The following is a 1068866-nucleotide window of genomic DNA, read 5'->3' on the forward strand; positions in this document are numbered from 1 at the left end:
GAAAATAGAACGTCTTATATACACTTTAGTCCGTACTCCTATCTTCTTTATACAATTTGCGTATGTCACAACTCCTGCAGGTGATTTACTTTAAGCAGCATATACCACACACACAGCAGTGCGAGGTGCAGAGACAGACTGGCTTCCACACCACCTTGGCCACCCCACCCGCCTTCTTCTCTGTCCTGGTGGCATCCAGCCTGTGGCAAACATCCCAAACTGCTTGCCTTCACTGCTCACACCTACGTTTCATCTTCACTGCTTCATCAGGGGGGAACAAACCAAATCTTAAATCCGAATACAACACTGATCATACACTTTCCTACCTGTTTGGGACCTGTAAGATTGGGCTTATAACCAAGGACTAGAGGATACGGATATGGGAAAAAAAAAAAAAAAAAAAAAAAAAGGCCGAGAAAGATGCTTAGAACATCTTGGACAACAGAGACAGGCCCGGGGGCAGATGCAAAAGGCGTGCTGCTTTTTTGGCGAGGTCTCGGACGGCCTCGGTACCACCGCACGTGCCACCACGGCGGCGCGACCGTTCCTCAAAGCCCTGCTGCGAACCAAACACAAGCCAAGAATGACAGCGTGAGCACGGAGAGCAGAAAACGGCGGCGAGGAGCCCCGGGGGCTGACCCTGCCCGGCGCAGGGGCCGCAGCGTCGAAGCCCGGCGCAGGCGGCCGCGGGCCGGTGCCGCCCGCACCGCCGGCCCCTGCCGCACGGCACGGGAGCGCTGCCCGCCCGGCCGAGCCTTCCCCGGCAGCCGCTCCGGGGCTCCCTCCCCGCTCTCCACCTCCTCACGCAGCATGGTGGGAGTTGTAGTCCTTCCCCTCCGGCACGCCGGCGGCGGGCGCTGGGGAGCGGTGCGGAGGGGACTACATCTCCCGGAGGGGTGCCGGGGGGAGAGGGACGGAGGGGCGGTGCGAAGGGAGGAGCGGGGACAGCTCCGGTGCTGATCGCGGGGCGGGCTCGCCGGCAGAGCCCGGGCGGGCGGCGGGCGGGAGCGGCAGCGGCAGCGGGGCGAGCTGCGGCCGCGCCCGGCCATGAGGCACGAAGCGCCCGTGCAGGTCGGTGGGGACGGGGGGCGGCGGGCGCAGCGCGGCCGGGAGGGGCGGGTAGCAGCGGGCAAGGGTCCCCGGGGGGCGTGTGGGGACCCCCGTGGGGACGGGGCAGCCGGCAGCCCGCTGTGGGGCGGGGGGCTCGCTGCGACCCCCGTCCCGCTACCCCGGGAGGGAAGGAGGGCAGCGGGGCTTCGCACCCCGCCAGTGTCCACGTGTGGGTGTCGGGTCTCGGTGGGGTGAGCACACGGGGCCCCGCCGACACCCTTCGTGCCCCTCGACGTCGGTGGCGGCTCCTCGTGTGGGTGCTGGGTTTTGAGGATGGGGTGTTTTGGGATCCTGTCTGGGAGTGCGGGATGTCGGCGAGGTGTCCCCTCCGCCGGTTTGCTCCAGGAGCAGTTATCCACCTGCACCAGGAGAAGGTGGCTCGGTGTGAGGGCTGGGAGCAGCAAAGAGGTGGCCCCTTTTCAACCATTTGGCATAAGGGAAAGCATAGTGCCCCGTGAGACACAAATCATGTAGGGGCACTGGTGACACTGCGTGCGTCTTTGGGCAGTTTCTGGGTAGTTGCTTCAAAACAGTTTACACTGTGTGGCCAGCCATGCGCCAGCTATTTCTTAGGGCTCCTTTCACGATGTCTTGCAGGGGCTCTGGGGGCCCCAGGCTACACGCTCGAACACATGACTGTTTTTTAACAGAAGATCAGTCATGTTGCTGGTGGATTGGTAACAATCAATCCCACTGTTTTTGTACAATGCAAAGAGCACTTTCGCAGTCAGCAGTGATTTAAGTTATGAACTGCAGCCCTGTTAGCTAATATTTTTCATGCTGGATATCTGCTCTGGCAATAATAGAATATCAGCTTGAAGGGAGGATCTGCAAGCTCTTCAATATGCATGCTCAAAAAGACGTCTGAAACCTTAAGTTACGCAGATGTGGCATTGGGTTTCTGTGACTTTGGATAGAGAATGATCGTCTCATAAATCTTTTGCAGAGCAATTGCTTGGATGTCACATGCTGAAACCTTTCAACCAAAGCGGTGCACTAGAAATAAGCCACTCTTCAGTAAAAATGTCTTTCAGTTTTCTGGTTGAAGAACAGCAATAATTAGGGTGCTAGGCATTTAAATGCCTAGTTCTGCATGCTCCATGCATGTGTTGGGAATATTTGTTTAGCATTTGCCTTTTATTTACACATGCTTATTGAGATATCAAAGTTATGTTTAGCAGGCATTGGCTTTGGAGAGTCTTTCATAAAAAGCAGATTTTGCTAGTAAAGGATGAAAAATACAGATTGGTCACTTGCATTTGACGTTTGACAGGTGTTGAATGCACTGGCACTGCTACATACGTGTGGAAACAAGGTGATGGGACATTAAAATAAAATCTGAGGAAAGTAATGTCTAGTTAGAAAAATATATGTACTTGACATATCAGAAAACTGCTGCTTGTTTTTTATATCTGATTATCAGTACAAATTGAATTATTGTTTAATGTAATTGAATAAAAGTCAGCAGAAGGCAGAGCTTTAGTATAAAAAGAGACAGCAAAGAGCTTTAAAGACACAAAAACTATAAACTCCACTTTTTCACAACTGGTGATACAGCCAAGCGATGTCTATTTTTTAACATATTGGATCCAAAATTATAATAAAAAATCTGGATTTTTCCAAGACATGAAAATGCAGCCTGGTAGATAAGGTTTGATTTCCTTTTGTAGTTTCTTTTTTTTTTTTTTTTTCTTGTGCTTGCACCATTCCCTGTGTATTTGCATATTTTTCTTATTAAATATTTGAACAAAACAATATTTTATTTTGGGGTCTTCTTTCTAACCATCTTCTCTTTTTCCCACATTGGGCCGGTATGGTTGGTCCTTGTTCAAATATGGTTTAGAACTAGCAGAACTAGTTGCCTGATTTCTTTCTTATGGCTATCTGATTTCCTATTACATGAAACAAGTGTAGTTGCTTGTTTGTACACAACAGCTTTATGGAACAGTCTGTTCTAGAGCTAACGTCTCTCTGAATTGTAGAGCAACAGAACAAGTGACCAAGCACATGTCTTTTGATCATGATGAAAACAAGTCAGAGGAATGTGTAAGCATCATTTTTTCCATTTCCATAAATCAATAATTAAAAAGAAAACTAAGTTAAAATTTTTTAAAAGGATAAGAAAAAGGGCCCATACAGTGGCAGTCTTCCTATGCTTATGAATCCTTTGTTTGAATCTCAAGCTCATGCAATTTCTCTGTGGATGAGAAAGGCCAAAAATTATAAAAGACACAGCTTAAACAGTTCTGTCAGAGAGGGAGTTACCCAGTGCAAAAACTGGCTGTTGTAAACTGCCAGATATTACTGGATCTGGGTCAGAGTTTGTGACTTCTTTTAATCTCTAGTTGTATTTTTAAAGGAAAGTTGTAAATCTGAACAGCACTCATGGTGACGGAGAAGGCTTTGTTTTAAGAGTCAAAAGCAGTGAACTTGATTTATTTAGTTATTTTTCTTTCTGTGAAACACAGATGTGTGTATGGTTTCTGTGTGTTCTTTTAATAACTGGTCTGAATTACTTGAAATGTCTGTGCATCTCTCAGCAGTTTCCCCTAGGGTCTTGACGGTAGTCTGAAAAATGAAAATTCGATGGGAAATTCTCTGTTATTCTCCCATCAATTCACTCTCTCCAAGCTTCACTCTTTTTCTGCTTGTACCATGCACATTTTCCAAATCCCTGCACTTTGCAAAAATCAAAAAGTTGGAATGTGGTTTGGATAACCTGTTCTTAGCATTTATCACAGCATATGGGCATTACTGGTGACAGTTTGTAGAAATTTCCAGAACTCTGCAGACTCTCTTTCACTTGCTGGGGCAAATAATTTCACAGGTCACTAATGCCATAGAGGTAAGGGAATAACAGGGAATGGTAAATAATCTGTAAAGACAATATAAGCATTTCTGATGCTTTGCCAAGGAAATAAATGAGAACATTTTCTTCTGATTTTTCTGTATCCGTTTGTCACTACGTATGGTTATGCCCAGAGAGAAATGGTTTATAACAGATACATCCAAACATGATGGACAAAAGCAACAGCAAGCAAAAAGGGCATTTCCAGATATTTAAGAGGTTAGAAAAATATGATGAAAAAAGCCAAGCCAGAGGTATTAGATGCAGAATTTATCAAGCCAATTCATCTCTATCACTTAGCAGAATTATTAGATTATTCTTGGTTCAAACTAGACGTACTGGCCTATACCAAGCCATTGAGTCCAGAGAGCAAACTTTTTAACCAAAGCACCCTTTTGTTAACTGATCAATCTGCATTTGGAGCCAGTAGTCCTCTTCCTGTCACTAACCCTACTTGGAGGCGTACTGTTGAAGCTTACTCCTTTTCAGGTTAGATATTTTCTAATCTCTATCTCAAAGACACACAGGACCACTTTATATACATTTTGTCTCAATGATCAGTGTCTGCTCCAGGACACATCCATCTGAATAGTTCTCATCCCCAAATGTTTACTCCAGGTTACTATCTAGAGAAACCAGCACACACTTTACTTTTTTTTTTTTTTTTTTTTTTTTTTTTTTTTTTTTTAACTTACATTTCACTCATAGTCTAAGGTCTTCATTCATTTGGTCTTCCCCGTAACCCTTTTCTATATTTTCCTTTTTAAAGTCAGCTTTCATAAACACGTTTGATGACAATTGTTGCTAATGGCATCTCACTAATGCCTTAGACAGGGGCATTAGTATTTCTCTTCTTCTTTTGGCCTGATGCAGCTGCTTTACCGATTTAGAAAATGCACAGTCTCTGTTACATCTCATGGCCCAAAGTGCTGCACTTGATAAGGCTAATGGCAGAGGGCTGTAGCCATCTACTCTCCTCATTCTCTTTCTTACTCCCTGGTAAATCACCATTTATTTTGACTGGAATATCTTGCCTGATGCATCTTCTATTTATTCTTTTCAGAGCTGTACCATTTTGGTGACTTCTTGACGTCCTGTGTTAGACTAACACACCTAGGACTTTATTTCTGTTTTTGCCAGTATTTGAAGTATTTTGAGCGAGTGGGAATTGGAAATATCTTTCTGAAGCAACTCTTTTCTTGAAGATGGTAAACTTAGGTTAAGGAAGGATGGCTGAGTAATGGAAAATAGCTGAGTAATGCCGTAGCTCACCACAAGTACATGTAGATCACCAGAATTCATGTGCTAGAACTTTGCCAGAACCATTCTTTATGGTACATCGCATTCTGCTGTTCTGGGCAGCTGCCAGCACTGTGGCCACATTCATGCTGATATGAAGTAAGTAGAGCTTCTCTAAAATGTTTTAGATTCTCATCTCCCTATATATTCTCCCAATATTCCCTAACTTGGAATTTTTTATTATTATGTCACTTATAATAAAGCGTTGCGTTTTTAATTACACCTTTCAGATTAAGTATGTTATGCTTACAAATATTTGTGAATATAACCTCATGATACCTTGCAGCAGATAAGCTTCTCCTGATGCTGCCAAGTACATTGGCTGACAAGATGTGCTCTGCAGATGGCTGGCTATCTGTGATTCCAAATAAGTGATCGGTGCTTTGTCCACTGAACTCTGTTAAGACTTATTAATTGGCCAGTTAAAAATTAGATGTTGAGGGTGATCCACAAGGCTTTGCGAGAATTAGGTAGAAAGAAGACATTTTCCCTAGAATTCCCTTTGATCTTTTCCTTTAAGATGTGCCAGTTATTATTATTTTTTAAAAGAAGAAAAAGTAGTTGTGGAAGACACAAAGGAATGAACCTTAGTGTTTTCAATCCCAGCTTTTCTTCTGGCATCCTCTTTTCCAGGGGCAATTAATTCTGCATAGACATCCAGAGTGGAGCACGTATATAAGTTAAAACTGAAGTGATGTGCAGGCCAGGGAGGTCATGGCAAATTGCCCTGCTTAAGTGAAAAAGCTGTTCAAATTAATTCTGTCAAAGGAAAAGGTCCTCTAAGGCCATAAAGAGAAACATAGCCAAGTGTTTCATTATTATCATGAAGGCTTTTTTTGATTTTTTTTTTTCTCAGCCCTGCCCTGTTTTAATCTGTTCTTTTGGGATCAAGGAAGCAGCTGAACATGAGACTTGCAAACTACCTGTGCCTGGTAAAGAGAACTCTGCTTGATGATTAAAGTTGTCTATGCCAATAAATGATATTAATTTAAGGAGCTGAAAGTTGTGCTGTTGTGGTGGTTTCACCCATTTGGACAACCGCTCTCTTACGCCCTCTCCTTATGGACAAGGGGTAGAAAACACCCTGGAAAAGACTCAAAGTTTGAGGTAAGGACAGGGAGATTGCTCACCAATTACTCTCATGGGCAAAACAGGCTCATAGTAGGGAGATTAATGCATTTTATTGCCTATTGCTACCAGAACAGAGCAGAGAGAAACTAAAAGCAAACCATAAACACCTTTCCCCATCCATCCTTTTTTTACCTGCTCCCCTCCAAAGGGCACAGGGGAACAGGGAATGGGGGCTGTGGTCAGTCCCTGATGCTTCATCTCTTCTGCTCCTTCACAGTCCCTCTCTGCCCCTGATCTCCACGGGGTCCCTCCCACGGGATGCTGTCCTTCCCAAAATGCGGGGGCTGCCCACAGGCAGCAGCTCTTCAAGACCTGCTCCCACATAGCTCCATACCACTGGGTCCATCCCCCAGGAGCAAACTGCTCCAGCACGGGTCCCCCACGGGTGGGCAGCAGCTCCCCCCAGACCCCATGCTCCTGCGTGGGCTCCTCTCCACGGGCTGCAGCTTCGGCCCGGGGCCTGCTCCTGCGGGGGCTCTCCATGGGCCGCAGCCTCCTCCAGGCCACATCCACCTGCTCCACCAGGGGCTTCTGCACGGGCTGCAGCGTGGAGATCTGCTCCATGTGGGACTCATGGGCTGCAGGGGGACAACCTGCTCCACCAGAGACCTGTCCACAGTCTTTAGGGGAACTGCTGCTGCCTGCCTGCAGCACCTCCTGCCCTCCTGCTGCACTGACCCGGGTGGCTGCAGGGCTGCTTCTCACTCTTCTCTATCTCCCAGATGCTGTTCCCCAGCAGTATTTCCCACCCCCTCCCCCCTTCTGTTCTCACGAAGGCACAACCAGCATCACTTACTGGCTCTTCTCTAGCCATCAGCGGGTCCCTTTTTGAGTCACGTGGAGCTGGCTCTCAACTGATGTGAACAGCTGCTGGGCTCTGCTCACAGAGACCCCCACTATAGCTCCCTGCTAACAATACCCAATACAGTTGTAAGCGGAGAAGCACACAAAGCCATCCCTTTTTTGTTCTTTGGCCATATTCAAGATGGGGACTTACCTTCTCCCTGGTTTTGGTAAGGATAGCATGTGGTATCTCCTGACTATAGGTTTTCTGACCTTTGTCTTGCGCTTATTGTTCCCCATGGGCTTTTAGGTCTTTCTTGAGTCCACTAGGAGGTGGCCTGAGGCTGCCTTTGGTGCTAATGTCATGTTGGCTGTAGAGATCTGAGTAGGGACTTACTCTAAAGAAAAATGGTTATGCAATGGAAATGGAAATATCCTCTTTCTCTTTAATTTTACTTAAAAAGGACAAATTTTAACTGAAGGGATAACTCACTGTGTTTTACTGAAAGTGTTGCTTCTTTAATATAGCCATTTTATCATTTCAGATGAGAAGTTTGTCAAATTAAAGGTAAAGTTTTTGCTTTCTTGGAAACAGAATATAAGTGAGGTTGGCGTGTTTATTTGGCTTCTGTCAGTGTATGCACTATTTAATTAACAGGCCTGAGTATGGCAATCCTGCTGCTTGTCTCCAACATTGTTTCCAAAGGAGTAACATAACATCAGCATCAGCTTTTTCACATTTCTTTGCTGAATGCCTATATAGTACACAAATGTCTACACAAGTCCTGTCAGGAGTGAACTGACATATTAATACATGGAAATGTCTAGAGTACACTCCATACTTGAAGACAGCAGTTTGCATTTGAGAAGAAGAAGCACTGCAGGGGTATTTACAAAGCCCAAGAAGACGAAGGATCTAGGTTTCCCTTCAAGAAAAATAGAGACTCCTCTAGAATTTCATTTACAGTGGGTGCCTGATGCAGGTGATGTGAATTGTACTCTAAGAAATCTGTCCACGTGCTTTCTATAAAGTGAATGAGCTTTGGGAATATGATTTTAGGAAGTAATGGCAAAGCATTAGCACCAGTGCTGAGTTTGATGTCTCTTCAGGCCAGTGCAGACACTAGTACTTCTCTACAACTCACCTGTGTTTTGGACACAGGAAAGGAGCACTACAGCTGTTCTCAGGAGACTGCCTCTCTATACTGAAGTTAGTCCCTGAATATTTTGAATTATTATCAGTAACTTAGTCCTCTCCTGATTTCCCAGATGGAAGGTAGAGAAACTAGGCCTTTCGCATGCCTTCTGTGTGCCTTCTGCATCTTATAATAGGCAGAAATATTCTTATATCTGAAATAAAAGTTGGCTGCATTTCCATGTTCAACTTGCCCATAATTCTGCCTGTGGTACTGTAGATAATGAATCCTTAAGTTCAAGGCATAGAAAAGATGTTGCTTTTTATTTTTTAATAATTTTTAAAGAACTTTTAAGAAAACTATCACATGGGTAATGCACATAAACACATTAATTTAGAGGAGCACTGAATTTCTTTGCGGGGAAGGACTGTGTTTAAAAGCATCAACAAGAAACATCTTCTTACTCAAGAAGGCTACATAATGTACAAGCTTTGGTGGGACTATTATTAGCATCCAGGTCTCCAGATTCCTCTGCTCACTGAATCATACTGTTTCTGAAGTGTGAAGCATTGAAGTACATAGTGATGAAATATAAGGCACATGAGTCTGGGGCCAGCAAGCTAAAATCTCTCTTCGTAAGCCTTAAGCAAGCTGAAGAAATTACATGGGAGACTTCTTAGGAGATAAAACCAAGAAACAAAATCATTCTTCTTGTTAGAAGTGGTAACTATGGTCTTAGCTACTGCATTACGGAGGGAAGCCAGCAAGGCAGCAGAACAGGCTGTTGGCAAAAGTGTGAAGGCTACACTGGCATCCCCAGCCACTGCACAGTCTTCGATCTGCCAGATTTCATTGACTTGTTGTTGGAAGTCTTATGTAATATCAGTGCTTTGTTCTTTACTACTTTATAGCCTGTTGTGATTAGACTAGCTTAAACATATTTTGATTTTCTTTTTCATATGTTCTGGACGAAATATCACCATATAGTTTTAGTATAAGGGAGAGTAGTAAAGGTGAAAAAGATTTTTTTTCTGTCTTTCACTATAGAAAAGGACGAAATATTACTGATGCATACACTTGGAATATATTTTTTTCTAAAACCTTCTTTGTTGCATGTCTGTGAAAGAAGAGAATAAATATTAAAGACAATGCAAACACAGGATAGAAACAGGTAGATACCCAAGACCACATTTAGTCAAGAATTTTAGTCACAACCAAATAAAAATCAAACGTTCAGTACTGCATTATTTATGAAATATAAATCTTATACCAAATTTCCTGTTAAAAGCTTGCTACTTTCATTGTCTCCTTCAGAAATTTTTGTCCCCACTTCTAATATGCCTCTCCAGTAGCCCAAAGAAGCTGGCATACTGTACTATGAGACAGCAGAATTGACTCAGAAAATGTAAGCAGTAATTGAAATGCTGCTGAGAAGGTGGGTTACAGCCCTTACCCTTCTGCAAGGTCCAGGTTCCAGCTGTCCTCTCAGACTGCCCAAATGCGCTCTGCAACATCTATCTTAGAAAACGTGGATGTGGGCTGCTTTTCCAAAAATCTTTATGGTAGTCTATGCTGTTGGTCTTTATGAAATCAGTGTGTAAATGTAATACCCTTAGTATTGCCAAAATGCAAGAATTTAAAATCCTGCAAGACCTCAAAAGTACTTCAGATTTTTCTTAGAAAGTGTATGAAATGAAACACTACCTAGTTCTGAGGTTGTTACTTTTGCCATCTGCTTTTTGAGCTTTCCAAGTAAAATAGTGGTTGAGTTTTCAAGTTAACCTCTGCAACCCTCCTGAAAGCCAAAGGCATACAATTTATAAACGGATCCTGTGATCTTTGAAGTCTCTAAGGAAGATAAGCTTGATATTTAGCAGTATTCAGTTTTTGTAATCTGTGTTTATTCAGATGCTTTATATGGATTAGAAGCCTTATTTTAAGGACTTAAATTTGAAAACCTTGGCAATTGTCATTTATGATTATCTTGCACCAACATTGCAAATTCCAAAACTGTGTATAATCCGGGAACTGAAAAAAATTAAGACCTTATTTTCGAGGTCTCAATTCATTATATGATGGTATGGTAACTGAAAGCTACTAATAGCAAATGCTGTAGGCTGTAGGCAATACAAAAGGCTGTAGATATTACAAAACACTGTAGCATATTTACAGTAAAATAAATTGTTCAAGAATTGTATCAGATATGAAACAGATTAAGCTTTTGCTTGTTACTATACCTCCTATGTCATAACTCACCAGTGATCTCTGATTTCTTCCTTGTACATATGAAGAAAAGTATCTTTGCCTATATTTTCACCATTTATTTCATTCATCACATTTTCTGGATGTAGATATTTTTAACCATGTACTCAAGAGCTGTCCTAGATTTTTAGAAGGATTTTTCTTTTTTCAGTACCAGTCACTGGTGATGTTTACCTTTGATACATCCTCTTTTGCAACTGCAACTATTACCATGATTACAAGAAATAGGTACCCAAGACCACATTTAGTCAAGAACTTAAAGTCGTTACATAGAAATTACTTAAACCTCTGTGAAATTCTTCAGTTCCTATATGTCTGTTACCAAAATTCCAATAAAATCTAAATGTTTCCAGTTTTATGTGATTCAAGGGACAGTAAATTATTTCTTTTTGTTTTGAATTACAGATGGCATCTGCTCAAGATTCCAGATATGGCCAGAAAGATACATCTGACCAGAACTTTGATTACATGTTCAAACTGCTCATCATTGGCAACAGCAGTGTTGGGAAAACCTCGTTTTTGTTCCGATATGCTGATGACTCCTTTACTTCTGCATTTGTAAGCACAGTCGGGATCGATTTCAAAGTAAAAACAGTTTTCAAAAATGAAAAAAGAATTAAGCTACAGATTTGGGTAAGCCAAGGATAATAGTTCTATAAGTTTGATAGATAACATTTAAGCTGCTGTGGGTTTCCACTGAATGTCATAACCTTTGTATACATATATGGCAGAATAATGAAAAAGAAATTATTTCCTGCATCATTTTGCTGTCTAGAATATTAGAACATGGACAGATTTTTAAGGTATTCCAAGTACAGCAGAGTATGTATTCTGAAATAAATTCCAATAAGAAAACGCACAGGATGACATATATCGATAATCTGTGCAGCCAGGTATAAACTACTGTGCAATATATAGTTTATTGAAAGTGATTCATATTATTACAGATTATTTTGAAGTACCAGTTATGATCTTTTTCCCGACCAAAAGTAAAAATTCATTTAGGAGAAATGATAATGGATGCATAACAGAAGGCATATTTTTTAATTCTGTCATCTACCTTTGTCATCCTGATCACCTGAAACCTCTTCCTTCTTCTGCTGAGGAAGCAAACGTGGAAGGTGAGAGTATAACAGCTGTGTTGTCCCAAAGTACAAAAACTCATGTCCTTTGCCTGCACCTCATGTATGGTACAAAAATGCCAAACTGGAAGAGTTGTGATGCCAGAGAACAGGTGTTCTTCTTTTCTGCAAACGTTTCTCAACAGGAAAGGATAGCCAAAAAGATCTTTATGCAGCAGCTATATCATATCTCCTCATTCTTGGGTGATGGTGATACCCAGCTAGAGGGATTGATAGCAGAGCTTTTAACAATGTTGGACCTGGAGTTAAAATTTGAGGTTTGTGCCATCTTCCTTGGGTATCTGAAGATTTTGAGCAATGTTTCTTTTTCAAGATAACAGCCTAATTAACTAAGATTTTCTGTGCATGAATACAAGTCATTAAAAAATGTATTTAATGATGGGCAGCCAATAGATCTGGTGAAACATCGGGTCAAACAGGACTACATGTAAACTAACCCATTTTAAATGACAGATAAAATTAATTTCTTTTTAATATGGCACAGGTTCCCAGCAATCTCATTTCTTACGAGAAGACTGTGATTAGTAAGGTAAAAACTAAGGTGAATTTCCTAGTTTCCTAGGAAATGTATCTCATTCATGTCATCTCAGGTAGGCTACAGTCCTTGTTATCTCAAATGATTTGTTGTTCTGTGCCCTCTAGGTATTGGAACTCAGACTCCTTACTTCTCAACTTCTCTACCTTTTTAAGCTCAGATACTTGCTGTTATCAAGAGCATAATAGATAGTGCTGCACAGTAGTTAACTGTGTATCATGTGCATGTTTTCACTGCAATAACATGCTCGTTTCATTGTAACAATTTAACGATGGTGATCACATAATAATTCACATTGACATTACCTTATTATTTTTTGATAATGGAACAATAAAATTGTGTTCACATTATAGTCCTTACAGGGTTCTTCTTTTAATTACCAAGTAGCCTCTATGGTAGATTTTATCGTTCATGTGTCTTCTAGCAAAAGCAGCAACATCAGTTTATGATGTTATATTAATGTGATTGCTTTGACACAAGTATATTTCCCACAATGTGTTTTCATGCCAGACTACCAATATGTGCTTGGCTTGAAGCAGTCCATTAATCTAAATGTGTCCAGGGCTATCCATGGCATAGAGAGGATGTAGCAGCTGTATTCTTGCCAGCTGGAATAAACTTCCAGTTCTAGTCGAACGGACATTTGGATAGTCTTTGTATGGCAGCAACACCATCTGAACTGCAATGTTCTGCATACAGGAGAATTCTTGCCTGAAAAAAACTTTCAAGTGAAATGTGTGAAACAAGTAAAAGGTTTCTGTGTCCCACAGGGAGGAGGGAGCAGAGGCTCAGGGTATGGAAAGGACCTTCATGAAAACACCTCTCAGGACATAGGGTTAAGGGAACAAGACTTCAGGTCTTACTTTCATTCTAAAGCTTTTTACTCCAGCCAGCACTGCTTCTTGGTTTTGTGTTTGTTTGTTTGTTTTTATTTTTTTTTTTTACGTTTGTTTTTCCCATTGCAATTTTAATGCCAATTCATAAAAGCCTTGTGATTGCCAAATAAATTGAAATTACAACAGCTCACTATTGCTGTTCACACTTTTTAGATGGAAAATTAAGTGTTAGAATATTATGTTGCAGTTACACTTTCTAGAATAAATCTATTGACTGTTGCACCCCTGGGTCCTTAAATAAAATCGGTTAAATATCTCAGCAATCTATTCCAGTGCACAAAATCTGAAATAGAGAACTATCACCCCATCTTGTAAGTTGTATCAATAGCTATATCATTCCCACTATACAATATCTGTATATGTAACACCTCTCTATATTAAACTTTATTATTTATCTTTGATTTTGCAAATAATTTTCTAAAATGAATTGTTGTGCAATATCCATTTCCATTTCAAACTGCATTTGTAAAAGACCATTTATATTACATAAATATAAAAATAAATGAATGTGAGCACGATTTAATGTTAATTCTGAATAGAAACATGAATGAGCTAATAATGTTTCCTTCAGAATCACTGGCAAAGTATTTAGTTACATAATGTGATAAACAACGTTCAATAAATGTGAAATAAAACATTCTTAAAAAAATATCACAAGTTTGAATAGTCAGAAGAAACTCAAAATGAAGTGCAAGTTTAAATCATATTCTGAAGGATGAGATCAGAGCTGAAATATTTTGCCAGATACTATGGTGAGGAAATACACTCAGTGCTGCTGTTCTGCTATCTTTGTGTGGCAGTAAAATGCAGAAATGTATAAATCGTGATGCAGTTAAAGTCACTAAAATTCCCTATCTAGAGACACAGATGATCCGTTGTGTTTTCAGTTACAATTTTACACATTCTCTACTTGGGTAGACATTTAAACTTCATGCTTCACATGCATTTCAGCACTATCTTTTGTGTGCATTCTTTTGGAGCTTGGAGTACCAATTTTCTCAGAATAAAATTCTAATATGCTTTTTAGTGAAAGGTAAAAGTTTGTTTGACAGCATTGACACTCAAGGAAACAGAGTAATTATTCCTTAATAATTTTACTGTTCGATTATTACAGATGAAATAGCAAGGGTTAACAGGTTGAGGTAGGTGCTGTCTTACATAATGAGATGCCCTATGGGTTATTTCTTTGTTTGAGATTTTTTCTTGCTTTGAGGCAATAGTGCCCTATTCTTGGATTCAAAGAACCTGAATTGAATTGTCTTCTTTTATTTTTAAAGTCAGGGAGGATGTGGTTCTCTCTAGGTACTTATCTTTATTGCTTTGTGGTATGGTCAGAGAGAGCCTGCTGGGAGCTCTGTAAGGTTTTTTGCCTTCTAAACCAAATACTTTCTTTCCATGATATTTCTTACTTGAACTGGGAGAGGTTTTAGAGTTAAAGTGTTGTATTCATTAATGATAGCACATTATTTATTACTGTCATAAGCTGGCCCTGAAATTTTGTTTCACAGCAAGTTATAAATGTGCACACACTGATACGAACATTACAAAGACAGAATATTAACAGGATTGGTACACTGTTAAGGAGAGAAATCCATAAAAGATGCATTTTACCTAAAAAGGTATTGATTTCTCAACAGAAACGGTAAGAAATTTTCCACAAGAATTTTGTTTATGTGTACCACATATGTGCATAGAGTAAAAGTCCATGAGAGAACTCTAGGATGTTTTACAGTGTCAAGTAATAAACAGTAATATATTTTTTTCCACTTGGTTTCAACTACTAATGTGAAAGAGATGGACTGGAAGGCTGTAAGATTCTTTCTTTTCAAGCTTTTAGCTTTCAAGTTGTGTTGAATGAAAAAGAAAAGGCGTGTCAATACCTATACTTACAAACATACACTATGAAGAAAATGAATGGAAGCTCAAGAGGTGCACATTGGAAAATAAATAAATAAATAAATAAAAATTTACAAAGTTTAACCTTATAAATCTATCACTGCATTTACTGTACAATTTACCACACAACTCTGATGCCCTAAAGGTTTACATTACTTTTATAAACACTATAGACTGGTTAATAAAAATAACAGAATGCACAAGGTTATAGAGATTTATAGAGGTAAATTTGGGCAATATAATTTGTCAAAATAAAATATTTGAATAGGAACAAAAAGGTTTATTCTTAGAAAATAGAAAATAATGAAGACAGATCACTCCATTGATTTAACTGACAATGCATCCATGCCACATCTTTAATTGCTGTTTAAAATTTACTTGGGCGGAACTGTCAGTGATTTCTAACTGACTTGAGTATAAATTTTGTTTGAGGAATCAAGCATCAAGTTTTCCCTCTTTAAGCTGTTTATTTTACTTTCTAACTACATTCATACAGTGTTTATATAGTTTGATCTGACTGCAGCAGTTCAGTGCAAATATCAAACAAGAACACTTCATTACTTTTTGCTGCTTAGACGGCTTTTCCTGGGGACTAGATACAATGATCACACAAATAAAAGATATCCTCCTACAGAAGTTGGTATGAAAGCTGCTTGTGCCAGCATACCCTTCCTAGAATTGTATGTGACAGTTTCATTTGATATCCCATATGTTTCTGCCTTCATGTCAATTGTCACATCAATTCTATAAATTGCCGTAGGTCTTAGGGACTAGGGAGGACCTAGGGACTAGGAACTAGGTGAGGACTAGATTTTATAATCTGAATGAGGAAATCCAACTTCATCATTCAATAATTAAAACTCTAGTAGTTCAAAAAAAAAAAAAATTAACATAAAGCAACTTTTTTGTTTTGTTTTGTTTTTGTTTTTATCATAACAAGCTACCTGGCAGTGCTCTGGCAATGAAAAGAGGTTCAGTTAAAATGAGAATAATATATTTTGTGTGTCAGAGGGTCTGTGGAAACAGGAGTATGAATGAAAATTTCCTTGATATTGGAGTACTTCAGGGGAATCCTATGCTAACTTGCAAGTGTGGAGGCAGTACAATATTCCAGAAATATCCTTGTAACGTTGGCTAAGGCTACAGTGTCAGTGCAACAGTCACTGAATTCATTGGTTCAGATGAAAGGTGTTGAAAGTTGAAGATACAGAAGTCTGTTATGGAGTTGAGAATAGGGTGTGGAAATAGAGGATAGTGAATGTAACAAATGTCTCATCACAGGAATTTCCAGAGCCTGATTTTTTTTCTCATCTGAGTATTTTTAATTGTTCTGACAACCCCACCACAGTTTATTTCGTGATTCTGTTCCCAGGTGCTGGTGACAGTTTTGCTGCTGCTTAAAATACACAGCTTTTTTATATAAGGATAGTAAAACTATATTGAAAATGAGATTTTTGTCCTCTCAGAACAAAAATTAAATGTGTATCCAGTCATATACTAGGCAGCAAGTGATTTGAAGACAGCAATATAGAAGGCTGATAACTGCAGGGGGTTGGGATTTCTCTGGATTCATCTGTACTAGTAAATTAAACATACTGAGATTGTCCTTTGTCACTGAGTCCAGCTGGCATGGAATAGCTTTTGTTCACACGTTTAAACTCTTTAAGTCCCTGAAAGAGGATGGCTCCATCCAGACTTTATCTTGGGAATGGTCTCTGGCCTCGTCTAACTTCTGAGCCTTGCCCAGGAACTGTTTGGCAGAGTGCTAGCAAACCTGGGCCAAAACCATGGCAGAAAACATGCTGACAGTTTCACAGTATAGACAAGTTCCATAGCCTAGCAATGCTCCCTGGCACAAGCTAATTTGCTGCTTGAGGTGTAGGCTGAAAAGGGCAGCAGCTCTAGCCAGCCTTCAGTTAGTCTGACCTGTCTGCAGGGATAAGTGATACAAAGTGCTCACAAATGCTAGTCTGTTAGAGGGCTCCCAAGGAACTATTCCTGGGCAAAGGCGGTTAATCAGTAGCATGGCTGTGATGGCAGAAGGCAAACTCTTTCTGGGCCTTCCCTGTTAGCTGAAACAAGTAGAAATGCAGAACAGTTTTTGTCATGGTTTAAGCTGCCTGCTGACAACTGAATGTTATGCAAGCTGTGGTTGGATATTGTTATCCTAAAATATTCATTTTACTTCATTTACTTCATTTACTTCATTTACTTCATTTACTTCTCTCTTTTCTAGATTATACGTATCTTTGAAGAGCCATGAAAACTATTTAACTGAAAGTTTCATAGTAGAATCCTTTATTCCTTTCTTTCTTTCTTTTTCTTTCTCTCTTTCTTCCTTCCTTCCTTCCTTCCTTCCTTCCTTCCTTCCTTCCTTCCTTCCTTCCTTCTTTCTTTCTTTCTTTCTTTCTTTCTTTCTTTCTTTCTTTCTTTCTTTCTTTCTTTCTTTCTTTCTTTCTTTCTTTCTTTCTTTCTTTCTTTCTTTCTTTCTTTCTTTCTTTCTTTCTTTCTTTCTTTCTTTCTTCTTCCTTCCTTCCTTCCTTCCTTCCTTTCCTTCCTTCCTTCCTTCCTTCCTTCCTTCCTTCCTTCCTTCCTTCCTTCCTTCCTTCCTTCCTTCCTTCCTTCCTTCCTTCCTTCCTTCCTTCCTTCCTTCCTTCCTTCCTTCCTTTCTTTCCTTTCTTTCCTTTCTCTCTTTCTCTCTTTCTTTCTTCCTCCTTCCTTCTCTTCCTTCCTTCCTTTACTTCTTCTTCCTTCCTTCTTCCTTCCTTCCATCCTTCCTTCCTTCCTTCCTTCCTTCCTTCCTTCCTTCCTTCTTTTTCTTCTTTCTTCTTTCTTTCTTTCTTTCTTTCTTTTTCTTTGTCTTCTTTCCTTTCTTCTTTCTTTCTCTCTTTCTTTCTTTCTCTTTCTTTCTTTCTTTCTTTCTTTCTTTCTTTCTTTCTTTCTTTCTTTCTTTCTTTCTTTCTTTCTTTCTTTCTTTCTTTCTTTCTCTTTCTCCTTCTTCCTTCCTTCCTTCCTTCCTTCCTTCCTTCCTTCCTTCCTTCCTTCCTTCCTTCCTTCCTTCCTTTCTTGCTTTCCTTCTTTCCTTCTTTCCTTCTTTCCTTCTTTCCTTCTTTCCTTCTTTCCTTCTTTCCTTCTTTCCTTCTTTCTTTCCTTCTTTCCTTCCTTCTTTCCTTCCTTCTTTCTTTCCTTCTTTCTTTCCTACTTTCTTTCTTTTTCTCCCTTCCTCCCTTCCTTCCTCCCTTCCCTCCTCCCTTCCCTCCTCCCTTCCTCCCTTTTCCTTTTCCTTTTCCTTTTCCTTTTCCTTTTCCTTTTCCTTTTCCTTTTCCTTTTCCTTTTCCTTTTCCTTTTCCTTTTCCTTTTCCTTTTCCTTTTCCTTTTCCTTTTCCTTTTCCTTTTCCTTTTCCTTTTCCTTTTCCTTTTTCATGCTGCTGTATTGTTTCATTCAGTGCTTCCTATGTCTCCATCAAGAACGCTTCAATTTCTGTGTAAGTCATATTTGGTACACTTTATTTCTTTGAAGTATTGTTATTCATTAATAATTATTTTTCCATTTGTTATTGTTGTTGTAGTGGTTTTTAAACACCTGGGGTTTTCAGCAATAGATGCTAAGGATTTATACAGCCAAGGAAAGCTGTGTACAGTTGTAGTACAGACAGAACCCATGTGTACAGATCTCAGTAAGAAGTTCATCCTTACATAGGTTGGGAACCTCAGTTACATCTAAAAGTTCTATGTTTTCATTAATTCAAGGATTTTTAATGCTCTCTTTACTTTTCCATGTTTATTTTGTATTCTCTTTATTGTACCTGTTCTGTTTATGTTAAAGCTATGCCCGAGGATCCAAGTCAGATTAGGTTTAGATTGTTTTAGGTAAATAACCAAGAAGAAACAAACAAACAAACAAACAACAACAACAACAAAAAAACTCAAATAGCTTACAGGCAGCCAGTCAAGTGGGAATGAACTGGGAATGGGAAATAGCGAAAGCAGATATTTGTCAGGGAAAAAAAAAAAAAAACAAAAACAAAAACACACACACACAAAAAAAACTGCTTACCTAAAAGCAGACAAGAGAGCTTGACTTCTCTAAACTTAGCAGATGCAAGTAATTTATATAATTTATATATAACTTTATTTAATTTATAATTTAAAAATATTTATAGTTTAAGATCATCACAGCAAAAGCAAATACAAGCAGAGATTGAAAAGATACTGTCTGTGTTGCTATTTAAAGTTTGACTACAATTGTTCACTCATATGATGAGATAATGTGAGAGAAAGGAACTAAAAGTCTGAGTGAGAATGGGGCCAAGAGTTTATCAAAGAGGGCACCATAAATGTAGTAAAAATTCAGAAAGTTACAGATAGTAAATATGATAGCTTGTATTAGTTCCTTGCAAAAGTGATAACAGATGTGACACTGCAGTCCTTTACTGCAATAAAGACAGTAAAATACAAAACTGAACTCTGTAAGACTTTGTCCAAGAAATGGTGCTTTGGGACCTATTCTGGGTGTAAAATATAGACACACGACATAAAATCTAAGATCAGAAAAGCGATAATATCAGAAAAACGATTGTCCTATCCCTATTCAGACACCCTGGGTTTCATGGGTTGTGGCTTTCACAGCTAAAACTGCTATTTTGTTGTGACTTTTAAATATCCTTAATATTTTTGTTACAACAGCAGCTTCAGTTAATGGATTGAAAGATGTATTCTTAACCTTACAGCTAAGATACCTGATACAATATATATCATATCAAGGCATGTAAATCCCCGCAGTTGCTTGAATGCTACATGAAGTCATAATGTTGTTGTTACTGCTAAGCTATAAACAATGTGGTTATTTTTTATTTGTTTTCAGCTCCTCCCTTCCTGCTGCTTCTACTCCTACTCTGTGAATCCCACTGCATAGGTAAATGCGTACTGAGACTTCAGATTGCCTTTGAGTTGGACCAGATGTTTTTCTGTTTCCCAATGAAAGTTGTGCTGCTAAGGAATCAGGTGGCTCTGGGAGTGGCAACCATGTTCAGAGCCCCTCAGCCTCAGGCCTGTGATATAGATCCATGTCAGAAAATATCTGTTTCTGTCAGATTAATGTTTCCTTGATCTATATGAGATGAGCTCAGCCATCTTAGATTGGTTTCTAATTAAAGTGTCCATTTTGCTTCTCCTAACTACTAAAACTACCTGCAATTCTGGCACTATTAACACTTTTGCATATTCTTAACATGCTTTGATACCCAAACTCTTTTAGATTCAAAACTGTTTCTTAGTCATATGCTTAACACTACCAATGTCAAAATATCTGAGCCACAGATACTTGGAGAAATGCTGTGTGTGCTTGCCCCTAGCCAACTGTTTTTGGCCACTGACAGGTTACAGGGCTAGAAAGGCCTGTTGCCTGATTCAATGCACTTGCTCTTATATTCACCAAAGAGGCTGCAAATTCATGGCTTCAGAAGAGGAAACAAGGTAAATCCTGTAACTAGCATTAAATTTCACTATTTTACCCAATATTGCAATGATTTTTGAAAAGCCTTATGTTAGTAAAATGTTTCTAAAAAGATTTTACTCTTTTATAGAGGTCTGTGCTTTAGAAAAACCCTCTATTGCCTACTTCAACAATTTTGCTGCATAGCTCTGCTTGCAGCAGAGAAATCAGGTCTCTGTGACCATCTTGGTGCTATATATATACCATAGCTGGACTTTAAATAATCTCTGACAAAGGCTCCTGTTATCATGAGAAGGATATATCTGTCTTCAAAGATTAAATTGAAAAGAGAAGGTGGTGTTAAGCGTAATTAAAATTCTAAGTAAGACTCATCTCACTGTTTAAGTGGAAATTTCCATGGGGAAACTGAGCTAGTTCGAGACATGTCCTGGAACACCTTGCTGTAGTGTGTCTTATGCAGATTTTTTCATAGGACTCCAGGGAAATGCATCCTACCATCATGTACTCCAACAAATTGTTGTACTGCCAGACTTAAAATAATTGCAGCTATCCCTAACCCGCAAGCAGGCAGTTATGGTAACATTTATTTCAGTTTCTTTTGCCTTCCACATCATGACCTGAAAGTCCCCAGCCTTTCCTGCACAGAGAACTTTATACCAGTGGAGGAACTGTCACGAAGCAGCACTTATACATGTTCAAGCATCATAGAGATGCTACACTAGCTTCTTAAAAACTGGTAATGAGAATGGGAAAAAAGAGCATGAATGAATACCTGAATGGCAAGATTTTTGATTTTGCTTGAAGTGAAGAGTCAGGATGGAAAGGAAAAGGGGATGGAAAGATTTTTCTGTGATAAGGGACTGAAGCAAGAACAATAATCTCAGGCTAACATTGAAAAAAAAAAAAAAAAAAAAAAGCTATTTTAATTGTTCAAGCTAAATAAAATCCAGAGAAATATGACAGTATACTTTCAACTATGAGATGGAAGTTATCAAGGTCATCATTATATGAAACAAGAATAAATCTGTTTCTAAAAAGAAATTAATGTTGACAGGATTTCTTAAAGTGAAATCAACTGTGCTGCCAGCTTCTGTGAACCATTTTAATGATACATTTAGGACATCTGTACAGCTGCAGTGAATCTACAGAGAAAAGGGAAGCCTATACACTCTCTTCACTGCATTTTAATAAGATTCATGTTGTAGATTATAGCAAAGTGTTGTACTCTTGCTGTGCAGTTGTCTCTTTGAAATCAGAGGACCAAAGCCTTGGATGGGAGCCATAATGTAAATACCATGAAAAGGGGAGCATAGAAACAGTATTTAAAGCTCACTTTTGCCTTCTCCTGCTGCTCAATGCAAGCTGTTTCCCTGTAATGTGTTAGATTAGCTCGAAGTCATTCTGAAATTATTGTGGGTTGACAGGGGCACAAGTGACTGAGGGTGGAAGGGGGGTCACATGAAAGCAACTCATTTTTATTTAACACTGCCCAATTTGCATTATATTCTGGAAGTAACCTTAAATGCATGTTATAAGAAGCCAGAACCATATGGGGCTCTGTTCCACTTCAGAATAATGTTTGTAGTACGTAACACATTAGGGATAATGTACATGGTTTTTACACGTGAAATGATGACATCAAGCAAAACAGCATCCCTGGAGGATTTCACTCTGTATTTACATTATTTCTCCAGCTTGTCAGCTAAGACAAATCAGTTAGGATATTGCTTATATTTGTTTCTGGTAGAAAAGCTGCTTTTTCCACTCTTGTTTCTTTTCATTGTAGTAGAGAGCTAATCTCCTTCAATCTTTTGTGAATAAATATATTGTTCTTCTGTAATCATCCAGCTTTTCTTTTGGTTTAACCCAGATTGCTTTATTACTTAGTGCTCATAAACAAATTATTTCCACAGTTTTTAGCTGTTACAACTTTTATTTATTTATTAAGTACAGTTTGAAAAATACAGAATTCTGCCTCAGTTCAGTCACAAATTCAGATGGAAGTTGTCAATGGTGCAGTATAAAAAGCCTGTTTGCTCTAAAATTTGGATAGTGCCTAGGTATAAAGAGTTCTTACTTTCCTTCCCTTCCCATCAGGTTATTATTTAGGTGTATTTATACAACTATATACAAAGGAATTTAGGTCTGTCACAGGAAATGAGTGGCTCATTTCTGACATTGAGAATATTTGGTAAATATTTGGTCCATATAGATTGGATACTATTGGTTTTGGTTAATTTTATTTGGAAATAAAGCCAACCCTGAAGAAAGGAAAATCAAGTAGTTTCTTATAAAGGTTTCTGTTTTTCCTTCTGAGACGGTTTAATCTGTCAGAGGGGCTAGAAAGTCCAACATATATTCAACTTAATGAATCATTCTGGGATGAGGTGAGCTAAAAAAGCGTAGAAGTATAATGTTTTATAATTCTCTATTTGTCTATAATTACTGGTATGACTGGTATGGAGTTACATGTATGATATGACTAGTGTTTCCAGATTTCAGTATATATGATCACACATGAGATAGCTTCACGTGCACTAACTGTGAACTTGAAGTGCCAGCGAGTGAAATGTGGCAGCATCCCAGATGACTGGATGCAAATGTGAGATTTTTATGTGGTATGAGCAAAAGGAATAAAGGAAATTTCCTGAAACAGATGGAAGTTTGTTAATGAAAAGAAAGGTGGTTAAGGAGCTGATGACAAGTTGTCTTGAAAGGAGAGGTCATCAGACTTGGAATGTGTTGTGGAAAGTTTTAAGGACTGATGTGGTTGGTAATCTTAATACTCAGTAGGTATATGCTGGTAAAACTTGTTAACGATAGGAAGTTGGGAAGTGTTACCATTATGAAGGGGATCAAAATATCATACAGAAAATACTAATGACTGCCAAGTGTGTAGTAGTAGAAATTAGATTTATTTTAGCAGTAGCAGATTGTGCACTTTGGGAACAATAATAAGAAATTATTTTATAAACTAGAAATTATTCGGTTAGCAGCCACTGAAGAAAGGCACAATCTGGGTACACTAGGAAGAGAAAGAATTCCTATCAACCATCTGTGTCATGTCCAATGAAAAACAGTTAATTTGGCATTTGTATGTGCCTGATGAAGTTTTTTCCAGTGGAAACAAAACTAAACCATTATCTTCTGCACTGGAGATACTTCATAAGGAAAGAGTGACTGGAAGAGGTGCAGAAAAACAGTATTAGAGTGAGTAGGGAAACAAAAGGAAATAGGAGGAAACTAAAAGTGTGGCATTTTTTACTCTAGAAAACTAAAATAAAAACAATGCTTTGTTTTTTGAATAGATTTTTTTTTTCCAATAAATATAATTAATTTTGGCATGAAAACCTAATTCTCCTCTGAGAAACAGCTTGGACAGGAAGAACATGTAGGCAGGCTTATTATTTACATGACATCAAGGTCCTGTAAGAAGAAATCTGTAACAAATGAACTGGTTATGCACTGATGGGTTATATAAAAGGCAGATTCATTCATGAATTGCCTTAGAAAATAAGTGTGGATTTGGGCTGACAAAGGGTACATGCACTGTTCTCAATGCTCTTAATTGCTCCCTCCCCAAAGATGCAGGGGAAAATAATGCTTGTATGATATTTTGGATATGAGAGTGGTCTTACTTATGGCACCTCAAGGACTCAAGTATTTGTCTTGCTTCATGTCCATAAGCCTGTGCTTATTTAGGCTAAATTCCTGTTGGAAAGTCCATCCATGCAGGTGCCAAGAATGCTGTATCCACAGCACTCTGCTTCAGGCAGTTTTCATGAAATGGGGGGGGTAAGGGGGGAGGATGTTGGAATAGTGTCATTAGCTGGCAGCATGCAATAAAAGGGAGCTGCTGGCAGAGTCATAAGAGTCATAAGAGAAGCGTGACTCAAGGGCAATCAAAGGGAAATCATTTTGGTCATTGGATAATGATGAATCTGTCAGACAAAGAAACTCTGTGTGTGGACATGCCTGTTTGTAATTTTGCTCTGAGGACAGCGTCTATCAAGGCAGAAAGATCCTTATTAAAAGGATCATATAATGGCAACAAGGTTATAGCTGCTTTGTCTGGGAAGTGCAAAGTCTGAGAAAACCAGTATTGGGCTAATTAGAGGGGAAGAAAGAAAAAAAAGTGATGTGATTGAAGCATATATGAGGATTCCTGTGAAAATGAATGCCAGACCTGAAGCAAGAGAGTAATTAACAGCCCAAAGGATAAAAAGATCTTATGGAAAAGTCAGTCCAGGACAAATGCCTCTACCCTGAAGATAATGAATGACAATATGATTGAACAGGAATAGGAGTCTCAAAACCTAAATGTAAGAAACAATGATAGAAAATTACATTTGTATGTAGCACACTCAACTGGACATCAACTCCGGGGGTTAAACCTGTATATGTTTAGAGCTGAAATCATGATCATTTTTCACTGTATTTGAAAGACTGAGTCTACCTACAGAAATGTCCTGTTGTAAACCTGCCATTATAAGGCCTGGTAGATAGGAAAGCAACGAACCTGTGATTTTAAAGGGGTAGAAGAAAACCTGGAATTTCCTTATTCATTCTATCAGTCCCATACATGTACATAAGCAGTAGAAGTCCTTGCTAAAGGACAATGAACTGATGAAAAAGTACTAAAGTTAAGAGAAGTCTGGCAAATTCATGGAAGAGATTTTCGTTCAGAGTACTTAAAGACATATAAACTGTAGCTAGCTCAGGTAATCATGGAGCATGTAATTAGAAGCAGGGAGGATGTTCTTTTTTAGAACTGTCTAACTTATTTTTAGAACTATCATATATGTCTACCTTGCTGTTATACTTTTCCCTAAGCATGTACGCATCAACACCATCACAGAGCGTACCAACTAGATACACCTTTTCTCTGACCCAGCAAAGTTGATCTTACATAAATGGTTATTTAACTGCAAATCAATTTTTTTTTTGCCTTTTTTAAGGCAAAAGCCTTCTTTTTATAGAGCTATATTTCCTAGCTAGAAAAATTGCAAGAAAATTCAGTCACAGTCATTTTAATATTCAGGTCTCTGTCACACACAGATGAGACTCAATACTTTGAAAATATTATGACCTAAGGAAATAATAATGTTCCCTACATGTCCCTTGCAAAAGAGTTTACTGAGAGCAGTCATGTAGTATTACAAGAGTAATCCCAGAAGAGGCTGGAGGTGCAGAACTGCAGTCCTGTTTCATCATGGTGAAGGATTCAGGGATAGAAACTGGGTAAATTCCAGGAAATCTTGTGGTAATATTGGTGAATGAGAAATATGACAATATTGTAATATTCTTATTTTGAAAGGGTTGCAAAAAGGCTAATATTGATATAATTATGTAGTTCCTGATAGATGATATATAAGCTTTCTTTTACTATATTATATTAGCTTTTTAATCCTCAAATACTCCCTTACGAATTCCATTAGAATTCCTAGGCCTCAATTCAGTGGTTCTTAACTATTCATATTTGGGCCCATGTTGTCCTACAGGGCAGCATAACATAGTCTGTGTAATGACTGCAGATTAAAAAATGAAATACATTCTTATGCATGCAAGCACGGAGACAAAATGTGGAAAAATTGGTAGTTTGCATTATTATCCCAACTTGTATTAGGTTAGAAATAAAAGCTCCTCTGGGGCGTATCTGAAAAATGCATTGAATAGCCCAGACTTAGAAAGCTCTCTGCAGATCTGGGAATGCTGCTATCTCCTACTGAATTTGCAATAACCATTCTCTCCTGAGCTCTTACTTCCTTTTCTCTTCTTCCTTTGTAAATACTGTGAAGGTCACTCTGACCACAGTTTACCCCCTGGGAATACATTCTTTGGTATTTTCCATTTTATGTTGCCAGCTAGGAAGTGAGATAGAATTGTGACATTCTTTCTCATTGCATATAAAAGAATGAGTAATAATGGATAAAAGCACAGCATAGCTGATCGAGAGAAGTGGTTGTCCCACTCTACACTGTACTGGTACAGCCTCACCTGGAGCACTGTGTGCAGATTTGAGCAACACAATACAGAAAGGACATAAAACTATTAGAGAGTGTCCAAAGGAGGTCTACAAACACGGCAAAGGGTCTACAGGGCGAGATGTATGTGGAGTGGCCAAGGTCGCTAAGTTTGTTCAGCCCAGAGCAGAAGAGGCTGAGGGGAGGCCTCTCTCTCTCTCTCTCTCTCTCTTCCATAATACAGTGAAAACATAAAAGCATTCAGTGGGTTTGCCTAAATTAAAGCCCAGATAAGCACTGTTTGGTGCAAAAGTAATTTTTGTCACCCTATATGCAGAAATTCTTTGGAATGGAAATTGGACCATTCTTCAGAATTCACTTCCTACAGCTGTTTCATTCTGATTACATAGAAGGGAGCCTGTGCTAATGTTTTGCCCAAATATAAATCTCAACAGACCGAAATACATGTCTGGCATTTGTGGGAGCTTGAGTTTTCAGGAAGTAGCACTCATTTTTTAATACGGCTGTTTCTTTTGGAAGTATGTAGTTAAATCCAGAAGCATGGATCATAGACACAAGGTTATCTTTTTTAGTATATTTATAAACATGGCTTATGCAAAATAAAATTCCAATGCTAGACATCTGTTTTCTCTTAGTAGTTTAAAAAAATGGGAAGCACAACCCCCATAAAATGTTCATTAGGTACATATTCCTTTAATTTATCATATTAAATATAACTCTAAACCTAAGTAATACAGTTCTGTTTTTGTTTGTTTGTTTGCTGTTTGTTTTCTTCTGACCACCTATGGATTTTCTGAGTGGCATCTGAACAAGAGTTTGAAATATTGTTGAATGATTCATAGTTTTTTTTTTTTGTTTTTTTTTTTTTTTTAATCATATATCACTTTGAATAATAGAACAAACCATTCTTTATGGCAAACCCATAGAGTTTTTTTTTTTTTTTCAGAAAAGTATTCAGTGGCAACTTCTTGTTTTCTCTCTTATGGAATTGTGAGTAATTGTTATAATTAGGGATAGGTTAGTGATGGTCCACCAGAATGAAAAAGACAAGTTAACAAGCATAGTAGGCTGGAGGTCAAGGTTTTATATTGGAAAATGGGTGAGGGAGATGAAACAGAGAAGTCAGAATCAGAAGCTTAAGGCCTTAGCTAAGATTTAAGTATCTGCTCTAAGCTAGTAATTTACCATCGTTCTATAAGTAGTAACCGGTGCTTATAGAAATAGATATTTTCAGAAGCTGATTAGGTCTGTGCTAAAATACCTCTCTAAAAGAAAAATTCCCACTAAAAATTTCCCTTTTGGAAATGTCGGCTTTACTATGCTGAGATGGTAGTAGGCCCAAATTACAGACAGCTAGGGGTTTATATTTTAAGTGGTTGAACCCCACCCTTAGCAGCTGAAAAACAAGGGAATATCTTTGATATCAAGAACAGCCAATACCACTCTTGTTTTCGTGTTGGCTTTTTGTATTTTTTTTTTTGGTGAAGGTCTGTGTGCTATAAGCTAATGACCACCAGAGCACTTTGGGCAGGTTGTGAATAGCACAAATGTTATTAAGAAGGCAGAATCAGTACTGTGCATGCAGAAGCCTCCTGTAGTTGCATGCCATTGCTGAAATGACGCTGGTGGTTAACAACATTAAGGCATTTTTTCTTTATTTGGTATCTATGCTCTCATTCTCAATTTCACACTCTGGTGAGGAAAAGGATTTTCAGAAGAAGACTGAAGATGGATACAAATAAGCTACTAAGGCGTAGAGACCAAAGATGTTACTGTGCCAGACTTGTTATATTTTTGAGAAAGATGGTGGTGAAGAGGGGTTATCTAGGCAGTATTCTTAAGTAAAACTTTGTCATTCCACTCTAGATAGATGCTTGCTTCCATTTTATGGAAAAAAAAAAGGTACCTTTGTGACTTGGTCTGATGTCTATATGGAGATCAAATGATTTTCTGAATTTTATTGTAATCATGGGTCTGTCCTCAAGCCCTTTCTGGTAGGATCCAAAATATTCTCCAAAGTCTGTATTTTTTGTCTACAAAATCTTTTTGACGTTATATTTTTCCAAAGAAGTAGAGAACTGAGAACAGGGCAAATACAGTTAATTTAGGGTTGAGGTGATATTGTTTGCAGTCCTACAATACTTGCGGCAGGCTGGTAGATTTATGATCTTCTGCACACTTCTAATGATAACTAGAGTTGTTGTTTGTGATGGATGCTTCCCATAGAGAAAGAGGCTGCACTTCCTTAAATTTGCTATTTCATTAAGCATTTCTGGGCATGATTTTTCACAATCAAAATGTAGCTTTGTTATAGTCAGTGGCATAGTGCTTCATAAAGAACTTGCTGTGCAGATTGTAAGCTTTTTTAAGCATTTTTAAATTTTATTTTATTTTTAAATCATGATTTTTGAAACAGCTTCTAAGAATTGTATTTTTCTCCCCCAGCTCACCTGCAAATGGATATGTTTTCACGTTTGGAAAAGCTTCACATAGATTTTTCCAGGGAGACATGGGCCAGGCAACCAAAGGACTCTTGGAGCCACAACAGAGATTGAGATAGAACTTAAAAGGCCCTGGCAAGAATTCCTTTGTTTTCTCCTGGTGTTTGTGGCAGTGAGCAGAATTCAGTGATTCATAACCATAGCTTAGGAAAAAAATCATTTTCATAGTGGTGAGTTCTACTCATCAATACAAGTTCTACTCATCAATCCATTTTCTTTCTGATTTGTTTATATTTGTCAGAGAATGCTGTGTAATGCCTGCTGCCATTCTTTTTACTGTTAATCATCTGGAGTGTAATTCAATTGTCTCATATTCTTTTGCATTAGAAATCTTAAAAAGTATTTTTTTTTTTCCTAAAAACAGTCATTTTCCTTTTAAGCAAGCCAGGATTTTTAGTATACATGTATATCTTAAGTACTTTCGTATGTCTTTTGAAAATGATTTCTGGGGTTCTTCAAAGAGGAGATTTGTAACATGTTTTTGTGATTTGGCCTCCACGCCAGTAAGCTGTTCACCTGAACAAAAATAACTCTCTTGCCTCTACCATCCACTAGAATGTGTTTAAAAGAAACTGTGCTCTTTGTATTTTACTTCATTCTGCAGGTGGAAACTTCCAGAATTTAAATGACTTGCAATTGAAAATCCTTGTTTTCAGTTTTAGATCTCAGTTCTGCAGCTTTTCCCAATCACTTGAACAGGTTATTTGGGCAAATAAAGACTGAAAGACTGGGTTCACATTACATACCCCTTAAAGGTTTGCATCTACAATTACTCAGCTTCAAATTTTACCATCAACTAGTCTCATTTAAGTCATGGCTAAATGTATTTCTATGGAGTAACAATTAATTCCTGGTGGCAGCTGCCTGTTCTCAAATCACATTCTGTACCCATGTGCCTGCAATGCATGTAGTTAATGATGACAGAGGACATGGAAATGTTATTACAGTCCTACCACTTAGAGACCCTTATTAATTACATTCAGGGCTACCTGTGATCAGTTACAGTGTCTACTTAGCATGATCTGTACAGAATTGTGACTGTATGGAGAAAAATAATAAGGAAGAATTAATTTTGAGAAAGTGTCTACTTTTTATGCTGTCAAGGACAAGAAGGCATTCATCGTAAACAGGAAAAAAAAATCATATTGAGATATTATTTCTTAGTTGTCTAATTTATAAGTCTTGTCTCCTGGTGAAATATCTGAAATCTAAATGTTAGGTTTTAAATGAATGAATATATTAATTTCTTCTTATTACTAATCCTAAAGCCAAACAAATAACAAAACAAAACAAAAACAAACAAACAAAACACGTTTTGTGAGGTATGTTATTGCTCTTTGGGTTTACTACGGAATGTTTGAGAAAGGAAGGAGGAGGAGTAGCATTAACTGAGGCATGCACTTAGAAGCTGGGGAAACCTTCTGCTTTTCACAGCAGACTGTCACATCTTTGGGACATGTTAGACTTGTTTGTACACACATCACCTGTTCATGTGGAGAAGGGTAAAGGTGGGACTTCACTTCAAGGGAACTATAACATGAAAAAAGAGGTAGAGAGTGACTGCTAGGTAGGATGGAATAAGTGAAAGAGGAAGCCATATTCAAGAGCAGAAGTAGGTAGACTATGGCATTTTCTTGCCCTCTTAAAATATGCTCAGGCATTCTAACTTTAAATTGCTTCCTCTCTCGTTACTATTTCTTTCCATTGCATAAGGAGATATTTTTCAGCACTGAGCAGATGTGAAAAATGGAATCACCATGTCTACTCTTGTAACAAATATCACTTATCCTCCTGAAATATCTGTGTAGTTGCTGGGAACAAGCATTTGTCAATAAGGTAAATAGTGGTATCTGCCCTGCTATTTTAACAAAGTAAGTGAAGCACAAAAGATTCTCACAATTGGTCCAGTATTACAGAGCAAAACTGTCATTCCTCAGCTTTCCACTTGCTCTTTGACATTGTTTCCTCCCATTTCCATTAATTTCTCAGAACATCTGTGAAATAATCAGCATATGGCCTTCCTGTGTGATTGCTAATGAGCTTATTAAAAGCTACAGCACAAAATTACGGTTGCATGTGACTTTGCCTTACTTTACACCCAGCTTTGAATTACCTGAAAGCACTTTATGAAATACTGCAAGTTAATAACTTTACAATGAGAAAAAAACTCTCTAATGTTATTGGAAATTGAATTCAGTTTGCGGGGGGTACTGAGTTAGGCAGAGAAGTTTGTTAGCTTGTACCTAAAGCAATGTTTCTCCCCAGGCTGCTGCTACAGAGAACATGTATGACAATCCTAATGATGAAATAATGGATACTATAGATGTAAAGTGTATCTAAGCTGTGTAGAGATATTGTGCTAGCTCTTTACATAGTGTTAAATATCAGTCTTAATCCTAAAATAACAGTTTGGTATCAGAAGAATGTAGGACTATTAAAGGAATTTAAAAAAAAAAAAATCTAGATTCTTAAAATTCTAGAATTTCTAAATTCCTAATGATTTCTGTTTTTGTGCTAAAAACAAACAAACAAAAAGCAACAACAACAACAACAACAACAACAGATTTTCATGTCTGAAAAACACATGAAAAATGTCTTGAGGAAAAGAGCAACTAGGAAACAGGAAAACATTATGTTTAAGAAATTTAAGAATTACTGCTTAGGAAAGCAGTAATTAGGAAAGCATAACACCTCTGTGCAGGTGTTATGCTTTTTTTTCATGTGTTTCTTTCTTTTCTGCTTTTCAAGACTTCACAGTGAATGAAATGATTTAGTGTGTCTTGTTCATTTTAAGCTAAATACGATGTCTGTTCCTCACCTTTTTATTTTTGTAGGTCAAACTGCACAATGGTAGGAATTCAGTGGAGTTAACAGCACTAATCATTCCCCTTGGATGGTTTCTGGGAGTGGCTGATCTGATTCAGTCTGCTTCATTTTCACTAATTTGCTGATTAGGTTCCTCCTCCTGTCATTGTTCTGGTCTTCATTGGGCCTCTATGTTTGCAGTGGTTAGATTTTAGATGGGTAACCTAACACAGATAAAAGGTTGCAACAATTAATTTCAAAATTACATAAGCATTTAAAGCACATCTTCCTTCTTTCTTCGGTTTTATTATAAAGCCTCTCTGTCGCTAGGATATGGATTGATGGTTTGTGTGAACTGTGAGTGACAGGTACCTTTCTGTGTGTGTTGCCTTCAGCAAGGCAGCAACTGAAACAAGCGTAGTGTGCAGACACTTCAGTGGTGCCTCAGGACATCCTTATGGAGCTCTTGAGCTTGGGACAGCAATGTGCAGAGATCAGTATGAACCTGCTGACAGGAAACAGTTATTTCTATCACTTGATATAAACAAATGTCCCTTCTGTATGAGGTAGATAAGAGACACTTACTGACAGTTCCAAAGGCATCACAGATCCCTTATAAACTTTCAGGACAGTCGGTGCAGCAATAGTATCACTGCTTATTCTATCAAACTAATTTAAGCTTATAAGTTCTTGGGAAACAAACAAAAAAAAAAGTTGTAGTGATGTTACTGCCAAAGCATATCAGTCTGGACAAGTGGATTAATTATCCATTCGTTATCCACACAGAGCTATAAATGGTTTGAGGCTACAACCCAATTATTATAAAATCTCTCCAGTGTTGCTCTTTTTAGATTATTTCAAATCATTTTAGCTGCAGCTTCATTAGATACATATATTTTTCTTGGTGTTTCCAAATTCTTTCATCAGCTGTGCAAGTGTGAGGCACATCTGGACTGTCTTGTTATTTTATGCAACACGCATTTTTACAGCAGTACACAAGATGACCAGCTGAGATAAGTCTGTGTTATTCCTTTGGCTTCTGTGGAGATACCCTGACCTACATGAGCATAGGATCTAGTCCAGTACCAATTAACAAATTAGCTAGGGTTCTTTAACATCATCTTCCTTCTTCCTCATTGTTATTCCAAAAAAAAAAAAAAAAAGTGAACAGTAATGTTGACACCTCTCTGTAATGGTTCAGTGTGTATTATTTATGCAGATAGCAGCTTCAGACTCAGGTAGACTTTCTGAAGAGCCAGTTTAGTTTAAACATAATTATTACAGCTGAGAAAAATGCATCCAATTGTCATTAAGAGAACAAATTGATCAACAGTTCAAACTATATTAACAAAACAAGGACAATGTAAATTTTTCATGTTAATATGTTACTGAAAGATCTCACATCTTCCGTGCATTTAAATCATTGTGCATTGTGGGGCAGTTTAGCCCTTGTTTCTGCCTTCAATGATTGGGTTAAGTGCAGCTGACAGTGTTAGATTTGGTGTGGTTGCAACCTAGAAACCACAAGGATGAAGATCCTAAACACAATTACTGATGTGATTATTGTGGTGATTAGGAATATATTATTACCATGGAGAAATTGTTTTGCAGTGTAGCACAGGTTCTGCCTCACGAGTACATTAATACTGACAGTAAAGTATGTCTTTGTCTTGTCTGTGTCCTGACACTGCTTATAGAACTGGATTCAGTAAAATTCATTCCTGTTAGGCTGTCTTAGGCAAACCTCAGATAATTCTGTTATTTGCTGGAGCCTGAGTGACTCATTCAAAGCTGTGTGGTTTGTTTCCATGTTGGTAAACATCTGGACTTCAGTTTTGCCCATTGATACAGGGATGCAGCTCTTTTGATCAGTGAGGGGTGTTGCCCACAAAAGGGCAACCATTCTTAATAAAAGCATACCACCAAGGATTAAAGTTTCTATACTTTTTTATTTCCTTCTTTTCTTTCTCTTGGCTTACCTTTCCAAGGTGTTGTTGTCTCATAAAACCACATAAATTTGACATAACAAAACACTGTATTATCCTTTTTCCACATCAGGAAAATAAGGTGCTTCTCCAATTTGTCTTTGAACTGTATCTGGTTTCAACAGAATAAGAGAAATTCAAGATTGTAATTGTGACACCTATCCCTGTTCTTTATCTCTTTTACATAGAAACACAATTCTGAATCCTTTGAAACTTTGGTTTTCTGCTTCAAAATCTGAGAGTAGGCAGAAATAAGAGCTGTACAGTAAATCATTAAAGGCAAGAAATACCTATTGAAGAGCATTTGATGGGAATTGCATTGCTTTGTTGAAGCCAAAATCCTCTGATTAAATTTCTAGTGGGGTTCTGTATAGAATTTCTGCCCATAGTCAGGAAGTAGTATAGTACAAAATAATTTGTAGATACCTGTGTCTGTCACATCCCAAGTCACTACCATTGGTATGACTGTTCTGAAGTGTTTGTTCCTTTATCTTGTTTTGATTCCCCCCCCCCCCCAACTATTTTAAGTGTTTTGATTTTTTTGGGATGTCCTCAGGGAGCTTTTTAAGTAACCCATCTTTCTTGATGGAGAAAAATTGTATATTTTTCTTATGGCTTCCCTTTGAAATTTGCTAATTTCCTGACAAATTTTTATTGACACTTAAAAGGAGTAAAAAGTGAGTCAAATTTCAGATTTGACTCTCCTTGCAACTTGAGCTAATCTAATTGTGTTGTCTTGTGGCTGTGCAGGATAATTAGGCTAGGTCTAGTTAGCTCTGGTTGAGCTTCAATAAGACCTTTAAAAATGTATATTATTTGCATACGTTTTCATGTATTGCATTGTGAAATTAAAGGTTATTTTAGCAACAAGAATTACTGGTGTGATTTGGAGTTTTCTTAAAAGCAATTAGTGGCTAGAAGACATTTCATTTTTCTGGATTCTTTTGTATTATGTGAATATTCTGAGATGAGTCAGCACTGATTTGACATGAAATTGCAGATCGTAATAATAATAAGCCTGACTTTCCTGGAAGGATTCTTCATTAAGAAAAAACTAACCATTATTTATTTCAGAAGCACCAGTTATCAGACTAAAACCTTATGCGTATTCCAATGTTGTTATACCAAAAAAGAAAAAAATAAATAAATCAGTCATGGTTGGCAGCATCCAAACTACTGGAGTTGTGATTTAACAGATACTTTCGTTTCGGGCATTTCAGAACTTGAAATGATATCTGAATTAATTTACAAGGTTGGAAAAGAAGAATATGCATAAATAATAGCAATGTTACCATGCTGTTAACAGAAAAAAAATAAAAAAAAGCTTCAAGTCTATACTGGAAATGTTGAGGGTTTTTTTTTTCTTTTTTTTTTTTTTTTCCAGTCTTTTCCTATAGTTGTCCTGGTTTCAGTTAGGACAGGGTTAATTTTTTTCCTAGATTCTGGTGGAATTTCAGATTTGAAGTCCATTATTTGCACATAAAGGAAAGTGCTACCAGAAAGTGGTGGGGTTTTTTTTTCCCTTTCTTTTTTTTTTTTTTTTCTCTTTTGTCTGTTGACTAAGCATATCCAAAATTCATAAGCATTTAAGCACATTTGCTGACTTTTAAGGCTCAACACCTTCAGTCTATCATGGGAACAGAAATTATGAACCTGTAAATTCTTCTGAGAACAGCCTTCCTTCAAAGAAATATGGAGCAAAGATATCTTAAATTGATGAATATTAGTTTTTCTAAGAAGGGCAATGGATGATGAAAATTTGGACTGAGACGGATTGAACTTCTAACTAGAAAGCAGTATGGCCAGTACGGCCAAGTGGGAGTGAGTCCAAGAAAAAATAATGTGGAGATGAAAATAAAAGTCTAAATGACTTAGAAGAGCTAGAGAAGAGGACAGCTGAAGGTTTTTCTGTCTTCTCTATGTGCTTTATATGAAACAAAGAAAGCAAAATCAAGGAACAGTGGATGAACCTCATCCAGTGTAGTTTACCTTTTTGTGGTCAGGAAAGTCCTGGGGGTTCAAGTAGAACTGAATTCCCGAATTCAAGTGTCTTAACAGCTAAAATCAGTACAACCTGTTGGTTAACCCTAATTACAGTGTACACAATGTGCATGTATACACACACATACTGTATGGTCTTCAGTAAGATACATTTTACACAGAGATTCACCCTTGTTGCCACTGGCACATTTAAAAAATTTTTGTAACTTTTTGGACTGCATTAGCAGGAGCGCACACCTCTACTCAGCACCTATTAAACTGCATCTGCAATACTCTGTTAAGGCCAACCCTGCTCTCCTCAGGTTCCCCAACATACAAGAACCGTCTGGGAGAGGTCACTAAAATGCCCAAGTTGTTGGAGCTTGAGACCTGTGAGAAGACACAAAGTCCTGCGCTTGCTCAGCTTGGAGGAGGGAATGTTTTGGCTGGATCTCACAGCAGCCTTTCCATACCTGTGGCGAGGTTTTAAGAAAAAGTGTTTTGCATCATGAGGAGCGTCAAGCAGTGAAAGAGGTTGCCCAGTGAGCTTTTACAGTCTCATTTTTGGACATTTTTAAGATCCAAATAGATAGAGGTCTGGTCTGATCTTACAGCCTTGGGCTGGAGGCTAGGATAAATTACTCAAAGTCCCTTCTGATGTGAAGTATTCTGTGACCCTGGAATTAGCCACAATAGACAACTGCATAATCAATCAGTCTACAGCTATAATTTACTGCAAAATAGATGTTGCAGTGGGATTTAAATTCCTGTGGAGCTTAGACTTCTGGAATAAATTTGTGTAAAAGTGGAAGTGGAATGCCTCACAATCTCCTTTTCTCTGACTATAAAATATAAAATTTTAATACTGTAGTTCTATTGGTGGAGGATGGAAGTTATTATTTATTACCATGCCCTCAGCTAGCATCAATATCGCAGCAATACCCTTGGGATAAAGAATAGGTATGCCAGAAAATCAGCCATTTGAGTTGTTGTGAGCATGTATAGGAGCTCTGCTATGTTATTTTACTGCTACAGGATACTGATGTTACTATGACATAATGGGGAAAAGGCACTGAGGATATGCCTATACAGTCAGGTTAAGAGGCTCAGTGTATTTACACTGGTATAGCATTGTAGAACTATCACAATTCTGTGTCCATCCCTGTAGACATGTTCTTCAAAACAGATTGAAATTGGTATGTCAGGACAGGTGAGCCCTATTTCTTTTAAAGCCTGATGGGTCTAATCAAGTTTGGCCTGATATGGCACACAGTAACGATGAAATTTTTCTCTCCACAACATCTGTGGAATGTGGACACTGGAAATGCTCCTTATGAATCCTTTTGGGACATGTAAATGAGGAGTACTATATGTCAACTAATTGTTACAGTAAAATAAAATCAGTATTATCAATATACGCTTCATCAGTTAATTTAAAATGCAGTAAAACACTAACTTTACAATAGATAAGCAAAATAAAGTCAATAGAATCTACAAAATAAAATCAGTACTATCAATGTGAACCAATCAGTTTATTTATGCTGTAGTAAAACACTAGTACTATTTTCTGGCTGGATGATATGAGTGCGTATTATAAAGGGAAAAACATATGGAGTATGTGGTGAATATTTGCAGCTGTTTTGCCTATGTGAGGTGAGGGCTAGTAAGAACATTTTTGTGCATCTTCATCTTAAAAACAAAAGCATCTTCAGAAAAGTAGGGGATTGTCCTTTGAGCACAGGAAATTTAGGAGCCAAGGACTTGGCTGTAAGAGTACATGATTAATAGCTACCATTTGAACTGTGACCCAGTTCTGAAATAGAGTATTGAGGGAATCCTTCCACTCACTAGTATTTGAGGTTCCTAACTGGTAGGTTTATGAGTTTGCTGCCAAGCTGCCCACTGAATCATGATGTATATGTCCCATATGGACAGTACAGCATCAAGGAATACAGTCTATAAAGTCCGCTTAATTACAGTATTTTTCCTGAAAAAGCCTCTACTGCATGCTGCTGTATTGAAGAAATGGACTCCACTGACTGTTCTTGTCTAAATCCCATCCTTTCCTTTTGAGAAGAACGTACAACCCAAAAGGCATCTGCGGTTTTTGGAGGAAGAACAGCTGAGTGAGGGAGCATGTGGCAGGCTGTGAGCAGAGAGAAGGAAGGGAAAGTGGCATGTGATAGGAAAACATTAATAAGAAGAGTGGAAAGAATTCTTAGGAGCTAAAGTTTATTGTCAAAATTGGTAAGGTTCATAGGCAAGTTTGTGTATGCTGCATGTTACGCAGAGGCACTTAACTCCTCTCAGCAACAAATCTATTTAAAATCTTATTTAATAACATATTTATTTAGGTCCCCTCTCAGACTACCATTCTATTCATCCTGAAGCCACTAGGATTTCATTACATTAACAAAATCTGCCTAATGTAAGCAATATCAGTGGTGAAATAAGGCATAATTGTTCACAAGTCAGGAAGTCTGGTTCCGTTTCTAATTTTGTCACTTTTGAGAAGCAACTATCCTCCTGCTCTTTAGCCCTGTGTATACAGACACTTTCTTTTGGAAATATCTTTAGGTTCAGTTTTTGATGCAGTGGGTGGATCTTCAACTAAACTGAGATGACTTCTCCTTACAGAGCTCTTGTTTTCCAGAAGGACACTTTTTTGTTTTGTTTTTGTTTCATTTTATTTTGTATTAATATTTAATATTAGGAAAGTGTAAGTGTAGGAGAACAACAGTTCATTCTCTAGTCAAAGTGAAATATTGATGATATTTTGTAATTCTCTTGATATTCTTCTGTCCGGGAGGTAAATTATTTAATTCAGCTAGAGGTGTTTTGGTAGATTTTGTCAAAATTTGAGGTAGAAGTTTAGTAGCTTCTAGTCTGTTTTCCCAAATTAAACAATTCCATAATGTGAGGTAAAACATCTAATGCATATGTCTAAAACATCCTAAAGCATATGTCTTCATATTTAATAATATATGGGGCATCATGGCTATTCTGAGCAATACATAGAATCTTTGGGAACACTATGCCTCTCATCCCCTATCCTCTCCAGCATTTGTTTCTCTTTCCATCACCTAATACAAGTGTGGGACCTGGAATAAATTTTCTCTTCTTCATTTAAATGAAGACTTCACACATCTTTGTTAAATGAATTTCACACATTTCAGAAACTGAGCTTGTGTGGCAAGAACAATCATTAGTTTTATTGTAAAACTTAATTCCTATTTACAATAAGCCCCAAAAACTCAAAAAATCTGTGATTCAGCAGCAGTGCAAGTTTTGTAAGTGTGCAGGCTTATTTATACAGGGAATGATTAAACTGTCTGCCTAATGTCTCTAGCTGCCAAATACTGCTTCTTTGGTAACATTGTTTCTTTTTTGTCCCCACATTTTTTTCTTTGTCTGAAGACTTATTTCAGGTGGTTGTACTTTTAGAGATACTCCTGTTGTGTACTGTACAGGCTTGTGTACCTAAAAATACAGTTGTTTAACCTTTCCAACTATAAATATTTTTGCATATAAAATGTTTGGCAAGATAATCCTCATGTGTCAGAAAGCTGTTCTGAGGCAGGATACACAGAGCAAGCATCAAGCAGAACAATCGGATAAAATTATATTCTAAATCTCTGATTGTATAAATGTTCCAGAAATGAAGGGCATTTTTTCTAATTCTTGAAAACAATTAATATTAACACTGAAAGGCTTGTTTTGTATTGATGATTCCTGGAAGGTTGGAATGCTATTGAAAATGGATTTTCTCTTCCTTTTACCCCCTGTTACAAGGGTTTCTTTGAATAAAAATCTGCCACTTATTTCCCTTATTTTTCCACTATATATGTTTGTTTGTTTTTGCATTATCATTATTTCAATATAGATATAGTATTTTTTTGCTTTTATGAAACTTTTGCTATAACCAAGGCAACATTATTCCTCTTGGTTCATCTATAGTGGTCAGTGTTGATTTGGAGGTATTTCTTGCAGATAACCATTGTGAAAAGAGGTTATTTGGAGTGCAAAAAATGAATCCCCAGTATTATTCCATTTCTTCAGATACTGATTGTCATTGTTCTTGGGAACAATGCAGAACAGTGCTACCTTTCAAAGATATACTTTGCATCTGGTTTTCTGACCCAGAAATATATTCTTCACAAACCCTGTTCATAAATAAGTGGAAAGCATTCTTGATCCATGGTGAAATTGATGCTCTTAATTAACTACGAGTGGAAACATGCTGTAGGCTACACTAAATCTCATTTCTTTACCAATGCTGTCTGCTTTTCAGACACCTCAGGTATGCTCTCAGTGACCTCCACTCTGTTTGGCAAGCATCATTCCATCAGGCATCACTGCTGAAAAATCAGCTTTTGTAGGTCTATAACAGCAAAGTGTATTTGAGTTCTTAAATAACTGTTGGCATGGTTCTGGTGAGTGCTCATGCTTGAAATCAATAGGTCTATCTACAGCTTATCTCCCCAAGTTTATTCTTCTTTTGTTCCTTTTTGTTTGATTATTTATATATTTATATGTTTTTGATGTGATGATAAAGTGCTGTCTTTCCAAAATGGTTACTTTAAAATGTGGGCATTCCTGGAGACACAGGCAACTGCAAGCTTATGTTTGAGTATGCTTTGCTCACACATATGCATATGATATTTCACCATTTTCATAGCAATGATGTTTTTTGTTTTGTTTTGTTTTGTTTTCCCCAAGGAAAAAATAATTTGAGGACATTAGTGAAAGATGTAAAAGGAGAATAGAAGCAATTGCATTCCAATCTGATTCAATTTAACTTGATTGTGAGTAACAGTTCTCAGATATGCTCCTCAGTAATTAACAGCTATGTACAGTCCTAATCTTTTAATTAATATATGTGTATATTGCAGAGTTGAATGCTGGCTCTGCATGTGCAGATGGCCATGTCCACTGCTATTCTTTATTTTCAATGGAAAAACACTGAATAACACTATTGGAATATAAATGTCTCTGTGGAAAATGAACTTACAGAAAATAGTTGCCTATTCTGGGAGAGAGGAAGGTAAAGTAAATTATTCGTGTCCTGTCAGTGGCTGAGATGAATGGGAAGCAGCATATCCTGAAACTTTTTCTGATATCTGAGAATGAAGGTCTCAGAGGTCAATTGACTTTTTGGTTAGCCTTAGTTTGCAAAGCTGAAAAACTGATGATAGCTGAGGTTTGGATTTCCTAACACTTACTAGTATTCCAACATTTCTTGTCCTTCTGAGTTTTCTTGATAATGATTTCTGCTTACCACTGTCCCTTGCCACGTGACAGCAAAGCAGTTCTCTGCAACAAATGTGAAGGTGTATAGTTTGCCTTACGAAAGAAGACTCCAGGAGAGATTCTTTCATCCTGTGTTTATGATCAATTTAGGTTTCTTGTCTGTAGAGCGTATAAAGGAATATGACTTAAACCAGTTAAAAAATGAAAGAAAAAAAGATTAAATTTTAGCAATGCACTAATCAGTGTCAATTAGAAGAAATATATTGGGAATCCAGGATTCATTTTTTTGTATGACTTGCCACCTTATTTCTTCAGCATAATTAGTAGGCAGATTTTTTTTTTTCCTAAAGAATTATTTTTAAATTGTATTTAAATTGTATTTAAAGTGTATTAACCTCAGGTCTTTTGGAACCAAGGTAATTGAAAAGACTGTAAACTACACTATTGACATGGCTCCAACACCTGACCAGTGGTTGTATTCATCATGATTTCCAGCTTCTTACAGTCCTACAGGACAGGAACAATGAGAATACCTAGCTCTTACAAAATACTTTCTATCTCTATACTTCTGTCATTTCAGAACGTTACTGTTTCAGCTCATAAGTGGTACAGGAAAAAATAGGATCATGTATCACAAGTACTTAATTCTCACAATCAACAGTGTTCAATAAGTGATGCTTAAGTGCAAGAAACAAAAGTTTCTAGCTGGGAGGAGTCGTCTATGAGCCATGACAGTTTTTCCTTGCTTTCTGTTATCAACTCTTCAGTGACTTGGCCATTTTCCACATTATGGACTAAATTATTGCTTTGCCTATGCTAATGCATGATTATTGCGGATTTTAATCTACTGTGCACCCATCATGTACATCCACTTGTATTATGGCTTGAGTTTCAGGAAGATCTAGCATGGTACTTCAGAGCAAAGTAAAACATTAAATACTTATACCTGTTTAAATATTTACAGAAAAATAAGTTTTATTCTTGCAATGGTTTAGGGCCAAATCTATGTTATATGTATAACACTAGCAGGAGAGATGCACACAGCTGTCATTTAGTCCAAAAGAAAAAGCCAACATTATGTGAAAATTTTCTGTCCACCTATTTTACAATAACATAAGGTCACAACTTTTTTCATATAGCTGAGTTTATCACCAAGGAATATGCTAATGCTTTAAAGTCAGTGGAAACACTGCCTTTATTTTATGGATCCAGAACTTCTCTGCACAGTTCCTGATGACAGCTATCACAAGGAAACAGGAGCTTCCTCTCCCTTAACTTTTTGCATATGGCAGTTCAGTGCTGCTTTGACTGAGTAGCTAATGTGAGGCATTTGTTTCCCATAAGACAGCCAATATATGGAACTTAAGATGAAACAGCATCACTCTTTGAAGTGAATTTTAATAATGGGGTATGGTGTTCTGTTTTTAAAGCATTCTTCTTTTATTGCAGTAATAAAAATAAACTCTCAGGCTAAAAAAAATAAACTCTCAGGCTAATAATTCTGGAACATGAATGCCATGTGCTGTTTTTCTCTCAATTTAAAGGGTGTCTCCATCAGGCTCTAACTCCGCTATCAGCCATTCAGCTAGCTGCAGTTAGCAACCTTAGCAACTGAGAGCCTAGCAAAACCCTGTAACCTCAGGACCAGCCTATACACCTGCCTTTGCCTCCATGCTAATATATAAGGGAATCTGTTATCTACCATTGCTGTTCAGCCAGTTTCTGAATTACATTATCCTCAGCTTTTATTTTACTGCCCCTGTCTTTGGCTCCTGACTTTTCTAATCCTGACCTGCAGTATCAGCTGATGCACCATACCAACTAAGATTTCACCTTCATTCTTGTTCCTGATCTTGTTTTGGTCTTTCTGATCCTGACACCTCTTTCTGACTAGCTTTCTTAGCTTTGCATTTGTCAAGCCAGCTGTGGACCCTGCACTTCTCTGCTGTTGTTGTCTCTTTTGCTTCCCTTCAAACTGTATCTGGCCTTGCTGCATGTGCACACCTCCACTTATGCACCTTAGCTGGACTTCTCATCACTCTTCTGCTTGACCTTTTTTTGTTTGTTTCTTTGTTACTCACGCATCTTCTATCAGTCTTATTTCCAGATTGGACTCCACTGTTACTATGTATTTACCATTCCCAAATGTTAGTTTAGTTTGTGTTGGCTGTTAGCCTTCAAGTCTCAGCTCCAACAGAACTCAGAGGATGTCAGAGTTTAAAGGATAAAGCAAGAAGGTAGTTGAGTATATCCGTGTGGTGAACTGTTTAAATGCATATATCTATGCATTGTCCCGCTATTCTCCAGATGTTCTTCAGACCTTTTATGTGATCATAGGAACAAACCCATAGGCATTCCTAATATTTCTTCTGCAATCTTATTTTTTATGCCCAGCAGGACCTGTACAAGAGAACCTTTTAATTTGGATGAGCTCTCAGTCATCCATCTGTGTACTTCAAGGCTTGTTTTATACCAAAAATTAGTGCTGATTTACTGTGGTTTGGTGAGAAAATAGTTGGATACAGGGTACATAGTACTGAATCACAATTGCTACCACACCACTGCATATAAAAAGCACTGATCTTGTGTAAAATCTGCAGCTGTTTTAGATTTGTTCAATAAATGTTTGTGATCCAGCTTTATGAAATAGCTTGTTATCATATTTATCTGAGTCACTCTAACCTTACACTGAATCACATAATGTCTGTCATTGTGCAAATGGTACACAAACATAACATCAAAGTAATTTCCATAACAGTGTATTTCTGGTTAATTCAATGAAAATGTGCCTGTTCTGGATCCAAATCAAATTTATATTGCACTGTGTTCCCCTAAGCTTATAGAAATATTATTGTCATACATAGCACAGAAGTTCGTAAAATACATCTTAAAAAGGACAAAATTTCTAGCAGACTAAAAAACTACCTTTACAGTCTTATCATTGAGGAAAGTAATGGAAATGCTTTTGTTTATTACTGCCTTTGGGACATGTACAGTTGCAGAGAAGATGTATATTTTCCATATTGAAGTGTAATGCAAACTGATTGTGACGTTCAGGGCTTTTCTATGAAAAACAAACAAACAAAACAAAACAAAACAACAACAAAACAATTAACCAAACAACTGCAAGTGTGTATTATTGTCTTAATATTCCTTAGATCCTTAGATATACATTCCGTCCCTAGATGGAAATACAGTGGAATAGCCTTATTATTTAATCTCATAATTATGTAGGCTTGCTTTTCAGGAAATTAAAACAGCTTTCAGATTTTTATATAAGAGGTTTTTTAGAGGTGATGAATTGGAATGTATCACCTCTGTTATACAGAGAATGTCTAAAACATTTTCCTTTCTGTAGTAGAAAGCTACAGGTAGTTATATTGCAGCATGAAGAAATCAATCCTTTACCCTCATCACCCTGAAAAAATGATTGGAACAAATCCAGGAATTTCTCTATCTTAAAAAAATGATTACTTGAACATCAGCTACCTCAGATTAAGAAAATTCGGCAACAAAAATAGAACTATTTCTGGGTGAGTTCAGAATACAGAGAAATGAATCTCTTCCTGTAAAGATTTTTTTTTTTTTTTTGTCAGATACATTATTTATCAAGATATATAATGTAGGGATGTTATTACAAATGTTTTTAATTTCTCTGAAGTCTGGTGCACCATAGCTAGTCTAAAGGACATGAAAAGCTGTTTTTTTAAGTGTCTGATGTTCAGGTGATTTCTGTAGTGAATACATTGGGCAGTAAATAAAGGATGCTGTTGTCAAATTAAAATAAGTATGTGAACCATAGTAATGCAATTGCTGCCAAGTAGCTTTCTCTTCATTAGGGAATAATTTTTTCATTAGTAAAGTAAATAAAAAAAAAAAAATAGTGTGCCTTTATACTAGAATTCTCATTCATTTGATCTGTTCTTTGAGGAAATAAAAGACGAACTCATAAAAGAAAAAAAAATAAAATAATACAAAGGAGTTGATGTTGCTTCAATTTGGTATGATAAAAACTATTCTGAAGGTGTGGTAAGGCTAATTCTACAGGACTTACAAACTTAGCTATTTAAGCAGACTTGAGGAGGATATTGCTAGAAATCAGCATATATATCAGAATATCAAACCTTACAATATCTCATGAGAACAAACAAATAAAAGAAGTAGAGAAAAAGAAATGCTAAATGAGACAGATTAGCCTAACTGTGCTATAGTTCCAAACATTAGTAACAACAAAACAAAACAACAGAATGGTTAAGGACTCCACAAAGAGAAAAAGTGGGCTCTGAAAACAGAAATATACTTTTTTAATGCCACTAATCATAGCAGACTTTGTAGCAGACTTGGTCCGTCCTTCTTAAGCAGATGCTAGTTGTATGGGTCAACTATGAGATTTTCACGTTTTGACTAAATGAGAGATGAATTCCCTAGGCAAATTTTAAGAGAGTTTTTTTGGATACCTTTGTATTATGTTGAGCTCAGGTTGTAAGAAGCTTACATCAGCAGCAGAATCTCATCTGAGAATCAAAAATCTCTTGATTTGTAGCCCTGTCATTTAGGAACTCCCTTTGAAAATCAAGATTATGTATGTGGTTGCCTCTTTAATAACTACATAGACCTAGCTACACAAGTGAATGATGAAAACCTGCATGAGTAGATCACAGAATAACAAACTGGAGAGTCATGAAAAAAAGAAGACACAAGCTAATGTTAGGTGCTTAGTGTTCTGTAACACATATTCATTCTGTGGGTTTGAAGTGCAATTATTTCCTATAAAAAGTTTGGGAGGAAAAAAAACAACACACCACCAGCACCATCAAAAAAAATAATAATAGGGCACTGTATTTGCTTTTCATATAATTTTCTTCTTAAAACACAATGAGGAAACCTACACATTTAGAGAGGAAGCTGTCAACTGTCAATCAAACAAGTTGTAATAGTTGTCTTAGGATACCTTTTATATATAAAGTAAAAACAAAAATAAAAAAAATCTACAAAGTAACCTGCATTATTTTACCTGGTTTATTGGGCTCTACAAAGTAATGACTTTGTTACCTCTTTAGTTCAGGCTAAACTCATATCACAATACCTGTTGTGTTAGTGAAGTAAATATTTGCTATAGGCCAGAAAACGATACAGGTTTAACAAAAAATAAATAAAATAAAATAAAATAACAATATAGATATAAAAGTCTACCTTCTGAACAAATTGCTTAGGATAAACATGCTGGGCAGTCTATGCTAGAAATTTCTGGGAACAGCAGTCACTTTTGAAATTTTGACTTTGTAGACTTTTGAGAATGTTGCTTAATGCAATTATAGGCTTGGGAGCTCTGAAGGAAAAACATTAAATAAGACAGATTGTTTTATGGGCTTATATTTTTGTTTATATGATCAAGCAAATTCAAAATTATGCAATGCAGAATAGAAAGGCCTGAAATATATCTATATTTCTATTTATCTTATATATATATATATATATATATATATATATATATATAATGAGTAAACATTTCAAGTAACAGATCCACATTTATCTCAACCAAGAAACCAAGACTGGTGCTGATCCAGTCTGCAGTGCCAGTTAACAATATTAAAAAAGAACACTTAGCTCAGTCTTTTAAGTTCCAAGTCCATTTTTTCCCACACAATTTCCTAGTAAAATTAAAAATCCAAATTACTCTTGGAGATTTTTGTGTTTTTACATAATAACTACATGTTCAAGCTCCAGGTCCTTGAACTTAATTGTGTTGTTCCTGTTTGTTAAATAACAAATCTGGTTAAGATAGTGATTTCCAGTTAGGAGGAAGCTGCTCGTAAGGTATACAAATCTCATTTTCCAGTAACAAGAGAGGCAGGCTCTGTGACTGCCCCCCAGTCTGAAAGATGCTATTTCTCCAGTATGGCATTTAATTTGTTTGCACACAGTAATACAAAAGCTAATACTTGAATGAAGCTGGAAGGGATGATTTAGCAACTAATCGCCCTGAGAGCCAAGATTTCCTGACCTTGCATTAGCAGCATAAGTTGCAGATCTGCCAAAGGCATTTGGAAAGGACTGGGGGATTGTGATGGCTATTAAAGTTCTGTACAAATCCAGTCCTAGTAATAGTAGCTGCATTTTATATAACTGGGGTTATGTTTTTCATGTGCAAATAATCTATGAGTGCGTGTCAGTATTATCAGTAAATCTCTCCTTCATTTTCTTGTTTCCTGATATTTAAAGTGTTGTCTTTTTTTTTTGGTTTTGTTTTGTTAGTACTGAAAGATACACACACACACACACACATATATATATATGTATTATTTTTTCCTTTGAGAAAGTGAGAGCATAATTTGTGGCAAAGCTTTAACAGCTGGAAAGCTTGGATCTAACTGCAGTTATCATCGATCACTTCTTTTTTTTTTCTTTGCTACTGCTTCCCTGTGGGAAGGTTTTAACAGCAGGAATTGCTTGGATCTAACTGCAGTCATTATTGATCACTTTTTTGCCACTGCTTCCTTATATATTTGCTGTGTTTCTCAGAAGTAATATCTGCTCTCTCTCATACAGTAGATGCATTTGTGGGCAGCTTCTGGAAAAAAAAAAAAAAAAAAGGAATTGAAAACTTCTACTGGAAGTACAAATCAAATAGATATTTTATGAGCTATTCATATTTCACTAATTTGCAATGAGGTTCAATTCTGAGATTAGTCTATTTAAAAAAGACCTGTGAATTTCAGTGCTTGCCCAGAACTGGCAGTGCAAGTATCCAATCAAAAATAGAAGAAAATAGAGGAACAAAAGAAAATATTTTTTTCCTGATTACAGTTTTAATTGTGGGTCAGCTCATTAAGTTTTTATTCTAAATTTAAATAACCACAATACAGCAGCATTGGAGATATGGGGAAAATGTTGCTAATTGTAGATAGTGATTTTGAATGGAGTCTGTCCACAGCTCAGTGGCTATCCTCCAGTGTATAGATTTCATCACATACTATTGGGTTTTACAGCACAGAGGTTTATTATGACTTCATTTACTGTTTGTTTTCATATGAATTTATTGCACAATCCAGATTTTATTTTTATTGTTTCTTTTAAATACAGATTGGCAGCCTATGCAGTTTGGGGTTTTTACTCTCTGTCATTTTCCTAGTCATTAAGGTACAGATCCATAAAGAGATTTAGATTTGCCAAGACATTTTCTAAAGGCCTTATTCCTAGAGTAGAAATCCCATACCTAGATTAGACACCTGCATTTCCTAGTCCATTCAGGGAGCTGACCACATGTGGCCAGGATTTGAAATAACCAAATGGTGCCTGTTGTGAAGGCACCTGTGTATTTTAAGACAGCAGTAGGAATGGGAAATGGAGATAGGCCTGAAGTTTTGTAGTCCTGAATTAAGTACATTCATAATGTCATGTTTCACAGCATGAAAACATCTGCTGGACTAAAGTGTTTCTGTGCTTTCTCTCTCTGTTGGATAACCAGTTTACTCCTAATCTGTTGGAGGTGATGATGGTTAAATAATTTAACCAGGACAGGAGAATTCAGTGCTCACTGCTGCCAAGAGATAGACCCAGTGTTCTCATCTTCATGGAGAAATTCCAACCCTCTGGCTGGAGATAAGTCTTCTGCTACATCTGTCTAAAGCTATGTCTCACTGAAGAGGCATGCAAATTGCTAAGGCCAGAGAGAAGAGAGGGAATTCACTAGATGAGGGCAGTCAACACCTACCAGAGAAATTGGAAAAAATCTTCAATCCTTGGGCTGAGCAGAGCACTGAACCTGGGTTTTTCTCCCTTATAAGAGCTATAACTGTAAAGTTACTGTATAAAAAATGGTCAGCACCATAGCCACTATGAGATATTGGTTTTTATTAGGAAAGTGTCAGTAGCTGCAGTGTTTTGTGCTGAACTCAATGCTGGCAGCATAAGTCAAATGCTGCCTAAAGGAAAACTCCTTGAGACTTTACATACAGGAGTTCCTAGCTTGTGGTTTCCAAATATGTTTAGATTTAAAAAGAGGGACCATTGACAAAGACTGGAGGGGGGGGATATTTTGCACATGTATGATGACATCATTATCAGGGTTATCACAAGTGATAAGGTGAGCACATACAGTTTAGGCCATGCAAGAAAGCTCTAGATTGTATTCTTGAATTCTTCATTAGACGCTAATATTCCACTGAGCATTAGGAGTGTAGTCTTCCAGTAGAGAAAGACTGTAGTCAGTCTTTCTTTAGGAACTTGATTCCTAGATCAAATTTTGATGCCTTCATCGAAGTTGTTACACAAATACATTTCAGGGTCAGAGTTATTCTAATTTTGGGGTTATTCCAAATTTCCCCACCTTATTTTTTTTTTTTATATATATGGTTTACATTTGATGAAAAGTTGTTATTGAGCTTTATTAGGCTGTTTAACCAGTTCTGCAGTCCAGGAATTATTAATTCTCATTTGAGAAAAGGAAAAGAGTTTGCACCAGTCTCTTCTGTCTCTTTTTAAGCTGTCAAATAATTTTAAGAGTCAAAATTTCATGTGGAAGAGATGACTCCAACCTAACTATTACAATTCATTTTAGGCAACAGTAATAAAGTTATGGCTTATTTTACCTCTAAGCATCAGACCAATTCTACTAACATAGGACTCTCTAAACAATGTGTTTAAAATTGTGTGAAGTGTTTTCCTGGATCAGATGTTCTACACCATGCGGGACTGGCACAATACAAGAGATAACATCAATTCCTGGGTTTTAAAAGAGAGATTGCAATCACATGTGTGTGTGATGCTTCTGCAAAAACTAGACAATAGCAAATAGTAAAAGTATTAATAATTTAAATTACAACAAATCACAGGAAAATGTGTTTGAATGAAAAGAGATTTGACTGAAAACAGAGAAAGAAAGAGAGAAGGAAGGAAGGAAGGAAGGAAGGAAGGAAGGAAGGAAGGAAGGAAGGAAGGAAGGAAGGAAGGAAGGAAGGAAGGAAGGAAGGAAGGAAGGAAGGAAGGAAGGAAGGAAAGAAGGAATGTGCCCTGCAGATATTTCGTTTGCTTTAGTCTTCATCATTGTAACTATTATTTACAGAATTAAAAACAAAACAACAACAAAAACAAAAACACAACTATCACCACCACCAACAACAAACAAACAAAAAAACCTGAACCTTCTAAATAAAGTGAGATTTTTTTGAGTCACCATCAAGGAATATGAATGATCTTACGTCATCAGTCAGGACACGTTTTATCAATTAATAGTGTTGCCTCGTAACCCATATCTGTGCCAATGCCTCATGTCACACTTCAGTCAAATGAAACTTTAGTAGACCTAATCATAGTACAGGAATCCTGGGGTGATTGTTGGCAGAAGATAGATACTTGTTTGGACTTCTTGTGTTGAAAGTGTACCTCCTATTTTAGACACTATATTCCTCCACTATACCCCTTTTTGTTAGGATTTAGCTTAAATTATTATATATATAAATAAAACCGATGAATTTATTTTTTAACCTGTATGATTTTGTTTTAAAGGAACTTACAATTCTGAAAAATAAATAAATAAGTATATATATATGGTGAAAAAAATAGATTTGTTGCTAAACACTTTTCTGCTAAACATTATTGGAATGGATAACATTATTTTCAGTCTTTCCAAGGACTTGTTAATTCACAACATGTTCTAAAAATACTGTGTGCCTCTGAGATTCCAGTTTTTCTATTTTAGATAAGCATATGCTAAGTCTATTAAAAGATCTGAGAGGAAGAAATCATTTTTGTGATAAGTGCTTTTGCTCTAAGTTCAATTTAATTCTGCTGTGAGATTAAGATCATGCTAGGGTAAGTGAAGTGACTAAGTTGAGTGTGTTTTAGTTACCAGAAATTTGTGATATAAAAGTATTAATTAATTATTGATTGGCTCTATTTTTTTGTCCTTATTATCTTGTCAAGTACATGTAATAATTTATTATGAAACATCCACACTGGAACCACTTGAACTTTTACTATATAGTATCTGCTGATGAGTCAATAGTTTGTGTGATCTTTCTGTAAATACTCGAGTTATTTTTTCTCTCAATATGTGTGCTTTGGGAAAGGTCTAACACTGGAAAAAAAAGAAAAAACAACAACAACACACTATTATTCAGTTATCTTTCAGGATATACCAGGAAGTTAATATAGATAAAACACAGAGACACATAGATATAACATCGCATTACAATATTGGCCACCTGAAGTACTCAGAAATGAAGGCACAGAAAAGAAGTTTGATTTTCATAAACATGGATGGCATGTGAATTCTGACAAAGTTACTGGACAGTGCACATACTTGGCATAAAAGAAAATGTTGTACAAAACAAAGCAGTGTAGTACAGGCATCTTAGCCAAAATTGTGTGCCATTTTCATCATTCTGAAGATTAAAAGGGAAAAGGGAGAATAAATAGTATGTTCCATCCATTTGTTGCCTCCACTCATAAGTAAAGGCCACTTTGAAACTTGAGGGCTTCATTTCAGTGCTTCTAAGACTGAATGAAATAATCAAATTGCTATTTGTGGTGGCAGAAGTTTGGAAAGGGCTATTTCCCTACAAGATAGCTTCAGGTAGATTTAATAAAATCAACAACTTGTGTTTATGTTCTGTGGGATGAAACACGAACCCCTGACTAATAAACAGCTCCAGCAAATTATCCTCTTCTTAATTCTCAGAACCAGCAGTGTTTGAGCATGCCTAAATGTGACGTGACCAGAATTTAGATTTTTTTTTTTTTTGGTCTAGTATATATGAAAGTGTATTAGGAAAGAATTCATTTCTTGGGCAAAATCCTCATTTTGCCTCTTCTTTGACTGTTAGCCTTTCTTGTCTGTCACTATAGCATTTTGTCAGCTGATGGATGATGATTCAGTTATGCCTGCACAAAAAGAGAACATGTTCCACAACATAATCAAATCAGGGTGGAAATAATCCTCAACTTTTATCTAAGATCAAAGAACACTGGTTGAGTGTCTGATAATGCAGTTTCCAGTTAATATGCTGGTCAGTATTATATTCAATGAAAAGATAACTGGGGCTTCAATTCATGTTCCAGCAGCAGGTTGTATGTAGAGAAAATATATATCCACCTAAAATGTTGTCTTTTGTGAAAGAGGCCTGGAGAGACACAGTTAAGGAACCTGAATGATGTTAGAAATGTTCTGTACTTAATACCTATTATATCAAGGGATTTCTTGGATTTTGAAATTAATTTAGTCTAACATGAAATTGTAAAAGATTGATTTGATTGGATATCTTTTAAATTTAACTCTTCACTAAATAATGTGTGAATCTGAAATAATTGTAAAATTCAAGTATGCTTGCTTTTTTAATTCATTCTCCTAAGCTTAGCTCAGTAAGGCGATTTTCCTCTTTGTTTATACTTGATGAAATATAAATATATACAGGAACAATTTGGAACAGATACATTCCCTTTTTATGCTTTGATGAGTTCAGTCGGAATTCTGGGATCATAGACAAGAATTCACAATGTCACAAATTTGCTTTCCATTACTTAGAGCAAGCTTATAAATAAATAAATAATCTTTGTATCATAATGGGAATAATAGAGTATATATATTTAAGTTATGATCATATTATATACATATATATTTATATTTTATATTTGTATATATGAACAGAAACATGCACCTCTGTGAATATATTTAAAAGTTAGTAAACACGACTAGTAATTTAAAACCACTGTTATGTAATAGTTAGGAGACTAGGAAGAAATAGGGTAGAGCTGTAGTAAAATATAGTGGTTTCCAGAAAGTTACATCTTTGTTTTGCTGTTTTTTTTGTTGTTGTTGTTGTTTTTAATTAGAGAAGAAACAGTATGGTGTATAAATTAAAGCAGAGCTGTTCACAACAAACATTAACTGCTTCTATGTAGTCAGTGCTGCACTGCAGGCAGGATAGCCCTTTGAAAATTATTTACACTCAATTTGTTTTTAGACTGCTCTCTGACTATGTATAATCCCAGTGTCTGTTTTTTCTGTAGCTAGTGCTTTAATCTAGCTCTGATTATAATTATACTTGTTAGAGATTTCACAGCTGGTCATTTTTCCGCTTCCATTAGACTGTAATTGCCTATTCCTGTATGATACATTAAGACAGAATAGCTCTGATTACCGGTAAAATACCTGTAGTTTGAAAATCACAGTTGAAGTGTAACACTAATTATGGTACATCATATGTGGTCTAAATCCTACTGTTAGGAATTATTTCTAACTTTTGTTTTACTGAAGTAAAAATTCAAAGCTTTTCAAATAACGTACAGCAATCACTTTGCTTGGCAATACATATCAGAGTTACAGAATGCTTCTGGAAAGAATGGCGCATTTGAATCAAGCTTTTTACCTTAACCTTACAAAATCTTTTCATAATGCTTTTCTTTGGTACTTGATTTGACCTGTTGTGCTGACATTGCAGTTTGAGGACTGATAGAAATGTCCATATTATGGATTGTGATCAGCGTAAATGGGTTTTAATCTTTCTAACTAGTTAATTAATTTACTAATTATATGAGCTAGGATTTCTCACTTTGTAAACATACATACTATCATTTAAAAGAAAAACAAGCATGGATATAATGTAATTACTACAGATACAGAACAAAGAAATGTTTTTCATTAATTATTCTGCCTGAAAAAATCATGTGATTGGATCCTGTAACCCAATGGTTCACTTTTTGGTTAAAAAAATAAGCTAAAACAAAATAAAATAAAATCAGTACTGTAGAGTTAGAACCTCTGTGAGTTCCTCAGAAAACTTAGAAACCTACCTGCTTGGATTCTGAAATGATCTCCTGCATTTAGGTGATGTAGTAGATGAAAATCTTCAAAATAATTGAGTAAATCCTCAGGTACAAAGGGATATGGTACCTTTTGGGTCTCTGGATATGTTACATTCTTTAAGCATTCTAAATGTGAACTAGAAGATAGCCTGAGTGCTCAGAGTTATGTCCACCAACACCACAGCCCATTCCAGCCAATGTTTTTATGATTCTGCTTCTCCATGGAATTTTACAGCCTGTGACCTAGTACCTCTTTCTGATGGGACTTTATGGCATGGGCCAGTAATTCCTCTATGGAGTTACATTTGATCAATTACATGCTGTAATGAAGTTTTTCATGGCATAATCTTGAGCACAAGTTCATTTTGTATTATTCAGCATTTTCCTTTGAAATAACATTGCACCGAAATTCCAAAGTGGCATTATTATCTCTTCAGCTAATTTAGCAAAAAAATCATTAGTGTTTTTAGTGAATAAAAATTTTACTTGACTTTTTTTTTTCCCCCTCATGGGATTGTATTTATTACATGGGAGTAGTCAACAATCTTTTATTCATATGTAACAATTAAAAATGGTCTTACTCATAAATGGTAAAGCAGTTTCATGGTTGTTTTTTTTTTTTTTCTGAATTTATAAACACAAAATATTAGTTTTACAAATTCTGTTAACCCTCATCTCTCTTTCTTTGCCTAAAAAGTCTAAAAAAATCAGATTTCCTTTAAAGTATAAGAAATAATGTTTGCTCATTTAAAATTTGATCCTGGAATTTATTATCCTCATCCAGAAAAGCATCTGAAAGCCTGAATTCCTGTTGCATGTTACTTCTCTGCATGAAGACTTGAAATTTCCCAAACTGAATCTTCCTACCTATGCATTTAAGTTTGTTATATATTTATTGTGAAGAGCTGTTTGTAGGTTTTCTTGCCAAGTTTAATGTTCACTTGTAAAGCTTCAAATTCTGTTCCTTCAAGTGTCAAGATCTTGCTGCTGCTTTGATTGATTGATTCTTTTTGAAATATATACGTAGGAGTAGGTGATATCCTTCTTGTGATATCTGTTCTTTTCTTCACATTTCTCCATTTTTTGAAGAAACTTTTGAATAAATATATCTTTCTTTAACCTGTACTTGAAACCATTGTTGTTTCCTCTTCTTTGATATAAAAGGGTGTCAGATTTTCTGATAAGGTTTTTCTGGAAGTATTTTTAGAGAAGTTGACACTATTAGTTTTGAGCCTTCTTAGAAGACATTGGTCTTATACAATCAGAAGAACGACTGTATTGCATCAGAACAGAGTTCCAGGTAGTCCAGTAGTTTCTTTGTGATGGTTGACATTAGTAGATGTTTAGAAAAATGGCTACAGAATTGTTTAGTGTATTTATACACTGTAAATTCTACTTAAATGCTAGTTTGTATGTGAATTTGCACAATAAAGGCAGCCTAGATGCCTATGTTGTTTTTTTTTTGTTTTTTTTTCTCGCAAAGGTCATAGTTTGCTGCAAAGGAAAGTTTACTGCAGCCTAGTTGGCAGATGACAAGCATCCTGAAGTTGTGTTGTTTTCAAGAGGTTTTAAAAAAATTACCTATATTTAAAGCAAAAGTTACTTATTTAAGCATTTAAAAATGCATTGCATCCAATAAATTCCCCTAAATATCTCTAGTAGCTTTACATATCTGTACTTTGGTAAAATCAGGATCCCTTTTGGAGACTTTTATCAGAGGTGTTTACATGTAGGGCCAAATCCAAATCCTTTTTAACAAAAAATTACATTGCATTTTTTATGTGTGTGATGTTATAACACCTAGGGACACACACACAAAAAAAAAAAAAAAAAAAAAAAAAAAAAAAAAAAAAAAAAAAGTGTCCAAACCCATAAAATAGCTTTGCATTGATAAAGGAAATAACATCACTGCATTTCTTCTATTGACTCTTTTTATAGTGGGGATGTTCAGTGTTTAGCTTACAACAATATTGCTTATACTCAATACTGATCTGTTAAAAGCTTCCTAATTATTTCAGAATTACTTTGGAGGAAAACGTAGGGGAAACAAATGTGACCATTTATGAGCAATAGAAAGAGATAATGTGTTTTGAATTCGCCTTCCAATACAAACAGCTGTTTGTACCATAATGCTAGTACTGACACCAGATTTAGTACCACCATCCATTGTAGTTACCAGAACTGAGAAATAACTGCAATATGTAAAAGATTAAATTTCTCATTCCTTAGAGCAAACAGGACATATTAATAGGTCAATAGGTCTGCTAATAATGCTTTCTGATGAGACTGTATTCCTCTTAAAAATTTGAGCTTAAAATTACAGAGTTCATTAGAATTGCTAAATATGATTATACATATGCTAAACACATAACTCTCAACCACTCTGAGCTAAAAACGGAGAGGCCAAACTGTAAAGCAGTTTAGCTTAAATCTAGTTTAATTATACCACTTAATGTCAGATCTCCCAATGAAGAGAATGCATGGATAATATACTTGAAATAATGTGAGATTCATAGATTAATCACACCTGATATTTTTACCTTTGTTTTTATACCTCTCTTTAATAATTTACAGTCTTAAACTGGAACAACATAAAGATTTTGGTTGGCTGATATGTGATAAACTATGTCAGCTGCTGAGATGCTGAGATGTTTTCAGGATAAATAAGTATTTCCTTTTTATAGTCACCTATGGTCTCTTGAATTATGTTTCTTTCATCAAATGCCAAGACATTAGGACAGTGTTCTGTGTATAACCCTTTGATGTCAACAGCTTTGGTGCTGGGGTATTAATGGCTTAGTGACAAGCAAGAGAACACAGAGGCATTTAGCATTAAAAGTATATTTTCAAAAAATAAAAACAAAAAACAACAACCAAACCAATGGAACAAATAAACAAACAAACAAAAAACAAACTGAACCAAACAACCAAACAACCAAACAACAACAACTACTCACAATAAAAAACCCACTACCCTACCCAACCATGTGTACTAGATTATATTGTTTCTATTTGGTACCTTTAACCTTTTTTTTTTTTTTTCCTTGGTGAAGAGATTTTAGTAGTGATTCTGGCTTATCTAAGAATTACATTTTGCTTTGATGAGACTTTTTTTTTTTTTCTTGGAGACTTCAATACAATTTAAAGATTCCCAAAATGACCTACCTAGGGATATATAGTAATAGCAGTATATTGGTGACATCTTTGATGAGTATATTGGTGAATCTTTCTGATAAGCAGGATGTGACCTTTTAATGTTTCCACAAGTAAACTATGATAATTTAAAGCCAGGGAAAATTTTTCCAGAGCCTGTAAAAGTTGATAACTAAAGATCAGCTTTGAAAAAACTAGAGAAGTCATTCAAATTCTAAAAGTTTTGGAGCCAAAGGAAGGGGAAGGGGAAAAGGAGGTGGGGAAGGGGAAGTGGAAGGGGAAGGGTGAATAAAAAACTAAGTTGATGGCAAATTCAAATATCTAACACAGTCACATATTAAGGGAGTGTTTGGTAATGACAGACCATTGGAGGTCAAAGGAAATAAAAATGAGTGAACAAAAGGAGAGTTTGATGAAGACTGTCCCGCAAACATAGCTCTTTTTTAATCTAAGCCTTAAAATCTTAAAATATCTGCCTAACAATTGATATACCAAGAGCTACACGAATGTCTTCATGTGTCTTTGATGTCTGGCCCAGAAGACAAGTATTCTCTGGCAGTCACTGGTGCTCTTTTTAAGTCTCAGTATACTGCCACTGCTATAGAAAGAGATGATAGAGAAGTTACCTACAAAGTTCACTACATTATGAATCTTCCAGACAGCTCTAAAGCAACATTATTTTGGCAAGGCAGAAAGAAAACTGCTTAGTACAAGCCACATTGTGGTTCAGTATTTTTATTCTGCAATTTTTATAAAGCACTGAGTTTTGGCTTATACCTGTCTTCATGAAAGTTCTGAATGGGATTGAATTTAAGCCATTGCTGAACTCTTCCAGAAATACTGCACTTTTCGTTTCTTGCCTAAAATGAGTGGAATGTGACTTGTTCTGTGTTGCAGAATGCCTTTTTCCTTTTTTATAGGCATACGAGATTTAAAGCATTTTTATGTAAAAAACATGAGTAATTTTGCTGACCATTTCAATGTGTTTTGTGAACATATTGTGAATATTCTGCACAGAAACACATTTCTTTACTCTTGGGAAAGTTTGAAAGGTTATTAATATTTAATGGCAAGTTTCCTATAATTTGTTCCAAATGAGGGAACAGATTTGAATACAGGGAAAAGCAGAGGTGAAGAGAAAATTTCTGGCAAGCATGCTTGGTTTATGGCTTAAGAATGTCCTTTGTACCACTAATTCAAACTTTTGTCTTTGAGAGTTATAAAACTCTGCTCCTAAAAAAAAAAAAACAAAACCTGCAGAACAAAAATGTGCTAAGCCTGGTGTTGTCATGAGGAAAGAATTATGTTCATAGCTCTCAATAGCTGAGAGGTACTGTTAACTAACCAGTAGACTTGGATTTGCATAATATTGTAAGACAATGACAGTATTATGTAAATTTGTGCAGTGCAATGAGCTACTAACATAGAGCTATTATCAAAATAGCTGGTTAAACTTTATCCATAGAGCCTACCTCATCCTGAATAATAAGGGCAAGTTAATTAAATATCAGTAAAGAATATTAATAGGGAGAGCTGTCTTTAAGATACAGAATAGGACAGATGACAAGACAGTAAGGTGAAAGCTTATTTCTCCTATTTTACAAATAGGTTCTAGAGAGAAGTAGTTAACACAAAAGGTAAGTATATAATTGAAGTATAGAAATGGGAAGCGGCAGAAGGTACAGCAGAATTCCAATGTACCTGGACATTGCTCTCCTGTGCTTGTGTGCTTGTGTGATAACAGCCAGCTTGGCTCCAATTCTCTTACTGTATATTTTAGCCCAGTGTTTTTTGTTTGTTTGTTTGTTTTTTTCTTCACTGCTAAATGAAAGGTAAATGCCTTTCAAAAATGGTGGGAGATCAGGCAAAATTTTAAAACCTTTACCAGAGCTGTAAAAAAATAAACAAACAAACAAACAAAAACAAAACAAACAAACAAACAAACAAACAATGAACAACATATTCATCATAAGGCAGGAACACACCTATTTTTAATTTATTTTTAAGCTTTTTGTGTTGAAGAGCCAGTTCTGAAACACTGTCAAGTTACAAATACCAAATAGAAGTTACTAAAGCAGAATGAGACAAGGACTATTTAGTTTCTCCTTCATCTATGCATGAAATAGCTCTGCTTCTTATGTTACTAATATGAATAAGTCTCACATCATTGGGACTGAGTTGCTGCAACTTTACTCCATTGTATGATGACCACTGAGCAGTTTCAGAGGAAGCAAGTAGACTCCTGGAGGCTAAGGAGACTTACTGCTGAGTCTGAAGACTGTAGGTAGAGTGTCTCAGTGTCAGACTTCTAAGATTACAATTTCTTGAAATATTCTAGATACAACAATTTTTATGTGTTCCTGTCACTGAAAAGCAAGTTGTGTTGGGCCTTTCAAGCTTTGCTAGAAATCATTGCTAGGTGTCAGCATTCCTAAATGATTTCGGTTTTATTAAAAATTTATTCTTAATACAGTAATTCCAATCCATATTAAAAGCCTCTACTTCATTATGCACAGGGCTACATCTTTATACTAAATACAAAGATTAAATAAACAGGCAAACAAACAAAAATTGTTCTTGTCACAGGACTCTGGGAGCAGGAGCTCTAAAAAACAGATATGACAACACTATCACATGATTTTCCAGCTGCCTGGCAAAGACAGATCCTTATCAAAGCTTTGCTGGTTTTCTTGTATGTCATTTTTTTTTTTTTCAGCATGGCTTTCTGTTATCTTATTTTTTTTTTCTGAAAAATATGAGGAAATTTGTAGAGTCTGATTTACATGTAATTAAAATGACAATATAAATACAAAGCTGTTCCACTGATTTTTCATCAGAAAAAGGCTGGTTTCTGATATAATTTGCTTTTTAATTTTCCTCAGAAAACATGCCTTCATTATTGCATGAAGTGTGAATTATAACATTTTGTAAATTCTTGATTTCCGCCATACATATTTGGAGCTGAACTTAAAGTTTATAATAGAAGAAAAATATATCCTGAAAGTTAAACCCAAGTCTTTCCAGAGAGAAAAAAATACTTCTTAAGCCCCAACATGAAACAAGTTTAAAATATGTGGTTAAAATAGAAAATGATACTTAAATCAAATTAATCTGTTTTACTCTTGAAGAGAAGCCAGGACCCACTGATCTGACAGATTTTTTATAAAATGTGTTCAAAGATGGGGAAGAAGGACCAGAAGAAATGATCATCACTTCCCCCAGAACATGACAGGCCACAAAGTGAAAACAGGACAAGGAAAAAGCTGCAGTTCATGGCAGGGAAAGAGCGAGACATGCTGTGAAAATGTCAGAGGGGCTCAAAACTTGACTCCAGAACTAATAGTAGCTGAGGTCAAGCTACACTGAGCTAGAAAAGAGGCAGTAACGCCAGGGACTTCCTAAGCATTATGTTTTAGGAAGGAGTGGTAGCTGAACTGCAGAGAGTGAAAAGCTTTATGCAAGTCTTAAAAATAGAGAAGGAGAGACAAGAAAGAACAGGAAAGAAGAAAAATAGGAAATTTAAAAGGAAATAAACTTCTGCAACAGTCACCAGCTGCTTGGATGTTGTGAGAGAAAGCAAATTGGGCAGTAAAGTACTTTTACAACCCTGGCTTGGACAGTCTGGGAGCCAAACTATTCCTCTAGGATAATCTCTGACCCACCTTCTGCCTGCCAGGACAACCCTCCTAGACTCATTTTGTTGGCCCATTTGGAATAATGCCTCTCCTCTCAGCTCTGGCCCCACTTATTTCCAGCTGCCCCTGCCATGCTCCTGCATCCCTCACATATGAATGAACTGCCAACTGTGATTTTGGTGTGAGTTATAGGGACTACAGTCCTAGCAGATGTGTACTGGCAGACCGAGTAGCTGGCTTTTTAAGTTACAAATGTTTGCTTTCAATACATATATATATATATTTATAAATATACAAACACATGCACATACACATAAGGTATACATATAGTATACATACATACATACAGTATACATAAAGTATACATATAAAAGAACATAAGTCCAGGGAAAACTAAACCATTAGAAGTCTGGAAAGAGATGCAGACATTAGATGGGTACATAATCAAAGGCTGAATTGGCAATACATTGTGCTGTGTCTTCTGTGCATACCTTAGCTAAAGAAACTGCTTTGAACTGTTTTCCATTCCTCGTTGTAAATGTTCGTAGGTGTGTGTTTCTGCATTCCTAACACTTCCTGTTAGAAGATCTGTTGAGAAATGATGCCCCCAAGATAGTCTGCTCCTCTTCCTCCAGCATCTTTCCTCTCTTTTGTTGCCCTTCATGTCCTTCTCAGTTGTGTCGGCTATAGACCCACATTTGCTCTGTCTGGGTATTTTCATTCACTTATTGCATCAAGTTTTTTTATTTATCGATAGAAGAAATTAGAGAAACATACAATCTCTTTGATGGAGCTTGTAAATATACCTTTAGGAAGCAATGGCAGGAAAGAAACATGAAATTCATAAAGGAGCTGCAGTTCTTGGTTGCTGTGCCAATTTTTTGTTAGCTCACAGAAAATATTGACCTGTACAATGAGAATTCACCCAATTCATATTTCTAATTTTATCTTTCTGTTTGCCACTCTGCAAATGTTGTGGGTGTGCAGCAGAGGTATAGACACTGTCCAAGAAATCCTCTTCCACTGCTGCTAGTTTTCTGGCACAAGCTTCATTGTGATTTGAGTAAAACTTAAAGTGTGGTGAGATGGATCTAAAATGATATTTGTATGTTTAGCATACAAGACAGAAATGCAGAGGCATAGAGTCACTCTGGTATGCTACAAAATCAGTTCGTGTTTTGCAGACTGAATTCTGTAATGACAGACTCATTAAAAGTTCTTGCTGCCAAATGCTGTTTGCTTTCACCTTCAAAACTGTCTGCATTACTAATGATTAACTCCACATGGAAGTTATTCACATAAAGTATTGTTCCATGGCGCAGTGCTAGGCAAGGGAGAGAGGGAGTGCACACACTCAGCAAATGAATTCAGAAAGGGCCAGATTTAAATGCATTGCTTACAATCATTGGTATAATCAAAGTGCTAGCATGGCCGAGTCTGGGTGAAGTCAGCCTTAGTAGGTCTTGACGGTAGGATTTACCTCTGCCAAGTTAGCTCAGCTAACTAAGCACTGCAAGCCTAAATGGTTATTATTTTCAAGATCGTTATCAGAACTATGGCTTTTTTTGTTTTCTGTTTTGAGACTTTCTTGACCCCATCAATGCTTAACTTCATGTGCAGTACTGGTTATTTTAGTGCCAGCTATATCACTGTTACTAAGTGTTTCTAGTTGGTCAGATGGCTATTGTATAACTCTCCATCCTTCTGGGAGCAGTTCTGTCAGCAAATGTTGAATTCCCTATACGCTAAAGCTTTCTATGGCATGGCACTAGAATCTGTAGGAAATTTCCCAGTTATTCAAGGGTAGTTTCAGGGGAGAAGCACATGATAAAAGCCTTGTTCATGTGGTTACTGTAAAAATAACTGATGTATTTGTTATATTGTCAGCTTAACAGTTTTAAGTTTAACTCAAATGAACAGCCAAGGTAATCTGGAATTATGTAGCTACAGAAGGGATTCTATAGGTACATTGGTCAAGAAAGGCCAAAGGGTGTTCCCCCTCTAATAAATGGGAAGGGAGAACTGGAACAGACATGGGGAAGAGGGCACATGTCAGGATCTGGAGCATAAAAAAAATTGTAAATACCTTATTTCAATTTTAAGTGGAAATAATAATAATGAAAGAATAACATAAACACAACAAAATCACTACCAACAAAAAATTCAACCCATACCAGAAACGTCAGAGTATGTAAGGCCAAACTGTGCAGGTCTTCCAAACATGCAGGGCCACGTGTTGTTTGTTAGCATGCTGTAAAGTGCTACTTCCACTAAGTCTCATCTTTCTGTGATTTAATGTTTAAGATCTGATGTCTTTTTTTAAAAAAAAAAACAAAACACTAAGATTGTGTCACTAAACAGACCTTTGGTTTGTCACCTAACCAGAAGCTAATGGAATTGCAGGAACTTTATTAAAAACAATTTATGAATACATTTTTTTTATTTTACTATATTTTTTAATTATTATTTGAAAATTCCTTGCAGCTGTTGAGACCCCTTTTATTTTGTTTTAAGATTTGTAAAATAATTCTTTTTGTCGCCCATGCATAAAACTTTTCATAAATCATTGTCATTCCCTCACTGTCATTCATTCCCTTCTGCTTGTCTACTCTACTTCCTTAATGAACCTTATCAGACCTGTCCTTATCAGATATTATTTACATGAATGAACAGGCCCCCAAGATGATTTATGTCTTATTTTCTGCTCATCAAAGATGGAAATGAACTGCATTGGTTAAAATGTCATTTAGTAATAGGTCAAATTTTATTCTTCCTCAGGCTTATTTTATTTAGTTTGCTTAGAAATAAATAAAAGTGCAAAATGCAGACTTTTTATATTTCAGAATATAAAGGCAAAAAGATGGTCATCAGATAAATTCCATGGTCTTGGGAAAACAAACAAACAAACAAATAAAAAATAAATAAGGTAAAATAGCAGTCAGTACCCAGATCTGAAGTGGAAAAGGCTTTCTTCAACTACATACCAGTATCTCAGTGAGTTACAGATATAAATACAATGAAATATGAAAAATATTTTCTGCTCAGTTCTTCCATACGAATGAAAGCTCACAGAGGGAAAAGCCATTAATATCATTGCATTATTTGTTTCAAATACATTAAATCATTGTAATCAAATATAATATTTAACTATTTGATGTTTCCAGTGTGCTGTATTTTCAGACATGATATTTTTGTTCCTTAGCAGTACTATAAAAGGAGCCTTCTTTAGGGTGTTTGAGAATATATTCTAGTCAGAATACAAGCATGCTTATGAGTGTGTGAAACACAAAACTTTTGGTAAAAGTTATTGCTAATATTCATTTCATTTCTTACACAATCATAAACGTTCCAGCACATAATTTTTACATTCAGCCAGTCACAATTTTATTCAATTCTTTATAGCAGGTGAATTGTTAATATTGCCAACAGGAGCGTTCAATATGTGAACCTAATAATATCTACCCTGTTCATGGTCATCTTTCTATGCTGTATGCTGAAATAGCACATAAGAAAACCTTTTTCTTTATAAAAGCATTAGCTACAGGTACCTGTGTTAAGAACAACCCCAAATACCTAGTTCCTTCCTTAATGAAGTTTAACCAAATGCTTAGGTCCAGCATTTCCTCTCCCAAAGTCAGTCCATGCTAATGTTCTCATCTGCAGATTTGTTTCCCTCTGTGCAAAATTATTTAAGAAATTTTCATATTGGTTTGTCTTCCTTTACACTCATTTTTACTCTCTGTAATCAAGAAAAACTACGTCTATACAAAATCTCCTTAAGACTCTATAGAAAGTGGTATGTGTCTTGGGATAGGCAGCCTCACCGGCTTATGGCTCAGCTGCTGGAGCTGTTCACCCTTATATGCAGACAGGCTTCAGTGGATATCACCCACAGCAAAATAAGATTTACTTCAATAATGGTGGATTTCGGCTTGTCATACAGTCATATTTCCAACCACACATGCCTCTGACTGACAAACAAGCAGATAGACACTGCCAAAAGTTGTTTGTAAATCATATCTGTTCTGTACAGTAAAGCTGTGTGCTTGCTACAGGCTGTGTTTTCCTTCTGTCTCTCCCAGCTCTTTTCCCTAGTATCAAATCAAATAAATGAAGCTGGCAAAACATGCGAGAGTAAAATTTACTCCATAAAAGAAATACAAAGACAAGGTTTTAGGTAATGAAAAGTGATAATTCTTCTGCTAATAATGAGTTTACTTGACATTTCAATGATACTTTTCTTTTATTTACAGAGTATAACCTACTGAGAAAGAAATGATCTCCAAGTATTAGAATACACACAGTCTAAGTGCAAGAGTCTTAATACCTTAGTAATACCATCAGAAAAATTGGGAGCAGTTATGTTAATGCAGCTATCCTGCCTTCAGACCACAGGTTAAAAAGGCTTGGCCAGCTCAGAGTATAAACAGAAAAAGTTTAGGGTCATCTGGCCTTTTGCAGACAGAATGGCAGCACGTCTCATGAGACCTATTAGGGTTTAACTTCCATAAAACTGTCAGTCTTGGAGCACTGAAGGTTGTAGCAACAGTAATCCAGAATGAACTGAATCCATATACTCTAAGTAAAACTTTGGTCTCCAAAAAAAAAAAAAAAAAAAAAAAAAAAATATTTCTTTTTCTGTAAGTAGTTTTTGATGTATGTAGAATCTACTTTTTTCCTTTACTAATTTAAGGATGAATGAAACGTAAGGTTGCCATTTCAATCTTTTTTTCTTCTTCATACTATTATTTTTTATTCTACTATTTCCTTTCTTCTTTTTCTTTTCTTTCTTCTATTTTCTTTCTACTATTTTCTTTCTACTATTTGGTCTTCATACTATTTTTTTCTTCTTCATACTAAATACTACTAAAACAGAAACCATTTCAGAAAACAATCCAAATAAAACACTGTCTACCTGATTAACTTTCTCAGTAGGAAGACAAATTAAATAAATTTGTTCTTATTGTATGTTAAATTAGTTCTTATCTACTCAAAAAATCTGAAATAATGAATTTATGATTCAAAGTCCATTAAAACTAAAGATGTTCAGTTGATTTATTAGAGTTACAGGATTAAACTGAAATGTTATGTATGCTTCATCTAAAGCTCTTAATGTTTATGGTTAAAAATGATAAATAAGCATTTTGCAACAGGATACTTTTAATTTAGTTATTGATGGTGTCTCATAATCTTATTACAGATAGGTGGCTATGCTAGATGTTGCATCTAAATGTAGTAGTAACAGGTAGTCCCTGCCTTGATGGTCCCTAATGGAAATAAGAAAAGCAAGGAGTAGGAAAATGGAAAACTTAAATTCACGGCTTTATAGATAGGAAGATGAGATACAGAGAATGAGAAAGAAAACTGGTTTGTGGCAAGGGACTGCTATCAGACTTTATTTATTTATTTATTTATTTATTTGGTCAGCTATCATCCTTATTTTAAAAGAACAGTATGTCAGTGATTATTTTGTCAGCACAAATCCATACTTGTTCTAAAGTTGGCATGAGCACCAATGGCTTAAAACCACAAGAATGGAACAAGTAGACATTGCCTTTTTAGCCAGGCACCCCAGACATCAGAAACCATACTGATCTTATGGTGAAGGTCTTAAGGATGCTGACTTGTCACAGCTTTTTTCCAGAGCATGAGACTTTACCTCTCACCTCTGTGAAAATGGGAATGTCCAAGGCAGAGGCAGGAGACAAGGTTCTCACCCAAAATTCAGGTTGTTGAAAATTCAGTTGTCAGGTACTATACTTCTGGTACAGTACCTGACACAGTGCCATACCTTTCTTCTTCTCACCTCATTGCAGAATGGACATACTCCTCCTATTTTGATCTGAAGCAGAATTCTTTTTCCTGTTATCCTCAATTTTCTCCATGTTGGTTAGTTTTATGAGGGGGATTGCAGAGTTGTACAATGATCATCGTTGTAGTTTTCTTTTTTTTTTTTTTCTTTTAATAATGCGTATTTCAATTTGTCTGCAGTATGTAAAAAGTTTCTCTATTACTGTTTTAGGACACAGCAGGTCAGGAGAGATACAGAACAATTACCACAGCTTACTACCGGGGTGCAATGGGCTTCATTTTAATGTATGACATCACGAATGAAGAGTCTTTCAATGCTGTGCAGGATTGGTAAGTAAAACTTGGATCTCATATTAGATATCAAAGAGAATGTTTGGTATCACCTGTTGTGATAGTGTGAATTATTTTGGAATAGTTATTTCCAGATATGTCCAAGCATTCCAATACCCAAAGGTAGGATTTTTGTTCTTGTGGAAAGACAGTGAATGCTTTAAAATGTGGTACTTCTGATTCTTAGCAACCATTGTATTTTCTGTGATGTCAGTTGATGTATTTATACCACTAAAAACAGCAACATGCTAACAGAGAATAATTCATAAGATACCAGAAAATGTTTCCATAGTTCACAGAAAGAAATGGGATTCTGTGTGTGGGGTTGTCATTTGATTTATTTTTTTTAATGTTGTTTTTAAACTTAGCTGGTTAGACATTACATTTTCATTCATGTGGCTTAAGTGTAAAAATGATGATAAAAGTTTATCAGAGTCTAAAATGGATAGAACCTGTATTACCATATATTTTGTGAATTTGTCTCTATAACAGCATGTCATTTTAATTAGGTATGGATCAACCAGGATCCAAACAATTTAAGGCTTTTTTAAAGTAAAGCTGACCAAAAAGGAAAACTAGAGCTACTCTCAGCTGTCTCCTCTTATCCTTTAAGAGTTATTTTCATATCTGAGGGCCTCCTAGCAGTGCTCTGGGTGATATGAATTGCATTTGTCACATGTGTTCTTTGTGCTTTCTTACACATTGTTACCATGGGAAAATCATGTTTGAGAGAGTATTTCGTTCAGAGTTTGCATGATTGTTCAGTATATTTCTTTGGCTCTTTTTGTTCTTTTAAGATGTGCTTTATTGTATAAGAGTATAAAATATTACAATTAAAAATATTACAATATTACAATAAAAATTACAATATTACAAAATATTACAATATATACAATTTTCAGGACATGCAAGGTCAAAAACACATTTTACATTTGAATTAAAAGGCAATGATGTTATGATGCCTGTTTCTAATGGGAATTGTTGCCTAGCCACAGACTCTCTGATAAAAAACGTTCTTTCTTTCACACTTTTCTACTTATTATTGTGGAAGAAAGTACTACTGAGCCCATGGAGCAGCATCTCTCTCTACACCTGTATATTTTCTTCATCTGGGTATGCTGAATCTGGCCATTCAGCACTCAGAAAATAAGAACTGAGAAACTTAGCTTGACAAGAACCTTAGCTGTACAAGAAATAAAATCTTGTGTTGCCTAACATGTCTAGTTTGAGCACTATGGAGGTAGTCATTCATCCAATGGAAATGGACAACTCCAGACTGTGTCCTACCTTCTCATTGCTGTCCATACAACTCTACGCTGAATTGCTTTTATGAAGCAATTTCTTTCTATTTACTAGAGAATCGATGAACTTATATGACTAGTATAGACCAGATGACTAGCTTTTGGATATACGAATTTATCTGAGAGGAGACTCTGCATGATACTCAAAGTGGAAGACAGGTTTGTTCACTGTAACTTGTTATGCCTAGGGGATATTCTACCCCTTTTGTACAAGCTGAAGGTATCATGCTGAGGGCTTGATGTTATACATTTGCAAGTACTGCTCTGCTCAACAGCATGAAACAGATTCTTCTACCTAATAGTCGGCAGCTGTAATTTGTAGGTGCTGCTGTGTTCCTTAGCAAAACCAAGGAACAAAGGAACCCACCCTCAACCCCTGACCCTGCATGTGTGCCAGCCAGCACCACTGCTTCCTGGTCCTGCCAGCTGAAGCTTTTTCATGGTTTGGTTCTGCTATCCCTTGTCAATGGGCCAATTCCATTCAAGCACTGGGTTATCTGTGTGATAATGGCTGTTGGTGACCAGCTGTAATCTGCAAATCTCATTGCCTCATCTCTAGGCAAACCATATGGTATGCCATGTATTATCTAGATTCCTCTGATACAAAGGTTTCCTTATAGCAACTGTAAATATGAGTACTTGTTATTAATTTCCCCACCTGTTTGTTTTCCAGCCTCCTAAATCTATTGTCATTGCCACTCCTTCTTTCCCAGTGAAAAATAACTAGGCTTCATACAAATTAAAGCAAAACTCACTGTAAAATGAAACAAGAAAATATTTAAAAGTTATGGAGCTTTTAGGTTTGTGAAATATGATTTTCCATAATTTTTAACTAGAAGCTTTATAAACAGTTGGCAGCTGCTGTAGAAATTTGGTGGACAGGGGATTGCATGATTATATGCCTAGAGCTACTGAGGAGTCATCTGCATGATGAAAAGGATGACAGACAGGCAGAGTGTCTCACTTGTCAGGATGAGACATAGATTTGCTTTTATTTTCATTTCTAATTTCATGATCCCAGTTGCTGCCCTGCTGTTCTTCCTCTCTGTTTTATTCTTCCAATCTCACAGTCGATAATTGATTGTATTAATCCATACTGCAGTTTTGATAACAATCAGAGAACTACAGCTTGCTTCTGAATGAAAGAGAAGTTAAAGAAAACTCACAGTTACCAATGCTGCAGGGGACAAAACGTGACTGTGCACATTTGTCTGCATTTGTGAAAGATACAAGGACAGAGAATGAGTGGGAGCTTTAAAACCTCTGTGGGGCTTAAAAGGCTTTTTCCCTGTGATAAACGTGCCTCTGATGGCAGTGGTACCATTTTATATATGTGCACAATGGGCCAAATCCAAGCTCAAAATCCATCAGCTTTAGGGCTTCATCTAGAAATGACATTATATTTAGGACAACGAATTTCCAGGTGCCTCTTAGATCTGAATAAAGGAGTTCATGGTTCTTTAAAATCAGTTTGTTCAAGCTTTTGTACTCATGTTGAAAAAAAAAAAAAAAAAAATGTGTTCAATCTGAAATATGGCTGACATCTCTGTTTTGTAACAACAGATGGGTTGTCATATTTACAAATATCCCATGCTTAGGTCAGCATCAATTTGTTTAGCTGTGAGAAAGAATATATCTAATCAGATCACTAACATTTTACATAGAAAAAAAAATCAATGTTTGTATTTTTATTGAAACCTATTAACGCCAATATATGCAACAGTTCATCAGGCAAAAATTTTTCTACCAGTGTGTGAGATTGAGAAAGTGTTTTGTCTTAGAGCCTGGCTGAAAGACTTGAGAGTCCAATAATTTTCCTAACCATACTGCAGATACTTCAGGAAACATTCGTATCTCACCTTCACTAAGTAAAATGAAAAACCTTAAAGATTACAGATGACAGATAAACAAAAGTTGTAACCTAAGTAGATTTTTTGGTATGAGAAAAGAGTATTTCTCCAAGAAAATTCATGCAACACCCCACTAGCTATGTCCCAATTTAATGATTACAACCCTTTTCCATGTCTCTATTGAGATCTCTAATCAGATTTAATCTATTTCAGCGACTAAATTTATTTCTTTATATTGATTTTAGAGAGTATTGCTTGTGTTCTAGCTAGCTCTCCTGAAGAAGAACCAGTCACCTACTTTTATCTCTGCAGTGCATTTACTGGTATTGTTCTCTAAACTAACGTTATTTTAATTATACATTTTCAATTCTTAGAGAGAACTAGAATAAAATGAAAAAAATAAAGAGGCAAAATGCTTTCTTGCACTAGATTTCCAAAGCAATTTGTATTTGAATTGTGCAGCTAACAGGATTTTTTGTTATTTAATTTTTCTTTGTGAAATATTTGGAGTGGCTCATACATCTACACTCAGTCCCTGCATAACCTTTTTCCATGATGGAGAAAAGATGGAACATATTATTTACAGTATTGAAATTCAAAAACAAACAAACAAAAAAATAATAATTATAGGTCTAGACAAAATGGTGAAAGACAGTTTGCCTTCCTGAGACAAGAAGGCTCATTATTAAAAGTACTTGTTTGACTAAGGCAGGGGAAGTTAGTTTGTTTCATGGAGCTTCTATCACTTGTAGCAGGTTAGGTGAACAACCTGTGTTCATGACCAGCATGAACAAGCCAGTACTGCTGCCTAGGAAGCCGTGCCAAGTCTCTGCATGTGTTCCCTCCAAAGAAAACGATGGCAGCAGTAGTCACAGCACTGAACAGTACTCTCCGCATGTAGATACAGATTTTCAGAAGTTCCCAAGGACTGACATTTTCTGATTTTATTCAGTGAGAGAGGGTACATGCTGAAAATCTGGCTGCTAGCAGAAACAGCAAAGTAAACATGCTTTGACTCAGCAGACATCCTATGGGGCTCTGCCCAGATTTTGAAGCTGCCTTTTGCAGGAGGCCTTGCCTCCAGAAGTGCAGCTAATACTGCTAGTGCAAGGTGTATACTCGGATGTGCTTTCTTGCATTGCAAAATCTGTGAAATGATTCACAGACTCTGGGAGCAGAATTTTTTTCCTGTAAATAGGAACCACTTGGACAGCATCATTTTTCTGCTCAGCTGAGGCCTAAAGAGCCCACATCAGAAACAGACAAGAACCAAAACATGCCATCTAGCTGAATTCTTTAGATAACACCCACATATTTCAAGGAACTAGTCTAATGAAATCTGATATTCTTAAATAAACTTACTTCTTTTTAAATCTAAATAGGAAATAAGTAAATGTTAAGAGTGTCTCCATGCCACTTCAATGCATATTTGTTTTAGGAGTTCAGTTATAATGTCACAGTGCTTGCATTCATTCTTCTTTTATTCTGTCATCTGTAGCATTTACATTTTTAGCCTTTTTCATTATTACATTTGGCTAGGGGCTTTTATGACACCTTTCCTCTTAGTGGTTCTCTCCACAGAAGTTGTTAGCCTTATTACAGTGGCTCCTTATGACAGAAAGGAGAAGGTGAAAGCATTGTGCTATTTTTGCAAATGTTTTCAAATCTGTATGTTGAGTTCTATAGAAGTGCCAGGAAAATAAGTGTTCCTGAGTTGAACTTAAAACTGTTGTTATATGTGCAATCTTTCTACCCTTTTACTGAGTGATTTGGGTTTAGAGATTTATTTATAACCAGAATATTTCTAGGTTAAAAACAGCAAGAATGTAAGCCGTGATATAAAAGCCTGAAGTTCTAGGTTGAAATCCAGCTGGATGCTGTGAAACTTTGCACAATCCAAAGGCTAGACAGGGACACTGCATGTAATGGTGTACATTCACTTTAAGTCAGTGCTCTGAACCTGAAAAAGTTGTCCCAGCTCGAAGAGTTTGGCAATATCTATCATGGTATGGTGACTGCTGAAAGGATGCTGTGGAGGGCTTCTTTGTGCAGGTAATCAAAATTTGAGAATACTGCATTGCTGGAATGTCAGATCCCAAAATGTCTCCTCAGGAGACACACAAAGCTGAAGGAACTTAACGACTTTGGACAGATAATTTTTAATGTCCCCTTTGGAAAGGAGTACTATTACATGTCTTAAGAAGTTCAGAGAGTCTTCCACTGAAGATGATTCTCTTCTCTCTTTTTCTCTTGCTTTTTTTCTCCTGTGTGATTAAACAGCTCTACATCTTCTGTTAGTTCAAGCTCATCACCTTCAGGAAGGAATCAGCTGTCAGGAGGTATATATTCTGTCTATTTTATGAAGGAGACAGAGGTTTAGCACACAGCAGACAATTTCTGATTTAATAATTCTGTTATACTGTGCTTATATGTGTATTTTGATATGAAATTGTTGCAGAATTTAGTGCTAATCAATTTAAAAAATTGATTAAAAAAGCAGAATTTAGTGCTGGAACAATGCGAAAATTTAGTGAATTTCAAATTAGAGCCAACAGAATAAATTCTAATCATGTGTCACTCATCTGTACCTATAATACATCGGAGATAGTTATTGGGAATTGGTTCTGGGGAAAGACAATAGAAATGAAACAGTAGTCATCAAGTAAAACCAGAGTAGATCTGTGCAATATAAGGAGCTAAGCCATTACCAGAAACTGTGGTATTGTTTGTTTGTTTTTTTCCCCTCTCTCTTTTATTTATTTTTTTTCCCGTAGTACACATGGCTTGAATTAAAATCTTCAAAGTAAAATTTGAAGTAGTTTGAAAGCACAGCCTTAAAGAGTGATTATGCTACTATACAAGATAATATTCAGACTTAAGGCTTTAGAAAAAATATGAACATTCACTTCACCATGGCATTAGGCAGCTGAATTTACTGGAATGCCAATAATAATTGTCATTCTGGACAGTGCCATGAAAAAAAAAAAAATAAATAAATAAATAAAATACAGTTTCTTCAAAATATTAGCTTTTTATTTCTTTTTAGCACCCTGAGTAAACTACAAGTTAGCAGGTATAGCTACAGTGTGCTAGAAATTGTTTATTTCAGTGTTCTGTTACATGTTTCTCTTCTAATAAGGGACATGATGGCATTTTTTGAATTGTCATTCAGAGAAAAAAAAAATGGAAAATACATTAGCATGTTAATGGGTGAATATAAAAATTCCTCAAAGCAAATTAGCCCATTAAGTTAATGTCAGCACTGCTACATGCACTTCTAAAGGGCATATGTTCTAAAAGGTTCAGTGTTTTTGCTGCTACCTCTCAACTTTCAGTCTAATATTCATGCTCAACACATGCTTGATCTACAAACAGGCTGTTTTTCTTTTACCTCTCAATATTGAACTTAGTTCTATCATTTCAGAAAAAAAATCCATTATTTGCTGTATATCAGGGAACAAATCTGGAAAGCGCTTCTGGGCAAATGTAACCTCTATCCCTCTTTGACATAACATGACCCGATGTGCAGCACAATTTGTGCAGTCCTGCTGCAAAGAGCGCTGAGGCAAGCCGTGTGTGCCATTCCCCATGCATGTCCTTGGGATCTCTGTCCCATAGGGCTCTGTCTAGACCCAAGATATATCGTGTCCACCAGCAATCCACACACAAACTGAGAGACTGCCATGCAACCAACAGCAACCTCCAGACAGCAGTGCAGGTTAGAGACAGCTGAAGAAGTATTCTGATGGAGGACTCTGGTATTACATATATTAGCTTAGGGATGGACAAAGCCATTTAAGCAAATTCTCTAGTTATTTGATGTAGAGTTTTCATCCAAGCAGATGCATGAAGTTGTGCATTGGTGGATAGTTTCATGTCACTCTCCTATTTAAAACGAATGAAATGCTATTATTGCATAAATGTATTGTGTGAAAAGAACAGGATGAAATTTAAGAATGAATCACAGTTTGGTGTATATTTTCATTTGTCTTCTCTCTGAACAAAAAGGGGACTCGTATTCTTTACCGACTTAAATATAAGAAACAAAGAAATGAAATTTCCACTTTTGCCTTTTAATGTTCACTCTTGGAAATGGACATCTGCAATGGTTTTACCCAGGTGGGCAGCTGAGTTCCACCATGGCTGCTCTCTCACTCCCACTACTCAAAGGGGAAAGGGAAGAAAATATGGTACAAAGGGCTCAAGCATTGAGATAAGGACGGGGAGATCACTCAACAATTATCATAATGGGCAAAACAGGCTCAGAGTATGGAGATAGTAAGATTCATTGCTTATTAACAAGCTAGAGAAGTGGAAAACAAAGGAAAGAAACCAGAAATGCCTTCCCTCCATCCACCTTCTTCCACCTTCTCCCTCTGAGCAGTGCAGGGGAATGGAGAATGGGGACTGCAGTCAGTCCCTGATGCTTCATCTCCTCTGCTCCTTCTTGGTCCCTCTCTGCCCCTGCTCCCCGTGGGGTCCCTCTCATGGATGCCATCCTTCCCAAAACGAGCCTGCGGGGGCTGCCCACAGGCAGCAGCTCTTCAAGACCTGCTCCCACACGGCTCCGTCCCACGGGGTCCATCCATCCCCCAGGAGCAAACTGCTCCAGCACGGGTCCCCCACGGGTGGGGGCAGCTCCCCCCAGTCCCCCTGCTCCTGCGTGGGCTCCTCTCCACGGGCTGCAGCTCCGGCCCGGGGCCTGCTCCTGCGGGGGCTCTCCATGGGCCGCAGCCTCCTCCAGGCCACATCCACCTGCTCCACTGGGGGCTCCTCCACCCATGGGGGGGCTGCAGCGTGGAGATCTGCTCCATGTGGGACCCATGGGCTGCAGGGGGACAGCCTGCTCCACCAGGGGCCTCTCCCTGCACAGCCCGCAGGGGTACTGCTGCTGCCTGCCTGCAGCACCTCCTGCCTTCTTCCTGCAATGACCTGGTGGCTGCAGGGCTGCTTCTCACTCCTCTCTCTCTCCCAGCTGCTGTTCCCCAGCAGTATTTTTTTTTCCCCCTTTCTTAAATCTGCTGTCACAGAGGTGCAAACAGACATGCTTATTGGCCCAGCTCTGGCCAGTGGCTGGGCCCTTATCCAACATGGGGCAGCTTCTGGATTTTCCTTGCAGAAGCTACTTCAGTGGCCCCCCTGCTACCAAAACCTTGCCACGTAAACCCACTACAACTTTGTTACACAGCACATTTAACTACAATTCTTTGGTCTTCATAAACTTAACACTCACTTTATTTTACTTTTCACTTATTTCATTAAGAGGAATTAAGTCCAATGATAAATTAGATGTGCTTCTAAAACAAGAATAGCAAATCACTAAAAGTCATATCAAGACATTTATAAAAAGAGTAATACATGGTGAAAAAAAAAAAAAAAAAAAAAAGTGCTTTAAAATATTTAAACAATATTCTGCATTCCATGTCAGTTTGCTCGTCAGCTTTTCATGAATCATTTGGTACTGAATTCCTGATGTTGCACATTGCATATAGAAAACTTAGTTCTGTGAGAGGATATCTTATTTTTTTCCCTTAAAAGTTTGTCATGAAACATAATTTAGATCACAAATGCTAAACTGGTGCCAGCTTAAACCACCTACATACTTTCCAGTTTGGCAGACATACTCCAAACACTGCTACAGTGTTTCTTCCCAGTACATTCAAAAAAAGAATAACACCACATTTCAAAGTAAAGCATGCAGCATATTCCTAAAGATTTGAGGAGCAGCATATACTGCAACTGATTCTTCCTAAAATAAAAGGAAACTTTGAAGAAAGGAAAATGTTGTAAATCACTTGTTTTCTATTTTTAATTACAGCTTTCTATAATTTTCAGCATATCATCCTTAACACTCATGACGGACCAACAAAAACATTCAGTGTCTAAAAACATTCAGTGTCTAAAATCTGTGTTTGTTGCTTGAAGTTTTGGGTGTGCAAGAAAATAATGTATAATGATTTATTGTCACTGGTATTGCCAAATGCATGGCTTTAGGTTTTCCTGGTAAGCAGCTTTAAGTGATGAAAAAAACCATGTGCCTGTTCTTTTAAGGCTCTTTCTGATAACATATCTGATGTTAGGTTTAAGCAGCACAGTAGATGGACAACATTGCTTTGATGAAGATAATTTTTTTTATAATTTTATTTCTGCTAAACCCTGAATCTAAATATGCATATTACACATGGAAATTTATGCAAATCCTTATCCAACTGTTTTTGTCTTGAAAACAGTAAACCTTTGATTTAAAAGTTCAAACCTCATCATATAATGTTTTCAATAGGTTTACTGTAAAAAAAAAAAATATTCTTGCATTGTAGCAGCTAATCAGAAAAGACAGCTGATAACTTTTCATGATATTTTTCGTTTTTCTATTTTTATGTTCTTCAGCCATAGAGAAAACACACTGTGGGGCTCATCCATACTTGTTTCTTGGTCCTACAGGCCACTCCTCTCATTCATTTTGCTGTGAGACAAAGCACTTCTGCAGAAGGTTCTCTATCCACCTGAACTTTCTTCACTACAGAAGTGTGATCCTCTTTTTAGATACCAGGCTTCTACCCAATATCAGGGTGTTTGCTCAGCTCTGCTGAGCTGCATCAAGCTGTATTAATGATGACAATGGAGAGTCTAAAAAGAAAAGGGAACAAATATCATCTGGACAGAATTTTCTCAGGCTGTTCCAAGTGTCTTTTTTTCCCCTCAAATCTGAGATGGGGCAGCATAGTCACAAAGACATGATAGCAATCATTCACCCAGATCTGCTTGTTTGCCGGTGGCTGATCAGAGTGCAGCTGATGTCAGTATTATGCTTCAGGAATTCACCAGCAGGATGAAGACACTTCCACTGGACCTACCTGGCTTAGTGAGTGGCTTACATATTTGCCTGTTTTTTTGGTTTTTTTTTTCACTTTTGGCTCACATGGTAGTTGATTAGGACCACCATTGGCTATAACTGGACAATACTCACTGCAAGGTGAGCAGGCTAGATGGGAGCATCATGCACTGCAGCCTGTCTGTTAGCAGCAGCTGCAGACTGGCAGATACATCACTGTGGCTGCGCCTCTTCAGCAGCCCTCACTCATACAGATATGGGCTACAGTTTTGGGGATGAATTTCATCTCCTCTTACCAGCTCTGGGCAGTACCAGCTACATTGCTCCTTCCATAGGCCATTTTTCCTCACTCAGGAGTCACAGAATCACAGAATTGAAGGGGTTGGAAGGGACCTCAAAAGATCATCGGATCCAACCCCCCTGCCAAAGCAGGTTCCTTAGAGCAGGCTGCCCAGGGAGGCATCCAGACGGACCTTAAATACCTCCAGAAAAGGAGACTCCACAATCTCCCTGGGCAGCCTAACCCTATGCTCCATCACCCTCACCGTGAAGAAGTTCTTTCGCATGTTGGTGTGGAACTTCCTGTCCTCTATCTTGTGACCATTACCCGCAAACCAGTGAAAAGAGGTTGGCCAAATCCCTCTGTCTCTGTATTTATACACATTGATGAAATTCCCTCTCAGTCTTCTTCTCTCCAGGCTGAACAGACCCAGGTCTCTCAGCCTTTCCTCATAAAGAAGATGCTCCAGGTCCTGTATCATCTTTGTGGCTCTCCACTGGACTCTTTCCAGGAGATCCCTGTCTTTTTTGTACTGGGGAGCCCAGAACTGGACACAGTACTCCAGGTGAGGCCTGACCAGGGCAGAAAAAGGAAAACATGGAAGGAAAACACGGAAGTTCTGATTTGAAACACCAAAATATTTTATTTGAGAAAACATGACAAACTGTGCCACATCTGGCAATAAGATAGGTCTGCCTTAACAATCCTAATACCTCAGTTTTATTCAGTTTTAATTCCCAGGAGCACATGTGGCAGAATTATCCTCTAGCTTATGAGTGTCTGCCCATTGTTATTTATGAACACACAGCAAGCAGCAGAACATACCTATTTTGTAGTCTGCTATCTCTCAGCTGGTAACTGAACTGAACATCAATAATTAATAATAATAGTGCAGATGTGACAGTCTGAAAATAAACTTGCTTTGTTGGAACAGAAATTTCACAATGGAGTTTCACTGCATGGCTGATGGGGCAATATAGATACTCAGCTAGTCAGAGAACTGTTGTTACATAAAGGAAGTGTCTTCCATTCTGCTCCTGATCCTGATCCTGCTTGTATTCATGTATGGTCACAGGCAGTTACACTAGGGTAGACGAAAACAAACCAGAAGATGAGATTAACATCTAAATGCTGCTATGCTTAACTAATATTCATTAATTAAACTGTTCTATGATACTCTTAATGAAATATGCTGTTTTGTCTATTTTTTTCCTGGACAAGATGATACACTTCCATTTTCCAAAAAGTTAGAGCGGAAAATGCCTTTGAGAAGCCAATGTTGATCTGCTGGAGTTTATTAAGAAGATAAACAAACTTAAGCATGGTAATACAACCATATGCCGTGGGAAGTATATGAAATACTGATTCCAATATTCACTCTGGTCTTTCTCTTTATTTTATAGACAGTCACAGCCAGTAGCAAATAAAATAAAATCTGGCATGTTATCATCCACTCACAAACTTCTCTTTGTCAGCAATAAATGTCACAAAGCCTTGTGGCAATGGTAGTTTTTGTTGGCTGAACAGTAACTAATACACTCTTTTTATCTCCCTGTAACCATGCATGTTGACAAAGTCACCCTGTCACTCAGCATTCCCAAATGAAAGCTTTGCTGTCAGCCAACAACTATGAGTTTTATCAGCAGCTCATTAATATCTTTAAACTGTTGCCACTCTCAGCTCAAGTGACATAAAATTTACTTTCCTCCATACTCTAGTCTATTTATTTGTAGCTTTGGACAGATATTGTGGCCCCTGCATCAAACTCAAACACTGAGATTCACTGAAAAAGCCTTTCCTGTTGGGAACTTCAGATTTGCAGCTATCTTCTTTGGATTGGGATAGTGTCAATAGTACCAAAGGCTGCAGTTTCGCTCATGCAGCCTGGAAGTTGTTTCAAAAGCCAACAAACCCAACAAAATATGAGTCAGCAGCAGAGCACTGTATAGCTATGTGAGTATTTTGACAGATTTTTGATGGAGTACCCTCTCACTTATTACCTCGCTCACCTCTGCTACCACTCAGGTCACTTTCTTTCTTCTGCTAGCTCCTGTCTGTCTGACTTCAACACAGCTTGTTTAAATTGTCAAGTATTGGTAATTTTAAAAGGATGATAGCTATGTGAGATACAGGCTGTATGTGGGAGAGTACAAGTTTTATTGGAATTTAGCCCACCAATCAAGCAGGACAAGTGACATCAATGTTCTTATATCTAGACTCAAACTGCGAAGTAACATAGCAATGTAATCCAGTAGTAGTAGTTATTTTTTAAGCATAACCTCATAGTATTAAGTTCTATCCTGCAACTGAAGAAACCTTTGGAGTGTCTGTAATCAGAATATTGCAAGACTCTGACCATTAAACCAAGAAATAGATAGTGTATGCTTAATAATGAATGCTTTAATTAAAAAAAAAAAAAAAAAAAAAAAAAAAAAAAAAGTAGTGTCATTTTGTCAGTCCTATTTCTTGTTTGAGCCACTGCCAAATCCATGCAAAGAACATCAAGTCATGAACAAATTAAATATAATTTCTGGAAATTTCAGCTTCAAGAAAGTCATGAACCGTGACTTAAAACAGGTCTTAAAGCTATTGTAGTGATAGATTCCAGCTCGCAGGCAGAGCAAATTACAGGATACATGAAGAACTGTATATTACACCTTCTAAGTACACACATATATTCTGGATATGCCTGGTACAAATCTAACAGACTTGTAAAAACATCAAAACCCAACTCTGTTGCAAAAAATAAAAATAACTTAAAATAACTTAAAATAAAATAAAATAAAATAACTTAAAATAACTTAAAATAACTTAAAATAACTTAAATAAAATAAAATAAAATAAAATAAAATAAAATAAAATAAAATAAAATAAAATAAAATAAAATAAAATAAAATAAAATAAAATAAAATAAATCCAAAGCTAAAGCCTGAAGGATGAATTTCCATTAGAAAAAATTGTTTTTATCATATGCATGTTAGAGACAAATTAACCTTTCTGACTTTCTAGTTTTATGAAGATAAAGTTAAAAGATAAGGTTAAAAATATGGAAAATGAATTCTTAACCTGAATTACAGACATTCTGTAACAATCCAGTGCTCACTCCTTCTCAAAATGTGAAAGTCATTATAGCACTTCTCTTTTTGTGGGATAACCAGGACAGAAAAGCCCATCTTCTATTTGAGTCAAGGTTTCATGTGTTTATTAGGTAGGCTTTAGAGGAAAACATAGTTCTACAATATCTAATTTCTCCAGGCATCATGAGATACTCATGCAGAACTGGCAGTGAAAACAGCGAGCCTTGGAGGTCACAAGATGCTTATAAAACTCCCCAGGGGGACCAAAGGAGAGACAGCATCCTCCTGCTGTAATTCTTACTCTGTGCTGGCTGACAAAGAACTTAGGACTGTCTCAGCAGAGTGCATTGCAGCTGCATTTGCTGTGTAACACAAGGTTCCACAGAAAAGTTCAAGACAGCTGAGCCACTACAGCAAGACTCTGGAATAACACTACTCCCAATACTTTGTTAATTTTGCTCCAGCTGACCTTAGGTATAACCATGCAGTGCTTAGTTCATGCAGTATAGACTTCGAATGCAAACTACTCCTGCAAAATAATTGCAGTTCTCCGTGTGGATAGGGTGACAAAACCCAGCACACACAGCCTGTGATTTCAGGAAGTTCCTTGTAAGCAGTAAGCAGAAGGGGTCAGGCAGCAGCTCAGTGATCACACAATAGATGTCTCATCTATACATTGCTGCCTCAACAAGAGAGGGTGAACTATGGTTTCAGAGGAGTTGTGGGGAGGGAATCAGAAGGCTTGTGCATGGCTCCTGGAAACACTGAGGAAAATGAAGAGAGGCAGGTGCATATCAGCTCTACCTACCAGGAACAGTAGGGACCTCACTCCATCCTCCTTTTTTTTTTTTTTTTCTTTCTTGCCGCCATTGGGATTAAAACTTACTTCACACATAAAATCAAGAGAAGAGCTGTAGCTGCCTTGTGTTCACAGCAGGGAGGCTTTTCATAAACTCTTCACTCCCCCTACTTGTAGCAGCCATCCTCTGCCATGAGTTCACATTGTAAGAGCAATTTACTCCAAGGAAAAGAATAAATAAATGTATTTTATCTTAAATTTTATCTTTCACTGGAACAGGCTGCCCAGGGAAGTGGTGGAGTCACCATCCCTGGAAGTCTTCAAAAGACGTTTAGATGTAGAGCTTAGGGATATGGTTTAGTGGAGGGCTGTTAGCGTTAGGTTGGAGGTTGGACTCGATGACCTTGAGGTCTCTTCCAACCTAGAAAATTCTGTGATTCTGTGAAATTACCTCCTGTCACATGCACTATAAATATATACTTACAGTGCTTTGGTCACAGCAAGTGAAAAGGTGTTATATCAATTAAAAGACAATTGATATGGAAAGGCTCCCCTGGAAAACCAACACTTTGTGTTTTCCGGCCCAATTTGACAAAGACAAGTCTAAATGACATCCATAGTTTTTCCATATCTACGTTTTAAACTTTGCCTTTCAGATGTACCCTAAACAACACAACCAGCATCTGCCATGTGAGGTGATTGCTTTTCCTCTTGTTCCTGGAGGGCAAAACTCTGTAGGAAATCCATACTAATTGAACTGAAATATGCACTTTGCTAGACATTAGGAGAGGCAAACTGTACTAAGGGAAGCAAAAATAAAGAAAATATATAAATAAATAAATTATATTTCAAAACAAGTCTGAAGAAAAAACAGGTCTCTAGCAGTCTCTAGTGCGAAAGAGAGAGAAGCCTGGATATTGCAGCTCCCTTATTATAAACAATGAGATAATGCAACTGAGTGTTACAGCCTCTGGGAGAAAAGCAAAGAACAAAATATGAAACAGACAGAAAGGATATGGAAGTAAACCCTCTTTTGATGCAATATTTAATATCAGTCTTTTCACTTTCAGCTCCTGGGTGAGAATCACCAAACACATCATTAAGACCTAGTGACAAGTCACCCATAAAAAAAAACACTGCACCTGCAATTTAAAAAAAAAAAAAAAAAAAAAAAAAAAAAAAAAAAAAGCAGAGATTAAAATTGCATGGGTGTAAGCTGTGGAAAAGTTGAGAGAAATAACAAACATCTCTTTTGTATTATATTTTTAGATGTGCAAATTTAAATTAGCTGTTATAGACTCTATTTTTATTTAGTACAGCCTTTGTAATCTTTGTAATAATTCACATTTTTATGAATTTTTAAACCACAAATACTCAATGGTTTACACAGCAGTTGAAGTTGTATTTCTAAGCAGACTTAAAGACTGTTCCTTCGTAGAAAATCAATATTGGTAGCTGATCTTAAATACAAGTCCTTTTTCCTTTTTTATAATCTTCATAAAGTTTTGTTGTCAATATGTGAACAGATTACTGAAAATATAGAAGTAACCAAGAATGACCAGCAAATGTTGCCCCTAGATGAAAATTCATACAGTATCAGTTAAAAGAGGTTTATATATGGGAAAAGTCATGGGTGTTTGGAATTACTTTTCAGTCTCCATGGAGACTCTTCACTGAGTTAGTTACTGCAGTTAAAGCTTAGATATATAAATAAATGCACAGGTACTACAGCTAGAGGGGAAGTCTGGGTTTACTGGAAGCTTCAGAAGTGCTTTCTGTACTGTGTACCACAGTAAAACTATCTTCTAGATGCACTGTGTTACTATGAAAGCAAAAACTAATCTTTTCCTCAAGTGTAAATTATTATTATTTTTTAATCTGAATAGTTATTTAGATGTCTTCATATTTCCCATACCATAGGACAGAACTTCCAGGGCTCATATTTCCAGAAATCGGGGGTATGTTGCAGGTTCTTTTGCAGGTATACGATAGCTGCAAGCCGTGATCAAAACCTTAACTTGTTTTAATTCCAGTTCTACACTGAAGTATTTTTCTCTCACAGTAAGGTCACACTGGGAAAACCCACTCAGAATTGATTGTGTTAACAAGAGATATTCCAACAGCAGAAGGGAACTGTGTAAAGGGGTGACAATATTGCAGATCTCAAAGAGGCTGAAAGCACTGTCTCACACAGCAAACAGGGAGTACATGCAGACATAGCAAATGATATGAGGCCCCATCTCATTTTTGGACAGAAGGGCAAAAGCCTAAATGGACAGAAAGGAGGATTTTGAATGAGGAAACTGATAAAAGAAATAGGTCCTCCAAATGAAAGTCAGATGAGGAAAAGCAAAGTGTTTGTCAAGAGTGATAGTTCTGTTGGAAAGTAGATATGTTTCTAGTAGAGAAGGATGGGAAGGTGATCAGATGTCACTCAGAGCTTTCTGCAAGTCAATTTCTACAATAGGCAAAGGGCAGCAGCTCTTTCTGAGGGGCACAGGGCTGCCAGAGGTATCGGGAGAATACCCTTATTCTTGCTGTGGGAGCCAGAGGATGCCACCAATTGGAGGAAGCTGAGTGAGCGCTGAGGAGTGCGGCAGGAAGGATCATCCCCCACAGCCTGGGTCTCAGGCTGCAAGTGGGATGGATGGAGCAGGAGGTCTCATACACTAAAACTGCTGGGGAACGGCTGCTGGAATCCAGTCTGTATCTGGTTATTGTTATTTATCTTTATTCATACATCCCCTCATACTGATTTCTCTCCATAGTCTCCATTGCAGCTCTTCAAAAACTATTTTTCACTATTCTGTGGCTCAGCTATCTTCCATACGTTCTGGCCTATAGACATCTTCGTTTTCCTTGGTTTTCTTCTTGAGTATCTTGAGGCTGCTCTTCCAAAACCAGGGTTTATCCACATCATGTTTACCTGGTTAAAGACTTCATAGGAAGGGATGAAATTGGAAAGAAGCAAAAGTTTTTACTGGGAAGGTGAAGAATTCTGTAGACTAAGTGTACTACATAAAACAGAAGGTTTGAAAAATATATTTGAGCAGTTCTTGGAGTGATTCTGTTTTGTTTTCACACAGGAGAGTCCACTCATGGACATGTATCAGTAGAAAGTCCCTGCAAAAATTCTCTTCTGTTTCAGTCTTAGTTCATATAGCAAACTACTGAAGTTGACTTTCCTGACAGTAAAGGTTATCTTGAGAAAAATATAGCAAAAGACCGAAGAAGGGTATTTCAATATTGATCTGGTATATTCATAGCACAAAGCTGAAGCTGATAATGACAATCCTTTCTCCTCAAAATCATTTCCTGAACATTAAGGACTAAAGTGAACTTTCAAAGCACAGTTAGCTTAAAACAGCCATGAACTGTGCTACCCTAGAACCACAGGGATGGCCTGGAAAAGTTCAGGTATCTGTCTTCTCCCTGAATGTGGCTGGTAACCCACACTGTTTTCTGAAAGAAGAAGTTGAAATACTAGAGTTCATCCCATGAGTGAAAGGTGATGGAAATACATTAAACTATTAATTTACCTATTGGGTAAGTTAAGGCAGTTCATATTTCTATGAGGTGTGCAAAGGGAGGAGGGCTGAACACTCGCCCATGCTCTTCCATCCTATTATCATATACAGAGGAAGTGCTTAAGTTTGCTTTTATGGTCCCCAGACTATAGCAGTCTCACATGCAGCCAGCTTATTCCCCAGCCATGCACAGATCTTGCTAGCCTCTGCCCTTGCCTAGCCAGTCAGGCAGAACTAGAGGAGTGTTTTGAAGTGTAAAATTGCACTGTGTGTGCATGTTGGATTAAAATATTATTGTACAATCTTACAGATTGCATGGCTCCCTGACACAATTTAAATGCAGATGGTTTTTACCATTGTACAGGCAAAAATCTCCCGTGGTTTCCTGCCTGGATACAGTACCGTGGCTTTCCATTTTCCCTAATAATCTTGTTGCCCCTGAGTAATTTCCTACGTTCACATTCTAGTAAATGTTCCACATTTGCTGTTTGTTTTGCTGCTGTTTTCATAGTAGGATTTCCTGTGTAGCTGAGATGATATGGAACACCCAGTCCTTTTCTGCTTTATTGTCTCATGCTGTATCTATTCCTTTTTGTTTTCCTTGTAAAACAAAACAAAACAAAACAAAATGGGGGTGGGAGGAGAGAGAGAGCAGGGTATCTAGATCCTAGCCCCATGCAAGTTATGCTTCAAGCTGAATGCAAAGCAAAATGGAATTCTCCTTCTGGCTTCAATAAGACCAACTTTTCCTTGTCTGTCTCCTTCTTTTGGCTTATTGGGATATGCAGCAGTCTCAAAAAAACATGTTCTTGATCTCATTTTCTTTAATAAAGATGTTGGAATTTTTTTTTTTTTAATGAAGTTTTGCATGCTACAAAACCTACTGTGGGAAATGATGATTTAGGCTCATTCTTATTTAGTAGAATATTTGGATCATTAATTCCATGATGTCTGTACACATCCAATTTTTATACTTCCTATGCTTTTTCACCCTGTTAGAAGTATTATCTCCTACTGGAATCAACCTTCCAACAGACTTGGACTGACCTGAAATCAAGGTCTTGATTTAGATGTTGAAAAAAAATCTCCTCATGGTAGTAGAGGTCACCAGGAAGTGAATGGCATCATAAAAAAAATCTATTTCTCTATGTGAATGTATTTATTTTTATTAGAGATCAGTGATATGGTTATTAATTACAAACTCCACAAAATGCAGCACTTCTTTCTTATGTGGTGAGATAAGAACCACAAAATCAAACTGAATGCACTCTTCATGAGCATCCTTGGAGTGAAAATTCTTGTAATCACAAGTGTTTGGATTAATTTTTAAGCATTATTAAGTCAATCACACTTCAATTTTACTCACTTGCTTTTTGGGCTTTTTTATTTATCCTGAAGGCACTGTGGTCTTTTCCTGGGTATACCTAATTGAAAACTATTGATTTGTTATATATTGGTTATTCTTTTTTTTTTTTTTTTTTTTTTTTTACAGCCATGTCCAACATATAAGAATTTGCTGCAGAGAAAGCTAAATATCTCCATAGTGTTAAAAATCAAGTTTTAAATATCTTTTATTTTCTCATTTGCAGATATATCTAAGGCCATCAAAAAAGAAATCAGCAAGTCCTTCCTAATTAAATGCCTGAGAAATATTAATAATATTGCTTGTTTAATATTCATCATTTGGTTAGCATTTACAGCATTCTTTTTGATTCCCATCTCCCAGTGAATTTTTTTTTTATTTAATTCTGCATTCAAAAAAAAAAAAAAAAAATAATAATAAAAGAGGAAACCAAAGGAGAGGAAAGAGTTTCTGAAAAGAACGCATAAATACCTTGTTGCAGTTTCCTTCTGAGCCTTAGCAATGAAGACTGAAGGAAATGTCTTTCAGTTTTATCTAGTATTTGGACAGCAGTGAGAGAAGCAAAAGTTATGAAAAAAAAAAGAAGATGGAATCTTAAATCAGGTGGCAAATTATTTTGTTGTTTTTCTCTGCTTCTTCTTTGGGTATTTAAAATTTTAAATTAGAATATTTGGGGTTGTAGATCACTTGGGGGGCTTTGAATTTTTAGAAGATGAATTATAATAAAGTAGAAAATAGAAAATAGCATGAGTGAAAACTAAAAGGCCCAAATTAAATGATTTTAAGAAATTGAAGTTGAGTCTGAATAGTTAGATTCCATTCTCAAGAAGGATAGGAAAGAGTGATATGAGACTTTTTTTTTCTTTGTCTTTACTGAGGAAAGAGAATTGAGATTTCATCAGGTCAGAAGTATTGGATATACTCATTCCAGCCATTTTCCATTTTGGGAAACTCTCTACGTGGGTAGCTAACAGGCAGTACAGATTTTGTGCTAGATCACTGTAAGACAGAAGAGCAGTGCTGCTCAGCCTCCAGGCCAGGGCTAGTTTAAATCCAGAGCAAATTATTGCATTTAGAAACCACAGGAACCCATCTGTGCAGCCAGGGCATATGCCAGGGCTAAGCAGGCATCCCTGGTGCATCAGTGTCCTTGCTGTTGTCAGCAGAGCTTTAGACCTCTGAGGAACAGGGTTCAAGAATATAACCTTTTAAAGTTTTACACAAATTCCAGACATATTCTAAGATAAAATGTCATACTCACAATAAAAATAAGTCAGTATATATGCCTACTGATATATCTAAAAACAAGCAGACAAAAAATGAAAATAAATTACTCTGAAGCTAATCTTCCTCCAGACACTTACTGCTTTCCTAGGTGAATTCATTGCAGCTCGTAATTCATAATATTTTTTAAACTCAGTCCTATGTAATCATATACCTGTAACTTAGTGAGTAGGTGGTAAATGCAGTATAAACTAGAAACACAACAAACAACAGAGTGTCGGTTTAGCAAAGCACACCTTGATCTTGGTGTCTTAGACACATTAAAAAAAAGACAGAGATGTTGTTTGTTAAAGTAACTAAAAAAAAAAAAAAAAAAAAAAAAAAAAAAAAACACCTGAGTGGTTCTTAGATCAGCATTAATTAAGTATAATTGTTTTGCTTGCACCACACACAAATAATACATCCAGAGTGCTTTGTTGTTATCTTCAAATACGTTTGATTGCTAAAGAGTGTTTTGGAAGATCTGCAAAGTCTGGTATTTTTCAGATTCAAAAATGAAGAAAGAGTTGGGTTTCAGTTTTTCAACCTCAGTGACTGTGTTGTGGATGAGCAGTCTGTCCAATATCAGGCTTTCTGCATAAATTTCAACCTGTTTTTTGTTGTCACTGGTCTATAATGAAGTGTGACCAAAAAGAAAAAAAAAAAAAAAAAGACAACTAGACAACTAGGGAAGAATGGAGTCATGATCATGAATGTGTTAACTTACAAAACATTTCAGCTGTAGGAAAAATGCAATTTGTGATGACATACAGTTGACAGATGTCCTAGGAAGGAAGGTGTTAATCTTCAAGTAGACAGAGTTAATTAGAATAATAGAAGGATATAAGAATGAGGTCTGTAAATTCTATTACTGATATTCTTATGTCAATATAAGATATTACAGGAAAAGCAGACAATTGAACTTTGGGGGAATTATGAACTGCAAAGAGATTATAACCTAATTGTTGACACTTTGTCAATATGAATGATTTTTGTGATGGATTTTAAACCCTATTATAAGAATGTGTATAATTATCTGATCTGAACACAGTATATGCTGAAAAAGGACCTAGAAAGAAATTCTCTGACAATCATTTTCAGCCTTATCTGGTCTGCCTGATAAAAGTCCAGCATTTTAGAAAAATGCTGGACAAGAAATAGGTCTGTAAACAGACAAGAAATAGGTCTCTAAACCAGTAGGGAGCACATCCTGTGTCTGGCCTGCAGCTGGCTACATCATTGGGCTGGGCAAGTCCTGTTTCCGTGGCCAAACTAACACAATTTTTTTCAGATTTCAGTAAACCAAATATATATACATATATATATATATATGGCAAGGTAGGCTCAAAAACTCTCAGGTAGAAAAGGTATTTATATTAAGATGCCTGCATGAGTAGCAAGTGCTCTGAACACTGGCTGCTATGGTAGAAAAAGGATCCTTGCCATTGAAACTGTATGTTTGGGAAGACTACATAATTCCTTCTCTTTATTTCTATTGTGAAGGTACAGGTGGTAACAAAACAAACTGGAGTCCTTTGCAAGCTACACAGTCTCTCTCACAAGAAAGTCAATTCAGTTCTGCTCTTACCAGTTTCAAGAAAGAAAATATTTTCCTCACCCTGGCATTTTCCCCAGTTCTTACTTGAGTAAACTTATCCTCTTCAAAGAAAAAAAAATATATATATATTTTTATATATTTTTAATATATAAATATATAATATATATATTATATATATTTATATATATATTTATATATAAATATAAATATAAATATATATAATATATATATTATATATATTTATATTATATATATATTATATATATTTATATATAAATATAAATATAAATATATATAATATATATATTATATATATATGTGTATATATATTTATTTATTTATTTATTTATTTATTTTTCTTTGAAGAGGATAAGTTATCCTTATAAGGATAACTTATCCTCTTCAAAGAAAAAAAAATATATATATATTTTTATATATTTTTAATATATAAATATATATATATAATATATGTATATATTATATATATTTATATTTATATATAAATATAAATATAAATATATATAATATATATATTATATATATATGTATATATTTATTTATTTATTTATTTATTTATTTATTTATTTATTTTTCTTTGAAGAGGATAAGTTTACTCAAGTAAGAACTGGGGAAAATGCCAGGGTGAGGAAAATATTTTCTTTCTTGAAACTGGTAAGAGCAGAACTGAATTGACTTTCTTGTGAGAGAGACTGTGTAGCTTGCAAAGGACTCCAGTTTGTTTTGTTACCACCTGTACCTTCACAATAGAAATAAAGAGAAGGAATTATGTAGTCTTCCCAAACATACAGTTTCAATGGCAAGGATCCTTTTTCTACCATAGCAGCCAGTGTTCAGAGCACTTGCTACTCATGCAGGCATCTTAATATAAATACCTTTTCTACCTGAGAGTTTTTGAGCCTACCTTGCCATGTCACTGCTTCTCAGTTACATGTCCTTACTATCATACTTCGGGATATTTAAAAGATTATTTTAATACCTTTTGGGAACTCAAAGTCATATTTTATAAGATGCACTCCATATATATTTTCAGGCTTTTGTAGTCAAAGAATGAGAATAAAAAAATTACCCTGTAGCTTCAACAGTTTATGTGAAGAAAGAGATGAGTCTTCTTTGTTGCTGAGTTATTAAATCAACCAGAAAAAAACATATTTATAATGAAAGCTATTCAGCAACCTGTCAAGGCACTAAACATTTCAGGTTTATTTTAGGCTAATTAACTAATACACTACTGCCCAGAACAGCAAGGATGTGCAAAGACATTCACTATAGGACTCTAAATGCTGCATAAATTACCACAGTTATACATTTTCTTTGAAAAGTTCAGAGTCTATTAAGTCCAGAGTAGTAGTAGTAGTGCTAGAGTAGCTACCTACTGAGATGGAAGAGAATAAGCAGTCTCACAACTCAAGCTCTTTTCACTAATAAGAGTGACAGAAGTATTATATGTGAAGATAAGCCTCTTGGCCACAACACAGATCTGCAGTAATTTGAGCTTTGGAGTTATCATAATACACTTCTCAGGGTGGTCGGTCTTGCTAAAGTTGCCAGATTCAAAAAGCTCCATAAAAAAAAAGGACTATGAAAGGCATCAAGCATTGCTACCTGACATGATGTAAAACAGGGATGTAGAAAACAACCTTTGAGTATCATTATTTAATGAACAGTAACAGAACTTGCCTTTGGATTCTAAGAAATAGGAAATGAGTTTATTTAATTAATCTTTTTTAGTGTTTTGAATGTTTTCAGAGCTTTATCCAGGACCATGATGGCCAATATTCTTTTCTTTTTATTTTTTTTTCAAAGTAATATAAGAATCTCAAGAGCTGATATCTCAAAGAAAATGCTGAATTTTTATAAGAAATGCTAAGAAATGCTAAGAGTAAAATCTTGGCACTTGAATGCTGCAAACATATCACCCTTTAATATATTTATTTGCAAGAAACATACCCTCGAATAAACAAATCCATATGTTCGCCCTGAGACTTATTAAAAAATGATAGGCTTCAGGAAATGTGCTGTATACAGTGACTTTAAGAGTGGCTCTAAAAATCACATTATCAAGTAGGCACGATGATGTGAACTACCTGTACATTAGGAATATAACCCAATTTTATTTTCACAGAGTTGTTTTTTACAATCCTCAGTTATTTTTTTTTTCCTTCATGAGATTTAGTTGATTTTCAGTTTATGAGTTTTTGGCTTTCCTTTCTTTCTGCTTTTTCTGCAACTTTGGCTTTCCATGATGCCAAGGAGCAAAGATTAAATCTCCCCAAAATATATTAGACAAAATGAAAATTGACAAATGCACCAGGTAACACTGATTGTTTCTGGGGTCTGATGTTATGGGTTCTGGGAACTTGTTAATGTTAGGTCAGAGGTTGGACTAGGCGATCTTGGAGGTCTCTTCCAACCTAGATGATTCTGTGATTCTGTGATTCTGTGATTCTGTATTGTCTCTGTGTAATGCTAGAAAGTATTGTAAATCTTTGACATCCAGACTACCTAGGAGGCACTAAATACGTAATACAAGGTGCTGTATGCATGCTCTCCATGTATTATTCTTTTATTATTAGTGATCCTTTTTTTTTTCATATTCCCCTACCCTGAAGTTTAATAGAATATTATGAGAACTGATTTAGTCCTTCTGTTGTTAATGCACAGCATTAAAGGTCTTATCAAAACTTACTCCCAGTTGTAATAGATTTCATGCAAAAATTCCATGTAAAATGTCAGCTCTTGCAAAAATTAAGCAAGCTTTTTGAACTGAGGCTGTGAAAGACAAAATAATACTAAATATCTGGTGGAACTTTATGTCAGGCTTGTAAGTTCTATGATAGGATGAGGGGTGGCTTGTTTCCTTAAACAGTTGTTTACATATACTCATTAAGTGGTTATTCTAAAGAAAATATGTTGGTCAAAATAGTTTTAAATCTTCACAAGTATTCTAAGTAAATTGGATACAAATTCTTATCAAGGAGATTATCACATCTGTGTTTTTACATTACAGTTATTAAATATCTTTCTTACTTCAAAGTGTAGGGAAAACAAAGTAATGCATTTAAACAGTACTTTAATACTCATTGTTGATGTGCAGACATTTTTATAAACTTTGCAAAAAGTTCCACCTTAAATCCATACAGAGCAGTTAGAAATAGGTCAACACTGAGCATCTTGTTTGATGAAAGAATCAAACCTGTTTCCAAGGTAACCAATCCTATCCTTTATAAATCTCTGCCATGCTTCCACCTGTTTTGTGAAGCTGAATGCTTTTTTCATTTCCTGAGATATAGTTTGAACTTTAGCACACGCATGTACACACACACCACATGCTGCTTTCTTTCCACCATGACAAAGGAGACAACAAAAGTAAATAGGAGATGGTTAATATTTAAACTACTAATGCAGGTGTCTAAGAGCACATTTTTAGAGGTATTGTAAGTGGTGCCAATCAGCACTTGACCAAGTTGCTCTCACAGATTAATTTTGGATGGATTCCTGGGTATCTGGACTTCAGGTCACTGTAGTTTCCTTTGTTCTTTGCTCTTTACACAGGCTAGGAAGAGTACTTTATTTTATGGAGAGTAATGCGGATGTGTCAAGAGAGGCAAATGATATTCAATAATGCAATTTAATGCATAAATTGCTATCTGTTGCATTAGGTGATTGTTCTTCACATTCTTCACAGTAACATGTAAAGGTGGAACGCTTATATGCAAAGAGAATTCTCTTTGCACATTCCACACACTTCTACAACACAAAACAAAAGGTTTGAAAGATCATTCTTATTATTTCTTTTCTTAAAATCATTTTTTTTCTATTGAGACAGTAAGCTTTTAGTAGGTTTGGTACAAAAAATGTGTGGCAGAAGAGCAGAAAAAAGCACAGAATGAAGATGGGCTATGAAACAAGCCTTGAATAGTATCTTCTTTTATCTGGAAGAAAAGTTTGGACATGACACCTCACTGAGGACATTCTGAATGTTGCCAGTGTTTTAGAGAAAGCATGCCCAATAATAATTAATTTTGCTGTTGTTTTAATTAATTATTTACTATACGTGCCTAAAATAAAACAAAGCAATTGTTGCAAGACAGAAACTTTTCCTGTCTACAATAGGAGAAATATTAAATCTATATGTCACTTTAATAGGGGACTTGATAGTGATATAAGACATGATCTTCCATGTGATAATCCAGTAGAAATGCGCTGTATCTAGATACCTTTTAATCATACAATTCACTAATATTAATCAAAGAATGCCTAAGAGTTTTGTTTAAGTCCTTTGTAAGCCACTCATATTTGCAATTTATATTTTAAAATTTAATTTGCTATCTGCAGAGTGGCCAGTTTTAACAATTAAACAGATCATCTTAATAAGAGATACTACCTGTGACTGACAGTGTCTTAAACAAAGAAACAGGTAATTTATCAAATAAAATTCTGTTGAGGTCTCTTCTATTATAAATGAGTGAACACAATGTTGCTCAAACAGCCATGTCTTTAGTTTAATTAGAAACACCGAGATCATGTTAAACTTCTGTTTGAGTAGGCATTATAGTTATTCTACTGTCAGAATTAGAAGAAAGCTATTTTCATGAATAAGCTTCAATGCTTGTTATTGCTTTAGATGACTCTAGCAAAGGCAACTTTCAGCAGCATTTCCATCTGTAGTGGAAACTCTGCAAAGCCTCAGCACATGTTGCACAGTTCAAGGAGAAGCAGTGAAAGGGATTCATGTTTCTCTTATGAAAGCCTTGAGCATGTATCTTTCTTACTGCATCTTCTGGATAATGTCTTATAACAATCAGCATAAAACACATCAGAGGTTATTTCTTCCTAAAGGAATAGCAAAATACATTCTTTATGCATGAGCTTACTTATTTTTAAAGTATTTATTTTACAATATTCCTTAATTAAAAGTGTTCATATAACATCACCCTATTTAGGTCTTGTTTAATAGCCTGTAACGTTTTGGTCAGAAGAGTAGACCTATTAATTGTATTATTTTGAAAACTGCTCATCATCCAGAATATAAAGAAGTTGTAGAACATATACTCAATATTTAGTAAATTCCTGAACTTGGAGGAGATTTAGAACTTGTCAGTAAATGTTTGTCTTGGTGATTGCTCAGGTCATTGCTGGATTTTTCTACACTTGGTCTCCGTATTTTCAGTCCAGAGTTAATTTTCTCTAACTCTTTATATCTAGAATCTTCAACCTCTGAAAAGGCTGTGTATTTTCTACGTGTATTGCGTATTAATTAATTTTCTTTTGACTCTTCTGTTCTATGTAACTTCGATGACTAAACAGCGTTCTATTAGTTATAATTTCCAGCTGGAGGCCAGTCACTAGTGGCATTCCCCAAGGCTCGGTACTGGGGCCAGTCCTCTTTAATATCTTCATCGATGATCTGGATGAGGGGATCGAGTGCACCCTCAGTAAGTTCGCAGATGACACCAAGTTAGGTGTGTGTGTCAATCTGCTCGAGGGTAGGAAGGCTCTGCAGGAGGATCTGGATAGGCTGCACCGATGGGCTGAGGTCAACTGCATGAAGTTCAACAAGGCCAAGTGCCGGGTCCTGCACCTGGGGTGCAATAACCCCAAGCAGAGCTACAGGCTGGGAGAGGAGTGGTTGGAAAGCTGTCAGATGGAGAAGGACCTGGGAGTATTGGTTGATAATCGGCTGAATATGAGCTAGCAGTGTGCTCAGGTGGCCAAGAAGACCAACGACATCCTGGCCTGCATAAGAAGCAGTGTGGCCAGCAGGTCTAAGGAAGTGATTGTCCTCCTGTACTTGGCTTTGGTGAGGCCACACCTTGGGTACTGTGTTCAGTTTTGTGCCCCTCACTACAAGAAGGACATTGAGGTGCTCGAAAGAGTCCAGAGAAGGGCAAAGAAGCTGGTGAGGGGTCTGGAGAACAAGTCCTACGAGGAGCAGCTGAGGGAGCTGGGCTTGTTCAGCCTGGAGAAAAGGAGGCTCAGGGGCGACCTTATCGCTCTTTATAAGTACATTAAAGGAAGCTGTAGAGAGGTGGGGGTTGGTCTATTCTCCCACGTGCCTGGTGACAGGATGAGGGAATGGGCTAAAGTTGTGCCAGGGGTGTTTTAGGTTGGATATTAGGAAAAGCTTCTTTACTGAGAGGGTTGTGAGGCATTGGAATGGGCTGCCCAGGGAAGTCATTGAGTCACCATTCCTGGAGGTCTTTAAAAGATGTTTAGATGTTGAACTTAGTGATATGGTGTAGTGGAGGACTTGTTAGCGTTAGGTCAGAGGGTGGACTCGATGATCTTGAGGTCCCTTCCAACCTAGACAATTCTGTGATTCTGTGATTCTGTGATAATAAAATCCATCTCTCATAAATCTATGTTAGATATTAGTCTAAGCCACTCATCATGGCTCTATTTTAAATCAAAGAACAGAAGAAAGAGCCTGGGAGGCGAGATTCATTTATCAAATTTTCACAGTCATTATAAAGTGGAATGAACTGCTCTCTGACAGGTCCTGTGCCTTTGTTTTGACCATCAAAGGAGCCAAAGCAACAGACTTGGTAGAATAGATGCCCATGTAGTTAAAACAGTTAAAACACGCAAATCCTAGCCTTGCTATATTTTGTTTTGGACTTCTGATTGCTGACTGTTTCATGAAGAAGTCAAGTAGAAATACTCCAGACACTCAGGATCCAAATGTCAAGATTTTTTTTAACCAGCTAGGAAACGTTTTCATTTACTAGCTGTTTATGGATAAAGAGAGTGTGGGTGGTTTGGAGACATGGGACTGTTTCATCCACTTTACTGCATCATTCCATGCTTGGACCATGGACCCATAACTGATATCAAGCATCTTGGTTTTATCTTGTGCTACAATTATATAATAAAGGGACTTCAACAGTTTTGGGGATTCAGAGACTCATGCTTTCAAAGATGGTGCTGTAGTGCATATAAATGAATTTCCTCTGGAATAGAGTGCACATAACATATCTGCAAAGTGCAAAGAGAAAAGCTGGTGTATGTCTGGGTGGTTCTAATAAGAAGCGCAGTAAATTGATTTGCCTCATGGAAAAAGAAAAATGTATATATATATACATGTATATATGCAGAGCCATAGTAAGCCAAGCTTCTCAGCTACATTACTAAGAAAGAAGCAGCTTGAAATCAAAATGTTCCCTGCCAATGGAAGCTGCAGAAAACCCAGAATAGCATCTAGTTTATACCTCTGTGCTAGACATTCCCCATGAGCCACTGTCAGTGTTCACATTTTTTCATGGGATATGCAACTTTAATCATCCAGCTTTTAAGCATGGTGAAGTAATTGATTTTTACAAGCCAGCAGTGAACCATTTGCCACAGTGTTACGTGATTCATTGCTGTAGTCCCAAACTAGAGTTAAGGAATCACTGGGCTAGCTTTTTCCTAAAAAGTGTTTATCTATCCTATTTTTAAAGTCGCTGGAAGAGAGGTCCCATAACTTCCATGACTCTGTTCCACTGATTGTCTATGTATGCTGTTTGAACGTTTACCCATTAGCGAAAAGCTACTTCACTGAAAATTAGGCAAATTTGCAACAAATTTGGTTTCTTCATCTCTCTCCAGTTGAGGCAAATCACTTATTTTTTTCTACATCCTTTTTCTAAGCAATAGAGTGCTGTTACTATGTTGTTTTTTTTTTTAACATCTCTTATCCCTCTGAAGTAAAATTACAATCCATTCACATTTGTTCACAAGTCATATACTCTAAACCTCAGATATATCTTGTTTCTCTCCTCTATAATCTTCTAGATTTGTCTGTGCATTTCTTAAAGTGTAGTGCTCAAAACAGAGCAAAAGTCCTGCAAAAGACAAGTAAAATGAATAATCTCTGTTCTTTTTAACACCTCTTAAGTGTATTATACATATGAGGTTTCTGATCACTGTAGCCTTAGACTCCTTAGAAACACCATCTAGTCAGTTATTCAAAATCTCACCTTTATGCATTTGCTGTCTTCTTCCAGAAGGTAGCACTTTGCACTTGTCTATATTACGTTTCATCTCATTGATTCCAGATTGCTTTATCACTCTATCAAGACCATTTAGAATTCTGATCCCACTTCTCTGAAGTGCTTGCAAATACCTCCCTCCTGCTTGGTGTCTTTGTTATTCTATCCTGTCAAGCAAGTCATTAACATAGCAGCTAATAGTCAGACCACATTCATTGGGCCTATCTAGCTTGACAAAGAATCATTCATAAGTAACATGAGCACAGATTTTAATTTTGTTCCGTTTCTCTTCATTTGCTGCTGTATAGAAAATTCCTCTTATGTGTTAACCTTATTAAAACCAAGAGGAGTCTTAATCATTTTCTCCCCTGTACCTTCCAGGTTATTTAGCCTAACAATTAAGGCAACTGCATTGGTTTGACATTCTTCCATTGGTTTGACATTCTTCTATGGACATAGCAGTGTCAGTAACAAACCAATAGTGGCTATGTCTTATGAACTTGTTATACCTAAAGAGCCAGAAAACTGATCTGGTTTTAAATATTTACATTCATTAAGTGGGTTTACTGGTCTATAATTCCTCACCTTTTGCTTTTCATGCTTTTTTGTTTTGTTTTGACTTGATTTGATTTGATTTAAATTATCCTAAATTTTCTTGTCAATAATTTCTTGGGACCTATGTGTCCCCACAGGTTGTCAAAGATAATCTCTAATAATCTAGAGATAACTTCAATAGTTTCCTTAATGATTTGCGGTGAGCTTTATCAGGCTCTGCTGATTTTAATACACCTAAATTGCCTGAACATTCATTAACATATTCTTTGCTATTTTGGCATACTCTCCTCTGCTGTTATTAAACTTGTATTATGCATGAAAACCAAACTTTATTCTCAAGACTGAATAAGGCATCAAGTACAGAATATTGAACACTTGTCCTTTCTCAAGCCATTGTGTTTCTTCTTTGCTCCATCAGCAGATCTGTAGTTAAACTTTTTTCCAGCTTACTTCTAATGCAAAACTTTAGTTTTATGTTTACATCCCCCATAACTGTTTGAGACATAACTCTTGCTGTTTGTAAGAATAAGATTCATACTGAGCCCCTCAGTCAGGTTGATATTGATAGCTTTGTTCCATGCAAAAATACCTTTTTGCTTATGACCAATCACTTAAAGACATTTCCACAAATGCAAATTCTGTGCAGGTGTAGATGAGGGATCATCCCATAGATGAGGGATTTTGTGTAATTCAACTACTTTCAAATCACTACTTAAGTCAGGTGAAAATTAAACATGAATAAAATATGCCATTTTTGGACAATGTAATAAAATTGGACTAAAGAGACAAGATTTAAAACGCTTTTCTTTTTTTTTTCTTCAAAATTCTCGTGTGATACAATTGCCTGAAAGCTTTCCTGTTCTCCCATGTCTGTCACTGGGCATCTTTGAACAGTCCCTCTGTGTGCACCTGACATTCTGTAAATGCTTTCCTGATACACCTGGCTAGGAATTTCCACCTTGTGTGGTCACTGTCAGATTTTATTCCTCTGGGACACAATTGTTTACAGATAGAAAATGCAAACTTTTATAACTAAGCTTCTTAGAGTTCTTCAGGATATTCAGACTGATGTAATCTTTCCTTCCAAAACATATTTACTGCTTTTTAAAAAAAAAAAAAAAAAAAAGAAAAAAAGTTCCTAGTACTACATACTACATAAATTTAAAGTAAATTTATGTCTTCATAGAAACAAATGTCAACTGAGTAAATGTGTGACCCTCTACTATATTTGGTTGGTCAATTAACTGTTTGACTGAATGAGAGAGTAACCTCCTCCTCTATTTTGTGAATCAGTGTGCATTTTTAATTGTAAAATGGCCATATCCACTGAATCCTAATTTAATATGAGCAGGTATTCTTCACAGAAAATAATAAAATAAAATAAAATAAAATAAAATAAAATAAAATAAAATAAAATAAAATAAAATAAAATAAAATAAAATAAAATAAAATAAAATAAAATAAAATAAATAAATAAATAAAAGGGTTAAATGCTTAACAATTATGTTTTTTTGAATAAGACTAGCCACATTGGTCATACACAAATTCTTGTACACAAGGGTAAAATTTTGAGATGACTTATTTTAAAGCCTCTTGCCAAAGGACATCATAAGACATTGATTTGCAATGGGCATGGACAGAACAATAATGCTTTGTCTAGTCTGTGTTGCTCACACTTGTGAACAGACCTCTCAGACCTCTGAGCTTTTCATCCATTTCTGATTTAGGAAAGATAGTTCAGAAAAAAAATAATTGAAGACTTTTACATGTCTATTGTGACAGACTTGAAGTTGGTGCCACATCTCCCTTCATCCTATTTAAAAAATCTGCCTCCTCCAGTTTCTCTGTGTAGGAATGCCATAACCTAAACAAAAATAATTTTGGAAAAATACCACGTATGTTATATTTCAAAATATCCCAGTCCTCCTACAGAAGATGCGTTGTTTTATTTACATTTGCCTGTTCTCTAATTCTTTTAAATTAGTAGAACCACTTGTAGTGTCAAAACTAAAAGACAAGGAGTTCTGAGCAAATCCTTCATTTTTATACATAAATCACAACCAAAATTTTCCAGCATTCACATGGAATGGTGAAAGTGTTGTTGTAAAGTACAGAGACGTCAATATGTTAATTTTTATGAAGGCTTTGGATTGCCTCATATCACTCTAAATCCAAACCACTGTAAGGTAAAATACAAATAAAAGTTTAAAATTGATAACATTTTTACACATATAATGGACAGCATTGTCAAAATGAAAAATAAAGAAAGAAATAAAATAGAAACAACATACTTTGTTTATACTTTGTCTACTTCCATAAATATTAAAGCAGAAGACAATCACTGGCTAACTTCATGCCTTCTAGTTCTTTTATCATGGCAATGTTTTCAAGTTCTCCTTTGTAACATCTTCTGAGAACATCAGGTTTCTGCTATATGTGGATTCAATGATTTTTTAAAAGGTTGTTCTACTATCTCAAATTTATTTCTAGACTTGTCCCTTCAGTGCTTTGTTTTTTCATATGTACCCTCTCCCTCAGGAGGGTTATAAGGAGCCCTGTTATCTATACTTGTAAAAAAGGAGGGGAGGGGAGGGGAGGGGAGGGGAGGGGAGGGGAGGGGAGGGGAGGGGAGAAGAGAAGAGAAGAGAAGAGAAGAGAAGAGAAGAGAAGAGAAGAGAAGAGAAGAGAAGAGAAGAGAAGAGAAGAGAAGAAAAGAAAAGAAAAGAAAAGAAAAGAAAAGAAAAGAAAAGAAAAGAAAAGAAAAGAAAAGAAAAGAAAAGAAAAGAAAAGAAAAGAAAAGAAAAGAAAAGAAAAGAAAAGAAAAGAAAAGAAAAGAAAAGAAAAGAAAAGAAAAGAAAAGAAAAGAAAAGAAAAGAAAAAAGAAAAGACTAAAAAGAACCCCACCTACAATACCCTAAATTTGGCTGACCACCTTGGGCGGGAGGAAGCTTCTTAGTATTCTTTTCTCTTATGTTGTGCATGTACCCAATATTTTGCTTGATTATTTTACTGTTTTACATGGAGCACCAGTTTTCATTAAGTGGCTTGCAATGACATTTGAAATTTTTCCTAAGTGATTGTAGTTAATTAAGAATTTGTTAGAAAAGATTAGTAGTTCAGATTTTCCCTTCTAATGTGAACATTTTAAATTTATCAACACTAAATTTTATCAACCATGAATATGTCAATTCATTTTAGCATCTAGATTCCTTTACTCCAGGCCATCCTAACAGACATGTCTATGTGTTATCTTTTTACCTTGTTTTTCTGAATGTTAATATTTTTACCAATTCACAAAAATTGGTAAAAATTTCCACTAAATTAAATGTTGAGTTTTCTTCTTTTGTATCCCTTAGCCAGTTCCTTTATTACAATGACATTTTACTGCTTGTTCTGTACAATAGTTCTCTACTTGTGCTTGCTAGAAAAACAGCTGCAGTATCTTGAGATGTTAGTTTCTTGTCCTCTATAGTCTGCTCTTCCTGTATAGCATCATTGATGCTATACAAAAGTCACTAGAACAAAACGTACTGATGTATTAACCAGCTCACAGCCTAGAGCCATAGTTCATAATCAGATAAGCTTATATGTTGCTGTTGATGTAAATATCTGAGGAACACCATGTTTTGTCTGCTAGACTAAAACTCCATCAGGAGGAATAGAGAGGCATTTGGGAGTTCTTTTGTCAAAATCCTCTTGCTTATGGTCTTCTCAGAATAAATATAAATATTTGTTAATATTTATTTAGGCCAAATAAATTCTGACAATCAACTGGTTCACCTCTATGAGAAAAACAATTTCTAAGCTTTATAGAAAATGTCAGAGCACTTGAGCTGAGTACAATTTTGCCTTAATAATTTATGTGCAAAAGAAATGTTATTCACTTTGGCCTTGTAGAATTATGCATAGCATCCTTGAAAGTACAATAAACATCAAGAGTTTATATTCTGTTTTTATTCTATTGCCAAAGTCTAAGAATGCTATGAAGTGTGTGTGTGTTGGTCTGGGTAGAGATGGGGGGGGACTTGTATTTCATGATGCCTGTAAAACACTTTACATCATTCTGTCATTAGACCAATAATTAGTAGTAACTTTACATCTAAAGGCATTGCTCTTTTAATATCATTCTCATTTTTCCCTGACCCATGCACTTAGCTGATAGTCAGAATTTAGCACAGCTGTTTCTTTGTGATGGAGAAATTGTAATAATCAGATATAATTTAATCATCTTCATTTACAAACATGCATGCAGTGTCCTGTTTCCCCAAACCCAGTAAAAACAAACAGGAGCCATAGGTCTTCATATGTATTGGTTCCTAAAATCTTCATATCTTCCTCCTTCACCTAGTTCTGGTTTTTGTTTCCTCTCTTTGCTCTGCTCTGGCTCCAAAAGCAAGACAGCTACAAACCAGAACTGTATTGTGAATCCATGAGCTTTTCCTTCAGTGTCTGCAGCTCTCTCCTTTATTGTCAAGCCTGAAGGAGTAAGTAGGTTACATACAATTGTGTTAAACACTGTGCATGAACATAAAAGATAAATAAATAAATAAATCCATGACCAAGAAAGAGTAAAGCATAAGAAGATGTATAAGGAATAAAGATAAAATGTAACACAAAGAAACACAGAATACCAGTAAAACAGTGAGAATTAGCCTAATAACTTCATTCACAGCACCCCAGCTGAATTTCATTAAACAGGTATCTCTACACAGGTTGTTTTTCAGAAGAGGCATAAAGAGGGATAACATCAAGCTACTTTTTTTTTCTAAAGGACAGCTTAGGAGAACGTGTGGAAGTTACTGCTAAAAAGAAATGTGACAAGTTGGCCATGCAGTTGAGCTGTCAGTAAAGCAGACGTGAGGTTTAGTGGCATGAGGAACTGTGGGAAACATGAGGTGTTATGTACAGAAATATTCAAACCAGAAGCAGCAGTCTTGGTTATCAGAGCAAGAACAGCAGTTTCCTTCCACTTGCTTTGTTAGGTATTCAAAGGATAATACAGATCATGTCTAGATCATCTCAAGATCAAATATGGGGATAGCTAACATCCAAATATTACGCTCTGCTAGAGATCCTTAGGAGACACTGTAAATGAGAGGTTTATGGGCAAGCTCAGAAAGAAGGACAGTTTAGAGTTTGCAGCTATTCAGTGTACCTGGGAATGGTCAAGCAGAGCATAGCACTAACTGTTCTGTGACTCTTTAAATTACCCGTCTACAAATAGACTCATAAATCCATACTGAGGCTCTTGAGCAACCAGTTTAGTAGAACTTAGCATCTGAATTCAATGCTCTGGACAGAATGACTCCAGATTTTAGTTGTCCTTTCCCTGAAAAGCATTCTCATCAATTTTGAAGTGTTACAGCACAAAATAGACTGCTAAAAACAAATAATAATAATCAAAACAAAAACCTGGTAGGATGCAACAGTAAGCATATGTCAGTGATTTGTGTATCAGTGTTACAAGCAAAAATGCTTCTTCCTCTTGTCCTCAACCAGAGGAATTAAAATTCAAGTTCTGGTGTGTTTGCTTTTCCTTTGTCCCTTCTAATTGAAGGTATTAGAATCATAGAAGCATAGATCTCCTGCTCTTCTCAGTGAGTCCTCAGGGCCACCTGCCTTACTCCCTGCTGAGGATGTGCAGTCAGCTGTAAGACTATGTCACAACCAGGATTAGAGCCCAGGTGTCCTGCTGCTTAGAGACACACACTTAACAGGGCAGGCAATGCCAACCATTTCACCACAAATTCTTTAGCTAAAGATCTGTGCACAAGGAATGAGTTTTCAGCATGCCTGCAGTGTAATTTTGTGGGATCCTGTTTGGCTCCTCTTTCCAGGGTCAGGATAGAGGAGGTTGTCCTCAGCTTCTTTGTATATAGAGTGGAGGGTCTCTCCCTTCCCCCTACCTTTAGTGTTTTTACCTGCATCAAAAAGTATTACGTGTTCTGTTTAAAACCCTGAACAAAGGTGAGGAACAGAGGCACATACAGAGATCAATTTTGCATTACCTACTGTTTCCCTGCATGAGGGTTTTACAATGCAAGTCGTTTATTTGATTGCTAGGTATGCTTAAAGTGGTCGGACGGAAGGCTTTGAACTTCGCTGAAGTACAAAAAGCAAGCTGTTCGTTTAATCAGCACATTTAATTCGCCCTGCTTTGCATGCTGCTCCACGCTGTCTCCTTTCCATATAAGGATTCTGTGGCATCTTCCTGCAGCACCCCTGCCTCTCCTCCGAGAGCAGCCAAAGATGGCTTTGTGCACGTTGCTTCTGCATGCTATAGGCCCAACTCCTTCTTGGTGTGTGCTGTAGCAGCTTCCTACTTCTCATAGCTCTCTTCTCCTCAGGTGAGTTGTTTATATTCAAGTCCTTTTTGTGCTGACCGAGAGCACGTTGTTAATTTATCCTGCTTTTCAATATTTATTTTTGCTGTGCATAGGTTGGAAGTGAATCAGCAAACTGAATTTTGATTAAGGATTTTGATATTAAGGATTTATATCATTGATAGGTGTCTTTTGTGTTTAGGAATTTATTTTTGTTTAATACTGGGTATTCATTAGATTTCTGTTTAAGCAGCCATTGTTTAGAATCCAAAGAGGGTTTTCTAATGCTATTCATAAAGATCTAGGAAAACCTTTAAGGCAACACTGATCAGAGGAAGGAAAGACTTTCTAATTTAGCAATCACATTAATGAAAAATAGAACATTTTTTTCTGGCCTTTAGTAACATTAGGGGTGTTTCTGTTTTTCTCTCAGACTTGCTCTTCTTTCTTTTCTTTTCTTTTCTTTTCTTTTTTGCTCAGACTCACCTTTGCTGATGTGGAAATATGTAATGTGCAGTTTACAGCAAATTAATAGTACCTTTTGTGTCATTTTCTGTGGTCCTTTTTTTTTTTTTTTTTTAATCTGATTTACCTTGCTGTGCTAAATTGATTAAGGCCAATGTTGTACTTCAGCCTTCTGAGAATACCTGTCACAAATGTTAGAAGAGGTACTTGATTACCCCTTAACATCTGTTCCTGCATACCCCACTTTAGTGGACTGGTTTCAGATATCTCATTATTTCTTTCTGAGCCACATCCTCTTTTCCATTCTAAGTCCTTCCCCTGACAGATGTCCAGGGGGGTAGAAGTTAAAATCTGTTTAACAAATGATTAATCTATTCAGTGCTGCTGTGAAGAATCAGAAAGGGCAATGCAGATTCAAACCTCGTCGCCCAAGTTCTCTTCTCTGCTTCTGTGTGGAAGACTGAAGGTACAGATGCTCCCCTGGAAGTCATGGGATTCCTATAGGAAGCACTAGGTCCAAGGACAAGGCCCATTCTTCTGGAAGCACAGTGCATGCTCTCCAGGGGTCTCTGTGTACCCAACCCCCCCGAAAGTGTGCGGAAGTTTAGTTGCATGGCAGAACACAGTCTCTGATGAGACTAAACAACTTGCTTGAAATTTCTTTTTTTGTGTCAATAGAATTTCATTGACATTCTCTTTAGTATTTGATGGGTACCACTGGCAGTTCCCCAATCTGGAAGTCCATAATCTACGATATAAAAGCCTAGTTACAGGCAATACCTCATGTCTGTGAGCATGGCTATCATTAAAGTCTTCATGTTAGATGGCAATCATGAGATGATCTTTCAGCTGTCCTGTGTAAATCTTGAAAATGGAGATCAACATTCAGACTTGAAGAGCTAGAAACCAACCACTTTTTTTTTTTTTTTTTTTTTGTACACTACCTGAAGTTCTTATATCTAAAGGACTTAGTTATCTCAGAGCAGCACACACTGCTAAGGAGACAATGAATATTGTCTGAAATATCTGAGAGGTAAGGGTTTTATGCCCAGAGATTTCTTGCTCTAGACCCATGAGGTGATGACAAAGGTATGTTTAAAGAAAGCCAGATTTCTTGTAACCTTAAATTCAGCTGTGAAAAACAAAAATATCACAGTCAAATGTTGCTATATAGAATTTAGCTTTAGTGAAATCCAGGATCTTGCCTAGATTTCCAGCCCATCATGGTCTCTCTTTGTTGTGGAACACGGTGGTTAGTTAATACCATCAGGTAATTCAGATACATCAGTCTTCTCTTTTAGCCTTGCTTAGCTCTGCTGATCAGAGTAGAAAAATGTGTGATTATTCCCCAAATGCCATCACAGTCCAGTGTGGCATCATTCACAGATGTGGTAAGATGAGGACTTCTCTTCATGTGGAGATTCTGATATAGCTGTCTGAGTTACATCCAGCAGAACTAGATGCAACTCAGACTGAGACTGCTAGAAGCACTTGAACTTCAGGTTCCCTGCATGTGCAAGCAGTTGCATTGCTTTTACCTGGTATTGTTAGGAATTTTAACAAACAAAATGGCTGAAGTTTTCTCTTTTTAAGAAAATAATGAATTATGGGATAATGGATGCTGAGACTTTGCATAACAAATCAAAGCTTCCAAAACAATGGGTAGAGTCATTCCATTTTGAGTAGTCATCAATGACCTGGTACAGACAAAGTAAACATAAGGAAAGAAATGTGTGTGTGTGTATATATATATATATATATTTTTTTTTTTTCCCTCCATATCTGTGGCAGTTAGGTTAGTTCCCTTGTCTTCCTTTGAATACAAATGCTTACATTTGCATGTGTTTAGTGCTTAGTTAACAGCTCTTTCTGGACATATGTAGTCAAATGATTCCTACAGAGCTAATTGCTGCATCACTTAGCATTCTTACAAGGATTTCTTAATGATTGTGAGTGATCCACAGAATCCCAATTTCCTTAATTACATCTGAATCCTTACCAGCATCTGCACTGTGGGAAATGCAGGTCCCTGCACCTAACATCTTTCTAGTTCCAGGCTGGGGTCTTTACACGTTTCTAATGGTAAGAAACAGACAAAGCTGAGCCTGAAACTCTGTTTAAGGTTTGGGATGATGTCCATGAGATTTCTTCATGTACAAAGACAATCACATTGGCTTTGCTCATCTGGTGAACATGCCCAAACCTCCACATAATTCTTCAGGTCCACATCAAGCTTGTCCAGATACCTAAAGAAGATAACACGTTGACCTGCCCTTGCAAGAAGCAAGATGAAACACATTTTCTTATCACCTGTCCTGAGGATGCATAGTTTATACTGAAACCATAGGGATGAATACAAGGAGAATAATACTCTGTCCACAGCAGAGACGAAAGAGGAGAGTCCCTCTGCTCCTTTTGAGAAAGAGATCAGATGGTGGGGACCCTACAGGGAAGGGGAAAAGGAAGCTGGACAGCGGGATATGGTGCCATCTTGCCCCAGACTGTAACCCTTTTGCAGTTCTGCAATACACTCACAATTGTACTCAGCTGTTCCCATGATCTGCCACAAGTTAAGTCCTCTGTTTTTCCTTCATGAGTTGCAGATAGCAAACATGCCTTATGGAATCAGCCTTGGCTAGAAATGTTTACCAATGAAGTTCACTTAAGTTCGTTAGCTAAACTGTCCCCTGAGTGTTACAGCTCTGCAGAAGTCTTTCTTCGGTGTGAGATAAGTCTGCTTGGAGGCGTTTGCAAGTTTACATCTGTGAAGTAGAGGTGTATGGGAAGCCTTCACCTGATACTGTTATTCTGTAGACAAATCTTACAGTCTGTTAGTGAGTTCTGTAACCTTAGGGACCTTGACAGCATCCAAAGCCGTGGGTGAGACTCTCAGAATAAATTTAGCTGATATATTGCAGACATCCATATCCAAATTAAATGCATGAGGATCCCTTTTAGTCAGTGGCAAAAAAAAAAAAAAAAAAAGACACTTTTAGCTCATTAGTCATCTTATTCTAATGTAATTGTCTACAGTAGACCAAATGACTTGCACCCAAAAAGATCTCTGCCAGCCCATCTTTGTCACAGCTGCAAGGAGTTGTGACTCAACTTATCTCACTCTGCCAAGAGAAATCTTTTAATAGAGATGCGATTATACTGGCAAAAGTTTTGCTGCTATGTTTTGTTTTGTTATATTATCAGGGTTGGCAGTGTATGACAGCAAAATACATTTTCTTCGTGTAGTCCCTGCTGGAAATACTTTCTGGTAAAGTGCAGCCATTTCCAGTACTTCGTGCCTTATGAAATTCTACTGTCCAATTTATTCATTCACCCATACTGGTTTGCGACATTAGGCTTTCATTTCTGGAACAGTACATAGGAAATATTTTATTATCTTGATTTTTCTAGTACGTTATTTCAGGAATCTTATCTCTCATAATCCTCTACCACACTGGGGATACAGAACAATTTCACTGCTGAGCTTCCCATTTTGTGACACTAGCCTTTCTAAGCCTTCTGTCCTAAGATTCCTGTCTACCCAAAAGGCATGTTTGATGCACATAGTTATGTCCTCTGAGGGGGGTCTCTAGCGGTGGGAGTCAACAATAAAAGTGTCAATAAGACAACATTACAGTTAGTTTTTGTCACAGGAAACAAGCCGTAACCTTAAAATGTGTTAGCTAGCATGGTTTAAGTGATATGTTATTAAGCATTCATGGAGACACAGTGAGATAAACTTTATGAGTATTCAACATGATCCCTAGAAGGTAGTTTAAACTATTATATTGAAATGCTACTGTGTTCAGTTTTCAAACATTTGGAAAGTTTAGATCTCATCTCCAAATTTCACACTTGCATATGTTGCCAACGTCTTCCACCATATTCAGGGCTTCTTTTTGTCTCTGGCTTCTGGGGTCAGGGACAAGCAGTGCACTTTTGCTCCTTAAGGACTGTGATAGATAACAAAAGCCCAATGTATGAAAGCTACACAAAGACATTTTTGTTGTTGTTAGTTTTTTGTTGTTGTTGTTGGTTTTTTGTTTGTTTTTTTTTTTTGTTGTTGTTTTTTTAACTTCCTTGCTTAACTTCTTATCCTAGGAACAAAATCTAAAGTCTAATGCCTCTCATCAGACTCTGACTCATCAGAAATAAACCTGCAGTTTACTTGCTGGCAGGGTAAGTCAGCAGGACAGTCCTGCCATCCTGTGCCAGGCAGGCTGTGGACAAACATTTGCTGCTGTTGTCTTTTTCTCCTGGCAGCCCTTACAAAAAGAGTTTTGAACAGCAGAATCCCAAAAGCAAAGTGTGCCTGGAGGCTTTAAAGGAAAACTTACCTTTGGAGCCTCAAAGAAAAAAAAAAAAAGGTACAATCATATAACTAATATTTGTCTGATTAACCGGTATCATTTAACAGCTGTATTAAGGTAGTTGCCATTTTGTCAATACGCTTTCAGGTATCTGTGAGAAAAGGCAAAAGCTCAAGTGTTCAGATGAAAACTAGGCCATAATGACTCAAAATTTCAGACCTCAGGTCTTTTGTGCTTGCAGGTATACAGCCTCACAGTGAAGTTGCTTCCCAACAGGCAATGTTGCAAGGACGCAATGGTGGCATCTCAGTTTTGAGCCTTCATAGCTCCAAATTTTTCCTCAGCTCTGCCTCCAGGAGATAACAAGCTTAAGGTTATTTAAGACAAAATGTTGGTAGGATTTATACCAATTCTGGTGTAAAATGTAGCATTTTAAAGGACAAATATTCTCTATGTTTTAGTAAAATAGTCCAGTCTATCTCATCAACAAGTCAAATAATTCATATGGTAGACCTGACATGTGGCTTGTATATTGGAAGGATCTTTAACTAGGATAGTCCACAATATTTTATCACAGGTTTCTCCCTTTACCTTTTCTAGTGATTTAAATTAGGTCTCATTTTCTTTTTTTTTAATTTCTTTGTTAAAAAATGTACACCGGCATCTCAGAACACAGTGTATGTACATGTAAGACTGAGTTCTTATGAAAGATGTTATGCAAAACACTGAATAAGAAAAATAAGGCAAAATAATCTAACAAGATCAGATATAAGAGAAGCAATAGAATAATTCTTTTTTTTTTTTTTTTTTTTTTTTTTTGAGAAAAAGAAAGCTAAAACAACCGAGGAAATAAAATCAAAAGTAGTGATTTTGAGAATTGAGAGAAATTTGGAAGGCATTACTGGCAAAGCAGACAAGAAGGGATTAATAGCTACAAAAAAAAAAAAAAACAAAAAAAAAAAAAAAAACAAACAAAAAAAAAAAATCGAATTTCTTGAAGATCTGACAGTAAAAAGTCATGGAGAATTGCAAATTCTCCATGCAAATTGCAATGGAGAATTGCAGAATTCCAAAGAATGAGATGTTCCCTAAAGTAGGGATTGCTTGTTGCTAGATAATTGTCATATATGTTGCCAGTATGAATATGGATTTGCTATTTAAAAAAGAGTAGAAATGAAAAATAAATCTGCTATATTACAGCTACAGGACTATTGATGGTATTAAAAACTGAGAGAACTTGAAAAAAAAAAATAAATAGCTACCTCCAAAACACTATAATTGTGCTGGTGCTCTGTGAGGCAGGAGGTGGGAGGCTAAAAAATAACTCCAAAAACAAAAGAGGCTCTTTGTAATAGTGCCATCTGGGGTTATGGGAACAGTTGTTGATGCTGTGAAGAGGAAAGTATTAGATCCAGTCATGCAGGACCAGGAGGACTTGCTCAGTTTCAATATCCCTTCTCTCTCTCTCTCTCTCTAAAATATCAAAAGCATGTCACTGCAAGAAAGAAAAACAGAAAATGTGAGAACACATACATATGTGTCTCTATATATTTCCCAATACATATATACATGGACACAAAATGGCAAGCAAAAGAAAATAAAAAAAAAAATTAAAGTGACAGCAAATTGCTCATTTTCTCAAAAGTGTAATATACTCAAGCAGATACTGTAGTTGCTTTAGTAAATGTCTTCAGTCCTCCCTTATCTCACAGCTATGTTTTTTCAAACAGAGGAGTAAGGATCAGCTGTATTGATTAGGGTCATTACTCAGAGTTCCAGCGACAGCCTGTGCAATCAACATAAATTGGTGATTAACAGGATCGTTTATTTGGAAGCATCTGGAACATGAAACCTAGGGGACAGTCAGAAGATGTGTGACTGGAAACTGTATTTTGCCTTTTATTGTTTCCATGAATATTATTTTGCCTGAAAATACTTTTTTTCTTCTCCTTTCAAGCCCTAATCTTTGATTGTGTGCACTGTGCATGTGTAGTACTAGCTTTGAAGGATGATAATTTAACCATGGGTTTCTCAGTGGGGAGAAAATTAAAATGTACAGCCTTTTGTCTGTGTGGTGAGTTACTAAATCACTTCCCACAGTATGGCACAGCTTGCAGCATTACCCATGACTTAAAAACTCTTCATTAACATGTATCGTTATTGTGTCCCACTGTGAAAAATGTGTTTTACTAGTTGGTCTACTCATAAGTAAATCTCATTGTAGAAGAGAACTTTTTGCTCCTGTGAATAAGAACTAAATATTGAAATGTATTTAATACTGTTTTGTCATGACACAAAATAGAAGAAGTGGGTTGGAAGATCTCTCTGCCCTTATTGCCTAACACAGCACATATTGTCTTTTCTCTGCTGTCTGTGTAAGCATCTGCTCAGCTTTTCCAAACAGAAAGCCTGTAAGAGAAGTATATATTACACATCAGAAAAAGAAATAAATTCACTTGGCTTTGACAGGGTAGAAAAATTATTGTCTTTCATTGATTCTGCACATCTTCAGCCAAAGTCTGTCTTGCTCAGGAGTATGTCAGAAGCTTCTATACAAGTACTCTGTCATTTGCCTCCAAGACCAAAAGCCTCTAGGGTGTACAACATCAAGGTAACATACTGTATTTTGGGACCATACTCCACCTAAGGATGTTCTTAGGCTTACTGTCAGCTTTTTACATGCCAGTTGTTGGCGATATAAATAGGAAAACATCTCTGCTGGTGGGCTTTTCTTCTAAAGAAATAGCCAGGAGTACTAACTTCTAATACTGTTTGTTTATTTATTTATGTGGCAAGTACATAATTGGACTCCTGCTACACTGGTGTTGTAAAGCAGTTTCAAGGTATGTTTAACAGTGTGAACAAAGCAGGATGGAGAGATCATGCAAAAACAAAGGACGTCTACAACCTGATTAATACAGATTAAGCATGCCCTGCAGGCTTGGTCCTTCTAAAGTGACTACAAAAGAATTACAGCTTTTGAACATGAACATCTTTTGCCCACAACATATTAATTTGACATCGTATACCATTATCCTGTGGACTTACATTTTAGTGTCAAAAATGAATCTTTTTCTGACCACAGTCACCTAATACTGTTATTTGAAACAACACTGTACAGAAAAGGAATGAAAGCTAATTCAAGGGCTATTAAGAATATTATTTGTATATTACATTAAAAATGAAATGTAATTCAATAAAGTGCTCGGCAGAGGATTCTGGATGGGAAGGCACTTCCGTGGGTAAGGTAAGAACAGATAGTAATGGTTGATTAGAAAGAAAGGAAATTCTGATTGATGAATCTCATTGATGCTTATCTCCCATCTCAGGCACTACACAGAATTATGTAGTTATCAATAACATGTCAGTTCTTATTGTGTTTTATTAAAAGCAGACCCAGGTCATTCCCAAGACTGGATATTATTGAGGAAGCATATATACCCCTTCCATACAGGGGTAGTGGATTGTCACTACGAAAATTTCATAAGAGTAAATATCATAAACACAGAGAAAATCAGTTTTTATACTTTTAGCTATTCTCTCTTCATTTCTTTGTTCATTTTTTTCTGAGTAGCCGAACTTTTTGCAAAATGTTGTTACACTTATACACTTATACAGTATTATAAAAAATAATAAAATGACTGGATTCATTTTGATTTTCTTTATAACCTGACAAAATTGAAATGTGGCATGTGGTTTTCTAAATAAAGTTATGGCTTTAGAAATTTGTAGTGGAGTTTTCTGTTAGGTTAATTTTTGTGGTTTGTTCACTGGCAAAGCTGAATTTATTTTGCTTAAAGTAGACCTTCCTACTGCAAATGTGCAAACCTGTGATGTTCTGTGCAATGTTCATTTTGACTAGTCTGCTGACTGAAAATGAACCCAATATTTGTTAGTGTCATACCTGTCACACAGCTTCAGCATCATCGATTTATCTTCTTCCAAGGGAAGGTTAAATGTGTAGCCTTTCATTGCAAGGTCTGCACTCCTAGACTCTGCACAAGGAAGATAAAACCTGTCAGAAGTGACAAATCATTGGTATTCTGGTTTATTTGAATATTGACTTATTTCACAAATGTAAGGCATTTTTTTTAAATTAATTTCAATCCAGAAAGAAGACATAATATTGTGTAAATAATAACAGAAACATCAAACACAGTCAGCCTTGGCTAATATTCATGTATCCAGGTCTGTTGCAAGAGTAGAGAGATTGGTATATTCCATTTTTGCTATTACCTTCACTTCTCCCCAGTTTCTTTTACTTACTGCTTTGTGGTACTGAGGATGGAAGTTTTGTTTTGGTTTTGTTTTTTTGTTCCCCCTTTTGCCCCTCCATCCATTTTCAATACTCCTATGTTGCTCTGACATCTTAGCTTCTTCTCTGTTGTCAGCAGGTGTTGGTACCATCACTGAAACATCTCAAAATCAGTATGCTTGTCATGTACTCTGATTAAAAGTGGTGATGCTAGGACACCTGCTAGTTTTGAATCCTCATGGGAAGGGCATGCCTCTGCACAATTCCCCCATTACAATCAGAGGTTCATCTACCTCAGCTTTCTATATTGATAATTAAATTATATATTGATTGCTTTTCTTGATTTTCATTAGTTGCTTCAATAATTATGAAGGAGTTCATGAAGGAAAGAGGTAAAGGAATTTGCATTAACCATAATCATTGAGCTTTTATGGTCCTCAGCTCTATCACACCAGAATGATGAAACAGTAGAAATAGTTTAAAATTTGCAGATACCCACAATTTGCACATCAGTAACTGAAGGAGGAAAGATCCTGAGCTGTTTCTCAAAGCTAGTTCTGATCTGGTTCTTGGGGCTGTGTATTATCCCAGCATTTATCCCAACAGTTTGTCAAAACTGGCAAACCTGGCAAAAGTTGGTATCTTCTTTTCGATATTATTATTGTTATTTCTAATTATTGCTTGCATATTCCTACTATGCCAGTAATCATGGCAATAAGGAATCTATTATTCAAATGAGCACTCAAAAGCCTGAGGCTATTCCAGGACTCTTCTGTCCTGTTTGTTTGTTTGCTTGTTTGTTTCCTTTTGCTCCGAGTGCTTTAAATGTTTACACTAGCACTTTTTTCAAAATCCCCATCAGTAAGGTTTTGTTTTGTTTTGTTTTGTTTTTTCTTCTGGGAGCTTTTTGTGCTTTGTATGGTTTATCTCATGCTAACAGTGGGTTATTCTGGGGGACAGATGGAAGGCCTAAGGCCCTTTCTCTCCCTGCCCTCCTTGCAGCAGGGTCTGAGTGCCAAGTGCAGAGCAGCTGGTACAGCGCCAGCTTCCAAATGGCCACTGAGACTGAGTCTTGCATTCATTTAATCTATAGAAAAATCCTGTACTAGATCTATCTCCATCACATCCCCAAAGTGAGTGGGATAGAGAGCAGAGATGGGAAATCTTCAAGGGGCATTTCTGAAGGAAAAATAACCTATCAGGTTTGGTGGGAATAATAGGTTTTAGGAGAAATATATGAGGCTATGGGAAAGGAATGGAACATATGGTGCATACTGAAGTGTAGAAGACATTTGGTAGTATGAGGGAGACCTCAGGCTCACCCTGTGGAAAAGACAGCCTTATTGGGGAGAGTGCCAGAGCTCCTCCCAGACAGTGAGAGTGGGAAAGGGCTCCTGATGTGATGATCCTATCCCCTGGAAAGATGGGAATGGCAGACCTGCCTCTTTCCATCCCAGTCTGTGATGGGGGGAAGCTGTTCCGTACCTTCCCACATCATAGGAAGGGGAATGAGGGAACAATATTCTCCATTGCCTCATTTACAAAAGGAAAAAGGAGAGCCAGCCTTCCTGCCCAGAGGTGGCCAGGCAACCAACACACTCATCTGCAAATAAAGGGCAGGAGTTTAATTGTGGGCACTGTGTGCTTTTGAACACACCTCAAAACTCACAGCTGCTCCTCTGACATTCTACCTTACCAAATAGTTTAAGAAACCGAGAAAGTTTTAGAACAGATAACCTGGACTCCACCCCAGGTCCTATCACTACCATGCAGCCTCTGATAATTTAATTTAGCTAATGAGCTTTGGAAGAATCACATTGGACACAGAGATGGGAGAGTTTTTAGGATCAACCATTGAAATAAACAAGACAGTAGCTTCAAAAATTAAAAACGTTTTGGTAGTGTTTTTTTTGTTTTTGTTTTTGTTTTTTTTTTTTCTGGCAGTACTGTGCACTCCAATTAATTGCATCCTTCTTGCTGAAACCAGAACATCAGACGTACAACGTGTTCCCTGAACTTGCTGGAAAAAATATTAACATGGTCCCCTCTAGAGTATTAGAGTATTTTCATTAAGTTGATTCTGTGCTGTCAGTGTATGTGGCTTACTACATAATAAAAAACTCAAGGAAATTAGCTCCTATAGGGATTGTATATGCCCTTGGAGGTCTCTGGGTCCAAACAGTAGTATGTGGATTACAGCTGGCTCTAAAAGCTCATATTCTTGAGAGATATACTTACTCTATGAACATATCTTAATCTAGAATGTTTGTTTGTCATCCTTGCTGTCTGTGGGTAAGAATATACTAGAGACTATTCTGAGATAGATTAATGCTTGTTCTGGACATATGAAAGTTATTAAAAAGTGATCCTTTGGAGATAATATTCAGAGTGAATCCTCTGGTATACAAATCAGTGGATACAACCTGAAATGTATCAAGATCAGGTACAACAAGTGGCAGGTTTAGGTCCTGTAGCAGTTCCTGCATTGTACAATGCAGTGTTACCCAGGAGTAGCTGAGCTAAGTCTGTTAGGGAAAAATACATCATGGGGCATGGCAGCCCCAGAGAGGCGAGGCTGCTGCAGCTCCATGCTCCAACTGGCAGTGTGTCTGAAGATGCCTTTCCAGCCGGCACATAAACACAGAGCACATGTATATCCCATATATATACGTGTACATATATATACACATGGTTGGTCACCCAGACTCACAGACAGACATGCAGAGTATTCACATGAACACAAACAGCACCAACAGGCTCATCCTGTTACCATCCCTGGCAAATCAGGATGGACATCCACTAGCAAGAATATGTATAAGTATACAAATATATTCATACACATGTATATGGTGTGGATCCACATATACGGTGGGGCACTGACACTCAGACTGCCCAGTAGCTGCTCCTAGTTGCTGGTCTCCCCAGTTGCTGGCACCCAGACATAAAAGTCTCTCATGCCACAGCCCCACTCCAGCTGCAGGTACAAAACATCTGATGTACACAGGTGCACACACACAGAGAGGCACACACACAGCTGTCCAGGACTCCCCTAGGCACTAGTAGCCAACTCCCCCTTGCTCTTGCCCTTAGAGACTCCCCCTGCTCACAGGCCACTTCACCTACTCACCATCTAGGCTTGCTCAAACTTTGCCAGTGTGCATGCAATCCCTCACACACCTCTACTCACTCTGTTTGCTGCAGCATCACCAGACAAGGGTACCAGACAGCCAGCTCAGCACATCACAGACCTATTTTTTTTAGCTCTTATGCTTCTATTTTGCCACACTTTTTCAAGCCCAGATCACTTTATTCCTTCCCTTTTCCTGCCTTCAATTCCTCCTCTCAACATGCTATAATGTTCTATGCAATCCTGAAATGCTCATCCTCTGCATCCTATCATGTGTACTGTAACCCATGGACAGTAACCCCACCAAGCCCAAAACCTTGTTGACCCATAGTGATGAGTGTCAGGTCTGGACCATTGGGCCTCCTGGGGCAGTCCTGGGAAGGGCTCAGAACTGGTGTTCCTCCTTCTGAGTCCTTAGTTTGGGTTTCCACCTGTTTTCTGCCCCTGTCCTCCTCTGGGCTTGTGTATGTGGACATTTGACAGACTGATGGCTCTTGTGATAGACCTGGGAGCAGCTAAGACCAGGATATGATTTGGGTTCCTTAATCTGCCATTGTCTGTCTGTGCTACTTTGTGAATGTGCAGATGAGCTTTTATCACATAATTTAACATGAAGAGGTCAGCCTGTTACAACAGTAACATCACAGCAGTGCTACCCACACTACTCTGTGCTAGTGACCAGCATCGCAGCTATGTGGATAGCTGGGGCTGTGTATTTCTGAACTGCACTCCATCACCCTGTGCAAATATGCCCTGTATGCTGCCTGCACACACACACATGCAGACACACAGACACACGCTCACACACACCCCAGTGCTACAGGAACAGCTATTTGAAGCTCTTGTATGTTCAGAGGTGGGGGAATACAATGGGTTTCTGCATTTAGTTTAGTTTAGTTTAGTTTAGTTTAGTTTAGTTTAGTTTAGTTTAATTTACTTTAGTTATTTTGTGGCTGGTTTCAGTCTCCCTACCAAGTTCTTTATTCAGTTGATTATTTTGCAGAGCTCAAGCAGAGTCTAACCTGAAAATAGACATAGGCCTTTGAGCTTATACCTGATCTTTTCCCGAAAGATAAAGTGTTGCAACACAGACCTTTTACCTACTGTTTCATCTCTGTCATGAAGGCATATTTCACTATGCTTTGTTACAGCTAGAAGTGAAATTTAATACTGTTTTTTTGGCTGACTTGGAGAGGGTTGTGCATGATAATAGTGTCTTAATTCTATAACTGTGTTGACTATTTTAAACATGGTAATATTCACTTCAAAACCTGTGTGCTCATGAAAAATGAGGTAACAATGGACAACTTTGTCTAGGAAGCACTGCTTATATTCACTCCTTCAGTAAATGACAGAAATAGCAGCATTACAAAATCCTGTTATAATCTATTGTTCAAATAAGCAATATTTTCAGAAAAAAAATATCATGTGAAATAAGTATTATTATAAAGTAATTCCTAGGAGCAGGACAAGGTACAATGCCCGTACTGAAGAATTGTGCAAATGGAAATAGGCCAGTGTGAGTAGCTATTTCTTTAGGCTTTATTTTAAACAGATCAGGATAAAAAACCTGCCCTTTGAACGTTTTTTTTCACAGAATACTTCAGTCCATCAAACAGAACAAAAAACTTCCATCTGATCTTTGACAGACCTCTGCCATAACAATCCAAAATTCTTTCAGAGATTTATCAATGTAACTTTACAGTATTTTGAACTATTACTGCAAAACACAGTGCTGTTTTAAGATGAGAAAATAGCTTTGCTTTAGTTAACATTCAGCAAGTGCTCTTTTCTGACAGGGATTATGGCAGAATCACAGTACAGGGAGAATGAGTCCTGCGTTGATCACTGAAAGTAATGGATCATTGAACTCCTGCATTAATCTGCTCCTTTAGTGTCTATACATTATAAAAATTCAAGCATGTTGCAGATTGCCTGCCTACCATACTACTAGAATGTGAAAGATTTACAGGGTGAATTACCGTTGACATACACCAGGGCAGTCAGACTGAAGAACTGCTGTATTCAGCTTCCTGCAAACATCAACCATGTCTTTTCATATCTTCAGTCTTTCTGAGGCTAAAGTTCTTTACAAGGACAATGTTTTGGACAATTCAGAAGCTTTGGTCACTTGAAAGGCCATACATTTATGGAACAGCAAAATCTCTTTTTTAAATGACCTGTGTGTTGGCTTTTGTGGAGAATCGCGGGCAAAAAAAAATATCTATAGAAGCCATTAGTGGAAATATATGTCTAAAAGAAAACATAACCATGATAAGCCTATTGTACACATTGAATCCACACTCCTACTGATGTGGGGATATACTTCTCTGATTTATGCAGTCAGTCAGATGTATCCTAGCACTGCAGAGTCTTTCACAAAGCATAGGCGTTTTGAATGATTATCAAGGACAAGATCTCTTCTCTTGTTGGTTAAAAATCCCTACAACTAGAAGACGATACATTAGCAAACCAGACGTAAAAGTCTGAGAACAAAATAAGTGGCTTTGGTAATGAGGAACATTTGAATGCACAGGATCATAATACATAGAATGTATAACATAGTTCATAAAATATAGAATAAAAAATCACAGCTGCAGTAAAATGAAGGGTCTTACATTCTTTATCAAAGAAATTCAGGTAAGGCTAAATGGAACAGAAGTCTACAAACAAGGCTGAATGAATTTTGTTTACACTGGTGTAAAAATATTTTTTCATTCGTTAATTTCTTACATTTCACCTGTGCAGATGTGGTGGTTTCACAATGATGGGCAGCTAAGCTCCACCACGCCACTCTCTCATGCCCCCTCATGAAAAGAAAAGGCAGAGAAAATATTAAAATATTCTAGAATATGCAGTTAATTCTTTCATTGAAATGTAATACTTTATACATTTGCTTTTGAAACTACTTCAATTTCCTGCTGTCATAAGGGATAGGGATTGTCACCAAATAATGGGTGATCAAATCTAAGATATTGAGTCCTTAGTGGACTGACAGCCTCTGACATTTGAGTTACTAGCATTTGCAAAGTCACTATGGTGACAAATGTAACTCTCATTAAAAAAATAATAATAATCCTCTTTTGCTTAACCATGATTTTCCAAAGAACTCAGCATGGTTCCATAAGTACATTCCTGCCAAAATGGATGCATGGTGCCCTTTTTTCCAAGAAATTGTATCTTTACTGAAGTGTAAGTGTAAAGGGAAGTCTGACCTCTGCTTTGGTCATAGTATCCTATGATAGCTCACTCAAATTACTGTAATTTTTAACAGATTTAAAACAGCACAGTGTTCATATCTTAAAAGAAAGACCAGAGTATATTCAGCTTCTTTTTGATCATTCTGGTGAAGTAGAACAACCCTAAAGTCACTGTGATCCTTCCTTTTAAAATTCCCACGCCCTGAAAAGTAGACCCATCACATGTAGCTTAAAGGTGAGCTGCAGCAGGCTGCTTTGACTCATGCCACAGGGCATTGGCACTGGAGCCAGGTATATAAAGATGACCTGAAGTAGTTTCTGTCTATATCCATCTCTCTGGTCCCATGATAAGCAAAGACAGCTGGGAAGATATGATCCATATTCTCTTTCATGGTGTCAGACTACACCATGGTCTTTTTTTGTGTTTGAAGCATTCTGCCATGACTATGTAGAGATAAATTGTTATGTGTTATGAGAGGGGGGCACTAGTGAATGTATCACCCACATGGATCATTTTTGCAAATGGTTAGGAAACCGATTTTTAAAGCTATTAAATCTTCTCTTACAGAGACCGAGAGCTCTGATACAGACCAAGTATCCCACATGTGTAGTTAAGTGGGCTGGTTTCTATTCCAATGTAGTTTTCCTAGGTACCCTGTATTGTCCAATTGACTCTGCATTGATCGTAAAGGAAGAGAAGAGATATCAGCATCCTACCAAGCACTTGAGTCAGAGCCTAAAGCCAGGCATACATAGTCAAGACAAAGACAAAGACAACATGCTTAGAGTAAGCTTATTGCACTTTGTGCTACATTCAAGGGCAGGTACTGCTCTCTGTTGGAAGATGCTGACAGCAGCATCCTTCTTGGCTAAGCCTGAAGCCAGGGCATGGAATTTTCCTTCCTACAGAGCAGGCCCAAGTACTAGCAGAGTACTATGTAGAGAGGTGCTACAAGCATACTCCTAAGCTGCCCTTTGGTGTATCATATTCAAATTGCAGAAGAGATTTTTGTAGGGTGAGCTCTTTCACCATCAGCACTCAACATCCTCATAGTGTTCCAAGGCCTAAGATACTCTTATTCAGCTGTAGTCAAGACTAGGGCTTGAATAATTTAAATGGAAGGAAAACTAAAGTTCATTCTCAGCCTCTGACCATGGTTTAATGTACAAAATACATGTAAATGTTGCTGTCTTCCTGGTATATCAAAGAGCTGTAGTGGAACGTGCTGGAGAGAAACAACAGAAGGGAGACAGAACGGCTTTGAAGTTTTGCTGATAAATTTAGATCCTAATTTTAAAAGGTGAAAGATAAGATATGAATAAGCTGTTGATTTTGTTTCAAAGCTCTGGTTTTAGATGATAAATTTTGCATTAAAACGTGAAAGTACTTTTTTTAATTGTGTGGGAGAAAGTGTCACAGCTTATTTCTAAAAATACAGAAAGAATGTTGATGGCAGGAGAAAATGCTGAAAGATTGTCTTGTTTTAACAAACAAAAGTAAGACCGATGCTGACATTACCCCTGTAACAATAATTCCTGAAGATAATCCTTAGTTTCTTGGAAATCTAGAATTAAACAGAATCACGTTACCCTACATGTCAAAATCACTATTGTCTTTGTTTGCTGTGTTACAATTCTGTTTGAAAATGATTTAAGGGGAATTTTTGCTTTGCTTTGACTTCCATTTTTCTCTCTGTCTTTCTTTTAAGGTCAACTCAAATCAAAACATACTCTTGGGATAATGCCCAGGTTATTTTGGTTGGTAACAAGTGTGACATGGAAGATGAGCGAGTAATCTTCACCGAGAGAGGCAAACATTTAGCAGAGCAACTTGGTAAGAAAAAAAAATGCCAAAAGCTGTATGATTGCTTGTACAACTGCATGAACTAATCTCATTAATCACTACTTGTAATGAAATGTTCATGAGACACTCACTGTAAAGAAATACAAACATACAATGCCTCCTTTTTGTTTCTGTAGACTGAAGTCTAAACCATCCATGTTGGTATCACTAAAACTTTAACATCATTAGATATTAAACATCTGTCTGTAGATGAACTTATGCAGAGTTGTGACGTGTCTTTTAATTTGTCCGTAAGACCAGTGCTGGCTCAGAGGCTTAGACATATCTAATACATTTCTTACGCTGCTTTTTAGATAGGAAGTATGTTATGGACTTTGTGGTAAACAGAGAAAGATTCTGTATGTGCCTGTGAATACATACAATACATGTATCTGCAGGTATATGCAGATGTGCATATACCATATGCAGATGTGTTCTAGTGAAGGAAAAATAAATAAAACAAAATAAACAACAAAAAACAAAACTAGACAAAAAAGGAGAGAGGAGAAATTTTGTTCAAAATGTGAGCTAGAATTTCAAGAACTTGAATATTTGGGTTGTGATTTCCACTGCTAATAATCCAAAACAGAAAGACACCAATGTCCAACTCCCAGTGCTGTCACTTCACTTACGGAACACATAGGTAAGTTACACAGGTGTGTAAATAAGATGAACTTCTGTTTCACGGAGCCTCGCTCTAGCAGGCAAATGTTGTCCCTGCAGAAATTTACAGAGCTGTGAAAACCTCTGATTTTCCTGTTTCTGCCCAGCAGTGATATTCTTCAGTATTATGAGATGTTTGGGGGTGACCCCAGCCATACTGCAATGGAAAAGTTCCACAGCATCACAACAGTACTGCCCAGCCCATTTTTTCTCTGAATTTGCTAATCTCTTTGCTGATTTGCTAAGCATGCCCAACAGTTGTGGAAATTAAAACCTGGAATCACTGCAGGCTAATTTCCATGGTGTAGTGGACACTAGATTATTATTATTATTATTTAAACTGACTATGGTAAAGGCACAGGGTAGCTTCTTTTGAGTGATGTGCGTAACTCAGATATCCTAATTACTATTATATGGGTATTTTGGGGAGAAGGTATTTTAAGAATGCTTGCATAGGAGCCAGCAAAAGAAGGTGATGTTTCACCTTTTTTGGCTGTAATCCCATGCTGTTTATTTTAAACATGTATTTTCATAGCTTGCTGACCTCATTTTTAAAAAAATATTTTTCCTAGTTCTACAGTTGTTTGTCCTGGCAAATAATTTCATCAGAATGACAAACCTTCCTATCTTGTCTGTCTAAGTAAGCATATGAGCAAAAGCACACCTCATAAATATCCTTTAAAAATTACCATAAATTAGTCCTTGAAAGGTGGCAGAAAAGATTTAACAGCAGGATGAGGAAGTCAAGACAAAATGCTGACGTTTGTGAAGAACTCAGTTTTTAACTGAGTTTTTAAACAGTTTTAACTGTTTGCAATAAAATCAAAAAGGTTGCCATAGCATGCTACTTTAACAGGTGGTACCTTTCTTTGCAGAAATACCTGTCACACTGTATGTATTGTAGATATGTATATATATGTTGTTCACTTTGTGATCATTTCTAATATTTATTTTTTTTATTTATTCATTTTAATAGACTCTAGAAAAGTGTGTTCAATGGTGAAAGTGATCCAAAAACTGTATCTGTATATTTTACCCCAAATTTTGACCAGGCACTAAAATGTCTGACACTCAGTAAGACTGCAATGTCAAATTTGAAGATTTATTTAAAGTCATATAACTAATCTGAATTGCTAATCCTCAAAGCATTTCTCTATAGAAAGATTAATGCAGTGAGTTGACAAGCAATCCCCAAGGTCATGAATTTAGCAAGACGAGAAGGAAGTTTGCATGGTAGACAGTCAAGAACCCTCAGCTGTAATAAACAATGCCAGGAAAAGAAAGGAAGGAAGGAAGGAAGGAAGGAAGGAAGGAAGGAAGGAAGGAAGGAAGGAAGGAAGGAAGGAAGGAAGGAAGGAAGGAAGGAAGGAAGGAAGGAAGGAAGGAAGGAAGGAAGGAAGGAAGGAAGGAAGGAAGGAAGGAAAAGAAAGGGAAAGAAAGGGAAAGAAAGGGAAGGAAAGGAAAGGGAAGGAAAGGGAAGGAAAGGGAAGGAAAGGGAAGGAAAGGAAAGGAAAGGAAAGGAAAGGAAAGGAAAGGAAAGGAAAGGAAAGGAAAGGAAAGGAAAGGAAAGGAAAGGAAAGGAAAGGAAAGGAAAGGAAAGGAAAGGAAAGGAAAGGAAAGGAAAGGAAAGGAAAGGAAAGGAAAGGAAAGGAAAGGAAAGGAAAGGAAAGGAAAGGAAAGGAAAGGAAAGGAAAGGAAAGGAAAGGAAAGGAAAGGAAAGGAAAGGAAAGGAAAGGAAAGGAAAGGAAAGGAAAGGAAAGGAAAGGAAAGGAAAGGAAAGGAAAGGAAAGGAAAGGAAAGGAAAGGAAAGGAAAGGAGAAGAGAAGAGAAGAGAAGAGAAGAGAAGAGAAGAGAAGAGAAGAGAAGAGAAGAGAAGAGAAGAGAAGAGAAGAGAAGAGAAGAGAAGAGAAGAGAAGAGAAGAGAAGAGAAGAGAAGAGAAGAGAAGAGAAGAGAAGAGAAGAGAAGAGAAGAGAAGAGAAGAGAAGAGAAGAGAAGAGAAGAGAAGAGAAGAGAAGAGAAGAGAAGAGAAGAGAAGAGAAGAGAAGAGAAGGAAAGGGAAGGAAAGGGAAGGAAAGGGAAGGAAAGGGAAGGAAAGGGAAGGAAAGGGAAGGAAAGGGAAGGAAAAGAAAAGAAAAGAAAAGAAAAGAAAAGAAAAGAAAAGAAAAGAAAAGAAAAGAAAAGAAAAGAAAAGAAAAGAAAAGAAAAGAAAAGAAAAGAAAAGAAAAGAAAAGAAAAGAAAAGAAAAGAAAAGAAAAGAAAAGAAAAGAAAAGAAAGAAAAGAAAAGAAAAGAAAAGAAAAGAAAAGAAAAGAAAAGAAAAGAAAAGAAAAGAAAAGAAAAGAAAAGAAAAGAAAAGAAAAGAAAAGAAAAGAAAAGAAAAGAAAAGAAAAGAGTAGTGAGATAGATATCAAAACTATTGTTTCAGGATTTAAAGCAAACTCTAACTCCTGGGATATAGAATTCACTCTTCATGCAAGTAGATTATGCTGTATTCCCATCTTGATCTACTCTGAGGTTTTCTATTTTCAGATATATGTCCTGTGACTATCTCAAAGGCAGAATGTCATGACATTGTGCTGCATATATTGTGTCTGTGGTCCAGTATTCACTGTACTCAAACTGCACAGACAAATGTTTGCATGTTTTCTGTACATTTGAAATCATTTCTTAAATCTGCCTAGTTACTGGGAGATGGGGTTTGGAAAAGCAGAAGAATGAGTTTCACTGAACTGTAGTAAGTACACAGGCAATATGGGCTAGTTTGAAGGGCACTGAGTTGTATCATATTCAGGAATGTCTTTTCTTTGCCAGTCAGTTGATAACTTCTATTGCAGACATGTTTCAAAAATAATCATATATATTTTTGTGTCCTGTGAGAAATTTTAAGACTGAACCCTCTGCATGGTGTGGTCTGTACTGTTGATTACAGCCACAGTTATAAACAAACACAATACATGGAAGTCCCGTATAAAAAACTTATTTTAAAACAGTCTGTTTTCAAATCAGGCTTGATTTTGAGCTGTGTTTCATGTACAGCCCTCTCAAAAAATGAATACATATACTTTGGGCCAGGTTTTCAAAAGGTCAGAAAAAAAAATAAAATAAGTGTGTGCTTAACCCTCTGGCAAACATAGTTAAGAACCTCAATTTCTGTTGGAAAATTGGGACACTTTTGTGGCTGCTGAATTCCTTGCTGAACAAAATTATATTAAGGAAGTGTAATCAGTCATTTCCTCATGTGTTATTACTGACTTATTTCTCAAGCGTAACCCCCAAATAAGTGTTTTAGACCAACCACCATAGGTCTGGTTACCTGTTATACCCTGGCTAAACTAGTCACGTATCCCATGTTAGCTCAGAGTAGCTCCTCTCAAAGTGCTAATGGGAGTTCTGAAGAGAAATAAGGAATTGCTAGCAAAACCAGATTTCTAAAAATTATTTGTGAGAAATTTTCTGAACGGATCTGACCATGAAGGCAAATGAACAGAATGTTTATGAAATCAGAATTTGTCTTATTTCCATTTACATATTTTAAAACTCATTGTTAATGAGATAGAGCACGACAATTCCCATATCACCACGGATCATAGCTTCAAGCTGCTTACAACCTTATCTATGGTAATGCATAATGGAAGTAGGTGCCTTGTGAAAGGTATAAAAGGGGAAGCAAACAGTGATACTTTCCCAGACTGGAGCAAATTGTGTTCAGGGGTCTCATGAGCCAAAAGCAGTATCTTTCATAGAATCAGAGAATTACTCAGGTTGGAAAAGACCTCTAAGATCATCTAGTCCAACCTTTAACCTAAAGCCCACCACTAAACCATGCTACTAAGTTCTACATCTACACATTTCTTGAAGACCACCAGGGATGGTGAAACAACCACTTCTTTGGGCACCCTATTCCAGTGCCACAAAACCCTTTCTGTAAAGAAATTTCTCCTAATATCCAATCTAAACCTCCCTTGATGCAACTTGAGTCTGTTTATCCTCATCTTTATCTCTTGGTGCTTGGGAGAAGAGCCTGATCCACACCTTGCTACTACCTCCTTTAAAGTAAATTGAGGTCTCCCCCAAGCCTGCTTTTCTCCAGGTTAAGCAATCCCAGCTCTCTCAGCTGCTTGTTCACCAGACTTGTTCACCAGACCAGTCACCAGCCTCATTGACCTTCTTTGGACAAGTTCCAGCACCTCTGTGTCCTTCTTGTAGTGAGACTTTCATGACTATATGAAAGTCCTTTCATGACTCTTTTCCATGGACTTGTCCAATGATCTCTTTAAAATCATATAAAATCTTTCTGTCCACAGCATTCTATAAATGTACACAGTTAATCAAAGCTTTCTGCCTTGGCTTTGAATTGGCCACTTGCTAGATTGACCTGATGTTTCTTAACTGTAATGTTTTGAGAAACAGTGAAAAATTGTCTCATTACCTGCACTGTACCTCTGTCATATCCCTCCTTTTTCTCAAGGCTGAAATTCTCAAGCTATTTCATTGTTCCAGATACAAAAAGCATTACACTCCTTAGTCATTTCTTGTCACCCTATTTAGTACTCTTTGTAAGCAATACATCCTTTTTTTGGAGAAATCAGTTCATATTAGCATCATTTAAAAAGTAATATTAGAATGAGATGAAGACAGACAGGATCAAATAAATTTGTCTGAGTCATGCACGTCTACCTCACAGTTATCATACCAAGAAAATATAGAAACGTGACAAATCAGCCAGTACATAAAAACAACTAATCTAGTGTTAATATAGATTTAGGGATCACAATAATCACATTGAGACTATTTTATTGACTAATCACTTCAAAAAGAAGGGGGTGAGGAACATAATGTTTATGCCATTTTCTTACTTCATGAATGTTCACTCCAAGTACTATGTGGATTTGCTATTGAGTAAAACCCCAACATAGTCAACACTTACATGCATTAAGCATTTCGGTAGAACAGGCTTGAAATTTCTTGAAAAAAAAAATAAAATGCTTGCAAATTTACCAGCTGTTACTCACACAGCTTTTTTGATACATTGATCTCACGCACCTCAACTGAGTTCAAAGCTTCATAAAAGTTTGGTGTCACTTTTCAGAACAGAAATGAAAAGAATGACTCACAGATGGCATGCATTTCTTGGTTCTTTTTATTTGTAGTCTGTATGATATATTGTGATCTACTTTCTGGCAAAAGCTTAGCAGGCAGAGGTGTGTGCAGAGCTTTGAATAGACACTGAGTAACTGCACACAAAAATGGAAGGTTGCATATGTAGTTTTACATATGCTTTCCTCATTTACTTATTCCATTTTGCTGTGCCTGCAAATTGGGTAAATAATTTTGTATATATTCTTGCCTTTGATTGTTTATTTGCTTCTGTACATTTTTTTGTTTTGTTTTGTTTTCTGTGTATCCTATTTAAGCACTCATTAGTTTTTAATTGCAAGTTCTGTCATTAGAAGGTAAAATGTATTGTCAAGGCCACAGCCTCTAAGATTACTGCAGCAGTACAATCCTGCCCACAGGTCCAAGCCACGCCACCTGTGCTCATGCTGCAGCAGATACTAGGGGGATACAGCACGATCAGTCTCCAGTGTCTGGCCACCTCTGCTGTAAGGTCCTGCCTGTTCTATCCACTTTTTTGGCTTAGTTTGGTTAAGACTGTGGGAAATTGAGCTGTTGTACCACAGAAATGTTGATGTCCTGCTAAAATCCACTTCTGGCTGCATGTTCTGTCAACCAGTTTTCAGGGCAGTGCACCTTCCCCCAGAGTTTCTGTGCCTCCACGTTTCTTGCATCCTGCCACCCAGGATCACCCACAACTGGGGAGCACCCAGCACTTGTGACCATGCCTTAGGATAGACTCAGCTGCTTTGTAGATGTATCCTAGCACACCATCTCTCCCAGAGGCCACCAAAACAAAATCAAATGGGTTGTAAGTGAGCTCTTGCATTCCCTCCTGCAAAGGCAGGCAGAAGCCAGCCTCATGCTGAATTCTGGGTGCCCAGGTGTGCTGGTGAGATGGGCAGGGACACGATCAGTTTCTGAATCCTGTCATGGCTTCAACACAAGACACCAGGTCTTGCTTCAGGACTGGGGTGAACCTACTTGCCTGCAGGAATTTGGGGTGTAAGCACCATGAGTTCTGGCGGTATTAAGCATCTATGAGTTTAGGCAATAACTAAAGAGGGGCTTCTAGTGCTCCAATTTTGACATCTAAATCAGGAATCAAGTGGGACTTGGCACCTCAGCACATGGCTTACTAGAACAGCAAGTTCTGTTTTGCCTCCGTGTCTGGATGGAGGCCATGGTGAAGAAGGCTAACTTTGCATTAAAAATGAAAATAATTGGTTTGTGCAGTAACATGCCTCTTTCCTATTTCCACCCTTCACTGTTTTTTAGCTCTGTTTAAAAGGCAAATGTTAGTGCCAGAGGAAGGAAACAGACAGCACTGGAAAACACCAGGCTTCTTTTAGTTAAAGCACACACACGGGGTATGGGCAAAGCAATTGAAGTCTCAGAAGCACCTGTCCCCAGGATGTTTTTCTACAGGGGGAAATGCCAGCCTGCTGTTGCTTTGATAGACTCCAAGGTGCATTACTTAATGACAAAGAGAAGCAAGGGATCGTGCTTGCTCACCAGAAGTCTCATGTGAACAAGCAAACAAAAATTCTTTGCCACAAATGTAATTTATCTCCCAAATGCACTCTTTCAAAAGGTATCTGGAAGTCACAATCAAAGTCACCGCTCTTTGCTGAGATAGTAATAGCAAAGTCCTCTTCAGGGGGTTAATGTTTTTTTAATACTTTTCTTAAAATATTTTAGCCCTTGAGCTTGTTTGGAGAGCACATGTCCCATCCAACTGGCCTGCAAAGCAGACCACAAGAGTAGGTAGATCTCCTGGCATAGCTGCAGTTGCAGAAGATGCTTTGAAGAACATTAATGGTCACCAGCTACTTTCATCCCCATTCCCTGGGAGAGGTGACCTTTGCAGTGATGCCACTTCTGTCTGTCTTGCTCTTTGAGAGAGAGGTGGAGGTCTCTAGAATATCAGAAGTGCTGAGGAAGGGGAGAGCTGAGCAGAGAAGGAAGGTCTTGCAGTTGTCTTGATTGACAGCCTATAATGTGAATGAAAACTTTTATTAGGTACTATTCACAGCAGGTGTGAAGATAAGTGCCTGCCACTGCCCTCTAAGAGCCAACCACAGAATGCAAACCCAGGAAAACAAGGCACCATTAGCTACTCTCCTTTATGCAGTATGACGTTGTTAAATGATTAATTCCTATGGCTTCCTGGACTTTGCCAGTCCTATGCTGCTAAGTTACAAAGTGAACAGCTTCCTTCAGTCACTTCTTGCTCAGCCATCACAGTGCTGTATTACTCCTGAAAATATTGGGTTGGACAGGCCACTGGAAAGAGCAGCACTAAGGAGCACAGCTCAAGCTTGTCTACAAGCAAGGATAGCTATCAAAGGAATGCAGCCTTGAGGACATCTGTTAAACACAGCATAACATCAGGGAAGAGAAATAAAATTGTCTTGGTTATAGACAAACACTGTGAAACCAGAAGGTCTTCCTGATCAACTGGTGAAATGTCAACATAGCTCTTGCCTGTATTGGCTGTAGAATTGCACTTAAAATGGGTTAGCTAGCATGTCCTCTTGATGTCAGTTTTTCTCAGGAAGGTGAGAGGGTGCAGAATGTTCTTCTCTTTGCACACAGCTCTCCTTTCTGTTTTCTGTTGTGTTTTTTTTTTTCCTTATTTTTTTTTAAAGCAGACATAAACAAGTTTTAATGAGCTTTGATGAAGGCAGAGAAGGAAGAAAATCATGATTTCAGGCTGTTCATATGCTTACCAATGGCTAACTTAACAACTCTGTGTGCTCTGTAGCTCACCAGGTGAGCAACAACAGCATGACAGTGTCCTGGCTGATCCCTGCTGCTGTAGCATGCTGCAGGGGCTGCTGAGAGCTTGCCAGCTTTCTCTGAGTCAATACCAGAGGGGAGAGGAGAGATAAGGAAATGAGACAGAACAGTGTACAGACAGCAAAGGGAAAAGTGAGTGAAACAACAACAAAGGGATTTAAATGATGCATCTTGCTGCATCTTCCGCACACACTGTTCTTATGGTCAGGCAGCACTTCGATATTTTGGATTTTCTCATTTTCTGCTCCATTCTGCCTTTCCTACCCATTTGCCTCTTGGGTCTTGCCAAATCTTTGTAGTTAACTGCTCTGCCCAGTCTCCTCCACTTCTGCAGTACAGATCATCATGGGTGGTTGGAACATGGTGTTCTTTGAGCTCTGCTGCCCTAAGCACCACCAGGGAGTTGCCTCACTTCAGCCTCATACTCACACAAAAAGTCTTTCTTCTCAGTTAATAACAAGCAGCAGGAATTAAAAAAAAAAAAAAAAAAAAAAAATGAAGTCAGTATTAAAAGGCATAGATCTGAAGCCATCAAACACAGGCATTTTAGAAGCACATGGTCTCTAAGCACTATTAGTGAAATATTTGAAAAATGAGTCAGGAGAAGAGGAAAGGTCACTGGGAAAAACATCTGCAAAATATTCCGTAACAAAATGAAAAGCAATCAAAATTCAGGAGGTTGTACATCTTTCCACTTTGTTCTGAAATATTTTTTCTAGACATACTCTGCTAGGTGAAAATGTCCCCTATCTCTTTGAAACTGTTCCACAGACATTCAGACACAGGGCTTCTGTTAAATAAATGAAATCTTTGCTTAAGGTAATACGTGGGAAATTAAATCTTTGTGCAGGATGAACAAGATCCTCTGTTGCAAGGGTCATAGAATCACAGAATCATTTAGGTTGGAAAAGATTTTCAAGATCACCAAGTCCAACCATCCACTTAACACTGCAAGTCCACTGCTAAAGCATGTCCCTAAGTGCCACATGCACACGTCTCAAATACCTCCAGGGATGGTGACTCCACCACTTCCCTGAGCAGCCCATTGCAATGCCTAAGCAGCCCGTCTGTCAAGAAATTCTTCCTGATACCGAATGGAAACCTCCCCTGGAGAACCTTAAGGCTGTTGTCTCACATCCTCTCACTTGTCACCTGAGAGAAGAGTCTGACATTCACCTTGCTACCACTCCCTTTCACGTAGTTGTAGAGAACGATGAGGTGTCCCCCTCAGCCTCCTTTCCAGCAGATGAGACAACCCCAGTTCCCTCAGCCTCTCCTTCTAGGTCTTGTTTTCTAGGCCCTACAGAAGCTTTGCTGCTCTTCTCACAATGCGTTCCACCAACTCAATGTCCTTCTTTTAGTGAGGGGACCCAAAATGAACACAGTGCTCAAGGTGCCACCTGTCTCACCAGGACAGAGTACAGAGGGACAATCCCTTCCCTAGTTCTGCTGGCCAGACTGCTTCTGGTGCAGGCCAGGAGGCTGTTGGCTCTCTTGGCCAGCCGGACACACAGCTGTCTCATGTCCATCGGGCTGTTGACCAGCACCCCCTGGTCCTTTTCTACCAGACAACTTTCCAGCCACTGTTCCCTAAGCCTGTACAGCTGCAAGGGGTCGTTATGCCCCTAGTGTTGTACCCAGCATTTGGCCCTGCTGAATGCCATACAGCTGGACACAGCTCATCGATCTAGCTTATTGAGAGCCCTCTGCAGGGCCTTCCTAGCCTCAGCCAGATCCACAGTCCTGCCCAACCTGGTGTCATGGGCAAACTCAGTGAGGGTGCACTTGATCCCCTCATCCAGATGGTTGATGAAAATGTTAAACAAAACTGGTCTCAGTACTGAGCCCTGCAGTGGTGTCTTCATCTGCATTAGATGAGATTCGCAGAAGTGTTCTGCTGAATTCTTGTAATCCAGCTCATCCTATGGCACCTCTCCAGTACATGTCATAATCAGTTGGAAGTGATTATTTTAAAATGCGCGCAAAACATTTCTTGACTGGCTGAAAAAGGGAGTTCTGTGTGATCCTTTCTGCATCTGCAACAACAGTTTCTACAGACCATCTACAATTATCTTACCTTTGTGCAGCTGAATCCATTTTACAGTAGAAGCTGCCTGTGGGGAACCTACTGGAACAGCCATGTTCTCCACACAGGGTATTTATCAACACATGGAAGGGTGTTGATAAATACCCTGATAGTGCCTATCAGCTCACCTGTGCACAGCCCAGACTGTTCAGGGGAATCTCCAGGAGTGGCTGAAATTCCCACCTGTACAGTTCCTGTAAGGCACATATTTTCTTGTGGAAGAAGCTGGGAGTTTGATTACCTTGTCAACTTAGGTTTGATTACCTTGGTCACTGCATTGTTCCAAATCAGTGCATCATCTCATCTTTGTTGGGTATAGCTGGGGAGAGCCTCGATCACCCAGGAAATTGAGGACTAAGCAGATAGTGTGTACACAGGCAAAGCCTGATAACCAGCTATAGCACTACTGTAACAATAATTTCCTTCTTATATCAAAACCATAGCTGTAATATCTATTTTTACTTGAATTAATATTTTTGTGCTTGAACACCCTACAAGTCCCATTCTACTTCGATAAGGGGGACCTCTTCATTTTTCATGTTTTCCTGCAGTAAGGCCTTTTTGTGGTTGTGGTCTGTTCTCTTGATTCTGTCTGTGTTGCTATATTTCCTGAAGTTGGATTCCTGTCTTTGTGACACTTTTCCTTTCATTTTCTGCTTCCTCTGTCCAGATCTTGTCTTACCGTCTTACCTGCCATTTCATGATCATCTCTTGTGCTAGGTATTCTGTGTTCCTATCTTTAAAACCTGCTCTCCATAGAAATGTCTTAGAGATTCATTCTTATTCTTGTCATCTTCTCAAAGGCTTCAGTGATGCAACTCTCAAATATACCCCCATAGTCCCTCAACCCCTCTGCCCTCTTGTCCTGCTTGTATCCTCCTCCTTTCTCCTCTTTCTGTGTACACAGCCACCAACAGTGAGGGTAGAGTGCTTATGCTATCCCTTTCTTATGCATCGTATCACTGTTACCCATACAATAAGGTTTATTTATTTATTTTTCTGCTTGAAAGACATTGTACATGGCAGGTAATGGAATATTTACCAAAACAACATCCTTGTTGGGGGTTAGGCAGATTTCAAGGCACTAAACCCCCTTTTTCACTTCATGTTCACCTTTCAACTCTGTTTACTTATTTGAGAAGAGCTGAAGCATGCAAACGATGGGCACAAATGATCGTGGGAGCTGACAGAACTAGATGGTGGTCAGGCTAGAGCTGTTATCTATGGAGTAATAATTATATTGTCACAGCTGTGCCTTGTTTTTTCTGTAAATACAGTGTGATGTTCTCAGCATCACAGGGAGTGGCTCCTGATTTTATGCCATTTTATTGAAGTTATCACCAATCCAAGCATTCTGGATTCAGCTCACACAAGCACAGCAAGCACCTGCTGCTGGTCAGGGCAGTCTAACTGCCACTGCTCAGGTTCCTCATATAGTCTGAGTGAGATAATGGCCTTCAGCCGTCCTCTTGGATTGCAGCGCAGACGTATCCTTGAAATCAAATCTACTTCTTCGGAACAGCTGATTTTCTCCTTTTTCCTATGGAGCAGATGTTAACAGCTCTGGGAAGATCTGACTCTATTGCTGTGGTACAGAATCACAGCTGAGTTTCAACACAGAATACTGAAAACATGGAGGACCCTTTTTCCCCATTGCAGTCCCCAACAGATTTGAAAAGTTTTCTCCTGTATGGAGTGCTGCAGGATCACAGAAGCCACCACCAAGTGAGGTTACACTGGCTTCCACATTTTCCTTCCATTTTAGAGGAAAGGTGTTGTGTAAGCCCAGCTAAGGTACAACAAATGCTTTGAGACATTCAAACCACCTCCTGGTGTATGATTTCTGTATGTTGTGTTTTACCCACAGTTTTCCTGCTTTCCAGAGAAATGTAGAAAGGAAAAGTTTTCAAGCTAACATATCCTTATGCCTGGAAGATTATCTTAGCACTTCTTGCTGATATTATTAGAAGTTGTCTGACTAAATCCCTCTTACAGTGTTTGTACCTCCAGGGGTTTATTATTGAAACTATCAACAAGGACTAACTTTGGCCTGTGTTTAGCTCCTGTGCATCTAAATAATTTAGCACTTTGTGACATTTCAAAAAAAGTCACCTTATATAAATTAAAAATATGAAGAATATTCAGAACACAGAATTTGCATCTGTTATTGGCTCATGCTGAGTTATCTTGCCAAGTTAAATATAATTATCTTCTGTAGATCTATGCAAGTACTCAACCACTTACCTGGTTATAGGACTGTACATATGTGCATTATATCCTGTTTATCAAATATATGGAACTAATATTATCTAAGTAGCTGAATTTAAATTTCAAGTAGCCTTTGGAAATAGAGTAGCCCACACACAACATTAAAAAAAAAAAAGCTGTTTTCTGCCTTCCTGCCAAGAGTTTGAAGTTACTGACATTTTCTTACTAAACATGGTGGTAGCTGCACACTGCTTTTCAGCATTAATCAGAAGAAATCAAAATAGTTCAGCAAATGAAAAGCTTTTCTTACAGTAAAGATTTGCACTGTTAGATTTTTAGTGGATTAGATATTTTGTAAACTCTCTTAATATTGAAACCTGAGACAGTGGAAAGACAGAAGTAGGAGAAACTTCTGTATTACCAAGGAGTCCTCATGTGGGCAATGTGGCAACTATGAGATGAGATGGAGCATGGTGTGTGTGTGTGGTGGTTGGGGTGGTGTGTATGGGGGAACCTTAGTAAATAAATAAACAAGCAAACAAACAAAGAACAAAGAAATTGCAAAGAAATACAGAATAGACAAGACCCAGCACTGGCAGAAACCTCTGTCAGAAGGATTATAGGCTGACCAGCAAGTTGCAAAACCTGGAAGACGGCAGATGTGGTAGATAACACGGGACAAATCAGGGCAGAGAACAGAGCTTATGAAAGCTAGCTCTGATCCTTACAGACTTCTGTGTTCATGTTAGCTCTGACTGTTACCTTTGGGGAAAACTTTGGGAATGGATAGATAAAAGTCCTTCCATAGAAATGAATTAAAGACAAAAAAAAGAATAACAACAAAAGGTTTGTTTATTAGTGTAGTGTGTTAGCTGGGGGTCCATTTTTTGCCCCACAGTTTTAACCTTATCTCAAGTACCAAATAAAGCTTTGCTTGCCTTGTCTGCCTTTTTACCTTTTTGTTTCCCAATAGAGTCATCTGTTTTTGCACCACGTTAATGACACGATGGAAATGGCTTTTTCCAGTCGAATAACACTCAGAGGAACTTAATAGCTGGAGATGGAACAGTAGATTATTCCTTCACAATGGCTGCATATAGAGAGCATTTCTAAAATAATACTATTCTCAAATTGGTGTCAGTTTTTAGATGAAATTGTTTTAAAGTAGAATATGTTTAAGGGAATGTATTCGGGCCAGTCTTGATTTTATCTGACTTTGTATAAAGCAAATAACACTAATGTTACTCCAATTGTGGTACAATTTTAACTGCTCTTGCAAAATCACTCTTTTATATGTGTGCTCTCACATGCTTACTTTCCGTGTGTCACATCACTCTTCTTTGCCCGAGAGAAGTTTGTGTGCTTATTGGAGATAATGCAATATACATCAAACTTACAAGTGCTGTTTATTTTCTTAGGTTTTGAATTTTTTGAAGCAAGTGCCAAGGACAACATTAATGTCAAGCAGACGTTTGAGCGGCTCGTGGATATCATCTGCGACAAAATGTCAGAAAGCCTGGAGACAGATCCCACCATTGCTGCTGGCAAGCAGAACACACGACTAAAGGACACCCCTCCGCCACAGCAACCCAACTGTGGCTGTTAATGCAGCTATCAACAAAGGCAGCTCCAGTGCATTCTGTTGCCAACAGAGTATTTATGAATGGTCTATATGCCTTTATTTATACTGTCTTATTAATTTATTTGGGAGAAAAGTCTTTTATTCTACATCAGCAACTGGTTGAGTATGTGTATAGAAATGTTATTAGTTTGAAAGAATGATCCATTTTTAGCATCTGGCGTTTGCATGCAAGATGGCAATTATTTTCTCTTTTCTTTTTACTGTTTTACATTACACTTACTTCAGCTGGTGCCATGCCCTCAGACCATATTTGCCTAGAATTGACTTGCTTCATCAGTTTCAAATTTTAGAGTTGAATCCTTAGGGTAGTATGTAAGGTATTTTAGAATAAGCTTCCTGATGACATTTATATTTCCTCCTGACTGAAAATCAATTTAGAAATATCGCTTTAAAGAGCTAATCACTCATTCTGTCTGGATCATTTGTATAAGGTATACTTACTGGAGCATACTGCCTTGACAAATCTGGGCTCAGTAAGTTATACATCATGGCTGCTCAGAAATTGCAGAAGTTAGAAGGAACAAACTTCCAACCATCCTGGACCCCAAGCCATCAAACATCTCTTTGAGATTCCAACTGGATGTGGGTGTTCAGTGCAGGTCCTCAGAGATACCAGGTACTTGATCCTGTCTGGCTAGTTAATCCATTTACAATCCTGTGGGACCTGCATATCTATCTAACACCTTTCTGAAACTTTATTTAATTTCTCATTTCACCATACCCTGGTAGTATCTGTCCCAGTAGAGGAGAGCTGACCAGCTCTTTTCATTTCCACCTGAATTAAAATATTAAACTCTCAGTACTGATATTACCCCTAAAAGAGCCAAATCCATTTTGCTCATTTTTTTGTAGCCAAAAACTGTCTTGTCATACTGCTGTCAAACTGACACACTTAAGCTTTCAGGAATTTCATCTCCCATTCAGTCACTCAGGTAGCCACCACCAAACTGGCTTCAAGTACCTTTATTTTGCTCAGACATACTGCAGAAGAGCTGCTGATGTCAGTGAGTTGGAGTTTGACCTCATTTTTACTTTGATGAGGGTATCTTTTTTTGACAAGGCAATCAGAAATTTCCAAAATTTTCAAAAGTTCTAGGAGTAATAAATATTATTTATTATGAAGTTAGTCTGAATATACCTATAAAATCAGGAAAAGGCTGTGAAATACACAACAAAAGGCAGGACAAAGCACACAAATTCTGTTTTTATGAAGTGTTAAAAATAGTCATATTTGACAATTTTAAAAAGTACTTTAGTAATTGGTTGGAGTTTCTTACATCTATGCCCTATAGTGCTTTGTACAGCTGCCTTATTTGGGTCACAGTGACATTTTTAAACTAAATTGCATAATTGAGAAAGCATTAACTGTTTTATTGTTCCTATTAGACAGGCTTTAGGACAAGGCTGACATTTCTCAGGCTGTCTGCAACAGGAAAAAATAGGAAGACAAAAAATGGAAAGTAACAAATGGTACTGAAAACTGCTTGAAACTGCAAAGAAATCCATCTATACGCTTTCATTTTTTCAAAGGTAATTTATATAAGCTCCTGAAAGACACAAAGGAAAATGGCCACTGTTATTTATTTATTTTTACTGGTTAAATAAACTACATAAACTTTGACATAGTGAAAATGACTTTCAAACAAGGCATATAGGCACATGCAAAATGGATATGCCACCAGGGGGCTACACTGGCTGCCTAATTCATATTAAAAGATGTTCTTTCTTTAGTCTAGGGTTTAAACCATGTCTGTACTGTTAACTAGCTTCCTTAAACACCTATTTTTCTAGTAGACAAAGAGGCTGAGCCTTCACATGCTGAATTTTACAAAGAAAAAGTAAAAACTACTTTCTTCTTTGGACCAGTGAGCAGTCAGCTAGAAGAGGCAGATGCTACCCCAACCGTAACCCTGCCTCTCTATGGGGATAACGCTTTTCTCTCTCCTGTCTAGGACAGCACACTGATAACTGTGTTGAGAGACATTCAATGATACCTCTTCATCCAGTAGGTACCAGCTGCTTTGAAAAGAGAAGTGGTAAGAAACCAAGGGAGATTGCAGCCAGTTCTCTGCCCTAAGCTTTGTGCTTGCTGCAGAAAAGCAAGCAGGCAAGCCTTGAGATAACACTTACCTGCAGCCCTCAGCCCTTTAGAAAAGGTCTAGGCAAAGCAAGGTAAGGAGAAAGGAGGACATCACTACATCTTATAAAAGCTTGAGCATGTCCTGGATCATGCAGCACTGCTACACGTGCAAATATTCAGCTTTGCTCTGGGATGCTGGCTTCAAAACAGCTATGTCCTGTGCACACTGTAACAAGGTAAAAAGCTCACAGGACACCTTGCTACAGCCACACCTTGATTGTACTCCATTGCAATGAATTCCAGACTCTCACTGCCTCTATGTGATGATGTAGTTTTTAGTCAGTGGTGGTAGTACATTATCAACATATATCTTTTTAAAGAAGTTGAGTGATAGATAAATTATTCTTTCCTTGTAAAGGGGTGGATTATTTTGCTTTTCATTTTGCATCAAGGAACTGGTCAGAAGAGTAACAACAAAATCAGAGAGTAAGATTTTCTCCTTCCCTTTTCTGAGACAAATAAAATGCCAGGCTTCCAACATGTCTGATCTTCTGCATGGGATGGGAAGGATGGGGAAAGAAGGTGCCAGAGCTGCTCATGAGACTGCCAGCCATGTGTTGTGAGGAAAAGGCTCACCTGAAGTAGGAGTGCAGTCACTATAAGAACTCCTAGGATCTTTGTATTAACACTCAGACTTTGTCACAGAAATGCAAGACCAGCCACTAGATAAGAACTCCTAGGATCTTTGTACTGACACTCAGACTTTATAATAGAATTCAGAATTAGTCAGATTAACTAAAATTAATTTTTAATGTGTTCACATCAGATCCTTGGAGGTTTTCAAGACCAGACTGGATAAAATTCTGAGCAACCTGCTTTGACCTCTCAGTTGGCACTGGTTTGAGGAGGAGGTCATGCTGGATGATCTGCTGATGTCCCATCCAATCTGCTTCAGCCTACCAGCCCTTCCTCTGAAATTGGAAATGCCTAGATGTTTGAATATAACTGTAGTGAACAATCAGGGTTACCTGTGGTTGGAAAAATAGGTTTTTATTTTCCATCCAGTGGAACAAATTGGCTTTTGAGAGGCATGATAATCTCAATACTTCACCTTCCTCAGTTGGGAACTGGCTATTGCAGAGGAAGAGACAGAAAGCCTTTGGGGAAGTAACTTACTATCCCATCCCCAGGCATTCTAAAATTTTAGTTTGAGTTCTGGGGGAACAAGCAGAAGTGGGATTTTCATTCTGCTGACAATTATGGCTTGGCCTGTTTTATAGCGTAGGATGTCCAACTGAATCCTGTGTCATTATAATTCAGCTCCAGTTGACTTCTGTGGTAGAACTGCAAATTTCTTAAATGCGAGCAGAGGTACATTAACACTGAGCCCTTTGGAAATCCCATCACAACCTAAACAAGGATCAAAATTTAAACTACCAATGCAACCAATGAATCATTCTTCATAGATTCCAGTAGTCACTGATTGTGCACTAGTCATGGGAGGAGACAGAAGCAGGGTTTGGTTAGATCCCTAATCTAAGCACTGTTGTGGTACAGTTCTGTCAAGAAAAAGAATCAGGCTAAAAAAAATAAAAATATTTACTTTATTGGTAACAAGAGGTTTGGATTGTTAAATTGAAAACCTGGGACAAGATATGCAAAACTATTTTCAGCCTCATCACAATTTTTGGTGAAAAAATACTTATAGAATTATACAATTTGAACTAATTTGTTGTCACTCTCAGCACAGAAATAAGACTGATTGTCATGGAGCTTTACTGGTCCATCCACAGATGACCTTTTCATCCAAAACATAGGTCAACTGAGGAGATACAGAAGTTGCCACACAGAGTGTATTGCATTTTTGGGAGTCTAGATGCCTCTGGACAGAGGGTCCTGAGCTCCATAGTGCCAGCTGAACTATCACTGCACAACCCATTTTCCAAATTACGATCTAGACTAATGCTTTTAGCAGCAGGGTAATCCTGTGCATGGATAATACACCAGCCATAACATGCTCTGATAGTGTCTTGCTTGCTGCATGATCAAAGTTGTTCTCAGAAAATGCCTTGGGATAGCACATGGGAGCACAGGATGTGACCAGCTCCTGCAGTGCCTCATGGCACTGATGAGCCAGACAGCTAGCAAGCCTCATCAGGTTCAACCTTCAGATGCATGTTTTTAATTCTGATAAGAGTTCATGTTCACAAGCATTTTGGTCCTTACAGCACAGCTAACTTACTACTCTACATTTTTTGTTCTTGCTGATATTTTTTCTTTATTTTGACCTGTTTGTTTGGTATACTGAGGAAGTAGCCTGATTTTCTGTCCAAAAATACTCTTTCTCTCAGAACAGCTGTGTATGTGACTGTTACCTGGAACTGTTTGTTCCTCTGTGCTTATACTTAATGTGATGCCTAGAGAAACTACCTGAGCAACTACATCTCTGTGGCCTTTCCAGAGCATCAGTCTGAAAGATTAAGTTTTCTTCCCAGTCTGCTCAGCTCTGTATATTCAGCTGTACCACCTGCAACTTCTTCATTTTAGGAAAGAAGTGCTATTTCATGGTACACAAAATCTGCTGGAGTTTGATCCTAACTTTGAGAATGCTTTGAGTTTAATTGTCAGTTCTAGGGGGGAAAAAATGGTGATACAAATTCTGCGCCTGATGATGATGCCTTTTTTTCTGCAACCACAGATGAGAGATGCTGCATTTGCATTCCAGACAACCCCCCCCACAAAACAATCCCTCCCCTAAACTATACTTTTCTATATATGCTGGGGAGAGGCAAGCTTTCTTCCTTGCATTTTTAAGGGCATCAACTAAATTACTGTTCTGCTGATTGACTGTTAGGACAGTTTCCTCCTTGGCCTGTTTCTTAGACACACAGCTTTTGAACCTAGTTCCTCTTTAGAATGACAGATTTAGCAGTTCGAGACCATGAGTATGTAAATCCTCACAGATGAACCCTCAGGGGGCATGAAGCAACATGTCTTCACTTATGCCAACAGGGAATAGAGTTTTGTTGATTTACACCATTTAATCCATACACATAGTCTCTTCAGTACAGACTGACTCCAGATTCTCCAAGACTCACCATTTGTTGAGTGTCATTTAAAGAGGCAACTCAGTTCAATGATTTGAATGATTTTCACCAGTTTTCTTTATTAAGGAGGGGTAAATGCAGTTCATCTTTGCAATGTAAGCTTTTTTCCTTTCTTTCATTTTTTAATTCCCCTTCCTTTATTTTACTTTGTTTATATGGGGATGTTCATTGAATCACAAACTGTAAGTACACACAAGTAGTATGCATATTGCAGTGGTATGTCTTTGAAGCTTACTCAGTTCCTACTGCTACTTATTCAAGTGTAATGCAGAATTCCCTAAATGCCACAGTGGGATTTATCCAAAACTTATCATTAACACCAGAAATCAGATGGGTTACGTCTGCAGACCATAGGATTATTTACCATGGTTCCAGCAGGTGTAGGTGGCTTGTCATTTATAGAATGAGTTACCTGGTATTTGATTTGGCTGGGAGAAAGTGGAAGTCCAGTAACTTCAGAATCATGTATACCATGCAGAAATGAAAGCTGGGGATTGCTTACCACTTCTGGCGATAAATTTCCTTGAGTAATTCTGACATGTACCTGCAATTAGTCTTAAATGAACTGTTTGTGGTGTAACTGCTGTTTAATATTTTGTCAGTAATGTCAGATGTGTTGTGGCTCAGTTGGACTGTCAGGATGTGTAACCTATATACTAGTATTTGTGAAACTGAAATGTCTTAAATGTTGCATGAAAATATGTTATAAAAATAGATATGTTTTCTATTTTTGGAATACCTCAAAACTGAGGAATCATGGGCCAATAAGTGCAATATTTAATGACTTACTCAGTGTATATAAACTTGTGTGAAAGGGAGAAGTGTCATGTATGTGTGATAAGCTGTTGATGATGCCTGTGTGGCTTAAGATTTCCAGTAGCTCTATGTGTCTTGTAGTAAAATTTATATAGTAAATGCTTTACCAGTGTAGTGTAAAATTACTCTATTCTTAAGTCATTTAAACTATTTTTCATATACGAGATGATGGTAAAAGATGTCTGTCTGTTCACTGCAAGTGCATGTCAATTTTACTTTTAGAATTGTGAGCATCCTTTTTGAAAATGATCACATTACATCAACACTAGTGGGACAACGCTTTCAGTCAGAAGATGCTTGTAACCATTTCTAATCTGCATATATTGTTAAAGCATGTTCTCTAGAAGCATAAAAAGAACCTCCTAGAGCTCAGCATTTACAGAGCATTATCAGTTACATTATCTGTTTACCTGTATTCCATAGTACCATGTTGGTGTATTCTCTTTAATCTGATGCAGTTAACTCATAATACTAAACTGAAATATTAAATAAGAGAATCCAATATTCTTGCAGATGACTTGGCAAACTTCAGTTGGTGCTCTGAGTTAACATATTTGGGAACAGCTTGAAGGTCACAGGCAAGAAGATCTAGCACAATGGACAGTGACCTTAGTCATTTATGCCAATTAATTTTCTTAACTTTTCTAGATCTTAAAGATGGAATTATATCCTTAAATATATTCACCCAGACTCTTCACTCAACAGCTACATGGCCCTCAGTCTATATGGCAACAAGTGCAACCCAGAATCTAACCATGAATTGAAAAGGAGACATCCAATCATTCCTATTTCCTTTCCTCTTATCTTTGCATATTTCTAATAATTCTGTAAGCACACAAGCAAAGGCCATTGCTATTCAGTAAAACTCTTAGGTACATTTGAGACTTTAAACCCCAAATCACCTGTCTGTGAGTGGTTCCCAGCAGTGACTATGGAATCTGCAGAGAAGTTTATTCTGTTAATTCCTGCTACATTTCTGGTTTCAAATAGAGTGTGTCATAAGCCCTGGGAATTTGCTAAATAAAATTGTGCCATTCAGTCTAGGCCAAGGGTAGTAACTGGTTTTGCTGAAAAATTTTCCTAAAAATAAATAAATAAATAAATAAATAAATAAATAGTACCACATTGAAAAGTACGTAAGTAGATTATCAGTTTGACCTGGTGCATTTCTGTGACAATGTACAAGGCTGGTTTTTATAGTTTTTAAAATTAGCCTGATCAAGAAAAGAATCAAACTCTAAGGCCTACTGGAAAACCAGAAGTATGGTTTTCCCTTCCTATGTGTTCACATAGTTTCTCTGAGCAAGTAAAGTAAACAGATTACATTAAGTAGCACAGGACAGTACTTGCAAAGAACTGAAGAGCCCTCAAAATTCTTCCTCTTTGTATACCATCTGCCGTGCCATCACCTGCAAAATTACACAGACCAGGGTAAAATGAAAATATATTTTGAGAGAAATCTGGAATTGCTTAGTAAAAGAAGGAAATCCTGAACATCTTTGTAGCTGAGCAGGAGATAAGTAACAGTCAAAATAGGAAGTACCACTTAAGTGAATATGCAGGCTGCTACAGGACTGAGGATTTACCTATTTTTTTTATTGCTAAGTGACCTGACTGTTCAAGGGCTGGCAGAAAATTTTACCTAGTATTTTTATTATTCCTCATATAAATATATACACAAAGACAAATGCTTACCTTGAAAATATGTAGCTGTTCTGGCTCCTTCAAGTTAACTTACTTGCTGAATTGTTCTTGAAGAAAAGTTGAAGTACTTGCTTAGGATACATTTGTGAGGGGGTGAGGCTCAATCTGTCCCTCCTCCTCCAACTAGTCCTGCAATATAGTGACTGTGGTTCTAAAAAATATGTTAGTTTAAAATGCTGCTGGATGACAAATGTTGTGAATCTTCTGCATCCATCTATGGGAGCTCTTGTCTGAATGTGAAGTACAAGTTTTATCCATGTGCAGAGTTTAAAATCTTTGTGGACGTAGAGACCGTGTGTATTCCATTGGATATTTTGTTTGTATGTGACTTCTGTATACCAAGTGGATTTTGTTTGTTTAGTTTTTTGTTGGAAGGTTTCATTCCTTTTATGATTACAATAAATATACATGAGACTATATTCATGAATATCTCAGTTGTGGTGACATGGTCTTACCCCTATCCTATCTCTCTTAATGTCTCTTCACCTACTATAACTGTTAAAAACAAACAAAGAAACAAACAAAAAACTTCAGTTTTGACAATATTGCCACAACTGCTGAATATCCCCTCAGCAGCACTGGTCTGTCTTAGTTCTTTCTCCATCCCACAAAGTTTACTGAAGATTTTGCCCTAGGATTCTGTGGGAGAAATATTATACATTTTCCTACCAAAGTACTGTGTTGTGGTAGACTATATGTTGGTGTTTTAGCATAGGTGAAGTTTTTTTTTTTTTTTTTTTGGCTGTATACACTTTCTCTTTTCACTATATAAATTGCTAAAACTCCTGCTCACAGGAATCATAGAATCATAGAGTATCATAGAATATCAGAGTTGGAAGGGACCCACAAGGATCATCGAGTCCAACTCCTGAGTCCCCAAAGGGAAAAAAAAAAAAAAAAAAAAAAAACCTACATCTCATCTGCAGAATAAACATTGCCTGATTAATACCCAGTTCTCAATCAACACCAAGAGCTTCCTAGCATATTACTTGGGACCCCATATCAACAGAAAGGTTTTTCTGAGTGGTCTATCTGTACAGCTCACTGCCTTGATTCACAGATCTTATCTTTCCAGTTCTTGTAATTGAATGAAATACCTCTGAGAATGAAATTCCCTTGTTCCTCCCAGCTACCAGCACCTTTCTCTTGCAATTGATCTGTGAGATTGGCCCCAATATACTTCCTCTGCCTACTAGGCTGAGTGGAGGAAAAAAAAAAAAAAAAAAAAAAAAAGACATTGAGGGGTAAGAAGTAAAAGATAATGGGGAAGAAACAAGCAGAGTTCTGACTTGTACCTTGTGCCTTGGAACTAGGATATTTTTGCATTGCTTTTATTTGGAATATGTTAAGGCTTTAAACAAATAGAAGCAGATGGGCAGATGAGAATGATGATCCAAAAGGATAAAAACCTGTTTCAGCAACAGGTGTTTCTTTTTCAAGAAAAAAACAATTTCATTTTAATTTCAGTCAGGATGCTGGAGTCATAGATAGAAAGCTCCCAACTGCAAAAGAAAAAGGCATCAGAAAAGGTACTGAAAAAAGTATAAAATGACCCAGAAAATATTCCTAACTTTGTTTGAGGAAGGACAAATAAGCAGAATTTCCCCATGAAGTGGGCGAAGATAATTTAGCAAGAGATTATACCAAAAAGAAGAGAAACAAACTGTGTATTTACACCCAACTGAATGAGCTCAGACAGTAAATCAGAGAACTGAGGCAGTGAAGGGCAAGGATTTGATTTTGCCCAAATCTGTGCAAACCTTGAGCTGTAAAGTGAAGAACAAAGGTCCCTTCAGAAATCTTATGAACTTCCTTGCTATGTGTGCCTGTTTACACACATGCAAGATTCTGAAGAGTTAAACTATAAGCTAGAAGATTTACTACTTAAGTGGGTAACATGGAGAGGCTGTGTATTAAGTCAAGGTGAACTTAGGTCATCAGTGGTAGTCATAGGTCATGGTGTGCTGGTGTGAGGTCCTGCCCTCCATGACTTACTAGCAAGAGGTCTACCTAGGTCCCGGTCCAAATGTTCCTGGGCTCCACTGGGTCTTGAGGAGCTGGAGGTGCTGGAGGAGATAGCAAACTGACAGCAACCTGACTGAGCGCAGGAGCAAACTCAGACAGCTCTTCAACTCACCGCAGGGGAAGGAAGAGGAGACCAGAGACCACTTAAACATTAGGGAAAAAAAAAAAAAAAAAAAAAAAAAAAAAAAAAAAAAAAGTGTGGAAGGGGCAAAATCAGTCCACACACCGTGTTGTTAGGAAGATAAAAGCAGTCTTCTTGGAGAGATATAAACTGTATTGTTGCACTCTTCACTTCTTAGTAACAGCTAAGAAGGGGAGGATAGGATATTTGGGTTCTCCCCTAAGCAGAAACATACTCTCCTGAGGACACACTGCCCTTTCCTCATATTCAAACAAACATAAAGAATGACTTTGGAAAAACAAATCATTAACAGCACATAGAGAGCCCATAAGGCCTGCTACAGCTCAGCCAGGCATGGACATACACGTGTGCATAGCAGGGTAGCTTTGCTGTGTGGCCTGTGCTAGACTGCTGGGCTTTCTGAGGCCCCAGGAAGTGCGTATGCACTTGTTTCAAACCATTGTTTGTGGTTAAAAACTAAGGCTATGAATAGCTTTAGAACACCTCGGGGTGCCTCACAGGATGTCTGCCTCTTGCCAGCCTTTTAGGTTTAAGTAAGGTTTTAGGGACATAACATCAGGCAGCCTATTTTTTTACAGTCCTGCCCTGCTTTTCTTTCATGAAACTGTACTCAAAACTCTCCAGAGCATGTCTTCACTTTTACTGTTATTTTTAATACACAGCAAGGAAGAAAAACGCTCGTCCTCTGACCCCAATACTACAGGATCTTTCATGCAGGCATTATCGTGGGTCAGCAACGCAATGTGTTGCTGCAGCAGGACTGTGCCACAGCTTGCACTGCTCCACATGCTGCCCAGCCAGCCATGCCCTGCTGCAGCTGTGGGGTGCCACCAGCTCAGGCAACATCTGGTGGAGGTGGAACTTGCCTTTGGGCCATCTCTTTTATTTCTGCTGGGGAACAACATCAGAAACTGTGCATAAAATAAAGCCCATTAAAAATTGCAGTTTGTTTTCTCTCTCCAGTAATTAGGAAGATGAGTCTTCTGATGTCTTTCCTTTGTGAGGACACGTAACATAGTCCACATGCCACCTGGCAAAGCAGGAAAACACTATGGTTTTACCGTATAGCTAAAATCAATATGCAATAAATGTTTCTTAGTGTCCACACAAGACAAAAACATCTGCACTAACACCACTGCATCACTGACAGAGGGATTGAACAGCCTCCATCCACGTTACAGGGAATGGTTCAGTGGCACTCGGTGGCCATTTCAGTGCGACAGGAGGGCACTGATGAGTACATCAGCAGCATTTCAGACAAATCCCTTCAGTGTGTGGCTCCTGTGCTTTTGGTCAGCAGGCTGGCTGCTATCTTCTTTTACCATATGGGTGCTTCCCATACCTTGGTTATAACGTGATGAAAACACCTGGCCCTGGGATGAGAATTTCTGTCTGGAAATTGCTCAATTCCCTTTCGGCATGTAAGTCCCAGTTTTCTTCCACTAATTACTTTCCTGAAATATAATAGTAGAGATTTTTCCTACTGCATTAGCAGATAATGACTTCACTATTGTGTTTCAGAGGGAGACAGAAAGACAATTCATTAACCTGTTAAACTTTCACAGTTACATTACCAGTCTTGGCTAACGGTGATCTGCTCCTGCACAGTCCCATAAAGCAGAAATCACTGACTTGGTGTGGATGATGCTTGGCAACTGCCACAAAATCAAAATGGAGAAAACACAGAACCACATTTTGGAGACTCAGGTAGCATTTTCTTAGTGCATTGAGCTCACTGGTGGCTCTGACCTTATGAGTTTGTTTCTGCTGCCCTAGCTGAGCCAGGTGCCTCAGCATTGAGCAAATAGGTGCTTTTCCCCCAGTTCACCACTTAGACTTCAACGAGAATTTGTGAACTTTTAGTGCTGAAATTCTGAGACATGAGACCTGTTTCTTGAAAATAAAGTCCAGTAATCAGAAGAACCCTTCACTGTGCCAAGAATGGCATGGACAAATGCTGTGTTTGGATAAAAAGCTACATGCGGTGTATGAGAGATGAGGAGAGACAAGCCACAGCAGAAGGCAGCTGGGCCTGGATGGTTTCAGTGACCACAGAGACCTCATCAAACTCAGCAAAGCTGCCTCCAAGTATGAGCAACGGAAACTACGTTCTTGTGGGCAGCCTCTTTCCTGGTTGTCTGCCTGCAGCCACCCTTCACTGTCCAGCTATGAGATTTCTGTGCACTGTATTTGCTCCTGCTTTCTGGAAGGTGCTGCTCCAGCCCAACAAGTGGTTTCATCTCACAATGCAGAAAGTATGAGAGAAAAGGACAAAGGAGAATGGGTCTTCAAGGGCTGCACAAAATCTTGGTGTTAAGCAAATCATATTCAGGACCATGAGTAAAGTTAGTAAATTGGGACTGAGACAGTTCCTTTAGACATCACAGGGCTTCCAGCATGTCACTATGCCTGATGTGTGTAGTTGGTAAAACTTGCATTGACTGTGCTGAGCAAGCCTGGATACAGACGTCATAGGGGGGACTCATGAGGAGGTACTTGCTGCTGCAGCCCCTTGCTGCCATTTTCAGCGTGGCCAGCCCTCAAATTAACTAGGTTATTTCAACTTGACATCAAACTGCCCAGTGCTGAAGGGCTCAGCCAAAAATCTTGCATTCTGATGCTGCACTTTTCCAGAAATGTTTTTTTTTTTTTAGAATCTGGTCTTACAACAGGAACCAGCCTTTACATTACACAACGACACGCAGGTGTCACTGGGTCACATCTCCCTCCAACTCCTTCCCAACCTATTTCCCCCCAGGCCACTCAGGAAGGCAGCGGGTTCCTTTCTGCCGTGGTTTATAATTGCATTAGATAGCCCTCTAATGTGTATGTGCTGCAAATGCACTTCGCTGAGCCTCAGCAGACAGTCACAGCAGCCTGGTCTCTATCCCCATCTCCTGCCAGCCAGACAGCAAGGGGAGACAGGGGCACGCAAATGTGGGGCAGCATAACCTTTTTTTTATTAAACTGCATAAGAGGACCCTGGATCAGAAGAGACTTTCCTGACAGCGCCTGCAGGTGGAGAGATCACTGCTGGCCTTTAGCATGCTGGAGATACTCTTCAAGGAGGTGGTCATTGCTTATTACTTTTGTATTTGTTACAGGCTTTACTGGGGTTGCCAGAGCACCTACCCACCTACCCAGATCACTTGCTGATTGGGAGCCATTTAAAACAGGGCTGCCTCAGAAACTGATTCCAAGCAGCACAGGTGTTTTTTTCAGAAGGCCCTGGAAGCAGCCCAGGCCCTGTGTCACAGAGATCCACACCAGCAGATGTCAGTGGGAAGCTGAGGTATGCATGGGCAAGGTGGGCACCAGACAGCTTTAGGCTACACTACTGGTGCAGGGGCAGCAGGGGAGGAAGCTGATGGGCTGATGGCAGTGGTGGTGACAGGGAGGTGGCAGTGAAGGTGATGAGCACAAAGCACAGCAACAGGAGCACATGGTCTTCAGGAAATATATATGAAGGGGGGGGAAAAAAGTCCAACTCTGTAAAAGAATCTGAAATTTTTGTTCAGTGAAGAAATCCTTTCCTTCAAACAGCATTTTTCCAGAGTATTTTGCCTTGGAAGCAGTTTTGTCCATAAGAAGAAGTTTACATTTTTAACCCTCTCACTCAACTGCAGGCTGCTTGGCCCGATCAATAGCTAGAGCTGCCCTGTTGTGTGAAATTCACTTTTCCCATATCGCTTAACTCAGCAGCTGAGTGTCAGGCCTGAGCGCTAAGCCAGGCTGTTTTCCTTCTGCAGCGTCAGCCCATCAGTAGATGCACAATAGCTGCTCTCCTGATCAGAACAAGAATTGAAGTGTCCTCTGAGGTTGCAATGAATGTGGCTGTGCTGGTCACTTCGACCTTCTTCTGCCTTAGACAAAGTGGCATGCCAGAAGAAAAGAAACACCCTGAAGGGCCGGGAGTTGTTATATCCTAAGAAAATCCCTAACTATAGAAGCGATTATATCCGAGGAACATTGTTTTCGACCTAACCCTTCCCCATCCTCAGCAGTTCGCATTTGGGGTGCACCAGAAGAGCTCCAAGAGGGGCCGGGAGCCGCCTGGGGGCTGCGCTGGCACCGGACGCCGGCAGCAGAGGGAGCCCGGGGGCCGGCAGAGCCGCCGGGACTGCTGCGCCCCGTTTATGCTTTGCACATGTTTCCATACACCGCCTCCCGCAGCTTGCCTTTACTTGTGTGCAGTTTTTTATTTTTTATTTTATTTATTTATTTATTTATTTTTCTTCCAGGGGAAGATCTGTTTTGACTTCGCCACGATGTGGCGACAAGGATTTTCTATTATATATATATTTTTTTTGAGCTCAGTGCCATCTGCTGAACGCCTCACAGATACCCTCATCTGCTGCCTTATACCTGTGTCTCTCCTAGCGTGGGAAAAATGTATGTTCCCTTCAGGCCCTCTCCCTCCTTTCCCACGCGGGCCACTTCCTGCTCCATCCACAGCACACATTTTTGACGGCAGCTGCTGACATTTTTCAACTCTGTCTTTAATTATAGCTTTCAATGTTGTCATCCTTCTAATTTCCCAAACCATGAGTCTGACTCCAGAAAAGCTGTGAGATAGGCGCCTAAAAGCCATATAATATATTGGTTTCATCCGTTCTATTGTCTGGCGTGTAGGGGTTTTTGACCATACTCCAAGTTTGTCTGGGACATGTTGAAAGATGCTGCTTAGGTGAAGAGAAAAGGAGCAAGGGAGAGAAATGCTTCATGTTGTCATCTCTACCATATGCGTAAAAAGATGGGACCAAGAATGCTCTCCCACTGCTCCTTGTAGATACCCCAGTCTCTGTCTCCCTATCCAAGCTCAGCACCACAATCATAGACTCACAGAATGGTTTGGATTGGAAGGGACCTTAAAGACCACCCAGTTCCAACCCCCTGCCATGGGCAGGGACACCTCCCACCAGACCAGGTTGCTCAAATCCCAATCCATCCTGGCCTTGAACAACTCCAGGGATGGGGCATCCACAGCTTCTCTGGGAAACCCGTTGCAGTGCCTCACCACCCTCTGAGTGAAGAATTTCCTCCTTCTATCTAATCTAAACCTACCCTCTTTTAGATTAAAGCCATTTATCTTTTTACTATTACTACATTCCCAGACAGAGTCCCTCCCCAGCTTTCCTATAGGCTCCTTTAGGTATAGGTTAGGATGCTATAAGGTCTCCCCAGAGACAGACTGCTATAAAGTCTCCCCAGTGCTCCACCTGCCTCTGATGCCTCTGTTGACACCCTTGCCCTGAGCACCAACAGCTAGAACACCTCCTCCCCCACACCTACCCCTTTCCCCTAAGAAGTAGTGCTGAAACTCTAATCATCTTTTACCAGCTCTAAGACAAGACATTATGGTACCATAGTTGGGAATACCCCTGTATAGATAACCTTGGAGGCTTACCTGAATTTCTGCATTTTTTCAGACAGGATTGCTTTCTGTGCATTCGCCAACACTTGCAAGTAGGCTCACAGGGTCACCTAGACAGGCTTTCTGACATCCAGCCAGAAGCAAGTGGTGCTGCAGCACAGGACTATTGCTTGTGGAGGCCTGGGCAGAGGGCTGGCAGACAGAGAGAGCCATGATAGGGGAAACACACAGCTCCAAGTTGTGCCCATGATGTAGGATGTGCTGTAGTGTGAGCCCAGGTCTCACCTCCCAACCCATTCTTTGTCCACTTGATGGCCATGGAAGTAGGGACTGAGACTTTTCCAGTGGGGAAATGCCAAGTACATTTCCCCCCTTCCTTATAGCCAATGCATCTTGCTCTCCTTCCCTCTCCTCTCAGGCAGTGGAGAAATCATCTTTGCTTGCCATGGGAAGGGATTTATCCAAGATATCAAAGCAAAGAAACGTAATACAGAATATAGGAAACATCCTCTATGATGATGCTAACAATCTCTCGCTTTGTTTGTTTTGCCACATGGCAGGCATGTGGTCCATGAGGCTGTAGTCTGCAAAAATGCTGTATTTCACTGCTAATTTTCATGGTGTTTTGTTTTGTTTTGTTTTGTTTTGTTTTTGTTTTTGTTTTTGTTTTTTACATCTCACATGCTTTCTAGGATTTCTGTTAAAAGCCTAGCTAAGACTGGCTCATTATCATGTTCAAAATAATAATTAAAAAAAAAAAAAAAAGGCTTACATTTTCCAAAATATTTATTGTAGAGGTAAGCTTGCAAACCTGGATTTTAAAGGCTGTCAGACCCACTAGGGAAATAGCAGGAAACCCAGATATACTTCTTTCTAATCTCCATGTCTAAGTGAAGCAGGCTCAATTCTGACCTGTGGCACCCATGTTAGAAGCATAGAGTATGGGATTGTGTCTGTCTGTCTGACTGATTGTCCATTTGTCTGTCAGGTACAGACCAGCCCCAGTCTAGAATAAGCAGAGGCTGAGGATGCCACATCCTCCCTGTCTTCCCATCTCGCCCATGGATAGGGGTTTTGGCGGCTTAAGGCTGGCATTAACAGAAGGTTTAAAGCTTTGAGGGAGAAAGATGATCTGGCTGAAAATGCTCATGTGGTCTCCTCCTAAAACATCATCCCTGAAATGGGAGAGGAGGCTGCTTCTCTCCTTGCACCACTTGCATCTAAAATATCACAGCTGGCCCCGGACAGCTCTGCCAATGCCTGTCTCTGCCGGGGATTTGGTCCCAGATTTCAGCATACTGCCTTAATTTGCCTGCAGCAAGCAATTAGGAGAAGTAGCCCAGATCTGATTGTGACAGCAGCAGCAATTATTACCTGCAAGAATGAGCAGCATGAAAAATGGGAAAAATGAACCCCAGAAACAGTGTCAAGACATGGCAGCCCACTTCAGACATGGATCATTAGCTTTTTTCTTGGGGAGGACCACTGTGACCATCCATGGTACAGCGTCCCTTACCACATCCATTTTTACCCTCTTATATTCCAGCTTTAACTTAGCCATCAGTTTGTCCTAGTACCAGCCAAGTCTTTCTCTTTGAATGGTGACTCTGGGACAGAAAGATATGTTGTAAAGACCCATTCACTAAAAAAAAACAGCCATATCCTGGTTATTGGCCCCAACCCTGTGAGATGAGGGCAGCCTGGGAGACCTCACCTCTGTTCCCAGTGCCATCCTGGTTATCTGTCCACTGCAGTCTCCACTAGCTCTGAATTTCTCAGCTTTGAACAGAAATTGACTGAAAATGGCAAGAAGGAGTATATTCCAGCTGGACTGGTACCTGCAAGAGCTACCAAGTCGCAGACAGAGTGATGAACCAAATACACACAGGGGATGAGGCTTTGATTTATAAAATTCATTGTCATTAAACAAATGAGTGAAAACAATTTCATACTTCTATTACAGGTCATGATGTGAGGGGTTCCATACTTCATTAATTTCACATAGCCTGTGGCTGCATGGGGTTTTTGCATGTTATTATTGGACAACACAAAGACGTGGTAGTGAGTGAGCTACCACTGTGCCAGAAGAGCTTCCTTGGAACAGAGAGCATCTCACCTGCCTGGCTGTGACAGGAAGAAAGCAGAGCCTGAGGCTGCAGGAGAGTTTTTCAGCTCCACCTGAGCGTGGTGAAGCAGAGCTCATGTTACTAAACTTCCACATCTTCAGGCATAAGCAGCAGGAACCTTAGACGTCACAGGGCATTGGGTCTGAAAGAGGTGGCCAGCAAAGAAAAAAGGACAGAAAACCTCTTGCTTGGTCAAAAATACATCTCTTAAAGAAAGGGTACAGAGTAGTCCTATGCTAAGCGTTACTGTGGCTAGCCACAGTATTTCCAGCCAGGACTCAGAGATCTCTGCGGAGCAGAGTTTTGGCTCAGTGCAAGAAAGGCAGATGGATTTGACTCACCCAGTGACAATCCACACTTGTCTGCTTCAATCCCTGCATTCATTTGCAACGTGTGCAGCAGAGATAAGTGTATTGGGCAGAGAGCAATGGTACTGACATGAAGAGCTTATGAATTCTGACGTACTGACTCATAAACTGTCACTGGCTTTAGAGGCGCAAATTGCACTTAGCCCCCAGTTCACCAGTGCCAAGAGAAGGGGCCACCAGTGCTGGCAAGATCCAGGAAAGCCTCCATCCCTCCAGAGCAGGAGGAGAGCAGGTGTCAGATAGGGAAAGGTGCATGAAGACATAAGGAGTGGCATGGCAGAAGTGGCAAATTTAGGCCTTACTGAGAGAAGTGGAAGTGAACAGAGCCATTTACAAAGCATCTAGGTGAAGGAAGTGGCATGTGAGAATTAGGAAACATCAGGTACAGAGCAGGTTGTGAAAGGCTGCAGATACTGAGGGAAAAGCACAAATTATAAGAAAAGCTGAAATATGGGAGCTACTTGAGACCATGAAAGTATCTTATTTTTGATACCAGCATCTCCATATTTGCTTCTTTTTGGGTGAGAGAAGAAGCTGCCCTGCTGAAAAGGGAAGCAGAGTTTTTGCAGGCCAGGCAGGACAGGGCAATAGAAGGTGCAAACTGGGTGACCTCCTCTTATCCACCATCATGTCCTGCACCTGCATTTGACAAGGGTACTTGGAAACCTGCTGGTTGATTTGTTAGTCCTTACAATAGAACTGCTTTCCCCCAGGGATAACAATAACAGCAATGCTTTCATGAGGCCAGTTTCAGCTCTCTTACTGCCTGCCGTAAGGCTGAGTGAAGGCCATCTTCGTATGTCTCCATGAATTGTCCAGGAATGACTTTGCAGACAACTGTGCTGCAGGGTCCTGTGATCTCAAGGAGTAGGAGGGCCATGAAAGGCTGCTGGAGATGGTAACAGCCTCTGCAATGGGAGCTTAGTCTGCTTCTGCCTGAATGCCTTTGCTAAAGACTGGAGGGCATGCATAAAGTCTTGTAAAGTGTGCAGACAGCAGTCACTTCCAGGAAAACCCTGAGCAAAGAGGTGGAGAAGGTCTTACAGAATGAGAAAGACATTTCTTGTCATTGTAGTGGAAAATCCCTTCCTTGGGCACATGACTGTTAGCTCTCCCCAAATCCTTTTTTAAAGCTGGATCACACACTGACATACAGAGTAAAATAATGGCCTCAGAGTTGCTATTAGATAATTCTGATTGCTTTGCTGGAGTCTTCCAGAACACACCATGTCAAGTAGGTAGTGGCTTCTCACAGAGCTGTAAGTAAACAATATGACAACTAGGCTGTAACTCTCCAAATAAAAATAATTTCAAATGTCTGATTACAATCTGACAAACAATCTACAGTCTTTTTAATTCTCCAACATCTTGGCTAAAGCCTCTTTTTTTATTTTTTTATGTTAGGCTTTTGGAGCTTAAGGTTTTACCATTATTTTAACTTTTATTAACTTATTATAAATTCCATTGTTTTCATATTTAAAGCAGGATAAACTCTTCAGTTAAAATAGCTGTGTTTTCTCTACCACTTACAGTGATGACTGTCTCTGGAGCAAGTTGACAATGTGTGTTGTTTTTACATTTCATCAAAGCAAAAGACCAAGAGACCCTCTCAAGGGAGTGAGCCTCCTCTCTACCATGCTTCTCAGGCTCATCACTTTTTATATAGGCAAAGTGGGAAATAAATAAATAAATAGAAATAAACTAATGAAATAAATAAAACCAGCAAAGAATGTTTTAAACATAATCCAATGAAGCTTTTGTTAAATGGCAAGCATGTCCCAATTTTTTTTACACCGCTATGTTACTTTTAATGTGTGTGTGTTTTTTTTAATGGTTTTGAGACAACAGAAAATTATAAATTAAAGTCTATTGTTATCGTGTGCTAAAAAGACAGTCTTCCCACTGCAAAAAGGTCATAGTCTACACCAGAAAAGCAATGATGTGTATAAATAGATGTGTTCAACACAAAACAACAGCAGTTATTTAAATCAGCACAGAACACCAGTGATCACATACTAAATGTGTGAAGTCTGATTCACCTTTCATGTCCATGTTAAATAAGAACTTCTCAATAAAACTTCAATTTATTGCAAGGTTAGCAGCTATATTGGGCCTATGCTGTAAGGTTTCTGTAGAGGGGTGGGGATGAAGATTTTGGAGCTACAGCCAGCTCAAAAAAGGACACACCCCTGGCCAGAGCTGAGCCAGCAGGCACAATGTTTGTTCCTCTGGGAGAGCAAATTTTAAAAAGGGGAAAAACTGCTGCATTACAGCAGTTGGGAGAGAGGGATGAGAGCCAGCCCTGAAGACCCCAGGTGAGTGCAGCATGAGGGCAGGAGGTGCTGCAGGCAGGCAGCAGCAGATCCCCTGCGGGCTGTGCAGGGAGAGACCCCTGGTGGAGCAGGCTGTCCCCCTGCAGCCCATGGGTCCCACATGGAGCAGATCTCCACGCTGCAGCCCCCCCATGGGTGGAGGAGCCCCCGGTGGAGCAGGTGGATGTGGCCTGGAGGAGGCTGCGGCCCATGGAGAGCCCCTGCAGGAGCAGGCCCCGGGCCGGAGCTGCAGCCCGTGGAGAGGAGCCCACGCAGGAGCAGGGGGGCTGGGGGGAGCTGCCCCCACCCGTGGGGGACCCGTGCTGGAGAAGTTTGCTCCTGGGGCATGGACCCCGTGGGACAGAGCCGTGTGGGAGCAGTGCTTGAAGAGCTGCTGCCTGTGGGCAGCCCCCGCAGGCTCATCTGGGGAAGGATGGCATCCATGGGAGGGACCCCATGGGGAGCAGGGACAGAGAGGAACCATGGAGGAGCTGCAGTGACAATATGCTATACACTGGCAGCAACCTCAGTACATCATCCCTCTGCGCCACTCAGGGGGAGGAACAAAAACAGGGTGAATAGAGGAAAGGTGGTTGTAGTTTGCTTAAAGCTCTACTGATATTTTTTGGCAATAAATTAATTGTTTATGAGCGAAGTCTGTTTTGCTGGTAATTGGCAAGAGATCTCTTTGTCCTTATCTCAACCCCTGAGATCACAGAATCTCAGAATGTTTAGGACCCAAAGGTCCTTCCCTTCTACTCAGCACTGGTGAGGCCACCACACCTTGAGTACTGTGTCCAGTTCTGTACTCCACATTACAAGAGAGCCATGTAGCTATGTCATAGAGTATAACAATGGGCTACAAAGATGAAGGGCCTTGAGCACCTCTCCTTTAAGGAAAGGCTCAGAGAGTTGGGACTGTTGAGCCTAGAGAAGAGAAGGAGCAAAGAAGATCCTATCAAAGTGTATAAATACCTAAAGGGAGGGTACAAAGACCTCCTTGCTGCTTGACCTGCAGGGAATAATGCATAATGCATCCCTGGATACCATTAGCTTTCTTAACAGCAAGGGCACATTGCTAACTCATGTTTATCTTGGTGTCCACAAGGAATCCTAGAGCTTTTTCTGTAGAGGTACACTACTAGTTACTGGCATCCAATTAGTCTTTGGACCATTGACCACTACCCTTTGGGACTGGCCATTCTGCCAGTTTTTAATCCGCTTAGTCTACCCATCCAGCCCATACTTACCAGCTTGTCTGTGACGATCTTATAGGGAACAGTGTCAAAGTCCAGTTAGAGAAACAATAAGGAATATCACCACCCTAACCAAGACTATTAGAGTGAGCCAAATTCAACTGCTGGCCTCTTTCTTTGTCCCTTTCTTTGCACTCTTCTGCACAAACTATTGCATTTCTTGGCTGTTTCTGTTCACTGTGCTCTTAACTGTTTTCTCATCATACCTTCTCTTCCCTGTTCTACCGAAGACAAGGAGAGAGGGAGTGGTGTGTGGGCACCTGGTGCCCAGCCGGGGTCAATCCACCACACCAGTTTACAATATTTTATTTCCAAAAAGTGTGTGTTCGTGCTATTGCATGTGGAATAAAGGTCTGAGCATGTTGGCCAGCAGGTGTGTTACTTGTGGGATCAGCCAGTGGGTGTGTTGTTTAAAGGATGAAGCTTACATTTTATATTTATATGCATTGACATCTGTGGGTGTGTGTCTACCATATCTTCATTTAAGATTTAGGAAACCAGTTGTGTGGAGGGGAAAGGAAAGAGGATCAAAAGCTCAGTTCTGCAAAAGTGACAGCAGAGCCTGTGGGAAAAAAAAAAAAAAAAAAAAAAAAAAAAAAAAAAAAAAAAAAAAGCAGAGAGGGACAGAGACCAATGCAATCGGTTTGAAGTGTTTATAGTCAGTTTTACTGGGTGTGGAGTGGAAGGAGGTCTTAAGCAAAGAAGGAATCCATGTAATTCTTTCTCCTGTATCAGGAAAAAGACCCTGTATTCAGCATCTTCAGCTCATCCTGTCCTACCAAAGACATTGATATCCAGTTTGCAGATGTCCAGACAACCATGCACTATAATCATGTAAAAGAGACACATCTCTGCATCTATTGCATCTCAGGTCAATCAGAAGCAAACACATTAGTGTTTCTTTCAAAGGCCAGCTTGGTATATTAGCTTTCCTCTTTTACATTGCATAGAACAAAGTGTCTCCACCATCCATCTCCTTTACCTGGCATCAACGTATTACCTGCAAAAGCCTCTTTGTGTCCTTCCTGAGCTCCACTGAGGCTTTCTAGGAACACATACAGTAAGTGTGTTGTTATTACAGGTCCTAAAAGATCCTTTTGTTTTCCCAACAGAAATGTTCTGCATGATCAGTCACCATCCCTGAGAGTGTTTAAGGAAAGCCTGGACTTGGTGCTTAGGAACATGGTTTAGTGAGTGACATTGGTTGTAGGGGGGATAGTTAAATCAGATGATCTTGGGGATGTTTTCCAACCTTAGTGATTCTATGATGCTGACCTTATTCGTGTATCAAATAAATCAAATTTATATATACAAATAAATCCTGACCTATTGAGATAACTCTGAGCAGCACCATGACAGTTGTATTGCCTGATTCCTCATTCAGCATGGAAACTTTGTATTTGTATGATGTGGAAACTTCACGTGGGATTTCCTAGTCCTCATCAGCATGTTTTCATCCTTGCTCAGACAGCCAGAGACTTCCTTTTGAACAAAGTTTTTGTCTTGCCAATTCAGACAGGACTTGTGCATACCGTCAAATTTCACTTTTGAAGAATGTGATGGGTAAGAGAATGAATCATAAAGCATCTGGGAAACTTGTCAGTTGGGCACTGACAAAAAGTAGCCTCTAGAAAAAGAAGTCTCTTCAGAAGAGGCAGTTTCTCCAAAAGAAAAATAAAGCAGTTGGCATAAAAGGGTAAAACAAAACTTCCATCTACTTGAATGTCATACTAGAAGGCATTTTGGTCAAACAGATTTTTGAGTAGCTACATGTAATTCCAAGACAAGAGAGAGGTCAGATTACGTGATCTAATGATTCTGCAATCCTCAAAGTCTGTGGATAAATAAATGAAGAGGGAGTCAGAGATATGGGGTGTTTTCAGCTGAATGACTCTGAAGTTGAAACTGCAAAGGATTCCTGCCTCCACTTTCTGTGTTTGAAACATTTCAGTCAACAGGGCTGATGGTTTCTTTCCCACCAAATCATGTCACTGGCTTTTACCAATGAATTCACTCTTTGGTTCATATATGACACACTAATGACAGACCACCTTTAAAACAGACATTTATGAGTCACCTGCCATTCAGCTGTGCTCTCCAAAACTGTACTTTGAAGACATAAGACACAGCCTTGAAGAAACGCTCTTAAAATCTCTGAATCATTTCCCCTGATGCTATCATTCTAGAGCAGTCTGAAAACGCTGAAAATTCCTGGAACAGCACAGCTTGATTTAACTACAGCAAGCATACCTCTCCATGTCTCAGAGCAGTTTTATTTTGCTTCAGGCTGAGAACTTTGACCAGTAACTCTGGAAGCACAAGGCAGGCCTCAGGGCAATATGCCCAGCTTCCCACTGCTGCCTCTGCTGCCTGCTGAGCTGGAAAGCTTCATGTTTTCCTGTTGTAGGAGCTGTTAAAAACTGGAGATATCAGGAAAAAAAGGAAAAAAAAGAAGGAAGGAAGGAAGGAAGGAAGGAAGGAAGGAAGGAAGGAAGGAAGGAAGGAAGGAAGGAAGGAAGGAAGGAAGGAAGGAAGGAAGGAAGGAAGGAAGGAAGGAAGGAAGGAAAAAAAGAAAGAAAGAAAGAAAGAAAGAAAGAAAGAAAGAAAGAAAGAAAGAAAGAAAGAAAGAAAGAAAGAAAGAAAGAAAGAAAGAAAAGGAAAGACTCACATGCTTGCAAACGTGCAAATTCATACTATCGTTCTGTGAAATACTCTTTAAGCTTTCAGCTCGTTTCCACATGGTGACACAATAGAGCACATGTTTTCAGTACTTGGAGGAAGAATTTCCTGAATGAATTCACTGCTTCCAGCTTCCTGAAAGTATGTTTTAATCAGTTCTCCTTGGCGGGCATATAAGACACTCCATATTTCTAATGAGGCTTGCATAGTCTCAAATGGAAGGGGGGGAAAAAAATCACTTTTTAGGTATGTAATTCTTTCCACACATGTCTGTGTCCCCCGTCCCCCCCCCCCCCCCCCCGCCCCTGAGGTTTTCATAGCAAGACTATGCTTTGAATTGATTGAATTAGGTTAGGATCAGATGGCACTGCCATGCATTAACGCAACGTGATGCTGGTTGTGCTAGAGATGATTCAATAGAGGCAATGAGCTAACATTATAAAACCGAGTCTTCAGTTCCTGCTGTTTTCATCAGGAGCCCAGATTTCCAAGCCACATTTATGATTTGAGTTGTAAGATGTCTAGATGAAATTTTTGTCTGCATGGGGGCTTCAGGAAGACCAGTGCTCTGCTTACATCCCACTTAAGCTGTGTTTTGAACAGCCTAGTTGTCTATATTGATTTTTGGCAACAGTCACAGCCAACTTTGATATCAATCAGAAGCAAAGCCACGGTGCACATGGTGAGTTACAGAGGCCATGCCATGGCACAGGTTCAGTGGCATAATGGGAAAGTGATAAAGACATCAGCTTCAGCTCCCTGTTCTGTTCCTGACATCCCACATGTGCTGGTGGGTGAGAGGGTACAGACCAAGCCAGACAGCTCAAGCTTTTACTGGGTATTGAGGAAAATGAATGTGGTAAGTCAAGATCTGCTTGTTTATTGTTTTTCACAGCGTTAAACCATCCAGAAGAGCACAAACTTAGGACTGTATACTATCCCCAAGTGTTTTGCCTTTTCTCTCTTCCCTCTTGCTCAAAATTGGAAGGGCTATATAAGCAAGTTGTGAGTAAAATGGTCCCTTGGCCCCTTTTTTCTTTCATACTGGGATGTCCTCTGTAAAGCTGAATGAAAAGCCTGGGAGTGAGGTGCAACACATCTATGGCATGTAAAGCCTGAGGTAACTGTGGAAAAAAGGCTTCTGGATTTGGCCAACAGGCGTTGTCTAGAAGGCTAACACCTTGGGAACAAGTTTTTTCCTCACAAAACAGGAAAGCACGTCTATACATCACCAAGTGCCCTGGACATGAGTGGCCCTGGGTTGAGCTCTGCTCGACCCAGACTGATGATCCCACACTGGAGAGGAATGAGGTGAAGTGGTGCTGTAATTCTGCCTTGGATGAGCCTGCACAGCTCTCGCTGGGCATTGAACAAGTGTGCTTGAGAGCACAATGTGACCCTGGGACAGACTAATGATGCTTGCCTTGCCCCTCTAATGCTGCTTTTATTCGTGGGTATTTATATCATCAGGTGTCACAGAGAGAAAGCAGACAAGCAAATGCTACTTTATTTTTAATCCTTATAAAAAACTTAATTCCATAAACCTCCTTCGATGTGTCAAGATACATGCACCTGCTCAGAAGAAACAAACATAGGAAAAGAGGGTGGGAAGTGTCAGCAGATTTTTCACGTGGCTTAGCAGTCGTGTGTCCCCGGTGTACCAGGGGACTCATCAGTGGCAGGAATAGCAGGTGACGCACTGGCAGCCTGTGCTCTTGCACATCCCTGGTGCAGGTTGCGTGTTCACTCTTCAGATGCTATGTGTCACACAAGGGAGACAGGGGATTTGTCAAGGCTGAATCCACCTGGGGCTGGCTGTCAGCATGGCATCCCGACCGCTTGCTTACCTCACTTGTTGAGATGCTTTCTACAAGGTGTTTTTTCCCTAAAGAGGTGTGCTTGCTGCTGAGGCTGGGAACAGAGCAGATGCTGTGCTTGGGACGATTTCTTGAAACAGAGGGGCCCTAAAACATGTGTCCTGCTTGCTGTTCTGTACAGCTGCACCTGTGACACAGGAGGGCAGATGTCACAGCGCATGTCACTCTGGGAAGAGCATCTGCACCACAGTCTCTGTGGCTTGCTGCACATGCCCTCAGAGAGTCTGTTCAGTGGTCCATGCTGCACAATTGGCATCCCGATACAAGGTTCTGATCTAGGTCAGCAAGCTTGTTTATTAGGGAGGTAGCTGGCAGAGACTGCAGGGAGAGCTGCCTTGCATTCATTGCTTTTCTATATGCCTAAAGGGAAATAGGTCTGATGACCATTATTTCCCCCCATCCCTTTTTTTTTTTCTTTTTTTTTTCTTTCCCAGTGCAGAAGAAGGAATCGTTTCAAACACAGATGGGTTTTCCCAAGGAGTGCCTTGCTCCATGTCAGGTGTTTTGCTGCAGCATGAGTCATAAGTGTCCTGGAGACCTGAAAGTGTGATCTCTGCCATCTCAGCAGTTCATTTCACTGCTCATTTCATCAGTGGAGAACAGCATGCTGTTTTCATTACTGCCTCTAATTAAATACTAGGAGGATGTCCAGCACTAGCACTGAGGCACCCAGCCATAATGTGGCTAGTAGCACATGGTTTCCCATGCTCATGTGCAAAGGAAATTCCTCTGGCTGGGAGATCCCTCCATGAGATAGGGCAAAAGCATGGGCCTCCTACTGGAGAAGGAAGCAGCCAATTTTCACAGCCGTGCTTTTCTCCCTCTTCCACATCTCCTGTTCCTTTTAGGGCTTCTACCCTTCCAACACCCACAGAGACTCCTGCCAGAGCCTGCTGCCAGCTTCCAGGCCAGCCAGCATTCTGGGCCTCCTTTTTCTGCTTGAATACTCCTCTTGTCTCTGCAGTTTTTCAGGTGGCCACGTTTTATGTTAGTGCCCAGGTGAAATTATTAACTCAGACCCAGTTCACAGGCCACTTTTCAAGGACAAAAGATGCACCTATGTGTCACCACGCTCAAGTCCATTCGGGATTTGTGCCTTTCTCTCCAAATACCATGAAAGGAGAGGTAGGCTCATGCAAGGCTTCAAAAAGAGGGCTTTTTTCCATGGTCAGAAGCCCTACAACCTTAGATTTAACATGTATGCCTGCTCTTAGTGGTAAATATCTGCCTGGCCCAAGTACTGCCCTATCCCGATTCCAGGCACAGGCAAATAGCTCTAATGCAGGCAGAGGATGTACGTTTCATCTCTATCCAAGTGGACCATTGGCTTTTTTTGCACTGTGAACCAGTCTTGACAAGTTTTGAGTATGTCAGGCCTCCTTTAGCCACCCTGGCAGTTATATCTGAGCACTTAGGCTATATATATATATATATATGTTTGTTTGGTTTTTTTTTGCTTTTACTTTTCTCCTATGCTGAGATGTCTTGATCTGCCATGACAAGCTCAACTTTTCACTGTGATATTTTTCTGTTATGGTTGCATTTCCCCAGGCAGCAGTGAAGGCTGCTGGGTGTTTAAATCTTAAATGAAAGGCATCCTCCTTGTACTGATGGGCTGCATCCCCACAGTCAATGAATGGCAGAGAGCCTGCATGCACATATGGTGAGCTGTTGCACTCAGTCCTGCACAGAAATGTGGACAGTGTCAACGTGAACATGGTGACACCCATCTTTGTGTGATGACAACATGTCATTTTATGCTGCAGTAGCTTTTGTATTCTCTAATAAGCATTATTTCACCTGTTTGAGGTGTTGTCTGCCCCATTTCATCTTCAGAGGTAGAGGAAGTAGACAGGAACCCAAATGTTAATTGTTTCAGTGCACAGCTTCACGTCTTTGCACAAATCCACCATCAGTGGCAGTGTAATCGATGATGCTGGGCTTTGTGCTGACGTGGTTGAGTCATGGGCAATGTTCCCTGCAGATGACTGTGCTGTGGAAGAGGTGCCTCCCCCGCTGGCATGGCCGGCAGGTCAGGGATCCCAAATGCTCAAGATCTACTCTGCCAAGAGGCACCAGAGGGAACCTTTCACCTCCTGGTACATGGAGCGAGGCAACTAATGCTCTGAGGAGAGAATGGGGCCCAAATCCTTCTGCATAAATGGTGCAAAGGTTTATTTATAACACAGTGTAAATGTCACCTTTTATGATAAAAAAAAAAAAAAAAGTTTATCCTGACTCATTGGTCGTGGTTGAAAATTCACTGAACCCCAGAATGGCTGAGGTTGGCAGGGGCCTCCGGAGCTCATCTGATCCAACCCCTGCTCAAGCAGGGACACCAAGAGCAGGAGGAACATGAGCTTGCTATGCATTTATTTACCTATATCACTGTCTATACATATGGATCTGAAACATCAGAACATGGTAGATGTGAGCTGCTCTGCCTTAGGAGCAGTGTAAAGAGCAGACACGCGTCCTTTCCAGTGCAAGAAAGTGGAATGTTCAAGAGTATCAAGGTGAAGGCATACCAAGCACAAAGAAGGTAAACTCATGGGAGTGGGGAAAACAATGGCGACCGAGTGCTCCAGCCTAAGATAAAACAACCCCTCCATACAGAAAAAATAAAAATGGGAGAGTAAGGGAAGTTACACATAGGAAAGGTGGGAGCAGTGTTAATGTGATATGATGAATATGACAACCCATTGTTAAAATACAGTTGCCAAATGCGTTAGTTCTGCAGTGCTGTGAGAGAACTGGGCTTGGAGGCAGACTGAGGCTGCAGCCTCCTCTGGCTCTCCCACCCCTCCCAGTCCCTTCTGTTCCCTCCCAGGAGCAGAGAAATGGCTTGGGGAAGGGGCTCGTTACAGCCCCGCTGCTGGGAGGGAAGGAGATATTTAATCCCTTTCTCAAGGAAAATGAGTGAAGACTGGAAGTTACATGTTTGCAGGGATGTGAAAGATAGAAAAATGAATTTACCACTAAGAGAACTACAACAAAAGCCCCTTGCATTTGCCCCATAGGACAGTCTTGGTGATATAAGGCAGAAACACACTGGACTTACCAAGAGACAATGAACTACAAATGTCATGATAACACACAGTGTGAAGCCTGAAGGCATCCATGCCTCCCCCACAATGTGGCATTGGGTATCCACTCATTTCCCTCTCCAAAAAATAAATCTCATCTCAACATTAGCAGGCAGAGAGGCAATCTGACCTGCTTCCATTTGAAAAAACACACTGTTATTAAAAATGCTCCAGATAACTTGCATTATTTCAACTGAATGAGGATGGAGTAAACAAGGCTCCAGGCAGTGATGTTGGCACAAAGTCCCAGGAGAGGGGTGGTAGGTGGCTGTCCCTCTGCCTCATCTGCTTCAGCAATAACCAGGCTTGCACAGGGTTACTGCCAACACCTGATAAACATATTGTCAATTGCAGGTAACAAAAGAGTAACAAAAGGAGAGGGAAAAAGGAGAGGAGAGGAGAGGAGAGGAGAGGAGAGGAGAGGAGAGGAGAGGAGAGGAGAGGAGAGGAGAGGAGAGGAGAGGAGAGGAGAGGAGAGGAGAGGAGAGGAGAGGGGAGGGGAGGGGAGGGGAGGGGAGGGGAGGGGAGGGGAGGGGAGGGGAGGGGAGGGGAGGGGAGGGGAGGGGAGGGGAGGGGAGGGGAGGGGAGGGGAGGGGAGGGGAGGGGAGGGGAGGGGAGGGGAGGGGAGATGCTGTTACAGTCTAATCATTAAAATTACAAAATCCACTCAATTCTTAAGACATTTCTGGCCACCTCGAAGTGAAGCATCTCATTCCCCAGCTCCCTGTCTCTCTGCTACAGTGATGGACCCAGCAGAGCTGGAGGAGAGATCAGTCACATCAGTGCATGCCATTCCACCTTAGCCTGCATTGCTGGCAGAGGACAGTTCATTCAAAGTCAGCAGACAGTGCACTGAAGCAGTCAGTAAACATGCATGTATCCCTTCTTATTGGCACTGTTGCAAGGCAGGTTCTTTCCCAATGACTGCCTGACCAGGAGTTCACTCCTGACAAAAGCTTGCATTGCTCCAGATAGACTCATTGACCTGGTCACTAATGGACTGTGCAGGGTATCTGTCTTCTTAGTGCAACTACTGCACAGGAGACACTTGCTCATTCCTAAATTAATACCTTATAAAGCTCAGTAAGCAGTAGTGATTTCTAAACCATAAAAGGTGTTCTTTTTTTTTGTTTTTTTTTTTTTTTTTGTTTTGTTTTTTTTTTTTTTGAAAGCCTTAACTCATACCTATGTATAACAGCCCCCATTGGCACATTAAAACTTGTTAGCTGATGTCAAACACCAACCCACCACCCTGACATGGACAGTTTCTCAAAGTAGATTTTAACTTCCCTCTGTATTGGGGGATGTTGCACCTTTATTTTTGGTTAGAAGAGATGACAAAATAAGTTGCAAATGATCCAAAATAGGATTCCATCTGCAGTGCCCACGGATAAGCTGTTCCTCACTACTGTTCTCCAGGGTCTGATTTACTCTAAATGAGATGTCCCGTCGGCCTTTGTTCCAGGGCCTTTAGGTCTAAGCGTGACACCAGGAGGTCCCTCCCTCACCCAGCAAGCAAGTTGTTGCCTACCTCTCTCAAAATCTGCTGGAAATGCAGGCTGGAAATAGTTCCTCAGTCAGGATTATGCATCCCAGCATCCCCCCTCCATTTGTCACCCTCAGTCCAAGAGGTGCCCAGGAGGGAGATGGAGGCCTGGTGGGTGGTGGAGATGAGCTCCTCTGTAGGCCGTGGGGCTCCGAGGGGCCATGTGTTGCTTTGTCTTGCTGTAACCCACCTCCTAACCAAACCTGAGCTTTTTTTAGCTGTTAATTAAGGGATCCACAGAGACTGTCACTGAGGCAACACAGAAATCAGGAGTGCTTTTCTCTCCCCTAACAAGCCCATGGTTATTTTGCTGTTTAAGCTGTGCTGCAGATTTCAAGGTTGTCTTTTCTATTGTGTGTTTGTTTCCTCCTCTCTGGGAACCTTCACTTCACCTTGGATGGCATGCTCAGCTTTCCTAGCCCACCATTATTACCTCCAGCAAGGCACAGAGACTTTGTTTACTCCTTTTACAAACCAAGCCCTCCTTTCTAAGCTGTGGCGTAAAGCGGCAGTGTGGATCTGAACATTCACTCTCCTCTTTCACTGTGACAAGAGACAATGCCGCCGGCCCTGCTTCCCTGCTTCTCTTCTGTATTAATTATTAATGAAGCTGAACAGTGGAGTTGTTCAGCTGAAGCAGCATGAAGGAGAAAGGAGTGATTCATACCCTCTCTTGTTCAGTCATTCCTGCATCGTGCTAATGGCTTCAGAGTAACTCAGTGGATTCTGGATTTTCACTGGATTTATGTCCCACCTCCCTCCTCCTTTGTTCCTTTCCTTTCCTTTCCTTTCCTTTCCTTTCCTTTCCTTTCCTTTCCTTTCCTTTCCTTTCCTTTCCTTTCCTTTCCTTTCCTTTCCTTTCCTTTCCTTTCCTTTCCTTTCCTTTCCTTTCCTTTCCTTTCCTTTCCTTTCCTTTCCTTTTTTTATTTTATTTTATTGGTTTATATCGGGCACAAAACTCTACCCTGTTAGGGGAAATTTCAATTTATCAGTGCTGGTGTGGACTGTAAATTACTCCATCAGGCCTTGAACAATAACCCCACAGCAATGCCTGAAATACCATGTGAGCTTCTGGCTAGGAAAGCTAATTTGAAGTTGTTTTGTTTTGTTTTGTTTTGTTTTGTTTTTCCCCTTTTATTGGTATTTTTTCACAAGCAGGGACTTTTGCTCCCAGAAAGCTCCCAGGAAGTGGTGGGAACTGCCTTGGTCCCAGACAGCAGTGGGAACCTACTGCCTGCTGCTGGGAGAGGAAAGGAGGCACTTGGAACTCATCAACATTCATCTGAATGCAGCAGAGAAGAGGAAGGCTTAGGTACCCAGGAGGGTGCCTTCTGCCAAAGGGAGCCAACCCCTAATGTTTGCTCCCCAGGAAAAAAAGCTGCTAGGAAGTTTTGTGATAACAAGAAGAGCTGCTGGACTCTCCAGAGATGCAGTAGAAAACTGCCCAAATGTATCTAAAAAACAACATCCAGGTTTTTGAGGCTGGCTGAGCCAGTTCAGGTAGTTCTAGCTCAGCCTCAGCTGAGCAAGAGCACAGTTATCCCCCAAACATCACCCTGCTCCCTAGCACCACAAACCTTTTTCTCTTCTCGTCATCACACTAGGTTCTGTTTTTCACTGTTCACCAAACCCTGAGTATTTTGAAGATTTTGCCATCCAGCCAGCCTTCCAGAGAAACACATTTCATGGACACCCACACATCCTACTGAGTGGTGGCTTGGGCAAACAGCCCATCTAGAGCAGGGAGCTCCAGTATACAGGGACATCCCATGGTGACAGCACAGGGACTCACCACTGTCCCCAGCCACTGCGTAATTGGGACAGGCAAACCAAATAAAGCAGAAGGTCTAAAGCCACCTGGGAAAGATGTAAGGGCTGAACAGGATCTGCAACAATATATATTTTAAAAGGCCATGCCTGCTGGTCTCTCTGGACAGCTGCAGATATAATATTTATAAATAAATATTTTATGAAGATGGGACTTGCACATGGGATTTTTTGATGGGTGGGGAAAAGGAAAATCCTACAAAATACTTCTGGTAAAGCATGTTTGAGAGTTGCCTTGCCCAACTGCAGGGGGAACATAGATAAATAAATAAATAAATAAATAAAGCACATCCAATTCAGCTACAAGTCATGCTGTTTTTTTCAAGTTAGAAATTCTGATAGATAACTTGTTTGAATACTAACGTTTTTCATTAATATTAATTACTGACTGTGAGAAGGGCACTGAGACACAACCTGGGTCTTATGGCTCCTGCAAGACAGCTCCTCTGCCTGTTGAGCTGTCTGTGGTTAAGATATTTCTTGAGTGAGGTTTTGCTTCTTGATGTCCTCCCACTTCTCCCTCTTCGGTTCTCAACCTCTCCGTGGCTTTTCAACACAAAGGCCCAGGTGCCTACAGCACTGGGGGACTGAAGAAAGCAAAGTAGACAGCAAGGAGTTGCATTACTGCAAAAAAGTATCAGAACCAGATTGTAATAGACTTGTTTTCCTTTTTTTTTTTTTTTTTTTTTTTTTTTTCCTCACTGTTTTATATAAATTTGCATGAAATATTTCCAGTTTTCCTTTCCTCATTTGTGCATTTCACACTGGATTTCAAAGCAATCCTGGACAGACGGTTTTTGATAGGGTTTGATGTGTTCTCATCAGCTAATTGTACCTGAATATGGCTTATATGCATAGCCTTCAGAAAAACTGTAAGCAGTACAGAAATGCTCTTCTCCTGAAAAGCCATACCAGCAAAAAATAAAAATAAAAATAAATTAAAAAAAATAGAAAAAAATCTAACCAAGACCTACTGTATCCTAGCTGTGTTCCTACACACACACTCCAACTTGCTTAATTAAATGAATTTAATTCATTCAGCACCTGGGGCTGGACACCTCAGATAGGGACATCCCCAGCTCTATGCCTCTTTCCATTCATTCTTTCCACCCAGGTGCTTGCTACAGAAGGGAGGACTTCTTAAGTTTGTTTTGCATTTAGACACACTGGGAATCACTGCACTTCTTTAAGGGATAATACTCACCAGGGAAATGGTGCATGCAGTAAAGCAGCTCTTTCCTTTGCTGTGTAGGATATAGCTGGTATATGTGAGCTGTGGAGTCCCCATTCCCCAGCCCCTAGGAAACACAGGTGAGGCACTAACACCTGCTGTCTACATGGCTGTTCTTTAACTTTTGAATCCACCAGCCAAATTTTACCACCTTTAAAGGCTTTAAGTTTCATGAAAAAAGCCAATTAAAGGAGAACCCCCCTAACCTCTCCCCCCCCCCCCCCCATCAATACATCTACCTATGTTGGTGTAGGCTCAGCCAGGAGTGTGCAACAAAAAAACAACAGAACCTGTGAGTGGGGATAGAAGACACAAGATGTCTGGCTCCATAAGATCTGTGATGGGCAGAATTGTGTGGCTTTTTACAACCAGTGCTCATTTTATGAAAGTGAGACTATGAGAACATGCTATGCAGGATGCTGTTGCACAACACAGCCTGGCGTGATGCTGTGACCCATTTCTGGATAAATAACAAAATTTTCCGCTCCTGCTGGACAAGGAGACTTTCTGGAGGGGTATCATCACCATGACACCAGGACAGTGAGAAAACCAGGGAACTGGCCAGTCCACCCTTCAGTTATTGACTGGAGGCAACGTCCAAACACTCAGCACAGAAGGCTGTGTAGCTCTTGCATAAAAATTTTAATGGAATTCCTTTGGGATGGAGGAAGAGTGTTACATGAAGCACAGGATCTGGGAGCTGATTAGGCCATCCAAGTGCAAAGTTATTTGATGTACATGGAAGTGAAAGGCATGTGCATGTGCTGGCGCACACAGCTCAATCATATGGCAAGAGCAGAGAGCAGGAACCTGGCTCCGCAACCTGCCCAGATCCTTTCCACTGGCAGAGGCAACTTCTCCCATGTCTGGATGCACATATCCATGTAGCCCACCACAATGAACCAACCCCATCAAACTCAATTACCTGATGGTGAAAGGAGGAGGAAACCCAAACATATTTTTGGGCAAGAGAGAGAAGCACTAACTAGGACAGAAACCCAGGGGCTGGTTCCCTCCCTCTTCCTAGGGATGCCCACCCACCTCTCAGGGACCAAAGTGATGCAGGTTGGGGGTGGCGGAAATGGGTCCCTATAGTGGGAAGAGCTGGTCCCTAGACCTGGGTGCTCTTCTAGGGTCTTAATCTGGTGGCAGTTCAATGAGTGGGACAGGAGGCTGCCTGCCTCCCAACCCTTTTGGGTGCCCTCACCCCACTGGCAGCCTGGATGTTTGGGGCTGCACTCGATAAAAACACACACGCAGATATATATCCCTTGCTGTTTTGGTTCAGCTGAGGAAAATGGGGACACTGCTGTGATGCTAACACAGGGTGACACACAGCCGCTGCAGTGAACAGCATGCCACGATGGAGCAAATGTTGCAGCCTGTCTTACCCTGCTGTGCAAGCCCTTTCTGCAGGGGAAATACCTACACAGACACTAGGAACAACAACTGCCTGCACTGCTAAATCCTATGCCTTTTCCCTCCCGCAAGCACACAGGAAGGAGCAGGACAATGAAGATTAAATGAGAAAATCATCTAAGATTGGAGGCTGTTATTACAAACAGAAAGATAAAGCTTTTTTCCTGGGAAGAAAATGCTTTGGTATTTTGCAATAAATGGCCCTACTACTTTATAGTCTGAAAAGTACTGTGATAGAAAAAGCCCTTCCATCTTTCAGCACCAGTTTTCCCTTCCTCTATCCCCACCATTCAGCAACAAGCCCATTCCCAGGTACAGCTACAATGAAGTGAATTTTACCCTTAAAAGTAAGACCTGTGGCACTGAACAGTGTGTATGTCACTCCCAGCATCCATCCATAGCACACTGTTCAGCTGTGAGGGTGACATTGCCTCAGACCCTGCTCCCCAGCATGGTCCCTGCAAGCATGAGGCAGGAACGAAGGCAGCTGCTGCTGCTGTGCTCTGTGCAGCCTGAACTGCTCGTTTGCCAGCTCCCAGTCTGTCAGCTCCATTGCTGGTGACTGGTTCTGACTAATGGACAACAGGACAGGCCAAGGGACTGTCACATTTCTGGACCCATATGATCAAGCCATATCCTAAACTTCTCTTGGATGAGATAAACAGGTCATATTCCCTGAATCCTGCTAGACAGCCAGATTCCAGCTTTTTTATTTTTATTTTGCCTTTTTTTTTTTTTTTTTTTTTTTTTCTGCTTCTCAGCTAGCACTATCAAATCCAAATACCTCGATTCCACTAACATCCTCAGAGCTACTGAAGGTTGCTTAAATTACATTCTATACTTATTAAGCTTTTTTTTTTTTTTTTTACAGGCTCAGCTTTGTAAGAAGCACATCTCTGCAACTGCCATTAGCAAGCATCATCTCACACAGGCTGTGTTACTGATTCCTTGTTTGTTTCTCACCTTCTAAGTGTATCCCACTTTCTCCATTCCCAGGTGCATGTGGTTAGTAGAGACATACTCTCCCCACTTGTGGAGGAGAAGAGAGAAAGCAAGTGTGCAAGAAGCAAGGTTAGGGCGGCTTTTTGCTCATGTTGTTTGTTTTTGTTTTGCTACCAGCTTTGTCTTTGCACTATATACATGTATATTAAATAAACACATACAATCTTAAAATGCCACAGAGGGCTTCTCTTTCCTCTCAGTGGCAAAGACTCTAAACCCAAGAACTGTTACAAACCTGGGTGCCAGTGGAGGATTTCCTGCTCATAGGTGCACAGCCAGATGGATCATAAAGGCAGCTCTTCATCAGTTGTTGCTGCTCTTTCCATAGGAAGAGTGACATGGCTCAGTATCTCTGCATTCAAGTGGTACTTTGCATCTAAGCTCAAGTAGCCTTTGCATTAGGCTCCAGACAACACCATGGTTTAGGAGGTCTACCCCTGACAGCAATGTGAAATGCTAACCACAGGCTGAGAATGCAATGAACAAGGCACAGCTCTTGGTCTTGTCAACCCTGCAGCCAGTCAAGTTTTTGGAAACTTAAACAGGTTCATAAGGGTTTTGGCATATTAGTTCTGGAAAGTTTCAGCTATCAGAAGGTACTGAAGTTTTTCAAACCACCTCTAACTCTCTGTCTAGCCCTGCATATTGATGGCTCATGGGCACTTACCATATGCCAAGTCCCACACATGTACAACACATGTGCCAGCTGGACTTTGATTGCTACATGCTGCATAACCCATATTTTATTTTCCAGCCTTCTCTGCTGCATGGTAGGTATGCTATCATAGTCATCTGCACTCCACAGACCACAGAGGATACAACATAAAGGCTGGTGGAGATGAGAGGTTTAGTGTTTGGAGGTAACCATGCAAGGTGACAACTTTCTGATCTGCATTTGCTGTCTTCACAGCTCAACAGTGCTAGACAGTATGAGCTAGCTGGGCTCAAACATCCTGAATCTTCTCCCTCTTGCTCTCACTGAGGTTAGTGTACATTGTCATCCTCCTCCTTCTTTTGTAATATGGCCTCTTCTAGCAGAGAGTCATTGCACATCCTTAAAGCTCTGCTAAATTGCATTGTATCAAAACAATTTTTTTACTTTATAAATGCCTGACAAGCACTTAGTTCTTACTACCACAATAGCTCTGAGGACCTTAACACATTTGCTTTGTGAGAAGAAAAAAATTACAGCTTGGGGTCTAGGAAACTGAGGCACAGTAAAGTCAAACTCAGTTCCCTGGGTCCATATCCAGGCAATGGGATCACCTTTGATGGGATGAGATGATTTTGTTTGGAATATATTTTTCCCTGCCCAGGTTTTTCTCCCATTTTATCACTCTGATTCCTGTTGTTAGGATGTCTTATCCCCCTTTATTACTTTTGCAGATTTCTCAGCCAGTTTCACAGAAGCAAGCTGGACATTTTCTATACACTGTAGGCTAAACTAAACTGAACCAACAGCCTTTTATAACGTTTGAATTTCTGCTCCTCCCCTCCTCCTTTTTTTTTTTTTTTTTTTTTTTCCCTTAATAAAGCTATGCAAAATTATTCACAGCTGGTAGATAAATTGGGCTGGTCATCCCAGTGTGTTTTCCAGCAGCTGTGACTTTTGTTTTCAGTACAGCAGAGAGACTAAGTAAATGAAGCTGCAGCTAGTCAGACTGTGTCCCCAAGAAACAGAGGAGTCATTAGTTCAAAAATATTCAGTTCCTATAGCAGCAGCTGACTGCAGTGAAACAAGCAATTCATTTTGGTTTTGCTCTGAAACATGCCAATCTACCAGAAGCATTATTATTGCCACACGTGCAGACTGAGACAGTGCCACCAGGGGATGAACAAACTAATCCCGCCAGCTTCAAGCTCACCACTTGTAAAAGTGTGATACCTGAGCTCTCCACTATAGAGATTTTAATAGAGCTAAGAAGAATCTGGAGTTCCTTCCTCCCTTCAGGCTAAAATCCATGATGTATGCAGAACATTCTCCCATTAGGGACACTGAGAAAGTGTGAGGATGGGGACAGCACAGATGATGGGCCACCTGGTTTACCTACCCCATGGTGCTCAGCACACCTTCCTTCATCTTCACAGCCCAGCTCTTACCAGCCTCTTCTGCTGCCAAAGTGTGATTTAAAAGGAGTCCTAAGGGTTGTACTCCTTGCAAACTAACTCCAAATCCAAAAGAGTATATAAGAAGGAGGATCTTAAGGGAAAAAAAAAAAGGACATTGATTAATAAATACACTGATCAAGTAACTTATGAAAGCCACTTTGAAAGCATTAAGATTGAGTGCTCTACCACATTTCTTCAAGACAAGAACTGGCATTTACAAAGTCTAATTTAAAAACAAAAACAAAAACAAAAAAAAAAAACAAAAAAAAAAAAAAAAAAAAAAAAAAAACAAAAAAAACTTTTTATCATCCATTTGAGCAGGGATTTTCTGGTCAATATTTACCTACAGTATTCTTCTTCTTCTTCTTTTTTTTTTTTTTTTTTCCTTTTCTCTTTCTGATATCCCCATGTATTGCTCTGGTAGCAATCTCTATTCTCCTGCCTCGTTTCAGCTGAAGTCCTATTTTCTCAAGATAGGCTTCTTCTGCCACTCAAGTCAATAGTAAAATTTCCAGAAAGTTGAGACTGAATGCCTTTCTATACAACTGTACAGCATGTCTCTGGATTAGACTTTATGAAATACCACATTTTACTAACTTGTCTGATTAGCCCTCACATTTATTTTGTATTATCTACAGAAAACTCAGTATAATGAAAAAAATATCATAATCTAAGTATTCTACGGATATGTTTTCTCTTAAGTTGTCACAGCTATGTGTTAATAAATAAATAAATAAATAAAAATAACACCTTGCAAAAGGAAGTCAAATACAGTAACTAGGCAGAATCAACCCATGCTTTTATTTCCATTGCATATAAAAATTTCATATGAAGGTATTGATGTACAGTACTATCCCATAGGCTGTAAGAGAGGCTAAGAAACTGGTGAAGTAATTGTCATGTGCAATGTTCACACAAGTTGCCACTCTCAAGACATCCCCAAAAGAAAAAATCAAATTAAAACAACAACAAAAAATTGTTCAGGATTTCTCTCATTATAGTGTCCCTTTTATACTGTTTAAAACAAAAGCAATCATTTTCCTTTGGGCCAGGGCTGCTAAAATCTACAGTTTGTGTCAAAAAGGAGGCTCTGTTTTTACTTGAAAAAGAATCGCTCCTTTCACTGAAAAGTCGCATGCTACAAGGGCTGGGCATCACTGGAATGGAGGAGAGGCGTTTACCTTGCTCTGGAAAATTCATTGCTATCAGTCCTAAGCAGTCTGGAGCAATGTAATATTCAAACAACAAGGGATGCTCAGAGTCCAACCTGCAAAACTAACGCTAGTGTTATTAAAAGGTTTACCAGATCTAGTGCATTATGCTATACATACCTGTACAAAGCCTTACATACATCTATACAAAATAAAAGCTTTGGCTGCTTATAACACTATTATTAGTGTTAGAAAGCATTTCCAAGTCTGAAGTTGTCTTTTGTCCTACTTTACAGATTCTGCTTATACAGTGGCAATTTGTGCTACTGAGTAAAGAAAGAATATTAGGTGACAAAAAAAAAAAAGAAAAAAGTGTATGAGATACACCCTTTTAATTCCAATTATTTCATTTGCCAATATGTATTAAAATCAGATGCATGTTAGAGCTGCTTTCCAAAGCTCTTTCAGCAAAATTCAGCAAAATTCAGTATTGAAATATAGTATCAGTATTTATTTTTTTTTAGTAGTAGCAAGTAATGGCTGCAATATGCAATAATCCCTGATGATAGCCTGTAAAAAGATAATCAGAGAGGCAGTACAATTATATTGCCCGAAGTCTGGAAAAGCTTGAACTTGCAGTAGGGTCATGAATGAAAGCTCACTGTAGTATCATGCATACTAGCTTGTATTTGTAATCCCCATAAGCTAGCACTAAAAATAGGGTAGATATGCCCAGCCCTAGCCCCACAGCTACCTTACTTTCAAATGCAGCAAAACAGAAGAAAAAATTGTTTAAAGTTAAGGCACAGCCCTGGGACCAAAGACCTGCAGCTTTTTTTTTTTTTTCTTTTTTCCTTTTTTTTTTTTTTTATTGATATATCTTTATGTATTTTATACTTTTCTTGAATCTTCCATAAACAAGCTCTAAGGTGACATAGAGTATATTACAGGAGAAAAAATGTACAAGGAATATGTATACACAATAATCATTCTCTCACCAAGAGTTTCCAAATATAGCAACACCACCCTCACAAGGATGATGTTATAATAAGAACTGGTAATTTACAATTAACATTACAGTATGTACATTACAATAAATACATGGTTGTAAACAGAGACAAACAAGACTGTATTACAGGTAAGGTCATTTGGTGAGAAAAAATGCATGGCACAAATAAAATAAATAATGCATTTTAAAAGAATTGTCAAAGCTTTCTGAAAAATCCATTTCATTCAAGTTTTTAAAACTTCTGAATGCTATTTGTTCTATCTATATTCTTTCATTATCTTTTTTAACAATGACACAAAACAATTTAAAAATTCAAATACAGCATTATTGAGTACAGTAACTTGCAAGCTAAAGTGTACTGTTATAAGCAATGTGAATTTTCTCCCCCCCTTTCCTCCCCCCAATACCCAACTCATCGCATTTTATTATGGCAAAATTATTTAAAACACATAAAGCCACTTGTAAATTGTATTGTTTTAAAGCAGTGTGCAATGCTAAAACACACTTTGGCAAAAGAGGAAAAAGAAAAAAGATTGTACAGTGCATTATATCCCCATCTCTAAGAAATGATACAATTTTCTATGATTTGATTGTCCATATGTATGGGTATATGTCTCACAATACAATATGGTGTTTTCTCTTCATTTACTTTCAGTTAGTGCAGATACAAAAGCTTTTCAGGTCCCCATTGGTCATTTTGGAATTTATATTGCTTTTCCATTATTAAGGTTCCAGGCACTCTTAGGGATTGAGAGGATTTTTAGGTGGGTCAGGTTCAGGAAGAAATGATGAAGAACAAAATATTGTTGAAACCTTAAAAACATGAGTTCTCTTCATTTTCTTTCCCCTTCAGTATCATCTGTGCTAAAGCCCTGTGAGGGCTAAAGGTAGAGAAAATTTTGACCTGGATATAGAAGAATGTGAAATGAATTTAAAGGCTGAATTATTAGCCAATAGTTTTCAAATAAGTTCTTATCTTAAAGAAGATCTCAGACACTTAAAAAAAAGATAAAAAATAAAAACCAAAATGAAAACAAACAAAAAAAAAAAAAAACAAACTACAACAACAACAAAAAACAACATTTATATCTGCTTATTTACTACCAAATTAATCCAAACAGGGAAATAATGTCTGATTCCATTTTCTTTTGTTAAGAAATCATCTTGATATTGTCATTTTACCAGAATTTTACAGAATGGAGTCTGTGCCTTCTCTAGGCAACTATTTCCCAACTGAAAACTACAATTTTAATGAAGGGTAAAGCAGTGGAGATAAAAAATTCCTGTTTCATGTGAGCAAGCACCAGGACAGGCAAATGTCAAACACGAACTCCTAATTCCCTTTAGCTTTCCAAGTTATGAAAGTTTTCAGTACCAATCAAACCTAAAAGTAGGCTTCTCTCAGCACAAGCTGTATAAAGGATAAAAAAAAAAGATGAGATTAAAATAATGTGGAGTAAACTACCACTCTCATGACACACTTTTTAATTACTTAAAAACATAGAAAAAAAAAGATGGACCTGGCTCTTCTTGCAATAAAAATATGAAAAAAATAATGCTAATCACAATTTTTATATTTTACATGTCTTGGATTAGCAAATGGTTTAACTAGATCACTAAAAGATAAAAAGAAACTACGGGAATCAAAATTGGAAATAATACATTAATGCTTTTATGCCAAAATATATATTCCAAATACTGTATTTGCTTGTTCTGATTTAGCAGTCTATAGTTCCCAGGCAAAAAAATGGTCTGCAAATCATGTTTCAGAGGGATACATTTCACAAATATAGTCGAAGAGCTGCCTTTATATTAAAGACAATTCATTACCTTTCTTACTGGCCCTAGTCCTGCAAATCTTAATCTTAACAGTTGGTTTCAAAGGTAGTACTACTTCTGGTACTGAGTCAGAATTGACAGGATCAGGCCACTATGAGGACAATAGCAAAACATAACTTCCTCTAATATGTCTGGGAACATTATAATGAAAACAAAAAAAATTCCATCAGACTGTAGGAGTTTTGGGTAACATAAAGGATGTTCATGAAACTCACTAATACATAAAATAATAGATGTTTAAAATTCAATATTGTTTTGAAGTTCTAAGGTGCAAAACAAGAAGGAAATAAAAAACCCTAGAAGTATTATCCAGTGTAGCACAGATTTGTACTGAAAACTTGCAAATTACTCTTTGGAAAAAATAACCAGTGGCAGATGAAGTCGGAAAGTGTTTTTCTTTAAATATAATACCTCAGTACATTTAATAATAAAAGTAAGCTCTACAAAAGATCTCTCTTTTACATATTATACAAAATGCAGAGTTCAGTGCAACCCATTGGGTTACACTTTTTTCAGTCACTTATCAGGAAGACTTGAAATTAGAAAATTATGCAATTTCCACAGCTCATCTTCCTATTGGTAACAGATTCGTGTTGTGTCCCATCATTTATGTGCATTTGCTTTCCAGTAGGAACCTCAGTTTATTTTCTGTCTGTTTCCTCTGATGACGAACATTATCCAATGCTTAAGTTGAGAAATAAAATAAAAATAAAATAAAATAAAATAAAAAGTAAAATAAAATAAAATAAAAAACTACCAAAGCATACCAGCATTCGGTTGGCAGGTGGTACTCCTCTGAAAATATTTGATTTAGTTAATCAAATCTGTGAAATTGAGTTTAGTAAGATGTAGTTTATGGATCTTCTTCCCCCACTTTCTGAAGCAATGGAGGTGAAGATTCTGGTTACAATATTCCTGAGTGCCAAACTGAGTCATCAAGGTCAGTTTTGATTAACAAACGTCCTAGCAGATGACAGTGAGTTGTGATCATGACTGTAGCATACAACATACACTTTGGAAACCATTACTTAATTAGAGAGAGGAAGGAGGGGAGAGGGAAAGGGAGAGGGCAAGACAGAGAGGGTATGTCCTCATTGTTATGTGTCAGGAGCATGGTCTTCCACTACACAAGGTTCTGTCTGGTTCTCCTCCTCTTCTACTTCTTCCCCTACTTGCTCATCAAGAGGAATTTCAGTAGATTCTGAATCCTGGGTGCAAAGAGTCTTGGAGTCACTGCAGCTGGTGTCTTCTTCTACTTGACTTCCACTGTCCTTTTCGGTGTCTGACTCTCCATCTTCCTCCAGTGTTAATTCAAACTGGAATTTTTCAGTTTGTCCCTGTCTACCCTCTTCCTGGTCATCAGGTGCAGGAGAGGGACTTTGAGGGATTGTGCTCTGGTACCATTCTCGATTGTCTTCCAGTGTATCTAAGATATCCTGGGCATCTGGGTGAACAAGATCTGCCCATGTCTCCCACAAAGGATGAACAATGTAGTCTATAAAACCCACCTGTTTCAAACAATAGAAAATTAGAATAAGATCTTATTCACAAAAAACGAAAAACTATGAATAAACATCACAGTAATTCAATCCATTTACTGTACAGAAGCTTTCAATATTCATGCTGTCTAAAAGAAATAGACCATAATGCCTGAGAAAGATAACACTAGCATGAGACACTAGACACAGCACTCTTAAGGTGGCTGCAAGGAGCCCATGCTGTTCTAAGCAGAAAATAGGGTCTCTTAGCATCTCAAACCTCTCATTCAGGATATTGGATAAGGACTTGGAAAGAATTTGTTTCCAAATGAATTGTTCTTTCCAAAGAACTCCATTGCATTTAGTGAGCCAAACAGCTGCTTTATATTTAATTCTGCTTTTGAAGGAAATCCTAATGAGCAGCTGTACAATATTATTTTCTGAAGAATATGCTTCATTGCAGATAACAACAATGATGGAATCCCCTCAGGAAACACACTGCTATGCACTATGTTTTCACAGTAAGAATCTTAACTCCTCTCACTTGCTACCCAGAAGCTGAATTAATTAATTTAGAGAGGAAAAACGAGGAAATAGTGCGTATAAATAATTTTGATACATTCAGAAATTTATCAAAATATGAAGAATGGTTATGGACTATCTTCTTCCATTAAAATGTCATACTAGGCTATTTATCTGCCTACTGAAATCAGTTACCTGTGATTTTTCTACAGATGCATTGTGCTTATCACACATGGGACTTATCTCCATTCCCCTCTCTCTTTCCCGATCTCCTTGACGGAAGAATTCCTCCATTATTCTATCTGTCCATTGGCGGTATAGGTGGAGTGGCTTTGTTGGATTGCTGAGATCTGCACAGTGCACCATATTCTGAAGAACCTAAAATAGATTGAACACCTGCTGTGTTATTACACTGGAGAAAAACAGCTCCCTTTCCATTTACACGTTTGGTGGCTGTGAACTGGAATCTTGAAAATACATGTAGTGCAAGATTTATTCTGGAGAGCAAAAACTTAGTCCTTGAGTGTTTTTCACACCTGCAGTAATAGCCATGAATTACCTCACTTCTACTGCTTCTCCCCATGTAAGAGACAGAAAATGTTTCAGAGAAAGACCAAGAAGGTGCTGACAATTTGAAGGGTAGGGCAAAGCCAAAATCAGCCTAGAAGTATATTACCACCTCACTAGTTTCCTAAAGAATAATTCAGTACCTAACAGAATATGTAACATGCAAGAAACGTGAGAGAGAAGAGGGGAGAGAGTGAGTCATGGTGTGAAAATAGACAGTTGATCTAACCCACGCTGAAGACTAGGTAGGCAAAAGCTATTGATGATGTAACACATGATAATACAGATAAATTTTCTTACCTGAATTCTATCTGAATAGTTATCAAGAAGTAAGACACCAGAACTTGTCACTTTTTTGGTTTCAACCATAGTTTTTAAATCAGCCAATAGATTCATATGCTTAGACATGTCTGTTGCAAGTACCTTGAAAGAAACAAAAGAATAAATCATTTTTAAAAACTTTTTTTTTTTAATTAAAAATATCATTTATTCTACTGACTTTTAAGAAACCTTTGGACCCAAAAACAAATGGTTCTCAGTAGAAAACCTAAGTTCTGTATCTGAATAGACTACAGAAGTCTCAGTCCCATATATCATCAGTGTCCTAATGCTTTCATTTTGATTATTTTAAGAATATGACAAAATAATTGGAGAAAGATTTGATCATTCTTAGTTCATTATCATTAATTCTGTAGAAAATTTCCAGCTGTGATTGTGAAATGCCAAACACAGACATCAGTATGAAAACAGCTTGAAACAGGGCTGTATACCTTCCAGAAAGGTATACATGGTTATCAAAACTGAAAAGAACCCACTATTCATGTTTGGACAAAATAAAATACAACTTCATCTAACAACTTGTAATTTATCCTAAAATGTTGCTGTGCATAATCATTCAATTTGCTAGCACTATGCAAAAGGGACTCTAAAGCAGAACTCACAATGTCAATGACCATTTTCCTCAATGACTGCCTCTGTTTTTTTGTCAAATTCTGGAAAATGTCACAATTTTCTTCCTGTAGCAGCTTAAAGCCCACAGCTAAGTGGTGATTCTCCAGTACTGATGAGTCATTGTACATCAAGGCGAGTTCAGAATCTGCAATAACAATCACAGGGCAGAATATTACTAAAGCCTTTGCTTCCACCAAATCCCTTATGATTTTTCAAATGAATTACATTCATAACAAGATTTACTAGATGAACTATTAGAAAACAATTTCCGGTAGTTCACACAGTATCAAAACTTGCAGAATTGACAACTGAACATCTTAACAAATCAAAGCAAAGTACGTTGAGAAAAATAAAAAGCCAGCTTTGCAGTGGAGTGTGTACACATGCCTGGAATGGCAAGTTAGAAAACAATACAAGGAAGATATTTTTCAGAATACATTTTCATATATGCATGTGGTCACATGGAAAATATTATGCATAAATACACAAACTAAAACACATTTTGATGTTTTTTTGTCTTCCTTCTGCCCCTTCCTCCCTCCCTCCCTACCCACTAAAACTGAATTGCTTAAGTGAAGGTGTACCTATCCACTACTCAGACCTGCGAATACACAGCTAAGGCTTCAGTGCAGGTCAGGCAGAGCACACTCATCTTGGTTTCCAAACAATATACCTCTGCAGTTATGTAAGACACTCAGTTAAGTAGCAAGTTGTGCCTAAGGGGCATCATTAGTCTGTGACAATGGATGTTTTGAGAGGAGGCTGGTGGGACTATCACAGTTACACTTCTGATCTTTTTATTGAAAAGCTATGTGGCTTGAAAGTGCAAGCAGTGGCCTTGCTTATTGTCTCATATTTGAGTGTGATCTACTTGTGATGTTAAAAGGGTACCTTCACTAACAAAACTTTCTTCACTCAGTCGTGCCATGTGGCTGTGAGAATAAGTGAAGCTCATACTCCTTTCTTAGGCCTGTACCAAGGCACACATGAAGACAGCTTTGACAAATAAAAACAGTTTAGACAATTTTCTGCACGGATTTGGATTCTACACAGGAACGCCACACAATCAGCTTGCACTTTTTAAGACACAGAGTGCAAATGAATCTATCATCCAAAAAGCATTCTTCTTATGCAATCACATTTGTGCTGACATAAACTTCTGTTTATTGCAGTTGTTCTATCTGAAATCTAACCACATGTGAGTCTATTCTACTCCTTGTCCTCTTTATCTTCCTCTACAAAAGCTTTGTTTCAAAATCTCTCTGGTTCAATAGGGTGCTTTTATAGGCTCTGCTCTTCAGATTTCAATAGTCTCGTTGTGCATTCTCCTGCTGTCTTCCTCTCTTGTCCTGAACACATCGATCTTGTGAATTGGGAAACCCTTCCTCTAACTTTCCTTATCCTAATGGTAGCAAAACTGTAATAGCAAAATGGAAAAGAAAGAAAGTTTGTCAAATGGTATCTCTTTTGTCTTTCACAGAATATTTATAAAGTTTGACTACTTGTCATTTTTCTTACAAAGACGACAGGCAGTGGTTTATATTCCTTTCAAACAGCCTTCTGAAGAGCTTCAATTGCAAAACCCTCAACATAGCTGAACTACTTTGTAAGGGCTGCAACTACAGAGAGAGTTAAAACATTCTCAACTTTGTAATGGAGGTGGAAAGTTCCTCCTTGGTAACATCTGTAGCACACTATAAGCTTCAAGACTACTTGGAAGGATAGACTTAACAGTTGTCAAATATGCATCTCCCCCGATGCTAGCACAATCCACATTTGTTTATACTTTAATAGTGTTTATGAGGGATCAAGTTTTTGGAAAACTTTCTAAATGGATTTTAAATCCTGAAACGATATAATAAAACTCTGAAATATAATGTGTAAGTAATTATAAAGAATAACCTGAAATATGGAAAACATGCACGTTACATAAGTCTATAATGATTTTTTAAATGTATTCTTATACTTCTTCATGAAATGCTAATACATTGCAAGGTTCATTGGAAAACATAAAATTGGGTTGAAGAAAATGATCTTCTAGAGATTAGGAAAATCTGGGAGTTGAGAGATTTTGTAACTTTTATAGAAGTCATGTAGGCATTGATTCTTAAGTCCTCGTGGAAAATGAGTTAAAACCTTAAATAAAACTGAATTAAATGCTCTTTATGTCTATCTCTGTTCCTATGGTTTCTTCTTCAAGCGTGTAACAACTCAAAAGGGATAAAACCCCTTTGTCTCTTTTGAGCTTACTAACAGCAGTTCCAGTTAGTGGCACTACTCGATTTACAAGGAAGTCTTCTCCATCAGAAGGAACTGAGAATAACGAGACATTTTTCTAAGCCGCTACATCAGTATCACTCTTAACTCAGCTGAGTTTCAACCATCTGCCTTAAAAGTGAAAGCTTTATGTAGCACTACTGGCCCATTCATCTTGACAGTCATGCCGCTTAAACATAACCAACTCAGTGTTTCCCCATAGCAACTCTGAGCCACCAATACATCTTGCCATTCAATTTCTAATTAAATAAACAAAAACTTTACTTATATGTGCCTATTCTTAAGTGTTTCGGCTTTACACAGTTTCATGAACAATGCTTGATTCACCATCTTTCTACACTACACTGCTAACGGCACTTATTACCAACACAGTACCAGAAATCTAGAGACAGTCCCAATCCTTCACTTTGCAGATGAGTCACCAAATAAAATTTCACTACAGGGTAGCCCTCAGGCCATTAAGGCAAATAAAATTAGATACAGACTAGACTTGAGGTCTTATCTGAATGTACAGCAGAAATGAGTCAGAACAGAATCTCCTTTCTTCAAACCATATTGCTGATATGGGGTCATACTATTTTAGCACCAGTGGAATAGATTCACCCTGTGAATCTATTAACCCAGACAGTGTCTATGAACATGCAAACCGATGGGTCAGATACACAACTTCTAGGTATGCTTCCATTTCTGTAGCTTTTTCTTCTTACATGCTTGAATTCTTAGAATTATTTCAAGTTTTGTTAATTCTGGGTCAGTTATTGTAAAAGGAGAAGACAACAGATGGCAAAAGAAATACGAGCATATGATGGAATTTGCTAAAATGTGCTACCCACTTATAGTAGGAAAAGAGAGTCATATAATCAAAGCAGGTTGCACTAGGGCAAGAAGCCACTCGGTAAATGTGCCATGATTAGATTCAATGAGGCTAACAGTACTTTTCTTCTAGCAGAAGATAAAAGAGGGAAGTGGTTCATGTAGTGCTGCATAGAACAGCCTTGAGGAATGCAGAACAAGTACACTGTGTTTCACATTTGGAGATGGCATTAGAGTCTCTTTTCACTGGGGCTCACCCCTCCGTATTTGAAGCATCACTGAGTCACATATAAAAAAAAAAAAAAAAAAAAAAAGAAGGCATTTGCCACAGTCTGCCAGGGCAGGCTGAGAAAATTCAGTCCATGAGGCATGACTATGAAGAGATCAGAAAAAAAGTACAGCAGCCAGGTAGAGCCAGAAATGCACCTACCATTCCCATTTCTAAACAGAAAATAGTGACAGGATTATAGTCTCTCTCTTATTTTTCATGTCTTATTAATTCTTGCTAACCAGTACTGTGTATATTATTTCTAAAGTTACAAGTAATACAAAATAATATCCAATTGAAAATACAAACATCTACCCATTTACCAAGAAAAGGTACAAGTAAAAGCAAACAATTAACAGATTTTGTATTTCTCAGGTGCTATGTGCAGATCTTGCAGCAAATTTTTGAGAAAACCACTGAATATCAAACTTACTTGTGTTGATAAGAAACTGGTTTGAAACCCCAGGATGATCTACATCATGTATTGCACTGGCAAAAATTGCTGCAAGAATCTCCAAATCAGTGAACACTGCCTAGAAAACCATGAAATAGAAATGACAATCACTAATCAATGAAAAAACGGTTTCAGTAAAAGGAGTCTAGTTTAATCTTGATCTGAACGTTAAAAAAACACATTTGAAATGCATCAGGAATCTTAAGAAGGTATTTTACACATAGGTTATCACAATCTTTTGTAAAATCATCCATTACATTGAATTCCATAAATATTTCCAGCTTGGCCATGAAAGTAAAACTATCCTTACTTCACACTAACAGCATCACTAAATTCAGTAACAACTGAAGCGTTTCTCAGCTTCAGTCTACAAATAAATCAACTTTTATTAAACCAGTAGTTACAGATTTAGATTTCTGACCTATAGCACAAATTCAAGTTAAAAATTCCTGCCAGATTCTTTCATGTTACATCTGACATGTCTATGTTACACAATAAACATACAGTCCTGCATTTGAAGAATGAACATCTCCTCAACGACACCAAAGGAAACGGTGATAGACTACAAGGCATTTTACTTAGCATTTACTGATATTTCTTTGTATGAGACTATTAGGAAAATAGGCAGCAAGGACTGCAAGGGACCTGATGTGTCACTGAGTCTTGTCTCAGGTTGTTACAAGTTCCCAAGTTACATAATGGCTTTCATAACTGATCAAGAACAGCTTAGAAGTACGTAGATCAGCAATGGTATTGGGCATATACTGCGATTTTACTGGTTAAAACTGCTGAGAGCAAGGTCATCAAAAACAGTTGAGTTAAATACAGTCAAACAAACAAACAAACAAACAAAAAAGCAATAAAATCTAAAAATGCTCCTGATGTTCAGTTTAGCTGTTTGGTAAAGATGGTGGGGATTTAAGAGCATAAGCTGATCTCCCTCTTTCTCAAGAGAATTCCAGAATCTTTGTGGATCTTTGCCAACTGTCATTCAGGTTCAGAACAAATACGCACAATTTAAAAACAACAACAACAACAACAAATAAACAAATGGCCTTATTGAGGGAATCCTGTTTTATCACTGTCTTTCCTATGCAATTCCACTGTGGTTAGTGAGTCTCACATGGGAAGTAATGACGGAACAGGAAGCAGTTAATAATGAAACGAATGTAACAAGTTACAAATTGTTTTGCAACAAAAAAGGTTATGACAACACAAATCTGCAAGTATAAGACCATGACTTTGAAGAAAAACATTACATTTTTCTGCACAATATTTACACACAAATAAACCCGGATCCTCACAAAGTATCTTTAAGAGAGAGCAACTTATGAAATAAATGTCAAGATTTCTTTTTGAAAAATATTACAGAAACTAAAATGTTTATCGTTTAGTTGAGAAGTCAAAGTATGTCCCTTCCTCTCATGCCTGCCTCTTTCCCACCTTGGTGTAGTTTACCTCTAATGCTGGGGTTGATAGCAAGACATGGGTTGACTGAACAACATCTGCAGCATGTATGTTATTGTGATATGCCACATCTGCATGGTAATGATCTTCTAGGGTCATCAGGTAAGTTATTAAAGTGTCTACTGGAATTTTAAATGTTTTTAACAAATCTCGTTCCTAGAAAAGAAAAAGGGAAACAAGTCAGATTACAAAGCACAGAAAAATCTCTCAGATAAGCATGAAGCAGTATGGCTGCTCCTACTTGCCTGGAAAATAGTGTGCATGATGACGGTCAAAGGTCTGTTTCCAGATAGTTCTGCTACTCGGAAAACCTGAAGGCCCCATTTGTTCACATCTTCTAGTTCCTAGGACAGAATCAAGCAACAGAACCATTGAACTCTAACACACAGATTCCAGCATTTTTTGATTAAAACAGCTACAAACGGCAGACTCATGAAAATGCAAAGCTTGACGCCTGCTAGAGTCACTGTGAAAATTATATGCTAAACTCTAAAAGGGGGAAAGTTGCTACTATTACTCTTGTCATATTTGCACTGGCATCTACCACCTCTCCTGATTTTAAATCACTAGGGAGGAAAGAATTCCACTTTTAAGTGAATTGCTCCAGAGGAAGAGATGCTGCAGTATCTTGAATGAGCTGACACCCTTTCTATCTCACTGCCTAGTAAGGGCAAAGTTCAGCGAGGAGGTGAACTGCAAAAGTCACTGAGTTCTGCTGCTGTCTTCCTGATTCTCAAAAACAGACTGTTGAAATAAATAGGCAGATTCCTGAGAACATAATGATAGGCATATTTCCAAATACTAACAACTAAAATTGAATGAATAATAACTTTATACCAGTGTTAGATTATTGCCAAATTGTTGCTGGTGCAAAAATCAGAAGTGTCCCTGAAAACAAAATACGGACATGAAAAATGGAGTTGAAGACAGGATATGCAAAGATAGCTCTAATGCTATACAGTTGTGCATTTTTGAAAAGCATCAGTCTGCTGTAGATTTTCATTCCTCTGACAGTATATAAGTTTATTCTTCCTTCCTCAGGTATTATTAAGGAATATGCAGCATTATTATTATTAATATATGCAACTGACAGGAAACATTCCTGTTGAAATCCTGCTCAAGCAGAAATCAACCCTTACGGCCTGATTCTGATTTCAGTTATTACTCTTCCACTTCACTGGATTTACATTTCTTTAAGTGAGATCAGCCTTTAATGCTACAGCTTGCAATCAACAGCTCTAAGTGGAAGATGGAATAATATTGGTAACTCCATCTGACCAACCTCTATTTCAATTCAACGGTTTAAATTCAAGGATTTAAATATTCTCTACCTTGGCAAGAACATCCTCTTGGTCTGTTTTAACTCCAAATCTGGGAATACTGGAATTAGTTAAGCTGGAGCTGTGCATCAGTTTTTTGACTCCACTGATCTGAGACATTGGCCTCTTCTTTTTCTCTTTCTCTTTCTGCGTCGGAGAAGGAATTTCAACTTCATGTTGTTTGTCTTTAAAAGAATGAGAAAAAAGATATTTTTGATATGAATTACAAATATTTTTGCTTGCTTTACTGCTGATTTTCATATTATGGATGTTGTAATGCTTAACAGAACTTTTTTTTTATTTTTTTTTATATTTGTGGTTGGAGAATTTTCAACAGATATTTCACATCAACAGCAGTTAAAACATGAAATGAGACAAACATAGACCAGGTCCTCACTAAAGCAGAGCTCTATTTCACAGATTTCTGAACTGGCTTTATATGTCTTGTGACTGTCTAATTTCCACTTTCTCTGCACCTGTAGCCCTATGGATATTGTTAGCTCTTTCGTTTATAAATGTTTTAACACATGAACAGAAGTCTGTATTTTCATTTGGCAAGAAAATTTGATTTTTTTTTTATTTTATGGGAAAAAAAAGCAAAAAAACCAAACAAACAAAAAAAAACAAACAAACAAAAACAAAAAACAAACAAACCAAACAAACAAACCAACCAACCAAAACAAAACAAACAAAAAAAAACAACCACCACCAAAAAAAACAGTATCTCATGTAAACCTTTCCAAAACCCCCTTAAAGGGGGCTGCCTGTGTTTATGCTATCTGTACAGCTCAGAAAATCTTTTGCCAGTGGTGCCTCATCAACAAATGTTTTGCATGTAGAGGCAGCTCACATCTGAAGAGCAGCTCTTTTCTGTTACAATGTATAGCACCTCTCAAACAGAGAAAGTAGTACTGACAAAAAGACTATTCTGCTAAAAAAAAAAAAAAAAAAAAAGAGAGAGATCTGTCTTGTGGGCTTTTGCTTCTACAGAAGTATCAGTGGTATTATTTCATATACCTCAGTGTCTGTGCCAGCAAATCTTACTACCACTATTGGCAAAGATCAAAGGGATAATAAAGTGTATTTAGGCTATTGTCATCTGATCGCTGCAGAAACAGTATGGGGGTATGGATCACTGCAGACACCCATGGTCCCCAGTGCAACTGAAATCGGTGCAACAGAGGATTTTCCTGCCAAAAAACTGCTAGGAATTTGCATTAGTTTTTGTTCATTTTATTCATGCTATTTTTTAAATGTAGTGTTTTAATAACTTCCTTTAACTCATCTCTTTTCTGACAAGATCTGCCTGCATCTTTTCTCTTCCTTAAGAAATATTCTAGCAGAACAAGTAATATCAAGGACATATGTTTCTAACACAGGAGCTGAGTGAAAACTATGATTTAAAAACAACTTAAAAGAAACAAAAAGAACAACATCAGAAAACAAAACTGGGACTCTTAAAAATAGATGTTTACTTTATCCTTCCTGCAATGGTCATCTTCAAGAAAGACACTGAAACCAGGCAAGGGTAGCAAGTCTGTTCCTAATTTCTAGATTGTTATTGTGTTTGCTTCCTCACTTTATTCCTTTTCTTTAAATTATTTTTCCTTTTGTTTTTTCTTTTTTTTTTTTTAATTACCCTTTAGCAGTCTGCCTTTACTGGACACTTCAAATTCCAAACAAATCAGAGTGAAGAAGCGACTGCAGAAATGTCACCAAGCTTTAGCCTGCAGCACTAAGTTCTCCAGTCCCCCCTTCACTCCCCCCTACTTTGCTCTCTGCTTGCAGACAATCAGGAAAAAAAGAGGGAGGATAAGCACTAGAGCTTTTGACTGGTGCAAACCGACAACAGATGAGGAGCAGGGACCCGTGTTCATGTTTTGATGTTTATGATTTTGGTCATATGCACAAAGTTTAGAGCCATCAACGGGAGGTTCATAAGCTCAGCTGTCAGAGCAACTCAAGTGAAAGGAAGGGTCTTGTCTGAACAACTTTAAATCTCCTAAGGAATTCCACGGGATTGCCTATGCTTTTGTAGTAATGAGGCAAAGTACCCCAGACCTATCTGAACATCTAGAAAAGATAACTTGCCATTTTGACCCTGGTTATGTTATACTTGTTGACAGGTTCTCTTACACTTTCACTTCATAGGAAAACAGATTAATTACACTGAAAAATAAAAGGCTTACATATTATCAGACTCAGGATAGGAACCTTGATTCTTACACAATAACATATTAGTTGTCATAAAGAATAACTTCATACATCTCATACAGTCCTACCTAGGAAAACAATCTATCTATTTTGAAGAAGAAAAACATTAAAAAGTGTTTTCTCATTACATCTTCCTAAATCTCAAATGTGAAAGTCTGTAGATGTTCAGGAGATTAGTTATCTATTAAGAAAACAATTTACTAGATTCATTTGAATTTTCTATGGAAATAATATTTTCCCTCTTTTCATTGTATCTCAGAATCTATATATTTAGACAGCACATTTTGGAAATAGTAGATTTAAGCAATAATTCTGTAGCTCAGGTATTTTCTCCACTGTATTCTTCTTGTATACATTTTTTTTTAGCAGATTGGGTTTTCATTTATATCCAGCCACTGAAGAAAACCCATAGCTCAGTAATTTGTAAGTGATTGCCTTTCCAGTGCTCTTTCTGCTCCACACTCAGGTCTCCTCTGAAAGGTAGACATGCATTTCCTTACCCTGTCAAAATCAGCCTTACGTTTTCAAGTAAAGCCATACAGAGACTGGTATCTAAGTCTTTTCAGTTAGCCTAAGTGGCTCCTGAAGCTCTGCAATACTGCTTCTCCGCAACACAGGTGTATCTCTTTCTTCTTTTATGAAACTCTGCTGTGCTGCACTTCTCAGACAGCTACTGCAATCATGGATAAACTGAATGGGCAAGTAAAGAGATCCAATTAGGTTACAGTGACAAGCGGGATAAAATGGGACTTGTAAAAACCCCACTTCTTTCCAAAAAGCACAAAAAGCCCCAGCTATCTCACACAAATAAAACAAAATTTCTCCTAGCCTTGGCACTTTTTAATATATTCGCTATCCTAATTTAGATATATCCAGCTGTGCTTCCCCTTATGTGCACAGTCATGAACCAGTTGTGTTTTGCTCAAAACTTCCTTAAAATTTATACATTAACTTTATTTTCTTGCTCACAATCAACCACATGGAACCAAGTTTTATTAATTTTCACCAGTTTTATATATATATGAAAAACTGAACAAAACATTGCCTTCTGCAAAGCTATAGAGAAAGAAATACAGTCTTCATAATATCATGTCAGGGTTTTCAGTGCTCACATCCCACAGTGCAAGCTCTTTTGCTGCACAAATTCTCTGGCAGCAGTCTGTTCAGATGTTGACTTAGTCATATTCATCAGCTTTCTCATGTGCAGGCAGGGAATACCAAACCATCAGAACCATGCACTGTGAGATTTAATGAGGTTTCATGTGTTCATGTGCCTTCAGCACACTGAAACCTCTTTGTTCTAACTTTCCTTCTGGCCAGAAGGCAAACAGAATGGAAGAATTATTTCAAATCTATGAAATACTCGATTTATTATATATTCATATCTTAGTATGGTAGCAATATAATAATGAGAATATGTAGATGAATATTTATCTGCAAGTACACAGGGAAACCACACACACAAACTACACAAGCTGTAAAGGAATGGATTTACCATAACCTCTGTACTGAATGTACAGCTTCTGTAAACAGAAAATTATACGGAAGCTGCTTTTAAGCTCTATCACAACACAGTAAGAGATTAAAAAGAACAACAGCAAAAAAGTTAGCTCCCATCATGGTCTTACCTAAGAATGTGTTTGATATATATTCAGAGACCTGATTGCCTGATCTGCTCATTTCAGAAAGGTGGGTTAGCTCCCGGTTGAGCATTCTTTTAAACTGGAAAGGAAAACCAAAAGCAAAAAAGCATAAGTTAGTGATCAAGACATACTTCGGTTAGGATTAGAAAATGCAGTCAATTTATAACAGGGGGAAGGACACAAGAGTAAGAACATACCAACTAAGATAACAGTGAAAGCAAAAATGACATATAATATTGTTCTTCCCTACTAACTTCCTTATCTGTTGAAAAACATAGCTCTTAACCACCTAAAACACTGAATTGCGATTCGATTGCTGAGGCACAGGGTCCTACTTGTAACTTAAAGCTGTAAGGCATAAGCATAAACTCAGAAATAATTAATGTTCCTTTTTTTGTCATGTTTTTTATTTTAATTTGAAGAGAAAATGCAAACATATTTACACAAGATCCCTTATCTTCTAGGAGTTTCTTATCATATTTTTAAATTAATCTATTTATATATATTTGAAATACCTTTCAAAACCTTTCAAGTTTCTTCCTTTGTCATTAACGTACAGAATTTGATGGCATTCCTTAAAAATATCAAAATATCTTACTGATTTCCTACACGCCAATATGTAGGCTTATCTTTGATTCACATGGGCAGCCATTTGATGTGAGTGCATATTAGCATTCCACAAAGCATTAATTGATTGCATCATTATAATTGAGTCTTTCTTTACTCCTTCAAGAGCCCAGGATACCTTCAAAGAATCCTGGAATGGCTGAGGTTGGCAAGGACCTCTGGGTCCATCTGGCCCAACCCCTGCTCAAGTAGGGACATCCAGAGCAGGACAATGTCTTTTGAAGGTCTCCAAGGAAGAGACTGAACAACCTCTCTGAGCCAGGGCTCCATCACTCACACAAGTTTGGGAAGAAGTGCTTCCTTCCACAGAGAGAACCTGCAGCATTGTGTTCCATATACTAATTGTGCAGCTCTACGTTACATGGCATTTCACATATAGTAATATAGCTCTGCCTTGATATTACCAATAAATACAACTCAGCAATATTTATTATCAATTCAACCAGATCTTTCCAGTGCAAATTAATATCTGTCACTACTGAATATTGTCTACCATTGTGCCATTTTTTCATTTTGTTGTTACTTTCCCTTCTCCTTTTGTCTTAACAAGGCCAAATAATTTTCAGCCATTTTCAAACTCATTTTGTGCTTTTTTTGCAGCTAGACATGATCATTTACTATATTAAGCAATAGTTATCCTTATTATATAACCCTGTAAACATTCCTTTTATGAGGAAAACTATAAAATTATTCTTCTATATACTAGATAAAGCAGTAGACTAAACATTGACCACCTCTTTTCCACCACACTGGAATCATCAAAGCCCTTACTTCAAAGAGGTTTTGCACAGTGAAAGGTGTTATTTTCTTCTCAATGTCTTTGGAAGTCACCAATTACTGTATTGCTCACAGTGCACAATATAAAAATTACCTTTAATATAACATTCTAACCATTAGCCACCACATTTTCCTGCCATCTTGACATACCATCAGCCCAGGAATTTCCCTCTACAAAGACTCCTACTACAAATTACACTTCTGTCACAAGCCAAAGGAACAACTTTGATCTCAGATACAGACGTGTGCTAGCAAGCACTCAATAGATTTCTGAAAATCTGAACCATAACGCAAATACAGTTACGTAGGCTATGAACTATACAACTATATATTCTGCATGAGACCAGTGCTAGTCTCCATAGTGAAGTCAGATGTTCGTCACCAATGTTACAAATGTTAAAAAAAAAAAAAAAAAAAAAAAAAGAGTCAAGCCTGCCAAGAAATAACATGACTGGGCAAAAATTCTGAAAGTATTTTTAAAAGACCTTGAAACTTTTAACATGCATTTAAGACACACTTACATAGGTGTGTTTTTTGTTGTTATTTGTTTGTTCTTCACCCAAGGTGAAAAACTGAATTATTTAGAGCAAAAACTGCAAAAAGTTGTAGATTATTTGTCTCCTGACTATCCCCAGAAACTGAAGCTTTAAATTAAATATCATACATATGAATCTTAACAAAAATGCAAGAATTTGACAAAATGGCATTAATTTACGGGTCTGTCATCAGTAAATCCATTACCACTCCAACATACGTTCCTTCTCGGTTTCATAAAGCTAATGCCCCTGGATCCCCCTCAATAGTCCTCATCTGTCTGCCTGCTTCCTGATAAACCCTCAGGTAATGCCCAACGCTGCCATGCTGTTTTAGCAGCTGTAGAGCAACACAATTGGATCACTTGCCCACTTGCCACACTTAAAAAAAAAAACAACAGACCATTCAGCCAAAGTAAGTACGGCTCAGGAGCTCTCCATCTATTTAAAAATTTTCCATGTTTGAAAGGAGAACAACTTAGTGTTTAGACTATGCTTTTTTTTTTTTTTTTTTTTTTTTTTTTTTTTCCCAACTACCTGATGCTACCTGATACAATTTTGGCTTTTAACCTTTCTTTTATTTTTTATTTTATTTTTATTTTTTTTTGGCTGCCCGCAATGACAGAGGACTGGATTGGAAGAGACACAGCAGTCTCTTCCAATCATATGTTCCTGACTGGTCTAATGCAAAGTCTTGCCTACCTCACATCACCCCGAAAGACAACAGAGCACATAAGCTAGGCCATCAGCATAAAACCTGGTGAAGACTACATTGCAGCTGAATATGAGCATACAGTAAAACAAGTCCCCACACTTCTGAAAGCCCTCCTGCTAACAGTGAATTCAATGAGAGAAGCCTTTGGGATTTAAAGCATTGTAGAAGTGTGATTTCCTCACGTTCTTTCACATGTTGCTGACGCAACACCAACACAGCTTTAATTGACATCTATTTTGAGAACATCTGGACTGTGGAGTTTAGAAAATAGCTTTGATTTCCTAATTACACATGACAAAGCCTTATGACCGTCATCTGCACTGGAACATATGAAGTTGAAGACCATATGCAGACAGCTGTTTCTGATGAAAATGACAATGCATGAGAAAAATAAAGGAGCATTAACTGAACAGCAATTAAGCTGTTGAAATAGTTTTCTTGATTATGTCCTTTTGCAGTATATCTGTACATTACTTAATCTTTTGATGTTTAATATCTTGTCCTTTGGGGGAAAAAAAAAAAAACAACTTTTTTTTTTCCTAAAATATCAAAAAAAAAAAAAATCCCAAAGCCTCTACTTTTTTCAGAATTTACAAATTTCTCAAAAACTTGCTGCTTCATAGAGCACAATTTTCCACATATTTATGCATTATTGCATTATTATTTGAGAATGAAATTCTGCCTAACTCTCATGTTGCTCCCACAAGCTCTTATTGCAAATCAGGGTTGTTCTTGATCTGAATCAAGAACAACCAGAAAACATCTCTTTTAAGTGCCTGAAACTTGGCTAGACTGCTCATATTCTCTCTTCATTTCTCATCTTGGAAATAATGTTTAGCACTTTATTCAAAACAAGGCAAAACATGAAAAATTCTTGAAATAGTAAATGTTAAAGATATTATTTTGAGTAGGAATTTAAAAAATCTGAATGTCACATAGTTTTGTAGTTGAACAAAATCAATCACAATGAATCGAATATGTTGTTACATACACTTTAATTATAATATTGTCAGCTTTGCACAGGCAGGAATCACAGGTTTTTGGATGAGCTATGCATATATTGTATTCTTCTACATAAGGGTTTTCTCATTTTGCAGGCCAGGCACTGTTAGATTGAAAAAATGACACATTTGGATTATCACTGCCCTCAACTATAGTATAGGAAATTCCCTGTGGAAATGGACAGGCTATAAAACATCCATTAAGTCAATTACACTGTTCTTCACTACAGAATACTGATGTCACAGCAGCAGAGTTCAACAAAAAAAGTCTGAAAAGTCTTATAGAGTGAGAATAAAAGTGCTGAGACAAGAACAGTTTCCTAAATATTGTTCATCTCCAAAGAACAAATTACACAGTGGGGATTGAACTATTGCTATAATGGGCTCATAGCAATGTGTCTGTGTCTCTGTATAAACACCGCAATCAACCTAGGGCATATTTAAATAGTTTTTAGTGGAAGAAAAAAAAAATATTTTTTTTTTTCAGATGTCAACAAAGGTATGTAAAAAAAATTTGGACAGCCTTTTGCAGTAACTATATTCCCAAACTGTGACCAGAGCACTAACGTAATTCTGGGGAGACTTGGTGTCTATAGCAAGAAGAAGACTCATGGTCAATTCCCAAAATAAGGAGACGATCTAACTACAGAGTCAGTTCATGGCTATGAAAAGTTTGGACTGCACTCAATATATATGGGGTCTACTGATTCCATTATTGCTTAAAGTCCATGAATCAATAACTCCAAGCTGACATAAATGTGCAGTCTGCAGAAGGATGCAGAACCACCCTCAGCATAGATGCCCCAGGAGGACTTCTTCCACCCAGGCTTTCTTCTCATGAACAGGCAATCTGCTGCATCCCAAGGACTGTAAAGAGGTAACTTTAGCAACAGCACAGAAAGTAAAGCTAAGGCAAGAAGGCAGTCCATGGACCAAAAGGCCCCTACCTGGCAATCCTTCAATGTGAGTGTTAATTGAGCTCCAAACACTGCAGAGGCTTGAAGTAGAATGCTTAAAAGCACTGGAGTCTTTCTTTGCACTGGTTCCCAAATCAACATGGCAACAGATCTCAGATTCAAATTTTTTGGCTGCTTCTTTTCTAGATAACACTTCTGAATGCTTACATGGATACAATACATACAGAAAACATGCATTCAATATTTGGAATATCACACATTGCAGTGTATCTTGTTTCTGTAGTATGTATAACTGCTATTTTTAAAATACTTTCATAACTTAAAATAGAATAAACTATATTATTTTATAGGGTTTGAAAAGTGGTGTATTCTACAAAAAAAACAAGATAAGGAACTGAAAATAGGCCAGTCTTAGAGGTTAACATAAGGCTTCTGTTTTTAATGTTTATCAGTGGAAAACTCTCTTTAACAGGACTCTTAATAAGTAAAAACATTCTCAAAAAATAAGAGTGTTGCTTGGAAGACCATGCATTTAATTTATATCAAGATCACAAACCGGTTTTTAATTCATAAACTATAGTCAGGCTCCTGTCTCCAAGCCTGGCGTTGCAACAGTAGTATTCATTATTTGAAGGAAACATTCTCAAAGATAGCCAGAGACGATCTCTGACATCCATCTGACCATCATTCTCTCCAATATAATCTAACAGAAGATAATATAGCACAGCCTGAAGCATACAGAAATTATGAATATATGTGTAATGAGAAATGTAAATACATGTCATAATCATTGAGACTAAGACAATTTTCCTTTTATTCAATTTTGACTGTCAGAAAGAGCAAATAGATCTTCATATTTTTCCTAAAACATGTATTCTGTGAACTTAGAGAGCATTATGCTAAAATCACATTCAAGTACTATTTAGCTTCTTAACTAAAATTATTGCCTATACAATATACATAGTATAGGACACTGTCTATACAGAGGATATATTTTACCATGTGTAATCAACTACAGCTATCATGCTCTTTGCTGAACTTCAAATAGCAAAAATCTGTATCCATTTTAAAGGCTATGTAGCAACAGTGAAATGTTTTTTAAAGATCAGTGATTGGATTTTTGTGATTGAGCAAGTAAAAAAATTACAGCAGCTGCCTGGAAATCCAGAATATATTTCCAAGCAATGTACAATAAATACCTCTTTTTCAGCTACATGGAAAATAATTTAATCTTATATTTTTAGTAAACAAGAAAACAATCCACCTAGATAGCATAATGGACTTCAGTCTCTTCACAGATGACTGAACAAAATCCCAGAAAATATATTGTAATAATTCTCCAATAGCAGAAAATGGTCACAACGACCTGATCAGACACAATGACCTAATGAGGATTTTAAATTTCTACTTTTAAAACAAATATGTGATAAAAGTGGATATAAATACAAGTGAGCATAACAGATTCAGTCATGTGTGAATATAATGCTTATATTATATTTAGTGATTTAATTAAATACTTGCATTACTTAGGTCAGTAGAAATGAGATTTATTTTTTTTAATGCTATGATGTGGAACAGTTACTGCTTGTCAAGAATAAGATTGTTTCATTTTTCTTCCTTTTAACATACTTCATAAATAAAATCATAAGAAAACATTATTATTTTTAAGCACAAGCACAAAAGTAGAGGTAAAACAAAGCTCACATACGGTTCTGTATTAAGTGAATTTTGTTGAATGGCATATTGATTTAATTAATTGGTGGGAAACTTTCCCATAAAAGAGATAAAGCTTATTTAATTCTATTTTCGAGCATTACTGCAGTTTCAAGCTAGTTCAAAGCTTCTCTACATAATAATATAGATCAATCTTAGAAGAACATAATTTTCAGTGTCCCAGTGTTTTAATCAATAAGCTGTCACATACACTCAGGCTACCAGAAAATGTTGCTGGAACATACTGTTGATAATTTCACATTTCTTCAGCTGTTAAAGCCAGGATGAGTCATGCATTCATCCATTATCCTCAGCCTCTTTAATCATGCTGTCTCCTATTGTATGTTATCTCGGTTTTGATTTTTTTTTTTGTGTGTGAAATGTTTTAACATCTAGAAATACAGTTCTGAAGCAATCTTTCATAAAGGAACACAAAACTCTTCTGAATTTATATGGTTCTACACTTGGTATAATTATCCATTATAGCAATTATTTTAAAAGTCCCACCACAATTTATAAGAAAGACTATATACTGTGCAGTTCATTCTCCCTGCTGAGTAAAGCCTTGCTTTTCAGATTTTTGACTTTATATGCATATTACTCACAGTCCTTTTACCCACAAATACTCGTGCTATCCAGTAATCATGCAATCATGCACCGCAAATCAAGGTTCTCAAAAGGTAAAACAAAATCCTACCTTTATGTAGCCCCAAGAAACTGAGAGTAAATAGTTTGCCTCAGGCATTTTTGATTTATTTTTTTTCTATACTACCAAATCTAAGATATTCAGTTCTTTCCTATCTGTTACAGCAAAAGACTTTCAACAAGAAAGAAGCCTTCTCTTCTCTCTTAATTCTTTTTGCTGATCTTCAGGTTCTCAGCAACTGTGTGCACAGGAGGCACTCCGAAATGAAATCCAACCGTGTGTTCTTCCGATTGTATAAATGCCATTTATAAAACTCCGAGCACTCAGAGGCAGCACTGAAGAGACATATTGTATGAGTTGAAGAAATATCTGAAGAGCTAGGGATATGCATATTTCCTGAACACCAGGACTTAATGAATAATGTATGTCAAGATGCTCAGCTGCTGGAAAGACTTGTTCTATCAACAGCTACCAAATAAGGATCTGAAGGGGAAGCCACAAAGAGTGCCACTAATCCCTCCCATAGAGCCTAACTAGCAGCCAATAGTATGTCACCCTAAAAGATATAAATGCAAGGGGCTGGTGACATGAGATAGGAAAATTTCTGATTGGGCGTCACTGGGGGCTCTCCTGGGCATGGGGTATATCTTTTTTTTTTTTTTTTTTTTCTTTAACAACCATGTCATTTAATAATGGCATCCCCGCCTGCAGCATTCACACTCCATTCAAAAATAATTAGTCTGAGTTCTTGTTGCTTCAGCAGCGTTTGCCAGCTCTCTTCAATGGACATGCCATCCAAGCGGTTAAAATTAGTATTTTGTATACTCATTTGGCTTTCCTACTCTGTTTAATTTTTCATATGGAAGGGAAATATATGAGTTTTTTAAATGAATTAAAAGCAACAAATAAAGCTACCAGTACTCTTGAGCTATCTTTGGTATACTGTAATATTGAAAATGGTTTGGGCTTTTATGCAATCTAGATTAAAAAATGATCTGCTTGCCAATAAGCTGCCATTTTCTACTTTTTTGTTTGTTTGTTTGTTTGTATTTTTTCCCAATTTTAATAGGAAAAAAGCAGTTATTAAGAGGAAACAGTTCACGTGTCTTACAATACCCCAGAAATACGAAGTTTCCATGCAGAAATCAGAATATTAGCATCCTAAAACCAAATTTTCACTGTATTTATTTAACTTTTACTCTTTCTGCTTTAGCAGGTTAATACATGTATAATCAATTACAACTATACATCACAAAAAAGTGGGGGGAAGGGATTAATTGAAAGTGGAGCATGTCAGTGAACTGACTCAGAACATTAAATAAAATATCCTGCCATCTGCCATTCAGAAAACAAAATTTAAATGGACGAATGCATTATCTTACATCACATTGTGCAAGACACATGCATTACTGCGGCAAATTTCTGAGTCTTTGCTGTATCAAAAGAAGGGAGTTTCCCAACATGACAATGAGGAAATGTCTAAGGACAAGTTGGTGTAGCATCCAGCCTAAGCCCATATTGCTGATTCACTGGGAGCTGCTGACCAACAGTCATAAGAAACCTTCTGATTGAAGTGGTTTCTAGCTCTCTGGGTGACGCTATATAGCAATGTCAAAAACACTAAGTGCTTGAGAAAGAATTGAGCCTGCAAAAATCAATAGGGCAAAATATGAGATTGAGAGATTTCTTCCTAGCAGCAGAGAAGTATATCTCAATGTGACAACTGGCTACAGTCAATAGACCATCCAGCACTTACATGTTTTCCTATGGAAACCACACTGTTTTCATTAAAATAGGTAATATATATACACACACACATATATATATAAATATATATATATGTGAATAAACACATTACTGATACATTTTCAGTAAAAAGAAGTTATACCTGTCCAAGGACTATACAGGAAGATGAATACAAAGTAAGTTTTGAAAACAGACCTGGATTATTAGAGATTGGCAAGACATCAAAATAGATAAAAATTAAAACAAAATTTATTAAATTAAAAAATTTTATATTAAAATTATTAAAATAAAAAACATCTGCTTTACATTGTTTTCTGGTCATCCATGAGAGAACACTGCTGCTACCTACCCAATACTAACACTGAGGATTAGAAACACTTTTGTTGGTTTCTCTAGCAAAATATACTGCAACATTGCTTTCCACCTTATCTCAAAATTCACAACACTGAGGACTGCAAAAGACTCCTCTGCACAACCAGCTAAAAAGGCCCAGAGATCCTCCAAAATTTGTAAGCGAGCAGGGACTATGGCAGGAAGGTTGTCGTCCTCATGGGTACAGCAGGGTCCCTGTCAAGCTCTTACCCTCCCCCTCTTCCTCCTCCTCATCTTCCCTCTCCTCCCAGCCTTGGAGGAGGATCCTTTGTATGCTCTGGAGTTAGAAGAGCTTCAACCAGGCAAGCACGGAGATTGCACAAAGGGAATTAAGTTTTACCTCCTAAAATACAAAGATTTAGAGGCTCCATTAACTACTCTTTTTCTGACTCCTTTTCATAGAATCAGCAAGGTTGGGAAAGACCTCCAAGATCATCTGGTCCAACCATACCATAACACCAGTATGGCCCACTAAACTACATCACTAACCATCATGTCCAACTGTTCCTTAAACACCACCAGGGACAGTGACTCCACCAACTCCCTGGGCCACCCATTCCAATGCCTGACTACTCTCTCTCAGAAGAAATGTCTCCTAACTTCCAACCTAAACCTCCCATACACAACTTGAGGACATTCCTTCAAGTCCTGTCGCTAGTTATCTGTAAGAACAGGCAAAACCCCCAGCTACCCACACCTTCCTTTCAGGTAGTTGTAGAGAGCAATACGGTCTTCCCCAAGCCTCCTCTTCTCCAGAATAAACCCAGTTTTTCCAATGTCCAATGTTCCCCAGTTCCCTCAGCTGCTCCCCATAGGACTTGTGTTCCAGGCCCTTACCAGCTTCATAGCCTTTCTCTGGACACACTTCAAGGCCTCAATCTTTCGAGAGTCTTTCTTGAAGTGAGAGGCCTTTATTGAAGTGAGGGGCCCAAAACTGAACACAGTACTTGAGGTGCGGCTTCACCAGAGCTGAGTACAGGGGGACGATCACCTCCCTGGTACTGCTGGCTGCACTATTCCTGAAACAGGCCAGGATGCCGCTGGCCTTCTTGGCCACCTGGGCACACTGCTGGCTCATCTTCAGGCATCAATCAGCACCCCCAGATCCTTTTCCCGTGCACAGCTTTCCAGACACTCTGCCCCAAGCCTGTAGCACTACATGTGGTTATTGTGGCCAAAGTGCAGGACCTGGCACTTAGCCATGTTGAACCTCATCCCATTGGCCTCTGCCCATCAACCCATCCTGTCCTGGTCCCTCTGCATGGCCTTCCTACCCTCTGGCAGATCAACACTTCCCCCCAACTTGATGTCATCTGCAAATGTACTGAGGGTGCACTCAATTCCCTCATCCAAATCATCAATGAAGATATTAAAGAGGATGGGCCCCAGCACCAATCCCTGGGGACAACTACTCGTGACCAGTCACCAGCTGATTTCACTCCATTCATCACCACTCCCTGAGCCCAGCCATCCAGCCAGTTTTTGATGCAGCATAGAGTGTACTTGTCCAAGCCACGGGCTGCCAGCTTCTCCAGGAGAATACTGTGGGAGACTGTGTCAAAGGCCTTGCTGAAGTCTAGGTAGACTACATCAACAGCCTTTCCCTAATCTACCAGGTGGGTCACGTGTTCATAGAAGGAGATGAAGGTGGTCAGGCAGCACTTGCCTTTCATGGATCCATGCTGACTGGGCCTGAACCCCCAGTTGTCCCACACGTTCTGTGTGATAGCATTCAAGATGAATGTTCCACCACCTTTCCTGACACCGAGGTCACGCTGACAGGTCTGTAATTCCCCAGGTCCTCCTTACAACCCTTCTTATAGATGGGGATTTTATTTATATCTTTGAGGAAAACCTGCAAGAGGATGCCCAGTGCTGACATGAACCTGTACAAGAAGGTAAATGGAGAGAGAGGGAGATAAGGATGTGACAACTCTGCCAGGCCACTCCTGGGACAATCCTTGATCCTTATGCCATGCTGCCTCCCTTCAAGAGGCAATTTAAATTAGAAGACTTAGAAGAGGGTAAAATAACAGTTGTACTTCTGACTACTGAAGAAGTGAAGTGTGTAGGTGTGAAAGTTTGATTGCAATTGGTAGTAAAAATGGATGTTGGAAAAACAAGGTTTAAAGTCATTTCTCTTACTTTGTCACATTAAAGGTTGGTTCCTAGTTAAATTTTATTAACTACTGTCCTCAAAAGCACAGAACTATTTAAAACATCTGCTGTGTAAATAGCACTACTTGTTTAGTATGTGCAAAAAAATCTTCCTTGATTATTTTACTTCCCACCAAGATACTAGACAAAGACCCATCCATAGTGAATTATACATGTAGATTATTAAATTTATCAATGAAAGATGTTATAGAGCTATTATCTAGATAATTTTGATGTCTTTTACTAACATTAGGCAGTTTGTGAGACTTCTCTGTTATTTCTGTCTTTTCTGAAGATGTTTACAAGTCTGTAGAAAGACTGTTTGTATACTCCATTGAATCTGCAAAATTCTTGGCATGGAGAAAAACAATTTTTCATGATTCTTACAACATGCCTGTATGCTACAACTATTCATTTTAGCTGCTTGACAACTACACTTTTAGTAGGAAATGATGACTGGGATTAACAGTTTGTTACACGTTTGTGTGATTCTTCTGAGACCCACAGCCTCAATCATCTCCAAGTACCGATAGCTACAATATAATTTAGTGTTATGACTTTACTGACTCAGTAAGACCACCCTCTGATTTTAGCTACATGTAGAGTATGATTGACTACCTTAGAAATTTACAGATGGGAAATTCACACCTGTGCTGATTTGCAGTAATCAGCACATGTTTTGGCTGATTTTCACCCTTGATTCCCATGTTGGAATGATTGAATAATGAATTTTAAAGGAAGTTATGTTGGGCAGATGAGTGTACAGTAAATAGTTGCCACACACAACTAAATAATGAGTGAAATTCAACACAAATAAAAAGAAATGAGAAATACGTGGAAATCCAGCAACATGAATGGGATATTCTTGTTTTCATAAACACATACATCCATGAAGACAAAACATGGTGAAAGGAGGCAATAATAACATTTTTCTACAGTGGATCTAATCAAGCAAAGAATATGGAAATGATAAAAGTGTAACTTGGAAAGAAAGTAACTGAGTAATAATTCAGAAAACAAAGAGGATTTTAATGAGTACTGTTGTATATTTAGAAAGAATTGGGACAATGACCTTGGTAGGCAGAAATATGATCAAATCCTTTAATGCCCACAGGAAATGTTAGCTATTATTTAATCAACAAGCCTGGATAACTTTCTCCACAAAAGTCATAAAAGAGGTGGCAGAGATCCCAGGAGCTGGGATGTTCAGCTTTAGGAAATTATGAAAGACTGCAGAAATGCTAATTTTGTGCCAATTACAATTTTTAAGCAGGATGGCTGGGTAACTTCAGGCCAATTCATGAAATGTAAGTCCGGGATAAAACAAAGGAAAAGCTGAAATGCACACATTTAGGCATTTGCTTTATAAAGAACTATGAAAAAGGAAAACAATGAATGCCAGTCAATATGGTTTTAAGCCTTTGAACACGTAATATTCTTGAATTGTTGTATGGCATTTGATTTAGTACCATACAATATTCTGCAATAGCAATTCGAATGTCAAGAAAGGACATATTAAATTGCTTAGGAACTTACTGTTGATGGATTTCTTAGAATCATCAACATGTTGATGGTGATTACGTGATGTCCTCATGTAATAGGGCAGTTTTAAATAAATTTCTGCAACACCTATGTTACTAGACCTATGCAAGACCTATGCTACAGTTCATATGCTACAGTCATTTTTCATTCATGATCTAGAATTCAATCATTGCTATGAGAACTTCCACACTTTGAAGACTTCCAGTTAACAAAAATTGGAAATAATAATAAATTATGGATATGGAGGTCACAAAAATAACTATTACTCATTCAATATGTTGACACGGTTCATGTAAACTAGAATTCACGGTTTAACTGCAAATATACCCACGACAGCTAGGAACACAGCTCCTTGAGTACAAAATGCTGGACTTCATTGAAGAAAGCAGCAACTCTGAAGAGCTCATATAATCACTGGAGAAAGGAAACATAACAGGACATCTCATAGTGCTACAGTGGCCTTCCCCACACTCCACATCTGTATCTTCTATAGTAATAAATAAAAGTAGGGAGGCACTCCTAACACACCACTCTGGCAGCCCCAGTGATAGAGAAGGACACACAGCTCTGGTATCTCTGTTTTTCTAAAGGCTTACAGGTACAGTGAGTAGGAGAAGAGTTAAAATTTTTCTATCCCTTGAATAATAAGTGTTCTGTAGTAAAAGAAAAACAGTCTGTTTAACATTAAAACAAACAAACAAACAACAACAACAAAACCACCAAGAACAAGCAAAAAAAAACCCCACAGCAGTTACTGTGTAGAGGCACAAGCAAGAAAATACAGGGTGCCAGTTAACTAGCACTGAGGAATCAACAAGAACCAATAGACAGCAGATGAATTGAAACCAATTCAAAATGCTTACAAGACAAATATATTAGTAATGAGAATTAGTAAATTAGAGCACAACAGCAGTGAAGTCATAGATTCTCTGCTACCTGCTGTCTTCAAATCAAGAACGTTATCATTTTGGAAGCTACATTTTAACCCCAAACAAATGATATTTCAATTCAAAACAAGTCAGTGATTTTGTTACTTTCACCTTTATGTGCAAGTCAGTCATCTGAGAGAGACAGCTGATCTAGTAATCCATCTGGGTCTATGAGTCTATAAAACCTTCAAAGAAAATCAGGGTGGATGTGACATGGCCATTTCATGTGACATAGCAGACTTCCTTCTCCTCCTTTAACAGAAGAGTAATACTTTTCTAAGCCATTTAACACATAGAAGTATATCTTACTTTCTGCGTAAAAAGCACACTGCGACCTAGTATAACAGTAAAGTGAATGCAAAAATAATATAAGAATGATCTTTTTGGAGCATTTGTTTTTAATCAGCTTTCATACTAAAAACACAGCATAATAAGTAATAGGTAGATCACATTCATTCAAGGGTTGCTTGTTAATGAAAGGCTAATGACCTCAGAAAATTAATCTATTTCAGATTACTGTTTTAGAAAGTCTACCTTATAAGTAACTTGTATCATGAAGATAATTGCATATCTCCTACAAAACTGCTCCCCTTAAAAGAAACTTCAAAAATGTAGAAACTGTAACAACCACTTCTGTGCAAAGTTCTACAGTTGTCAGTACTTGTACTACGTAAACTATTTCTTGGTCCCTGCAAAGCCCTGTACCATTGATGTAGTTGGAAAAAAAAAAAAAAAAAAGACTATTAACCAAAATTTTATATTCCTTCCACAAGAATGTGAACTTCATTATTACATTGCCTTTTGTTGTTGTTATGTTACCCCATGTTTGTGCAAAGACACATGGATTTCACCTATATTAGTGAGGATTTCATCCTTTTATTCATCTGTCATATTAATGCTTATGGTTTGTAACAATGACCTAGAGATGCCTGCAGACCAGACAGCATGCAGACCAGACCAAAAGATCCTAGGGAATATAAACTTTCAAGGAAAAGCTAAGTTTCCCCTGAGATCCAGTAGAGGGCTTCTGATAAACACAAACGTATTACTGACAAGGACAAGAAAGAGAATTATATCTTTAGAAGCCTGGCAAAAATCCTGATCCTCTGAAATAAAGCAACCATGTCCTTTTCTTTCTTTTGGTAGTAAACAAAAACTCCTGAAGATACAGTCAAACAAGTAAGACGGCTACATTTCTGTCTTGAGGAAAAGGATAGGAAAAAGGCTCAAGGGCCACTTTGTTGATTCAGTTGCAGTACTTCTGAGCTGCCACACTGGAGATTTACAGTCTTAGTCTTTCCTCCTGCAGGTCAGTAAGTAGTAATATGGGAGTTCCCACAGAAATGTGCTTAGTTTTGAAGGTGGGATAACAGTGCTTTTTAATTCAACCACAATGCGCTGGACTGTCAATAAAGCTGCACTAGAAGACTCCAAAGAGATGTCTAAGCATCAGCCCTGAGTATGAGTATAGTAGATGCAGTGCATACTGTCTACTGCATGATAAAAAATAAAACAAAGAGGAAGACAGCTAAATGCATCCTAGATTTTAGCTTTAAAGGTTGTATGCTTGTAAATCAGGAATTGACAGCCTGAACATATTTCATGAGCCAAATGAGAATCCTGCCTGAAAAATATTAAATAAAAACAATAATAATAATAATTAAAAAAGCATTTTTAGACTGACCTCTATACAGCAGAAAACAGCAATAGTCACACGTGTCAAATCTGACTCCTACTGGTCACAAACACAAGACCGTTTCCATAGGATTAGCCAACTTCATCTGGCATTTAGGTTGGCAAGAGCCCTAACAGAAAGGCGCTCCACAAAATGTAAAGGCCACCTTTTTCTGGGAGAGCACAGCAGCAAAGAATGGAGAGAAAGTAAGGGTGTAAGCCAAAAACCATAACGGTCTGGAAGAAGCAGGACAGATATGGACAAAGAAACGACACCAAATCAATCAGCTTCACCCATCTTCTCTGGGTTCTACCTACGACTCCCTTACTGGAAGGAGAGAAAATTTAGAACTTAAAATTAATAATGAAAAAGAAAGAAATTTGGAATATAATGAGTTGTTCCAGTTGCAGCAATCAGCTGACACACACCAAGAAAGCAGCAAAGGTGGAGCCAGAATTGTTTTTTACACTGGGATCAAGAGATAAACTCCACTGGTGGCTAACAACTGGTGGCTGTAACTGGAAAAAGCATAACTCCTCTAAGAATCATCAGCTTTAAGGATCAGAACTGCAGCATAATTATGCTGCTTTAAAAAGGCTTTCTTGGCAGCCTCCTGCTTGTTACATTCATTAAACACATTGGAATAGCCTAAGCCATACCATTTTACAGATCACTGTAGTTGGGAAATTATATATACTTCTCATGCATCAAATATGAGTATTTTATGTTGCTGAACAGACTGAAATGACAAAGTTTGCCTGAATTATTTCAGGGGAAGTACGTAGTAAAACCCAGCAGCTGAGCTTAATAAAGAGTTTGGCTCTTTTATTCATTAAAAAAAAAAAAATCAACCAACTAATCAACTTTCTGGTAGAATACATAATTCAGTGTTTGTATTTGCTGCCCTCTAGTGATAATAGATGCAATGTATATACAGGAACGCATTGCACTTTACTAGAGAAGAAATCTCACATATTTGTCCAATTTTCAACCACATTAAACCAGGGTCTTAAGACGTATGCTCTACAATTGCAGTATTTTCAATAGACACTCCAGAGCAATTGCACAAGCAACATAAATTACACCCTATTTCAGCCCATGCTTTGAGGACTTATATCAATCTTTAGGACGTGATATTCACCTACAGCGTTCTTCCAGGAATTGTTCTAAACAATGACAGGGAACACTAAGACTATAACAGAGCTAAAAAAAAAACCTTCTGTATATTGAATTTAATTTCTACATGTATTTTCCAGTTTACAATATTTTGTTATATATTTACTTCCCCCCTCAAATACAGTGCTGTCAAAATGATTCAAGTTACACAAAAGCTACTCTTAAAAGCTAATTTAGATCAGAGAAAAAGTGGATCGGGATGTGATTACACTTGCAGTTATAAAAGCAGAGTTGAGGGGGCGATACCTCCTGGCAGAAGCAGTGATGAATAGCTCAGGATGTTATCTCTCTATCCTGCTCTGTAACCAACTGAATTGAACATGTAACCACAATCCAGTATTTTCGTCCATTAAATTATTACTGTGAACACCATCTGATGTGGATATAGACAGCTTTTGAAGTTTTTCCCTAAAACACAATATCAAAATAAAATCCTTTACCTTTACTTGGATATATGTATCACATCACAAACACACAAAACCTTTTTGTTTTCATGTATCCACAGCTATTGTTATAAATATTATATATTTCTGCATTATAACAGCCAAAGCTGAGAACCAATAGGGCAGTTAGTTATACTTTAGGTCTGGATATGCCTCAAACAAATATCCTACGTTTTAAGCAATTTTATTTTTTTCTTAAATTACTGCAATGTTAGTTGAAATGCAGTTAATGCATCATATCTGCATATTTCTCAACAGACACCAGCTTGTTTTGCTCAAAGGATCTCTCTCTAGTTATAAATGACACACACACAAATCAAATGTATGCTCAGACATGAGCTCAGGGACCTTTGAGCAGACTATGATTTTTTTTTGTTTTAAATCTTTACCTGATATACATCTTATTTATGCTAGGCATTTTAATGGTGTGCTTCTCTTTCTGTTTCTCCTCCATGACAACCAGCTTTGCAGTGAACAATCTTAAACAAACCTTTCAAAAAACAGCACCAGAGAAAGCTACAAAATACCGCAGGAGGGACCCAGCCCAGACTCTTTTATAATAATTCATTCCTTTAACATACCCTGACAGCAGTCTGTTTGCTTCACTTAATTCCTGTATTTGATAGAACCTACAGTTTGGTTGGAAAAGTACAATAGAAATTAATTATCACTAAAAACAAAACAAACACAAACTCATATTAATACTAGTTTAAACATGTACTTCTGATTGTAGCTATTGATATAAAGGAATTGCTAGGTGATGTTAAAGCAGTAACAAACGACCTTAAAAATGAAAAAGAAAGTTTAAAAGGTATGCATCTCATCTTTGGAAAGCAGATAAATTAAAACTCTCTCTGAGCCTTTAAAATGCACAATTGTTTATGGAAACAGTTCTGCATCTGCAGTCAACACTGGTGCTGAAACCCTCTGAATTCCCATACAAGAATGGCAAATGTAAATTTTGCCATTTACCTTCTCTTAAATCTATTTTTTGTATCAATCACAACAACTCCTGTTGACATTAAATGGCATTATCATGCTTACCGTGCTATTATAACAAAGTTCTCCTTTGAGGACCCTCCTTTTGAGGGTGTAATTAAAATCTCTCTTGAAAGATTTCAGGAAGACAAAAACTGTATTTATGGTCTTCCCCCCCCCCCCCCCCCCAAAAGACGGCACCTAGTCTTTTGGCCAATATTTCTGCTTAACTACCATTGGGAACAAAAGCCTGCTGTAAACCAGTAATGCAAATTCCCCAGCTGGGAAAGAAAAAAATAAAAGTCCATCTATAGGCTCTTTAAGATTGACTCTTCTCTTCCCATTTGTCCTCCCTGCTTGACTGAAAAATTCCTGGCCAGCTGCAGTTAAAGGATCAAGACAGATGACTTAAGGACTCTCCCCGAAAGTCCTCTTCTATGACCAGCTCAGGCTTTACCACAACCATATCTCAGCATCAAATAGTTTCATGCTCCATAGAAGACCCATTCTCTGGCCTTCTAACCATGCAGGAAAGGAAATCATGAATAATACTCAAGTGAAGCTTAAAAATTTGGAATGGGTGTATACTCCTTTTAGGAGGAGTCTTTTCTTGGAAGAACAGATCCAAAAATCTATCATAAATAAAAAGGAAAAAAAAATACTTCCCTTCCCTTAACACTTGGATTATGTAAACCATATGTACGGTAACTTGTAGGGGACAGTGTAACATCTGTAACAATTCCCAAAATGAAAATAAAAGCAAGTACAAAATAAACCAGACATGGGACAAAATGAAAAGGTAAGAAGACTTCATTAAAACTGCATCCATGGACGGCACAGCAGGTCAATTTTAGTCACATCTTTCTGTCCTTTCTCTGTTAGAGAGTGCCTTTGGGCAGGTTACACTATTATACTACACTTCACGTCTCTCACCTCAATTCTTTTTTTATATATATATATATATTTTTTAATATATATATCCATTATATATCCATTCATGTCTTTGCAGTGACTATAACCAGACCACCATACTTTTAATATATATATACACATGCACACATGTATATTTAAAGCTACAGCCGTACTGTACTGATAGAGCACTGCTATAAGCTTCAATTCTTTTTATCTGCAACCAGAGAAGAATCCTGTCTCTCCACCTGCACCATGCAAAACACAGGGACAAAACAAGGTGGAAATATCAGCCTCAGATACAGCTGCAGGATTTGGCTTATACCATGTTTTGCATTTCATTGAGTTGCCATTTCTTTGTCATGCTTTGAATGAGGACATTTTCCAAGCATATTGATACCCATTGCCCCATTCCCAAAGTGCAGCCCCACACAAGCACACATTTTCATGGCAATGAGTAGATAGAAATGGCAGGTTTTGTAAGCAGAGCCCCAGGGCACATACTAGGCTATAGGCACTTTACAAAGAAGCTTCACAAAAAGCAAAGAAGAAAAAATAATTGGACTCAAGAGACCGCTGTGATCTAGTATATGCACTTCCTTTAAATGCTTACTTCACTGCAGCTGGGCAGAGACTTTGAGTCCAAAAACACTGAAGACATGAAGAGTAAACATAGCAGAGGTACTGTGAAGCCATAAGGCTTCAATAATGTCTCTAAAATTATGTGATACCTTTGCTGGAGGAGCACTGCTGTTAACAAGAAATTGTGCCATGGAGATATTGTTGTTCATAGCTCCAACTAACTGTTCCTGCCCTGCAGCACAGGAATTCCTAGAACTTGTAATATGTTATCCAAACTACAGTAATGGCAGCAGCCTTTTTTTTTTTTTTTTTTTTTTTTAAACTGCTTATTTGGAATTTAGATTTACAAGCTGCTTCTGTATAATGCCTCATAAGGATATTTGTGTTATGGGATAGGAACACATTCCTTATAGTAAAGTTTAATCTTTTCCCAGGACAACTTGTGATGAATCCATAAAGGCATTCAAACTGGGGGAATAATAAAGTAGTTTCTTCTAACATCAAAGCACTTGGCAAACCAGTATTTTGTCATTTAAATATTGTTAAAAGAAAACAATATTTTCCTTTTCCTAGAATATATATTTTAGAGAATTCTAACCGATCTCTTCATAGTGAATTGACAGGATTTGGCTTTAAACACATCAGACCAAGTTTATCTCCTCTTTCTACCTCACCTCTAGTTAACACATGCCTAATAAACAGTCAGCCACATCTGACAAACATAATAGGTGAAAAAGTAGAAGATTCCAGCTTGCGACCAGTAACAAACAAGAACACTGCACTTACTCCTTGAGCACTTCAAAGATCTTATGCAAACCTCAGAAACTTTTGCAATTTCCCGTTTTGTCTTCCCTTGTTTTTTTGTTTTGTTTTCCTGTCACAAGTGTCAATTCAGACTAATAAAAAGGTCTGTAATAAAAAGAACATTAAATGCAGAACACCTGAGTAACTCACATATGTTATACATATATTATATATTTTGTGTGCACATGCATGTGTACCTATCCCATAGATATCTGCTGTAGCATAGCTACAAAAGAAGCTTGTAGCCACATTATGCACTCTTGCAGACAAGAATTCAAATGTGCAAGGAACAGTGATTTCTAACTCACTGAGCTGTGATGGCATATGCATCCTAAAACTGATACAGCTATACCAAAACAAAGAGCTTTATAGTGAGTGCCTATTTCATACAGAAAACTGGCTTGCTATGTAAGTACAAAAACCAGCTTCGGTGGTATGGCTGTGTTCATCTCCCTTCTGCTGTAACGTGACATTCTCACTTTAATGAGGTGTTCCTACTGTAGACCTGGCCAAGCACATGCTCTAACAGTTCATTAGAAATCTTGTTGAATAGTAGCCATTTCATACTAAAACAAACAAGTTTTTAAATATTTTTTAAAGCTACAGTCCTACTTAACATACATGCTATTCTTGTGAAAAGGCAAAAAATAAATCAAATGTTTTTTTTTCTATTTTTAATATAAATGAAAACCAAACATGAACCAAAATTATTTTATATCCTTATAAATACTATTATTCAGTTTAATAATAATAAATAATAATAGTAATAGTAATAATAATAATAATAATAATAATAATAATAAAACCTGACAGAAGGTACAAGCCACATTATGAAAACCAAAACCAAAACCCAGTAAAATTCCAGAGAAAAGCAGAGAACTGTGGACCGCAAATTTAGACTAACACGGAAACAAGCTCATCATGGCTCTGATACATACACGCCTTAGCAAGCTCCCAGCAGATATCAACATTTTGAAAGCAGGCTGCAAGTTGTTTCATGCAGTTTTGTTGGTTCAGGCTCCAGCTCCCATTAAAGTGTGGCTTATATACTGTTAACTAAAGTGTATTTGATGGTGTCATTGTTCTTTGAAGGAAAAAGATCAGCGAGGGGCATTAACCAACAAAAATTCGTTCCACCATGTCCATTGTATCTTTTGTTTGATTATGTATTTAGACTACATGCTATGAGGCTATGAGTAGATGCAGATTGTAAACCACCACACAGATTCACAAAAATAATAAGATCTATCAGTCCAGAACAGGACAAATAACCAGTCTTAACCACTATACTCTTGACTCATTCATACAGTGAAACACACAAAAATGTAGTGGTTTTGTTTGTTTGTTTTTGTTTTGTTTTTTTTAAGTTAAAACTGCACCCAAGTGACCCTAGGTCAAATTAAGCAAACACAAAACACAAGTGGTTTCCAGTTCCCCAGTCAGGTGTACTGCGAGGTTGGGTTTACTGGTATACATGAAAGAGATATGAAGACAAGATAATAAAACCAGGCCAGAGGCAGCTTTATAATTTCCCAAATTGCATACTTACTACCTGTGTGTTTCCAAGCCCTCTTACAAAAAAAACTCAGTACTTGTATGAGGAAGCTCATGATATATTCATGGAACTGTTTCCTTATTCCCTTGTACATTGATGCCCATAAATTGTCTCATATCTTCCATATAGGATCCAAGTTTTGGGGCACCAACTTCTCATGTTGTGCTTGCAGAGCTCAGTGACGTTCCTCTCTGTTACAACTGCATGGAGCAACCACACTAATCTGTCATCTGATGCACCGCTTGCTAGCTGTGGATGTTTGCATATTTGCCCTGAGATTTATAGGGTTCAGATCAGGACACGCTAGGGAGGCATTAGCCAAGTGCTGGGAAGGAAGAGCTCTGTCAACAGTGACACATCCACATCTGACAAGGAACACTTCTCCTTGAAAACATGGACGGGTTTGTTTGGTTTCGGCAACCCTATTTAAAGCATGCACTGGATCAAAGTGGAAGAGTGCCCAGGCTGCCTCAGCTGCATCTCAGCCATGCAACAACTGTTACCATCTTTCACCTTCATCTACTGGAGTTTCTGTATAGCTCATCACTTGTAATATAGCCAGGATTAGACAAAAGATTGTACTTACTCAGGAGAAAGTGCTCTTGGAAATCATGCTTACCAAAAGCATCAGGAAAAATGGCTGGGGGTCAGGCGATGCAATGGGACTCCTGGTTCTTCAATGAATGTAGACTTAAGTGTCAATTTATCCTGCAAACATCTGTTCCTTCCTAACTCACTCAGTATTGAGAGGCTGGGGATAGTAGCTCAGGTTCACTCCCATGTTCCATAGCTGATGTACCTTCCAGACAGGTGCTGGTTGTCATCTCATCATCTCTGAGCCCACAGTCTACAAGTGTGTATTCTCCCACATGTAGCCACTTTTGCACTAATTGCTGTTTAAGGTAGCTGCACAGAGCCACTGAAGAACAAAGACTACACCTACTGGCCTAATACAGTCTAATCAAAGCATTGTTCCTGTTTAAAGGATTTTGCACAAGCCCTCTCACCTGAGGGAATTTCACCTTTGTGTTAGATCCATTTCCAACCAAAAGCACCGAGATTATCTCTTGAAGTCACACAATATGTAAGGGAATAGATATTTGCACCTTTGCAGAACTGGGTCTCAGGTGAAATGTACCCTTAAGTGAATCCTCCAATTTTTTTTAACAACATCTTTGCATTATTCACAACTGATTGTTCGAATGCAGACAGTATTTTTAAGCTAACTTTTCAAAGAATAATAAAACAGGATGGAATATAGAGATCAGATACAGATAAAATAGAAGAAAATAGGTATCAGTTTACCCCCTATGTCAATGTACTCAACCTCCAGTAACGTTACTGTAGAGTGTTCCTAGTTCAACACAGTGCCAATAAATTAGTATTTACAAGGAAACTATTTTAAAGCTAAATCAATATTTCCTTTCAAAATGCTCAAATGCAGCTTATATTTAGCAATACTCAGCATGTACTACAAACCCTTGCCATAATCAACCTCTGTAAACACTGTTTTTACTCATGTTTTTTTAAATAAGTGAATATTTTATAATTAATAAATGTAACATTTATATTATTAATTAATTAATTTGCTTTGCTTTGATAATTTAGGCCACTTATGAGCTTCTACAGCATAGCATCGCATCTAAGGAAATTAATTTGATTTGAAACATAAGACCTGCTTAATCAATGTTAGTCCACCATCACTGACCTTTTCTGAACACTAAATTGTATTGAATCCTTTCATTCACACAAGGTTAGAAGCCAAATGCAGACCGAAAATAATGAAAAAGCATCACATACTGGAAACTGATAGAGCTTCACTAATGAAAGAAAGTACACAGGGTATTGGGGTATATTCTCTGACTAAGCTGTCAAATAGGTACTAAATAGACACTATTCAAAAAAAAGATTAACTATTAACCTTTCATTATTACTAGATATCGAGAAACAAGGCATCTTTCATATTTCAACCTGCTTAAACTGTTATTTTCAAATCTCTATAAAAGTCATCCACAATTTGAAAAGCATCTTAATACCAAACAAAACCAATAAGCTTTGCACAGATTTGACATCTTCTTCATATTTGTCTTGAATTCTTATTAAAAAAAAAAAAAAAAGCTGGGAAAATCTGGAAATCTGGCTGCTTTTTGACCATTTAGATTCACATACAATGTTCAGAGCAGCTGGAAAGCCCTAAGCAGCACATGAAACACTGGGGACACCTTGTCTATGCATGTATGTGGGGACTCACACAAGCACCAGTGCATTTCTCTAAATCATGCAGAAGCATTAAAACATACAGAAACAGTAAAAAAGACTCCTCTTCTGAAAAAAATAAATAAATAAATAAATAAAAATAATAGAAAAAGACATTGTTTCTCCAGCTTTCCAAAGCTCAACAGTTGATTCTATCAGCTCTTTGATAAATATATAATGATGCTAAATAAAACTGGCTATGGGCTCAACCCGAAAGCCTGGTGGAGCCAATTTAAAGATGCTCATCAGCTCCAGCAGGCACTAGATCAAGTTCTAGCTGAATCTGAATAAACTCAAATGCCATGGGACATGGAAGGCAATGCTCTGGTGCCATCTTCCAGCCCCCAGTGCTTTTGCTCAGGCTCCAAAACAGAGAAAAAAAATAAGCATAGTTCATCTGCATATGACCATATAGTTAATTAGGGAGCTGATTTCTTGTCTGATGCAAATTCCTTAAAAAAAAAATAGTTATAATGTAGCATTTGATAACTTTAATGGATAGTAAAGTTAATGTTCATATTCACTTCATGAGGTTGATATGCCTGTTCTATTAATAACTGCTTAAGTTACTGATGCATGTGTAAAAAGTATGTTCCTAGCTTTAAAAAACAAATATGCTTCTGTATTTTTTTTTCCCCAGCATACATTAGGTAATGTGAATTCCCAATGTTGTACAGTCCACCATAAGCACACCACATACTTCTGCTGACTAGAAACAAACACTTGCCTTGTGTGCTGGTCAGCTTACCGTTGTATTCATCATCTCATTTTAAAATAATAGTAAAAATATATAAACTTCCAGTCTTGATTAGAAAATCTTCCAAAAACAAAAGGATGAGAAGCAAAGCTGAACTATTTGTCTGAGTTTGCAAACAGGCTTGAAGTCCTCTGACAATGGAAAGGGATGGGTCACAACAGATCTCATCAGTGCCACCAACTACCCCTGTGACACAAGCACACAGCAGATAACGGGCAGGCTTGGAGCACTGCTCACTTCTCAACAATGTTACATGTGTCCCCAAAGGCAAGAGAGCATTGCAGGGCAGGAAGCGGGTGAAAGCACAAACTGTGTAGGTTTGTGCAGAGTGTGTTATTTCACAACAGCCAAGGCACTGGGAAAGAAACCAAAAAAGAAAACAGAAACATCCCTCCCCTCCCCAACCCCCCCAACTCCTCCTTCAAGCAGCAATTAAGGTGCAGTTTCATACTCCGATGCTTACTAATTAAATTACAGAGTGGAAGTAAGATTTAAGACCCAAACTTGTCCTCTCATCCCCTACTTAAGTCTGTCAGTCAACTTCAGTTTCCTATGACCATGAAATTGTTCAAGTTCATGTATTAATTGGAAAAAAAAAAAAAAAAAAAGAAAGAAAGAAAGAAAGAAAGAAAGCAGAAAAACAAACAAAAAACCCTCTACATACATCAGCATGCCTCTATTTATACCAAATCTGAAATATCTAAAAAAGGCACGAGCACAGGAATAATAGCTACCTGGAAAGGAAAAAAATATTCTCACAATCTCAGTATAATTGCTTTCTTCTATCTGCACTTCTACTTTATCTCAACAGCAGTTTTATTTTTATATCATTCCTATAACCAATTGATCTTTCATGTACCTGAAACTGTGAAACAAAGACAGATGTATGTCTCTGACGACGAAAGAAAAGCATTAAGTTTTAGCTCCCAAGTGCTACTAAGACTTGTTTCAGCAGAAGTTTTCCAGTGCATTTTTATCTTCTTGCAGTTAAAATCTAGTCATTCCATTAAAAAAAAAAAAAAAAAAAAAAAAAAAAAAAGCTCCGTATGAAGGGATATACTAAAAGCTGTCCTAGAAATCCCAAGCACTGACTACGTATCAACCAACTGCATTATCTGCACGGTGAGGAGCTCACCTATGATAAAGCTTCTGAAACCATTTCAGCAGCAACCAAAAAGAACTGCAGCAAATCCACTCCCACCCAACTAGGAAATGCACATGTTTTACTGATGCTAGTAAAATAGGAAAAAAAAAAAAAAAAAAAAAAAAAAAAAACAACACAACTAATTCCCAAATTATCAAATGCAATCTTACCTTGGTCCAGTATTCAGACATACAAAACTTTGCCCATGCTTCATAGTATAAGAAATATACAGTCATTTTACTGAGAAATATCAGCTCTGGGCTTTAAAGTTTTTGCATCCACAGAGATATTCTATGATTTGTCAAATAACTCATCACCATTTCTCAGGAGTAAATATGCTTAGAGATTTTTCCAGCTAAAATTTTCATTGCAAGTGAAAAATAATTTAACTCAAAGACACCCTTATATACTTATTTTCTGTTTTTGTTTGTTTGTTTGCAAGCTGTCTTCTTGCAAGTAGTGTGTTTCATAAAACCTCTGTCTGATGTGCACATACAGAACAGCTTTGTAAATCCAGCCAGATACTTTCTGTTGAGCCACACCAGCCTGCTTGTACTCCAAAATGGCAGCCTCATCTCTGCTTGTTGCTATGGCCACGCCATACGTCAGGGCTGGCACTTTTTTTTTTTTTCTTTTTTTTTTTTTTTCCCAGCCCTGTTTGTTTATGACAGGCCTAGGTGCTTCCTATTATGGTGCCTGCATCAGCGCAGTGTGTGCTCGCAGCAGCTGCTGAGGCGATCAAAATGCAGCAGGGGACAGAGATGCTGAGGAATCCGAGCATGCTCACTGCAGAGCTGTGCTCCAGGGCCGCCTCAAGAAACATTAAACAGCCTGCAAATACTGAGCACAGGTTTGGCCGGAAAAGCCCTTTCGGTGGCAAACATTGAACACAGCTCAGCTAAGGCTGAAAAGGGAGAATCATAGGGAGCTACATGTTTTGAAAGCAAAATAAATAAGGCATTTTGCAAGATCTCAAACACCTGTCCTTCTTCCTGGTTCTCAGATGCTGCTACTGAGCATCAGAGACGCAAGCATTTTAATTCACATAACAAGAGCACAGTAAAAATCTGATCCTCATTAACTTTCAAATGTCAATTTAATATTTTGTAACTTATTTTCATTCCTCTTAGCTACAATATGGGAGGGAACTGAGGCTGTATAGTTTGGAGAAGAGGAGGCTGAGGAGAGACCTAATTGCTCTCTACAGCTCCCTGAAAGGAGATTGTAGCAAGGTGGGTGTCAGTCTCTTCTCTCAGGTGACAAGTGGTTGGACATGAGGACACAGCCTCAAGTTGTGCAAGTGAAGGTTAGATCAGATACCAGGACGAGTTTCTTCACAGACAGAATGGTTAGACATTGGAATGGAGTGCCCAGGGAATTGGTGGAGTTGCCATCCCTGGAGGTATTTGAGAAGTGGCACTTAGGGACGTGGTTTAGCAGTGGACTAGGTAGTGTTAGGTTGATCGTTGGACTTGGTGATCTTGATGGTCTTTTCCAGCTTAAATGAGAGATCCTATGAGATACTGAATATCTATGAGATTCTATGGGTACTGAAAACATTTTCGTTGCTTCGTGTGTACTTGGAGGGGAGGTCAATTTGTGCATAGGGAAAACATAGCCAAAACCAAAGGTATAGTAACTCTCATACCACCCACCTATCAGTTCTAATGCATCAGGGTTCACACCCACTCTATGGTAGGAAACTAAGTCACCCATGGTATGTTTGTGGCAAATAAAGTTTCTCAACAGTAACTAAGCACTTAAATAGCCAAAGAATGGTAATACTGCTGACATACTGAAGAACATGAACCATTTGCAAGCCTAGGGGTAATTAAGCCAGTATCATCCTTCAGACCATCTACAGAAGCATACGGCAAATCAAACCTTTCTTCTCAAAAAAAAAAAAAAAAAGTTTTAAAATATATAAACATATTCAAATATTCCTTGTATTTATCATTATTTATGACAGCCCCAATAAAGTTCGGCAAATTTCAAGCACAGAAAATACAGCTCTGAAGACTGAATGCATGAAAAAGTCTACTTTCTAGTCTTCTGTGCCCATTTTTCATTAAAACATGATCAGATATGCTCAAGTCCACAATACCTATTTGGCAGCCTGCTTTTCAGTTGTTTCTGTTCTTCAAATTCTTTCTTGCTCTATTGTTGAAACACCAATATCTTGCTATTTCTTTAGTTCTTCACTAACCCCTATTATGCCTTCTCTTTGCCATTCTTTTCTATTGGAGTTACACCACTTTTCCAGTGTCCCTAGGATGAAGTTTGTAAGAAAGTCCTATAAAGAGCACAGCCAAAACGCCAGCTTGGGTGTTTACCCTTTCTTTGTAGAAACCAGCTCTGAAATCTAATGACTGCTTCCCTGGGTCAGCAAGTACACATGAATCATATCTTCACTTAGTAAAAATCACTGTTCATTTAGACCACCCTTTCAAGATGCAGTGGGTGGCTGATGTATTATGAAAATCATTGTTTATGCATATAAGAAACACTTCATGGTGAGCTACCTTTTAGTTTACGTTTTATAGAGCATTTATGTAATGGTACCTTGAGAAAAAGTAAGAAAGAATATTTGGCTCCTTAATTTCTAGCAATTAAAATAGCGTTTTCATTACAAATTGGTGCAGTGCTGCCTTCATGAATCTTTTGACTGGTATCAGCGTACAAGATAAAGGCATTTCATGATTAAATTCCACCTTATCACTTCAAGGGAAGGTCAGTGGTCTCCACTTTAAACTTGATTTCTGGTACACAAAATTGAAATAAAATACAAAATACCAATAGTTAGTCATGTTGTTCTTGCCTATTAGAAAAGACATCTTTGTTACAACTGTTCATTCCAAAATGCCAAAAGCAGTTTAGGAAAGCAATGCTACTATTTCAGCTGGCAGCATAAGGTTGTCTGAGATTCTGGGTAAAATTATCACATTAAGGCTCTACAGTCAACCTTGGCTACAACAAGGTCAGACAGCCTGGTTTAAATATGTTAACTCTTACTTGAACAGGTCCTTTCAATCATATAAAATAATACATTTAAGAAGCTCAGTATCTTTCTATCCATCAAAAAATACTGCTGAGCTAATGTATCAGAGGAATATTACTGATATAGCAGAACGATTATGATTTGCAGCTAACTATAAATTTCCTGTAATCTATACCAGATTAAAGTTAACTCTGCTTTTGTTCTAGTATCTTTACAGGATTTTGAATAAATTGCTTGTAGATTTCTTCAAAAAGACAAGTTTTTCTGAAAAATGATAATGTTTCTAGTTAATATATGGTGCTTATGAATGTATGCAGGCAAAAAATACCATTAACACATACTAAATTAGTGAGGGAAAGTAATGGAGAAGCTTCAAAACCAGCCTAGACTAGTACACATTAAAATAATTGCTGCCTCATTAACACTTTGCCAACATCTAGTGTTGATGAGAGTGGATTGCATTCTGATGTTCTGAAAACACACTAACAAGTGATCTTTCTAACTGGAAAACAATGTCTGTGTGGATGTGTGCTCAGTGAAATCCTGCTGCTGGGCTGTGCCATATGGACACTCCATCCGGACAGCATGACTGAGCACATAACTGTCAAAGCAAGCAGCTCCAAAAGATACTTTCAGTCAGTCAGTGACTATGACAGCTATAAACACATCTTAATCATTCCATCTCGGTTCCCAAACCTGCAAAACAGAAATACTTCACATCTACGAACACAGTGACATACATGCCATGGAATATCACTGTAGCATAGCATAGGCAATTTTTTTTAAAGCTAACTTTCAGGATAAGTAGATGAAAAAAACCTGTGCTGTTTCACAGGTGAAATGCTATCTCAGAAATTGTAGTTATGTGTTCTGGGCTGCTTTAAGTACATCCGTAAGCTGCTTCCATACTTTTTGTATAATTTAGAAACCATCTTGAACTGGGAAAGATGGGCCATTACTACGCAAAACTACACTTGCATATTAATTGCAACTCAGACATTTGTCTGTTATACCAAAAGATGCAAATCAATCAAATTTATCTGAAAGGTCTGCTTCCAGTTTAACTTCCCTTTGTCCTTTTGCTTTGCCTCCCCATCTAAAGCCAGTAACAAAAATGCATCAATAAGCCAGCACCCTTTCCCACAGCAATGGCAAGAGCATGTTTAGTTAAACACTCTCTTGTTGAGGAATTTGATAGAAGTGATCAGTCAGCTCAATTTCATTAGCTGATCATATATTAGTGGCTTACAACTTAATTAACAGAAAAAGCTAGCTGTTTAAATTTTATTTGCAGATAATCTCGTAAACAGGCCCTGCACACCAGCTTGATGCACTGCTGCTCCACTGCTTGTGATTCATGGCAGATATTATCACCAGTGCAGCTCCCCTGCAACACCTGGAGTGGGCAAGCAAAGCCAACAAATGACAGCACTTGCACAGCAGTGTCTCCCTGGGCTGGACATTCAGATGTCCCACCACAGCCAGGCCCTGCCACCAGCCAGGTAAGGGCAGCCACATGGAAGCTGCAGCTGGTCTGCTCAGAGGCAATAACCAACGTAACGTACAGGTGCTGGCCACCACGCTGCTCGCAGTTTCAAGGCAGGATGAGTAGCATTGCTGTCTAAGATGCTTTTTCTTACTTACAAGCAGTTTTGCTGCTACACAGGGAACTGGCTGCAAGAAACTAGAACTGGGATTCATTTCTATTACAGAAATGTTCTCCACATTAAAGGACACATCCATCTGTAACACACTTAATTCTATGGTATGTCTCCTAAATGTGGAAACTTTTGGTAGATGACACCAAACAAAACCCCTTGCTAACGTAACTGAGATCAGGATGGTTTCTTAGGGCAGTTTCTTTATGATGCAGAGGCTGGATTGACATTTCAGTTCACACCACATTCATAGTACCAAAACTTTATACGAATGCAGAAGCTGCCTTTTATTGGAAACAAAATAAAATAATAAAAAGCCATCCACTTCTTTCTGAAATGCTTCATATCTTACTGTCTAACCTTGATTACAGCAGTGTACTACAAAAAATTCAATATAGACTTTAAATACTGACAAAAGCCACAAGTAGATAGACACTAATATCTTTCACTAGCCATAAATTCCACCATTATTGTTAAGCAAGAAGTTATGAAATATTCATGTGCATGAGGCCTTTTCCAAATAACACCTTTGAAACATTTTGTATTTTATGTAAATGCAATAAAAAGGTACCTTGATATCTTTGTTTTTACTTCATAATTTCCAAATCCTCTACTAGGTTGTGGTTGGAAGTATTTTCTCACATCAAGTCCTACTTATTTACTCAATACTATTTCATCTGTATTATTCCATGCCATTACGCTAAAATGAAAGAACCATTCATGCTGCAGCACTTCCTATAATTGAAGAGGCTACAAAAAGGGCTGTTTGTGTGCATGTATGGGCCATTTGCTTATATTTATGGAAAAAAAAATTATCAAGTTATAAGTTACTGGAAAGCTATGTAACAATCCAAGAAGAAGCTAAGAAGCTGAAAAGTGTTAAGTCATAGCAAGTTTCAGACATGCATCACTCCTCTTAAGTAGCAGGGAATAGGAGACGCAGAGCTAAATTATTATTTTTTTAAAACTTAAAGTACATACGGAATCTATGAGATTAATGGTTACTGACTTGTTTAATGCCTTGAAATGCTACTTTGTTCTTTGTATTTGCCATTATGGGTCAAACCTAGGCCCCCAGGTTTCTAAATCACAAGTGCCTGCTCATCGTATCCTGGGGTGGCCAACATTTGCCATTTCTGCACAAGGAGAAGGGGTAATTCTGAACCCAGACATTTAGCCCGATGCACCACACTTGTTTTCATCTCTCTCAGCAATAAACCTACATCTCCAAAGATGCAGGTGTCTCCAAGAGACCTGCAACACCAAAACCCCCTCTTCTGTCCTCAGAGGAACAAGGCTTTTCATGAATTTTCCTCATTTGACACCAATCTAACAGCCTCTAGGGAGGCAGCACACATTGGCACCTATCAGATTCAGCCACTACTGATATGATGTCACTATTTCATCCCCTCATTTCTGAGAAGGTGGATGTGTTCATAAGCGATAAGGGCAGCTGGGGCAAGCCATCTGCTGGAGAACAAGCTTCAGCTGCTATCTCATTCTTTCACCGTGGCACATCTTTGCACAATATACGCAACTAAGTGCTATCTCCTTTATATAAATATACCTCACTCATCACTGCAGTTGCCTGAGGGCAAGTTTTCTGTTCTCCAGAAGCATGAGTAGTCTGACATGGGAGCAAGTAAGGTTGCTCCAGAGGAACAGCACTCCAGCCCAGAGGTCTTAAAATTTGTGTGTGCTGGCTTCAGACCATGAAAAGGCAGGAGAGTATCTGGGAAGGAAGTTCTTCCTTAACTCCACAGTCCTCTTCCTTTTCTCCTATTATGAAGTGCAAGAAAACTGGTGCCTAATTATGCATTAATTCAACTTCCTGCTCAACACTTTATCAGGATTCTTTTACTCTGTCACTGTGCAAATTGAAATCTTTGATGAATAAAAATTTTCCTTATGTTGTACACAAACAAGCTTTTCCTTGGTAACAGCTGCCCCTTACTTAATTGTAATCTTCATTAGAAGTAGCACTCTAAAGCGCTAACCAAATCCTCGGATTTTCCTAGAAAGGTCTAGAAACGTCAAGAGCCAATTAAACCATCATGTCAATGAGCCAAGTGTGATGGCATTGCCAGACATTATATAAGAGGACTGTCACACAATAAACCCCATCAAGTTTTTCCATCTGCTTATCTGCCCTCTTTATGTCTGAGAAGCAAAGCAGAGGTCTTGTCTGCTTTGCAACAATTTAGTCATGATAGCAACAAATTTTTTTTCTACTCATTTCCAGCATGTATTTTTCATGTGCCATAACTGAAATGCAAGAGAATGACTGATGTTTAAATCCTCGTAAATGGATATGACAACATTATCCTTTCCCTTAATTGGAAACAGGTCACTCTAATCGGTGACTATGACAGAAGAGGATACAATTTTACTCTGGCTGAGCTTTCACATTTGGAAAAAGCATTGCAGAAAAATTATACTCCTACATATGAAATGGAATTTCTGAAGATAAGCTTCTAAACGGGTGACAAACCAGTCACCAAAGTTGACAGTGACAATTCAAAAAAAAAAAAAAAAAGCCACTAAAAACTAGCCCATTAATAAAAGATTGAGCCAGAGACATTAGACATTTTTATTAGTACTAGCTCATCCAGACTCCTACAAAATTGCCATCCAAGCTTTTCCACAGAAGAAGACAAAGATAAAACAAGGATGCAGGCAGCAGGGGCTCTCCTTTGTGGCTGGGACACCCATCAGTGGTAAAACAAAACTTCTGTTTGAACCATGATAGGAAATGTATATATAGCCCATTATTTCAACTAAGCAATTAGTTTAACTTCACTCTTTCCCTGGATATTATGTTAGTTGGCTCCCAGTTGCCCATGTGAGCCTTTTAATGTTGTAGAGCAGGAAAGGAAAAAATACTTTGCAGCAGCAGGAAGATGTGATTATAAAACAGCTCAAATTGGCAGGAGCCATCATGAGAGAATGTGAAAAAAAAAAAAAAAAAAAAGAAGAAAGAAAAAAAAGGAAAAAAAGAACAATAACTGAGCAGATTACGTTGTCTGTTTCCTTCATGCCTAACTTTAATTTACACTAAATGTTTACAGCTTGGAAACTGTATTTAAAACAAACAAACAAACAAACAAACAAACAATCATTAGGATTATGATCTAAGCATAAGTAATGGGTGATATGTACAGTACAATAAACATATACCAAAACACCACTAACATCTGCGGTCAGTATTACATTAGTGTAGTCTTTGGAAGGTAGCTGGTAGATAACACTTCACTTTGGGCATCTTCACAGCACTCAAAAATTCCAAGAGGGTTTTGAAATACTGTCTGTCACTAGGAACAGTTTGTAAATAGACATTTGTTTTAATCTGGGAGCATTTTAACACACTGGTGTACAAATTGAACAACTATAATAAAGGTCTTCTTTTAAAAAGTATTTTCAAATTCTTTTTTTGACCAGTTGGCATGGTCATACTACATGAAACCTAAAAATTGTTAGCTTTGATAACTACAAAAGCTTCCTCGAGAAAGGAAGTTTATATAGCAGGAAAGGAACCTCTGTCACAACCCTTACATTAATCTTAAGTGACCTCTTCCACACTCCTGTTTGTGACCAGTTACTAGCAAATCCTGAAAAAAAAAATAATGCTGTAAACTGCAGCAAACTTAACATTGAAACAAAAGCAATACAAATTGCTTTTTGTTCATGTCTAAATTCAAATACTCAGACACCTCCAGAGCATTGCACTGGAGGTGTTTGCAAAAATCATGATTACAGAAGTGAAAACATACTTTTGCATATCAGTTTCATTATAAGTATTACTCCACGTTTGACTAACCTACAATTAGTGCTGTCCAGCAGAAAGTGTTTGTTGCACCTTTGTATTGGCTGTCATATATACATTTATTGTCTGTCACAGTAGTAATTTCAAGTCCAGATCCAGAATCAGACACTTAATCTGAAGTTAAGAAATCACAATCAGCAAGCTAGTAGGCACATAAAAACCGTGTTTTAAAACAGAGATATTACTGACAATTCAGTTCGTAAGAAACTGTTGCAGGTTAGCATCTCTGGAAATCAGAACATAGAGGCAACTGACTATGCGCTGGGATCCTACCCTTAGTGATCCAAATTGCCAAAGCATTTCCTAATTAATTTCTTTCAATTCAAATAAATATCACTTTAAAAAAAAAAAGACTCATAACAAAACAAAACAAAAAACACCAACAATGATAGAGCCACAGTCCACAGATATTAGTCAATATTAACAGTACATGGCATGGAAAATAAGAAATTAGTCTCCAAACATGGAAAACATTTTCATCTATTTTCAAAATTTAAAGTGCTCATTTGTTTTCTAGTCTCTGAGCCTAAAGATCTTACAGGTTTTCTGCACAGGTAAAAGGACAAGAAACTTCCTGTGTTTTTAGTTAAAAAACTGGGATTCTGTAGATAACACCAACTCCAGAAGCTGGTAATTTAAGCGAGCACAAGGTACTGTAAAAATCGTAATAACGTAATAACAACTGATAATGCTTTTAAATACAGCATCTTTTCAAAAAGGGATTTATCAACAACCTACGCCTATGGGTGCATCATGGCCCTAATCCACCTGTTACTTCATGCGCAATGCTTCTCAGCCCTTGGAAAGCTCCTTATCACCAGGACAGCTGGACATGGGGCATCTTCTGGATTTTACAGTGATCCCAGTATAACTTCGTCAGCCAAGCACTGTGGCTGACTTCCCATGGAGCTGACCCATAGTACACTTTCAGTTTTCAGGGTTGCACTTACTGTCACAACACGCCAGGGCTCATCCCCTGGGGAAAATGTGCCATGCCTCCTGGTTCAAGCACTTTTAAGCAGGGGGAAGAAAAAAAAGGATCTTTTCATCTCTCTGTATCACCTTACTTTCAGTCACACAAAGCTGTGAGCTGGCACATCACTGACTACTACTAATTGAGTACCAGAAGCATCTAAACAAAATAAATACGCTCGGATTGGGGTATGCCAAGGCAAGTCCTACACAAGCATCACCGCAGTAAGGGGATTCCACTAGGATGCAGTGGTTCTGGCTGCCCGCTCGCCACCCAGGAGAGGGATCAGAGATCAGAACTGGCCTGCTTCAGGCATTCAGGACATGTCATATTGTTTCTTCTCTGTTACTTTGTACACTGCTATGGCAGCCTTTGCATGTTGGTCAAAAGCTCATACATGATGCAGAGCTCACCCCTTATATCTCACACAAGTTCATGTAAATACGCAAAGCTAAGATGGATGAAAATGTTGTTATATGCAAAAAGTGCGGGGTGTACATAAGAGAAGTAGCTGAGAATCTGGGGTAAAAGGAAAAAAAAAAAAAAAAAGACAAATTATTTCTTAAAGAAACTCATATAAGGGGAAAGGAAAATATAGTGAGAAAACATGATATGTACCTACAGCGTTCCTTCTCTTGATTTTCTCTAGAGAACATGCTTTTCTCTATTGAATCTGCTTTGGCAGGGGGGTTGGACCAAATGATCCCTTGAGGGATCATCCCTTGATGATTCCAACCCCTACAATTCTATGATTCCGTGATTCTCACCTGATTTTGCAGGAATTTTTCATGGTATAGAGGGCTGGGTACCTTTGAATATTCCTGATGGACTTAATTCTATTTCCTCAGCCTTGAGAATGGTTTCTGTTCTTCAGGCTTCAACATAAACTAATATAACTCCACTTACATATGTGCTTTACAGAGATGTTGCAGTTTGCAGTTACATTAAGATAGGAGGTGCTGTCTCTCAAAATTGGGTATGTTTTCATACTCAAGAGTACCATGATTATTTAGAACAATCTGTTTCACACCTAAAAGTAAAATTCTTCTGCACTGAGTTTTCTTGCATTATTACATGGGCTCACTTATTTATATGCAAGATTGTTCATGTTACGACTAATGGCTTTTTTTTTCTTTAACAGTAAAAAATAAAAAATAAAAAGCCCTGAAAGACATCACAGAGATTTTTATACAAGGTGGAAAGATTTCCCAAAAATGGGGATAAAGGTACATCTCAATGACTGAGTATGACCTCCAAAGCTGTGCAGTGGCAATACAATACAGTAATAGCAGTCTCTTCCTAAATACTTCAATATGAAATTATACATAGCAGCTAAGTGCCTTAGACATGTCCATCCATATTTGATAGATCAAGCAGACTAAGGTCATACATTGCTGTGACGCCAAATTCCAGTTTTGATGTAAAACTCAGCATCATTCTTACTGACCTTCAGATTAACTCTGACGACTAGGATTACTGTGTGGTCCGCATGTTATGTTTGAAATTACAAGATGACAAACTTTCTCTGAATCACATTTTCCTTTTCATTTGAATAAATACATGTGAAGAGTGTTTATCCTGTAATCTACAGCAAACAACTCTCTAAGTAGTTCAAACAAATACAAGCAAACTAGTGTTAGATGTAGCACCTTTGTATTTTCTTAAAGATATGAAGCAGTCATCATGTTGTATGTTAAAAATAGGCCCTCTTTTAAGAAAAATGTGAGTATATATGGGAGAGCTTGAGTAGAACTGATTAGTAATTGTTTTTATCTTATTCTTCATTGTTCGTAAAATATACCAAATGTCAGTTTTAGGGAGGTAACAAATAAATACCTGAGGTCTGTCCCCGGTCTTGTGAAACAGTGGTGATGGAGACACCACAAATAGGGGAATTGACAGATGTTCAAACTTCACAGTAAGGCAAGATCAGACCCCAGGCATGGGTCTGACCTTACTCCCTTTGAAAATAATGTAAATTTTACCACTAGATTCAAAATGCTGAAATGAACTCTGAAACTCTTGACTTTGTATCTTGATGGCATATACCCAGTATGTCTTGAATAATTAGATCTTTCAACTGGCAATAAAATCTGAAAATGGTTCTGAGAATAGGGCAATGCCAAGCGGGTAACTCTTAATAATGGAGATTTAATTGCTGCCAAAAGTCTCTGAAGACTTGAGAAGCACAAGGCATGACAAAGAAATAAACTGGTTTTATTACAGGACAAAACCACACTACAGTGCGAACAATCCACATCTTACCCACAGGCTGAGTTGAACATGAGCTCAAAAGCAGACAAGAAGAAATAGCAGATGTTTGGTAAGGGCAATCAAAGGAAGGCAGCAGAATTTAAAAGGGCATAAGCTGAGACAAAATACTCTCAACATTTTTTTGACTTTCAAAAATCCTAATTGCAACTAAAAGGGCTGTAAAATATAGCTGCTAAACTACAAATCATGAGCGGCTTTTACAGACGTAAGTGAGGCAAGAAACAGCCCATTTATTTGCTATAATTAAAACCTTCTTCTCTCTTATTGTACATGTAGCTCCCCAAATACTTGGAATATCTGTTGATGACAAATGCAAAAAATACATTCTGAAGCAAGACAGCAGGCTTATTAACTTGGCTTCAGCAATTAACACCAGAAATGTAGCAGCTACATGTTGCTCGTAAACCAAAATCATGAAAGAAAGTGTATGCATGAATGTTGTACATGCAAACTCCTGAAACTGCAAAACAAAGTTTTCAGTCACAGCAGAGCCCAGCACACGTTCCCTGGATATTGTGAAATTTGATGAAGTGAAGTGCACTTGGTCTCGGGAACACACCTCTGGGTCTCAGTATCTATCACGACTGTTATAATTGCACGCCAGTTGCGCATGTTCATCCCTACCAAACTGTCTTAGGAAAACTGGTGGCCTTACTGCTGACAAATACAATTAAGTCTGTATCAGTCTTCGAACTGAGAACTACTTTTGCCACCTCTACACAGCACTACTTTCTACATGCTTCTCTAGGAAAGAGCTCTTGTTAATAGTGGGATGCGTGTGAGAAGAACGAGCAACTGAACATCGCCAGCAGTCAGAAACAGTCTCTTCTGGTTTAGACATTGCAACACGCAGCGAAAAGGCATAACTTTCCAAGTCCAAACGCCCGCATCACTTTCACCATTTGTCCCCGGGGTCTGAACAGAGCTGCCTGTTTAAAATGACCAACGCTATCCCTTCGGGAGCACCACAGCAGGCTTCCTCTCTGCCCGCGGTGCGCCTCTCGGGCAGCGCATCCCCTCGGCGGGCAGCCCTGGGGCTCCGCCGACCCGGTGCCGCCGTCCCACGGCCGGGGACACGCCGGCTACCCCCGGGACTGGGACCAGAACCGGGACCAGGACCGCTAATGGGACCGTGGCATCCCCATCCCCGCACCACTGGCATGCGTCGGGCGTGGGCTCCTACCTTGTTCGAGGCCATTTCGCTGACGGAGTGCCTGGTCTGCAGGGTCTCCAGCTGGTCCAGGCACCAGTCCAGCTCCTCCAGGGTCTCGCTGGCCAGCTTTTGGTAGGCCTCCTCTGCGAAGAGATAGGGAAAGGCGTACTCAGTCCTCAAGCGCTTCACGGGGCTAACAGCGAGCTGCAGCGCGTCCATCCTGCCGCGGCCGCCCGCTCCCCGCTGCCCGGTGCCGGCACATGGGTGCTGCTCCTTCATATTGCCCCGGCCGCCGCCCGGCTCCGCTCCCCCTCGGGGCCCGCAGCCCCCGCTGCGCTGCGGCCGGCGGCAGCGGCGTGTGCCGGGCAGCGAGCACAAACTTCCCCGCTCCGCCCCGTGTCGTCCCGGGGACGCGTGTGCCGCCCGCAGCACCGCCTCCCGGGGCCGTTCGCGGAGCTCCGCGGGCGCTCAGCGGTCGCCCCGTCCCGCCCCGTCCCGCCCCGTCCCGTCCCGGGGGCAGCCCCCAGCCGCAGCCCCGGTCCCCGGCCCGGCAGCGGGGAGGCGCAGGCAGGGCTCTGAATCAGCGCCGTTTCCTGTTTTCCTCGCTCCGCCGACGGGTGCCGGCTGCACGAGGGGACCGCCTCCCCGTCCCCGTCCCAAAAGGGCGCCTGGCCGGAGCGGAGCAGCCAGCTGCCAGGGCTCAGGTGCTGCAGGCTCAAGCCCCACGGATCGCGTGTATCCGTGCGTACGTGTGCACAGAGTATCTAACACATGTTGGCCCTAAGTGAAAAAAAAAAACAAACAACAAGGATGGTAAAAGTTTTGGAAGGGGATCCCACGTAGGAAACGGACCCTCGGTAACATTTCGATCATGACTGCCTTGTGGCACCTGGCCTAAAACTTGCAGAAGTGACCCACACGCAGGGAAAGACGTTTCCTTATCAGCTGCAGATCTATCAGTATGCGACTAATTACAGAAAAATAATCCCGTGTCTAGGGGTGCAATCTCACCTACATAGCCTGACTTTTTTTTTTTTTTTTCTTCAATATATCTAGGGAAAATGCTGCTCTGTACTGAACCAAGAGCTCAGTGCATTTTAGCCTGGACATGCTGTCTTTGCATGCGCTGTATCTGAAACATGAAGTTTTGAAACTCCTGGCACTCATGGTTCTGGATCAGTTACATGCAAATGTAACACCATGGTAGAGAAATGTTTGTTCTGTGGGCTTGTTATTCCCATCCAAAACATCTCCCTCAACTTGTTCCACACAAAAATAACTTTTTTTTTTTTTTTTTTTTCCTTCAAGATATCAGACAAGCAAAAAATCCAGCAAGCAAATTAACTAAAACTCCTTTTACAATAATTCTAGCATGGGCTAGTACCAAATAGCTCATTGCTTTACTGTTCAACATCCAGGATACCTGATTCATATCTTTTTACATTTCAGAGCACATGCTCCAGACCTTTGAGTTCCCTCAAAGCTGTTAAACCTTGCATAATTATAATTTTGAATAATGTCCATTTTCTTTTGGCAAAAGGCAAAAAGCAAGAACAATTTTGGATTGAGAATAACTGGCAAAAGTGCTTAAAGGAAATGTTGCTGTGCTTGCCCACATCAGGATTAATCTGTCACCTCAACAAACACAACACTTACAGACAGTCACCAAAACCCATTCTCACTGAATTGTAGATACTGTGTTTCAAACATGTCATGCTTACTATGCACACTGTATCTGATCCCCCCCCCCCAAAAAAAAAAATAAATAAATAAAAATAAACAAAATATCCCCTGGTAAATAAAATCAGGATTTCCCAGACTATTTAGCCATCAGAAGAGAATCTGTGGCCTGCTGTAATGCAGCAGGCATCACAGCTCACTAACTTCATACATTATTTTTAAAGAGTGGCAACTGCAGCTAATTATTGGAGGTGGCTAGTATTGACCTCATACTGTAGGTTCCATCGAGATCCATACTAGAAATAGAATTCACTTTGTTTATAATATGTTTGTAATAGTGTGTTGTGTTAAATGCTTTTGATGAAGCAGAAGAGGAGGTTAACATATGCATAGTTATCTGATGACCTTTACAATGATTTCATCGCAGATAACATGCATAATGAAGTGAGGTAAAATGAATCTGTGCAATGCTGTGTTGCTGCTAGCCTGCAGCCTGCCCTTCAGCAGTTTTTGAAAATCAGGTATTGGGAAACTCATGTTTTTCTTCAAAACTAAGCATCATCCTTTCTAATACTTCACAACTAAAAGTGTGAAGTTTTTTTCCAAGAAGTATGAAAACAACAAAATAAACTTGCAGGATGCCATACTTAGGTAAAAGTAACAAAACACTCTGTTATTTTCAAACTTGAACTTCTTGTTATCCATATAGCAATGATATATATTTCCTACAGCACCTTACGTTTCCAAATCTTTACCTGCTACCCACCTGTGCACTATCTTAGTGTACATTAGAGAACAGAATCCAACACCCACAAGCAAGTTCCATCACCCTTAGGAGGATGTTTCTGACAACCTCCTGTTGCTGACTCCCACATTCAAGAATGGGAATGGGGTCCTGTGAGGACCCCAGCTGCCCAGTCTGACTTAGGAAACTTCTGATGGCCAGCGGTTTGGCTAAATACCACCAGAAAGACCTGCTGGATTCAGCACCTCTCGCAAGCTCTCAGACTGCAGAACCATCAGGATAGCTCTGTAAACTTAAATGGAAATAAAAGGAACTTTAAACAATGACAAAGTCCTCATCAAGCAAACATCCCCTGCTGCTCCAGCAGTTCTGAAGAGGAGAACTATAAGGGAAGCTTTTCTAAACAGTCCTGAAGCTGTAATTGTGGCCCACACTGTCGTTACACAATGTGGTGGAAAATGTTGTCTAGGTTAACAGCTTTCCAAGTATAACACCTCATCACCACTGCACTAATATATATATACATACATACATATATATATATATATGTATATATTTATACGCCATTCAGTTGTTACCACCTCACAATACTGTTTCTGACCTCCGTCTTACCTCTAGGGTAGCACCCTGAAATTCCCAACTAGGACTCATGCACTGATCAGTTTTCTGGCATAAGCACCAGACCAAGCTTTAACTTTTGTAAATCAGCGGTTTTTTTGACATTTAAAAAGTGCTTTTTTGTAACTTATTACAGTGTTTAACACCAGTTGCTTTAAAATTTGCATGCTGCTTCTTGTATGCTTTTAGAAAAAAAAAGGAAGTTACAGCAAACGTTCTCTTCACAGTTCACAGATTAATACAAACAATCCCACCACATGTAGCTTTCAGAGTGGTACATAGAAAAAATAAATAAAAAAAATCAAAGGCTAGCAAGATGAACAAGCTCAGACATAAGCATTTGATGCTGCACAAGCATTTTTTTTAAAGGATGTTCTACTGTCTGTTTTTGTAAAATACTTGATTCTTAGCACAACTCCTAATGAAACACCAGAAATAGCTGTGCTTTTATCTGCACCCTTCTTTGGGAACAACTGTTGTTGAAAAATTTTCAAAGGGGAAAATTACCATATTACAATAGTTAGGAATTATGTCCACTTAATTAAATGGTTCATTGTGATTTTCTTATACAGTGTTCTAGTATTCCTAGAGGACAAAAAGCAATACTATTCTTTTCTCCGAATTGTACTTACACTAACCTTTTCAGTACTTTAAGCAATTTTAGCACAGCAGAAGGAAAAGGTAATACAGGTTCTTCATTGTTGTTTCATCAGTTGAGACCATGTGATGTGAAGAGCCTAAAAAAGAGTCGACTCTGCAAGCACACAATACAGGGCTCTGGCCACTGTATTGTGTGCCTTAAAATGGCAGTGCCTTGGAGGCAAGATATGGTCACAGAAAAGCAGTGCCATGCTCCAGACGGGTTTTTGAGGACACTGGCAAGTGGAAGAAGCCCTGGAAACCTCTAGGCTACTCAAAATAAAGATGAGGTGAATATCAGAGAGACTCTCTGTGAGACTCAAGACCCTGGTCATCTTCTGAGTTTTCTGGCCACCTTCACAATTTTCCGTGTAGCATAAGATTGAAGTTTGGAGCAACAGAATCACTGGGCCAAGAGCTGCAGTTTCTCTTAATACTACAGCATTTCAAAAAAAAAAAAAATGTTCTGTGGCTCAAATTACTATTATTATTTTCTGTAAATGAGGATGCTAGTACTTAACAGCCTTAACTGATGGCTTATATATTCAAGTGACTTCAACACTTCAGTCAACGTTGGCACCTTCTATTTTACATAGCCATATTAGCATTGATTCAGCACAGAAGCTGCATGCATTTTCTTAGTCACCCATTTCACAACTGAAAAAAAAATATTCAGGTATTACTGAGAAGTAAGTATTGTGACTCAAAAGGCTTTCTTTGTGGAGTGTTCACATCTCATACTGTTGATAAAATGAAATTATGAAGGATATTTTTTGTTTAGCATCTAGAAATCTGGTAATATTTCCTCCCCCCCACCCCCAATCACAAGTAAAACAAAATACTCTTGACCAGATTTTGGAGTGAACATCTGGGCAGACAACTCAGCTGCAGCGGTTTTCTCAAAAGCTTTTTTGATGGTTCCACTCTGAACGCTCACTTTCTTCCATGCCAGGAATCTCTCCAAGTTTCCATTCTAGTGAAGAAAAATCCTTTATGCCAGTCAGTGGCCTCATGCATGGACAGACTGTGTGTTGATGACCAGGACTAGTCTTCTTTCAGACTGTGATGATCAGTAGGGCTTTCCCAATAAACTGATTTACACCATGTCACTAGCTTTAGCCTTAGGCTATGGAAACCATTCTATCTCCCTGAACAGAAAATGCTGTAACTTCCACAAAATATTAGGAGCAAAATGTTAAAGTCTAGTTATGCACAACTTGTCAAAATATTAAATATTTCTATATTATATATATATATATATATATATATATTTAAAAATGACCATATAGAGAAATACAGATTAAAAACACAAATCAAATGAGGACCTAAAGGAAGCACACTACTGTTTTCATGGGGGGAAAAAACGGCTTTCTAACCAACATTTTGTGTTTCGCTCATGGTCTCAGAGAACTCTATGTATGCCATATAACAATCTCTTTATAACTTACATATGCATATTTCAGGGACAAAGGTAGGAGCAACATACTTACACTCTTACAAAACCAGATAACAGAAAGGCTGTGTAAAACCGCTGTATTGGACTTTCGGAGGGCTGACTTTGAGCTGCTCAGGACATTGGTTGGTGGAGTCCCTTGGGAGGCGGTTCTGAAGGGCAGAGGGGTCCAGGAAGGCTGGGCGCTCTTCAAGAGGGAAGTCTTAATGGCGCAGGAACGGTCTGTTCCCACGTGCCCAAAGACGAGCTGGCGGGGAAGAAGACCGGCCTGGCTCAACAGAGAATTGTGGCTTGATCTTAGGAGGAAAAAGAGGGTTTATAAGCTTTGGAAAAGTGGGCAGGCCACTAAGGAGGACTTTAAAGAAGTAGCGAGGCTGTGCAGGGACAAAATTAGGAAGGCCAAAGCTCATCTGGAGCTCAATCTGGCTACTGCCGTTAAAGATAACAAAAAACGTTTCTATAAATACATCAACACAAAAAGGAGGACTAAGGAGAATCTCCATCCTTTACTGGATGCGGGGGGAAACTTAGTTACAAGAGATGAGGAAAAGGCGGAGGTGCTCAATGCCTTCTTTGCCTCAGTCTTTAGCGGCAATACCGGATGTTCTCTGGATACCCAGTACCCTGAGCTGGTGGAAGGGGATGGGGAGCAGGATGTGGCCCTCATTACCCATGAAGAACTGGTTGGTGACCTACTACGGCACTTAGATGTGCACAAGTCGATGGGGCCAGATGGGATCCACCCAAGGGTACTGAGGGAACTGGCAGAGGAGCTGGCCAAGCCGCTGTCCATCATTTATCAACAGTCCTGGCTATCGGGGGAGGTCCCAATCGACTGGCGGCTAGCAAACGTGACGCCCATCTACAAGAAGGGCCGGAGGGCAGACCCAGGAAACTACAGGCCTGTCAGTTTGACCTCAGTGCCAGGAAAGCTCATGGAGCAGATCCTCCTGAGAGTCATCACGCAGCACTTGAAGGGGAAGCAGGCGATCAGGCCCAGTCAGCATGGCTTTATGAAAGGCAGGTCATGCCTGACGAACCTGATCTCCTTCTATGACAGAGTGACGCGCTGGGTGGATGAGGGAAAGGCTGTGGATGTGGTCTACCTTGACTTCAGCAAGGCTTTTGACACCGTCTCCCACAGCATTCTCCTCAAGAAACTGGCTGCTCTTGGCTTGGACTGGCGCACGCTTCGTTGGGTTAGAAACTGGCTGGATAGCCGGGCCCAAAGAGTCGTGGTGAATGGAGCCAAGTCCAGTTGGAGGCCAGTCACTAGTGGCGTCCCCCAGGGCTCGGTGCTGGGGCTGGTCCTCTTTAATATCTTCATCGATGATCTGGACGAGGGCATCGAGTGCACCCTCAGTAAGTTCGCAGATGACACCAAGTTAGGTGCGTGTGTCGATCTGCTTGAGGGTAGGAAAGCTCTGCAGGAGGATCTGGATAGGCTGCACCGATGGGCTGAGGTCAACTGCATGAAGTTTAACAAGGCCAAGTGCCGGGTCCTGCACCTGGGGCGCAATAACCCCAAGCAGAGCTACAGGCTGGGAGAGGAATGGTTGGAAAGCTGCCAGGCAGAGAAGGACCTGGGAGTGATGGTGGACAGTCGGCTGAATATGAGCCAGCAGTGTGCTCAGGTGGCCAAGAAGGCCAACGGCATCCTGGCTTGTATTAGGAACAGCGTGACCAGCAGGGCTAGGGAGGTGATCGTCCCCCTGTACTCAGCTCTGGTGAGGCCGCACCTCGAGTACTGTGTTCAGTTTTGGGCCCCTCGCTACAAGAAGGACATCGAGGTGCTTGAGCGGGTGCAGAGAAGGGCGACGAAGCTGGTGAGGGGCCTGGAGAACAAGTCCTACGAGGAGCGGCTGAGGGAGCTGGGCTTGTTCAGCCTGGAGAAGAGGAGGCTCAGGGGTGACCTTATTGCTCTTTACAGATACCTTAAAGGAGGCTGTAGAGAGGTGGGGGTTGGCCTGTTCTCCCACGTGCCTGGTGACAGGACGAGGGGGAATGGGCTTAAGTTGAGCCAGGGGAGTTTTAGGCTAGATGTTAGGAAGAACTTCTTTACAGAAAGGGTTGTGAGGCATTGGAACAGGCTGCCCAGGGAAGTGGTGGAGTCACCATCCCTGGAAGTCTTCAAAAGACGCTTAGATGTAGAGCTTAGGGATATGGTTTAGTGGAGGGCTGTTAGCGTTAGGTTGGAGGTTGGACTCGATGACCTTGAGGTCTCTTCCAACCTAGAAAATTCTGTGATTCTGTGATCTAGGAAGAAGGTATCAGTCTCTTGAAACACATCAATTTTAGTTAGTTCAGAGTAATTAAGGCCCTTCTGACTCCTAAAATTTTGAAGAACTACATAATCAGACTCTCACTATGTAGTTTAGTTTTACTGCATGGGGTGTTGCTTTTGGTGACTCTTCGGCTTTTCTCTGGTGTCCCCTCCTCCTCCCCCCCCTCCCCCTCTTTTTTTTCTATTAAATATTTGGTCTACTTCTTGGAAGAAGCTTTGGAATTAAGTCACTCATACAGATATAAATTGTTGTGAAGTCTAGAAGTATGCCTGCATTAAGTATTTGCAAATTCATCTGAAGAAATAGTCTTGCAATGCCACAGTAGTAGGGAAGACTATCAGAAAAACATTCTTCCATTGAAGACAAGCAGAAAAAAACATAGGATCAATACATGCAGCATATTTAAATGATTTACTGCTTTAATGACACAGTGGGTCAAAATGTTTGCAGTGTGAATGCTTCTTGCAACTCTTTACTCTTATCAAAAATCCCATAAAGCCAAATGAACTTCTGCTACCACACATTCCTACCCAATGCTCTTTTCCCTTCTGTCTGCCTTTGGCAAAGGACCAGCAGGTTCCTGATAGTAGGCCGAGTATGTTCCTACAGTTCTTCACTGTCCATAAGAACCTGCAGGACCTCATTTGTTCACTGGCAAAAGAAGTAAGTTCTCCTGTAAAGCAATTAAACTTTGCTCAAAATAAAGAAAAAGAGGAAAGTTTGTCTGAGGTTTTCAAGTAGTACTACAGCAAAATATCATCTGCTTACATTTTTATTGCTTTATTTCTATGAACAACCTGCATTTTGAGGAAAAGTATGTACCTTTTTGAATTTCTTATTTTTCTCAACAGTTGTAATTGGTTAGATTTTGAGACTCTTGGACAAGGAGTCCAATACTGGATTCATTGTTCAATCTGCTTTCATATTCTATTTCTTATATAATACAAAAATTCTAGGTGCTAGGATGTATCCTGAAGATCATTTTCCCCTGCAGCTATAAAACATTTGGTATCTGAGTAGGATACTGCTGTTCTTTCAGCATGAGAGGAGTCACAGATTTTCAAAGTAGAACAAAATTAAATTAATAGTCAAGAAAATAAAAGACATTTTGTCAAAAATTTGGTGGTTCAAATAGTCACACTCTCACATTTGCTGTTCTGTAACAGTGTCTGATCCTACTAGAAGGGATCAAAGGACATTACATTCATTACATTGTCCCCATCAGCATTTTGCTGAAGAGTGCAACTGTTATATATGCTTGGCATTTGGATGAAAGTAACCAGAAATACAAATCACTTTGTGTATGAAAATTTTTAGTGTTAAAAAGACCTAATAATTTTGATTTCCTACTTTCTTAGAACATATGATCAGAACACACACACAAAAAAAAGCTTGATTTTTTTTAAAAACAAACAAACAAACAAACAAACAAACAAAACCAACAGCTCATATAAGCCATTAAAAACCACAGACTTCACTTTTAAGCAGATTACTGATGGCTTAGTCTGAAATGCCAATAACTGCAAGACCCAGAAACTCTGTTTTGTCATAATTTTTTTATTACCAACTGAAAATTTTAGACTGAGAGGAAATTTGTAAACTGGGAGTTCCATCTGCGAAAGAATTTCAGGATCCCTGTTTTTTTTTTTTTTCAAAGGAAAGTTCCTCAAAAACTTTACAAATGCCTATTCAGAAATTACCACAGAATAAAATAAAAATAAATATTTCTCTAAGTACCAGGACTAGCAGTTTATTTTCCTAAGCTTTTGTGTCTCCTGGTTGATTTGACTTTTGAATTTAACAACACCTAATGGTGCAGCCTGAGCTAACACAATATTAAAACTTATAGACACCCAAGTTTAGAAAAAGTTTCAGCTGGACTTTGCTAAAGAAACCTCAATAGAATTCCTGGTGTCTGATAAAATGGGAAAGCTGAGTGAAAGCTTTCTAAGAACTGAGGAATTCATATTCGCTCTTTTCCATCTAGTCTCTAGCAAGAAGTATGCTAAAACTAGACTATTTTTCTTAAAAGAAAGTGTTAATAAGTGTCCTTTGTAGTTGTCCATTTTCACGTTGCACTAAATGAATTTAATAAATCACCACCTCACTTCTAGACTTAGATAACAGCAGTCAATGATTTCAGAAGTTAATATTTTCCTTTTTCTAAGGAAAACACCCCCAAAACATCCTGTGTGTTCCTAGCATTAATTCGAATTTGAAACAGATTTGCACAGTATTGATAAGATAAACTAAATGAACTGATGGCAAAAGTGAGCAGCTGGAGACCAGCCTTTATCAGGTCATTATGGGGCCCTGGAGATGTAAGAGAAAGGAAACCTCCAAGTCTTTCCTCAGTTAGGCAGCAGGAAGCCTGCTCTCTTTTCAACAAAGCAAATAGGGAATTAGGAGAAGGCGCAACTTCATTCAGCTTCACTGCTGAAAGCATCAGAAAGGGCAGTAGCAGGGATCAGTTTTTCACCTTTCCCTTAATGAAACTGTCCTCATTCCCTTCACATGCCATTAGCTGGGTTGTATTTACATGGGACAAAGGGTTAGGCTTTTGCACTCCTCAGCAAACCAAGAACACATGCAATGTATCTCTTTAACTTCAATATTTGTTTTGTTCTTAAAGCTTCTCTCTTGGGTCAAGTGATGTCTGAGTCAGCATTTGGGCTAGCAGCATGCTTCATATCACTGGACAGACCCAACACATCCGGTGCACTACTAAAGATAATAGTAAAACCCGAAGTTCCTGTCTGTATGGACACTCTTGGTGAATGAGTATGTGCTAAATCAGACCCTTACTAGTATCTGCAGGTCATCTATTGCATCTACTGCATCTCCATAAAACTCCAGTTCTAACAGAACCTTTACTGTTATCTTGAATGTTTTTCTTATCTCTTTTGTTTTAGTGTCATTGCTCATTAATATATTCAAAATGTTATAAAAGTAGTGCCTGAGAGCCTCATTCAGGATTAGATCTCATTTATATAATAGGTGGTGCAAAGCCTTCAAGCCTCTGGGTCCTCTCCCATGATTTTTAAAACATAACCTCACTTCCTATTTATGCTATTTATTAGGCAAATACTGTTCCCGTCCACTTGATTATTTGCTTTTGTGGAGGAAACCAAATACTACTCTGAGAGTCAGATACACAAAACTGTTATTACATTTGTGTCATCAGTAAGAAACCTACGGTTTAAACTGAATGAACTATGTTAGTCACGCAGTTTCTTTACACTGGACAATGAGTCAGTCATTCTTTCTGCTACATTTCTGTCATATTGTCTCAGGAAATTATCCCAGAGGCTACCAGCCCTCGAGCTAACATTGTAAGTACCAGTCACTGTTACTGCTGCTGCGAAAAGGCCAGGCTGGGAGAGGGTTTGTTTTGGATGATAGGTATGCAACGGATAAACGTCATCCATCAAAACCACAAGACAGCTCAACCTGCTCCTCCATGCGTCAAGTTGAAAACTCGACAAACACTGTGTCAGTCTTTCCCTTACAGCAAATTTCAGCTCTTTCACAATATTCATTAACAGTTCATTTCCCTGAAACCCACAGAATGATTTTTTCCCTTATATTTTATTTTAGTTAAAGCCTTGAGCCAAATGTTGATTTAAACATTGATTTAAGTGGTGCCACATTCTTTCATATTAACCGATGATCTCTGCCTCTAACTTTTACGTAGATGAAGTAAAAGAGATCAAAAGCAGGGTAATAAATAAAAGGTGAAGGAAAGATACATTACTGTAATTATTTGTCGACATCATTCTGGAGTTTATGTATTGAGGAAGATTGCCCAACACTTTATTTTCTCCTTCCATGAGTACAGATCCAAATTAAAAGTGATGGGAAACTTTTTTTCCACAACATAAAATTTTTGAAATTTAAAACCAAGCAACCAAACAAAAACCACCAACAACTATCTATACATTCTGCTCTACAGAAGGGTGACAACTAACTGGTTCAAAGTTTGTTTGTTTGTTTGTTTGTTCCTGAAATGCAATAATATAAAAGTTTACCCTAAAATAGCTAACAGCCTGATTATTATGCAACTCTCTTGGAAGAGACAGGGCTAACATTTTTTTACTACATTTTCCCACATCCTGTACAAGCATCCTAAATGCAGGGTTGTTTACTATTTTCAAGGCTGGTCTCTCAAATTTTTTTCTGCTGAAGTTCTGATATGAATACATAATAAAGAGGAAGCTTTTACCCTCCTAGCCCTGCAAATGATCAGTATCTCTGTGGCTCAAAGCTTTATTTATTTATACAAAGTGGAGCAGCTCTAAGAAGAGATAGTGAGATGCACACCACAACTGCTTTGTTTGAGATTCTTCCCCAATAGCCAGGCTGTGGAGGTACTTCAGTCTGAAAATGCCCTTGTATTGCTCTTCTCATAATGCCATCTGAGAGAGATAAGACATTTTTCTAAGTGATGCTGGTACGGTTCCAAAAAGAAATTTGAGTGGGTTTGAAAATTATTATTTGAAATTATTATTTGAAAATTATTTTCTAACAGGAAACAAGAGTTAGATTTCTGAACCTCTGAAGGTAATCAGCTAAATTTTGCTAATGGGTCTGGGATCTTACCCGAGGTAATTGTGACAGGTTTGATAGTGCTGACTGGGGCTCAGGTGCAAATTTGTCTGGCGAATGAAGGAGGCTTAACAAGATCACTAATCTTCATCAGTGCTGCAAAAGGGAACTTGGCATAGTAAAGAATCAAACACGTGTTTCCCAAAATGTCTGATTTCCCAACAGCAAGGAAGAGCACTGTGGAATAAAGATCTGTACTTCATGACTGAATTAATCAATAAATGCCCATTGTCCATAATCCTAGGACAATCATCTACACAAAAAGCCAATTTCAGGATGTTAACAGGTTATCTTCCTATTTTTTCTTGAAACACAAGGTTTGTTAGGGATATATACCTATATGTATATATGTATAATATATATATATTTCTAGGGATATCTGATATATATATATTATAAAAATTATATATATATATATTTCTTTATATATAAATAAGTATTATATATATATATCATATATATGTATCAGATATCCCATATATATAGAGAGATATAGATATATATAGGGGTATACACATATTTAGCGAGGTGGGGGTTGGTCTGTTCTCCCATGTGCCTGGTGACAGGACGAGGGGGAATGGGCTTAAGTTGCACCAGAGGAGTTTTAGGTTAGATGTTAGGAAGAACTTCTTTACTGAAAGGGTTGTGAGGCATTGGAACAGGCTGCCCAGGGAAGTGGTGGAGTCACCATCCTTGGAAGTCTTCAAAAGATGTTTAGATGTAGAGCTTAGGGATATGGTTTAGTGGGGACTGCTAGCGTTAGGTCAGAGGTTGGACTCGATGATCTTGAGGTCTCTTCCAACCTAGAAATTCTGTGATTCTGTGATTCTGTGATCCCTAAAAAACTTATATATATATATATATATATATATATATAAATATCATAAAATTCAGATATCCCTACAAAATACGTATATATTTCTAGGGATATCTTTTAACAGATGAGCTAGAGCTGCCCCAGTTCCAAAGCATCACTTCTGTAAGAGGTTCTCGTCTACATGGGTTTCAAATAAAATACTGGAACGTGCCTACAGAAACACAAAGAACTGTTTCTTCACTGTGAGGTACCTCTTTCTTCTTTGAATACAAACCTGTACAAACCTGTAACTGGACCATATAGATATGTCCCAATGTCCTACACATTCTCTCTTCTGGAATACAAAACTAAGCATAAATCCATAGTCCTCAGAGCTAAGTGCAAAACCATTAAAATTCTGCAGCTTAAAGTGTGAATATGATGGCAGCAGGAAGGTAAGAGAGTAATCAGTTTTCCAGGCCTGGGAGATTTGGTAAAAGTAATACATGATTTTCTGCTAGTAGGGAAGGTTTCATAGTTTCAAAGTGAATGTCTTCTACTAAATGCTGTGAGTGAAAAAAACTTTTTTTTTTTTTTTTTTTTTTTCCTAATTCAGATGTAGTCTACATTTTATTCTGTTCCAATAACTTTCTACTAGTAACCTATAATAAGGTTACTAGTAGAAAAAGGATAAGTATTTGCCAATAATTAAAGATATTTTCCCATCAGTACTTTATGGGTAAATTTATAATTTTGTACATTTACATAACAACATCTGTAAACATTTACTACAGCGAGCTTGACCTTAACAAAGACTGCTTCTGACTGAAAGTCAAAAAAGAATCAAACAGGATGGTTGCTGGTTGCCTAGGGCCATGACAGTCTTGACTGCTGCACTTCTTGGTGAGTCCTTGACAGTAGTGCTGAGCATCTTTCTTGATTTTAATTTTAAAATAACTTGGAAAGGCCATTATTACATTTTGAAAGAAGAGGAAATTGCATTTCTTTTAAAGTAAATAATGACAGTGATGAATCTAATAAGAACTGTAATACGGTACTCTGCTCTTATGGTACAAGACTGGATTAACAAACCATATCTACATTATATCCGTTTAGATTGCACTCATTTTGCTCAACACTGACACACAGGAGTGGCAGCATGGCATTTACAGATTCTGATAACAGGAAGCTGTATAGACTACAGCAACTGCTTGAAACTACAAAAGCTATTTAGACATGAAAGGTTTTCCAGCAGCAAGCCCGTCAGGTCTACAAACACCCTCATATTTTAAACTGTATGTAACAGATCATGTAACAGACTAGTAACTACCACAGCATAGTGTTGATTTAGAGAAAAGGACACCAACCATCAACTTAGCAGCACCTTCTACCATTGTATGTCACCGAATGTGCCATGTCAGTATAGCAAAACATGACTCTACCGTTCCTTTGAGACCTGACAAGTTCAGAGCTTCTGGTAAAATGGATTTGTTCTGCTTGGCAAAGCTTGCTTAATCAACACTTAGAACCAGTTTCCAAAGCACTGATTATTTCTTCATAGCATTCTAGGTAATTTTAAATTAACTAGATTAGTGTGTGTAGCTTGATAAAGCAATTGACACTGTGCTTGGGCATACCAGCATTATTTATACATCAGATTTTTATTTTTTTTTCCATAATGTAACTAGCAACTTTCCACGTTACAGAAAGATCATTGTGATATATTGGTCAGGTCACAGGAAGTTTAACTACGCATCATTTTCTTTAATTTTGGCTTAGGAACATGAGAATTTTGTAAAACAACATGAAAAAGCCTCAGAAAAAAACTGATGCAGCAGACCAGTCAAATATAAGAAATGTTAGTTATTTCAAAATGGACCATCACAAACCTACATTTATTATACTTTAATTGGTATGTTTATATTTTAATTGTTTGTGCATTAATTTACTATCATTTATTATTATTATTTTATGTATACATAAAATTAGTCTTTTCCATACTGCTCGTAGTTTCACAAGACCTCTATCATGTGTAATAAATCTTTTTATGCACCTGAACACATTTCTCCTTCCAAAACCTGTATTAAATTACTGTGTGCTTGAACATGGACCATAGACAAATGTCCTCTACCATCTCAGTCCATATCTGCTTAGTAGCAGCTCCTTGCTATAAATTACTGATGTGACCACATTGCTTGAAGCAAAAAGAGCTAAGATAGCTCAAGCAGTTTAAATTATCTGATTTTGTCTGAACCATATTAGGAAGCACATGCAGAAACTATTTCACTGCAAGGTAAATTTGGACAGTTTTAGCAGCCTGTAGTAACCTCTGTGACAAGAATCTGAAAAAGGACATCTGCCTATGGTTTTAAATAGCGATATTTCCCTAAAAGCTCAACCAGAAAACAAAGACCTGTTGTGCTCCTAAGTGTATTTACACTGCTTCACTTGAGAACAACTCCATTGGTTACACTATGTATTCAAATGTTAAACAGAAAAGTAGTTCTCACAAGATGAGAAAAAGCATGTTTTGTAACCTTACTACAAAGTTGTTCCTACAACCCCATAAAATCTCAGACCTGTATACTTTATTGTACATCTATTTATTCAGGAAATACTCAAGAAAAAAAAGTTATCTCATGCATAATTTATCTATATTGATAAAACAATTCTCGTTTACATTCAAGGTTACATGAGAAAAAGTGAACACCTTTTATCTTTTCACCATAATTACTTCTGAAGTTCAAAATATCTTTTTTTTTTTTTGTATCAAAAAACAGCTTTACAATCCAGAAAAAAAAAAAAAAAAAAAAAAAAAAAAGTAAAAAAGTACAAAAGAGGAAATGAAACTTTCTGAGAATACATCTTTATACCAGACCTTTGGCTATATTCAAAGACACATACTGTACCACTACAAATGAGTAGAAGGAGTTCACAAAGTTCATGGAGGTCTACCTACACTTAAATCTTTTGTTCAGTCTGAACCAAATCCAACAGAGGTGTAAACATATCAAGCTTACTAGATTCAGGAAAGTTTCTTGAAAATAAGTCATGAGCTTAACAAAGATTTGCCTTTTAAGTCTCTACTGAGAAACCATATGAAGTGTGTGCTCACTACCTGTAGACTATATGGAAGCTACAAAGGAGAGAAAGGTTATGCTTTTGTAGCAAACACTTCAGTTGGAAGTTGTGTCCGTTAGACTCATGTCTATCTAGCAATCTATTTATCAGGATATATCTTTAGGAAATCAAACTTTGCTAAGCCTGCTAACCTGGTGCTCACAGAAATACAGAAGTATCTCATTTATTTATTTATTTATTACATCTGATTTAACATTTTTGTCTAACCATTTCATGCAGTCATTTTTATTTTTTTGTTCAGAATTAGAATTTATAAAAGTATTTATTTATTTATTTATTTATTTATTTATTTATTTTATTTTTTGCCAAATGAGAGTTCTGAATAACTTTTCTTTTTTTTTTTTTTCCCTTTCTTTATTCCTCATATAAAATTCAGTGCCCAGTTTCAGTACCCTACATGGACATGCCTGCTGCTGTGACAATATTGACTGTGGTGGCAATACACACACAGGAAGGTGCTTGGCTTAGCTCTCAGCTCTCACAAAGACTTCCCTCACAAGAAAGGAAAGTGGTTAGGAGGGAAAGTGATCTTTTTATTTACAACCTGATAAAATATGGTAAAGGCAAACACAGGAAAATATGGGACCCAGTAGTATCATTGTATAGTCACATTTCCATGAGAAAAGTAGTTTCTAAGCAGATTGAGTATTTTCTCAATTTTTTCTACATTTAGTGTCAGAGGTCATGTTACAAGACAATTCTTGCAAGCAACAGATACAAGAAAATGCAGAAGCTGGCCGTACTTTCTGTACAAAAGTGACTGCCCAAGCCATTTTTGTGGTTAAGAAGAGATGGTATAGCCATTGTTTGAAAACCTGCCTTTATTTGAAACAGCAAAATGAAATACCCAAGTCCAGTTCACTTTTAAGGTAGGAATGAATGGAAATTCTAAAGAATCTTCTCATCTGACAAAAAATAAATAATAATAAAAATAATAAATAAATAAATTGAAAAAATACATGTACTTTCAAAATGCTTTGTAAAAGGCAGAAAGGAATCATTCTATGTCTCTCCCAGCAGTTAATGAGAAGCTGCTGGTGTGAGGTCACTCTTGTCCTTGGAAGCCCACACTCCTATCCACACAAAATAATGCAAAGGGTGTATACATCATGTTTCAGATGATGGATCAAAAATACTTTGCAGAGTATAATATAATGGACAAAAAAACCTTTAATAGTTAAAAATCAAAGCAGAAGTGGAAAAAAACCCACAACGCAATGTGAAAATTTAAACACAAAATTGAACTACAGAAGTAATCTAAAACAAAAAACAAAAAACAAAAAAACAAAAAACAAAAAACAAAAAAAAAAAAAAAAAAGAGGAAAATATGAAAATATGAGTAACATAACAAAACTCACATGTCGACTTCAACATTTCCAGTGACTGTATTTTAAAATAACACTTCTTGAGTTATGGCAACCAACAATATTTCTTCTGCAGCAGTTAGGACATTAACAGCTGAATGGAGCAGAATTCCTTTGCATGTTACTGATGAAATCAGCCCACATAAGGGAAACAAAAGTTTTCCAAATTTTGCCGGGGAAGAACAGACATTTTACAATGCTATCATTCAATGTTCAGCTTACTGAAACTTCCAAGTTAAGATAAAACAAATTTCTAAGCTGCAATATGCATTTATATTTTATATATCTCATTTATATTTTTGGAGCTTCATTTCATCATTAAACTTGGGCAAAAATGTACTGCTCTGCTGATCGTTTTTTCAGAGGAGAGAGATTGAATAATGTGTAAAAGGAAAGCAATAGTTTAAAATCAACTGTTGCATGAATTTCCATGTACTTTTTAACATGACATACAAAGACAGTGAAAAAAAAAATTATCAAGAATTACAACAGGACAGTTGAATGACATTATTCTTGAAAAGGAACAACTTCCAGTGAGGGTAACCCAAACTCACAGTATCTTTTGGATTGCAAAGGAAGGCCATGCAAGACGTGAAGGAAGGAAAAAGAGACCAAGAGTTAACTGTATTGTTGAAAGGAAGTCTAAGATGAAGGTCTAAGGAAAACATTTCTGCCTGCTTAATCTGTGCTGGGTACTTGTGCTAAAAGTCATTTGAGTCCTGGGTCAATGTTGGCAACTGGGGCAACCTGTTTGAAGTGTCCCTGCTTTACCAGGGGGTTGGATGGGACCGACAAAAGTGCCTTCCAACAATTCTGTGATTCTGCAGAAGTTCTTAAAAAAGTATCTGTTGTTTTTGGTGGCAGCATTCATACCAAACTTCCTGTATGATAACAGAGGCAAGCCTCCAGAGGGGATAAAAATGCCAAATACAGCTTATGATAAACATTTTGTTCAATTATTTTCAAAGTAATTGTTGAAGATAATGAAATTCAATTAAGCATATATGAGCTGATTTAAAAAAGAATAAGATTAACTATAAAACAAGAAGAGATACACAACTTGGCCAGATTCCAGAAGACAATGATATTTATGTAAAGGTGCAAGTAGAAAAGGGGAAGACGTTCTAAGCAGAAAAGCAATTGTTACATCATAAAAGTTTTCAAAGGGAAAAACACAGAAGTTAAAATCCTGGATCAGGTGAATTTGGGGGCAAAAGTCCCACTGATTGCAACAGATCAAAATTGCACTGAAGAACCACTCCACAGAGCAGTCAAGAGTGATACAAGAAGTGATAAATAAAAGTGACAAAATGACAGTAATGTTTGTGTTTTCTCTTTTTAGGGTTTGAAAATTAGGGTGCTACTATATATGGCAATGTGCACATTAAATGACTTATTTTTTGCTAAAAATTTTCAATGATTTCCATTCACCATGCACCTAATGTTAGTTCTAGTTGGATATAACTCTTATTTTTTCTTCTACGAGTTATTGAAAAGTGACCATTTTAAAGGCTACTTTGGGAGAACTTCCCTTAAGAAACACAGTGTACAATGCGCACTAGCCTGCAGGCTTGATTCTTGTACCATCTGGAAAATGGCACATCATAACTTCACTGGAAGTTTCAGACTTCTGACATTAAAAATGATTTCAAAAGGAATGTTTACATAATAAGAACACAATCAACTTAGCAGCAAGCTAATACAAGCAAAGTAGCTGAACCTTCTGCCATAAGAAATACTAAATCAGGCTTTGATTATTAGGTAAACTCTCTTAACCTCTGTGACATAACTAACGTAACACACTAAATCGCATCTTTATCTTAACGGATTTCGTAACCAGTTTTAACCTTAAACACAGAACAGTGTTCACTTTAAATTGCATTTGGTCTGGTGTAAAGAAGCACATTTGCTTTTTTAAGGCAAGAAGAGTGTTTTATATTGATGGGTATAACTCTAACACTATCCTCTAAACCACAGTAAGTCTCTGCAAAGGAAAATAGATATATCTAATAAAATAAAAAAAAAAAAAAAAGAAAAAAGAGCTACATCTTTCTCAACAGGTAGATACAAGCAATTTTAACAGAGGAACACTAATTTACTGAGTTCAGGATGTGTGCAAGCTTGCATAGTTTACACAAATGTGTAACATGCGAAGACAACTGAATTCAAACTCATGAGTAAAAAGCTAAATAAATATATCAAATTAGTCAAGCAAACATGACAAGCCACATTTTCTTGTGAAATTAGACAAGCAGTTGAGGTACTGAAATGTGAAAGACAAAAGTGAATACTTCAAATAACCTGCAAGTAATCTCATAATAAATGTTAGGATGAGCAGCGGGGGCAAAAAGACTACTTCTTTGGCAGCTGCAGCAGTTTGTCTCAGCTTAAGTGGGGCTGCACTTCTGAATTAAAAAAAAAATAAAATAAAAATTAAAGCCCTTAGCAATCTTCACGCTATCCTTCCTCTGGGGACACGTGATAATGTAGATCAGACACCCAAACCTGTTAAATATAGCCTTGCAAACCCAGTTCTTTTTGACCCGGCTAAATTCTCACCAATTTATTTCATGCCTTCAAAAACAATGGTGCCAGCACAGATGAGAGAGTGGCCTCAGGGTAGGAATGAATAGCTTGGTACAGAGTATGGATCTCTTGCCATTGGCACTGTGGCTAAGGTATGTAGAAGAAACACAGTCACAGTGGAACAACCATTCACCAGCAAAATACAAATTTGTTAGAATTTACAAGTACCTATTTTGACTGATAACAACCAAGTGACAATCTGCTCATTTGCAGACTCACAAAAAAATATAAATAAATAAATAAAAAATGAGAGAGAGAAAGAGCGAGAAAGAGAGAGAGTTGTTCTTAACACAGAATGCACTTCAGTGAAAAATACAGCATCGGGGGAATACCTGCTAAACGCCAGGATGGTTGGCATAAAAATAGTTTTCTAATAAAAGTAAACTGGTCAGTCCTTGTGTTCCAAAATTAGTCACACTCAGACCGATTCTTTCGATTTTAACCCTTTTAGGCCAATAAATCTTGATATTACTACTTCAAAAGTACCTTAGAAAATTGCCAGTGTTGACTGTGAGTAGGTAAAGGACCGAGCAGTTTAAAGTCTTTGAGAAATTTCTTGAGCATTAGGAGAAATAAACTCTCTCCCATCCCCTGAAGTTGAAGAAAAATATTCTAGCATAGTTTGAAAGAATATGTATACATCAAGAGAGGAAGAAGCACAGAAAAATTGTTTGAAAACAGGAAAACAAGAAAGATTCTGCTGACCAAAGAACTCTACATGGTACAGACCACAAATCTGAAGTCTCACAAACCTTCTTTTGAGAACATTATTAAGTGTAATAACAATTTATAGCAGATCTAACAATTTTTTGGCAGACCACACAGCATACAACTACTCTTGCCATCAACCACCATACGCCAGCAAACAGGTTTTTAGATTTAACAGAAAGTCACAAGAATGATTGGCAGAATATGAAAATGATTAGAAAAGCAAACGGAAAGAAAAATGACTCAGATTAAATTCTATCTATTCCAAAGAAACATGCTATAGCTGGAAATGACAATCCTTTTCTTAGATGCTGCATGTAGCTTCCTTAATAAACATATAACAAGCAAGCCAATAGGAAGCTCAGTTTGCCACTGCAGACTACTAAAATAGTTTGAACTGCAAGCAATATGCACACCCAAATTATATACTGTGATACTTAATTTTTTTGAGCTGTTCCACAGTGCAGAAGCCAATTATTCTTGGCAAGCATGCTCATCATGCCTTCCAGCTCCCCATCATTCATGTGTGGAGTACTGCCACATCAAAAGAATCCAGCCATAATTTCTATAAATCCTTACAGATGAAGATCAATCGGAAAAAAATACTCAACCTTTGGGAGAAAGGAAGATTTCAAATACAGTGGCATTCATCTGTTCAAAATTGTTATCAGCATAACCCTTTTCAAGAAAGATCAGCTAAAATTCTGTTTGGATAGACTGTTAAGCATCATAAGAAGTTTAATACTGACTTTTCATTATATGAATATAGCAAATTATGTTTATACGTAATTACATTACATGAAGAAAAATCATATAGATAACTTTTAATGGAAGTTATTTATACATTTATATATAATTTTGGTCACTAGTTGGTATGAGCTGTGTTAATTACACAGATTTCAAAAGAACCCAGCTGAACTTGAAGTTTCTAGTGCTACTTACTGCAGAACATCACATTAAGAGACAGTCCCTGACCTAAGATACCTGTATTCCAGCAGACACAGAAGCAAAGAGGGGCAAAATGAGGTTCCCAAGTCTACAACACCTACCTTGTTTGTCCCACGACTGTAACTAGAAGCCAGATCTCTGAAATGCAGTCCAGGATTCTACCTAGGGATCACACTGCCACAGAAGGGATAAGAAGGTTCCCAGGTATATTTTTATTTTAGAAATCTTCTATTTTCCTTAATAATACAAGAATTATTTGGGGGACGTAATTCGACTTGCAACTCAAGTCACACAAGAATCACTTTTGGGCACAATCTGGCTTGCAGCTTCAGTTAATATGGTAGTGACGACAAGCTCTCAGAGAAAATAAAAGATATATCTAACTCTAGTGTTCCATAACACTGCACCATCAAGGGCTGTGATATTTGAATATCTTTAATGTCTTTGGGTCTTTAATGTACCCAAAAGAGCAAAATGTTATGCTTGGGAAAGGAGCAAGTGTTCCATTTATATCTCCTGCAATAAATAAGAATATAGGAGCTTTTCAGTTGAGGCATTTAGGGAATCAAATTAAAGAATTAAGATCTGCTTACTTATCACAAGAATAACTTTACTGTTAGCAAAACAGTGAAGTAGAAGAAAGAAAGTCTGAAGGAAGAGGATGTGAGAAGAAATGCAATCTCTATAGCATTCAGAAGGAATATGATATACTTGCTGGGTTGCCTTTGTGCTAACAAAGGCCACGACTTGGTGATATAAACATAATTAGTGGCTTACAATAGAGTCATCACCCAGCAGTCCTGCGTCAGGCCTGAAAAAAGCAAAGTTTGGGCAAAAAGAAGCACATTGGTGCCAGTGTTGAAGGGGAGTGTGCAATTAGCTCAGGCAGAAAATACAATGTATTGCTAGGAAAACAACTACTTCAACGCTATAGTTTTTAATCAAAGTAACCAACACGGCAAACCCCCTCAGATGCTTGGGTCATGCAGGCAAATGTGACATAGAAGGTAGATGTTGAAACAAAAGAATTTCTAAAGGAAGTTTGTTCTCTGTTCTATGCAGAAAAGAGAAGTGCAAGAAAACAGAAAGTGAAGTTTCTCAGTTTCATTCTATACTTATTTAATCTCTAAATTATCATTTCAGGAGAAACAGATCAAACATTTCAGCAAAGTGCTAACATCTGATTTGATATTTAAATATAAACCTATATTATTTAAATATATCACATAATCAGGCATGAGCTGATTGATGGGGCAAGAGCACATTGAAGCATGTGACCAAAACCCAAGGATTTTTTTGGAATTGGGGAATGTGTTCAGCTAATTCACCACAAATGCAGTTCCTACCAACTGAATTTTTTCCTTAATCATCTAGTCGGGGTAGGAGGTTTTATTATCCTATTACAAGCTCCCACATGATACAGTTCTATCACATTGCAGCATAGCTAAAGCACATTTCGCAGAATTGCTAATTCATATTTCAAATGTTTTAGGAAAGGTACAGATCACAGATGCCCAAAAGAAAAGGGCTGTCAAGGGGCAACCCAGAACCAGTGTATTTCACATAAAACTTCCATAGAACTTAATTCCTCACATTTGGAAATGTCCTGAAGTGAGGTTAAGATTCACATTCCCAAAACCTCAATTTACCTGTAGTTTCTCTCCTACTTTAATACTAATGCAACCAGTTTTGGTATATTCATGATCTGAGATAATTCAGATTACTTCCCTTTACTGCTTTGCAAAATTAAATAATTCATCTTGTACCTTTAACTTTAGTTTCTTTGTAAGAGATAAACAGAAATCACAGCCTTAATTTTTACATAAATTCAGCAGTGAGGATTCTGTTACTATTATTTTTGCCAATTTTACACAGAACATCAGTTTATACTTCTAGGCATAAACTATGAAAGATTTCACTGCACTACTCTACCTTATAAATCCCTATTCAGAAGTGCTGCCTGATCTACCCAAATAAGTGTTCTTATTACCATACACAGGTGTAACAACACGTGGCTAAAGTTTTCAATTGTGCATAAACACATAGAACCAGTCACCCAAATTCATCCCATTCACAGCATCAAAATGTGCTAAGTCATGAAGGCAAAGAATTAAAACCTTGCACCACATGGTCATTTAAAGATCTGTGGACAGAAAATGGTTTAGCACTGTGCACCTGTGCACCATAAATACAGTATGCCCTGCTACGTCTTACTAACTGAGTGTATCTGACCTGCTACGTCCTACTAGCTGTATATATATGTCTCCTTTACACAAATACTTAATCACAAATCTTCATTTACATACAAGAGGCATCAGAATAGTCTATGTCTGAATTTAATTTCTCCTTTGCCTCTATAACAAATTTCCTTTCAAAAGGATTTTAATTTCCATTATTTAATCTTTCTTTTGAATAAAGACTGAAATGCAAATTCTCACCAAAGTACAAACTGTGCTTCAAGTTCTTGCTCTCCAGCCATACTATGTGTAAACTAAGGCTTTCATGGAAGGCTAATTCTGTTTATTTATTTGTTAAGCAGACTATAATCAGGGAGAAACTACAGCAAGAACATACTTATATGATTCCATATGATGCCTCTTTCACTCAGAGAAAGATTCTTATCAAACCAGTGCATTCTGCAATATAATTAAAATTAAAAATCCCACAACACCTATTATTATACTAATAAGGCAAAGAATAATGTCAGCCAACATCCTCTGGTAAGAAAGTTGAAAGAAGAAGGGAGAGGATATATAATGTCAATAGACTTCAAAGAGAGTGCCAAGTTCAAATGTAAACAAATGTAAAACACCAGCAATACAATTCAAATTAGTGGTTTGTAATGATGTCATCTCTCAGTCTGATGTCAGGCCCTAAGAGAACAAGATACAAGCAGTGGAGTGAAACACATTTGTCCAAAGTCCACAAGACCACAAGAAAGGATTGTGTTTACCCCACAGAATTAAATATATATATATAAAATATATATAATATATATATATATATAAACAATTCTCAAACAAATGAAAGCAGTACCCAAGGCAGGATGCTTATTAAACTTTTAAAAGCTATTACTCTGTAAGTGGCAGTATTTTAAAATATTTTTCTTGTTTTGTTTTGCTTTGTTTTTCCCTACTCTGTCTACTGGAACTTGCTGACAGAAAGGGACACTTCTATTACAGTTAACATAGCCCTGTGAATATAACACTAATGGAACAAAGAGATATTGATTTTTTGTTTCCTTTCAGTTGCATTTTTAATGTTCAGATAAAGTACCTTGGGGGGGGGGGGGGGGGAGGGAAGGGAGGGAGAGTGTTTTATTATTTTATTATCAAGTTAAACAGAAACGTGACCTTTAAAAAACCTCTCCATAACCACCCTAGTGGATGCCTAACAGTTTTTCATTGTTGAACATTTTCTGAGCTATTCAATTATCTTACAGAAAATACTTCCAAAATCTGTATACTGTGCTTTCATTTTAAACCATGTTCTGCTATTTCTTTTATGGAAAAATATGCAAAAGCATGTGTTCTAGTATTCTATCACTAGCAAAAGACAGAAGTAAAAATCAAATATGCCATTTGTTTTCTTTCGGTTTCCTTGAAGTGAGAGCGAGCCAGATTTCACTACAGAACAGCCCAGTTAATCATTATTCATTAAATGAAGTCTCCAAAGAATGTTAAATTGTACAACAGGCTCATGATGGGACAAGGGGCTTTCTAATTTTCCTGCAGATACTGATGAAAAGATCCTAAATATTATTGTTTATATCGATTAAGCATTGTTCACTTCAGGCTTTAAAAGCTATTGCTTTTGCTTCTAATGCTCTTAGCACTGATTTGCAGAACCTAATAGTTCAGTCTTGCACAGGCAAATTTGGAAAATAAATAGCTCCTGCAGTGGACATGTGCTAACCTGCTCAGAGAACATCTATAAGTATACTGCTTGCCACCTTTTTCCTTCCTTGTGGCAGTAGGAGAGCTGTAATAGTCAATACAATTGCAGTAAGAGTAACAAGAGAGTTGCTGAACTACAGAGACATGTTTATTCAATGCTACTTCAAAACACTTTTGGAGCTTGAGAGAGAAGACGAGCAGCAGGTCCTGTATGGCACTGGGACCTGGCACACGGAGACAGGAGTGGACATGACCAAACCAAAAAACTTCTATCAAAAATAAATAAATAAATAAAATAAAATAAAAATAATAATAAAAAAAAATATGATACGTATCCAGGTAACACTATCCTGATGTAAGACAATGTGTGGGAAAATCTGGACACAGATTTTAATTCTCTAACTGGCTCATTCTCTGTATGTTTGTATTACTCATGACATCTCTCCTCTGACTTCTTCCTTTATAGTGTGCCAAAACTTAGCTATTTACATTATGTTTTAAGTACTTCTCCTCACTCTCTTTCAGCCCTCATTCAGACCTGAGACACTATTTTCCCTCTCTGATCAGGTCACAATGCTTTTAAACTGACACAGTTGGATTTCTCCCATCCCATTTTACACTTGCAGGATTTTGTCAAAATGCCAAAATAATTTTCATTAAAATTGTAACTTTTATTTCTCTATTGTTGTGATGCCTCTAAAATCTTTCTAGGAATGAGGCTGCTGCTGCATTGGGTCAGTTGTTTCTCATTCCAAATAATACTGTCAGTGTTTTTTATTTGCATATATATATATATCCCATCATAAATGATCACCTCCTTCCTTTCTCTACCCTTTCTATCTACCCTTCTCTAGAATTCTGCCTTTACATCATAAACATAAAAACCTCTGAGACATAAAGCATCAGGTATAGTTTGTAAGCATAAGCCCTAGCCTAGAAATGGGGTTCCTTGGTGGTACTGCAGTGACTGGAAATGACAATGAAATGTTGAAATTTTCCCTAAGTTTGAGAATGTTTGGATATATACTTCATCTCTAGCTCAGGAAATGCAGCTTCTCTTTCTTGGTGTTAAAATCGGTGCTGAAAACACTAAAGAAAATCAGAGTGTAGACTTAATTATTTCCAGAAATACCGAAAATAAAATAAAAATAAAAAGCATGCCATAAGCCACATCTTACAAGTTCTTCTAACACTGAAGTATTTGTAGTATTTCAGATTTCAGCCAGTATCAGTAGTTTCCTACCCTTCAAAGTTTAACCAGATGACAAAAAATATTTACTATTTTGACATGTTCACATAGAAGGTCCATCTGATCTCATTGCTTCTATTACTAATTGCATTCTAATTCCTAATTGCGTAATAGAGGGTAAGTATTTAACAGTCTCTTTACAAAAATAATCTTTTAGGACACTGCATTAAGTGGTCACCGTGTTCTAGATTTCAGAAGCTACATACAACGAACTGGTGGAGAAAACAATGTATAGAAATTATACAAATTATTTGTCAAAACAGACTTTAATGGTAATCTTTTTTTATAGGATTTATTTTTTTTTTTAATAATATGCAGCTCTTTCACTATAAATGCTACCCCTCTAAGAAAAAACGGAGCCTCTTTGTCTACAAGACTGATTCTGAAATCCCACAAAATAGCATTGTACTGTTGCCTTTCAAAATAGCATGGTACAAGAGATGTTGAGTCAAAAAATGCCAGGCCACTTGCAAGAAAGCTGATCTACAGACTTTCCTAAAGGTGACTGCTGAATGCTCTGCCCCCAGCAGCAACTGCTTCATGCACCAGCTCACGCTGGAGGCAGTGGACCATGAAAGGCCACGTGGAAGGACTTTAATCTTTTGCAACCCTGGTCGATGTTGGCTGAGCTGTAGCGGGAAACACTGTCATGCCACTGCTTCTGTGAGTCATATTTTTTATTACAGCATATATTTCCTGGCGAAATGGATTAGGCCGCACCATACATACTGCCTTATGTATTAATAATGCAGACATAATCTGCTACTTTATCACTGGGGTGCATTTTTATAGATGGAGTGATGTAAATACAACCACTCCTGTTCCTGGAAGCTCTCGTACTTCAAATTATATTCATAAAATTATACACCTATGTTGTAGCCTGATGTTTTGAGCAAATATATCACAAATATGGAAGATAAAAGCCAATAATGAATTCATGCTTCATTATCTAATTTAATAACGTGCAAACAATCCATGCTAAGCAAGGCAGCAAGGCAGCAAGGCAGTCTAGACTTATTTCAAGGACAGCTGAGTTAAAATACAATTGTAACAGTTAATGTACACTGCAATACTTCTGATACCATCTAAGGATTTTAGACAGCAAACAAAATTAGGTTATGCACCAAATAAATGGATACTTGTCTTTAGCCAAGCTATTTCATGGGGCAGAATATTTACGTTCAGGAAATTTGTCATGAAGGGATTTTAAGCCAATCAAGTTTGTGGGAAATGGAGAGTATCACTGCATGTTTTCTATCCACCCCCTTCCTTTTTTTTTTTTTTTTTTAAATACACACACACGCGCGTCTATATAAATGTTTGTTGTTACCAAGATATTTTATGAATTACTGAGTAAGTGGGTATGATATTCAGACAGTATGAGATATATGATGTATAGGGTTAAGATGAGGAAATCTATAAAGGTAAATAGAACAATGAAATAGGACCCAAGCAAGCTCAGTGTGTTTCACAACAGGATGTAGGTGCTTACAAATAGGGCTTCTCTCATTTCATGGCAAGCACTGCTGTCTGAGAAATTAGTTATAAAGTATTTCACTTGATGTGAATTCATTCCCACATCCATGAGGCCATGGATATGTAGTCATTTTAAGCTGCATCCAGTTATAATCCAGTAATAAATTTTCATGGTTGGACAGGTAGAGATGGTTTATTTTAGCTCCAGTTCCCAGTCCATCCTAGGACTGGGTATGTCCTAGGATGTCTACGCTGCATTCTGAAGATGGAGGCTGCTTTCCACCTCCAGTACACTGATGCTCACCTCCAAAGCCAGCAGGGGGAAAGACAGCAGGCGATTCTCTGCTGACCCCAGGCTCACGTCACTTAGGGCGAAATGGTTTATTTGTTGATAACACTTTAACATTCTAGATATGAGAAGTTTGCCTCTCCTGACACTACTGCTCTGTAACAACCTAGTTAATTCTAACTTATTATACAAACATGCAAATTCTTAAGAAATGTAGAACACCCTTTATGTATCTTTATTTTCAATATTGCCACATAATCCCATCCTAAAACAGAGAAACCTGTCGTCCTACTGATTTCAGCTCACTTGATGCCTTTTCTGGGGGGCATCCATAGTGGGCAGGGGCATTAAAATTACTCAACACACAACAAGGTATTAAGTATTAAGTAAGACAAAGAATGGGTACAATTTTTGTATTGTGATGGAGTAAAAACAGGTAAAAGTGTGTTCAGATTTACTTGCAGATAGAAAAACACACCTGATTTTGCTTTGACGTTTTGTAAAGAAATATTGACGTCTATGGTGATTTTATGGGGATATTCACGACTTAGGGAAGATTCAGATGCAGTAAGCACGAAATCATTTTTTATCATGCATACAAGCACGTTACCCTCAAGTTAGGAGGTTGCTGTATATTTTTTTAAGGCAGCTGCAGCCAGTAGACATTATTTTCTTCCTGTCCAGATACTCAAGATTTCACGAGCACCTAAAGCTACTCCCTTATATAGAGATGAAAGCAGCTATGAAAAGCAGCTCGCCAACACGAGTATAGATTTCAAACTGCGCAAGGCCACCAAGCACCATGCCTTGCCCCCTGCTACCCCCCCAAAACCAAAAAGTTGAGGGGACGTCTGCACCCAGCAGCTCGCCTCACGACCTGGGCTAAGCCTTGCGAGAGGGAGCTGCTTGCTGTGAAGGCAGCACCTGCCCTGTGCGAGTGAAAACACAGCGGTGAAAACACACAAAAACACACGCCCGCCGCGGCCGGGCGCTTCATGCTGCCGGAAAGCAGCAGGAGGGGTGAGGGGGGCCATGGGGGTGCCGCGGCCGAGCCCCCCCCCGCCCCGCTGACGTCAATGGCCGCCTTATCGCGCCGCCTGCGACAGCAGCCGCAGCCCTCAGAGGCCGCCGCCAAGCTGCGGAGTGGAGCCGGCGGCGAGAGCGGAGTATGGTCGCCTCGTCACGGCGGCGTGCCTGACAGGGGCCGGCCCCCCCGGCTCTGGTCTTGGAGTCATGAGGTCACTAGGGTTGGAAAAGACCTCCAGTGCCGTCTGGTCCTACCATCACCCTACCACCAACGTCACCCACTAAACCGCTGTGGCCGCGCAGAGGTCGAGGCTGCCTGTAGGCAGAGGGGACTAAAGGTGTTCAGTTGCAGACGCTGTCTCGTGGCAGACAAAAAGGACAAAGTCATTCGACGTTACAAAATTAAATCCCTTCTTCAGCTGTGTCGATAGGAAGGCCGTGGCAAACAGGCACAGCAACTAAGTTCCCGGGCTGGTTTGGTGATGGCAGGCCTAACGGGATTTACACCAAAATCTGCGGCACCCACGTATCTGAATTCGCACAACGTGGAGTGTATCAGACAAGTTTTCACCTCACAACTGACTCAACCAACTGCTATTTATCCCCATTAGCTGCCTGTAAAAAATGCCCCGAACATCTGTTTTTACAAGCATTCCTCCCTGTCTGCACCTCTACTATATATCCATGCCTCACATTTGACATATTCTGTACATACAGATACCATATGTATAAATCCCAGCAAATCGTATGTCACCATGTTTCCGTCCTGGTCTCTAGAGCACAACCAACTTTGGAATGAAGTACATGAGCATCATTTAAGCCCAAGTTTTTGTATCTACGGGTATCAGTCCCTGGTTTTATTTAGCCAGATACATGCTAATGGAATGTTCACACATCAATAAACCGTTACTGTCTGTGGCACGAAGCAAAAACACTCCAGCCCGCCCAAGTGCCGAATAATACTGTCCTAGCAAAAATAGATAAAACTCCATTACTTTTCAAAAGAATTAACAGCTGCTTGCCCTGTATCTGAATGTCACCAGAATGCGGGAAGCCACACCTTGATGAGTCTGTAGAGGCAAAGCATGACAGGCTGAAAAACTGCAGACACAGCTGCTCCTCATGAGGTTCTTGGACTGTTTCAGCGTAATACCTACACTTCACAAATTCTGTTGTTATTTTTGTTTTGAAAAACATTGTTCTTCAAATGGATGACAGAGGAACTATGCACAGATAACGGAATAGAAAGATGATATGGAGACTATACTTGTTCCTTTCCTGCTCAGTAAGCACATCACTCATTTCAGATGCCCTTTTTTCAATTACAGGAAATGAGTAATTTCCACAGAAGCCAATGGGAGTCAAACAGGCTAGTCTGCAAGAGAAATGAGTGGAAATCTAGTGACTTTTTCTTAATCGGATAATCATTTGCAATTCCAGGTCATGGTGGCAACTGTCTTTTGCAAGAATGGAAGAAAATGTAAGGAAGAAAATAGTCAAAGTCTATCCACATATCTACATTATTCAAAATAGGTGATTCTTCTTCTGAAGGTTAGTTTTATTACAAGCACATCTTGACAGTATGAACAGGATTAAGCCATAATTGGCCAAGGCTAGGAAGTAGCTGAAAAAAACTGCATTAAAAATTGCTTGTTGCAACCAGGGTTATTCAGTTTACAGGCAGCTCCCTAAAGCCATGACTAAACTTTTTACTTTCTATATTGGTCTACTGTTGCCACTGTTTCACATGTAGACATGGTGCAGCAATAGAGGAGCAAATACAGCCATCAGATTTGACAGTGAAAACAACTATTACAACACCAAGTGGCATGTTGTGACAGGACTCCTATCCTTCCTGCCACCTATGCAGGGAGGTGAAAATCCAGTGAAAGCAAAGCTGAGAAGTTAAAGAAGTCAAATCTAAACCAGGCCTGAAAAGGTTTTCAAATCCCATTCGCTGAGGTTGTTGTTTTAATCCCAGTCTGTGCAGTCAAACTAAGAACAGCAACTGAAATGTGAGTGAAATGGAACTAGACTTTAAAAAAGTTCTCAGGCTTTATGCATACTGTCCAGCCACAAAATCTGAGAAAACAATTTTGCCTGAATTCCGTTTATACTGAATCTAAGTTTTAATGTCCAGTAGAATAGGTAGCTTTGAATGGGAAGTTTTACGCCAAAAGTCCACAGCTGTAGCCTATGGTGAACACAGGTTCTCTGGCACTGAGAAAATAATATTTTGCTCTTTGTATAGATTTTGAATAAAGTTATGAGATCTCTGAATCTAAGCTCGTAAAAAGTTGATTGTGTAACTCTTAAGAGATAAGGGATAAGAATGCTGTTTGTCTAGGATGTAGATTTCAGTTAAGAAGATCAACATAGCAGCAAAGCCTGCCAGAAAAGAACTGCTACACCATATAAAGTGCTTTCTCTCTCCCATTGCAAAAGTAAATAAAATCCCAATGATGCTGACATTTATAAAGGTATTCTGAGACCATCTAAAGACAATAAATTTGAGACTTCTTATTGCTGTATTCAAGAACAGACATTGCTATGCTTTTCCAAATAGAATACGAAGATACTAGAACCATTACTGATAATAGCAAATGCCAACATATACAAAGTTATTATACATATTGTACTGGGAAAAGATATAAGAATATTGAAAAGTAAGAGTCAACCAATTTTGAGTTAAAAGCCCACTTTTTTTTTTTTCTTTTTTTCCCCTTTTTTCCATATTAATTAGCCACAGCATATGTATTGCCTCAAGTGTAATTTATTAGCTGGCTGGTTTTGATACATTCAACTAGCAGGCACATGCACAATTACAACCACTGATCTATACTCTTAGTTTGAGAAGTAGCATAGAAATTTCATTCCCATTTACAGTTGTGCTTCCATTGCAGACTATAGTCTGCAATGTTGACATTTCGACTTCATGCGAGAGCCTGACTTAAAGAGAAAAAATCTTAAAATGTGTTCAGATAGATGTAGCGGCTGTGTAAGTATTCTGAGTAATGTTATCTTTGTAGAGGAATGCTTCACAGAAAAGCACACTAAGCAAAAAAATATTTATTTATTTATTTATTTTAAAGAACAATTCTTGTTCCAGCCTCAGGTAACACCACAGACAGTATGGAGAGAACGAATTTAAAAATACTTTCTTCTAAATCCTTTTCCTGTGCTAAACACATTCACGCTTTGAACAACTGACTGCACATGCAGACCCATCTTTTCTATGAAACAGTTAATGCTTTAGCTTATTATGCCAATTACATAGATTAATTAATTTTATTTATTTATTTATAATGAACTAGCACCCAGTAACAGTCTACTATCCAAGAACACAATGCAGGTTTAAGCACTGCTGAAGTCAATCTTGTATAGCAGGAAAGTTCCTAGTTTGGACATTACGCATATGATATGTTTTGTTTGAAACTATGTTGACTCTGCAGCAAGGGATGTGATCATAGCATGAGCAGATATACCTGACAATTTTTAATCTGATACCCTCAAAACTGGGAGAGTGTGGGCTTTAGTCTGGGACTTTACTAATTCAATGGGGCCTGGGCTCTTAGTCAGAAAATGAAGGGCATGCCTTCTCACTTTGTTCGTGTTGGTACCCCCACTAACTAAATACATTAGTTCACGTGTATTTGGACGTCTTGCAGTTCTCCTCTTCTGCAAGACAAGCTTACCTTGCAAGCTTGCCTTTGAGCATGCTAGGGAAGGTACCTCCCACTACCAAAATATTAACAATGGCTTCCAGGTAACCTTGGTTAGGCATTGACAGATGAGACAATCAATGAAATGGTAATTTGCTGAAATACAGTAATACCAGGCTTTGTTACAGGAAAAAATTAAGGTAGTGATAACAAATTGTTTATTTCTCCTAAAAATAAAGCCTAGAAGGTGTTTATTATTAATTATTTTGTATTTAGGAAAGGTGAAGCTAAAGCATTGGCAACAAGGCAAAACAGAGAATGTTCCTGAGTTTATTACTCAAGAGATAGAGAAACATATTTCTTGGTAAACAGCAATTGTGAATGAATTAAAAGGCCTGGAATGATTTTGACTTTTAGAGAACTATTGTTACTTACATTAAAAAACATAAAAACATAATGGAATCTAGTATTCCAAGTAGTACTGGTAGGATCCAGTCCTGCTTTTATAACTGTTCCATGTTCTATTTTGTCAAGTTTTTCCATATAGATCTAGAATTATTCTAATCTCTCTAAGCCTCTGCATATGAGATTTTTTTTTGACTCTTTTTTTTTTTTTTTTTTTTTTTTTTTGTGGCTACTGCTGTTATTTTGTAAAGAGGATGTGAAGGAAAATAAAGATAAAAAAGATAATGCAGCATAAAGGTATGATCATACTGCAGGATTGCATTTAAAGTAAAACATGATATCTGAATAGGAGAAGGCACATTAAAGTCAGGTCACAAGATATGTGAAAGAAAAAAATAATGAAAGAAAAAATAGGTATGAGGAGAAGGTACTAAAATAAAGATTGTCTTTGTTTTAAGGGAATAAATGGAAGAAAAAAAGTAATTTGAAAGGAAGAAAGAGCAAATACTTTGCAAGATCCTCTGCTTTAACAGAAGCCTTCTCAGTCCAGTGCAACTTACTAAACAAATGTAAAGAACGAAATTAAATTTGTAATATATCCTGTTTCTAAACTTTTTCAGACTAGCATGATCATACAATATTCTGTTACTCCCTTTCTCACTAACTGGATTTTTAAGTGGCCAATCATCAAACAGTCAGAGCATCTCACAGACATTAATGGATTTTTCCTCACCACCCAGTAAAAGGTGTGAGATAGGCTGTCACAAGAGAGAGTGTGATTGCATAAGGAAGCTCAGGGCTGATTCCAGGTGAGTCTCAGTGCAATGCTTTATCCATAAAACCACCACCCAAAGGCAACCTACATTGCTGTCAAGGGCTTTACAGCTGCTGTTTATAAACAATCTACTGCGTGCAACCAGAGTAGCAGTTTTTAGGAGCATGAGCTGTGCCTCGGCTACAGCACACAGCTCTGCAGTGAGCTCTAAGATGAGCTCTGTGCAGACTTTTGGGCTAAATTGTTTAAGCTTTCTTCTGTGGTCAGATGGCCAAAGTTATGCACGTATACAACACAAGGCAAAAAAACATCATTGAAGTCCTATGACCTTGTTTTGTCCTGTTGGAAATGTCTCTCTACATCTTGCCCCCTTTTTTCCCATGCAAAGATTGAAAACCTCACAAAACAGTTTTAAAGCATTGTCTAAAGTAAAAACTAACCTGCAAGATTATGTCTAGTTACTGCTTTTGAATAAATTAACAACTGATTGCATTTTGAAATCCAGGTAAATGAACATTGTTAAACTTCACTAATTTCATTTTTAATAAGCAGTAGATATTTATTTTGATATACATTCATTTTCTCAACAAGGGGAAGATGAAACTATTGACCTCAGCAAGCTGCTTTCAAAGTTAAGGGGGTAAAGCATTATGGGCCACTACATCACTTTTCATTTCAGTTTCTACCACACATTGCTTATACTCACTGTACAATTAAATATTATTTTGGACATTTTCCATCCAAGAATCATATGTTTTCTCAGCTAGAATCTGCCTCAGAGTTGTCTGGTTTTATTCTTTTATCAGAAATGTCAACTTGCTTTGCTATGCATCTGTGTTTCAGGTCAGAGTGTCATATCTGGATAGTGATCTCTCCTGCACTTTGATACGCAAGACTTTTTCACATATATGGGCAGCTAAATCTTTAAAATAGATTCTTGTTGTTGCATAAAAGAAAGCTACTCAGTACAAAGACTTAAAAAATAAAGTAAAAAGAAGCATTGCGGACACAAAAGCTGAGCATTTCCTTTTGCATTTTAAATGTTAATCAGGTAAGCAAGGAATATGAAGCACGGATGTTTCATGTAATTTTGATTCCTTTCTAAATACGTTTGAAAAACTAAATCCCAAGTTGGATTCAACTGCTTTACTGAGATTCTGGTAAAAATTTCTGCTGTATAATCTCTCCTGCCATATTTCAATACATAGTTTCATTTTCAGCAATTCAGAGTGCCACTTTTTAGGCATTAAGTAATGATGGCATGATGAAAGGCAGTCTCTGTTCATGGGCTCATATACTTCTACACAGTTCCTTAATTTATTTTACAAATTTAACTATTGCCACGTCTCTTAATCTGCTTAACATTTATTTTATGGCATTGAATTACTGAAAATACTTCAGATGCTGCCTTTACTTCCGGCTGGCTTCAGCATCATTTGGAAATGTTTGCCTGTGATCACCTGGGCCTTCTTTCAGTCAATCAAGTAACAATTGTATTTCTGTGGAAACTTCTCTGGCTGTTGGCTACTGAGCGCTCTAGACCTACTAAGAGCCTGAGAGCAAAGGATCTAAGAAACACTTAAACACCCACTTTTCTTCAGAAATGTGTAGAAACCCAATAACACTACTTCACAGTAGTACAGTTTAGATTAATTTCAGGCTATTCCATAATTTGCTACTAAAATCTATCCTTATGCTGCCCATTCTTTTTTTTTAGACAAGTGTTTGAATAGCTGTGTAGTAAATGAGTTGGAAAACAAATGGACTAAAAAAAAAGAGGAGAGGAGAGGAGAGGAGAGGAGAGGAGAGGAGAGGAGAGGAGAGGAGAGGAGAGGAGAGGAGAGGAGAGGAGAGGAGAGGAGAGGAGAGGAGAGGAGAGGAGAGGAGAGGAGAGGAGAGGAGAGGAGAGGAGAGGAGAGGAGAGGAGAGGAGAGGAGAGGAGAGGAGAGGAGAGGAGAGGAGAGGAGAGGAGAGGAGAGGAGAGGAGAGGAGAGGAGAGGAGAGGAGAGGAGAGGAGAGGAGAGGAGAGGAGAGGAGAGGAGACTCGAGGGGAGGAGACTCGAGGGGAGGAGAGGGGAGGAGAGGGGAGGAGAGGGGAGGAGAGGGGAGGAGAGGGAAGGGAAGGGAAGGGAAGGGAAAGGAAGGGAAGGGAAGGGAAGGGAAGGGAAGGGAAGGGAAGGGAAGGGAAGGGAAGGGAAGGGAAGGGAAGGGAAGGGAAGGGAAGGGAAGGGAAGGGAAGGGAAGGGAAGGGAAGGGAAGGGAAGGGAAGGGAAGGGAAGGGAAGGGAAGGGAAGGGAAGGGAAGGGAAGGGAAGGGAAGGGAAGGGAAGGGAAGGGAAGGGAAGGGAAGGGAAGGGAAGGGAAGGGAAGGGAAGGGAAGGGAAGGGAAAATACTACAGTGTGGTTCCTTGATTATTTCCCTGTATGCCTGCACAGCCAACTTGATTGCATATTGCAGGGAGTAGAAAGGCAAGAAATGAGTGATAAGGTTCAGGAATTCAATAAACTGATACTTTTGCTCAAAAATACATGTTGAATCTTAGCCTATGTTTTATTAAATCTGTAGGACCTGAATACATGCATTAAGTCTTCTGAAACAGAGCATATTTTAAAGATTTAACAGTTAATTTACACACTATTAAAAAGAATAATGGTTTATTTTTAAGCCAGTTGAGTTGAAATTTGGATATGTCTGTCAGCTGAGCAGTATAAAAAGAAGCAGAATAAACCTGTGTGTTGTAGTGTGAGAGGCAAACCTGGTGAAGCCATGCAGAACATTATAAAGTCAAATGCCCTTCTTGGACAGTGGTATAACTACAATAGAAAAATGTTCCCACTCATATTAACACTTCTATGGGAAGTGTAGACAGATAATCAGTAGATTTTCAGGGGAAAAAAAAAAAGGGGCTCTCAAGGAATAAAAATTACAGATATTTCAGTCCCTTACATTATGTATCATGCATTACAGAGTTTAACTGGTAAGCCTGTCTCCTTTTAAATAAGGATTCAACTCCTACAGCTGTTTCATACCTTTAATTACTCCAAAATAAATTTTATCAACCTAGCTGTAGGAACACTTTTTCAGAAAAAATCACTAAAGTTTCCTTAAAAATTGCACTCATGTCCATTTGCATGATCATTCACATAATCAAAATTCATCCGCCTTTTAAATTTGAGAAACCTATTTCAGATTATTGCAATGGAAGTCAACAGTTTGTGTATTTAATGTCTTGGGAGAAAGAAAGATATTTCATGTTTTGATTTTGGGGCTGTATGAAGTTATTCTTTTCACACAAATAAGAGCTATATCTGATGTGAAAACTGTTATTATATGTTACTTTTATTCTGTGATTTTTTTTTTCTCTTTAGAATGCTGACGTCAACCTTTCTTGTTTTGCAAAAGGAAATGTGACTAGTAGACAGCTCTGCGGAATCGAGCCATGCTTGGGAGGAAGGCCTATGAATCATAGAATCATAGGATGGCTCAGGTTGGAAGGGACCTTAAAGATCACACAGTTCCAACCCTCCTACCATGGGCAGGGATGCCACCCACTGAATCAAGTTGCCCAGGGCATTGTCCAGTCTGTGGTACCAGCTTCTCACAGAACCATCAAACACAAGAATCAGTGTTCAAAAATTAGTATCCATCAGTAAACTATGAAGTATATATTCAACATATACTATGAAGTGGAAAATCCATTTTAACAATCAGTCATCAAACAGATTTTTGGAAAAACTGTGCTAGACTATTATATAGTCAAAATTAACAACACCTTTGGAGAAAAGAGGTTTAGAAATTTAGAAATTTGAGATATAGAAAAGCTAGAACTGGCGAGTATTTCAACATGGAATGTTGAAAGGGACCTAACAACATGTCGAAGTTTGAAATACCATACACAATAAACATATTATGTGTTGAAGCAACATTTACTTATTTGAACATCAATTGTGTTTCAGTGGGTATGTTTAGACACTAGCATTTCTACAAAAGAATAATGTCTTTCTTCTTTGAAATGTATGCTGAGATTACAAGCATCCCATCTCCTTAGTACCTTCTCCCACTATGGCTTATCACTGCTTCATATACTGCCAGCTATACCTGCTAAAGAGTGGCTTACCTCAAAAAAACTGGAAAGATCACGAGATATGGAACTCAAGAGAGTATAAATCTGGAAGAAGGATAGAACTGCACTAGATCAAAGTCCTGTAATAGACTCATTGGTGCTTCAGGGTCACATTTTACTCAGCAAAATAAAGTTTTGCAGACTAAATCATGAGAATTAGCTGGAGCAAAGAAAACACATTTTGGTTTCACAATATCATACAGTGAAAATCTATGTCTGATAAGTAACATGCTTACACACATTTCCAAGTAGCAGAAGCATATGAGAACAAAGTGGTTTCACCACCTGACTATTGCTTTCCTGTGTGAAAGGCATATACGTAGTATGTATATCAGCTGCTTGTTCGTTCTCTAAAGGTGGTCTTCAACTGCAAGGGCACAGTTTGCTCCAAAACTACAGAATCCTTCCCTGCCCCCTCCTTTGTCTGATTGATTTTCAGGATTGAAGATTAAATGAGGAATGGCAAAGTTCAAACAGCATTCTCATCTTCTATCTCTAAAAAATTTTTCTAGATTCACCGATAAATAAATAAATTAATTAAATTAAATAAATAAAAAAAACACACCACAAAACAAAACAATACACCTAAAAAGCGAAAAAAAGTATTACTGCAGCTGAATACTGAAATCCACTATACAGGTCCTTTTCTCTTTAGGAAACAGAAAGGACAGAACATGAAAAACAGATCTGGGGTTGCTCATTTCTCATTGCTGCTGCTTCTATTTGCCAAAGTCCAATAAAGAAGAAACAAATCTGCCTTAAATTCTGGTTTTGCTTTTTCTGAAATGGTTCAAAAACAGTACTATAAATAATAACGATGAAATAATAAATAATAGCAAATAAGTAGTAAATAATAATAATAAAGGTTCTTCCTAAAACATCTTCCTTCTGTCTTCTTTTCCACTAGCTGTTCTTCCTCCTCCATCAGACCCTTCTGCACCCAATTGCTAACACAGCTCAAGAAACCAGTCTGCATCAAGCTTTTTTTCCAGTTTTCTCCTTCATTTCTTTGGCACTGAATTCTTTCTGGGCTTTTTCTTGTAGCCATCTTTGCACTCCTTCAATTAAAGACTAAGTAGTCAATGGTTCCTATAGTACGTCCACTAACAAAGCCACTACCATATGGCTTAATAGACAGGAAAATTCTACAGGTCTGCTAGTCCAGTAGTTATTTCTGTAGTTTGTTCCTGAGTTATTGCCTGTTTCTTTAGTATAGGTAAGTAGATAAGCTGTCTAGTGACAAAATTCACTCGCTCAGATGCAATCCTACCTTGTTCATTATTATTAAGGTAAAACTCCCAAATTATTATCCTAATGACAGACTACCTCCATTTGTCGTCTATCATCTTACTATTATTATTATTTAATCAGAAAATAAAAGTGATTTATTATGGCTTGGAATTAGTTCAACTTTGTACCTACATTTCTGGTACAAAAAGCTCTGCTTCTACACAAGTTAGAGCTGAATCTTTTCAACTGTGAGCAGATTAAGGACTATGATTAAAACAATAAATACAAAAAAATCCAATTCTGTTAACAGAACCCCACATAAAGCTGTCCAAACCTGCAAGAGAACTATGGTTTGTATAGGAAGTTTGAAAGAAGTCACATCCTGACACTTTTAATATTTAAAGTGAAGATTGTCCAGTAAGAACTACTGTCTCTTTCATTGCTTTCTGCCATTTCTCCTATTTCCCAACAGCAAGTCTCTTAAATTCCTTGTTGAAACTCTTTCTGAGCTAGTAAATATGATATTTGGGATTGTTAAGCTTCCCACTGGTGCCTCTTGCAAATTGTGACACCAAAATATTGCCTGTTGGGTGATTCTTGTGATATAATCTTGCCAAGGTTCTTGGGGAGGTAAGGCATCCACAGAACTTTCAGATTGCCTGAGACAGCTGCCGTCCTTCCCTGACTGTACAGAAAGCCTAGTCTGAAAGGATTTAATATACCGAGCCAGCTAGAGACAGCTAACTGGAAGCATTTAACACAGGAACGTGTCTGAATACATGATTGACTAAGGTGTACTCAACAATTACTTCCATGCAGTCCTGATTCCCTCCACCAAAGGTCTTCTGAGAAGAGTCACCTAACATAGGAAAAAATTTCTTTTTACAAGAAGGTGTTAGAACATCTGTCCTGAGAGCAGAATCCTGAGTTTTAGGTATTTCTTGTTCTTAAACATTTTGATCATTTCTCAATTCTCAATTTCTCAATTTTTTTTCAATTCTTGAGAAAGTGCAGTATGCACAAGTAGATTTTCCTGCTGCTGGACCTGGAATTACTCCCTCCAGCTAAAGATGAGTCACTTTGCAGCACGTAATGCAAAATGCTTGAGGTGAGAGAGGGAATGAGTAAAAAGGAGGCTGAGCCTGTAGTCTGGTGATACGCTCACTCCTGGAGGAGATGCGCGGGGGCAGGTCCTAAACTGTGACCACTGCTCCGAGGATAATTTAGCCATTTTATCTGAGTATGGACAAAGGGTATGCATAGGGACCTGCAGAACTTCCTAGTCCACAACAGAAGAACTGTTATTCTTGCTTGTCTGACCCTGGCTGCTGGGTGCTCTGATTCATGGCTTTCTCCAGGGTCTATACTCAGAAGGCAGGCTATAATAAAAGCAGAACTTAGTCACTTTAATGGGTAGAATTATTGTAGCCCTGAATTTTTAAATGGATACTCAGTAAAGTGAATAGGCTTTAATGGACCAGTTTCTCAGTAACCTGTTAATGGAAAAGAGATCTACTTTCAAATCTATCTATAGGACAGAAGACAATATATCACTGATCACAGCTGTCAAAAGCTGGATGAGTTGTGAAATGAAGATGCATTCACAATACACCCAGCAGTCAATCCACATCGTCACAGTTTTATTTTCTATATTCATCAGCCAATGGGCTGTATATGTAACAGGAATGAGAAAAATGACATAGACAAGAGTCCTGTTTTTCTGTGATTCTTGTCACCTCAGTCCTACAAACCAAACCACCTTTCACTCCTTCAGTTGGTCTGCTATTATTATTGATACAGTAAATGCAGTCTGACACATACATTTCTCAACTAACAGTGACCGTAAGTGACATAGCTGGGCTAAAAAGAGAAGAGGAAGCACATGAAGCTTATCATCCTATCTTTCCAGTAAAACGGACAGTTTTGCTGAAATGCTGAATATTGACTTTCACTGATGTAGCAAAATATGAGACCAATATAAAGGTAAGAAGCAAAAATTGATGTTGGGTTGCATATTAAATTCTCTTTGAGATGACTGATAATATCTCTCATGTTTTCTTTTTAAACTGAGTACCTACTCCAAAATGTGTACGTATTTTAAAATCAAGGCTGTGCTACAACGCAATTTTAAGGAAAATAATCTAAAGTGCTGGATGAAGTTTGCAAGCAGAGATCATCTCTGTGCTGGCTTTTAATCTCTATGCTCTTTGTTAACCTAAACCCTTATTTCCAACAAAATACATTGTTATGAAATTAAAAAATAACGTGCAAGGGCCAAGTGTTGTAGTCTACACACTGCAAAACAACTAATTTTTTTTAATTATTTTTTTCCTAATTGTTGATATTGATTGATAGATACAATTCCACTGATATTCTGACATTCTTGCCAGGAATGTTTTAACTATGATTGTAGTTGTCTGTTTAAGTAAGTTGCTTTTTTTTTTTTAATGAAAGCTTACACATTTGGATATCAGGTATCAGTGTTAAAACACAAACCATAAAGTGTATTTAGTACTGAGGAAAATACAACTTTTCAGAATATGCGTTACTTAGCATTTTTTAGTAATGTAATGAAAATAAAGATTTTGCAACTAGTATGGTTAGGGCAAGACATTGTTTAAACATATCACGGGTGATCCTGAAAGCTGTCATACTTTCTCATACTTTCACTGTATACGAAGTCTGAATTTTTGAGATTTTTAAACAGTACTGGGCAGTAGTCAAACATAGAGATTATTCTATTTTTCAACCTGATTTTATTCACTTCCTTGAATGTGAGATGATACATAAACAGCTTATGTTGTCCAAAACCACATCAATCCTCTTCCTGCTGTTCTGCTTCAGGAAAGTTAATCACTGTTTTACAAACCCAGCAAACTTGAACCAGCACAAGATTAAAAATAAATAAATAATAATAATAATTTGGATTTTTGATTCTCCCAGTCAGATTTTTTTTTTCAACATTAATTAAAACTATGTGGATGAAAATGAAGAAAGCATTCAGCAAGCCTTCACAGCTGCACCCTAGCAATAACCACCTCTAAACCAAGAAAGAGGATAAACTGGGGACACAAATACTATTCACTTTAAACGGAAATGCAGTTTAACAGTTACTTTCTCAAGTAACCAATATTAAGTAGGTATATTTTCATTATAGCACATGATATTGTTGCACAAACTGTAACACAAAGGGATAGTTTTTTGTTTGTTTGTTTGAATATAGAAAACAGACAAATATGGCCTAAATTTATGCATATCAAATGCCCACAAACTATGTGCAATGGAAGAAGCTGCTTCTTCATGCGTTAATGTGAAAAAGCGACTGTGTAAGCCTGGGCGGGGAGTGGACTCCTCTCTCTTCTGTACCTTGTTTTTCTCTGCATTTCCTGTTTATTCAGGGCAGATTTATGAATGAGTATCAGTCTGAATGTAATTTGTGCCCTGTATCTCACAAAAGAGTAAGATTTTGTTTTTATTCTGGATAAGAAGGCTGTAAATGAGATAACTCTCCTTTTAGTTATCATGGTCTAGATAAGGCCTTTAATGATTAACTGAAACAACTAGCTCATGTAAATATTGCTATTTTCCAATTCTGTTTTATTTATGCAAAATATTATTGATTGTTAAAAAAATACAATATACAAGTCTCTTTAAGGCACCTTTGTACCTGGAGATTTGGACTTCAGTGAAATTGATGATTGTCAATTCTTTATTCAGAACACTTGTTAGAAAATTGTGAGCTCATTTTGCAAATTGAATAGTTGAAACTAGCTAAAGCACAGGACACTTTCATTACTAGTTAGTTACTGAATTACGTGGACCAGGTGGAGAAATTTCATGGCAAGCTAAAGCTATATTCATTCTGGATTGCATAGTATAAATAAATAAATAAGTATTTTTTTTCTGTTGTCTGGATGGCACAACAAGAAATGAAAAAGTTATAGTCCATAACATATCACCCCAAATATTCACCAATATCACTACTTTTCCTTAAAACTAATACATATATTTGTAATCAGAGTTTATATATACACGTGAATTGAGGTCTAGTATACAAACACGCCCATCATAATAAACCTTTTCAAGAAGGCACTGTACACCACGTAGAAGAGTCATTAGGATTTTAATCCTCCTTCCAATCTCAACCATCTGTTTCTGCTGTCCTTTCCGTATGTAAAGCTCTGAGATCAGTGACTTATGTAACTCTAAAAGACTACAAGGATGTGGACCACAAATAAAATTCAATATTAGATAGCAACAGATTAATGAAAAATGCACAAGGCCTTTTAAAACTCCATTCCATTTGAAGAACTACTAATCTTTTCCTAATTGCATTCTCATTTTATGTATTAATACCAAATTTATATTGATTCATCCAAATAGTGGATTATAAAGCAGTGCCAATTGCTTTAAATTACTATAACCTTTTTTGGACAAAATAGATATGCTGACCTTTTCCTCAGCATTTTTCTCTGCAGATTCAAATTGCCTACTGAACTTCAAAACTTGCGTGGCAGATGTTAAAAGGCTTCAGAAACACCAACATCAAAACAAAGCAACAGCTGAATAGAATTGACCTTATACATTGATCTGTGCTATACAGAGGTCTAGATAACACCACAAATAATTATTCTGAGGAAGGAAATTACTTCTTTAAGGAAGATGGCTAAGTTCCCAAATGATGTTAGAGACATAAGAACAGTATGTAGGATTGCTCAGATGACAATAAAATGAATAGCCATTATAGATGAATAAAATGAATAGCCAGGATAAGTCAACTCTGAATTCTACAATGCTTCTGCTGTCAAGTACCTCAATTTATTATTAAATAGCAGATTATTAGTCTGGCATGTGAGTTTTCAGGAGTCTTTTTTGGTTGTTTTTTAAAGGCAGGAGTTGAGTTGCACAGAAGTAACAAAAATGAAAACTATTTATTTATCCAACTGACAATGACAAAGAATGTTTACATGTATATAACATAGCATGAAATCCACACCACAGAGCATGATGTGCTATTTTTCTTCACTCTGAGAAATAACTTGCAATTCATATGGCTATCTTCATACAATTCAAAGATGGGAAAATTTCAAAAGCATTTGCAGAATTTAAAACGAAGCATTTAACTGTTTCTCACTTAAAATTCTATTTCTAAATGTGAGTTTTGAAAACATTCACCTAGGAAGTAAACTGAAAGCGTCTGGCATGCATGCACCTGTGACTTTAGTGCCTATATGGCACTTCTAATAACTTAATTCAGCTGCTAGTGAGGTATGCTGTTATACCTTCTGCAAGACTGCAAATACACATTTGCTAATTTCTCAAATAATAGATGGAATTTACTACAGGTTGAAAGATGTGAAAATGCTACAAAACACATTCAAAAATATAAGTCCCTGTGATACTTACCCTGAAATTAAGATAATTGTCAGAGGTGAGTTAAATTCACTCTAAACAGCCATAGAGACATAAGTATAAGCAGACCTATGACAATCAAAGCATTTACATGTTGTCCAACCTTCTGCACAAAGTACAAAGCCATTTTACAAAAAAAAACAAACATGCCCCTTTAGAAGCATGGTGTCAGGTTCCTGCAGTGCTTCAGGAAAGCATCCTTTACTCAAGTTAATTGAGTGAGAATTTCTGAATACTTTACCTCAGCTCTGCCAAATATTTGGCAGTGAAGTATGAATACTTCTCTATAATAAGATAAAAATATATTCAGTGGGCAAATTAAATGAGAGTGGGAAGTCCTCGTTATAATTGTAACCCTACTGATTAAATCTAGAGGAGTGATGTATAGAATGCAATTGTGTCTTGAATAGGGCATGTTCTGGGTATCTACTAAAACCTGGGTATGAAATCTAAAGTTTTCATCATTTTAAAAGGTGGCACTGATATTGCATTATGAGACTTTTCTTAAAAATCTGTGATTTATTTATTTAAACCTCTGTTCTCACAGACATTAGAAGCCACTCAATTCCATATATATATATATATATATATTCCCCATAGCCATTACCCTGGTATTGTATGAATTATCCTGTGTAAGGCATGCAACTTTTGTAACTTTTTGTAAGGCATGCAACTTTTGCTTTTTTTCTATCCACGCATGTATTCTTGCATTCATTTTATCCCCATCTGAATCACAGACGCAAGAAAAAATTAAAAGCATTTAGATTACGCAGGTCATCTTCATGTAGTAATGTACTCTACACTTCAGTCAGGTCCTGCAGGAGTCAACAGGATATGTAATACTTTGCCTTCTGGATTTTTGAAGCATTTAAAGCATCTCATGACCAGAAATGTTACTTCTATTTAAATCTGAACAATAAATTATTCTACTGGAACTCCATACTATTAATCAATAAAATCTTTCAGTTACAGAACTAGTATGAATGTTCAGAATGTATGAATAACTGAATACAGTTATACTGAGATATGTAAACTCAAAATAATCTGTCATTTAAACTAGGCTTTAAACTAGGTGAGAAGGGGGATGGGGCTGAAACAAGGCTTGTTAGAGCTGTGCCATAGGTAACAATGGCAAGGCTGGGAGAGAAGGCAATGGCCCAACTGAAGTGCTGTAGTGGGTTTACGTGGCAAGGTTTTGGTAGCAGGGAGCCATAGGGGTGGTTTCTGTGAGAAAGATCTAGAAGCTGCCCCATGTTTGGGAAGGGCCCCATTGTTTTCCAGATCTGAGCCAATAAGCGATGTTGTTTGCGCCTCTGTGAGAGCATATTTAAGACAGGGAAAAAACGCTGCGCCAGACAGCAGCCGGGAGTGAGAAACAGCCTGCAGGTGCCAAGGTCAGTGTAGAAGGAGGGGGAGAGGTGCTCCAGGTGCCGGAGCAGAAGTCCCCTGCGGCCTGTGGTGAGGACCATGGTGAAGCAGGATGTCCCCCTGCAGCCCATGGAGTACCACGGTGGAGCAGGGTTCCATGCTGCAGCCTGTGGAGGAGACCACGGTGGAGCAGGTGGACCTGCACCGACGGAGGCTGCCGCCTGTGGAAGACCCCTGCCGGAGCAGATTCCGGGCTGGACCTGTAGCCCGTGGAGAGGAGCCCACGCAGGAGCAGGTGATCTGGCAGGAGCTGCTGCCCGTAGGGGAGCCAGGTTGGAGCAGTTTTCTCCTGAGGGATGGACCCCGTGGTACGGACCCATATCTGGAGCAGTTCTGGAAGAGCTGCTGCCTGTGGGAAGCCCACACCGGATCAGTTCATCAAGGACTGCATCCCGTGGGTGGGACCCCACAGCACAGGGGGCGAGAGTGACCGAGAAGGAGCGGCAGAGAAGAAGTGTTGTAGACTGACCATAACCCCCATTCCCCCGTTCCCCTGCGCCGCTCGGGGGGAGGAGGTGGAAGAGGGTGGATGGGGGGGAAGGTGCTTTTGGTTTGCTTTTTCCTTTGTTTTCTCGCTTCTCTCGCTTGTTAGTAATAGGCAATAAATCTTACTATCTCCTTATGCCGAGTCTGTTTTGCCCGTTACAATAATTATTGCGTGATTTTCTCGTCCTTATCTCAACCCTTGAGCCCCTTTCACATATTTTCTCCCCATTCCTCTTTGAGGAGGGGGAGTGAGAGAGCGGCTGTGGTGGAGCTCGGCTGCCCACTCGAGCGGAACCACGGCAAGTGCATCTACACTAATGCATGCAGCATGGGTAACAAATAGGAGGAGCTGGAAGCCATCGTGCGGCAGGCAGGCTATGACTTGGTTGCCATCACGGAAAGGTGGTGGGACCACTCTCATGACTGGAGTGCTGCAATGTCTGCCTATAGGCTCTTCAGAAGGGACAGGCAGCATGGAAGGGGTGGTGGTGTGGCTTTCTATATCAGAGAGAGTTTTGATGTTGCAGAACTTGAGGCTGGGAATGTTAAGTCCCTATGGGTTAGGATCAGCAGGAAGGCCAACAAGGCAAGCATCCTGGTGGGGGTCTGTTATAGACCGATGAACCAGGATGAGGAGATGGTTGAGGACTTCTACAGGCAGCTGACAAAAGCTGCAAAATTGTCAGCGGTTGTTCTCGTGGGGGACTTCAACTTCCCAGATATATCCTGGAAGCACAACACGGCCCACAGAAACCAGTCTAGGAGGTTTCTGGAGAGCATGGAACCAGCTTCCTGACACAGCTGGTTAGTGAGCCTACCAGGGGAGATGCCCCTTCTAACAGAGAAGGACTGGTGGGAGATGTGGTTGTTGGAAACTGTCTTGGGCAGAGTGACCATGAAATGGTAGAGTTCTCCATTCTTGGAGAAGCCAGGAAGGGGACCAGTAAAACCGCTGTATTGGACTTCCAGAGTGCTGACTTTGAACTGTTCAGGACACTGGTTGGTAGAGTCCCTTGGGAGGCGGTTCTGAAGGGCAGAGGAGTCCAGGAAGGCTTGGCGCTCTTCAAGAAGGAAATCTTAATGGTGCAGGAGTGGTCTGTCCCCAAGTGCCCAAAGATGAGCTGGCGGGGAAGAAGACTGGCCTGGCTGAACAGAGAACTGTGGCTTGAGCTTAGAAGAAACAAGAGGGTTTACAATCTTTGGAAAAGAGGGCGGGCCACTCAGGAGGACTATTAGGATGTTGCGAGGCAGTGCAGACAAAATTAGAAAAGCAAAGCTCATCTGGAGCTCAATCTGGCAACTGCTGTCAAAGACAATAAAAAATGTTTTTACAAATACATTAATGCAAAATGGAGGACTAAGGAGAATCTCCAGCCTTTACTGCATGCAGGGGGGATCTTAGTTATGAAAGGTGAGGAAAAAGCAGCGGTGCTTAATGCCTTCTTTACCTCAGTCTCTAGCAGCAAAACCAGTTGCTCTCTGGATACCCAGTTTCCTGAACTGGTGGAAGGGGATGGGGAGCAGAATGTGGCCCTCACTATCCATGAAGAAATGGTTGGTCACCTGCTACGGCACTTGGATGTACGCAAGTCGATGGGGCCAGATGGGATCCACCCGAAGATACTGAGAGAACTGGTAGAGGAGTTGGCCAAGCCACTTTCCATCATTTATCAACAGTCCTGGCTATCAGGGGAGGTCCCAGTCGACTGGCGGCTAGCAAATGTGACGCTTATCTACAAGAAGGGCCGGAGGGCAGACCCAGGAAACTGTAGGCCTGTCAGTGTGACCTCTGTGCCAGGGAAACTCATGGAGAAGATTATCTTGAGTATCATCAAGCGGCACTTACAGGGCAAGCAGGTGATCAGGCCCAGTCAGCATGGATTTATGAAAGGCAGGTCCTGCTTGACAAACCTGATCTCTTTCTATGACAAAGTGACGCGCTTGGTGGATGAAGGAAAGGCTGTGGATGTAGTCTACCTTGTCTTCAGCAAGGCTCTTTACACTGTTTCCCACAGCATTCTCCTCAAGAATCTGTCTGGTCGTGGCTTGGACTGCCATACATTTCGTTGCGTTAAAAACTGGCTGGATAGCCGGGCCCAAAGAGTTGTAGTGAATGGAGTCAAATCCAGCTGGAGGCTGGTCACTAGTGGCGTTCCCCAGGGCTTGATACTGGGGCCGGTCCTCTTTAATATCTTTATCGATGATCTGGATGAGGGGATCGAGTGTACCCTCAGTAAGTTCGCAGATGACACCAAGTTAGGTGTGTGTGTCAATCTGCTCGAGGGTAGGAAGGCTCTGCAGGAGGATCTGGATAGGCTGCACCGATGGGCTGAGGTCAACTGTTCGAAGTTCAATAAGGCCAAGTGCCGGGTCCTGCACCTGGGGTGCAACAACCCCAAGCAGAGCTACAGGCTGGGAGAGGAATGGTTGGAGAGCTGCCAGGCAGAGAAGGACCTGAGAGTATTTCTGGATAGTCAGCTGAATATGAGCCAGCAGTGTGCTCAGGTGGCCAAGAAGGCCGACGACATCCTGGCTTGCATAAGAAGCAGTGTGGCCAGCAGGTCTAGGGAAGTGATTGTCCCCCTGTACACGGCTCTGGTGAGGCCGCACCTCGAGTACTGTGTTCAGTTTTGGGCCCCTCGCTACAAGAAGGACATCAAGGTGCTCGAAAGAGTCCAGAGAAGGGCGAAGAAGCAGGTGAGGGGCCTGGAGAACAAGTCCTACGAGGAGCAGCTGAGGGAGCTGGGCTTGTTCAGCCTGGAGAAGAGGCTCAGGGGTGACCTTATTGCTCTCTGTAAGTACATTAAAGGAGGCTGTAGCGAGGTGGGGGTTGGTCTGTTCTCCCACGCGCCTGGTGACAGGACAAGAGGGAACGGGCTGAAGTTGCATTAGGGGTGTTTTAGGTTGGATATTAGGAAGAACTTCTTTACTGAGAGGGTTGTGAGGCATTGGAATGGGCTGCCCAGGGAAGTGGTGGAGTCACCATCCCTGGGGGTCTTTAAAAGACATTTAGATGTAGAGCTTAGTGATATGGTTTAGTGGAGGACTTGTTAGTGTTAGGTCAGAGGGTGGACTTGATGATCTTGAGGTCTCTTCCAACCTAGATAATTCTGTGATTCTGTGATTTCCAGTAGTACTTGATATAAACTACAGATTTTCAGATGTAACCTGTGTTATTTCTTTTGTCTACCTGTCTATATTTAGGAGTTTCAGTCTGATTTTTAGCTTCCCATGGTGATTTTTGCTCAAGTGCATGATACTGAAATACAGGAAGCTAATCACTTAATTAGATAACATTATTTAATTATTAAATAAATAATGATTGATTATACTTCCAGTGTCATAAAATAAAAACTGGTAGATTACACTTCAAAACCATAAGTTTCATGGGAAACCTGAAGCTAATTGATAGAAACCAAGAACTATCTTGAACAAAGTCTACAAGAAACATGCAAGAAGCTCCATTTAAATAATCAAATTATTGATTTCTGATGGGTTTAAGATGCAGAACCATGCATGTAAAGGGTATAACTCAAGTCCAATAAGAAGCAATATAAGCATATAGTAACAGAGTATTTTTAGGCCCAGAAACTTCTTTTGGACAAACTTGCCTCCTTTTGCATGTACATGTATTCTTTGTACATAAAAGCATATAAAAGCATCTAAAGCATCTGGCAGACTGAGTTTGTCATTAGCAGGCAGAGAATTTGTGAAATCTCCTATCTATTTTAAAGGTACATGAAGAAAGACCTTATATGGTTCCTTCATAGCTCATTATACTTTCAGCTAGAAGTGCATATACTAGAAATGTAGTAACCAAAAGAGATTTAATGCTTGCTCATTTTTTCATTAAAAATGAAAACTTTAAAGCTCAGTCCTTGAGTCACAGGTAATAGTGGTTTGTTGTTGTTGTTTTGTTGTTGTTGTTCGTAATTTGAAAATGAAATGCTATTTATAATTCACTGATGTGTTGCATTAGGAGAATTACTATAAATTTGAAATGAAACACTGTTCATATGATTGCTTGGAAAATGTGAATCACAGTGAGAGGAACCCCTCTTCTGGTTGAAGAACAAAACACCAAGCATGAAATCACTATACAGCAAAAGGAGTTATCCCAAGCTATTCTCAGAGGACAGCAATAGCGTGTTTAGTTACCAATTTAGGGACCCTTTAAAGAAGACACCTAAAATAAGTCTATTTGCATGTCTGCTTATTTACACTGACTGTAAAAGGACTCTAATGAGCCTCACCAAAATAGGTATCTACATCCTAGACATCTAAGATGGATAATAAAAGTGCTATCTAAGAAGTTTATTGGTACATGAAAAACTCCCACCTCCTACTCCCTAATTTATCTGTACACCCAACATGCAGTAGGATACTTGTTTTATACTGAAGATCAAGTATGCCACTAATACGTAACTGTTTCTGTCAACAGTTTCCGAAAAGGATTAATGTGGATATATTGAATAGAACAAGCCATATTTTAATCATTGGCTTCTACATATTCACATTTAAAGATGATTCTAACTTCCAGACCACTATGGCTGCTATTGCTTTTAACAATTTGAACATTTTATTCCCGTGCTGCTTCAATTCTCTATTACACAGTTCCCTACTTTTTTCTTAATGGATTTTCTCAAACTTTTCTACCTCAAGGTAAATTCTTAAAATAGCAAAAAATAGTTTTTAATCACAATGCAAGGATTTTGTTCTTGCTGCTTGAGTCACTTTGCTTTACCAAATCCCTTTTTATCTTTCCTTTATCATTTTTTCCCATAAGGTCTAACAGTTCTGTCTTACTACACTTTTGCTTTTCCTGGAAGATGACACTTTCAGGAAGCTTAGCAACATAAAACTTCCACCTTTTGTGTCTATTTCTGTTTAAGTATCGACATTGTTTAGTGACACCGTGTCTTCCAGTCACCTAGTTTGTACAGCATGACTGGGAGGACTTTTCAGCAGGAAAGACTCTGCACAAGCTACATTACAAATATTCCCAATAAAAATTCAGAAAGCATAGGAGCATCCAGAAGGATCTCTAATCATTCTAAGAAGAGCAGGAACAAAAAAAAATAATAAAAAAAAATTGTTTGCAATATGTCTTTTCTCTTTGGTATAATGCCATTGTGCAATGTGTTTTACCAGCATTATATATGCTTCAAGAAAGCATCTATGCATGCTTCTGTGCTTATGCCATGAAATTTGTTTCTATGGAAATGCAATTAAAAAAAAAGCAAACAAACAAACAAACAAAAACAAAACAAAACAAAAACAAAGTATATAACTAAGAATGGGAAATGGCATTCAGGCAAAAAAGTACCCAGCCTCCATCTCCATTCAGCAGTCAAAGTGAACTATAGCTATTTTCAACCTTTATAGTAGCTTAATATATCTTTTTCTGTATCATTGATGTCTTTTAGCCACTTATATCCAATGCACACAGGCCCCAGCTCAGCTAGTTCAATGCATAATTTGGGCACAGCAGTTCCAGCAGCATCTCTGTAGAATCAGATTGAACTCAATTAGATTAAATTATCCTTGCTATTCTTTACCTTCCACTCGTGCTTCCTTTAAATTTCTTGGCACAGAAACATTTTCTGTATTAGCTGCACCACTGACTGCACTACCTTCCTTCCAAACACTAAAACCTCAGTTGATGTATCGTTTCTGACAAGTACTCTGCACTCTGGGGATTAGCTGAATGGAAACCTTCAGATCAGGGGGGAATTAAAAATGAGCAACAGTAACTTCCAGCAGATTGTGTCTTGGGTCCTGATGTCTGAGCAGCTTCTCCTGCTGGAGAAGAGAAGCTGTCCTCAGGCAAACCACTGGGGGAGATCATGTAAGGTAAGCTCCCTGAATGTTCACATGCATGCATATTTTCTGTTCTGGATATCACATTTTCTGTTACTGGCAGGGATTTTACCGTGTTGTAGGCGTTCTAAAGTTAGCACCTTGGAACCAAAGAAAGAACCCTACTTTTTAAAATTTCTGTCTCCAGTTAGGATAACAGACTTCTGGGTGACTGCACTGATTTGTGAGACAAAATCCATGGTTAAAAATAGATGTAGCATCTCTCAATAATTGAGATGTCTCATAGTTAGTAATTTGAAAACAACACCCAAAATGACCTCTTAAAGTAATACATTAAAAAATTATTATGATTATAGGTGTTACAGGCAAGAAACACTTCATGACAGATCCATGTATTCATCTTTCTCCCCTCCCTGTTCAGTTAGTTACTATGAATTTACGTATGATTGCAAAACATTCATAACTAAGGATGATTTTCTGTGCATAGAATGGATTTGAAAAGATTTAACCCTCTGTTCCCTAATCAGCCCATACAAGTGCTCACATTACACGTTGAGTTCTTTGGAGAATAAAATAGTACAGAACTCCCAAGACTGGATCTTTTAGAGGGATATGTGTTTGAGGATAGATGAAAAAAGTAATGATGTTACCACTATCCAGAGCTTAAGAAAAGAGATTATTAAGATGACAAAGGCATGGTTCTCTTCAAAAAAACTGAAGTATAATATCTTCCTTTACTTACTATCCCATTATGACACAATTAAAAAGACAAGAGCTTTGCAGAGGATCAGTAAAAATCAAGCCAAGACCTAACCGGAAAAAAAAAAACGCTGAAAATACTGGAAACGATAAGCTCTTGCTTTAAATGATAAATTGCTTGTATAGTAAGGGCCTGTATGCTTACACTACGAGGCAAAGCAAATCCTTTCACTCTGTCAACAAGCCATAAAGACTGTAACCACTTGGAAGACTACATGGAGTAAGAATACATGTATTAATAAAATATAAAAAATTCAAAAAAGTATGTTCCCATACCATGGGAACAACTTGGTTCAAGACCAAGTTGCCATGATAACAACCAAAAGTACTGCATGATATAATAAGCTATGAAACAGTATAAGGGTATTATTATAAAATTCATTTTTTAATGAGACTTTCATTTTTATAAACATATATTAACTTTAGAAACCCATGCTGTTTTCTTACCTGTTATAGTTGCTTTGTTAATGGATGGTTGGTTACACATTGGTGACCGTCTAAAAAAAAATAAATAAGTTATAAGCCTGATTAACTCACAGGTGGTTGAATCCTTGAACAATATAATAGGAAACACTTTTCCTTTAGAAATTATTTGGGACTGACACCCACTAGCATAAACAAAGAAAGAGTTCATTCAGCTATTTATATAACGCAGAAAGGAATTCACAACTGATGCTCAAATCTTTCTGCAGATTGGGAACGTAAGCAGGGATATCTATAAGTTTGTTAAAAACCTGCCTAATCATTGCTGGAGCTTGTACACAGCTTACAGTTTGGTCTATATACATAGTTTTTATTCTTACAAGAATACACTCACTACCCACATTCTCTTATATGAGATAAATTCTTAAAGCAAAAATTAGTTTTAAGGTCATTTACTATGTTGCATATACATTTCACAATAATCTTTAGGACAAACAGCACAGTGGAATCCTTTGCTCGATGATTTGCTGAACTGACACAGCTGCTTAGGGTTGTATGGATGAGAGCAAGCAGGGGCTGAATATTCCAACCAAGAGGCCTGGAAATATCTTTCTACAGCATTGCATATGCAATGATACGCAGCTGTCTTTAGATACTGAAGTCTTCAGTGAGAAATTGATGCCCCATCTCTGGAGGTGTTCAAGACCAGGTTAGATTAGCCCCTGAGCAACCTGATCTAGCGGGTGGTGTCCCTGCCTATGGCAGGGGAGTTGGAACTGGATGATCTTTGAGGTCCCTTCCAACCTGAGCCATTCTATGATTCTATGAAACTGCTATGGGAATGAGCTTCCATGAATACTAACTACTTCTAATTTCTGGAGACACACATTCTGGATAAGGAAAATTGCTTCATTACAAAACTTTACAGTTTAACTAATGTTAATGTTAGCTATGATTCTGTACCAGAATTGGAGAAAGGTCATATTTATAATGTCGCATTATAATCATGAACTACTGTGGATATGTTGGATGACTTCTAGCTCTCGATCATGCAAGTAGCTCACAGTGAGTGTAGCTGTATGCTCACTTTCATTCATTTGCACAACTCATACTCTTTGCCTGATAATCGCTTCTGAATGATCTTTGGCATATGACTAATTTATTGAAAATCATAGAAATTGCACACACACAAACCACTCAAAATTTATGCAGGGATAGCAATGAAAAAGCAGTTAGTAGGCAAGGGGGCTGCTGTCTCAGCTATAAAGTATAGTAGATTTAAGGGATTAATAAAGTCATTAGTCATCACATGTTTTATACAAGCTTGGTGACACAAACTGAAATTTGTAACATCTAATTGTTATTCCTAGTTTACAATTTAAATATACTGCTGAAAAAAGTTGACACTCACTTGCTGGGTGCCCGATCTTGTAAATTGGTTAATGCAGCAAAGTTATTCCGTACAGTACGTAGGCTTGCCAGCACCTGAAACATATAAAATGGTTTCAGTCTAAATTTCTGCACAGGTGAGACTGAGTTAGCTGCAATCCACTGTGCTGAAAGAAAAACGAAAGGACATTGCAAAACATAAAAGGTTACCAGGGCTGGTTGTCTGAAGCTTTTGACCATTACTTAACAACATGTCTGTAATACAAGGACAATAGTTTATTTATTTTTTCCATCACAACAACTCATTATTTGTTTAAAGACAAACTTACTTAAGAGGAGGAAAAGTTTTTCACATAATACTAAATTCTCTAAAACGACCATAAAAGCATTCGTGTTTGGACGATAATAACCCATTCAAACCTAATATTTCATACGTAAAATATGATTGCAGATTTTTCCATTTGCAGTTCAGCCCCCACAAAACTCAAAGGACAAATGGAATGAGACTGTCTAGACTGGCAGGAAAAATAAAACGTGTCTCCTTTAAGGGGATGAATTCATTTAGAGACAGTACAAGAGGACAGATAAAGAGGAAGGCATCACCTCAGCAGGTAGGAAATGCCTGTAGATACAAATCTACAAGCTCTACACATTGGTAAAGATGATTGAAATGGAGTACTCACTTTCTGGACGTATTTTTATGCAAGACAGCAGCTAGAGGAAGCAGCAAAGTGTCTTTTTTGTATAAGCGGCATAGGCGTTCCCCACTGAAGGAGGTTGGATAAATGCAACAAATTTTGCACTACATAAGGACAACAGGATACTTCTCTGACTATGGAGAGGCAGTTCAGCTGATGTCAGAGAGGGAACTATGAATTACTTAAAATCAAACTGCGAATGGGAGGAGGCAACAAAATTAATCACTGTGTCTTTGTGGTAGTTACCCACTACTTCTCCTCAGCACAGATTATTCTGGTTCCCTGGTGAACTGGTGCTGGCATTTTAGACACTAACAAAGGTGGGAATGGGAATTTGGCTTTCAGAAGTCTAAGCCATGGAAGATATAACTGTCTTTCCACAGAACACTTGAATTTATACGTGAAGTAGAAAGGGGGTTGGAGAGAAATGAAAGAAAAACTCGTAATATAAAATATTCTAGAGATATTCATCACTGGAGGTATTCAAGCGATTATTGTAGGTAATTCCTAAATGTGTTGAGATAATAAATTTATTGCCTAATTAATTCCACTATATTTTTCTTTCAAGAGATTGGGAGGCAAAATCGCATATTCTACATTCAGAACTGAATTCAAATAATTATTTGTGCCATCAAATTTGCGTGCCCAGGTTATAGTGACAGTGATAAATGTTATATTTAGATGTTTGATATACGCAGATGGAAATGTGGCATGGAATGGAAGAAGGAGAAAGATGTAAGAGTTCAAAAGTTCAAAAATGAAGACATTAAATACAAAGGAAAACTGCTGAAGTCTTAGAATATTCTAAAAGGAAAGGATGAGTTGCAGGTGCACAGACAGGAAAGGAAAAATGTTGGGTCTGTTAAATAAACACATGTTTTAGTGACTGCAGGCACTTGTTTTTCTTTGGTCAGTGTGCCTGGGTTCTGGTCTATGTGTGCCAAGATACTGCAATTGCTTGTATGTACTAGTATTATTATGGGAAGCAGTGCACTAGATAAACATATCTATGTGGCTCTCAGAGATGTCTCAGGCCTTGAAAAAACAGTCAGTATTCCTGGTTGTAGGTTCTTCCTCAATAATCCCTGGTGGACTGAAATTATCTGCATATTCAAGGTGCACGGAGAACTGGGAGCAAGCACAACTGTAGCTACGTGACTTCAGTGAGCCATCTCAAACACATCCATGCCTACTAGCTCCCAGCCTCCGCTGGGCTGAAATGAATGACTGTACCTGCTGCATGGGACTCAGTTTCAGAAAAGTTAGTAGGCTAGGCACAATCCCACGTGAAAACATAAACCTCATTGAAATGAGTTGCATCTGAACTAATATGATACTGAGCACTTGGGGTCCTGGAGGAAGGAGTGTGCAGAGCTGCTAGATTGCTCAGGGACAGTTATGAGTGGAAGCTAATGAGCCTAGATGGGCCCACACTCAGGTCCCCAAAGAGATGTGAGGGAGTTTCAGTGCCATGCTCACCACTATTCACATTGTCTAGGCTTTTCCACAGTCTGAGACATTATGAATCCCTCTTTTTCTGGAAAGCGGAGACTGGACTATTCAGCTTTTAAGTCCTCCTATTTGTTCTTCTGTAAGGTTAGAAATCTGTTCTTCTGTAAGGTTAGGTCCAGGGATAAAATGGGTAGTATCTGCCCAGCATTCCTGCTACAATAGCATAGTGCATACATATTTTGACACATTCTGCAAAAGCAAGAGGACCCCAAATAAATATAAAAGATTGTCAGAATGACAACTAAAACTGGCCATTAGCTCCAGAATTCAGTGCAGCCAAACAAATCGATTTATTGTGCCAAAGTGTAAATATCTATGCAGCTATGATATTAAATATATTAAATGACAGTTTCTCTGTTTACAAGGCTCCCATTTGTGCTTAATGTTCCCAGAGTTAGATCTGTGAGCAAAAAAGCAACCAGTCTGCAAATGTCTTTGAGGTTTAATCCCTAAATAACTATATAATTTCAAAAATTAAGTTGTATACAGTCATTAGTGAACTTAAAAAAAATCAAACTTCTTTGATGATAAAAAATTTGGTCATTCAATTTCAAATCACTCAAATGATTTTATTTTGAAATCTGAAATTCTAACAATTAAATTATAGCAGTTTCTTTATATTATAACCCAGGGAAGCATAACTAATGTTATACTTAAGACAATTTTTGTATCTGGTTTACTGAATCTCATTTCTGGTAAAAATAGCAAATTGTCTTGGGGGCAGATTCTGTGTGAGGGACACAGCATGCCGTGCTGCCTGCAGTAATGAATGCAGCCACAGTGCCATGGTAATGTGCTGAACAGTAATCAAAAAGCTAAAACTGGAGTTATTACCACCTAGTGGCTTACGATTGGATGAAACATCCTTCCTGATCAATGGAAGAAAATATGGATGTTTTCAAATAAATGGAGCATACATTCCAATACCTGGTGTCACCAGGAAGCTTTGGCTGTTTACAACACAAAAATGCAACTACATGATGAAATATTGCTCTTACTAAGAAGAGGACATTAAACAAAGCTAAAAGCTGTTTTGTGTGAGGTATAGACATTTTACTGGTATACGGGACACAATTCCGTAAGTCCTGTGTGTGATCCTAATGCTGCTAATGTATTTCAGAGGGGTGAGTCCTGTGTTTATCTGCAGATGTTATTTGTGAACAGGCCCCACTAGGATAGGATTTTGCATACTGAAATCAGTCTTAGATAAGGACTAAGTTTTTCCGAAGAGTATAATTAGACATAGTGTCCCCTCTGTTAGGCACCATTTCTCAAGTGCTTATCAATTCCTCTTATGTTGGGGAATATGATGCGATAGCTCACCCTGCTCTCTTCCTTCTCTCCAACGCAAATGAAAACAGGTTGATTTAAAACACTGCTAACAGGGTTTTCCATCGAAACAGTAAAAACAACTCACAAAATGTATTACAGCAACTCGGTGCGACTACTCCTGCTCCAATTGCTGAAGCATGTCTGTCTATGCCCACAGGAATACCAAGCTGCCCTTGACACAAATAGGGTATTTTCTACCAGGTGAAAAAAGCCTGGTGTAACACTTATTGTTTTTCTAGGTGTGCTATAACTTGTCTCATCTATGTGGCATAATTTGTAATAAAATTTATAATAAAATTCAGATGAAAATGAACATATACTCAACTGAAATACTGGATTTTTTGACCATCATACAATTTGAATTTTTTCTCTGCTTAAGAGTTAGTGTTTTTATGTTTCCGGAGGAACTAATGGAACCCAGAAGTGGTTTTACCTTTTTGTTTGTTTGTTTGTATGGTAATTTCTTCTCTTTCTATTATTGAGGAATATTTACTATTTGGGAAGTCATAAAACATAGTTAGAAAAGGCCCAGACTCAATCTATTCTCTGCTAGTAAAAGATGAAGGTAATCTTCATATTAAGGTTTCAATCAACCAGTGTTATATATGAAGACACCATATCTGAACTGTAATGAAACTGAAACCAAAAGGACACCAAAATTTATTTTATCAGTTAAGTTACAGTACAATTGCCTATATTCATTGTATGCAACAGACCTGTAAGCAACCTGTAAGCAACTTGTGTATTTAGACTACAGTTGGACACATTATTCATATTTGGAATTGTTGTGTGTCTCAACATTTCTCTTCCCATTCACTTTCAATCACATATGACTTCCAGATTTATTTTTTCTGTACTTTCACTGAATTAACTTTCCTTTCTGTCTATTACAGGGTACCTATCATGAGTTCAAGGAATATCAACATTTACTTTTCATACATGACGAGACAGTTCTGCTGCTAAAAATCGAAATTACTAGATTTGATCTAAATTACTAAGATTTTTGATTTGTTATTTTATAGAACATAAAATCTTAAAAGAAAAATCAAATAGATTTGATTTTGTAAAAGAACTTAAGTATTCTGGTAAAGCTTATCTTGCATCTAAAAATTACCTTACATTGTGTGCATAAAAAAAAATCACAAGAAGGCATTGTAATTGTAAACAGCAGTATAATAACAGAACAAAGGTTTGTCTTCATCATGACTGTCTGCTACAATATTTGAACACCCTGCAAGCTAACATGTTTTTTGTGTTCTTGCACTTCACTTTTCAGATAGTTGAAAAAACATTTAAAAAGATATAGAGCATACAGGTATACATAATAGAGTCAAAGGTATATGGGTGTTTGTTTAGAGAGGTTTTTCCTGTTTCATGCAAATAAATCTTATGTAATATTAACAGTGGAAAAGAGCTGTTTTGGCCTCCTGGACTTTAGGTTGCAAGATCATGTGAGAAATAAGGCAAAACTGTGCCTACCTGAGCAAATGGTGTCACAATCAAGTCATCTCCATGTCTGAAAAAATGAGCAGAGTTGTAAGTTAGATATTAATGAAAGTCATCTCACTGCTACTACTTTTATAGAGAGAAAATGAGGTTTTACAGTGTGCTCTGGGTTACTCCAGGTTTACTCTTCAACAGTTACACACTACCATTGCTTCACAGATTCTTTTGAAAAGCAAATACCAAATTAGTTATTGCCCAATTACCTGTGTATCTATGGGACGGCTGATGAACCAACCAGTTTCTGCACAGCTTTTTGGACAGGTGACTGCATGGGGCAGACCTGCAGAGATTTCATCCCAAAGGACAAAAGGAGAACACTGAAAGCGATTACATTAAGGGTTGCTAGCAGGTTTGTGAGCAGGGGCCAGGCGAGTAACTGCAGATGACTGGGCAGTGCATCACAGACTAATAAAAACCTAGTAAAACTTTTGAACTGACTCACAATCATGTAGTTACAGGGGGTGTAACCAAGAGTGTGCTGTTGCTGTGGCAACCTCACCCACACCACTCTGGCTGACGTAGGGCAAGGTGTCGGGATGACGTGCTGTAGCAGAGAAGGGAGGCAGGAAAAGAGGGGTTTCTTCACTTCTGTGCTGAAACACTTGCACAGAGACGTTGGCTTATGCTGTGAAGTTATTCCCACTTGCCTCATGAATAAAATATAGAAGTTGCACACAAAGTACCACGTGTAGTCACATGTAGGGCTATGGGAACACTGGACAACTGCAGGAAGAAACTGATGAGAGACTGAAGCATGGGTATCTGCCCAGTCTCATCTGAACTGTGTGGGGAGGCAAAACTTGAGTTTTCAGTTATCATATCTAGTAGATGGCAGCAATCAAGATTAAAAAAAAAAGACAAGTTCCAAAGACAAAAATTGAATATGACTGTATTTTACTGAAGTGAATTTGCCATGATAATTTCTAAGTTGTATTTGGACTTGAAATCATTCAGCAGAAATACCATTGCTTTGGTGCTGTTTTCAGGTTATTTAAGCATGAAGTATGAGCATTTAATAACACATTTTCAAATCAAGGTCTAAGGTATTTCATGATGTTTTCATGACCCTATGAAAATGAATAGAGCTCTTAAAACCAGATGGTCATTAACTCCCTTGTTAATGCCCTGGGATGATTCATCATGTCTATAATAACCAATTGGATTTGGTTTCATGAGACAATTAAAGCCTCTAAGTTACTCCCATGGTGCTATGTTTCTTCCAGTTTAGTGTGAGGATCAGGTTTACACACTGTCCGGTCAAGTGGAAAGTTTTCACTGTATCCCAACCACTTCTGCATAAATATCATTTAATGAAGCATTCTGACAACAATGACTTCCTCAGGCAGCCAAGGAGGAAAATCCTCAACCTTCCCATCAGAAGTGGAACAGAATTTTTCTGCATTCCTGAAAAAGCAAAGAACTAGGAAGACTGATGACTCTTCTGTGGAAATTAAAGGCGGTATACGTGGCATTTAACACAGATTTTCACGGTAATGGAAAGATCAGACCTCTTCCTTTTTTGATCCTGACTAAAAGGAAAGAAAATTGTTACTTCTTATGGTCAGGCTGATGTAATCTTGGCAAGTATGCCTTCACAGCAAAAGTGCATGCCACATTCTTTGGTAATAATTTACAAAATAAAAAGACTTTCATTTCTAATCAGCTTTGCTTAATATGTTATATAGCTACACAAACAGTGGAAGAGTAAGTCATAAAGAAATTGTATAACAAAGGTTTCAAAGAAGATAAGCCTAATGTATCTTTTCCTTTTCTCTCATTCTTCATTTAAATATCCATAATGTAGATATGTATATTACCTCACTTCCATAAAAAATATATTCTTTGTCTTCAAGTTATGTGAAACAGTATTACCTGCTGTGTGACAGCTGTCTTACCTTTCCTCAGTAAAACAGATTTTTTTCCCTTTTAAAAAAGGTTTTTGCTATTTGTGTATTGGTTAGGATCTCCATTTTCTCTTCCCTTGTTTTTTTGACAAAGAGGCCCAGCTATGCAAAGCAAGGAATTACACCTTAGTTATCTGTATGGCTTCTGCGAAGATTGAACAGCCTAAAGCGTCAAATAAGTAATTTGTCAGTCTTCCTTCTACCCACTGTATCTATTACTCAGGTTGTTCAGGGCTGTTGAGGTTGTTGAGGTTGTTGAGGATCTGGATAGGCTGGACCGATGGGCTGAGGTCAACTGCATGAAGTTTAACAAGGCCAAGTGCCGGGTCCTGCACCTGGGGCGCAATAACCCCAAGCAGAGCTACAGGCTGGGAGAGGAATGGTTGGAAAGCTGCCAGGCAGAGAAGGACCTGGGAGTGATGGTGGACAGTCGGCTGAATATGAGCCAGCAGTGTGCTCAGGTGGCCAAGAAGGCCAACGGCATCCTGGCTTGTATTAGGAACAGCGTGACCAGCAGGGCTAGGGAGGTGATCGTCCCCCTGTACTCAGCTCTGGTGAGGCCGCACCTCGAGTACTGTGTTCAGTTTTGGGCCCCTCGCTACAAGAAGGACATGGAGGTGCTTGAGCGGGTGCAGAGAAGTGCGACGAAGCTGGTGAGGGGCCTGGAGAACAAGTCCTACGAGGAGCGGCTGAGGGAGCTGGGCTTGTTCAGCCTGGAGAAGAGGAGGCTCAGGGGCGACCTTATCGCTCTTTTTAGGTACCTCAAGGGAGGCTGTAGCGAGGTGGGGGTTGGCCTGTTCTCCCACGTGCCTGGTGACAGGACGAGGGGGAATGGGCTTAAGTTGAGCCAGGGGAGTTTTAGGCTAGATGTTAGGAAGAACTTCTTTACAGAAAGGGTTGTGAGGCATTGGAACAGGCTGCCCAGGGAAGTGGTGGAGTCACCATCCCTGGAAGTCTTCAAAAGACGTTTAGATGTAGAGCTTAGGGATATGGTTTAGTGGAGGGCTGTTAGCGTTAGGTCAGAGGTTGGACTCGATGACCTTGAGGTCTCTTCCAACCTAGAAAATTCTGTGATTCTGTGATTCTGCTGCAAAGATGGTGAAGCATCTGAGGGGAAGACGTATGAGCAGCAGCTGAGGTCCCTTGGTTTGTTCAGCCCAGAGCAGAGCAGGCTGAGGGGAGGCCTCATGGCGGCCTGCAGCTCCCTCATGAGGGGAGCAGAGGGGCAGGTGCTGAGTTCTGCTCTCTGGCAATCAGTAATTCACTGACTAAGCATCAATTGGCAAAACTGTGAAAATAGGATGGTCCTTGTTTTCAACATCTGTTGTAACATCTGTTGTAGGCTGCCTTACTGGAAGTGGTATTTCATTGCTCTTCTTAATTCAATGACCCTGTTTGCCATCCCTTGAATGTTGAGGCACTTCTAAGAGGCAGTTAAGTACACATTGCTGGACCTTCTTCCATGTATTTCTTATATATATATATAAAATAGCTTCACTCCACTACTGTAAATTTCAAACTTTATTCTACTTAAACTTTTGCAGCATAGCATTTCACTGGAGAATATTGATAAAATACTGTGGCTAATTAGAGGTGACATTATTAAATATTAATTTAATGCACTGGAACCAATCCAGGATTTCACTTTCATATTTCAAATACCCCTTCTGTCAAGAGTAACAGTTAAAGAAATTGTCATTATTTGGGGAAGATGTATTGAAAGCACAGATATCCACAGTTTTCACAAAGTAGTTTAGCATGTGCCAGACAAACTTGGACAGAAAAACAATTGCATAGTGTGTTGAGTAATCTTCAGTCCGTACTGGGTGAGAAAATCTGGAAAAGGTGAGAGTGTTCAAAAAAGGAGTAGAAGTGTCCAAACTGGCTGTGTTACTTTTTGTATAGAAGAGCAAGAACATATGATTTAATCAAGGTGCTATCATTTTACAGTGTACTGAATCAGGACACTACAACTTTTGAATGTTGTACTATTTTCTTTTCTGATGATATAGAAGCTGATAGACGACTCTGTTTGGATTCTGGACAGGGTAGTGCCACACACCTATATACAGAGGCAACAAGAGGAGTGTAATCCTGTGCAATGTATCACAGGCTTATAAATTCAGACAGAGCTGTTAACCTTTGAGGTTAGAATAAATTCTTCACATCACTGTTAAAATGGTTAACTAGAATGCCTGGCATAGTTGTTCATATGTTCACTTTTTAAAAGCAAGATAAATTTGAAAGTAGGATAATTTTTCACATAGCCAAAAATTTTAAATGATCGAATTAACCACCACAAAAACAAACAAACAAACAATCAAAAGGTTAAACTACATAACACTCCACACAAGTTGAATCAGTGTTGCATACAGTCCAAATTACCAATAGTAGACCAATGATCGTATAAAACATTGCAGGTTTTTCACCATGTTAAAGTGATGAAGCCTGTCCTCCTGTGTTTTTCTGGGTTTTGTTTCCTAACCTTTCCTACAGGACATACTAGAACTTTCCCCGTATAACCTGTGATGGTCCCCACTCTGGAGAAGAGAAAAGAGTACCACGTTAAGTCAGAAGTTAGACGTGTATGTTCACATGAATGTTGCTGAACACTAAGTACACAAATTCTGCCTTCCACTCCTCAAGACTGGCATTAGTTTGTTTCAATTTTGATGGGGTTCTCCTACAAGCCACCTGATCAAGGAGAACAAGCACATTAAGTCTTCTTAGACAGATAGACAGGAGCAACCTCAAGTTTGCAGGCCCTGGGACTTCAACCACCCTGATATCTGTTGGATAGACAACATAACAGGGCACACACAATCCAGGAGGTTCCTGGAATACATTCACAATAACTTCCTTCTACAAGTGGAAGACAGACTGCAGAGAGTCCAATGAAGGGCTGAAAAAATGATGAAGGAACCTGTCATATAAGGAGAGAGTAAAAGAGCTAGGACTGTTTGCCCAAGCAAAGAGAAGGTTCAGAGGGGACCTTATCAGTGTATACAAGAAGAACAGAACCTGGCTCTTTTCAGTGGTGCCCACTGCCAGGACAAGAGGCAACAGGCCCAAACTAGAACACAAGAGGTTCCCTCTGACCATCAGGAAGCAGTTTACTGTACACATTATGGAGCACTAGGGCAGGTTGCCTGGGGAGGTTGCGGAATCTCCCTTCTTGGAGATCTTCAAAAGAGTCTAGATGTAGTCCAAAACAACTTGTTCTAGGTGTGTAGGTGTCCCTGCTTGAGCAGGGGGGGTTGGACCGGATGACCCCTAAAGATCCTTTCAAATATAAATTATTCTGTGAATCTATGAAATAAAATTGCTGTTAATCTTCATACAATTTATATAGTGTTAGTTATGAGAGTAGTGGAAAATAATGTTGACACCATATCGTTTTAAAACAGGATCACACTGGTTTGCCACACTCTGTTTGAATGAAAAACTCACTCATCACCCAAGGATACATACTGGCTGAGAATGCTGATCAATCTTTAAAGCCAACTAGCATAATCTGCATTGGATTCTTCAATTACAAACTTGGGACACAGTCTATTTGAAAGAATAAAGCTGCCAATAGACTTTGAAAAGCCCTAGGAGACAGTGGCTGTCTGGCATCTTTGCAGCAAAGAGCTAAGGCTTTTGACACATGATGACAAGAATCAACTCCATTTTCACACAGTTGCATTTTTAATTTTTTTAATTATTATTCTCTCTAGAAATATATGAAACTTAACAGCAAGGGAAAATCCATACTGTTCACACACAAAATATGAAAGAATATGAAGATGAATGCAGTCTTCTACTTGAAGAAAAAAAAAGAAAACCGAAGTCCCTGAGAGGTCCATTATTCCAGGCAAAATAAAAGCTGGTTATAGTGGTTCTCCTTGGACTACCAGAAAACTATTTAAGTTAAGACTTAAGAAACACGAAAAGGAAAGGAAAGGAAAGGAAAGGAAAGGAAAGGAAAGGAAAGGAAAGGAAAGGAAAGGAAAGGAAAGGAAAGGAAAGGAAAGGAAAGGAAAGGAAAGGAAAGGAAAGGAAAGGAAAGGAAAGGAAAGGAAAGGAAAGGAAAGGAAAGGAAAGGAAAGGAAAGGAAAGGAAAGGAAAGGAAAGGAAAGGAAAGGAAAGGAAAGGAAAGGAAAGGAAAGGAAAGAAAGGAAAGGAAAGGAAAGGAAAGGAAAGGAAAGGAAAGGAAAGGAAAGGAAAGAAAGAAAGAAAAGAAAGGAAAGAAAGAAAGGAAAGGAAAGGAAAGGAAAGGAAAAAGAAAAGAAAAGAAAAGAAAAGAAAAGAAAAGAAAAGAAAAGAAAAGAAAAGAAAAGAAAAGAAAAGAAAAGAAAAGAAAAGAAAAGAAAAGAAAAGAAAAGAAAAGAAAAGAAAAAGAAAAGAAAAGAAAAGAAAAGAAAAGAAAAGAAAAGAAAAGAAAAGAAAAGAAAAGAAAAGAAAAGAAAAGAAAAGAAAAAAAAAGAAAAGAAAAGAAAAGAAAAGAAAAGAAAAGAAAAGAAAAGAAAAGAAAAGAAAAGAAAAGAAAAGAAAAGAAAAGAAAAGAAAAGAAAAAAGAAAAACACTTCTCCAACATAAATTTCACTAGCAAATACTGCAGATTTGAGTGTTTTCAAATATCCCAATTAGCTTCATATGGAGCACAAAAACAATACTTGGCCTCCTTATAATCAGAGATCCAAGACAGCCCAGAACAAATGTGGATTATAACACATGGCTAATATGCATCAAGATATGTCATGTACTAATGCACCTAGAACTTTCAAGGTAGAAGGAGTATTTTTTATAGGGAGGTGCTAAGTTGGATTTAATTTTTCATGCGACCTTCTTAGCAGCTCAGTTTCTGAAGATACAGTTTACCAGGTTTGAAAGAAGCCTTTGAATACATGGAGTCTGCTCTGTTGTAGTCACCAGTGTTAGGTTACCTGATTTACAATCTTACTTCCAACTGAATTACAGTAGAAACAGTGAGCTGCTCCTTTAGTTTGTAATGGATATAATTCTGTTTTTCCAAGTCTTGAAAGATCTCCTTATCTTGTGTGCTAATGCAATTCAGTTGGAAGTAAGGTGTTTTTAAATTAGGATCTTGAGGTTTAATCCACACAGTATCAGAAAGTATTATCTGGTTAAATATGTACCTTACTGTGTCTTTCCCAGCATGACACCACAGCATGTGTTCTTTCGAGAAGACTAGGAACAAGGGATTTTGCTGGTTGACAAGAGCAGCTAATTATATCTGAGTGATAGTCATCTGAACCAAGACCCGTCAAATCCAGAAGATCAGTTCAGGATTGTCGCAAGGGCTGAAGTCAGAATCAGCAGATTAACTGAAAGAATTGGAAGTATCACAATATGTACTTTTTCCCATTCCACATAATGTGCTACAGGAATATTATTGGACTTTCATCTCCTATGACAGCATCACAGCACATTTGGAAGAGTTCAAGGAGGACCAAGCTGTTCAAGGTCAAACTAAATGGGGCTTTGTGCAACCTGATCTAAAGAAAGATACCCCTTCTGCCTGTGGAGACAGAGGGTATGGACTAGGTTGTCTTTAAAGGTACCTTCCAACCCAAACTATTTTATGATTTGATGATTCACATTGCTCCAAATAGCCATCAACCTTCAAATGCTTTAATCTTACCATAATACATCAGAAGTACAGTCGATAACTCCAAGCAACTGGCTTGTATTCAGTCTAGCAGACTTATTCAGCCTTAAATAGAAATAGACCATGGACTTGCCAGTGTGCTTCATTGGTGTAAGTGATTTTCCTTCTAAAATTAGAAGGCAGTCTGCCTGGGTGTCACGGTGGCAATGGCATGGTAAAAGAAGTTACTGCAGTGCGGAAATTTGTTTTTTATGTTGAAGGAAGGACTATATTAAGCTAGATGGTATAGTACTTTGAACCACAAAAGAGCTGAACTCAATCAGAAGAGTCCAGGCCAATTCAGCAGTGCCATTGTTGGACTGTTCATACAACAGAAATCATCATTTAGCTCTAAGCAAGGCTGCAAAACAAATGAGCATCAGTGACTAAAGGATAGATTTGTTTTCTGCTCAGGTCAGAGAAAATTAATGAATGGGTGTGTACACATGACTGGAAGCAATCAAGTTAGTGCAGCTTAATGAGTTACTATTAATCATTTTAAATTGCATTAGCTGACACACGTAAACTCTTAGCTTGTTGCAAATGTAAATAAAATGTATTGCCTTGAACTGATTTTAAGCAGAAGTCACTGGGTTGCTTGTCTCTGCTTCATACGTTTAAGCATTGAGAACTGATACAATTGTGTTACTTCTGAAGAAAGACATGACTTTGCATGGAAATTTCTGCTAATGCAGGCTGAAAGATTTCTCCTCTAAAAGGAATGAAAGCAGAGCTGTTAAAAACAGCACCTACTCAAGGTAAGTTCCCAGCCTGAGAGAGCTTGCTGTGAGCCAGCCACAAGATTTTCTCAGCTTCAGGGTTTAGAAAATGGAGTCCCTTAACCAAACTTAAAGGCTGCTAAGCACACATACACACACACACACACACACACACACACATATATATATTTAAAGACTTCAAGAAAAACAAGGCAACATCAGAATTTCAGATTCTCCTTTTTGAGAGAACAAGCTCCACAGTTAAGACAACGTGAGCACCATTGCAAGCATACAGAGAGTTGTTTGTGCCCTGAGGGATGAAACATGAACTGATGTTCTTCTGGGTTGTGAAATAAGTTCGGCCTGTGCGTAAGCTGGAAAAAACAGCCTAAGAAGCTTCTCCAGAAACCTTCAAATTTCTCTTTACAAGGTTCACTTTCTCCACACTGCTCCCATCCTTCACTATTGCATGCACATATGTGCACACAGAAGGTAAACATCCTCCATCCCCTCCATTGCAGCAGTAGATCTGTGTAGCAAACACTGGTACAAATATTTCTGAAATCCCTGCTAAGAATCATTTTTGGTATCATGCTTTTAATCTTTGACCAAAGATGTTTAGCAATTCAGTTTACCTTATTTACTGCAGGAGCAGTAAGTAACATGGCATGTTATTTCAAACATCTAATATTTCTACCCCCCAAAGAAAAAGAAACTTGATGTTAAAAGTCTTCATAGGGGAATTGATCTGTTTTACAGCTGAGAGTTCTGTTTGGGAAATGAATAGGTTTTAGTATTCAGACCAATTATGATTCTGTACTGTCTGAAGATTAAATAAAATCAATTTGAATTTCATTAAAAAAAAGATAAATCTGTATTCACCAGCCACATAAAGCCATACAAGAACACCTTAGGATCTCCTGAATTAAAACACAAATCAAAACAAACTTTCTCAATGCAAAAATATTCTTTTTTTAGCTTATGACATAACTGATTTCCCACCAACAAAACAAAATAATCGCAAAATTACTGTGTGTAGTTGTGGGGAGCACAATATAATAAGAAGGACATAAAACTATCAGAGAGTGTCCAAAGGAGGACTACAAAGTTGGTGAAGGGTATAGAGGGCAAGACATATGTGTGGCCCTCTAGGAGTGGTCGAGTTCCCTTGGTTTGTTCAGCCCTGAGCAGAGAAGGCTGAGGGGAGGCCTCATGGCTGCCTGCAGCTCCCTCACGAGGGGAGCGGAGGGGCAGGCGCTGAGCTCTGCTCTCTGGCGTTAGGGAAAGGGTCTGCACCCAGAGGGTGGTTGGGCACTGGGACAGGCTCCCCAGGGCAGCAGTCACAGCAACGAGCTGCTGGAGTTCAAGAGGTTTTTGGACAATGCTCTCAGACATAAGGTTTTATTTTTGGGTGTTCCAGTGTACTTCCAGGACTTGGAATCAATGATCAGTATGGGTCCCTTCCAACTCAGGATATTCTATGATTCTATGATTCAAACTTACTTCAATTTAAGAAAATTGGACATTACTACATTCTTCAGTTTGTATCACATTTGTAAAATGTTCTAGCAACTAGAAAGGACACAGTGGTCTTTTTTTCAAAATATTTTTGATAGTTGTTAAAAAAAAAATTAAAAAAAAAGATTATAAGTATTAATTACTTAATTTAAACTGCAACCTAATTTATTCAGTTTAAAAGTTCTTAAGACAAGGAAACAAACCCAATGAAGCAAAATATTGGCCTGTTTTTCCTACAGCCAACTAAATGCTTTTCTTTGCACAGATAAATAAATGTCTCAAACAACATACTACATTTTTTCATTAAAATTGTTTGTAAGCTTAAATTAAATTGAGAGTACTTCATCATAGCTGATTTGTAATAAAAGAGAAAGAAAAGGAAAAGAAAAAGAAAAAGAAGAAAAAAAGAAAAGAAAAGAAAAATAAAAGAAAAAGAAAAAAAAAAAAAAAAGATAAACAGAGAAACCATAAGACATTTCAACAGCAATCTATCTGGAAAGACAATTATTTCTCATTTGTTAAATGGAGGTACAATTAATCTGATCATTACCTGTGTGTTTCTTCTGCTTTGCTAGTCTCTTTGTCAGAACTTTATGTAGATCACTTTTCAGGGAAAAGGGTATCTTTCTCCCTAATTTTGGATTTATACTCACAGTATTATATTAATAAATCCAAGCATTCCTGGCTCAGAAACAGAAGAATAAGCTGTATCACTAGTAATTTGGCTTCCTGTTCAGGATGAAAACATATATCTTCATTTCATGATTCTGTTGCCATATTAAAACCTTGGGTGAACCTCAGTAACCATCCAGGTTTGCCATGTTTGTCTGCCAATATTTGTAAGTACTTTCCCTTTACACATCTGATCTGATCCAGATGGAATACAATGCAAGTTTTAAAAACTGAACTAACTGTCAAGAACTGGGAAACGTGTGTGCAAGTATACCTCAATTGTTCCATGTGTCGGTTAAAGGGATATTTCAAACCGTTTGCAGCTTCAGGTCAGGACCAGACCTGCCAGTCACTGACAAATACGGGAACACCCTATCCTGGAATTTCCCTTTATTTAAGATATATTTTTGCAGCCAGAATAACTCTGCTAATCTTTATTCTTTGTAAAATTACAGATTATTTTGTCTTCATTCTGGAAAAAATACCCCCACAGAATTTAAAATCCCACAACTATTTCTCTAGCTACTGAAGAAAGGGATAATCCACCCTGGCTAAACAGACCCAAATCTTTGTATGTCATGTTTATCAGACAACACATGCTCTCTGTGTTCCAAAGTAGTCCAGAATCAGGTTTTCTTATTCAAAGAGAGGATATATGTATATATGTAATTAAATTTTTGGAGACATATAGCAAAGGTTTACCAATAGAATCTAACAGAGCAGCATGTCCTTTATGAGGAGGCAGTATTATATTCTTGTTACAGGGAAAACAAATCCCTAAGTAAATTGTGTCTTCTTGATATTTATTTTATCAGCAGAGGAATGCTGTTATCTACAGATGGTACTGGCTGAAGAGCAGTAGGCTGGACTGCTTGGGAAATGGATGGAATGTTGGCCATTTGGCCATTTAGCAGATCACCTGGTCAATGACCCTGCCATTCTCTACAGATTATGTTTTGTGACCGTGTTTGGGTGTTTTGAAGTTGAAAGCAAGGATGAACAGAAATTTGCAAGTTTTGTGTAATTATGCAAGTTAGAGTTTACGTTGATATTTTACCTGAAGGAAACAGTGCTGAGCCTCTCTACAGGATCCTCCAAAACTCCCCACAACAGCTATTTTTCACTAAGTGAGGTTCAACTGGCCAAGTCCTTGAAAGGCTAGGATGTTGGACTGTATTCAGTGGCCTTGTGGAAATAGTAAAAGGCAGACTTGAGTGCTTATTGGAAAATACCTTTTCTCCTAGATGCATTCAGGAAACATTAGGGAACTCAAGCACTCTTCCACACTAAGAGTGTCTTGGTACTCTGGTCTCATCTGCTACACTCTGGTCTGCTTCTTCAGTAGGGAACTATGAACACTACTTTTTTCACTTTGAAGTGTGGTTAAAACATGAGCTCTGCTCTAGTCAGTGGACTGCTTGTTGCTTTCTTTCTCAAGTTTACAGCAATGCTAATGATTTCACTGGATAATCATTTTATTTATTTATTTTCATCACATTAGAGACCTGGGTTTTGTTAAAATGGAGATTCTTTATAAATTAGATCACATGCAGTGTTAATCAAGGCAGTGATCCCTTACCAAGAGAAGCATAAAAAGGGTTAACCATTGCCTCCTCTGTTTATATTTGCAAGTTCTGAGTAGCAAAAGCAGTTTATCAGGTGAGTATCAAGTAATCAGGGTGCCACTGCAAGATATCCACATTCATAGCTCTCTGTTTCAATAATGTCTTCAGATGTCATGAGACAATCATTTCAATACAACATTAATGATTGCTCTCATCTTTCAGCTTGCTGCTGCTGTTCTCTTTTTTCTCTGTGCTGTAGCCTTGCAGTTAGGAGCTTTCAAATTTTATTTTCCATTCTTTAGTCTCCTTCCCTTTAAACTTGTTTTCCAGTCTCTCGTCGTGGATATTACCCTGTAATTCCTTATATTGACTCACTCATATGGTCACTTTTCTTGATATTGCATATCCTTGTCTCCCTGCTACAAATCCCATAGTCAGGCTTCACAACGCATCTGTGCTCTTCTGCCTTAGACCTGGTATCTCCCTGTCTAAACCACATTGACTTTACATTTTACAACCTTGAATGGCTTTTACTAATCTTCTCATGTCATCTTCATGTTCTAAGATTTCTTTCTCTAGGTTTAAGATATTTGTTCCAAGGGTTAATTGAAAAAATATTACAGACTCCTACTCCTTTTGATTTGTTTTTCCATTTCCTACTATACTGCTGCTTTTTCTGCCTCCTGAAAAGCTTTAAATGCACCCACTGTTTTGGCCCATTAACCTTCTATCTGAGTTGCCTTGCACTCATCCTGCCTTTTGTTCTTTTCCTCCTCTAATCTGAGGAAACTCTTCATACTTTACAGTATGTTGTAGTCTGTTGTAGTCTATCTGATTTTAAAAACTCTCCACTTTTCTCTTTTCAGGTCCTGTTTCTGTTACTTTCCATCTCAACTCATTGAATGAACTCTCTCTGGTTGCTATGTGAGGTTTACTACCTTGGACACAGAGATTCACTCTGTTCCTTTTCCTGAGGATACTATCTGACTGTATTAGTCTCCTGGTTATCATCTTTTGCTTTGCTTTTAGGTCATTTGTGGCAGAGGACAGCATTTTGCCTTGAGGTTTCAAAGAGCTGCGCACAGCTGGGTTCCGTCCCTTGGCTGCAGCTCAGAGCTGCTGCAGCAATGCAAACAATAATGGTAGAATAAAGAATTCAGTGCTTTAGCACTGCCATCCACTGGCTGTCATTAACCATGACACTCCATGTTTGACAAATCTTGAAGTTTTGGTTTTGTTTCATCTGAAGTGGAATGTACTACTCTGAGCACACTATTTGTGAGTAATAGAAACACCAGAAATATTTGTAATATTCATTCCACATATAAGATGCATGCATTTCATTTTCTAGTTTGCTTTATAAAGTGAAATATTGAGGTTGGTAACTCAAGCACTAAAAAAATCAGAGGATTCAAGGTTAAACTCTTATGTGCCTTAATTTTGTGTATGTTTTGTAATATATGTTGCTCATGCATAAGAAATGTACAATACTTAGAATTAAATATGCATATAGATGCAAAACAGAAATAGAACAGTTTGTGAGTGATCTAAATGTTCTTGTGGACAAACAGACGCTGACAAATCTTTCAGCGTCTACCTTGTTTAGGAAACTCCTGAACTAAAGTGGTTTCTTTATTTTAAGAACCTTCACTAGGCTTCCTTTCCATGCACATCCTGTATCTCCTTGAACTCATATATAAAGAGATTTTTTTTTTTTGTATATATTCTTCACTATTTTCTCCTTTTGTTTGTTTGTTTGTTTGTTTGTTTGTTTCCCCTTTAATTCCTTGGTTTCCTTGTAGTTCATTTCTGTGATATAATCAAATTCATTATTATGAGGCTTACTGATACTAGATTAACATTATATGGTCAAAACCACTAGCATTCTACATTTCCTAATACAGTCCAATCCTAAAACATTGCAGGAGTATTGACCTTAACAAAACAGTTCTGTGACAGGAGACTACATGTATTAAAATCTATCCAGATGTGCGGTCAAATAAACTTTATATGCAGATTTGTTATGAGAAATTTTTGACAGAAAGAATACTTAGAAATATCCAAGGAAGAAAGTGTGCTCATTGTTTCCATAATTATTTTTTTATACAATTTATTGCCATGTACTGAAATATTACCCAGAATTCTAGGAAATACAGAAGTGGATTACAGGTTCAAGGATGGAGCACTAATTGAATTCTTAATTGAAATGACGCATCTAAGCAATGCACCGACCTGGATTGGCCCTTGATCATAAAAATGTTTCTAAATGTTTCCCTACAAGGGTGCCACACTAAAAGCTTGCCTTTGTACATTTAGAAGACAGGTTCTATGTCAGAAGATTTACTGGATGAAGGTCTCCATTTACAAAGGAAACGCTTTTTTCTTTACAAAAAGGCAAGAGGGACTGGTGTTTTTCTGGGATTAACTGATGTATGAACCTTAAAGTATCTGTAAAGGCATGAGTTTTACTCACCTTGACACTTACATGGGAAGTAAGTTATAATTAGATAGACTAATTAATACTTCTAAAAGTGATATGTGAGAATAGGAATCTCAAATTATACAGGAAATATTCAGAAGAACTCTTTTTCAGGGAGTACAGTGGGGATAGGTTTTAAACTAAAAGAGGGTAGGTTTACATTAGATATAAGGAAGAACCGTGGTGAGCCACTGGCACGGGCTGCCCAGAGAAGCTGTGGATGCCCCATCCCTGAAGGTGCTCAAGGCCAGGCTAGATGTGTCTTTGGGCAACCTGGTCTGGTGAGGTGTCCCTGCCAATAGCAGGGGGGTTGTAACTGGGTGATCTTTAAGGTCTCTTCCAACCCAAGCCATCCGCCCAATCTTGTGGTAAATCTTTTCTTTAAACACCAAAAAGCACCTATTACAAATAAATTGAATCTTTTTCTTACAAATATTAAGAGGCAGAAATTGAGTTTGTATTGCTTGCATTGAAAAGATCATGACAACCAAGAAATCTGAGTTCTCTTTAGTGTTTTGATACATCAGTATTGATTTTTTCTAATATTCTATCAAAGTTAATACAGTGTATAAAAACATGAAACCCATGATATCCTTATTTTCACAAAACCACAGAAACAAATACAAGCATAAATAAAGAAATAAACAATTACCCATTTTTTAACATGGGTGATTATTCTCTTTGATTTTTATAGGTATTTCTTGTGATTGCAAAGTCATTAACCCCATGATAGCACAAAACGTGTTAAAAGTATTTTATAATGTACTTACATATCACTAGCAATGGAGGAGTTCCTAGACATGGACTTTGGAGAAAGGTCATAGTCGCTGTCTGACCGGTAAAGGAAAGACTCCCTCCGTTGACTGTGGACAAAATTTGCCTGAAGAATTAGCCCTGATCCAGGACTTGTCATGGGATCCAAGGGACTTCGTCCCGACGATGTACCATTGTCTACATCGAAACTGCAAAAAGAAAGGACAAAAAGATTTATGCCATTGACACAGGAGTTTTGAAAATAATGAATAGTCAGCTCATGGCAGTCATCACTAGGCATTTGCTTCTATATAATTATGGGGAAATCATGACCTGCCCAGTTCCACTGCTAAGGCAAAACCAAGGCACACAAGAAATAAACTTTACAATTTCTTATAACCAAAAAGAGTAAGTCTGAAGGAATATAAATTTGGTAGAAGAAAAAAAATGCAAACCGCTATTAGGAATATAGAAAGATATATGCTTCTTTGCATGCTGAGAACTCATAAGCTTTACACCCGAAGAAACATGATGATGCATTATTTTATTCCCCATGCACCATTTCTCCTGAGCCGAACCCTCATTACCTTGACTCCCACTGGAATGCAGCACAGTGCTCATCTGTTATAGAGTACCCATCTAGAGTACTTGAACACTTCAAGAAGGTATTTTGGCTTTTCTCAATAAACCAAGCACTGGAGTGGGATTATTTTGTATGCACGTTCTTTGGCATGTTTGTATACATTAGTGGGAGCTCCTATTTTCCAACTGGATTGAAAAAAAATGACCTCTACACCCACTGCCAAACATAGTGAACATTTTTGGCCAGTTTTGTCTTATGTCTTTGAACTTTACAGTTTTGATCCAGCACTTCTAGTTGTGGTGTTTGGTAGCACAAGTGGTAAACAATTTTACCATTCCTAGGGAGTACTGCTGTCATGAGGGGCTGAAGGGAGATAGGTATTGGGGAAATGAAAGAGAGAGAGAAAGATGCTCTTTCACATAGTCTGTGACAGTTCTGAAAAGGGCTTTGAAAATAGTACAAAGACCTTGAGTGGGACTCTGCAATCAATTAGAAACCAGTGCAGGGTGAGTAGTCTGGATGATGTGCTCATGGCAACCTGTGTTGCTTAGCAGCCTGATCTCTGTGTCTGGTACTGTATGAAGTCCTTTTGGAGCACGTGGTTCAGCTTCTGGATTGCAGATGTTGCGGTATGCCATCTAGAGGTCACAAATGTGTGGATTAGCAAATTTATGTCTGCATCTGATAGGGTGTTCTACCCAGCCAGAAGTGGAAGAGAACTTTTGTTTTTTCCTGGCTGTTTGAGTCTCTAAAACTGATGATCAATTTTAGTTTTACATCATAGGAGAAAAGGTGTGTATAAGACCTTGGTTTATAACTACTAACCGTACTAACAGGAACTCAAATAATACTGCTAGAGCACATAGGAATGGGGGATGAACAGAGGATCTATCACATGACTTTTTAAGTATCAAGAAGTGTTAGTATGTGTTTATAAAAAATGCAACTAAAATAGATCTTTTGAAAACAGTGTTCATATGAAGGACATACACCATTTTCATCTATGTCTAATGACAGTACATGTCAGCCATTGGTTAGACTTCAGCCTGGTACAGCAGTGTCACAGCTACTCTATACTAGCTTGCTTCTTGCTTCCATCTGCCACCTAACTGAGGCTGCAGAGTCAGCAGCAGTAAAGTCTCTTTTTCTCCTGGAGTAAAGGAACATAGAGCTTCTATTCTCCTCACTTGGGTTTGTGCACATATGAATATTCTATTAGCAATCTTATTTCTCTTAGTCAAACACCAAGACAGACTTCCATGAATGACTTCACTGTCAGGTCATAAAATACTGACCATAATAAAATTTAGAAGTCTATTAGATAAAATCACAGAGATTTTGAGAGATGTTGAGAGGCTCTGTGGCTTGCACCACCAGGTAACAGCATGTGCAAGACTTCCACATAGCTACTTTGGTAGGAACTTTATCCTGTGATACTGTATTGTGTCCACTAGATGGGTGTCAAAAGTAAAGAAATGGATTCAGATATACCAGCTAGGATCTGGCTTATATCACTCATCCAAAATGTAATTTATTTAAATACCTATCAAGAATGTTCATATATCTATAATGTTCATAATAACTATCAAAAAAAATGTTCAGTACTACAGCAAAAGATGGAATGTGAATACAGCATGTGTGTACTACAAACATGTTTGTATAACAAGTTTCTCAAATGCTACAGTAAAGTGTCTTGTTGAGCTTTTACTTACTGAGATGTGCTAAAACTTTCAGACATAAAAGGTTACAGAAATCTAAATGAAATATTTAGATTGCTTTTAGATATAGGATGTTTTAGTACACTGAAAATCAAATGTTACTTTGGCTGAATCACGAGTCGTTGCAAGAAATGGAGCTGCTGATCATGTTGCATCAAATGAAGAGAGAATCAGAATGGGGAATTGAAGTTACACAAATGATTTTTCTTTCTGCACACATGCAACTTAAAAAAAAAAAAAAGTTTAAGGTAAAAAATGGACAGACTCTAGTTTGCCTGGGCAGAAATTGCGAAGTCAGCTGTGGCTGTTTCATATTTATCTTTCTGCATTTTTAAATTTTTTAAATTGCAGTGAGAATATGCTGTGAATTAAAAAATAAGTGCATTGTCAGTGACAACCCAAAAGTTATTCTCTCTCTAGCATGCTCATCGGTCTCCTTGCACTTTTGGTGGAGGAGGCTCCCTTTAAAGGAAGAAGGAGCATGGAAGTTGTTAATGAAAGTGCCAGAAGTTTTGCCACCTTTTAACAGGCAGAAAGTGCCCATTTAAAGACAGGTGTTTGTGCTGCTGATCTGCAGCCAGCTTCAGGCACTTTGTATGACATATGTAAAGCTGAGCTGTTTCTTTGAGCTGTTTCTTTTTTTTTCTTTTTTTTTTTTTTTTTTTTCCCCTGACAGGAGCATCTGGCACAGAATACATCACAGAAACTTCTACATTCAAAGAGCTTTACTGCAACTCCAGAGATACCAAAGATATGAAAAGTCAGTGCTGATTCAGCAGCTTTTGTTTGTGCATTTCCACAAAAATATTTTTTGACATACTGGATTCTGTTTATCCCTTAAGTCTCCCTTATTCAGTGTTCAGTGATAGCAAACATGACATGAGATGAAAGATTAGTCTTTTTTTTCCTTTTTTGGGTATTCATTGTGCTTGCACGTCTTGCCCACTGTGCATTATCCAGGCTATGTACAGAGGTGGTGAACTCTCTTGAGCAACTTGTAAGCATTCATTGCTAATTTTCCCTGTGCTCCCAAAAGGAAAAGAAGTTGTAACATCATAAGCAACCTTTAGGGAAATTACTGATGATTTGCTTCAGGCAGTACTGGGAATCTTTGGGTTGGAAAGGTTCAGAATCCTAGATATCTTATCCTAGATAAGCACTACTTCAGTGTTAGCAACTGCACAGTTTCCTTACATGGTGAAATAAACCCTCTGTGGACTTCCTTTCAAGTCCTTAAAAGACTCCCTGCTATTCTCTTCAAGGTTGCTAAAAGGAAAAAAGGAGAAGATCTGTGTACAAAATATTGCTTATAGCTACATAAGAAGTAATAGCATCATCATGAATATGCACAAGAGCTCGTAATTGAGGATGCATAGAAAAATCTTCATATTGATTGATCTTCCTTATTACTGAGAGCTTAGCAATTTAATATTTTTACTGCAGTTCTGTTTTTATTGTTTGTACTTTTGCAGAGACGTTAGCAATGGTAAAGGAGAGAACAAAACAAATTCTACCCCAAAATGAAGAATTTACAAGGCTTTGTAAAAATAAAAATTGTACTCCTAATTAAGTCTCTATCTACCTTCAGCCTCTCCTGCCTTGGAAACTATTGAGAGGGAAAGAAATGGGATCCAAAATAATTGATCTAGGGACATCTTATCTTTCAAAGCCATCTTTAAACATGATAGGGCCAAGCAAGACATGAAGAAATAAAGTTTCTTCTTCTCCTGACACAGGAGTCTATTGTTCTGGTGCAAAGCAATTTCTCCAAACACCGACCTGCTCAGTGACCTACCTACCCATCTCAATTTCCTCAGTTCCCAAATGCCCTGTCCTGTATTTTCACTTGGAAGCACAATCCCACCACCAGAACAAATGCATAGAAGCTATAAATCACTGAAGCTATCACAGAAAAACTGCCCTGTAGTAACTGCCTTTGGGCAGTCTCACTTCAAGCAAAAGCAAGGTAATAAATCTTTCTTTACATCTCCGAGAAAAGAACAAGTTATTAACAGCTTCTGCCTCAGGCCAGAGGCACACACATGGCAGCCTGCAGATATCAGAGAAAGGGGGGGATCAGATGATCCACTCAAATGCAGAACCCTATTTTGTAACTTGGATTATTCTTTGGGCTGAGAAAACCTGGCAGAGACGCCAGCTGAGACACCTCACCTGGACAGCCCTCACAATGAACAGTGGCAGAGAAAGCCCACAGTGAACCCTTTTTTAGGGTAGTTCAGTACAAAATCCCTGGGAGGGGAAAGGCTCTGTAAGACAGGATGTGACAGGCAGAGTGTGTTGTTAGACCTTGTATACGTTAGTTATTGTGTATCCTGGAGATCTATGTGTTCCAAATCAAAGCAGGTCAGTTTAAACTTTTGTTCTTAGATGTGATGGATTGATTTTGCATTGGTTATAGTTTATTTTATCAGGACAGACTATTTCAGCTACTGTGGAAATCATGCCAACTACTCTGACCCAATTCTTAAAAAAATGCACAAAGATTCTTGGAATATTATCATTAGAAAGCATTTAGGGTAAGGTAGGCACTGATTCTATTATATTAACTTTACAGCTCTCCGTCAGAAAAGACAGTGCAAGGAATAAATGAAGTCAAAGACATAAGGCCCTTCTTCTGGAACAGAGATTATCTGTTAAGAACTGAATTTTCATTTATGTATTTTAGGAAGTTAAATTCTGCTTTAGCTTATAGACAAAATACATTTACTGTTAATTGAATTAACTGTCTGTCCAAAGATTTGTTAATACACCTAACTAATATTATTATTTCTTGGATAAATACTGATTTTAGACACATTTTACATTAATTAATTAGACTGGAAAAACACTTAGATTATGTCTTTATGATTTCTCTTGGGCCTTTTTATTTCTTATTGATAAACTAAGCATTAAATTGAGACAACAGCTAACTGGAGTGTCTCCTTTGTCACTAGACATAGTTATCCAGAATTTAATAATGAAGAAAATGTGGTCTTTTCTTCATCCAAAACAGACAAGTTGTCAGTTGTTATCCCCTGACATAGGCTCCAGCTAGACTGTAGATGTTTAACAAGCTTACTTGCAGTATCAGAAGAAAAAATAAATAAATAAATAAATAAATAAATCAGTGTACTTATGTAACTGAATGGCAGGTCTGAAGTTCATTTCTTATATTAATTCTCCGTCCAGGACTTTTCAAAACATTTCCTGTCTGACAGTGGTGCAGGAGATACTGTATTTGTTTTTCACTTCCTACTTTTCTTTCTCTCTCCTCCCCCACACCTAGTTCAAACTAGAGACATGAGGAAAGGGCTGGGGGGTGGGAGGGTGAGGGAAGGGAGAGAAATATTTATGCTGACAGTTTAGAAGAAATATTGTATCACCACTCCACAGTTGATGGAAACAAATATATATTATATATGATCTAACTCATATTTTTATTTTCTTTGTAGCAATGTTAACAAAAACTTTTACCTTTGTCACTTGCATATATGGTTAGTGAGTTATAAGCAAATTATATAAATGGAACATATGATCAACATCTGAATTTTCTTTTACCACTGTAGATTTGAGAATTGAAGCCAACTACCTCCTTGTGGCTTTGGATTTCCAGTTAAGTGATTCAGCAAGTGAGCCCTATGATTAACTCCATTTTTAGATACGCTGTGGATAGATTTTCCAGTATCAAGACTGCAAGCAAAAGAATAAAATGTATCACTTCATGAAATTTCCTTTCAGTAGCAGAACTTGGCTTTTTCTCTTGGCATATTTGTTTTGGGAAATTAATTTTAGAGTGTAACAAGGCTTAATGCTAATATTAAAAGCCCAGAGAAAAGGCTGATAGAACACATGTTGGACAAAAAATGCACTGAAGCAAAAAGATTTATAAGTATTAGTCTACTCAAACATGCTAGTAAAGGAACTCCCTATCTGTTCGAGTTTCCATCTCACGATTTTCTAGCAAAAGAGACATAGGAAATGTAGCCAAGCTCTCTAAAGAAACTGTTTTATGTTCTGTTATGAAGTTTCAAACCACGGAGCTTCCTGTGATGACTATTCCTTATCTGGGGGGACTTTGCTTAGAATGGTGTTGTGATACTGAATTCAAGGCTTACTTCTCATAAAGTCACATCATTATTCTTAATTATATGCCAGTGCTCTGCATATTTGGCACACGAGTCTTTAAAGGCTTTGTTGCACTTATTAAATCAATTTGCTTCTACTCAGCCACACTAGGACTCTTTATGATTTTTTTTATTCTTTCCTCAGGGATGACTACTCCTTACCCAGCAATCTTTACTCTCTGAACTTGGCTATCGCAAGTAAATATCATCCTACTAATGTGACGTATAGAAACAAATCCCAGATTCTAGATACTGTTACACACATTTGCTGTTTGATGTTTCTTTGAAGCTGAAATACTCGTCTTATTGCAGCATAATAAAAATGCAAAGTAAAAGATGTGGGAGAAACAATATGTAACATAATTTCCAAGATATTTGGGGAATTCTTTAGGCTTAAACTTGTTTTAAGTTGCTAGGTATTTTTTTTTTCTATATAGTAGTCCTACTAGGACCATTTCCCTGCTTTATAGATAGTAAAAAAAGACCACCAACACATTAACAGTTTTCCCCAAGGCTTCTGGTGGCCAAGGTCTGAATTAGGAAATTTGCAGAGTATATTGAAGAATCACAGTTCTTTCAGCATAATCTGAAATAATGAAAGCAAAAAAAAATTATCTTTCTACTTAATCCTAGAAGTGCAGTATCAGCAGGACTGATGTTTTTCCTCTTTATAATTGTCATTGTTTAATTTACAGTCTACAATCACTGTTCACTTAAACCATTCCTTATTTATGTCTGCTCATATTTACCTTTTCTCCAGGCTGTACATATTAAAGTGCCTTCAAACACGTTTTAAAAAAATCACTTCACCTAATTTCTTCAAGAAGTGCTCAAAAAAATCTTTTTCTTTCTGGGTTGAGTTTTGATCCATCCAGTCATCCCCACTTCTTTTTCTGCAGCTCTACTTTCTGAGCCAAATTTGGACACTGGGATACAAAACCAGCCTGCACTGGGTGTGAGAATATAGCATGTATTTAATGCATTTCCAGTTGTTATTACTTTTCTCTAATTTAAATGCATTGGAATGAAATCTCAGAGTATTTCAAAATATTGATCTAGCAATTTATCAGAACATGAAAACCATCCATTAAGCTTACTGACTAATCCTAAAATGCAGCTCCCCTAAGATATTAGTGGAAAGTCTTTCTTTCAGGAAAATCTGGAATATAAACATGGATGTAATGTTATGGTTGAGAAGCAGGAAGCTGCCAGCAAAGCCAAATCCAATGCACTGGAAGTGCTCAGCCCCATTTCAGTGAATTCAGTCAGATGTCATTATGAGAATAAGCCAAATTGCTTTTACGTTTTTCCTCAGTTAGTTGTGTGATAAAAGAAGTACACATTAGAAGAGGCAGTTCCTCAGAAGTATAATATTTAAGTCAATATCCTGCAGTATTGCTGAAAGCACAATGAACCCAGGAAATAGATACAAATTTTCCACAGGGCTAACACTACCAAGAATCTGAAAACTTCCTGAAAAAAACTTTCAGAAAACCTTAATGTAGAGCCACAATGACAATAAACACTCAGTGAGGTCACAGTTAAATGTACCCTGTGCTTTGTGTCAGGGATCTCTGGAAAAGAGTGCCCTAGACAGAAGATGACTGGAGAAAGATGTTGCAGTTGTTCCTCACTCTTCTCAGTTCCTAGAGAATACCCTACAGACAGAGGTTCCAAAGGAGAGGAAAGTACAACCTTTGTGACAAAAGGTCACTTCCTTCAGCATCACCCAGCTCATAATTACTAAGTCTTTAGAACAACTGAGCTCAAGTTAATCTGTGCTCAAAAAATGTCTCTTCCAGAGAATGGATGAGGGCTATGGACAGAAAGGACCAAATAGAAGGGAACAGCCCATTTGATTTTAGTATATATGTGTGTATATATATATATAAATACACACACACACTGTAGCCTTCCCATAGGTTAGATGATTTGCTTTACCAGTACAACATGCACACATAGACAACCACAAGAGTACAAGGCCTTCTTCAGAACAGAGTGGAGAGCTGGATAAGAAACCGCTGTTGTCTCTTTAGGTCAAGAAAGTGTCTCCCAGTGTTGCTCTAGATTATCTATACCAATGAAAGTTCTATGCAAAGGAGATGTAATTTTATCGACAAGCAACAATCTTTTTCTCACACTGCTGTAAAGCTCCTCTAATTTTTTGGCTTAAATGGCTTAAATTCCAAAAGTATTAAGATCTTCAGACCTCTAATGATTTTGCATGTTGCTTTTTTTTTTTTTTTAAATGTTTCTTTGAAATCCTTTCCATTTATGTTCTTTACATACTGGCTATTTGTTTGTGGTATGGAATATTTGTGTGTACGGTTGTTTTTTGCATTGTTTATTAAGTTTACCAAATTTGCTAAATTGTTAGTGGATGCTACTTCCCTAGAATCCTATTAAATGTATCAAGGTCCACTTCGTGATTTGGACTTGGAAATCCTGGTCACAGCTTTGCCACATACAAGCAACAACCTTTAAAGAGAAACAAAAAGGTCAGGAGTTTGATGTGGAAGGATGCCAAGGCTGCAATATCTTGAGTGTATATGCTCATATTGTATGTGATTTAGGCTTTTAAATGCTGACAACAGACCTTGAGAAAATTCACCTAATACAACAGAAAGGTAATTCTCATTACTAGTCCAAAACAAATTGTAATTTACAATAATGGATCATTTTTGGCTTATTTTTCTTAATTTTTATTATATTATTTTAATGTCATATTAGTTTATTTCAAATACATAATAACATTACTTAAGAGGGCTACCTGATAGGCTGAATTATATGGCTCTGTTTTCTTTTTACCCTTGTTCCTTACTAAATTAGATCCGGTAATGCTGAAATTTTCTTTCTTTCTTTTTTTTTTTTTTAATTAATATATATATTTTATACTAAAAAAATCTGGAACCTGATTTGTAAGATGATTTAGTTACTCACATTTTTCAGCAGAGATATGGAATTTATATAGAACTAAGCCAAGTGTCTGCATTTTTCTTATTTATTTTTGTTTCTGATTCTGTGGACATCTTCATAGATTTCACAGAATCACAGAATCACAGAATTTTCTAGGTTGGAAGAGACCTCAAGGTCATCGAGTCCAACCTCCAACCTAATGCTAACAGCCCTCCACTAAACCATATCCCTAAGCTCTACATCTAAACGTCTTTTGAAGACTTCCAGGGATGGTGACTCCACCACTTCCCTGGGCAGCCTGTTCCAGTGCCTCACAACCCTTTCAGTGAAGAAGTTCTTCCTAACATCTAACCTAAAACTCCCCTGGCTCAACTTAAGCCCATTCCCCCTCGTCCTGTCACCAGGCACGTGGAAGAACAGACCAACCCCCACCTCGCTACAGCCTCCCTTGAGGTACCTATAGAGAGCGATAAGGTCGCCCCTGAGCCTCCTCTTCTCCAGGCTGAACAAGCCCAGCTCCCTCAGCCGCTCCTCGTAGGACTTGTTCTCCAGGCCCCTCACCAGCTTCGTCGCCCTTCTCTGCACCCGCTCAAGCACCTCGATGTCCTTCTTGTAGCGAGGGGCACAAAACTGAACACAGTACTCGAGGTGCGGCCTCACCAGAGCTGAGTACAGGGGGACGATCACCTCCCTAGCCCTGCTGGTCACACTGTTCCTGATACAAGCCAGGATGCCGTTGGCCTTCTTGGCCACCTGAGCACACTGCTGGCTCATATTCAGCCGACTATCCACCATCACTCCCAGGTCCTTCTCTGCCTGGCAGCTTTCCAACCATTCCTCTCCCAGCCTGTAGCTCTGCTTGGGGTTATTGCGCCCCAGGTGCAGGACCCGGCACTTGGCCTTGTTAAACTTCATGCAGTTGACCTCAGCCCATCGGTGCAGCCTATCCAGATCCTCCTGCAGAGCTTTCCTACCCTCAAGCAGATCGACACACGCACCTAACTTGGTGTCATCTGTGAACTTACTGAGGGTGCACTCGATGCCCTCGTCCAGATCATCGATGAAGATATTAAAGAGGACCGGCCCCAGCACCGAGCCCTGGGGGACACCACTAGTGACTGGCCTCCAACTGGACTTGGCTCCATTCACCACGACTCTTTGGGCCCGGCTATCCAGCCAGTTTCTAACCCAACGAAGCGTGCGCCAGTCCAAGCCAAGAGCAGCCAGTTTCTTGAGGAGAATGCTGTGGGAGACAGTGTCAAAAGCCTTGCTGAAGTCAAGGTAGACCACATCCACAGCCTTTCCTTCATCCACCCAGCGCGTCACTCTGTCATAGAAGGAGATCAGGTTCGTCAGGCATGACCTGCCTTTCATAAAGCCATGCTGACTGGGCCTGATCGCCTGCTTCCCCTGCAAGTGCTGCATGATGGCTCTCAGGAGGATCTGCTCCATGAGCTTTCCTGGCACTGAGGTCAAACTGACAGGCCTGTAGTTTCCCAGGTCTGCCCTCCGGCCCTTCTTGTAGATGGGCATCACGTTTGCTAGCCGCCAGTCGATTGGGACCTCCCCTGATAGCCAGGACTGTTGATAAATGATGGATAGTGGCTTGGCCAGCTCCTCTGCCAGTTCCCTCAGTACCCTTGGGTGGATCCCATCCGGCCCCATCGACTTGTGCACATCCAAGTGCCGTAGCAGGTCACCAACCAGTTCTTCATGGATAATGAGGGCCACATCCTGCTCCCCATCCCCTTCCACCAGCTCAGGGTACTGAGTATCCAGAGAACAACCGGTATTGCCGCTAAAGACTGAGGTAAAGAAGGCATTGAGCACCTCCACCTTTTCCTCATCTCTTGTAACTAAGTTTCCCCCCGCATCCAGTAAAGGATGGAGATTCTCCTTAGTCCTCCTTTTTGTGTTATGTATTTATAGAAACGTTTTTTGTTATCTTTAACGGCAGTAGCCAGATTGAGCTCCAGATGAGCTTTGGCCTTCCTAATTTTGTCCCTGCACAGCCTCGCTACTTCTTTAAAGTCCTCCTTAGTGGCCTGCCCACTTTTCCAAAGCTTATAAACCCTCTTTTTCCTCCTAAGATCAAGCCACAATTCTCTGTTGAGCCAGGCCGGTCTTCTTCCCCGCCAGCTCGTCCTTGGGCACGTGGGGACAGACCGTTCCTGCGCCATTAAGATTTCCCTCTTGAAGAGCGCCCAGCCTTCCTGGACCCCTCTGCCCTTCAGAACCGCCTCCCAAGGGACTCCACCAACTAGTGTCCTGAGCAGCTCAAAGTCAGCCCTTCGAAAGTCCAATACAGCGGTTTTACTGGTCCCCTTCCTGGCCTCGCCAAGAATAGTGAACTCCACCATTGCGTGGTCACTCTGCCCAAGACAGCTCCCGACGATCACGTCCTCCACCAGTCCTTCTCTGTTTGTGAAGAGAAGGTCTAGCGGGGCACAACCCCTGGTAGGTTCACTAACCAGCTGCGTCAGGAAGCTATCTTCCACGCTCTCCAATTTCAAAATTTATAAATTTAGGCCAACTTTAACTCAGTCACCTCATATTTCTACATTATATACATGTATTAAGAAAAAAAAAAGTAAAAAAAAAAAGGGGATAATATATATATATATATATATATAAACAAACTTTTGCCTTGCTCAGGGCCTAAGGAAGGCTCTAAGTAACAAACCCCTCTTAGTGGGATTCTTGTCTCATTATTTGCATTTGGTTGGTACTGAGTGATGCAAAAGACTAGAGAAAGGTAAAAAGCGCTTTTATCATCAAGAAAGGGAAATAATTTTTGCTCAAGCTGCAGAGAACTTGATACTTAACTAGTCACTCACACCAGCTTCACCACATCACTAACTATGTATTTGTCAGTCATGAGGTACCCACTCTGAAAGGCTGTTGCTTGAGCTGTATGGCATCATCACCTGCAAACACAAATGAATTCAGAATATCTCAGCAGCTACTGGATAGATCAAAGATCCATCAGATCCATTGTCCTGTTTCCAGTAATAGACAAAAACGAATGATGATGGAAGAGGCTAAGAATGAGCCAGTAGAGGTGATATGCACCCAGAGCACTCTCCTAGCCTGTTCTCTCACACTTTCGTGCAAACTATGCTTTGAATATGTGAATCACTATACGCAAGAAAATCAAAGAAATGAAGTCCTAGACATCTCATTTTCGATATACACTTTAGGAAATACTTTCACTTTAATCTTTGCTTTTCAATTCTCTTTATATTATGTAAGTCTTTAGTATAGTCTTTATTTATAGTCGTTATTATAGTCTTTATGTTTCTACATAGCTGGAGAGATGTTTTCTTGCATGGCCTAACCTCTAAGCTCTTGTCTACACCATTTTTTTTTTCTCCAGTTTTCTTTTCCAGCCTACTGTAACATTATCAACAGACCATAAGAGATTTCAGACTTCTAGTGCAGTTCCGCAGGTTTGCTTTCTAGTGGTTTGTATCTAGATGAACAAATTACATTTCATTTTGGTTACAATGCAAGTTTGATTAACCTCATCTTCTATAGACTTCAAGATCATTAGAACATCTCATTCATAATCTCTTAATGATTGACTAGTATTGTAATATTTCTCACTTAAATCCTTTGTACCCCTATATTTGTATGGGGTTTCACTCCCTGTAAGATACCTTATTGTGCACAACTGTTTGACCAGAAAGCAAAAGTTATAAATACCATGCTTTAACTGTTATATAGAAACATTATGTGGTGTAAAATTACTACACGTATTAAGCAACTCTAATTTATTAAAATACCTGAACCAGCAGAAGTCTACAGGTTCTGAAAAACAATTTCCAAATTGACTTGAAGCAAGAAAAAAAACAAAACACTAGCTGCTACAGTTTCATGATGCCACACACACAGCTAAGCATGTCTCATGAAAGAAATGAGTCTTTCTTTAGAGGAATGCAGCAGTAAAAATGTCAGCTTACACACTACATGAAACAAGACATTATTTTCCAGTATTAAACAAACTTGGGGACAGATTTTCAGTGGGCTGAAATAGGAACTGAAAAAATACACTTTTTTTTTTTATATAAATGTGAGTGATCTGATGAGCCAAAGCTGTTAAAAAAAAATCACTATACGTTGCAAAATAAACTAGCATTCCCCTCAGAAAGTAATGCCAATACTAAAATTTGTAACTCAGTCTGTCATGTACACAAATACATTCCTATAGATCTATGAATACATCCAAGGTTCATACATTCAGGGTTTTCCTATCAATTATAAAATTATCTGCAATGCAAACCAATTCCAGAGAATGAATTCTGTACTTCACCTCACATGAAGAAACTGTGAGGGAAACAGATGTTTCTTACAGAGAAAGAGAGGTGCTCATCCTCAGCCATACTGCCTGATATAACTGCTTCTTCTGCTGTCACTCTCCATTAGGAAAAACATGTTGCTTTTCCCCATCCATCCTGGGACTCCACAAGTCTTCTGACTAGTACTGAAGGGTTATGTGTTTAAATTGTCAAAAGCAAAAAATAAATAAAATAATAATATAATAAAATATATTAAAAATATGTTATAAAATAACATAATAAAATAAGTCAATCACATAAAGGCATTTACCAATAAGGTATTTCCAGTTTTTAAGAAAAAAATATGAATGATTTATTTCACTTTGTGAAGAATAAATCAATAAATTGATAGATAGATAGATAGATACATCTGCCTGGCAATTTGATTCCAAAAGCCTATTTTCTTGATATTGTCATTACTAAAATTGGGAAAGGGCATGCCATACTTGCTGGCGCCAAGGACGTGATCATATTACTCTGGAAACATTACAAAATGAGCAATGCAACAACCAGAGAAGGAGAAATGCCAGCTTCTAGCCCCAGTGGATTTAGGAAAAAAAAAATAGACAAAGAGACAGCATAACATTTCTTCCTTTGGAAAAATATGTCACCAACTACTTTTCCCTGTGATCGGGTTATTTAACGCTGTGAAGTGTTCCCAGGATAATTAATTATTTTGCCAAATAAAAAGTATCTTTCAAGAAGTTCTGTTCAGCAAATGGCCCAAAGCTCTGGTAAGCCCATCACACATGTGCACATGGCGTTATATGCTCTCCGAAGCTAACACAATTATACACGCACAGTCATCATGCCTAGCCTATGATTCCGGAGCAGAATTTACAAAGTCTTTGCCTCTTAAGGACAAACCTTAAGCAGAAGTGGAGCCCTCCAGGCAGCCAAGGGAGGGGCCCTGATATTTTCCTCTATAAGCTATCAGGAAATTCTTTGTTTCATTCTTTTCTTTTGCAGGACTGAAGCAGGATAATAGGATACAAAAACACTTCTTGCACTCAATGAGTCATCCTGAGTGAATCACTTTATCCCCTTCTGTGCTTCCATTTCCCTACCTGCAAAATGGATACTTTGCACAGTTCTAAGATATCTGGCCTATAAAAAAATAAAAATAAAATTGCAAGGACTAAAATTAATTTCACTGGGAATAGTAGGAAGGGCTCTGGAAATATCAAAACCATTGCTTTTTAAGAACCTAGCAAAAGTGGATTTGAAGAAGAAAATTAGTTTTAACTGTTTTACTCACAGGAAATATTTGGAGGAATAGGAAGAATTTGTATGCAAGACTTGCTTATTTACTTGTCTTGGTATTTTTACTTGCGAGACTCATCATTAAAAAGGGAGTGGAAGATGTTAGATCAGATATTTCTGTAGTATTTGGAAGCAAACAGAGGGAATAGTGGTTAAAAAAAATGGGAAAAAGTGTGAAAAAAAAAAAAAGACAAGAAAAAGAAAACCTCACCAAAAAAAAAAAAAATCATAAGAAGTTTTAAGAAAATAAATAGTTGTAAAAAAATCTTTTTTTGCTTCAGGCCAGAAGTTCGCTCTTTGGAAGTTCAGGGTCCTGACTTTGCTTTTCACCAGGCCCAAACTCCTCCAGATCATCAGCTCTACCATGGAGTGGTTGCTGCAGCCCAGACTGCCTCCAGTCTTAACCTCCTTAATGAGTTCATCCACACCGGTAGGCAACAGATCCGGTAATATTTCTACTTCAGTTGGTTTGTCTAGTACCTGGACCATCACGTTACTAGGAGGTAAGTCTGAAATGAGACACTGCTCCTAGGCTGCACAGGGACAGTACAAAAGCAAAGAGGTTCAGAATGCTGCTCTCACAATTATTATGTACCAGGACTATTATGATAAAACATAATGTGATACAGAATATTCACATACCCAGGAAAAGCAGCAGTCAAAGGTGGAAAGGACTGGATGTGTGTGGAGAGGGGAAAAGAAATACAACAAAGGATCCTTATCCTGAAAACCCATCCATATGTCAATCAAATAAAATTCTGTCTACTAATACTTTTCATAAAGGAATGAAGAAAAGAGATATGCCAACAAGCAAAAGTACATCCCAAGAGCTGACAGCCCATAGATTTTCTTCCCTGGTTAAAACAACCACACTGGAGTTACTATTAACATTTTTATGTTATTATTGTATATCAACAGTCTCTTCCAAACAATTTTGAAGTTTTCACTTCGTTTTGCCATTCCGGATTTCTAAATGCCAAGGAATATTTCAGTTAAAATAACATCCAATTTTGAAGCAAATTCCCCAATATTACCATGACCACTATCTGAAACAAGTTTGAGAAGGCAGAAAGACCAGATGGCTAATCTTAATGATAAAAGATTTACAGTGTTTTGCCTTCAATTACAAGAATGATATTGGACTTCTCATTTCTAGTATCAGCAAGATAGTAAGAAAATAATGACTGATTAGGATAGTAATTGACTTCAGGTGAGTGACCAAAATGTTCTGAAGAACTACTAGAAACAGAAAAACATATGCTTCCCACCCATCTTTAACCATGTAATGATACTGATAGCATAAATATGAATTTATATTTTACTAACAAATAATTGTGGCAGTTGCAAATGCACAGTATCAGCCACAAAGCCATAAGGTCATTTTACTGACACAGGAGAGAATGCATTTCTGAGATGGAGAAGCTGCTTGGTCAAGATTAAAAACTGCGATTGCTTTACAAAACATCTTTTCCAAGTTATTCATTTCCAGCTTTTTCCAAGAATGGAAATTCCAAGAAGAAAAATACATTGCTTCACAGCTGCAAATGCCCACATTGCCAAAAATGCAAATGCAATCACTATCTATGAATCAAAGACAAATGATGGAACTGCTAAGTATGAGTAAGGACTTAATGGAAACTTAGACCTCTAAAGCTGAAAGTTGCCTTTGGAAGGGCCTCATATGCCATGTTCGTAACAGCAAGCATGTAAGCTATAAACAGGATGGTACCAGCAGGAACATAGTGATAAGAGGTAAATCATTTTTATAGGCAATTCTGGCATTCAAGTCAGCACAAATGCTAAGATTTTATGAAGGCTGCCACCACTGCTACTACCAGAGGTTCAAGGAACGCTTCCTAACATCTTTCCAGCTCAAATTTCTGGCCTTTAGGGAATGGAAAATAGATGTCAGTAACTAAGTCGCTAATCACAGCGTTACTAAGCATAAAAACAGTTCTTGTGCCAGTATCGACTGAGTCAGTTCTTTTTACGTTTTCTCAAATATCCTGGACCCTACAAGGCATTGGACCCAAACGGTCATTTCAGTCCTACCGAAACACAGGCAAGCATGGGTCTTTCCTTAATAATATGGAAATCAAAACAGACAGCACTGAGGTGACTCGTGAGATAATAGAGACATTAAACCAAAGACCAAAACACACATTGGCTTAGCAAGCATTTCCAAGGGGATACATCAGAAAATAAACTTCTGCAGACTAGGCTGGAAAGGGCACAGGTTCAATATCACTGAGCCAGCTAGAATCTTTTTCAGGCTCATTAAAAGAAGGGTAACTGAACAGTTTGCTTCAGAACTAACACACAACAGGTTGAATTTTTTTAAAGCAACTAATTATGCAATTGTCCAATTGTCTATCTACACTACAGCAAGTTTTGATACAGGGGTACCACTGACTTTGATCCATTTGTTGTCTTACCATGCCTTCCCCAAAATAATCTAACTTTTGGAAGATGAAAATTGTTGTTGTCTGTTTTGACATTTTTTTTGTTGTCTTGTGTACTTCGAATAGCTGCCAAAATGGTCACTGACCAATGAGCAATAATATCAAAACTGTGCTTTTCAGTTTATTTACAGTGTAGCCTTTCTTGTGCTGTGTGCTACTGAGGGAAGAATACTGTATTTCATATTTCATAAATCTGTTCACTAAAGCACAAGGAAAGAACTGAAAATTATGAAAGGTGATGTAAAAGTAGATTTATGATACTGAGTAATTAGTGGACAAAACAGCCAAAATGATCATTATACCAGACCAAAAAACAGCCAGAGTGACTCAAACAGAATGTTTTCTCCCTGACTACACAAAAGGCACATATCTAATATCTCATTATCTGATTTGTACAGAGGTGCATATTGTAGAATAGAGAACGAAAAGGAGTCAGGGAACCCTTATTGTTTTCCAATATGAAAAGCAACAAATCACAACAGTTTCTTACACACACCCAATTCCTCTTTTCAGCCACATTTTGTAAGAAAAGCATCAGTTCTAGTTTGACTTATTCAGAATCTACAAAAAAAGTAAATTGTGAAACAGTGGATATTAGAGGTAAATAAATCCAAGGAACTTAGAAAAGAAAGCAACAAGGGACAGAACATAGGCCAGGAAGGAAAGGAAATCCAAACCCAATTGTCTGGTGTTGTAAATAAGCATTTGCTGAATTTAGAGTATAGAGCTTATTCCATTTAAACCAACAGATTTGTTCAAATAAACAAGAAGCCAGAAATTGCCAGAGCAGAGTCTATGTGAAACAGCATATTGTATTGCATGAATTGTTTGACGTCCAGGTGATTTAATGATTATTAAGAGATAAAAAGAAAAGTAGGGAATTAAATAATTTTATAATTATAGGATATTTCAGTTTCAGAAGTCACTATCATTTTAAGACTACAGAAATCTAAAAGTGAAGGAGACATGAAGAAAATCTGAAATTCATTTGGAAGCATTAGCAACATCTGCCTAAATGTCCATTTTAGCCTATCTGCCTCGCTACAAACTGCTTTCAAGCTGCACTTTAATAAAGCATGCTCAAGTGGATCAGTACTTTATATATTTTTAAATTTCTTTCACATCACTGGACAGGCTTACAAGAAATCTTACATTACAAGGGAAGTAGATGGAAAATGCCTGTTTTTTCAGGGTAAGTTAGGGATCCCTTACGGGCCTTAGTTTCATTTCCAGTCTGAAATGATGCATGTTTTTTGTTTGGTTTGTTTGTTTGTTTTTTTTAACCCTATCCGATATTGACATTCTTAGGGTAATTATGTGCAGATTTCTGTTTGATATTCAAAGAAGTATGTAATAACAGAAAAGACAAAACAAAACAAAACAAAAACTAAAAACTCATATAAAAACTTATATGGCCTCTACTACTGAAAAATGTCTGCTGATGGGTATAGCCAGAACAGCTACCAGCAGATATATTTATTCTACAGTAATTATTTTGTTTCTTGGCATTTTCATTTGTCAGAAATCTTCATAAATGAACATGCAGAATTTTACCATTATTGAATCTGTCAGACTATCTGTTGCCTAACAATCTTACAGCAAGTTCAGGCCTTCTGACTTTTAAATATTTAAATATTTAATTGATCATATTTCATTCTACAAGCCAGGGATATACCTGCCAACAATTTTTGATGCAGTTTCAGACATAACAGACTAAGAATGATGAAAAACTGTAGACAGGATTTGGACAAGATCTTTCTAGCATTTGAGAAATGGAATTTCAGCCGATCAGACATCCTTCCTCTGCATTTCCTTCTTCCTATCTACATGAAACCCCAGCAGATAAAGGCCTTATCATACCATCTTTATACAAACCATGAGAAATAAATACACACATGAATCAAGAATAAGGAGTAAATAAACAAAACAAAAAGATGTGTTTTGTTCTCTAAAAAGTTGCTAGCACCACTTGGAGAAACTTGAAAAATGTTTAATTTAATTACATGTGGAAGATTTACAGAATCAATTTTCACAGGCATCCAAGTACGGAAGTGAGGTTCCCTAGAGAGTGACTGTGAAGATGGCCTAATGGACAGCTGGAAGGACTCCCTGTGTTGGTATGGCACTCCAGATTTTCTGAACAGCCCTCTGGATGTACATAGTTTTTTGTATTATCTTTTAATGCATGGGTGAAAACTTGTGTGTCTAATTAGCAGTTTAAGCTAATCTAAACTTTAAACTAATCTCCGTTGCTGCAGATGTATTTCTTACCTTGCAGTACATAGGGGGTCCGCCAAGCCCATGGGCTGAGGACTGGTTGCAGCTTGGCAATGGGAGCATGTGTGACTTCTATACCTGTTGGTGGTCACGGTGCCTGGGACCAAACTGCATGGTCCACCTGAGCTCCAGTGAAGGAGCAATGCTCCAGGAAGATAGTATCATCCCTATTTTGATCAGAGCTCTAATTCTTATGGTTCTTGCCCACATGGAGATTTTTGGTATGCAGACTGTATATTTGAATATAATAAGACATGATTGTTTCTTTACTTTTGTGTATTCAACAAAAACTAAGTGCACTAGAATGTGTGACTGACTTCTAAATAGCGATATTTAAAAAACAAGTAATAGATCTTTTTTCTGGCCTTTTAATTTTTGAACCTTTGGATTCAAATGTACAACCTTTTCTATCATCGAGTCACATATTTTGAAATGTGAGAACTGTGAATTGCTCAAGACTGTAAGACTGATTTTGTACAAAAATGTCTGGAGCTATGCCAAGTGGAAAATAATAGAAGTAGATAGATTTTTATGAATGAAAAAGGCTTAACTGAAACAAAAGTTATGATAGGGAGAAGAAAATAAAATTTACACATACAATTTAATTCAGACAAAACTTAGGATGGCTTGAGATGGTAGTAATAATATTACAAATTGTTAAGACAAAAGGTGTTAATTATTGGAAGTGTGATGCACTTCATTTGGTCATATAGGCAATATATATATATATTTATATATATATAAATAAATAAATAAATAAATATATAGATAGATATAGGCAATACAGACTTTGTAACACTGGCTTTTCACATTAAATTAAAGAAACATAATTTATGAAGGTTAAATTGTATTTTTGGCACAACTGAAGTGCTTGGAAAAACTGAGATACAAAACCAAAACTACAAGTCATATATAACATATACTATATCCTGAGTATAGATCCATACCCATTCACAAAAGCACATTTGTCAAAATTTACAGACATCACATATCTGAAGTACAAAAAACCTAAAAGGATTTAGCTGCTATTAAATTCACTTAATTTCCCAGTGTGTAATTCTTTAATAATCACTGTTCAAGTATCTAGTGATGTACTTAAATTCCGTAATTAAACAGTGAATTTTAATTAAATTCACTTAAAAATTAAATTTAATTTAATTTTTAATTAAACAGAATTTTAAGTGAAACCTGTATTAGGAAAGCTCCCTAAGGTGCTCCATTACAAAACATAATGGATCAAATCTTTTCTCTTTTTCAGATAACCATCTCTAGTAATTTAAATCTTGTTCTTGAACTTCTGACTGGTACCACTGGCAGGCTTCACTGTTCTTTTATTACATTTCATTTACTTTTCAGAGTATAGTAGATGTTTTTTATAGCATCTGAATATAGATGCTATAAAATAATGCTATAGATACTGTAATCTACAGTTCAAAAGCAAGGTATTTACAATATAGCTAGATTTGTGATACAGTAGTAAGTGTAATAAACATTATAGGAGTGGTTGAGCAGGTGTATAAATACTGTATAGATGTATAAATACATATTTTATATCAGGTTTTGAAGGCAAAAACTAAAATAGTGTAGTTTATTTTTCATGAAATTATTGTAAAATTAGGAAAATAATGGTTTTGTTGCAGCCTCACAAAGGCAAATTTTCTAAACATTCATTTAGGAGGATTATTTCAAACTCACTTAGAAAGAAAGATTTCAAGGTAAATAAGGAGGATAAAAGGTATGCAAAAGAAAAATAGGGAAATAAAAGTAAACTCAACCTGAGAGATGGACCCTAAATAGTAAGGCAAATACATGAAAGTATGACAAGAGGATTGTAGGTGCTGGTTAAGTCAATGAAACTTCCTGTGTCAAATGACAGCACTGCACATGAGCTTCAAATCATTATGTACAGAAATTTCTGAGACAATAAAAATGATGATGAACAAAATTTTCTAATAAGGAAGATCATCTTATCTAGAGGATGCTTCAGCACAGCAGCTAAGTAGGTTTTGTAATGACGGGCTGTTTTTTCTATACATACCTCTTGGAAAGAATTTCCTAAAAGTGCTTGCTGTTATCTGCCCTGATGCCTGAATGCTGGCAGCAGCTAAGAGATGCAGTACAGGACACCACACAGATTTAATCACTGGGGTTCATCATCATCCACCCAAGAGAGCTAGTACCAACGTGCCAGTTTTGGCCATGAGATATAGTGCGTTCTACAAATGTAGTATTGACAGTCTTTTTGCTTAGAAATGTGTTGTGGCTCAGAGGAAAACACAGCTTGATTCCTACTGGACTAGATTTGTATATTTCTGGAAATTAGATTTGTAAATTTCTGGAAAAAATATTTTTTCCATTTTTTTTTTCCACCTCCAAGAGAATTATAGAGCTATTTGTTTGTAGAGCTTCATATAATTACACATTGAAATTTCTTCACAATGTTGACATTTGGAGAATATCATCTCACTGAAACTTTTTACAAGAAAGTTATTGATACTGTTAAAGAAATTTGAGGATAAATTTCAAAATCATCCAAACTTTTCTTTATCCAAATAAAACTTTTTTTTTTTTTCTAGTTTGACATGATTTTTAATTCTAATAGTTGATCTTAATACACATTTTAAATGGCTGAATTGATATAAAGCATGATAAAATTACTGAAAATATTTTTTTCAGCTGATCTGCCCTGAATTTGAGATCTGACAAAAATACAGTTATTCATTTATTTTGAGATCTTTGACAAAAATACAGTTATTTATAATTCTTAAGCAATCTCTTCCATTTTTCCAATTTTTAACTCTTTCATAGAACAGGAAAAGTCTTTCTTAAATATCTATATCCAAAAGCATTTTTAACTCAGTGCTTGAGGTTTTGAGTTTATTACTATGAGAGTAATGTAAAATAGCACCATTAGGTGCTGGTATAAAACCAGAAGAGAAATGGAGAAGAGGCAAATTTAAGACATTAGTTCCTCTATGTATTTCTTGAATACTAGAAAGAAAAGTTAGATGAGTAAAATCAATTTCTGCAGCTTAGCTTCTAAACTATACACTGTTCTTCTTTTTATATATAGTCTACTTGAAAATATGTCATACTTTTTTGATGAAAGAATAAATATTTAAAATACCATACCATACTATAGCCATGCACCTATTTACACTATACATGTATACCTCTTCACAGGATCACTAACCTCAACACTCAAAGGAGTGCAGAAATCTAGTTACATTATGTCTTTAGTAACGTGATTTATGAAACATGCTTTATTGCATATTAGCCTGAATTAAAACGCATCAGAGCTGAAATCTGATGGGAATCACAGTAACAAGGTTAAGCCATTTGTGCTGTCATCAGAATGATGACATTAGTGTTCAGTGAATATGAACTGACTAGATTTTGAGCGCAAGGTTCTTTGAATATTACTTTCATTTTCGTTGCTGTGCTCTAACACATTATATTCCATACTGAACTTCTGTTTTGTACAAATACTTTCCTTACATCATAAAATAATGCTACAGTTACTAAATACTAAATTGTGTATTCATCATAAGATAAATTATTTTCAGTAGAAAGAATTAATATGGTTAAATATGCACATTGCAAATAACCCTATGCAAGTTAGATTCCATTTATACGTATTACTATTACTTATAATCAGGGGAGGTTTCATTGATAAAATTAGTGGCATCAAAAGCACATCTCCTGAGGTAGGCATCTAAAATAGATGATATGCTAAACCCTGAGGGCAAATACTTCTCTCCACTGAGAGTGTGAGGTTACAAGTTCAGGTATAGACATGGCAGACATCAACCTTTCAATGAGCTGAATCTGGTCTGTTACATCTTACAATGAAATTGTGCTTCTCAGGGAATTGTGTTGGAAGAAATACGTTCCTTGTCTTGGAAAAAAATGCAGCCAAGTTCAACCATGTGTAATGGAAGGGAATAAAAGGAAAGGTTATTCTATCTAGGCACTTCAATATTGATCCGGATTTGAGCATTTGGGCTACCTCTTGTCCTCAGTTGAACCAGCTGTAAATAAGCTTTAGTCATCCAAGTTGAGCTACCCACGAAGCTTGCTACACTCTCCCTTGTGCAATGCTAGGGATAGAAACCAAAGTGTCTCATCCCCATTGGCCTCATGACCTGGTGAAATATGAACCCATGACCTGATAGTCTACGTATGTGCACAGGGAGAAGGTGTGAGAACAAACTGTGCTGTAAAGATGGGACCTCATCTCCATGAAAATTGAGAGTGGATTATTTGGACACTGAAATGAATGGCAGAAAACTACATCACGTGCTTGCATGTAGTGAGATAAGAACATTATGTATTTTTTAATTTTTTTTTTTTTTTTTTCTGGAGAAATTGTTGTAGCTTGAAAGATTGCATTTCTGAGGAAGCGCCCTTTCTTTGCTGGAGTTGAGCTGCCATTTGCTGTCTGGCAAGTCTCACAATACTTTTTGTTTGTTTAAAAAATAATAACATTATTTCAAGACAGCAGTTCTTATCACATTCATGTTAAAGTAATTGAATTTTATGTTGGCAAGGCTAATGCTTCTGCTGTAGAAAAATTCAGAGATGAGACCATGCCAAAAGTTTGTATTGGCAAGAACAAACAGGGAAACAGTTCTGTAAAATCACTGACTCGATTCGGAATGGCAGAAAAAAAGGTAACTATACTGGGCATCGTCATAAAGGGTACTTAGGAAAAAAAAAACAGACAATTTTGTCACTGTATAAAAACCTTGGTGTTTGCAAATGTCTTGTGTAATGTCCCAGTCTGGTGTCTCTATTCCAAGGATATAGTGGTGTTTGAGGAAATATAAAGATTGGCGGCAAAAATGACCAACGAGCGAAGCTGCAGCCTTATTAGGAAAGTCTAAGAAGGCTATAACCCTTCAGTTTTGACAGCAAAAAGCCTAGAAGGTTATGATTGAGCTTTAAAAATAATGCAGTTTGTGGATAAAGTGAATGCAGTATCCTTCATCAAATGCCGTAATGACAAAACTAAAGGAAACTTGTTGAAACTAATAGGATGTAGGATGCCTGCTGGAAGTACAATAAAAAAGTACTTTCTGACTTGGCTGGTATGGTTGTCAGAAGACTGTGGAGAAAGATAGTACTAGCAAATTTGAAAAGGTTAGACAAATCTGTGGGCAGAAGGTCCTTAGATGGGCTCTCAAGGAAACAGGCAAGGATGAACCCAAGAGCATCCCTAATACAATGGCAGAAATTGGACAGGCCTTCATGTTCTGTTGCCACTGCTGAAGAAAGAATACTAGGATACAACTACTTTCACTAGAGAAAATAGTATTTCTTCCTATTGCATTTAGAATATAACTTTAACACTCCACAATCTGGAAGACAGTAAAACACTGGCTGTGCAGTGTTCTTCATTAGCACTGACACTGGGGGAATAAAGAAGAGCACACATACCACCACAAATTTCTAGGGCCTTCATGATTTGGGATCCATACGGCTTATGATGGTTTATTTGGCCAAGTGAATTCAGCTATGAATTCCACGAAAGTCAAACATCATGCAGGGAAGGTCACTTTTAGCTTGCAGATTTTGTTCAGCTTTTACAAATCCCCTAATTCTGCATACCACATTCAGTACTTCAGTATCCCCTTGAGTTTGGACACTGTAGCTTGCTTTGAGCTTTCCAAATGGACTGTATTCAACCTCTTCAGCTACTAAAAGCATAACTGAAAATTATGTGAGCTCCCAACCCTCTTTTATTCAAGAGTGGTTTCATAAGCTATGGCAACAGGGGACAGGTAATATCACCAACAATAATATCAGGCACCCACCTCCCACAAAAAAAACATAACACTGGAGAGGGGAAAATAAATAAATCATCCGATCCAAGAACACAAACTCCTGATCTCTTCAACAGTCTAGTGGTGTGCATACTGTTAATATAGTTCACAGTTATATTTATACACTGTTCTCTGCCCTTTAGACAAATATTCCTTCAGGAAAATTTTTTGCTGTTGATCTTCCCAGGACTGGGATTCCTAGTCTGAAAGTCATCAGTTACTTCAGATAGAGGCCTGATAACAATAACCTAGAGTTATACAACTCATACAATGGCATTTATTATATATCTTTATCACCTTTATACTGGCAATAGGCTTGCTAGCACCAAGTGATTACCAAGGATTTAAATTGTTTGGGACTACTCAGTCTCTAAACGGTGTGATCCAGCTACTGTTTCGTCATGGCAAATGCCCGGGTTCCAAAAGACCAGGGTATGATCTACTTTGAGGTATGAAATCTACTGGGGTATGAGTTCTACTTTGTGCAATGTTTAGGTTGGGAAGCCACTCTGGCTATCTCAGGTCAGCACAGCTGGATCTCATCCCAACATTCTGCACTATTTCTTCTGCCCCAGAAAACACTATGCACTGATGTCAGACCACGAGTGTTTTCTTGTCCCTGTTCAATAAAAGTTTTTTTAGAATTCCTATTGTGATCTACATGTTAAGGGTACAAGCAGAAAAGCTCATCAAATACATCAGTTCTATCCCACTTACCCATAAATACGTTACAGACTGAGAAAGTTATACCTCACAACATCCTTCAGCTATTTCCAGTCTTCCAAACTTCCTGATATCACGAACAGCATTACCCACTTCTGGCATTAAATAAGAATAAATATATTGTTCTATGGAATAACACAAATTCACTGAATCACTGAAGTCCTCTGCTTTGAGGGCAGCAGGGAGACTGGTATGTGCCCTTTGCAGATCATCCAACCGTAAGTTCCAAAAAATAGCAAAGCATGAATTGTCATATGTTATAAAAATAAATAAAGACTGGAGAAGGCCAACCCACAAAGTAAACAGATAGCTATCACTCCAGACTCACAAGGTATGTTGCAGAAAGCATCGTGGCAAAACGCTGAGGCTTATTAGATCTTTGGACTAATTATCATGAAAAAAATAAAGAAGTTCTAATATCTTTTCAGCTGCATGTTTTCCAGCATGTTTTCTATCAGTTTTGCTGTTCCCCCAGACCCCTGGCCACTTGGTAGACTTTCTATTATATTTGATATATTCAGACTTTTGATTCATTAAAAAACAAAACAAAAAGAAAAACAAAAAGCAGAACGTGTGTTTCTGTGGAAAACATTCTTATTCCAATGCTGTTATACTCTTTAGTGGCACATAGTCAAGAAAACAATCATACTCTTATTTTAGTATGTATACTGCTCTCTCAATCAACATTTTGCGTTAAAGAAAATTTTCATATTACTTTGTTATTTCTTCCCAGGAACAGCAAGACAAATCAATTTTCTGCCACTGAAAAGTCTGTATGACCATTTTTCTATTCTAGAATGTTATCTAAAAATATTCTGATTCACAATCACATCCTGAAGTTATGAATGAATAGCAGAATTGAGTTACATTAAATTAATAGGTATTAATTCTTAAATAAGTCACCTTCCTCATTATTTTGCATAAAAACAACCATCTGCTTTTAATTCTGTTATTATAACAAACAGATTAAATTTTCCCAGGTGTTTCAGGAACAGGTTTGCCTACAGACCCTTCTACCATGTTAAGCAGCAGACAACCCCAACTGAGCTAACTTGTAACAGGAAACACCAGAACAGCTCTCCACCTGGGATCACCTGAGACACCTCTGAGCTGGCTGGTGCCCCCTCTAACAGTGAGTGATACCATTTAGATGCTTTGTAATGCTGATACTGAAAATAACATGATTTTACCATACACATATTGGGAACCTGGATTCTGTTCTTCATGGGAAATTGCCGCATGTAAATATCCTGGGACCATTTCTATCAAACCCTTTCAGGAGGGATATTCATACTTCAGTACAGCACTGTGACTCTGTTCTGTGCTTCTGGGAACCAAAAAGCTCACTGCAATTTTTATTTCTTTTCACAATCTTCCACCTTCTCTTTACTACAGCTCTTCCCTCCTTCTCCAACGCACAGCAGGGTTGCTGTGAAATGTTAATAGATAAGGAAAACGACACGCTATAGCTCTCCCTGCCTCCCAGCCCGAATATCCATTAGTGCTGCTAACTTTATGACATTATTTATGGCTAAGCATTTTGGACTTGTTCAATAATACATCAAGATTGTTGTGATGGTATTCTGCCCCACCAAACGTTAGGAAATGGCACTGACCCATGGAGCCAAACTCACAGGCTCCCACATCTGGTGATTAAGAACCCCAAGACACCTCGCGGAGGTAATATGGAAATCAGGCATGCTCAGATCCACTACATAGGTTCCTCAGCTGGAGGTGGCTGTGGTATGGTTGGGCTGTATTTGGTGGTGAGCTTAGGTGTGGAGGAGCTGGGGGTTCCCTCTCCTTTTCCTGCTTGGGCAGGGCTGGCCTGGCTCAGCTTTACACAAAGAGAACAAACAGTATGTACCTCATCTAGACAGCTCCTAAGGATCTCCCTATGAGCCACATCCTGAGCTCAGGTAATGTTTCCAAACTGCCCGGTAGGAGATGACTCTCAACTTGCAGCTAGCAGAAAATGGAATCTTCCATTGATCCACTAGATCAATGTGCTAACTAAAAGCATTGGCAGCAAAAGGGATACAGACAGCTGTTTTGGACTATAACGGATGGTCATTCCAGCCTGCAAATATCAGCTCAGAGATTTATTTTTTTTCTTTTTCACAACTTATTGGAAGCACTCAAATAAGATAAAATTGACAGGAAGATGAAGTAATCAGAAATATACTGGTTCATTTGCATATCGTTACATAATAATTAAGGCATGCATGTTTTACCTTGGAGGCACATAATCTATTACAGCACTTCCAGATATTATTGTTTTAGTAGCATGCAGTGTAACACTTTAGTGATATGTAACACCAAGTTTTTATTATTACTTTACTACATTTTAATAAAGATAAAGAGCCACTGTTTATTGCAGGCATTTCAGCAAAACTATTCCAGCTTCTGAGATCAACTGGGACTACTATTTAGTTAGAGTACTGCAGTTACTTAGTTTTGGAAAAAATTACTTACTTTAATGATAGTAATGACATGACTTGGAATGATTTCATTCAGTACTACTTGAAAGATAAAGATTTGAATAGGCTAATTGAACATTAGCCTATTAACTGGATATATTAGCTCATATTGAATTATGCTAGCTTGACATACTTGTTCACAAAGAAATTTAGTTACTATTCTATCCCACAGTCACATCAGCCATTCATTTCTGAACAAAGACTGTATTTTAAAGCACGTAATTTTATGTATCTGTTATATAGTCCTGAAAAAGTAGTCTATTGTTTTGTTTATTTACATAAATGATAGTGTTTTTTTGAAAAAAAAACAAATGTAGAGAGAAAAAAAAAAAAAAAAAAAGTGGGAGATATTAACAGAGAACCATGAATTTATTTATTGTACCTAATATAAAATTGTCATGTTTGTCCCTAACAAGCTATAGAAAACAGAAGTTTCTCCAAGAAAATAAATACTGAACTTTAACAATTTCTAACTGAAAATTAGCAAGAAAGTTGTACACGCAGTTCACTGTTACAATCTGCTTCTGCTCCTCCAAGTATCTGAGTGCAGGGCAAATACATGAAGTGTAACACAGCACAGTCTCACTCATGCCTCTGTGAAGTCTGTCTCCTCCCAGAACACTTTTCTCTACAGTCAGTCTATTTATGCAACAAAGCGACATGTAAGCATCCCAAAATAGCTCGTGCAAACTATAGCTCCGTTTTAACATCAGCCTCCAGAGCTGCAAGCTGTATATAATAAGCTTGTTGCTGAAGTAAATCTACTGAAGATTTTTAGAAAGCATCTGTAAGTGCAAGTACTGAATCTAATTACTAAACAGGAAAAACTTATGTAATGCCTCTCATTAAAAAATACTACACACAGCGTAATGTACAGGGAAAAAAAATACAGAATCTTGTTTCTTACTTGTAATTGTGAAACAGTCAAAAAACTTCAATAACCATGCAAAATCTATCAAATCAAAATTAAACCCTGTGACTTTCTTGGGAGATGTCTATGGGTCATTATAGGAAGGGAAACTTGAAAGAAAAAAGCCAAACACGTTACCACATTGCATCGGCAGTCCTTAAGGAGCTGGTAGATCGGGATCTTGGCTTCATAACAATACTCATTTTGAAAAAATTCCTCCAGTCTTCCTAGCACTCAAACATCAGTTTTCCTTATAAAGCTCAGAGTACTCCATTTCAAAGTGTCTTTCAAAACCTTCTTTAAAAAAAAATAATAAAATACTTCAAATGTTTTTCCTGTAATAATCCAGGCTCTGGAGGAAGAATTCTAACTTGCTGCAACTCCTTCCCTTTTCACACTGAATTTACTCTAGCACTGTGCTGTTCGGAAATGACAGTGCTTTTCTCTTCTGCCTTGTATTGCCCTGGGAGGAACTAGTCTATTTTGAATCTATTCTCCCTGTAGGTCACATGGGAACCAAGGCAGCTGAAAAGAGTCTCTATCTCTTTCTTGCAGGCTGATAACAACAGGTTTAAAGGTCAATCATATTTATTAAAAAAAAAAAAAAAAAAAGGAGAGAGAGAGAGAGAGAAAATGCTGATGGACAAAGAATGAAAAGAAAAGACGAATGTAAGGTACAGTAACATTAATGAGCTTGTAGGGAATTTTCATTTAGAGACTTGCTAGATAAATTACTCTTTGTGGAGTAAAGAAAAGAACAAAGATCTTTCATTCTAAGTTAACTAAAGTCTTACCTAGAAATGTAATTCTTCCCTTTCCTTTTCTCCTAACCCTTGCCTCTACTAGGTACTGTGAATAAGTACTATTGTTTAACTTCACAAACCAGAAAGCATTCCCTCTTTGAAAGAAATTCAAAACACTGTGGGGAAGTTCAGTAAAAATAAAATTCCTTGTTGACTGTTAAAGTCAAACACACATACAGACAGCTATTGTTATAAATCGGTGAAGGACAAAATACCTCAGCTAAAGAACTCTAACATGACGTCCTCTGTACCATACTGCAAAGAGAGATTTTTGCCTATTTTAATAAGTACATTAATAGTTATGCATGTCAAACAACTGAACCTGCATTTTTATTTTCTAGACAAAAACTTATCAGAAAAGCTGTGAGAGTGAATTCATTTTAAGAAATGCGTCTAATTTTAGTTTTAAAAGAGGTAAAATATAGATGTAGAGAACTCGGTAGTGAATATACATGTTATGCATTTTGAATTTCCTATAAAACTTATTGTATTTTTTTTAAACAGAATTATTGCTCAACAAATGGTTACAAGCATAATAGTGATTTTTTTTGTACAATGTTACAAGTGCTGTAGCATATTATTCTTGACTGAAGCTTGATTAATAATAAAAGAATGCAGTAAAAATATTAGTTCTAAAAGGTATACAGACTTGACAAATAGAAGGAAAACATGATGAACAGGTTCTGCATTAAAATACAAAACCATTCATCAAATAAAAATGTGTATAAAGTGTGTAAAGCTTTCTGGAACCTTTGCACTTTATAACAGTGCAATAAAATGCATTACAAACTACACTGTATATCAACGGGAAAGATCCTAACTGCCCTGGAGGCTTGTGCCATTCATTTGCATACAAAGTGCTCCACAGCAGCAAAAGGAATGTTAATAAGGTTTCATGCTAAGCATTCTGTTCTTCATGTTTTCTGGCATCTATCTTTCAAATAGCATCTACTGGTTAATACAAGACATTTTGTAAGAGTTCTGTGAAATCATAAAAGTTAAACTCAAAGAGTGGAAAAAGCATCTGTGATAAATTTAGCTCAAAGGGTCATGCAGTCATGGGACCTTTAGTAACAGTTGAGTCTGTCAGTGTGTGCAGGTTACAGGTCTGTAATAGTGGACTTAAATGTTGTTTAACATGGACTCACTACATTGTGAAACTTTTTTATTCTTTAAACAGATGGGATAGATCATGAAGAAAATCAAAATCAGTATGAAATTGAGGTGATGGGCTATTACAGAATTGGTGGTCATTTTAAAGCATTTTTTAAAGGCTTTAAATTGTGTTATCAAAGTATTAATTATTAAAATAGCCAGTAAGGAGCAGTAAATTAAATTTCTCAAAGACACAAGAAATCACAGTGACAGATCCAAAATCATTGTAAGAGCTTAGGCACATGTCAGCAGATGGAAAATATATCTAATGTCATTGGAGGCATTCTTTTTTTTCCCAGAACAATATATTTTGAGTAAGACCATGTCATACTAAATCCAGAATGCCAAAATGCAAATTATGTACAAACACAAAATTAAAGAGAATTTAAAAAGAAGAGAAATATAAGCATATTCGTTATTGAACCCTGAAGGTTTATAAGCAGTTGCACATGGTTTTACAGATGTACATATAGAATATGCATTGTACATGAATACAAGCATATATTTGAGACAAATGCAATAGCCATTTGTAGCATCTGATTTATACATGCAATTCTGTAACTTAAAAAATGTATATTTCTTTTCCCTTTTAGAACCTTTTTTTTTAGGGTGTCAGTAATAACACAAGAGATAAAACTGGTCTTGAACTGAGCTCTTGATGGTACACCATCACAATTAAGACAAGTGTTGACTGCATAATGAAAATAAGGCAAACAGATTTTACGATAAAGAGAGCACTATAAGATGGTTCCATTCAGTGCTGCTACACACACTAACAAAAACAACAGTTTTTACTGTCTATGTGTATCAGTTGACCAGTGTTTTTATTGTATAGTCAAGCTCTCTAAGGAAGAAAAGATACCAAAGGAATTAAGACAGCAATTATAAAACATGCGCAGGATTTGAGGAAGCTTTTATCTTAGTTACTCAACCTCAAATTAGTAAGTAATCAAAAGAATACCAGTGTTGCATTACACAAAGCTAAAAATTAATGTGAATTGGAAAAATCATGGCTTAGGGAATGAGGCACAGGCTGGATTGGGTTGTTCCGTGTTTGGGAACATCTTTATCTCAAGAGTCTGGAAAATTTGCTTAATCATTCTGAGTTTTGACTTCCTCAATTTGTAAATTGAACCAGCAATGTGCACTTGCAGCCCAGAAAGCCAACCATATCCAGGGCTGCACCAAAAGCAGCATGACCAGGAGTGGGAGGTAGGTGATTCTCCCCCTCTGCTCTGCTGTTCTGAGGCCCCACCTGGAGTGCTGCATTCAGCTCTGGAGCTCCCAGCACAAGAAGGACACAGAAGTATTAGAACAAGCCCAGAGGAAGGCCCCAAGGATGATCAGAGGGCTGGAGCACCTCTCCTGTGAAGACAGGATGAATGAGGGGTTGTTCAGCCTGGAGAAGAGAAGGCTCTGGGGAGACCTTACAGCAGCTTTCCAGTACCTAAAGGGGGCCTGAAGGAAAGCTGGGGAGGGGACTCTTTGTCAGGGAGTGTAGTGACAAACTACAAGGAGTAGTTTTAAACTAAAAAAGGTAAATTTAGATTAGATATTAGGAAATTCTTTACTCAGAGGGCAGTGAGTCATTGGAGAGGTTGCCCAGAGAAGTTGTGGATCCCTGGAAGTGTTTAGTTGGATGGGGCTTTGAGCAACCTTGTCTGGTGGGAGTTGTCCATGCCCATGGAAGTGGGGTTGGAATTAGATGGTCTTTAAGGTCCCTTCCAATCCAAACCTTTCTATGTTTCTGTGAAATTAGGTATAACGCACATGCTCCTTGAAAAGCATTTGGACAAAAAAAGATCTGAAAACATGGTACAGGTATTATATACAAATTGAAGAAATACATTCAAAATATTCCTTTTTTAAGACAAAGCAAAAAGTCTGTAGTCTTTTAAGACTTGAATTTAACATTGTAATTTAAAACTGCAACAGTAGATACCATTTTTCTTGTTTACTACAGTGACAAATTCAGGAATTTCTAATTCTAATTTCTAAAATATATTTCTTTAGGATACTCAGAGACACTGTCAATGTATCAGGAGAAACAGAATCCTGGAAGGCTAAAATCAAGTCTTAACATGTAAAGAATGACTGAGCTTTTAAGTATGTTGTTTGGAATGCACATTAGCAAATGAAAGGTATATGACACAGTTTTGCTTCTTCATGTGCAGCCTCATGAATATATTTCAGGTAGGATTTCCTATTCCATCATGAATCTATTTCAGATAGGATTATCATAGGATCTCTAAAAATCCAGAGCTTGGCTCTTTCATTCAGCACTATCCTAGTTTCGTTTAGCTACTATTACAGCTGGTCTTCTACAACTTTTTTGCCCTTCCTTTCTTTTCTTCATACATGCTTTCCAGCTTATATGTTTATCTTAAATTGTTTTCAATTTAGAAAGAAGTATGAACTGAGACCCAAATTTAACCTTTCCAATTTCTGGGAGCTCTTACTCCACAACAAAAACAAATTTCCTCACAAGTTAAGACCATACTAGTTAGTTTTGCTAAACTGTGGGTTGCAGAGTTCATCCACAGCACTAGTTTATCCTCTTATATTCTGAATGGCAGTACAAGATTGAAGGACAGAAAAGATTAGCAAGATGTTCTTATATTAACTGTGCATGGGTGGGCTTGAGAACTAGTAATGCAAGCATTGGTTCAGAAGAGGTATCTTTCATTAATAAGAATTAGCCATAGAATTAGAGAAAGAAATTTTTGATGCTTCAGAAAATTGTACTTTGCTCAATGCAAGTAATGATTTCAAAAATACTCTTTTGTAGGATGTTGACAGAATGCCAGAGAAACAAACTCTGCTGTTCATTTTTAGGTAACAGCATATTCCGTCCTGACTGAAGCTTATATATCAAAGAGGAAAAAGCCATATATAACTGTATAAGTAAAGTAACTGAAAAATATAATAATAATTACAGCTTAGTATTCCTAAGAATTAAAATAAAAAATAAAAAAATCCATTTGGACATGCTTGAGGTGACCCTGCTTGGGGAGGGAGATTGGAACAGATGACCTCCAGAGGTCCCTTCCAATCTCAACCATTCTGTGACTCTGAAAAAGGCAAACCCAAGGGCACAGAAGAAACACAGTCAGTAATGTTTTGCTCCTATAGTCATTTATATTTAGCTGCCTAGATCAAACTACCTGACTTATGAATAAATATGGTTTATTTGCTCAGTGATTACAGTGTAAATAAAGTTACTATGTGCTCTAAAAAAGCTTTATCCAGACTCAAGCATGTAAAACTCCTTATAGGTAGCATAGCAAAGAGGGGCCTTATGTGAGGATACCTGTCATAATGCCTTTTTTTTTTTGTGGAAACTCAGCTGTGGTACCCTTTGAAACTGTCTGGTATTGCTGCCTGAGCTGCACCATGACAAGCAGATAAGAGATGTTTTGGGGATAGGGCTTAGAGTTTCTCACTCCCTAACACAGCAGAAGCCTGGTCCTTAATAATCTGGAGTGCAAAGGTGTCCCTCTGCCTTTACTATAGACAAATTTTCATTTAATCCATTCCATTATGCAACTAGAGATTAGTAAATTCAGTACTAACTGATCACTATCCATCTAGGCTCAGTTGTTGTATCACAGCAGATCTAGTAGATCTGTGTACTTCATTTGCCAGTGATTCAAAAACAAACAAACAAGGAATCGTTTTCTATATATAGGATTATTTTTTTCCTGTCTTTTAATTCTAGGAAATCTGATCTCATGCTATCAGCTATGGCTATGGGCAATGCGAATAAAAGCTACCTATGAATGTTGGACTGGAAAATACTCGAAAATTTAATACTGGAAAACAGTGGGTAGCATAAAAATATATATTAGCCCACTGGAAGACTTTGGACTTGAACTGAGCTAAGGCTCCGTAGTGTATCAGGCTGTTTTTTGTTATTGTTGTTTTGTTTTTCCTTTTATTTAAATGAGATGCATACAAAACAAACAAACAACAGATATTCAAACACTCTATATAATATAAAAGTATACTTTGCACTACAAACTACAGTCATGTCAGCTCCAAATGGATATACTGCAATAATTACAGAAGTAATTATGCTGTTAGACGGAAAATCTATTGACATTTCCATCATACCTTCTGTTTTTCAAGGGTTCATAGCTCATTAGTAACTATTTGCTAGACACAAACTTGGATTACAATGTCTCAGCTAAACAGTTGCTTAAAAAATAAACATAGGGGGCTTAAATATAAGTCACTACAGAGCTAACCAGCAGTTATGTTTTCCAAGTACAATATTACGGTCTTTTTGGCTTAAAAAAGGTAAAGACTAACATTTTTTCTCTTTTGTAAATGAAGCAGTGACTGCTAGTCAAAGTGAGTGACTACAGTAAGAGTAGTCTCCAAATTCCCTTTACAAAGATTTCATAATTTGGGCTGGTCATGGACACAGTTACTGTTAAGTGAGAATAATAATCAACTACTACTTTGTAGGATACAAACCCTTCATTGTTGTTAAGAATTGGGTAGTTTTGCCATTACCACTCAAATACTTAAGGAGAGACACCTGTGAAATGCCTAGGAGTACCATTTCAAGAAGACAATATACTAATGTTTCAACAATACAAAATACGCCACGATTTCAAGAAGACAAAACTTACATATATAACTTGAAAATTAACTGATCCACTTACATTTTAAGTATGTTAGCAAATCTTATATATTAAAGCTCTTCTAAAAATATTTTATGTTGTTCAGAACAAAAAATCTACCACTGACAAAAAAGTTGTTTTGTCCAGCCACACATATTCTACAATGAACATGTCTCAGTAATGCTTTTGTCTTTCTGGAAGCTGTGAAGAAATCAGCTTTTACTGTCAGAACGTCTTTCTGAAAGCAAACATGAGCTATGGTATTGACAGCTGTGTAGCAGCACAGTTCTCTAAATGAGAGGAGAGTGGATTTCCCCGTATTCTTCACTAGAATCTTGGCATCCAGAGGTATTGGACCATGACCTGAGTGAGTCATACATGGATAGAATTCCTGCTTGGTTGAATGACATCATTCATGCTTTTAAGTCCTTCTGGAAAATGTGAGGAAAGAAAATTAAATTTAAATCATTTGTTCTGCTACTGAAATTTTCTTGAAGAGGATTTACATCTTCTGGTGTCTGGTCATTTGTGTTCCCATTGAAACACAAATCCAAAAAATCCACTGAAATGTATATAAATTTCTCAAATTTTGTTTATCTCGTATTTGTTTTTCAGGTAAGGGAAGCTTCAAAGACTTACTCTAGATGGTATAACCGAGAGAGAGAGTGAGAGAGAGAGATAGAGAGGGAGAGAAACCCCACACATTTCATACTCATAAACTCCAATCTGTGAATTAGAACAAATAATAAATATGTTTTAAAAAGGCAGCAACTCACAAGAGAGCACAAATCAAGGTCAAATTCTGAGTACATTACTTGCCATGAATTATTGACTGAGATCTAAACGAGAAACACCAAGAAAGGAATTTTCTCACTAGCCTTGAGCTGTCAGAAGATTTGGATACTGATTTAAGCTGGTCAGTTAGGCTCTGTTTATAGACAACTCTGATAGATACTTTCAGGGGCAGTCTATTTCCATGATTTAGACATCTATTTTTAAGACAGAGTGATCTGCTCCTCACAACTCCCTATCTGTCTGTCAACTACAGAGGATATCTGCCTATTTCACACTAGAAACCTACTTTTTGGGTGTTTCAAAAGATGCGCTTGCTAAATCTGTAAGTTGCTATAATATGCTTTTTTTTTTTTTTTTTTTTCCCTGTTCACACTCTTACTTGTAGCAGTTGAACTCAATGTAGATAGGATTAAAGTTTTTCTTTCTTTTAGAGAAATGTAGGCTTCAAAACATTTTTTTTTTTCATTTTGCCTTACATGTTATCATATTTGGAACTAGTGAAGGAAGAACAATGTCAAGACATTGCTTCTCCAGTTCATACTAATGAATTAACCACCCAGGTTTGAAAAAGCTACACCTCTAACCTCTCAGCCTTTCCTTCCCAGTGGGTGGGAGAAGTGATGAAAAGGAGTATGTATATGGTAAGTCACCTATGTTTAGCACTAAAACTTACCTAAGACAGACTTCTCCTGAATAACCAAACATCCGGAAGAGGAAATATAGAAGTTTCCCATACTCACTGATCCTAATTTTCTCTTCATTTTAGGACAAATTTATTAGTTCTATCTGAACTTTTTATTTCACTTTTCCATGTGAATTTTCCCCCTTTTTGACAACTTATCAGGCATAAGAAGAGCACATTGAAAAACAAATCTCAAAAAAATGTCAGACACACTGGCTGTTAAATACCTCTGGCAGAAATGCCTATAGCCAGAAACTTTGCTGTGCTGTGGATATATAAATTGCATAAATTCGATACAAGCATTTCAGCATTGCCAGTACAGTGCCACATTAGACATGGTTAGCAATGTGAGTCTTTCCTCTTGGCCCTTCTATTAGTAAAACAGTTTCCTTGTGTTTAATCAAATTCCTGAAAATATGTTACATGGTTCAGAGTCTTACATGTATATAGTTCTTTTTTTGTATAGGCATATATGTAGGACAACAATTCTGAAACTAGCAAAGTTTTAACTGATACGTTGATAGTGTTTTCCTTTCACTTATTTTAATGATAAGACTTCTACTATAGCATATTAAACTTTTATTTTTTCTTGATGCTCCCCTTTAGCAGTTGATTAGCAGAGCTAGCTCTATTTTTAACCACTGAATCTGATCCAGCTGACTTCCTTCAACTCGTTTTCTGCTGTGTTAAATGCAGAACAAATAAGATTTTTTTTAAAAAAAGAGGAAAGGCATGAAGTCTTCATCTTTTTCGACAAAATATCTTTTATATATGGCTTGCAACCCATCGACCTTGCAACATTTCTTTAAAAAAATAAACAATTTACGGTTGCAATAACTTTTGTATTCAACATGTCTGAAAGTCCGTTACTGATGTTCTACTAAACATAATTTTCAATGACAATTAATAGCAGTTCAAATCAAGTAAGGGGCCTGGACTTAACTTACTCCTTTTCTTACAAAAGAAGGAATACAGACAACCAAGTACCTCCTAAATTGATATCTTTTTCAATGTGTACTTGCTCAAATACAATGAAAATAAATATTGTCATTTCTCTGAAGAATTGTGAAACTTTTCTTTCCACTCTCTAGTAGCTCCCAAAACTCTTTGAAAGTAAGATTTTCTCCAACTAATTTTTCCTTTAAAGTAATATGCACTATCCAATAAAATAAATTATTTTTTGGTATATTTTTTGGAAAAGGTCTTACAGATTCTTCTAAAGAACAGCTATATGGTTACAATAGTTACCCACTGTAAAATTAATTATGTCTCTGTTGTAAAATTCAACCATTTTAGAAATGTTATGTAAGTTATAAATTTTCACCTTGAAATAATTGTAATTGGCTTGGTCTAAACCTCACAGATTTTCCATATTTCGTATGCTCATGTACCTACCATTCAGTGCTTCAAATGACCTCCTCCTGGCTAGATCTCATTTTCATTCTCCTTGAGCTCTGGCAGATTTTGAAGACAGAAACTAATTCCCAATTCTAAAAGTTCTTTCACACTCAGCATCTTCTCCTATTTCAACTCTGCTGCCTGACTGAAATCTTGTTTTCTTCTCTCAGTTTTAACCAGCATCTTCTCCAAAGCTAATTTCTTAGGCTTCTGTATTTGGCATCTTTTTTCTCATCCATTACTTTAAAACTACTCTAACTATTAAATGTTTTTAAACAGCATGTTTATGTTGAATCATTTTGTAGCTTTCTTACCTCACTTTACCTAGCTGTGCTTCTCAGAGCATTTCATTTTTATTATTATTTTTTTCCCCTCCCACTTCATCATGACATCCTACAATCCTTTTGGCTTTGATTCTTTGTTTTGGCCTCGACAGCATTGGTTATCCAAACATCATTGCTTCCACTTAGATAATATTTCTAAAATAAATAATAATAATAATGAAGATAAGTAAAATGAAATGAAATGAAATGAAATAAAATAATGCCAATCTTTCCAGATTTCTAAAACTGAATTAAACTTTCCCCATCTATTCCCCACCAGACTTGGCTGGTATCACCACTTTTTAGGCAAAAGAACTGCCACAACTTTCTGGCTCACTGCTCCAACAGCATAATTCTTTTTGTATATCCCTAAGTATGGCTGTCTCTGTCCATTTCTCATATGTAAGTTATTTTTTCTATATAAATTACATTATCTTTCCTCTAAGTCATTTACATTTCTACCTTATCTATTAGTTTGTCTTACAGTTGACATTATTCTTACAATAGACACCTTCAGTTACCAATATTTTGCTCCTTTCTCAAGCATTTTATAGAGTCATGTGAGCAGGAAAAACAACTCCATGAAATTTCATACCCTCTCAAGCTTCTCCTCAGAAACTGTCTTCACCAGAAAGGGCATAGAAGTGCCCTGACAATGGCTAGAAAATGAAAAGTTGGACTTCTATTTGTATAAAACTGAGCAAAATCCTGACACCACAGAAATGTTACTCTTTCAGTAGAACTAGAGTAACACTGATTACATTTTACGGTTACTACCTCTACTTCAAGCATAAGTGTTCATGTTGTCTGCTTACTATTGCATGATGTTTCTCAGAAACATCATGATCTCCTCAGGAGAGCATGGCTTCAGCAAGGCTTTTGAGTGTCTCCCATAACATCCTCTTAGACAAGCTCAGAAAGTGCAGCCTAGATGAGCAGACAGTGAGGTGGATTGGCAATTGGCTGGAATGCAGAGCTCAGAGAGTTGTGCTTGGCATTACAGAAGCCAGTTGGAGGCCTGTAGCTATCAGTGTCCCCCTGGGTGTCAGTACTGGGTCCAGTGTTGTTCAACTTATTCATCAACTTGGGCAATGGAATGGAGTGCACCCTCAGCACATTTGCTGACAACACAAAGTTCAGAGGAGTGGCTAATACCCCAGAGGGCTGTGCTGCCATTCAAAGGGACCTCAACAGGGTGGAGGGTAGGACTGAGAGGAACCTCATGAAGTTCAACAAGGGAAAGTGCTGGGTCCTGCACTTAGGGAGGAATACCCCAAGCATCAGCACAGGCTGGGGGGTGTCCTGCTGGAGAACAGCTCTGCAGAGAGGGACCTTGGGGTTCTGGTGGACAGCAGGCTGACCATGAGCCAGCACTGTGCCCTTGTGGCCAACAAGGCCAATGGTATCCTGGGGTGCATTCAAAAGTGTGTTGCCAGCAGGTCAAGGGAGGTGATCCTCCCCCTCTGCTCAGCCCTGGTGAGGCCACACCTGGAGTATTGTGTCTGGTTCTGGGCTTCCCAGCACAAGAGGGACATGGAGCTACTGGAGAAAGTCCAGAGGAGGGCTACGAAGATGATGAGAGGACTGGAGTACCTGTTGTATGAGGACAAGCTGAGAGAGCTGGGCCTGTTTAGCCTGGAAAAGAGAAGACTGAAGGGAGACCTCATCAATGTGTATAAATATCTGAGGGGAGGGTGTTGAGAGGATGGAGGCAGTCTCTTTTCAGTTGTGCCCAGCAACAAGATGAGAGGTCACGGGCACAAACTGAAGCACAGGAGGTTCCAGCTGAGTATGAGGGGGCGCTTCTTTACTGTGAGAGTGACAGAGCACTAGGACAGGTTGCCCAGAGAGGCTGTGGAGTCTCCTTCTCTGGAGATATTCAAACCTTGCCTACAAGTCATCCTGCACAATGTGTTCTAGGGATCCTGCTGGATTAGTCCAGCTGGGGCGTTGGGCTGGATGATCTTCAGAGGTCCCTTCAAACCTCGGCCATTCTGTAATTCTGTATCTGAATACCTTGAATCAGTTTTGCTTGTGCTTAGAACTAGAGAATATTCAAGCTATTAAGAAGTAGTTTTTCATGGAATAATTAATTTTGAATTATTTTGTCTTTGATGAATCTGGTCACAGGTATGCAAATGAGTGTCAAAACAGAGTACATGTAGTAAATTTTGTTTGGCAGTTTACTTCATATAAATAATGTCTCCTTGCACCAATGGAAATTAATAGCATTGTGGTTTGAAAAAGCATACTAATTGATTTTATAGAAATTTACACTAAAAATAAATCTAAACCACAGCACTTATAAGTTGAAACAAATTAATTTATTCAGCATGTATAGCATGCTCTCTATTGGTTGCTTTAGAGAGTATCTGGGCTATAATTTCATTGTGGTTGCATGAAGCCTAGAAAAGCTAGAGTTGTTTTTTTCTCTTTACTGTCAGCATTTTACATGCAACTTTGAAAGGTGGTTTGTTTGGTTTCTGTTACGCACTCAAAGAAAGTTTTTAAAAAAATAATACTTGACTGCAAAGGTAATTCTGAATTATTATTCAAATTGGCACTGTAAATTATCTACAGAGTTGTTAAAAAAAAATAAAAAAGAAACTTCCCTAAGAGTAAGTAAAAGTTTACATGAAAATAACAGATTCATTTACAGAAAAAATCAGAAAGATATATAAATATTTAAATAGTAAATGACTTTTTAATTTGAAATTAATTTTAGCATTTCAGAAAACTGTGTTATATTTGATACAGTTAAACACTGTATAAACACTGTAAAAGGCTACTACTGATATAAAATACTGTCTGTAATAATTTTAAATGTTCTGTGCTCATAAGCACATATAATCTAACTTCTGCTAGCATTTAAAATACTCTGGTGATTTTACAAATCACAGCAAGAGATACATTTCTGTCTGAGTACTATGAAAGTTTTAAAATGTTGAATTTTATTTTTTGCTGTTTAAGCAACTTATATGTATGTATATATATATATATATGTAAATATATATATGTGGATTCAGTCCTGCAAGGTCCAGGTGATCAACACCCAGATAATGTGGTATTTAAAGAGGGAAAAAAACTGGCTGAGTTTTTTTTTTTTTTTTTTTTTTTTTTGTTTTTTTTACCCTTATCTTTTTCTCCATCAAGCTTGGTGGTTATTTTAGACAAGAACAGAAAGTTCACTTTTGCCTTTTACAACTGAAAAAAAGTTCTTGGCATATAAAACATTTATCAGTTGGGATGCCATTCTTGCAAAGATAAGGATGAGCTACTAGGACATTTTACCTAAAAAGTTTTCAATCATATTACTAAAAAAATATGTAAAAAGTACGAGTCCTTCAATGTTTATTTTAAATTGTATTTAACTGTGTTAATGAATGTGATAATTATATAAACATTCAAAGCTTAACTATCCCAGTCTTTCTTGTCCAAGTCCTCCAAACATTGCACTGAAAGTTCTCAACACAGTTTGTATCTGTACCGCTTTTCCTGCTAGCATAATAGTTTCCCTGCTCAAGCCCTCTGATGATTACTTGCTTTACAACCCTTGCCATGATGGCTCAAAAAGTCACAATTTTAGAGAAAACTATGGGCATAACTCATGGGTTTTCTAAAAGGATTTGCACAGAAAGAAATTATAAGAACTACTCATTCTGCCAATGTTCTCTCAGCAAGACGCAAAAGGAAAATAAAAACTGAAGAATCTTTCTAGTTTTTAGTAAATTTTCAATGATCTGAAGAAAGATAATAAACTAGAAACCTAAAAATATTATTTTAACTCAAGTGAAGTAGAAATGCATTTAAAAACAATCAGCTACTGATTGCAGTCCTCAGTTTTGCAATTTAATACGGATTCATATCCTCTTGGTTGATTTATATATATAAAACAGAACCCACCCATGCACAATCCCAAGGTAATAAAGAAATAACATCTGTGGTACCTAGCCAGTCACATATGTGTGCCATGTTGCACACCATTCAAAGGTCTCCTAGAGAATGTTGTGCTCTCAGGAACCCACATCGTACTTTCAGGTCTACTTACTCACAACTTTGTTAGCAATGACCATACATTTCAGAAATATGGGTCAGCAGCCATTTGTACCAAAGCAATGTCAGCTCTAAACTTCTAAAAAGAACAAGTCAGAGAAGGATTGGTTTGTTTGTTGTTGTTGTTGTTATTTGTTTGATTGTTTGAGATTAAAGGGTTTTTGTATGATAACTGTCTATACAAAAACTTCAGTTTGCCAGTTGATGATGCCACAGTTAGTGAAGGAAAAAAGGGGATCTTCCAAGATACTTTACTATCTTTATAGGATATAAATGTTTCAAGATTGGTTATTAAATATGGTATTTTACACTGTAATTAGAGAACGTGTAATAAATTAGTATGATGATTTGTCAATTCTCTGTACAAAGAAACAATTGTCAACAATTTCACTGCTCAAGAAAAAGAAAAAAAAGTAAATCATACCTTACAGAGAAATTAAAAACAGAAAATGCCCAGGAGATGTACAAAACATACCAGCATGCCACAAGCAGTTATCACCAAGACACTTTCTCTAACAGAAGGAAATAAAACTAGACTAAAAGATTAGGCCTATCTAGAAAGAATTTATAGGGTTCTTGGACACTCCACAGAATATAGGCCAGTAGACAGAAAATCCTTTATGCATGTTTACACTGTTTATCAGTTCTACATCTCCTATTCTGACTATAAAAGGAATACACAACTTTACAAGTTCTTTTCCAAATTTCTGTGCTGCTTACTGCAATTGTCCTGAAGGAATTTAGTTCTGGAAGGGATTAATGGGCTTTTCTATGAGATTGAATAAAACTGAAAAGTCTATTGAGACTGTGCCCACATTGTTAGATTGGATCCTGCTCGTGTAATCAGTCCCCCAAGACCACTGTGCAAAGACTAAACTTCACAGTGTCTTTAAAGGCAGTTCAGATCTTGTTGGTTTAAAATTACAGGAGATCAAAGAGTTGATCTAGTTCAGAACATTCTAATTCACTTGATTTAATTATAATACAGGACAAACTGTAACAGCAGTAAAATACAGAAGGCTTTTATGTGAATTACCCGTGACTTTAAAGACAGTGAAGCATTCATTTAGAGAGGGGCTGCCTGGGCAATCAACATGTAATTTATTTAATTTTAAAATAACTTAAATTCTAAAGCTCCTTCTCCTCTGTAAACTTCATGACTTTCTATGAAGTGCAAGATGTGAGACTAATAGTGTAGAATCTGAACCTATGTTTTCAAAAATGTATATAGTGAAAATAAAAACTGTAGTATCAAAAAAATAGAATTAAAATGTGGCAATTTTGAAAGTCCACAATCAATAGAAGACATTTCTAGAGAAGCCAGGTTTGCAGAAGAAAATGTCTTTCAAAAGGTGAGTTGACAGTACTGGAAGAAGTGTGAGAACTTTGGATATAAAATCCTTTCTAATACCTAAGAAGTAGTGAACAAAAAACTTCTGGTAAATTAGAACCAGATGTTCTTAGTTTAATCTATTTCTGTTCATTATTAAATCTGTGAACAAGATTATGATGGGAAAAAAAAAAGCAAAAAAAAAAAAGCAAAAAAAAAAAAAAAAAAAAAAAAAAAAGCAATACCTGTAAAGAAAGAGATTTGGGAAAGGGAAAAACAGCATGTCCATACAGAGCAAAGAGAAAACATCTGCAGAACAGAAGGTGGCCAGTAGGAGGATGGAGAAAAGAGAGAGAACGGAAAAAAACGATGTCTCTGTGGAAACAATTAAAAAAACAATGTCTCTCTTTCTTGTCCAGTAAAATAATGACTTTTAATTCCTAGGCTAGCATTTAAATGATATTGCTAGGTGTCTTTTGTGTATCAGACAGGGATAATACACGGCTGCTGTTGAGCCTTTTTCTGGCCTTCCTCTGTTAATTCATCAAGACGGTGCTAAAGAATTTGCCTTTATAGCTCAATTTAATCCTTCTTGTATTATTCCAATTTCTGAAAATGACTTAAGTGTTTCTATTTAAAATAGGCCTCCTCGGTTCTGTGTACTAACATGGAGAAATGGTTAAAGAAGTGTTAAAAAAAAAAAAAAAAAAAAGAGGGAGAAAAATGCATTGAAGCTTAGAAAAACAAGTTATATTCCTGTTCAGAAGTTCTCATCAACCTGTATCAGCAGCCAAATAAAAAAAAAATCCAACAACATTGATCATCAGAGTAGTTACATCATTTTTCTATACAACCCTAAAACCTTTTTACAATTCTGCTATGCTTTACATATCCTGGCTTTGTTTTAGTTTCAGTTTGAACATGAAACCTACTGATCTTTTACCTCCTGCATTGTACATGTAGTATTTAAAACAAATCTAATCACTTGAGTCTTTGTCTCCCGCAGGAACTTATCCATAGATGTATGGAACTGGTAGAGCTTCAGTAATTCTAATCTGTTCTGTAAACATGAATCTGAATATGCATGAGAGCACCACATTCAAAGTAATCTCCACTGGGCTTTTTTAAAATAAGCTCTTTTGATAAGCTAGAGCTACACTGAAGCAACAAAATATGTTGATATATTTTGGTATATCTTGGTATTTATACCAAGATATATCTTGGTAGATATGACATTAAAAAAAGTAACCTGTTTTTCCTTAAGTGCAAAAATATGATGTCTTATAAATAAATAATCATAAATAAAATAAATCATAAATTAAAACCTTCCAGAATATATTCTTAGAATCACAGAATCATAGGCTTGCTTTCTGGGCTGCAAACATACACTGACAGCTCGTATCTAGTTTTTCACAGAATCTCAGAATCACAGAATTGTCTAGATTGGAAGAGACCTCCAAGATCACCTAGTCCAACCTCTGATCTAACACTAACAAGTCCTCCACTAAACCATATCACTAAGCTCTACATCTAAACATCTTTTGAAGACCTCCAGGGATGGTGACTCAACCAATTCCCTGGGCAGCCTATTATAATACGTAATAACCCTTTCAATAAATACGTTCTTCTAATATCCAACCTAAACCTTTCCTGGCACAACTTTAGCCCATTCCCCCTCGTCCTGTCACCAGGCACATGGGAGAATAGATCAACCCCCACCTCGCTACAACCTCCTTTAAGGTATCTATAGAGTGCAATAAGGTTGTCCCTGAGCCTCCTCTTTTCCAGGCTGAAGAAACCCAGCTCCCTCAGCCGCTCCTCGTAGGACTTGTTCTCCAGGCCCCTCACCAGCTTCTTCGCCCTTCTCTGGACTTTCTCAAGCACCTCCATGTCCTTCTTGTAGCGAGGGGCACAAAACTGAACACAGTACTCGAGGTGCGGCCTCACCAGAGCTGAGTACAGGGGGACGATCACCTCCCTAGCCCTGCTGGCCACACTGCTTCTTATACAAGCCAGGATGCCGTTGGCCTTCTTGGCCACCTGAGCACACTGCTGGCTCATATTCAGCTGACTATCCCCCAATACTCCCAGGTCCTTCTCTGCCTGGCAGCTTTCCAACCACTCATCTCCTAGCCTGTAGCACTGCTTGGGGTTGTTGCACCCCAGGTGCAGGACCTGGCACTTGGCCTTGTTGAACTTCATACAGTTGTCCTCAGCCCATCAGTGCAGCCTATCCAGATCGTCCTGCAGAGCCTTCCTACCCTTGAGCAGACTGACACATGCACCTAACTTGGTGTCAACTGCGAACTTACTGAGGGTGCACTCGATCCCCTCATCCAGATCATCGACAAGGATATTGAAGAGAACTGACTCTAGTACTGAGCCCTGGGGGACTCCACTAGGGACCGGCGGCCTCCAGCTGGATTTAACTCCATTCATCACAATTCTTTGGGCCTGGCTATCCAGCCAGTTTCTAACCCAACAAAGCGTACAACAGTCCAAGCCAAGAGCAGACAGTTTCTTTGAGGAGAATGCTGTGGGAAATGGTGTCAAAAGCCTTATTGAGGTCAAGGTAGACCAAATCCACAGCCTTTCCCTCATTCATCAAGTGTGCCACTTTGTCATAGAAGATCAGGTTTGTCAAGCAGGACCTGCCTTTCATAAACCCATGCCGACTGGGCCTGATCACCTGCTTGCCCTGCATGTGCCATGTGTTGAAACTCAAGATAATCTGCTCCATGAGCTTCCCTGGCATTGAGGTCAAACTGACAGGCCTATAGTTCCCCAGGTCTGCCCTCTGGCCCTTCTTATAGATGGGAGCCATGTTTGCTAGTTGCCAGTCAACTGGGACCTCCCCTGATAGCCAGGACTGCTGATAAATGATGCAAAGCAGCTTGGCCAGTTCTTCCACTAGTTCTGTCAGTACCCTTGGATGCATCCCATCAGGCCCCACCAACTTGCATACAACTAAGTGCTGTAACAGGTTGCCAACTATTTCCCCATGGATTGTGAGGGCCACATTCTGCTCCTGCTCAGGGTACTGGGTATCTAGAGAACAACTGGTCTTGCCACTAAAGACTGAGGCGAAGAAGGCATTAAGCATCTCAGCCCTCTCCTCATCTCTAGTCGCTAAGTTTTCCCCTTCATCCAGTAAAGGATGGAGATTCTGCTTAGTCCTCCTTTTTGTGTTGATGTATTTATAAAAAGATTTTTTGTTATCTTTAACAGCAGTAGCCAGTTTGAGCTCCAGATGAACTTTGGTTTTCTAATTTTGTCCCTACACATCTTTACAACATCCTTATAATCCTTCTAAGTGGCCTGCCCTCTTTTTTTTCCTCTAAGCTCTAGCCACAACTCTCTGCTCAGCCAGGCTGGTCTTCTTCCATGCTGGCTCGTCTTTGGGCACATGGGGACAGAGTGCTCCTGAGCCATTAAGATTTCCTTCTTGAAGAGTGCCCAGCCTTCCTGGACTCCTTTGCCCTTCAGAACTGCCTCCCAAGGGACTCTATCAACCAGTGTCATGAACAGCTCAAAGTCTGCTCTCCAGAAGTCCAAGACAGCAGTTTTACTGGTCCCCCTCCTTACTTCACCAAGAATAGAGAACTCTACCATTTAGTGGTCACTCTGCCCGAGACAGCTCCCAACCACCACATCTCCCACCAGTCCTTCTCTGTTTGTGAACAGAAGGTCCAGTGGGGCACCTTCCCTGGTAGACTCACTAACCAACTGTGCCTTCACGCTCTCCAGAAACCGCCTAGACTGCTTCCTCTGAGCTGTATTGCATTTCCAGGGTATGTCTGGGAAGTTGAAGTCCCCCATGAGGACAAGAGCTGACGATTTTGCAACTTCTGCCAGCTGCCTGTAGAATTCCTCATCCATTTCCTCATCCTGGTTTGGTGGCCTGTAACAGACCCCCACCAGGATGCTTGCCTTGTTGGCCTTCCTGCTGATCCTAATCCATAGGGACTCAACCTTAGCATTCCCAGTCTCAGTCTCAAGTTCCACAACATCAAAACACTCTCAAGTGAAGTCCAGTTATTTTCTTTGGTTTTACCCAATCTACATTACTTAATATAGTAATGCTACTATTCTGACATTCCTCTTACCAAGACGTTGATTTCAGTTAATATGATTTCATACGTACCTTGGAAAGCATTTTTCTCTGTAAATTTTATGGTTCAGGAAGCTGAATTATATCAGAATGTCTTGTTATGATGCAAAGGTCTAACTAAACACATAAATCTCAAAGATGAGCCAAATCAAATAGATGTAAAGGAGCCAATTACTGAAAAATTTTCCATACACTTCAGTCTAGCACACTAGAGAGTAACAGCAGCACACTACAGAAGACTGTTCATGAACTTAAATGCATACCAAATGTTGAGTATACTGTACATTTGTGTTTATAGCATATTTGACTTCCGTATAGTGGGATTAGGCAAATTTGACATTGAACAGTGTCCTGCAGCTGCATTGCATTGATTCGTTTAACTTGTCCTTCAGAATTTTTCCTTTTTGGAGAGGAAAAATATTTTTATTTGAATTAAAAAGTGGCTGCAACAAAACTTTTTACTTCCTCACCAGCACAAACTAAGTTTACACACCACCTCAGAAGAATTGAACATTAAATGCTGTGTTTGATGGTAATATGTTTTTATAACATAATTTTTATAACATTGACTTGATTACTTTGCAATTGTTCAAAGAGGGAAGGAGCTCAAGCAGCAGTGCTTTTAAGTACCTACCACTTTAAAGTGTACAGACCTAAAAGGCATGTGCAGAGATTGAATGCTGTTTTCTGTCCTGTCAGTTGATATTCCAGAGAATGTCAACACTTGCAGGTCATTTAGGTGACCTGGACAGTAAGACAGTTAACCATGAAAATTATGTTCCCAGAAGTATTACTGAAATGACATTTCTTTCATTTAAAAAGGTCTTCTTTAGAACATCTTTATATATTTTTTGCTATTTTTTTAAATTAAATTTAATTGCAGGAGTTATTAAAACTTTTTTTTTTTTTTTTTTTTTTTTTCACATTTACAGGTCAACAAAAGCTATGAACAAAAACTTTTATCTTGATGCGAAATTCACCATGGCAGTGATGTGAAATTCAGTATGGCAATGTTGCTTTGAAAATGAACGAAAAAAATGCTTCTTCAGTTAAAGTGGCTGTGAGAGATATATATAGAGCTGATAAAAACGTGTAAAAAATTTATTAATTTTGTCTGAGGCCCAAAACAGAAACTTTCTGCATGGCAGCATTACTGGCCTGCCATCTTTGTTTACAAGGGTATGGATTTGCTATAAAACTTTACCTAGTAAACCATAATAAAGCTATGAGATGACTTTAATCTAAATCTCCATCAAGGTGCTTCTTGCTACTGGCAACTTGAGATGGCACTGACCTATATCTGTCCATTTCACAAATAATGTTTATTTACTATATAAATGGTTCTAATAAGTTAATTTATATTCAGAGGAGGAGGACATATATTTTTGTGTCTTGAGTTTAACATGGCGTATTCATTAAAGTAACTCAGTGGGGCAGACCGCCAGCTCCAGAGATCCTAACTCTTGTTCCCGAAGAGCTACAAATCTTGGTTTGCCAAAGAGAGATATTATGGACTGAAAGTTTCTATGAAGCTGGGTAATTATTTCAGCCTTGCAAATGGGTGAAATAAAAGAATTGAGCTGTAGCAATGTACTGTAGATTTTGCTAACCGTTGCTTAGACAGTGGTCTTACAACAACACTATCTAAAACTTCTTTCATCTGCATGCTTTTCTCCTCCTATTCTTTCTTCTCTCCTCTCTACTCTCTTTGCCCAATATTTTTCTGTAATGTAGCCAAAGCAGAGATGGATATTAAAGTTGTAAAAGTTAATTCTTAAACTCCTTGTAACTTTCTGCAGTTATCTATTTCTTAATTTGCAGTTCTCAGTCTATAGGTAATATGGCATTGTAAAACCCAACATTTACAGATGAAAAAAAAAAGCATATTTTGAAATTTAAATTAAAGATATATTGACAAAGCAGAATTAAATCACAAGAATATATAAAACAAGCACAGAATTTTCATTATCTGCCTGGTAAGTATGAAAATGAAACTTTTCCATAAATGTAGTCTGTACAATGTATTATTCCACTACCTGTATACCAAATTACAGTGCTATTATGTATACTTAGAGACACAACAAATATAAAGAAGGTAACTAGAGCAGGCAATTTGATAGCCAGAAATATATTCTAAAAATAAATAAACAAATAAATAAAATAAAACAAGAAAATTCTGCAATTACCGAAATTACAAAAGAGGTTCAGATAATAAATATAATGAAATACATTCAGACTATACGCAAAAATGTTGAATATATTCATAAACTACAGATGTAAAAATTTTGAAGAAAAAAAATCCCTTTCAAAAAAGTCCCTTTTGTTAAGCATGTAAAGGGACACATGAGAAGTCTTTCTAATGGTATATTTGCACTTCACCTCCTTAAACTATCTATTTTAAATGGAAAAATGAAGATGCTGTACCAAATTCAGGGTAAGATCTGTAGGACTTCATATGCAGAAAGCTTTACACTATTGCTACACACTGCTTACATTATTACCATAAACTCTGGAAGCAGCTATTTTGAGGGAAGTAACTTTGTAAACCCAGAGAGCTGACCTGATCAAGCTCATGTCTTACTGAAACAGTGTGTACTTGGAAGCAGTTCTACTTTTATCTTTTTATAGTAACAGTATATGATATTTAACAGTGAATTAAATATTCCAGGATCAGAATAATATGTTGTTGTACAAAAAAAAAAAAAAAAAAAAAAAAAAAAAAAGTTATCTTAACTACTTAGAAGTGTTTTCTGAAATATTATTTACAATTGAAGGCTAATAACAACCATTTATTTCTCTTTTGCAAAGTTAAGTAGCTGGCAAACTGTGATGACATCAAGCAATTCTGCACTGTAATAAATAATTTTCACTGACATTCTCTGACTGCTTTTTATCCTCCTTAGTTTAAACTTACATTAGCTATTATAAACTATAATCAAAATGACAAATTAACTCAAAATGAATGGTCCAAGCTATGAAATATTTTCTTGGTCAAAGACCAACCGTTACTTTGAAGCAGTGAAGAGAATGCAAATTTACCATATTTGTTTCTGAGTGGAAATTGAGAGTACATCTTTTCCAGAACAGCCTGCTGCATTCTTTACATCTTAAAACAGTCCTGTTACACAGCTTGAACATCTGCATCTTAAAAAAATATCAGAGAAGAAGAGTTTGGGAAGTGTTTCATGTTGATAGCAACCTGGATAAATCCCATGCCTATCTAATACATGATAATGCTGCTTTGAATTCTAAAAGAAACAAATACTTCAAAATAGTCAGACACTGTGATGACCAGCCTGGGGTCACTTCCACTGTCCATATTATGACAAAACCACTTACTGAAATCACAGAATCACAGAATTGTCTAGGTCGGAAGAGACCTCAAGATCACCTAGTCCAACCTCTGACCTAACACTAACAAGTCCTCCACTAAACCATATCACTAAGTTCAACATTTAAACATCTTTTAAAGACCTCTAGGGATGGTGACTCCACCACTTCCCTGGGCAGCCCATTCTAATGCCTAACAACCCTTTTGGTAAAGAAGTTCTTCCTAATATCTAATATCTAATATATATCCTAATATCTCATAAGACTTGTTCTCCAGACCCCTCACCAGCTTCGTTGCCCTTCTCTGGACTTTCTCAAGCACCTCCATGTCCTTCTTGTAGCGAGGGGCACAAAACTGAACACAGTACCCAAGGTGCGGCCTCACCAGAGCCGAGTACAGGGGGATGATCACCTCCCTAGCCCTGCTGGCCACACTGTTTCTGATACAAGCCAGGATGCCGTTGGCCTTCTTGGCCACCTGAGCACACTGCTGGCTCATATTCAGCCAACTATCTACCAATATTCCCAGATCCTTCTCCTGTAGAGTTTTGGATGAATAAAGTTTTGAGGGTCTGGCTGTCAAAGTGACAGTACCCTGCCCTGCCAACTTCTAAGACATTATATCCAGTCTCACAAGACTAAAGTATTTTCCTTAGAGCTCCTGAAATCTAGCTATTATATAAACATATCAAACTGCATCATAAGAAAGCTTTTCTGGTTTTGGGAAACCCTTTCAGATTTAACCACTGTAGGACAAAAGAAAAAAAAAGGGGGGGGAGGGGGGCAGAGAGAGAGGGAATTAAGCAAACTCTAATGATTCTCCAAGGCATAATTAAAAATAGTTGAGGTCAACAGTACCTTAACATAATAAGTCAAAATATAATCCAGTAGAAAACTTTATTCGCTTCATTTTAATGGGACTAAACAGCCAGAAAGGGACTAAAACATTCTTAATGCAGGTTTACTAACATTCACTGCATATCTATAGTGTATTAACTACTATTTCTCTGCTTTGAGACTTTTTACTTCTGCAACTCAATATTACTGCAGTTTCCATTATCCCACATTTCCATCACCTTCACTTTTTGCCACAATTTCTGAAGGCTTTTCTTTGCCAGCAGTTCTCACTGTTAGAAAGATCCATGAAACAACGTTGGCCTGGGTCACCTAACAGTGTCACAGGAAAAACTGAGAAGGTCGTGGGAATTACCATGGACAACCTGACCAAGGGCCACTCCAAATAATTATTTGACATTCTCTTATTCTGCTCAGGGGAGTAGGAGAGGTTAGCATTAGTAGGAGAAGTTGTCATTAATAGAAGAGGTTAGCTCTATGAACCAGCTAGTCCTAGTTCACCAGCTGTAAGAATTTCTGGGCTGTTCTATTCAATGTATAGATACAACCAAATTATAGTCAGAAAATCAGAGACCTCATAAAACCTCACAAAACATAGCTCACACTAAAACAAGCCTAGCCAGCACTTTCTCATAATATCAAGCCACCTTAAAAAGTGTTTTCACATCAAAATGGTACAGAAACATACCTTTTTTTTTTTTTTTTTTTTCCAGCATACAAAAGATTCATATCATTGTACAATTTTCTGTTTAACAGACACTATCTGCCCTATCACAAGGGATTGTACTGATAGGGCAAGAAGTAATGGTTTTAAACTAAAAGAGGGCAGATTTAGATTAGATATAAGGAAGAAATTCTTTAATGTGAATGTGGTGAGGCACTGGCACAGGTTGCCCAGAGAGTCTGTGGATGTCACCTCCCTGGAAGTGCTCAAGGCCAGACTGGATGGGGCTTTGAGCAACCTGGTCTGGTGGGAGGTGTCCCTGCCTGTGGCTGGAGGAGTGGAAATAGGTGGTCTTTAAAGCCTCTTTCAACCCAAACCATTCCATGATTCTATCCTACTACATATTTCTATTTCAACTTTATATGGTTTTACAGGTTAATATTTGATGCATTTAGGAGTCTGGGTTGAGAAATATGCAAAGCATAATTAAAGTTGCATAGCTTTTATTATTATTATTATTAGCATTATTAGCATTATTAGCATTTATTGTAAATAATATCCTAGAAGGGATATCCAAGCAAGACAAACTGTGAAAGCAAAACTTAAGCCCTTGGTAGATTACAGAGGTATCTGTTTCTCTGCTAGTGAAGCTGAAATTTTGTCTGTACTTTGGAACAGATTTTTAATGAGATCAAACAACATTTTGCTATTAGCTCTAAGTACTAATTAGTGTACCATCTGTGTTATATCACTAATACTCTTATCTATAAACAATAAATATTATTTTGTCATTAAAACTTGCTTGGATTTACATTGTAGAACCACTCTGGCTAGAATTCTTTCTATTTCTGTGATCCCAAGCAGAGTTCATCAGAAACCAGAGCAAGCATTTTTATGCCAAATTCAAATAAGCCTCAAAATATGCCATGTTCCAATAGATGCTGTAATATGTTACAAAGAAGAAAGCTTAACCAGCAACTATAGCCAGGAGGAAAAAAGGAAAAAAACACTGTTTTCAACTTAGAGCCTCATTAAGACTGTGTTATTCTCTCATTAAGGACATCATCTGTGTGCTAAGAGAAGATGTGAATGTCTTTTTTTTCCTATTGGAAATAAATAAATATATATATGTGTGTGTGTGTGTAAAAATCAAGATTTGCTTTCAGAAGGTCAACATGGTGAACTGCACGTGCCAGTAAAATGTTATGTTTCTCTCAGATTCTCAGGTGTAAGAGAATGATCCTGAACAGATGGTTAGGTTCAGGAACCCATCATTTCTGGACATCTCACAACAAATCAATGAGAGTGTTTTCCTTTTACAGTATTTAGAAGAAAATTAATTTTTTCTTCTGCCAACAGTAGGCATTACTCTCTGCTTCTTACTTCTGTTGCTTTACAGGCAGACCCTGGTTTTCAATTTATCTTTTTTTCTTTTTGACTGTTCAGTCCTGCTCTAAGTGATGTTGAAACACTTGGCTTGTCTTCCAGCACATGACATAAAATTGATGGTTTTTGTTGCTTAGAACAGCTGACTTCTCTGCTTTTCCAATTTAGCTTTCACAAAACCACATTCTTTTCCATTTTCTTTTTGTTTATGGGTAAGAGGAGCAAAAAGCAAGGAAGAATTTTGTAACTGGATAGTTACCTAGAAACTGCATTATAAGTTAAAACATGTTTTGCACTTTTAAGAAAAACCACGTAAACATAAGAAAATATCCAACACCTGTTACTGTCATATGAATTAAGGTCACTGACAACATAATTTACATATTTCTCATTACAACATGATGTTTCTGCCTTATACCAGAACTGTCTGAGTAGAACCCACTGTATTTGCTATATTTGAATTGGTAATTATAAGTTCCATATATTGCCACATTTCAGTTTATCATAATGAAAATAAGGCTTTACATCGACTGAAGGAGACTGTAATGCTTCTGATTTGAAGAAAAAACCCTGATGTACTGTTCTCTAGGCATGCATTACCCTTTAGGACGGATGGAAGCTTCAGCCAGCCAGCCATCCTTCTTGCTGCTTAGCTCACCTAAAATGGTCATATGCACAAGTAGGCAGTTCGCTATTTAGGAAACTGGCAAACTTTCCCTTGGAGTGTGAACTTTTTTTTTTTTTTTCTTGTGGAGAGAGTCTTCTCATAGTAGATCTGATGCTAGACAAATATAATTCATGACAAAGCAAAAGCCATGGAAGAGTGCTGATTTATTTCAAAGTTCATTCACTGTGTTTGTGTTAGTATGAAAATAAACTTTCATAGCCAAATCACCGTTTCTGTAAGAAAGTAGATTATGAAAGAGCCTCCCTTTTTAAAACACAGCTAAACAGATACTTGTCACACTGTTTGTTCCCTTTCTTTCTTCAAAGTTAAGTTTTGCGTTCTAAAATTTGGTTAGAACATTTGTGCCTTGTGAAGGTCAAACTGTAAATTTTTGTTGTTGTTGTTTTGTTTGTTTTGTTGGTTGGTTGGTTGGTTGGTTTGTTTGCAAGTGCTTTCTGCTGCTGCTAGTACTTCTGCAGCAGCTTGTAACATGGGCTGTGGGTGTGTGGTAGTGTCTGGAAAGAGCCTGGGGAAGGAAAAGGTGCCTCCAGATGAAGTCATGAGTACACTGAAATGTCTGGTATGGCTCACTTTGCAGCAATTTAAAGCTTAAGTTGTGTTCACAATCTAACTTACAGGGTATATCAGAGCAATACATACATATCTCAAGATGGAGTTATTTTGGATTTTTCTTATTTTTCTGAAGATTTTTGCTTCATTTTATAACCAAGACAACAGGGGGCCTCCCATTCTCCATCTAGAGACAATTATATCCCATTTAAGTAGTTTTGCTTTCTTCCATTTTAGGTTTCTTCACTAGTTAAACAACTCCATTTAGTGTTAACAGGAACTTATCTTATCCTGTTTGGGAGTGACGACACATTATTCTTAGGCTTTGCTGTTGTTTGTTCTGCTGTGTCACCATGCTTTTACAACTTCAACAGAAATTTGTACCACAGCATGTGAAAGCTAATCCACTAAAAAGCTAAGTACTGACTGGAAATGTTGCAAAACAAATGAATAAATATACAGAGCGCAGTGAAGTTCATGTGGACAAACAATAAAGTCAGTACTGTGTACTCAGATTCTTCCTGAAAAACTTCAGATAATTCACTCACTCTAAGGTAGGATATATATGTGTATAAGGTAGGTATATATGTGTGTGTGTGTGCACAGTGCATATAAAATATATATGTATATAGGTGTACATATATACAGAGACACATACACATATATTAATGACTAACTGTATAAGAATGTTGATGGGAAGCATATATCTCCTGATGATTTCTATGGTTGCCCAGTTTCTGGCAGCTTGCCTGAAGGACTCTCTAACCTCCCAGCAAGACATGAACCCTGAAGAAAAAAAAAAGCTATAAAAATCTAAATAACCTAAATCACATTTTAGATTTCATCACCTTAAAACATAAATGTTCTTCCCTTAAAATGCTGTGTAAAACTGGCCATTCATCAGGGGGGATTTTTTTTTATTTTTTTTTTAGAAAAGTTCAGTTTCTAGTAGGATTGAAATTCCACCACCTGCAGTGATTCCTATTCCTTCACTCAATATTGTATCCTTGTAAACTTCTTTCAGAGACAAGAGAACAGCAGACACACAGTGGGAGAAAAAGTTCATGGTAATTGAGACTACTCAGCACCTTTTAAAATATGGTATGTCTACTCTGGCCAGTAGACATCAGATATTGAATGGAATCTGAGATCATTGCTCATGACTCAATATAAATAAGCAAATCTGTTAAACTGCATCAGAAATGAGATAGAATGTAATAATGGAAGTGTTATGATAGAAATATCAATAAAATTATAGTTCCACAACAAGAGGAATAGCTTAATTTATCTAGACTTTCATCAGAAGCTCTGGGTTTACTTCTAATCATTTGGCATTAGAAGGAACATTGCAATAGAAGAAAGGGCTAAGAGATGTATGACATAACCTCAACATGAAACTATTTCCATGTGAAAAGAGGAAGTGAAAATATAGATAACTTGGAAAGCTGGCAAACAGGAGTGGTTTATAGATATGTAAAACAGGAACTAACTCTTTTAATGGTATAAGTTTTTTGTTTTTTGTTTTTTGTTTGTTTGTTTTAAGTACTAGATGGCAAAATGGTGACAACAGAACGAAGAAACTTTTGCACGTCACAGAGAGTTCACCTATGGAAGTGAACGTCCAAAGATACTGCTGAAACCAAATCAAAACTTAGTATGAATAACATAAAATACCTAGACCTACTAGATTAAACAATACCTACAATAAGGAGAGTTCTGGAATACTTGTTCTTAAGGAAGTATTGAAGACATTGGGAAAATTTTCCCTCAAGGAAGATTATACTGTAACCACTGAGCTTCTTACTGTTCTCTCTCGAACATTTGCTACTGGCTGCTTCCACAGATCAGGGGGATGGATTAGCTGGCATGGACCACACCTGCAATGAAATACAACCAGCCCTGTGGCTAAGAACACTGAACTGTAACGTGTGCTAGACTCTTCTATGTGGGCAGGAGTCTTTTTGTTTGTTTTTGCTACCCTTCATTTAATTATTTTTTATTTATTTACTTATTTTTCTCCTCATGAAGAAAGGCACATTAGAGCCTTGATTTATCTTTTGGCATATTTCACAAATTTTCTATTAATGCTCATATACCGTTTTCACAGAAACAAATAAACCACTAAACGACCTGCAGACATTAATGATTTCTGGGGCTAAGAAGTCAACTGTATTTACTAGTTCCAATAAGAAATTCTGTTTTTTCAATTTCCTTCACAATAAAAAATGATCTATTCGGATCCACAATGGACATACACATATTCCACAGCGGGATAAAATAAACATTTGGAGGTTACCCCCTGTAACAGTTTCCTTGTATAATGGAGTATCTAGAAATTAATTACAACATTTTGACATGGTACATGCTGAACTAGCGGCAGCTTGTTCCTGATGTATTGGGTATCAGATTGGATGACCTATTTTTAGTGCTCCTAGAATTTGTTATATATAAGGGAATTGCAAGTCAGATAGTCTTGACATTAAAAAAATACCCATGCATATCTAAAATTTGTAAATCAAACTGAGTATTTCATGGTGTTTATGGCCTGTGTAATCTCTTTCTGCATTCCAACGGATTGTGATGTCTTCTTGCAGTTTAATTTGGAATGTCAACTTCATATGGGGATTGTTTCAGCCACATACAGCAAAGCCAAGACATTTATTGAACACCATAGCAACACTAGTCAGCACAATTCCCTTCGCTCTGTACAAAAGAACCTGATGGTTTTTCATACAAGCTCTAACTTATCATCATTCTTGGCTCTTAGAATTTACATAAGCAGAAATTAGAAAAAGCTTTATGATAAAATGCCTATGGATGTATTTCAGTTTTCTGTTTATTCAGCAGGGTGAACAGCAGCTAAACCACTTCCAAGCCAGTAAGAAGAAGGAAAAAAAAAGCAAAAAAAAAACCACCATGAAATAAGCACACAAGTACTGCGTGTCCAAAGGATAAATAGGAAATATTGAGACACTCAACTTGTCATGCTGTGATAGACTCTCTCAAATGGTTTGTGTGAGGATCAACCAAGTCTGAGAAATTTAAGGAAAAGCTGAAACTTTTGAACATATTACTTCTGTTTCTTCCTGCTGTTAAGGACCTACGGAGCACGACTTTACTTGCTGAGTTTTTAGGAACTGGTATAGAGACTCTTTCTATTTAGTCACTATGATGGAACGCCTGGGCAGTTTTGCCAAGGACATAAGTTTGTGGCAGTACCAAGTCAAGTATGATTCACTTGCACTTACCTTCCTACTGCTTCTTAACCCAAGCAACATGCCTTGCTATTTTTCATTTTTCCCAGGACTTCAAATTAACAAAATCAAATGTCTGAATTAGATATGATGACATTTTGGCATTCAGACTTGTCTAAAATAAATCTGAGTTAAACTCAAAACATCATTTTAAATCACAAGGCATCTTTTGAATTACAGAACTGATCTAAATATGAAACAATTGCCTGACTCACCATGTTAGATAGGAAAGTCCACATTTATGCATTTCAATATTTTATTTCTCAGACAGTGTTAAATGACTAGTCAAAAAGAAGCAAACTAGCTCCTTTAATCCCTAATGAATAAAAAAAAAAATAAATTTTAATCTGGTTTCTATACCAATTTCATTGCAAGCGTATAATTACAAAGAAAACTTAGTGAGCAGAGTATTACACTCTGCTCACTAAAAAAGCTTAAGAAATCATTAAGAAATCCCCTTAGAGAAGGGATTCCTGAAAATTGCTGTATGAGGGAGAAATTCCACTTCCAGCCCAGCTCCTAAGAGTTTAGTGTCCTGGAGTACAATTAGCTGGCAGAAGGGAATCTACCTCCTTACGTATGAATGCTTTGGGCAGCTGGCTAGAGAAGTGATGTTGGCAGTAGCTTCAACCACATGACTGTTCCTCTAGTCCAGGGAAATACGCCAGATGACAGCCAAAGAAGAAAAACAGAGTTCAGAGGAAGGAACAAAAGAAACTCACATAAAACAACAAAGAACCTTTCTTTTTTTTTTATCTTTTTTTTTTTTTTTTTTTTTTTCCATATGAAGAAATGTTTCATGATTACTGTATCTCATCTTCACAGCTAATCATAGGAAGATGTAGTTCTGGCACTGAAATAATTTAACAAACTGATTAATTCTTTGATTATTCAATGTAATGCTTCCTATCTCCAGCATCACTTCTCCATAATAGCCTCTTTCTTTGGGAGCTCAGAATCCCTACAAAACTGTTCCACCCTATACAAACAGGATTTACTCAGCATATTTCCACTCATGGTTATTTGCAAATCCTTCACTGTAATAAAAAGATTTAATGTCCAGCCAGACAAGCAGGGAAGATCCTGCTGCCTCTGGAGAATCTTCCAAGTGGTCCTGAGGATCTGTCATTAGGTCAGTGGGAGGTGTGCTTAGCAGTTAGCAGGACCGAGTGCCATGTAACATGACACTATTCGTATATCTTGGTTATGTATAGGAAATCTTGATAGGTGCTTTAGTTCTTTGTCATCCAGGTGTGATAGGATTTAGATGACATGAAGAAAGCTTCTGCCTACATCCTTTGTTTTACAGACCTCAGTAGGCTCTGATGTGTAACTGTGCTACTATTAGTGCACAATTTTTACAGCCACATCTAGTGGCATATTCCTCAGCAAAACTAAATGTCACAGGAAACACAATTCCTGACTGCATTTCAGGATATGAGGTATGCTTCAGTTAGAGAGTCTCAGAAAAAAAAAAAAATGTTGAGTTTGTCTGTGAGGTCTGGAAACATAATGAAGATTTACAAATATTCAAATATTCTGTTTGTACTGGACTAGAAGAATGTTCATCTGCTGGGCAGGCAGATAGGCATACCTCCCAGAAAAAATAAACAGTTATCCTTTCTCCAGCCTGCAAAATATACCAAAATCATGAAATGATTTGGCAGTCTCCTGCTGTTCCTTAGCTGTGAAGCACCTAGCCTTGGCTCCACATCTAATGCTGTGAACATTGCAATTCTGGTGGACAGAGAATCAGTAGTGAATTTATGCAAGTGTTTTTTGGTCTGCTTTCCCATTTTTGTTCAGGACAGTTGTGGAGGCTTTAAGCTATAGTTTATTCAGTGGGAAGCAGAGGAAAAGTAGCTCTGAGTGACTGTATTACACTCATGCTTTTCCTGGAAACATTGCTTTGTATCAAGACATATTTTTTCCTACTTGGAGATTTCTATTAGCATAGTTGTTCCGTCACTTTCTGAAAGACATGTGCAAACCCCAGCACTTTCTGATCAGCAAAGAAACTAGAAAGAAACACTATTTGGCCAGAAGGAGGCATCAATGTGTCCAATAAATATTCCAAAAATGAAATGTGCAAATGGAAAGCTTAATGGTTCATTTATTCAAAAGATTCTGAGTGCCCCACAGAAGAAACATTACATTTTTGCCAAAAATGTAACAGAATAAATTTTAAAATCATAGGCAACTTCACAATTTAAACTAAGATCATGAATTCAAACAGCATGGTTTGCTAAACAATGTTAATTATGGAAAGCCTGGACAGTACTATCAGGCATTCAGTTCTAGAAACCAAAGCCCCTTGACATCAGATAAGTTCAGTGACGTGAGCAGAACTGTCAATTGACATAAACAAGGTTATTAAATTACATAGGGACCGTGTACAGTAAAATTTTGTAGTAGTTTTCTAAATATAACCTACAGTGTGAATGGATCTATGGCAGTGACATGGCAATATGCATATTAAGGGTTTTTTAATCCTCTTTTAAGTCAAAAATCATGGTTATATTAAATAATAACAACAGAAATGGCTTACACTGAATAATACATCTATGCTCCATGTTTTTAAAAAATTATCTTCAACCTCATGCTAATTCTTTAAAGCCCGTGAAAAACAAATATGTAAAACCATCTTTATGGCAAAACAAAATTCATTCACACCTGTAGACTTCAGGTAAGACTTTTTTGCTTTTTATGTTTGTTAATAACTTTTAAAACTATTTTCACTTGGTTAGATTGAAACACAGATGGACAATATTCTACATTTATGTAAGTCAATAATCAAAAACCAGATCCTATGCAGCAACCAGATCCTATGTAGCTACTTGATGTAATAGCTACTATACATTTTTTTTCTTTTTTTTTTTTTCTTTTTTTTTTTTTCTGGTTTCTGAAACATTGAAATAAGCTTGTAATAGAAATTGCTAGGATTATTAAGAAGAAAAACAATAATAAAATAAATCCCTTAAGAGAATGTTAATGAGAATGTTAATCAAATTATATGATCTAGTTTTGAACTTTTAAAAACTGTAACTGATACCACATACTTATTCTTTTTTCAAGTCCCTTTATCTCTTATTATTACATTTTTTGTAAATAAAGTTCCCTCTCTATAAAATACCTAGCTTTTCCAAATGAAAACACAGAGAAATTGGATTGCATCTAGCCATTTTTTGTCAGTATTTACACAGCCAGTGCATGCTGTGTAATAATCCTATATAAAGTACTTAGCTTCTTGGGCATTTGATATTGCGCATGTGTGCAAATAAACGTGGCTATTGCATCAGTGAATACTAAAAGTTGTCATTAATAATGTATCTAATAAATTCTATAATTTATTATATAAAAATGGAAATATATTTTTAAAAATTTAGGTCTGAAAATTTATATTACATCTATTATAGACAAAAGCAAGGAAACTAAAATTCATTTGCTGAAAGCAGTTTAAGAAATACCAGGAAAAAATACTTTACTCTTGTTATTTTTAAGTATCAGCTAAGGTAAAAATAGAATCTGTGAGTCTTTTTCATGGTTATATTTTTTATATGTTGAACACAAAAATATGTAACAAACATGGTTTTCTAGTTATGCAAATCACCAAAAGCCTGTCAAAATTAAAGAGGAATCCAGATGTTGTATGATATATCAGTGTCATTCATAACTAGATGTATTTCATAATAATAAGTACTTATAATATTTAGAACAAGTACTTCTACAAGGACTCTGACATAAATGTTAATCTCTTCTTTTTCCAAGATTTGGAGTGCAAATGAAAGATTCATAATTAATACTTTCTGAATAGTTCAGTTTCATAAATTTCCAAGGGCACTTACTTATTGTAATTCACAATCACATTGAAACATTTACTATATTTCTGATATACATGTTCAGCAAAGCCTTTATGAGCTCAAGGGAGTCATAATTAATACAAGACATTTCCAGGCTTTTAAATAATATAATTCTACAGAATAATAAGAAAAAAACATAGTTGCAATTATTATCTGAGTCAACTACACAATAAGCCATTTGAAGAGATACCTGTAGGACTTCAAAAAGCGAAATCTCATCTTATTTCTTGATGGACGAGGGATATAGGCTCCGAATGGATCCCACAGAAAGGCCATTGGCAAAGATAAAATTCTAAAATTGTTTTAAAAATATATATCAATCAGCAGGGAAGCAGGACAGTTGTACTGGAGGTGCCCTGCACTTATCATGAAGCACTTGTAACTGTGTAAGGGAACGTCCTTTTCCTATGGTATGCTTTGGCAGAGATGTGGCTGGCTGAGAGCACAGACTAGAAGGGATAACTGGGATTTCCTGCTGCATGCGACTTGCCCTTTGCATGAACGTTTCCTATATTCAGGGCTCTTATCTCATTATTCAATTGAGAACTCTTTTGGTAAATCCTTAGCTAGTTATAGCAGCCACTAAAGACCACAGAATCATAGAACTAAGGCAAAACAGCTGATGCTCTGATTATCCACTGCTGCCTAGACAAAGGCTTTCAAACTCTTAACAACCTGTTGAAAATGCTTTTGCTATGGATTATGTTGCAACAAACAGTTTCAGCTGGCACCAGACGGCTAAGAGAATGCATCAAAAAACAAAAGAACCCCAAACCAAAATGCACATCCTAAATCCCCTCTGTCCTCCAGCATTCCCCTCTCCAGCACAGTAAGGAGTCAATATGCAGGGAATCAAACTGATACTGAAAATGTCCTCAAACCTCTAAACTGACTCTTTGTTTAATTCTTAATTTTCTTTAACTGTGTCTTCCTTCCTCACAGTTTCTAAAGAGAATCAATTTATATCATTAAGTAGCTTTTCTGAAACAGCTTAATCATCCGTGAGAGATCAGCCACCCTAAGCAAGTAAGCCTCAGACTGGTAGATAATTTTCAGTCTCTTGGCAGCTTTTCTCAAAGACATCATTCTCCTTACTGAATTACTGCCAGTGACTGATAGCTGAACTCAGGTCCCTGCTAGCTAGGGTCATTCTGAATTCCAAACAAAATTCAGATATTCAGATTCAGTGTCTTTCTGTTGTTTGTTTTGCCGTTTTAAATTAATTAAAGCTTAAACTCTTCCATAGAATTTTTGCAGCCTAGTATTCATAGTGAAGAATGCGAGTAACCTACAATTCAACTCTAACATCAAGAGAGGTAATGCCAGCAAGGCCAGCATCGTCATCTAGCATATCTTTTCCCAAGGAACATTGGATCTGATTAGATCTTCAAAGTCCCTTCCAAAATTTTTCAAGGTCCCTACCACTTCTCAACCAGCTCTAAGTGTGGCTATGAGCTCCCACCACCAATAAGCAATGAATTATCTATTTCAAATCTAACCCAAATATTTTTTATTCATATGAAAAGTGTTGGAGAAAAATTGAGTATTCACACATGGCATCGGTAAAAATGAAAAATCAGGAATATTCTGGGCTCTATCAGAAAATGTTGGAGAGCTGGAAAAATAAATTCTCAGGATAAGTTATGTCTATCAAGCAGTTATCTGATGAAATGTGCTATTTTAGTGGTAAAAGATAAAGTGAGAAACTAGATTGTTCAGAAAAAATATAAATACACTACACCTGAGTATATTTGGCTCTTTGGAGGAACCATTTTTCTTATGTTACATAAGAATACACTGATAAATACACTACAGGACCAACTGAGAGTAAATCCCTTCACACTATGAAATAAGCTTTGAATACGTAGGATTCACAGGTGAAATTACTTTTTCTGAGCCAAAGGTCCCCAAAGTATTGAGCAATGTAAAGAATATGCTATACGATTCAAATACAACAAAAACCTGATTTCCAAAGGAACTGAATTTTGATAACTTGAGCAATGGTTCCTGAGCAGCTCTCTGGGTAGCACAAGCTATAGACTTCTTCACAATCATGATAGCATTTGATTTGAATTATTAACAGATCAGTTTTTTTTTTTTCTTTTGTTTTATTTTCTTCTTCTTCTTTTTTTTTTTTTTTTTTTTTTGTAAAGAAAACAGAACCAAATATGCTTATTATTAGCTATCTTTCTTCCTCCTTTGTGCCCTTCCTTCACTACTGCACTAAACCTGCTAACGCAGCCAACCACAATAAGGTCACAGAAATAAGCTTCTTACAAGATTATTACAGACTAAATTTATACCTTGATATCAAAAACACTTATTGTCACTATATAATTGCATGCAGTAGATCACTGTATCGAGACAAATCACAGTATTTATTGCAATTCAAGTAATGAAACAGTAAATAACTCTGTAATACACATTAACTTTTACAGAGAAGTGGCTAGGCTGTCATGCCTTTTTTTTTTTTTTTTCCTTTTTTCATATAGAAAAAACAAACAAACAAACAAACAAAAAAAACATTTCTAGAAGTACTCAAAGAACATAAAATGATTTGACATTAAGTTGTTATTTGTAGGCAATGCTTTATGGAAAACCAGCTTGATAATGTGAGTGAACAAATATCTATTTTTACATAAAAGAGGTAAAAATCAATCATTGCATTCTATGATAATCAAGGCCTTTTATAGAACTGCATATTGTAATAAACATTTACAGTGCAATATTTTTGACATCCTATGCAGTTCCATTATTATAACTTTTGCTCTATATTTTTGACATGTATTGGGTTATGGGTCTGATGAACTGTTCAGTGGCATGACAATATTATGTTACTATCACTGGTTCACAGGACCCACACTGAGAGAACTATTATAATAAAACTCTTCTTCTACCATTCTCCCAAATATGTAAACTACTGCTATTTGTTTTCTGAAAATGTTCATATAAATGAATTGCAAAAATAGTATTTTCCATAATTAAAAATTGAAAATTTAAACTAATAATGAACACACAACCTACCTGAAATTAGACTTTTATTAGAAATTAGACAGTTAAGCAGACATGTAAATGTAAAAGCTCTTGCTAGTAGGCAGGTCTGGTGATAGGCATAAATATCTGTAAAGAATCAGTTCACTTTCCCAGATGTGTCCTGAAACATTTTAGAACTCAGAGGGCAAGTTTTGTCAGTAAATTCCTCTCAGTATATCTGTAGCTTAAATAACTACAGCTTTAAGGGGACTGTAGCCAGGAGGCTCACCATCAGTGGCTTTGGTGCTTTCACAGACATCTCCACATTATCCCACATTCCACATTAACACTCTGTGGAGCTAAAGCTCCACATATTGGTTCATGTAATGGGAATCCAGTGCAGTGTCTGGATGTGTGAGAGATCATGCTATTCCACAAAGCACGTGACAGAAATATAGCCTGGATCAGGCCACCTAACTTCTAAGACCTAGCTTCTAAGAAGCTCCTAACATAGCTTCTTTAAGTAGCCTCTCCCTCACACCTTGTGTCAGATGTGTATCAGAAACAATGCACTACAGCATCTTAGGTCAGCTTGATCCACTATACTGGAGGTGTTCTGTCCTGAGTGGCCAGCAGGAGGAACTTACTCTGCCAGGGCACAATGCAGCACAGCACAGGGACTGTAACTCGCAGAACTGCTTCCTGAGTTGCTCAGAAAGGTGGACAAGGCCACTGGCTCCCATTCTGACAGATGAAATATTAGCAGATGTAGGAAACAAAAAACAACTGGGAACTCTGAAACATGGTTCAAACTAGTGGAAAGAGTAGAAAGAATGGATATTCCACACAAGAGTGGAAAGAATGGATATTTTCTTCAATCACTTATACCTCCAATTTTCAAACACTGCTTTTAGCTACTTTAGTTGGACATTCCTAAATAAAATGTCACTAATAATTGCTTAGCTAAAATTAAATATTTACTCAGTATTTAGAAGTAGTTGTTTGCAAAATACACATTCTAAACTTTTTAATGATATTTTATTATTATGGCAGTGGGAGAAAAAAAATCAGAATTTTATTGCAAATTCTTTTTCTTTTTTTTTTTTTTCTCTCTTGCTGTTATTGAGACAGGGAGACAGAATGAAAGACTACTGAGAAAACAAAAACTAGGAGTAAATCACTTGAGTAATATAAACTTGCATTGTAATTTTCCCTAGTAATATGATGATGTCTAGTGTTCACATTCTGTGAAACACTAAGAATATACAAGACACAGAATTAAATATTTTTCCACATTTAATTCACTCATTAGGTAAGTCAAAGCCTATTTTTGTAAAATGTATTCTAAATTGCATACTTTAAATTATTCCTTTCCAAAATGATTTCATAACAAACATATTTTCTCCTGAAAGATGTGTTCTGACTTTGAAGTCAGAATCACCTGAAATGAGAATCATCACAGGAGAAAACACCCTAATTCAACTTTCAACCCCCTAAAATACAAATACATTTTCTTCAGTCTTTCTACCGTTGTTATCTAGTTTAAACAGGTCAGAAAAGTCTGACAAGTCAGAACGGTATTTATGGTGCCACTGCCACTTTGGCCCTGTTTAAGGTGTTCCATGAAAAAAAAAAAAAAAATTAAAAAAAAAAAATCACGATTACTTTACAAATCACTGGGGACTAAGTATCAAAAAATTGTATGTGTTTATTATAGTCTGGTTAGCTTAAATAAGATTCTAATCCAGACTATTATCTCTTTCTACTGAATGTTCTTTCTACTTGTTTTTATTTATTATCCCTTGTTGGCCTTAAGGCTTAATGCTGTAGCTCTTGTTCATGTAAAACAAAATTGACTGTAGTAAAAATGGCTAACTGGGAATATTTCTGTAAGATCCACTCACTTGAACAACAGTTTCTGAAGCGGTTTGTAATATTTGATACTATTCCTAAAGTTGGAGCATTCACAAGATTACTCTCCTGTCAGATTTTTTTTTGGTGATTAACAGCCAGCATAGCATCCAGCCCCTTCTATATCCTATATAGACATTCTATTATATGTGTGAATTTGCAACAATTTAATTATCTCCCAGATCCTCACCAAAACACTAAATTTTGTTGAAATCATACAGGGTTAAAAATTATTATAAGGAAGACATTTAAATGTCTTCACAATCTTCACAGTCACTCACTCACTCATATGTTGATTCTGTAAATAAGAAAGCTAATTCAAAATTCTGAAAATTCACAAAATTCTTGTGTTTGTATTCACACAATACTTGTGTTTTCTCTTACAGAAACCTTTGAGCAATGTAAAGAATTTCTTCCTTATATCTAATCTAAATCTACACTTTCTCAGTTTAAAGCCATTCCCCCTTGTGCTATTATCACTATTCTCCCTGACAGGGTCCCCTCCCTACCTTTCCTGTAGGCTCCCTTTAGGTAGTTGTAAGGTCTCCTCAGAGCCTTCTCTCCTCCAGACTGAACAACCTCAACTCCCTCAGTCTGTCTCCACAGGAGAGTTGCTTCAGCGATTTGATTATCCTCGTGGCCTTCCTCTGGACTTGTTCTAATACCTCCATGCCCTTCTTGTGCTGGGGGTCCCCAGAGCTGAATGCACGACTCCAAGTGGAGTTTAACAAGAGCAGAGGGGCAGAATCACCTCCCTTGACCTGCAGGCCACTCTTATTTTGATGATGCCCAGAATACAGTAGACTTTCTGGGCTTGAGAAACAACTTATGGGCTTTCCACAACTTGGGAAGTCTGTGTACTGGAAATCAGATTCTTAAAATCTTCACAACGCAGGTTTGCTTGTCTATGTGATAGTTAAAAAGCACATATCCATTCTCCTGATGCTCAGTTGGCAAGTTAATCTGTCCTTCAAAGATAATAAACAATATTTTAAGGTCAATTTTTAAAGTTTAAATGAGAATGTGTGTGTTCCATATCAAAGTTTTATCAAACAGAAATGAGGAAAGTCATTAGGCCAGCCCAAGACTAATTTGCTGAAGAATTAAGCGTTTTTGTTCTGTTTTCTCTCTATATACCATATATATATGTATTCTGTGTAAATTAGTATAGTAGCATGGCAGTCAACACAGAAGATTAAAACACTGAAAAAACACAGAGGCAATGAACAAAAGTGTTGCCAGCAAGAAATGGGAAGTGATCAACTAACTCCCTTGTCTAAAACACATAAAAAATATTTCAAATGTGAGCTTCCCAAGAAGTGCTGAGATTCCCTAAATAAATTGACTGAACAGGCATACTGTTCATTTTGTATTGAAAAAAACAATAACAAACAAACAAAAAACAAACCAAACAAAAAACTCCTGTGAAGCCACTTCTTAAATATCATCTTGAATATCCATATTAACACTAGATACGCTAGATATACTTTATCTAATACTAGATATACTTGTCACCTGCTTATTAAAAAACAAACGATCCATCTGGTAGCAAAAAGTATTCTCTTGTTTTACAAAAGCAGAAGCAGGGAACTCATTTGATTCAACCTAAACCAAAAATGTTTGGTATCTGAACAAGGACTGGAATCACATTTAACACAGCTCTAACCTAACAAAGCCTACTTAACATAACTCTAATATAAAACAAACAAACAAACAAATAAAAAACTGTAATATATACCTGTAATAAGATATTATTATATTACTGTAATATAATTTATCTTTAAACAAGGATTTCAGATCGTAAAAATATTATTTATTTCTAAATTACTTTTTCCTGTATATTTCTCTCAACTAATTTTCCTCCTTAATGTTTTGAAAATTAAAAGAAGAAATACATTTCTAATTCATTGCATTTGTGATAAAACAAAATTACAAATAATGCTGTAATATTATCCAGTGACATGGCCTTGGACTGCCTGGTCCAAGTGACCTGGACTGAGCAGCAGGTTGGACGAGGTGATTTCCAGAGGCTCCTTTCAACCTCATTGACACTGTAAACCAATACAGATTATCACAGGTTTTGAGATCATGGGATTTCTCTGGGATTTCAGTAGTGCTTTAATTTACTTGCAAAGCATTTCTGTTCCTCTGGAAACAGGCTTTCATGCCCTCTAGTGTTCAAAATCATAAAATCTGTTCCCCTCACTTCAATCTATTACATCTAAAATAGTAATACATCCTTAACTATGTCATTTAAGTCTGTATTTCCTCTGATCCAGCAAAATAGTTCAAATTGTGAACAAAAAGAGGGACAAAGGGAATTGCTTGTTAGGTTAGCCAATATTTTTGTAAGACAAAAGAATGTAATATGGTCGAAGATACATTGGTTCAATGACTCTAGTCTAATGGTAACAAGCAAAATGTAGAGCTACACTATACAGCTCTCTGTAGATGGAGTAATTTCTGTGTATCTTGCAGGAGAAACTTCCCATGAAATATACAGCAAGTTGCCTACTATTCAGTTGATTCAAAATGCATGAGGAATTTAAACTTTATTTTAATGATGAGCTACCACAAAATAGTTTACTTGTAAAATCTTAGGATAACAATTATAAATACCTTCACAGAAATTATCAGTATACCTTAGCACAATTCAACATTCTTGTCCTTATGGCTGACTTCAACTTCCCAGACGTTAATGGGAACACAGCTGAACAGAAACAGGTCCAGGAAATTTGTAAAGCATGTTCATGACAAATGCTTCGTACAGATGCTGAGGCATCCAACTAGGAAAGGTGTCCTTCTAGATTTGCTGCTCATAAACAGAGAGGGTTTCATGGGTAAAATGGTGACTTTCAGTTGCCATGACCACGCTGACCATAAAGTAGACAAATTTAAAATCTCTGGCAGTGGGAGAAAAAATTTTGGAATTGTTAGCTTCTTCAGCTTGTTCAAAAAAAAAAAAAAAAAGCCAAGCTGTGGTTATACAACATTTTATTAGAATTATATAATCCAACCAAGTTTGCTAAACTTATAAATAACCATCTTAAAGTACTATCTTCATTGACAAACAATCTGTATCTAACTGGCCTAACTACAAGTGCATGCATATGTAATTGCGAATTTAAACAGATGGAAGTGTAGAACTTACATCCCATCAAAGCATCTAAACCACTTTTATTTCACAGATGACTTTGAAGTAGTCTAGTTTGTTTCAAATCCAAATATGTAGCTAATGTATTTAAGATAGCTTTAGTTTATGCATGTGAAATGGTTTGAAATTTTGCAGCAATTTTCCTACACTGGAAGAATGCAATCTGACAGACAGATCTGATTGATTTTCTCTGATTTTATGGAGAAATTAATATAATTTTTCATAGTTTAGACTTGCTTTTCTTATTCCTTTCCCAGCAAATCAGTTATTCTTAGAAATTTCTACCCAGAATCATAATATATTTGACAAAAACACCAGTATGTGTCCAAACCTCCACTCTTACTAGAAACATTTTGACTATTTAGAATTGATTTTACAGTTTTCAAATTACAAAAGCGTTAAGAAAAATTCTGAATTTGAGCTACCATTGAAGTATTAAGATATTTGAGGAAATAAATTATCTTCTCTTTGAACAATAATGTTCATATCCCTTTTCATATGAAAAATGCCTTACAAATCTGAAGTGATCGAACACTATGGCATACTTGTTCCTCCCTTGAACCTTCAGGCAGACACAACAGAAGGCTAAAAGGTTAAACTAATTGAAACTACATTTATTGTGCACCAAAAACACAGACTAACAATGCAGATTTGGTGACAGCATTACATTCCTCTTTTCTTCCTTTGAAATGTTTTATTCAGATAGGCATCACCAGATGTCTGTACAGTGAGCTCAACTGATCTTTAAGCTACACGAATAGTATCAACGTGCTTTCAGTTGACTGCATCAGCTCAGACATCTGTCATAATTGCATAGAGCACCCTAACCTAGACAGCTGCCCTAACCTCGAGCAAGTCCTATTTCTAGATTAGTAAAGGTTTAAATCCCTCAGAAAGTGGAACTTAGACAATATTTTTAATGGGAGCAAAGTACCTACATAGCTTTTCAAATGCAAGCTGAATGCCCTTCCTCAGGAGGTCAGGGCCACAGAAAGAACCAGTATAACAGCCCAGGTACCAGGTGAACATTTCAGCATTCAAGAGTTTTAAATAAAGCTGTGGGAATGGAGAAGAGAAAAGGCTTCACAGCAAATGTTATTGAAATTTCAGAATATAAGGGAGGAAATCTACCAGGAGAACTGTGAAAGTAAGTAGGGCCTAGGGGAGAAGGAATGAGAAAAAGATGCTAAAAATATGTAGAGATAAAACAGGAAATATGACTGAAGACAGCTCCATTTTTAACCATGGAAAAAACTTCTTGGTTAGGGAGAGGGATAATTTATAATCTAAAACATATATATTTTTATTTTTATTTTTATTTTTATTTTTATTTTTATTTTTATTTTTATTTTTATTTTTATTTTTATTTTTATTTTTATTTTTTCCAGCTCATAGAAGAAATTGATTCATTTCCATTAGCATATTTCAGTCAGAGAGACTTGAAGTGTTCTATATTTCCTGCATTTTCAGCTAAAAATTACATGTATATCAGTCTTGGTGAAAACCTGTAGAAAAAATCTGAGTTCTTCCTCGAGATTTACCTATTTACCTTGAATATTTTATGTGACTTTGGAGAAGCCCCTGAAGGCCAGCTCAAATTGTTTGGCTACATTACCCTGTGATAGGCCTTTAGAGATGCATGTACTCCTGAAGGAAATCCTGAGATTTGTACAGAAACTTGACTCATACTAAAAATACATTTTATTTTTTATTTTTTATTTTAAACACAAGTTAAAGGAAGATAGAGATCTGAAAGTTCCCAGTGGTGATCTTTAACTTGGATTTCATAACAGGATTTTTTTCTACCTTATCTGCAAGGTGTAAGTCAGCACTTCTGTTCTTTGATATTCTTAAATTATGTAGCAGTTAAATTGTGATTTTATTCATTGTATTACAAGGTTATATTTGAATAAAATATGGAGTACTATGATAATTTGCAACATTATTTGCCAGTGCACCAAGTCATTTTTATCAACTTCACAATTTTGGAGAACAGACAATATTTAGTTGAATGAATAAAGATATTTTGGAAATTACTTCAATGATATTTCTGTAAATCAACATTTGACTGTAACAGATGAAGCTGAATCATCAGTCAATCATGGTGGAAATCAGGAAGTACAGCTGCAAAGTTCACTTAGTGTTTATTATGCTGTTAAGAAAGCTTGAAGACCTTTTACCCTTTTTGATCAGATTTTGACTCAATATAGATCATTTGCTATCATTTAATAATTTCATCTACTTCACTGTAAAAGGCTTTGCTGAGTTCAGGTACCTAGACTCTTTTCGTCTTTTGGTAACTTGTCTCCTCAGTAGAAGCCTAAACATTTTACGTATTTTCAGCCATATACTTTTCTGATGAAATTGCTTTAAGAATCTGCTGAAATGTATCTGCATTAATACATAAATGTACAAATGAACTAAGTGTATTTTTCATAAAGTATCAGTCTTCTGTTATCCACGGAGCTGCCTTTTCAAAATTCAGACACATTTACTATGTCTATGCTGTACATTTGAAGACTTAATCTGAGAGAAATCTCAAACCTAATAAATTTTGACTGATGTCAGTATTTTGGAGGTGTCATGGATTATCTGTCTGCTGGACATCAGACTTTTAAATTAATAGTGCCAGGCTCATCACAGTTTATCATGACCTAGTTATCTGGCAACTAAAGAAACCACTGAAAAAAAAATATTAATTCCATAGGCTCTACTGAATTATCTTTCCCAGGCATGAGATCTGAACTACCTCTAGATCTTGAAAAAAGAGAAAAGAAAAGATAAATATATGAAATATATGATGATGATGATGATGATGATGATGATGATGATGATGATGATGATGATGATACAAAAATAACACCCTCACATCAAGGTCGATTTCAAAATTACTGCACAGAAATACTGACATAAACATTGATAACAATATGACTTTGCAATAAACTTCAGACCTAAAAAGTAAATTAAACACTCCCAATAAACAGTAAGGTCACACAATTTTACAGCTTTGTCCAAATGCAACATATTCCATCTGGGGAGGTTCATGTTGACTTGAGGGCTACAATGAGTTTTGAAGTAGATAGTGCTTTTAATGATGTATACAAAGATACAACACCTTTTTTAAAGGTTAATTTGTAACTGAAGTTCAACCAGGCCAAGTGCAAGGTCCTCCACCTGGGTTGGGACCATCCCAGACATGAGCACAGGCTATGCAATGAGTGGATTGAGATCAGCCTTGCAGAGAAGGTTGATGAAAACCTGAACGCGAGCTGGCAACGTGTATTTACAGCCCAGAACCAACCACATCCTAGGCTGCATCAAAAGAAGTTTGGCCAGTGGATTGAGAGAGGAGATTCTCCCACTCCCATGAGACTCTACCTGGTTACAGCTGATGTTCAGTTCTGGAGTCATCAGCATAAAAAAGAAACTGCCTTATTACAGCGGGTTCAGAGGAACACCATGAAGATGATCAGAAGACTGGAGAACCTCCCATGTGAAGACAGTCTAAGAGAGTTAAGATTGTTCAGCTGGTAGAAGAGAACACATAATTCAAATTCAAAACATATCAGCACTGTTGTCAGGGGTTCGCCTGCTACAATCTGGTAGCTACAATTGATATTAATCATTATATTTTAACAATGATAGTCCCTAACTGCAAATTCTTTTTTTTTTTTTTAGTCCAATAATATATGTTGTTTTTTAACATAATTGCCTTCACTGTTTAATAATTTATACCGAATAACTTAATTAAATGTTCATGAAGACCATCGCTGCAAAATATTTAATTAAAAATTATTAAATCAGGATAAGAAAAAAATAAAGTTTTTGTTTTCCAGGATTCTACCCGGGTAGATACTTAAGAATAATACAGTATCACAGAGGTGCTAAGCAATACCAGGTAATTGGTTTCTGGGGGGAACAGTACACTACAGCCACTTGCTGCTCGAATTCTAATTTCTGCCCTCTAAATGTATTGCATGGCTTTGTTTCAGAGACTTGGAATTACTTTGTTTGCTTTGTAATAGACAAATTTTCACTAAGAATGGAATAACAGTTGCAAAAAGTATTCTGGCAGACTAAATAATTATACTGGCTAGTTCGTGTTATTTAGTTACCATATTATTTGCAAAACTGCTTATCATGCGAGAGACTGATAGAAAATGAGAAATCTGTACTGTTCTATTGCGTATGTTGGAAACTCATTTTCCAAATTTTCAGATACTGCCCTAAGGTTCCTAACTCACCCAGAGATTCAGAAAAGGAAAGCTATGGGGTTTCTTTGACTCACAGTGAAAGTGCACAGAGGCAGTCTATGCATCCCAAAGTCTCACGGGATTCATGAAGTTTGGTCCCACTCCACCACCATTTAACAAGGAAAATAAGTTTGGAGAGAAAGAGCAAAACCAAACCAGTCTGCAAAAGTAGCAGTTCTTGCTACTGGCAATCCCATTTCCTTACATACTGAAAAGAACTCAGAACCTGAAAAAATTATTTGCAGTTTCCTCAAGAAATCAGATTGCCAAATGCTGCTGTACCTTTTCTCTTTCTCTTCTAACTAAAGAGTCTTAGCAAATTAAATTCCTTTTCTTCTAAAAGGGATTTCTGTGGGCACAGGTGAAGAAGAGGACCAGTTGTCTCATTTCTCTGTCATAAGCAATTAATACTCTTCTTACATCTTCTAAGAAGGAAAATAAAATCTAGAGTAAGAGAGGAATTTCCAATGAGGAGCATGCAAGTAACTAATATTTAAGTTTTTCAACAGAAAAATTAGGAGAAGAGATATTTTTCAGAGCAGAACAGCTTTACCACGTGAGATGGAGAATTCTCTATGCTATGACTAACGTAACTCACAGCATGGTGATTATGGTATTGTTTCAACAATTTCGTGTTCAAAAATCTCCATGGGAATTGGATTAGATAAATTCTTCCTCACCCTTGAAAAACTATTAACAGTTACTGGGGGAAATACAGAGACCTCTGTCTTTTCACGAGCCATTTAAGGAACACAATCCTGACTATTTTTCTAATTAACATGTAACTTAACAATTTTCAGCTAACTTACAGTTCTTTAAAAAAATTAAATTAAAAAAATCTACTTATATTTCATGCAATTAAGATCCAATGAGGACTGTATCCCTTCTCGCTTAAAACAAACACACTGAAAATTTGGATATGTAAAATCAGTATATAATTACTAATCTGTTAGATACATATAGACAAGAAACTTCAGACTAAAGGTTGCTTATAAAAACTTTATTTGTTCTTCTTGTATACGTGCATTGTGCTACGATCTGTAATAAAATGACCATATACATTTTTTTATCCACTAACGTGGATCTTATCTACAGAGTGAAGATGAAGTACAGATAAAGGAGAAGAGAGTTATGTCTCACAGCCATTCTTCTGGCCAAAATTAGAAGGCATGTAGTAAATGACATAGGAAATTACAGTAAAAGAAAGAATGATCTTATGATTAATTAAGTTGTATGCAGAAATGAAGGAAGTCATAAATAGCAATTTTCCTCAGATTCTGGGTATCTGAGCTTGTTTTGCTTAAGTGCAGAGTTTATAAACTGAGATGATATGATTTGTTTTTTTTAAATGTATGTTTTTTCCTGAACACATGAAGGACTTTATTTGCAGATCCTTTAGGCATTCAATTAAGTACATAAAATTAAGAGTGAAACTTTGACCTTACTTTTGCTATGTTTGGTACCCATGTTTAAAAGGAGACTAAGAGTCCCTCATTAACCAGTTGTCATTGTGAAGAAAAATAACCCCTGCTCTAAAGTATGCAGGTATTGCAGCATGAACCGCAGAATCACAGAAATATTGGTTGGAAAGAGTCTCTGGAGGTAACTTCACTCACGTTCCTGCTGGGAAACAGGCTATCACTAACAAAACCTGTAAGACTGTTAGATATTTCTTCTCTTTCCTTGAGTAAACAAGCTCAACTCCTTCAAATTCCCCTTACTCCACTTTGGTAGCCCTCCACTGGATCTCAGTTGGCTTCTCCAAATCCTTCTTCAACTATAGAAAGTATTTCAGTAAATAACAAATTCTGAGGGAAATAACTGCTTCCACAAATCTGCTGGCCACAGTCCTCCTAATATGCAGTTTATGCAGTTTGCCTCATCCACAATAAAAGCATGCTGTTACTTTCTGATCAACCAGATGTCTGGCCACTGAAACCTGCAGGTGCTCTTCAGAAGAGTTTCTTAAGACTAGAGTTTCTGAAGAAACTCTAGCTATTCCACATAGCTAGGGGGTGCCCTGCCTGGGTTATTCTGCCTCAACACTTAGCCCAATCCCCACACCTCTATGGTATGAAGGCTGTATGTCATGTAACTTGCTTCCTCCTGGTCCCCCTGCCAAGCAAAAGACATTCTGGACGTCCTTTGCTTCTCCTGGATTCTGTATAGTCTTAATTTTACCTGAGTTTTTAATTCTGAAAGGTTACTTATCAAACAAGTCAAGCCTGATTTAAGGTGTTCAATATTTAAAAGTTAAAAATCAGAAAAGTATTGTATATTGTGCCAGTTTTGATTATTTTGAATATAAAAGATTGAAAAAGTCAAGTGAACTTCACACTAGTAACTTTGAAATTAGTAAAGTAATTTTCCTGCAGTGTTATTTTTTTTACCTGGAATTAATGAAATATTTTTTACCTGGAATTATTTAATTCTTTAAAAACTTCCATATGCATTGGCAACAATCCATTCTCAAAATCTTTTTGCAATAGGTATTTCACATGCCCACAGGAAAAACAGCCAGCCTCTGTTTCATAAGAGACATACTGTTCCTATGGCTTTTTCCACATTACATTTGCTGTTGCTATTGGCAGCATAATCAAGAATCAAGTCTTCCAAAAATCTTACATGTCCTATACTGTTCTATACTTGGACTTAGACACCTACTAGAGGACTTAGACATCTACTGAGAGACATCTCACTGGAGGCAAGATAAAGCTTTTGAAGGATTCTTGCTCTAAACTGCTGTAACTGCCTTTATGTTATTTCTCCTTCATTTAATATTATTGTGTACATAATAAAATGTTATATGTTAAATAAAGTAATATAACAAAACATTCTGACTTCTCCTCCAATGTTCCATATTGTTTCTGGTAACTCTACCTACTGTTCAAGACATCTTTACTTCTTTCTGTTGAAAAGGAAGAAGGATGAGAGAAATATGTTATTTTAATAGGAACAGAATTTTACTTTCAGTCATTTAAAAATTAGGGGTTTAGTTCAAGACATGTCCATGCATAGTTATGGACAAAGGAGATAATAAATACATAAATAAATAAATAAATAAATAATTCCACCTGCACTAAACACCAGTTTTGGATGAACCTCTGGAAATGCCTTTCTCTCTACAATACTTACAAAAGAAACTTGGATGACTACTTCACAAAAATCGTTGGCTTTTAAATATTATGGAGCTGAATCTCAAACCAGCTGCATAATTACTGCTGTGTAATATTCATTCAATTTCTTTTGCGAGCTCAGACACTTTTCTTCAAGTTTCTGATCTCAAGAAAACATTGGTTTTGAAAGAGAAAAAAAAAAAAAAAGAAAACAAGAAAACACAAAACTTAAGAGCCCCATTAAGAGGGTAAAAATATAGTTCAGAATTATGAATGTCAATGTATTTTAAACCAATATTATTTTTTTCTTAGTTGGAGAATATTTTTGAAGGAAACACAAATCCAAACTGAATTGCAGGGTCTGTGAACACCATGGCAGCAGCAAAGTTTTATTTTCCATGTGATGTGTAGCCACTCTTCAAAACTACAGTCTTACAAATAGAAATAATAAAGAAAAAGAAAATCCACATACTGCTTGAGAGAAAATATTACAGACCTGACTTGGTGTTTCTGTTTGAAAATATTTTACCTCTGTACATTCACAAATAAATTCTAATTCTATAAATTCTATGTCATTGCACAACTTAAGTCAAAATGACAAATTTCTGGTTAGTTTTACAATTGTTTCTTTTCAAAGCAACCCTTTTTTTCTTAGAAATATATATGTATATATATATATTGTCCTCCTATATATGGTTTAGCCATATAAAAAAATGTCTTATGGCTAATATTGCATTTCAAAATAAAACAGGATCAATCAAAAGTAGTGATTTTGAGGATCACTGAATAAACGTCCAAATTAATGGTTTTGAAATTTACACAGGATAACATGGGCAAATCAAAAGACTAGACACAATACAACTACCTATTATACAACTCCTTGGTTTACTGCTGTCTGTGTTACTAAAATGACTGCTTAGAAAGCTTTCCACCTCTTGGCAAACTCATTTAGTGGTGGCTTTTTTATTTATCTTTTTTCCTTGTACAAGATAACTCAGGATTGGAAAAAAAGGCAGGTATTTTTTCAGAAATAATTCTACACATCTCTTTCTACATTGTTAAAAGCAAACAAACTAACTAACTAAACTAACAAAATCAACACACACTTTTACTTCTTTTAAGCACATGTATTTTATGTAACTTGTTATACAATGGTTGGAGGATTACATTTCCTATTTTCCAAAATAATAAACTTTTTGGTTAGCTTATTGGCCATTTTCAAATTCTCAGTATATCTGGCTCTCAGTCATGCCTTGCAAATGTGGGATTTTTTATTTTATTTTATTTTATTTTATTTTATTTTATTTTATTTTATTTTATTTTATTTTATTTTATTTTATTTTATTTTATTTTATTTTATTTTATTTTTATTTTACTTTATGCTGGGGGAAGAGGAGATTGACCTAGAAACTCTCTGGCTATTCTGGCTCTGAAATACTTTCACTCAAAGTTCAACAATTGTATTTGTTGTTATCACTGCTTATTATCTAATTCACCATAGTATCTAAGAGCCTGAGGAGTTAAATAGGGCTCCAGGTTGTTAGTTATGAAACAAACATTTTCAAATCATTTCTAGTGGGTAAATCAAACGATAGTGACAGAAAAAAAAAAAAGTTAGGTTGAAATTTATGCTCCCTTCATAATATATAGCATTTTTAATCAAGTGCCATTCTGGGCTTCTGAATTTTCTTCATTTGACCGAACATAGAACGATTTATGTTTGCAGTACCAGATACACATCAAATACAGTGAAGCAATAGCTTAGCCAGACTATGAGAATCTATCAATGATCCAATTCTAGTATCAGGAACATTTGAGAAAGCATTGTTAACAATTATGAGTACTATGTATCTAAGTGATATTTAAGTGACAGGAAGAGATTAAGTGTTTTATTAAAAAGTAAAATTTGAAATGACAATTACATTATAATCCAATATTCTCTTAGAGAGCATAATAGTGTTTAATCTCTATAGCACTTCAGCATATGCAAATGAAAGATGCATCTCATCAGTTGCTGTACTACTGAGGACAGTATTTATTATGTGCCACATGAGGTTTCTAAGTCTTGGGCAGAATTTGAGTTGCAGATGTTTAGTGAATCAGCAAAGCACACAGAACTCCTCTTTTTCTGCAAATTATGGTACCACCAAAAAAAGGAATAAAGCAACTGCAATAGCTTACCCATCAAAAAGATGACAAAAATTTTCCAGTAAAAAAGAGCAGCCTGATTAGGAGGGATTGTAATTACAAATATATGACTTAGAAATAGAAATAGAAAGGAATACTCTTGGAAATCTTACTTAAATTAATAAGCTGTGGTGTTGTTGTTTTTGTTTACTTGATTGTTTGTTGTTTTTGTAAGGCAAGGTAGCAAAATCTTGACTGCAAGGAACTACAAAGAAAGTTTCCATTCATTTTATAGCAACTTTACATGCTCAAAGCAATATGTGGAAGACTGCAAAGAAGAATACAAGCATGAAATATGACGTTCAGAAAGATAAAAAAGATAAAAAATACACTTGAGAAAGCAACTGTATGTAATTCTCTATGAAGAGACAAAATTCAATGACAGAATGAGCAAGTGAGACTGAAAGAGGTTTTATGGCATCAGTATCATTCCCCAATAATACAGAACTGAAAGAGCAAATACTGAAGTTAGATCTGTGGCATACTAGTCCTTAGTAGACATTAGCTTGTTACATGAAGGCTTCCCACCTAGGTGTCAGCAAAACTAACTTTTTTCCTGAAGAAAATTGCAAGAAAATAACTGGCTTAGTCTCCACATCACATTATTTCTACATAAGATACCAAGTACATATGGTTCAGGAATCAGTTTCAGACTCAGAGGAGCATATGTTAAAAAACAAATGGTTTTATCATTCAAACTTTCATTTTGCATATATGCAACTACTGAAATATTAATGGGTGATATTCACTCTTATCAAGTCATGGACATGACCCACAGTGTAAGCATCCGCTTCAAATTTCATGTTTTTTATTATTTTGTCTCAGTCATAAAGCTATTTAAATGTATATTTCCATTACTAAACAAAAAAGGTAGTAATAAAGAAGTTGCTATGTTTACCCATTTGCCAGAATCTGTTGCTTTGTGCATGGTTCTTATTATTTACTTTTTGGGATATATTTGTTGAGATCCAGTAAGCTTTCCTAATTGCCATTTGATTTTGTTTTTACTGAAAAGTAACGACAGATTACGAAAAACACACAACTGTACTATATGTTTACACAAACCAAACATCTTACAGTTTATCAAGACTCCCTTCAACTGAAGTTCTCAGTGGAGAGCTTCCTAACATTTTTACTTCTTACCAGTGATTTCATTAAAATTATAAATGCCTGATATGAAAACAAAGTTGTGATGGATATTTGCCAGTTGAGTCACTAAACAGACAAGTGTAAATAAAAGCAGATGGAAAAAAAAAAAAAAAACAGGAGTGTACCATATACACCTGTTCCTTGTCAAGGAAGTTGTAGCTATACAACCAAGTATTATGTCGCATAGAAAATCCTAGCTGGCTTTTTGTGTTCTACAAGGAGAGGTAAAGAGATACTATCAAGTCTAACACTCTAACACTCAAGTCTAACACTTAACCAGATTTGAGAGCACTGGCATCAGCTTTGGCGAAATCTCTAGCCTGAAAGTGTAAGCAATTACATACTGGGCAAATTTCTGAACCACTGTAAGATTTAACTCGTAGAAAGAGCCATAAATTAACTTCCTTTGCATTTATTTTTATTTTTATTTTTATTTTTATTTTTATTTTTATTTTTATTTTTATTTTTATTTTTATATTTTTATTTTTATTTTTTTAAGTTTGAAATTAGATTTATGCTACTTAATGCCTTTGCAGTACTCCCTTAAAAGACTCAGGCCAACAGGAATGTTAGCAGCTGCATTCATGAAAGAAAAAAAAAAAAAGAAAAAGTAAAAAAAAAAAAAAAAAAGTTATCTTTTAGACAAGACTGAGCTAAAAATCAGTTATGTATGTTGGAAATGAGAGCCAGATGACCTGATTCTAATCACGTAAAATGGGAAGTCTTGGAAATTCTGTAAAATGGCTATCATGTTAATTCATCTATTCATTTAAATTTTTATTATTTTTTTTTTTTTTAGGTTTCACACTGCCAAGAGACATATTAATGAGAAAATCAGGAATTTTTTACCAGACATCCAGGTATGTGACTCAAACTGGCAGAATCATAACACTAACCAAAACAGAAAAGCAAGATCCAGCTGCAGGAGAAGTTAGCTACCGGCTTTGCCAAACATACAAAACAGAATGCATTTTGTTTCTTGATATTTTGATTTGGGTTTCAAAATAATCACTCTACAACACATACAGAATTCACATTGCTTGCACAGTAGATCTCCCACCAGACAGTTATCAAGCCACACAGCTTCATATTGAGTGGTAACTGCTGTCATTTGATATAGCAAGCATTGCCCATTGATCCCATTTTCACTTTCCCTTTGTGCAACCCATAGCCCATTTGCATGATCAAAATAGGCAAAGATCAGTCAAAGGTTCAGTCCACTGGATTTCTGTGACAGACTGTGCATCCTCTTCTCCCCCAAACACATCACATACAGTCCAATAGGGGTGGCAGTCTTTATCAGCTATGTTCTACCTCAGACTTTTTGTTTGTTTGTTTGTTTGTTTTTAAATGAGGGGACAAAGCTTGGAGCAAAATAAATAAATAAATAAATAAATAAATAAAATAAAATAAATAATCTGTTTGGAGACCTAGCTAGGTATACTTCCAATGCTGTCTCTTTCATTATTGTTTTGCATTATTTTTGCAGATTCTAAAAAGAAAGGTTAAACACTTAGTGTAGTACTGCTTATTAAAAACTTTTAATGTCTTAGTATATTTTTATACAAAAATATATAAAATATATATCTACATCATATACAGTATCTAGAGAGCACTGAGAAAATGTTTTCACTGAAAAAACAATTAAACCACCAAGATTGTGTTCCTGAATGGAAACTGGTTGTTTGGAGCCTTTGGATGTGTAGGTGAAATTCAAATTCTTTACGTCTTATGCCTTACCGCGTATTTATCTGTGTTCAGTTAAATCTGCTGTTTTATTACATACAGTGCACTGAGGTCCTTCTGCAATTCTTCACAGTCCATTTCTGTTGATACTCTTGAGAAGGATTTTGGAACATCACCACCATGTTTTTTGTGACTCACCACGACCTACAAGTTCTCTCCTAAGAGCTGCCAGTGCAGCTGCTGAATTGTTTTTATTTCCAGTCTGTTCATCTTTTCTAAGAACTTTGTGCTTGCCTGCCCTGAATTTCATCAGGATTGAATCTCACTTATTCTAAATTAAGGATAGTGAAAGACAGTTAATTTAGATATCCTTAACAAAGCTTTAGGAGCTTGTAATCCACACATTTTGCAAGTACTTGCTCTTTCATCACGTAATTTAAGATCTACACACAACTAACTTAAGTCACCTTAATTGACCTTAAAAGTTTGCAGTTTACCATAAACAAATTTAAACCACATGGATTCTCAGTTTGTACTAATTTAATCAAAACCATATTTCTCTAGTTTGCTTGCAAGATTCTCATGGGACAATACCATAAGCTTTCCTAAAAATAAGGTACATAAAATTCTCATCTTTCCCCTAATACTAGTCCAGTTACCCTGCTAAAGAACAGAATTACTTTTGGTTGAACATAATTTCTCTTAATCCACACTGGCTGTTGGGATTCTTTTCCACTTAATTGTCTACTAGTTGCATATAAATTGATTGTCACAGAATCACTGAATCATGGAATTGTCTAGGTTGGAAGAGACCTCAAGATCATCGAGTCCAACCTCTGACCTAACACTAACAAGTCCTCCACTAAACCATATCACTAAGTTCAACATCTAAACATCTTTCAAAGACCTCCAGGGATGGTGACTCAACCACTTTCCTGGGCAGCCCATTCCAATGCCTCACAACCCTTTCAGTAAAGAAGCTTTTCCTAATATCCAACCTAAACCTTTCCTGGCACAACTTTAGCTTTCTCCCCCTTGTCCTGTCACCAGGTATGTGGGAGAATAGATCAACCCCCACCTCGCTACAGCCTCCTTTAATGTACTTATAAAGAGCAATAAGGTCGCCTCTGAGGCTCCTTTTCTCTAGGCTGAACAAACCCAGCTCCCTCAGGCGCTCCTCGTAGGACTTGTTCTCCAGGCCCCTCACCAGCTTCGTCGCCCTTCTCTGGACTCGCTCAAGCACCTCCATGTCCTTCTTGTAGCGAGGGGCACAAAACTGAACACAGTACCCAAGGTGCGGCCTCACCAGAGCCGAGTACAGGGGGACGATCACCTCCCTAGCCCTGCTGGCCACACTGCTTCTTACACAAGCCAGGATGTCGTTGGCCTTCTTGGCCACCTGAGCACACTGCTGGCTCATATTCAGCTGACTATCCCCCAATACTCCCAGGTCCTTCTCCGCTTGGCAGCTTTCCAACCACTCATCTCCCAGCCTGTAGCACTGCTTGGGGTTGTTGCACCCCAGGTGCAAGACCCGGCACTTGGCCTTGTTGAACTTCATACATTTGACCTCAGCCCATCGGTGCAGCCTATCCAGATCCTCCTGCAGAGCCTTCCTACCCTTGAGCAGACTGACACACACACCTAACTTGGTGTCAACTGCAAACTTACTGAGCATGCACTCGATCCCCTCGTCCAGATCATCGATAAAGATATTAAAGAGGACCGGCCCCAGTATTGAGCCCTGGGGAATGCCACTAGTGACTGGCATTTGACTCCATTCACCACAACTCTTCGTGTGATAAATCATTATCTTTCTTTCTTAAAGAGTTTCCATTCTTCAGCATAGCCACTGGAACCACTGGTTTGCATGCTTTTAGGCCATCACAAGCCCCAGGCAAAATATTTTAGCTTTGATTTGTGGCAGAAAAAAGGCAATACATTCAACCAGCCAAAAGCTGGAAACAGGAGAAGATATTTCTGCCCCAGTAAATTGGAAAGCACATTAATACATAGGGCCAACACCATGGCTGCTTCAGGAATTGATTTACTGACAGATGAAACATCCATTTCTGAATTAGGAACAGAGCAGCTGGCTGAGAGCATTGAGAGCTCAAATTACCTTTTTTATTTTGTGACTACATGTCTGTCCTAAGCTCTCAGATCTCAGTCATGGAGACTAAAGCTAAGGTATTTTTTCTTCACACTGTAAAAGACCATAGGGTTGTTACCACAGATCAGCTGATGTGCAGTAACTCAGTCCTGTGTTTCAGTACCCTTGTTTCAGCTGGGATAGTTAATTTTCTTCCTAGTGCCATGTTTTGGATTTAGGATGAGAATAATGCTGATAACACTTCAATGGTTTAGTTGTTGCAGAATAGTGCTTTACACTAAGTCAAGGACTTATCTTCTCACACCACCCTGCCAGCGAGGGGGCTGGGTGTGCACCAGGAGCTCGGAGGGGACACAGCCAGGACAACTGGCCCAGGATGTTCAGAGGGATGTCCCACACCGTGCGGTATTGCGCTGAACAATAAACTGTGTAATTTGGCTGGGAAAGGCTGCTGCTGCTCAGGTACAGGCTGGGCATCAAACAGCAGGAGGTCAGCAAGTGTGCTGTGCATCCTCTGTTTTGTATATTCTTTTGTCAGTAAAATTATTGTTATTTTCCCTTCCTTTTCTGTCCTATTAGACTGTCTTTATTCCAACCCACAAGTTTTACCTTTTTTTTTTCTTTTTTTTTTTTTTCCCCTGATTCTCTCTCCCATCCCACTGGAGGGAACAAGCAAATGGCTATGTTGTGGTGCTTAGCTGCCCACTGGGCTAAACCACAACACACACAATGCTGTACAATGCTATACAATTTCTCTTCTGACAACTTTTTGCCCAAATATTTAAAGATGGAGCCCTCACTATTTCTCTTGATCTATCCCACTTCAGGAGAATATAGAAGGTACTCATTAATTCTTCAGCTAATTTCTTAGATATTTCATTGAAAAACTTCCAAAGAGCATGGATCTGAACACTATAAAACTGTATGTTAGTGATAAAAGCTGCTTTTATTTTATGACAAAATTACCTCAAATGAAACAACATTTTACATTCTTAATGTTGGAAATGGCAAACTTCAAGTTTTAGTACTTTTCTGACACAAGCTTTTCCCTTATATTTTGAGCTATGCTTCCAGTAAAACCCCTAGTGCTCAAATCTACCACCATTTACTAGTGTGTTTCCCTGAAATTTAGTGTTGCCTAAGACAGGTAATTTTCAATGTATCAGTACCTGGTTTCAGCACATTACTCTTAGTAAAGAGAAAGCTGAAATCAATCTCCACTTGTCTGCTAAGTTACTACAAACAAAAACTAGTTGGTCTTTATTTTTCTCTTCTCCCTAGACATTGCTATTTACTATACAGTATTTGATAACTCATTAATTACCTATATTCTAACTGCAAAAAGCAGTTAGAATATAGAAACTAGAGATAGATACTATATACTAAATAGTATATAGTATACTATAGATAGATACTCATCAATAGTAAATATCCTGTACTTACAGTTAACATGAGAAATACATTTTTTTAATGTCTAAACTACTTTGTTATTCTGCAAGTCATCATCATTTCCAAAAATATTCGGTGCCATCATTTCTTCACTGGACTAACTCTGCTTATACTATTCAGACTGCTTTTTGCTTTTGTTCAAAAACATCTTTTTCTCTTTCAAAACAAAATTAAGCAACACATAAGCTAATATATACTATGATACAGATCCCTAAGAACAGTATTCTTCTAGTAATTCTGAACTAAGGGGGAAAGCTACCAAAACGAAGTAGTGAAAACATCACCAAAAGTGATTATGTTTAATAACAAACTGAACAAACTAGCAAAAAAAAAAAAAAAAATCTGACAGTGTTTTCACCATTTCAGTTATCATTTTAGTGTCTATACTTGCCCAATAGTGTTGACACCTGTGATTTATCATTCTACTCTGAGATTCTCATCTCTGTGTTACATTTCAGAATCTTACAGAAGCTTCTTTTAGAATAAAATTGAAGTAACTTTCAGTTAGTTAATAAAATTCTTTTCTCCCTTTTATTTACTTTAGTTCCTTCTAGTCATTGGGAAAATAAGCAAAAATCATGCAAAAATGCATTTCTTTAACATATTTAAAGTATGTTTTCCTAGAAACACACAGAAAAATTTGGAATAGGTACTTAGAGGTACCTATTTTATTTTTTAGGTTGTCTAAGACACAAATACTTTGCTAGTGTCCTCCAGCTAAGTCTCCCTTGAAAACACTCCTCTTAATTACAAAATGAATCAAATGAAAGACAGAAACAAAACATTAGATGAGATAATTAGAACTGAAATGAAAATCCTAAAATACAAGAGAAACAAAACAAAACAAAAAGGCTGCTTGGCTAATGGAACATTTCTTATTTTGCTTTGTTGTAGAGGTACTTTCATAATGTTTTCGTTGATTTTTTCTATGTCAACAAGTTTAACAACTTAAACCTAGGATTTTCCCCATAAGGTCTGTCTCAAGTAACAGTCATGTGCTGAAAGTCATGCACTAAAAAGTGGGGGTTGTAATAAAAACAGGCTAGCTAGTAAAACAGACTGTGCCGTAAATGTTCTGTAGTCACAGTTGTCTTAAAACTCACCAAAGTCTAAAAGGAACAAAAATCAAAGTGAAGAACAATCATTAGAATCTCAGTGAGCTCTGTGCAGCAGCAGTTAATCATCTGGGGATTTAATACTGAAAGGAATTAATGTAAGAAAATTTGTATTGGACCAAGTTAAATAGCAGATGTGTAACAGTATATTCATGTCTGCGAGAAGAAAAGATGGAAAGAAGAAAAATGTATGGCTTAATGTTAAAAAAATAATAAAATAATAAAAATGTTTTCTACTACTAGAAATTGGATGTAAAATAAACATACTTAAGAAATTATTATTCTAAATCTATGTTGGTACTGCTCATAAACAAGAAGGAAATAAAGTAAGCACTTCACAGTTTTTACAATGGTAGTGTATATTGCAGGAAGGTAAGAAGGGTGGTCAGGACTGTTGGGCTCACCTGACATTCATGGGAGGAAAGAATGTGTGTTTCATAGAAACTGAAAAGAAGAGTGTGTGCAAACTCTTTCAGGCACTTTGGCCACAAAAATATCATGTATTAGGGGAAGAACAAAAGGGACAGAAATTGCAAGGTAGTGTGAGTAACTGTTATGTTATCTACAGAGGCCGGTGCTGTAACTATGACTTGGTTAGGCATCTTCTCAATACTGAAAGGTCAGGAGATAAAAAGCAACCAGCTAATCAGAGTCCATGATGATGGAGAAGGACGTAGGAAAGGGAATGGGAATTTTCCCGTGAGGAACAGTTTTATCAGTTATTTTAGGATCTTTTCTAGTGTGCCACTACAGAATGACGTATGCTGAATTGAAAACACCATCACCTACTAAAGCAGCATCTATTTCAAGCATCCTGGAGCACTGAAAGCTATCACTTCCAAAATAGTATACCTCACAGAGTTTACAACTAGGCAAATTGAAGGTGTATGATGAAATTGCATACATTAAAATGACTCTGAAGCAACAACAAAAATGTTTTAGAGAGAGTTTTAGGCAGAATATAATATGGGTACCTACATGTTATAATGCAGAAGATGCTTGTTGGAATTAAGGTTGCTCACATCAACTGAAGAGAACAGAAAGAAATTAAACAGCAGATCAGCTGTTTAATACAGATAAGCTGTTTAACCCTGATATAGGTCAGGTTGTGCCACAGATGAAAAAACATTTTGTTTTTTAATAAGCAAGTTTTATATCAAAATAAGACTAGCCAATTGCTCCTTACATTGTCAAATCCAGCTACACCAGCTTACCTAAGTACTGGACAAGCACTGCATACTATGTACTGTATTTAAAAAACAAACAAAAAAAAAGAAGCTAGTTTTCCCCTGAACACAAATTGAATACAATTTCCCTCTATATTCTTTTTTCAACGGAAGAAAAAGAAAAAGCAGGGCTTCTTTATGTCTGTCAGAACAAATAATATTTTTTTTTCCCACCAATTAGTTCCCAATAAAGTTAATTCCTACTTGGAACATGATGTGCTTTTCATCATGGTTCACCATAATAATATTGGGGCTTACTGATTGTGTCATTCTATTTTAATGGACATGAAGATATAACTAATACATGAACATTAATCTGAGTCCTAGGTCCCACCACTGCATCACTGCAATTGAAACATTTCCATGGATACCATTAAACTGAATAGCTTGACGATTTGACAGAAAAAGCTACCTGTACTCAGACATAGGCCTATGTGAGAAACATTCTTTTTGGGCTAGCAGTTTTGTGATTTCATCCTATTCCAGAACTGAATCCTAATGCAGAATGGGAATTTAAAGTAACTGAAATTTTTAAAAGCCCTGCACTTCAAATAAATTATAATTTATTTGTCCACTGACTTTAATAGTATAGAATACTTTAATTATGATATCTGTTCTCCCAAGAGCTCCTAAGCAATACTTGGCACCAAAAAACTAATAATTCTTTGTTTAGAAATTCTTTACCTTTATTTTGGCAAGTTCTACCTTAAACTAGTGCAACTAAAAAAAATGACATGTGAACATTTTGTGTCTTGGAAATTAACCTGTGCATAGTATCTTTTCTGGTCCCTGAAATGAGAGTACAGAGTTCCAGCTCTATGGAGTGCAACCTTACACTATTGCTTGCATGGGTTTTCTAAAGAAAGTGAAATCACAGTTAAAGACCTATGAAATTTTTGGTGGTTGGAAGAATTTAAATTCCTAATACTATTTTTAGAGACTTTTCTTTTCCAGTTTATTTCATTTTGAGCTTGCATGAGAGGAAGGAGAAGGACATGCAGTCACACAGTGCAGCAACCTCTTCTATGAAAACCCAGAGGCTACAGAGTTACAGCAGCTATTAAACAGGTTAAAAACTTAGCTAAAACCAACGCTAAATAAGAAAGGGTCTTCTTTATAAAAGGCAGTTTTACACTGGCTACAAAATTAATGTAATGTCATAGAAAGAGATCAACAGATGTACCGTGTCACAGTTAGTGTATGCTAGCTAGCATCAGCCTCCTTGTGTCTCAGCAGCAGAGACTGGAATATTTTGTGAAGACAGTAAAAGGAGGAAATTTCTTTGGTTTACACCTCCAGATCAATCACTGGTGGTAAAATCAACTTATGAACTTGTTCATTAGTATGTGAATTTCCCTGTCCTTTTTTTTTTTTTTTTTTCTCTGTATATCTACCAACTCTGACTGATGTGTACTCACCAAAGACTGGAGTTTCCATGGTATCAAATGGTTTACAGGACAAAGTAACATGCCATTCTAATGCCAAAACCCCAAAATCAGGTTTTAATGTAGTCTGCCATGATCTTAGGACAGGAAAACATAATCTTCAGTGAAGGTATGAGTTACATTAATTTTGAGATTATGAACAATCAACAACATATTCAAGAGGAAAGATTGTGTAGGAAAATCATGGAGCTCTCTAAGCATTTTACAACAACCCCATAGAGCATTTTATATTAAAGCATTATACATCTAAGCATCTTACATTAAATCCCTTATCATGTTAAAGAAGTTTTCTAGAAATTGGAACCAGCAATATTTTATTAATTTGATTACCTCTTAAGAAGAGTATTATTTTATATTTCCATTACCAGAAATATTACAGAAAAGTATCATTTTTCTGATACTGGAGATTTTTTTTTATTGCAGATCTCGTGTTAGATTTTATATTCTCCATGTTAAAGTTTGGCATTTTCTATTTAAAATCTACATATTTGCCCTATCTACATACTTGCCATTTTGTACTCATACTTAGGTACTATATGTGAAGGACTTGAGATTAAAAATACTGATTTAAACTGAAACTACAGCTGGAATATAAGATCATTTTTCTTATGGTAATTAAAATAATATATATCACTAGTTTACCTTTTACTAAAATGAGTCTTTCCTAAAACACAATAGTTCACTTATCCCAGATGGAATTTAACCTATATGTTTTTTACCATTCTTACAAAATAGAAGAAGATTGATTTTTATACAAGAACTTGCAGCATGTTTTTCAACCCCATCATAAAAGAAGTTTCTCTTCTTGGTATAAAATGGCATAAAAATAAATTCTGTCACAGTGAATACCATGCAAAAGGTTGTTTTTAGCTATTTTAATAAAATACAAGACAAATATATTCCACATTAAAAGATATTAAATATTCCATGTTGTATATGCTATCTGACAAATAGGATTAAAAATAAATTCTGACTAATCAGATCCATAGGATATTTTTGCTTGAAATTTAGAGACAACAATAAGCCTAGTTTACTTGTATTTAAAAGCTTAAATAACATTTCTTCCCTGAAAAACTGTCAATTGATTACTGCAAATAGGTACAGTACTATCCTGTCCAAAGAGAAAAATAGGCTGAATAGATTGTTCACACCTCTGTGAAAAACAAAGATAAATTTCTGCTGATACAAGCCAGATATTTATTGTAATTACCTGGTACTGTATTTTTTCATCATTGCACTTCTCTTCCACAGTTCAATACTGAATACACATAAAGGATATTTAGCATGCCCCTTCTCCCCCTTCCACAATGCACAAAAACAGAAGGTTTAAAGGCAGCAAGCTGTAGACAATGCAAACACTTTGCCGAAGAACAATAAAGTCTCATACCGTCTCTTTTGCTGTTTAATGTCAATTGGCTTGTTAATAGCATAAGGTGATCCATGAATGTAAGCACTCCGGAATCTAGACACTTTCTTCAGAGTCAGGTGTTCACAGTTGGATGGTAAACTCATTTTATCCCAATAGAAGCAGCATAAGACTAACAGTGAAAAAGATGCATTCCTGGGAAAACTAGAAACAAAATGTGTTTGGATGGAAAGCAAATGCTCCTCTTTTCAGCTGCAGCAGACACCCTCGTGTATGCAGGAAGTTGGCTGCTTATTTCCATCCAGTCATTCTCCAACCAATTACTGATTAAGCAGATAAAGCGGAAAGTCTCTCAGGAACCATTTTCCCCTACCCTTAGGCACTAATCTTTTCTCTAATCTTTTTTTTTTTAATCCTTTTTTTTTTTTTTTTTTTCCTTTGGCGAAGTCAGGCCATAAGCACAGCTCAATCAGTTAAGAATAATGTCTAGAAGTGCCACAGACTGAATTTACTTTCAAGCAATGGGTGGGTCAGGAGAGCTACTGTTGAATATATCAAACGATATCTGTGGGAGGACAGGGATCTATCCATTGGTAAATTTGAAAAGGTCAAATAACTTTTCAGATGCATGGTATGAACTGAAATTTTGAAAATGAAAATTTGAGGAATACAAAGGAGATTTATATTCAGTACCAAAAAAATTCTACCACACAGAACTGAAAAACTGGGGGGTTGTATATATATAAATATAATATGCACCTGAATCTATCTGGCTAATATTAATCCTCATGAATTCCTGGAATTAAATCAAAGGAGGCTGCAAAGGTGGAACCCCAAAAGGAAACAAGACAAAAAGAAAGATAAGCCTCCTTGAGAAAACAATTGATGAGGGACTGTTCTTGAAAAGGAAATACCCTCTGCCTGGCTCCAGTAAGAGTGGCAGAATTTACCTTTCTTGGGCTGCAGAATCCTGAGGGGAAAAAAAAAAAAAAAAGAACCAGGTGTTAAGGAGGCATCCCAAAGCATCCCAACAAAAGTAGATAGTAGGGATACCCACAAAAAGGCATCAAAGGAGGCTGCATCTCCTTGACATTGCTACAATTAACTGGAAAGAGGGGATCCTTACATTTTCTGACAAGAAAAGCCCAGATGTGCACATTGGTCATGAGTTTGGTCACATTTCTTCCTATATAATTTGTTGAAGAGACAGAAATTAGTTCATTCTTTGAAAACACTGATCTGTGAGTGAATTCAACTAATTCCCAGCTCAGAAGTAACCAAAGTGACTGATCTTGCACTGCTGGAACAGGAGGGACTGGTGCCCAGGGAGGCAACCACTGTGCAGCTGTACCACGGGCTACCACTCACATGTGCCTTTCTGAACACTGGAATTATTTGTCCTGTACCTCTGGCAGGTGTCAAAATCCTCAGAGGACTTGGTAATTGACAAAAAAAAACATACAAAAGACTGACAGTTGTCTGCCCTTTACCCTTTCTTTGTGTCAAAACTGCCATCAAAACAACCTGTTTTAGGTTGTTCTTTATTCCATTTATGTCCTGAAACATTTTTTGTGTGCATAATTCAAATATAATTTTGCATACTCAATAATTTTAAGACTGAACTTAAGTTAAGTAAACTTTATTCTGCATTAACAGTCACTCTAAGTAAAAGGCTATTCATGAAAAGATAAAAATAACTCAAATGAGACCGCCTGAAAATCTGCATTACATGCGTCAACGATACTATAGGCTACATTTAATTCTAGACGCTATCAGCAGTTAAAAACACTTTAGAAATGAAGTCAACTTTGTAAAACAGAAAGTTAAATGAATAAATTAGTTGAATTTAATCCCTAAGTAGCAATTCTCCAGCTAGGAAATACAGCTACTACTATTACTACAAAAAAAAAAAAAAAAGCAAAAGCAAACAACTCTCAGTCCTCTACGTTCTATTTTTTTTTTTTACTTTTTTTCAAAGTCAATTGTTTCTGTTTTCTTTTAATGCAACTAAAGATAGCCTTAAGGCAATATCTCTATATATGAAACTGATTCTTCCTTGTTAATGAGGTGGAATAAGTTATTTCCATTATTTCCATTTGATAATGGGTACATATGCAGAACTGAAAATATTTGTTCTAGATACAAAAATTGACTTAACTGATGCATGTTCACATAGTTATGTCACAGAAAAGAGTCATCTCAGAGGAGAGTCAAAATGTTCATTGCAGCACTTCAGGAGCCCAGGTGTGTGGGCAAATTCTCTATTTAACTGCTAACGCTTGTGCTCCAGCCAGTGCACTCCCTGTGCAGACCTCAACAATATTGGGTCAAAGAGCTGGAAGTCTCTAGGATCAGCCCCAGCAACCTTCCGCTCTTTAGAGGTGATGCTAATTTACAGAGAAATTTATGGCAAATGATCTACTCCCGTCACATGGTTGCACATCAAGTGGAGGCATCCTTCTGACTGCAAAGCACTTCCTACAGTTCTGAAGAGCCCACTGGGCATGATTACTTTTACTTTTTTAGGGGGTAGATTTTAAGTATGGAACTATTCTAAGTTTAAAGTCTCGTATCAGTTATGTTCAGTGAAATCTGGTATTTACCTGATAGCTTGTTAACTCAGTCGATTATGGATCTTTAAATACTATACATTAGTTAAAACTATACATGTCTTTAATTGTAACACCTTTGTAAAATGTGCAGCCAGAAAATATGAACCTGTTTATACATAATGTGTCAGTAGTAACATGTGTGCAGGTAATTAGACGATAATGGAAACACACTGAAGTAAAAAAATTACAGTGGAAAAATATTGTATCAGGGTATACGAAAATATTTTGAGATTTGGTTGAATTTTGTGGAACTTTGGAAGAAAATTTGAAAATAACTCATTTTGATATTTTAGAAGGAATTTGCATTTTTCACTGATGTATGGCTTGTTTTAAAACCATTTACGATATACAAAATATTTTAAAGTAATAATATAGGTGAAATATCTTGCTTTTTCACATAAAAATATTTAAGTAGGTACTAAATCAATTCAAAATTTTCATTAAAACCTCCTATTCTCTCCCTTACATATCACAAAGACATTAGAGTTGCCCCCCAGATACATCCAGCTCAGTCTCCAATTTCCAAAATTGACTAAGAAGTCTACCATTTATGTTGCGGATTTCCTAATGATAAAACCAGAAATGTTCTATAGGTTGAATTTCAATAACCATGTTACAAAATTTCATATTGTTCTGACATAATGACATAAGAATTATTTAAGTGGACAGAGAAGCTGATAAATGTAAGTGATTAAAAAATCAAGAGTTCTTATTAAATCCTGCCTCCAACTATAGATACTCAGTGTCACAGTATATAGTGTTACACATGAAAAAACATTAATGAAATACTGCTATAGTTACACAGCAGAACAATTCTGTTTATTCATCTCTCCAAATGAACATCTTCCTTGAACATCAGCTGCTATTGCTATATTTAGAATAGCAAGGCAGCAATGCCAAAAGTTGTTTATTGAATAGGCAAAGTAAAGACATTTTAGAAACATTAGGTGACATGAATATGAATTATTTCTGTAGCAAACTGACTACTGATTTGGCAGGTTAGGATTAAATTTGTATATTCTGTACAGATTAATAATCATCTCATTTCTGAATCCATTTCTCAGGTATATGAAATGTTCTTTTTATGGGGTATCACCTTTCGTGGATATATTTATTTTACCAAATCAAGAATGTATTTGCACACTATTCATTGGGGCTAATTTAAATTGACAATATAGAAGTGAAAGTATATTTCTAAAACCCATTACTGGTTTTAACTGACATATTTTTTCCCATAAGAAATGTTATTTTTGTGAAGGTTATAATTTCTATTTAATTTTCCACTTTTATTTTTTGCTTTATTAATATCTCCATGAATTAATCAAAGTAAAGAATTATGCTGTTGTTCCAAAACTAAAGAGGTTTAACATGGCTATTATCAAAACTTCGTGATTACCATAGAAATACTACAAAGAGTAGACCACTGTCCTCTGTATAAAATCACTTCCACATTCCACATTTGAAAGTATATAGTATTGACCTAGTAGTATTCATTATTTCTTCCCAACATGATTTAACTAGGCTGTATGAAAACCTTCCTTGAAAGAAAGAAAGAGAGAAAGAGATAGAGAGAGAGAGAGAAAGAGAGAAAGAAGGAGAGAAAGGAGAAAAAGAAAGAAAGAAAGAAAGAAAGAAAGAAAGAAAGAAAGAAAGAAAGAAAGAAAGAAAGAAAGAAAGAAAGAAAGAAAGAAAGAAAGAAAGAAAGAAAGAAAGAAAAGAAAGAAAGAGAGAGAGAAAGAAAGAGAGAAAGAAAGAGACAAAGAGAGAAAGAGAAAAAGAAAGAGAGAAAGAGAGAAAGAAAGAAAGAGAGAAAAAGAGAGGAAGAGAGAAAGAAAGAGACAAAGAGAGAAAGAAAGAAAGAGAGAAAGAGAGAAAGAGAGAAAGTTGTCCACACAGCTGCCATGCTCCACGTAAATCACACAGAACAGAAATGGAAAGACCTGTCTTCAGTTTAGTCTAACTGGCAAAAATAAAGGTAGAGTGATATACATTCCTGAAGGCAAAGAAGTCTTAAGATCTACATTGTTTAGAAAAAAGGAGGAATTTTTTTTATAGAAAAGATTCATATCATAATAATGGCATGATTATGCCTGATGCTGGTCCTAACAAGGTGAGTTCTTCTTGCTATGAGATATTTTCACAGTACTGTGCTTGCAACAGTGATATAAACAGTATTTAATATGATCTACCACTCAAACGACTTAAGGGAATCTTTAAGAATCAAATCTTAAATATCTTTTCCTTATTTTTGCATTAGAATCACTCTTTAGCTTCTGAATGTCTCACAGTAGGACTGCAGTTACAACAACCTCTCGAGTTCAGTGTGGATAAAAGTGAGCACAGAATCACAGAATTGCCAAGGTTGGAAGGGACCTTTGAAGATCATCTAGTCCAACCCCCAGGATGAGCAGGATCACCTAGCGCAGAATGACATGCAGGCAAGTTTTGAATATCTCCAGAGAAGGAGACTCCCCAACCTCTCTGGGAAACCTGTCCCAGTGCTCTGTCACTTCTTTACTGTCAGTAAAGAAGCGCCCCCTCATATTCAGCTGGAACCTCCTGTGCTTCAGTTTACACCTGCTGCCCCTCATCCTGTTGCTGGGCACAACTGAAGACACAGCTCCAGCCTCTCAACACCCTCCCTTCAGATATTTATATACATTGATGAGGTCTCCCCTCAGTCTTCTCTTTTCTAGGCTGAACAGGCCCAGAATATTGATGTCTTGCCATTAAGAGTGACTAGTGAGACATTCCCAAATATAATGTCTACAATAGAGGTGTCTGCCTTGAGCCAGGTGGCTACTGTATTGCCCCATTTATAGAGAAATTGAACTTTTTAATTTGTAAGTGACAAAAACGAGATATTTTAGCAATAAGTTGATGAGTGCTTTGAGCAAAACGGTGCCAAGAAAACACAAAATTGAAAAATCATGACCTTTGTATTATAATTATAAATTCAACACCCAAAGCAATTAATGTATGTTTCTGCCATTAATTCTTCTATATCCACTTCTTCATCTGACAATCATAGAATCTTTAAGGTTGGAAAAGACCTTCAAGATCATCTGGATCAACCATCTCCTACCCACCAATGGCACCGACTAAACTACGTCCCTAAGCACCACATCCAAGCTTTCCTTGAACACCCTCAGGGACAGTGACTCTACCACTTCCCTGGGCAACCCCTTCCAATGCCTGACTGCTCTTTCTGAGAAGAAATGTCTCCTCATTTCCAACCTAAACCTCTCCTGGGGCAACTTGAGGCCATTCTCTCTAGTCCTGTCGCTAGTTATCTGTGAGAAGAAGTTGACCCCCATCCCACCACAACTTCTTTTCAGGTAGTTAAAGAAAGCAATAAGGTCTCCCCTGAGCATCCTCTTCTCCAGACTAAACAACCCCAGTTCCCTCAGCCACCCCTCACAGGACTTGTGTTCCAGGCCCTTCATCAGCTTCATAGCCCTTGTCTGGACACGTTTCAGGGCCTTGATGTCCTTCTTGTATTGAGGGGCCCAAAAGAGAACACAGTACTCACGGGGCTCACCAGAGCAGACTACAAGGGGATAATCACAATCAATAAAGATATTGATTAGAGGATGGGCTAAATGGATGGAATAAAGAGGATGGGCCCTAACACCAACCCCTAAGGAACACCACTTGTGGCCAGTCACCAGCCGGATTTCACTCTATTCACCACTATGCAGGTCCAGCCATCCAGCCAGCTTTTAACCCAGCAAAGAGTGTACCTGTCCAAGCCATGGGCTGCCAGCTTCTCCATGAGAATATTGTGGGAAACCATGTTAAAGGCCTTACTGAAGTCTAGGTAGAATATGTCACCAGCCTTTCCCTCATCCACAAGGTGGGTCACCTGGTCATAGAAGGAGATAAGGTTGGTCAGGCAGGACTTGCCTTTCATGAACCCATGCTGACTGGGTCTGATCCCTCGGTTGTCTTGCATTTTATCTCTTCAGGTTACTGTAAATATTAATTCAGAAACCATTTGCCAAACCCCCAGTTATTATATTGCTTAACACTTCAGAAATGCAAACAAAGGAACTAACAATTTGTTTTCCTAGTCAGGACTTACAACATACACTTTCCTAGTCAGGACTTACAACATACACTTTGGAACTGAGATTAAAAAGAAAAAGAAAAAAAAGAAGTAAAAAAGACAAAAGGAAAAATAGGGTCTCTCTACCGAAAAATAGGGCAGCTAAATTAAAACACAATTAGCCCTACATCTCATTGCATGCAAGGGGCTAAGATCCTTTGTTGACAATTTTATAACTGAAGGCTGTCTGTCCATGTATGCAGGATCAAAATGAAGTTGTAAAGATAATTTAATCATTTCCAAAGTCGTAATGTCTAAATTTGCAACACAAATTTTTCTTAATGCACTTGTCTTTGTTTGAATCTTTAAGTAGGTTGAAGCAGATAAATTGAAAGAAGGTGAAAATATTCACAATTATGAAAATTGTGCAGATAGTCTGTATACATGAAACAAAATCCTCTGTTTTTCCACAGATATCTTACAAGTAGTGCATTTCAGCATTTCAACTGTGACTATTGTAACTCTTTTCTTCATGCTGCCATATTGTGTCAAACTGAAACAGACTATTGGATTATTTTCCCTGCCATCATCATCCCAATTTCTGATCTCTGCTAAAAATGAACTTCAGTGATCGCAGAGAAAATCGTGTGATCATTTGCAAATGAATTCAGTAGAAAATCTGCTTTCATACATAAGGGCACAGTTTCTGAATTACTGCATGTGGTATTGTGACAGGTATGCTATTACGATTTTCTTTTGAAAGAAAAGAATGGGTTTACTTCTCTTGCAGGAAGTGTTGGGTAGGGTTTCCTTTCCATTTTCAAAGCTTTGAAATTAATTGGTATTTAGTCATCCTCTCTTCCTACGTAATGGATATACCTGCTCCTGTTCTATGTCTGTTACAGAGAAGTTTTGATTTCTATCAAGATAAAAGACAACACACCATCTTCTCATAAGGAATCATTCTGTATAAAATGTTATAATTGTATAAAATGAGTCACTGCTTCCCAAGATATGCTGCAGAGCAAGTTAGGGAAAGCAATACACTTGCTAAGTATTTACAAAAATTACTTCACACCCCAGTAAAACTTGATGAGCATGTCTTGAAGATAACTACAAAAATGAGGAGAAAAATAAACATTAAGTCATTATCTCACTTTTGTATTGTAAATACTCATTCATGGTCATTTATGGTAATGTATAAGTAAAAATCGTCTCAAAGCTTTTGAAGTTTTGTTGCACAAACTGGATTTCCACTCTACTTACCTTAAACTAGAACTCCACTAAAACTTAACATATGATTTAATGTAGCTTTTTTAAAGATTACCAATAAAGGCTACCTACTCCTAGAGCCTTAAATTAGTGTAGAATGAATGAATTCCACTTTGTAGCACTGACACTAATCAGGAGCTTAAAATCGAAAAGTGCGAGGAAGTGACCCTTGCCAACAATTACAGTTTTCCATGGCTTGAAGTTAAAACTCTGAATGGTCATCAGACACATGTTGCCTTATCAAGTATAATAGAAGTAGGTAAAATGTAAGAGGTAAAATTTAGAAAAATCACAATGCCTTTAATGCCTTAAGAGACATTAAAGGTAAGCAAATCTTTTTTTTTTTTTTTTTTTTTTTTTTTTTTTTTTTTCAGAGGTGAAATCAGGTGAATTATAAAGGTCACCACCCATTTTGTTTTCTGTGTCATGAAGATCCCGTTATAGGCTATTGACAGTTTTTATCCACTCTGGATGGTGAAAATGAGAAGTGCCAGCATGATCAATCAGATTGTAATTACTCTCTTAGACTTGTCATATGATCTTTTTAACTTTGTATGTTTGGCACAGCTGAACATTTGATGCTTTTTCTTGTAGGCTTTTGACAACTGCTGAACTGCAATGTTGGCGGAGTCTTGCTTGAATGTGGATGGAGCAAATCTTCATATTTGTCAGGAGAGATATTCTAAGACATACTCTGTTGCCTTAGCAAGACAGATCTCAAAAAGACCATATAGAAGAACTTCAAGTCTTGTTATCTATTCAAACAGACTTTATCAACTTTAAAAAATTCAGTTCATTTCAGAAATTATGTGGAAGACTCCCTGCATAGTGTTATTGTTTTGATATAATAATATAACAAAGCAAGGCTTAAAGTAAGATTTGGAAGAAGGTAGTGGTGAATGAATGCCTTGGTTTGTATGGAGTTTTGAAACCACTTACATATGTTATTCTATTTTTTATTTTTATTTTTATTTGTTGAAGAACAGTTCTTCAGTGCTTAATTCCATGTCTGCACCATAATGCATCAAGTATGAAAATAATAAGGAAAATGCACTCAGAATCTAGTAAAAGCCTAGTATGCTAGGCAACAATACTTTCATTAAAAAAAAATCTAAAACTCAACCTTTTAAGTCAGATAGACTTTGCTGCTACTAAAACATGATTTGGCTTTAGTCTTCCACTTTCTGAAAGAACAGCTGTGTATTAAATTAATTTGATAAAATGTGCTAGAAAAAACATTAGTAGAAGTGGTTAGAATTGTTCCAGGTAATACATCATTATTTAAAAACAGAAAAGATTAGGCTGAAAAATAACTCCAAATCAAGGCTACATTTGAGTTCAAGTTGGTTCGTATTTATGAGCACGTAGGTATGTTCTTGCCATTTCTCAGCACTGTCACTTGTGCATGCACGAGATATCACAAGATGATGTGCACATATATCAGATATTACCTAAGTAATGCAGTTTGCACAGTTGAGTGATCTCTGCATGAAGAAATAGTAGGCCCTACCTGAAATATGCCTTTATTTTGTATGGTACAAAAGAAATGCATTCTACCCTTTCAACCCCCAGTTCCTTTCCTCTTGTGGATTTTTTTCTGAACGGTTCTCTTATTTCTACTCTGAGGATGGCAATACAGAGATTGTAGTAATCATTTCAAAATGGTTCCTTGTCAAAGAACTCAGAATAGCCAGATTCAATCTTATTTTCTGTCAGAAAATTTGCATTTAGCACCACAAAACGTGCTTGCACAAAAAGTGCAATTCTTGCCATACCCCTGTCACACAACCTATTTTTAGCATAATAATGGACTTCTCTCTTCCAGAGTGTTTTAGATGAAAAGAAAGAAGTTTAAAGTTGTGGAGAATGGATACATAATAACAAGTTGTTGTTTGTTTGTTTGTTTGTTTTTCTGTATTTTGAACACACATTAATCCTCTCCCTTTACATCCAATGCATGATTTCAAAGAAAAATATTGTGGGGCAGTATATTTCTTCAAGTATCAAACTCTTTATGGGACTGTAAGTGGTTATTAAAATGTTTTTTTTGTTGTTGTTGTTGTTTTTGGTTTTTTTCTTTCTAGAATTACAGAGCAAAAAGATTTTCTTAAAACACTAAGCAAGATAGTTTCTATTCCACAGTAATGCTGAAGATGTATTACTTTATTATTATGAACAGAAAAAAATATAGCAGTAGCTGTTCTGAATGAACTTTTAAACTCCTTATGAACTCTTCATGAACTTTCTCATTTATTACAGCCTCAGAAATTTTGCTATGCCAAAAACACTATATTGCCCTCTACAGGTTGATTTACTGAAGTACTCTGTATGAAGTACTCTGCCTGAAGTTTACCTCCTACACACTTGAACTATGACATCAGTTATGAAAAGCTTCAAAATTATGTCTTTATTATAATATTTCCAAGTATTATTCTCCCTAATATTCTCAGATCTCAACACTCAATACATAGTAGTGAATAGATAAAGAAAGAAATCTGCATCAACTGTCACAAAAAGAATAACACAATAAAGATGAAAAGATACAGCACATGCTGTGTTACATTTGTTTTTATTGTTGTTCTTTTAATTTTACTTTTATATATGTATATATGTATATATGAAATATACTCAATTTTAATACCTGGCTTGAATAATTTTAACTACATATTACACACAAGCGTTTGCATTAAAAATAGATATATCAATCTCTTATTTCAGAAAACTATAATTAGTTAAAGGAATATTCCTCTATGTCTGTACTTCTTTACTTACCAAAGATGTTCTTTAAAATGAATGCAACAGTTAAAATGTTGCCCTTTTCTTCTTATTTTTAGATAAGACAGAGATTTTTATCCATCCTTCCTATAACTGCAGTAAATACTGTCTTGCTTTCTCCCTTTCAACCTTCTAATCTTCAGACAAAGTCTTTTCTATGCAGCTATTTCCATTTTCCAAATTCTGTTTACCTAAGAAACTATTTTATTTTTTTTTTGTATCATTGTTTCAGGGATAGGGGGTGCGTGTATGTTTTTATGAGAATGAATACAAGCATAGGAAAACTTAATGTAGGCAGAGTGTAATTAGGCAAACTAAAATTAGTCCAGGATTAAAATTAAGAATTATTTTTCTATTGTGCACCAGAAAAAGTTTTAATGGCTACTAACCTTTAATACCACAAAGAAACATGTAAAGATACCTAAGCCAGTACCACTCTTAGAAGATCTGCAGTTTGGTAGCAGAAAGGACAGGTAGATAGATGGCTGAGAACCATCTCTGCCGACAAGGGTAGCCTTCACTATCATGTCCATTCATTGTCTATAACATCACTAAGTTTTCTATAACATCACATTTGCATAGTCCAGAACCTCATCATATGGCATTACCACTTACAACATTGTTGTTGGGTCCTGAAAGCCACCTCAGTGTGAGACTCATGCTCCAGCTGGCAAAAATGTTCAATTGTGTCATTTTCCTTCTGTTATTTATTGATTTATTTATTGTGATCTCCTTTGTCCCTCTTTGCTCTCTCCTTAGCTCACAAACTAAAAGCAATCTCTTCTAGCTAAGAGTGCATCCTGAATCCTGCAATGCAGTGCACATGAGTGCAAGAGAAGCTATCATTAATGTCATAAATTAAACTCAGTACATTACAGCCACATTTTGGAGAAGCTCAGGCCATCTGTTTTACCTGAGGTTGTTTTATCTAATACTTGTGAGAAAAAACACAGAGAGCTACTGCTAGATGCATTTTTCTGTACTTGCCACTACTTACTTCTCTTTGTTCTTGTTTTCTCTTCAAGGTAACAAAACTTAGAAGAAATAATCCTATATAACAGCCGCATTCCTCCAAAAGTAAAGTAGATGAGCACATAAAACAATCTGAATTCTTACCAAAGAGCTTTTCAGTTTTGTTCTCTTGCTTTTACCTCTTTTGTTGCGCTTCAAGAAGGTACAGAGGTTTTCTGTCATGTTAAAGGAGGAAGAATACTGAGAGTACTTACCTAGAAAACAAAAAATTATGAAAAGAATTATTAGAAATAGGAAACAAATTTTGTAACTTACATCATTAGCATATACAATTATTTACAGATGCACAAAGAAAATAGTTATTATTTATTTAGGCATAAATACCAAATTTCCTATGTCCCTGTATCATGAATGTGAATGCAGCATATAAATATATAGGAAGGATATCTTATTTCTTTGATATCCAAAATTATTTCCCAACTTTGTTAAGTCTTCTCTCTTACAAACATTGTTCATTAACATGTCACTTATAATACTTACTATTTGACACATTGCTTATATTTGCCAGCTTCTGTAAAACATATTTAATGATATGTTTAATTTAAACTACAAAATTAGATGCTACCATATGTATTTGTGTCGTTGAGTATAAAATTAGTTCTAGTTTCATATTATTGAATGTCACTATATTTACTAATAGCAAAAACATACCTTATGTGTAAAATGCAAATTCATAGTTCTCCTTAGAAAAAGTTTTTCAACCATGACATATATTGTGAGATCAAATATTAGACTTAAAAGTTAAAATTATTAAAATTATTAAAAGTATTGTAGGAATTTTATGATCTCTGTAATTCCTTTACTGTTTAATTCCATAAAATAAAACCTGTGCCAAAAATTGGGGCAACAGAAAAACATTATCATCAACACTTGAATAATAGGAAGAACCCTGTAAGAAGGAATAAGAATACCTTGCAGTTAAAATGTGGCTAGACCTACCCATGCTCAGGACAGTATTTCTCTCAAGTAATTTATCATAGAATCATAGAATCATAGAATATCCTGAGTTGGAAGGGACCCTTAAGGATCATCAAGTCCAACTCTCGACACCGCACAGGTCTACCCAAAAGTTCAGACCATGTGCCTAAGTTCACAGTCCAATCTCTTCTTAAATTCAGACAGGCTCGGTGCAGTGACCACTTCCCTGGGGAGCCTGTTCCAGTGTGCAACCACCCTCTCTGTGAAGAACCCCCTCCTGACGTCCAGCCTAAATTTCCCCTGCCTGAGCTTAACCCCATTCCCGCGGGTCCTGTCACTAGTGTTAATGGAGAAAAGGTCTCCTGCCTCTTGACAACCCCTTACAAGGAAGTTGTAGACTGCGATGAGGTCTCCCCTCAGCCTCCTCTTCTCCAGGCTGAACAGGCCCAGTGACCTCAGCCGTTCCTCGTACGTCTTCCCCTCCAGGCCTTTCACCATCTTCGTAGCCCTCCTCTGGACACTTTCCAACAGTTTCATGTCCTTTTTATACTGTGGTGCCCAGAACTGCACACAGTACTCGAGGTGAGGCCGCACCAGCGCAGAGTAGAGCGGGACAATCACCTCCCTTGACCTACTAGCGATGCCGTTCTTGATGCACCCCAGGATACGATTGGCCCTCCTGGCTGCCAGGGCACACTGCTGGCTCATATTCAACTTGCTGTCTACCACGACCCCCAGATCCCTCTCTTCTAGGCTGCTCTCCAGCGTCTCATCGCCCAGTCTGTACATGCAGCCAGGGTTTCCCCGTCCCAGGTGCAGGACCCGGCACTTGCTCTTATTGAACTTCATGCGGTTGGTGATCGCCCAGCTCTCCAACCTATCCAGATCCCTCTGCAAGGCCTTTACGCCCTCATTTGAGTCCACAACTCCTCCAAGTTTGGTGTCATCAGCAAACTTGCTCAAAATACCCTCTATTCCTACATCCAGATCATTTATAAAAATATTGAAAAGTACCGGCCCTAAAATGGAGCCTTGAGGGACCCCACTGGTGACCGCCCGCCAGCCTGACGCAGCTCCATTTACCATAACCCTTTGGGCCCTGCCCGTTAGCCAATTGCTCACCCATCGTATGATGTTTTTGTTTAGCTGTATGGTGGACATTTTGTCCAGTAGGATCCTATGGGAAACCGTGTCAAAAGCCTTGCTGAAGTCCAAAAAAATCACATCAGCTGGTTTCCCTTGGTCCACCATACGGGTGATCTTATCATAAAAGGAAATCAGGTTAGTTAGGCAGGACCTACCCTTCACAAACCCATGCTGGCTGGGACCAATGACTGCTTTGTCCCCCAGGTGCGCCTCAATAAGTCCGAGAACCAACTTCTCCATGATTTTACCAGGCACTGACGTGAGACTGACAGGCCTGTAATTGCTAGGGTCTTCTTTCTGACCCTTCTTGAAAATCGGCACAACATTTGCCAGCTTCCAGTCTACCGGGACCTCTCCAAATTCCCAGGATCGTTGAAAAATAATTGAGAGAGGTTCCGCGATGACATCCGCCAGCTCTTTCAGCACCCGGGGATGAATCCCATCTGGACCCATGGACTTGTAGGGATCCAGGTGGAGTAGCAAATCCCGCACACGTTCAGGGTCAGTTGGGAGTTTGTCATCCCCACCGTCCCGGTCCTCCAGCTCAGGGCACCCTGGGTCCCGAAGCCCATCATCAGCATTGAAGACAGAGGCAAAGAAGGCGTTAAGCGTCTCTGCTTTGCCTACGTCATCGTCTGTGAGGAGACCTTCCCTATCAAGGAGCGGCCCTATGTTTTCTTTAGTTCTCCTTTTTCCATTTACATATCTAAAAAAACCCTTTTTATTTTCTCTCACAGACACAGCCAGCTTCAACTCTAGCTGTGCTTTGGCCACTCGAACTTTCTCCCTACAAACACGAACAGCATCCCTGTATTCTTTCCATGACACCTGGCCCTCCTTCCAGTAGCGAAACACTCTCTGTTTCCACCTAATCTCCATTAGAATGTTCCTGTTCAGCCACGCCGGCCTCCTGCCCCGCCTGCCTGACTTGCGATATTTTGGAATTGCCTGATCTTGTGCTTCTAGGAGGCATCGCTTAAAGAGTGACCAGCACTGGTGGACATCGAGGCCTTCAAGAGCAGTTTCCCAGGGGACCTTACTGACTAGTTCCCTGAGCAGCCTGAAGTCCGCTTTCCCCATATCTAGGGATGAGGTTTTGGTGGCACTTTTCCTTCTGTCACCATAAATTTTGAACTCAACCACTTCATGGTCGCTATGACCGAGGCGGCCACCAATCACCACATCTCCCACCAGACCCTCTCTGTTTTCTAGCAACAGGTCTAGGAGGGCACCTTTCCTAGTTGGCTCCGTTAGCACCTGTACCAAGAAGTTATCATCTAGGTGCTTCATGAACCTCCTGGACTTGCTCGTGTCAGCCGTGTGGCACTCCCAGTTAACGTCCGGCAAGTTGAAGTCCCCCATAAGGACAAGGGGAGTTAATCTCGAGGCCTCTCTTAGTTCTGTAAAGAATAATTTATCGGTGCTATCATCCTGGCCAGGCGGTCTGTAATAGACTCCCACAACTACATCCCCTTTATTCGTTCGTCCCTTGATCCTTACCCAGAGGCTCTCAACTTTGCCATCGCCGACCTGAAGTTCCACACAGTCCAGCCCCTGCTTCACATACATCGCCACCCCACCACCTCGCCTACCCTGCCTGTCCCTCCTGAAGAGCCTGTAACCATCTATCGCAACACCCCAGTCACAGGACTCATCCCACCAGGTTTCGCTTATGCCGATGATGTCGTAGTTGCGGGACTGGGCCAGGACCTCTAGCTCATCTATTTTATTCCTCATACTGCGCGCGTTTGTGTAAAAGCACTTCAGGTGCGTCTCCTTACACTCAGCACCTTGTGGATCTGACCAAAGGACCCCACTGGCACACAGCCCCTCTGATTCTAGCGTACCATCCCTTAGGTCTTCACCGGCGCGCCTGGTTTTAGCCCCTTCCCCCTTCGACTCTAGTTTAAAGCCCTATCTATCAGCCCTGCCAACTCCTGACCTAAGATCCTTACCCCTCTCCGAGAGAGGCGCATCCCATCCGGTGCCATCAGGCCCGGTGTAGCATAGACCTTCCCATGATCAAAGAAACCAAAATTCTGCCGGTCACACCAGTCTCGAAGCCACGAGTTTATGTGAACAGTACGTCTTTCAGCTTCAATCCCCCCTATCGGAAGGACAGAGGCAAACACCACCTGCGCCCCTGATCCTCTAAGTAGTCGCCCCAAATCCCTAAAGTCTCTTTTGATCGCCTTCGGACTTCTCGTTGCTACTTCATCGCTACCAGCCTGAAAGACCAGTAGCGGGTAGTAGTCAGTGGGCCGTACCAGGCGCTTGACTTTCTTGGCAAAGTCTCTCACCCGAGCCCCAGGGAGGCAACAGACTTCTCTGCGGGTTGGGTCCGGTCGGCATATCGGTCCCTCTGTCCCTTTCAGGAGGGAGCCCCCCATAACAATAGCCCTTCTTTCTTTTTTGAAGGATGATGTGGCAATGCGACGTGTAGGTCGCATTGTCTTAGGCGCCCCCTCCAACTGGGACGGGTGTTTGTCTACTTTGTCATTTAGATTGTCTTGCTCTAGTCCTTCATATCGATTATTTAAGGGTAGATGAGAAGGTGAGGTGGGCAGAGAGAGGGCTCGCCTACCACCCCGAATAGGCACCTGCCTCCATTCCCCCCCTTGATCTAGGTCTCCTCCCGCTGCCTGGCTGGAGGAGTGAACCTCCGTCTTCTGCGTAACAGGAGACGCCTGTGCCGTGGCAGTCTCGTGAGCCTGCCTCAGAGAGGGTAGAGCGCACCTCCACCAGTCAATTTCCCTCTCTGATTCCCTGATGCTCCTGAGCCTGTTCACCTCCTCCCGGAGCTCCGCTACCTGGCTGAGCAGTTCTTCAACCTGGGCACACCTCCCACAGGCATACCCACCACTGCTGTCAGAGACCGACAGAAGGCTGGGGCACACTCTGCAGCCCAGGACCTGGACGGCTGCGTGTTTCCCCGAGCACTCCGTCTGAGTAGCCACACTGGCGACCGTGGCTGGAGATGCCTCACGAGATGCGGAGGCCACGGTTTTCTGCCTGGTCGATACCATGGTCAGGTTCTACGCAAGCAGGTTACAAGCACCGAAGGGAGAGGCAGCTGCAACAGAGCGACGATGAGCCCCCCGCTCGCCCTGCCCGCGCGAACTGCTGCGCAAACTGCCACGCCCTTCGACGTGCCACGCCCTGTTTGCCCGTCCTGTTCGCCGCGCTCCTGGTCGCTCGCGCTCCCTAGGGGCAGCTTTTAAACAGCCTGGGAGGGGGCGCTGCTGGCTCCGCCCTCGCCTCGTCAGCCTCCCTCGCGAGGACAGCCGGGTCCCGGCGGCTCCCCCGAGTGGCCTCGATGCCGGACAAAAAGCCCTGCCCGCCTCGGTCCCCTGCTCCGCTGCAGAACACGTCTGCCCCGGAGCCGATCGCCTCAGCAAATGGCTCTAAAACGGTGGCAACGCCTGATTTAAACAGCCCGCCACTGACGTTGCTGGCTCCGCCCTCGCCTCGTCAGCCTCCCTCGCGAGGACAGCCGGGTCCCGGCGGCTCCCCCGAGTGGCCTCGATGCCGGACAAAAAGCCCTGCCTGCCTCGGTCCCCTGCTCCGCTGCAGAACACGTCTGCCCCGGAGCCGATCGCCTCAGCAAATGGCCAAATTTACCAAAATCATGCTGACCATGAAGCACTAGTGTTTTAAAAAAATTTCTTCAGTTATCTAAACACATATGTCAGCTTAGTTACATACACAAGGAGGCTCCTGGATCTCCAGAAAAAAAATACAAATAAATAAAATAAAAATAAATAAATTAAAAAAAAATAAAAATAAAAACCAAACTCCACAAAATAAATCCCATCTTTTCAGCACTACTGATCTTCCAATACATTACATTTGCAACAGAAACACTTAAAAATAATTAATGGATGATGATCACAGAATCACAGGATGGTTTGGGATGGAAGGGACCTTAAAGACCATCTAATTCCAACCCCCCTGCCATAGGCAGGAACACCTTCCACCAGACCAGTTTGCTTGAACACCTCTAGGGATGGGGCATCCACATCTTCTAGGGGCAACCTGTGCCAGTGCCTCACCTCCCTCTGAGTAAACAATTTCCTCCTTATACCTAACATAAACCCACCCTCCTTTAGTTTAATGACATTACTCCTTGTCCTATCACTACATGCCCTGACAAAGAGTCCTTCCCCAGCTTTTCTGTAGGCTTCTGTCAGATACTGGAAGATCACTCTAAGGTCTCCCTGAAGCCTTCTCTTCTCTAGGCTGAACAACCCCAACTCCTCAAGTCTGGAGTGGTGCTCCAGTCCCTCTGTCATCTTCATGGCCCTTCACTGGACTCATTTTCATATGTCCATGTTCTTCTTGTTCTGGGGTCCCTAGAGCTGAACACAGGACTCCAGGTGGGGTGTCATGAAAGCAGAGCAGAGGGGCAGAGACACCTCCCTCAACCTGCTGGCCACACTTTTTTTGATGAAGTTCAGGATACAGTTGGCTTTCTGTGGTGTAGGTGCACATTGCTGGCTCACGTTGAGCTTCTTGTCATATAACATCCCCAGGTCCTTCTCCTCAGTGCTGCTCTCAATCCATTCTCCACCCAGCTTGTATTTGTGCTTTAGACTGACCTTACCCAGATACAGGACTTTGCTCTTGGCCTTATTGAACCTCATGAGGTTTGCACAGGCCCACCTCTCAAGCCTGCCCAGGTCCCTCTGGATGACATCCCTTCCCTCCAGCGTGTTGACTATGACACACAGCTTGGTGTCATCAGCAAAGCTGCTGAGGGTGCGCTCAACCTCACTGTCCACACCACTAATATGTTAAACAGCACTGGTCCCAGTACTGACCCCTGAGAAACACCACTTTTTAGTGATCTCCACCTGGACATTGAGCTTTTGACCACGACTCTTTGAATGCGACCATCCAGACATTCCTCACCCACCGAGTGGTCCATCTATCAAATGCATCTTTCTGGACTGACAATGCTGACAGTGAAGATCCTCATGAGGAATACAAGGCTACACAAATGCATTCTGACACATTAGAATTAATTGTTACTGTAAAACATTTCTCTATGCTTTCCTATTCATCATTTCTCTGGCCTGCTTTTGTTGTTCTCCTCAAGACAAATATAAAAATAAATAAAATCACCCTTTGCTGTTGAATGGCATAACATCTTTCTATGCTTTGCTGTCTTCTTCCTCTTGGTATTTTGGTACTCAGCTAGACAATTAATGAGACTCAAAGCACACACCAATCTAGATGATAACAAATGACAGATGCAGAACTGGAAAATACGAGTGCAGAAAGGTTATTTGGCTGCCTTCAAACTGGACTACCATGAATAGGATCTAATCTCCATTTCCTAGATCCATCTTTCTACTTAAGAGCAAAATCACTCTAAACACATAACAATCATCTTTCAGACAATCATCATGGCATTTACTACTCTAAATAAATAAATATCTTGACTATAAACAAATACCTATTTTCAATCATTAGTTATATCACCATATTTGTTTGTCCTATAAATCTACATGATAGCAATTGTGTATGTATGACACATCACGTCAAATACCATAAATACCTACTATTAAAAATGCCACACTCTTTTCTATTCATAATAGAAATATAAAATTAATAATACAACTCTAACAGAAAACTGATAGAGGGCCTTTTATTAGACTTAATTTAGAGCTGTTGCTAAAATGACTTCTATTCTGGACATCGTTTTTAGGGGGAAAAAATGACTGGAAATATTATCTGGAAATAAGTGCACTTTTGAGCAGAAACATACTGGAAAAGATCTTAACCATCTGAAGAAATGAATATAATATATTAAAGACCTCAGTGCATGGAGGCTATTAATATTTATAATCAGGAGAAGCTGACTACCAACACTTTTGTGTTTTACACTGTAGATTGAATTATATTTTCACTCCTTTTTTAAAACAGGTTTCTAAAATACCTCTTTTGCTTTCATGATGGCTACTTTGTAGCCCTTAAGGGATTGCAGAAATAAGGAGATTATAAGAAAGTACCTGTGACAAATTCCATGAAGGATGTTTTCATATGAAGAAAAAAGAAAACTAAGCAGCTAGTAAAAAAAAATAAAATATCTTCATTTTAAAGTTCTTTCTCTGTTTCAGCAGTTTAAGACACTATAAAAACGCATGTTTTACTGGTGTAAAGTATAGCTAACTGCCAAGCAATGTAAATACATTAAAATACTTCTTCAAGTCCAGAAGGTCAAACAAAACACACATCCCAAAATAGCACTGTCTATATCCTTCCAATGATGAAAGAGCTGCAAAGCAGTGTTTAGAAAAGGAAGAATATTCCATAAAGCATAGAACCATAAATACTTTTAGGATAAATTGTTTAGCTTTAACTAAAATTTAAAGTTTGTTGTTGTTTTTGTTTTGTTTATTTTTTTAACTAAAGAGGCTATTGCTATTATGTATAAAACTAAAACATTGGTGATTTTCAAGTGGCCAGACCTTCAAAGGCTACAAGTATCTGAGAGAGTTGTAAGTTTGCTAGTTGAGATACAGCTTGTAAACCTCCACTTTTCCCACCACAGCAGCAATAACTCAAACACTCCTGTTGTGCAGTGACAGAGTGTCTCCCAGCTGCCCTAAGAACAGGAAGGAGCTGTAAAGCCATGCTGTGTAACTGTATTAGGCAGACTCAAGCCCAAATTAATGTATTATCTTTCTCAGTGGGGCTTTTTAGCTTGGCCACCATACTGGCTTATATCTCAAGCACTTCAGAGCATTCATGGAGTGGGCATATGGCTTTTCTAGAGAAGTGCTGGGACTCCAGTGGAGGGCTGTCTCTCCAAGACTGTTGAGCTGGGTGAGCATGGGAAACATTTAGGGAACTGAGACTAAATAGTGTGGGAAAAAAAAAAAAAAAAAAAAAAGTAGAATAAGGGGAAAAAGGGACAATTATTATACTCAACTACCTACAGGGAGGATGTAGCTCCCCTGTAGAGCCAGACTCTTCTCAGGGAGCCATGGAGAATAAAGAACAGTCCCAACTTTCAAAAAGTAATATCCTGACTGAACTCAAGGTTCAAAAAAAAAAAAGTTCTTCACAAAGTTGATGGTTAAGAATGGAAACAGGCTGCCCAAAGCTGTTGTAGAATCTCTGTTCTTGGAGATGCTCAAAGCTTCACTGGTGAAGGTCCTGTATAACCTTGATCAAACTTTGATGTTAATCTTGCTTTGACCAGAGGACTGGACAGACAAGAGAGCTTCCAGAGAACCATGCCAAGCTAAATTATGTAATCATCTTATGATTTTAACTCTGTAGTTACAACTAATAATAATATAATATAGTTTTATAGCAGGAGAACAAAAAAATGAGAAAGCTAGAGCATTCTTTATTCCTTTCTCTTATTACAATGGACCACCATGCATTCATTCATCATCTGTTCCCATGCATCATCTTGTTCCCTTCCACAACAGGACTAAATCTTGTTTTCTTTGCTTAAAACTAACAGCATCCTTGTTGCCATCATTTCTTGGTGTGTGCATGCATTCCAGTATATAATTATATTTATATAATATGCCCTGTGAAAAGCTGTTTTCAAACTAAGACATTATCGTACAAATGCATACTCTAAACACCTAAGTACTAGTAAATATTTCCTGTTGCACTATGAACCATGTTATAAAACAACTCCGCAAATCATAAAAGGAAATAAAAACTTCCTAAGGAGGCAGTAGTGTTAAATACCACAATGGACATCTTTATGAAGTCTAAAATTATACACAACTTTCAAAACAAGCTCCATGTTTATAAGTCAGTTTTCTTTAGATACAAGACCACTGTGCATTTACAATGCTTGAATCTTGGCATTGATGGATAGACTCTTGATGATGATGTTGCAGAACTCCTAAATTAAACCACAGCTGGGCGAAGTATTGTAAGGGCAAGAAGAAATCTGGAGCAATTTCAATTTCCTCCCCCTAAACACACTCAAATCCTCTCAGTCTTTTTGTAGAAAAACCTCAATAGCAGTTGAAGAAGCATAATTTGCTTCTCACTAGATCACAGCATAAAAATCCTTGCATAATGAATATTTTAATTTTTTGATTATGATATGGTACTATCACCACATAAAGAGCATTGGTTGTCCTTTTTCTTTCTCTCTTTTTTTTTTTTTCTTTTTTTTTTTTTTTTTTCTGGGGGGTGTGGGGGGAAGGGTGGGAGTAGGAGTGGGGAAAAGTGTCCTTTGAGGGTGTCCTGATTTCAGTTAGGACAGAGTTAATTTTCTTCCTAGTAACTGGTAGGGTGCTATGTCTTGGCTTAGGATGAGAAGAGTGCTGATAACATGCTGATGTTTTAATTGTTGCAGAGCAGTGCTTGCACCAAGCTTCTCACTGTCCTGCCAGTGGGCAGGCTGGGGGTGCAGCAAGAGCTGGGAAGGGACAGAGCCAGAACAGCTGACCCAAACTGGCCAAAGAGGTATTCCGTACCGTTTGGGGTCATGCTGAACCCATATAGGGGTGGCTAGCCGGGGTGGGAGGGCCCGCTGCTCAGGGTTAGGCTGGGCATCGGTCAGTGGGTGGTGAGCAATTGCATTGTGCATCACTTGTTTTGTACACATTATTAGTAGTAGTATTATTACCATCATTATTGTTATTATTATTATTGTTATTATTATTTTCCTGTCTTAATAAACTGTCTTAATCTCAACCCACAGGCTTCACTTTCCCGTTTCTCTCCCCTATCCCAGAGAGGGAGGGAGAGGGGGAGTGAATGGCCGTGTGGTGTTTAGCTGCCGGCTGGGTTAAACCACAACAGAGGGAAAGAGATCAAATAAGCCTAATCTGGAAATAATGATTCTCAAACTCTAATGGCACTCACCAAGCAGGGAAGGTGGATCTCTGCATGCCTCTGCTCTCAGCCTGGGACTGACAGCTAGAGGTACTGATAAAATGAAAGAAATTAACAGTCTAATGTCATATATGTTTTCTTTCATCTTGAGAACAAATACTTTATCTGCTGTCTCACATATTTCTGGTACCTAAAATTGTCATCTTTCCTCCTCATCCACAATTTCTCTCTTCCATGTGTTTTTCTTTCCTTACTTTTGCATAAATTCATTTCATTTGCTGTTTGCTTGGGAATGCTTCTTGAGTATTTAGGACTCACACATGCACACACTTAGCAAATGACTGTGACTTTTCCTATTGTTCAGCCACCTATTTCTTCTACCTTCTCAGTTCATCCAGCAAGACATTCCTGTCCTTTTGGGAAACACTGCTGTTTCCAGAGAGAAGCTGGAGAAATGGAATATATGAGTGTCACTGAGCCCTTCAGCAGAAGGATTTCAATGGTTATTGAAAGTGAGCCTCACTAAGTTACTGAATTTTGAAGCAGCCAAGGAGTGCTCACAGGTTTCCTATTCTGGCTGAGCTTTGGGGAACACAGACTCTGTAAGTGGATGGTAATAAATGTGTGGGGAAAAAGAGAGGCCTGCAACTGTTTGCGAAATGATCTACACCCCATACTGATAAAGAAAGAAATGAAGATCCTGCAGCTGCATTGCCTAAAACACAAGAGGGCTCAGATCAGATTTCCCATCACCAGAACCAAAAAGCATCAGAAAGGTTGCTAGACCTCTCATCAGAGCAGTACCCTTGTTAACAGCCTGGAGAACTGTGGCTCTCTGCCACTATATGCAGCAGTAGGTTTTTTTGCTGGTAATGCACCTGCAACAGGTCCTGCAGGGACTGTGTTACCATGCAGAGTGACCAAAGGGATTCAGTCCTGGCTGCATCTGCTTATCACAGAATCACACAGAATCACAGAATTTCTAGGTTGGAAGAGACCTCAAGATCATCGAGTCCAACCTCTGACCTAACGCTAACAGCCCTCCACTAAACCATATCCCTAAGCTCTACATCTAACCGTCTTTTGAAGACTTCCAGGGATGGTGACTCCACCACTTCCCTGGGCAGCCTGTTCCAATGCCTCACAACCCTTTCAGTGAAGAAGTTCTTCCTAACATCTAACCTAAAACTCCCCTGGCTCAACTTAAGCCCATTCCCCCTCGTCCTGTCACCAGGCACGTGGGAGAACAAACCAACCCCCACCTCGCTACAGCCTCCCTTGAGGTACCTAAAAAGAGCGATAAGGTCGCCCCTGAACCTCCTCTTCTCCAGGCTGAACAAGCCCAGCTCCCTCAGCCACTCCTCGTAGGACTTGTTCTCCAGGCCCCTCACCAGCTTCGTCGCCCTTCTCTGGACCCGCTCAAGCACCTCGATGTCCTTCTTGTAGCGAGGGGCCCAAAACTGAACACAGTACTCGAGGTGCGGCCTCACCAGAGCTGAGTACAGGGGGACGATCACCTCCCTAGCCCTGCTAGTCACACTGTTTCTGATACAAGCCAGGATGCCGTTGGCCTTCTTGGCCACCTGAGCACACTGCTGGCTCATATTCAGCCGACTAATGCAATACTCTGCTGCTAGGAAGATGAGGCTGTGGGTTTCAGAAAGCCCACTTCCCATAACTTCCAGCTAAGATAAAGCAGAGATGAGTTTTCTCATCCTGAATACATCATGTCCGTGAGTATTTCTCCAACCTTTAGCACACCTTAATATGCCCTCAGCTGAAATTCATCTAAATCACATAATCTGGAACAAAAATGGCTACAGTACAAAATTTATCAAAATTTATTTTTCAAAGGACCTCAAGAAAGCTACAGTATTGAATTGCTTTCTACTCAGTGCTTCTCTGTATTTTTTGCCACTGCAATTCCTTTCCTCATGATCATCATAACACTTAAAGAGAGAGTTTGGTAATTACAATTCCAATAATCTTTAAACATTTCACTGAAAAGCATGCCTCTGGAAAAATAAAATAAAATACTGACAGATCCAGTAGTTCTTCTTTAAGTTTATGTAATACTTTGTCCAAAACTAGCTGACTATTCAAGCAATAAGATATGACCAGTATTACATTTCTAATATACTTTTCAGTTGAATTAAACTGTATTTCAAAACAAAACAACATGGGAAAAATGATATTTTACAGATTTCAAAAGTTGCCATGACAATGAAAATACTGCATTATTCCCAGAAGCTATGAAAAATTATTGATGCTGTGAGTGAAAGATGATGAAGATAAGACAAATTTCCTCATAATTGTTACAGGAAAAGAGCATGTACAGGAAAGTATGGCTGATCAGTTAATGCTAAGTAGTGTTTTCTTCTATGGACAACATATTTTCTTATTAACATTTACTTAATGATAGCTTTCTGTATCCTTTTACTCAGTGTTATTCACAGAGGCAGGATCAGGAGTTTTTATATGGGAACCAGTCTTCTGCTATGTTGCTCATGATGGATGAGACAATACTTCTCTGGAACATGCCTAAGAAGGGGCAAGCAGGAGCATGCAACTCTGGAAGCATCCATCTAGAAATAACAGACATGAAGAGAGGAACTGCTTTTATTCCTCCCGTAATTTCTAGTTGAAGCAACAAGACTGCATGCTACTGTATGCATGCTACCTAGCAGAATAGACCCTATTTTAATAACTGATAAGCAAGAATTTCTTTATAACATGAGACAAACAAGGTCAACAACAGTTTGCACAGACAGATACTTCAAAAGTTTAGGCCATGATATGTGGAAAACACACTATTTCTGTAATCTGTATATTCCCATTTGTGGTCAGTCAATTCTTTATGCTCACCCTGAATTCAAGCTGTTAGCCATTCTAGAAACACTTGCACCTTGTAGAGTACTGTATTATGGAGCCTCATTTGCATAAAACATGATAAGCATTCTTTAGTGTAATTGTGACTATAAATGAAGCACACCTAATAACTTTACAGCACCACTTGCTACCTCTGTTTTGTGGGGAACTATGCAAAAACATAAACACAAAAGATCCTCAGTTCTAGGGGCTTAATATATATTTATATATATTTTTTCATTTGCAATGAAATTGTGTTCATCTTAAGCAGAAACTTAAACTTTTTTCTTTTTTTTCCATAACTTCACAACACATGATATTTATTATCAATAGCTATGTAAGGAAGTTTTCTGCTAAGATGCATAACTTTTTTCATAGAATCAAAAATTCACACAGCTTTACACAGTATAAAATTACTGAGAGGAAATGTCAATAGAATAGCAAATGATTGGCAGTAATAATAAATTTCCAGTTGTACCTCTACTTAATTAATTCAACTGTGACATTCATGATTATCACTCTTGGTATTCCAGAGTGGTGTTAATTACTAACAACGTACAGTTATAAATATGCTAACAGCACATTTTTAAGACCATTGGATTTTTCTATGATAAATATTTTAAAAATGTATTGCTTACTTTTATAAAATTAAAATTTTATCATGATTTCTGGACTGTAGGTGGAGATAATAATTGGTGAATGTTGCACCTATATATAGTGTGCATTGAATATAAACAGAGGCACATTTATGTCTAGATACACTGAATTCAATAAGCGAGATTTTTTTTTTCTACATCAACAAGATCAGTTACAGTTATAAAAATAATATGGAAAATGACTTCTGAGCAGCAAAACATCAAAAACAAAACCTCTAGAGAATATCCTGTCTACAGCTAACTTGTTATTTTCATATTTGCAAATATTTTAATATGATACAATAAATCATTTTCTTAGAATGGGATAACAATCAAGCAAAAAAGTCCTTGGACAAGAAGTGTGTATTACCAAAATTTCTGATTTCTGAATACTTCACCTGAAACTTAGTTTTGAGAAAAATTAGCTATCAATGTTCTCCCCTAGAGCATGACTTTCCTACAGGAACACACAACTGAAAGCAGAGAAATCTGGGTTCATTTCTCGCTTTTTTCTTAGCAAGAGTTTAAAACTTGGGGCAAATCACTTCACTTCCTTATGTTATTTTGTCTGTCTGAAGTATTTACCTTCCCAAGAAAATCACATTGCTAATAACTGTCACTTCATAATATAAAAATATATGTGAATATTGCCCATTAAATAAAATGGAGTACTGGAAGTCATACAAAGCTTTTCTCCATCATATGTCAATATTTAGAGTACCAACTCTTGATACTAAAACATCTAGACAATCACGTTTATATTCAACACCTACCTCAATTTGAAACATTCTTTACTACATTCTGACAAATACGTTAAACCTTCTGTAAATTTACTCTACAAGAACATATACATGACTTATAACCTATAATATATGTAAATTTAGGTGTTTAATTCATATCTTCCTCACTACAGGATTTGAATATGCATTTAAATATAACTGAGATGATCGTCCATTGTCTTATTCCAATTTCCTCAGTAAGATACTCAGGAACTAGCAATCATCTGTTTTTGACGGAAGCTTTGTTTAATACTTTTTGTATTTTGTTGTTTGTTTTAGTACAGTCTTGCAGATCTCAGACCTGCTGAGGTTGGAAAGTTGCTCTGGAGATAATTTGTTCAATATCCCTGCTCAAATCAGGGTAAATACTATGTTGCTTTGAAGAAAGAAACATGGTTCCTCTTGGAGGAAAAAAGGCACTCTGGGTTGTAATATTTCTTTACTTATGCTGGATTTCACATCAGATTTATATGGTGTTTGTCACAAACAAACAATAAATCTATTTTTTTCATGAACACTTAAAATAAATTTCTAAAAGCCCAATGAAATCTGTTTTACACTGCTTTGCTGCTCCTACTGCTTTCACCTGTACCTCTGCCAATTTCCATCAGCTTTACCCTGCATCCACCAGAACAACTGGGAAAATGCAAAACTCCATTTTTATGTCAAAAACCATAGCATGTGCTCTGAAAAGCCATGATACTGCAACTGGACCTATATGTATAGACTGGAGCATGTGTATCGATATACATACCTATATTCTGTACAGTACATTCATAATGCTATACCATTCACATACATTTATAAATATTCCAAAAAATTTATATCAACGTACTACTACATACTCCCTCTGTCACTTACTGACTGTATTTGTTAGTGTTCCCATGAACAGTGAGCAGTGTTTCTAGCAGTCCCAAAAGCATAAGAGCACTGTATTGTGTTTGGTTTCAAAGTTCCCTTCCATGAGCTACAGAATGTGATTTGCTCCATTTCCCTTTTTTTTTTGAAACACTTCTTAAACACCCATTATAAAGGCAAACCAAAGCAAACCAAAATAAACCAAAACAAACAAAGCCTTCCAAACTTAAAATCAAACACAATGTGGTTTGAGAATACTTTCTAAGATAACAGTTTTCTATGAAATGAACATTTATTTAATGATATTTCCTTTTTCTCTCCCACAGTTTCTGTGTGACTGCCTCATTTAGCAATCTTTAGCATGCCAAGAGGAGTTGCACAAACTAAAAGATCAGACTAGCAGGGAAGGCAACAATGAATATATGGTGCATAAAAAGGGTCATATGACATGATTGGTCTGCTGTCAATGTCCCTGCTGATACCGTTTCTTTTTCTGGAAAAGAGCTTATTTGTACCTGAGATTTTCAAATCTTTTCAATTTTTCAAAGGGTCAGAAACATTTGAAAAAAAAATTGTGACAAGCAAAACGCTGAAATGCTTTTTCGTAGGAATGTATTCATTCTGTTCAAAGTTTGGTCAGAAAAGATATCACAGGTAAATAATAGAATTTGCAGTCAAGATTTAGACGGAAAAGAAGTCAAGTCATCTCCTGATGGTAGTGTCATCTCAGAACATCCCAGCAGTTACAAAAACTTGCCACTCCAACGAAAACTGTTTTAAAGCCCTGTCTCTCATTGCTTTGAATGAATGTCTATGAAAAGGCGTATAGCCTCCCTTTATTTCACCCACATAAGCAAACAAGAGATGAGTTATATGTGCTTAACAGTCTACACTATTAGGCTCTGTAATGTTAGCAGAATGTCATAATGTAAGGTGCTAAACTCTAAGGAAAGCATTAAAGCTGATTTTCTTTGAGAAGTGTAAGGAATTTAGACTCCACTGAAAGTTCCAACATAAATTTATATATATATATATTTATTAAAAAAACTATTGTTTGCATTATACATTTTGTATGTTTATACTTAGAAGTTTTTGTAAGATACACATTTATACATTTATAAGTATATATCTATACAATTTGTAAGTATACATGAAATTTACAAGTATATAGTTACATAAATTCCTTTATGGTAATAATGTAAGCAAGGGCACCAGTGACAGCTTACTTTGAAGAAAGGTAAAAATGTATTTCCTTCAAGCACTGAGCTAGATAGTAATTTTTTCATTTAGGTAGAGGGAGGTATCAAGTCCTGATCCCATCTTATGCAGATCAGTATGCAAAATAAAAGAAAGGTTAAGCAATATGATCTTATTTCTAGTGTTATTGCATATAATATTTTTACTAAATATTTACCCAGCCTTTAAGCAGTATGAAACTAATCTCATTAATCCTTTTCTATCCTTGGAGACATGCCACTGTTTTCTGTGAATGCTGCCATTAAATGCTGCTTATGGTTTGGAGCATAATGCTGACAATGATTTAGACCGGGAAGACAAAATTATGGGAGTAACGTCATTGGCAGTACTGCAGGTTATTTCTTGCTTCAGTAATTTTTAAACTTAAAAGGCGCCAACACAATTACAGAAGAATGAGGTGGATTTCTAGGATCTCTTTCTCCACCACCATGAACTTCATGTAGACATTAACCTGTTCTTAACATTAATTCCAGCCAAGTCTGAACTGCTGCGGTTCTGGTTTGTTGCTCTTTTGCACTCACCCCGCCCAACATATTCTTACACATCAGAAGTGAGAAACAGACTTTTAACCACATATTTAACAGATTAATGGAAATATTTATATATAATATTTTTCTACCTAATGTATTACTTTTCTACCTGGAAATAAATTTACATCACTTCATTCATGTATGTAACTCCATCAGCACCCATCATGTCAGTGCTTGCCAAAAAGAGGGACATTCCTGATCTAAATATCATGCAAACAAAACACCAGGAAGACCCAACCAAAAAAGATGACAACTTGCATAAGAGTCAGACTCACTACAGGCAGTATGGTACGCTCACGTAGATATAAAGTCTGTAAAGATATTGTTTGTTTTCTATTCATGGGCTATTTTTTCAACCTTTTCACTACCCACATCTATCACCTTTGCCAGGTATTTTTTCTGAAAAAGTTCATTGCTGTTTCCTGTTTCAGACATAACTGAGAACCCAACTGCACACTTCAATTTTCACTGCCAAAGCGTTGTATCTAGACAACTGATGCCATTTGTGTCTAAAATTACAGTGTCAGAGAAATTGACCTTGTTCATCTTAATTTATACCAAGTTAAAAATGAATTTTATCCCTGTGAATGAAATGACAAGAAAGCCAGGACAGAGTTTCTAAATAGTTTTGTGTATGTATATAACATAATAATAATTGATGAAATTCAGAACTGGGTATAGACTCAAAATTGAGTATATTACACATACTTTCATTTTACACTGTCTCAGGTTGCCTTTACATTGCAGAAATTTAAAGCAGGGATGCCCTCCTTTTCAGAATGCCCACAGACTTTCAACCTGTCTTCAGGATTCCCAGAGTCAGTAATGCCAATCAACAGCTGTAACCTGCACAGCCAGCTCCCGACATCAGTGAGTCCCCTCTCTCCAAAATTTTTCCAGACTTCAACCTGACTGTCATAATTTTGCTATATTGGCACCAGTGACAACTAGAATTAATTTTTAACACATTTTCTCTCTCTTTTTTTTTTTTTTTTTTTTTTTTTTTTTTAAGTAATAATCATAAGTGTTTAGTTCCTGTTCATTTTTCTTAAAATCCTCAACCAAAATGATAGTTTCATTTTGCAAGTATTTGGAGTAATTGGGGGCTGGTTGAGTGAAGTGTCTTCTGTGCTGCAGAAACACTAAGATTTGTTTCGCGTTTTCTTGCATACATTTTGACTAATTGTCTTTAAGACAGATGCCACCTGTGCCCTGAGCAGCACAGTGCCTGTTGCCAAGGAAACAGCATTCTTGTCTTGCATCCTCTTCTCCCTATCCTCCTTCCCCCTCCTTATGTCAGTGTCTTAGCATACTATACAACAAGGGCAAATAGAAAAATGGTTCCATGATTACTGGTGTATATGAAAAAATAATATCTTCAAATGCTTACATGAAGTAGCATATTCTAATAATATCACAAATTTGGAAGACTTGTTAGCAAGACTGCAAATCATGATTTTCATTAAAACTTTATTTTGCCATGAATATGGCAAATTAAAAGCATAATAATAGATAATAGGGCATATATAAGCCTTACACTCCATTAAGAGCTGAGGTATGCACACTATTGATCCTGCTTAGCAATATGCAGTCACCTTGTTTGCTTTGAAGAAGAAAGATCTTTATCATAACTGCCTCCAGCCTCATAGAACAACTCATTAGATGTGACCACAGATACAAAGACTTACCTCAAAAATATAGACAAAGTTTAGCAGCTGGTTATTTGCAACAAAAAATAAAATCCATTCTAAGCTAAAGCTGGATGATAGGAAACTCTGTGCATATTCTTAACATGCTGTGTTTCTCCAGATCAACCTGATCAGGAGATGGCGCTCCATTTCCTGGTGCTAAAGGAGCATACCTGGACACTATTATTTCACAGCCTTTTTATTGGAAAACAAAATAAAAACTGTTCCCAAACATCTGAGAAAGAAAGAAAGAAAGAAGGAAGGAAGGAAGGAAGGAAGGAAGGAAGGAAGGAAGGAAGGAAGGAAGGAAGGAAGGAAGGAAGGAAGGAAGGAAGGAAGGAAGGAAGGAAGGAAGGAAGGAAGGAAGGAAGGAAGGAAGGAAGGAAGGAAGGAAGGAAGGAAGGAAGGAAGGAAGGAAGGAAGGAAGGAAGTGTTCAGGTTCCATTTAGAGCCATTAACACAAAGCCACAGAATAAAACACACAAACACACAAACTCAAATGACTCAGAAATGGATAGTATTACTCAGCCTGTAGAGAAATATAGCTTAACTATTCCCAATTATAACAATATCCACGTCCATTTCTGACTTTAGCAGTTAGAGCACAAACTGCAAGCAAATGTTTTCAAAACCTTTCAAATCCATCAAGAAATAAACAGAGGGAGGTGCTGCCAGGGCACCAAGCCATGCCTATTCACCAGCCCCATATGCCCTCAGCCCCAGTTCCAAACTCATCCCCGCAGTCCTTGCTGGTACTTCTTGCATGGACCTTTGCCCTGACACATCAGCCTGTGCTCATCTCCAGGTCATGAGGCTGCAGCCTGGGCTCAACAGATACTGCCAAAACAACTTTTAAAATAAGCAAACCTTACAACCCACTTTCAGTAGTGAATAAGTCTGCTACTCTCCCACCCACTGAAAAATGAGAAGGTCCTATATAACACTGAAAGAAAGTGAATCCTTTAAAACAATCATTGGATTTTCATTTTTTGAGGGACTTCTGAGATCTTTACTAATCAAACTGGACTGCTGAACAAAGGCAGCTTACACATACTGTAAGAATGACTGAAGGGTTAGAAAACATGCTTTCCTTTTTTCTCTCTCACAGAATTAGTGATTCCTTGTGAGTCATACTCTCTGTGCATGTAATTTCATTGACAATTTAAAAAATATTACTCTTCCTGACAATTATGTTTTCATATTAAATGGATAATAGTCACAGATGACAGTGGAACCTTCACAATAGCTAGCTAGGTAGACATTTCACATACTGAAAGATCTCATTGTACGTAATTCCACCTTGTATCTTGAGTCATTGTTCTATTCATCCCTCATAAGCCAATTCTCAAACTTTTAACTGTAAGTGAAACAGTTAATATTGTAAAACATGCGTGCCCATACATTTTAAAAGCAGATATTTTTACTAACTTTCCTAAAATTTTAATGGAAATGATCCTATCCTCTCCTTATGTGAGACAGAGGGATTTGGCCAACCTCTTTTCAGTGGTTTGTGGTGACAGGACAAGGAGTACTAGCCACAAATGGGAGCACAGGAAGTTCCACACCAACATGCAAAAGAACTTCTTCGCAGTGAGGATGACGGAGCACTGGAACAGGCTGCCCAGGGAGGTTGTGGGGTCTCCTTCTCTGGAGATATTCAAGGCCCGTCTGGATGCAGCCTGCTCTAGGGAAACTGCTTTGGCAGGGGGCTTGGACCCGATGATCTCTTGAGGTCCCTTCCAACCTACAATTCTGTGATTCTGTGATTCTATCATCCTGCATCACAAACAAATTTGTCATTGGCTTTACAGAAAACATGCTAAAGCCAGAAGTGAGCTATAGAGGTTACTGTTTTTCAAGAAATTGTATTTTAGTAAATACATGCTATTTCACATGTGATGTTAATGTTTGAACTGCAATTTCAAATAGATTCTCAGGTCCAGAATGATGGTGAAAACATACTATACACTACGTTTACTGAAATTAATAAGGAGAAAGCTATCACTTTGATCTAAAAATGTATTTTCAATGTACTCCAATAGTCATGTAAACTGATAGAATGTTTATTTCTTATTTTTAGTATTGAAATGAATTTTGACCATCAGGAAGAGCATGAAATTGAATCCTCTTCTTTGAGCAAGCTCTGCAAAATGTGATTTCTACAGTTCCAATTAAAATGAACACTTCTTATTATCATCAAATTTTAATGGAGTAAAAATACATTTATAGAATGAAATCTCCAATATTTGAGACAGCTAAACTGTATGATTTTCAGCATACAATTTCACACTGATCTCATGAATTCACAATTTAAACATGGGCTTCTAAAGAGGCTCTTAAAAGGTGATTGATCTTTACAGAATAATACAAAGAGACCCCAACACATCACATTATTCTGATTATGACCATAAACACCTTAATGACTATTATTATAGTGTTAAAGGGAGCCAGAAAGTCAGTGTTAACAGTGATCAAGAAAATATTTTAGTATTAACAGAACAAGAAAATTATTTTCAGCACTAAGCTTTCAAAATCCGTTTAAGTTCCCAGAATTGTGTTCAAAAAAATGAAAAGATTAAGAGAGTGATGCTGAATGTATCATGGTATGTCTGGGAAACAGGTTTTATGAGGGAATATGAGTTCAGATTGTCCTGTATGGTAGAAGGGTGATGACGACTCTCTAAGCAAGTATGGCACCATTGAGTTGAAGCTGGCTTATTTTCTTTCATCTGAGTTTATATAGATAAAATGTACAGAAATTCTAATGCATAGCTGAGTCCTCCCAAGTCAGAATTATAAAAGTAGTGTCCTGTACTGCAAAAAGTTAGAAATAATTCATTAAACCTCAGGAAATCAGAAAGCTTTATAATGGAATCCACTTAAATAAATAAATTTTCTTGTGATGCAAATTTTTCTTACCTTGTTTATACTTTCAGCTCTTATGTATTTATTCAGAGAAGTTTGTGAGTTTGGAAGTCTGGAAGACTTAATCAGTATTTGATCTAGAAATTTGGAATAAAATTAACTTATTAAGTAGAATTTAATGGAGATGGGATTTTAACCACATTTTCTCTGGATCTCCTGTCCTACTGTGTAATCTTCACCAAGGAAAGCTCCACAGTTGTGTTCATTTGTGCAAGCAACAGTACCTTGCAAAGCCAGTGCCTTTTCTCAAGCAGAAGTATGTTTATTTTGAGAGACTAACAAACTGACAATGAATCACCGTGGACACTTCCTGCACAAGTTTTTAGAATTGATTATACAAACCTAATATTCTGTATGTTGATTATATTTTAGATTTACCATATTCTATTCTAAAATACTCTGGATAATTTAAATATACTTATGTCCTTTCATTGTTTAAAGCCATACATGTATAAACTTGAATTTTTATCTCTCTTACTTTGTAACAAATGTTGTAGACAGATAATAAATAAGCAAGTTATTATCTAGCTTAAATTCATTCTTAACATCCTTAACAGAAGACCAAAGAAACTGATGAATACTTCAGTAAATAATATTTTTCATATTTAAAAAATAAGCACACATTAACATTTTAGAAAACACTAAATCCAAAAAGCGCCACTGTGCTTGTATACTAGCTTATTGAAAATAAAGTGTAAGACCAACATATGAAACTAAAAGCAATTGTCATCTGAATTAGAAAATAATAAATACTATGCCAAAGTATTTTTATTAAATCTTTCTACCTTTCCATAATATCAGCAATATCATTTTCCAACAATTCCAAACTCATTAATTAGCTTATGCTTCGTGCTCTTTTGTGACAGTATTTTTCAGTCACAGGTGATGATAATAACCTGTTCATGAACGAATACCCATGACCAAGGAGTAATCTTATTTGCTTGCTACTTTTCCCCTCTAATTAAAGGAAGATTTTTTTCCCCTTAAAATTAATGACATCAACAGCCTTTTATCATAAGTCATAGGGTGGAGTAACACAATTACATCTAAATAACCAGGATGTGGTTTTTTTTCTTTATTTTTTTTTCTTTGTATATTGCAGGAGGTCTTAACAGGAGGTGGTTCTCAGCTAAGAAGAGTAACTTTTAATACTACACAGACTGTAAAACAGAGTCAAATTATCTGCTTCCAGGTGAACAAAACACCCATTGAAAACACGTAAACAGCAGATATAGTCTTTTATGACAACAGAATTTGTTATTATAATTTAGAGCAATTCTTCATTTCTTTTACAGTAATATTCTTCACACTAACTACCAAATTTTAAATGCTCCAGTTCTTGCTGCTTTGAGGAACTCACACTGTTGTTTTTTTTTTGCCTTTTTTGTTTTGTTTTGTTTTGTTTTATAGTCTACTTCATATAATTTAAGTCCACTAACACTGAAACATATTTTATGACACTTTATAACACTTGAGTCGATTAACTGTTACAGCATTAAGGCATCTTCAGCTAAGTTTCCTAAAGCTTAGCGTTACTCAAGTACTGTAGGAATGATTATCTGTTCAACTCCATTGCAACATGTTCTCCTACCCCTCCCCTCCTCAGCCCCCTCCCCTGTTTTTATTTCTTGGAAAATAGTACACAAAGTAGCTATTTTCTTAACACAAAAACTGAACACAGGCAATTACTGCAGCATTACTGTATCTTTCCAGTGTAGTATCAGCTTTACGAACAGGCCCAGGTTACCTTTCAAGACATTTTTCTTAAATATATCAACAGAAATGAGCTACTAGACAACTTTTTGTTTATTTGCTTGTTTACTAAGGTAGGATCTTTGAGCTTAACTAGTGCATTGAGGACCATCAACAAATATACACACACAAAAAGGAAATATTGAAACTGTTTAATATGTATTTAATATATGGTATGCTGGGTTGTATTTTCCTATATAGTCCATTGCCCTGGCAACAGTTTTTATTCCTCATAATGAAGGCATTATCAAAGCTTAGCCTGAATAAATGCTTTATTTTAATTGCAGACAGCTATTATATCCTTGGCCGTGGCAGAAGACAGACGTATCATGGCAATGATATGTCATGAAATGTACTGTAACTAACAAATTACATTAGAAATTGTGAAGCTGGAAGGAACTACTGTGATCATCTAAACCAGCTTCTTGAATAATGCACATCATTAGACTGTCCTAAATTAATTCCTGTTTGAAATAAAATCTCTCACAGTTCTGATGAGATAGATGTACAGTTGAAGAGCAAACATTGGCAAACTGAATTAGCAACTATCTATTCTATTTCAAATGGAAATAGTTTTTACTGTTAATTTCCTAGCTTCAACTTCCAGTCATTGGATGTTTTTGTATATTTATCCCCTATGTAAAGTAGTTTTCCCATACAATGTTTTGGTTTATTTGACAGTATGTCTCTGCTGGATTACTTTTCAGTTCTTTGTCAGAGAACTAAATGGACTGAAATCGCTCATTTTATCAGTATAGATTGCTTTTTGCAATTTTTTAAAATGTTAACTTTTTCACAAGTGGGTTTCTGTTCTGCCTTCTGCAAGTAAAGAGTAAAAATTAAATGCTTTTGCTTTTTGAGACTGCAGGCTGATACATTTCATCTCATACTGTATGAAGGGGGTTATGATGATTTAACAACCTTGAAAAACTCTCTTAATTCTTCTTGATTATTCCTCCTTGCATCATTTCACTTTATCAGTTTTCTACACTGCTTAGTTCGTTTTCTGGGCTTTGCTATTCACATCCTCTGTTTGTTTGTTTGATTTTGTTTGTTTGTTTGTTTGTCTTGGTCACAATTTATTTCCACTTGTTTCAAAAGTATTTTGTCAATCAAGGTATTTTTGTTTTCCTTGAATAATTTTTATGTTTTTAATGTACTGAAAGTAAGACCTAACCAAAAAACGGTTGTCCATGCTCAAAGTCGCTGATACTCAGGAAAGCTACGAGCTTTCCAATAAAGAATGGCTGAGGGTTCCTAAGATGCTGGGAAAGGTAAAACATTTTTACATAGGTGGTCCATATTAATACATTTTAGGACCAGAGCTAGTCTGCACCATTTTCTTCTCTCAAGACATACCTTGCTTTCAAAGCACTGTGGTCTCCCTAGACTTGACTTTGCATACTCCTGAAGAATGTGGAAGATGACAGTGAATTCTCAGACAAGAATTGATAAAGGACAAATTTTTATTCAGTGAATTAAAGTTGATTCTGTTTTATTTCAGAGCTCAGTCACCTTACCTCCTTTGTCAGAGCAAATTCTTGCTTACGTTTTTTCTCTGCTGTAGCAGTTAATCTTAAGAAACTGCTGGACTTAGGATACCAAAACTTCTTTCTTTACTGTTAGGATCGCAGTCATAGCCCTCCATGCATTATCAAGAATACAAACTAAACAAACAAAGAAACAAAAAAATTTCTTCTCTCTTTTTCTTACAAAAGTAGACCTTTCCAGTTTAACTTGTTTCTGTGGTGCAGTTCCAGACTTCTCAGCCTGATGGGTTGAAAAGACTGTAAAGATGTTTTTTACAAAACAGCAGGTCTAGCAATTCTGGCACACCCCAAAGAGAAGAGAGATCATCAGGGCATTAAACAATATTTATTATTATAACAATACTCCATCAGCCTAACAAGGAATGGAATTGATTTTGGCATCAACATTATTCCCTGAATATGTTCAAGTAACATTATTATCACTAGACTGCTAAAAGAGGAGCAGGAAATTACACTTTTTTGTTTCTTGATTGCCTCTTACAAATGCATTATGTAGGTGTGCATAGCATCAACTTAAATGCCAATATTTACAGAAAAAAATATTATCATGGAAATAGAAGAAGCCAAATATTTAGTATATATATCAGCATGATTTTGAAGTAGAAAATAAACTGAATTGACATAAATTTTCAGAACTAAAATATTTTTGACCTCTCACAGATCATGCCTGTTAACAGATCCTTAGACTAGGTACAGAGAGCAGTTGGATATCTCAAAATTAATTTCTCAAAGAGAAGTTTTACTTTCACTGCTTTAACCTACAGACTAGGCTAGGTGTCACGCCAACATTAAATAGGGATCCATGGCATTATGAAATGACACAGACTTTTAGTCTCTTTTCAGTCAAGGAGAAACCGTTGGTATCTTATATTTTAACATATCGTGGTTTTAAACTGTAAGCACTCAGCATCAAAATATTTTTTTTAAAAGCAAATAAATGGTAATTGTATTGAATCTGAGGTAGTACAACTTCTTGAAATTTTGCTTTACATTTCCTTTGAGTATAACTGCAGAAGTTCCGCCTTACACCCTTTAAATAAAATTTCTTATTAGTTATTTCCTAGGTGACTAAGACTATATTTGTTGATCTGATTCAGCCTGCACATCTGTGTAATTGGTGTAAAATTTCAAAGATAAAGCTTCAAGGTAAGGCCGTGTTATTTATTGTAAATAACCAACTAGAACAATTATAGGGACATCCTACAGCAGATGGAGCTCTAGTACAAGCTGTATGATCTGAAATTAAATAGAGAACAAAAGTCAGAAATAAACGATATTGTGTACTATGAGAAAGGAATACGGTGTGGAAAGGGATGTGATGAGAGACAACATGAAACAAATGTCAGAAAACATGTTTCTAAATACATTTCTAAATACATTTGAGAGAGGCAGAAAAGAAACCACTGATAGCAGCTAAGACTCAAAATATCATTATCATTAGAGTATAATGATAAAAACAGAAATATTTCATGTATTAGAATTTACTAGAGTATAGCATAAAAACAGACGAGCCCCCAAATTGTGAGAAACATTCCGTAGCCAATAACTTAGGCTCAGGCGAGGATCTCAGTGAAGTAGTAATTTATTCGTGATTGAAATAGCGGGCGCCCCACAAGCAGGAGAGGGCCCCTACTAGTTTCAAAACATAGTTTATATGCTTTTGGATGACAGGACCCTCCCCTGCTTCCCCACTGAGTGGGTAATCCAGGTTCACAATCTATCTGATGCTGGAGAATGAGGAAGAAAATCTTCAGGGGGAGACAGGGCTAGGATGGAAAGGAGAGGAAGAGAGATGAAGGAATGGCAGGCAAGGAAGGCTGCCTGTGTTGCAGCCTGAATCCTAGCAGGGACAGGCTTTGATATTTTAAGTGTGGCCAGGCTGGCCACTTTGAATAGGAATATCCAGAGTGGAAGAAGGAAGAGAGAAGGAAAATGGGATGAAATATGGTATACTGATACGTTGTTTCAGCATCCTGGAGGGAGAAAGGTATGGAATTAAATTGGCCAATGACTGAGACTTTGGTGAAAGTAAGTTAAAAAGGGTTACTGAAGGTGTTAAAGGTGAGGTGTGTAGTGTTTGACAGAGCTGTTTGAGGTTGAATGAGCAGGGAAAGAGTTTGTAGGCATGATCTAAGTAACAGTCTATAAGTTTTAGTATATATGCTGTGGTGTTTGGTTAGTTTCCCTAGTATCGGGAAGGGGGGGTGAGGAGGGGACAGCCTGCTCCACCAGAGGCATCTCCACAGGCCGCAGGGGGGCTTCAGCTCCGGTGCCTGGAGCGCCTCCTCCCCCTCCTTCTGTGCTGACCTTAGTGTCTGCAGGGAGGTTTCTCACTCCTCACTCTCCCAGCTGCTGTTGAGCAGCAGGTTTTTGTTTGTTTTCATGGATGTGCTCTCACAGAGGCACGGACTGTGTTGCTCATGGCTTGGCTCTGGGCAGCGATGGGCCCCTTTGGGGCCAGATGAAATTTCCCTTATCTGCCATGGGGAGGCTTCTGGATTTTTTTTTGTGGGGGCTGCCACTGCAGCCCCCCAGAACCTTGCCATCGAACCCAATATACTGGGGCACCTAGGTCATTACTGGCTTGTAAAGTATCAGGGATTAAATTAACTAATGAAACCCTAAAAAGTGATGGGGGTAGAAGGGGCTGGGATAACCATGCCACTTTTGAGGGATATGAAGCTGAGACTAGGGGATAAAATGATCAATGACTAGGGGATAAAATGATAAAATTAACTTATTTTGAAAGGATTTGATGATGAAATTGGGCATTCAAATAGTAAAGTGTTAGACTGGAATAACTGTTACTAATGGAGTGCTCTCAGGCCTTGAGAGCAAAGATATACTCACCTCTGACTGGAAAGACCCTGAAGTGGGGGCAGAACCAACAATACAGATGGACAGTTTTACCTCAGGGGTTTACAGGGCCACCAATTTATTTGGGCAAGTTCTAGAACAGATTCTGGAGCAATTACAGCCTCCCAAGGAAGTATTGCTGTTACAAATATGTGGATATATTTTTATTCTCAGGACAGGAGAAAACAGTCGTGAAGGAAGCTACTAACAAGCTATTCAACTTTCTGGGAAACCAGGGCTTGGGAATATTGAAAACAAATTACAATATGTAGAAAAAGAAGTCAAGTATTTAAGGCATCTAAAGTCGGAGGGAAAACAAAGAATAAATCCAGAGAGGATTCACGGAATTGTTGAAAACTAAGAAAGAACCAAAAAGTTTTAAGAGAAAGATTTTTTTTTTAAGGAATCAGGAGCCACCAAGTCTGAAGGAAAATGAATACTCCCTGATGGGAGAGAAATGCTGAATAAAGCACCAATGAGGCAAATACTAACTGTTTTACATTGGCATTGGGAGGTGCAAGCAATGTGTGATGTTGTGCTAAGAAAGCTTGTCAGTGTAGGAATATACACTTTAGCAAAGCAAATACGCAGAGGATGTACCGTATGTCAAAAGGCAAATAAAAAGGTCATCTGTAACCCACCTAGAGGTGGATGGGAGCCAGGGATTCAACTTTTTCAGAGTATACAGGTAGACTTTACTGAGTTACTTGTTTGTCCTAATTGACCACGTGACTGGCTTTACTGCAAGGGTTAACGCACCCCTCCTCTTCTGGACAGGTGGAGTAAATGAACCAGACATTAAAGAAGCAATTAACTAAATTAGCGTTAGAAACCCAACTTCCTTGGGTAAAATGCTTACTCCTACAGGTTCAAACAGCACCAAAAAAGGATATAGGAATTTCACCATATGAGATGCTGTTCGGATTGCCCTATCTGGGCAGAAGGGATGAGATACCACAATTCGAAACAAGAGTCTTCTTAAGAACTGTATTATGGGGTTGTCTTCTTTGTCATCTCTCAGGACCCGTGGGCTGTTGGCTCAAAGCCCACCTTTGGAATTCCCCATTCACCACTATTGCCCAGGAAATTGGGTCCTGATTCGGACCTAGAAAGAATCAACTCTGGCCTGAATGGGAAGGACAATCACTAACCACTGAAACAGCCGTAAGAACTGCAGAAAAAGGTTAGACTCCCTACACTCGAGTGAAGGCACCCGTCGACCCTAGTACCTGGGAAGCTGTTCCTACAGAAGACTTGTTGGAAGTTGAAATCAAACAGAAAAATCTCATAGTGGACTCTGAGCAGGATAAGAGCTTACAATTGTAAACTAACCTTTTATTTTCACAGGTAACTAATGAGTGTGGCTTGCGAGTGAGAGAAAGGACTGGCCTATAGCAAATCGAAGTGCTCCCAAGGGGTTTTTGTTCTAGTAGTACATATATCTTATTCTTTGTGTTGATAATTATTTGGAAACCTACAGGTTAAAAATAACAACAGGGAAAATTCAACTGTTAATTTTGTTTCTAGTAATTACAGGCCTTAGAGAAGGCCTTGGTCAATTGGCAACTTGGAAAAGGCATGACCAGATAATAATAAGATGGGATACCCCGTCAAAATATGGATGACTGTGACAGAGGGTTATGTACCACAATCCATCACGTTTGATGCTTGTGAGGTGTTAGCTTGTGGAGATTTAAATGCCCAGCGACAATTAAGCAGAGAGAACAAATAACTGGGAGAGACCCAACAGCCAGATTGAGAATAGCTGTATGGCAACGATCCTCTATTGCCACCAGAGAAAGGGAGAAAACAGGAGAGAAAACAGGAGGCCCTCTTTGAAATGTAGTAGTTCAAACATTTGAGATTGAAACAGGATATGGGGATGTGAATGCCTGGATAGAACAGGTCAAATACACTGTCCAGAGTCTCAACCATAGCTATGGCTATGCTTGTGCCTCGGGATGACCGATTGCCCAGATTGTGCCCTTCCCATGGGGGTGGACCAAGCATTCCCAGGAGATGCGATGTATGATTGCATTGTACCAAGAAAAGACTGCCTGGGAAAATGAGGCCTGTAAGTCTCTCTTTGCCGTTCCTTGTGTGATAGCAATATCAGGGCTCCCCCTGCATTCTCTACAGCTATTGGTAACCATACAGCTTGCCTCTCACGGCAGGGTGTGAGTGCTACCCAGCATCTGGGAGAAATTGTCTTGTGCTACCAAGGACTTGATGGGAAACTGCTCAAGACTTGAGATCCCCAGGGTGGATCTCTGGTGGTACTGTGGAGGGAAGACCTTACAGTCCACTCTACCATCTAACTGGGGAGGCACTTGTGCACTTGTTCAATTAGCTATACCCTTCACCCTGGCATTTGAAAGAAAAACATCACAAATACCCAGAAGAAGTAAAAGAAACTTAGGAGTATCATTTGATGATAGATTCTGCTGGGGTGCCTAGAGGAGTTCCCGATGAACAGAAAGGCAGGAATCAAATTGCTGCAGGGTTTGAGCCTCTGTTCTGGTGGGTAACAATCAATAAGAATATGGATTGAATTAATTATATTTATCAGCAGAGGTTCATAAATTATACAATGGATGTGATAAGAGGAATTGCTGAATAACTAGATGCCACCAGCAAAATGTCTTGGGAAAACAGAATAGCATTAGATATGATGCTCATGGAGAAAGGAGGTGTGTGTGTGATACTGAGCAACCATTGTTGCATTGTATACCCAACAATACTGCCCCAGGTGGCACAGTAACTAGAGCATTGCAAGGGCTTACCACCCTTGCCAGTGAATTGGCAGAAAAATTAGGCGTATTTACATCCTTGATCATAGTTGCAGGAGTATTGACAGCCGTTGGTTGCTGCATTATCCCCTGTGTAAGAGGACTAGTGCAATGGTTAACTGAAACTGTGCTATTGAAACAAATGACCATGGAACCACCACCTTACTCAGATAAGGTGATGATGAGGAGATGGAAAGCAAAGAAAGTGAAGAAGAGGAAGATATCTACCAAATTACACCTTAGAGAAAAGTTTTGCAAAAATCAACGGTGTATAAAGAAGAAAAGGGGGGAATTGTGGGAATAGAAATGTTTTTGCAGAGTTACATTGTTTAGAGGAGAGGAATGTGGTATTGAGATTGTGAACCTCTATTGCCCACTCAGTGGGGAAACAGGGAAGGGTCCTGTCATCCAAAAGTATATAAACTGTGTTTTGGAACTAGTAGGGGCCCTCTCCTGCTTCAGGGGTGCCCACCATTGCAATCATGAATAAATTACTACTTCACTGAGATCTTCGCCTGAGTCTAAGTTATTGGCTACAGGGTGTTACTCACACTATGGGAAAAAATATCTAAAATATGGACATGAAGATACAAGAAATTAAAAAAAAAAATAGCAATGGGATCTAGTATTTTTGATTCATCAGCCAAAGCAAAATGAAGTGTGACACAAGGGAATACAGTTATTTGTTTCCCATTTTAATTAGGAGAAGGAAATCAGTAAAATATACAAAATTGGTGAACATCTTAATATTCAATATTCATGAATAGGAATTTGTATGAGGGCAATACTGTGCAGACTTCTATTGACTGATCTTTCTCACAACAGAAGTGGCATTTCCTTGCTGTCATCCATAGCTGCTAAAACTGGGGAAGAGCCACTGATGTTTTTTGTTAGTGGTGTTTTGTTTTGTTTTGTTGTTTTTGTTTTCTTTGGGACAGGGTGGAAAGTCCCAGTTATTTCCAAAAAGATCCTGATGTGAACTGCTTTACATGTGTGGGCGAGGGAAATCCTCACACAGACTGCAGCAAATCAGATGGTGTTTGAAAGCTTGTGCCTCTCCTGGTATGCTCAGTGGTAAAATATAATTGCTGCTTTCTAAAAATACCCAGCATCATTTGAAATTCACTACTACACTTGACTCTATAATCTATTGCAGTAGTGAATCACACAGACTAATTAAAGCTATGGAACAGTTTCCTGAATTTATTTTTCTTGCATTTGAATGCATACAGTAGACTTTTTTGTTGTTTAGTCTGAGGTGATGTAATTAAAACACAGAATGTATCCCGTCCATAGTTCTTCAGTAACTCTGAAAATTACTTTTAATGAACAACTAGAGGCAATGAGTGGACCTGTAACTAGTGATATGGGTTTTTCCAACTTCAGAGATCATTCAAGATTTCTGCAGAAATACCAGCTACAGAATTAAACCTTTGTGGATGAGGCTGTAAAGCATTATATTTCCATCTCTCGAATTTTCTTCTGCCTAACCTTCTGATGACTCAGCCAGGATGGCAGGTATCACATGAGGTCATATGTATGTACATTTTATACACTCTGGGAAATTATAGCTGTATTGAGCTGCAGAGTTCTGCCACTAAGAGATAAGCTACCACTTTTAAAATAGGGTCTGTAGAGCCAAAAACAGACGTGACATGAACTATGGGCCTAATTTGCAAAACACATGTATTTCCTCCCAGAGAAAGCATACTAAAAAGCTACCAGTAAAATGAACAAGTAGAGGCTGCCTGTACTCTTTAGCTGACCTGTGCAACACTTTGTACGTGGGAGTAAAGGACACAGCTCCTTGCTTAACTTCAGCACAAAAGAGATTGTATGTCTTATCTTCCTCTCTCTCCATCACCCTATCCCAACTTCAAGAGAATGAATTTGCTATTAGGAAGAGAAAAGTAAATTTGGCTTTGACCAGTACTTTTTTTTTTTTTTTTTTTAGGGAACAAAGGGAAAAAAAAAAAAGACTACTTATTCCATATAGTAAATAGACTGAAATGGCCAACATGACGGATCCATTGCATCAGTTTTCTAAATTAAAATTTGTATTCCTCTAACTTCCACAGGCTCCAGTGAGTTGCTTTACTTAACACTGTGCACAAATGTGGGACAGAGCTGCTATACTAAAAGACTTACAGTTTTAAGAGTGAAAACACAGAAAGCAACTGGCCAGATAGACAAAGAAAATTTGATAAAGTCAATTGTTTTAAAATAATCTGAGGCAGGGTGGGGAATATCAAACTCATAAAATAAAGCTGAAGTTACTAAAATCTTTTCTCATTTCAAGTTTTTTCACATTGGAGTAAGAAACAGAGACATGAACAATCGCCCCAACCCCCCCCCAAAATAAATAAATAAATAAATAAATAATACTCTAATGCTTTATTTCTGTACTGAGGGTCAAGATATTCTGAAAATACAATCTGGTACAGAAATACATTAGTGCTTGCAGAGACATGGAGTTTAATACAAGATGATTGGGAGAACTATATTTCCTCACTTATCTAGTGCACAACCTGGATAAAAAATGAAAAAAAGCCTATAATATATACATATGTATATGCGTGAGAGTGTCTGCACACGCAACAGAGAGAATTACCACTTTAAACATTGCATTGACACCTTTTCAGAACTTCAAACATTAAAAAGAAAGCAAGCAAGTGAAGTGAGGTACATTTTCAATAGCTCAAGAAAACTATATCTTGCTAAATAGGCTTATGAGTGCACCTGAAATAACTTACTGACCTAATTATCTTTACTTTCAAGTTTGGGGCTATGTTTCATCAACAATAGTCCATTTAGTTAAACTTTGCCACAGTATCTGGGATCTTAAATAGAATTAAGTGGGAAATAAGATGAAAAACATTATGATTTCTTCAGGTTATCTCTCAAAAGGAAATATGATGGACTAGCAAATTGCTACAAGACTAAGCTGAGGGTAGGAAATTAAACATTACATATTCCTTGGGCCCTTCTAGTTCTGCTATGAGACGTATTGCAGAGTGATTATAATTACACTTACACGAACTTTTTTCTTTTTTTAAGTCACACCCAGAGTCCTTGTCTTACCTTTGCTCTACATATGTACGCAGTGTATGCACTCCTTGTAACACACATCTAATGCTTTGGTAAATGGTGCATATACCAGCATTAAGGGCATACTTAGGTCTCCAGTTTATTATGTGATCTAAGGTAAGTTTAAATGTCACTTCAGGATCCAATCTGATGGAACTGCCCAATATTGAGCTTGTTTCAGGTTTCTCTGTGTTTTCTTCTAACAGTTTACCTCTTTCTTCTGAAATGTACTGTGCTCAATCACAGAATCATAGAATGGTTTGGGTTGGAAAGAACCTTGAAGACCATCCAGTTCCAACCCCCTGCCATGTGCAGGGACACCTCCCACTACATCAGGCACCCAAAGCCCAGTCCAGCTTGGCCTTGAACACTTCCAGGGATGGGGCATCCAGAGCTGCTCCGGGCTACCTGTTCTAGTGCCTCACCACTCTCTGAGTAATGAATTTCGTCCAAATATTTAACCTAAAACTACTCTTTTTTAGTTTAAAACCATTATCCCTTGTTCTGTAACTACACGCCCTGTTAAAGAATCTCTCCCTATCTTTCTGATAGGCTCTCTTTCAATATTGGAAGGGTCCCTCAAGGCTCCATTTTTGGGCCAGTCCTCTTCAATGATTTTATAAGTGATTTGGATGTAGGACTAGAAGGTGTTTTGAGCAAATTTGCTGACAACTCCAAACTTGGAGGAATGTGGACTCTGATGAGGGTGGAAAGGTCTTGCAGAGAGACCTGGACAGATTGGAGAGCTGGGTGATTATGAAGTTTAACAAAGGCAAGTGCTGGGTCCTGCAACCCTAGCTTTACGTACAGACTGGGTGAAGAGACGCTGGAGAGCAGCCCCGCAGAGAGGGATCTGGGTGTTGTGGTTGACTGCAAGTTCAATATGAGCCAGCAGTGTGCCGTGGCAGCCAGGAGGGCCACCCGTATCCTGGGGTGCATCAAGCATGCCATTGGTACTCAGTCAAGGGAGGTGATTGTCCCATTCTGCTCTGCACTGGTGTGGCCTCACCTCGAGCACTGTGTGCAGTTCTGGGCACCACAGTACAAGAAGGACATTAAACTGTTGGAGAGTGTCCAGAGGAGAGCGACAAAGATGGTGAAGGGCCTGGAGGAGAAGATGTATGAGGAGCAGCTGAGGGCACTGGGCCTGTTCATCCTGAAGAAGAGGAGGCTGAGGGGGGGACCTCATCGCAGTCTACAACTTCCTCGAGAAGGGGAATGGAGAGGCAGGTGACCTATTCTCTGTAATAACCAGTGATAGGACCAGTGGGAATAGTGTCAAGCTGAGGCAGGGGAAGTTTAGGCTTGACATCAGGAAGAGGTTCTTCACCAAGAGGGTGGTTGCACACTGGAACAGGCTCCCCAGGGACGTAGTCACTGCGCCAAGCCTGTCTGAATTTAAGAAGGGATTGGACTGTGTACTTAGTCACATGGTCTAAACTTTTGGGTAGACCTGTGCGGTGCCAGGAGTTGGACTCGATTATCCTTATGGGTCCCTTCCAATGCGGGATATTCTATGATTCTATGATTCTATGATTCCTGTAAGATCTCCACATATCCTTCTCTTCTCTAGGCTAAACCCCAACTCCCTCAGACTTTCTTCACAGGAGAGGTACTCCAGCCCTCTGGTCATCCTCGTGGCCCTCCTCTTGACCTGCTCCAACACGTCCATGTTCATCTTATGGTGCAGGCCCCAGAACTGAATGCAGTACTCCAGCTGGGGTCAAGAGTAACAATAACATATATATTTTTTTTCATGTTTACTCATGCATTTATTTATTTTGAGAAGGCTTGTTCAGTTCCAGTGAAGAAACCTAAAATATATATATTTTTGTCTAAGCCCCAGAATGACAGTACTTCTAACAAAAGTGATCAAACATGTCAGAAAGACAGCTATACATATTCATATTCTGAAGCCAGTTGCTCTTTTCAGATCACCGCTACTATAAGCTTCACCCTGCCAGATACTACTGTATGCTTGAGGCATCTACCCCAGGAAATGAGGATTGCTAGTGAGGGTACAGCTGTACACACTGCTAGATACTGCAGGGGTGACAGGTTTCCAGGCTTCCACTAAGCAGCATAGTCAAAAAATGCCTACTGCTACCTTCCTTTTGAGCAACATGACTTTGTGATGAAGGCCAAAGCTGGTCCACACTGCTTTATTATTTATTTGGGTTACTTTAAATATATCAGGTCATTCATCTTTGATGTAGACCTGAAGCTACATCAGAGAAGAACTGTTCAGAGTAAAACAGAAAATCTATTCGACCTGACAACTGACTTTTTACAAATACTGAGAAATGGACTAGGATGATCACAGTTCAGAGAAAACCTAGATCACAAAGTGTAAACCAAATTTGATTATTTTTTATCTATACCTCGAGAGTATCTAGAGTCTTTGTTAGCCTGAATCACCCATAAATAGACTTGTTTTACATGTACTAATATTTTAAACACAAATTACAATACTTTAAACTTGTGCATCAGTAACAGTGAAAAATATGAGTTCCTATCAGAATAATTAAAAGTTGTTCAGAGTTTAAAAGCTCTAAACACATTTTCTAGACAAATTAAGTAATATTCTTCTGGCTCCTCTTTCTCCATGAAAGGAGATGCAAAGACCTGCTGAGGTAACACTGACGAAAATATACAATACTCTGCTCACGTGGTTATCTCCAACCCAGAAAGCATATTCACTTAAGTGTATTAAATTAGGGTTTAGTGAACCTAGCTCCTTCATTTCCCCAGGGAACAGCATCAAGAACAGAAGAACCTAGTTTTGGGAATATATCAACCCCATTATGTAGCTTAAAATTTGCTCATAACACGCAGCAACCGCAGTACATGACATATCCCCAGTATATTACATGAGATACCTGATGAAATCTTTCCATTAATGGCCCTGAAAGTTTAAGAGTTATCAATTTTGAGTACTTTTTAAGATACTAAGATCCAGAAGACAAACAGGCAAAAATTATTTTGTTTACTCAACATTAAAAAAAAAGAAAAGAAAAAAAAAAGAGAGATTATTCGGAAATATTTTAAAAGTTTGTTAACAACTTTCCCAGTTAAATTATCAACTTCAAAGACTGTTTCAAAACTTTAAAGTACTGTTTGAAATTTGTGAAAACAACAGTAGGACATTCTACTATCCCCCTTACTAAAATATAATGGAAGCACTGTCATACTGTTAGTCACCAAGCCAATAAAAAAAATTACTGTGGTCAAATAAATGTATACTGGAAATACCTGGTACAGAATCAGCAGGACCAAATGAAATTTAACCCAATGTGTTTGAGAAACTAGATGAAAAAAAAAAAAAAAAAAAACACATTTAAATCACAATAATTTTTTAATGGTTTCAAAATGATTTAAATCATAAATGAACTGCAGAATAGTGATTAGATCATGGTACACAAGAGTGGGCACAAAATGCCAACACGGATTAAAAAAAAAAAAAAAAAAAAAAAAAAAAGAGGGAAAACACTCCATCTTAACTTCAATAAAAAAGCAAATCATTAATCAGTTTGTAAGATTGCAGTGGATAAGCTGATAATAACCTGCCAAAATAGCTTAAAAGTCTTGCCAGACTACTGTAACTTTCTTTGACAAACTAACTGTTCAACTGGTTGTGGAGGAAGCTATAGGTTTAATCTACCTTAAATTTATTTAAACTTTAGATAGTGATTATCTAAAGTTTATCTATAAATCTATCTAGACTATAAGTCTATCTATATGTCACTTTATGTGACATATAAAGAAACAATTTAGGTGTACCTGGGCTAGATTCAATTACTATTTGGCATGTAGTGGATGTTGTGGATAAAAATAAAAGTAGATAATTTCTGTCAAACTGTGAAAGCACCTTTACACTGTCTAATGTCAAGTGCTTCCATTAGTGACTTGAAGTAAAGAATAAAGTGATAAAAAGTTGATTTTATAAGCAGGAAAGTGATGAAAACATTTACATGAGATGGATTAGATTAGATTAGCATGCAAGGGAATGCACAATTGAAGCTACAGCCTAATTATTTTCCTTTGTCGCCCCTCCTTTTTCTGAGTGATGGTTGTATTATTTTTCTTGAAAAAACTGGACACTGAGGAGCAACTACATTAAGATTTAACAATGACATAGTAAAATATTTTTGGAAAATAATCAGAAATACTAATACCTAAGAATAAATAAATGGAATGGTACATTGGAAAACAACTCAGTTTCACCCATCAATGGGTATTTTGCTGTTGCAGAATAGGAAAAACACAGTTCTGGAGATAGTAGCAGAAAAGATTACCTGCAAGGCAGCATTTTTTTTCTTTAATCTTAACTATGGAGGTCTCCAGACTGAACAACACAACAACTGGGGGCACCGTATTTTAAGAAAGATGCAGAACAGTAGCCCCAAGCACCTTGAATTAAAAGATAAAGACCAACACTACTGTGTACCACCATACAGTTTTATCACCATATTTTACGCTAAAAAATAGATAAAACCCATGTTCTGTGAGATCCTCTTGTGAGGTCCACTTACCATAACCTTCAAAGTGCTTTAATGGAAAAGTGTCCAAAATGTGGACTAAGAAAAACAAAGTTGTTATCAACTTTATTCATACAGAAAGGTCATGATAATCTCAAAATTGAAGACCAGCAAAAATGACAGCAGCATTTGGTAGCTCAATATTGTAGAAAAATAATGGTTTATTATTATCTGTGCCCTCTGAGGTTAAACAAGAAAAAGCTTGCTTAGTTTGCAGCCAGGGGAATTTGGCCTAGATACTGTTTTAATGATGATGATTATGGGGAGGAGAAAAAAGAAAAAAAGAAAAAAAAAAACAGAAAGGAATAGATTTTCCTGGTCACTGGAGGTTGAACATGACAGGTCAGTTAGGTTACATTAAAATCTTCATAAAGTTGTCTGGGTATATGTGATTCTGCATCAAACCACTATATAATGACATCTGCAGTTAGCTTCACCCCTATCATTCAGATAGAAAGAATAATACCAATTCCACTCAATTTCTTTCAAAATTGTTTTGTAGGCAAGTAATATAAAAACCCATTTATGACTAATAAATTGATATATTAAAATCTTAAAGGAACATCTGTAAACTGGATGATAAATGGAACAAATGATCTAGATATAATAATGTCTATAGTCTATATGTCTAATGTCTGTATGTCTAATGTCTAATGTCTATGTATGGAAGGGGAAATGTATGTTTCTTTAAGATTTAAGGATAGCAACTGCCAATATATAGGATCCCCAAGGACCTCTCAGTGTTGCTAGTATGGTTATTTTTCTTTATTGCTGTAGACTTTAAGGACCATAAGTCTACTGTGCTAGCTGGTGAGCGTATCAAACAAACAAACAAACAAGCAAAAACTCAATCCCTACCCTCAAAGAAATTAGAATCTAAAAAGGCAGACACTGATAAATTGATACCACCAGGAAAACATATTAAGGTAATGATACAGTATTGAACAGCATGGTAGGGAGTAGGTGTAACATATCAGAAGTCAAGTCATAATCAAGATTGCCTACATGCTGTGGAACAGAGAGTGGCATACAAATGTAATGCATCACCTGTGCAACATTTATCTATACAGCATATTAGCTAAGATATTGAGCATAAGCAAGCTTGGTAAATTCAGCAGTCATAAGACGGGGGGGGGGGAGGGGGGGAGAAAGAGAGAGAGAGAGAAAGAGAGAGAGAGAGAGAAGCAGATAAGAAAATTAATTTTTCATCTCCATTTGACTACTTCTGAAAATGAATACCTTTTTTTGGACTCTCTTCAGACTATTCTCATGGAAAATTAAAGTCCTGACTGCCAAGCAAGACACTGGAGATTTTGATTTTATCATCCAATTTAGGTACATAACTTCCTGTATCAAAATCAATAGGCATTAGGCACTTAAACATTTCTGTACAGCACTCTGGCCAGAATATAGTAATCAGTTAGCTGAGAAACAGCTGATAGGTCTTAAGCCCAATACTTTTTCAGATGTATTAACTGTCTGTACATGGAAGGACTTGTCTCATTTTCTCCTGTCTTGCATATTTTTGTAATACATAAATTGGTTCTTTTGAATTTGTACCAGTTTGGGAACTTCTGAAAAGCTTACCAGGCAATATTTTTAAATTCGGCCTAAATTTACCAAACAGGGTAGTGTGTCAATTCTCTCAACTACTACTGATAGCATGTGGATAACATTCCAAATTTCACAACTGCTTCGTGGAGTGGGTACATAAAAAGTAGTACATAGTGAAGAGAAAATGAAAAATGTGGCAAGTTCAACTACAAAGAAAAAAAAAAAAAAAAACATACAAGAAAAACATATTTTCACTTCCTCTTTTCATGTAGGAATAGAGAACTGAAGAATGATTTAAAATATTCATCTGACATTTACAACAGTGGTTAAAGAAAAGGTCAAAGTCATTCTGATGAAGCTATAAAATGAAGGCATAATTTAAAAAGTAATGCGACTAGAAAACATCATAAGGGACAGGTAAATCACAGTGTCTAATCTGGAATGTGCCTTCTTAAGTATTCTGGAAGTATATACGTATATTTGTCAAATACACACACACACAAACACACGTGTATATATTTGCCAAAATGTTTTCTATCCTAGATTAAATAACAGATCATTTTTATGACTGCAGGATACTCCCAGATTAAATTAGGTAAGTATACTGTATATACATAAAGTTCATTAATTTTTCAGAAGAAAACAGAATCTGAAGAAAACAGTAACATGGTGTTTTAAACTCAGATTATACTAGTGAAATAGAAAACCAATGAAAAAGAACAGTTCCATTCCAAATACTTTTCCAGATAGTTTATATATATGTATATATACACTTAGAAAGGGAGAGAACTTGGTGAGATATAATGCAACAATCTGAGGAAACCTCACTAGCACCTACTTATTCATTCTAGGAACGCAAAACATCTAGAGAACCCAAGCATACATCCTGTTTGTGGTCTTGTTTGTGTTATTTATCGCAAGGAAACATTTACTGCCTGCTGTACAAAGCCTGACCACTTAAATTTTGTGTAGAGCTCTAAGACAGAGTCACCCAAGTTGCTACTTAGAATGCAGGGTTATAACACAATTATTAAAATTTTAAAAGATACAAAAAGCTCAAGAAAGGGCCTATGTATTGCTGTTCAGCTAAACAGAATAGCAGAGTATTTACTCCTGATAAATAGACTGTCACAAAATTCGCCACTTTCTCTGTGGAATCTTTGTAATGTCCATGCCATGCACTGTATAGAAAATCACTGGTCCAACCAATTTCAGCATGCTACTAAGGAGTTGAAAGTACAGAACAAATCTCCATATCCCTCCAAGTTTTCTATCAAACTTTTCTTAAAATCCTCCCATTTATGACATCTATGAGAAAGTTGCCATTGACTCCATAAAGATCAGTTTTTAACTCAGATCTTTGGAAGACAACTTTGAGGCACGTTATTTATTATTATAAAATCATAACATGAAAATGCTAATACATTTTATTAAAAAATTCCCTCATAATTTACTATTCCACCTTATTTATAATTAAAAGTATTAAGACCTACAAGCTCTGAGCCAAAGCAGAATGCAGAAAACAGCACAACTATACTTAAGGGATTTACAATGCCTGACCTCTGTCAAATAGCTCTCTTCCATTGATGTCATTTTCATTTATTCTGGGGCTGTCTTGAAATGTCAGCCATTCCTAGGTAAGGAAAAAATTTCAGCACAAAACCTATGAGAAACTAAATGGTGCTTTTTCAGGCAAGAACACTGTAGACACTTTTTCCTCCATGGCTGGTTGCAGCTGTCATTTCAAAACTTCACATTCTTTGGCCATTAGGTAACTACTTGCAGTCATTCTCTGTTCCTGTGTAAAGGTGACTTCCATGAAAATAAACCATCTATTCAGATTATTTGCACAACAGAAAGGATTATTTTCAGGGATTTTCTTATTTGTTTTTAGTGAATAAAATCCAACCTTTGGATTTTGTCACCTTTTTAAAGCCAACCTTATGTTAAATTGGTATTATAATTTGAAGTGACTTCTTGTATCTCTTTAGCTACCTGAATTTTACAATTTATTTCACTTTTCCTGGAACCATAGTTATTCCACAAAGTCAGTATTTGTACTTTCATCTTTCTCTTGTCTTAGAGACAGCCTTTCAAAATTAATGCAACACGCTCTATATAAATTACAAGATTTATGGCCCTTAATGCTCTTTCTGTTTTTATTTATTCGTTCATTCATTCAATCATTAAAACAATGGCATTTTCTCATGTACATTTGTATGGACACATTGAAATTCTGCAGGTACAGGTAACGTAATTATTTGAATGGAGATGTGGGCGTTTTCCATTCAGCCTTTTTACTGCTACTCATCACACTCTTGTCTTCCACCTGAACTTACTCTGCAGCTGTTTCATTTATCTGTTGGACACTTACCACTTACTTCATGTTGAGTATTGGTACGTAATTTACTTTTAACATTCATCTTTCCATTATTAAAAAAAATAAATAAATTAAGAATGGTGCCTAGACAATTACAAACATTCCAGCAGAAAGTATCCTGTCAGCAATAACTATAATCTTCTAATAAAGAGATCCATATGTGCAGGTATGCATATTAATTGTTGGTTTTTTTTTGGAGCTTCATAAAACACAAAGTGCAATACTGATCAGTGTAGTTGTATACCAGGCTGCAGTACTTCTGTGAAGCTCTATAGGAATTTCATTGTTCGTTAGCTTACTACATCATCTAATGAGACCTCAAATTTCTTTCTAAAACTTCAGCTAAGAATCTTCATGCAAGAATCTCAACATCTGTTTTCAGAAGGTGCAGAGATGTGAGGAGGAGGGAGGAAGAGCACATAGATCAGCCTGGACAAATTACCATCTTTTTGTCACGGAGTGGCAAATCTCATCTGCAATAGTGAGAAGCCTTAAGCATGAAATTCAACTTAATTCAACCCAAAAAATCAACTTAAAAAACAAACAGCAAATAAAAATAGTTGATGTTTTCCTCCTTCCTTTGAGGGATGGGACACTGATTCTTCATGTAGATTTCATTTTAAAAAATCTGATAAACACTGATAAAATTTTACTGTGACTAAATAAATGCATTAAAAAGTAACACCAGTATTTAGTTAGGATCTGTAAGAGACTTTTCACAGTGTGAGTTTTCCTCTAAAACTGTGAGTATAAGGCCATGACAAACTGTAAAGTCTTCTGAAGGAGAATTTACAGACTGAGACTTTCCCCTCTCTTTGAGGTCAGAAAAAATACTGCTATGTGAACCAATTACTTGTCTGTGATGTTAACCCCCTTCAAAAATACTTCTGCCAAGCCTTCAGTTCCAGCCACAGTGCCCTCATTTTTCAAATTCCCAGGCTCAGTTATTTATTCAGGACAGCTCATTTCAACAACTAAATGATTGGTAAAGTCAGACTACATTTAGCCGCTAGCATTCCTTGGATGTCTGACCTGTAGAAGTGCACAAAAATGTATTACAAAACATACAAACCCTTAGTGGGATTCTGGAGCCTAGCTACTCTGACACTCTCTCCATCAATGTCAATTCAGGGGTCCTGTCAAAGCTGGAAAGACATTTACCCCTTTCTTACGAAGTGAAGCATAATACAGCAACACCAGACTGTAAACACCTGAAACATTTCAATAAATCTATTAAAACCATTCAGTGAAATCTCAAATGAAATAACTATTTTCCAGCTTTCCTCCCCTTTCCTAGTATGTAGGCCCATTCATTTCTTGACCACTAATCTCCCATTATAATTATGTAGCTGTTCTTCAGGTGCCTCTTTCTGTGTTTTTCCATGAATTCATACTGGTTTGTTTTTTTTTTTGTTTGTTTGTTTTTTTCAGAATATGCCTTTTATTTTTCATTATTTATAAAGTAATGTCACCCTTTCAAGCAATTTTCTTTCATGCAATTTTGTCTTAGCATATGCTTTTAAAGCAGGTTTATCACAGCAAGCTTACATATTTCTGACTCAAGAGTACATATATATAAACTAAGAAATCCTCCATTGGTGCTGTTGCTCCTACTGCCAACATTTTCAAAGTAAAAGTAAAACTATAAATGTTATGTGTTTAAAAATAAGAGCTCATTTTTAAACACACACATACACACAGAAGAGTACGGAGGCGTGCTAGCAAAGGACCCCAGTAGACCAGTCTGAAAAAGGGAGCCCCTGCTCAGCCACTGAGAGCTGTCCCAGGCCCACAGGTTGGAGGTGACACCCAGCATGGTGAGTCAGTGGGAGAGGCTCCCTGCAGCACCTTACAGGCTGATGGAATCTGGCCATGGGCATGTCTCCAGCCATGGAGAGCTGTGCCAGAAAACTGAGGAGTCCAAGGATCCATAGGTCAACTACTGAATATGGTACCCTCACCCTCATCAACCAGAGTGGTGAACAGCAGAAGGCTGTTGGTGCTCCTTGCGCTTGCCTGAATTCTGAGTGCTTCTGTCTGTGTTGATCTGTGCAGCCAGATCATGTCTATAGTCAGGTCATGTCTATGTGTTTGCACATGTACACGTTTGTGTGCCCCTGCTGGGAATGCATGCTTATGCTGCACCCAGGTGGGTGCCGAGGACACAGGGCTGCAGCTGCCTCACTTCAACCAGGCTCCTGGATTAAGGAGGCCTAAACAGCATGTATACAGTACAAAATCCAAGATTATATACAGACAGTATGTACCATTAAACTGTAGGTAAATATTTAAGGGAGAAAAAAATGTTACTTGCCTCCATAAAGTTTGAAGAAAAACTCAAAAGAGAAGCTGCTATACTGTCTCATGAGTAAAACTCAGCACAGGAGAAGAACAGAAACCATTAGTGTAATAGTGCAAGCAGCTTTCATGCTAATTGCATATTTAGTATCCATGACCAAGTTACTAAGTGTGAATTACTATTTTTTAGTGTTTTTTTTTTTTTTTTTTTTTTTTGAGGGGCGATACTATAGAAGGAACAAGAAAAAAAATCTGCTGAATCAGATCTTTAGCGGATGCTTTAGCCTGAGCTCTAGAGGAGTTTTCAGCAATTAATAGCCAGCTGCACATCTTGATATAATGCCAGATGGGTCCTGCATCACTAAGTATTACTGAAACAAGTTCCTATACCAGGTAGTAGTCCAAAAAAATAAAACCTTGGAAAAGCAGAACAATTTTCTTAAGGGACAAAGGCGTATTTATGAAGTAACTTGATGGTTCCTACTTCTTCCTATTAAAAAATTAAATATATAGAACGCTATTTTCTTGTGCACATTATTGACATGAGAGAAAATCTATTAGTAATCTACATTTACACTTCAAAGGAAGTTCTTTTGATAAATCTTGCAGTACTACCGGTAATTAACATTCCTTGATATTTCTTTTCAGATGTTATTTTTCAACTATTTATATCTTTGCCTAAAATTAGCCATCCTATCAAAAATTCTTCTTCCCGTGTCTATGTTCCAAGGTAGTTCATTATTCATATAGTAGTTTTGTAGAATGGGATTCAGAGCTTCCATGCAACAATGGAGAATTTAAACCCATCTCCCCCCCCCCCCCCCCAACACCACACACCACCACCCCCAGATGATTTCTGTATATATCTCCCACAACTTTGGGGGTAGTTAGCTCTGAATTTTGAGGATACATTAGTAGAAATGCAGAGTACAGCCAATTGCAAAAGCTGATTTTTATTTGGAATACAGTTTGTACTACTGAAGTACTAGAAATACTGGATAATTAGTCTCTGGATACTTCAAATTACTTACTCCACATTAGTAGACACTTCTTCATACCTCAAATCTCCATATGGAAAACAGGTCTAATGGTACTTTGTCAGTGCTGTTATAGCACATCATGTAATCACAAAGCTCCCAGATTCTACAATAGGAAGAGCTAAGGAAATCATTTATTTTGAGAAGGAAGTGCAGGGCTGTTTACTGAACAAGATATGGTGGGCAACTGCAAATGTAGGATAGCAATAAGGTGTCTTGTGGAATCTATAGTATGCCTTCATGCGTTTGGAACATGCAATTCATGAACACAGGAATGCCTAAAGTAAATTTGCCATGTGTTCCAAGTCACCAGAACTGTAATATTTCCAAACTTTTGGATCCTCGGAACCTTCATTTTTAACATGATTACATTTGTTTTCATATAACCTCATAGACAACAATTTTGGTGCTATTTCTGCAACAAAAGTGAATTTTATATGGTGCTAAATTTATTCAAACAGCTGCATATAAAATTATGCCTTAGTACATTCTGTAATCTTTAATGGGAGGAAATGGGGATTCTAATAGAAAGCCTCTTTACAACTACTCAATTTGCATGTGCATAACAAGCTCATGAGTATGTAACTAGTTATTTCCACATCCCCTATCATTATACTCTTTGAACACCTGAAATTTAAAAGGCAAGGAGTTTGTCTGGGTACAGTCAAGAAAGTATTTGAACAGTTGTAAAGAGATATGTAAATATTTTAACTCTGAATCAGATTAATAACATCATGTCCCACTATATGGAGGTACACAAAATAAGAGTGAACAACTGTTGTCCAGACTTTGTCTTTGGAAGTGGAGATAAAAGGTTTTGGGCTTTACCACAGAATCACAGAATGGTTAAGACTGGAATGGACCTCTGGAGGTCATCTGGTCCAATGCCCCTACTCAAGCAGGGCCACCTATAGCAGATTGCCCAGGACCACATCCAGGTGGCTTTTGTAGATTTCCAAGGAGCATGACTCCACAACCTCTCTGGGCTACCTGGGTCAGGGCTCTGTCACCTGCACAGTGAAGAGGTGTTTCCTGATGTTCAGATGGAACCTCCTGTGTTCCAATTTGTGCACTTTCCTTCTTGTCCTGACACTGGGAACCACTGAAAACAGCCTGGCTCTGTCCTCTTTGCACCCTCCCTTCAGATACTTGTAGATATTGATGAGATCCCCCTGACCCTCCTCTTCTCCAGGGTGCACAGTCCCAGCTCTCTCAGCCTCTCCTTATAGCAGAGGTTCTACAGTACCTTCATCATCATGGTGGCCTTCCACTGGACCCTTTCCAGTATGTTCTTCTCTCTCTTGGCTCTGGGAAGCCAAGAACTGACACAGTACTCCAGGTGCAGCCTCACCTGAATAGAGGGGAAGAACCTCTCTTGACCTGCCGGTCGACTTCTGCGTAATGCGGCCAAGAATACCATTAGCCTTCTTAGCAGCAAGGGTACATCGCTGACTCATAGAACTTGGTGTCCACCAGGACCCCTAGGTCCTTTCCTGCAGAACTGCTTTCCAGCTGGGTAGTTCCCAGCATATCCTGGGATTGTTCCTCCCCAGGTGCAGGACTGTGCAATCCTTGTTGAACTTCAAGACATTTTTGCCAGCTTCTCTCTCCAGCCTGTCCAGGTCCCTCTGTATGGCTGCACAGGCCTGTTGTGAGTCAGCCATTCCTCCAAGTTTCCTGTCATCCATGAATTTACTGATGGTGCCCTCTACCCCATTGTCCAGACTGTTAATGAAGATTTTACACTGGACTCACTCCTGAGGCATACCCCTCATTACTGGCCTCCAGCTAGACTTTGCATGACTAACCACTACCCTCTGGGTCTAGTAATTTAGACAGTTTTTGATCCATCTCACTGTCTACTCATTGGGCCCATGGACTTGCGAATGTCTATTTGGCTCAAATATTCCCTGGCCTGATTCTCTTCCATCAAACATACATCTTTCTTGCTCAGCCTTTCAGCCTGTCCTCTGGGACCTGGGATTCCTGAAAGCCAGTCTTGACGGTAAAGACTGAGACAAAAAAAGGCATTCAGGACCTTTGCCTCTTCACTGTCACAGGTAGCCAGGTCTCCTATTTCATTCAGGAGAGGGACCACATTTTCCCTAGTCTTCCTTTTGTCATTGGGGTACTTGTAGAAGCCCTTCTTGTTGCCTTTGATATCCTTTGCCAGATTCAATTCTATATGGGCTTCAGCTTTCCTAACCTGATCCCTGGCTGCTTAGACAATTTCTTGCTATTCCCCCCTCATTGCTTCCAACCTCTGTAGGCTTCCTTTTTGTGTCTGAGTTTGGCCCGGAGCTCTTTGTTCACCCGGGTAGGACTCCTTACTTTTTTGCCTGACTTCTTTTTTGTTGGGGTGCATCACTCCTTAGCTTGGAGAAGGTGATCCTTAACTATTAACCAGCTTTCTTGGGCCCCTTTCCCACAGTACTCTATGAAGTAGATCCTTAAAAAAAGATCCCTGTAGAAGCCAAAGCCTGCTCTCTCAAAGTCACAGCTTGGGAGCTTGCTTTGCATGCTCCTCACTGTCTTCACAGCCTCAAACTCCATTATTTCATGGCTACTGCAGCCAAGGCTGCCTTTGACCTTCACATTCCCCACAACACCCTCCTTGTTGATGACAATGTGGTCCAGCATAGCACCTCTCCTCATTGGCTTCTGTATCACCTGGAGAAGGAAGTCGAAGTCATCATCAACACATTCCAGGAACATCCTGCGTTGTTTATGCCAGGCTGTGTTGTCCCTCCAACAAATGTTGGGGTGGTTAAAGTCTCCCATGAAGACCACGGCTTGTTAATGTGACAGATAGACTGCTCCTATTTGTTTGTTGAGGGCCTTATCTGCTTTTTCTTTCTGGTCAGGTAGCCTGTAGCAGACCCCAACTAAAATGTCATCTAGATCTTTTTTCCCTTTAATTCTAACCCTTAAATTCTCAGTCAGCTCCTCATCTATCCCCAGTCAGAGCTCCATGTGCTCAAGTTGGTCATTGACAGGGAGGGCAACACCCCCTCCTCATCTTCCATGCCTGTCCTTCCTGAAGAACTTCTATCCTTCCATTACAAGCCTCCACTCATGGATCCCACAATGTCTCTATGATACCAATAACATCATAGCCCCGCAAGTATAAACACTTCTCTAACTCATTTTACTTATTCCCCATACTGTGTTTACTGTACATGCACTCAAGAGGGGCATTCCAAAATGTTGTGTTCCTAGAAAGTTTTGGGGGGATTTCTCCATAATACATGTACTTCCTTGTAGGCCTTTCCTTGCTAACCTGCAAGTGCTGAAGTTGACCCTACTCAAGCTCCCTATCACTGCTTCTGTGATCCCTCCCTGCCACATTGCCCCATATCTGTGTCCACAGGAATATAAATCCAACCTTAAATTTTACTTTAGTATGAGTGACAAGACAGAAAAAAATTAACTGGGCAAATAAAATTTCTACTGCAAAAATATTTTAATAGCAATAGAAAAAAAAAAAAAAAAAAAAAAAAAACACAACACAAACTAATATTTATGTTTGCCATCAGGTACTATTGCTCTATCCACATCTGAACAGAGAAACCACAAAGGATTGTAAGACATCCAGAAGTTTTTAAGAGTTGCTTTTCTCAGGCATTTTCAATGATCTTATCCCCAAGAGCATAAATTGTTACAGACTGATCAGTCTCAAAGATGAGTTCATGTTTACATATGATATAATCACTTTGTTTAAAATCAGAGTAAGCTTCTTCTTCGGTAAGAAAGTGACAATATCCATCAATGGTACCCATCAATGGTACCTCACTAAGTTTCACAAATCTAAATTTCAGGAAATTTCAGTTGAGAGAAAATATCATTTAACATAACATAACCTGGTAAGACTCACATTAAAAATGAAAAGGGAGGCTGTTCTGCATACAACAGGTGGTTGTTATTTAATGAAATCACTGCCAAAGGATGTTGTAGACAAAAAAGTATACACAGTTTCCAGAGAGTTTGGAAAAACACTTAAGAAATATTTGGACTGAAAATAATTGGAGGCTGGGAGAGTACTTGTGGGAAGCCATCATGTTGCATTTTTTTGTATGGACATCTGCTTGCTGCCAGAATACCAATCTAGAAGTACTCTTGGTTGCAACTATTACATCCACTGCTCTTTTACAAAAAAAAAATCTGAACATATACAATAAACTTGAACTAAAGCAATTTCATCCAGAAAAGATTACAACTATCATGAGAACATAAAAAAGGAAGTTAAGTTCCAGGCCACACCTCTGCTTTGCTCTGCGTGTAGTTCTTTCGGTCTTTGAATTTCCTCTCCACCCCTATCCCACATAGATTAAACTCTTTGAAGTAGGGATTACTTTCCTCTATGATTTTGAACAATGCTTATGATGAAAAAAAACTCTTAATCTTGATTATAATCTTTACACCCAATTGTAATACTAAAGAACAGCTAAGATATTTCGTAAGAACAAACATTAGAGGAGAAAATGCTTTTTCTACTTCCATTTATCCATCTGTAAAATTGGTATATAAAGAAAGGATTGTTATCAATTAATTACCTTATGAAAATGCACTTCCATATTCTCACAGAAATATAATATTGAATCAATCATTTTTATTAAAAACAAACATCCTGGGAAAATACAGAAAGTAAAAGGAGTGAATAAGGAAATTAAAGCTTTTTCACATCAAGAAGAATTTTGAATAATGAGCTATTTGTGAAAAAAAAAAAAGTTGTACAAAACAAGATGGATCCTGATTTTTCTCTAAAATAGTATCAGTCATATGTTTTGATCACTGTTAAAGAAAATAGCAATAAGAATTGCAGATCCAAATTCCAAATTTCTTAAAACAGAAATGCTTCTTTTTGGCTACTCGTGGAGTGGATGTTGAATGTTAAACATTTTTTCCCCCAGTGCAACTACATAGAAGAATATTTAAAATATTTAAAATATCACTTTAAAGATTTTTTTTGTGTGTGTTTAATTATCTGTAGTTTGAAAAAGGAATAAAATATACATTTTATTTTTATGTTAGAAGCTGTCTTGTAGCTAGCTCCATCACTGACAGTCATAGGACATGAGTCACCATCTCCTCAGGGGATATTCAGATTTCAGATTAATCTGTAATCTTCCTAGATGAACTGTCACAAAAGACACTTGGATGGTCTACAAGCTTTTGTGGTCCTTTCCCAAATCTAGATCTAATGTGACTTGGGCAACAGAATGATAAGGAAGCAGAACTGGTGTCAAACATACCAAGCAGGATGCCAAGAAGATGGCAACACTGAACAAAGCCATGTCTTTCAGTACCTGAAAATTCATTAATCTCTGACACATCCTCCTTTCTGCAAGCCATCCTATAAGGTTCAGTGTTTTACACCTATTAATGTCATACTGCACATGGCCGTAGTGCTCTGACCTATAAAAACAGCAACACAATTAAAGCATTAAGTTGACAGAAAAAAATACTTCACTATTTCCTCCAAAAGGAAGTATGTATGACAGAAGAAGCTTCATTATAATTTTACCTGTTAAAACAATGCAAATGTTGTTTTCAAAAATACATCTGTAAACATGTTGTTTCTGTTTTTATGCTGTATTGTTTGAAATTGTGGTACAACTTTTAATGTAGATATGTTTAATAACAAAATTAAGATACAGCTAAATGTAAACTAAACTTAAAAACAGATACTGCTTTAGTGTTCTGATGTCTGATGAAGAAAGATGATGCTTAATCGAACATGGAAAAGTGTAAAGTTCTTTTTCAAGTATTGTGTCATGTTATTTTTTAATCCTTCCAACAGCCTGATGTATCTGATATATCTGATCTTATATAAGATAATATCTTACCTTGTGTTCCAAGTTGGTGGTACAGTGAAGAAGCTGTGTGACACAACTGTGGCACATGGAACTGTGCCCACTAAGGCACTGGGAATACAGTGCCACCTTTGAGATTTATAGGCAGTCTCACTCCCCCTACCATTTTACATGAATGCTAATAACCCTCGCTTGTATTTGTTGAAGAAAAACATGATGAAGGAAAGTACTTGACAGTGGAAAGAATGAGCTTGAAGAAACCTGAGCCTCAACCCTGAAATATAGTTGTCAATATTTGGTTGAGCTAAGACTTTCTGTTATGTAGTTTATAAAGTGATGAGTAAGAAGCCATCAAAATGACAGAAGAGGGATAGCAATATTTTTCTTTACATATTTTTCTGCTTTTCTGAAAACTGCAGGAAACCCATGTCTGATCAAAAATGATCTATACAATTTATGAAAAAAAAAAAAAGAAAAGAAAAAAAAGAAGGAATTATTTCCTTAAAAAACATTATGCAAGAATAATTAATGCAGCAAATCACTTTCAAAATCAAAATTCCATTAGTCCCTCATTCCCACTTTTAGCAAAAATACACGTTTTCTTTCCTGGTTGAGCTGGATGCAGGAGGCTTCCTGCCATCAATCTTCTGAGAAAAGGATTAATACTATTTTCATAGAGGAAAAATAACACACACATATCTTCCTACCTATGCTCTCAGAACATTTCCATCTCCATAATTTCCTGGTCCAGGTATATAGACAAATGAACTGGAGGAGAAGTGTTACTTGACCTGGTGCTCAGCAACGTGGAAGAGCTCATTAAAGAGGTCAAGACTGGAGGCAGTCTGGGCTACAGTGAACACGCCCTGGTTGAGTTTGTGAACTCAGGAAATACGGGCCTTACAAAGAGCAAAGTCAAGACCCTACACTTCCGAAGAGCGAACTGTAAGCTATTTAAAGACCTAGTAGCTGAGATCTCCTGGAACATCATCCTTAGGGACAAAGGAGCTGAACAAAGCTGGTAACTCTTTAAGGATGTTTTCCTTAGAGCTCAAGAACTCTCCATCCTGCCATGTAAAAAAGCAGGCTGGGAGGGCAGACTACTGGGATGGCTGAGTAAGGACCTGCTGGTCAGACTGAGGCACAAGAAAGAAATGCACAGGCAGTGGAAGTAGGGACACATAGCCTGAGAATAGTAGAGGGATGCAGGGATGTGCAGGGATGGGATCAGGAAAGTCAAGCAGTTGACAGCAAGCTGAGTGTTGCAGTTGATACCATAGAAGGAAGGGATGTCATCTGAAAGGACCTAGAAAAGCTTGAGAAGTGGGCCCACGTGATCCTAATGAGGTTCAAAAAGTCCAAGTGCAAGGTGCTGCACCTGGGCTGGGGCAATCCTAGTCATGAGCACAGACTGCGAGAAGAACTCATTGAGAGCAACCCTGTAAAGAAGGACTTGGGGGTTCTGGTAGATAAAAAGCTTGACATGAGCCAGCAATGTGTATGCTTGCAGCCCAGAAGGCCACCTGTATACTGGGGTGCATCAACAGAGGGGTGGCCAGCAGGTTGAGGGGGCTGATTGTCCCCCTCTGTGCTGCCCTTGTGAGGCCCCACCTGGAGTGCTGCGTCCTGGTCTGGAGCCTCCAGCACAAGAAGGATGTTAATCTGCTAGAACGGGTCCAGAGGAAGGCCATAAAGATGATGAAGGGGCTGGAGAACCTCTCCTACGAAGAAAGGCTGAGAGAGCTGGGACTTCAGCCTAGGAAAGAGAAGGCTCCGGGGTGACCTCATTGCAACCTTTCAGTACCTGAAGGGGACTTATAAAAAAGATGGAAAGAAACTCTTTTCTCCATCAGATAATGACAGGACAAGTGGGAATAGTTTTAAAATAAAAGAGGGGAGATTTAGATTAGAGATTAGAAGGAAATTCTTTACTCAGAGGGTGGGGAGGCACTGGAACAGGTTTCCCAGAGAGGTTGTGGATGCCCCATCCCTGGAATTGTTCAAGACTATGGTGGATGAGGCTCTGAACAACCTTATCTAGTAGATGGGGTCCCTGCCTATGGCAAAGGGGTTGAAACTAGGTGATCTTTGAGGTCCCTTTCAACCTAAGCCATTCTATGATGCTATGATTCATGTAAGTTTTGTAGATGAGTTAGGTATTCCAATCTGGGTCTACATACATTATTTTAAATTTTATTTATTCATTTGTCTGTTTGTGTATTTATTTACTCATCTTTCTTGTTTCTAATAAAGAGTAATAAATGGTAAAGCAAAATTATGCAGGTCTTGCTCTCTGAACGGAATGCTAGCTGTATGCACAGTCATGCTTGATAACCTACAGATTTATGTTTGATTATGCCCTCAAAACCTGTAACTCTGATGTATGAGCTATTTTTATTTATAACCTGAAAAGTGTCCTAAATTAACAGACAACCCTGTAAGATCCTGAGGACTCTCGTCCACTCTCTCCCATCCTTAAATGTCTGCATTATAAAGAAGTGGTGGTCAAATACAAAATCACATCTTTTTAAGTCATCTGCTTAGATAAGACTTAATGAAAATCCAAATATTTAGATTTGCATAAACTCAGATTAATATAATAAATCTCCTCAAAGTATTAACTGTATATAATGATACGGGGTAAACAGCTTTGTCAATAATAATTTGTATATGAAAACAGAGGTCAGTGTCATACACCTAATTAATTATTCTTTAAAAATGCATAATATTTTAATAAATAATAAAAAATAAGCAACTCATGCACAGGGTAGGTTCCACAAAGAGCACCCCATATAATAGAATTATTAGTCTTTAATCTACAAGATTAACAGTTGGCTCTGAAATGGATACAAGAAAACAATGTTTCAGCATGTTTCTTTTAAGAAACATTGATTCACAGGGGAACAATTGCTTCAGAAGTTTCAGAATTATATCTGAGTCTTAGTCCCTGAGATGAGCCCTACAGTTTTATCAGCTATTATTACTGAAAGGTAATTTTAGGATATTTAATATCTCACAAAACCGCTCTTTAAAAATTATTCATAATATTTCTAAACAGATAAGGATTTGATCTCCAAAAATAATGATCCCTTTACAGAGCACGTTATAACCAGTAATTTTACACTACTGGCTGATTATGGAATTCATACCAAAGAGCTATGTCACACTTAGTTAATGAAAAACAGCCATACTTTTCATACTTTTAAAACCTAATCTTTTTTTTTTTTTTTTCTCAACATATAATCTTCACAAATATTCAGTCTCCTTAAAATCCAGAATTTTGTATTTTTCTAACTGCTTTCTGGTGGAAGTACGCATTGAGATCACTAGTATGTGGCAATCATATTACGGTACTCTGTGTTCAAGCAGTAGGTAATCTGTTGGTTCATTTATTTAAAACCTGTGAATCTCCATGTAAGTATCTGTAAAAATCCTGTAAGTTTGAATGCTTCTTTTACAATTGAATCTTGGCATTTGCATGGCTAAAATGTTTAATTTAAATATAATCCCTTTATTCATATACTTAATGGATCTGCTGCAGACAGGTATAATATAGAAACCTTCTAGAGATTCCTAACTTTATCTAATAACCAGTGTCAATACACGGAGTCTATCTATATGACAGCCAGTTTCTTAGTGCAAGCAACAACAAAATTAATATAATTATGTTCTTACCAACTTTTCAGTTTAAAACATCATCTACAAAATGGGAAACAGTAACAGTAACCCTTTGGAACTTAGATTTCTTGACTGAGCAGTATTAATGTGCCACCGAGTGAAATGCAGGAAGCACACTGTTTTGAGTGTGAGCCTCAGGTCTTCCAATACACATGACTCTTGAATATGGGGCTGTAGGGTGTTTTGAGTGTTTTCCTTGCCACAACAGAGCAGCTAAAGATTTTAGAGAATCCCTAAGAATGCAGGAACTTGGTGTCAATATGCTATTCCTCCCGTCCAGGAAGAGGATCACACAAATCATAGTGTATCATAGTATCATAGTGTATTGTTTAACACAATAAAATTAACTGGTTAACACAGCGTATTTGTTTCTTATTTCTTGAATGCAAAATGTTTATCCTTGGGAACTTGTTTTGACACTGAAAAACCTGCAAACAATTGACTTACTAATTTACTTTTTTTTTTTTTTTTTGGGTAACTAAAACAAAATAATTCTGGAACACCACATTAAATATAAAGCTAACCAGACACGATTTTCAAATTTGCAACCCTAAGTTAGGCACATATACATTAAAAAATGGCTTGACTTTCACATATACTTAGCAAGCTGAGCTCTCTTTGACTTCTGACCATATTTTCTAAAATTAGAAATTGATTATTTCACTGGTTCCAAAAATCAATTTATTGTGTCAGCAACTGATGATTTATTAAAGTTTATTTTTAAAAATCTGGAGTTTTTTATTAAGCAAAGGTAGGGTCACATTTTTGAGGTGGGGTAAGGCACATGTCTGGATTATTTTAAATTTACATTTTTAACCAAAATTTTACATTTAACATGTTGATTTCATTAGATTGTGTTTCAGATGAGACAGCGGTTTCAATTAAGGAAGAAGAGAGACAACCCCACCGCACACATCTTGGTAAGAAGAGGCTAGCAATTCCAAAGCAAGAAGTCTTCTTAAATGGCTATTAACAAATGCAAAGTACAGACTGAATACAAAGGTGACAGATGTTAAACTGAGCCAAAATTCCACATTCAGAGCAGTTGAACTACTTGCTCTACTTGTAGCACGTACAGTGTGTTACGCAAATGCAAGAAAACAAAAATCACTCTTTCAGATGTTTCCTGATCTGTCTCAGTATGTTTCTGGGCGGTTAGCAGCACCAGCATCTGGAAGGTCATAACCATGAACCACCTAGGAATAAGTGGCCGTTTCAGAGGCAACACACATTTATATCAGCTTAACGAGAAAGAGTTAAATGCCAGAGACCTGACTATTGACCTGAGCCCTGTAAGCAATCATTAGAGAAGAAGAGGGAAGGCAAGGTGAAACACTAACAATAGATGATATTGAATTATTTTATAATAATAAAATTAAACTAATTCCAAAAATATCAGTGTAAAGAAGAAATCTCAACTGAAGCATTAAGACTTAGAAAAATCGTTGAATTGATTACTTAGCAATTTTCAAAGACACTTAAGCAGGATATGTGAGAACTCTGACACAGGTTTTCATTGCTGGCATTTGAAAATAATGAGCTATTTAAATATATTTAAATTGGCAAATAAAAACTTCTCATCAAATTAAACAAAAAATCAGGTATGCACTCTGCATTGCTCCTAGAGTTATGACAATTTGTCATAAACCTTTTAAGATAATTTCTCTCAACATAAGTCTAGCGGAGAGAGTGCCTATTTGTATGGTGTTTCTGCACCATACACAGGCACAATTTTCAAGTTACTTGAAAAATTTTCAAGCTACTTGTTGTCAGAATTTAGCAGGATTTTAAAGAACTTCTGAATCATCATGCTACCTAATTCCTTTCATAACCTAATCAAACTTTACCCAAGGACTACTCTGAGTTTTGGGGGTTCCACTGTGTTTCAACACTTTCACTACCTTTCAACCCCTTCCCATAAAAACTCTTTAATTAATATCTACCCAAAACTGATCAAGGTCTACTATGAAGCAAAAGACCATTTGCAATGGAAGATTTTAATTATTGTTATATTTCTTGTACAAATGTAGCCTTTATCTTGTTTGCAGAGACCCTTGAAATTATTCTGCAGTTAACATGATCAATTATGTTAAAATACTTTTCCTGTATTTTTGTTTGTTTGGTTTTGCCTGACTGTGATGAGAATACATGTCCTTGTTTATCAAAAATAAGTAAATAAATAAATAAATTTAGTTTGGATAATCTGCACGTGATTTTCTTTTTAAATAAGACAAATGTCAAGGTCAGGGGACTAAATCATGACACAGTATGAATCAAGTCTAGTAACACTGAAGCAGGTGTCTGACATGCTTCAAAGTTTAAGATATCATTAGGACTAGAGAAAGAGGAGAAGAGCAACATGTCACATGGGTCCCTAACAGTAATACCAGCAACATTAGTGAGAATAATAGCTGCTGACGTCTCAATTAAATTAGCTACAGCAGAGCTGGATTATGAGGCACGGAAATAGTACTAAGAGAACTCAGAACTGCCCTATTAGAAACTGACCTACTAATCACACATAGAGCTAAAAAGCCCTACTGGGTACTAAAAGCCTTCTCACCAATGGTAATATAATTTGATAGAAACTTTCTGATATTTATAGTCACAGTTTAATGCAGAACTAGGGTATGTGAGAGAAAAATCACTGAATAAGAACTCAGAAGTTTTTTGCTAAGGAACTTACATCTTAACTGAGGGAAAACATACAACAAACAAACAAACAAACAAACAAACAACAACAACAAATGGAAATATGGAAACAGGTTTACTAGTTTGCCATAGAATCATAGAATATCCCAAGCCGGAAGGGACCCATAAGGATCATCAAGTCCAACTCCTGGCTCCACACAGGTATACCCAAAAATTCAGACCGTATGACAATGTCCACAGTCCAAACACTTCTTGAACTCTGACAGACTTGGTGCCATGACTACGTCCCTGTAGGGAGCCTGTTCAATTGCGTGACAACCCTACAACCCTCTCAGTGAAGAACCTCTTCCTGATACCCAACCTGAACCTCCCCTGCTACAGCTTGACTCCATTCCCTCGGGTCCTATCACTGGTCGCTAAAGAGAATAGATCAGCGTGTGTGCCTCCACTCCCCCTCCTGAGGAAGCTGTAGGCCATGATGAGGTCTCCCCTCAGCCTCCTCTTTTCCAGGCTGAACAGGCCAAGTGACATCAGCTGCTCCTCATACATCCTCATACCTCTAGGCCCTTCACCATCTTTGTAGCCCTCCTCTGGGCACTCGCCAATAGTTTCATGTCCTTTTTGCCCAGAACTGCACACAGTACTCGAGGTGAGACTGCACCAGCACAGAGTAGAGCGGGACAGTCACTTCCCTCAGCTGACTAGTGATGCTGTGCTTGATGTACGCCAGGATACAGCTAGCCCTCCTGGCTGCCGGGGCACACTGCTGGCATTTACGGAAAACATTTTTTTTTTCAATAATCTACTACCCCTGAAGAACTGGATTGAGAAGAGCTCTGAGGAGAAAGACCTGGGGATGTTGATTGATGAGAAGCTAAATATCATCATCCAGCAACATGCACTTATAGCGTAGAAAGCCAACTGTACCCTGGGCTGCATCAAAAGCAGCATGGCCAGCAGTATGAGGGAGGTGCTTCTGCCCACCAACTCTGCTATTGTGAAACCCCTACCTGGAGTCCTGCATTCAGTTCTGGGGACCCCAGCACAAGAAGGACATCAACCTGTTAGAGCAAGTCCAGAGGAGAGCCACAAGGATGATCAAGGGGCTGGAGCACCTCTCCTATGATAGGCTGAGGGTGTTGGGTTTGTTCAGCCTGGAGAAGAGAAGGCTCTGGGAAGACCTTACAGGGGCCATAGAGTACCTAAAGAGAGCCTGCAGGAAAGCTGGGGAGGGAGTCTGTCAAGGAGTGGAGTGACAGGGCAAGGGGGAATTTAGCTTTAAACTAAAAGAGGGTAGGTCTAGGTTAGATATTAGGAAGAATTCTTTTTTACTCCTAAGTGGTGAGGCACTGGCACAGGTTGCCCACAGAAGCTGTGGGCATCCCCAAAGGAGCTCAAGGAGAGGTTGGATGGGGCTTTGAGCAACTTGGTCTGGTGGGAGGTGTCCCTGCACATGGCAGGCGTGATCTTTAAGGTCCCTTCCAAACCAAACCATTCTATGATTCTATGAACTAAAAATAAAACCTCTTTATTAGGTTCCAGTTATAGTCATCATGTTTTCAATCCTCTACATATTAGTATCAGTATTCAGTAATGCTTACAGCAAGATGTGCAGCAAGAATAATAAAGAAAAGGTGTAGCAGAGGTATCTATTTTCTCTTCTGACAGAGAAGTATTTCATGGGAAATATAAATGACAATATCACTGTAAAAGTATCAAAAATATTTTGGAAAAAAAATGTGGAAAAATGAAAGTGTGGAAAATGAAATTAAATAATGAAAATCAATGCAAACAAACAACCAAAGTACCAAACATCACAGAAGATATATATATTAAAAACAAAGAACAACAAAACAAACAAAGAAACAAACAAACAAAAAGAGCATTTCTCATGTAGGACACAGATTATGTGCTTGGGAAAATTATATGGAAGTTGTTGAACCCACATCTTTTAAAATGTCAATCTATCTTTTGTCTGTAGTGAGGATAAGCAAGAAACATTCTAAGATATTGCCAAATACACTACCTAAATCAAAATAGAAACTATTTATATAACTGAATGAGATAGAAGAATCCTGCATTCCTGTCACCATAATTCATGTATTATACTCTGCTTCTGACAGATACACACAAAGAAACTAAAGTGATATAAAATTTCACCCAAATATGCCATGAATAATGAAAGAGAAAATTAGTCTGTCAGTGGAAGATATTCAAGTTGGTAGTATCTATTTAGAATGTTAGCAAAAAAGCCTACTATATTTCTTTTGATTACTTAGTTTATTAGAAAACATAAGAAAGCAGAAAATTCAGAGATAGATGTATTTTTTCTAGGGTTGCAGTAACAATACAGAAATTCCTGAACTAAAATTATAATTTTATTAGATCTGTGATGCAGAGATATTAAGCACATTGTATACTTTAAACTACATTTAATAGATTATTATATTCAGACTATTTTATAGAGATATTTCATGACAGATCAGGTTGGAAATATTTGAACTACATAGTCAGCATAGTTAAACTGAAGGCTAACAAAGTTATATTCCATTTTATAATGCAATTTCACTGGATTGTGTCCCACTTTTTTTTAACCAAATGAAATATTAGTCCCATGTATTAACAGATTATATTATAATGTGACATGGAAAAGGAAAAGGAATTTTGCAAATAAAGCTGCTGAAGTAACTGGATTTTTGATTCAGCTATCTAATTAAAAAAATTAAAAATCAATTTGAATTATTCATAAATTATTTTAAAACTATTTTTCTCACCAAGATGAAAAACCTATTGAGAAAAGAAGCTGCTGCTAAGAACAGCATAATTTATTAAACAGCTTGCCCAAGAGAGAATGGGATCTATATTTAATTCCTTCCTTTGTTTGCCCTATTCACCATGATACAGAACAACTAAGATACAAGTATTCTACATACAATTTAACAACTCAGAGAAAAGAACATAAAGACAACCACATTAGATTACCCCACAGTTTAGGGCACTATACAGGACTATGGAATGGTGGAAAACTTAAATATAAGATTCTGCTCTTGTTCTGGTAGAAGAGGGTGCCATCAAAATCTTAAACTCCTGTTTGATCTTGGTAGACTGCTCCTATGCATCCCCATTTTAACAGTTAACACTATCCATGCAATTTAAGCCAAATTTGCTACTTGTATTGACTGAAGTCACATATTCAAATTAAAATATTAATAATCAAAATGGAAAGATAACCTATATGGATATCAAAGATAATATAAAATAAACTTATACTTTACATTTACACAATTTACTTAGTGTAAGTAAACTTACTACAGATACAATACAGGAATTTGTAAATTTACTACAGATACAGTACAGGAATTAACTGAAAGTTCTCAGTTGTTCCACTAAAGCACTTTTATTAGATCCCTGTTATTAGATCCCTGCTACAGTTTAGTCCTCAGAAAAAAAAAGGTTACTACTTCATTTTTATAAATATAGCAGACACCACATAATATCATTTGGAGTTCTTTCAGAAGGAAATCCAAACATGATTTAAACTTCCAGAGAGACAAAAAATGTCATTAAATGAATTCATTCACCAGAAAGAAACTTGAAATCAGAAGGAACATTCTGGGTGATGCAATCAACTCCCCTGCTGTTACAGGCTTCAAATCATACAACTATTCTCATAGCTAATTTTAGCATGCAACAATTGATTACTTTCATACTTTCCTCCAATATGCTATTGGAAGGCTGTTCCAGAGCCTCTTTTGTCTGATAGAGTTTAGGTGTACTCTGATTTCCAGCCTAGAGATCCTAGTGGACAATTAAAACCCATTGATTTGTTGTATTGTGCCAGCACAGCTCCATCAAAGAAATATTAGAATATCTGATGCAACTGTGGCTGCGTGGCAGCAACACCTCCTGGCAGGTATGTTTTAACTTGCTCTTCAATGATAAAGGATTGACAAGCATGACATTTCTCTTACCAGCTGAAGCACATCTTTATCAAGAATAACTTTACTATTTATTTATTTATTTATTTAAACAAGAATCCTTAAAAAATCTGCAGCCTACCATCTCCCACCACTGGTGATACATAACACATAGGTATGTATCTAGTATACAACTCTGTGCTGTTTTCCATTTAATTTCACAATGCATAAGGAATTGTTATGTTATGTTCTGTAGCTGAAAACCTCTATGCAGAAACAAATACATTGCTAAACATGCTGTAATCCCCAGAGGAGGGAAAAAAAAAAAATTTTTTTTACTTATTTCCTTGTTCTGTCTTCTTATGTAGACAGAAAAAAAATCAACAAAATCAATTATTTTTTCCCAGAAAATGCAATTACATCAATTCACGAAAGTCCATGTACAAAAACCCTTAATTCTTGCTTCAGAAATTCTATATGTGCTTTTCATGTTTGATCCCACAAGAAACTCAGAAAGCTAGACAAAATATCCTTGATATTTCTCTAGACATGCTAGACAATCTTTATTCAAAGTATGCCCTAAATATATTAATAATAGTGCAAAATTTACATGGATAATAGGACATTTGCACGGACATCAAAGTCTCTTTTGGTATCATAAATTTTTTCCTGTGTTCAGCTGTGGTGACCCCAGCACAAGAAGGACATGGACATGCTAGAGAGTCCAGAGAGGATGATCAAGGGGCTGGAGCACGTCTCCTATGAAGACAGGCTGAGGGAGTTGGGGCTGCTCAGACTGGAGAAGAGAAGGTTCCAGGGAGACCTTGTTGCAGCCTTCCAGTACCTAAAGGGGTCCTACAAGAAAGCTGGAAAGGGGAGAGGGGGGGAACTCAGGGAGTATAGTAATAGGACACGGGAATGGCTTTAAACTAAAAGAGGATTTAGATTTGCTATTCAAAAAAAATCTTTACTCCTAAGAGGTGAGGCCCTGGCACAGGCTGCCCAGAGAAGCTGTGGATGCCCCATTCCAGGAAGTGTTCAAGGCCAGGCTGGACGAGGCTTTGGGCAGCCTTGTCTGGTAGGAGGTGTGCCTGCCCATGGCAGGGGCGTTGGAACTGGATGATATTTAAGCTCCTTTCCAAACCAAACCATCCTATGATTTTGTGATTCTATGAAATAATGTATCTATTAAAACCTGTAGCAGTCACTATTGCTAATAAAATCTCATTCCAACAACACTGGCGTTCCAACATCGTATGACACTCCAACAACATATGTTCATGAAAGCAAGAACTACTGCATATTCAAACAAACATTTTTTCCTCATAAATTTAGGCATACTTATAAATGATATGATTCTGTGCTTTCTGTAACTGACCATTAAAATACTGAGTACATTTTCAGCAAGAAAATTACAGTATTTGATGACTTTATCTTATGAGGTTTTAAAGGTTGTCTCATGCTTTCCAAATCCTTGCTGTTATCGATGCTATTGATAATGGAAAAGAATAGCATAACTGAACTAGACTGACATTTTATATATAACTCTCTTCAAGAGTTCATAGGCAGATTAAGCACTGAAGATCTGCATGAAACTTTGTAAATACTCAGCATAGGAAAATCTATGGTTTATATAAATATTTGTTCATTATCACCACAAATTCCAAATTCCATTCTATCTGTATTTCTGTGCTGATGACAGATGTTTCTACGCCTGTAAATACGCAACAGAGTTAACTGACTTTAGTTTCACGGTAAACATGAATTTCAACAGAAAGTTGTTGAACTAAGAATGTGAAGCCTAGACACCACCCCCTGTACACTGACAGTCTTCCACATCCTTATTTTGAGGGTACAGATAGCAACAAGCATTGAGCTGATGGGGATTTCTGCAAGGGCTCTGCCAGTTGCAACTAGGATGGAGCAGACAGCCAAAACACATAAATCCTTACCTCAGCAAAAGCACAATCTAAAGGCACTTTCTTACTAACACTGTGGTTTGGTTGGTTGGTTGGTTTTGTTTTGTTGTGTTTTGGGGGGGGAGGGGATGAGAGAAATCTCGTATAAATATATACATTCAAATGCAAGTCCCAAAGCACTTCTTCCTGTCCAGCATTCTGCCTCTGTTCCCTTGACTGATAATGAGTGACATACCTGTGAATACATAGGTGGCAAATGGCCGTGCAGGAAAGCAATGAACTTAAACTCACAGTCTCAAGTATGCTTAGGTATTTATATTTTTCAAGTCTAAATCTTTATCAAAAGCACTCAATAAGGAGTTGAGTAGTAATGTTGGGAGAAGCTGAGGGAGTTTAGAGGTGAAACATTTGAATGACCGATGGAAAGAAAAAATTTGAGTATCTTGAAATTAATTGAGTATCTTTATTTTCCCTCAGGATTTGTTTGTTCATTTGTTTTCAGACACTACCATCTGTCTGGTCAGATCTCCTCTAAATACTGATCTAAAAGTAAATCCTGAAATTAAAAGTATGTTGGTGCATTGGCATATATTCTATTTCAGGAAGTGCATTCATTTCACCTCTCAAAAAAATAATATATATATATTATATACATATTTGTTTTATATATATATAATAGATTTATTTATTTATTTATTGACACTGTATAATGAACATAAAGGCCTAGGTATCCAAACTTACTGTAAAGTTGTCTGAACCAATGGTTCAAAATTGTGTATTAAGCAAAACTCTTAAAACTTTTATTCATATTCACTTTGCAGAGGATAAGCAGTGCTCTAAATTATCTTCTGTAAAATCCTTCTTCCACTTCATGGAACAAGTGAGAGAGCCTCTAGCTGGTACAATCCCTACTTTATTATGACTTAATCTCTGATTCCTGCTTGGCTGCCATAAATAGCCATACATTAGCTCAGCTGCAGATCAGCGTGCATACCTTTTTGTGACTGTGGTATTCCCAGTGGCAGTTACTTTGCCACAAGCCACATCTACTTGCAAAATGCAATCCTAGAGAAGGAAATATGACCAGGCTGTGAGGATTACACTGTGTCTTGAGACTCCATTCATGTTAAAGAAACTAGCAGACAGATCACCAACATATGCTGTAATAATTTAATCATCCCAGAAGTTAAAATTTGAAAATGTTTATTATGTAGATAACCAACACAGCACCTTAAATGCCCTTTTATCCAGACAGATCTTCCTAGCAAATAATTATGGCCAGATATCACAAACTAATCCCTATGTTAAAATTGCCTAATTTTGGAAAGGGCAATTTCAGTATTTGTAGGCTGGATATTCCAAATACTCTTGGTTAGAAAGTGGGGAAAGATCAGAGGTCCTTAAAAACCTTCCTTCTTTGGGGGGTTGTTAGGGTTATTATACTTTCATTGGACAGGTCAGTCTGCTGCAGTTTACTCCATGTAGGAGGTGATGAACATTTTGTATGGCAATTATCCAAAGGGCTTGGAAATTCTTTAGGGAGAACTGCAGTCATTGATGTACTTTTACCCTGAAGAATGTTCCAGAGCCACTTTTGATCAAAATCCCAAAGGGGAATAAGGAAAGATGATGTATTTGTTAATCGGTAACCTTCGCCTATGCTCCCCTTCAAGATCTCTGAGTCAGAGTACGGTCAAGAGAACTACTGTCTCACAAAATTAGGTAACTTGCAAGAAATTCAGAAGGGCTGAAACAATGCACTATGGTCTAAGATGCATAAAGAGGTATCTTAAGAAAATATTCAGTTGGTCAATAATTGGTCAATACCATAACTACAGCTGAAGTCTAGATACACCTGTTTAAATTTTCCCTTTAAAATAACACCATAGTAAGAAACGTGGTTAACCTGTTACTGTTAATGTCTCAAGTATTGAGACAAACTAAATGAAAATATCACCACCATTAATCATTTCATAACTAAAATTTATTCAATTCTTTGAAATCATTAGCTGCCTATGGAGAATACAGCTGGATACACAGGCAAGCAAAACCAGTTTTTGAAACAAGTCTTCCTTATTACTTATACATACCACAGGAGTATGTGAAATTTCATTGATGGTTCTACCAACTCTAAACAGCAAGGCTATTTCACCACAAAGTTCTTGTCCAGCTTTGAATTTGCAAGGCATATTATAGGTGTGTTTTAATTGTTTTCAGTTTGAAGGTAATTAAATTCTGAAAACTTTAAATTCCTTTTGAATAACACAAGGTATACCAGCACCACCAGAAAACAAAATAATCCTTAAAAAAGCTTATGGTTAAAGAACTCATTCTTCAGTATTTATTCCAATAAATTATCAAAGAGAAATAAATCCCATAATAATGTGAAATAAGACTCATAAAAGTAATGCAATACAAAATTTTATGATTCTAAGACACAACACAGAATATCTTTTTCCTTAAAATAATCCAAAAATTGTATGATTATTCTCAAGGCATAGAACTGACCTTGGAATTCCAGCAAGTAACTGTTGTGTCAAACCCAACAACTTGTAAAGATCGGAAAATGTTAGAGTTACGTCCATATGATATGCATAGGTAACTTTTAATCCTTAGCTACTGACAGTGTAAAAATGTGTTTGCATTTAACATCAAAGAACATTTGTCGATGGCTGAAATTAAGAATTTGACAATAACTATATAAGAATCAATGGAAAGAGGGTAAGAGTCACCTCTTTTCATCTCAATAAGAATCATCTGCTTTCCTGAAGGGGACAAGCTGTCATCTGTCATATCAAAGCAACCAAGTTAAAAGGAGACAATATAAAATAATACAGTTTAAATTCCTTCAGACAATTGAGAATAGGAAGCCATGCTACTTCAGAAAAAAAAAAAAAAATGAAACCTTCTCCATGTTTTCTGTAAAGTTACTGAATATTATCATACAGTAAAATTCAAGTTGGAATATAGGAAGAATAGAGACTCTCCTTTTGAGAGGTGAACTAAGCTAAGTAAACAAACGGAAAAAGACAGTTTCCTTTGAACAACAGAATTTGAGACTCAGGAATACTTTGTATCACTATACCTTTCTAGTGTTTGAATATCATTAATATTCCAACAATTCTTTTAATCTGTTCCCAGTAGAAAGAGGATTGCTGCCTAAATGCAGCAAAATACTAATCTTTGTAACAGTTTTCCATACTTTTGCTATTTAAAAATAGCAATAAATTGCCAAGATAATGTAGAAATATCAACTTAGCCACCTTTAAAACTAGTAGAGAAATATACAAACCTTCTTCTGTTAATTTTTCCACATGTGTTATAATGGACACTTAAAAATAGTTACCAGTTTCCTAAGCAAAGTAGTACATTTCTTTTTTCAGATGTTGGGGCTCAATTATGTCCACTCCTTTGAAATTTTGTTTTTTGCATACTTCATTTTGCCAACCCCATGGACATGAAAAATTATTCCATTTATTAACAGCTACTGACCAATAGCTTTTACTGGAAATAGTCTCATCTCCTTTCAGGTTAACATAAAAAATATCTTAAATTGTTCTGCTGTTATCAAAGAGTTAATCCAGTCATATAAAAGTATCAAGCAACATGTATTCTGTTCAGGTTTCAGCAGACAATACTGAAATCCAATTAGTATTAACGTAAAAAATGTCATTTGCATAGGGTACAAGCGAAACCTGGCTATTTACATTTTAATTAGATTAAAGAATAATGAGTCATAAATTATATTTGTTGACCAACCTTCTTCAGTTTTGTAAACATTAGCTTTTAGTGTTTCTTCTCTTCCCACTCCCTACTCTCCTCTACTCCCTGCTCCCATATAACATGTTGAACTAAAATAATAAATATTAATGGACAAGTCTTTGGTTGTCTCCAACTGCCAAGTATGTGGATCTCAAGTAAACCTGAACCAGAACACTTAAAACTATAACTTCTTTTCCCGGTAGAAGCCAAATTCCTACCCTGAAATGACCCCATCTGTGAATTAAAAACTTACCCCTTTAACACAGATCAAAGAATTTAGAAACAATATAAGAATCCAGAAATTTACTTAAATGAAATGTAAGTAATACGCAATATATAATTAACATATTTAATGTAACAATCTTTTTTTTTTCATTATTACCATAGTTTAAAAAGTTGTGATGTAAGGTAATTTTTACTGAGTCAAAGTACAGGTAGAGATTAATTCTTCTCAAAGAAAAAGAGAAGGTGGCTCTTTGTTAGCAGGCACAAGTGAAGAGACAGTAGAGGAATTGCATAAACAATCAACAGGGTGTTTTATGAGTAAAAAAAGCTTAAATTACTTTCTACTATTGTGACTTAAGCTAACAAGAAGGCTAAAATCTGAGAAGATATAAATCAGGATTATATACAGAGAAAATAAGACTTTCTGAAAGATTATAAGATCCTTCAAGAAACAACTTGACTAACTTAGCCTGAAAATGACTGGTTAAAAAAGATGGGTGTGAGCTACAGCAAAATGTTGTCTGTTAACTACCCAGTCATTACAGTACATAAAGAAAAGCACATTCAGTATATCCAAGGGAGACCATGAAAAAATGGAAACAATTCAGAATGTGCCCATTATTTCTGATAATTTTCACACATACATACAAAACTGTTACGGTGTTATAACAAACTACTTTACCACTACTTAGAGCAACATACATACACAGATGGTTATACTGTATATAAATATATAAGTATATCTACAAATATATATGTAAAAGTGCATGTATATATAAATATATGATGACATTCTGGAACAAAAATAGCAATAGAAATCTACCGTGCTCTATCTAACCCTGTCAAGACACAGTGTTTCAAAGTATTTTCAGTCCAAATTAACAAAACAAACCAGGTAGCGCATCCAAATGACAGAGTTATGCAGTAACTTCATTGATCATAAACTTAGGACAGAAGAGCAAAAGGTAGGCTTTGGCAGAGTACGATTCCACTGTGAACTAAAAATTGTCATTCCGCATTCCTCCGTGCATATTGGAAATCCTAAATTTTAAGGGGCAAAATCAGAGTTTGAATCACTTGCAGAAAGTGAAGATGAATACACTAGTCATTCAAAAAGTAAATAAATAAATAAAAGAAAAAAAATGTTAAATGATTCTAGAATAGCAGATTGAAATCCCAACAGGATGCTAATCTGTCTAGGACCAAAAGTCCCAAAGTGAGTCACTACACAGTTTGCATTAGTTCATAAGGTTACATTTTCATTCCTACATATGAATTTTACTTGCAGAAGTGCCATAACTATTGCGTGGAAAACTATAGAGCACTTCTGTGGTAAGGGATGTAATTTTTATATACGGATACAGATAGATACTGATCCAGCCTATCCATCAGGAGCATTGTCAGGCTTAGGTGAACAGTAGTATCTCAGGAGCATTTTTGGTTTTTTGCATGGCTGCAAGTGAAAGCTTGGCTAATATGAATTATAGAAAAATAAATCCTTGCCCTAGTTCCATATGGTAAAAATATTTTCATCTCTTCACTGCAACTCAGCATATTAAATACTTCAGGTGCTACTGGTCAGCCAAGTTGTTAGCAATATGAAGCAAAAGGCAATAGATGTCTTAAAATGAAACTCTTTGTTTCATTTGGTATATAGACTTTACTAAACTCATCATAACTTCAACAATACCTGAAGCAAAGCAACACTTATTGAAAACACTTATTGAAAAGCAACACTTTTCTTATTGAGCATAAGAAAACATGGAATAAGGTGGCCTTTCATACTTAGCAGTACTGTGAAAACCTACTGGTCATAGAGAGGATTAAACAAACTTTTTAATCTCAGGAAGCTTTCTTCTTAGTTTAACAAATCAAGTTTGTTTGTTTTTTTCCCCCTCCAAGTTTCAAATCCAGATTTCCAAAGGAAGAATTGCTATATTCCTCTGAGGTTTTTATATTAATGTCTTATATCTAAAATACTAAAATCTAGTAAAATACTGCACTGAAAAGCAGTTCAGAAAGAAACTTCGCTTTTTCCACAAACGTTCTAGAACAAACATATAAGAAAATAACTGTAAAACATTTCATTCTGGTTCGGGTAAGAAGAAAAGAGTCCTAACTCTTTGGCATAGCGTTGTTCAGACTCAGTTCCAAATGATTAATTAGTGAGCTTTGGTGACTCAACATGTCCTAAGGATGTACCAAAAGTTCATGCATTAGGATTGAGATCTTCATTTCCATCAGTTTTCTTCACAGTTACAGATTGTCCTGTTCTCACAAAATGGAAGGACCTGTATAATATTGGAAAGTCAAACCATTTTGGCTGGCCAAAACCTATGTGGGTTTCTATAAAATGTATAAACAAACAATTTAATGTCATTACTTTTGAATTCTGGGAACAAAAGAAGACAGAATCATAGTAACAATCGCATTCATTCAGGGATCTACTAAGGTGTTTTTCAAAAAGCTAGTTAGTCAAAAAATTAATCTAAAACAAACAATAGCACGAAATGAGATACACTCATCTCAATTTGCCGTGGATGAACCATATAGAACAACAATGATCAAATCAAGTATATATAGCAGGATTAAATAGGAACCAAGAAAGGATATATATTTTTTTCTTATTCACTGCCTTGATAAGCAAATTAAATTTCATTAAATCTTATTTGCATGAAAGCTGGCATAAAAGGATGGATTCATAGGCTGATTTTGTTTACTCAGAAAAATTGGTGTGTTCACCTGTATATTAATTTCAAACCTTTATCAACTTAAAAAACAGAAGTTCTTTAACACAGGTTTTTCAATTCTACTTTTCCTATGGTAAAACTAAAAGGCATGTGCAATATTTGTTTACTCAATTAGGCAAGCCAAAATTGAATACAATGTTTATCTTTATTTGGTTTGACATCAAAAAGGCAGATAAATGTAATGGAAAGGAAAGCTAGGTTATACAATTCAGCAGTAAATGTTTCTAAAATTGTTTTCAATGTGAATGGCAGTAAGCTGCATGCTGTTAATACATAATTTATGTTATACAGTGTGCAGTGTGGTAACTAGTTATAAAATCTTATTCTTCCTTCTACTATCATCATGTTTCTCACTGTTACTCAGACTAGCTTTATCCTCACCTGGGACAACACTTGCCCCAACCACTGTACCCCTTTACTTGTACGTGTTTTATATTTGCTTCTCTGCAACTCATACTGCCTGAAACAGCTTCTGACAAAATGCCTCTTTTTTGTCTACTCCATTCTCATTTCTATGCCCTTTAAAGTACATTCAGATTATAGCTACCTTTATCTGCCTGATACAGTTTTGATCCCAGTTGTACAGCCAGGGAACATATATATTTTATAGCTGGTTTTGGATAGCAGTCAATTCCTTTCTATTACTAACGTTACCAGGACGGTTCAGATACTGGAGTTCTCACCATACCTCCAAAAGCTTCTGGGTTCACATTTAAACCCTGCTGTAAGGGCCACCAGCTTTATGCTGTTCTTACCCTAAACTCTCTTAGAGGACCAAACACACAGAAACACATCCACCACCTTGGCTCGTATGTCACACTGATAAAAAAACAACTTTCAAAGGGGTTTATCTTTTATCTCCCTCTTTCTCCCCCCTATTCCAAGGAGAACTATCACATGACAGCATAGTGTATATCTCACAGGTATAGAAGATACCTTTAAAAAGCAACATCTCTAAGGTACAGAATATTATTAGTTCTACTTCTGAAACACATGAATCTGCATGCAGATGAAGATTACAAATTATCATAAAGTACATGATGCTGGCCACAAAACAGCTTTGATGTGTTGCATCAGCACGGGGGAAGCATTATTAAAAGACTATCAACTAATATTTGTATTAAACACAATACTAATTGGGTCCCATGATATATATCATTTCCTTTATCTTTATTATCATCCTTTAATGGACAGACATCTGAAAGTAGCATAAGGTGAAGTTATATACATATAGAAGAACACTTTATGACAATTACAATTCACAAAAGAAAAGGTTGCCATACCCGATAGGCAAAGCATAGATTTGTGAAGGTTCAGAATTTAAAAAAACAAAAGAAAACTATGACTGGCAGCTTAAAATTATGTTACCCATAAATGCTCCTTACAAACCTACTGTAGCATGAATAAGCAAATTTGCCAGTTCTCCAAGTCTTGAGGAACTAGCACGGGCTAAAAATGTTTCAACACTAAGCTGAGGTATAGCATTCAGTAAACACAAACATAGGCATGGTACAGTTTCCATTGACTTAAAATACTAAACATAGGTCATCTAATTAAATTCATTTAATTGCCTCAGCAAACACTTCTGCCACAGTCTTGCCTAGACAAGGGGTGCATGTTCTGTGGCAAACAGCATGGGGCTGGGAAGGAGCACTCAGGGAAAACAGCTAACTACATTTTAGAGAGGATAAATAAAAGAGTTGGTTTGCTCAAAATCCATTTCAAAAGACTGTAGACTTCGTGTTGTTTTAAAACCATTTAGACAGAAGATGGACCCTGAGGGTTAAAATGTTCTTAAAATTATTGCTCTAAGTTATTAAAAACAGAAGTAGGCCAAGTTCTTAGAAGACAAAGAAAATCGGCTTCCTGTTAGGTGTGCAGTCCAGTACCCTTTCCAACACATTTTGCTAAATAAACTGCCAAGAGAGAAAGATTAAATATATTAAAGATCACATTGTTAATTTTCCTTGGTGACCAGAAGTTGGCTATTAAAGTTTTTTTTATGTAAGCTAAAATGGTCTTAGGTGGAATAAAATGTAATGAAAAACAGTGCATGCATCAAAAGGGAAGTGAGTCTACCAATTATTTATTAAAATTAAAGTAATAAAAGAAAACGAGCAGCCAGAGCATCACACACCCCTTCTCCCTCCCTCCCCCCCATAATCTGACAGTCTGCTTGCAGGCTCCTGCCATTGGCTCTGCGCGCAGGAGCCGGCGCCTCTGACAAATGACACTCAGCTGACGCCAGCACTGGTGCTGCCAGGCACCAGGGTCTCGATTTTTATACTGTTCCTCTTAAATACAACTTTAAAATGTCATGAAAAGGATTTGGCCTTAAGAACTCTACTAACATGTTTCCCGGGGAAAATTCTTCCTGCAAATTAGTCATATACAGAGGCTAACATACACTGAGGGCATATCTTTCAAAAATCCATGCACATGAAGCCAATCTCACAACTTGAATGCAAATTTTCTCCAGTGAGCTTCCATAATTATGTTTGCCATTAAAAGACTCAATATTTACCCAATGAGCACAAGTTTTCTGGAAAACTATTCTTGCATTAGATAATGTTCACTAAGCACTAATCAAGACAAATTCCAACATAAAGAGCATGACATGACGCAACAACCACTGGTAGAATTTATAAGCAAGTCAACTGCACTGTATTGCAAAGAAAGTTACAGAGAAAGACTGTTCAGTGAACAGGAACTATGTATGTCTGTTTAGCAAGGAAACAGATGTTTTAATGATGATAAAGGGATTTTAATGCTATGTGACTGTCTTCCAAACACACAAAAACCTACCAGAAAAATGAATTGAAGATTACTGTATTATCATATGAATGAACATTTTTTCCTGTTTTCAGGCCACTTGAATGTATAGAAATAAGGTCCAGGGCAAAAAACACAATATGAAAGGACGAAAATACATCTTCATCATTTCCATCTAGTAATGCTAAGAAAGAAGTGGGAAGTATTTCTGTACCTTTGATACAAAAAGAAAATATGTTTCTCTGCTCAAAAGGCTTTTACCATATAGGAAAGCATGACCATTACAATTCCTTTTCTATCACTTCTCTCTTCTGTACAGGCAAAGGAGTGCCAAACCTATTACTTCAGCAGTACTATCTCTGTGAGATTCTCATAGCCCAGTTAGTCCTCATTTGACATTAATGTGGGAAAAAACACAGCATCTGGTACTTGCCATGGTATTTTGCAAACAAGCATTTTGAGTTTAACAATCTGTAATGTGTATTGATTACTCACCATATCCATGAATGCCTCCTAAAGGGAAAATTATTCACATGCATCATGTTCACAGATCTTCCAACATCAGTGTTTTCCTTGTCAGACAGCTTTATCTGTTATGGTATTCATAGATGCATTCCAGAACAACTGCAGGAGCAGTTAACAGCAGGGATTATTGCAAGAGTAACTGTAATCCACAAAAATAAAAATGCCCAGGATCTGAAGAAAGACTTGTCACAGGGTTTTCTAGGTACATGTCCATCCATTTATGCCTCACTTTCTACTTAAAAATACATTAAACTAATCAGTATACAGAAACAGTATGACAATGCCAACAGTTTGCCTTGATAAAAATCCAAGTGGTTTTAATACGAATTAAAGCATCTTCATATGCAGCATCTTGTACAGTTGGAAAAGGTTAGTCAAAAGGTAGCTTCTTGTCATCCATGCCAGATCAGTGGTGAGAGGAAAACGTGCAACTTCAGATTGCTTTGCCATGTTCGGAAAGGAATATTGCTTTTTCTTCTTTCTTAGACACATATTCATCACTGATCACTCTAACGCAGTTTTCCCTTATTACAAGCCCAGGGAACAGGGTGGTGTTTAATAGCCATGTACAACAAAACCAAACTTCTTTCTGAATTTGATTCTCTGGGTTTATTTCTTCATCTAAGAAAGAAGGAAGGAAGTATGCTTTTTCTGCTCCAAAGAACAGGTCTACAGTTAGAGACCATCATGAGACAAGATCACATCATGATCAAATTCGCTTTTGCTGTCTAACCCCATAAGAAGGCTGTCTGCTCCCTTTAAGTAAAATGACTAAGCTATTGATTCTTGCACTGCAGAACCTAGTTTTCTTTTGATGTTACACTGTACATAAAAATCATGTGCATCATTTTTTATGTTGCAAAACGAAAGCACAGCCTTAAGTCCCGTGTTGTCTGAGAATTCTTTCTCTGCTGTCCTTTTGTTTGTTTTTATTTTTATTTCCCCCCCCCCCCACCCCCCCCTCCACCCTCTTTCCAGTCCAGCTCCCAGCTAGTAGTTATCACTCCTGAAGCTCTGGCAACATCCTCGGGAAAGCTTCTTAATTAAACCCAAGCTGGAGAGCCTATGCTCCTATGCTCCAAGCGCAACGCAGGCAACAGGCTCGCTCTTCCTCGCTGCTGGCAAGGATTTCCAACGTACCCCTCGGGCTCCCGCTGTCCTCGCCCGCTCCGCTCGGCGCTCCGGACACTCGCGGGCTCGGCAGCACCCCGCCTGCAGCGGAGCGGGGCTGGGCTGGGGCTGCGGTGGAGGCAGGCTGCCTGGCGGAGCCGGCGCTGGCGTCAAGGGGGCCCTCTAGGTGGGTTCTCCCGGCACAGCGCCGTCCTGCGCGGCTCTTCCCACCCACGCACGGAGCAGGGAAGGATGGGGCCGTGCGGGGAGCAGAGCACCGGAGCCTTCCTTAAAGCCACCTCTTTCCCCCCTCGGTGGCTGCGAGCGAGGGGAATGCAGCAATCGAGGGCAGAAAGCAGCGGGCAGTGATGCGCGGAGGAAATAGGCTTTCCTGCGCTGATCCCTGCTGACATTCAAGATATCAAGAAAGGCTTTTACGCTTCATGTGCCCAGGCCGTATACAGTTCACTTGTCATTCTTTTTTTTTTTTTTTTTTTTTTTTTTTTTAACAAGGTTTACACTGCTTTTTAAACTTCGAATGACCTCCTGCCCTTTTGGACAGGAAATCCTGCAGTTTGGAAGCCAGCTGCAACTTCAGTGACATTAAAAGCTGTGATAAAAGTGTGTATTTGATTAGGGTGTGGGTGGACTTGCGAGTAACATGATAAGATACTGAACTGCACATTTTCATAGATCCCATTTCCTTAAGCTCCGTCCTTTTGCTGCCATGGCCCTCTTCTACAGTTCCCCAAATTAGCCCTATTAAAGTTGATGCTGTTCTGTAGAAAGAATAAAATATTAGACTACTTGAATGTGATAATGCATTGGCAGTAAAATGCTATTTCTTTTAATTCAGCAACAAAAAGTGAGCTTGTACTGCTGTATACTGCATGCATCTGTACTCTGAGGAGTTAGAGCACCAAAACACAAAAGATTTCAGAATTTAAAAGGATTCCAGCAACATTTATGTCCTGATAATCCATGCAGAAGGTTGTTTTTTCATTTTTTCATTTAAGCATAGCCGTGACAGAAAACAGATACAGTGAATTACAAATAGTGAGAATAAAAGTTAGCCTTTTTTAACTAAGAGCTTAAAAACAAAGTCTATAGCCATGTTCAGTAAGGACATTTGGTATAACTTTTTAAATGACCATGTAAACACTTCATATTTTATGCGAAAAGCACCACCGCAACCACCCCAATCCCAAATTGGCATTAGGAATTTATGCCAAAAGCATTTGAAAAGGGTATAAACAAAACTGTGAAAACTGAAAGGTTGTGTGATTAATCTATCTATATAAAACAACAACAACAAAACATTACCTCTAACTAATCCAGTTTTCTATGGCTTTCTCTAGGCTAGAACCACTTATTATGAAATATTAAGTATGCCAAATGCTACACAAATCTGCACTGTCATTATTATTTCATATTGTACTTGCCTAACTGCATACTTGCCTGATCATTCTTAGGTGCTGACATTTTCCACACTAGACTTACTTTATGAATTGTACTATCTTGAGAAAGAGCTTCTTAACACCAACCTGCCACTATGAAATTCACATATGAAATTCAACACATATGAAATTCACAGAGTCTATTCTGCATCTTTGTCATGAGGAAACCAATATATTTGGTTTTCTCTAGTATTAAGTTCAGAGCAAATTATATCCACTGACTCAACTAATTTCATTCAGAAGCAGAGTTGCAGAAGGAGGGTGAGCGTATGTAAAATTACTATATAGCATTGCGCAGCAGTTAGAGAACTCACCAGCCAAGTAGAACACAGGATATATGGGCTTTGCAGAGCAAAGGTAAGTTCAAACCAGGGACCTAAATCAGTAAATAATTTTTGCCACACTTCTAGAATAGGCTGACTTCTTCTAGGTCAGAACCACTATAGATTTCTAATCAGTTCAATTTGAAAAAATGCAATATGTTAGTTCCATCTCAGCTTCCCCTACTTCTTTGAAACAGTAGTTTAAGTATAATTCAGTTCAATAAAAATAAAGAAAAAAAAAAAAGCATTTCAAAGCAGGTTTTGCTCTGATCCCTTTGTTCTGTCAAAAGGACAGTGCTCTGACCATTACAATTTAGGCTACAGGAAGGTCTAATGCATCTTCCCCACTCATATTGAATCTAGGCTAAGCTGAAAGAAGCTGGAGAGAAACAGACTGTCAAAAAGGAGTCTGCAACTGATACTGACTCTTCCCTGAGAGAAAGGAGTCCTAGATTCTAGACGCTTCTACAAGGTCTCTTTGAGAATTTTTCACTAAAATTAATTAGGTAATGGATAAAGTGTGTTGATAGCAGGAACTGGCTTTCAGCACTTCTCATTTTCAGAGAAATGATCACGTTGGACTACAGAGTGAGGATCTATCTTCTTTTCTCTCTCTCTTTCTGGTCTTGGGAAGCTGGTATTCCTTACCACTGAAAGAAAGATCTAAACAAAGAGTCATGAAGAGTGTGTCCCATAAATTTTCTTTTTAATCAGCCTAATGACAGTGCACCTTTCTTTCCATCCGAGTCTTTAAGGTTAGAGGAACCAAGCAGGATTATTAGCATCTCCATTTTCTGATTTCTGCAAATATGTGTTCCTCCCACAACACTCTGCTTTTCAATTGTCAGTGATAGTAAAAAATTCACTTTAAATGGGCTAACATCTGGTTCTGTCAAAGTGAAGTTCTATAGCATATTTTCTTCACCTCTTCTTAAACATGAAAATGCACTCACAGACTAGAAGAGTTTACCTTGAAACATTTCTATTCCTAATAATAGTACTAAAAAAGGTAAGAATTGCTATGCTCTCAGTATCAGGTTTTTAATATAAAATCAATAAAGACAATAATATTATATATATCATACAGATCACAAGAAACATATATGATAGCAACAGTAGTATATAAAACTACCATTTCTATGCTGACCAAGAGGATGGGGTTTCTGAAAAAGAAAAAAGATAAGTTTAACTTACAAAATATTTTTACAAAGATTTTTTTTGTTGTCTTTTTTTTTGTTTTTCCAAAAGGGCAAAAGATCATTAAGCCAAATATTTTGGTGGCAATACAATAGTGATTAGCGCAAAACATGCATCTAGGAAGGTAAAGCTAATGCTTAAAGAAAAGCTGAAGAGAAAGCTCTAGACAATAGTATACAGAATTTTATCAATGTCACTGATAAAACAGTGACAATGACCTATGGCAACTCTTTTGAGACTGTGCAAGATAAGCTGGTGAGTTCAGCCAGCAAGTTGTTCGCAAGTGTCAACAGCAACAACAAAAAAACATATCAAACTTGGCAATTGTATAAGTCTCAAAATTTCCTCCAAGAAAGAAATGGTAGTGTACCCTGCAATATTGTATCAATGATAAAGAGGACTCATTGAGATGAAGAACAAGGTATGTAATATGGGCTACAGTGAGAAACATATTGCTAACATAAACACAGCACAGATGGTTAATTTTAACAGTGGGATTGAATGTACCCTTTGTGTGTTTGCAAATGACACCAAGCTGAATGATACAGCTGATACCATAGAAGGAAGGGATGTCATCTGAAAGGACCTAGAAAAGCTTGAGAAGTGGGCCCACGTGATCCTAATGAGGTTCAAAAAGTCCAAGTGCAAGGTGCTGCACCTGGGCTGGGGCAATCCTAGTCATGAGCACAGACTGCGAGAAGAACTCATTGAGAGCAACCCTGCAGAGAAGGACTTGGGGGTTCTGGTGGACAAAAAGTTTGACATGAGCCGTCAGTGTATGCTTGCAGCCCAGAAGGCCACCTATATACTGGGGTGCATCAACAGAGGGGTGGCCAGCAGGTTGAGGGGGCTGATTGTCCCCCTCTGTGCTGCCCTTGTGAGGCCCCACCTGGAGTGCTGCGTCCTGGTCTGGAGCCTCCAGCACAAGAAGGATGTTGATCTGCTAGAACAGGTCCAGAGGAAGGCCACAAAGATGATGAAGAGGCTGGAGAACCTCTCCTACGAAGAAAGGTTGAGAGAGCTAGGACTGTTCAGCCTAGGAAAGAGAAGGCTCCGGGATGACTTCACTGCGGCCTTTCAGTACTCAAAGGGGACTTATAAAAAAGATGGAGAGCAACTTTTTGCTCAATCAGATAATGACAGGACAAGGGGGAATGGTTTTAAACTAATATAGGGGAAATTTAGCTTAGAGATTAAGAGGCAGTTCTTCACTCAGAGTATGGGGAGGTGCTGGATTAGGTTTGCCAGGGAATTGGGTAGATGCCCCATCCATGTAGGTGTTCAAGACCAGGTGGAATGGTGCCCTGAGCAACCTGATATATAGTGGGTGGTGTCCCTGCCTCTGGTAGGGGGGTTGGATCTAGATGATCTTTGAAGTTCCTTCCAGCCCAAGCCATTCTATGATTGAATGACAAAATGGTCAAACCTATGCATGAAGAAAAAGTATGGAGGTAGCAATTCCCCATACCTGGAGCTCATTCCTATATTTTAAGTGATAGAATCCCTATAGTCGTTATAAATTCTCTCTACGGAAACTATATAGATTAAAAAATCAACTCGATTAATGAAGTGGTAAGAAGTATGCACCCAACTGCACACAGTAAAGGAAATCATCCAAGTGATAGGTCTTTAGTCATAAAAAATTTAAGATAACACAGAAATTATCTTCATTAATTATAGCATAGAAACTGAAGACACAAATTCCTCTCTTCAGAATCCTCAACAGAATGAATCCTCAACTGATAAACTCCTTACTCTCCACACTGAGACTACTAGAGACCTTTACTTGCACACAAGTGTTATGTGAGTGTACGTCAAGTAACATTTTTTTGTCCTGTCTGCTTTGTGTACCATCCACCCTGCATATAAATTAACTCCTTATTGAAGCCTCTTTTGGATAAGGTAAATTATTTTGTCAGAAAGAAAAAACTGTGCTTCTTTAGAAGAATCACACAGAATCACAGAATCATCTAGGTTGGAAGAGACCTCCAAGATCACCTAGTCCAACCTGTGATCTAACACTAACCAGTCCTCCACTAAGCTCTACATCTAAACATCTTTTAAAGACCTCCAGGGATGGTGACTCCACCACTTCCCTGGGCAGCCCGTTCCAATATCTAACAACCCTCTCAGTAAAGAAGTTCTTCCTAACATCTAACCTAAAACTCCCCTCGTGCAACTTAAGCCCATTCCCCCTCGTCCTGTCACCAGGCACGTGGGAGAACAGACCAATCCCCACCTCACTACAGCCTCCCTTAAGGTACCTGTAGAGAACAATAAGGTCGTCCCTGAGCCTCCTTTTCTCCAGGCTGAACAATCCCAGTTCCCTCAGCCACTCCTGGTAAGACTTGTTCTCCAGACTCCTCACCATGTTCATTGCCCTTCTCTGGACTCTCTCGAGCACCTCCATGCCCTTCTTGTAGTGAGGGTCCCAAAACTGAACACAGTACTCGAGGTGTGACATCACCACATATAAGTATGCTACAAGCAGTACAGATAACAGCAGGTTTATTCGTCTCTGTTTTTCTTATCTAATCTTTCTGCATCCATATGGGCCTTGCCCCCTCAAATGTCTTCATGTGTCTTCATGACAAATCACAAGGCAAGCAACATGAATTTTTGGTGTTATGTTATCAGAACACCACTGGGCTCTGACACAGCCTCACATGATTTTAGATACTTTGAACTGAAAAATTATAGAGAAAGTTGTTTCTCTGTACCCAGAGGAGGCCTAAATGAGTGCTAGGCAATGTGTTTATAACCCACTCCACATAACTTGCCCTCGGGGCTTGAGAGCATACTTAGAGCCATAATTATATCATGGAAATTAATACTAAAAGATAAAACTTCAAAACACATGTAGGTCACATTTGAACAACAATCATGAATTAAGTAACGTTGCTAAGAGCTTATGGCTATTCCTTAAGATGGAAAAGAGCTTAGTTATCAAATATATTTTTGTTCCAAAAATTATATGCTCAACTGTAATATAATTTCAGCAGAACATTATCCATCCAAGCCTCAGTTCTTTTTGAAGTCCAAAGAATTTCAGGTCAAGAACTTAGAAGAATATTTTATAATTTATGTTTTCTATTAACTTACTCACTTGTGTGTGTGTGTGCGCATTTGTTTTTTTGTTTTGTTTTGTTATTTTTTCTTTTTCCCTTAGGCTCCCCCCTCCCAGTTAAAGCCTAGAGAAGTTTTTCAGGTAATGTCATTCTAAAATACAAGATCATAGAATCATAGAATCATAGAATATCCCAAGTTGGAAGGGACCCATAAGGATAATCGAGTCCAACTCCTGGCACCGCACAGGTCTACCCAAAAGTTTAGACCATGTGACTAAGTGCACAGTCGAATCACTTTTTAAATTCAGACAGGCTTGGTGCCATGACTATGTCCCTGGGGAGCCTGTTCCAGTGTGCAACCACCCTCTCGGTGAAGAACCTCTTCCTGATGTCCAGCCTAAACCTCCCCTGCCTCAGCTTGACACTATTCCCACTGGTCCTATCACTGGTGATAATGGAGCATAGGTCACCTGCTTCTCCACTCCCCCTCATGAGGAAGCTGTAGGCCATGATGAGGTCTACAGCCTCCTCTTCTCCAGGCTGAACAGGCCCAGTGCCCTCAGCCGTTCCTCATATGTCCTCCCCTCTAGGCCCTTCACCATCTTTGTTGTCCTCTTCTGGACACTCTCCAACAGTTTAATGTCCTTCTTGTACCATGGTGCCCAGATCTGCTTAATTGTTGAGTTACAGTAAAAATAATTGTTGCTATGAATCTTACTTGGTAAACTGCACTTCTTGCTAAACTTGCTATGCCATTCGTTTCCTACAATCTACATATCTGGAGAACGTTCTTCACTAAGAGGGTGGTCACACAATGGAACTGGCTCCCAAGATAAGTGGTCATAGCACCAAGCCTAATGGAACTCAAGAAGCATTTGGACAATGCTTGCAGACATACTGGCTGATTTGGGGGTGATTCTGTGTGGAGCAAGGAGTTGGACTTGATGATCCTTGTCGGTCCCCTCCAACTCAGGATATTCTATGATTCTGTGATTAAACAAATGATTAAAGTTGCATAGATTTAAACTGGAACAAATGGAGTGGTGTGGAAAAAAGTGTCCTTCTGATACATTAACTACTTTCTTGTCTCATTTGAAGAATAAGAGTCCTGCTCTCCTTGATATTACAGGTCAGTGATCCTTGAAGAAAAATTACTGTAGCTCTCCGGCATAGCAACCTATCTCCATTGACTAGACAATGGTCATGCTCACAGACTCATCTCCTCCCTGTTGCATAAGAAAGGGTTCAGATGCTTTAAAAATCACTCTACAAATGTAAATATAAACTTTACATGTAGTGGCACTACATTAACTGTTTTGATGTATATCTGCTATGAAACAGAAAATTATCTGTATCAAGTAGCCCAAAATTCTAAAGTTTCACCTTAGTGAAAATATTAGGTAAAACTGAAATCCACAGTAAGTTTGCAGAAGTTATTTAAGAAAAGCAATTGTTTTCACAACTGTAAAACTGAAATGCTGAAGAAATAGCATTTTTAAAATTTTTCTGCAGTGGTAAAGAATTGAAGTCACTAAATACATTTCCAGGGAATAATCATGACCTGTTCTCTAATATGAAGATGACTGTGTATTATTTTAACAGTACTCTATTTCAAATTGAATATATAGTTCAGAGTACTTGAATCATGAATGCCAAGGTAGAACAAAACTTTACTCATTCATACTGGAAAGGAAAGGAAAGGAAAGGAAAGGAAAGGAAAGGAAAGGAAAGGAAAGGAAAGGAAAGGAAAGGAAAGGAAAGGAAAGGAAAGGAAAGGAAAGGAAAGGAAAGGAAAGGAAAGGAAAGGAAAGGAAAGGAAAGGAAAGGAAAGGAAAGGAAAGGAAAGGAAAGGAAAGGAAAGGAAAGGAAAGGAAAGGAAAGGAAAGGAAAGGAAAGGAAAACAGAGATTCCAGTAAATACTGGCACTAGTTAGTTCCAAATGATACAATATTATGTTCATACTGCGAGGAAGCTTAAAATGATACAAACATTTGATTTTAAATAATTCTGTTAATGTAAGTATGTATCTTCAATTTAATAAACAAGATTGTCTAAAATTGTCTTTATTTACTTTGCTCACAAACTTATCTGGTTTACATTTTCAGATATTTTTTCCCAAACCTGGATACAATGCAAATGGTGTAAAGATGGCATGTGAGCCTACAACAGAAAGGGCTTCCTAGCAGTCCATACTCAGGTTAACTGAAAAACAGCAGTGATGACTTCTGGGAAGACTTCTACACTGTCCTTTACATGATTAAGTTGACATGAGTATTCAATGATTGTTGAGAATGTTAAGTGAGAAAATATTATATTTTTTTTTAGATATTAAAGAATATCAACACAAAAGTGCATAAATATTCACTGAGACTGAAGTTTTGTTTGTTTGGTTGGTTGTTTTTTTTATCACAATGTCTTTACTGCACAGAGTAGAAGTTTAGTCTCCATGCATGTCAGCTTTACCTTCTCTACAGGGCTTTGGAGAAAAGACAGCCTACAATGAGTTTTTCCAACATGCTTGCACTTCATTTGCTAATAATTTGTATATTAGTCTAGTGAAGATGGCTTCTTTCTATATTGCCATGCATTATACGTATTCTGAACACAACATTTTACAAAAGAATGGTAACAGCATGAATTGAACAATTCAGATATGACTTACAAAAAGACACAGAGAAAAAGGATCCTTCATTGACTATTTTTATGGACTCTTCCTTAGATGTACAACTCTTTTCTGACAACTAGATAGCCTTTTTTCTTTCTTGGACAGGGGACTGTGGTAGAATGGGAAAAATATAAAATAAGTAACAATACTTTGAGATGCATTTTCTGAAATGTCATTTCTACTAGTATATCTTATTTTCCTATTAACTATACTTCTCTGATGTACTCAAATACACAGTTCAGTAAGCAAATTTCAATTTATGATTTAATGATTGACAATATTTAAAACATTTACATTATCCTTTTTAATCATCTCATAAAACCTCATAAAGATTTGAGTTGTAGATTTCTTGTTACTTTTGTGATAACAGACATGCTGTAAGTCTTCTGCTTTTAAGAAATTGAAGTAAGTAGAAATTTAGGCTATGCTCTAAAATTACTGAAATTTGTCCAGAAATCTTATTGAATTTTGCAATACAGTATTTTTATATTAAACAATATATCCTCCATCTTTCTGTCAAATTAGAACCTTTTGTATGGCTTTTATGGAAAATAAAAACTAACCATGCTAATACAATTGATTTTTGAAATCAGAATATGAAGTTAGACATTTAACAGGTAATGTATACGAATGAAGGAAATGCTTCTTTATTTGCACTGTTTTGCCTTGTTTTTGTTGTTTTTAATTTTATTTATGAGTAAATAACTTTTGTCAGTTTGTGAGTTAGTCATCATTAAAAGTGTTATGCAAAAAACTTCAGTGCAAGCAAAATCATATATTTTCAATACTGAGGTTATGTCACAAAAAAGGTTAGCAGTAGTGAAAGGAACAGAAGTATTGTTGAGTCACTGAAGTTGTCTTTTCCTCTTTGGTCAGCCTGTCCTCTCAGACATTAATAGACTTTCTATGTTCTTCCATAGTTTCAAAAAGTTTGAGAAGTTAAGACTTCTAAGCATTACATTCCCTCCTACTTAACTACTCCAAGATCTTGTAATGTGATTCTCCTCTACAGTGATGTTTCCTAACACTGAGTCATAGGAAAGTGTCACTAGTGCACTCCTACAGACTAGTGTTTATAACAGAAACATGAATAAAAATACTAAGTGAAATCCTAGCACTCTAGTAGTATTGAGAAACGGTCTTCTCTCACTGGCTCTTCATCTGCCTTAAAGTTGCTTTATTGACACCTGTGCATTCCATTTTAACTGGTTATTTCCTAAGTGACATTGTATATGACATCTGATGTTCAGATGGAACGTCCTGTTCCATCTTGTCCAATTTCTGCCCACTGCCTCTTGTCCTGGGCTCCATTGAAAAAAAGCCTCTTTGTACTTTCCCTTCAGGTACTATCAGACATTGATAAGATCAAGCCTCTTCTTCTCCAGGCTGAGCAGTCCCAGCTCTCTCAGACTCTCATAATAGCAGAGGTGCTACGGTTCCTTCATCATCATGGGGGCCCTCCACTAGTCTCCTTCCAGTTTTTCCATGTTTATCTTGGCTGTGGGGAGCCCAGAACTGGACACAGTACTTAACCAACGCTGAGAGAGAAGACCACCTCTCTTGATCTACTGGTGATACTTTGTGTAATGCAGCCAAGAATAAGAATTAGCTTTCTTAGCAAGGGCACATCACTGACTTGTGTTCAAGTTGGTGTCCACCAGGACTCCTAGCTCCTTTTCCTGCAGAGCTGCCTTCCAGCTGGGTAGCCCCCAGCATGTCCTGGTGCCTGAGCTCATTCCTCCTCAGGTGCAAGACTCTACACTTCTTGCTATTGAACTTCATGAACATTTTTTTCCTTTTCTATATGTTTTGGTGCCTAGTAATTCTGGTATTCAAGAAGAAAAAGGCCATGGTACTTGTCTAGGTTATTTCCGGTCTTTTTAAATACAAGTAACACAATTACTATTACACCAGTTATGATTTTATAATCTTATTAACAATCCTCACTACAAGACTGAGGTTGCCTGTGCCAGTTTTTAGGGTTCTTGAACATAACCATCCAATCTCTGTACCTTAATAGCATTAATGTCTGAGGTTTGCTTCCATACCAAATACAGTAATTCAGATTTACATACCTTTGTTCCTATTATCTATCATGCCTATATTGACACTTAAAATAATTTTTCTGATTAAAAATTAAAAAAAAAAATAGAAAGGTATTTCTCTATTTCCTGTTATGCCAAAACCAACTGTACAGCACAAATCTATCTTCTTCTCTTTCTTTGCTTTTGCAGTTTATGCATCTTTTATTTGTTTTCTTTTGGTTTACTGAGTATTTGATAAAAAAACTCATTGTATATATACATATGTCCTGGCACCAGACTACCCCCAGGACATATGTAGTATTATACTATCCAATCCTTACTGTTAAAAACTTTTTTATTATTGTTTTTCTCAAAACACAGGTTTAAATCATAATAGGATGTTTAACTCAAAATATTATAATTTCTGGTAGGGTTTTTTTTGTTCTTTGTTTGTTTGTTTTTGATAAAATTGAGATGTTTCTATCCAAACCCAAGCATTCTTTACAGTCCCTTCTACCAATCACCACAAACAAATGTTGTAGCTATGCAGTACCTTCCTTTTTATTTCCAGTATTAATATCTTCTCCTGTGTTCATGGAACTGTAATCCCTCTTCCCCCATCCATGAAAGTCTAGATCTGAGAGTGAACTTCTGCAAACTGACAACAAAATTATTATGCAATTGCCTTTAACAGAGGCTTTAAGAATCAGACCACAACTCCCCTGGAGTCAGTAGAGAGTATATGTATGATGTACATGAGCGAACTGTAAAATGCCATTCTCCAACATACACACGTAAATATTTATGAATGACATTTTATTGTTTAGTAGGACAGGAATTATCTTCATAATTACTTTTTGTACACAAATACATCATATGCCAGGTGTACATGAAAATGCATGTGTAATTGTATGCATGTACAGTGATTTCTAGCAACAAGGAAGTAACAACTTCTATTATTCTAACAAAAACTAATATATTTGTAACTTGGATTTGAGTACAAGAACTAAAGTCTTGCAACTACTGCCTGCCACTTAAGTAAAAAGTGGTAAGAATAACCCCCTTATCTTATTTTATTTTCTCAGAATTTAAGATAATCACATGATTTATATTGCAGAGAACCAAATGAAAATTAAGTCAGATAGAAGTTATGTCTCCCAGGTGCAGATGGTAGGAAAAAACTAGACCTTTTATATGATTAGCAGATTTCCACTGTCCCAGGAATAGCATACAGGATACAGATGTTGCTGTAATGTATACTGATGGATGAAGATTTTGTTTACACAAATTTAGCTGGAATGCATATGGACAAATATTCAGTTACAAGTATATAGCATTTTATAGCAACATAAACTAAAGATGCTTGGGGTAACTAAGAAACAAAAAAAGATGAAATCTTCATCTCAAATAGTTTAAATATATTTATCTCAAATGGTCCTAAGTTAAGTAGAAAACTGTGAAATTGTTGTTCACTACATAAAGAAGTGGACTTTTGGTTCTTTATAAAAAACAAAATAATAACCTGATTATAAAGTACTTAATTAGATTTATTAAATTAATATGGGCCAATATTCCCTGTAATACAAAGCCATTTTTGGTTTCTTTTTAATTTATTACGTAGAGAATGACAATAAAGAGCCAGCATGTGACAATCTAAGTAGTAAACCTCTCTGGTTTGCAGGTTTGCAGATTGAAGTTCAAATTTCTATGAGTTTATAGCAGCAGAAGTCACTCTGAGAAGCCTCACTGATTATCTCCTCAAATGTATATAATGCAAGAAATGGAAGCCTTCCCCCACAACATATCTCAAGACTATGACAAATGTAATGCTTTGGAACTGACGAATCAGCTTTCATGATGCACAAAGAAAATAGAAAAACACTTTTTTTTTTTTTTTTACTATATGTCCACTATCTTTTTAAAGAGAAGACTCCTAAATATCCCTTGGAACAGCTGGAAGGTGTTGCACTACATTTTTCCTATGTGCTAAATATTGGATGTATTCATGGAGTATGAGAACACACTTCTCAGGACTTATAAAATATTCCTGCAAACATAAGCCACCTCTATGACATCAATAAATAAATAAATAAATAAATAAATAAACAAATTTTGGTGTTTTCTGGTTTTTGATTATTGAAAACAGGTATACCACTGGTGTAAAGGCAGGAACCTACAAGCCCAGCTCAAGATAAGGACTCTAATTGCTATCTACCAAAACTTGGGAAACCAGAGTAACTGTCATGATTTTACTTGGCCTTGCTGTGTTTTGCCAACATAACCTGTGCTGAACACAAACTTCAAAGCACTATGGAAAGCCAAGGCAGCATTATTTGAAGCAGAAAACACTTATTTGGCATATTATGCCTGGGCCATGGTGACTGCATTGCCCTGACTGTTTATCAAAAACTGTGCATATCAAAGCAGACTAATTACAGTGCCTCAGTACTAAATACTACATGCAATGTAGACAAAATTTAAGAGAGCTTGATTGGACCAGACTATTTTACGTAATTGGTCTTTTACAACCTTAATGATTCTATGATTGAAGAAAACAGATACATTTGAAATGGTTATTTATCACTACATGGTCATTTTTGAGATTTCTTCTTTTAACTAATTGAAGCTACTTGAATATTATGATTCCTCAATAGTCTAAGTATCCACTATTCCTCTAAAAAAGTTTTAAAAGTTCTGACTCATGCCCACCTTTGTATGCGGTTCTTCAGAGATGATGAATATGGGATAAATTAGCTAATGAGAAGGAGAAAGAGAACATGCTTTCAAAGTATGTTTTGCTGATATTTCTTATTTTCAAAATTGAGCACATAATTTTTGATAATTAAATGAAAAAAAAAATCTGTTTATATACTGCTTTGGTGAACACAGATAACAGGGGACAGAAACATCTCACTACTTCCTACAGAATGATATTAACGCTATAAATGTAATTCCTTATTGCCCTAATTATTTGCATTTTTTAAATATCGAAATGTCACTCAACACCCAAGAAACATATGTTTATATAAATATATATTATCAGTATTTGGTAGATAGCTTATTATGGAAATGATCATTAGCACTTTAAATGTACTACAACAGTTTAATAAAGGTGATGTATAATTTCCCATTGCAATGCTAAGCTAAAACTGGAAAGCTAATGAATGACTTCTACTCAATATAATATTTTAGGTTGCATAGCAAATATACTTGTTATGAAAATGCAATAATACTTCATTACAAGTAAAGCATGACATCAGCATTTGATCACTTTATATCACAATATTTATTTATAAAAATTATATAAAATTGTGATATAAAATTTATATCACAATATACTATTACATACAATATATAATAGATCAATTTATATCACAATGACACGTTAAACTACTTCCAGTAATGGACTAAATATAAAATTGGTGCCAGGCCATTTACTACTACCTGCTGAAACCAGGGCACTAATTCTCTAGAAAATAGTATGTTGAGGAAAGAGTATGTTATGTTGAAGGATCTGTTGGTAGCAAAGTGTTTCATCTTGTATTTGATAGAGGTTGTTCAACAACTTTTTGTATTATTTTACAGATCTTCATTATCATGAACACAATTCTATGACTTAAAAGAAGGCACAGAATATTTCTCATCTTTTGTATTGCAAAATTTCTCATCTATTGTATTGCAAAATCTTTTGAAACCACTGTTCTAAATGCTTGCATTTAAATCAATATTTAAACTTTAAAGGTAAAACTTAACTAGAAAAAATCTTTAGACGTTTCATGATTTGAAAGAATATTTATCCAATATTTTTAAAAATTTTAACATAAGACCTAATGTCATTAACATAAGATGTCTATTAACCTAAGACCTAATGTTCCAAGGGAAAAATTCAAGGGTAAACTAAGATTTTTCAAAACTAGGAGCATAAAAGAATTGGCTAAATTAAGATTTGAATGTCTGAATTTGTTTTCTAGAGAGTTGGGTTTGCAGCACTTACACTGAGTGAACAGGAATTTGGAAAGCCCAACACCTGAAAAATCAGCCTGAGTTTCTGACACTGCCTTCCTATCACATATAGTTTCTGTCTTTATTCTGCTCTCTCCATAACATCTACCTTCAGTATTGCTATTTCCTTTTGCTTACAAGTGATCACTCATGAATTAAAGGAGGAAAACAAAACCATGGTATGAACAAACCAACGTTGTTTTCCATAATCTGTATAACTGTTCATACTTATGACACACTGGAAAGTGTTTTGTTTGTTTGTTTGCTTTCATTGTTCAAACTAGGACAATGCCAGACTAAATTATTAATTAATTCATAGAAATCATACCCGACAAAAAAAAAAAATGCCAGTTACTACTTAAAGGAGGAGGTAAGTGTTCTACATTGCAAGTATGAGTAATGGCCCATCTAGGCAGAAACCATGACATGTCTATGAAAAGCCCAAACCAATTGCTTCTCCTCTTAGCCTAGCCTTTAGAAGACAATATTCAGTAACGGATATGAAACTCCCAGTTCCATTATTTGAGCATAAAGTAGCTCTTTGTTCTCATTCTTTAGAGAACTAATAACTGAACCTAGTTTTATTTTCTCACGCATAACAATATTTAAAAAGAAACCTTGGAAACATTTGTAGATATTTTGAGCAATAAAGCTCAAAGAAAACAAAACTAATACATTTTTACAATAAGTACTATAGTAATAACTGTTTACAAAGACCATTTATGCATTTATTGCGTAAATAAATACCATAAAGTTCCCATTTCTTCATAGCTGGCAAGAAGAAATATTAGATACATTAGTTAAAGAAGAAAAATTCTGAATTGAGAGAAGGTGCACTGCAATAAGACATTCACAAAATTTTTACATGAAAAAGTGTTTTTCCTTTAATATCAGCAGACCCAAATGGAAATTTTTACATTAAATCAAGTAACTTGAAATCTCAGCATATAATTTTTCTGTAATTAATTTGGGATGTTTAAAATGTTGACTTGCAGACATTAGTGCAGCTTATCTTGACAAAATCAAAACATGTATTGGATAATTTTACATAAATTTATTTAAAGACAGAAATTGAAGTGCATTGATGCATCTTGACATAATGCTTCTGCTGTTTGAACTATTCTTACACTTTCTGCTCTGGGATGTTTCAGGATCTTTGAATATTTTCTGAATAGTTACAGTGTTTTGCATTCTGTTGTTATATATTTTTCCATGTAATGTTTCAACAGTATATTGGTGGTTTCTACACATAAAGAAATATTATCCTTAATAATGAACCAGGAATAAAATCAAGGCATGCACTTCTAGACAACTTCTTTTCGATCGATTGAATCACTGTTTTAAGTCTGATAGGTTGTCAAGTTTGTAAACTGAAGAGCAGCACAATGGCAGAAAGCTCTTACAAGTGGTAAGTAAGAAGGTACTTAAAATTTCTGGCTGTAGACGATAATCATAGAGTCATACAAATGGTGGAATTAACCATAATTTCCATTAATAGTCTCATCAAAAGTACAGGCAGTGTATTGCATGGGTTTGGTGCCTTCAGATCACGATGTAAGGCATGACCTTCATTCTAACACTGACATTTTATGCATACTTAAGGCAAAGAAAATGACCCTTACCACATAGTTAGAGCTTACTCAAATCTTGCATTTGAGCATTGCAAACTAAAAACTTCAAGCTGCTGTAAATAGTGTGCTTTAAACACTGATATTTTAGCTGTGATATCAGTGGCATTATTGAAACAATATAGTATCAAACCCCATCTAAAAACAATCATTATCATGAAAATATTCGTTATAAAATATAACATAAAATATTTGTACAAATTTCTAAAAATGTAAAAAAGTCTTTCATAGAGTATGAGTGACTTAAGCATGGCCTAGGTATATGATATGCCCTTACCCACTCATGTAAGGTTTAGGTGAACATACAGCTAAGTAAGTTGATGAAGACTCCAGATTTACATTCATTTTACTCCAAAAAAATGTTCTTTCATAGTTTTTTTTACATTTTTCAGTGTTCTTAAAAAGCAAATTTTTCACATAATTCCATTATGTCTGGTATGAATTCAGAAAATGCAATTTCAGATTTCGGGGACAGAATTAATTGCTTCTCACAACAGAACAATCCCCAACACCAACAATAAATACCTACATTTTTGCAGATTCTTAGAGGTGCCATTCCAGAAAATGAGCTCTTTATTTTTAAGTTTTAGGTGTCTTTATATGATAATTATTTTACAAATGAATAACATAATAATATAGGGATCCCAAGGCAAAACTTGAAAAACACAGATTAAGCACCTACTGCTTACTTCAAAATACATTGTCAAACTTTTAAATATTTTGTCAAAAGTTGTGTAATATTCAGGATCTCCAGCAAATTTATAATCACAGACATGCAGAAACAGCTGGAGATACTGCAGCACAATCACATTAACTACTGTTGCTGGAGAGTCTGAAAATCAGCTGACAATCATTCAAGAAAAAGCTGTTAAAAAAACTGTGAGCATTATTCCAAAAAAAAAAAAAAATAAAAAATCAATTATCTGATGGTCACTGTCTATAAAACATTATAAATACCTGAACTAGAATCCCTTATCCACAGTATTGTAAAGGTTCTGGAACAACTGAAAAAAAAGTATGCAATAATTCACTGTGTGGATACAGCTTGTTTCATATTTGGCAAAATGGAAAATATAAATTGTCAGTTTTTCTTTTGCAGGAAAAAATATTATTCTTGGGAAGATCAGACAGTTATGGATGGTTTTTGTTTTTTTTTTTGTATGTTCATTTTTTTTTTTAATGTACAGACAAATGCTGTACATCACTGATCAATGTTTGTACTGAGCTGAAGGTCAGACTGCTAGCATTTCTGCAAGCCCATGCATCTGAATTAATAATTGCCTTTCAGTTACTGTCTAACTACAAAATTATTTCAAAGCCTAGCTTTGGAATTCATTCACCTAACACAATAAAATGTGGTTTCGTTTGTTTGTTTGTTTTTGGGGGGGGGGGGGGGGAGAAGGAGAGGATCTAACAAAGAGTTTAAATGATAGAAAGCTCATTTCACACTTCAGTAATTTAGAATCATAGAATCATTAAGGTTGGAGAAGACCTCCAAGATCATCTGGTCCAGCCATTCCCCTACATCCGATGTCACCCACTAAACCATGTCCCTAAGCACTATGTACAACCTTCTATTAAACACCCCCAGGAACGGTGACTCCACCACTTCCCTGGCCAACCTGTTCCAATCCCTGACTACTCCTTCTGAGAAGAAATGTCTAGTAATTTTCAACTTAAACCTCCCTGGCACAACTCGAGGCCTTTCCCTTGTCTTTCCCTTGTCCTATTTCTAGTTATCTGTGAGAAGGGGCTGACCCCCAGCTCTCCACAACTTCCTTTCAGAAGGCTCCCCTGAGCCTCCTCTTCTCCAGAATAAACAATCCCTGTTCCCTCAGCCGCTCCTCACAGGACTTGTGTTCCAGGCCTTTCACCAGCTTCGTAGCTCTTCACCAGCTTCATAGCCCTTCTCTGGACGCGCTCCAGGGCTTCGATGTCCTTCTTGTACTGATGGGCCCAAAGTACAAAACATGGTACTCGAGGTGAGGCCTCACCAGAGCAGAGTACAGGGGGACGATCACCTCCCTGGTCCTGCTGGCTGCACTATTCCTGATACAAGCCAGGATGCTGTTGGCCTTCTTGGTCACCCAGGCACACTGTTTGCTCATGTTCAGGCAAGCATCAGCCAACACTCCTAGATCCTTTTCCTATGCACATCTGTCCAGCCACTCTGCCCAAACTTTCATGATGAAAAGGCATTCTTTAAAAATTAAAAAACAGAAAACTTTCAGACACAGAAGGCCTTAAAGGAACATAAGAATATACTTACCTCTCCTGCACTTTCTCTACTTGTTTATTCATTATGCCGGAGGATGTTTCTGGATTCTAGGGATCTGACTGAGCAATTTATTTCAAAATAGCTCCTTTATATGTATTGCTAATGTTATACAGTGATGGAGTATTGTCACAGTTTTCTCTAACAGCTTACAAAGCATATACATAGCAAGTATGTTAGCCCTGTGTAGTTTATTTCAGCCTTTCCACAATTAATATCCAATAATTATCCTAATAATTATTTTAAAATACCTTTCATGAGCAGGGTGTGCTCATGAAACATTTTGTTTCAGTAAAAATGTCAATAATGTTACCTTTATAATTAATTATAACAATGTATTAAAATTAAAAACAAGATAAAAATAGTTTGAGAATAGGTATGTTTATTATTTTCTTGATAGTAAGAAGTGAGTATATACAATAATACTTTCAAATTAAAAGCCCTGAAGAAGTAGTTTACTTTAATTTAAAGTAAACTACATTGGAAAGTGTTTCCTATTAAAATTAATTAAATATTAATAATTAAATTATTTAAGAAAAGTAAATAATAGTTTCTTTAAACTGACTTTGAAATACACTCTAAAAGGGAGTACATCAGCTTCAGTGAGATGTACAGAAAACAGCAGCTCACCACAATGATGCATCATTTTTCAACATTTGCTGGATTATCAAATAAGAACAGGATGAACTAAACATATATTTGGAAGTGCAGTCTGCTTGCTCCAGTATAGTCCAGACTAAAACACTTAAGAAATATTGATGAAATATTTCATAATTATGAAATGTGTTTTTTCATCAAGATAACCTACATATATGATTTTTTAATATAGGGACATTTAACTAATATAGAATAAGGACGCTGACTTTTTTTCAGTTGTCCTCAGTTACATAAAATAACATTATTCCTTTTCAGTAACTGTGACCAGTACCAAGTTAGTTTTCAGACAATACTCTAAGTTCCAAGAACCAAACAAATTCAAACAAAAAGATTCAGATCATAAGGTTATGTAGTTCCACAGACTATGCATTCTCCACACTCACAGTCACTTTTGATTAAAACACACAAAGCAGGAAGAGTGACTTCTTTAACTACAAGTTAAAGAAGACTACAAGACTTCTTCTACCTGCAAATCTACCAGTCTCAGTACTGGCTACGTCCACACTGTGGAAGAAAAGGTATCCTAGGAACTGCCAGGCATTGTAGCCACAAGCTTTTCTTGCCTCTTCAGATTGCTCCAACTCTCTCCAAGCTAAAACCAGGAGAGGGTACGTAAAGTAGTTCACCCTAAAGATCACTCCTAGCAGATGATACAGGTCAGACAGCACCAAGTTTGGTTCCCATTGACCTAAAGACTCCTCCAGAGCCATCCAGGAAATTTTGATCCCTAAAATTACTGAACAACCTCATGACACATTCCAAGTCATGGAACATAAAAAATAGTGCAGTGGGCTGCATTTCAGACTGTGTTGTTATGTATTATTAAAACACTTTCAACTAGATAAACATGTTAAAAACAAATAAACAAAACAAAACAAATCAACAACAACAAAACAGAAATTATCTTACTGTCTTGAAGCAGTATCATATAGGGCCCAGGGGGAATTCAGAGACAGGTGCCATGCAATGAGAATGCATGCCATATGGTCTAAAGTCCTGAGCAACTTGGGTTACTCTGCATCATTTAGTTTATGGGTTAAGCATCACACTCAGGAACTGAACCATTCTGCAGAATAGATGGATGACTTCTTCAGCTTTCATGAAAATTCATGCTGTGAGGACATTCTGAGCAGAAAGCTTTGAAATGGACTAATTCCTGGATCCAAAACACACTCACGAAATTAAACAGGACTTGATATCTTAGGATAAAGGAAAGGCTAACAGACATAGCAAGGCTAACTCTTCTAATTTTGTTGTACAGATTTAAATGGGTGATTTAAATCTCCAAATTTAATTTTGATTTAACTTAGCAAGTGGAGATAAATAATTGTTTTAAATCTTGCTTTGCATTTATAGTTTTTGTTTTGTTTTGTTTTTGTTTTTGTTTTCTCTAAATAAACTATGATTTCATTAAGGGGTCACTAACCATTGAATTTCATGCTTATTTTTACTAAACAAGATACACTATACCTACATTTTTAAAGTATCTACATAGTTCATTATACATGAAATATGTGTTTTAGCTTTTAAACTATTTCATGCTTAAATACTTATTTCCACCTTTTTCAAATTTGATGATATCTTTTTTTCAAGGTTTCCTGTAAACTGCACTTCAGTGGAAATTAAATGTAAATTTCAATACAATTCAATACTTTAAAGTGTATGATACCACAGTTGTTATTAATAGGAAAAAAGATACCATGCTATATGTGTTTAATAAAAAATAGTGTTGGTTATGGATTTCAATGGGCATTGAAATGATTGAAACTACAGAGAAAGACCAATGTTTATTGTCTCAACCAAAAGCTTTTTTTTTTTTACTGATTACAAAAAGGAAGCTAGTATCTGGCAAAGCAGGAAAACTAATCAGACTTTCTATTTCAATATCAACAAGAGAAATCTGATTTTTTTTTTATATGTATTTTATTTTATATTCAGCTGTAAAGAGGGAGTTACTGCTTCTTAGAGCCAGTTTAACATTTTGGCATATTTGTTTTAAGTGCCCTGTCTGGAATTACATTAACAGTTTAAGTTTTTGTAAAACTTTGATGGCAAATATGTACAATGGTCTACCTGGAAAAGATAGAGAAAAAAAAAAAAAAAAGCTTTAATTGTCCTACAATTCACCTCTGAAGTTATATTCATTAAATAGAATGTGAGGAACCCATTCATCTGCTATAGTCTTCACAAACAGAAGTCTAATTAACACAAATGTGGCAGGTATAAAGTTATAAAGTAAACTAAAAATTCCGAAACCTCATCCAACATCTTAGATTAGACTGCATAAGATACAACAACAGATAGTTCAAGCAAAGCCAAAAATATCTGATGTTATCTTCAACTACAAATAGATGGAATGCTACTTTTAAAGTTTAAAACATTCATTCAATAATTTACTCTGTCTGAAAGGTTTTCTTTTCATAAATTTATAATTTGGAAGGATGTGTCTTTCTTTTAAATGAACTCTCTATATACTTACCCAGAATCAGAGTTAATGTTTTACTCTTGAAGTTAAGAATATATATGGAATTTAGAGAATGTTCTCATTGTTTGGCCACACCTGGCCATATTATTATTATTATTGGAAGTAATCTAAAAACATTATTCCTAATATTTTGCATTAATAACAGTGGATCTAAAAAGTAGATGAGAATATTCTACATAAATAAAATAGTCAGTTTAAGTATTAACTTGTTTAAGCACACTACTTATATAAACTATGAAATTCAATGAAGCTGAAGCCATGAAGTGCAAAACTCTTAATATATAATATATTCCTCTTATATAACAATTGCTTGTTATATATAAGTATATATGATATATGCCTCTGGAACTGTGATGATTACATTCACACAGACACAAAATGATTTCTAGTCAATTATTAACTTCTTCCTTACCACAATACTTTTGTAAACTACTAATAAATGTTAATTAGTACCAGTAACATTTACTTCTTTAATCAAATATTTCTTTACCAAAGAAGTCTAATTCAACACAATAATATACTTTATGGACCCAACCATGTCTTTTGAATAACTTTAAGAAGTTATGATACAACTAGTTTTTAATACTATTTTTTAATCCTAGTTCAAGAGATTTCATTTGAAATTTTACCAACATTTTTAGAAATTATATAAGTAACTTATTTGGGGAAAATCTAATTTTCATGACAAAACTTAACAACTCATTTTACAAATTCATCTTTTGAAAATCTTTTATCCAGTCCTTGTTTTTTAAAAAAACTTCTTTCTTTCTAGTCAAGATATAGATTTTAATAAGCTGATCCTTTTATATTTGTTAGTTTCACATTTTTACTGTACTAAGGAAAAATTAAAGTGACTACTTTCTACTAAATTGCAACTCACTATGAAACCATTAAATTATAATTTTCAGCAGCACTGTCTCAAGCTTTTCGAATCGTCATTCTGAAAAGCCCTGTATTATTAAAGATCTGCCAAGCAATCCTGTTTAGTTAAGAGTTTTCACAATATTTTACAAGTCCTTAAGCAGGCTTTGAAACACATTATTTGTAGTAATAATAATAAACATTATTAACCTGTACAAAGCTAGATGGTTCATTTTTTTTCAAGATTTAGCATGTCAGGCTATACAATCTACAAAGAGAAAGGAAATAGAAATATATGAGGAGAAAAGGAGAAAAGAGAAATATATGAGCTTTTGGAGTTATCTTTCAAGGTACACACAGACTTGGAGAAAGACCAGCACAAGAAGTATTTGCAATTCTTTTCTGTGAAAGGTAACAAAGTTCCTGCATTGCAAAAATATAGACACAGCCTATATTGTAAGTGTAATAAATACAGTTGTTAAGAACAAATATGGCAGTTTCAGCTTCAACTATTCGAATCAAATTTTTTGAAAGATACATTGTTTCTAACTGCTGATTTTAACAAGAAAGAACAATGTTGAGTTAAAAAGGTCGCTAGTAATAATACATGTCCATGCTAGTACTCCCTCAAAATCTAAATCCCTTCGGTGCCATAGGCTTTCATGGTTTAAAGCACTGTATCTTGCAATTAGCTAAGTTATGTCAGACACATAACAAACCTTCAAGGCTAGTTTCAACATAATAAGAACTATGATGGTATGTTCCTTGTTAATATGACAGCAAATTAGTGGTTTTGACTTTTTTTGCCAGTATACAGAGCTCCAGATTTCCTATTTATAGCAAGCACTATAAAGAGATATCATGCATACTGAAACAAAATTTAGCTTGAGACATCAATAAATGAAGATTTGATCAAGGACACTAAAAAGCAATCTCAAAAACCAAGACACTAATTTAAGAAAATAAAATAAAAGCCATGGCTATATACCAAATCCACTTTATTATTATTGATAAGTTTGAAAGATGCTGATGGCAACAACCAGAGCATAATAGTGATGATGGCCTTTATTCCACAACTATAAAAAGCTTTGCTAATTCTGGGTAGTGCTTCAAGCACTCTTGGACTTATTAAAACGGGCAATTAACAGAGGGCAAATAATCTCTGGTTCAGTGAATAATTAATTATGAAGATGGAAATAGCTCTTCTGGGAACTACTCAGAGACCCCCATACCAGTATAAGCTACAGGCTATTGGTCAAGTATAAGTGGTGACTTGGGCCATGCGTTCCAATGACAAACCATCACAAACACATTCCTCCCTCCACCTCCACCCTCAACTTATTTAATTTGGAACAACATGAATCAGTTTTAGTTTAACTGTGTATCTTCCTGCTCTGTTCAGCATTTCTGTCTCACTCTTGTGTGATGCTCTGTGCTTACTGTCTTTTTGTCTTCTCTCCCCTGTCTTACTCATCCTTAGCTGCTCTGTGTAATGGTACAAATTCCCCTTCCTCCAGAGAGTTTTGCCTATTTGGTGTGAAGTTGTGAGTAGGCAGCCTTCACGCCTGCTGTTTGGGCCGTTTCCACCATAACGTAACATAAATAGGCAACAAAGCACAACCAATAAACCAAATCATCCTAGACATCAATTTGCTCTGAAAAAGAGAAGGGACCTCTTTTATTTGCCATGGATGTTAGCTAAACGTTTCCTATATTCAATAAAATACCACACAGCTTTTTAACAGCTTCTTCAGCTATATTTACAAGAATAATAATGACACCTAGTGACCAGCTAGGAAATCACAGCTGTGTCCTAAGCAGGAATGAAAAGACATGCTCAGCTGTACACTAGTGGAAGCTATATACTCACAGCAGCTTCAAGATTAGTCTTTGCAGTATTTGCATGTCACTGTGTTTCATCTCAGAAATCAGAAGAAATGATAAACCAAATAAGACTTAAAATTGCCTGGCTTGCTGAGGCCTTATGCATTTGCAGAGTTTTAATTTCACAAATTAAATATCCCCCTTCATTTACCTTAATATCTTATACTGTGCTATGTTCAAAAAGCAGTGAACCATAAAATGCACCTGACAGATTTTTTTTTGTGAGACCAAAACCAGAAAAAATGAGTGTACTATTTTTTTTTGTCATTGTTGTTGTTTTTTCGCTCCCAAATATGGACACTACATCCAGAAAGTTTAGCTTTGCATTATTCTGTAGCATAACGTAACAGATTGGTGCTAATATTGTACTTACAAATAAAAATACATAATTTTAGGTAATATTAGTCTCTGTAATTGTTTTCCTAACTGTTTATTTTATTATTTTTTATAGTATTACATCTCAGAGGGCATTATTTCCTTCCTACACAGTGAAGGAATCTCTGGGTTATAAAATGTGTATTCATGTTTAAGTAACAGTTCTTAATATTGATTGCAGCCTACAAATGCCTTTGTACCTTATGCATCTTCTTCAGCTTTCACTTTACCAACATGACAGCATAACACTGAGTAAAGCAATATATGTACTACTGAGAAGTTCATCAAAAGAGGAGTGGCCAGCAGATCGAGGGAGGTGATTGTCCCCCTCTGCTCTGCTCTTGTGAGGCCCCACCTGGAGTGCTGCGTCCTGGTCTGGGGCCCCCAGCACAAGAAGGATGTGGGGTTGTTAGAACAGGTACAGAAGAGGACCACGAGGATGAGAGGGCTGGAGCACCTCTCCTGTGAAGAAAGGCTGAGAAAGCTGGGGCTGTTCAGCCTATGGAAGAGAAGACTCAGGGGTTATCTATTTGCAGCCTTTCAGTACTTAAACGGGGCTTATAAAAAAACGATGGAGAGTGATTCTTTGCTCAGTCAGATAATAACAGTACAAGGGGGAATGTTTTTAAAATAAAAGTGGGGAGATTTAGATTAGAGGCTTGGAGGAAATTCTTCATTCAAAGGGTGGTGAGGCACTGGCACAGCTTACCCAGAGAAGTTGTGGATGCCCCAACTCTGGATGCCTCATCAAGACCAGGTTGGATGAGGCCCTGAGCAACTTGATCTAGTGGGTGGTGTCCCTACCCATGGCAGGGGGGTTGGAACTGGATAGTCTTTGAGGTCCCTTCCAATCCAAGCCATTCTATGATTCTATGATTTTATGTTCCATAATTACATGATACAAAACAAGGCGGTGAGCTACATCACACACCTTTAACATAATTGACCTTCCTGTACCATCTGGAATAATTTCTAGCTGTCCTTGACTGGAAATTTGTTATAGAAAAGCGCAATTCTCATTTTCACAATGGCTACATTATCAAACATGTCCTATATATAATTTTATGTTTCTTTCTTCCTGATAAACTTTAAAAATCATCTAGAAGATTGCTTCAGTAATAATATGGTGGTAACTTAATCCTCTATCTTCTTGTTAATGAAAGATTTCACATACTGTACTGGCCCATTTTCATTTGGAAAAATACTAGAGACTATTCCTGCAATATATCCTTTTATCACAGAGGCACTCAAGCATATATCTGAATTCCCTTGGTTAGTCATGAAATTTAGACCTATTTGCTAGTGCTGTTCTGAACAGCAACAACAACAACAAAAAAGTACTCAGATTTTATGCTGACCTTAGGTCATCTCTGTCCTGTCATATATGGGGGAAAAAAAAAAAAAAAAAAAAAAAAAAAAAGGCTGAAAATTCTTAAAAGTAGGCATTTTGAAATAACAGCCTTACTTATACATGTAGTTATCCCCATTAAAAGAAGTGGGCAAAAATATTTTGCCTTTCAAGTATGCACTGAGTTCTATTAAATGCAACAACTCTGTAGGGATTGAATATACATTGATTGGTAAAAACATCTCATTTCATGTTAATCCCATGATGATTCCAAGAGCTGCACCACAGAACTTCATGTTGAAGCAACCAAAACTCTAAATGCTAATTATAGGTAATTTTTAAGCAGAGATACTTGTCAAAATGCAGCTCCTAGTTTAGATACTTCTCTAGCTCTTCTCTTTTTTTCACTACCTGAACATCCATTGTTCAATTATTAATAATATAGATTGCACAGTTTAGTTACTAAATGTATTGTTTCTACTGATAATGGAAAATCTGAACAACCAACTTAGTAGAACTTTACTGATGATGACATATTATAGTCATAAGAACAAATCCAATGTGTCTAAAGCAAAATTCTCATTAAAATAAGGCAATTTACAAGCAATTACACTATAAACCTCATCCGTTTTTCCATGTAAGTAACAAAATATCAATTATGAAGAAATCTGTAACTAAAACTGCAAAGGCTAATAAATGGCTTATTTATTTAACTGGTCTATAGGGCTGTTCAGGATGACAACAGGTATCTTAAAAGAGACATAGCTTGTTTTTATATTTTGCTGACCAAATTTTACATTCCTGAATTTCATTCATTTCAATTTTTCATTCATCTCAGTGTTCTTCAGGATAAGGCCCATGTTATTATACCAATTTGTAAGGAATGCAAACCTATTTTGAATCTGGATAAGGATAGCAAAATCAGCAGCCACAAATGCTGGTTATATACCTACAGTTTAACGATGCATCTAAACTTATATTTCATTTTGGCTCAGGACTGCATTTTGAAGATAGCCCACATTTACCACCCTTTAGTTTGCATAGCGGAGAAGTCCTGAAGCACAAACCAAACATTTGTCTTTGCAAACAAAACGAACCCAGAAGGTATGTACCAGTACTATGTACACAGTGCACTGTGATCATTAGGACCTAACTAAAGTTAATCTGAAATAGAACCACTGAAACACAAGCAGTGTGGACACTGTTTTCTTACTGCTGCTTCATGGTGTAGTAAACATTACAATACCTTTCTTGCCAGTTAAGATACTACCAGAGTGGTCTTTAAAGATAACAGTCTCTCTGAGCAAAATTCTGACAAACATTCAGGATGTCTATGGTAGCACTACAGAAGTCACTGGTAAACTTGTTTTTTAGAATATACCATCATTCTGGAGATCAAAAGACTTTTACAGGAAAATCTGTAATACCTGTACTGCATGAAGTGAATTTTCTAGTCTTCCTCTAAAACAAACCTGGAACACTCAGAGATATCTAGACATAATCTCCTTCTTCCACTCTTTCCATGAAGAGTAGATCATGCTCTGAAGACTCTGAAGACTGAAGAAACAAGTTCCTACATGATGCCCGGGTCTACAAATTTCTAGCATGGAATCTGTTCCACAATAAATGTTCAGGCATCTTGGCCAGGGTGAAAGTTGGGATGAACAGAAAAGAAGTGACCTTGCCCTAGAAAAGAGCAGTAGGTCTGACCTCAGTGATACAGATCTCCAACATACAAAAATTCATCTGTGTAGTTAATACACATCTATTGGTCTCTGAATGTTGTGCTGCTTCCTAAAGCAGGATGTGCGTAGTCGGACATCTATCTACCAGTTGCAACAGGAGATGCAAACTTGTCATTTTCAGTCCTGCACCCAACATATTTACTTATTTTTCTCTGTGTTTCCCAGTACAAAGTGAAGATGTAATATCTGACAATATATTATTATTTTACATAAATGTTTAAGCAGCTCATGTACCTACATACAGTCCAGAGAATGATTCGTCAGAATTCACAGAATCACAGAATCACAGAACTGAAGGGGTTGGAAGGGGCCTCGAAAGATCATTGGGTCCAACCCCCCTGCCAAAGCAGGTTCCTTAGAGCAGGCTACCCAAGTAGGCATCCAGATGGGCCTTGAATATCTCCAGAGAAGGAGACTCCATAACGTCCCTGGGCAGCCTGTCCCAGTGCTCCGTCACCCTCACCATGAAGTTCTTTCACATGTTGGTGAAGAACTTCCTGTGGTCCATTTTGTGGCCACTACCTCTTGTCCTGTCCCTGCAAACCACTGAAAAGAGGTTGGCCAAATCCCTCCGTCTCCCACCCCTCAGGTATTTATACACATTGATGAGATCCCCTCTCACTCTTCTCTTCTCCAGGCTGAACAGACCCAGGTCTCTTGGCCTTTCCTCATAAGGAAGATGCTCCAGGCCCCGTATCATCTTTGTGGCCCTCCGCTGGACTCTTTCCAGGAGACCCCTGTCTTTTTTGTACCAGGGGGCCCAGAACTGGACACAGTACTCCAGGTGAGGCCTGACCAGGGCAGAGTAGAGGGGGAGGATCACCTCCCTTGACCTGCTGGCCATGCTCCTTTTAATGCATGCCAGGATCCCATTAGCCCTCTTGGCCACAAGGGCACAGTGCTGGCTCATGGTCAACCTGTCGTCCACCAGGACTCCCAGGTCCTTCTCCTCAGAGCTCCTCTCCAGCAGGTCGCCCCCCAGCCTGTACTGATACGTGTGGTTGTTCCTTCCCAGGTGCAGGACTCGACACTTGCTCCTTTTAAACCTCATTTGGTTTCTTCCTGCCCATCTCTCCAGCTGGTCCAGGTCTCGCTGAATGGCAGCACAGCCTTCGGGCGTGTCAGCCACTCCTCCCAGCTTTGTGTCATCAGTGTACTTGCTGAGGGTGAACACTATTCCCTCATCAAGGTCATCGATGAAGATGTTGAACAAGACCAGACCCAACACCAACCCCTGGGGAACACTGCTAGTCACAGGCCTCCAGCCAGACCACGCCGCCGATCAGCACCCTCTGAGCTTGGCCAGTCAGCCAGTTCTCAACCCACCTTACTGTCCACTCATCTATCCCACACTGTCTCAGCTTTGCTAGGAGGATGTCGTGGGAGACAGTATCAAAAGCTTTGCTAAAGTCAAAGTAGATGACATCCACTGGTCTGCCCCCATCTACCCAGCAAATTTCCAGAATTTGTTTGGTTATATGCTATTTCAGCTTTCAATCAAGTCTATGGGTACTGTAGTTGGTAAAGACCACAGAAATTTCATCAGTGAACAAGGTTTCTTATCATTTTGGTCACAAGAGTATGGATTTTAAGATATTACTGGATCTATGCTTTAGAACACCAGTATTCATAAGAAGGATGAAATTACATATATCCAACACATGCAACCATCTAAGAATATTAAAGTTTTTTACAGCATCAGTTAATTCAAATGTGTAACTTAACCTTGTAAATTAGACATCAATAGCCTCCAGAATTACACAGTCACAGTCTGTTTCCTTTAAAAATACTCAATACAGTTTGATAGAACACGTCACCAGAAATAAGAATATAAATTTCTACAAATTTCAGGCAGCCCCAAGTATATTTTTACACCCATGTGATCACCAAGAAAACATTTCACATTCTGTCACAGGTATGTTGCTTAAAAATCTTGTTTGTATAAAAACTTCAAGATCTCTTGAGGAAAGATCACAGTCCAGACACCCAGTATCTATTTATCAGTTCAGTGCTATAAATGTTGATGCTGGTCTGCAATGTCAGTGTTCAATGTAATATGTCTGACTTTATATTTGCAGAATGTTCTGTGAATATCTGCAGTATGTTCTGTCATCTGTGAATAATACATCAGTACCATTACTAGTTGAAAACACTGTAAGTAAATCATCTACAGGTTTTCTTAGAAAAGTTCTAAACACCTAGAAATTCTGCATAAGCAGTATGAATGTTGCCTAGATTTGCCATCACCTAAATCAGCACATGTGTCACAGAAAAGGACAAGAGTAGAGGTAATGATGTATTCCTACAGATATTCCTAAATCCAGAGAACTCTGCAGGAAAACTTCAGTATAGATAACAGCAATTCATGACAGAGCAAGTTAAAAATACCAAAATATTTTGTGTGTACTCACTAAACATCTGAATTCACGGGAAGGCACAACGCAAACACTCACCAGACTATGCACTTCTTCATTAATGTTACTTACCTATAAAGAAAGCAAAGAGAAAACAAACTTAAGTATCTATACACATGTACATTTTAGCTTTTTAAAATATGTCAGAGGATCAAAATATTGTATTCACTGCTACAAAAGGTTCCAGTCAAAACGTATTCCTAGATTTCCAAATCTTTCTATGCCATTGGCCACATACAGTCTTAGATACTTTAAAAAAATTCTCACATCAGCCTTCTTGTAGATATTTTTTGATTTCTTCCTTCTTTATTTTCAGAAATCACCAATTTTAATGTCTAAAAAGATTTGCGAAGTCTTGCTACCCTACCTTCAAATGTTAAGAATCAGCTACAATGCAAAAAATATAAACTTTTAGTTAAAAAAAAAAAAAATAATAATAATAATACAATAATAACAGCTGAAGGAATTCCATGGAGGATTACGTTTTCTTCCTAAACAGATTATTAAAAAGAGCAAGAGCTTATCATTTTTGCTTTATGCTTTTAGTTTTAGAAAATGCTATTCTGCAATTCCAACTAGTTTTAATATCACTGCACACACAGAAAAAAAAAAAAGAAAAAAAGTTCCAATATTATAAGTATTTAGTACTAAATAAAAAATTTTATTCATGTGTCTGACACTTAAATCACATACTGCCTATCTTTACAGAAAAAACAAAACAAACAAACAAAAACATAACTGGCTTGTCCAACTTCACAAAATTAATCAATAATCAGGCCTAAAGAATGGTCCTCAAATACTCAGTCATGTGACATATAATGGAGAGTAGATAAACATGATTAATCTTTGTCCTTTAAATTCATTTCATGCCTTTAAATTATGAGGCAGTCACCTGTTTTCAAGTTGAGTTGTTTGTTTGTTTGTTTTCTTTTAAAAAGAGAAATTTTGGAACTCATAGGAATTACTAAGCTGTGAATTTCTTGCCTGTGTTTCTGTGCTTAGACAAAGGTCACCAGAATACAATCGTATTCTATAGTTATATAAAATAAGCTCTCAAGTATTACATGCTATGAAAAAAATAAGCAAGCTCTATGCTCAAGTAATGAAATTACTCCAAAAGACTGGTCTGGTATAGCTGTTTTAAATTCTTTAGTGTTCCTGCAAGCACATGTTCTCATATCTATGTGTCTACAACTATAATAAGTTGTCTCTAGAACTCCACAGTGACAAAGACGCCTGTACATTTTCTAGCTACCAAACAGTTTCGGTTTCTATTCGAAGAAGAGATAAGAATGAGACTTGATATGCAAGGTCTGTTATGACACTGGAGAACGTAAGCCTTCTTAATTTGTTTCGCATCATGCTTTATTGGTTATGAGATACTTCTGCACCACACAGTACCGTGTCAGGGCTTACATTTAATCAGGCCATATTCCACATTTATGAATTAGCAGTGAAGCTGACAGATTGGATGTTGTGATTCTGTTGCCCAGTAACCTGATTAGGTGACTTTGCTTTTTCCTTATCTGGGCTCCGTAACAGAAATGCTCCACTTGTGCCAACCAAGGAATTTTGTAGTTCAAGCAAACATGCCCTTCTGTGCATGATGTGCATGGCAAAACTGAAAAGAAGTGCACACATTTTCAGAAAAATCTCTTTACTTTACAGTCTATATTTATCACAGTTGTTATAGATAGCCAGAATAATGGCCAGAAAACCATCAGAAAAATGTATGTTGTGACACAAAGATGTTATCCCAAATTAAAACTCAGAATATTTTAGACCCTACAAAACGGTAGACTGCCCTGCTCCACACAGCCTGGCTTTAATGTAATCCCAGTGAAACCAGGTATTTGAATAGAAAAATTATTGGAAATATTTACTGAAGGCTGGCAGATGTTTGAGTTTATAAAAGCCTATAAAAACACTGTGCAGGGATCACCAAAATCTTGGCAAAAGTTGTATTTTCAGAAGGTAATAAATTGTTTTCTCCCTTAGACTCAGTTTACTTCTCATTTCAACTTTATAATGACAAAGGTTAAAAAGTTATAGATAACCATGATCCTTATATTGCCACCTGCCTCCATAAACTGAGATTTGAATAAAAACCAAACATACTTCAACACTTAGCAATATAAGATGACAGTTATTCTTTTGGTTTATATTTACCTCTATAAAGCAACCTCACCTTGATAGATATTATCTTGTGTTTTACGTCTATCATTTTACAGTGCAGGAACAGAACCAGCTTCAAACAGATACTTGAAAATAAGAATATATAATCTACTACTCTTCCAACTGCAATCTTTAAAAACAATAAATGGAAGCTGCAAGAGTTGCAGTTACCTCTGAAACTTCCCAGCTCAAAATATAAAGCAACTTCGGAGCAAGCTTTAAAAATAAAATCATACTATAAATTGTCACAAATGCCTTCATTTAGAAAGATATATGCACAGTTTATATCATTCCTCATGAAGGCAATAACACATTGAAATTCCTAATCTGAACATATTCCATTTATATGATTTTCTGATATTTTGGTATTTATTTATGAGTATTATTTGTATTAGAGAATAATTAAATGGAAGTTACAGAGAGCATGTTATGCTCTAAAGTCTCATAGCATTTAAAGATTCCCAGAAAGATTGATTTCATCAACTTCCTCGCCATTTTCTAATATATCAAACACCGTAGTCTTAGCAGATTGATAGGTATGCATGCTAAATATAGTTGTGGAAACTTCCTACCTATGTTATGGAAAACTCATCTGCAGAGACCTGGAGACAAATTAATTGCTTGTAAAGATCAACAGTTACCTCATTACTTTTTACTATCCTGTTTGAAGTCTAAAAGCCAGATCACAGCTAAATTGCATGAAGTGCTCAGCCCTGACTAGAGAATACAACCAGACATGAATCATTTTATGATTTCTTTATACCAAAGATTTTTTTTTTTTTTTTATGTAATTTCCCCTCCAGTTCTTAACAAATGAAAATAAAATTGGGGACTCCAATCACTGGTTGCCAATCTAGAAATACTCTAATCCAATCAACCCTGCACAACAGTCTGCATGAATACAAAATCACATATCTGTCTGACTTACTCCTATACTTGAAACTGAAATCTTACCATTGTTAATATAAATACAAACCAATGGTAATTTTTAATACTATATAGCTCCAGGATTCTTTTGCTGCTTTCAATTAATTTGTGATTTGTGTGTCAATCTGTTCCAACTAAAATAGATTAAGGGTGGTTCTCACAAGTGATGGCCATTCTACCTTCACAACTTAGTCAAGAAAACTTGCTTTCAAGCAGTTCTTCTGTCCAGTTCTATTTTTCTATAATTCTGAAGAACAGATTACCAATTAAGTCTACATGTGTTCTGGGTTTATAAAACACTATTCATATTTCTTAAGGTTTTTACTTATGGATTTTTGAGGCAAAGATTATATTTTCCACTGTATGTTATTCAGTATTGAGTTAAATAAGCTAATTTAAAATAGCTAATATAATTAATTTATATATAAGTAGCAAGTAAATTTTCCTTGAAGCTAACCATGAAAAACATAACAATATATATCCTCTTCTCATAATAGCCCAAGTGTTACCCAACCAAGTGTGCTTTTCTTTCTGGCTGCTGTTTTTCTCTTAAACATGAATCTTAACTTCTTTTCAAATTTCTCAGGAAATCATGAATGTTTGCATTCTTCATGTTAGCAAACAGCATTAACAATAATCCAGGAATTAATTTAGAAGACTAGAATTCTACTAGGTTTATGAGAAATTAAACTAATTTATAGTCCTGATTTGGGCTGGGATAGAGTTAATTTTCTTCCTAGTAGCTGGTATGGTGCTGTGTTTTGGATTTAGAATGACAATAATGTTGATAACACGCTGATACTTTAGTTGTTGCAGAGCAGTGCTTACATTGAATCAAGGGCTTTGCAGCTTTTTATGCCATCCTGCCAACAAGGAGGCATGCACAAGGAGCTGGGAGGGAACACAGCCAGGGCAGCTGGCCCAAACTGGCCAAAGGGATGTCCCACACCATATGGCTGACAAACGATAACTAGGAGTTGTTGGCTGGGGTGGGGCTGCTGCTTCTCATGGACTGGTCAGGCTTCAGTCCATGGGTCATGAGCAATCACATTATCCATTACTTGCTTTGCATATTCTTCTATCATTATTGTTTATTATTATTATTATTATTGTGATTGTTGTTGTTATTGTTGTTGTTGTTGTTGTTGTTGTTGTTGTTATTATTATTATTATTATTATTATTGTTATTATTTTACCTTCTTTTTCTGTCCTATTAAACAGTCTTTATCTCAATGCACAAGTTTTTTACCTTTCTTTTTTTTTAATTCTCTGTGTGAAGTGGAATGAGTGAATCATAGAATCACAGAACCATAAAACACCCCAAGTTGAAAGGGACCCAAAAGGATCATCGAGTCCAAATCCTGACTCCACACAGATCTACCCAAAAATTCAGACCATATGACTAAGAGCATAGTCCAAATGTTTCTTAAACTCCAGCAGGCTTGGTTCCATGACTATGTCTCTGGGGAGCCTGTTCCAGCAGGCGATCACCCTGTCAGTGAAGAGTGAGCTAAAGTCTGTATGGTGCTTAGCTGCCTGCTGCGTTGAACATTTATCCAAATGATTCATGTTCATGTTGTGGCAATGAAGACTTGAAAAGTCTTTGCAAACTGAAGTTACTGATTAATTTAGTTACATTAGTATAACAGAAATGATAAAGAAATTAGCCAGAAAACACAAATACATACTTTCTGTATTGACTTATGATTTTTTTTTTTTGCAATGTGTTTTCTAAACTGTACCTTTGAAAACATAATAATTAACACTTAAACATAAGAAAAATGGTTGTTTAAAAAGCAAGTTGAGATTACATCAGGAGACATGAATTTGATGCTAGCAAATTAAAAACATAACCATGCAATCTATCAGATATAACATAATAACAACAAAAAAAGAATTATGACTTTAGTCTATATAAATGATTAATTTTACTATTAAACTTCACTTGTTTGCTTTCTTATGAATTATTAAAACCGGAAAATATTCTATAAACTATATAGCAAAAACATAGAAAATTGTGCCTTCAGGGAGATATTTCCTCTCATATTACTTTATCAAGGACACCCTTATTACTTTGTAATAAGGGTAAGTAATTACAGATATTACTTTTTTCCCCCTTATTTCAAAAAAAATAAAAATAAAATTATCTGTCCATAGTCAAGACCCTGCTTTCACACCCGCATTACATAGCCTCTTCCAAACATTACCATCTCACATGCAATCTACCATCTCTCAATTACTTTTTGATGTATGTAAATACACCAAGCAAAACAGGAGTGAATCATTGCTGAATACTGACTGTTAAAATATTATTTTTTTCCACGTAAACATAAAACTTGTACATTCATACTAATAACGGTTATTCAAAGTTACTAGCATTCTAGTACAAATCTTTCTGCTGATACTTTCTTCTACTGGAAACACAGGTGACAATTTTTCTCCTTTTGCCTTCTAAAAACTATCAGAAATTGAACTATGCTGTATACTACCACACCAGTTCCATTAAGCAGAAGAGCACAGACAATGGACAGGTGTTTCTGAAAGTCCACAAGATGCCCTCTGCCACTGGTGGTGGTGATCTCTTCATGGTCAAACCAAATCCCATGTTTTAAAGTGAAAATACATAAATAAACAAATACACCAATGGAGCTAAAACTTTTTTTCTTATAATTTATGTATGAAATTCTTTACAAAATAAAAAATATGCTCCAACAATTTGCTCAGCTTTAACTGTACACAGTCACCCGAGCACAAGATTTAGACTTCCTTATAAGAAATCTAACAATGTAACTAGAAAACTCAGAAATCTTTAATCCTAATGACATTCCATAACTGCAGATATATTTTTTATCTTAATTACTTATTAGTCTGTCAAAAACAGTTTTTCTATCATAAAGTAACTGGCTTCAGAGACGAGGGGAAAGCAGTGGATATTCTGTCTCCCTGGACTTCAGTAGGTCCTCAAGCACCTTTTCCTACACAACCCTCATCTAATGAAGAATAGGCTGAATGATCAGACAGTAGGGTGGATTGAAATCTGGTTCAATGGCAAGGACCAGCAGGTGGTAAGTGTCCTAGCTTGAGGCCAGTAAGTAGGGGTATACCCGAGGGGTCAATACCTGTCCTATTTATCATCATTAATGATGTGGAAGATGGGACAGAGAGTACCGGCAACAACATGCCAGTGAAACAAAACTGGTAGGAGTGGCTGATATCCCAGAGGGTCATGCTGTCATTACAGGGGAATTGGAGAGGTTGGAGAAATGGTCTGACAGGCATCTCATAACACAGAAAAAGGAGAAACCCAAAGTCATGCAACACAGAAAGAACAGCCCCAGGCACCAACACGAGCAGACAGACACCCAATTGCAAAGCACCTTTTAGAAAAGCACATAAGGGACTGGGTAAACCACAAATAGAACATAAGCCAGCAGTGTGTCTTTCAGACAAAGGAGGCTAATGTTAAAGTGCAGTGATGACAGAATCTGACAATTGCAGTGGTAATGGAACCAGCACTGGCTTCAGCATGCAACAATCCAACACCACACACCATCTCTCCTGCTGTGAAGGACTGTTATTACAGATGGAACCCAAACTCATGGACTAAATAAAAACAATAGAAATTTTAGGGGGATGGCCAACAGACTAAGGGAATTATATCTGTGAATGTGTATAAAATATCAGAAGATATGAAATGTGGTGTTGATTAATTAGGATTTATTGGAAAGCATGGGACCTGAAAAGGGCATAGATGGTATAGAATAAGGGGTGGATATCATTCTTGACTGGGCTGGGATAGAGTTTGTTGTTGCCTTAGTAGCTGATATGATGCTAAGTTTTGGACTTAACATGTGAATAATGAGGATAACACTTTAATTTTTGAGTTGTTCTAGACAGTAAATACACTAAATCAAGGACTTATCATATCCCCATAGTGTCCAGACACCAAGGAGCCTTTCAGCTGAGGAAAGGCTGAGAGGGCTGGCACTGTTCAGCCAAAGAGTAGAAAGCTCAGGAGATTTCATCAAGGTGTGCAAATATCTGAAAGGAGGGTGCAAAGAGGACCCAGCCAGGCCCTTTTCAGTGGTGCCCAGTGACAGAAGGAGAGCCGGTGGTCACAACTGGAACAGGACAGGTTCTGTCTGAACATCGGCAAACGCTTCTTTACTGTGCAATTTACTGTACTGACAATTGCAGTGGTAATGGAACCAGCACCGGCTTCAGCATGCACCAATCCAACACCACACACCATCTCTGCTGCTGTGAAGGACTGTTATTAAGATGGAACCCAAACTCATGGACTAAATAACTAAATAACTGAGTTTGCACCCTCACTGAGTTTGCCCATGACACCAGCTTGGGTGGGATTGTTGATCTGCCTGAGGCTAGGAAGGCCCTGCAGAGGGATCTCGATAGGCCAGATCGATGAGCTGTGTCCAGTTGTATGGCATTCAACAGGGCCAAATGCTGGGTACAACACTTGGGGCATAACAACCCGTTGCAGCCGCACAGGCTTGGGGACCAGTGACTGGAAAGTTGTCTGGCAGAAAAGGACCTGGGGGTGCTGGTCAACTGCCCGATGGACACGAGACAGCTGTGTGTCCGGCTGGCCAAGAGAGCCAGCAGCCTCCTGGCCTGCACCAGAAGCAGTCTGGCCAGCAGGAGGAGGAAAGATATCGTCCCCCTGTCCATAGCACTGGTGACAAAGAACACACCTTGCGTTCTCTGGTCACTTTGGTGCCCCTCGCTACAAGAACTCTGAGTTGCTGAAATGCATTGAGAGAAGAGCAGCAAAGCTGCTGAAGGGCCTAGAAAACAAGACCAATGAGGAGAGGCTGAGGAACTGGGGTTGTCTCATCTGATGAAAAGCAGGCTGAGGGGGACACCTCATCACTCTCTACAACCACCTGAAAGGGAGTGGTAGCAAGGTGGGTGTCAGGCTCTTCTCTCAGATGACAAGTGAGAGGATGTCAGGCGACAACCTCAAGGTTCCCTAGGGGAGGTTTACATTCGATAACAGGAAGAATTTCTTGACAGACGGGCTGCTTAGGCATCACAATGGGCTGCCCAGGGAAGTAGTGGAGTCACCATCCCTGGAAGTACTTGCAACATGTACGAAGTGGCGCTTAGGGACAAGGTTTTGCGGGGGACTTGGCAGTGTTAGGTTAATGGTTGGACTTGATGATCCTCAGAGTCTTTTCCAACCTACGTCATTCTAAGAAAAGGCCGCAAAGGGGATGCAAGAACTGGAGCATATCTCCTCTGAGGAAAGGCTGAGAGAGCTGGCACTGTCCAGCCAGAAGAGCAGAAGGCTCAGGGGATCTCATCACGGTCTACAAATATCTCAATGGCGGGTGCAAAGAGGACAGAGCCCGGCCCTTTTCAGTGGTGCCCACTGACAGAAGGAGAGCCAGTGGTCACAACTGGAACACGACAGGTTGTCTAATATCAGCAAATGCTTCTGCCCTCCTTGATCTGTTGCTGGAGAACAGAGAGTGTCTTGTGGGGGGAAGACGTGGCAATTGGCAGCTGTCTTGGTCATAGTGACCATGAAGTGGTTGAGTTTAAAGTTTTTGTTGACAAGAGTTCAATTGCCACCAAATCTTCAGCCCTGGATATGGGGAGAGCAGACTTCAGGCTGCTCAGGATCTAGTCAGCAAGGTTCCCTGGGAAACTGCTTTTGCAAACATTGGTGTCCATCAGTGCTGGCCAGTCTTTAAGCACTGCCTCCTAACAGCACAGGATCAGGCAATTCCAGAATATCAGAAGTCAAGCAGGCAGGGCAGAAGGCTGGCTTGGCTGACCAGGGATCTTCTGGAGTTTAGGCATAAAAAGAAAGTGTATGGCTGCTAAAAGCAGCGTCAGGCAACATGGAAGGAATACAGGGACACTTCGCATTTATAGGGAGAAAATTTGTGTGGCCAAAGCCCCATTAGAGTTGAAAGATAGATGGAAAATGGAGGACCAGAGAAAACATAGGTCTGCTATTGATGAGGAAGGTCACCTCACAGACAAGCACATGGGCAAAGCAGAGACGTTTAATGCCTTCTTTGCCTCTGTCTTCAACGCTGAAGACGGGCTTTGCGACCCCACGTGCCCTGAGCTGGAGGACCGTGACAGTGGGAATGACAAAATCCCAACCAACCCTGAATATGTGCGGGATTTGCTGCTCAAACCTGGATCCACGCAAGTCCATGGGTCTGGATGGGATTCATCCCAGGGTGCTTAGAGAGTCAGCTGACATCATTGCGGGACCTCTCCATTATTTTTCAACGGTCTTGGGAATCGGGAGAGGTCCCGGTACGCTGGAAGCTGGCAAATGTTGTACCGATTTTCAGGAAGGGCAAGAAAGAGGACCCTGGCAACTACATGCCTGTCAGTCTCATGTCAGTGCCTGGTAAGATTATGGAGAAGATTATCCCTGAAGTTTCTGAAGCGCACCTGGGGGACAATGCAGTTATTGGTCCCAGGCAACATGGTTTCACGATGGGTAGGTCCTGTTTGACTAACTTGATTTCCTTTTATGATAAGATCACCCACCCAGTCGATCAAGGCAAACCAGCTGATGGGATCTTCTTGAATTTCAGCAAAGTTTTTGACATAGTTTCCCATAGGATCCTACTGGACAAAATGTCCAGCACACAGCTAAACAAAACCACCACACGATAGGTGAACAATTGGCCGACAAATACGGCTCAAAGGGTTGTGGCAAATGGGTCCACATCAGGCTGGCACCCAGTCACTAGTGGGGTCTGCCAAAGCTCCATTTTAGGGACAATTCTCCTCCACATCTTTAAAAATGATTTGGATGTAGAACTAGAAGGTGTTTTGAGCAAATGTGCTGATGCTACTAAGCTTGGAGGAGCTGTTGACTCTCCTGAGGGTGGGAAGGCCTCACAGAGGGATCTGGACAGACTGGAGAGCTGGGCAATCACCAACCACATGTAGTTTAACAAGAGCAAGTGCCGGGGCCTGCACCTGCGAAGGGCAACAAGACGCAGGGCAGCAGCCCCACAGAGAAGGATCTGGAGGTTGTGGTTGGCAGCAAGCTGAATATGAGCCAGCATGGCAGCCAGGAGGGTGAACTGTATCCTGGGGTGCATCAGGCCTGGCATTGCCAGTCAGTCCAGGGACGTGTTGTTCCTGTCTTCTCTGCACCGGTGCAGCCTCACTTCAAGTACTGTGTGCAGTTCTGGGCACCACAGTACAAAAAGGACATGAAACTATTGGAGAGTGTCTGGAGGAGGGCTACAAAGATGGTGAAGGGCCTAGAGGGGAAGATGTATGAGGAGCAGCTGAGGTCACTTGGCCTGTTCAGCCTGGAAAAGAAGGGAGACTTCATCATGGCCTATAGCTTCCTCATGAGGGGGAGTGCAGGCGCACGCACCGATCTATTCTCTTTAGTGACCAGTGATAGGACCCGAGGGAATGGTGTCAAGCTGTAACAGGGGAGTTTTAGGCTAGGCATCAGGAAGAGGTTCTTCACCAAGAGGGTTGTCACACACTGGAGCAGGCACCCCACAGGGACATAGTCACAGCACCAAGCCTGTCGGAGTTTAAGAAGTGTTTGGACTGCAGACAGAGTCACATGGTCTGAATCTTTGGGTAGACCTATGTGGAGCCAGGAGTAGGACTCGATGGTCCTTGTGGGTCCCTTCCAACTCGGAATATTCTATGATTCTTTACTGTGGGGGTGACTGAGCAACAGAACAACTTGCCCACAGGGACTTTCCCACCAGCAAAAAGGGATGAGCCCTTCTGCTGAGTCCCTCTGACAGCCCTCAGAGGAGCTGAGTCAGGGTGCTCTGTACCCAGGACATCACCAGGGTTCCCTGCCTGCATTGCTGGAACATGGAGCTCCGCAGCCTGCCACCACAGGACCCAACATGTCGGAGGTTAGACAACGCCCCTAGGCTGTGACAAGATGGCAAATGCCCAGCAAAGCAGCAGGCTTTCCCCTTTGGAGGGGCTGCTGTCCTCACTGGGCAGCGCTTGGGGGCAGCCCCAGAGGCCTCTGTGATGTCGCAGAGCAGCATCTGTGACTGCTCCAACCTCACCGCTCTACCGCGAGGTACATTTGGTTCAGGACTCCTGTGAGTTCACACGCGTGGTGTGCAAGCTCCAGGAGCATCCCGGGCTATTCTGAGTTGCACCTTTGTGCATTCTCGTGTGGTGGAGTACTGCAGGTCCCCACAGCACCTGTCCTGGAGCTGCGGGCACAACGAAGGTGCCAGGGTTCTTGGCACCATCGACAGCGCCCAGACAGCTCCTCTGCATTCTTGGACCTCCTCCTTCAGGTACCCTCTGCTAACTCCAGCCGTGCTGCTGGCCTGGGAGAGTGAATGGGGGGCTGAGATTGGGGAGCCAAGGCAGGTGCCGAGAGCAGCCCTTGTGACGGCTGGCCCACATGGCTGAACCCGGTGATGATGATGATGAGGAAGAAGAATTTCAGCCCACAAGAAGGCCCTTCAGGAGGCCCTCACCTCCCTGCAACCTCCACTCTCCTGGGCTCTCTGTGCTTTCCCACTCCTCCTAGCATGACTCTCTTGACAGGCAGGACACTCCATCCTGTGCCAAGGAGGACCTGGAGCACAGCGGCTGTACAGCAACAGCCGGCAGGGGCCAGATGCAGCAGGCGGGGCCATCTGAGGCAGCGGCAGGGGAACAGTGCCCCATCTGCCTGGGCACCACCAGAAACACTGCCTACACCTACACCTGCTGCCATGCCTTCTGCTTCCGCTGCATCCGGCGGTGGGCTGCCACCAGCTCCGCGTGCCCGCTCTGCAGGCAGCCCATCGACTGCATCCTGCACACGGTGCGAGCGGACGACGACTACCAGCAGTACGTGTGCAGGCCATCCGCTCACGGCCGCAGGAACGCCGCCAGGGAGAGGGTCCGCAGCAGATCCCCTCAGCGCCGCTACAACCTGCGCCCACGGCCCACCAACAATGGCCCCGCAGCTGGGAGAAGGGGGCCGCAGGGGATCGCACGAGCAGACGGGGCCGGCGCAGCTCCAGGGCCCATCAACGCTGCCCCCCAGCAGGCTGCAGGGCAGCGCCCCACCAGCCCCGCCAACGGACCCATCCTCCGCATCGGCTCGCTGCTGCTGCGGCCCCTGCGCATCCAGCTCCCCGACACCAGCGGCCGATGAACAGCAGGGCCCTCACAAGCAGCCATGTGGGCCGTGAGGAATCTCACTGTGAAAACATCTGTCCTCCCAAACAACAGCTACATGGGTTGAGGCCCTGCTTTTCTCTTTCATTAAATTATTTAATTAATAAGAATTTTCCCTTAATAATTACTTTCCCTTTAAATAAATATCCTTATCTCAACCCGTCAGTTGTTTCTTTCCTTTTCTTCTTCCTCTCCTTTTCCTAGCGAGGTAAACCCACCCTCACTGAGTTTGGCCATGACACCAGGCTGGGCAGGACTGTTGATCTGGCTTAGGTTAAGCAGGCCCTGCAGAGGGATCCCGATAGGCTAAATCAATGGGCTGTGTCCAGCTGTATGCCATTCAACAGGGCCAAATGCTGAGTACAACTCTAGGGGCATAACGATCCCTGGCAGCTGTACAGGCCTGGGGAACAGTGGCATTGCCAAGGGATGTGTTAGAGTCACCATCCCTGGAAGTACTTGAGACATGTAAGATGTGGCACTTAGGGACATGGCTTTGTGGTTGACTTGGCAGTGTTAGGTTGGACTCTGCGCATCCAGGTCCCCGGCACGAGCCAACACTGAACAGCAGGGGCCTGACAAGCACCAGGGCGGCAGCCTCCAAACCCATCCACCAACAGGCAGGCCGAGGGTCCTCTAGGCCTGCTGCTCCTTCTGTCAGGACAGCCCTGGCTCTGCTGCCTCCCCCATTCTCCCTCCCCTCCCCCTTCCCTCCTCCCAGTGCCTCCACACCCAAATTTTATCTGGCCCAGCAGCAACACCCCAGTTCCTCTCCTTCCCATAGCCAGGCTCATCCCCCAGAAGCTCTGAACAAAAACTACCCCCTGGAACGACAAGCAGAACTGCACTACCAAGCAGCTGTGCAGTCTCTGTGCTGGCAGATACTGAAAAGCTATCTCAGCATGGTCCTGGGACAGCTGGTTAGCCTTCTTGAGCGGGAGGGTGGGACAACAAGACTTTCAGAGGACCCTTCCAACCTCAACCATTCTGTGGCTTTCTAGTTATTCTCCAAAACACCAATAAAACTACCTCTGAAGTCTGAAAGCAGGTACCAGTGTTGATCACAATCATTTCATATAAAGTCAGACATTTCATCAAGCTCTCCCCACGAGCTAATACTTTCCCTGACAGCCACGCACCTCCTTCCACCTGGACTTCAGCTGAGCTGGAGCATTGGCCACGGTGGCTCTTTTAGTGATGCAGGCGTCAGCCATCCAAGCACAAATGGAACCCTTTCAGTTATCACAACGGCACTCCATGGAGTTCTCTGAGACACCTGGGCACGGAGAGAAGTGGGCCCACTGAGCCCTCTGCTTCCTTCCCCATCCAGCTACGCCCACTCACAGTCCCACCTTTGGGCCTTCCCCAAGAACGCTCAAGGGGGGCCTCACACATTTCCACCAGTGTCTGAACAGTGTCCCTTCACAGCGTTTGGCCATCCCCAAATGCTCTTGCCCCGTAGCCTGTCAGGTCTCCCACAGCCCTGGAGGCAGTGACCCCTTGCAACCTGCAATGCCGTCCCTCCCCCCAGCTGCTGCAGCTGACCCCTCCCAGCTCTGCAGAAGCCCACCTGGCACTACTTGTGGACACCAAGAAGAAGGAAAAGAAGGCTATCAGCAAAGAAGTCTGCCAGCCCTCTGGCCTGCATTAGGAGGAGTGCTGGCAGCACACTGAGGCAGGAGAGTCTCCCCTACTCAGCACTGGGGATGGCACACCTGAATGAGTTCTGTATCCAGTTCAAATGAGCAGTCCATAGTGCACAGATGGAGCTATTGCACAGAGTCTAGCAACACACAGAGCCTTGTACAGTGAAGACTTTGAGTCGAAGGGGACGTGCTTAGTGAGCTATTACACCACCTGAATACACACACAGATCATATGGGTGCTGATGGCATCCACCCAAGGGTACCAAAGGAGCCAGCAGATGTGCTCACCAAGCCACTTGAAATCATTTATCAACAGTCCTGGCTAACCAGGGAGGTCCCAGGCATCTGGAGGTTCGTGTATGTGATGCCATCTACAGGAAGGGCAGGAAGGAGGATCCAGGGAATTACACGCCTGTCAGTCTGGCCTCAGTGCCAGCGAAGGGCACGGAGCAGATCCTCTCATGTGCCATCACATGGCACTGTCCCAGTTTAAGTTAGTACAGAGTTAATTTTCCTCCTAGTAACTGGTAGGGTACTATGTTTTGGCTTAGGATGAGAACAGTGCTGATAACATGCCGGTGTTTTAATTGTTGTAGAGCATTGCTTATACTAAGCCAAGGACTTTTCAGCTTCTCGCTGTGTTCTTCCAGTGAGCAGGCTGTAGGTGCAGCAAGGGAGAGGACAGACCCAGGACATCTGACTCGAACCGTCCAAAGGAGTATTCCATGCAATCTGACGTCACGCTAAACAAGATATAGGGGTGCATAGCTGGAGTGGGGAAGGCAGCTCTTCAGGGAAAGGCTGAACATCAGTCTTCAGTTGGTGAGCAATTGTATTGTGCATCACTTGTTTCATACCATTATTAGTAGTATTTAATAGTAATAGTAATATGCTATTTAATAGTATTTTATAGTATTTAATAGCATTTATTTAAAAAAAAATAATTTAATAGTAATAATATTACTGTTATCATTATTATTAGTATTATCATTATTTTTATCTTCCTGTCTTAATAAACTGTCCTTAACTCACAGCCTTCACTTTCCTGTTTCTCTCCCCCATCCCACAGAGGGAGGGGGAGGCATGAGCAAACTGCTGTGTGTAGTGTTTAGTTGCTGGCTGGGTTAAACCACAACAGGCAGATACAGGACAACCAGGTGATCAAAGCCAGTCAGCACAGGTTTATGAAAGGGAGAAATGCAGGAAAGGCTCTGAATGTTCTTTACTTGGACTTAGAAAAGCAGCTGTTACTATTTCTGACAGCATTGTCCAGGAGAAGCTGACTGCTTATGGCTTGCACGTTGTGCTCTTTACTAGGGAAAAAGTGGCTGGAAGGCCAAAGGGTTGTTGTGAATGGAGTTAAATCCAGATGGTGACTGGCCCCAAGCAGTGTTCTCCAGGGCTCACTACTGGGGATGCTTTTGTTTAACATTTTCATCAAACATCTGGATGAGGGGATCAAGTGCACCCTCACTGAGTTTGCCCATGACACCAGCTTAGGCAGGACTGTTGATCTAAGAAGGCCCTGCAGAGGGCTCTCGATAGGCTAGATCGATGGGCCGTGTCCAGCTGTATGGCATTCAACAGGGCCAAATGCAACAGGGCAGCGCTTGGGGGCAGCCCCAGAGGCCTCTGTGATGTCGCAGAGCAGCATCTGTGACTGCTCCAACCTCACTGCTCTGCCGCGAGGTACATTTGGTTCAGGACTCCTGTGAGTTCAGACGCGTGGCGTGCCGGCTCCAGGAGCATCCCGGCCTTCACTGAGTTGCACCTTTGTGCGTTCTTTTGTACTGCAGGTCCCCACAGCAACTGTCCCAGGTTGTGAGCACAATGAAGGTGCCATGGTCCTTGGCACCATCGATGACATTCAGCCAGCTCCTCCGCCTTCTCTGACCTCCTCCTTCAGATACCCTCTGCTAAATCCAGCCATGCTGCTGGCCTGGGAGAGAGGGTGGGGGCTACAGGGTCTGGGACTGGGGGGACAAGGCAGGTGCAGAGAACAGCCATTGAGATGGGTAGCCCACATGGCTGAACCTAATGCTGATGAAGAGGTAGAAGAAGAATTTCAGCCCACAAGGAGGCCCTTAAGGAAGCCCTTACCTCCCCACTACATCCACTCTCTTGGGCTCTCTTGGCAGGCAGGACACTCCATCCTGTGCCGAGGAGGACCTGGAGCACAGCGGTTCTGCAGCAACAGCTGGCAGGGGCCAGATGCAGCCAGCAGGGACATCGGAGGCAGCAGCAGGGGAACGGTGCCCCATCTGCCTGGGCACCATCAGAAACACTGCCTACACCTACACCTGCTGCCACGCCTTCTGCTTCCGCTGCATCTGGCAGTGGGCTGCCACCAGCTCCGCGTGCCCGCTCTGCAGGCAGCCCATCGACTGCATCCTGCACACGGTGCGAGCGGACGACGACTACCAGCAGTACGTGTGCAGGCCGTCCGCTCACGGCCGCAGGAATGCCGCCAGGGAGAGGGTCCGCAGCAGATCCCCTCAGCGCCGCTACAACCTGCGCCCACGGCCCACCAACAATGGCCCCACAGCTGGGAGAAGGGGGCCGCAGGGGATCACACAAGCAGATGGGGCCGGCGCAGCTCCAGAGTCCATCAACGCTGCCCCCCAGCAGGCTGCAGGGCAGAGCCCCACTGGCCCAACCAACAGTCCTGTCCTCCGCGTCACCTCGATGCAGCTGCAGACCCTGCGCATCCAGCTCCCCGACACCAGAGGCTGATGAACAGCAGGGCCCTCACAAGCACCCATGTGGGACAGGAGGAATCTCACTGTGAAAATATATGTCCTCCTGTCTGGAAGCCCTGCTTTTCCCTTTTGTTTAATAATTTAATTAATAATGATTTTCCCTTAAGAATTGTTTTTTCTTTAAATAAAATATCATGGTGTCAACCTGTGAGTTGTTTCTTTCCTTTTCTTCTTCCTCTCCTCTTCTGAAGAGAGAGAGTGAGAGAGCAGCTGTGGTAAGGTTCAGCTGCCTAGCAAGGTAAAACCACCACATGAGGAGATCAAGTGCACCCGCACTGAGTTTGCCCATGACACCATATCTACATATATATATCTATCACATATGTATCTATTTATCTACATTGTTTCATGACTCACTTTTTATAGCATAGTTCTGGAATAATATTGCTCAGCAAAACTGGTTACGTCTATATTGTATTTTTGTTCCTTTTTGCATCAGCAGTTACAAAAGCCTCATAAGACTGTTTCAGAAGTAAATCACCTTTGGGGAGGCAGGACCTTGCAAATAAGCTCAGGTAAGTGGACTGAACCCCGAAACTGAGAAGTCTCTCAATTTTATCTATTTCTATTGGGCAATCATGGGAAAAGAACAAAAAAAGAACAACAAAAAAAAACTGACAACTTTCTCCTTTATTAGTTTCACTGAGACATTTGTCTTACACTGCCTGTAATAATACATTGTATTATTATTACTAACGTGTTGTATTACCAGTGAAAAAAATATATTGACCTGAGAAAACTCTCGTTTGGTCTCCAGACAGTTTAAATGCTCTCTGGATTTTCTGAGAATGGTATTTGTACCTGAGAGCATGCCACTGCTACTCTACTCACAGATGGTTAGCATTAAAAAAAATATTCCTTTCCATTTAATATTTCTGATACATGTCACACACACTAAGCTAACACACTGTGTAAAACAACAGTAGATTTTACATTTTTCTACAATAAAACAACTTTTAGGAAGAAAAGAAGTAGCAGTGGTCCACATCCTATCAGGAGCTTATTCCTTTCTTTAACATTGCTCATCTGATTCTGTTTGAATAACAAACAAACATTGGACAAAGGCAATATAACACTCACGTATCCTAAAATTAAAAGTGATAGAATTAGATATATTCCTGTAAAATTTCTGCACTTTAATTATTTAACACACACACACACACACAAAATTAACCAGGGCAAGAAGGACTGAATAACATTTTCCTTTATCTTCTATGATATTAAATGAGACTAGTTTTAGCAATAAAACATGAATAAGATATTCACAAGCCCTTTCTAGTAGCCTTAGCATTGTTGTATAATATGTTGTTTCTCCCTAAACCTCTATCAAGTCCTTAGTCTTCAATACATGAATTTACAGAGACACATTCAGGAAATGAAGTCAATCCAAGTAAAACTATCAAATCATACTAAATCAATTAGGTAAACAAACAGCAAAAAGTATAGAACAAACCTTACCAAGTTGTGTGAATTTCTTGGTAAGTATTTGCTTAATTGCCTAAGTTACCATATAAAGCCTTTTCCTTTCTTCATCACAGTTTACTCAGTGTTGGTGTAATTAAGTAAGGTCATAAAACATGACATTGTTTCCATGACAGCAAGTGCAAAATTCTTCAAAAGAAGAATTAGCTAATGTTCTCTTGGGACAGGCAATGCAGTGAATTCAACACAATTTGATGCTGATGCAATACTGTCTAGCAGGCTGATAAATGATATTCAGAATATATGCAAATGACTTAGTCCCTTCAGGTGAGCAAGAGATGTCTCTACAGGAGCAGTAATTAATAACTAAAAAGCACTGAAAGGAATGGAAGGATTTCTTGCCTGTAATACTGTTAATTTCCACATTTAAATACAGCTGAATAATTTCAGACAAAGGTGGCAGCCATGTACTTATTGTAACAGTTTTTAAAATAGTTCATTTCTGTTGTGGGATGCTCCATGTTGCATTGGTTGGATTTAGACATACACGCAGCTCCCTCTGATTGCACACACACAGACACAACCTCTCTGGTTTGGCCACAGGTCCAGCTAGTTGGGGTTTTCCTTCTCTGTTAGCAGAGGCCACTAATAGATGCTTACAAAGTATGTGAAAGTAATATTTCAAGTATAGAATGGCATTTCTCTCAAGATTTCCTGTCAAAATATGGTGAGCTTAATGGAAACCTGCTGCCTAATCATTTCATTGAGTGACCTTGTTCTTACATGAGAAACAGCAAGTGACTTTTCCTTATTCACATTTTCTATGCTGATCACCATTTCATGAGCTTTAACATAACCCCAGGCAATTTTCCAAACTGAAGCAGCCTAGGCTATCTAGTTGCTCCTTGTTCTGCTCACTTTTACGCTCCTAAGAGTTCATACCAGTCTGAGTATCATTGTGACTCCTCCTTAGCATGGAATGGATATACTCTGGGGACTGCCCACAATGATTCCTAGACACCTCTTTTCAGGTGTTTTACTTAAATTAAGATTTATTTTTGCCTATGCATAGCTAAAGTCATATTTTCCCTTGTGTATTCACATAAAATAACTGACAATTAATTTTCTTCATTGTGCTGTGTCCTGTCAATCAATATTCCATGACAGTTTTGTCTCTTTAGGGGTTCTTAATGAAGGACGTTATAAAAGAATATTTTGAAAATTAGACCATTATTCGTTTGCAGAGTCCTTCAAAAAATTAGAAAGCAAGAGGAAGGGGAAGGAGAAGAGGAAAGGGAAGGGGAAGGGGATAGGGGAAGGGGAAGGGGAAGGGGAAGGGGAAGGGGAAGGGGAAGGGGAAGGGGAAGGGGAAGGGGAAGGGGAAGGGGAAGGGGAAGGGGAAGGGGAAGGGGAAGGGGAAGGGGAAGGGGAAGGGAAGAGGAAAGGGAAAGGGGAAGGGAAGAGGAAAGGGAAAGGGAAAGGGAAAGGGAAAGGGAAAGGGAAAGGGAAAGGGAAAGGGAAAGGGAAAGGGAAAGGGAAAGGGAAAGGGAAAGGGAAAGGGAAAGGGAAAGGGAAAGGGAAAGGGAAAGGGAAAGGGAAAGGGAAAGGGAAAGGGAAAGGGAAGAGGGGAAAAAATACCCGCAGTCTCTATGAATCACATCTGGACCTCAAAGTTTAGAACTCTTTGTTCTTTATGTTTTGTTTTTTTTTTAATAGACATTGGTCTTTGTTTGAAGCAAGCCATAAACTCAATACTTCTAAACAAAAGCTTTACAGGAAGACATACTTTAGAGATACTTTTTAGTGAAGTGTTGGAAGCTTTTTTTCCTGCTGTTGCTTTGACTTCTTTGAATACTCCTCCTACCTCTCCATCATTTTTCAGCTTATTTACCAGATGTTACACTTACAAACATGGAGTGCTTTCTGAATTAAATGATAAAGTTTAGAAAAGGCCCATTATCTGTGTGAAACTAAAGAATCTGAAACCAGCTCCAACAAACCTAACGTACCCCTCTGGAACAAAAAGTGGATAAAGAATTGGTTGGCTGGTCACAGCCAGAGGGTTGTGGTCAACAGTTCTATAGAGACCAGTCACAAGCAGTATCCCTCAGGGGTCAGTCTTGGGACCGGTGCTCTTCAACATGTTTCATGATGACATAGATGATGGAACCAAGTGCACCCTCAGCAAGTTTGCAGATGACACCAAGTTGAGTGGTGCAGTTGATACAATAGAGGCAAGGGATGCCATCCAGAGGGACCTGGACAGGCTGGAGAAGTGGGCCCATGAGAACCTAATGAGGTTCAACAAGGCCAAGAGAAAGGTATTGAACTGGGGCAATTCTGGGTACTTATATAGACTGGCCACAGAAGAACTTGAGAGCAGCCTTGCAGAGAAGGACTTGGGGGTTCTACTGGACGAGAAGATGGACATAAGCCAGCAGTGTGCGTATGCAGACCGGAAGGCCAATTGTGTCCTGGGCTGCATTAAAAAGGGGGTGGCCGGAGAGGGAGGTGATTGTCCCCCTCTACTCTGCGCTTGTGAGACCCCAACTGGAATACTGCGTGCAGGCCTAGGGCCCCCAGCCCAAAAAGGATGTGGAACTCTTGAAACGGGTCCAGAGGAGGGCCACTAAGATGATCAGAGAGCTGGATCACCTCTCCTGTGCAGAAAGGTTGAGGGAACTGGGCTTGTTTAGCTTGGAGAACAGAAGGCTCCGGGAAGACCTCAATGCAGCTTTCCAGTACTTGAAGAGAGTGTATAAATAGGAGGGGAAATGCCTGTTTACATATGTTGATAGTGATAGGACAAGGGGGAATGGTTTTAAAGTAAGACAGGGGAAATTTAGGTTAGATATTAGAAGAAAGTTTTTCTCTCAGAGGGTGGTGAGGCACTAGAACAGGTTGCTCAGAGAGGCTGTGGATGCCCCATCCTTGAAGGCATCCAAGGCCAGGCTGGATGAGGCTCTGGGCAGCCTACTCTAGTGGTTGGCAACCATGCCCAGAGCAGGGAGGTGGAACTAGATGATCTTTAAGGTTCTTTTCAACCCATGCCATTCTATGATTCTATGAAAGCACTTCTTTCAAAAAAGTTGCTATAATAGAATTTAGAAAACAATACAAATGCTAAGTATGTACTTCAATATTTGGAATTAAACTTGACCAAGTAATAAGCATGATACATTTAAATATTGGCTATTTATAGAGGCATGCAGTGGTCTAGATTGCTTTCACACCAGAAGTATATTTTTTCCACCAACTTTGCTGGACTGGAAAACATTGTGGAAAATTGTGTTCCAGGCCCTTCACCAGGGCTATGAAGCTGGTGAAGAGCCTGAAACACAAGTCCTATGAGGAGCAGCTGAGGGAACTGGGGTTGTTCAGTCTGGAGAAGAGGAGGGTCAGGAGAGATCTTATTGCTGTCTACAAATCAACAACGTTGTTTCTGAAAATGCTTTTTATTGCTATAGCTTCCTTGGTGCAGGTATGGTTGCCACACACCACTCAGGGAGAAAGCTAAGGATACCTTATTGCTCTGTCCAACTCCTTGAAAGGAAGGTGTGGGGAGCTGGGGGTTAGCCTCTTCTCACAGATAACTGGTGATAGGACAAGAGGGAAAGGCCTTAGGCTGTGCCAGGGGAGGTTCAGGTTGGAAATTAGGCGACATTTCTTCTCAGAAAGAGCAGTCAGGCATTGGGACGGATTGCCCAGGGTGGAGTCACTGTCCCTGGGGGTGTTCAAGGAAAGGCTGGATGTGGTGCTTGGGGACATGGTTTAGGGGTGGTACTGTTGTTAGGGGGTGGTTGGTCCAGATGATTTTGGAAGTCTTTTCCAACTTCTATGATTCTATGGTTCTGAGATTTCTTTTTGACCATCAGCAAAATACTCCAAAGAAGCTTTGACTGAAAAAATAAAACTCTACCGAGAAATCATGCACTATTAAACATTAACTGCTATGTTACAGCTGTTTAAACAGAAAGAACCAGTTTTTGACAAATAACCTAATCAATAACACAAACTTAGTTTTTATCTTTTGTATTACCTATATATTAGTCATTTTGTTCCTTGTTGGGATACTTGACACAATAAAAACAGCTAGTTTCCATTGAATTATAATGTTCACCTGTTTTTCAAGCTTTAATTCAACTTTTATATGTTAACAGATAGATATAGATATATAAAAATAATAAATATTGCAAATATTTAACAGCCCAACACATACAGTGCTTTTTGCTTTAGCAAATAGCAAAATGTACCAAAGCTTGCTAGGCATGGAACAGGTTAGTTATTCATACAGGATATTAAAAGCTGCTATTATGAATTATGAAGCCAGTCCTCCAGTCCTATTTTTGTACATATTGAAAATACATTGCTAATTAACAGAACTCAAATTGCTCTATATGACTTAAAATTCTTTTTTTTTTTTTGTTTTCACAGTATCGTATTGTACTTGAGTGCAGTTGCACGAATCATACGTTAGAATAAAAGTGTGATTGTGAAGTTGATGTGTTCAACAACATTTGCCTCAATTTGTGTTCTGCTCTTTGTATATTCTCTTCTGATCTTTCCAACACTACAGCAAGGGAGAGCTAGGGCAAGCTGCAAATGAATGAGGAAATCTCACTCCAGTTTCCAGGCAACGCTGAAAAGTGTAATGACTGTGCAGCATGCTGTTCGTTGTTCCAAAAGGTGTTACAACTCACAATTGATGTTATTTTTAATTTCAATTATGTCTGTTTCTTCCACATCATGTATTTAAATTCACCTTGGTGTTTTTTTTGTTTGTTTTGTTGTTATTGTTTGTTTGTTTGTTTCCCTACCCATCATAGTAGAGAATATCTTTGTTCTAAAATACTGCTTGTTGGTATAAATCAGTGCAGCCACTCCTCAGAGAAAGTCCCTTTATAAAAGTCTATCACAAAACTGAAAGAAAAGGCAAAGGATACCCAAGTAGTCATGCCAGCTCTAGAACTTGTTTCTCACTTGACTCAGATGGATCAGAGAATACACACTGAACAGTAATAAGGATACCCATTCTGAATGAATATAGTCTTACATTATTTGATGAAACTTACCCTAAAATAAACCAAACGACCTGAATCAAGACTATTTAAACTAGATGAGAATAGTCCAAATATTTAAGATATAAAATTGGAATGCAAACAACATTAAAGTTTTTTATTAGTAATCAGTCCAAATTAATATGCTATATAGTATTATATAGTAATAAATACTACATTATTGTATACATGGCCCTTGGCAACCTGCTTGGGGTGTCCCTGCTTGAGCAGGGCATTGGACCACGTGGCTTCCAGAGGTCTCTGCTAGTCTCAGTCATTCTGGGATTCTGTAATTAATTTTGATTAACTTCCTGGAGTGTTCCTGTCCACCCTATTGTACACATCAAGCAACATCCAACCCAGGCAAACAGAATTTCTAAAAACTAACAAATCATAGCTGTTGAAGATCTTCCACGAAGACGATCTTAACTGTGCTATTAATAGTAGTAGAATATTTACTTCTGCCCAGTTGCAACAGATTTTCAATCACTACATATGGAAGTGTGTATTTTTGTAGTGACATACATTTATATCATTTTTGAGTATTAGTACATAAATACATTAATGTATTGATGTATAGAAAGCTATAAAAAACAACAACAACAACAACAACAACAACAACAACAACAACAACAACAACAAAAAAGCAAAGCCCTTGTTTCTTCTCCCAGATTAAATAAATATCTATACAATAAGTCATTGCATCCAGGCCATTTATTCCTCAAGCACATGGAATTGTGAGCTCAGCTCATGAAAGAAGGGCTGCTCAGAGCCACCAATGTTATGTCACTCCTTGCAGGAAGGGACACTTGGCCTCCAAGTGATCTCTAACATGAGCAAACTCTACAGCCTTCTAGCCTTCTGGCAACATACCACCCACACCCTGGTCTTACATGTTCAGACCTGGGCCTCCGCTGGCATCCTTGGTCTGTAATTTCTGAAAGCAGTAAAGCTCAAAGCACAATAAAATCTTCCTGCTCTGTTATTTATGCTGCATTAAATGGACGAGAAAAATAAGTTTGCGAGGAAATTGTTGATTTTGCCATGCTGATGTTAATTCAATCCATTTGTTCTCTCTCCCGCCCCTACATCCCCTACCCCAAAACCCCAATAAAATAACACGGCTACATTGTTCATGAGGAAATCTCATGAACCTCATGAATCTCATGAATGTTCTAAGTTTGTCAGAAATAACCATAGGTAGCTTATGTTTTCTGAACTAAATTGTTTCTATAGCCAGATTGGCAGTTTCTAAATGTATGGAGTGTTATGAAAAAGGAAAATGTAAATTCAAAGCTGTACAGCAATATACCAGAGTAATTTTAACATATCTGGAAATAGTCTCAGGATAAAATTCACTTCAACATCACCAACAAACCAATTTTGTTTAATTACACTTCAACATGCAAATGATTTATTTGTTCTTTTTCTCTCCCTCCCTTTGATGTTTCTTTATAAAATTTGTCCCTCCCTTTCATTCCCAATTTATTATTTTAGTCCATATGGGTTAATTTCACCCTCATGTCCCCATGCATAGTGAAAAATTATTGTTCATGCCCTTGGAGTTGTTTAAAGCATTATGAAATGTAATCTACATTTAAGAAAACAAGATTTACATTTCTGGTGGACTTAGGAGATGGAAAAAGTTTATTTATGAAATTGAACCTTCCCTTCCCTTCCCTTCCCTTCCCTTCCCTTCCCTTCCCTTCCCTTCCCTTCCCTTCCCTTCCCTTCCCTTCCCTTCCCTTCCCTTCCCTTCCCTTCCCTTCCCTTCCCTTCCCTTCCCTTCCCTTCCCTTCCCTTCCCTTCCCTTCCCTTCCCTTCCCTTCCCTTCCCTTCCCTTCCCTTCCCTTCCCTTCCCTTCCCTTCCCTTCCCTTCCCTTCCCTTCCCTTCCCTTTTCCTCCAGAGCACAGAGACAAAGCTAATTTTAACTGTATTCCAAGTTCTAATAGCTAATTTGAGTTTGTTAAGTTCAAATCCTTTTGCTTTTGAAATCCATTGTTTTTTACATTCTCTTCAGAGTGAAACAACTTTAAAATATTTGATCTCCAGAAGAATCTCAGTACTGTAATATTTGCATTGCTTCAGCATGATTTTTTTATCTTTGCTACCATACAAGTGTCACTACCTTGCATTGGAAGAAAAATATTTTGTGCCTCTATTGTTGCTATAAAACCTGTTAGAATAAGGGCCTTTTATTTTACTATCTTCCCAACATGATCTTGTTTTCAGAACTGTGGCAAGAGATTCATTTCTTCATACAGTTTCAATACAGCTCTGCACAAATTCAGAGGTCTAACAGGCCTACAGTTGCAGAAGTAGAGCACATTAGGGTCTCGAGAAAATTAGAACACCTACAATTTCCAAGTGATATCAGACTACAAAAAAAGTTGTTTTCTTTGATACATTGCTCTTAACCCTTTAACTACAGAATGACTCACAACTCATATGACAGATACTTCACTGCATGTCAATGTTATTTGCAAGAAATACTCCAATAAGTGGAGGGGTTGTGAAGCCCTATTCAATGCTGCCTATTCAGGCAGATCTATTTAATTTAAAAAATTTTTAAAAATTTTAACGAATTCTATCTCTTAAGGATTCACAAGACACTGCGCTTAAACTGACAGTTTGCAAAATAATTGACTAAAAAAATTACTCTCAGTGACACATTCCTGAAGATTCATAAAGTATATATCCTTTACATATATTCATCAGCACCAAGATAAGTTTGGCATTGTAATATAGCCTCTGAATGGAGTAGAGAGTTCTGAGAAGTCTTAAATGACTCATCCAAAAACAATCTTGACAAAAATAAATAAATAAATAAAATGATGTATGGTAGGAACATAGCGAAAATTGTATTTTTGGGAAGCACGCTCTTTTAAAGGATCTCAGTTTCCAAGCTGGTTTAAGAGATCCTTGCACAGGTCATAGAAAAGGCTATACCATTGTCCTGACAAATTCCGATGAAAACATAAGATTATTACCAGCAAAATCTGACATCTTCTCCTTTCTTTCTTACTTCCATGTACTGCAGTGTGGGACATGGAGGTTCTGGAAGAATCACTGATGAACCATTGACTTTCCTACATGGAATGAAGGTGGCATAATACAACCACAATGCCCTTTCTGTTGAGATATTTTTTACGCATTGAAAGATGCAGTCAATCTTGAACTCAGAATGCTTCAGCCTTAGTGTTACTTTTTAAATTGCTAACACTTATCATATTTAACTTCTCTGATATTCATTGATTTTATTTATGCAAATCACCACATGCTTTAATATTGTTGCTCTTGGCAAGTCATCACTTGGAAGGCCAAAGGCTTGGTGTTATCACAGCTGCTCCTACAGTACTGCCACCAAATATTACAAACTCCTGTGTGACTATGCTTGTAACTAATTCTCTGATACATAAGCCTCATACAGCCACTGAATATACATATATGCAACACAAAAGAGAACCATATGTAAGGTTTCCAGTCTGTGACTGTCACAAGAAGTAATACTTAAGTACATAATTGCACTCAAATAATTGTTTTGTGGCTGGAGCATCTAACTTTGCCCTCTTTTACATACTTTGCAGTCCTCTGAAATGAGTGATACTGTTTTGAACTAACACTAAAAAGTTTCAAATATTTCTTCTGTAGTAAATTCTTTTTTTATTTGGGAAAAGAGCTCATTGTGAAGTCAGTTCTTAGGCTTTTTAATTAATATTTTCTGTGATCTTGCTGGATTTCCACATTTAATTATGTGATCTAATCTATTTCCTATGACTGCATGCATTTGCACAAGTCATTTTATTCTTCCTTTTGATTATGCAATGTGCTACATGCTATGGTTGTAAATTAACACCTTTCTAGAATTAAATGTCTGTGACTGTACCTATGAAAATACAGCAGACAATAAAGGTTCTTGCAGCTGCAGAGCAAGATTCTGGAAAGACTGGAATAAAACAGCTAGCTGTTTTGATTTTGTGAACAATCCCATCCCCAGAAGAAAATCTACATGTGCACAAAGCTAGATGACTTATTTATTTGAATATAACTGGATAATTATTATATTAAAATGGACATCAGAAATATCTACTTTTCCTTTAACTTATTTAATAAAGAAGATAAGAGAGATAAATTTGTGTCTTAAAGAATACTATCAAAGTTCTTGGATATGCCAGCTAGTCTGGCCCATAAAGCAAATATACATAATTGTACATCATACATTGTTAAACACTAAGACAATTTAAAGCATTCCAAAGCTTACTTAAATAATCTATATTCCATAAATGTGCAGTCTGCAATAAATCAACATCATGTTCTTAGTCAGGAACATACTTGTGGAGCACCTGTCACAGTGAAATTGTAACTGATTAGCTCTATCTGAAATAAGAAGAATATTTACTGAGTACTGATAAATTTGATACACTGAATAACGCAGACAAGATATGTACATATTTTTGTTAAAGAACTGAATGAAAAGACTTTGCAAAGGTATGACATTGAAATTAATGGGTAGATGTGGAATGTTTTCTGGGAGGCGAGCAAACAACAAACAGAGAAGCACAGTACGTGTAGTGTCGTGCCATCTCTGATGAAGGAGAAAGAAAAAAAGATGGCTTGCTGAACTTTAAGGGTATAGAAAATGGAAACTCAAAACCCACTATACATTTATTAAACATACTGATATACATCGTATAAAATAGTAGAGATTTACAAGATTATTACCTAAAATTTCGCAGCAAGGGAAGATGTCAATATTACCAATATTATTTTGTCACCAAGAACAAAACATTAGTTGAGCATGAGTGAAAGGACACGTCTGGCAGTGCATCCCACCACCAATGAGAGACCACACCACTGCAAAGCAGTCCAAGTACCAGCAACTTGCTCCAGCTACAGGCAGTTCTAGGATTGGCCGTTTTCCCCAGATCAGGACAGAAAGAAGCCTTCTGCTAACAAACAATTCACTGTACATCTGCATAAACCAGAAGTCTGTCAGTACTTTGCCCATTGACAGAAGAAAACTTCCTTTTTCCAGTCAACAGTTGCACCTCATGGGACTAGTACCTTGCCAGACTGAGATGCTGAAACACCTCTCCCACTCTGCTTTCTCAGTTGTATTCATTCCCTATGTTGAAATGAACTCTTAAAAACGTTAAGCTCAGTGTCCTCCTCAAACATCAATGAAAATAATAATAATAATAAAGGTACTTGGTACCAGATGAAAGAAGTATAAAATAAACAACCAAAAAGTTCATTCATGAGAAAAAGAAGAAATTTCATTAGAGTTAAAAATAGAGCAAAACCTACAAATCCTGAAGAAGCTGAAGCTCTTCAAGAATGTGTGAAAGGAATAGATGGGTAGTTGTTAGATTGTGTTAAAGAAGTTTTAAGAATATGTATTCCTATAAGAAAGTCATATACTAGTAATACGAATTGTAACAAGAAATTAAAAAGGAAAACAAATTTCTTAAACTTTTATGACACATTTGAAATGAGGAGGTTGCATACAAGTAACTACAGAATATCTGTTCAATCTTTAATATAAAGCCAAGGTACAGTGATGTTCAGATTCAAAACTGAGGAAAAGGCTACCAATTTCAGCTTGAATAAAAGCACTGAAGATGCTTCAAACTGCAGAACAGACAGGATTGCAAGAACTGTGGAAAGAATAAATAACCTGTTTTACCAAACACAAAGAAAACAGTAAAATACACATGCAAAATGGAAGTGAAGACAGCAAGTTTGCAAAATGCAGAGTGATCCAACAAGAAGCAACATGGGAGACTGCTTGAGCATAGTTTTCTAAGATGTTATACTGTAAGCTAATAAAATGGTTCTATAAAAGGTACAATATCTTTTTGTAAAATTCATAAAAACAATACAGAAGTTGGAGAATTTGTCATGTTGGAAGGGTACCAGAGTTAAAACCTTTGCAGTCACACCTAGTAGCTTTCAATATAATATAAGATATCATGAAAATTTGTGGATGCAAAAACACTCTTACAGAGTAGTTCTTTGCATTTGAGGTTAAAAAAAAAAAAAAAAAAAAAAAAAAAAAGAGAGAGAGAGAGAGAGAGAGAAATGGAAGTAGAACTGCAGGAACCAGGAACTCAGTTCTATTTATGATAAATTATTTATAATTTATATTAAATTCTGTCCAATACAGAACATGACATTAAAAAACAGATCAGACTATGCCATGGCATAGCACTTCAGCTTTTAAAATTTTCCAAGAAATTCAAGATCTACCAGGTACATCATTCAGAAAAGCTCAAACAGTTGAGATGGGTTTTATTTTAGAAACAGAGATGCAATGGGTGCTTTATAGAAGAAAAATCTTTTACTAGCTAATCTACCTAGACAATTTATTGGATTTCTGAAGTGTTTTTTGGGTTTCTTTTACAATACCATCCAGAGTTCTACTCTAACATGACTCCCATTTGGGATGATGCCTTTGCTTCTTCCTTTATGGGGAAATGGATTGTATTCTTATCTTTATCTGTCTCTCCTCAGCTTTGAGCTGTGGAAACAGTATCATTCCTGTTTGACAGAAAAAATAAATTCCTCTCAGTAGTTAAAACCACTGTGCAGCATCCTCATCTTACTGCAAACCATTCTGTATCTACTGGACAGCATCATATTCCCCTACCTCATTCTTCACCTCTGCCCCATCAATCCAAGGATATGTGTTCCCAGACTCCATCAAATACACAAACTGTATTTGCAAGCTTGTTGTTGTACATGAGGATATATGTATGATATATTATCATACATATTTGCAATGTCTCTGTGACAATACCATCAATACATTATTTTCTGGAAATAATTCATGCATCCTTTATTTACACTACTATGGGATCTTCACTGCATATCATCCAGAAAAGCAGTAGATCAATCTAAAAAGTGTGGAAAACAGTGGAAGAGAGTTCACTAATATGTCAGTTGTTGCCTTGATTAAAACTTTATTTGGTCAGTTGATCTAGAAAGCATGAACAAAACTTAAGTGAGAAAAATCAAAGAATCAAAATCAGAAAAAAAAAAAAAAAAAAGTTCTCATAAAATTAGGAAAAATATGCTGCAGTCTAGCTAGTCTGAAATAGTCTTCAAAAAAATCCACTGAAAAAAAAATCCACTGAAGTTTGAACTACTCTGCAAAATTCCCTAGAATGTTTCAGCTGTTAATATAGAGTATACACTGCTGAGTATTTTATACACATCATTCCCCACGCATGTATACATTACATTATCCTTCCCTAATGTTCTTAGCAGTTATCATCCTATCCTACTTTGATTGGTCTTCCTTTTCCAATACTTTTCATACACCAATTTCATACACAATTCATTTGCCTGAGAAGCACTGAGTAGTGAAGGAAAGAAAAACATAGACATACATTAAAAGTTTTTGAAGAAAATGCGCTTTGAAAATTAGAAGAAGATGTAGTAAGAAAAAGACTATACTGAAGTTATTCCAAAATGAAACTACAGTTTAGTACAGCTTCAGCATAAATACATTGCATCCAGCCAGAGAACCACATCAGGTTAGGCAGACTTCAGAACAGCAAAATGTTTGTAACTAACACTTTTGATTTTTTTTTGTACTTTGTACTTACCGCTAAAACTGAATGAAAAGATGTTGTGAAATAAAAATAAACAAGAGACCTGAGTTTATCAATACCCTTATGCCTGCTACACATTCCTGAAACTTAAAATGGCACACCCTACCCATATCTATCTAAACTATTTCTAAGGCATCTATTGTTGTCATACGTCAGCGCCAAAGTCAATGTAAAAATATTTACTATGGGTGGGGACAAAGGTTGGCTGAATTCAGATGAAAGTACTACCTATAAAGGGGTACATAATTGCATTTTTACAGTCAATAAGCATATTAAATGTTTAGGTTTGGGTGTGCACATGAAAAAAAAAAATCTAACAAAATATAGAAACCCCAAACATCAAAAAGTGAGCCTCAGAAGAGCTAGAGAAGAGACAGAGATATCAAAGGGGAAGAATAACAAAGAAACCACGATAACCAAACCCACTTTATGTAATAAAAAGAATGTTATTTATCACTATTTACTCTATTTGAATACACACACAAAAATAAATCCCAAGGGGAGCAAATATTCTGTCCAAAACTATATAGACATCAGATAAAAAAATACTACCATTTGAACATTTTGTGTTCACACAGAAAGATTAAGGCAACAGATAATAAAATTCCAAAAAAAAAAAAAAAAAATTAAGCGCATGCAAGTGATGACTTCATACTTTCAATTAAATAGATTTAATTTAGTTGCTATGTTGCACTGACGTTACTAGCCTGCTCCAAATATTTATACTTCTTGCTTCTCCTTCCTTCCCTACAGAAAGGAATTTTTCATGGAAAATAAAGGAAAGCTGACTTCCCACGAGTTGCTAAATCCGTATGGTTTAAAGTATCTAAACATCCTTCCACAACCTTTGGACGTGTCACACACACTGATTGTTCACACAGCTGGGGAAGAGTCAAGTCTCCCTCCCACAGATCCCAGTCTGCATGATCCCACCCTAATGACCACCCATGCCAAACTGCACCAGGCAGCAGGTGGCTAGAAAAGGCATGGAAATAGCCAACCAAGAGAATTCAGAAATCAAACTTGTCAAGCACGCACCAGAAGAGTTAACTTATCTTGTTTATATCTTGTTGTAATATGTGCTGCTCCATCACTACGCTAAGCATACCTCGAATCAGTATGACTGCTTTTACACTAATTCAATATAATGCAGATTTCTGAGGAACTTGAATTGATTTTGAGTGTATTTGAATTCCTGGTCACAAAGCTTTGAAACACTTGATTCTTTCCAGTTGTTTCCTATGGACTGCCACTGCCTGTAGACTGACAGTGGTCCAGGCCAACTGCATCCTGGGCTGCATCAACAGAGGAGTGGCCAGCAGGAGGAGGGTGGTGATTGTTCCCTCTGTTCTGCCCTTGTGAGGCCCCACCTGGGGTGCTGCATCCAGGTCTGAGGCCCCCAGCACAACAAGGATGTAGGGCTGTTAAAGCAGGTCCTGAGGAGGGCCACAAAGATGATCAGAGGGCTGGAGCACCTCTCCTATGAAGACAGGCTGAGAGCTGGGAATGCTCCGCCTACAGAAAAGAAGACTCCGGAGTGACCTCACTGCAGCTTTTCAGTATTTGAAGGTGAGTTATAAAAAAAGATGGAGAGCTCCATCAGATAATGACAGAACAATGGGGAGTGGGTTTAAACTAAGACAGGGGAGATTTAGATTAGATATTAGGAGAAAATTCTTCACTCAGAGGGTGGTGAGGCACAGGCTGCCCAGAGAAGTCATGGATACCCCATCCTTGGAGGTGTTCAAGGTAGGCTGGATAGGGCTTTGGGCAACCTGGTCTGGTGGGTGGTGTCCCTGCCAATGGCAGGGGTTTGGAACTGGGTGATCTTTAAGGTCTCTTACAACCCGAACCATTCTGTGATTCTAGAATTTCAAAATGAGTTAACTGGTTTTAATTTCATAGTTATAATTCCAGCAAGATTAGCTGTAACACTCTCTGAAATGGTAAATTATTCCAAAATTTCTGCATCAAAAATGAAGATCCCATGTAACTCTACTATTTAGTCTCCTGTTTCAACTTGCTCTAAGTGCAGCATTTTTCCCCTCTAAACACCTAGAATTAGTAATTGGGAAGTTTTTCTGACAACTATTAAATGCATTCAGAGTTACAGGTAGGTGACAACAAAGAAGAGTGGGAAGGAGAGGAGAACTCAAAATGTCTGAGGCTACCAGACTTTCAACTCAGATGAATTCTGTGTTGAAAGAAACATTAGCAAATTTCCCATTACACTCTTACAAGTGAAATCAAATTATATAACCACCTTTCTGAATGCAGTACACTGAGGCCTTTTATTAAGTTATTAATAAAAATAATGAAAAACTATGAAGTCACACCTTTCTGAAAAAAAACAACTCCTTCAGAGAGAAAACTTACATAAATGGCCTCACCCATTTCTTAAGAACTCCTAGCAAGTGTCTCAAGATACGGTTTTGAGAACCAACAGTTCAACTTTTCTGGAAAGGTAAACCATAGAGCTTCTTACAGAGATAATAAAGGCTTACATACATCAACCTTTTAAATCACAAGTAGTTACAACCTCTTTTATGCATACACCATCACCCCACAGTATTAAATGGACCTGTTCATGAACATTGCATCTTATGGTTGAATACCTCATCACATTAACAACAAATGAAGGCATTTTGACAGTTCATAACCAAGTCATTTGTGCAGTATGAATTTATGCAAACTGAATATTCCTGTCACATGATTAAGATTATTAACTCTTTTATTCATGTTAACAGGATAATAGTCACATAATACAGTAAATGCATTTTGGTGTCAGAAGTTTTACATCCCAAGCCACTGCAGGAGGAGAGCTGCAGGCCTCATGAAAGAAACGAAGAACTGGGTTGTTAGAAGAACTCATCAGCCTACCTCCCACTCCCTGTATCTGTATGTCATTTTGCATTCAGGGAGTTATGTATCAGCTAAATGAGTTGTTCTCATGCACTAGACCTGTTCTGGCTGTATTTCATTCACATCATTGCAAAACACGACAATGTCTTTTGTGTTACAAATTTAATTCTTATGTTTGGAACTGTGTGTGTACATATACACATATATATACACCATAAAAAAAATAGCATTCTGAACTAAGTGGTAATTTTGCAAGCTCAAGAAGGTCAGGAATATGATATAAATGGTGTTCCTTTTATTGGTGGCTTCAATAAGATCAATATTAAATTTTTTAATGTTTGTGTGAACAGTGCACTAGACAAAATGCATTTAAATAAAATTATACTTTTTAATACTATGCCAGATTTGCCCTTTCACATTGCCTGAATCTGCTTGTTCCCTTCATCACTGTTCCTTTCTAATATATTTCCCTTGTCTTCTTGAAATGTCCATAACACAATCACATGATAAATTTCCTCAGTAATCTTTTGACAGACTTACTTTCAGCTTACAACATAAAACAGTTCTGCCCAAATTTGCTTTTCATCCTGCATGTTCCCATTTATAGACTTTTATGAAGACCAACAGTTAGAAAACCTTAATATTTTTGCAGATTACGCATAACTGTTAAGGGAAAATGAAGTCTCCTAACTTCATCCAGTTTTCTCTGTTACACACACAGTTACACACTGTGTTACACACACAGTGATCATGCATACTGGTTTCAAAACACAAATTCTTTAAGTAAAAAGGCACACATTTCTCCCACCTCCCTTTCAAGGGTAACACTATCAGAGGAGATCTTGTTACTCTAAACCAGGTCTGTAAATAGCACTCTGAAAAATAGCAGTTATAGTAACTTTTTTTGCTATTACATTTTAATGTACCATAAACTAAACTTGCTTGCCTTTGATTCATTTTGTCTTAGCTACACATCCATGCACTTTAGTATTCCCTTACCGTAACCATCCTTCTCCAGAAACCTTTATTGTTTATTATGCTTCATATATTTATCATTGAATCATTGATTAACCCCAACATTACATCATTTTCCCCTTAAATGTACTTACTGTGATATTTTAACACACTGTACACAAATACATTTTTAGCTGCAAATATGTACATTGTAAAGATTTAGGTACATGTGTATATAAAATGCAATGCTCATAAAAGATATATTCCTATCACATTCCTATGGTGCAGATTTAATTTCAGGCAAATGAAAATAAGCTTGAATAGCATATATCCATTTACTGCTTATAATGAATGATTTACTTTCTATAAATATATTTCACACCCCTCCTTTCTTTACTTTACATTTTATTTGAAAAATAATGGGTAGAAAACCTCATAAGGACAAAAACATAGAAGACATCAAGATATCAGGACTAGTAAAGCAAATAGGAATGTATTATGGAGTTTCAACAATCTGGTATGTATCATTTGAAAAAAAAAAAAAGTAATGAAATTATACTGCTGTTTTACAGAAGATGGATGCAAAAAAATCAATCTCTTTTTTAGATTTGATCTCAAACACGTGGCTAAGAAATGACTGGCCGTTTTAAAAAAAAATTGTGCTACTGAATCATTTCACAAGGGATTCCCTTCCTGTCTTTCCTTTGTTCATTCTAGCAGCCGGTTTAATAAAGTACTATTTCATAAAAATGTCTATTTCCACTCCGCATTATCAAGTGCTTCTTAATTTGAATTCTGTTAAGAGATAAACTCCTGCTATCCTGGTTTTGTGTTTAAGGGCAGGGGCTCATTAATAAATTTTATTTATTGACAACGTTAAGTGGCACATTAAATTAGAACAATATGAAGAAGAACAACAACTCTAGCCTGAACAGCACAGAATCAGAGAAGTACTGTTCCTTCTTAAGACTCCAATTTTTGTTTCTGGGGGAAGGGGAAGCAAAAAAATAAATAAATAAATAAAATTGGAGAAGTAAAGTAGATTTGGAAGCAAATATATGTTTTCCTACTTGTCATTTGGAATCTAACTCACTGTATTAAACTTCAGATCAACTCAAGTTAACTTGGTTTACAAATTAGAACTATTTAACTGTCTCTCAACCAGGCAGAATCATGCTGAGATTGAGTAAGCAAAAAAAATCCCTGACACCAAGGAGAGAAATGCTTTATGGAGACAAGTTAACCTGATGTCTCATGACAACCTGCTCAATGCTTACCAGGTATGTGCCACAGTGAAACGCCGCTGCTTTGGTATGTTGCTGTTCAGAAGCATCCTGCGCAAAAGCCTGGGAGAGTTTCGAGGAGAAATAACTGGAGACAAGCGGGGAGAAGCAGATGAAGATTTCCTAGATGTCCTGGACTTCTCATATTTCAACAGGTTTTCCCTCAGGGTCTTCACAAGATCTTCATTTAACCACGGATTTTGGCAGTGAGAATTATCCACTTCAGGAACAGTCAAGGTGTCCGGACTTGTCTGCTGAGCCATGTTTCCCAGATAAGCTTGTTAGTAAGCTCTACTACAACCTAATATCGGTTTGACAGCTTTCCTTTCTACGTCTGCTCCCAAGAATCGTGCAGAGCTCCAGCTCAGCCTATTCTGCTTTCAACATGGTGACGCCTGCCCTCAGCGTCTCTCTACAGATAATGATCTGCAAAGAAAAGAAGCAAGCTAACTCCTTCACAGAAACCTATTAAACATTACCACTCCTCTCACTGTCCTCTTGCCAAAGATCACTTATTAGCTATCATAGCGGGTGAGCATAGGAGGAAGAAACTGCTTTAGCACAGCCTTTGTTGGAGCTATAAAGCTGCCTGCTAAACTATTGGAACTAATGTGCTGCAGCTGCTTGAGTGACTTCTGGTTATGTACATAAAAAGTGCTGGAGGAGGGCTTAAGCATCAGATGTGTGCTCAATTTTGTTTGGTTATTCTTTCCATTTGCTTACTGCTGAACCTTCAGGGAGGCTGAAAGGAGGGGGGAATGCTGAATATCTTCTGTTTTGTGTATGTGTGTTTTTTTGTTTGTTTGTTTGTTTTTGTTGTTTGTTTTTTGTTTTCTTACAGATTCTATAGTATTTATCTTTGTGGTCCCCATTTACAAATGAAGATTACAAACTTTTACCTCAAACTAACTAGCAAATGCAACAATTAAATAATGCAAAAGGATTGCAGTTCTGCCTTCTCTTCCTACCCTTTTCCCCTCTCCCTCCCCCTCCCCCATAAAAACCAGGCCAATGACAAACACTTTTCAAATACATTTAGGAACGGCTAATACCTGTCACCTTGCATTTTCCAGAAATACAAAACAAACATGAGGTTAAGAGCTGTACACAGACCAGAATCAGACTATAACAGCTACTAGCATCTATTTAATGAGATGTTCTTAATTCAGTGTACCACCACATCATGACCACTACTTGAACTACAAAGTGCCTTTTTTCTATTCACAGCTGGCAAGGAAACAAACTAATGATATGAAAAGGGAACCTCAGATATACAGAGAAACAAAAGTAATTGCATTTATTTAATCATTGCATACTGCTATTAAATTTCATTTTTGAAATATTTTTAATGCAATTTTGCAAACAAGATAACAGTGAGTTTTCTGATCCAACAACACCTTTTCCAGTCAATCCTATGAGGGTTTTTTTTTTTATTCATTTGTAATTAAAATAACTGACTCCAGCTATTCTAGAAATTTTTATTAACATGCTCAGTTTTGTTCATGACTGATAGCAGACAAAGACCTGTAATAACCGGTGGAAGGCTAATATTTACTTAAGCTTGCTGCATTCACATTTACAGTGATGACAATAACATTTCAGTTATAACCATACTTCCTGTTCATTCTGCAGCAACAAATCATCATTATTTTATGAAAGATTTCTTTTCTAATGTCAGAGGACTGGTTACATATAATTTTTGTTAGTGCAATATACTTTTCTGTTTTATTTTATCTTACAATCCTGCTTTACTCTGTGAATAAGAATTTCACTATAGAAGCACACACAGTATCCAGGTTTTCAATGGGGTGAAGGTTCTTTGCGTACAATTATATGGCCACACGTGAAAGGCCATACTGTTATCTACGTTAAGGTGAAATCAGAAATCCTGCGAAAGCAGCCCTGTGCCGCAAAGGAGAGGAATCACCTTTGTACTTAGCATAGAAGCCATGATTCCTGAGAATTATAAAGAGAACATCATCATGCTGTTCAGTTGAACAGCAACTAAAAGGTCAACTTACGTTAAGAATGACATTGCTATCAGGTGTCAGCCACATTATGTAGACAAGTTTAACTGTACTGCGTCATATGTGAAACGTGATAACGGTGTATTTACAAATTTAACTCAATCTTGGACAGTGCCACAGAATGCAGAAGTACCATGCATCCCACTTTTGTCTATCTTTCTGATTTTTTTTTTTTAGAGTTATAAGATTTAATCAGGGCCTGAAAACCAACATTGCCCAAATATAGACTAAAACAGAGATACAATTGACAGTACAAAAACAAATTTATGTTGTGTCTTACTGAGAACAAAATTTAAACTGGAAATGAAGTGCTAATCCACAGACAGAAAAATAATTGGATGAAATCATAACTAAGATATAACTAATACAATAACTGCTGCCACTCCTTTTTCTTTGGAATAGCATAGACAGCACCATTCCTCAAAAAGGAAAAATAATAAAAGCGTACTTTATGAAAGCAATTATTTTAGATCTATGATGAACAAAAAATATCACTTCTTGTAGTCTACTATTCCACATAAATTCCATTTTTTAATTATTTTATTTTTAATTTCCCCAACAATACAGTTTGTATAGAGACTTCTGTTCTTTTATACTATGAAATACTGCCATCGTATGTCTATTCTGAAGTATGGTCTTCAGAGAGCAGCAATGGCTTTATAAAACTAAAAACATCATTTTTTTTGGACATCAGTGAATTAACCACATCAACAAGACCACTAACACTGATTTCAGTTCCTGGTTTAAGTTGCACTACATTACAGAGAAAGTGATAGAAGAAGGAAGTATTAGTCCACAGATCAGTTCCATTTTCTTCAGCAATACTAGCATTAAGAACCATTAACTTGACACCTTGCAGTATAGGCACCAAGAGGAGTTGCCACATATTTAAAAAGGTAATGTGCAATGTGTACAGAACAGCAGGATAAGACCCTTTAACAGGACAACTGAACTCAGCCATTATAAAGTAACATCATTTCCATGAGCAGCTACTTAAAACGTTTTTCCTTACTTGAACGAAAATCCATTAATGGATTAATCTGAATTTCAATGTTCCATTTCCCCAGACACCATAATCTGACATACACTCACCTCTTTCTCTTCAGAAAAATATCTAGGGGTACTAAAGGAGATACTCACAATCAGAATGACAGACTAATGCTTTTCATTAGATCAGAACCACAGACCAATACTTCTAATTAATATAAAGTCTTGCTACAAAAATTATTTAACAATCTGTTGAGCCAGTATTTGTCACCACCTAGAACTTAGATGTCCTATGACAACACTCTATCCTTTGGGCTGATTTTATTGTAGATAAAAAGTGTAAGCAGCCTTCATTGTAATAAAAAGCCGGGGCTTAGTATCTAACAACATAAAATACGGATAAAATATGGTGTGATTTAGATGAAATGCTTATTTTACAGTCAGAAGTGGGCAAAAGAACAAGGCAGAAAGAGGACAAAATATTTTATAAGGAAAAAAAAATCATTTCCTCATTTCCAGTAATCTTAACTGTACATAAAAAAAAAAAAAAAAAAAAAAAAAAAGATGATAAAATACTTTTTTTTTTTTTTTTTTTCTGTAGAGATTATGGTTCATTAACAAAAAGACCTATCTGAGAAAAGTCTTATGAGGAGCAGCTGAGGGAATTGGGATTGTTCAGTCAGGAAAAGAGGAGGCTCGGGGGTGACCTTATTGCTCTCTATAGGTATATTAAAGGAGGCTTTAGCAAGGTCTGTTGGTCTGTTCTTCCACGTGCCTGGTGACAGGAAGCGGGGGAATGGACTAAAGTTGCATCAGGGGAGGTTTAGGTTGGATATTAGGAACCACTTCTTTACCGAAAGGGTTGTTAGACACTGGAACAGGCTGCCCAGGGAAGTGGTTGAGTCACCACCCCTGGAGGTCTTTAAAAGATGTTTAGATGTAGAGCTTAGGGATATGGTTTAGTGGAAGACTTGTTAGTGTTAGGTCAGAGGTTGGACTAGGTGATCTTGGAGGTCTCTTCCAACCTAGGTGATTCTGTGATTATGTTTCAATAGACATATCTGATCCCCCTATAACAATCACCACAGTTACTAAATTTAGAAAGCATTAGCATCTACTTTTTTTCCACTTCTCTGGGGGAAAATAAATAACTCTTCAGGTAAAAACAAAAGTTTTTTTTTTTTCCTTTCTCATATGCTGAGAAAGAAAAGTATAGTGTACAATGCCAAAATGACTGTAGGATTTTTAAATCCAGATTATTTTTAAGAAGTCTTTTATTTATTTTTAAAAAGAAATGAATTAGTTTACTAGGCTCTTCACCAGTCCTACTAATGAGATCATTGAAAGTGGACTGTGAAATTCAGGCACAAGAGATATTTGCTGATTCTTTCAAAATAAGAACACTTGAGAGCTCATATATACTATATTTCCAAAAGCGAATGTTGATATTGCTTACAGTATGTTTATACAGTATATCTGATTCACTTTGATTAAATATTCTAATTTAATGTACCCACAATTAAACCTGATTTTCCAACCTTTCCTTAGTCATAGTTGTACTGTTACAAGTTATGCTGAGATCAGATTTAGTCTTCCCTGCTATGCATTCAAATAAACCAGTTTCAGGCTCAGGTCAAAAGCAGAGAACTAGAATCTCATAACGGAAGCTCAGTATTACAAAAACCTAGAAGTACCAATTGCTTCTATTCTCTTCCAGTTACCACTTATTTTTTTTTATTTTTATTTTTAATGAAAGTTCATCATTCAGTTCTTGTAGTTTTCTTCTATTTTGTTAAAAATATTTCAAAAAATATATATATTTTGTTAAAAAATATCCTTCTCATGGTAATCATACAAAAATACTGAAGTGTTCAACACTTTGTTGATCATGAAAACCAGAAAGAGCTACAACATATGCATGAGAACAATCTAATAAATTCTGCTAATATTCCTGCTTAAAGCAGGGCCGGGTGTAGGGTCACAGCATGATGAAGAACTCTAGTTCCACACTTGAGAACAGTGCAGAAGTGGGAAAGAGAAGAATACAAAGTCAGGTGTGGTTGTGAAGAAGAGGTGCTATGTCATATAAGTAAAGTATTCTAAGATCCCATCTCTTATTTTCAGTAACATCCTAATAGAGCAATGGCACATAAAATGGCATAAAATGACCGATTCAGGTCAACTTTCCTAATAGCCCAGCAGACATACATATATAAATATGCTTTCAGAAAGAGAAGAGAATAAAGGAAGAACATCTCACAGTATGCCTGAAGTCAGGTATGGTATGTTCACTACCAATAAAACACTTGAAGTCACTTAAAATTTTAGAGCACTTCTATTCTTAAGAAGTTCCTAAAAACAAACAAACAAACAAACAAACAAAAACCTTCTTTCAAGTTTCAGCTCAGATTTATATTGCAGTTTAATGAAGTGGTACTGTATTTAGTCAGTCTTCTTTCTTCTTATTATTTTTGGAGTATTTGGAAATGTGGTGATTCTACAATAACAAAGTGCTGTTCAGTTGCTGATTCCCAAGCAACTGATTTTTTGTTGTGTCTTCTGTGCACAGCAAAACAACACAGATAAGGGAACACTGAGCATATGATAATAAAAGAAAACACAAAATAGCTGCTTTTTAAAACATAGCCAGACTCCAGTCTGAGAGAAAAGTGGAAGATTTTTAAATCCATGCATGAAGAATTCAGCAATATTTTATTAAGTAATTATTAAGTATCAGAGAAAACACTTAGATATATACTTGCAAAATAATTTTCAAAATGGAATACAGACCGACAGTGGAACTTCCAAAAAAGCTGTGAATTACAGAATCACAAGAAGCGAGGCTGAATGCTGTTTATAGCACGGTCAAGGAGACTTGGGCACAAATGCTTCACTTAGAGTCACAGAATCACAAAATACCCCGAGTTGGAAGGGACTCACAAGGATCATCGAGTCCAACTCCTGGCTCTGCACAGGACCACCCATAAATCAGACGGTGTCTGAGAGCACGCTCCAAATGCTTCTTGAACACTCCAGCAGGCTCAGTGCTGTGACTACTGCCCTGGGGAGCTTGTTTCAGTGCCTGACAACCTTCTCGGTAAAGAACTTTATCCTAACATCCGGCCTGAACCTCGCCTGACACAGCCTAATGATGTTCTCTCAGGTCCTACTGCTTGGTCTCCTGTGAAAAAAAAAGACCAGAGAGTGCAGCAGCCCTGCATGGGAATACAAGGGGACGGTGCCCCATGACACTGCAGCACTGACCAGTCCAAAGTGTTTCTGAAGGGTGAATTCATATTCCTTCTGAAATCTTTGCAAGATTCTACAGTTCTTTTTACAGCTCATGTCACTATGAAGAACTAATGATATTTTCTGAATGCAGTTTGTTTCTGGAATAAAACTCTATAAACCGAGGATTGTTGGAGTCCATCCAGTGCTGTCCTGTAAACACTGCGGTAAATGAACTAAGTACTCCAGCTTAAAAACACTCATTCCCATACATGCATACAAGAAAACAAAACAAAACTGGGGGAAACACGCATTTCAAGAACAGTGTACTTAGTATTTCGTTATAAACGTAATCATTATATCAACACTGCATAGGATGGCCTGAAGATTTCCTTCTAACAAGATCTGATGTTGCTTAACTCAAAGGATTAAGAAAAACTGGCCTATATTCAAGACCTTTCATTAGAAAGGACGAGTAACACAATCATGTTTGACCACACAAAGAAAGCTATTTGAAAATGAAATGGCTTTACCATACCAATTGCAGGAAAAAAAAGGCCTCAGCAAGGGTGACACATGCTAGGAGATCAAACAAAAAGAGAAAAGCAACATTTCTTTACAAATATATATATATATATATACATATATATTATTATTTTCTTTAAAAAAACTGATGTGTCAAGAAACTTAGCTTCCCAGCAAAAGATAGGAAGATGCATCATTGCCCACATGTATGTACTGACATAAAAGTGAATCACCTCATATGACAAATAAGAATAAACAGAGTAGCAATAACTGTAATTTCTAAACAATTGTGTAATAAAACATCTCCTACGGTAGGATTAAGGGAAATGAATGTACTTTTTATACAGTTGCATCATAGAATACACAGGAGCAACAGGAAACATTCCTGCCACTGCAATGAATAAAGGTATCTGTTAACTATTAAATTGTAATTGAAGGGCTTGGCCTCTAATTAGCAGAAAACAGCTATAAGCATAAACAGCTTTGCAGGGCAGTCATGAGGAGAGGGGAAAGGAGAGGTCAGTGGAAAGGGAAAGGCACAAAATAAAAAGAGCCAAACAGCTGAGCCAAGCCAACACAAGCCCAGCCCAACCCAGCCCCACCTCCCCAGTCAGTACTTAATATAAATATGGGATTGTTTAAAAAGTATGGCATCTAGGAAAGTTGTGGTTGTAACCTTAGACTTCTTAGGGCTAGACTTGACAATTACTGTTAGAGCTTTTCGAAAATCAATTAACTTACTGATGACAGCATAATTCTGCCTGTCAGCGTCCATGAATGTATAATGGCTCTATGAAAATTGGAGGATCACAAGTACTTCACAAGAAGTATATCAATATTCCAGATTCCCAAACTTCAGAGTTCATTTCTGAAGCTAGCAGGAGCAATAGCTTTCACCAAACTAGACTTTACCTAGGTCCTCCAAGCATTATGGTTCAGCTGGAGTACAATGTACAAATAAACAAGTGCATTTCTGGGAGGTCAGACACACACAATGATAGTTTACTTAGTAAGGAATCTGTACCATCTGTCACATTCCAAGAAATCTGTTATTTTGACCATGCATTAAAAACTGGGAGGAATTCAAAGAAACATTTATAAAATCTAGAGAGGTTATAAAATAAACTTTAAAAAAAAAAAAAAAAAAAGTCTAAGAGCCTACAATAGTTTCTTAACAAATTCATTATCTGCAGATGAACAACTGATAGAGGAAAATAGGTGCATTGAAAGAGAAATCATAGCTAATGAAAAATCGTTAATGCCACAGGATTTTTGAGAACTTGGAGATTTCTGTGTAAGCTTTTCAATTTATGAATGGTTCAACTCAACTTTGTTCTTATAAGTGGGTTTTAGCACTGTCCTGCTACCAAAACTTTGGATAGATAAAAAGACCACACCTTTTAAGAAACAGAATCACAGAATCACAGAATTTCTAGGTTGGAAGAGACCTCAAGATCATCGAGTCCAACCTCTGACCTAACGCTAACAGTCCCCACTAAACCATATCCCTAAGCTCTACATCTAAACATCTTTTGAAGACTTCCAGGGATGGTGACTCCACCACTTCCCTGGGCAGCCTGTTCCAGCGTCTAACAACCCTTTCGGTAAAGAAGTTCTTCCTAATATCTAACCTAAAACTCCCCTGGCACAACTTTAGCCCATTCCCCCTCGTCCTGTCACCAGGCACGTGGGAGAATAGGCCAACCCCCACCTCACTACAGCCTCCTTTAAGGTATCTGTAAAGAGCAATAAGGTCACCCCTGAGCCTCCTTTTCTCCAGGCTGAACAAGCCCAGCTCCCTCAGCCGCTCCTCGTAGGACTTGTTCTCCAGGCCCCTCACCAGCTTTGTCGCCCTTCTCTGTACCCGCTCAAGCACCTCGATGTCCTTCTTGTAGCGAGGGGCCCAAAACTGAACACAGTACTTGAGGTGCGGCCTCACCAGAGCCGAGTACAGGGGACGATCACCTCCCTAGCCCTGCTGGCCACACTGTTTCTGATACAAGCCAGGATGCCGTTGGCCTTCTTGGCCACCTGAGCACACTGCTGGCTCATATTCAGCCGACTATCAACCAATGCTCCAAGGTCCTTCTCTGCCTGGCAGCTCTCCAACCACTCCTCTCCCAGCCTGTAGCTCTGCTTGGGGTTATTGCGCCCCAGGTGCAGGACCCGGCACTTGGCCTTGTTGAACTTCATGCAGTTGACCTCAGCCCATCGGTGCAGCCTATCCAGATCCTCCTGCAGAGCTTTCCTACCCTCAAGCAGATCGACACACGCACCTAACTTGGTGTCATCTGCAAACTTACTGAGGGTGCACTCAATGCCCTCGTCCAGATCATTGATTAAAGAGGACCGGCCCCAGCACCGAGCCCTGGGGGACGCCACTAGTGACTGGCCTCCAACTGGACTTGACTCCATTTACCACGACTCTTTGGGCCCGGCTATCCAGCCAGTTTCTAACCCAACGAAGCGTGCGCCAGTCCAAGCCAAGAGCAGCCAGTTTCTTGAGGAGAATGCTGTGGGAGACAGTGTCAAAAGCCTTGCTGAAGTCAAGGTAGACCACATCCACAGCCTTTCCCTCGTCCATCCAGCATGTCACTTTGTCATAGAAGGAGATCAGGTTCGTCAAGCAGGATCTGCCTTTCATAAACCCATGCTGACTGGGCCTGATCGCCTGCTTGCCCTGCAAGTGCTGCGTGATGACTCTCAGGAGGATCTGCTCCATGAGCTTCCCTGGCACTGAGGTCAAACTGACAGGCCTGTAGTTTCCCAGGTCTGCCCTCCGGCCCTTCTTGCCTTCTTGTAGATGGGCGTCACGTTTGCTAGCCGCCAGTCAACTGGGACCTCCCCCGATACCCCGATAGCCAGGACTGCTGATAAATGATGGATAGTGGCTTGGCCAGCTCCTCTGCCAGTTCTCTCAGTACATTTTTTTTTTTTTCCTAAAGATTACTTCTTATTAATACTACCAAGTTATAACTAAATTTCACTGTTAGGGTACAAAGAAACCTATGAGTTTCCTGTGTAAGCCGTGTGTAAACTTGGCTAGTTAGGAAATATTCACACCTTCAGAGTACAGCATGTGTTGTTAGAAGATCTCTTTTAAAATCTTCAGTTTATTAAACTGACAAATGGTAGGAAACTTTCATACCTCAAAAGCTATGATATCATTTCTTTTTAAAATAACCTGCTCTAAAATCTCACATTTCTTTGTGTGAAAGTAACAAGAACTGTACATGTGTCACTGCGGGCAGCACCTCAGGTTTGGTCATCATTATCTGCAGTTTTTGCCTTTAAATCAGAGTCCTCATATCACAGAATCACAGAATCACAGAATTTCTAGGTTGGAAGAGACGTCAAACTCATCCATACAATTCATTTAGAGTCACTTCAGTGTCTTTTCTACAGACTTTAAACTTGTCACTTTACGGATTGGTAAGAATTAGAAGTAAACCACAAAGGATTTGCTTCTACAATGTTACTAAGAATTGAGAAAGGCTATTTCCAGGCAGGAAGAAACTAGGAGCCAGAATAAGCCAGGCTGGAATGCACAGTAGTAAACGGTAACATAACAAATACCTTAAAAGAAAATAGTAACCAACTTAATTTGTTTATTGCAACTAATCAGAGACATCCCAAATTATTTATTGAATTACATCCTGTCACATACATAATTAGACAAATAAAAATATGACTAATTAAGATGAAGAAATACAGCTGCTCTCAGGTACTCTGATGTACTGCAACAGCATTTAAATAAGAGAGTCATATATCGTTTATCAGGTTAGAAAATTAATGTATTTATGTTAGAAAGCAACATTTTTAGTAGGCCTTTAAAACCAGGTCATAGACTGAGAAACTAGTGCTGTAGGAGGTTTGTTTCTGAACCTATGTCCATTGACTTTAAGTAGGGACAGGAAAAATGTCTAGAAGTTGGGCAATGAAATAGAAGAAGAATATAGGCACAACAGGAAAAATGGTAAACTGGGAGCAATTCCTATCTAATACAAAATTACACACATTTGTGTTACCAGTTCATCACCATCTTAAAGGACGTTTCTATTTTTGGAGAAGTTAGCATTTCAAACCTTGTGATTGTTTATATATTTTAAGGGAAACGTCCCTGTTTTCATTTTCAAAGCTCAGGTTTTCAAAGGAGCAAGAAAAATCATCAAATCTTAACATAATATGTTAATGTCCTGGTTTCAGTTAGGACAGTGTTTATTTTCTTCCTAGTAGCTGGTAGATTGCTATGTTTTGGTTTAGGATGAGAAGAGTACTGATAACATGCTGATGGTTTAATTGCTGCAGAGCACTGCTTAGACCAACCCAAGGACTTTTCAGCTTCTTACTCTGTCCTGCCAGTGGCCAGGCTGGGGGTGCAGCAGGAGCTGGGAGGGGACAGAGCCAGGACAGGTGACCCAAACTGACCAAAGGGGTATTCCATACCATATGGGGTCATGCTAAACAATATATAGGAGTGGCTAGCTGGGGTGGGGGGGGGGCTGCTCAGGGGTAGGCTGGGCATCGGTCATCAGGTGGCGAGCAATTGTATTGTGCATCACTTGTTTTGTACATATTATTATTATCATCATTTTTATTTTATTTTATTTTATTTTATTTTATTTTATTTTATTTTATTTTATTTTATTTTATTTTATTTTATTTTATTTTATTTTATTTTATTTTCTGTTCTAATAAACCGTCTCTATCTCAACTCACAGGCTTCACTTTCCATTTCTCTCCCCCAGCCCAGAGAGGGAGGGGGGAGGGTGAGCGAATGGCCGAGTGGTGTTTAGTTGCCAGCCGGGTTAAACCACAACAGTTAAGTACTTGTGTTACATTAACACCACTGAATTACTGACAGAAACTGAACCAAGACAATGTGACAAAATAAACCAAACCAAACCAAAACAAAACAAAATACTATGTGAAATATTTGAATTAGATATCCAAAATTCTAAGCTGAATTTTAAATTACTGTACATAGAATACTCTGACATTAATGTCAACAAAGAACACACATAAGAGTTTACTAAAAATAAAGTTTACCATTAAGTGGAAAAGGAACTAAGATCTTAGAGAGATTTTTATGCTTTTTAATCTAAAACATGAAATCCATTAACTGAAGAAGATAACCAGAGTTCAGACCATGAAGAAACAAAGTATTTTTTAGCTTTATAATTCTGCTCTTTGTTGCTTGTTTTGACCATGGTTGTATTTATTACTAGATTTGAGATGATTAGATGATGTCATAATATTTGCATTAAGAATAAATATTGGGTCTATTTATATCTTCAGTCTCAAATGAACGGGAAAAACATAAAAAAGGAAAAAAAATCTTCCTGAGGTTATATTATTTTCACTGACTAAGGTAGCTCAGCATAACAACAGATGATTTAATTTTCTTTAGCAAGAAGATTCACCTTTCCAAGCTTTATTTTCCCTGTGGCTTTGAAAGAAAGCATTTCAGTGGGCACTTGCAGCTTGCAGGGCCCTGAACACATAAATTGGCTCCAGACCCCCACGGAAGAGATGCGTTGTGGCTGTGGCCAGACCTGCTTTCTGCTGTCCCCGCTAGCTCCAGACCTGTTGCAGGTAACTGTGCCTCCAGCCTGGTCTCCTGCTCCTCCAGTCTTGGACCTGGCTTGTTCCCTGGTCTCCCCGGGCATGCTGGCTGCAGTCCCAGTCCCCAGAGCTGCTCTGATGCTGCAGGACTCTGCCCTGGCTGCAGCAGGGTAATCCTCTGCTCCTGGCACACGCGAGCATCCCCACACTTGCTGCTCCCAGAAACACTGATGCAAGTTCCTATAGCTAACTCAGTGAAATGTGTTATTACAACACATAGTCAAAATGAACTAATTAAATGATCTGTCTCAACAGAACAGTAAGTTAAAAAGCAATGCTTGAAATTGTTACAAGATCGCTCTTTCTGTGACTTTCAAAGACACAAAATAGAAATTGTGCTGTTCACAGAATATAGGAATTTACAAAAGTAAAGGAAAAAAATGTTTAATTTAGTTTAACATTAAGTTATGCATTTTCCACTGCAAAATTGTCACAGAAAGAATCAGACAGCTCTGTAGGACTATCAAAATAAAGTTTTTACTAGCCAAAATAAAGTTTTTACTTTATTTTTCATCTAGTCTGACAAGCATCATCAGCAACCTGAGACTTAATAGCTGTTTCCAAGTGAAACATGGCTGTTTAATTTGACATGTTCCACTTGTTTTGTTTGCCCAAATTTTATGTTTCTACAGGGTTTGGAAGCTGCAAAAAGGGCCAGTGTGAATACAACTTTTTATCATGCAGACTAGCAGTATCATAGTTTCCTTGCATAAATCCAAGAATCAATTGTACAACTGAACTAGAACTTAGAGTTTACAAGCTTCTAAGGCAGCATTACAAATTTAAACCTTCCTCTTTTTCTTTGGTTTATACTTCTGATCCTTTCCTTGGCATTCCTTTTTCAAGCACAGATCCCTTGTAAACCTGTCAGAACCTTTGTTGATTGGCAGCACCTTTGCATGCATAAAACTCTACTCAAAGTAATGCTAAGATCCTTGATAATAAATATCGCTTTGTTTTCTACAAGATCAGCAGGAATTAAGATGTTCTGTTGGGGCATATTGAGGCTACTGAAAATTCTGCAAGGAGCTAGGCAGCAAGCCAGGAGGATAGCTGCCTGCCCTTTCAGTTTGTAAGGAACTTGCAGCCCAGCAGCTGTTAGGCTGCTGCTCACTTTCCAGGTTTTCTTTCTCCCAGGGCTCTGCTGAGTACCTTTAAAAAATGAACAAACAAACAAAACAACAACAACAAAATGTAATTGTTTTTAAAAGAAGCTTTTCTAAGAACTGATACAAGTGGAAAAAATCATATTGATAGTTATACTTCTAACACTTTTATCCAATTAGAAATGTTGAGAAACAGTTTCTGAATAAATCCGGATTTCCCTGGTGAATTAAGGGCATGAACAATCTAACGCCCCCATGCTTCCTCTATGCTTCTAAGCATGGCATCTCTACTGAAACAAAGATACTAGTAGACTAATGGATGTACAGATGTTGAACACATATGGAAAAAAAGGGATGCAGCTGCTTGACATTTTAAGTTGATCTTTTAAAACTTTGGGTCCACTAAATCTGACAGCTACATACACAACTAAGATTTGTTGCACCAAGTGTGTATTTTCACAGAGTGAAAATCAGTAACAGCTAATCAGTAAATGTTAAGGTAATGGCTAATAGAAGGAAAATGCTGGAGATGTGACAGAAAATTCCACTGAAGACCTATTCTTGAAATGTGGCCTATCTGGAGCATGCATCAGAAAATGTGTCCATAACTGATGTAACTGGATAAGAAAACCAGTATCATCTGTCTTACAACAGAAGAAATGCCAAGGTTTTTAAGGGACACAGATATGGAGGGATATTTGTTACTGCTGACTAACATACTTTTTCAAAGATCCTCTAAGTGTTGCTTCCACCTGTGTTTTCTGTAACTATCTGCAATAGTTTTGGTTACACAACACCTTCTGTGAATGTTATTTACATGCTACTTACCCCCTCTCCAAAAATCTTTTATTAAAAGGACCGCTGACTTTCTTGTGGTATAACACTAAAAGTGTTCTCCCAACTTGATATTGACGATATTCATAATCATTCATCATTCAATGCTACATACAAAGCTTACAGTAAGAAAACATCCAAAGTTTACCACATCAAATGCCTGCAAATATTTGGGGAAATGCAAGTAGAAATCCCCCCTCTAGTGGACTCGAGGGAGAACTGCAGAGTTAAAGTGAAAAACGAGCCGAGTATCAAAACGCTCTTGTTTTACAATTTGTTACACATAGGGAATGTATTTTCTTTTTTTCTTTTGTGTGTGTATTTTTTATGTTTTATTTTAATAAAAAATATTTAACAACTCCCCTACTGCAGTACCTCTGAGACACAGCCCCACTGGGACAGATTTGTACAATTTCAGGGGAAAAAAAAAGCTTCAATAAACAGTTTAAAATTTAACAAAAATCACAGCGAGCAGAGGAGTAAGACAGAGGTAAAGTATAAGGAAACTACTTTTTTATCATATGGGATAGTATGCAGTAGTGACGATTTTGAGCAGAGCGCAGATGAGGATTTCAAGAACAATAATGAAGTATCTACAGATTTTCTAAACATATCACCTACCAAATATGAGATGGACAGAAGTTTTGTTGAATTTTGTTTCAAATTGGTTTTTGTTGATTCTTGTTAGAAATCCAAGAGGAAGGTATTACAGTCTCATCTACAGGCTGATCAAAGCCAGGTACTAATCTGTTGCAGTGAAATAAGACATCATTGGTGAGCTGGAGAAAAGCATTTTGAGGAGGAGGACAGGAGGTAGGCTTGTGATGGAGGGGAGCAGTGAGTATTAAAGGACTGGTGAGAAAAAGAAAAAAAAAAAAAAAAAAAGGAAAAAAAGGAAGAAAGAAAAAAAAAAGAGAGAAAGAAAAAGAACATAAAGGAAGCCCATCTCCTGTTCTCATATTTAGCTTGAAAGGGTGTAAATAGAATGGTTTGACAGTTTTCAAGTCCAGAATTACAAAGGCTAACACAGCATGACAGGATTTACTGTAGAATTTCAGCACTCCTATAAGACAGCCTATATCTTTGAGGTTTTTTTTCAGCTTAGAAAGATTTTATATTTAATTTTCTGAAAAGTCAATGGTTAGAAGTATTGTTTGGGTTTTGATTACAGAAAGCTCCAGATGCTTGTGCTTTCTGGTCAGTTCTAATCTCTTCCTCTCCTCCCTCTTCTGCTCACACACCATAACGAAGCACACTCCCTTTCTCTTCACCACTCTGTTCATAATTTTGGGTTAATTTCAGCCCCCTTCCCTACTCCAATTTTTCATTCTGCAGCTGCTGTTTCCCCTGTTAATTTTTGCCTTCTGAACATAGCTAGAAATTATAACCTGCAGTCCGGATGAAGGCAGTCACAGCTGCAAGCCCTACAGTCTGGAACAAGAGAGAGGCTGGACTTAATTAAAAATGTGATCCAGGGCTTGGAGTGGAGGAAGCGAAGCCAAAATTATAACTGGCAGGTTTAGCTTGATATATTCTAAATAGTGGCAAGCCAAAAAAAAAAAAAAAAAAAAAAAGTGTTTACTGAAGAAAATAAAATTCTAGAAGAGAGTAAACAACACTGAGGTGGAAGGTAATCCCAAACTGCTGACAGGTGCAGAGCCTTAGTGAAATTAAGTTAATTCACCTGCATCCTCTCCAACATGACCAGTAATGCTTCAACCCAGATGAAATCTATCTGCTTGTCAACACTCATCAATAAAAACCATTTGGTCAGTACTTTTTGAAAGGGCAAAATTTGTACATATCAGAGTTCAAAGTTTTATGTCTTGTCACTCATGCTATACTGGTAAGTATGGAATGTGTGTGTTCAACACTCATTTCTGGCCCTTATGGGTTCATATACGTTTTGGTTTGTTTGTTTGTTTGTTGTTTTGTTTTGTTTTTTAAGCACTAAGGGTACCGTTAAGGTGACTGGAGGATGGGAGGAATGACAGAATGATGTAACAGCTCTGGGACAGGCCAAGTGGCAGCCATTAGGCTGAAACTGAGAAATACACTTCCAGCTGAGCTCCTCTGAGTGTACTACAAGGACTATATGGCAAATGCAGCAGCTGCAGAGCTGAGCCAAGCCAATCAGTATATATGGCACATAGGATCCCAGAGAGGGAAACAAAATATGGTACCTGAACAACTAACATGCCTTAGCAGCATATTTTTTGGCCTTTTTCTCATCTTTATTTGCATTGACCTTAGCAATCTTTCTTCAGCACTGACCATGTATTTTGACTCTGATCAAGTACAGTCTGAAGAATATTCATTATAAATGACATTCCTAGTTTTTTTTTGTTTGTTTGTTTTTAAATTAATGACTAAATTTTCCTTCTGTTTTTCAGATGTGTTCAGTCTTGAGCTCTCACAAATCTGACTCCTCTTCTGCTGTACCTTCAGTCTACTACAAAGTAGGAGTCTTCCATACCTGCATTAGAGAACTACTCTTGAGGCAATACCAGACTGGGAGCAGTTGGTGCACTGGAGGACAGGGCTCCCGTTTGGTACAAAAACTGGTGGACAGCAATGTCAGGGAGTCTAACAAAGTACAGTCTTGCAGCTAGAATGGAAGAACTCCATGCAATGGTGCAGGTGGTGTGCTGCCAAGGCAAAACAGATTACCAGAAGAAAAGATATATATATATATATGTATTTATAAATATACATATATACACACACATGTGTATGTATAGACATACATATACATGTATGTATATTTATATATATGTATTATATATATGTGTGTGTGCCTATCACCATGTGGATAAACACTCTGGCATTTCTGGTGGACAACGTGCAAACATGTTTCAGTAGTGTGCCACTGCAGCAGTGAAGGCCAACCACATGTGGGGCTGTATTAATAAGATTGTTGTCAGCAGACCAACATAAATGATTTTCCCTCTTTTGAGACTACGTGGAGAAGAAAAAAAAACATAAATACCAAAATACCATTGCAAGAAAGACACTGACTTATTGGGATGATGCCACAAAGATGAGGCTAAGAAAACTGAGTTTGTTCCTCCCTGAGAAGAGAAGGCAAAGCAGATATCTTACTGCTGTATGCAGCTGCATAAAGCTAAAGCTTTTTCTTTCATAATAGGAGGGCTTATAGAAGATGAAGCAAGGCTCTTATTAAAAGTGAACACTCATTGGACAGTTGGCAGCAGATACAAGTTGGAACATGGAATTCTAACTGGATATTAAGAAAGATTGTCACAAAGGCGGTCAAACATTGGAACAGGCTACCAAGACAGGTTGTAGAAACTCTATCCTTGGAGATATTCAAAACTTAACTGCACACTCCCTGAGATAACCTGTTCTACCAGGAGACTGGATGAGAGAGCTCAGAAAGTCCCTTCCAACCTACACGACTATGATTCTCTATGCTGTCCATATTCACCAATATGGAATAGTGGGTGCTATTAAAAAAAAATGAAAAATAAAAATTTAATTCAAGTTTTCATAGTTAGGTCAAGCCCATGATTGTACACTGAAAATTGATAGAAAGCAGGCAAGTAAACAAACAAATGCAGGAGAAAGAGACAAACAAGATAAAGTGTATGGAGAGGGGATAGGACTAAATATTATATTCTGATTGGAGAACTGAGCCTAATATGAATCTACAGGGGATGAAGTTCCCAGACAAAACTTATTTCTTTAGTCGAACTGTGTAACTCGCTGCCTACAGTTCCTGTAGATGCCAACAGTTCCCATGAGCTTAAGGGCACACTAGGCAAGATCATGAGGTACATCCATTTCATATTGTTAACTGGACAGTGCCCACATCCTACTTGGAAAGTCCCTCAGCTGAAGATGACTACAGTATGAAAGAGTTTTAAACAGACTTATCACGTGTTCTCATGATGTTCTTACATGTTTTTTTTTTCTCCTAAGAACTTACTTATGACGACAGTCAGAAACAAAATAAATACTGTGCTCAACGAACTATTGGCCTGATCCCAAATCACTGTTCTTAGGGATGAAGAGAAGAAAAGAAAGAAAACAGCACTCAGCCAAGCAACAGTTAGAAGTCATGATAATATGCGAGAAGCAGAAAGGAATTTCTGAAATGGAAATTGTGCACAGATTTGAAGATGAGCAATTTAAGTTTTACCTTCAATGTAATGTGTGTGTGGGGGAGGGGGGGGGGAAGTTACTGCTAACCCCGTTTCTTACAAAGATTCTGCTTTTTAGTCATCTTCAATTCTGAGTGGACTGAGAGTAGCTTTAAAAGGAAATCCAGACCTAAATATATATGTGAAATCAAGTTATTTCAAGAGAAAATGTAGGGCTGTCTCTGATCATATGAAACATGATTGTTGGGCTAAAAGAAAAAAAAAAAAAAAAAAAGCAACCATACAACCATTCTTGAGAAAACACAGAGGCTTTTAAAGAGTTCTAATGACAGTGCTATATTGTTTCCAAAGCAGCTAAAGCTAAATCCAGTTTTCAAGCTAAACCTTTTCAAAAATCTGTTTTCCCCTCCCCTAATTGCCATCCTAGAGAGCACTGCACAGCAGGAGAGAAATCTGACCTTTGAAAACATTTTAAAATGACTGCATTAAAAATACAGAAATATAATTTAAAAGTCATCTTACAACATCTCTCCAGATACTTATGTACTTCCTATCTTCAGCTGTAGTAAGGGTATGGTAACTCAAATCCTATTATCTTTAATAAAGGGACAGGATATTCAGCTAGTTTTTGCACAGGCTAAAATAAAGAAAATCCTATTTCCTGCTTCAATTTCCAGGATACATAATACAGTAAAAAATCTTTCCTATCCTTCATCCAGAAGTTCCTAGGCCTCCATACTTAAGGAGGAAAGACAAGGAAGATAAATCATTCTCTGTGCGTATCACAAAGAGCCTTTCACAAATAACCCTTTTTTAACATAAAAATCGAGTCATTCAAAGGACTTCTAAATATATCTGACAAGCTCTGTACTGGATTTAAAGATCTGTGCACAGATAAGGAAATTGCATTTATATATGGTGCTGAAACACGTACTAAGAAATCCTTTCATTAGTACCAACTAAAAGATCACTAATGTTCTCATTAATTTAAAAACACGAAACTGCTATCAATAAAGCATCTAAGAAATTGATCCAAAAAAACTTCTCTACTTATATTCAACAGTGTAATTTTTACATTTCTTCACCAATGAGTAACCTGTACCTGAAGTTTCTTTTCTTTACTAGCACCAGGGAATTAAATTGATTTTTAACCCTGACATTACTGTAAAAAAAAAAAAAAAAAAAAAAAAAAAAAAAAAGCCTTATAAAAAAAAGCCTTATCACTATACTTCTTTTTGGAATTTTCACATATTTGAATAATAGGTTATTTTTTGCATGAAAATATTTCAACACGATTAAACAAAACCCTGAAGCCTTAGCAATGTCACATACGTGGAAGTACACATGAAAACCAGAAGTACTCTGAAATTCTGCAACTACATGCAAGCTATAAAAGTGAAAAACGGTGCTGAACTTGAAAACAAATCTGATAGCATTTCTTTACTTGGGTCACGGAGTGCTGCAAGCTATCTTTCATTTTCCAAAAGCCCTACAAAATTCTGACCAAATGTATAAACGAAAGTGAAAGGCATGTCTAATCTTCCCATATAACCCCGTGTGGTATTAAATTTGGATATCAGCCATTGACTCAGTTTATGGAAAAAAAAATAAAAATAAAAAAATGCAACAGCATATACTCCTGTTTAACAGTAGAGGGGGCCAACTTCCATAAAAAGATAAAAAGACCGGTTTTATACTTTTAGAAAGCTGAATATAATGTTTTCCATGATGCTAATGAAATAGAAAAAGTGAAAAAAAAAAGCAATTTCAAGTGTACAGCGGAGGAGAGTTGCTGTGCATTGAAATTATAGAGAGTTATTTTAAGACCTAACTTGAACAATAAAATAGTTCTGATTTAGTGTCAAAACCCATCCAAACTTTACCTAAATTGCTTCTTTTTTTTTTTTTTTTCTTAAGAACAGACCCCAAAAGGCAGTCAGTAATGAATAATATATTCAATAATGAATAAATAAAAACAATAAAAAGAAGGAAATACTATTTACAGCATACAGATACCACTATCTTTGCATAAGTACACTGAAGTGTAACCAGTGACTGGAGATTAAGTGTGAGTTTCCCATCCAAAGAATAGTGGAAAATATAAATCATTATCAGTGATATCAGGGTTATCGGTGTGGGCTGGGAATACAAAGAAACTACATATGGGAGCATGAGCTCTGCAAAGGCAGGAGGATCATTGGGACCAATTTTTCTGTTGGATGGTAACAAAGAGCAATGCATGATTCAGAAGATAATGGAACATACTAAATACCTTTTTTTTTTTCTATCGATTAATTATTTTTGCTTCTACTTCATACACTGCCTAAAGCTAACTTTAAAGCAACAACAACAATATTAGAGTATAAGACTAACTGCACCTTTAGGATATTTTATGCATTTCACAACAGACTCAAATGCCTTCTCACCACTACCTTTTCTGCAGATGAGCATTACAGCATTTTCTTATATAATAAGTGAAACTTAAAATAAACTACAGCCTTGAAGTTACAGATGATGACCGCATTACAGACCACAGCTGAATCTTTGCAAAAACATAAGATGTCTTGATTTGTTCAGCTTTGAATCATATTCTTTATGAACTGTTTCATGAACATCAGAAGCAAACAAAGCCACAGACCCACACACTGCAAATGAGCTCAGTGTCACTGTGGTGATCAAGTCAGTTGACCATCTGATCTGACCAAAAACTCACAGAAATCTTTCCTTCCAGTTCTTCTCACTGAAAATGCAATTACCATCCCACAAAATGTAATTTCTCATTTTTCTTTACTTTCCATTAATAAAGTGAAGTGAAGTAACTTCACTTAGTGAACATATAGTGAAGTAACATATAATGTTACAACATAGTGAAGTAACAGTATTTTTTACTTCTCTATCACAATAGGTAATTCTATGAGTTTACTGGTTTCATTCACCATATACTTACACTATGCAAACAAAAGAAAATAAGGATACACAGGCCTGCAAATTTTTTCCAATGAGAAAAAAAAAAATATATATATATATATACACACACAAAATACACACATAATATATATATAAATATATATAATATATACATTATATATTTTTACGTGTGTGTATATATATATACATATATAATACAAATATATTTGCCAAGGAAGTACCTTAAATGCTTGAATGAAGCATCATAAATATGGTACAACAAACACTGGTAAGGTATAAATGCAACTTTTAACCTTAGAAAGTCAGTAAGGATAGCACTCCAATGAGTACGATCAGTTGTGAAAGAAATGCATTTGAAAAGATACTCTCAAACACTATTATTAGAGTTCTTCTAATTTGGTAATACACACCAACCACTGTCTGGGACACTCAGAGTTATAACTGTTCAATCTACAAAGTTTCAGCACAATTTTCTTCCCAGTTCCCATGCTGGAATGCTGAGTACCCCACTGCAGTAGTAACAATGCTGCATTTCCAAACAAGACCCAGCAGTTAATTTTCAAAACTGAAACCAAGTGACTTACCAACAAATTGGTGATTTTCTCACATCACTGGAGATAATCTATGGAGCTAAAACTACACAAAATACAAAATTAATTTTATAAGCAAAGCTCCATACTTAAATATACATGCAGATGTGCACAAGGTGATCATGGAGGTGAAAGGATTCATGGAAGAGATTTGTTCACACCACGTCAAACTCTTTGAATATCAAACAAGATCTTATGAAAGTAATTAATTTTTCATACAGGCATCTATTAGAAATCTTACAGAAAGTAATAAACATATTTACAGAAATAAACATATTTACAGAAATAAAAAACATCACAAACCCAAACCTAATCATATTGGAAATGTAAAATATATTGTTTGCCTTAGCCTTGCTACAATAAGTAAACTGAAGAAAAAAGGAGGAGATATTCAACAGCCAAATACCAGAATGACTGCATTAAAATAAGAATTCTTAAATCTGTGGAGCTGTACTTTTATATCAATTATAGAGCTCAGCTGTCAAGCAGAACATTATCTGCTATAGATACTCAGAAGAGAATATTTCAAAGTCTCCACATTGCAGGAACCTAAATTCTGTGCCGTAATTTGCTTCAGACAAAATTCTTCCCTATAACTATGCACTGTCAAAACAGAAAAAAAGAAAACGCAGCAAAACACAGATGCCTGGAATGCTATTTCACCACAGATTTAGCTGATCAAACTCTGAAATTGTTCCTTGCTTTGAAGGAGCAAACTCTGAAGTCTCCTTACTCCTCAAGCTATGTATTTTTTCCTTTTCCCTTGAACCAGCCCTATCACTGTTGCAATTTAATGTTAAATCAGGTCAGGAGGCTGACCTGGTTGGGGTTGAACTCCAAGTGTATTAAATTCATATGTTTATTCTATAGCGTTTACAGTAAAGGAGGCTGTTGGAAGGTTCATTTTTCTAAGCTGCTCTAAAGCTAATAGAGAGGAAGTTTAAGAGGGTCTTATATAGTTAGACAGAATTCCCCCTCTGCAAACTAAAGATTGAAAGAAAAAATAAAGTTACCTATCAAGAACAGTCTTCCATTGCCCCCACTATTTCCTCAATAGTTCCATACCTTCCTTTGACAATTATGAAACTTACGTTTTTAGTTCTTACTCTTGGAATTTTCTATTAATTAAACTTTCCATTTTGGGATGTGTAATGATTTCCTTAACAAAAGTTCAAACAAATCCTTAAAAATACCTTTTTCAATCAACATTATCAGAAATAGAACTTTTGCTAGAAAAAAAAACAGGGTCTCAAGTTAAAAATTTAAATACTGTTCCATCACAAATTCCTTATAATATCGAGCCCTTTTAACTAAGTGAACTAAGATTTGTGATGTATCTCTGTAACACTGTGTTATTTTTATAAGAACTTTGGAAGACATAGACCAATTGAAAGTAAGAAACTGTAAAGAGAAAGTCAAAGCGACAATATTTATCAATTATAAATTCTCCAAGACAAAGAAGCGAGAAAAATTATGTTTGCAGCTCCACTAATCGGGCTCAGAGTGAACTTTACATCCAAAGAGTATCCAAAGAACACACATAGAATATTTATAAATGTCCCAACTGCATTTAAAAGATTCATTTTGTGAACACAGTGCTTCAGACACCAAAGTCAATCAACCTCAAGACACCAATCTGTAGCTAATGCAGTCAGGATTAAAGATACACTACTTTTACCATTGGCCTGGTTTAAAACAATACTAGTATTAATTTCTGTATGTCAGAAAGAATTTTAAGCTTTAATAATGATACATTGCTTGTTAAATTTGCACTTGCTGTAAATCAATATGATTATCTGTAGGAGAAGTTGCAGGCAGATCAGACACAGGATCATGAATATGACTTTTGGAAGACATGCTTACTTCAATTTGAATAGTTACTTTGAACTGAGATACTCCAACAGGAATATTCTTACAGGATAAAACCTGTACAGTGCAGCAGTTTTTTAACAAAATGTTAAGAATCTCACCTCAAAATGTTTAAATTAACAGGTGCTTTTTGAAGAAAATACTTAAATCATCATATCTATGTACAGAGAAAAATATAATAATTTATGCCATTAATATTCTAGGACAGTGACAGACTGCATTGTTTTTGGCTTTACTGAGTATTTTCTGTAGTGGTAAACTCAGAGATGGATCACAAATCATACTAAATACAAAATTTTATTGTTTTGCTATTCCTCTGAAAGAGTTTGGAGCCAGATACCTACTTTCTAATGCAAGAGCATTCTGCTGTCATACTACCTGATACAATTTAAAAAATATTTTGTCTACCTTTTACCATTGCTTTTTCAGGAGAATGGCTAAATTTAATGTTCTTTTACTGGTCTCTCACCCACTGTACTGCACCAGGCAAAATTTCACCTAAAAAACCTGAATTACACAGAGTAATTCATTGACTGGTGTTTCTTTTTTTGAGTGGTCAGTATAAATGAGAAAACTCTTCCATGTACCTTGTAACTTAACACATCTTTAAACATTGAAACTGAAAGCCAAATATGGTAAAAATGGGTTACTGGTAGAAGATGACATGGATGCTGTCTTGTTGCTTAATTAGCTACAGTTTGATACAGAGCTAGGGTCTGCTTCTATTTATTTGATTGCAAACTATATTCATGTAACTGAATAGTATTTGACCCATTTTAGATACAGCATAGGCATATTTCACTTTCTGTCACAATGAAACACCTGCAATTATTTTTGTGTGAACTCTAGAGCTTTAAAAAATTCCTATCATGCATTTTCTTTGTTTTGTACGTGACATTAAACATCAGTTTCCTTGAGGAAATTGGTGTTTACGGACATGATTATACAAGTATGGCTTTTTATGAAAAATAATAACTAAGATAAATATTTTCAGGAATATTCATTATAACAGCTATTCAGCATGCTATTCAGAACAATTCCACAGCCAATGTTCCCACTGTTCTCAACGGAGGCTCTTAGCGATGAATACATGTGGAAAACAGGTAATTCTGCTGGATGCCTAAAACAGACAAGATTTCTCTTGAAAAATATGCAGTTTGCCTTGCACTACCGTTGACACAATTTTCACCAGCTGTCTGCTGGCCAACTTTAGAAAAATATACATATGAATGCAAAAATCATATTTTAGATGTTTGGAGAATGTAGATGTTCTAGAGAATGTCTAAATACTGAAAACTTTTAAAAGGCAGCATGATCATGTAAGTACCTTAAAGAAAATAACTGAATGTAGATCTGCTTAGAAATTCCAAGACAAAATCATAATTATCATAAATTTCTTTTATGCATAGGTTTTAAAGAGAAAGAGAAAAATGAAAGAGGTTATCTAAAGCTATGCCTATGTTTCAAATTTACTTCTGTCTGCCTGTACTCTGGTCTCAAGAACCATTCCCATTAGTGGCTGGAGTGCCAGGGAGTGTGCTGTAGAACCTTCTGGTTGAGATTTAGATATGAGAAGATTTAAGCTAATGTGTTCTAAGACACCCACTTATTGTAAACCAAAATAAAACAAGAGTATCAGATAAGATAAGTATCACAAGTTTTGTTTTGTTTTTAAGAGCACAGTCCTCATTCTAACTAAAAAGCTTACAGTAGATGCATTCTGTCTCTTGGAGAAGACACACTGATAGTATATTGTGGCTTCAGTAACTGATTCACCTCACTTTTTCTGTATTACATTTGCTTACCTTCAGATTTGTGTTTTGAAGTAAACATAGTCTATCACTCAAATAAACATGTTAGGCTGTCATATTGTGGTCTGGTACTGACTTTGGTCTGAATACCATCATTTTCCATGTTAATGACTAATAGAAAAAGCTTTGTACACCAGCATAGCATGTTCTTGTTCTCCTCATACATATACAACTACAAAATATATTTCTATTGTAAAGTAGCTTTACTGCACGGATGAGATCCTTTGATCACATAAATATGGATCAGCAATCTTTAAAGTAAGAAAATATTAATACTGAGGGCAGATATTCCTATTACCTGTATATGACTGTGTTCACAGACTGTAAACCACTGCTGTGGCAAAACAGTCACTAAAACGTCACAAAGTTAAAAAACAACAGAAAGCAGAACTAAGAAAACTAAAATAATTGAAGATTCTTCTATCTCTCATCCCATTACTCAAATGGGCAACTGAAGCTCATATAATTTTTAATAATGAGAATATATATTTACCATTTGGCACTATCTACCAGTAATCATTTCCATGTAAAGTGTTCCAAACTCACTCTTAAATAAGCTTGAAGAATAATTCCTGTTAATGAAAAAATTAAATGCTCTAGTGCACTACATGATATTGTAAGATAAAAGTGTTTTAACTGGCAACAAATTTCTGGGGGAATATTGTGGTGTGTTTGCTACAATACATCTGTGAAGGTTCTACTTAGGTATAGCAACGATAAATTATCATTTCTCTTTACTCTGATAGGTTCCTGTCATGCAAAAGGCAGGTTGAGTACCAGGTGTTAGACACAAAACTTTAGTGAAATTGATCCTATACAGAAAAATAATGATGTCTCAACATTTTTCAGGAAAACCATATTGCCACAAGCCTACAAAAGTTACAGCATAAACACAGCAACAGTTAACTACAGTTTTATCACATTCGATGTCTTTACCTCAGTTCCAACAAATTGCAAGCATATGTTTTCAAGAAAAAAAAAAAAGTTTTCTTTCCTTGGTTATGTTTCTTGTTAACTTGTTTTTTTAATGATGAGCAATTACAACATAGGGTTTAGCTGGATTACCAGTATACAATCTTGAAGTATTACAGCTGTAAGTGAAGAAAATATTAAAATGTTCTATAGCTTGTATGGAAAAAAAAAAAAAAAAAAAAAGACTGAAGATCATTCTTTTCATCTTGCTCAGAGATTTTCAAATTAATCTTTTGTACAACTGTGCGTTACCCATAATCTTGATTTCTAGATGTCTGACCTTGGATTTTACCATTTTAAAACCTGGTTTTCACTTTCCTTTTAGATCATTCTGTAGGACCCTGCTGATTTTTCAGCTTTATTTATGATTATTATTTTTTTTTTCTTTTTAATCTCATTTACTAGCTTTGTCTGCCTAAGGTTTATTTTTTATCTCCAAACACTCTGTACACTGAGTCAACAATAAAGTGCTGTGACATCCTTCTAGAAACACCTGTATTGAAGATTCTCTACTGGAAGTTACTCTTTAGCATTACAAGGTAGACAGGTCTTACTCAGTGCTACACTGATTTTTGCACAGCTTAGATTTACTACATCACTACATCATAGAGTTCTAAGACAAACAGCTCAAGGAATATGAAAATATAATAACATATTTTGGCAGTCATATTTGTAATCTCATTTTAAAATAATATTAAGTATATAAATACAGGAAGGAAATTTAAAATAGTGATTATGTATCAAGAATTAATCAAGATATTCTGAATATACTACAGATTATGGTTTAAAAAGCAATAATTCACATATTTACCACTTTAATAATTCACACATATAACCACTTTCACTAAGAGGTTAAATCACAGACAAAAGTTTGTAAAATAACAATCTTCATTTCACTTAAGAAGAATAATTACCTTCAACTGAAATCATATTTTATTGGCATAGTGTAACATCACTTTAGTTAACCATTCTGAAGTACCTCAGCCTTGAAGTACTATGATTTCTAAACTGTATTTCAATATAGGCATTATTTTAAATGAACCTGAAGTACAAATTACAGTTCTCTGTTCTCATCCCCACCAGACAGAATTCTGCATTCACTTCCATTCTCTAGGGAAACATATGGTATTGAGTGCTTAAGGAAATATGAGTCATACAGTAGGTTGCCTTTTGCAGAACTGCACATATGAGTTTATAGTAAAAAATGTTAGACGCCAGAATTTTACGGACTCCTGTAATTACAAATATATTGTATCATCCTCTTTCTACAGACACTTAATATTAAGTTTTACAAATGTCTTATTGCCTGATGTTCCAGACAAAGTAATACTTCGCTGAAAACTATAAAAAGTACTAGGCAGAAAAGCAGCATCTAATTTCACAGCATACTACTTTAGAGTTTTATTTTATACTTTCCTACAGGTTGTCTATATCAAGATGAAACATACAGAGCTTTCACTAGTTTTTCAAATTACTTATAGTGGTAAACAGCCAACCACTGAGTTACAAAAGTAACCTCTGTCATAGCTATCTTCCCCTGTATAACTGGAAACTGTAAAAGCTTTTCACAGGAGACCTGCAGAATTTCTTTCATTCAAATAATTTGGGTAGTAATTTGATTACCAAAATTTAAAAATAAATAAATAATAATAATAATAAAAGGTGGTCTAAGTAATGTACTTTCTCTCTAGTCTTCAAATCCTAAAAAGTTATAGCATACCTTCTCCCTATACTATTTAGAACACCTCACAGTACACTTGAAAAACAACAACAACAACAACAACAAAACTATCAGTAGGACACAGTAGGTAGGGTATTTCAGTCCAAACAGAAAATATATTCTATAATAAAAATCACAAAACAGAATTTTCAATTGGATAACATAATGTACTTCAGATTTTGAAAGGGGCAATATTACCCTCTCTTAAAAGTGTTCATCATCTCAAAAACTTTATCCTCTAATCAAGGTGAATTCAGATTATTCAACTATGGTTAAATCTAAAATTGTTGGTCACTTTGACGTAAGCGGTAAGGAATTGAGGAGTGGTGAAGCTTAGGGCTTACTACCCAAGATACAACTCAGAAAGTAAAACATATACACAGATTATGAAACTGGCCATTCACCTGCATTTTTTAAAGAGGTTTGTGCTCCTAGTGATATTGGTGGAAAAACATTGTAGGATCAAGACCCTGTTAAAGCCTCATTTTAATCAAGGCAACACAGCCATAATTATTGTCCATTGCTTATTTCCCAAATGTTTATTATTTGATCTATTGAGTATTAGTGAGTCAACACTTTTCATTAAATTTTATAGAGGGAGACAGTATCACTGCTTCATACAGATGCAGATAATGAGTGTGATGATCCTTAGTATTAACACAGAATAATTGCTTGTATATATAGTTAACTTATTTTTACAACCTCTGTTAGTCTTTTGATCTACTTTTAATAAATCCCTGGAATCACACATGCATACGAATGTTCAGATAATATGTATACAAATATCAATATTATATATTCACAGAAACATCAAATAATAACAGATGGATGAGATACATTCCAAAATTTCCTGCCAAGCCTATCTACCCAAATACTATATATTTCAAGATTCACTATACTGAAAACTATCTCAAAAGATACTTAACAAACAGGCAAGCAGCCCAAATCTCCAATCTTTTTTTTTTCAATGCTCCTGAAGGTGATGCAGTATGTATGTGATGAACAGACTGTGCAAATAATATGATATAGAATTACAACTAGTAACACTAGATATCCAAAGCCTGAATATCTGTAATTTAGGCATTAAATAAAACTGTGTGAACTTGTTGCTGTGAATTAAACTAAGACGTAGGGTTTATATTCCATTAACTTAACAAACTTATTGAAGAAAGTGTTTTCAACTCTAACTTTAAAAACTGATCCAGTTTCCCTGACAATTGCCATTATTGAACTCTTAACTAAAGTTCAAAATTACAGTCTCATCAAAGAGAAATTATTCCACCTTAATTCTACAAAAATCTTTAAATTTCTACATAAGACTAATATCTTACTTTGTATGACCTTCCATTTTGGTTGGCCATCCTTGATTCAAATAAATTTTTCTGTCTTTAAAATGGTAGTTTTGTGAAGGGTTTATGAATAATTTAAGTGTTTTGCATGCTTGTAGCCTTTACAGTGTGTGCTACAGATGTCTAGGTTTGTAAGCCCACTTCAAGCTACTCCACTGTAAAGAAATTATTTGTGGTACTTTCTTCATCTGAATGTGGTGAAGTATGATTTTTTCTATAACAATATTGTGAGCATTCATTTTCCTTTCCTATGCTTTCAGATTTATTTCTAGAATTTTTCAGTAATGAACCTTGTGGATCTATTGCCACTTTTTAAAATGCTAGTAGTAGTATATCATATACTATAATACAACTTAACATGCATGTTCAAACTTCATGTGCCTCACTTCTGTACAAATTACAGCCTATTTCCTCACTGTCTGGCTCTAAAGCAAGTAGTTGACATACATTTTATGTACTCTTAAAGTCTGACTTTTCATACACTCATATCAAAATCAGATAATTAACAAGATCTAAAATGCATAACTTATTCAACTTAAGTATCCTTCTAAAATCCAGAGGTGACAAGCAATTCAGAATTAAGTTCAAGTTTTCAACATTTTTTCCTTTATGTGTAAACAGCATTGATTTTACGGTATTCTACTTTGTGAACTTAAAATATAAAATTTGTCATTTTCAAATATGGCAACATCAGACTGTATCAAAAACCCACTGCTTGTATCCATAAATATTTGGATATATGGAGCAGAGAGATGATTTGTCAAAGTAATACATGACACATATCAACGATGTCACAATGTCAACGATGAGAACAAAACACTAAATTGAAACCTGTAGGTCTAAGCCTGGACCTATTGAGAATAGGTGGCCCCTTTTACAAAGGGTAGTTTAAGAACCTTCATATATATGAGATTAAAAAATAAGCTGTTTCAGTCAGTTGGCATGCAAAACTTCTTATGGTTCTACTATTATATTATTACAATTTCTGTGTAGCCATATACCATGCTTGTTTGTATAGTGGCGTAAACACCCTGCTTTGACATACAGGAAGTAGTGTGTCTCCCCTTAAACTAACAAGGTTATACCTGACTCTTAGCTGACTGTAACAGCTGTTCTTACATTTGTGTAACAGGGCCATACAAGTTTTCCTAAGCAAAAACCTCCCATTTCCACAATTCACTTCTTCATTTATAGAGAAACAAGTATTCAAGCAATCCCACAACAAGGCCTATAGGCAAGAACTGTAACTTTGGCATGCCGATCACCTGGGATAGGGATTTTAGTCTTTGTTTGATACCTGTGTTGCGCAGAAATAGCTGTCATTCTCTTCTGCTCCCTTCATTGTGAACTGTTTCATGAATGCCCTCTTTAGCCTGACACTCACAGGAAAGTGGCATATCAGCTTACAGCCACATAAAATTGCGATGGGATGTAAGTGAGTGTTTGCTTACTGCATGTCCTCCATTCTGCACAGCTATCCAACTGCACTGAGCTAAACATGAAGTATCTTCCTCCATACTAAAACTTCCCATGATGGCACAGCATACATCCAATGCAATTTTCACAACCTAGCTGAAGCTCTACCTGCTTACACTCATTACTTCCATATAAACCTGCTTTAGGGTTTATACTCTTCATGAAATAGGGCAAGCAACAACAGCAGCTAGGGAATTCAGTAGCTGGTGGTGGGTTCTGTACCACCAAAAATACTATGCAGTCTTCCTTTTACATGGCAAGAGTAATTTTGCAAGCAACATATATGCTGGCAGGGCACAACTGCCAACAACAGGGAAAATGAGAGTTTTATTCTTAGCTGTTTAATGTAATTTTTGTTGTTCTTTAACTAAACCCTCTGTCTGACAATAACATACGTTTCTGTGTGAACTATTAATTTAACTAGTGTTTTCAAAAGGTGGCTGGTTGCTTAGTTTCCATAGGCTTCCTGGAAAATCACAGCCCTAATAGCAAGTAAACACACAGATGCAGACAGACAAATAAGACACTTCTGTTTACACACCCATGAGTAGCTGATATCTTTATAATCAACTTCCTATCATATAATTTATATTACAATATTTTTGTTATACTTTTGCCTTCTAGAAAGTAGTCTGAAACTTCATCAGTCAGGTAAAAGTCATTCATCAGGTAAAGCATATCAACTAGTCAATTTTTCCTTTGAGTTTTATATATATGTATGTGTATATATATTCCTCTCTGACTGGGTAAAGTGATTTTTGAATTATAGGTAACCTACAGTTTCAGGCAGGACATACTCTCTCTTAATATACACTTAATATTTCTTAATATCTTAATAAACAACTATAGTTAGCCCAGAAAATTACTGGGATTCAGAGTAACTTTGAAAAAATGCATGAAAATACTTTTTTTTATATATATAAAAAATAGAACATTGACAGAAAGTCATGTAGACAACCAAATTCAACACTATAATCTGGTCAGAAAATATTTGGAATAGGATACATTGCCATTTATATTCATTTTGTTACATTGTTATTTTATTCAAAATACTGACTCCGTATACTGTGGTGGCAAGTTACATCCCAGTGAACTGTTTCTTAATCACCACATTTCAAGTGTTGTTATGTATGCTTTTTATTCATTTTATAACTATGTTCTGTTATGAAAGAATGAGAAAATGTCATTAAGAACACAGAGTAATGCAATGTAAAAATTTTTTAAAGGAAGTACAGAAATAAAAACCTTTACTGCAGTTCCACAAATAATTCTCAAGGTATTGCTTGGACAAATCCAGTTCATTAACTTTCTCTGATTACCAGGACATTAATGTTAGCTAAAGAGAAGCCATGGCCTAAAAGAGATTGTTTTTAATAAGAGGATTTGCCATAATGTAATAAAATGTATTAATTTAGGAGTCTACTTCTCAGACAGTTCAGTAAGATAGTTGAGCACAATCACCCACATGTTGCTGGAAGAACAGACCTTCCCAGCAAAATGAAAACAGAATTTCTTGACTATTTCTTGACACGTGCTATAAATATGGAGTTAGCTATTTCCATTACTTACAGGCACAATCCAGACACCCTGGGAGCCATACTTCAGGTTTTTTTCACATGGATAAGAGGTTAAAACTCTTCACATTTCTTTACACTCATTAGCATTCCTACTGCAAAATCTTAGAAAGGATAAATATTTATAAAAATATATACAAAATAGAAAGCACCACAGTAATGTACAGGTGATATTGTTCCTACAGAATTCCCAAAATAAAGTCCTATGATGGACAGCTCTGTACATGTTAGAGTTAGATGCTGCGATGAACTAAACAGTGGCGAATGCAGCTGCCTAATAGTATGTGCATATTTTGTAACCAATAGTTGTTCAGGCATGTTCTATGCAAGATAGTTAAGTGCACATTGAAAAGCCAAACCCATTTTCTAGATTTTAGATACACCTCTTCCTATCCATCTGCACAGGCAACACTAAAAACCACACTGTCATTACTTTAAATCTCCTTTATTCACTTAGAGCACCACTGCAAAGAAAATTACCTAATGCATTTCTTCAACATCTCTCTCTCCCTTGATGCATTCCCCTGCTCTCTTTCCTCTTTCTATAGAATCAAATACAACCTGCTCTTTTCACCTTCAAGGTTGTTCAGTAATTATCCCTTATCCCTACCTTATTTATACCTTATTTCCTGTATGACAACTCCCATTTCTAAAACAGCTCACAACTCCAACCCTCAATTAGCCCTTGTCAAATTTTCAAACAAGCTGAAAATGTTCTTTTCTTATTGTTAAGGAGAAATCCACCAGAAAGTAATCTGTAAAACTAACCCATCCATCATTTTAAAATTCCATTGGATGTCTGTTTTCCCATGATATTTGTAAAAAATATTGATAATATTCTGCATGAACATGACTTGAAGTAATTAAGCATGACCAAACAGTTCAGCATGGGACCATGTACTGTAGATTTAATTGCAAGCCAAACATAATGTTGTACATTAGGCCTAGTCCGATGACAGGTAATAAATACCCAGTGTTAGCATCTCCCATAAAAGAACACTTCAGTATCAAAAAGTGTGGAATTTCCTGATGACAAACAAAACAGAAATAAATTTGAAACTCTTAGAACAAACAAACAAAATCTTTAAAATTAGCATCTACACTTGTAGCGTACACAAATTTCACTGGTGTTACATTTTAATATTTTCCAAATGGTCCATTAAGTTCATCATAAGTAATAAAAGAAAAAGGCAATTTTATCTGACTCCACCACCTTCCTTCCTCTTACATGCCCTTCTTCTTGTCCCAAGAGAGAGAAATGCTGGCAGATCACACAGAAATAAATAAAAGTCAGAAGTTTTCTAAAATCTGTGCAAGTAGAAACGGAAGTTCAGTCTCTGAAAGCCACATGGTGCAGGTACAGTACTAATAGAATCACTTGGAAATAAGCTTCACTTTTGAGACCAAACACAATCAAAAGGTGCTGCTTTCTTGTGATCAAAACTTGTTGATATTGTACAACCACACTCCCTTATGAAAACGCTAGACACCAGTTTCTTGCACTTATCCAATATACCAAGATATTCCAACTGTCTCCACAGTCAGAAAGGAAGCTCCATGTATGGAATAAATAATTTTAGGGCACTTTGGAATTCTGATCCAGGTTAAAGTGTCCCTTACAGCTGCCTTGTTTTGCATTTCTTTAGCTACCTGTAGTCTCTTACCATATAGCTAAATTTTTAGGATCTTTTGATTTATCGCTGGGTGGTTTGGTCTTTGGAATGAGTCATCATTCTGTTTTGATGTTTCAAAACAACCACAAATAAGGCAAACTACCAAAATAAGACATGATAACTGTAACATATTATATATATATAAAGTAAATGACAATTTTATGTGAGTCCATTAGAAAGTAATGCATTTTTTCTGGCTTTTATAATTTAACATTACACTCCAACAAAATTATGCTATATCACAGTATATAACCAGCTACTGTCTAATTCATGCAAAATCAGATCTATTTTATATCCATAAGGTGCCACATCAGAAATCATGAATCTTTCCACAGAAAAAGGAGAAGAATTTGTGATAGTTTCAAAATTCAGCATCTAATAATGTAAAAGATGTAAATACTTTTGCACATTTTTAATTTCTAGATATGTAGCAGTTTTATTAATCAAAACCAATATTAAACATTTTTCATTAGTCATGTATTTGTTATAATAGCTGCTCTCTGTAGTAAATAACATATTAAGAATACATAAATACAATTAAATCTTTATTTATGTAGGATGAAACCACAGCACCGTAAATTCTCTGGATTTGACCCAGCTCCTGCCAAATCCCCCAAAATAATTTTATCACTGCATCTGGATTTTATATGTGTGTAACTATTCTAAAGATAGTTATTTTACCTATCGTTTTCAGAAACTTTAAATTTTTTTTAAGTTTACAGAATTAACTTCTTCAAGATAAAGAACTAAATTTAGGAAGCTAAACGTTGAATAATCAAATTTAGCAATAAATCGTGCTGCTAATTACTGTAATGGTTCCTGTCATCGAGTTGCATCTTGAAAAACACTCAGCTTCTTATCTGAATAAACCTGTATGTTTGAAAACTGTTAGGACTGTTGGTACTGTAAATTGTACACCATTCTTTCGCTTCTCTTTCTTCTGGTGAGAAGTTGAGCAATTATAAGACTTGTATTAAGCCAAAGATCTTTTTAGTACTAACAGGAGAGTTTTTCAATTCGATAAGCACATAAATAAGCTTATAAAGAGAGCATTGCTCTGGGATATTTCAGCCTTATCAACTTCCTGTTGCAAAGTCTAAGAAGACAAAGTTCAATGAAATTCAGACTTCAATTAGATTATTATACATAGATCCTGGAAGGGGGGGCAGAGGCAGAAGCACTTCACTATTTGGTGCCTGGTTAAAATGCATAATCTTAAAGGTGATGTGTGTAAAGCAAGAATCAAAGTGATTTAAGTTCCATGAATTGAAATTAATTGACAACTACTTATGTATAATTTCCCAGCTAATTTCCTACTTATGCACCAGTGAAAGCTATTATATGGTTGGAAAGGCAGAAAATATACATGTGGGGGTTTCAGTCTATGCCTTTCTCTAGATTTAATATTTTTTTATTCTTCAAGTTTTGTTACTGCCAATTCTTACTAATGATTTTTTCTCTGACCTGAGTTTCAAAGTATACTTTAAGATTCCTCAACCCTACTAATTGTTGATGTACTTTGAAAAAAAAATAAATGGTTCTTTACATAGAGATAGAATCAGATGTTAGAATTCACATTTGGGGCATCGAAGTTTTATAAAATAATATAAAAATTACTTGCTAGATCTGACTCTTTTCTTCAAGCTATAATTTTGCACTCCATTCTTCCTGAATTGAGTCATTAATTTTTCAACTACATTTATAGTCATTAAAAGTTAAATAGGTCAGAAAAGATTTAATGCACATTCTGGACAAGTGTATAGAAAAAAAAGTTTACAACAGAAACTTTGCTGATATGATTTTGCTTCTGAGTGTGATCCAGGTAAGGCTTAGTCAGTTGTTTCCATTCATGTGGACTATTCTGTACTGCTGCATTATTTAACAGACATAAGAATTCTAAAATGAATAATTTAATTATTTACTGCATACTTCATGCCAAGAAAAAAGGCACTTTAAGTTACTTCCTTACCTTGCTTTTTTCAGTATGCATCTACCACTAAAAAACAACACTTTGTACTATTTTTTATGTACACTAACACTTCTACGGCATCAATATTTGCTTGTTGTTTCAATAGGACTAACAATTCACAACCTTTTCTCCTATCTGTTTGCACTACACTAAATGTGGCATCAAAAGATTTAGGAATCTAATAGGGCTTCCTATTGACCCTACACTACAAATTACATTAAAAAAAAAAAAAAGATATTTCGATTATATTCATTTTTCATGCTTCATGAGCACAATGAAGTAGTTGATCTCTAATTATTATTATAAGATTAGCAAGAAGATACAACTGGGAAAAACTGCACAAGTGCAAGATAACCAACTACATAGCAATACTCTTGAAAAGCATTTGGGGCTACTGTGCATTACAAGCCAATTATGATTCAGTATTGCCATGCAGTTAGAACAAAGTCCATCATCAAACTAGGACAAATAAACCAGGAAAACATCTTTGCTCAGAACTATCTTCTGCTGTACACCACAATTACTCTGTTGGCAATCCTATTAAAAATATAAATTTTCCAGGTGACCACCTTACTTGTTAGCTGGAAAGTTAGTCAGTGGGCATGACTGTAAATTTATTTAATTCCTAAAGCCAAACAATCTCTGTAAAGATTCAAGGAAGCTAATCAGAACTTGATCAAAGCTAATGAGAAAGTGATCAAAAGATGACCACACAAGACAATTTTAGCGAAGATTTAGCAGTGGGCTTAGTCTGCTAAACTCCATTTCTATCCTATCATTTTTGTTTTTTAATGTCCTCAGAGTGTTTTATTTGATAAAATTATTAGTTTCCTTTGTATTTTAGTAAGTAACACTGATGGAAAACAAAAATTCAGGCGACCACCTCCATAATTGTTGTATGGTGTTCTGTATTTACTTCCTCTTAACTTATGAAAATGAGATTATTAGTAAAATTTCTGTAATATTAAGTATCACAGAAGCATTTTTCTCCACACAAATAAGAAATCCTATAAACAATGTATATACATCAAAACTGCTATCTTAAGTGTATACTGTTTTTATTCTCACAGCCAAGCACAAAGTACGTCTAAAAACTCTATTACATTGTTGTATAGAGAAATGTGACTTGCTGATAATCTAGGGTTGGTAAAGTGGACAAAGGGAAATTAAATAAGCATCAGTTCCTAACAGTGACACATGTTCCTATCAGTGTACACATGTACCAGTACTTTTTATCATTAGCCTGTCATTAGATGGGAGGTTGCTACTGTTTGTTTCATTTACTGATTTAATGCATCTAAAACTTGAAAGGTAATTTTAACAGCAGTTGCTCTCCCTCTCATCACTAAAAAGTGATGGTCAGCTGCTGTAAAAAAAAAAAAAAAGAAAGAAAAAAAAGCAAACACAACCTCATCCTAAAACACATAACATATGATAACCAAGTGGTGTCCATTCAACTATTATTCCTTGGTTTCAGAATCTGACTTTGATTATTGTCCCTCTATTGTAACTTTTTTTTTTCTTTTTTTTTTTTTTCTGGAGGGGGAAGGGAAGAAGGAGAAATTTACATTGCCTCAGGCATTTGCAGCTCCCTTGAGCAAAGACTTATAATGCTTTACGTTCTCCAAAAACAATCTGCTATTTTTAATATAAATATATTGTGTTAATTGACACCTTAACTCTAACCTCAACAGTTGGTTTTACTTCCCTGTGACTGAATGCTTTTTTGTTGTCTCTGAAGGTATGTGTTTAAATACATATACAAATATCATATTTTTTTAATGCTGTTGTTTTGACTAACCTTCCTGATGTAATGCTAGGTGAAAGACCAGGTGCTCATTTTACAGTTACTTTCCTGTAGGAATGAAGCTCTAGGACACTGGTTCAGGACGAATAAAAAAATATATATATAAAATTATATGCTAAGCTATTATTCCAAGCATATTGGAGTTTCTAGTAGTTTTTGGACTTCAGAGATGGTAGATGGTTGCTTTTCTTTCCTCTGTAGACTTCTGCCGTTGTTTGAGATGAGTTCCCCAGCAGCTTTTCTTCACTGTATGGTCCAAAAGAACAACTCCCTACTTTCCAGGGAGGCCAAATTTCTGAACATATTTTGGAGAACTATATAAAAGCAGCAGTAAAAGGAAGTACAATACATGTGTTTCAAGGCCCATTTTGTCATCTCCAATCTTACTGGCATTCATGCCATGTAACTCTCCATTCCAAACCTTATAACAGTAGTAGAAGAAACAGAAAGTTAGCTCAAGTCATAGGTAGGAGCTCAAGTACTGGACCCAAGGACTTAGGTAAAATCTTTTTTCTGACTGTTCTAATTTCTGGAATTGGAGGGAAGGCTGGCTGTCCTTGGAACTGTTCCAAACAATTCCCGTCATTCCTATTTTTCTGGTTTGGATCTGGATGGCCTTAGATCAGCTTAGGCAAAAGTGGAAGGAGGAACAAAAGCAGGAATATTCACATCTCTCAGAGATGCTGAATTCCTCAACAAACTATTGAAAATGAAGACAGATTATTTTTGTAAATTTTTTTCCCTCCTCACTCTGACTCTTACGGCAGCTTAACTCTCTCCCTGAAATTTAAGAAAGTGGTTACAGGTCCCTCACAAGAGGAGACAGCAAGGGGGCAGTCCATGAAAGCAAACCTACTTAAGCATCTAAGTCATTCCTACAATCAAGTATCTAATGAATAGCAGTGGAAAGGTACACTTGCAGCACTGGGCTTTTGCTAGACCTATGGAATTGCTATTCAGTGCTTGTGAAACCACATCTGGAGTACTTATGCTTAGTTCTCTGCTCTCCATTGCAAGTATAATAATAATGCTGGAACAAATCCAGCAGAGGCCAACAAGACAGTCAGGTGGATGAAGGAGCTGACATGCAAGAGCCAATGACAGAGCTGGGTTTTTCAGCCTAGAGAAGAAAAGGCGAAGGGGAGACCTTATTGTTATCTGCAAATACTTGATCAGAGGATGCAGAGAATATGGAGCCAGACTCTTGGAGGTGCCCTGATAACAATGTGAAACAAAGGACCCAAGTCAAAGTATAGGAAATTCTGATTAGATATTGGGAAAAATGCTTTATTATGAAGTTGTCAGAAAATGAAACAGTCCATCCAGAGAGCTTGTGGAACCTCCATCTTTGAGAGTGTTCAAGACTCAACAGGACACAGCCCTGAGTAACATGTTCTGAGCAGACTTGCTTTGAGCAATGGTTGGACCAGATGGCCTCCAGAGGCCACTTCCGACCTCAATTATTCTATGGTTCCATGCTTCTGTAACACCACATGTACTTACATTTTCTCCATCCATTTCACATCACAGAATCACAGAATCACAGAATTTCTAGGTTGGAAGAGACCTCAAGATCATCGAGTCCAACCTCTGACCTAACGCTAGCAGTCCCCACTAAACCATATCCCTAAGCTCTACATCTAAACGTCTTTTGAAGACTTCCAGGGATGGTGACTCCACCACTTCCCTGGGCAGCCTGTTCCAATGCCTCACAACCCTTTCAGTAAAGAAGTTCTTCCTAACATCTAACCTAAAACTCCCCTGGCTCAACTTAAGCCCATTCCCCCTCGTCCTGTCACCAGGCACGTGGGAGAACAGACCAACCCCCACCTCGCTACAGCCTCCCTTGAGGTACCTATAGAGAGCGATAAGGTCGCCCCTGAACCTCCTCCTCTCCAGGCTGAACAAGCCCAGCTCCCTCAGCCGCTCCTCGTAGGACTTGTTCTCCAGGCCCCTCACCAGCTTTGTCGCCCTTCTCTGCACCCACTCAAGCACCTCGATGTCCTTCTTGTAGCGAGGGGCCCAAAACTGAACACAGTACTCGAGGTGCGGCCTCACCAGAGCTGAGTACAGGGGGACGATCACAATTTATATACACATCCTAAGTTAACAGGGTATATGATCTTTTCTTATTGATCAATGGTGTATTGTTTGTGTTGTTGTTGGTTTTGTTTGTTTTTGGTGTTTTTTGTTTTGGTTTGGTTTGTTAGTTTGATTGTTTGTTTAATGCCCTAGAAGGTACTCAACAATTATTGTGTAGTCTCTGTATTGTAATACCATAATGCAGACCTATTTGGAATAACAGGAAATTAGACTGGCACTTATATGTAATATCATCTACAATATCAAACTAAATGATTAGTCAGAAATCTTCAGTACAGTTTCAGAAATCCTACAAACATAATACAGCAGGAGGCACTAAGTCTTTGGGAAGACATAGGAGAGGGGACAGATAAAACTGAAAAGCATTTGGGACATGAACAACAGCGGGACAGCTCCAAGCTATTAATAACGAATAGATACTGCTCCCCTCACTGTAACCCTTGTTATTCATAGCTTAAGGCTTTAATGCATCAAGGAAGAGATGTAGACAACAGGATCATCACGTTCAAAACAAACATCAAAAGAATTTAATGTCTTAACTATACACTTTCATTCCTACTAGGAAAGGTTAACATCGTTAATATTAACAGGTTAAATGATTAACAAACTGAATATCCAGTATAAGCAAGCACCACTAAATGTAGTTTCTGTAAACTACAAGTAGAGCTTTGAATTTCATCCAGACATGGTGGTGATCCACTATCTTACCAAAAAAAAAAAAAAAAAAAAAAAAAAAGAACCCTTGTTCTCACGAATAAGATACATTCCCAGTTGCAAGAATAAAATCTTTTAGTAAGCAATGTTTTTCTTGTCTAGAGCTGCACTATACCTCATACTTGTTAAACTTGCAAAGAAGACTTAACATTCCACGTCTGCACATATCAACTTTCTTTCAAATCTGTCCATCAGGTGAGTGGGGTTTGTGTAACACCTTTTCTTCATGAAACTCTTGCTTTCCTCTAGCAAAAAATTTGGTCTTGGAATTTATCCACAAAGACTATGTATTTAGCAGTCAAATGGTTCTGCCTTCCTTTTGGACCTATGCGTTCCTCTCACATTTACATTGTTAACACATCAACATAATCTCACAGATTTTCCCATCATCTGTTAGCTCCAAAATCTTCTCTAACAGAGGAGCACCGTGCAGCTAAAATGATTTAATTCAATTCAAGATATTTTTAATATGAAATTCACTAAAGTTCTTTTAGTGTTTTATGCAAAATTCCATCTCAGTTAACGCTATTATACACCTTGGTATCCCAAGCAGAGGTGTTTAGAACATTAGCTTAGTACCACACAACTGACAGCACACCACTGTGTGCTCCCTTTCCACCTATGTCCTTGCCCACTTCTTGGACAGACATCAGTACTAATTTTTATATAATTTTATTATATTAATCCTATTTTTAAAGAAAAAACTAGAATAAAAAATTACTAGAAAATTACTAGAATAAAAACTGATCATATAGTTCCCATTGAAAAATACATTAAGCACTTCGGTTAACAACTTTGAAGTAGAACTTTACACAGCAATGTCTTTAATAAAAAGGATTTAAATCCTGATTAATCTCTTCTTGATTATGATGAGCTTGCCCAGCTAAATTACCAGGTTTTTACACTTACTAAATCAGGAAATCGGCAACATGCATTTGCAGCAACATTTATATTCAAGAAAACGCATTTGTATATGCAAATTTTAAAAGCTTATATTTTTACTAATTCCAACAGCATGAGAATGAACACTATTTGGATTGTACTCCAATAATCTAAAGATGTAATCTAAAGCCTTTTGAAATAGAAGTGAAAATAAGGCCCTTATAGTCGTTTATTTAACATATAAGATACCAGTTTAATTTATCTTTATGGCCAATTCATAAAGAATATTAATCCAACAATGTTTACTAAATTGTAAGAATTATTTGTGTCTTTGAGGGAAGGTTAGCATATGCCAATTATTGTAACATGTTGGTGCCAGTACCACTTAGCAGTAAACAAAGCAATAAAATGTTGCCAGACAAGTAAACAACAAAATTCTTAATTAGTGACTGCTACTAAATTCAGAGAGCCATTTCTACTAGTCTGTAAGTTTGAAAACACTCATCTTCTTTTACCTTAGGTTGTGTGGATTTAGTTAGGACATAATAGATGAAGAGCAGCTTTTCTAACCAAAAAGGAGAACAGAACCGTTTTTAAAATTGAAAGAAGGGTGTATCGTATTGGAGAACACAACAGACTTTTGCCAGGATTTTCAAAGGTACCATTATTTTTCCAGCTGGTATATTTGTTGAAACTAAGCCTTTATGTAGCTAAATGATTACAGTGTTATGCAGTATCTCAGATTTCAGAAAGTCAAGAAACTAACGTGTAAACCTCCTTTCTTCTCTTAACAGAGAATAAAGCCTCTGCACCACTGAAATACTATTACACTGCATTCAGCCTTGGATGTTATTTTGGTTTCTTGACCCTTTATTGAGTGGTACAAGGACAAGATCGATGCTTTAAGGAAAAAAATTGATACTTTGGACATCTCAAGTAAGCAATGCATCAGTGATGATATCTGGTTAGACCTACTCCTGTACAAAGAAGGAAAAGGCAAAGGAAATAGCCTTGACAGCAACAATTCTAATGGCCACTTACGAAAGTATAATTCTAAAACAGACACTACTGGGGAACAAGCACCAGGATTACTGCATTGCAAAGGCAAATGTCTCCTTACTTTTCTGCAGTTGCTTATGTATAAATACAGATGAAAAGTTGGTTTCATGAAGAAACCTAGACCTGTAAATCATTTCAGATAAAATTTACAGGGCATCTGTGTAATCTAAAGAAACGATAGTCTGCAAAATCTGAGAAGCCACAGGTCTAAGAGATAAGAGATAATCTTAAGAACATATCTTGGGGAATTCCATGACTAGTGGAATTAGGACCTATGGTATTTCTTCTCTATTTTTTCCTGGCTGAAATTTCAGTAGTGAAAAATAGAACACAGCAAGACAACATGGCAAGATGATTTAATTGACATATGACTAATGGCCTTTAAAAATGCTAGGTTTTTTTTTGTAAAACAGCTAAATTCTGAATATAGACCATATAACAACGATTGTTACGTGAGAAGAAAGTAAAGATACACAAAATTTTTAAAGATAACCAGAATATGAGTTCAATTTATCACATTCAGTATTTTTGCATTATTAATTGGACAATTATTTGAGTTGAAGTATTTATTTTCCAACAGTACTATTTATGATTACATAGTATCTTCTAGACTATCATCTAATAAATAAATAAATAAAAACCACTTTAACTTAATCTGTAATGACTCCATTTCTGTTTATATTTTACACATGAGAAAAAGTGCCACAGTGAGATTAATTGACTTACCCAAGACCACACAATATGCAAAGGACAAAAAAGAAGAAAAGGTCCCACGCAATCCCAGCTGTCTTTTTTACTCTGTTGGCTTTTTTTGTAACTCTTGTGTATATGAATTAAAAGCTCCTCCTGGTTTGAAAAGACAGAAATAATCTTGCCTTTAAGAGAAAGGTGTTGGTCTATGTAACGAAATCCTATTATGTTCCTTGAAAGAAATACAACACTGTACTAAATAAGTTGTATACAAAGTTACTGTGATGATTATATGGAGCCAGAGGAAGCATTCAAATATTTATGAACAATACTTCATTTTCTGAACTGCAAGTGCATCGTGTTTTTCAACTAATTCAGTTTAGAATTTTTGCTGGTCGACTTTGCCTTTTAAATTTTAGCTCTTCAGCATGGAAAATAAATACGCACTGATCTGTTCTAACTCTAATCTTAACATATGCAATTTGTTGTCCCCATTTCTTTAGAAAAATATCACTTTTAGGTATTTTTAAAAGTTTTCTATAGAGCTTAAAATAGAAGAAACTTTAAAGTTGTATATTTGGCTTCTCAAGTGTTCCATTATGGTTTTAATTGAGATTTTAAGAGTTAGTTATCTTCAGAGCAAAGTAAAAAAAAATCTGGAAAAACAATTCTACAGATAACATTTTCTTGTATTTGAACCGGTGATGTTTAATACTATCCCTAATACATGATGTGTTCTCTGTATGGCTCTATACACCATTTCTTCCAACTCCCTCATATTCAGTATAATTTGGGGCTTTCTGAAAGACGAATCTATCACCGTAGGGCATAATAAATCCAGGAGAATCCATTAAAAAATGTTCTCCCCACAACTAGGTTAAATAAAGGAGAAATAATAAAAGTCTTACAATGAAAAAGGAACTGAACTATGTCAAGAAGGACTGGTGTCTTTTTCAAAGTATTGTGGTTTTTTGGAAGTTACTTCTTTTACAAGAATAGTAAGAAGACACTTTGCTTTGTTTTTAATGAAAAAAACAATTGACCCAGAACTTGAAAGACCTGGAAAGGCAAGCTTTTTCCTGAAATTTCTTGAATATATTATAAAGCAATTTCTTACAGTTCAGTTGGTTTTTGTGTATTATAGCTCTTCATTTCATTCATGATCTTTAACTGTGTGACTTTATTTTTGCTAAGAAAGTCATGGAACACCAATTTTACTAAGCTTCCTCACTCCACTTTGCTTTATTACTTCTAAAAAGGAGACCCATATGAAGCAGTTATACCAATTCCATAAAAAGAAAAAAAAAAAAAAAAAAACCACCGACCCCTCCAATTTTAAAGCAGTATGTCTTGTCAAAATGTCATAGCTGCAATTATAAAAAGAGAAGATTAAAAAAAATACTGTTCACAGAGAATTTTAAATTGCGATTTGAATGGACATAATAAAAATTCTATCTTAAAATTTTTAAATGTTCCCAAAACCCTAACAACAAGAACAACAAAAAGATACGTGCACTTTTCCCTTCCCTCTATGACTTGTCATCCCCACAGTTACTGAATAGTCAGAGAAAAAAATACAGAATGTACTCAGAGTAACCGTTATGATTGACAAAAAATTAATGTCTTTGTATTCAGAAAACAGAAATACATTCAGTCTTAAAAATCGAAAGCCCCAGACACCTAGTGTTTTTTTGTTTGTTGTTGTTGTTTTTTTTTTTGTTTTTTTTTTGTTTTTTTTTTTCTATGAAAGATATAGGAATGTATCAAAAGAAGAATTAAATTGAACATGTGCTCATCTTTGAAGCATATGACTTGTTCTTTCAAATCTTACACAGTGAAAAAATTAACATCATTAACTTTGGACAAGCATGAGTTCACACAAGTGATACAAAGGTGTAGCAACAGAATGGCTGCTTGCAAACCAAAGATATTAAAAGGCAGATTTTAATGATTACTGATGTGAAAGCGTAGCTCTAAATTATAATTACTGAACCTGCTTTCATTTCTCAATTATGTCCAAAGTGGAAATGGGGCCAACATTGGGTAGAAATAGAGCAATAGTGCCAGAGAATATTCAGGTATGTCCTGCTGAGATTTATGGCCAAGGCTCCCTAGCAAAGAATACAGTGTGAAACACAGAAGCACACAAAGCAGTCTTCATACAGAGAGGATTCTATTATTTATTCACCGAGCATATCATGCCGTAAAAATCTGATTATCCAGGGAATAATACATCTACGGAGTGCGTATTAAGTATTGCCCCTCTGCCCACCACCCTCAGCATAAATCCCTTTTTCACAATGTCCGCTTAATATTCAAATACAAGCGTACGGCTTTCCACCAAAAGGAAGTGGTTCCAGCTGCTAAAAATGAAGACGGAATAACTAACTGATCGCTCAAATACAATACCCTACTGATTCCGACGTGGAATTTTGTCTTAAAAGAGGTGTTATTGATAGCCATCAAGGGCAAAATAGGCATCGGTGAGCTACCGACCGCAAAATAAATCTACAGCTCATTTAACAGGGAACAATAGACTAGTAAATGACGGACTCCTCCCTTTGGCTAAGAAACCATTAGCCTATTTTCTCATCTAAACCCATTCAGACTAGCAGGACCCTAACCCCGGGATGCGCCAGACTGCCTCCCACCTCCCAGCGCGCTCCCGATTTTAACCCGGTGCGAACGGCAGGCGGATTTCTCGTCCTCCCCGCTCGGCACCGGCGCCGGGGGTCCCGGGGGAGCCCCGGGCAGCTCCAGCGGGGCGCGGGCAGCCGGGGAGGCGGCGGAGCGGAGCGGGGCCGGGGCGGAGCGGAGCGGGGAGCCCCTTGCCGGCCGCCCCCTGCCCGCACAGCCCCGGTCCCGCTCCCACGCACGTGTTCGCCCTTCGCCCCTTCCCACCCGCGGGCGGGCACGCGTGGGGCGCCCCGCTCCTACCGTCTGAGCCCCTGGAAGGAGGAGGGCCAGGACATCCGCGATTTCTTCAAGCCGGGCCGGTGGCCGGTCTCCACGGCGTAGGAGGCGCGGTCCAGGGCCCGGCAGTAGAGGTACCGCTCCGTGTCCGAGTAGCCGCGGTGCCGCACGCGAGCCCCGGCCAGGCAGCGGCCCCGCGGAGCGGCCGGCATCGGCGGCGGCGGCGGCGGCGGCGGCGGAGGAGGAGGAGGAGGAGGAGGAGGCGGCGGTGGAGCCGTGCCGGGGGGCTGCTGGTGCTGGAGGAAGTGGTGCTGCCGCAGCTGCGGCGGGTAGTGCTGGTCGTGCCGCCACAGATGCTTGGGGGCTTTCAGGCTGCCGCCGCCGCCGTCGCTGGGCAGCGCGGGGAAGCCGCCGCCGCGCTCCGCATCCATGCTGGCGACGGCACGGGACGGGACGGGACGGGACGGGACGGAGCGGGGCAGGGAGGGACGGCACGGGACTGTACGGGGTGGGAAGGGATGGGAAAGGATGGGAAGGGATGGGGTAGGATGGGACGGGGCGGCGGCGGCCGCTCGCTCCGTGCGGCGGCGGCGAAACTGTGCTGAAAAGTTGGACAGCTCCTGCCGCGCCGCGCCGCGCCGCCCCTCGCCCGGCTGTGGCTCCCTGCCCGCCGCCCGGGGGGAGGCGGGGGAAGAAGCGGGGAGGAGGAGGAGGAGGAGAAGGAGGAGAGGGGGCTGGCTTCCCGCTCGGATGTATTTAAAGCCGGGATGGAGGCAGAGCTGGGGAGAGCGGAGTCGGGAGAAGGCTGGGGAGGGAGCTGGGCGCACAGCGCTGCCCTGACCGGCACCGGGAGGGACACCGGGACCGGCACCGGGATGTCGCGACCTCCCCCCCCCCGGCAGCGGCTGCCTCCTCCCCGTGCCCCCCGGGGGACGCCGAGGCTCCCTCCCGCAAAGCGACGGCAGGTGGCAAAGTTGCTCGCGCTGGCTTTCAGCGGGAACTTTGCGGTGGGTTAAAAATGGGCTCTCGCTCCCTGAACTCCTCCTCCTCCCACCACCCTCGATTCTCCGTACCCTACTTTCAGTCTTTTTCAGGTTCGGAAATCGTCTGCTTCCCAACTTGAAACCTTCCCCTGGTCTGCCATCTTCCCCGATGAGTAAGCTCCCTCCCTCCTGCGAGTAATACTGGCTGCAAATCAATGCAAGGAATGTTTAATTATAGCGATGCTGAGCCTGCTGTTACAGAGAAGCTTTCACATTATAAACCACTAGTTTCAGGAGTTGTAACTGATACAGGAAAAAATATATATATTTAAAGCTAAAATTTACCAAGCTGGAACTTGAAAAGGCATTCTCTGAATTAGTTTTAGGTTTCAAACTATTTTGTGCTCATCTAGAGTTAACAATCCAACACTGAAGGAAACTTTTGCTTTATTTTTTTCTTTAAAGTGGAATTTATAATTGTCCTGTGCGGCAATGTTCTGGAGCCTCACGGTTCGTATTCATGATAAAAATATAACCGCTACACTCCTGACAAAACATAAAAGAGAAACATGCAGGTGTTCATTTGAACACTGTTAATAGGTATTTGTCAAGTCTTTCTATTCTGTTCGCCATAATATCAGTACAAAGAAAGAAGGCCTCACAAAAATCTCTTTCCTTCAGTATCTATACAAAAACATGTATTTTCTTCCTATCAGCATTCAAAAGACTACTCTGATTAGCTCCATGCAAAACTTCTCTGTCTTCTATCACAAAACAGGCCTTACCCTCCTTATTCCCATTCCATCACAGATTTGCAGTCATTCCAAATCTCCAAATTTCTTACTAAATTTCTTAATTTCTTGTGAACAGAAATGTACACCTATCTCAACTGTCTGAGGTGTTGATGCATTTTTCCATTCTCCATCCACACTGAGCTCCTAAAATCAAGATCCACCTGCTGAAGACAAATATCCCCTTTCTGTTCAACAAAACTCCAGGTCCGCAGTTTTCCAAGCCAACAGTAGTTTCCTAGGTAATCCTGCTGATCATGCATCATCCCCTCATTTCTTCCTTCCTACCCTAAGAACTTTAGGCCTAACCAGCCCATTTCAGACAAGATAAATTGTGATAAATATTGTAAATACTGGGAAAGTCCCACAGTACTTCCATTGAAAAAAGCCTGAGCTTGAACTCACACATTCATGAAGTTTCTATTTTTCCAGTCATGTAAGACTATTTTTGAAGCAGACACCTCAGATGCTGCCTTGCTGGAGGAGGCTGTGACACTTCTGAGGGCATGCAGAGGGCACAGGGAGTGGAAGAAGATGGAAGGAGAAAGACTGAAACAGGGCATGAGGAGAGAATATAAAAATGAATCAAACCACTGGAATAACTGCAATGTCAGATAAGGCATATAGGAGGAAAATCCATTAAAAAACTTTTTTTTTTTTCCTTCTCTTTACCTCCATATTGCAATGGGACTGTACTTCACAATTGCTAGTTCCCTGTAGTCCTTTCAACAATCTCACAGAATCATAGAAATGCTGTTTAGAGGGGCCCTCTGAAGTTGTCCAGTCCAGCCTCCCACTCAAAATCGGACTATCAGCAACACCAGGTCACATCAGCCATGGCATTGTCTCAGGCTCAGAAACCTCCAACAACAAAAAATTCCAGCAAAGATCCTCCAACAGACATTCTCTGGCCTCCATGAATAACCTGCTCCACTGCTGCACCACATTCCTGATGAAGATTTTCCTGATCTTCAACCTGAACATCGCAGTTAGGGACCCTTGCCCCTCATTATACAGCATGCTACTGTCAAGAAGAGCTCAGATTTGATGTCTTTTGCAGCTACGCTTCAAGTAGCTGTAGGCTGCTATTAGATGGCCTTCCCCTGCAACACAGAGGACAAAATAAATCAGCTCCCTCAAGCACTCCTCACTGAGCGGGTGCTCTAGGCTCTCACCATCCTGGTAGCCCTCTCCTGGGCTCCTAGCATTTCAGCTCCAGTATCCACTCCCATGGCAATAAGCTCATCACCAGCTGTCAGCCAGATATTGAGCCGTCATCCAGCCTTTGATCCCACCTTACAGTCTGTTCACCCAGACCAGAATTCCTCAGATTCAAACATGACTGTTTTGGGGGATTGTTTCAGAAGCCTTCATAAATGGAACATATGCTACATCCACTGCCCTCTCTTTCTCTGCACATTTGTCTTTTCATCATAGAAGGCAGTAAATTTGATCAGACATTATTTGTCCTGGGTACCTTTATATAGTCGAGTAGTCTTGACTATCTTCATGTCCTTTACATCTGGAAGAAGATTCAGAGGACATGTGTCAGGACCGCAGCAACTAAGGTGAGGCTGACTAGTCTATAGTACTTCACTCTTCCTCCTTGCCATTTTTTGGATCGATGTAGTACTAACATTTTCCCACCTGTCTGAGGTGGGAATGTTCCTCTTCACCACTAGTACTTTCCACAAATGACAAACAGAAGCCTCAAAATCACACTGGCCATTGCCCTTTTGGTCAGTCTGATTAGATGTACAGCTTAGGGATATGGTTTAGTGGAGGGCTGTTAGCGTTAGGTTGGAGGTTGGACTCGATGACCTTGAGGTCTCTTCCAACCTAGAAAATTCTGTGATTCTGTGATTCTGTGATCTTATATTTGCATTTATAAGGGCATAAATTCTGATATTCACCGTTCAATCCAGTGTTTTCAGAATAAATCTAAAGTTTTAAAGAACAGCTTGGCAAATAATCAAAGCATATTGCCCATTTAAATAAAAATATTTGCTCTGAAAAACACAGAAACAGCAGCAGTAGAAGTACAAGCTTTTCTGTATTACACTGCCAATACCTTTGCAAGTACTACTGCATCAGAATTTATCTATAAAAGTACAAGAGTCTTTTTCATACAAAATATCTGGTTTATTGGGGAAGGGAATAAAATGGTTTTTGGTTTTTTGTTTGTTTGTTTGTTTGTTTTTTGCATGTTTGTCATTGTTGGTTGTTTTGTTGTTGTTTTTGCTTTTTTTTTTTTTTTTTTTCCTTGTACAGAAACTGTCCTGTAGCTTCATACCAATGAGATTTGAATAAATTTGGATATATTTTCACCAGGCTACCTTGTATGAATTTGGACCAGGAGTGTAAAGTGTACATGTGTATATGTTCATGTAAGCTGAGATAGGTTTGCTGATAAAGTCCATCTCTGCTATTTTTATTGGCTTTTCTCCTGAGATTGGAAGAAAAGAACCAATTAGACACATGGATAGTCACAACATATTACAAATGGACCCGTTTTAATTCAGAATTAATTAAGATTAATTCTGAATTCTAACTAGGACTAACCCAGTTCTTCACATATGCCACATGGGACAACTTTCAATTGTGATGTGCAAAGATTCATTTATATTTAATATTAAATTTTATATATTTAATCAGTATAATAATAGCTTTCTAGTCCATAATTAGTTTCCTGATTTTCTTCATTTCAATCTATTCCACTTGCTTGTTCCTTCTTACTCACTCTCTGGTTAAGAAACAGGTATGCTGTCAATCTTAAAGAATATTTTGATACGAAAAATAAAATAATTTGTCAATGTCATTACTTTATGTCACTGCTTCCAATAACTGTAATCTTAATCCATAATGACAAATACTATTTTTAAAATGCAATTTAATATTAATGCAATTTAATATCTAATCAGGCTTAAGAAACTGGCAATTTAAAATTAACAGATTATTAGAAAATCCAGCTTTGACCTGTTAAATCTTATGCTGATAGTGATTAATTTAGTGTATTGCTGTAAGAATGAATAATGTTTTTGTCTACCTTGAAACACATCCTACATTTTTTCTGTAGTAATGCTACAGAAAGACACCCAAGTGAAATGACGATGATTAACATATGCTTGAAGTAAAGATCAGACTGCGAGGCAATATTGTTGGAGAGAGATGACTGGCATCAGTGGTCAAGACAGCCTGAGATCTTTCGTCTTCCACCTGTAGATCTGCATATGGAGCAAACCCTCACTTCCTCAGCTGTGGCAGAACAGCACGCAAAAACATGCTGTAGACCAGATCACTGAACTGCTTTTTCTCACAGGTTGTTGAAACAGCCTGGCCCAAGTAATGATGGCATGATGATACTTGAACACACGGAGAGAAACCTTTTGAGTTTTCTTGACCACTGAAACAAGCGTCTGGCTAAAGCCTTAATTTCACATTGCCATGTAGCATTTGGGATCAGCTTCAGCTGCTGGCTAAACTAATACTTATTTGTAGTGACAATAATTACCAATACAGAAAATAGTAACCAAGTTTCTGGCAGTGAAATAAGTGCACTAGTTCTTCAAAAATTGTGTAAAATAGCAGAGGCGTAAAAGCAGACCAGCTTAATTTTTACTGACTTCCTAATTTCTATTAACTCTTTGAATTTGTCTAACCTAACAATTCTAAAAATTTCAAGATTGTACAGATAAGAAGAAATTAGTTCTGAATTTGCTAACAAGCAATGATGGAGGGCTTGACTTTTTAAGACAAATTTTGTTGGTAGCCTCATTAAAATAGGAATTTTTACTGACCGACATAACAGATCCTTGAATCACAGCACCACACAAACAACAAGAATGAAATGTTACACATACATCCTATGATGGCAAACCCTTTATTTTACATAAACTCTTAATAGTTTTATCAATGACCAGGGTACAAAGAGAAGTTACTTTAAATTTCTTTTTGAGTGTGACAAGTCACAGCTCCATATAGAAGACAATATGTTTGTCTGCTGTTTTTAATTATTATTTTTTAAATATTTTCAGTAAGGAGCAGTGGCTGTTGGAGGATAGAGAAGAATTTCTAGCACTATTAAAATGAAATAAAGGCAGACAGACACGTCTGTTTCTGGAACCTGAGTCCTATACTGGAAATTAGCTCAGTTTGACACCTGCTCTCCCTGGAAAATGTAATTCCAAATCACTTTTTAAAATTTTACTGGAATAACAGTATTCAAGAATGAAGCTAACAATATATGAATATGTATTGAATATGTATACCTGAAGATTTTGGTAAAAAAAAAAAAAAAAAAAAAAAAAAAAGCATACAATGAGTATGAATACCAGCTTTTTCTCTCTCTCTCTCTCTCTTTTTTTTTTTTTTTTTTTTTTAACGAGTATGCTAATAGTCTCTTGCTAATGTTTTCATTTTTAAGATTGGTAGAAAATTGGAGTTACCCAAGTTAGAGAGAGAAAGGCAAAAGAAGAATGGCCTATATAAACTGTTCTCTCACAAAACCTATCAGATAAAAGCTTTTACCAAAGAGATAGTTATAACCAAGTGTTTTTCTTTCTAATTGATTGTCTAAGATCCTTATTTCTGCATAACTACATCTGGGAGATTCATGTTTGCTTTCAGGAGGACGACACAGAGAATGAAGATTAGATCTAGTTAAAACGTGCCAAGCTAAACGTAGCTCAGGACATCTGGATTTTCTCTCTTTAGAAGTATTATTTGCTCCTCTGTTTTGGATGCTTCAAAAACTTCTCTGAGATTCCACCTACAAAGACTGATTTTCTCTGAACAGTGTTTCCAAAGGATAATCAGATTAATTATTCTGGATGCAGTACATCCACATTAGCTGGCCCAGGCTATCTTCCTCTCCCCACAAACTGCAGATCAAATCTTCCTTGGTTATGCTGATTAAATGGTTCTTCTGACCAGCCTCTGACTCAAATCTGTGAAAAGGTACACCCTAAAAAAACTCACATCCAGTCAAGCTAATACTCAAACTAACTGATCACAGAGATGGCAACTCCAGTGCAAAGGAGGGATAAGACCTGGATCTCACAAAGCCAGATCAGTCTGTGTCCATGCCCCTATTCAACACAGATTGACCAAGGTTTCATTTAAATATGTTTTATAATAAGGAAGAGTAATAATAAGGAATTTATATTGTAAAAGTTCCATGGTTATTATAGCATTGTTTTATTCTACATGTGTATCTATTTTACAATTAGTCATGGTATTACGTTACTAAGAATAATGGGGTTTTGCATTAGCATAGTGGTTTTCACACATTTCATCCCAAATGCAAATAGGATATTGCTACCTGTATTTTACAGAAGTAGAAGCTGAAATAGAGGGCACTAAACACTCCATAGTATTAGGGTGCAAGTTCAGTTACAATTAAGTACATGACTGTCACTCCTAATAATGCTTATATTTGCATTTAAAAAAAAGAAGTGTATGACCAGTTGTTTAATAGACCAGTATGACAAACCACTGCCAGAACATTTTGTTCCATTTACACTTATATTTCCACTTTTATGCATTTTTATACACTTTTTTTTTTTATTTATTTACACTTCCCCACAAAACATGCTGTAAAGGAGACCTAGCAACTTTATCTAAACAACAACAACAAAGAAACACGAACACCAATTTTTTTATTTTTTTTTAAACTTGTTGACAAGATATCCAATATGTAGTTCAAGGCAATTTTTTTTTCTTGCTTCCCTGCCTTATTTCACAACAGAATTCTCAAAAGCACTAAGTCTGCTGAAGTCTCAATAGCAACAGAACATTCTACATTTGAGAGTTGTATCTGAAAATGATTTAGAAAAATAAATTTCTTTTTCCATTTTCCTGGAACTTGCCTGAGCCTCCTTACATGAGATGGGAACCTCCCTGGTGAGTTGAGGCTTGAATATGAGAACTACTGCTCCAGCCATACCTACCTCTTAGCCTTGTATTAGCATCTCAGAGCTCTCTGTATGAATCACACCAGAACACACAGAGGTCCATAAAATAAAATGTAACATTTTGCATCACCAGAAAATGCCATTTTCAGTTAGTTAGGATTCTTAACCTTTCACATCTCTTTTTTAAAACATGTCTTTGTTTTCAAGAAATACTTGGAAAAATAAAAAGAATAGTGTTCCGAAGGTAGCAATTTTGTTGTTTTCATATCTTTGTTTACAAAAGTTTGAAGTTTACATATTTTGAAGGTTCTATTCAGTGGTAATAGCGGTAACAGTGTAGTAGATAAACTGTTGCATCTTTTACTCTGAATGCAGAATGGCATTGCAATTCTTAACAGATATCTATGATGACACTACAGTGAAGATAAGCAATTTTGACATACAGCAAATTATTGGGGACTTATTTTGTCTCTCCATTTCCTAGTCTTGTAATGACATGCAGCCCTAACAAACCACTGTATTTTATTTTTGGTCTGAATATATGGGAATCATTTTTTCAAAGTGCAATAGAAGTTATTCAAAATTAAGATAAAAATGTAACCTTGAAGGTGAACATATTGAGGAGGTAACAAATGCAATCTCTGCAGGAAGGAAAACATTCAGAAATTTAATTAGGAAACTAATAATATGTACCCATTTCATGACAAAGATTCTTCTGCAATAGTTTAAATGTCTTGTTTAGTGTGAAAGTAAAGTAAGAGAAACTCACTTGCACTGTCTGTACAAGAACTGAACAAATGTTAAAACACCCAGGCTGGCAAATTTTTTTTAGTGGTATTTACTACTGACTATAGCACTGACATTAATCCTGCCATAATTCAGCACAATGGCATGTGAGAAACTGCACCATGGTTTTACATAGAAACCCAAAGTGTCACTGAGTACAATAAGCTTGAATTTTGGATGCAGTGGACAGTCATTAACTGTTCATATCAGAACCTTTTTTATCATGTGTGACTCATGAAACTGAAACACATTCCTGCTGCTAGCAATGGAAAATGAATTCAGGAGATCATCATTCTATAAATCAATTGAAACAATGAATTATTAAAGAGGAAAAAATTGAGTGCTTTAAAAAGTAAAGGACTGATTAAATATAAAAGATGTTGTTAGATGTAGAACTACAAATCATAGCAAAAGAAAGTATTACAAGAACATGCCCTTATAAATCTCACACAATCTACTTGCAAAACACATTTATACAATCACGTGCTTATTTACAATTACAAACAAAGGGGCCGTTATGGTAAGAGCATGGTAAGAGCAATGCATCCGTTTCAACGTATATTTTGAAATTCTGTTGCAGAGAGAAATTAAAAATCAATAGTCATTTTTTGTTGAATGTCTTTTGTAAATTATGGAGTGACTCCATAATTAAATTCTACTAAAATCACTATTAACATGATAAAAGGAGGATTAATCTAAAACTATATAATTATACCTGTTTGACACATCACCTATTAGGAAGGCTGCTTTTCCAGTTCACAGACAGATTTTCCAACAGGTAGCTCTGTGGGGACTTCCATTTTTGATACAGTTTGTTAGTGAGTAATGACACTTTCTTCATTTTAGAAACAAACAAACAAACAATTTAATTTCACTGGCTATCTAATCTGCTGCCTTCCGTACTTAAGCATAATTGAAATGCTTAATGTATAACCCTGCATAAGACATTTTTGATTGTTGTTAAACCTTCCCCATGTTCAGTCACAATTAAGCCAAAGATCCACTTTTCTTCAAATGGGTGTGGTATAAATACCAAATTTCTCGTGTAAGGTAAAATATAAATCGATCCTTTAGCATACAGACTACATGGCTTTTAAAATCTGAATACAAACCAGAGCTTACAGTCCCTTGTGATTGCAGTTTTTATCTTTAATAGAGTGCATGTATGCAAGAAGGATGTTTCTTTGAACATATCAAAATATCCATTGCAAGAGCATAAACTATCTAAATATATTGTATTCTTGTTCTGTATACTAAAGCACTGAATTCAGTCATGTGAAATACATTCATTACAGTCCAGCCACACAGAAGAGATATATCCTTAACACAAAGTCTCTCGCCTAGGTGATTTAAAATCTAAGTAGGTAAGAACCATGTGTTCGATACAGGTACATGGACAGATATAACTTTAGCTTTGACACCCACAGTTTGATGCAGAGCTCTGCTGATGAAAAGCTGAGTTGACTGAGATGAAAGGCATTTTTCTCCCACTAAAATAACAATTTCAATAACCTCCTACTTGGAGTAATGAGTAAAGGCTAAGTCTATTTCAGAAGCATCCTAAAAATCACCAGCTACATTCTTGCTAGTGCTATATAATTACTGCACCTAAAAGGGGGCAGATTTTAAAAACATTCCCCTGCCTGCCTGGATTGCAGCTGGAGGAGGAAGCAGCAGCACATTATTACCTTCCCAGCTGTATAGCAGAAAAGCAAGAGAGGAGGGATTAAGCACAGTTAGTGCTTTTCCCACTTCCTCATCTTCTACACTGTACCTACAGCAGCAGGTTAAATGAAGCATAATCCCAGAGATAGGCTCTTCCCTCTGTAGTAATAAGGAACAGCACTAATTTGATTCAAACTTTGTTTTTAAAGTCGTTCCTGAATAACACAACTACACAGCATCCTCTGATCTGGAAAAATCATAAGGTGGGAGTCTAGCCCATTGTGAACAAGGTCTGAAGAAGAAAGATACTTATCCTTTTTCTTCAATTTATTTTCCACTTTATCAGTTGAATGATTGATCTGCACACTTCAAGCAGAGGGACACAGGTGGCATCCATGATATTTCATTAAGGGTGCACTTGATGAAACATAATCATTTCAGTTTGCAGGGGTTTAGGAGCACTTCATTCCTGTAAGACTTGCACAGCATTAAAATCTCTTAATTTTACCCCAACGAACAGGAAAACCTACAAGTTAAAAGCAAACTTCATTCAAACCTAGTTTCACTCAGTTCTCAATGAAAAATCATAAAATCATATTGGATTAACATGCATTATTTAAAAAAAAAATCATAATATGAAAAAAGAACGAGAGTACTTAATCAGACTCCAAGCCAGGTGAGTTTTGCATGATTTCAAATTTTCACCAGTCTCTTCAGTAAGGTTCCAGAAAATTTAAGGACACTATTCACATTATAATTTGTAAAGACTGTGCCTTTGGAAAAAGCTGTGAAGTATTTTTTTCCAGAACTACACATCAGAATTCTTTGGCTGCTTTATATTAGTTAAATCATATCTGAGACTTTCTAATTATTATCTTAATTAGTTTCATAATTTCTAATGAGGGTTTGAATTACTCAGCACCTTCATACATGATATGTTTTTTTCTGTTTAAATCATGTAGAAGAGACAAAGAAAGCTAATAGGTATTCCAGTGTTTCAAATGAACTATTTTTGATGGGACTAAACTTGGTGCATCTGTGCTTTCATTTGACACTTTTCTCTCAAAATCCCCATACTCCTCAAGGTTCTCATGTATGCTTTAACAGTTTTCCTCAACTTTATCAAGCAAGATAGAAAGTAAAAGTAAAAAAGCTTTTATAACAATCTATAAAAGAGTGGCTTTGCAGGCAGAGGTCAACAGGTAATTCAGCTGACTGAACGGAAATGAATTGAAAGGTTCATACAAATAGACAGCAGTTAATTGCTCTCAAAGCCTCATAAAATATTTCTTTAATTCTTTTTATTTTTATTTATTTATTTGGTAAAGTAATAGATCTATCTACCATTGCTAGAATAACTAATAGAGCTCATTTACTTCTTGGAAAAAGCATTCAAAAAATTTACATTCCTCAGTATAAGATTATCAGACAGTTATTCTACAGCTTGATTAATATGTACCTAATATTCATTTTGTCACACTCAAATTAAAATTTAAATATATAATGCACTGAATATAATTAAAGTATAGAAATCTCTAACATACCAGAAACCTTTTTTTTTTTTTAATTAGAAAGTTAGGAGTCTGTATCAATCATTTTCCCAATAAATGATTTAAACAAATAAATCATATAGATGTAATTTTTCCTAACAATTGATACTTCCAGTAAAAGGTTTCTTAATTACCAGCTTTTCATGAATCAAAAATATTAACAGTTTGAATAGTAAAATGTAATTTGACATGTCAGTAGATTGCTTATTATTTAAATGAAGGGTGGAGGAGAAAGAAGCATTCATTAATGTGGGTAAGTGAATGTGAATATTACCAATTTATTTTCCCATCTGTAACTCTCCAAAGTAAATACCTTTATTGAAGGATATTAACTTGTGATATAATAAACAGTTTCAAAGTGTTATTTATCAAAATTGTCACTTGTTACCTATGTATCTCGTACTTGTAGAAAATATCCTGGTGATATTAATGGTTTTATTTACTAAGCTTAGTTCATTTCGGTGTGATAGTCCTCCAATTAGAACCACTAGTCTTCACTGAAAGCTGGATTGTTCAGCTCATATTTGTGCTACAAGTGAATGTTATTTGAACTGCAATATTTGCCTGTAGCCTGTATAATATATCAGTTTTAGTTATGCTCTGAAAATATGAAATTCATTGGCTGAAAATTCTTTCACATTTATCAAGTGAATCACTTGCATAAAGAAAGTACTGCCCTCCAGAGACAAATTTGAAAGATCTCATAGGCAATTGTTTGCACAGTAAAATGCAATGTTTTCCAAGCTTCTTCTTTTACAGAAATAGTAGAATGCTTTGATTCTATCTTATCACTCCAGCTAGCACCCACATAGTTCTCTTCAATCCTCTTTCCTCTCAACAGCATTTACAAGTAAAAAGAAACAGAGGAAGTTTAAATGATTGAAAACTACTTTTTACTCCCTTAAAAAACAGAAACTGAGATTCTGCTTGATATTTGCAGGGCTTATAATCTCTATAGGGATGATAGTCAGATAGTGACTATCCAAGGCTGCAAGCACAAAGAAGAGAAACTTGGAAACCTTTCCCATCTGCATCTCTCTCAGATCAGCATTCACTAAAGCACTGTTACCCAAATTCCCCTCTAAACCATCAACAGAGACAATAGTAGACTCAGAAACTGGCAGTTCTTTTGGAGCAAGGTGACTACACACTGCTTTTTCTAACAAGGTCCAGTGTAATCAGAAGATGTGACATTTGTACTTGAAAAGGGATTAAGATGGGGTGAGAGACACTGGAAACAAGAAGTGCCTTGCCACTTTTCTTTGAATATGATTAACATCTCAAGATTAATGGGGGATACCCATAAGATTTTATCTTTACTTTTTTGTCAGTGGTGTTTTAGAGGTTGTGGGTCTTGATGTTTTACAATAGTGAAACCTTCAAAGAAAGAAATGCTCATATATTCAGTATGTTCAGCATGCTCAAGAACACAGCAGCTTTCCATACACCTCAAAATCCTGAATACTTTCTTCTTAACCTGCGTTATCTGTATATTTCTAGGAATCATAAAATCATAGAATCGTAGAGTGGGTTGGGTTGGAAGTGACTATCTTTTGATGCAGCCCAGGATACAGCTGGCTTTCTATGCTACAAGAGTACCTTGCTGGCTCATGGTGAGTTTTTTATCAGCTGACATCCCCAGGTCCTTCTCCTCAAGGATGCTTTCAATCTGTTCTCCGTCCAGCCTGTATTTCTGCTTGGGATTGCCCTGACCTTGCAGAACCTTGCACTTGGCCTTGTTGAAGATTATAAGGTTTACATGGACCTATCTCTCAAGCCTGTGCAAGTCCCTCTGGATGGCATCCCTTCCCTCCAGTGTGTTGACCACAACACTCAGCTTGGTGTCATTGGCAAACTTGGTGATAGTGCACACAATCCCACTGTCTGTGTCGACAACAAAGATGTTAAACAGCGCCCGTCCCAGTACTGACCTCTGAGGAACACCACTCATTACTGATCTCCATCTGTACACTGAGCCATTGACCACAACTCTTTCAGTGCAACTATCCAGCCATCAAATCCAGGTCTCTCCAATTTAGAGACAAGGTTATCATGGAGGACAGTGTCAAATGCAAGTCGTTGGCAATCTTGCTGAAGCTGCTGTCAATCCCACTGTCTGTGTCACTGACAAAGATGTTAAATATTGCTGGTCCCAGTACAGACTGCTAAGGGACACCACTCATTGCTACACTCCACTGGGATATTTAACCACTGATTGCAGTTATTTGAGTGCAATCATCCAGACAACTCCTCATCCACCTGGTGGTCCATCCTTCAAATCGATCTCATCCCCATTTACAGACAAGGACGTCACGGAGGACTGTCAAATGTTTTGCACAGGTTCAGGAGGATGATATCAGTTGCTCTTCCCTTATCCACCAACTCTGTACACCAACTCTGAAGGCCACCAAATTTCTCAGGCAAAGAAGCAATGAGTATTTTAATATTTACTACAGAATATATTAAGTACAGGCTCTTTTTGCTTGGTCTGCCAGGCTTTCACAAAATATGGAGCAGCAAGTTCTGTCCTCCAGTTCTGCAAGCCAGCAAACAGGTTGTATTTCAGGGAATCGGGGCTGATCCTCAAGTGCCACTGATCATTTAGGCAATGAAGTCATCTGGTTTGGATCTTATTCATGATGGATAGCTAATATTCATTTAATGCTGAAGGGAAAACCACCACCTCAATACTTCTTGATTTCTCTGACTGAGATGTAGTACTGACTAAGAAATCATAATCCACTTACTGCTTTAATTAATGAAAAAATAGCTGACAGTAAATGCTGTCATAAATAGAGAACATTAAAAAGTTACAGTTGAAATCATCAAGAAAACCCAACTATATCCTCTAAGTGAAGTTAGTATCAGTTCATGCTCTTCTATCACTCAACAACAGTATGCCTGCTTTATTTTCCTTTATGTATGCTATCTTTTCACACTTTTTGCATTCTTCAGTAAGTTAATATTTGTGACAAATCCTCTTAATTCTTAATCAAGTACATAAAATACTAGACATTTAAGTAGCTATGCAACTATATAGCATGATACAAGTCTTGATCCTTCCTGTGGAAAAGGCTATACAAAACATGAATTATGACAACTTAAATAATTTTAACTGCATCATTTACATATCCTTATCATAGTTCCTTGTTACTCTGCATTACTTCAGTAATACCCTATGCACATTTTATTACCCTTGACAAAAGGCAGAAAACTGGTAGCATAGCTTTTCTGTAAAATTTATCTGTTTGTCTGACTCCTTGCTCCTTGGCAAAACATTTAAAGCAATTGATCTTGGCTTATAAATTCAATTTTCTATGTTTTTCGGGGTGAGAAGATGTCTCCAAATATCTTCAAAATTTTCTATGGCATGCAAGGGATTTTTCTAGTAACCTTTCTAAGCTATGTGTATTTTTTTAAATTATTTTATTTTTTAATTAAATAAATCAGGTAGGTCTCCTTGAATCCCCTATGTTAAAGCCGCCAGTCTTACCTCCTGGAAACACAGTGACAATCAGAAAAAAAAAAAAAAATATATATATATATATATATATATATATATATAATCTTGGATTTCTAAGTAAGATTCAAGCCAAAAGGAAACACCCCAAAAAATTCCTGTCACCATAGCACTACTACCATGTCATGAATTGGTGTAAAAGACTGTAGCAGTTGTTACTGCTGTATTGCAAGATTAACATGAATATAACTCCTGTTATCCCATGCTATCATCAGGGCTCATTAGGAAGCATTCTGGAGTGACTTCACAGATTTCATTTACTGACTATGCTGGCAATTGTAGTCTAGCCTTTCAAATGTCTAAATTCAAATGTAAAAGTTTTAGGTTTGAATCTTTCTGACTATATTCATTCCTAGCCACTTAGCTCTCTGTGGGAACGTATTTAAGCAAACAAGCAGAAAAGCCTAACATTCTTAAAAAATAGCAACTTCTACAATTGTATCTCAATTATCTTTGAAATAAATATTCTCTTACTTTACTATCTTGATTATCTTGGGCTGCTCTAACACAATTCTCTTAAAATAGCTTGAAAGGGCTAATGTTTACTTTTCTGGATTTATCTATCATAAGCCAAGAAGGTCTGTTGCTCATCTTTACTTGGTCTTTGGTAAATTGCTCTCACTACTATTTTTAACATTTTTTTCTTCCTTCCTTCCTTCCTTCCTTCCTTCCTTCCTTCCTTCCTTCCTTCCTTCCTTCCTTCCTTCCTTCCTTCCTTCCTTCCTTCCTTCCTTCCTTCCTTCCTTCCTTCCTTCCTTCCTTCCTTCCTTCCTCCCGCTCTCTCTCTCTCTCTCTCTCTCTTTCTCTCTTTTTTTTTTTTTTTTCCAAATGGGAATTCAAGGTGTCCAAAAGATAGGCAAAATAACCTAACACTGGAGTGACTGTCCTCAAATCTAGTGGAAACTCATGTCCACCAACTCCTAGCAATTCCTTACCTTACTTGGAAAGTGCAGATTTCACATCTGTCAGCAAGAACTGTATAAGGGCAAGCACGTATTTCCAACAGTAACAAAGGAATAACAGAGCTTCAGCGTAGCCTGTAATTGAAATGCCACTTACGTTTCTCCTGGGATTCAGGATGCTTGAGTTCTATTCAGTGCTATAACAGAAATCCCAAAAAGTGCAACAGCAGTGATGCAGCTGCTTTTCAGGCTAGCAACTTCTGCTTATTTTAACTCATCTTTAAAAAAATATGACAGAGTACAACTAGACTAAATTTTATCCAGGAAATCAGACAATCATCTGAAATACAAGCATTTTAATAAAGAGCTAACAGTTTTTTAAACAATCAGAGAAATCAATGTTGGTTATTTTATGTTATTATTTTAATACTGGGAATTTAAAGGTGTTGTCTATACCTCCTTCATTTTTGGTAATTTCCTCCTCTACTGCAAAATATATTGTCATTCTACATTTTTAAATAATTGTAATTTATTTTAAGCTAACATGTCATTTATACTTAACAGAGAATCTTTTAAGATCATTTTTTTTCTCTCTTTTCAATTAAAGTTAAATTTACACAGCAATCTCCAGAGGAAACCCCAGGCTGCTGATGACTTTACATTATTCTCCCACACAGCTTTTAGTACCTCTGTGTAGGCCGCATCCTGCCCCCACTTAATTAAACAGGGTTTTGCCACCATCTCTATTTGCAGAACAATCAGGCTTTGCAAGCATATTCTCTACCAATAAATTTTAATATCAAACATAAAGATGACAAAAGTATAGTTATTGTCCAGATTTATATTAATTGATCTGTGAATCAAAAAGCACAATTACACATTTGAATTTGATGAAGAGGAGTAATTGCTACTGATTCATTCATGCATAATAAGTGAAGCATCTCAAAAAAGTAGTGCTAAGGATTATTTTATATATTTTACTTTTGCAATTGTAAAGTAACATTAGACCTTTGAGGAAAATTATTTGACATCCACTTTTACTGCTAATTATTGAAATATCTTATTATCGTTCTCTCTGCACAGATAAAAAATATGCTATTCATATGTGTATGTAAGTTACCCAAGGAAAAGTTGATAATTCTTTCTCCAAAATTGTGTAAAAGTTTCTATAATTTCATAAAATGTCTCAGAAACCACAATACTGTATATCATATGCATTACCTGAGACAGTACTGTATAAATTACTCAATACATTCTTTACTCAGCTTTTTCCATCAACCACGCATGTGTCCAGTGGTAATAATTCCAAAACACATTGAACTCATGTCTTTCACTGAATACAAAGAATAGTTGCAAAAATAATAAGGAGTAAAAAAGGTAAATCTTACACTGTGACAGACCAAGCAAAGCAGAATAGGTATGACAAATAGATGTTTTGGAGAGTGTCAGAGATTATTATAAATACCTTTAAGCATTAGAAAGATGTAAACATCAGAGCAGAAGGGACATGAACTACAACAGAGTAACAGAAGGAAACTAAGGAAGGAAATGTTGTAGGAAGGTTGCGGTCAGAGAAAGCCACAACCCCCTCAAACTTTTCAGACAGTGTTCAAGATGTCATAAAAATCCTATTGGTCTAGTATAACACTAGATAAAAACAGCTGAAAGTCCACACTACTAACTTGCTCCTATTGAAGAAGTCTCAATTTCTGCATGTTCAATGAATTTCAGATCATACTTAACTATAAAAATCAAAAACCACATTTATTTTCTGTTCCTTCCTGCTAGGGACATACAGATATTTCTAACACATTAGACCTGATAAGGCCATAGACTACCATAATGAAACCTTTTATTGTAGAGTCCATGAGATACTGATGCCACCTATTCAGACAGATCTCATTGTCAAACTGTTGCATTTAATCACCCTGTCACCTATACCAGAAAAAAAGACCAGAGTTACTTTTGAATTAAAGAAAATTATAGTTTAGAAGGGATGTGGCAAGAAAGAACAGAATGAGACCATTACATAGCCATTACTTGAGACTGCAAAGAAACTTACTTTCTTCAAAGTAATAGCAGTCAACCAGATCTTGCTCTAGCACATCGAGTAGATCCTCTGATAAGGCTTACATTTTTATTTTGTACTCAGAAGTTCAAGCAACAGTCCTATATAAAATCCTCATAAAATTGGTTCAATGTTAGGAAAGAGGTAAAACCAGAATTACAGCCTTTCATTACTTCACTATTTTGTTTTCTTTGCTGTAACAAGAACTAAAAATTAATCTGCCTATATAATTTTGCAAGCTAATTTTGAAGCCCTTTCCTGCTATCTCCATTTTTATAGATGCTATTGCTTTTAAAGAAGAGCATTTTAAGGAAAGCAAAAATTATTGTATATTTGAATATCAAGAGGCTCTGATCTGTTTACATTTCACAGGACTACTGTCTAGCCTTCATTTACATGCAAAGTCAAAGGGAGAACTATAACTAGGATGTTTAAAAGAAGCAGAGATGCCTTACAGTAGAAACAGAAAAAAATAGTACACTTGATGTAAATTATATATGGAGAAATCACTTTCTATGCTTGATGATTTCAACGTATCATTTTGATTACAACCACGAATAAATCAACTTTGTCTTGTTTCCAGAAAATCCCATTGATTCTTCTGTGTTCCAGTCTGGAAAACTATTAATTTTCATCTCTCTGACTTCTTTTTTTTTTTTTTATCTTTCTACACCAAAGTTCCATCTGTAAGAATACAGAGTACTTTTTCCTCCAAATAAAGTTTCAGTAAAAACTGCGCCTCATTTAATGAAATAACATTTTGCAGCATAAACTGTTGCAATATAAAACATTCATTCTATTCCAACAGTGTGTAATTCTGCAAACACAAGGTCTTATCAGCACTATATTAAATATTTTATATATATTTGGACATGACATTTTATAATCTTTTACTCAGCAGCCCAAAAAAGTGTTACATGTTCAAATTCCAAGTGAGATTTGGAATCTGCATTAACTGTATCATGTGCTAATAATATGAAATGTTACTGGAAATACATTCAAAAGATACAAATGTGTATTAACTTAATTTGTAATCACACAATTTAGACTCATACATTAGTCTCAATAGGAAAATATGAGAAAAAAAAAACATAAATGATCATTTTTTTTAATATTAACCTTAAAGAGGAGAATCTTATTTGTGTCTTTCTATATATGCCTTATGTCAGCAATAATTAACATTATACCTTGTTTGTGGAAAATATGTTGCAGATCAATTCTGTGTAACATCAAAAATTAATAAAAAAGAAAAAAAAAGCTCTTCATGCAAATATATGATCAAATGAAGAATTATGTACTTTTGTTGTTGTGATATGCCTACCTAGCAATACCTTATGTACATTTCTAATTGAATTTTCTGATATTTTAAGCCGTAAGGTATAAAACAAATGAAGGCATTACTGTGCATATGCTTATGTACAAGTGTATCTTTATTATTAAAGTTACAGTTACTAATGGTCTGAACTCAGATGAAAATTCTGCATAATCAAGGTGAAGAACTGCATATTATGAACAAATAACTGATCTAGGAAACAAACAAACAAACAAACCAACCAACAAACAAAACCCACTAACTCTTCCAATCTATTTTACCTCAGAATGGCCATACTTAGCTAGACCAAGAATCTTATCTTTTTGGAGCACATCCTGTAGCCTGTGCTGGCCACAAGCAGGTACCTTATAGAAATAGAAAGAACAGGGCATGCATAGCTGACAGGCTTAAGAAGGCACACCTTCCCAAGTAAACTAACATCTAACAACTTCCTTTTCAGATTATTTCCTTAGCCAGGTATGTTTTAAGTTATAAATATATTGAGGCTATAAAGTAGCATCCGATTTTATTAGCAATCTTGTGTACCAATTGTTAGGTTGTGTAATAAAAAACTTGTCTCCACACAGGATCTGACGCAAGAGAGGCAAGGAATATGCTGAAAACAACTTGTTTTACACCATAGACCAGTCCTTTGCCTCTTGTTTAGAGGAGGAACCTGTGAGAAAATACATCACTTGTAATTTGCTTCAATAGAAATGATAGAACAGTGACCATGCACACAGAACTGTAGAAAGATTGGGTCATGTAAATGCTCAAAATTAATATGTTTCTACTTCGATTCTCTCTCCCAGGTCTACATCAGCTTCTCAGATGCTAAGCAACATTCTGTGCACAACCATGGAAGGTGGCTTTGAGCTGCTCGGCTCTGTATTCTCATTGTTCTATAGCTAGCTAAGACGGCTTGGATGGAATTATCCTAAAGGCAGGATTCACCTACAGCTGCTGGCTGAATTCACCTCTGCAAGTGATTCCCATCTTTCCCTCAGCTTTATGTGCCTGTGAGAGTCCAGTACGTTTCTTTTTTGTATTTTTGAAGCACTGTGGTAGGGATCATTGAAATGTAGATTATGAAGACCTCAAAATATCTCTTAACATTGAATGTAATCTAAACAGACAATTTCCAACATGAAAAAATCCTTGTAAGGAAAACTCTGCATATCCGTCTAATTGAATAAACTATTTTTATTTCTTCTATCATCTCTAAATTGACATGTCTATGACATGATGAAAAGTACACATTAAGACATTATTTTGTTAAGGATTTCTTTTTACATTGCATTTCCAATACTGTATCAAACATTGCACGTGGCCTTGGGTTTGGCTGATTGCCCAAAGAAATATCTTAATAAATGCAATATTATTCTAGTTAACTGCTCAAAAAGAGACAGTACCTGCAGAGTATAAACCTCTTAATCTCCTCCACTTAGAGTACAGAAAGTAAAGCTGATCTTAATGAATTCCCTGCATTCCCCTACCTCACTGCAACTTTGGCCAATTGTAATTAGAGGCAACCTTTTATTTTTCAAGCTTTCCCTGCAGAGTGAGCCATTGCAGCTGCAGGCCTTGGCAACAATAAGCAACTAAGCAGATAAGTGAGCAACATGTGAATGAAAACATTAGACTAGGAAGAATCATCAGGAAAAATGATTTAAAGAGATCACTCAGCAAATGATCAGTCTCTAAACTAACAGTCATATCAGCTACGAAAAAAAGAAAACACTCTTACTCTCTTTAACATACATCAGCAACGAATTATACAAATGCAAAAGCAGAGAAGAGAGTCTAGTCAAATTACCAAATCTATTATGAATGAAATAATAATTGAAAATTAAAATAATATTTTATCATAAAAATCCTACATAGTCAGCTCTTTCTACAAGCCAGTGACTCACCTTCCTGTAGTATGCTGGATAAACTGTGATTAAAGGCTCAAAAACAACAGCAGGATGCCAAATTGACTGAACAGCAAACTTCTGACTGAGCTGAGATACAAAAAGCAGAAGTACAGGAGGTACAAGTAGACACAAATTCCCAAGGAGGAAAATGTAAGTATCACTTGGCTTTTCAGGAATACAATTAGTAAAGTCAATGCTCAGCTGGAGATGAAGGGTGTTGTGGTTTAACCTGGCCGGCAGCTAAACACCACACAGCCGTTCGCTCACCCTCCCCCCTCCCTCTCTGGGATGGGGGAGAGAAACAGGAAAGTGAAGCCTGTGAGTTGAGATAAAGACAGTTATTAAGACAAAAAAATGTTAATAACAATAATAATAATGATGATGATAAGAGTACTACTACTAATAACGTGTACGAAACAAGTGATGCACAATGCAATTGCTCACCACCTGCTGATCGATGTCCAGTCTAACCCCGAGCAGTCCGCCCCCACCCCACCTCAGCTAGCCACCCCTATATATTGTTTAGCATGACCTAATTTGTTATTATTATTTTGTTATTATTATTTTCCTGTCTTATTAAACTGTCTTTATCTCAAAAAAAAAAAAAAAAAAAAAAAAAAAGGGGTATTCCATACCATATTCCATATGGTATGGAATACCCCTTTGGTCGGTTTGGGTCAGCTGTTCTCGGTCTTTCGCCTCCCAGCTCTTGCTGTACCCCCAGCCTGCTCATTGGCAGGACAGAGTGAGAAGCTGAAACATCCTTGCTTTGGTCTAAGCAGTGCTTTGCAACAATTAAAACATCAGCATGTTATCAGCACTCTTCTCATCCTAAGCCAAAACATAGCACCCTACCAGCTACTAGGAAGAAAATAAATGTCCTAACAGAAACCAGGACAGGGGGCAACAAAATAAGTACTTGAAAAACAAAAAGAAAACAAAAGAAAATGTGGGCCTGCTGCTGAACAGAGCAGGTGATAAAATAATGAAAGACGTGGATGAAGTACTCAAACCCTTCTTTGCCTTACTGTACTGGCAAGGTCTGCTCTTAGGCCTTCCAGGTCACCTTCACTAGAGGGACATTTGAGGGAGTAGAGGGTACAACCCCCTGTAGGGAAAGATCCAGTTAGGTTCTGCTTAAGTAAACTGTTCATGTTCAAGTTCCTGAGACTAGGTGGGAGGTATCCAATGGTGCTGACGAAGTTGGTCGGTGTCCTTGTGAAGCCATGTTCTATTTATCATCTTTCAAAAGTTCAAGTGCTCAGTGGAGGTCCTTAGTTATCTGAAAAGGTCTAATGGTAAAACCATCTTTAGAAGGGAGAAGAAGACAACCCATGGAACTACAGACTGTCCCAAACTCATCTCAGACCCTGAGAGAAATATTGAGCCGCTCCTCTTGGAAGTCACCTCCAAGCATATAAAGGACAAGGAGGGGTTGGGAATAGTCAGCATAAATTCACAAAGGGCAAATCACATGTGATGAACCTGATTATCTTTCATTAATTCCTGCCTTTGTTAAAGACAAGAGAGCAGCTGCAAAGGTTTTACAGTCTTTCACTGAAACCTTGTAGCCAAGCTGGAAAGATATGGACAAGATGAACAGGACCACAAGGCAGACAACAAACTGGTTGGATCATCAAATCCAAATGATAATGGGCAGTGGCTCCAAATAAAAGCAGCGGCTAGATAAGAACAGAGTTCCTCGGGAGTCAGTTCAGGAGACAAGACTGACAACTTTATCATATACCAGGACAGAAAGATTTCATGCATGCCAAGCACGTTTGTAGATGACACCAGAATGGTACAAGTATTTGACACACTGGAGGGCTGCCATTCACTGGACATTGGAAAACTGTAAGGATGTTATGACTTGAAACATATAAAGTTCAGCAAAGGCAAAAATAACCTCACCTCAGAGTACTATGTGTTCTTACCTGACTTTTTAAAAGTTTATCTCAAACTTTATCTGCTAATTATATAACCTAGCAGTCAAAGGGAGCTATAAGTTTCAGACTTCAGGGTCTAAGTTTTAGACATTTTCATAGAATATGAAAAGCTGGAGGAGACCCACCAGGATCATTGAATTCAGCTTCTGACTCTACACAGGGCAACCTAAAAGTTAAACCACATATCTGACAGTGTTGTCCAAATGCTTCTTGAACACCAACAGGCTTGGGGCCTATTCTAGTGCCCAACCACCCTCTTGGTGAAGAACCTTTACCTAACATTCAATCTGAACTTCCCCTGATGCAGCTTTAAGTGATTGCCTTGCATCCTATTACTGGTCATGAGGGAGATCAGCATCTGTCTCTGCTCCCCCTCATGACGAAGTTGTAGACAACAATGAAGTTGATCCTCAGTCTCCTCTTCTGTAAGCTGAATAAACCCAGTATCCTCTACCACTCTTCCTAAGTCAATCCCTCTAGTCCTTTCACCATCTTTGTTGCCCTCCTTTGGACATAATTCAATACTTTTATATCCTTCTTATATTGTGGAACCTAAAACTGTACACTGTATGTGAGGGGAGGCCGCACCAATGGTGGGTATAGTGGGGTAATCAATTCTTCTGACTGGTAATAGATAGACAAAATAGATGGTTTTAATCATTAGAAAAACTTTAAAATGCCTATTTTAAAGAGTAACCAAATTTTCTAATCAAAATTCTGAATTTTAAAAAGGATTTCAGCCTGGCTAATGATGGACTGAAGGCAGTACCTGCTGTCCTCCATAGTCTACCAGTCATCAGTTCTAGAGTATCTGCATAATGCTAGGCATAGCTTAAAATAATCTTTTTCTTTGGGGGTTGGGAGCGCTGGAGATGAGTGTGAGATCTTCCACGTGTATTAAGAATGACTGTTATGCAAGCATTCTGGTATGATACCAGCTCTTTTTCTTATTTCTCTCTAGCACCTAGTTGATGCAAATCTTGACAAACACAATTGTTTTTAAGTCTCCAAAATGACTTTGGAATACACATAGCTGCATTGATGACACTAGTCACCAGAACAAAAGAGTCTCAGAAGTCAAGGCTTGGATATCACAAAACATGATGGCTTCAAACATTCACTTGGCCTCACAACTTCCCACTGATTCTTCCCCACGTTAGAACTGAGCTTAAATGTTGACTCAGTTTACTTTCCACACTAATTTACTATGCTTTTGTTTGTAACAGACACTGCCATCAGAGTTCTACAAGACTGAGTCAGTGTGATACAACTCTAGGTTTAATGTGAGTCCAGATGCATAACAACAGTTAGGTGTTTAACTTCCACTAATAACAAGTAAACATCTCCTCTGAAAAAAATCAGTAAAATTTTCCTTGACATATTATTTCTGAAGTTTGAGGTAACCTTGAGGCTTTTGTTTTTTCCCCAAGCTCCATTTGCAGCACTGTGGCAGGTAGTAAAAGCTAGACAACAAACAGGAACCAAAAGCTCTTGAGTTTCTGTTCAGAGCTTTGTTACTGGTTTGCTCTGTAGCCTTGGCCAGTTGCACTATCCCTTTGTGCACAAGTTTTCCTATATATAAAATGAAGATAAAATTACCAGATCACTACCTGATCTCCTGAAAGCAACATGAAGATTAGCTTGTGCTTATAATGGTTTTAAAATAAAGATATGTGCAACAGAAGTGCTAAGAATTATTGTGCTATTATTCAGTATTCTTAACTGGCAGGTGAGTCAGGGAACACAGCCACTGCTGAAAACAGCCTAGACTTATGAGAAACTGCCTAAGAAGAGTTACAGCTTGGCAGCCCAGAGAGGAACTCAGGGATTCTAAGCTCAAAAACAAATGAAATTGTTTGTTTTTGTTGTTGTTGTTTGTTTCCTATTTCAGCACTGTGTAAACCATAGTTCCCACTTATTTTCATTACATACACTACCATACTAAGTTGCAAATAAATAAATCTGACGACCAGATTTTCCCCAGCTTGTATTTTAATTACATTACACTTCTAAGGTCCGATCTACTTTTATCATCTCTCTATAACACTCGGTTCCTTAAAACAATAACAAAGTTGTTGTTTTAAGAAATATTTACCTGGTATTGTAGGTAAATAACTGCAAACTTATGGGTTAGGATTCCCACATGTCAGTTCTTTAGCATTTATTTTTTTTTTAATTTCTTACCTTGAGTACAGAAGACAAAATCTAATCTTTGAATTATTGCTCTGATAGGGTACAGACGACGCAATCAAGCGGAAGACATTAAGATGCATTTTGTTTGAAATTAGGACCATTAGTCTGTGCAGCTATAGTATCAAACTTACACTGATGATGCTAATAACATCTTTCTAATATTTCCTCTAAAAACCAGATATTAAAAAGTGTAATGGTTGGTTCACAATCTGCTGTAATTACAAATTAGAAGTGCATCTCTAAATGGCAGAAAGAAAAAAAAAATCATATAGTTTTATATCAAGTTTGGGTCTGATTCCCAGTGCAGAGAGTTTTGATTTCTTCTTAAAAAAAAAAAAAAAAAAAGAGTTTTTAAGCAGTACAGTGCCTATCTAATCTATCCCCACGATGAGCTTAATTTAAGGAACAAAAATATATCAGGGGAGAAGGAACACTGCAGAAAAGACACTTCAAAGATCAGCTATTTCATACATCATTCTTGCAGCTCCCAAGAGCTTCATGAACACACTAATACATACACTTTCAGTTGTATATTCACAATATTAAAGCAATTTAAAATAAATCTTATGTTAAACAATTATAATAATCTCTCATAAATTATGTTTTAGCAAATAATAGGTAAATCGTAAAAGCATAGAATCAGGTTAGAAATACCCTTAAGATCATCAACACCAACCATCAATCTAACACTGACAAGTCCATCACTAAACCATATCCCTAAGTGCCTTATACACACATCTTTTAAGTAACTCCTGGGGATGGTGACTCCATCACTTTCCCAGGCAATCTTTTCCAATGTCTAACAATCCTTTTTGTGAATTAATTCTTCCTCATATCCAATCTAAACCTCCTCTAGAGCAACTTGCGGCCATTTCACCATGTCCTATCACTTCTCACCTGAGAAAAGAGATCTACACCATGCTCACTGCAACCTCTTTGGGTAGCTGTAGAGGGTGATGAGGTGTCCCCTCAGCCTCCTCTTCTCCAAGCTAAACAACCCCAGTTCCCTGAGCCTCTCCTCATAGGCCTTGTTGCTGAGGACCTTCAGCAGCTTTGTTGCTCTTCTCTTTGTGTGTTCCAGCAACAAAATGTCCTTCTTGTAGTGAGGGACCCAAGATGAACACAGTGCTTAAGATGACATCTGTCTCACCAGGACAGAGTACAGAGGCACAATCCCTTCCCTAGTCCTGCTGACCACACCATTTCTGGTGCAGGCCAGGAGGCTGCTGGCTCTCTTGGCCAGCCGGACACACAGCTGTCTCATGTCCATCAGGCTGTTGACCAATGCCCCCAGGTCCTTTTCTGCCAGACAACTTTCCAGCCACTGTTCCCCAAGCCTGTGTGGCTGCAAGGGCTCATTATGCCCCTAGTGTTGTACACAGTATTTGGCCCTGTTGAATGCCATACAGCTGGACATGGCCCATCAATCTAGCCTATCAAGATCCTTCTGCAGGGCCTTCCTAGCCTCAACCAGATCAACAATCCTGCCCAACCTAGTGTGTCATCTGGAAGCATGCTGAGGCTGCACTAAATCCCCTCATCAAGATCACTGATAAAAATACAACCAAAACTGGTCAACCCCAGTTAGCCAGGACTATTGATAAATGATTGCCAGCAATCTTAAGTAAGAGTACATATTTGCGAAGTGTGAAAGGCTGAGAAAAACATTTCTGGATATTTACTTTTTGGTTTTCATCTATTCTGCTGTGTTTTGTTTTTAAATAACCTGTTTAATTTCAATTAGTGTAGTTCATATCTATATAAAGCTAAAAACAGAAACAATCCTGAGACTTCATAAAAATAAAAAGAAAGAAAAATAGAGTGTGAGAGTTCATATGTGTGTTTAGGAATAGAATACATATTTTATTTTTAAAACTAAATCCACTGTCACTGGTTTTAGTTTTACACATTCCAGGTACTTAAATCACAGTACAAGATGCTTCATATTGCCATCTTTGGGTTTTTTAATTGTCTTCCTCTAGAAATATGTATTTGTAATTTACGATGTCTTTAGCAGTGAAATTCTTCCTTCTTAAAATCAATTTCTAGGACTTAATAGCTGTTCCACTTTCACCTACTCACTGAAAACTGAATCCTCCTGTCTCCTACCCTCATTTTGGTTTCCAGTTCTCAACTGCTTATTTCCACGCATTCAAAGATGATGGAGGTAAGCTGTATATCCACAGACACAACAAGTCCCCTAAATTTGTATAGTTTCATGCAGACGAAAAGCCTTGATAAGAGGATGGCTTTTCCCAGCTGTTTTGCTGGCATTACGAGCACGTAAATGGGAAATGCAGAGCTGCTTGAGAGAGCTAACAACTGAAAAATGGTTCTAAACATCCAGAGAAATTTGATTTCCTAAATAATATTCTTCCTGTAACAGCATAATTGCTCTTTAGCTAAGAAAGAATCATAAGAGCTAAAGATTGTATATTACCAAGAAACATCAAAATTATAATTGCTTCTGCTGTTGTCTTCAGTTTTGCTTCGTCTGTTTGTTTAAACAGCCTGGCACCTTCATTCAATAGTCTATAGATCTGCTGTTTCTCTGCTACTCTCAGAAATAAACTTACTTGTGGATAAATGTTGCTTTGTCCAGTTTCAAAACAAATTCTATCAACCACAGGAATGGAAGCCATAAGCAGAATACAAAGTTATCTCTAATGTCTCTAATACCCACAACATTCTTAGATGCAGAGAGGCCTCTCAGAGGATATCAATCTCTGAGTACAGCAGATAGCTATCCATAATAACCAGTATGTTTTGAGTTTATTTATTTGAATAGCCATTAAACTGTCTTTCTAATGCACATTTGAATCCAGCCTCATGAACAATTGCAGTCTCTAGAAATCAACAATCACCTAGACTTTTTCATAGGCTGTAAGTATTATTTTTCACTCTGCTATCTGACTTTCTACCACATCAGGCACATACATACTTTTTTTCATTTGGTGTTCCTAGAGGTAACAAAATCTCTCCAGTATCTCCTGGGTATTTCACAGTTTATACGGGGCATCCCACATACAATTCAAGTTTCAAAGACCAATATCCTGAAATCCAGAAAGACGAGCAATGTGAACTGTTACCCTTGCCTCTACACTTACTTTCCTTCCAGATCTCTGACCAATCTTCCCTCCATGGATAGAAAACAAACAAAAAAAAGAATAAAATCAAAACACCAACCTCTCTTTGAACCTTACTAAATGACATTGTATTCATCTCTCAAAAAAAAAAAAAAATATAGACTTTCATATATTTATTAAAGGAACACCGAAAATAATCTTCTATCCTAAAAGAAGCATCTACTGTCCTGCACTTACCAGTGAAAACGTCAAATCAAAAAGAAATTCCTGGACTTTACCTGCTGGACTCTGCAGATGTAATGGCAATCAGAGGAGGAATCCTCAGTGGAAGAGTTGTAGGTCTTGGAATAGTTTCAGTATCATTCTTTTTATCCCAGTCTGCCTGTTCTAGCTGCCTGAAAGCCAGAGGGGGAAGCTGGATGTTACGGGATGATAATCTCCGCACAAGATAGGGCTCCATTCCCTGGAAAGACTCTTCTTCCTCACTGCGGTGATGGAGTGTTTCTTCGGAAACCTATGATCAGGTAAAAAAAAATCCATCATGTAAGAAAACAGCCATAAGGTCAATTTAATTGCCCCTTTAATTCCTTTCTGTAAACTTGTTTCTTATAAATGTTACACTTCACTATCATTGTTAAGGAGATGCAAAAATGTGAAAACATACAATAAAAAAGTTCATAGAATCAGAAAATCTTGAGTTGGAAGGGACCCACAAGGATAATTGAATCCAACTCCTGGCTCCACACAGCACCATCTAAAAATCAGACCATGTGTCTGAGAGCATTGTACAAACCCTTCTTGAACTCCAGCAGGATTAGTGCTGTGACCTGGCCCCTGGGGAGCCTGTCCCAGTGCTCGACTGCCTTTTGGTGAAGAACGTTTTCCTAACACCCAGCCTGACCCCGCCCTGTCCCAGCTCCATGCAGTTCCCTCGGGTCCTGTCGCTGTCCCTGTGCCTCTGCTCTCCTCATGACGGAGCTGCAGCTGCCATGAGGCCTCCCCCTCATTCTCCTCTCAAGTGACTTCCACTGCTTCTCATACATCTTGCCCTCTAGACCCTTTGACATCTTTGTATCCTTCCTTTAGACTCTCTCTTAGTTTTATGGCCTTCTGTAATGCCCAAAACTGCATACAGTACTTGAGGTGAGGCTGCATCAGAGCAGAGCGGGTCAATTGTTTCCCTTGACTGGCTAGCAATGATGTGCTTGATGATCCCCAGGGTATGGTTGGCTGTTTTGGCTGCCAGGGCACACTGCTGGCTCATGTTCAACTTGCCATCAACCAGAACCTCCAGATCCCTCTCTGCAGGGCTGCTCTCCAGCCTCTTCTCCCCCAGTCTGTACATATTTCCAGGGTCGTCCCTTCCCAGTTGCAGAATTTGGGACTCGCTCTTGTTAAACTTCACATTTTTGGGGACTGCCCAGCCCTCTGATTTGTCAAGATTTCTCTGCAAGGCCTCTCTATCCTTGAGGAAGTCAACAGCTCATTCCCAATTTATTTTTATCCACAAACTTATTCAGTATAACTTCAAATACTGCATCCAAGCCATTTATGAAAACATTGAAGGGAACTGGCCCTAAAATGGAGCCCTGCAGAACCCCACTAGTGACAGGCTGCCAGCCTGATGTAACTCCATTTACTATAACCCTTTAAGCCCAACCCAGCAGCCAATTTTTCACCCATCACATTATGTATTTATACAGGTGTGTTCTGGACATTTTGTCTAGAAGGATACTCTAAGAAACCGTATCAAAAGTTTTGCTGAAATCCAAAAAGATTACATCAACTGACTTCCTTTGGGTAACCTTGTCATAAAATGAAATTAAGTTTGATAAGCAGGACCTTCCCCTTGTGAACTTGTGTTGGCTGTTAACAATAACTGTGTTGTCTTTCAGGTGTTTTTAAGTAACTCCCAATATAACTTTTCCATAAATTTGCCAGGCACTGAAGTGAGACTGACAGGCCTGTAACTACCAGGGTCTTCTTTCTTGCCCTTCCTGAAAATTGGAACAGCATCTGCCAGCTTCCAGTCAACTGAGACCTCTTCACATTCCCAAGACTGTTGAAAAATAATTGAGAGATGTCTTACAATGACTTCATCCAGCTCTCTGAGTATCGTGGAAAGAATCCCATCAGGCTCCCTGCTGAAGCAGCAAGTCCTGCACAATTTCATGACTTGAATGATAAACAGCAAATCTATCCTTACTGTAGATGTGGTTCTCCATATGAGGGCACCTGGGCTGTCTGAGCCCATTATCAGTGTTGAAGACTGAGGCAAAAAAGGCATTAAATGTCTCTGCTTTGTCCATGTCCCTGTTTGTGAGGTGACCATCCTCATCAGGTAATGTATCAATACATTCTCTGGTCCTGCTTTTGCTTTTAGCATATTAAAAAAAAAAAATAAATAAATAAATAAATTGTCCTTTACTGTACTGGCCAGCTTCAACTCTAGTTGGGCTTTGGCCACACAAATTTTCTCCCTGCTAAGGTGAACAGCATCTTTGTTGTCCTCCCATGTCACTCGACCTCACTTCCAGTGGCCATACGCTTTCTTTTTCCACCTAAGCTCTGAGAGAAGGCTTCTGCTCGACCAAGACAGCCTTCTGCTTGACTTAAAACATTTTGAATTGCCTGTTCCTGTGCTCTTAGGAGGTGTTGTTATGAGGTGGTACCTGAAAAGCAACCAGCTCTGATGGACCCCAACACCTTTAAAACCTTTTTCCCAGGGGACCTTAGTAACTAGTAACTAGCCTGATGTCTGCTCTCCCCAAATGTTGGGTTGAAGTTTTGGTGGAACTTTTCCTCCTATCACCAAAGATTTTAAACGCACCTACTTCATGGTCATTACGGCCAAAATGGCCACCAATTGCCACTTCACCCAGGAGACCCTCTCTGTTTAGATGCAACACATGTAGGAGGGCACCTTTCCTAGTTGGTTCCCTTAGTACCTGTACCAAGAAGTTATCATCAAAGTGTTTTTGGAATCTCCCGGACCTGTTTGCATCATCTGTGTGAAACTCTCACTTCATGTCTGGCAAGTTGAAGTCACCCATAAGGAAAAGGGCAGCTGATCTCGAGGTATCTCTTAGTTCCTTAAACAATAATTAATTGATGCTATCAACCTGGTGGGATTGTCTACAATAGACTTCTACAGTGACATCTCCTTTACTTGCTTGTCCCTTAGCCTTTATCCAGGGGCTCTCAACCATGTCATTGCCAACTGCAAGCTCTGCACAGTCCAGACCCTCCATTACAAGCAGTGCCACACCCCTGCCTCGCCTGCCCTGCCTATCTCTTCTGTAGAGCCTATAACTGTCCATCGCAACACACTAGCTACAGGACTCATTCCACAAGCTTTTGCTTATGCCAATAATATCGTAGCTCTGGGATTGAGCCAAGGCTTCTAGCTCCTTTCGTGTTCCTCATGCTGTGTGCACTGGTGTAGAAACACTTCAAATGCACTTCATTGTACCCAGCACATCATGGAGCACACTGAAGGATTCCTTTTTCACACAGTTGCTCAGATTTTGTCAAGCTGTTCCATAGTTTATCACTAGCGGGCCTGGTTTTATCCCCTTCCCCCTTCAAATCTAGTTTAAAGTCCAACTGATCAGCCCTGCTAATTCCTGTGCAAAAATCCTTTTCCTCCTCTGAGAAAAATGTAACCCATCAGGCACTAGCATTTTCTAGCATTTAAGTAATTTGGTGCTTTAAAAGCCAACACGAATCTATTTTAAGAGGAGATAAAGACACTGCTACCTAAAATATGTACTTCTACCTACATGGGGGACAAAGTGTTCTGCATTAGACAAATTTCTGTCCTACAATATGCTTGCTTCCCTGCAGATTGTTTACCTTTGGAGCAAGTGAGAGTCTAAATAGCGATCACAGAAAAAAAATAGTAGTCAGAGATTGTAACTATGCACCTCTAGATTGAAAAGAGGAAAAAAATCGCCCTAAGCTCTCTTATTAAATTATATTTAAAAGATGTTTCAACTCCCACCTTTCTCTCTTGCACACAATAATTTCATGCTAATAGTAAGTGATGAGCACTTAAAATAACCACTGCAGTCCATGGAAAAGAGTGAATAATTAGAACTTCTGAAGGTGTGGCCCTTACAAAATCTTAAGGCAAAACATCAGTAAACATTATTTTTAATTTAATCATCTAAAATGCTGGTCATATTTTCTGGGTCATGGATAGCCAACCTAGGAAAGAAAGCTCTAAACTATACTTACTGAAAGGGAAGAAAAATTCTTCAGAAAATTTTTGGAACCTCTAAGAAAGCTCACCATTTTAAGGGAAAATTTGCAAAGAATTACTTTTCTAAGATCTTCTGCAAATCCTGTTGAAATGAGAGGAAATTGATTTTTCTCTCCATGTCTTACTCAGTCTCTTACCACCTCTTGAAAAATTCCCCAGCATAGATACCACTGTGTGCAACTACAGCCTTGATGACAGTCCTGCGGGGAGGTTTAGGTTAGATATTCAAAAGAACTTTACTGAAAGGGTTGTTAGGCATTAGAATGGGCTACCCAGGGAAGTGGTTGGGTCATCATCCCTGGAGGTCTTTAAAAGACGGTTAGATTTAGAGCTTAGTGATAGTGGAGGACTTGTTAGTGTTAGGTCAGAGGTTGGACTAGGTCTAGACCTTGGACTAGATCTTGGAGCTCTCTTCCAACCTAGATGATTCTGTGATTCTGTGAAGATGTTATACTTCTAAACTAAAAATGTGGAATACAGCATACATGTATATAGCTGTATACTATTCCATGTAGGTCAGGTATGAATAGCCTCAGTCCCAGTACCTGGCTTGAGACTGCTACACTGCCTCTGCCAACTCTAATTGCCTCTGCCAACTAGAGTTCATATGTACAGTATGGTCAATATGGCATACTATGGCATGCCTGTGTTACAATTGCAGTTAAACTTATAGCACAGGCATGGCCTTCAGTCTTTGCTGTTTCATGAGGACTGATGCAAGGAAAGTTTGCATGGCAATGTGTCTATTTTGTGCACATAAGGAGACCTATTAATGAACCACCTTTCACGATGAGTAACATTAATATGCTCCATTTATACTTGGAGCTTGAGCAGTTGCTGTGAGCAAACTATTTCTAATTAGATTTTTAATCATAAAATCTAAATTTATAATTTAGCTATTTTTCTTAATCTAGCTGTAATGTAGTTTAAGAAAACAAGGATTATAAGATGGTGTGCATTAATGCATGTACTCTGAAGCAAAATCAATCACTGAAAAAATACTGCATGAATTAATGTGTTATAGTCATCCAGGGAGAAGTTTAACTTCAGGCTTGTATTTTCAGCATGTGCATAGTGAATATCCAAGACAGCTGAATAAATTAAAAAATAATAATGAAATTAATTATAGCTCTGCAAGAAACAAACAAAAAAAATGCTGATATAAGAGGTAAAAGTAGTCTATAACAAGAGATTATTTGATTCACTTCAGCAATGAAAAACAGTTGATTTTGGGGCAGGTTTAAAAACCATAAAAATCCTTCAACTGCAGCAGCTACAGACGATCAGAATCAGATAGCTGAAATGAGAAAGTGAACTCACTGAACATCTTCATTGACTCATATGGAAAAAACAAAACAAAAAACAAAAACAAACAACAAAAAAAAAACAGACAGGTAGAAATGTATGGCATAATGCAAACTATCAGGGAAAGGGAAGAATTCTAGCCTAAATATTAGGACTGAGCTTTTAAGAAATCAAACGGTAATCACCTAATGCATATTTTAATTAGATGTAAAGGGAAATTAAATACATTTCTGGAAAAAGAGGTCACCCATTGAGGTACGAATACTCAGGCATTTAAACTAGGAAAAAATGATCACATTGATTTTATGCATTTCAGCAAAGCAAAAGAAAAATATGGATTGTTAGTTAATGCCTTATTTGTGTTGGAAGGAGCATTATGTTTACTCACAGAATCATAGAAATGCCGTTTGGAAGTGCCCTCTTAAATTGTCCAGTCCAACCACCCACTCAAAATGGGACTATCAGCAACACCAGGTCACATCAGCTATGGCATTGTCTCAGGCTCAGAAACGTCCAACAACAACAAAAAAACAACAAAGATCCTCGAACAGACATTCTCTGGCTTCCATGGATAACCTGCTCCACTACTGCACCACATTCCTGATGAAGATTTTCCTGATCTTCAACCTGAACATCGCAGTTAGGGACCCTTGCCCCTCATCCCTCATTTTACAGCATGCCACTGTCAAGAAGAGCTCAGACTTGATGTCTTTTGCAGCTACGCTTCAAGTAGCTGTAGGCTGCTATTAGATGGCCTTCCCCTTCAACACAGAGGACAAAATAAATCAGCTCCCTCAAGCACTCCTCACTGAGCGGGTGCTCTAGGCTCTCACCATCCTGGTAGCCCTCTCCTGGGCTCCCTGCATGTCCCTTGCTCTGCTGGCCCCAGTCACCCTGGCATGCAGTATGCTTTATTTATGATGAGAAAACACTGCTTGGCTGATATACACCCTGCAATCCATTGAAGTCCCCAAGTCCTTTCAGCAAGGTTGTGACCCCATCAGTCACTTCCCTGCCTGTGCCAGTGCTTCAGGTTATGCCATCTGGGTACCAAACTCTGCACTTCAGCATGGGCTGTGGTATCGACTGCTCATGTCAATATGCTCATTACCAGCTGCCAGCCAGATGCTGAGCAATCATTCTCCACCATTTGATCCTAGCAGTGGAACTATCTTTCTGCCCAGCTAGCAGTCTTTTCATCCAGCCCAGATTTCCTGACTTGAATCCAAACGAGTATTTTATTAAGAGTATGGTCTGTTCAGGGAGATTTGCCACACTGAAGAAAAAAATATAACAAGTTGCAAATTCAGGACTCAATAATCAGGAAATTCAGAATATACGTGAAGAAATAAGAATATTTTTATTATTTATTCTTTTATATAAGGAATTTTTATTTTACAACGTTTTCCTAATAAGATATTCGGGGAAATGTTGGTACAGAGTGACAGACATTTGATGATGCAAGGGCCTCCAAAGAGAGATCGAAAAGAAACAATATAAATCTTTGTATGTATTAGAACAGGATATAGCTTGCTGAAGACAAAGGAAATTCTTGTTTGGATCTGGACTATCTTGTTATCAGGACTAGGAGAAAGTCAGATAGAGGCCAAGAAGCTTTCATTTGCATACCTTCATGGAGATTGGACAGGTCACATGTATGAATGTATATATACTTAAAATGTTATCACTGTATGCAAAACACAAAAGTTACTAACAAGATTGTTAGAAACAAAAACTGAAACATTTAATTACAGAGTATGAAGCCACATGACAATAAAGAGGATACTTTTATGAACTTGTAATTACCAGATGGGTAAAGGTAAATAGCAAACAACGAAGCATCACAAGGAGTTGTAATGGACTTGACTTTTCAGAAATACATGAAAAACAACATAGCTGATGTTGGCCTTGTTCCCACTGCCTTTATTACATTTACTCAGGTATAAAAATCGAAGCCACACCACAGCTGCACATAAAAGACGTTTTCAGCTCCAACACTCTCTGATGTAAGACATGAATGTCAGATAGACATATTGTACACATATAAAAATTATCATATACTACATTAATATCTATGTCATGAGACTATCATCATGATAAAAGAAAGAATTTGGATTTATTAGATTAATTAGATTAATTAATTAGATAAATCAGAATGACCGGTTAAACTTTTTACCTGGTCCTTGACTGCTCTTCACTTACAGAACCCAATTCTTAAGTCAGCTTCTAATGTACACCCCACAATCACTACACAACAACCTTGGCAAGTATTTAAGATTAAAAAAGCAGAGACAAAAACCCTGTCAATATATTAAAGATCCCTCCATTGGTTTTCTCACAGACAGATAACAAAGGTAGCCTTTGCTTGTCCCTGGTTCTTTTTGTGACTGCCTGTTATCCTGCAACCTGGATTTCAGTTAGCCACCCCAAAAATCTTCTTTTTAAAAGACGCTAGTGCTTTCATAGATTCACCCATAATGTCAATAACTTGATTAGTCTCTTCTGTTATTAGTCCACAACTGCTCTATAAAGCACTTTCAATTGCTTCTTTCACTGACTAAAAGATAGCTATAATATCCAGTAAGCTCTGCACTTTTTTTTTTTATAGCCAAGAATCAGAGAAATAAAGAAATAAACTGAAAAAGAGCCTCTCATTTTGCGTAATGAAGTTGGGTAACACAAGTTTCAGAACACTTCACATTAGCTTGCTCTTAACATCAAGTGCATTTTCCTTTAAATTTCATTTTCAAGATTATAGCATGTTTGCAGGTAGCACTACTGGTTCACAATAGTAATGTTTAGAAAACAATAAAAAGATAACTGGACAAAAAGTTTTCCTTAAGCAATTTATTTAGTGTTAGATAGTAGTTCTGTGGTCTAACCAGGATCAGAAACAAATTTCTCTCAGAGAAGAGTCTATTAGTTTAGCTTTCAAACCATTGTTTCACTCACTCCAAACCTTCCAAAACTTTTGCTCAATATCTTTCAAATTCTGCAAAACATGGAAAGAAGACTATAGTTACCATTACTACACGGTCCTTACTGATTCCTACGAGCAGCTTTTGCCTATAAGGTGAATGAAGCAGAAATTATGTCAAAGAGAATATACGATCATCTCATTATTTCATATCATACTATATGTACTGCATGTCATAATATAAGCACAGTGACACAAATAAACCATGGATAGCTAATTCTGACACTGCCTGATTTCTGGGTACTTGGCTTTCTACCTTCATGATTTTTATGACAACTTTGGCACATAACATTTAATTTTCTTTCTGAAAAAGATGGCACATTTCCATCTTGGGGAGTGACACTGACACAAACCTCATTCCTCTGCTGAGCTGAACCTTCAGGTTGACCAGAAAAACAATGACATGCAAGAAAATAAGTTGTTAGCTAGTCTATTATTTAGACCTGTAGCCACTGTGAAACAGACACTCTTCCAGCAGCTCCTCCAGAGATTGGTACATGGGAAACCATGAGACTCAAGGACTACTGATTATTTATTTATTTATTTATTTTTCTGTCAGAGCCCTGGATTCTGTTTCTGGCCAAGTATTTAGTTTTTTCCTGCTTTCTTATTCCAAGACAGTCCCTCCTTCCCAAGCCTCTGCAACATGTTGTCATCTTTGGTCAACGTTATGTTTTGCAAGGGACTATCACAGCTTTACATAGCAGAAATGCTCATACAAAAGGTTGAAGAGAATGCACAGATGGTAATTTCTTCTTGGTGAGGCATTACATATCCCATGTCCTACTCCTCCCACTCCCTCCAGAGAAGTAGCCAGAGAGGTTCAGAAGCATCTTGCTGCAGTGGCATAGCTGAGTAATAAAGAGGTTACAGGCTCCTGGGTATTTCAGTACCATGCATTTTCCACAGAAAAGGATGTTTTCTACACACTACTTTTGCAACCTAAACTCAGTTTTTCCTCTACTACCTTAAAATCCACTTCCACTATACACATTTGTCTTCCTCACTCACTTTTCTTTTTATCTTCCCCAGCCTTTTGCTCCAGCCCATTTCTTGAATCGAATAGGATAACTTTATATTTTCTCAACATCAGCTGAAGGGCTCCCAGAGGAGCCATTCCGTGAAGAGACAGACAAATGCACAATTGATTTCTGTTATTTGCTTTGGCATCTATACTGGTTCTGGCTGGGATGGAGTTAATTTCCTCCACAGCAAACCATACAGTACTATGTTTGAAATCTGTGATGGAAACTGCTGTTTTATTTGTTGCTGAGCAGTACTTAGACAACAGCAAGACCTTTTCTGTTTCTCATGCTGTACCCCCAGGGATGATGCACCCTGAGGTGGGTCTGAGAGGCCACATCCAGGACAGGTGGCCAGAACTGACCAAAATACCATACCATATGGCATCACACTCAGCAATAAAACCTCAGGAAAAGGAGGAGGAAGAATACAGCAATCAGAGTTATGGCATTCTTCTTCCCAGCTCACCATGGTGCATAGTGAAGTGCTATTTTCCAGGACAAAACAGGATTGAAGAATACCCTTTATTATTATTATTATTATCATTATTATCATCATCATCATCATCATCATCATCATCATCATTATCATTATCATTATTATCATTATATTTTTTTCCCAAAGATTTACATTATGACTATCCTGATGCAAATTTTCACAAGGATGGCAACAGATGCATCTGAGGTCTAAAGTATGAGTGCAGTTATTTCAAAAAAAAGTTTACCATCACATTTTGATCAGTGAAAATTGACTACTTCTTGTTAACAGTTGAAGGATCTTCGGCTAGAATTGTAAAAATATTTATCCTAAGAAAGACAACTGAAACAGGTATGTTACCAAAGGTTGCAGCTAAAACTTTCCTTGGTCATAAGCAACTTAAAACAGTATTCCATTAAGAAGTTGTTGGGCAAGTATAAGAACAGCTAATGCTGCCAATTAGAACAAAATCACTAAGAATGACAAACAAGCTTTGGAAGGGCAAGTATCTGACATGCTACATAATGTCATCCAATACCATAATTGCTAATAAAAACAAACTCCAATAAACAGTACTGCTGATGACATTTCTGATCTCTGAGAGTGTACACAAGCGAAAAGAAAGTTCCTGTAAGGTGTTTGCTAATGAAATCAGTCAAAGAGAACATTTTAGGCTTTCTTTTTTACATTAGAGGTCTGAGAGACCCTCCATTAATCCCTGCCCTGTAACCAGTTAATTGAATTCTAGGACGTGACATCCTTTTAGATACCAATTAACCTACTTCAGCTCTTTTTGTAAAGAGCATATTCCAGGCTGGGTCATTCAAAGTATCTGCCTCCTTATTCCATTTCTTCCTGAAGTCCCTCAGCTAATAATGATGAATCATTTGTTGGCTAAGCTACCCCTCATAAGATGATTTGCTAGCCTTCTAATTAGCAGGTATGTTTCTTAGTTCTTACCAGTAATTGCTCATTACTAGGCATGGATTTCTGTGCAACAATAAATGATTGCAAGCTAAGGAACAGAAGTCAGTCACATATCACAAGCTTGCTGGAAAAACAAAAACAGCTTGAGAGAAGGCAAAATCAAACAGCCCTGACATGGAAATATAGATTTTTTGTTGTTTTTGCCATTTCACTGCAGACCTCTTGGCAGACTTAACATGATTATCTGTTTGTCACCTACCTTAGCTTTTCTTTGAAAAACATTTTTTATAAGTATCACAGTGTACATCTCTAACAAAGCAGTTGTGTGGCGCCAGTTGTTGAATCATCCCTAACCAACCCACCCTGACACACCCTCCTATCCTTTCCCATCTGCTGCTCAGTCTTGTGACGTGGATCAAATGACTGCTGACATCTTTAAGTTTACCTATTCTCTTCCAAGAGCAAATAAGGAGACTTCCAAGTGCTTTAAAAGAAAAAATAATACTGCAGTCACTCTTCTAAAAACTTTGACACACAGCACTGTGCTCTTTAAAAAAATACTTACCAGGAAAAAAAAAAAAAAAAAGTAGTCTCTTAACCTCTGTATATGCTCTCACATTACCATGTCATAAAACACATTTATGCCCACACAACAGCAGAACTATTCTAGAAGGTAGCTAAAAAATAGATAAAAATAATCATCTCAGTTTGTTTGCAGCCCAGAGGCATTCTAAGCGCCAAAGAACCAGAGGCCACAACGAAAACTCAATTTGGAGGTTTGACACATGAGGGAAATAGTTTCTGTTAATGAATGATGCAGTTGTTTCTAGTCCACCTACAAAACAGCTTCTTGACTCAGCTCTTTGGTTGGCCTGAGTCAGAAAATAATCACATTTAATAATTCTCCTTACTTCTGTACAAAGTCATTCTCTCATTTACACTATTTTCTTTAGGTAAACTTCCCAAATACCTGGTTTATACTCTTAGTTGGAATAGATAGTTATTATTACACATCTTACCAGAGGCTGACACAGTAGTATTTACTACAATTTAAAGTATTTAAATAGTTCACCTAAACAGATGGTCTAACATGTCTGTTTTAGATGCCAGCACTGTATTTACAAGTCACAGAGAAACAGGTGCTGACTTGACAGTATTAATACCTGGATTTTCTTCTCAGCTTTAATGTGGATGTTCTTTTTTACACTGGCAACTCTATCACAATCACTATGCCTTAGCTTCTATACCTAAAGAATTGATATAACAGTTCTTATCCAGCCACTAGTGTGTTTGACTCTAGCACTGTTTATTAACATAGGTATTTTAGATCTAGATTAAACACGCTATCCTTCTTTCAGGCAGCTCTCTATTTTCCACTCCTATATATTCTCCACTTTTTCCTCAACAATAACCATCTTAATACTTTGAAAATATAACCAAAGAAGGCTGTATTAAACCAGTAAAATGTTCTTGCTCTTGGATTCTTTAATTTTTATTAAAAAATAAATGAGGCTATATTATTCACACACCATTTCAAGACTGCATTTCAGTGTGACTAGATTCATTGCTGTTCATTATTTGCAATATGGAAAAAGAGAAAATAATGATGATTCATACGCTTAATCTCACAGTTACATAAAATGAACTTCTACACAATCAGGCAATACCTTCCCTTCTTTGCCTGTGATGCAAACATTTTTAGTGGAAAAACACCTCTAAAACATGTCCAAGATAATTCTGTTACTATATCTTTCTTTGAGTAGTTTGAAATAATTATACACTTTAAAATGTGGTTACGTAAATCTCAGTACACGTTAAAAAGTATTGATGTACATAAGAAAATAAACAGTTCTTACTAATGGTATAGTTAATTAGATGGAGATAGTGGAATTGTTAATGGTGCAAAAAAAAATCCATGTTTATTTCTGTTTTGCACTTGCGTGGATGAAAATGATTTATTCAAAGCAGAGGAAGAGGAAACACTTTCCAGACCATTAGTATGGACAGTTTTCTAAGAAAACTTCAACTCTGCAGATCAAATTGTTTCTGCTGAAAAACTCTAAGATTAAAGTTGGCTGACCACTTTAGCTCTTCTAACAGTAACAACTCTTGGAAAGCAAGGGAAGTCCTAAAGGACTAGAAGAACAACTTTTGCATGACAACAAATTAGATGACCAAAATTCCAATATAAGAGTGAAAATATAAACTTCGTAAAAGGAAATAAATCACATTAACGTAAAGAAATAAAACATTAACATAAAAATATAAGAACACAGTGAATCTGATTTTCTACTAAACCACTGACACAAAATGATGATAAAATCAATGCTATATGCATATGAATGTCGTTGAGGCAGAAAGCCTGTGAACTTAACAGGGTCCTAAGCTTTATTCTTGGGTAGGTCTGCCTCAGAGGTACAAAATCCAGGGTATTGGCCTCAGAACAATCCATTTCCAACATACTCAGCCGAGGTATTCAATTACTAGATAGGCTTTCCTAGTTTTGCAGTAATTCAATCAGAAATTTTCCTACAAGCTCTTATTTTTTACCTTATGTGACTAGTTTTACAAAGTTTTTGAAAGGATTAACAGCATGACTGCAGTTAGTCAGATGCTTGGCAATGAATAAACTAATTAATTAATAATGGCAATAATAGTAACTACAACAACATTCCAAAATCCAAAACTAAGAAGAAGAAAAAATCCACCCAAAACCTCAAAGTGAGTTAGTCAAAGTCATGGTAATGTTGTGAACAGTTTGGTATTTCAGATCAGCTCATATAGGAGATTATGCCAAGAGTACTGAACTTTCCACTGTACATATAATGAAAGTATAAAGTTTTAGGTTTTGTGGGTTTTAGTAAGTCAGAACTACACTAACTGCAGCTTCACCATGGATTATCAATTGCATAGGAGGACCTCATTCAGAAATAATCTCAAATGATATCAAATTATCTGAGAACATGTGTATCAGGCAGCTGCTGATTTGTACAAATATTCTGAAAAAGGCAGTGCAAGATTTAGCCTCTTAATGGCAAATTAAAAACCAAGAGATGAATGTTTGTCCATATTAGCCCTGTGGCTTGGCATTCATGGTTTTAAAATCTGTTTGCTTCCTGTTACCTGGAGTTCTCCAGGTAGTGATGTAGTGTGCTCAGGTAGATTCCTCTCTGCTTGGGAAGGAAGCTGTGATGAACATGTGCAAAAAGTAGAGTTCATAAAACAGACAAATGCACAAGTGCTTCTTCTGTTCCTTTTCCTTCTTCATACGGAAAAGAGTTATGAGAGTCATACGGAAAAGAGTCATCTCCTAATCAGTGTTTGGGCTTTCATACCAGAAATGCTGGACTGTTGTGCTTTTGTTAATCTAATTCAACATCAGGAAATAATTTGATTTATTAGTAAGGTGCATTTTTTTGTTTGTTTGTTTCTTTGCTTGTTTGTTTTAATATATGTCCTGAAACAGAGCCATGACATTACAAGCACATTACAAAAAACTGGGGAACCCTGACCATTGAGCTTGATTGTATGACATGGCCATAGCAAAACAGTGGACAGAAGTTCTTCCATGTAAGGAAAATTCAAGGAAAATCCAAGGAAAATTCATGTTTTCCAAAGCTAATCCAGATACAGTTCTGAGTATAAAGGTTTTCCCAGAAGTCTTTACATCCTACTTTTCAACTCCAAAAATCATATTTAGCAGCTCATATAATCACTTTGAAAACATACATATTGAAAACAGACTCAGTCCATCTACATTCTCAGTAAATGTTTTTATATTTTTCAGAATACCTAGGTATTCTCAAGTTTGCAAAATCGAATCCATTTCATCTGAACATTAAGATGTCATGGAACAATATTAACATCAGAGAAAATCTGCTAACACTCTAGTACACTTCAGACTTCGGGACCTAAGACAGTCTTCTGCTCTAGATTCTTTAACTTCTTAGACATGTATTTGTAAAAATATATTTACTGTGGGTTTACTGCTCTGACAGCATTTACAGACATTTCTAGCACACAGCAAAGAGATGGCTTACTAAGTCTGGCAAACTATAGGACTGATCTTCCATCCCACCTTGCAGAAGATAAAGGTTTTGCCTTTCTTAAACAACTTCTCTCATAAAAAGGCTTTGAACACTTACAAGATTTTTTAATATTGATATATCTGGATATCAGTATTTCTGGGTATTTCTAGTCTTCAAACTATAGTCTTAAAACCCAGTTACTAAACTGCCATCAACAGCAAAAGTATGCCGACTTGATCTGTTTCAAATAGCTGGTATAACCTTTTGCTTTAATTTCATATATCTTAGTTCTTCAATTAAAAATATAAACAAATGAAGATTTAAGTTTTTGAACAAATAGTAGGTCTGTTGAATAACAATATTTTACAAGTTCTAATATCTACACAAAAATGCAAAGGAGGACATTGCCAACTAAGGACTAATAAAAATAAAATAGTTAAACAACCATATTTAATAGTTAACACTAGACCCTATGAATTTCTCCATGGATATGTTACACATACCTCAATTTTTTTATCTCAGATGCTTCTGTATGTTATAGATGGAAATAAAGAACTTTTAATGTTCACATTTACATTGTATATTTGTGAACACTTTTGCACAAACTATGAGTAAAATTACAGAATACTAAACAGTCTTCTGTGGAAACATAATTAGCAATGGAAATGAAAGAGCACATTCAACCAATTAATTCCTTACTCGTGCATCCTGCAGATCACAGCCTCTGCTGAAGATGTATTTTAGATCAAAACAGTGAAAAGTTTCTTGTATTTTTACATTTCTATAAATAATGAAGAAAAACACAAAGGGGACACAAGCCAAAAAATAAAAATAAATTACCAAAACATCATCCATTATGGACTTTCTGTCAATTATTACTTGTTTACTTTTTGGTTTTTACCATAAAGATGTGAACATAAAAATATGTACATAAAGTACCTGCAGCGGAGAAGGACTTCGGGGTACCGGTGGGTGAAAAATTGGACATGAGCCAGCAGTGTGCAACTGTAGCCCAGAAAGCCAATCGCATCTTGGGCTGCATCAAAAAAAGAAGGGCGAGCAGTTCAAAGGAGGTGATTCTCCCTCTCGATGATATTCTCCCCCTCGATGATATTCTCCCCCTCTACACTATACTGTATACTATGGTGAGGCCCACCTGAAGTACAGCTCTGGGGCCCCCAGGAGAAGAATGAAATGGACCTGTTAACTTGGACCCAGAGAAGGGCCATGAGGGTGATCAGAGGGCTGGAGCACCTACAATATGAAGAAAGGCTTAGAGAGATGCGGATTTTTAGCTTGGAGAAGAGAAGAAGGCTTCCAGTTGCAATAATAGGAAAAACTGACTTTCACAAAAGTTTAGGTGAATCAGGTGACATCTAGAATCTATATCATAGAATATCCTGAGATGGAAGGGACTCACAAGGACCATTGAGTCCAACTTCTGATTCCACACAGCACTGCCCAAAAATCAGACCACATGTAAGAGAGCATTGTACAAACCCTCCTTGAACTCCAGCAGCTCAGTGCTGTGACCGCTGCCCTGGGCAGCCTGTCCCAGTGCCCAAGCACCCTGTGGGTGCAGACCCTTTCCCTAACCCCCAGCCTGACCCTCCCCTGTCCCAGCTCCATGCCGTTCCCTCGGGTCCTGTCGCTGTCCCCAGAGAGCAGAGCTCAGCGCCTGCCCCTCCGCTCCCCTCATGAGGGAGCTGCAGGCTGCCACGAGGCCTCCCCTCAGCCTGCTCTGCTCTCTAATAGTTTTATGTCCTTTTTATATTGTGGTGCCCAAAACTGCACACGGTACTCGAGGTGAGGCTGTACCAGCATAGTGCAGCGCAGGATAATCCCTTCCCTAGGCCAACTAGCAATGCCATATCCAATGCACTTCAGGGTACGGTTGGCCCCTTTGGCTGCCAAGGCACTCTGTTTGTTCATGTTCAACTTACCATCAACCAAAACCCCCAGATCTCTTTCTGCAGGTCTGCTCTCCAGCCCCTCATCCTCCAGACTATATATCTAGAATTGTCCTGTCCCAGGGGCAGAATCCAGCACTTGCTCTTGTTAAACTTCATTGTGTTGGGGATTGCTCATCCCTTTGATTTATCAAGACCTCTCTGCAAGGCCTCTGTACCCTTGAGACAGTCAACAGCTCCTCAGAATTTAGTATCATCTGCAGACTTACTTAAAACACTTTCTAATACATCCAAGTCATTTGGTAACATAAAGTTATCCTCTTTTTTTTTTGAATCTATTTACATCACCTCATTTTAAGTTCCGTAATTTGTAGTTCGACAATTTAATTATATTTTGTGTCAAAAGTTACTCTCTTTTGCTTTAAACCAGCTGCCTGGTAAATTACTTTGTCCTCTATGACTTTTCTGGTAATCCCTAATACTCTATTTGACTTTTTTAACCACTGCTGATTATTGAGCTGTTGGGTGGTGTTTTTTGTTGTTGTTGTTGTTGTTTGTTTTTGTTTTCAGAGAAATAGCCACAATAATGTACAAGTTCTCTATTCTTAGATGGAATATATCACTAAAAAGTCCTTATTATAAATGTATAGTTATTTTGTATTTTCTCTGTGCATTTGTCAGCACTTGTCAATACTGCTAGGTAAAGTCCAGAATCTTTTGAAAAATCTTAAGAACAGTTTAGTGATTTAGTGGAATCATTATCAAGTTTTTTTATTTTTTATTTTTTTATTTTTTTCAGCAAATGAAGAAGGAGTCTTTATTTTTCAGCAGATTATCTTGCAAACGGGTAATTCAAGATACTACAGAACAGTCCATGACAAAGAATTTTTGTACTATATATTCAGAAGGATTTTTAAAGTACAGAAACAGCAAAGCCAGGAAATTCTTTATTTCTTATCCTCAGGTGAAAAGAGAAACACAGTCTACAATTGTATTTGGGAAAAGAATGGAACAATGCTCCTGTAGAAAGACACACTAGGAAATAATTGCGATTGATTTACTACAGAATTATGGTCAATCCAACCAGAAGAAACAGGTTTGGAATTTGCTAAAACATTTGATAGTAAGAGCATTCAGCTCAAGTTAGATGTTTATATTCTATTATGTAATAATGAGGAAAAACATTTTATTGTGTATAATGGAAAAAAAATATAGCTTGACAAAGACAAGTAAATCAAACACATCACAATGAAATCAGAATTTCAGGGTAATCCTTCTTTATTCAAGCAAGATTTATTAAAAAAAAAAAAATCAAAAACCTGGAAATTAGAACCGATTTCTAATAGTTGATCAAAAAGGCTTACAGAACCTACTATGCCAGTTGAAGCATATGAAGAGTTCTGCTCAAGATATCTATGATAATTAAAAAGGCATTTTCATATATAAATTTTCAAAACAGAAGACAGAAATATGTAAAATGAAAGAAGGAATAAAAGCTTAAAGCTATTGTCACTGTAGAGTAGAAATCCAAACATCCATGCAAATACATGCCTCTATGAATAACTCCAAGAGTATGAATTTATTTCTACAGCTTTCTTCTCTTTAGAAACGCTTTCCTTCATTGCAATCAAGGTACAGTTTGAATATAATTTAATTCTGGTGATTCCATCTACACATAAAACCTCCAAACTGAGTTAAATGATTTAAACTCAGTTCAGCTGAACTGCCAGGGTATGGATAAAAATTCAAGTGAAAATAACATTCAAGATTGTAATCTTAGAGGGGAAACAGATAGGGATACTACATCTCTGTGTTCCTGCTTCATCATGTGATTATTATTGCTTGAGTTAATTCAATTATAACTCAAGCTAAAATCTCAGTAAAAAACAAAACAAAACAAAACAAAAAACCAGTTCCACAGCAAGGCCATCATATCATCATTTTACATAACATTACACAAGTGCACTTTCTTCCATTAAAATCATATCATCAGAGTTGAGTAGGAAATTGTTTTTCTACCCTGCCAAACTGTTCAGTTTTAGAAATGTTCTTGTTCCATGTTTATGGAAACAAAGTTCTTGCAACATTTTCATAAAAAGCAAGGAAATTGAGGTATACATTTTCTCCCACCTTTCTTCTTATAGTCAAGTAGTCTAGAGAACAGCACAATCTCCTGGAAGTGAAATGAACCAATCTTGCTTAGGTTTGTATGATAGAATCAGCTAACCATTGAGTTTGGAAGGGATCTCTGGAGATGTACTTCAAACCCTCTCAAGCAAGGTCACAGTCAGACCGTAGGTTGCCAAGGAGTGACAAGTCAGTTCTTGGACTTCTCCACAGATGGAGACTGCACAGCCCCTCTGGACAACGTGATCTAGTCTGACCACCCTCTGAATTAAAAAAATAAATAAATAAAAATAAAAAATCGATACTTTACATCAATTCATTAATCATGTTTGTGGCTCTTCACTGGACTTGCTCAAGCATGTTTGTGTCTTTCCTGTAGTGAGGAGTTCAGAACATGTGTGTTCATGAGGTCTGAGTAGAGGACAGCTTCCTTCAGCAAACTGGCAGTGCTTTTCCTAATGCAGTCTACGAAGCCATTGGCCTTTTTTGCAGCAAGGGCAGACTGCTCCCTCATGTTGTGCATGTTGTCCACAAGGTCCTTTTTTACCCAGCTAATTTCCGGACAATAGGCCCCAACCTGCATTGGTTCATAGGACCTTCCCAGGTACAGGACTTGGCATTTCCCCCTTTTGAACACTATGAAATTACTGTCTGCCCATTTCCTTTGTCTGTTAAGGTCATTATGAATGGCAACAAAACCATTTGCTGTATCAACCAGTCCTTCTGACTTTGTATCATATGGACAATGTTCTATCATCCAGGTCATTCATGAGAATGTGAAATATACTGGCCCCAGCACCAACCTCTGTAGCATACCACTACTGACTGTTGTCCAACTGGACTTCAAGCCACTAATCGCAGGCCTCTGGGCTTGGCCTTTGAGCTAGTTTCCCAAGCTTTTTCACCTCACTGTCCATTTATCTAGCCTCTATTTCATTAGTTTGTGTATGACGGTTATCTGGGAGGCTATGACAAAAACTTTACTAAAGTTGAGGTAAACAATATCCACTACTGTCCCCTCAACCACCAAGCCAGACACATCATTGTAGAAGGCTATCTGCATATCTGTCCTGCATCACTTGCAGCTGCCTTTAACTCTTGTATGTTCCCTTTTCATATTTGAGATTTATCACGAGATTTTTGCTCATCCATGCAAGCCTCCTGAAACTCCTATTTGTTTCCCTGTTTGTTGGCATGTACACTTTTGAGCTTGGAGAAGGTGATCCTTAGAAACCAACCAGCTGTCTGGGACCCATGCCTCTTCTCACCAAGGCTGTACCCCATTTCAAGTAGATCTTCCCAAAGTCCAGGTTCATCTCTCAGTGCAGGCTTATGATCCTGCCATTAGTTTTTTCCCTCCTCTCATGATCCTGAACTCCACCCATGCCATAGCTGTTGCAGCTGAGGCCCCATTTAATTCCCCAGCCTAGAATCATAGAACCATTAAGGTTGGAAAAGTTCTATCAAATCATCTACTTCAACCGTACCCCTAACACCAGTATCACCACTTAACCACGTTGCTAAGCACCATGTCCGCAGGGACGGCGACTCCACCACCTCCCTAAGCAACCCATTCCAATGCCTGACTGCTCTTTCTGAGAAAAGATGTCTCCTAATTTTCAACCTGAACCTCCCCTGGTGCAACTTGAGGCCATTCCCTCTAGTACTGTTCATCTGCGAGAAGACTCTGGACTCGCTCAACCACCTCTATGTCCTCCTTGTAGTGAGGGGCCCAAAACTGAACACAGTACTTGAGGTATGGCCTCACCAGAGCTGAGTACAGGGGAACAATCACCTCCCTGGTCCTGCTGGCTACGCTATTCCTGACACAAGCCAGGATGCTGCTGGCCTTCTTGGCCACCTGGGCACACTGCCAGCTCATGCTCAGGCTAGCATCAATCAGCACCCCCAGATAGTTTCCTCTGCACAGCTTTCGAGCTACTCTCCCCCAGACCTGTAGCACTGCATGGAGTTGTTGTGGCCAAAGTGCAGGACCCAGTGCTTAGCCATGTTGAACCTCTTCCCATTGGCCTCTGCCCATCAACCCATCCTGTCCAGGTCCCTCTACAGGGCCTTCCTACCCTCTGGCAGATCGACACTTTCCCCCAGCTTGGTGTTGTCTGCAAATCTACAGAGGATGCACTCAGAGGACCTGTGAATGTGAGGTTTCTTCCAGTTATCCTCATCAACCTGTTTCTCCCTGATCAGGAGATCTGTGACAGTTAACCACTTCAATTCCATCCATGTTGGTCTGCCCACAAACCCTGACCCATAAGCTCTCAGCTGTCTCATTATCTCTCTTAAGCCAAAGTTCCTTACATTCCAGTTTCTCTGTGTTATACAATGGACAACTTCCCATCTCACGTTCCCAGCCTGTCCTTCCTAAAAAGCCAGTATCCATCCATCACAGCACTCCAGTCATGAAACATCAGGCTCTCACCTACTAATTTATCGGATGGACTTCACTCAAGTATTGGCTGAACTGGTCTTTCTCAATTTTTCCTGTTGGAGTGGATCATTGTCTACAAGTAATTACTTGCAACATGAGTGGAAAGAGACACTCTCTTCATATAAGTGGAGAAGTTACTGGCTAGTTCTTGTTACAATCAAATATAAAGCAGAATAGCACCAAGCAGAAAGTGAAAGTGCATCTTAACCTAGTTCATTGTGTAGGACATTCATGTGGAGAGAAGAGTAAAGATTTGACTTCTTTTATCCAGAAATTCAGTTCTGTATCCACAGTAATAGTCAGTGAAAGATTCATCAGATTTGGTACTTTTATATGAAAAGTTTCAGTCTTCATAAATTGTTTTCTTGTCTAATGCCAAAACTTAAAATATCACATCTGTGGTAATACAGACATTGCCTATACAATAATGAAGAGTTACAGTGCAGGACATGCTCTGCTGCAGATTAACTGAACCAGACTTAATCAATTGTAAACTTATATTCATGATCAAAAACTCGGGAATTCAGGATACTCTCATAGTCTACAAAGTGTTATATAAAAACAACAGCATGTACAGCAAGACTCACTAGAGGTGGTGATTCAGCAACTGTTTCCTGATGTAGTATTTTCTACCAGAAAAAAAAAAAATATATATATATATATATATACATAAATAATACATAATATATATATATACATTATATATATATATATATATTTTATATATATAATAATATATATAATATACATAAATACAATATATTTTTAGTGGAATTCAATAAGGAGGAATGAGATATACCACTCATTAGAATCAACTTTCTCAGACCTCTGACCATTTTCATATTTTCATATGGAGGTCCAAATGACATATTGCTTTATAGCTTTGACATAGTGGATTTGGCATTAAAAAGCGCAAAATGTTTTGTTTGTTTGTTTGTTTGTTTGTTTGTTTTTTATATCAGGATGCACTATAGGAGTTATCTGTTCAGAGTATTTTTAAATAGGAATGAAACAATGATACAGTGACGGGATCACTGGATGTCTGCATGTTGGGCAAATCCAGCCACTTACCACTACAGTGACAGCAGAGAGAACATTGCATGGTCACAGCAAAACTGCACCATTCATCACTGTCAGACAAGAGTGCACTGGAATGAGTTGGACCAGAATATATATTTGCAGGCATCAGTAAGCCCAGTCTCCACCTTGCTATGCTGCAGATGTTAGAGGCCAAAATAGGGAAGGGGAAGAAAGGAAAATTAACAAATGTGATTACATTGGGTTTTGAGTTATACAGAACAGGCATGGCACTTCTTTATCTGGGCAGTCTGACTAGTGGTGGTGAACCAGTCTCACCCAGTGTCTCTTCAGTGTCTGTCAACTTTGTCTAGTTACTGAGGCTTGGCAAGGGCATGAAGTAGAAGAGGAAGGATCTCTCCACAGACAGATATAGTGAGGAAACTATTATGCTCCTGGCATGTAAGTCTGTAGCTAAGAAAGAGAAGTATCAGAGAAGAACCACATGAATCCTCTACCAGAAAACATGTTCAGTTTTTCTATATACTAAACGATTTAAATCAATGTCACTCCAAATAATATTGCTGCTCGGACATACCGAGGTAATAAAAATTGTTATCATTCTAGGTAATAATATTTTAGTATTTTACATTAGACTTTAAAAAAATGCTTCTATATCTGTTAGAATTCACTGGCAAAAGCACAGTGTTTTTCAAAGATAATTTATGGCCATTTTCTGAATAATCTCATTCAGTTCTTTGGGGTTGCATAAAAATTCTAATAGCCCTTCTTCTACACCAGTATGTATGTCACACTTCTTTTTGCTTCTAATTTATGTTTTGTGTCTGAGGTCCCTTCAAACTGAAATTAATCAGCCTGCCCCTCCTGGAAATATACGCAATTTCTCCCTATTGCAAATCTCTTTCTTCACATTATTCATTGTGCTGATATTCTGAATTCCAAAGCACTGTAATAGATGACTCACCTTCAGCTATCAGTCATTCCCATCCATTCACTTTTTGAATTTTGAGGTCCTTCATTTGAAATTTACACTTGATCTCCAGTTTCATCTTAATTTGTATTTTACATTTCCAGTTGATTTTTTTTTTCCATTCACAAGATTAAACTACCAATACTATATTAGAGATTTTAGCCAGACTTTGACACTACAGTTACTACCTTAAATCAGTAATGTCAGGAACTATTACTAATTTATAAAAGCCAAATCATTCACCTTCATTCATGAGGGGGCTTTATGATGCAGGAGTACTCACAAGACACTCTTACCATCAGGCTGTTGTTTCTTCTATATCCGTGTTCAACTTCAGACATTTTCATGGAGAATAGGCAAACACCTTTCACTGCCATTTTGTCTACTCATTGAACATCATTCTTTATATGCAAAAAAATATGCATAAACTTGCATTGGCTGAGCCTGGTTTAAACAATATTAAGAGAATATACTCATCTATTCCATTTTCATGCCCTGTTGTTTCCTGCAGAAATCAATGATATTCTTTCTCCATCTGCACAGTTTTATACACATGCTGGATTTTTCTCCCCAGCTCCCATAGTAAATGTTCTTGTCAGAGTAAGTCTTACGCACTCAAAATTATTTTGTCACGTATCAGTGAATCCTTAAAACTTGAAAAATTATAGCGTGCTGACAATGTTTGAAATCTGTGACATTCCATAAAGTATTTTCTTTTTATTCTCCTCTTTTGTGAAAAGTTCATCTCTTCACTATTTCACTCGTTTTCAGGGTTTTATGATTTCATTTATGATTTCATTTACAACTTTACCTAAATTTTCATGCTCAAACTGACTATTGAAACACTATTTCTTGGAAGGAAATGAAACATCATAATCTTCTTTCATGCACAGTATTTTTAATTCTTTACAGTATGAATCTTTCCTCCATATTCTCTACACATGGAAGAAAAATTTTAAATTATAATTTACTTGCTTAGGACACTTCTGTTGTCATTTTTCCTTAACTATTTCTGTGTATTTTTCAGGTCTTCACTTGTTCTATCACCCCTTATTCTCATGCTGCTTCTGTCTAAATTATAGCGATAGCATGCGTTTTGTTTTTAATTGATAGCTATGTTCTTTGATGAGCTTAGCTTGGCAGACAAGGAGATTTTAATTGCTTTTCTATCACTGCAATAATTCTATTTTTTTCTCCTGAGCTAGTTCTGGTGCCCAATTTGGTACAAACTTACTACTTACTTAGTTCCTTCACTAAAAAAGTTCAAGGGGGTAAGAAGGAATTTGAACGTGCCCCTGTAATACTCAGTTACCTTATGGTCACAAAAGTTCCATCCAGCCTTTCCCAATACATTTCTTACTAGAAACTATTAAAATCGAATGGCAGTAATCTTCTTGCTATTGCAGTAAAAGGATATATACAGTAGGACTCATGGCATCAGGTCTTAAGGCTTCCCTCATAGAACTCCTATCCATAGCTGAACTACTCAAAGTCTGAGATCTACTCAAGAGAAAAGAAAAGTTTTATGTATCTCCAACCTTTATCAATACTTTCAGATTAGCTGTGGACCTATTTCAGTCCTGGAATCATTTTTGTAAATTGGAAGTGAAACACTGATAATCACATCCAGATGCCTTTTCTGAGAACAATAGAAGCTGTTACAGATCTTTTTGATCTGGGAGATGAGGACTTCTCCTCCTTGAACAGAATTTCTCTGAAGGCAGCAATGAGAGAATCCAAGGAAGAAGGAAGTCCTATTACAGAAGGAAGACAGAATTCCCTTAAGTCCCTTTACAGAAATAAATTGGTGCTGATTTCTTCTTCCCCAACTTGGACAGCAACAAGCATGAAAAATCCTGTCACCCATCAGTCCAATGGAAGCTGAGAGCAGCAAGAGGGTTAATTCTTGCTTTCTTAGTACATCAGGCAGCTATTGCGTTGTGGCTCTTCCTGTTATTAGAAAGAACCCTAAAAATTAACCGCAAATTCTAGTAAAATCACATACAAATTTACCTTTGTTCTATGTTGCACTTAGTCATTAATACAAGACATCAAATTCAACTGTGGTAATATGCGCCATTTTATTAATATTAACCTCAATATAAGATACACTTAAGAATATCCCAAACTACATTGTTAACAAGTTACTCTGCAAAACTAAAAATGATAATAAAATTGCATATTATAGAAAAATATGTTCTTCCTTTATATGTTATTCCATGAAAGAAATTCCCTTTCAAAACTAATTTAACCACATAGGCACAATCAAATAGATTTGCCTGTTCTCAGTGTGGGTACCAATCTGGTCCTTATTAAATCAAGATAATCAAAATCATGTTCCCTTGAACATTAACTGTAACAACAGAAACTAAATTGGTTCCTAGCAGAATGCAAATTGGAAATGGGTTTGGAAAGCTCTTCTGTATGTATGTCTTGAAGCACTAGCAATGCCGCAGTGTTGCATAAAATAACATCAAAAACCACCTTCTCACCTGTTACTCAGACACTCCTGTATTTTAATGACACAATGGTAATACAGAAGCGCTATACTATATGGCTGTCAATATTGTTTAATTGTTATAAAAAAAAGCAAAAAGTTAGAACATGATTCCAGGTGAAGCTATTTTGTAGTCAGATTAATGTTAATTCAACAGGCATTTATTTATTCAGTTTCTCCAAATATCTGTACATATTTAATACCTAAATATCATCGTACTGCCTAATAACTGCATAACTTTTCTAACAGAAAACATAAGCTTTGCAAAAAAAGTAAATAATTATAGTAAGATTCTTAAAAGCATGTTCTCATAATTTAGAGATTCAAAAAAAAAAAAATAGAATACATTTACATCTGATCACTTCATAACAATGTATTAAATCTTCCTCTGAAACTTTACACATTTACATGATTCCAAACCACTATGTACACGTATATGAAAACTATTCTTGGTCTGGGATGTGCACAAAATACTACTGTTTTAGCTCAGCCCTTAAAAAGCATGCAACTGGTAAAAAAAAATAAACTACACTAAGTAATTGGTGGTTAATAAACAGAACTTTAAAATCATCTTGACATACTAGTCAAATATTCAACATTAAGGTAATGTAGTATTCAATATTAAATGTTCTCTGAATTTTCTTCAATCCAGACTTGTCCAGCCCAGGCAACTCCAAAATAATAAATAGACCTGTTGCCATTTACCAAGAAGCACTGCTGTGTATTCTGGCTACAGAAATGTCTGAAAACTAGAGTAATGAATGTAAATATGCAGTATAGGTAAAAAAAAATAAAAATAATAATACTAAGGAAAAGGTTAGCCTTGTAAATGTCAAGCTTGTCCCTTAGACAACATTTCATAGAAATTACATTTGGACCTACTAGTTTCAATGTTGCCAGCCAAGATTTCTTAGAAATACATAAATCCTGAGTCACATTACTAAATCACACAGAATCACAGAATGGTTAAGAGTGGAAGGGACTTCTGGAGGTCATCTGGTCCAATCCCCCTACTCAAGCAGGGACATGTCTAGACAGCTTTTGAATACCTCCAAGTAGGGAGACTGCACAGCCTCTCTGGGCAACCCATGCCAATGATCCTTCACCCACACAGTAAAGTAGTGCTTCCTGATTGCTTCCTGATGTTCAGATGGAACTTCCTGTGTTCCAGTTTGTGGTTATCACTAAAAAGAGCCCAGCTCCATCCTCTTTGCACTCTTCAGGTATTTATAGACATTAGTAAGATCCCACTGAGCCTCCTCTTCTCCAGGCTGAGCAGTCCCAGCTCTCTCAGCCTCTCATCATAAGGAGGTGCTCCAGGGGGCTCATCCAACCCATACTTCAAAAACTTCTCTATAAGGATCTTAAGGGGCATGGTATAAAAGGCATTCCTGAAATCACAGAATGGTTTGGGCTGGAAGGGACCTTAAAGATCATTTAATTCCAGCACCCTGCCATGAGCAGGGATACTTTCCATTAGACCAGGTTGCTCAAAGATCCATCCAACTTGTCCCTGAACATTTCTGGAGATGGGGCATCCACAGCTTATCTGGGCAACCTGCTCCGGTGCCTCAGCACCCTCACAATAAAGAATTTCCTCCTGATATCTAAACTAAATCTGCCCTCTTTTAGTTTAAAGCCATTGCCCCTTGTCCTGTCACTCTACTCCTTGTCAAAGAGTCCCTCCCCTGCTTTCCTGCAGGACCTCTATAGGTACTGGAAGGCCTCTATAATGTCACCCTGGAGACTGCAGCCAAGGCTGCCTTTGAACCTTCACATTTCCCACCAGCACCTCCTTGTTGGTGGGAACAAGGAACAGTATAGCACCTCTCCTCACTGGCTGCTCAGTCATTTGGAGAAGGAATTTATAATCAGTGCATTCTAGGATCCTATTGGATTGCTTATACCCTGCTGTGTTATTCCTCCAGTGGACGTAGGGGTGGCTGAAGTTCCCCATGATGACCAGGGCTTGTGAATGTGGGGCTACTCCTTTCCGTCTGTAGAGGGCCTCATCTGTTTGTTCTTCCTGGTCAGGTGGCCTGTCCTGCCTTCCCTGAACCCTTACCCTTAAATTCTCTGTCAACTCCTCATCCATTCCCAGGCAGAGCTCCATGCACACCATCTGGTCACTGAAATAGAGGGCTACACCCCCTCCTCGTCTCCCCAGTCTGTCCTTCCTGAAGAGCATGCATCCGTCCATTCCAACACTCCACTCATGGAGTGACATCCCACAATGTCTCTGTGGTGCCAGTGAGATCACAGCCATGAAAGCATATGCATGTCTCTAATTCATACTTTTTTATACCCATATATAATGTGCGCATTATTGTACAGACACTTAAGAGGGGTATCCCAGCATGTTGTGCTCCTTGAAAGTGTTTGGGAGATTTCTTCATAGTGCTGCCTTGCCAATCTGCAAGTGACCTCACTCAAGCCCCATATCACTGATTTTTTGTGATCCTTCCCTATTCCATCGCTCCATGTCCCTTGTTCAGCAGCCCTGTTTCACTGCTGATTCACAAGGCTGCTGGTGACCCTCTCCCACTACCTTTCTTCCTAGTTTAATGTCCTCTGTATGAGGTCTGCCATGCTACTGGCCAAAGTGTCTTTGCCCTACTTACAAAGGTGCATCCCATCCCTCCCAAGAAGATAATGATCCTCAAACAGGGTCCCACACCAAAATGGAATACTCCTTGAGCCTTTCTTCTTTTTTCATCCCAAAAGAACACCTTGTCAACAGCTTGCATTCCTTTCCTTCTTCCTACTTTGACTAAAAGGGCTAGAAATTACTTTTCTGAATATAAGAACAGAGATATTCATGTAGTCCCATTAAACAAGGATCTATAAAGTTTTAATAAAACTTTATCATTAGATTCCTGATATAAATGTGATAGCTGCAATACTACTTTAATTACTTCACAACATGTCTACGATAAATTTCAGCAACCCATCCAAGCAGTCTTTGTAAGTTAAAACAGATGAGAAGAACTTAGTCCTTGATGGGTGCTGGTTTCACTTACATTTTCATTTAAATCTGAAAAATGCAAAATCCAGCCTGAGCTTTCTACCTAGAGCAGTTTGTCCAATGCATTCCTTTCCAGGGAACTCACTTTAGAGAAGATTCGTCCTTAGAGAATCATCCTACATTGGAATGAGCCTTGCTAACATACTAAACACCAGCGTCTCTATATGGAATGAGCTAGTCACCCACCAATACATCACCTGCCTTCAGGCCACAAAAGCAATCATCCACAGTTTCATTCTCCAAGAGTGCACAGTTTCCGTTTCATTTATGACAGCAAGGTGCTAATGGCATGAAGGCAATAGCTCCTCTTCTACCTTGAAACTGAAAAGAACCATAGCTCAATAAAAAATAAAGTCTCCTTTCTTAATAGTGCTTCTTAAATTCATGCATGCAAAGTTTCTCTCGGATTTTACTGAGGGAGATAAAGAAACCCTGTTGCTGACTAGTGACAAAAGTTTAAAACATAGCAAACTCTGACCATTTATTCATTTTTAAATTTTCTAGAAAAGAGAATTACTAACTATTGGTTTATGCTGCTTTTTAGTTTGCTTTGTTTTTGTTGTTTTTGTACTATTTTCCTTTTTTCCTGTTTTTTGTTTGTGTGTTGTTTTTTTTGTTTGTTGTTGTTGTTTTTTTTTTTTTTTTAGGAAGCTTATTCTAGTAAATTTTATACAGAAATAATTTCCATTAGGATAAAAGAAAAAAACAAAACGAAACAAAACAAAACAAAAAACACACAAGAATCCGGTTATCAAAAAGTAGAAAAGATTAATTTTGCACTTAGAAGTTCAAACAGAACCTCTTAGGCATAGACATCAAAAGACCCAAACCTGCTAATAGCATCATATCCACATCCAGCCATACTCTGGTAAATATACCATGGGACCGTACTTACTAAAAAATATTTTTCAGGTCATCAAAATCTTTCTACATTTTTGTGCGTTTTTACACTTACCACTACTTACAATGGTTATTCCTATTTTACTTCTTGCAGAAACAGTTCACTGAGACTTTTAAAAATGTGTATTTAAAAAACATTATGCTGTGGTACTATCTCTAATAATGATGAACTTGCTAAACAATACTTGCAGAAACAAGCAGTTATATTCTTAATAATGAACAACTCTATCACTGCTGACCTAATGGTCATACAGCCTGATTTTTCTTCTTTACAAATATAGCTGGAAAACCAAAAAGAGTATCTGTTGTGGTCACCTGCAATGATAAACCCATAATTCTAATAAATGATAAACCCATAATTCTATAATTCAGCATTTCTAATGGAGCATGCTGTTCACAGAGCACTAACAATACATTTTTCATCCAGACCCTAGTCCATTGCTTGCTGCCACCTTGCCTAGACTCCTTTTTAAGGAATGGTCAAGGCATTAGCTGTTCTGGTAGCCCCAGAATCTTGCTCTGACCAACAGCTTTTCAGGATTCTCAAATACTTTTTTCTCCCTAAGAAATGGGTACTACTGGGGCCTTACACGTTTGTATATATTTTCTACTCCTGGCTGGGATGTATAAATTTTTGAAGCCCACTCTGCCCACTCTGAGTAAAAACCTACATCTATAAGTTTTTTCTTTACTTGAAACTTTTTTTTTTCCATTTATTCTTGAGAACATAAATTTGGTACATTACGGAGCAACCTTTCCTCCCTTCCTTCTTTCCTTTCGTTTCCTTCCCTTCCTTCCTTCTCTTCCTTACCTACTTCCTACCTCTTTAATCTCTCAAACCCTGCCATCTCCTAGCACTGGTCTAACTGTATGTATTTTTATCATTTATGATGTGCTTTATAACCTTGGCAGAAAACTAGTTATAGGAAAAACCTTTAGAACCAAATCAAAGTTATTCCAGCAACTGTTTTTACTGGCTTTTTTTTTTTTTCTTTTTTTTTTTTTTTTTAATAACTCCAGTATCTGACAGGAGGAAAAACTATAAAGTTTTAAATATACTAGAAATAAGAGTATCTAGTTTTTTTTATATGTTTTAAGAACCATAACTCCCTCATAGCATAGGTCTTCCCTGTAGCAGCAGTACAGAAAGAGCCATTCCAGTTGGAAAAGAATTTTAATTGCAGGAGCAAGCACATCTTCAAACAACAGCAAGGTACTTTTTTTAGCCTCAGGAATTTGACTCATATATTTGTAAACTCCCCCTGCACCGGTGATTCTGAATTACATCTGTAATTCATACATTTACACACACAGAAGAGAAAAAAAAAAGATAACACATGGTAAATGTCAAATTTAAAAAATCTGCACTACACAGAATCATAGAATGGCTCAGGTTGGAAGGGACCTTAAAGACCATCCAGTTCCAATGCCCCTCCCATGGGTAGGGATGCCACCCACTGATCAAGTTGCTCAGGGCCCCATCCAACCTGGTCTTGAACACTTCCAAGGATGGGGCATCGACAACCTCTCTGGGCAGCCTGTGCCAGTGCCTCACCACCCTCTGAGTGAAGAACTTCTTTCTAATATCTATACCTCCCTTCTTTTAGTTTCAAGTACTGAAAGGCCACAGTGAGGTCACCCTGGAGCCTTCACTTCTGTGGGCTGAACAGCCCCAGCTCTCTCAGCCTTTATTTGTAGGAGAGGTGCTCCAGCCCCTTGATCGTCTTTGTGACCCTCCTCTGGACCTGTTCTAACAGCTCCACATCCTTCTCGTGCTGGGGGCCCCAGACCAGGAGGCAGCACTCCAAGTGCCTCACAAGGGCAGAGCAGAGGGGGATGATCACCTCCCTCCACCTGATGGCCACCCGTCTGTTGATGCAGCCCAGGACACAACTGGCCTTCTGGGCTGCGAGCATACATGTACACACTGCTGGCTCATGTCAAGCTTTTTGTCCACCAGAACCCACAAGTTCTTCTCTGCAGGGCTGCTCTCAATGGGTTCTTCTCCCAGTCTGTGCTCATATCTGGGATTGCCCTGACCCAGGTGCAGCACCTTGCACCTGGACTTGTTGAACCTCTTTAGGTTGATATGGGCCCACTTCTCAGGCTTTTCCAGGTCCCTTCAGATGCCAACCCTTCCTTCTGTTGTACTGACTGCACCACTCAGCTTGGTGTCATCTGCAAACTTGCTGAGGGTGCACTTGATCCCACTGTCTGTTATAAACAAACAGCATCAGTCCCAGAAAAGACCCCTGAGGGACACCACACATCACCAGCCGTCACTTGGACATAGAGCCATTGACCACCACTCTCTGGGTGTGACCTTCAAGCCAATTCCTTATCCACTGAATGGTCCACCAATCAAACCCATCCCCCTCCAATTTGGAGACCAATGGATGCCATGTAGGACTATGTCAAAGGCCTTACAGAAATCCAGGTAGATGACATTGGTCGGTCTTCCTTTCTTCCCATCAACTGATGCAGTCACTCCATCATAGAAGGCCACCAGATTGGTCAGGCATGATTTACCCTTGCTGAAGCCATGCTGGCTGTCTTGGATCTACTCCTTGTCTTGCACGTGCCTTGAACATTTCTTGGAGAAATGACTTAGTGGAATTTCCATACTAGATCAGATTAACTATTAACTATTGCAGTGTCAAGCAGCAAAGAAAAAAAAATGTATCAGAAGCAGGTACAGAAAGATTCTTACAAAAATCACATCAGAGGAAATGTGATCCCTATAGAAGTCTCACCTAATCCTGATTTTAAAATTACCTAAACTCAGAAACATATTGCTTTGTATCCTTTCCAAATTTTTCTCCAATCCTTTGTTGTCAGGGTGCATTGTTCTTATTCCAGGTATCACTCCAGATGATAAAAGTCTGTAAAGTTCTTGATATCAGTAGTATACTGTGACAATGAATTATACGTTCTATTTATGCATTATGAAAAACAATATTCCTATTTACTATCTGCATATACAACAGCAATTTTATCTAGTGTCTCCCACTCTCTTTTTATAATCGCTACAAGAACAAATCATCCTGACTGAAAGTTCTCTGTAGACAGCAGGTTTTTTTTATCATGTTCCTTCTAATTTTAGTACTTAGTAATGCAATTAATACCAAACTATCACTTTTTTTTCCTGACCCTAGCTGTGTTTATTATCCTTTTGTAATATAGCCACAGCTGTTTAATATCCTTCAGGAGATGAGGCAATCAATATTTCACATGGTATCTCATGATCAAAATCCCAGAAAACTGTTCCATTCTGAACTACTGATTTACTTAGGAGTAGCTTAGTATTTCTAACTAGGCCTGTGCAACTACAAGAACCAAAAAATCCATTTTTCTAATTCTACATCTAGGTTATAAAAGCTCTTAAAGAGCTAGTAATTTCCATAGAACATGACTTCTTTTTTTTTTTCTATCTTTACAAGAATCATAAAAAATGTTAGAATAGTAGGCTGGCTTCCTGGATTACCTTCCCATGGAAATAGCGTAGGAAGCAATCCTGGAGAGGCTGCTGGTGTGCCAAATCTCCAGCTGACATTTTGACAGTTACCATGTCCTCTGCGTGATTCTACTGCACCCTTGCTACCTTTTGGCAAAATATTTCACTAGAAAATTTTACCCAGCTCCACAGTGAGTAATCATTTCCTCTTTTTGGCCGCAACAAAAAGAGGGAAAACTGTTGAGTTATTCTCAGCAATGCCCTAATTACTTTTTTAGATGACCATGTTATTATTTAGAACCCTCTAAGTACTTCAGTAACCTTTAATTAATGAAATACTGACAGAAAATATACTTTAATAGTAGGTTTCACTTTAGATGAATTACAACGCTTTAGGAAAATATCAGATACTTCTATTTAAGGAGACTCCTGTTGTGAAAATAGGAGGAATTTATAACTATATATGAAATCCCTTAATACTAGCTACAGCACTTAATACATCAGTGAATTGGAACTAAATGGTGGTTTATGGAACAACTGTGTCAGTCTACTGATTTATCACGGGCTTTCTATAAATTCCCTTGAAGGTGGCAAAAAAAAAAAAAAAAAAAAAAAAAAAAAAAAATTGCAGAGAAAATAATTGCCTTGCTAAAATAACAAACTGGACAAAACACAAAAGCACCACTGTGCTGAACTTTGTATTCTGCATATTGAAGTTTGGAATGTTAAATCACTCTCTGCTTTGAGGCCCCTCAGAGAGAACTGTATTATTAGCAAGTGAGAATCTGCAAAAGGAAGCTAGAATCTATGTTTTCAGTTTTAGCCTCAAGCTCTTGAAGTTTAAAATTTGGGGTGCGTACACAATAGTTGACTAAAAATATCCATGTCTCAGTTCTCTACATAACCTACTTCTCCTTCACTCACACACAGGATAATGAGATTCCCATACATTCTTAAACTATTTTAAAATGAATAATCAGTAAATGTATTACTTGTTATGTTTACGACTGAAATAGAGTAAGCTTTAATTTACAATGACAGAAGCTAACCACAGCAAATAAAAGTGCTTGATGCAAAACCATCATGATATATACAGAACATATCTCCATGAGACCACAAGGTCTGTATCACAGGCTATTTTGATCAAATTAATATGTATACACACACTACATAGCTTCACTTCTGTCCTATGTGCTTTTTCCCTTCTTAGTTTTCAGTTCCCTCATGAAAAGACCTTTACAGCACAGAAAAAGAAACTAAATTCCTTTGAAATTCTGCTTGTGAAGTACTTAAATGGCTTTCCATGCATCATAACAAGCATTGGAATTATGTGTTGCAGAGTAGGTGTAGGTCACAAGTGAGAGATATCAATTTATTTATTTATTTATTTATTTATTTTTTACACAGGAAACACTTTTTCCTCCATTCATGCATGGAATAATGAGGTTCTCATTTAGACTTCCAGTCATCCAGTCAGCCACCAATATGCACCAACCAGCACTGGGTTATCTCAGTCTGTATCTAGTACCTGGTGTTCATATGTTGATGCCAATAGCTGTGATCCAAGAAAAAACATAGCAAAAATGCCTAGGGCCAAACATAGCACATAAGTGGATGCAGAGTTAATGAGAACTTGCTGCTGCGAGAATCACTTCAATTCAGGGATGAGATCCAGAATTCTGGCCTTACTCTTCTATTTAATGAATTCCATGTACCACAAGGACTTAGCTCAAAAGGAATCTTATGTCTCCAGAAAAAGATTTTTGAAAGCTTATTCTAAATTTTGCCTTGGAATCTTTAAAGTGTTGTTTGAATGAAATGAATAGCAAAACAATTTCCTGATCAAAAAGATGCCACTACTTGAAAATAAAAACAGTTTTTGTGAAATTCTTGAGGTCAAGAGGAAACCAGGGAGTGAAAGAAGATGGTCTCTGTATCTACTTTCTTGGATTTATTACAAGTGGAAAGCCAAGACACTGGTAATGTTGAAAAAATCATTAAAAAAAACAAATAAACAAACAAAACCCAGAATTTAGAATGGACATGTGAAAGAGTTATGATTAGCTCCTATGCAAGAAAAAAACCACAATCGTACACATACAAAACAGTAATGATACTATTTTGTAGTTACTGCTATGTTTCTGGTATTCTTGGCAAAAATAGACCCTTGATTGCTAAGTGCTGAAACTCATTTAGTGTAGCATAGAAAAACACAAACTCAATCCACATGCTACTTCACAGCCAGAAACTACATCATCGTTTTGAATGATACTGTTTTATCATTAAATAGAATACTTATTTTAAGTGTACTTTTGCAGGGAACTGTCATTTGATTAGCTGGAGCACTAACTGAAGCATATGCCAATGTATGGTAATGAGTACTCCTAACAAAACCCAAACCATCCATTCTGCCTGTTTTTCTTCATGGTTTTCCATTAAAGCTACATAATCTACACATCGTACACTTACATATATAACATAACCTCATTTTAAATAATGCATTTTTCTTACATCATCTGCCTTAAGGTTTAAAGTTTATAACATTGGTGTCTTTCTTACGTATGCATTTCTATCATCTTCACAAGCTGCATGAGATCGTAATCCAAAATCAAAGCATAAGGTTCTCTCCCTTCCCTTCCCTTCCCTTCCCTTCCCTTCCCTTCCCTTCCCTTCCCTTCCCTTCCCTTCCCTTCCCTTCCCTTCCCTTCCCTTCCCTTCCCTTCCCTTCCCTTCCCTTCCCTTCCCTTCCCTTCCCTTCCCTTCCCTTCCCTTCCCTTCCCTTCCCTTCCCTTCCCTTCCCTTCCCTTCCCTTCCCTTCCCTTCCCTTCCCTTCCCTTCCCTTCCCTTCCCTTCCCTTCCCTTCCCTTCCCTTCCCATGGAAGCTATTTTGAAAAAGAAAGTCTTGGGTAGCTATTTCCAACGATATTTTGCAACCATCACACTGACTATGAGAAGCCACAAAGGAGAGTATGAGGAAGTCGATCAACAGCTGTGGTGAAGGCCACAGCAGCTTGGAAAGGAAGCTGGAAAGTGGCTTCTCGAGACTGCTATCATCTGGTGGAATGGAGGGAGTATGCTGCCTGTTACTCCCTGAGGAACACAGAAACCACAGCCAAGTGCCTGGTCAGACACAACAGCAGTTTTTTGTCTGGCTGCCACCTTTTCAGTAAGAGGAGCACATACCACTTTCCTGTCCAGACAACTCAAAGCCAATCACAGATAAGGGGAAAGAATATATATATAGCAGTACCAAGTGCCAGGCCTGCTCTCTCACAGAAAGTTTACAAACAGGAGTGTTGAGTCCAGTTCTCAATCCAAGTTAGTTTTTTTCTGATAGGTAAGAACTCTCTCCCTATCCAAATACAATGAAATTAAGTGTTCCATTTTTAATTCCTCCGACATTGGCACCTGCTGCACATCCAACTAAGAAGACCAGAAGAACCACAAACTAGTTAATGATGTCTGGCATCACATAACCTTCTTTGTACACACCGACAAGAAGTCCACATTCAAGTACATTTTCTGGAACTGTCCTTGTACTTTTAAGTGCTGCTAGGAGGACATTGTCTGCACACAATTTGCTAATGAAGTTACCACACATGGGCATCACTAGGATCTATAAAATATCCCAGAAGAGAATTTTGAAGTGCCTGAAATCCCAGTTCACAGCCATGCTTCTTCTAATCAGTAGCAACATATGCAGTATATGTTAGAAACAGTTTTTGGATGACAATACAGGACTGGATCTTAGCCACTATGATACTGCTCAGAACTCAAACTCTGAGATACAGTATGAAAAATAAGCTCCTTAAACAAATAAAGGCTGTCTATATCTGATTCTTTATTCAAATGGCATTTTAGTATTTGGAAAGTTTTTAAACTCTGCTATTCAACTCCTGTGTCTATCCTAACCTTGACTAGAGTTGACCTCTTGCCTTAGAGAGATTTTCTCTACATCTTCCTAAGACAGTAGCATCAGAAAGCATACAATAATTGGGCAAAATGTTACATGGATATAAATTTCAACATTGGACCTTCTTAAGCTATCTAGCATTAGCTACCATCATTACATAGCAAGTTTTCTTTATAATACTGTTGACAAAATAGCTTTCTGAATTGGGCTAAGTATTTTCTATATGAAATGTATGTGACCTTCATTGATCTATCCAGTAGATCACCAACTAAGTGGCGTATTTTTCTAGTGGCCACTGCACACAGTCTGAAAAAAAAATGTCTGAAAACTAGTAAAAATGCTCTGAGGATACCCTCTAAGACCACACAAGCATACTTCTAGTATTTTTAGTTTCATCACAGCTAAGTTCCTCCAGAAATTAAAACCCCAATGTATTGACCATTAATGACATGCTTGATGATGAAGTGATTACTAAATATGAGGTTGCTGTTGATGCTGTTGATGCCTTGAAACCTCAATCTAAAGAACCTCATACCAAAACAAAACAACAACAAAAAACTCACAGCAAAAAAAAAAAAAGCACTATACTTAGCATTTTAATTCATTCATTACAGAATTAAAAATGTGATCATATTTTAAGTTTTCAATTCAAAATATGACTACTATGCTTATTCAAAAACAAAACAAAACAATGTAAAACAAAACAAAAAAACACTTCATGTAGCACTAGAAAAGTAAGGGCCAACATTATTATTCTCTCACAAGCAATAGCATAAATTAAAATATATCAGACAGTAGGATTTATATTTAAACAATTTAATAATCTAGCAAATGCTAGAAAAAATCTGAAATCTGTTTTTATTAAAATGTAAATAGAGAGACTTGTTCAATGCTCGCAGGAACCAGTAATGGACTACATACTCAGAGTTTCTCCTCACAGAAAAAGAAAACTTGCAGAACTAGCAAGTCAAGTCACCTATTAAAGATCTATTTACCTGTAAGGCATGAATGCAGTGCCTCGGTCAAGAATTGTCTGCTTTCTTCATCCTAACAAGACCCTCACTTTCTGGTTCAAAAGCAAAAGAACCATTGATCTTTCTGACAGCCAAGCAAAATCAGGCTTAAAAATTACAAAACGAGTACAAACAGCACCCATCCCCACCCCCCTCACAAGTTTACGCAAATCTACTGGCTCAAATTTCTATCATGCTCTGAGTCACACAGTAAAAAGAAACAGCAGATATTTGCCACAAAGCATTGAATAGACACTAAAGTAGAGAGATCACCTATTTGCATTTCCACTGAGTACAGATTTTCTTTGTCGAATGCTAATGGCTTACAAAGTAAGGTGCAGGTCCTTGGCTTCTATACAGCATGAACTGAAAAGAACTGCTGTATGTCTTCACAGTAAATGCCTTCATTTGTTTTTTTTTTGCTGTTCTGCCAAGATAGTAGGCATTTCTCCAGTTCATTTTATAAGTATTATATTTTCCTGAGCGTCCATATCTTTGCAATTGCACGACTTCAAGAAAGGAAAATGCTTGCAGCAAGAGCCATTGTCCCTTGTGCAGGCAATCCAGGGCACAGGAGAGACAAACAATGTGAATGTAATGCTTATCATGTTGCCCATACACTCCACTGCTGGGAACAGATATGTTTTCAACCTCTAAACAAAGGTCACGTACCCTACCCCACCCGCAGAATAATACATCTGAACATGCACACAAAGGTCCTGTGTACCCAAGGCTGAACTCACACTGTTTTTAAGATTTCTTTATTTTAATTGCTGCTACTGTTATGGTTTGATGTTACGAAAGCATATTTTATAAGCTTTATCTTCCTACCTTCCTGAGCAACAGAGGAGACTACATTGAACTTCCCTTCTCTTCAATTATGGAAGTAACAAAGGCAATAGTTTTAAAATAAGCCATTGAATTGTTTGTAGTAATACAAGCAGAAAATACATTTGTCTGCCTTGATAATTTAAGAAGGAACTTTTGCAGAATCTCACCCTCTGTTCTACACTAGCTTTTTGACCAGTATTCTTAAGGGTTGTGGGTATACTTAAGTGCTGCCCAGAATTAAAAAATACAATACTGTGAAGAAATGCGTCCAAATCAGTTACAAAATGAAGTTCAGCTACATGGCACAAAATCCTGGAAGGAGTGAGTGCAGTCTAAGGCAGCTAGACTTTCAGTGGAACACAGCCAAGTGGATATTGAAAATAAAATGATTATAATGGATAAATCATATCCAAGGTAGCACTGAAATTTTATATAGACCCACTAAAGCAATAATTCCAACAAAGCCCAAATTTCAGAGAGGGCTAAAGCAATGAAATCAGAGGGCCATATTAATCCCTAGAGTTATTTGCCTGTAATCAAGTTAGCTAGGCAAGAGCTTTGTTTATTTTATTATTTCAAAGAAAGCACCAGCTGAAGCTGCACGCCACACTGGATACAATCAACAAAACTATACTTCCCTTTTCCAAGGATATCCTTGAAGGAAGACCTCTCCAAAGTCGTACAGAGGATACTCGTTAGCAAATAGTACTTGATAGGAAAAGCAGAAAGATTTCATATTCCTCAGTATTCATATTAATTCTGCAGATTTATTTATTTATTTATTTATCCATTAAAGCCGCTCCAAGGAGGCCATACTTCCTGCTACTTCAGGGCAGGTCACATTCTGTTCCAGCAGGAGGGCTCACAGTGTATATTCAGCCACATCCCCATGGCTAGGACCACAATGAATTGCACATTTATTTCTCAGGAAAACGGTATGGTATGAGCTCACAACTCCTAGGCCCTCAGCTAATATGCACTGCTGCAACATCATAGAGTAGGACAACAAACTGTGGAAGTTACTCCTACTTCCAAAGATGCAGAGGTAAAACTGAACCATCAGTTTGCAAACTTGGAAGCACGGAGCAAACTGAAGCTCACACTATATCCCCTGTCCCTGCTATTCAAAGTCTTCTGTAATACGGTCTTGGCTTTATTCCAAAGATTTGAATGCATTTTCTTGGAATGATATATAGTAAATTTTCTTTAACATCCAAATTAAGCAAAGCAATCAAGTTTCTCTTGTATTTGTACACACATATGTAGGCATGCAATAATTCTCATAGGAATAACATCTAGGTGTAGGTGTAGTTGAGTGCAGAATTTAGCTCTTAATGATTACTATTATTGAATCAACTTTGGCACAGGAAATTCCAAGCAGAAAAAAAAACATTCTTCATATGATGAGGAGTAGTCTTTGACTCTAGAGGTCTGTCCTAGCTAAACTTATTCAGGTGAAAATTCATAAATATAAAATTGTATAAAATAATCAATTTTCAAAACGTATTACTGGAAGATGACAGATAAAAAAACATGAACCATTTATGAATACTTCATATGCTTTATGTATGTATTAGAGAAACTGAGGCAATTTCATTTTTTGACACCCACTGTATACTACCTCTTGAGTAATTATCCAACTAATGCATGTTATATTTGAAACTATCTTTAATTTCTGCTTTTCTCTTTCCCTTTTCCTATCTGTTCAACCTTTCAAAATAAACTACTTACATACTTGTATCACAGTTCCACACTCAAATATAATTATGTTTAAAATTCCATTATGTTGTATACCTCTTTAATTATCCCCCTGTTAGAGACACAAAACAGACACCAAAGTACCTATATCCTTATATGTGTGGCATGTATCTGTATTTTAGTATATCTGCACCATTATAAACAAACTGACAGCAAAGATAAAAGGTCCTTATAGATCCCATGCCATCTATCCCTGCTAATCGCTAAAAGGTTACATTTTGATTCTTATCTTCCAAAATTAAATGAACAATATGATGTATTTTATTATCTGATTTCTAGAAATTAATTTATAGGATGGAAATAGGCTATTTTATTCTTTTAAATAAATAAATCTGATCATTACATACTTTTTTTAATGCAAATAAACATAATTTTATTACACCAGTTAGTGTATCATTGAAGCACAAATATTGAGTACAGGATTTATTTTTCAATTACAGATCGAGAAAAGAGCAAACATTCTTCTAATCATTATTCTAATGTAATTATCAGTACACTGACATTTACAATGTACACTTCTTTGCACATATGACAAAAAAAAAAAAAAAAAAAAAAAAAAAAAAAAAAAAAAAAGTTCTATAACCTTCCAAAACAAGTAAGTTTTATGATGCAACACCAAAAATTTCGGGAAGCAAAAAGATTTTAATCAGTAAGTGATAAAAATATTTTAATGTGAAAGTGATACAAAAATATTCATATAATCTATGGTTGATACTAAAAATATCACTTGTGGTAAAATTCCTTATCTGCAATGTGGAACTACACGTGAAAATTACACGTTGTCATCAGTTTTGTACTTCTTTTAAAGATACTCCGCTTATTTCTGTCACATACAGACAACAAATTGCTGCTGAAACATCTTTTCATGCTAACGGCAAAAGCAGTTTTCGCAAAAATGGACAAAAATTGGTTTCTTCTGATCACAGAAAATGAAATACTGAAAAATCACCAAAAATATTTAATAATATGTTTCAGAGGCTGACCAACACAGAAGTTCATTCCACTGATATATTTCATGATTCCCACTGTTATTTCCCCCACTTACTAATGAAAATGTACTCATTAAAAGTACATAAAACTATCCACAGATGAACACTTCCAAATAAGAAAAATTAAAAAAATAAAGGCTTTAGCATTACTGGTTAGGATCAATGGGATGCTCTCAGAAACTCCTCACAGAGCAGAGTTTATGTCCACCTACAGCCAAAAGGAGAAAAAGGGGCATCTGAAATACTTAGATGAAGATCTTCATGGATAAATAATATGAAAACATCTTATGAAACAAAGCTTATATTTGTTAAGGCTTCCTACAATTGCAGGATATACTGAGTTTATAGTAACTGCTCTAAAAAAATCAAGAGGCATTGTGGTGACAACTGGGAAGACAGGGTAGGCTATATATCTTTTAGAAGTTTAAAAAAAAAAAAAAACTTGGGCAGCTGTCCAAGGAAGAAATAATTGCCAGCACTTAACAGTATTATCTCCCTTCACGCCCTGTTTGCTGAGGTTACTCCTTACAACACTGATTTGTCAGCAGAAAGGAATCTGTGCTGGGACATAAGCAACTTCAGTGTAAATTTAGGAGCTCTAACCATGGTTCCTTATAAATTGGTATTCCTAAGCACTAATAAATTTTTAGAAACTAGTCATTTATATTTATTAAAAATCTTTCAAGTAATCAAAACAGGAATATGGAAGTTTTTAACTTATTTTCTCCTTCAAAGCTCTCTGAAGAGCAGCTAGAACAGCATGAAGCTCTGCCACGGATAAGGGGATGAGAGAGTTGAGACGTTATGGGTAAGGGTTTGTGGGCAGACCGACATGGATGGAATTGAAGTTGTTAACTGTTACAGATCTCCTGATCAGGGAGAAACAGGTTAATTTAACAGGTTAAATCCCTCTTCGGATAACTGGAAGAAACCTTACATTCATAGGTCCGAGTCTTCATAGGGGATTCTGGCCACCCTGATACCTGCTGGAAGGTCATCACAGCAAAATACAAGAAACCTAGAAGGTTTCTGGAGAGCTGGGGTGACAACTTCCTGACACTGGCAATGGAGGAAACAACCAGAGGACAGAATGCATACATATGCTACTACAACATATATTGGACCTCGTGCCTGGTGGATGTGGTTTAATGGATGACATTGGTAGTAGGGTGATGGCTGGACCTTCACCCTATGGATGGTTGGATCTTGAAGGTCTTTTCCAAAATATTATCTACGATAATATTTTCTCTTTTTCTCTTTCCAACAAAATTGTTCAGCTTTCATGCTGACAATGCAAGAGGAATGGAAAGCCGCATACCCTAGTCTGCAAACAACATGCAAGAGTCCTGAAACAGCATGGCCTTTACTGACACAGGACATACACCATCCCAAATGGGATTACATGAAGTAAAATGCTACCACTGGGAATATGTTGTCAATTGGCCCAGTGGAAATAATTTGGGAAAAAAAAAAAAAAAAGATGAAATTCCATGCTTTTCCGATTCTCTCAAAACAGATTGAAGTTCTCAGATTACACAATTTACAAAATTATGCACAAAGCCATATCTGCGAAGCAACATTGGACTAGAATTCATTCAGGAGCAGTTCACGGTCAGCATTTATATTTGTAATAATATGTTGGCTGTAAATAAATGAACGAAATATATGTTTTTTCTTACTAATACAGAAATGAAGATCTTTCTCCTTTCATGTTTGCGTAGACATCAAAGTAACTGTTCTTTAAGACCACAAAACACTTCTCTAACACTGCATAAGTTGTTCAGTATCTACTAAAAAAGGGCTCTGGGATAAAGGCAAGCCTTCTATTCCTTATTATTTTAATTTTCTACAGGAAGAGATTGAAAGAAATGAAAAATTAATTTGTGCAGAATGATAAGGCAATTCAAATGTAAGAATTTCAGTCAGGCCTTGCAGACCAGATGGCTTTTAATTTTCTGGCAATGATGTTAATTGGAAGTCAGGATGTAAACTTCTTTTTTAATCAACTTTAAGCAACAATTATTTTTTTAATCATATAAACAGCTGCACACTGGAAGTATCTCGACATCAGTATTACATTGCCTAGCACGTATTAACAAGGACAAGTAAAACTATAAATAACAATAATCTTAAATTGTAGGCTGTTAGCTGCCTTAAAGTCTCCAAAAAAGATCTTTTTAAAATTGAATTTCTTATCACTTCCTTCCTTATTTCTGCAACAGCTATGTCTAAAAATCACCAAAAATATCTTAAAATGTATTTAGTCACTAAGAAGTTTTGCTCCTGGTTCAGCATAAAGAATTAAGTCTCAGTTCCCTGTTATAAAACAAGTTGATGACAATTTTTGAACTTTCCTATTTTGAATACTCTTAACAAACTATATACATAGGACCTCAATTGTATTAACAAGTTAGTGATTTCATTATTCCCCTTTTTAAGTTGAAGAAAAGCTAGAGGATCTATATTAAAGGAAGAACAATGTTATAATACCAAATTTGGAATTAATTATAGGGAAAAAAATAGGAGTATATGTCTAGAACTAGGAATAGATTTTCACATTTGCCATAACTGTCATCAACCCAAAGATTATTAACTGAAAAAAAGAATTTGAATTAATGACATTTTGCCACATTTTTACATTTTTTGTTTTGTTGTTGTTGTTGTTGTTTTTTAGATAGATTGGGAAAAAACACAAAACTTCTGGATTGCCTACTTGGATTGCCTTTTTTGAAAAATTTTGCACTTTATTGTGGTAATGAACATAATAATGAACATATTATGACAATGAACACAACTGGTGACTGCAAAAATGATCCATATCAGCTAGACATGTACTGAATTTTTCCTTGTTCTATTTTGAAACCAGACCAATTTTTTTGTCTCCTGTGTGATTTTTTTTTTTTTTTATTTGCCAGAATACTAGAAAGAGCTCCACATTTCTGACCGGTCCTAAAGTAAACGCCAAGAATCCAACAATACAAAGAAGCCAATGTTTTTGTGAGCTTGAACAAATATTTCCTCCACCATAAGCATCTTAGTGCACATTATCTTAAAGAAAGCATGAAAAATAAGCCAGAAGAAGTACTTAAAACTGAAAATCAAAAATGCATATATATTTTCCTTGTAGCAAATAGAAATAAGAGGAAAGCATTATCAAACACAACATTAATATCATTTACTTGTCCCCTGGGCATCCCAGTATCTCCAGTTTACTTTCATAGTTGGGTTTCTCATAAGCCAGTTTTCAGACAGAAATAAAGTTCAGAACAAGTGACATAGTGCCTCTTTTTAAAGGCGTCTCTGGTTTTATGCGTATGCTTTCTCTCATCACTTCTCTCCTAAAGAATTTTAAAAATGACTAGTATGAACAACTTACAACTAGACTATAAGTATGTGAAATATATATTTTCTACATTTTTGTGAAAACATCTGAATAGAGATGAAAACTTCAGTAAGCATCCTCAAATCAGAAAACTTCATACAGAAACCATATTTATTAAGACAAAGAGCTTTAAATAATCAAGCCTAAATAAATAATAATAAAATAAAAAAACAGTCCCATAGGTACTCAAACGGCAAATCAGAAGCAAAAGTGCAAATATAGATTTCACAAGTTTCAACAGGACCCTCTTCAAATTCAATAACTATAGATGTATCTCAGGCCTAACTCCAAACACCCAACAGGCTGCAGAAGCACAGCCAGCAGTTCGGGAAATGACTGTTTTACTCTTCTCAGCAGTAATGTAGCAGGATTTGATATATGCTGAACCCAGCTTTGAGCCTATGCTGTACAATTGAGTCTATGCTGTACAAGAGGGATGAGGACAAGCTGGAGAGAGTTCAGCAGGGGAAGAGCCACCAGTGTGGTCAGGGGGCTGGAGCAAATAACATCCCAAAGAGAGGCTGAGGGAGATGGGCTGGTTTGGCCTGGAGAAGGATCAGGGGGAGATAACTTCAGCCTTCCACGAGCTAGACAGTGCTTGTAGAGAAGGAAGAGAAGGATTCTTCTCAGAGGTGTACAGTGAAAGGTAGAGGCAGCAAATCATAAAGCATTACACTTGTTGGGCAAAGGGGAAAAATTCCTCCTTGTGAATATGGTCCACCACGGTTGGGTTCTCCAAAGCTCTGAACTTCAGAACTCATTGGGAAATCCATTCAGGCTAGAAATGCATATTATTTCTGATTTCAGTTTATTCTGAAAATTTTAAAGAATCCACTCCTTAAATGTTCATATTTCATTTTCTAATCACAGATTATGCTATCATCTACAAAGATATACTTGGAATAGGCAAGGTTTCCATGTTTAAGTTTGGGTATATGTGGCAAGCTTTTGGTAGCAGGGGGGCTGCAGGGGTAGCCTCTGTGAGCAGAGCCCAGCAGCTGCCCAATGTCAGAGCAGAGCCAGCCAGATCCAAAAGGGACCTGCTGCTGGCCAGAGCTGAGCCAAGGAACAATGCTGATTGAGCCTCTGGGAGAGCTGACTGAAGAAAGGAAAGGGACAAAAACAAACAAACAAACAAACAAACAAACAAAAAAAAACCTGCTGTGCTACAACAGCTGGGAGAGAGTAGCAAGAACAAGCCATGTAAGCCATGTAGCTGCAGAGGGTCAGTGCAGCAGAGGGCAGGAGGTGCTGCAGGCAGGCAGCAGCAGTTCCCCTGCGGGCTGTGCAGGGAGAGGCCCCTGGTGGAGCAGGCTGTCCCCCTGCAGCCCATGGGTCCCACATGGAGCAGATCTCCACGCTGCAGCCCCCCCATGGGTGGAGGAGGCCCCGGTGGAGCAGGTGGATGTGGCCTGGAGGGGGGAGAAGGTAGAAGGGGGTAGCTGGGGGAAGGACGGTTCTGGTTTGCTTTTATTCTGTTAGTAATGGACTGCTCTAGTCTGTTAGTAATAGGCAATAAATTACATTAATCCATTAATCTCCCTATGCTGAGTCAGTTTTGCCCATGATGATATTTGGTCAGTGATCTCCCAACTTTATTTATTTTTTATTTTATTTTATTATTATTTTTTTTTTTTATCATATTTTCTCTCTCTTTTCCTTTGAAGAGGGGGAGGGAGAGAGTGGCTGTGTTTGTCTGCCCAGTAGGGTAAAAACACCACACTGTTATCCCTATTTCATGTCAAATCATGAAATCATATTGGAAGTCATATGTATCATAACAGCTTCTCCTCCTGGTCATGCTTTGGAAGATGATCCCAGTCTGAAGCTTAGACTTTAAAAGTATTATATGTCCTGAAGAACCTGATTTCCAAATTTTAAAGTTGTGCTTGCTTTTTCCTCACTGCAGGTAGAAAATCTCCAAATCAACTACCTTAAATTATTAGAAACATTAATATCTGCTTCTGGATCTGAACCTCATGGGTCAGCTCCACGTTCATTTAAATGGTGCTCTTGAGATGTCCTGTTTTGGAGCTGCTTTTAACAGGGGAATCAAATGTTTCAACCAAGTTTTTCTTTAGTAGGTCATTAGCACTAGAAAAGAATCACAAATTATTTGTCTAGGAAAGAACTTTTATGACTAAATAATGAATCAGTAGGTATCATTTCTTTCACCTCACTGAATACTTGGAGCTGGGGTCATTAAATTGAACAATAGTAGAGCTTTTAGCTACGTTTCTGGTAAAGTCATTATCACAGCTGTCAGCCACTTATATCTGATTCTTGGCCAGACTGGTGAAAAACAATGTTAATAGCATGCTGTAGATGCTAGCAGTGCTCTGTGTCTATCTTTATATCTCTTTGAACCAGCAATTATTTAGAAGGGCTGCACGGAAATCTGTTTGATAATCATCCATGATGGTTTCAATGTAATAGACTTCAGAGGTCGGATCATGCCAAAATACTTCACATTAAAATATTGCTACTCTAATAAGTCTCTGTGCCATGACATCTTGACAATCTTAATGGCTATTTTTCCTTGACTCATTTACTGCATCTCTAATATTGTCTTCGGTTCCATTCTCTTGGAAAATGGCAGGCCTGACAACAGGATATTGGAGTTTTCTCCATATTAATGTCTAAAGTCAATTTAATCTTATTTATGAGTAAATGTTTCAGTCATCCTGTTCCTGTCGTCACTTCTTAGTGCAATTATTTGCAATTCACTTCATATTGCCCTTCTTCATAAGTAGATCATTTTCTTTTTTTTTATTTTTTCTTTCTTCTTTTCTTTTCTTTTCTTTTCTTTTCTTTTCTTTTCTTTTCTTTTCTTTTCTTTTCTTTTCTTTTCTTTTCTTTTCTTTTCAAAATATTTCATTTTGAAATTCTGAGTGCAAATTAGTTAAAATATATTATATTAAATCAGTATTTCCCTTGGTGGTACTATAAATAGGAGTACTTTTATTTTATTTGTAGGATTGCCTCGAAGTGGACAGCTTAAGAAAAAAAAATAATAACTGATTATCCTTTCAGAATAGAGACATACTGGCAAGAATATCAAACTAATTGAAGTCCACTTGTGTAGGAAAGTTTTCTAGCACTTAAAGTAATGAGGGTAAGAAAGAATGAATTATTAAAGATCCTTTTTAAAGGTCTGTCATGAAAATGCAGTCTTGTACAGGCCTGCCCAGTAATAAAAAACTGTCAAGCAAAATATTTCAAATAGGCTTGCAAATCACTGTTTCAGCCTCTGACCACTGCCTAACTGAAAAACATACAGAACCCAAAAATGATACATTTTGTATGTTGTTAAAATGTCTGTGTTTGTAACAGGATATTAAAACAGAAAATGAAGGAAATTTTTCAAAAACGAAGGAGGATTTTTCACAGGTCTATTTCATGCTTTTTCTCTTGAATTCTCATGCAAAAGGAGCAACAGAAGGATTAGCAGTCCACTGAAGAGATAGCTTATTTGATTCTCAGCATCAGTGAAGCAAGCAATGACATGATCACTCTCTCTATGTATGCTGCAAAAGCATACACGGAGGACAAATAGAGGAGCAAAATTTCTGAGCATTTCAGGTAGTTCATTTTTCTTTACTGGACTAGAGAAACCTTTGTTTGATTTTAATGGTGTTTTATTTCATTAGGAATGTTCCACTGGGTTTTTGGTTACCACACTTCATCATCTGTGTTCCCCAGCTTCACACCACATCTGTTTATGGGTTTCCCCTTACTGGCTGAAAGGCTTTCTCAGAGACATGGAACCACCAACAACTCTTGGTTTGCTAGTCCTGCACAGCTCTCAATACATTGTTTCTTCTGATTTCCTTTACTTCCTTCAGTTTGGACTTTCAAAAAGTGTTCTTATTAAATCCTCCACTCATCTTCCATTAGATATATATCCCACTAACTATTACTGTTATAGGACAACTGATGATCCAGGACAAATCATCAGTGCAAGCACAATGTACACATCTTGCTTCCATCCTGCTCTTAAAATCAGAGTTCTCTTAGGTAAACTGATGCACAGACTGTGGTAGCAACCTTGACTTCATTTGTTTCTCCTTTACAGAAAGCTCCATGATGGACTGTGTCAGGAGATAAGTCTTTAGCAGGTCACTAGTCATCATAAGTCTGCCCACAAAAGTCTGCTCTCACAAGTGATCACATGGGAACTGTACCAGGTCACAAAAAGACTTCACAGTCTCATTCAAGACTAAATCAGAAGAAATCATGAAAGCAAAGTCAGATGTGTTAATCCACTCTTTTAACAATACCATCCATGTGCAAGTTTTAGCAGTCGAGTAGAGAAATGCAATTTCTCCACCCACAGCTACTAGCACCACTTCAAGAAACCAAATACTTCAGTTCCAATAATGTAGTCGCTGTTAAAAGCTGACAACAACCACTAGTGACTCATCAATCTGGATAGCAGCAGGATTTATCTATAACTACTGCACAGGTTATTTCAGGTTTGCCTACATAATATTAACAGCAGTGTCCCACTTTTGTTCCTTCGGTAATAGCAAATGTAGTCGTTTTTCATTTATACACTTCTGTGATAGCTAATATACAGGCGGACACAACAGACGTAAAATACAGTATGCACTTCTGGTATCTGCTGTGTTGTATACCATGTGGATTCCTCTGACTTGGGGATCTAAATAATATTAAAAAGGCTATATACATACACATACCTATGACACAGATGCAATAACCACACACACACAAAAAATACTTTTAAAATCAACTAAAGATTACAAGCAAAATTTCATTATTCTGGACTACATTTCCTTCATTTACATTTTGCCTTTTCAGAAGCACCTGCACTGCTTTCAAGAACACTAATTCACCATTCAGCATTTTGGAGCTCTGCAATTCTTAGTTTAGTTCTTTATATTATACTTCCCTCAGATTAAGATGTCTTCAATTTGCAAAGAAACCTAAAGAAAAACAAAATGTCTTGCTTGGATCCATGCTGGTGAATTGGAATTGAAAGTCTCTTTATCCAGTAGTTCTCTGAGAGTATCAGTTGTTTTTAGACTTAACAATCTCCAGTCCCATAGAATGTATCACTAAGAGAAATAAACTACTGATCTGATCTGTGGAAACATTACAGATTCCCTTTACAGTGGTGATGCAGAAGAGAGTTTATTCCTTCATCTCCTCATTCTGTCCCAGGTATTAAGGGCTATTTTGAACAGCTTTCCAGCATAAGACAGAAAAGCTTAAGACCTTCAGGCTTCATCAAGCATGAAAACAGAATTCCAGTGCAAGCCTTGCCATTTTGGGCTACAATTGAATAGCTTAAAATAATCCTGAAATCTCTTCAAAAAGCTGCTTAGAAATAGTTTCAAAACTAGCAACTGTTGAAATGCCACTTTCTTAAAAGAAAATTCCTTTCACACTTTGTTGAATTTTAAAAGTCTGTAAGTATATTGTATTCTTTCAGATCGCATATATTGGCAGTCATTCCCTATATTGTTCTTGATATTTCAGTATATATGTATGTATGTACAGTATACATATGGTAAGAACAAATCTTACTCTCCACAGACCTTGCAGTCCATTACACATTATCATTTTTTTCTGCATTTTCTCTCTTTTTTTTTATAAGCACTTAGGACAAGAACTGCCTCATTTTTCAACATAGAACCTGACCAAATAACAGTGATGCAACAGTTGAGTAACAGGGCTATGCCACAGGTGGGACATCCAAGAAGAATTTGTGTGTATCAGGAGAAACAACCCTGGGATGTTTCTGGGCCTCCATGACTGTTTTTCTGCCTCCCTTTCCTCCCACCCTGCTGTGCCAGGGGGACAGTGGATCCCCCCATGTTTTACCCTCTAATATCCTGTTAACAGACTGAAGGGCTTTTAGAACAGATGTTGGATAAGTCGCTCTCTTCTAACATGGAGCTGATTTTCTATGGCTTTGTTTCAGAGAGCACAGTGGTAACCTTATTAACTACATTGTGCTTTCATAATAAAGCTTCCTACTTACTCTACTCATGCCACCCATATCTGCAGGGTATTATCCCATGCAGTAAGACCTGGCTGCAGAGTCCCTTTGCTCAGCACTGAGCCAGATGATCTGAGCCAGCAGTTGAGATACCATGAGGAGACATTACGCCACCCTCGACCTGCACTGCTTGTTCTCTTCCCTTGGGTGTCCAGTGGCACTCCATGCATTGATTGCTCTCCTAACCAACTGCTAGAGCAAAGCCTAATTACCACTTATATGTTGGAAAATAATCGTGTGCCTCAAGAGACAAGGAAAACATCCAGGTTCAGTTCTGCACAGTGACAACAGATCAACTGAAGTGGACTGAGTGAGATGGACATACACACCCTTGCCCACATCCACAGACTGTGGACACCTCGTCCAATTGTGGCATCAGTGCTCTTACATTGTAACCAGATACCCTTTAGTGGGTCACATCAATACAGAAAATATGCAAATGAAAACAGAGATAATTAGGGAAAAAAAGAAAAAAAAAAAAAAAAAGAAAAAAAAAAAAAGAAAAAAAAAAAGAAAAAAAAAAGAAAAAAAAAAAGATTGGAAAATACCTCTGCAAGCCATCTAGTTTGACATCCTTTTGACATCAAGCAGTGCTGGCTTCAAAGCTGGGTCTAGTTGTCCAGGTGGATTTTGGACCCAGTCTGTCTTTGGAGAACCCAACCTCCTTGCACAGCCCTTTCCAGTGCTGGACCATGTTCACAAGGAGGAATTTTTCCCCTTTGCCCAAAAAGTGTAACGCTTAATGATTTGCTGCCTCTTTACCTTTCACTGTACACCTCTGAGAAGAATCCTTCTCTTCCTTCTCTACAAGCACTGTCTAGCTCATGGAAGGCTGAAGTTATCTCCCCCTGAAGTTATCTCCCCCTGATCCTTCTCCAGGCCAAACCAGCCCATCTCCATCAGCCTCTCTTTTGGATGTTATTTGCTCCAGCCCCCTGACCACACTGGTGGCTCTTCCCCTGCTGAACTCTCTCCAGCTTGTCCTCATCCCTCTTCAAATAAAAGTTGAACATAATTCCCTGTTTCTATCTTATATTTATTCCAATGCCATAAAAGACATTACCACAATGTTAGAACATCTTTTCTAGATTACACTCAACAGGAAAAGATGTACCAGCAGCTCCAAATACTGAAGCACTCTGTGATCTCATTAATAGATACAGGAAACCAAAATTTAGTGGCCATGACCTTAAAACTAAACTCAAGGTATTAAATTATTCTGGGCTGTAACTTTGAAATCCAATGGTCTGACAATGGGGATGTGAATTTAATATTAGGTATTTCTTGCACCTGTGGTTAGACAATGAAGTACCTACTGGTATATTGAGATTAACAGTCTCAGATCAAACAGAAATATGGAGAGTTAGACAACAGCTAGATTTCAAACAAATCTAAATTAAAACAGATTTGCAAATAGGCAACCAAAAGTGTTTCTTTAAGAATTAAAAAAGAATAAAAAAAACAAGATCTCTGTACCAGGGCACTTTCTAAGATTCTATTCTGGTCCAACTAAAACTGTTTTTTGTTTGTCTGCTTGTTTGTTTTTAGGAAAAAAAAATCATACAGTCATCAAAAATGAATTTTGACATGCAAACAGTAAACTGCAGAAATTTCACTGTAACATCTACCTGTAAAGATTTCTTAGTGCTTTTGTCTAGCTTTACATTTCCATACCTATTGCTCTAACAATCTCAGTGTCAAAATGTTTTAACTGTGTTGAAGGGATACTCAAACTGTGAACTGAATCGTAAATACAACAGTACTTGTATCCATTCACATCAGTTTCCTTTCCTTCTCTTATTTCTTTCTCTTATTTATTGTCTTATGATAAAATTACTTTACCTTTAAGACTGTCTTGGTTTGTTTTCAGTCATTCTGCTACATAGCCAGCACACATTTCAAATCAAAAATACATAGTTTTTAATTTTATATAAATCATTCACATGCTTAATTTTGGTATATGAGTTTATATGACATATATTTATATGAGGTATATTTTTGTTTGTTTTTGAAGTCTGAGCTAACAATTCTATCAAGTATCTGTAATGGCACTGAAGAAAATCATTCATGGTTGGAAATACGCAACCTTGCTCATTCACTGTCTTCATCTATGTTTATGTAATACCACTAAATAAATATGCCATTACACAAACTCCTGATTATTGGCAAAACTGAAATTACTAGATGTGAAAAACAAGGGACAGATTCTGACCTCCAAACAAGAAGTTATAGGAAATTATACTAATATAAAACCAGGGAGTATATAGTATGTTTCACTGATTTCAGAAAAGGATTTGAATAAGGATTGGAACAAACCACCTAATATTCATTATCAAAAATGTTCTTTCATATTAAGAATGGTTCACCTTGGCATATATGCTATGCCATTCTACTCATGTTTAAAGTGAGAACCTGGTAACTGATAATGTAGATTCTTATCAGACACCATTGTAATGTGCAACAAGTAAGAAATCAAGACTTGGATGCATTCTGTGTTGAATTTTAATACAAAGACAAAAGATTCAGATGATATACTATTTATAGAAATGGTATGCTTAGATTTATCCCACATTTTTCCGATTTTCTGCATTTTCCTTAAAAGAAAGTGTAACCCAAAATAGCTGCTGCAGCCAAAACAATAGTATTGCAATGCAACATGGTGCTCTGACCCAATGAATATCAGATGCTTCTGTCAAGCAGGAAACTTGCAGTTAGAGCAGCAAGAGCCATACAGCCCCTTTTATTCTTTCTAACACGAAGAGAAAGAAGGGCATTGGAATTTGCCATAATGCATCTTGGCTTAGCAATATTTAATGACAGCTTGAGGAAAAAAAAAAAAAAAAAGAAAAAAAGTGGAAAGCAGCTCACACTGAGAAACTGAAAAGGGAAATAAAATGATTAAAATAAAATAGTATTGATGCTTGCATTTTTATGGCTGTTTAGCAAGATCTTTAGTCAGAAAAAGGCTTCAGCAAGACGTTATGCTCACTTTTAGCTAAATTCTGGTGATTTTCCACCTGAGAAATCAGTGGTAAGTCATATTTCCAAAACTGAACTGTAGGACCTGATAAATCATTTACCAGTTTGCAATGAATAACTCAAGATTAGGTCCAGTAAGCAAATTATGCATTTCCTACATCTCTACCCTGGCTCCAGGAACCTGAGACTCAGATTTTCAACAGGGGCTATGTAACAGTAACGAAATGATGCACATCAGCTCAAGTCCTCCCACTGAAGCCAATGGCAAAGGTTCCATCTCCTTTCAACCTAGTCAGAATTGTAACCAAATACTAATCCTAAATTAATTGCTTCTGTAGAACAGAAATTAATTGAACTCCTCTGATGTTTGACTCCTATCTGAGATAGGAGAAACAAATTCCCAGCAGTTTTTCAGTCCCTGCATCTATTTGCCAGGAAAGGCAGTACACAAGAAATTAGATTGGCACATCCTTTTAAAACCTTGCTGCAATTATTAATCTAAAGAGGGCTGTGCTGGCATATAGAGTCAGCGTTCATGAACACTTCAGGGACTTTATCAACAAAAAGTTTGGTTTATCGTCATGCACTACATTATAAATAACACAGTCATAAGTCTTAGTTTGAATCACTTACAGGATTTCCTGCCAATGTTAAAAATGGCCATAGCTTATCTGAATGTGACATATCACACTCAGAAGAGGATTTCCCCACCAAAAAGGAAATATATATATATAATAATAAACATAATGTATATATCCTATATATTACATTTATGATTTCATCTTGTAAATTAATTCTGCTTGTTAATGACTACAATAACTTACTATAATAATTTAAAGAGTTTCAATATTTTCACTGCAATATTCCATGCTATGGGGATTCACAGTATAACAAATTGACCCTGTCCTTCAGAAGAAAGGAATCCATTTTCAGTAGGCACATATCTTTTACATCTTCTATGACTTGATTTTGTTACTAAGTATTGCTACCACTGGAGAAACACTCTTAATCAAAAGAAAATGTTCTGTCTTTTGCACACTGTAGACAATGCATATTGTGTTAACAATTCTAAACCTGATTTAGCACAATTCTCTACAGATTTGTTCTGTTCTCATATTCTGTATAATCACATTAGCTTTGAAATTTAGCACTGAATAGTAAACGAAGGTGTTTATTCCTACCTGCAGGAGCCTGCCACATGACTGGAATCTAGTTTACATTATGTTCTATATAGTCAAAGTCTAGATGTACACTTATAATAAGAAAATAAAAAGCCTAAATTGATTTTAAATGGACAGTTAAATAAACTTCTGCTAATCCAGATTATTTCTTATTACTTTCATAAACCAGAACTTGAGTACTGTCATGGAAAAATACTATGCCTCAGAAAATGATTCGCAGTAAAAAGTTCCTAAACCAGTCATAATTGTCTATAAAAAATAATAAAAACAAAACATCAATAAATCAACAGCCAGGAGTTATATTAAAGGAAGTATTAGAGCTGAAATCAGAATGAACTTGAATACAACAACATTGGAAGGGTATTGAAGTATTTTGTCTCCAGAATACACACAACTGTCTGTTGGACTTGCCAGAGAAAAGTGTCTGAATAAAAGTTTTGATTTAAGAGATAGCAAGGAATGAAATGAAAGGGATGTTCCTCCATGGTACTATTATCATACTAAAATGTATACAGGTTTTACCCTTAATATGTTACAAAAGCTAAGGAAAGAACTTATTTATTTGACTTCTTACACCACAGTCCCCCCATTCATACATCTGTCTGCTCTGAACACAACAGCTTTTCTGCATCACTGAACACTTTATAGACTGGGGACTCAATTTTGGAATATTAATTTCCTTTCAGTCTTTGCTTGTTTGCCAGATTGCAAGAAATACAACTAGAAGGAAATCAACAGAAAATGTAATATGTCAGTCATAACATAAAAACGACATTAAATAAATCTACAGATACAATATAAACACGTAAAAATAAAAAACAGAAATAATGGATATTTTGAGAAAATTATTCTAGAAAATAGCCACTTAATCTTTTCTAAGTGGAAATCATGCCACACAAATCTAATAAAAGCCTTTGAAAGGGGTCACATAGTTCTTATTTAGTTAATAACCTGCTTGGACTCACAGAAGATTTTCTGCCAAGGCTTTTGAGGAAACTAGAATTATAATGAAATAAGAAGAGGACTTTGCATAAATAACCAATTATTTAAAAGACAAAAAAAAGCAGGGACTGGGAGAACTATCAGGTTCAAGACCATCTAAGGAGCCTGAATCTGCACATCTATGAGACCTGATGAGATGAATCCAAGTGTCCTGAGGCAAATGACAGATGAAGTTGCTAAAACACTATTCATGATATAGGAGAACTTGCAGGCCCCCTTTAGGCGCTGAAAGGCTGCTGTAAAGACTTTCCAGAGCCTTCTCTTTTCCAGGCCGAACAACCCCAACTCCCTCAGCCCCTCTTCATAGGAGAGGTGCTCCAGCCCTCTGTTCATCCTTGTAGCCATTCTCTGGGCTCATTCTAATCTGTGTCCTTGTGCTTTTAACTGTTCCTTGTAAACTATAACCGTCACTGGTGGGAACTGTAGAAAAACATTTTTTCTGTTCAATTTTTCTCCTTACTAATTCTGCATTAATGTTAGCACATCTTCTACATTAATGTTAGCACATCTTCTACATGGAGCTTTTTTACAGTGTGTATAAAAGAAAGTTCTTCAGTTTTAAACAGCATGATTCTACAGTACATTTTACCTCTCATAAACCCACCTACATTGTCTTACTAGAGACCCAAAGCATGACCTCTTTGTCTCTTTCAGACATTAAATTAGATGTACAGCAGGCAAGTGAGGATTTGTCAAAAATACCATCAAGGCTCACAAGGCATTACAAATAATGGTTCTGATGGACAAGAACCTTTTTCATAAGTGCTAGCTCTCATGCTGTTATGAGAGCCGAATTCAGTGCTCTTGAACATTAAGGATAAATGTTACTTGCTACATACAGAGAGAGTGCACCTAAAATCTCTCCCAAGCACATTCACCAGTGTACTTCATGACTATCTCCTGCAGCATATCACTCATTTGGAACTAAAACTCTCCTGAGTATATTTTGCTGATCATTAAAAATTGTTCCAAATGCCCAGTTTCATACTTTGCATCAGCTGACTCCAGAGTCTAAATTCATGTAATTTAAGTCATTTCACTTGGGAAGGAGGAGGGGATAAAGATAAATCCCTCAAACAAACAGAAACAGGACAAATCCCCAAAAAACAGACCATAGTTCTCCTCCATCTTTGTGAAATGTTGCTCTTTGTATGGTTTACTAACAAGAGACAGACCTTGAAGTTAAAATCTGCATGTTAAAACATTTTAATATCAAAACTAAAGTGCCAGTATCAGAGCATACTGTAATTGTCTCATGTCTGGTTTTATGATGGATGCCATTAGTTTTGTTATTTTATTTTAGATAATAAATCCTGAAGACCTCATTGAATATAAAAATTAAGCAAAGAATAGTACAGAAAAGAAAATCTGGAAGAACATTTGTAACTAGGGAGAGACTATATTTTGTAGAATACACAACTGCTATGCAATTTCCCACAGTTGACTATGTTTACTGAGCTAACCATTAACATTTTGGATTTTAGGAGCATAAAAAGCAGATGAATTCATTTCAAATCAGGATGTGATTATCCTTCCCACGGTGTGTTTTATTTTTATCAACTGAAAATTAAAAAAAAAAAAGTTGCTGACCCAAGATTTAGTTCAAAGATGGGAACGTACTGAACTTGTGTGGAAAAAGGAGGTTCAAAGATAAATAGGAAAGGAAGGAATAAGATTACTCAGGCCAAAGCCGAAAGCTATAATGTGTCTGCATAACCAGTTTTGTAATTTTTAATACTGAGTGGTGAGAAAAGTTGAATAACTCAAAGTTGTAAACAAAGTCAGCCTTCAGTAGACAGAAATATGAGAAATTTGCCAGAGGTAAAAACACACTCTAAAAAAATATATCTCCTTCCCTGAAGGGAAAGTTTTCATTACATTGCACTGCTTTCACTTGATTGAAAGATATTCCAAAAGAGACCTGTATGATATACAGAAGAGACATATCTTCTAATTTTACCAAAGACATTTTCTGAAATGCCTTTGAATACTACAGACAGCATAGTTTAAGAGCTCCACAATGTCTTTCATTGCATCAACCATTGCATCAGTGCAGGCCCAACACTACTGAAAGGAGTACCCATACAAAACAAAGTACAATAGCATCACTGATGAAAACAGGGTGTTTTTGTTTTTGTTTTTTTTTTGTTTGTTTGTTTGTTTGTTTGTTTGTTTTTTGTTTTTTTTTTGGTGCTTTTTTCTTCAGAAAAATAATTTGAGACCTGGTGGAGAAGGGAGAGCTATTTTCCCAACATACAGAATTCTCCAGAACCTTTATCTTCAAGGAAAAACTTGTCAATTTACACTCTAACAATTTACCCTTTCAAGAATAAACTTAAGACTATAAATAAACTGTAAAGCCAAGTACTTTGAAGAACCTTGTAGAAGAGGAAGCAGTCTAGCTAAAAACTGAGTTAATTATATGCTGTTTGATATAACAGAACTTAAGTCCCATAAGTAGGTAGTAAAACATTTATTAGGAGTAAAGTCTAGATTTCCACACATGGATCAACAGATTTCATTACAAGCAAATCTGAATCTTAAAAAAAAGAATTTACTCTCCTCATAAAAGCTGTATCCAGCTGTAATCTTAGTTTCTTAGTTTAAATTTATCAGACTAAGAAGATTTTTTTTTCAGAACATAGCCATAATCTAACTTTTTTTTTTTTTTTTTTTTTTTGTAGTTTCCAGATACAGCCTCCCCAAAGGATTGATGGCATTACAAGAGCTGCCCAGGATAACACAAAGGCAAACATATTTAGCCAATAGAGTATCTCCACAAAGGCAAACATATTTAGCCAATAGAGTATCTCCACAGCATTGAAAGTCTAAACGTGTAGACATTGCTGAAAAATTAACACTTCAAGCTGGGAAAAAAAAAAAAAAAAAAAAAAAAAAAAAAAAAAAAAAGGAAAAATTCCTTAGCACCATTTATTTTCCTCTTCCCCAACTAGTAGCTTTGCAACCATTTAAAATTAAAACCCAGAGGGAAAAAGATATGTCAGAAAGCAGATGGGAAAGAAGGGGAAAGAGGAACAGAACTTTCTAACATATCAGTGAAGACAAAGCAGCAGATACTCATTGTCTGAATGCAGGAATGTGACTTTATGCAAGAGCCCAGAATCCTTACCTGCTCAGCACAGACAAGGACACACTCCCACCTCATATCCACTGAAATGCCCTGGAGAGTTCTCAGACAGTGGGAAACAAAAGCTCCTGACCTATGCATCTGAACAGCATACCTAAAGCATACGTGGGACCCAATGAGATGAATCCAAGGGTCCTGAAGCAAATGGCAGATAAAGTTGCTAAGACACTATTCGTGATATAGGAGAACTTGTGGCAGTCCAGTGAAGTTCCCACTGAATGGAAAAGGGGAAAATAACCCCCCATTTTTAAAAAGAATAAAAAAAAAATAAGACCCAGAGTGCTAGAAGCCAGTCAGCTTCACCTCTGTGCATGGCAAGATCATGGAGCACATCCTCCTGGAAACTGTGCTAAGTCATATGGAAAATAAGGAGGTGACTGGTGACAGCTGGCATGCCTTCACTGAGGGCAAATTGAGAATTTTGGTGGCTTCTGAATCAGGGTTACAGCTTTGGTGGGTAAGGGAAGAGTAACTGGTGTCATCTACCTGGACCTGTGAAAAGCATTTGACACTGTCCCCTCACAACATTATTGTCTCTAAATTGGAGAGACATGGATTTGATTGATGGGTTCATAAATGTAAAAGGAATTGGCTGGATGGTCACACTCAGAGAGCTGTAGTCAATGGCTCCATGTCCAGCTGGAGACCACTGATGAGTGCTGTTCCTCAGGGGTTGGTATTGGGACCAGAACTATTTAACATCTTTGTCAGTGACATGCACAGTGGGATTGAGTGCACCCTTACCAAACTTGTGAACAACACACCTGAGGGAAAGGACAACACATCCAGAGGTGTGGGTGAGAGGTAGGGCCATGGGAACCTGATGAAGTTCAACAAAGCCAAGTGCACCCAGGACCTACACCTGGGTTGGGGTGATGCCAAGCAGAAGTACCAGCTGGGTGGAAATTTAAGCATTTCAAAAAAGCATGACCACCAGGACAAGGGAGAAGACTTACCCCTCTTCTCCACTCTCATGAGACCCAAGCTGGAGTCCTGCGGTCAGCTCTGGGGCCTCTGGCACAAAAAGGAGATAAATGTATTATAGTGAGTCCAGAGGAGGGCCATGAGGATGATCAGAGGGCTGGAACACCTCTCCTATGAAGACAGGCTGAGGGAGTTGGGGTTGTTCAGCCTGGAGCACAGAAAGCTATGGGGAGACAATGGGATCCCATAGACAATGGGATCAGGTGCACCATCAGCAAGTTTGCAGATGACACCAAGTTGAGTTGTGCAGTTGACACAACAGAAGGAAGAGATGCCATTCAAGGGGCCTTGGGATGGCTGGAGAAGTGGGCCCATGTGAGCTGGATGAGGTTCAACACGTCCACGTGCAAGGTGCTGCACCTGGGTTGGAGCAATCCCAGACATGAGCACAGACTGGGATGGGAGAACTCACTGAGCAGCCCTGCAGAGAAGGACCTGGGGGTCCTGGTGAATGAAAAGCTCAACATGAGCCAGCAGCGTGTTCCTGCAGCCCAGAAGTCCAACTGCATCCTGGGCTGCATCAGAAGAGGTGTGACCAGCAGGTCGAGGGAAGTGATTCTCTCCCTCTCCTCTGTTCTTGGGAGGCCTCACCTGAAGTGCCACGTTCTTATATCCCCAGTATAAAAAGGATATGGACCTGTTTGAGTGAGTCCAGAAAAGAGCTACAAAGGTATGGTCAGAGTGCTAGAGCACCTCTCCTATGAAGACAGGCTGAGAGAGCTGGGGATGTTCAGCCTGGAGAAGGGAAGGCTTCAGGGAGACCTCATTGTGACCTTTCAATATTTAATGTGGTCTTGTGAAAAAGGTGGTGAAGGACGTAAATAATGATAGGACAAAAGGGAATGGTCTTAAACTAAGAGAGGATACATTTTGACTAGACATTAGGAGGAAAGTCTTCACCGTAAGGATAGTGAGGCACTGGAACAGGTTTCCCAGAGAAGCTGTGGATGCCCCATCCCTGGAGGTGTTCAAGGCCAGGCTGGATGGGGCTTTGAGCAATCTGATCTAGTGGATGGCATCCCTGCTTACTGCAGGGGAGTTGAGTTAGATTGTCTTTAAGGTCCCTTCCAATACAAGCCATTCTATGATTCTACAATTAATGAAAGAATAAAGCAGGAAATCTGGAACACATCTTTCATGACATGCCACGTAGAAAACGGGAACTTTTTCCTCTACTTCCAAATTCATGTTAATTAAATAAAATAAAGGAAAACAGTTCAATATTACTAAGTTTCATTGGCATGGCATTTGAAGAGTCCTCCTGTAAAGCCTCAATTATTTTCAGGCTGCATTTCCTGTTACCTTTAATAAAAGGCCATGTGGTGAGAGTCGCAACATGTGCTGCATTTGGCAATGATGTATCAGCAATTTATCCTAAGAACTTCAAGTATAGGACTCAAGGAAGGCTTGCTCCAAAACTAAAATTTCAAATAGCTTCCACAATTGATTCCATTCTGTAAATATTCAAAAACTTAGAAGTGGAGAACACTCTCGCATTTCTTTTCAAAAAAAGAAAAAAAAAAAAAAAAAAAAAAAAAAAGATTTATTGTAGGTGAAGTTAGTCCATAGAAAAATGGTGTTATGATACCAAAATATAAGCTACCCCTTCTAAAATGGTGGAATCACTTAAAATATTACGTGTTCCCCTCACTGGTTTCTATTCTTCACTATGCCACAAATCGTATTGGTTATACACAGCTCACAGAACTCAGAACATGGAATTGTAACATTTAACAAATTTAAATTACCTTGGCTGGCATCATGAAACTGCAACAGCATGAAAAAAGAAGATAGTGGCCGTAGAGAAACGTACACAGCAGCCAAGCCTGCTCTTGAACTTCAACAGTATCTGTACTCTGTGTCCACTTGTAAAAGTCTCTGCAGCTCTTAAAACACAAATTCAGTGCTTAAGCTCTGAGTTTCCAGGGGCACTGAATGTGCACAGAGACACAGATTTCTGTTACTTCAGTTACTGCTGTATAGACTCAAGTAGTGGCTATGACTCAACACCTTGGCAGGAACATCTCCTAATCATGCTGTGTTCACCTGAGAATCAGGCAATTAACTGCTGACATGTAATTACTAACAGCCAATAAATTCACTGAACTCATTTCATACAGTAATATCACAAAGTTATTTTCTAGAGATTTCTTATTATAGAACATGCTTAAAAATTCAATTTACTGTTGAGACAGGAGAGGAAGGAGCTGGACTGCTAGCTATTTGGATGTGTTTGAGACATGAAAATGTGCAACATCTGCACACAAATGTGTAGTGCCTCATTGCAGAGCTCATGATAAATTGCTCATCTCTGTCCATGCAAACATTGCCTGTGCTGACAAAATTTTTACCTACTCTGAAACTGGTACTTTAACAACTTGCTCTTATAACTAAAAATCCTGTCATTTTCCAAAAATTAAGACATTGTTAGCAAGTCTGCCAACTTGCAAAAATGAAACTTTAGATCTCAGGTATCCATTTATGCATAGTCAAAAATGTCTTCAAAATATTGAGCACATGTCATTTACAAGTCTGCAGTCTCTGGCTAAAGAGACAGGGTTTTGCTCATTTACCTGCTTTCAAAAACATTACACAGTAACAACAAGACTTCTACTCTTTCACTCCTCAGCTTGTAAAGGGATTTTTAATTAGATTTTTTGTTTTTATATAACCAATCTTGTCCATTTTATATTTGTGTTCCAATAAGAAGTCCTAACTTTAAAGAAATTTTCCTCTAAGAGGCCACAGGTGGCCTTTTTCCCCAGTCTGGTGTTTATCAAGTGCCACATTAAGCCATGTATCTTGCCTTTACTGCTTTTAAAGAGGACACAGCTTCCTGGATTCTATTCTGGTACTCTGAAAAACTTGCACTTTTTAGTTCTTCATGAATAAGAGAAAAGGTTAGAAATACAGGTTGTAGTTTGAGTCTTTGTTCTCTGCTCCTGTCTACTAACCCAACCAACAAATTATGGTCTTTCCTACACAATCATCCTGCATGACAACCTTGTAACTTCTGACCATTAACCAAATAATACAAATCTTAAAACACATCTGCCACTGACACTGTCCAGTCCATAATTTCAGAGATACTCACACCCTTAATGAAAGGATGCTTACAATGTTATTTCTGCGTTGCCTTGGTGATGTCATGAATTTACTTTTGTTTCTATAGCACTCAAGAAAGGAATTCTTACATAGAAAAAATAGATTTTTTTTATAATGCTGCTGACCTGTAGGAAAGAACATAATAACATTGTTTTGCTGAGATTTGTCTTTATCAGCTGCTCCTCTGAGTTTTATGATTTAAAATTTTCCCTTGAGTTTTAACACCCAAGCTCATCCTCTCCACCCCAAAAAAGCCAAATTGTGCACTCCCTTGTCTTGATAATTTTTCCTCTTAAAACACTTTTGCAACACTACTGTTTACTCTAAAGCCCTAGAAAAACAGGGCAGAGGATAGAGGTGAGACAAAGGTAGAAAAGAACGGTTCTAAAGGCTGAAGTAGTTATCATCCTTGATGCATGCTCCAGGGTGCACACCAATTTACTGGAATTAAGAGTGTGTTAGCAAATCGTTGTTCACTCTAGGATGCTTCAGGAGTCACTACAACAGCATTCTTCCCTTATTTTGCTTTCTTACTCTTGGCAGTAAGGAGAGAACAATGAGCAAGAGCACACTCAAAAAACCCAGCAACATCTGTAGGTATCTTATGTCCTTGAGCCTTTTCAGATTGAACAAAATGCAGAGTATGATGTTCAGTCTCTTTGTAACAGGTAAAAGATCAATTGCAATGGTTTTCTTTTTGGTCGATCAGCTGTCTTCAAAATATTGACCACATGTCGTTAACAAGTCTGCAGTCCCTGGTTAAAGAGACAGGGTTTTGCTTATTTACCTGCCTTCGAAAAGCCCAAAAGACACCACATGTACACAATATTTATTTATTTATTTATTTATTTATTTATTTATTTATTTATTTATTTATTTTAACTTACAAGATTCTCCCCTTCTTATCAGCTCATACATAAGGCTGGAAGGGGAAAAGATAAGACCACACGGACAGCATTACTATCAGTGTAGAGATTGCCATCTGTTCTACATCTCTCCTTTAGTAGCTGCATGTTTTCCAGCCATTTAGTTTTCTTTGGCTGAGACTGTACTTGACTGAAAGCCAGCATGCAGAAACTCACTTTAGGTAGAACACAGCAATTAAAGCAGCAAAGCAATCAAAGGTAAGCGTGGAAGGAAGATCATCCTTTTGGCATCGAGTTTATAACCACCCCATAAAAAGAGGTTGGGGAATCAATTGTGCATCTCCTTGTTTACTACAGCCAGGCAGCAACAAGTGAGAAAATGGTATTTTTGCCCATTTGGGATGACGATTTTGTTTCTCAATCTTTAGCCATTCCCAGCATGGACTTCTGTGAAAAGCTGCACATAGGGTTTTCAAGGCCACATATGACATACCTTCTCATATCACAAATTGCTCCCTTTCTTGTTTGTAAATGGCCAACTGAGATGCATTCCCGGACCCTTGACAAAAGCAATAAATCATTTTTAAACATATTTCAGCCTGCAGTCTACCAAACCCTGAGGATTTTCTTTTTGCAGACCTTCAGGGCATATTGTAAAGCCAACAGATGCTTTTGTGAGAAAAACTCCGCAGCCAATAACTTAGGCTCAGGCGAAGATCTCAGTGAAGCAGTAATTTATTTGTGATTGCAATGGCGGGCGCCCCACAAGCAGGAGAGCGCATCTACTAGTTCCAACACACAGTTTATATGCTTTTGGATGACAGGACCCTCCCCTGCTTCCCCACTGAGTGGGTAATCCAGGTTCACAATCTATCTGATGCTTCACAGACAGTGCATGGCCTTCAGTTGCTGGCCTGTTAAATTTCAAATTTCTTTTGACGTTTTTATTGCTTAAAGTGGTAATGTTTCTTCACTTACCTGACTTGACTTAACACCGTGATTTTCACCTAATTGTCCTAAGGAATCTGGTTGTCTGCACTTTACATGGTCACCTGCTAAGCTTTCTTATGACTGCAAGCATATCTCAATACCACTTTCCTCTCCTCTAAAAAATGTAACTCTGCAAAAACAACATTTCTATTCCCACAATTCCCCCCTTTTCTTCTTTATACACCGTTGATTTTTGCAAAACTTTTCTCTAAGGTGTAATTTGGTAGATATCTTCCTCTTCTTCACTTTCTTTGCTTTCCATCTCCTCATCATCACCTTATCTGAGTAAGGTGGTGGTTCCATGGTCATTTGTTTCAATAGCACAGTTTCAGTTAACCATTGCACTAGTCCTCTTACACAGGGGATAATGCAGCAACCAACGGCTGTCAATACTCCTGCAACTATGATCAAGGATGTAAATACGCCTAATTTTTCTGCCAATTCACTGGCAAGGGTGGTAAGCCCTTGCAATGCTCTAGTTACTGTGCCACCTGGGGCAGTATTGTTGGGTATACAATGCAACAATGGTTGCTCAGTATCACACACACACCTCCTTTCTCCATGAGCATCATATCTAATGCTATTCCGTTTTCCCAAGACATTTTGCTGGTGGCATCTAGTTATTCAGTGATTCCTCTTATTGCATCCATTGTATAATTTATGAACCTCTGCTGATAAATATAATTAATTCAATCCATATTCTTATTGATTGTTACCCACCAGAACAGTGGCTCAAACCCTGCAGCAATTTGATTCCTGCCTTTCTGTTCATCAGGAACTCCTCTAGGCACCCCAACAGAATCTATCATCAAATGATACTCCTAAGTTTCTTTTACTTCTTCTGGGTATTTGTGATGTTTTTCTTTCAAATGCCAGGGTGAAGGGTATAGCTAATTGAACAAGTGCACAAGTGCCTCCCCAGTTAGATGGTAGAGTGGACTGTAAGATCTTCCCTCCACAGTACCACCAGAGATCCACCCTGGGGATCTCAAGTCTTGAGCAGTTTCCCATCAAGTCCTTGGTAGCACAAGACAATTTCTCCCAGATGCTGGGTAGCACTCACACCCTGCCGTGAGAGGCAAGCTGTATGGTTACCAATAGCTGTAGAGAATGCAGGGGGAGCCCTGATATTGCTATCACACAAGGAACAGCAAAGAGAGACTTACAGGCCTCATTTTCCCAGGCAGTCTTTTCTTGGTACAATGCAATCATACATCGCATCTCCTTGGAATGCTTGGTCCACCCCCATGGGAAGGGCACAATCTGGGCAATCGGTCATCCCGAGGCACAAGCATAGCCATAGCTATGGTTGAGACTCTGGACAGTGTATTTGACCCATTCTATCCAGGCATTCACATCCCCATACCCTGTTTCAATCTCAAATGTTTGAACTACCGCATTTCAAAGAGGGCCTCCTGTTTTCTTTTGAGATGGGGAACACACTAAAAATTATCCAAATTAGTATTTAGCTACATATATGGTAAAATATCCTAGTTATTGTGGATGTGGATGAGAACCTAAAAATATCCTAATTCTAGGGATGTAGATGAGAACCCTATGAGAAGCAGATGTAAAAAGAAGATATTGCTCAAGGCCAACAGATGAGGGAAGAACGAACAACTCGTTAGGGAAGAATGAGCAACTTGTTGGCAGGAAACAAGGCAAAGATAAGCAAAAAAAGGCCTAAATACTGTCAACAGAAGGTCAAAGTCCAGAAAGGTAAAAAGTTTAACCTCCTCTTCCTCGTTGCCTTCATCCTGAAAGACCCCTGCCCACGACCACCAGGCTACATTGTGCAGGCGCAACCGCGAGGAGCTAAGGGTGGGAAGTATGGAAATGAGTACTTGGAAGAGGTCCACCTTTTCGGGGAAAATAATAAATATGTATTAGAGCTCCTGTAATACGTAACAGTATATATACATGTATAAAATTGTGAGAGACGACCGGGCAGGTGCGCACTTTTTGAGGGAAGCTATTCCCAGTGCACCTGGTGCAGCACAATAAAGTATACCTACTTTACAACCTTATGGTTGTGGAGTCTTTTCTGCGCATCACTTTCCTGTTTTCTCCTTGAGTTTCTCCCTTTTTCTGGTGGCAATAGGGATTGTTTCCATACAGCTATTCTCAGTCTGGCTGTTGGGTCTCTCCCAGTTATTTGTTCTCTCTGCTCAATTGTCACTGGGCATTTAAAGCTCCACAAGCTAACACCTCACAAGCATCAAACGTGATGGACTGTGGTACATAACCCTCTGTCACAGTCACCCATATTTTGACAGGGTATACCGTGTTACTATGATCTGGTCACGCCTTTTCCAAGTTGCCAATTGACCAAGGCCTTCTCTAAGGCCTATAATTACTAGAAACAAAATTAACAGTTGAATTTTCCCTGTTGTTATTTTTAACCTGTTTCCAAATAATTATCAACACAAAGAATAAGATATATGTACTACTAGAACAAAAACCCCTTGGGAGCACTTCGATTTGCTATAGGCCAGTCCTTTCTCTCACTTGCAAGCCACATTCATTAGTTACCTGTGAAAATAAAAGGTTAGTTTACAATTGTAAGCTCTTATCCTGCTCAGAGTCCACTATGAGATTTTTCTCTTTGATTTCAACTTCCAACAAGTCTTCTGTAGGAACAGCTTCCCAGGTACTAGGGTCGACGGATGCCTTCACTCGAGTATAGTGAGTCCAACCTTTTTCTGCAGTTCTTACGGCTGTTTCAGTGGTTAGTGATTGTCCTTCCCACTAAGGCCGGAGTTGATTCTTTCTAGGTCTGAATTAGGACCCAATTTCCTGGGCGATAGTGGTGAATGGGGAATTCCAAAGGTGGGCTTTGAGCCAACAGCCCACGGGTCCTGAGAGATGACAAAGAAGACAACCCCAGAATACAGTTCTTAAGAAAACTCTCTTGTTTCGAATTGTGGTATCTCATCCCTTCTGCCCAGATAGGGCAATCCAAGCAGCATCTCATGTAGTGAAATTCCTATATCCTTTCTTGGTGCTGTTTGAACCTGTAGGAGTAAGCATTTTACCCAAGGAAGTTGGGTTTCTAACGCTAATTTAGTTAATTGCTTCTTTAATGTCTGGTTCATTCGCTCCACCTTCCCAGAAGAGGAGGGGTGCCAGGGGGTGTGAAAATCCCACTCAATCCTTAAGGCCTGCTTTAACCCTTGCAGTAAAGCTTACACCCATCCAGACATGTGGTCAATTAGGACAAACAAGTAACTCAGTAAAGTCTACCTGTATACTATTTAAAAGTTTTTGCATCAGGGAGAGTTTTTGTTTCAGGGGAAAGAATAGCATTCAGCTCTATGAACAGAGTAATTAGTACTTTCAACCATATGATATTTACTTTATTCCACTATTAATATTTTTCCTTAGTGATACTATGATGGATGAATTGCATAAACTGAAAGAATAAATATGATGCTTCACAGCTAGTTTTCAATGCTCTTGGAAACAAAATAAAAATTTCTGTCCCCCATTACTTTTACTTGGGTTTTACTATTACATTTCTTTTCATTGATTCAGCATTATAATAATACACTGGACATATTTTTTTTAATGACTTTGCAAGGATTGTTCACACAACTAGATGAAATACTGAAGTTAAAATAGAGCCACATACAGAAACTGGAAACATAGAAGGAACTGTTATGCAGTGAGAAACAGAATATGAACATATGGTTAACTAATGGGAAAATGAGCAGAGACCTAGTACTTGTGAACACTGGGGTGGGGGGAAGGCATGATTAACAAAGAAGCATCAAATGAATTTATTCCTTAACTGTATCTTTTCTATCCTGCCAGCTGATAAAGGCCATTAGGCAGCTGTCCATAAATGACATCAGGGTCAGCACAAGCTAATTAATTAACATATATTTAATTCTAACTAGATTTTCTAGGAAAAAAAGAAAAAAAAAAAAAAACTTTTTTTCTGTTTCTTTTTCCTCTTTTCTATATGCACGCACTTCTTTACAAATATAAAACCCTACAGTTGAAGAAAACAGGTGAAGATTTAAGACATTCAGCCACAGTTACCACATTGAGCCTTGTAATTGGAACAATCAAAACATGGCAGTTTGCTTTCCCAGGGAATTATGCAAGTCACACTTCATTCACTGTGCAATAAACTTGAGATTGATGAGCTTGCCGTGACAGTATATAAGCTTTAGAGGTTCCAGTCTCTACCTCTGCTGTTGACAACTCATCTGAGAGCATACCGCTGTGTATTATTTAATGCAACAAAATAGGAATGAAAGGAACAGAAGAGGAGACTATCAGTAGGATTAAAGAAAAAAGGCAAGAATTTCCCATTTCCAAAATACCTTTTTCAAAAGCTGTTAGGTAACTGCTGAAAATTCCTATAGTATTTACTATTGAAAAGGTAAAAGACAACAGTCATTAACCAAATTTAGTACCCAAAATAATTGAAGAAAATCACAGAACCGTAGTTGTGTTAATTCTTTTTTCATCCACAGAGGAATCTCAAAGTGCAGACTTCTTGTTGAGGACATCACATCTGTTGTCTGTTATTTTAACGACTTTAATTAAATCTTTGTACCAACATGCAGATGAAAAGTAAAAAGCAATCACAAAAATAGCAGATGCTTGTAAAATAGCAATACTTCTGATCAGACTTCCGATCCACTGCATGATTAAGGAAATACACATGCTTAGCAGGGACTGCACTGCTACTCAAGGTACTACATAATCAATGAAAGTCAGAGGACAACTTGGAAAACACAAACACTTTCAATAGAAGTATTTGTGAATGCTCTTACAGGTGTGTTGTCAGAGCATCCCAATTATTTTGTATGTGTTCCTATTATCTCAGGGTACTGAGAGAACTGGCAGAGGAGCTGGCCAAGCCACTGTCCATCATTTATCAGCAGTCCTGGTGATCAGGGGAGGTCCCAGTTGACTGGCGGCTAGCAAATATGACGCCCATCTACAAGAAGGGCCGGAGGGCAGACCCGGGAAACTACAGGCCTGTCAGTTTGACCTCAGTACCAGGGAAGCTCATGGAGCAGATCCTCCTGAGAGTCATCACGCAGCACTTGCAGGGGAAGCAGGCGATCAGGCCCAGTCAGCATGGGTTTATGAAAGGCAGATCCTGCTTGACGAACCTGATCTCCTTCTATGACAAAGTGACGCGCTGGGTGGACGAGGGAAAGGCTGTGGATGTGGTCTACCTTGACTTCAGCAAGGCTTTTGGCACCATCTCCCACAGCATTCTCCTCAAGAAACTGGCTGCTCTTGGCTTGGACTGGCGCACGCTTCGTTGGGTTAGAAACTGGCCTGGTAGCCAGGCCCAAAGAGTCGTGGTAAATGGAGTCAAGTCCAGTTGGAGGCCAGTCACTAGTGGCGTCCCCCAGGGCTCGGTGCTGGGGCCGGTCCTCTTTAATATCTTCATCGATGATCTGGACGAGGGCATTGAGTGCACCCTCAGTAAGTTTGCAGATGACACCAAGTTAGGTGCGTGTGTCGATCTGCTTGAGGGTAGGAAAGCTCTGCAGGAGGATCTGGATAGGCTGCACCGATGGGCTGAGGTCAACTGCATGAAGTTCAACAAGGCCAAGTGCCGGGTCCTGCACCTGGGGCTCAATAACCCCAAGCAGAGCTACAGGCTGGGAGATGAGTGGTTGGAGAGCTGCCAGGCAGAGAAGGACCTGGGAGTATTGGTTGATAGTCGGCTGAATATGAGCCAGCAGTGTGCTCAGGTGGCCAAGAAGGCCAACAGCATCCTGGCTTGTATCAGAAGCAGTGTGGCCAGCAGGGCTAGGGAAGTGATTGTCCCCCTGTACTTGGCTCTGGTGAGGCCGCACCTCGAGTACTGTGTTCAGTTTTGGGCCCCTCGCTACAAGAAGGACATCGAGGTGCTTGAGCGGGTGCAGAGAAGGGCAACGAAGCTGGTGAGGGGCCTGGAGAACAAGTCCTACGAGGAGCGGCTGAGGGAGCTGGGCTTGTTCAGCCTGGAGAAGAGGAGGCTCAGGGGCGACCTTACCGCTCTCTACAGGTACCTCAAGGGAGGCTGTAGCGAGGTGGGGGTTGGTCTGTTCTCCCACATGCCTGGTGACAGGTCGAGGGGGAATGGGCTTAAGTTGAGCCAGGGGAGTTTTAGGTTAGATGTTAGGAAAAACTTCTTTACCGAAAGGGTTGTGAGGCATTGGAACAGGCTGCCCAGGGAAGTGGTGGAGTCACCATCCCTGGAAGTCTTCAAAAGATGTTTAGATGTAGAGCTTAGGGATATGGTTTAGTGGGGATTGTTAGCGTTAGGTAGAGGTTGGACTCGATGATCTTGAGGTCTCTTCCAACCTAGAAATTCTGTGATTTTGTGATTCTGTGATTCTGTGATTTTATCTAGCAATCTAGGTAGTAATTTTTTTGATGTAGCAATCAAAATAGTAACAATCACAGTAACCTTTGATTCTACCATCAGGAAAAAAAAAAATAAGTTATTTTTATATAATTTTACTACCTGATAATTTTCATCAATCTGAAGTAATCCCAAAAGGCACAGAATGAAAGAAAACTGTAGAAGTGTGACTAAATGCGTAACAGACATTACTGTTTTCTCCTCTTTACACCAGTTTAGTTTTGCTTAACAGTTGATAAAATGTGGTACCATTTGATAACACACAAGAAGAGAAAAAAAACAGGTTGAATTAAGTTTACATTGGATAGCAGTTTTATGATGATTACAGGTCAATAGCTTATGGCAAACAATAGTCCATCTCCTTAGTGACAGACCTGCTAACCCTCATCACTAGGTGGGTATTCATTTGATATAAACATAATTTCCAGCCTTGCAAGATAGGATTTAAATTATTAAAAGTATTATCTTTTACCCCGAGGAGAATGCAGTTTAAAGAAAATTAGGCAAACCTTCAGAGTCAGGAAGGAAAGTGGTACAATACAGACTGTAGAAGAAGACTGTAGCTGACTCCAAACTCCAGGTTTCGTTGTTTTTTGGTGTTTTAAATGAGTTTCATATGCAAATAGAGTGAATTACTAGATGGCACGTGGAGGGAGATGCTAGGACATCCTACAGAGATACTTGTAAAAAGGTCCAAGTACAGCCCATCACAAGACATAACACCACGCTGTTTTTTAGAGTCACCTTCAGAGACCCCAACTCAGGCCTTATTAGAAAACCACACAGCCTCTACAAAACATCATTAATCACTGCTTTACCTCATTTCATAACCTCTTGTAGCTTCTTTTTCTTCTTTCCTAAAACAATCCCTTCCAGAGACAGAGAAGCTGCCATTTTGAGAGATGGAAACAGAGAAAGAAAGAAAAGAAAACAGACAGCCTAATTTGCTCTATCAAGAGAAGATCATTAAATAAGAGTATCTGAACTGGGATGATTGCTTTATTTTGAACACTGCCTTGCAAAACCCCTGAGACCTGAGCATTTACTGTCTAGATTGCGCTGTTGAGCTGAGCTCGTTTCTCATGAGGAGACTAACAACAGCTGAAAATTGTTTCAAGAAGGAAGTTTAAAAAAGAACCAAGAAAACTTCCAGTACTTTATTTCCTGAAGCAATGCAACCACAGGAAGGGCCAGAAGCAGATGCTTGTAGATAAATGATCACTTGATTAATTATTTTTTTCTCACTGTCCACGTGTAAATTCTTCCCCTTCCATCCTATTTCATTTGCTCTTATGTTACCACTAAGAAACTATTGTTACTAAGCAATATCTAGGTCTCAGCATGTGTCATGTAATGTAGATATAGAGTCCTGCTGGGAAATCAATGATATGCAATGTTCTGCCCCAGAAAGAGATGGAAGTTGGCTATTAAGTGACATTATTTATAAAGCACATGCAGTGAAAAGAATGTAGACAACAAGAGTGTGACAGCCTTTGTTTAAGTTTCAAGCTTCATATGTAGAAAACTCAATTATTTATGTACCTAACAGAAGAATTGGGCAGTATTGCTTCTATGTATTTTCAACAGCTCACTTCCATTTTGAAGACTGTTTTCTCAAGACTCTGTTATTCAAAATAAATCAGAAAAAAAAAAAAAACACAGCATATATGCTGAAAGAATATCTCATCTCATACAAAATTTGATGTTTCTCTCAATTCTTTAGCTAAAAATACTGGATATGTTAGTTTATTTTTAAAAATCATCTTATAACCAGTTGTAACGTGTGCTTATTCTGTGTGTAAGAGGAAAGTATCTAAGTGTCATTTTGATATTTCTGCATTGGCCTTCTTCAGCTGATCCCTAATACATTTTCTTTTTCCTTTTCCTTTTCCTTTTTCTTTTAGGACTTACTGAAAGGGCTGTGGGCAGCAACAACTTTTGTCAGTTCTATGAAGAGGCAGAAGAGAAGAGAACTGGAAATTTTCTAGTTATTCTGCATATTTAAATATTAAAAATACAGAAATAAACATGAAAATAACAGAAATATAGAAGGACGATTTACACCGCATGGGACAAACACCTCTTGGGGTCTCATTTGGTCTTTTGTGGATGTTATTTAAGATGCATCTCCAGAGTATCTGCTGCAGACAACCCAAAAATTTCATCAAAATATCTTAGATACATATTTTTTTCCTATTTTGAAAATCAAAACATTAACATTAACCCAGTCTCAGCTCAAAGATGAGACCATCACTTTGTGGCAGTTGTACCACCTCATCGCATAGGCTTTGCTAAAGATAATGCTGCTTGTCTCTTTCTGTTAACTGTGTTCTCAAACTATATTCAAGACGTGTCAAAAAACTTATTATTTGAAATCTGGCAAAGACCCTTTTTCTTTTAGACTGAAAATGGGAAAATGATACTGCAAACTGCTTTAAAGTCCACAAGTACACTGATTTAGCTCTACACAAGTATTACTGAGGACATTAGTAATTCAATATGGATATAATACATAGATCCCATGAACAAGTTCACTACATATAATCATTACAGAAATTGACTGAAAAGCAAAACTTCCCCAGAACTAGGACATTTTCTTCCTTTTTTTAAATTTTTTAAATTTATTTATTTTAATTTTTTTTGGTCTTAATCATGTCAATTCAAAAGGGGTGGGAGGAAAATGGACAAATGAAATTTTCACAAATCCTACACTGCTAAGGGAAACAGGAAAGCACCTGAAGATCTAATTATCACTTTCTGAGATGTTACAAGGTTTTCCATCTTCAAGCTACCAGAAGCAACATCCCAGGGGCTTCAGTATTGTCCATAGGCTGTCATGAGGAGAGTTTGCCATGTTCTGTCTCAGGTAGCTTTATAATAATAATAATAAGCCTTACCTTGCTATATAAGGTAACCAGATTTCATTTACTGTGAACCAACTTGTACTCAGTCACTAAGTTGGAGAAAACTAGCATTTCATGGAAAATTTACATTTGTTATAAATTCTTTTCAGGACTTTATTATTTGATTTTTTTTTATTATTTTTTTTTACTGAATAAAGCAATTACATATTCATTTAAGGAAAGCTCATCATAAGTTAAGGGCTTCCTGATGCATATTCACAGCATCCTGTTATTTCTAGACTAGCATGCAAATGTGTGCAAACATGCATGTATGTACGAGATATATTACATGTGTTACAAGGAAATAAAGTGTACAGCATAGATTAAAAAAAGCTCATTTTGCACATATAATTACAATTCTTTCTGAATCCACTGCCAAAGGAACAGAATATAAATTGTAAAACTCCAGTAACAAGAGAGCAGTGTACGAGTTCAGGGATAGCTTTAATTCTGAAATTTACTGCTCTTGTCAGCCTACTCAGAAACTTAAATAGTACTCAACTGTTTCACACATTCTGTTTCAAATTCTTCATATCTCCTGTTACTCCTGGTGGCCAAAGAACAGTAATGCTTACTGTGGAATTATCTGCTTTTCCATAACAACTTACAGGAAAATATTTCTATGTTCTACAAAAATCTCTATCAAACTATTCTTCTACCAGTTATGATATTTGTTCCCCTAGAAACACCTTCCATGTAACTGCTTCTTACCAGTCTTTAGTACCCAAGCAGTTACATCATACGTTGATATTTGTGTATTTTTATTAAAATTGTTTAATATTTATATTGCAAACATGCCAAGACCTCATCCATCATGCTGTTGTTCTATCCACTGCAGACACTCTGACAGACACAAATATTACCCATTAATAACCTGCAATTTAAAATGACAATTAAAAGATGATAGGTAGAGAAGGAATGTACAATTGAATTACACAATATTGCATTTTTCTCCATATACACCGTGTACCTGTCACATGCTTATTCCCCTCATGGGCCCTTCACTCCATCAGTGTGAGCCTTCTCCGAGGCATCACATCAAAATTTGTTCTGAAAGAAAGGTTCAAAGGATGAGAGGATCATGAATTGAAGTGCCTGAAAGATCACTTTTGTATTTAAAGAACAGAAAACAGTGTGGAAACACTGAGTAATGGATTAGAAAGATAAAACAGTAATTAAGAAGTGAACAAATAGGAAGAGACCATGTTGTTCAAGTCCCCAACACTACTGTGCATATTTATAATATCCAACACCTTCATGCTTATCCTTTACTCCTCCCCTGACCTCCAGCCTTCTACACTACAAAGTGCAATATGTAAAGTCTTGATCCTTATAGTCTTTTTCAGTCTAATTAATTTGCTCCATGTCCTCAAGCATTTCAGTTACCAATCTATTGCTTTCTTCTCTAATATATTCCTCTGTATTACATTCAAGTGTGTGCTCTTTGAAGCAAGTATACTCTATTACAGTACAGCAGTAGAATCCTCAGGTTCACTTACTTTTATTTTCATCCATGTGGTAAATGATTACAGAGGTAAGAGCAGTTTCTCTCAAAGAGCAAAAGCAAGAGGGCTGGAGCTGTTTTCAGAGAATGAGAACTGGTTTTGGCCAAACAGTAGGAAGTAACACACAACTGTAGTTGTTATTCTGATAAGAATGGCTGATGCTCCTCAGTCCATCACACAAAACAGGGCATGAACAGTCTACCATGCCTCCCAGAGACAGCCTGACTTCCAGCACTGCCTGGAAATATTCAGAAGTATAAAAGTAATCTGTATTGCTATGAACATACAGTGTCACGTGTAGATGATTATCCTTGGGGAGAGAAAGAACTGGGATGGCAGTGACATAAATGTGCAAGAAATCCAGAAAACAGTTTGCTTGTGTGGCTGAGCTGTCAAATTCTCAGTCAGACCCACTCAAACCATCAAGAGATATTTTCTGTTGATATAGTTTAAACTATATAAAATAAATGCTTCTAGCCCACAGATTATTTTTTAAATCTGCATAACCATGGATGACATTTGAGTTATAGGTTAGGCTTGTTACGTCAGTTAACATATAGGTGGGAGTGTTTTCTTGTTCCAAACCTTGTAGTTGTAAAATGCAAACTTCTAAGTATTGCTCGAGCCTCAGATAAGGAAGTAAGAAGACTTGCTTCAAAAAGGTTGGAACTTACTTAAGAAGGTAGGCAGGAGCAGAACCAGGAGATGAGTCACAAAAAGAGAGAGAATGATGACAAGATTGTGTGTATTAGTGTCAGAAATATCGCAGGCAGAAGGAAGAAAAGCATGCAGAACAGATTTTAGATCTGATGAGAATGGGATGGCTGGAAACATTAGTCGGAACATCCATGAAAGACTAGAGAGGGTGGAAGACAGAAAGGAAGAAATCCAGAATGAGTGGGAGGAGAGAAACAACACATTTGCAATTGCTTTTTCAGGAGTACACTAGCATCTTCCTGCTACAGAACCTTTTCTTTGTCTCCAAATGCCAATCCCATAGTTAAAAGGAATTCATATGTACCCATGCCATTGCAGTAAATGCATACAAAACTACTCAGTTTCATCAATAGTGCATATTGAAGGAATTAATTTGTTTGGAGTCAAATCTAAACATTCTTTCTCAGACTGCACTCTCACCATGGATATAAATTACTAACCTCTGTAAAAGGACTGTAAGAAAACATGCATGAAGGGTTAAAGTTGCTTCAGGTATTAGTCATTCTCTCTTCAGGCATTTTCTGTGCATCTACTGCAGCTCTGCTTAAGGGAAGCTGCTGCTTATAATGTCTATTCTGCCACTCGCCCACAGTAACTGACATTAAGGGAAAGAGGCAGCACTCAACAGGCTTCAATTTGCCCTTTAGCAATGTCCCACCTTTGCCTTTTCTATCCTTTGCTTCTTTTGCAAACACAGTATTATGGATGGAGGGGTGGAAGAAGGCAAAGAATACCTGATGTCATTGCTTACCATTAATAAAGAATGGTTGGTTCAAGCAATCTCCTTCTAAATATTCTTTTATCAGCTAACAAATAGACCTAACTTTTGGCAATGAGGGAAAATCAATTTATTTCAAAGTAATACAAATTTACCATGAAAAAAATGCTTCTGGAACACTGCAGGCTTCTCCCATTTCTGTTGACGAATTGGTTACTTAGAACTATGTCCTAAAGCACGATTGCTTCCTGACAGAACTGCGCTGTGACAAGAAAAGGCCTGGGAATGAATTTATTTGCAGTTTCTCCACACGCCATGGAGAGCTACATCATTCTGCTCTTTGCTGTGGAGTGTCTTACCCTGTTGCTGAATAGCTCTTCTGTTTGGTGAGCAGAGGAGCAACCGGAGGACATTCCCTCTCCCTGATCGTTTGCTTACACGGAGAGTGGCAGAGAAAGAGCCCCTTGGTTTTGTCATCTCTGTGAGTCACCATCTAAGCAGAAATGAGCATAGGAATAAAGGAAGTTTTTAACTTCCTCTTCACTCCCCCGCACCCTAGCAAGGGTTACGACAATCTAGCCCTAACTACTTTGGATGAAAACATCTCAGTGAGTCAGTTGTTTGCAAATAGCTCTCCGCCTTCCTTTGCATTTCATCTCTGTGGGTGCTCCATGTCTGCTTTGCATTTGGATGAGATTTTTCCTCAGCGTCTGCACACAACTAAGCTCACAGCTGCTTTGCTGCAGTTTCTCTGAGCATTCTCCTTTGAGGTCCAGCATCTTTTGATCCCAACTTTGCTTTTAAAGTTTTGATCACAGGATGTGACAGCCATTTTGTCTCCTACCGGTGATCTGTAGTTTATCCAGAATTCAACCAACAGCTGTTGGAAATACACCTTTTATGAGACATATGCTTATGAATTCAAAACTGTCTCAGACTTCCAGGTTTTTACAGATATTCTGAAGTTAGAAGGCTGACCAAACATTGTTGAACGCTGTACACAGCAGTTTTTGTTCTTTATAATAACATAAATGCTCCATAAATGCTCTAATTTTATTTTCTGCTCCCTCCAAAACCTTCTCTCCCCCCCCTCCCCCCCCCCCCCCCCCCCGCCCTTTTTCTTCTTTTTGGTTAAAGCTGTTGAAATACTACAGGTTAAGCAGGCCCAGTTGCTAAACATATCCTCTTGGTTGGTTCATTTTCTTGCAATATAGCGACTTTCTGATTTCACCAGAATTGACTCACTTCTGACACAATGTTCCAAGATGAACACCCACAGAGTGTAACATTCAGACTTTATTCTTTCCTCCACATATACTGCTACTCTCATCACTTGAAAGTAGACGTTTTCATCCTTCGGCTCACCTGGTATGCCTCCACTATACCCCCTTAGCAATCTAGTTATTATAATACGCTACTGTAAAAATATTATTTCTGAATGGTCAGTAAAGCTATGTCAATTTAACTAAAGATAGGCTCCAAGCTTGATTTAAAAAAAAAAAATAATAATAATAATAATGCATTTCATGATCTTTTTTGATAAAGAAAAAATTACACTGAAATTTACAAAGCTATCTGGATCCACCTACACTGTAGAAACATATTGGGTTGTCCATCCAGTTATGAAAATAATATGAAGCCCTTTCAAAACTCAGGGAATAAAGTTTAACACTTTCTTACAAACATGCTAAGCAAAAAAGGCTCCTTCCACAGTTGATCAGCACTAAATGAAATCCCTAACCTCAACAATAAGTAACTTTGTAAGTAAAAAGAGAATCAAATTAGAGGGAGTGGGGGTAAAGAACAATGTTTAGCTGCACTTTCAGAATTACCAGATGGTAAGTCATGGAAGTTAAAGTGATAAAACAGATAGAATATTCTAAGTAGCTCAAGACATCGAAAAATAAAAATTTCAGAAAAGAAGGAATTTATTTATTGCATAACAACTGAAAGAAACAAAAAGCTACCTGAAGAAATTGGCTAGGAGTGAACAGACAAATACTATGCATATATTGAAAGGATGTAAATGCAAACATTCTCACTGAATACTGTGGGCAAGAGTAAGAGAGCTGACTACTGTATAAACCCTTATTACAAAACACAGTTAAATGCAATTTCATAGGCTACCAATAGAAGAATGTGTAGGAATACTGTGCAAACGAGCTAGGCAGAGGGTGGCAGACTAGCAAGATTACACATATTGTACTGTCTGAGGACATGAAGTACAAGCAATGGAATAAAAATCTATTAGAGAAAATTTAAAAATAAATACTAACAATGGATTTTCAATGACTAGAGTGATTGCAAAGATTATTTTTTATTTATACAGCATCATAGCTCCAAGTTACAGCAGCACTCAACAATATTATAACTGTTTTTTTTTCTGTCAGAAAACCTGGTAATGTTAACAATGTCTTTTCTCTCTGCAGTTTGTATTACTCTGCGCTGTTAAACTAAGCTTCAGCTGGTTCATGACACACAAAATTAGTTCCACATTTAATGAAAATCAAAATGGTCACACACATCTGCGGGTTCATCTTCCGTATTAGACAAATTATGTTCAGTGATATCTGAAACTGCTGAACCAAAACGTTGATTGCTGTGCTTCCTAGAAACAAAACCTTCTTTGTAAGCTATACAATGACATCCCAAGAAACAAAAGCCATAGTCCTTTTCTCTTTTCAAGATTATTCAGCTCACTGAAGAATTTATTTCTTAATTCACTATAAAGTCTTTGATGAAATGACTGGTCTGACAAACCACAGATAACTTCAACAGTGCAAATGCAGATTGACAGATAAGTAGGAAGTCAGAAGATGTGGTATCACCATCATATGATATTAAGTCTTGGGCTGTACTCAACAAGTATAACAAGACACTTTTCTAAAGTCACTTTGTTCTAAGTGTACCACTATCCCCCTACTACCAGTAGTGAAGGAATTATTTAAACAGCACATTACCAGTGGCTTAAAATATTTCCTTAGGAAAAATATATTTTGCAATTTAAATTTAAAACAAAAAGATGAAGTATTTTATATGCCTGGTTTAAAGAAAAACTTCAAGGTGGTTATTCAAATTTACATTCAGATGGCAAGATGTACTAGGATTTAACGATAAAATAAATTTTGTGGGTTAAAAAAAAAAATCCCCAGGTATGTTTTGATATGTTTTTGTTTTAGAACTAAATTTCAAAACATCTATACTAGGACATTTGTACTAAAATATTAATATCTTTAAAATTAACAGATATTTGCTCAGAATTCATTCATTTAACTTAAACTGAAACAATGCTGGTCTTTCACCAGAATGTGACCAAATCTCATTAGCCTAACTAATGTGAAAATGTTAAGCTTTGCAGTATTTAAATTTTTTTTGGACAGCTGCATACTTCACCTGATTCCTCAGCAGATCAAACAACATCAATAATGAAGCTTTGTTAAGCACTCTGAGTACCTGCCTTCAGTTTATTGAAACATATGCTGAAAGAGCTGGCGGACGTCATCGCGGAACCTCTCTCAATTATTTTTCAACGATCCTGGGAATTTGGAGAGGTCCCGGTAGACTGGAAGCTGGCAAATGTTGTGCCGATTTTCAAGAAGGGTCAGAAAGAAGACCCTAGCAATCACAGGCCTGTCAGTCTCACGTCAGTGCCTGGTAAAATCATGGAGAAGTTGGTTCTCGGACTTATTGAGGCGCACCTGGGGGACAAAGCAGTCATTGCTCCCAGCCAGCATGGGTTTGTGAAGGGTAGGTCCTGCCTAACTAACCTGATTTCCTTTTATGATAAGATCACCCGTATGGTGGACCAAGGGAAACCAGCTGACGTGATTTTTTTGGACTTCAGCAAGGCTTTTGACACGGTTTCCCATAAGATCCTACTGGACAAAATGTCCACCATACAGCTAAATAAAAACATCATACGATGGGTGAGCAATTGGCTAACGGGCAGGGCCCAAAGGGTTATGGTAAATGGGGCTGTGTCAGGCTGGCGGGCGGTCACCAGTGGGGTCCCTCAAGGCTCCATTTTAGGGCCGGTACTTTTCAATATTTTTATAAACCATCTGGATGTAGGAATAGAAGGTATTTTGAGCAAGTTTGCTGATGACACCAAACTTGGAGGAGTTGTGGACTCAAATGAGGGCGTAAAGGCCTTACAGAGGGATCTGGACAGGTTGGAGAGCTGGGCGATCACCAACCGCATGAAGTTCAATAAGAGCAAGTGCCGGGTCCTGCACGTGGGACGGGGAAACCCTGGCTGCATGTACAGACTGGGCGATGAGACGCTGGAGAGCAGCCTAGAAGAGAGGGATCTGGGGGTCGTGGTAGACAGCAAGTTGAATATGAGCCAGCAGTGTGCCCTGGCAGCCAGGAGGGCCAACCGTGTCCTGGGGTGCATCAAGCACGGCATCGCTAGTAGGTCAAGGGAGGTGATTGTCCCGCTCTACTCTGCGGTGGTGCGGCCTCACCTCAAGTACTGTGTGCAGTTCTGGGCACCACAGTCTAAAAAGGACATGAAACTGTTGGAAAGTGTCCGGAGGAGGGCTACGAAGATGGTGAAAGGCCTGGAGGGGAAGACGTACGAAGAACGGCTGAGGTCACTGGGCCTGTTCAGCCTGGAGAAGAGGAGGCTGACTGTGACCTCATCACAGTCTACAACTTCCTCGTAAGGGGGTGTCGAGAGGCAGGAGACCTTTTCTCCATTAACACCAGTGACAGGACCCGCGGGAACGGGGTTAAGCTGAGGCAGGGGAAATCTAGGCTTGACATCAGGAGGGGGTTCTTCACAGAGAGGGTGGTTGCACACTGGAACAGGCTCCCCAGGGAAGTGGTCACTGCACCGAGCCTGTCTGTATTTAAGAAGAGATTGGACTGTGCACTTAGGCACATGGTCTGAACTTTTGGGTAGACCTGTGCGGTGTCAAGAGTTGGACTTGATGATCCTTGAGGGTCCCTTCCAACTCAGGATATTCTATGATTCTATGATTCTATGATATGATGCTATTTATTTCATTCATGCATCAAACAGTGGCACTGTTTAACATTAATTCTGTCACTTTCTTCCATGACTGTACTTACATACACTAATGGCATATACAGCAAAGCTGCAGGAAAGAAAAAGTTATCTGCACCGATTTTTTTATTTTTTTATTTTTTTTTTTAAGAAATTCTTAAGTATAAGCCAAAAAGAACAATGGCTTTCAGCAGAAAGAGGGTAAAGCTGATACAACCTGCAGGATTCAGGAAGCTCCACACCAGACCTGATCATAGATGTCTGCACTGACTTTCCACATACGAGAGAAGAGGCACAGTTGAGCAATTCTGCATAAAGTTAACTAAGCTCACCCTCTTAGTCCAAGAACCAACCCCACTGGATGAAGAAGCAGAGGCAGCAAAGGGGAGAATGATGAAGACATACTAAGGTATTAGCAACGACAAAGCAGAGGCAGCAGTCCCAAAGTCATTACCGGGCAAGATGGAAGAGGCTCAAAAGAGAATTGAAAAGCTCGGTCCAGTGTGATCTGGAATATTTCTCAAGAGCACTTCCTTTACATACAAGCTGGGAGTGCCTCAGGAAACAAAGAATTGTATCTGTAGCCTCTGTCCTTGTAGATGCAGCATCTGGCATGCACTAACTTTTCTTTCCTATTGACATTTGTCAGAGCACTTAAATAAAACGTCCTTGACTATTAGGAGAAGGGGCATATTCAACAGCTTAAGCATAGCAATAGCATGTTAGAAAGGAACATTCAGTTCTTGCCTGTGCTTGTAAGGCAGAGTCATCAGTATATAGTATCACACATTAATGTTGTTCCACAAGCGTCTGGAAGACAGAAAAGGCTACAAAAGCATCCAAACCTATTTTGGCAGTACTCTTGAATATTGGGACAGATATACAGAGGACAAAATCACCACAAAGACCAGAGAACAAAAAAAAATTAAGCCTCATTCAAACCTACGTATATGTTGTTAGCATATTGTCTCGTTCCCCTGGAGCACAGACAACATTTCTACAATGCATTATCAAATCAAGTGCATTCCTTGATACCAAAATCGATGCAGGGGCATATACTTATGACTGAATATGTGACATAAACTCAGTAAGCAGTAGGTAAGCTTATATTTCAATGCATGCTCAAGAAAATCTCACTTTTATGACTTGGTGTAAAATGCACTCACATAAATCAATGTCTCAGTTCCAAAAAAAAAATCGCTATTATTACCATGCTATTATTCAATAATCTTGTATCTGTGTGTATCACATATTCATATTCATTTAGGATACAGACACAAGAACAAGGTAAAACTAACACAGATCTCATCACAGTTGCTGTCCTGGTCAAAAAGGGGTATTTGAAAGGCTAATTTAAGTGGTATGGATGAATACTGATAACAAAAATAGAAGCAAGGAAAATATCACCTACTTACACTTTTACTCCTCCCATGCAGAGTACAAGTATTCTTGTTCATGGTGACTCTGACTAAATCAGAAGTGTTCTGCAAGTTTCAGAGGAGATGTTTTCTCTCTTGGCTATTCCAATACCAGCTGTTATACTGAAAGCAAATTAATTTATCCAGTTAGCATCAAGGTCTTTGCAAGTTGTACAACATCCAGGCAAAAGCTGTTGCTTCACAGTACATATAAGTTGCAAACAGTCCTAAGATCCAACAGAGCAGATGTTTCATACACCACTAAACCACACAAGATGTACAGTTACACTGAACCATTCAATAAGCATATCCATGAACAGCGCGTGTTTTCCAGTCACTAACAAATGCAGGCCAAACCCAGAAAATTACAGAAGATTACAGACTTCTGAGGAAGGGCCTTTTGACACAGATAATTAACTAGATATTGGCAATATTGTTTGTAATAATGAAATAAGCCTTATTAGATATTTTTAGCCAGTCATTCAGTCTGAGGGGAATCTGTTAACTTTCACATTATTTAGACCAGCAGATATATGCTAAATCTAGGGGAAGAAGGTCAGCTAGAGTATTTTTCAAATCCAGGTGCCTAAGGATGCTTAAACCCCCAGCTGGGTACTTCCATATAGGTGACAGAATTTGACAAATTGGCCTTTGTATTACAATAATAACTAAGCATGAGCCTTAGCAACTGGTAATGACATGGCACAGCAGCTTTGAAAAGCAGCATTCATCAGCCCCTGGGTAAGTGCACAGCAGTCAGCATGGAAAAGTAGAGTTAAAGGGAAATTCATATGCTCTAGGATGAGGCAGTTGAAAGCTTTATATTCTCATTTAGGCCAGGTATATCTCTGCACACATTTTTTCCCTCCTCTGTCAGCCAAAGATGAGATAAAGTGCAATTTCTGACCAACAGAGCTGTTCTAGCAAAATCTCCTAATGTAGACTCAATCATACCAGCAAAATTACAGGTATGGCTTATTTTCCTCATGGGCAGGCACATCACTGATACAACTCATACGGCTACAAGTAATATTTTGCTAGGTTAGACTTCATCTGCACCAGCACAGTGTTGCTGGCATAACTTGCTGTTTTAAAACGACCAAGTTTTTGAGACTCTCTGAAGCCCACTTCTTCAACAACAGAAAATTAACTCTTCAGTGCAGTACAATACCAAAAGCCAAAGACACGCATGCAGACACACACAAACATACAGGTGTAGTTTCCCTCCCCAACACGAGAACATGCAACAGATCTAAAAGTCTGGCATTCCTTATTAAGAAAACCACTCGATATGGTGCATGATAAAGTCTCCAGCATACTACTTGATATTTTGCTTTATTTTCTAAAGTGTCAGTTCCTTCACATAAATAAACAGAAAAAATAATACACATGCCTTGATTATTTATGTATTTAATTATTCATAGGTGGCATCCAGTTACAAAGAAGCAAAGCCAGCTGTGGAGGACACAGAAAATATTTCTTCATATTTAAATATATATTAACCCACACTATCGTTGGCAGTTTTACAACAAAATACAGGCTTTAAATTTCAACTAATGATATTAATTCATTGAAAGGAGCAAACTCTAATATAAGTATTGGATCTGCATACAGGTGATAAAGACTGTATGTGAAAAATCCTTTTTAAAGTTGCATCAGTAGATTTGGGAGCACATAGTAGGTGATAAGTGGAGATTGCACTGAAAAAAAATATTATCTTAATTTGTGGGATATTTTTATAAGCTTTCCTTAAGAAAAATTGCATTTCCAGAAAACTATTTTATTATGAATTATTCCTGTACTAATAACAAACATAAAATAATACATGCAAAGGTACATAAAAGACATATCTACATTTTATGGAGATAAAATGTATTTTCATTGACAAAATTTTTACTTACTATCTCTACATACAAATCAGTATACACAAAACAGTGTCTTAGATTTACTTTTTCTGTTTCGTGTAGATACAGAATGAAACAGATATAAAATCAGATAAGTCACTGCTTAATCCATTCCAGCAATGCTCAAAATTCAAAAAAAAGAAGAGAAATGTTTACTTATTTAATTAAGTTAATGCATTTAGGAAAAAAATCACCCAAATCACATAAGATTTATGGGACCACAGATGAAGCCAAGTTTCCATCTCATTCACCTCATTTAGCTAGCCCAGAGGAGCTCCCAGCAGCCAGCTTGGTGCATTTTGGTTGAGCAGGCACGTGACCATCTGGATAGATCATCTGCTACATTCAGACCTTTAAAGCTTCCCAAATTTTTATTCAAGATGCTACGAACCTTATTGCCATTGAACATGACAGATTTGATCAATACATTACCATAAGAAACAGCACAAGCAGAAGTTATTCATGTGGACTTTAAGCAGAACGATATATACACTTTCATTTCATCACTTTCGTTAATAAGTCCTAGTAAATACTATTGAAATAGAAACTGCCAAACATCATTAAAGAAAGGAAAAGAGTCCTTCAAACAGGAGTTTTCTGATATTGCTTTGGTTTTAAATAATAAAGGCATTTTTATTTTTCAGCACTGAAGATTAAGAGATGACAAACTAAAAACAATTTCCCATTTGTGTTCTGTTTCTAGGTTTACATTTTGGCTACTCTTTCAGGACATTTGCATGTAGTGGAGGTCCGTTGAGTAAAACAGCATATTCACACAAAGCAAAATACTGTAACTCACTTCAAGAATTTCCAAGAAGCTAGGAAATAAAATACCAAAGAAATATTCAAAAAGGAGAAATGAAAAACAACCAGAAATTCGGCCAGATTGCTTGAGTAGATTCCAGGCTGACTCAAGAGATTTTAAAAGTAAGTGTGAAAAGTTCTTGTAATATCTAGGGTATTGTTGTAAATACGTATGCATGTTTAACTCACAGAATCATAAAATCGTTGTGGTTGGCAAAGACATCTAAGATCACCTGGTCCAACCATCCCCCTATCACCAGTATCACCCACTAAACCATGTCCATAAGCACCATGTCCAACCTTTCCTTAAATGCCCCCAGGGACAGTGACTCCACCACCTCCCTGGGCAACTTGTTCCAATGCCTGAGCTTGTCACAGGGGGAGGATATTTTCTTTAGAAAGAACTATTGAACAATGCAAAGTAATTCCTGCTGCACAGTTTCTTGACCTATCACTCTTTCTGCTTGCCTAACATTCCTTTATATTGTTTTAATATTTAAATTTTTCACTAAAACTTGTAAAAGCATATATTAAATAGTCTGCAAATCTCTTACTTTGTTTTGCTATTTACGACTTAACCATGAACAAGCTGAGTGCTTTATGTTTGTGTATAACAGGCGCCCACCCACCTTGTACTATGCATTTAACAAACAGCAACTAAGGTGAAGGCACAGTCTTCTGTGAGGGGTTAGCACTCTGCATGCCAATATACTACGCTTGCTCACTCTTACATGCCTAGCTTAAGTATTTTAACCTTAGGTGCTTATCTAAAACCTCAGTAAATGGCCTTCAATATAGACATTCAGAATGACGTTATCTGAGGGAGCATACAGCTGGCAGCTAGCAAGATTATGGTACTAATTAATTTACCAAATCTGATTCTAAAGGCAATTGCGTCTGTACCAGATCTTTGTTTAATGAAATATAGCTCTTGACTTTTTTTTTCTCTCCTCCTTTTTGTGTGACAACAAACACAAATGTTACAGTTCATCATTTGGAAAAGATTCGTTATCTATAAAGATTTTAAACTGATTTAGGTTGCCAATCACTGCCTAAAATCTTTCTTTTAAAGGTGCAACAGGGACTTAAGATACCTCTTAATCCCTGTTGTCAGTCCCCATCCATACCCATGAGTGAGATGAAGAACTCTTACACTTTATCTCTGACACGTTTCTCTTTCTGAACAGTTCTGGGATGAGAAAGTAGAGAAAATTATTTCAATTAAAAAGATAGGAGGGGAAAAAAAAGCCCATCATCACACAAGATTAGAGACCTCTCGAATTAGCTACCTGTCTCTCTGATCTGCTATAAGAGACCTCACACAGCTCTGAAAGAGGCATGCTGTTAACAGATTTTTATCTCAGAGACAAGCACAGCACAGTCCCTTTACAATAACTGAGGATAAAAATACAAAAGGCCTGAGCTTCTTTCTCTCTGCAGTGTGTATGAGTCATTCAGTGACCAAGACTGATTCTGGAATGCTTTAATGCTGGTTTGTTTAATTTCTGCTGGAGATGCTGTTTAGGGACATTGTTCTTTCCCAGCACAACAAGAGGATACAGAAGAAAAAAGCTGAAACAAAAGAGCAAAGACACTCCAATGAATCTATCGAGCCCCACTGATGAAATTTTCAAGAGCAGCAGACTGTGAAAGGCCTGGACCACTGGAACAGACACTTGAAAGAAAGTAAAGAACATGAGGAGGAAAGAGGTTCCAAAATAAGAATGCATTTAGGCCCATCTCCTTCAGAGTACAGACTCCATTTTTATTCATCCCTCCTATGTTTAGCAAGAGAATTTATTTCTCTAGTTATTATGACTGAGTAGGAAAAAAGAAAAACAGCTTTTATAGATAACTTGTTACTAAGATATGAGATCTATAATTAAGAGACTACTGGAAATAAATTCTTGAATACTCAAGGCTGAAGGTATTCCTATCACGTTACTGGTATTTATTTCCTTAACCATTAGGAAACAACCCAAAAATCAGTCAAACTTGCCTACTTAGACTAGCTTTTGCCTGCCTTCATTCAACATCATGTATTTTTTATATTGTCCACTTCACACTACAGCCCTTTTTCATAACCATGGATTTCTTCAGTTAGAACAGACAGCAATTTAAATAATAAAGTGCAAGTAACAAATTAGTTACATTGTTCTACAGAAAACAAATATCCAGGAACCAAGGCTGACAATTGAACAACCCTGCCAAAATCTCAGGTATTTAAAGTTACTTTGGAGCAGTGCAACTTCCATGGAATGTCATCATATCAAGCAGAATTTATAGAACATCTGTCTTTTCATATGTTTACACTGCTATAAAAAAAAAAAAAAAAAAAAAAAAAAACAATTGGCATGACTGTAAGCATTCCGCATTCTATACATTTGGCAAAATGCTGAGCAAGAAACAACATGTATGTTGTACCACATGGTTAAATAAAATGTCAATGCCATATCAGTAAAACAGCAAAACAAAACAAAACAAAAACAAACAAAAACAAACAACCACATGCCTTACTTGTGTTACAAAGCTAAAGAAAAGCTAATTATTTCTCCTCTTCTTACATTCTCCAAAGTCTAAAATCACCACTGTAAAAGCCGGTATTTAAAAACAACAATGGAGTTCCATGGAAAAATTTATTTGTATACAACATAAGCCATCTCTGAAGACTCTGTAAGAATTGGATTTAAACATGGTAAATAGACCCACAATCATTCTTACATGTTTTTTGTTTTACTATTTTAGCTTTTGGGGAATCTTCTATTACAGAAACCTTCTTCTGTTAACATGAATGATACATAAATAAAATCTCTCCAGAGGAGAAAATCAGTTTTGATATTGATGCAGGTGACATCAAAACTGAATTTCAGTAGAACACACGCGAACTTTTGTCACAATTTTAGAAAACTGCATGTCTAGAATTTCTCTTGAATTTTCAAAGGGTACTAGTGCTTGCCGTTATTAACTTTAATAAAATGCTTCTACAAGTATTTATTACAAATCTAGAAATCAACTAACAGTTTTACTGTCAGCCCTCAACTGTTAAGTACTGTACCTTTTTTCTTCTGGAAATGCAAAACCCCAAGAAGCTGTTGAACAAAATCAGGCAATATTAGAAAATTATTTTCCTATATGCTTGCTCCAATAATTAAAACACAGAGCAAGTTATGAGAAAAAGTTTTCAGGAAACTTTTACATCATATGCAAGTAGTAGAAGCCTTCTATTTTAGGAAGCTATTTGAGAAGGCATATTATGATACAATGCATGTTTTCTTGTCAGACGATTTTGAGAAAGTGCTACTAGAAACGGCATTAATCACAGCTGTGTGTTGGGTAATGAAGATTAGCCAGCAGGATGCTGGCGTTTTAACATAAAATCTGGAATAAAATTACTGTATCAGTTTATAAAGCACCAAAGATTTCACAGATATTCCTATTGCTAGATTATCTGTTTTGTTCTGTGCATAAAGTTATAAAGCCTGGTTTTCAGGAGACAAAGGGAATCTGATTTTAGCAGAATACAGCTTGACCTCTAGGGGGACACTAAAGTCCACTTAGTGCATTTTTTTTTTTAATACAACTTCCATCCATCCAGAGGTAAGTGCACAGCACTTACTTGTCCAGAAAAATGCCTTTGAACAGAAAGACACAGATGTGAAAGCTGGGTAACTCAGTCTGGCTTTTAGGCTGGGGCATGGGCAATTTTGAGTAAGAATTTTTCCACTAAATATATTTTCCTTGTGACTATATATTTGATGACTGCATTTATAGACTTACAAACCAGTATTTTATTTGCACTGAGTATTTGCAGTAAGGGACTCAATGCTAGAAATTATAGAATCATAGAATCATAGAATATCCTGAGTTGGAAGGGACCCTTAAGGATCATCAAGTCCAACTCTTGACACCGCACAGGTCTACCCAAAAGTTCAGACCATGTGCCTTAGTTCACAGTCCAATCTCTTCTTAAATTCAGACAGGCTTGGTGCAGTGACCACTTCCCTGGGGAGCCTGTTCCAGTGTGCAACCACCCTCTCTGTGAAGAACCCCCTCCTGACGTCCAGCCTAAATTTCCCCTGCCTCAGCTTAACCCCGTTCCCACGGGTCCTGTCACTAGTGTTAATGGAGAAAAGGTCTCCTGCCTCTCGACACCCCCTTACGAGGAAGTTGTAGACTGTGATGAGGTCTCCCCTCAGCCTCCTCTTCTCCAGGCTGAACAGGCCCAGTGACCTCAGCCGTTCCTCGTATGTCTTATATTAAGACTCCCCCACGTATGTGCAACCCTACTGCATGTACAAGGCTAATGAACAACTGTGATCACAAATATTTGTGCACCTTTAACACATTATTTTTACAATCAACATTTTCCTTCTTTTTGTAAACAGTAAAAAGATATATTTTTTTTCCAGTTTCTTTATCCTATCTTAAGTGCGGATCAAAGGAAGAGAGAAAACAAGGGGAGAGGGGGAAGAGAGTTGTTTGTTTGTTTGTTTGTTGTTTTGGTTTGGTTTAGTTTGTGTTTTTTTGCTAGTCCTCAGCCTCTTCTGGCAGAGCAAATAAGAGTAGCATTAGATATCAACACTCTTGATTACGTAATGCTAAATTCTACCTAATTAGAATTTAAATAAAAGGATGCCATGTTTCCCAGTCTGCATAAACCTTTTCATACTGAACAGAATCACTGAATATCCTGAGTTGGAAGGGACCCACACGATCACGAGTCCAACTCCTGGCTCTGCACAGGACCACCCCAAAATCAGAACAGATGTCTGAGAGCGTTGTCCAAACAACTCCAGCAGCTCAGTGCTGTGCCCACTGCCCTGTGGAGCCTGTCCCAGTGCCCGACCACACTCTGGGTGCAGAGCCTTTCCCTAACCCCCAGCCTGACCCTCCCCTGTCCCAGCTCCATGCCGTTCCCTCGGGTCCTGTCGCTGTCCCCAGAGAGCAGAGCTCAGCGCCTGCCCCTCCGCTCCCCTCATGAGGAAGCTGCAGGCTGCCACATGTTTTATAGTGGCCTGACAAATTAGACTTACCTGGGAGCACTGCCTGGCACCAAGCCCTAACAGCCGGCATTCAAAACATTCAGTTTAGCTTCCAAACCTTACAGTGACTTGCAAATTACCACAGCTGATGAGGAAGGCACTGGCAGGCCAGAGCCCAGCCAGGCCTGCAATGACTCTGCCAGCAGAGCTGCTCAGCAATCATGGCTCCCTGGCAACACACAGTCCCGTCCTGTCCCATCCCGTCCCATCGCCCCCATGACCACTCACCTACACTTGTATATCCCGGACATTGGGTGCAGAGGACAAGCTTTAAGAGCAGGAGCAGAAGCAATACACTGTGTGTGTGGAGGCTGCTGCCCGCAGCCAGTTCTGTCCACCCCAGTAAGCTGCTGGCCCACAGGCCCCACCGCCCTGAGGGGAGAGGGAAGGGAACGGCCCCAAGGGCAGCTCCTGGTTTTCCTCAGCCACCTTTCTGCAGCCTGAGCTCTCCTGGTCAGCCTAGCAATTTGTCATCCTGAACCCATGTCACATGAATCATCCCTGTCACTCGCCTGAGCTCTACTGAAGAAGCTTCATTTTTTTTTCACAGAGCGACCATTTGAATATTACACATGTGAGAGAATACAGTATGTGTCCCGACACAGTCAGGTACAGCTGATCCCAGGTTGCGTAATGATAACGCTGAGGAAGCTCTCTTTTTAATGGAGGAAACGGCTTTAAATAGCTGAAATACACTGCAAGTTCTCAAACACGTTTTCTCTTAGCATTAAATGAATACTATACTTATTTAACAAATATGGGATGCATCCTGAGATACCAGCCCAGAACCTCCCACACTGCTCAGCATGTAGGATCTCCTGGCACATACGTATCAGCATAATAACATTTCATGCTTTGTTTTCTGACGTTTTCCACATACCTGCTAACAATTCCACTTCCTCCTTGACCTCTGAGCATAAAGCTAATGTATTCATACAATGTTTACTTTTGCCCAAAGATCTCATTCCCACATAGTACTATGTAATCAGAACCCATCATACAAGTTTGAAGTTTGACGCCACCACCACCACATGCAACCAGTTCACATTTCAATTTCATCTGTTATTTTACCACATTCTACAGTTTTGCAATTTACACAGTTGTCTTTAACATCGTGAACAATTCTCACCAGCAAACTTTTCTTTTTTCCCAAAAATCATTTTTAGTATACAGAACAGCATAAAGCTCTGCTTTCTTGCAAGCTTACATTGCAGAGATAGTAATTCACCTGTCCACTTCCAGGGCTTCTTTAATGTTCTGTCCATTGTTGTCCACTGTACCTCTTTATTTAATAACATCCTCTACTATTACTTAAATTTTGGACAGACCATTATGGTTTCTTGCAAGAAAAGTTCTCATAAGAGACTTCCCAGGATCTCCTGTATGAAGTCTTTGCCAAATGTTCTTTTAATCCTTGTTCTCTCTTCCATTTCTCTAGCTGATCTGGAAGAGCATTTTTAGGAGGCCTTGCATATTCATATCTTTGTTCCTGTTGCCTTTATTGGTCTTCCTTAGTGCATTTTGTATGCAAACTACTCAGATTTTATAATGCTTTATATTTTTCTCATTTGGGTAAAACCTTTTGAAGGATGTCTTTTCATTTCAAGCTTTATGTTTATCCCCCCATTTCACTATGTCAGCTTCCTTTTACTTTATAAAAACTGCAAACCATACATTCAAGTTATTCCAATTGTGTTATTTGGCTTCTACTAATTGTACAATGACTATTTCTTATTTATTTATTTATTTAATAGAAACATATCCTTTTTCTTCTACAGCATGTCCTTTAGTAATGATACTGTGTTTTTTTGGCCCTTCCAAATTTTTTATCTGATAAAAATTTTCTAACTCAACTTTTCTTCAAAGGTACAAAAATACCCAGAGGAATGTATCATTTTGAAACACGGTCTTTCAGAACTGTCGGTCTTCCCTCACACTTAAGATCTAAGATATAACTTAGACTGAGTGAGTTTAAAACCCTAGTACAACCTCTTGATTTGATATGTCACCTGTCTATTTTGAGGTTCAAATAAAGTCTATCACCCTAGAAAGAATAAATCCCTCACTAGAGGCATAAATCCCTCATTCTTACTCTGTTTTCTCAACCACATGATAAAAGTTTGTCCCTCTGCTTCTCCTTGCAGATCAGCACACTTCTCCTTGCAGATCAGTGGGAAGCACTTCAGAGTACTACAGTGGAGATGGAGTATTACACAAATTTTAAAATCCGTTTCTGAAAGTGTTTACGCTATCCCCATCTCATCACATTTTCATTTAATGAACACATCATTTCAGAATAACACAGCCACCTCTCCTCTCCTCTCCTCTCCTCTCCTCTCCTCTCCTCTCCTCTCCTCTCCTCTCCTCTCCTCTCCTCTCCTCTCCTCTCCTCTCCTCTCCTCTCCTCTCCTCTCCTCTCCTCTCCTCTCCTCTCCTCTCCTCTCCTCTCCTCTCCTCTCCTCTCCTCTCCTCTCCTCTCCTCTCCTCTCCTCTCCTCTCCTCTCCTCTCCTCTCCTCTCCTCTCCTCTCCTCTCCTCTCCTCTCCTTTTCATTATAAGTGCCTCTGTTAGAATTCATTGATGCAATTTTAGCACAGAAAAATCATATTTGATTTCTCAATTTTAAAATGGAATATTACATACTTCTCCACAAAACCTTGGCATATGCTATACCCTGGAAAAATGTTTTAATTGCTGTAAGATGTCACTAATTGCTTTCTGCCTTTCGCCCATGCCATGCATTCACATTATGACCTTACATACATGAACTTACACTGACCCCCTTCTATATGGTGTTTTTTGTGTCTTTTACAGACAGCAGCAGCACCAACATTGATATGTGCCTTATGGTACCATAATTTCTTCATGTTTTGTGCTTTTCTCAAAACCATCATAATTTCAACTTTTCTGTCCATACGTATTACTGCATGTATTTCCTATTTTTCATAGTGCAAGTTTATTAAAAATTATTTCCTGAACCCCAAGCTGCTGAGATTCACACTGTATCATCTCAGGGCATTTCTGAAAGAAGAGGTCCCAGCTGAGGTGCTAGTGAGGCACTCAAACTCAGAATTTGGCTCAGTGCCAAATAATACAGTGCATACAATTCACAGTGAGATCTGTGTGATGTGAGCTACAACCCTTGAAACTTTTCTATGCAAGGCTAACATTTGTACCATTTAAAGCGGATGTGTGCAAGTATGAAGTCTTCATACAGGTGAGACTTAGAAATAGATTAAAAGATTTGTAAAAGGTTAGAAAGAAAACCTTCAAGTATGATAATTTTCTATGTCATATAATGATAATAACAGAAAGCATGGAATAAAATAAAAGATGCTAAATCTAAAAGGAGATTGAGAAAACAACCTCATTGGTATGATTTTAATATTATTTTGTCTAACAGTGAACTACATAGTGAGGTGATACTGTATGCTAGACAGACTCTTTAACACGTTTGTTCCAGAGCAAATTGTGCTGCTTTGTATTCTTGTCACACGTCAATGACACTCAAGGTCAAGTTGTTAATCCCTAGTTTGGGAACTCTAAACATAACAATGTTACAGTGACAAGGATCTTTGCTTTCATAAAATAAGATGCATATGTACCTTTGGATGATATTACGTAATTACATATTAAACTATCCAAAAATGAGAAGTATGTTACTCTGAAATAATTCACAGCTCATTCAAAATGAGCTGGTTTTAGGCTTAACAAACTTGAATATGAAAGGCTATTATTCCATAAGATTGAAGTGAGAAGGTGTACAAAATATAAGCTTATATTGTTCTTCTTTTGACTGAATTTAATTGAAGGAGATTGGAGCTAAAAAAAAAAAATCAATTTGTTTAAACAGCTCAATATTTAAAAAAAAATCATAATTTTTGATAGACATATTAGATTTTCATTACGTAACAAATTTTTCCTTTTTATTGTGTTTGCAGTCTTTGTCAATGGGAGACAATGTCCTTACGTCACAGGAGTTAAGATGATCTATAGAGAAACAGAGGAGTCCTCATGGAATAGCTAAAATGCAGATTTATGATTACACGAATAGTTAATTTGCTAGAGAATAATATTAACATATATATATAAAGATACTTGGAAGAAGTGCAAAAGAAATGACTAAAAGAAAAAAGAAAAGAAAAAAAAAAGAGAGAGAAATTTAAGAAGTTGTGTTCAAGCCCAGAGTAGTATCCTGTGTTTTCCCCCCTGTTTTTATCCAGCTGGACAGCAGCTTTCACAGATACAGATAGCGCAGGCTTCATGGTATCTTAACTTTTCTTATCTCCTCTGCTGCAGATAAGATTTCTCATAGTTCATGACAAACTCCAGGGTAAGTATCTGATTTTGAATACAGAAAAGATACAGCTAAATCTTTATCTCTGCAAGCCCAGGAAAGGCCACATAAACTTTTCTTTGATTGGATTTTTTTTCCCTTTTCTTTTCTGATGGAAGACAGCAATTAAGAAACATACATAGGCCTCCGTTTTGCTGTGTTTTCTAGTTAAAAATCCTAACTGCTTCTTTTGGAGTACTGACTCTGAGAGGAAAATGAATAATAATTCTATGTATAAAGTATACCAAAATAATCACAGAAGCCATGAGAAATTGAAGCCATCACTGAAATTAAAGCAAAATAAATAAATAAATAGAAACAGTGAAGTTATCTACTTGTGACTGAAAAAAAAAAAAAAAAAAAAAAAAAGAGTATCAAGATAAAGCATGCTAAGTCATTTGCAAGAGGACTTCAAGGTCCTTAATTTCAGAACTGGAAAATACTTCTTAGCTCCAATTTACATGCCCAGACTCCTTATAGAGTACATGTTAAGAAAATTAAAAATATGATCTGCCACTAAATAGACAACCAAGTTAACCTAGAACAAAGCCTAATCAATTTAGAGTTAATTTGAAAGACGTTGCTTCTCATAGCCAGAAAAAAAAAAAAAAAAAAAAAAAAAATCTGATCTTTACATTAATGAGGAGAAGAGCAAAGAGGAGGATGATACCTCCTTTCAGATTGGAAAGATTGTTGTCTTTGCTGGTTATCGTTCTTCATTACTTTACAAGGTCTAAATATTCCCAGAGATACGCATACAGGCTCAGCTTCAGCTCCAGCCCACTTTGGAAGAGGGCCTTGAATACTCATTTTGCACTTCACAGGGGAGTGCTCTCTGTAACATGGAACGTATGTCTCATGGATTCTGAAGTATATCTGCCTTCTGGAGCTCCGTGTATTACTATAATCAGGTATCTTCGAGAGAGGAAATTTAGTGCTCTGTCCTGAAAAACTGCAGTTTCTTTCTGCTTATGTTTTAGAATGGCAACATCAGAAGAAAACAAAGAATTCTAGTTAGTTAAGCTAATGTATCAAATAGCAAGATGCTATCTACCCTAGACAAATTGCTAGTCCGGAGTAAACTAGCTTTATCTTGCTGAACCATAAATAAGATAAATTCCCTTACATTTTCTTTGGGGTAAGAACAGACATCGTAATTTCTATGAAGAAACTGACATTCACCTTTCATACAGACACTGGCTTAGTGCATAAGAATTTAATCACTAGCCCATAACCCAGGAATGATTATTAGATTAATCCCGCCAGGCAAGATAACAGAGAAATGTTTAGTGTGAAAGTCTAGGTATTTTATACTAAATTAATGGCCAAACTGTTCAGTCATACCTGTTCATGGTATAACGCACAATCAGGAGCTAGTTTTACAGCGATACTCATGAAATTTATATACCCCTATAGATACTAGCAGGTAACAGAATTGAGGATCCACATTTTAGTTCTTTGCAGCTATACAGACTCTGAGTTAAGAGACCTATTATTTACACACAGAAGGCTTAGACTTCTTCCCCACAAGACAGTATATACACTGCTGAATTTTTTCTATGCAAAGTTCAAAAAATGTTAGGAAAAGTGAAACAAAGCAAGAAACATGAGATAAATGCAAACAGAAGAGAGCAGCCACAACAAGCTTAGTACAATTACCATGAAGTATATGTGATGGTGCTGACATTTCTGTGAGTTTGTACTTTTGAACTGATCATGTTCCCATCTGAGCTGCCACTGCAGCAATAACCATGATGATCGCACACAGCCTGCGTGACCTGGCCCACTGAGCCAGGACTTTACCAGCTGGTTAAACCTGCTGTACTGCATGGCTGGCAAACAAAGAACTTGTCATTCAGTGTGTCCTTGACCTTTCAGAAATGTATGTTTTTCCCAGATGAGAAAAACAGCGTGAGTTTATGTTAGTAGGTTCTTCAGTATTATGATGAATATGAAATACTGCAGAACTGTATGTAAAAAATGCAAGAATATTTGTGGGTAGTTTCTAAAGCTGTGTTTTTTTGATAGCTGGATAGTGTAATAATAATAAATATGACAGTAAACCTACATCAGGCACAGAATTGCATCTATTTTCTAGTTCTAGCAACCTAACTATATATGGTGCCAGTAAGTGGTTCTTTAGAAAGTAAACAAGCTTAATTACACACCTTTAACATCATTCATTAGATTTCTGTAGCTCAGTAATGGATGAAACCATTCTGGTATGATTGCAGAACTGAACTTTAAATCCACAAGTCTATGTTTTCATATTAATTTCTTGATTATTTTTTTCTATTCAAGGAATAATTTATTTTTTGCTTGGTCTTCCACCACAATGGTAATAAGAATTTTTCTTTCATTATGTTTCTCCTTAAATATCTAGATCTGTCTCAATTACTATTTTAAAAACCACTATTATAGCAATCATTACACAAGCAGTGAATTATAAATTCTGCTTTTCTGAGCATTGTTGTCATTTCAGGAAGTAAAACCTCATTATATTACAAAATAAAATCTACATGCCTATTTTGTCCACTATCTAGCACTAAATTTTAAGTCCATGCAATATATATTAAAAAAAAAAAAAAATCTAAAGGTTTTTTTTGGCATTGGATTGTTCTGTCCTAACTGAAACCAGGACACAAGTTAACCACTAGAATCTGTGGTTTTAATAAAAATAAACAAATAAATAATAACAATAAAAAAGAACCCTACTGCTTTATTTTTGAGCACTTAGTCTGAAAACAGATTTGTGAGGCACGTTATATTTTTACATCTTCATATATATTCAGACAAACATACATTTGCCTGTGCACAAATATACATTGTGTTTGTATTTAAATATACATTTGTACTTGCTGTACTTGTATGTATAGTGAGTGGGAGATGGAATTCTGAAATGCAAACACAGATCTCACACTGTCTAACTGGAAAGTGACTAAGATCATTTGTGTGACTATTATTTCATGAAGCACTTAAAAAGAGGCCATTAAAAATTAAAAAAAAATAAAGAAAGAAAACAAAAGAAAAACCACACAAAATGATTATACCCAGAAGGGATTTAATTCACAGGGGAAACCAAACACATGGAGGTGAGAAAGCATCTGATACTATGTAATCAGAAGAAAATATTTTCTCAGCTAAAGAAAAAATCTATGTTGATATAAACATCTGAACAGAAAATTATGTATGTTTAAATTTGAAAGCCTTGGAAACATGGATTGTTTAAAATCCTTTCAGTATGCTATAACTGTCACAAAACATACAGTTAAAATGAGTATTCCTTATAAACAGTCCAGACAAAAATATTCATAATATGGCTATTTCTTTTCAGGCTATAAAGTCAGAATGTTAATAACCTAAAAGTGAAAGGAATAAAAATAATCAAAATGGCAGCTTTGCAGTATAAGTAAATGTTAAACATGAGGCCCTAAGAACTGTCTCAGAGAAAGTTTTTCTTTGTTTCTTTCTCTTCTTTTCCTGTGCTATCTACGTATCTGTGTTCCAACGAGATATATCATACCTTACAGGAAGCTATTATTGGAAAACAGAAATCTAATACTACCTTGAAAAAGTGAAGGTAGAAAATTTGGCCTTTTCTGTCCACTTTCTTCACGGATCTTCATCACTTCAATAAATTATTTCAAACTTTAACTCAGCTCAAAAAGCTCTAACTCAGTGTTTAACTCAATGTAAATAAAGGCAAAAATCAAAGGAATACAGAAGAGAGATAACACACAAAAGGAAATGTTGCTCTCTAGCTGCTGTAATTTATAGAAAAATTTCAAAGTACTTGCATACTTAAATGCAAGAAAAAATATTCATTAAAATATTATAATATTTTTGACCTTTAAAGCATTTGAATATGTATATCTTGATACAGAAGCAACCAATTTACACAGAAAAGCTCATAGTAAAGTGGCATCGACATTATCAGGTACAGATGAAGAACAGATTACAGTTTTTCCCTGTATACAAAGAAATGCCATGTGTCCATCCCTACCCAATGCTCTACCTTCTTTTCCAGAGCAACATCACTGCTACATCCCTATTTAATGTTTGACATACTATGGACAGCATAGTGTCATTTCTTTTAATTCACCAGAACTAGTATTTTGTGTTTCAGCTTCTGTTTCCATTTGTTTGTTAAACTGCCCTAAGTCAACGTTTCCTAAACTTTCCTCTCAAGAAATGTGATCTGCTAACGTGCTAACTGCATTGAGTCCAGCTTCTTCTTAAAGTTCCTTGTGTTTGTTTGCTGTTCTCTGCTGTTCCCTTCTTTTCATTACTTTGAATAAACTGCCCTCCATTTTCACATTCCTAGGGAAATCCCACAACCTAGACAAAATCCATCTGAGCAGTATTTTATCTTCCTTTAACAAGAAGCTGTAACAAAATCATCAGGCATCTGATGGACAGTTACAATCATGTTGTATTCCATCCCCAAAAGATTTCTGAGAACCCTTCCTGCTGCAATATGCAATGCCTTGATTTGTTCTCCTGTTGCCAGCAGAAAGCACTGACTACCCTGTCCTTCCGAGTTTGGTGGCATGCCAAACAACCTCAACACCATAGTGCCTCTGATTGTTTTCCTGGCTTAAATACTGTCCATGGGATTTCAGCAGATCCCATTACTTCTGTATTCTGAAATCCTAACCAAGCATATACATCTTTGATTTATGGGGTCTCACATGTCTTCCCTCTTATCTGTCCTTTTATAGTAATATTCCAGTCAGACAAGTTCTCCCACACGTATCATTACGTCAGTAAAGTCGTAATGTCAATTTTGTGTTAGGACTTTCAGTTCCTTTTGCTTTGTTCCTCACTCTTCCTGTATTAACGCTGAGTCTGATTTAGAGTAAAGAAATAATAGGCAGAGTAAAAGAAAAATACAGTAAGTTGGCAATGGCTTTAATGGTGGGGATTTCTCAATTTTTCCTTCAAGCACAGAAGATTTTTTTAAAATAGATTCCAAAAATCATTTTCATCGTCTAACTTGTTTCCCTTTGCTCCATACTAAATTTCTGTCTGGAACCTATCAAAGCATCCTTTCCACATCTGGCTAACAGCTGTGCAGGAGGATAAGCCCCTAGAACTGATAAACTTTTGAATGATAGCTAACCGCTGTCATTCAAAACTAAGTTTATTCTAAGGAATTATATAGATAATTCCTCTATCTATATAACTGCATGACACTGGAAACATCTGTCCTTGCACCTGTGTACAACTTCTGCTGTGAAGAATGCTATGATTTCTAATGATTGCTAATGATTTTCAAGAAATTAGAAGAAAATAGGGAAATTATAATTGCAGCTTCCCCTGGATCCACAGGTTGGAGTCAGTTAAACATGTCAATTCTCTTTTGAGATTAAACAAGCCTAAAGTATATGAGCAAGTCAAAGGTACAGGTTCGTTATGTAGAATGCGGGATTTAAAAAAAAAAACTTGACTTCTTTGTCAATGTCCTCTCAGTGGATCTTCAGGGATTCTGTAGCGTAGGAGGTAGAAATATGATCAGATACAAAGTACAGCAAGTGCTGCCGCAGGTAGAGCACAAGGCAGATGAAAAATTAGAAAAATAGCTTATGGTTTAAGACATTGGGGAAGAGCGGAAAAAATTGATTTCTTTCCTCCTTCTCTCACAAAAACTACTAGAACTTCCTGAGTACATACTGAAGTGGTTATCAAAAATGTCCTCAGGAATGAAAGGAGTGTCAATAAGTAGTTTGATAATACATTTAATTACAAAATGTTGTGAACCACTTTATAAAAGTCAAATTTTCTATTTGCAATCTAAGATTACCCCATTTGCACATAGGAGATGTGCAAAAATTCACAGATTATATCACTGAAGGAAAAAAATAATCCATGACAGCAAGGGCTTTCTTTCTTTCTTTTTTTTAATTTTTTTCTGTGATGCAGTCCCAAATATTTGGGGACATGGGGGCAGAGTGGAGACAAATCCCCTTCTTTTAAGCTCATCAGAAATGTGTGAAAGGTAATACCTTTCCTTAGAGATCTAACTCCCCACTAGGAAAAAGGGGCCTGGAAATTTTTTTCCACCCTTTGCTTACCATGCTTTGCTTACTCCAGGACCACATTACAAATGCAGATTTGGTGTCTCCATCTCTCTTTCCAGCCCTGTGCACTGCTGTTTTCTTCTGCCTTTCCTCAAAAACACAGGCTTATTTACTCCTATGTTAGTCACAATGTGATTTCCCAGTTACTACAACCCATCTTTTTCCTTGACTGTTCTGCAGGCCTGACCATAAGACAGTGTCCTCTACTGATGAATAGCCCATAGGACAAAAGTGCTTCTTTGTCTTGCAAGTAGAAAGTTAGCTGATACATCCCGGACACTAAACTGTCTGGTAAGGACAGAAATCCTTCTGGAGATGAATAAGACCCATACATTCCCTTGGTGTTCCCAGGCGTCTTTAAGAACTTTTTTTCATGCCTTTTTTTTTTTTTTTTTTTTTTTTTTGTCCCCACAGAAGTGCTCATATGAGTGTCCCTCTGCCAAGAAAGGCATGTTATAGACAAGAAAGTGTTTTATTTCTATGTCCTTGTCACAACCTTCACATACCTGAGCATACATCTGAACAGAGCAAAAAGTTAAGTGTGCTTAAATGATTTGGGTTAATAAACCCAGTCCAGATTTGCAACTCTGCAAATCCCTTAAAATAATAAATAAATAAATAAAAACCCTGCTGATTCTCCTTTAAAAGTAAAAGGAAAATCAAATCCAGTTCCATTCAGGCTTCCTGTATGATTCCCCCTTTTTTTGCCCTTGTGATATACTTATTTTATTTTACACCACAAAAGATATGTGAATTTGAAATCAAGATCTTTGTCTCCATACAGTTTGTTTGATAGGCCAACTTCCTCACTGCATACCAAAACTTTATTTCAGGCATCACTAAGTCATCTGGAAACAATAGTATCATGGTCAAAAGATTATGCCAGACTTCAAAGACCAAGGCCATAAATTATTCACAGATGGATGATTAAAAATACAAATTTCATTTAAAATATAAATGTATATATATGAAAATGCAGATGCATATCTTTCAAGACTATTTTATAGCTCATCCTGTAGCACAGCCCAACCATTTCCATTTTGTCTCTATCCTAAATGAGAAAAATGTGGGTTGCATCTAATCCACAACCAACTTTTAGTTCTCATGCTGACTGAAGAAGTTTTAAGCAGTCAAATAAAATTCAGGTAATTCCTCTATTTTCACAAGCTTAATAACAATTAGCAATTGAAACAAAGATTTATTAAGTTCAGCTAAAAAGCAGTCTGTCTAGCTGAGCCAAGGTATCAAGAGCATCCAAGAGAAGTCTGACCTGCTTTAATTAAATTATTTTGTGTCAGTCCATATGCAAGGCCTTTATCAAGCAACCTATCTATCCCCAGCCAAAGGAAATGACAGCAAAAAGGACCATCTCTGCAGGAAGCACAGAGAGAGATTATATTGATTGTTACCATGTTTCTTGTTACATTTCAAGTTACAAGCATGTATTTTGCTGCCGCAATGTGCATTTTTATTGTCCACAGATGAATAAAACAGAAACATCATCCATGTGAATTTATAGATCATAAAAATAACTGCTAAGTTTCAATTGCAAATACTGCCTCTGCTGAATGAAGAAAACCAAATGACCCCAGTTTTGTTTCGATATACCAGTGTACTGGCAATACTTATAGTACATTTCTATCTTATACAACAGAAAAAAAAAAAAAAAAAGGAAAGGAAAGATAAACATGCAAACACATTATCATGAAAAAAAAGTTATTTCTTGGAGCAGAACTGAAGTAAATTATTTTTATTTTCTCTTAGGGTTTGACTAACATGAGAGAGAACTGTCCTGGTTTTGCCAGGGGTAGAGTTAGTTTTCCTCCTAGTAGCTGGTGTGGGGCTGTGTTTTGGATTTAGGTTGAGAATAATGCTGCTAACACACCAGTGTTTTTCAGTTGTTGAAGTTCTCTCGGCTTGCACAGAGCCAAGGACTTTTCTGCTCCTCGTGCTGCCCTGGCAGGGAGGAGGCTGGGGGTGCACCAGGAGCTGGGGGACACACAGCCAGGACAGCTGGCCCAGGATGGCCAGAGGGATGTCCCATACCATAAGATGTCAGGTGGAACAATTAAACTGGGAGGGCTGGCCAGGAGGGGCAGCCAAGGGGTGGCCTGGGTATCTTTGGTAGGTGGTGAGCAACTGCAATATGCATCATTTGCTCTGCATATTCTTTTTGTAATTGTTCCCCACTACCACCCCCTCTCCTTCCTTTAAATTTACTTTCTTATTAAACTATCCTTATCTCAACCCATGAGTTCTTGCACTTTTCAGTTTCTGCACTTGGGAGAGCAGAGAGAGAGAGTGAACAAACATCTGTGTGGTGCTTAGCAGTCTGCTGGATTAAATCACAAGAAGAACAAAAAGAGTAACTGAATAGTTTGGTAAAAAGGATAAAATGTGTGGTGAAATAAATCCTGAATGGACATTTTTCTACAATCAGACCAAGATTCAAATAATCACTATTCTCCTCTAAAGATGTAGACGAATAAATAAATGTCATGCTATATTGTAGGTTATTGGAACCTAAGGAGACTATATTATAAAAGTGCTCTCTCTAAGCCTATTGGCGATAAGTCAGAATCTGAGTAATACAATAAAAAAAAAAAAAAAAAAAAAAAAAAGTACAAAATAGTGGTAATGGCAACTCATTAAATTTGTCGTACTAAAAGGCTTTAGTTACACACCATGTATTTTCTCCCTAGAAAGAAAGGTGTACTTGCTTAATGAAGAGCGAAGAGAAGGAGGATGCATTGAGTATTTGATATTTGTTTTAGAGGAAGATTTTAACATTTCATGAAGCTGTATCTTTGATCTCCTCTGTTTATAAATTTTTCCCATGATTGAAGTGAAGCGATAAAAATCAACAATGTGCCACTTTGAGAATGGCAAGACACAGACTCATTGCAATGAAAGCTTTGATCTGATTGATCTGATCGAGTCAATCAAAAGCAAATAGAAAAGCCTATCTATCTCTCAGCTTGTTAAAATTCAAGTGTCTGTGACAAAAATAAGCCAGCAATTCAGAAATTAATACTGAGGTTGTTGAACATTTTCTTTTAGTTGTAAGAGCAGACAGATCAACCCAGAAAATAAAACACAACAGTAGCAAGTTAACAAGTGGAAATGGAACTATTTTGCTGATAGTAACAGGTGAAATACCTGTAGGAAGACACATCAAAAAAACAGGTATTCTTAGAAGACTTGCATCCAACTGATGTCCATCATCAGTTCACAAAGTATTCAACTGCTGGGACGGGGAAAGGGGAAAGGGGAAAGAAGGAAAAGGAAAAGGAAAAGCAAAAGGAAAAAGGAAAAAGGAAAAACGAAAAAAAGAAAAAGGAAAAGGGAAAAGGGAAAAGGGAAAAGGAACTCACATTGTTATTGAAGAATTACAGTAGATGGAGTTGATCTTTCTGACACGAAGAATGTCACATTAAATCTTCATTCTGCTGTGCTTGGTTTGCAGATAAACTGGGGTAAGAAGCAGTATGAGATAAATGCCAAAATCACACTATTTGTTCTATTTTGCTAAAACAACAGTTACTGGGTGTTAAAACATGACCACTGACATCCCACAGTAGGGAGCAGACTGTATAGGTGATACATGGCTCAACAGGGTTTTACATTAAATTCTTGTAGACCTGCTAACTGTCAGTATGCAAGAACTTCTGAAGCAAACTACTTTTCAATTACGTGTCTTTAGAGCAGAAAATACTTCACAATCATAAAGAGAAAATAATCTGTGCACAACAAAAATACCTTGCAAATATTCAGGGTACTTTTAACAAAAGAGTATCGGTTGTAATATAACAAAGACATTTCCAAAATGGTTTTGCCATCAGCCTAATACATTTATTTAGAAAGTTTATTGTCCCTCCATACTCGACTCTGATGAGGCTGCACCTTGAATGCTGTGTTCAGTTTTGGGCTCCTCACTACAAGAAGGACATAAACACCTGGAGCATGTCCAGAGAAGGTCAATGAAGCTGGTAAAGAGTATAGAGAACAAGTCTTATGAGGAGTGCCTGAGAGAGCTGGGGTTGTTTAGCTTGTGGAAAAGGAGGCTCAGGGGACTTTACAGTTACCTTAAAGGAGGTTGTAGCAAGGTGGGGGTCGGGTTCTTCTCGCAAGTGATAAGACGGGGAAATGGCCACAAGTTGCTCCAGGGGAGGGTTATATTGGATATTAGGAGAAACTTCTTTACCGAAAGGGTTGTTAGGTATTGGAACAGGCTACCCAGGGAAGTGGTTGAGTCACCATCCCTGGAGGTCTTCAAGAAATATGTTGATGTAGAACTTAGTAGCATGGTTTAGTGGTGGATTGTCAGCACTAGATCAAAGGTTGGACTAGATAATCTTAGAGGTCTTTTCCAAACAGAATGACTCTATGATTCTGTTCTATGATTTTATCTGGGACTGTAAAAAAAATTTATACATGTGAAACGTAACAGCACTCCAATACATTTTCCCTTTCCCTACTTCTAATTTAAAATGGCTTACATCAATTACAAAATTGGAAATAATCACTGTGATCAAACTTGATTGCCTGCATAATCCAGACTAAGTGATTACACAAATTTAATTGTTATTTGAATAAAATGTATTCTTGAAACATCCAAGGCTGATTAAAAATGTCGCCACAATGAAGACTCCCTGGCAGTCTTTAACAACTAGTCCTGTGATTGACTACTCTCAAATTTAAAAAAAAAAAAAAAATGTTCCTCAATCATCTAAATTTGTCTTGCTTCAATGTTCAGCCATTTAATCCTGTCTGACTCTCTGTCTTCTGTAATCAGTTTGATTGAACTCCTTGAGTCCTGTCGTGACAAGTCATTTTGCCTGAGCATTTTCTAGTTTTTCATCATCCTTGAACTTTAGTCTCTGCAACAGCACTCAGTAACAGTTTGCACCACTAGCAAATTGAAAGATAAACTGAGTAAGGTTATTCTAGCATTGCTTTGTTTTGTTTTACATTCAGTTTTGCAGTCTACTTTGTCATGGCACCCGATTCTCTATCATGACCACTTTTTTTTTTTAAAGTGCAGTATCTTTGTTAGGTAATCAGCATCTGCTAAACAAATAGCATAAAATGGTTATACCCCTCTACTTTGTGAAAATTAATTTATATTCAAGTAATCAATAGGATAGTACAAATGCTCATTAACTACTTCAATTTCATTCCATACAGGTCAGCTAAAAGTTGATATTTCTATCATACAGGCTTTAGAGGTAAGCCCATGCAAACCTCATGAGGTTCAACAAGGCTAAGTGCAAGGTCCTGCAGCTGTGCTAGGGCAATCCCAAGCAAAAATACAGGCTGGGAAATGAGTGGACTAAGAGCAGTCCTGCAGAGAAAGACTTTAGGACCTTGGTGGATGAAAAGCTTGACAAGAGTCAGCATTGTGTGCTTGCAGACCAGAAAGCCAATTGCATCCAGGGCAGCATCAAGAGAAGTGTAGCCAGCAGGTCAAGGGAGGTGATTCTCCTCCTCTACTCCACTCTTGTGAGACCCCCCCTGGATTCCTGCACCCAGCTCTGGGCCCCCAGCACAAGAAGGACATGGACATATTAAAGCAGGTCCAGAGGAGGGCCACAACGATGTTCAGAGAGGCTGGAGGATCATTCTTATGAAGAAAGGCTGAGGGAGTTGGGGTTGTTTAGTCCGGAGAAGAGAAATCTCCAGGAAGATCTTAGAGGCCTTCAAGAACCTATAGGGGCCTACAGGAAAGCTGGGGAGGGACTCTTTGTTAGGGAGTGGAGTGATAGGGTGAGGGTGATGGCTTTAAACTACAAGAGGGTAGATTTAGATTGGATATAAAGAATAAATTATTTAATGTGAGGGTGGCAAGGCACTGGAACATGTTGCCTGAGATGTTATGGGTGACCCATCCCTGCAAGTGCTCGAGGCCAGGCTGGATGGGACTTTGGGCAACCTGGGCTTGTGGGAGGTGTCCCTGCCCATTGATTTTGCTTTTTAGAGCTGCATACAATAGCAAGTTATAGCAAGAGTCTGAATACTGTAAAGAGGTAAACAGTGAGCTGCAAAATTACTTTACAGGCAGAGTCATCTTATATTGCAACTCTCTAAGACAAGACAACATCTCACAATACATGAATGCCAAAAGCTTTACATTCACCAAGTAATTCTAAACAAAGCAGCCATGGGTTATTTTGGCCAATGCCTGAAAAGTAAGTATTTTTATTCTAAGAGTAGGGTTAAGTGCAAAACACCTAGACAGAGGTCTGAGGCCTCATTGCTTCTGAGAACCAAACCTTAATAAATTAAATCATCTGTGCCTTTTATAAAAAAATCCTTAAGATATTTCACAAGTGATGAAACATAAAAGATGGAACAGTTGTTAACAATAGGTATGTCAGATACTGGTCCAAACACTGAATGTAATATTGTCCTTTTGTTTCAACAGACCTATGGCATTTTGTATGATCAAAGGTGACCAAGACCTCAGTTACATACACCTGCCATCTAAAAATTATATTTTCATTGACACAATAAAAGCTCTGAATTCATCTGTAACTTCACATTAGGATAATATTAAGGCACTACTTGATGAGCAGTTACATTTCCTGCACAATTCAGTAACTTAAAATTGAACAATGTTCAAAAACTGGGATCATGGACCTTGCAGTAAGGTCAAAAGCCTTAGCTGTCTTTTTTTATCTCCCATTTTGCCCCATTATCTAGCCACAAAACAAGTTTATGTCATCTGACCGATATCACAAGTAGTGAAACCTGTTTGTGCAATGAGTTAAGTATAAGTATTAACAGAAAGTCTGTTACTAGCAAAAAGATAGACAGTTTTTTGATGGTAACCACTCATTTGCACATGCATCTGAAGAGATACAGAAGTTCGAGAAGTGGAAGGAAACAACACAGACTGGAGAGAGACTCCAAGAAATTGGTTAAGTCAGGAAAAGGAAAAAGTGATGGAAATTTCCTTACATCAGTACTCCAGAGAAGGTGGCCTTTGGGTACAGAGTTCCCGTCACAGACAAAGCAAAATAAAGTCTTGGAGTGTGACCCAGATATGGGAACAGTTGTCTCCTTGCTGGTAGCACAGCTACTTCTCCTCTCATTAGCAGGGTTTCCGAGCAAAATACACACAAGCCAGGTTTGCAAATGATCCTACAGGAGAACTATAGTTTAAAAAAAAAAAAAAAAAATCCAGCAGCTCTACAATTACATTCAGTTTCAGAGGCTCAAATTTAAAAACTGAACTCATCCAACAACACGACCTCCCAAGAAAAAACACGAAACGAGTGACTCATCTTCACCATGAAGAAAGTGTGTCATTTATTGGAAGGTTTTAAGCAGCAAACTTTTAAATCAGGTATAAATGAATCTATTTTTTAAAAAGGGCTACACCCAGTTTAAGGGCTACGTCAATTTTGCAAGGTACTATGCTCAGTTGAACTCTATCATATTTTTGTCATTTTATTTATTTTTCTTTAACATGCTATCACAATACACAGGGGAGAAAAAAAAAAAAAAAAGAAAAGAAAAAAAAAAAAAACCTCTGACCTGGAGTGCAATCACAGAGCAGTTTAAAATATTTAATAAAAAACAAAAGGAGTATTTAAAATAATAATTATAATGAAACACAATATATTTATCATTGCAAGCTTGGCAAGTTTCTTTCCACCCTCTTCACCCCTTAAAATGCAATACATGTGTTAGAAGAGAAAGGGAACAGCCAAAGGATCTACTGTCCTCTCCCCCTTGTTTGTTTGCATGCCTCTGTGCAGTCCCACGAAGGGTTCTCTGCACTGCTCCCCACAGCCTTTACTGACAATATTAGGGCCACTTTCAGCAATACAAGCCAGGGTACTCAGCTGTGTATATAGGAAGGAAAAAAAGAAAAGCCAACAATAACAACAACAACAACATAAAACAAAACAACAACAAACAGAAATTGTCACTTTGCAAACCAGCAAGAGGCATGCCAGAGTCTCACTGGGGATCTCACAGTACAACAATGTGGTCACAAAGTGATTAGTCACAGGTTATTTTTGAAGCTCCAGACTGCTGCATGGACTGCCGTTGTAACCATTAAAGCGTGAAATGTTTGCACTCATTTTCATTCCTGTGCTTCATGGAACATTTAATGCCAGCTCCAAAATCATTTAAAAGGCAATCGAGTTTTCAGCTCAGAAAAATAAGATGACTCCCAAACAGTATCAGCATATTGACAAAGCATCAAGTAAAGAACAGCTTGAACTCAAACAGAATGTGAATTCTTAAGGCAATGGCAGATTTTGAAAAGTATTTTTGGAAATAAAGACTCAAGAATAGTGTATAGGTACTCATTCTCTGCCTTTCATTTGAGTCTTGCACCTGAAAGGATGACACTATAAAGGCCTGCAACATTTTCTGATTTAAGACTTTTCCTAAAATGATAGGATTACCACTCTCCAGACAACATGAAAAGCCTTTGCATGCAGCCAATCAGACATAGATAGATTGCTTAGATATCACCTAGACTGGTTGCAAAACCAGTCAAGACACCAGAGCTGTCCTTCATATAAACTGTATCTCATTACGAAACTTTCTGCCTGTTATTACCCTTTTCTTAGAAGAAATGAAGTACGTAACTAAATTCTGAATATTTAGGATATTCAGAGGCTCTCACTTAATCCAAATAAATTGGAAATTCTGGCCAAAATGACATGACATGACAGAGTCCCCATAAAAAGAGAAATCAGCCAGCCAGCTATTAATAAAACACCACTTTTGTTGTTGTTGTTGTTGTTGTTTGTTTGTTTGTTTGTTTTTACTGTGGTTTACCCTGAATTCTCCAGAATTAGAAGAACAACATTCAGCCTGGAGAAGAGGAGGCTGAGGGGAGACCTCATCACAGTCTACAACTTCCTCGTAAGGGGGTGTCGAGAGGCAGGAGACCTTTTCTCCATTAACACCAGTGACAGGACCCGTGGGAACGGGGTTAAGCTGAGGCAGGGGAAATTTAGGCTGGACGTCAGGAGGGGGTTCTTCACAGAGAGGGTGGTTGCACACTGGAACAGGCTCCCCAGGGAAGTGGTCACTGCACTGAGCCTGTCTGAATTTAAGAAGAGATTGGACTGTGCACTTAGGCACATGGTCTGAACTTTTGGGCAGACCTGTGCGGTGTCAAGAGTTGGACTTGATGATCCTTGAGGGTCCCTTCCAACTCAGGATATTCTATGATTCTATGATTCTATGATTTATATTATTTCAATTAAAGTCTGGTGAAAAAAAGTATTATTTGATAAAATCTACTTTAAAACAAAACCTGAACAAACAAACAAACACAAAATAGGGGCCCTAATCACTAACCTCAATCACTTAATTCATAGATAAGATCTGACAGAGTGTATTTCACATGAATTGGCCTTCATTCTACATTGGGCACCACCAGTTGTAGATGTGAAAGCTACACAGCTACGGTGTTGTTAATTTAAGGAATAGTTATTAATTTAAAGAAATCCCTTGGCCTCCCTAATGCCTAGTTACATCAATTTTCAACCTCTAGACTGCTCCCAGTTTTTTATCCATCATCATAACTGTTAATATTGATAGTACAGTTAATCTGCATTGTAGTTCCTTGATAAACAAGCCAACTAGGCTGTTCAGCATTGCAAAATACTTGATAGTTTCAGTTTTGACTACTCAAAAGTACAACAGGAATCTGTGTATTATGGTGGATTTCAAGTAGATTGAATGGTCAAGCGCCCCTCATAGTCACACAGTGAACCCAGGCACTTGGGGAGAAACAGTCCAGGGGTTGTTTGACACTAGACAGCAAGCCAGTTCTATAACTAAGAAAACAAACTGACAAGTTTCTGCTATATCATTTTCCATGCTGTCTTCCCTTCATTTACAGAAATGTCTGAATTTAAAACAAGAGCCATAAATGGCCTGGCATCCCCAAAGAGAGGATGTCAAACAGTCTCCAAAGATATAAAAAGACATCACTCATTTCTTAAAGAAAAAAAAATATATTTACTTCTAATACCTTTGCTATTTAAGTATATATATATATTTTTTTCCAACAAAAATAAACATTTGAAAGAATTGAAAAGAACACCTGAAACAACAACAGGCAAAAGAGGAAGCTGGAGGACAGACAACCTTCTTGTAAACTATTTAACCAAGAGAACATTTCGAGTTCTGCTATCTAAAATGCAAAAATTTCTGTGACCTGAGGTAAGGTAACAGACCTTTCCATTTGAAATGCCTTCATCCATGATTACCCATGCTTGGCAGGCAGCTCAATTCCAAAAGAAAAATGTTATGTGAGCTATTTAATGAATTGGGAATATTTCAGTCATTTATACGAAATTGGCAAAGGCATAATGCTCAAATGTGAGTTAGTAAATTATATCCCCATCACCAACAGTTAAGATTCTTCAGAGTAGGTAATACAGAAATCACCAGATGTTCAGAAAGGCGAATGAGCTCAGTTAATCCAATCGCTAATTAACATTTGTACATATCAGAACACCACCACATAGTTTAGCACAATTTGTACTTTCTATTCAAGGGAGCCCCAGACTGGACCAGCAGGAATACTACAGATTGCAACAGAGGAGTTTCAGTACTGTCTTGTATGAGAGTTTGCAACAGACCTGCTTACTCAGTGATTTCCGAGAGCACTAGCTGGAAGCACTCACTATCTTGAATAACAACTTCAATCCCAAAAAGGGTGCAAAGAAGGTTAAGTTCATTCAGGTCAGCTCTGCACAGTTTATATAATTTAAGTGTAGACTTGATATTCCAAACATAATTTGCATTCTTCTGCTATAGATCTGTTGGGAGACCTAAGTGGTACTCAAAGCAATCATCTCAGATTAGGGAGAACTGGGAAGAAGCTGCTCCCTGAATCTAAATAGACACTCATCAGATAGTCAGTGCCCTTTTTAAGGCAGAAAAATGTGTTTAATTTTAAGCAGACCACTTAAGTCAAGTGCAAAGCACTGCTGTGATGTAGTGTGCCTGAGCTGGCTACCAGCTGACTCCTTTGTTCACTACTTATATTTTAATCCCACTGCCATCCTCTCCCTTCTTGCTTACATAAGGTCTCCCTACTGAATCTATGCTTGGGGATGTGTTTAACACTTCTTGTAATATGGATAAGGAATCTAGCCAGTCGAAGGATCTAACTTCTATTAGATAAATTCAAACTACAAGTAGTACTGCAGAAAGGTTAGAGTAACCACTGGAATATTTATTAAGGGACACTATTGACTTTGTACTTGTTGAAGCTTTTATTCCAGACTGGAGGATTTTCTGTGTTCTGGGCAAGTGTAAGTCTTGCTGTGAAATACCAGGGTTTATGTTACAAAGGTCAGATTATATGACCCTAATAATCACTTCTAGCCTTCAAATGTATGCTGCTTATACACAGTGCATATTGCAAATATAAAATGTGCAAGTATTTAGCTTCTAGTATTGGATGTTATTTAGCTACAGCTGTAAGCTTCTAGTCATTGTAGAACTGCAGCTTTTAAATGATAAATGCAAAGAATTTATCAACTCCAGATCAACCTTCGTCATAATCCTTATATTCTGTAGACTCTTCAGCACAATGAAATTGCTTTAAAAGGTAGTAAGTTTTCTTAATTATTAGCAGGTGCTTTGAAATCCACTCTCAGCTCTTAGCAAAATTTGTACATTAAAAAACTTTAAAGTTTGCACGAGGAGACCAATAAGAATAAACTAAAAGGTTCCTCTGGAAATAATCACATGCTGCCAAGGACAATAACTTTATTTGACTGTTCTTATGTGCAGAACAGTAGGATTAAAGAATCCACTAACACCTAAGACCTGATGAGTTTCTCTTGGCCCAGGCAAAAGGATATGGCTTGCATCAGGTAATCTAAGAAAACAGAAGGCAGTGATGGGGAATCAAGCTGCAGCCTGAAGAGTAGATGAGGGAGACACTTCAAACAGAACATCTCTTTGTCAGGAATAGTGCCTCCAAGCAGCTCACTAGGCTCTCAACACTTACATGTACTTATGACACTAAGCTCCCTTCCCTCACTAAAGCATATGTTTGTCCTTTCAACATATTAACTAGATATTGAATGAGGTCTGATTTAGATCATACAAACAAATAATATCTACGCAAGACTTAGTTGAGCTAGGAAGGAACACAGTGAAAGGAAACATTCTTCTTAATGTTACTTTCCTAATGCAGTTACACTGCTTTAGAAGATTAATGGATGAGGTAATTACCGAATGCTGATCATGTTGCTATTGGTTTTCCTTATATGTTCTATTACAAGTAGCATCTCATTAGGACAACAAAACAGAATCAGACTTGGTCCATGAGTTGGGGATGGGTTAGCAGCTTCTCTGACTGTAAAATTAGAAAGAAGCTTGCTTTGTTGCTCCAGCCAAAGCTGGATTTTAGGAAACTGAATTATATCCCTTGCAGTTGTCTGTTTTAGAGAGGGAACAGCAGATAAGTCAGATTTGCTCAGTTCTTCTGTTTATGAATGTGTATTACAGGAATTAAACAACTTGTCGTCTTGATATATTTCTGAACTGCCTCAGTTAAAACACTGAAGCTATATTGTTACAAGCTGTTGTAGTTTTGAATTTCAGATCTATCCTTCATTTAAGTATAAATATACGGCATATTTTACAATAATAATTATTATATACTTCCCTATTAAAATGTCATTCATAGGATCAGATGAACTTATTTTCAACAATGGCATTAAAATTTCAAGTTTCTCATTTATGTGGCAGGACTAAACCAAACATTTCCATAAATTGCAGTGAAAATTTACATTAGCATGAGATATTTAAGTATAGAGGAGTGTCCTGGTTTTGGCTCAGTTAATTTTTTTCCTAGTAGCAGGTGTGGTGCTATGCTTTGGAGTTAGGATGAGAAAAACACTGATAGCACACCAACGTTGTTTTGCTGTTGCAGAGCAGTGCTTGCACAGAGCCAAAGATGTTTCAGCTCCTCATGCTGCCCTGCCAGCAAGGAGGCTGGGGGTGCACCAGGAGCTGGGAGGGGACACAGCCAGGACAGCTGGCCCAGAATGGCCAGAGGGATGTCCCACACCATGTGGTGTCATGATGAACAATAAATATGGAGGAGCTGGCTGCGGGAGGGCTGCTGCTGCTCAGGGTCTGGCTGGGCATTGGTCAGTGGCAATTGGATTATGCATCGTTTGCTTTGTATATTATGTTATGATGATGATGATGATGATTATGATGATGATCTTGATGATTCTCCCTTCCTTTTCTGTCCTATTAAATTCTCTTTCTCTCAACCCACAAATTTTTACTCCCCTCCTCCCCCCCAATTCTTTTCTCCATCCTACTAGGGGGTGGCGAGAACTGAGCGAACAGATGTGTGGTGCTGAGCTGCCTGCCAGAGTAAACCACAAAAAGGAGATATATCATCTAAGCTTTACACTTAGAAGGAATAAAAATAAATAAATCGTCTTTCTCCCCTCTTCTCTCCATCCCCTAATATATCACTAGTAAAGCAAAGGTACAGTTTTATCTGTTGAATAGACAGGCAAAATCAGAACTGATTTCAAAAGGTCCTTGAATTATTCCTGGCTTCACTGCCTATGCTGAAATAATTTTGTCTTTAGAATTACATTACATTTCATCAAATCCCATATCATACACAGCAAGATGATTCGAAAAGATTAGATCACTACCCTAAAAAGTTCAAATACTCACACTCTTAAAAAAGTGTGCCATTAAACTAATTCAGTGAAATTACTGGAATAGTAGCTTTAAAGCCCATGAGAAAGGAAGCCCTGTAATATTAGAGTTCTATTTTAAGTACTACATTTTCCTTTCAGACCTTTCATTCATTTGGAATTTTTAAATTTCTAAAGTGCATCAGATACTTTTATAACCTTAAAAGTGTAAGATCACATTAATCTCGTCTGTATTTGACTAGATAAAATCACAGATAATTGAAGCAAGAACACCATCAGAATGAGAACAGAAGTTCTTCACCTACAAATGCATTCAGCATTCACATTCTGAGTCATGGATTCCAGGAAAACAAAATATATTTCCTTTTCTCAACAATCTTCTTCGATATTCTATTGATATTAATTTTTATTTTATTTTATTTATTTTATTTTTTTATTATTATTTTTTTTTACTTAAGTAGGAAAAATCATTAAACAGTTACCAAAGGGAACACACACAAACTGTCTATCAGTGGAAGCAAAACAATCCAAGACTCCTTGATGTTCTTCTTATTATTCTCCCCATAAAACAACACCATGTAGAATTAGGAACTGAACATGAAAACTACTGATTTCAGTTACCCTTCAGAATGCCATCAAGGAGAAAGAGGGAAAAAGTCTCCTTTTGGTAGCCTAAAGGTAGTTATTTTGTACCTATGGCAGTTAAGACACTAAAACTTCCAAAAGGACAACATCAGTGAAGTTATAATTTTGAAAGGGAAATGTAACACTCAGACTACCTTTCCATTTGCAATTCAGCTGACTTTGAAATAAGCATGTCCTGTAGCTATAGAAATCCTAGCACTACTATCAGCTAATGCTGGCAGTTATGGGAGATATCACTTTTACCATCTGGCTCTTACAATTCTTCCAGTAAAGTCTGTTCCACGTCAAAATACTATCAAAGTTTAGCTTCTGCTCCATTGGCAACATATTTTTCCTTATGGCTGAGTCTCCTAATATTAAAACTATTATAAAAAGTATTTCTCTTTCCATTACTGAAATGGTTGCATAATCTCTTGGTATAGCATCATCTGTTAAGACAGTTTAAAGCTCAATTAAAATGTAAATTAAGTCTAGACAATGCAGCAGCAATTGCTACAAATGAACGAAGGTAAAGTCAGGTTCAGCCAGAAATGAAAATATTTGAGTTATAACTGAATTTGTAATTATTTTCATTGCAGTGCCTTCACAAATCTCGTGGAAAACCAGCAGTGAATAAATGCAAATGTACCTGTTAAATTATTGGAGCCAGGTCACTCTAAGTGAAAAATGTTGGGATTGGACAAAATCGGCAATATCTCCACAATTCCTTTCATTTTGAATTATGCCTAATTTGACTAAACAGGAATTCCTTAATGAACAATTATGGAGGAAAACAAAAATCCAAACCTGTTGTGCTAGCAAGGGAAGAGAGCTTTCCTATCATCATATATTACAATGACATGTGAAAAGAGCAAAATGAGCTTCTTTATTATTGATGGTTTACCTCCAAATTTCTTCCCTTTATTCAAAGTGTATGAAGATACTGCTATCTGCTACTGTAACCTTTTTGTTTCTCTCTTAAAAAGTGGATATAATTTAAATTAAGGTAGGTGTGATATTAGTTTTTCAGGAAAATGAGTGCTATCATTTCAAAAGCCTTCATTTTAATTCTTTATTCATTCTTCTCAACAAGGATAGGAATCCATCAGTAGAATAGGCTTATCATAATCACTTCTAAGATATTTTATTCCCTGGGCAAATTGGAAAACATGAGCAGAGTTGAGATAAGCACTGATGAAAGAGCAAGACCTCCCCTAACAAAACCACTCCCTTATTATTAATATCTTTCCCAACTTTTTTTCTGATGAAAGTATGTTGACATTTCTTTTTAGGTTTTCAGTACATCCAGCTTTTTCAAAACGTTTAATTTTACCATACAACAATCATAATAAAAATAGGGATGAAAATAATTTTTTATGTTTTCTAAACTGGAGAAAAGCAAAACATACTTCCCCATCATTTCTATCTAATGAATTGTTTTAGTACTAAAGTGTTCTCTAATATTCCTCACATAGGCTATGACTTACTGGGAAATAAGTTTTGCATTACAATTTCCCAATTTTCTACACTATTTTCCACATTGATTTCTTGTAATTACAAAAGAATAACATTATTTCACATAACTAACCAAGAGATATAACTAATCAATGTATGGTACCAATATAGCCACTGGCTCTTCCAGTGAGTAATGCGGAGTATCAGAGGATGGAGGTACCAAATACTTGGGCCCTCATGAAGCTCTCATACCTCTGCCTCCCCAGCTGTGTGTCACTGGGATTTGTCTATATTATACTATTATACAGCTATGCTAGTACAACAGAGCTGTCATGACAACAGTTCAAACCAGATCACTGAAATGATGAAAGATCCTTCTCCACAGCATGTCATGGCAGTGCTTTGGTTTACAGCCTGGCCTCTTGATGCTGTTGACAAAACAGCAAAATCTTGCATAGGAAAACGCTGGCAAATGTTGGATGTTGCAAACAACCACTCTGCTGCCTTTATTACTACTGCCATCATCCAGTATCTTATCTGCAAGTTCAGCATCTTAGCATGTCCAGCTATGCAAGATCGATGAGCTTCTAACCTGGGATTCAAAACTTAACATTTAAAATGAGCTGTTGTGTACCTCAAGAATTTATGAAATCCTAAGAGACAGCTGTCAGTCTCCAGGGGTGGTTTTTTAGTACCCAGTTAGTTATGCTTATGCACAGGAAGCTCGTATTACATTGAAGCACTGGAAAACCAGCCTCCCCCAGTAACTTGCAACACTGAGCATTGCTAGCCAGAGCTTTTGCTAGGTTTCTTTGAAAACAGAATGCCCTAAAATTTTGCTCTATTTTCATATGCATATATTTAATGTATAAAAAGCTGAAGTCCTCCAAAAAGAAAAAAAAAATGTTCTTTGCTTTATAGAATAAGGATCAGACTCTGTTCTCTTTTGGTTAGTAGGTAGCTGGTTTTGTAGTAAAAATAAATATGAGTTTTATTCCTTCTAAGAATTGAAAAAGCTGAGCATATTCCAGGTGCTCTTTGATTCATAAATAAGAACCACGTTTCATTGCCCACCTCCATTTATGTAAACAAAGTTTTTGTCACACACCATTAACTCAAGATGCTATGAATCATGACACAACACTTGGAAGTGACAGCAGTGACCTTAAAGAACACTGACATTTTAGAAATTGTTTTTAATCAGCCACGAAATAAACATTTGCAAAATAAATAAATAAATAAAATGAAATAAGAAATTAAGACGTAGCTGTTTCTCTGATGACTCTGTTAAATGGCCACATTTAATATCACTGCCTTCTAAATATCTAATTCTATTATATCTCTTGAATGTAATGCTATTCATTTTCAAAATATTACCTTGAATTTCCAATTTATCTGTCCATTATTACACAAAGATTTCATTGGTCCTTGGTTCTTGTTCACACATGTCAAGGTCAGAAGACTAAAATGTTAATATCAAAGATGTTCAAAGACTTGCTAGCTGCAAAAATTACCTAGTGAGAGCTTTGAAAACTTCAAGGCATCATTCTTCCATTGATTTCAATGGGTTTTGCAGGGATAGGCAGTTTTTGAAGTTTCAGGAGTTGCCTGGCTCAGTCCGGGGGTCTATTTATTAAAAAGAATCTCATCTCATGGGATATTAGTTACTTCTGAAAAATGGGCCTACAGCATTTTCAGAATTTTGAACCAGACCTCTAGCTGAGATAAAGATCTTTTAGTATAACTCAGTATTCCTACAATATCATAAATCGTTTATTGCACTATTTATTGCTTGAGATTTTCTATGCATCAAACACAAGAACAGGTCTGGCAACGATGTTACTGCCCCCAAATCCTGCACCGCTTCCTCCATTTGACAATCAGATCAATAAGACAGCTAAGGGGAACTTACTGTTTTAAACTTAGATTTGTACCTCGCTAATCTAACTGGGAAACCAGAACATACAGGTTAGTTTATTTGAATAATGCTGTAAAAAATAAATAAACAAATAAAAGCAAAAATACGTTGTTTTCAAAGAGTTACTTGTATAGCAATTTTGCTGGCTACATTTGGGAAGATGCAGCTAGCTTGTGTTTTTTTAAGCTACTTTTCTTTCCATTGTCCGGGGCATCTGAAGAAAGTTCCAACTATTTATAAGCAATAGCCACAGAGAAGCAGAACACATTTAATATGATGTAATATAAAGTGGGCAGGACTCTAGAAACTATATTTTGGTTTTACTTTTACTTTTTGTTTTCTTATTTACTTCAGTTAAATACGTAATTTTCTTTTGAAATGCTAGTACATTTAGCATTTAGGGCTACAGTAGAGCCAATTTCATGACCTAACAAACATTTTTATCTTAAACTGTGAGACAGTTTTAAATACATTGTTTTACATCGTGGTCCAGTAAAAGTAACATATGCTGTTAATGAGCCTCTTTGCTATCTAAAATATAATGAAATACGGATCAACCAGAGCAATGATGGTTCTGCTGCAGCTTTAATCCACAAAATGTTATGTGCAGCAGACACTATGTACACACCTTTTAAAGAGTGTATCATTATGAGTGGAAACAGAAATGAAAAGTCACACATCAAAAGCAATGCTTCCATGTGTGGAAACAAGCAATATTGAAAGAGCCAGCAATTTATTCACATTATTAAATTTTTACATGCGTTTTGTACTGTGTACCTGCCTCAGAGGCAAAAGTGCCCATTTATGCTTAAAATTCCATGGGAGTAGGGGGAAGGAAGATATTATAAAACTGTAATGTAATACAGTAAATGACATGAACCCACTTTCATGGAAAATGCATGATGACCCAATAAAATGATGGAAAAGAACCAAAAGCAAAAAATGTGCACAGACCTACCTCTGAAATACTGAAAGACATTTTTCCACTATTGCTGGAATGTTAATCCCTTTTTCAGCAGTTTATTTTACAGTCTTGCAGATAGGATTATGAACAAAAACTTTGGAGGCTTTCAATCTAATTAATTAGCAGATAAGTCTAAGTCAAAGCTCTCAACAGTCTGTGGTAGTAATTCACGTCTTGAATCTTTGGCACTATCAAGTTGCAAATCCATTTAGTTCAAAAGAAAAAAAAAAAAAAAAAGAAAAAAAAAAAAGAAGATTTGGAAATTTTCACAGTTCTTGAAGACAACCTCAGGTAAAATACCACTTTGTGTGCACATAACTGTGACTCCAAAATGAACTCATGATTCCCCAATTCAAATTAATTTTCAGTTGAATCAGTGACTCGATTCACAAATATGGTATTAGAAAGAAAAAAAAATCGTTTCCACAACAACCAGTTTCACTGACATTACTGTGATCATCTAAATAGCAGAACAATATCTGGGACACTTATCTCTACTCAACACCACTACACAGCAGAAATAACAAGAATGCATTTTGTATCCTTAAGTTTTATCTAGGCTTGTCTAATCCCTAAATTCCAGTTATAAAAGGCCCGTTGCCTTAATATTGACTTATGGATGAAGAATTAACCATCCAAAATTAAAAGACATAAGGGGGAAAACAAACAAACAAACAAACAAACAAACAAAACTTATGTATACTTTTGCTTGTAGTTCTGCATAATTCAAAAGTGCAAAGAAAATCACATAACAGCGAGTGATTCACCATGAACATCAAGGCTCTTTCCTCAGTGTTTTAAACTGACAGTAAATGGAGTTTAAATAGTTGAATTTTGAAAGATTTTGGAGCACACAATTTATTCCATCTATTTCAGTGAGAAAGACAAAGGATAGTAGGACAAGTTTCTGACAGCACAGAAGGCAGCGTAGTGGGATACACTGCATGGAAACACTGTGGCCTCCTTTTTTGGAGGGTTCTAGAAAAGCTTCTCTCTGGATTGAAGATCCAGGTATATTTAAGCATACCCCAGGACAATTGCTTGAGGCAACCAATATTTTTCCCAGCCCAGTGATTCCATCATAGTGCAGTGAGCTAGTTAAATCCTGAGCAGATAACAAATCACCGCAAACTAACTAATAACAGCACACAGAAACTCCCTACACTTTAAGTACGACCTAATGGATTCAGACAGAAAAGCAAACCATATTCAACCTAACCACGCAAGTTTTTTATTTTCATTCACCTCCCTACCACATGCAATTACAGAATCTCTTAAGGAAGTTGTAGAAGCACTCAGTCATAACGAGCAAAATCTCCCTCCCAGTCTACCTGAAGAAGCAAGGACAATATGCTGAATTTTATCCTGTGTTCCTCTGTTTCTCAAGACAAATATGCAAAGCCCAGTCTGCGAGATGAAGGGACTGTTGTTAGGACCTACAGCCTTGCAAGATGTCCTTTAACTTGTCTACAGGTAGGGAAAAAAAAAACAAGTGACTTGTTCCAAGTGACTCCAACCTTATCATTCAGCTAAGCCCAGACACCCTTGCTGTTCTAAATCCTCTGATTTAATAATTTCTTCGCTCCAGAGATTGCTAGGGGTTATTTTGACACTTCAGGCTGGTCCTTTGCTCCTACGCTTGTTTTAGTCACAGTCCTCCAACCCTACATTATAATCATGTATGTAATTGAATGTGCTCCTTGAGCCTCCGCAAATATAGATGGGAGTTAAAGTCCACATTTCTCCTTAATACAAGCTCCAGATAATCCACTTTTCAGTGAAGAGGCAGCTAAGGATTCTAGCTGAGTGAAGATGCAATTGAGTTGTGCAGAGATGATGATAGCCTGGTACCATCCCAAAATTCCCGAGTGTTGCATACTGCAGTGCTTCTGTTTACTCACTTCCCACTCATCTGCCTACACCTGAAGACACTTTCTAGTTCATAGGCAGTCGGCGTTTAACCCTTTGCTCCATCTTCAAGCAGCCTGCTGCAATTCACTTGGCAAACACTTGCCAAGCAGGCTTCCAGCTGAGCAGAGATGCACAGGAGCAGGATGGGTTTGCACGCTCAGTTAGAACCTCCTTGCTGCAGCCTGAGCATTAGCCATAACTCACAGGCAGTTCAGGCAGCCTTGGCTCCCAGTCCATCCCCTCTGATGAGCAGGGCAGCAGAAGTGAGTCAGCTGTCCTTGGGGAGGCTCAACTCCCTGGATGTGCTGTTCTTTGGACACAGTGTCTGACATTTAATCACCGAGACCAATCTTTGCCCATGTGAGCACTTCTCTTCCATTTCAGTGCAAAAACCCGGGAGACTAGCCCATCTGACCATGGGGTGGAAGAGAGCAGAGCTGTGTAAGCACAAGAGGGAGCGGTTATAACTGAAATACCTTAATACCTTCCAGTCTGAAACCATCTCAGAACAGAGAATGAAAGTGGGGATGAGCCAGAGTACCTAACATCATAAATACCATCTGCCACAAATTCAAAGGTGGCAGCCACATGACCCCGAGACTCAGTATTTACCTGTCACTGCACTAAAAGGTTTGACCTTTTCTTTCACCATTACCTGCTCAGTAGGAACTTTTCAGGAAAACCAGTGTTCAGTATTTTACATTTTGTAACAAGTCAAACTGAAACAGCCACAGAAAAGATAAACAACTTACATATAGATTTCAGTGTACATAGTACCCCAGCATTTAGTCTCTTGGATGGACAAGCTAAGAAATCTGGCATTCACAGCATAAAAATCTATTCAAAGCTAGACCAGGAGAATCATTTAGATATGTTCCAGTGCTGACAGGGATGCAGTTAAATAGCAGCTACTGTCTTCAATTTGTATTCTGAGAAAACTTGCAAAAAGCAGGGGAGGAGTTTTCTGGTCTTAATCAACAAAAAGTACTATTCATTAGGGTAGTGCATGCAGTGAAGTGGCTTTATTTTTCATTAAGAGGATAACGTATTTATACCTCTATATACACAGACACAATCATATATGTTTTTATACATACATCTTTGCAATGAAATAGCTAGGCAAACATAGTCTGCCACTCTCCATATATTCTCAGAACTCTGCTGTGCCAATCAGTTGCTGTTCCTACAGGAGCTTCGCTCCTGGCAACCTACATTATGTAGTCCTAATGCTGCAACTTTTGAAAAAGAAGAAAATTATTTGTGATGTATGTGCTTGGCTGTTCCAATTTAGCTGTGGTGGGATGTCTGGGGAAGAGCTATGCTCAGTTGTTAGCAGCTTTATGCAACATTCCCCACGCTGTCCCTGCTGATGATACACTTGGGTAAATTTGGCTTCAGAGAATCCTGAGATACGTAAAAAGATATTTTTTTTTTGGTGAGGGAATGGCTCCACAGCTCAAAGCAGAGAGTGGATGGAGCTGCTGGCAGCTCCATTAGTATTTATTTCATTTTAGAGGAAAGCAGGTCTCCTTTATCCACACAGGTGAATACCAGATCTTATTGGCAAAATTGGCATCCTGCACTTCTCAAGAGTATCATGCGTTGTTCATCTGCCTGTCTCTGTGGTTGTTTGAGGCCTGTATAAAAGTTAGTACGCCAAACATCACATTATGAATTCAGCTTTCTTGTTCTCTGAATGCCAGCTATGCCTAAGAGATGTTCATCCCATCCAGGATCCTATTCAGAGTCCATGTAAAAACATGTCATTAGAGATTCAGATTTACTGCAGTGTTGACATATATCCAAAACCAGTGAAAAGAAAACACGTATTTTATACACAGGAGACTGCAGATAGGCATTTTGTGTTCATTCCTTAATCTTTCATTAAAGCATTAACAGAGATGCCGCTGCTTTCATTATAGAGAGCTACAAAGCAGAAATGCAGTCAACTCATTTCAACGTGGCCTGCAAACAGTTTTAAAATGACAGTGGTTTCCTGTACTCACTGAAGCAAGTTGTATTAAAGTAACTGATAAATTGTTATATAACATAGTATTGCGTCATCTTTTCCTGAGCCATACCTGACCTGATTAGAAGTTCCTCTAAATTTCTGAAATCACCATTTTTGTTTCCTATACCATAGGAAAAAGGAGCTCTTTATGTAGAAAATAAGTTAGACACCTACATCTTTGAAAGAGGAAAAAATAAAAAAGACAGACACTTCAGATACGAAACATAACCATTTCCCTTCTGATGCTTTATTGTGGGCTTTGGGTACTAACATAACGTGCTCCTATTCTGTGGTATAAATCTTTGTAAGAAGAGGATTTTAACCACACATCCTCAAAACGATGTAGATCACACCAACTTGATTGCAACAGTGGTATGAGAATTGGCTGATTATTTAATAACAAGTCTTCTTTCACACTTAAAAAAAATGAGTATGTAAGTATTAACTGCATTTGTTTTCTGAACATTTTTGGCTGTCTGGTGTTAGGGAAAGCCCTAGAAGACAGTCTGCATATCTCAAGAGACCTTACCTATTTATTTATTTATTTATTTATTTATTTATTTATTTATTTTGGTAGAAGTCTATTTAGTGAAGTACATTTCTCCATTACAGTGTTTCCAGATGTTCCCTACTTCCTTGCCCTTGTGCCATGTAATCCATATTCACTTTGGATTAGAACACTTCAGGATGCATGTTCAGGAGCAGAGGCCACTTCTGACATGATGAGGACCACACAGCTGATTAGCACACTTGCTGCTCTACACCCACACTCTGCCGATATCTGTCTGCTGCATAACAGCCTGGAGTGCCTTGGAGCAGCAGGGAGCTGCTGTAGAAACACCACCAGAGAGGCCTCACAGGTGGTTGGAAGAAAAAGGTAACTTGAAATAGACAACCAAGAAATACAGAGTAGTTGAAGCTTGGACTGAATTCCAATTTTCACCCAGGAGAAATGAAGGGTTGTATGTAAAGGGATATGTGCAGCCTGTGGAGATTGTTTCTGAGGTGTGCTAGAGCTTCCCAGTAAATATGAAAACTGAAATATGCAATCTTTTGTTCTAGTGCTTCACCCTGAGTAGATTTTAAAAGTGTGGATGGAGAAGACATCAACCTACACACTTTAGCTTCTGCTAAATGCAGTTAAAGTGCTTATGCTGAAAACCATCCACAGACTGCTAAACGTCTTTGCTGTTCACGCGGCATGAGCTGTCTTTTCTGTCAGATGTGCATATTATTGATCTGACTCTCCACTACAGGAAAGGCTTTATATCCTGTTCTGCCAAGCTAAAAGGTTGAAAGACTCAAGTAAATTCACTTTGCTGCTGACTGCTCCTGTAACCACAATATTACATGAGAAAAAATCATGGAACATTGAAAATCAGTGGAAGTTCTCCAATAAGATAAATAGCTACTATCCAAAAATGCTTTCCAAGTTCAACAGCTCTATTATGGAGCAGGTGAATTAAAAATTACTTGACAAGACAACATACAGAGACACAACCTAAGGCATTTCTCTTTTCTATTCATCCAGCTAACACAACACCTGCCACATACTAACATATGCATACACTTTATTCAGACAACTATAGAGGACATGAGAGTCCACCCTTAAAACATCTCTACTTGCAGTTCTTCAAGCTACCAGTTGAACAATACTGAAAAGAAATAGCAGAACCTGATACCAATGTGTGTCATAATTTTGCAGCTACAAACAGATAGGACGAACTCATACTACCTTTCTAGAGATCCATGGAAATTGATTGAACTCTAAGCTGGTGTCTAAAGCTCCAAATTTGAGTAGGTTTTCAAATCTGAGTGACACGGTCACACCCAAAGGGAACAAATCCAGCCAAAAGAGAATCAGGAAGAACAAACAAGTCCATTTAGAGCACGATCTCCAATCTACAAGTCTCTTACATTAAGATCTATGAGCTTCACCACTGTGGCTAGGAGGAACCTTTCTGTGACTAGCAAGATTCAATGAACAGCAAGACCATCAGAAGGATCAATATTATTTGTGAACTCATATCAAATTCATTCATCACTTCCAGGTTAAAGAAATTGAGAGTCTCCTTCAATACTAGTAAAAATATGGATTTTCAGCAGTCAGATCCACTTCCATGAAGGTCCCATAGCCTTCATGGAAGGTTATGGCCACTTCCTAAAATTAAACATTTTAATCACCACCATTGCTTCTGTTATCCAGGTAAGGAGTTTTCCAGGGACCAGATAGGAATCATTACGCATAATGGATTTCCACAATGTAAAAGGCTTAGGGACCTGCTACGACAGAGGAACCCTGATGCTAGCCATCTTTCCTCTCTATGCCCAGAAAACCACACAGAGGAAGAAGGTGGTTGTGTTGCTAGCTGTCTGTTTCCTCAGATATTAAACACCGTCTGCTTACTGCTGCTGCTCCACTCCCTATCACCTGGGAAAACACTCGACAGCAGTCTAACAAAATTAAACTGCTTCATGATTTACTCACATTGCAATCACATGCAAGTAAATCCAAACTTCACCCTGGGATATTAAAATCATTTTAGTGGGGATTTTATTTTAGATTATTATTTTTGTCATAATCCAAATACCCCGTTGTCATAAAAATAATAGTATTTATAAGCTCAAATGTAGGTGGTTTGCCTAAAAATATTTTCAGAATAAAGTCAACCTTGGTCACCCACACCGAATGAGGTGCTGTGGAGAGACTATTTCAGCCCTAGCTGGGAGAAACACAGGCTTCCTTCTTAACTAGAAGTGGTACCTCTTCTTCCACACCTCCTGGAGACATGCAGAAAGCATAGCCAGCTCTTCTATCTGAACACAAAATACTGAGTTCATAGCAGGAATTTTATCTCATGACAGTAGATAACAGATGCAGCACTATTATAATGCTTTGTCACTTCAGCCATCAATTTCAGATTGCAAGGACATTTCTCTCTACCCAGTGGAAAAGCTATGTTTACTTCCACCCCCTCTCTGCAATAAAAGCCAGGGAGCAACAGCCAAAGCTTTCTAAATTCCTCTTTCTGAGTGGAAAGAGAGGAGGAGAAGTAAAGTGTATCCTCCCCTCTCCTCCACTCCCCAGAACATAAGCTCTGGACGAGGTTTGAATTTTATTTAATTTTTTAGTTCTAGTGGTGCTATTTAAAACAATTCAGAGGGAAAACCTTTTTTAAAATAATAATAATAATAATAATAATAATAATAATAATAATAATAATAATAATAATAATAATAATACCGCCACTCTTCTACAAAGCAAATTTCTGTTTAATATGATAGAATACTTCTAAGTGTCTACCAAGGGCATCAGACAACTTGATGTGTGCTTTGAGGCCTTTGGGATAGGATCTCTGGTTCCTCATTCACCTATAGACACACGACATTGCATCATGGCAGCTCCATCTGGCATTAAGAGACTGACTCATTGCTGACAGTGATTGTCAGAAACGGGTACCCTGAAGCAGTATTTTTTTTTTCCTTGTCAGTTCAGAAAGAAGGAAACACGGTTTAACTATTAATTTAAGCAGTGTTAAGAGCTTGTTGTTTTCACACGTATATCAAAAACCTTGTAAAAATCATTACAGTTGCTAGTGTTGCCAGACTGTCCCAGAAAATGTCTATTAATTAGGCACAGCTTTCACAAATGAAACATATACCTCAAAAGAGCTGGTGAGAGACACTACATCGAGTACATTTTATGTATTAATAACCTTTTTTTCCCCTCTTAATCCACATATCCATCAAGCTTCTATGGGGAAGATGAAACAATCATAGACAACTTTACACAAGCTGCTTGACTGAGTTTGAAAGATGCTATGCTGAACTGTTACAGACATCTGGAGTAGTGAGCCACTCCCCTAAACGAGGCTGATGTGCAAAAATACATGATGCAGTAGGGTTTGCATGATGTTGGGGTCAGAGAGATATGAACATATTTGGGGTCAGATACAGAGCTCTATCAAAATGTGAATGTCCTAGTTAATTAGTTTAAGAGTCAGCAGAGGACCAGCAGTAGCAGGGAAAAAAAAAAATTAAAAAAAGATATTTGGATGGAGGGCTGATAAGCAATCACATAACGAAACTTAAGCAAGACAAAAACATTGTGGTAGAAGTTAAGGACTCCTTGCTATTATTGCCTGTTGACTTAACTTTTTTTTTTTTTTAATCTTTCTTGTGCCATTTAAAGGAGACCTTGAAACAACCCTCCCCACCCCCCCAATAGCATTTTAAGCATCAATTACTGACTACCCACTCCAGATGTGAACATGACACAGGTTGAAAATGTTAAGTATATCTTAACATTTAATGAATCAACACCTGACATAGCAAATATCTGTGCTAACTAAGGGTTTTAACAGTCCTTCAGTTGTTTTTTACCATCCATCTAACACAACCTCCTATGGCTTTGCCAGTGAAACAGATGGGTAATGGGGCATTTGCACAGCCCAGGCCAATTGGGATAATTTAAACTACCATCATCAGGTATACAACCTTTCCCAGCTAGCTTTGCCTGAAGTGATGTAGGATCCAGTCATATAATCCCTTCTTTCAGCAACGGACTTGTAGGTCAATAATGGAGGCAGGGTGACAAGCAACACAGCAGAGTTGTCTTCATCTGGCTTGGCTGGGTCCAAAGGAGGTCATTTGTAGCCTCCTACAAACCTTCAGTCTGAAGACAGAGAAGATTACTAGAGCCTCAGTTTTGGCAATATGTGGAGTTGCACGGGGAATTTTAGTTTTCTTAGTGCTATCTAACATACCACACCACAGAAAATTAGCAATGACAGAACTCTGGGCTGTTCTGCCTCTGTGCCACATCTCACCCAGAGCTCACCCTATGCCTCACCTTGTGTTAAGTGACATGGATGGCAGCTGGAAAAGGCAGTCCAGCATTTATGTGAGTTACTACAATTTTTCTTCATCTGTTTTGAGAAAGAGTATTAGATTTCTTCTAAGAGAATAATCCTAAATTTACCTATCTGGGGACTAAGGAAGAATGGATCACTACCCTTTTATAAACAAATTCCATTAAAACAGATCTCTTAATGTGCAAGCACAACTCTCTCCTCCCACCTTTTTAATTGTTTAGTCATGTTTCTCAGAGAAAATGTATTTTTCCCTTATCAACAGACCTATTCACATGCAAAAATGATTTTTATTAGGCTTTTAAAAGGACCTACACAGGTGTATGTTCTGTAAACAAATATGATTTCAGAGATGATTGTTGCAAAGGGCAACTATACAGACTATTTCACCTTTATATTACGGTGTGCATGTGTAGAAATCACAGGTTTAAACAACAACAAAAAATAATAATAGATAACACAGCAATAAAAGGAATAAAATCCCAGGTTCAAACTAAAATATAAGCAGGGAGACATCTCAACCACTGGTTAAATACTGTATTTTATATAGAAAATATGGGATCTGGTGTATTTCTGCTCTTGATTAAATCTCTATCTAGAGCATAATAAGCAAGCCAGCCAGGAACAAACAGAGAATTATCCCTATGCAGCAATTAATTAATCAGACATTCATCAATGTTGGTAACTAATTATTGGAAAGCCCAAGTGAGAATGTGAATCTGTTCCGATCACATGCACTTCTTAGATGCATACAGCATCAGGTATAATTAAATTTTTTTTCCCGGCATTTGAGCTCTCCCATACTTCCCCCATTAAAATTTCATCATGATAGGCATTATATCAAAAGAGAGAAGAACAAAGAGTCCAGAAGTTCTCAAAGGAGAGTCTGGAATGAAAGGGAGGAAGTACACAGCTCCTAGCAGCCCTCCTACACCAGAGCTACGCAGACATCTGGCCTGGGTTGCAGCATTAGGCCAGTTATGATTCTCTTCAGTCTTTTCAAGGTTGGAAGTAACACATACGATTGTGTCAACTGCTCCTGTTTTTTCTCCTTTTCCTCTCTTCGCTTACAATTTTCTATTTTGTAATTGAAAAACACAAGGCATAAATAAGCAGGAGGAAAAAGAATTAGCAGCAAACAACAACTTTTCAGTTTCAGAAATGCAAGATAAAGGTTTACATTTCTCCATATCCAGTTTAAAACATCTACAACAGCAAACAATAAAAAATGCTACTAACATTCCTTTGTAGCACAAGTTATTTTAAAGTGTAAAGTGAAAAAATAACCCAGCTTTATCTGTGCAACTATGACTATTCAGAAATATCAGAAAGGATGCTTTCATATTTATAATGTTGATGTTGAGTAAGTCTGTGGCAGTTATCAAATTTTTCCTTCTATTCCCAGCACTTCTTATATGAAAATAGATGTTCACTCTTAAAACATTTGAATTCACCTTATTTTAATGGTTTTGTGTGCATCCAAAAATCTTTTGTCAGCCATTATAACAACTCAACTTAAAACAAGCTCAGCATATTGCAGTCATTAAGAGACATATTTCAGCCCAAACCTGCCAGAAAGGAAAGCCAGGAAGAAATAAATTCACAGAGGAGCAGGAAAAGAGAAAAATCCCACATAGCTTGCTATCTGGTTCAGTAGAGCAGCAGAATGTAAATGCACTTTATTCCAACAAAGATTCTCATTGAAGGAATCGTTTCAGAATGGGTAACAATTGTTTTGCCAAAGAGAAAAAATTCAAATGCTGGGCACCTGACAGTAAAACATTCACACTGATTATTTTCCACATAAAATGCTGAGCTGTCACCATTAAAATATGATGAAAGGTTACAAGTTCTCCAGTTTTTCAACGGCTGCTTGTGGCTGCCATGTGATAGTTTGTCATCTTCAATCTTTCAGAAATCCAATATACTTTATGCCAAAAAAATGTCATCTGCATGCCTGAATGGCTTTAAAATTATAAGGATGAATTTTGACATATTCCACAGATATATGAAAGGAATTAAAGCACCATGGCAAAATGCAGTTCATGGTTTCTTCTCATTCTTAGCTTATTTTGCATTATTTTAGAGTGTTTGTTTCAAATACTGCAACCAGCAGAATCCATAAAAATAGTCTCTTTACCCTCTGGGTCAGGAGGTAAGTATGGCAGATAAATCTCATTTGACTGTCAATTCTAAGGCAAGCTGTTTGCTAACACATGTGCTTCATCTGCATCCAGAGTTTGCTCTGGAACAGGCCAGTCAGTGTGAATATGACTTCAAAATGGTGTGGGACAGTAGTAGTTACCTATGCCACTATAACTGCATTTTTTGATCGATAGCATTTCTTTTCAAAGTTACAGCCTTTTCTGATCTCTTGCAGTGCTTTCTCTATTTTCTCAGCAAAGAATTGCTGAAAGGCAACTTCCACAGGTTGATGAGAAATGAGGCTGAATTGGTGCCATTCCTTACTTCACTGTCTTTTCCAAGAAGTAAAATAATTCACATTGACTTACTGAAATTACATAAGGAAGCAAAAACATTCACAATAATTTTCTAAGGTCTGTATGGTAAAATACATTTCTCTCTCATATAGTCTGCAGATTTTGTCACTTTGACTGTTGGCTACCTGGAAACTAACATGTTTGCTTTTAATTTTTTTTCTCCTGAGCTTATCCACACTCCACTTACTTTAAAAACAACCACCTTTTATCTGTTAAAAGTAGACATTGCAACTTGCAGAATGAACAACAGTGTCCAGCCATGGCTTTTACCAGTTCTAACAATGGAGCAAAAAATCCCTTAGTGTTCTTCTATCTTTTTCAAACAGCAGTTAGCTGTTCTAGAGTGTGTTAAGATTTCAGAGATGTCTTCCCATACAAATATACCAAGATCACCACAAGAGACCCAATAAAGAATGTAATGATTTAGTAACCTATTTTGACAGAGAAAAAGTATACAGAGTATTTTCAGACATACAGCATGGTTGGCAAAAAGTCCCTCTTCCTATTGACCTACATTTAATTATTTTTAAAAGGAATACACCCTTTCCAAGATTTTTTTCCTTACTTATTAACATTTAGAAATAGTTGCAGCCAAAATGATCCTGCATTGGAGTTAGGTTACCAAAAAGTCTCACCTCACTTTTTAATTTTGTTTTTAATTTTGTAAATTCATCAGCAATGCACTTGTGCACACACTTTGGAAATAAACTGCCCTGGTAATGATTTCAACACAGAACACTTTATTTAAATTAACAAAAAATGTAAATTCAAAATGTAAAAAGAACATGTTAACCAAAGGCAAAAATCAGAGGACAACAGCAAATGACTGCTATTTACCACAGTGAATATTCAAAAACTGTGCCATAGATTTTGTAAAAGTCAAGAGGATACTTGACATTGAATATTTCCAATCAGTATTCATAGGTAATATTTAATATTCTTGATCTAATGGATACAGAAACACTACAGGCATCAAACACTGAGCAAGCAAATAAGACCTGCAATCAACAGGCTAGTAAGCCCACATCTGAAGCATGAAAAAAAAAATCATGGATAGAAAGGAAATAATGGATACAAGAAGAGATAGAAACATAGATGTTTAATGTTTTGAAAATCATCTCAATGACATTCAACAGCACTGTGCCAGACTAGTCCTAAATATGTTAAATCTGCTTACTTTAGCTAAGTTATTTTATATTATAGCAGAAAAGCCAAAGATTACATAAAATCATTATTTACGCATGTAAAGCCTGAAGTAGATATACAGAAGAAATCTTCATGTAAGCTGCAAGACCTTTTAGGAATACAAATGCCATTCATCTGCTTCTATCGCCTCATGTTAGAAAGGCTAACTTTGCTGCAAAATATCTCTTTTAATGGTCTGAGAAATGCTCACACTTTCTTCCCACCTTACCTATAACAGCAGACAGTTGAATAATTCTATACATCATTGGATATAAGGCAGTGTCTCCCATCAACACATTGCCACCTTACCTACAGTTGTTCTTAACTCGTAAGTAAACAAAACAAAACAACAACAAAAAAAATGCAGATGCCACTTCAACACTCTGTAAAGCCTAATTACCTGCATCTATTACAGATCATTTGTTAAAGGGCAACATTCACGGTATGCTCAGACATCAGGCTAAAGATACTACCGTATGAACTTTTGTCTGTGTTATGCAAGTAATATGCTTCTTCACTTTCAGTAGAACATGTATAGACTTCAGTATAGAAAACTGTGATTTCTTTCTCAGCATTTTGTTAGAGCATGCAGTCAAATGCATACAAAATTGGAAGTATATGAGGAGATGCCCAACAAGTCATAGTGTTCTCCCTTCCTGCTGAGTCACAGCATACCTTTGCCTTCTCCACAGGAAAAAAAAAAAAAAAAAAAAAAAAAAAAAAGAGAGAGAGAGAGAGAGAGAGAGAGAGAGGAGATAAATCCTCTGATAGAAGAAACTTGTTGGAAGGAAGAAACTATCTTAAGTCTCCGCTATTGACAGCTATGCAAAAATAAAAGCATGGTCTTGACAGCACTTCATCAAGGCAAGCATTAACAGCACAAAACCATGCCTGATCCTGGCTTGTCCACAAAATCATGCAAACATGAACTTACTGTGAGAGACAAGAAAGTAGCTCCACTTAAGCAGCCTCTTGAAAACAAGGGAAAGATACAATGGTAAAGTGGAGTGGGGAAACAACAGCATTTATTGCCACCACTGAAGTTCTCCTGTGAAGGAGAGCAAGACTTGATGTCACTCATTGGAGAACTTTAGCTTAGTAATAGTTTCTTAAAAATTATCTTCCTCTTTCTGAATGTTTCTCATGCAAGTAGGCTTGCCACTCATTTGGGAAGTTTCCTGTTGGTCTCAGCCACACCTGGTGGCAAAGAAATGCTCACGCCAGCCAGCAGCAAAGTGGGACAGAGCCTGCATCTGCAGCAGAAAACCATCACCACAAACCATAGAACCATAGCCATATGCAAGTTTCTTATTAAACATCCTCCCCCTCACAAAAACTATGCCCTATGGCTTTTTTTTTTTTTTTTTTTTTTATGTGACAAATGTCGAGCTTGATCAGGAAGAGGAGTATCAGTAGACTTAAACATTCGATGCTGAGGCATTCATTAAAATTCAGGGCTACTTTCCCTCGTGCATGCCATGACATTAGCTACCAGCTGCCTGAGGAAGTTTACTATAATCACATACAGCAGAAAGAAAATGAGGAGAATCAGAAAACAAGCTATGCTTCCTCCTCCCCCCTTCCCTCCCCCCCATTTGTTTTTTTGTTTGTTTGTTTGTTTTGTAGGGAGATTAGCTCTCTTTCAAAAGTACCACAGTAAATATTTCCTTTGAATAAAGATTTAGTAAAAATACATAAATATCATAAACACTAAAACAGATTTTATACAAAATGACAGCAAGGCAGCTAAAAGCAAATCAATATTAAATGTTGGTATGTATAAAAATTCTAGTTGAACTCCTACCTCTTTATTCCTAGAGTAGTTGTATTGTTATTGTCTTTTGGGAGTAGGAGGGAGCTGCGTTTTTGCTGTGGTTGTTTTTTAATGGAACTAGATGGATAAGTAATTGGTTACAAAATAAATCATTTTTTTCTATATATTTGTTGGATTTAGTAGCACCTAATTCTGTTCATCTAATTCCTAGCATCTAAGGGATTTCACATCCCTTACACTATCAAATAGAAGCTGTTTGGTGGCCTCCGGGAAATGTGTAGCACACCTCAGCACCGTTCCTTATCCTCTGGTTTGTTGTTAGCACAGATTAGCTACGAGGCACAGATACCAACTGGTTTTCATTCAAGGGCAGTGAACACAAAGGACTGAGCTCATCAGAAATACTAAACCCTTTAAAATCTTTCTTTGTGAAAGACTTGAAGGTAAACGGTATCATGCCTAGAAGCTGCATAAAAAAGAGAACTTGGAAAGTAGGCACTGAACCTTACACTTCCTTATGACGTTAGTTATCAGAATTCTTTGTCAAAAGAATCAGAAGATAATAATAAAATTATAATAATAAGATTATTTAAAGTTCAGGTTTACACAAAGAGCAAGCCTGCTTATCACAAAGCTTAGATATTCCACATGGCTTGTGCAGTCAAATCAAGCTAGCTGTGAAAAGGATAGAGGAAGTTATATGAATAACAAGAAGATGCACACCGACACTACATACAGGTATTTTAAGATAAAAAAAAAAAAAAAAAAATCAGAAGGAAGAAACTAGACCTGTAAGTATTCATTACAAGGACTTTTGTTGATTTTCACTCAGCTATGTCCACACAAATGATACTGTGAGAATTATTTTAGGACACAGGCAAGATCATTACACTGTATTGCACTGACAAGATGCCACAGATGCACTGCTACAACAGTGTGTCTCAGTAATTGCTGGTATAATACCTGCTTGGAACAAAGATGGTTTCATCAAGTGTAAATCCAGGTTCCATCTTACCTGTTTGCTTGCAAGTCTTGTGAAGAAATACATATAATAAAGCTCATAACCATACACTTGTAATTGTATTCTAAATACATGTGCTGTTAAAGTAGCATGAACCTAGACAGTAGATAATCAGCATGAAATTCCATATTTTAATAGGTATAGTATAACAAATAACTTTCTTTTCATCCGGCAGAAATAAAGACCTCCTTGTTCATGTTGCACTCCAAACTCTAACCACATGAAGCACCTGGGAAGAATTATCCTGCAGACCATGAAGCATTTAACATCCCTCTTATTTTACTATTAGAAAATAAAATAATAATAATAATAAAAGGATTTACATCTGTTGTTCATTTCTATTAGAAAACCCTGTGTTTTCCTGAGGATAATAGCCTACTGAAACACACTATTAGGTGAAAAGATATTCACAACATATTAAAAACTTCTCAGAGGGCCTTCAAAGCAACTATACTCTTATTTATCAAGAGGTGGAGATTGTTTTCATATTTAGAACTGTAAAAAATCTACTCTTTTGTTATTTTCCTGTTCTGGAATTAACCCAAAACAAAGAAGGTATTTGGAATTCAAACCACTAGGCTCATTTGCAATGCGTATCACCATGCCAGAAGCTGGGAGGCTATGTCAGAGAAAGCATTGTTCTGTACATGCCCTCTTATACTCTTCTGCAAACACTGGCTTCAGGACATTGTCAAATGGAGAATACTGCACTCAGTGTAGCTTTAGGCATACCAAGACTTTTATGGCTAACAGGTAGCACCTCTGACACAGAAGAGAGGAGGGAAAGCACAAATGGATAAAAAGTAATATAAGAAGGAAACAGCAGAAGAAAGTAATATTGATTATTTTTGTCCCTGGAGTTCCTAATGGATTCCACAAAAGCACCTTTCAGAATCCGTTGGACTAATCTCATTTTTTGCACTGAGCTCAAAACTGAAAATGTATAAGGAGCAATGACCCGTACACTTGCACCACTGGAACTGGAGAACAGATATGCCTTTTCCTCCCCCAGAAGCTGATAGTATCATTAACTATATGAAACCCCATAAAACATTTCCAGTTTAAACCTGAAGTTTTTCCATTTCAGTCATAAATTCTACACAAACTGAAGATAAATAGGGACTTTTTCAAAATACAACTTTACTATTCTTTACTGGGATTACCTTCCATTTCATTACATTCAACCAAGGATGAACAAAATACCTTAAATGGAACCATATTTGCTTTTTCTTTGTTCACTCCTTTGCAAGCCATAAAATTAAGCTATCAAATTTAATAGCACAAGTAATAACTCTGTGTTGAGCAACAGAATGATGAAAGAGAAGGGTGAACAATGAATGTTTAAGGAGAAGGAATAGACACTGGAAATAAATCTAAGAATAGTTTGTTTTGATTTGCAAGTACTGTGCCTGCCTCGTTTGTACCCATGCCAGTATGTCTCACAGCTCTTGTCTAAACCCTAGCTCCCTCACAAACATTAGCATTAGACCAGAAGAGCTGTGTTTAATGTAATCTTTAATGAACAATAAGCACCTAAAGGAGAATTTTTGCATGTTCTAGATCCTCATATTCCCCTCACCCCTGATCCTCAGTACTATGACAGCAGGAGTGTGAACCATGGATGCACTGACCCAAGGCAAAAAAGCAGAAGAAAAGCAATTACCTGGCAAGTAGTCCAGGAGCTATCCATTAACAGGTATTTCTTCCCTGAAAGTCTGGAATCATGAAAACACAAGGTGGCTACCCCAGTTGACAGAACCCTTGTGCTCAGTGTTTTGTATTTGATGTAAGTTTTTTCCTTTGACCTGAACATGCAAATTTACTTAGTTTGATTATCAACATTTTAGTTAGTTTTTTCCTCTTCTTTTTAAGCAGAGTTGCTCTCGGCTTCATTTCTTCCTGCTGTTTTGCCCTCTTATCATCCTGATGTTCCAAAGCGAAACAGAATTTCACATGAATAAGTAGCAGTAATAAGTTATTTCATAAAAAATAAAATAAATAAATAAATACATTTTAAAAGAGCACTCAAAGATTATCTCTGACCAGAATTCCTTCCAGGTTTCCCTATTCATCTGTTTAATTGTGAAGTTATACAAATGGCATAAATTCAGCACAAGAAAAGACTTTCCATTCTAATACAGTAACCTCGATAGTAATACTGCCTTGTTATTTACATGCATGTAACAGAATGATAGACTACAGTGACAGATGCTATTCAGTAAATTCTGTGTAACACTGACATCACGTCTGGGAACCAACCATCAAGAGGAGAAAGCTGTTGTATTAGAAAAGTTTGCTAATTCATTAAACTCATTTCTCTAATGGTCTGAAGCCAGATCTGATTCTGTCAAGTACCTGATGATTGCCTGTCTGTACTCTCTGTTTTCTGTGTTACTCTTTCAAAATGTAATATACACCAGCATTGTGGCAAATATTTAATGAAATCTGAGCAGAGACTTTGGAGAATTAAATAAATATATTTCCTCTGGCAGTTTACAAGCTTTTGTCTTCTGTTAAAGAAAATGCACATGCCTTTCATACACATATAATCTGTTTAATGCATCCCTTGTGCACCTACTTCTCAGTGTGAGCTGATAATGACATCCATCGTTATGAAGTGTGTAAAGAAAGTATCATAATTTAAAGTCATCCATCCAATTAAATCCTTTTTAATAAAATATCTAGAGGTTAATAAATCTTTCTGAACTAAAGCGTTCAACAATACTTATATTTAAAAGTGACTACCTTGTAGTAGATGAATACCAGAATAGTTTTTCTAGATAAAAAAATTATCTAGAAAAAATTTATCTATTTTTTTCTAGATATCATTTTATAGACAATAATAATAATAATCCCAGAAATAGCTGATGCTTAGAAGCACTTGGAATTGGAGTTTATCAGATCTGATTCAACATTTACATTAATTCTCCCTCAAACTGGCTGACTTAAAGGACAAATACAGAAACAGAACACATTTCCATAAATAACTATTTTGTATAATTTTGATTTTTTTCCAAAGTTTATAATGCAACAACAATGACAACAAAAAATCATTAAAATTAAGTATAAACCTTTTTCCCCTTCCATGGAAAATAAAAAAATAAAAGGGGAAAAGAGCAAAAAAGGTGTAGCAAGGAAAAAAGGACACGTTGCCATACATGCCATACAACCCTTTTTTGGGTTTTATTTTATACCACTTTATACTCCCAACAGCAAGTCTTCACTAAGCTAGTCTCAGCATCAACCCTTGCTGCTGCCAACAATGTACCAGCTCTGGAAAGGAGGAGGGGAGGGATGGATTGCAATGCTATCTATTGGCAAGGTACAGAGAGGGAGATTGAAATCAATTTTAAGATAACCTGTCAGACAGAAGGGAACAGAGATATCCAAGCAGATGAGCAATGGATAAAAGTCAAAAAATAAATAAAAGTAAAAAATAAAAAATAAAATTTAATCATTGCAACTCAGATCTGAGACTATTAGAATGCATTGGCGTTGCAAAATTTTCTGTATGGAAATTGTCACTGGAAACAATTCTACATCCATGCCATGGAAGATACCATATTTATTTACCATCAGAATTGCCCACAAAGGGAAGGTTTCAGTACCTGGGAGCAGAAGTTAAGACAGAGTTGTCACAAGCATTTAAGAAAAAATGGGGAAAAAAGTGCATGGTCTAAACACAGACATGAAAGCCAAAGGTTTGTTTTTGTTTTGTTTTCACATCTCTAGAACTTTCAGAATGAACGTGAATTATCTAACAAAAAGCTTATTACATCTGGTTGATTTAAGGAAGTTATTGCAATATTGGATGCTAATAGCATGATATACATTGTTTTTCTGCCTAGTACCTGAGCCTGAGTATTTCTACAAGATGGAGACAATGGAGTCAGCTCTAATGGTTACTATTGGGATGAACAAAACACGGAAAAATAGAAAACCAGAAATCTTTGAAATCATGTTTGTCCAGACTTGTTTATAAAGCCAAGTAGGAGTAGAGGGAGAAGAGAAGTAGGATTTCCCTGGAAGAGGAAAAAGGGGCTGAGGTCTTCATATTTAGGAAACAGCAAGAACTCAGAAAAAGAGAACAAAAAAAAAAATGGAGAAAGACTGAAGAAGTCAGAGATGAATTCTAAGATTTTTATATTCTCAGCATACAAAAGGAGAACTGACAATTTGAAAGGATCCTTATTCAAAATTCAAAGGGCACACAGGTATAGGAAATAACTATCTACAAGGAATGGCAGACGTGTATGTCACTGCTATATCCAGTCTAAAATAAACCTAAAATGTCAAAAATGAATCACTGTTCTACAGCGCAAAGGCTGTTTGATTAACCATCTTGTCTTATTAAAAAACACTCTCCAGAATACCCTCTGCAGGACTACCTGTCCTCTCACGGTTATCTTTTAGGAAACACAGCTCTCACTGTCAGTGAGTCAGAAGGTCTTGATTCAGTAAGTGACATGATAGACCTACATGTGGTCAAAAGCCACCATGGATTCCATAGCTCTGGGGCCAATCCAACAACCAGAGGGAGTTTAGAGCCAAGGTTTTCAGTACATGGTCCACACAGCAGCCCAATTAACATATAGAGAGTTTGCACAGAACTTTCAGAGGGAGAACTGCACAGAGGGAGAGTTTGCACAGAATAGCAGGAGAGCACAAATACTAGTTTTGTTTGCATTTGGTTTGCTGATAGCACATAGCCAAGCCACAGTGCTTAAAATACACATTTCTGCTCACAGTCATTCCCCTCATCAGTAAGGAACAGTTTAAGTTCAGGAACACGTGTTACTTCACCAGCTAAATGACTATGCCCAAACCTACCCACTATCCACTTAGAAGAGACAGACTGATCCAAAGTAGAGCAAAGAAAAACCAGAAGAATCTCTGTATCATTGTGGCAGTTAATATGTCAAAACAGTTGAGTACAGTTGCAGCAACTTGTCCACCTTGCACAAGTCATTGGAAGGGTCAAATAATCTTTATAAAAGACTTTAAAAATAGAGATTTTTTCTTTTGCCTTGTATTTTTTTTAAAACAACTTATGAAAAAAAATGCCAACAATGTCAACGTTACTCCTCAATTTTGAAAAAAAATGATTAAATGAAAAATGAGAATTGGTGAAATGCAAGTGAATCATGCAAATTGTACATTGACAAATTAGACTAATCTGATAGAAAGGGTGGAGAAATCCACCATCATTTATCAAGCTGATATCAGGCTTGCACTGGAACTTGCAACATCTCTTCCACAAAAAGAGAACTTGAATGGGAACTGTTTTAATGCTTCCAGAACTCAAAACCTTTTTCTCTACTCCTGAAAGCCCCTTGAAATTCTTAAGAAATATATTCCATTTGCCATACAGTCTAAGAATCATGCATTAATGTATGATCTGTACTAGCATCCCCTTTGTTTCCAAAATGTAAAAGCAGATGACCTTGAATCATACAAAAGCAGCTGTGAAGACCTAAATAAATGTCAATCATAAATGTCAATCTGCTTGACTAACCTGGACCTCTGCTAATGCTGTTGCATGTTAACCAAGGTCTTACCATGTGCAAAACACACATATCCCTTCCCAGAAATTGTATTAGACTTGGACCTTGCTTCAGTAAAGCCTCTGTCTAGTAGAGAAATTCTCAAAAGAGGTATCTGAAAGCTTCCAAACTGCATTATTATTATCCACCCACCAAGTTAAATTACTAACAAAAGAAAAAAAGATAAAAGGAAAAGAAAAAAAAAAGGTATAATACTCAACTACATTCCAGAGAGTTTCCTTAATTTTACATATCATGGGATGAATCTTGTTTTGTGAATAACTGTTGTCATGGCAGTAGTGTCATGGTCCCAAAGGGAAATAAATCCTCCTAACAATTTGTGACAAACCAGCCTAGCAAAGAACAAAATTACTTCAATCTTGCTCAGATTATTGACTTATTAGTTGAAGCTCAGCATTGGTTATTGGAAAATCACTACCATGTGTTTCTTCTTGTTGTGTTTTTTTTTTTTTTGTTTGTTTGTTTGTTTTTTTTCCTTGTTTTGTTTTGTTTTCATATTTTCAAGAGCAGAGTGGGGGATAGCTAAGGGGTATCTTTAGGGGTAATTTTGTTTCAGAATATCAATTTCTGCAAAAGCAAATCTTCTGAACTCACCCAGGATAAAATTCAACTATTAAAGGAAAAAAAAAAAAAAAAAAAAAAAAAAAAGTGTATATTAGTTCTGGTTGATTTCAACTGACTCAGAATATTTTTATAAATGGAGAGAGGCAAAACATTTCTCTATAAGCACTATGATATTACACTGAATTTCTTACTTATTGCCTGCAGATGTGCTTGCAGTTAAAGAGATGGATAAGATGAAGACTATAGCAAATGTATTTTCACATAAACAATTGACCTCATCACATGGTAAACACACCCAGTTCAAGATATCACCCATCTATTGCTACACAGGTAAAACCTGGACTGCACTGGCAGCTAGGAGAAGGAGCCACCATCTATGCTTGCTATATTTCTACATCCTTCTCGGCAACTCTTAACCAAAGCTGAGATGGAATATGGGGAAAGATAGACCTTATTTCTTTGCTGCTACCGGCATTTCAATGAGATTCAGGAATCTTAATTGCTTACTGAAGTTATAGCACCTTTTGCTAGATAGGACAATCTGGAATGACTCAGGCTTCTCTGCTGAATGGCATCTTCCATGATGCGACATAATCTTCTCTGACAGTGACATGTTGTATTAAGGAATGCTCATCTCAAGGCAGAGGTCATGTAAAGATATAATCTAATAACTAGAATACCAACCATAACTCAAACAGCCAGGCAAATTTGGTTTAACCTGGAATTGACCCATATTAAACATTTGGATTGTTCTTTAGCTGAAAGAGTATTCCCAAATAATAAACATGTTGAAAATTGGGAATCTCTGAAAGGCAGAAAGCCATCAGTTTCCCTGTTGCACTTTTAATATAAGTTACTCTGATGATATATCACCTCTCCTAAAATCTGTGCTGCGTACCCAAAACTTTATATTTCTTTCTACAAATAAAAATGTTAGTTTCACTGTAACTGAGGCTGATTACATTTTTTAAACTTAAATTCTTATGACTCCAAACATAAAACTGAATTAAGTAGCAATAACTAAATATAAATGTTATACCTGAAAATAAATCCAAATAGCTATGTTTTCTAATTCATTGCTTAACTACAACAAAACTATTTCCTCCCTTCAGACACAGATCTCCGGTGACCTTCTCTTTGTATGTTGTTCTCGCCTGGGTCTGCCACAGCTCCCCCTTCTTTGGGCAACTTGAGCACCCTCAGGCTCTGGGCATTGCTGGTTTGAAGCTGAAACATAGCCTCAGCAACAGCTGTTTGATATATCCAATTCAGCTAACAGAACAGCTGATCTGCAAGACTAAGTCAGAAATAAAAACTTAACTGCTGTTTTAGGCTTCTGTTCTTTAACATCAGACAGGGCAATTTCTCATGGTTTACTTAGAAGACTCAGCTCTTTGCTCCCTGCTGATACCAAGTATGACTCAAACCATATTCCTTCTTCAAGCAGATCCCTGTTCTCTTAAGACAGGATTGCAAATGGACAAGGTAACTTACATCTTCCTTACCCAACCCAAGGACCATAACTAAACTATTTCCCTCTACGGTTTCACAGACTACAAAAGGGCACATCCAAAAAAAACTTGCTTTCTGACTTCATCAGGTCACTAGACTGCTCAAGTTTCTATGGTTAGACCCTTCAAAACCTTACCAATATTTGTCATACCCTTCAGATGTGGATAGGTATGACAAAGCACACAGCATTTAGAAAGCAATCATTTTGAGAGACTTCTCAGCTTTGCTTCCAGTCATCTATGGTGGGTGTTCACATAGACTCTCAAACTGGCTGAGGTTGTAAGGGACTTCTGGAGGTCCTTTGGTCCAACCCGCCTGCTCAAGCAGGTTGCCCAGGACCACATCCAGGTGGCTTTTGAAGATCTCCAAGGAGGAAGACTCCACAACTTCGCTGGGAAACCTGTGCCAGTGCCCTGTCACCCACACAGTGAAGAGGTGCTTCCTGGTGTTCAGATGGAACCTCCTGTGTTGCAGTTTGTGCTCATTGCCTCTTGTCTGGGCATTGGGCACCACTGAAAAAAGCCTGGAACAATCCTCTTTACAACCCCTCTCCCCCTCCTTCAAGTATTTCACAGAATCACAGAATTTCTAGGTTGGAAGAGACCTCAAGATCATCGAGTCCAACCTCTGACCTAACACTAACAGTCCCCACTAAACCATATCGCTAAGCTCTACATCTAAACGTCTTTTGAAGACTTCCAGGGATGGTGACTCTACCACTTCCCTGGGCAGCCTGTTCCAATGTCTAACAATTTATAGACATTGATGAGATCCCTCCTGAGCCTTCTCTTCTCCAGGATGGACAGTCCCAGCTCTCTCAGCCTCTCCTCATAGGGGATGTGCTCCAGTCCCTTGATCATCTTGGTGACCCTCCACTGTACTCTCGCCTGTATGTCCATGTCTCTCTCGTGCTGGAGGGGCCCAGAACTGGACCCGGTACTCCAGGTCTGGCCTCACCAGTGCTGGTAGAATGTTATCAATTTTTTATCAATATTCTGAGTCAGAGAATTGAATGTGCAATAGAGAGAGCAAATAGCTGTTGAGCATGTTTGGGGAGGAAAGGGAAAGGACAGTAGAGATAGGAACCATTTTAGTTGCAGAATAAGCTGGAAAAGGATAGAAGTTACCAAAAGGAGGAAATTTCTTACAGCAGAGAGAGTACCTTGGGAAAAAGAGCCAAATGCCTAGTGAGTAAGCAAAAGCAAAGGTCTGGGAGACAGGATTAAGCAAACAAGAAAGAGTCTGTTGTGGGCAACAGGAGTTGGAGATAAAAATTCTCTGGTAATACTTTCCAGAAGTTTCTAGTCCACTTTCCTGTGTGGATGTTTATTTTCCAGAATTTTAATGCAGGGATAAGCATGTTTTCCCTCCACACAGGAACAAGGAAATTCACTCTAACAGAATTTTGTATAAACTTCATCCCTCAGAAGACCTGAAGCTAGCTTGTGAGCTACCGCTCCCATTGTTTTCCAAATGCTTTATGAGCTGTAATGCATTGAAATGCATTATTTAGTCCTGAGGTAGACATCTTCAGTCCCATGCAGCAGATGCCAGATCTCACAAGGAGGATGTGAGAACGCTAGCAGCAGTGATGTGGCACAAGTTGCGGAAATTCAGGAAGCTTGGGCAGAGATTAAAGAGCGGTCTGAAAGATTTGACTGCAGCAGAATCCTCCCAGGAGAGAGAAGGAGGGCACAGAAAACAGCATAGTAAAAAATAGACCTTGTTAAAAGAATAAATGCATGAAGGACTTTAAATAATAGGAAAGAATCAGCAGGAAGGGGAAGAATATTAAACCAGCCAATCTGCACAAGTACAACTGACGTGTCAGTCCTTTTCATTTGGTTTCCAATCCCTTTGTGAAAAAGCTTAACTCTCACCTTCTTAAAATATTGTAGCCTTTGCAGCCTAGACAATACAGCAGCCTGACACCAAACATCCCTATGTTTGTTTTTATCTGTACCATATTTTGGTAGCTCAGTCTCTGGGGTGCTACTCCTGATTGCCACCAAATTGTCATCTGAAAAGGTTATTGAACTGTACCCTGAATGTAACAGCAGCAGCATCTATACTTCACTGCTTATTGTGGAGCTTAATGAGTGTTCTTAATGAGCTTTCAAAGATCATCAAAACAAAGTAACTACCTCATCAGAACATAGGAAAAGTGAAATTAAAATAAGGAATCAGTATGTGTGGGGGTGACTGTTCGTATGCATTAATTTCATCTGCCAGTTCTCTGCATGTTCTATAATGAAGTAATTTCAGACCAGACATTTAAGGTTACATCTGCAGCTACATTTTAAAGCTACCAATTTAAAGTTCTAAAGAGCCATGTCCATAATTTCCAAATTCAATTAAATATGAGAAATATTTATAGATACAGTTATTACTTCTACCATTATACTACAGTAAATTGAATCATCTACTAGAGATACTCCAGCTGATCAAAAGAATTAGAATCAATCACTCAGAAACAGGGAGTGAGAGACCTGCATGCCTAGCATTCCAGCCTAGCAATATTACAGTGAGATCATTACATTTCGTTTAGAGTTCTTGACTGCTTAACATCATGACAGACTTATTAGAAAATATCCTGTATAAAACACCTTCTCATTCCTTTTTTTTTTTTTTTTTTTTCCTCCAGAATCTTTGAGTATCTACTCCCAGCTCCATTTTCACTATTTTCTCTCCACATTTCCTGCTGTGTACTGCCACAAAGAGCTGTTGATATCAAGAATCACAGTACTTCTCCAGACTGGATGCTGTCATGCCTCTGTTTCCTTGTGTCTGTATGATGTGTCTAAAATCCTCAGCTCAGACAGAGAATTTCACTACAAACTCTTCTTCTGGGCAACTCATTTGTAAACTAATTCCACCCTTTTGCCTTGTGCTTGAGGCTAAACCGTTTTTCCTGCTTTGTCACACAGCTGTCCAGTCGTTTCTGGCTTGTCTTTTGCATTTCATTAAAATACCATAAAATCCCTGTCAATCTTGTTTCTCAACATCTGGCTGTGTTAGCAGTAGTATGGAAAATGTCTTTAGGAAGGACAAGGTTGTCCTCATCCTTCCTAAAGAGATGCTTGGCTACTTTGTGCAAGGGACACCCCATCTGGGGTCCTTGCAGGTCAGCCCAGACTGGATGAAGCTGTTGGCAACATATAATACATTGCATCAAAATCTGAACCTGAAGAAAAAAAAAAAATAATAAAAAAGGTGTTTATTTTCATTGTTGAAAAAACAGGAATGCAAGCCTGAAAATAATTCAGGGAGCGCTGAAAACAGCTGTCATCCAGAGGCACAAGACATACGAATGGCCACTGGGCATTTCGCCAGGTGGTAGCTAAGACAGTTAAAAATTTTCCAAGATATCTCATTAAGGAAAAGCAGCTATATGGAAACATATTTGTTTCAATGTATGTTTACTTCAAAAAGGCACTTATGGAAATAGAAAACATTTCAATATAGCTGAAGAATTTTTCTGACCTTTTTAAAAAGGAACATTTCAATCTGCCATTTCAACAGAACTCTTTATGTTTTAGAGAACACAAAATTACTGTCAAAAAGGCAACAAAAAATCTCACATCAACCAAAATGAGTTTCCAGAGTTTGTTTCACTAAGAAGACTGAAATGTATTGTTTTCATTAGATCGTGGAACAGATATGTTTTTTTCTAACTGTGGGATTGCAAATATAGATGAAGATCCCACCCAGCTCAAGTCCTTATTGTACCAAGATGCACTGCTGTTGGAAGCTGCAATATTATTGCAATTTATTGCCTATAACAGTGCACACCATTTTCACCAAGCATTAGGGATTTCCCCTTGCTCTCTAGAGAATGGAAGAGAAGCAAACATCTCATGCTGCACAAACAATGGCAGAAATGAGAAGGAAGGTTCCTACACACCATGCTCACCTGTGTTCATTCCCAAAGCAAACTAGGGGTAACCACAGGTCAGACAGAAAAAAACAACGTGATCTTTTCCTAGAACACCAAAAACAACTGTCTATGAAAAGTGATGACTTCATGTAACTATTTTCATTAATTTGTACTTGTTCTCAAGATTGTATTTTTCCAGAAACATTCCTAGAACTAAGGAGACGAGAATGATAGGCTACGCATATCTACACCAAATAAGGCAACTGGTGAAGCACACGCACAGCCCTGGCCTGAACTATAACATAGGTCTAATCTCTGTGAAACCATTTCTGCCCTATTTTGTTGGTAGGAGGAAGATTTACTAACGATACTAAACTGGGAGTTGCTGTTGCCTCCCTGGAGCCATGAAAAGCAGAGGGATCCCTTGCACAGGGATCTAGATACATAGGAGCATTAGGCAATTGTTAACGGCATGAAGTTCAACAAAGCAAAATGTTGGGATCTGTACCTGGGATAGAGCAACGCTGGACACAGGCACTGCCTGGGAGGCAAGTGACTGGGGAGCAGCTCAGCAGAAAGGGACCTGGGGCCGCTGGTCAATAGCAAGCTCAACGTGAGCCAGCAGTGTGCCCTGGCAGCCAAGGGGGCAAACTGCATTTTGGGGTGCATTTGACACAGCATAGCCAGCCAGCCAAAGCCCTGAATGTTACGTGCAGTCCTGATCACTGCAATACAAAAAAGATGTTAAGGTCCTTGAAAGCATCCAGAGAAGGGTAACAAAGCTGGTAACAGAGCTGGAAGGCCTGTAATGTGGGGAGAGGCTGAGGACACCTGGGTTGTCCAGTCTGGAAAAAAAGGAGGCTGAGAGGCAGCCTCACTGCTCACTGCAACTTCCTGAGGAGAGGAAGTGGAGTGGGAAATACTGATGTGTACTCCCTTGGTCACCAATGACAGGACAGGAAATGACATGGAATGACACAAAGCAACAGCAGGGGAAGTTCAGCCTGGACATAAGGAGAAATTCCTTTACCCTGAGGGTGGACAAATGCTGGAACAGGCTCCTAAAGAGGTGCTTGATGTTCCGTGCCTGTCAGTGTTCAAGAGGCATTTGGACAATGCCCTCGGTAACATAACTATTTGTTAGCCCTGAAGTGGTCAGGCTAAAGGATCTGCAAAGGTCTCTTCCAACTAAACTATTCTGTTCTAAAGTACAGAGATGCACAAATCATAGTAAGCAGGAGCTTTGACTGCCAGAAGAGCTGAGAGGAAGCTAGCACATGGAAAGGATTCAAAGGAGCAGCCAGGAGAGCAAATTTGCCAAAAAAAAAAAAAAAAAAAGGAGCCAAATCCTCAGGAACACTCAAGTATACAGAGGAAACAGACCAGAAAAGGCAAAGAAATGATTCATTGTGTTGCCTAGATCCTGTAGTGGAACTGAGCTTGTGTACACACTGTTACAAAGCAATACTACAAACACGCTTAATAGTAAAAGTGCACAAATTAAAGCCCTGATGGTCGTCTATATTTATATAGATCACTGCCTATAGCTATGTATCCCCTTTACTTTCTGAGGCAAAGAGCACTTGCTTTATAAATATATCAGGATAAACTATATGCTACTTGCTTCCCATATCTTGTCCTTGAAAGGATAAAGAGAATACCTACTGGGAGGAGGGGAAAGAAATAGGGAGGATGTGCTCAAATCACTAGACAGTTTGAAGATGTTCTGTACTTAAGGCCAAGCAGATCACAGTCTCCTGATACATATTCCCTATGGACTCCTGTAAGATTTCTGTGTTGGCTACACAGCCCTTGTTTCTGAATGTTCTTTTCACAACCAGAGCAGGTAGATATTTATTTATTTATTTATTTATTTATTTTTTCCTTAAGTGAGACTCTGGAGGAATGCTGGGCATCTGGATACCATGAGGAGGCACAAATTTCTCTATTTCTCTCTCTCCCACCAGATTCAGTAACAGGTAGCTGCACTTGCTTGAAGAACAGTACCTGTGCTGGCAAAGTCCACCTGAGATGTGCCAGCGTGTGCATACTAGTGCCCTACAGTGTCTCAGAGGCTCTGGAAGTACAGTCAGTTTGTGTCCTGCTGGCCTGGAATATGTTGACTGTATGACTTTGATTTGGAGAACTACAGCTTGTTTTCCGTGTCCATCACATTCCTGCTCTCATCATGGAAAACGCAGACAACTGCCCTTCTTGCCTGTTCTGAAGTAGGATTTCAGCTGATGTTTTTTTCAGCAGGAAAGAAACAAACACTAGAAAGCTAACCCAAAGGACTGTATGTCAGAAGAACACTAAAAATTGGAGTGTGGGAATATAGCAGTGGGAATGCAGCATTGCTAGTGCTGCATAGTGAGGCAGGAGAGAGATGAACAGCTGCTTTGCTTTAAGATATATATTTATACAATTTGGCAAACTTTGCAGCTCCTTACTACCCAGTAGATGCTGTGGGGGTGGATGGAAGAACATCGTGACCATCACCATGAATCTCATAACCTCCCAGAGAGATGGATAATGATGTTCTGAGAAAGGGGCTGCAATTCTGCTTGAGTTTTGCCTAAGAGGGCAAGAACTAATTGTCTTATGAAGAGGGGTCAGACAGCATAGACCCAGTCCTAATTTACCCAGGGACTGTATTACCACGGTGGTACAAAAGGTAAACTAATTTTAACAGAACCAAACTGCAGTTCTGCATGGAGAAAAAACAACAAAAATCAGCCTTCTCATCAGCTACTTTGGAAAGCTACAGCTACTTTAGAAGCTACATCTTCCAATGGCAGCAATCTGCACTATGGCCTTTCCAGAGTGACATAATGCAGGATGTGGAAGCCAGAAATACCCTAAAAATACCACCACACTGAAGCAGGAACTTTCATTAATGCATTCCCACACGTGTTCATATGTCATGCTACTTCCATAAATCAATTCAAATAAAAACAGAAGCCTGTTTTCACCCACCAGCAATGGATGGGGTTATACTGATATCAGAACAGTTCAAAACTGTATTTGTAAATGTGAATACTAAAAGAACCAGCTTCTGAAAAGATTCTGTTTAAAGCAAAAACTGAATTTGTACAAGTTTTCATATGGAGTTTCTGAGATTAAATATGATAAATATTATTAAATATTAGTATGCATTATTAAACGTGTTGCTTCTATATCTGTGTGTGCACATGTATATTTTCTTTTTTTTTTGGGGGGGGGGGGAGGGTTGTTCTTTTTTTTTAGTGAGTTAACATGTATCCCTTTACAACTCTTGCTCCAATGAAGAAATTTTCTTAGGGCATTTCCTTTTATGTACAGCTTCTAAATAAAGCAGTCTTCTATCTTGCATTTTCCTTGATTCTTATCAGATTCCTGTAAATGCCATGTACAGTGTGCACTGGACTTTCCAGACAGAAAAGTACAAAATTCCTAACCACTTATATTTTAGCTCATTGAACTTAAAACTACTATTCAGAGAAGTAAGAGAAAATAAATATATTTATAACATCAGAATGACAAGCATTACAAATCTATTCATGACCTATTTTACAGTGAATTAAGGACACTGCCGACACAAGCAGTGATGACAGACATGAGGGACAAAAACGGGCGAGTATCTAAGGTTAGAAATGCAGATTTCTACTTCTCTACATTTCTACTTTACATCAGAAGATTGCATTTGATCTTATTTCTCTATCATTTACTATACACATGAAATTTGTATCACAGATTTATCTCTTTACCATCACATTTCAGTGTAACACCTTTGGACGTTGGCATATTATGTTTCCACTGGAGCAGAAAGGAACATTTTAGCTGCTCTACCAGTTGCATGCCCAAGTATATTTGGGAGCAGAGGGAAGACCTGCACTCCTGGTGTGGAAGAAGGCATAGAAACCAGTCTGAACTCTGAAGTTGTAAACATGTGCTTGCTTATCTTCCAAATTAATGGTCCCAGATCCCATCACAAAGATGGTTGCACTTAGAGAGCTGTGCTCAGTATCTCAATGTTCAAGTGGAGACCAGTGATGTATGCTGTTCCTCAGGAGTCAGTATTGGGACATGCACTATTCAATGTATTTGATTTTAATGGCATTTGATACTATTTCCCACAGCCTTCCCTCAAGAAACTGGCTGCTCATGGCTTGGACAGATATGGTGTTTCCTGGGTAAAAAGTGGATGGCTGAGCTCAAAGGGTTGTTGTGAACGGAGTTAAATCCAGATGGTGACTGGCCCCAAGCAGTGTTCTCCAGGGCTCACCACTGGGGATGCTTTTGTTTAACATTTTCATCAACCATCTGGATGAGGGGATCAAGTGCACCCTCATTGAGTTTGCCCATGACACCAGCTTGGGCGGGATTGTTGATCTGGCTGAGGCTAGGAAGGACCTGCAGAGGGATCTCAATAGGCCAGATCGATGGGCCGTGTAAAGCTGTGTGACATTCAACAGGGCCAAATGCTGGGTACAACACTAGGGGCATAACGAGCCCTTGCAGCCGCACAGGCTTGGGGAACAGTGGCTGGAAAGTTGTCTGGCAGAAAAGGGCCTGGGGGTGCTGGTCAACAGCCTGATGGACACGAGACAGCTGTGTGTCCGGCTGGCCAAGAGAGCCAGCAGCCTCCTGGCCTGCACCAGAAGCAGGCTGGCCAGCAGGAGGAGGAAAGAGATCGTCCCCTTATCCGCAGCGCTGGTGACACACAACGCACCTTGGTCACTTGGTCACACAGAACGCATTCTCTGGTCTCTTTAGTGCCCTCGCTACAGGAAGAACTCTGAGTTGCTGAAATGCATTGCGAGAAGAGCAGCAAAGCTGCTGAAAGGCCTAGAAAACAAAACCAATGAGGAGAGGCTGAGGAACTGGGGTTGTCTCGTCTGCTGAAAAGAAGGCTGAGGGGGACACCTCATCGCTCTCTACAACCACCTGAAAGGGAGTGGTAGCAAGGTGGGTGTCAGGCTCTTCTCTCAGATGACAAGTGAGAGGGTGTGAGGCAACAGCCTCAAGGTTCTCCAGGGGAGGTTTACATTGGATATCAGGAAAAAATTCTTCACAGACAGGCTGGTTAGACATTGCAATGGGCAATGGGCAGAGTTTCCATTGGGTTGGATATTTGAGACATGTGGATATGCCGCTTAGGTGTACAGTTTAGTGCTAGAATTAATAGTGTTAGGTTAATGATTGAATTTGATGATCTTAAAGGTCTTTTCTAACCTACATGATTATGTAATTCTGTGAATACAGGATGGGTGATAAGTGGAATGAGTGCAGACCTGAGGAGAAGGACTTGGGGGTACTCATGGATGGAAAGCTTGACATGAGTCAGTACTGTGTTCTTGCAGACCAGAAAGCCAACCCGATCCTAGACTGCATCAAAAGAAGTGTAGCTAGCAGGAGGAGGGAGTTGATTATCCCACTCTGCTCTGCTCTCATGAGAGCCCACCTGGAGCAGTGCGGTCAGCTCTGGGATCCCCAACACAAGAAGGATATGGACCTATTAGAGCTGGTCTGGAAGGGGGCCATGAAGATGACTGAGGGGCTGGAGCACGCTCTTATGAACATAGGCTGAGTGAGTTGTGGTGGTTCACCCTTAAGTAGAGAAAGCTCCAGAGAGACCTTACAGCAGCCTTCCAGTACCTAAAAGGGGCCTACGGGAAAGCTGGGGAGGGACTCTTTGTCAGGGAGTATCATGATAGGGGAATGGCTTTAAACTTAAAAAAAGAAAAAGAAGAAGAAAAAAAAAAAAAAAAAAAGCAGATTTATATTAGATATAAATAAGAAATTCTATTCTTAGAGGGTGGTGAGGCACTGGCACAGGCTGCCCAGAGAAGCTGTGGATGCCCCATCCCTGGAAGAGCTCAAGGCCAGGCTGGATGGGGCTTTGAGAAACCTGGTCTGGTGGGAGGTGTCCCTGCCCATGGCAGGGGGATTGGAACTAGATGATTTTTGAGGTCCCTTCTAACCCAAAGCATCCTATGATTCTACAATAAGAAACGAAGGGGCTCCAATGTTTTACCAGACAACCACAAAAAGCTTAAAATATGCAATGTGATTAGTCCTCTTCAGAGCCATTTTGTTAACTGAGGCAAATAATTTAATCACAATGTACCCCTATGTGGCTGGTTAACTTAGGACTAATAAAATACCCATATAAATACTACACACAAGATTAGTTGATTGCCAGTCATAAGGCAAGTTTAAATGAAAATTTAACACTTATAGGTTAGCAGTCATATTTCTGTTGACTTAATCATAAATTTAGATCTATTCCACCTAGAAAGATCTCATTTTTCTTTCTTTAATTATTTTTTTCATGTATTTTTTCCTCATAATAGCGGCTTTGTTTTTAATTTTCTACTGACAATAGAAGATTGTGCTTTGTTGGCTGCAAGACACATTCTATCAATTTGTGAGCATGGTCATACTTGGTTACAAACACCCTGAGGATATTATTTGAGAAATAGTAATTTTAAGTTACTGTTGGCAAGGTATAAGATTAAAAGCAATTTTGCTATCCACATGTTAGAAACTGTTTTGGCTTTGGTATTTGCAGTCCATTTTCCATTTTATTATATGGCTAATGAATATGAATCACAAAACAAAGCTAAATGAATATTTTTCATACTTTCTCTGCAGATTTCTAAATTTACCTGAATTGTTCTTATTCATGTCTGTTATACTAAAGAGTCATTGAGTAATGCCAGCTAATGCAAACACTTGAAAAAGTATTATTAATAAATTTCATTTTTTTCCTGTGAAAGATGCATAACAAAAAATCTTGAATTGTCAGGATGAGGAAGTAGATAAATGTCTTCAATTTAAGTGCACCTTTACTGTCTAGCTTCTTGCATATCTTTTCCCAGCATACAGAGCCATTTTGTCTATTATAATAAGAAGAATTTAAAATTTAGATAGGCTCCTAATTGTATAAAAAGGTAAGTAAATAGGCTTTTCAAAGGAAATATGAGCATAAATTCCATACATAGTTTTAATCTTCAGATATCTTAAAGTGTCTAGAAGATAGCCTAAGATTTTCTTCTGTGAGTGCCCATGTTTATGTACTTGTGATCCTTTGGTGCTTAGATAAAGCCAAGTTTAGAAAATGTCCCCAGTTGCGAAAATAAATCAACATGAAATCCCAGTGTTTACAAGCCCTTCTCCCTTAGCAGTTTTATACACCAGGCTCTCTTGTTTAACCCTAAATGGCACCATCTTGGCAGATGTCCTTACACATAATAAAATTTCCTGGATGAAGTGAAGTTAAACTCAGAAATGCAAAGTCAAAGAACACAGACCGTACACAGAAACACACATTCCTACTGCTCAAAGCTCCTCGTCCTCATTTTTGGTCAACACAATCCACAGCTATGTTTTTGTGCAAACAACATCTCCTCTTTTAAAGTGTTCAAATTGGCAACTGAATTGCCTCCATTAGTTTATGAGTCATCTTTGATTTCTAGCTTGCAATTAGCTTGAGACTATTTTTGTTTTCATCCTCTGCTTCCTCTAGTTTTCTCATACTGAATTGTTCAAAAAAGGGGAAAAAAAAAAAGTAAGCAAACAAATAAAAGCTGTGTTACATCATGGGTATATTTAAAGGAGTTATTACCTCTCAACTTCTTAATACACTACCTCTAGGCATGCTTTTCAAAGTCTGAATTGCATTTGCAGATTCCTTTCTGCATTTTGGAAAGTCAGGCTCAATTTCTTGCCTACTGACTATTTGTTTTCTGAAAAATTTCCCCATATCATTAAGCTTACAGGATAAAAATCCCTAGATATTAAATTTTGTAACTTCCTATGATGGGTTACAGTGTTGCTGGATAAGGGAAAAGCAATTGATGTCATCTAACAGGACTAGTGCAAAGCATTTGACACTGTCTGGCACAAAATCCTTGTCTCTAAATTGGAGAGAAATTGATTTAATGAACAGACCACTCAGTGGATAAGGATTAGGCTGGATGGTCACACTAAAATGTTCTGGTCAGTGGCTTGATGTCTTGGTGAAGACCAGTGAGAAGTGCTGTTCCTCAGGGGTCTGTATTAGGGCTGGCACTATTTAATGTCTTTGTCAGTGACATGGACTTTGGGATTGAGTGCACCCTCAACAAGTTTGCCAAGTTGTGTGGTAAGGTCAACGCACCGGAGGGAAGGGATGCCATCCAGAGGGACCTTGGCAGGCTTGAGAGATAGGCCTCTACAAACCTCATGCAGTTCAACAAGGGCCTGGAAGTGTTCAAGGTCAGGTTGGATGAGGCTTTGAGCAACCTGATCTAGTGGGAAGTGTCCGTGCCCTTGGCAAAGGGTTGGAACCAGGTGATCTTTAAGGTCCCTTCCAAACCAAACCACTCTGTGATTCATTCTATGTCCCTGTGGTTCTTTGTGCTATACTTTCCATATTCAAGGATACTCTCATCCAGTTTGAATGTATTGTATTTAATATTCTGTACTACCTAATTTACACAGTTACTTCTTTGTTCATTCATGCTGGCCTCCTTCCTCTGTGTTGGGATGCATTGTTCCTGAGTTTGGAAGAGGTAATCATTAAATATTAGATAGCTTTCTTGGGCCTCCCTTCCAGTACTTTGTCACACAGTACTTGACCAAGTGGGTCCCTGTAGACGCCAATGTCTGCTCTCCTGATGTTCAGGCTTGTGAGTTTACTCTCCATGCTTCTGACTACCCTAACGACCTTGAACTCCACTATTTCATGGTCATAGCAGCCTAGGCTGCCTTTGATCTTCACAATCCCCACAAACCCCTCTTGGCCAGTGAGAAGGAGGTCCAGTATAGTACCTCTCCTCACTGGCTCCTCTGTCATTTGTAGAAGGAACTTGTCAACACATTCTTGCATTGCTTATGCCCTGTTGTGTTGTCCCTCCAACAGATACTGGGGTGTCTAAAGTCCCCTATGAAGACCAGGGATTGTGAATGTTTGTACAGAGCCTCATCCACTTGTTCTTCCTTGTTGGGTAGCACATAGAAGACACCCACTATCTCACTATATTACCTGACCCTGCCCTCCCTTTAATCCTAACTCATAAATTCTGTCAGCTCCTCATCCATCCCCAGGCAGAGCTCAATGAGCTCCAGTTGGTCATTGACCTAGAAGGCAACACTCATTCCTTGTCTCACCAGTCTGTCTTTCCTAAAACACCTGTATCCATCCAGCTCATCTTCTTTACTCCCCATACTGCATGCATTAGTGTACAGGTATGTAAGAGGGGAAACCCAGCATTTTATGTTCCTAGAAAGTGTGGGGGGGTGGGATTTCTCCATAGTGATGTATTGTAGGCATTTGCCTGCTAGCTAGCAAGTGCTGGAGGTGACACCACACAAACCGCATATCACTGATTTTGTGACCCCTCACTATCGAACATATCTATGCCCCTTGTTCAGCAGCTTTCTGCATCTCACCTACACAGGGAAGCTGATGTTGGTGAAGTTCTCAAAAAATTCACCAACGATGAATTTCAATCATATTGCATGAAAGAAGAGATTAGGGAAAAGACAATGTTAATAAGATAAGTCTAAATATTTAGACAATTTTTGTAAAGAAAAAATAAGAGGTAATTCTTCCAAGCAAATTCTTTGAGTAATTTTTCTTCTCAGTGCATTTTAAGAGGAAGGCTATAGAGAAAAATACAACAAAAAGAAAGCAATTAGTCCTGAGAACACTTGAATGAGTTCAGAAACTTACTCATAGTAAGTGAAGAACTCATACACTTATGAAGAAAAACATAGTTCTCAGTACAATGGTGCTTGCCAAAATTTTTTGCTTTAGCAAATTACCCCACACATTCCCATTAAACGAATTCAAAAATACAATGTCTCAAGAGAGAAAAGAAGTGCTAGTGGTGACCAGAATCAATTGATTTCAAAATGGGACATTTGATCAAGCTTTATAGAAGGGACTTGATGATCCTCAGAGTCTTTTCCAACCTACAAAATTCAATAATTCTATGAAAAGGCCGCAAAGGGGATGCAGGAACTGGAGCATATCTCCTCTGAGGAAAGGCTGAGAGAGCTGGCACTGTCCAGCCAGAAGAGCAGAAGGCTCAGGGGATCTCATCAAGGTCTACAAATATCTCAATGGCGGGTGCAAAGAGGACAGAGCCCGGCCCTTTTCAGTGGTGCCCACTGACAGAAGGAGAGCCAGTGGTCACAACTGGAACACGACAGGTTGTCTGAATATCAGCAAATGCTTCTGCCCTCCTCGATCTGTTGCTGGAGAACAGAGAGGGTCTTGTGGGGGGAAGACGTTGGCAGCCGTCTTGGTCATAGTGACCATGAAGTGGTTGAGTTTAAAGTTTTTGTTGACAAGAATTCAATTGCCACCAAATCTTCAGCCCTGGATATGGGGAGAGCAGACTTCAGGCTGCTCAGGAACTAGTCAGCAAGGTTCCCTGGGAAACTTCTTTTGAAAACATTGGTGTCCATCAGTGCTGGCCAGTCTTTAAGCACTGCCTCCTAACAGCACAGGATCAGGCAATTCCAGAATATCAGAAGTCAAGCAGGCAGGGCAGAAGGCTGGCTTGGCTGACCAGGGATCTTCTGGAGTTTAGGCATAAAAAGAAAGTGTATGGCTGCTAAAAGCAGCGTCAGGCAACATGGAAGGAATACAGGGACACTTCGCATTTATAGGGAGAAAATTCGTGTGCCCAAAGCCCAATTAGAGTTGAAGCTGGCCAGCTCTGAGGGAGAAAATAAGAAGTTCACTTGTTTGTTTGTTTGTTTAATTTGTCAATAGAAAATGGAGGACCAGAGAAAACATAGGTCTGCTATTGATGAGGAAGGTCACCTCACAGACAAGCACATGGGCAAAGCAGACGTTTAATGCCTTCTTTGCCTCTGTCTTCAACGCTGAAGACGGGCTTTGCGACCCCACGTGCCCTGAGCTGGAGGACCATGACAGTGGGAATGACAAAATCCCAACCAACCCTGAATATGTGCGGGATTTGCTGCTCAAACCTGGATCCACGCAAGTCCATGGGTCTGGATGGGATTCATCCCAGGGTGCTTAGAGAGTCAGCTGACATCATTGCGGGACCTCTCTCCATTATTTTTCAATGGTCTTGGGAATCGGGAGAGGTCCCAGTACACTGGAAGCTGGCAAATGTTGTACCGATTTTCAGGAAGGGCAAGAAAGAGGACCCTGGCAACTACATGCCTGTCAGTGCCTGGTAAGATTATGGAGAAGATTATCCTTGAAGTTACTGAAGCGCACTCGGGGGACAATGCAGTTATTGGTCCCAGCCAATGTGGTTTCATGACGGGTAGGTCCTGTTTGACTAACTTGATTTCCTTTTATGATAAGATCACCCACCCAGTTGATCAAGGCAAACCAGCTGATGGGATCTTCTTGAATTTCAGCAAAGTTTTTGACACAGCTGCCCACAGGATCCTACTGGACAAAATGTCCAGCACACAGCTAAACAAAAACATCACACGATAGGTGAACAATTGGCTGACAAATACGGCTCAAAGGGTTGTGGCAAATGGGTCCACATCAGGCTGGCGCCCAGTCACTAGTGGGGTCTGCCAAGGCTCCATTTTAGGGACAATTCTCCTCCACATCTTTAAAAATGATTTGGATGTAGAACTAGAAGGTGTTTTGAGCAAATGTGCTGATGCTACTAAGCTTGGAGGAGCTGTTGACTCTCTTGAGGGTGGAAAGGCCTCACAGAGGGATCTGGACAGACTGGAGAGCTGGGCAATCACCAACCACATGTAGTTTAACAAGAGCAAGTGCCGGGGCCTGCACCTGCAAAGGGGCAACCCTGCCTATACGTACAGACTGGGCAATGAGACGCAGGGCAGCAGCCCCACAGAGAGGCATCTGCAGGTTGTGGTTGGCAGCAAGCTGAATATGAGCCAGCATGGCAGCCAGGAGGGTGAGCTGTATCCTGGAGTGCATCAGGCCCAGCATTGCCAGTCAGTCGAGGGACGTGTTGTCCCTGTTTGCTCTGCACCGGTGCAGCCTCACTTCGAGTACTGTGTGCAGTTCTGGGCACTGCAGTATGAAAGGGACATGAAACTATTGGAGAGCGTCTGGAGGAGGGCAACAAAGATGGTGAAGGGCCTAGAGGGGAAGATGTATGAGGAGCAGCTGAGGTCACTTGGCCTGTTCAGCCTGGAAAAGAAGGGAGACCTCATCGTGGCCTATAGCTTCCTCATGAGGGGGAGTGCAGGCGCACGCACCCATCTATTCTCTTTAGTGACCAGTGATAGGACCCGAGGGAATGGTGTCAAGCTGTAACAGGGGAGTTTTAGGCTAGGCATCAGGAAGAGGTTCTTCACCAAGAGGGTTGTCACACACTGGAGCAGGCACCCCACAGGGACATAGTCACAGCACCAAGCCTGTCGGAGTTTAAGAAGTGTTTGGACTGCAGACAGAGTCACATGGTCTGAATCTTTGGGTAGACCTATGTGGAGCCAGGAGTTGGACTCGATGGTCCTTGTGGGTCCCTTCCAACTCGGAATATTCTATGATTCTTTACTGTGGGGGTGACTGAGCAACAGAACAACTTGCCCACAGGGACTTTCCCACCAGCAACAAGGGATGAGCCCTTCTGCTGAGTCCCTCTGACAGCCCTCAGAGGAGCTGAGTCAGGGTGCTCTGTACCCAGGACATCACCAGGGTTCCCTGCCTGCATTGCTGGAACATGGAGCTCCGCAGCCTGCCACCACAGGACCCAACATGTCGGAGGTTAGACAACGCCCCTAGGCTGTGACAAGATGGCAAATGCCCAGCAAAGCAGCAGGCTTTCCCCTTTGGAGGGGCTGCTGTCCTCACTGGGCAGCGCTTGGGGGCAGCCCCAGAGGCCTCTGTGATGTCGCAGAGCAGCATCTGTGACTGCTCCAACCTCACCGCTCTGCACATTTGGTTCAGGACTCCTGTGAGTTCACACGCGTGGTGTGCAGGCTCCAGGAGCATCCCGGGCTATTCTGAGTTGCACCTTTGTGCATTCTCGTGTGGTGGGGTACTGCAGGTCCCCACAGCACCTGTCCTGGAGCTGCGGGCACAACGAAGGTGCCAGGGTTCTTGGCACCATCGACAGCGCCCAGACAGCTCCTCTGCGTTCTTGGACCTCCTCCTTCAGGTACCCTCTGCTAACTCCAGCCGTGCTGCTGGCCTGGGAGAGTGAATGGGGGGCTGAGATTAGGGAGCAAAGGCAGGTGCCGAGAGCAGCCCTTGTGACGGCTGGCCCACATGGCTGAACCCGGTGATGATGATGATGAGGAAGAAGAATTTCAGCCCACAAGAAGGCCCTTCAGGAGGCCCTCACCTCCCTGCAACCTCCACTCTCCTGGGCTCTCTGTGCTTTCCCACTCCTCCTAGCATGACTCTCTTGACAGGCAGGACACTCCATCCCGTGCCGAGGAGGACCTGGAGCACAGCGGCTGTACAGCAACAGCCGGCAGGGGCCAGATGCAGCAGGCGGGGCCATCTGAGGCAGCGGCAGGGGAACAGTGCCCCATCTGCCTGGGCACCACCAGAAACACTGCCTACACCTACACCTGCTGCCATGCCTTCTGCTTCCGCTGCATCCGGCGGTGGGCTGCCACCAGCTCCGCGTGCCCGCTCTGCAGGCAGCCCATCGACTGCATCCTGCACACGGTGCGAGCGGACGACGACTACCAGCAGTACGTGTGCAGGCCATCCGCTCACGGCCGCAGGAACGCCGCCAGGGAGAGGGTCCGCAGCAGATCCCCTCAGCGCCGCTACAACCTGCGCCCACGGCCCACCAACAATGGCCCCGCAGCTGGGAGAAGGGGGCCGCAGGGGATCGCACGAGCAGACGGGGCCGGCGCAGCTCCAGGGCCCATCAACGCTGCCCCCCAGCAGGCTGCAGGGCAGCGCCCCACCAGCCCCGCCAACGGACCCATCCTCCGCATCGGCTCGCTGCTGCTGCGGCCCCTGCGCATCCAGCTCCCCGACACCAGCGGCCGATGAACAGCAGGGCCCTCGCAAGCAGCCATGTGGGCCCTGCTTTTCCCTTTCCTTAAAATATTTAGTTAGCGATTTTCCCTTAATAATTTCTTTTCCAATTACTTTTCCTTTAAATAAATATCCTTATCTCAACCCATCAGTTGTTTCTTTTCTTTTCTTCTTCCTTGCCTCTTCCTAGCGAGGTAAAACCACCCTCACTGAGTTTGCCCATGACACCAGCTTGGGCGGGATTGTTGATCTGGCTGAGGCTAGGAAGGACCTGCAGAGGGATCTCAATAGGCCAGATCGATGGGCCGTGTAAAGCTGTATGGCATTCAACAGGGCCAAATGCTGGGTACAACACTAGGGGCATAACGAGCCCTTGCAGCTGCACAGGCTTGGGGAACAGTGGCTGGAAAGTTGTCTGGCAGAAAAGGGCCTGGGGGTGCTGGTCAACAGCCTGATGGACACGAGACAGCTGTGTGTCCGGCTGGCCAAGAGAGCCAGCAGCCTCCTGGCCTGCACCAGAAGCAGGCTGGCCAGCAGGAGGAGGAAAGAGATCATCCCCTTATCCGCAGCACTGGTGACACACAACGCACCTTGTGTTCTCTGGTCAGTTTTGAGTGGTGCCCACTGACAGAAGGAGAGCCAGTGGTCACAACTGGAACACGACAGGTTGTCTGAATATCAGCAAATGCTTCTGCCCTCCTCGATCTGTTGCTGGAGAACAGAGAGGGTCTTGTGGGGGGAAGACGTGGCAATTGGCAGCCGTCTTGGTCATAGTGACCATGAAGTGGTTGAGTTTAAAGTTTTTGTTGACAAGAATTCAATTGCCACCAAATCTTCAGCCCTGGATATGGGGAGAGCAGACTTCAGGCTGCTCAGGAACTAGTCCCCTTGTGGGCCGGGAGGGCTGATAGGCTAGATTGATGAGCTGTGTCCAGCTGTATGCCATTCAACAGGGCCAAATGCTGAGTACAACTCTAGGGGCATAACAACCCCTTGCAGCTGTACAGGCTTGGGGAACATTGGCATTGCCCAGGGAAGTGTTGGAGTCACCATCCCTGGAAGTACTTGAGACATGTAGGATGTGGCACTTAGGGACATGGCTTTGTAGTCGACTTGGCAGTGTTAGGTTGGACTCTGCGCATCCAGGTCCCCGGCACGAGTGGCCACTGAACAGCAGGGGCCTGACAAGCACCAGGGCGGCAGCCTCCAAACCCATCCACCAACAGGCAGGCCGAGGGTCCTCAAGGCCTGCTGCTCCTTCTGTCAGGACAGCCCTGGCTCCGCTGCCTCCCCCATTCTCCCTTCCCTCCACACACACCCCTCCCCTCCGATGCCTCCACACCCAAATTTCATCTGGCCCAGCAGTCGCACCCCAGTTCCTCTCCTTCCCATAGCCAGGCTCATCCTGCAGCAGGTCTGAACAAAAACCACTCCCTGGAACGACAAGCAGAACTGCACTACCAAGCAGCTGTGCAGTCTCCGTGCTGGCAGATACTGAAAAGCTATCTCAGCATGGTCCTGGGACACCTGTTCTGGGTCAGCCTGCTTGAGCAGGAGGGTGGGACAACAAGACCTCCAGAGGACCCTTCCAACCACAACCATTCTGTGGCTTTCTAGTTATTCTCCAACACACCAACAAAACTACCTCTGACAGCTGAAAGCAGGTACCAGTGTTGATCACAATCATTTCATATAAAGTCAGACATTTCATCAACCTCTCCCCACGAGCTAATACTTTCCCCGACAGCCACGTACCTCCTTCCACCTGGGCTTCAGCTGAGCTGGAGCAGTGGCCGCTGTGGCTCTTTTAGTGATGCAGGCGTCAGCCATCCAAGCACAAACGGAACCCTTTCAGTTATCACAACGGCACTCCATGGAGCTCTCTGAGACACCTGGGCACGGAGACAAGTGGGCCCACTGAGCCCTCTGCTTCCTTCCCCATCCAGCTACGCCCACTCACAGTCCCGCCTTTGGGCCTTCCACAAGAACGCTCAAGGGGGGCCTCACACATTTCCACCAGCATCTGAACAGCATCCCCTCAAAGCATTTGGACACCCCCAAATGCTCTTGCCCTGTAGCCTGTCATGTCTCCCACAGCCCTGGAGGCAGTGACCCCTTGCAGCCTGCGAGGCCCACCCCCCGCCAGCTGCTGCAGCTGACCCTTCCCAGCTCTGCACAAACCCTAAGCAAAGAAGTCTGCCAGCTCACCGGCCTGCATTAGGAGGGGTGCTGGCAGCATGCTGAGGCAGGAGAGTCTCCCCTACTCAGCACAGGGGATGGCACACCTGGGCAAGGTCTGCATCCAGTTACAACACTTGGGGCATTACTACCTCTTGCCGTGGTACAGGCTTGAGACAGGTGATTCTTCTCTACTCAGCACTGCTTTCTTCTCCATCCTGCTGCACTCTGCTTTTGGGCCTTCCCCAAGAAAGGCTGTGTTGAGCTTCACACATTTTTCATTTCCTACATAAAATTGTTTTCTCATGAGAAAGATTTCTAAGTAAATCACTATTCTTAGACATGTCCCTAATTTGTTTTTTTTTTTTATATTTTATTGTACGGGAACTTCTAAAAGCCTGTAATTTTTATTGCAATCACATAAAGGACATTTTATAATAATTTGTCTACTATTTTGAAAGAGATTTTTTTTTTTCCCCCATTGATTCTTAGGTTTAGATCTCTGTTCTTTTGCATAATGAAGTATCTATACAAAGGACATATGAAGGCTTATTTGGAAATTACAAATGCTAACAGCTGTGCAATACACAAACATTCAATAAAGGAAGAACAACAAAAGTAAAGAACAAAGTAGGGTAAGCAGTTCCCACACTCCACCATAGGTAAATATCCAAGTATTTACCGCTACATTCTTCTCAATATGGCAATGTGTATTTTTACTATAGAAGTACATACAAAGATCTGCAGAGCTTTTATCTTTTGGTCAACAAATAGGGAGTCTGCTCATTCTAGAGATACAAGGTTTAATGAAAATAACCTTTACTCTACAAGCTGTTTGGGGATAAACTCAGACACATACTATTTTTCTTTCCTGTTTGACCCAGCTTTTACTGGCTGGAGTGAAGACATCCTTGTTATTTGTTCTAAAACACCTTATTTTGTAGGCATAGTACTTTTCTCAGGCCTGTGTGTTTGTGATAATTGAGCAAGGCCAGACATACTTCTGTTTTTTCCAAACTTATTTCCAACAGAATTTTCCAACTTTTTCATATCCATAGCCTGAGCGATTTTTATCCTTCTCTATGAACTTTTTTTTTTTTTTTTTTTAAAAAAAAAAAAGGTACAATCATCTGGAAAAATATTTTTCCACCAAGGGAATTATCTCTGTCAAACAGACAATGGTAGGCACTATTATAAGTTGCTTGTCTTAAATGGGGAAAATAATAGAAAAACAGGGGACGAAAATAATAGAAAAAATGTGGATGATAATAGAAAAACAGTGAAAGACACTAAGGAAAGTATTCAGAAACATTATTAGACCAACTTGGCATGGTCCTGGACAAGCTGCTCTAGGTGACCTTCCTTTGAGCAGGTTAGACCAGATGACCTCTAGAGGTCCCTTCCAAACATAACATTCTGTGATTCTATCTACTGTAATTAAAAGGAAACAGAAGACTGTTAGACACAGAATATGGTCTTTTTTCCTGAATTTAAATTGCACATAAAACTTTCTAGTATCATAAGGGCTGGTCAGATGTTCAACAACACAGATATTCTCTTAAGCATTTAAAAGAACTCTGTCTTTAACTAAACTATTCTGTTGTCTTTCACCATACACATGGTACTGAAGCAGGAAATAAAAAATTATTCCATGTGTTTTTCTTAGCTTTTTTTTTTTTTTTAAACAAACAAAAACTAATTGAAATTCACTAAAAAACTAATTTCAAATTGAAATATCAAATTAATAGTACTTAACATTTACATAATTTCCATAATATTACCTTAAGAAATTTGGTGTAATAATGCCCTAAACCTTCCATTTTCTCTGAAATGCTTGTCCAAAGTCTTGCAAAATACTTTAAATACACATATGAATAGGAAGAACCATGTTTTTATTTGAGCTTGTCCAGCAAATCTCTAAAACAAAACCTAGATTTAAAAAAAAAAAAAATTTACACTTTACACAGTTTAAACTTTAAAACTTTAAAACTTTTTTAAACTTTACACAGGTAAAATGTTGTTCTTTGTACAGAATCTGCTCTGTACATATCAGCAGCATAGTTCTCCAAAAATGGGATTAAAATCAGATGAGTGTGAAGCAGAGGGGAATTCTAAGTCTTATTTGGAAGGAATCATAGAGACATTCAGGGTCCAGATGGTCAGCTGTATCTCAATCCAGGCTAATGCTGGTGGTACACAGATGTGCTTTTTCAGATGACAACACACCTGTAGTGGTTTAGGGGCAAACATGTAAACCAGCTCCCATCTACACGAGGAAGTGAAGCACAGAGGCCATCATTTCATCACCCTGAAACTGGCCAACAAGCCTAGCACCATCATGTCTGAGTGACGCCAGGTCCTCCTCTTCTCAAAGATCTCTGAAGTGAGCACCTGTCTCATTGTCCTTGCAGAAAAATGGCACATCGGATAAAGGCTACTAAGTACCCTCAAACTACACCTCTTAGATAAAGTTTCTTTACCACTTCTCTCATGTGAATCTATTTTCTTCTGCTGATAAATTTTGCCAAACTTAATCTGTTTGGAGTGAAATTTCGCTTAACAGATTGTTACTTCAAACTGAATTTTGGGATACAGGTTGGCCATAGTGTTTAGCGAATCTGGAAAATGGAATGAAAGGAAAATTTGGATAAATTAAACACATCAGAGATGTGCTTTCAGCTAGCCCTGTAAATATTTCAAAGTAATAAAACCTTGTGGCAGGTCAGGGAGGAATAACAGATAACAATGTCTAACATATTATATGTTATATATAACATATTATATATTATCTAATAACAGATAATAATGTCTTACTTGTTAGACATTGGAACGGGCTGCCCAGGGAAGTGGTGGAGTCACCATCCCTGGAAGTCTTTAAAAGACGTTTAGATATAGAGCTTAGGGATATGGTTTAGTGGAGGACTGTTAGTGTTAGGTCAGAGGTTGGACTCGATGATCTTGAGGTCTCTTCCAACCTAGAAATTCTGTGATTCTGTGATAACTTGACATATGCACTATAGAGACCAAGTCCTGCTGCTGAGTTTTCAGAAAACTTGGATTAAGTGATCATCTTCTGTCCTATCTCAACTTCTGTAGACATGGTATCACTATATTACACAAAGACTGAGAAGGATATGCAGTTGACACATGTACAGACAGAGTTATAATGGACTGACATCCCAAATACAGACCAGGTATATATTTCCATAACCACCAGGACTCTCCTCTGCAAGACTGATACTGATTTTGAGACATGGTGAGTACTAAGGCATAAGCAGCCACAGCAATGCATCAGGGAGCCAAAGTGCGTGCAGAGAAGAGAGAAGGACTGACACAGAGAAGTTAACAGGAAGGGGAAATGGAAGACAGTCAGAATGGAAATTGGCATGGCTATTGAGATAAGAGAGTGAAAAAGCTGCAGTAGGTTGACACAAGGAAGTATAGGAGATGTTGCCAAAGGTGAGGACTGGATTAGAGTACAGGAGGAAGAGAGATACGTGGACAGAGATAGCTATAACCAGCAGATTAAAATCCCATAGAAAAAGATAAAATTAAACCCAGAATTCTGCAGGGGACTGCCCCTGAGTCACAAAATGCAGCTGAAACTGCTGCCCAGGCCTATACTCTTTCCCTTACTGAGTCATCTGCACAGTAGGGACTGGCAGTACTATCTCTAAAATCTTCCTACAGTTGCACATTTTCTGTGACCTGCACTTTGGTTTCAGAGATCCTAACCAAAATCAGGGACCAGGTGCACAACACATGTCACAACACAATGGTGATTTATATTTGTTTCCTTTGAACTGAGTATGGTGTAAATTCTTACCATTGCTTTAAAACTAGGGCTCTTGGAATGATCAAGCTTAAAATGCAATTTCATGAATGGATCAATATTATAAATGCTTTTACCACTATGCTGCTTTTAAAATAAGCTATTTGCAGCTTGATTTACATGGTCTTATATAAGCTATTTCACTGACTTTTATTAATAAAAAGTGTAATTGAATTCCAAAATTACTGTTTGACAGCTGATCACTTACAAATCTGATGAGAAAATGAATTTAAGTAGCAACTAGGAGGGAAAAAAGGAATAATGATAAAACCAATATTTTATCATAAATTGCCATTCTATCATTATAAATTGCCATTCTATCATAATTGTATGATTTGCTTCTCAGTTCAGCTGTCTTAGTTCAGTCATTAGTCAATATCTGATCATCACAGAGTATAGCACACTAAAATATTTAGTGCAAGTATAAGCAAGATTTTACACACAAAGCGGCACCTGTAAATCCTTACTGTTCAATAGTAGCTTCAGGGCCAGAATTATTTTGCCTGGTGATGTGTATATACGTAATGCATATTATACATGTATAATACATTTTATCAGTCAGAAACAATTTTCTATTCACAGAATGTCTGTTCATGGATTAACTCCCAGAAGCAACACCAATATGTTACTTCAGATTTCCCAAGGAAACATTGTTCGAAAATTTGGACATTTGACTTTATATGCATATCAATTAACTCCCTGAAGCAGCACAATAAGATTTTTATTTTTATTTTTTTGACCAAGAAGGCAAAAACTTGATCCAAATTAAAGTACATGTGTACTACTGGATATACTGATGTTAGACATACTGCAGTGTAAAGCAAATCAATGAAAACACTCTACACAAATACAAAATGCTTAAAAAAAATCCCTGCCTTTTAAGCTGGCTATGGATTATCCTGATGAACAGCAAAAACTAGTGAGCTTTAATATTCAAAGAATGCAAACTACAAAGTACGGAAAAGTTACATTCTCAGCCTTTTCATTTTGAATCTGTGAAATGTATTTTTAACAGAAGACTAAAAGGTGTTGCACTATTGCCTAATTTCAAGTACATGCTTCCACTGAAATCATTAACTTAACTTCTTCCATGCTTTAAAACGTTGTGTTCTTTCTTTGGGATGGCAATACACTGTAAATATAAACTTCTAATGAGCCTAGACACAAACACCTGTGGAAAAGTCTCAATTTGTGTTGTTCAACTTGAAGTTTTCTCAAGTCTTTTTGTAAAAAAAAAAAAAAAAAAAAAAACCTCCCAGAGCATTTGACAGCAATACAACTGAATCAGGAAAGGGAAGCTGGTCTAGAGCTGCACCCCCAGGGTCATTTAGCGCTACATTTGAATGCTACAGTCACAAAGCCACTGTCACTGGGTGCTGCAGAGAGCATGCATCCAACAAGGGGGAATGCACACGCAGTCCCTAATCTGGAAAGAGGAATTCCTCTTACCTGCCAGGTTTTCTTTGTGGAACTGCATTAGGCAAACAGAGGGCAGTTGGTTGGTGAGAGCAGAGAGCCTGTCAGGGAGCCAGTTAGTATAGGCTGAGAAGTTACCCAAACAAAATATGACTGTAAAATGAAGAGGAAACACAGCTGATAGACCTGTACTCCTGAAAGCCAAACAAAATGTGGCTGGGGTGTAAGCTTGAATCCTGGGCCACTCATCTTCCATGGGAACAGCAAACAGTTTGCTGGCATGGTAATGACTGTGCCGGCTTGCATGGTGGGATGACAGCCAGGCACAACTGGAAGGGTGGCACGTCACAGGAGTCATTCCCATCAGGAGAAAAGGACAAGGGTTCACCAGGTCTGTCTCCCTTAACCTTTCAGCTGGCTTCATACCCTCAGATATGCCCATCAAGTGCTCCTGACAGACTCCAGAGCACAGTGGACACATCACATTTAGTACTACAAAAATTTCACCTGCAGGAAACTTTCTGCAAGAAATCATAATTTTATCATCATTTCGTATGTTTTCCTCCAGAGACAGAGAGAGGTATATATATATTTTACCCTACAAAAAGCCTGAATTATATTTTAGAGCCATGGGACCTAGAGCTGCATAAGATGAGTGCATAGACTCAGGACCAGTGTGTAGTTCTTCTCTACTTTATTAAGGATTCTGACACAGCAGTCTTGCAAACAACTACCTTTTCAAATAAATAAATAAATAAATCCCAATAACAACACAGACTTTGCTTACTATCGGAAAAGCACATTCACCTTGCAGTGAATTTTGATCTCAGAAATATCATGAAAAACAAACAAACAAAAAACAAAACAAACAAACAAACAAACAAACAAACAAAAAAAAAAAAAACAGATTTGAGTGAGGACAAATATAGAAGAAAATAAGAGCTTTTTTTTTTTTTTTTTTTTTTCCAGAACAGACCATCCTAACACTTACACAGACACAAGGTAAATTGCTTAATATCTCTGAATGTGACAACTGCGATGAGCCATGAAAACCTTCTGAGGTTGAAAAGCTTCAAATGAAGAGAGAAATTTTAAAGAAATGCCTCACATAGCTGAGAAGGATCAAGACTATCTGAAACCAGGGATTATGTTAAAAACCTTAGAATCTTGCCAGCACTGGAAAATATTTATAATGATTTTATCAGACATTAATAACAGACTTAGAAGGTGATATTTTGCTCTTAAGCTGCAATAAGACTCACTAAGAGATAGAATTAAGAGACAGTAGCTGAAGCTAGGGAAAAATAAAAGCCAAAACTATGAAATTCTTCTTCTGTTAAAAACAGCACGTAAGTGCAGCATTTCAGAAAGAAGCTAGAACAAGACATCCAGAAAAATCTTCAGGCCATAAAGCATTGCCTTCAAATCTCTCAGTTCAATTGGTAAATGCATTCTTAAGTGAGGAAGACATTTCCTGGCTTTTCAATTAATGGCTTCTGAAAGGGTTGTTGTATGCATTTTTCCAGACTCTTTTCCCCATACTACCAACTACACCAACAAATGTTGCTAAATGCCCTGCAGAAAAATAGTACTGTTGTTGTTGCTGTTTTTCCTTCTTTCCACTATTGCTGTTTTTTCCTCTTACACTCCAAAGCTGGAAATAGAAGGCCCTATAGCCCCATTGCATTGATGAAACTATTTTCTAGTCCTACTTTTTTTTTGTGAATTTTAAATTCTATCTTTCATAATTTCTCTTGCACAGAAATGTTACTAGAAGATTGCTGCTTTGAGGGGAATGCCAGCAGTATCACTCTCTTCCTGTGGGTTATCCTACATATCAATATCCCCACAGCTCGACACATGACCAGGCAATTGAATGTGAATGTTTTCATAAAGAACCCTAATATTATTTCTGTGAGAACACTTCAGGAAATGGCTATAATGACTGAGGTTTATGTTCTCAAACTCTGTTTTGCCATCAGGAGTAGCTGGCTTCATCCAAATAAACTTGGACAGATGATTCAGAGCAACAGATGTTTTTCAAACAGTCTTATGTTTAAATTTTTAAAAAATAAAAATAAAAAATGTTGATTAGTAACGCATCAGATAGATGATCTGATACGTTTTCATTTTAATTAAATACACAGCTTATCAATAACTGGTCATTTCAGGTCTCAGCTAATTGTTTTATTTACTATATACACACATGCTGTGCTATATCCACTGTATCAGAATCCCTCATAAAACAAGCCAGTAATTAACAAATACTCCCCTGTCCATAATTAAATATCTTCATAGGAAACACCAATGTGGAGATAACAGAGGCAAATAACAGATTTCACGTCCCTCAAGTCTAAGGGAAGCATGCAGCTAGAAATTTCATATACCAAATGGCTGGAACAAGGCCAGACTTTTTAATGGCCAAAGATAGGTAGATGTATAAACACACTTGTGCCAGACGCTGCAAATGCCTGGGACATCACAGATCTTGCCATCTGTTTAAATGGATGGGCCACAGATGTTCAAGCCTCCATGTGAGTTCACTCCAGAAGCTGTATAAAGTATTCAGATTCCGAAAAGTGGAATATTAAAAAGCAAGCCTTCAATTTAATTTTAAGACCAGTTACGCATCTAATTTGGATTTTATAGTGTTTCTCTGTGTAATGAAGATTTATACACATAAGGACCTAACAGTAATTTTATGTCTGTGTATGCATCACAGGCTGTTGTGGTTTGGCCCTGGCTCAGCACCACCCAGCCACTTGCTCACCCTCCCCAGGTGGGATGGGGGAGGGAATCAGAAAAGTAAAAATGCAAGAATTCACGGGTTGAGATAAAGACAGCTTGTGAGGTAAAGCAAAATCCATGTGTGCAAGCAAAGCAAAACAAGGAATCCATTCACTACTTCCCACCAGCAGGCAGGTGTTCAGCCACTCCCAGGAAAGCAGGGCTCATCACATGTGATGGTTTCTTGGGAAGACAAATGCCATCACCCCTCCTTCTTTTTTAACCACAGTTCTTATTGCTGATCACAGCACCACGCTGTGTGGGACATCCCTTTGGCCAGCCTGGGCCAGCTGTCCTGGCTGTGTCCCCTCCCAGCTCCTGGGGCACCCCCAGCCTCACTGGCAGGGCAGCATGAGGAGCTGAAATATCCTAGGCTCTGTGCAAGCACGGTTCTGCAACTATTAAATACTTCAAGGTGTTATCACCAATATTTTCATCAAATGTCCAAAACACAGCATCAGACAGGCCTCTAGGAAGAAAATTAACTCTATCTCAGCCAAAACCATGACAGACTAAAGGAAAAAAAACACTTTCTCATACACATATATCTTATCTTCCATATTGCTATACTCATGAGGCAGGAAAGAAGAGGCAGAAGGATAGAAGTTAACACAGACTTGTTATCTGTAAATTAATGAATCTACAACACTTCACATCAATACCCAGATCTCAAAGAGCTTGGGAAGGATCAGACCCCTAGATAATGAAATAAAGAATAGAAAAGATTACATTTCAACTTCTTAACTATTAAAGATTAATTTAAAAATACTAACACATTTTGGTATGGATTGAATGAAATCTTACATTTAAAATTCAAAAACATTAAACAAATTCAGCATCAAAATTCAATTTTAAGCCGTGCATGTATCCTTTTGTATGTGTACAACACCACGCTAACTCTGTTTTGTGTGTGTGTCATTATAAATAACACATGCAAAATAAAACATTTATGCTGTAGAAATAACTATGCTAAGGAGCTTAATGTTAAGTAAGGGCCTACATTTTCAAAATTGTAAGACAATATGCAACTAGGGGAAATACAACTCACTGAAAACTTCTTGGGTCATATATCAAAATTCAGCTATTTGAGCAAGATCAATTGTATTCCTCTCTCCTATTGAGTAAGTTATCTACATACAGTGGCCAATTGCAATTATTTTCCCTTTTTTATTATTTTTATTTTCTTTTATTTATTTATTTTTTAACAATGACCATAACATTTAAGATATAAGATATTTGTTTGGGATAAACACAGACAAGTGTAGATTGGATTAATCTGGTTTTGTTGCATTCACATCCCTTACATTCTCTAAACTCTGTTTTTCTGATGAAACTGAGTACTAAATATTTTTCAGGCTGTGCCGGCTCAGTTCAGCAAACAGTTCAGCAGCCCTGCAGGTCCATCCAGATCCTTTTCTGTTGCAGGCCATAAAGCCACCTTTCTTTTTGTCCTCCACTTCAGCTTCTAACTTGCCCTCTGGCAACTTCCAAACACACATCAACCCTTCATGCATCAATCCACAGCTGGTTGTATACACAACAAATTCTATACAGATAATGCATAAAGCCATTTCTCTTCTTTCATCATCTTTCCAAATCTATTGCTGAGGTGGAATCATTTCATTTTTGAGTTTGGCAGCCTCCATACATTATGCTTGCAGTCCTTAGAGTGGCTCTGATAATGAAAATTCAAGAAAAGTTTTGGTTTGTATTGGTTTGACAGAACTGGAGAGATAAATGAGAACATGATGCATCAAGAAAGTTAACAGAATATGTGTGTCCTATAATTTAGATCCTAGGCTATAGCACACCTGATCTTTGATAGCTATCCGAGCCATTCTGGCAGGTAAAGCTCCTCAGCAGGTTATTTAATGCAGAAGACACTCATTTCTAATATGGTGAACAACAAGATCCAGTGAGCCCCTGAAGGAACAGCAAGTTCTCTGCACAGCAGCCAGGAGCACTGGTACTTGGGGAGAATATTTGTGTTGCTGCCTGAAAACTGAAATATATCTGTATTCTCCTTTGTGCAGCAATACTTTCATTCAGGAAAAGCAAGCTGGGACACAAGAACAGATTATTACTCTTTCAGGTACACAAAAAGAAGCTAAAGGAACCCTAACCTTGACCCTGAGACTGTAAATACATGCAGAGAACCTGTACCCCTGTTGCTTAAGGCATTTTCCTCATACATAAAACCGTAAATGCTCACCTGTTATGAACATCCAGCCATGCAACTTTGAATTGTATTTTGGTACATGCACTGCATGACTGTTTACAGAAAGTGACTGTAATGATAAAATTATACAAGGTTGCCAAGAGCTGCCTCATTAATAATACTCCTGAAGATTTTCTTATTCCCCTCTGGGCTAAATTGCATCACATGCTTCATTTAAGAGTATATAATTTATTTATTTATTTATTTTTGAGATGCTTTGGAGATCTTCATTTGAACAGCTAATTTTATCTTTAACTTTCCCACTTCTTCCCTTCTGTTTCCTTCTATCAAACTCTTTTTTTTCCTAGTAGATTTTCTTCTCCTCTCCTCTCTTCACATGCTCAACAGCTTTGAATATGACAAGAGATCTCTCAACAGACACATACCACAAATACATTTTTATGCTGTCTAAAGCGGATATAATATATTATTGTAATGATGCTATTACATTTTTTTTCTTTTCCAATATTGTTGTAAATCTAAATGATCAGCCAGGAAGGAAGCAATACTTGTCCCATTTAAAAAGAAAAAAAAAATGTTCCTGTTAATTTTCAGCTATTTTTTCTTTCAAGCTCTAGAATAATCTTTATATTATGCAGAGGTAACTCAGAAATGTATACTGGCCACCACAAGCAAATGAGAAGTGCAGTACACTTTGGACAACATTTTTTTTCCTGTGAACTTTGTGTGTTTTGCACAAAAGGTTAGCACATTAAACCACAACAACCCAACCATGTCAATATGTTTCTTCTGTGAAACCAAAGTATTTTAAATCTCTAAAACTGAGGAACACCGGAGTATTTCCAGCACAAGCAGTGCCAGACTTTAAGTTCCTTAATGTCGTAATTCAAGCGATACTAGGTAGCCACAGTGGCATAAGGCCCTGTCAGATCCTCTACTTAAGCAAACCTCTGCTTAATTCCCAAAGCTGCCATGAATTATTAGCAGAAGCAAGGGCTTGCACTAACTGCCCTACTAAGCAATGTTCATGCCTTCCTGTGATTTTGTAGGATCACTTCTGTCAGTTGTTTACATGAAGGGCAGTGGCTAAGTTGGGCACATTGTTTTTGGAAGACAAAAGGAAGGTTTTTGTTTTGTTTTGTTTTGGATTGGTTTGATTTTAATTTGGGGGTGGGGGTTTCTTCCCACAGCTGACATCTGGCACAGAGGCACAACTGGAAGAAATGCTTCTACTGGCTGCAAATGGCTTAGAATTAACTGCCCATCAGGAGGCTTTGACACAGAAGCAGAGCAGGACTCTAGTGCAGGACTGAGCAGATAGTTCTGAAAATTCATAACGAAAATGTTTAGCAGAGTATTTTCCAAAGCATATCAGAGTTTTCACATAAATTATGCTGCTGCAGTGGGCACCTGAGCTTTACACTGATAGTTCACTAGCAAAGTGTGAGACCTTCAAGTTTTAAAGGGGATTTTAGTTCTTTTTATAAGCTCATCCAAATTATGTATAAAAGCGTTTATTCATATCAATCTTACATTTAAGCAGACAAACATGCATGAATTTTGTCCACTTAGGTCAAATACCAATGCATACAACACAACCAGTAGGACTCAAGGTAGGGGCTATATACAAGCTATAACTTGGGCCACCTTTCCTTTAATTTACACAGAAAAGCCTCTGGCTAGTTCTAAACATGAATGCAAATCTGAGATTCTACTAAAAAAAAAATTGTGGAAAACTTAGAAAATTTCTGAAAAATCCATCTGTCCAGATTTCCTAAAGTGGATGCAAAATATTGGAATATTTAATGTAATAGGGTACAAAACGTTTCATTTGAGAAGTGTCTGTTTAGTCCAGGAGGCACTGAACTCTGAATTAAGGAAACCTCTTTGTAGGAAGTAGTACAGTGTTCGGTCCTAGTCCAGAGAAAGCCCTAATTACCCTTCTCACAACATACCTTTGCTGCTTCTAGGATCAAGCAGATGTTCTGTCGCGGACCCCCCAGTGCCCCGCTTCTTTGCTACAGGTATGTCTAATACAACATCATATCGCAGATATATCCCAGGATTTCATTCCTTCTTGAGTTGCTGACCTGCTGTGACTTGTCCAAGGTTATGTTTAAACTGTGTGTACTTCCATCCTGTGCCTACCATCCTGTTTGGTTTATAATCTCACAGGGGCAGGGACAACCTTTTAATACTTGTTTGAACAGCATCCAGCACAATAGGGCTTTGATCCAGGCTCTAGGCACTGCTTGCAGTACATTAGATTCCAAATCTCACCTATAGAATTCTGTATCAGTAAAGGTCCAGTTCCTGGAAACATGGTATTAACAGTATTGAAACAGTCCATGTACTCAGCTACAGTAGAAGACTGATTTTCCACGTTACTCCTCTTGAGATCACAGCATACATGTTGCTTTAAGAAACTCACTCTAAAACTTGCATTTTTTTATCCATAAGTTCATGTCTCTCACTTTTTTGAGCTCAAATAAAGTAGCAATACTCAGAGTTAAATAAGCAGACTAGATTTAAAAAAAATAAATAAAACTTTCATGGCAGAGATAACATTCATTCAAATGAGAAGTGACAAGTCACGTGGCTGTTCAGACCACAGCACCACATTCTCCAAGTTAAATGCCTCACCAAGTTGTTTCCCTCTGTTTTGCATATGTCACAGAGAAACTATGCTGGTCCAGCTTTTTCCTTCTGAGAGAACTACTTCAGATTTCTTATTTTAGAAATATACATAGAAAGTGGTAATTCATGCTACAATTCATTGGCTCACTAAATGAATACCGTCTCGGCCAAATGAATTTCACTGTGGTTTAGGTTTTATATTACATATATAAATAGCGTATATATTTACTATACCTGACCACTACAGCAGAGCTGGCAGAAGTTATCTCAGATATTACCTGCATGAACAAAACACGTTTTTGTTCAACTTCATAAAGCAACTTAGAGGAACTAAACAGTTTGTTTTGCTGATCCACTTCTAACAAAAGTACTTTCAACAGTATCACAGCAGAATTAACTTTCATTTTGTGATCGTCTGCTTGATTCTATGCATTACAATGCAAGAGGTACAAACAGCAATACTGCATTCACCCTGGGACACAATATGTGTAACTGACCCTTTGAAGTAACACACACAATCACACAATCTTTACAAAAAAGAAATTCAATAAGCATAAAGACACTAATAAATTGTTTTACTTCAATGTTAAACATAAATTAAACAGTTAATTCTTTTCTAACTGTTTTGAAAGTCGAAAATGTAGCCAAACACTACATGAAATTAGAAATTTACAATAAGGATAAATGAAATTTCAAAACTGCATTCTTATTTTTCATGTTCAAAAGATAATGTCTTTGTTGATGAAATGCATTTACAGAAGTTTTGCAAATGCATTTTATACCCCTGGAAGCTATAATATTCAGTGCAAAGAGCAAGTCACCTGTCTGAAGAACTTTTACTATTTTAAAATTTTTTACTCACACAAATCCATCTGAAAAGCTACAGCTTCAAGAAGGAAAGCTGTTAAGAAACAGTGTAGGCTTACATCCTGCTTGCAGAAAGTATGCACTTCTTAGTATAACCCAAGCTATTTACCCACAAACGCTAGCTTTATTACACCACACAATGAAATGATGTTTCCAGTGGAAAAACAAGCAATGTGGAAAGTCCTTTGCATGAACTAATGCATTTATAGCAACGAATATGACCTTGTAGCATTTGCCAGAGAGGTGTAGTGCACTAGCTTGGTAGCTTTCTGATTTCTGATTTCAATCTGCTGCTCCATTGTTTTAAACCCCAGTCGCACAGAGGTAACACCCGTCTATCTCAGGAAACCAACAAGGGAGTCACTGTGATAACTCCATCTGATTAAACTGCAGATCTTGAACAGCATTTCCCACTGGTTTCTAATTCACTGTGAGTAGTTTTTTGTTTTCAAAATGTGTGAACTCTAACATGCTGGCATTTAGCTGGCTACAGAAACAACCCCTACAGATTAGGAAAAGCACTATAGCACCATGTGAAAAAGGGGTTAATTAAGCTATACAGTTGTTTAATATACTGGCTGTTAACACAGCTTTTTTTACCAGTATGTCTGTTCTTATTTAGAGAATTTTTTATTTTTTGGGGGGAGAGAAGGGGGTATTTATATAGTATGCTGAGAATATTGTGCATTCCTTCAATAGCTCGACTACAATTGCTCCTGTACAACGTACAAACAGTATAGAAGCATGACAGCAGCAGAAGACACGCAATATGCATTGATTAGGTAAAGCAACATCATTATATTTGCCTACAGGAGCACAAAAACATGAAGATCAAACGCAGCTGGTTTCAGAAATGAATGAACCCCAACACAGCATCATGAAGCTGCATTAGCCCTGGCAGGAGAAGAGCTACAAAGTTAACTGTACCTGAGCTGATACAGCACAGAGTCTCAAAGGTTAGCTACTAATGAACTACTTCCCAAACACAAGCATTCTTGTTTACAGCACTTAATTAACAAAGTTGAGAAAGTCAAAATTACTCACAGAGTCCTGAAGATGCAATAGCAAGCTATCTAAGACAGGAAATTCCAGGGCAATATTATAAAACAAGTAGAAATAAACATGCATAAAGTCAGGAACTGACAGGCCTCTGGATTACTGCAACTGTAGGAATCATGCTCATGCATGCTGGGCTATAATTTATGAAACGGAGCCCAGGAAACAACCAATCAGTTAGCTCCTCCTAACAAGTCCAACTGGCTACAAAAAGCTGGAAGTGCGGCACAGAACAATGAAGAGGAGCTATCCCACGTATTAATCTGCTTATCTGGGATTGCTTTATGTGTAGAGAGAGGGGAGCATGAAACAAGGGGGGGGGGGGGGGGGGGAGAGAAAAATCACAGTTTTGCTGTGGAAAAAACAGGATAAATTTCAATCAATGGGAAAATCTTCCATTAAATTCAGATGTCTAGTATTATATTCAGACACGTGTGATATCGGCTAAAGCTTTTCAGAAGAGAACCATCCTCCTTATGAGTTGATTTTTTTTTTCTTTTCTAACATTATTGACAGAAAGCTATGCAAACAGAATTCATATTTCCTATGCAATTGTTTCAGTGCTCTCCTGCTCTTAATTTAAATATAATGTTACTGCTTAATATGAAATGTCCTTCCACAAAATCTGATTAGAGTAGGTTTTTTTTTCAGACCACAGGTGGCTGTTCATTGCATTAATGAGCAACCCTTACCGGAAAGCCATCTGCATGCTCTTAGTTTAAAGAAATGAAGGGCTTAAGATTTAAAAGACCATCATTTTCCAGAGAGATAAGGAAAGGAACAAGAATGTCTTCAATAAATAACCAAAAACAGAAACACTTGAAGCAATCTAGGACAGGACAGGATTTACACACTACAGCACATGCAGACCAAGTTGTCCCTCCTGGGAAATTCCATGGTTTTGAAATGGGGGGCTGACCAATGTGAAATAAAACACACAACACTTTGACATTTTCTACTGAATAACTTTTCTTGAGTGTTTCAAGCTAACATAAAACATTTCATTTTCAATTTCAATTTTACAAAAATAAAAATTATATATATATATATATATATATATATGGTTTCACCTAAGGAAAAATACTTAGGGATCTGACAAGACAGAATCAAATTTTGTTCTTACAGAACTATCTTCCTGTACACAAGCCCACTGAATTCTTCAAGTTGATTAATTTCTACTTACTCTCAAAAGAAGCACGAGACATATTTTAATACAGGGAAAGCTACATTTTTTTAAAGGAGCTGTCAGGCTGTTTACACAGAAATCCTAGTAATGTTGAATGAAAACAGAGATATTTTGGGATGAGTTAGCATGAACTTTACAAGGGTAGAAGTCGTGCATGTTTGCTTGTTTCATCTTTAAATCCTTTTTATGTACAGTTATTCTTCACTTTTCTTCCCTTTTCTCCTTCTTCTTGTAATCTGTGCTTTAGAATCATTTCAGAAATCTACTAGGCAAAACATCTTTGATAAAATTCACTCCAGTGTTTGCAGTCATGACATTCAAGTTTGACAGTTTCTACAGATATTTTGCAGCTTTAGATATCTACCCAGGAAACAGCTAGTAGCTGCAGATGACCATCTGGACCCCCTTGTCCTGCTGGGCATCATTACTTGAATTAGAGAAATGGAAGCCTTTAATCTCATGAATCAGGTCTTTTTGCATACCTAAGCAGTCTCCTCCCCAGGTCTCCAGTATATCACTACATGTAATAATCATGAGCTATTTTAGCACTGCATCCTTTTAAATAGCTCTTGATGAAAAATTACTATAAAACACACACACACACACAAAAGGTGAAATTCAACATTCAACAAATTAAACAAGTATTAAAAATTTATAAAGGCTTCTCAGATTTGGAATCTGAGATGACCACCTTTGCAAGCCAGGTATCTAATTGGAAAATGAAAAGGAAAAAAAAAAAGAAAAAGAAAGAAAGAAAAAATGAAACAGAAACATTAAGTTTCAGTGTCAGTGTTCTGGTGCCATAACATGAGGAAAACAGAGCAATTACCATCTGGTTTCTTTCCACAATAACTGAGGAACAGCCTTTTCCAAAGAAAAGGATTCACTAACCAAAGGGATAGGTGAATATAGAGAGACATATGCAAAGGTGGTTTTTGTTTGTTTGTTTGTTTGTTTTTCAGGCTAATTCAAATAGAGCACTGCCTTTCTCACACATATAGACTTTATAGTCCCCCTTCTATCCTACCATCCACTGAGACCACAGCAGGGAGGAGGGACAGTTCTTCCCACACCTCTCTGCTGAAAACACCCCTCTTACACCTTCTGCTTCCTTTTATGAGCCCCCCCCCCACTTCAAAAGGGAAGGTGCTAGCTGCAGTTCTCTATCTCAAAAAAAAAAAAAAAAAAAGAAAAACACTCTCACCTACACCTTAAGAGGATGGCAGTCGTTGGATTTTCTTCTCAAGTTCACAAAAAGCATTACCTCCATTTCCACCAGTGCAGGAGATGTACAGCCTGACACCCACACTCAGTGTTTTGAAAACAAAATCACTGCAGTACCAAAATAAATTGGTACCGATCCCTTATTTACTGTGTAACTCTACAGAGTATCACATTGCCAGTTTTCTGTAGTTACATTTATAACCAAATAATTTACTGAAATGAAATCTGCAGCAAAGAAAAAACTTTCACTGAATAACTGGAATGTGAGAGCTAGGGCAATAAAGTTAATCCTTCACTACTTAAGATATCATATCCTTGGCATTTCATTTTTTCCTATCTTGTTAAATTATTCACCTCCATAACAGGCACTTTCTGTGTGTAATTCTTCCTGTCTGTCAGAACTCCCTGATTTATTGCTCTTCTGGGCCTGCCACACTGGCATTAATGTCATATCTACTTGGAAAGTCAGCAACCTTAAAAATAATGCATGCCTCTGCTTTTTTTTTTTTTTTTTTTTTTTTTTTTTTTTTAAATGGTTCACCCATAAACCATTTCTCTTTGTCAATATTTGAAATACTTCTGTTAGCTGAAAACTTTTTAAACACTATAGCACGCAGCTTGAAAGGAAAGCATATCAAGTAGGAGCTTCAACACTTATCTGCCTGGAGGTTAGTCTTTCTGGCAGACTGAAGGGAAATCCCATTTTCACACGTGGAAGTGTCTAGGCACAGTAGACTTTGAATGCTTAACTGATTGGAAGAGGCAGGCACACCTAGGCATGCATGAGGCAGCCTGGCAATTGCAGCTGGCTGCATGGGAAAGTGTTCACTGTGTCTGCTTCCTTCCTCCTCTCTCCTCAGCTAAGCTGGAACCCATGAAAAAAAAGGTTACTCATGTCAGTGGCTATTAGGTTGTCCAGGAGAAGAGTGCAAAATTACATATTATATATACTGTGTTTTAGTTTTCTCAGCATACTTCCATCCTCACTATTGGTCATGCTGCTCATCCTTTACGTTTCACATTCCATTATCCCTGCAGTTCCAAGAGTGTCTGAACTTTAGGTGAACTGGTATATACAAGCTGGAACACCCACAGCATTCACTTGGTTCTGCAGAAAGTATTTGTGCTTAGCTTTGCTTAGCTAGGATTACTTACAGTCCACGAAGTTCATATGGTTGTGATGGTAATTTTTTCTCTGCATGGCGTAGCTATACATACAGTAACCATATAGGAAGTAAGGTAGGTAACTATAAAGTCATCCCTTGCCATTCAAACTTAAAAAATATATGGAGAGAAAAGCATATTATGATTATATCCAGCTCTAAAAATGGCAGGGAGATTCTACAAAACACAACAGCATTGAAAAGAGAAGGTATGAACAATGCAAGCAGTGATCTGCAGCCAGTCTACAAAAGAAACTGTTTACTCATCTGATTAATCATCAGGTATAATACACTACTGAACATAATTTGAAGAGTAAGGTTACTCTGATAATATTAGGAAACAAGTGTGACTTGAGGTATAAACAATCATACAATAGTTTAATAAACAAAACTTATTCACATCTACAGACACTTATTTTACTTAAAACAGCAACAACGTCAACAAATAGATCATAAAAGATAATTGTACTCTATATGGTAGTTTTGTGCAGGAAATCTTTTGAACAGTGCACAAAAAACATGGAAAATATGCAAGGAATGGAACATATGATCCATGAATACACTTCCTACGTCAGAAGGAGAAGGACCTCATCCAACATGTAATTGCGATGATTTAGCAAAACAGTGTGTAGAAGAATTTGAAACTCCTGCTTACAGTAAGCAAAAGTAACCTCTAGTTAAGATTACACTGTGTAGCTACAAAAACAAGCAGAAGAGAGAATTCACTTGGCAGATTTTTTTTTTTTTTTTTTTTTTGGGGGGGGGGGGGGAATCCTATATGCATACAGTCATTTGTATCTCAGGCAGTCATTTTTACTAGTTGTTCAGAGGAATATTAACAAGCCAAACCAGTACTAAACTCACTATTAGTTGCAGAGTTAACTGACAACTTTAACACAGAAGTAATGCAAGCAATTTTCATAGATAATCAGCTTTGCATAGAGGAAGAACAGTGTTGTACAGTTTGTCTATACCACTTGTACCTTAGTATGTAAGCCTGCTCAATATTACGCTGTATTGTATGGACTTCATACATACTTCATGGTACTGTGCTTCTGATGGAGATGCTTGAAAACACCAAGGAACTTCTAAGACAATACAATATTTAGTAATGATTTTTATTTTTTTGCAGTTAAAATAACTACCTATTATTGATTTTGTTAACAGAACTGCTGTATCTAGTAAGAGTGTAAATTAATTCAACCCAGAGTCCCCAGTTTGAAAGTAAATTGTACTGGATGCTTAGTGGGAAACATTCCCACCAAAAAACAAATAGGAGGTTGGGGGGAGGAAGAAGAAGGAATAGAAAATGAATAGAAAAGGTAGTCTTTCTTATTAGCATCTTTTATTTAAAAAAAAAAAAAAAAAAGCTTAGATCTCAATCAGACTCTCTAGGACTCATTTTGTTTATAAAGAAGAGAAAAACCTGTGCAGCACTTTCTAAAAAAATAAAAAGATGGGAGTGAAGAATTCCTATTTCACACATGCCAATAATACAATATTAAGCAACTTTCCCATGATCACTGACTATGGAAAGGAATCCATTTCTTCCAAGACTCGCTCCAGGATTTAAGCCACAGGCTGCCCATCTCCATCACTATTTACTGCAGTGAGTTATAGCTTTTAAACTACCTGTGAAGCCAGGAGGTTATTTAAACTGCTACTGTATGACTGAGCATCCTGCATTTCTACAATCAGCTTACTGCTAAGTTGTATTACCTAGATCCCAGGCCAGCAGTGATGGAGAATTGTTAAATCTCAGTGGTCTTCTACAAAACAAAGTCGTGTTTAGACCAAGGAAAGTCCAAAGTCAAGGGAAATCAGTCTGCCCACACTGTCTGGTCCATAAATGGAGAAAGAGAATTATTCTAGAAATAGAACAAGATACTGGGACATCACTAGGAGTCTCATTAACAAGAGATATATACATAGGAAGCTTGATCCAAGGGATGGCATCACAGGAGACAAACATATCAAAATACAAAATGTATCGTCTCTCCCAGAGAAGTAAGAAATTCAGATGAATAGCGGGAAGAGAGATTCCTTGATCTGGATAAGTCTTCATAAGAAGTGGTTCCTTTTCTCCATAGGAACCATTGACACCTGGTCAGGAATGAAACAATCTCTGAGAGCCTAAGACAGCATGCCTTTAAAAGGATGATAAACCTCATGTTCAGACATGCCAGATAAAGAAAGGAACCATCAAGTTCAGAAGCTATAAACCCAACGCGTTTACGACTCTATCAATAACCCTACTAAGTGCCTAGCTGGGGAAGTCTTACAAAGCTTACAGTTTTGTTCCTAGAAAAATCTGATTCAATTAAAAATAAAAATAAAATAAATAAAAATAAAAATAAAAATAAAAATAAAAATAAAAATAAAAATAAAAATAAAAATAAAAATAAAAATAAAAATAAAAATAAAAATAAAAATAAAAATAAAAATAAAAATAAAAATAAAAATAAAGTTGTTTGCATTGTGAACACAAGCATTAGAAAGTTTAAAAATGCTAGCTCTGTAGTTGCACACAAAATTGATGCATACAGTCACAGCAGTAAGTTTGGAGTTCTTTGAGCATAGACAGCAACTCTGGTAGAAACCATCTATAAAGCCTGGCATTTCCAAATTCTGAACGCTAGATTTCAGAAACAGTGTAGCATTTTGCAGAGGATTTGCAGGGGAAGTTTTTCTGGAGGGGGAATTGGTGATACACATTGAGATACATATTGAGAAAAAGGGTATGCATGGTATCTGCCACTTGAAGGCTTCACTGGTGGCTGGGAGGATCTGATGCTTGCTGGCCCATAAAACAGATTAAGCACTGACACATACAGTCACTATTTAAACATGTTACTGACAAGCCCACAGACTTGGTAGCCTGCTGGTGTGGATCACTGGGGCCGAGCACTGGCTCCCAAGAAGAGAGAATAAATGGATCCTCCCGTTACCTCTCTCCCCATCCTAACTTGGGAATCTCAGGCTCTTCTTTCATTGCTCCCAGTTGCAAAAAGTAGACATATTCAAACTATTTATTGGATCTTGGTCTCCTATAAATAGAACTAGGTACAAAACAGAGAAAACAGAGTGGGGAAGATTAAAACAACACATTTCCTGCCTAGTGCAATTCTCAGAGGTGCTGTGAGTCAAGAGATCTGTGCAGAGTGATATTAACAGCAGAAAAAAAACAAGGCATTTGGTGAGACACACACACACACCAAGTTACTAGGAAAGGGAGGAGAGTGCAAGGCTGTTAGGAAGAGGAGCATTAAAAAACAAAACCAAACAACAACAAACAAAGAGCAATTAAAAAACAAAAACAAAAACAAAAACAACAACAAAAAAAAAAACACCACTGAGCCTGCACTTTACCTTTTTTGGGGAGCTCCATAAGTTCAATGGTAGTGATGGATCTGTGTGGGGCTGGACTCTTGCCCCAGTCTTCCCTCTCACCCCCTCTGGCAGTCTCAGATGTTCTTAGTGAAGCAGCAGCTGTCACGCTGGCAGCAGCAGTGTGAGCCCAGCTGAGTTCATATGTGCAGTTATTTTAGCACATTGCCTTTTTCTTTCTTCTCAGAAAAAAAAATCTGGCAATTTAATACTTTGGATAGTTCAGCTAGAACTGGATAGGATCTCACTAAGTAGAGAAAAAAAAAAAGCCCTAAACAGGACAGCTCTTTCAGTCCTGAAATTCTTTTTCTCAAACTGTTGTGAACAAAGGCACAAGAGATTTAAGAGGGAAGAGGTTTTTGGTTTTTTTTTTTTTTTTTTTTTGGGGGGGGGGGGTGAGAGTGGTGGTGGTGGTGAAGGGTGGTGGTGGTGGAGGGAAAGGGGTGTTTCTTTTATTTTCCTCTGGTAAGAATTGTTAAGCAACCACGTTGTAAGCAGAGCTGGTCACAATTTTGGTTGCAAAATGCCAACTGAAATACTCTTAAGAATATGAAATAACCATTTAAGAACTGTCAGTGTCATCTCTAGACCACAACCAACTTGTATAATGTTGCTACAGGAAAAACCACATTAACTCTTCCTTTTACACTCTCTTCCCTGTTGCCCTTCTCGTAGTAAGCAGTAGCCTGGAAGCTGAGCCATCGTTTGAGTCACATTTCTGTCCAATTCATTTTCTCTAAAGTCACAGTCTACCCTCCATCTAGGAACAGGTTATCAACAGGCATTTCTTGTCACAGGTCTTCCACTCTTTACAGAATAGGAAAAATTTGGAGTGGACTCTTGATCAGCCTATGTCTTCTTACCTCAGGGGCCATACCTTTCTGTCTTCATAAGTAAGTCATAACAAATTAATAAAGATTCTTGTATTGTGCTGAAATATCACCAACAATGGGCAACCACATGGTAAAAATGACCACACAGGTGAAATCTAAGCTTCGCAGGCTCTAGGATTCTCTCACATTGGCAACCAGAAGATGCCAATCAAAGAGCAAATGCATAAAAAAATGCCTCTACAGAACGCACTTGCAAACTTCAGTGAGCTGTGGGGATCAGCAACATACTGAGACAAAGTTGGTATCTTAATTTATAACAACTCCCAACTAACTCTTTTCTTCCATTAATTTCCAGTCACTTCTTGAACCCATCTAAGACTTCAACATTCACAGCAAGTTGCTAGAAAGAAATCCACATCTCAACTAGAAAGACGGTAAAAACCATATCCTTTAGTTCCAAACCTGAAACCTGTCCTAGGTTCAATTGACGATTCCAAGATTTTGTATTTGATAATACAAGTAACAGATTACTTTTTTTTTTTCTCATTTTATCACAGACATCAGTTTTCCCCTCTATTACATTTTCTCCAGGCTGCAGATTCTTTGTCTATTTATTCATTTCTTACGTGGAAGCCTTTCCAGTATGCTGTACCACAGCTACCAAACTAACATCTACTCTGGCATAAAAACGTAACCTTGACATTGTAACATAATCTGTGTAATTTCTATATATTCTATAGTGACAGCAAGAACCCTACATCTCAAACAACTGTCATCTCATTATTGAACTCTGTGCAGAACTGGAAAAGTTTCTAGCACTGTCCATTCTCCTTCTCTTCTACCACACTGCAGAAAGGGACAGATTCAAGATTCTCCTACAGTAATGCAATAATACAAAAGCTGCATTGTATGATTAAGAACTTTCTATGTGCTTTAGAAGACCAAAAATGTGCAACATATATGATTTTAATCTCTGCTGAAGGTAGTTTCTTTCAGTAATTCTTTTTAGCTCCTTTTTTTTTTTTTTAAGCTTACATTTGTTAAGTCCTTTAAAAGCTACATTGTGTTGTTAATACTGTTGCTGAATCCGATATTTAAGTATTTAAGTATTGTTTAAGTAATTTCCAATATTTTTTATTATTTTTCCTATTAGCAAAAGTTGTTTTGGCAGGCAAGGCAATGGGCATAACAGTTATCTTCCTTCTGCTATCTATTTCTCAAACACTCACATGCACCATTTTGTTTTTAAATGTTATTAAAGTTACCAAAGGCTATTAGCTCCTGGCTCCAGCATTGTTCATTTTGAAATATTACACTTGCTAAACTCCTGGAAAATATATATTCCCTGAGATTTACTTACCTCATAGTTGGAAATGAAATTTGTTCATACCGTTTGAGATGCAGAATAATGACTGGTTTTGTTTTACTGTCACATACAATGAGAACTTGACCTTTGCTTTTAAGCACATGTTGAGTAGAAGAAATTATTCTTCAGGGCATCTGTGTATTCAGGCCCTTAATGAAATCTGAAGCTTTAGTAGTAAGGGAGACTATTGTTTAAGTCTAGCGCTAAATAATTAACCCTATTTCACATCCACATGCATGATAAGCTATTTGGCAGCAGGCATTAAAAGAGCAGACACCAATTTGACCTTTAAAAGTTGGTACAAATGAAAGAATTGCTAGTTCAGTCTTCCTTATTGGAAGAGTAAACAAGTTGAGACGTGATGAAAACCTTTTCAATTTCACATAATTAACACAAGACTTACAGCTCAAATTATGAAAATACCATAAATCCACACATATTCATTAAAAACTACATTGGTTTCTAAGAATTATCTGTTGTTTAAATAATCATTTTTTCTTTAAAGTATATCTGCCTGACTTGTTCAAAATGGCCTCTCTCCATTGCAACTTCTCTCTCCTAGGTAAATATGTGAAAATAGCTCTTATTCCTTGAGAAAATTATGATACTTTTGGAATTGGTACCATTTTCTTATGCACATTTTTAGCTTCATGAAAGTGTTTCAGAAATTCCTGTGAAATTATTTCTTATTGTGCTATGCCAGATCTATGAAGCAAAAGTGATCAAACATGTTAGAAGACAAAGCAGCCATTCTAATTTTATCATATCATGTTTGCCTGCAGTATTGTTACAGCTGGAGAAGAGGAAGAAGTATTTATTTTCATTTATTATCATAATGCCAATAGAATTTCCTTTTTCTTCCCCCCACCTTCCCCCCTCTTTTTTTTTTTTTCCTACCATTTTTAAATAATTTCATACTGGGACAGTCCTCTCAACCCAATTTATATCTAAAGAACTGGGGATGGTGTAGCCAATAAATATTGTATTGGAAAAGTAAAGTGACCTGACTTCCAGGCTGAAAATATATTTCAGTATCAAATGAAGCATTTCAGATTTAAAAGTTCCGCAGAGTCTGGCAGCTGGTATTCATATATTTAGCTATTTAGTCAATGCATGTGGAGCAGCAATCAACTAAACTCAGACCCTCGGTAAAGTTGCAAATAAACTAAAATTTATAGTGACCTTTTAAGTGTTGTGAAGCTTTTGGCGAACTGTCTACAAAGGGTGAAGCAATAGAGGGTGAAGATTATGTACATAAACTGAACAGCCATTCGGTCTCGTTACAAAATACCACCTCCTAATCTTTCCTCCTAGCAGAAAACATTGTGCTACACAAACACAGAAATATTAAACAATATTGTAATTTCTAAGGTCTTAATATGAGCTGAAATACTCACACTGTTCTCAGTGTTAATTATCATGTACTACTAAAACATCAATTTCAGCAATCACCAGCATCATCAACCATCTTTCTGTGACCTGTTTATATTACGGCAAGAGAAAACAGAAGAGCACTACCGTAGTCTCCTTAAAACTAAATGGATACAGAGTGGAGAATGTCACCTGAGTACCCTCAGGCAGTGCCTCAAGCACTTCAGCTACAATACCTACAGTTTCTCTGTGACTAGGTAAAAAGTAAGAGTCCTTCCTAGTCTGACTACTCAAATTGAATACTTAAATTAAATGCAGAATTCATAATACTTTTTAATCCACTATCTGCAGCAATGAAAGCTACTGATATTTGGAACATATGTTCAAAAGCCCAGACAGAATTTCCTTCCTGTCTTCAGGCATTCATATTTTTTGAGCTACAAAGCAAACAGGTTCCAATCACTCCTGAGAAATGCCTCAGAGATCTGTCATCTGGTAATTATTTTTTCAGTTTTCTTTCCATTAACTCACACATATTAGTGCAGACACAGAACACAACTTGTAAGTAGCTAGACAGTTATTTAGGTTGATTAGACACATCAAGCTGCATATAATAGTAGTCTGTAGTCATTCAGTCATTTTTGTTACATCACTAATGAACATTTTCAGGGAATCCTTGGGAAGAAGCCCACTGGGGAGGGCTGGAGTGGAAAAGTATAAGAGAAGATTACAGAAGTTCTGCATCAAAAAAAAAAAAAAAAAAAAAAAGCATGATCTAGATTTTATTTTTTAAGCAGATTCACTTGTAGTGTAGATTCGTTTGAACAGTCAAGAAGTGATGAATGGATAGTCTAGGACAACCAGTACTCACCCCGAGCTAACAGGAACAAAGCCATATATTTTTTAAAAGTGAAAAATACTAGGACAAGTTTTGAAAAGTTTTCCGAAAAAAAAAAACTGTTCTGTGTTTCTAAGAAAGCTGTATTTCCATGGCACCAAGCTGGGATAAATACTAGTAAAACACTGCAAGCCAAGTTAAGTTTTGTGATAGTTAGCTAAAAATAAATAATAATAATAATAAAAAAATCAAGTAAGGTTTAAAGTTACATGATAAATTTCATATGATAGTTCAAAATGTTTCACAGTTCACTCATGCCCACATTGCCCATGCAGTATATTACAAGTTGCAGGTGAGGACTTGCAGGGAGAAATAACTGGGTAGTCCTTGTATCTGTTTTGCACGGAAAGTTAACAAAATGATCTCGTTCCAACAGAACTGGTCCAGCTAGAGTCTGTAGGCTCAGCCTGTCATGAAGAATTTCATGGTCACATCTGTGTATTCTACAAAGCTAACGTTGTGACAACTCAATGAAATAATTGGCACAAAACAGGTAAGCTGTCAAGTGGCAGAAAGTTGCTTTTAGAAAAGGACAGGGTAAGAACTCAAAATGTTATAACACCATTATGCTTACTCATCTCTTAATTGTGGTCACTTGTTACCCAGGAGGACAGAGGATAAATAAGAAATGGGAAAGGGCTACCAAAGGGTTCAGAAGTACCAGAAAAAAAAAAAAAAGAAAAAAAAAATGATTCAGAGAAATCACAAGAATTCTCCTTAGAAAACAGAAGACACTTAATTTGTCTCAAAAATACCAGAAGCAGTGGACACGCACTGAAATTAAAGGGCAGTAAACTGACAAAAGTGGTTTTAGTATTTTATTAATACATATTCTAATTTAATAAATATCAGTAAAGTTATTGTATGCCCAAAGTAAAAACGTACACTACTTGCCATTTTTTATATTCAGGAAAATGACTTTTCAAGTCAATTGATTACCCAAGTAAGGAAGAGATTCCCTTTAATACATACCTCAATATATGAATCATACTGGCAGCCTATTTGAAAATACCTTTCATTTCTGGAATAGAGAAGTAGTTTTTTATTTTGTTTTTCATTGGCATCAACTATTACTTAAAAAAAAAAAGTATGCTAGAGCAGCAGCGTTCAATATGCTTCTGAGTATTTACATTAGATGAATACTGTAACCTTTTTAGGTGTCTCAATGGAACAGCACTAATTCTTTTCCTCTTAAAAAAAAAGTTGTTCAAGTCAGTTGACAACAAAAAAGTTAGTCTCTATTCTAGCTAACTGACCTTTAGAGTGTATGTTTGGCTATCAAGCAATTTTTAATAAGTATGGATCTGGCACTAGTCACATTCTTGCATAATTCCTATTTTCATAATGCATATGATGGAGTTCAAAGACCTATTAAAGAGGAAAAAAAATCAACAACATACAAAGTAGCTTTTGTCAATAGCTGAACCACAACTTTCCAGTTACTGAGTTTCCTGTGTCCCACCTTAATGCCAACAAACATCAACACAAAGGAGTCCTTCATTCGACCAGGCTAACAAAGAGCTGGTACCACTCTTTTGAACCTGCTATGTGTGTCTGTTCCCTCAAAAGGATTTAATAGCTCAAACTTGTCTTGCCCTACTAAGCCAGTGTCAGAGTATGCATTGCAGGGAGAGTTTGGGAAGTCAGTAACACTGAAATGGTTAATATTGTAGGTGGTCTAAATAAAGAGCCACTTACTCCACTTTGTAAATAAAAACAATCTCTGAAAGTGGTTGTTCATAAACTTTGTAGGCAAACATTTAAATGCTTATATATCAAGTATATTTATTGATGTATTGATTGCTGTAGAGTCTGTAATATGAAATGTCTCTCATATTGGACCATTGAATTATAGTAATAAGCCACGCAAAAGGCTGTTAGACAGTCCTGTATAGAAAACAATATCTAATTTGAATAAAACAGATCTTGTTTTAGTAAAGGAGAATGGTCACCTGTCTCCTGAACAGTAGAGAGGAATTTGAGGTACGAAGACTAAAACTCCAAAGACTTTTCAAATACTATTCCACACAAATTTTAATATTCTGACAGAAAATCCACTGTAAGAACTTTGTAAGCAGTTTTAAGTTATTTTTTTCTGCTACTATAATAAATAAGTGGCTCATAATTTCTGATTCAGATTTGTCAGAATTCAGTTTCTAGTTGCTTTTGTCTGTTGTGTTTCATCCAGTAGACAATGAAGTTTCTATTAATAAATTTTCTCTCTTCATACTGACAGAGTAATGTCTTAAAATCCTCTGAACATTATGCAACTCTTTTGCTGGGGACATCATTACTAACTATGGCAACAAATTGAAAGATGTGTCCTGTCTGAAGCCATAATAATTAGGCACAGTAAAAGAAAATACCAACCCTCACATAATACAGAAAATAAGCATTTTTTGATGTTTTAACTCAAAGAACAAATGCTTCAAGTTCTTGGACAAGCTACCTAGGCTGAAGTCAGAGAATCTGAAACTCTGTAAACATGCCCGACCTTATCTGTGTCAATTTGTTGGCATTCTTAAGACTGCTTGCCAAGAAAGGTGTTAAACTAGGCAGCAATTAGGAAACAGCTATCAAGAAATACAGTAGCTGAAGACAAAAGTGTTCATGGGAAAACAGAAAGGATGAAATAATTCAAGAAACTGCAGTCAGAGAAGCAAAGATGTTTTTGGCTTTTAAGATGGTGGAGGCGAGGAATCCATGGGCTGGCAGGTCAACATTGGACACTGCAAGGTGAGTGGTGTGGCACACAAAAGTTAGTGATGAATAACTGCAGCTGGTGTAAGCTATGATGCCTGAACACTTGCCTAGAAGCTTGGACCACACTGGGTGTAAGGCTCTGGTGAAAAGCTCATTTATTAACTGAAAGAGATGTAGTAGAAAGCAGAACCTGGAAGCGCATTTGTGTGGTTTAAAGAGGTGTGGCTGATTGGCAAGCCTGTCACATACTGGAGGGCTGGCAGCCCTGCAAAGGCAACTGCAGCATGGTGAATCGTGCCAATTTAGTGAGATTCATGGGCAACTGCTCCAAGCAGAGGAAAACTAATTTCTCAGTGGAAACCCAAAGGATGATTAATGTGAGGCTTTTCAAGCATTACTAGTAATGTGTATAAGATAAAAACATTATGCTTCTTCACCATCTGGGGCAATGCCTCAGAAGAACTTTCTGCAGCATAAGGACAACATGCAGCGCAGCAAAATTACAGCTTTCCTATCCCTTTATCCAAGTACCAGGCTCCAGACACAGGGGCCCTTTAGAAGGGGGCATCATATCTTCAAAGTTACCCTAAAGGAAGGAGACTCAATGAAAGGGAATTCCAAACACAATGTATTCCAGCAACATCAAAGAGACTAGAGCTGCAATAAGCATCAGAAGCTTTCCATGGTCCTCCCAAAGCACAGGCAGTGAAACTGGCTCGCTGACAGAGGGAAAGAGAAGGTGCAAGAGGGTGTGTTTAAAAAAATTAAAATCTGCAATGCTAACAGATTGCACTAGCGTAGTAAAGTAGTATACTACTACTACATACTAAAGTAGTATGCTACTATAGCAACATAGCGTACTTTAAAGAACGACAAAAGTACTAAAGCACAAAACCCATGCGATTTATTACATATATATATATACACAGATCATTCTAGCGATAATTTTTTACATAAAAAAGGAAAAAATACTACTATGTCATATAGTTTGGACTCCTACCAGTAATAAAACATCCTCATACATTCTTTGCAAAGGAATGGCAATTAGAGACTGGATTGATTTTTGTTTGCTTACAAGAATTTGTAATCACCAGTTACAATTACAGGTCTCAACACCTTAAAGCTTTTTAAACAAAGACTATAATGACCTTGTTTAGACCTTAGGAATGTGCCTTGCATTATCTACATGATAGAGTATTCAGTCTCCATACTTTTTTTCATGCAACTATGCAGTAACACCAAAACAAGCTTGCCCACATACTCCCCAGACACCAACAGGCAGCTATGAGCAAATAAATGGTGACAGAGATCCTAATTTAACCTACCCGTTTGTACCTCCCAAGGATATAATCAAAAAATAACTTAACATAAATAATCAACACTAAGATTACAATTAACACCTGTTAAGTTTTTAAGGCAATATAAGGAAATGTCAGTCCTACTCCTCTGAAGAGTCCTATGCTTATCAGGGACCAAGATAAAAGAGCATTTCTGTGCTTATGGAAGCACTACAGATGCAGAAGCTTACCCATCAGTCTCTTTCTTGAAACCCATAGCAGTTAACTGCAGTTTAAACTACAGCACTGTACTATGAAGCAAGCATCCATATGGAAAAAATATTGTCTGGAACACACAGAGAGGAAAATACTAAGAGGCTAAAAGCATTCTTGATGACATATTTCAAGTTTCCTCATGTTATTTAGTTAGGAAAATGTCTGTAATTTATGCTTTTATTGTAATTTATGCTATTAATAATGCTTTGGTGAGACCAAAGCAAAGTTGCAACAGTGGAGATATGCCTCTCACTCCGAAAGATGATATACATGTATAACCATTCACAGTTTCATTCTTTGTTCCCGAAGCTGCTTAGTGGTATTTCTGTTTCTCTCTTCCAGTAAACTTGCAAGGGGTTTTCTGAATAAAGAACACTCTTACCATTTATTGCAAATTAACAGTTTTTTAAAAAGCTGTCTGAAGGATCCTTTCCTGCCTCCTGAGCACACATTAGCTTTCAGCATTTCTTCAGAAAGAAATGTTGAATGCCTTTTTTCTCCCATGTTTTTATATCTCATTTTGGTGAAGATAGGAACATGTCCTCAGTGGAAAATAACTCAGCCAACTACAAGCCTTCAAAGCAGTCTCCAGAAAGTAGAAAAGGGTCTTTCCTCCTCCCTGCTAAATCCCTGACTACCCAGAGGTAACCATCTCTAATTTTTAAGTCTTCCCTAAATTTAATTTTCCCGAAGAGAGTATCAAGCTAAGATAGTCTCATTACTGAATCATTTCGATTACCCTCCTGTGCATTATATTCCTTTCTGTTGTTCGTTTGTTCATGTACAAAGCTGAATGAAACCATATTAATTACTAATTGTGCCAGACAATTCATGGGGGGCTATAACATGCATCTTGACAATTAGAGAAGGTTCCACCCCCCTTCCAACAACATCACTCCATTGATTTTGTCCAAACAATGCCTAATGTCATGGCTCAGCATTCTTCACTCATCTGCTTTTTTACCACATCCTCCTTTTTTTCTACCCTGTACTATTTAACTTCTTTTATTCTGCCAAAAACTTGCATACTGGTCTTGTGCAGGCTAACACTAACAAGGTCTTGCCACTGTTGGATGTAATTACAAGTGTAATTATGACCCTAGATGGGGAACAGGGTTCATGAGTCATGTGTGGAGCTAGGTTTGTAGAGGTCATATACAAAATCCAGTCCTTACTTTGGTAGCAGAACTTGTCTAAGTTTAATATATCTGCATTAGTAAAAAATGTACGAAAAGACAAGCCTCTGCAGGCATCCTGCTGAAGTAATTTCCAACAAGTTGTCAACTGTGTTAGGGCAAGGACTAAAGACACAGGAAGCTGACTGTGACATCGTCTTGCTTAATGCTTACCTTGCCATAGAAAATTAACTGACAGAATCTTGTATTAATAGAGGCTGTTCTTCTCTGAGCAAAGATGTATGTTGAAAAGTCTTTCCCTCTGAAAGCAAATACCTTGGAGGATAAGCGTATAAAAACAAACAAGCGAAATGCCTTTCATAAAATGGGATTATTCAGTTTGTATCTTACTAATGTGGATAGCATTCAGCCTCAAGTTTGCTCAATGCAGGTCTCAAGAGAGATGCTATTTTGTGGTAAGCCTTTAGAACTCTATAAGTAGGCATACTTTTATCCAGTCATTGAGACAACCCATCTATATCAGTAGTAGCAGCCATTATTTTTTTCTGCTATGCCCCATGACATCCTGCAGCATCATTATCAAGATACCTGACCCCACAAGCCTTAGGGTGATTTCTTTATCCACAGCAGATGGCAACAGACAATATTCTTCTCCACTTTCTAAATAAAAATGTAAATTAAGTATGACAGAAATTCTTCAAATAACACACCACAGATAATGCAAAAGAGATCCACATATCATTTTCTTATCCATTTATTGTCCACGGAGGGCTAGAAAATTAAAGTCCTTATGATTTCCCTGTCCTCTTGGGGTGATATATCCCTACCCTCTCAGGACAAAGTGGCTCTGTCTCTGGCCTGAAAAATTCTTGAATGATGAATCAAACTGAAGGTCAGAACAATGTCTCTCCTGTCTCTTTGGCTTTTTAATGTTGCCTGTTTCAACAGAGGTGATATTTGATATTTATCCATTTTTTTATTTATTTTATTCTTATTTCTTGCCTTATTTCTTACGCTGATCCTATGTCAAGTTGCTTCCCCACTAATTACCTTGAAAAAATGTGTCATACATGAACTTTTTTTCATAGTTAAATACTGGAAATCGGAAAATAAATCAGTATATGTAATTTCGTTCCAAATATAAGGTTACCACTCAACATAACACTATTCAACAGAAGCCAGAATTTTTCATTCTTTATCTTGTAACTCATGCAAGATTGTAATTGCTTTTCTTTAAATATATATTTACACTTCAGTTTTACTAACCTGTATGACACTTAACTATGCAAGTTAGCTCATTTAATCTATATATTATACAATACTTTGTTAAACCTGTATTTGGATTCATGAGCTCTTCAGGTATTCTCCCAAACATGTATTCAACACACTTGTGTATGAGGACACAGCCATAGCTTTGAATTAAGCTGGCAATAACAGTCCCAAGAAAGGTCATGAGAGTTAGGACTTCTGAGTAGGCCAGAGACATCGCCATGGCTTGGGCAGGTTTGCAAGCTGCACTGAAAGCTGTTTCTTCACTATTAGCATCCATGGTACCACTTCAAATTACATTCATCGTGTTATAAAATGCTGCAGTCTTACCTACATTTGGCTTCACAAACTTTAGGAAAAAATAGCAGGTTGATTTTTTTTGGATGCTAAAGTTCATCTTGGGCTTTTGTTACATGGAACAAGAGAGAGACTCTGAAAACAACTCCTTTTGGTTCAAAACACAGGAGATAAGTGCTGAAACTTACTGAAATCAGCAATAAAACATGATCCAGTTGGGATTAATTCTTTATGTAGCTGAATTTGCATATAACGACTCCCATCTTAAATAATAATAATAATATAATAAGCTGGCCAAGCTTTCTGTATCACTCTGCTTTCAAATTTAAAATTCATTTTCAGGGTTTCATGGTTTGAGGCAATAACTGCATTCATTAATACAAACCTGAAAATTTATTGACAAAATGAGGTGAGAAGTACAAAGAAGACTGCAATACTTGGTATAATGGATTTTTTCTTGATATTGAAAGCTTGACTTCCAAACAAATCTCAAGGCAGAAAAGCATATTTCATACCAATATTACAGAATTGATGTTACACCTGAGTTTCATTAAAATCTAGATTTAAATGTCTAAACAAAGATGTTTTCTTAATGCTGCAGTGTTTTTCAAAATAAATAAATAGATTTGGTAAAATAAACTTCCTAAATAGTTTATAAATTGTGAAGAAATGATTTTCCTAAGTTCATTCTTGCCTTTACTCCTATATTTTGCATTGAAGACTATAAAACTTTGTTTGCTTTGATTCTATTTCCTGACACAATGAAAATCTACCAGAAAAATAATTGGTGGTTTCAGATACCTGTGAAATGAACAAATAGGCTGTCTTGAACATATCCTTAATTATATCTTATCAGTCAATATTTTGCAGATATTTTGAGCATGTACATATACAATACCGATCATATATATAGAAAAACTTGGCAAAACATGTAGTAAAGCAGGGTGCCAGGTTCAAAACTTCATTCTTTTTTTCTTCTTTTCTTATGTTAAGAAAACAGATGCTATCGTGGTACAAACATTATTATTCTACACACAGATGAATCTACACATCATCACAGAATAGCAGATGAACCTGGCTACAGATGAACAGAAAAACAACAGCTGTTCTGACTGAAAAGAAGTCATGAGAGGAAGTGAAGCAATTAAAATTTGAGTCTTTTTGACTCTTAAGCAATGAAAAGGGAAAAAAAAAATCTTAGTAGTCTGTCTTGTAATGAGCTTGAGTTAAAGAAACTCAGGTGGCTATTTCCCAGATGAGCCTATTAAAACACTTCACAGGTGAGCACATAGCCTAGGGAATTCAAATCTGATTTGTCTAGTTCACTCCATACTCTTAGGTTGGTTGTTGTTTTTTATTATTATTATTTTTATTTTTATTTTTTTTATTTAAAGAAAAAAAGAAATCCAAGCCTTTATAAATTTTGAAGTGCACACTAGTTAAATATCATAGCACATGCTGTTCTCCCAGGCTGAGGTGTCTGATATCTAGTGCCCCACATTCAGGAGCATGTGGTACTGCTTCTCCATACAGATTTACACACTGACTCTTGCATTTTTTTTTCAAGTTATGTAAGTCACTCCTCACCCCTAGCTAGGAAAAAAAAAAAAAGCATTACCAGAATTTTTGTTTTGCTTTTGTTTTAAATATTCATGTTGCTAATTTGCCTTATAAACCACTATCCTCAGTTTGAAAGGACAGAAATTGCCTGTTTGTTCCTGTTTAACTCAGATGTGTGGAATTCCAGGAGTAACACATCCTGGGTAAAAGCACTTAGATCTTTTAAAGACTAATGAGATTTGTAGACAGCATCCCAGAAGAACCTGAGCATTGTTGTGTACTTCCATTTGCCCAAATTATTTCTTTGATGAAAGCTTATGCATCCTTACAGATGTAGATGTCTGAAGAGGTTTTAGCTGAGGCTTACATACCTGTGTGAAGCTTTGAAAAGCAGGTTTCTCTGCCAAAACCAGACCAGGCATTCCTGTGCTGTATTCTCAAATGCAAGTGTGGTACAGAGCACAGTGTAAACACCTCAGTGATTTTCTGCTTCAGTAGTCTATGTTCTGTTGGGTTAATCGGTTTTGGCACACCTGGACCCAAGCTGATTCAATTCAGAGAACCAGTCTCTGCACCTACTTTTGTTTCTCAGTGTTTAAGAAAGGCTTCCTATTTTGGATCAAAGAGTTGCTTACATCCCTGGGTTTTCTATATAACAAAAAGTGGCTGGCAAAAGCCAGTGTGCAGAGGACAAAATATGCCTTCAAATAAGAGATTAAGACAGAGGCAAGAATTCAAGAGATGGTGTGCATGATATAACGACAGTTACTCGTGCAACATTCACAATATCTTTCCATTAAGTTAGGGCCTAAATACGTAAGCGCATACTATCGGAATCCATAGGATGCCCAAATCATACAACACTGTTTTCATTTCCATGGCATGAGTGGACAGGAACAAGAACAATAACATGCACTGTGGCTGATTAACATTAAATAGGGTTCTTCATCTTCAGACCTTGGCTTTCTTATTCTCCAACTAACAAACATTAAGTGTCCTCAATAACCTGCTCAAAAAAGAACACACTACAGCATTCTGGTCACAGCACACTAATATGAGCTTCCATTTCAGGAAAAGCTTCCATTTTAACAAAGTTACTTTATAAAAATGTTCTTGAAATAGAGATAAAATAATGCTCTCTGGCTGGCAGTTTCTTGGAGGGTTTGTAACCATCTATTGCAAAAGAGAAAGAAAAATGTAATAGCTGCTATTGCACCAAGCTGATCTCACCTCCTTGAAGGCAAATTAAAGAAAAAAAAAAAAGGAAAAACAAGAAAGCATTAAAAAGCAGTCTCTATTCCTGAGGCTGATTTTGACTTGCAGCCTTGCTGCTGAAGAGACACTGAATATATTTTTATTAGCTATTCCAGAAACTCAGAATATTGTTCTCTTCTCAGCGTTTTTTATGTTTAAAAAACAACTCCAGAGCATTAGTAGCCCTATTTCACAGATTAAAAAAATAGTACAGTAACAATAAGGGAATAAAACATCTTTGTGACATTCAGAAAACAAACAGGATGTATGAAAAAGGCAACATGTTTTCTCAGTTTCCAATGTCATGCTCTAGTCATTAAAGCAAGTTCCATTGCAGAAGACTCAGCTGCAGCTTTGACAAGCCTGTTATTGCATATTCACTTCTGCTGCCTAACTGGATAAAACTACTTTGGACCTCTCTCAAGCTCCACAGAAAATTGTGTTCAAGCTAGGCAGAGCAATTTTATCAGCTGTTGTTGACTTTGCCAGTTGAAACTGAACTTATAAATCAGGTAGTCAGACAATTTAAGACAAGATTGCCACTACTACTGATGAGGACTAAAATGTGAATTGTCAACGCTACATGCAATTAGAGTGTTATGCTTATTAATACCAAGGAAACTACCAATGTGTGTTCTAGTATTGTGATAAAAAATAGGAATGGTATTTTACAGGGCGAACAAAACCTTTATGCTTCAGAACTGGTCCTAGGGGTGGAACCTCTCCTTTTCATCCTATCTTTCCCCTAACTTTGTTTTTTAAGCATCAAAAATGAAAACAAGATTTTTTTATGGAAAGGAAAGAAAACCTTTTATTCTTATGCACTGTTAGAAAGAAGTGACAATATCTGCCTATTCTTCCCATCTCCTTCCCCAACTTTTCTTCACATCTGCTTACACCATTAATGTTATGCAGAAATATCACTTGAAGACTTCATCATGAAGCATGCAAAATTCAAACAACAGTTCCATGTGCAGTTCAGTGAAACAATATCAAGAGGGAACACAACCAACTCTGAAAATACAATTATATTATTTAGTCAAATCAGTAAGAAGGTATATTAGTACACTAACAAGGCTAACATTTGAGAGGTAACAATTTTACAAAACGATAGAGCCCTAGTATGTAAAGACAATTTACAACGAGGTATTTAAGAAACCATATCTAGCTACAACACAGTAACATCACTCAATTCTAATTAGCAGGAATATATTTCATAAAATTCCAAAGGCTTTTATCATAACTTTACTTATGCTCCTTTTCTTTGATTATATGCCTTGAAAAATGTCACAAGGCTGACCTCTGCTGGGTCATAAATTACCATGCATCTAGAAGGATACACAATACATTAAACTATACAGTTATCAAGGAGAAAAGAAATTTTTCATAGGATCCCCAAACAGTTTGCATAGATTCCAACATGAAAAAAGACATTCTTCACACAGTTTCTTGAAACAAGAAAGCTAACATTCTGCAAGCCATTGTATCAGCCAAGAGACTAGCAAACCCACTACTCATTCTCTCACCACTATTTGAACACAAAATCATCTACAGAGAGGACTGCATTTCATGAGATCAAATTTAAAAGCTAGCACTGCACATCAGCTTTGAAATAACATAGCAAATCTTAGTCATGCACAAGGCCAGATCCTCATGCAGATAAGTACTTAAGCAAGGAAACAAAAGAAAGATCTACAAACATGTAAATGCATTAAATTATGCCTTTTATTCACCGTCAGAATCAGTCTAGAAATGCCAAGGTCAGTCCATCCTCTCTTCAGCAGGCAAGCTCAGGAAACACTGCCAGAAGCTTCTCTTATATTGCTAAAGTTTCAGGGAACCTTGCAGTTACTTCAAACCACAATTATAGAAACAGTGTAAAAAAAAAAATTCGTAAGAATATAGACAGCTATAGGCTAGTGCTAAGACAAAAGACACCTCAGGTTGCTTTGGATGTTCAAAAGTTGTCTTTCCTAAACATGATTTGATCAGTTCAGCACCATATAATCTTCTATTCTTCAACCTGGTATTTAAGACATACATTTTCGAATGCCTACTTAGATCACAGAGCAACAATGACTGTATTACTGGAACTCATACCAGCCACCAGACCACATTTGTATGTATCTTACCCTCTCTCATTCCCAGTGAAAGCAACTGCAGTACAGAGACATACCTCACTCTCCCTGACCAGAGTGCTGTGCAGAGCAGAGCAGAGCAGATTTTCAATATCCCCATAAGCAGCCATGCCCCAACAACACAAAAGGTGATGTCTCTTTGCCTATATTTGCTGAGGTTTGGCTGAAAACCAAAAGTTAAAAGTACTGTTTTCTTTAGTTGCCTTAAATAAAATTTAAAAAAATAAATCAAGAGAGTTAACTGTTTTACATCATTTCTTGAACTCGGTGAAGCTTATGACTTTGAACAGAAGAGGGACTCCTGTAAAAATCCTTAGCACACAAGGACTGATGAGCCCTGAGATTTTGTCTGGTCTCCCATATATTAAGTCATTATGTTTCTCCTTTGCTCACCTTGCCCTCAGCTAAATGGTTGCAGTAAACATACACCAAAAAGAACACCTCTGAGAAACCAAGCAAAAGTTAAAATCACCACATTCCAATCATTCAGTACCCTCAATGTCAAAATAAAACCACAACCCCACCTCCCTATTTAAACATAGCTAGCTCCATTCTCCAACCACTGAGTATTGCTCCCTTCTCAACTCATGTCTTTATTCCTTACCAATATATGTACTTCTTTACGTGAATGTACTTCCACGAGCTAATCAAGTGACCTCTTGTTCCTGTTTCTCATGAATGGAAAAGACTGAAATAACGTAAATGCTCACTTTAAGGAAAGTTATTTTGAATTCTCATCTTGCATCATATACAGTTTTTCAAAAGCCTGCAAAAACTGCAATGTTTCAGTGTCAGTCACCCAGTACTGAGCGCGGAGGTCACACGAGAGATGACTCAGCTGATCTTATGTAACATCCTCCAATTTAGACCTCCAAGAATCACATTAGCCTTTTGCCTCAGTATAATGTTGGAAAGCCTTGTGCACTGGGGGAGTAAACCCTTACACAGGGGTAGTTCTCCAGAACACAATCTCTACTGAACTTTTTTCTTTTTTTTTTTTTTTTAAATGACCTACATTTCCTTCTTTTAGATAATTTTGATATGACCATGCTTGAATTAATTTTTAACCTGCACTGTTCCATACTAATGCCCCTATTATTACTGTGCATTCTAAAAACACCAATGAGATTACCTACACTACCAACAGCTTTTTTAATATATATTTTCATATCCTGTTTCCTGTCCAGTGAAAACACTGACAGAAGAACCTAGTACTAAGAACCTAGTACTGATTTCCTGCAAAAATCATTGAGAGCATCTCTGTTAGTAACTATACCGTTGTACTTGTATTTATGCAGTTCTTAATCACTTAAACTATTACTGGCTAATGTCAGTATTTTATCAGATGCTACTTAATGGCATGCCATAAAAAGCCTAATGTGCACAAAATTTTCAGCCGTATCTGTGGCTCCATAACTACTTATGAGGAATCCGTAATAAAACAAAAATTAGGTCTCTTGTCAGTTTACCTAAATCTGACATACTGCTATCTTACCCCCACTGCAAAATTTTCTGAATTAAAAGCTGAAACACACTCTTTAATGAACCTGCAGACCCCAACCCTAATAAAACCAAGTTCACCATCCAAGACAGTGTACTTTCCATAAAGAATTAAAAACAACATATTGACTAAACATTATATTACTCAGCATTAGATTTCTGCCACTGAAATTCTGTATCAGTTTTTTCATTCTTTTACCCAGATTTGCTATCAGATGCAATCCCATGTTCTCTTGAATAAGGAAGCATATTTGGTACTCTTCTAGTCTTCCACTTCTGCCAGAATGAGCAAGAAATTTCTCTATGCAGCCTTGGCTATCCAAAGTTCCCCCCAAAAATCAATGAACTTGAAAATGACAGCCCCTAAAAATATTGTTTAAAAATCCTGCCTCTTTTAATCTCTTCTAGAAAGGACTTCACATCCATGTATCAGCTTCCTCTCTTTTAAAGAGATGTAAGCATATCTGTTATGTTACATAGTTATGTCAGTAAAATCACATGAGAGTCAGGCACCCAAACAGAAACTCATGAATAGGACCTAAATTCACCTGTTTATAATTAAACTTGTCAACTCCTTTTTCAGACAGCAGAATGCAACACCCATTTCTCAAGTATGACTCACATCAAAAGATAAGATAAATCCAGCCTACCTGGACTTGTGCAAAGCATTTGACACCATCCCCCATGATATCCCTGTCTCTAGATCGGAGAGAAATGGATTTAATGGATAGACCACTCAGTGGGTAAGGAATTGGCTGGATAGACACACTAAGAACTGCAGTCAATGGCTCAATGTCTAGGTGGAGATCAGTAACGAGCGGTGTTCCCCAGGGAGTCAGTATCAGGACTGGCACTATACAACATCTTTGCCAATTACATGGACAGTGGGATCAAGTGCACCCTCACCAAGTTTGCCGATGACACCAAGTAGTCAAAAACACTGGAGGGAAAGGATGCCTGGACAGGCTTCAGAGGTGGGCCCATGTGAAGCTCAAGATGTTCAACAAGGCCAAGTAGATAGCGGATCTGGGTCTGGGCAATCCCAAGCACAAATACAGGCTGGGTGGAGAAGGGATTTAGAGCAGTCCTGAGGAGAAGGACCCAGGAGTCTTGGTTGACAAGAAGTTTAACCTGAGCTTGCAACGTGCACTTGCAGCCCATAAAGCCAACTGTACCTTGGGATGTATCAAAAGAAGCATGGCCAGCAGGTAGAAGGAGGGAGGTGATTTTGCAGCTCTGCTTTGCTCTCAAGAGACAATACCTGGAGTTCTGCATTCAGCTGTGGGGCCCCAACAAAACAAGGACATGGACTCATTGGAGTGAGTCCAGATGGATGGCCATGAAGATGATCAGTGGATAGGAGCACCTCTCCTGTGAAGACAGGCTGAAGGAGTTGGGGTGGTTCAGCCTGGAGAAGAAAAGGCTCTCCAGAGAAACATTACAGCAGCCATCCAGTACCTACAGGAAAGGTACTAATAAAAGGGGGGGCTACAGGAAAGCTGGGGAGGGACTCTTTGTCAGCGAGTGGAGTGACAGGACAAGGGGGAATGGCTTTAAACTAACAAAGGGTTGGCTTAGATTAGATACAAGGAAGAGATTCTTTACCGTGAAGATGGTGAGGCCCTGGGACAGGTTGTCCAAAGCTGTAGATGCTGCATCCCTGGAAGTCTTCCAGGCCAGGCTGGATGGGGCTTTGAGCAACCTGGTCTGTTGGGATGTATCCCTGCCCATAGCAGGGAAGGTTGGAACTGGGTGGTCTTTGAGGTCCCTTCCAGACCAATCTGTTCTGTGATTAGCAGCTAACAATGGAAGCTAGTACTCCAAGAGTGACTAACATCAGAGGATCAGAGCAGAAACAGAGACATGCAAACCAGAAGATTTTTCAGATGATTTATAATTACCTTTGGAGCTGTAGTGAGCTGTCTTTGTCAAAGTAAAGAAAGCAATGTAGCAAACATCAACAAAGAGGAATGTTGAGCAAAGTCCCAGCTCCCCTTCCAAGAAAGGAAGATCAATACTTTATCTCTTTTAGGAAATGATTGAGCAGAGCTTTCACAGCTGTAGAAAGTAATAGGTTAGCAAAAAAGTTATGGTCAAAGTGATGCTGGAGAAAAAGGGATTGCTCTGCTGGGGCAAAACTTAGCATAGAAAAAAAATAGATACAAAAGCAAACCAAAATAAAATATAAAATAAAATAAAACCTTTAAACCCAATATTCTGGTTCTTGTCCAAAAATCCTAACAGTAACTTGACACCTAATTTCCTTACAGTTTAGGCTTTGGTACTAAGGAGTTAAACAGCATTGTGTGAATCTAATGACAAATTAGCTCCTCTTTACATATGAACTTAAAAGTGGATATTTAAGATAATGCTCTTAGATGACAAACATGAATTTATCATCCTTAAATCGGAAGAAAAAGGCAACTAAACCAATAACATTTACCTTTGAGTCTTCCTCCTGCTATGTTTGAAAAGGGTGCCTACTAAGACTTCATTTAGTGAGCCTCTTCAGTAAACAGCCACTGAGATAAGCAAAAGAATGTCTGGCCTCACAGTTCAAGGGAAATAAACCTAATAGATCCCAGGTTGTTCAGTCCTGGCAACATCAAGACACTGAAGGTTTTAATACAGCAGTACAAGTTAAATTCCTGAGAACATTAATATGAAACTGAAGTTTCTATTGACTATAGTTTAGGGATATAAAGTGTTGTGTTTTTTTTCTTAGACAGTGAATCAAGGTCAGACTTCTCTCAGCTAGCTTTCAAGAAGCCTTCTACACAAGTGCAGTTGACCCACAGAAATGTCATATCTTCAACTTCTAACAGTGGAAACTAATGAGTGAACTCTAATTGCTGTTTAAAACAGGTTAAGGAAGGCTATATGAATAGTAGGAGTGGAACAGTGGGGAAGCAATTCAATGTGACACTAGAAGGCTTATCAGCAAGCAGTGAGATTACTTCTTACAAATAAGATAGAATCCTACCTCTCCTTTGCAGAGAAGAGCAAATGGCAGATGACTTAGGGTTAGCTTTCTCTTTTTTTAAGCAAGAGACTTTCCTAATAGCTGTTCTTATGCTTCATGCGTTACTGTTGTAACCAAATGATTATACAAGTAGTCTAGTCAAAGATAACTGCACATAATCATATACAGCACACTATCACAAATTTGAGGTTATGTCACCTTCAGAGACCTAGAACAAAAGGTAAGAAGTGGCCTCAGTCTAATTTTAATATTAATATTTTCTTAATATCAAACAAGAACAAAGTTCTTTCGTATCACTTTTGTTTAAATAATGATATGAAGTCCAAGTATGAAGACAGATCATGGAAAAACACACTGTTCATCAAAAGCACTATACCTGAGAAACACTGCAGTCTGCTAAGTCATCAACCTCACGATATACATCTTAAAGCTTATTGTCTGGTTAGGGGGTTAGCAAAGTCAAAATGCTCACTGCTTCATTCCACGATAATCACCTTGCTGCTTATTAGAATTTCAGACATAATTTTTGAGATGTCAGGTATCTTCTCTACTGCATAAACTTTGTGACATTCAGTAAGGTATGATATATTGTTCTTTAGAACTCTAATGGATAACCTGAAACTCACTAAGTAAATACCTGAAAACATTAATGCTTTAATTGCTCAGAGGTGCTGTCACAATCAAGGTATACACAGTACAATAGGTTTAATAATGTAAAACAAATGAAATCATTAAACATAAGAAATGTAAGGCTTCAGATTTTTCTCTGAAAATGTGTTCTATTGGACCGGCATCAAATTTTTGTCCAGCAATACTTAGAGTTATGGAAAAGAGTTAAAAGACTGGGTTGATTAACAGACTAGGTCTGCAATAGTGAAATCCATGGAACTTCAACAGGAGTTGGGTCAAGCTATAATGCATCATAAGAATTAAAATTAAGAATGAGTCTTTGCAGTTTTCTGAAATAAACCTTACATATTAAGAACACTAGGCTAGTGTACACATTATCAAAAAATCCAGTGTTTCATACTTATTCACTTCTGTACATAATATGAATTTCTCAAGCTACTTGTGAATAAAGGCCAACTAGTTTACATAAGAGATTCATCTTCAGAAAAAAATGCTGCTCGCTAACAATATTACACAAATACATTTAGACCTTGAAATAAACTACTGAAAGTGTACCTTATCACCCATGTAAGTTAATCATCGAGTTTTTAAAAAAATACAAAACATTTTAAAAGTGTTTTACAAAAATACTGATATTGGTTCACATTTCTAACTCCTCAATACTTTCCTCTTCTTTTGACCTTTTTTTTTTTTAATACATTCTCAACAGTATCCCCAATACTCTTTTTTTTTTTTTTTTTTTTAAATGAGTTAATTACATGCTGCTTAGGCTCCTTTTGCATAAGATTGACTGATATGTTCTGACTCAGTTCGATGGTGTATTACAAACCGTTCACATCCGAAAGCTTCTGGTTCTGTGAAATGGTTGAAAAGGCTTTTTTAAGGCCCACATCAAAATTGGTGGTTTCTGTTTAGATTTTTCAGGAAATAGTACTGCTTCAGTTTCAGGGGTAGGAAATCGTTCTTTATACACTTCAGGGTAAGATTTCTGAAACTAGAAAAACACATTAATTTAAAATGAAAAATTCACTAACACTTGGCTTATTAAACAATGTCACCTCCATTTACAGAGCAAAAAAATTCCTCTATCAGACTATACAGAAAATTAACTGATATTTTCCAATATGGCTTGATTCATTACAGTACCTCTATTAAAAACAATTAAACAGCAGTTTAATTGCCCAAATATCTATTATTTTAAACCTCTATATTTGCCTTCAATACTTTACACCTAAGTCCTCATAAAGAAGTTTTAAAAAGTCAGTAAAGACTGAGGAAGAATTATTTACTTGTTTGAGCTTCTTCTTCTTGTCTTTCACAGATATTTCTTTGTTCATTGCTATTTCTTCCAATAAAGCTGCCAGTGGTTCTTGAGAGCCAGTAGCCCTTTGGTATTCAAACTCATCTGTGCTGATTTGGTGACAAAAAGATGGAGCAGGAAAAGTTGCATCAGTGTCAGCCCCAGTATATTTTATCTGTAAAAAGAGGAAAAAGAGCTGTTCTCTGCAACAAATTTGCAAAAACCAGCCTAATCGAGTTGTCCATCATTTAGGGATTAATAAAGTCATTTTGGTCATTAAAGTCATTAAATGTTATTCACAGACATTAAATGGAAAAGGACAAGACACAACAAATTGTACTTATCTCCTGCACTATTTGAGCGAGTGCTAGCAAGTCAAAAAAAAGTAACAAGATAAAAAGGAAGTCCACGTAACTCTGAAAAAGTTACAAATGACTTACTATTTCAGTAAAAAAAAAAAAAATGGCTGAACTAAAAAGCAGATTTAAACAAAACAAAACATGGCACCAGGAAAAAGAAATAAAGTTATAAAAAAGTTGAGCAAGTATGGATGGCTCTACAAGATTGGGATTCCATTCCTGGAGAAGATGATGCAGACCAAGAAGACCAAGATAGCAACATATTTAAGTTTTTGTCTTTTAGTCATTGCATCATTCAGGATCAGCATAGTTTCATTTAAACATGTTGTTATGATTGAGTATCAGCATTCTGAATTAATTAGCTCTTCAAATGCTAGCAGAGACAGAACAAAGTGTTAGATCTGTCTTGTTGATCTGTAAGATCAACTGAAGACCAGAAAGCATAAGCACAGAAGCACAGAGACAAGATTTTTTTCTACTTGACACCTACTTGGACTCTTTGGACATGTACAACATGTTCCTCTATAGATGATTTCAAGGAAGAAGGAACATTTAAGATCTCCTGATAATTGTCCATGAGAAAAGATACTAGTTTAGCAGCAAGCAGTTCATCCAAGTCCATTTCATCTTTAGAGCAAAGAATGCAACGGGAAAATGCCTGAACCATCTGGAAAAAAACATCATTATTGTATATTTTTCTGTTTATAGAGAAAAGTAAGTTGTCTTAAAAAAGAGATATTTTTTAAAAAGATTAAAAGCACTATGCTTACCATACTTCTAATGCATCAGTTAAAAAAGTGCATTATGTATTGAGACGCTGCATGGATTGAAAATGGCTCTTGCCCCATAAACATAATCTAACTCTTGATTTTTGGCATAAAATGGCTGAATTCCATTTTATTCTCAAGACTTCATCAAATAGGCATTCCACACTGCTTTTCCATTTAGATAGAGCAAATATATTTTCAAGATTTTAACACAGCAATTGAACAAAAGTTGCACACCATACGGAAAACCTGATGCCATTATTTTCAAATCCAAACTTCATATCCAGCTTAGTACATGTAATCTCATACCAAAGTGTTCAGTTACAAGTCTTCTGGCTATGCACCAGTCACTTGACCTTTTAAGCACTGCCAGCACACAAGTTGTTCTGTATTGTGTCATAGATTACACCACTAAATTAAAACTTAATACAAAGTACTTGTAAAGGATTGTAAAGGATTCACTTCTAAAAATAACATTTAGATTATAATGTAATTATTCTAATCAAGTACAATTTAAAGTTAATTAAATTATAACTTTAGCAGTCAATAATTTAATTATTTTAATCAAATACCATTCATTATTAAACTCTTAATTGCTATGAAGCAAATTTGGATTTCTGAATGCTACTATAGGATTTTTATGGACTGGCTCTCCAGCCAAGTCTTCTGTTGTCCTACTCCATGCAGAAGACTTGAAAGTTAGCAAAAAGACTAGAAAAACTATTCATCAAATAAGCAAGCTGTCCTTTGTACATACTCTCTAGTAAGAATATTTTATCCATTCTATTTCAAAAGCCTTGTCCAACTTTCTGCATTCCACTATACTTACCAAGGTTCTGGTCCTCACTGATTCAGAAAGAGGTGGCAAATCTTGGTTAAAGCTAATTCTTGCCATCATCCTCACCAACAGCTGTAGTTTCCTCCGATTTTCTGGTGGCAGCAGCAGACAAGATATTTGGAGAGCTTCTACAGCCTTGCTGTGTTTTTGCAACAGACCTGGTTTATACAAGATCAGGAAATATGGCAACATTTCTCAATTACAATTTTCCTTAAAATTTAATACAGCACTTTCAAATCCATCTCTAAATTCCTTCCCCACATACTCACAACTCCATTCCCCAAATAGTCTAGAAATATATTCCTAGAACTGGACTCACTTCACACTACTCACTTTAAGTATTTATAAGACTACATTCCGATACATTAGAAAATATTAATTATCATAACCCAAAGCTGCAGATACTAGCAAATATGAGCTACAATATTTTAGTTCATCCTTTGCTTATTTATGACACTGAGATCTGAATATGGCTGAGATGTATGCGCAGATGTAGCAACTGTATAAAAATAGTTGTCTGGTGCAACAACCTGCGAACCCAAACAAAACATGTTCTCATACTTCATTACCAACAATGATGATGATACTGGCATGTCCCTCAGACCTGTATAAGTTGAATTTGTGTTCTAATTCTACTTAAACTCTTGAGAAAAAAATAGTGTAAGCACACAAGATAAATTTGAAGATTGGATACAAATAGTAAAATCTGGAGGTAGCTTATGCACCTATAAATAGGTTTTAACTTCAAAATATCATCCTCTTTTGGGTTTCTAAGGCTCATTCCAAGGCTCAGTGAAGGAAGCATGTACTAGACATTTGCTTAAATAGAACTAGTATCAGATTAGAACAGCTGTCAGAAGAAAAACATCTGATTGACTGTGGTTTCACACTGATAGCTAGCTAGGCTCCACCACATGGCTCTCTCACTCCCCCTCCTCAAAGGAAGAGGAAGAGAAAATACAGTGGAAAGATAAAACTTAAAATAAGGACAGGAAGATCGGTTATGAATTACTGTCACAGGCAAAACATACTCAGCATAAGGGAGATTAATGCAATTTATTGCCTATTACTAACAGACTAGAGCAGTGAGAACTAAAAGCAAACTGAAAACATTTTCCTGCCCCTCCATCCATTCTCTTCTATGTCTTTCCCCTAAGTGGTCCAGAAGAATTGTGGCTGCAGTCAGTCCCTGATGCTTCGTCTCCTCCACTCCTTCATGGTCCCTCTCTGCCTGTGCTCCACGTGGGGTCCCTCCCATGGATGCCGTCCTTCCCCAGCTGACCCTGCGGGGGCTGCCCACAGGCAGCAGCTCTTCAAGCACTGCTCCCACACGGCTCCGTCCCACGGGGTCCATCCATCCCCCAGGAGCAAACTGCTCCAGCACGGGTCCCCCACGGGTGGGGGCAGCTCCTCCCAGACCCCCTGCTCCTGCGTGGGCTCCTCTCCATGGGCTGCAGCTCCGGCCCGGGGCCTGCTCCTGCGGGGGCTCTCCATGGGCCGCAGCCTCCTCCAGGCCACATCCACCTGCTCCACCGGGGGCTCCTCCACCCATGGGGGGGCTGCAGTGTGGAGATCTGCTCCATGTGGGACCCATGGGCTGCAGGGGGACAGCCTGCTCCACCAGGGGCCTCTCCCTGCACAGCCCGCAGGGGAACTGCTGCTGCTCTATGCCTGGAGCACCTCCTGCTGCAATGGCCTGGGGGCTGCAGGGCTGGTTCTCAACCCTCTCTCCCAGCTTCTGTTATGCAGCAGTTGTTTTTCCTCCTTTCTTCAGTCTGATCACCGAGAGGCCCAACCAGCGTCTGCCCAACAGCAGGTCCCTTTTGGAGCCAACTGGAGCTGACTCTACTCTGACATGGGGTAGCTGCTGGGCTCTGCTCACAGAGGCCACCCTGGCAGCCCCTCTTGCACCAAAACCTTGCTATATAAGCCCAGACTGAAGACCAACAACAATTTTCTATAAAAAAAAAAAAAAAAAAAGGAACAAGACAACAGAAATGCACCTTTTCCATATAATTATGGAGTAGTTGATACTGGATGGCACATGGCACCTGTGGAGATTCTCTAGACCTCTCCTCCCACTAAAAGCAGGGTCACCTCTTACAACCAGTCAGGTTTTGACTCACTTCATAATTTGAAGTTCCACAGACTCTCTGTGAAACTTTTGCCACTTTGACACTTTTTTCAGATTAAAAAAAAGCTATGTTCACAAGTATAAATGGAATTTCCTAAATTTGCATTTGTGCCCATTGTCTAATTTTTCTATTGGATATCACTAATAAAAGCCTGGTCCCCTCTTCTTTACCCCGCCCTACATCAGGGTTATATACACATTAAGAGAAGGCTTCAGGGAAGGATCTTATTCAGTCCTTGCTCTCAACCTTCCCAGTATAACAGATGCTTCAAGCCCATAATCAGTCGTCTTTGTGGACCTTCGCTGGACTCACTCACCAGTGCTGACTACAGAGTAAAAATCGGCTTTTTCAGTCTGATGGCAGCTCTTAATGCAGCTAATACTTCTTTGCCACAAGGACACATTGCTAGCTATTGGCCACATTGATATCCACCTGGACTACCAAGTCCTTCTCTGAAAAGTTGCTTTGAACCCAGTTACCCACTGAATGTATCTGGCACATAGTTAATCCTCCTCAGAAGACCACCGGGCGTTTCCCTTTCTTGATCATGAGATTCCCATTTGCCAATTTCTTCAGCCTGCTGGGCCCCTCAGAGTGACAGTACAACCTCCTGCTACATTAATTGCTCTTCCACATCATATGCAAACTCGCTTAGGGCACATGCTGTCCCAAACAGGGACATGCTGTCTCAGGTCATTAATGAAGCGTTAATAACCACTACCAGCAGTGTTACCAATTCCCTGCCCTCCCACCGCAGTGTACTGCCTAGTGACTGATCCACAGGTAGACTACATGCCACTGATCACAATCCTTTGAGCCCAGCAATTTAGCCAGTTTCAGATCTATTCTATTGTAAACTTATTAGCCTGTACCTTGTCAATTTACTTAATGATGTGATAGGATACACTGTTGTTCAATATGAACAACATTCACTGCTGTCCCCTCATGTACTGTGCCAATCATGTCCACACAGTGTAAGAAGAGGAAGTTGTTCATTATTTAAAAATGAAATATACAATAGAAAAAATACAGCAAGCAAAACAGACAGTATTCCCAACAAAGAATGGTAAGTTAACTATAGTTAATTGCATTTTCAAAGCAAAACTTTTTCTAAATTCAAAGGAAGCTTTGGCATATACACCGGTGCCTACATTTAGAAGAGGAATCCAAGGAATAATAATCATAGAATCATAGAATATCCCGAGTTGGAAGGGACCCATAAGGATCATCAAGTCCAACTCCTGGCACCGCGCAGGTCTACCCAAAATTTTAGACCATGTGACTAAGTGCACAGTCCAATCGCTTTCTAAATTCAGACAGGCTTGGTGCAGTGACTACGTCCCAGGGGAGCCTGTTCCAGTGTGCAACCACCCTCTCGGTGAAGAGCCTCTTCCTGATGTCCAGCCTAAACTTCCCCATAATGATCATAATGAGATTTATACATACAGAATCATACATACAGAATCATTACAACGTATGCAAAGAGTAAGTTTAATCTCATTAAGTTAGTAAAATAACTGATGATCACTGACAATGACCACCAACACCTCGGTCATATTTCCTTAGCTAGTTTGAATGCTATTTCAGCATTTCAGCATTTCAGCATTCCTCTTGGAGAATTGCTCTAGACAGTCACTTCACTCAAAATGAGCAGTGAGTGAAACACGGTCACACAAGACACCTGTGATTTCTGCAAAGAGTTCTCATGCTTTAACATAAAGATTTTAAAAATATACAAAAAAGTCACTTCATAGCTACATCAATGACTAAAAGTCATGATCTGCTAACACTACTTTGGCTAGACCTTAAGTCTTCCATTAAGCAAAAAATTTACACACTGAAGGAAGAACAATAAACCTTGTAGAAAGGCTGCAATTCTATTATCAATTCTAATATCAAAAATCAACAACTTGAAGACTGAAATCCTTGCACGTAAATTTCTTAAGACTGAAAATTATTGCCGGTTTTGAAAAGTCATGCTACATTAAAGAGTACAGTCACAGATATGGATCTGTTTTTCCATGATTTGTAAATGCACAGGTTGCTAAGCAATTACTGCTTCAGAGGCAGCACTCAATACTAGCAAGTCACCACCGACACATACAGGAGAGTACTGTGCAGTGTGCATTATCTTCTACACCTACCTACAGCTTTGTAAGGGTCCGTACCTTAGCCTCACTGCTGAGTGAGGACTGTGTTATATAGTAGGCAGAACCCCAAACTCTCCTCTTTCTCGCAGCTCAGAAAGAATATCCCTCCTCCCTCAACCAAGAAACCCAGCTCTAGTCTCAGAAGAAAGAATGCAAGTCATTAGAGATAACCTTGTTAGCAAAATAAATCACATATTTTCATCTTTTACTTCACAGAATGGTTTGGGTTTGAAGGGACCTTTAAAGATCCCAGTTCTGACCTACCATGGGAAGGGACACCTCCATCCACACTAGGTTGCTCAAGGCCCCATCCAGTCTGGCCTTGAACACCTCCAGGGATGGGGCATCCACAGCTTCTTGGGCAATCTGTCCCAGTATTTACCACCTTCTGAGTAAAGAATCTCTTCCTTGTATCTAAGCCAACCCTCAGTTAGTTTAAAGCCATTCCCCTTTGTCACTCCACTATCACTCCACTCCCTGACAAAGAGTCCCTCCTCAGCTTTCCTGTAGGCCCTCTTCCAGGTACTGGATAGCTGCTATGATGTTTCCCTGGAGCCTTCTTTTCTCCAGGCTGAACCACCTCAACTCCTTCAGCCTGTCTTCACAGTAGAGGTGCTCCAGCCCTCTGATCATCTTCATGGCCCTCCTCCTGACCTCACTCCAATGAGTCCATGTCCTTGTTTTGCTGGGGCCTCAAAGCTGAACACAGTACTCTAGGTATGGTCTTTCAAGAGCAGAGGAAGGTGACAATCACCTGGGGACCCTGCTGGCCACAGTTCTTTTGATGCAGCCCAGAAAGCCATCTGTACCCTGGGCTGCAAGCAGACATTGCTAGCTCATTCATGTTCCATTTTTCTATCAACCAACACCCCCAAGCCCTTCTCAGGGCTGCTCTCAACCCATTTTCTATCCAGCCTGTATTTGTGCTTGGGGTTGCTAGGACCCAATGCAGGACCTTGCACTTGGCCTTGTTGAACCTCATGAGGTTCTCACAGGTCCACCTCTCACATCTGTCCAGGTCCCTATGAATGACATCCATATCCCTTTCCTTCAGTGTGTTGACCACACCACACCGCTTGTTGTCATTGGCTGAAGATGCCCTCAATCCCCCTGTCCACATCAGGAACAAAGATAATACCAGTTCCACCACAGACCCCCGAGGAACACCATTTGTCATTGGTCTCCACTTGAATATCAAACTGTTGAGCAGAACTCAAAGTGTGACCATCCAGCCAATTCTTTATCCAGAGTGTTCCATTCACCAAATGCACCTCTTTCCCACATGGAGACAAGGATGTTGTGTAAGACAGTGCCAAATTCTTTGCACAAGTCCAGGTAGATGACATCAGTTGCTCTTCCCCTATCCACCAATGCTGTAATCCTGTCACAGAAGGCCACCAAGTTTATTAGACATGATTTGCCATTGCTGACATGAAGCCATGCTGGCAGTCCAGCAACCTCTGTTCTCAGTGTGCCTTAGCAGTTTCCAGGAGGATCTACTCCATGACCTTGCCTGGCACAGAGGCGAGACTGACAGGCCTGTAGTTCCCCCAAGTCTTCTTATTTTTCCCTTTTTAAAATGAGTTATGTTTTGCCTTTTCCAATCCCTGAGAACATCACCAGACTGCCATGACTTCTCAAGTATGATAGACAGTGGCTTAGCCACTACATCCACCAGTTCCATCAGATGCATCTCATTGGGTCCCATGCACTTGTGCACCTTTAAGTTCCTTAGCTGGTCTTGAACCTGAACTTCTCCTACAGTGGGCAGTTCTTCATTCCCAGAGTCCCTGCCTTTGGATTCTGTGACTTGGGTAGTGTGGCTAGATAACCTGTAAGTGAAGATTGAGGCAAAGAAGTCATTCAGTACCTCAGCATTCTCCATATCCCAGGTAACCACGTCCCAGGTAACCCAGTCTCCTGTTTCCTTCTTGAGGGTGCCCACATTCCCACTAGTCTTCCTTTCCTGACATACCTATAGATTTTCATGTTACCTTTGACAGCCCTGGCCATATTTAATATCACTGCTTCATCTTTCCTAACCTGATCTCTGGCTGCTTAGATAATACCGTTGTACTCCTCCCAGACTTTGTCCTTGCTTCCACCCTCTATAAGCTTTCTTTTTCTGTTTGAGTTTGGCCAGGAGCTCCTTCTTCATCCATACAGGCTTCCTATCATTTTTACCAGTCTTCCTCTGTGTTGGAATGTATTATTCCTGAGTTTGGAGAAGGTGATTCTTAAATATTAACCAGTTTTCTCATGCCCCTCTTCCTTCCAGTGCTTTATCCAATGGTACTCAAGCAAGTAGATCCCTGTAGAGGCCAAAGACTGCTCTCCTGATGTTCAGCGTTGTAGGCTTTCTCTGCATACTCCTCACTGCCCTAAGGACTCCACCATTTCATGGTCATAGCAGCCTAGGCTGCCTTTGATCACTGCATTCCCACAGGCTCCTCCCTGGTGGTGAGAACAAGGTCCAGCATAGCACCTCTCCTCTCTGGCTCCTCTATCACTTGGAGAAGGAAACTGTCATCAACATATTCCAGGGACATCCTGGATTGTTTAATCCCTGTTGCACCTCCAACAAATACGTTTTTAAAGTTCCCCATGAGGTCCTGGCCTTTTGCATGTGAGGCTGCTCTTGTCTATAGAGGGCCTCACCCACTTTTTCTTCCTTGTCAGGTGGCCTGTAGCAGACACGCACTATAACATCACCTGTCCCTGCTCTCCCTTTAATCCTGACCCATAAATTCTCTGCAGATCCTTATCCATCCCCAGGAAGAGCTCCATGAGCTCCAGCTGGTCACTGACAGGATAACACCCCCTCCTCATCTCCCCTGCCTGTCTTTCCTAAAGAGTCTGTATCCTTCCATTCCAACACTCCAGTCACAGAAGCCATAACACCATATCTCTGTGATGCCAATAAGATCACAGCCCAGCAATTATATGCACGCCTCCAGTTCATCTTATTTACTCCCCATACTATGTGCATTTTGTAGAATCATTGAATGGCTTGGTTTAGAAGGGACCTCAAAGATCACCAAGTTTCAACTCCCCTGCCATAGGCAGGGACACCACCCACTAGATCAGGTTGCCCAGGACCTCATCTAACCTGGCCTTGCACACCTCCAGGGATTGGGCATCCACAACCTTTCCAGGTAACCTGTTCCCATGCCTCGCCACCCTCTGAGGGAAGAATTTCCTCTTAACCTCTAACCTAAATCTCCCTTCTTTTAGTTGCAAAGAGGTCACTCTGGAACCTTTACTTCTGTAGGCTGAACAGCCCCAGCTCTCTCAGCCGTTATTTGTAGGAGAGGTTCTTCAGCCCTCTGATAGTCTTTGTGGCCCTCCCCTGGACCCACACTAACAGATCAACCTCCTTCTTGTGCTGGGGGCTCCAGAACATGCATTTGCATAGAGGCATTTAAGTTGGGCCCCTTATTTGCTTTCTTACTGGTAGTTCCAAGCAGTTTTGAGTGCAAAAAGGAGAGTTAGGCTCCATGACAGGAAGCCGAATTGTCTTCTTGGCCTCCCTCTATTGGCTAAATAAGGAGCCTAAACAAAACAAAGTAGGCTGGAAAGAATTTTTAAGGATATTACCAAGAATATCTATTGTCTAAGATGGAAGTCAAACTATATTCAATTTGAAGCAAGATTGTCAACTAGATACTAACAAAGTATTAAAACGTCAGTTATTGTTAACGTGGTTTGCAAGTCTCTGTACTTACTGAAAGAGTGGTATATAACCTTAGCAATTAGTCAATGCAATTATTCTGAATTTTTTGAACACCAAAGTTTATTAAATGCAATGTTATCCCCTGATTACTATAAAGCTCAGGAAAAATGGCATGCTACAAAGTGTGTTTCCTTTTTAACTCAGAATTTGTTCTTTCCTGAAACACAAACAAAATGTAATCAAATATGTTCGTATTTACTGTGTCTCATTGGGCTATAGGGTAGGTGAATCCATTATATCAAGCCTTAAAAAGTTGTAGTTAAAAATTACACTGTTCTTTTTTTAAAGCACTATAGTGAGTTTATGTCTAAGTTGAAGCATTGAAGGATGCTAATTTCCCTCAAATATCACATTTCTAGGGTTAAAAACCGTCCTTATAGCCCTATTTTTTAATCTAAATTTCATCATTTAATCAGAATTTATCTGTTAGGTGCGGCAGTGTTAAGCAATGACTAAAGGACTTTAAAAATTGGTTTAAGAGTCTTCTGCCTCTAGTCTTTATAATGTAATCAAAAATAGAAGAATAAAACAGTTTTGAGATATGAAATCACTTTAAATAGTGAACTGTTTTCTACGTAGAATGGACAGGTTCTAGAGAAATAAACTGTGATGCTGTTTTGATTATGGCAAATTAATCTCAGGTTGTTAATTCAAAAGAATATATTTTTTGTTAAATCCAAGACCACTTACCTAACACACAAACAAAAATATCAAAAAAATTAAATGTAAGAAGTGGTTCTTTCATCTGGCCAAAGTAGTCCACTATAGTTTTGAAGACATCTCTTTCAAATCCTGAATATGTAGGCTGCTTCAAATCTGAGCAGCTTGGCCCTAAAAAAAAAAAAAAAAGACAGTTAATTTGCAGCTACCAACCAGGTCAGTAGCTTCTATTCCAGACCATATAAATGCAAATCCTAGCAAAAAAAAAAACAAATGCTTAAACAAGCTATTCAAAATAACTTTTTCCTTATATTTCCAACAGATCTAGTGAAAGTACACATAAAAGAAATACAAGTAGATATGAAATAATATTAATAGGATCTTTACACATTTCATGGAAATAAACTGCATTGTCAGGAGAAAATATGCTCAATATTCTTTTCCAACTTCGCTTTCAAGGCCAGGATCAGAGCAAATACTGACTGTGAATATAAATTATATATGATAAAGTGGTAAAGGAACAGCCAGTCAGTTCAGTTGATTTTTTTAATGGGCTTTTAATATTTTTCCATTTTACTTATAATTTTCCCATTTACTTACAATTTGCTAGGCATTTCATTGCTGACAATATCCAGTGAGGTAGGTCCTCTGCATAGGGGGAAAGACATGGAGAAATATAAAGGTTAAAAAATCCAAGACACTTGTTAAACAAACTCTAAATAATAGTGAAACTGAAAATTCATTGCATTACTCCTATACATAGATTGCAAAAGTATATTATTCCTGAATATATAAATATCTCCATCATATAGTTTGAACTGGATCTATACTATAGCACTTTCAGTACTCAGTATCAGTTACACCACTGCTTGTACAGCTCAATCAGCAAAACCAATCACATAGTAACTCCTTACTGTGCCTTGTAAAAAGTTAGACAAACGCCTTCAAACTACATATTCACTACTGCATTACAATAAGTTGCTTATTTAGCACTGAAGATGGTGAATAGCACTTACACATTCAGTTCTGTCATTTCTGACAAGGGGAAGATAGAGGATAATATCTTGAAGTGCTTCAATTGTTTGGAAAATGGACATGTATATGCTCTAGAGTTGTTTATTTCCACAAACCAAGTCAGGTTCCTACCTGATACTTCACTTCTCTAGAGATCTCATGGAACAAGGTGGTAATATATTCAGTAACCTATCACAACAGAAGTGCTTTCATCTCTCCCTGATGAGCAAAGTAGTTTTAAACTTGGTGCTAGTTTCAAAACATGTTGAATGAAAGCTCAAAAATGAAAAGATCTAAGCTCCATGTGTATTTTGATGCTCTCTCAGTTTTTACTAAACATCGCCTTTATGTAGACACTCCAATTCAGGTTAGACTTCATACACTCCATACAAGGTCAGAGTTCTTCAGCCTAGCTTGACAAAGTTGGCTTCAGATGAACAATATCCCTACCCTTGTAAGTGAAAACTTGCTGCTCTTTCATTCTTTCAATGCTGATGTGGTGGTTTCACACAGGTAAGTAATTAGAGTCATGTGGTGAGCTTCTCACTCCCCCCCCCTCAAAAGGAGAGGAGGAAAAAATACAATGGAAAAGGGATCAAGGGTTGAAATAAGGACAAGGAGATTGCTCATGAATTACCATCACAAGCAAAACAGCCTCAGATTAAGGGAGATTAATGTAATTTATTGCCTATTGCTAATAACAGACTAGAGCAGTGAAAAGTCAAAAACATTTTTTCTCCCCATCCACCATTTTGTACCTCCTTCCCCCCACACACACAGCGGGACAGGGGAACAGGGGCAACAGTCAGACCATCGTGCTTTGTCTCTGCCACTCCTTGCCCCTGACTCTCCTTCTGCTTTACCAGGGGGTCCCTCAAAAGGCATGCTGTCCTACCGAAACTGATCCTATGTGGGCTTCCCACAAGCAGCAGCTCTTAAAGAACCATTTCAGTATGGGTTGCACCACAGGGTCCATCTTTCAGTAATGGACTGCTACAGCATGGGTCCCCCATAGGCTGCCACTTCCACTAGACCTCATGCTCCACCAAGGGCACCTCCATGGGCTGCAGTGTGGAAATATCTTCCACTGTGGTACACCACAGTGGGCAGGAGGACAGCCTGCTCCACCATGGGCCTCTCCACTACAGGCTACCAGAAAAATTCTGCTACAGCACCTGGAACACATACACCTCCTCCTTGGTGTCTGTGGGGTTGTTTCTCTGGTTCTCACTCCACTCTCCAAGTGGTGGTAGCACAGCAGGTGTTTTTTTTCTCTCCCTTTCCTAAATCTGTTCTCCCAAAGGCCCAACCAGTGTCACTGACTGGATCAGCTCTGGCCAGCAACAGGAACCTTTTGGAGCCAACTCTTGGCTAACATGGGGCAGCTGCTGGGCTTTGCTCTCACTGGCCACCCTGGAAGCTCCTCTGCTACCAATGTATTAGATTTATGTGGCAATGCAACTACTAAAGCAGGGATATGTTCAAGAGTAAATATGGAAGAATAAACACTGATCTTTGTTATTTGGACAATAGCATAGTCAGTAAAAACTCTAGTATGTTTGTATAACCACTTCTAAAGATGCTACATGTTAGTATAGATTAGAATTAATGTTCTTTCCTTAAACCAATAAACTACAATATAAAAAAGTGAAAATTTCTAAAGTACTCACTTGACTTGTCTTCTAAAATGACAATGCCTTGCTTATTGACATTGTATGCATTTTGGACAATATGCTTTGAATTCACAAGCTTTGTGTCCAACACTTCATCCAGAGAATTCAAACCCAAGACCTTTTGTAGTCTGCAAAAATACATAAACACATCGTATGTACATCTGATCTGAAAGAGGTAAACATAGTATTACAATATGTAGTTTTGAAAGGGTATTCTTTCCATTGTCTTAATCACGAACATGTAGAGGATACAGAATTTAGACATCTATTCTTCAATCACTTAAATTTCTATACTACTGCACCAGATCAGGTTTGTTACAGAGATAGTGTGCCAAGCCTAGATAAAAAGAACACATTAGTAAAGACTCAACTGTGGTGTAAAAATAACTAATGTATGTTTTTGCAGGAGGAAAAATAATATTCTAAAGTAAAGCTCTAAATTTTGCATAAGATAATTCATTCTGAAAAGTGTAACAAATATCTCAAAGCTTTCTCTACTCAGATATTATGTTTCTTATATTAAGTATTATACTTGTCATTAAATGGTGTCACGATATCATACCTATACAAGAGTGTTTCAGTTTCATGAAAAGAAAAAGATTAGCAAAAATGTGTTTAAACAAAACAAGCCCACACAATAAAAGGACTTATATACTACAACAGGAAATAAAAATTCAGAAGGTATTAAACAGTTTCCTCGTGGAAGTTATCTGCTGAATTTGATAGACAAATAACAGGTGGTATAGTTAGTCTAGCCACTATGACTTTAATGGCATTAATGAAACGTCAGTGGATGAAACTATAAGTACTCCTAGAGAAGGCAAACAATATACTATACTATACAGTCGCATCCTGTACATTGCATGCTATACAGTCTTACTCAAATTAGCAAATGACTAACAAGTATGCTCACCGTGACAAAGTCATGGACTTCCATATCTCTTCTATATTTGCTTGTGTTAACTCCCTACGGAGAACAAGTTTGCATGCTGGTACTTCCCCTATAGCTATGCTGTGACGCTTGTACCACATTTCAGAGTTCTAAAATCAGAAGAAAAAAACACTTCTCATTAGCTGATGATTTTTCAAATATTAAACAGTATAATATTTGTGGTAGAGCATGTTTCCTACTGCAAGTGATCTAGTTATTCTTAAGTTTTGGAAAAATCTCCAGAATGCAAGTATTTAGGTTTCATTGATGTTCAACATATTTTCTCTTTTATATAACATCTCCAAAGCGGAAAAATCACATCACTGACCATTAAAACTCAGGAGTCAATGGTGCCTAGTCCTCTCTTCAGAACCTGGCCCTGATTAAAACCAGTTCAAGTCACTTGTTTTTAACCACCATTCCACCATTATAACAGGTATGTAAAAACAAGAATGAAAGCCTGTGCAACTCTTTACTCAGCATTCAGATCCCAGCCTGAAGCTTGAAGATTGACATCGATGTCTCATTATGTACACACACAATACAAATTGTGTCAGCAACATACCTTAAAGCAGAGCTCTGGATCATTCCTGGTTACTGTGCTTTGACTTGCATCACAACCATCCTAGATCACATTAACAGTATTCCTTGTGATTACAACTAAGCCACAAAATGCACTCCAGGAACACGCCTAATTACTCCAACCACTAGTCATGTCATGAAGTGACAGACAAGAGCTAGTTTGAAATAACACCCTCTGAAATTTGTATCTGGCTTTCCATATCAGAATTTCACTACCAAGGTCCATGTCTATCAATTCACACACAGACAATAGGTGCTCCGATTGATGCTGCAGCAATTTATGGTTTGCTTAAACCACTTCCAATTACCTGTCCACTTCACCCTTCTACTGGAAGCTACACCTTTTTTATAAGACAGCCAGCAGAAGCAACCTTATTCCTCTGCCACAGATTCTTCAAGTTATAGTCCTGTATATTAACCAAATCTGCCAATGAATATGCTCTTTTTGAGCTATGCCAGATTTCATGCTGTCACATCCGAGACAGATGTAGATAGGCAGACCTTTGCTAACTCTTATCAGGGCAATAATCCTTTTCAGGGAACAGACGTTTAGTTTATTCAGGACCTCTAGATGTCCAGGAGAATAGTGGGAACTAATTTTCCAAACAGATCTCCAAGAAATCCAAAGCTAAAGCCCTGCACTGAATAGCATTAATAAAAAGGCCAAAGTTATAAAAGAAGTCCCAGCAGTTTACAAAAAGGATGTGAACACTCAGTGTAAACTGGAAGTTTGGAGCAAAGGTAATGCAGGAGGCCTATACTTTTAGGATGTCAAATTAGTAAGAAGTGATACAGTTTTATTTTACTTATAAAAGCAAATTTTTTTCAATTACTTTGCAAAAGCTGCAAAATTTGGTTTGGATCAAACCAAATGAACACAGAGTACAATGATTCTCCAAGCTCAAAAAAGACTGACAACAAAGCTGTATTCCTTTTTAAAAAAAAAGAAATTGAAGTTGTTGAATTACCAACAACTTCACAGTAGCTGGAAAGGGAGTAATACTGTATATATTCTGCTACATGAAGAATTTGAATAGGAGTTACATTGTAGGTGACGTTAAAGGAGCTATTTTGTTAACAGATGCTTAGATGTGTTACTGGAATTAGAGCAAACTGAGAGGTAAACATAGTGGTAAATGCAACAGTGCTGAATTTAGGATGCCAAGGATATTACAGTCTGTAGCAGAAAGAAAACTTAAAACCAACATCCTCAGCAAAAAATTAAGAACAACTTCATTTCACATACATTTAAAATAAAAGTATTTTACTTTTAAATCTATAACCAAATATTCTGTGCCACAATGAAGAAATCATTGGTTGAAATTGCTTTCCAAACATGCATATATCTGGGGAAATGAAAACTGAGTATCTTACCATTGTGACAGATTTCACCGGGATGTGTTCTTGGGAAACACCAACCTTCGTTTCATTCCAGTCTGGAAATTTAATGACTTCCTTTCCAAATGAAGGTTTCTTTGGGTATGGCTTCAGAGGTGAGGAAGGAGGAAATCTGTAATTGGAGAACACTTTTAAACCTTCTGAACTCCACACTATTCAGTATTTATCAGTGTAAAACCATGTACTAGACCTTCACATGTGTAAACACAGCAAAAGCCTTAGAGATGCACAATGCAACTTACTTGCCTGAAGACAGGTGTTGAATAAAAGTTCAGACATCTTAAGATATCTCATTTAGCCTCCCTGTGTTGCTCCAGAGTAGTTCAAGTCCTTTGTACAGCCCATGACATATCTGAAAGACTTGGGTGGACATTTGATCTCCCAGCATGTCTTAAATAGCACCGGCTGCTTATACTTCAACAACTGACCCTGGTCTTACCTAAAAGGTGTTGATTCTGCTGAAAAAGCGGTAGATAGATTTCACTCATGTCATGTGCACTGCTAGCACGCATATCCTAAAGCACATAAACGAGGCCCAGGCAGAATGGCACTTTCTGCAACCTGGTCTAGTGGGAGGTGTCCCCGCCCATGGCAGAGGGGTTGAAATTAAATGGTCTATAAAGTCCCTTCCAACCCAAACCATTCTGTGATGACTAAGTCATCTGATTAACACCTGGATTTAATTAGAATGCATGCAAGTGTCTACACAAAGTTTTGTTCACATTACCATGTTCTTCTGTGTCTACATGCTTTCTATGCAAAGACCATATGCAGCAGTTCTGGAGTATTTCTCCAGCTGTTTGTGCAGGAAGATCATTTGCCATTAAAGGCAATTCAAGAAATAACTTGAAATTGGCAGGAAAAAAACCTATAAGCTAGCTCTTGCAGATATTGGAAAACAAACAACTCCAAATCACATTAAACTCAGCCACGTCTTCAACTTGACCAGAATTAAATTACCTCCAAAACTAGGCCAGAGCACATACAAAGGAATAAATGGCAACACATCAGAAAGAAAAATCTGTTTCATAACATTCTTTATAAGCAGATCTCATTTACCTGCACTTCTATGTTTCAGAACCTGAGTTTCCTCACGCTTCAAGAAATTGCTTCTGCCTCCCTCATTCCCTTGATCAGAATGTAAAGGATGCTTATGGCAACAAGAGCCTGTACACCACTGCATAGCATACATTCGTATCTTAACAGAAAGCTTCCCATGCTCAAGAAATGCTCAAATTCTCTCTAAAATTTAACCCCAGCTCTCAAGGCAGTTCCAACATTCTATTAGTTTTCAAATTTGATTTCTCTTGTAATTTTATTAGTCCAGTAGCAATATACTGCATGGGTTAAACTCCTTATGGTTTTGACTACGCAACACTGAGCCCATTTGCCATGTTCAACAAAGCTCTTCAAGAAAATCTCTGTGTCACAGGGAGGTATCACTTATGACAAACCCAGAGGCAGGTTAGGAAGCATCTTTCCTGGAAATTTACTTTGTCTTTTAAAAGTACATTGCAGAAGATGTTCAGCTGTGTTAATTTTTTTTTTTTTTTTTAACAATTATTTGTTAGAGTTTAAGGCTATAACATCTGTTGTCTTTTTCCTTTGCTTTACAGTATTCTCAGTAGTTTCCTCTTTTTCTTCAAGTTCATTGTAACTTCTAGCTTTGTCACTTGCTACCCCACTTCCTCAAAGTATCATCAGTAAAGGAATGAGTTCTTACAATCAGAAAAGTATGTGCATTCCTCCTTTTCAGGTATGACAGCAAGGTGCAGATAGAGCAAAGCTTTTGGACGCCCAGTGAAAAGCCTCTGGTTTTATGTTTAATAAAATAATATTAGCTAAGAGCTAATACCTGGGGAGCATGCCAAGATTGACATGTTTTTCAACCAGCAATACTAGTCTTATAAGCCTAGAGAAGGAAGAAATAAAGCTACTTGTTTTTGTCTAGAGTAAAGGCAATGTCAACTAACCTCGAATTGATGGTGTAACAGATGCCACAGATGAATTCCCAGAGGTTTACTAGTAGTGCGCATGTACTGACCCTTTTGATTTTAATAAAATTGCTCTGATTCCAAGAAATGTAAAGCCTGAAAGCTTCCAAAACTGTAACATATCATTGTTATAGACTACACTGAGCCAGTAGGTCAGACTCACAGACAGCCTTCACTTATTTTAGAAGCCATAATAGTTTTCTCACTTGCATTTAATAGTTTTCTAACATTCTCAGGCAAACATTTGGCAACATCTGCTTTATGTTTTTTTTTATGGAGTGAATAAGAGAGGACAACCACAGTTGCACAAGAAATTAAGGAAAGATTCAACTACCTTGTTTCCAATGACACATCTCTGCAGAGTACAATTGCAGTTACAGTCAATTACCATAGAAATATATAGAAAAGATGTTGAGCACATCAAGCTTTAAAGAGTAAGGATTACACCAACAGAACTGAAAGCTCCTTGCATTGCTACTGAGAACATGGTGAGACATGCATTTAAAAAATTAACATTGGGGATGTCCACCAGAGGGAGCTGCCAGGACATTCAATAGGTGAGTAAAAGCGTTCTGGAAGAATGATGTTTAGTTCCAAAAACAGGAAAAAAAGCATGTTTTAATACTTAAACACCGAAAGATCAAGAATATGATTAGCTTACATATTTTATTTATGCATCATGAGTGGTGGAAAAAAAAGCTGGCTTCTATTCAAAATGCATGAAAGGTATACAAATTTATTTTAAAAATATCTTACTATTCAGTTAGTCACTTAGTTGCCTTTTGAAAGGGAAGTGGAGAAAAAAGTTAAGGTAGTTATCACCACAGAGCTCTCGTCTAATAGCAGAATGTTAGGCAGAACATAGAATGAAAGGCGTAGAGATAATTCACCCAACTCCTACAGTGACCTCATAGAAGTCATGGCTGAAAATACAAAGAAGAAATAAACAAAATTTGAATAAGTCATGATTATATCACAAAAAAACATAACCCCCCAAAACACCACCATCCATTACACAGAATGTAGATATATAGCAAAATACAGTTGTTTATATAAATATAATTAAATTCAGAAAAAAAATGAATTTTATCTTTTGACAAAAGGGAGTCGAAGTCTGTGAAGAAAGAAAACAATATTCAACATGTATGGCACCTCTGTGCAGATAAAGATGCCCTAAAAAGAACAGAGAGCAGGACTGGGCTAGGAAGTACACGGAACCAGTAACACATCTATCAGAATGAGCTCTATCAATGACTAATCATTTTAATAATGTTTCAGAACACACACTGCTTTTCTGTCCTTCAAAGACTAGGGGATAGGAGAAAGAAAAGGAAGTGATGGTCAGTGAAAACCCTGAGTCTGTGTTTGCAGGACACCTTAATATTCAAAATGTCAGACTGCCACCTTTTCAATTTTGAATGAAGAGCAAGTAATGTACAACACAAGTACGAGAATGTTCTGTTTGTGTCATATTTATCAGTTTACAGAATCAGACACAGAACACTGGTAGAAAGAATAAAACACTTCACACCAGAACATAAGCTATCAGTGGATGAAACGTATGCTGTGGTAAAAAGATCAAAGGAAGCCACCAGGTCTACAAAAGCTATATTTGCATCCCCCATGTGGTACAACCCATAGGTTCACAGTCTCTAAACTTTCTCCTCACAACTTACTTGTCCCTGATTTAGTCAGGGCAGCAGAAACAGAAGTAGAAACAGAACCCTCAAAAGTTTCAAAAAAAAAAAAAAAAAAAAAAATGGAAGGTACATTGTACTGCATTAGAAGTTTTTTTCCCTGCACAGCTTTCATAAAGACCTAATCTTGGAAGGAGACATGCGAGAATACTAGTATAAACAGAATAAATAAGTAGTTCTTTTATTTCTTCATCTGCAAGCAGACTTATATCTGAATGTTTTAAGTTTTATTTGTACACTTCTTTACCTGAGCTTCTTCCAATTTGAGGACAGTTTGAATGTTGGCGGCTAATCAACAGTCCTCACCTGGAGGATAAAATCCGTAAGGAATATGGATCCTACAGAGAATGGACTGGAGGACATTGAAAGGATTAGAGTGCATCTTCACAGATTCTGTCATTACTTGGGAGCAAGTATTAGAAGTAACAGAAGACTGACAAGTCCAGTAAAGCAAAGCTTGTGAAAGCTCTCTAAGAAAATAAAACCTAAAGCTAGAATTCGTAAGATCTAAGATAAGCTTGGAATCAGTCTATTGCCCAGTACCAACACGAAACACCAGAGGACATCAATTATTATTCATTTGTCCTACTGTTTCCACATCAAATGTTGCTTTAAATGAAAGCATTCCATTCTTCTTCTAGAAGAATGTGCAACCAGTAAGAATTGTTTGTACAAACAACCAAAGGATTGTTTGTACAAGCAATAAAGGTTGTTTGTACAAGCAGCAACCTGTGCCCTCCCCTTACTCTCCTCCTGTGTTTCTTCAAAACCCCTCTTCTTCCTCAGCACTACTGCTCAAATACACACCTGAAGTTATCCATACAACCAAGTTTGCAGTCTTTCTATTTCATTTCATGAACATAACCCCTAGAATCACCAAACCAGTATGATGAGAAATGTGATATCAATCTCTGTCCTCTGTCCCTCTGAGGATTTTCATGCTACTATCCTCTGCTCATCTTCCCAGCAGAAGGTGATCTGTAGCTTAAGAGACAGCTGCTTTTCCATTTCTGTTTAAACCAGCAAGAAGCCCACATCACACCCTCACATTTAACCTTAGGTCTTAACTTCAAGCTGGAGTCAGAATCCCTACAGCTTGTTTTCTATGCCTGTCTTCCAACCTCAACTAGTCAATGATTACCTGAACTATCCCCTCCTACGGGAGCCATAAACAGATGGCAAGAGGAGAGTTTAAGAAGAGGACAACACACAATACTTAACAGAGTCCCCACCCAGCCTGCAGTCATTCTCAGCTCATAAACTCCACGAGCAGCATGTCATTTGTAAATGGAAAATATTTTGACAAGTTCATCCAAGAAAGTCTCTTCCAAAGTATCTACATGTCACCGGGTCCTTAGAAGTTGTGTGTCAAATTTCAGAATTTAACATTTCCCTTTACTATTGATTACATTGAATTCCCCTTTATGGAGCTAAATAAACAATGTCACAGCACAGGTGCACAGCAAAGCAAAAAAGCTTAGGCATCATTTTGCAAACAGATTAGTTAAAATCGCAAATCAAAACAAAAATCTGTCTTTACATGAAATGAAAGATTTGCTTTTCCATGTATTAGGTTAAAAGAAGTAGGTATAAAAAATCATTACAAACTATTAATACAAAAAAAAAATCTGTAAGAAGAGGACTAACAAGTAGAAGTGTACCATTATTTTTTACCTATTTTCCTTACAGATCTGCATGAAGAGAGCTCCTACTACCTCAAAAGAAGACTCATCACAATATAGACACACCCATGCTCAGGCTAATGCTAATTTTAACACTACTGAACAGAACAACAGAAAGTACAAATTTGGAACCTGGAACTTCTTAACACCCAAGCCTTAACTGAAGTAGTAGGGGGTCAGAGAACAGCCTCCAACGCTGAGCTTTCATCACAAATAAAATTGTTTTCCTCTGTTGACAAACCACAAGTAAGAAGGTTAAACAATCTCCTTTAAACATGAGCAAATACAAATTTCTCAGTTTCAAAAAATATCTTATCTAAAGGATACATTGATGACCCAAGGTATACAAAAAAAAAAAAAAAACAATTGTTATGAATAACTTTTAACTTCAGATGTCTCTCTCTTCTCTCAGAAGGAATAGAAACTTAGTACAAAGTAGCTATGGGTGGGGTTGGATGCTCAGTGCCATCCTGACTTTCATCAGCACCTTTTTCACACAGAGTTTCAGTCACCAACAAACCTGATGTTTATCAACAGCAAACAGAAGTCACTACCTTCTAAAAGCTGCAAAAGCTTTTGCTAGTATTCATCATATGAGATCAAGTTAAAAGTTCCCTAAAAAATATTTTTTAAATAGAAATCAAACAAACATTAAATCTGACCCTTGTCATCACTAGGGAGACAAATGCCTTTAAGAGGAAAGAAAGGAAATAAAACACTGATACCGTTGCAACAGCATTCCTCAAAAATATTTGCAAGACTAATAACGTAAGTTATTAATGTATTCATAAAACCTAAGGTTTGCAGAGTCATCATCTATAGGCTTACCTGTACAAATGGCCATCATCTTGGAAATCCTCTTTGCCCCATCTTCCTTTAATGTCTTCAATAACGTGGTTTTTCAGGAACTTTTTAAGCAGCTTAACCGTCTGACCGCGAGTCACTTCGGGGCCGAAGTTCTGGTTGGAGCCGAGCAGCTCGTGCAAGCAGTCCACGGCCTCCGAGGCTTTGAAGCAACGCTCGTAGCTTTTGAAGCGGCAGCGGTGCTTCCGTAGGGGCATCGCGGCGCGGAAGAGCTCGATGATCTCGTTCCACTGCCAGAGGGGAACAAAGCAGCCCGTTAAGGGGAATGTCGCTTGGGCTGGTGGAAGGAGCTGAGAACTCAGGCGGGTGTGAATGCGGCAGCGCCTGCTTTTGGATCAGCTGTGCTGGCAAGCGCTCCGAAACGCGAAGCTACGCTTTAAATAGCTGAGATGTGGGAACATAAGAGGGGGAACAGGGGAATCCACAGCCCCGTGCTGCCCGCAGCCGCACCTTTAACCCCCCCTCCCCCCATTTTCCCATTTTAGGGCTTTAAATCTCCTCCCGGCCGCTCCCGGGAGACCCCCACACACCCCTGGGCGGGGACGGAGACCCCCCAGAGCCCGCAGCGGATCCCGGCGGGCGCCCACTCACCAGCCGCGTAGCGCGGTAGGGCCCGGGGCCCACCAGCCGCGCCGACATGCTGGGTGTGAGGGGTGGGGGGGGTGCAGGGGCCGGGCAGCGCCGTCCCCTGGGGAGCCACCGGCCGCACGCGCCGCGCCCGCCGGCCGTTTGAATCCCGGCCTGCCGGCAGCCGCCTTTTCTCATTGGGCGGCCGCCGCGCCACGTGACCCACCCACCGCCGCCTCGGATTGGTGGAGGCGGACACTGCCTTGCTCCGCCTGGGGAGGGGGCGGGGCTGGGCGTAACGGCTTTCTCCTCTCCCCCCCCCCCCCGCCCTCACCACACACACACAGAGGCGGGAGGGGGAAATGGCGGTTGCGGGGCAGGGCGGCTCCTGGCAGCGCCTGTCAGCGGGGCGGCTCGGCTTCCCTCACAGCGGGCATTAGCCGCTGGTTTTCCTTTCTGTGGCTGAGCAGCAAAAGGTTGAGGACAGGGAACCAGGCGTTGGCTTGGCAACCGCGCAAACCGTAGCAAGGGAGGGTGGGTTCGCGCTGTGTGATTAGCGCCTTGGTGATAACGTACCGCAGCGATTTCACTAAGTCACAGAAAAAAAGTGGTAATTTCAGCACTCAGTTTCTCAGGAGGAGCTGGTACGATCAGCGTTCCTCCTGCACCAAACCTAAGAACACAGCATCCCAACACACTTCCCCTCATTCTCCATGTTCACTGCACACTTTGTGGTTTAACTGAATGAGGCACTCCACTTCCCAGTGTCACCCAGGTGTATAATACAATTTTTAAGTACAAAAAAAATGTAACTGCATGATTCTCACAAGCTACAACACAAACCTTTTGTATTGAAGCCACTAGGGTAGCTACTATATGCAGCCTCTTGCCATACACCCATACAGCACACTGAAAGAATGCATTTTCTTCCTTCAAATGCTTTGTAACGCACAGAAAACTAAACCATTGTGCAAGAAACATAAGCAGGATTCCGAAGTGGTACTTACTGACAGCCCGCAGACTGATCAGCATCTCCAGTTTCTGCTCCTGCTTATTAAAACATAATCTCAAGTTGTAGAAGCAGTTGGCTGCTGCACAAGTGCTGGATTTGGAGGTTTTTCCTGGCTCCTCACAGGAGGCCTGAGCAGCTCAGTTTTGACCATGTGTATTCTCAGACCCTACTTAAGCTTCAATGAGTTTGAAGAAGTTTGTCCTAGACCAACAAACTACTGTCTGGCCCCTCACAGCAGTAGGATGCATTCCTTTTAGAATGCAGCTGTATACTCAATTTCTCTTACTTTTGATAAGACTTCCAAGTGGTTCTGACCTCTGCATTTTCTATTGCTGCAGTGGGTGGAATAACTACAAAATGGTGGGCCAAAACTAGGACTTCCGCACCTGCAATGGGTCTTCTGCAAGCCTACAGCGTAGTCTCTCTTCATCAGTACCTAGTTTTAAGGAGAAAAAAAAAAAAAAAAAAAGCAGCAAAAATAGGCACCACTCAGGCTTTAAAAAGAGACAAAGCCTTTTCCACTGCTTGGGAAAAAAAAAAAAAAAAAAAAAAAAAAAAAGCACTAGACCCCTATTGACAAGAAACAACCCCCCTCCTTTGGAAGTTAAGGGTGTCAGAGGACTGGAGTCAGTAATCAGATTTCCCACTGAAAATGGTTGTGGCCCCCAGTCAGCACCCTGGCTGTTCTGCATTCTGTGCTAAAGCACCTCTCTCACTCTCTCAGGAAGCTAAAACACGGAGCTGAGGATTCCATGATTAAGCACCTAAAAAAATGCAAAAGTCATGATAATCTGATTTCAATCAGCCATGAGAGTTGATGGCTGTGTGGATTAAATGGTGGAAAAATATAAAATATAAAAATTATTTTTTATTTGTTTTATAAAGATGACTTGTATGTAATTCCGTAAGAATTATTTGCAACACATATCCATGATAAAGTTTAAATTCTTTTAGTATTAACAGTACACAATAAATGTTTCTACACCTATAAATTTATTGAGGTAACAACTTATTTTCTTGGAGTTTTACAACAGGGAAGCAATTGAAACCTGCACCAACATTTCGGATATTTGAAAATCCTGTAGATCAGGTCAAGCACAAAGCAAAAACAACAAGCTTCTTCTCTGTTAGTAGTGAACATAATAGAAAACAATACATTTAAAGGTAACATGTTAATTTAAACACCTCTACCTCCTGAGTTACAAGTCTGATGCATAAACTTAATAAGCTGCATTTGTATTGTATGAGTTTATGTGCAAATAGCTAGACTCTTTAATTTCTCTACGTGTGTGCCCTTAACAATCTGCCATGTTTCCAAAAAAACCACACTGATCAATCTGATACGGACTCCACACGTGCCCTACCACCTCTGCCAGCCCCAGTCTCAGGAGTTCAGAGAATGTCTTGTACTTTTTTTTTTCCTCGTTTGACAGAACAGAGGCAAGGTAACCAGTGCTACTTAACAGAGAAATCTTTACTTTAAACTTGAGTTGTTGAAAACAATAATAATAACAAACAATAAGAAAACCCCAGAAAGTCTTTTGAGGCATGTATTTCAATAGGTAATGGAAATGGAAGAAAACAGATCACAGTACAGTCATGGTAGCTAACATTTAGACTTCAATCAAAAACATTTCTTTAAAAGATATATAAGGACTAAGATTTTGACTGCTGAATTACATATTTATCCCCACTAAGCAGTCTATCCTACATATCTGAAAATATACTGATAGATTAAGATTACTATAACACTTTGGTGAACAAATCACTAGGCTGTTTTGATCATTATACTACAAGACAGTTTGGTTAACCCTCAAATTAGTAGGCTTCCTGCATTTAGGATAACTTTTAAATGAATACAGATTTCCTACATAAATGAATTAAGTTATCTCAAAGAGGGTAGGCATAAAAATTTATCTTCAAATTAAATGCCATACTTTGACAGATTAACATACATTCCTTTCTTTAAAGTAATATTGTTTTTAAATGCATAATGCTTATATGTATTAGTTATATTAATAATAAGCTTTATACTCAAATACTGTATTTATTGAAGATTCATTCTTTTAATAAATTGTAGCTGACATTCTCAACAACTTACAACAATTGAGGTCATTTTTTTTTCCCCCTCAATGTTCAAAGTACTTTGTACTTGTCATACACACTAATTTTCTCAACAAGTATCTTTATTTTCCTGCATCTTCTAGATAGAGATCATCTATCCATTCATTTCTTGCAGGAAAGACATAAACAAGTTGTTGAAAACACTTGTTTTTTTAATTCAGAGATACATGCTCTTCTATCCCGCCCCCCAAATTCGGAAACGCAAATAACTTATGGTAAAAATACAAGTTCTGCTTTGGAAGAAAACATACAAAATATACACAGTGTAGTGTGTGCACCTAAATGTCTTGATTGTCAAGTAGCTCAAGTTTTCACTCTGATGTATACATTTTTTCTTCTTTCTTGTAGACAACAGTTTGTTTCACTGATCTTTGCTGGTGCCATTTCTTGTTGTCTTTGGTAGTCGTTGTCCCTTTGTGTAAGCATGGTACCAGAAGTGCAGAAACAAGACTAAAAACATAGAACCATATAGCCAAATAATAAACATGAAAATTGGATACTGGTACGGACAATCATCCATGATGTAGATTTGCCCTATATGGACTGTAATCATAATGAACTGGACCTGCAGGAAAAAGGGAAGGAAAAATATTCATTTTGAAAGAAAGACAAACTTCCTACAGACATTTAAAAAGATTTAGCAGAACTTGCATTCATAAAAAGTTGGGGGCAGGGGCTTTCTCAGCTACAGATAGGGTCACCATTATTGACCCTCTCCCAAATTGTTACTGCATTGAAAAGCACTTCCACAGAGTAAAGAAAGACGTATTGTCCAAGGACAATACGAAGTACAAGCAGCAATGAGAAACCTGTGCTAGAAGAAAGGGAGTCTGCCAGTTCAGTAAAGAAATAAGTAATTTGACTCGTTTGACCAGTGACAAATGGGATATTGCTCTGAAAAAAAAAAAAAAAAAAAAAGGCCAGAAAAAAAAATACACATCAGGATCTGTGAACATGATAGTATACAGGTCAGAGGTGAGGGGAAATTCACGTAACACAGAGGTCTGCAGGTCCCAAAAAAGCAATTTAAGGGAGGATTTAAAGAAATTCGACATGTACATTAAGTTAATAATCCACAGATAATACCGCCAAGACAAAAAGCCTCTAAACTTATAAATATTCAAGCTAAGTCATTCCTAGTTACACAGGGTTACGTAAACAAAGACCAGACCTGGTGCAAGCAGTTACAGCCATGGCTGCTTCTCCCTGCTTCTTTTGCTCCTCTGTGAACAGGCCAAACTGATTGTGTAGCCAGAAGTTGCATTTTTTTAAATTTATATTAAAGAAGCTGGGTGTGAAAAAGCACCCATAGCAATAACCACTTCAGAGTGATCTAATGCTAATAAAACACTTAATGTAAATTCTCTACACATAATTTCTATGAAAGAAGGGACATGACATTAGGAAATACTTTTTTCCCTGCAGTCATTACTATTTACATGTAGGCTCTGTACATTAGTTATGTTTTCTTGGTGTAAATTTATATTCTAGTTATTTTTATACAGCAGATGAGTTTTGCATGTAGTATTCAGTGAACACATTTAACTGAAAAGCTTGTGTCTATGATTTTATGGTGAATGTTGAAGTCAGCAGATTTAAATAAATAACTCAACTGGGGCTCATTACTTTTGTTTTACTCATTTAAAACATGAGTAAAAACTGTACCAACTGTACTGACCACACAGATCAACGTTAAAGAGTACAAATTTATTGCACTGTCTGCATTAGCCACAATCAGCTTTGGGAGATGTTCAAGTCAAAGAGAAAATTACTCACAAGTTGTATAGTTGTCATGTATTTTTTCCACCACAAGTATTTGTGATAGGCTGGTCCCAGAGAACAGATGCCGTAGTAAGTGTACATGACAACGTGTACAATGCAGTTCAACAAAGCATGAAACGTCCCTAAACCACCTGTAGAAGGAATATAATAAAGTAGTATTATTGCATTAGGTTTATTTAGGTCATTTAAAAGCCAACTCAGGTCCTGGTAGTTTGTTTTGATTGAGGAAAACAAACAAAGACCACAACAAATATAGACTTCAATTAACCGAAGTATTTAACCAGAATTGGGTTGACACCAATTCTGAAGGATCTTATCACACAGGTTTATCTAAGCTATTCCAAAACAGCAGTATATTGATCTGAGCTAATGACCTTTAAAAAAAAAAAATCACTGACTTCTCAAAGTGACATATACACATGAAAGGAAGCAGAAAGAATTTTGTGGAAGCAACATTCCTCCTGTTTTACACCTACTTTCTGAGCTACATGATGAACTTTGCAAAGTTTTAGAGGATAAGTAATTCCCCAACAGAGATTTCCAGGGAACGAATCAGTTTCAGACAGTAAGTTTCTGGAGTCATGATGTAAGTGAAGGCCTCACAAATCCACGTTCCATCTCAAAAGCACACATACAGCGGAAAGGAAATTTAAGGCCAACTAATAACCCACCTTGGGGCAAACTCATGACTGAAACTGGTAAGATATTAAACAAAGCGAGTGAGGAATTTTTTTTCCCACTGATCAACAAGGGAGTTAGATGATGCTGCTCAAGGTAATTTTGTTTTAAAGAACATAATAAATTATAGGTTAAAATGATACAAGGGGTGGCTGATAAAGTATTTTTAAGATAAATATGAACATGAAAATATTGAGCTTCAGGAAGAAAACAAAATGTTATGAAAAGCAGACACTTAGTGAGAAATATTTCTTATCCAAAAGCCAATTTGCCATTAAGAATCACTTCAGTTAAAAATAAAGCTTATTTTGTGATTTTATTAGCTCACACTAGTCTTCCAGCTTGATAGATCATAACTCTTCCAGCTGTGATCGCAAACTTTCTTTGAAACTTAGTTATTTGTATTTTTGAAAATAATTCGTGTTCTCGCAGTCCAAAAAGTACATACTTTTTTTGGCCTGCACAGTGAATATTCAAAAGAAAAAATAAATAGTTAAAGCAAAGAGAGAGAAGCAATAATACAAGAATATGCTCCAAAAAGCAACACCACATGTAATCAACATCTTACAGTTCTCTATTTATCAGAAGAAAAATCAGTATCTCCTTTCACAACCCCTTTTTTTTTTTTTTTTTAAACACAGGTTCCAAAGCTTGGTTAGTAGAGACCATAGTGCCACTATTTAGAAGGAAGTACAAGCAGTGATGAAACTGAATACAAGATAATCATCAGCAGGATTGAAATTCTTGGGGGAAAAAAAAAAGTTGTCAAATAGAACAATATTTGGAAAGATCAGTATAAAGATAAGCAAAAGAGCTGCAAGAATAAATACAGCTCTTCAAGGTTGAGTATGACTATTACGAGCAGAGGATAAAACAGACCTTGCATAATTTGTTGAAATATATGTCAGATTATCACATGGAAAATTTGAATCTGATGCAAAATCAGAAGCCTGTATCTAGTATACTGATCCAATGTCCAGATAAAAGGCAGGAAGTTAATCACCTATAAGTGGAAATTTTTCAAGGTTGAAGAGGAGAGAGTGCTAGTTGCTGGGATTCTTTGCAGATCTGTAAACAAACTGAACTGCATGCTGAAAAATCTATTTACAGTTTCCTCATTAACTTAAAATACCAGTTTTTCATCAACATTTGAGAAAGACATGATCAAGCTTCCTCGTAACAGGAGCTCAACAAAAGCAGCAGAAGTATAGCCTCTCATACACTAGCAAAATCTGCACACTGGACTTGTTCAAAAGACACAATCTACAGCTATCCTAGACCGCTTACAGATATCCTGGTCTGTTTTTAGGGCTTATTTTCACATTCATAAAAGAAGAACTAACAGATCAGATGTAACTACCGTGTGCTTACCAGGCTATTCTCATGGCATTCTATATTTATTAGTGTTGTACACTAATTCTATAGCATAGAAAGATGCATGCACATAGAGCAGGAAAGGAGAAAAGTGAAGCTATTCTGGAGTGGACAGAAGCTCTTACTTCATCACAATTCAAATACAGGTAGAGCCTAACTTTCTATAATAAATAAGGTCAAAAAAACATGTCTGTGGTTTTCTGAAAACTAAATAAAGTATTAGATGTAAGTAATCCCCACTTGTTCTGTGGCTTAAAGACAATAAAAATGACTGCTGAAACAGCACTTTAAGGATAGTAAAAAAAAAAAAAAAAAAAAGATGAGAATGTAGTCCTCCCCTCCAATTCAATTCTTACGGTTTGAAGGAAAAGTGTCTTTGAAGAAGTTTCAGAGTATCTACCTTACACCACTTTTAATTTTTCAATCACATTTTTTTTCATGTAATATTGCTCTTTGTTTATGGTTTTCTCCTGCACACCTTGTTCCCTCAACTCTGCACAAAATGATGTCTAAGAAAAATGAGTACCCCCCACCCATTTAGATAGTTGTCTTGCATGGTGATTTCAGATGTTACAAAAAATTCTGAAGACATCCAAATTTAAAAATGTTGGTGTCTGCAGGAATTTTTAATCTGTTCTTCAAATATTTGTCTAGCATGTTTTTGGTACCAGAAGATATGTAAAAGTTGAACTGTCTCTTCACTACCTGCAGCAAATTTGACTCCAAACCACCAGGTCCATGGCATGATGGAATGATGAAAGACATGCAGGAATGTAACTTGGCTGTTTTTCTTACGTAGCACAAAAAATATCTGAAACAGATTTTAACAAACAGAATGTTATAGAATACTCAAGCCCAACATACTAAAAGAAAATGTATGTATCTATGCTGGTTACTCACTACTATACACTTAAAAATTCTTCACAGCTGCAGTCTAGGGAGAAGATGGGAAACATCTGACTAATTTTTGAAAAAAATTAAACCAGTATTAAAACCCACCTGTGGAGTGAAGCCAAAGCAAGCTTCAAAAGCAACTGCCCACAGCTGAGCAATGAGTGCAATGGACAACGTAAAATGGACTTGCTTGGGCTGAGAAGTATTTAGAAGCATCAGATTTTAAGTCTGCTGAACTACTACTACTAAAGGAAAGACATTTGAGAAAACTAACTGAAGGACTAACAAGAGATACAGACAGGAGTAAATATTAATTTAGAGAAGTAGCCTTTATTATTACTACTGACTTAGCTACCCTTGGAAAAAGACAACATCGGGAAGTATAAATGTAACTGTTCTTTATAGATATTGACAGGCCACACTTAAAAAGACAGATACTGTGAGAAATGTTAAGGGAAGACAGATAAAGAAAATTGTATAAGAAGTCAGGTCACGAGAAGGGTGGTATCAGATGGCAAAGAAAGTAATACAGAAGAGAAGTCTAGCATGCTATGGAAAACATTTGGAAACAGATTATTTAAATACAGTTAATAAATAACTTCTGCAATAATACCAAAAAGCTGCTGAGAAACAGGTACCTGATTGGATAGATTCAAAGAAAACAAATAATAATAAACAAAAATTTCAAGCCCAGGGCTAATTAAAAATGGGCAATCTAACAAGAGGGTAGTACAGAGGACTAAGCCAGTCAGGCTTTTCCAGTTTTAGCATTCCTGGCACTTACATTACCATTCCATTTGGCCCAGTCAGTAAGATGTTGAATCATGATTGTTTGTAGATGAAAGTTAGATGGCTAACTTCTCTTGCGGGGTATAGAACATCCCAGCTGCTCATGAGTCAGCTCCTGAATCACTGCTATTGTGCCCGACACAGTAAGATAAACGAAATCACAGCTGACTCCAACATCCAGAAGCCTGTTTGAGAACATCTCCACCATCCCTAGTAGGTGCCAGCTTCAGGAAGAGGGGAAGGCAGATGGCTAGTGGTGGTGAGCAAAGTCTACATTCTGCTTTAATGCACTGCAGCTCAGACTTCTTTTGAAACTGCTCAGAGTGCAGGCCAAGTACCAAACACATCTATGGTCATGGCCAACAAGGTACTTACAGGAGTTTAGAGCAGGTAGTTATGACAAATTATGCTGTATTCAATTCTGTTGATACAAATATTCCAAAAAATGAAAGATAAAATCTGAAGATGACATGGAAAAAAGCTTCAATGTAATCAACACTGATTTATTTTTTTTTTTTTAAACTTGATGTGTTGAGACAAGCATTGCTGCAGCACAACAGGTTAGTGTATTTGGCTGATAAATAGCCAAGTTATCAAGGCTTCCAATTTTTATTTTTATTTTTTAAAGATATATTCTCTAATATTTTCCCTGATAAATAAGGAGTGACAGTGCAATGGGAGAATAAGATAGTAAGGGTAAACAACCTGGTGGTATTCTAACAGTGAAGGTTGGAGGAATAATGAAAAAGCAATTTATGCTCTCAGCCCTCAACAGCAGTGGTTCTTCTACTGTGAAAGGGAAACATCACTACATTGTTTATTAGGCTACAAATACTTACGGTGTCTAATAGTTCAATGAATTTGGAAAAGTAGTACAGCCAACAAGTTCGTACCATCTGCAAGAGTGAAAAACAGAAACTGTTAAATCCTAATAGTCATAATTAAAATTAAGAAGCTGCAGGAGAAGTAAGAGTATAAAATGAAAATAGAGAGAGAAGTGGTGTCTTGGTGATGTGTAGGTTGTTTGGTGTTGTTTTCTTTTTCCTTAAAAAATAATTAAAAATTCTTTAATTGATAGAGAATTTTAAAACAAAAAGGAACAAGCCAACAAATAGGTTGCCTTTTTTGGCAAACAGTAAACCTCTACAGTTAAACTCTAAGCATATTAATGCTTTATATTTTACAGTAAGGCATTTTTCTTTAGAGCATTCCACTCAACAGCAATAGATTTGGTTGTTCAAAAAGCATTTCCAAAAATAAAGTCTGTGTAGCATAACAATTTGACCATGCATTTGGCAACTTACTCTTAGAGCTGTAGGTGACCTCGAGTAGTCAACAATATCACAGCGGAATGAGTACCCAGTGGCCCAACCTGACATGAGAAACTAGAGCAAAGAAAAAGAAAAGGGCATGGATTACTTTGTGTCTTATGAAAAATTCATTAAATTCAGATTATTATTGCAATCACTAAGCATGAGGGGAAAACAATGTTATAAACTTGTTGGATCAGCAACTTTGTCAATCATCAGCCTCTGTGTTGACTAGCTACCACAAGATCATTTGCTGCTACAGATTGATTACTTTATAATTCCATGACCACACCTATGGACAAGAAGCTTCTTTCTACACCCATTATGTCAGCATTAGTAAATGAAGAGGAGAAACAGCTGCATCTCAACACACATGCTGGCTAAGCAACCTGTTGTGTAAATCAGAACACAAAAACAAGTAAACCTTTTAGAAATTTTTGAAAGTTATCACAGTCAAATATCTTAGTACTCAAGAAAACCATCACAACATAACAACATAGAAGTAGAACTTAATACTTTAAAGACAAAGAACAAAATCAATATGCACTATATTTTTAGTATTCTAGTTCCTAAAATCTTGCTTAGTTGAACGGCATGATTCAATGAGTCTTTCACTAATACGATGGATGAGAAGCTACTGTTTTTATAATCAAGAGCATATGTACAGGGCAGGACTATATGTATCATCATTTAATCATTTCTCTTGATCATTTGATCTTTTCTCTTGGACTATATTAGAAATCAAGACAAGAGCGACATTGTTAATATTGCACTTGGCTCATTCTCCTACCAGCCATTAGGACAACTGTGTCTTATATCAGTTAAAGAAAAGAAAACCCTTGTCATCAATTGATCATAACCCACTCATGCATGATATGAGGTTCAGCTCGTAACAGACGAAGGTTTTTAGTCTATGACATGTTAAATGTTTTAACTTTGTAAAGAATCAGTTGCTTAAATAAAACAAGATTATAATGCCATCAAGATATCTTAACACTAAAACACCCACAAAATGGCTTGGATCCAAAGAGGGAAAGAATCAGCTTTTTGCTGAGAGTCTGAATCTCTGCTATTGTCTCCCTGTTATACAGCATCTATGCTCCCTTTCATGAAATTTTAAAATAGACGTCTTGACAGCAGATTAATTGAGTACTGTGTTAGTATCAGACACTGCTAGAAGTTTAATTTAAGTTTCAGAGGGCTTATAATCAAACCAAGCTTATCACCAAATTACAAACAGATGTGTTTGGTGAATTTTCAAAAAAAAAAAAAAAAGAAAGGAAAAAAATGTAAGCATTTTATCCCAACACTTAGAACATTCGGCACAGCTATTACATGAAGTAGTTGCTGCTGCACTGTCATTTAAGTGCTGTTAAAAGAAATGTCAAGCAGTTCACTGTAACTCATGATGAGATTTATGCAATTTGAGCTAACAAAAACATTGCCAATTTTACAGGATTATATTGCAACATTACCAATTTACCAAACATAACCACATAACCAGACTTAATATGAAAAGCATCAGTACTGGCATAGGGATATTTAACCAGGCAAATGTAGACAGCTATCATGCACATAATACTATTGTTATATAAATATATTTTCAACTGAAGCAGGCATCATGTATCTTAAGGTTTAAATACTGGTTCTAAAGCTTCTACATGGTCTATGCCATTCATTCTTATGGATTTTTAGTTCTATCAACCCATAATCCTACACAATGCCAGGCTTTGCTGTTTTAAAGTCTAACATTTGCTTCAACACTTGCTATGGACTAGAGCAAAATCTCAACATTCTCTCAGAGAAAAAAAATACTTCCTGTTTCTGAAAAAACAGGCTGAAATTGTTCACTGTATTTTTTTTTTTTTAAGAGAATGAAGGTCCCCTAAGTAGATATCATTAACATTTGCAATTTATAAGGCTGACCTAACTGAAGATTATTATTTAGTAAACATACAGTGTTTGAAACATCAGAGCTGACTATGAAGTAGTAGGGTAAAAACAATTACAACAGACTAAGAAAAACATATAGTCTACTTTACCTGCTACAACCCAGGGAAATTAAATAAGTTAAAAATCTTTAATTTTGTGCATTATATATAATGGCACATTAAGTATTTTACCATCTTTCTTTCTAAGTATGACTTCTTTTTATCAAGTATCAGCTCAGTAATTTTGTCATACTGATCACAGAAATATATATTACAACAATCAGAATAACAGTTTTGAGAATTGAAAAGTAGAAAATGCATTAATAAATTTAATAAAATTTATGAGGGTTTTTAGAGACAAAATATGTGTGTGCTGCCTATAAAAGTAATACTTACTTCGTAAGTCATGTACAAAGAGAGGATTACCACACTAAAGTTATAAAATGCCATTATCTGCCTGAGTTCAAAAGGTTTTTTGTTTTCCATGAGTTTGGGTCCCAGAGAAGTTACAAAATAGATGTAGGTTCCAATGATAAATGTTGTTGGAAAAGGCGAAGACATGAGTGGCCAGCCTTCCAGTCTTGGATCTAGAGAAGGGGAGGAAAAAAAAAAATCAGATCTTTCCAGTACTCATTAAATCCTAAAGACGCCACTGAGAAGTACTTAATTCCTAACAGTTTGGGTTTTGTTTTCACTGATCAAGAGAACATTTACCTCAAATCTGCACTGACTGGATAACAACATTTAGCACCTGTCAGATTACTTCTTCCTGCATCATAGGATCATCTAGGTTGGCAAAGACCTAGAAGATGACCATGTCCATCCATCGACCTGACCTACTGAGTCCAATCACTAAACTATGCCCCTGAGCAACACAACCACAGGGATATTGACCCCACCTCTTCCCTGGGCAGTGTGTTGCAATGCCTAATCACCCTCACCATAAAGAAATTCTTTATGGTAAAAAGGACCTAAACCTCTGTTGGCACAACTTGAGGCCATGTCCTCACATCCTGTCACCTGAGAAAAGAGGTTGACACCCACCTCACTACAACCTCCTTTCAGGTAGTTGTACACAGCAATGAGGTCTGCCCTCAGGCTCCTCATCTCCAGACTAAACAACCCCAATTCCTTTAGCTGCTCCTCAGAACTCATTAGTTCTTCACACAGAGAATCACAGGAAATGCGATTTTCAGTCCAGACCCCTCCTCCATGAAAAGCCTGTGTCTTCATACACTGCTGTGGCGCAGAAGGCACAGGTAGGAAAGCAATGTACAAGCAGGTCACAGAGCCTGCATGTCCTAGTGAGACTTCATTATCCTGAAAAAGCATTTATTTTGTCTCACAGTTTAAGGCACAGACAAGCAGTAGCCCCACTTTTCAAGATCCTCAAGCCTTATAAGCAGTATTGTGTTAGATGCAATAACCGTGGGGAATTCAGACCGAGGAAACATCCTCTCATCAGTTGGTATTCAAAGATTGTTCCTAAGAAGTCCTGACACGTCACCCTCACAGTACCTTAAAACTCATAATTTTATATTGCAGATCTCCAAACGGCAGATATGTTGCAAGTTCCTCTCCAGTTATCCCATACTGATTTCAGCTACTGCACAGAGTCCTTCCCCTGCTCATGCTGCCGTTACCTCTCTTCACAGCTGGGACTGACAGACCTACCCTTAAACTTCACCTTGATCCCACTGCACCGATTTGTCATTCATCACCAAGCCTCAGCTCAAAAAGCTTTAACATTTCTCCATAACCAGGATAAACAGAACAAACTTTTTTCTAAACTGACTTTTGGAAGTTTCGTTTCTGAAAGACCCCTAACCTTCCTGTTGAGTCAGCAAACGGCTGCTTTCATGGTCTGCTGCTGGATGCTGGGCATGAAATTACATCACTGCAATTTTTGTTAAGTGTTAAAATCATGGCCAAATGTCTTAAGTCAGTGATGTTCAACCTATGGCATTCAAGCAACATGTCTTGAGGCACTCTGGTGCTGTTTACAGCTATAGTTTTTTTGTTGTTGTTGTTTGTTTGTTAAAAAAAAAAAAAAAGGTTGAGGAAAGCAAATTACAATGCCTTTTGCAGCCTGTTATGCGCCCCATGCTGCTGCCCGTGAGCCAACAAGTATTGTGAAATGCTGCACGTTAGATTAAAAAAAAAAAATTACATCTGTCTGCATAGCACTGCAAGAGAAGCACCCGCTCTTCACAACTGACTAGTTTTTTGCATTCACCACTTGCACTGATACAACCAAAACCTTCCCACTGGTTTTCCCATCTTGATTCTGAGAAAAAACATGTTCAGGCACTAATGGTACAATATGCTATACCAAATGCAGGCACTGGCAGAGAGATGAGCAACTGAAATTGTGAATTCATGAACAGGGCAGCAGCAATGTTCTATCACCCATCCTAATCCACTTCATCCACTGAGTCGTACTCAAAAAGCTCCCTTTTCATATGCATGATCTGATGCTACAGAACAAGAGAAATGGTTTTCAGCTATACTGGAAAAGATAAGCTACTCATTGTAGTGATCAAACCTTAACTGCTTCTTAAGCTTTCCCTAGGAATCAACTAATCCTGTTCATGACATGACTACCATGATGAGGAACATTTTAACATTATGTTAAAGCAAATCATGCTCTATGTCCTCCTTGTATGAGGTGCACCAAGAGACTGCAATTCTTTTCTGAAACAAGACTGTGAGAGTGAATTACTCTGAGGGCAAATTTCAATATACTATAACTCACCAGGATTTGTATTTCCTTTTACTTTGCAAGGGGAAAATAAAGCATCACCATACACCTAACTCAATTAACTGATAACACAACGTTGTTAGTTAATGAAAAAAATAGAGCTTTACATTCAGTGGAACAGAAAAAATAATTAAACTATATATTCAAGGTGAGCCAGAAACTCTGACAAAGTAATCACTGGTGGCACTTTAGTAGTCTGGGGTTATAGCCCTAAGTTACCTGAGTTGTTTTTTGTTTTTTGTTTTTTTTTCCCTTTTTTAAAATTCAGACAATTTGTTATTTATAATTTAAAATGTCAGTAGGTAGCCTGGAAAGTCTATTAAACATGTACAGGAAGACAAGGCTACTTGAAGCTGATATTAGGACATCTACACTAGCTACATGCTGCTTTTCAAACTTATTGAAAGTTAGTAAGTTTTAGACTTTAATGACTCACCAGCATCTTTGATCCATTCATCATACAGTAGCACAGCCTTTGATGTCAGATTGCTGAAGGCCATTTTCACTTGATTAAGATTTTATGATGTTGCCTGCAGGAGAAAAAACAAAACAGAAATATGGATTTCAGTAATTAATAAAACAAAGGTGAATAAAGTGTTTTGGAAAAAAAAAATCAATAAACAGAATGGAAAGAAATGGAGGAGGTTAACAGAGAAACATGTGAAATACAGATCAGGTAATGTCAGCTGGACAGATCATACTACACTTGATGGTGATTTATAGCTGAGCTGTTATGCAAAACAATACAATTTCGTAATCTCTTCATGCCAAACAAGGTACTTCCATGCCATAAGGCGTTATCTCAAGAAACCATGCTGTGGTTAACCGTTACAGTTAAGGGAAAAATATAAATAAAGAGCAGCTGCTAGAATTGCTTTTTATTGTCATCTCCTTTAGAAGTCCACACTGATAATGTAAAGTTCAGCTTTGCAGCATTTACTACTGAAAATGTAATTTTCTAACTAAGAAGTATTTCTAAGGTAGGTGGGAGGGAGAAGAGGTGCCAATATGTCTGCACACTTGTTTTAAATACAATAATTAGCTATGTTATAACTAGTATGCAAATCACACTCTGATGAATCAACTGTTTCCACACCAGGATTATGAAGCATCATAGTACCACCGGTAATACCATTAACTCACAAAAAATTTCCAGCACTTCCAGTTTGCCTGCAGCACCACCCTCATATGTAAAACAAAGAAGTATGCTTGTATGAATACTGATTTTTGCTTTGACATCAAGTACTCACCAGCCCTTTGCTTTACCACATTTCCCCCAGAAAAGACTTCAAAGAAAAAAAAAAAAACAGTTTTGAATGGTGCCTCTCCTTTTCCTATTCAGTGTTTCACTGTGCCATATGATTTTTCTCAATACCTTCACATAATCTTCACACAATAGTCACCTTAGTTCAGGCTACACACCTTGACAATCAGCTCCTGTCCTCTGGATAAAAGGACAGTCTTTTCAGAGAGACATCTCAGCCTCCTTCAATATAAGCCAGCTGCAGCTTTTGGGAGCCAGTTCTGTACCCCACGATACTGCAATGCATCTCTGCTCACTCCTCAGATCTCCCCGTCTTCTCATTTGTGCTCACCTTAGCAAGCCTACACAACAATTTCCCCCATATTTCTAGTTCTAAAACTGTTCACTGCCATTTCATAGTATTTAGACAGCTCAAAGTACACTATATCCCACCCTTCATCACAAAATGTGACACTGACAAGCCTGACCTCATTAGTTTTCACATGATTTACCTCTTCAGTTCTCATTTTGCTACACTTGTTTTCCTGCTTGCGCTTCTGCTATATGCACCTGTACATCTCAAACTATTTCTTGTTCAGAAAATGAATGTTCCTTCAGCTCACATCTTCCAGAAATACCATCTTCCAGCATCAGCACTTCCCAGTTCAATGTCAGTGCCTTTCTGCTGACCATCCTCACATGCCCAATACTACCTTGATTTAGACAGCACCGCATCAATGCTAATTGCTGCACAAAGCATCATCAGTACAACAAAGAGGGAGAGCTTCCTATTTCTTCATAGCCATCTTTTTCAAGATGTATCATCATAATTACTTCTTCCTATCTACAGATGCTGCAAAGCTATTTTTGTGGATACCAAAAAGTCAACATTAATCCAGCAAGCCTGGCATCTTTCACTAAATGATTTCTAGGCAACCATCACACGCATCATTGTAACTCAAGTAATACACTAGGCTAACAAACATTTTACATAAATGCAGAATTACTTCCTCATGCTCAACAACAGAAAAAGATACACACAGCCACTAAAAAGGAGAGGACAATCCCATAATCCTCCACACAATCTGCTAACTGCAACGCTCACTTCACAGAGGTGTTATTTTTCTATTATGCTGTACTGAACTCTTCCTGCTAAGTCAGTCTCTCTACCACGTACCCCGTGGATACAGGGTGCTTCTGAGACAGCTCTAAACATTCATTGACATTTAAAGTCTTACTGAAAGCCAGAGTATTTCCGATGCTAATATGCAAGTGTACAACAGTCAATTTCTACCTACATACATTAATTTGATTGGTCTGAATTACTAACCATACAATTCCAACATCATGAGTGTGGTTCAGACACATGAGCAATGAAATCCACAGTGCAGCAACCAATTTCAAGTGATCAAATACTTCTTTTTAATATAAATTAAGTATGAATATCCCCTTTCTACCCCATTTTCCATTTAAACTGGCAAACGTAGTTCAATCTATCTAGCTCCTGATGTGTTATTCTAAGCTATATTTCTGTAGAGGTTTTGGTTTCTTTATTTTTTTTATTTTATTAAATCCAGTTGTGCCTTGCTCTATCCATCTCACTTTGATGGAGATCAAGGGCACTTACTGTAACCGACAAACCATTGCCCACACATTCCTCAGCAATAGCTGTGGCCATACACCCATAGCAGTTGGATTTACTAAACCCGCCCCCCACACACAATCACATTGGAGGTCAGCGAGCACATGTAGGCACACGCACACTTTTAACAAAAGTGTGAAGGAAGTCCATGTCTATTCTTATTTAAGTATTGTGGCATTTGATAAAAAGGGCAACGTGTTATAAAACTCCGTGTTTATATAGGTTTATAAAGGAAAAAACGGTACATATAGGGAACATCTCCTTCCTTTTCTAATGGAAACCTGAGTGGCCTCCTTTTTGACAGTAGCTGAAAGTGGTTAGAGACAGATGAGTGTCACTGGCAACTTGCTCAGTAAACCAAACCATGGATGATGTCAAATGAAGGTAAACCCCACCCTGTCTTGAACATCACATGCTTTGGATTGTGCTACAGTGACAACTGAGAAACCCAGCTGAAGGTAGCTGGTGCTGTGTGGGGGGGAAGTATTATAAATCTGTATTTTATAAATAATTATTTAAATAGATTGATTACAATAAGTTATCCTTAAAATGCACGATTCTTCCTATTTCAGTCTCCTGAGAATAGTAAATCAAGAGAAAAGGCATATCAGACAAGATACTTTGTTCAAGAGTTCTAACAATATTCCACCAAAAACCTGCAAACAACTTGTGCACACAAAGGCTCAATAGTTCAATAATACACACACACACACACACACAGATTCACTGAAGTAAAGTAACCATGTTACATTTAATCATCACTTCAATAAAAAGTAGCTTATTGAATTCACTGTCAGAGTCTTCCTTCTCACAACCTGATGAAGATCTTAATACAACTCAAACTGGCTAGTTCAACACACTGAACAAGACCCATGCCAAATGAGCAGCCTACTATTTCAAAACATTCTGTGCAAAAACCAGAAATGCTGTGGACGTTGCCTTAAAATGGATTGCTATTTATTACAGGTTTGGGGGTGTTGATTGACTTATCCTTCTCCTTATGCTCAGCCTACAGATTGCAACCTCACAAATTCACAGTTCTTTGCATTTATCCATTTGACATGTCAACACCAGTTCAGTGCATTAGGAGTCAGATAAATGTGCTGTTGGTATTTAATAAGCAACTCTTACGCTAGCTGGCCACTGGGACCAAACACTGTCTTTATATCTGGAACCAGACTACTTCCAATATGTTGCTGTTGCTCATGGTAGAAATGCAGCAGACAAAATGGCATGTCCTCACTTTTCCCATGCTGCTAGAAAAACACTTCTCTTACCCCTCCTGACCCCAGCACTCACAGTTCTTCTCCATTTAAAACATTTCATAAGAACTGATGCATCAGAGCCCCTTAGTCTTCAGAGTTTTTATGTTCAAGTCCACAACAGCTGCTAAACTGATTTTGAAAGTTTAGCAGTTCTCTCATCCTTGAGAGAAGGATGCACCAGTCACAGCAGCCAGCTTAGTTCAGCCTAAGGACACAAAGACACTGACTGAGAAATTACTGCTAATCAGAAAGTAAGCAAAGTACAATATACAAAACTTACTACTGTAAGAGCAGGAGTAATGTCAGGAAAGACAAAGCCATTCACAACTTTTCTACAGTTGAAAGACTTAATATCAGCTTTTGCATAGAACACAAATACTTTATTTTCAAAGTGTTTTTACAGTTTTACTTTTTTTTTTTTGTACTTAACTAGCTACCTAGTTATTTCTTTGCAAGTCTACTTTTATAAACAATTTTTTTTGCATTTACTTGACTATGTCAGGATTTTTTGTTCATTTGTTAACTATCTACAAGTAGAATTTGTGACTGCATAAGAGGTATTTTGTCTTATCCCATTACATTTGCTTCACACACAAGGTCTCATATACAGGAAAAATACGTTCAAGGCCTCTTGTGTTTCGTTATTGTTGATTTTGCGGGTTTCTTTTGTTTGTTTTTAATACAAGACTGAAAAAAAAAACAAAACAAAACAAAAAAACCACCACATAGCCACACACAAGAGAAGCAACTAGATTGTGCTTCAGAAAAAAAAAATCATTTTGAAAGACTGCTCTTTCAGAGTACAACCATATCATTGGGAAATAACCCAAAGATGCTGTGGCTTAATGGAGTTTTCCATAGTGTTTGGCAGTTTTGAGGCCTACAGAACTTATCCTCTAAACAAGAAGTTGGAAATGTTTAGCCTGAAGGCACAAAGACCTGTGGGCAGAGAAAGCCATTTGTTAATACACAGCTTTAGTTCTTCATGCTATAAAGCCATCTACACATGAAGTATTTGTTTAGCCACAGTTCAGTCAGGATAATGTATATTTAATATACATAAATGTTAACATATTTGCAGAATCAGCACATCAGCACTTCTTTTTCCAATGTTCTACTTTCTGCTTGTAATAGCATTACAAAAAGCAACTAGAATGTGCTAGCAACAGGGAAATTTTTAAAATAGCATCTAGGTTGTAGTAAACTCCCCCAAAATTACAGAAGGAACACTAGCAGACTGATTTTAAAAATTGGGTTATTTTAAATGATGCATGAGAAGAAATTTACATAAATCAAAAAAAAAAAGTCATTTATGTTTAGCCTGCCCAGTGCAAAAAGTTCTAAAGAACATATATGCAGCTCCCTGAAGCACATGCATTTGGAAAACAAGAACTGAAATTATGCCTATGAAACCTGTGAAATCACCTATGAAAAACTTAGGCAAGGTACTCAGCTCTTAGAAAAAAATGAGTGCTATTTTTCTTTTTATTTAAAAATGTCAGTGGGAGTCATCCTGTGCACCTCAGGTCAGGCCAGCTCACTAATATTTCTAAAGACACCCTTAAACAAATGTGCCTCCATCATTATAAGGATAGGGGTGTAAGGGAGCCAAATGATGGAACAGGCTGTGTCAAAAGAGTAAAGCCATTTGCTGGCCCCTGGTTCCCTACAACTCAGCAGACAGCTGAAATAGGTGCAGCTGAGTTAAGGCACACAGCTTTGCAGAACCAATTTCAAGTGTGACCATTACCTTTACTGGAGAGGGAGGGGTACATAAGATCACTTACACCAGCCAAGAATGTGCATTTTCATCCAAAAATGCCACATACCTTAGCAAACCATATGAGAATGCCACAAGATGACAAGTGGTAGTTATTAAGCTGTTACAAGTTTTGTTACTATGCAAAAAACATTAGTGATTCTTGTAATAGGAATTACTGGTATGCCTCACACATTCTTTATTTTTAAATGAGAACAACAAGCTTCTAGCATTCCTTGGTTTAACCCACATGAAAGATATTTGCCATTCTTTCTGCTTATTTATTCCCCCTACGTAGTTTTTAAATATTAAAACATATTGAGATTTGATTTTAAACAGTAATTTTACAAGCAATGCTTGACACTGATGGCTACTAAACAAATGCAGCAAGCAGAAGAGCTTGACAGAACCAAGCAAAATGAAATAATACCACTGGGAATCTAACATCAGCTTTGTCACTCCATAAACCATCTTCTTAATTAATTTAATTAATTAATATTAAGGCAAGACTTTCTCTTCACAGAGAAAAACTTGCTATTAGAAAGACAGAGATACTACTTAGAATCACAGAATGGTTTGGGTTGGAAGGGACCTTAAAGACAAACCAGTTCCAGCCCCCTGACATAGGCAGGGACACCTCCCACCAGACCAGGCTGCCCCATCCAGCCTGGCCTTGAGCACCTCCAGGGATGGGGCATCCACAGTTTCTGTGAGCAACCTGTGCCAGGGCCTCACCACCCTCTGAGTGAAGAATTTCCTCCTTATATCTAATCTAAACCTATCCTCTTCTAGTTTAAAGCCCCTTGTCCTACAGGCTCTGGTAAAAAGGGCCCTAGTTTTACAGGGACCTCTTAGCAAAAGACATGAAAATCTGATAAAGTACAATCTTCAGTGGGGTAATTTTCACCCAAGTCAGATGTCAGAAACAAAGTTTCTGGAGTGTTACCCCCTTGACACATCCAGCAGGTAATGATGGCAGGACCCCCGTCCTACAGACCCTGCAGGAAGATGGAAAGAACACTGACCCGCGCTGGTCTGATTTCAAAATGATAGCACAAGAAGTGACAGTAACACTGGGTGACACATTCAGGCATAATTATGAAACACTAATGCTTCAGAATCATTTAATATACCATTGTTAATTTTGCTTTTGAAGTTCACAGGGTAATTAAACCAGAACATTTCACAGATCATATCTTTGGCTTTACCTGGGAAATATCAGCTCTGCCCTTCCTATTTCCCAAGGTTGTGTTGTTACATAATTGCAGTTATTTTAACTGCTTTACTCCCTTATGCCAGGCTGCAAACAAGTACAAAATGCCTATTACATCAGATTGGTTACTCACCTATATTCTGCCACAAAGTTGTATATCACCTGATGTTACAGATTTTCCTGAGAAAAGTTTGTGACCTTCCTGATTCTTTATGCCTTTTCTCAACTAAAGAGGGCATTTTGGGGAAGTTTCATCTCCCAGGTAGGCTGGTAACATCCTGCTTAGCATTAAGCGGCCTTTTTGTTGTCATTAATATTGCTTGTAAGCACTGTTCCTGTCAGACGGCAGTGCTCAAGTGAGTTACAACTCTGTTTAACAGAGGGATTTAAGGAAATTTCCAGGTTTTTGGAGATGTATTAGTTAAATGTTACCTTGATTAAATTTCAAGCTTTGTCTCTGAAGCCAGCCCATTCTAAAATAAAAATTACTCCTTAGTGTGCATCAACCACCTCCAGTAGACATTGGTGAGGGAAAAGCATATTTCCAAATACATGTAAATCCCTTTGGAAATAATGTGGACATCTTAAAAATAGATGAAAGAGGTTTAGAAACTGCATTAGAATATCTGCTTGTAAATTCCCACACCGGCCATATTCAGTAAAAGAATACTTAACCTGTATTGTCACCCTTATTGAATTCGTTGTATGGCACCTCTTTATTTAATGCTTTCCTTTTTAAACTAGCATCAAAACTACAATTTACCTACACAAGTAAAGTAGTCTGTAGGCAGCAGAACTAGTGAAAACAGTTCATTTCAACCACATTACATACTGGTGTTTTTTTGTTTTTTTCTTCCTGTCAGCCTACTGGATTTCCCATTCTGATGCTGGGTAAAATAAAAACCAGTTTGTATTTCCTTCCATGCCCACACGCAATGTGTTAAAAGAATGGATACTGCAGGCTTCATGCAAGGCTGATTGCTAATGGGCACAGAAAAGCTTCTCCCTATGGGAACTGTGTCAGGTTCTTCACTGGGAATGATTACAGCCCCATTTTGTGCCTGCTCCCAGCTGATATCAAACAGGAATCCTCCTGGTCCACATACACTGATCCAGTGACCAGTGACTGCTGAATAGGGAACCCCCAGTGTGCAGTCCCATGGCAGCCCTACTGATGGTCCTGGTCCCCAGGCAGCTGCAGGATAAGCCACAGCAGCTCACTGACCCAAATGAAATCACAATCTTGGGGAAAAAGTTCCTTTTTCGGTCAGCACAGTGGCTCAGAGGGAGCTCATGCAAAGGAAGCAGCAAGGCACCTGAGCTGGGAGCTGCAGGAAGGTGGAAAGGTGGGAGCTGCAGCCCTGTCACAGACATTTAAGCTGATGATGAAATCACCGGATCATCATGTCTGGTCCTGCCTGCAAAACCATAGACAATCATGTGCCAGATCGTTAGTTAAGATGTGCACGCACCGCACCTCAGCAAGCCGTCACTCTGTCCATCACATGCACAAGGAGTACTTCACAACACACGAACTGAAGCAACAAGAACGACTTTGTGCTACACCATGGCAGCAAAGGATTGGGCATCACAGATATGTTAAATTACCTGGTGATGCAACTGAAAGCAATCCTAGGAACTAATCCTAGGCCCTCTAGGACCAAACAGTCCATGCAAATGTAGCCTGGGAGGAAGTTTCCTTACGAGTCTGAACTCAGTTATCAATTTAACTCAAGTATGAGAAAGGCACTGGGCTGGATCCTGAAAGGATTTCCAGTTTCACTTGTGAAACAACCACCATAAACCACACACCAGTATATCTACCTCAGTTTTTAATCCTCACATTCCCACCATTTCAGAGAAAGGCAAAAACATAAACTGAGTCAAAGCTGCTAGAATTTTAACTAGTTATTGGTGGTCCCCTGGCTTTACCAAAATCCTTTGAGCACTGGTATGTCAGCCACTCTGCCTTCAGCTAGCCTCATCTGCCTACCTGCATGCTGCTGAGAGGCTCCTGCACCTGGATTACTGCAGGAGCTCTTTTTGTTGGTCTGCCAGTATATGACTTGCACTTGGCTCCCTTGGATTTCATGCCAGCAGGGTGACAGCAGCTCACAAAGTCACCTAATCCCGCCTGCACAGTGAGCGCCATGACACGCATCCCATGACAACTTTCACCTAGAAGTCAAAATAAGGTTTGCCTGTGACGTAATATTTGTATTAATGCAACCGCTTTTGCATTAGATAATGACACACCATTACCCTTATCAAAAACCTCTGGCAAATTATTCATTTAGTATTTGGGCCATATCCGACTCAGGTTAATCTCCTGCTTATGCAAAGGACTTAATAGCTCCTCCTTTTTCCTCCTTGCTAATTACTACAGAAAGTTTTCTGGTTGTATGTTTTAATTTTTATTTGAAGATCAGCTAGGCTTAGTGTCACATTAAACAGGCTTTCACAAAGCGAGAACCAGGGGACAAGGCAGCGGTAAGGCAATCTGTTATGTTTAGATGGGCAGCACAGGCACATGCGCCCTGTGCAACCCCTTAATTCCTCTACAAGTCGGTGTCTTCATAACCCACAGCTTTTACCCCTTCTGGGCTTCTTTGTTCTGGAGTAGGGATAATTCTGACAGATACATGAAAGTATTTGTAACTGTGGTATTTCTAAAGCATGTACACATTGTTAGTAACCAAGCAAACTACAATATAGATCAGCACAGTTTGAGGGCTAAGAAGTGATATTTAAGCTGCAGTGCGTTTTTGTTTGTTTTTAGCCTGTATAAGAAATACTTTACTTTCAATAAACAATTTATAGATGAGTTCTATAAAGGTAGTGGGAGTGGAAGTGCTACCTAAATCCCAAGAATGAAAATGGTGTCTCATGACATCAAAAGTTCACATTTTAGAAGACTAAGAATGAAAGGACTTTGTGGATGCATCCACAAAACAGGGTTAATGGCATTTAATTTTCTCTCATTGTGATGATGAAAATCTCTTGTTTTGAGTATACACCACAATTATTTGATTGCTTTGATAAGAACCTTTTCAGCTTTCTACCAGACACCCATTCTTAGGGCAAAGCATTCAGAACGTAGGTAGAAGCATCCTCATAACAGTCCTCAATACCTTATTAACGTACCCTGGGAATGGGCAGGCCATAAGCAAAACAGACTCAGCTAATGTTGCCACATTTATGTTCAGTCTAAAGATCTCCCTACTTCTCCTGTGTTATACCATTGCACAAAGTCTGCATCAGTCTTAAACCTCCATGTAGGATGGTTTAGAATTTGGTCCTGTTATGAGCAACATTGCCTGTACCTACCTTAAAGTTACTTGTGAAAATATGAAGAGAGATAAGAGTGAGACCATCCCCTTCCTTCAGCTGCAAGCTGAGCCACTGGGTTGGCTCCATCACATCTTCTATCCTCATTAAGAGTTAACAGGTGAATTGCATGAGAATATTCTGTGTCCAATTAATTACAATATAAGCAGTTTGCTACCAAGAACGGGTAGAAAACTTAGTTTATGTTCACCCATTATTTCACAGAACCATGACAGACATGTATATTGTCATTAAGTAGTCATTGTGGGGAGGACTCCACCAAAGCTGATCAAATAGAGGCAAGCGATGTAGTACTAGAGTTCATCTTGCAGAGCAGACTCCTTAAAACATCTGAGAATGAGATTTGTTACACAGGTAACATATTGTGAATCTAGCTAATACCAATGGAAAATAAAAGCAGACAAGCCTTGTTTCCATTGACATTTTGTAACCAAATAATCAATGGCAATGTACCTGTAGCTATTCAACAATGCAGAAATTGAAAATCAATAGAGAAGAAAAACAGACTATAAATTTCCATCCATGGTAGGCAAAGATGGGGACGCTGTACTGTCTTTTGTAATATGAAAATACAGCAGAAAGGAGATTCATGGGAAGAGGAGACAAATATATATGTGTATATATATATAGTTACCTTAAAATATATATATAGTTACCTTAAAAACATAGTACTTAAGAAAGAAGCAAGCAAATAAAGTGAAAAATGTTCATCAATACTGAATGAAGAAGTATTTTTCTACAATCATATCTTGCCTATAGTACACACTCAGCTCAGTTACTGTCACCTCAGATGACATGATGCAGAGTCACTGCCGATTTATGGAACTTCTATTGCACCGCCTGCAATCTTGCTGGGTTCAGAATATTAGTAAGCAGCAACACTGATAACACCGGTGTGGAATTGCAACACATTATTTTGTTCACCCTTTAATGCAGCAATTCTCAGAAGCTGAGTTGCTCCCACACCACTCTTTCATGCTGACATGGGCTAATTTCCTTTACCATTGTTTCCCACTGCCTTGCACTTGCTCAACTTACCCACCCTCGAGTCCTAAGCTGATATCCTCGGCAGGAAAATAATGCATTCCTTCTGCTCCAATGTTGCTTGCACTGCACTAGGCAGGCATAAATTTTAAAGGCGTATGACCTAGAACTGACACCCTCCCTATCCACCCACCCTTGGAAAAAAAAAAAAAAAACCTACTATGCAGCATAGCGGACACGCTGTTGCACACTGTAAACATCAGCAACTGCATCCTCCCTAGCAGGCTCTTCCAAAAGAAAGCTGGGACCAGCTGTGTCCACAACCTTCTGCTGCGATGCACGCAGCACAGCCGCCAGCCCTGGGAAGCATGACACAGGCTGCTGAGCACTGAGAGGAGATGGCAGGGATTTTAGGGCCATTTTTGGAGGAGCCACTTTAAAGGAAATCTGTGCTCAGCATTGTTTTTAAACTAAAGTATCGGAACACGGAAGTCTGCTGTCATTGTCATTAAAAAAGAGCTGCTGCTCACAAGTTCATTCTTGGCACATCAGCTGATGTTGTGAATGTACTTTCTGGAGTGCTCCAGGAAGTTACTGTATGGCCACATCCTAAATCTTTCCAGTGCAGTGGTGATGATTTACAGAGATGCAGTCCCAAATCATCAAGGGATGTGCAATGAGATATAAAGGCCTTCTCTTTTGTTCATTTGTTTTTTAAATCAACATTCTTCAGCATGATGAAAGGTTTAGTTAATCAGCACAAAACATAATCAGAAGTATTAGTGTCAGGCAACCCATGAAGCCACATTATGCTGTTGCTTGGAGATTCAGGCCTCTCAGTCAGAATAACCAAGCAAAGCAGTAAGAACATGAACAGACTTCTAGTTTCTCCTAGCAGCCCTGTTTTTCATCTACACCCCAAAGATCTCCACTTGAAAAAAAAAAAAAAAGTAAAGAATTGGTTTACACTTGATCAGAGTTCACGCAGGAGTGCAATACAGCTTTAGAAATTGATTTGATGTGGAAATGCCTTACAAAAAAGCCAGACGTTTCCCAGCCAGCACTTGCTGTATTCTGTCCTCAAGGGAGGAATCACAGAGGGGTGGAGAACAGAAGGCAAAGGGATGCCCAAACGTCAGGGACAGCTGGAGGAAGTGACCCTGCAGACTCACCCTATAGTCAAGAAAGACGCTGTCGAGATAGTACAGTGCTTATTATACTTTTAGTCCAAGGGTGAAAAGACGGAAACAAGTATTTTTATAAACTCCCACTTGATACCGTTTGAAATCTGAATAAGCTTCTGGGTTCCACCCAGGCAGTCTTGGATGCTGCTTGCAGTACGGCTTGGTCAATAGCTTTCCACAGCACCTTTCCCTTTTGAGGTGACTGCACCCCTTACAATGTTATCCAGTTTCCCAGAGCTTGGACACGGGACATGCGTAAAAGAAAGGGAGCACCTTCGTTTTGGCTTGGCATTAAGAGCAATTCTAGAAAAACTTCTACACTTGCTGTGCAGGTAACTTTCAAAGGACTACAGATGTGCTGGGCATCCAAAGGGTTCCTGTGAAAGAGCTGTTGGTCAGGACTCAATTAGAAGTATGGAGCGGAGGCATTCACAGCTGCCTACTAGTATTACAGAGAGGAAACATCCAGTCCAGATGAATCAGAGAAGTGGACAGCCTATGGAGAAAAAAGGAAAAGGGCAAAGCAACGCTGTGTGGGACAGTAGCCAGAAGACAACCTACCCTCAAAAGTTTACATGGAAACAAGTCTCTCCATCAGCTAAAAATATTAACTGGCTTCTTAGCAAAGGGAATCTTAAAACATTTTTAGAAATCAGATATTTTGAATAAAATTCAGGTTCAAATGGATATGAGCTTTTTTGTTCTACTTCCAAGCAAAAAATATGCAGTAGTGTGCACAACACCAAATGTCAAGTAGAGGCTGATATTATGGGCAAAACATGTTAATGACATGACAGAGTTGTGACGGGTGACTTTTGCCCCAGATCTAGTTACTTAGATCTTACTTGCTGTGCTAATAGGAACTTTAAAGTCTTCAGTATATTGCACTTTCAGGAAGAGTGTATGAAACAGCATTGTTAGGCTGGAGTGTCTTCAAATTAGTTTAACACTGATTAATAACTTCACAAAAGAACAGAATGAAACACCACATTACCGGACAGGTTTATCACAGGTGTGCTGTAATGCACAATTCCACCTGGGAGAGATACTGAATATTTTCCACCTTCTATCAGCATTTTCCACTACCACAGCAGAATGCAGTTTTTATCATCTTCCCAAACACTCAGAGACCACCCAGGACCATGACACATGGCTAGAGTTTAAAATAGATCAGCTCAGCTAGACGGTGGGTAGGGATGAACCAGGCCATATCAACCACACTTATTTTTCCCCTGTTTCTGATCCTGAAAGATTGCCAAATACAAATAGCTCAAGAAAAAAAAATTTTAAAAAGTCCATCAACAAAGTGCATTAGGCAGTGGACGTGCCACATTAGAATAACGCAGGAGACAATAATACTTTCAGTGCAGAAGCTTGGCAAGAAGCAGAGTACTCAGACTAATACTGACGTTCCTGTAAAACAACAGCACATGAGAAACACTCAGCATGCAACAGCAGGAAAGGAGAGGAAAGCTGGAACGTCTCCAGTAGAAAGAATGAGCTTATATCTACACATTTCTGTTACCAAAAAAAGTCTGAAATGGCATTTTTCAGGTAGAGGTTTCAGTGTTCTGTGGAGGAGGTCAGCGTGTTTGGTTTATTCTCTGTGCAAAGCAGACGGCAGGTCACTAGAGAAAAAGCAGCACTTTTTTCACTTGTTGGCACAGCAAAGCTGTGAACAAAACTGAAGTGTTGGTGCCAGCTCAGTATTCCAGTTACCATGCAAAACTACCAGGCCACACACCACTGCCTGAACCTAGAGCAACACCACAACCCTCGTCACTCAAGCAGGTTTCTAAAGACAGTGGTTTGTCTCTTCTACCTCACCTCCAGATGATTTCACTGTTAACACTCAAACCAAGGAATTTGCTTTCACCCATGCTCACTGTGCTCCACACACACGATGCAGCTGCAGGTTCATCCAGCTGACTGGGTCCACACAGTGAGATGCCTTCCCTCTGATGGGTGGAGGACCAGACCTCTTCCCACAGCTGTTTTCTCAACAGATGAGCCAAGGTCACACAACTTCACCATCTGTAAAAGCAGCTCCCTTTCTTACCACAAGCCTGTTTTGGTTCAGTTAAGCTTTGTCTGATGCTCCAACACCTTGGGTGACATGAAAGTACACTCCTCAAGGACACAAATGAAGTGTCTACAGAACACCAAACTGCACAATCCCCACAGGTCCAGAGGCAGTTTTCCATTCAATAACTTTAAAGGTAGGTCAAATGGAGCACCTAAGCTGTTTAGTTTTAAAATACAGTAGCAGCTTCCTTTCAATGAATTGGGAAGAACTCCAGATCAACTCAGAACTCCCTCAGGCCAATGGACTGATTAGATTTTGGGGAGCAGTTTCAGGATAACATGAAACTCGGATGGGGAACTTCTTACTCCATGACATTTCAGGCATTCATGAAAGGAGTTGTTGAAGGGAGGCAAGGAGACCTTTAACAGCTTATAACTTCTGCACTCCCTCCTCTCAGCTTTCTCCCTCCTCCAAAATATAGCAGTTGTGCTTTTGGTTAGAACTTAAAATGAGAGGACTTCTTGACCACTAGAGCTATGCGTAAAACGATTTACAGCCATTCTTTACAGTTTTATTACTTCTTCATGGAAAAACAAACTCAGCCTCCTGTAACAACTCAGCTTATTGCAGAACAAAAGGTGCTACAGAAACGAAGTTGTTGGCACCACAGTAGTAATACAAGAGGCAGAGGGAATTAGCATCTATAATAAAGTCCCATGAAACATGGCTCAAAAACAGTTTTGTGAAAGGTTTAATTTCAAAGTTGGTGATCAACACCTCACTTACTACATCACTCTTTTGGCTTTTGTACATAGTCTTTCATACATCTTGTCATGAGTGATAAGGGTGGACAGGGCACTTCCTAAATGCATTACTGTAATTTAATTAAAAGCTTGTCAGGCCCATTCTGTACAGTTAGAAGTCTCAAAAATGAGCCTTTTATTTCAGTACAGAAAGACAAGCCACAGAACTCTGAGTACAAAAGCGATTAAAGAATGTAATTCAATCCAGATATTTCCAACTGTACATCCAAGCAAATAAAAAAGGGATTGTCATGGATGACGTAAATGTAAACACTGTGAAATACACTATTCTATTGCAATGTATCTGGACGTAAGTAATTTTCACCTTTACAGGAGAAGGCAACATTATGAGCTACTACTGCTTTGAACAGACAATAGACATTTCTATGTAGTCCATCCCTATCTATTCATAACACCACAGGGCAAACAAATACCACAGTATCTGCTTAACAGAATAAATGAGCGTATCTGACCTACAACTCCGATATTCTTGACACTTCAGCCAATACCTTTTAATTAAAAAGAAAACTAGAAACATTTTACCAAAAGAAAACAAGTGAAAATACTACCTGTTAAGTCCTTACCATAAAAAGACAGACATATGAAAAAAGATTGTATTTCAAAACTTTACTGAGCAGAAACATTTTTCCCCACTCCAAAAGATATTTTCTCCTCCAACAGCAGCAGCGGCTCTAAATCAAGGAGTTTCTTCTTTCTGGTCACCTTGCACTCTGCTCTGGTATACATCACACAACATCAGCTTCAAACACTAGAAACATGTTCCAGGCACTTTACCTTGTAAATGATCAGAAAAAAAAAAAAAAAAACTAATAAAAAAAATCAAATAGTTGTCACCTCAGATAACTTTCCTGAAAGAAAGGGAAGAGTACCAACGTTAAATGGACCCATACTCTAAGAGCATACAGAGAAGCATTGAATCAGGCTTTTGTGACTTTGTTTTAAGCCATTTTGGGATTGATGATACAATGCAAATTATTTCCAAATCAACAGACAGATCTTTGTGTTTCAAACCCCAGCAGAAGTTGTCTCCTCCTTTTGCTGGGCAACAAAAGAATAAAAGGAACAGAGTTATTCTTGGTGAGCTATGTTTTTATCTCAGACATACCCGTAAGTCCAGCGTACAGCCCCTGGGATAGCAGGGGTTTCTTCAGCTTCCACCCAGGAGAAGCCTAGAGAAAGTTACTAACTTTTTTCACTGTACGTAGTATTTGTTTGCATGTGTTTTAAAAGCACACCATGCAGATTTATAACCACATTCACACCCCTTTGGTGAGGTACTGCTTTAAAAAAAAAAAAGATTTTGAATAGAGGCTCCAGGCACCGGGCCCAGTGTGCAAGGCACCGTATCAATATAAAAGATAATCCCGACTACAAAGAATTCACAATACAATTAAACGCCCACAGGGAACACACAGGAATTCAGAAAGCTGCGACAAGAAGCTTCTCTTGAGCACAGCAACTCTGGCTGTTTACAGGGTAAGTTTTCAATTAAAGAGTGGTTTTAATGGGACCAATGTCAGCTTAATCAACTTCTACCCCCATTACTCACTCCTAATCCCACGTCACTCTTTACTCACACTGGAACAACTGTTTTTCTCACTGCGTAATAAAACAGATTGGGAAGCACATCAAGGGCGGGGGGGGGCAAGGCCACAGGAAAAGAAAGAAAAAAGAAAGGTATTTTTAACCTAGAAGAGTTCATCAGAATAGTTCAGCACTGGTCCTCTCCAAGGGTCAAAAGCACTTAGGATAGAAGAACGGATGGTGCAACTGCAGCAGGAGGTGGAGGTGGCATGGTTAGGTGAGGGGAGATAAGAGTCAGCATTCGCTGCTTTTACCATGATGAGTAACACGGCCCTGACACGGTGGAGAGGAGCAATCCGAATACCATTGCTCCTGGCAGATACGATGACTCACTGAGTTTATTTATTGCCACCTGAATTCATCCTCCCTGTGACATCCGTGCTACTCTGTGAGTGGCACCCGGAGCTTACTTTGGGCTGGATAGGCTCTGTGAGTGGTAGTTTACAAGAGATGAGAGTTCTGTGCAAGCTTTGGATTTCAAAGCTAAAAACCTGGTTCCTCTGATTCTCCCACAGTACCAAGATAACAAGGCCCTGTTTACACCTGTGCTGCTCTAAATTCAGTATTCTGTTCACATTATCCAATCTATGAACTGCTTACAGGTCTTCTCTAGTCAACATCTTAAGTAATAAAGAGTTTTCTGTAACCACCATAAACAGAGCGTAAGTAGCAAAAGACACAAGGAAAAAAAAATACACACCGACAAACACACGGTAAGCATTTTACTACATGATTTTAGGGGGGGGGGGGGGGAACCCTGCACTATTCAATGGCCTGAACACTTCAACACTGAAACCAAAGACAGGTAAAGAAAAGAGACATCTGAGTTCCTCTGGTGTCTCTCCTTAGGCTAAACTTTCATATTTAATATCAGCTGAAGTAATCCCTATTACTTCTGAGATTTCACCCAAGTATCAGAAAGATAGAAAAACTCTTAACTGCTACATCATCTGCTACTTCGCAAAACTTCTTGTAAATTGAACATGGCAATTGAACAGGCTCTGCAGGACAAAATTGCACTGCGTGTCTCTTTTTAGCTTTCATTTTCTTGCCTTTTAAAGGAACTACTTAAAAAAAAGTACAATCAAACCTAAAAAATGAATTATTTATTTTGTTAATGTTTTTGTTCAAATATTCCAATATTTTCAAGTAGGAAAATGTTCACTTTTCACCATTTAGGCTGCATTTGCCCTCTGTAGCTGCAGCACTTAGCCCGGGTACCACAGAAAAGCACCTGCAGGGGCTCCATAGCCCTGCACAACCACCCACCTCTGAAATAGTATTTAAAGTAAATTTAAGCAAGCAGAAAGGGATGAGTATTAAATCTCAAAGCAAACCATGACGGTTTTTCTTTTCTTATATACTTTAACTCTTTTTAAGCTATAGGTTCTCTGCAAGTCTCTCAGTGCTGGGCTCCCAAACAGATCAGCTTCCTCCTTAATGTTCAGAACTGCTTTTTGAAGTATAAATTGTAATAGAGAAAAAGGTAACCAAGTATGTCAGGCCTTCAAACTTAAAGTGTTCTTGGGGAATGGGGAAAGAGATGAAAAAGCGCACCTGTGAGTATCACCTGCTGTGAGTTCAGGAGAGAAGAGCAGGACAAAAGCTGCTGCAAGGGACAGGGGTACAAGGGACAGGTAGCAAGACGGAAGGGGCACTTCTCCCTTCACAGCTGCACAGGATTTGGGAAGCAGCTCAGTGCTGCAGACATCCCCTAGCCTGAAACCAATACCAACGCCAAGCTGTGAAATTATCTTTGCAGAATCAGGCTGCACCTCTGAGGACGACGCCAGCCCTTCCATTCATCCCCGCCTGCCACAGGCACTCGCCATACGTGTTTTACAAGAGGTCCTGTCCTCTGTCTGCTCCGGGACAAGCCGGCGGGGAGCTGGCACAGACCCTGCCCTGGCACGGCCGGGATTTGGGGATTTGGCCAGCAGATGGGGAAGGGGAGATGGGGAAGGTGCAGGGCAGGATCCAGCTCCCTTTGCCTGCCCGCCGCTGGGCGTGGGAGTGGCGCAGCAGAAGTACAGGGTAGGAGGAAAAAAAAAAAAAAAAAAGTCAAAAAAAAAAGTTTCCCAGTTTCCTGGTTTGCTGCGGGTGAGAGAAACAAAGCCAGGAAGGGCACGGCACAGTCAGCAAAGACAGCCGAGTCACGTCAGGATAGAGAAACGTACCTGATTAGCTCTTTTGCCGGTATGCAATTAGTTGATAGACATTTTGTGGCATTAGGGAGCCGCATAACGAGTCAAATCCTATTTGTCACGCGTTTTCCTTGACTAACGCCGCGGCACCTTCCCTGGCACATCCCGGGAAGGTGACTATCTCTTCCTGCACCCTAACCTGCCTCCTTCCTCCCGAAAATGAGCCTGTAATGGAAGGGCACCCCGCAACGAGACGCCGCAAAAAGCCCTGCTGTTCCCCGCTCGGGCGGCAGAGGGGCTACCCAGGAGGACTTTAAGCCGGGTTTTCCCACCTCGGGTCTTTCCTTGCACTTTCTCCAAGCCACCAAGCAAGTGCAAGGCGCTCCCGCCCCCCAGGAGCACCTCGCACACGCAAACGAGCGGCGGCCGTGCCCCGGCAGCCAGAAAAACCCACCCGAGCTTCTCCCATAGGGACAGCCGCTCCCGGGTCTGGGGCGCAAAGCGGGGAGGAAGATTCCCGATTTGCCCAAAAAGCCTCATCCGCGGCATGGGGGGTCCGAAACCCGGCCGAAATGCCGCCGACCCCACAGAGCCCAGGAGGCAGCAGCCCCCTGCCCCGCTCCCTCACTGCCCGGAGAGCCCCCTCCGCCGGGGGGAGGCAGCGGGACAGGCGGACAGACAGACAGACGGACAGAGCCGCCCCACTCCCAAGCGGCGGGACGCCGTCCTCCCAGCCCTACATTTTGGGATCCTCCCAAGCACGTGGAGCACACCTCTCCCCCGGGGCTGCTCCTGCGGAGCGGGGGTCCTCAATTCCTCGATGCCCGGCACCGCTCGTGGCTCCGGGGGTTGGGAAAAGGGCACTTTTTGGGGAAAAACAGCCCCGGAGCAGCCTCCTGAGCAAGGCGGAGGCCGTGCCCCTGCCTCACCTCCGGCGCGGCTCCTTCCTCAAGACGGGGCGACGAGCTCGGAGCGGGGGGCACGGCCGGGAAGTTTGGAGGGCTGGGGGCTCGGGGGAGCCTCAGAGGGCGCCGGCACCGCGGAGCGAAGCCGGAGGAGACAGCACAGCGCGGGGAGAGGCTGGGGAGGGAGCCGGGACGGACGGACAGAGGGAAGGAGAGGAGCAAGCAGTGATTTTGGGGCAAGGCGGGTAGGAGCCACCCCGTGTCCCGTCCCACCCTCAGCACAGAGCCGGTGGGACTCCCCCCAAGCCCCTCAAACCTCCCCAAAGCCCCGAGCCCCCCGCACTCACACGGCAGCGGCGCGGCCACACCTGTCCCCGCACCGCCGGACGGGACTGCGGGGCGCCGCCGCGCACGGGCCTCCACAGGGCGCGCGGCGGGGGGCACGCCCACGCCACGCCCAGTGCCACGCCCATGCCACGCCCAGAGCCGTCCCCCCTCGCCCCCGGCAGCCCCCGACTCCTCCCGCTCCGTTCCTGCAGGCAGCGGGATGCCGAAAGAAGAGTAGGAGGTCTGGGGAGACAGGGCAGTTGCCTGCGTTAAACATAACAAAATAATAATAATAATAATAATAATAATAATTAAGCCAAACCGCCCAGCTCCAGCCCAATACCTCAAGCCACATCTTCCTCCCCAAAATATTGCGGGACACAGAGATTTTCCTCTTTCAGGACCTAATTGGGATGAAGGTGATGTTCCCCGATGACTTCCATCCGCAGATGTGAAGGGCAGAATGGGGGGTGATGAGGAATTTCCAGATTTCCAGGGTGTAAGTAGGTGATCCTTTTTTTTTTTTTTTTTTTTTTTTTCTGTCATTCAGCCCACAAATATGTAACTGACAGGTTTTGAGATAGATAGCAAGGAGGTAAAAGCTTGAGTCAAAATAAGAGGCAAAATCTTGGAGGAAGGAGAGGGTATAATGGCAAAACTGAAGGAAAGAGGCAAACACCTCTTGCAACTTGTGGAAAAGCATAAAAGGAAGGGGCTGAGAGTGGATGGTGTTAAACTAGTACAATGTATAAATGCAGAAGTGGCCTCTGAGTTGGGGGACACCAAACAATTCAAAACTAGGAGTCTGAGGCAGCAAAAGGCAGAATAACCATAGGAAGCCTTTTGCAATTGTGGAAACGTTAAGGCTAAAACCAGGTGCTGAGGTGGAGATGGAGAAACAACTCATAACAAATCCTACAAAAGCTCTGCATTGCTGAGCAGTTGATTAGGCTGGAGATTAAAAGGAAGACCCTGAGGTTTTGGGTTTACTTCATGCTCCTCTTGGAATTGTTAAGATTATGACAAGTGAGGAAATCCTGGCACTTTTGAGAGCGCATCATAATAAGATTGGGTTTGGCCAAAAGGGATATGTAGAAATATGACAGTCCATTGAGCAATACTGCATGTCTCACCTAGGAGGGGAAAATCACAAAACCAAATTAAACAACCCCATTCCTCCCTCCATCCCTTAATGTTCAGAACTTGGGAAGTTTTCCTTGATTTTTTGGTTCAAAACTTTTTCTTCTTTTTTTTTAGACATCAGCCAAGAAGAACTACAAACAGACCTTAGGAACCGTACGTCCCTGCTCAGGCAGAGCTTTTGGGAGCGTTGCGACTAATAAGTCTTGACTTGTCCAGAGGGATGCGGCTATATGGCTCAGCAAGCAACTAATATTCCTCATGTGTTGTAATATCTACTTTCCCATGCCTGATAGGGCTGCCCTGGCTGTGGCAAAATGGGACACTGTGGTACATAATAATAAAAAGTAAGTAGGTCACCCAGAGACTTCCAGATACAAGGTTGCTGCCATTAATGGAAAAAAAAATATTAATATATTGACAGCAATTATGAGATACAAACAAGAAGCTCCGGCACTTTTGATGCCAGCAGTGTTAGGAACAACTGCTACTGCTCTCTTCGGAGCCTGATAACAAGAGCAAGCGGCCTCACCTTCAGTGAGGAGCAAAGGTAGTCCTAAACATTGGGTTGGGAGGACAGGAATAATGGTTGACCTGCTCACGGCAGGTAAATGATTAACATCCAGTTACACGGGCAGGGGAAGGGCAGCAGGAAGGAGATGGCTGTGCCCTGCACAGAGGAAGAAAGCGCAGGCACGCCAGAGGTCAGAGGCATTTAATTTGCAAGAGAGGCAGCTTGCAGCAGCTCGGCTTTCTCAGCGTTTAGCATGTGAAAGCTGTACCACTTATCCTGTCAAGAGAAGTGGTGGCTCAGGTCCCCTGCCTTTGCCATCCTACAATGGGGTGAGAGGGAAATGAGAGTAGGCACCGGCAACGTCTCCATGGATGTCCTGAGGTGTTGAAGGCTCACCTCCATGCTGCACGACAAGCCAAGCTGGTCATGCATACATCTCCCCCGTGCCTTTCCCTGCTTTGTTGCCTTACCAGAATCAAAGAGCTCATACGCTACGCTCGGGTGGTCATGTTGTGGGTGAGATTGTGTTTCACCAGGCTGCTGGAGACAGGTGCTCTCCAGGCCGTATTTGGAGCAGGAGGGCCCGGGGAGCAGGAGGATGGAGGAGCTCCCTCCAGCTCTCCACCAGCGCCGGGAGCCTGCTGGAGCAGGAACAGCTGTCAGGCAGCCAGGAAGTCACCCAGAGCACACCAGCAGCTATCTGCATACCTATCTTGGAGAGACGCGCAGAAGTTACCAGGTCTTGTTTGCTTTCCTAGATATCGCCTGTTCTGCCCGCGTACTCGCACGGGTGCCCCGAAACACAGCAGCCAAACCTGCCCTCAGTGGGCTCCATAACAGCACCAGCCTGGAGCTGGAGCTACTCTCAGCTTTTCCCTGCAGTTCATTGCAGAGAAAAATGGCCTTTTCTACCCAACCCTCAGCCCAAACCACGTTTAGCCTTCCCAAATGTCCCCAGGCCGGGCCCTGGCCTGCAGAGCCGTGCACGTTCGGGTCTGTGCTGGGCACCAGCTCTGGCCTTCCTTACAGCTTTCCTTGCAGCACCTTACAGCTTGTCACCACTGAGATCTTGAATATAGATGTTGTCTACCAACTGTTTTGTTACATGAAATGAATAGCTACTTCTTTCATTTACCTGTCTGTATGTACCTGACAGTGATGGCAGCAAACATTGCCTTCTGCAGGAGCTTGCACGGAGGAAGCCAAAGGGATCTTTTCAGGATGTGGGAGGGTTGTGGGGTCTGGTTGTTGTACCTTGGTCCTGACATCGTGCCATTTCCAAAGATCCGTCCGTGAGCTGGGGATGTAAACACATCTGGAAAAATAACTTCCCTTAGGAGAGCAGTGCTCCATGACTGCCAACACAATCTAACACGTATTTTAAAACAAAAAACAAACAAACAAACAAAAGCCTTTGACAAAAAAATGAACGCTAATTCTGCAGAATACCTGCCCAGTGCTCAATAGGTTTTTGCTGACCAAAATATGCAGGTGCAGGAACATAACCTTGGAATACACCAGAAGGATGCAGAGCACCAGGAAGATCGATAACAAAGTACTGTTAGCACAGACATTGCCATCTCCAAATGAAAGTGAGAATTTTTGCCTGATGTAAAGTTTGCTTTGTACTATTAGAAGAAAATGAGTTGATTAGGCAACCTGAAGATAAAACGGTGCAGCCTAGGGAAATTCTTGGTGCTAGTGAGGACTTAGCTGTGCACATGACTGTGGCATGCTATGTCCTGCGCAACATCCGCAAGGATAAGAGCAAAATCTTTGCCAGGAGTGGGCTTGAGTAATTGCTGATTTGCATTTTGCCTGAACACAAAAGCGGCAGCTCATTCACCCACGTCCCAGCAGCGTGTGATGACATGGAGCTGTGCAAAGAGTTGTGCCTCCCTGGTCATTTTGGCCATAAGGCTGTGCTCTGTGAGTTTGTGTCTTCTCTGGCCAGGAGGGACAGAGCTGCCAGTGAAAAGTGCTCCTTTTTTTTCTATGTCCATGCAGAAGCTTCAAATAATTTTTCCAGTTCCAAGACATTTTGTTGTACACATGCACTATGCAGGAGGTACACCTGGGTTCAGGACTAAAAAAAGACCTTGGAACCAGAGGCCTTGGGTTACCCCATTTGTGTCACACGCAGGAGATGTCAAGGCTCAGGAGGTATTGTATCAGGGTACTGAGCAGCACAGAGAGAAATGGGCATCCACAAAACTTCTGGGGTAGTCACTGAAACCTCACCTGCCCCCTCTCCCAAAGACCAGCCATTTATTTTTTTCCTGTTTGTTCTCATATTTCTCCTGCCTGTGTTCACACAGTTTTGCACGAACACTGCTAAATAGCAGTCTTTTTAACAGCAGAGCAGCTTGTCTTCCCCTTCTCTGCCTGTCTCTGAGGCATGGACAAAACCTAAGGACCAGAAAAGGGAGCTTAACCACAACAAATACACAGTCCATTCTGCCTTGACGAGTATTCCAGTACTCACAGGACGCAAAACTACAGTCAAATCATAGAAAGAAATTACTCTCAAAAATTCAGGCTGGGTCAGGCTAGATGTCCTTAACAACGCATTGTGTAAAGTGGATTTTTTTCTTCCTTAATAAAACTTTCTGCAGACCGGGGGTTGGGAAGAAGAACAGGAAAATAAAACCAGAGAAATAGAGAAGGAAAGAGAAAAAGAGAAAAAGGTATTCAACACCAGTTCTGTGAAAACATTGTAGCTTCTCCTGGCTGGGGTTCCTGTCTGATTTCAGACAGTGGCTATTCTCATCTCCATACTGCCCAACACAGTAATGTCACCTGTGCTTGATGCATAGGCCACAGATCAATAAGTTACTTTGAAGCTGAATGTACCCACTCACTATTCATGGAAAGGTAAACCATGGAAAAGTGTCCTTCATGCCTTCCAAGAGGCACAGAAAAGGAGACGTAGGTGAGATATATTTCAAACGGATTAGAATCAGTACCACAAGTTTCCTAATGAGGGCCGCAATACATTCAGAATAAACAAACTGATGAAGTTTAAAACTTGCTAGCTGAGATGAATAAAGTGAGATTCTAAGAATAACCTTGGAATTTGAATGTCTAATCTTGCTGCAGATTAGAGGAGTCTTTGTAGTTCATGTGATGTTGTCAGAGCCAGGTTACACAAATAAACAAGTTGTTTTTGAAACAGAGCCTCTCCACTGGCAATGCTAGACCTGAAAGGCAGCAGTTCCTGAAAATGAAATCCCATAACCTAATTACCAATCAATGTTTTATTTGTGTAACTGTTGCATCTGAAGCCATTAGGTTGCAATCAGCTATACCATAGGGTCTCTAAAACTGCTGACTCTTTTCACGTGACTGTGGTCAATAAATAGAAATCTGGATTACATTTCATAGCTAATTACACTTCTTCTGTGGTCTCTCATACCTTTAATACAATCACAGATCATGTAGCTTAAAATAAGTCTTCTGAAATTAAAATGAAAATACAAAAAAAAAAAAAAAAAAAAAAAAAAAAAAAAAAAAAAGCAAAAAAGCCAATTCTTCATATATATATATATATGTGTGTATATATATATATATATATATATATATATACACACATATATATATATATGAAGATATATATATAGATATATATAGATATATATATACACATATTCAATTATTTTTTTTTTTTCTAGGACAGATGTGTTAAGGACATCTTCCTACATGTACTATCTAAGTACATCATACTCCTATATGTCTTCTTTTAGGAGAGGACGCACTCTGCTTCTTTCTTGCACCTCCTCTCCTTTGTGCCTTTTACACCATCTGGAAGGGGTAGCAGTTAGCATCTTAGAATCAACTCAATTCTATGAGCATAAAAGTTTGGCAGAGACCTTCAAGGTCATCAAGTCCAACCATCAACCTGTCCTACCGAGTCCCATCTCTAAACCATGTCCATTAGTGCCCCATCCACAATAAATACCTCCAGGCTGTGCACTCCACTGCTTCCCTGGCATCTGGTTCCAGTGCCTGACCATCCTCTGCATGAAGAGTCCATGGAGTCCATTCTAAGCCTTCCCTGGCACAACCTGAGACCTGAAACAGCCCACAGTCTGAGTTATAAGACCACAATGAAATAAAATGAAAATAAAATGACGTGCAGATAGACAACCTGTGCTCAGTAGTTCCCATTCACTTACATGGGTCTATTCCTAGTGCTCTCCAGACAAGTCTGATCCTTTCTACACACCCCTGGCCAGCTAGCACAGACACGCATACTCATGACCATCTTTTCTTCCATGAGGGAAGTAGACAGTCTTGGATTATAGCAGAGACTTTTACTCAGAGCATTGCTCTTATCCCTTTTTTATTTAACCTTTGCAATCAAATGTGAGGTTTTCACAGGAAGCACGTGGACCACCACCAGCCCCAAGCAAGACAACACATGCCTGCCAATTGTTGTTAAAGATCTTCTTCTAAAGGAAGACACACACTTGCAGCATTATCAATTGCAAAAATTCACATAAACATAGCTGGACTCCTCGTATTTGTGCCAGCTCAAGTGTCTGTAAGTAGCATAACAACAGCAACAGCAAGCACAGAGCAAGGAACGAGTGTTTCCTTGAGGGCTCAGCAAGCACTTGTGAGGCTGCTGAGGCTGACAGAGCTGACTGTGCTCGGTAGGAACCATGGCAAGAGAGGAGAGGAGAGCAGAGCAGAGGAGCTGACTCCATCAGCTAATCCAGCAGTTGCTTGTGCTGCTACTGGGCTGAGCATTGCCTCCTTTGGGAGGTTTTACTGGCCTGGCTTTGTTAGTGCCTCATGGAAAAAATCCTGTGCAGCCCATGGCAGACAAGCAGATGATTCAAAATTAACAGGCCAGCACAAATGCATTTTTATTCCCATAATGTCATTGATCTTCAAGGCAGGTTTTTCCATGAGAGTGAAAAGAGAGTGAAGAGTTCTAAGTAGGCAATACTAACACACGTCACTGCTGCTGGTCAGGTGGGAGATGTGCTTCCAGAAGTGCTCTGAGTACTCTGTTTTTGTTTGTACTCTGTTTGTTTGTTTGTTTTCCAAAGTGCTAAAAGTTCTAGAATTTCTACTCTGTGAAAAAGTCACTGCTAACAGTTCAGAACAATGTGTTTTTGCAAATAAACCATCTCCTTCATGTGCTTGAAGGAGTGCAGCAGAGCTATCAAATAGAGACACTCAAGGTGAGGGTTAAAGATATGAGTAGAAGTGTGACTTTAAAAATTCATTCTGCCTTGGAGTATCTGCCCTAAAACCCAAAATGTTCTGTAGAGGAGTCTGGGGCCAGTGTGGAAGCAAAGTGGGAAAAAAAATCTCCAAACAAACTAGTGAAACTTTTAGTCTAAACTGAATAAACCAAATGTTTTCTTCAAAAAACAGGTCTCAGTCTTCCTAGTTTAGCTGAGAAATGAGAGTTGTCAGTAAGAGCCTTGAAATGCAATGGGGCTGCTGCTGGGGTGGCTACTGTGGGGGCTGTGCTGGCCCTGAGGATGCTCTCCCAGGAGGACTTTGGCTGCTGCATCTGGGGACATGTTGGGCAACAGCGAGCGACTCATGGCAGGAGCTGTCATTCCTCCTCTTCTGCAATTTCTTTACTGTTGGGCTGAGAATTTAAATAGGTCAAGAATAACAGGTGGAATTGGGAATGTGGCTTCATATCAGATGGCAGAGCATTATCTGACTCTTATGTGTAGGTGGGAGCTGAGAAAAAATCCTTTTAAGTGGACTTGTTTTCATATCTCCACCCATTTTGACATGCCTTAACACTCACTCTAGTGTAGCTACAGGCAAAATAATGAGTTATAAGAACAGCTCAAACAGAGATTAATGCAATTCTTTACAGCATGTTGAATCTTATATAAAAAAATCCTAGTCTTTCAAAACAAAGCTTACACTTTCTTTGTTGTTATGGTTCAATGAATTACTCTAGTGTTAATCAACAGCATAGTACTACTGAGTAACACAGAACCTGATGTTCTTCGGTTGGATACATTTTGGGAGTCAAATTTTCAGGGAGGTTTGCAAGAGCTACATTCTTAGGCTGTTTTTGCAGCAGAGGTACTGCTTTCTCTGTGCATGTGATACACACAGATGATTTTTAGAGGGAGGGAGATGGGGATGAGCTCTGTAATCTTATAAGCCAGTAGTTTCTCTTCAAAGCTTAGACACTGGATATTAGAAAACTGTTAAATAAGGCAGCCAGTTCTTTTCTGTCATTATAACACGGCTTCTCAAGTATTTCTAAAGGACACTCTGAAGCTTTTTCCCTTTGCTGCTTCCTTCCTGACTATTGTCTTATCCAGAGGATTTACTGTGGTTGAAGTAAACCGTGATTGTATTTATTGTGCCCACCTTTGCTTACTGAGAGATGCTGTAAGAGGACAGAATGGAAATTTTGAACTTAATAGCAGCATTTTTAGAGACATCTCATGCTCTTGTCTGCTAGGCTTCCCTCGGCTTGATCTTGGTCTTTATTGCTTATAATGAGTTCTACATATATCTCATAGTCTCAGAGGCTACACAAGCTCATACATATGAATGCAGATGAAATCTCACTCTGCAGATATAATGTCAATGTGACACACAGAAAGGTCTAAATTATTGTGCTTACTATTCTCTCTCAGCCATTTTTAAGGCACTTTGTCTCTTCATCAAGTTCTCAAGACAAACAAAAAGAAGTTGTTTCCATGCACCTTTGCTTCTTCTGGTGGCAGCATTTTCATATATGAGGCCATGCAGGAATTAGGGCTCTTTGTCAGGACATGCACCCTGATCCTTCGGGTCTAAGGCCTTGAATATGGAAGAGAATACTGAGGTAAGTCATCCTAAATACTACCAGTTGATGTAATAGTAATGAACAAATAACCATACAAAAATAAAATAGCAATTAAAAATAAAGAACTATGAAAAGCCAGCATCATTCCATTTCTCCCATGCTCTGGTTGTCAGTTTGGTCAGTTCTTGTCCCAGGTCTTTGATTCTGCAAGAAGATCCAGGTGAATTTACAGCAGAATTTGTGAAAGAAAAAATTGTTTTTCTTTTTAAGACAGAAATTGAAAGGCCATTTGAAATTTTGCTGAAATTCCTGAAAGCAAAATGATCTCACAGTTCAGTCTGCCTCCTACTCTTTATTTAAAAAAGAGTTTAGCTATTTCAGCCTAAATGATGAAACAGCTTCTCCGGTGACTTAAAGTTAAAACAAATATTTCAGTGTCACTAAAGAAGGATTAAGCAAAATACTGTGCAGGAAAACTCTCACTGATAGTAGCAACTACTTTTGTTCATCTTGTGTGAGGGAAAGGTTCAAATATCTGTATCTCTTAATCTTGCAGGGAAGTCCAGGTGAAGTTGTAAAGTTCTGAGCATTTAGGTCAAGTTTGAACTCCCAAATTCAACTTGAGCATAAACACCGTTTTGAAAACTCTCTCACAGCCTCAAGTTGCACCAGGGGCAGTTTAGATTGCACATTGAGAAGAATTTCTTCATGCAGAGGGTGGCCAAGCACTGGAGTGGGCTGATAGGGAAGTGCTGGAGTCATCATCCCTGGAAGTATTCAAGAAAAGTTGGGACATGGCTCTGAGGGATGTGTTTTACTGATGGGATTTCATAAGTCAGGCTGATGGCTTGACTTGGTGGTCCTGAAGGTCTTTTCCAGGATATATGACTCTATCTGCTACCAGTGCTTTAGCATTGGGTTTTCTTATCTGTATCATATTAGGTCTAATGGGGTCATTTCAGAGCTTTGCTTTTCCAGCCAGACATGCCCTTCATCCTCTCCAAAAGGCCCTTTTATGTCTGAACTCCTCCACCTGGGCCTGATTCACTGCATTCATCCATCTGTCTCTTTGTGGGCATGTGTGCAGCCCTCCTGCCCTCCACACTGCAAGTGCCCAAGCCTTGCAGAATCAAGGAGCTCACTAGGAAGCTTCATCAAAATTGAGATCTCCAGCAAATAGTGCCACTGAAAGACAGGTCTCACACTGGCTCATTCGCTGTCAGCAGCTTTTGTGCCTCCCCAGGCGGGCATACTCCTTTAGCCTGTGTTTGGTTGTTTTCCACATAAGATTTGAGCGTGTCTTGCTACCAGCCTGTGAAGTGTGATTGAGCCATTGAAGCATTGCTAATAGCAGAGTTTCAGAATGTGGCAGGCAAGAGTCAAGTGTCAGGGAAATGTGTGCTTTTCCACAGATGTTTTAATGGTTAATCTTTAACAGTTAAAAGGCTTTTAGATTAGAGTTCCTAAGGAAACACCTTGTTCCCCCTTCACCCCCTCAACAGGCCACAAAGGAAGGTGGGGAGGCTGAGAATGGTCAAAAAATGTGAAAGGAAGATGGATTAGATAGAAAAGAGAGAGAGACAGAGAGAGAGAAATAACCTGAGCAGACAAAGCAGGGCAGTTTCCATACAAATTCTTTCCATTATGCCGGATTTCTTTTAAGGACTCTGCCAAGACAGCAGGATTTTTGTGCATGGAGGCTGAAGAAGCAATCTAGTCCTGCACAAAGAGCTTTCCTTCTTGCCACCTGAGGTGGGGCAAAGTTAATTTTAACTGCTTTGAACTCCCTCGCCCAAACTGCCAGGACGTCCCTGTGCCTGTTCAGCCTGTCTTGAGCTGAACAGCCCCGAGGGGCTCCAGCACTGCAGACTCTGGTGGCTGCTGCGGTGCAGACCTGTCAGGCAGTGGCGGTGGAGGTGGTGGAGCAGGGCTCTTCCTGCTGACTCTGCCTGACCTTGCCATCTCCGGGAATGACTTTGTCTCCTGCAAAAGGTGGTAGTGCTGAGGGAGATAACGTGGGGTGGGTTTGGGATAATATCTACGCACTTGCAGATTTCTACAGTGCCAGTCTGGGAAGTCTTCTTGGCTGCGTTGTGCAGCATGGACTCAGGTTGTATCAGCTCTGGGACAGCTATCATTTTCTTCAAAGCGTTTCTGACAACAGATCATCAATCATTAGCAGCATCAAGCATCTCTGTATAGGCACTCTATGCGATGTTCTGTAGATATCCTCTGTATTTCTTTGTTAATTATCTTTTAAAACCTTAGAATACATCCATAAATGTAATCAAAGACTACTTGGTTTTACTGCTAATCTTAGGTGAAGGTTTACCTACTATAATAAATCATTCACTTGTTTACCGTACCTGTACTCTAGGACCAAGAATATATGAATCTTAATACAAAGAAGGGGTAAAAGCTTTTGGACAGGAGAAATGAAGAGGAGTGGATGATGTGATCATGCAGGAGAAGCGAGATATGTTTGTTGGCTACAACCAGTTTTCCATTCTCTAGGTTACTGATGGTTTTAGACACCCAGGACAATGGGAAAGCATGTGATGCAGCTGAGAGCACAGTGCAGAAAAATCTCATGAATATTTAAGATGTAACCATAAACAAATGTCTGACTCATTTTCTAGGACATAATGACAGAAGTGGGTCTTGAAATCTGATAAGAATGAGAAGTTATAACCTGGGTAGACCAGCTTGGTGTAAGGTCATAAAAAGGGTGGAGATACTTGCTGGAAGAGTGAATGAACAAAAATTGCTCACACAGGTTAGGTCAGAATTATGGACTGTATTGAAAGGAAAGAAAAGTGGCTGAAAGAGGAAGTGACATAGTGTAAGAATAAAAGCAAATATATATAAAAAAAGGGTAAAACAAACAAACAAACAAAACAAACAAGCAAACAAACAAACAAACAAACAAAAAAAAAAAACAAGGTAAAAACAATTAGCTAGATCTTAGTACAGGAATGATCTAATGACTGTAAAATTTGTGGCACCTTTCATTAAATAGGTGGTAGGCATGGGAAGTAAAGAGGAAGTCATCAAGATGGGAGGTGAGGGAATGAAAGCTAATGGACTCTGAGACACTGAACACAAAAACAAACAAACAAACAAAAAGATGAGATTTTATGAATAGTTATATGGGAAAAAGTGGTAAAATCTCAATGCTGGATGGGGCAGAGCTTACAGCTTCATGCTGTGGGGGCTGCTGGTCTTAGATATGATGAAGGAAGACAAGGCAATGGAGAACACTTTAAAAGAAATTAAGAACTCAATTTGAACTTGCCTAAGATTAAGGTGAAAAGGCATTTAGAAAACCATGGGAAAAAGCCAAAAATGTGAAATTTTGGTAGAGAAATTTGAGTACAGAAAGATTATGGAGAGGTAGCATTTACAAATCAGGATAAAGAACAAATCTGGCAACCTTTCTATATTGCAAAGTTGTAAAATTGGGAAACACTTTAATATGGCAATTAGTAGTGCTCCTGATTTTCTGCAATACTTCGGTTACACTTATTTAACTAACTCTCCTTTTACATAAACTAGAGATCAAGCATTTATATGATAGATTTTTTTATTAAGAGTAAGATATTAAGAAGCTGTAGTTGACCGGGTAAAACAACAATGAAAACAGGTCAATTGTAAATCAAAAATAATATTTAAATGTCAGGTTTTCAGGACAACCTTTTCCTAGTGATTTAATGAACAAAAGCTGCAATGTGGGAGCTAATGAGCTCTTTGCAGAAGTATATTGCACTGGGTCCAAGTGAGTTAAAAAGCAGCTGTTACTCTAGAAACTGCCCGTATATGTTCACATAGGGTTACGAAAAAGTTAATGAATCCTCCCTCCAATTTGCCTTGTTCTGTGGGTACAGTTCAGCCCTAGCATAGCCAAATAGGTTTCAGATCAAAGCTCTCACGTTCTGCTCAAAAACACTATTTGACCTGGCAAACCGCTGTATGCACCTAAGCACGTAGCTGTGCCAGCCAAATGGAAATGGGGAAGCAAGGGGAGGATGGGCTGAAGAGCTGCCTGTGGAGGATGGTGATATTTCCAAAGCAAAGAGAACACCAATTCTAAGCAGAAGAGCTTGATGAACACTACTCAGTGAGCAGAAAGTTGAAGATTTGAGTGTGGAGACAGGCTGGGACTGAGCCCCGGCTCAGCGAGCTGTGTGTGGGCATGGCTGTGTGCAGCAGAGAGCAGAGAAAGGAGATGCAAATTAACAGCAGTGATTAGAGGCAGGAGCTGGAGACTGTGAAAGACTTGAACTGAACTGCCTCTGGGTAAAGCAGTGGAGACAGAGGGAAGATGGAGCTGTGTGGGGTACATTGCTCTCACAGCCCACGTGTGGAGCAGCGCCTTCACCCACTGAGGTCTGGGAGGTTGGGGAGCCCAGTGGTGGGCACTGCCTGGATGACACACTGCTGCAGCACAGGTTTGTTAAGCATCCATGCCCTGTGCATGCACAAACAGGGCTCTACCTTCCCTTCTGTAAACTAGAAAGGCTTCTGTTCTTCTTTCACCTTCATCCTTCCTCTGCCTGTTAAGCTTAATGCTTGAGAAGGCTGGTGAGCTACAGGACCACGCTCCACCCTTTGACTTCTACATTTTTTCCTCTCTCTGGCAGGAAAAGAAGCTTTGCTGGCTCAGTTCTCAAGGTTGCTGGGACATACAAGCTTTCCTACTGATGTGAGATATACAACTGAGAAGACCTTATTACATATTTAGGGTAGACAGAACAAGCCTGCTGAAGTCCTGAAGCCTATAATCCCAACACAGGGCAACTCTGCTAAGCAGCAGTACCACTCATATCCCAGAAGTCTGCATGTCTCACAGATACCTGCATTTAACAGGACAGCCCATCACGGAGTGTTATTTAAATTACTTTGATATACTTCATTAGTCAACATAAACTTTAATAGGTATCTATAGTGGCAGAACAGGATGAAGCAGCTGTTTCGCACATTCACTTAGGCCCTCAGGTATATTAGCTGAGTGCAAAACAATTAAATGTTCTGGAAACTTTCTTTATAAACAATGATGAATAGCATTCAGATGGCGGAGCTCTGTGCAACTTGAGAGATGCATTTATTATTATTTTTTTTCCCCTGGGAAACAACTTGTGCACTCCCCTGAGAACGTGCCACACACTGCGAGTGAGTGCCAAATGTGACATTTCCCACAGGAGATGTGCAGAAGTCCTGCATGGCGTAAGGATCCTGTTTCACGGTGGCCGTGCAAAACCACGGGACAGTGTCAGGCCATTTGGCTACTTTGGTTGCTTAGCTTCAAATCAGAAGGGTGGTTATGCACACTCTGTGTAGGAAGATGTATTCTCTAGGCCACATGCTCCACCTGCAAGTAGTAGTAATAGGCAAAAGAAAACAGCTTCATTCAAATCCATTTTACAAAGTCCCCAAACATTTTTTTTTTCCATGTTTGCTAGCATGAGAATCATAATCAGCTGATTTCCTTAGGAGTTACAGCACAGTGTAGGAGGCGATAGCAACAGTAATTAAGTGTTGAGCAACCGGAGACACTCCCTCCTGACTGCCACAAAACATGAGAACTCGGTATTCTTACCCTACACCTCCTCTTCAGCATGTCTCTCATTACAGCAAACATGGGCTCCCCAGGCTGCTGCATTCACTGTGCTCTTTCGGTGGGTAAGTCCACCAGGAACAGGAGAGAAGCGTGCGCACGCAGGAGCAAGGACAGCAGCCTGGCCGTGGCAGCAGGAAGCTCCACATGGGCGAATGGAGGAGCACCACGTTAGGTAGGGCTGCTGCAGCTAGAGTTAACATGTCTGGATTATGCTGCTGCCTGCAGAGAAGACAAACCCTAAATTACAAGAAAGGATTCCCTTCTCTCTCTCTCTTTCCCCCAGACTAGCTGTCTTTCTTAAAATAGTCCTGACAGATTAAAGTTTTGCTGTGCAGACCCAGACACATTTCTGTGGATGAAAGTAGCACAACGCAGGCAAGCATTAATAGCTACAGTTCCTTCAGAGGCCACCCTGAACTACTAACACAGAGGATTATGAGTCAACTTTAAATTTTAAATACAAATGGAACTGGCTTGCTACCAAATGTAAGGCTGTTCTTCCCAATGGTCTCCAGCAAGAGCATAACATATTCTTTCATTTATTATGAATTCATTTTTTTTGGATCTAACTTTTCTAAAAATATGATTTCAGATTTTGTTAGAATATTTTAATGATCCTATTGGAGGCTAAGACCTTAGCCTTAGAAGAATACCTTAGCCTGTTATAACTAATACAAAACAAGTATGCTAACACTTGCAACTGATCTGAAACAAGTATCCTGATAAATAAATGCTTGCAGTCAACAGGAACAGAAAATGCTCGGTATCTTTCAAACACAGCCACTGAGATAAGCAAAACACCTTTTTAATAACCCCTCTTTTCTCGGCCCCCTGTGTTACTCTATTCTGCATTAAACAAAGACATATTATTTTTGTTGCTGAGTAAATTACCCCATTCTTGCTTAAACATGTTACTCTAGATTATAAACATATGGCTGTAAAAATAACTGGTTGGACTGATTTAAACTGCTGATGTTAATCTCCAATTTGGCATGAGGAAATTTACTATGAAACCTTTTTAGGATCACTTATGCAGCTCTGTCCCACAGCTGCAAGAAAAAGGTGGATTTGTAATCTTCAAGGTGTTCTGGGACAGTAGCACCTCTCCTGTGAGGAGAGGCTGAGAGAGCTGGGACGCTCAGCCTGGAGAAGAGGCAGCTGAGGGGCATGTCACCCGTGTCTGTAAGCGTTTGAAGGGGTGAGTTGCAAAGAGGACAGAGCCAGGCTCTTCTCAGTGCCAGGACAAGAGGCAATGAGCACAAACTGGAACACAGGAGGTTCCCCCTGAACACCAGGAAGCACCTCTGTGCTCTGCAGGTGACAGAGCACTGGCACAGGATGCCCAGACAGGCTGTGGGGTCTCCTCCTTGGAGATCTCCAGAAGCCACCAGGACATGGTCCTGGGCAGCCTGCTCTGGGTGTCCCTGCTGGAGCAGAGGCTGGGCCAGATGGACCCAGAGGTCCCTGCCAGCCTCAGCCCTTCTGGGATTCTGTACAGACCTCCTTGACTGGAAGTCTCCTTCTTAGCACAAAACTGAAATGCAAAACCAAAAGTAATCTCTCTCTCTCTCTCTCTTTTTTTTTTTTTTTTTTTTTTTTCCCAGTGTCTCAGGCCTGGTGAATTTGGCAGGAGTGGGGTGGTTGCAGGCAGCCAGCATAGTGGATGACACCGGTTAGCTGTCATCCCGGCAGGACGTGTGGGCTGGTGGGTAAGGCTGACCACACAGCGCACGGATATGATTAGGAGGGATGAAACTGTGGGCAGCAGTTATGCACCTGCCTGAATTCCTGGCCACACAGTCATGCCTTTTTATCCTCCATTCCCATTGTTTTCATAAAATAGACCAAAAGAAAACAAAAACAAGGGGAGGAGGAAGAAGGCATGTCCATTTTGTAACTCATCTTTAACTACAGAAAAGGACTTCAATTATATGTTTTACATATTTTCATTTAGTCGGATGCTACAAGCAGGTAACTGCTCTCTACTGAAACCAGTCTTGCCTTCAAGAATGTCTTTTGGGTGTCAAAACCTCAGCACACATCTCAGTGGCTATGCACATGGCAAGTACTCAGACTCTCTCTTTGTGGACTGCCGTAACCACACTAATCCCTATTTGTTTTATGTCAAAAAAAAGTAGCAGGACGTTTCCCATGGCTTTACTAATACGCCCATTAGTTAACCATGTATCTTGAACTTTATTTGTGCTAAGCTCATACTAAGGCTACATGTTCACCATGACAGGTCCTTGACCAATACTCAGCGAAGAGCTTACAATTCTCAACTGTGTGCAGTAGACTTTTGCCTGTGCTAAAATTTGGTAAGAAGAAAAGTAAGAACTTTCCTCTAATGGTGCCAAAACAGTATCATTTCTATTACATATATACATGTATATATATGTGTATATATATATACCCTACATACATAGATCATATATGTCTTCCATATATATATATATATATACACACACACACATATACATACAAGGTAGGATAAGGGCTGTAACACAAAGGTAAACATCAGGGAAAAAGTAAATTCTGTTGATATTCCCAAATCCAATAAATTTTCAGCTTTGCAATGACGGGTGTCATACAGGTCAGAATTTAAGCTGACTGAGTATACAAGGAACTTATTATTGATTAAAAAAGATGTCTTGTGCAGTGTGAAGCCTGGCCTGACTACAAATCCAAACAATGCTGGAAAAGGTGGCAAACAAATACCTGCATTTTCAGTCTCATGAGCATAATATAAGAGCAAGTATAAGAGAGAGTATATTGGGTATAGAGAAAGGGGCAAAAGCAGGTAAGCACACGGCATTAACCTGTTTTTACCAGAATTTGGGAGTTAACTGTCTCTGTATGCTCATGTGCTAATACTTTCCCCCAGGAAAAACAGGACAGGAACAGGAAAAAACAATCTGCTTGTTGCTTGGATGTCTGGATGCCCAATTCTTCAAGTGTCATAATATAGACATAAATAATCAAGGAGTCCTGTCTGACCACAGAGCTCAGCTCTCACTCAGGCTGAAGGAGGTTTTTCTCAGGTGATCTGGATTTCTTAAGTTGGGCTGGATAAGACTGGCTTCCATCTCCATTGTTTCGCTCAGCTAGAAGGGAATGGAAATTCTTCGATCTCTTGTCAGAATAAATACATTCTTTCCCCTCTTTTGGTACCTTGTGTGTCAAGCTCAAATAAAAGTCTTCTCATCTTCCTTGGGATGCAAAGTGAGTCTTCCAAGCAGCGGTAAATTCCTGGAATGACTTGAAAGGATGAAAACAGTTTTCTGTGTATTCTAACATAGAGTATGACTGCTAAATCCCAGTACCTGCTACTGAAATGAAGCGCTCTCCAATTCAGCTCAAACTCTTCTCCAACTCTAAACTTTCTTACTCTTTTTAACATGAACCTAAAATCAGCTAGTTGTCTCTTAGTAAATGACTTCATTTCAACATGAATATAGCACTCCTTCTGACACCAGATTTTCAAGTCTGTGGTTTTTTTTTTTTGTTTGTTTGTTTTTGTTTTTTTGACTGACGCAAGAAGTGCAATGAAGTTTACATTACCCCACTTGCTGTGTTTCTGGCTCTGAAAGAGCTCAAATACTATAAAAATATGTGCTATAAGCATAGAAACAAAGTAGTCACAAAAGAAGGGGAAAATTCAGATTTAATTAGTACATTACAAATATCTGGAAAACATAAATAATAAATTTACTACATTCAGAAAAAATTCACAGGAATTCTAGAAGAATTTTCACAGAAACTGATGTCTGAGATGATGCACACTACCAAAAGGTTTCAAAAGAACATCACCTATGAGCTACTGCCATTATACTGAAGGTTTGCAGCTGCTTGATTGTAGAATCGGCCTGGATTCTCGCCCAGATGAGACAGAGACATTTCTAACTTCCCTCACCAGAAACATCTCTCCTTCCATCAGGAGGAAGGAGAACATCATCAACTGATAGCAGAAGAGAATATGGGAAGATGCCTGTGTAAGAGATAATAGGTGTTAATAGGAGCAATAACCCCCCCAGGCAACTAATTCCTATTTTTAGCTGTCTGTGACAGCATCAAACACTAACCCAACAGGTACCTGAAGAAATAAATACTTGGGCAGATAATCCACAGCCCACCTCTTCCTGAGCTGAATCCCACGTTGCATTCATGGCACAGCTTATGCAAAACTGGTGTGATGCAAAAAGTTATCCTGCAACAGCATGAAAATGAGCCCTGTAAAGGCAGAGAGGAATAGATCAGAGCAGAACAGTTCAGTTGGAAGGGACCTTCACAGACCTCCTGGTCCAACTGCTTGGCCACTTCAGGGCTAACCAAAAGGTAAATCATGTTACTGAGGGCATTGTCCAAATGCCTCTTGATCATTGACAGGCCTGGGGCATCAACCACCTCCCTGTGAAACCTGTTCCAGTGTTCGACCACCCTCAGGGTAAAGGAATTTTCCTAATGTCCGCTCTGAACCTCCCCCTGTGCTTTCTGCCATTCCCTTGTGTCCTGTCATTGGTGACCAGGGAGCAGAGACCAGCACCTCTCCCTCTGCCTCCCCTTCTTCCAGTCAGGCCACCTCTTGGCCCCCTGTTCTCCTCACTGGACAACCCTCGTGTCCCCAGCCTCTCCTCACAGGACAGGCCTTCCAGCCCTGTTACCAGCTCTGCTACCTTCCTCTCGATACTTCCTTTTTGCATTGTGGACCACTGAACTGCACACAATATTCAAGGTGAGGCCACATCAATGCTAAATGTAGTGGGAAAATTACCCTTTTTCCCACATTTCAATATATTTAGGGTTCTGTGTGAAAGAATCCCATGTGACTTGGCCCTGGAAAGAAGATGGGTCCAGGAGAGCTGGTTGATTTTCACCTCCCCTAAGTTCAAGCATGATCCATCCCTACTCACAGGAAATCAGGCAAAGGTGGAAAGATATCTGTGAGGATCAAAAAGAGCTCCTGACAAAACTCAAGATTCAAATAGGAAGTGTACAAGAGGTGGAAGCAGGCAGGAATATTAAAATATACATATATATGTATGTCTGATGGGGTTAGGAAAGCCAAAAACCATCTGGACTTAAATCTGGTGATGAAAGTGAATGCAAAAAGAAAGCCTTCTATGGGTATATCAGCAGCAAAAGAAAAACTAGGGAATGTGTGCGCCCACTGAAAGCGTGGGCAAGGTAACTGGAGCCAAAGGACATGGAAAAGACTGAGGTACTCAATGCTTCTTTGCCACAATACTCACACATGAAACTGGCCTTTAGCAATTCCAAGTCCCTGAGATGAACCAAAAGTCTGCAAAAAGGAAGAGTCACCCTTGGTGAAGAAGAATCCGTTAGGGAACAGCTGCACAGGCTGGATATACACAAGTTTCTTGTGCGTGACTGGATGCACCCACAGCTGATGTCACTGCAAAGATACTCCCAATTATCTTGGAAAGGTCATGGCTAGCAGGAGGGGTTTCTGAGAACTGTAAATTCAAGGTCAAGGAGGAGGATACAGGCCAGTCAACCTCCTCTCCCTCCCTGTGAAGGTAATACAAGTAACCCTGGAAACCATTTCCAGACAAGTGAAGCAAAAGAAGGTGACTGGGAGCAGTAAGTATGGGTATACACTGGGGAAATCGTGACTGATCCTCCTTCTAGCCTTCTCCAAGGATTCGTCTAGCTTGGCAGGTGAGGGGAGAACAGTGGGTGAAACCTGCCCTGACTTCAGTAAGGCTTTTGATACCATCTCCCAAAGCATCCTTACACATAAGCTGAAAAAGGTACAAACTAGGTTAGTGGACAGTGAGACAGAGTGACAAGTGGGTGAAGTGCCAGGCCCAGAGGCTTGCAATTAGTGGCTTAAAGCCCCGTCGGAGGCCAGTCAGTAGTGGTACATGCCACAGGTGCATACTGGAGCCAGTACTGCTTAACAACTTCACTAATGACCTGGATGATAAAACAGGATGCGCCTCCAACAAGTTTGCAGATGACATATGACTGGGAGGAGTGCTTGGCACAGCAGATGGTTGTGCTGCTGCTGCCATTCAGAGGGACCTCAACACATGGGAGAAACAGGCAAACAGCAATCGCATGATGTTCAATAAAGCAAAATGCCAAATGCAGCTCTCGGGGAAAAAAAAAAACAAAAAACATGACCCAGAATGAGCCACGGACCATCCTGCTAGAAACTTTGTTTGAAAAGGATGTGGGAGTTTTGCTGGACTCCATGAACTTTGCTGCAATGCACCCTTGCAGCAAAGAAGGCCATCAGCATCTTGGATTGCATTAGGAAGAGTGCCATCAGCAAGCTGAGGGGGGTGATCCTTCACATGAGGAGGGGCTGAAAGGGCTGGGACTATTTAGCTTGGAAAGGAGACGGTTCAGGGGAACCATATCAACATCTAGAGACACCTGATTGGAGTGAAGAAAAGGCAGCATAGAGAAGAGAAAGTCAGACACCTCTCAGTGATATCCAGCAATGAGGCAGGAGGCACTGGGTGCAAACTGAAATACAGAAAATGTGATTTAAACCTAAGAAGAAACTTCTACTGAGGGTGCTCAAACACTGGAACACGTTCAGAAGTTGTGGAGATGATCACAACCCAACTGGACACAGTCCAGTATGACCTGCTCTAGGTTACCATGCTTCAAGCAGGGAGCTTGCGCTAGGTGATCTTCAGCTGATCCTTCCAACTTCAATGACTGTGTTCAAAGCATGGGAAAGGGAACTTAAGACAAAAAGGCCATTCAAAAAAAAAATAACAGAAATAATACAACACTCGTTTATGGCTTTTGCTTTTATAATTTCTCACCTTCTTAAATAAATTTAGATTTCTCTACCTCCCCCATTTTATACACCATTCTACCTGTCACAAGGCCACCACAGACCTGTACTCTTGATTTTTTTTTTTTTTTTTTGGTGTGCATGTGCATTTGTGAACTTTTTTTCTTACATCAACACCATTTATGGTCATGTTACAGACAATTGAAAACTGATTGAAAAAATAATTACTTTATTCTTTGATAAGGAGCTTTGCTATGACTCACTGAGCAACATTTTAGAAAATCAAATACCAAATGCATGCATTGCAGTTGAAATATACAATATTGATATGAACAATTATCACATGCAAAAAAAAAAAAGTCACCCTTAATAATATTTTTTAAAATAAAATAAAAATGTGTAATCTTGCTTCAAATTTGTACCCCAAGTTTTCCACTTTTAGATGGAAGATCATCATTAGAATCACCATTGCTAGTGAAAACTATTATATAAAAAAAAAAAAAAGTAGAAAATGCTCTTCTCTAGTCTTTTAAAGTGATAGGTTGGTCCTTAAAGTAACCTTCTTTGAAACTTCTGGAAGTCTTTCACCTACCAGCTATCAATCTAACAGGTCAAATTAAATTTTAGGTCTGCCTCAGCAAATCTGCACTATGTATGAAACTTGTTTAATCATAACATTCCCTTGATATGCCCACTCCTCACTTTGTATTATTCCACTTCTAGACTGATATAGAAACTGTCTCTATCTTGTATAGATATTAAAATACAAAAGCACAGTGAATTAATTCCAGAATGCATACTAATTGACCTAACAATACACATTATACAAAGATTAACTTACTTTCTTTCATTTATTTATACAGTATTTTTTTTCTTCTACATGAACTTTTGCTCATAGCATCACATCTGTTTTGAAAGGAATTTTTTTACTGGAATAACTGTATGGAAATCTGATGCGAATCTCCAGCTCAGGTCTCTGGTTGATGATTAGACTATGTCTGAGGCACAAACTAGTGACTGAGATTAGACAACGCATCCAAAAAACTCCTCCTTTCCAAAACATAGAAAGTATTTGGACCACAAATTCAGATCAGAGCAGTTTTGAAGGACTACATCGATATGTCTGACTTGACTGTTCTTCGCCTTAATACTATACCTCAAGCATGTTTCTGTCTGGGAATTCTTCATACTGGCAAGTGATGTGAGCGAGGCATACACGGAACCCTTATCTTGAAAACCTTTTAGCAGGAGTGATAAAAACAAAAGTAAAACTAATCTCTTTTCTTAACTTTATGGGACAGATTAAGATACTAGCAGATGGGATCACCATACAAATACTTGAACAGACGATCCCAGCTATACCTCTATTTCTGAACTGAATATAGATGAACATAACTGAAGCAAAATTAATAAAATGTAAAAGAACACCACAAAATCCTGTTGGCTCCCACAGCACATAGGCAGTTGAAAATGGACGCACTCCACTCCATGTAGACATTGCAAAAATAAACTTAAAGTAACCCTGAGCTAGTCCTCCTTAAGGCAAAATACTTTGTATCATCTCTCTCTGAAACGGAGGGATTATCTCGCTATGTATTAGTGATACCAGAAACAATGCAATATTAACTGGTCCCAAGGGCTTTTTATTTTTTTCTTTATCAGTTGTTCAATACTGAACAAAATATACAAATACAAAAGGGTAAGTATAAATATCAGTAAATCTGAAAAAGTAATCCTTTAGATGTGGCAGTAACAGTGAATAAAATAAACAAACAAACAAAAAAACAAAGAGAAAAGTGGAAACATTTCTGAAAGACCTTGCTTTAACAGAACATTACATGGAATCCGGTCACAATAAATCTGACAACATCCACTTCTGTAGATAAAGTCCTTGAATGCAGTGCTTGAATGTCAATTTTATATCGCCACGTAATTGAAATTCAGCCTTCATCATCACTGCTGCTCCATGCATCTTCATATGCTGGATTTAAATGCTGCTGAGGCAGACACTAAAGAAAATAAAAATTCTCTCAGTGGTTTGCTTAATTAAAAATAATAAAATCAAATTAGGTCAATGCTAAAGGCATTTCTTAAACTACTATCTGTAGACAAACTACTGTGTGCCTTATGGGTATTGTATTTTTTTTGGCCATTCTTCTTTGGCCATTTTGCTGTTTTGAGTCAAGATAAATTATGAGAAGAAACAATATTTAATTCTATTTTCAACGAAAATATCTGAAGCACTGGCTGAAAGCTTTACATATGATAGACAGATATTACAGATAGATATTACTGCTTTCTGAATCATAATTTCACTATCCTCGTATAACTTGGCACTACTGCTTCAAGAGGTAGTCCTGGCCTCTGTCCACCTCCAGACACACAGAATGGTTTCTGTTGGAAAGGACCTTAAAGACCAACCAGATCCAACCCACCACGGGCAGGAACACCTCCCACCAGACCAGGTTGCTCAAAGCCCCATCCAGCCTGGCCTTGAGCACCTTCAGGGATGCAGCATCTACAGCTTTGGACAACCTATGCCACTGCCTCACCACCCTCACAGTAAAGAATTTCTTCCTTATATCTAATCTAACCCTACCTTCTTTTAGTTTAAAACCATTCCCCCTTGTCCTATCACTCCACTCCCTGACAAAGAGTCCCTCCCCAGCTTTCCTGCAAGCCCCCTTTAGGTACTGGTAGGCTGCTCTAAGGTCTCCCCAGAGTCTTCTCTCCAGGCTGAACAACCTGTACTCCCTCAGCCAGTCTTTGTAGGAGATGCTCCAGCCCTCCTCTGGACTTGTTCTAACAGCTCCATGTCCTTCTTGTAATGGGGTCCCAGAGCTGAATGCAGGACTCCAGGCAGAGACTCATGAGAGCAGAGCAGAGGGAGACAGTCACCCTCCTTGCCCCTCTGGCCATGCTTCTTCTGATGCAGCCCAGGATATTGTTGGCTTTCTGGGCTGCAAGCACACATTGCTGGCTCATGATGAACTTCTCACCCACCAACACAGCCAGGTCTTTCTCCTCAGGGCTGCTCTCAAACCCTTCTCCACCCAGCAGCTAGTTCTCACCTCAGCTTCCTTTGCATCCACTCATTGGTACATGCAATCATACACTGCACTAAATAGTTCTGATTCTACACATAGTTCAGACTCTGGGTAAAACTGTTTTTCTTGTTTACTTCTGTCCTTTTCTTGTTTACTTCTGTCTTGTTTAATTCTGCCCATACAGGCACTCAAATGTCTGTTCATGAGAGGTAGCAGGAACCAGTAGCTGGTGGAGGGCAGAACTGCTTCCTTCTGAGGCAGTGCTAATTTACAAAATTTGCAAATAACAACTGCAGCTTAACAGCTTTCAAAACAATGGCACATTTGACAGCTCCATAATGTCATACTTAAAGTGGCAGTTATAATCAGAGATAAGCATGCAATGTATTTTGTGTTGTTTTGTTTTAGTGTTTAGTAACATAGGATAGTTTTGAAATATGTCACGTTTCAAAGCAAAGAAATGTTACAAAACTGTTACAACTCCTATCATTTCCCGCCCAAAATGAAACATTTCAGAAATTTAAAAAAGTGGATTTTTTTGTATGCTATGAGCCAAAACATTACTATCTCTGTATTTATTAACACAAATACGGTTTGTCATGCTCTGATTTTGTGAATGGTTTCAGTTTCTTGATATCTAGAATTTTTTCCCCTTCCCCTCAAACTGTTCATTCAAATTTTTATGGCCAGGATCTAATATAAAGAGGAAAAACATACACTCTTGGAAAACACTGCTATAATGATCTTCCTGCTAACAGTCTGAATGTCTTGCATCAGATACTACAGTTAGCTTACTAGAATCATCATATTTCTGCATCAAAAATATTTGGGTATGAAGTATAGCACCCCTAATCTTATTGTTCAGTAAACTGTATATTTCTAAACAAATTGAAATACAATCTTTGGTACCTTTCCAATTCCAAACTAGCATAAACTACATAAAACAGTATGGAAATTAAGGAACTTAAAGTGAAAGTTGAAAGACTTATAGCCAAAGGAAAATTACTACTTTTAATCAAACAAGAAGCTAGATATCTGCAAAAGATTATATAAGACTCCCAATGAAAAAGCCCTCTCAAAACCCCAACGCAACCTGTTCAGGCTGCACTGAAGCAGTAGGTGATTCTCTAAATCAGCAATTGGTACAAATACTGATGATCTAACACCTACTTCCTATGTAATTATTTTTCCCCCCAAGTATAACAGTCATAAAAAACATAGTTTAAACTGGCAAAATATTAATTATAATTACCTTGTCAGAAACATCATCAGGAACTGGCTCTCGAAGAGCTGGTATCCATGCGAGGATATTACAGTCTTTGCCACCACTATAAAGTTCCTTTAAGAAAGCAAGCAAAAATGACTCCTATACAAATATACTGGATAGAGAACAAAGTTCAGAAAAAAAAAAGTGTCTGACATATTTATTTAGAAATAAAGACAAATATATCATCTCGAGTTTGTAATATAATCTTGATAAACAACATGCTTTAGAAATATGCTAAGCAAAAAGGGTAAGTTTTGGTATTTCCCCAAACCACTCACCAAAACACTACAGTTCTTATTTAAATTAACTTTATCGCTTAAATGCACTTTTCTTCTTCCCTCTTTCACAGGTCCTGAAGAGAAATCTATTTCAAAAGTTAGTAAGCTTAAAGGATGATTTATTGTCAATGGGGAAGTAAGAAAAGGAAAAAAAAAAGAGGGGAGGGGGGAGGAAACGATTTTTTGATGTAACTAAAAAGTATGAATCAACTCAAAATCATTTAAAAAGATACATGCCAGAAGAATGTATAAGTATGGAGCAAAGAAGTATTAAGAAAACATAGTTTCAGTCTGCCTAGGGAAGGAAAAGAACAAATAAAGAACAATATGAAACCTGTGTCCTGCTGGTAAGGCAGAGATCAGAAAGACCGATTTATTATTTTTAATATAAATAACCCTATTTATTATGGTAATGACAAAGGACTGAGATCCCATTGTGCAAGGCACCCTGCAAACACATGGAAGCAAACAGTCTCTGCACTGAACAGCTAACAGTCAAATACAGCTTTATCTATGTAGTTCGCTCGAATATGAACTTCTCTGTCATTTTAAACAGAGAATGTTTTGCTAATGAGAAATACTGCACCACCTTTGCATTACATTTTACACTAACAGTACTTATATTTTCCAAATGAACAAGCACAAAGTTATTCTCTTACACCTTCAACTTTTAGTCATACTCCAGCTTATTATATAAAATGTCTGGCAACACTTGAGTACTGTCATGTGTTTAAACTGCTGAATTTTAATTAAAATATTTTTTCTGTATTCAAGCCGACAGTCAAAAAGCTTTGTTTTAAATGTGCTGGCTTCAGAACCCAAGATAATAACTCTGTGCATATGTGCATAATTATTATATGTTGATCCAACATAAAAATTATTTCAGTTCCATCTTTGCAGAATGTCTCCTGTGTTCTGTATGTCCAATTCTAGAACTGCCTGAATTGCAATGATGGTGTCAGAACCTAATGCCTAATTCCTCAAAAATACCCATTTAGTCTTGGGTGTTAGTGGGTAGTTTTATTCAAGTGAGCTAACATACTTCTGTAAAACCACTCCCACGAATGAAGTTACTCACACATAAAACACATAGAAGTTTAGAGTTTATAGTTTTATGATAGAGAAACAACCTACTTATCTTGCTTAATAGAAGACTACAGGTCAAAGTTACACCAAGGTACAGGTCAAATCTCACTTTATCCTGTCAGCTATAATCTACTCAATCATCCTATCTTTGGCAGGATGCACAATATCACTTGAACTTTAAAACAAGCAACTCCTCCCCCCCCCCCCCCCAAATTCTGCTTTGTAAGCAATGTAATGGGGACATCAGCATATTTCCACTTAATCTTTATTAATACTTGTCTCATTTTCTGATCCTGAGATTGCAAGATCTTCAGTTAATACACACTGCATTGACTAATATTTACAATTAATTATTACAACGTGAAATGGTGACTCACACAAAGTCAGTCAAAAGAAGAGCCAGCGGATAAAGCTCCTTTCATGTTTACAGTACAGTATAGTATAATATTTCCATATGATGCTTTAAAACTCCGAGGAAAGGTTGCAATAAGGCTGAATCTCACTTTTAGTTATCTTTATGTGTTGTCCTACACTGTACTTGCCAAATACCTTTGCAGATATCATTGGCATTTCCTGAACAATAAAAGTAACTATAATTTAGAACAACACTGGTTCCTGGGGCATGGCTAATATTTTATGACATGTTATTTGTGCGTGGGGCTTTACTGCATTTCTTTTTCTGAGAGGGAAACGTAGGTCTTGTTTGTTTACTTAAATTATTTTAAGCAGTTAACGTCGCACAATGGTATCCAGCATATTTAATCGAACAGTAAACATCATCTAAAAGATTTCACAATGAGGATTTCCTCTTCCACACCACCCCTGAAATTACCTACCTCTGATTAGATTAATGGCTCTTATTAATGGGCCAAATTCTGCAGTTCTTATTACTCAAGCAGACTAACATCTTATTAACTTCACAAAGAGATTTACGTAAGAAAAAAATAGGCCAACAATAATATAGTGGATTTTATGGCTCTATTCCCAGGATCTCATATGGGATATATACACACATTAACTAAATCTCTTACCACCCTGTGGAGATAGCTCCACACAGTATCTCAAACACAAAAGGTTTTCCACACAAACCTGCTAATTAATTTGGACCTAATAAGAACAAAGAGTAATATCATTGGATTGCAAATAGCTAGCTGCTTGGGTATCTGGGATCATATCTGATTACATGGTTCTGATCAAACAAAAGAAACTTCTCACCTCAAATACAAAATTAGTGCAATGTAGAAGTGCCTTTAGAGACTAGGCCAGTTATGAGTTGAAACAATTATAGTGATTAAAATACAGCTAAATAAACAGAAAGAAAGTAAAGGGCTGGTTGCAATCAATATCCGCCAGAAGCTTTGAACATGGGAAAAACAGTACGGAAAAACTACTGACCATATCAAGATGTGGATAGAAAAAGCAATTTAGGAGGGTTGAAGAAAGAAAAAAAGTGTAAAAATAATATTAATACAAAAAAAAAGAAAAAAAAAACTAACAAAGATAGAGACCAACTATTAGGTGGAAATGGTAAAACCTATACAGAACAGATGTAGACTTTGCTTCATATCAACAGAGTTTACCAGTTTTGGATGTGCTAAAAAGTAAGAAAGTTGTGAGAAAATGTCACCAGTAGGTGAGTAACTTGAAAAGAGACTTAGAAGAGTTGTCTCAGAAAACTTCTGGCCTGATTATGTCTTAATGACAAATAAATGAAATATGACAAAGCAGAAAGTGAGCTAATACACCATTCAGAAAAACTAAACTATAAGTGGAATAATACAGATGTTAAAGAACTAATTGACATTTCTTTAATCCTAAACAAGACAGTGGAAAGATGAACAAAGGAATAGGTTAATGAAGAGTTAAGATATCAGGAATATAAATAAAACAAGGCAAAACATTTTGCAAATTATCAGCTTTTATCAAGCAAAATTGATTTTATTTACAATTAGTTCAACTGAAAATAGAAATGAACAGTTCTGAGTAACTAACAAACTGATTTAATATTGTTTGCAAGAGTAAAATAGAGTAAGTAACTATACATTTTACAAATGTGGCTGCATTCTCAAAAAAAGGAGATGTAACTAGGAAATCATAATTTCTAGGTGAATTATATGAAGAATTATATGAAGAATTATATATATGTGAATTATATTATATATTATATTTATAATTATACATATTATATTAGAATTTTATTACATTATATATGAATTACATTATATATGAATTATATTACATATCAATGTAATTGTCTCAAGAGAGAATGAGCTATTTGGAAGCACAAGTGTGAACATAAACAGATGAAATACCACTGCCACTACCTTTAGAGTTGACACAAAGACTATAATAATGTGATTCCATCAGAGAAACAATTTAATACTACCAAAAGCAAGGACATTTAATGAAAAAGAAAATCCAGCCAGAGTTCAAGAATGCAGAACTGTACTGTGGTAAAGTGTGAGTCTAAAAGAGAATCAGGGATCACAGTGGATAAACAATTGAAGTTTCTGTCAACATAAACCTACAGCTATAGTGACCAAGCATACACCTACTGGAGCTCATGGGTGGATGCACACATACTCACTAATCACGAGTGATTGTTTTCTAAGGATCTTAAAAGGGAAGCACAACACAGAAAGATGCATTTCCAGGCTGGGAAACGTGATTTACATTGAGATTTAAGTCTCATCTCTTCAGCTTATTAAAAAGAATACCAACAATGACTTTATATAAGCACACAATCATTTTCATTTGGAAACTATTTAAAGACAAAGGGCTTTTTACTTTAGTCAAGGACAGTCAAAAAAAATTAATAAACAGAAACTAAATCCAGAAAAGATGTATCTTAGATACTACATGAACATTCCACCTTTCAGTGGATCCACTACCTGACATTCCACAATGTCTTACCAGGTCTAATAAAGCCCTGGCTGTATCGATTCCTCTCTGTAAGTTGTTCAAAACTTTCTGTGACGTCTATCTCAGTGGCAGGGAAACTGTTTAAATCAAAGTTACAGGACTCAAAGTGAGAGCTACCAGATTAAATTCTGATGTGTTTTATAAGAGGTCACAAAAAGTACCACTAGGCCTTTCTTGACTAAAATATTTCTGCCTGATATTATAGAATGGAAAGACTAGAAAGGTGCAGCTGGAACATTAGGCACAATCCTCAACACCTAAAGGCAAGTGTACAATGAACTTAAAATCCATGCTAACCTTTACTCTGCTCTTGCCACACCACCATAAGCACAATATGTTGTAAAATATCATATGACAAATTGGTCTTTGTTATTCTTAAATCTTTAATAATGAGAGAAAAATATACCACAGGAGGAAAGGGAAAGTGTGAAAGAAAATAAAAAGTTTGGCAGGGCCACAAATCCCTGTAATGCTACGCTATCTCTTAGATGAAACATTTTCAGATTAATTTAAGAAGCTTATCGAGCTTATCGAGGCTCAATGACTTTATTCAAACTGTTCATAGATCCAGTGACGGGTATAGCTACAGACATCTGAACCAGATTATATTAGCCAAAAACTTGAGAGGTTTCTCAGTACTGCAAGCAATACTAACGCACTTCACCTCAATGAACTACATGGTCTTTCTTACTGTGAGTATTCTTAGGTATTTCAGGGAAAGGCAAATACCTCCTCTTCACTCTTACAGAAAACAGGAAAACGTCTTAACGTACATCATGTATTAATAGCAATATATTGTCAAAAATTATTATAGGTATATGGAAAAGTTACCTATGTTAGAAGAAATGAATAGTGGATGGAACCCAACATATAAAGGGCCATCACAGGAACTTGACCAAACCTTTTTTCAGTCAACACAAAGGCCACCAAACTCCCTGTTTAGTCAAGTTTTCTGATTAAAGCTCTTCCCTGAAAATGTTTCTTTTTCTGCATATGGTTTGTTAATCTGCATAAATATTCCAGGTTGTCTCCAATACTTTACTTACCTGAAAGTTAGGTTGAAATACACAGCAGCCAACATTATTATAATGTCCTCTAAGCATAGTTACCAGTTCTCCTGAGAAAACTGTATAAACAGCAATGGTACTACCACATGGTACAAAGGCAAACTCTGGACTACAGCCACAAGAGACGGCGAATTTGAGTCCTTTTCTACTTTCATTGCGGACTTTACCATAGTTCACCTGCAAAATAAAAGATGATGTAGTTAGCTATTAATTAAAATGACAGGAGATAACTTTGCATAAAAAGGTCTATTTTATTTCTTCATTGATATCCAATAAAATTCATTAAGTAAACTTCACAGTGCTAACTCAGCTCTTGAGATTCCCAGTTACTGATGTGTATCAAGAGAATAATTTCGTCCTGTTTATTAATGTTCACTCTCTCCTTAGCATTAACTTCAAGGAAGGGAAAGACAGATATGCCTAAGAACCAGCAGTTTCACACTTGGAAATAAAATTTGCATAGGTTGTTACATGCTAGATCTACACTGAGCACCTAAACTACCAGTGAAATCAGAACTGGTTCAGGAATTACCTCCTTAAACATACTCCTAGATGATCCAACATAATTTCTTTCTCTCAAATATTGAAACCATTAAAAGAACTCATTACACACAACACTATACAGTTATAAGACATATTATTTTAGGTTCCAACAATTGGATATTTAACATTTAAAGCTTTAAAGAAACAGCAATTACCTTGTCACAGCAAGTTCTCCTTACAATATGCCAAGTGCACAAAAAAAAAACATTGATACATCACATCTAAGTATTAATTTTCAAATAGGAACAGAAGGAAGAAGGTAACCATGTTTTTCTAGTTGGTAGTGGGTGTAGGTCAAGCCACAGGGTTTTATTTACAATTTCAGCAGGAAATGTAAAGGTGGTTAGTGGTTTCAGCCTAGCTTTTATTGAGTGCATTCATGTCAGAAAGATATTTAAAATCCCACCAGTTTTCTGCAAGACTTTTGTCCACAGACTGAAGAAAAACTGACCTACCATTACTTTCTCACTCTGTAAATACCCTTTGTTTATCAGTCACCCAGTGCTGCAGAGAACTAAACTTCTGAAGTTTATGCACCAGTAGGATAGCAAAGAACAGAAATGTCAGTCTAGCCAATGCAAGAACTAGCTCTCAAGAGTTTCTCAGCAAGTCATCCTTTGCTCTAGGAAGAAAGAACAGGGGAAAAGCATCTGCAACACCGAGATTCTGCATCTCTCCCTCATGAGTTAGCAAGAAATGACAGAAGATAATAAGGAGTATGAAAACAACTGAAGCGGAAGCAGAAGGATGGCATTGGTAAAGGACGCCAAAGCCAATAGTAAAGCACTTAATAATTTGTTAAAATATTATGTATTAGTTAAGAATGTCAAACAAAAATTCCCTGACCATATAAAAATGTCCCTGCCCATGGCAGAGGCATTGGAATAAGACAATCGTTAAGGTCCCTTCCAATCCAAACCACACTATTCCATTAAAAATGCCTGTCTTCTATCAGCAGCTAAAACTTGGAGTTCACCACTAAGAAATTCAGTATTGTTCACTGTAAGAACAGCTGGGCTGGGAACAAATGCCACATTTCTGAGACCCTGGCTTAGGAGTTGTGTGAAGTGCCTTGAGAATGGAAGTAGTATTAAAAAGAATAGCTTATTAGCATCTATACATTCAAGCTCTTGGTAAGTCTTATACAGATAAAAAGCTCCTGAAGGTTAAAGGCATTGTTTCCAAACTGGGAACACTCTAGTTGGAAACATCAGTCTAAGTAGGACCTCTATAATACATCAGAAGTAATTCATGAAAAAATACAGAAGCATATTTACAAGAAGAGCTGTACTGGGCTTACGTGGCAAGGTTTTGGTAGCAGGGGTGTTGCAGGGGTGGCCTCTGTGAGCAGAGCCCAGCAGCTACGCCATGTCAGAGCAGAGCCAGCTCCAGCTGGCTCCAAAAGGGACCTGCCACTGGCTAGAGCTGAGCGAGGGAGCAGCACTGGTTGGGCCTCTGAGAGAGCAGCTTGAAGAAAGGGGAAAAAAACAATTGCTGTGCAACAGCAGCTCAGAGAGAGGAGTAAGAAGCAGCTCTGCAGCCTCCAGGTGAGTGCAGCAGGCTGTCCCCCTGCAGCCCATGGGTCCCACATGGAGCAGATCTCCACGCTGCAGCCCATGCAGAAGCCCCTGGTGGAGCAGGTGGATGTGGCCTGGAGGAGGCTGCGGCCCATGGAGAGCCCCCGCAGGAGCAGGCCCCGGGCCGGAGCTGCAGCCCGTGGAGAGGAGCCCACGCAGGAGCAGGGGGTCTGGGGGGAGCTGCCCCCACCCGTGGGGGACCCGTGCTGGAGCAGTTTGCTCCTGGGGGATGGATGGACCCCGTGGGACGGAGCCGTGTGGGAGCAGTGCTTGAAGAGCTGCTGCCTGTGGGCAGCCCCCGCAGGCTCATTTTGGGAAGGACGGCATCCATGGGAGGGACCCCATGGGGAGCAGGGGCAGAGAGGGACCAAGAAGGAGTGGAGGAGACGAAGCATCAGGGACTGACCGCAGCCCCCATTCCCTGTTTCCCTGTACTGCTTGGGGGGAGGAGGGAGAAGAGGGTAGATGGAGAGAAGGTGGTTTAATTTGCTTTTATTTTCTCACTGCTCTAGTCTGCTAGTGATAGGCAATAAATTATGTTAATCTCCCTATGCAAGTCTGTTTTGCCTGTGACAATAATTGGTGAGTAATCTCTTTGTCCTTATCTCAAGCGATGATCCTCTTTTCATCATGTTTTCTCCCTCTTCCTCTGAGGAATGGAAGTGAGAGATCTGCATGCCAGAGCTTAGTTAGCCATCAGCATGAAACCATCACAACAGTATAGCTTACACCTAAATAAACTTAATCAAGACTATTATAATTTTGACAAATAAAACGTATATATTTTTTTAAGTAGAGGGGGAAATCAATTATGAATGCCTGAGATTCACAAAATATTTCATGATTTAAAAGAAATAGTCTAATAAAAGTTACAATATTTTAAGACATTATACAAATTCACAGTACTACATAGCATTATATAAATTTTATTTTCAAATAATACCTTCCTGTAACCATTGCTCTTTGACAAAAATGCACACCTACTTGTATATGCACTGTTAATAAAGCTCCCTGGGTTAATTTTAAAGCTCTCTATCTCATTTCCATGGCTTTTAGTGAAAAAAAAATCCTCTGTGTGAAATCTTTCAACAATAAGCTAACGCATTTGTAAAGGTTGTCAGGTAAATATTCTAAAGCAGATGTCTTTCCTTGCCAGGTTCTTGATCCGTACCATGTTGATTGCCTTCATACATTTGAGGCAAATACAAGGATCAGTCAGGATGAGCCAGGCAAGGAGGGAGACTACTTGTTGCTGTAAGGTTAAATAAAGTGTGTTCATATCTAAGAGCACTTATGTAAGAAAAAATTTAGTAAAAAGGAGTCTAGAGAAAAATCTCTCTCATCATAGAAGTGTGTAGAAAGACACAGTTCTATTAGCAAACAGATAGGTTGTTGTTTTTCTTTTTATATTGAAAGAATATTTTCATGAGATATGGGTATTACATTATGTCCCTTGTGGATACTATTGCTCATTTTGTAAAGATAGTGTCTGTAAACACTGACTGTGTTAAGCCTTGTTAATGCTAGCACTTTTAAGAGGCATATTACTGTGCCTATAAAAAGCAATTAAAGTCCTTTTCATAACATGTCAGCTGTAAGAGCCACAATTCCCAAGTCACAACACTACTCATAGCAAAGGCATGTACAATAAAAGGGAGGAGTAAAGGCTAGGAAGAAAAAAAATCTGGATATACGTGGTGTAAACACTCCTGTTGGTAGAGATGCAATGGAAAAGAAAGAACGTTGCCAAAACAAGAACTGAATTAAGATCATAAAAATTGTTTTTGTTCTTTGAGCAATGAAAGAAACAAAAATCTGCCTCCTCCTATTTGATTATTCCTATTTTCAGTGAATCAGTGCTCTGTATTACATTTTGCAAAAAAGGATGCACACAAGATGTGAACAATTCCAACACTAACTTCTTTTACTAGCAGAAACAATCCAGTAGGCCCCAAGTTAGTCTGATTGCTCAAAATTTTCACATGCATGGATTAATTTCTGTATCTTTTGATGGAGGAATGTTCAAATTTGAAGGAAAAAGACGATGTATCTATCACTGAGGTATAGACTTCAGAAAACCATTGTGAAGAGTTGTTAAGCATTATATGAAGCAGCTTAAACTTTTGATGCAGATTTTCTTCTTTGCACACATTCTTCAGCATCTTAATTCTCTTTTGTGCCCAGTGGATTGCTTAATAAGGATGGGATGCTGAATAATTGCATTTTAGAACTTACACCTTTTTCCGTGGCAACAAATAACAAGTCTTTAGTTTGTTTTATGTCAATGTTTTACTGAGTGATTCATCACAGGGGTCTTATCTTAAAAGGAAAGAAGAGATGCTAAGTGCTATTACTGGTTTATAATGCAAACCAACAAATCTTGTCAAGAAGTCCCTATACTCTGAGTTTATAACTGTAAAGGAAAACTGTTAATTATCTCTTGTAATGTCCAAACCACCTTTCACTTTTTCCAGTTACAATGTTTATTCTCTATCATCTACTCAGTATTTTTGTCTGAACAGCTTGTGATGTTTGTTGATTACCACAAGTACTGAAAAACTGCTGTGCAAAATGGTCTCTTCTTTGAAATAACTAACCTTGAAAAAGAATTATAGTTTCAGTGCTGTTATTACATACCAGCTAAATAAGTGTATCTGTGCCACAGTTTGAAATTCTGCTGCAAAAATAACTATATAGTATTTAATTAAAATTAATTGATAGGGTACGTTCTCCTCGATCCTCACAGTTTAATTTTTATTTTGATCAGACTTTTGAAGTCTTTGTGTTGTCATGTAGCTGTGGAATGACTGCAGTCAGCGAAAACAGATGATGCATTTGTTGCGTGCACAGTTTTAATTGGCTTAATATCCCCAATGTAAGTATAAAGGCACTAACCACATATATTAGGGCAGTGAGGGAAGAACATCATGTTGTCTTCTACAGGAAAGCTACAGTATCACTTCCACAAGGGGATCCCAAATTGCTATATTTTTCTCAGCACTGCGAGCACAGTTTGTCTTACTTCCATGCCTCCACTCTGTAGAATACTGCAGTTAATGGACTGGGATGTGAGCATCCTACAGTGGCACTGGCAGCTTGTTTCTTGTGCAAACTTCTTGAAATGCTTTCTGTTAGACTAACTCCAGCAGAGTATATTAAGAATGGTCAATCATAAAAAAAAATCTTTCAACACAGAGGAAAAGCATGCTTTGCATTAAAACTGCAGTGTCACCTCATACCAGAGCTGGCACTTGCCCAACCGCATAAGGAACCAAATCAAAGACAGCTCAAACTACAGATTAATAATCAGTTATTTCTAAGGAGCTCACTGAAAGGTCACAATAGGTGTATGGGTGCTATATGGTGCAAAGGCATGCCAGTTAAAGTGTGTGATAGGGGAGAAGTGCGGTTTTTACATATGTAAGAGCAGTGTATATATGTAGTGCATATATATATATATGTAGTATATATATATATACACACACACTACATATATGTAGTATATATGTGTGTATATATATATATATATATATACACACTACATATATATCTGCTGTCTTATTCCTTGAAACAGCAATTATGCATTTCATCAGCTTAATTATAATGAAATTACAGCTGAAACTCACTTGCTACTTTGGATGTAATTGTTTCAATTTCCTCAAGCAGTTAATCAATCTTATGTGGAAAGATGGGCTAGGAAGAAACACTGAATCAGAATATCCTGATTTGGACAGGACACACATGGATCATCAGGTCCAGCTCCTGGCTCCACACAGGACCACCCAAGAATCACACCTTAAACCATATTCGTTGTAACATTTCTCAGTATTTTTTCTTATAATATTCACATCTTAGTTTCTTCTTCTATCTTACTAATTGAAGGAAGTTAAAAAAAAAGCTGCACAATTTTTACTGTATTTAATTCACAAAAAGGAAAAAGAATAGTAGGTACAATATCTCTTTGTTGTTCATACCTAAATGTTAGAACTAAAGTGCTTTTTTCAATGTTTAAATTGATATTAGTCATTTGCATTTCTGTAGACTATCCACATAAAAATACACTAAAATTTTCAACAGAAGAGTTGAAAACATAAATCAGTTGGCATTCTAATAATAATAATAATAATAATAATGAATAAAAATAACCAAAACAAGAAATTATAACTCAGGACTCTTGGTCCTTGGCTCTCTCCACTGAGACTCTTCAGGGGGGTCTGTCCAGTGGGACTGGTACTGTTTAATATCTTTATAAGTGACATAGACAGTGGAATTGAGTGCACCCTCAGCAAGTTTTCGGATGACAACCAAGATGAGTGGTGCAGCTGATACCATTGAAGGAAGGGATGCTACCCAAAGGGACCTGGACAAGCTAGAAAAGTGGGCCTACATGAACTTTATAAGGTTCAACAAGTTCAAGTGCAAGGTGCTGCACCTGGGTTGTGGAAATCCCAGACATGAGCACAGACTGAGGAAAGAACTCATTGAGAGCAGCTCTGCAGAGAACGACATGGGGGCTCTGGTGGATGAAAAGCCTGACATGAGCCAGCAGTGTGTGCTTGCAGCCCAGAAGGCCAACTGCATCCTTGGCTGCATCAAAATAGGTGTGAACAGCAGATGGAGGGAACAGATTGTCCCCTTCTACTCTTCCCTTCATGAGGCTCCACTTGGAGTGCTGCGTCCAGGTCTGGGGCCCCGAGCACTAGAAGGACATGGACCTGTTAGAGTGGGTCCAAAGGAGGGCCATGAGGATGATCAGAGTGCTGGAGCACCTCTCCTACGAAGACAGGCTGAGGGAGCTGGGGCTGTTCAGCCTGGAGAAGAGAAGCTCTGGGGTGACCTCATTGCAACTTTTTCAATACTTAAAGGGGGCTCGTAAGAGAGATGGAGAATGACTTTTTGCTTGAGCAGATAATGACAGGACAAGGGGAATGGTTTTAAACTAACAGAGGAAAGGCTTACATGAGATTTTAGAAGGAAATTCTTCACTCAGAGGACAGCACGGCACTGGAACAAGTTGCGAAGAGAAGTTCTGTATGCCCCATCCCTGGAGGTGTTCAAGGCCAGGTTGGACGAGGCCTTAATCTAGTGGTTGGCATCCCTGCCCATGGTGGGGGCATTGGAACTACGTAATCTTTAAGGTCACTCCAAACTCAAGCTGTTCTGTGGACTCTCTGGATTGAAACAACCAAATGACAGCAGCCACTTTGAGATCTGTCTCAAAGTCAGAATCTTCTAGCTTAAGTATTCCAGCTAAAAAAAAAAAAATCCTCCCAGTGAAAACAACAACAAAAAATGAAGTAGCCAACTTTTAGGGAAAAGGGTCCATAAGCATTCTATACTAATGATTTGAGAAATTTGGGAGGACACCTGAAATTTATTTGTATTTGCTTCTAGCATTTGCACTTAATCCTACTTGCATATTCAACCCCCCAAGAGTAAAAACCAAACTTCATATAGTTATCAAGTATTTAAAGCTAGTTTACGGAGAAGTACTCATGTTTCATATCTGCTGGTGTATGGTTCTTTGTCTCTTCATAAAAGTCAGGTATCCACCAAAACCTTTATTTGTCAATAAAAATTCCTGCTATAATCAGGAATAATAAACTGGGACATCAGGGGAGAGGAAGCATATATACGAATTTGGGTGGAGAGGTGTAGAAAAAACGGAGCCATACAAGCATACGGAGGTTATTTTTTGCGTACATTTTCCCCCAGTGTGGTGGCAGATTCAATATAGTCACCTGCTGTTAGTGCAGGCTTCTTTATATATTTCTATGTCTAGCCAAAGAGAAGGGTGAAGGTGGCATTAACAAGGAGAAGGGGAAAAAAAAAGTTCAAAAGGACTAGCTAGCAGGGGAAATAAAAGGACTGTGGTATGAGCACATTACCTTCACATGCATTTGTCTGCTGGTGTCTTAAAATCATTTTAAGAATACCTCTAGATAGGGTATGAGAATAAAGAAAACTGAGCAAAATAAATCTGGACCTTAGATAACAAGATAGGATCATGCTATTCAATGCCAAAAAAAAAAAAAAAAAAAAAAAAAAAGTAGAACAGCCAATGAAACAAGTCAATGAACTAACAGGCACAGAAAAACAAGAAACAGTGACCCAGCTGGTCGTAGTAGAGTGAACAAACTGTATTATCTACTTTGGTAATGGTGATTTGAAGACAGAAAGATGTTTGTATATAAAGTACTGAAAACAAGTTGGCAAATATGGGTAGCATGGGGATAGAAAAGTGCTTTCATTTAAATGCCTACAGGGAATGTTTTTTGCTCTGTTCTGAAACTAAGCAGCAGAATTAAAACTGACAGGCATAAAAGGTGGGTCTGTGTGAACCTCATGAAGTTCAACAAGGTCACGCACCTGGCTGGGGCAATCACAAGCACAAATACAGGCTGAGCAGAGAATTAGCTGACAGCAGCCCTGAGGAGCATTTAGGGGTGTCAGTTGATGAAAAATTCACCGTGAGTGGGCAATGTGAGCCTGCAGCCCAGAAAGCCACCTGTCCTGGTCTGCATCAAAAGGAGTGCAGTCAGCAGGTGGAGGGAGGTGATTGTCCCCCTCTGATCTGCTTTTGTGAGACACCGCCTGAAGCACTACATTCAGCTCTAGGTCCATGTAAGAAGGACATGGACCTATTGGAGCGAGCCTGGAGGAGGGCCACAAGGATGAATGAGAGGGCTGGAGTGGCTCTCCTATGAGGTAGAGGTTGAGGGAGTTGGGGCTGTTCAGCCTGGAGAAGAGAAGGCTCCGGGGAGACCTTAGAGAGGCTTTCCAGTACCTAAAGGGGTTCTGCAAGAAAGTTGGGGAGAGACTCTTTGGAAGGACTATAGGAATTGGACAAGAGCTCTAAACTAAAAGAGGGAAGATTTAGATTAGATATTCAGAAGAAATTTGTTACTCAGAGTGTGGTGAGGCACTGGCACAGGTTGCCCAGAGAAGCTGTGGATGCCCCATCCCTGGAAGTGCTCAATGCCACACTGGATGTGTGGCAACGTGGTCTGGTGGGAGGTGTCCCTGCCCATGGCAGGGGGTTGGAGCTGGGTGACCTTTAAGGTCCCTTCTAAGCCAAACCTTTCTGTGATTCTTTGAAAAGATTTCTAAGACAGAGATAAAAATTATTTTCCTGATAGCAATGACAGACCATCTTATCATGACTAGCTAAAATCCCATGGTAATTGACCTATTACTGTGTCTTTCTTTCAATTTAAATATTAAGATCAGTAAATATAATTGTCTCCTATATTAAAACAGGCCATAGAAAGCACTGGAGCAACAGAGGAAATTTTCTTCCTGTTTGGTTGCAATGCAAATACAGAGAGATAGAAAATTTTGACATGTTCTAAGACTCCCCGGGAGAGATTCCACAAAAACATAAAGGAGAGCTGCAAGAAAGCCAGACAGTCAATTAGTGAAACACTCTGATATGGACACGTGTCCTGTAAATAGTACAATGGCAACTAAATTCTACAAACAGTCACTGTGTGTCAAGTTTTTCATTACTGTCTGAAGCATTTTCAGCTATGCTTACAAATAATGAACTTCAAGTAAACGATCAATCTTCAAGTAGACCCAGGCTTCTTCATATATATATATATATATTTATATTTGTATTTATATATATATTTAATTTTAATGAACAAAAATAAGAGAACTCTGGAAAACAAAATGCTCAAAAAGTCTTCAATGTGATTAAGCAGCTATATCCTTTATGAAAATCAATAAACAGCTGAAGTTGTAATGACAGTTGCGCAATAAGTGATCTTTTAAAATCAAATGTAAGTAAAATTATAACTGAAGATCCTTGAAAACTTACTAATGTGTTTTCTCCAGTGGAGCTGTTCCAGAGTCTCATCCGATCATCTGTACCAATGGTCAACAGATGAAGCCCATCACTCATATAGCATAAACCATTAACTCTCCCATTGTGAGCTGTATTTGCTGTCAGGAAAAAAAGATTTGGTTCAGATTTCCACAGAAGAATTTCTGTTTTGTATACACATTTAAAAGTATGGTACTTAAAGTACTGTTTAAATGGTAATGTATAAGTAAATTAATAATTTAACTCTTGGTTTATAAAAGCATGACTCTCTCCATGGTCACTTAATTTAAAAGAAAAACAATAATAAACAGCTGGTATATACAACAGTTCATTGCAAATATTGCTCATAGCTTAATAGAAATGCATTCCATTGATTTCACCTGGCAAAACTGCATATTCTTAAGTAGGATAAAGTGCTAAAATCCAGCTCCATTCTACCACAGCACAGCTATGGTGCCCACAAATTAACTCACTGAGAAATAGATACGGTATCTCTGTCTGCATTGTACAGCAGTGCACAATTTTATTCTTCTTAACCTCTTAGGTTAAGAAGAATAAAAAAGCATTATCTGTTTTCCAACAATATTAACCACTAGGAATTATGCTACAAAAATCCCTTTATTCAGAACCACAATATACGGTTTCTACTTTGTGAGTTAATTCCACTTACTATGTATTTTTACCTCAGAGCAGAGACTGTTCAAGTAATTTTTTGGCTTTCCACAATTAAATATCTTTGGTCCAAAGTTGATACAGAGTTAAATTTATGAACTATAATCTATGATACTGAATCTTTCCCTTTAATTTAGTTTGCTTTTTAGGAATAGAAATGTGACCTGAAGCAATACAAATAAGTTAATGTTGTAAGCTAATAAAAATTGATACTAGGCACCATGTAATGTACTGAAAGAAGTGTTATTTAATTTTACAGGAAGCTAAATTATACTATCATAAATCTAAACCCTGTTATATACCCTATAGGACATAATTAAGTAACATAATTGATTTTATAGCACCACATCTGAGTCAAAATATTCTAGTGGCTTGCATTGGAATCAAGATTAATTTAAATAGGAAAAGGAATGTTCTTTTTGTGGGTTTTGTTTGTTTTGTCTTGCATTTAAGAAAGGGTAATTAACCACTGGAACAGCTCACAAGGTATGAAGTGATTGTTAATTTTATGAAACCTAATCTATATCAGCAATGAATTCTTCTGCTCATAAAATGGATGTCAAGTTTTCCCGTTTTAAAGGAAAAAATCATTTAGAACAGACACAATACTGTTGTCAAGGAGATGTCTCTAAACGATAACCCCAACCACAAACACAGTCTCTCTAACAGATGTACCCTAAAAAATTCAGTCGAATGTGTTATGCAGTAGTTAACAGCTGGGTGACCATTACTGTCCTTGTATTCAACATGTAGGAAATGTAAGAAAGCTAGTTACAAATGGATTACTACCAGTTATGGTCTGTTTTACCTGCCTCAGAAGATGCTTTGGTCTTTTCTCCATTGTGCTGATCAAGCGTAGTTAGACATCCAGATGCTCTCCTCACATCCCATAATTTTACTTTACTGTCAGCACTAAGAAAAACAAACTTCACTGATGTATGCATTAGGGAAAATGCTTTCACCCAGGTCGATATCTGACTTTAGCCAACCCACCTGGCACTCACCCTGGTCCAACAACTACTCTGAACTACTCATCATGCACTCACATTCAAGCCAATAGGATTTCACGAAGAGATTTTAAGACAGACTTCAGACTTTTGTTTATATGAATTAATAAATACAGCTGGTATCCTTTAAGCACCCAAGTTAAGAGTGAAACAGTTGCCTGGGAACTCAGGCAACTGCTTTTGCTATTGCAGCAGTATAGTGTCTCTGGTACACAAGCTAGCTACCTACGTGTAGGCTGGCTAAGTCACATGCTCAGTTATCATACAGCACAATGACTGAAAAAACAGCGTGACAGCTGGCTTCTGTAAGAATGTACTGGGCCTGTCTACATTGTCACACTGGCACAAGGAGGGAAAAAACAAGTTTAACTGTATCTTTACCAGCAAAAAAAAAAACAAAAAAAAAACAACTATGCTAACTGTTGCATAAGTTCCTGCACAGATTCAGACAGCAACACTGCAGACAGTGCACTTTGTTTGGCACCTTGATTTGAGCACTCCACTAGTATGCTTCATGTGTACCACAAGACTCTGAAGTATATGTGAGAAAAATTCATAGAAAAGGCCATTTTCCATGCACTAAGTGCACGTGTTTAGATGTGTTCACTAAAATGATTTGCAGTTCCCCTCAACTTAACCATCCTCTTCGATTAAAACAACCAAAAACATAGATCACTTTGCACCCCAGATAAACAAAGACAACTGCAAGGATGGTATAACCAAACTGCTTCTTAGATAAGCCATCATCTACCTGAAGTAAAACATGCCTGTTCCTGTGCATTCTCAAGTTAGATCTGCACATTAATAGTGAAAACATATATAGTAGACATATACTGACTGATCAAAACAAAAACGACCATCTGTCAGATTATTCCACATCTCTTCTGCACCTGACAAAGCTAATATTCAGTTCTTTTAATGTAAAAGCAAGCTCTTCTGTGCTCCCCTCCACTAGACTGGTTCTGTTTGCTTCCAAGAGGTATTCCAACTGAATAAGGCAACACATTACTCCGCTGCAAACAGATATTGTAGGACCATAAATAGAGGTCATTGAGGTTTGAGCTTATCATAAAGTGAGCAACCAATTGCAGGTAGTTCACTGAAATATTCTTGACAAGGGCATATAAAGAGATTTCTTATTACAAAAGCCTGTCATCCAGTTTTGATGATGCAGTGTCTATTGGCTAATCTTTTCAAACCATTTCTAATGAGAAAGAAAGAGCTTATCTTCTCTAGTGCCTGAAACTGAAGAGAATGGAAAACATCCAGAAAATAACTCTTCTCTGACCATTCCAGTCTCCTGGAAGAACTATAGAAGTGCCCAGCATCATGTAGAGAATTTTAAAACATATTTCATAAGCAAGTCACATAAATATATATATACAGTATATAGCATAATATATTTTCCTTCCCTGAAGTGATGATAGGCAAACATACAATTGCCTAGGAAAATTGTTATATTGGATAAATATGATCAGTCTAGATTCTCTTTTTATTTTAGCAGTACTGGTCAGTTTCTCCTCTGTATTTTCATTACTTCAGTGTTGACAAGTCTTATCCATATTTGTCTTGGCAGGCAGAAAGACTGCATTATGTTATTAGGAAACAGTAGTCCAATAATAGTAGTAAATCAAGAAATGAAGCCAGGAGAAACATATTTAACATGCAATTATCATAAGGCAACATAACAAGATAGGTAGATGCAGTTTATAGTTGCATGACTTTGAAGCAAAATGCTTCAGATGTCAACAAATCAATATTTAATAAATATCAAAAATTGCTACTATTTGTGTGATGGAAAGACAAGGCAACAGTTTTTCATTTGCTAAAGCAAAATCACACAAAAATTTTCCCAACTCTTTTGAGCCTTCTAAAAGCACAGCAGCACAAAACAAGGGCATGTAACCCTGTCATTTAAATGAATTGTACAGACTTGAATTCTGTAATTGAATTATTCAGATTTCACTCTCAGCTTAAAAAAAACAAACAACACCAGCCATTTCTCTCTATAATTCGAAAGAAAAAAACTTGCCATTCAAAAACTGAGTAGTGCCAGAAAAATCAACTCTAACTGTTTCAAAAGCTATAGGAAAGCCAAGAATATCTTTTACATTGCAAATGGCTAGGATAAAAAAAATGCTCTGCAATTATCAAAATACAATACATACTGACTGAATTACTGAAGCTGGGAATTATTTCAGCTAACCTACCTGTGCTATTTGACATAACTGACCATGATTAACCAGGATGGTATTGTGAGCTGAACATGTGTTACTTTGTTAACAAACAGATTAGCAACATGCTTACCATTAAACAGTATGAAGTGATCATCTCTATAGTGCTACATAATTTGCCTGTAACTTTAAATGCTACTACTATTTTCAAAACTCTGTACGATCTTCCTATAAAATAAGCATAATTTGGATAGCTCTTCAGGCTGCTTTTCTGGAGTAAGATCTACAAAAATGAAAAAAAGTTAAAGCAAACAATGAAGACTAACTTTCAAAGTGCATTTGAATTGTAAAGTGCATGCACAATGAATACATCAAATTTTGCCATTAGACATTTTTATTGTATGTAACAGCAGAGCAGTATCTCTACCTTGCTGTTGCCAAAATATATTCATGACGTGGGGACCAAGACACTGCCAGTACTTCTTGCCTGTGACCTACAAACAGTAAGAGAAAGCTTATATTATATTCTAGGAAAAGATTTATACACACTATTTTATATAAATGACTAAAAATAAAACAAATGATTAATTCTATAAAACACATCAATCCAGAACAATAATCTAAATTGCCTAAATTGTAACATGTATTTGGATTTTGTGAAAAAAAATATTTTGAGCTAGAGATTATTCCCCTTTCCTCTTCCTCATGTGGGACTGCAATGAGCTGAATGTGAGGCATGGAGTATTACATATGTATAACTTTTGATAACAAAGATGTTTTTATATATGCAAAATACAATATAAAACAGCACTGCTGTTGAGACTACTTTAAGCGTCATTATTAAATTTCAGCACTCATGTTCTCAAATGCAGAAGAAGCATTACTTCTGTCTTTCAGCAAGTATTTACAAAATATTTAACCAAAAAAATGCTTATCCTATAAAGTTTTATTCAGCTTACCCTTAAACATTCTGCTCTTGAATTTGGTGTAACCCTTATTATGTTCTAGATATTAAGATAAATGTTGTCTTAGTGGTAACATACCCAGTGCAGCTTAGTGGTAAGAAATATATATATAAACTTTACAAATTGGAAAGTTTCAAAAACATTAAACAAATACAGACAATAGGAAGTCTGGGTCAACCTAAATGCAATGATTGTAACTAAACCTCACATAATAATATAAACACAGTCCTGAAAAATAAAGTCAAAAATACATTTTTGCTATGCAGGTTAGAGTTATGTGAACCACCTTGATTCTGGTGCATTAGTTGGCTTTCCATTACTTGACCATATGTATAAATAGTCATCCCTTAAAAAGTAAACACTAGGAAAATATGGAATTTTAGAGAAAGTTTTGAATATTACTTGCTTTTTACTACAACCTCCTAAATATACTGGGAATTTCTTATAAAACACCAAAAACCTGCTATTAAACAGTGCTTTGTAGCAAAATAACACTAGACAGTAAGGGCAAATTCTTATTAAGTACAAAAAGTAATACATTACAGAATAAGAAAAAAATATAGCTTACTAAATTAGGTAAATACAAGGGATTAGGATGGTATTCTTCTAGAGTAAGCAGTATCTTACTTTTTATTGACACCGATAAAAAAATATGCAAGCATCTCTACAGAATATTTTGTTAAAAAGAGTGACATTTTTTGTTCTTTAAAATAAAAACACCCCCCTAAACAGCATTCCCCATATTGAATTTATGTGAATACAAACACAATGCTAACACTTAACCATGTAATAATTAGTAATCACTATTGATTAGATCATGAAAGTGTCCCAACATTTGTAATAATTATTCATTAATTAATATTTGTATTCTCCAATTCATTACCACTAGACTAACACCCAGAAGAATCTTTTTCACTGTGCAACTTTCACAAATGGCACTAAATACATTAGTCATGTTACTTACAAAGAATACATTGTATACAATGTTTCTTTATAGGGCCTAGTTTACTCAAAGTAGTTATTGTTTAACATTTATGTTTCAGACTAAAAGTACCCTGCAGAATGTGAGAACAGGATCCAGACTTCAAGTCACAGAGCTGTACTTTGGGGCTTTTGGTACCAACTGTAAACAAGAGAAACAAAAGACAGCTGAAAAAATACCATAATTTGAAAGAACAACAATCTTAGCAGTAACAAAGAAGTAGAAGAAAATTTTAGTGGCTTAACTGTTCATCTAGTGAGAGTAACAAACTCTGTAACATTTACATTTTTATTGCAAGTAAATTTACTATCTAACAAGTAACATGTAGAAACTGGAGGCAAACAAGACAATACTCATACAACTTAAGAATTGAAAATACTGTCTCATCAACACCATTCAACCAACTGAAATGTTTTTTTCAACAATGTCTTTTTTATGAAGACTGAAATTATTTAAGAATGTCAGGAGGAGAAAAAGTTATGAATATTACTTGCTTTTTACTATAACCTCCTAAATACAGGGAATTTCTTAAAAAAGTGCACATACCTGCTACTAAACAGTGCTTTGTAGCAATTGGAGACATGTGATGGCTATAGACTGTTCCCTCAAAGTGAAATACATCTGCAATCTGATAATAGAAAGATTAAATTAATCGGACTGTAAATATGTTATCAGAATGGAAATCCTCACAATTAAGTATTTTTCGAGTCACAGCTACAAATAAAGCTAATACAAATACTACTATTTGCACACTAACAATAACTCCCCTAGTTAGAAATCCAATCATGCAAACATTGCTAAGTAAGAAAGTTTGCTTACAACACTAGACAACTATGCCAGAGCTGGGAGGAGACCCAGAAGAAAGTCCAAGGAAACTGGCTGATCAGAAACATGAATTCAGAGGGTTTATGGATTATCACAAATTAAAAGTAAGCAAAGAAAAAAGAGCAAAAAAGAAAGCTGCACTATGGAGAAAAAGTCAACAAGGAGGTACTCAGCCTAGATCTAAAAGCCTCTTGTCAATGCACAAGCCTTGCATGCTAACTTACATTCCTAGAAATAATTTATATTTATAAAAACAAACAAAAAAACCACATAATTAGTCACTTTGTGTTAAAAATTAATGAAATATTATATTGGCTTTAATAATCAGTACAATGAATTTCAGGTATCATTGCTTTTGTTGTCTAAGTCTAAAATACTGAATAGGAAAAAACTAATCTTCACACTATGTTTTTTGTGTTTAGTGGAAGAACAGGTCAATCAATTACCTTCATGTGAACATTGTGTCTTGTAAGTGATGCTCACAAAACCACCTGGAAGATGAACTGAACTGTGCATTTAGGAGATTTAGCGACTGCAAACATATCTTTACACCTCACAAAAAAAAAAGTCTGTCATCCTAGGAACATAACTTATACTTTTTTAATTTTTCATTCTTTCACTGTGCATTGAAACAACATTCAAATAGCACCAGTGTAAATCCATTAATACTGGAGATCCATTAATATATGAATACTGGAAGCAAAGTAAACTGCTCCGCAAAATTCATTGTTCAACAGTTAGGTGTTAGGATTAACGAGTCAACCTAAAAGCCTACAAAAACTATGATCTTTAATAAAGTCAGTTACATTGGTTAGCATTTTCTTAGTGGTTTCTCTCATTCTCCACCAATTTTTAGAAAAAGTATCTGTAGTGTTTACAACAGAATTTTGGACTTAATGATCCAGTAAGTTCATTTCAACCCCATGTGACTGTTCTCCACATAAAACACTTTGTCCTCTTTATTTCTAAATGTCAAGAAGATCAGTCCTTCAAAAGCAGTATTTGTACCTCAGTTACTTAAAATAATTAGCCCTGCTGTATGCTGCTGTTGCTACACAACACAACTAAATAAACTGGAGAGGAGAAGAGGACGAGAGGGGAAGAAGGGGAGAGCAATCCCAGAGAATGAGCTACACCTTCTGACCAGCGGACAAATTTATGTAGCATAAATAAACTAGCTGTATTCCTGTTCACAGCAAAAACAGAAAAGAACTGTCCCAAGGGCTCCATGCTCCCATACAGTTTAAGCACTCAGGTCTTCAGAAACAGGCAGCTACACAGCAATGAATGTATGAATGCCAGAACCATGCCACCCTGATGCTGTACCCACAGTTCCAACTGTCTGTTTTTCATCCTTCTAAATGCTCACACTCCTGTCGAGCTCTGGGTGAACTGCAGATATGAAATGAGTGACATGTATAAAAAGAAGACTGAAGTAGCAGAAATTCTTACTTGTAAAGTATTAGTATCCCAAATTTTCAAGGTTTTATCAAATGAGCTGGATGTAAACATGCCAGTATCATGAGGATACCACTGGACTGTCTCCACACTGAATCTATGTACATCAGGATGGCTCCTAAAATGAAGTAAAAGATTCCAGTTGGTTCGAGTTTTGGTAATTCACTTATTATACCCAAGTTTTCAAGGCAAACTAGTTATTTTGGTATCTCAAATTTCAATCAACCAGTGTAAATTGGCTAACAGAGTCCTTATTTCAGCAATGTAGGGATCGTTTACCTTTTCAAAATATGCTATCCATAGCATCCCTCAAAGTAAGATACTCAGTCTAAGGCATAAAAGGCATTAATGTATTTTGAAAATTTTCAATTCTTATGCTTAAAAATCTAATGTTTAATGTTAGGGCAGAATACTACAAACATCCCACTACTACATCCCTCTGGCTTAGAGCCATATCCACTGAAAAAGAAGATCACATAAATAGTTCAAAAAATTCATGATTATTAGCTAATAATTACAGCTAAACATTTATTGGAAATTCAGGTATACTAAAGTCACCAGACAGCAGTAGATTAAGTTACTGAGAGTTAATTTTTTTTTGCATTCATAAATATAAAAGGAGGAATGATATGAAACTTTCAACTCAACAATGCTTAGTAACAAAACGTAATCTAATTAATAATACATTAGCAGTGCTGGGAAGAAGGGCCACCAGAGCCAATCTTTTTACAGCTCCAGGATATGATTCAAACAGACAGACTCTGAACAGGACAGGCAGTTCCACATACCTGCTAGGCCACTCACATCTGAGCTGCATCCACATGGATTCAGCTTCAGGGCCCAATACCATGCTCCCAGGTTCAGAAGCATCACACTGTTGTAGGTTAACCCTGGTAGCTAAGCACCAACAGAACTGCTTGCTCAGTCACTCACTCTCCCCAAGTGGGATGGGAGAGAGAATTGGAAGGGTAAAATGACAAAACTCGTTGGTTGAGATAAGAGGCAGTCTAGTAACTCAAAAGAAAGAAACAACTAAAGAAAAAGAACTAACAATAAAAAATGAGTAGCACAAAAGCAATTGCTCACCACAAACCGGCTGATGAACAGACAGTCCCTAGGTAACAGCAGCCCCTGGAAAACTGCTCCCCCACAGCTGCCCCAAGCCCGCATGAGTTTATATGATATGGAATACCCCTTTGGTCAGCTCAAATCAAGAGTGCAGGCTGCATTCCCTCCCAGCCTCTCATCCAGCCCCAACCTATTCACCAAGGGAGCACAGTGAAAAACAGTGCAAAAACACGTGCAAAAGCAGTCCAACTGGCTCTTTCTGGAGCTATTGAAGGGCTCACAGGATTTCTTCACCCCAACTCTTATCTGTACATTGTTCCTTCAAGTCTCCTGGCCTCCAAAGTGACAACTATTGCCGGGGTATCATTGTGTAAATACAGATCCAGATCTTCTGTATAGATCTGGCACTACACCTAAGCTGATAAACATTTCTGTTTATTTAGGTTGCTAGAAAGCACAGAAGGTATCTGAATGTCTTTAAATAGAGCCAGCCTGAAGCCAACACTGACAATACTAAGAACTATTGAGCAACTATTGAGCATAGTTCAATAACTCCTCATTGGTTATCTCTAAGCCGTAACCCTAAAACGGCCTTTTACCTTGTGCTTAGTCTACCCTGATTTTGGGCACCTATTTTAGAGGGAACCAGGGTAAATATCTTCAGTACCTGTAATGCCAGGAAGTTAAGCCTGACTCAGTGTGAATTTACTTCTGCAGAAGCATTTGTATACATCATGCAGAAAAATACCAATTCACTGTGCAGGGGGAAAAAAAAAAAAAAAAAAAAAAAAAGAATAAATTTGTGGAACTAATTATGCTGGTGCAGTAAATACAAGTGTACAGCCCTGGACGGCGTTCAGTACTGCACCAAAACAGTCGGTTCTCCCATATTCCCTCTTGAGTAGCTCTGCAGAAATCATCTCTGTCTGGCCAGGCTTAGTCATGGCCATGTGCCATTCCACTTGGCTTCACATCTCAAGGCATTGTAAGTTTCTAGTTCATTCTAAATGCAGTATTTTTGCCCATTACTCAGGATATCCCAACCTTTGCTACAAAAGAAAAATACAGAAATAATTCTACAGATGGTAATGTCACTGTCATTCATCTTGGATAGGTTTCAAACCTACACAAACTATGTATTATCTAGAAGCTGGTATTGTTCAGTTGCTCTCAAGTGTCAGTTTTTGCGACATCAGATTACCAATTCTACAAAAATAGGTAAAAGCTCGGTGTGTTGATGCCCAGAAGAGCAAGGAAAAATGTAAAAATTTCTTTTCTATTCAAATAGTAGCCCCACATTCTAGATAGGAAACATTGGGTATCTTGCAGTCTACTGTCTGGAATGATCTGCTCTAATGGTCTGAACTACTGGACCCTCAACTAGCCCAGGTCAGAAACTATGAAGAAATAGCTTCAAAGGGCATGTAACGAGAGCTTATTCTTTAAGCAAATTTCATACCAGAGTTGCCTTGTGCCCTGCAAACTTGGAGCACAGACAAACCTTTGCAATACGTAATTATCATATGTTTCAAAGATAGAAGCCAGATAGTCAGATGGGAAGTATTTCTCACTGGTAATTATAAATTCATTTATGATGTCATGAAGTCTGCATGAATGGTATTCTAGTATCTGAAGCTGTATCTGTAGCTAATTAGCTACAGCAAGTACTTAAGACATAGCAGGAAGCTACATGAATACTTGAAATAAATAATTTGAGGCAAAAACCCTGCTATGGTTACTTTAAGAAATAATAACAACAACAACACCATCATCTTGAATGCTGTGCTACATACACTTGGATTTGCTACTATGATTCAAACTTCTGTACAAGTGATGAGAAATAAAAGACAAATCTACCCAAATAAACACCTGCTCAAGAAACAGACTGCCAACTTGCTAAACTCATAAACATAATTTTAAAGTATGGAACACTTCAACGTACCAGACTGAGAAGTAAACAATGGCTTGATTTTAGCACAGATTTGTATTTCTTTTTTGCTGTTTGTTATCAGCACACATTTCTTCAGTTTGCTGTTTTTCAAAATTTATTTTAGTTCTGGGATTCGGGGATATATAGTCATTACTTGTTCTTAATTACAGTTTTAATTTATTTTGTTTAAGAAGTCCCAGACATCAACACTTACCAAATACAGCTTACTTGCAGTAGATTCTGTTCCTACCCATTTGTTTTGATGTAAGTTCTACAAGTCGTTTTTCTTTCTTTCTTATGGTCCAATATACCAATCCGGGACTCTGTATCTGTTACAAATATTTTCCACTCTTGCTGATCTATTCATGAAGCTCTTAGACCTCAACTAATCTGAAGACTAGAGAAAAATAAGGGAAAAAATGTAGCTACTGATTTTTTTTTATTTTTTTATTTTTTTACAGAGTTGGATAGATCTTGTTGTTACACTCAGCTAAAGTTCTAACCTATGGGAAAACCTTAATATCTATGCACAAGGAAGAAACAGTTTTTGCTAGTGGACAAAGCCAATAATGGACAAATTTATACTGTCTGCAGGGAAGGTCTTAAACCAATAGAAGTTTTGAGTTTTCATACTGATTATACAAGCATTATAGTAGTACCCAGTCTTCAGAACAGTATGTCCGATTTTTGTCAGTAATGCATCTGTCCTCATTCAAACATGTTCTTAAAAAGTTTTGCATTAATTACTACTAGACCTGATGAACTTAAAATAGCTACTTGTAAAGCTGGGAAAAGGGAGAGGGGAAATTTGACACTGTCTCCCATGATATCCTTGTCTCTAAATGGCAGACACATGGATTTGATGGATGGACCACTCAGTAGGTAAAGAATTGGCTGGATGGTCACATCAAAGCGTTGGGGTCAATGGCTCAAGGTCCAGGTGGAAATCAGTGATGAGTAGTGTCAGTATTGCATCACTAACTGTCAGAACTGGGATGGGCGCTGTTTAACATCTTTGTTGGTGACATGGACAGTGGGATTGAGTGCACCCTCACCAAGTTTGCCCATGACACCAAGCTGTGTGGTACTGTCAACACACTGGAGGGCAGGGATGCCATCCAGAGGGACCTGGACAGGCCTGAGAGGTGGGCCTGTGCGAACCTCATGAGACCCAACAAGGCCAAGCACAAGGTCCTACATTTGGGCAGGGGCAATCCCAAGCACAGACACAGGCTGGGCAGAGAATGGATAGAGAGCAGCCCTGAGGAGAAGGACCTGGGGGTGCTGGTTGACAAGAAGTTCAACAGAAGCTAGCAATGTGCGCTTGCAGCCCAGAAAGCAAACTGTATCCCAGGCTGCATTAAAAAAAGCATGGCCGGCAGGGCAAGAGAGGTGATTCTCTCCCTCTGCTCTCATCACACCTCACCTGGAGAACTGTGTTCAGCTCTGAGGACAGCACGAGAAGGACACAAGTATTAGAACAAGCCCAGAGGATGCCCCTGAGGATGATTAAAGGGCTGAAGCACCTCTCCTACAAAGACAGGTTGAGGGAGTTGTGGTTGTTCAACCTGGAGAAGGCTCTGGGGAGACCTTATAGGAACTTTCCAGTACCTAAAGGGGGCTTGCAGGAAAGCTGGCGAGGGAAAATTTGTCAGGGAGTGCAGTGATGGGACGAGGAGTAATAGCTTTACAATAAAAAATAGGGCAGATTTAATTAGATCTAAGGAAGAAATTCTTCACCGTGAATGTGGTGAGGCCCTGGCACAAGTTACCCAGAGAAGCTGTGGATGCCCCATCCCTGGAGGTGCTGTTCAGGACCAGGCTGGATGGGGCTTTGGGCAACCTGGTCTGGTGGGAGGTGTCCCTGCTCATGGCAGGGGAGCTGGAACTGGGTGGTCTTTAAGGTCATTTCCAACACAAACTATTCTGTGGTTCTAACTAAAACCCACAAACGTATATATATATTTTTTCCAATTAGCTGAACAAGTTAAACAAAGGTTATTTTTCCTTTACTTAAACACATAATTATTCCAAGATGCATATATATTTTTAATGCAAGAAATATTTCTACAACAGTCATGAAGTGATCACCTCATAGCTGATAGCATAATGTCAGCAGATTTTAATATAAACTAGTAAGAAATCTCAGAGGCGAAGAATTGTGACATGGAAGAGGATTTCTTTTTTCTTACTGTTAAAACGTGAGATTGGAGTCCTATCTCTGACTGTGATCTACATCAATGCAAACCTCTCTACTTTATTTTCCATTTGGCACAATTAACCCTCTCCATTTTAACCTTCAAACTACCAGAGATCTGCTCAAACGGTATCAACAATGAATCAAAGCACATGCGTAGTAGCTCTTAGAATCCAAATAAAATAATAATAATAATAATAATAAAACAACAATCCCAATACTTAGTAAATCACATAAATTGTCACAAAGTTTCTTGCCTTTTTTTCCCTGTATGCCACAAACATAAGCCACAATCTAGTCCTTAAAGATTTCTGGCACTATTTTCTTGTCTTCTATAGCCTAGAAGTAAGAATTCACATTAACCTGTCAATTTAGTGCTAGTCTCTCAACAAATATCACTATGAACTTTTACAAGAATTTGTACATACCTTCCCACAGAACAAACTGCTTTACACGTGTAAGTTGGTTTTCTGCTCAGGTTTTCAAGGTCGTAAACTACAATAACACCATCTGAACCACCTGATAACATGCTGAAAGTGTAAACAAAGTACTGAAGTTACATGTATGATCTCAATTTGATCAATACAAGTTCAGAAATAAAATAACTTGGTATTACCAAAAGACAGTGAACTGCTTAAAAGCATTTTTACTAAACTGAAGCATATACTTACTATCTTCCCTCAACAGGCTCAATATCAAGGCTGTTAATACCATTTCCATGTATTCTTTCCACATCTCTATCTTTATTTAATTCCAAACTTAGAACCCTTAAAAAAAAAAAAAAAAAAAAAAAAAAGAAAACAGAGACGAACAATAAGAACAACAGATCTTTAAAACGTTGCTATGTAGTTATAAACAGCTTAAATCATATTTTCACTCCTCCTCAATGCATCTAACCCATTCCCATCTTTTTTTCTTTTTTCCCCAAAATTAGACTTGCAGACACAATACTGCAATACAGACACAATGCTGGAAATAAGACTTGAAAATCTGACAGAAAAAGTATGTGTTGTTTGGAAGGTAAGATGGAAGTATGTATGTAAAACAGGCTCAAAGGGATACTGAAGCTGCACTTGGGGTCAATATATGAAGCATAAAAACAGGAATGTAGTTTAACAATACAACATGGGGGTAAACATTATGAAGTATTTGTCACAGCTGCAACAAGTATTAGTTACTTAGAAGCTTCATTATGCCCCATCACTCCTCCTTGGAACTACGGACACCTAGTGGACAGATTCGTTTAGTTTAACAAATTACAGTATTTCCTGTCACGGCACAACCTTTGTGCGTTATGTTTTCCACAACAACAAATAAGAAATTTGCTCTCCACAAGGTGAAGCTTCCCTGAAACACCTTGGAGCTGTGATTAGTATTTTCTAACATTTTCCGGGAGAAACTTGAAAATGTTACAGGTAGACCCCTAACAGCGTGCCTACAGACGTGCTTCAGAAGCAGTTAAGTCCTTTAAGCGCTTTTAAAATACAGAAAACAACATAATTATGCTAGATTGTTGGCTTGCACAAGATAGTTAATTAAAAGCTTTCGGGCTCAAGAATTTTAGTGACGTGATGAAACCCCTTCGAGAGATGTTTTAAGGCACGTGACTGCTACACGTTAGATGGCAGTTACACACGTCAACTGCTGAAGACTATAAAAGGTCTCTTTCAAAACCAAAATGAAATCTTTTAGGGAGAAAATAATAATAAACAAGTCAGGTAAAGGGTCGTTTGAGTAACGTGAATCTGCAGGCTGCGCTTCCTTCTCAGCGCTGCACGGTGAGGGGAGGAACGCAGCCTTCCTGTCGCGACACACAGAGGGGCAAATCCCTGCCGGGCTTCACCAGCACACCCGCCAGCCCTGCTCCCTGACCAAACTTTATCGCGACAGTCGCAGGAGCCCCGCCGAGCCCCTCCGCCCCGCCACCGCTCCTCCGCCGGCCCCAGCGCCAGGCAGGCGGGGGCCCCAGCGCCAGGCAGGCGGGGGCCCCGCCGCCAACCCCGCGGGCAGCGCCGGGCTCCCGGCGGCCTCCCCGGGCCCGGCCCCGGCTCCCCTGGGCCCCGCTACCTGCGGGTGGCCTCGGCGCGGCGCAGCCGCAGCGGCTCGTCCAGCCCGGCCTGGCGGCCCGACAGGAACCCCAACATGGCGCCCCCGCCGCGACGCCCGCCGCCCCTCCGCCATCTTGCGCCCGGGGTTGGCCGGCCCCCGCCAATGGCGAGCGGCGTTGCTGGCATGCCGGCTCCAGGGGCGGGGAGCGGCGCCGGGGCCGGTTGGTGACCGTTAACGGGCCGTTGGGGGCCGTTAAGCGGCCGGCCCGCCATGAGCAGGGCTCGTCAGGCGCTGCGGGCTCTGCGCCTGCGGCTGTTCGGGCCCGGCAAGGAGCTGGCGGGCACCGACCAGTTCGGCAACAAGTACTACCGCGTGCCCGAGCACGAGTCCCGCGCAGGTAGGCAGGGCGCGGCGGGGCAGGGGGCGCAGCCCCTTATCCAGGGGGTGCGGAGCGCGGCCGCCTGCCTGCAGTGGGGAGCTGGGCAGCAGCGGGCTCTTCTCGGTACTTCTGGGCTCTTCTCGGTACTTCTGGGCTCTTCTGAAGCGCGCTCCTGCGTGTGTGCTCGCTGCGCGTCTGAGGAAGGGCGGTTTTCTCCGTTTCTGTGTTTGGGGAGCTGAGGTGTGTGTATAGCACGTCCTCACAGCGGTCTCAACGCTTAGCGCTGCGCAACTCTGCGTAACGAACTGCAGGTGTCACCCCTGAAGCTGTGAGTGTACATGCCACAATGTTTGTCAGTTATGTTTTCATTCCCTGCACAGGCTTATTTATCTGCTTGCTGTACTCCATATATTTTACATGATCAATTCAACCAGAACGCCCCAAGGCTGTGGAGACTCATTCTGTGTGATACTCTTCAGAGTAAAAGCAGAGAAGTAGAAGCAGAAGATTTGAGGCTGTGAAGTCACTGAAGTCAGTGCCCTTCCTGAAATGCAGGGGGTAGGGAGGAGGGCACATGTCATCCCTCCAGATACATGTAATGTCTTCTCGAGTAATGGTGCCTTCCAAGAAGTTCCCTGACTTGTTTTGCTATATGGCTTCTTGAAGAACTGGCAGTGACTTAAAGCAGGTCTGCTTGAACAAGTGTTTGGGAAGATGATATGAATGCCCTTTTGTCAGCAATGATTCCTCTGGCTTAATACATCGTAACAATCCCAGGCTTCCTGTGTCTTGCTTTTGGTCTTCTCGCTACTGGGTCTAGTTGTGACTTTGAGGAGCATACAAAAGTATTTTAAGGAAAGCAGTCTATATTCTGCACAGCTTTGTATTAAGATTTAGAGGGCTTCATAGATCCCAGGTGGATGTTCACAAGCAAAAATCTTCTCTTACTAAGAAAGCGTTCATCGTTATGCTGAAGGGAAAGAGAGCCAAAAAAGAACCCATGAATATCAGACGTGTAGATACAGAGTTTACTGCTACCAAAAGGGAGAGATCTCTTCTCCCTGTTTTCTTTATCACTGATGCTAACTTTCCACTGTTATTTATTTGACCTTTCTGCAGAAAACTTTAATAGAAAAATGATTTAAAATGAGTTGATGAAGAATAAGCTGCAGGCTAAAGCTGGCACGGAAGAAATAATGAAGACGATGAGCTGTTAGATAGGGTAAGGTTATACAAGTTGTCTTGAAACAAAGTCAAGAGCTATCATCTTTACAGTCTTACCATACAAACATATTTACCATGTTTACTTAAGTCTTCCTCGACTTTCTGTTAGAAAGTTTGCTGTTAAGCTCTTTCCTACTTCCCATGACCAAACCCAGTTAAATGGGTGTTGCTCGAGAGAAATCAGGAATTTTTAAAAAATATTAAAAAAAACAGGCAAGGAATAAATATCTGGCAAGGGGCTAATGTTTTATTCACTCTTCCCATGCTTCTCTTCTATTTTTAGAATGAAAGTAAGGGAAGGGTTATAATTTTACTCTACAACCTGAAATTTGGATTACTCAAAAGTAATACCACATCTTTCATAAATGTCTTAAGTCACAAACAGACAGTTCTCTCCTTTTGTCCTTTTGATGTAACTACAATACAGGAGAGTGCACATGGAAAATATTACTAGAAGTCTAGGTGAAAATATTTTTGATAATCGTTTTATTTTTATCTTACTGATGAATGCTTACAGGGCACTAATTTTAACGTTAGATGATCTAAAAAAATCCCTGATCAGCAGCAGGATGAAAGAATTCTGAATGAAGTGAGCAAGAATTCCCTGCTCAAAGAAGTGATGGAACTTTTTCATGAATGCGTTTAAACTTTGCTTTATGTTCTGTTGATCTGTTTATATTATGCTAATTGATGGAACTCATTGTTAAAATCAGACACACTTGACCCATATACTTGAGTATATGGGTTATAACAATTATTAAGGAAGGAGGAAATAAGTAGAATGAAAACAGTATGCTTTAAGAAAATGGCCTTCAATACATTCAGAAACAAACAAAAAAAGCATATAGTGGAGTTGTTAAAGACTTCTGAGAACATGATTCTACACAAATGACAAATTATCTGTAATACAGCATGTACGATATTAATGTTATACATTTCAGTTCCACGTTCTTTTAATTCGGGTACCAATTTTCTCTGTCTGTGTCCAACTTGTAGGCCGGTATCCATTTTACTCACACAACAAACTGAGTCAGGGGGTATTTGTTATTACTATCACTTCTTTTAAGATTTCGTCTTCCTTGAGCTTAGCCTCTTGCACCAGTCTAAATACAAATTGCTTTGTATTCTTTGAATATAGGAGATTTTATATCCCTTAAACTTCCCCAACTGACGGAGACTTATTTCTGCAGTAATTTCTTCTTAACTGCTGTGGATAAAGATCCTACTCATTTTTCAATTATGCTGGTCTTGCCTCATGATGGTGTTATCTTGGGGCTGAGGCTGTTAGTGATTTTTTCACTACCACTCCATTTCCTCTATGAAAGTGGTAACAGGTATTTACAGCAACTGCCTTGGTTATTGTAGAAAGACTCGGTTGTTGTCTACAGGTTCCATTGTGAGATCCCTTCAGCGTGTCTGTGCCGTGCTGTTGAGTTTTAGCCCCAACAGGTGGCTCTGTACCATGCAGCTGCTCTCTCATTCTCCCCTGACTGTATGGGGAAGAGAATCAGAAAGGTAATGGTGTGAGAACTCATAGGCTGACACAAAGACGGCTTACTAGGTAAAGCAAGGTCCACATGCGCAAGCAATACAGAATGGGGAATTCGGTCATTACTTCCCATCAGCAGCCAGGTGTTTGGTCACTCCAAGGAAAGCAGGGCTTGTCTTACATTATGGTTTCTTGGGAAGACAAACGACACCACTTCAAATTCCCCTCCTTCTTCCTTTTTTAACTGCAGTTTTTACTGCTGATCACAGCACCACACAGTGTGGGACATCCCTCTGGCCAGCCTGGGCCCGCTGTCCTGGCCGTGTCCCCTCCCAGCTCCTGGTGCACCCCCAGCCTCCTCGCTGGCAGGGCAGCACAAGAAGCTGAAACGTCCTGGGCTCTGTGCAAGCACGGCTCTGCAACAGCTCAAACATTGGTGTGTTATCACCACTATTTCTATCAAATGTCCAAAACACAGCATCAGACAAGCCTTTAGGAAGAAAATTAACTCTATCCCAAACAAAACCAGGACACCTGCTTTTTTGTGCTCCAGATTTGGAAAGACTAAATAGCTCTAGCACAGTGCTAGGCCTAATGTGCTCTATGCCTTTGTACAGTACCTGACCAAATAAGCTCTTCTAGAAGGAGGGTGCAAAACAGACAGCTGCTGCTTTCTCTTTAGTTTCTTAGTTTCTTTAGTTTCTTTAGTCTCCTGGGTCCCAGACCTGGACTTCATTTTAGACAAGCAGAGAGATTCTACCTTAAACTGGAAGTGAGGATGGACTGTTTGTAGTAGTATCTATCAGTCTAAAAGCTAGCTGCCGACTTTCTTTTGGCCTGTGCTGATGTCTCATAGAAGTTAAAATAGAAATACATGGAGTCTACGATACAAAGAATTTACATTTAGTTTCTTTTGGTTGTTCTCCCTAGACACAGTCCTAGGTCCAGGACTCTCTTGAATCCTGGGGCTCTGTCTACCATTAGTAAGAAGTGGTTGTAGCAGATCAGTGCATCTAAGTACTTGGTGTTGACTTTCTTTGCACCACAGTTCAGATGCAGTGGGACTGAGGGTACATTGTGTAGTATTTTTCAGGGACTTTTATTTTAATGCAGGAAGAAACTTGTCTTCTAAGGAGAGTCCAACCTTCAACACTGTGGTGAAGGAGGTTTGTTTTGAGGAAAAAACAACTCTCTTTTTAATAACATTATATAGATGTTTTTTTGCCTTTTTTTTTTTTTTTTATTTAAGAAGATTACCCTTAAGTTGATGACAATGATTAAGTATTACAACTGCATTGTGCTTGTCATGAGATGAGCATCCAGCATACATAACTCATTAACACTGACTGTTCAGATGCCAGTCCTGAAAGCAGATACAATAGAAGCTGGGAGTAGACAACTGGGTAGTGGTGATGGATGACTCATTTTGGTATTTCAGACAAGTATTTCACTAAAAAGACTAAATTTATCAATGTAATGCATTTATTTTTCTTACTATATAACACACTGCCATGGCATTGCTACATGATGAATTGTTTTTGCTGCAGAACATGGAGTGATTGTTAAAATGTTCATATATATTAATTATGAAACAAATTCTTCAGTTTATATTGACAACATTTTTTTTGTAGGAAATAACCAACTCCATTTTCCATTGAAAAAGTTAATAGAGACTTTCTGCATTTTTATTAATAAACTGCTATAAAGAGTCACTGAATATTTAAGATTGGGTATAATATTTTTTATCTTCTCTAAAGGCTGATTAATGACCAGTTTATATTTAACCTTTTTGTGTCATCTGTTGTAAGGACTAGTAGTTAAAATGAACATTCCATAAAATAACAGCCATGTGCAAGTTTTTTAAGAACAGTCGATTAGCAACAAGAGGTTAGTTTCTGTAAATGCTTATGTATCAGTACTAAAGGCACGGATCATTAGTTTTAGAGATCCCTGTAGAAAACAATAGACTAAGATCAAACTTGTTTTGGAGCTGCATTGTGCCAGGAATAGCTGGAAAAAGCCTGAAGTGTACCTAGGTTTTTATGTCTTGCATAAACTGCGCATTAGGGGGCATATGTGACCTAAGCTTGTGATGATCTGAGCTTTGAAGATTGAAGCTGACATACAAGATGAGTTTCTCAGTATTCTTGTAAATTCTATCTAAAACAATAGTGGCAATGTTTCTGTGGGAAACCTTTCTGCATGTGGAATACCCTCTTAACTTCACATTGAAAGTGTTTTTTCTGAGGAATTGTTTTGCACAATAAATCAGAAATGTACAAATAAGAAAGAACTGTACAGGAAAAGAAATAATTGCTCAATTGTGGGAAACATGTAGGATGTCCTGACTTTAATAGAAATATATTACATGTATTTAAAGAAAAACAAACAAACAAAAACATTCTGATGGAATTAAATTAATTTTGTATGACTGTTTTTGTTGCTGCTTGTATTTTTTTCCCATTCTGTTTTAGCTCATGTTCTGTTGCCTTCCTGTGCATAGAGCAGAATTTCTACCTTTGATTTTTAAGAAGTTTTCTATCAAATAAATCTGCTGCTGGAGGCTAGATTGAAACATTCCTGTAATGTTTTGTAATGAACAGGACGGAGTGGAAAGAACAATGTCTCATCTCTAAAGCTTGTCTTCTGAGGTTAGAGCTAATGCTTTTCTCTTGAATATTATGTTTCTTGCTAACAGAAATGAAGTCTGGGGAAGAGGCAGAAATTGATTTCTTATGGTACAAAGCATTTGCAAACTGATTATTGAATATTACTGGTGTACATCCAAAAAGAAGTTCTTTAAGCTAATTTTTAAAGTCTGGTAGAAAGTTACAGTTTTGTCCAGATGGTGGCAACCATTGTTTCAGAAACAACCTTTATTGGAAACTCATGGAATGGAGCTTTCCATTGTGACTGCATATCAGAAACCTAGCTCTAAAATAATTGTGTTTATGCGTATTTGTACAGAAATAAAACTTGCATTGCAGACTGCCAGCTTCTAGGACAGTAATTCTGGAATGACAGAATAGCTTTTCAGTCTGGGTGATACATTCTGCTGCAAAGCAATTACCTTGTGAAGAGCTTACTGCAGATTATAAAAGCATTAATATTTGAAAAACAGTGCTTGGGTGCAGTGATATGTTTTTCTGTCAGCTGCCAGAAGTGAATTGACAACAGGCATGGTATGTTAATCTTGCCGACTTGAAAACCACAAATAGCAATAAGTAGTCGTATGCACAAGCAATAACTTGGCTGGGTTGGATCTCTGGTATGTACATTGATATTTTACTGAGATGCTGATTTAGTTGAATATGCTTGCCAGTGTTTAGTTTTATATGCTGAACATTTGTTACTTTTAATTTTTCTGGTTTTGGTTTGAGAGGCTGTTTTCATACTTGCAGAGTGTGTGTTGTTTTTTGTTGGTTTGTTTGTTTGGCCAGAAGTAAAAATGCGTTTTAAATTTTCTTGCGTTAATAACTTTCTCTTTTTATATATAAAGAAACAGTGGAGTATTAGGCAGATAAATGTTTTTAATATCTATAAAAATCTTAGCTGATGTTGTTAGTCACACTGTCTTAAACAGCTGCCACCTGCAGTGTTCTAAAAACAGCCCTTCTGGTGGTTGTTACGAACATGTTTCTCTAGACATATTTTTTCTAAGAGTTAAAATAACTAACTTGTGCTGACTTGTTGAAGTTGCTTGCACTTTGTTTCCCTATTTGTATAATTCAAAGTAGCATGACTCACCACTACATCACTCCACTCGCTGTAAGTTAGCACAGGTGAGCCTGTTCTGAGTCCAAAGTGTCAGGAAAAGGCAGCTGTCCCAAGAATAGGAGGACAGCTTTTGTTGCTTTCCTGTGAAAAAGTCAGCAGCCTTGTCCATGTTTCATCCTTGGAAAATGATCACTATAGAGATATCAGTTTGTTGCAAACATGATCATCATATCCATCATGATTGTCATCATATTATCTTAACCACTTTATGGCTAGTGTCTGTCACTTCTAGATTAACGGGGGGGAAAAAAAAAGAGAATTTGATTTATTTTTCTTGTTGAAGAAAGGGGGAAAAAAAAAGGTAACATAAGAAAAATCACTCTGTATAAAGCTCTGGGGTTTGAAATTGTATTAGTAAACTACAGAACAGGTCTAATGTACAGCAGAGACTTAAGTGTATCTAGCTGGTGTAGGAAACGTTTCTCTAATATCCCTGTTTAATACTTACATGAATCTGAGTGAACGAAATTGTAAATGCTGTCTAAATGCTTTGTTCATTTTGGTAGTCATGTGAGAATTTTTGATGTCCACTTCTGCTGGTAGCTTATTTGGTATATCCAATTATAGGATACAGTGGTTTATTACTGTGAAATAAGACTAGGAAGAAAATTAGAACATTTTAAAAGTGGAGGGGCTATATTATTTTTTAAAAAGGAAAAGAGAGAATAGAAAGAGTAAAGAGCTGAAGAAGAGATTGCAGATGAGAAATCACAGTAAAAGAGAGGTTAAATAAAAGGAGCTGAGGAAGGCTGGCATGCTACCCTGTGGGCCACTGTAACCTTTTCAGTTTCTCCTGAAGAATAGAGAAGGTGGTAAGGAATTAGGTTTGACTTCTGCTTTGTACAATAAGTTTTTTGTATTCTTTATAGATCATCAAAATACCAAATAAAGTTTCTGTCATAAGAGGCTTGATAGTTTTAAGGTCAGATTTACAGAGATACAAATGGCTTTACATTGAGGGGAGGGAAGAATCATTTTCATGTTCTGCCTCTGGGTACAGGAGTTGCATAATGAAGAAAAAAGACTTAAAAATGAGCATGACAGGCTGAAGAAATGGAAACAATGAAACAGGGAGGTAAAATCTTAACTTCCAGATGTCCTTTGTTTATGCCCATGTGCATATAAAACATGAGGTGTTACCATTCATCACTTGAAGTGAAGGACTAATGTCACTAGCTTCTTTAGGTGATCTAAAAGGGAATCAAGAGGAACTGCAGTCAGTATGAGATTTGAGTCTGGTCAGGAAAAGTCAAAGAATGGATGAATTGTGGCAGGTGTTGACTAATGCTGTCGGAGTTTGAATATGCCACAAGCCTTGGAACTCATGAAGCATGCAGACCTACTGACATTATGTACCTGTAAGAGGTCTCATATTGAACTTGTGTTAGGGCAGGGATGGAGGAAGAAAAGATGGCCCACCGATCTACTATCAGAAAGGTAGAATGATAACATCATACAGGAGAGTGACCACTGCAGATTTCAATTTCGGTGTTGAAAGCAAGTCATATTGGCTCACTGTTACTCAGAAAGACTGTGAAAATGTGTGTCAGTGAGAATGGCATCACCTCAGCCAAAATGTTTTTGATTGTTATGGTTAATATAGAGAATGGGGTAGTACAGTTATATAAGGGTCTTTGCTTCCATATGGTCAGTATTTGGATAGGGGTGTTGTTTTGAAGTGTATTGGAAGAAAATGCCGGTTTGGCAAATAGGTGCTTCTGCATCTAGTCTGCCTACTTTGCCTTAATTTTTATTCCAACCTTGCAGTTGAACTTCCTGTAATGTAGCATTTCCAAGCAACATAGTTTTATAAACATCTAGATGTGTGTAGATTTTCCATACCCTCAGTGGTAGCTGCTTATTTCCATCAGTCATTTATTTGCTTCTTTGTAAGAAGATGGCAAAAAGGTTCAGGACATAAATTGAGGCTTACCTTCCAGTGCCATGGAATAATTGTTTCTTTTCCACTGAGGAATCTTAAATTACAATGATCTAATGAGGCAGCCTGGAGTAACAGAATATTCCTAGTGCTTCTTAGTCTCATAGTCCTGTCTGCTCCTTTTTCACCCTCACCCATAACTAGTATTTGTGTTTTTCCTCCTTTATGATTAGCATTTAAAAGTTACAGTTGAGAATGGTGAAATTAACAGTTGTAACAGGAAGAAATGGAGATAATTCATATCAATTGCTACTTCCTATTTTCTTGTATTGAAAATTACATGCATCTTCTACAACATCCCTTTCTGGTCAGAAATATTACTTATCATGTTTTGTTTTCTGAATCAAGATGCACCATCCCAAAGGCTGATTGCAGTCAAGGTGTAGTTACCACTGAAGCAGGGGAGGAGTTCATTCAGGAGCATTGTCCGTGTTGTATTAGTATAAAGGTTAAATAATGTAGACTGATAATTATCACTGCACTGTTAAATGAGCTAAACTGTGAGTATAGTTTCTCCCAAAGAGTGATCACAAGAAGGAACTGAACATCTTTTTCATTTAGTGTCTTCAGTACAATAAACTGATGTTCAGGGAAGACTTCGTTTTGTAGTCTGTCATCTGCTTCAGCTACTGTAATGGAGACTTAATGATTAGGAATTGGATAGGAGGGATATAAAGTTCCCAGTCATGCTGAGTGGCAGAATCTGTGACTTCCTGTAGGATTGCAGGCAGTTATTTGAAGCAGATGCATCAAGTAGCAGGGTACTAAAGAAATACTTGTTTTGCTCCTGTGACCAAACTGATCACAAAAGATTTTTTTTTAAGAAGACATTTGGAAGGCACAGCTCACAGTAGCGTTGTGTGTGGGGAAGAAAACACACAATTTAAAAAGAATTTAAAATTTATTTGCAATTTAAAAGGACTTCAAGGATAGTTGTATAAGGTGAGCCATGTTATTGGTAGTTTTTTTGGGAGTGTCATGTTATGATTTTGTTTGCCTGATCCATGGAAAACCACCTCTGTTTAGGTTATGTTGCATCAGATACTGGTGGTGCCTTAAGATGATCCTACTTTTTCAGGCCAGCATGGGCCCAGGGCCCAGTGAGTTTTGCCAGCTTAATCAGTTTGTATTTAGCATCTTTGCTTGTTGCACTATCAAGAAGCAATCATTCTGTGGTAACAGAAAGGGGGAAAAAAAGTGTGAAGAAGAGCTTCATGCCGTACAAGAGCTGTGGTGGGTTCAGGCTGAGTGTAAGTTTAGAGTTTGTTGTTACCGGGAGACTCAACAAAAGCTGTTCCAATGTTAAGGCTGAAGTAAGTCATGGAATCACAGAATGATTTGGGTTGGAAGGGAGTGTTAAAGGTATCTAGTAAAAACCCCCTGTTTGGTCATTTGATCTTGCCCTCTTGTATGAGGGAAGTCGCACTTTTTCTATGACAGTAGGAAGAAATTGAAATACTGAATTCTGGTTGTCACAATCATGACACTATTGAAACAACCAAGGATTATTTTAAACTTCAGATGGATTGATATTCCTTAAAACCTTAAAAAAAAAAAAAGTACAGAAGTTTGTACTGATGTTAACAACCTCTAACTGTGAAACTGTGAATGTGTCAGTTATAGTGATGAGACCTTCGTAAAAGTGTATAACGTATCTTTGTCTATTTTTAGTTAGTCAAGAAATGTAAGTTAATAGCGGAAGACTTGATTATGGCCAAACCCATGTGTCAATCTCTTTGACTACAACAGATTTTTAAAGACGACTTTGAACTTCTCAAAGATAAGAGAAGAAATAGATTCTATTGAAGTGAATGACAAAGATTCTTTTTTTTGCAGATTTTCACCTCTCTTTTTGCCATTCTTGCAAAGTAGCTACTGAAAGAGGAGCTCTGCACATAAATGTATTTTTAATTCAATGCATATGGCATGTATTGGGGTTTAAACTGATATAAAACTATAAAATGTAAATACTTGATCTGAGCAATATTCTAGAAACAGTAGATTCTAAAATTTCTGAAAATAAACTGTTAATGGCTCCATTTTGTGAGAAACTATGTGGCTATACTAAAATTAACATTTGGGCTTATTTCCATGATACAGTAAATCTCTGAATAGAAAGCAGAAATTAGTATTTGTGAAAAAAAAAAAAAAAAAAAAAAGCAGATGGTCTTTTTCCTTTGTCAGGCTGCTTACATTTACTTTATCTTGGCCTCTCCCTCTCCTATTACAAGTGCTTGTGCAGCCTCATGCTTTGTCTGTCATCTGTGTAACCCAGCATGCTTCCTATTTTCAGGAAACGTTGTTACCTGGTCTAGTTCATGGTATGAGCCATACAAAAAGGCAGGTCTGCTACTTTCAGTGGTTCTTCTAGTTCAAATGCAAGTTGTACAGCTTGCCAATTCACATTCACAATGGAACAGTTTGGGTAGTTCTAAAGGATCAAGTCTGCACTGTTCATTGTTGCCTATCTGTAAAAGCAGAGATTTGCAAGGTACTGTTTTTCTTAGCTCATGTTTGTAAGAGCATTGTGAACTTCGTTTTGTACACTAAGATAACAGTGGCAAATCTATTAATTAAAGATTGTATAATAATGATAAAGGAATCAAAGGAAAAAGGTTCAAAAATCAAAGGTTCTAGAAATAAGTTATAGTCTTACCTGGCTAGGATTATTATTATTAATTTTTTTTTTTAATTCAGCATAGTAGTTCTGTATCTCTGTAAGAATTCATTTAGTATGAACAAATATCTGTTTCATCTAACAGCATTTATTTGGTATTGTAATGTGGATATTTTCTCCTTTAAAAAATAAAATAGTTTTCTTAGTCCACTCCTAATTTGAGAACCAAGAATACAGCAGTAGTGATTTTTTTTAATAAGCAAATCATGATGTTGCTTCAGTGTGATGCACCAAGATTTCCTAGGTTGTTGTTGAAATAATTGTGAGAAAATGTCAGTTTATGAGATGGGCTGTTTTTGTGAAATTTCTGTCTTCTCAGATAAAATACATGTCATGTAAGAGATTTCTGAGCCAGAGCTGGAAAATGGGCACCTCCTGTTTTTGGATCTGACCCAGATATGCAGCAGTAGGGGATGAAGTCCAAAAAATTGGAGCCACGCTCTCTAGTTGAACCTGAAGGTGAAGTGAGATTGTTTTGGCAGATTTGCATAATAGACTGATGGTGCTGAAAGGGACAAATCTTGTTCTTTCTTTACCCTCTCTCCCTCAAGCTGGCTGTAGCACTTGTGAGACATGTTGCGGAGCCAGTTTAACTCAGTGTTTTTCTAGGCTTTTTGTTTAGTGTTAGAAAAAAGCATCAATCTTTTTTTTTTTTTTTTTTTTTTTAATGAAAAAAGTGGTAGTATTTGCTAGAGTAGGAAAGTATAGTGTGATTTGTTTTGGTTGAAGGTGAATGGCAGGTATATTAAACATTTTTATGGTTCTGGAAGAAGCCATTTTAGCACTCTCACCAAAAGAGATTGCCGAATTGAGGGGTTTTAACAAAGTTTCTATGAAGATTCTGTCAGTGGAATTTCTATGAATTCTGTACTTCCCTTCAGGTGTACCGTGGGTTTACATGGTCTGTGCAGGTCCTGTGTGGTGGCAAAGTAATGCTTCTGAGGAGCTCCTCCTGATGGTTCTAGGATAGGGCTTTCTTCTGATCTGGGGAAGGAGGAAAGGATGCCCAACCTATTCTGAGGTCAAATTAATTCTTAGACTTTTGCAACAGCCACAGCATTTCCAAGTGTGATTACCAGTGCTCTGAAACAGGAAGACAGGCAGTCTCTATTTTGTGCAAAAGGGCTGTTCAGTACAGCCCATAACTCTGACCTGATCTCTATGTCCTAGTTGTTGTGTATTTAGTATTTTGCTTTGCTCTGGTTGAGACAGCTGGTGAGCAAACAGTTCAAATAAGGAATGAACGAGTCACCCAAGCACCTGAGTCAGTTGCATCTACCGTGTGTACAGGGAGAGAAAGACCTTCAACCAGTGTCCTGGTTTCAGTTAGAACAGAATTAATTTTCTTCCTAGTATCTGGTGGAATGCTGTGTTTTGGCTTAGGATGAGAAGAGTGCTGATAACACCCCGATGTTTTAGTTGTTGCAGAGCAGTGCTTATACCAAGCCAAGGACACCTCAGACTTTTGCTCTGTCCTGCCAACAGGCAGGCTGGGGGTGCAGTAAGAGCTGGGAGGGGACAGACCCAGGACAGGTGACCCAAACTAGCCAAAGGGGTATTCCATACCATCTGACGTCATGCTAAACAATATATAGGGGTGGCTAGCCGGGGGGAGGGGGCCGGACTGCTCGGGGTTAGGCTGGGCATCGGTCAGCGGGTGGTGAGCAATTGCATTGTGCATCACTTGTTTGTACATATTATTATTAGTAGTACTATTATCATCATTGTATTATTATTATTATTATTATTTTCCTGTCTTATTAAACTGTCTTTATCTCAACTCACGGGCTTCACTTTCCATTTCTCTCCCCCGTCCCAGAGAGGGAGGGGGAGGGTGAGCGAACGGCTGCGTGGTGTTTAGCTGCCAGCCGGGTTAAACCACGACAGTCTTTTTGGCGCCCAACGTGGGGCTTCTTCAGCACGACCCACCTCCTCCTCTGATGATATCCCAAAGTATTTACCTTCTGGCCAGTCCATAATCACTTCCAATATTCCTGGGCGACTGGGGTTTCCTATTCGAGCCCGCTGAGTAATCAGTGCAACCCACTTGCTCCATGTAGCATCAGTTGCATGATGCGTAGAAGAGACCCTTCCCTTGAACATCCAGCCTAGTACCGGCAATCGGGGTGCTAGGAGGAGCTGCGCTTCAGTACCGACCACCTCTGAAGCAGATCGAACTCCTTCATATGCTGCCAATATCTCCTTTTCAGTTGGAGTATAGCGGGCCTCAGATCCTCTGTATCCCCGACTCCAAAACCCCAGGGGCCGACCTCGAGTTTCCCCAGGTTCTTTCTGCCAGAGGCTCCAGGTGGGGCCGTTCTCCCTGGCTGCAGTGTAGAGCACATTCTTTATATCTGGTCCTGTTCGAACTGGCCCAAGGGCTACTGCATGGACTATTTCCTGCTTGATTTGTTCAAACGCTTGTCGTTGTTCAGGGCCCCATTCAAACTCATTCTTCTTACGGGTTACTTGGTAGAGCGGGTTTACAATCAGACTGTAATTTGGGATGTGCATTCTCCAAAACCCCACAACACCTAGGAAAGTCTGTGTTTCTTTTTTGTTAGTTGGTGGAGACATAGCTGTTATTTTGTTGATCACATCCATTGGGATTTGACGCCGTCCATCTTGCCATTTTATTCCTAAAAACTGGATCTCTCGTGCAGGTCCTTTGACTTTATTTTGTTTTATGGCAAAACCGGCTTTCAGAAGGATTTGGACTATTTTCTTCCCTTTCTCGAAAACTTCCTCTGCTGTGTCACCCCACACAATAATGTCATCGATGTACTGCAGGTGCTCAGGAGCTTCCCCCTGCTCTAGCGCAGACTGGATCAGCCCATGGCAAATGGTAGGGCTGTGTTTCCACCCCTGGGGCAGTCGATTCCAAGTATATTGGACTCCCCTCCAAGTGAAAGCAAACTGTGGCCTGCACTCTGCTGCTAGAGGGATGGAGAAAAATGCATTAGCGATATCAATTGTGGCGTACCACTTGGCTGCCTTCGATTCAAGTTCGTACTGAAGTTCCAGCATGTCCGGCACTGCAGCACTCAGTGGTGGCGTCACTTCGTTCAGGCCACGATAGTCCGCTGTTAGTCTCCACTCGCCATTAGACTTCCGCACTGGCCATATGGGACTATTGAAAGGTGAATGAGTCTTGCTGATCACTCCTTGGCTCTCCAATTGACGAATTAGCTTATGGATGGGAATCAGGGAGTCCCGGTTAGTGCGATATTGCCGCTGGTGCACAGTTGTGGTAGCGATTGGCACTTGCTGTTCTTCGACCCTCAGCAACCCCACAACAGAGGGGTCCTCTGAGAGACCAGGCAAGGTAGATAATTGTTTAATGCCCTCTGTCTCTAAGGCAGCTATACCAAAAGCCCACCGGAACCCTTTTGGGTCCTTGCAATATCCTCTTCTGAGATAGTCTATGCCAAGGATACACGGAGCATCCGGGCCAGTCACAATACGGTGCTTTTCCCACTCATTCCCAGTCAGACTCACTTCAGCCTCCAATACAGTCAACTGCTGAGATCCCCCTGTCACTCCACAAATATAGATGGGCTCTGGTCCTTTATATCTCGATGGCATTGTAGTGCATTGTGCACCGGTGTCTACTAAAGCCTTATACTTCTGTGCGTCTGATGTGCCAGGCCATCGAATCCACACAGTCCAATAAACTCGATTATCCCTTTCCTCCCCCTGGCTGGAGGCAGGGCCTCCCTAATCCTGGTCGGAATCTTCTTCGTTTCTGTGTTTGAAGGACTGTCTGCTGGAAGTTGGAGCAGCAAACTTTTCAGAGAACCCCTTTTTCCTGATTGTTTTCTTTTGCAACTCACGTACCCGTGCCTCTAGGGTCGCGGTAGATTTTCCATCCCAAGGATATTCAATATCTTGGAGAGCTATTGTAATAAACTCGGAGGATAAGAGGGTGGTGAAGGAGGAAGGGAGAGTGATCAAGGAGGATACAGGGGTGGTGAAGGAGAAAGGGAGAGTGATCAAGTAAGAAAAATTATCTTCCCCTTTCCCCTCCACAGATTGACTCCCTAATGAAAAAAGGCAACAGATATAATTGCTAATAGTTTCCAAAATACAGTTTCCAAAGTATAGAATCGAAGATGTTACTGAGTACAAATACCAGGTTAGAGTCATGGCCAGATATTTCATCAACACATCCTGAGCTCTCTTCTGAGTGACAGCTGTGCACTTGGCTGTCTGTCTGGCTTTTATGAATAGTGACTTTGTTTATGTCTCTAAGCTTTGTCTGAGTATATCTACATACGTGTGGTAAGCTTTGTTTGAAAAGCCATCATCAAAATATCTTTAACAATTTGCAAATGCATTGCTACAAGTACATCAGAAAATGTGACTTCTAATATGAATTACTATCTTGGGACCCAAAAAAGGCTCTGGATTGAGTTTTGTCACATGGTTGCATAGCTGTAAATATTACTAGTTTTTATTACTAGTTTACCATTTATCACAACTGGTATACCTTTGGGATAGAGACAGGGAAGGGGCAAAACCCCATGTTATACTATGCAAGGGAAGACGGAATTACCTAAGATACTTTTCCGTTTGATGTCCACATCTAAAGAGTGATCTAAGTTTTCACCCTGGAGGTCTGCTGCTATGAAAACCTTACTGCAGTGGATCATGGACTTTACCATGAAGATCAGTAGGAAGACATAGCTGCACTTACCTGAATTTATGTCCCACCTGAATTTATGTCTAACCTTTTCACCCTCTCAAATGAGAAGAATGAATCAGATGGTGGGTGAAGATGGAAACTGTCAAGGAGCGATGCTGTTCCTTAGGAGAGCTTCAGCCTCTTTTGATGGAATAAATGTTATTCTGAATGTTTTTTCCTCTCTAAGCATTTTAAAAATCATCTGCAACTTGAAAAAGTTGATTTGAATTACTCTGGCTTAAAAGTTTGGAATAACATGATGTTTAAGTGCATGTTAATTGATTGTTTCAGACTCTGCTTGCCAACATCATGCACTTTTACTTACCTTGCAGGCTAAATACATCCAGTAATCTCTGGCTTGTGGAGATTTTTTCCAGCTTGGTCACTGCTCTTTAAAAGGAGATGTAGTAGTATGCTGACACAAAACTACAATACCTCTGGTAGCTGAGACAAAAGAGCTGGTGATTTAAAATATCCACTAAAAAATCTACTTGTAGACTCTGACCACGGTTGAGCTGAAAGGGATTGTGTTTCCTTCCTCAAGTGTTCTTGTATCCCTGTAAATGCATCATTCTGGGTACAAAGAGTTCATGAAGGAAATCTTCCTATAGTGGGGAGAAATGGCATAACTTGAACGAGTATTGCAACTAACTAAATTCATATGGGAAGTTAAGTGGAACTGAATTGTGTGAGCTAGAAGAAATGAAGCTGGTAATTGTGGCACAGTGGAAGTCAAATTTTGCACAATGCTTTGTTCTGTTCAGATGTATACAGCACAAATGCAGGCACTCTGTATAGAGGGATGAGAAGAAGACCTTCTTACCTTCTTTTCATTTAAATGTTGTTTTTGTTTAGTTGGCCAGCGTAGCCTGAAACCAGGGGTGGCCTCACTGGCTGTTTTCCTGGCTGGGTAAGCAGAATAGACTTATTAAAAAGTCTAGACAAAACATTGCAAGGCATTACATAATACTAAAATTACAGCTGCCAGGTCATATGTTCTGTATATTGATCAGGTGTGGATTTATATAGGCAGCTAAGTGGATTATAGACATCTTTACTGTTAACACTGACATTGCTCAGTGTAATGCAGTGCGATTGAGTACTGGTCATTGTTTTTGGCAACCCTGTTTTACTGTGACTACCTCTATATATCTCCCTTCAAGTATTAATGAAGTAAGAAAATCTCAAATATGCTATTTCTTCCTTACTGCAATTTCATTATCTATAGTGAGCTGTTTTGTTTCTTGTTCTATTAAACACTAAACCGAAGTGTCTCATTTTTTTGAAACTGGAAGAACCCAAAAGAACCACATTAGGAGCAAAAATAAGTTGTTTCTGCATGGAATTTGTATTGTAAATATATTTGTAAATACATTGTAAATATATTTGTTTATAGACAGTTTTTTCAAATTGCTGACCTTATAGCAGGAGAACACTGCTATAGAACTACTTCAGTATTTTCTGTATCACTGGCCAGAGTGCAAGAGGTGTCTGTAGTTTTTTGTTATCTCGCTGGCTATTGCTGCACTATTTTTCCCATCCAAGTAGTTTACATTTTTTTACAGGTTTTTGCTTGTAAGTGTATTATGCTTATGAACTACAAACGGTGCCTTGCCTCTGAGTGTCTGTTTACCTGTTGAGACAGAAAGATAGTCTTCTTCGGAAAACTTTGAAGATGATTCGTAAGGAAAGACACTTAAAACAAATGTGGATGGAAATGGCAAAATTTTAGCAAGTATTTAACACACTCGTAGCCTGAATAACTGAAATTCTCGTTTTAGATTTCAAGGCAAAGTAGAATGTATAGGAAAATTTTGAAATTAGTTTGTTGATATTGAAAGATAAATTCAGTTTGTCTGATACAGACTGGTCTGTGATAAAAGTCTACCTGGCTTAGGCTACAGAAAGACAACAGGAGAAGGGACAGGTTGCAGAAGAGTTTGAAAACTCCTCATATCCTGGGTGGAAAATAGAGATCCTGTGGAGGGCCTAGAGATAAAATTGAAGTGCTCGCAGTTTCTGAGTAGAAAAGCAATCTTTGCAGCAGTATTATAAATTCATGAGTAGGATAGAATGCATATGCCAAGTCAGGAGAAAATGGTGTTGTAGTAATTGAGCCTGGATGACAGATTTAGCAGTGTGGAAAATCAGGAAAGTTTTGCTGAAAAAATCTTTTGCAGAAAGAAATGGTAAGTTTGAGATACGTCCCAAGTGTAGAGATGAGAGCTCCAATTCTAAAATAATACCAGTAAAAAAAAGGAGAGTGATGGCATTTTTCATAGTGATTGTGGGGAAAGGAACGAGAATTAAGATCTGGTTTTAATATAAAGATCAGACATCTATTTGGAGTTGGAGAGAGATCTTAAGGCAGAAGGAGGTACATCTTGATGTTCTTAGAAGAGAATAATTTGTGTTTGTGTATGAGATGGGAGACGCCCAACAGTAAACTTTAACAGCTATGGAAAGGTGCTCAGCAGTAACTTGTATCAGAAATCAGCTCTGAAAGAGATCGGTGATACGCTTTAGCATTTTGTGCTATGCAATATTTGTCTGAAGGGTGTTTGTGTTACAAAGATGGCAGTGTATTCAGAGATGAAATACAGAAAGAGAAGAGGGGAACAAGGAGTTCCCTATTGCCAGGAGGCAGTAGCCTTTTAAGTACTGCAAAATAATTATTAGTTATGTGTCTCTGAGAGCAGCTGTTAGACCAATTGCCACAAATCCTGTAGTGCATTGGAGCTTTCTAGCTCATCTTGCTGTTCAAAATGCTGACACAACAGAAAGATCTGGAAGCCAATGAGGTAGCATAAGAGACGCAAATGTAACCACGGCAAGAAAAATGTCTTGTTTTGTGTGTGTGTGTGTGGTTGTTTTTTTTTTTTTTTTTTCAAATGAGTGCACTCCAGATACGGCTTTCAAGGCTATCAAAAATTAGTTATATTTATTATTTCTGAGTAACATGATTATTTGCATCACTTTGCAAATGGTGCAACAGTTCTGGAACACAAGCTTTTACAGCAGTTTTACATGCAAATTAATATACTGAGAACTAGGTTTGAGAGACTGTAGAATGACCATATATGCTATTAAGAGATGAACCTTGTGAGTAGTGAACCTATTGGGGTAGTATAGTGGAGTATATTATATGGAGTATATATATAGTGGAGTATATTATATTATATAGTGCATATATTATATGCAGTATTACCTTTATCTAAGGTAATCTGACATCATCTAAGCAATGCTTAAAAAAAATCTAGAAATGGTTTAGTTTGTGCCTGAAGGATAAAATAAGCATTTCCATTCACTTTCTTCATTTCACTAAGGCTCTACACTACTGCTAATATGACAATTTTTCTCTAAGGATCCAACAGTTGATGGAAGCACCCAGTTTCTTTCTCATTGGTAATGGAAAAGGAGAGGCCACTGAAAGAAATAGATGCAGAAAGAAGATGAAAATACAAGCATATATGAACCTAGCTGTCTTTGGAAGGACCAGATATTTTTTCACAAAATCATAGAACCATAGAATGGTTTGAGTTGGAAGAGACCACACAGATGAACCTGTTCCAACCCCCTGCCATGGGCAGGGACACCTCCCACCAGACCAGATTGCCTGAAGCCCCATCCAGCCTGGCCTTGAGCACCTCCAGGGATGGGGCACCCACAGCTTCTCTGGGCAAGCTGTGCTACTGCTTCACCACCCTCACGCTAAAGAATTTCTTCCTTATACCTGTCTACCCTAATTTAGTTTAAAGCCATCATTGCTTGTCCTGTCATTGCTTTTCAAGTTGTGATGTAGTTTTTTCTCTGTTACTGCTGATGTCCAAGTTCTTGTCTGCAAAATCTTCCAGAGAAAAGTCAAGGAGGAGAATATCCCACCACACAACTTCTGTTGTTGCAGTGATAGGCTGTTCATTGTGAATTACTCTATTTCCTTGTTAATATGTGATGGATAAATGATAGAAACTGTACAGAGTTTGAAAGTTGATGATCCTGGGGAGGGCATATCTTTCGTACCATGTTGTAAATATGACAATCCTGCAAATAATAGATTTGACCAATGTATTTCTTTTCTATTTTGAAAACTGTTATTTGCATTATAAGGCTTGCTTAACCTCCATCTCTATTTTCATGATGATATTTTTAATGATTTTTTTAAGTGGAACAACTTAACTTTTGCTTAGGGATTGTTATGTTACAAAATACCTTTAATGAGAAAGTAATGAACAGTTACATAAACGAAGAGAAAAATAAACCTTTTTGTTTATTTCCATTATTCATTTCATTGTCCCTTCACTTGTGGTTTTGCCCCCTTCTATTACTGTCATTGATTACCTTTTGTTTTAGGACAAAAATTAGCTTCAAAAGGTTATAGTGCTACCAATCTTTCTAAGAAAAAACTTGTTAGATCTCATGCCATTTACAAATGATTGTAGTTGCTTTAGGAAGAAGATGGGGGGGAAAAAAGGAAATTTTCATAAACTTGTGTGCATGTGTTACTAAATTTAAAACAAAACTAAATCAGTATTATGTCCAATCAATGTGAAATTCAACCAAGGTAAATGCTGATTTTTGTGCCTGGGACAGAGTAATGCTAGACGCAGATACAGACAAGTGGCTGGGGAGCAGCTCAGCAGAAAGGGTCCTGCAGGTGCTGGTCGACAGCAGGCTCAACGTGAGCCAGCAGCGTGCCCTGGCAGCCAAGGGGACAAACTGCATTTTAGGGTGCATTAAACACAACACAGCCAGCCAGTCAGAAGAGGAGATTTTTTGGCTATATTTAGTGTTGGTGTGGCCTCACTGTAAATATTTTGTGCAGCTCTGGGCTCTACAGTACAAAAAGGATGTTAAGGTGCTTGAAAGCATCCAGAGGAGGGCAGCAAAGCTGTTAAGAGGGGTGGAAGGCATGGCTCTGTCTCTCTTCAGGGGACACCTGGATTGTCCAGTCGGGAGAAGAGAAGTCTCAGAGGTGGCCTTATTGCTCTCTGCAACTTACTGAGGAGGGGAAGCAGAGAGGGAGGTGCCAATCTCTGCTCCCTGAACCGATCACAGGATGTGAGGGAACAGCACAAAATGGTACTGGGGAGGTTCAGGCGGTTTCATGAGGAAAAATTTCTTTACCATGAGTGTGGTCAAACACTGGAACAGGCTTCCTGGAGAGGTGTTTGATGCTCCAGGTCTGTCACTGTTCAAGGGGAAATTGGATAATGTTTCAACTTCTGGTGGCCCCAAAGTGGTCAGGTGGTTGCACTAGGTGATCTATGAAAGTCTTTTCCAACTGAACTATTCTATTCTAATTATTGACTATTGAGCAGAAAAGTCAGGGAAAATATTGTGGTGGAGTTTTAACCATGATCATTAAAGCAAGGCAAAGTTTGGAGATAGAAGGCAATGTTTTTGTTAAAACCACCAATATATATCTTAAGGAAAAAATAAACAGACCAACTTTTGATCTAAGAAACATTAATTCAGGTTTTGAGTCAGAAGTCAACTATTTCAGTGATAAACATGTGAGTTGGGAACATCTGCAAGAACATTAATACAATCTGCAGGTGATGAACCTTAATACCATAAACATTACAATTTTTGTGCATCTGAAATACTTCTGACACATTGCACAAATGTAAGCTTAGTGTCATTCTAGGTTTATGAGACTTGTTTTATTACTATTATTTATTCCTGCTATTTATAGTATTGTTTTGTGCATTTTCTTTTATATATATTGGCGAATGACTGAATTCTTCTCCTAATATGACTTTGCATTACATAAAATTCTAAAACTGTTTTACTCAGGGTTAGGGCTCGTTTCAAGTGCATAAATTTACTATTCTTGCTAAACATACATATGTAGTTGATATGCTAATGACTTTCAAGGTTATATTGGAAGGGGAAAACATTACACTTGCTTAGTAGCTATAATTATGGTGCCAGAAGATGGCACTGAACAAATACATAGCACATCTTAGGTTTTGTAGGGTTGAATGTGTTGGTTGTATACCACAGTGAGTTTTCTTTTGTGCAGCTCTGTGTTACCTATTCACACTGGTTTCATTTTTCTTGCCTAGGTTTTAAAGTGCGTTGGCGTTTACACTTATGGTAGGAAGCTTTGCAATTGGCTTGTCTGAGTCTGCACTGAAACTGGAAAAATCCACACTTCATTGTGTTAGATGAAGGTTTAATCAGCTCCCCATGGAAAGTGCTGCAGCAATCTGTGGTTTAATAAAGCATCATGGCCTAAGACTTGAGAGGTGAATAAAATGGAAGGAATCATTTTCAATAAATAGTTGTGAGGTTTTGAAATAGTGCAAGACAAAATTAAATCTTAAGCTGAATGGTAACAAGTGCCAAATGGTGGTTGATAGTACAATTAGAGTGGATTCCTGGTGCCTGCCCTTTGCATATATTGCAGGGAGTACTATCAGCAGGGCTCTGGATACTTTGAGAAGTGGACCCTGATTTTCTTGTTATACCTTCTTTTTTTTTCTGGCAAGCTCCATAGGCAATTTTAACAAAGTAATATAATATCCAAGAAGCTGTTATAATTAAAGCTATTATAATGCATTCAGTAATTACCGTTTTTACTATCTTTCCTACCAGAATCTGTAGCTACACTCAGGTGCTAAAACCTGTGTGTGTTATGGAACATCTGCTTGACTATGCAAAGTGACTGGCATTAAAGAATAGATTGGTATGTGCTTTTGTTTTGCTGTTAAAACTAATAAACATTTGACCATGTGAAAGTGAAATCAAGTCCTAGCATTATTTGATCTGGGATGTTGTGACTCCATGAATCAAAAACAGAGACCTGCTGAAATAACATTTTGAGTGAAGTCTTTTGTGTGTGTGTGTGTGTGTGTGTGTGTGTGATGCTGAGCAGAGAATTTGCAGTCTAGTTAATAGGTTTATAAGAGTGAGTTTGAGTATGACCCAAAAGGGAGCACAGGTATTTTTCCCTGAGTGAGTTGCCTTGCTCACCTGCTTAGTTGTTAGAGCGTAAGGCTTCACCGAACTGCCCCCTTAGCATCTGCAAGCCAACATTCTTACCTTACCTACAAACCTGATTTTTTGACACAGACTAGTTCTCTTACTCTTCTTTTTTAATTAATAGACAAGTCATACTTAAGAAATTATAAAAAATAAAAATAAAGAATTAAATCATACTTAAGTAACATACAAGGAAATTGTAAGGATCAGTTAGTTTTGAGAGTTTGATAATATGATAAATTCTTAGGTCATTCTAGTTCACATAAAACAGAATGCAGTTACGAGTTACCTGGGGCAGGTGAGAGACTTGGCCAAATCAGTGCTTCAGTGACAATAAGAGTGATTAAAACTCAGTACATTTTCAAGGGAATCATTCTGTAGCTGCCCATATTTAGCTTGCTTTCCCCATTCTGAGAACTAACTGAAAGTTTGAGGGGTGGAAAAAGATGCCCTATTGAATTCTTGTGCAAACTGAATAATGGACTTGTGTCTGTGGAGATAGGGTTTTTATTGAAATATCCAAAACAGAATCGCACATTTAAGTGTTGATAAAGTACACTTCAGTACGTCCCACTGCCCACTGGTCCCAACACAAACTTTCATCCTTGGAGAAAAGAAAACAAATAGACAGCTAGTTTTTAACCATAAGAATATATGAATTGTTTTTATCAGTGAATTTCTCATTGAGAAATGGTATCGTAATATATATGGAAAGGAGATGAGAAGGATATATAATAAATTACGTAATTTATCCACTACATTCTAATGTACATAAAATACATAAATTATCCATAAAGAAGGATATGCAATAGATTGTTTAGTCTGCTCATAACTTGGAAAAGTAGTATTGTTTTACATATTTCATGTTAATGTCTACAGAAGAGAAATAGTCATCTAAAGCAAAATACTTGGGTTGCTATATTACACTGGATAGTCTGTGTGTGTTTTCTAAACTGTGGTAATTGAATGAGAAATTGTATTTTGCTTTACGGTATTAAGAGAACATTGATCTGTTCGAAACTGTACCAACAGTTCCAGTCTTAGATATTTACTTAGATGTCTTTTTTTTTCCATCAACTTTTAAAGTAAGTGAAGATTTAGGAGAAACAGAATCTGTCTCTGCAAACTGAATTTGCTCTCCTTGAATATTTGACAATATTGACACTACAGGAATTTTTCTCAGTTTTACTGCAGCTAATTTCTGGGCTTTTATCAGTGTAAAATACTCTAAAATGAATAGAGAGTTCAAATAACTGATTTGAAAAACCTTTGGTATATACTCTCTATTCTCTAGGAATAGAAAATGTAACTTAATTTTTTATATAAAAGGTAAAAAAAAAAAAATCTATGGGTTATTATTTAACCCTTTCAGTGACACAGAGAGAGAGATAATGAGGAGAAAAATGACTTGTCTCAAGCTGCTAGACACTATATCTGGGCTAGCTCTATTTTAGTGCAGCTCAAATTCTAACATGAGAAAATTGCAGAAATTTACAATTCAAAGTATGTTTCATCAGGGAGAAATCCACAGATTGTTTTGACACTCAGTTAGAAATTCAGCATGAAGATGGACGTCTCATGAAATTTGCAGCTGCTGATTGAATTTATATTTCCATAAAGGCTATCAACAGTAGCAGCCTGCGGGGGAAGTGAGGGGGAAATGACAAAAATTGTGAGGCTAGCATTTTTTCCTTAGCCTTATAGTAGCAAATTACTTGTAATAAGGTCCGACACTGACCAGGATTAAAGAAAAATATAGACAGCCAGGAGGGAATGATATCTCAGTTTAATTGATTTGAACTAAAAACGTCTGAATTTGATATTTAAATACACGTTCAGGCATGTGTATGGTATGTAAAATTCAACTACAAATCAGAAGTGTCCTTAAATTGAAAAATAAGACTCTTACTGGTAATTACAGAAGGTTTATCATACAGGTAATTTGATTTTGTAATAAATTCCCAGGACACAGAATGAATGATATCAAGATGTACAAAAGTAGGTCGTCTTTATTAGGGGTAAAAATCTCATCTCATCTCTTGAATGCACTTGCTCCCTCTCATTCGTAGACACACATACATATATGAGAGGATGTGCAAGATCTGAATTTATTTTTCTGAGTAACAGCTCTCATTATGTTGATCATTTAAAAAGCAAACATGCATTTGCAAAAACAAGTTGATGTTGTCAAAACAATTAGTAAGAAATGTCATTGAGACAAATAGCATAATATAATTGATCTTTTGTTTATGATGCTTTGTATCTTGCTTTTGATGCATGTTTCTGCTACATATACTTGTTAGCCACAGCAGTTGCAATCAGTGCTTTAGCCTTTAATAACAGCAAAATACTCTAAAATCAACAAGCACACAACTGAGTATTTAGGTACTTGGTTAGGTACTTACATACTGTGAGAAGCACATAGTCCGTTGTATGTCCTGGTTAGCCTAAAGTTTCTTTACTGAAACTTAAACTATGGAAGTGGAAGAACTGATCGGTGGGGAACGGATGTTACTTTTTTAATTTTTTTTCTAACTTGTCATGAAACCACAGAAACTCCAAAATTTGAATAGAAAAATACAATTCTTGGGTTGACACAAGCTGAAAAAGTTTTCTGGGTTTCAGCTAATCTTTAGTCCCTGTTCCACTCCTTTCTTTTCATGCTCAAAATACTTTTTAAAGAGAATGAGACACTGCTGCAGTACCTTGGTTGTGTGATTTTTTTTTTTCCTTCTTAAACACCTACAGTACTCTGATCTGACCAAAAGCAGCTAAAATGTTTGTTTTTCCTGAATTAGCATTATTGAAAAATACATTAAGTAATAGATGTACACAGGCCAGCTTAAAGAGACAAACTTTTGAAGCAAGGTTTTAAAGTAATCTAACAGCGTATAGTAAGATTTAAATAAGGCAATTTTTTCAGCTTTTGAAAGATTCTGCAATGTCAATGCCTATCCACTAAACAGCTGTACTTTTTAGAAAGCATTATTTGATTTAATTAAAAATTTTAAAAGGTACCGAGAAGGTACCAGTTACCTTGGAAACACTTGCTTTTCTTATAACTCTAACCAAGTAAAGATTTTTGGTTCCATATATAACAAATGACTATATTATGCACACTGCTGACTTTCAGCATTAATGGTATGGAAGTACATCTTAACCATACTAATGATAATTAAGTTTCTATAAGCATTATCATAGCAGTCTTTTAATGAGCATATTACAAATTATGCTTTCAATCCTTTTTTTCCTTTTGGCTTCTGTAGCTGAGTATGTTTAGTGACGATGTGAAAAAACACTCAAGAAATTTAAGTATAAACAAACTTGAAAGTAAAGCAAGCTACAGGGCTGGTGAATGTAAGTCGTATTGAACTCGTGTCAAGTGTCAAACTGGTGAATCAGAAATACATTTAGAAAGTTGATCCTAAACTTGTGTGCACTCTCTTTTAGATATGTTATTTTAAGCAACTCTTTTTCAACTCTCATACATTTTATTTGTAAATTAGGATGCAAGAATAAAACTGGGAAGTTTTATGGCCTATTAAGTGTCTACACAGCTTTTTATAATAATTAATATAAATTGCAAAGGATTGGGTATATCCTCTGTTTATTAGAACTGAGATAACAGTTTTGAATTTAAGTTGTATATCCATGTCATGGTAGTATATATACTGTCTTAAAGCCCTTTTCAGTAATAATTGTTTTCTTACAATATATGATTTGCTTAGTGTGTAAGGTTCAGTTAGTTTACCTGAGTAAAAATTTAAACCTTCATTTTGGAAATAAGTGATGGTAACGTAGTTGTATTTGAAATCATTGCTGCAACATGTTTGTTCGACCTAACATTGGTAGTTTGAAGCATGGAAAATTTTGTGATAGCATTTTGAGCTATTAGTTCAATGTAAATTATTTTCAAACAAACTTCAATATTTTCTATATAACACGAATAAAATGTGCAAAAGATGGTTGCAAGATCTCACTCTTCAGCTGTTAATAAAGTGCCTGTATTCTCAGGTGGCAATGCCCCTGTGGGTACACCTGGATTTGGTGGAGTAATGTCATTTTTCATGTCAGTACGTACCTCTTCACAGCCTTCTCGGCTGCTTTATCCGAGAGCTGATGGGGAAAGGCAGTCAGTGTTGTCACTTTACTGGGTTGCATTGATCCTGACTGTCTCATCTCACAAGGCACTTCATTGCCATGCGGGTTATTTTATAAAAGTACAAAACTTCCTGTTAGACTCAGCTGCATGATGAAATGGAAAGTGTTTTCTTTCGGGGCAATCCTGGCAGACTCTACCATTATCTGCTTTTATTTCAGTCTTTGTTAGGTGTTTCGTTTGCTTTAAGATGCGTAGTTTTCCTCTTGACTCTAGTAGGCTACACTTAGCAGATACTTCTGCAAACCATTTGCTTGCTGAGGGTCATGCTGCATTCACTTCTCTAATTAGAAATTGCTTCCTCATCTCACAAAAAGAAGCAATCTCCTAGGTGGTATTGTGTGAGGACCACACTGTGTTTAGGCCCTGTTCTCTAATTTCCCCTACCCCCTTTCTTTCCCAAAGCCTCAGGTTTTCACAGCAGTAAATATTTCTTGTTTTCTCCCCAAAGCCGTATTATAACTCATGAAGAATCTTAAATGACCTGCTGGATGAAGTAACCTTACTTCACCTGAGAGAGTTTTTTCAAACAGAATTCAGCATGTCTTAAGTTGACAGTGGCATTTGCAGAGAGGGTCAGTAAGTAGCTCAGTCAGATTGTACTCAGACTGTACAAACAGATTTCAGACTGCACCACCAACTTCAGAGTCACATTGGCACATTTAGATGGGGCCCACCCCCACCTTCTGTGCCTCAAATATTAGGAACTCTGTTCACATCTAGCTGAGATGCAGACTTTGAAGGATTTGTCTAATTACTTTGCAGGTGGGAGTAAGCAACTTAACTACTGTAGGAGTTTATTATTTATTTACTTATTATTATTTATTGTTGTGTTACATTGCTGTATCTGCATCCACCCCTTTTTTTTTTTTTTGGTTTGAGCCTGTATTTGTGAGACTTCTGTTGGTGAAAGGACTAGATCCTTTATATATACCTTCTCATATGTTCTCAAATGTTCTGTCTTGGAGTATATGAATAGTACACGCGCAGCTGCAAAGCATAATTTTGTAACTTACATGGTAGAATAAGTAGCATATAAATTGTAGGACAAAGTCGTTTTTAGTGCTATGTAAAAGAAATGCCTGTAGCATAGACATATATCTGATATGGGTAATATATCTCAAAGGACAAGTTACTCTGTTGGCTAACATTCCTTCAGAAGTTGTGCTCATGTTGACTCCCCTATACTCTGCAATGAAAAACAAAATAAAGTGGAATACAAGTGTTCTCTAGTCCTTCAAGTACTATGCACTGTATTAGTTGTAATTGTGTTCAGACCTTGTATGTGACTGAATTTTCTTTGCAAATCTCAAACCAGTAATCCTTTTGTAAAATTTATTAAAACTTGCTTAAAAAAAAACAAAACACAGCAGCAATCACATTAGCTTCTCGAGAGTGTATGTGCAGCTAAGCTAGCTGTAATAATTCCATTTATTTTGGAAAAAAAAAAAAAAAGGCAAATGAGAGTTTGTAAATGACTTATAATTGAAATATAATTAATCATCCAAACCAGACTGTAACACTGCTGTGTTGGGTCATATTGCTTAATTGATGTTCTCCACAGCTGTAACTTTCTTTTCATTTCATTTCATTTACAATTCATACCCTTGCTGTCATTTGCCCATTTCTCTTCCCTGCATGACTGCCCTTTGTTTATCTTCCTGCATTATGTTTTTATTTATAGAGTACAAGTTATTGTACGCTTTCTGTCTGCTTGCTAAATTCCCTTTATACATGCTAAATTCCCATTTTAAGCCATTCTTCATACATTTACAGAAAACATTCAGTACTTTATTCCTGGATTTATTCACGTTTTGACAGTAATTGGTAGAAAATGGTTTCTTGAATCTGATAGACCAAAGCAAAACTAAAGAACAGTTGGGAGAAATCTTCTGCATGGCAAAGCACTGAACATTGATCAGCTATTGAAGGAAGTAGGATCATTTAGACTTTTGTTGCAAAAACAACTGTGATGTTGCCTATTTCTAGTACATTTGTTATAGATTCGTTTACAAAACAGAAATTCTTTTTAAAGGTGTCATATAAAGTTGTTGGGCTTTGTGCTGCTTTAATGAGGTACAATGTGCAAGGCTTTTAATGAACAAGAAATGGGGCCAGGTTTTGATATGTCATGCTGGGAGACTAGAGTGACAATGGGCATTCAGCAGAGAGCTTTTAAATCTCATTGTCCAGTGCAGGAACTTGCCTCTTAGTCAAACCACAATAAGAGGTTTTGTTACTGGAGTTAACCTTATGTTTTGAAAGCCTGCTGTTTGCTTACACGTGTATAAAAGCCACGCACTCTGATCCCTAGTGCAGTTGCAGGTTCATCTTTTCAGATTGTTATATTTGTCATTCCTGAAAAGGAAACAAAAAACACAGGATGCTTTGTTCATATATTGACATAGAAATAGGTGAATACAACTTGACTGCTCAGCAGCTTATAATTGTTCATAGCATTGTAAGTTTATTAGCATAAACTTTTAATGTTAGAAAGAAAAACACAATTCTAGCATCTCCTGTGAGCAGTTTGAATGTCATACAATGACAAAAAGTAATAAAAAGCTAAAATCAAGATGGTAGATTGGGTACAGAGAATAGAAATGAGAATGAGAATGTCTGAATTCATTTTGTCCTTATAAACAGAAAACAGGATGAATCTATGCAGTTCAAACAGAGGACAGTTATCACATATTTACATAAGACCTGAAGTGAGCATCAAAGCAGACTTCTTCCCTAAAGAGGTTTCAGGCTGATGTCACAAGTGAAGTTTCAGTATTTCTTACTTATATTTGTAAGGAAAGGCAAAGCAAGATTTGTTGCTAATTCTGTATAACACCCAAGTCCATAGTACCAAAGGATAAATTATATTCAAGGGCAAGAAGGATACCAGTATCACATCTGAAGCAGAAGCTCATGGAGCTGAAGGAAAGGCTTTCTTCTGGCTCTTCCGTAGCTTACATTTATTAGTCATGCTTTCAAATAGAATAGAACAGTTCAGTTGGAAGGGACCTTCAAAGATCATCTAGTTCAACTGGCTAACCTCTCCTAAGAGGTCAAAATTAAAACCGTGTTAATGAGGGCCTTATCCAAATACCTCTTGAACACTGACAGGCACATCAACTACCTCACTAGGAAGGCTGTTCCAGTATTTGACCACCCTCACTATAAAGATATTTTTCCTCAGGTCCAGTCTGAACCCCCTGGTGCTGCTTTCAGTTGTTCCCTTGCAATACTGACATTGGTGACCTGGAAGCAGAGACCAGCACTTCCCTCTCCATGTCCCCTCCTCAGGAAGTTGCAGAGAGCAATGAGGCCACCTCTGAGCCTCTATTCCAGACTGGGAAATGCAGATGTCCTCAGGGTCTCCTCACAGTGACCCTGTTACCAGCTCTGTTGCCCTTCTCTGGATGCTTACCTCCCATTGCTTTTACTGTTAATAATACTACTAAAACAAGAATGTGTGTATAATGATAAGAGGAGTATCTGGAGTAAAAGCTTCATAAAAAGTGTAGTTTTGCATTATAATCTCCTAAACTATGGTTAGCTAAAGTACAGATTCACTGTGGAAGCCTCTACCATGTATCTTGCTCTTCCTACATAGTGGTTTATCAGTTAAAGAGTTATGAAGTGATCATTTCTTGCTGAGAACTAAGCCGTATTCAGAGCCTAGCCAGTCTTATAGTCATTCATAACAACAGAACAGGCTTCCTGGATTTGCGGGATGATTTTTTGCAGCCTACCTCTTAATTTTTTTTATTTTGTATAATTTTTAATAATGTAGTGTTATATCATAGAAGTATTTTTGTATTTTATAAAGTGTAAAATTAAATACTAGTTTATTTTTAATATATAGAAAATGTAATACCTAATCTACCTAATCTATCAATGATTAGTGGTTGTGGTGACCTTTTTCTCCCTTTGCTCGTCTTTGACCTCATTAGCAGAAGCATTGCATCTATTAGTTTTTTTTAAAAACTAGTTCATAGCTTTTCAACATTAGAGTCAGAGTTGCAGTATCAACTACCAGTTTGCCAGGGATTATGTGCATGCATAGAAACTGTGAAACTGTCCTTCTCATCATTAGCTGCTTGACAGTCAGATGTGAATAAAATTTCTGAGTTGTTTCTGGGCAAATTCTACTGTCCAGAGACTTCTGCTACATTTGGCACCATGTACTTTTGCATATTGGCACCGTGTACAGCTCTTGACCATTATTTTAAGAATGAGACAGTCAAAATAGAATCATCATCATAATCGCTTGTTTGGTCTTTGTGGAAGTATTTCTCAGTGTGTATGAGCCCTAGGCAAATCCCTGACTGCACACCGATTTCTAATCTTTCAGGGAAATAATGTGAAGTAGCTGCACCAAATGCTTAATATTCTCATTTTGTATTTTGCATTCCAGTTCCATTCCTGCTGTCTTTATAATGCATTTTTAAATTATTTTACTGGACCAGCTTCTTACTCCCACTGCACCAGTGGAGTGTTACATACTGTTTAGATACTGTGGACTTCCTAAAGTCTGCACACATTTGTCTGCTTACCCAAGTGTAACACCTACAGTGCAGTGAAAATGTACCATTTGGTCTTTTTCGTCCTTTTGTCTGGGGCTAAGGTTTTGTGTGGTATTTTTGTTGTTGTTTAGTTTAGTTTTTTATTTTTCTCCTTTCTGTCTGTAAAGAAGATGCTGTAGAGCACCTGGATCCAGAGAATTCTGTGACTTCCTTTTTTTTTTTTTTTTGGTTGTTGTTATTATGTGAATTTAGTTTTGCTGCTTAGAAGGAATTTGTGATACTTCAGAATGGATGTCTTCATTTGATTTATAATCCCTTTATTCCTAAGTGCTCTGAAAAAATACTCTGATTACCAAAGAGAGAGTTTTTATCTTTTTTACTGCTATTTGTATATTTTTTTACTGTTAATTAACTACCCTTTTATGAGAGTAGTGTTTGTTGTTGTTTTTTCCTGTTGTGTGTTTGGTTTTGTTTGCTTTTGTTTTCCTTCTTTTTTTTCCTTCAGTAGCACGGGCATCAAAGATAAAAAGCAGTACAGTTTCATCGTTGTCTATGACATAGATTTCTAAGGTATTGGTATACATGTACTATATGTGATGCTACTTGTATCCTCAAGAATAGTGATGGTATCTGCGTCCTCAAGAACAATGTGACAGAAACAATTACTTATAAATTAAAGAGTCAGAGTTCTGGACAAATAGGCAGGGACTATATGTTAACAATTGACAAATTCAAATCCAGCCCAGCAACCAAAATCTGTAGAAGTACTTAAATCAAACAATTCGTGCCACACCAGATCCATTAAACTAATACCTCAGATGAGCAGATGTCCTCAGAATATAAGGTAAATAAGCTTTGCTGCTTAACAACGTGCAGTATATCCTCTTTATCAAAAGGCAGTAGGTGACCAGTGCTATGAAGTTGGGGTGTCTGGGGACTGCAGTCCAGAAGTGACTGTAATGCATGCTGATGTATGTTGATGTATTTGGGATTTTTATACCAGTAGTGAGAATTAATAACAATGTAACTTGTAGACATACAGATTGAACAAGCTTATCCAAGGCCTTAGGTTACTTGGCCTCTGTGACAGAGTGTACAAAGGAAAAAAAATAAAGGCAGTTCAGGTGCATACGCAGGATTTCTCTAAATACAGAGAAAAAGAGAAACAGAGAAGCTAACACTGTCAAAATCATTCTGGTTAGTGGACAAAAGATACAAATTGGTGTTTGAAATTCGAATGAATCCCTGTAGACCTGGTTACCTTATAGTATTATTCATGTAAGGTAGAAAACCTTACAGTATTATTCACATTACAGTATTAATCATGTTAAGATTGGGTTAAGTAGTGCAGGACTGAGTTTTGCCCACTTGCAAGGCACTGTTCTGTAAGGCACTATGTAAGAGGATAAGGCATTTAATTTTGTTATAGCTGTACATGACTCCAGCAAGGATGTTACTAAATAATTTTTCTATTTGCCAGCAAACAATTTTCTTGCACTCTCTTCTCAGAAATAAACAGTATGGCTCTTCTTTCAAAGAATAATGTGTGATCTTTCTTCTTGATGTAGGTTTGTTTTTTGTTTCCTTGCCAAGTACCTAAACATTGTGATGGATCAGTTATCAATTCACGGACTGTTGGACAGTAGACCTTGTTTGCAAAAACTTAAATTCTCAGTATATGCTTATAAGAAGGGCAACATCTCGATGATATTTAGAGTAGGGTTTGTTAAGTTAACATTTTGGCTAGCTACACTATAACGCTGTTGAAATAGTAGCACTGGTCACATTTACAAGAGTGAGAACTTATCTGGAGTACCAACAGTCCATCCTAGAAAAGCTTTTGAAGTTTATTTATTTACATATCCTTTTCATTGAGAAACTGACAGTGGATTCCGTCAAGATGTGAAAATTCATCATCAATGGAAATTTCAATGGAGAAGTAAAGTCTGTGTGTGGCTGTTACACTCATATCTGTTTCTGACAAAACATACAGGGCAGGGACATGTCTCTAGCAAAGCTAACGTTCCCTCATCTAAATTCAGCTTTAAAATTTGATGTCTTCTCTGGTGACTGCAAGTACATTCTGACAACTGAAACAAAAGCAAAAAGCTTTCTCTCCTGTAAGAGACCATAAGGCCCATAAGTCTGATTTCATCTGCGTTAAACTACTTGGGCCATATTTTTTAAGGTATATTGACCAGAGGCTTTGGTAAATGTAGAGTATTTGTGCTAGTGTTAATTGCTTGGTCAGGTGTCTGGAGGGTTGATCATTTCTCCCATCTTCTTTCTGAGTTCGAAAAAGCTCTGAATTTACTGTGAATAGGTAATTTCTGGTATGTAAGGTAAATCACTTAAAACTAGCTTGGCTATCTTTAGTTTTTGTTGCAATGTGAACCTACCCTTAATCTTTTTGTACAATGTCAAACACATTATTTGTGGGATATGAAGAATACTTAATGAATGTTATTGGAAAGATATCTCCTAATCAAGTGAATCAAACATGGCAAACTGTTGCTATCTTGTTGGACGTTAGTTGAAAGTGCTGTAGAACATCAGAGTAAGGTAGGAACAATAGTTTCGGTACATAGTGTAGGATTGTTGAATCTGCAGTTGATAAAAAATAAGAAGTAATACTAAGACAGCATGGTTAGGATGCTGACAATGTCAGCTGGCATTTCTTTTAGGAAAAAGGTACTGGGGAGCACGGGAAGCTTTTTCCTTTGACAGTATGTGTTCCCAAAAGTGTAAACAATTGTCCTGACTTGAAACCTTCAATAGAAATCTGAAGAAACCCATCTTCCTTTGCAATGAACTCTATTTGGATTTATTTGAATAAATCCAAATTTATTGTTGATAAATGTAAGATGAACAGCAAAATAAAAATAGCAAAAAAATAAAATTAAAATCATGATTCTGGCTCCAAGTACCAGGTAATTCCAGCTTCTGTGGACTTGCTCAATCAACACAAGTTTAGTATTGGTTGGTCCTGTAACACTGTAAAACTGGAATTGATTGATTAATTTGATTGACTGATTGATCGTTGTTCTCTTGAGGTTAATGGAAATCAGAACCACAGAATGAAGTAGCCTGTGGTCTCACTTGCTACTCTTAAAAGTTGAAATAAGTTTCAAATAACACTTTTATAAACTGTGAAAATCCATTTAGGGCTACTAGATATCTTTCAAATAATATATATATTGTTTTAAGAAACTGATATGGAAATAATTTTCCTTCAAATTACAGAAAAACACAAGCTTGGTATTATTCATTATTCAACTTCATTTTGCATTTTGATATAAAGGGTTCTTCTTTTTTTTTTTTTTTTTAGTACAGGTGGGGTTTAGTGGTTGCAGTGAAAATTACTAGTATTTTTTGTTTCTAGGAGAGGGACCCTTCCCTAGAATACATTGAAGTATTAAAATATTCATTTCATAACATCTGCATATGTCTACAGTTAACCATATTTTTTGTCTGTAGAGAAGGCTGTAGAAATTTAAAGGTAATCCATTAAGCCATTTGCTAGCCCCTCATGTCAGCAGGCTACATAATGCCTGTTAAACACTTTAGTTTTCAAGCTTTAATAGAAATTAAAGTCATCACACTGGCTTTTAGAAAAACTGGGACAGAAAGGCTTAGAGGAAGTATGTACAGTAAGAAAGTATACAAATCCAACAGTTGAAGTCAGTGTTGTAAGTGCATTACAAATGCAGAGAGATGTAAAAGCCACCAGCACTACTATGCAATCATTCTTCAAAATAACATATTTAAGAAATAATTTTGTGAGTTTGGCTCTCCAATATGATTTGACTGTGGAATGCAGGAAATGATTTTTTTTTTAAATGTGTCTTACAAAAGCTTGCAGCACAATGCAAAGCTTTGTATGTTAAAAGTAGATTATACATTCTCAAACAAAATATATTCTGAACTAAAGATGTAACTTCAATCACAGTTTGAGGTAGCAGGTTGAAAAATACATTCCTTCTTTACTTTTTCTTATGTTATTTTACTCACTGTGTTATTAATACCTGCGTAGGACTGAAATAATGGACAGTTTTCAAAGTGATTCTGTGCTCACAGTAAAATGTAGTGACTATCCAACAATGGAGAAGAGTGTTAATTCCAAGACTTCTATAGGATCTGGCCTAATTAGATAGATCTTAAGTTTTTTCTGGAAATCTTCCCAATAGGGAGAAAATAAGTCTGTATCTCTCTTTTGCTTAATAGGTAAAGAAAAGGTTGTTAAAATGATTTATCCTCAGTATTGTTGAAAAGAAATTATTTTAAGCAAGTGTATGAAGCATAATGTAACCAGCATATACAAACCGTGTATTTATAAAACAAATAAATATAAAACATGTATCTTTTAACACTGATAAAAAATTAATCTTGGTGATGAAGGCACAAAACACTGTATTTTCTTTACCTGAGCATGCATCTCTGAAACAGTAAAAATGTTAGATACAGAAGCCACCAAAACTGATACATTGTATAAAGGTAAAAAGAGATAGTATAAGCTAAAGAAGGTACTTAGAAAAAGAATTGCAATATCTATACAAATTCTTATTATTCTGCTGTATTAAATACTTGATAATGAACAATAGAATGCACTTCAGCTGTTAATCAGTGATGGGTTAATTGTCAGTACTGACTTTCATTATGAAAAACACATACTTTATACAGTTACTTCTTTCATTGTTTCCTCACCATGTCAAATTTCTCCATAGCAGCCTCAGTGCTAGGAGAAAAAGCCTGGGAAATGTTAGGCGTTTTTTTTTTTGTCTGTAAAGAGTGGGGAACTTCCACATATTTCCCAGTATCTGTTAATTTAAAAACATTACAATGCTCTCTCACAAGTGAAAGCTTAGTGGTTAAAAATATTTTAAATGTTTTTTTTTCAATCTGAAATATACACCATATATTCTTCTGTACATTAGCATGGTATACAGCAGATGTACTGCCATATCATCAGTCAAACATTAATTTTACCTTTTTGGGTATAGTAGAATCTATGGAAAAGGTGTAGGTCGTGGTTCTCCACACTGGCTCCTCTTATAATGTATCGAATGTTTACTATCAGGGATATGCCTAATGGTTTTCATTTTTTAATACAGAAAATATTCAGTTTTCAAGTGCATGCAAAAAGACTTGTGCACAGAGCAGTTGCCACCAATAGGATTGATGTGGCCTGGCTGCTGGGCAAAGCTCACCAGTGAATCAACTGTGCTGGTTTTTGACTCTAGGGCAGTTTCAAGTTTCTGATTCTTCACCAGCGAAGGCGTGGAAAATGTCCGACTGAAGGAGAAAACGGGTGATGGAAAGCTGAACGGAAACTTGCCTCAGAGAAGCATCCTCAAAGAGAGGGATAGGCTGAGGTGGACAGTTTGACTTGAAATATATTTGTCATTAGTAATCCAACTGAACTATAAAACATGCAAGCTTCTGTTAAAATTAATAAAATAGAATTTCAGATAGGCTTCTATGGGAGATGGTAATTGTCTGCCCAGTATTTTAATCCTTCATTTTTATCCTGCAGCCATCGTTACACTTGTGTAAGAAGAATTATTTCAAAACAATAGTATAGTCAACAATTTAAATATTGTATATGTGTATATTTAACTGTCCTCCCCCCCTTTTTTTTTTGCTATAGGGCAGATCATACCAGAGAGAAGATTTGTAGAAGCAATAAATCGGCAAGCTTATCAGTATGAGATGGGTGACTTTCCAACAGAATGGGAAGGTAAATCTTGAAAATTTTGGTTTTATTTCAATATAACCTTGCCATTGAATTTAGGTTCAGTATTTTTAATGAAATGCCTGACTATATGAATAGGTTGTCTCTTATCTTGTCTTTTGAGTAATGCAGACTTTTGTTTAACTGCTTGGTTATTACGAATTTGTAACATAACCCCTTTACAAATAGGATAAATGTTTAGGAAGTAGGTACTTAATTAAAATGTAAATAAAGCCTGTGTGATCATGACTTTCTCCTATTAGATGTGAAAATACTTGTGCCTGAGGGGGGATCAGATAGAATAACCAAAACTAAACGTATTAAACTTCTTAATTATGCCTTCACTGCAGTGCTAATTTGTATGTCAGTTGAATTATTGGTGGCACAGTGATGTTTGTTGTTGCTGTTGTTTTCAGAGTAGTATCTGTTTTTCTGCACTCTGGTTTCTTACACGTCTCTGCACAATCTCTACGAGAGTTGGAGAGCCTGTAAATAATTAAACATTTTTCCACCAGTAGTGGTGAAAATTTCTATGTCCCAAAGTTTCAGACAAATTCAGGGAGGCTGGGGAAATTCCTCAAAATTAACTGAGCAGCCCCTGGGGAAGGAGAGAAAGGAGAGAGGGAATGTGAGTTGGTCCTTGTGGCCATAGGAGCTTGAGCCAAGAATGAGGTCAACTGAGCCAAATGTAAGGTAAGCAGGGATCCTCTGAAATGTGGGAATTCCACACACACACAAAAAAAAAAAAGCTAGCCTGTGGGTTTTTTCTTCTTGAACGTCAATCTAAGGTGTATAAACAGTTTTGTGGAAATTTAAAATAAATTTTAAAAGCCAAAACTGGAATTTCTGCTGTGTTTGTAGAGGCATTTCAGAGAATCATCTTGCCTTGGCTACATATTGAGATATGAACTAGTGATGTGGGATGCTCTGAAGTTTTGTTCATCTCTACTTCTTGTCTGCTTCCTGTAAAATGCTAAATTTTTTTAGTAAGAAATGAAAAAGAATGAAATGAGTAGAGGGTTCTAGTAATGCTGTAGAACACAGTCAACTGAGTGCGAAAAGTGTAACACAAGGTTTTAAGATGTGCTTCGCTGAAAGGTGTGGTGGTTTTACCGTGCTGGGCAGCTAAACCCCACAACCTCTCTCTCACTCCACCTCCTTTAGATGAGGAGGGGGAGAAGTAAAGCAAAGAACAACTCACGGGTTGAGATAAGGATAATTTAATTAAAGGGAAATAATTATAATAATTAAATAAAGACTACCATGAACTAAACAATTTAACTAAGGGGAAATAAAAAGGGAAAGGGGAAAAGGGAGGGGAAAAGGAAAAATAAAACGAAGGAAGGAAAACAAACAAAATAAATGAAGGCTATATGGAAGTGCAGAGGAAAGAAATTACTCTCTACTTCCCACAAATGAGTGATGATTGACCACGTCCTTGAAGCAGGGCCTCAACGCATGCAGCCGGTGTTCGAGAGGAGGACCGACATTTTCCCAACGAGAGCCCACCCCTCCCCTCTTCTTCCTGTTTCCACCTTTTATTGCTGAGTGTGACACCACATGGTATGGAATATCCCTTTGATTGGTTTAGGTCAGCTGCCCTAGTGATGTTTCTCTCCTCACTTTTTGCCCACCCCCTAGGAGGGTTAGAGAAAGGCCCAATGCTGTGCCACTGCTGCTCAGCAGTAGACACAACACTGGTGTGATAACACTGCTGTTCCAGCTACAAGTACAGAGTACGGCACTGTATGGGCTGCTGCCGGGAAAGTTAACATTCCAGCCAGACCCAGTACAAAAGGCTCGTAACAATTCTCTCCCTGTATTTTTCCTCTTTAAGAAGAAAGGAGAAATCCAATGTTTCCCAGGCTCAGAAGACCTGTGCTGAACTTTCACTCTGTTATCTCCTGTCCAGGCTCTTGAAAAATTCCCAGTGCATTCTTCCTTTGGGTGTTCACTTTATAGCTTGAGCTGAGATGGACACTGATCATTCCAGCAAATAGTCTGATGCTTTGCAGTAGGATTTCTAAAATACTTGCTGTTTATCTCTGAACAGTAGAAGATTAATATAAGATTAGAAGGCTGTATAATAATTCCTGTTATTGTTTTTTCCTTATTGTTGGATTTTGGGTGGGATTTTTAGTATTCTAAATACTCTCTGCTGGGCACATGCTTTTACCTCCAGGGACCTTCTCTCCAAATACTGCATATGCACTCTGACATTTGCAGCCTCTCTGCTTCAGTTTTGTCTGGTTCATCAATAACATTTTCCTTTTCTAGCCTTGTCATTCTTTCCACTTAAAGGACTGTACTAAAGTCTCCACTCCTTTTTTCTAGAGAGCCGCAGAGAGCTTTTCACCTGAGCTGCCTTTGTTCTACCAGGGCTCAGCTTTTTCACTTCTGGCTAATCCTTAGTGACTATCTGATGTAAAGCCACTTACCCAGGCATCCTTTCCCTCTCCCCTTTCCTTACATCATCACACTGTGATTTAACCTAAATGAATAAAAGTACTGTCCCTGGAAATATTTAAGGGCAGGAGCTGCCTGAGGAAAATCCGCATGAAATTAGGGGCAAAGGGATTGCTCACAGAGTAGGAGCGGGCTGCAGTGAAATTTGAAGGGGGTCTAAGATAAATCTCACTGTATTTCTAAGACATACAGCCTGTACTGCTGGTAAACTAAGGGGCTGATTTTGGTGCTGTGTTTATCAAGTTATAAATATGAAATAGGCTAAGTGACACCAAGTAGGAAGCTATAAAGCAAGTAGGTAACGCAGTCATCTAGATTACAGGCTCAGTGTGTATAAGATGCTTCTCAGACTTGGGAGAGGATGGTTGTGTGTTATTCCTGGGAATTTACCAAATACAGGGCCGAGGGATTGCTCCTGAAGGGTTTGACTGGAATTTTCTCCCAAAGATACTAATTTTGAGTGCATAACAGGATTAAATTTCTTAAGTTATCAGACCTGTGAAATCTACAGAACACCTGAATGTCCATCAAAGCTTTTGTAGAATTGAAACATGCTCAGTGTTATAAGGATAGAAAGATAATCCCTTGTGTTCTCCTTAGTGTTAACTATTTGTGTGCAGCATATAAAGTCAGTTTTTGTTTCAAAAATCCAAAAATGTTTCCTTCTATATTGTAGTTTTACGTTTAGAAAGTAATTCTGGCATACAATACAAGTAGTACATATTTTTGTTTAGATGAGGCCTCTTACATTTTAGTACAAGGTGAGAGTGCATACTTTTCTTTTCCCTAGGCAGCCAACATATAACCTTTTTGTGACATTAGTTCTGAATGTTCACCTACTGTAGAATGTGTAAGTTACCTCCTCAGGACGTGTCAATAGTGCTCCTGAGAGGAGACCAGTAATTTTACATACTTACAGAGATTCATGAGATTGCATGCTTCTTGCAGCATTTTATTGCTTGTCTACTCCTAATCCTCTTTTTTATTTTTTCCTGGTAACATTTAGTGATTAATGGGAGTCTTAATTTGCATGCTCACTTTTACGCTTATTACAGTTTGTTATATGCCAGTAGGAGTTTTAAAGTTCAATGGAAATCTCATGCATGCTAATGAGAATGCAAATGAGCACTGATGAAAGAATGCTCGGGTCGCAAGGTACGAAACGTCCAACTATCTTGCTTAATTAACTTAAAAATTTCTTTTAGACAGAAGTCACCTTACAATGTGTACAGAATGTAGGAAATGCCATCCAGATAACATCAGAAGCAGCATTGTAATTAGCTTGAAAGTGGAGGCAATCAATTCATTTTGCTAAAGTGCTGTGGGGGCTAGGGGTCAGGGAAGCATGTTTTGGTTGCAGCCAGTACATACATGTAACCATCATTGCTTTATCTAGTTTAAAGCATCGTGGCTGACAGTGCAAGAGAACATTTTGTTTTGTTGATGTAGAGGACGAGAGTGTTCATGTGGAAATCCCTTCCATTTCTCAAGTGTCACTGGACACTAAGAGTGCATGTGTATGTGTGTTCAAATAACATGTAATAAAGCACACACCTGCCTTGTTTCCATCAACAAATAGGTTTAAATCTGTTTACTAGTTTAAACCTCTTGTGACCAGAAGTGTAATGGAGAGCATAAAGAAGCTGGGAAAGCTATATACTGACTATCCACCTCTACATTATATATACTGGTAGTATTTTTAAAAGGGAGAGTGAAGTGTGTTAATTTCAAGTTATCGTTCTGTTGGATTTTGTTAAGGCTGGTGCTAGATGAGTAAGGTATCACTGATAATACAGTTTTTAAGCATTCATTCTTTTTTTGTTACCATGAATTTCTTATGCCTAAGTTACAAAGGGCTGGTGTCCACTATTCTGCAACTCTGTGTTGGATGCTGAAAATATTGTTGATACTATAGAAAATTTGGAAGGCTTTTTTAAACTTTTGTTTGAAGTAGAACCATGAGAAAACTGTTGGGGATTAAATATATAAAATCCACCAAATCTTCTCCCTAAAGACTGATGAAGAGTAGTCAAGTAAATGATTAAAAAAAAAAAATCAATTAGAAATTGAAATAGAAAAAGATTGATAAAACTATTTGAAACTAAAGTAGAATATACTAAAATGCACCCAATTCAGATGATGTTTTCCTTGCCTTTAATCTTGCAATGTATCCTGAGCTGTGCTTTATGTAAAATATTTCTGAATTGGATTTTCACAGAGGGAATATTGTATATTAAAGCTAACTAACTTCATCATCTTATGGCTATAAAGAGATTTTAGTGATTTTTGTTACCATATTTCTTCCTCAGCTCCCCAGCAGGGGAGGAATTTTTCACTAAATGATGATTTTCTAATGCAGTTCATTAGAGATGCTAAAATGAGCTTACCTATAGGAAAATGGTCGCTCATCTTTGAGTCAGCAAGTTTTATTTAGGATTGAGGTGGAAAAGGTTTGTAATCCTGATGTCTGTTAAAAAGAAGGAAGGTTGATAACACCTATATAGTGTGTAGTTAAATGTTTATTATAGCTGGGAAGAAAAATAGCATGGTAACTATACAAATTTTTTGTGTATTTAAATAAATTCAGGATAATTATGGGTATGGTTGATGGGAAATATGCCTAAGCTGAGGATTGGTTTTTTGCTTTTGAGCGTGGGTTCTAATTGAGATGTATTAATGAACAAAAACAAGTTGCATAATGTTTTGTTCACAGAACTTGTTGCAGTATATTACTCTTCACTGGTCTGTTTGTGGCTTGTTAAACTCAGGCAGATAATTAAATGATAACATCATTTAATAGAAGCATTCCATTCATCTGAAAATCATTAATGAAACAACCAACTACGAGTCTCAGCCACCAGTAAAACAAAATCTATCGTAGTGACTATATATCAGCAAGAGTTTTTAACTGCAGCTTAATTTTTGTAGGATTGCAAATTTTAAGAATCACTAGTTGTAATCTATTTGTTAAAATGCAGCTATGAGTATACTGGTATTGTAAGAAAATACTGGCAGTTTAAACAACGTTAAGCAGTTTTTAAGTGCTGAGAGCTGTGGAATTCAAACCAGTAATATTGTAACAAATTACCTCCGTACAACTGAGAAATTACACATATGAATGAAGGAGGATGATACTTTGTTGAAAGTAATCCCTTAAATTTAGAAGGCTTAATAATTCATTTTTCACCAGACATTTTAAACTGCTACTTTTCCAATTTTCTCCAACTGTGCATCTTTTATTGGTTAGCCTCCAGTAGACATGCTTCACTATACTTGATGTTTCTAGCACTTTCTTGCTTTTCTGTATGTGGTTAGAACTGTTGCTATATATGAGCAAAGATGACTTCTGTCAGGAGGGAAGGCTTGTGTGCTACGATTTTCTCTAATAACATTGTTGATCCTTTTACAAAAAGTGTCTGTAAGGCTGTCAGCTGAGAAGTGTCAGTCTCCATCACGCCAATTTAGGTTCTGGTCTTACCAGATTTTATATTTGAAAATTCTAATAAAATTGAAGTGCTTGAAAGTGCTACAGATACATGCAAATTTTTTTTCTAACTCTGTAGAATTTAATGATGTCATATGTTTGCATTTGCATTATCATAATGAGTTTTTTTTGCTTTCCAGTAACATAAAACTTCTGCAGAAAGGGGCTGATGTTGACTGTTCAGTAATCAGTTACTTCCCCTCATTGTCATATTTGGGTCTAATCTTTGTTAGTATCAAAAGACTGCTGAGAAGAGCTGTCACGTAGTGGTGTTCGTAAGATGTTTCTGAAAGTGTCATCTGATAGACGAGAAACAAAAGTAAGACCTTGTTTCATATCATTAAAGATATTTCACTGTTAGCCTTTACTTAAGGCTGTTGGCCTTGCCACTTTTTCTAAGCTATGTAATGGCATTTTACCTCCTTTAATTCCATTCTTATATTAATTGGTAGCTATTTCTCCTAAAACCAGTTTCATAATGCTGCTGAAGCAGAATAGCATTAGAGTTTCATTGTATGGGTAATTGCACTTTCAGTAGCTGGGTGAAATTATGACTCCATGCAGCTCATAGTGTTTTGGACTTGCTGCATGACCCATTCCCAGTTCCCCCCAGCATCTGGCATAAATGGCATTGGAAAATTAAAATTTGAAATAGTTCCTTCTTAAAGCATTTCTGTGTCAAGTCAGACCAGGAGTTTGATTGTGGGATAACAAAATGTCATTTTTGCTCTAATTTTGAAGCACAGTAACAAGCATCTAAATCTTAATTATTCAAACATACAAAAGAATATTTTGCTATTTCTCTGCACTTGGAACTGTCATTCCTTATGTTTGTCCTTCTGCTCATTAGTAGCCACTTGCATTCTCCTACTCATTCATCTGAAAAATACAAGCAGAAAAAACAAATGTCTACAAAGTACGCAAACTGGCACTTAGCAATTCTGTGGATTTGAACAATTGTGAGAAAATGCTACAGTAGTGGTACTTTTAAAAAGATGGATATTGACTTGGTCACACTCAGGGAATGTGTTTCTCTGGTAACATCTGTAATAGAGTTGGGGCTCTGTATGATAACTCATTGACTGAATGAAGTAAGATTGGACATGGTGCCACTTTTCCATCTGTAGCGGATCCCCTTGGATTGCTGCATCTGGTCAGCAGTGTGGCGGGAGTGGGCACACAGCTATTGACTGTGGTTCATAATGGAAAAACAAAATCACAGGACAATCAGCATCGGCACTGCTTCAATTCATGGTCCTTTCCAGCATTGCATCCATCCTATGCATCCATCTGTCGTGATGCAACCTGGGCTCATGCATGTTTGGGTCTGTATCTTGCGTCCTTGTAAAGGAACTCCAGGCAGCACTAATGTCAATAAGAAGTTTTCAGGCTTTAACAATGCCTGGGGCATATGCAGGAATCCTTTTTCTCCTGAGTGGTCTAAAGCTTTTCATACTATTTAGTAGTCATCTTGTCATCTTCACAGGGTGAAGCTCTGCTTTGTATAGCAAGCTTAACAAAAGGCTGGGCCTTGAGCCCTGCTTAAGCTCTGTTTCAGCAGTCTGGGTGGTATGTGAACTGTGCTTAAGCTCTCATAATAGGAGTGCCTTTTTTCCCTTCTGTGAAGACTGAGAGTATTGACATGGGAAATAACATCCTGGAACTTTATACTTTAGAAAATTATATTATGGCTTGCTAAGTTGTGGCAGATTTTTGTATAAATATTTACTTTCTGTTACAAAGTCATTATCATTTTGAGTTGTAATACTGGCTGTGGTCTTCGATATAAGCAATTGGATTTTTGTTTCTTTTGCAGCTTGGATAAGAAAAAAAAGAAAGGATCCACCAACCATTGAGGTAAGTGATGAATTGTCTTTATGTTTTCAATTGTTGTAGTTAGACTACAATAATACATTTAAAGTGAGCTCATCTGTCCAGTAATTTGTCACTTTATGGAGAGAATTTAGTGCATTGCTTGCCTAATTTGTGAAATTTAGATGTCTAACTCTTAGGAAAAAAGGAAAAAAATGGGAATAAATACTTTAATGTCTTTAGTTGTTTCTCTTAGCTATGGGAAATAAGAGCCTTTTAAGATAATGATGGTCACACAAGAATTTCTTTAATCAGATGAATTCTCAAATTACTGCTGTGAATTTTTAAAACAGGTCCTCTACGTATTAATAGTGGTTTTTTTTCAAGGTAGTTGACATGAAACTGTGGGTTTCAAATTCAGTTGCCAGTGTATCCATCAGTACAAGAAAATAAAATGTATTAACATTTTACAGTGCTAACGAGATGAGGGAGTAACAGTCATGACTTCTTCCATAAGTGGTTTCTAGTGGAACAACGCAATGAAATATCCTACCATCTTTCATGCTGATGAGTTTTTAAAGAGTGGAATGAGTTTAACTGTTGATCTGTGTATGCACAAACATGCACTCCTTACCCTTCACTTGCTTTACAAGTTGCTAAGTGCCAGCTAGAGTGATTGAACAGATGAAGCATGGGTAACTATAGAAGACTCAAACTGACACCCAGAGGGGCAGGTTCTTGGCTTGCATCAGTAGAAATAAACTGCATTGAATGCAGTGAAGCTACACTGGCATGCTCTGGCTAAGGGCTTGGCCACTTAGGTCTTCCGAAGTGCACTGGTTGTGAAAAGTTGTCCTGCCTACCTGTATGTTAGTACGAACATGGGAAGCTTGTACATTGATGTTTACAAGCCATAGCTCACAGAAGTGAGCCTCCCACAGAACTTCAAGCTTTTCAACATTTATCGCTGCCTCTTTTTCCCATTTGCCACTGAGGTTTTAGAGACGATAAGAAAATACACTCAAGAATGGAAGAAAATTAAGTAAAATTCCTTCTCAAAGCTTTTAAGGACCTGAAACAAATGAACACACTTCGTTTTAACCTTCAGAGAAGCATTGTTTTGTTGTTTAAACTTTTTTTTTTTTTTTTTAATTCCTGCCTTCTAATCCTAGTTATCTGTGCAGAAGGGATATTTCAGTAGGTGTTCTGTCTAAGCTTGGGGCTGACCTCCTTATAAGTAGTTGTGGCTCATGCTAATGGTATACATACAACTTTTATTGTTGAAAATATCACCTCATGTGACACTTGAAGATGTGGGGTGTTGCATGTGTTTTATCCTGTCATTTTCAAAAGCCAGACTGCCCTAATAAGGCTAAGATGAACCAGAGAACATGGACAGCCCTGGTTTTAGAATTGGGGCAATAAAGCTCCTTCTGGCACTGGAGCTGTTCGTTCTGTATCCAAAGGAAGTCTCTGCTGGTAAGAGCACTGTGGATCAATGGTGTTCTCAATATTTTAGCTTCCAGAAAAAGCAGTTTGTGGAGGATTAGACATTATTGTGAATAGTGGTGCATTCAGAGTAACAGGACTGCTTATACCTTCAGTTTTATAAGGTAATAGATCCGAAAAATTATTTAGCAGCAAGGTACTTTACCTGCAGGGCACTGCATTGACCTTATCAGAGCAGAAGTGATATACCAGGAATTTGAAAGGTAGTTATATTTTCTTTGGAGTAATCTCTAAAGTGCTTTTTTTTTGCCCTCCTATATAAGAAAAGCTAGTTCAAATATATGTATATTAAAATTTTTTGTTAATTTGAAAATACTATAGTCACATTTTAAATGTGATACTCAGCTTGATTTTTTTTCTCTAATATTATGGGGATGATAAGCATGTCCTATTTTTGTTCTGATTTGAAACCCATATATCACAATATAATTATACTAGTGAAGCACATACAGATTACTGTTTGGCCCACATATGTAGGACTGATTGGCTTTAGTGTTTTAGGCACATAAACTTTAGTGGCTGCTATTTAGTGTTATATTCCCATTTTGACAGTAATGCTGATATGGTAAACTGCTGTTTGACAGCTAGGGAACCAGGGAATATTTCTGACTGTGTTTCTTGCTGAAACCCTGTATAACAAATCTCCTCGTTCTTTCATATATTTCTCACGAGGCTAGACTATTTCTGAAAAGGAATGCAAAGCCCACAAATTTTGTATTTTGTGCCTTAATGACATTTTACTGTCAACATCATATTGTAACACCACAAAACAGCATTACAGTTCCTGAAACATAAGTTTCTGCAATTGTGCCAATATTCCTACCCTTGTAGTCTGTATTAACACTTTTTTGATTATTTTTCATTTTTTCCACTGTCCATTTTGCATCTTTTTTTTAATATCAAATTTGACATGTGTTAAACTTTATTAAAATTTCTGTTCCCTTTCTCTATTCTGTTTGCCTACCATCCCCCTTTAGTGTGTGTGTTTGTTTGTTTTTGTATTTGTTAGGCTTATCTTTTATTCGGCTTCTTTTTTTTTTTTAATCTTAGGCTTATCTTTTATTTACCCCCAGCTCCCCACGCCTAACCTTCAGGGAGTTTTAGAGAGCGATAAGGTCTCCCCTGAGCCTCCTTCTCTCCAGACTGAACACCCCCAGTTCCCTCAGCCGCTCCCCATAGGACTTGTGCTCCTGGCCCTTCACCTGCTTCGGAGCCCTGCTCTGGACATACTCCAGTGCCTGGATGGCCCTCTTGTAGTGAGGGGCCCAAAGCTGAGCACAGCACTCGAGGTGTGGCCTCATCACAGCAGAGTACAGGGGGACGATCACCTCCCTGCTCCTGCTGGCTGCACTGTTCCTGATACAAGCCAGGATGCCGTTGGCCTTCTTGGTCACCTGGGCACGCTGCTGGCTCATGCTCAGGCGAGCATCAACCAGCACGCCCAGGTCCCTTTCCTCTGCACAGCTTTCCAGCCACTCTGCCCCAAGCCTGTAGCACTACATGGGGTTGTTGTGGCCAAAGTGCAGGACCCGGCACTTAGCCATGTTGAACCTCATCCCATTGGCCTCTACCCATTAACCCATCCTGTCCAGGTCCCTCTGCAGGGCCTTCCTGCCCTCCGGCAGATTGAGACTTCCCCCCACCTTGGTGTCGTTTGTAAATTTACTGAAGTGAGAATGAATGTGAGTTGGCCTTACAGTGGTCAACACAGTGACCTTATGACACCAGCTAAGGCTATTAGACACTGTTCTTAAGGTTTGGTAATGTTTTGTAATCAAGCCATTCTTTCTTCCAGAAATACCTAACATCTTTTTTGTTGTTGTTACAAAGCATTAATTTTCATGCAGAGGAAATGGCTTCACATCTTCTCTTTAGATTGTAATTTTCCTTATGGAAGAATACTGCAGTGACTTCACAAGACAACTTGTTCAGTGTTGAGTGTTCCACATGCATACAGTTTCTTTCTTTCATATCTCCAACTGGTGTCCCCCCACCCCCCCCCCACCCCCCATTTTTGTAGGACAATCTTTTGGAGCAGGACTTTTGTGCTCTGGGCTAGTCATAACCCAAGAACACTGCTTATTGCCTTGGTTCTTTCTAATCTGACCCCCAATAGAAGCCAAAGCAAGCTTCTGGGACACTGGAAGCAGTTGCTTGCCTTTTGATATTATTACAGATTGAAATATGCCAAATCTCATTCTCGGTTATGACAAGGGTGTAAACTTCTCAAATGAATGCATATCAAGTTGTTTCTTATCTTGTGTTTAAACTTACCCTGTTACTATGGTGATTAGGGTGTCCATTTTGATAGAAAACTTTGCATCACATCTGTACCCTATGTAAGCATGTGTGTGCATACACTTACACGTATATATACACACGTACACATATATATACACATATATACATACTGCTTTATAATATGTGAGGATCTGAGCTTGTATATGTATATTTTTGTATAGTTATATCATTGTCACCTGTCCCTTTACATATATTGTGTATGATCGTATATGGTTGTCTGAAAATAAATTGTCTTTACATTTGTTCCTATGAAGCTCTAAATCATATTTTAAACAATTTAACAAGTGATGAATAATTGGAGTGTCACATTTCCTTACTGTCTGTATTGGAAAATAGATGGACAAAGCATTTTGGGAGAAAATAGGAAATCTATCTTGTCTAGAGAGGATTTTAAATAAATGAAAATATTTAAAGACTACAGATACTAAAATATTTTTAATCAAATCCTATTTTGTAGAAGCATATTTGATAATTTATCCCTTTGTATTGAACTTTGTTTACCTGCAAAGCATTCATGTCTGAAATTATTACTAAAAGTTGTCTTCGGATATAGCACTTGTTTTATAGGAGTGATGTTTTAGCAATGGAAATCATTTCTTTAAGAGGCTGCTCTCTTTCTTCAAGCTATAGTTAACTTCTCTTTCAGTATGACTCATCAAAGCCACTAAGTTGGAAGGTAAACATAAATATGCTGTCTAACATACACTCCTAGCTCTCACTTTTCCTTCTGGCTATGGATTTCAGTCCTTATTCAAAACATGGCACCTTCATATTTTGGATTTTTCACATTTCAGTTCTAAAGGAAAGAGAAGTTGAGACTTCAGTGATAAAGCAACTTTGCATGGCATTCACAAGCTTTGCTGCATTCTATATCTCCTATATTCATTCTGTGCCATTTATGCAAAATTTTAGCTTCTGTTGGTGCAGCTCCTAACTGAGATAGTTGCTGGATGCATAAGATACTTCTAAGCTTGGGTATGATCAATGATATTTAGCACGTAGCCAGGTTTCCCCCCACATAGATAGTGGGAGTCGTATCAAAATTGATTTAGGTATCTTGTATCTAAGACATATTGAGTTTTCAGCTTCTAAACTGGAGATAAAGAATTAAGAGAGATATTTTTAAGAACGAGGCAAACGTTAAAAATATCAGGTATCTAGTGAGGTTTTTTATTCTATTCTGTGTAAAACTTCCATTTGTTTTCTTTAATATTTCTGATTTCAGTGAGCACTGGAGTTGTAGAAGCTTTTAAAGAATCCTAATGTCTGTAACACAAAGTCCCTGAATGTATCGAGAAATTTAAGCCTTGTTTTTACCCTGCAACAGACTTTGCAGCTACACACTGCTCTTGACAATGTCCTGAGGTTCAAAAGCATCAGAGCATCTTGGCATTGTTTATGACCTTGTTGGTAGAACGGAGATAGAAGTAAGGTTACAGGCAATCTTGGGGTGCCAGAAAATGTGCGAACTAAAACCACAGAACAGGTTCTCATGGCAGTGCCTAGAGAAACTGGTATGAACAGGAATGTGGTTCATTTCTGAACCTGCCAGAGTGATAGCCCGCAATTGCCAGATGCCTACCTACAGTATCACTACTCTGTGAAGATACATCTTTATACTTGAAGACACTGCACTGTAACCTAGGTGCTGCTTTCTTTGGTGTCCGTACAAGGCTGCATAGCTAGAGGTATGCCCAGTTGAAATCAAAACATCACTGTTGCTTTGTATGCAGGTAATAGATGGTAATATTGGTTTATATGTGGTAATATGTGTGCATATATGGTAATATTTCATGGGAGGTAAAATAGAGTTGCATGTTTCTTTAACTAGTGCCAAAAGCCTGGAAATAGTTTGAAATAAGAAGTACCATAGTGAAGGAGTGCTTTTCTCATGCATTATGTACTCGTTACACAGTAATAAAACGCAGTAGCTTCTGAATTGCGTAGTTTTATAATGGGTGAAATGTTGAGAGGGAGAGAAGAAGGGAGGAAAAATGTACTTCAGTGACTTGTAATAAGCATCAAGTTTCAATGGTTGTCCCTCCCTGTCCACCCCTCACCCCCAGTAATTGCACTGAAATTGCATTCTGTTTGGTTGCCACAGCGCATACCTGCTTTTCCCATTTGTTTGATCGTAAGAATTATTTATTTGAGAGTTGGTATGCTATAAGCTAGTTTCAGTCATGGAGATTCATTTATACAGAATTTACCTTCCTTTAACCAGAATGGGGTGTAGTTTAGAAAAACTCATTGTTTGACACTGTTTGGATTGCACATTATAGTTTGCTTTTATCTTCTTTCATATGCTTCAGCTGAGAAGCTTCAAAATGAGAGCTCTGACATGGAGATTGTACATTCTTACTCAGAGAATAGGGTTTAGCAAATGAGCATTTTATTCCTGAAGCCACAAGAAAGCTGTGGAATATGATTTATAGTTCTGGGAAATGCTGTTAAAAAAGCGAAGGGATAAACAGCTCTTCTGAGCAAAATACTTTCCACCATTATTGTCAGGGATCACAACCATGATTGAAAATTTGGGACGTATTCAAATGATTTGACTTGCACTAAATAGTATTTTACGTAGTAAATTGTGCGTGATCTCAGAGGATTATTACTCAGTGTGGAAGGGCATTGTACTTGACAATATAGAGCTGAGCTACAAAGCCTAAATTAAAGCGAGTGTTCAGAGAAGTTGCTGGAGGTGGGATTTGAAGAAGCCATTGTCTTTTAGAGTTTTTCCTCTTATTCATTTTAACTTTGTTTTCAGATTCAAAACATGGGTGCTTGTCAACATACACAGAAGATTATGGAGATCCCCATACTTCCCACTTGCCTGTGTTGCAGATCCCAAGGCTGTATGGGAGGGAGCTGCAGCCACTGCTGGTCCTGTCAGTGTGGGTGGGAGTGCATGGAGCATTGATTGGCTCTGTCTCATAATTCACTGTCAGCACAGCTGAATGGGGGTGGAGGGAAAAGTAAAGTGTACCAGGAAGAGGGCTGGTACAGATTGCATCATGCATAGAGTAAGGGGAAAGCAAGCACCAAACTGGGACTGAGTCACAGCTACAGTTCCTTGTTTGCTCTGTAGGCACCAAGGCTATGTGCTGCTGCCCTTTATTCCCAGCAGACTGCATTGGTGCCAGGCTAGTTTATGATTTTTGCTGCTTTTACATAGTTTCAGCTGTGGTCTTGAACATTTCTGTGGTTCTGTACAGAAATCTTTGCTGTATTGCAAAAATAAGTCAGAAGCAAACCCATTCCGACTCCAGGTGTCTTCAACACACCTTACATTCCAGGATCTGTGCCTTTCCTCTTCCTTTTCCCTCTCATTACAACATTCTTGCCAAATGTGTGTGCCACACTGTAGTGCCCTAGAAACTCCTTCAGCCCATGCCGGTTATTTTGTAGCTCAGGAAGAACAATACAGTAATTCAGTCATAGCTACCATTGCTTATGCGTAGGTTTGATTTACACAAAAATTGCTGTGAGTTAGCATTAGCATTTAACAGATTTAACTTGGTAGTAAATATGGCATTGTATCTAAAACTAAATACTGGGCTATTACTAAAGCATCTACTTGTAACTAATATATTGGTTTAACACACACTGTGGAGTGCTTTAAACCTTCATTGCAAGTTTTGTGCTGTTACTGATTAAAACCAAAGAGCTTGTGCACCTCTCATTTGCAGCATCAGGAGCTCAAACTAAAAACTGTTTTCACAAGGCACAAGAAGCATTCAGCTTAAGTAAACTTCAACAGATAAACCTAAGGAATTACTTTTCCCTTACAGAATAGTGGGAGTGAAAGTTTCTCTTGCCAAAATGCATGCAGTACCATACAGGTCTGTTTCTGTATCTGCATATGCTCAAGGGGTTGCTGCTGGTTGTAAGTAAAAGTAAGTATTTTGAAACAACAGCTATGCTCGTTCAGTAATTTGAGTAGTTTATCTGATTTACATTCAAAGGTCAAAAAAACTGTTGTACAAAACCTAGGCAATGAAAGATGCCATAAATTGTCATGTATCCTACCAAGATAATTCTGATCAGTTTAGTTTTGAATTATGTAGGGAGCATCCTTCTTAAAAAAATAAGATCTATTGTACAAAACACAGTCTGTATTTTAGTGTTGCAACTAGTCAGATATTTGAAGAAACAAAACTAAGTAAAGCAAATCTTGGATTGATTTGACTAATACCAAATGTTGATTGACCAGAGATATTTAGAATACCTCTTTATAGAATTAGCAACCAGCTGGCTCAGTGTTTGATTTCAATCAGTATTTTAATAAAGTCAGATAAGTCTTCCTGGTTTAAACTGCTCTTCTGTTTTTTTCCGTGCATCGACACAGCCCTTCATTTACCACATCATTTGTAATTCCCAGCTTGGTGCTGCTGAGGTCATGCTCAGTTGCTGAGTTAACAAGACCTGTCCCGGGTCAGAACATGCAGTGCTTCCCAGTGAGAAGGTCATCTCTTTGCCTCCTAGTCTTGAAATATGGTATAACATCCCTTTATTTTGTCTTGGCTATTTAACATGTGGAACTGGAAAAGGGAGTTTAGTGAACCAGTTTGGCAATACCACAGGAGCAGATGATTTGACATGACATCTAGCAGTTTGCTGGACATTTGGTTATTTTGTCAGTAAATAAAAAATTCTGACATTTAAAATTGTCTCACAATCAACTTTTTGAATATTGTTTCAAAACAGATTTTTCCCTTTCTGTCTCTCTTCTTAAATTTTTGGTTTTAAAAAGGATTTCTGCTAACTTGTATATATGCATTCTTAAGAGTTCAAAGTTAAGTTCACTCATAATTAAACAAAGTATTTAAGATAGACACTAAACTGCGGGTATTCTATGAATATGCAGTGTCTGTACAGTTCAAAGAACATTAATCTGTCCAGATGTTTCTCAGTTCTGCACCAAATACTACTGAGCTGACACTGTGAAATCAGGTGAAATCATGAACATATCAGAGTATATAATTAAAATAACTTAAGTTGGAACAGTTCTTAAGGCAGCATTAGGAAGCTATTTTTTTATTTTAATCAATATACAAACCCATCTGAAATAGAATTTTTGGCCCAAAATAATAATACATTAAGCCCTTGGATTTATGGGCTTTGATGTAGTGTCTTCAGAAAATTGTCTGAATAGAACAAAAACAAATAGGTAACATTGTTAAAACAACCTTTAAACAAAATTCCTTTGGATATTGTCACATAGTACTGTATGTCTAGCCACCTTTATCCTTAGAGCTAGTTGCTCATAAGTCTGGATTGTCCTTTGCCTTCAAGAGATCGAAAATGCTTCATGAGAGGCAAGTGATATTATAACCTGTGGATGGCTTGAAGACATAGGGAAATGAGAAGGAAGAAAGAGGAAGGGGAGGAGGAGTTCCTCAGGTTGAAGAGTTCAGGGGTGCTGCAGGATAAAAGGGGTGAAGTACAGGCATTTGCTTGTGGAGAATGTGAGCAAGAAGTAGAAGTAGTCTTCAAGGACTACTTGCACTTCAGAGCAAGACCCCAGCTGTGGGAATAAGTGAGTATAGAGAAACCTATCTTGCATTTATGGTATTTTCCTACCAGGAGGAACTAATCTTATTTATTCTGTAAGTCTGTTTGTTTATTCAGGAAGGGTAAAGCAGCAACATTATGAGATCCTTGAGGAGTGAAAGAACAGTCTGCTCCAACCTTCAACACAAAAAGCAGGTCCTCTGTCTGCACTTAAGCCACTGAAAGTCCTTTGACTGGGGACAGACAACTGAATTTTCTCCTTTCCATAGAGGATAGACATAGTTTCCAAATAACAGAGAATGCTTGGCAATACATCTCTGTGCATATTAAGTGAGAGCTCTAAACAAAAATTCAGCTTGCAAAAGTTTGTAAGAAAAAGCAGAATTACTGAAAATCCCTCATCAGCTCACTCAGATGTAGCAGCTGGAACAGGCACACCAAGAGGGTCACATGCCAGCAGCATGAAATACAGTGTGGTCCCTTTTGCAGCAATGCACTTGGGAGTCAGCCAGATGTCCTGGACTGCGCTGCCTCCATGAGCAGGTCATCTTTTGTTCTTTGTTGGTTATCGCATTCAGATTTGGAACTACTGGGACTCCTTGGATTTATCTATTTATTTATTTAAATGCCTGTAGTGGCAGGGAAACTTCAGTCTCTTAACTGCTTCAAACTGTAGTGCCTATGGTAATTGAGCCAACAGTATTTAGATATACAATCTCAATGTTTAAAGAATGTGTAAATTCTAATAAGAATTGAGAATGAAGTAAACAAACAACAACAACAACAACAAAGAAGTACTTAGTGTCTATGAAGTACTTTCACAAAACAAAGTATCAAAGGACAAGATGTTTGCTCTAAGAAGACCCTGATCTGTTTGACTCAATGTCTCTATTCTGCTGCAAGATTCCTGATTCACATTTTCTTTGGTTTCATCACAGGAACCCTAAATTCAGTGCATGTGTTAGTAGCGTGAATTTTATGCATAAGCTGGATGTGCAGTTTCTTTCAACCTGAAATTTTTGTCTAGATGTGATTGTATAGATTCTGAACAAAGAACTTCTGAATTTTTTTTTGGTGTATTGGCTAATGACAATCATTTCTCATGCTTTTTTTCAAGATAAGCATGGTTATTTTACTAAATTGCAGCTATACTTTGGCTACTGAAAGCTGATAAAAGAGCTTTATCTGAGTCCAAAAACCAGATGATGATTATACATCAACATGTAAAATGGGCTTAAAGCATTCAGGATTTAGTTACAGCTGTTATTACTCTGCCACATAAGATAAATTTGTTAAAGGAATCATTGGAAAAGATTTGAAGTTATAAAGTAGTTGTTCACAGTAACTGAATTAAGTTCCTATTTTAATAAACCATTTTGTGCTGTTATAGCAGATACTATGAAGCAGTCTTCAGACATCACAGAGGTATATGCTCTGATTTCTTAGTAGTGGGGTAGCACAAGCACCCCTTGAAATCAATAAGGTCACGGTTGATTTATGTGGTAAACAAGACAGAGTTGAGAGATGTAATAGTGAGGTTTTGCTATATTGGCTGTTGAAAATTTGGCCTTGTTACACTTGGTAATACTTTTGTTTTTTTTTATGGGAGAATTTTCCCCACTTCCCCCTCCAGTCTGCAAATTCATTTATATCCTGCTTGTGTATTTTCTCGTTATATAGGCATGTGAAGTGTTTTGCCTCTGTTCAGTATATTTGTGCATTTAAGCAAACAGGCAATTAAGGACTAAGGAAAATATGTTAATATTTATATCTAAGTGATAAGGCTTTCTTTAAATACTGCCTTATATATATATCTGTGTTCTTAAACGTTGCACATACTTGCTATGTCAACTCTTGGCAATATCACATGCATTTTAATGCTGTTCCTAAAATAAATTTGTGGTCTTCTGCACAGAGAGAAGTGTACTGGTCTAGTTTCTCCCTAGCTCTGCCATGTACTTGTAACTTGGAGAAAGCTGCTCAGCTTTTTCCTCCTCTATCACAGTTCTGAATTTGGATATTAGCAACTTCCTTGTTAAACAGTTTTGGTTGCAATTAAGTTGTCTTTGGGTTCAGAGTATTGTAAAAATTCATATCACTTTTCTGCTGCTGCTTCTACTGCTCTTCACTATCTGCCCTAACAAAAGCATAGGCAAATTTTGTTTGCAGAATTTACGTCCTTACAAATCAGCCTTACAAATCTGATAGCTAGAGTTAACATACAGCCAACCTAAGTGCTGGTGCACGCAGTGTCCTTACCACAATACCCAGTTGGCCTTTACTGGCAGGCAGTTATCAGCTGAGAATGTGTTGGCTGTACCAAGCTGTCTTCTGGATCTCTGGGACAAGGTTTACCACAGACAGTTTTGTGTGTTTGTTTTTTTTTTGTTTGTTTTTGTTTTTCCTCTCCTGAATTACTAGTGCCATCTCAGTAATTTCAGTTCTGTCCTACCTCCTTTCAGTTATTTTATTTATCATGTATTTGTTAATCTTGCATGGCTTTAGCATATGAACTAACAGAGTCAAGGTTGTCCATCTGCATTTCCCAAAACTGCACCCTGGGGCACAGCTGCCCACAGTTCAAGGCATAGTGGGTTACAGGAGGAAACACAGGTAATAAATAGCTGTTTCGCAGTAAGTCCTAGATAGAAAATAAGGGTAAAGGTAACTTGATTTTCAGTGCATTTGTGGATGACTATCTAATTATTCTTCTTTTTGATCTAATAGAATAGTGAAACTGGGACATTACAGTACAGCTTTGCTTCAACAACATAATCAGAGCATTAACATTTTAAACTAGGGATGAAATTGCAGTTGTAGAAAAACAATTAATTTTACCACATTTTATTTTACCTACAGAGCTGAACACTTCGATTATAAAATAAAGAAAAACAATTTCTTTAAAATGTTTCATTCCAACATTGTGCATTGCATTTTCATCTGTTGTATCTAATTATCTTTCTGCTGTGTTTTTAGGAGATTCTTAGGAATGAAAGTTATAGACAAGAGATGGAGCAGAAGGTCAAAGATGTGTATGAGAAGGACAAGCTTCTTCAGGCCAAGGAGTACAAGGAGGGACTTGTTGCTGAACCAGTTCGTACGCACGTTAAAGGCCACGCATCAGCTCCTTACTTTGGAAAGAGCGAGCCTTCCCAAGATCCAGCAAGCACCGCGAACACCTTTCAGCCGGGCTCCTGGATCCCGCCAGCCAGCGGCAGTAATCAACCTAAATAACCACCTGTAATATACAGATACTGGCAATGGATAAACACGTCAGCAGACAAGCTGACAGCATAAACAGGCCTTACATATGGCGAGTGTGTGCTCAACTGGTATTAAAACCATGTACAAGTTCCATGTATTTTTGCAGAACAGTTCAAATAAGTTTAGTTGTGACAAACTACTGTAAAATGTTTTAATTTAGTGAAAAATTGGATGCATTAGTAAGTTCATTCTCCGCGGTTGCTGTTCTTCCATTATTCCATTATTCTTTATTCTTTAAATAATTTCAGGTGGGTTTTCTGGATAACTTAATTTTCTTAAATAAGTTGCTTTTTTTCTTGAAGATGGATTTATTTTTTAAATCGTTTTTGATGTAATAAACTTTGGCTAATTAGTACATTTAAATCATCATCCCAAACACAGGCATTTCATATAGTTCTTCAGAATTCCTGTTCACTTCTATGACAGTGCCCAGCATTGCTGAACTTGCAAGCTTTCCTCTGGCAGTTATATGGAGAAGTTGATTTAATTAACAGGAATCACTATGACACTACAGTAATTTTAGAGACGTTCTTGCAACTTTAATAAAGGAATTAACGTATTTGAATAAAGTTTTACTTGAAGCCAACAATAAGCACAGGATAAAGTCAGAGTTAGACTGTCTATTGTTATTGTAAGAGGTTAGGAGCATTTAGTAAAGATGGTGACAAATGGCAGAGAGGTTTCAGGAGAAGGGATTGGCACTAATACTCCTCCACCCCCCAATCATTTTTTATGTCTGGTGTATGCTAAGACTTCCCTAAATTATTTGATGTGTTTGGTTCAGATACATAAAATGTGCGCATTGTTTGCTTAGAAATGATGCTTGAGAACTTCAAGTCAAAATAAAGTCCACACAATCTTTTGAAAAAGTATCAAATTTATTTATGCAGTGCATCCTTAATCAGTTCTGTTCAATGTGTTTTAAACTATGTAGGTGCTAAAGGTGGCATACACATTTGACGTTTGAGACAACAGCGACTTAATCCCCCGTACCACAAGATGTGGGTATGTCATTCTAATAATGCTTGCCTTGACCAATAAAACTAAAAGATGGTCATCAGTTTCTGGTTGCAGGTAAGTACTTCACATTTACTTGAAGTCATTTCAGTTAAACTTCCCCCTTCTTATCCTGCTACTGTCAGCCAGCCCTATGGGTCTCTTTGCTTCCTCTGACATTAAGGTTTCATTTTTAAACATATAATAAAGGGCTAGTTGGTAGCAAGCATGACTTTGTGCTGCCATTTAGCAATATGCAAAGTCTGAAAATGTAATGACTTCAACAAGCTTTAAAACTAGACTAATAATCAAAATTAGGCTTTGAAAAAAAAATCATTTGTTAGAAAAACATGAATTGGAATCAAGGTTAAAAATTTTTGGCATATTTACAACGGAATCCCCACTAAGACTTTTTCTACTGTGCCAGCACTTTGCAGCCTGGAGAGTGGTGAAATTTCAAGGGCCACAAGAGCACAGTGATACCACCTAGAGTCTGAAGGTCCTAAATCAAAGGTAGCACGTAGGAAGAACCACTGGCATCAGCATGCACATCCTAGTCGTGTACTCTCCCCACAGCCACCTAGGTCATGACGACACAGAACATGAGACCATTGGGCCTTTGCTCTGCCCCCATTTATGGCTACTCTCTGAGGCATAAAAAGCTTCTGAAGACAGAAACGAGTTACAGGTGCACTGTTCAGGTGATTATGGGGGAAAACCAAACAATGCGGTAGTGTGCTTTGTAGAACATGAATAGCATCAGACAAATGGAGGTATTAAGAACAAAAAATCAATTTCCTAAAGAAAACAAAGACTGATGATGGGTCAATAGTTCTGGAAACAGGAAAAGCCAAGTTAGGTTCATTGTGCAGCCAAGCCCCACCATCAACTAAGCTACAGCAGCCCCTACGGGCACACCATGAATGAACTGCATGTCCATACGCCCTGAGCGTGGATGAAACACGTTAGCAAACCAAGAAGCTTGGAAGTCAGCTTCTCTACAGCTCTGCTGCAGGTGTACCAAAGCCTGCCTTCCTGTATTCCAGTTTACCAGGAACTACAAAATACACACACGTAAGCACAACATGAACAACCCCAACAGAGAGGTCCCGCAACACAGAAAATGGCTTGCTATACCGAGAAACCACAGGTTATAGCATTTAATGAGTCATCCCCATAATTTGACACTTTTAAGACACTTGTTACGTCATAGCTCAGCTATAGAAGAAAAATAATAAATAAATGCCCCCAGTGCCACCCAACTAAATCACTTCTGAATTTAACATGCAAATTTAGAAAAGCAGTCTGCACTGGAACACAAGTCGATTAAACGGCTGTAACGTGTCACCTGGGCAAACTTTAACACAGATCATTTCGGCAGGAAAAAAAAAAAAATATATATATATATATGTATACTGAAGGAGTTAAATGTCATACTTCAAGATGTAAGAGGATCAAGTATCAAAGGAAGGTTACAACACAACACGTCCCAACAGTGCTTCATTAAAAAAAAAAAAAAGTGGGTTCGTGTCCCTGCCCGCTTAATCCCTCTTGGCCCGCTTGGCTTTGGCGATGTTCTCCTGGCGCTTCTGCTTCTTCTTCTGCTCGCGCTCCCGGGCCTCGATCATCTTGGCCAGCTTCCAGGACAGCGCGGCGCTGATGATGAAGAGCGGCGTCAGGGCCAGGATGACGGTGGTGAGGAAGCCGTAGGGGTCCTTGGCCGCCCACTCCACCACGTACTCGGCCCAGCCCTTCACGTCCAGCATCTTCCGCGCTCCTCGCGCCGCGACGCTGCGGGGCGAGAGACAACGGCTGAGGGAGCGCCCGCCGGGCCGCGCCGGCACCCCCTCAACGCCGGCAAGCCAGCCCCCGGCCGTGCCGCCGGCCGGCCTGTCGCGACACGCCCCGCGATAGCGCACCCCACCTGCGGGCCGAAGCGCCGTGCCGCGAGGCCGGGACCTGCCCCCGGCCGCCCCCCGCCGCCCCTCGCCCGTCCCGGAGCGCTGCGGGGCCGCGCGGCGGAAGCAGGAAGGGGGAGGCCCCGCCGCGCCTGCCCGCAGCCGCCCCGCCCCGCCCCGTCATGGCCGCCCGGCGGCGGTTGGGGCCGTTAACGGCCGGTGCCCGGCGGCGCGGCGCTGCTCCGCCGCTCCAAGGGCGGGAGGCGGGCGAGCGGGAAGAAGTTTTGACAACGGGGGGGGTTTGCTGACGGGAGGTGGGAGCCGCCCAAAGTGCGTTAGGCTGAGTGAGTGAGACGCAGCGGGGTGCAGCTCGGAAGGACTGAGTGAGATAAACGCGTTGTGGTGCTGCGTGCTGCTTCTCGTGGAGGGCTACCCGTGAGTTCCTACCCAGCACCTGCCCGCTGGGTTCAGCCTCTTCGAACACCTCCTGAAAACTTCATCTCTGCACAGGGCTTAGCGCCGGCATGCACATCAGCATCAAAGCTCTTGGGGTATAGGTCCCTTTCTGATCTGTACCTTGCAAATGTTAGTAAAAGTATACCTATCTGAATTTATCGGCGCTTAGATACTGGTTCTGAGGTGTTGTGTTGTATCCCTGCAAGGTGTTTTTGCATGCTGCGTAGCCAAGCATGCCTAACATCATCACCTTTAAACCTACTGCAAAATTAATTTCTAGTCCCAGTCTTTCCCACAATAGTAATAGTCTCATCTGTCTGTTTCTGTCTCCATCTCTTCTAAACTTTATTGATTTAAAGACAAAAGCGCCTGATTCACCACAGCAGGGAAGAAACAAAAAGCAGGGATTTTTTAATTTGCTTTCCTAAGATAACACCTTATGTAATTACCTTCTCTGTGTGTCCTTCTCCCTCTCACAGCTTCTGAAGCAGTTGGCCAGTTACACTGGCAAAGCAGCAGAGACCTCCTTCATAATAATTATGTTCCATTATGGTTTGTCAAAATGAGCAGCTAGGTGGAGGAGAGAGGCCCGGGCCATACACAGCCTTGCATCTGTGTTTGTCAGGAATGAAGGGGAGTTACAGGATGCCCACCGAACGGGGGGCTTAATTCAGAACAGTTCAACCTCCTTGTTTTGCTTTTGTGAGTTATGTTTTCAGTTGTTACTCTTCCAGTAGTCAAAGAGTGAGCAGAAATTCCAGGGTTCTCTGTTAGTTAAACAAAGCAGCACAACTGTCCACTCACCATCAGAGCACTTCAACAGACCACCTTAAGCTTATGTTTATGTTCACTGTAATTTTGGCAGTTAGCTGCAACTTTGTAAATCTGCGCTTTATTTGACATCTCTTCTGGGATACCTTTAACTGACCTGTCCCGTTAATTTCTAAGCATGTGCCTGTGTGTAGTTTAATCCAGGCACTATTTAATTCCGTATGTCAGTTATAAGCAGAAGAATGAGAGAATTTTAAGGGCTTTGATGGGGAGGGAAGGATACACTGGTGAAAGATCACATCATTTAAAGTGTGTTTTGAAAGTCATGGTCTTCTGCTTCATACCAAATATCCCAATGTTTTACTTAGGCCTCATTCCAGATATCTAGGGTAGGAAGGAACCTTACTTAGGGTGGAATTAAACTTGTCGATAACTACATGCCAACTCAATGCCAGCAGCTACAAAACTAGCATCAAAATATCACACAGCAGGAATTTATGAACTATCAAGTTTGATAAAGTAAAACCACTTGTCAATTTTTAAAATTTATATACATATACATACGTGAGCAGCTTAAGAGTTCATTTCAATGGAATTTCATGAGAACATGCTGGAGGGGACAAGCATTACTGTCCATTGTCACACTTTCAAAGGGGAAGTGGGCAGAGGAATGGAAGTGGCTCTCCAAAAATCCAGCAACAATAAAGCAAGATTCAGTGCGCAGAAATGTGCTGAGAATGTACTATAGGCATGGGAAATTGGAGAGTTACTTGCATGAAAGCAGAGCATTTCTCATGCCAGCAGTCACAGAAGAGTGTGTGAGTGTGCGTGCTGAAAACAAGCTTTGAGTAAACACATTTGTTTCGCTGGGGTGTGTTGACATGCGTCAGTGGTCCAGAATCTTTCTATACAAGGAAGTTGCTAAACGTTTCACACTGTGTAATTTCTAACTACCCTTTCGTCTTCTGTGAATTCTGAGGATAAACTGGTTCCTTGAAACTACTTTTGTTCTATATGCAGTATGAATTCCACAATAACCTTTGTGTTTACTTACTAATTTTGTGGGCATGTTGTATTCCATCTGCTGAATGTTCCTGTTCCTATAAGAGACAGGTAGAAATCTTTCCCCCTCCCTGATCCCGTAAAATCTCTAAGCTGTCACTTTTTTGACAGTGCATGATACATCCACAGTATGTGCCAGCCAATAAGCGTTCTGGGTTCTATAGCTTTACTGGAGCCAACAAAACTCCTTTGTACCATTGGGGATTAAGGATTCTTTATTTTTTTTTTTCTTTCTGCTACAAATCTGTATTTAAAAACATTGGTGTTTTATGTTTTAAGTGGCTCTGCCTTACATCTTTGTTCTGTAAATTGCATTAGCAACCCCTTGTATTCGTTGTTTGGCTACCATTCAGCACAGCTAGGCCTGAGAATCCAAGATGAAATCGTGAGTAATAGTGCTGCTCTGCTTAGCTCACTTCCAATCATCCTTATAAATTGTCCTGATACTTTGTGCTTCTAAGGATGGGACAGTGCATGACAGATAGGCCAAGGAGTATCTTTTGTATCTTAAGAAAGTGGTAATACCTGTCTGTATCTGTATCTATATCTGTATCTATAAATATATATATTTAAATAATACAAATATATGGAATATTAAAGAATATTCAAATGCTTCTGTGCTCACAGGTGACTTACTTAGGTAATAGCATTATTTTTATTATCCTTATAATTAATTATATAACTGAAAAACGAAAGAACATCAATCCTTACTCCCACTTTTATTTGTTCCTCTTTTAGTTCTTCTACGTTTAAAAATGGAAATGAAATACCAAAGATGCAAATGGAAGTTAAACAAATAATATAGATCTTCCCTTCACTTAGATCATTACTGCAGTCTGTTATGACTGTAGCTGATACGAGTATTAACTGGTTCTTGGATTTTCTTGGAAAATCTTTAAAGGAAAGGAGAGTTAAAAATCATCATCAATAGAACTTTATGAATCCTCAGATAAATCCTTATACCAACAGTGGCACTGGGCGTGGGCTCATCCTGAGAAGTTTAGGCATCTTAAGTCTCACCGCCTGGGAAAAGAGTAGAAAGTCCACATCGAAAGACTGATGCCTCCGAACGATGATTCAGGCAGTTCACGATGCGAGCCGTTCTCTGAAGCTGCCTGTTCCCTTTCACGAACCATAGAGGGCACTAAGGATTGAGGATAACGCTCCCTAATTTAAGCACCTCTGTTAAAAGCTAAATTGAAATGCAAGGAACACAGAGCAAACAACATACCCTTCAGTGTATCAACTCCGTGTCTTTATGTGTATGTTGAGGATAATATTTATCCACCTTAACATATTTTGAAGTTGTTGAATAAAAGAAACAGTGCCAGTTTGACCACGAGTATAACTTTTAGGTTTCAAGTTCAGGTTTCCCTTCATTTTGTCGAAGCTAGAGTTTAACATCCAGTACATGCCTATTATAAAGCCATATGCAAGTAATGGATCTAAACACAAAGTTTTCAAATTAATGGGGTATGGATGCAGTTCTAATATTTTTTTTTTCTTCTATTTGTGGTCTGACTCTATTTTCTACTATATAAACTTCATAGAATTTGGTGTTTCTAGTGGCTATCTAGTCATCTCCCAAGATATTTTTCTTGTGTGTGTGGCTCCCTTAGCAGAAAAGGTGAAGATGAGGAGACTGATTGACAAGTAAGTCTTAAATTATTTTTATGACTTAATGCATGTACACTCTAAGGTCAAAAATGTAGCCTGCTCTGTAACTACTATATATGTTCTGAGAAGACCTGGAGAACCAGAGCCATATTTCTATCTAGTTCATCACAGTTCATAAAAGAGCTGAGATAGTTATTTTTAATTTAATTACAAGAGCAGTAGAAAGTAATGATGCTGCTTCACTAAGTTGCAGCAGTTTCAGCAAGTGTCATGCTATTCCTAACTGTAATGGAGTGAATGTCCCAGGATGATGACTCCAAGAATCCCTCTGCTTGTGCTCTGTATACGGTGTAAAAACAAGGTCCTGATACTTGCAATAATAATAACTTTACTCTGTAGTATTTCAGTACTCTGAAGTGTTTGTCTCATAGTCAGGAACATCTCTCACAGCCTTTCTAGTGTCCTTGCTAAATGCTAGATCAAGTAAACCATATTTTCCTAAAGAATTTCCCTTTCACAGCTGTGATGATTTTGATTTCCATTTTACAGGGTACCACAAGAATTCTGGGTGATCCAGGACAGAAGTGCAATTTCAGACTGTTTCACTGTGGGATAAGGTTTAATGACTCAGGACTGCTTTCATAACAAATAACCCATATCCTATTTCCTCTCTGGGGAACTAGACCTATGTGCTATGGCATATTTTTCCTGTGTCTTGTCTGGCTTCCTTCTATTTGCCATCTGAAGATTGCAGAATCTTTTTTTTTTTTTTTTTTTTTCCTTCATATATGTGTTCAGAAAAACTTGAAAAACCATTGGGAGCTCTCTGATGATTAAAGATATTGTGTAATTCCTCAGTACCAATATTGAGTGTCCATTTCAGAATTAAATTAACTTATAGGAGTGGTGTATGTACAACTCTCTGAGATGTGAAAGACAGCCAGTGTTGTAGGCTGCTTTCTGCTCTGTCTCATATGGAAAAAAACCTGTTGTCAGTGGAAGTGGGAGTCTGTACCTTGCTGGAATTCCTAGTCCTACGAAGTAGAATGCTGTAGCAGTCTGTAGCATTACAGACATAAACCTTGCTTCCACTCAGCAGTCTGAATATGGAAAAAAAGTGAATTCTAGTATGTTCTTTCTCCTTGTATTCATGCTGGAGTTTAGACACCTAAAGTTAAAACATTTTCAATTCTTTCTTAGCAAAGCAGAATGATCAAATATAGGGGAATGTTGCCAAGATTAGAATATAAAAACAGCAGTCTTGAGACTAATCTCATGATCTGAAATACCTTGGCTTCAGGATTGTGTTTCAAAGACATCAGTGGTCAGCTTAGCAAAACATATAAACATGTGTTCTTGAAATCAAGTTGTTAATGACATGCATATCAGTCTGGATAACTGTCAGCTTGCCTATCCTTGCCAATGCCAGGTCCACTCCCAAGTTTTAAACATATGGAGGATACGCTTAGAACAGGCATCAGTTAGCACAAACAACCAGCTCAAATCGTGTGACTTAGGCTGTCACCAGATACACTAGTGTGTATCTGATTCATTTGAGGAGCAGCTTGGTAGCCTGACTAGCACAGCTCAGACAGCTGAGCTCAGGCACATGATAATTGTTTTCAGGGTGTTTCATGTCTGCAAGTACATCACTTGCTTTTCCTTAACAGTTTCTTCATTCTGAGTCATTCAATATGGAACTTTCCTAAATCTGAACTTTGTATCTTCCACTTTCACACTTTCATTTAAGAATGCTGTAAATGCTTAAAAGCTAAACAAATTACAAAAAAAAAAAAAAAAAAAAAAAAAAAAAAAAAAAAAAGTACAAATGATTATTGGACACTTTTAAAAACATTTTAATAGATGCCCCATAAATCAAAAATCCCAGAATCAAAAAGCAGATAGTACAGTCTAAAAATCCCATTTAGAGAGAAAATTAAAGCAGCTATTTCAGAAATAAGTATAAAAAGAGGGAAAAGAGGGAAAACTAAACATTAATGTGCATTAGTAAATCAGGGGGTAGAAACTTCAGAAAGGTGGTAAGAAGAAAAGAGGATGAGCTTACAGCCATCAGGGTTAAGGATAACTAGGAGTTTTGATTATATTCTATTCTAATAAAAGAATTGGTTCAGAAATAGTTGAAATGTTCGCTAAATATTTATGATCTATATCTGGAGAAGAGTCTTGTTCATGGCCTAATATGTGCATGCACTTAATATAAAAGGATAGGTCAGGCTCACATACCTTGAAAGGACCTTTTTCCAGGGAAAGAGAGATTTTACGAAGAGGGTGCTTCAAAGAAATCTTGTGACCAGGATCAAACAAGAGCTGGCACGGGTGGTCATAGGGGATTTTTTTAAATACATATTTAGAGAATAATCTATGGAATTGAGACCAGCGAGTCTAGTGACAATGAAGTCAGTTGGTGGTTGCACCTGAAGGAACTTTTTGCCTTTTAGATTTAATTTTTATTTCCCGTTAGAAAACATAAATGTATCAGTATTGCTTTTGAAACAGTCTTAGTCAGTAGTATTTTTATTGCAGAATGATCCTACAAGTTAAGGATCAAGATTTTGTGGTATTACTATCTCTCATCTATCCTGGATGATGAGGTAGGTGTTGCTTTGTCGCATCTCCCCAAGGTTTCATCTGCTACTTTCCACAGTAGATAATAGTTGCTGGAGAAAGCCAATGGCTATGGTGTCTTTTTTGAGTGGAAGTGTTTCGTAATGTGGTTGAAGACTATGATTCAGCTTTACCTTTATGTAACACGGACACTGAATTGTCTACTCTCACCAACATTTTGAGACCCCTTCAGCATAATATGAAAGAGATCTTAGACTTGCAGCAAACTATGATTAGCAAAGAGACACCTGTATGACTGTTTCTTCTGTTACAGATTTTACTTCATTTCTCTCCTTAAATTTTATGCTTTTTCCTACAATTTGCTTCTAAAAGGGAAACCTTCTCCTCTCTGCCCCGTCTAGGATAAGCTTTCACTTAATCAAAAATACCAAGGAAGCATTCCAAAAACAGAGGGCACACATTTTTCTGCTTTGACACAAAAATATTTTTTCACATTCATCACAATCCTTTTCAAGGAAGGGAAAGGCATGGACCCTTATTCCTAAAACATTTTGAACCGAACAAGTGTGTTTATACTCAGCCCCGAAGGTTAAATACTCTGTGCTTGTTGTGTTTATTTAATTGCTCAAACATTTTCACTGGAAATTCTGCTTTCTTCATTTTCAAATGGAGAACAGAAAGACATGTGACTTGTGGTTTCTGCAAACTGCCCCAATAATCTCATTGCCCACATCAGCAGTGGAAAGGACTCCTTTGCTAGATGAAGTGTAGTTGTGGCACCAGGACCACTGCTGCCCTGTTGGCGTTGGTATTGAATTTCCCATTGACTTGACTGGAAGGAGAATAAGACTCATAGAAATGACAGTGAGAAACAGGATGCAAATTTATTACCCTCAAAACAATTGGTTAAATCAGTCCATGGGAGGCAGGTACTGAATTGTTTGTCTTTTTAAAAGTAGCTGCTAGATTTTGCTCCCCTGGAGAATCTGCATAAGAAAAAGTTAAAGGCAGAGGAGGGGGCTTTCTCAGTTATTTAGAGATGACTGCCTACACTCAACTTGCATGTTGATATACAATATAATGCTTTATAATGTGCCTCTGCCTCAAGGAGCTAAGTTAAAACAGTTGTATCTAATGAAGGAAGGTAAAGTAAATTAGAGGATTTCTCCCTTGCTTCCCTCCAAAAGTAATACCCAATTCCCCTGTATTAGTGATTCAGATTAGATTCCTTATTGCTAGCAGAGGCTTACCAGGGAGGAGATATTCTCAGATATTCTTCGCTCTCTACTCTCCCTGGTAGTGCCATGGAAGTATAGAACAACATTAGTGTTAACTGAGGATTGGACTGACACAATGGCAGATTTGTTGCTTCTTTTGTAGGAAATGCTTATATTAATTTACAAACGCTCCCATAAATCATGGCTAGGAAAAGTCTTGTATGTTAAGCATCTTCACTGTGCTGCCAAGTGGTAGAAGTTGGGACCTTGCTGGCTACATGCCCTTTGGAGAGAAATCAGTAATGTGATGTTTGGATATCCTCCAAGTATAACTTCTGCATTTACGCTGCACTTCACATCCTTCGTGAGAGGTGCTGATAAGCCACCTCTTTCCTCAGGAATCTTCAGTCCTGATTCCAGTCAGTTCCCTGGAATCAACTTTCATCAAGACTATGACTTTCCATCAATTCTTGGCTGTGCAAACGTCCCCACAAAGAATCTTCATTATAAATAAACCCTGTGTGACCCGTTGTGCTACATGTTTGCCTCTGGTGCTCTATTTAGCATCTTTAACCCTTAGTTGAGAATGCATTAAAAAATATACTTAATGGAATATAGTAACTGTAAATGTACATGCAGTGATTCACTAATGCAGTGATTTCATGAAAAGATGTCAGTTTGATGCTCACTTTAAAATTGTTTTTGATTATCTTTCAGTTCTTTGAAATATTGCTTAGCTTCCTCATGTGGTCAGTGAATGTTGAAAAGAATATGGGATTATGACATTAACCTTCTATTACTTGCTTGGTTAACAATTACAGCATAAATAGAATGCATTTACTAAACTCACAGGCTACTGAAACTAGGTATAACTCAGACCACTTCTGCTTTCAGGCCACTTCAGTATTATTTTAGCATTAGTGTTTGAATCTTCCTCAATTATGATTTGTGGTGCTTAAGAATGTTTTTCTTATTGACCAGAATTCCTACAACCATTGCATTTTACTTTTTCTCATAAAAAAATAACGGACAACGTAGTGGAATGCTTTCTTTTTACAGTCTACACTTCTTTTTATTTATTGATTTGATTTCTGCAGCACCAATTTGATTTCTTAGTGTATAAGGATACGTTAGTGTCTCTTTAAATCACTTGTGAACCTTTTAATAGCACCCTCTGTGTTTATAGAAGCTGCCAGAAACCAGTCAGAGCAGCAGTATGCCCCTAGCTATATCTTGCATGTTTGTGTATTATTTAGTAAGTGCGGTTATTTGGGACTCAATTATACTGCATGGTTTCTTCATATCGTTTTTGTTGTGGAACAAGCAAAAGACATATATAATGAACCCCGGTTCTAAGTACCTTTTGGCATTTAGCATGACGAAAGCCTACGAGTTTTCCAAACAATACTTGAGTTCATCAGGACTTCCAACTATGAATGTTCCTATTTACATATTCTAAAAAAAAAAAAAAAAAAAAAAAAAAAAAAAAAAAAAAAAGACACTCTAGGGATCCTTCTTATGAAATCCCACCTACATTGTTCTTCATTTTTCCAGCTTTTGCATCTCTCAGGCCTCATCCTCTTTGAATGCCTGTAAGATAAGAGGGACTATGTAGCATGCCTGGAATGTTTCTAAATCCAGGAACTAGTAGACCAAAGAGGGAATCGAATTCCAGAGCCTAGGGCCCCTCATGGGGAGTACTCCATAAGTCCTAAACTCTCAAATATTTTGGAAAGTTTCAGAGTTGGGGTTTGGGTTTTGGGCCAGTGCTATCTAGCAAATACCTGGCATAACACACAAGAAATGTAAAGAAGAAAATAAAGATTATGCAGTTCCTTTGTCGAAGCATTGGTTAGCAGCTGTAAATGTGAAGGCGGAATATTTTTCTTTTCAAACATGACAGCATCTTCACAGAGAACATATGTTTAATATGACAATGTCTTCTGTTTTGTGCATGCAATGTAAGCTAATAAACTCAATGTTTACTTGTTTAAAGAGGAGGGTTTTAAAGAAGTAGAATATGAAAGAATGTAAAAAAAAAAAAAAAAAGGAAGCCTCCATGTCAAGGTGGCTGTGGCATTTTCTATTATTTACCTGAGATTTACTCTTTCAGTAGTAAGAGTCAAGTGTTTGCCCTGCACTTTGGTCTGATGCTGCAGATGTGTGCAGTGGCTGTGTAAGATACAGGCTTTTTAGACAAGTTTCCCCTTTCCTTAGAGATATAATAAGAACCTAGAGTTTCCAGCTTTTCATAAAAGTTTTACAAAACAATTACTTGGATGCACAGCAAATACATTTTGTATAAAGCATGGAGTATGATTTGGGAGACTTTATCTTTAGTCAGTTTTAAGAAAGTATTCTGCATTTTATTTTTCATCTTTTTACTGTCTGTGCATTCTTCTCTATGAACCCATATGTGTCTCCACTACCACTGTGTCAAAATATTTTTATTTGTGAAATCCTCAGAAGAACTAACTAAAAGACATTGTTTCCTGCATTAGATTGCCACCATATTTTTACCAACAAAGTAGCTGGATACTTGGGACTTACCTGTTTGTGTCAGTGTAAAATGAAGTGGGTTAAGCATTACAGAAAAAATATATTTGTGGACGCTCATGTTACATGAACATGTTTTCCTGTTTATATCATTTATTTCCAAAGTGAATTAAGAGCAACAAAGCTCATTTTTGTCTTGGATTCTAAGAAATCTGGAGCTGCAATGGCTACTCAGACTCTGTCAGGTGAGCTGCTAACTTCTGTGCCAGTTTAGCTCTCCAGGACATCTCAGTGTTAGGTAGATAAAAGCCAACCCAGGCAAAGTGGCAGGACCTATGAGCTACCATTCCCCCAGAGACACACTACTGCATCTCCTCCCTTGAATTTAGGAAAGTTCCTCAACATAAACCCTTTCCACGTGCCAGGATGTGAAGGAAGAGGGGTTTGGGGAAAGAATTGCTGGGTTTGGCAGCAAGAGCATGCTACATTTGTTTGTCTGTAATTATTGATAACCCAGTCATGAAATTTGTCTGCCATACAGTTGAATCACATCAGATCTTCTGTATCCAAGGTCTTTTTGGGGTGAGATGGAATAGAGATAGTACATGATTCTCTTACATGGCAAAGAACCATCGTACTTGAAGCAATATTTTCTAATGGTGGCCCATGGGCCTTCTGTCATCTTTAGGGCACATTCACAAGACGTGACTGTAACAGCTGGCAATCCTTAAGATAGATCTAGGTTGTAGTGTCACCCACCTATCCTTTCATGTAACCCAGAGTGCAAAGCTCCTGGAAGTTCTCATACGAACTGACTTTGCAGCTCATTGCAGTGTCTCCTGCCTGTATTTTCAGCACTTCCAGCCAAGTGGGGAGTGCTATCAGCAATATTGTAGAGATCAGAGAAGTCTGCTCAAGCAGGTGTGTGCAACATCTTTTTCTTCTTCCGTACAGCATATAGGCTGAGGAAAGATCACTTTCATCTTGGTGCTGTGCCAGGAAACAGCTGTGCCCTGAGAGATTGACTCCATCCACTCGACTGACTCCATCCACACTGGCACAGTGTTAAGCACGGACTTCTCTCTCAAGCTGCTGGCACTGTATTCCTCCAGATAAGGATGGGCGTTCTCCATGAAACAGAGAACTTTTCTGTCCCTAACAATTTCCCATCCCTATCCTGAATCTGATCCCATTCCTGGAAGGTTTTACACAGGCTTTTCCCCAACTTCATGCACTGATTTTTTTCTTCTCTGCTTCTAATTGAGATGTGTCTCTTCAACAAGTATTGGTGAAAAGATTGGTCTTGCCTAACTGCTACAACTAAGTCCTAATACCTCATTAGAGCCGCTGGAAGAAGTGCCAATTTAAGGATATGATACATCTGACACAGCTCAGAGTGTTGGTTTCTGTTAAGACGAACCATAGCCCTGGAAATGCCTAGTTGTTTCTGCAGTATTGTTAAAGGGACTTTGTGTGAGCAGATCATCCATAAACATCTACTTACAGTTCGGTTAATTCCAAATGTATGTGCCTCTTTCCTCCTCCTTCTTCTCACGCTGTACCATAACAGCCCTCCCACCCAGAAATTGCATGTCTCTTCCTCAACACTCCAGAAGCACATGTGGGTGCTTCAGGCCCACATACTCTTCAAACTGTACACCTTAAAAATCTAGTATAGCAGCCCTCAAAGCAAAGAGAATGGCATTCAGAGCATATTTTTTCCTGTAATATGAAAAGAACTTACACTATACAGTTTTTAGACTAGGCTTGCTTTTCACACTACATAAATGTTTAGTAAAAAAGATTCTCTCCTTGCTTTCAGAAATAAACACAATTTTATGTTTCTATGGTTTGTGTTTCAGTACAGATTTTGTTATTTTCTTCGCCTGCCACTTTCCAGAATGACACTGTGCTTACTGGATTGTATCATGAACTACTTGGTGTTGCCTAAGCAGCTTTGAAAGCAATTTATAAACCAGAAAGTAACATCCAGGAGAGCCTTTATAAATACACAAGAGGATCTTTTCATTACATCTGGAAATTAAAAGCATTTATATTGAGTTCATATGGCAGATACTCAGGAAGCAATTTTTAACATGCATACTTGAATAACTGGTTTGCCTATAGAAAAAAAATAACAACAAGGAAAGCAAAAATTTATGATAGAAAAATAAATATTTTAGTTATCTTCTAATAAATACAGTTTTATTAATGGCAACATTCTGTGTATAAATGTCTATATGAATTTGAGTTATTGCATATCACATAATGGAGAATATTCTGGTCTCTCAGGTCAGTGCTGTCCCACATAACAATAAAATTAGGTAGAGAACACTGCAGCATCCTGGCAACAGAATCTCCTTGGAGTCATATGATAAGGTTGTGGGATTTTGTGCTCTCATGCATATCCATGTAGCAAAGCACATGGAAAGACCTTTACCAGCTACAGGAACAACAGGGTGCCTGTCAAATTGCTTTTCTTGGTATACTTTCCCTACCAGTACAGCACCTTCATGAGTCCCACTCCCATTATTAAGGCCCATCTCAGGCCAACCTGCACAGTGTGGGGTATGTGTGCCCCCATGACCTACATAGGAGAATTGCAGGAGTGCTGAATGATACCCGAAATGCAAACCAGGATGCGCAGGGCAAACTTGTTCTAGCTCAATCTCAGTTTTCTCTTATTTATTGCACAGCAAGGATGTTTGCATCATTTGTGAAATTCTTTGTGTTAACGGTACGCTCTTGTCCTGGATTTGGCTGGGATAGAGTTAATTATATTGATACACTTTGATGTTTTAATTGTTGCAGAGCAGTGCTTACACTAAGCCAAGGACTTTTCAGCTTCTCTCTCTGTCCTGCCAGCGGGCAGGCTGGAGGTGCAGCAGGAGCTGGGAGGGGACAGAGCCAGGACAGGTGACCCAAACTGGCCAAAGGGGTATTCCATACCATATGGGGTCATGCTGAACAATATATAGGGGTGGCTAGCTGGGGTGGGAGGGCCGGCTGCTCGGGGATAGGCTAGGCATCGGTCATCAGTGGTGAGCAATTGCATTGTGCACCACTTGTTTTGTACACACTATTAGTAGTAGTGCTATTATCATTACTATTATTATTTTCCTTTCTTTTCTGTCCTTTTCTGGCACAAATTAATAGGTAAGCTGGCAATGTTTTTCATAATCTCTCAGTCTTATGTCTTGTGCCTTCTTAATCAGCCTTTTGTCCAAACCCAAAGAAGTGCAAAGGTCCAGGGTCTATGCACAGGAGTTGATATACCCCCACATGAAGGAAGTGTTTCTGTGCATAATGTAATGTTTTTGAATTGTTTCTGCAGGTGCTTCTTCTTCTTGGAAGTCAGCAGACTGCTTCAGAGTATCCTTGACAGAGCTAAGGAACACGTAGCTATAAGCAATTTTTACTCCTGGTGTATACAATCTTTATACATTTATAATAAAATCAAAAGTTTCGTTTTGGCTTTGAAAATAACTGTTTTCATTTTCTCTTTGCTCTTTGCTCTGTACTTGCATGGATAAATGTCTGAAATGTTGTGAAGCTCTTCTGGAGATGGGTACACTGGGATTGCATGGGATGGCTCCCACCTCTGGTAATTGATTTTTGTTCTGTTGTGCCATGTATTTGCCTATTCATAAGATAAAATAGAAATCTAGAAATCTATTTATATATATATATATGTATTTTTTTTTCTGTTGTATTACACCAGACAAAAATTACAACTTCATTGTATCCATTAAACATGGAGTCCTCTTACTTAAAGTGGAAGTAGAAAGAGGTAAGCATATGAGAACCTAATATAACTCTTGTTCTTTATGTGTACAAAAAAAAAATAAAATGTTTATTGTAAAAAATCCACCCTCCCCCCCTTTTTTTTTTTCTTTTTTTTTGTTGAGCAAGAATTCATAAAGAAAACTGTACTTATAAGAAGAAACTGCCAATCTACGTGCAGTTTTGAAACCATGCAGCAGTAACTAGCCATGTAATTCAGTGAACTTAGAAGACAATGGTAGGACTTCTACTAATTTCAGTGGGTTCTGGACAAGTCTTTGAAACAAGGTGAATTGGTGCTTTGTACTTCAGTTCTGGGACTTGTTCTGGTTCAAACTCAGGTGTATTAGTGGATATAGATATCTTCCCATCTTCACACATGTAATACTTCAGCTTTTGAAAGAAAATAAAACAGTATAAATGTACATTCTCTCCTGTGTTAAACGAAGTCCTGTTAATATTTACTTTGAATGTCTGTTTGCTTAGTACAGCTAATGTGGAGGAGCATAGTCTACTTTGTCCGCACAGTGACATTTCCAAGTGCTGAGTAAATGGCTAAGGAATTATAAAATTTGTTGTTCAAAATTTAGCCAAAGGGGTGATGCAAGTTCCTATAAAACTGTGTGCGTATTCCAGGAATTAAATAGTTTCTATTTCACTGCTAAAGTGTAACAAACCAGTTACAAACAAAAGTGTCAGAAGATTTTTTTTTTCTATTTTCATGGGAAATACTGCATTTTACCTTTTTTTTTTTTTTTTTTTTTTTTTTTCTATAGATTTTATCTATCTATCTATCTATATGCAGTCATGTTTATCAGGAAGCACTGAAAAAATACCTTGTTGAGCTTGTTTATACTGTTTGTGCAGTACTTTCCATGCGCAACTATGTAATTGTGAATCTGGCAGTGAACACACAAAGAGAAAAACCTGTTTGTTTGTTTTCTTGTTTTCTTCATGTTTATTTTACAATATACTGCATTTCTATTTATACGATAATGTTTCACAGTACACCCCTGCCCTGTTTCTGTGCAGCTTCCTTGACTATAGAAAGATGGTTCTTCTGGGCCAGCAACTGTATTCATTTGATTTCTCAGCTTTGTTTTGGATGAGAAGTAATTCTAGATATGTGTGACTGATGCAGACCACCTTCAGGTGATGGAGGTCATTCTCAGTGCATTGTGCTCAGCACATAGACAATTGCCATGATTTCAGCTAGATTGTTGTAACAATGTCCTGATGTGAGTGTACATCACCTTATCAGTTTTCAGAATCATAGTTAGATATTAATCCTTAATAAGAAACTATGCATTATCAATTATATGTAAAACACAAATTTGGGATATTTTGGGATATCAGTGTATGTTTGGGAGTAGGGCCCATATTGTGTCCACATTAACATGTTATCGGAAGAGTAGGGGAATATAACTACATACCAGTTGCTTTTGACTATTTGTTATAGTTTGCCTTTCAATCAATAAATCTGCTTATAGTTGCTACATTAGGAAGCAAAATGAATATAACTGAACTGATTATAATTATTGCTATTATCACTGAGTTATGTAATAAGACTACCTACTTATGTAGAAAGTGAAGATAATTTCATGTAGATTTCTTATGATTAGTTGCTGATAAATGTAGTTTGGTGCTTCTTGTGCTCTTTTCCAGGTGGTCTTCACTCTGAAATGTACAGCAAACAGAAATCCACCATACGTTTCAGCACCTGGTAACTCTAAATATGATTTCATGTTTAACACCTACCCTCCTTTTCTCACAGCCGCACTGACATAACTATCTCTGTAGGGGCTGTCATGGTGAAATACTGGATGGTCTATAACTACAACAATGCTGCACAAAGTTAAATCAGGTGCAGGGAGTAACTTTTTATGAGTGAGCTTGAAAATCCTAAGCATCAGTGTGCTGCAACTGTGTACAGTGACTGAAATCTTGGCTTTGTAGCATGCAAGTGGCAAAGATCCCACTGCCTTTTTCGGTGTAGCCAGAATTTCACTAATTGAGTATTTGAAGTAATAATCCCTCTCAAAGACTGACTACTGTGGAGTGGCATTGGCAGATCAGCAGATATCCTAAAGCAATTCTTATCCTCCCAGCTATTGAACTGGAAGCAGCACCTCCTGTCAGGCCCTGATAAGAGGCATTGATTGAGGGGCACTGTTTCTGGGTATGAGGAGCAGTAGCACGACTGGAGTGAAACTAAAAGTAGTAGGCCTGGTTTCAACATGCAGGTCTGATTAAAACTACTGTACAGCAGGTGTGTCTTGATTATAATCAAATTGAAACAAATGCGTGTGTTCAACAACATTAGTAAGGATAGAGGTGAGAATGACATGAGGGGAATACAGTGGGCAAAGCTGTGGAGGAAACATGAGGATAAGAAAATTTTAGTTAAGATTTGTATTTTTGTGGAGTTGCTTAGTTTTTGTATTTTATCATGCACCTTCCTGGTAATGTAGTTTACCTGTAAACTAACCTGTCTCCACTCTTATTTTACAAATGATGAGACTGAAACTAACCAATGATGAGGATAAGACATATGTATTCAAAATTATCTAAAGCTGGCTGCCTCAGAGGGAACTTGCTCCTCCTTACTGTCTCCCTGTGCCCCCTGCACCCCTCTAGTGGTCGTGTGGCTACAAGGCAGGATGACTCGAGCTGATCCAGAAGACATGCAAGCACACACAAGTGAATATAGCTGCCAGTTTAGCCCCCTGCACCTGTGAGTGCACAAGAAAATAAAAGAAAAATCAGGTCGTGGGAGAACAAGGTGGGAGCAGGACAGTTTTTTTACCAGCAGCTAGCTGGCAGATCAGTTTTGCCGTAACAAGAAACCTCACTCTTAGTCATTCAGAACTTGGCTTCAGATATTTATGACTTCATCCAGAGAATATCCCATCTGACTGCAAGGAGAACTGCAGGTGTCCAGTGCTTTTGAAAAGACAGGCTCAGTGTCTAAGGCAAAGCATCTGGAATTAGAAGCTGCTTTTGAATATTTGAGTCTTTGTGATTCACTCAGTTAAGAAACAAGCCGGTGGCACAGTCTGAAATAGATCTGCTGCCTCCTGTCTCTGCCATGCTCTCTGTGCAGTAATGCTCATGCTAGACCCTGCCATCTCCCACATACTTTGTGACTCATTCTGTCCCTAAAATTATTTGCACCTGGTGTTTTACTAACAGTGTAATGGGTAAAAATATGGCCTTCAGAAGCATTTAATTAAACCACAATAATTTGCTTATCATAAGCCTCTGAGCTTTTATCCTATGCTCCATAGTACCTGTATTTTCCATTTTGTCCTTTGTTCTATTTAGCAGCGTTTAGGCTCAGACGCACAGACATAGGAAGGATGTGACTTCCAGCTCCCGTATCTCTCATGCCTACTCAGTATTCCCAATGTACTTTTCTGTATCACCATTAAACATGTCTTTAAAATTCCTTCCTGCCATGATGCTCTCTTCTTGTGCTGCTCAGCAAAGACACATCAGTGGTTTTTTTTTTTTTTTTTTTTTTTTTTTTTCATTTTTCTGCTCTTGCAAAGAGCAGAAGTTGCTAAGTCAGAACATAATATCCTTAGAGCAGGCTTACTGTCTGTGTGCTTAACTAGAAGAACAAAGGCACCTGCAGTGCTCATTAATATTACCACTGCCATTGCTCCCCTGGAATCCTTAAACTCTTATTTCCTTTTACAGCATAATCGATTCCCTCTGTATGGGTTTTGTATATCTCCTGGTATGAAATTAGGCAGAGATGAGTTTGTGAATGTGACATGCATATCCCAAACACTAAAAGATGGAAGTAATCTGACTAGCTAGCCAGCTAGAAATTCATCTGATAGTGCAGCTATTTAGGATTACTTTGGTGATAAAGGGATAAATTTCACAAAGAAGTGTGCTTGCACAGTGAAAATATTGTGAGTATTGTGAGCCTTAAAATGAACACTGAGTTTATGCTTGTTTCATTCTTTTCCCTCCAAACATGTTTGATGATACTAGCTGGAAGAGAAGCACAAGGGCTGTTGTGAATTCTTCCCCAGGAGGAGGTCTGAGAGCCTCTAGGAACTACAAAATCACACCTCTTGCTCAGTACTCTGAAGTCCAGTAAATCTGGCTTCTTTGTAGACATTGGCTTCATAGACTGAATCTTGCACATTTGAATTGTCTTCTCTGAAGGGAGATTTGTGTAATTGAACACACTGAGGCTGAAGAGGGATCTTAAAATCTTTAGTTATAGGAAGAAAGCTGCCAACAAAACTTCAATCCTGGATATGGAGAGAACAGACTTCAAGCTGCTCAGGGAACAATTAGTAAGGTCCCTTGAAAGTGGCTTTTGAAGACATCACGGTCCATCATTGCTGGTCATTTTCTAAGTACCACCTCTTAAGAACACAGGAACAGGCAATTCCAAAATGTTGGAAGTCAAGAAGGTGGGGCAGAAGGATGTCTTGGCTGAGCAGGGATCTTCTAGAGCTTAGGTGAAAAAAATAAAGTGTATGGCCACTGGAAACAAGGTCAGGAAACACAGAAGGACTACAGAGATGCTGTTCTTCATTGTAGAGGGAAATTATTGTTGTCAAACCTCAATTAGAGTTGAAACTGGCCAGTGCTGTGGGGGACAATAAAAAAGGTGTCTGTTACATGTTAATAGCAAGTGGAGTACCAGAGATAACAATGGTCCATTACTTGAGGGGGATGGTCACCTCACAAATAGGAACGTAGACAAAGCAGATGTTTAATGCCTTCTTTGCTGCTGGCTTCAACATCAGTGATGGGCTCTGGGACCCTGAGGGCCCTTTGTTGGAGCCCTAGGACTACAGAAAAAATAAACTCACAGCCAGACCGTGAACATCGGGCCTTTCTGCTTCAGTGAGATGCATACAAATCTGTGGAGCCCGATGGGATTCATCCCAGGATACTCAGAGAGCTGGCTGATGTCTCTGTGAGACCTCTGTCTCTATTTTTCAACAGTCTTGGGAAACTGGAGAGGTCCCAGTTGAATGCAAGCTGTAAAACGTTGTTCCAATTTTCAAAATGGCAAGAAAGAGGACCCTGGTAATTACAGTCCTGTCAGCCTCACTTCAGGGCTGGGTGAAATTATGGAGAAGATTATTCTGGGAGTTATTGAAAAATATCTGAAAGACAGCACAGTCATTGGTCATAGCCAACGTGGGTTCATGAAGGAAAGCCCTGCCTAATGTACTTAATTTCCTCTCATGAAAAGGTCACCCCTATAGTTGACCAAGGGAATCCAGTTGATGTAAGCTCTTTTGTATTTCAGCAGAGCTTTCAATACTGTGTCTCACAGTATGCCTCTGGACAAAATATCCAGGACAAATCTGATAAATGTAAAATACGAACAATTGGCTGACAGGTTGGCCTCAATGGGTTATAGTAAATGGGGTTACATCACGCTGGTGGCCAGTTGCCAGTGGGATTTTTCAGAGCTCTGTTTTAGGGCCAGTTCTCTTCACTGCTTTCATAAATGACTTGGATGCAGGACTTGAAGGTATACTGATTAAGTTTACAGATGACACTAAATTAAGAGGAGCTGTTGACTCCGCTGGGGGTAGAGAGGTCTCACAGAGAGATCATGACAAACTAGAGAGCTGGGCAATCACCAACAATATGAAGTTTAACAAGAGCAAGTGCCAGATTCTGCATCTGGAATGGGTCAACCCTTGATACACATACAGACTGGGGGATGACAAGAGGCTGGTGAGCAGCCCCTCAGAAAGGTGAGTGGGGGTTTTGGTTGACAGAAAGTTGAATGGCAATCAACAGTGTGCCCTGGCAGCCAAAAGGGTCAACCATACCATGGGTTACATCATGCACAGCATTGCTAGGTGGTTGAGGGAAGGGATTGTCCCGCTTTGTTCTGCACTAGTGTGGCCTCAACTCAAACACTGTGTGTGGTTTGGGACACCACAGTAAAAGATGGACAAAGAAACTATTAGAGAGCATCTAAAGGAGGGATACAAAGACGTCAAAGGGTCTAAAGGACAAGATGTCTGAAGAGCAGCTGAGGCCCCTTGGTTCGTTCAGCCCAGAGCAGAGCAGGCTGAGGGGAGGCCTCATGGCGGCCTGCAGCTCCCTCACGAGGGGAGCGGAGGGGCAGGCGCTGAGCTCTGCTCTCTGGGGACAGCGACAGGACCCGAGGGAACGGCATGGAGCTGGGACAGGGGAGGGTCAGGCTGGGGCTTAGGGAAAGGCTCTGCACCCAGAGGGTGGTTGGGCACTGGGACAGGCTCCACAGGGCAGTGGGCACACCACTGAGCCTGATGGAGCTCAAGAAGCATTTGGACAAAGCTCTCAGACATCTGGTCTGATGTTTAGGTGGTTCTGTGTGTAGCCAGGAGTTGGACTCAAGGATCATTGTGGGTCCCTTCCAACTCAGGATATTCTGTGGTTCTGGGATTTGATGATTAGATCATTCTATGAATGCTCTTGGATTTTCCACTTCAGGTAAGTGCTCTAGCCATTGGGTTGGATATATCATTTCCTGCACTACCAAGAAATGAATCTGAAAAGAGTAGCAAATGCAATTGCATTTTGTGAAGAATATGGTTTTGTCACCTTCAGTTAGGTGTGACTGGAGAGCATTTACTGATCAAGGCTTACATGTCACTCTCCAAGTTTTTCAGTCCTGCGGTGCTTGGAGAGTGCTTGTCTAGTCTGGTGGAAGCAGTCACAAGTTATATAGTGCTTATGGGATGCTCAGGCCCAAGACCTCATTTATAAAATGGCCACTGTGTGGGTGAAGGACGGCATCACAGACAGGGACTTAAATGATGGCAAACATATCTAACTCTGGTTTTGCTTGCTCAAATCCATTGATAGATCTGACTGAAGCTGGAAGTGGCAGAAAGCAGAAGAGATGAGAGCAGAATTGAGGGTATTCTCTGGGCAAAACTCTTGTGCTAAATGTCTCACCTTAGCAGAACTCACTTTAGCAGAACTTATATTTTAACTCTGAGTGTTTAAACTCCCTCAGTGACAGTCTGTCTGGCTAATACAGGCCATTTCTACATATTAATCTCAAAGGAAATTCTTTAATCTAGGGCATATACCTTACCTTATCAGAACTTTGAAGAAGTTCTGATACCAGAAATGGTTCTGATTTTGCTTCCTCAAAAACGTTACTTTAAATAAATAAGTAAAATGGTAGATCCGGTCTGTCCACTGAGACAATCAAATGAGGGGTAAACTTCAGACACCATTCAAACGGGACGCAATTCATTCCCAGTGTTTCAACCTCTAGCCCTTCAAAGAGAGGAGTGTAAATACATTTTTAGAAGGAAGTATTTGCTTCTTCTGAAAATTCTCAGTTATAAAGTGTGATATTACATGATTTCCTTAAAAATAACTGATTCATTTTCAACTGGAGTACATGAGTAACCAGCCTCGGGTGGTAAGTTTTTGGAGTGACATTTCACATATTGGAGTGCCATACTTTTACTAGTATGCTAATAAACCTATGCAAGGTGACCTAAAAATAACTTTGGGGATAAGGTTTGGGTTTAAAATGAGTTTTCAGAGACAAAGTAGGCACGTCTCTGATTAAATTATACATTATAGAATAACATGTTTTTAAAGTGAAAGTAAATTTAGTGTTTTTCTGTCTTCTGTAGCTGAGGTCAGTGAATTCAGATCCTTTCTATCAATTATCGGGGATGGGGAGGTTCACTCCTCTTCAAGATTTCATGGACCAAAGCTAGTCCATTCATATTTCTGGGGTGCCTTGATGCCTACCATAAGGAAACTGTTCCTTTCTTTGAAAGTGCCCCACTTAATCCCTGTGGAAGCAGCTGTAAGTGGAGATAAAATCAACTATGCTTATGACATTTGAGCTGGCAACCCATCTTTTTCGAAGCGTTGTAGTTCTTTCCCAGATTTACTATGCTTTTGTGGTTAATTTATTTATTTTTTATTTCATTTTTATGGAAAATATACAATATACTGTAAGGACTAGCAAGGACAGCAAATATAGCTCTGGATTGCTGGACAATTGCACCAATCTTGGTTATGGCAAACATCACAACTACCAAGGAATGCCAATAAGGGAAAGACATCACATGTACTTTCCCTTACATTTCTCGTGTTACTAGTTATGTGTCTCTTTCACTAGGACAAAGACATTCTTTATTTTATAGGTTTAAAATAAAATATTTTAATACCTCTTGCATGATTTTACTAGTCTTGGGGCAGTGATTAACATGTGATAAGCTCCCCTGAGAGCAAAAACATTAAGTTGTTAACAAGTTGCAAAGTGTGCACATGTAGAGTTTACAGTAAGGTATTGGATGTCTGCCATAAAGTGTTTAAGAGTGGCTGAGCAAAATCAATGTAGTTTTGCCACTGACTTCAGTAGATGAGGATGTCATGCACTGGGGAAGTCTACTAGAAAGAATTTTGGGCAAAATTCAGTATTAGCAACCTATTTCTATCTCATTCAAGAATTTACCTAATAGGCAATTAAATGATGTCTTCCTGATAAATGTTTATATACCTTGTGAGAACAGCTAGGGTGGTGTTTAAGCTTGATGAAAAATCCTGATAAAAAATGAATAAATAAAAGCAGCAAGGTGAGAAAAATTTATTTCTCCCTGTTCCCTCTCTGGGGGACCAGATTGGCCACCACTGTGTATTCCAGTCATTTGTTTTGGGAAAATTAATCCCTCTGAGATTTCCTTCTGCACAGAAAGTGTCTAACCAAACAAAAACTTCAATGGAAAGCTTTAATGGTACTACATATTTTTAGTATCCAACCAGTAGCCAAACAGATGTGTCCGACCAGTATGCAATGCAGGGGATGCATCTGACAAGCAGATGAATCGACTATTTGATTTTGACTTCCTTAATTTTCAGCCTTCAGAATTATTCTTTCTGGACCCTGAAGCCTATATTATTAAAAATATCATGGCTGTTATGGAGGCCATCGGGCATTTTAATATAATGAAATCTTAGTCTAAGTCTTCGTGATTTTATATTTCAAATGTTTTCATCCATTCGGGTCAAAATTTTGTCTGTAATACCAGCTTCCTGGATTGACAGAAAAAGAAACAACTACAGCAGGAGCTGACCAGTGCTCCCCTTTCTTTAAGTAGCAGCCACTGCCTTTGAAATGACAAACTGCTTGTGTCATTCAGTTCCTAATAAACTTGGGTCCTTTTATCAGAAGCCACTGCCATTTTCTCTTTTGAATAAAAAATAAAATAAAATAGGGAAGTGCCAGCAGAACAGTGCAGCTCTAGAGAAACAAATATTTCTCTAATTTCTGTGAATTGTTGGAGAAAAATTCACTTTGCTAATAAAATAGTTTGCAGGTAGCAATTAGATATCATGTGGTAATTTTTCATGGGGGCAGATCCTTGAAGACACGGTGTTCTTTTTCCCTAGGAACAGGGGGAATCTTACCAATGTGTCTAAATACTTGACGGTAAGAAAGGAAGAGGGAGCCAGGCTTATCTCAGTAGTCCCCACAGAAAGGACAAGAGGCAATGGGCACAAATAGGAACACATCAAATTCCAGCTGAACACAAGAAAATACTTGTTACTGTCCAGCACTAGAACAGGTTGCCCATAGAGGTTAATGAGTCTCCATCTATGAGGGTTCTCAAAACCCAACCAGACATTATCCTGGGCAACCTGCTGCACCTGGTCCTGTGAAAGGTTTGTGAGCTAGGTGGTCTTCCTACCTTTAATGCTTCTAAGAGGGGCAGAACCTCAGGGTTAGACTATTTTCAAGTGTATCATTTCAAAAAAGCCCAAAGAAATAGTGGAGTATATTCCATTTCACCACACTGACAAATAGTGTTCACTGTAAAATTCAGGGCATTTTCCTTCTCCACAATTCAGCTCCATGTTATTGTGAATTCTGTACCTTGCTGACACAAACAGTGTCACTCTAGATTCATGGACAAGGCTGGAGGGGTTTTTGTTAGTTTGTCTTTCAGTAAGCAAGATCTCCAATTATTTCTCATGCTAACAAAACTAGGAAAAAAAATTAGTTTTTATCCTTTAAGATGGGTGAACGTTTATTACTACTGCCACAAACACAACGTCACTAACAACTGTTTGTGAGAAACAGGACAAATTGCTAGAAGGGAATCACACCTTGAAATAAAAAATAAAGGAATATTCTCCATTGAAGAGGGAAATTCCATACAAATGCAAAATCATATTGAAAAAATGACACTCTGAAGTCACGTTGTCAAAGCAAGGAACATCATTGTTTGATGTTTACCAAGAGCACAGCAGGAAAGAAGAATCTCTTTCACACTGCAAATAGCTGTTAGTGAAGAAAAAAATCACTAGTGTTTGTTACTTAAGAAAGACAGATACTTAATACTGAAGTTTTCACATAAGCAGAAGTATGAAACATTCAGTATAAGCTGCCACCATGTTATTCAGAGAGAGACTGAAGGACAAAATGAGTTTCACCCCTTAAGACTGTATTTTCTCCTTCAATTTTTCTGTAGCCTTAGTGCCTTTCAGTATTTGTGAAGGTTAGCTGGAAATGTAACTATCTTTTTAAGACTCATGCTAATGTTTTGCTCTAGGTATAATTCATCTAAAAATCAGCATGAGTTTGGGGGACACTGCAGTGTATTATTTCAATGAAAAATCCCAAATCTGGATAGCCAATCTGTCAGCTTAGAAAAAGACTACTCTGATAAATGTACTGCAGTGTTTACAAAAACATGTTTTATTTCTCTCACACACACGTTTAATCAGTATATTAGATTGTTGTGGAGCAAAGTCCAATAAGGCTCTAATGGTAAGTATTTGGAGTGAGCATGCTTTGGCATACATTTTTTATGCAGATCCTCTAAGATTTTCAGTAGTTAAACCTTCACAATACCTGTGAGCTCTCTTGCTTACAGAACTTATTTGGTGTTTTGTTTCTCCCTCCATTGTGCTTTTCCCTTGGATGTACACTGTTTTGCAGAGAAACAATTAAATTACTGCCCTAGAAATTCTTCTGTGCATTGTAAATCAGTTTTAACGACATTTTAGAAGTTAGCTTTTCTTTTTTTTTTTTCCATAAATGGCAATTTCTGAGAATTCTTTTACTAACACATAGTCGAAGTACACTTCTTGTAGGTAATAACAGAATAATTCCTACCCATTGCATTAACATACACTTCTGGTGTCTATATTGCATGCCCATCGAGTTGAGATGATTTAGGAAATATAGTTGCTCTGTCTGTGCAGTTTTGATTTTAAGGAGATGCTGGTAATAGTTTGGGAAATCTTTCTGAAACTGTTTTTCTGCATGAGATGACTTCTCATTTCTAGTTTACTTTTAATCCATTTGTCGTTTTCCAAAAGAATGGTAAGTGTTGATGTAGCTCTATTCAGCATGCTTGCCCTGCTGTTACAAAGCCAATGAATAATTATTAATCCCAAACTTACATTGGAATCGTACATGGTTAGGATACCAAAAGAAGTAAAGCAGGATATCTTTATATAATTCCTCTTTAAAAGGGCTGTTTCTTTATTTGACAAGTAGAAAAATCAAAGCTGGCAAATTAATGCATGTTCATTTAATTTTCTCTGGTACTACGGTCAACAAGGAATTAAAAATAAATACTTAAATAGTCAGATTCATTCTGTAATAATAACAAAGAGAATAAAGAACCTAGGGCTAACAAAAACCAAATGCAAATTTAACATACATGCCAAAGACAAGCCCCTTGCCATCTTTTTTTTTTTTTTTTTTTTTTTTTTTTTTTTTTTTTTTAAATCCAAGTTTACTTTACTAATTGGATGACACATGGACCAGATTTTGGCTCCACTGCAGCCTTGTCCTTTTACAATACCAGCGGCCAGCATAAAATCAATCCAGGAATATCCCCTGGAAAGATAAGTTAAATCTTCAGCATCTTCTGCTTTGGGGAGGAGTAGAGGCTGAAGTGGAGAAGCCAGGGCAGTCAGAGCAGCCCAGGGTCCTGTCCGTGACCAGCCCAGGGACAGCCATTACAAGGTGACTGCCAGGGGCTGGTCCCCAGGGTAAGATACAGAGCTGTGGGGACTGTCTTGGTTGGGTAGCCCAAACAAACGTCTGGTGGTGTAACACTCAGGGGGTGTAGCAAGACACCTATTTCCCCACCTTGGCCTTTCCTCAGGATGGGTTGAGCTTCCTCTCTATCTCCTCAGTGTAACACCCAGTGGTCTGGGTATTGCATGTCTCTCTGTGGATGCAATAGAAAGATTCTCACTGACTTCGGTGGGCTTTGGGATTGTCTGTGATGAGCTGATGATCATCTTCAAAAGATCCTTGTGGACACATGTATCTGATTTTGTGTTTTAGAATTGTGATCTTCCGGCTGTGCTTCTGCAGTTACAAAGACCTATCAATTAAAAAAATAAACTCATTTCTTTATACAATAAACAGCAGCTGAGGCAAACTATCAAGTTTTTTGTTTTGTTTTGTTTTGTTTTGTTTTGTTTGTTTGTTTGTTGTTGTTGTTGTTGTTGTTTTAAATCACCATATAAATAGAAGTTCTTAGAACACTAAACGCATGCCAAATTTTATCAAAGTCATTGGGACTTTGGGACGCAGAAGGAATGCTGCCTTGTGACATATTCTGTGTGATGCACTTCAGATGGAAACCCCCCCGCTGGACACTGTTGCAATAACAAGCCCAGAAATTACAGCTGTAAGACTCAACTGCATGACTAAAGCCTACGCAGTTTGGACCCTGAAGGGCATCGTATAAGCCTTGACACAGTTACACTGTGAACACATGCTCCAGCCACATGCACACATGCTGTATTTTCTAAATGTTAAGGCCGTGACAACTTTTGCTCTTTGCTGTGCTTGTGGGTATGATCAGGGCAATGGCACAGAACAGTCTGAGCTATTGAAAAAGTCTGCTGCACACTTCCTTCTACTTGTGTGAGCGTGACTAACCATAAAATGGGTCCGAAATCACACCCAGGCTCACAGCTCAGTACTGGAAGACAGAAAAGAAAAATCTTTTGACTACTTAAATCCTAACAGCTTGTTTTTCGTGAGGGATTATTATTATTACTGTTGTTATTACTATTATTATTAATACTAATATTATTATTATTACTAACTTCAAAGTTTTAGGCCTGATCCTACTCCTCACACCTGCTTGGTGTTAAATCCTGTTCATCCTGTGTTTGTGGGTTTCTACACATTCCATTATTTTCAGTAACATTTCATTTTCATAAATCTGCAGCATGGCAGATCAATCAAAACATATAATATCAGAATAATTAAAATAACTCCATGTCAAAATCTGTAGCAAAGGCTTGTCCTGGTAGATTAACAAAATGTCCTAAGTTAATTGCAGTAGTTTAGAAGTCATTCAGAACCTTACGTAGTCACAAAATGTCATGCTATGGGACAAACTGTGCAGGAGCTGTGGCCAAGAATGATGGCAGCAAGTAGGAAAGGTGTTTGTACTGAAGGGAACAGCAAGAAAAATCCCTTTAAAATATTTTCCTTTATTTTAAGGAAGAAGAATGTCATGTACCTACAGGATTCAGACAAAAATTAGAAAAATTGTTAAGATTTTCCAGAGGATGGAGGTGAGTACTGAAGAATGTGGTGGAAGTAGGAACCCATGGTGAGAAGTGGCTGTAGCTTTGCTGTACCTTCTCTTTAATATGTGTCCTTACCAGCTGGACCATCTTCAAAAGGCACAGCTAACCTCCTGTCCTCCCTGCTTTCCATAATATGACTCAGATTCAGAGGAGCCCATGGAGGCAGTGGAACTTTTTCAGCTGCATAGGTGTAGGCAGGAGCCCTGCCATAGGTTCAGCCGAGTGACTTGGCCCTCTCAGATGTGTAGTAAAGCGCAGCATGGCAGTGTACTGAGCTGAGGCCACGATTTTGCTGCTGGTTTTGTTGCTGAGGCCTTGGGTAAGTCGGGACTCCTGGTTCCTTCTCTTCATGCCTTCCTCTCCCAGTCTGTCAAGAGGAGGTGAGGGGATACAGAGGTGCTCACCTCTCCAAGGTAGTGCTAGGTTATGGGTGAAGCTCTGAAATTATTATACGAGGTTTTATTAGTAATGTTAATGTTCACAAAGTTGATCAGCAAAATCACCAGATTTTGTCACTTTCGATCATGGATTGATAGTGTGCACAAACATTTTATATAGACATTTGTTCATAAACATCTAAAACCTGCTTTTTGCAGTCACCTGTGTTTGCAAGCCTGAGACTTCTTTTATTAATGCTTCTTATAAACAGTCATATAAAGCAAAATATCTGAGTGTCTACAGTGTGTTTGTTTATATAAACAGAGGCTGTGTGTACATTATCAACGTACACACCCAGATGTGATTCTTGCACATAATCACTGTAATTTAAAGAGGTTATTTCCTGGTTCAGTGCAATGTTCTGTTTTATTTTTTTTTCTTATTCTTTTTTTCCCAGAAAAAAATAAAGTTTTATCAATTTTGTGATTTCTTGTTAGTAAATAGCAGACCAAAACTAATTGCAGGTAGGATTCTGATGTATATAATCAGAAATTTGATGCGTAGCATATATAGCACAATAAATAATACCTAATGTGACAGCTTTTTGCTTTTTTGTTGTTGTTGTTGTTGTTGTTATAGAAGGAAAAAGTAATGCCTTTCTTTGTTGTTTTGCTTTCTTTTCCTTATTTTTTTTTCTTCATGTCTATAGCAAACTTGTCAATGGATTTTTTTTTTCCAGTGATTCTCTTGTACATATGTATAGACAGATACAGATATATATGGCAGGTTCAAACTGACTCCCAAGCATGTCACCTGATTAGAGATTATTTTTGCCTTATAATAGCATAGATGGTGAGGAGCTCCACTAGAGCATTCTAAAAGGAAATCTAATTTTTCAGCTTGAGAGAAATGGCTGCTAATTCTAAGCTACCATTTTCGTTTTTCTACAGCAGAAATGCATATTTTCCCCAATGATAAAATTTTCTCATAATAGAAATGAGCCAGTCCCCACGGGTGTGGTTATCAAGAGATAATCTCACCCCAATCTGATTAGAGGCATAAGGCTTGTGCCTCAAAATGCTCCAGGGTGTGATTATCTTATGATAACCATACCCGGTATCATGTCTTATTGATTAACTAATAAAGCTTCAGCATTATTATTCAGAGGAGGAACTAAGATATCAGCAAGAGATCTGGTTCTGGAAGGGGGAAGATTCTTTGGAGCTCTCCAAATAGCCTCTCTTGTTCTATTATAACATCTCTGAAATTATGGGGTCACCAGATGCCAGTTTTTGTTTCTTATTGGTGATTATATCAATGGTTTATTAAAACTGAGCCATACCCACAAATACGTAAAGACCCATTTTCATTAAACTGTTCCCTTTGCATTTATATTACAGATTTAGGTTACACTGCAGAATACAATTATGTTCTCTGGAGAGGATTTTGTAGTCTAGACATTAGCTGAGCACCTCTTGCAGGGCAGCTCCACATTGTCTGTGTGGTTATGGCATGGGGAGGTGGACACGTCTCTGTCCCACCAGTGGATCACTCCTTCCATGCCCACACACCCTTTAAGAGGTGCAATAAAGCCAGCCCCACCAGCCCTGGGTCTCCTGAGACCTCCAGTCCCAGTCATCCACTGTTACAGGCTGAGTACAGCTGTTTAGCCATTAGACCTCCTGAACAATAGCACAAAGAGGCCTTAAACAAGTGCTGGAGCTTTAACTAGAAAGCCACCTCCCCCTCTCCACAGTGTAGTTTGTTCTGTATAAAAAAAAAAACCTACTTAATGATGTGGGACTTGCTTGAACAGGCAATCTGAAGGCTAATGTCACAGCCAGCAGATTCTGATCTCCTCTGCATCAGTGAAGCACTGGAATTAGTTCACTGACTCTGGTGGAGCAAAACCAGGTTAATAGATACATCTAGGAAGAAAATATGGCTGGTGTATGCAAAAAGAGCCTCACTAGGAATTCCCTTGCAGTGCAACTTCTACATATGGATGGCAAAGGAGGCAATGTGTCCCTCTCTGTTAGAGTTAGATGGGAGTTTTTTTTTTTTTTTTTTTTTTCTTTGAAACAAAGGCAATGTTTACATCTGTATTGCAGTCTTCTCAATAAAAAGTGAGATGAAAATGTAAAACGATGAAATGTTTGATCAAACTTCTCATGTAGGGATGTGCAGCTCGCACCTAACAAAGGGCTCATTATACAGCAATGCAATCCACACCACAGTAATCCACTGTAATGAATTCTTTGGCAAATTTGCTGTGTCTGTTGTGGTGCCATACGCTCTGCTAATGGAGAATGTTAATTTCTGGAGCTAGCTGGAGCTTGCTGGTGAGCTGTCATCCTGCCCTTTCATGCTGTGTGGCAAAAATAGCTTCTTGTTCCTATTGCCAGCACAGCTCCCTTTTGGATAGTCACAGAGGTAATGCGGGTATAGATCAGGCTCTGAAGACCACTGGCATTTCCAGGATCCTGTTACCTACAGCTTCCCGGAGCAGGTTCACGTGACAAGTAGCCAAAAAAAACGTCTTCCTTCAGCATTCTCACAGATGTTTCCACCACTGTGGCTCTGTCACCATTTTTCACTGGGAATTGCTAACATCTCTGGAAGAGATGAGCTATTTAAGCTGTAACCTGTCTCTATTCAACATTTCTTGTGTGGGTTTCATTCTGCTTGAGCCATATAAAGTTATAAACCAGACTCAGGGTTTTTACCATCCAGCTTCCATCTGCAGTCAGTGGAAAGAGATCGGCAGCTTCAGGAGGTGGGTGATGATATCCTAGGGCAGGTGCCCATAGCAGAGGTGGTAAACCACCCACTGGGGTGCCTGTCCCTCACCCTGGACATCAGGGAGGGAGCCCAGATGGCAAGTTTGGGTGGGGTGCTCGTACACAGCCAGGTGAGGTGAAAGGAGTCCTGCCTTTACTACAACCAAGTCTTCACTGGAACTAGTGTTAACAATACGCTGTCTTCACTGCTGCCCTTCTGCTCCTGATCCATGTGGCTGGTGCTGCTTTGCAGACTGCAGGCTGTAGGCAGCAGAGCTGCCTGTTTCCTGCATCCAAGATTTAGTGCCGGATGCCAGGCTCCCTCTTAAGTCTTGTCTTTCCCTCTACAATGGTTCTGCTGCAAAGAAACATACAATTCCTGCCAAGGACACATCCTAATGAGGACATTTCCCCCTTCAACAGCACCTTTCTGTTCCATTGTTAATTAATATGAATAGAGTTCATCCTGAATCATAATGCATATTCTTCTTGTCTTGAATAGGTTACAGTCCAGGTGACAGAAAGGGAGGAGGCAGAGCGGATTTAGAAGACCAGAAAGTAAAATACACTCACGAAGTGATCTTATTTTAAATGTCAGGACATTTTATTGCTCTCTTGCAACTTGCTATGATAATTATAACTTTGTTTTTCTGTGATGTCCAGAAAGAATTTTTGCAAAAGTGTTTCTGATTTTGTCCATATGTTTTTTAGTGGAAAATGTCATGTTCTCCATATATAAGCCTGCTTACCACAGACCTAATCTTATTCCAAGAATTCTCTTTTCCTTTTATAGAAAGAGTAAAAACAAATGGTCATCCTGATTATCAAAACCAAAGTCAGTGTCTTTCCATTCTCTGAAACATCCTAGATTGAAACGTACACCTTCAGGACAGGGCAAATGGGTGGTTATCAAGGGAAGGAGTCAGACTCCACGTTACATCACACTTTCTGCTTATCCTAAGCAATATCCCTCTGTCTGAAGTACATGGAACAAGCAGTTCTGCTCCCACAATGAGGTGGGCAAGGAATCTGAGTTACACTTGAGGAAGAGCATTGCAGTAGCCCCAGAACCCTTTTGAAACTTAAGAAGTGATTATCTGTTTCCATGAGAATTACTTTAGATGCGGAAACTCCAATCTTTAGTCCAATCTCCACTCCTTCTAGTCCAAAATCTCTGATCCTCTAAAGTCGTGTCATGGGGTCATATCATGATGTCATGATGAATAAAAGAAAGCCTTGGGGCACTCTTTTTTGAAATTAGGCCTATGCTCAATGGATGGTCTGTTCTGTGTTTTTTATTTTTTTAATTAATTTTTTTAATTTTTATTTTTCCAAAGCTCATCACAGATATGCAAACCAACAGCAGTTGCTGTAAGAATGCCCATTTGCCTTCCCTCTGCTGCATATGACTTCCCTCTTCCTGCTCCTGTTGCTTGGTTGCTGTGTCCCTCTCTGTATTCCCCATCTGGGCTCTGCTGCAGAGAGGCTGTGAGCAGCAAGGGGTCGGGGACCTGGTGCAGCCTGTGGAGCATCCCTAGTGATTACATAAAACTGCTAATCTTCCTGGCCCCTTCATTGCCAGCACAGATCATAAGCAACCAACAATGTCATTTCAGTGAGCCAGGAATAATGCATCCAAATCATGGCAGTGCCCTAAACCAACCCATTCTACAATATGATGGGTCTAAGCTTTTGTGTGCATACACGTGTATGAGTACAATCTTCAGATGGACCCATTTTCCCGAAATCTTAACAGCATTTTAAGGATCTTTGAACAACAAAGCATATAAACAGACTTTAACTTGGTGCATAATATTTTTTTAAATATTAAGTACTTCATTAAATCTTTGTGGGCATGAAGTAGGGGCATAAAATATGTTATGACTGGAAAATACTAATCCAACAATTCGTATTTACTTTGTTGCTCATTTAAATGTGGGAGCATTCAGTTAATCATGAGGGAGGATTTACTCGTTTGTTTGTTTGTTCATTTATTAATTTATTATTTTCTTTGGCATTATCCCAGGCAATGTGCTGGACTTGCTGCACGGCTATGTTTACACAGGCACTGCAGTTATGAAGGGTTAGAAGTCATTGGCTTCGCTATTCCTGAATGGTACATTATTCCACAGATAGTTTCATCTATTTTAATAGGAAAACTTGCACAGTAAAATATTCTCCAATACTGGAAAAGGAATCAGAGCATGATTTGTGCCCTTTGTGTTACGTTTTTGTCCATTGACTGTAAGTTAGAGAGAAGATTTAAAAAAATATATGTGTTATTTTGAGTGCTGCAACAGGAAATGCAACTACCTAGATCAGCATATAAAAAGGCATCCCATGGAGTTAAGCATGATGCACAAAAGCTGTAATGCAAGAGAAATGGTACTTTAAACCCTGTACAGTGCTATTTCAAGCAGAGTTTTCTGGCAGATTTTAGTTTTTTGTAAAGACCACAAAAGTGTTGTTATTGTTGGATAAAAATAACAGCTGCAAGGGAGGCTGAAATTCTTTCTGAGATAACAAAGAACAAAGGAGAGACTTTGCATCGGGATTTGTGTCAGCTCTAACAGCTAAATTGTGCTCTCAGCTCGGTGGGCAGGGTTGCCATGAAGTCATTGTGTGACCACGCTAGCCCATGCCCAAGGGGTGAGTTTGGTTCCAGTGAATGACCAGATCCAGGGCCGAGGGCCAGCAGCCGGTGAATGAATTGTCCTTTCACTGAAGCCTTTCAGAAAATGAAGGGGCTCGTCTCTAAGTCCGGTGCTGTGGCAGAACAGTGAGGGAGAGGGATTTAAGATGTCAGTCCCCCAGCCTGGCTGGCAGGGCAGCCCCGTGGGTGCCAGCAGGGAGGAGGGAGTGTGTTGCAGCACAGGGCTGAGTAGCTGCACCACTCCTGATGAGGTGGGACACCCCTGGGTGCCATTCTTAGCGTGCTGGTTACATTTTTGCTACTGCTCAGAAAATTAGTGATTATTGAAGCCTCTTGCATTCAGGTCTAAGACCAAACAAAACACAATACAGCCCCAGGTCCCCTGAGCCAGAAATGGGCCTTTGTGGATGATGTGCATCAGTCTGGAATGTTTATTCTGTGCAAACTGAGGAACAACAGGATAAAGTAGAGTTTGTTCATTCCTGAATAAGTTAGCACATGTGCCCTGAAGAAGTTCTGATCGTGTAGGCTTTTGTCTGCTGGCCCTTTGGTCTACAGCTTCTGAAAATTATATGCTGTTTCTAAGTCTTTAACACCCCTTTTTAACAGATAGGGTTGGCTGTGCACATTTTGGCAGCACTATGTGCAATGAAAAATGCAGATAGGAATGCTCTAAGAAAGTATTTTTTTAATTACTGGAAAATGTGTTTCATTTCACTGCAAAGACAAATGGCAGAAGGGACCAGCAATTTGGAAGTCCCTCACAGACCGAGGCCAAGATACAACACATCATATTCCGCCCTCGAGCCGTGTCCCTGGGCCCAACTGCTCAGAGGCAGGGGCTGACCAAACACCACCTTTTTGGGGTGCTGGGCTGAAACAGAGGGACGTCTCTCCTGTCCGGCCACGTTGGTGCCAGCAGCCACTCATGTTACCAAAGCCCCTGGTGTCAAACTCATCTGGGACCTAGCCAAACACACGGGCTTGTGCAAAGGAACAGTCCTCTTAAAACAGGTTTTCTCATTTGGGAAGCTGATCATATAATTTGCCTCCAGTTACCGTGGATGTGTAATGGGTTTACTTGATTTAAAACCAGTTCTCCATTTGGGAGTGAAGGAGAGAACAGAATAACTACATGTTGGACTCTTTCCCTCTCTGTGGGTGACTTACAAGTTATATTTTAAGCACAACCTCATGATTCCCTGGCTTTTGCCTTGAGTGGGGCAATATGGACCCCTGCGAGATATAAATCTAAGCATGTTAATAAACAAGCAAGCAAGTCGTATCTAGTTGTCACTGCTAAGATACACACAGCTAAGGAGGGGGTAAAGGGGATGGGGAACTATACAAATGTTTGTTTGAATACGAGAGAGATGTTTGCAGTCTTTTTGCTTGTTGACACATATCTCCATGCTCCCTGATTATTGCAGGGTTTGAACATTAAGCTATACCTGAAGTAAATAAACACCTGCACCGAGGCTGTAAAAAGCAGGTGAGCCCCTCCTGAGCCACCAGCACCTCTCTCCCATTGACAGCCTGAGCCACCAATGCCACCGGCCCACGGAGGATAGGAGGTGAACAGGTTGGGCTAATGAGCAAGGGCAAAGAGCTGCAGTTTCCTTCCCCACAGCTGCACATATGGGCTGATGGAAGGCAGCTGGGCTAGCCCCAAAGCTTTTTCTTTCCAAACCCGAACTACACTGTTTCAGCAGTGGTCTCCTGTGAGAGATTCCTCCAGCACTCACCCCTGTGGCTTGTTTGGATGCTGTAGATACTTGGCCTTTGTTCTTCATTGTAGCACCTGTCCTGTGGGTCTTGTTGTAAAACTTCAGTCTTTTTGCCCTTCTTTAGAAACAAGCAGGCTTAGCACCCAGTGTGCTGCAGCATGGAAACTGGCAGGGCACAGTCTGAGGCAGCCTGGAAAGATGATGTCCTACAGGTAGCTGAAGTGCACGTGGACAGCCAGCCCTCTATTTGCCTTTTTGCGGGGCCGTCAGTGCCTTTGGTCTACAGCCAGAGACTGGGATCTGATAATGCTGAAGGTCAGTGCTGTAGGCACCCAGTGGCATCTCTGACATCCAAATCTGATCCACGGGTATGCTGGAAGTTTGGCTCCTTGGCGTGGGATTTGTGGAAGACAGCTGGGTGGGGAGCTGCCAGAGCTGGGCAACAGCTCTGCCAAGGAGAGGAGGGTATGTTTTGTATCCTGTCCTCCTCTGAGAATTGAAGGTCTTACTCTGGCCAACAAAACATGCCATTTTGGAATTGTCCTGCTGAAATGTCTCTGCCTTTCTTTGAAGGAGCAGATAGCTTCATGTTTGGCTTTGAGAAAATCCACGTTGCCCTGGTGCTGGGGCGCCTGCTGCAAGCCTCTGCTGAACGCCAGCTTGTCTCCATCGAGCTGTTTTCTTCCATGACGTTTGCAGAGGCCTGAATAAGTCAGGCTGCAGATGTGCAATGAGTACTGCCTGACAGGCTGTCCATTACTGCTATTTTTCTCATACTCCCCTCAGTGCCTGATTATTGTGTCTTTTTTAATATCAAAATTGTAAGGGCATATAGGGAAGGAAATGTCATTCTGCTGTTTGTTTTGCTTTTTGGTCTTCACATGAATTTAGCTCTCTGTGGTCCTAGGCCAGGACATAAATGCAGTTCTGACTCTCTGTGTGTTCTTGAATCTATTCAGGAGACAGTTGCAGTGTCACAGGACCTGCAACCCAGAGAACAGAAATTAGGATCATCGGCGTTGAGCTTTTTGCAAACACTTTGTTCATAAGGAATTACTTGCTCACTGCCATTTGCAAATCTTAAGTAGAGGGTGAATTCAGAGAGCCTAGGTGCTATGCTCTGTGTATTTGTATAAAGCCAGCCACTTTTACATCTGAGAAATTCTTTGCTGGCTGTTTAAACAGCAGGGAGCAGAAGAAAAAAACCTTTGACAGTCCTCCCCTGGGATGTCATGGGCTCTGTGATATCTGTGATAGACTGGCTGTAAAAGGCTACCATGGCACATGATGGGAATGATGCATTAATTGTCTTACATGTAACAGAACTGCTGCTAATCAACAGGCAGATCTGTAATAGCTGGCTTGACCTGTTTCAATACTAAATAAATATTTGGCTTCAGATAACAGTTAACATTAAAAAAAAAAAAAAGAAAGAAAGAAAGAAAGAAAAAATCAACAGTGTTGTAGAAGAACATCTGGGGGATGATATCAAAAGGAAACACATACCCAAGTTTATTTTTATCTACATTGCATGCTACCTGAAAGTTTGACAGCCAGATGTCTGGCCTCCCTCTCTAGGCTGTGGAGAAAGTGCTGGGTGGGATGAAGCACCTGCCAGAGGTGCTTTCTCTATTCCTTCTCAGGTGGCTTCAGTGAGCCTGGAAGTGCCTGTTCCTCCTCTTTGTCTATAGGTGGAGGCTTATGACTACCCTAGCTAAATGTCTAACTTTGAAATAGACACAGCTGAGTAAGAGCGACCTCACCCTGCTGTGTGCACCCTCCTCACCTCTCTACCTGCTCTCTTCCACTGGAGAAAAAGAGAGATTTTTTGGGTCTGGAGTCACCTCCTATGCTAAAGCGATGGGGCAGCACCACTGCCAGCTCATGGCTGTCGCCAAGTCTGGGCCACGAAGGGAAGCCCTGAGCTGAGGAGACCCCTTGCCTGCCACGAGGCTTGGTGGGACATGCCAGGGCTCGGGGCTGCACTGGCTGCCCCAGCACCCCTCGGACTCGCAGGGCTCGGGGGGCAGAGCAGGTTCTGTGCCTTACCTGGGGCTGTGGTGCCAGCGTGCATGTGCCACAGGAGCTCAAGGAACCAGAGGAACATGTGTCAGCTCTGCCCAGCCAGTAGGAAATTTCCCCGTGTAAATAATGAGATGGACGTGGGATAGATTGGGTTTTGTATTGGAAAGAAAGGCGGGCAGAACCACAGCTACATCCCTCCTGGAGGCCATCTCCTCTGCCCAAGTAATTCCTCCTGCAGTGACTCCACATGCGGGTCCCCTGCAGGAAGCATGGAGCGAAATCAGATTGCAGCCACCACTGGCTTCTGCCAACAAAGCCAGAGTCACTCAAGTCGTTCATTCTTGTGCTGCATGCAATAGCAGTCAGTTGCAGGCAAGCTGAAGTTGCCAAAATTTCACTTTTCTTTGCAAAAAAAAAAAAAAAAAATTAATAAGCAGAATTGTGAAGCCCATGTAGAGCTAGCCAGCACAACCAGCTGCCAAACCCTACTCGGGAAAGAAAGCAGATAAAAAACAAATACATTATCACTCCACCTTAGCTAGCCCATACCACAAACTTCTTTCTCCCCACTTGTCTGCCACTCAGACATTTAGACAGGCTGTCATTATCAGCCACCCGCTGCCCCAGCTTTGCCCCAATTTTTTTAAGCCCTACAGCACTGTCATTTGATGTGTCTGGTGAGAGAATTAAAGTAGATGAAGACTGAGGATACCACTCCCTTAGGTAATGATATATTCTGATTCCCTCCAGCTATCTTTCTGACAATCCCGTCCTCCTCATCCTGGCCCTACTCCCCTCTTCCACAGACTGAAGAATAATTAAAACTCCTCTGCATAAGGCATGGCTGCATTCAACACTCAGCTCTGACTCTGTTAAAAAATGCTTGTGACAGGTGGGGTATAGTCTGTGCCATAGCAATAAGCAGTCGGCAGGCAGTAGCCAGCAGAAAAGCAGACAAAAATACCTGGCATACAAAGGCCAGGAAGGAAAGGAGACAAAAACACTGAATTATGTACTTTTGAAACAGAACCTTAAATAAGACCTCATAAATTTAAACAATAAATGTTAAAACTTAAAATTATTGTGCAGGTACTGTCCTGAATGCATCCAGCAGGTATAAAACCGCTAAGATATTTCTCTGGATCTAATAGATATGCAAGAAACCTTAGCATGAACCAGGATGTGCAGTTATTTGGAAATCCAGTAATACTGCAAATCAGGAGAGCTGCACCTGGGAGGTCAAAATTACAAGTTCCAAATAGTACTGGAAAGGAGAAAGGAAATATTCAATGAGGTGAACCACAGTTAATGCAAGTTACCTAATAAGGGAACTTCAGGAAGAAAGTTTCCAGAACAGGCAGCTTAAATACCACCAGGCTGTCAACATGCCCATGCTGGGGTGATCCTGGAGATGTTCATTTTCAGAACTGGTTCTTCCTTCCAGCCACAGCACTGCCGGGCTCTGGTGTAATTAGTCACATGTTTAGATGCAGCATTCACACTCAGAAGCTTCCTTCCTATCCTAAAAAACACAGGCAAAAGAATCAAAAAATGCGTCCAAAACATCCTCCAAAAACACAGAACTCATTTTTAACCCAAAGACACCCACACCCAGTTATTCTGACAAAATGATACTCTCCCAAAAAGCAAAGCTCTCGTGGTTTCTGATATTATCACAGCCTTGGAATGTGTGCACAGAGTTGCTTGCAGGGTTACTTTTTTTTTTTTTTTTCTTAATTGTATTCAATAGTTGATGGATCACATGCTATTGTAACAAGAAAAACAGGTTTGATAAAACAAATATGCTGGTGAATAGAACGTGTAGTCATAACTATTTTTAAGAGATAAAATGGGCAAACATGGGAATTAGGTCCAGAATAAAACTGAATGTGCCATGGTTTCCCTGATAATGTGGGCTCTGTTTCATGCTCCTCAGAGGTGGTGCAAGAAGCAGGCACTGGCCAGCAGGTGATCTCTGTCTGAGCATTTTTCTTTGCTGCATGTTGGGCAAGGCAACACACACTGCTCTAATCCAGGCTGCAAAGGGACCCCTGGCTGTGGCTGGTCAGGGAACCCTGCAATATGCATTTATTCCTTTCTACAAACTCTCCATCACTTTCAGTGCAACCTGAATTGCCCATTTTATGTCAGGAAAGGGAGACCGAGGAGCTGAAGTAGTCCTTTAAGGACAGTAACCAACAGAGCAGTCTTGCCTGGGCAGCTGCAGCCCAATAACAGCTCTCAGAGAGCGAGATTTAACGAGGGCAGAGAATGGCAACACCCAGCCAAAGGGAAGGAGTTTTCACCAAGACCGGACTGGAAGAGCAAGCATGAATACGGGGGAGCAGAAAGACTTGCACTGCCCAGGTGTACCGAGGATACCCAGAAATGACATTTCCTATTCTTTCCCCCAGCTTTCAACTCTCTTGTTTTATCCGTAAGTGAAATGGGTGACGGCACAGCCAAGAAGTCAGCTTGTGAAGGCTGTAAATGCTCTGCTTATCACGTAGCCCTCAGAGAATCGAACCGTGGACTAGAACAATGATGTGGTGGGCTGCACAGTCCCCGGGGGGGCTACCTGCACCTGGGGAAGGTCTGTGGATGCAACCCCAGCTGGGCTGGTTTGAAAACAAACACGAAGTAAAAGCCAGATCACACATTTCAGCCCCGAGACTGGTTGCACCAAGGAGCCCAGCCGCGGCTGTAACAGGAGTCCTGTGAGCGAGGGCCCCTGGCTGGGGGTGCTGGAGGGTACCAAAGGCAAGCCACAACAGGTTTGGTGGGTTTTATTTCTGGTGTTGTGACTTTAATAGGTAGCCTAAGTTTTCAGGAGGTGTGGTTTAGATACCAGAGATCATACGCCAGCAATTACACATTTGATGATTTGCATATAGAGTTTATTTGCGTATAGAGCCCTATTGCTGTTTCACCACCTATTTTACTGCACTGTGAGATGCTGTTATTTTCCTGGTTGTCTGGGGCTTGTAGCCATAATTTGGGTCTAACATGGTGAAGGGACAGGAGGTGCCCAAAGGGATGTGGCTAGGTAAAAGCACCGTTACCACCAAGCGTAAGATACCCACTCTGCACACAGGGTTATATCAGGAGCTAGCTAATTACAGAAGAAAAGGTAGAATAGACTGTTTCTGGTCAAGAGGTCTTGCTTTAGTGTCTAATCAGGGAGTTTCTACCCCAAACTCATAAAGGGGAGAACATAATTACCCTCTTACATGGAGAGATATGCAAGAGGTGGTTTCCAAGAGTTGGATCTGCTCAGGACTGTTGAGAAAGGTCTGAGCCTGTGGATCTGCCTCCTAAACACAGTGATGCTGCGCTGGCTGAAACAAGAAGCTGAATTCCCTTAGTGTGTGGACTTTGCCATGGTATTTAAATCGTTGACTTTCTTGCCTAAGACTCAGAGGAGGCTTTATGGGAATGGCTCTGCTGAAGCTGCACTTTTTAATATGGAAGGCTCTGGGTTTCCTTGCTTTCATCTGTAACTAATAAAGGAAGAGGAGTCACTTTCCAACCCATGCACTTTACACTCTGTTGCCTATTATTCGCAGAGAGACCTGGATAACAAGTGATGCACTGAGCAGAGTCAGCCTAGCCATTTGGAAGGAAAATGTTCCTTCACAGCAGGAAAAGCAAGTGGGATGTGGGAGAGCATGGGAGGAGAAAGCAGCCTCACTCTTCCAAACTGCTTATGTAAAAAAACAAAAAACAAAAACAAAAACAACACAAAACCTACATTAGGCATGGGTGGCCCCAACCCTTTTATTTTCTTCTTGTGGGGAATAAACTACAGCAGAACATACTGCCCACCACTGATGGCCTACTATGCCAAGAGTTGGGGTAAAACAAACAAAGAAACAAAACAAACAAACAAACAACAACAACAACAACAACAAACAACCCACACTTTTACGAGAATATTGTTTAAAAAGAAAAAAATTAAAAGATATCACATTTGGTATTTTCATATGAGTAGATCAACCTGAGGTTTGTCCTTTATACCGGGAATACCATAGCTAATTAAATCTGAATGCATTTTTATCACATTTCTCATTTTCTACACGAGTTGAAGATTTAACATGGCACTCTGATGACAACCTGAGAATGTGACTTTTTCAGTAAGTTGTAGTATTTTTCCTCAGATTTCCTCGGATGTGTTTGAATGTGTGTGTTCCTGAAGCATAAGTAATGTTGGGTTTGAGAGAGCAAACACTGGGAGTCAGACACTTCCCCACCTTCAGCATGCCGTCCTCGTTTGCCAGCATGCACCCTTTGAGTTTTACAGGCATGAGCTATCAGCGAGCTGCCCTTGGCTTTCGCTAGGAGCTCCTGTGCCATATGGTGAGAGCACCTTGGGCGACCCTTGACGTGCAGGCAGACATCCCAACCACTCCTGTGTGTCTCAGCGAGGGTGTCGCAGCACATCTGAGACCAAACGGCTTGTAGGTCTGCCTGCTTGATGCTACCTCTTTATCCTCCTTGCCTGTCTCCTTGGCTGTGGTTTCCCTGCTGGAGTTTCCCTCGCTGCCCCTCACCAGCCTCCTGCAGCTCCCCAGCCTCCCTCCCTCACCCACGTACCTGCTGCAACCCCTCTGCAGCCTCTCTGGCAGCCCCGCATATCCCGTGGGCTTCCCCATCCCCACCTTCAGGTTTCAAATCCAATGGGGGAAAAAAAAGAAAAAAGGTGTGAATTGAGAAATGAAATAAAACATGAAATTTGGGGCAGAGCTGTGAACGCTTTGATGCTGATCATGCAAAGCGTCTCAGCATGAGCCGAGCTGCGTAAGCTGCCTTCTGCAGTGTGACTTGGAGTGCGTGCATCTGCTCATCCCGACTCTGCCTGCATCTAAGGCTGTGTTTATTTTCACTACAGAGTTATTATTTCATCCCCTTGGTCTCTCCTTCTCTCTCTCTCTCTCTCTTTTTTTTTTTTAATCTATTCCTGCACGGTGAAGTAGCAGGCACACTTTAAACCTCATAACAGAATGGTGTCAAGAGAGCAACAGAGATTGATGCTGGCTGGAGTGAGAGTGAACTGGTGACAAGAGAGAACGTAAAAAGTTCACCATTTGTGATGTATATTATGTTTTCTCTTCAATATCTGAGAGGCACTTGGAGAGGCAGAACATTAGGTCTTTATTGATGCAGCTCTAGAGAGATGTAAAATGGTGCACTCAAACAGGTAACGCGCTGCTGAAAATGATTTTGAAAAGATTGTAAGGGGAAATATTGAGTCATCATTCAGGGCCTCTTTTCTGTGATATTAGCATTGCTGCCATCATCAGTGACACTGCTTTAGTATTGGCCAACATGACTGACAGAGACATAAACCTTGGGACTAAAATAAGCCACAAGCCTGTTTGGAGGTGTCCCCCTGTTCCCAATTTCTGGGATTGTGACCCACCTTTGGCCATAGCCCCAAACTGTTGTTATCACCACAACACTCAGCAGTGACCAAGCGGCAGTGAAGCTTCATTGTATCTCCAACCATTCTTCCCCAAACCTCTCTTCCCAGCTCTTGTCCCCTGCTAAATAACACAGCGATTTGAAGACCCTCTTGTTTTTATTTAGGACATCTTCCCATCTCTGTGTAAGAAGTCAGTAGTCCACGTAGCTTCCTTACCTCTGTTCTCACAGTTGTAGGCGCTGGGAAGCGAAAGCTGTGAATTTAGAGATGGATGCTCAGGGAACAGCAGTAAATGGAGAGAGCTGCTATTTTCAGTCATGGATGCAGTCAGCTTCTTCGTGATTTCAAGTGCTCTGACATAGCCAATGTTGTGGGGACCTCGGCAGACTGATAATGCCAAACAGTTCAGTGTTATACTGCTGTATCAGCAAGATCCATCCTAAGGCAAGCTCAGGGACGAGCAGATGTCACACTGGCTGTGGAAAAATTTAATCCGGGTGAGGAGCTCTCTCTCTGCTCCTCTTTTGCTTACTCATGTGCTGTAATTTGCTTAGGCAATTACCATGCAAATATAAACCAGTGCTGCAATATGTACAGCACCCGATATTTGTTCTTATGCAAAGACAAATGAAATTAGGAAAATAATGTAACTGCTTATTCTAATAGCATGTTATGCAGCTTGCAAGAGGTTAGAAAATGCAATGAAAACTCTCTGTAAGAGGCAAGGAAACCCAATATGTTCTCCCCTGAATGACTACAATGTGTGGGAGGACGCAACCAGAAACCGTACCCCCTGCAAGCTCTGGCAGATCACCAGATCAGGAGGGCAGAACTCAAATCCTTGGTTCATCATTGGAGATAGATGGGTGCAGCAGAAAGCTGTGTGAGAAAGAACCGCCTTTGTGCTTGGTCACTACGAGAAGCCCATCGCTCTTAGACGCCTCACTCTGCATCCCACTGTGTTTCTGGCAAAGCAGAAAGTGTAACACCAAGTGATGGAGTGAGAAATGTAGTATTAAAGTATGTCTGCTTTGGGCTCTACTGCCAAACGTGACACCAAACAGATCAATCTCACTTGTTAATTTAAGTATGTGATTACACAGCTAGTTGGATGTCAGTGATCTGCAAACTTGAGAAAGGTAGAGTATAACTAATTTTTTTATTATATATATATATAAAATATTTTATATGTATATATATATATATGGAAAAGAGACAAAAAGACACTAAAATGCTCTGGCACTGTAAGGTTTGGAGAATCCTGCATGGCTTGATATCCATGTTGTTTCAAAATCCAAAGACAAAATGTGCCTGGAATCTAGCACATACCAAAAAACACACATTTTTTCTCTCAGGAAGATAATGATAGAATGAAGGGGAATGGCTTTAAACTAAAAGAGGGGAGATTTAGATTAGAGATAAGGAGGAAATTCTTTACTCAGAGGGTGGTGAGGCCCTGGTACAGGTTGCCCAGAGCAGCTGTGGATGCCCCATTTCTGGAAGTGCTCAAGGCCAGGCTGGATGGGGCTTTGGGCAACCTGGTCTGGTGGGAGGTGTCCCTGCGTATGGCAGGGAGGTGGAACGGGGTGGTCTTCAAGGTCCCTTCCCACCCAAAGCATTCTGTGGTTCTCTGATTGTGAAATACAAAACTTTTTTAATGATGGGTCATTCAAAGTATGCTAACAGTCCTTGCAACAATAGCTTGTGCATCAATTCAACATTAGCTTAATGTATAATCAATTTGTGCATTATTTTATTTTATTTTATTTTATTTTATTTTATTTTATTTTATTTTATTTTATTTTATTTTATTTTATTTTATTTTATTTTATTTTATTTTATTTTATTTTATTTTATTTTATTTTATTTATAAAATTCCAGTTTCATTATGAACAAGCTCTTTTGCTCCACTGAGGAGCAAAAAAAGCCAAAAGATGAACCTTAGTAGACTAACTGTATCTATTATATTGTGGGTCTTCTCTCAGGGCAGCCAAATCAATAACTTTCTCTGTCTCTGTCTCTTTCTCTCTCTCTCTTAAAAAGAGATTGAAGAATTTTTTCCATGCATCATGAAACTGATTGCTCAGAAATGGAAATTATTTTGTGATTTAGACCAGATCTTGCTGTTGAAATGTAGCTAAAGTGATACACTAGAAGTGAATTCTTGTATGTTATGATTCAGGCTAGAGAGCCTGTATTTAAACAATGTTTTTATTAAAGTAATATTTAGGCTGAGTCTCAGATTTCAGTGATGCACAGATCACAGAATGCTTGGGTTGGAAGTGACCTTAAACACCATCTGCTTCCAACTCCCTGCCATGGGCAGGGACACCTCCCACCAGACCAGGTTGCCCAAAGCCCCATCCAGCCTGGCCTTGAGCACCTCCAGGGGTAGGGCATCTACAGCTTCTCTGGACAGCCTGTGTCAGTCCCTCACCACCCCTTGAGTACAGAATTTCTTCCTTACATCTAATCTAAATCTCCTTTATTTTAGGTTAAAGCCATTCCCCTTAGTCCCATGACTCCACCCCCTGACCAAGAGTCCCTCCCCAGCTTTTGTGTAGGCCCCTGTAAGGTCACCCTGGATCCTTCTTTTCTCCAGGCTGAACAGCCCCAGCTCTCTCAGCCTGTCTTAGCAGTAGAGGTGCTCCGGCCCTCTGATCATCCTCATGGCCCCTTTCGGGACTTGCTCCAAGAGCTTTGTGTCCTTCTTGTGCTGGGGGCCCCAGAGCTGAACACAAAACTTCAGGTAGGGTCAACCAAACCATATAATGGATAAACAAACCATTTTTTTGTCTCTTAAAACAGTATATTAGCTTTTCTAACTAATTTGCAGCATTGCTAGAAGATGGTGCTTACACCACTTAAGACAATTATACCTGATGCTAAATGGGTGCTACTACTGCTCTGTAGCATCAGTGCCTGCAGTGCAGGCAAAGTAGAAAGTAGTGAAATTTGCAAAAATTTAAATTCTGGGATGACTTAACTTGTTTGCTTGTTTTTGGTGTGTGTGTGTGTATTTAATTGTAAAGAAACACTTTTCTCATCTTTACAGGATAAATACAGAACTTCAGTTTTATATGTATATATATATGTGTGTGTATATATATATATATATATATTTTTTTTTTTTTTTCTGTGATGAGTGTTCTGTCTTCTAAAAATCTCCAGCCAAAACCAGAAAGAAGTTCAATTTATTGTTTAAAATCAGATGAAAATGAAAAGATGTTTATCTTGTAGCCATTCTGCAGACCGTTTCATACCAAAGCAAGGGTGAGAAGGTTCATCTGCGGCACCAGCTGCAGCCTGCACTACCTACCCCAGCCAATCTCCAGCCCACTGATTCACTATAGAGTTTTGTCATAACCTGTGGGTCAAAATAGGATTTGGATGTCACAGAACACATGAATAAATACCAAAATGCCAGCTCCTACCCTGTCCTACATATGCTCTACATTTATGACATGGCGTAACAGCTTTTAGTGAAAGGAGGGTGAAGGGGGGAAACTGGAGGGAAAATAAAACAAGCAGGGTTTGCACAGCAGACAGGCACCTTCTCACCTGCTCAGCTGCTGCCAGCTGGCACTGCTGCATAGCAGTGCCTGTTACAACTTCAGTCACTGCAGTTACAGGTTTGGTTATTGTTCCTTTGCATTACTCAAAATACTCTAAACCCTTGCTTGACCTAGTGTGTGTGTGCAACCTCCTCTCTTTTGCTCCCCTTATCGCTTTCTCTCCCTTTCTCTCTCTCTCTCTCTCTCTTTCTCTCAATTTCTCTTTTTCTTTGTTCATAGAATCACAACATGGCTTGGGTTGGAAAGGACCTTAAAGATCATCTAGTCCCTACCCCCCTGCCATAGGCAAGGATAGCCTGTACTATCCCTTTCTCTCCCTCCCCTTTTCTCCCCCTTTTTTCCTTTGTCTCTCCTTTTCTCCCCTTGTTTCCCCTTGTCTCCCCTTCTCTCCTATTCCCTCCCTCTTTCTTTATCTGGGCTTTTAACATTGTTTGAATGTAAGGCTGAAATTAACCTTTTCTGCACATCGCTATATCAAATCCATAGGGTGGCTGCAATATACATTGAAGACTTGCCTCTTCATTTCTCTAATGCTTGGGCACCAGCATGGCTCCGGGAACCTCTCTGCAGGTCCCTGTGCTTTCGGGCAGTGCTCTGGCCAGCGGCACAGCACTCGGTGTGCCAGGAGCTGTGGTGGTGCTGAGGGGCTGGATGTGCTTGGCAGAGAGCTGGAGAGGAGCAGGGTGGGATGGGTGGTGGCATCCAAAGCCTTGCAAGCAAAGCTCTTGGCTGGTGCTTGGGTGTGATCCTCTTCCTTCAGCTAAAACTGAACATAATCCTTAAACACTGATGCTGTGCTTTGGGTTTCCCAAGTCCCCCAGAGGAGGTAAAATAAGGTTAAACTTGCCTTGCTGCTTTTTCTGAACACACTGCTCTATCTTGCCTCTGTCCGGCATGAATAGCAGAAGCAGACTGGTTTAACTGGCAGGCTCTCACCGACGAACACTTTGTTATTCTTTCCACAACAACAGCATTTTTTTTAAAATCATTACAATTGTTAAGTTTCTCATCTTCCTTCTTTCACACTTTCTGACATTAACAATAGCAATAACCCTGAAACATTTCAATGAAGCACAGCATGTTCCTACCTCATGTCATCAGAGAATTGTGACACTAATCCATGATACCAAAAGTAAGAAAATAGGGTAATTGATTTGATGCTTTTAATAATCTCCTGGTTTTTGTTAAATGTTATTCTCCATTCTTTTATGTAAACCAATTTTGAGATGTTTTCCTGTCATTTTCCACAGGTATTTTAACATCATTTTCCACAATTCTACATATTTACTGGGTCTTAAGACTATTGTTTTATTAATATGACAGATACTGATGAAATAGAAATAGTAACTTGTGCATGGTGTCGAAGCAGAAGTAGTACACAGTATTGGCATAGAGATATTGTATATTTATTTAATGAATTCTTGTTTTGATTCCGATAACATCTTGTAGAAATCAGGGCTAATGCAGTTCTCATGAAATTTTCCACAAATTATCTTGAGGCAAGTATGTTGTAATTGGGTGTTGAAAAAATGTACTGCAGAAACAGCTCTAGACAAGTACAGTCTGTATTACTCAGGAAGTTGTAACATGTAAATACTTAAAGTGCATCTTTGAAATATAATGATACATAAATTCCTAGTCTAAGCATCATCAACACAGGGACTATTGGTGTGGGTGGAAACATTTCTTTTGCTCTTTGTTTTGTTACGACGAAATGCAGCACTAAACATGCAATGGAGAACTGGTATCCGGACTGGAGAAGTCCAGAAATCCCCAGCCTTGTCAGTGGCCTGCCAATAGTTTTGTCGTGTTGAGTCTGGATGGAAAACAACTTTTCTGTCTGTGAAAAATTTCAAAATGCCTTTTATTTCTATATTGGCACCAGATAATTCCTTTCAGGAAATAAGGAACATCTAACAGTTTTAAAGAGAAAGTGGGGAATTGCTCTTTCCATTAACAAGAGAAAGGAGAAGACACGATCCTGCTGCAGCCAGCAGCCCTGAACCCACCCTGTCCCAGAGACGCCCTACACATTTCTGTGCTGTTGTCAAAACTGCTCCTTCCTTTGAAACATTAATTTTCAAACAACTGTTATCCTTAAGTGGAAAAAAGCTTTCTTCTGAAACGTTTCCACCTGCTGTGCAGAACATGTGCCTGCTCCCGTGCACGGCCTGGTTGTTTCCACAGGACTGCTCATGGCAGCTGCCACTGGTGAAACCCTCACCCTGGCCCAGCACCACATTATTTTAAGTGGGAAAAACAACAACCCAAGGCTGAGGGTGCTGTTATGAGCTATTTGAACCCTTCAAGCTGCCACTCGCTTGAAAATCAGACCCCACGAGCCCAAAGCTACTGCAGGCACGGAGGTTGCCAGCTAATCAGAAAAACGGCTACAAAGAATTTGGCATTTTATCTTCAAACTTCTCAGAATTAGTAATGCTGACAATAGGTCTGCCAGCTTTACAGGCAGAGAAAATGTCCACCACTTGCCCGTTGGTATTTTTCAAAGATAAGAAGTATTTATTTGTTTTCTTTATTTTTAAAATGAAATGGAAGCCTACAGCAAGTGACTCACGATTTGAAATATCACTGCCTTCATAGCTGTGAGGAGCAAAGACTGATGGTGCCTCAGTTGATCTGAAGGGTGCATACCCAGCAAGAGAGGACTTAAAAAGATGGGGGGCAGCGGAGGTGTCCACTTCCATGACACCCCAGCTTGTCGTGAACCCTTCCTCCTGTGGGAGCAGTGCTGGGGCTGAGCAGGGCATGGCGTTGGTGTGCCAGAGCAGCTCCGGCCTCCTGTGCCACCACTGCAGGGCTGGCTGGGCAAGAGAGGCAACTAGCCTCTTCAAGGCTCTTTGGCTTTTTTTTTTTTTTTTAATTATTATTTTTTTTCTTTTTACAGAATGGCTTGGTAGTTAGCGAAAATACATTCTGATTTGGTATTTACATTGTAATTGAATTTATCCAGGAAAATCATTTCGGATTTGGCTTGACAAGGTTTGAATTGCAAAACAAGCTTTGCAACTATATTAATCAAGTCAGGCTGCTATCAGCATGACAGCCTGTTTTGCCACAGTGAGACTTTTTGTTGGTAGACTCCAGTGCCAAAATAAGCAGAAATGATGTGCTTATTCTTTAGGGGCAAGTATAGGCCAGTGTGTTTTCAACTTGCCCTTTGAAGGCCTACCCACAAAATGGTATAGGTGTAGGTCCTGTCAGGAGCAGCTGACAGGAATCACTGGGAGCGCTCCGCTGCATCAGCAGCAGATGGGCACTCTCTCTGGCTGCCGCTTACTTGCATGGGAAATCTCAGTTTAGATGTGGCATTTGCAGTCTGGCAATACGGCCCCTTTTCTGAGGGACTGACCAACCAGCCTGGATCTGCACAACCCTGTAGCTGATGACCCGTGGTCGCAAGTAGAAGTGCGACCTAGAGCAGGGATGCCCACATGGGTGTCACCAGTTCTGCCCAGCCCAGCAGAAGACCCTTGGCCCATCCCTGCTCCACGATGCTCTCCTTCCCAGGGTCACCCTCTGGGACCAGTGGGCTGCGCTCGCAAATATTTCTACCAGTTTCCTACGGGCTCTGTGTATCTTCCTCCATTACATGCTTGGAAGTGCACCCATCCATGCCCATGATTCAATACATCTATTCTGTGGCAGAAGCATATGTAAAAGACTCTTTTCTGACCACATTATAATGTAAAGATGGAGCTGGAGCCTGTGAGAGCCCCCAAAGGAGGTAACACAGCCCACCCCCATTAAAAAAAAAAAAAATCAGATAATGCTGCTTTAATATAATAATGAACCCTTATGTAAGCACTTTTGATGTGAAAGTTCACAGACGAGAAAAGGTCTTTGCCAAGGTCCCGTCCTGAACCCCTTAATTAAAGGAGTAGTCCTGTTAATTTCATAAGATTACTTACCTAAATGTGTACCACTCCTGTGAAGAAAGTGGTGCATTATTTAGCCCTAAACAAATTAGACTATGTTAAGCAGATTGACAGGTGAAGAGACCATTACAAGATGAAAAGGAATCACAGTCTGTTTTGTTTTGAATGCTAGTTTGCTTATTCTTTAGAAGGGCACAGAGTGGAAGGTATTCAAGGTTTGTTTTTATCAGAAGTAATCCAATCTGCACCTAACCTTCATTTTAGTGGGCTGAATAAGCCTACCTCTGGAAATGTCCTTCGTTTGCCCCTCCTCTCTAAGAGCAGTTCCTCTGTATCCTTGGGACACTGCATCTGCAAGTCTCGTGTTCTCCAGGCACTTTGGCCTCTTCACTTTCCTAAGCTCCTCAGATACACCTGGGGTGAAGTGGAGATCTCCTGCCGAAACTGATGGCCTTCTGGAAGACATCTGTGCCGCTTCAGGCTAAGCTTGAAAAGCAGCAGCTAGAAAACAAAACCTGCTCCAAAAGTGTTGTGTGCATTTGTGGCAACGTAAAATACAAATCAGAGAGAGAACACGATCATTTCTATTAAAATCATGTTTGCAGTTCTTCACATCTTTCTGCCTAGAGGTGCCTTTAAGAAAAGTTCAAGTAATATTTTTGCAGTCATCTGTAGGGACTAAACACTAGGCTGAAAATTGACAAGTCAGCAGTCGGCCTGGTAGCAGAATGCCTCCATGTGTCCCTCTGAATTTTGGGTTTACTTGAACTGGGTGCTAAGTCTTTGAAAATTGGATTTACATATGGCCATTGATAATTGTTTGCATAAGCATTAGCCAATAACTGCTAAAAATCTGCTTTTTGTCTTATCTATCTATGCCTAGGTTTTTGGAGCTCTCAAGCCTATCAGGTCCTACATCCAGATAAATGCCCCAGACCACATCCTACTGCAAGATTACTGTTGTTTTTTTCCCAGTCCTGGAGGATGTTACGACTGGTGATGGTAGCTTACATCTCTGTTGCCATTACCATAGGCTGTCACATTCTACCACAGTCCTAAGGTATCATATTTTGAATTTTATTTATCTATCTATCTATCTATCTATCTATCTATCTATCTATTTATTTATTTTAAATGAAGGATTCTTTTTAAATATGTTTAATAGCATATTCTAATTCAGTGAGAAACAGAATATTGGGTCACTTTTTTCATTAACAGCTTCAAAAACAGTTTAGTCAGAGATAAGGACAAGAATATAAGCTTTGGTTTCTAAAGAAGTTGACTCATGAAGTCTGAATTAGTGGGAACAAAAGAGATACTTACCTAATTTTGTTTACACATAATTACTTTCTGTAATTTTGTTTTCTTGTACCTTCTCTGGTAGTGAATACTGTAAAGGGTGCAATGATAAGAGAGTGAGGAACTCCTATACAGCATACACTAGTGCTGCTGTTTTACCCATACCAGCCGTACCCTTTACTGAATATAGGTTATTATATGAAAATATAAATTGGAGTGTTTAAGGCAATATAAGTAAGAAGCCCTTCAAGGTAACTAAAAGGCTCCTGTTTAATTATAGATTTATTATCACAGGTTTATTAAAATAATTCTCAGCAAAATTAATTTTCTTTCAAGGAGCAGAACACTGAATTATAAGAAAAGTAATATTGAATCATGTGCTAAGATACCAGCAGTGGTTAAATTGAATCAGTAAGCTTTGCATCTAATGAGTCTGGTTCCACAGCTATCCAATTAATGTATACTTGTTATGGTGGAGTTAGCCTGAACTAAATGCATATTACCAAGATGAGCTAGCTATATAATCAGTTCTGTTAAGACACTAGTTTTTTTTTAACCTGTTACTACCTGAAACTGCAATATAATGACTAAAATTTATTTGTCATTAAGGGCAGGGACTATCAAAGACTGAGATCATGTTTTACTACACATATCCGAACTGCAGGTAATTTCTCCTGAACAATTACAAGGTAAACTTTCTTTAATATTGGTTTATCCTTACTATGAAAAAAAAAAAAAGGACAGAACAAAAGCTTGAATGAGTGACTCTGACAAGCTAATACTGAAGAAATCTTATTAATTTAAAATTGTTGAATGAGCTGCGTGGCAATGCAGCCTGAAAACCTGAGAGAGAAAAAGAACATTTAAAAATGCTGTAAGCTCTAAATAAAACATAAAAATATTTTGTGTGTATGCATTGGGGGGGGGAGGGAGGACCATTACACGTAAGTTGGTGTTTGATATGTGGCATATAATTACAGGAAGTTTGTAGAAGGTGCCATGATACCTGTCAATTATCAGCAGGCAGAAAATGCAGATAACATACATAATTCATCAGCATACTGCCCTTTGTTGTTAAGCCGACTGATTTAGCTCCATAACATAACTGCTTATTCAAAACAAGACATTTAAATTCAAATGAAATACTGTTACCTCTTCAAAATGCATTCAGTTATTATACTGATTCAGATGTACATATATGCATTGCTAAATGTTAGCAAGGAAGAGTACAACTGCACTAATTTATATGTGCACACAAATTTGTTTTACTGTAAGGGAAAAGAGCAGCTATCAACATCAGTCAGCTCTTATATTATGACATGACAGAAATGCCTTTAATAGAAAACATCTAACAATTAAAATGATGTTAATGTCCTCAACATATTTATTTATTCTGTTAGTTTCACACAATTTATTTTAATAATTGCAAATATACTTTAATTTTGATAGAAAAATCAATGCAAATGTCAATTCAGCTTGATTTCTCCATCTATGGCATTTAATTGGGCCTCCTTGAAGTCAGATAATTCTTAATAAAAAAGCCATGTATCTAGGTAAGAGCTAGCCGCAGGTGTGAGTCAGATACGGTGGGGTATGTTTTCATGTTTTTATTCTGAGTGTGTGTCCTCACTTAAAATGAAAAAAAAAAAAAGTAATAGAAATACAGAGGGTCTGGAAATTATAAGTTTCCATTGTTTGCACGGGAGAGAGAAAAAATCCATATTTAGTGGGACATTGATCTGAGATAAAACAGAAAGTTGAGTACAGTACAAAAAGCACAAGCAAAGGAAATAAATTAACCTCCTATTTGCATGTTTGTAATACAAGAAGGAGAAAATGCATGGTAAAACCAAAGGGACAACAATAGAAAGCTTGTCAAGGAAATGTGTTCTGTAGAAAAGAAAGATTTTAGTAGTTGGAGTTCACTCCCACAAGGCGAGTGGGAGCAAAAAGCTCTCCTGCTTAAGCAGGATTTCCACAAGGTTTGAACTTTTATGAGTGATGAGTGCATCACACCCATGTAAAAGGAAGCTGTGAGTGTTCTCATTGCATATGAAGGTCTGTGCTACTGTACTGAAGCTGCCACTATCTGATGGATGCATTTCCCTTACCAGGGGGTTGTGTGCATTTTCCTGTGCTGTGTCTGACTCTGGATAGGCACATACACACCTACAGCACACTGCATCCTGTGCATAACTAAACAAGCACAAAATCCTTCTGTGAGGCAAATCTTTTTCACTCAGAAAACTGCTTTTCTATATCATCAAATTCTCAGTGAATTTTAGCTTCTTATCACAAGGTAGCTTTTGTATCAGCCCTGTCCTTAACTGCAGTGGCAACATGTCGGGTCATACATTTTACACTGCTGATAGCAGCAGGACCTGAGGGTGAAGAAGACAGTGGTTTGCCTGTTCCACCGGATACACAGCACTTGGCCTGGCAGAGATACTACAGCTGCTACGGTCTTGTGTAAGTGGGTTTGCATTCTTCCCTCTGCTCTTATCAGGATGCAGCCGTTGCTGCCTGACATTCACGTGCTGGTCAGGCTGGCAGGATGTAGGCAGCTTTATAAAGCAGCACTGGGAGGGGAGGAACGAGCAAATTTCAGTATGAAACCTTTCACCAAAACACTGGGGGCATCTGGAGCTGGTGTGAGGGGTTGCTCAGACTAGAAGAGGTGAGGTGATAATCCCGTGCAGCTCTATCACCTTCCTTCGGCAGCTGATGTCACCGAGGCAATTGGTGTCACTCCAGTCTCTAGGTGTAGCTGCTCCACAGGCAGTGGTGAGCACGCCTGACTTTTGTCAAACAAGCTTTGTAGGCTGGTCAGAGATTAAACAGAGTATGCTGGAACAGGGAAGAACAGGATCAGAAGGAAAGCAAAGGTTGTGGTTTTGTTTGGGTTGTTATTCCTCTGATTTATTTATTTATTTCCTTAAGGCAGCATAAACCAGCACTGACATGAAACCGAAGCAATAGAAGAGGGTAGGAATAAGGCTCTGGAACTGCAGAAGGGAGACTGAGCAGATAAGGATGTCATGTGGAAGGAGGAGTAATAAAATCTAGTAAATCAGATGACATGAAAGATCTGATCGGAAAAGGGGAAGATGTGCCAGGGATCTGTTCCCTTTCTGGGCTGCGTTTAACTAAACAGAGTTACTGGCACCTTGCCCTTGTTCTGTGATCCTTTCCAAGCATTATTTTTTTTTTTTTTAATGATGATGATGATGATCCCTTGTTTCTACTACTGACTTGAATGAGAATAAAATCACTCACAGCTGAAAGGAAAATCCTCCTCATTCAGCTTAGTAAAATGTTTTTGCTTTTGAAAAGGCTGTTGATGGGAATAGCAGAACAAGAAGCAATTGCCTACAACCTGGTTCACACATTGTTAAAAAAGGAGGGACCGGCTGCAAAACCAGGTTCATGGGAGGAGCTCATGCTGACCCCCTTCTCTGCATCTCAACATCTCCCAGAGCACAAGCACTTTTCTCCCCAGCTGCCAAGGTGAGAGCTGCATCACCGCTCCACTTTGCCTAGCTGTCACTCAGAGGAAACTATGCCTATGCTGTTTCAGGGCTACGAATATCCCCTGCTGGCGTGACTTGAACCAAAGGAGAACAAGTATTGTAACACATGATAATTCACAGTAGAGGACATTAATTGTCAGTCCTCTTAATCCAGATATACTTCATATGCTTAAAATGTAGAACGGCATTGTTTTAATTTTTGCATGTGCAGCTGGATTCAAAAGCTCTTTCAGTCCTCCTGATGATTACATGGAAAGTTGTCCAGTAAATGTAGGAACATGTTATTTTTATTTTTTGTTTATCCTTCCTGTTCTCTTGTTTATTCTTGCTGTCTGGGTTCTGGAGCTAACTGATATCTCAATGGGTGGGGCATCCTTTGGCCAGATCCGAGTTGTTGCAGGTACCGAATCTTACTTTATATTTTATCATGCAAACTCACTTCTGCCATAAAATGCTGCCTATTTGTTCTAGCAAATACCAAACTGAATATCCATAATTAAAATCAGGTTTTGGATATGGCACTTTGCTTAGCTGCAAATAAATTCAAATTAATTTGTCAGCATGTCAAATAACACAAGTGTTGCCATATTTGTGTCCAACATGTAACATAGACTCTCTATCCCTGATAGCACTGCAAAAAGTAAGCAGCTTATTTTGAAGCACAAGTAGAAGAAATAGTCATTTCTCCTAAGGGAGTAAAGCTGTACTCAAACATGCTGGCTGCACAAAGTATTTAGTATACTTACACGTTATTTGTTTACCCTAAATGTAAAAATTACTGTGCTGCTGATTATTTTCTTTAATTATCTATAGTTACACATATACACATTATGGGTACATGTATATATATGTATATATAATTTTCTATGAACATATATTCCCATGTAATGGCAAGATGGCAGGGGAATGAGGACTGGAAGGAGTGGAAGGCAGCCACTGTTTGGATGGGCAGAGGATGTTGTCCCTCTGCAGTAAGATGGAGTGACTGAGAGGCACACAGTTGTCAAGCAGCAGTGAATGTAAAAAAAAATGGGAGGCTGAGAGGAGGAAGTACAAGAGAAGTCTGGGGAGCTTCTTGTTTAAGCTTTGCCACCAACCTAAAAAGGACATTTTAGCTACCCTTGATGGTGTTTTATTTATCTTCTGTCACATGATTTGTATCATGCTTCTGCTTGCACCTCCATAAGGCTTGTGAAAGGCAAGAGTGTTCTTCTGGCATGGCTCCTTTGGCTCTGCTGGGTCAACAGCTCAGTCACAGCTATTGTCCAAAGCAACCAACCCACAATCCCCTCACCAAGCCCCACGACTGCAGTAGGACCTGGCACATGTTGTTGAAATCTCACTCACAATTTGAGATTGTAAACATCTAGTTTCTTTAGACTGGTTAGTCGTAACTCATTCTTGTTCACGCATTTGTAAGAAAATTTGACCACAGAAGAGGAAAGAAAAATAGTGCCCAACCCTAGCTTGTTCCCCCTGCCCCTATCCCCCCCAACAATTGGAGGGTTTAGGGATTAAGTGGTACCTAGAGATTTCTCGAAGTATGTATGGGAGTATTAAACAGAGGGGATGATGCAGAGGAAGCATGAAACAACTGGCCCTAGAGTTAGATAAACCTTCAAGTAGCAGGAAAAGAACAGAAAAGCTGATCTCCTAAAATCCACTATTCTGTTATTAATCAATGCTGCTACTCATGCATACCAGGAGAAGTTACTTTTAGGTCCAGATGGATATAACGTCCTTGCAAGGTTCAAAGACAGTCAGATCAGTGACTTCTGGGGAACAAGTTGGAATAAAATTTTATTCTTTTTCTCACTGATCTATTGTGGATGTTTTCTGAGAACAGACAGAAACTTCTGCCATTCAATACAGGTGTCCCCAGTGGGTGGCAGTCATGAAGTATGCCTGAGCCAGGCCTGAACGCAATTTATAAAAATGTGCTGTTTATATCTATGCCCTGTTGTTATTAATAGAAAGGGAGCAATTGCAAATAAATTTTAAAGTAACAGGGGAAAGCTTCATGCTTTATGGCACAAATAGTCCTTACAGACAAAATTGTGTAACATACTCCTGTAATGTAAAAATGATGATTTGTTCTGTGTGAATTGTTAAACCAAGAATTGTAAATAAAAAATACACACTTTCTTCAAACGTGCTGTGATAGACACTTTATTTACAGTATCACATTCTGGAATAGGTCAGAGACCATGCTTCCTGCGAAACATTTCACAAATTCTTAACCATATTCTTGACATAGATAGTTGATGTGCAATCCATGCAATCTCCTATTACATACAAGGTCAGATAGCTACCAAATGTCAACCAACGTTCACGTGGCTTGAAGAAGAATATAGAAATCAGAACAAAAACATATTAAAGTGACAAAGCTAAGCAGCTGCTTTAAAATATCATGTATAATAATGATCATGGTCAGTATAAAGATATGGCTAGCTTCTAGCAGAGACAGACTCACGGGCTTTGCAAAAGGAGTGTTGGCTTTTAGGTCTCTCAGCAAAGTTGCTGTCAAGGGCTTTTGCAGTCTCTGTTCAACCTTCATTTTTGATAAAATACAGGACACTATCCCAGTTAGTCAGACACAGGACAAAGGACTTGAAGTCTCTAGTATGCAGTTGACTGCTGGCAGTAAGTAGCAGGTATTAAAATAGCTAGACTCGGGCAAATACTAGGCACTTATTTTTCAGATTAGTTAAAACAGCATCTGCTTTTTATTACATGGTTTTCAGATGCAGAACCTCAGATGGTATAAATTATCAAATCCATTGAAGTTGACTAGAACTATGATAATTTACACCAGATGAGAATCTGAACTATCACTGGAGATACAGCCTCACTTGCAGGAATCTTAAATGAGAAACGATGCCCAGTGGATGCAGCAAGAAGTCTGGAAAATCATTTGATCTGATTGTGTCAGTCAACCCATATGTTAAAAGCAAGGTGTGAGAGTCAGGGGAATGGCTGCCAGTTTGTAGATAGGATTTCATTGTAATTTAAAGTGCAGGTTACATGCTCCATTTTGTAGCAGAAACAACATGGTATCTATGGAGTTGAAACAGCCTTCAAGAGTACCTCAACCAGGAATGCTTTCAGCCTGGTGGAGCAATTAGATTGCTGCTAGTAACAATTGACTGTTACCACAGCACTTTGACATAAGCCTGGGGTGTCTCCCAGGAAAACCTCATCAGAAGTCTTTAAAAGACTTGGGCTGCTTCTGAAGAGAAACTTCCTTCAGTGAAAAGACAGAAAGCCAAACTGGGGAGAGGAAGACGGGAAAGATTTTGCCTCCATTCCCCACAGACACAGATCAAAAGTTATTTCTTCAGATTCCTGTGAGAAAGGGTGAAATGATGGTCAAGGGTAGTTGCATGTAGACCAGCAAATACTGTGGTGAGCGCATGCATGAAGACACGAGACTCCCTTTAGGAGAATGCAAAAATCAACCGAGTCACCTCACAACAGTTGTACTTTGGAGTCTCCTGTCTTAGTGAGAGTTGCCAGGCAGGTGGGACTTCCGAAGATCCAACGTTAAAAGACGATTCTTAAAAACACGCAATCCAAAACTGGAGTTTCCAGGGCATGGAAGCATTGGACCATCTACACAACAGACTCAGGCCTATGAAATAAGACCTGTCTGTGGAAATTGGATGCTTTTCTTAGCTGTAGACTTCCAAAGTAGTTTGCTTTTTAACTATAACCAAACAGCTATCTAATTTAAACATGGATGAGGGAGTGCAACACATAACAAGTACTCCTCAATGAGTGGTGACCAGTGAAACCACACAGATCATGTAAAACAATCTGATGAGAACATAAAAGAGA

At 38.3% G+C, this 1068866-nt stretch overlaps 7 protein-coding genes and 7 long non-coding RNA genes across 27 annotated transcripts; 8 read left to right on the forward strand and 6 right to left on the reverse strand.

The window, feature by feature from the left end:
* The first annotated feature begins 1000 nt into the window (after positions 1-1000).
* Positions 1001-143297, forward strand: RAB3C (RAB3C, member RAS oncogene family). Its single transcript, XM_084503805.1, has 5 exons — positions 1001-1071; positions 10975-11202; positions 66613-66731; positions 120514-120638; positions 134940-143297. Exons 1-5 carry the CDS (start codon positions 1048-1050, stop codon positions 135125-135127), a joined length of 684 nt encoding a protein of 227 aa, XP_084359931.1. The 5' UTR covers positions 1001-1047; the 3' UTR covers positions 135128-143297.
* Positions 143298-155085: 11788 nt separating this feature from the next.
* LOC311427100 lies at positions 155086-167794 on the forward strand. Its single transcript, XR_014687208.1, has 3 exons — positions 155086-155220; positions 163479-163571; positions 166820-167794. It is a non-coding gene; the product is annotated as an uncharacterized lncRNA (long non-coding RNA).
* Positions 167795-174027: 6233 nt separating this feature from the next.
* Positions 174028-803224, reverse strand: PDE4D (phosphodiesterase 4D). 8 transcript variants are annotated; one of them, XM_084504096.1, is made up of 17 exons: positions 803088-803224; positions 711191-711316; positions 627281-627516; positions 305799-305990; positions 290492-290528; positions 285493-285566; positions 284106-284155; positions 230085-230197; positions 191207-191300; positions 187377-187549; positions 186291-186389; positions 186037-186201; positions 184558-184657; positions 180757-180911; positions 180116-180238; positions 179444-179626; positions 174028-178756 (listed from the first exon to the last, which is right to left on the reverse strand). In XM_084504096.1, exons 2-17 carry the CDS (start codon positions 711230-711232, stop codon positions 178346-178348), a joined length of 2247 nt encoding a protein of 748 aa, XP_084360222.1. In that variant the 5' UTR covers positions 711233-711316; positions 803088-803224; the 3' UTR covers positions 174028-178345. The 8 variants fall into 8 exon arrangements, with proteins under 8 accessions (XP_084360222.1, XP_084360223.1, XP_084360226.1 ...); XM_084504097.1 differs by lacking the exons at positions 627281-627516; positions 711191-711316; positions 803088-803224 and adding an exon at positions 551812-553424; XM_084504100.1 differs by lacking the exons at positions 627281-627516; positions 711191-711316; positions 803088-803224 and adding an exon at positions 484394-485328.
* Positions 217813-223737, forward strand: LOC311427098. Its single transcript, XR_014687205.1, has 2 exons — positions 217813-218025; positions 221468-223737. It is a non-coding gene; the product is annotated as an uncharacterized lncRNA (long non-coding RNA).
* Positions 238097-247719, forward strand: LOC311427103. The gene is made up of 3 exons (XR_014687211.1): positions 238097-238137; positions 243670-243778; positions 246393-247719. It is a non-coding gene; the product is annotated as an uncharacterized lncRNA (long non-coding RNA).
* Positions 803225-834147: 30923 nt separating the features above from the next.
* Positions 834148-858652, reverse strand: DEPDC1B (DEP domain containing 1B). Its single transcript, XM_084503988.1, has 11 exons — positions 858512-858652; positions 857885-858150; positions 851660-851795; positions 849686-849813; positions 848770-848900; positions 846686-846733; positions 846116-846256; positions 837399-837565; positions 836293-836469; positions 835433-835618; positions 834148-835137 (listed from the first exon to the last, which is right to left on the reverse strand). Exons 1-11 carry the CDS (start codon positions 858557-858559, stop codon positions 834976-834978), a joined length of 1590 nt encoding a protein of 529 aa, XP_084360114.1. The 5' UTR covers positions 858560-858652; the 3' UTR covers positions 834148-834975.
* Positions 858653-860955: 2303 nt separating this feature from the next.
* ELOVL7 (ELOVL fatty acid elongase 7) lies at positions 860956-893707 on the reverse strand. 2 transcript variants are annotated; one of them, XM_084504387.1, is made up of 8 exons: positions 893611-893707; positions 873579-873672; positions 870778-870968; positions 868445-868525; positions 867980-868036; positions 866163-866268; positions 863400-863536; positions 860956-862188 (listed from the first exon to the last, which is right to left on the reverse strand). In XM_084504387.1, the coding sequence occupies exons 2-8, from the start codon at positions 873640-873642 to the stop codon at positions 861985-861987; spliced, it is 840 nt and encodes a 279-aa protein (XP_084360513.1). In that variant the 5' UTR covers positions 873643-873672; positions 893611-893707; the 3' UTR covers positions 860956-861984. The 2 variants fall into 2 exon arrangements, with proteins under 2 accessions (XP_084360513.1, XP_084360514.1); XM_084504388.1 differs by lacking the exon at positions 893611-893707 and adding an exon at positions 889194-889404.
* Positions 893708-916042: 22335 nt separating this feature from the next.
* Positions 916043-949634, reverse strand: ERCC8 (ERCC excision repair 8, CSA ubiquitin ligase complex subunit; the record flags this gene model as incomplete). 4 transcript variants are annotated; one of them, XM_084504108.1, is made up of 13 exons in its annotated part: positions 916043-916429; positions 918720-918806; positions 924067-924264; positions 934030-934154; positions 935516-935619; positions 938316-938382; positions 939908-939976; positions 940382-940463; positions 942113-942236; positions 945331-945513; positions 947742-947843; positions 947985-948080; positions 949381-949445. In XM_084504108.1, the coding sequence occupies 9 exons, from the start codon at positions 942170-942172 to the stop codon at positions 916361-916363; spliced, it is 861 nt and encodes a 286-aa protein (XP_084360234.1). In that variant the 3' UTR covers positions 916043-916360. The 4 variants fall into 4 exon arrangements, with proteins under 4 accessions (XP_084360234.1, XP_084360233.1, XP_084360235.1 ...); XM_084504107.1 differs by lacking the exon at positions 945331-945513 and having other exon boundaries at positions 949381-949634; XM_084504109.1 differs by lacking the exons at positions 947985-948080; positions 949381-949445 and adding an exon at positions 947571-947652.
* Positions 949534-1008144, forward strand: NDUFAF2 (NADH:ubiquinone oxidoreductase complex assembly factor 2). Its single transcript, XM_084504111.1, has 4 exons — positions 949534-949759; positions 986842-986931; positions 994692-994732; positions 1006988-1008144. Exons 1-4 carry the CDS (start codon positions 949633-949635, stop codon positions 1007243-1007245), a joined length of 516 nt encoding a protein of 171 aa, XP_084360237.1. The 5' UTR covers positions 949534-949632; the 3' UTR covers positions 1007246-1008144.
* LOC311427102 lies at positions 950013-950520 on the forward strand. The gene is made up of 2 exons (XR_014687210.1): positions 950013-950069; positions 950176-950520. It is a non-coding gene; the product is annotated as an uncharacterized lncRNA (long non-coding RNA).
* On the reverse strand, positions 1008135-1010324 carry SMIM15 (small integral membrane protein 15). Of its 2 annotated transcripts, none has more exons than XM_084504112.1 (2): positions 1010196-1010324; positions 1008135-1010062 (listed from the first exon to the last, which is right to left on the reverse strand). In XM_084504112.1, exon 2 carries the CDS (start codon positions 1010035-1010037, stop codon positions 1009813-1009815), a length of 225 nt encoding a protein of 74 aa, XP_084360238.1. In that variant the 5' UTR covers positions 1010038-1010062; positions 1010196-1010324; the 3' UTR covers positions 1008135-1009812. The 2 variants fall into 2 exon arrangements, with proteins under 2 accessions (XP_084360238.1, XP_084360239.1); XM_084504113.1 differs by having other exon boundaries at positions 1010191-1010323.
* A 24-nt stretch (positions 1010325-1010348) lies between these two features.
* Positions 1010349-1013794, forward strand: LOC311427101. Its single transcript, XR_014687209.1, has 3 exons — positions 1010349-1010425; positions 1011105-1011327; positions 1013197-1013794. It is a non-coding gene; the product is annotated as an uncharacterized lncRNA (long non-coding RNA).
* Positions 1013795-1037628: 23834 nt separating this feature from the next.
* On the reverse strand, positions 1037629-1053228 carry LOC311427576. The gene is made up of 4 exons (XR_014687436.1): positions 1052946-1053228; positions 1048697-1048824; positions 1045301-1046265; positions 1037629-1038182 (listed from the first exon to the last, which is right to left on the reverse strand). It is a non-coding gene; the product is annotated as an uncharacterized lncRNA (long non-coding RNA).
* Positions 1053229-1055326: 2098 nt separating this feature from the next.
* Positions 1055327-1067174, forward strand: LOC311427099. Of its 2 annotated transcripts, none has more exons than XR_014687206.1 (4): positions 1055327-1055478; positions 1061084-1061260; positions 1062109-1062188; positions 1064440-1067174. It is a non-coding gene; the product is annotated as an uncharacterized lncRNA (long non-coding RNA). The 2 variants fall into 2 exon arrangements; XR_014687207.1 differs by having other exon boundaries at positions 1064833-1067174.
* The last annotated feature ends 1692 nt before the right edge of the window (positions 1067175-1068866 follow it).

Source organism: Aythya ferina, assembly GCF_964211825.1.
Source record: "Aythya ferina genome assembly, chromosome: Z".
Lineage (NCBI taxonomy): Eukaryota > Metazoa > Chordata > Aves > Anseriformes > Anatidae > Aythya > Aythya ferina.

Coding starts and splice junctions, on each gene's coding strand:
- PDE4D (XM_084504096.1), bottom strand. CDS start 711,232: ATGAACAAGAATACTTGTACTCTGCATGGGAGGAGTAAAAGT. Junction 230,198..284,105: donor TAACAAAGCAACTATAACAG/GTAAGAAAACAG, acceptor ATCTCTTCGCAG/AGGAGGCCTACCAAAAGCTG. Junction 184,658..186,036: donor TATCAACCCCAGCATTAGAG/GTAAACTACACC, acceptor ATGGTTTTCTAG/GCAGTGTTCACTGATTTGGA.
- ELOVL7 (XM_084504387.1), bottom strand. CDS start 873,642: ATGGCCTTCAGCAATCTGACATCAAAGGCTGTGCTACTGTATGATGAA. Junction 870,969..873,578: donor TGAATGGATCAAAGATGCTG/GTGAGTCATTAA, acceptor CCCCTTCTCTAG/ATCCAAGACTGGAAGGCTGG. Junction 868,037..868,444: donor GGTCACCTACAGCTCTAAGA/GTAAGTTGCCAA, acceptor TCACTCTTGCAG/ATGGTACGAACTTGTTGGCT.
- NDUFAF2 (XM_084504111.1), top strand. CDS start 949,633: ATGAGCAGGGCTCGTCAGGCGCTGCGGGCTCTGCGCCTGCGGCTGTTC. Junction 949,760..986,841: donor CGAGCACGAGTCCCGCGCAG/GTAGGCAGGGCG, acceptor TTTTTGCTATAG/GGCAGATCATACCAGAGAGA. Junction 994,733..1,006,987: donor AGGATCCACCAACCATTGAG/GTAAGTGATGAA, acceptor CTGTGTTTTTAG/GAGATTCTTAGGAATGAAAG.
- RAB3C (XM_084503805.1), top strand. CDS start 1,048: ATGAGGCACGAAGCGCCCGTGCAG. Junction 66,732..120,513: donor TTCAATGCTGTGCAGGATTG/GTAAGTAAAACT, acceptor CTTTCTTTTAAG/GTCAACTCAAATCAAAACAT. Junction 120,639..134,939: donor ACATTTAGCAGAGCAACTTG/GTAAGAAAAAAA, acceptor TTATTTTCTTAG/GTTTTGAATTTTTTGAAGCA.
- DEPDC1B (XM_084503988.1), bottom strand. CDS start 858,559: ATGTCGGCGCGGCTGGTGGGCCCCGGGCCCTACCGCGCTACGCGGCTG. Junction 851,796..857,884: donor GATGATGGCCATTTGTACAG/GTAAGCCTATAG, acceptor CTCCAATTACAG/ATTTCCTCCTTCCTCACCTC. Junction 835,619..836,292: donor TACATGTCCAAAGAGTCCAA/GTAGGTGTCAAG, acceptor CTCTTTTTACAG/ATAAAATATACTGGGGCTGA.
- SMIM15 (XM_084504112.1), bottom strand. CDS start 1,010,037: ATGCTGGACGTGAAGGGCTGGGCCGAGTACGTGGTGGAGTGGGCGGCC.